The sequence below is a fragment of the Mesoplodon mirus genome (genome assembly GCF_964341445.2).
Source record: "Mesoplodon mirus genome assembly, chromosome: 12".
Classification (NCBI taxonomy): domain Eukaryota; kingdom Metazoa; phylum Chordata; class Mammalia; order Artiodactyla; family Ziphiidae; genus Mesoplodon; species Mesoplodon mirus.
The window spans coordinates 27,418,797-28,572,229 of record NC_138988.1 but is presented as its reverse complement, the minus strand read 5'-3'; the positions used below and the strand labels follow the sequence as shown (position 1 = coordinate 28,572,229).

At 41.3% G+C, this 1,153,433-nt stretch overlaps 4 protein-coding genes and 3 long non-coding RNA genes across 25 annotated transcripts in view; 4 read left to right on the top strand and 3 right to left on the bottom strand.

Moving 5' to 3' along the window:
- Positions 1-59,897, bottom strand: part of FHIT (fragile histidine triad diadenosine triphosphatase) — a 1,482,405-nt gene extending 1,422,508 nt beyond the window's left edge. For 8 of the 11 annotated variants that reach the window (XM_082639708.1, XM_082639701.1, XM_082639703.1 and 5 more), the window contains exons 1-2: positions 59,752-59,897; positions 22,139-22,187 (exon numbers count right to left, since the gene is read on the bottom strand). The gene's annotated coding sequence lies outside the window, so the exon portion shown is untranslated. Of the gene's footprint in view, positions 1-22,138; positions 22,188-46,106; positions 46,217-59,509; positions 59,727-59,751 lie in introns of those variants that run through there. The other 3 variants (XM_082639705.1, XM_082639702.1, XM_082639707.1) reach the window with 2 other exon arrangements.
- A 6,775-nt stretch (positions 59,898-66,672) lies between these two features.
- Positions 66,673-124,706, top strand: LOC309813423. The gene is made up of 3 exons (XR_014295496.1): positions 66,673-66,783; positions 117,089-117,132; positions 124,613-124,706. It is a non-coding gene; the product is annotated as an uncharacterized lncRNA (long non-coding RNA).
- A 5,508-nt stretch (positions 124,707-130,214) lies between these two features.
- LOC309813422 lies at positions 130,215-137,764 on the top strand. The gene is made up of 3 exons (XR_014295495.1): positions 130,215-130,359; positions 136,746-136,848; positions 137,692-137,764. It is a non-coding gene; the product is annotated as an uncharacterized lncRNA (long non-coding RNA).
- A 187,469-nt stretch (positions 137,765-325,233) lies between these two features.
- PTPRG (protein tyrosine phosphatase receptor type G) lies at positions 325,234-1,073,065 on the top strand. Of its 4 annotated transcripts, none has more exons than XM_082638320.1 (30): positions 325,234-325,252; positions 507,415-507,519; positions 760,271-760,450; positions 774,543-774,691; positions 841,958-842,053; positions 895,948-896,014; positions 918,875-919,032; positions 930,937-931,129; positions 955,434-955,618; positions 958,626-958,734; positions 964,677-964,726; positions 966,677-967,439; positions 981,511-981,643; positions 1,001,022-1,001,108; positions 1,013,863-1,013,954; positions 1,025,818-1,025,909; positions 1,033,425-1,033,521; positions 1,039,784-1,039,866; positions 1,040,056-1,040,190; positions 1,041,215-1,041,349; positions 1,043,524-1,043,696; positions 1,045,272-1,045,407; positions 1,045,967-1,046,113; positions 1,047,954-1,048,047; positions 1,048,946-1,049,022; positions 1,049,513-1,049,641; positions 1,053,135-1,053,281; positions 1,054,020-1,054,162; positions 1,067,597-1,067,732; positions 1,068,302-1,073,065. In XM_082638320.1, exons 2-30 carry the CDS (start codon positions 507,432-507,434, stop codon positions 1,068,446-1,068,448), a joined length of 4,221 nt encoding a protein of 1,406 aa, XP_082494446.1. In that variant the 5' UTR covers positions 325,234-325,252; positions 507,415-507,431; the 3' UTR covers positions 1,068,449-1,073,065. The 4 variants fall into 4 exon arrangements, with proteins under 4 accessions (XP_082494446.1, XP_082494444.1, XP_082494443.1 ...); XM_082638318.1 differs by lacking the exon at positions 325,234-325,252 and adding an exon at positions 327,873-328,679 and having other exon boundaries at positions 981,514-981,643; XM_082638317.1 differs by lacking the exon at positions 325,234-325,252 and adding an exon at positions 327,873-328,679.
- On the bottom strand, positions 1,069,192-1,097,368 carry LOC309813459. Its single transcript, XR_014295505.1, has 2 exons — positions 1,096,963-1,097,368; positions 1,069,192-1,070,183 (listed from the first exon to the last, which is right to left on the bottom strand). It is a non-coding gene; the product is annotated as an uncharacterized lncRNA (long non-coding RNA).
- Positions 1,097,369-1,097,463: 95 nt separating this feature from the next.
- Positions 1,097,464-1,112,801, top strand: CEP15 (centrosomal protein 15). Of its 6 annotated transcripts, none has more exons than XM_082638336.1 (6): positions 1,097,464-1,097,611; positions 1,097,856-1,098,315; positions 1,098,732-1,098,813; positions 1,100,227-1,100,350; positions 1,108,927-1,109,001; positions 1,111,141-1,112,801. In XM_082638336.1, exons 3-6 carry the CDS (start codon positions 1,098,761-1,098,763, stop codon positions 1,111,273-1,111,275), a joined length of 387 nt encoding a protein of 128 aa, XP_082494462.1. In that variant the 5' UTR covers positions 1,097,464-1,097,611; positions 1,097,856-1,098,315; positions 1,098,732-1,098,760; the 3' UTR covers positions 1,111,276-1,112,801. The 6 variants fall into 6 exon arrangements, with proteins under 6 accessions (XP_082494462.1, XP_082494461.1, XP_082494460.1 ...); XM_082638335.1 differs by having other exon boundaries at positions 1,097,467-1,097,611; positions 1,098,729-1,098,813; XM_082638334.1 differs by lacking the exon at positions 1,097,856-1,098,315 and having other exon boundaries at positions 1,097,468-1,097,611.
- A 33,983-nt stretch (positions 1,112,802-1,146,784) lies between these two features.
- FEZF2 (FEZ family zinc finger 2) lies at positions 1,146,785-1,149,600 on the bottom strand (the record flags this gene model as incomplete). The annotated part of the gene is given in 5 exon segments (XM_082639074.1): positions 1,146,785-1,147,044; positions 1,147,915-1,148,047; positions 1,148,250-1,148,384; positions 1,148,738-1,149,241; positions 1,149,244-1,149,600. Coding segments are annotated over 5 exon segments (1,389 nt in total).
- Between the last annotated feature and the right edge of the window lie 3,833 nt (positions 1,149,601-1,153,433).

Sequence of the window (1,153,433 nt, the reverse complement as noted above, 5' to 3'; positions counted from 1 at the left end):
CATTCAATAGTCCTATGCATACTGGTGCTTACACAGAGAGCACAGCCCGTGGCACTCCCCACCTGCAGAGCAAAACCTGTGGCTTCACCTGACCAGGGATACATTTCACACTCTGAACTGATTCAGGTCCCCAAACAATGAGCTGTACAGGCCCTGCGTCCTGCTACCCTGCCAGAGCAAGGAAGCTAAATCGTAGCCCCATCTACTACAAAATATCAGTCCCAACCATCTAGTAAGCCTGACCAGTGAATCCAGGCAACAGTGGAGACAATCCAATAGCCTCACTGGGTAAGGAACCAAGCCAGCAGTCCTATCCAGCTGTTCTCAGCCAGTTATTCTCAGCCCATCCCCATCCTCAGAGCTCAAACAGTTGTCTTGTCCCAAAATAGACCATAACAGCAGGTCCCACCTGCCTAAGGACATCACTAGCAAACACACTCAGAAACTGAGCTGACTGGTGAAAAACTGTCTGTACCAAAGCAAGCCTGTAAAGTCCAGAAGAGGAGCCCTATTACTCAAATGAGCAGATACCAATGTAAAGAATTAAGGATCATGAAAAAGCAAGTAAATATGACACCACCAAAGGAAAATAATAAAGCTGCAATAACTGATCCTAGAGAAATGGAGATGTATAAACTGTCAAAGAATTCAGAATAATCCTCTTAAGGATATTTAGTGAACTACAAGAAAACACAGACAACTAAACAAAATTACACAAGCAATGCATGAACAAAACAAGAAGTTTAACTATTAAAAAAACAACATCAACCAGAAATCCTAAAGTTGGAAAATATAAATACTGAACCAAAGAAATCAATAGAGTTTCAAAAGTAGACTCAACCATGCAGAAGAAAGAATCAATGACCTGGAAGATAGGACACTGGAAATTACCCAGAGGAACAAAAAGTAAAAAGAATAAAAAACAGTAAAGTAAGCCTACTGGAATTACGGGAAACAATGAAAAGAAATAATATTCACAGTATTCCAGAGAGAGAAGAGAAACAGAAAGGGACACAAAGTATATTTAAAACAATAATGGCTGAAAACGTCTGGAACCTGAGGAAAGAAACAGACATCCAGATCCAGAGGCCCAAAGGATTCCAAAAAAGTTGAACCCAAATAGGGCTATACTAAGACACATTACAATTAAATTATCAAAAGTCAAAGACAAAGAAAAAAATTTAAGAACAGCAAGAGAAAAGAGAGAAGTTACATACAAAGGAATTCCCAAAAGACTATGGGCAGATTTATCAACAGAAATTTTTAGGCCAGGAAAAAATGGGATCACAAAATCAAAATACTGAAAGAAAATAACTGTCAACCAAGAATTCTATACCCAGTGATGCTGTCCTTCAGAAACAAGGGAGAGATAAAGACATTTCCTAACAAACAAAAGCTAAGGGAATTCATTACCACCAGACCTGCCTTACAAGAAATGCTAAAGGGAGGTCTTTGAGTGGAAGTAAAAGAATGCTAATTAACATCATAAAAACAAAGAAGGTAGTACAAATCTCACTGGTAATGATAAATATACAGTCACAGTTAGATTCTGCAATATGGTAATAGTGGTGCATCACTCACTTAAAACTCTAATTTAAAAAAAATTTTTAATAAATTTACTTATGTATTTGTTTATTTTTGGCTGTGTTGTGTCTTTGTTGCTGCACGTGGGCTTCCTCCAGTTGTGGCGAGCAGGGGCTACTCTTCATTGTGGTGTGCAGGCTTCTCACTGCAGTGGCTTCTCTTGTTGCAGAGCACAAGCTCTAGGCACATGCTCTTCAGCAGTTGTGGCACGCAGGCTCAACAGTTGTGGCTCGTGGGCTCTAGAGCGCAGGCTCAGTAGTTGTGGCGCACAGGCTTAGCTGCTACGCAGCATGTGGGGTCTTCCTGGACCAGGGATTGAACCCAGGCCCCTTGCATTGGCAGGTGGATTCTTAACCACTGCACCACCAGGGAAGTCCCTAAAAGTTTGGTTTTTTTTTAAGCAGTAAAAATAACCACAAGCACAATCATCTGTTATTAGTTATACAATATATAAAATGTGGACAGGAAGAGAAGTAAAAGTGTAAAGTTTATGAATTCTACTGAAATTAAGTTGTTATAGGTTTAAAATAGGGTGTCATAAGTTTAAGAAATTTTACGTAAGCCTCATGGTAGCCACAAGGGAAAATTCTGTAGTAATTACGCAAAGGAACACAATAAAGAAGTTAAAGCATACTGATACCAAAAGACATTAAATGATAAAAAGGCATCAGGATAAGGAACAACAAATCTACAAAACAACCAGAAAACAACAAACAAAATGGCAATAGTAAGTCCTTACCTATCGATAATAACTTTAAACATAAATAAATTAAATTCTCCAATTAAAAGACACCGAATGGTTGAATGGATAAAAAACAAGATCTAACAATATACCGCCTTCCAAAGAATCACTTCAGCCTTAACAATATACATAGACTAAGGGTGAAAGAACATTTCAAGCAAATGGTAACCCTAAAAAAAGCAGAGATAGTTATACAGCTGTCCCTCAGTATACACAGGGAATTGGTTCCAAGAACCCCCAAGGATACCAAAATCCATGGACACTCAAGTCCCTTATATAAAATGGCATAATATTTGCATATTACCTACACACATCCTCATATATACTTTAAATCATCTCTAGATTACTTAAAACACCTAATACAATGTAAATGCTATGTTAAATAGTTGTAAACACAATGTAAGCAGTTGCTGCTACACAGCAAATTTCTTCCTGATTTCAAGCTATACTATATAGCTATAGTCATCAAAACAGTTTGATATTGGCATAAAAACAGATAAATAGGGCTTCCCTGGTGGCGCAGTGGTTGAGAGTCCGCCTGCCGAGGCAGGGGACACGGGTTCGTGCCCCGGTCCAGGAAGATCCCACATGCCGCGGAGCGGCTGGGCCTGTGAGCCATGGCCACTGATCCTGCGCGTCCGGAGCCTGTGCTCCGCAACGGGAGAGGCCACAACAGTGAGAGGCCTGCGTACCGCAAAGGAAAAAAAAAACAAAACAGACAAATAGACCAATGGAGCAGAACTGAGAGCCCAAACTCAAGCATATATGGAAAACTAATATTTGACAAGGGAGCCAAAGATACTCAATGGAAAAAAGACAGTCTCTTCAATAAATGGTGCCAGGACAATTGGATATTCACATGTAAAAGAATGAAACTGGACCCATATCTCACACCATCCACAAAAATTAACTCAAAATGGATTAAAGACTTAAATGTAAAACCTGAAACCATGAAACTGCTAGAAGAAAATACAGGAACAAAGCTCCTTGACACGAGTTGTATTCATGATTTTTTTAAAGCATAAGCATAAGCAACAAAATCAAAAATAAACAAGTGGGAATATATCAAACAAAAAACTTTCTGCACAGCAAAAGAAACCATCAATAAAGTGAAAAGATAAACCTATCGAATGGGAAAAACATTTGCAAACCATGTATCTGATAAGGTTTAATATCCAATATATATAAAGAACTCATATAATTCAATAGCAAAAAATCAAATAACCCAATTAAAAAATGGGCAAAGGACCTGAACAGACATTTCTCCAAAGAAGATATACAAAAGGTCAACAGGTACATGAAAAGATGCTCAACATTACTATCATTAGGGGAATGCAAATTAAAACCATGAGACATCACCTCATGCCTGTTAGACTAGCCATTACCGAAGAGATGAGCGACAACAAATGCTGACATGGATGTAGGAAAAAAGGGTACCCTTCTGTATTATTGGTAGGATTATAAATTGGTATAGCCATTATAGAAAACAGTATGGAAGAGCCTAAAAAATAAAATAAAATAAAATAATGAGCTACCATATGATGCAGCAATTCCACTTCTGGGAATATATCCAAAGGAAACAAAAACACTAACTTGAAAAGCTATCTGCACCCCCATTTTCACAGCAGCATTATTTACAATACCCAAGAAATGGTAACAACTTAAGCGTCCATCCATGTATCTACGGTATATATATACAATGAAATATTATTCAGCCACAAAAAAGAAGAAATCCTACCATTTGTGACACCATGGAGGGACCTTGAAGGCATTATGCTAATGAAATAAGTCAGAGAAAGAAAGACAAATGTTCTATGATTTCACTTATATGTGGGATCTTAAAAAATAAAATAATACTCATAGAAAAAGAGATCAGACTTCTGATTTTCAGAGATGAAGGGTGGCGGGGAGGAGTTGGAGGAAGGCGGTCAAAAGGTACAAACTTCCAGGCTTCCCTGGTGGCGCAGTGGTTGAGAGTCCGCCTGCCGATGCAGGGGACATGGGTTCGTGCCCCAGTCCGGGAAGATCCCACATGCTGCAGAGCGGCTAGGCCCGTGAGCCATGGCCGCTGGGCCTGCGCGTCCGGAGCCTGTGCTCCGCAACGGGAGAGGCCACAACAGTGAGAGGCCCACATACCGCAAAAAAAAAAAAAAAAAAAAAAAGGTACAAACTTCCAGTTATAAATTAGTACTAGAGATGAAACGTACAACATGATAACTACAGCTAACACTGCTGCATGATATATAGTAAAATTAAGAGAGTAAACCTTAAAAGTTCTCATCACAAGGAGATTTTTTTTCCTTTTTTCCTTTTTTTTTCTTTTTATTGTGTCTATATGAGAAGATGAGAGTTAGCTGAACCTATTGTGGTAACCATTTCAAAGTATATGTAAATCAAACCATCATGCTGTACACTTTAAAGTTATCAGTGATGTCAATTATTTCTCAATAAAACTGGAGGAAAAAAAGATATAGACTGGCATTTTAAAAAGTGTTTTTCATCCTCAAAATAAAGAAGCATTCCCATTAAAGCATTCCCAATATAAATGACCTGCACCATTGAGAAAGAACTACCATATATCTCAGGTTCAACTTTGTTATTATCACCACTACTAATTACTTCTTAAGTATGTGCTGTATGCAGTACCCTGCAGAAGGCATCAGTAGTCAACTAAATAACTCAGGTAGTAACTATGTTATTTACATCACCAGGACTCTACCAGTGTTACTAATGTTGGAGAATCTAAAGACCAGCATTTCAGGGACTTCCCTGGTGGTCCAGTGGCTAAGACTCCGCGCTCTCAATGCAGGGGGCCTGGGTTCGATCCCTGGTCAGGAAACTAGATCCCACATGCCACAACTAACAGTTCAATGCTGCAACAAAGATCCCACATGCTGCAACTAAAAAGATCCCTCATGCTGCAACTAAAAGATCCCTCATGCTGCAACTGAAGATCTCCCATGCCGCAACTGAACCTACATGCCGCAACTAAGAACCGGTGCAGCCAAATAAATAAATAAATATTTTAAAATAATAATAATAAAAAAAATAAAAAGCAGCATTTAACAGGGGTGTTAATCCATTCACCTGCCCTATATTCCACCTTCTCAGAAAATCTCTCCCAATCCTGCTGAATAGAATTAAGTAGAATTAAGTAGACAGCCAGCCAAGTGGACCTTGTACCTGGGACACAGAGGACTCCAACAAAGATGGGCACCTGACCTATAGCAAGCCACTTAGACACTTTCCCCCAGGAAAGAGGAATTGGAATGTAGTAATTCCTGTTAGTCTCTATCAACCTCTTGAATGGGGCAGAGAGAGCTGCAGAGGCAGTCAGGGTGGAGGGGGCAATGCAGACCAAAGCAGCCAGTATGCCGGGGAAGCAGAGGAGAGGCTATGCAGCTCCCAAGACAGGCACTGTGCTTTAGGATAGACACACTGAGAGACAGTGTGGAACAGACACGTTTATCCATTTACCTGTCCTGCTCCTGTTAGCTCTTGAGGGTCAACCACTTCCTGGTCCAGTGCCTCACGAAGCTCTCGGTCCTGCCTGCCCTTAAATCAGTAAGCTGTCCTGTGGTCTCATAGGAAGTGCCACATCTTTTGTTGTTTTTGTTGCTGTTTGTTTTGCTTCTTGAAAACAAACGAATCCCAAGACACAGTTACAAGGATCAAAACTATAATCCCTCTTTCCCCACTCTGCATGGCTGATTGTTCCCCTCCCCCTTGTCATTCCTTCAGATCTCAGCTAAAATATCATTAACTCAAAGAAGCCCTCCCAGACCACTCCACAGGAGGAGGTTTGCTCTGCTTTGCCTCCTGTTGTTTCCTGTATAGGACTTAACATAACTTTTAATAATGCATGCATTGTTTAATAGTTATGCTCTGTCTCCCGCCCTAGGCTGTAAAATCATCAGCAGGGCTCATGTTTCTTGCACCTCATACAGCACGTTCCTGGCACACCACAGGAAGTCAGTGGCATTGAACGCATAGGTTAGTCTCGTATATGAGTGTCCTACCTCCACAAACCCAAGAGCCTAGGGAAGGTGAGATTATCCTAGCTCAGGGGTAAATCCTGATTAGTTTAAACCAGAGAATGGGTTATAGTTGCTCAGATATCCACCCCTTTAGCCCCTAGGGCAGCCAGGTCAGCCAGATCCCCCACCCACACCCTCCCACACTCTCAACACACACACACACACACACACACACACCAACCACCTCCAGCTGTGAGCAGCCTCTTCTGTTTACTTAATGTTCTGACCAGATGTTATCATTTTCTATGTGTACCATGACAAGAACAAACTTAAATTGGAAAGCACCAATTTAAGCCAATCAAGGTAATCCCATCCCGTGTGCCACTGTCTGACTTAGGAAGGAGTATGTAGCTGCAATCAGCCAAATGCAACCCAAGGAGAAGCCTGCTGGAGAGGTTACAGGAAAGGCCCCTTGCATTTAAAAAGGGACACACAAGAATAGACAGTCTCTTATACCAATGCATGCTACTTATGTGCAGGTAACCCCCCAAAATGAAGCAGGCATCTTAGGACCAAGAGGGCAGCCAGTCGGAGGACCAAGTCAGCACACTGAAGGTGGCAGAGAAAAAAGAGCAAGAATTGAAGACTCTAATGACATTGCTGAGTCAGTGAATTAACAAAACCTGGAACTACCTCCCTCAGGATGTTTAGTTCCTTGAGATAGCTCATTTTCTTTATTCTGATGGGTTTTATTTTGTGTTCAAATGTAAGTTAGTAGAGAAATTCACAAAATAATTGCCAATGCTTAGCAACCTGTCAACAGCCTAGTGCTCAAAATCCTCTCCCTGCCGCACAGTGACAACCATCAAAGGCACCCTGGTGGGTCCCCAGTTGCTTGGCACCAGGAAAAAGTGGATTGAGGTTGGATTCCAGACATTCAGAGCCAGGGTTCCGTAATGCCTTTCCATCAATCATGACATCCATGGGGCTCAGCAGGTAGACATGGAGAGGGTAGGAAGCTTCTTTTTTTAATTCCCTCATTATCTATTCCCTTTTTTTTTTTGCGGTACGTGGGCCTCTCACTGTTGTGGCCTCTCCCGTTGTGGAGCACAGGCTTCGGACGTGCAGGCTCAGCGGCCATGGCTCATGGGCCCAGCCGCTCCACGGCATGTGGGATCTTCCCGGACGGGGGCATGAACCCGTGTCCCCTGCATCGGCAGGCAGACTCTCAACCACTGCGCCATCAGGGAAGCCCTCTATTCCTATTTTGAGTAGACTTTTGACTATTTGCAACAAAAACTATCTTCACTGATAAATCTATCTTCACATAATTAGCAGCAAATTAATGTGACCTCCTTTGAGCAAAAGACTCAGGAAAAATGGTATAGAGATTCATAATTCTGCCCATATTCCTCCAAACCTTCAGATGATGGGTCTTAAGTGAATTTTTCCCAAAAAGGAAGACAACTGAGATGCCAGGAAAAGTACTAACCGTGTGATCATCTGACACACTCTCTCCATCATGAGAGTCATAAAGCACCCCACGAATGCTGATGCATCTCCTTGTCTCACCAGTGAATTTGGGGCAGCATAATTTAAAGATATCAATTGGTATGTTTTGTTATTCCTCCTGTGTATATTTTTCCCTTTCTTATCTCAAGAACGTCAACATTCCCTTTATCTTTGGGGCATGTCCAAAAGCAGAAAGCACTAGAAGAAATCTCTAACCCTCAAAATCCAACCCCCACTAAAGATTTTTCTTTCAAAAGCCTAAACTCATGGTGCTAGACACCAGCATTTCTGGACAGGGATACAGACAAATTTCGATTGTTCTGTTCCATTTAAACTGTTCTGTTTCCTTTGATCTTGTTTACCTAAAATTGTGCTTTCCCACTATTGGGGAGAGGCTAGAGGTTTTCCAGTTCCTTAAAGTAGTGGAAGTTGGCATCTTGTTCCCTAGCAGAAACTCTAGGGAAGTGATAGGACTTCTGATGGGAATTGTGAGGGGATACAGGGAAAATAAATATTGGGGCCCTGAAGCCACAGTAAAAGATCCTGTGTCTATGTCCTTTGCACAGACACAGCAGGGTCACCTAATACTGCATGGACAAGGAGCTTCCCAGGGTGACCAGCATGGACTAAGAATCAGAAGGCCTGTTCCTGAATGTTCTTTGCTAGGCAAGACCTGCAGCACTTCTGCATCAATGACACTAAGTGAGCAGAAACACTAAACATCACTGAAATAGCACTTCCAAAATTTAGAGGTAAAAAAAAATGTAACCAAGTATGCATGCATGTGTGATTAAAATTCATGCATGCAACATTCAAAACAATTTTTCAAAATTAAACCTTTAATTCAGAATGCAAACTAGGTTTGTATTTTTAATTGGCTTGACATGTCATGAGCTCCCAAAGGACACCACACTATCAGTCCAAGTTCCCACTAGTTATTCAATATATTACAAGTCCTGCTACCTTAAAAAAGGAAAATTAACTGTAAGATAGACAGTTCCATAGCTGGTGAATACTACTGAACATTTTCAAAACATTCAAATAAAAGGTAATAACAGAATGCCTTTATTTTTTCTCTAAATAACGCCACACCCATTCATGAGACATAACTATATTTCCCTCAATGTGCTGGGAATTAATGAAAATTGAAAATAAAGAAAAGAAGTGCCCTATATACAAGGCACTTTATAAAGTTGAGATTCCCAAATAATACAAAAGCATTTTCAAGTCACACATGGGATATGAAGTGAAAATATTCTTGGAGAAATCTTCTCTAATAATACTTATCTACTTCAGAGGGTGCTGGCAAGCTCTATTAACACTTTTAGATCTTCAAATAAAACTCCTATAGAAATGCAAAGTATTATTATTTTAGTTCTGGAATAATTTCACACCTAGGGATGAGAAAACCCCAGGCCAAATTTTACTGCTTCTCTCCTGCCTGATAAACAAGAAATGCCACAAGCAGTGGGGAAAGGGGGAGGATGGAAATCAAACAGAACAAAGACATCAAAATTTCTCCTTTACGTGAGCTCTGTATTTCCGCTAGATGTCACTTTTGGGGATTCTCAGAAAAAAATTGAGTCCCTTTAAGGTCAGGGTTAAGTACAGGGACAATCTTCTCATTGACTTTATACCAGATAAAGTAACAACCAGCTGAGCTGAAAAAAATTACCTTGTCCACTTCTGTGGGGCACAGTTCCTCCCAAAGCACTTGACAAACCGTAAGGTAGATAGCTAGTGGGAAGCAGCCGCATAGCACAGGGAGATCAGCTTGGTGCTTTGTGACCGCCTGGAGGGGTGGGATAGGGAGGGTGGGAGGGAGACGCAAAAGGGAGGGGATATGGAAACATATGTATATGTATAACTGATTAAATTTGTTATAAGGCAAAAAATTAAAAAAAAAAAAATGACTGGATAAATCATTACCTGAATCACCCACCAGTGCGAGCTGACCTAAGAGGAAAGCAACTGCTTTAATGGATACCACAATTTCTGCTCAGCTACTGAGAGCACTGTACAAGACTGTCATTTGTTGCTGCTGATGGAAGTAGTGGCGGTGATGATGGTGGATATGATCATGTAGATGATCATGATGGTGATGATGGTGATTGAAGTTCTCAAAACATACTGATCAATGGAATCACTTATGGAGCTTTTAAAAATACAAATTTTTGGTCCCCTCCCCAGAACTACTTATTCTGAATCTCTGAAGAAAGAACTCAAGTTTGGTTTTTACTGATTTTTGTTTTGTTTTATTTTGTTTTTGCAGTACGCGTGCCTCTCACTGTTGTGGCCTCTCCCGTTGCAGAGCACAGGCTCCGGACGCACAGGCTCAGCGGCCATGGCTCACAGGCCCAGCCACTCCACGGCATGTGGGATCTTCCCGGACCGGGGCACGAACCCATGTCCCCTGCATCAGCAGGCGGACTCTCAACCACTGCGCCACCAGGGAAGCCGTTTTGTTTTTTTAATGTAGCCTTTAGGATAACAACTGAAGTGACAGTATTTGTAAATAATCTCATGATCAGGAATGCAGGCTTTGTAGGCAGACTAGCTGAAGTCTAATTCCAAACCTAAGACTTATTAGCTGTGTGACTCTAGGCAAAATCCTTAGCCTTAAGCCTCAATTTCGACATCAATAAAATGGAAACTCTATTACTACCTACCTCATAAGGTAGAGCCTAAGCAATTTTTTTTAAAGCATACGTTACTTCCAAGGAAGACAGAAGGTTATATGTTAAAGAAAATATTAACGACCATAATAACACAATAATGTAAATATTATATATTGATTTAAACAAAAAATTGTAGTATTATTTTAGGAGCCTGTGGGGACCAAAAGTGGTAGGAGTGGGAGTGTCAAAGAGCTACTGCTAAACTTGACGTACCTGGAAAAAAATTATAAGCACGTTACTTAGAAACAGAGAGATAAACACCAGAACTATCAGAGTTAAAAGCTGCAATTTGGGGGAGGGGGTCAGAAGAGACAGAGAAAGGTCGAAGAAGGGGTTGCTGTGCAGTTTTTCAGTATTTGCTTTTTAGTGCTGTTTTATTCAAACAATGTAGGCATGTTGCTTTGATAAAAATAAAAATGAACTTCAAAAGATAATTCATAGTGTGCAAAAGCATAAATATTGGAGGACTTTTTTTTTTTTTTTTTTTTTTGCAGTACGCAGGCCTCTCACTGTCGTGGCCTCTCCCATCGCAGAGCACAGGCTCCGGACGCGCAGGCTCAGCGGCCATGGCTCACGGGCCCAGCCGCTCCACGGCATGTGGGATCTTGCTGGACTGGGGCATGAACCCGTGTTCCCTGCATCGGCAGGCGGACGCCCAACCACTGCGCCACCAGGGAAGCCCCGATTGGAGGTCTTTATAAACTAGGATTAACATAAAGTTTTTCAGTTTACCAAAACTTGCTTTTTTTAAAAACTGATTGATATACTCCCCCCAAAATGTACCACCAAAATGTCCAGTTCATAGTAAGTAAACACTTACTATGCCCCTGGCACACTGTTAAGTCCTAGAAAGACATTTGTTGAATTGAATTGAGAACAGCAGAAATATGAAGGTAGAAGATGAAGCACAGTGTGCGCGCAGAGTTGGGAACATGGCCCCTTGGAACTGAAGTGTCCTGTGCAGCCACTTCGCACTGGGAACTCTGGTCTGAAGTGCCAGGTGCAAGGCCTCAGCACTTGGCACCCTAAGAACAAGTGAAACTAGACGAAGCACAAAGGAAAAGGAAAAAACAAAAGGTGGAGACCTTCAAGACGGCAGAGGAGTAAGACGTGGAGATTACCTTCCTCCCCACAAATACATCAGAAATAAATCTACACGTGGAACAACTCCTACAGAAAACCTACTGAACACTGGCAGAAGACCTCAGACTTCCCGAAAGATATATATATTTTTTCCTTTATCACTTATTGTGAGTGTGTATGTCTATGCTTCTTTGTATGATTTTGTCTGTATAGCTTTGCTTTTACCATTTCTCCTACGGTTCTGTCGGTCCAGTTTTTTTTTAGTATACTTTTTAGAGCTTCCTATCATTGGTGGATCTGTTTCTTGGTTTCGTTACTCTCTTCTTTCTTTCTTTTTCTTTTCCTATTACGTTTTAATTTTTTTATTTTTAATGATTTTCTTGTATTTTTTATTTCAATAACTTTATTTTTTTTTTTCTTTCATTTCTTCTCTTTTTCTTTTCTTTTCTTTTTTTTTTTTTTTTTTTTGGTGGTACGCGGGCCTCTCACTGCTGTGGCCTCTCCCGTTGCGGAGCACAGGCTCCGGATGCACAGGCTCAGCAGCCATGGCTCACGGGCCCAGCCGCTCCGCGGCACGTGGGATCTTCCCAGACCGGGGCACGAACCCATGTCCCCTGCATCAGCAGGCGGACTCCCAACCACTGTGCCACCAGGAAAGCCCCATTTCTTCTCTTTTTCTCCCTTTTATTTATTTATTTTTTTTATTTATTTTTTTTTTTTTTCTTTTTGCGGTATGCGGGCCTCTCACTGCTGTGGCCTCTCCCGTTGCGGAGCACAGGCTCCGGACGCGCAGGCTCCGGACGCGCAGGCTCAGCGGCCATGGCTCACAGGCCCAGCCGCTCCGCGGCATATGGGATCCTCCCAGACCGGGGCACGAACCCGTATCCCCTGCATCGGCAGGCGGACTCTCAACCACTGCGCCACCAGGGAGGCCCTCTCCCTTTTCTTATGAGCTGTGTGGCTGACAGGGTCATGATGCTCTGGCCAGGTGTTAGGTCTGTGCCTCTGAGGTGAGAGAGTCGAGTTCAGGACATTGGTCCACCAGAGACCTCCCAGCTCCACGTAATATCAAAGGGCAAAAGCTCTCCCAGAAATCTCCATCTCAACGCTAAGACCCAGCTCCACTCAATGACCAGAAAGCTACAGTGCTGGACAACCTATGCCAAACAACAAGCAAGACAGGAACACAACCCCACCCATTCGCAGAGAAGCTGCCTAAAATCATAATAAGTTCACAGACACCCCAAAACACGCCACCGGACATGGTCCTGCCCACCAGAAAGACAAGATCCAGCCTCATCCACCAGAACACAGGCAGCAGTCCCCACCACCAGGAAGCCTACACAACCCATTGAACCAACCTCACCCACTGGAGGCAGACACAAAAAACAACGGGAACTACAAATCTACAGCCTGTGAAAAGGAGACCCCAAACACAGTAAGTTAAGCAAAATGAGAATAAAGAGAAACACACAGCATATGAAGGAGTAAGGTAAAAACCCACCAGACCAAACAAACAAAGAGGAAATAGGCAGTCTACCTGAAAAACAATTCAGAGTAATGATAGTAAACATGATCCAAAATGTTGGAAATAGAATAGAGAAAACACAATACACATTTAACAAGGACCTAGAAGTAAAGAGCAAAAAAAAAAAATGATGAACACCACAATACATGAAATTAAAATTCTCTAGAAGGAATCAATAGCAGAAAAACTGAGGCAGAAGAATGGATAAGTGACCTGGAAGATAAAATAATGGAAATAACTACCACAGAGCAGAATAAAGAAAAAAGAATGAAAAGAATTGAGGACAGTCTCAGAGACCTCTGGGAAAACATTAAACGCACCAACATTCAAATTATAGGGGTCCCAGAAGAAAAAGAGAAAAAGAAGAGGACAGAGGAAATATTTGAAGAGATTATAGTTGAAAACTTCCCTAATATGGGAAAGGGAATAGTCAGTCAAGTCCAGGAAGCACAGAGAGTCCCATACTGGATAAATCCAAGGAGAAACATGCCAAGACACATATCAATCAAACTACCAAAATTTAAATATGAAGAAAAAATATTAAAAGCAGCAAAGGAAAAACAACAAATGACATACAAGGGAATACCCACAAAGTTAACAGCTGATCTTTCAGCAGAAACTCAGCAAGCCAGAAGGGAGTGGCAGGACATATTTAAAGTGATGAAAGGGAAAAACCTACAACAAAGATTACTCTATCCAGCAAGGATCTCATTCAGATTTGACGGAGAAATTAAAACCTTTACAAACAGGCAAAAGCTAAGAGAATTCAGCACCACCAAACCAGCTTTACAACAAATACTAAAGACATTTCTCTAGGCAGGAAACACAAGAGAAGGAAAAGACCTACATTAACAAACCCAAAACAATTAAGAAAATGGGAATAGGAACATACATCTCAATACTTACCTTAAATGTAAAGAATTAAATGCTCCAACCAAAAGACATAGACTGGCTGAATGGATATAAAAACAAGACCAATATATATGCTGTCTACAAAAGACGCACTTCAGACCTAGGGACACAAACAGACTGAAAGTGAGGAAATGGAAAAAGATATTCCATGCAAATGGAAATCAAAAGAAAGCTAGAGTAGCAATTCTCATATCAGACAAAATAGACTTTAAAACAAAGTATTACAAGAGACAAAGAAGGACACTATATAATGATCAAGGGATCAATCCAAGAAGAAGATATAACAATTGTAAATATTTATGCACCCAACACAGGAGCACCTCAACACATAAGGCAAATACTAACAGCCATAAAAGGGGAAATCGATAGTAACACAATCATAGTAGGGGACTTTAACACCCCACTTTCACCACAAAACAGATCATCCAAAACGAAAATAAATAAGGAAACACAAGCTTTAAATGATACATTAAACAAGATGGATTTAAATGATATTTATAGGACATTCCATCCAAAAACAACTGAATACACATTCTTCTCAAGTGCTCATGGAAAATTCTCCAGGATAGATCATATCCTGGGTCACAAAACAACCCTGGATAAATTTAAGAAAACTGAAATCATATCAAGTATCTTTTCTGACAACATGCTATGAGACTAGATATCAATTACAGGAAAAAAATCTGTAAAAAATACAAATACATGGAGGATAAACAATACACTACTTAATAACCTAGAGATCACTGAAGAAATCAAAGAGGAAATCAAAAACTACCTAGGAACAAATGACAATTAAAGCACGACAACCCAAAACCTATGGGATGCAGCAAAAGCAGTTCTAAGAGGGAAGTTTATAGCAATACAATCCTACCTTAAGAAACAAGAAACATCTCAAATAAACAACCTAACCTTACACCTAAAGCAATTGGAGAAAGAAGAACAAAAAAACCCAAAGTTAGCAGAAGGAAAGTAATCATAAAGATCAGATCAGAAATAAATGAAAAAGAAATGAAGGAAACGATAACAAAGATCAATAAAACTAAAAGCTGGTTCTTTGAGAAGATAAACAAAATTGATAAACCATTAGTTAGACTCATCAAGAAAAAAAGGGAGAAGACTCAAATCAATAAAATTAGTAATGAAAAAGGGGAAGTAACAACCGACACTGCAGAAATACAAACAATCATGAGAGATTACTACAAGCGACTACATGCCAATAAATTAGACAACCTGGAAGAAATGGACAAATTCTTAGAAATGCACAACCTTCGGAGACTGAACCAGAAAGGAATAGAAAATATGAACACACCCATCACAAGCACTGAAATTGAAACTGTGATTAAAAATCTTCGAACAAACAAAAGCCCAGGACCAGATGGCTTCACAGGCGAATTCTATCAAACATTTAGAGAAGAGCTAACACCTATCCTCAGACTCTTCCAAAATACGCAGAGGGAGGAACACTTCCAAACTCATTCTACGAGGCCACCATCACCCTGATACCAAAACCAGACAAAGATGTCACAAAAAAGAAAGCTACAGACCAATATCACTGATGAACACAGATGCAAAAATCCTCAACAAAACACTAGCAAACAGAATCCAACAGCAAATTAAAAGGATCATACACCATGATCAAGTGGGGTTTATCCCAGGAACACAAGGATTCTTCAAAATACGCAAATCAATCAATGTGATACACCATATTAACAATTTGAAGGATAAAAACCATATGATCACCTCAATAGATGCAGAAAGGGCTTTTGACAAAATTCAACACTCATTTATGATAAAAACCCTAGAGAAAGTAGGTATAGAGAGAACTTACCTCAACATAATAAAGGCCATATATGACAAACCCACAGCCAACGTCGTTCTCAATGGTGCAAAACTGAAACCATTTCCTCTAAGATCAGGAACAAGACAAGGTTATCCACTCTCACCACTATTATTAAACATAGTTTTGGAAGTTTTAGCCATGGCAATCAGATAAAAAAGAAATAAAAGGAATCCAAATTAGAAAAGAAGAAGTAAAGCTGTCACTGTTTGCAGATGACATGATAGTAAACACAGAGGATCCTAAAGATGCTACCAGAAAACTACTAGAGCTAACCAATGAACTTGGTAAAGTAGCAGGATACAAAATTAATGCACAGAATGCACAGAAAACTCTTGCATTCCTATACACTAATGATGAAAAATCTGAAAGAGAAATTAAGGAAACACTCCCATTTACCATTGCAACAAAAAGAATAAAATACCTAGGAATAAACCTATCTAAGGAGACAAAAGACCTGTATGCAGAAAACTATAAGACACTGATGAAAGAAATTAAAGACAATACAAACAGATGGAGAGATATACCATGCTCCTGGATTGGAAGAATCAACATTGTGAAAATGACTCTACTATCCAAAGCAATCTACAGATTCAATACAATCTCTACCAAACTACCAATGGCATTTTTCACAGAACTAGAACAAAAAATTTCACAATTTGTATGGAAACACAAACGACCCCGAATAGCCAAAGCAATATTGAGAATGAAAAGTGGAGCTAGAGGAATCAGGCTCCCAGACTTCAGACTATACTAAAAAGCTACGGTCAATCCAGACAGTATGGCACAAAAACAGAAATATAGATCAATGGAACAGGATAGAAGGCCCAGAGATAAAACCACACACATATGGTCACCTTATCTTTCATAAAGGAGGAAGGAATGTACAGTGGAGAAAGGACAGCCTCTTCAATAAGTGGTGCTGGGAAAACTGAACAGCTACATGTAAAAGAATGAAATTAGAACACTCCCTAACACCATACACAAAAATAAACTCAAAATGGATTAAAGACCTAAATGTAAGACCAGACACTATCAAACTCTTAGAGGAAAACATAGGCAGAACACTCTATGACATAAATCACAGCAAGATCCTTTTTGACCCACCCGCTAGAGAAATGGAAATAAAAACAAAAATAAACAAATGGGACCTAATGAAACTTAAAAGCTTTTGCACAGCAAAGGAAAACATAAAAAAGACGAAGAGACAACTCTCAGAATGGGAGAAAATATTTGCAAACGAAGCAACCGACAAATGATTAATCTCCAAGATATATAAGTAGCTCATGCAGCTCAATATCAAAAAAACAAACAACCCAATCCAAAAATGGGCAGAAGAACTAAATAGACATTTCTCCAAAGAAGACATACAAATTGCCAACAAACACATGAAAGGATGCTCAACATCACTATCATTAGAGAAATGCAAATCAAAACTACAATGAGGTATCACCTCACACCAGTCAGAATGGCCATCATCAAAAAATCTACAAACAATAAATGCTAGAGAGGGTGTGGAGAAAAGGGAACCCTCTTGCACTGTTGGTGGGAATGTAAATTGATACAGCCATTATGGAGAACGGTATGGAGGTTCCTTAAAAAACTAAAAATAGAACTACCATACGACCCAGCAATCCCACTACTGGGCATATACCCTGAGAAAACCATCATTCAAAAAGAGTCATGTACCAAAATGTTCATTGCAGCACTACTCACAATAGCCAGGACATGGAAGCAACCTAAGTGTCCAGTGACAGATGAATGGATAAAGAAGATGTGGCACGTAAATACAATGGAATATTACTCAGCCATAAAAGGAAACGAAATTGAGTTATTTGTAGTGAGGTGGATGGACCTAGAGTCTGTCATACAGAGTGAAGTTAAGTCAGAAAGAGAAAAACAAATACTGTATGCTAACACATATATATGGAATCTGAAAAAAAAAAAAGGTTCTGAAGAACCTAGGGGCAGGACAGGAATAGAGACACAGACGTAGACAATGGACTTGAGGACACGCGGAGGGGGAAGGGTAAGCTGGGATGAAGTGAGAGAGTGGCATGGGCATATATACACTACCAAATATAAAATAGATAGCTAGTGGGAAGCAGCCACACAGCACATGGAGATCAGCTCAGTGCTCTGTGACCACCTAGAGGGATGGGATAGGGAGGGCGGGAGGGAGATGCCAAGAGGGAGGAGATATGGGGATATATGTATATGTATAGCTGATTCACTATGTTACACAGCAACAACTAACACACCATTGTAAAGCAATTATAATCCAATAAAGATGTTTTAAAAAATTTGCATAAAAAAGAGCACCATGGGGGGGGGCTGGTAATTGAGGGTAACTTAATGAAGGGTGTGAGCAAGGTTAAGGGAAACCAAGAAGAGACAACAGTATCCTGGAGTTAGCAGAAATAAACTGCGAATTTAAAGAGGCAAAAGGAAGGAGCAGTTACCAAATAGTAGAAAAAAGCTGCAGCTGCAGAAGAGAGGCCCCCAACAAGAGCTCTGGTGGCCTTCCTTAGAGGAATACAGCTACTGTCAACCCGCAGTGCTGCAAGGAAGGTAGGGGATAATATTCCAACCTTGCATTCTCCGATTTTTGCCCAGTGCCTTCCTTTGGCTACTCCAGTGGAAAGCCAGAGAGCAAGGGAGCCCAGGGTATGCTGACAATAAGTCAGCCTCCTGGGACACACAGCATTTCAGAGGAATGAGAGCTGGAGGCACAAACAGAATTCCAGCACAAGCACTATGCAGAGTTTTGTTTCTATTTTTGTTTTTTTATTTACCTCCCTTTCCTATTCAGCCTCATAAAAGAAGCCTTCGATTTTTCAATCTGTTTAATAAATATAAATAGCATGATATTAACAATAATAATAATACATTACACAGCACTTTAATTTCCTAAGCACTTTCACATACATTATCTTTACGTCATCCTCAAAACAGCCCTACGCAGTAGATAGGGCAAGGGTTATCCTATTTTACAGGTGAGGAAAACTGAGACCTTAAGAAAAGTTGGGTTTCTTGCCCAGAGTCATAAAGCTAGCAAGCAGCAGAGCCCAAACTAGAAGCATGTTTCCTAATGCTTCAGCTAAGGTTCTTTCCACCATACAATGCTGTCGTGCTATTTATTCACAGTAGGAGTGAAAAATTGATGTCCCTGTGAAAAAATCATTAACCAGCTTTGTTCTAGGCACTGCACAGAACAGAGAAGCAGTCAACAAACAAGACACGAGGGGAAATAGGGCAAATTTGCCCATTCCATTCTCGGGAAACCACAAGCAGTGCCACAGACCTAAGTAACTGAGTTTTCAATCACATTTTACACACCATTGAAAAGAAGGTGTTCAGTAGGGCAAGAAAAGTGTTCAAAAGAGCAATAAAGATTCAGGCTAAAGTATAAAAATATTTAAATAGTTTTGTTTTGGGATGCTGGGATAAGTAGAAGGAAATCATAGTCCCTTCACAATACCCATGCCACAAAGAGACCAGGCCTCCAGAAATTGGAAGGATGACCTCTTTGCTTCTCTTCTCAATTCCAACTCTACCCCCACATATACACATATCCTTTGAGAGCTTCGAGAAGCAGCCAAAAGTGACTTCTTTTTACCAAACACAAGAGTAGTGGAGAGTCCAACAAAATAGCCCACTTTTGAAATAATAATTGAGAACTCTTCACCTTATGTAATCTGCTGCAAAACGTTCAGCTACTTATATATGATGGAAGAGAGTAGTGAATAAATATTTACTGTAAGCCTCCAAACACACCCCACTTATTCCAAATTTAGCTCCCTAATGTGTAAACTACTCTATTAGGGTTCTGTGATTGCAAGCAACAGAAACCAACTGACTAATTTAAGAAGGATTATGGGAAGGAAATTGGAGGCTCAGCAAATCCATGGAAGACTAGAAAATAAGGGTTGAACACCATCAATGACCAAGACAGATGTGGAAGCTGGGAAATGGGAACTGCTACAGCGGTCTCATGGCAGGTACTGTCAGGGCAGAATGCCGACTGGGAGAAAGGAGAATCCTTTAGCTCAAGATTCAAATTCCAAAGAAGAAGCACCCATTAACCAAGCTTGTGGTCATGCACCTATCCTTAGGCTGACTGTAGGGCCCTGAGTAGGGTCCCTGGGTACAGTTCCACTACTGTAATTACTTCAAAAGAAAATAAAGTGCAGTTAAAAAGGGAAAACATATATGACAGGAAAAAAAGGGGAGGGGGAAGAAGTTCCTCTAAACTTAATAAGGTTTTCTTCAAAAATTCCTCAATCTAACTAGTAGCAATAGATCACTCACTTCCTAAGACTATATTAATTAGTAGTTGCCCACACACAGCCAAAGATAGTGTTTACCCTGACACCAACAAAACTTCAACCTGACAACTTTTTACTTACAGAGGCCTCACTTCTCATATTACCTGAAAGTTATTTTTTCATTTGATTCTTAAAGCCAAAGCAGAATTTGCCCTTCTTTAGTAACAATATGCTGATTTCTGAAACATTATCCTTACACTTCCAAAAAGAACAGACTCCACAAAATATCTAATGAATAAATCCATAAGGATGCTAACGCTGCTGATGATGATGATGACAGTAATATTAACAAGAGCAGCAACAGCTAATATCTACTTAGTAGTTATCATGGACCAGCACCTGTTCTAAGCCCTCAACACATAATAATTCATTTAAGCTCCACAACCTTAAGAGCGAAATACTTTTACTTCCATTTCACAAAGTAGGAAACTGAAACACAGAGGGGGTGAATAACTTGCCCATGGTCCAATAGCTCATAAAAGTCAAACCAGAACTAAATCCATGTCTGACTCCAGATTACCAGAATAACAAAGGGTTTTCATTGAGAGGAGAGGAAATAGACTGTACCAGTGTGAAAATACTTTCCAAGAAGAATGAGAGCACCATAACTGTACCTAAAGATCTCAAGGTTCTGAAGACTGCTACATCATCACTAACTCCAACAGTTTATGAGAATTTATTTCTAAAAGCTATCAAGTACTGCTTTATTCCAAGATGTGGATCAATGGTCCAGAGATGTGTAAGTTATATGGCTGAATATAAGAATTATCTACTTCTTAAGATATTTTTTTCTTCACTAGTGGCCAACCATTACAGAAAAATTCCAAGCCAACCAGCTTTCATGCACCAGAGTTTAATCATCCCAAAGCAAATCCTCAAAACAATATTTTTATAGCTCATGTTTGGATTATTCAAAGGGGGTTTTCTCCAATTTCCCTGTAAAATTCCTTTTCACCCTCAAAATAAACATTAAAAATTCAGCTCCAGAAGTAGATTTGTCATAAAGTTAGGAATAACTTAAAATATAAAGTAAATCAAAATGGCTCTTCCAACTTTAACTAAAGTGGTCACGGTCATGATTCCCGTAATAAAAATGACAGAAAAAAAAAACACCTAACATTGTCAAAAACATAATTGATGATGAAAACAAATGTAAAATTATGGCATATTTCATCCTGGCCACCAAAGACTTTTGATGAAACTGCAGCCCTATAATTCCCCGGAATGAATTCTTTAAATTAAAATACTTCATGCAGAACAGAAATTAAACAATGACTCAAAGAACAATGCTGTACAGAGGTATGCTTATAAATATACCTAGGAAAGAGGAAACAATTACATTTTTCCATGTAAAAAGCAACTCGATTGTAATGTTTCACAGGAGTAGGTACTTTCCCCATTGCTTCAAACTTGGAAGTTCATTTCCTTAACTCACTTAGCGTCCAAAGTGACTGGGTGGAATGAAATTAGCTACACCAAACTGGCTAACTTTCTCCTTTCTACAAAACTAGCTATTCCACACAATGGCACAACTGACTTTAATGATAAATTTCATCCAACGCAATTGAAATGCCACTTTGAATTTTATCTTAAATGCTTTATTTCGCCAGCTGGTTTTATTTAACTATTGACCAGAAGTGGTACGAGTGCATTCTTTTTCCATCTAGCATTAATCTTAGTAAATTTAGCTCCATTGGAATATCTTAACTGCTGAGAAGAAAGCAAAAGTCAGCAAGCATACAATTGCATTTGGCTACCCTCAGCACATCATTTTATTTCCTCCTGCTCTCTGCTAACTATTGCTCAGCACTTTTGCCTATGAGGGAGGACAAGCAGGTGGTTAAGGAAGATGTCCTGTCAGCTATATCTTTAATCCGAGTGTTTAAATCTCTGAATAAAAGAAAAATCAATGTTGTAAAGGCAATGTTTGTCAAGGCCATGTAATAAATACACTTACCTTTACAGACTGTTCTCAATGGATTTCCCTTCTTTGCTGAGCTTCAAAGCTACAAAGAGATAAAAACGAAAGCAGTGAGTTATCTGCGAGTAAAACAGCAAACGTTTTCTCTCCACGTCTCTAAGTAGAATTTCCATATGCCATGGTATGTGATGCTAGCCAAATAAACCACTGATAAAACTTTGTGCCTCATACCTCCTGTACAAGAGGTCAGTGAAAGACAAAGTCATAAACTGAAAATGGCACACACATCTACCCAGAATTGACTCACACAAACCTGGCCAGACCTATAGTCAAATCTTTTGGGGTGTGAACTCCTCAACAGAATGGAGGAGTGCAGAGATGAAATAGCTTATAAAGTGCAGAGATGAAAATCAAATTAAACATTATGCAGCACACTAGATCTGACCGAGCATTTTATTTTCTTACATCTTTTAGCGCCATCTTTCTTGCACACTCTATTTCCATTTCCCTGGGAGTTTTACTTGGGGGAGTCTATTCCATTTATATGGTGTGCATGTCCCTCCCAATCCAGACCTCACCACTTGCCCCTATGAGTAAATGTGTGCAAGCTTACATACAATCTTCCTTCCTCTAGGTAGAGCATAGCCTTCTCTCGGTAGTGAGAAATTCATAAAACAGAGGAGCCAAACTTGGCATTTCAAATCAAATCTAGGCATGTTAAGCTCCCTGCAACCAAAACATACAATGTGCTGACCACACACAAGTCAATATGATAGGAGATGTGGTAAACTATAGTTGCCAAGCAACAGTAATAACTTAAGGTTTCAAGGGGCTGACTCTATAGTAGTCCAACATTACTCATATGTTGACTCCATGGTCAAAAATAAATGGAATATGCCTATTTCTTTCATTCATGGCTAGGTCCTAACATCTCTTAAGGTATAGTAGTTGGGAATGGTCAACTACTTCATGGTTTTCCCATGTTTTTTTGTGTTTTTTTTTTCCCTTTAATGTCCTAAGTAACTGCTTTAGCTCCTACTGGGCTATTTCCCTTCACATCCCCCTACCCCACTATAGAACCCATTACCACTGATGCATGACCACCAAAGAACAAGGCCAGACTTGTGGGCTATGATGTAAATCTTGGAATATTAATGCAGGAGATAAGGCCCCTCCATGGGACACCATCAAAATTTCTCCTTCCCTCTGTGTTATGTGGATTGCAATAGAGTTGGGGGAAACATAATTTGGGGAAGACTAGATAAAATAGTATAATACTACATTTTATAAAGTCTGAGAGATTTATGGTCTGACAACATAGAGATTGAGCTGTATCCGTTTCTATCCCAAACACCAAGAAATGCTAAACAAAATATAGCTCAAAAGCAAGGGAGGGGACCTATATGAAAAAATAATGAATGCAAATTTTCTAGAATGAAAGACATGAATCCTCTTGAAAAGGCATACCGAGACCTCAACAAGATAAATAAAAGCAAATCTACAGGTAGATACAATAGAAGGAAACAGCAGAACACCAGAGATAGAAAGAAAGCCTTAAAGTCAACCAGAGAGAAAAAATAGACTCCTTGCAAAACAACTTGTCATAAGCAAAAATAAAAGCAAGACAGCAGTGGAATGACATGTCCTAAGTTCCAAGTGAAAAAAAGTTCAAGGAAAATTCTATAGCCATGCTAAACCAATTATCATTCAAGAATGAGAGAAATAAGGACATTTTTCAGGAAAAAAAAATTATTTCCTGCTCACAGTAGTTTACTTTTGCTGAAAGGAATACTAAAAGATATACTTGAATAATAAGGAATTGATCCCAGAAGGAAAGAGGAACAAAAAGCAATGGTGAAAAAATAAATTAGCAAGTATGACAGTAAATCTAGTAAATTCAATAATAAATAATGGGTATTGGATAATAATTACTAAACCCTGCTTGTCGAGAACCTACAATAGCAATAATAACCAATTTTTAGGGTTTGCAAATAAGATGAAATGAGTGGTTGGCCACAATCATATGGAATAAAGGAGGGGGGAATGAATTGTTTAGGAGGAAAAGATACTGATTAAGTTGTTAAAAATATGCATTACAGCTACTGATGAACTTGTTAAAGATAACTAGCATTTCTTTCTCTATGTAAATAACCAAAGACATCCTTTCATATATGCTCAAAGGGACATGTACAAGAATGTTTCTAGCATCAATGCTAGAATGGCAATACTGAAAACAGAAACAGGTATTAACAGTACAATGAATAAACACATTTTTATAGATTCTTACAATGGAATATTACACAACTTTGAGAAATCAATGAATCAGTTACACACATCAACATGTATGCCTTTCAAAAATATGATGTAAAACAAAAGAAGTCACAAAAGACTGTACATATTATTCCGCATATAAGATATTCAAAAAGGCAAAAACAAATACTATCTTGATTTGAAATATTACATGTAAGTGGCAAAAACTATGAAGAAAAGCAAGGGAATGAATGATTTATACAGAATTCAGGCTACATTTACCTTGAGAGTGAGGAAGGAGATTGTAATGAGGAAACGGTCTAACAGGATTCTGGAATATGGTAATGCTCTATTTCTTGGCTTGGGGACAGGTATCTGGATGTTCAGTTTATTATTTTCTTTAAACTGTAGATACACACTTTAAAAAATTATTTTGTATGTATATTCTATTTCACGATTTTAAAACACATAAGAGTAATCACCAGAAGAATTGAAGTATCCAAACCAGTGAAGGGAACAATCTAGAGAATAGAAAACTCAACCAATTCTTTTTCTGTAGAAGACTGGAATGGGATGGAGAAAGAAACAAAGGAAAACACAGTGAACAGAAAACACAAAAGAAAATATTTAAAAAGAAGTTCAAATATGTCAGTAATCAGAGTAAGTGGATTAATTGCATCTGTTAAAATAAAATTTTTTCAAAATGCATTTTTTAAACCTTGCTATGTGATGTTTATAAGAAATACATCTAAAACAGAAAGAGATTTTGAAAGGACAAGTACAGAAAACTATATACCAAGCAAATAGGAACCAAAAGAAAGTTGGTGGAAGTAAGTTAATATTAGGCAAAATACAAGTTAGTAATAATAAAATAGGCATTTGCATTGGCTACGTATTGCTACAAAGCCAACTACCTAACAATTAATGACTTCATAATAATAAGTTATTATCTCTTATGCTTTCTATGGAACAAGAATCCTGACAGGGTGCAGTGAGCCAACTTTTTTGTATGCTACAGTGCCTGAGGCCTCAGCTGCGAGCCTTGAAAGTTGGGGCCTGGAATCATCTGAAGCTTCACCCCCTCAAATGCCTGCCAGTTGCTGAGGGTTAGCTGAGACTTTAGCTGGGACTATCAGCTGAAACACCTCCTTGTGGCCTCTACATGGGGTGTGCCCCTCATCACCACATGGTGGCTGGGGTGAAGCTGTTACCTTCAGGGCAGTGTCCGTATACTCCAGCTGCTGAGGCCTCCATGGTCTGGGACCCATGAAGACTGCAACCGCTGCCATTAGGTCACAGAGGTGGGGACGTGGGAAAGGTCCGCGGCTACTTCAAGCCCTAGGCCCCGCCACTGGGTGAGGGCTCTGGAGCTCTGCAGACACAGCCCTAGTCCTGTCCCTGGGCCCCCCAGGTCACCTGCCGGTCCCGAGGCCGGGTTCCGGAGGGGCCTGGGGAGAAGGCCGCGAGCCGCCCCTCACCACACTCCCTGGCCGGCGGGCAATGGCGCGCGAACGGCTCTCGCGCGAACGGCTCTCGCGCGAACGGCTCTCGCGCGAACGGCTCTCGCGCGAACGGCTCTCGCGCGAACGGCTCTCGCGCGAACGGCTCTCGCGCCCGCTCTGCCCCTCTTACAATGTAAACGTCATTGAGGAACTGAACGAGGAACTGAACGAGGAACTGTTCTGTGGACTGAGACAGAATTCAGTTTGGAGTCGGTTAAGAAATAAGTGGAAATCATTAAAATGAAGACAGTGAGTAAGGACAATATTAGACACGTTTGGGTGTGAAGGAGAGGAAAGAGTAGCAACTGGAGGACAAAGGGCTGAAAGAGGGTTTCTTTGTACAGTTCGTAAACAGAAAAAACCTGAGCACGTGTCAAGGTGATGAGCAGATACAGTTGAAACTAAGAGGCTGAAAGCAGAAGAGTGAGAAAGGGTAGCCAGTACTGAAGGTTCGTTCCCAGAAAGGTAAAGGGACAGGTGGTGGGACTGGTCTTAAAACAGAGCTTTGTTGTCTCCTTAATCATAAAATGCCTTGTGACAGGCATGCATGCTATTGTCTTAAATTATTACCTTCTCCTGTGTTTATATTTTATGACCTTAATGAATGTCTAAGCTCTTTAAAACCTATGGCTTTCATTGCTTAAACCAAACTCACCCTGCCCAGGCATTGTGAGCCCCAGACTATGCTAGCACTAAATAGTCATTCAGTCAATACTTGTTGAATAAACAAGCACAGCTGACCCTTGAACGGGATGTTTGAACTACACTGGTCCACTTATACATGGATTTTCTTTTCAATAACTATGTACTACAGTACTACACTGTTCGTGGTTATTGAATCCACAGAATCTCGTATATGGACACACATATGGAAGGCTGATGATAAGTTATACACAAATATTCAACTGCTCGGCATCCCAAACCCCCTCTGTGTTCAAGAGTCAGCTGCACAAGTGGATTCCACAGTCTTTGTGTATACCTCTGGCACCCAAACATTTGTCCGTTTAGTTTATGTATGCTAGATATCTGAAGTAGGAGCAGGTCAGGATCAGAAAACTCTGGCTCTAGTGCCCAAAGTACTTATCTCTGGACAAAAGTCAAGAATAGCCACTCAAACTAGTCCTCTCTTTCCCATGTTTACCTTGACCCCAAAATCCAAAGACCTAAACTTCTACTGGCCATTAAAACATTTTCACCTGCAGCTACAATGCATTATACCTTTTCCCAGTTTCCCTCATGCCTAACTCATCCCCATTTTGTTGTAGAGCAGGTGGACTCTCTAACCTTCATATGACCTTCTGCAAGACACAGATTAGATTTAAATGAACCCAAAGAGGTTTAGGCTTCAGCTGCTCCCAAAAGACATAATCACGGAGGCAGAGCAGTACAGGCCAATAACACACTGATTTATCTGAGTGGTTTTCCAGAGCATAGCTGCCCAGAAAACCTTTATCAACACCAAGCCCCTCACTCCATTATCCAGCCTCCAGGTAAATACTGGCCTGAATTTCAACATCTTTCTCAAATATAAAAACCTCCTTTGACTGTGATTTATCTTCCCCCAATTAAAACCTATCTTTGGGAACCATCCAACTGCACCTTCCTAAGGCAACATTGCCTGGAACTGAGAGATTTGCATCCACTGCTGCATTCTGCAGCCCTCACCTGACTTGACTGCCACATTAAGCGATTGGTTATTGACCTTTAAGTCTTTAACAATTATGTATATACCTAGGAAAGAAGTCTGTTCACTCAGGAATTAAGACAAGACACAAGAATGAAGACAGTGAATAAATTCAGCCCTCATTTCTGTTCTTATGCTATGCTCAGTGAGCTGTTGCTCCAGATGAATTATTGCAACATTCTTTCAAATGATAGCCAATTTTCAACTACGAGAAGATTCTTAAAACCTTTTTCTACATATCGGTGAAAACCAGGCAGCTGGAAAACATAGCCTTGGTTAAACTACGTGATGATAAATGAATATTTTAAACACATGAAATTATTTGAGAATCTGCAGACTGATTTAAACCCTCACAACAAACAACAGAAAAGATCCCCCAAACCTGAGACTTCTCAGATGTATTCCGAGAAATTTTATTTCAGTTTATATGCCTGTATTTCTTAAAGAGTAATTTTCAGAATTTGTGAAACTGATGTATTTAGAGTTGAGGGGGAGATCGGTATATTCCTTAGGTTTGTTATTCACATGGATAACTGATCAATATTGTCAAAATGTAAATGAAAGTCTTTTCAACAGACCCTAAGTTCAAGAAAGATACAGACCACATTTTTTTTTTTTTTTTGGCCAGCACCTCATTTTTATTTCAAACGAAAGCATCGAACGTCTATAAAAGAACCTCTTATAGGTGTGGTGATTCAGACCACACCTTTCTTGCTCCTTGTTGAATCTACATCCTCTAAGACAGTGTCAACATACACCCGAGGAAATTTGCTTAAAGGGATATTATGTTTGTGTTATTACTGAAAACACTGAAAATTCTTTACTTGAGATTAACTTTTATTTTTGTTCTTTCTTTCTCATTTTCTTAATTTGTACTCTAGGCTTTTTTAAGATAAAAAGATATCTCTCTACAGATGTCTACACTTCTGTGGCCTGAGACACACACAAACACACACACACAAATATAACACAACTCATCCTCACCACACCTGTTCAATGCTGTAATATTTGCCAGGCATTGGAAAAATAAATTTGCCAAGTAGCATGAGCCCTGGAAAATCATTAGGTGACATCTGAGGAGCAGAATACCAGTCAACCAATAATTAACATCTTAACATGCAGAGAGTTAGAGACAAATCAAATTCCATGAAATCTCGGGGAGCATGACCCTGGCCAGGTTGGCACCCTGGCTGTGGGGGAAGTCAGTGGCTTTGTCTGACCGTAAGACAGGGCTGGAAGTACCGTGGCTAGTCTAATCCTAGGAGGAGACACTCTGACAACGTGACATTTGCACAGGGATGCCCTAACGTGGCCCTAGTATGTTTTCTTAGAATGAGATGACATTTCAAGTCAAACAGTCTGTTCCCAATAGCATAAACCCTCCCCAAACTCTAATAACCTGAATTTGAGACAAAGAGGTTCATCTCAGAGAGAAACTGAGGTTGTATGGATGTAACATTAAAATAATCAATTTTTAAGTAAGGTTAAGCCAGATATTCAGTGTTTAGCCTCATTCGTTATCATTCCAGAATTTCATAGATCTCAGATCGCCTTAGTCTAAAAAACAGTTCTTGTTTGAGCAAAACCCTGTTCCTGGAGTATCCATATGGATACTTTTCAATGAACACGGAATCTAATTAAAAAATTGTGCTACCACGAGGTGTGGCAAGTGAGTGTCAGTGCATTGTGTCCTCATCAAACCCCTGCTGCCTGGAACTGCTGTCCACATGTGCGTCCATCCAAGGATGTAGGGCTACTGCGGTTACTGCTGCCTCCAGCCTATCGAAGGTCACCTTTCTTACACAGCTGATTCATTCTAAAGGAAGAAACAGAGAGGTTGGAGAACACCAATTCCCTATTTGGTTTCTGCAGTTGTCTACGTAACTTGGGGAACTCGCCCTTAAGAGGAGTCCAGAATGAAGGGCCTCACCTCCAAACAGACTGCCAGTCCTCAGGGTAAATGCTCTACCTCTACCATGTGGCCTGCATGTGCCTGGTTTGAATCTGCTTCCACCCTAAGCCAAGGGTGACTGTTCTGCCAGCCCCCACTCCACTCCACTACAGGGTCAGGCAGCAGGCTCCTGGCCCAGTGCTTGAATGGCCCAGTGATGTCACTGCCGAGAGGGAGTCTGGTTGTGCCCTCCTCTAAACTCTCCATCTGGAAGATTCTCTGGCCTCCTTCCCTCTCATTTTTAATCTGATAGACTCTGCTGGACAGGGAAACTCAGAGCAAACCAAAGTTCACCTTCCCTTCCCTGCTTCTCAGCTGGGATAATCACAGGGGCAGAACGAGGTTGGCAGGGACCAGGATGCCAGGAATTAAATGAGGGTCCCTGACCATTGGACCACATTAGTCCTGCCTTCCAAAGTCTTAATTAGTCCTCCTCCGCCTGGCACACCCACTTGCCTTTGGAACCCAGAGAGGTGGCTGGGTCAGATGCCATGCCCACAGCAAGTACTCAACAAAATATTGGTTGAGAATGGCAGCCACAAATGCCTGCTGGCTCACGGCTTTGCAACAACAGTCAGTTTTGAGGTCTGAGCCCCAGCAGCAAGATTTCTGTTCCTCTTTGTAATGCAGAGAATTCTAGCAGCGATATTCCGAGTGATATTCAGCTACCAGCTCAATTTGGAAGCAAAATGATCTTAACAAACAGTGGCAGACTTGACAGACAGGCTGTTGAGCCTGGGGACCAAAACAAAGGACAAAAAGAAAGAGAAAGGAAGGGTTGATGGAAAGTGGAAGAGAGGAAAATGAACACTGCAAAGAGAATTGAGCAGGATTATGGGGCTAGACACCTCAGTTCTACAGGTCTGAAATGAGCGGGGAACATAACAACAGACTCAAGAGATGGAAACAGTGGGTGGGGGGGAGTCACCGAAAGGGGACAGAGCGGCATCTTTTGGGAATTCTGATGCTGGGACAGACTCAGGGTTAGCAGTGGAATAGATGCAACAGTAACATTTGAGAGGTTTCAAAAGACAATGAGTCTTAATTCTGTCTTGTTTTGCCCTTCTTAAACTGTAGTGACACACCAAAATTTGCTATTTTTCTAAGAGGACATTGACAGATACAATGGAAACTCTGAATACATTTTTTCCCTCTGCATTCATTGTCTCTGGCCCTTATCCACAGGCCTATTGCAGACTAAATTGGATTTTGGATCACTGGTACTGAGGCGCTGCAATTAATTAACAATAGAAACATAATATTTATATCCAGGCCTAACAACATCTGACATTTAAACTATTCCGCCAGTCAGGCAAATTCCATTCGACAAATTTTCATTTTAATGAACATGACAGGCCACAGTTTACATGATAGGCCAAGAAGCAGAACAGAGTTGATCTCTTGGCATATGCTTTCAAGGCCTGGCCATGCTGCAACAGAAACAAGCTGGGGAAACTGTCAGAATAATAGAAAGACCAGGACCCCAGTTCCGCTCAGACAGACCAAGGATACATGCCCCCCAACAAAGATCCTAGTATGAAACTGTCCTTGCTTCTGTGCGAGCTCAAAGTGAAACACCTACTGCCCCTTATGATCCACTGGATAATTTTTCTATCTTTGGGCTGCTGACATTTTCTTTGGGGTACTAAAATCCCTTAGTCCTTCCTAATTAAAAAGTGATAAACGTTTTGCAAGACGTCCAATAATGTGCAAAGTACACAAGAGTTGGAACTGATGCAGCTTTTTCAGTTGGCACAAGACTGGCCTTCCGTATTCTGCCAGATGGTGTATCTCAGTAAGTCCCCAATCCCTGAATCAAGTGAGGGGCACTGTCAATATGATGCTGAAGAAGAGACTTTTTAAATGCCATCTTATTTTGCATTATACTAACACCAAAGGCGTAACATTTTTTTCTTGCTGAAACTTTCATAGTTAAAGAAGTTTTCATTTTTCTATGACTCATTATTCAAGCAGACAGAAGATGGTACACATGAGGAGAAAAATTCCATCCCCATAAGAACTGTGTAAATTTGCTGAAAACCAATATCAAAGACCAGATCTCCTAGCCTGAACTCCTATCACTCCTGTATGGATCACTGATCTAAAGGATGCTGGGTGACACAGTGTGGATTTCTCCAAACCCATCTACACTACCCCAAAAATGTGGATATAAAGGACAGAGATGAAGATGGAAAATGTAGAGAGAACAAGGCAGTTAGAAGCTTAAAAGATGTGAGAAACAGATAAAGTCAGTGAAAAACCAACAGCAAATTGTCAACAGGAGCCCTTCTTATTGGAAAGGCCATGTATTTCTGTTTCACATATTTAAAACACTCTTTATCTCAGCTTTTACATCAATTTAAAAGAACTGAAATAAAGTTCCACTTTTCAAGTAAAGACTTCTTTGGAATATGGATTTGGTTCCAATCTTAGCAATTGAAATAGCCACCTTCCCAGTGACTTGTTTTCAAGCAATGGCTCTGAATAGATCCAAAATGATAACTATGCTCCATGTCACTTCTAGATATGGTCATGATACTAGAACATTAAGTCCTGAAAGGATAACAGCATTTCCATTATTATAACCAGATTTAAAATCAGTAAATTTTCAGTCAAGTCGATAACATGTACGTAGAGTATGGACACACACACAGACACACAAACACAAGTTATAATAACAATCAGGTTTTTGAGTTCTTTACATGCAACCCCTCACGTATAACAAACACTATGAGATAAGTACTATTATGAACCCAATTACACACTGAGGAGAGGGCAATTAGAGTTAACTGATTTCCCTAAGAGGTGAAGTCCAAGGTCACAGGCAGGTAAGTGGTAGAGGTGAGGTGCAATGCCAAGCCTGCCTCCCTCCAGAGCCTGTGCTCTACACAACCCAGTGGCATATGACGGCATCTGCAAGGGAGACAACATGAAGAAATTGATTTCTTTTGGCAATAGTCAAAATATCTTTTAAATATCAGGTATAAAGCATTTTCAGCCCACCAGATGCTTATTTAATTTTGAAAAATCAATTTTTATGAAGCTGCTCTGAGAAGTAGTTTCATGTTTGTTAACGCCTGGTTATATTCTTGAAAAAGTAGAAGCCTTATAGCAAAAAGATACATTTCTTAAAGTCAGGAAGAAAAACAAGACCCTAACTAGATTGAATTGATAATGTTTGACAGAACACAAATGAATAGAATCTGTAACTTTAACATGCCTTTGCAGGAGGCATGTACTAAAATGCTCATATCAAATTCAGAACACAAAAGATTTAACATGCTTATGGTTGTAAACAAAGGCATTTGGTTAAATGAAAGTTCCATCAAAGCTTAATAACCAAATTCAAGTGAACACAAAGTAAAGGTTTATATACTTTCTGCAGTTTCAGTAATAGCTAATCTAATAATGGTAAATGGAGGGTTATTGTTGATTTCCTTTGCCTCCGTTTCATAAATTAGATAAAGCAACCTGGCAGTTACAGTACTTTAGAGTTTTGTTCGACTAAGTGATTTTAAAGCTATCTCAAAATATAACAAAGTCATGACTTGAATGACTGCTGAACTGTACCTTGCTTTGCGTCACCACATTAGTGCTTTCGACCAGTGTTACGTAAAAAGCTTCCTGTGAACTAAAACTATTCTATAAAGCTCAATTTATATGTACAGGACCAACGATTTAGAAGGCAAAGTGTCACTGATACAGTATTATCTGATATTCCGTTGCACCAGGGCCAAGCTTGTAAAATATAAACTAGAAAAGCAGTCAAGTGTTATTATTTCTTCTGATCCAAAACTCAGGAACAGTAGAATTTTTCTGGTTAATGACTTTTCATAGCACATTTCCAATTTCCTACTACACTTTATTGATCTGGAATACTAAAACGGTTTTCTTCCCTGGCTAAAGAACACACCAAGCTCGTGCCCTGCATCTGGTGGGATACACCTCCAAAGGCACCATGGTGGTGGCAACTCATCAGGCAGCTGAGGGATGGTAACATGAACCAAGGCATTTTCCTTACTGAAAGAATGTTGAATCTCAGGCCTTTTGATAAAAGGAAACACTTTGCCCTCCCTGGGAGGCTAGATACCTGAAGTTCTGAGAGCCGATGAGTTGCCCTTCACAAAAGCAATCTATTTTCCTGCATTCTCCCCCTGTGCCCTGATACGGTTACTTTCAATTACCCTGATAGCCCAGGAAGAAAAATATCTCTCTCTCCATATTTCATTCACATAATAAGATTCTGCAAGCTGTTCTGTATGACAGATGAGGACCGTGAGCTGAAGCAACTTGTTCTGCCTGTCAGTCTCCAAGAACCCACAGCAATGAGATACAATCATGATGACATTACTAGAGTAGAAGTGGGTCAAATCCATAGTCACTTTAAAACAGAATGTCAACTGTTTTTTCTATTTCTACTTCAGTAATTTGATGCAGTGGTACCCACCCCCCCAAAAAAAGAAAGAGGAGCTCATTGCTATTAGCTTAGCATATATATACACACACAGAGAGACATGAAAATATTGTTAAAATTAGCCCTTAAGTGACTTTTGCAGCCTCTGACCAATCAGTCAACAAAAACTTACTAAGCATCTACTATGGGCCAAACACTGATCTAGGGAGACCGTTGAAAACAGACACAGCCCTGCCTCATAGAGTTTACAGACGGGAGTAAAAGACAAATATTAGCAAGGTGATTGAAACTGATGTAATGAAGACTGCAAATGAAGTACAAGGGGGCTTATAAGAACTACTAGTCTTATTGGTCAGAATAAGTTTCCTTGCAGAAGAGACATTTAAGCTATAGCCTCAGGTAGAAATAGTAGCCAGGTAAGGAGTGAGGGAGAGGAGTTCCAAGCAGAGGGCTTTCTCTGCAAAATGCTTCTTTTCAAAGAAACCAGGCTTCAAGATGCAGAAGGTATAATGGAGTAAATGAAGACATGGAGTCCACCCCTGGGAGTTATTATCTTTTCCTTGTTTTAACCCCTAGTTTAAAAAATTAATTGATTGAAAGAAAAAATTTTAAAGCATTAGTATGCCTCTAGTATGCCTCGGTCCTATCTTACCACATAAAGCCAAAAGTCAGTCATAACAGCATCTTGCTGATCTAAATATTAAGGTGGATTTTACTTCTTAAAAAACCTAATTTGGGGCCTCCCTGGTGGCGCAGTGGTTGAGAGTCCGCCTGCCGATGCAGGGGATGCGGGTTCGTGCCCCGGTCTGGGAGGATCCCATGTGCCGTGGAGCGGCTGGGCCCGTGGGCCATGGCCGCTGGGCCTGCGCATCCGGAGCCTGTGCTCCGCGACGGAAGAGGCCACGACAGTGAGAGGCCCGCGTACCGCAAAAAGAAAAAAAAAAAAAAACCTAATTTGTCTTGACTGTACTGGTTAAAACCCATGGGTTATTTTTAAAAACATGTTTTGACAGCAGTGAAGCTTGCAGCACACACAACACCAAGAGCGTAACTTTGTTCAGGGTACAAGTACATGAAAATTAACATAAGCAGTTGGTAAATGTGATCAAAAAAATTTTTTTTAAACTCTACCAACTTCAGGCCACAGCAGGTAGAAATTAAGAAGAAAAACGTTCTCTTCTCTAATATTTTGTCATGAAAATCCTGATTCATTCTTGCAGAAAATTGTATTGGATCATCACTCAGGTCTCTTAAAACATACAACTTTTTTCCATGGATTCAACAAAATGGAATGGAGAGAGAAAACTGGATTTATTAAGGAGTATGCTTGCCTTTTCTACTAAACCCCAGAATGTGATGTTTGGACCATTTTCTTTCCAAATTCAAAATCCATCCCAAGAATCCAAAATCGATCAAATTTGCATTAGCATAACTGAGGCTGTATTTGGTCCTAAAAACTCAATGACTAAGTAGGACTACTAGTATGGCAGAGTTTTCTTTTCGTTTCTTTCTTTTTTTTTTTTTTTTTTTTTTTGTCTTTAGCTATTATCAGAAATGACCTTAGCAGCTACTCTAAAATGAATACAACCTAGAGCTACTTTAAGAATTATAGTGTACAAACCATGAGCATCAATAGTCTCATTCTATCCTGTTACTTAAATCTTATCAAGAGTTCAATCTGGAAGGCATATTAAGAGGAGGACTGGCCAAATTAGCAAGTACCTACTGGACGGCAACCAGAAAGATGGGGGCTCCAAACTTCACATAAGGAACAACTGAAGTACCTGGGGAATACTCAGCCTGGAGAAAAGCAATAAGAGACGTGAAAACTGCCTTCATAAATTCTACGGAAATTCCGTGATTAAAGCCATTTCATTTTATTGAGCACCTCCCCTGTGCAAAAGGCACTGTGCAAGGTGATGAAGATACAACACTGAGCAAATAAGCCTTAGCCTTTTACTACCATGTGGAAGAGAAAACAGACTTTCTCTGTGGCACTTCACAGGATATGGTCTAACAGGGCACAGCACAGGTTCTGGAATCAGAGTGCTAGACTCAAAGCTTGTAGTGGGCTGGATGGTGGCCCCCAAAAGATATGTCTGCATCAAATCCCTGGAGCCTGCAAGTGTTACCTTATTCAGAAAAAGGGTCTTTGCAGAAGGAATTAAGTTAAGAATCTTGATTTGAGGTCATCCTGGATTATCTGGTTGGGCCCTAAGAACAATGACATGTCCTTATAAGAGAAAGGCAGATAGAGATTTGAGAAAGAAGAGGAGAAGATACAGAGAAAGCCAAGTGAAGTAAATTATTATGGAGCCACAAGCCAAAGGATGCTTGGAGCCATCAGAAGCTGGAAGAGGCAAGGAAGGATTCTTCCCCAGAGCCTCTTGAGGGAGCATACGATACACCTGGCACTCTGTGACAATGAATTCCTTAAAAAATAAGACATAATTTCCTATGGGATCCACCATCCCTTGGATGAGAATGGAGGGGGTTACTCTTTACCCAAACTAAAACATGAAAATATCTCACAATCACAGCTAGGGAAAAAAGACAAGCCAGTGAGTCTTCAAAGGGGATAAACCTACCTGTGCAATCCTCTCCCTTCTTGGATTCAGTATATTTCAGACACTGCCAACTACACCCTGGGAGGTTAAGTCAAAATGTGCAGCAGGCCAGGCAGTAGGTCTAGGAAGTTAAGATATAGCTTCCTACTCCTATTTGTGGTATAGCTGCAGGGCCAGAATAACATAGTTCACTTGGGCCTGGTTTTGCTGAAAAGACATAGGTCTCAAATAAAGCTAGACAGGAGACTAGATAAATAAAACTACAGAATATTCACATAATGGAACATTATACAGCAGCCTAACCAAATAAGGCAAGAATACAGAACAGTGTGTATCGTGTGTTACTTTTTGTGTAAGAAAGGAAGGGAAATAATTTATATACATATTTGCCTGTGTGCATTAAAAATACTGAAAAGATGCAAACGAACCTAGTAAAAGTGGCTACCCTAAGGGAAATTGGGGCAGAGATGGGAGTATGGGGACAGTAACAGGAGTAAAACTCCACTTTATGCCTTTTGCATTGTCTTGATTTTGGAATCAGGCAAATATATTACCAACTCAAAAAAATGTCTATTAAAAATAAAAAACTAGGGCTTCCCTGGTGGCGCAGTGGTTGAGAGTCCGCCTGCCGATGCAGGGGACACGGGTTCGTGCCCCGGTCCGGGAGGATCCCACATGGCGCGGAGCGGCTGGGCCCGTGAGCCATGGCCGCTGAGCCTGCGCGTCTGGAGCCTGTGCTCCGCAACAGGAGAGGCCACAACAGTGAGAGGCCCGCGTACCACAAAAAAAATAAAATTAAATTAAAAACTAAAAAAAACCCCTAAAACAAGGTTATAACAACTCACATTGCTGGTGGTAAGTAAAATGGTACATTTGAAGAGGACAATTTGATGACATAAATCAAGGACAGTAAAATTGACATTTCGTTGGGCCCAGTGATTCCACTTATGAAAGGAATTTAAGGAAATAAGATTTGTGTACACACACACACACACACACAGATGTTTAATGCAGTATTATTTGTCATAGTTAAATTTTTTATAAAACTACATGTAAAATAACAGAGATTGAGTCAAATAAATCATGAAACATTCAAACAATTGAGGGATATGCAGCTATTAAAAATTATACTATAAAATATATACTCTAAAGACTACTCAGAGATACAAAAAGATAATATTCATAGTGTATTTTTTTAATTATTCATTAAATTTCCAGTAAAATCTTTAAACCATCTACCAGGTACTAGGCAGTGAGATGGATGCTGTTTTAAAAAGCCAGTTATGGGGCAGTACATAAATCAAAAATCCCACTTTTTTGTGCATTTATAACTAAACTAAAAGGATAAACACCAAAATGAGAGCAGTGATTACCTCTGGGTGGTAAGATTATCATTGAAATATATTTTCTATAATGAACATATATTACTTCTGCAATAAGAGAAAAAAGCACCACTTTTTTTTTTTTTTTTTTTTTTTTTTTTTTTTTTTTCTTTTTGCGGTATGCGGGCCTCTCACTGTTGTGGCCTCCCCCGTTGCGGAGCACAGGCTCCGGACGCGCAGGCCCAGCGGCCATGGCTCACGGGCCCAGCCGCTCCGCGGCATATGGGATCCTCCCAGACCGGGGCACGAACCCGTATCCCCTGCATCGGCAGGCGGACTCTCAACCACTGCGCCACCAGGGAGGCCCAAGCACCACTTTTTAAAATCAGGTTAACAACTCCCAGGGTCAAAACTGTGTCTATTTCATCTGTGTTCTCACACCCCAACCTGACTCCCTGAACACAAGTATGATGCCTGCTTCAGCCGCAGCCATCCTGTGACCATTAAGAAAAGGCCAAGAACACTGTAGACACACTCTCCTTGACATCTCTGAGCTGAACTACAGCCACAGCCACCACGCATTTCTAAATTTCTTTCTTTTTTTTTTTTTTTTTTTTTTTTTTTGCGGTACGCGGGCCTCTCACTGTTGTGGCCTCTCCCGTTGCGGAGCACAGGCTCCAGACGCGCAGGCTCAGCGGCCATGGCTCACGGGCCTAGCTGCTCCGCGGCATGTGGGATCTTCCCGGCCCAGGGCACGAACCCGTGTCCCCTGCATCGGCAGGTGGACTCTCAACCACTGCGCCACCAGGGAAGCCCACTAAATTTCTTATTATGTGGGAGAAATAATCCCCTATTTTTTAAAGCCACCATAAGTCAAGTTTTCTATTATGTGCAGCTGAAAGCATTCTGAGCTGACAGAGTTAAATATCAAATAATAGAGGATATGTTAAGGCTGGTACTGCCAACCCAACATGTTTATTTTGGTCCATGAGTAGAACCTGAAAACGATGTTGTTAACTGCCCCACCACCTTCCTGCTCCATAGTCTCTTCTCTGAAGCTCCTGGGAAACAGAGCCCAGGAGAAGCTGTTAGTGGAGATTCTAGGGGCACAGGGGAGCACTGCCTGCAGTGAAGAAAAACTAGACAGTTACTCCTACAGCTTACCATATAACCCAGCATTTCCACTTCTGAGAATGTATCCTAAGAAAAGAACAGTGGATGTAATTATATGCAAATATTGCATATATGTAATTATATGCATATATTTGCATATATGCAAATATTCTTCGCTAACATATACCAGAAGTAGAGGTGGGGGAAGCCTAATGTTAAACAATTAGGAGAGGGGCTTCCATGGTGGCACAGTGGTTAAGAATCCGCCTGACAATTCAGGGAACACGGGTTCGAGCCCTGGTCCAGGAAGATCCCACATGCCGCAGAGCAACTAAGCCCATGCACCACAACTACTGAACCTGCGCTCTAGAGCCCACGAGCCACAACTACTGAAGCCCGCACGCCTAGAGCCCGTGCTCCTCAACAAGAGAAGCTACCGCAATGAGAAGCCCGCGCACCGCAACAATGAATAGCCCCTGCTCACCGCAGCTAAAGAAAGCCCGTGTGCAATAACGAAGACCCACTGCAGCCAAAAATTAAAATTTAAATTTAAAAATTAAAAAAAAACAATTAGGATAGGTTGCAGGTTCTAATAGTAAGAGTACTTCGCAATCATTAATGACATGGGAAAATGCACACCACAATACCCTGATGAGTAAAAAAAAAGGTAACAAAACTACATGTAAAGTGTGATCCCAATTTAGAAAGCTAACAGAACTTAGAACTTACATATGCAATAAAAAAGGATGGAAAGGGTATACATTGAAATATTTTTCTAATATTTATTTATTTTGTCTGCACCAGGTCTTAGCTGTGGCACACAGACTCTTAGTTGCAGCATGCAGACTTCTTAGTTGCAGCCCACACACTTCTAGGTTGGCATGCAGGATCTAGTTCCCCAACCAGGGATCAAACCTGGGCCCCCTGCATTGGGAGCACAGTGTTAACAACTGGACCACCAGGGAAATCCCTACATTGAAATATTGATAGTGCTATAATGAGGGGATGAAATGCTATTGTTACTTTATTTTTTGAGCATTTTTGTCTTTTTTATTTTCTAAAATGAATTTTCTTATGCAGTTGGTAAGAAAAGGGTTTTTTTTCCAAATAGCACCTTCTCATAGAATAATGGGCCCTCTAACCAAGATGCTGGCCTCATGGACAGCAACTCTGTCTACTATCTGCCTGCAGATCCATTGGAGTTAACAAGAAACAATTTATTTTTGTGTTTTAAAAATAGACTGATGCCAACAGCTGCAAGCTAAGTTACAGAAAAAGATAAAGAAATCTTGTTTCCAAGTGAATTTGCATTATATAAATGCAATATGTTTTAATTCCATAAATATAGTTTTGATGCTGCCAATTTGAGAAAAATATTGATGTTTCCTTAAATAAGTCTATTCCATATTGAAATTCATTCCCTTACATGAAATGGAATGATCTTGGAAACAATACGAATAATGTTAATTTGTTATGTCACTGGTAAAAAGCAAGTCCATTTACATCCTTGTCTTGATCCATCAGACTTCATTAATACAGAAAGAGTAGCCACAAAGCAGGTTTGACTTCTTGACCAGCTGAGGACATCAGCTAGTAGAGCTTAAGCTCTCTCCCATGTCATATAACATGCATCCGTATCCCAGCACCACCACTTGCCAGCTGGGTGTCCTTAAGCACGTACTTAACCTCTCTGTGTTTCAGTTTTCTCATCTGTAAACAGGGATAATAAGAGTATCTACCCCCTGGAGTTGCTGTGAGGATGAAATGAGAGAATCCCCACAAAGGTCTTAGTTTAGTGCCTGGCCCATAGTAACCTGATAAAAAATAAGGTCTCTTCTAACTAATATATCTCTTCTGTATGTGGAGATACAGCATGGACCTGGAACACTAGATTCTTCTCTTTTTTTACTTTTAGCAAAATAAATTTTACTTATTATAAGGTAAAATATATAATAGCTTAAATCAAATGGCAACACATAGGCTTTAAGAAAAAAAATCTCTTGCCTCATTTCTTCCTACTTTCCCCTTGTCATCCCCAGAAGTATCCATGTCCCACTGTTTTAGTTGTCCTCTATTTTTCCATTTCTCCACTGTAGCTATATTGCATTTTCCCCAGTTTTATTGAGAAATAATTGACATACATCACTGTATAAATTTAAGGTGTACAGCATGATGGTTTGATTTACATATATTGTGAAATGATTACCATAAATAGGTTTAGTTAACACCATCTAACACCATTTAGTTAACACCATAAATAGGTTTAGTTAACATCATCTCATAAAGATACAATAAAAAGAAAAGACAAATTTCTCCTTGTGATGAGAACTCTTAGTATCTACTCTCTTAACAACTTTCCCATATACCACACAGCTGTGCTAACTATAATCATCATGTTGTACATTACAACCCTAATACTTATTTATCGTATAATTGAAGTTTGTACCTTTTGATAACCATAAATCTGATCTTTTCCTATGAGTGGTGTAGGTTTGCAGCAGGGGGGGAATGCTTTTTTTTTTTTTTTACACATTCCACATATAAGTGACATCATATAGTACTTATCTTTCTCTGTCTGACTTATTTCACTTAGCATGCCTTCAAGGTCCATCCATGTTGTCACAAACGGTAGAATTTCCTCATTTTTATGGCTGAATAATATTCCATTGTATGTATAAATACCAAAATTTCTTTAACCACTTATCCATCAATGGACACTTAAGTCTTGGCTATTATAAATAATACTGCTATGAAAACAGGGATGCAGATATCTTTTCCAATTAGTGTTTTTGTTTCCTATATATATATACATGGAACATTTGATGTTAAAGAGACTCCAGCATCCAGGTTTAAGAACTCATGTTGGATACAGATATTTGACTTTCAATTATAGATTTGACATTATTTATTTACTGTTCCCTATGATAAATGAGATGCTTAGGGAAAATGTTGGGTCTTTTAGACAACTGGGAAGTCTGCTTCAGCATGTGTATTAGAGATGGTAACTGCTCTCAGTCACCTTGTCTTATCTAGTTCTTTACTTTATTTAAGGTATTGTGACTAATTAAAAAAAGAAAAAATGAAATCATTGAAATCATTGCTAGTGTGTATTTGGTGCTTATTATATACCAGGAAGCGCCCCACGTACTTTCATGTATTATCTCATTTAATCCTAAGGTAGATTCTCTTATTATCTCCATTCTCTTATTATGTCCATTTTTTAGAAAAGGAAACTGAATCACAAAGAGACAGAAAAATACTGAGTCAAGATATAAACATAATATATAACAGTAACAAAATAATAACATAATAATAATAACAAAATGGCAGCATCATTAAATCCCTGTGATGTGTCAAACAGCATTGGATGCTTTCCAAACATCATCTCCTGTGCTTACAACAACCTTCTACTATTCCCATTTAGGGGATGAGAAAACTGAGTACTTAACTAAATTAGCTAAGGCAAGATATAGGTCTGTTTGGCCCTGAAGCCTGCCTCGCCAGGCAAATGCCCTTGTGCAGAGGGTAAGGGGAAAGGCTTATCAGATCCCTGAAGCTCTCCACTTGGTCATAGCATGTTGGAGAGCACATGACTTCAGAATTATCAGATCCAAGTCCCTCACTTGACAGATGTGGAAAGGGAGGCCCAGAGAGAAGACAGGACATTCATAAGGCAGTGAAAGAGCCAGAACTAAAACCCAGGTCTCTCGACTCCCAGGACTGCATTCTTGTGGTGACATGGTGAGGCCCTCTCACACTGAGTCAGCCATCTCAGATGCTGAAAGAAGGAAGGGAGAGCCTGACAGCTGCAGGGTGATGGTGCCAGCCTGTCATCTCTCCCTCTGCTCCCTCCTGACCCTGGGGGATGCTGTACATGCTTCCGGGCACATTCAGAACTGGGAAGAATAGAGAAGCTTGGGGGAAAGAATCCACAGCAAAGGCAGAAAGCACCCAGTGCCCTTTCATAATCTACCCGGAGCCAATTTCCAGTATGATTCTCCTAAAATAGATGGAGATCAATGGAGAAGGAGGTTGGCTCAGGCACATGTGGGTCTCTTTTACAGACACAAAACACAACAGAGCCCAGGTCTTTGAATCAGCAAATCCCTTGAATCTTTTCTGACTAAATGCACATCTTTCCTAGTTTGTGTACTGGATAAAAATAAACTGTCGTATAGAGAAATCTTAAAAATAGAGTTTAGGAGATATTGAATTAAAATTCATTCAGTATTATGTAATCCTTGAAATACAACAGTTGTTTACTCTGCTTTGATTTCTAAGCTTTCCTTTGATGACAAATATTAATATTTATCATTTTTCTGATGTTGGACTAATGAGAATCTTAAGTGTTTATGAGAGGCATTTAAATATTCCAGTATGATAGATGCGTTTGTTTTCTGACTTATATTCCTTTGTATTTAACATCAACGAGCATTTACTTTTTTGTGCTGAATCCTGGGTTGTTGTTCACCAATGTTTTCAGAAAACTTCATATGGCCAGAACTGCTAGCCTCTACATTTATTTCATGGCCAAATATGAGGTTTCCCCAAATAACACAATACTATGAGAAAGATCTAGCTGTGATCTTCAAACTGAAAACTGGCACACGTATAACTACTTGCCAGCAAGTAGACAGAGCAACATAACAGGTTTAATGACACTGACCACAGGTAATACTTATTGAGCACTGACCACTCATCAGGCACTGTGCAAGGCATGCTTTACATCAACAGTCTCAATGAATCCTCACAATAACTCTAAGAGTTAAGTAGTATTATCATCTTTGTTTTACAGGAAAACAAGATGCAGAGAGGTTGAGTACTTTGCTCACGATTACACGGCTAATGAGAAGCAAAGCCAGCAGTCAGTGCTCAGAGCCAGACAGCAGGCTCCTCTCTATACTCCCTCCCTATGAGCCCCTTCTTGACTCCCCATCATTTGAAACTTCCTATTAGCTATATAACATTAATGACCCATCTGCATGGAGCAGCAGCCTCAGGATGACCCAGACTTTCAGGTCTTGATGGCAATGAGGAGACAAAACTCAATCTGTCTATCACAGGCCTGGGGATAGGACAAATAAGGTCCCTGCCTTTGGGGAGCAAACTTTCTCAAGAGGGAAAATACACAATATTAATGCAATAAACAAGGCATTATCTCCAATAAACAGAGGAAATGGGTTGCTGTACATGTTCAGAGAAATGGTAAGAGGGCTGAGGTCTGCGATCTTCTGTAGATTTCACTTACCTATACTCCCCATGCAGCCAGGACTCGGCTAACCAAAGAAGTAAGAGGATGGCCTAGAAGTAGTGTGGTAAAGTGCAAGGTGTTGTGCAAAGTGCAACACCAAATTCTAAGTAAGGGATCTGACATGGACCACTTACCCCACACAGGGACCACATGCTCGGGAGACAGCATGAGCAAAATCGCCACTATTCCTGCCTTCATAGAGCTTATAGTTGAGAGGGAAGAGAGGCATTGATCAAAAAATAGAGATGAAATAAAAGCTATAGAAAAGTATGAGGATATTTCTCCAAAGAAGACAATACAGATGGCCAACAGGTACATGAAAAGATGTTCCACACTGCTAATTATCAATGTTAGAGAAATGCAAATCAAAACTATAATGAGGTATCACCTCACATCAGTCAGAATGGCCATCATCAAAAAGTCTACAAACAAACGCTAGAGAGGGTGTAGAGAAAAGGGAATCCTCCTACACTGTTGGTGGGAATGTTGAGTTGGTGCAGCCACTATGGAGAACAGTATGGAAGTTCCTTAAAAAACTAAAAATAGTCACCATATGATCCAGCAATCCCACTCCTGGGCATATACCTGGACAAACATATAATTCAAAAAGATACAAGCACCTCTATATTCATAGCAGCACTATTCACAATAGCCAGGACATGGAAACAACCTAAATGTCCACTGACGGATAAATGGTTAAAGAAGGTATGACACATATATACAATAGAATATTACTCAGCCATAAGAAAGAATGAAATAATGCCACTTGCAGCAATATGGATGGAACCAGAGATTATCATACTAAGTGAAGTAAATCAGAAAGAGAAAGACAAATACCATATGATATCACTTATATGTGGAATCTAAAACATGACACAAATGAAATTCTATGAAATAGAAATAGACTCACAGAGACAGAGAACAGACTTGTGGTTGCCAAGGGGGAAGTGGGATGGGAGAGGGATGGAGTGGGAATTTGGGGTGAGCAGATGCAAACTATTATATAGAGAATGGATAAACAACAAGGTCCTACTGTATAGCACAGGGAAAACTATATTCAGTATTCTGTGATAAACCATAATGGAAAAGAATATTAAAAAAAAGAATGTATATATATGTATAACTGAATCACTCTGCTGTATAGCAGAAATTAACACAACATTGTAAATCAACTATATTTCAATTAAAAAAAACAACAAAACAGAATGGCAACATAGTAGAAGCCACAAAGAACTAGAACCTTGCTATTCCAAGTGTGACCCATCTTCCACATCTGCATCACCTGGGAGCTAGCCAGAAATGCAGAAGCTTCTGGTCAAACCACCCTTGCATATAATTCCAGCCAGGCCCTGACCCATAAGAGTTGGACCCAGCTGTTTCATCTGCACTAGGAAGCCAAATGCAGCTAATTCTTCTGGGCCAGGGAGACGCTGGTCTGTTGCCTTGTGGAAGTTCAAGAGACTAGAGGAAGCTTTCTGTCCTGCATAGAGGGGCCAAGAGAGGTCCTCAGCTGTAGATTTATCTGTGGCCACTGGCTGCTGAAGCTTCCTGTCCTTGCTTTTACCCCCTCAGCTGGCAGAACCCAGCAACTGGGATTTCAAACTGCAGTGGCCACCTGTTGCTTTTGTATCCCCAGTATCACTTCCCCACTTATGAAGGTATCGGCACCTCCCATTAATCAGGCCTCTCTGTGTACAGAGCCATGTAAGCTGTGTCCAGCACAACTGCAGAGGGCACCATTCACATACATATTTGTGAAACAAAAAACAAAAACCTTCCCTTTCCCTCCACCCAACCACCTTCTTGTTATACCCCTTCCATACCGACCACATTTGTCGCACGTGCATTTTTCCCTGCTCTCCTGCAGATCACAACCTCTTCCCTCACTAGGCTCATTCCTGGGAGAGGTTGGACAGAGACTGCAAGTGCGTCAGGGTTGAGAAAAACAACCTTATTCCAGCAGGTTCCTCTGCCTGTCCTCAGGGCTCCAAGCACATACACAGACTTCAGCTTCTAGGTATCACTCAGGCATCTCCTGGCACAACCAAGCAAGTACTGGCCTGCAGTAAATGTGGAGACAGCAGTGAGGTTTTTGGTTTTTTTTTTCAAAACTGAATACATGCAGAGGAGCCTTCAAGTCCTGCAAAAAATAAAAATTTTGTCCATATCACATACTACAAACTTCAGTGATTAAATGACTGTAGACCATACTCTCCTCCAGCCCATGCTCAAGTAAAATATGCATGCATTAAACCTCATAAGGAAGCACTGATACTTCCACATTATCTATGATGGGTTTTAGCTCCAATAGCTGTGAGCCTGAGAAACTGCAAAATACATTAAATTTTCATGGAAACCTGATTGTTAATAAAAAGAAGTAACTCCATAATGAGGAACACTAATAAACACATAAAAAGATTCAGAAAGAGTCTTTAAGTTCCAGAATACTGTCAACGAGCGCCTTTTGTGAACCTCTTAACCAGTTTCTCAATTTTTTTTCTATGCCTACTTATTTATCATTACAAGAAAACCTTGGCATACATGCAAATTCCCCCAAAATATGTAATTTTTAAACTGTATTAAACCCGCCAGCAAAAACACTTTTCCCAGTCTTTCTCTCTATTTAGTCAACACAGTAGAAAAATAAAACTACTACATTGTGAACTGACCTTCTAGTGAGCAGAGAAGCTTAGGAAATACTGTAAAAGGAAATTGAGGTATAGGGTAATATAAATTCAGGCCAAGAATCCTCCTGAAAACTGGATATAAAGTTCTAAATATAAATATTCAAGGGTGTGGCCAAGATGGCAGAGTAGGAAGACCTGAACTCATCTCCTCCTACAGACACATCAAAATTACAACTACTTACAGAGCAACTACTTATGAGAACAACCTGAAGACTAGCAAGAAAGATTTTCCACAACTAAAGATATAAGAAGGAGTGACAACGAGAGGGTAGGAGGAATGGAGGTGGAGATGCAGTCCCGTCCAGACCCACACTCCTGGGTGGGCAACCCACAAATGGGAGGATAATCACAATTGTAGAGGTTCTCTTCAAGGAGTGACCTAGAGATTATCATACTAAGTGAAGTCAGTCAGTAAATGAAGTCAGTCATATGATATCACTTATATGTGGAATCTAAAAAATGATACAAATAAACTTGTTTATAGAACAAATACAGACTCACAGACATAGAGAACAAACTTATGCCAGACTCACAGACATAGAGAACAAACTTATGCTTACCAAAGGGAAGAGGTGGGGGGAAGGGATGAATTAGGAGTTTGGGATTAATAGATACACACTACTATATATAAAATAGATAAACAACAAGGTCCTACTGTATAGCACAGTGAACTACATTCAATATCTTGTAATAACCTGTAATGGAAAAGAATTTGAATATACATATATGTGTGTGTGTGTGTGTATATAAATCACTTTTCTGTACAGCTGAAGCTGACACAAAATTGTAAATCAACTATAGTTCAATTTCTTTTTTTTTTTTTTTTTTGGCTGTGTCGGGTCTTAGTTGTAGCACGCAGGATCTTCATCTGAGGCATGCAAGATCTTTCGTTGCGATGCGCGCACGAGCTTCTCTCTAGTTGTGGCGCACGGGTTCCAGAGCACGTGGGCTCTGTAGTTTGTGGCACACAGGCTCTCTAGTTGAGGCATGCAAGCTCAGTAGTTGTGGCACCTGGGCTTAGTTGTCCTGCAGCATGTGGGATCTTAGTTCCCTAACCAGGGATTGAACCCCAATCCATGCATTGTAAGGCAGATTCTTTACCACTGGACCACCAGGGAAGTACCCCCGACCAGGGATTGAACACAAGCCACTGCAGTGAAAGCACTGAGCTCTAAACACTGGGCTGCCAGGGAATTCCCAACTATACTTCAATTTAAAAAAGATACTAGGGAGCTAATTTGCCTGATATAGCAATAATTATCCCCAAGCTTAGCACCATTATTTCAAGCACCCAACACAATGTCTGACACATAATATGTACTCAATAAACACTTATCAGTGATTGAATTAATTTTTTTAAATTAATTTATTTATTTTTGGCTGTGTTGGGTCTTCGTTTCTGTGCGAGCACTTTCTCTAGTTGCGGTGAGCGGGGACCACTCTTCATCACGGTGCGCAGGCCTCTCACTATTACGGCCTCTCTTGTTGCAGAGCACAGGCTCCAGACGCGCAGGCTCAGTAGCTGTGGCTCATGGGCCCAGTTGCTCCGCAGCATGTGGGATCTTCCCAGACCAGGGCTCGAACCCGTGTCCCCTGCATTGGCAGGCAGATTCTCAACCACTGCACCACCACGGAAGCCCTGAATTAATTTAAAAAAAAGAATTTTACAGATAAGCAAAAGCTAAAAGGGTTCACCACCACTAAACAAGCTTCTCTAAGTGGAAAAGAAAAGACTACAACTAGAAATATGAAAATAATGAAAAGGAAAATCTCATTGGTGAAGTTACAGTAAAGGTAGTAAGCAGATCAACCACTTACAAAGCCAGTATGAAGGTTAAAAGACAAAAGTAGTTAAATCATCTATTTCCACAATAATTAGTTAAGGGATACACAAAACAAAAAGATGTAAAATATGATGTCAAAACATTAAATGAAAAATCTCACATTAACAATCTAACTTAAAGGAACTAGAAAAAGAACAAACAAAACCCAAAGTTAGGGCTTCCCTGGTGGCGCAGTGGTTGAGAGTCCGCCTGCCGATGCAGGGGACGCGGGTTCGTGCCCCGATCCCGGAGGATCCCACATGCCGCGGAGCGGCTGGGCCCGCGAGCCATGGCCGCGGAGCCTGTGTGTCCGGAGCCTGTGCTCCGCAACGGGAGAGGCCACAGCAGTGAGGGGCCCGCGTACAGCAAAAAAAAAAAAAAAAAAAAAAAAAAAAAAAAAAAAAAAACCCAAAGTTAGTAGAAGAAAAGAAATAATAAAGATCAGAGCGAAAGATAAATGAAATAGAGCCTTTATAAATACAACAATAGAAAAGATCAATGAAACTGAGAGTTGATTCTTTGAAAAGATAAACAAACTTGATAAACTTTTAGCCAGACTCATCAAGAAAAAAAGAGAGAAGCTCAAATAAATAAAATCAGTTACAGCCAACACCACAGAAATACAAAGGATAAGAGATTGCTATGGGGACTTCCCTGGTGGTCCAGTGGTTAAGAATCCACCTTCCAATGCAGGGGACGCAGGTTTGATCCCTAGTCAGGGAACTAAGATCCAATATGCTGCAGGACAACTAAGCCCACGCGCTCTAGACCCTGCGCGCTGCAACTACTGAGCCCGCATGCCCTGGAGCCCATGTGCCACAGCTGGGGAGAAGCTCACACACTGCAACAAAGAGCCCATGCACTGCAACAAAAGATCTCACATGCTGCAACAAAGATCCCACGTGCCACAACTAAGACCTGATGCAGCCAAATAAATAAATAATTTTTTTTTAAAAAAAGAGATTACTATGAACAATTATACACTAATAAAATGGGCAACTATAAGAAGTGGATAGGGCTTCCCTGGTGGCGCAGTGGTTGAGAGTCCACCTGCCAATGCAGGGGACACGGGTTCGTGCCCCAGTCCGGGAAGATCCCACATACCACAGAGTGGCTGGGCCCGTGAGCCATGGCTGCTGAGCCTGCGTGTCCAGAGCCTGTGCTCTGCAACGGGAGAGACCACAACAGTGAGAGGCCTGCATACTGCAAAAAAAAAAAAAAAAAAAAAAAAAGTAAAGAAAGAGGTGGATAAATTCCTAGAAAAATATAATCTCCCAAGACTAAATCAAGGAAAAATAGAAAATATGAACACACCGATTATTGAATCTAATTTTTAAAAAATTACCAACAAACAAAAGTCCAAGACCAGACAGCTTCAAAGTTGAATTCTACCAAACATTTAAAGAAGAGTTAACACCAAACCTTCTCAAACTATTCCAAAATTGAAGAGGACAGAACACTTCCGAACCCATTCTATAAGACCAGCATCACCTTGATACCAAGATCAAAGACACCACACAAAAAAAGAAAATTACAGGCCAATACCACTGATGAAAATAGATGCAAAAATTCTCAACAAAATATTAGCAAATCAAATTCAATAATATATTAAAAGGATCATACACCATGATCAAGAAGGATTTATCCCAGGGATGCAAGGATAGCTTAACATCCACAATTCAATCAATGTGATACACCATATTAACAAACTGAAGAATAAAAGTCATATGATTGTCACAAGTTTGTGAAAAAGCTTTTGACAAAATTCAACATCCATTTATGGCCAAAATTCTCAACAAAATGAGAATAGAGGGAACATACCTTAACATAATAAAAGCCATATATGACAAACCTACAGCCAACATCATACTCAGTGGTGAAAAGCTGAAAGCATTTCCTGTAAAATCAGGAACATGACAAGGATATCCACTCTCACCAGTTTTATTCAACAAATTATTGGAAGTCCTAGCCAGAATAATAAGACAATATAAATAAATAAATAAATGGAATCTAATTGGAAAGCAATAAATAAAACTGTCACTGTTTGCAGATTTCATTATATTTATGTATATAAAAAATATATAATACCTAATTATATGTGTGTGTGTGTGTATATATATATATATTTTTTGGTATGCATGTATATTCCTAAAGAGCCCACCAAAAACTATTAGAACTGAAAAATGAATTTGGTAAAGCTGCAGGATACAAAATTAATACATGGAAATCTGCTGTGTTTCTATACACTAACATTGAAGTATCAGAGAAGTTAAGAAAACAATCCCATTTATAATTTCATCAAAAAGAATAAAACAGGGCTTCCCTGGTGGCGCAGTGGTTGAGAGTCCACCTGCCGATGCAGGAGATGTGGGTTCGTGCCCCGGTCCAGGAAGATCCCGCATGCCGCGGAGCGGCTAGGCCTGTGAGCCATGGCCGCTGAGCCTGCGCGTCCAGAGCCTGTGCTCCGCAACAGGAGAGGCCACAACAGTGAGAGGCCCGTGTACCGCAAAAAAAAAAAACAAAAACAAAAGCAAAAAAAAAAAAAAAAAGAATAATACACCTAGGAATAAATCTAACCAAGGAAGTAAAAGACTTAGAAAACTATAAGACACTGATGAAAGAAATTGAAGATGACACAAACAAATGGAAAGATATACCACGCTTATGGATTGGAAGAATTAATATCATTAAAATCACCATACTACCCAAGGCAAATCTACAGATTCAATGCAATCTCTATCAACTGGAACAAATAATTCTAAAACATGTAAGGAAATACAAAAGACCCTGAATAGCCAAAATGATCTTTAGAAAGAAGAGCAAATCACACTCCCTGGTTTCAAACTATACTAGAAAGCTACAGTAATCAAAACAGTATGGTAGTAGCACAAAAACAGACACATAGATCAATGGAACAGAATAGAGAGCTCAGAAATAAACCCACACACTTGTGGTCAGTTAATCTACAACAAAGGAGGCAAGAATATACAATGGAGAAAAGATAGTCTCTTCAGCAAGTGGTGTTTGGAAAACTGGACAGCTACATGCAATAGAATCAGACTGAACTACTTTCTTATACCATATAGAAAAGTAAACTCAAAATGGATTACAGACTTTAATGTAAGATTTGAAACCATAAAAATCCTGGAAGAAAACAGAGGCAGTACACTTTTCGACACTGGTCTTAGAAATATTTTTTTAGATGTCTCCTCAGGCAAGGGAAACATAAAAAAAATAAACAAATGGGACTACATCAATCTAAAAAGCTTTTGCACAGTGAAGGAAACTATCAACAACATGAAAAGGCAGCCTACTGAATGGGAGAAGATATTTACAAACAATATATCTGATAAGGGGTTAATGTCCCAAATATACAAAGAATTTATACAACTCAACATCAAAAAAAAAAAAACCCATTAACAAATGGACAGAGGACCTGAATTGACTTTTTTCCAAAGAAGGCATACAGATGGCCAAGAGACACATGAAAAGACACTCAACATCACTAATCATCAGGGAAGTGCATATAAAAACAACATGAAATACCACCTCACACCTGTCAGAATGGCTATCATCAAAAAGACATCAAATAACAAGTGTTGGACAGGATGAGGAGAAAAGGGAACCCTCATGCACTGTCAGTGGTATTGTAAATTGGTGCAGCCGCTATGGAAATACTATGGAGGTTCCTCAAAACATTAAAAAATAGAACTGCCTTACGATCCAGCAATTTCACTTCTGGGAATTTACCCAAAGAAAACGAAAACACAAATTTGAAAAGATATATGTACTCCAGTGTTCACTGCAACATTATTTACAGTAGCCAAGATATGGAAGCAACCTATGTGTCTACTGGTAGATGAATGGATAAAGACGATACACACACACACACACACACACACACACACACACACACACAACGGAATATTACTCAGCCATAAAAAATGAAATCTTGCCATTTTCAATAATATGGGTGCATCTAGAAGGTATGCTAAGTGAAATAAGGCAGAGAAGATAAATCCCGCATTATCTCACTTATATGTGGAATAGAAAAAACAAAACAAGCAAGCAAACAAAACAAAACAAAAAAACAGACTCATAGATACAGAGAACAAATATGTGGTTGCCAGAAGGCAGATGGGTGAGGGGGTCAGCAAAATAGGTGAAGGGGATTAAAAGGTACAAACCTCCAGCCATATAAGAAATAAGTCACAAGGATGTAATAAACAGCATAAGGAATATGGTCAATAATATTGCAATAACTTTGTATGCGGACAGATGGTTACTCGACTTATCTTGGTGATCATTTCATAATGTATGAAAATATCAAGTAATTATGTAGTACACCTGAAACTATCATAATAATGTATGTCAACTATATTTCAATAAAAAACAGAAATTACTTTCATGAAGAAAAATATATATATTCAGATACAAACATAAGAATACACATTTTCTATGGAGGAAAACATTTTTAAAGGAAAGGGGTCCTATATATTATGGATAATCCAGAAAATTAAAGGCATTTAATCAAATTAGCTTAACTGTTCCACCCTAAAATGGTAGATGGAAGTAATTTTAAAGAAAAAAAAGACAGAAAGAAACCCATCTTTATAATTGGCAGCCTCTCTGGAAGTGGTTCCTTTTAAACTACTGAATTAGAATGTAAGAATGTTACTAGTAAAAATGGGTTGTATTTTATCTGAACAATAGTTTAAGCCTTTTCAATAACATGGCCACAGCTCATGAAAACATGTAACTCAGTTTCTTTTGAACATGGTTTTCATGGGTTAATAACTTTTTTTTAGCTCTGAGGAATGGAACAAACTAAATACCAGAAAGAGAAAAGCAGTCTGAATCTCAACATTAAGGAGAATCCTGACTAGGGTAAGCACAGCTAGAGATAAAAGGGTTAGAACGGGGGTGTCCTAGTAATTAATCTCAAAGGTAACCCAGGGCACAACCTACAGTTAGTTCATCAGATTCCAAGAGAGATTTGTGACTAGGCTTATTATCTCTTTCACTCCCAAAGACTTCAGCTACTTTCCAAATACTTCATTCCCCACCCAGGCCCTTAGACTGTACTTGATTAATTTTGTGATGTTATGTTTTTTAAAATCAATGGTTCTCAATCCTAGATGCACTTCATTATAACCTGGGAAACTGCCTGCCTCCCCTCCCTCACTCTGATTTAATTTATATGGATGGGACCAGCCCCAGGTGATTCTAACTTGCAACAAGGGTTGAGAATCACTGGTTGGAGAACAATCCAAACAGGTTAAAATTACGTAAAGAAGGAGGCACTATAATTGGGCTAAATAAATTTACAAGGCTAGGCGAGGTGCCTCAAGTTCCTGCAATCAGATATAAGATGGTACTTTCAGGATCTCAGATTTTTTTCCATCAAATTGAGAGACTCAATTGCTGAGAGAAATCTATTTGCCCATAATGTTCAAATTTTTACAAAGTTCAGCACTTCACCTGTGAGACAGAAGCAAAAACAGTAGAATTAAAGGTAATCTATTCCACCTAGCATTCAAAATGTGATAAACAAGAAAATGTGATAAACAAGGAAACGTGGAGCAGAGTGCATAATATTATGATTTTTACTAATAACCGTAAGAGTAAAATCAAAGCTACCATTTACTGAGTGCCAATTACTGTATTGAGCACAGTAACCCTTTCCAAGGGTGACCTCATTGAAAATTTAAAACATGATTAAAGCAATAGAAATTATTACCAACCTTTCACAGATAATAAGGAAATTGAGGCTCAAAGAGATTACCTCACTTTCCCCAGAGTCACACAGCAAATAAGTGGAAAAACCAAGATTAGAATCCAGGTCTTCTGCTCCCTAGAGTCCATTCTCTTAATCACCGTTATCTCTGACCTAGAACACTGAAGAGTCTCCTAAGTACTTGCTACTCAAAGGATAGTCCATAGACCAGCAGCAACAGCCTGCTGGTGCTGGCCCATTCCAGATCTGCTGGCCCATTCCAGATCTGCTGAATCAGACTCCACATTTTAAGATCAGGGGGAGATTCATACGCACATTAAAGTTAAATATAGATAGCAGGACTATCTGGTTTTCCCACATTATTACCTCTCACAAATTCATCATCCATACTGCATCCAAAGTCTTTAAAAAACAAATCCAATAATTTTATTTCTCCACTTAAGACTTTTAAATGGTTTCACAAATACCCTTGGAATAAAGTCCAAAATTCTTTTACAATACAGATAACTGGACTCTGCATAATATCACCCATGCCTGCCTCTGCAGCCTCATCTCTCCCACCTCCCCCATTCAGTGATTTGTATACCCCAAGCACAAAGACTTTTCTGCTTATCAAATCCCAACACACTCTACCTTCCTTGCTTCTTTCCTTCAAGTTCTTCCCTGCTTAGAATATACCACAACCCACCACCATGACCACCTCCGTGTCAGCCACATTCCAGGCTGTATCTCCACTGCATAACAGTGCAGTGCCTGGCACAGAGCTAGGAGCAGGATAAATGTGCTCAATAAATACATGCTTAAGACAACTCGACCGAGGGCCTCAACTGTTTCCTTCGTTCATCTGCTCTTTGCTCTTGCTATGATCCTCATTTCATTTCTCCTTCCCTGTCCCCGGCATCACCCCTCTTCTGTAACTCACCTCTCTATCACTAACCTCATGGCTACTGAAGTTGTCATCTTTAGAAAGAAGCGCTGCCGTGTCCACATAGCCACTGCCCCGGGATTACTCACCAGCTGGATGACAACTGCTTCACTTTAACCCTGAGGCTCCTGGGATAGGCCCAGTCCTTTCCAGAAGTGGACAGAAGGCCCTACTGACTGCTTTTCAACCCAAGATTTACTATATAGATGAAACCAGAGATCAGGGACCTCTCAACAGTCAACGCAGAGGCAAAAGCTTCACTATCTCTCTGCCTACACAAGACACTTTCACTGAGCTGACAAGATGGATTATCAAGAGTTGCAGTTAACTTCATAGTTTATATGTGATGGCCAAGCTTGCTACTCTAAGAAAACAAATGACAGACCCTTTTATGAAACAGATATCTGCCTCCAGTTTAAATCCTGAGTAAATATATTTTCATATACACGTTTACATTAATAATGACAAAAATAAGATCTATTCATCTATTAAATGCAAGCTATTGAGCACCTGACATGCTCAAAGCTTTAAACACACTATCTTATTTAATCTTTATCATCACTTTATGCGGTAGAATGCTTATTATTCTTGCTTTACAGAAGAGGAAACCAAGGGCTTAGTAACATGCCTAACAGGCAGGGCTGGGATTTCAGTCATAGGTCTTCAGACTACCACTCTCTATTGCTTCTCTATGTTTTGCTATTTGGATCACTTTCTCATCTTAGAAGTCACAGACCTGGACATTCCCAAAGCAACAGTCCCTCAGAGGATGACCTCAAAAGCTGAGATTTTTCTCTGCAATGTAGACAGTGAAAGTAACCTGCTACAGCTTGTATTTCAAAGCTGCCTTTCTGCATTAAAAGAGAAAACTGAGATTCAGGGGGGAAATGTGGGAATAGAGCTCAAAGGTGCTTATGAATGCAATTCCACAAATACTTTTTCCGTGTCTACTAGTGGTCAGGCACTTTGCTGGAAGCTGACTGATCAGACTGTCATTTAGGAGAGTGCTGGTGGGACAGAGGGTGACCAGGAGAACATCTCCCATAGTGAATATCTCAGGAACGTTTAGCCAGTAATTTATAAAACTGCTACTTTATTTCTAATTATGTAGAAATCATCTTTCACACACAAGAGGTGAGAGTAATCTGCTTTATTATCTGTGAATACATAATTGAAAGGGCCAATGTGTCTTCTAAAACAAAAGTTTTATATAATTCAAACAACTCATGTATTCATTTATGTTACCCTATATTAGAGGGTTAGATTTTAACATATGTGAATGCAAACACAATGTCAGATTTTGTTCTCGTGTCTTACAGGACAAAAGAGAAAAGAGTATTGGGAGCCAAGACAAGACTAATTCCCAAAGTACAAATGGAACATATTGAAGCTGCATGTACATTAAAAGAAAGGGAGCTGCATGTACACAGAAACATTTCCTAAAGCATTCTACCAAACATGTCCAGGAATAAGGCAAGGACAAGGATACTAAGTAAAAGAAAGCATGAGCCTAAAAGGTCACATACAGAACTATGAGGCCTCCAGAACCCTGTCTCCTTGCAGAAACAGAATGTTTCTGACACAAGGGCATGAGATGAAGGCTGTGAATCATGTTGTACCTCAATTCCCTAATTTTTAAAATGAAAAAGTTAGATTAGATGATTTATAAGGTCCTTCTAGCCCTAATCCATTAGCTACTTTTCATCCATGAGGCCCTGGACCTAAAGAGAGATGAGCTATATGTTCAGAAAACATTTGTTGAATTCATGAAATATTACAACCTTACCAATAATAAGAAAAGAGACTTTACAACAATTGGTCCTGGTCAGTGGCCTAGAAAGAACAAATTAGGAGAGAAACCATTATCTAAACAGCTTCACGTATGGCGTCCCTGCTAGCTGTCTGCTGGTACAATGAAAATAACCCTGGACTTGGAAACAAGACGTTTAGGTCTAGTCTCATCCCTGACACAGACCAGCTGTGTGACCTTGGGCAAACTGCTTCACCACCTGAACCAGTTTCCTCATCTCTAAAATAAAGGTATTATAAAACTCTATATAGGGCTTCCCTGGTGGCGCAGTGGTTGGGAGTCCGCCTGCCGATACAGGAGACACGGGTTCGTGCCCCGGTCCGGGAGGATCCCACGTGCCGTGGAGCAGCTGGGCCCGTGAGCCATGGCCGCTGGGTCTGCGCGTCCGGAGCCTGTGCTCCGCAGCGGAAGAGGCCACAGCAGTGAGAGGCCCGCGTACCGCAGAAAAAAAACTCTATATAACTAACATTTGTGGAACCTCTACTATATGCCAGGAACTGTTCCAAGATCTTTGCCTTAGATGATCTCAGAGGTTTTTGCAGCACTATCGTTTAGTGTTTAACTACAGAGGCAACATGGTATAGTGGAAAGATTCCAAATTCCGTTCTCAGAAAGCTCGGGCTCCCTCCACCTCCATAAGATAGAGTCTTTTTCTAAGCAGAGTCTGTCAAGCAGACTGGGTTACAACCTCGGTAGTTCTATTCACTAGCTTAGTTAACTTCGACACGTTGCTTAACTTCCCTGTTTCCTAGCCTTAGTTTTCTAATATGGAAAATGCATATGAAAATGGCTATTTCTCTCATATAGCTCTTGAGAGGATTAAACCATAACTAAATGTAATATCTATTTATTTATAAAACATATATTACATTTTATTACTAGGTGTGACCGTGTACAAACCGTCTTCTCAAGTTTTTTTCTTATCTACAAATGGGAGATACAGTGTTATTACGAGAGACAGTGTGAACACGCTCTGTAAACTGTTGGGTGTTAGCACTGTTTGAAAGCATGCATAATTCCTTTCTAAGATACTTAGAAAAGCGTATACAATAAACCCCCACGTAGTACTTGGAAGAGCGTATACAATCAAAGACAACAAAAACACATTATTACTAAACATATTTCACTACACACGGCTCGCAGCTAGTGGACGCAGGGCAGGCAGCCAAGAACGCAGGGCCACATGGAAGTTGTAGTTCCGAGTCAAGGGGCTGCTCCAAAGAACTGCTGGAAGTTGGACTTCAACTCCCAGGAGACACCTCACCAAGCCAAATGACACGCTGGGAGGTGGAGTACCAGCCCTCCGGGAAACTAGAGGCGGGACTACAACTCCCAGAAGCCTCCGCTGCCCGGGCTGCCGGCGGTAAGATGGAGCCAGAAAATGGAGAGTTCAGGTACAGGACCTTAACAGGTGCGAGTCGGGGCCGCTTTCGGTAGTCCCGGACCCAGCAAGGGTCTGAGCCTTTCTAACATGACCACAGGCTGTATTCTATGCTGATCCCAAGCACAGTTCTGAGAGACGCACAATAATAAAGGAGTAAGTTTGCATGTGGCAAACTTTCACAAGCAAGACTTCATCTAGATTTCAGCTCCTGGCAGCTCCTTGGGCCACTTAGGCAGGGAGCGTTAAGTTCTTTTTTCCCCGGTAAGCACTGTGACTGGCTGGTCATACAGCAGAGGCAGAATTTGATCCTAGAGAGGAAGCTGCAAATCCAGCTCCAGTTCCACTAACCGGCCTTTTTCCGCCACATGAACACACCTTAAAAATCCCCGCATGTTTTCATATAAAAACTACATTAGGGCTTCCCTGGTGGCGGAGTGGTTGGGAGTCTGCCTGCCGATGCAGGGGACATGGGTTCGTGCCCCGGCCCGGGAGGATCCCGCATGCCGCGGAGCGGCTGGGCCCGTGAGCCATGGCCGCTGAGCCTGCGCGTCCGGACCCTGTGCTCCGCAACGGGAGAGGCCGCGGCAGTGAGAGGCCCGCGTACAGCAACCACCCCCCCCAAAAAAAAACTACATTAAGCCATAAAATAGATGTAAGGAAGTCCAACCGAGTACTGATTTCTCCCACCATAATGAATTATTTTTGTGTCTTTTAAATACTAAATGTAAAATCCTCTCCCAAAATATTGCCTCCCCCGTGTCCTGCTTAGCTCCTCTCCTGGACACTTGTTCAAACCCTCCTCCCTCCCCCTGGGGAACCCAGAGCTGGATGTTTAACACACATCTGTTGGGGCATAGAGTCCTGCTACTTGACAATAAAACTGAAAAAAATCCAAAAGCGGCCAGTGCCAACTACACCACCTGAGCCAGGAGCTGGGGCGTCCCTGGAACCGCCGGCATGCCCCCATGCCTCAGTTTACCCACTTACAAAATGCGGCGGGGGAGGGGCGGGTTAGGGTTAGGGCCGGTGCTCAGGAACTGGCCGTGAGAAGGTTCGGTGAGGTGGGAGGGTCCTCCTGACAGACCCCCCCCCCACTACCTCCCAACGAGCTGCGTGGACCCAGTCAGTCCTCGCTCCACTGGACCGCCGGAGTAATGACCAGACGCGCGCGGAAACCCGGATCTGCGCCACAGAAACACTGTTCGACTTGGGCTTGCCCCCGCCCCTACCTTCCAAGATCTTGGCAGCTGGGAAGTGAAAGGCAGAGGGAGGGAGCGCGGGGCAGAAGCAGCTCCTGGGCGTGTGCCCATGGGAGTGGCTGCCTGAGGGACCCGGGAGCAGAGGGCAAAAAGTCCCTCCACTGGACGGAGCGGAGCAAGGACTACAACTCCCAGACGGCCCCGCGGCGGGGAAGGGACCCAACATGGCTACTCGTCTGGGGACAGACGCGCGGGCCAATAGGCGCAGAGCACGTGCCTATACCGGGCCAATCAAAAGCCATAATGACAAAAATCCCTGTTTAGGGGGCGGGAAACACTGTCGCTCTCTGGAAAGAAGCTGAGGTGAGAATCCCCTCCGGAAGGGATTTCGTCATAATCCACACAATCTTTGTTTTTTACCAAATGTAAAAAGTAACATGATTGTTTAGGCTGTGCTGCACTTTTGCTTCCTTCTTTCCTCCCACACGCGCTCAACTTACCCACCCCTCACTGTTCCTCACTGTCTGAATTTCCTTTCGCTTCGTTTCCTCACTCTGGATCTTTTTTGATTCCTAAAGCCTTCCTTTCTTTTGTTTCTCTCAGCACGCGGGCTCGCAGGCCTTACTTGAACCGGTGTATGACTGCACTCCGCCTTCCCGGGCATCCTAACTAAAATTGAACCACAGACTCCCTTGTCCATTCCTTTCTTTTTTTTTTTTTTTTTTTTTTTTTTTTTGTGGTAAGCGGGCCTCTCACTGTTGTGGCCTCTCCCGCTGCGGAGCACAGGCTCCAGACGCGCAGGCTCCGCGGCATGTGGGATCTTCCCGGCCCGGGGCACGAACTCGCGTCCCCTGCATCGGCAGGCGGACTCTCAACCACTGCGCCACCAGGGAAGCCCCCTTTCTTCTTTTTTTGTGTTATTTTTCTCCTTAGCTCTTGTCCTTAACCAAGCATTGTATATAATTTATCTTTTTTATCATCTTGCCCCTTAGAATGAAAGATCTGTTTTAGATATGGAGTTTTTTGCTGGTCACTGCAGTGTTTCTAGCACCTAAAAGTATAAATAGTATCTACAATATATATAGTATAATATTTTATATTATAAATTTTAATTTAAATTTATTATATATAATCTATATATTTATATACTATAAAATTTCTATTATAATATTTTATATAGTATATATATACACCCATACTATATGTATTACATATAGTGTATATGTATATATATATGTATATAATAGGCACTCAGTAAATGTATTTCGAGTAATTAAATGAATTATTCTCTATTCTCCCTTTCTTTGGTGCAGATCAATTCAGTTCATCTCTTACCACCGTGGGGCCCTTGTGCTTGCTCCCTTTTTAAATTCAAAATCATTCAGTATATTCTGCCCAGTGCCATGTAGGTGCTAGAGAAATTGAATCATTCTCAGTTCCTAACCTCAAGATGCTCCTGGTCTAGTGGAGGATGAGAAGCAAACATAATTATGCAATAAATGCAACTGAAAATTGCAGAACAGCTAAATAATTTCACAAAGGCATACGGCTCATAAACAGGGACTAGAATCCTGGCCTTCAGACTCTTGTTACTACACCATGCTGCTTCTTATAGCTACCTCTCTTCTTCAAGATTGCCTCCTTCCCTTTTCTTTCCTCCCAATCCTAGTGCCAAGGAAAAAGAGACATTTGCCAGTCATCTTTTACATTTAAAAGGGAGAAACAAAGAGCAATTACACTTGGACAAACACTTAGATATGTCCCTACTTTCCCTGACACCATTTCCTCTTGTTTTCTTTTTTTTTTTTCTCTCACTTTTTTCTTTGGCCTGCTTCATTACATGCAGGTGATTACACCAAGTCTTAGATCGCACATCCTTTCTGATGTTTGAACCCCACAGATAGTAGCGAGGTGTCCTACAAAATGTCCTGGTGTGAAATACTGATGTCTTAGGAAGCTTGACTCAGAATGTCACAGTGGATTATGGTCAGTTTCCAGATCATCACACAGACACTGTGGCCACGTAAAATAATAGAGAATTGTGAATAACTAGGTGAAATTGAAAACAATTGCAGTTAAAACAGCAGAAATGTGATCAATATGTGTACAGGCTAATTTCATGCACAGGGATTAAAACCCCTGTCCAGGATTCCTACCCTAATCTTCTGTTAATTTGGGGTGGTTTCCTATAATACAGCAGTTCTTTCTAGCTTTTATGAGAAAAAAGCAGTCCCAGCTTTGCTCAGGCTGATTGGCATGAGAGATTTCAACACAGATGTCAGCAGCCAGACTAAATGTGGAAGAAATTACTGAACCATATGAAACTGGAAAGCTCAACAACTAGACTCTTCTCCTGAGAAAGTATCAGCCTATAATCATTACATCTCCTACTTAGCAATCAAAAGGTAAACATCATGAACATACTTAGGATCTACACAGTGGTATCTAATGATTATTAAACCATTATCTGGCAACCTACTATGAACATATGCATATTCAGCTGTGAATGACGCTGTCTGATTGGCATGACCTTCGGCAATATATACATTCAGAGAGCTTTAAGATGTGGCACTTGAAATTGAGGGTAGAAATTGAGACACAGATGTAGAGAACAAACGTATGGACACCAAGGGGGGAAAGCGGTGGCAGGTGGTGGTGGTGGTGTGATGAATTGGGAGATTGGGATTGACATGTATACACTGATGTGTATAAAATGGACGACTAATAAGAACCTGCTGTGTAAAAAAATAAAATTAAATTCAAAAATTCAAAAAAAAAAAAAAGATATGGCACTTTCCTTGGACCCAGGACATCCAAGTGCCAAGATAATCAGTGGGGAGATAACTGTCTGATCTGCAGCTTCATTAGTAATCACCTGGAGATGGCATCTTAGTTTGTGTTCTCCCACAAGTATATCCTGAGACAAGTATTCAAGTGCAAGTAGTTTATTTAGGAGGTAATTGCAGGAAACTGCAGTGGGAGAATAGGAAAGTGAAATGGGGAAGGGAAGACAGACAAAGAAGGTGCACTATCAAGCATGTTACTGCTCGGGGTGATCAGAGCTTAATCTTCCTGGAGAACTCTAGGAAACAATGTGGAACCCATGGCTTAGATTGAGCTATCCCACCAAAGGGACAAAAGAACCCTATTGTTTAAACACCATCTCCCATCAGTCAATGACTGGGGGATGTTTTCAGGGGCTGTTAAGTCCCTGGCTCTTCATCATACTGTATGAAAGGCAGAGTTGCTCAGTGGCCTTAGGAAGCCAGAGATACAGGTGCTGCCATGTACTGGTGGGACACCAGTAGTATCTGCTACAGGTGGCTTTGGTTCACCACAAGCTTTTATCACTGAGACTAGCAGAATAAGAATAATTCAAAATTAAATAAATACATACAAAAAGAACCAACCAAATGAACAAAAAAAACCAAGCAGCCTACCATCTTGTATACCTCATCACGTGAACAGTTAAAATAGCACTTTCTAAATCCTCACTAAAACAAAAACTGAACAAAAACAGCAACAACAAAACCCTCTTTTACACTGGGAACTCTCTGGGGACTTAAGGAGACGCTGCAGAGAAACTGGGGTTTAGTAGAGAGGGGAGGAATGAGATCAAGAAAAGGGGAAAAGGAAAATTAAAGAAATATTGCTGGAGACAATGTGTTGTTCATTTCATGATACTGAAGAAACATAAGTAAAAATTTTTGAGAAATTAGCATTAAATGCATAAAGTGTGTCTTTAGACCTAAAAGACAGTTTTTCCCCCAGTTTTATTGAGATATAATTGACATACATCACTGTATAAATTTAAGGTTTACAGCATTATGGTTTGACTTATATATATTGTGAAATGATTAACACAATACATTCAGCTAACATTCATCTTCTCATATAGATAAAATAAAACTAAAAGAAAGAAAAAAAAGGAAAAACATTATCCTTGTGATGAGAACTCTTTAAGATTTACTTTCTTAACTTTGCTATATATCGTACAGCTGTGTTAGCTGTAGTCATGTTCTACATCACACATCTAGTACTAATTTATCTTGTAACTGGAAGTTTGTACCTTTTGACCACCTTCCTCAGTTCCCTCTCCCCCAACCCCCTGCCTCTGGTAACCACAAGTCTGATCTTTTTCTATGAATTTGGTGTGGGGTTTTTTTGTTTTTTGTTTAAATTCCACATATAAGTGAGATCATACAGTTTTGTCTTTCTCTCCCTGACTTATTTTACTTAGCCTACTGCCCTCAAGGTCCATCCATGTTGTCACAAGCAGCAGGATTTCCTTGTTTTTTATGACTGCATAATATTCCATTATTATGACATTCCATATAATATGGCATATATTTGACAACTTCTTTATCCATTTCTCCATTGATGGATGCTTAGGTTGTTTCCATGTCTTGCCTATTGTAAATAATGCTCCTATGAACATGGGAGTGCATATATCTTTTTGAGTTAATATTTTCATTTCCTTTGGATATATTCCCAGAGATGAAATTGCTGGATCATATGGTAGTTCAATTTTTAATTTTTTGAGGATCCTCCTTACTGTTTTCCATATGGCTGTACCAGTTTACAGTCCCACCAGCAGGGCACAAGGGTTCTCTCATCACATCCTCGCCAGCATTTTTTCTCTCGTCTCTTTGTTAATGGTCATTCTAACAGGTGTGAGGTGATACCTCGTTGTGGTTGTGATTTCCATTTCCCTAATGACTAATGATGTTGAGCATCTATTCATGTACATGTTGGCCTTTCGTATATCTCCTTTGGAGAATCGTAGAAGACAGTTTTGTGAAAGACTTCTGTGGGTTGTGCCATAGTAGCACTTCATAGCAAGTAGCTTTACTTGAAATTATAGTCCCTATTTCTGTCTTTCTGTTTATCATCTTTCACCTCCAAATAGAATGTAAGCCTCTGAAGGCAAGAACTTTGTTTTTGTCTTATTCAATAGTAGGCACTCGGGCCTCCCTGGTGGCGCAGTGGTTGAGAGTCCGCCTGCCGATGCAGGGGATACGGGTTCGTGCCCCGGTCTGGGAGGATCCCATATGCCGCGGAGCGGCTGGGCCCGTGAGCCATGGCCGCTGGGCCTGCGCGTCCGGAGCCTGTGCTCCGCAACGGGAGAGGCCACAGCAGTGAGAGGCCCGCATACAGCAAAAAAAAAAAGAAAAAAAAAAAAAAATAGTAGGCACTCAATAAATATGTGATAAAAGAATGACTATGTTATGGCCACAAAAGCAAACAGGGTAAGTACTACAAGGGCCTGATATTTGTACCACTCACTGCATTCAGCTAAGCCATAAAGTAAAGAGACAAAAGTAAGCCCTCAATAACCTCTCATTATCACAAAGCTTAGGACCACCCTGATATGTAAAAACCTGATCATCACATACTCTTCTGCTTTAGCCAAACACTCCCAACAGCTCACAGGACCTACAAAGAAATCTTTACCACGGAAACAGAATTCCAAAACTGGAAAGGCCTAGAGGTCAAAGAGTTGAACCTTCTACATAATTCATCTCAGCCATATATTACAGGTTATAATCCAGACTTTTGGACAAGTCTTGGCGGTATTTATTTAATTGGAAAAAAATCATATCCAATATAAAAATATCATACTAGAATAAAGAAAAAATGATGCGTCGTAATACAAAGTATAAAAAGGTTGGGAAACTCAGCCATACCCAAATGTTCCCACCTCCTTCACAATTTCTCACCCCATAATCACTCAGCTTTTTGGCTGCTATTAGAGAATCTTGATTGTTAGCAAGAGCTACCTCATGATACGCTGAAAATTCTCTAAATTTTCCCCTATCTTTTAAAAAATGTTCTCATTTATCCTTTTGTTGTTCTGTGTTAAATATATTCCTTGGGTGGATTTGTTCATCAGATATTTAGAGACCAGTCTATTCCCTATAGTTAGTGAACATATGCATGCTGTCTCCTTTTAACTATGCCTCATAAATAATCACACTTAATCCTTCTTACTGCCATCTTTTGCAATCATCTTCCAGTTACCTAGAACATAAGGTACATAAAACTAAGCTCAGTGTCCAAGCTGTGATCTCACTAGGGTGGCTCGGAGTTAAGCTATGATTTTTTTATCACTCTCCTTCAAGAAATTATGACTCTTAAACACATTGCCCTGGTTTCACTGCAGCTTTAAAGGCATTTCTTCATTCTAGAGGATAAAACTGACTAAAAGTATTTCCTAAAAATTAAAAAGTATATTTCCTTAGTAGAGAATTTACTTCAGAATGGGATGCAACTTCAATTCAACTTAGTTTTTCATGGATTGAGGGTTACTCTGGGCCAGTCACTGTGCTAGGGTATAGCAATCACCAATGAATCAGACACAATCCCTGGTATTGTACTGTAATGGAGACCATAAACACGTAAACAGGTGAGCAAATCAACGTAATGCATAGAAATCAATACCAGAATGAGTCAATTTTTCTACCTACGGTAGAGGAGAAAGGGGGTTCTAGGCAGAGGCAGAGGAAGCACATGGCAAGTGCCAGAGCTCAGGCAGAGTAGATTCACCAGTCCCTGACCTAGAGTGGAGGTAGGGCAGTGGTGAAAGATGCTGGAAGTGTCCCAAGGGTCAGCCCATGAGAGTTTGGTAGGCATCCTTCTTAATTTTCCATAAGAGCAACCGAGAGCCTTGTTAACTATGGAATGAATTGCTTAACTTGAAGGCAAAAGAAAAAATGCATTCCACAAATACTTATTGAGCACCCACTAAATGTCAGGCATTGTTCAAGGTGCTAGGGGTACAACAGTAAATAAGTCAAAAAAATTCCTACCCTCATGGAACTTCTAGTAGAAAAGATAGACCATACACTAATACACAAATGCATGATATATCATAGGTATTGATTTTTTTTAATGCTATGAAAATAAGCAGAGTGAGGGACTAAAAAAATGATGGATGGTCTTCTCTTGGATAGGGGGATCAGGAAGGCCTCTTTGAAGAGGAGTCACTTGAACAAAGATCTCAATGAAGTGAGGAGGCCAACCATGAGGAAATCTATGGAAGAATATTCCAGACAAGCAAAAGTAAGTGCAAAGGCCTTAAATAGGAATAAGCTTGGCATGATGGAAGAAGAACAGGGAGGCCCATTTGGCTGGAGAAAAATGAATGAGAGGAAAAGTCATGAGAGATGAGGTTAAAGGTCACAAGAAGCCAGACCATGTAGGCCATGGTAAGGTCTTAAGGGAAAATGTTAAACTATTCCATAAATGTATTTGCCAGACAGTATATATGGTATGATCTATTTGTGTAAATGAAAAGATTGTGTGTTACACACATACATATCAAAGTCTAATCACTCATCCAGAATTTTGGGGACAGGTCAGTTTTGGAAATTAACAATTTTTTGGTTTTTAGAAAGATAATATATGCTTATACCATTTAGTGTCTAACATTCCTGGAACAGTTTTGGGATAGCACCCTGTCATCAAACGTTAATATTTCTGCAATGAAACACATATTGGAAAAACAAACAGTATAAATACCCCCATATCAGGTCAGCCTTTTGGTTTTCAGACCTTTTTGGATTTCAGAATTGCAGATAAGAGATTGTGGATTTGTACTTGCACTTGTGTAGAAAACTTCTGGGAGCATCCCAAATGATTGTGAACAATGAGATTATTGGAGCAATGCGATGGGATTGGTGGCATAAGTATCTTCTATTCTAAATACTTTATACTGTTCTTGACTTCTGAACTTTTTTTTTTTACTATGTATTAGTTATGTCGTTGAAGTAATACTAATTTAAATTAAAAAATAAAATGTGGATGCTAATGTTTTTATTCATGTAATCTTTGGGTAGTCAACAATATGGATGACATTAAGGGAAAATATTTTAAACACAAATGTAATAGAAAAGATTTTGAATATGCATTACAAAATTGCTTCTAAATTTGAGTGTTTTAGTCATGACATTCAACTTCTACTGTGTCCACTGTGTGCTTTTCGGATTTTCACCTTTTAAATATATTTGTGGACTGGAGAGAGTCATAGTATCAAGACGATTTTGTAAGGAGTAGGAAAATTCTAAAATTCAGTATTAAATGTATTTTTTTAATTTATGGTAAATAGTATTTCCTCATGTTTCAAGAAGTTTCTTCATATAGAACATGGTCCATTCTCAGGACTTGTGGTTGTTTCTGTTTTGTTTTTAAAGCAAATCTGCGGGGGTTTTGTCTGTTTTGATAACAGGATGTCATGCTTGTGATAAATACTTGCCTGAAAGAGATTTATAATATACAAGCCCCTAAAATATTTAGACATTTTTAAATTGCAGTTTGCAACCTCCCTATTTCCTAGCACTCTCCCCCAACAAAAATTCAGAGAGATGCATTTAACAGATGCCGTGTTTCATGGTGAATGTTATTGGCTGTGTGGCTGAATACTGTAATTAGCCATGCCTCACTGATTCATACATGAATCGTTTTGAGGTTTATTATTCCACTGGAATGTTAATGAACATGAATACAAAATACTTTGAGAGATTTTCTTTTTATCTTTGCAAAGTACATATGGTAAGGGGAAAAATCATTTAAAATAATTAATGAAAAAATACTTGGTGTATATAACTAGATCCTTGATTTTTTTGAATAGTAAATAAGACTGTATAATTTATTGGAGCCTCTTCTTTATGAAGCACACAGTGACTTTGAATACACTAATTAATAAAGCTTCAGGACCCCTACCATGTAAATGTTAATAAAACCCAGGAGTCCTAACTTTTCTGACCTTTGCTCTAGTTTCCAGATGAGACACTAGCTGACTAAGATGCATCTACATCTTTGAAAACAGAATGTCCATGAAACCGACATTCAGAGTTCAAGTGTCATTTATGAGTAGCATTCTCTTATGAACCTAGTTGAAAATAAAAGTAATTTAGAAAAAATGATATTTCAGCACTGCCTTAATCTAGGAGGGATTTTCTTCTTGAGCAAATTAAACCAAACACAAACTGGAAGTATGACTTAACTGGGCCTGCTTCTGCATTTAGGGTCACCAAAGCACACTGTAAATGGAAATCAGATTGCTTTAGAATCCAAGAACAAACTCTACTTTTGACCTTTAGAAAGCTCATGATGTATATGCCCACAAAATAAACAAAATAATTTCAAAGCAAATTCGTTGAGTGCACCTGACCTTTGAAACAGAGCAGATGATGTTAATCAGATTTGTACAACTTTAATCTAGCTCAGGCTCCATCTCTCCATGTAGTTTTTATATATCATAAAGAAGAGTCTCACAAAAGGGAATCTTTCAAATCAGAATAGATTTAGAAATGGAACAGGATGTATGAGCTTGCTTCAAACAATGAAGTATAACTCAGACATATAAGCAAGTGAGCACTATGACCATAAACCAATATAATGTGCTCTTGAGGAAAAATGACTTTTTAAAAATATTAACCTAAGCACATTGTAGGCAGCTTCTCAATATTACAATAAAATATGGTTTGAGTCCTGATAATGTATGAAGTACCTTTGGGAAACTTTGAGTAGAAAATGGCTTGCATATTATAAAAAGGTGTTCCATCTGATCACTGCATCTGTTTTTGCCCAGCCATATCATTTCTGCATTTTGGACTTCAAATGTTTGAACCATGGCCTTTCTAGAATAGCCTGTTAAGTAACTTGGTAGATGTATGCTTGTCTTCCCAGGATTGCCTCCTTTGGTTAACCAACCCTGACCTTGTAACAGAGTAATCTTTCTCAATTCAGGTGGCTCTGATGGGGCTAACCACATCTGTTCCTGCCCAAAGAGGCAGGTGAAGAAGGTGTTCAGAGAAAACAGGCTTGATCAAAGTACTCCAAGCTATTTGGCCACGTGATTTGTTCAGAGATGTGTTCATGGCCCAAGCTGAGCCAATTCCTTCAGACAGTTTGTCAGAGAGACCACGAAGGACGGTCCCCGCTTTTCCATGATCGCAAGCTATAATGGTAGCTATGTGGGGCTGCTGGTTATCTTGCCCACTTAGGAATTAAGTCAAACAGGGGTAAACAGAGCTTAGAGATGAAGAGAGATGAAAAGAGTCCGGGTGGTATTGCATGCCAGATTCCAGTTTTACCTGAAGCCACCCCTTAGACTTGCCAGTTGAATGAGACTTGTCTTATTTAAGTTGGTTTGAATTAGTTTTTTGTTACTTGAAGCTGAAGGAGTCATAGCTAATTCGTAAAATTTAGCTTATAGATAAACTCTTAAACTACCCAGAAAAGGAAAGTGAAATGAAAGAGATAATGAGGTTGCTTTAGAAGGCAAGAAATCCAAACACACCAGCCCTTGCTCTACCCGCACCAAAAGTGTGCAAGAACTGGAGATGTTTAGCCTAAAAAAGAGAAGACTCAAAAATAAATAAATTAAATTTAAAATGTTTAAATAAAAATAAAGAGAATGCTCAGGATGTTCTTACTGGGCTCAACCATGTGAAGGTCTATTTTGTGAAAAGGGAGTTGGATTCATTCTGTAGAGTTAAAACTCAGACCCACAAGTGCTTGTCACTCAGGGAAATTTTCTATTCTACATGAGGGATAACTTTTCTAACGATGAAAGCTATCATAGCAAACATAACGTGACCATCTACCAGCAACAGCACTTCTTCTTTTGCTAAATAAGAGGTTGGACAAAGTGACATCTAAAATCCTGTCCAACTTTGTGATTCCTTGATTCAGTCAAAGTTTGGTCATGATGATTATATTTGTAATTTATCATAAAACACCTCAACCTTTCAGCAAATCACAAATCAATACAAGTCAATCATATAAAAGGAGGCATAGAGGAAGGAAAGTGTCAGGCAAGATTTCCTAGAGGGGATGATACTTGCACAGTTTTAAATACAAATGGGACTTGGTTTATATCACACATACCATGTTGAAAAACTCTGATTCTTTAAGAAACTATTTGTCCCTGTAATAGTTTATTTTAAAATATGTAAATACATATATAATGACAATATATTAAAAGTACTATAAATAAATAATTTCCCATGTCTTGAGTATATTTGTAGGCATATAGCTAATAAGCATTAACACAGCAATGTATTCTAGACCCTCTCAGCTAATGAATATGAGTCCCCATTATTGCACTCTACCATTCAACTTTGAGTTGAGATTGTTCTATAATACATATTCTTGCATCTCTTTTTACTAGTATTTTGAGTACTGGACATTTATTTTGTATCCTCAAAAGCATCTTTGACATGCAGTGCAGTGCTTAACAATACATAACTAAGTGACAGCACCATGCTAAAATGTAAGTATTATAGAAGTTCAGGGTGCCTTCAAGAAGTGTTTGAGAAGACAGAATCAGGCAAAGTGGGACTGAAAGATATCCTTCGGCATTATGAAAGGCAGTGTAAACACCACTGCAGCCAGAAAGATTCAACAAGCTACTTAGAAGAAATTATTGGGAGAAGGCACATCATGATGTAAGGGGTTTTACACAGAGCAGAAGTGTAGTTGCCATGTGAAAGGCTGGAACAGATCTCCATGGGAACAAGGATGAGAAGGTCCAGGATAGTGCTGATCACAGTAGCGCTCCCATTTTCGGGAATGGAACACCCCATCCATCTCCTGCCTTCTCTCTAAAAAGGCTTTGTGCGTGCTGCAAACCAAGAGGGGAAAGGCATTCAAGACAGAGAGAATAACACGTGGAAAGGAAAAAAAATGTGAAACAGGCATTTTAGAGAACTGTAAATGGTTTAATTTTTCTCAAGAGGAAGATATGGTAGAGAGGGTAAAAATGACACTGGAAATGTAAGCAAAAGTCATGTTATGAAAGGGCTGATAAAATTCCCTAGACCAAGGGCTTGACCTGCTAAGGAATGGGAACCAATGATTGGCTTTAGTATACAAGTGGTATGATCAAGTTTGAATATTAGAGAAAAATCTTTCTAGCAACACTGTGGAGGCTTATCTGGAATGGGATATGACTCCAGGAAGATCAGTGAGGAGGTCACTGTTAACAATTAGACAATTTTTTGACCTGTCAAATTACTAAATAATAATGATAAAAATTAATAATAATACCCCAGTAGTATAATAAGTGGGTAAATTTCCCAAAAGCTATGCAAATCAAGTAAGAACTTTTTTTTTTTTTGGATTAACAAAAGGGTCATACCCTCTGACCCGATCATGCTATTTCTAGGAATCAACAGTAAGAGAATAGAGGTGCAGACAAAAGTATATGAGCAGTGATATTTCTTCCCACAGCCTTATTTCTGAAAAATTATAAATTATTTTAATGTTCAACAAAAAAGTAATGGTTAAATAAATGAAATATGTCACTGTCATTTAAAATATTTCTAAAAATGTTGAATGACATGGATAATTGCCCAAGAAATAATATTAAATGAAAGTTCAGAGAACAGAATTAAATATATGGTATAAGTTCACTCTTCAGAAAATTATATACATTTAAAAACTGGGAAACACATAAAAATGTAATTGTACTTATCCCCAGGTGGTGGAATTATTGATGATTTTTATATTCATCTTTCTATCATTTTGTATCTTTGATTTACTGTCATGAACATGTATTACTCTTGCAAACAAGTGTTAGGTTGAATCATCTGAAATTGCCTTCTATGGACTGAATTGTGCCACACTCCCATTCATATGTTGAGGTCCTAACCCCCAATGTGGTGATATTGGAAATCAGGTCTTTGAGAGAATATTAGGTTCAGGTGAGCTCATGAAGGTGGGGCCCACATGATAGGATTGGTGCCCTTATAAGAAGAGGAAGAGACACCACAGTACTATCTCGCTCCTTTTGTCTCTCTCTGTCTGTGTGCACCCAAAGAAGAGTCATGTGAGCACAGTGAGATTGTGGCCATCTACAAGCCAAGGAGAGATCCTTGCCAGAACCCAACCATTCTAGCACCTTAATCATGGACTTCTAGCCTTCAGAACTGTGAGAAAATGAATTGCTGTTGTTTAAGCCACTTAGTCTATGGTATTTTCGTTATGGCAGCTCAAGTTGACGAATACACTGCTAAAACTGACTCCAAAAAAATGTCAATTCCATATGACTCAACCTATTTAAAAGAGAAATCAAGCAAGAGATAGTCATTGGAAATGCCCTTGAAATGGATGCTAAGGGTCAGAACTAAAGCAATAACAGTAAGGATGAAAGATGCAAAGGATATTAAGATAGTAAAATCTGGGACTTCCGGGTAAGATGGCGGAAGAGTAAGACGCGGAGATCACCTTCCTCCCCACGGATACACCAGAAATACAGCTACACGTGGAACAACTCCTACAGAACACCTACTGAACGCTGGCAGAAGACCCCAGACCTCCCAAAAGGCAAGAAACTCCCCACATACCTGGGTAGGGCAAAGCAGAGAGATCCGCACACAGAGGATCGGTGCTGAGCGGCACTCACCAGCCCGAGAGGCCTGTCTGCTCGCCCGCCGGGGCACGCAGCGCTGGAAGCTGAGGCTCGGGCTTCGGTCAGAGCGCAGGGAGAGGACTGGGGCTGGTGGCGAGAACTCAGCCTGAAGGGGGCTAATGTGCCACAGCTAGCCGGGAGGGAGTCCGGGAAAACTCTGGAGCTGCCGAAGAGGCAAGAGACTTTTTCTTCCCTCTTGGTTTCCTGGTGCGCGAGGAGAGGGGATTAAGAGCGCTGCTTAAAGGGGCTCCACGGACGGGCGTGAGTCGCGACTGAAAGCGCGGAGCCCAGTGACAGGCGTGGGACGCTGGGGCTGCTGCTGCCGCCGCCAAGAAGCCTGTGTGCGAGCGCAGGTCACTGCCCACACCGCCCTTCCGGGAGCCTGTGCAGCCCGCCACTGCCGGGGTCCCGGGATCCAGGGGCGGCTTCCCTGGGAGAACGCACGGCGCGCCTCGGGCTGGTGCAACGTCACGCCGACCTCTGCCGCTGCAGGCTCGCCCCGCACTCCGTGCCCCTCCCTCCCTCCCGGCCTGAGTGAGCCAGAGTCCCCGAAGAGGCTGCTCCTTTAACCCTGTCCTATCTGAGCGAAGAACAGACGCCCTCCGGCGACCTACACGCAGAGGCGGGGCCAAATCCAAAGCTGAGACCTAGGAGCTGTGAGAACAAAGAAGAGAAAGGGAAACCTCTCCCAGCAGCCTCAGAAGCAGCGGATTAAAGCTCCACAATCAACTTGATGTACCCTGCATCTGTGGAATACATGAATAGACAACACATCATCCCAAATTGAGGAGCCCGGAGTCAGTGCTGTGCCTCTGAGGTGGGAGAGCCAACTTCAGGACACTGGTCCACAAGAGACCTCCCAGCTCCACATAATATCAAACGGCGAAAATCTTCCAGAGATCTCCATCTCAACACCAGCACCCAGCTTCACTCAACGACCAACAGGCTACAGTGCTGGACACCCTAAGCCAAACAACTAGCAAGACAGGAACACAACGCCACCCATTAGCAGAGAGGTGGCCTAAAATCATAAAAAGTCCACAGACACCCCAAAACACACCACCAGACGTGGACCTGCCCACCAGAAAGACAAGATCCAGCCTCATCCACCAGAACACAGGCACTAGTCCCCTCCACCAGGAAGCCTACACAACCCACTAAACCAACCTTAGCCACTGGGGACAGACACCAAAAACAACAGGAACTACGAACCTGCAGCCTGCAAAAAGGAGACCCCAAACACAGTAACATAAGCAAAATGAGAAGACAGAAAAACACACAGCAGGAGAAGGAGCAAGATAAAAACCCACCAGACCTAACAAATGAAGAGGTAATAGGCACTCTACCTGAAAAAGAATTCAGAATAATGATGGTAAAGATGATCCAAGATTCTATTTCCCAGATACAAAATCTTGGAAATAGAATAGACAAAATGCAAGAAACAGTTAACAAGGACCTAGAAGAACTAAAGATGAATCAAGCATCGATTAAAAACACAATACATGAAATAAAAAATACTCTAGATGGGATCAATAGCAGAATAACTGAGGCAGAAGAACGGATAAGTGAGGTGGAAGATAAAATAGTGGAAATAACTGCTGCAGAGCAAAATAAAGAAAAAAGAATGAAAAGAACAGAGGACAGTCTCAGAGACCTCTGGGACAACATTAAACGCACCAACATTCGAATTATAGGGGTTCCAGAAGAAGAAGAGAAAAAGAAAGGGACTGAGAAAATATTTGAAGAGATTATAGTTGAAAACTTCCCTAATATGGGAAAGGAAATAGTTAATCAAGTCCAGGAGGCACAGAGAGTCCCATACAGAATAAATCCAAGGAGAAATATGCCAAGACACATATTAATCAAACTGTCAAAAATTAAACACAAAGAAATCATATTAAAAGCAGCAAGGCAAAAACAACAAATAACACACAAGGGAATCCCCATCAGGATAACAGCTGATCTCTCAGCAGAAACTCTACAAGCCAGAAGGGAGTGGCAGGACATACTTAAAGTGATGAAGGAGAAAAACCTGCAACCAAGATTACTCTACCCAGCAAGGATCTCATTCAGATTTGATGGGGAAATTAAAACGTTTACAGACAAGCAAAAGCTGAGAGAGTTCAGCACCACCAAACCAGCTTTACAACAAATGCTAAAGGAACTTCTCTAGGCAAGAAACACAACAGAAGTAAAAGACCTACAATAATGAACCCAAAACAATTAAGAAAATGGGAATAGGAACATACATATCGATAATTACCTTAAATGTAAATGGACTAAATGCTCCCACCAAAAGACACAGAGTGGCTGAATGGATACAAAAACAAGACCCATCTATATGCTGTCTACAAGAGACCCACTTCAGACCTAGAGACACATACAGACTGAAAGTAAGGGGATGGAAAAAGATATTCCATGCAAATGGAAACCAAAAGAAAGCTGGAGTAGCAATTCTCATATCAGACAAAATAGACTTTAAAATAAGGACTACTAGAAGAGACAAAGAAGGACACTACATAATGATCAAGGGATCGATCCAAGAAGAAGATATAACAATTGTAAATATTTATGCACCAAACATAGGAGCACCCCAATACATAAGGCAAATACTAACAGCCATAAAAGGAGAAATCAACAGTAACACACTCATAGTAGGGGACTTTAACACCCCACTTTCACCAATGGACAGATCATCCAAAATGAAAATAAATAAGGAAACACAAGCTTTAAATGATACATTAAACAAGATGGACTTAATTGATATTTATAGGACATTCCATCCAAAAACAACAGAATACACATTTTTCTCAAGTGCTCATGGAACATTCTCCAGGATAGATCATATCTTGGGTCACAAATCAAGCCTTGGTAAATTTAAGAAAATTGAAATTGTATCAAGTATCTTTTCCGACCACAATGCTATGAGACTAGATATCAATTACAGGAAAAGAGCTGTAAAAAATACAAACACATGGAGGCTAAACAATACACTACTTAATAACGAAGTGATCACTGAAGAAATCAAAGAGGAAATTAAAAAATACCTAGAAACAAATGACAATGGAGACACGACGACCCAAAACCTATGGGAGGCAGCAAAAGCAGTTCTAAGAGGGAAGTTTATAGCAATACAATCCCACCTTAAGAAACAGGAAACATCTCGAATAAACAACCTAACCTTGCACCTAAAGCAATTAGAGAAAGAAGAACAAAAACATCCCAAAGTTAGCAGGAGGAAAGAAATCATAAAAATCAGATCAGAAATAAATGAAAAAGAAATGAAGGAAACGATAGCAAAGATCAATAAAACTAAAAGCTGGTTCTTTGAGAAGATAAACAAAATTGATAAACCATTAGCCAGACTCATCAAGAAAAAAAGGGAGAAGACTCAAATCAATAGAATTAGAAATGAAAAAGGAGAAGTAACAACTGACACTGCAGAAATACAAAAGATCATGAGAGATTACTATAAGCAACTCTATGCCAAGAAAATGGACAACCTGGAAGAAATGGACAAATTCTTAGAAATGCACAACCTGCCAAGACTGAATCAGGAAGAAATAGAAAATATGAACAGACCAATCACAAGCACTGAAATTGAAACTGTGATAAAAAATCTTCCAACAAACAAAAGCCCAGGACCAGATGGCTTCACAGGCGAATTCTATCAAGCATTTAGAGAAGAGCTAACACCTATCCTTCTGAAACTCTTCCAAAATATAGCAGAGGGAGGAACACTCCCAAACTCATTCTACGAGGCCACCATCACCTTGATACCAAAACCAGGCAAGGATGTCACAAAGAAAGAAAACTACAGGCCAATATCACTGATGAACATAGATGCAAAAATCCTCAACAAACTACTAGCAAACAGAATCCAACAGCACATTAAAAGGATCATACACCATGATCAAGTGGGGTTTATTCCAGGAATGCAGGGATTCTTCAATATACGCAAATCAATCAACGTGATACACCATATTAACAAACTGAAGGAGAAAAACCATATGATCATCTCAATAGATGCAGAGAAAGCTTTCGACAAAATTCAACACCCATTTATGATAAAAACCCTGCAGAAAGTAGGCATAGAGGGAACTTTCCTCAACATAATAAAGGCCATATATGACAAACCCACAGCCAGCATCGTCCTCAATGGTGAAAAACTGAAACCATTTCCACTAAGATCAGGAACTAGACAAGGTTGCCCACTTTCACCACTCTTATTCAACCTAGTTTTGGAAGTTTTAGCCACAGCAATCAGAGAAGAAAAGGAAATAAAAGGAATCCAAATTGGAAAAGAAGAAGTAAAGCTGTCACTGTTTGCAGATGACATGATACTATACATAGAGAATCCTAAAGATGCTACCAGAAAACTACTAGAGTTAATCAATGAATTTGGTAAAGTTGCAGGATACAAAATTAATGCACAGAAATCTCTGGCATTCCTATATACTGATGATGAAAAATCTGAAAGTGAAATCAAGGAAACACTCCCATTTACCATTGCAACAAAAAGAATAAAATATCTAGGAATAAACCTACCTAAGGAGACAAAAGACCTGTATGCAGAAAATTATAAGACACTGATGAAAGAAATTAAAGATGATACAAATAGATGGAGAGATGTACCATGTTCTTGGATTGGAAGAATCAACATTGTGAAAATGACTCTACTACCCAAAGCAATCTACAGGTTCAATGCAATCCCTATCAAACTACCACTGGCATTTTTCACAGAACTAGAACAAAAAATTTCACAATTTGTATGGAAACACAAAAGACCCCGAATAGCCAAAGCAATCTTGAGAACGAAAAATGGAGCTGGAGGAATCAGGCTCCCTGACTTCAGACTATACTACAAAGCTACAGTAATCAAGACAGTATGGTACTGGCACAAAAACAGAAAGATAGATCAATGGAACAGGATAGAAAGCCCAGAGTTAAACCCACGGACATATGGTCACCTTATCTTTGATAAAGGAGGCAGGAATGTACAGTGGAGAAAGGACAGTCTCTTCAATAAGTGGTGCTGGGAAAACTGGATAGGGACATGTAAAAGTATGAGATTAGATCACTCCCTAACACCATACACAAAAATAAGCTCAAAATGGATTAAAGACCTAAATGTAAGGCCAGACACTATCAAACTCTTAGAGGAAAACATAGGCAGAACACTCTATGACATAAATCACAGCAAGATCCTTTTTGACCCACCTCCTAGAGAAATGGAAATAAAGACAAAAATAAACACATGGGACCTAATGAAACTTAAAAGCTTTTGCACAGCAAAGGAAACCATAAACAAGACCAAAAGACAACCCTCAGAATGGGAGAAAATATTTGCAAATGAAGCAACTGACAAAGGATTAATCTCCAAAATTTATAAGCAGCTCATGCAGCTCAATAACAAAAAAACAAACAACCCAATCCAAAAATGGGCAGAAGACCTAAATAGACATTTCTCCACAGAAGATATACAGACTGCCAACAAACACATGAAAGGATGCTCAACATCTTTACTCATTAGAGAAATGCAAATCAAAACTACAATGAGATATCATCTCACACCAGTCAGAATGGCCATCATCAAAAAAGCTAGAAACAATAAATGCTGGAGAGGGTGTGGAAAAAAGGGAACACTCTTGCACTGCTGGTGGGAATGTGAATTGGTACAGCCGCTATGGAGAACGGTATGGAGGTTCCTTAAAAAACTACAAATAGAACTACCATATGACCCAGCAATCCCACTACTGGGCATATACCCTGAGAAAACCATAATTCAAAAAGAGACATGTACCAAAATGTTCATAGCAGCCCTATTTACAATAGCCCGGAGATGGAAACAACCTAAGTGTCCATCATCGGATGAATGGATAAAGAAGATGTGGCACATATATACAATGGAATATTACTCAGCCATAAAAAGAAATGAAATTGAGCTATTTGTAATGAGGTGGATAGACCTAGAGTCTGTCATACAGAGTGAAGTAAGTCAGAAAGAGAAAGACAAATACTGTATGCTAACACATATATATGGAATTTAAGAAAAAAAATGTCATGAAGAACATAGGGGTAAGACAGGAATAAAGACACAGACCTACTAAAAAAAAAAAAAAAAAAAAAAAAGATAGTAAAATCTGTAACTTGGTGATTGATAGTATTGACAGAGTGAATAAGAGAGAACATCTAGAAAATGAATCTAAAGCTTTTACACTAAGAAACTGGGTTATGACAATGGTATTATTCAAGACAAGGAATATTCAGAAAAACCTGTTTGGGAGCTAGCCTCTAAAATGGCCCCCAATAATCCCTACCTGCTGGTATTCACAACTGTGAGTACTTCCCTTCCTCATGTACAGATTGGTCATTATTCTACCTCATGTATAATACTGAGAAATGAGCACACCACTTCAGAGATGAGCACTCACTCCCAGAGAAGCCAGCTGCCATGTTGTGAAGGCGCTAAAACAGCCTATGCAGGGGTCCACATGTTGAAGAACTGAGGCGTTCAGCCAACAGCCAACAAGGAACTGAGGTCTGGCAGTGACAACACAAGAGAGATTGGAAGCAGATCCTCTAGCCCCAGTCAAGCCATCAGTCGCCTGCAGCCCTAGCTGACAACTTGACTTTAACCTCATGGGAAACTCTGAGCCAAACCACCCCACTAAGCTCTGCCTAGATTCCTGACCCACAAGAACAGTGAGATAATAAATGTTTGTTGTTTTATGCTGCTAAGTTCTGAGGTAACTTGTAACATAGCAACAGATAACTAATATGACTGAGTTTGATTAATTTGCTGATCTAAAGAGCTGAATATTCCTTGAGGGCAGGAGTTATGTCTTAATATTTAAGGCCTCTTGTTGCATGCAGCACATGGTCTGTGTTCAACAAATATGTTGCAACCTGAAAAGGTAGAAAGAAAACTGGAGAAGCTGGCAAAGTAGTTTGGACACATCCTGGTAGGGACCCAATAAAGGGTCATGAGATATAACCATTCAGGATAAAGATTCGTTTGAAACAAAATGTGGTAATGACTTTATTTCTTGATACTGCTTTAAGGACTTGTATTGCTTGTAAGTGTATGTACTTTAATAATCTTACGTGCTTCAGAAGTCCATAAATCCAAAATGACTCCAAACTGTAGAGCTCTAAACATGTAACAACTGATTGATCCCATTAATGCTTGGACACTTGTCAGAAACAAGGAGAAATAGAATGCAATGGACTGAATATTTGTGTTCCTCCAAAATTCATATATTGAAATCCTAACTCTCAATGTGATGTTATCAGGAAGTGGGGCCTTTGGGAGGTAATTAGGACGTGATGGTAGAACTGTCATGAATGGGATTAGTGCCCTTATAAAGGGACTCCACAGACCTCTCTAGCCCTCTCTTTCCATCATGTGAGGATACAAGGAGAAGTTGGTAGTCTGCAACCTGCAAAAAATCCTTACAGAACCTGATCATACTGGCACCCTGATCTCGGACTTATAGCCTCCAGTATTGTGTGAAATAAATTTCTGTTATTTATAAACTACCCAGTTTATGATACTTTGTTACAGCAGCCTGAACTAAGACACAGAAGATGTAATAAAGAGAATCAGTCCATTTAAACTGGGGTATACAGACCATGATGTCTGGTGTCTAGTTTGGTACTAAAATAATCCCATAATAATCCCACAAGCACCCCCACCCAAGATTTTACAAAACCAACTCATATTCTTTTCATCCCTCAGTGAGAAATAGAAGGAATTTGTGAATTTCTGGAATACACCATATGCCTGATGAGAAGGAAATCAGCAAAGTCTGGGGTGCTCTTCAGAGATCACTTTATTAAAAATTAGAAAATGAAAATCTCGCATCCTAGCCAAAAGTACGCAGAAGGTTCACAAAAAACATTTCTATCTCTGGATAAAACCACAAAAACTGAGAAAGAAGAGGCAGGAAGGCCAATAAGTTAATCCACTGCCCATATGAGGAGGGATTGGATCTTGCAACTCTGTCATTTACTAGAGTCTAGTTCCATTTGACATCTCCTCAACGACCCAACTCTCATAGCTCTTGCTTCAAAGACTACCTAATTAGGTACAGCAAATAAGAATTTCCCTTCCAGAGCATGACTGGTTTTTCTTTATTTTATATCATTTCATAATTCACTTTGATAGTCCTTGTACTACTTCCATATAATTTGCAGCTTTCAAACATTGGAAGATAGCATTACCATGTACATTTCATTTAACTAAATCGTAGTTTGGCAGCTTTTACCTCTTTTAAAAAGAAATAGCAAGAATACCTTTGACCTTATTCTTAACTGTAATTAAGATATTATCTCCAGTGTTTTCCTCTAGTAAATCAATAAGTAAAATATGAATTGATACAACAAATTCATTCATACTGAAAAGCAAATAACAAAGTATTTTTCATGCTTCTCTTGCAGTCAAACAGAAGGACTACTGGCCGTGTGACCTTTAGAAAAACATTTAACCTTTCTATACCTTTGCTTCCTAGTCTGTAATAGGATAATGGTTCCTATCCTTAGGATTGTTGTGAGGATTAATTGAGATTATGTGACTCTCTCCCTACAACACAGGTAGTATTATTTGTAATATCTCTCAAGTATGAATAGAATTATTTGGACTTCCTTTTTCAAAAGGAGTTCATATTATTTCATTAGTTCCTCATCACCTAAAATAAGCATTATAAAAGCGTTTCATCTGTTAAATTCTTTTTAATTTTTTAAATGTTATTATTATTTTTTTTTGCGGTACGCGGGCCTCTCACTGTTGGGGTCTCTCCCGTTGTGGAGCACAGGCTCCGGACGCGCAGGCCCAGCGGCAATGGCTCATGGGCCCAGCTGCTCCGCGGCATGTGGGATCCTCCCGGACTGGGGCATGAACCCGCCTCCCCTGCATCGCAGGTGGACTCTGAACCACTGAGCCACCAAGAAAGCCCTTAAATTCTTTTTAGATTTTGAGTTATTAGCAGCTGCTGAATTGCAGCATCCCAAGATGCAGTGGGCAACACCATGATAGGAGGCATGCAGGAATATACATGTATGCACATGTGTGTGACTATGTACATGTGCACATGTATACACATACACATTTGCATATATGCAAAACACTAACAACGGAATGTGGTAAAGACGGAGATATTTATATTGAGGTAGATTATTTGTATATTTATATATTTTGCTGTTCTGATTTGAAGAAGACATGGTTATTCCTGTATACAGTCATAGCTGAGAAAAAAAATGGTTCATCTTAGCACCTATGAGCTGCCTTTCTGCTGCCAAAGCAGCTATTGCAGACAATTTATTCTTTTGCCTCTTCTCTTTACAGGCTTACTTCCCACTTCCCTGAAAGAAAGCTTGAGCTAAACTCATGTGAGGCAGAACAGTAAACTAAAACAGCTCAGGCTCTGAAGCCCCTTTGATTTGCCTTCAAATCCAAACCCTGCTACTTCCAGCTATGAAACTGTGGCTAAGTTACTTAATCTGAGCTCAGTTTACCCTTTCGCAAAGTGGGAATAAAAAGACAACCCACCTCCATACAGTTGTATTGAGGATTAAATGAAACAACCTATGTACAGCACAGTGCCGAGCACACAGTAAGCCCTTAACAAAATGGTGGTGGCGGTGGTTATTGCATGAGACAGGATATAGGCTCCAGCTGTTGCAATGAATAACAAAGACCCAAATATAACAAAGGCTTAAATAAACAAGGCAGAATTATATTTCTTGTCACTCAGCACTGATACAGAAACTCTGTGGCACCAGAGACCCAGGCTCGTTTTATCTTGTCGTTTTGGGTAATGAAGTGGTAGCTTCCATCTCTGAGTCCAAGATGGCTGCTCCAGCTTCTGCCATCCTACCCACACCTCACAAAGGGAAGGTGAAAAGAGGTTGGGTAGTTATTTGTCCATTTATTTTTCTAGCTATATATATATTTTTTTTAATAAAATTATTTTATTTATTTTTGGCTGCGTTGGGTCTTCGTTGCTGCATGCAGGCTTTCTCTAGTTGCGGTGAGCGGGGCTACTCTTCATTGTGGTGCGCATGATTCTTATTGTGGTGGCTTCTCTTGTTGTGGAGCACAGGCTCTAGGTGCGCAGGTTTCAATTGTTGTGGCATGTGGGCTCAGTAGTTGTGGCTCGCGGGCTCTAGAGCACAGGCTTAGTTGCTCCATGGCATGTGAGATCTTCCTGGACCAGCGATCGAACCTGTGTCCCCTGCATTGGCAGGCGGATTCTTAACCGCTGCTCCACCAGGGAAGTCCCTGTAGCTATATATTTTAGTGTAATAAACCAAAACAAAAAGTGACGTAGAACAGCAATCATCTCTCATGGTTTCTGTGTCACAGGAATTCATGAAGGGCACAGCCAGGATGGCTTGTCTTGGTTCCACAATGTCAGGAGTCTCCTCTGGGGAGAATCAAATGTTGGGGGTGACTTAGTGGCTGAGAGCTACAGCCATCTCTAGGGCTTCCTAACTCACATGTCTGACAGTTGATGCTGGCTACCAGCTAGGACCTCAGCTGAGTTTATTAGCCAGAATACTTCCACGTGGCTTCTCTGTGTGTCTGATTGGGCTTCCTGACTGTATCATGGCTGGGTTCCAAGAGAGACCAATTCAAACAGAACCAGGTGGAAGCTTCACCTTTTTATGACCTAGTCTCAGATGTCAAATAGCATCACTTCCACCACAGTCACAAACCTGCCCAAATTCAAGAGGGGGAACATAAACCCCAGCTCTCAAAGGGAGGAATGTCAAAGTCACAGTGCAAAAAGGATCATATGGGATGGAAGAATGTAGTGGTCATTTTTAGAAAATGCAATCTGAGACAATCAGCCTGTGAATGACATAGCAACTTTATGGTAGCTGTTATTTGTTCATTCATACTTTCAACTGATATTTTTTAGTGCCTCCAATATGTGAGGCACTGTTCTAGGTTCTAGGGATATGGTGGTGAACAAAACCAAGTCCCTGCCCTCATGGTAATTATATTCTAGTGGGAGAGACAGATAACTAACAAATATATAATACACCATCGGGTAGTGATGAGTGCTATGAAGAAATTAAAACAGAGTAAAGGTATAGAAAACAATAGCAGGTAAATGTTATATAGATAGTATGGTAAAAAAAAAAAAAAAGGACTTTCTGAGGAAGTGACATGGGAACAGGGACCTGAGTGGTCAGATGGACCAGCCAAGCAGGAGCTAGGAAAAGAGCCTTCTAGGCAGAGGGAACTGCCCAAGTAAAGATGTGAGGTGGAATACACTTGGCTCTTCCCAGTATAGCAGTAAACACATGTGACTGGAGTATAAAGATTCTGTAGATGGGAGTCAGAGCCTACCAACAAGAACTTTTTTTTTTAAAGCTCATTCTGGCCACTATGTGAGAGAGTAAGAGTGAAAATAGAGGTTATTCTAGTAGTCCAAGCAAAAGGTGGGAGAGTAACCCTGGAGATGAGAAGAAGTAGCAGATTTGGAATCTGTTTGGAAGGTAGGGGCAATAGGACTTACTGATGGACTGGATGTGGGGTGTGAAAGAGAGACATAGAGGATGACTATTAGGTTTGAGGCTCTGGTTTGCAATGGAAGTCTCCCCAGCATATCAGAGCTAGAGGCAGTATCATACAGTGGTTCATATGCCTTGATAGAGGCTCGAGGTCAAAGCATAAAGACTGAGATGCCCCAGCAGTGACCTTGAGTTCCTCCCATTCCCACCAACCAAGGTCAGAACCAGCCCCACACACTGAAGTTTAGCAGGAAGGGAATTAAGCCTCTCAGATGAGGAGAGAAGGAAGCAGAGGGGTGGGCCAGGAGTGTAGAAGACTATTTTTGCAGTAACAATGGCACAAAGGAATCAGGCACCCCCAGAGCAAAGCACAATGGAGCCCCACGGAAATCAGGCCTGGTAATTCCCTCAGAATCATGGCCTTTGCTTCCTTTATGCGAGACACCCAGTGGGCGCTCCGTAAACACCATTGACCACAAAAATGATGTTGACTGGGCAGCACTGCCACTCATTTGACCAGTTATTTATGATCGTTCAGCTGATTTCCCACTCTGGTAATCGTCTTCAATTTTACTGCAAACACAATTAGGGCATGCCAACACAAGTGCTTTACCACCACAAAAATAGGTCTTACCTCCTACTGGATGCCTTTATGCACTAAATTTGTGGCTAACAGACCCACTATCAAAGTCCCGGGCAGTGTTCTCCTGCATGGCCTGCAGATGAACACAGTTGTAGGAAAAGTCAGTAGACTGAGGTTAGCCCTACCAGTGTAGGATGGAGTCTACATTTTCTTTCTTAGCAGTCTTAGTCCACCTACTTCTTTCCCACCATTTTATTATAACTATATACATATATATATGGTTGTTTTTTTTTTCATTTCAAAAACCAAATCTCAATTGATGTAAATTGGCAGTCTTCTTACTATTTTTGTGCTCTCTCTCTCTTTCTTCTTTTCTTATGTTTCACACTCAAGTCAAACTGAGAAAAAAGGTTTGAAATTACATCCTTCTTCAGTGTCATACAATTAAACTTTTTTTCTTCAGAATATCTATTTTTCCCCTTCCAGATTTCCCCCTAGTGTTTATTTCTTCAGTATACTTATGGAATGTTGTTTCTTGATGTCAAAAAATTTTGCAACTTAGATCCTACACATATCACTACCTTTCTCGACCAATTGTAACTGATGGAAAACAGAATAAGACAAGTGCAAATCCAAAAGGCTGGCTTCCCTTTGTGCTACAGTGCACCCACCCATCTCCACTTCAGCCCCCTTAATTCACATAACCAGGGAAAGCAATCTCCTAATAATAATTCCAGAACACATTTCAAACAAGAAAAGAATTGTGAATTCTCTAAATCATAATATCTAGGGCCAAATGGAAAAAAATTGGGGATAATCCAAATACTCTCAATTAGCACAGCTAATTAATATTTGATTTATATTTCTTTGAGACATTTAAACTATAGATTTCCTCCCTACTTTAGAGATCTCTCAACATAACTTTGCAAAACTACCCTACGTGTGACTGATAATCTCAAGTATTTCTCCTGGATGGATGGTCTAAGTCTTTTTTTCCTAAGGCTTCACTAGTCCACCTTTAACAGTTTTTGGATTTATTTTTAGGTCGATAATGAAGGAATACCTGTCTCATCAAAATTGATGTATTAAATATTTGTGAGTGAATAAATAACTTACTGATTCTCTAACCTTAGAGACTGAAATGAAGGCTTAGTGGTTTTGTTTTTTGTTTGTTTGTTTGTTTTTTGCGGTACGCGGGCCTCTCACTGCTGTGGCCTCTCCCGTTGCGAGCACAGGCTCCGGACGCGCAGGCCCAGCGGCCATGGCTCATGGGCCCAGCCACTCCATGGCATGTGGGATCTCCCCGGACCGGGGCACAAACCTGTGTCCCCTGCACCGGCAGGCAGACTCTCAACCACTGAGCCACCAGGGAAGCCCCGGCTTAGTGGTTTTAACAAATTGAGATTCTAATCCTTACCCTCTTACTTTCCTGCTACCTAAGAAGTAACTCTTAATCAGCTCTACTAAACTCTCATTGCCATTTAAACCCTGAGTTTCAATTTACATATTAGTCGCATGTCAAAATAACAGCAAACTAAGAAAGAAAACACAGAATCAAAGTACACTTTCCACAGACTGTTGTAGTTTTTAAACATGTCCACGATGTTTCAATGGACTGACCTTGTGACTCACTTCCAACAAAGAAAATATGCAGAAGTGTCTGTGTGTGACTTTCAAGATCAGGTCATAAAAGTCATTGCAACTTCCACCTTGCCCTCTCTTGGATTACTTCCTTGGGAAGAGCCCAGCTGCCATGTCATAATGACACTCAAGCAGCCCTTAGGGGAATTCCAAATGACAAGGAACTGAGGCTTCTTGCCAACAACCATGTAAATGAACCATCTTGGAAGCGCATCTTCCAGCCCCAGTCAAGCTTTCGAACAGCTGCAGCCCTGGCCAATGTCTTCATTGCACATCATGAGAGACCATGAGCCAGAGCCACCCAGTAAAGCTGCTCCCTAATCTCTAACCCACAGAAGCTGCAAGGTGATAAATATTTATTGTTTTAAGCTGATAAGCTTTGGATAATTTGTTTTGCAGCAATAGATAACTAATATATTGATTATTTCACTGATGCATTACCCTCTTCCCCATTTTATCTTACATTGGTAACTGTTATCTTACACTTACATTTCTGTGAGCCCCTCTAGTCATGACAGATGATTATGGCACAGAATATCAGTGCAACATTTAACTGACTCAAAAATATATGCAAATCTGTGTATTTTTTAAATTAGAAAATATTTTTTAAGTGTTGTCTCTCTGATAGAAGATACTTATAATAATAGTAACTATCATTTATTGGCTATGGATATGTTTGAGGCAATTATATTCATATATAATATATAATTATACATTATAAACTAAATTATATTTTTACGTTATATATTATTATATTTATTATATTATAAAATTATTTCATTTCACACTTTTCACAGCCTTTACAACTGACATCTTCATCCCCATTTTATAGAGGAGAAAATTAAGACTCAGAGAAGTTGAGTAACTCATTAATAAATGGCAGAGTTGGAACTCAAAGCCATATCTTGGAAGACTAAATTTTATGCTCTTTTTGTATGACCACAAAAGATTCATATTTTAAAATTTTCACCTGATGGAAGAATAACCCAATACGTATATGTGGACTTTGAATTTAAACATGTACCTTATCAGACAAGGTAACTCACAGTCTTCCGATAACACAGTAATCAAGAGCCTAAATTATTATATTATTGTCTTCATCCAGTTAGGTTATTTTTGCATCCTTGTTAATGCGTTAGAACATATCAGATGGATGTGGAAACTGTTCCTCTTAGCTGCCCCCCAAATTTTCCTCTTGCAGGAGGGAAAATTCTTTTACATTTTAATGAGCTTACTGATACCATTGTTTATCAATTTCATTCTCTATTACTCTCACATAGGCTATAAAAATCTTAGCAAGTTGTTGGGAAAAATTAATTCAAACATCTGTATCATTAAAGATAAAATAATGTTTCTTTAGAAATCTATCTCAATTTCTGAAAGAAGCTGTGGAAATACACTCAATCTTAGCCTCAATAGATGTTTTTTTCACCATCAAAATGATCCTTCAGTTAATTTAGGTCGAAATAACAATAAAAGTTGAGATGATTGCTAGAATTTTTTTTTCTCAAACTGCTATATTTTTTTTCATATCAAGACTGACAATTAGCAATGGTTTCCTACATTCACAGGTGAATGATTTTCTATAATTTCTAAAAGAAGTGACCCAAAATGAATTATTTCTAGAAAGCTATATTATTCTGTTTGTTTCTCTAACTTCACATTTTTAATTCAGTCAAAGACTAAAGGGATTTTTAAATTTCTCAGCAATGGATCTCATTGTATTACATTTTTATTGATATGATTCTTCATAGTAGCAGATATTTTTCCTTTTATATTTTCAATTTGACATTCCAGACTGTTCAATTTGTTGAAGGACAGAAGGCTTAAGAAACACATTGATCTCTTTTTCTAAAACTGTGGAGCTCCTATAGTCTCCTTCTAAAACATGCATAATAAAAAGTACATCAGTATTTCTGGAAAATAAAAAATTTTCCCAATTTAACTATTAGGCAATTTCTTCTACATTTTTCAGTACAAAAAAAACTTAACAACTGGAGGATCAAACCAGGAAAACCCAAATATTGCTTTGTAAATCCCTCTACCATTTTACTTGCAACAGGTCTTTGAAGCACCCTTACCATCTTACATCTTGCTATGGAATTATTTATATAAACACGTGTTTTCTTCCCCAGTACCTTATAATCAGCATATAGGCTGTTCTTTCAGAAGTTTGGACCTACTTTAGCTCATAACTGGTATTATCTATCAAATTTAAAAGATCTTTTGTGAGACTTTTAGCCCTATAGGATTTCAGACACAATGTTAACCAAGAAAAGCAATGGAATTGGTCTCTATGTGAAACTTTTGAAATTTGTCACTTACTCATCCATTCTTCAAAAGTCTCTATGGTAGATTAAAATATTGGATCCAATTCTTCGCTCTTCTCTGATAGACTTAACCACATAATTGTACATTTCTCTTTTGTACATTTCTCTTCCATTATGAGTGAAGCATACTTCTCTGCCTTGCTGATATCACATTTGGGTCATTAGCATACTTGCTTTGGCCAGTGAAATATTAATGGGGACCATAAATGTGCTTGCATAGGTTGGCTTACCTCTTATATTCTTGTTATCCACCATGAGAGGAACATTCTACAGGTAGCTTCTGTTTCAAATGAGGATGAGAGAAATGTAGAATAAATCTGGACCCAGTATGTGGATTGGAACCAAGGTCAGCTAATGCTGACCAAGCACAGTAGAACCTTAGCCAAATGTCAATCCGTGAGCAAAACAAAATTAAATGCTTGCTATTGTGAGGCACTGAGATTTGGGATAGTTTGTTACACAGTGTTATTGCAGCAGTAATTGTCTATTACTATCTCCTCCCATTAGTTCTCATGTCTTTGTTGAAAAGATTAATGAGTTAATACATTTCAAGCCCTCAGTAAGTACTGTTTGCTGTCATTCTGTCTAGCTCTACATATGAATGTAAGCTATAAATTGAGAGATATCAGACCCCAAATGTGCAGAGGTGTGTTGTCTGCTGCTCTGCCCAAGTAGTCCCATCCACTCATACTCACAATATGGTGTAGTACATGGCACAGTTGATTTCAGAGACAAATGAATTTTATTACAGAAAAATTGAGATGTAGTACAGGAGAAAAAATCAAAGTCCAACCTCAACTACTGAGAAGTAACTTTCTTAAAACCACAAACAAACACATTTTGTAAGGGAAATCGGAGAGTTAAAAGATGGGCATTGATATAACTCCATCTAATTATTAATTCAGCTTCAATAATCTATCTACAAAAAAGGAAAGGGTTCATTTCTATCCCAGCTGTGCCCAAAGATTTATCTCTATAATTATCTCAGCATTATTTTAGAAGCAAAAATGTTGGAAACAACATAAATGTACAACAATAGGGAATTAATTAAATAAATTTTGATACAGATGTATAATGGGATAGTATAAAGCCTGTTGTAGAAAAATGTTGCATAATATGTAAGTATACCCATTATATATTGCTTAAATGGAAAAAAAGAGCTATAAAATGTTATTTGCAGTTTGATTCCATATTTTTTAAAAACATACATTTAAAATGTGAAAAAATACTCAAGTTCATGCATTTATGAGAAATGTAAATTAAAACTACATCAAGAACAGTTTTCATTTATTAGATTTCCAAAGACCCAGAGTTCAATAACACATCATATAAGAGGTTAAGGGAGAAGATATACTCATCCATTGCTCATGAGAGCTATAAATTGCTGCAATTTTTATAGAGGATAACTTGGCAATATCTACAAAAATTACAAATGTATATAACCTTTGATTCAGCTATCCAAATTCTAGAAATTTGTCCCAAGATACACTTTATTATTTTATTATGTGCAAAAATAGACACATTTTACTATGTGCAAAGTGACATACAAAACAGGTATTATGGGTTGAATTGTGTCCCCCTCAAAATTCATATATTAAAGTCCTAAACCCCAGGTATCTCAGAACATGACCTTATTTGGAGATAGGGTCCTTACAAGGTAATCAAGTCAAAATGAGATCATTAAGGTGGGTCCTAATCCATTATGACTGGTGTGAAAAGGGGACATTTGAACACAGAGGCACACACAGAAGGAAGATTATGTTCAGACATAGGGAAAGATGGTCATCTACAAGCCAAGGAGAGAGACCTGGAACTAGATCCTTCCCTACCAGCCCTCAGAAGGAACAAATGCTGCCAGCACTTCAATTTTAGATTCCTAGCCTCAGAACTGTGAAACGATAAATTTCGATTGTTTAAGCCACCCAGTCTGTGGTGCTTTGGCCCAGCAGCCTTGGTAAACTAATACATAAGATTACTCATTGTAGAATTACAGAAACAGAAGATTGGAAACAACCTAAATAACCATTAATTGGGAACTGATTAAATAAATTATTTATATATCTGTATTATATTTATATATACTTATATATTGAATGCTATACATCTTTTTTTTTTTTTTTTTTTTTTTTTTTTTTTTGCGGTACGCGGGCCTCTCACTGTTGTGGCCTCTCCCGCTGCGGAGCACAGGCTCCGGATGCGCAGGCTCAGCGGCCATGGCTCACGGGCCCATCCGCTCCGCGGCATGCGGGATCCTCCCGGACCGGGGCACGAACCCGTATCCCCTGCATCGGCAGGCGGACTCTCAACCACTGCGCCACCAGGGAGGCCCTATACATCATTTTTAACAGAGGATATTTTGTACTAATATGGAAATATCTCTAAGATAGATTGTAAAATGAAAAAACAAGTCACAGGACAATTTGAATATTAAGCTACTATTCGGCTCAGGGGGAAAAAGGAAAAAATATACATAAAGTTATTTAAATCTACTTAAAATATCTCTGCAAGAAGAGAGAACAGAGAACATTGGGGGACTCCATGGAAAGGAACTAGACAACTGAGGTTCTGAAGGGGGAAGATTTTTAATTTTCTAACGCTTTTATCTTTTGTATTTTGAACCATGAAACTGATTCAAATACAATCCATGTGTATGTGTGCATGTATATACATGTATTAGAGAAATTAATTGAAAAATATAAGCCTGTAATCTTAAGGCAGGGAGATAAGAAGGTTTTTTAAATTCTTGTCTTTTTTTTACTTAAAGTATTACCCTTGCAATTAGAAAAATCACTACATTTAAAAAATATTGTGTCATTTTAAAATAGGAACATACAGACAATAAGAAAAGGACTGTTTTGTTTTGCTTTGCTTTTTAATCAGCATGGTAGCAGGAAGTACATTAATAGAAGTACTTCAGGAAAAACCTGCCAGCCATATTTTGGCCTGAGAAACAGAAAACAAAAGCAATATTTAATAATTTTTATGGTTATCTTGAATTCCACTTGTACTCAGTCAGGGAGAATCATTTTCTTTCAACAGATGAAAATGCAACAACATAGCTTAATTCATTTGCTCAAAATATATAAACCATCATTCAGTAGGATGCCATTAAAATAAAGCCTACATGTGCCTACTCTGAAATTTAGTCTACTTAGAGCTAGTAATAGTCCACTACTATAATTAAGAAGAAAGATATGCCTTACCATCATATGTAAAATGGCATAAACAAACTATCATATCTGAAACTATCATATCCTCTCAGAGGACAGAAATAAAACTGAGGGCAGGTAGTTGAGCCCTTATCAATTCATTAATGAAGTAGCGAACTCTTCTGTATAACAGATAGCACCACAGGGCCAACGGAGCTAAAGCCAGCAGTGATACTATTGTACGTGAAGCAAAACAGCTCCCACAGGCATACTCTAAGATAAACCATGAAAAAGAAAGCTCTGAATTATGTGAATTTTAATGTTGACTTTGAAAAGATTTCATTTTTCTATAGGATTATCTAGGTCAGCAATAGACCTTTACAGGTTTGCTAGTATTAAAGGTCTATAGAAGGAAATTGCTTATTTAAAATAAAGAGAGAGGGCTTCCCTGGTGGAGCAGTGGTTGAGAGTTCTCCTGCCGATGCTGCCGATTCAGGGGACGCAAGTTCGTGCCCCGGTCCGGGAAGATCCCACATGCCGCGGAGCGGCTGGGCCCGTGAGCCATGGCCGCTGAGCCTGCGCGTCGGGAGCCTGTGCTCCACAACGGGAGAGGCCACAACAGTGAGAGGCCCGTGTACCGCAAAAAAGGAAAAAAAAAAAAGAGAGAAAGAGAGAGAAGCCTGTGCAATCTGTATTCTCTTGATTTTACAAAGCAGACAACATATCATTCATGGCCTTATATTTATCTTTAATATGCAGCTCTTCAAGAACGAGGTAGTCCAAATGGGTTTTTCATTTGCTGGGTTAAAAAAAAGTCTTGTCAAACTCAGTAGAGAATTTACAGAGCACGAGGTAAGATTGGTTTTGCGTTACAGGTAGATTTAACATCCCAATTTCTTGAGTCAGATCCAAATGCTTCTCGGTTCTTCTTTTCCCCCTACATCAATTGGGATAAAATTCTTGGCTGTGCTTCAAAAGAGAAATAATACATTGGTATTTGATACTGGGCCTCCATGAGGAAAACAGAGCCAAAAATCGTTTCCATAACTCCCAAGTATTATAAAGAATGTTGAAGTATCTGGACAGTGGATACTCCCAGAAATCACCTTGGGCAACAAGATGTTTCCAAATGCCCACCAAAGACCCTTTGTCATGGTTTTAAAACAAGTGTACAATTTTTTTTGACACTCTTCCCTTAAGGGATGAGGGTCTATGTCCCCTCCCTGTGAATCTGCACTGGTCTTAGTGATATTGTACCCACAAGGATGCTGTGGAAGTGTTGCTGCATAATTCTGAGGCTAGGTCAGAAAAGACCATGCAGCTTCTTCTTTGTTCTCTTGGGATGCTCACTCTGGGGAAAGCCAAGTGCCATGTAAGAAATCTGACCACTTCTGAAACCACCAGGCAGATGCCATGTGTAGGCAGTCAGGTAGACAGCCTTACTGAGCTCCTAGGCGATAGTCAACATCAACTGCAGCTGGGTGAGTGAGCCATCTTGGATGTCCTGCCCAGATATCTTTGTCCCAGCTAACACCTGACTGTAATCACATGAGAGACCCCAAATAATAGCCGCCCAACTAAGCCCGTCCCTATTTCCTGACCCACTCAGTAATGAGCAAAATAAAATGATTATTTTAAGCTACTCACTTTGGGGAAAATTATTATAAAGCAATAATAATCAGAGCACTACTTTACACAAACTACAACAAAATAGATAGATAATGGTTCAGCCGTTTAATGTCTATAAAATCTAGGATCTAGCAATCAACCTTCATTCTCTAAAAAGCACTTGTATCTTTCCAACCTGCTCTGATACTCCTGAGTTCTCAATATTCCATTGGTACTCAAATCTGGAGTTTAGACTGGGCTAGAAAAGATTGGGCTAAGATGCCAACAACTTCAAGAACAATTGTTGGTCTCATTTACCAGCCAATAAAATTGATTATTCATGAAAGCTGAACAAATGCTACTTTAGCGAGAAATCAGCACAGAGGAAGCCATCATTCAGGATATGCTCAAGGGTCTGAGAATATTGACTAGCTAGAAATACCTCACTTGCACAGACATTATTCTCATGTCTTTTCTTATCCCTAAACATTTTCCATTCTCTATCTATATTATTCAAGGTCAGAATGAAGTTTGGGGATTTTTTTTATTGGCCCCAAAGCACAACCATTTCTAAGACTAATAACACAGGGCACATATAGAGATGGCAGAGTTTATGATAAAACTTAAGTAATGGTCCATGGTTCATCCATATAACTGATGGTCCATGGTTCATCCATATAACTGGCCCCAAACCTAAATTTATCCTGCATAAAAGTGGAATGGTTAGATAGATTCAGTGAGCTTCACTTCTCACTTGATTTGCCAATGAAGCTAAGAACTTCCAGAGGTGGGTGAGCGTTTTTAAATGATAAATGACAAAGCACCTTGACCACATCCATTTAGATAACCTCCACATGGCGTTAGTATGAACTCGGGAAAAACAGACTGACTGAATTTCACAGTTCTGGGTCCAGTTCACTCATGACACTTGTCTCATCGTAATGATAAATTTTCAAGCAGATAAGCAGGGGAGCCATATCTGTGTCTTGGCTGCAGAGTGATTTTAAGAATCTTCCCTGAGTTGTAATATTCTATATGAATAAAATGCCCTGCTTGGGCTTCCCTGATGGTGCAGTGGTTGAGAGTCCGCCTGCTGATGCAGGGGACACGGGTTCGTGCCCTGGGCTGGGAAGATTCTACATGCTGCGGAGTGGCTGGGCCCGTGAGCCATGGCCGCTGAGCCTGCGTGTCCGGAGCCTGTGCCCTGCAACAGGAGAGGCCACAACAGTGAGAGGCCCGCGTACCGAAAAAAAAAAAAAATGCACTGCTTCAAAGATGTTCTGTTGCAAAGAAAATTCAAATTTCTTCCTTCCAGACATTTTAATGATTTTCAGTCATCTAACCTCTTCTTAGATCACTTTCTCTATAATGTGAAATTCAAGTTACTGGTTAAAGAGATAATTCAAAATGATTCAAAAGAAGAGGTTAATCGAAATTATAAATCAGTTTTGGTAGTCAGAAACTTTCAAATAAAGAGCCCTATATGATATCTATTACATGCTCATTACCCTTAATAAAATAAGTCATTTATTGGGTGCCTATTGTATGCCCTTGATAGTTGATGAAAGGTGGACTTATACTGTGTTTTCTTGACCCGCGTTCACTTCCCCTCGTTCTGACAACAGAACCCTTATTTTCACTGGGGAAAATTACCCTTTCTTCATTCATAGGCCATGCATTTTGCATGAGGTAGACCCCACCCCACCCCTACCATCTCCAAGTGTAGACATATGTATGATCCGGGTCTTGCCAATCAGAATACTGGAAGGCAGTAAGGGTATCACAAGTGGTGACTGGTAAATAAACAGTTCCTTTGAAGGGCTAGACACAGGTGAGCACAGGATGAATTCCATGGAGTGTGGAATTCAGGGGAAGATGTGCGGAAAGGAAAGTAATTCAGTCTGCATTATGGAGAATGAGTTGTAGGGGCCCAAGATAGAATAAAGGAGACAGGTGGGGAGATGGCTGTAGAAATCTCAGCATGTGATCATTAAGTACTGAACCAAGGTTGCAATAATGGGGAAGAAAAGAAAAACTGTTAAGGAGGTAAGAGCTGGTTGCTGATTGACTGAGGAGAGGAGTGAGAGGAGGAAGAAGGAGACACAGGCTGCTTATTTGTAAACCCTGAATTATGTTGTCAACATCTCGGGGTAGGACCCATGTGGGGTTCTTTTCAGTATCTCTCACTTAGCGAGGCCTCTTTTGAATCCAATATAATGGGTTGATTAAGAGCCCAGATTCCAAAGCCAAACAGCCTGCATTTGAGTCCCAGCTCTGCCAATTACTAGCTGTGTGACTTTCGTACTTTACAAGGCCCACAGTGCCTCAATTTCCTCATCTGCAAAATTGAGGAGATACCTGTGCCTACCTCATAGAGTTGTTGTGGGTATTGAATGAGATATTCCATGTATAATACTTAAGATAGTTCTGGAACACAGCAAGCACTATACAAGTGTTAGCTACTATTATAAATATAGTATAGTTTCAATAAATATTATAATAATCCCAAACACATATATTCCAGGGGAAAATAAAAAGATGTCTTTTGACATAATATTTATCTTGGTTATCTGCTCCTTGGTGCTGAAATTAAGAAAAACTACAAGCTACTTTCTGCATATACATATATATATATATATATATATATATGTAATATTTTAACAAGAAAAAAAATGACAGAATGAAAATATAACTTCTAACAGACCAGAGTCAGACTGGGAAAAGCAGGAAGCCAGAAGGCAAAAGTTGAAGCACATGCTCTCTAATACCTTTATTAGTGGTCTGAAGCACAAAGTAAATTGTACATTATTCTTATTTGCAGAAAATCATAAACAGTGAAAAATAGATCAACAGTACAGAATAATCCAGAGACCTTGGAGAGGTACACAAGTTTAAGTGTGATGAGTTCAATTTACAAGAACATAAAACAACACACTTTGGAGAAAATACTATGAAGCACAGACATAAACTGAGAATTCTTCTAAAGAGCAAAAAGGCTTAAGAGGATTTGGGGGTGATAGTTTATAACAAATACACAAGAGCTTACAATGTGCCGCTAGTAGCAAGAAAAAAAGGCAGGGGAGGTAAATGTTCTAGAAGAGTGGCAATATGAAATTACTGGAACTGAGAAACAGAATAATACCATGCAGTAATCTAAGTTATCCCAAGTCATCCCATGATTTTCCAATTTCTGGCTTAGAAAAGTACCTACCTATAGATGAACCAGTTTGCAAGGCAGAAATAGAGACACAGATGTTGAGAACAAATGTATGGACACCAAGGGGGCAAAGCCGTTGGGTGGGGGGATGAATTGGGAGATTTGGATTGACATATATACACTAATATGTATAAAATAGATAACTAATAAGAACCTGCTGTATATAAAAAAAAGAAAATTCAAAAAAAAGAAAAGTACCTAGCAATATATCCCTCCCTATGAAAATGTATATCTTCATCTCTATATCCCTGAAATAGCAAGGAAACTTAAAAAATAAGCCTGAGCAAATGGAAATAAACAGGACTCTTTTCATAGTGGAAATAGGACTCCCAAATAAAAATTGTCCTTTAGTTTAAGGAATTGGGGTGAACAATAATACAGCACTATTAAAAGCTAGTTAGCATCTACAAAGATGACAGTTACTTCAGACATCAGGTTTTCCATCATTATCTGTAAGGGAAAAATACATTTCCTTCATTCATTTACGTGGTCAGCAAAACTTATTGAGAAATAATATAAATAATAATGAAGGCAGGTGTTGTGCAATGCCTAGAGATCAAAACTGAATGAGATATAAATCTCCTGCAAGAAACAGACCCTTAAGCTGCTCATTGTAATCCCATGTAGTAAACCCACTGATGGACATACAGACAGGAATAGAGCTTAAAATCTGCATGGCAGGAAAACAGCAGCACAAAGCTAAGGTAAGAGATGCTCTAAGAAGTTTGTGAGGCTGGAACAGCAGGTCTAGGCTGAGAGATGTGAAAAGTGACACTGAAAAATCACCAGGTCCTTAAGGAGTCACTGAAGGACCTAGAGACTGTCATACAGAGTGAAGTAAGTCAAAAAAAAGAAAAACAAATATCGTATATTAATGCATATATGTGGAATCTAGAAAAATGGTACAGATGAACCTGTTTACAAGGCAGAAATAGAGACACAGACATAGAGAACAAACGTATGGACACCAAGGGGGGAAAGCGGGGGTGGGGGTGGAATGAATTGGGAGATTGGGAATGACATATATACAGTAATATGTATAAAATAGATAACTAATAAGAACCTGCTGTATAGCACAGGGAACTCTACTTAATGCTCTGTGGTGAGCTAAATGGGAAGGAAATCCAAAAAAGATGGGATATATGTGTACATATAGCTAATTCATTTCACTGTACAGCAGAAACTAATACAACATTGTAAAACAACTGTACCCCAATAAAATTAATTAATTAATGTTTAAAAGAGGAGTCACTGAAGAGTATTAAGCCAGGAAGGATAAGAGTCAGTTTTGGGGGCCTTCCCTGGTGGTGCAGTGGTTAAGAATCCACCTGCCAATGCAGGGGACGTGGGTTCGAGCCCTGGTCCGGGAAGATCCCACCTGCTGTGGAGCAACTAAGTCCATGCACCACAACTACTGAGCCTGTGCTCTAGAGCCTGCAAGCCACAACTATGGAGCCTGCATGCCACAACTACTGAAATCCACACACCTAGAGCCTGTGCTCTGCAACAAAGAGAAGCCAACGCAAAGAGAAGCTTGCAGACCGCAACAAAGAGTAGCCCTCACTCGCTACAACTAGAGAAAGCCTGTGTGCAGCAGCAAAGACCCAATGCAGCCAAAACAAATTTTTTTTTTTAAAAGAGTCAGTTTGGGGTTTTAAGGGGATCACTCTGCAGCCAGTATGGAGGCTGAATTTGAGAAACAAACTTGGAGATAAATGACGTCTAAGAGCCCAGGTATCGGGTGCTACAAATAACATCTGGTGTTTTTACCTGGGCTTTGTCCACAAGTGGACAACTTCCTTTGGCAAGAGCAGCTGAATTTTTCTTGGGGAAGACCCTTCCCCACTGACTTCAGGCTTGGTGAGAAGATGTGAGTAGAAGACTCAAGCTAGGCTAATCATACTCATTCTTTCTTTCTCCCTGGAATTTGAATCATGAGCCGAAGGACAAATGAACTGAAAACAAATAGAGCCTCTTTATCCCTTACAGCAATGTCCTCACGGAACTGTTTTCTGCCCCCTACTTCCCCTGCACTCCCTTATTGCCCTTCTATCCCCCTGCTGGCCCCTCCTGAGGCCTCAGCTTTTCCCCTGGATTCTGAGACCCCCTTCTTTCATTTTTTGGTTTCATTTAGCCAAATTCCCATTCTGTTACTTGCAACTAAAAGAGTCAAACTAATAAAGGTCTGAGAAATAGTTAGTTAAAATAAGCAGGGCAGAGTTTCTATGTTTCAAACTATTTTTTATTAAGAAGTATGGCTACAAATATAATTATACATACACACACACACACACATAGTGTTTCTGAAAGAGTATCACCATATTGCAAATATTAAAAAGTCCTAAAACTGGCAAAAAATAGCAAGCATTTATAACTATTTCAAACACATCATTCCAAAAAAAATTATTTTTGTGAAATTCCTGTTTTTAAGGCACAAAGTAATTTAACTTTCAAAGATATGGGTTTTCCCAACTAGCATTCAAAGATGTTTAAAGCTCTACCCCAAATCCCTTAAAAACATATTGAAGAGATGTATAAAATCGAGTCATGACATTAGGAGAAGTATTGAACAGTGGGCTCCCCAAGCATTTTCCCTTAGGGAAAATAGGTAGAGTACTTAAAATGATTTTTTTCATTAGGTATAGCAATGAATCAATTTGAAATTATTGAGTACCCAACATTGTAGCACAGAGGAATAATGTTCTGGAAGTCTTACTTAAATTACTGACATCAGATATTTGAAAATGAATGACTATGAAATCTGCCTACAGGTAAGACACCATGTATGCAATTATTCTTTCAATTTCAACTTGAGAGACATGCTTTTAAAAGCTTAAAATGGAAGGTTTTTTAATTACATTATCCATTGTATGTATAATTGTACAATCATGGACACAGGGCCTTTCTCTTCCTCTAATAATTAGATATTGTGAAGTGAGGGTCACCCCCCCACCCAGGAGTTGAGTACCAGCAAGATACATAACATCCGGATACACTCCTGTTCAAAAATCTTTAAGGATTCTCCCTTTCTCTCAGAACTAGTCCATACTTTTTATACATAATAGCTTTCAGGGATGTCTGTCAATTCACAGGGTCTTTCAAATTGTGAGCTGAGGCATTAACCAAAATGTTCTCAATCCTACTCTACTCTATTGCCCTTGGATCCCTTTCTTGTGTACTTTCCCCCCACTGCCACTATTTCCATCTATCTGTCTGTACAAAGCCAGGCAGTGCTTAAAGATAACCTCAGGGATTATCTCCCCTACAAAGATCATTGCAGCCATCCAAACCACCCTGATTTACTTCTCTTTCAAGCTCCTCCTCCCAGTCACTGGCATTGATCAAACATCATTTTGTGTCACTACTTTTCTTGTTATATGTTCACCTGTCATTTCCATGGCTAGGGCATTTATTCATTCAGTAAATATTGCCTGAATTCCCACTATGTGAAGATGTGGTCCTTCATACAGAGAATCCAACAATGAGCAAATCAGATGTAGATACATATAATCTAGTTGGGGAGGAGGTGTGGGAACTTTTTTTTTAATTAATCAAATAAACAGTTGAGAAATTATTGTGTCCTTTAAGATAGCTCCAGCTTCAAGTAACAAAATCTTCACCTGAAATTGGCAAAAACAGTATGGACATTTGCCACCTCTCATAGGTGACTCCACTTCCTTGCAGGGGTCCCAATGCTGCCCACCTCTTTCTGTGGTCTCCATCCCTAAGCTGGCAGCAGGATGACGGAAGCTGTTGGAGGCAGCTCATTCTGGTCAGCAGAGGCAGAAAACGGACTGTTTGCTTCTGAGTCCTCTCCTTAACAGCAAGAAATGCTATCCCCACAGCCGCCTGGTACACATACCTTTCTGTTTCATTGTCCCAAACTTGGTTATGCACCCATCTCTTAGCCAATCATTGGCAAGGAGATTTACTGTGAGATGGAAATAAGGTCATCCTCCCCCGAGTCACAGAGGGAAGGGCAGATACCTGAACAAAATTCAGGTTTTGTTACTAAGAAAAATGTGGAAATGAATGATGATTAGGCAACTAGATGTGCCTGATGCAACTATCTACTAACTATGACTAGGTGTCATGACGGGAGAAAACGTGATGTCATGAGAGTAGCAAAGGAACAGAACATAGACTGCAGAATGGTGGAGTGAATTGGTCGGATTTGCAAGATACACGGGGGTAAAATTGACAGGCCTTGATGAATCAGACAGTCTATACAGTAAGAAGGATAGCAGCTTCAGCGATGACCTCCAGTTTTCTGGCTTGCATCTGCCTTGGGTAAGTCAGATAGATGTTGGGATCATTTCCCAAACTAGAAAACACTGGAAGGAGACTAAGTTTGGAAAATAATTAAATTATAATCATATGCTTTTTTATCCTTTGAGACATCCAAGAAACATTGTCTATGAAGCAGTTGGGTGTATGGGTTTGGAGTTAGGGGAGTGATCTGGGCTGAAAATGTAAATTTGTGAAACATCTGTTTATTAGAGGTCGTTGAAGCCATGGGCATGAATAAGATTTTCCAGACAGAGAAAGTAAAGAGAGAAAAGGAGATGACTCAAGACTGAGTCTTGAGGACTTTCACCATTTAATGGCCAGAAATAAAACAAGCAGAAAGGGGGACAGAGAAAGAACTGCCAGAAGGTAATAGCACATCCCCTACACACTGCAAGCATATCATATCATACTTCATATTTCTTGATTAACTACAGTTACTCTTTCCATTTAAACTCAATTAATGATTATCACAATTAGCACCTTTAAAAAATAGTTATTCTCAAATTATTTCCAGTATACAATTTAGCACTTCATTTTACCCATATATATTGCAGCTATATAGAATTGCACATCTACTACATTCTTATGTGTGTTTCCCTAGCCAGACAGTAAACTCTCCATTGGCATAGACCAACTCTTATATTTTATTTCCTTTGTTCTCAAAATCATAGCACAATATTCTTCCCACAGAAGTCATTCAGCAGATAATTAAATTAATTCTGACACTTCCCATACATTTATAATGTCCTTAATTCTAAGCTATGGAAAAGGCTTACTGTTCTTATTTTGAGTTTAGTGCCAGGCCTACCTGATGGTACAGTGTAAAGAACTAAGATGAGGAACCAAACAGTCTACTTCTAATCCATACCCATCACATTCCCAAGGTCAAAATTATCAAAAGGCATTTTTTACTAACTATGCCTTTGCCATTTAATCTGCAGATTCTCATTATTTTTCTAATAGAATGGTTAATAATTTACAAAGTACAAAAATGAAGATTGTGACTTCGAAGAAACATGACCCCTCCCTTTTTTAACTAGATAAGAATTGCTAATAACATTAGACTGCTGTCAATCAAACTACACCATTCTAATTTTATGCTCCTAAAATGCATTAGAACTCATTTCTTCTCTGTCCCTTTATGGCCAACATTTCAAATTAATTTTAGAAACTCAATGTATAATTACTGTAGTCCATCCCACGTCTAAGAAGCTGGGTCTTAAACACAACCTGTGGTCATTCAGTGGACATTTGTCCACTTTGGCATCTCCAGTAGAAACATAACAAAAGCAGCTCTCTCAGGAACCTTAGAATCATTTTAAGCAAAGGGGCAGATAAATGCTTATTCCAATGGGCAACATAAAAATATCACTGTCTGAATATTAAGAGGGAAATGTTTTCACACCAATCATCAGGAAAACAAAGACATGGTAAGGTCAGCAATGAAGAAGAGACTTGGTGACCACCACTGGTTAAGTCTTGCCATGAAAATAGCCAAACCAGAAACTCCAGAAGAGTTCTTGTCAAGTCTGTTGGAATTTCATAACAACATATCTGACAGTTTTCAGTAGGAAAAAAGCCTTCCCCACACTTTTTTTTTTTTTTTTTTGCGGTACGTGGGCCTCTCACTGCCGCGGCCTCTCCCGTCGCGGAGCACAGGCTCCGGACGCGCAGGCCCAGCGGACATGGCTCACGGGCCCAGCTGCTCCGTGGCATGCGGGATCCTCCCGGACCGGGGCATGAACCCGTGCCCCCCGCATTGGCAGGCGGACTCCCAACCACTGCGCCACCAGAGAAGCCCTTCCCCACACTTTTATCATTTGTAAGGACCCAAACCCAAGAGAGCTGGATGTGTTATAGGTGCTTTGTACCAACCTGTACTGTTTACCTGCTTTGTATCCTAAAGCTCTGTGCCCAACAGGCCATCAGTTAGTCTGTCAATCAATCCATAAACCCATATTGAGAGCCTCTGCATGTCTGTGTGAAGAGGAGGCAAGGCTGCTCAAGCAAGCTTTCCAATCTGGTTTCCAATTTAATTTCATTAAATTCCAAAGTCACTTGTCTTTGTCTCTGTATTAAAAGAAATGATTTCATGTCCAGTCCCTCCTTGAAAAACTGACAGAACTCAACCATGCAATATTCATTAGCTCTTTTTGGCAAGCCCATTTAGCTAATGGAAAATCAGGTGCATTTATGTGCAATTATTAGATATTGAAAAATTAGAAAATGTCCAACTTCTCTTTTTATAGCACACACATATTCCCAGGTTTTACTCTATGGTTGTGAAATAAACACATGCAGCTGAGACGGGTCAATAAACCTTTGTAGAACTGGCAGGTTTTCAGTTTGCTTCATCTATGTGTCATGTGACAAGCAGTCAGTTAGAACTGCTTTGTCAGTTTAACTCTGCTGTACTTTTTCCAGCAAAGCTATGCACCTACTAACCTCAAATTTACCCAAAGTAGGAGAAAGTTTAGGGGGGTGGCCTGAAGTGGGGAGAGGTCTGCATTGGTGGTTGATAGTGCTCACCCTGGAGTCACCTGGGGTCACCCAAGTGACTTAGAGCAATCTGCTTCATGTGTCTGAGCCTCAGCCTCTTCATCTGTAAAACAGAAATAATGTTAGTGCCAGAGCCAGGAGTTCTAGGCTCAGGAACAAAAGTAAGAAGGCCTGAAAAACTCAGTAGTCAAGATAAATCACATTTTAATGCAATATATATATATATATATATATTTTTTTTTTTTTTTTTTTGCTGTACGCGGGCCTCTCACTGCTGTGGCCTCTCCCGTTGCGGAGCACAGGCTCCGGACACACAGGCTCCGTGGCCATGGCTCGCGGGCCCAGCCGCTCCGCGGCATGTGGGATCTTCCAGGATAGGGGCACGAACCCGTGTCCCCTGCATCGGCAGGCGGACTCTCAACCACTGCGCCACCAGGGAAGCCCCTAATGCAATATTTTAAGAAATCAAATTGGAAATCTATAGCCACCTCTTTTTGTAAATAAAATTTTATTGGAACTAGGGCCAGCATTAGGGTGAAGCAAGCGAGTCAGGGTCAAGTCCAGGGTCAGTTCTGTCTTTATTTAAAATGTTGATATTTTGTTTAGCATGATTTTCAGACCTTAATTTTGAGTCTTTAAAGTGCTGCCTTAAAATACAATTTATCTCAGTTACTGAGTTTTTCAGCACTCACTCACCTGACCTTACACCCAGCTGTCACTAATACCCACCTCATGGTGTTATTGGGAAGATTAAATGAGATAATGCCTCTAGATAGTGGCCATTGACTGCTCGGTGACTCCTCACTCTATCCCCCCTCACTCCCGATCCTGTTGGTTCACCCCAACTACAGTGCACAGGGTCCACACATGCTGACCACTTCCCACCTCAGAGGCCCAGCCTCTCTCCTTCTCTGCCTGAGACTTTTCTCCCACACCAGGGGAGCTTATGTACCCCTTGAGTAAGGCATTCAGAAATGCCAGGAGTCCATTCTCTACATCTGCATCTTTATTGGGGAGGGGGAAAGGTAAGCTGGGACGAAGGGAGAGAGTGGCATGGACATATATACACTACCAAATGTAAAATAGATAGCTAGTGGGAAGCAGCCGCATAGCACAGGGAGATCAGCTCGATGCTTTGTGTCCACCTAGAGGGGTCGGATAGGGAGGGTGGGAGGGAGACGCAAGAGAGAGGAGAGATATGGGGATATATGTATATGTATAGCTGATTCACTTTGTTATACAGCAGAAACTAACACACCATTGTAAAGCAATTATACTCCAATAAAGATGTTAAAAAATGCTTTTTAAAACCAATTCACACATTTTCTAATAAGAACACATATGTAGTAAGGAATAGGGCAAATATTTCTAAGAATTTTAAAATGTTTAAAGTGCAGGGATCACAGTTCTTATTAAAATCATTATGTACACGATGTGGTAGGCATATTTAGCAATTTAATATATGTTGTATCAATTAAACCTTGTAATAAAATACTTTGTAACTACTATTATACCCATTTTACTGAGAAAGATACTGAGATTTGGAGAGATGATACATTTTACCTGAATCATGGAGAAAATTATGACAGAACCAGAATTCAAATCAAGATCAATTCATATTCAAAGCTTTTACCATTATATTGTATTACATAGAATTGCATTGGGTTTACTTTGCAAATAAAATAATTTTGAAAAAAAAAAGAAACGCCAGGAATTTAATGCCTTCAGGGGCAACCCTCAACCAATGAGGACAGTTAGTTGGTGAATAAATAGGCCATTCACTATATGGGAGCTTTCTTCCCAAAGGCTGTTGACAAGCAGAGACACAGCAGGACTTGCATGAGGCAAATGAGGTACTGTCTCAGGAACAAAATTTAAGGGGGTGCCAAAAAACTCAGTGTCAAGATAGAGTTTTTCTTTTTTTTTTAATTGAGATATAATTGACATATAATGATTCGTTTCAGGTGTACAACATAATGATTCAATATTTGTATACATTGTAAAATGATCAGCACTATAAGTCTAGTTAATATCCCTCACCATACATAGTTATAAAATTTTTTTCTTGTGATGAGAACTTTTAAGACCTACTCTCCTAACAACTTCCAAATATGCAATATAGTATTTTTAGCTATAGTCACCATGCAGGACATTACGTCCCATGTCTTATTTATTTTATAACTGGAAACTTGTACCTTTTGGCCCACCTTCACTCATTTTCTCCCACCCCTCACTGCCTGCCTCTAGCAACCAACAATCTGTTCTCTGTGTCTACGAGCTTGATTTTTGTTTGTTTGTTTTGTTGTTGTTGTTGTTTAGATTCTACATAAAAGTGAGATCATATGGTATTTGTCTTTCTCTGTCTGACTTATTTCATTTAGCATAAGGCCTTTCAGGTTCATTCATTGTCGCAAATGGCAAGATTTCATTTTTTAATGGCTGAATAATATTCCATTGTGTGTATATACCACAATTTCTTTATCCATTCACCCACTGATGGACACTTAGGTTATTTCCATGTCTTGGGTATTTGCGAATAATGCTGCAATGAACATGGAAGTGTATATATCTTTACAAGTTAGTGTTCTTGTTTTCTTTGCACCAACACCCAGAAGTGGAATTGCTGTATCATATGGTAGTTCTATTTTTAATTTTTTGAGGAACCTCCATATTGTTTTCCATAGTGGCTATGCCAATTTACAATCCTACCAATAGTACACAAGGGTTTTCCCTCTTCTCCACATCCTTGCCAACACTTGTTATTTCTTTTCTTTTTGAGAATAGCCATTCTAACAGGTGTGAAGTGATATCTCATTGTGGTTTTGATTTGCATTTCCCTGATGGTTAGTAATGTTGAGCATCTTTTCATGTACTTGTTCGTCATCTGTATGTCTTCTTTGAATAGAGTTTTTTTGGGTTTTTTTTTTTTGTGTGTGTGTGTGGTACGCAGGCCTCTCACTGTTGTGGCCTCTCCCATTGTGGAGCACAGCCTCCGGACGTGCAGGCTCAGCGGCCATGGCTCACAGGCCCAGCCGCTCCGCGGCATGTGGGATCTTCCCGGACCGGGACACGAACCCGTGTCCCCTGCATCGGCAGGCGGACCCTCAACCACTGCACCACCAGGGAAACCCTTGAATAGAGTTTTAATGCAATATTTTAAAAAATAATGAACAATAATTTTTAAGGACAGAAACTAAAATTGATTTGAGGGAGGTGCAAGTCTTACACTCCACATCCTGTCATCTCAATCCTGAAAGTGGAACTAGAAACTTAGAGTTTCAGAATTAACAGAAGAAAGCAGTGAGGAGAAATAACGAGGAAAAAACTCCTGTCTAATATGATATGAACACGAAGTTCCAACTTGCCAAGGATTTTCTTAATTTTCCATTCCCAATGTCGTAACACGTTTCCCTAACAACAGACTACTCATTACATATGAAAATTATGACTGCAGTGTTTTTGCAAAGTAGACAATGAGGTATAACCAAACACATTTAGCCCCCAAAGCATTTTTTCTTTAGCCAAAAGTCATTTTTTATTTCCTTGATAAGATAGGAAAACAAATTCAAATATGTGAAGCAAAGTAAAAGGTCTCCCTGTGTGTTTTAATTAGTTTCTCCAACTCAACCTAGTTTTTAAAGAGAAGCCAAGTAGAGTCTGTCAAGAGCATGTATGGTATGCCTAGTTCAGTGTATGTTGGAAGAGCTAACTCTTTTCTTGTTTATACTCGATGCCTTACGACTTAGAAAACCTGAACATAAGCTTTTTCTCTCCATAACCCTTCACAGCGGCACAGGATTTTAGTATCTCTCTTGTCCTCGCCAGTTTTACCTCCCTCTGATATGGAACCAAGTGCTTGGGAAAATCAGTGCTTTTGCCGCCAAGGGGGACTGGAGGGGCTGTCTGGAACAGAGATGCATGGGAAATGTAGTTTGTTTTATATTTAGCTCTAAGGCTTCCATACAAAGCATGTTATCTTAAAATAAGTAATCCTAGAGGGCTCAGAATGTAAAACATATATCTTTGCTCTGTCAGAAGTGCAGCCTCTTCGGTTGTTTTTTGATCTTAGTGCAGTTTCCTAGGAGAAGCTATATTCATTTGAGTAGCACGTCACTGAGCTCTTTCTAGTCAACCTGGGACATAATCTTTCTCGCTCCTCCACTTGCTTTTCACCACTGCTGCCTCCGTGATTATAACACACACCAGCCAGCATTTCTCTCAACTCTACACACAGCCACCAGTCAAGCAGATATTAGCGTCATCCTATTTGCATCTAAAATCTGAAGACACATTCCCGGGAGAACCCATGCAGAAAATACTGATGAAAGTCAATAATAAGTAAGGGTAGTTGCTATGGCCCACTAAATTCAGCAATATTCTGGTAACCTTCCTGAAAATAAATGCAGGCTGTAAGGGAGTGTTTTTTTTTTTTCTCCAAGTAAATTTCAAAGTATTTTATTCAAACGCCATGCACAGCTCAACAAGATATTAAAAGATGAGCAAGATTTGTTTTTTCTTCTTCAGCAAATATCATATCCTATTAAGCTACATTAACAGTGTAAAATGAATCCTATTTTGATATAAGTTAGACATCAAAAATACATACTTTTTTTAAGAAACTAGGAAATATGTTAGCCATAGTGCTAACCACACTGTGTGAAACTCAAGTAAGTGGGTGTTGGATTGTTAAAATACATAAAAGTTCGACACGCTTACCTAAGCACAAATGTTGCCTCTGAAGAAAATATTAAACAATTACACACCTTGAAATGCAAGCCATTCCAGTGTAGTTTGAGTCATTTGTGGAGAAAACCAGTTGGAAAATTAGTCTTAAAAGCAAGTTATAAATTAGTGCTATTAGAGTAAAATCTGAAATGGAAGAAATTGGCCATATTTTTTGGAAGATTAAATAAACACAGTCATATTGGAAAAACTTGTGTTTGTTGCTTAGCTTTTGTGCTTTCAAAATTAGAATTTCCTTTAAACATTCTCAAAGTCTCTTGTGAATATTTTTCAAAATATGTTAACGGTGGATTAATCAGATTGCTTCAGGAATGCCATATTCTGATTAACTTAATTAACCAGAAAATCTTTCTGCTCCAACCCTTATTGTTGAAATTCTTACTAAAATGCCTTTTTAAGGGAAGCATACTAAGCTTCATCTTCCCTTCATCTTCCCTTCATCCAATCATCTTGGATGATTGAGCATCACACACAGCTCTGAAAGTGAAGCAAAGGGCTTCCCTGGTGGCGCAGTGGTTGAGGGTCCGCCTGCCGATGCAGGGGACACAGGTTCGTGCCCCGGTCTGGGAAGATCCCACATGCCGCGGAGCGGCTGGGCCCGTGAGCCATGGCCGCTGAGCCTGCGCGTCCAGAGCCTGTGCTCTGCAACGGGAGAGGCCACAACAGTGAGAGGCCCGCGTACCGCAAAAAAAAAAAAAAAGAAAGTGAAGCCAAGATTCAGTTACATGGGTGCAGCTATCAGGCCCTATTTGAGGGGGTGGTGATGCAAGCCAAACTTGTGCCCCATCTTCTCCCTCATCTTATTGAGGTATAGAAAGTCTGCCTGACCTGTTTGCAATCAGATTTTCTAAAGGTGGGGGTGGACATGGTAATGTATTAGTCAGGGTTCTCTAGAGAAAAAGAACCAATAGACCAACAGATTAATTCTAAGAAACTGCCTCCTATAATTTTGGAGGCTAGCAAGTCCAAAATCTACAAGGTAGGCTGGAGACCCAGGGGAAAGATGATGTTGCAGCTTTTCTATTCTTTTCTTTTTTAAAGAGTTGTTTTTTTGTTTTGTTTTGTTTTTTTGGCCATGCCACACAGCTTGTGGGATCTTAGTTTCCCAGCCAGGGATTGAACCCAGGCCCTTGGCAGTGAGAGCAAGTCCTAACCACTGGAGTGCCAGGGAATTCCCCTGATGTTGCAGCTTGAGTCTGAAGGCAGTCTGGAGGCAGAATTCCCTCAGGGGAAGTCAGTCTTTTTTCTCTTAAGACCTTCAACTGACTGGGTAAGGCCCTCCCACATTACAGAGGGTAATCTGCTTGGCTCAACATCTAGTGATTTAAATGCTAATTAAATCGGACGTTACTTCACAGTAACGTCTAGATTAGGGTTTGACCGAATACAGTTGATCCTTGAACAACACAGGTTTGGACTGCATGGGTCCACTTTTATGCAGAATTTTTTCAGTAAATATGCACAGTACTACACAATCCAAGATAGGCTGAATCTGTGAATGTGGGACCACAGATACTGAGGACCAACTATGGGACTTGAGCATCCATGGGTTTTGGCATATGCAGGGGTTCCTGGAACCAATCCCCCAAGAATACTGAGGGACAATTGTGTCTGGGGACTGTGGCCTAGCCAAGTTGACACATAAAGTTAATCATCACAGGTGAATTGGATCATTCTTGAAGAAGTCACGAAATAGTCAACATAATAATGAAAAATACATGGAAGAGAGCCAGAGGGCAAGCTCATCTACTTTACGTTAGTATGTCAAGGCAAGAGAAAGGAGGGCAGAAAGGTTGATGTTATGCATATTAGCCAAGGTTTTTTGTTTTTGTTTTTTTTCTTTTAATCAGCTGGTTTAATAATTATCTCCTTACAAGCCCCAAAGCATCAGGTCCATGGTGAGTGTTCTAATGTTCCATAGCTTTGCTCTGGGAACTTTGTGAACTGTCTGGGAGGTGGTAGAAAGATATCCTAACGGATAATAATAACTAGACACTTTCTGTGCATTACCTTTCTCCATCTTCCTAACAACCCTCTGAAGCAGATAGTAATGCATTGTCATTTCACAGATGAGGAAATTAAGAACCAGAGAGGTAAAGTGACCAGCCTATGCTTACTCATCAAGGAAGGGGCAGAACAGTGACACATAGGTCCATAGAATCCCAAAGCCCACATTCTTATCCACTGTATTAAACTGCATCTCTATTTTCCTTTATTAATTCTCAAGTAGGTATCAGTTGTGCACTACAAATAGACTCTGTGCTATTTGGGCTACAAATAAATAGGAAATGACAAGCTGAAGATTGTTGCTGGTCGATTCCCTACCTCTCTCTCTTCTACTTTCCCACTTAAGAAACCCAGCCAAGCCATGTACTGCATGCCGATTGTGTTGTCACTTCCTCATATATTTACTTGAACGGTTGCTGAAAAGTAAAATGAAATCATTCAGGCACAGAAAGGCAGTTTAGGTATAAACAGCCCAAAAGGGCAATATTGATCAAGGGAGCTAAATGTAATGTGTATAACATGGAATACTACACATGGGAGGGTAAAAAAAAAGGCAATCACCCAAAGTCTAACTTGCACACAAATGCAAATCATTCTACTCCTTAAGTCTTCACGGAAGAGTAAACCAAGGAAATAATGCATTTATGCTCTCAAGAAGCTCAGACTCTTGAAGAAACAAAACTCTCCCGGATGAAACAGTAAGGGCAAAAAAAAAAAAAAATCATTCAAACATAGTTGAGTATCAGTAATAAGTGTTCAGGGGCCTCTGGGTGAGAAAGAAAATGTTGGCTAGTAATTGGCCTCAGTCTTCTAGGTTCTCCAAGTAAAGCTGGACTCCTGCAAAGAGGTGATGAAATCAGTCAGTGCCACCTTTCAAAAGTAGCATACCTCAGCCAGAACCTTCAGCTCAAAAAGCCCTGAGAACAATGTGTTGTGACTTTCCAAATTATCTTCACAAGCTTTGCCTTCACAAGTGGCACCCAAGGAAATAAAAGCAACCATGACTGTCATCAACGTTAAATAATAATACGGCCAAGTTGGCAGTGGCAGTTGGCTGTGGTCTCCAGCACCTGTGGGATTTGGACACAGACCAGGGTATCCTGCCACTGTGCTTCTAGATGGTCCATGAAGGCAGGATCTGTCTGGCTCACTCCTGTGCCCCAGTGCCCGATGCATTGCCTGGCATACAGTGGGCTCTCAATAAATCAAGCAAATGAATGAAGCTACCCAATCCAATGAAAAATCGCAGGATAATTTTGGGATGGTATTCATTTACGCAGGTTCTTCCTATATTTTTATTATTCTCTTTTCAAACAGAGAGCCAGACTTTGGGCTTCCTTATCTCAGGGGAGGTCTGAAGGCAGCAGCAATTCCTGTCTTGTGTGGAAACCCAAAGTCACTGAAATGATTATTATGGGTTTTCTGGAGCTGGTGGAGGAGTACCTTTAAAGGTCATAAGAGGCAAGAGGGAAGCATTTCTCAGAGAAGATGGGGAAGAGGACAAATGTTGGGGAAACTGATTAGCTGGGACATAAAGCCCAACCATGGCAGCACTCTGGGGGCATCAAAATCTCAGAGAGTACTACTCTGGGGTGCTTAAGCAGGCTGGAAGCCAGGCACCCAGGCTCCACCTCTGCCCTGACTCCAGTGCCCAAGCCCAAGAAGGTCCTGCAGTGTGATAGAATGGTACCCCATGCTTTCTTTGGGATCATGTGAGACCCATGTGAGACCTTTGCACAGCATCCTTGGTAGAGGGTGGGAGGGAACATGGGAAAGAAAAGTGTTCCAGTAATGACCGAGGTTAAAATTGGACCCACCCTGGCAAGATGAGAAAACTTAAGCAAGGATTTAAGAAAATAATGAAATGCAAGCAGTCTTCCACTTGTGGGATTGTAGGTGGCCAGTCATGCCTACTATAGCAACTTGATTTACAAATTGCAAACAAGTGTAAAGTCCTCAACTGGTGATGCATTTATCACTCGGTTAAGCCAGGCGAGTTGGTAAATATCACTTAGCAGGAAATGCACCCATGCAAAGTTGTGTTAGGGGATGGGGAAGCCAACATCAACCCTGCTGTGGAACAGGACTGACAGAGGGTCCTGACTTCAGTCACATGGGCTTCCAGTTTGGAGCCTCAGGGCAAGATACTCCACAAGGGGCCACATCCAGCAATTTCTTCAGCCCCTTCTTGCCTGACTACTCAAATTATACATCAGCTCCCCAGGATTTAGACATTCATTTCGGTGCTGGGATTTATGGTTCAGTATTACAGCCATCCCACTGCCTAATGATTGGCACCTAACTAGTGCTCATAATAGCAACACAACCAGCAATAACAATGATGAAAATAACAAAAACAATAATAGTGATAACGTTGCTGAGTTCTTACTCTCTTGCAGGGAATGTACTCACCTCTTTACATGGATCAGTCAGATGAAAAACGAAAAACAAAAAGTCTCTTATTTTACCATTTTACAGATGAGAGGATTAGTTTTATCTCACTTTAAAGATAAGGAAATGGTGACTTAGAATGGCTCAGAATGGCTTTAAACTCACCCAAGGTCCCAAGCAAGATGGTAAAGGCAGGATTGTGACCCAGATATCTGACTCCAGAGCTCCTGGTTTTAGCTGTCACAGAAAATTGTCTTAATATGCAATTATTAACAAATAAATAAATTCTAAGTGTTCAAAGATGATCCCAGGTTCAGTGTAACATACTTTGCAAACCACAAAGACCCAGACAGGCCAAGCTTTGCCGTGTCCCTGATGCCCCAGGTTCCCATGAAATGCTGGAGAGAAGGCAACCACTACCCACCTTATCTCCCTGCCTCCAGGTAAACGCCCTTTGAGCTAAAGGAACTAAACACTGTTCCCTATCCAGGCACACACCACAGCAACCAAGGGGGCACTCTTCCGCCTATGACCCAGGACACTCTGCTTTAGGGATTCCCAAGAGGGGTTGGGCTTTGGGCTTGGGGCATCTCCCCTGGGAAGAGACATCACATCTGCAGGAAAGAGGTAGTTTGAAGTACAAAATATAATATTTTATATTAAAATATAAAAATTGTAATATTACGTATTTATAAAAATATAATTTTTTTGGAAAAGTGTAAATTACCTATTGTTTTATAATATACCATATATGAAAGATCATGAAATCATCTTGGGTGGTGGGAAGGTATGCAAGATGAGTGATTTTCAAAGATGAGGAGACTAAGCTTTGATAACAAGAACTAAAACCTCTGTGAGGGGAGTCCTTATCTTAGTTTGGGTTGTGGAAGTGTTAAAATGTTCTATGGCTAGTAGGCATGGCGAGAGTAATGAGAAAGTGGAGTAGGGAAGGGAAGGGAAGGAGGGGGACTCAGGGGAACTCTGGAGATCCGGTAGGTCAGTGATTCTCAAAGTGTGGTCCCCAGACCAGCAGCATCAGCATCGCCTGGGAATTTGTTAGAAGTGCAAATTCTCAGGTCCCCACCCCAGACCTGCTGAATGAGAAACTCTGGAGTGGGCCCAGCGTGTTGGATTTTACCAAGCCCTCCTGGGATTATGATACACACTAAAGTGTAGGTGTAGGACACTCAGAGTTGTCCTGATCAGGCAAGGGAGCCAAGAGTGTTTACACCCCACCCCACAGCTGTCAATCATTGGTTCTGGGCTGAGTGGTTGGGGTGGAGGGAATGTGTGGTGGGAGAGAAAACCCACCGGCAGCTCGTGTTTATGACGATGGCAAGAGATCCAAGGGGACTTCGTGGGGGGGGGGTTCCCTTCTTTTCCAAAGTGGTCAGTGAGGCCAGTGTGACTTGCCCAAAGCCACACAGCTGATCGGTGCCAGAGCCAAGATTCAAATTGAGTTCCATCTGAATCAGTCTTTTAACCAAAATACCACACCACTTTGAGGGGGCATGAATAAAAAGATTGATGTGCACACACTGCTACACCAGCTCAGGAGCCCCTTCCCTTTTCTCCCCTGCCCCTCCCCGCCTCAGCTCTTTTCCTCAAGTAAACATTCTCTCCGAATGAACCAGTCACTTAGGTTAAAATATCAATGAAGTAAGTTAGTGTACCAACCTGCCTATCAACGATAAAGCTACATCCCTCATTTAGAGCAACAGTCCTCAACCTTTTAGGCACCAGGGACCAGTTTCGTGGAAGACAGTTTTTCCACGGACGGTGGGGGTGAGGGATGGTTCAGGCGGTAATGCGAGTGATGGGGAGTGACAGGGAGCGGCCGATGAAGCTTCGCTCGCTCGCCCGCCGCTCACCTCCTGCGCTGTGTGGCCCGGTTCCTAACAGGCTGCAGACCGGTACCGGTGCACGGCCAGGGGGTTGGGGACCCCTGATTCAGAGCATGCCATGGTCTCTAACCTAACAAATCAGTGAAGGCATAAGAAGTTTTCTCTTAGAATTTTCCATGAATAACACATTCTAAATAGAATATCAAATATGGAAAGGCTTGCCTTCTAGTTCTGTCTGTAATGTTACCTATTTATATACTGATGAAAGGAAGCATGTAAAATGAAGATTATACAAATTTGTTTTGCAAATAATCCAATATAACTGCTTGGAAAGGATCATGATCTATGGAAGGTTTTCTAAATAATAGCCTTTCTGTTAATAATGTAGCAGCAACCGGGAGAAACTGGGAGAATAGTTACTTCATAAATGTGGATTATTCAGCGTAACTGATCGACAACTGCCATGTAACATGTAGTGTGTCATTTCTCAATTTGGGTTTCATAGATAACCCAAGAGTTCATAGATTTTATACTGCAGTTCATGCGTTGCACAAGTATTTCATATTTTCACCTAAATTATAATCTAAATTGCTGTGATATATCCTAGTTGAAAGACAGTTTGATAGAATTAGACTCTAGTTTATCAATTGGTGTTTCTGTAGTTAGGATCCCTAGATGTACTGCTTATGGTCCACCACTATTTCCTGAACGGAATCTATACAATACTAAAGCATGACAGCCACTGTGTAGTGGCTTAAGACAATTTCTACTAAAAGTGTCATCCCTAGATCATCAGCATTGGCATCTCTAGGGGGATGGTTAGATATGTAGAACTCAAGCTCCATCCCACATTTACTGAATCAGAATCTGTACTGGATTCCAACACAGACAGTGCAGGCATTGGATCCCAACTCCAACACTTAGCAAATGTGCTATTTAACCTTTTTCAGCCTCAGATTCCCCAACTGTAAATGAAGATAATAATATAAAATCCTACTTCAGAGGTTGGCTGTGAGATTAAATGAAAGAATGCACTGAAAAGTTGTCACTCATACAGTGTAACCCAATGCTCTCAATAAATGTTAGCTATTATATTTTCCTCAAAACAATAAGAATAGAAAAATCTTGTTGTAAAGGTGATTTTCTATTTTAGCCAATAAAATGATGCATCTTCAAAAATGCTCATGGCTGACATTGCCCTCAATGTTCGGAGAAGACACACTCAGATTTCCTACTAATTTGTTAATGGATGATAGACCCAATATTGATTTGCTTAATGGCAATGTGCAACCTAATAGTTTATCAAATTCTTTTTGTAGTGAAAGTAGATTTCCAGAAACAGCATTTAAGCTCTGCTTCATAGAAAAATGCTTTTGTTTGATGCAGAAATGAGGAGAGTAAATTGGAAACTCTCCTATTGGCAGACTTGCATTCAGAATAAAACTCAGTCCATACAATTCATAATTACATCTTTTCTTCAAAACCCCTCAAATATTGACTCATATTTTAAAACATGACGTCAAGCCCAATTCAATGTGACTGAAATTAAGCCACACAGACAGCCTCATCATGTTGTTATGGCAACCTCTCACACAACTGTCCTTGTAGTTGTTGAACAATTGCTAATTTCCTTGCTTTGCAAGGAAGCCTGAGTTGCTTTCCCAGAAGGCTCATCCTGGTAACAAAGAAAACTGTGTATGATAGTAATAGAAATGGTCACAACAGTAACTTTTGGAAGAATAAGATTTCATTATTAGTCACACTTTGCATTTCAATTTGTTTTCTTCTTCATCATGCCACTTGTGGTGGCCTTGGCTTCCAACAGCCCAGCTGACTTCAGCAATAAAGGGTCTGGTTGGAATTTTGCTTCCTTTTCTAAAACCCAGGCTAGTACAAAACACCAAAATTGTCTGCAACTGGAAAAGGATTTTAGGCCCATCTGTGATTACAAACTGAGCATCTCGAAGGCTGAGATGGTAGCTCTCTCTTCTCTGTGTCCTTCAGTCTAGCCACCATGTTTACTGGATGAACGACAGAGAATCAATGAAATTCTAAGGTGTATTTTAACATTATTTCCATCTTTTCCATAGTACGTAAGAATTATTTTAATATTTTACTTTTGCAGGGTTCCAGGAGAATAATTCATGAAACAAATCAGGAATACTGAAGGTAAGATGTTCAAAACGGAATACCTTTATTCATCAAACAGTAAAGCCTAAGGATTTGTTCTAGATTAAAGGAAACCAAAGAGACATGATAACTAAATACAATGTGGAATCCTCAGTTAAAACCTGGATTGGAAAAAAAAAGGTGCTGGTGGGGGTAAGTTATAAAGGACATGACTGGGACAACTGGAGAAATATGAATATGCTCAGAATATTAGATGATCTTAAATTAAGGTTAAATGCCCCAAATATACAGTCATGGCATATTGTTGGTTGTGTAGGAGAATTTCCTTGTTCTCAGGAGATGACTGTTGAAGGATCTGTTACAGTGTCTGCAACCAATTCTCAAATGGTTCAGAAAAATTATGTATATATACATATATACGTTACACACACATATGCACACACATTTACACAAAGATATAGGGAGAGAAAAATAAAGAAAGCAAATGTGGCAAGGTGTTAACAACGGATGAATGTAGGGTGAAGAGTAGAAAGTTGATTGTTGTACTACTCTTGCAAATTTTCTCTTAGAAACCGAAAGTGAGAGTGGGGAGTCCTTTACGGTGAAAAGCTTCGAATCTGTAGGGAGAGAAATGGCAAAAAATAAAGATGTGGTAACTGGGTAACAGGAGAATATGATGATCTGATAGTGTATGAAATCATACAAAAAATTTGGGGAGACTGAAAGCATCCACGTGAGTCTCCACAGAGACTATATTTGACCCAAAATATATAAATAGATTTTACTACGCACAAGAAAATACCTTTAAAATAACAGGACTAAAGTGAAATAATCCAAGACATCTATGGAAGTGCCAGAAATAGTCATTAAAGCAAGTCAAGAGAGAGGAATAGATATCTTGGGGGTTTTTTGTTTGTTTGTTTGTTTTTTTGAGGTATGCGGGCCTCTCACTGCTGTGGCCTCTCCCATTGCGGAGCACAGGCTCCGGACGCGCGGGCTCAGCGGCCATGGCTCACGGGCCCAGCCGCTCCATGGCATGTGGGATCTTCCCGGCCCGGGGCATGAACCTGTGTCCCCTGCATCGGCAGGTGGACTCTCAACCACTGTGCCACCAGGGAAGCCCAGGAATAGATATCTTGGACCTGTCTTCTTAGATGACGTGTCCATAAACAGAGGACTGGCAGAGCTGGGAACCTCGGCTTTCAACCACTCGTGTAAGCACTGACATCAATTGCATAACCTCTTGCAAAAATGCCTACTCCCATGCAATCACTGAACTCATGAGCTCATAAACTTTCTGAACAGCAGAAAAAAATCCAATAAACCAATATTGTTTCTCAAATTCATCTTAATAATGGATGTAAATCTGACAAATGCTCCTTTTACTCATGTCTGTTCTTGTAAATTGTTTTTGGATTTTAAAAAATTGATCAGTCTATTTCTTCTTTCAGTTACATTCTTCAAAAATCATTAATAGGCAGTGTAATAGACTGGTAAAGGGTGTGAGCTCTGAAGAGTCAGACTACCAGAGGTTGAAATTTACTAGCGATCAGATCTTTTAACCTGAATCTTCTCGTCCTCATCTGTAAAATGGGAAAAAGAAATATTTGGAATCTCACAGACTTCCTGTGCTAATTTAAAGTGATGCTTTGGGACAAAGTCAGGCATTTTCTAGCCACCAATGAACATCAGCTAAGATCATTTATAACTCATTTCAATATATCTACATGCACTTATTTTCTAAAACAAGTGATAGGAATATTTACAAGCTGCACAGAGCAGAATTCCTTGCCTACAGTAAAAAAAAGCTAATAAGAATACTAACTCATAATCATCTACCTGGATGCCATATAGAGTGGGAGGAACTACATAGGCTTTGGAGTTTTAGAAACCTGAGTTTAAATCTTTGATTTCTTCTCTTTAGCTACGTGCTCTTTGGCAACTACTGAAGATCTTTCTGGTTCCATATCCTCATCTGCACAATGGGATAATATCACCTTCCCTATATTGAGATGACAAATTGTAGGTACAATGCCTGTCACACTGCAGGCACTCAGGCAATAGTAGCTAGGATCATTCTCATTCTACTGGCCAACTGAGCAGAAAAGTTTGTCCAATAACAAATATACCAAATTTTAACAATAATAATATTTCAGGTAGCTTCAGATATAGTCCATAGCAACTGCAAGTATTTATTACAGCTTTTAGTAATTGGCTTTGTAAACACATTAATTGCTTTGCTTTGCTTTGCTTGTACCAGTTTTTTAAGTGCACTATTCACAAAGGTACAGCTTGATCAACTTTTACACAGCACATACATACACATCCATGTACCCAACACCCAGATCAAGATATAGAACATTTCCAGGATTTTCAGGACCTTTCCAATCATTACTCATCCCTAGGGGTAATCACTACTCTGACTTCTATCTCCACAATTCAGTTTTGCCTATTCTTGAAACACATAAATGTAATGGTACAGTGTGTATACTTTTTTTTTTTTTGTGGTAAACAATATGTACTCTTTTGAAAACACATTAAAAATTCCAGTGGTTTTTTTTTTTTTTTTGGCGGTACGCGGGCCTCTCCCTGTTGTGGCCTCTCCCGTTGCGGAGCACAGGCTCCGGATGCGCAGACTTAGCGGCCATGGCTCACGGGCCTAGCCGCTCCGCGGCATGTGGGATCTTCCCGGACCGGGGCACGAACCCGTGTCCCCTGCACCAGCAGGCGGACTCTCAACCACTGCACCACCAGGGAAGCCCTCAGTGTGTATTTGATGAGGTATATTCCTGGGCTCTTCCCCTTTGTGTTATTATTTTTTACTTATAATTGGAAATCCCTTGTCTTGGTTTCATATTCACCTGCTGTTGGTTTCAGAACAATTTTCTGGACATGCTATGAAATTAATGGACTGCATCCAACCATCTTTAAGGAACTAAATGATTACTACTTGTATTGTTGTATTGAAAGGAAAAACATGGGTGTGGGCATTCAAGTACATCCTCTAGAAAAAGAACACACAAGTGGCTGCTGGGTGCTATTATATAACCAGCAGGCATATTCTGATATATAAGGTTTAAAGGATAAATATTTCCTTTTGGGGGGAAAAAAAGCAAAAATCCAGTTGTGTAGAGTTTGGGGAAAAGAATACACAGATTGAATAAAATATAACTCCAGGAGATGGCTGAAAGGACAGAATTAAAGAAGCAAAAGAAGCAAGAAATTATGACAAAGCCTTCTAAAACTACAATAGGATGTTATGCCCAAGGAAAAAAGGCCACTTTTGCTAAACCAGGGTTGAGAACATGTTATGAAAGATGCAAAGAACAGTGAATATGGAACTACTATTTTGTCTCTGCCTTTAACAGAAAGAATGAAGGAAGTAGGAGCTCAGTAAGACAAATATTAATGAGTCTCTGGGAATATCAAGAAACAGAATTAATAATAGGCAGGTAAAATAATACTTATACAATTTAAATATTTATAAATCAGCAGAGTTGGATCAGATTCATTTGAACATATTCAAGGAACCGGATAAGGCAGGACGTACCTCCAATACTAGTGTTTGTCGTGGAGACTTATGTACCAGGGGAATTTAAGCAGGCTGATTTAGTGTTGGAGATAAAGCAGCCAAAAGCAGATCCGGGAAAAGGTGGGCTAGTTAGCGTATCCAAACTACCACTCAAAAACCTTAAATGAAATCATAAATCAGCCGTGAACACCTTGAGGAAAATAACAGAGTAAGTAATAGCCAAAGAGGTTCATAAAAAATAGAGCCTGTCAAAGCAACTTAATCCATTTTTGGATATGCTAAGAAATTTGGGGAAGGTAATGGATGTTACAGACATCATTTAGGGAGGCCCTGCAGTTACCACCAGATGATTCATTTTGGACCCATCTTGTTGATGCAGTGGCTGTTGTTCTCACATTTTCCAGCAGTGGAAGGCAATTTTACTTGCACACTTAATATGTGGGGATAGGACTGTCTATTTATTCCCCATGACATCCCAGCATGGAACTTAGTTATCGGGTAAATGCAGTGTGCACCCAGAAATACAAAGTAAATATTACCTAAATGAGAACGAGATGTACAGATAATACTGGAACAAACTGGACTGACATCTTTTGGAAGAAAAGTGTGTGTGTGTGTGTGTGTGTGTGTGTGTGTCTGCAATTATCAGCATAACTCAGGCAAAACCAAATGTTTTTGTTTGAATTCTCATATAATTATGAAAAATATTAAAGCATGTGGAAAAAAGGCCCTATTAAAAATGTGCAGATCTGATCATGTCAGCAGGTCCTGCTGAAACCAAACAATGACTTCCCATTGCTCTTAGACCAGAATGCTTAACCTGACTAGCAGGCCTGCCTAGTATGGCCTGTGCTTACCTCTCAGTCTCACTCACACCCCACTCCTCCTCCTCTGAGTAAGCCAGTTCCCCTGGCCTTCTTTCAGTTCTTTCAAGGCATCCTGTTATTCTTGTCACTGGGCCTTTGCACATGCTGTCCTCCCTTTCACTTACTTATTCATTCTTCAGCTTTCTATTCAAATCCCACTTTGTGGAGGGGAAGCCTTTTTAACCTCTCAGGCCATATGATTCCTAGTGTATTTTGCCCTAATAAAATTGTGTCCTTCCCCGAAGTGTTTATTTTGGAATGTTAATTTAATACTCATTTTAAATAATTAATATAGTCCTTCCCTACTAGACTGTAAGCCCCACAAGAGGAGGGACTGAGTAGGAGTTTTTTCAAGATTGTATCCCCAAGACCTAGCACAGTATTGAGCACAATATTTGTGATCTGATAAAAAATAATTAGCAATATATACACAGATGAGTTCCCTTCATAAAGCGTTAACTGGAAAGAACATCCTTCCATCCTGATTATTATAATATTCTCCAGTCTTCTTTTCAAGCAGAATAATGGGAAAAAGTCTTTAATGAGGATCTTGTTGACAGAGGTGTAAAAACACAAGGCAGCTAAAACTCGAATTGTTGAATTCTACATTTGCACATTATATTTACCTCTGATGTGTTCCATAACTTCATTTCATGGTGATAATGAATCTGTGGGAAATTAGCATTCTATCGCTCTTCACATAAGAGAGTTAGTGAAGGTTTTCCAAGCTTCAGGCAGGAAACGAAATATTTTTCGGGTAACTAACTTTGTAACATACCCTTACTTCTTCAGCAGTGTTCATCTTTACACCTTGGAGGGATGGAAACCTAGGATTAGAGAGAGCCATCAAGTTGGAGACGATATTTTATTCTAAGATCAGTCGCGGATGGGAAATTTTCTCCTTTTAAAATAACATTTTGATGTCGAGATTTTTTTAAAATATGAATTTTTAAGTTCATAGGTAACCAAACTGCTGTACGTGCGGTTTTGATATAGTCAAGGTCACACAGAAATTAATGACCCAGCGGGGACTAGAATTCAGGTTTCTGGTTTCAGTCTATTGTTCTTCCACTAGTTCCTTCCTTCATTCAACAAATGAAACCTGAAGGGCTCCTGTGAGTCTGGCACTGTGCTAGGCACTGTGGAAACAAAAATGAAGGAACTGTGCTTGTCCTTGTGGAATTCATTACTCCATGGGAGAAACCAGGCAAGAAGGAATGATTACAGTACAGCTGTGATGAATGCTGTTTGTAGCAGCCGTGGTTGGTGCCCCAAGCTGAATGCTGTCAGCCCTCCTCTGACTTCAGCTGCAGCTGTGGTGGACAGCTCCATGCCTGCTGACGGCTTCCTGTGCAGGAGCTCGCTTAGAAGAGAGAGCTGTGACCGCCCTGAAGATCAACCCTCAACCAGAGGGGAATGCAAGTTTGTGGATAAATGTCCCATCCTCCCATCCTTCAGAAGGACAATTCTGAGGTGTGTTCTACGCAGTGCCTCAGAGAGTCCCCTGGAGATTGAGCCTCAGGTGTCCACAGCAATACTCAACTCAATAATGTACCTTTACTGGCTTTTTCTCCTTCCCAGGCTCACTTTCACTACTCCCTCACTTCCGCTTCCTAAGATCATCTCCCAAATAAACTCCCTGCACCCAAGCCTTTGTTTCAGGCTCTGCTTTTAGGGGAGCTGATACAACCACAGTAACAGTGAATGAACACATGAGTGAGTTAGTGAATGCAGAGGAGACACTAGGGCCAAGGTTGCAAACTGGAGCATCTTTTGTTGCCTATCCCCAAGGTCTCTGTCTATAGTGCAATGGTGTGTGTGTGTGTGTGTGTGTGTGTGTGTGTGTGTTTAAACCTACTTGAAGATCATGTGGTTAAGTGTTGGGTGTGAGGATGCAAGAAGGGAGCATCCAGGTCAGAGGTGAATTGCTTTCCTGAAGAAATAGATACGTAGGGCTTCCCTGGTGGCGCAGTGGTTGAGAGTCCGCCTGCCGATGCAGGGGACATGGGTTCGTGCCCCAGTCTGGGAAGATCCCACATGCCGCAGAGCAGCTGGGCCCGTGAGCCATGGCCGCTGGGCCTGCATGTCCGGAGCCTGTGCTCCACAACAGGAGAGGCCACAACAGTGAGAGGCCCGCGTACTGCAAAAAAAAAAAAAGAAAGAAAGAAAAGAAAAGAAATAGATACATATGTGTGGGAAGAAAGGAAAGATCCAGGAGCAGAGAAGGCTGGGCTGGCACACCTGTGGCCTAGATAGGAGAATAATGGAAAGGGGGAAACAGTGAGCAGAGGAGAGGGTGGAAAAGATCTGGGTATTGAGGATTGCTTTTGATAGAAGGAGTGTTATGGTGTGATATAAAATCCCCTGAGTTTTTCCCAAGCATAGTCTGGGCCCTGTGTGCCTCCCAAGCTGCTGGGACCATGCACACAGGACCATGGTTTCAGAGTCACTTCTGTGACTCCAGTTTGAGCTTGTGGGAACTGCTGTTGCTCACAACGATCCCTACCAAACAAAGGACATTGCATGAGAAGTCAAACAACAAAGGTGAAATAAAATGTCTGGCTAGGGCTAGCATTTCTTAGGCTTTTCTATGAAAACTAGTGCTTATTTACAAGTCATGCCTTACAGAGCTGGAATAAAGATTTAGCATGAGGGAAATATTCCCAATCAACATAAACTGGATCCAGTCACTCCCCTATGATGCTTTCCATCGTATTGAGATGATGTCTGCGTTGGCGTACCAACATCCAGCATAGTTCCTAGCACACAGTGGTACTCAATATACGTTTATGAAAGACAGTTGGGAAGAAAAGGAAGAAGGGAGAGAATAAGTAGTTAGATAAACAATCAATGCATCATCAATCAAAAAATCTTAACAATGGTGTAAACTCAATGCACAGAACCCAGGAAATTAAATCTTTATGAGGATGAGAACAATAGCATAATTCAGGATCTCCTTGGATCCTTTGGTTGGAGATGGATAGGGAGACAAGGAGTAGGTGGCAGAAGCTCTATGTTCCCATGCAGGAAGTAGAAAAAGGTATTTTTTTTTTCCTTCAGAAAACATCAGTGGGTAAGATGATGCTCTCTTATTGGTAACGAGATTTGGGGTTCTTTCCAGAGAGTGACAGAGACCCTTCCAGCAAATCTTGTGGTCTTTGATGTGAGCACTGCCGAGAAAATACCTTCCACTGAGCAAGTATGGGAGAGAAACTTGAAGAAGGTATTTCATGTTCTCCTTTGTTGCGTCTTTGATGTACACAAAGGATTTGGTCCTAGAAGATGAAGACTTTATCCATTTTCTTCTTGCTGAGGAGAGCTTTGTTCTGTGTTTCCCTGTTGGGCATGATCCTGGTGAGTAGGTGACAGATAATTATAGGGTTTTCTCATTATCCAAGTAACCATTACCCAAGTCTCCATAGGCAACAGGTTGCATAGAAAAGTAAAAGTCACTATAACACAAAAATATTGACTAAGAAACTTACCATTTATGATAATACCCCTGACTAAAATATGCCCTGCCAATTACAAATACCCATGTTACACTTCAAATTCAAAGCAAATCAACTGTGAAGACAAACTCAAAATCTTTTAAAGGATACAGTTTCATAAAGTCAGTCAAAGTGATTGAGAAGGGAGAAGTGTTCCCAAGTACTGACATAGGCTTTGGCAAATGACAAACTGGCCTAGTTAAACTGGTGACCAGCTGGGGTGGGGGGTAGGGGACCGTAAGGGGGGTGACATAATAGCACTTCAAAGAGAAAATAATCTGAACAGCAAAAGCAGATACCCTTGGGGAAATTGACAAGCCCAAATATTTCCCCCAAACGATCTCTATTGTGAACTTATTGCAAAACCTAAACATGATGTGAAAGATGTCATTGTCATACTGTGATAGAATTTGTGTTGAAAATTATGCCTTCCAAATTTCTGATTCATTCTTCACCATAAACATTAGTTCGTAATTGTGATTATAAACTTTAAAGTTATTTATAATATTAAAATAGAGACTTTAAAGTGAATTTTAGTTTAATTTCTCAAGTTAGAATTTCAATCAAGTCTTTTGCCCTCACTATTTACTTGAAGAATTGGTCCCTGTATTAACTGGCTTTACTTTTTGTGGCCTATTCCAGGTATCAGTTATCCTTGCAGAAAGAAGACCTCCTCTACTCTTGAATTTCTCTCCTTCTTCCTCCTCCACTGTCACTTTCTTAATCGAGTCCAACACTGTTTCTCACTTGGATTATTACAACCACCTCCTATCACTCCTGCCTCCTGGCTTGCCCTTCTCCAATTCTTTCTCCCAGTTGCACCCAGATGGAGGTTTCTAAAATACAAACATGGTGATGTCACTCCCCTACTTACAGTCCTTTTAGGGGGCTCATCTACCCGCTGTGTGCACATGTCTTAGTGTATCTTGCAAAGCCTTCCACCATCTCTCTCCAACATCCTCAGCCCTCCCTGCTGTACCGCTGTGCTCTTCATTCTAGCTTCTCATCATCCCTAATGCACTATCGTCCCACAGATCCGGCCATTGCACAGGCCTAATGCCTATTCAGCTTTCACTTCTCAACTTAGAGATTGCTTTCTCCAGGAAACCTTCCCAGATCACCTGGGTTTGATGTCCCTCCCTTATGGTCGGTCTCACAGCATCCTGCACTAACTGTAATGAAGCTCTTATGAAACAATATTATTATCTGTTAGGGACGAGGGCACTACCACTGACACTTCAAGAATCTCTGGCACTTTGCTCGGCACCTGGCCCAAAGCAGGTACCTTAGTATATGCTTAATTAAAGGAATGAATGAATCAATAAGTGTAGCACCAACCAAACCAAACCAAAATTAATACTGTCATGAAAGGGAGTAAAGCCTTGCAGTTAAATTGAGACATTTCCAAGTCTGGTAGGTAAAGAACATGAAAGTTAAGACATCAAAACTCTTCCAGAGGTTATTTCTGAGGAGTGTGATTGGGGGAGTGTAAAAAGGGAATTTCATTTTTTACTTTATATACCTAACAATTGTTTGATATTGCTATGAGAATGCATTACCATTATAACAAAAAAATTTAAAAATAATAAATGCCCATAACCAAATGTTTACTGTTAGTTTTTAAATAGCCTCTAATCCTCTTCTTAATTTTTTTTAAATTTTAATTTTATTGGAGTATAGTTGACTTACAATGTTGTGTTAGTTTGAGGTGTACAGCAAAGTGAATCAGTTATACATATACATGTATCCACTCTTTTTTAGTTTCTTTTCCCGTATAGGTCATTACAGAGTATTGAGTAGAGTTCCCTGTGCTGTACAGTAGGTCCTTGTTGGTTCTCTATGGTATATATAGCAGTGTGTGATGTTCATCCGAGCTCCTGATTTATCCCTCACCCCCCACCCCCTGCCACGTTTCCCCTTTGGTTACCATAAGTTTGTTTTTGATATCTGTAAGTCTGTTTCTGTTTTGTAAATAAGTTCACTTGTATCATTTTTTAAAATTAGATTCCACATATGAGTGATATCATATGAGATCTGTCTTTGTCTGACTTACTTCACTTAGTATAATAATTTCTTGGTCCATCCATGTTGCTGCAAATGGCATTATTTCATTCTTTTTTATGGCTGAGTAATATTCCATTGTATATATGTACCACATCTTCTTTATCCATTCCTCTGTCTATGGACATTTAGGTTGCTTCCATGTCTTGGCTATGGTAAATAGCACTGCAGTGAACACTGGGGTGCATGTATCTTTTTGGATTATGGTTTTCTCCAGATATGTGCCTGGAGTGGGATTGCTGGAACATATGGTAGTTCTATTTTTAGTTTTTTAAGGGACTTCCATAATGTTCTCCATAGTGGTTGTACCAATTTTTTTTTTTTTTTTTTTGGCTGCGTTGGATCTTTGTTGCTGCACACAGGCTTTTCTCTAGTTGCGGCGAGGAGGGCTACTCTTCATTGTGGTGCATGGGCTTCTCATTGCAGTGGCTTCTGTTGTTGCAGAGCACAGACTCTAGGTGCGTGGGCTTCAGTAGTTGCGGCATGCGGGCTCAGCAGTTGTGGCTCACAGGCTCTAGAGCACAGGCTCAGTAGTTGTGGCACACAGGCTTAGTTGCTCCGTGGCATGTGGGATCCTCCTGGAACAGGGATCGAACCTCTGTCTCCTGCATTGGCAGGAGGACTCTCAACCACTGCACCACCAAGGAAGTCCTGGCTGTACCAATTTACATTCCCACCAACAGTGTAGGAGGGTTCCCATCTCTCCATACCCTCTCCAGCATTTGTTTGTAGACTTTTTGAAGATGGCCTCCTCTTCTTAATTTGAATATTTCCATTTGTTACTTTTTTTTCTAAAAAAAAAATGGAAAAACTGTAAAATGAAAGCTATCTTAAAGAAATGAAATATTCTGGACATTTTTAGCTTACCTGTTATGTAATGTTTATACAGGATCTCCAGGATTTTTGCTGGTCATGGAATGTTCTTAGAATGTTCTTAATAATCGTTTGTCATGAGAATTTATTGTTGCTTCTTCAGGAGAGTGCAATTGATTTAGAGGGAAGAACATACACTTGGAGGGAAAGAACTTTTAGTTTTCACTGTATTCTGTACTATTATTCATTATTATTATTATTCTCTACTATTCAAAAACTTTACAAGAAGCTCCTATTACCTTTATAATAAAATAAAAACTAATTAAAAATTTTAAAGTGAATACTGGCAAGCATTTTATGAGGCTTTTAAATAATACATTAATACTCCTGGCAACTCTGCAAGGTAGATATCATCATCATTTTAAAGATGAAGAAACTGAGACTACAAGAAGTTCTGTGACTTGTTCAGGGTCAAAGTGGTAATAAGGGGCAGACTGAGGACTCAACCCAAGTCTAATTTTAAAGTCAAGGTATAATTCTTTAAAAATGTAACACATCGTGTTTTTTGTTTTATTAAACAAATAAATAGTAGTTTGCTTGGAGGATAAGTATGTTACTTTAGGGATGGAGAGAGATTTATTTTCTTAGTTTAGGGCAGTAGCAAAACTTAGGGATTCAAAATAAATGCTCTCCTGGACTAAGGTACCCAAAGAGGAATCATATTAGCTGCTAAACTGAAAACAGATTTCCTCCTAACATCATTATTAGCATCTTAAACATTATCATATTTCCTAAATATTCTTTCTCAGCTTTAGCAACAATAAAGCTTTAGACATATAGGAAGCAATCGATATTGATTTTAAATTTGTTAAAGCATAAATGTGTGTGTATTTATATACATATATGTGTGCATGTTTTCACATGAGTATGTATTTGTATAGTGTAGAAAACTATATACCAGATGTTAACTGTTGTTGTACCTGACTGATGAAATTACAAATAAGTTTTAATTTCTCTGGAATTTCCTATACTTGTTCAGTTGTCTAAAATGGATATTTATTAATTTTGAAATAAGAAGAAAAAGAGTGGGAATTGTTCCACAGATAATGAGATTTATTATAAAGTCATAGTAACCATGTGTACTGGCTCAGGAATAGACAAATTGACCAATGAAACAGAATACAGAGTGTAGACATACATATAGAAATTTGATATATGAGAGGTAATATGGCAGCAGGGTGGGATGGGGGGAGGAGGGAAGATAATTCAATAAATTGAGCTGGAAAAAAAGTTACCCATAATAGAAAAATATGATTTTGGATCCCTAACTCAAATCATACTCAAAAGTCAATTACAGATAGAGTATGGACTTAAATGCCAGAAGGAAACAGAAAAGATTGAGAAATATTCTTAAACAAGATACAAAGAACGCTAATCATTAAAGAAAAGACTGATAAGCCCAACTCCATTAAAACTAAGAACTTATGCTAAGAACACCCTAAAGAAAGTGAAAAGGCAAGTCATAAGCAGGGAGAAAATATCTGCAAGGATACAAACACTGTATTAGTCAGAGTTCTCCAATAGAAAGGAAATGTGTATATATATGAGGATATTTATTATAGGAATTGGCTCACACAATTATGGCAGCTCAGAAGTCCCACAATCTGCCCTCTGCAAGCAGGAGACTCAGGAAAGCTGGTGATGTAATTCAGTCTATTCCTGAAGACCTGAGTACCAGGAACCTAAATGTCTGAGAGCAGGAAATGATCGATGTCCCAACTCAAACGGAGAGCAAATTTGCCCTTCCTTTACCTTTTGTTCTATTTAGTCCCTCAAAGGACTATGTGATGTCCACCCACCCAATGAGGGTGATCTTCTTTACTCAGTCTATAAATTCAAATGCTAATCTCTTCCAAAAACACCCTCACAGACACACCCAGAAATATTTTATCAGCTATCTGTGAATCCTTTGGCCCAATCAAGTTGACATAAAATTAACTATCATAACCATCAACAGATTAGAATAAAAAAATTATCAATTGCTTGAAAGCAAACAATTCAATAGAAAAACAAGCAAAAGACACGAACAGACATTTCACAGAGAAGGAGACATTTATGGCCAATTAATACAAAAAGAGGCTATCAACCTTATTAGTAATCAGAAAATACAGATCAAGGTCAAAATACCATTTTATACCTAATAGCTTAAGAAAAATAAGAATACCAAGTGTAGGGAGGATGTGGCTCAACAGGGAAGCTTACACATTCTGGTGGGAGAATAAATTATTACAGTCACTTTGGAAAATAATTACATAGTGTTTGGCAAAGCTGAACATTCATATACCTCCAACCCAGCAGTTCTACTCCTGGCTGTGTACTCCTGAGAGAAAATCCTGTTCATGTGCCCATGAAGGCGTGTTGAAGAAGGTCCACGGGAGAACTCTTCATAACAACAAAAAAATGGAAATGACTGAATTGCCCACTGAGAAGAGAACGTATAAAAGTAAGGATCTAATATAGTGTCTGGCACATAGTAAATACTCAATAAATGATAGCCATTATCATTAGCCCTGAGTATCAGTTTCATCATGCAAAATACAGCGATAATAATACCTAATTTACAGTAATGTGTAAAGAATTAAATGAGAAACAGATGTAGGCCCTTGGCACACAGACAGCATTTGACAAATATTACTGCCTCCTTATGGATGTGAGTGAAGTCTGGGAGGGAGCTCTCAGGTTGGTAATGAAAGGGTGTGTATATGCGATGCTGCCAGCCAAGGCCTACCCTTAGCAGGCTTCTAAGGCTGGCTGTTTTTGTTCTGAATCAACATTTTTATGCCTACTCTATGCCAGGAAAGCACCTTCTGAGGTGGCACTACTCTTGTCCCCATTTTACACATTTGGAAACTGAGCCTTGAGAGCTGAGATGACTTGCCCCAGGTCACCCAGCTCAGAGAAGTAGATCTGGATTTGAACTCAAGACTATCTGATCCTTAAAACCAGCACCCTCTACTGCTTTCCAAATGCTACCAGAGCTCAACATCACCTCTAACAGAAAGTCAAAAAATCTCAACTGGCAGGGATTCCAGACCGTCCTTCAAGTCCCTATCCCCACCTGAGGGAGGGAGGGTGTGTGTGTGTGTGTGTGTGTGTGTGTGTGTGTGTGTGTGTGTGTGTGTGTGTGTGTGTGTGTGTGTGTGTGTGTGTTGGGGAAGGGAGGAGACCCACTCCTGACAACCAATGGGAGACCTTGGGGCAAATGTCAGCTTGGAAGAGCAAAGGCCACAAGTGGTAAATGGCATTATTCCCCGAAGGGCACCAGAAAGTCAAATGAGCCATTCTTGACCTTTCAGAAGCTATTATGAGGAAAACATAAAGAAACAATTCTGCGGGCTTAATGAAGGAATGCTGTGAAAAGTGTAATGGGCTATTTGTGCACATCTCAAAAGCATCATATAATTTGCCACAATTGGCAGTCTATTCTCCAGCAAGGCCAAGCAGTGTGTTGCTACTTAGGCCCAAAGTGCCTTGGCAAAGCCAGGACCCCACCTCCTTCCCTTCTCTAAAACCCAGGGTGTCTATGATTTAATTTCCAAGGCTTAAACAGCAGCTGCTGAAATGAAATGTGGCACAGGCTCATTCATTTTCCCTGAGTGCTAAAATATGTTTTATGCTTTAAAATATGAGCCCTATTTTGGCTTTGGTTTTTTCCCACTACACATACAGAGTTCTTTTTTTTTTTTAATTACATTTCCAGGCAATTAGTTCATTACATTGACTCAGCTCTTCATGACTTTGGTGGGGGCTGGGGGATGAGTGAGGTGGCAGAGTACTTCATTATTTTTAAAAATGGTTATTGGCCATGTTCGGTTCCCATAATTCATTCCCAATTTCATAAGGGCATTTACTATGCAGAGTCTCTGCATAAAATCATCAGCTGCTACATTAGCACAATGGCTCTTTGGAGTCATAACAGTCTACCACAGAAATGATCCATGGATTATATAAGTTTATAAGGTCCAATACACTTACAAATATTTTTTTTACCCTTTTCCATTATTTATTCCTCATTAGGCTTCCCCCTCCCTTTTTTCTGCTCTTTAATACAAATGCAAAAATAACACCCAAAGCCAGGAAGAAGTAAGCCCAAGTAAGTTTAACTAAAGCTAAGAGAAGGCTGAGGAAATGATTCTATAAAAGCAATGATTTTCAGTTAACCCTGACCATCAGCCTACCTTGTGTTCCTACAGAGTTTCTGTTCTCTGTTCACATTGTCTGCCAAATAGAGGTAAAGTGACTTTGGGGGCCAGGGTTTCTAGCTTTTTGTAGTTTGTGTCACAGTCTGGGGAACTGTTGTGTGACTTCCATATAGTGTTCCTATGTTGGCTATTAATGACTGGAGTCTATTTCAGGTTCTCAACTGTTCTAAAACTGAGTGGTAAAAGTAGGAAGCAAAACTGGTAACTGTGTATTCAGACAATGTGGGCATTTTTAATTAACTTACTTGAAAGATAGAAAAATTGGTCTTAAGCTGGCAGAGATCAGTAGGCAGAGAGCAAACTGAAATATCTTCAGTGGCCCAGGCTAGGCCAGGATTAGAGCCCAGGTTTGCTGAAGCTATAAACAAAGGCGGCAGCAAAGTGAATTTAATGATAACAGAAACATGCCCTGGACAACTGTCACTACTCATATGTGATGTAGATAATTCTTTACCAGCAGTACAGCCTTGCCCTTCACTTCTGACACCAGAGAATAGATTGTTTTCTTAGAAATGGAATATTCAAGTGAAAGGTATTTTTAGACATCTCTAGAAATGCATCCACTAGGAACAAAGGGTTGACCATAGTGTTTATCATCTCTCCCTGCCAAGACCCAATAAATGATAGTAAAAGAATGAACCCATAACTAAGACAAACACAGAAAGGAGACCATCAATGAATAAGGCACCTCGACAAATTTCTGATGGATGGATAGAGGGTAGGAGGCTATTGGTGGATGAAGGAGAGGGAATAAGGAAGTTGCTGCAGAGTATGTAGGAGGAGACTCCATAGGAGAAAGGAGACAAATGACTTAGGGGAGCCCTAAAGAAACTACAGTCAAGATGGGAAGCGTCAGCAGAGGCTGGGAATGAGAAAGAGCTTAACTGAATTTATTTTTCGAAGGACTATTTCTATCAGCTCCCTCTCTCACCTTCCCCTTCCCAATCCCGCTGCAAACAGAGCAGCACTCGGTTGATGGGGCAACTGTGGCTCCCACACATCCCTGCGAGTCCTCCCAACCCCAAGCAAGTAAAGCTAGGTCTTGCCCTCCTGCCACCACCTTCCAACTCCAGTATTTCACCCCCAGGCTGAAAAACCAGAGAATCTTATCTAAAGAAGCTGAGTAACTCCCTGGAGAGGAAGGAATGCTAGGGTGGATGCAGGCTCTCCCACAGTACAAAAGTACCTTTTGGCATTTGGGAACCTTGCTTAGAATCCACTTCTAATGAATGCTGAATTCATTCCCTCCCTGAAGTGAAATCAGCTAGGCAATAATCCTTGCCTTCACCCTCAGAGCTCCCAGGCAGCCTGCCCATTTGAAGGCTAACAGTACAGAGACCTACCCAGGCCACAGTCAATAGTCATTGTTGAGGTCGTCATCAATGTTGTTGCCTTCATCAGTATCATCACCATCATCAGACATTTACTGAGCGCTGACATGACTTCTCAGACCTGTCAAAGGCATCTCAAACTCTTGCTCCAAACTGGACTGATCTTATTCTCCCCCAACTTCCAGGCAAAACTCTTCCTCTTACAATATTTCCTCTCTTGGAGAATGGACCTACCAACCATTGTAATTAACATTTATAGAGCACTTACTCTATGCCAGGCACTGTTCTAAGCACATGACATATAACAACATATTTCAAACCTTACAACAACCCTAGGTGAGATGGGAGCCAGGCTTAAATCAGCAAGGACCCCTTGTAAGCATTTCAAATCAGCTGGCTAAAGAAGTCTCTGAAGAAAGACTTGAATCTCTTAGACTCCGGTTATTAGTTGTGATATTCTTCTGTGATTCTAAATAAATTTCATACCAAATTTTGCATAAGTTTGTGTGTGTGTGTCTAGTTTTATGATCTTTTTATTATATATTTTAGGCCTCCAAATCTTGGGTTCTCATGGGCAACACTGATACAGGACAAGTGTTAATAGAGCCAACACTTAAAGACCTTACTTACAATGGGCAGACACTGCCTACAGTGCTTTGTGTATACTAGCTCATTTAACCTATCTTCCCCATCTTACAGATGAGGAAATGGAGGCACAGGATATTTCAGTGACATGCCCAAAGTCCCAGGCTTGGTGGCTCAGCTGTTAGCCATTCCAGTATGGTCTCTTTGGTAGTTGTAAAGCCTATGCCATTAAGGAAATATTGTTAAAGTTTTAGGTGTGATATAGAACTGTGGTAGTGTTTTTTTAAAATGTGTGCTCCCCGGGCCTCCCTGGTGGCGCAGTGGTTAAGAGTCCGCCTGCCGATGCAGGGGATACGGGTTCGTGCCCCGGTCTGGGAGGATCCCATATGCCGCGGAGCGGCTGGGCCCGTGAGCCATGGCCGCTGGGCCTGCGCATCCGGAGCCTGTGCTCCGCAACGGGAGAGGCCACAACGGTGAGAGGCCCGCATACCGCAAAAAGAAAAAAAAAAAAAATGTGTGCTCCCCTAAATAAATTAAATATAGAATTATCATATGATCCAGCAATTCCACTTCTGGGTATATACCCAAAAGAATTGAAAGCAGGGGCTCAAACAGATACTGGCACACCCATGTTCAGAGCAGCATTATTCACAATGGCTAAAGGGTGGAAACAATCCAAGTATTCATTGTTGGATGAAGGAAAAATAAAATGTGGTATATACACACAGTGGAATATCATTCAGCCTTAAAAAGGAAGGAAATTCTGACATATGCTACAACCAGGATGAACTTTGAAAACATTACACTAATAAGAAAGTCATGAAAGGACAAATATTATATGATTCCACTTACATGAGGCACTAGAGTAGTCAAATCCATATAAACAAAAAGTAGAATGGTGTTTGCAGGGGCTGAGGGGTTGGAGGGGTAGGGAGTCACTGTCTAACGGGTACAGAGTTTGATTTTGGGAAGATGAAGTTCTGAAGATGGATGGTGGTAATGGTTGCACAACACTGTGAATGTGCTTAACGCTACTGAATCATATACTTAAGTATGCTAAAAATTGTAAATTTTATGTTATATGTATTTTACCAATAAAAATCCTAATGAATAGCAAACCAACAACTCCACCAAAAATAAATAAACATAATAATTTTGAAATGTGTGCTCATCTGTTAAAAATAAGATGATGCATTAATAGATGAAATAATATATATTGCTTTAGGATAATGTGGTGAGGGGAGGGATTGAGAAATGCAAGGGAAATGTGGGGTGGGGGATGGGGAGCTGACATAAGATTGTCCAAATACGGATTGCTGTTAATGCTAGGTGATGGTATACATGGATATGTGTATTCTACTTTGTGTATGCTTCAAGTTTCCCATGAAAGAAAAAAAGTTTATTTTATTTTATTCTATTCTATTCTGCCCCGCCTTGCAGCTTGTGGGATCTTAGTTTCCCGACCAGGGATTGAACCCATGCCCTTGGCGGTGAAAGCATGGAGTCCTAACCACTAGACCGTCAGGGAATTCCCTTGAAAAAGAAGTTTTAAACATCTCATCCCAGTAGACAATGCGACAGTAGCTGCCATTGTATTTATTAACCCTTCAAATAGAGAGAGGGCCATGGAGCCCCTTTCAGCCCATTCCATTATGCTCCTGAGAACATACACAACTGCCCACCGATAAGGATTTCACCCTCAGTGTTCCATAGAGAACTCTCAGGGCATTTACGATCAGCAGCTGCCCACCATGGGTGATCTCAAGGGTTAGGAGAAATAAAAAGTAGCTCTTTCTGGTGGACTACCATCTACAGAAAACTGTGCTTCATCTTGTAATACAAAAAAAAAAGAAAATGGCATAGAAGGTCCACATCAAGAATCTTACCTATAAGGTATGTCTGCTTCATGTCATGGGACTTATCAACTCCTCAACAAAAGAAACATATTTTAAATTATAAAATTAAGGAATCTAGGTCATTGTGAATATATTTTTTCTGAGCTTTCACACACACACACACACACACACACACACACACACACACACACAAACACCCCTACCTTGGTCAAGTAACCACATGAGTTGGAACTGGTCACCATAAGCAAATAGTGAGCACTCTACTCACTGCTTCATTTATTCGTGTTTTAACAAGTATTTACTGAGTACCTACTGCAATTAAGTCATAGTACGATGTGCTAGGTGATGTGCAGACCAACTCAGACCCTCAGAGTTGATATGAAGATTATTTTGAACTAAAAACATTTGAAATTCAATAGCTCCAGAAAGAAGCCTTTTTGGAGCTTCCCTTATCTGATTAAAGGCAGAAACTCCTGGAAATGCCCCTCTTTGAGGCAGCTTCACTCTGAGGAAGGAAACTGAGAGTAAAATTGCCACAAATCTTTTCTTGGGGCAGTTTTTACTAACTAGAAAGACGTGGGTGGTGAGTACTTGCACCTGCAGAAACAAATATTATCACAAATTTTCTGTCTCCCATTTTGTTTTCCTAAAAGCCCATTTGTCTTTCCTAAAGAAACTCATTTGTTCTTCCCATAAAAGCCTTTTGTCTCCCCTCCCTTTCCCATTATTAAGTGGATATATAAGCCCCTATCTTTGGCTCTTTGTTGAGTCACATTTTTTCTGTTATTTCCCACATCTATAAGTGAATAAAAATCTGTCTTTTCTAATACTAATCTTTGTCAATTTAATTCACAGGCCCTCAACCACTTAATTTAAGAGGGTAGAGAGAAAGTTTTTCCTCCATGACAGTGACTAAGAGAGAAAAATTCTTGCTCTCATGGAAACTGCATTCTACCAGGTAATATACACAGAAGGAGCAAATGCACAAATAATTATTTACACCTTGTCATTACTGCTTAATCAAATAATGGGTCAGCGAGTGTTGGTATTCACCTGGATAGCCTCAGTATGAGGATATGATTTGTTAATATGGGAGTCTGTTCTGATTAGTTGGTACCTGTACCTAAGGATGAGTAAAATATGTAGAACATCACACTTGGTTGTCTAGATAAGAGGGGAGGAACATTCTGGGCAGAGGGAGGAGCACACACAAACAGCTCCTAAGAGCTTAAAATACTCCAGTGTGAGCATAGCAGATGGAGGAAGGGTGGAAGGGCCACATCACACAAGACATGGCAGTGCTTCTGTTTGTACAGGAATTCAGAATTTGTGAGGGTTACCACTGGAATCATCATTCTCCACGATGGGGATTGGGAGGAAAAACTAGTGCTTACAGACAAGTAAAGAGAGATTTCAAGTTAAACTGAGAGTAAAATTGACAGGGGACATCCAAAATCAGGAGATCAAATTAAGCATTAAACAGTCAATTCAAGAGCAAAGACCTGATGGTAGCTACAGACAGCAATCAGAAAGTATAAGCAATCTGACCCTACAGAAACTAGGGAGGGTTGGGGGCTGGGAGGGTTGGGGGCTTGGAGGGTAGAAAAGAGTCCTAATAATTTTTTGGCCACTTCATCCCAGGGCCTTACAATTTCATCCTATAGTGGGCTTGAATCCTGAGGAAGGGCCGGGTAAAGTTGAATCCAGAGGCAGGAATACAAAGATTGAGTGCATTTCTCAAGCCATGTAATATGGTTCACAAACATCTCACCCACGATTGTATTTTGCTTTTCTTTTATAGGAAGAATATACAAAGGCAGATTCACACATTAATTTCTGGACTCAAGAGAAACAACATTTAAAAAGTCTTTTTAGTAAGTAAAGTTTCATCAAGTAAATGATGTTCTTATTTCCCCTGGAGACAGATCCTAGAAGGTAGGCAGGGGTGCTTTATGTCATTTATATGCAGCATCGGAGAAAATAGCGTCCAAAATAACACAACTCCGCTGTTCCTAGAATTCTGTTTGTAGTCATTCAAAATAAGACTGGGGCTTATTTTTTCTAAAGGCGAATGAATTTTATGTCAACCTCGAGGAAATGCAGTATTTAAAGTTAACCTTATTACAGGAGGAATTCCTGGAAAGATATAATAAAATCCAACAGTTGGTAGATTCAAGCTGGAGGTCACTCTAATTAAGAAAGTAAAGAGTAAATGGAATGCAAACAATCCTATTTCACACTAAACAATTCAACTGGGGAATCATTTTAACACAGTGACTCAAGGGTGGATTACATTCTCCCATGCACAGGCACAGCCCCCATTGACTATCAGCAGAGACACTGATGCATATCTAGAAACAGTTTGGGGCCTAGAGGTTGGTGAAATAAATTGTGTGAATCAATTTAAAATGCAGCCAGATGTTTTTTACTCCAAAAATGAAAGGACATGGAATGGGGGGGGGGGGCGGGGGAGAATCCACAGATAGCCCACATGGCAGAAGACTGAGGCATAGGCAGTTTTAAAGTCAGCCATAAATTGGCTAACTTGACCTCTTTTCCTACCTTGCTATCTTTTTATTCCGTTAAAGGAACAATGCATACCAATAAATTATTTCATTTGATAAGCATTTTGGAAGGCCTCCTCATTTTAAAGCACTCTGAGGAAAACAGAGATGGATTGACCTGAATGCTGATCTCAAGAAGTTCAAGACTTGGCTAATAGGAGAAATGACTTGTGTGTGTACAAGATTAAACAAGGGAGACATTCTGAAAATAATCACAGATGTGTGAATAAAGTGGCCTACAAGGATTTCATGGAAGCATTACTGTAGTGAAAAACTGTATTCAGTAGGGAGTAGTTAAGAATGATACTTTTTAAAAAGTACCTAGTAATAATGATGGAATAGTTTGCAACCATTAAAAACGATGCTGGAAAAAATATTTAAGGACTTGGAAAACTGTTGATGAAATATTGTTAAGTTTAAAAAAAAAAGCTAACCAAATACTATGTACACTGTACTCCATTTTTTTTTTTTTTTTTTTTTTGCTGTACGCGGGCCTCTCACTGTTGTGGCCTCTCCCGTTGCGGAGCACAGGCTCCGGACGCACAGGCTCAGCGGCCATGGCTCACGGGCCCAGCCGCTCCGCGGCATATGGGATCCTCCCAGACCGGGGCACGAACCCGTGTCCCCTGCATCGGCAGGCGGACTCTCAACCACTGCGCCACCAGGGAGGCCCTGTACTCCATTTTTGAAAAAAGAAAAGAAAAAATATTTTTACAGTGGTTTCTTTGTACAAGGGAGAAACAAGTATTTAGCAAAATATTAACAATGTTTATCTTCTGGTGGTATCATTAGGAGTGGATGTTTACTTTTTTTACTTTTTAAAATATCACCTATATTTTCCACAATAAACATATATTTTTGATAACTAACAAAAGAAAAAACTTAAAATGAGAATTTAGCAAAATATTAACAATGTTTATCTTCTAGTGGTATCATTAGGATTGGTTGTTTACTTTCTTTTTACTTGTTTTTAATCATCTATATTTCCCACAATAAACATACATTATTTTTGATAACTAAAAAAGAAAAAAAAATTCAAATGAGAGTTTAAAAGGAGGACAGATATACGACAGAGAAATTTACAAGAGGGAGAAAATGCCAGTTTGTTCCAGTCCCAACAAGGGTCCTCCTAGAGGGTGTCACTTGAGCCGATAAAATGAGACCCAGGTCCAGTTCAGAAGCAAAGGGAAGTTTTACTCTTTTTTGCGGTACGCGGGTCTCTCACTGTTGTGGCTTCTCCCGTTGCGGAGCACAGCCTCCGGACGCGCAGGCTCAGCGGCCATGGCTCACGGCCCTAGTCGCTCCGCGACATGTGGGATCTTCCCGGACCGGGGCACGAGCCCGTGTTCGCTGCATAGGCAGGCGGACTCTCAACCACTGCGCCACCAGGGAAGCCCCGGAAGTTTTATTCTTTGATCAAAGAATGAAGAGGTGCGACCTCGGGCTCCAGAGCAAAGGCCTTGGGTAGGGCTGCTTTATAGGGGTCTTGTTCGCAGGGAGGGAGCGCACTTCTCGCGGGGGCGGGGCACAGACGCACGCGCAGCTGTGCTGCTCGGGGCGTCAGATCACAGCGCAGCGTCTCTGCACGCGACCTGCTGACGCCATCTTGAATTGAGTGCCGCGCGCGGCTTCTGCGCACGGCCCTCAGCTGAGGTGACAGCGCAGCCGCTTTGCTCCAGAACCTCTGGTCTGAAGTGCTGGGTGCGAGGCCTCTGCATGCGGCCCCCTAGGAGCAAGTGAAACTAGACTAAGCACAATGGAAAAGCCGGAAAAGGTCAGATTTTATTTTATTACCCAGATTCTATTTTTATTCTCCGGGTATTGTTAATGGGCTTTGCCGGTGACAAATCCCTCCTGTGTCTTTTGTCCTGCTCCTCATTCTTGAAGGGCTCTGAGGGGCGATGGTCCATCTTCTGTAGCTGTTTCGTGCTGATCTGGGGCGTCGTCATGACCCTGGGTAGAAAAGCGGAACCTCTCCCAGCCGCCTTTAGATGTGTTTGAGGGTCACCAGGTCTCGGTCCTGACTGTTCGTGTCCCTGAGTGACCACCATTTGTGTACCATTTTGGAGATAAGGACACCAGCACGATTTCAAATACATGGCTCAGATATTAGCAAGAGAATAATGGTCACATGTCAAATTTTTCCTAAACATGCAGGTATCTAGGTTTTTAGCCTATAGGCAGAGTGTCCTGACGATATGCTCACTGCCACGGCCTCAGTCTCCCTGGTCACATTTTGGTTGCTTTACGGAAGAGAAGCTTCAGATGAGAAAGAGGTTCGCAGGAGCAGTTAGTCAAGGGGTTCCATTGCCCCAGGTTGTCTCTCTGGAGTTTGGGGCTCGGGGGCCTCTTCACTCAAGTTCAGTGTCCCATGGAGTGATCCCCTGCGGCTTCAGGGCAGAATGCGTAGTGAGATCACCAAGTGGGGCCCATTCCATCCAGGAGTGCGGTGGTCTTGTGGGCTGCTGGTGTGCCACGTTTTTAGGTTCATCCTGTCTCCTGGCCGGAAGGGGTGCAGGGCCAGATCAGTGGGTGTGGGGAGCACCTGTTACCATATCCCGTGAGAGCTTTCATGGTTTCTCCTACCCGAAGAGCACACGAGTTGTTCCATTTCAAGGGGGTTGTTCCTTCTCCTGGGCTATGGGGAATGGGCCTACCATATATGAGTTTAGAATGTCATCCACATACTGATCTTTTAGGTCTTTTGTTAAAGTTTCCCCAAAGATGATGGGGGGATTTTTGAACCCTTGAGACAGGACTGTCCAGCAGTATTGTTGTTTCGTGTGTTTGGGTCCTGCCACTCAAAAGCAAAAATTTCTTGTCACTCTGGGGCTAATGGAATACAGAAGGAGGCGTCTTTTAAATCTAACACGGAATACCAGGTCCTTGTGGACAGCAGAGTGCCCAGCAGGGTGTAGGGATTAGGGACTATTGGATGTATATCCTCAGTGACTTCACTGACTGCCCCAAGGTCCAGCACCATCCAGTATTCTCCATTGGGTTTTTTTTTTACAGGAAGAATGGGGGTACTACAGGCTGATTGGCAGGGTCTAATAAGGCCCTAGTCAATTAGGCCCTAACAGGGGCAGTGCCCAACGAAGTCTCCCAACAGAGAGGATACTGTTTTCTATTGGGCCATGTATATACTTTTCCAGTTATACAGATCAGAAGTGGTAAATGTATACCTGGATGAGCCCTCCTTCTCCATTGGGGACCTGCCTCAAAAGGAGTACTTCATACTTTTCCTGGCAGGTTGTTGGACCCTGGCTGGTAACTAGTCCCACTTTGTGTAGTTGCTGAACTGGGTTATAGGGGAGGGAGCTTGTATGGAGGGAGTCTCTGGGGCTTGGGGTCCAAGTTGGGACATAAGAAAGAAGGGGGCAGAGAGGGAGCCGTCGGAGGAGGATTAGCGAAGAGATCAAGAAGGTCCTCAGGAGGAGGGTCAAGCTGGCATTACCCTAGTGGAGGAGAGCCCAAATCCCTTTTGAAGGCCTTTGTTCTGATATAAGGCCATAAAAAAATGGACATAGGGAATTTCATCCCATTTCTTTTGTCTTTGGCATAGCCAGCCCAATTGACAAGCAGTTTTATAATTTAGAGACCCACTGATGAGCCAGCTTTCCCCATCTCGCAGCCAATATTGGGGCCAGGCTGTAATACACAGGAAGATAAAACGTTTTAAGGTCGGGGTAATACCTGAAAAACTCGAGTTCTGCAGGGTGCACCCCAAGGGGCTGGCTGTCCTTTGGTACTGTAGACATTTGGCTCCGCATCCCTCAGGTGTTCTATTGTGGATGTTTGCAGCCACTGGTGGGGGGCGGTGGAGTGACTTGCTGGCAGGCAAATGCCACAAGATTTGACCCAAAAAAGATTTCTGGTTCAGGAAATTTGGAACCAGCACCAAACTGTTAATGGAGTCCTCAGAAGACCAAAATAGGAGGCGTCCAGCTGGCATGAACTCTGATATAACTGGGGGTCTCCCTTGAATGATAACAGCCTGTGCTTGAGATAGTTAGTCCCTCCCCAGTCACAGTGTCCCACAGGAGGTGAGACAGGACTGCCTCTGGGCCCGAGCAGCTTAGCCACGTTAGTTCCTGACCACCCTGGTCCGTTAGCGGGTGGCACAGGTGTCAGAGGTGGGGGTCTTCTCTTTCCTCCTTTCCGCCGAAAAGGAGGAGTTCCTGGACTTCCCTCCGGTGAGAGCTAAAAGCACGAGGAATTCCCACGCGGTACTCACCAGATCACTGGGGCAGCTAGTATTCTGTGCTGATACCGGGAGGAGAGCCTGTGGAACCTCAGTTGATAGAGAATCACCCAACGTTCGCCTTACGACCCGGAGCGGGAGGAGAGGTCAGGCAGTGGGTGTTTCCTGTTCTTGCCATCTGCTCACGGTGCTTCCTGATAATGGGGTTCCTGGTCCTGCAAGCAGCTTGCAGGGCTCCCCGGTTACTTCACAGAAACTAGCCTGACCGGAAGAGGTCAAGTTATGGGTCACGGACCTACCTTGGGAACCTTTCGCACTCAGGCGTCCCTGGCGCCTTTTCTTGAACTCAAAGCCAGCATCCTTCTGTTTTGTCAGGTGGTCCTTATTACCTGGGATTTTCCAAGTCTTGTCTCCTGGCTCACAGGTCTGGCTGCTTTCCTTTCCCAAACCGAAAGTGGCTATGGAGGATGCTACTGTTGACCCCTGGAGGTCTGCGAGGAGGGCAAAAAGCCGTCTTGTGGCCATTAGTGCCTTGTACAGGGGTCAAGAGGACAGCACTACTGGCAAGACAGGGGCAAGACTGCCATGGCTCCCTCACGTCCACAGGTCCCCAAAGTCCCCAGCCAGAGGCAGCGGGGAGACATGCATGAGTTTCAATCTCTGATCCCCAATGATGCCACAGTATGATCCTCTCAAGGGGGTGCAGTCAGATGACTCTGAGGACTATGCTGTATGGGCACCACACCCGGATATCGGGTTTCCGGGCAGAGTTGTTCTGAATTCGGCCAAAGGCTGCCGCTGTTCTACTGTGTCAGAGTGTACTCAGAGACCAGAGGCAATCATTCCCATGTGAACCTCCCAAAGCCTCCACCATTCTCCCGCTGTAGCCAGGGTGAGCCCAGAGGTTAGTGGACAGGTGCAGGTGAAAAAACCATCTGGGTTACCAACATTTGTTGCTGATCCTTTCGAATCAGGTCCCAACAAGGGTCCTCCTGTCTGGTGTCATTCCAGCCACTAGAATGAGTCTGAGTTCAGTTCAGAAGCAAAGTAAAGTTTTATTCTTTGATCAAAGAATGGAGAAGTGCAAGCTTGAGCTCTAGAGTACATGCTTTTCCCAAAAAGCCATTGGCGGGGTTGCTTTATAGGGTTCTTGCCAGTGCGGAGAGGGCGGTGGAGTTCTTGCGGGTCTGGCACAGCTGCGCTGCTGCTCGGGGCTCCAGATCCAAGTGCCAGGTGTGGCATCTCTGCACGTGGTCTGCCATCGCCATCTTGAATTGCAGTGTTGTGACACACAGCGCACCAAGTTGAAGTGTGGGGCACAGCCTTTCTTTCACTCTAGGAGCTCTGGTCTGAAGTGCTGGGTACAAGGCCTCTGCACTTGGCACCCTATGAGCAAGTAAAACAACTAAGCACAAAGGAAAAGAAAGAAAAAAGGTTAGACTTTATTACCCAGATTCTATTTTTATTTCCTGGGAATTGTTAAGGGGCTTTGCCAGTGACAAGTTGAGAAGGTATTAGGAATCAGGGGGTGGAAGTGAAGGACATGGCGTTAGAGTTGGTCGATGGAGGAGAAAGAGAACTGAAGGTAAAATAGCCAGTGTTGATTTCTCTCACCAAATTTCCAACCATTCCCTCTTTGTGGCCTTACTATAGCAGTAAGTATGCAGGGCCACTGTGCTGCACAACTTTTAGGGGGCACCATCTATGCTGCAGTCCATGTAAATACCCCTGGAGTTGTACAACCTATAGCCCTGTGGACAAATAAGTTCCTTTTAGAACTTAAGGTCCTTGCTCTTACAAACAAGCAAACAAAAAGCAAAAGAAAGCCAGCCAGCCAGGGAAATTCCAATCACTTTATTGGTCTAGATCAGTAGAGGCTAGGATTCCACCAAGATGCCTCACGGGCATATGATAGAGATAGGCTTACTAGGTAGGATTCTGGACTAGCCTCCTCCAGCCCTACTTCCATGGCCAACTACATAGTTTGCAGGGTTCAGTGCAAAATGAAACGTGAGACTCCCACCCTTGTCCAAAAAGCAGGGGGAAAGTGCAAGTTATTTGAAGAGACCCAGAATATACCACTGTAGCATAAATATAATTTTGAGCTGAAGACATTTGAGATGAACAGATGCAGGAAGAGGTTTTGTTTCTGCTCCCCTTTTCTGCCAAAAACAGGCTTGCAAAAGAACTCAACTGCCATAAATCCCCCTCCAAGAGAGGCTTTCTGTACCAAGGCAAAGAGTGACTCCTGTCGACTTAAAGAAAAATGCACAATATAAGAGTTGTGAGTTTAAGTTTTATTTAGGGGCTTTACTGACAACTATCACCTGGGAAACAGCCTCCCAGTAGCTCTGAGGGGACTGCTTCAAAGAGGTAGGGGAGAAACCAGCTTACATATGATTCTTGGCTAGTGAAAACATGCCGTCAAGCATACATCTCCGTAAAAGAGTACTGCTAGTCACAAAGAACAGACATCTCAAGTTAATAATTTTAGTGCTTTTCTGTATATGGGAAGATGCACAAATGTGGGCTCGTTAAAATTCTTCCTGAGATATACATCTAACTATCTAAGGGGCCGGTTTTCCAAAGCACAGAGTGCTTCATCCTGCTCTTCATCCTAAATTCCTCTCAGGGTTGGTTAGGGACAGCAGTACCTGATGACTTAATCCTTGTAGAACTGGGTGGTGAGCAATGCTCTTTGTTCTTCTTTGTTTACAATCCTGCCACCAGATGGGAGAAGTTGGTACAGGGGTAAGAAACTGCATAGACAGGCCTTATGAAAACAAACTTACCTTAGTTTCCCCCCATATATTTCTCTGTCTTTGCCTACCATTTACTGTCCCTTGAAATCCTAACCCCTTTACCTTGTAAAGATGGTATATACACCCCAAATTCTAGCCATTTCCTTGTCACAGTTTTCTGTGCACTCTTGCTTATATATGTGAATAAAAATCTTTTCTTTTGCTAGGTTAACCTGTCTTTTATCAGTTTAATTTGCAGGCCTCCAAGTACTGAAGCTAATAGGGTAGAGGAAAAGTTTTACTCCCAACAGTATTAAAATATAAAACTCTTTCCTTTCTTCTTTGGTTTCTCTTTTGATTTGTCATAGTGTTTTTTGCTTTTTAGTGTTACTTTATATAAAGAAAAATATAAAATTTAAATTGTTAGCATGAATTGTACCATTTACCTTTATATTATACAATGTAGTTTTAAGTGCAAATATAAGAACATTTGTGCAAAAATCACTGAAATTATACAATTTATATTTTGTAGTTCATCCATGCGTATGTATTTTCTTATAAGAACAATGGAATAGCTGCACAAAACCAACTCAAATGTTTTATGTTTTACTTGGTTTTTTAAAGTATTTTTATTTTATTTATTTATTTTTATTACATCTTTATTGGAGTATAATTGTTTTACAATGGTGTGTTAGTTTCTGCTTTATAACAAAGTGAATCAGTTATACATATACATCTGTTCCCATATCCCTTCCCTCTTGTGTCTCCCTCCCTCCCACCCTCCCTATCCCACCCCTCCAGTCGGTCACAAAGCACCGAGCTGATCTCCTTGTGCTATGTGGCTGCTTCCCACTAGCTATCTGTTTTACATTTGGTAGTATATATATGTCCATGCCACTCTCTCACTTTGTCTCAGCTTACCCTTCGCCCTCCCCATATCCTCAAGTCCATTCTCTAGTAGGTCTGTGTCTTTATTCCTGTCTTACCCCTAGGTTTCTTCATGACATTTTTTTTTCTTAAATTCCATATATATGTGTTAGCATACAGTATTTGTCTTTCTCTTTCTGCCTTACTTCACTCTGTATGACAGACTCTAGGTCTATCCACCTCATTACAAATAGCTCAATTTCCTTTCTTTATATGGCTGAGTAATATTCCATTGTATATATGTGCCACATCTTCTTTATCCATTCATCTGATGATGGACACTTAGGTTGTTTCCAGCTCCGGGCTATTGTAAATAGGGCTGCTATGAACATTTTGGTACATGACTCTTTTTGAATTATGGTTTTCTCAGGGTATATGCCCAGTAGTGGGATTGCTGGGTCATATGGTAGTTCTATTTGTAGTTTTTTAAGGAACCTCCATACCGTTCTCCATAGCGGCTGTACCAATTCACATTCCCACCAGCAGTGCAAGAGTGTTCCCTTTTCTCCACACCCTCTCCAGCATTGTTTCTAGATTTTTTGATGATGGCCATTCTGACTGGTGTGAGATGATATCTCGTAGTTTTGATTTGCATTTCTCTAATGATTAATGATGTTGAGCATTCTTTCATGAGTTTGTTGGCAGTCTGTATGTCTTCTTTGCAGAAATGTCTATTTAGGTCTTCTGCCCATTTTTGGATTGGGTTGTTTGTTTTTTTGTTATTGAGCTGCATGAGCTGCTTATAAATTTTGGAGATTAATCCTTTGTCAGTTGCTTCATTTGCAAATATTTTCTCCCATTATGAGGGTTGTCTTTTGGTCTTGTTTATGGTTTCCTTTGCTGTGTAAAAGCTTTGAAGTTTCATTAGGTCCCATTGTTTATTTTTGTTTTTATTTCCATTTCTCTAGGAGGTGGGTCCAAAAGGATCTTGCTGTGATTTATGTCATAGAGTGTTCTGCCTATGTTTCCCTCTAAGAGTTTGAAAGTTTCTGGCCTTATATTTAGGTCTTTAATCCATTTTGAGCTTATTTTTGTTTATGGTGTTAGGGAGTGATCTAATCTCATACTTTTACATGTATGTGTGTAGTTTTCCCAGCACCACTTATTGAAGAGGCTGTCCTTTCTCCACTGTATATTCCTGCCTCCTTTATCAAAGATAAGGTGACCATATGTGCGTGGGTTTAACGCTGGGCTTTCTATCCTGTTCCATTGAGCTATCTTTCTGTTTTTGTGCCAGTACCATACTGTCTTGATTACTGTAGCTTTGTAGTATAGTCTGAAGTCAGGGAGCCTGATTCCTCCAGCTCCGTTTTTCGTTCTCAAGATTGCTTTGGTTATTCAGGGTCTTTTGTGTTTCCATACTGATTGTGAAATGTTTTGTTCTAGTTCTGTGAAAAATGCCAGTGGTAGTTTGATAGGGATTGCATTGAATCTGTAGATTGCTTTGGGTAGTAGAGTCATTTTCACAATGTTGATTCTTCCAATCCAAGAACATGGTATATCTCTCCATCTTTTTGTATCATCTTTAATTTCTTTCATCAGTGTCTTATAATTTTCTGCATACAGGTTTTTTGTCTCCTTAGGTAGGTTTATTCCTAGATATTTTATTCTTTTTGTTGCAATGGTAAATGGGAGTGTTTTCTTGATTTCACTTTCAGATTTTACATCATTAGTGTATAGGAATGCCAGAGATTTCTGTGCATTAATTTTGTAATCTGCTACTTTACCAAATTCATTGATTAGCTCTAGTAGTTTTCTGGTAGCATCCTTAGGATTCTCTATGTATAGTATCATGTCATCTGCAAAGGGTGACCGCTTTACTTCTTCTTTTCTGATTTGGATTCCTTTTATTTCCTTTTCTTCTCTGATTGCTGTGGCTAAAACTTCCAAAACTATTGAATAAGAGTGGTGAGAGTGGGCAACCTTTTCTTGTTCCTGATCTTAGTGGAAATGCTTTCAGTTTTTCACCATTGAGGATGATGTTTGCTGTGGGTTTGTCATATATGGCCTTTATTATGTTGAGGAAAGTTCCCTCTATGCCTACTTTCTGCAGGGTTTTTATCATAAATGGGTGTTGAATTTTGTCAAAAGCTTTCTCTGCATGTATTGAGATGATCATATGGGTTTTCTCCTTCAATTTGTTAATATGGTGTATCACGTTGATTGATTTGCGTATATTGAAGAATCCTTCCATTCCTGGGATAAACCCCACTTGATCATGGTGTATGATCCTTTTAACGTGCTGTTGGATTCTGTTTGCTAGTATTTTGTTGAGGATTTTTGCATCTATGTTCATCAGTGATATTGGCCTGTAGTTTTCTTTCTTTGTGACATCCTTGTCTGGTTTTGGTATCAAGGTGATGGTGGCCTCGTAGAATGAGTTTGGGAGTGTTCCTCCCTCTGCTATATTTTGGAAGAGTTTGAAAAGGATAGGTGTTAGCTCTTCTCTAAATGTTTGATAGAATTCGCCTGTGAAGCCATCTGGTCCTGGGCTTTTGTTTCTTGGAAGATTTTTAATCACAGTTTCAATTTCAGTGCTTGTGATTGGTCTGTTCATATTTTCTATTTCTTCCCGATTCAGTCTTGGCAGGTTGTGCATTTCTAAGAATTTGTCCATTTCTTCCAGGTTGTCCATTTTATTGGCATAGAGTTGCTTGTAGTAATCTCTCATGATCTTTTGTATTTCTGCAGTGTCAGTTGTTACTTCTCCTTTTTCATTTCTAATTCTATTGATTTGAATCTTCTCCCTTTTTTTCTTGATGAGTCTGGCTAATGGTTTATCAATTTTGTTTATCTTCTCAAAGAACCAGCTTTTAGGTTTATTGATCTTTGCTATCGTTTCCTTCATTTCTTTTTCATTTATTTCTGATCTGATTTTTATGATTTCTTTCCTTCTGCTAACTTTGGGGGTTTTTTGTTCTTCTTTCTCTAATTGCTTTAGGTGCAAGGTTAGGTTGTTTATTCGAGATGTTTCCTGTTTCTTAAGGTAGGATTGTATTGCTATAAACTTCCCTCTTAGAACTGGTTTTGCTACATCCCATAGGTTTTGGGTCGTCGTGTCTCCATTGTCATTAGTTTCTAGGTATTTTTAAATGTCCTCTTTAATATCTTCAGTGATCACTTCGTGTTTTTTTTTTTTTTTTGTGGTACACGGGCCTCTCACTGTTGTGGCCTCTCCCATTGTGGAGCACCAGCTCCGGACGCGCAGGCTCAGCGGCCATGGCTCACGGGCCCAGCCGCTCCGCGGCACATGGGATCCTCCTGGACCGGGGCACGAACCCGTGTCCCCTGCATCAGCAGGCGGACTCCCAACCACTGCGCCACCAGGGAAGCCCCACTTTGTTATTAAGTAGTGTATTGTTTAGCCTCCATGTGTTTGTATTTTTTACAGATCTTTTCCTGTAATTGATATCTAGTCTCATAACATTGTGGTCAGAAAAGATACTTGATACAATTTCAATTTTCTTAAATTTACCAAGGCTTTATTTGTGACCCAAGATATGATCTATCCTGGAGAATGTTCCATGAGCACTTGAGAAAAATGTGTATTCTGTTGTTTTTGGATGGAATGTCCTATAAATATCAATTAAGTCCATCTTGTTTAATGTATCATTTAAAGCTTGTGTTTCCTTATTTATTTTCATTTTGGATGATCTGTCCATTGGTGTAAGTGGGGTGTTAAAGTCCCCTACTATGAATGTGTTACTGTCAATTTCCCCTTTTATGGCTGTTAGTATTTGCCTTATGTATTGAGGTGCTCCTATGTTTGGTGCATAAATATTTACAATTGCTATATCTTCTTCTTGGATCGATCCCTTGATCATTATGTAGTGTCCTCCTTTGTCTCTTCTAATAGTCTTTATTTTAAAGTCTATTTTGTCTGATATGAGAATTGCTACTCCAGCTTTCTTTTGGTTTCCATTTGCATGGAATATCTTTTTCCATCCCCTTACTTTCAGTCTGTATGTGTCTCTAGGTCTGAGGTGGGTCTCTTGTAGACAGCATATATATGGGTCTTGTTTTTGTATCCATTTAGCCAATCTGTGTCTTTTGGTAGGAGCATTTAGTCCATTTACATTTAAGGTAATTATAGATATGTATGTTCCTATTTCCAGTTTCTTAATTGTTTTGGGTTCGTTGTTGTAGGTCTTTTCCTTCTGTTGTGTTTCTTGCCTAGAGAAGTTCCTTTAGCATTTGTTGTAAAGCTGGTTTGGTGGTGCTGAACTCTCTCAGCTTTTGCTTGTCTGTAAAGGTTTTAATTTCTCCATCAAATCTGAATGAGATATTTGCTGGGTAGAGTAATCTTGGTTGCAGGTTTTTCTCCTTCATCACTTTAAATATGTCCTGCCAGTCCCTTCTGGCTTGCAGAGTTTCTGCTGAAAGATCAGCTGTTAACCTTATGTGGATTCCCTTGTGTGTTATTTGTTGTTTTTCCCTTTCTGCTTTTAATATGTTTTCTTTGTATTTAATTTTTGACAGTTTGATTAATATGTGTCTTGGCATATTTCTCATTGGATTTATCCTGTATGGGGCTCTCTTTGCTTCCTGGACTTGATTAACTATTTCCTTTCCCATATTAGGGAAGTTTTTTTCAACTATAATCTTTTCAAATATTTCCTCAGTCCCTTTCTTTTTCTCTTCTGGAACCCCTATAATTCGAATGTTGGTGCATTTAATGTTGTCCCGGTGGTCTCTGAGACTGTCCTCAGTTCTTTTCATTCTTTTTTCTTTATTCTGCTCTGCAGTTGTTATTTCCACTAATTTATCTTCCAGGTCACTTATCCGTTCTTCTGCCTCAGTTATTCTGTTATTGATCCCATCTAGAGGTTTTTTGTTTGTTTGTTTGTTTGTTTGTTTTGCAGTATGCGGGTCTCTCACTGTTGTGGCCTCTTCCATTGCAGAGCACAGGCTCCGGACGCGCAGACTCAGTGGCCATGGCTCATGGGCCCAGCCACTCCGCCTCATGTGGGATCTTCCCAGCCCGGGGCACGAACCCGTGTCTCTTGCATCGGCAGGTGGACTCCCAACCACTGCGCCACCACGGAAGCCCCTAGAGTATTTTTAATTTTTATTTATTGTGTTGTTCATCTTTGCTTGTTTCATCTTTAGTTCTTCTAGGTCCTTGTTAAATGTTTCTTGCATTTTGTCTATTCTATTTCCAAGATTTTGGATCATCTTTACTGTCATTATTCTGAATTCTTTTTCAGGTAGACTGCCTATTTCCTCTTCATTTGTTAGGTCTGGTGGGTTTTTATCTTGCTCCTTCTCCTGCTGTGTTTTTTTCTGTCTTCTCATTTTGCTTGTCTTACTGTGTTTGGGGTCTCCTTTTTGTAGGCTGCAGGTTCGTAGTTCCCGTTGTTTTTGGTGTCTGTCCCCAGTGGCTAAGGTGGTTCAGTGGGTTGTGTAGGCTTCCTGGTGGAGGGGACTAGTGCCTTTGTTCTGGTGGATGAGGCTGGATCTTGTCTTTCTGGTGGGCAGGTCCACGTCTGGTGGTGTGTTTGGGGGTTTCTGTGGACTTATTATGATTTTAGGCAGCCTCTCTGCTAATGGGTGTCTTGCTAGTTGTTTGGAATAGGGTGTCCAGCACTGTAGCTTGCTGGTCGTTGAGTGAAGCTGGGTGCTGGTGTTGAGATGGAGATCTCTGGGAGATTTTTGCCGTTTGATATTATGTAGAGCTGGGAAGTCTCTTGTGGACCAGTGTCCTGCAGTTAGCTCTCCCACCTCAGAGGCACAGCACTGACTCCTGGGTGCAGCACCAAGATCCTTTCACAGCTCAGAATAAAAGGGAGAAAAAGTAGAAAGAAAGAATTAGTAGAAGAAGAAAGAAAGTAAGAAAGGAAGGAGCAAGGAAGGAGGGAAGGAAAGAAGGAAGATAAAGTAAAATAAAATAAAGTAAGATAAAATAAAGTTATTAAAATAAAAAATAAGTATTAAGAAAAAAAATTAAGAAACAACAACAACACCACCAAAAAAAAACGGACTGTAGAACCCTAGGACAATGGTGGAAGCAAAGCTATACAGGCAAAATCTCACACAGAAGCATACACATACACAGTCACAAAAAGAGGAAAAGGAAAAAATCATAAATCTTGCTCTCAAAGTCCACTCATGTATTCCACAGATGCAGGGTACATCAAGTTGATTGTGGAGCTTTAATCTGCTGCTTCTGAGGCTGCTGGGAGAGATTTCCCTTTCTCTTCTTTGTTCTCACAGCTCCCGGGGCTCAGCTTTGGATTTGGCCCTGCTTCTGCGTGTAGGTCGCCGGAGGGCGTCTGTTCTTCGCTCAGACAGGACGGGGTTAAAGGAGCAGCTGCTTCGGGGACTCTGGCTCACTCAGGCCGGTGGGGAGGGAGGGTTACGGAGTGCGGGGTGAGCCTGCGGCAGCAGAGGTCGGCATGACGTTGTACCTCAGTGAGGTGCGCCGTGCGTTCTCCCGGGGAGGTTGTCCCTGGACCCCGGGACCCTGGCAGTGGCGGGCTGCACAGGGTCCCTGGAAGGGAGGTGTGGATAGTGACCTGTGCTCGCATACAGGGTTCTTGGTGGCGGCAGCAGCAGCCTTAGCATCTCATGCCCATCTCTGGGGTCCACGCTTTTAGCCGCGGCTCGCGCCCGTCTCTGGAACTCCTTTAAACAGCGCTCTTAATCCCCTCTCCTCGCACACCAGGAATCAAAGAGGGAAGAAAAAGTCTCTTGCCTCTTCGGCAGGTCCAGACTTTTCCCCGGACTCCCTCCCGGCTAGCGGTGGTCCACTAACACCCTGCAGGCTGCGTTCACGCCGCCAACACCAGTCCTCTCCCTGCGCGCCAACCGAAGCCCGAACCTCAGCTCCCAGCCCCGCCCACCCCGGCGGGTGAGCAGACTGGCCTTTCCGGCTGGTGAGTGCCTGTCGGCACCGATCCTCTGTGCGGGAATCTCTCTGCTTTGCCCTCCACACCCCTGTTGCTGCGCTCTCCTTCGCGGCTCCTAAGCTTTCCCCCTCCACTACCCGCAGTCTCCGCCCGCGAAGGGTCTTCCTAGTGTGTGGAAACCTTTCCTCCTTCACAGCTCCCTCCCAGAGATGCAGGTCCCATCCCTATCCTTTTGTCTCTGTTTTTTCTTTTTTCTTTTGCTCTACCCAGGTACGTGGGGACTTTCTTGCCTTTTGGGAGGTCTGAGGTCTTCTGCCAGCGTTCAGTAGGTGTTCTGTAGGAGTTGTTCCACGTGTAGATGTATTTCTGGTGTATCTGTGGGGAGGAAGGTTATCTCCGCGTCTTACTCTTCCACCATCTTCCCCTCGTCCCCTATGTTTTACTTCTTGATGTGCACATATTCTACCAATACTCTCTACCGTGACTTACAGATGACCAAGGAAGCACTGCTAAGAAAAGCAACTATGCACTGCTTCATCTTTCCCTTTCTTTTTTTTTCTATCATTTTCAGTGTAAGTGGTTGGCTGATGCAGAGAAGTAACAAGAGTAAGAAAGGATATGTTAGGGTTCCTTGGTCACCTGGGCCATTGCCTTCTTTCTGTGTCAGAAGCAAGTTCTAGTTTGAATGAAAAATGTGGCCTCAGCCTCTACTTAGTCATCGATGTAAATTTATTTACCATGTAATGGCTTTGAGTCTCACTGAACTGCCACACATTCTGTGTCCATCAGAATTCTGTGTTCGTGGGGCATCGTCTGACACTATATGCAAATGAATGGAAAGAAACTGAGGACTGTATATTCTACCTATCTCCTCTGCTCATGTGTGCACTCCAGTGTCCCAGAGACTTCACTTACAAAATGTAAGTTCAAAGGTAAAATTATTAAGAATTTCAGGATGATGACACCAGACATTTAAACCATGGGGCCCTTTTGAACATGGCACCCTGTACAACTGCACAACTACATGTGGCTAGTAGTTACCATGTTGGATAGTACAGGTCTAAGATACACAAGGAATTCCTTCAACTCAATAATAGTAACCCCTAATGTCAATTCCCATAGGTAAATGGGCAAAGGATATGAATAGGCAATTTACAGTAGAGGAAATACTACTAAGATACAAAAAGATGCTCAAAATTATTATTAAATTCAAAAAATCAAATTAAATCTATAAGCCTAGAAAAATCATGGAGTTGGATAGTGCTAAGGGTCGGTGGGGATACAGGTATAAGTTGTCTTCATTTGCTGGGGGTGGGGGAGGGCAGACAGGTGCATATATTATGAAGAGTGATTTAGTCAAGTTAAATAGATGACAGCAATTAATTCTGCTCCTAGCCATTTATCCTAAAGAAATACTTACACAACATAGACATTTATTTTTGTGTTGATTGTTTGTCTTCGCCACTGGACTATAAGCTTCACTGAGAGCAGGGACTTTATTTTGGTCATCTCTGTAAGTCCAGTGTTGGGATCAGGGCTGGCACATAGTAGATGCTCAATAAATACTTGTAAAATGAATGAATGAATGCTGTAGTCATTACAGAAACCCAGTGAAGCATGTATTTTACAGATGAAGAAAATAAAGCTCAGAGCGGCCATCATCCCTCCAACATCATATTGATATGTCCAGTTGGAGGCACAGATGGCATTAGCACAAAGTCCAACAGCCCAGGCTGATACCCAGGCTGACTCCCAGGCATCATCCATTCATTATTTCAACATTTCTTATTGAGTATCTCATAGGGAAAGTCAGCCTACAAGTAAGTGGAAAGAGTAACTGCACAACCACATTTTCAGGGTTTAAATTAGAGCCTGTCTCAGTACAGAAAGAGTCTACTAGGTAAGGCTTCCCTCTAATGCCTTCCTGGGTTCTTGGGCCATGCCTTTTCCAAGAGGTGCTACTTTTTAAAGAAGAAGAAAAAGGGAAAAAGAGAAAGGGAAGGAAAGGAGGCTATCTAACAGACTTAAGGTTTTTGTTTTATTGCACACATTTAGCCATTCAGGAAAAAAACAGGCAGTCTCAGAACCAATTCGCAGCTTTATTTTACAGCTTTAATGTTAAAAAGGGTTAACATTTACCCGCCAACTTGCTTGCTTTTTGGTTTTTGCCTTTCCTTTCTCTCTGTACCTTTGATGCGTTATCTCATGAAAATAATTTGAGTACTTGCTTCAGTTTTCTCAGTTCTTTTGGCCATGCATCCCTTGGCAGGTCTCACCTTATTTGGGTCTAAGTACTCACTCTACACCTCCTCTCCCCCGCTATTTCATGAATCAAGTGTTAACTCTGTAGCAAAACAAAGCCATCTGGAAATTGACATTTCTACGATGTGTTCCTAAAACTGCTGTTCATCATTCCTGGTGTGTGCACATGTGTAAAAAAAAGCCAGCATACATTTAAAGCAGAAAGCACTGGAAAGGCTGGGCATACTTTTAGGAACCAGAATGCATGCCATAAGGGGAAGGCATACTCTGAGAGCTCTAAAGGTTGAATGACTATTGGTATCAGGCATGCTAAATATTTGACCATTTTGACTAAATGCTATTAGTCTGAACATGTTCTACCTTCTCTATTTGCCAAAAGAGTATTTTCCAGTTGCAAAAAGGATTACAGTTATACTTAGTCAAACACATAACCTTTTTTCTTCATTAGTTTATTTATTTATATCCAGCCCTGCTTGTGGCAAGAGGATGTGAGGAAGCTCAAACACAGTTTGATGGACTGGATTATCCGGGGAAGCATTCCTTTCCTATGCTGATTCCTACTTCCAAATGGATAACAGTAGTAAAACTAATAACAAAGTAATGATTCAGAATCACTAATATGCTTTGAGTGCCTACCATGTGCCAGACTCTTTGCCAAGTACTTTGCATATATTTTCTCATTTAATCCTCACAACAAACCAAGAATAGATACTACTTTTGACCCCATTTCATTGATAAGTAAAATGAGGTTTAGAGAAATGGAGTGCACAACAGCACCTAATTAGCAGGGGGTGAAGATGGGATGAATGTAAGCCTGTTCCAGAAGCTTCCTCCCTACCAGCCCTATTCAGTACATTTCTGGTGGAAGATGTCCTGGATGGAAGAAAAGTTCCTAATCATTTACTTGAGTCCAAGAGACACCTAATGACAGGTTGGAAGAGATGGATGACTAAGGCTGGAGATACAGAGACAAAATGTGTGATTATCTCAAGTTGCTCATACGCAGTGGGGGAATATAATGAGTTCTCATGTACTGCTGTGCCCAAGGCATCTCCCTGGGCTTTAGGGTAGTGAGCACATCTATTATACTGACCAGTCTATCCCCAGTCCCTAGAACATTAGTGTTTGATGAGTACTCGTTGAATGAATATAACATTGGGTTCACTAACTCAGAAAAGAAACGTTCTTAGGAGGTGAGAGTGTCTAGAGGCAGTACCTTCAGGAATTAAAGAATGGAGCAGGAAGACGAGTGAATTTCCCTGCAGTCGGCAACCTCTAAGAATAAGTGTTTATTATTTCACAGTTTCTGTAGGTCAGAAGGATCCAGCTAATGCCTGTATTCCTGACCCACAGAAACTGTGAAATAATAAACATTTATTGTTTTAAGCTGATAGGTTTTAGGGTAATTTGTTATGCAGCAATAAATAACTAATACATTTCCTTATAACTTCCAATGAAACAAGGACTCTAAAGAGGAGTTGCAGCTATGAAAATGGATAGGACCACCTACAACTGCCCTGTTTGTTACTTCCTGGCTAATTTCCCCATAGTAATTATCTGTAAACATCCTTCAATAGAAAGGGACAATGTGCTTATTTTCAGGGGCAACAAAAGGGTGAGGAGGCCTGAGGATGGTTGGTTCCATTCCACAGCCAGTCCTAGGAAGAAAGGACCCTCAAGAAGGTGAACATGTCATCATAGCTTTGGAAAGGAAAGACAGGAAGGCATGGGGAATGTGTCCAGGAATAACAATTAACTCTATGGAAAATTCATCCTGGTTTCCCAGTACTCTTTATCACTGAAGTTGGGTGATGTATCAAGTAGGATTAGGTTCAGCTATGTAAAACAGGAACCTCTTAAGTAACACTTAAAGGAGAACGAGTTTGTTTCTCTGTTATGTAGGAGAATTCTCACGTAGCAGGAGGTCATTTGAAGGCTGGTCTAGCAGCTCAGTGATGCCATGCAGGTCCAGTCTCCTCCCATTCATCTTTGAGGACATGCCTAGAGGACAGCCCCACCCTCCCAGTCCAACATGGCTATTTGATTTCTGTGTGTATATCATCATTCCAGCAACAGGAGGGAGGAAAGGGGAAGGAAGAGTACACTCATCCTTTCAAACAGACCTCCTAAAATCCTAGATGACTCTCCTCTTTATTTCTTAGTGAACAGAACTTATTCACATGGGCATGCCTATCTGCAGAGGTGGTAGTGAAATGTGCCCAGCTAAACAGCAAGGTTCTGTTACTAAAAGGAAGGGGAGGCAGGCAGTAACCTTTGCTACAGGTAACCAGCAAGCACCAGATGTTTTGTTATTCTAAGATTTCTAGGATCTGACTCATCTCATATTTTCAGTTTTATGTCCTTCCTTTAATTCCATCAAACAGGAATAGACACCACTCTTTTTTGCCTTTCTACCTTCATACCTTTGCCTCTGCTGGTACTGCTGCTAGAGTCCCAGCCCCCACCATTCATATTCATCCAGCTCCAAAACCACTTCTCCTGTGATTCTTTTTTTTTTCATGTCATTCTTTAATTTTTGGTTAGAAATAATTGAAAATTTACAGAACATTGCAAAAATAAAAATACAACAACACACATATATCTCCTGTGAGTCTTTTCTCAATACTCTCCTTCCTCTGAAAACACAGCACTTATTTTTACCTTTACCCACTTAACTAGAGGAAATAATATTACCATTACTTTTCAACTACCAGACATTGTGTTAGGAATGCAAATATGAATTAGAAAAGGACCCAGTCGTCAAAAACTGTATAATGGTCAATTGATAAATGTTAAATAACGAATGACTAATCTGCTCTGAAGCCTCATATTAAGCTTTGATTACATATGGTCTTCATAATCATACACATTACAAAGGATGTACACAGGCCACAATAGGATTTCTTTACTACCTCCTATGTGTTTGGTACTGTGTTTCACACATGAGCTTTCCATTCTACACTCACACGTTTATTTAATATCTACATTGTGCAAGGCACTTGGCATAAAAAAAAACAAACACCTAATCCCCTTCCTTAGAGACAAACAGATTATTACAACATGGTACAATAAAGAACTAGGTTGGAGACACTTACGGAGTTAACAAAGCCTAGCCTAAAAGGGTTAGAAATCTTCCACAAGAAAGTGACACTTAAATCTGAAAGATAAGCAGAAGTTGGCCAAACCCAGAAGAAAAGTGATAGCATTGCAGGGTTGAGGGAGCATCATCTACAAAGGCCCGGTGGTGAATGAAAGAACACGGTGCATTTTGTGGTACAGGAGCGTGGCCCGAACTTAGGATTCGAAGTTGGGAACAGTAGGAGATGGTGTTGCAGGTGTACTAGGTAGGCAGTTTTATTAAAATCAGTAAGGAACTGTATCTGACTGTGAATAACATCCACCCAAACGGTGTCTTAAACAACTAAAAGATTCTATTTTTCTATTTATTTAATTCTTCACTTTTTCTAGTTTTACTGAGGAATAATTGACAAATAGAAATAATTTATATTTAAGGTGTACCAATGTTTTGATATACATATAGTAAAATGTTTACTACAATCAAGCTAAATAACATATTCATCACCTCACACAGTCACCTTGGTTTTTTGTTTTTTCGGTGAGAACAGTTAAGATCTACACTCAGCAAATTTCAAAAATACAATATGGAATTGTTAACTAGGGTCACCCTGTTGTACAAAAGATCCCCAGAACTTTAAGCATGGAACAATTCTCCCTCAGAGCTTCCAAGAGGAGCCAGCCTTGCTGACATCTTGATTTTGGATTTCTGAATTCCTGAAATGTGAGAGAATAAAGTTCTGTTGGCTGAGCCACCCAGTTTGTTGTAATTCATTATGGCAGCTCTAAAAAACTAATATAAGGTTTAAAGACACATTAAGGAGAACAAATCAACAACACTGAGTGGGCATGAGAAAAGATTCCCTGCTTTCTGGTTGGGCCAAGTAGGCAAATGGCGGTGCTTTCACGGAGGTGAGGGACACAAGAGGAAGGACAGAATCGGGAGCAAAAAAAAAAAAAAAAGGTTCAGCTGTAGACAAGTTTTGCAGGTGCCTAAGGGACACAGAGGTGACAGGTCTGGGATGGAGATCAGATGTAGCAGCACTTGAAGCCATTAGGGTGGATCTTGCTTGCAAGTTGCCTCACATTTGGCCAGAGGGATGAGGCTTTCACATGTGAGGTGATTCAGGAACACCCGAGACAGTATGTAATAAATTGCCAAAATGTGGAGCATAACTATTTCAGGAGGCTTGAATTAGGGAAAATTAATGTAAGGTGGAAAAAATGGCCCATAATTCTATACTAATGAGCAAGGTTGTTTCATTTATATTATTAATTATCACAAACCTGCATTAGCCTCTGACCAAACAGGCTGTATCAACTCAAAGACTGGTTTTCATCACACATGTGGATGCTCACAGAATGTTAGAACTGGAGAGGACACATCCTATTCAACATCCTCCCCTTACAGATGGAAAAGCAGAGACTGTGAAGGAGAAGGACTTGTCCAAAGTCAGTAAGAGGACCAAATGAGATCCCAGCACCGGCTTGGCCTCCACCCTGAAACTCACATAAGAAAGAGAATTGTGAAAAACCTTATCTGAAGGAAAACAATGTGTGGTTTGATCTATAAAAGTCAAATGATGAGGAAAATGACCAGATGAAAATATTGTCAGGCTCCAGAGCCAGAAAGACCTGGTTTCAAACCCAAACGTAATCAGGGCATATCTGTAAGGATGCTTTTAGTTTAAAAAAAAAATCACAACAATAAGAAAATTATTGGTTCAAGATGGCGGAGTAGAAGGACATGCTCTCACTCCCTCTTGCGAGAACACCAGAATCACAGCTAACTGCTGAACAGTCATCGACAGGAAGACACTCGAACTCACCAAAAAAGATACCCCACATCCAAAGACAAAGGAGAGGCCGCAATGAGACGGTAGGAGTGCCACAATCACAATAAAATCAAATCCCATAACTGCTGGGTAGGTGACTCACAAACTGTAGAACACTTATACCACAGAAGTCCACCCACTGGAGTGAAGGTTCAGAGCCCCACCTCAGGCTTCCCAACGTGGGGGTCTGGCAACGGGAGGAGGAATTCCTAGAGAATCAGACTTTGAAGGCTAGCAGGATTTGATTGCAGGACTTTGACAGGACTGGGGGAAACAGAGACTCCACTCTTGGAGGGCACACACAAAGTAGTGTGCGCATTGGGACCCAGGGGAAGGAGCAGTGACCCCAGGGGAGACCGAACCAGACCTACCTGCTAGCGTTGGAGGGTCTCCTGCAGAGGCAGGGGGGTGGCTGTGGCTCACCATGAGGACAAGGACACTGGCAGCGGAAGTTCTGGGAAGTAATCCTTGGCGTGAGCCCTCCCAGAGTCCGCCACTAGCCCCATCAAAGAGCCCGGTAGTCTTCAGTGTTGGGTCGCCTCAGGCCAAACAACAAACAGGGAGGGAACCCAGCCCCACCCATCAGCAGACAAGCGGATTAAAGTTTTACTGAGCTCTGCCCACCAGAGCAACAGCCAGCTCCACCCACCACCAGTCCCTCCCATCAGGAAACTTGCACAAGCCTCTTAGACAGCCTCATCCAACAGAGGGCAGACACCAGAAGCAAGAAAATCTAGAATCCTGCAGCCTGTGGAACAAAAACCACATTCACAGAAAGATAGACAAGATGAAAAGGCAGAGGGCTATGTACCAGATGAAGGAACAAGATAAAACCCCAGAAAAACAACTAAATGAAGTGGAGATAGGCAACCTTCCAGAAAAAGAATTCAGAATAATGATAGTGAAGATGATCCAAGACCTCGGAAAAAGAATCAAGAAAAAGATTCAGAAGATGCAAGAAATGTTTAACAAAGATCTGGAAGAATTACAGAACAAACAAACAGATGAACAATACAATAACTGAAATGAAAACTACACTAGAAGGAATCAATAGCAGAATAACTGAGGCAGAAGAATGGATAAGTGACCTGGAAGACAGAATGGTGGAATTCACAGCTGCGGAACATAATAAAGAAAAAAGAATGAAAAGAAATGAAGACAACCTAAGAGACCATTGGGACAGTATTAAACGCAACAACATTCGCATTATAGGGGTCCCAGAAGGAGAAGAGAGAGAGAAAGGACCAGAGAAATATTTGAAGAAATTATAGTTGAAAACTTCCCTAACATGGGAAAGGAAATAGTCACCCAAGTCCAGGAAGTGCAGAAAGTCCCATACAGGATAAACCCAAGGAGAAACACGCCGAGACACATAGTAATCAAACTGGCTAAAATTAAACACAGAAAAATTACTGAAAGCAGCAAGGGAAAAATGACAACATACAAGGGAACTCCCATAAGGTTAACAGCTGATTTCTCAGCAGAAACTCTACAAGCCAGAAGGGAGTGGCAAGATATACTTAAGGTGATGAAAGGGAAGACCGTACAACCAAGATTACTGTACCTAGCAAGGATCTCATTCAGATTCGATGGAGAAATCAAAAGCTTTACAGACAAGCAAAAGCTAAGAGCATACAGCACCACCAAACCAGCTCTACAACAAATGCTAAAGGAACTTCTCTAAGTGGGAAACACAAGAGAAGAAAAGGACCTACAAAAACAAACCGAAAACAACTAAGAAAATGGTCATAGAAACATAAATATTGATAACTACCTTAAACGTGAATGGATTAAATGCTCCCACCAAAAGACACAGACTTGCTGAATGGATAGAAAAACAAGACCCATATATGTGCTGTCTACAAGAGCCCCACTTCAGACCTAGGGACACATACACACTGAAAGTGAGGGGATGGAAAAAGATATTCCATGCAAATGGAAATCAAAAGAAAGCTGCAGTAGCAATACTCATATCAGATAAAATAGACTTTAAAATAAAGAATGTTACAAGAGACAAGGAAGGACACTACATAATGATCAAGGCATCAATCCAAGAAGAAGATATAACAATTATAAATATATATGCACCCAACATAGGAGCACCTCAATACTTAAGGCAACTGCTAACAGCTATAAAAGAGGAAATCGACAGTAACACAATAATAGTGGGGGACTTTAACACCACACTTACATCAATGGACAGATCATCCAAACAGAAAATTACTAAGGAAACCCAAGCTTTAAATGACACAATAGACCAAATAGATTTAATTGATATTTATAGGACATTCCATCCAAAAACAGCTTTCTTCTCAAGTGCGCACGGAACATTCTCTTGGATAGATCACATCTTGGGTCACAAATCAAGCCTCAGTAAATTTAAGAAAACTGAAATCATATCAAGCATATTTTCTGACCACAGTGCTATGAGATTAGAAATCAATTACAGGGAAAAACACATAAAAACCACAACCACATGGAGGCTAAACAATACGTTACTAAATAACCAAGGGATCACTGAAGAAATCAAAGAGGAAATCAAAAAATATCTAGAGACAAATGACAATGAAAACACAATGATCCAAAACCTATGGGATGCAACAAAAACAGTTCTAAGAGAAAGGTTATAGCAATACAAACCTACCTCAGGAAACAAGAAAAATCTCAAATAAACAATCTAACTTTACACCTAAAGGAACTAGAGAAAGAAGAACAAACAAAACCCAAAGTTAGCAGAAGGTAAGAAATCATAAAGATCAGAGCAGAAATAAATGAAATAGAAACAAAGGAAACAATAGCAAAGATCAATAAAACTAAAAGCTGGTTCTTTAAGAAGGTAAACAAGATTGATAAACCTTTAGCCAGACTCATGAAGAAAAAGAGGGAGAGGACTCAAATCAATACATTTAGAAATGAAAAAGGAGAAGTTACAACAGACACCGCAGAAATACAAAGCATCCTAAGAGACTACTACAAGCAACTCTATGCCAATAAAATGAACAACCTGGAAGAAATGGACAAATTCTTAGAAAGGTATAACATTCCAAGGCTGAACCAGGAAGAAATAGAAAATATGAACAGACCAATCACAAGTAACGAAATTGAAACTGGGATTAAAAATCCTCCAACAAACAAAAGTCCAGGACCAGATGGCCTCACAGGTGAATTCTATCAAACATTTAGGGAAGAGCTAAGACCCATCCTTCTCAGACTCTTCCAAAAAATTGCAGAGGAAGGAACACTCCCAAACTCATTCTATGAGGCCACCATCACCCTGATACCAAATCCAGACAAAGATACTACAAAAAAAGAAAACTACAATATCACTGATGAATATAGATGCAAAAATCCTCAACAAAATACTAGAAAACAGAATGCAACAATACATTAAAAGTATGATACACCATGATCAAGTGGGATTTATCCCAGGGATGCAAAGATTCTTCAGTATACACAAATCAATCAATGTGATACACCATATTAACAAATTGAAGAAGAAAAACCATATGGTCATCTCAATAGATGCAGAAAAAGCTTTTGACAAAATTCAACACCCATTGATGACAAAAACTCTCCAGAAAGTGAACATAGAGGGAACCTACCTCAACATAATGAAGGCCATATATGACAGACCCACAGCAAACATCATTCTCAATGGTGAAAAACTGAAAGCATTTCCTCTAAGATCAGGAACAAGACAAGGATGTCCACTCTCACCACTATTATTCAACATAGTTTTGGAAGTTTTAGCCATGGCAATCAGAGAAGAAAAAGAAATAAAAGGAATACAAATTGGAAAAGAAGAAGTAAAACTGTCACTGTTTGCAGATGACATGAGATACTATACATAGAGAATCCTAAAGATTCCACCAGAAAACTACTAGAGCTAATCAATGAATTTGGTAAAGTTGCAGGATACAAAATTAATGCACAGAAATCTCTTGCATTCCTATATACTAATGATGAAAAATCTGAAAGAGAAATTAAGGAAACACTCCCATTTACCATTGCAACAAAAAGAATAAAATACCTAGGAATAAACCTACCTAAGGAGACAAAAGACCTGTATGCAGAAAACTATAAGACCCTGATGAAAGAAATTAAAGATGATACCAACAGATGGAGAGATACACCATGTTCTTGGATTGGAAGAATCAATATTGTGAAAATGACTCTACTACCCAAAGCAATCTACAGATTCAGTGCAATCCCTATCAAATTACTAATGGCATTTTTTACAGAACTAGAAGAAAAAATCTTAAAATTTGTAAGGGAGAGACAAAAGACCCTGAATAGCCAAAGCAGTCTTGAGGGGAAAAAGCGGAGCTGGAGGAATCAGACTCCCTGAGTTCAGACTATGCTACAAAGCTACAGTAATCAAGACAACATAGTACTGGCACAAAAACAAAAACATAGATCAATGGAACAGGATAGGAAGCCCAGAGAGAAACCCACGCACCTATGGTCAACTAATCTATGACAAAGGAGGCAAGGATATACAGTGGAGAAAAGATAGTCTCTTCAATAAGTGGTGCTGGGAATACTGGACAGCTACATGGAAAAGAATGAAATTAGAACACTCCCTAGCACCATACACAAAAGTAAACTCAAAATGGATTAGAGGCCTAAATGTAAGACTGGACACTATAAAACTCTTACAAGAAAACACAGGAAGAGCACTCTTTGACATAAATCACAGCAAGATCTTTTTTGGTCTACCTCCTAGAGTAATGGAAATAAAACCAAAAATAAACAAATGGGACCTAATGAAACTTAAAAGCTTTTGCACAGCAAAGGAAACCATAAACAAGACCAAAAGACAACCCTTAGAATGGGAGAAAATATTTGCAAATGAATCAAAGGACTAAGGATTAATCTCCAAAATATATAAACAGCTCATGCAGCTCAATATGAAAAAAAGAAACAACCCAATCCAAAAACGAGCAGAAGACCTAAATAGACATTTCTCCAAAGAAGACATACAGATGGCCAAGAAGTACATGAAAAGCTGCTCAACATCACTAATTATTAGAGAAATGCAAATCAAAACTACAAGGGGGAACACCTCACACCAGTTAGAATGGGCATCATCAGAAAATGTACAAATGACAAATGCTGGAGAGGGTGTGGAGAAAAAGGAACCCTCCTGCCCTGTTGGTGGGAATGTAAATTGATACAGCCACTATGGAGAACAGTATAGAGGTTCCTTAAAAAACTAAAAATAGAATTACCATATGACCCAGCAATCCCACTACTGGGCATATACCCTGAGAAAACCATAATTCAAAAAGACACATGCACCCCAATGTTCATTGCAGCACTATTTCCAATAGCCAGGTCATGGAAGCAACCTAAATTCCCATCAACAGACGAATGGATAAAGCAGATGTGGTACATATATACAATGGAGTATTACTCAGCCATAAAAAGGAACGAAATTGGGTCATTTGTAGAGACGTGGCTCGATCTAGAGACTGTCATACAGAGTGAAGTAAGTCAGAAAGAGAAAAACAAATATCGTATATTAACGCATATATGTGGAACCTAGAAAAATGGTACAGATGAACCAGTTTTCAGGGCAGAAATAGACACACAGATGTAGAGAACAAACCTATGGACTCCAAGGGGGGAAAGAGGCGGGGTGTGGGGTGGTGGGGGAAAAAAAAAAGAAAATTATTGGTTAACACAATTGAAAAAGTCCAGTGGCAGGGAAGACTTTTTTTTTTTTTTTTTTTTTTTTTTTTGCTGTACGCGGGCCTCTCACTTTTGTGGCCTCTCCCATTGCAGAGCACAGGTTCTGGACCCGCAGGCTCAGAGGCCATGGCTCACAGGCCCAGCCGCTTCACAGCATGTGGGATCTTCCCGGCCCGGGGCACGAACCCGTGTCCCCTGCATCGGCAGGCGGACTCCCAACCACTGCGCCACCAGGGAAGCCCAGGGAAGACTTTCTGAGTGTGGTTTCAGCAGGGCTCCAATTTTGTTTCTGCTGCTTTCTAGTTTCTCCTCTGCTCTTTGTAGCTTCACTCTCAGACTAGTTTCCCACAGCAGCCTTACGTGAGTGCATATCACCACCCAGAGCACACAGCATCTGTACAGTGGTGCACAAAGGGCAGAGAGTGGGGCAGGGGTCCACCAGGTACAGATATTAGGAGACACATTAGCAGTAGACAATTTTAAAACAGCAGTAAAACCAACAAAAGTGGATTTATTATTATCATTACAGTACAGTGGCATTTTGAAGCAAGGTCAGTGATGAAATGTTCCTCCCATCTAGGCCAACTGCAACCACACCCAATGCTTGGCACCCCAGTGCATCTGTGCTCCAGAATTTCCAACAAAAGTCAAGAGAGCCACACTCACTGGACTAGATGACACCTACCTACACCTAAACCAGTCATGGCCAGTGAAAGTATGATATGTGCTGACTGGCTTAGCTTAAGTTATAGGCTGATTCCAGAGATGGAATCAGCTTTCTCAGACTCCTAAAAGTTCCCAATTGAAACCTGGAATGGGTGAGATGGGGAAAGGTGAACAGATGCTGGTGAAGTAACCACTGGATGTTCACCACACCTTGAGACATTAGGTCACAAGTCTCAGATATGTGCTAGATACTATCTTAGGAGCTCCACATATATGTAAATTCCAACCACGGGAGGTAGCTATTCTGATAATTTCCATGTGTCAATCAGAATCCTAACAAAGCAAATAGCACACTCAAGTTAAAGCACTTTGAAGAGGGCTTATGTGCACAGAGACTATGTACAAAGGTGTAGATTAGGTGTAAGAAACTGCGAGGGAGCGTGCAGGGACCTAAGACTAGGAGCAGCAGAGTTGTCGCCACCCCTAGGCCTACAGGGATGAGGGGAGGGAAGAGTCACCGGAAGCTGAAAAAGAGCGAGTTGTATAGAGGTGGTCTCAGAAACTTGATAGAAGCCATGGCATTTGGCTAAGAACACAGTTAACCCAAGGCAACTTCACAGCAAGAGAACCTAGGAAATAAATACCCTACCCTCATTATTCTTCTTCCCAGCTATGGCAGGGGCTCCGTGTTGGCCACCATGAACAGGAAGCATAGGGTGCCACAGCCTGCTCATGACATCCTTACAGATAGTCTCTTGGAGCAGAAATCAGGGTAGAAAGAGTGGAGGGGAGATTTGGAGGGACAGAGAGAAAACATCTAGCCCATTCCATTTTACAGATGGGGAAACTGAGACTGGAAAGTTTAAGCTACTTGTCTGGTCCAGAGCATATATTCTTTTTTTTCTTTTTTCCAGCTTTACTGAGGTATACATGCCAAAGCAGAGCATATACTTCTAATCAGTATACCGTGTAATATTTCAGAGTAAGTGAAAATCCACGCAGAGTGCTGTATACATAATACGTGCTTCACATATGTTATTTTTCTACTTCATTTTAACCTCCACAGGCAAAGAGAAACCACTGATAAAATCAGAGTGTCCAGATCTTCCCCACACAGGGTGCGCCCCCCAGCAAATGAACTAAGGCTCCCTCCCAGGGAGTCAGCCTGCATCTCACAGTCCACACAGTTCCAAAACACCAGAGAGACCACAATATAAATGTAAAAGACATGCTGCTTTTCCTCTCTACATTTCTAAACTAACTTGAATCGCTGGCTGTACCACAAAAATAAATCAAAATGTGAGAGTCTGTGAACAGTTCCCATTCAAGGTGCAGTTGATTTGTGATACAATGCACACGGTAACCAGAGGCACACAGACAGGCACACAGACTAAGTAAACAGGGTGTCTGACAATATGCACAGACTCCAGCAAGCAGTGCCTGCACATCCCCTCTCTAAGAAAATCAAAGCGTTTGACTGGTTTCTCCTTAATCCAATTCATGCTCTCGCCTCACTCTTGTCAGAAAGGTGGGTGGCAGATATTATTTATCATTCTGGTGTCACTCGTGGGCTCAGAGAGTGACATGATTTACCTGTTGTCAAATGAGTTTTCAAAACAGCCAAACTCCGTTTGACACATTCTTTTCAGCAAGCCAAATATGCTGTCGGTCCATACCTTGAATGTGTCAAAATAATTTACAAGCGACACCCACATCCCCATCCCATTTGATAGACTTGGGTTAGTCACTTGGAAGAGTTGCTAGAAGTTATTCAGAAAGGAGGAATGCCAGAAAATTAGAACTTTGGGGGCTGTGCATCACATGTACATCACACACTGATAATTATAATACTGATGCGTACAGGAGATGATTGTGGGCAGGGCACCTCGGCTAACTGCGCATGTGATATCACTTAATGCTCACAAGCATCCTAAGAAGGGGTACTACTGGGACTTCCCTAGTGGCGCAGCGGTTACGAATCCACCTGCCGATGCAGGGGACACAGGTTCGAGCCCTGGTCCGGGAAGATCCCACATGCCAGGGAGCAACTAAGCCCATGTGCCACAGCTACTGAGCCTGCACTCTAGAGCCCATAAGCCACAACTGCTGAGCCTGTGCGCCACAACTACCGAAGCCCACACACCACGACTACTGAAGCCCGCGCACCTACGTGCTCCACAACAAGAGAAGCCACTGTAATGAGAAGACCACACACTGCAAAGAAGAGTAGACCCCGCTCACCACAACGAGAGAAAGCCTGCACGCAGCAACGAAGACCCAATGCAGCCAAAAATAAATAAAATTTTAAAATAAAATTATTTTTTTTTAAAAAAGGGGCACTACTGTCTCTGCCATTTACAGAAGAGGAACTTGAGTCCAGAGAGATTAAGTAACTTGACTGGAGGCAGGGTCAGCTTCTTGGACGTGCAGCTTTAGAAGGGACCAGCACTTGGTTCAAGGCTCTGCTGTTGCCATCTTGAAATTCCTAATAACCTCTGAACAAGGAGACCTGCATTTTATTTTGCACCAAGCCCTGCAAATAGTGTAGCAGGCCCTTCCTGGAGGCATCTATCCTACAAATACCTACATAGTACGTCCCAGGCACTGTATTAGGCAGAGGGGGTGATGATGTTCAAGTTCCTGCTCTCATGGAACTGCCATTCCACAGAGGGAGAAAGATGACAGTTAAGGCAACAGCAGGGTAAATACAGATGATGATGACTGCTATGAAGAAAGTAAATAGGGTGGTGAGATAAAGTAAATGTGGATGGGCAGGGCGCTACTTTATATAGGGTGGCCACCTCTGAACAGGTTACACTTAATGAGACCTGAGTCTGAGGAGGAGGCCGAGTGGCAGGACCCAGAGAGAGGCTCAGGCCAAGGGAGTGCAAACAAGGGCAAAGGATCAAAGGAGGCAGGAGTGGGACATGTGAAGGTCCAGGAAGAGCCCTCAGGTACTTCACCTGTGTGATGGGAGCTGAAGCACAGACAATGAGAGGAGAGGTGCAAGGTGAGGTTAAGGATAAGGCAGGAACCAGATCACATTGGGGCCTTTTAGGACAAGGTTAGGAGCTTGGATTTGATGTTCCTGCACTGAGAGGCCGGGGAAGCATATTAATCGAGGACATGAGAGGAGCTCATGCATATTTTAAGATCACTCAGGCTATTGTGTAGAGAACAGATTAGATTAGAGGAGGGCAAGAAACACAGGGGTAAATCACAACTATAACCCACCACCACACATCACTGCTTCCAGCAGAACCAGTTAGATAGAATGGGAGGATTTCATGAAGGGCTCCAGAGAATCTACACATAACTGATTCACATTTTATGTGCATGCATGTGTGAGTACATGCATGTACACTAATGAGGCATCTGGAGAATCCACATATAACTGATTCACATTTCGTATGTGAGTATAAATATAAAATTTTAAATAAAGTGTAAAAAAACCCAATGTGCCACAGAAATATATTCCAAATTTGTATCCAAATTATTAGTTTGTGAAGCTGGATTAATTAATGTTTGTATATAAACCTGAGATTTAAAATTCCTTCACCATCTCTGCTTATTTGAAGAGTCTCCTAAGATTACATGATGAGATGATTAACAACACCATTACTGTTTGACACATTATTAGGTGCTTCCTAATACTGCGCAACCAGAACAAAATAAATAGCATGCTGGGGCCAATAGAAAACTGTAGCTATTATCCAAAGTCCACAATTTCACATTTGGTGATCCCCAGCTTGTCACTGACTACTTCTAAAGAAAGTAAAATGCTATATATTTAAAGGCATACTTGTGTTTTGTACTCTTAAAGAGTGATTTATCTATTTAATACTGATTCAGCAAACAATACCAACACACATGGCAGGTCCTTGTCCTAAAGCTGCACACATATTCACTCATATAACCAGAAAACAGCAGAAAGATTCTATTATTACACTTGTTTTCACAGGTGAAGAAACAACTGTAGAGAACTTAACTCCTCATGTTAATAACTGAATAACAAGGTTACACAGCTTATAAGTGGTAGTTTCAGGATAAACACCCTGGTAGTCCAGCTGTAGAGTCCATGCCCTAAACTAGAGGTTGGAAGATATGGTTGGTAAACTGCAGCCCATGGGCCAAATCTGGTCCTTTACCTGTTTTTTGTAAAGTTTTATTGGAACAGCCATGCTCATTGGTTTACATGTTGTCCAAGCCTGCTTTTGCTACAAGAGCAGAGTTGGGTAGTCAAGGCAGAGATCATATGACCCCAAAACCCTAAAATATTTACTACCTGGTCCTTTATAGGAAAGTTTGCTGAACCCTGCTCTAAACTGTACTGCACCTACTACTTGCCAGCCACTATTCCAGGCACTAGGGATGGAGAGCAAATGAAACTAATGATACCCCTGCTCTCATGGTGCTTACGATTATATAATGGATTTTGCAAGATTGTGTGTGTGTGTGTGTGTGTGTGTGTGCAGGCACGCACACACGGGAGCAATGTTCTGCTGCTAAAAATTTTGACTATCCAAATACAGATGATCCCAAGGCAGAGACTTGGGTGTCTTAAAATTGTTTTGGAAGGAAAAACAATTGATATAATTCTAGGGCCCTCTGTCATAGGCAAGTTACAAAGAGTATGGCTCTGACCCAGCAGGGTAATTCTCATGTATAAAATACACCTGCCTATTAGAATTGTACAGCTGCCTTGTTCTTGACAAGTATGCCAATAAAAGGATAAGTAATAGAAACAAAGATTGCTAAAATTGATAAATGTTTATAATAACCAAATCAGAGCTTGCAACTGAAAAGGAAACCTGGCTAGTACTGCAGGAATTAAAATATTTCTGCAATCGAAACTCTACCTGCAGGGCTTCGCTGGCGGCGCAGTGGTTGAGAGTCCGCCTGCCGATGCAGGGGACACGGGTTCGTGCCCCGGTCCAGGAAGATCCCACATGCAGCGGAGTGGCTGGGCCCGTGAGCCATGGCCGCTGAGCCTGTGCGTCTGGAGCCTGTGCTCTGCAACAGGAGAGGCCACAGCAGTGAGGGGCCTGCGTACCGCAGAAAACAACAACAACAACAACTCTACCACACCCTTAGTAGTCTCTATTAAGAATTTGTGATTGTCAGCATTACCATGGCAACCTGTTTGAGAGGGGATGCAAAAAGATGCACCTCAGGCTTCTATACAGCTGATACTCACCAATAGTGCTCATCTTTGACTAAATGGGTGAACTACAGACTCAATGTAACTAGCATCCTATGCCAAAGGACTTGCTTTTTTGGGGGAAGATTATCAGATAATTAAGAAATTCATTGAATTCCTAATATGAGCTGAATCCTGGTAAGATTTCACATTTGTAATCAAAATGTGGTGAAAATCCATCAGTAGAGAACAGTTTGCTGATCATATTATCATAATTGTTGATTGATAGACGACATTAACAGTCTAAACACAGATTTTCTTCTCTTCTTAAAAATTCCTTCTTAATTCTAACATGTGGCCTTAACCTCATGAATTTTGAAGCCACTAATTTAGAATTTTTGATTCAAATTCAATCAGAATGTATTGAGTTCCTACCAGGTGCCTTCACATGCATCTTTCATTTAATTCTCTCAGCTATACAACCATTCTCAGAAGTAGACATTATCACACCTATTTTGTAGATGAGTAAAAAGAAGCTCAGAATGGTTAAGTAACTTGCCCAAGGTCACCCAGCGAGAAAAGGGCAGAGCCAAGAGTCAAACACTAGTCTGCTTATGATGTTTCCAGGTCCAAGCTAATGTCTACCATTCCTTAGCAATATTTTCTTCAAAAACTGTTGATTATATATAGGATGGGGAAAAGGCAGAATTAAAATAAGACAATTATTTTCAAGTAGCTGAAGCTCTTTAAAACCTAACACCTCTATTCAAATCCCTACATGTTTGATGATTACAAATAGCTCTCTTACTTATTAAAGCAGTCTACAAATTTTTCTAGAAAATACTTGGCTTATAGTTGAAGTTGTTGGATAATCTTGAAAGAAACTGTGCTGAATATTCTCCATTCATCCCTACAGACACACCTTCCATCATTTTCTACCCTATTCTGTGCTATGGGAGGCCTTTCTTGCCCTCTGGCTTCCTTTTGGGTTCAGTCAATGCGCAGCACCATAGGAGATCAGAGGACAGAGAGAGAAGTCAGGGTATTTATTCCCACAAGTTGGCAGTAGCTGTGTTTCTCCAATAAATGCCAAGCACCTTCCAGGCCACTTTATCCTAGAGCTGCAGTTCTCACCAGATTTCAGCAAAAACTTTCTCTTCTTGTGCCTTCAGGCCTAAAGGGTAGTAGTACTTTCTACCACTGCTAAACTTGGGGTGCTGAAGCACCATCCCTTGTTAGTTTCCTTTAACCCAGCCCTGAGCTTTAACAACAGTCCCTTCATTGAGTGCTTTTCAACCTACGCTTTTTTTTTAATATATATATTTTTAATTTTTATTTACTTTTTATTTTTGGCTGCATTGGGTCTTGGTTGCTGTGTGCAGGCTTTCTCTAGTTGCAGTGAGCGGGGGCTACTCTTCGGTGCGGTGCACGGGCTTCTCATTGCAGTGGCTTCTCTTGTTGCGGAGCACGGGCTCTAGGCACGTGGGCTTCAGTAGTTGTGGCATGTGGGCTCAGTAGTTGCGACTTACGGGCTCTAGAGCACAGGTTCAGTAGTTGTGGCGCACAGGCTTAGCTGCTCTGCAGCATGTGGGATCTTCCCGGACCAGGGCTCGAACTCCTGTCCCCTGCACCAGCAGGCGGATTCTTAACCACTGCGCCACCAGAGCAGCCCTTCAACCTAGGCTCTTGAAGTGAAAGCTTAGATTACTGATTTGAGACCTTTCCTCTTTTCTAATATAAGCATTAATGCTATAAATTTTCCTCTCAGCACTGCTTTTGCTATGTCCCATAAATTTGATATGAAATATTTTATTCAGTTCAATGTTTAGTTTTGTTTTATTTCCCTTGAGACATCCTTTTTGAACCACGGATTATTTAAAAGTGTGCAGTTTAAAATTGTTGGGAGATTTTTCTGTTATCTTTCTGATACTGGTTTTCTATTCCATGTTTGGTCAAACACATTCTGTATGGTTTCAGGTATTTTGAATTTGTTAAAGTTCATTTAATGGCCCAATACACAGTTACATTGGTATATGTACCATGAGCACTCAAAAGGATGTGTATTCTGGTCTTGTTGGGGGGAGTGTACTACAAATGTGAGTTACATTATTGGTCTATGGCGTTGATTAGTTCTTCTGAATCCCTGCTGATTTTCTGTTAGTTGCTCTATCAATTTTCAATTATAATCATGGATTTGTGCATTTCATGTTTTAGCTCTATCACCTTTGTTTCACATATTTTGCAGCTCTGTTGTTTTGGCACCTCAGTTATCACTTAGTGAGGATGGGGCTCAGCCCCCTAGTCCATTTTTGCAGGTGGGAATAAGGGTGAGGCAATAATTTTTTTCTGTACAGCAGTTGTTTTCTTTATTTAAACATCTTTATTGGAGTATAATTGCTTTATATTATTGTGTTAATTGCTGCTGTATAACAAAGTGAAGCAGCTATACGTATACATATATCCCAATATCCCCTCCCTCTTGCATCTTCCTCCCACCCTCCCTATCCCACCCCTCTAGGTGGTCACAAAGGAACTGAGCTGATCTCCCTGTACAATGCAGCTGCTTCCCACTAGCTATCTGTTTTACATTTGGTAGTGTATATATGTCAATACCACTCTCTCACTTCGTCTCAGCTTACCCTTCCCCCTCCCCATATCCTCAAGTCCATTCTCTACATCTGCATCTTTATTCCTCTCATGCCCCTAGATTCTTCAGAACCATTTTTTTTTATATTCCATGTATATGTGTTAGCATACGGTATTTGTTTTTCTCTTTCTGACTTACTTCACTCTGTATGACAGTCTCTAGGTCCATCCACCTCAGTACAAATAATTCAATTTTGTTTCTTTTTATGGCTGAGTAATACTCCATTGTATATATTTGCCACGTCTTCTTTATCCATTCATCTGTCGATGGACACTTAGGTTGCTTCCATGTCCTGGCTTTGTAAATAGAGCTGCAATGAACATTGTGGTACATGACTCTTTTTGAATTATGGTTTTCTCAGGGTATATGCCCAGTAGTGGGATTGCTGGGTCATATGGTAGTTCTATTTTTAGTTTTCTAAGGAACCTCCATACTGTTCTCCACAATGGCTATATCAATTTACATTCCCACCAACAGTGCAAGAGGGTTCCCTTTTCTCCACACCCTTTTCTCCAGTATTTATTGTGTGCAGATTTTTTGATGATGGCCATTCTGACCCGTGTGAGGTGATACCTCTTTGTAGTTTTGATTTGCGTTTCTCTAATGATTAGTGATGTTGAGCATACTTTCATGTGTTTGTTGGCAGTCTGTATATCTTCTGTGGAGAAATGTCTATTTAGGTCTTTCTCCCATTTCTGGATTGGTTTGTTTTTTTGATATTGAGCTGCATGAGCTACTTGTATATTTTGGAGATTAATCCTTTGTCCGTTGATTCATTTGCAAATATTTTCTCCCATTCTCAGGGTTGTCTTTTGGTCTTGTTTATGGTTCCCTTTGCTGTGCAAAAGCTTTGAAGTTTCATTAGGTCCCATTTGTTTATTTGTGTTTTTATTTCCATTTCTCTAGGAGGTGGGTCAAAAAGGATCTTGCTGTGATTTATGTCATACAGTGTTCTGCCTATGTTTTCCTCCAAGAGTTTGATAGTGTCTGGCCTTACATTTAGGTCTTTAATCCATTTTGAGTTTACTTTTGTGGATGGTGTTAGGGAGTGTTCTAATTTAATTCTTTTACATGTAGCTGTCCAGTTTTTGCAGCACCACTTATTGAAGAGGTTGTCTTTTCCCCATTGTATATTCTTGCCTCCTTTATCAAAGATAAGGTGACCATATGTGTGTGGGTTTATCTCTGGGCTTTCTGTCCTGTTCCATTGATCTATATTTCTGTTTTTGTGCCAGTACCATACTGTCTTGATTACTGTAGCTTTGTAGTATAGTCTGAAGTCCAGCCACCTGATTCCTCCAGCTCCATTTTTCTTTCTCAAGATGACTTTGGCTATTCAGGGTTTTTTGTGTTTCCATACAAATTGTGATTTTTTTGTTCTAGTTCTGTGAAAAATGCCATTGGTAGTTTGATAGGGATTGCATTGAATCTGTAGATTGCTTTGCATAGTATAGTCATTTTCACAATGTTGATTCTTCCAATCCAAGAACATGGTATATCTCTCCATCTGTTTGTATCATTTTTAATTTCTTTCATCAGGGTCTTATAGTTTTCTGCATACAGGTCTTTTGTCTCCCTAGGTAGGTTTATTCCTAGGTATTTTATTCTTTTTGTTGCAATGGTAAATGGGAGTGTTTCCTTAATTTCTCTTTCAGATTTTTCATCATTAGTGTATAGGAATGCAAGAGATTTCTGTGCATTAATTTTGTGTCCTGCTACTTTACCAAATTCATTGATTAGCTCTAGTAGTTTTCTAGCAGCATCTTTAGGATTCTCTATGTATAGTATCTCATGTCATCTGCAAACAGGGACAGCTTTACTTCTTCTTCTCTGATTTGGATTCCTTTTATTTCTTTTTCTTCTCTGATTGCTGTGGCTAAAACTTCCAAAACTATGTTGAATAATAGTGGTGAGAGTGGACAACCTTGTCTTGTTCCTGATCTTAGAGGAAATGCTTTCAGTTTTTCCCCATTGAGAACAATGTTGGCTGTATGTTTGTCATATATGACGTCTATTATGTTGTGGTAGGTTCCCTCTATGTTCACTTTCTGGAGAGTTTTTATCATAAATGGGTGTTGAATTTTGTCGAAAGCTTTTACTACATCTATTGAGATTACCATATGGTTTTTATCCTTCAATTTGTTTATATGGTGTATCACATCGATTGTATTCCATATTTTGAAGAATCCTTGCATTCCCAGGTTAAACCCCACTTGATCATGGTGTATGATCCTTTTAATGTGCTGCTGGATTCTGTTTGTTACTATTTAGTTGAGGATTTTTGCACCTATGTTCATCAGTGTTATGGGACTGTAGTTTTCTTTTTTTTGTAACATCTTAGCCTGGTTTTGGTATCAGGGTGATGGTGGCCTTGTAGAATGAGTGTGGGAGTGTTTCTCCCTCTGATATATTTTGGAAGAGTTTGAGAAGAATAGGTGTTAGCTCTTCTCTAAATGTTTGATAGAATTCGCTTGTGAAGCCATCTGGTCCTGGGCTTTTGTTTGTTGGAAGATTTTTAATCACAGTCTCAATTTCAGTGCTTGTGATTGGTCTATTTATATTTTCTATTTCTTCCTGGTTCAGTCTCAGGAGGTTGTGCTTTTCTAAGAATTTGTCCATTTCTTCCAGGTTGTCCATTTTATTGGCACATAGCTGCTTGTAGTAATCTCTCATGATCCTTTGTATTTCTGGAGTGTCAGTTGTTACTTCTCCGTTTTCATTTCTAATTCTGTTTATTTGAGTCTTCTCCCTTTTTTTCTTGATGAGTCTGACTAATGGTTTATCAATTTTGTTTACCTTCTCAAAGAACCAGCTTTTAGCTTCATTGATCTTTGCTGTCATTTCCTTCATTTCTTTTCATTTTTTTCTGATCTGATCTTTATGATTTCTTTCCTTCTGCTAACTTTAGTTTTTTTTGTTCTTCTTTCTGTAATTGCTTTAGTGTAAGGTTATGTTGTTTGAGATTTTTCTTGTTTCTTGAGGTAGGATTGTATTGCTATAAACTTCCCGCTTAGAACTGCTTTTGCTGCATCCCATAGGTTTTGGGCCATCGTGTTTTCATTGTCATTTGCTTCTAGGTATTTTTTGATTTCTTCTTTGATTTCTTCAGTGATCTCTTGGTTATTTAGTAGCATATTGTTTAGCCTCCATGTGTTTGTATTTTTTACAGTTTTCTTCCTTTAATGGAAATCTAGTCACATAGCATTGTGGTCAGAAAAGATACTTGATACAATTTCAATTTTCTTAAATTGATTTGTCACCCAAGATATGATCTATCCTGGAGAATGTTCCATGAGCACCTGAGAAGAAACTGTATTCTGTTGTTTTTGGATGGAATGTCCTATAAATATTAATTAAGTCCATCTTTTTTATTGTGTCATTTAAAGCTCATGCTTCCTTATTTATTTTCATTTTGGTTGGTCTGTCCATTGGTGAAAGGGGGATGCTAAATTCCCCTACTATGATTGTGTTACTGTCGATTCCCCCTTTTATGGCTGTTAGCATTTGCCTTCTGTATTGAGGTGCTCCTATGTTCGGTGCGTAAATATTTACCACTGTTATATCTTCTTGGATTGATCCCTTGATCATTATGTAGTGTCCTTCTTTGTCTCTTGTAAGAGTCTTTATTTTAAAGTCTATTTTGTCTGGTATGAGAATTGCTACTCCAGCTTTCTTTTGATTTCCATTTGCATGGAATATCTTTTTCCATCCCGCCACTTTCAGTCTGTATGTGTCCCTAGGTCTGAAGTGAGTCTCTTGTAGACAGCATATATACGGGTCTTGTTTTTATATCCATTCAGCCAGTCTATGTCTTTTGGTTGGAGCATTTAATCCATTACATTTAAGGTAATTATTGAGATGTATGTTCCTATTACCATTTTCTTAATTGTTTTGGGCTTGTTATTGTAGGTGTTTTCCTTCTCTTGTGTTTCCTGCCTAGAGAAGGTCCTTTAGCATTTGTTGTAAAGCTGGTTTGGTGGTGCTGAATTATCTTAGCTTTTGCTTGTCTGCAAAGGTTTTAATTTCTCCGTCAAATCTGAATGAGATCCTTGCTGGGTAATCTTAGTTGTAGGTTTTTCCCTTTCATCACTTTTAATACGTCCTGCCACTCCCTTCTGGCTTGCTGAGTTTCTGCTGAAAGATCAGCTATTAACCTTATGGGGATTCCCTTGTTGCTTTTCCCTTTCCGCTTTTAATATTTTTTCTTTGTATTTAATTTTTGATAGTTTGATTAACATGTGTCTTGGCATGTTTCTCCTTGGATTTATCCTGTATGGGACTCTCTGAACTTCTTGGACTCGATTGACTATTTCCTTTCCCATATTAGGGAAGTTTTCAACTATAATCTCTTCAAATATTTTCTCAGTCCCTTTCTTTTTCTCTTCTTCTTCTGGGACCCCTATAATTCGAATGTTGGTGTGTTTAATGTTTTCCCAGAGGTCTCTGAGACTGTCCTCAATTCTTTTCATTTTTTCTTTTTTCTCCTCTGAGGTAGTTACTTCCACTATTTTATCTTCCAGGTCACTTATCCGTTCTTCTGCCTCAGTTATTCTGCTACTGATTCCTTCTAGAGAATTTTTAATTTCATTTATTGTGTTGTTCATCATTGTTTGTTTGCTCTTTAGTTCTTCTAGGTCCCTGTTAATCATTTCTTGTAGTTTCTCCATTCTATTTCCAAGATTTTGGATCATCTTTACTATCATTACTCTGAATTCTTTTTCAGGTAGACTGCCTATTTCCTCTTCGTTTCCTTCGTCTGGTGGGTTTTACTTTGCTCCTTCATCTGCTGTGTATTTCTCTGTCTTCTCATTTTGCTTAACTTACTGTGTTTGGGGTCCCCTTTACACAGGCTGCAGGTTCGTAGTTCCCATTGTTTTTGGTTTCTGCCCCTAGTGGGTAAGGTTGGTTCAGTGGATTGTGTAGGCTTCCTGGTGGAGGGGACTGGTGTCTGTGTTCTGGTGGATGAGGCTGGATCTTGTCTTTCTGGTGGGCAGGACTGCATCCAGTGGTGTGTTTTGGGGTGTCTGTGAACTTAGTATGATTTTTAGGCAGCCTCTCTGTTAATGGGTGGGGTTGTGTTCCTGTCTTGCTAGTTGTTTGGCATGGGGTGTCCAGCACTGGAGCTTGCTGGTTGTTGAGTGGAGCTGGGTCTTAGCGTTGAGACACAGATCTTTGGTAGAGCTCTCACCGACTGATATTATGTGGGGCTGGGAGGTCTCTGGTGGTCTAATATCCTGACCTCGGCTCTCCCACCTCAGAGTCTCAGGCCTGATACCCAGCCGGAGAACCAAGAGTTTGTCAGCCACATGGCTTTTGGGAAGTCTGAGGTCTTTTGCCAGCATTCAGTCGGTGTTCTATAGGAGTTGTTCCACATGTAGATGTATTTTTGATGTATTTGTGGGAAGTAGGAGGTCTCCACGTCTTACTCTTCCTCTATCTTGAAGGTCCTCCCTCTAAAAGGTTTTTGTCTTGCTAGGCTGCCCTTTTCCAGATGTTTGGTCAAAGAAAGCAGGGTTTTGTTGGGGCTCGTTTTACCTACACCCATTGGTAATTTCGGGTTGCCAGTTTCTTCAGTAGCCAGTCTGGGATGTAGGAGACAAAGCAAAAAACAGACAAACAAAACCCAGGGGACTCACTGCCATGTTATTATTTGGGTCCAGAAGTCTCTAGCCAGTCTGCCTTCTCTCCACCTTTCACAGTCTTCTTATATGTGGTTTATATTTGTAATATAATATACTATAATAATTATATAAATGTATTGAATTTATATTTATAATATATGTAATTTGTATTTATATAAATGTTATATTACTTCTAGGGTTTTTAGTTATACTTAGCAGAAGGAATAGGACAAAGTATGTCTATGCCATATTCACTGAAGCAGAAGTCTTCAGGTCAGGTAGTTTGAAAAAAAAAATTAATACAGGGCACTAGTTTCAAAAGGTTTGATGAACTGAAAAGCTGAACAGGGAGCAGTGAGACCACCCAAAGGTTTGCAGTAGCAGAAAGTGGCTTCTCCCCTAGAACTATTGGTACACAGAGAGTAGGTGGTGTTACCAGGGCCTAAAAGCTGGAGCTGCCCAATGCGAGACTGGACCAAAGAGGGAGGGGCTACCCCACAGACAGCCTGAACCAGGAAGGAGCTGAAGCCAATGATGGACTCCCATGCCCCACCAGAAGTAGAGAGAGAGGGAAAAAAAATACATTGGCTTCTCCCCTCATCTCCTCCTCAGTCCCCTTCTAGTGCCTCCCAGTAGCCAAAACAGCTGCAAGCCACAGGTCAAGGGAAATGTCATGTATGGGGGTCAGCAATCTGAACACCGAGTAGAGAAGGGAGAGGCAGGGAGCAGGTATGAAGGAAAATAGATGACTGGCACACAGATGAATAGTTATTTTAGAGCTGCCTTGGATTTGGAGTCAAGAATCCTTAAGAATTATGGGATAACGGCAAGAAGATAATAAATATGTCAGAAGCCACATTAAAGTATCATTATTGGGTGGCCCAGTGTGTGCCTGGAATAGGAGGAAGACGAACCTAACATACCCTAAAACATCCAGGTAATTTACTTAAAATCCATCCACTTTCCTCTGGCTATAACCTCCTAGCTTGAAAGATAATAACCTCAAATATTTATTCTTGTGACTGTGCTGTCTTTAGACTCTGGTGTTCTGATAATTGGGGAAAAATAATCCCGAAGGTATTGGTGTACCCAACTCAGTAATTCTTCTTTACTGGGCTAGATTTCTTGTTATTGTGTTTTCTTTTCATTCATTAGTAAAAGTAACTGCCTGTATGGTAAATAGTTTCCATGCACCTAGGTGATCTGAATAGAAGTTGGCTATGTTCCGCTTTCAGATGGATACATGAACTTAAAAGGAGTATTAGAAAATGATCTGTTTGAACAAGGAAAAGTCAGCAAATAGATAGATGTTCCATGCCTAGAAGTCCTATGAGTAGATCAAAACACAGAGAAGACCAACAGACTTTAGAGTGACAACTACCACTGCATCAGTGGGGGTAATCTGGTGGCAATCCACGTGAAATGTCTTGGAAAGGGTCTGGAAGAAAGTTTAATTTGGCAGAATCTGTGAAGTTAGCAATGAAGAATGATGAATGACAGAACTTAAGCGAAGTATTTTAAAGAATGCTTTCAAAGAACTCATTTTAATGAACAACTACTGTATTCATCTAAATTCTTATCCTTTTACTATGTTTTGGAAATATATTTCTAAACCTGGGAGACTAAATCAACATATGTATAAAAATATTTTATAACTCAGATTTGTTATTATAGTTCTCTCAACGGTGTGTGGGGAGAGAGGGGTTAGTCCTATCCTATACAAAGGAATTTACGTACAGGACAAATAAGCTATGTTTGTTCTCACAAATGAGCAACTGCCTTGACTGACTGTTTTTTCCTAATTAGAATAGCAAACTGTAGCTGACTATACTAGTGTTAGAAGCCCAGTACAATAAATTATACTTCAACTGTCATTCAAAACAAAGTTCAAGAAAGAACTAAATATCAGGTGGCGGTGGGGGGAAGCACAGTATGTATGGTTTAATAATAATGTACAAGGAGAGCCAGCACAGGACTTGAATGAGATGGGGGTGACAAAAGTCAATTAAAATCTTGAGACAGTTTTTGAGATTTGGAATATTAATTAGTGAAAACAACAGAATACTGGCAGAATGAGGCACACATTTGAAATCTTGTTTGTGGTTCAAGAAGCCATGTTTTAAAGAGCACTTGAGAGACTGAAAAGATGTATCTAGAAAAGAAAGCAATTAAAATAATTCCAAACTAGAAGATGTTAGGTCAACTTGGCACGTGTAATACAAAAGGATATGGTGGTCAGCAGGGCATGCCAGGAAAAGTACTGGGACAGCTACTTCCGTGGGACTCTGTAGAGTTTTCATTTTTTTCTGGCAAAGACCACTTGAAAAACACAAATGTCAGAAAGTCCGTTACAGGTGTGTAGTGTTGCAAACCATTATGAATTGCCTCTTTCAAGCATAAGTGAAACAAAGGCCATTTCTGCCCTGGTTAAGCAAAGCATATTTGTCTACAATAGGATTAGAGATGCCACAGACTGAGTAGTTTGGCTCTGTTTCTGTGACAGGATGTCTACCCTGCAAAAATAAAAATAACTAACATCTTTCAAGAGCCTTCTTGTGTACCAAGCACTGCAGTAAGCTTCTCAATGCTTTAGTCCTTCCAGAATGTAAGCTATAGGAAGGCAGGGAAACTTGCTTGTTTTGAACATTATTGCATCCCTTAGTCCTAGCACATAGTAGGAACTCAATATATATTTTATCAATGAATGGCATTTTTCAATACTTGAATTTTTATGTGTATCACTTCTGTAATCAGAAAAAATTAAATTGTGGTTTACTACCTCTTGGTAGTCATGGGCTTGTGTAAGTCCCTCTCTTTGAGGGTGGGCTGGATCTACTGGCTCACTTCTAATAAATAAGAATACAATGAAAGTAATGGAATGTCACTTCTGGGATTAGGTTACAAAATGACGCTGATTTCTGTCTTGCCCTCCACTGCTCTTTGGCTTGCTTACTCTGATGGAAGCCAGCCACCATGTTGTGAGCCACCGTACGAAAGGGTCCATCTGACAAGGAACTGAGGAGGCCCCTGGCCAACAGCCAGTGAGGAAGTGAGGCCATCAGTCTAATGGCCCATGGGGAACTGAATCCTGCCACCAACTACATAAGTGAGCTTGGAAGTAGACTCTCCAGGCTCAGTTGAGTCTAGAGATGACTGCAGCTCTGGTCATGTAATCTTGTGAGACCCTGAGCCAGAGTTACCCGCCCGATCCATGCCTGGATTCCTGACACACAGAAACTATGAGATAAAAAGCATTTGTTGTTTTGAGCTGATAAGATTGCATAATTTATTATATAGCTATAGATAGCTAATACATAAATCAGCAGAAAAGTGGCTTTTTTAAGTTGTCACGTTTTTGGTTGTTATTTTATTTTCCTGAGGCATTGTCATTTTCTACTTAATGCTCTTCATGGACTGTACTCCTGTCTCTCAAAAATTGACCCTGCTTTGGCAATGTGGTAACAGCTGCTTCTTCCATGACCAAAAGATGGGGGTAGTATTACAACTAAACATCTATTTTCCCATTTTAATATGGTACCCTAGCATATTTACAAAGGGAGCTTTAAACAGTTCCTGGAAAATTATAATTAAATCAAAGTTTAAAATCTACTTTAAAATCCATTAAGTTTATTCATTAAAACATTTTACATATCACAATAATACTGTGTTAAAATTGATCTTCAGCCTCCTTCCTATTGAAGTTAAAATGGGTTCTCTCTATCTGATTCTATCTATGGTATAATGACATCCGTCTGTTTTCTTTATCACAGCCAGACAACAGCTGTACACATAAGCCCTAAGGATTCACACCAATTCACCATTCCATTCTAAATATAGTTAACACCCTGTTGTTTGGCCCCCAAATTCCGATGATACCTAGACATTACAACTTACTTTTTGCATTACCAATGTATAAACCCTTAAATTCTATAAGATACATCTAACACTACAATGAAACCAAAATAATTTAATCTTTAAAACTGGAAGGGGGGGCTTCCCTGGTGGCGCAGTGGTTGAGAGTCCGCCTGTCAATGCAGGGGACGCGGGTTCGTGCCCCATTCCGGGAAGATCCCACATGCCATGGAGTGGCTAGGCCCGTGAGCCATGGCTGTTGAGCCTGCGCGTCCGGAGCCTGTGCTCTGCAACGGGAGAGGCCACAACACTGAGAGGCCCGCGTACTGCAAAAAAACAAAACAAAATAAAAAAAAACTGGAAGGGTCAAGACTTCCCTGGTGGTGCAGTGGTTAAGAATCCGCCTGCCAATGCAAGGGACACGGGTTCAATCCCTGGTCCGGGAAGATCCCACATGCCGCGGAGCAACTAAGCCCGTGTGCCACAACTACTGAGCCCACATACCACAACTACTGAACCCCGTACCCCTAGAGCCCGTGCTCCACAACAAGAGAAGCCACTGCAATTAGAAGCTCACGCACCACAACGAAGAGTAAAGTCCGTGCACCACAACGAAGAGTAGACCCCGCTCACTGCAACTAGAAAAAGCCTGTTCGCAGCAACAGAGATGCAATGTAGCCAAAAATAAATAAATAAATTTATTTTTTTAAAAAATTAAGGAAAAAAACCTGGAAGGATCTTATGAGTTATCATTATGAATCGCAGGTATTATTCTCTTTCATTAATGTGGGCCTCTTATAATGTAGCTTTATCACAGGCCTTTTACTTATCTCCCCAGACTGTAGGCATTCTGTTTTATCCCTGAGGAGTACCTGACACATAGTAGAAACTCAAAAATATACACCTAATGATTTAATACATGAACTCCACACTCATTTGTTCATTCAAAGATACTTCAGCATGGTCCCAGCCCTCAATAATTGATGGGAAAGGGGAGGAAATACACAAATAATAATGATGTAAAACAGTAATAAGAATTGCTTGAAGAAGTATTCAAAATGATATTGGGGAGTTCTTAAAAATCCCAGGGCCACAGCCTCCAGGTGAATTTTTAAGTTCGTACGTGAGGGGTGTCGCAAAGAAACTTTTTCTATAGAAAACCAGATATAAGTGTTTGGGGCTTTGCCAGCCATATATCTGTGTTACAGCTACTCAACTCTGCCACTCTAGTGTGAAAGTAGCCATAGACAACAGATAAATGAATGGACATGGCCATATTACAATAAAACATTATATGTGGACACTGAAATTTGAATTTCAGAAAATTTTCACATGTCATGAAACACTGTTCTTTAAAAAATTTTTTCAGTCATTAAAAAATATAACCATTCTTTGCCCTTGGACTGTACGAAAACAGACAGTTGGCTATATTTGGCCTGCAGGCCATAGTGGCCAACCCTTGGCGTACATGAAAGAGCACAGACTCTGGAGTCTTCGTGACCTAGGTTAGTATTCCAGCTCTGCTCCTTAATAGCAGGTGACTCAGGCAAGCTACTTCCCCATGTGAACCTGTCTCTTCACCTGAGAGATAGAGACTTCAGTAATATCTACTTCATCTGTAGGGTGGCAAAAAACTTGAAGACCAAAAAAATAGAGGCTAAAAGGCGTGTCTGCTAACACAACAACTGTGCTACTTGAACTATCATAGTAAACATGTTTTCTTTTAACATGCCAGTCAGAGAACTAATTTGGACATGGGATTTAATTAAATGCAGTTGGCTGCGTCACTAATATACTCCTCTGTCTTCATCATATTCTATTACACAGTAGTCACTTCGTTTTGGCATTTGTTATCATAATGTGATGAGACCTCACCATAGCGTGTCACGGAGCGCACCAGGCAGCATCTTTTATTTTTATATGACTAGGTTTTAATGGGGTTTTACAATTTAGCTCTAGGATGTCTAGCTTGCCAAATCATTCAGCAAATGCTAAGGAAATTGTCTTAACTAGCATACTGCAAGTAAATGGTTCAGTTTAATACATCATAAAAATAATAAAAAGAGGAAAATAAAATGGATAGGAAAAAAATCATTTTGGAGAAAAGCCTAGTTTCCTCCTAAATTAAGATGTTAAGAAACAAAGTTTATCTTTTATTTTTTCCATTTAAAGAGGGAGAGGCATTATAGCACAGGGAGATCAGCTCGGTGCTTTGTGACCGCCTGGAGGGGTGGTATAGGGAGGGTGGGAGGGAGACGCAAAAAGGAGGGGATATGGGAACATATGTATATGTATAACTGATTAAATTTGTTATAAAGCAGAAAAAAAATAAAAGATGAATGGAAAAAATAAAAAAAAAAAGAGGGAGAGGCGTTATAGCTACTCTGATCATGATCCCCTGCAAACCGCCCCCCACCCCCTGCAAAAGACACATTCTTAGTTTAATCACGTTTACTTCACACCATGCCTGACAAGCGGTCAGTCATCCAGCCTCATTTCAACAACCTTTCTCTGGTAAAGAGGAGTCTTACAGGAATGCTTTAACTTAAGAAAATGGATATCTTAATAATAGAATATTAAGCATTGAACTAGAGGCAAGTGTGTAGTGGTGAGAGTGGTGAGGCAGTGGAGTTACAGATAGAAAATAAGCCCACCTCTGTTATTTGTGGGACCCAGGGAAAGGGAGACCACATAGCATGTTGAAATATTTAGAAGTTATAAATCAACCAGCATCTCACCCAAAGCCCTGCAGCCCAATATTTAGGACTAGCCCTCCAGCCTGGATGTTAAAAGCCTGCTGGATAGTGTGATAGCACAGATATGCTGGGCAGGACAGTATGGAGGCTAGACCTTGGCTCCCGCTCAGGACTTCTGGGTGGTAACTGGACTAAAAAAAACATTAGAACTCATGATAAAGTTCAGCAAGGTTTCAGGATACAAGATCCATATATAAAAATCAATAGTGTATCTAGACACTAGCAATAAATAATCCAAAGTTAAAGTTAAGAAAACAATTCCATTCACAGTGGCATCAAAAAGAATAAAATACTTAGGCATAAACTTAACAAAATAAGTGTAAAGTGTATACTCTGAAAACTAGAAAACATTTTTGAAACAAAGAAGACCTAAATAAATGGAAAGACATTCCATATTCAAGTATTAGAAGACTAAATATTGTTAAGATAGCAATATTTTCTAAATTGATCAACAGACTCAATGCAATGCATATCAAAATCTCAGCTGGGATTTTTTGCAGAAATTGACAAGCTGATCCTACAATTCACATGGAAATGCAAGGGACCCAGAATAGCCAAAACAACTTTGAAAAAAGGAGAGCAAACTTGGAAGACTCATAGTTCTCAATTTCAAAACTACCTACACAGCTACAGTAATCAAGACAGTGGTAGATGGACAGAGATATGTGAATCAATGAAATAGACTTAAAAATCCAGAAATATAACCTCAGTTGATTTGTGGTCAGTTGATTTTCCACAAGAGTGCCAAGACAGTTCAATGGGGGAAATACTGGTCTTCTCAACAAATGGTTTTGGGATATTCACAAACAAAATTATGAGGTTTAATTCCTATTTTATAGAAAATTTGACTCAAAATGGATCATAGAACTAAATTTAAGAGGTATACTATAAAACTTTCAGAAGAAAATATAGAAGTAAATCCTTATGACCATGTTAGGCAAAGCCTTCTTAGATACAACATCAAAAGCACAAACAACAAAAGGAAAAAAATAAATTAGACTTCATGAAAAATTAAGACCATTTGTGCTTCAAAGGACACCATCAAGAAAATGAAAACCCACAGAATGGGAGAAAATACTTGCAAATCATATATCTGATAAGAGACTTGTATCAAGAATATACAAAGAACACAACTCAATAATAAAAAAGACAAATAACCCAATTTAGAAATGGGCAAAGGTTTGAAGAGACATTTCTCCCAAGAAGGTATGCAAATGGTCAATAAGCACTTGAGAAAATGCCCAGTATTCTTACTCACTACACATTAGGGAAATATAAATCAAAGCCACAATGAGATACCACTTCATACCCACTAGAATGGATATAACCAGAACAACAGAAAATAGTAAGTGTTGGTAAAAATGTGCAGAAATTGAAACTCTTATACATTTCTGGTGTGAGTATAAAATAGTGTTTTCCACTTTGGAAAACATTTTGGGACTTCCTCAAAAAGTTAAACATGGATTTAACATGTGATGCAGCAATTCTACTCCAAGGTAGCCAAGAGAAGTAAAAATACATGTGCACACAAAAACTTGTACATGAATGTTCATAGCAACATTATTCTTAATAACCAAAAGGTGGAAACAACCCAAATGTCCATCAGCTGATGAACAGACAGTGGAATATGTGAAGTAAAAAAGAGTGAAATACTAATATATGCTATGACACAGATGAGCCTTGAAAACATGTTAAGTGGAAGCAGTCACAAAATACCATATATTGTATGATTCCATTTAAATGAAATGCCTAAAATAAGCAAAGCTCTAGGGACAGATATTAGATTAGAGACTCTCTCTGGCTGAGGTGGTTGGGAGGAAATGGGGAGTGACTGCTAATGGATACAGGTTTCATTTTGGTGTGATGAAAATTTTCTGAAATTGATTGTGGGGGCTTCCCTGGGTGCGCAGTGGTTAAGAATCCGCCTGCCAATGTGGGAGACACGGGTTCAAGCCCTGGTCTGGGAAGATTCCCACATGCTGCGGAGCAACTAAGCCCGCGAGCCACAACTACTGAGCCCGTGAGCCACAACTACTGAGCCCATGTGCCACAACTACTGAAGCCCACGCACCTAGAGCCCATGCTCCGCAGCAAGAGAAGCCACTGCAATGAGAAACCCATGCACCGCAATGAAGAGCAGCTCCCGCTCGCCGCAACTAAAGAAAGCCCACGCACAGCAATGAAGACCCAACACAGCCAAAAATAAATAAATAAATAAATTTATTTTTTAAAAAATGTAGTCCTTGTACTAAAAAAAAATTAAAAATTTAAATACTGTTTACAGTAACACAGTGGCTATCAGGCCATTTCCCCAACTTTTGTATACACCAGGAGAGCTGGCATTCCTCTTTCGGAATTTAGCCCTGAAAACATAATACTGAGCTAACAAAGAAACATTACAAGTTATGTCCGTCCCCATTTCACAAACATAAAAGTCACAGCATGACAGGCATGTTTTACAGGCACAGAGATGAGGCCGAGAAAATAAAAAAAAATAATACCCTTCATCTGCTGCTGTAGGACTTCCTAGGTATTATGTCTTATGAATTGAGCTAAACAAGTTTGGGACTGGGTCCCCCTTTTCTTGCCTGCTCCCAACAAGAAAATATCACAAAGGAAAAAGTCATTTTTCTTGTAGAACAGACCTCTCTCCTGAGCCCCAATTATTTTTTAATCTTAAACCTTAGAGAGGAAATTACCTTTTTAGATTGGAAACTGCAGTTTCTGCCTAGCTCCTGCTTGAGTTCACATATGAAGAACATACTCTGCTACGAGACGGTAGTGGGAAGCCTGATGGAAACACTTATAGGGGTGTTATGGAAGTCATTTAAGGGGTTTCAGCACACCAAATGCAAATACACTGCAGTTCAAAGAATAAATATATATGTGTAAAACTTCTTTGAAAGTACATTTCTAAATACACACACACACACACACACACACAAATTTCATGGGCAAAGAGCTGCTTTCCATAGTCAAAGACCATGAAACAAGTTGAATCTGGATCTCAGGACGTCCTCTTCCCCAGACCTTGGAACATAAAGGAGCTATCCACTGAGTCAAGCTGCCACACATCAGAATCCAATCCCAGAATGGCTAAGAGACACACTTGGGGCAATGATGCGGCTTATTTTTTTTTGAACTTCAACCCCTGGTTGCGGGGGGGTGCTAGCAGACATACCAATAATCGGGCTTCCCTGGTGACGCAGTGGTTGAGAGTCTGCCTGCCGATGCAGGGGACATGGGTTCGTGCCCCGGTCCGGGAAGATCCCACATGCCGCGGAGCAGCTGGGCCCGTGAGCCATGGCCGCTGAGCCTGCGCGTCCGGAGCCTGTGCTCCGCAACAGGAGAGGCCACAACAGTGAGAGGCCTGCGTACCGCAAAAAAAAAAAAAAAAAAAAAAAGAAATACCAATAATCATTAATTCAGCAATATCTACCGAACATCTCCACATGCCAGGCACAATTCTAGGCACTAGGGATGGGGGTGAGCAACACCAAAGTCCCTGCTACAGTAAGTCCCAATCTAGTACTTCACACATAGTGGGCACATAAATATTTGATTATTATATGAATCAATAAGTTTAAAAAATTAAGTCAAAAGATAATAAAATCACACTTAAGCATTAAACTTTTCTAATTCTTTTAAAATTTCTTTTAAAAGCTGGGAAAATATTCATTGATGGGGAGTATCTATAATATTACCTTAGGGAGAAAAGATAATACAAACTCCATATACAGTTTAATTATATATATGTGTATGTGTGTGTATATATATAAATATAGATATGTGTATGTATATACATATACATATATATATATGTGTGTGTGTATATATATATATATATATATCACTCTATAGGAAGGAAAAATCTCTAATGCAACAGTCCAAAATGTTAACTGTAATTTCCTTTAGGATTACACAGTATTTGTTTTTATATTTTTACTTTTCCATCTTTTAATTTTTCTATACTAAACATACATTCTTTGTATGAGAAGGGAAAGCTATTTTAAAAAGAGAAAAATATTTCCATGGTAATTCTTCACTTAGCAATGGAACTAAGACCTTCAGGAAACATACTGGATTGGCAACTCTGTCTGACTATCAACTTTGTCCTCAACACCACGAGACAACTTTATTTTTTTTCCTCAAATTTTATCTCTTTGTGGTGAGGAAGTTCCTAATTCACAGAAAAGGAACCAGCAACTCTGCCTCCAAGAAGAAACCAGAGAAGAAAGCTCCACAGCACAGAATCCAGGAAACAATGAGGAACTTGTTTAAGGCAGCATACACCTGGCACAGGGGAGTTCTTACAATCACACAGGGCTGGAAATGTTGTCAAATGATCTCTTGTTATATTTATTTCTTCCGTTCCCTTACTCATGAAACTCGTAATAGTATTATTTCATATTCAGTTGCTATAAAAAGAAACTTTCTTTAAAACATAAATGGTAGGTATCATGGAATAAATAGACACTAACAATTACAAGAAAGGCTAATGTTTCTGCATGCTTGCTATGGTCCAGGCACCGTGCCATTTATTGTACACATTGTGCATGCATTATTTCATTTAATCCTCAGTCCCATGAAATAGGTACCATCATCTATCACACCTGGAGATAAGTAAACAGACAATAAGGAACTCACCCCAGATCACAATGCTGCATGGAAGAGGGGCCTTCAAACCCAGGTCTGACTGCATCTCATACTCCTAATCATACTCCTAATGATTAAGAGTCTTAGTTATTTACTATTATTTTTCTTTTCTTGTACCACCAAAAAATTTTCAGAACATGGTATTAGATATTTCTTTCCAAAACCTGAGGGGAAAAAATGCGAGGTTTAAGAATTTAGCGACCTCTATTTATCCTTTTACCCATCTTTTCTTCATTTTTTTAAGAAAGCGAGGCTTTGAGGAAGGAAGCATGCTAAAACAATTTCTTTAAGTCTGAAAGCGTTAGCTGTTACATGATATGTGATCATTTCCACATCACTTTTTGTCTTGTATTTTATACTGAAAAAAATACATGCCATACTACTGTTTGGTATTTCCATCAGTCTCAAGGCATCCAATATAGAAAACTGTGTAGGCAGAATAATATTCCTTCTGATGAATTTACTGCTTCAACTTAACGTTTAGAATGTAGTGGAAAGAATCAATAGGCATATACTCTTCTTGGGAGTCATAAACATTCATTTAAACAAACTCAATGTTCCTTTTGTGTATATTCAATACATAAACAGCTTGAAATTGGCTAGAAAAGGAACTATACCCTTAAAAATCTCAGATGAAATAGTTGTGAATGGAAGAGGGATTGTATGATAACAACAGCCATGTATACACTTCAGGAGCATTATTCTCTTCTATTATTTGATATTCGTACAAATGTGCTAGGTTGGGTTTGGATAAAATGTTAGAGCAAAGAGCAGTGGTTCTCAACCTTGGTGCCCTGAAGAAAAATTGAGACTCACTACCTCCCATTTCAGAGAATCTGCGTGCTCTAGGCATCTGGGAATCTACACTTGACAAGTGTCCCCTGGGATGGGGATGCAGGTGACAAATGACTCATACTTCCAGAAATGCTGCTATGAATAACAGTGGATAAGCACATGGGCTCAAGAGGTGACCATACCAGTTTGAATCATGGCCTTCCACTGAGGCACAGGGTGTCCTTAGTCAAGCAGCTTAATCTCTCTAAACCTCAGTTTCTTCATCTGTGAAGTGCGAGGACAGCAAGAGTATCTTTCACAGTTGTTGTGAGAATTTGTTTTAAAGATTATATATCTATCGAGAGATAGATACATTATATGGAGAGAGAGAGAGAAAGAAAGAAACTTCCCATACTGCCCAACACAAAATAAATGCTCAAGAACTGTAGCTTGCTGATATTAAATTATTGTTTTAAAAGAGAAAGCCCCAAAGCTCTAAAACCCCCTATTGTCATGTTCTCTTTATTTCTCAATCTTCTCTCAGGGATACTGACTCACCTTCACAATTTCTCTTAGTTAAATCTTCCATGAGTATTAATCTTAACTTGCTTTGATTGTGAGGGGCCCAAAATTTGTAAAAGCATTATTAGGCATTCAAACAGTTCTTTCCACATTTCAAAATATTAGAACATCAGGACAATCTATCACCCATTTTGGCCTTAGTTGGTACAATAATTGTAACTGGTCTCCCTGGAACCGATCATGCAGTGAATAAAATAAATCCCAAAGCACAGAAGACCAATTAACTAGTTATCAAAGTATTGTGCAGACGTTTTCTACTAACAGCATTCTATATATTGTTTGATTTGTAAAGGATACACACATGCACACAAGAACTGAAACTCAACTGTTTCTTTCCATTATCTTTGAATAATACAATAGCTGCATTTTCCATTTCTAAATCTTATAGAATTTTTGCCTAAAACATTATGTTATAGTTTGTATTATAAAGCAGGGTGAAAACATGTCTTAATATTGAAATTCAGGTTTCCAGGGGAATTTGTGGTTTTTACCTTTTTATTTATCTATAATATTCATGTAGTTAAATGCACAAATCTTAAGGGCACTGCTCAATGGACTCTGACAAAGTTAACACATTCTTGTAACAACCAGTGAGACAGATTTAGAGAATCACCAGCACCTCAGAAGGCTCCCTCTTCTCTCAGTCACTACCTCCCCCACGGGTAACCACTATTCTGACCTCCATCACCAGTGATCAATTTCATCTGCTTTTTAACTTCAAATAAATGGAACCAGGAAGTGTGGATTTCCTCTACAACATTAAGTCTGTGAAATTCATCCATATTTTTGTTTGTAACAGTAGTTCATATTTTTGTCATCAATATATAGTGTTCCGTTGTATGGCTGTGTCACAAATTATCTATGGACATTTTGTTTGAGGCTACTATGAATAAAGTGACTCTGAACATTCCTGTCCATGTTTTTTAGCACACATGTGTACTTAGAGCAGAATTGCTGGGTGGTAGAGGTTGGCATATGTTCAGTTTTAGTTAACACTGCCCAAAAAAAGTTTAAAATGATGAACTTACCAATTTATACTCCCACTGACAGGGTATAAGAGTTCCATTGACTCAGCATCCTCACCAGTTTGGGTATTGTCTGTCCTTTCCATTTTAGTCATGTTGGAGGATGTGTAGTGGTAACGCGCTGAGGTTTTAATTTGCGTTTTTCTCATGACTGATTAAATTGATCATCTTTTCTTGTCTGTATTGGACGTTTCGATATCCATTTCGATTTTTTTAAGTTCAAGTTTTTGCTCATGTTTATACTGCGTTGTCTACCTCTTTTTATTTTTAATAAATTTGGGGGTAGGAAGGATAGTTTCAGATTTACAGAAAAGTTGAAATGAGAAAGATGGAAAGTAATGTGGTGTGCAAACACTAACTAAAAGAAAGGTGTTTATCTATACCAGTGGTAGACAAAATGAAGTTTCATCCAAGAACTATTACTAGACATAAAAAGGATCATTTCATAATGATTAAGGGACAATTCAACAGGAGGATATAACAATGTTAAATCTGTGTGCACCTAATGTCATAGACTCAAATACATAAAAATGAAAACAGATATAAATAAAAAGAAATAGACAAATCCATGATCATCATAGAGATTTTAACACATTTTTCTCAAATAATTTAGTAGAGATATAAAATGTTTGAGCAACACAATTAACAAACTTGCCTGTGTGCATGTGTGTGTGTTATATACCACTGCACCAAACAAGTGCAAAATATACACATTCTTTCTCAGGTGTACATAGAATATTTATTAAAATAAAACACCCTCTGAGTCATAAAGCAAGTGTTGACAAATGTCAGATTACTCCTTCCAAAACCCATAATCTCTATCCAGTCATAAGGAAACCATCAGACAAATTGAAATTCATGGATATTCTACAAAATACCTGATGGATACTTCTCAAAACTGTCAAGGTTATAAAAAACAAACAAACAAAAGACTGAGAAATTCATAGGGACCAGAGGAGACTAATGACACATAATGACTAAATGCTGTGTGTTAGCCTGGTTTGGATTATGGAAGAGAAAAAGGACAGTATAGTCCTTATGCTTAAAACATGTCTCTTATAAGCAGTATATAGTTGGGTTATTTTTTAAATCCAGTCTGACAATCTTTGCTTTTAATTGAAGTGTTTCACTCATTTACAGTTAACATAATTACTAATATATTTGAGTTTAAATCTACCGCCTTACTATTTGTTTTCCACTTGTCCCATCTCTTTTGTGTTCCTTTTTTCTGCTTTCTTGCATACTTTCTGATTACTCAAGTAATTTTTATCATTCCATTTTCTTTCTTAAATTAGATTGTTAGTTATACATTCTTTTTCGTTTATTTAGTATTTACCCTAGATACTGCAACATACATCTAGGACTTACTAATCTACCTTAAATTAGTAATTATACCACATCCCAGATAATGCAACAATCTTAAAACACTTCAATGACAATTACTCCTCTCCTGCCTTCTGTGCTGTTGTTGTCATGCATTTTAATTCTGCACATAGTTTAAACCCACTAGACCTTATTATTATTGTTTTACAGAGTCAACATTTATTCAGACTTTTAAAGATTTATTGATTTAGATGGATTTATCTTTTCTGTTGCTCTTTATCCCTTCCTGCATTTCCATCTAAGATCATTAACTTTCTGCTGAAAAACACCTTGTAGTGATTATTTTAGTGTGGGTTTTCTAGTAACAATTTCTCTCCATTTCTATTTGAATGAAAACGTCTTTATTTTACCTTCATATTTGAAGGATATTTTCACTGGGCATAGAATTCTTTGGTGGTTATCTTCTTTCAATTGTGTATGTATACATCATTCATTACCTACTAGCTTTCATCACTTCTTTTGAAAGGTCAACTGTCAGTTGACTGTTGCTTTTTTAAAGGGAATTTGTCTTAGATTTTCTCTTTATAGGTGTCATCACTACTTTGCTACTATAATTTGTATTTATTTTATTTCGGATTTATAGGGCTTCATGAATCTGCAGTTTGTTATCTTTCTGTAGTTTTGGAAGTTTTTGGCCAGTTTATCTTCAAATATTTCTTCTGCTCCATTTCCCCTCTCTTTTATTTTCCATTTATTTTTATTCTCTGTACTTCAGACTTAGTATTTTCTACTTATTTATTTTCAGCTCTCTAATTCTCTATTCTGCTGTGTCTAATCTGCAGTTAAACTCATCTTTTGACTTCTTAATTACTGATATTTCTGCTCTAGAACTTCCATTTGGTTATATTTCTGCAGATGCTCATTTTATGGTGACAGTCTCTATTCTTTATCTACTTTCTTTAACATGTTAATCATATTTATTTCAAAATTATATTTTTATTAACCCCAATATCTGTATTACATATAAGCCTATTTCTTTTTTTGTTTCTTTGTTTGTTTATGTTTTTTTGGTTTTTTTGGCCATACAGCACAGCTTGTAGGATCTTACTTCCCTGACCAGGGGTGGAACCTGTCCCCTCAGCAGTGAAAGCACAGAATCCTAACCACTGGACCACCAGGGAATTCCCTATAACCGTATTTCTATTGTCAATTTTTTTCTCTTAACTTTCGTCATTTGGTCTTGTTTTCTGGAATAGCTGGTAATTTTGGACTGTGGCTGATATTAAGCATGAATGATTGTAGAGACTGTGGATGATGTTATATTTCTCCAGAGAATATTTTATTTTCTTCTTCCTGACAGGCAGGAAACCTTAATCCAATTGGAGGCCAGTGTTTAAGACTTTATGAGAGCTTATCTATTACTAATTTATCCCTATCATCAGCTGTAGTACGTCAGATGTCTATTTTAAAGGCCTAAATAAAAAAAAATAAAAAAACAAAACAAAAAAACTCCAATAAAGATGTTAAAAAAAAAAAAAAGCCTGAGGAATTTCCTGGGATCTCTTCTCGTTGGCAGGTTCTAAATTGTAATTTTTGTCTCTCCTTAGAACTGTGAGATGGCCAAAAGCTCTAATTAGCTTTTTAGCCCCTTAGCAACGACTTTTTTAGGGTTTCTTAGCCTCTCACTCCACTCATGCCCAGCTTAGGAATTAGCTAATGACTTGAAGGTAAATTGTATAGAGAATTCTGGATCATTTCTCTGAAGTTCTCATTTCTTTAGATATTGGCTCCTTAAGTCTTGGCTACTTAAATAGCCCTGAAGTTAAATTTTGGGTTCCCCATCCTAGTAATACTGCTGCAAGCTCCAAGTCTCTGCTTTCCCTTCAGTCTCTATGACTTGCAAGGCAAATAAGCAAAAGTTCTAAAGACAAAAGCATCAGTAAATGTAGGACTCACTTTATGCTTTTCCCTCTCTTTGATATGCTGGCCCTTCAAGTTTTGGGCACCCTGGTTATTGTCTGATGACTTCAAACAGCTGTTATTTTGAATTTTACTGAGATTTTGTAATTGTTCTCAGTGGGAAGGTTAGTTTAATGCTAGAGAATTTGGTTTTAATTTACCTTAGTATTTGCTCAACCACTAACAAAGCTGAAATCAACCTTTGAGTAGGGTGATACCATATCCCAGTTTGCCTGGGATGGTTCTGATTTATGGCTTTTATTCTGGAACAATGATTACTAGTGCTCCCTTTAACTTTCAAAAGTGTCCAGTATGTGCAATAAATTACATGATTACTCTACCTCTAAGGGTGATTTTTATCCTTCCTCCTGCCTCCATTAAAAAACTATTAATTACTTATAGTAATTAAGAATGCCACATGACTAAACAATTAAAAAGAACAGAGATTTCATATCTCTTGTTTTTGCACATCTTAGAATTTGTATTTCTTCTATTTACTTGCAGATCTGACACATCACTCTGAGGAAAAAAAAAGGATTTTTTATGTTTAAAGATCAAGGAGATTTCCACAGATTGGATAATCAATTCCAATGTCTAAAAACTCATAACATCATGCATGTAAACATAAATATACATATAAATACAATGTGCTTATATGCAAAAGTCAACTGTTTTTCTGTACGTATAATTTTCATAGTCTCTTAAGACTAGAAGAAAGCTTAAGATGGCTGAACTCAGCCATATATTCCTTTTATGGAAAAAGACATTGAGGTCTCAAAAGTTAGTTTAGGATGACCTAAATGATTTATCCAACATCACAGGTAGATCCTGAACTCTCCTGGCTCCTAGCCCAATACAGTTCTCTCTATATATACTACCTAACCCAGTGTTTTTGTATCAGCAGAGTCTTCCTACTCCTATAACAACAAATACCTCCTGTTCCTATATCCTAGTATACAAGGATAAAAGGATTTGGGAATCTTTCCATATTGGGATACAAAGGGCAAGATTTGGACCTTTCCTAGTAGGATATAAAGGGCAAAAGCTCTTCCTGTGAATGACATAAAGTAACCATTTACGTTTTATTCACTAAATGCTTCCCAGAATACCTATTGGGTAGTCCCCAACGATTTGGAGTTGCAGATGGTTCGTAAGGATTCTTTGTTTATTTCAAACAGAAGAATTTACAGAGTACATGATTTATTAGGTAGCTGGAGGAGACACATCTGGTGCCCTGAGTCACATCCACTTAGACTTAGGTCTGATTTTAGCCAGGTTGGAATAGATAATTCAATGCAAGCTTAGAGTTGCTTCACCTGATAGCATTTCACCCATAGCTAGCTCATAGAGTATCTTTACTTTCTACCCTATGACTGCCTTGGATGCTAGCAGGAGTTTTCGTATATGCATGGAAAGAGCAGGGGCAATCTTGACCAATGAACAGGAGTTAATAAAGAGTTAGTAAATAAACAATCCTGCCTGCAAACCATTGTGTAGACAATTCTGAGAAGCATTCTTCTTAGGATGCTTAGGTGCTTCTTGGGATGTTTCAGTAGAATTAAGCCCTGCTGCCCAACCATCATCCTTGTTTCTCCTTTTTCTCCTTTCCAATCTCATTCTTCCTGCTCCCTCATTCCTGCCCGCCAAGATCATCTCTCAAATAAACACACACACACAAATCTTTGTGTCAGGGAATGCTTTTGGAGGGACCCAAACCACATAATGCTCAAACTCTAAATTCTTCCACTTATAAAATGTCCCTATTTCAAAGCCCTCTCAACTTCAGTTTCACATTTAAAGACTACTCCTTAGCTCTTATGTCTATGGCATGTCTTCCTAGACAGTAAAGGATAACTATAATGAATGTGTTCTATTATAGTGCCATCTAGTGGCAAGGATGAATCAAAGCTCATGGCACGTAAGTGACCATGTTAAATATTAAACACTGGTAACTTCACATTACATAAGAAAGATAGATGTATTCAAGAGCAGTCAATCTTACCACAATTCTATTGAAGATCAAAAAGATAAATGTTTGTGACAGGATATTAAAAGGTTGGGATAATTTTATGATAGGTGGGTAACACAAGCTAAGACAATGATAAAGATAACCAAATCTCATGCTTGAAAAGGCAAAAGCTAATCACCAAAAAGGTCGGTAGAGCTTTACCTCTGTGTTTTTGTTTGTTTGTTTGTTTTCGGTACGCGGGCCTCTCACTGCCGTGGCCTCTCCCGTTGCGGAGCACAGGCTCCGGACGCACAGGATCAGCGGCCATGGCTCACGGGCCCAGCCACTCTGCGGCATGTGGCATCTTCCCGGACCGGGGCACGAACCCATGTCCCCTGCATCGGCAGGTGGACTCTCAACCACTGCACCACCAGGGAAGCCCTACCTCTGTGTTTTGATTTAGCTGAGCATAAAGCCATATTAAACATACAAAGTTGGTTCACACAGTATAGAAATCTGCCCCAACAGCCAGTGCTTAAGAGATCTCAGGATAGAAATGAGCAGTAACACAAAATAATAATTATAATAATAGCAATATCAACAGCAGCTACCATTTAAGGAGTACTTGCTATGTTCCAGGCCCTATGCTAAACAATTTATCCATGTGAGCTCATTTAATTTTTACAACAGCCCTATAAGGTAGGTGCTACTGATATCCTTATTTTTTAGATAAAGAAAAGTAGGCTTAGCAAAATTGGTGAAGTTCTCAAGGTTACACACTCAATAAAGAGCAGAAGGAGGTTCAAACCCAGGTCTGCCTGGCTACAAAATCTGTTCTCTTACCCAGTTCACATTTCATGCTTCATCAGAAATCATGACTAATTTTATGCCAAGTACATTGTTAGTGATCGTTATCAATAACAACCCCCGTTTCACAGAGTGCTGAAACAGTCATGGTTAAATATCTTGCCGTAGGTCACCTAGAAATCAGTGGCTTGCCTGAATTAAGATTCTTTGGTCAGTGGACTCTAGTTAAAACATATATTCTTTCTCGTGACTGACTTCTTCCAGCAATTAATTTATATCCCTAAGCAAAAGATCTGTTTGCCTTCTCTTAGATTGTGTAACTGAAAATGTTAATATTAGGTAAGATAGTCTACAGAACTATGAAAAGAATCTATCCTAGAGAATTTAACTCTGTGCCATCTTCTGACAGTGAGTTTCATACTTCAACCAAGTTTTGGATAAATCAGAACTCAGTGGTCAGCATTTATGGTCCTAGTCGTTCATCCTAACACAAGAAACACAGATGAGATGGATTTACCATCAAAGGGCACATGGAGCTTGATCATGATAAAAAATAGAATCTCCTTAGTTACAGGTAGGTCCCTCTTAAGAAAGAAGAAAAACGCTTTTGGATTCTGTTGAACAATCATTAGTACAGGGACTTCTCTGGTGGGGCAGTGGTTGGGAATCCACCTGTCAATGCATGGACACGGGTTCGATCCCTGCTGCAGGAGGATCCCACATGCCGCGGAGCAACTGGGCCCGTGCACCATGACTACTGAGCCTGTGCTTTGGAGCCCACGAGCCACAACTACTGAGCCCGTGAGCCACAGCTGCTGAGCCCGCATGCCACAACTACTGAAGCCCACGCACTTAGAGCCCATACTCTGCAACAGGAGAGGCCACCGCAGTGAGAGGCCTGCGCACCGCAATGAGGAGTGGGCCCTGCTCACTGCAACTAGAGAAAGCCCGTGTGCAGCAACGAAGACCCAACACAGCAAAAATAAATAAATAAATAAATAAAATGGTTAACTTTAAAAAAGAAAAAATGGAATAAATTAAAAAAAAATCATTAGTACAGCCTTGGGTAGTATATTTAACCTTTCAAGGCCTTAGTTTTTCATCTTTGAATAAGAAAAATGAAACTAATTTCACAGGGTGGTGGTGAGGATTCATCTACTTAAATAACCAAGAATAACACATGATACATAGTAGAACCTTAAATGATTTTTCTTTTTTTTTTTAAATATCCTTACTTTGTTTCATAAAGATTTTAAGTTGTTTATGAAAATAGTCTCAAAAAATGTTATCTCTCTTCTTCCTTTCTCTGGTCCAAAGAAGAAAAGTTCTTGCAGCAATCTGAATACTGTAAGGACTTAAGAAATGAATACTTTTGAAACACCTGGGCTTGCTAGTGGAGGACAAGTTCGAAAATTCTAACTTACAAATGCAAATACTGTTTGATCTATCAATTCTACCTGTGGGACTCTATCCTACAGATAAATGATTTATGTACAAGGCTATTCTCCGCAGCATTAATTTTAACAGCAAAATATTTTTAAAACTCTAAATGTCCATCAATGGAAGACTGCTTACATAAATTATGGTACATGGTACATCAATACAAGGATACAATATGCAACTGGAAAAAAATTACAGGATATATTTTTAAGTGAGAAAGCAAGGTATACAACATTATGCATAATATACTATTGTATAAAAAGAGAGAAATATATATTAATATTTGCTTATATGTGTACAAAGAAATTCTAAAAAGACACCCTGAAAATTGTGGTTTCTAGTAAGCAGGGTGGGAGAAAACTGGATCCATGTGTGGAAAGAAGGTTTTCACTGTATTTCACCTTTTTTTAACCAGTGGCAAAAATTTAATAAATTAATTGAATTTAAAAAATATTTTATTTGGGCTTATACCCACTTCCAAAAGCTAATAAGATCTTAAAGTTTGCCTTTTCTTATCTCATACAGCTTATAATAGACAAATGGGTAAACTGAGCCATAAACTACCAGATTTTCCCACAGTTTTTCTAAACAGAGAATTTAGCAAGATTATAGAATATAAGGTCAGTATACAAAAATTAATTGTATTTCTCTATATTAGTGACAATCAGAAAATAAAAATCTAAAATACCATTTGTAATAGCATAACAAACACTTAAACAACATAACATTGCTGAGATAAAGAAGATTATCTCTTTAAAGAAAATAAAGATAAAGAAGATTATCTCTTTAAAGATTAAAGAAGGCATAAATAAATGAAGAGGCATATGATCTTTGTGGATTAGAAGATTCAATATTACTAAAATGTCAGTTCTCTTTAAATGGATCTAGATTCAACAATCCTGATCAAAATCTCATCGGGATTTTTCTTGTAAAAATTGACAAAGCAATTCTAACATTTATTTGGAATTTCAGAGGGTTTAGAATACATCTTTTAAAAACATCTTTAAAAAAACTAAATTGAAAGACTCATTTGATTTCAAGACTTACTATAAACCTATAGTAATTAAGACAAAAATAGCAAGATAATTCAATGGGGAAAAAAGAGTTGTTTCAACCAGTTGTGCTGGATCAAATGTATACTGTATGGGACAAAAACGAAACAACATCTACCTCACACTATATACAAAAATTTACTTGAATTTACTTGAAATGAAATATAGACCTAAACATAAAACTAAATTATGATACTTCTAGAGAAAAATGTAGAATACCTTCACAAATACCTCACCTTCTGAGGTAGGCAAAGATTTCTTAGATAAGACAACAGGAAAGCACTAATCATAAGGAAAAAATTAGTCAACTAGGCTACAACAAAATTTAAAACACAGCTCTTCAAAAGATCCTGGAGAGAAATTGAAAAGGCAAACCTTAAATTGGGTGAAAATATCTGATAAACATCTTGAATCAAGAATAAAGTATCACTGAACTGTAATAAAATGATTAAAATAGTAAATTTTATATTATGTATATTTTATTATTTTTAAAATTTTATTATTTATTTATTTAGCTGCACTGGGTCTTTGTTGTGGTACACGGGATCTTCGTTTCCATGTGCGGGACCTTTGTTGTGGCATGAGGGATCTTTTTAGTTGTGGCATGTAAGATCTTTAGTTGTGGCATGCAGACTCTTACTTGCTGCATGCATGTGGGATTCTAGTTCCCTGACCAGGGATCGAACCTGGGCCCCTTGCATTGGGAGCGTGGAGTCTTAGCCACTGGACCACCAGGGAAGTCCTTATTATGTATATTTTAACACAATAAAAAAGGCAAAAAAAGAGAATAGATAAAGAATTCTTAAATCTCAATAATAAAAAGGTAAACAAAATGGGTAAAATATTTGAACAGACATTTCACAGCAGAAGATATACCAATGGGCAATAAGTACATTAAAAGATGCTCCATTTTATTAGTTAATAAGGAAATGTACATTAAAATCACAAAAAGATACCACTGTACTCCTCATAGACGGCTAAAATTAAAAAGACTGACAATACCAAGAGTTGACAAGGATGTGGAGCAACTGGTACTTTCATACCTTGTTGCTGGGAATGCAAAATTGTACAGTTCCATTAGAAAAGAGTTTAGACGTTTCATTAAAATTTAAACATATATCTAACCCAAGTTTTCTCAGCCTCAACATTATTGAGATTTTTGGGTCAGATGGTTCTTTGCTATGGGGCCTGCCCTGTGAGCTGCAGAATGTTTAGCAGTATTCCTGGCCTCTACTCACCTGGTGCTAGTAGCACCTCCCCAGACATGACAAAAATGTCCCCAAACACTGCCAAATGTCCTCTAGAGTGCAAACTTGTTCCCAGTTGAGAACCACCTATCTATGCTATGGCCCAGCCATTGAACAACTAGTGATTTACTGAAAAGAAATGAAAACATACGTCCAAAAAGAGACCTGTGCACAAAAGTTCATGTTTTTTCTTAACAGCTAAAAAAATTTAAAAAAGAAACAACCAAATTGTCCCTTAACAGGTAAATGGATAAGCAAATTGTAATACATTCATTCATACAATGGACTAATTCATGAATAATGTTGCTATGAACCTTGGTGTACAGGTATTTGTTTGAGACTGTACTCTTAATGGTTTGGGGCATATACCTGGAAGTGGAATTGCTGGATTATACAGTAATTCTTTGTTTAACTTTTTGAGAAATCCTTAATAACTTTCAAGAGTATAAAGGGAGCTGAGATTTTTTAAAAGTTGAGGATGGCTGTCCTAGAGCATTCCAGCTTTGCCTGCATAACTTCTGCTTGTTATTCAAGATAAAGGCAGGTGCCAACGCAGGAGACACGGGTTCGAGCCCTGGTCCGGGAAGATCCCACCAAAAAAAAAAAAAAAAAAAAAGATAAAGGCAGGCTTCATCTCTTAAGAAAAATGTGGAGTCCAACCCCAGGTTGTGTTATGAGGCCCTCCTATGTGTAACTTATGTGTACCTCCATCTTGGCTCTTAGAACACAGTATTTTAATCACCTGTTAGCCTCACTTTCTCCTCTCTAAACTATATACTCTTTAAGGCTGAGAGTCAGGTATTTTCTATTTGTGTCTACACCCAATGTCTGGAACATAACAGTGCACAAGAAATATCTGTGACGTATATTTGCAGGAAATTAAAGATGATTATTTGAAATGCTCTATAGGAGGACTGATAAAGATTTCACTCATATGTCACCGCTAATTGCCTAGTAATGGCTGCCTAGAGGTCTGTGTTGAAGAGGATCCTGGGGTCATCTACAGGCTTAGCAGGAAGGAATGCAGAGACTAATTAGCAATGTCAGTGAGATGTGGAAAGATTCATACCTACACTAGATGCTAAGTCCCCTTTCAGTTCTAACATTCCATGCAGGAAATGCAATTGTTTTTGCCTTCAAATCTCATCCTTATTAATTTAGTCTAAATACCTGATACCTCTTTTATTAGTAAATTAAATGTGACCATGTTGTAAAATCCACTGGATAAAAAACACAAATATTGGGCCTCCCTGGTGGCGCAGTGGTTGAGAGTCCGCCTGCCGATGCAGGGGATACGGGTTCGTGCCCCGGTCTGGGAGGATCCCATATGCCGCGGAGCGGCTGGGCCCGTGAGCCATGGCCGCTGGGCCTGCGCATCTGGAGCCTGTGCTCCGCAACGGGAGAGGCCACAACAGTGAGAGGCCCGCATACCGCAAAAAAAAAAAAAAAAAAAAAAAAAAAAAACCACAAATATTCTCTCTTCAATCTACATCCTTACCCCTGGGTCCTGCCAAGATCAAAAGTTCCTTATAGAATTCTTCATGGATTTTTACAAATAACATCAACACAGTTGTATGATAATATGCGGTTGTTAGATTTGAAATGACTCACAGTGCTTTCATCTGGGGACTCATTCCTTACCCAAGTAGCATTCAGAGGAAAATATATACAGCCTACATTTTCATTTTATTTCTAGTTTCATATCTTTGCTTTTATTTATAAAAAGCTACACGTTGTTAGAAAATAAAAACCATTCCAATATATTACATTATTTCTCCAATCTCTCTTTTTACAAATGGACAGCTATTGGAGTTAAAGAAATTATTGGCTAAGCTAAAAAAAATTATGCCTTAGAAGAAATTCTAAGAAGATACATTTGAATGGGGAGTCTGAAATCATTATGGCCTCCATTTCAGGAAAAAAAGCGGAGGGAGACATCTATAAATTAAGCGTGGGTAGTATGTTATTATACATGTAGGTGACACAATATGTTGATATATCACAGTATTAATTTAACAGCATTGATCCAAAGATGTTACTCCCACAGAGATCCTTTCATTTGTGCTGTTTAGATTTGTTCCAAGATTACTAGGCCTCAGAGAATGAGCTATGTACTTATCTTAAACTCACCCTGGATGGTGTAGAAACACTAAATGAAGAATTGAGAATTTCATGAAAATCTAAGTGATGCTACCTTCATAAAAGAACAGAAAAGTTTTTTCTAATTTTTTGATGATAGAGAAAGAGGAGCAGGAATGCTTTTTCCATATGCATATGTGTGGAGAAGAGCTAATAAACAACGAATGTGATAGAAAACAATTTTGCAGCCAAGGCACAAAAAAATACTACCTTGAATTTTACAGCACTTTTTGCTTTTTAAAAACACACTCACATCCATTATTTCATTATTCTCCCAAGAAACCTGTGAGGTAGGTAAGTCAGGTTTCATTATCTCCAAGATTTATCTAACACTCTTGCCACTACTATTTTATGATAGGGTTCATGGATCCAGAGAGAAGTATTCCTTGCATTATGGCCATATCGAGTGACTCACAAGAATTGGAGAAATGAATTAACGAGTATGCATTACGAGGGACAGGGCCTCTCTTTCTTAACTTGGAAGTTCGCTTTCCCTTATAAATATTCTACCAGCAAAATCTGCAATAAACACATTTATTCTGCTGTATTGCAGTGGGGCTTTCCAGACAAACCACTTTTGACCTGCCAGCGCAGCACGGGGGGATAGCTACAAAAGATGACCCCATGACTACGTGCAACAAAAGCACTGGCTCATCATTTCATGTCCCCTTTCTCTCTTTCTTATTTAACCCTCTTTCTAGCCTTTCAAATATCAAAAATTAAGAGGAGGGGATAGGAACATTTTAGGTAAGACGCGCAGTGAATAAAAATTGCCCCTGTGTGGACAGAACCCATGTTTCTATTTAATTTAAAACTAATGTATGTATTATTTATTCCATGCCTTATTAGGAATATAAATGAATAGCACTTATTAAATACTATTAATATACCAGGCAGAGTAAAGAAATTTGCTTATAAAAACACTACCTCAGTCTCAAAGTGTGCTCTTCTATTACAGTGAAGAGAAGCATTTCTTTGGGGTGGAAAGAGGTTTTGGTCAGCTGTGTTTATCAGTACAGCCTGTTCACTTGTTTATGGCTAACATTCTTCCAACTGTCTGATGACAGGTGCCTGTTAACCATTTCACACACCATCCCTGACATCAATGTTTACTAGTCTATTCTCTTTAGTTTTGTGTATGCTTGAAATTACACACACACATAAAAATATGTGTGTGTGTATATATATATGCATTTGCATATATATATGTTATTATATATGTGTGTACGGACATGTATAACATGTGTATTATACATATTTTAAAAAGAAAAACAGGTATCTCTAAAGCATTTCACCTCTGCCTGTAAAGTGGAGGGGATCACTGCATCCACAGGTACCTGCTCCAGGCCCACTAGGTTCTGACCCGCACTCCCTCTCACCAAGTTGGTATCTTAGACTAACATGGCTGAGTCTGTCTGCTACACTGTGTCTCGGAACCAATCTCAGTTCTTCCACTGACAGCTTATATTTTTTGGAGGCAATGAGAATGTTACGCAGTAGCATTATATAGTAAGACACAAATTTAAATTTGACAATATTCCAGGAAGACTTTACTGTCGTTGTTTTACCTGCAGTTGAAAAAACCTGGCCAAACGGTTTTCTTGCTCCCCCATTATCCCCACCAGTTCAGTCTGGCTGGACAATGCTGCATGAACACAGTGCAGCTAGAACTTTGTTCTTGTTAGCAACAATTCACTTTTAAACAATGAGAGGGGAATGCTATCTTCTCTCCCTTTCTCACCCCTGCTATGCTTTAGAACCTAGTGATTAGAGCCTGGGTTCTGAAGTCACACAATCCTGGGATTTGTGTTCCAGCACCTCTCCTTTCTAACTGACTTTAGAAAATAATTTACGTGGGCCTTAGTTTCCTGATTTGTAAAATGAGGATACTGAGAGGTCCTGCCTCATAGGGGGTTGTGAGAATAAAATGAGGTGATGCTTAGGACACAGTGCCCAGAATGTAATAAGTGCTCAATGTTAGGAGGGTACATTTATATAGTTAAAAACATGGTTCCTGATTCTAACAGCAAGCAACCTTATGAGAAGTGAAATATGCTAGTCTAAAAGTCTTATTTTCTGATAACCTTTTTGGACAGAGCCCAAGATGGGTACATATCTATAGTGTTGACTTCTGAAGCCATGATAAAATACAACACTGCCTTTTTATACCTTTTATAATCAATTCTTTCCTATCTCAATTCTACCATTGTACCTCACATTCACCTATGTATTATTCTACACAAATGTCCCGTTAATTATTTTGTCCTGTCTCAGAGAATGAGCACCTGAAGGATGGGGATCTTTTACTTAATATTAGTTTCTGCTACTGTAGCTCCACAGAAGTGTTTTTACACTGATTGCCTAAGACTTCCACGGGGCCCGTAACCAAAATTTTTTTCAGTCCTGATTTTCCTGGATCTATTTCTCCATTGTACCCAACTAACTACTTAGGGTTTCTTGAAACCTTCAAGAAGTTACTTTTGGCTATTCTCCTCCTACCTCCCTCCCTATTTTTCTTCTCTTTCTCCTTCTCTGCCCAACCACCAAATATTAATATTCCCACTGGGCAGCAGCTTAAAAGAAAGAGACAGTTCTGTATGTGCTGATGTAGATAAGTTTCTAAAATATCTAATGAAATGAAAAAAAAAAACCCAAGGTGTTTTCACTTATCATTCGCTTTCTATTTTTCTTTATTTTTACCTAATCCAACCATGGATATGTGTATTAGTTTCCAAGGGCTGTTATAACAAAGAACCACAAACTGGGTGGCTTAGCACTACAGAAATTTACTTTTTCATAGTTTCAGAGGCTGGAAGTCTGAGATCAAGGTGTCAGCAGGGTTGGTTCCTTTTTGGAGGCTCTGAGGGAGAATCCCTTCCTTGCCCTCTTCCTAGCTTCCAGCCCTTGCTGGCAATCCTTGGCATTCTTTGGCTTGTAGACTCATCACCCCAATCTCTGCTTCTGTTGTCACATGGTGGTCTCCCTGTGCATCTCTGTCTTCACATGGCATTCCCCTCTATGTGTGTCTTATCTTACAAAGACACCTGTCATTGGATTAGGACCTGCCCTCCCTGATCCAGTATGACTTCATCTTTACTTGATTACACCTGCAGAGAACCTATTTCCAGTTGAGGTCACATTCACAGGTCCTGGGGGTTAGGATTTCAACATATCTTTCTGAAGGACACAATTCAACCCATAACAATATGCTTTACTTTTAACTGTTTTAAAGTGTTAACAAAGGTAATCCGAGCAGTGAGATTCTATGACCCATTTTCTTTTTTTTTTTTTGCGGTACGTGGGCCTCTCACTGTTGCGGCCTCTCCCGTTGCAGAGCACAGGCTCCGGACGCGCAGGCTCAGCGGCCATGGCTCACGGGCCTAGCTGCTCCGTGGCATGTGGGATCTTCCCGGACCGGGGCACGAACCCGTGTCCCCTGCATCGGCAGGCGGACTCTCAACCACTGCGCCACCAGGGAAGCCCTGACCCATTTTCTTTTCTTCTCTGTGTCTTGTGTATTTTTCTTAATCTAACAAATACTACATATATACACACAAATATAGATATAGAGATCCACATATGCACACACATATATACTGACATGTTATATAATAATTAGTACCATGTAACTTTCTATCCTTGGGTCACCTGGGTCTCCATCCTTGGGTCAACTGTTCCTTTCTTTCTCCTCACTCTGCAGTTTCATCCATTCTCATAAATTTAGTTCCAGCCTGTATGCTAAAGACTCCCAAATCAATGTCTCTAGCCCTCACCTTTTAAGGGCTTCAATTATGTATCATTTAAAATGTCCACAAGAAAATTATCACTGGCTTTTCCCTTCCTGTCCTCATCCCGCACAAACCAGACACCAGTGAGTCCTCCCTGAGGGCTCCTCTCTCAGCCCTCACATCCAATCAAGCTGATTCTGTCTACTGATATCTCTCAAGCCAAGTGCTCCTCTCGGTCCTACTGCCATTGCTTAAGTCTATGCGCTCATTATCTCTTACCTGAAACTTTGCAATAGCTTACTAATTGGTTCCCCTGCATCCAGTCTTAAGCCCTTATACTTTCAAGGTAGGTAGAGTTAGTTATAAAAGATGCAAATTAGACTATACTGCTTTGCTGCTTAAAACCTGTGTCCTCTAGTCCCTCATTCTGTACTCAAGACTCTCCATCACTGCCCTAACTATCCCTTCAGCCTTGTCTCTTGCCTCTCCTTGCTTTCAACACTCACTACTAACATCACATGGCTTGCTGATCCTGCTTCACACTTCTCATCCTCTGCTGTGCTAGTCCCTCTGCCAAGAATGTCCTTTCTTTCTCTTCAGGATGCATTCCAGGTGTATCACGTCTTCTGTGAAGCCTTTCTGAATCCCAGGTGAGGGAAAGTGTTCTTAGTATGTATGACCAGAGCACCCTGTGACATTGCTCTTTTAATCTTTCCCATATGTATTAAATAACAAATGCTGTGTCTGTCTCTCTGACTGTAAGCAGAACGGTGAATGCCAAGTATTTTAACCATGTATCTATAGTGCCAAGCCCAGTGCCTGGAATGAAGGAGGTGCTAAAGAAATGCTGGTCGAGTGAACAAAGGAAGACATTTTATACCATTTGAGAATTTCCACAAACTGTTAATTAACAAAGGAATAAATTACCACTTAGTTTTATGTTAATAACATCTCAAAACACTTATTTTATATAGAACAGGGTACATTTGGGCCTAATAATTCTTTGTTGTAGGAACTGTCCTGAGCATTATAGGATGTTTAGCAGAATCACTGGCCTCTACACACTAGACACCTGTAGCTCCCCAATTCCTAGTTGTGACAACCAAAAAAGGGTCTCAAAACATTGCCAATATCCCCTGGTAGGGAAGGAGGGACAAAATAACCCCCAGCTAAGGGGAACTGGTATGGATTGATATTCAACAGAGATCTTAAATTTTTTAACACCTGTGAAGGCAGGATTTCCCATAACATTTCATTTGATCCCTAGAGATATCAGTTATTCTTTGTAAGAGGAAATCTGCCATAGTTTATCGTATGTTTTTAAAGGCATTTAAATCAACTGTATGTAAAACTTTTAAGAATTTTTCTAATATGATTACCTTGTAAAAAAGATGAGACGGGGCTTCCCTGGTGGCGCAGTGGTTGAGAGTCCGCCTGCCGGTGCAGGGGACACGGGTTCGGGACACGGGTTTGTGTCCCGGTCTGGGAAGATCCCACATGCCGCGGAGCAGCTGGGCCCGTGAGCCATGGCCGCTGAGTCTGCGCGTCCGGAGCCTGTGCTCCGCAATGGGAGAGGCCATAACAGTGAGAGCCCCGCGTACCGCCAAAAAAAAAAAAAAAAATAGATGAGACCATGTCATTTATTGTTCTATAAAAATGTAGGGTTGTTTTTTAAAAAAAACATATATATGTGCTAGTTCTCATTTGGAAAGTTACGAGTTCTATAATTTAATATGAAAGATGCTCTTCTCTAGCTGTGAGAGAAGGAAGGAGGGAGAAGGGATAGAAGGGAGAGGGAGAGGGAGAAGATTGTTTTCACACAAAATTCAGGGGGCTTTTTATGTTAACTCCCCATTTCCTTTGCTCTCTGCATGATTCTAACCCACTATTATTGACCAGTGTGGTCAACATTAAACAAAGAACAGTGAACTCTATTACACAGCCTAGTCAGACAAAGGTCAATCCAATATTCTGGTTGACAGAGTTTCCAATATTCATAGTATTCTACTATTCTTAAACATGCTGAACATGAAAACTATACTAAAATACTTTAGAAATTACTTGAGGCAAGGGGAGCACCTCCTATGGGCCAGGAACTATAGATTTTTTTTTTAATGCGCCACACAGATATGATCTCTATTCTCTGAAAGTTTATGGTCTAGTAGGTAAATATGAAGTTAATGAAACAGTCACACTGATGGAGGAATAATTAGAAATTGAATGAATGCTATGAAGGAAAATAATTGAGGAACGTGATCTGAACTTGAGGAAATGACACTTGAGTTAAGATCTGAAGAAGGAATCTAAGGAATTAACTAAAAGAGACAGAAGACGAGTAGCTGCAAGTGGAGGGGATGGCATGAGTAGATGCCCTTGGCTGCAGGGAGCATGTCAGGACTCAATGAAGAGAGGAGCCTGATGGAGCTGGGCAGCTAGGCTGGGGCAGGCAGGCAGGGCCTACTGGGCCATGTTGAGGGCAGCTAGATAGAAAGGCCATCAACTGATGTAGGTGTAACAAATCATTCTGGCTGTGGTGTGGAGAATGTATTGGTAAAGCAGGACAGAGAAGATGCTTGGAGACTAGCACTAGCATCTTATCAAATCAAGATCATCACTATTTCTTGAAAGCTCAGGCAAAAGGTTTCCAATTCTACAGCACGGATGAGCCTTGAAAACATGATGCTAAGTGAAAGAAGCCAGTCACAAAAGGCCACATATTGTATGACTCCTTCTGTATGAAGTGTCCAGAATAAGCAAATCCATAGAGACAGAAAGTAGATCAGTGGTTGTCAGAGGCTGGGGTGAGAAGGCACTAGGGGTGAATGCTAGTGGATACCAAGTTTCTTTATGGGGAGATAAAAAATGTTTTAGAATTAGATAGTAATAATGATTGTACAACTTTGCTAATATACTGAAAATCAATGAATTGAACACTTCATAAGGGTGAATTTTATGGCATGTGAATTATATCTCAATAAAGCTGTTACCAAAAAAAAAAAAAAAGCCCCTCTTACTATGTCATGGGAGAAAACAAGTTCTAAATCTCTAAGCAAAAACAAGGTAAAGAGCTGACTTTTAAAATTCTTAATTTTAAAGTCATGTTGTTTAAAATGCTCCTTGCATTCTAAAATTCAGTTAGCGGAAATTTAAGAACTATATTGAAATAGAGGCATTTAAGCAAAACAAGAACAGCTGATCAATGATTTAGAGAGAGCCCCATAATTCCCAAATCATAGTTTTTGTTAAAAAAAAAAAAGATTCTAAAAGCACCAGCCACTGGGAATTAGACCAATTGGAATTTTACTGTTCTGTGAATTCAGTCAAATAGTGGATTTTAACTTTCGGCTCGATTTTCATTTTCTACCCAGACAGCCACTTAGCAGATATGTGATATCAATCCTGATTTCCAACCTCACCTTTCTATATGAATTTAATGGGGGAAGTGTGCAAGAATGTGTTTTAAAACAAAACTCTCAACTCTCCTGTTACTACATTTCCAGCTGATTACCATGTGAACTGCTTTTATGCTGTGCTAGAATACCACTAGCACTGTCCTTTCAAGGAGCACGATATACAGTGCAGGATATATGGAACAGCCTCTAACAGGGATGACACCGGCTACTACGTAGTTTTAAATTCAGATTTACACTAAAATTATTATCTAGAAAAAAGTAACTAACATGTGGGGTCATTTTCTCCATCAGGACTCTTTTTGGTGTAAGTGAAAATCCAGCTCAAAACAACACAAGTGAAAATACAATATACTGATCTTCTGAATTGCAAAGTTCAGTGGTGATGCTACCATCAGGCACAGCTGGATTCAGGGCTCTCAGGCTGGTTTTCTGACACATTGGTTTCATTTTCAGACGCAAGCTTGTCCCTCTTGATGGCAAGGTGGGAGCAGCAGCTCCTCCTGTCTCTCTCCCGCATTCTTAGCAAAAGACTCACTGTAGTTGCCTGGTTCTAACTGCACCATGTGCTCAGTCTTGGACCAACCACCAGGGCCAGCACGATGGAACTTACTGACTGACTCAGGGCTGGGTCACACACTCACCCTTGCAGGACAGAATCCCACTCCAACCATACAGGCTGATAGTAGGGGAAGAATGAATCCCTAAAAAAAAGCCAGTATTGCTGCTAGAAAAAAGGGCAGTGGAGGCTGGAAGGGAAAATAACAAATGTCCCCTGAAGTTTCCAGTTAAAAGATGGGCCAAGAGATCGGGCAGTGGGAAGGCAAACTGACAGGGAGTTGGGAAGTACTGTGGACCCTTCTGAGGATATCTTCCCACTGGATTACCCTTCTCTGAGAATTTCTCCATTTGCCTCATAGGTTGAGCCAGATTCCTTCCACCTGCCCCTCTGGAGCCACTCTGCATCCTTCAAACCCTGCTTTCTATCCCAGAAGCCTGAAGTGAATGGACAAGAGTAATCGTTCCTAGACCCTCTCTCTGACTTTTGGCTGGAGTTGGTGAGTGGGGAACACCCACAGGAGATGTAAGGGAACAAGGAAGGGATCCTTTCAGTCTAGTTATATCCCTCAACCACCCATCATAGCACCCTTTTTACCCCAGCTTTATGGAGATATAATTGAAATGTGACATTGCGTAAGTTTAGGATGGACAACATGATGATTTGACACGCACATCTATATTTCAAAATAATTACCACAATAACATTAACATATCCTTCACCTCACATAATTACCTTTGTTGTTTTGGTACTGGTAAAGATTTAAGATCTACTTTCAAGTATACCAATATGGTATTGTTAATCACTGCCACCATGCTATACATTTGATCCCCTTTTATGATTGCCCTCTGTACTCAAACTTTTCTTCCTAGCTCTGGTAACCATTTCCCAGCTTGTCCTTTTAGGCCTAGACATGGTCAGGACTCCTGGAGTACTACATTATTCTTTCTGGGTTTTCCTAAAGGCTGCCCATAGCTTTGAAAATTGTCCCATAATTGAACCCTCTTTGCTTTTTCTTTGGTTTTTTGGGGCTTTTTTTAACATCTTTATTGGAGTATAACTGCTTTACAATGGTGTATTAGTTTCTGCCTTATAACAAAGTGAATCAGTTATACATATACATATATCCCCATATCTCCTCCCTCTTGTGTCTCCCTCCCACCCTCCCTATCCCACCCCTCTAGGTGGTCACAAAGCACCGAGCTGATCTCCCTGTGCTATGCGGCTGCTTCCCACTAGCTATCTGTTTTACATTTGGTAGTATATATATGTCCATGCCACTCTCTCGCTTTGTCACAGCTTACCCTTCCCCCTCCCCATACCCTCAAGTCCATTCTCTAGTAGGTCTGTGTCTTTATTCCCGTCTTACCCCTAGGTTCTTCATGACATTTTTTTTTCTTAAATTCCATATATATGTATTAGCATACGGTATTTGTCTTTCTCTTTCTGACTTACTAAAAACTTTTTATTTTATATTGGAGTGTAGTTGATTAACAATGTTGTGTTAGTTTCAGATGTACAGCAAAGTGATTCAGTTATACATATAAATGTATCTGTTCTTTTTCAGATTCTTTTCCCATTTAGGTGGTTATAGAATATTGAGCAGAGTTCCTTGTGCTGTACAGTAGGTCCTTGTTGGTTACCCATTTTAAATACAGCAGGACTCCTCATTTTATTTGCTGCAGTCAGCCACAGTTGGCTTCCATAATCCTGTCTGGTACCCTAAGCGTGGTGGTGTTGGGGGGGGTTTGCTCTTTGCCTGATGGGACCCCTCTATTTTCTGTGTCTCAGTGAGTTCTGACTTATAAAGCACTCAGGACACGGGGCCTGGTGCAGGCTGGCACTCAGTGAATGACTGTTGCCATTATTATTATTATTATTATTTTTAACATCTTTATTGGAGTATAATTGCTTTACAATGGTGTGTTAGTTTCTGCCTTATAACAAAGTGAATCAGTTATACATATACATATATCCCCATATCTCCTCCCTCTTGAGTCTCCCTCCCTCCCACCCTCCCTATCCCACCCCTCTAGGTGGTCACAAAGCACCGAGCTGATCTCCCTGTGCTATGCGGCTGCTTCCCACTAGCTATCTATTTTACATTTGGTAGTGTATATATGTCCATGCCACTCTCTCGCTTTGTCACAGCTTACCCTTCCCCCTCCCCATACCCTCAAGTCCATTCTCTAGTAGGTCTGTGTCTTTATTCCCGTCTTACCCCTAGGTTCTTCATGACATTTTTTTTCTTAAATTCCATATATATGTGTTAGCATACGGTATTTGTCTTTCTCTTTCTGACTTACTTCACTCTGTATGACAGACTCTAGGTCCATCCACCTCATTGCAAATAACTCAATTTCGTTTCTTTTTATGGCTGAGTAATATTCCATTGTATATATGTGCCACATCTTCTTTATCCATTCATCCGATGATGGACACTTAGGTTGTTTCCATCTCTGGGCTATTGTAAATAGAGCTGCTATGAACATTTTGGTACATGACTCTTTTTGAATTATGGTTTTCTCAGGGTATATGCCCAGTAGTGGGATTGCTGGGTCATATGGTAGTTCTATTTTTAGTTTTTTAAGGAACCTCCATACTGTTCTCCATAGTGGTTGTACCAATTCACATTCCACCAGCAATGCAAGAGTGTTCCCTTTTCTCCACACCCTCTCCAGCATTTATTGTTTCTAGATTTTTTGATGATGGCCATTCTGACTGGTGTGAGATGATATCTCATTCTAGTTTTGATTTGCATTTCTCTAATGATTAATGATGTTGAGCATTCTTTCATGTGTTTGTTGGCAATCTGTTTATCTTCTTTGGAGAAATGTCTATTTAGGTCTTCTGCCCATTTTTGGATTGGGTTGTTTGTTTTTTTGTTATTGAGCTGCATGAGCTGCTTATAAATTTTGGAGATTAATCCTTTGTCAGTTGCTTCATTTGCAAATATTTTCTCCCATTCTGAGGGTTGTCTTTTGGTCTTGTTTATGGTTTCCTTTGCTGTGCAAAAGCTTTGAAGTTTCATTAGGTCCCATTTGTTTATTTGTGTTTTTATTTCCATTTCTCTAGGAGGTGGGTCAAAAAGGATCTTGCTGTGATTTATGTCATACAGCGTTGTGCCTATGTTTTCCTCTAAGAGTTTGATAGCTTCTGGCCTTACATTTAGGTCTTTAATCCATTTTGAGCTTATTTTTGTGTATGGTGTTAGGGAGTGATCTAATCTCATACTTTTATGTGTAGCTGTCCAGTTTTCCCAGCACTACTTATTGAAGAGGCTGCCCTTTCTCCACTGTACATTCCTGCCTCCTTTATCAAAGATAAGGTGACCATATGTGTGTGGGTTTATCTCTGGGCTTTCTATCCTGTTCCATTGATCTATCTTTCTGTTTTTGTGCCAGTACCATACTGTCTTGATTACTGTAGCTTTGTAGTATAGTCTGAAATCAGGGAGCCTGATTCCTCCAGCTCCGTTTTTCGTTCTCAAGATTGCTTTGGGGCTTCCCTGGTGGCGCAGTGGTTGAGAGTCTGCCTGTTGATGCAGGGGACACGGCTTCGTGCCCCAGTCCGGGAAGATCCCACATGCCGTGGAGCGGCTGGGCCCGTGAGCCATAGCCACTGAGCCTGCGCGTCCGGAGCCTCTACTCCGCAACAGGAGAGGCCACAACAGTGAGAGGCCCGTGTACCGCAAAAAAAAAAAAAAACAAAAACAAAAGATTGCTTTGGCTATTCGGGGTCTTTTGTGTTTCCATACAAATTGTGAAATTTTTTTCTAGTTCTGTGATGAACCCTCTTTGAATTATCACATTTGAGTGCACCATCTGTTTCCTGCTGGGACCCTGACAGATATGTAATAAACATGGCAGCTATATTCTTTAATGCATGACCTCATTTTATGTATTATTCCAAATCCTCACATTTGTTCAGTGAAATAGGTATTCTTAACCCTATTTGATATGTGAGGGAATGGAGGCTCAGAGTGATTAAGTAACTTGACCAAGATCCGACAGCTAGTAAGGGACCTGGCAGACACTGGTCAGATTTCTCATTCTGTATGTACAAGATACATCACCTCTGGCCTGGACCATGACTTCCACTCTTGCCTTCTTATAGTCTTTCTCCACAGAGTAGCCAAACACCAACTGTTTTATAGATCTGCCAAGGTTGTTATGAGGAGTCAATGAAATAACAAGCAATAACATTTAGTAAAGTGCCTTACAGATTTAACACAGTAGCTCACTGAATATATATATATATATATATATATATATATATATATATATGGCTCACTCATATATTTATGAAAGAAAGAGAGGTGGGGGGAGAGAGAGATCCTCTGGTTGCTTTCAGAATTAGATTCCTTGAAGATGGAGGATCTTGAGGACACTTTGGAGGAACTGAATCTAGGGATCCAATCCCTCTGGACTCAGCTCACCCATCATCGTCTCTTGGAAGACTTTCTGATCCCCCAGGATGGGCCAAGTTCCCACTCTGTGATCCAATAGTATTTATCCTACGACAGCACTTACCCCATGTTGCGTAATTATTATTTGCTTTCTTTTATCCCACATTCTACTCCATTATAATTGTCCATCCATTTCTCTGTCTCTTTCTGGAGCATAAACTTCTAGAAGACAAGAGTCATATCTATTATTTCTGTATCACTGGTGTCTGACACACACCTTTAGATAGGTGCTAAATAGGAATCTATTAAATGAGTGACAATATAGTTCTGAACAAAACCCATGCCAAGAGTTCCCTCAGATGGGCTCTCGGGGACATTACTGAAGGGATTCCCTCAAGAGGAAGAAGGCAACTGTGACTGCTGAGCTGACAGCCAAACTCTAACATTCCATGATTCTGGATAATAGAGCTCCACAGACTACAGGAAATGTGTTTCTTTCAAGGGGTATGAGTTAATAATTTTAAAACCACCTCATGTCATTTCTACTAACATTGGTCAAATAACAAAAGATACTGTAAATAATAAGACCCAGGTTTTTCACTGTTGGAGAAAAGACTATAGTGGAAAAACTGACAGAATTTAAATAAGGTCTTTAATGTAGTTAATAGTATCACACCATTGTTAATTTCCTGGTTCTAATCATTGCATTATGGTTATATAAGATATTAACATTAGGAGAAGCTGCATGAGGGATAATGAAACTTTTGTACTATTCATAAAACTTTTCTATAAGTCTAAAATAAGTTCAAAATGCGACTGTCTTATGGTACATTCATTTAAAGCCATACTCTTAGAATCTAACATAGGTGATAAAATTTCACCAAGAAGTACACGGGGGTATAACACATTAATAGCTTGCTGTGTTACTCTGAATGACAGAATTTTACAGTTTAGAAGTAATCTTGGCAGTCCCAGTCCATCGTTCTACTCTTGAGGGAATCCCCTTAGTACTGTCCCCAACAGCCTAAAGCCTTTGCTGAGACGTCTCCAGGGACAGCAGTGTACCTCTGTCCTCAAAATGAATTGCTGGAAGAAAAGCTTGAATTGTTAGAAGTGTCTTCCTCCTTCTACCCACCAAGCTGAAATTAGCCTCTTGTTGATTCTCTGGACCCTACATGGTGACCCTTCAGATACCTGAAGGGAGTCAGCATCTTCCCACCTGTGGTTTTTCTTCTTCAAGCAAAACACCCTCAATCCCTTTCCAGATGACATAATGATGTTTTAATAGAGGGGGCGCTGATGCTTTGATGCAGCCATTTCTAAACTTTTTTTGTCAGTCACAGAACTCCTCAACAAAGAAATTCTCATGTAGAAGTCAGTATGTAAAATAGGTAAAAGTAAAACACTTTTGCTGCAAGTGGTGGGTGAGGAGACCAAGGACTATTTGATCCCCCTCGCCCCTTCCCTTCCCTGGTGGTCCTTGAAGCACAACCTTGGAATATTCAGAACTTCCAGAATATGTAACAAACTCTTCCTTAAACCAAAAGTATGAAAGGACATGGGAACCTCAGATCCCAAGGCAGGTTTGTGGGGGGAGACATTTTGAGTACGTGCCTTCTACTGTCCCCAGTTATACCATGTGGACAGTCCCTGATTTAGACATCTGTTGGGCTACAAGTGGTAATGATCATGACAACAAGAACTAAGAACTAAACCAACTTATTCAAGGTCCACAGAAGTGTTAGAACTGGATTTTTAACCCAGATCTCTCTGACTCTGAGCTATGCCCTTAACCACTGTACTTTCCTGCTTCTCTGGAACAGAAATCTAAAAAGATTATGGGACTCCAGCCCTCTCATCTGGCATCCTCACCTGTACACTACTCGCTTTACAACCTGGAAATCATCTTGGAGTGGATTCACCAGGAAATCCATTGTAAACAGTCTACCTCTGACATCAAGCCTCTACAATATAACCCATGTCCCTTCCTTCATATATACCTAAGTCCTCGTTTAAACAGCATCACCTGGGAATCTGAGATCCTAAGGATTAAGCATTCTTAATGGTAGGTCCATACATAAGGAAGAGTCATCTACAGACACTCTTAGGCTAATGCCCAGCAGACAAATTGTTTGCAAGGACCCTGAGCACCACTTATGGTTCTGACCTATGGCTGTTTTATACTTTCATGCAGGACAGATGGCTGGTGAGCCTCAGTCAGTGGTCTCTCCTCCCCAGATGAGGGCTGGGATGGTGTTCATTTGTTGTAAATGCCTGTCTGGCACATGTCATCCCTGTGTGCTTCCTTTTGGTGGAAACCCCCTACCCCCACACTTCAATATCTGGGGTTTGAGTCGGCAGACCTCACTTCTCCAGCTCCACCCCAGGGCAGACACCCGGCTAAGCCTGGATAATTAGCATACTCCCAGGTCCATGTGATTCGAGCTAGACCCGTAAGACTCGATATCAAGACATTTGTTGGAACCATTGGAGGAGACATGTCTCTTTTGCCTAGGGCTTCTGAGTTAAGAAGTTGTAAATCTAGCAGCCATCTTGTTACCAAGAGACAACCAGCTGGATGTTGAAGCCAAGGAGAAGAAAGGAGAGTCAAGAGAGGAAAAGAAACAGATTCCAGAAATCTTCACTTCAGACACCGCATCCAGCTGTGCCTAGGGATGGACTCATTATACTTATGTGAACTAATAAATTCCCTTTGTAGTATAAAACCATTCAAGTTGGAAGTATGGCCTTTGAATTCTCTATAAGCCTCTCCTGCTTGTCCTTTATAAAACTGTAACCTTCACCATACCCTGGCACTCCCTAAGCCCCTTCCCTCACTTATCTTTTTTCCTAAGCACTTATCTAACATACTATATGCTTTACTTATTTGCCTCATTTATTTTGTCTCCCCAGCTAAACTCCATAAAGGCAGAGCTTTGGCCTATTTGTTCACAGATGTACCTTGAATGGAATGACCCCAGAACATAGTAGGTGCTCAATAAATATTTGTGGAATGAGTGAATGAGAGAACGTGCAACTCAAATAGTTCTAAACGGTTTATATGGAAATGCTTTTTATTTTATTTATTTATTTATTTATTTATTTATTTATTTATTTATTTTAAATTTATTTATTTATTTTTGGCTGTGTTGAGTCTTCGTTGTGGTGCACGGGCTTCTCATTGCGGTGGCCTCTCTCATTGTGGAACACGGGCTCTAGGCACGCGGGCTCAGCAGTTGTGGCGCACCGGCATAGTTGCTCCTCAGCATGTGGGATCCTCCCGGACCAGGGCTCGAACCCGTGTCCCTTCCCATTGGCAGGCGGATTCTCAACCACTGCACCACCAGGGAAGCCCGAAATGCTTTTTAGAAAGGGTCTTGCTAGAGAGAGTGAGGATGGAAGCTTTTCCTGTGACCTAACATGAGGCATTTCTCTCCGAATTTCAAATATCTATTCAATAAACATGTACTGAGCACCTACCTATGGTGATCACTGTGTTAAACACTAAGATAAATAAAAATACAGTCCCCGCCCTCCAGGAGTTTCAGTCTGGTGCTATTGTCTTATATGATAGCAAGTAAACGTGAGTGGGAGAAGCGCCAGCTTTCAAGCATGAACATCCATCCAGAGGAAGCCAGGGTGCTCACTTCTTGCTTCCAGTTTCCCTCTCTCTCTCTCCCCCACCCCCAACCCTTCTCCCTCTCCCTCCATGTTGGTCTCCCTCCAGGTTGGTCTCCAAACTCACAGCGAAGAGCCACAAATATCCCAGTGTGGAAACTGCTAGACAAGCTGGAAAGGCAAAGATACAGCTTAACTAAGGAGAGAGGAGGAGCAATAAAACCTAAACTGAGAAAACAAAAAACCCAATTCAATAAAAACGAAACTCGAGTTTATGTGGCAGTGGCAAAGCTGACAACACCTGGCATGCACTGCCTTTAGGTTGGAGGGAGGTTATTTCTACTAATTTGAGAAGATTGTAGGGATACATACAGCAGTGAGGGAGACAGGAATCTCAGCAAGAACAGTAGATCTGACTGTCGGTCCTCATGGGGACTGAACTTGGCTCCTTCGGGATCTAAGACAACTTAGCCATCTGATTATCTTGTGGTCTCCTCAGTGTCCTCTAAAGGTCTGCTGTTGGCATGACTCAGCCAAACTCAGTCTCTGCTTCTCTTGGTTTGCTTGCTCTCTCTCCCCCCCTCCCCGCCCCCCTTTTCTTTCCTTCCTTTCTTCCCTTCTTCCTCCTACCCTCCTTCCTCCCTCCCACTACTCTCCTTTTCTCTTTCTTCTTTCCTTTCTCCCTTCTTTCCTTCCTCCTTTCCTCCTTCCACCCTCTCTCCTTTTCTTCCTTCCTTCCTTTTGAGTTATAATTGACATATTTAAAACTCAGTTTGGTAAGTTTCAACATATATATACACCTGTGAATTTATCACCAAAAGATTGAACATATCTGTCACCCGCAAAATTTCCTAAACCTCTTCTTAATCCTCTTTGCCTCTCCCCACTTCCTCTCCCCATCCCCAGGCAATTGCTGACATGCTGTCACTATAGTGTAGGTTATAGTTTCTAGAGTTTTTTATAAAAGGAATCATGAAGTATGTACTCATTTGTCTGGTTTCTTTTTTTTTTTTCTTTTTTTTGCGGTACGCAGGCCTCTCACTGCTGTGGCCTCTCCCGTTGTGGAGCACAGGCTCCGGACGCGCAGGCTCAGCAGCCATGGCTCACGGGCCCAGCCGCTCCGCGGCACGTGGGATCCCCCTGGACCGGGGCATGAACCCGTGTCCCCCACATAAGCAGGCGGACTCCCAACCAGTGCGCCACCAGGGAAGCCCCTGTCTGGTTTCTTTTACTCAGCATACTTATTTTGAGATTCATCCCATGACATCGTGTGTATCAATATTTCATTCCTTTTTCCCTGTGGCCTAACAGTATTCCACTACAGAGATATACCACAGTTTGCTTATCCATTTACCTGCTGATGGCTATTTGGATTGTTTTCAGTTTTCGACTATTATGAATATAGCTTCTGTGAATATTTGTGTACAATCTCTGTATAGACATATGTTTTCATTGTGACTGAGTAAATAACCTGGGAGTGGAAAAGCTGGGTCTCATAGGAAGTGCATATTTAAAATTTTAAGAAACTGCCGTACTGTTTTCCAAAGTGGCTGTACCATTTTACATTCCCACCAGCAGTGTATGGGAGTTCCAGTTGTCCCACTCCCACACCAACACTTGGTATGTCAATTTTTTTAACTTTAGCCATTCTAGTCAGTGTGATGCTATTTACTTGTGGTTTTAATTTGCATTCTCTAGTGAAAAATAACGTTGAGTATCTTTTCACGTGCTTATTTGCCATCTGTACATCTTCTCTGTTGAAGTACCTGTTCAATTCTTTTGCCCACTTTTTTATTAGGTTGTTTGTTTTTCTTATTGTGCTTTGAGAATTCTTTATGTATTCTGGATACAAATTCTTTCCCATGTATTTGATTTGTAAATATTCTCTCCTACTCTATGGTTTACTTTCTCATTCTTTTAACTGTGGTTTTTGTTGTTGTTGTTGTTGTTTTTGCGGTACGCGGGCCTCTCACTGCCGTGGCCTCTCCCGTTGCAGAGCACAGGCTCCAGACGCGCAGGCCCAGCGGCCATGGCTCACGGGCCCAGCCGCTCCACGGCACGCGGGATCCTCCCAGACCGGGGCACGAACCCGCGTCCCCTGCATCGGCAGGCGGACTCCCAACCACTGCGCCACCAGGGAAGCCCTTAACTGTGTTTTTAAAATAGGAGAAAATGTTAATTTTGATGAAGTCCAATTTATTTTTTTAATTAATTTTATTATGGTTCGTGCTTTTGATATTAAATCTAAAACATATACCTAACTCAAAGTCACAAGGATTTCCTCCTGTTTTCTCATAGAAGTTTTATAGTTTTTGGTTTTACATTTAGGTCTATGGATCATTTTAAGTCAATTTTTGTATATAGCATGAGGTATGGATTGAGGTTTATTTTGTTGCATATGGGTATACAATTGTTCCAGAACAATGTGTTGGAAAAACTATACTTTCTCCATTGAACTGCCATTTGAAGGGCCTTTGTCATAAAGTCTATTGATTAGATATGTTTGGGTCAACTTCTAGACTCTGTACTGTTATAGCTTTACAGTAAATCTTAAAATCAGGTAACATTTGTTGTCCAATTCTATTTTTTTCAAAGTTTTTTTTTTTCTCTTAAAAGTCTGTAGGTATATATGTCCATGCCACTCCCTCACTTTGTCACAGCTTACCCTTCCAAACATAAAATAGATAGCTAGTGGGAAGCAGCCGCATAGCACAGGGAGATCAGCTCGGTGGTTTGTGACCACCTAGAGGGGTGTGATAGGGAGGGTGGGAGGGAGGGAGACGCAAGAGGGAAGAGATATGGGAACATATCTATATGCATAACTGATTCACTTTGTTATAAAGTGGAAACTAACAAACCATTTTAAAGCAATTATACTCCAATAAAGATGTTTTAAAAAAAAAGTCTGGGAATTTCAAATGGGATTACATAGACTCTATAGTTTAATTTGGGGAGAATCAGCACTTTAATAATGAGTCTTTCAATCCATGGAATGGATTATCTCTCCACTTTTTATATCATCTTTAGTTTCTCTCAGCAGTGTTTTATAGTTTTCAGTCTACCGGTCTGGATCATCTTTGGTCAAATTTACCCCTTAAGTATTTCATTTTTCTGATGCTGTTGTAAACAGCATTGTTTTTGTAATTTTAATTTCCAGGTGTTTGTTGCTACTGGAGTTTCTTTTTGTTTCATTTGTTTCATTTCTCTTTAGAGCAGGTCTTATAAAGCCAAGTCATTTCATAAGGCACTGGTCTGAGTTGTTGTCTTAGGTGTGGAATGAGCCCAGTCTAATCAGCTGTAGCTAAGAGTGCAGAGTCATATGGTACAGATCAGGTACAGATCCTTGTCTATCTCAGGGATTAGCCTAGGGTCACTGACCCTCAGCAGGGTTGGCCCTTGATGAACCCATTCCATATACTGTGTGAAATTATCACAAACAAGTCGGTAAAATGATAACTAAACGGTAATTCTGTGCTTTTAAATTTTGCACAGGAAACTTCTATGGCTGTGGGGGAGGGCCAGCAAAAAAAGAATCTTGCAAGAGAAGTCAAGGATTTATTTCTACTGGCATCTCTAAATACAACCATATGGTCCTAGAGTCCAGAGTGTTACAAATTCCACCTACTACCAGAAGATCTAAAATCCTAGGAGACCATATGTCTAATGATGTATCCCAGCCCTTTAATTTACACTTTGGTCTGTCATAAACTCTGCTTTAACTGGTCTGCTAAGCACAGAAGGCAGCACAGTCCAAGGGATACTCAGGGTAAATAGCAGGTATCTCTGGTGAACTCCTATCATTGAGAGGACTTAGAATTTTGTGACTAAACCACTGCCCACCAAAAAAGGACATCTGGAGCCCAAAGCAATTTTAAAGGAAGGCATTTTTAAGCCCAGTTTTCTCAGTGAATTATGTTTTTCAGCACAACTCCTTAAGCCTTGGTTTGGTTTTTTTTATTCTCATTAATTCATTAATTCATTCTTTTCATTTCCTGTAAAACTACTGCGGTTCTCAATGCTAGGGTGGTGGTAGGTGTGGGAGGTAACACCAAGATTCATCATACAGGATTCCTACTCACAGGCTGGGGAAGCACACACACCAACACAATGTGAATAAAGACATAACGTGGAATGTTTGGCACTGTGATTTGTAAAATATAAGGCACTATTCCAATGCCTGTTATTTTATAGCTCAGAAGAGGAGACAGCACTATAGAGAGTTGAGGAAGGCCTCATAGAGGATGGAGGGGGATGTGATCTGGTTTTACAGAGGCAGAGGCATTCCTTCACTAGGTGAGAGGACATGGAAGGAGTCTCTGTTTTTTTTTTGTTTTTTGTTTGTTTGTTTGTTTTGCGGTAGGCGGGCCTCTCGCTGCTGTGGCCCCTCCCGTTGCGGAGCACAGGCTCTGGACGCGCAGGCTCAGCGGCCATGGCCCACGGGCCCAGCTGCTCCACGGCATGTGGGATCCTCCCGGACCGGGGCACGAACCTGTGTCCCCTGCATCGGCAGGCGGACTCTCAACCACTGCGCCACCAGGGAAGCCCAGGAGTCTCTGTTTTGCCTACCTATTTCTCCAAAGAGTTTAGTGTATTATGTTGGAGGGACACTGGAGAAGATGCGGTAGAGGGATGTGATCAATCACATTTTCCAAAGATGGCCACACCCCTCATCGAGAGATGGAATCTAATTCCCTCCTCTTGCATGTGAGCTGGCTTTTTTGACTGTTTCAACCAATAGCAAATGGCAGACATAACACTACTTGGAAGATTCAATATAAAATTTCATTTCTGCCCTTTTCACCAGAACACTGCTGCTAGAGCCCTGAGCTACCATATGAGCACTCTCATTGTCCTGAGGGTGCCATGTTGTGAGGAGGCCCAGTCTACCTGATCCAGAGACTGCATAGAGAAGCCCTGAGATTACATGAAGAGAGAGGAATGTCTGGTTGGCCTCCAGCTGCTCCAATTCCAGCCACCTCTGACTGCAACTGCATGCGACACTCTAAGCCATAATTGCCCAGCTGGGCCCTTCTTAAATTACTGACTCAGAGAAACCATGACAAATAAAGAAATAGCTATTGTTGTTTTAAGTCACTAAGGTGCAGGGTGATTGGTTACACACAGTAATAGATAACCCGAACAAGGAAATAAGAAGTGACTTGGCTGTTTTCTTTTTTCTCCTTTCAAGTCAGATTTGGGTTTGGTGGAACCAGCCAGACAGGGCTGCCTGGGACTTGGAGATGAGTCTGATTCCACAGTGCAAAAGAGGTAGTCAGACTAAACCCAAGAGTAGGAGTAGAATCTAGATAATCAGTCAAGGAGATGGTAGAGGAACAGGCCCTACAAAGCCTGGGGGGACAAGACAGAACCAGTGGTGAGGCAGGGTTGCTAAACTGAGAACCACAGCAGGGACTCACACACAGGAAGCAAAGCCAGAGAATTCACTACTCAAACCCATGACAAGATTACATTAAAATAATAAGTGAAGCTTGAAGAAGTGTGACTTGACACTGAGTTGTGAAGCTTTGGTTAGTGTTTCTCCCAACTAGGGATATAGAATGATCTCAGAGCCTGGAGTGAGACGGGACCTGTGATCCCACCTGTGTGGATTAGATGGAGACAGATCAGGAGTGGGGTGCCAGTCAGGTTATTTTGTTCCCAGCCAGTCCTGATTAACTGCCTATCCCACTCCACCTACCCTCCAGCCAAAGTGGGGGGGGGGGAAGAGGCCAGTAAATAAGTCTACGAAGCAAAAGAAAGTCATGTGAGAAAGGGCAAGAGATTATGGATGGTATTCTGGAATAGTATGCATCCACCAAAAAATCAAATTAGGTACCTGTCTTAATTTGGCAACATGCATCAAAACATGCCTGAAAACATTTTTAAAAGACAGAACAGCAGGGCTTCCCTGGTGGCACAGTAGTTGAGAGTCCGCCTGCCGATGCAAGGGACACAGGTTTGTGTCCCGGTCCGGGAGGATCCCACATGCCGCGGAGCGGCTGGGTCCGTGAGCCATGGCCGCTGAGCCTGCGCGTCTGGAGCCTGTGCTCTGCAACGGGAGAGGCCACAACAGTGAGAGGCCCGCGTACCGCAAAAAAGAAAAAAAAAAAGAACAGCAAGCAAACACATAAGTAACTGAAGAATGATCCATTTGACCAAATGCTTACAATATCTACATCCACACCTAAAAGGGGAACATCCAGAAATCTAATTGTCCAACAGATTAACTAAATTGCAGAATACTATGGAGCCTGGTTTTTCTGTTTTTGTTTTGTTTTGTTTGTTTTTTAAGATTTTTTTGATGTGGACCATTTTAAAGTCTTTACTGAATTTGTTACAATATTGCTTCTGTTTTATGTTTTGATTTTTGGCAGCAAGGCATGTGGGATCTTAGCTCCCCATCCAGGGATCGAACCCTCACCCCCTGCATTGGAAGGCAAAGTCTCAACCACTAGACTGCCAGGTAAGTCCCCTTGGAGGCTGTTTTTTTTAAAATTATGTTATATAACATGAAAAAAATATTACCAAGATACTGTTTAGTTTTAAAAATTTCCTTAACGGCACATTCTGGGCCTCTGTTCCTCTAAACATGCTTGTAACAATTCCTTATACCAGCAGGCCATCAAGAAATGTTGTTTTACTAAATGAATTCTGTAGTTAATTTTCAGTGAGGACCTACTATGTGCCAGGCATGGCTTTTTTTTTTTTTTTTTGCGGTATGCGGGCCTCTCACTGTTGTGACCTGTCGTTGCGGAGCACAGGCTCAGGACACGCAGGCTCAGTGGCCATGGCTCACGGGCCCAGCCGCTCCACGGCATGTGGGATCCTCCCGGACTGGGGCACGAACCCGTGTCCCCTGCATTGGCAGGCGGACTCTCAACCACTGCGCCACCAGGGAAGCCCAAGGCATGGCTTTTATGTTCCTGACACATGTAAATTTCTTTCACCTCCACATAATCCTAGGAGGTAGATACTATTACCATCCTGTTTTGAATGGGTGAAAACGGGCAGAGGGTTAAGAAATTTGCCCAGTAAGTGGTAGCACTGGGGCAGGTAGGGACAGTCTGGGTCCATGACACAGTATTGTCTTTTGAGCTAGACGACTCCCAAAACAAGTGATCCGGAAAAAATACCAAAAAACTAAAATTTAGTTTTGTCCTTACCAAGACTTTACTCCCAAATCATCAAGAACAAATAACATTTATTAAGTCTCATGATTATTGGTAACAAATCTTTCAGAACTAAGGGCAGAGCCAGTGGTAGCAAAGATTCCAGAATTAACAAGGAGAAGAGGGAGGGATCCTATTATATTCATTATTTACATTTTTTCATTTTCTTCACTGGCTAGGGGAAATAGAGAAAGCAGAAGAGGGGGGCAAAAAAAAAGCAAGATTGTTATTAGGTAATTTGGAATCATTACACAGGAAAGAAAGATATCAGTAAAAATATTTTAAGTGCATTATCCTGGAGTCCTCTACTTCCAGATCCATTTTATCTCCCTACTTATCTGTATGCATTTGTTTTAGCACCGATTACACAGGCATGGTTTGTCATAAATTAATTTAGGTCTGTTGAGGAAATTTAAAAAATCTTACCACCAAGAATTAAGATGAAATAAGAATAGAGAAATAGCTGATCACCCCCTCCTCAAGAGACTGTCTCATGCTGTTTCTCAGTTGTTTGTAGCCTCAGGTTAAGACCCCCGACTCAGAAACAGGATTAGTGCTACATGCAGTTTTGCCACTTGAAATGGGTGTGGTGCCAGCAAGCCATTATTTACCTCCCACACCTCCCCATTTCTCTGTCGGCCTTGGGAATTTGTACTGATTTGAAGGGTGGGTGGTGGAAGAGTGGGAGGTGTTAACCAAAATTCCCCCTCCCTCAACTTCTGCATCACACTTATACATATAGTATGATACCCTGCTGCTCTCCACACCATCCACGGGAGAGCATATGGAGCCTTGTGATGTGTTTTAATTCATTTCTCCCTTCATTCTCACACTCGGAAGGAAACAGGTAAGGTTAGATAAAATTGCTACTTAATAGGGGGTTACTGAGTGTGTAATTACTCCCAGACTTTTTAGAGTGATAGTCCACTAGTAAGAGCCAACCTTGCTGTAAAGAATCTCGCTTAACTGCCCAAAGACTGCAGTTCCATTCATTTGTGTTTATTTGAGTAACCCAGCAAAGATTAAGGAGCATCTTTTACTAAAAGCCTTTTTTCCTCCCACCTCATTTCAAACAGGTCAGCAAATTCAGAAGTTCAAGGTTTCAATCCTTGAGTTGCGAGTGAACAGTTCTAAAATTAGTGCTGGAGTGACTTCAGAACCTTCTTTCCAGCAGCAGAATTTACTAGCAAGTAGATGTGATCTTTGACAGAGTTGTAGGCAGAACCACGGCACTGTATAATTTTTTCAGCGTTTAAGCGATCTTAAGGATCATGATTGCGTTCACGTGCCCTATTTCACAAAGTAGGTCAGCCAGCTGGGAGTGGAAGTTAGTTGTGCTGAGTGCTAACTTACTGCCCTTCCCATTTTCTCCCAGGACAGAGGCATGGCAGAACCGGAACAATGTCGTGGTGGCCCAAGGGATGGGCACAGTCTGACTTGGCAGGTAGGCTCCTGCTTAAGTTGACACAGTTCTCACTTGGTATTAGCGTTTCTCTTGATGAAAACTGCTAATTTTCCATCGTCTCAGAATTGGTATTAGCCACCCCCCCCCCCCGCTACATATCTTGTAGCTTTCAAGTCTTTCCTTCAAGGCTCTGTCCTGAGGCTGCCAGGCGGGGACTGTCCAGGCCTCCCCATTTTCCCATGGATGCTCTTGTAGGTGGTGGATGGCTGCCCTAGAATTCCTGAGCTTTGTTTCCCTCTCTGACATGGTTAAATTACTGAACCCACTTAAGGGTACACACTGTACGAGCGCCGCCTGGAAAGTGGGTGCACTCAGACTTCCGGTTGTTCGTCACTTCCACTCATGGGACTGTCACTTCCTCCGGAGACAACGCAGCCAGTTACGTCACGTTTACCTGCTTTCCCAGCGCTATTTCCAAAGTGCTTTGGTCAGGAGTGCAACAAAAGCAAGGAGACCTCTTGGTGTGCCTGCATCCTCATCTCTAATGGGGAGTCCATGAGAAGTCTCAGCTTTTGTGGACTCTTTAGTCAATTTCTGGGGAGTCAGACAGGATTAGGGGCTAGAACCCAAGACCCCTCATCTTTCCAATCGCTCTAAAATCTTGCAGGGGCTTTTTTTTTTCCCCCCACTTTTGGGGTTTTGTTCAACACGGCCACCATTCTGGGGAGTTTATTACCTTCACTTAAGCTCTTATGTTTGTTCCATTGCTGTAAGTGAATTACTTTTACTTGTTTTTACTATAATTTATTCCTCAGGTATTGGGGACGGGATTGGTTGTGAGTCAGCTCTCAAGCAGCCACCTTCATTGTGGCACCATTCACAAGGGAAATAACATGTCGCTGATAAGGCACAATAATACCATCCCCTTTCTTCTGTCCGTTTTTGTAAACTATCCGAATACATTTTTAATCCCTCTGTGTTACTCGGTGTTACTGGAAGCTACCACCCCTGGGAAAGCTCACCAGGGGCAGGGTCCTGTTCACTTCATCTTTCTAGTGCCATGGACAGTGGAATAGGTAGGTAGTCAACAACTGTTTGTAAAATGAGTAGTAGTGAACTATTCGGAGGATATGATTAATTATTTTTTAATCATTACAAAGTGAACTATGAAATTTGAGAGGAGGGAGAGGAGGAGGTGGTCTAGTGACTTGGTTACACATTTCACTGCTTACATTTACTAATATGTATAAGTAAACACTGTGTCCATAGAAAGAAAAAAAGTGATAAATCGTGGTCAGTTGGAAAGCACTGATTAAGCACCGAAGAGTGAGAGTGCTCACAAAGTGATCATGAGTTAGCATTATAGCTGTTCCCCTCAAAGCTCTTCTGAGTATAAGCAGCAGAAACCTACTCAAAGTAGCTCAAGTGGAAATGGGAGGTGGAGGTTCATTGTAATGCTACAGCAATCTCACAGAACCCAAGAAGAGGAAACAAAGTTTACTTGAACTGTATGCAGATCAGAACATGGAGAACAGAACAACCAAGATTTCTCTACAGGGCTTTTCTCATTTCTGTATCTCAGAGTCAGCTCTTTCCCTTTCCTCTCGCTTGGCCTCCTCTGCCTAGTCAACTTAGGCACAGTCCAGCAGCAGTATCCTCAGACCCCAGATGATTTGCTTACTGTAGTGCCCATCTTCTATGACAACCTCTCTGAGAGGGTATCTGAGCAGCCCAAATCATCTGACTTTTATAGATGCCTTAGAAGTCATAGATAGGTGGCCAGCCAATGAAGTGGCCACCTTTGGTTCAGATGTTCATCTCCAGTCCAACCTGCAGTGGCTGAGGGCAAAGAAGGAGGGGGATATATTACCTAGAAAGCTTTACAAGTAGATCAGACAATGAAACATACCTAGTAGTTTTGTACTCTAGAAGTCTATGAATTCCTCAGTTTTAGAGGTGTTGTTTTATTCTTTTTGTACACTTGGCTGGTACATAGTAAATCTTCAGCAATTATCTGATGGATGATTGAATGATGTATGGATGAGACTGAATGCCCATTCAACTCTATGAGATACCATGTCACACACAAGAATATCTATAATCAAAGAGACACACAATAACAAGGGTTGACAAGGATGTCGACAAACTGGAACCCTCATACATTGCTGGTGAGAAGATAAAATGATGCAGCCTCTATGGAAAACAGTTTAGAACTTTCTTAAAATATTAAATATAATTTACCATATGATACAGCATAGTCATTCCTAGGTATCTAACCAAAAGAACTGAAATCATATGTCCACATAATGGCTTGCACACAAATGTTCATAATAGCTAAGAAGTGGAAACAACCAGTGAGTGGATAAACAAAGCGTGGCATATTCATACAATGGAGTACTATAAAATGAACTACGTATTGTTAAATGTTACAATGTGGGTGAACCCAAAAAATATTATGCTGAGTAAAAAAAGCCAAATACAGAAAACCACATATTGTATGAGTCTATTTATGTGAAGTGTTCAGAAAAGGCAAATCTGTAGAAACAAAGTAGATTAATGGTTGCCTGAAGGTGGGGATGGAAACAAGGAATGACTGCAAATGGGAGTTTCTTTGGAGAGTGAAAAAAATACTCAAAAGTTAGATTGTTGTTATCACACAACTGTAAATTTGCTAAAAATCATTGAATCATACACTTAAAATCAGTGAATATTATGGTTTGTAGATTATACCTCAATAAAGCTTTTTTTTTTTTTTTTAATCTGTGAGACAAAAAATGGCCATATAGGTTCTCTTGCAGAACCAAAGCCCTTTGGCTGATCCTTAGTATTATTTTGCTCTGTTTTCTGAACGGACTTGCACCCAATCCACTGTTGGTTTCACATCCTCCTTACAATATAGCTTGTGCAGAAACAATCCTAGCGGAATCAGAGTGGACAAACCATTCATTTGGGGCTATAAAGCGTACTAGAATTGTGTTGCGACAACATCACCAGCTAAAGCTAAGATGGTAGCTTCTTCTGTGGTAACTTGACTGTGGTAGCTGCTTCTTCATCTTCATGACCCAGATGACCAGTAAAACCATTCCCTGCAATATAGACAATTTACTCATCTGGGGAGGTATTATACACACACTGTTAATATATGGGCCATTTTCTTGCTCCAGAAAATAGAACCAGCTGGTCATTTCAAGTATCCATAGAAACTATAATGTAATTGCCCAATACAGAATGCCACATCACTGTATGGAGAACGTCTGTTACATTCTTCACCAATATATATTGTGATGTTTCTATAATCTCATTTTTTTTTTTTTTTGCGGTACGCAGGCCTCTCACTGTTGTGGCCTCTCCCGTTGCGGAGCACAGGCTCCGGTCGCGCAGGCTCAGTGGCTATGGCTCACGGGCCCAGCCGCTCTGCGGCACGTGGGATCTTCCCGGACGGGGGCATGATCCCGCGTCCCCGGCATCGGCAGGCGGACTCTCAACCACTGAGCCACCAGGGAAGCCCTATAATCTCTTTAACATAAGTAATCTTTCCACGTAGAAGGGGTTAAGGCTGGAGATGACATAAAGATATAGGAATAGTCAAAATATTTCTCAGCCATCAGTATCCTCCTCTGTCCTGAGTGGTAAAGGGAGGATGATGTTGGGTAAATAATGATTTTAAAAATAATAATATCATAACTAGATATTTTATAGATACTTTTATAATTCAATTTTTAAATTACTCTTATACATTCAATTGACCACGACTCTAACCTTGCCATTCACACGGTGCTTGAATACATGATTTGAAAGTAAGGAATCACTCAAGCGGTCTACCCCTTCTACCCTTTACCAAAGAGACTTGTGCTCTAAAATAAAAATTTTTTTAAGTTTTTGCCCAATTTCATGGATGAACCATAAATTATGCCGGATATGATTTAAAGAAAATTGACTCTTTTTCTGGTGGGGGGAGCATGCCATGCGGCTTGTGAAATCTTAGTTCCCTGAGCAGGGATTGAACCTGGACCACGGCAGTGAAAGCACCAAGTCCTAACCACTGAACCACCAGAGAATTCCCTAAAACTGACTTCTTTGAAAAAATACACTGTGGATTCCCTAAACAAGGCGATTCGTTGGTTTAAAACAAATTTAATGCATATATAAGTATGCATTGAATATGTATGTAAATGTTTGTATGTTCTTTACACAACTGCTCCAGATGGTATGATGTGGGTACCTCTAAGATTTTTTTCTCTGATGATCACATTGAGCCAGTAAGTGTTTGATTAATCCCTGTGTTGAACCCTTAGCCCCATAAAGGGCAGTCACAGATAGAAAGGATAGTGATAGGAACTGCTTGTTAAGGAGATTTTTTTTTTTAATATTTATTTATTTATTTATTTGGTTGCACCAGGTCTTAGTTGCAGCAGGCAGGCTCCTTAGTTATGGGTCGCCAGCTCCTTAGTTGCAGCATGCATGTGGGATCTAGTTCCCTGACTATGGATCGAACCCAGGCCCCCTGCATTGGGAGCTCGGAGTCTTGTCCACTGTGACACCAGGGAAGTCCCTAAGGAGATTTTTTTTTAAGCATTAGAGCAGAGCCTTGAGTCAAGTAGAACAGAAAAGAATTGGCACCAAAAGAAAGTGAAAATCCAAAAGTACTGGTTTTAATCTCTAGAAATGCATAGAAAAGAAAAAAATCCAAAAACAACAGTAAAGAATAAACAAGAGTTAAGGATTCTTAAATGCAAAGACAAATATAAAATGTTTCCTAATTAACCAGAGCACCTTGTAGATATTGAGTATAACTTAGGAAAATAATGAACTTGTGTGTCATAAATCAAGCAGAACGTATTCCTTAGGCGTGATGGATGGAAAACAAGGGATTGAAATGATTAAAAGTTCATTGCAAAAATGAAAGGATTTCAATGGTAAACTGATTATACTTCCTGTTTATCATATGATCTTCTTAAATGAAATAGATCTCGAAACATTTTTCAAAAGCAAAGTACTGATCTTCCTGCGTTAATAGAAAAGGAAAAAAGAAAAAATATCAATCAGGCCAAAAACATTACATGACTCAATGTCTTAGGGACATAATGGGATTAGAAATAAGTCTGAAATTGAGGTGTCTGTCTTTAAGGGTTTATATGCAAGGTATTTATCTTTATCTTGGTGTATTTAAAAGATACAAGAGTTGAAAATGGAAGAGTTGGAAATAAGGAAAACTGAAACAGCTTTTAAATAGTATGGGAATGGAGGAATAAGTATTCAAGAGTGTGTATACTGTAAAATGGCACTAATTTGGATTAATGAGTATAAATAAGCCTGGTCTAAATTAGTAAAATATGAACAGGAAAATATTTGAAAAGAAAATAAATGTTCTTTTTCTAGTGCATGCCCTTGAAATGAAAAATTGACTAACAGAGTATTGGGCCTGATGTTAGGGCTAGTTTAATTGGTAAATGAGACTTGTTTGTAAATGTGCGTTAATTGCTTCTTTTCGCCTGTATTAATCAACAGCTATTCACTGAGCTCCTTACTCCATGCCCACAAAATGCCAGGCAGGACACCAATGACACACAAGAGGACTTCATAATCTGGCTTTCTTAGGGGTCAGTTAATTTACTGAGCAGCCCACCCAATTAGAGGGTCAAATATTTATAAAATGGTCACAGACCCTCCAATATTATAAAAGAAGATATTTCATAAACAGTCATAATCTTGGGCATTTGTTGATGGCCTGTACTATCATTCCGTGGCACTTTCAGAACTGTCAAGGAGCAAATATTTTCACTCTCCTTGTCCTCTTCAACTGCTGTTGTATGCCTTTAGGAACAACCCTGCCCCCTTCTAATTTACTGTTTATCCTCTCCATTGTAATGGAAAACTGCATAGTTTCCCATTTTATTTTCATTTTAATCATTTTCATTACTTTAATCAAATCATGACTTTGTTATTTCATTTTAATTTATTTTTATTTTCATCATTTTCAAAGTAATAACTATAATAATAACAACAGACGTTCCTATATGCCAGCCTCTGTGTTAACCTGCTCTGGTGGACATCTGACTTTTGTCTACTGGCATCCATTTCCTTTTCTTTGGAAAATAGCATCTAGATTTCACTTTGCTTATGGTCCATTTGATTTAGGTGAGTGGACTTGTGATACAGGTTGGACTTCTCAAAATATTCTATCTCCCTGATTATGGTCATTGGTCAGGGATGAGCCAGATTGATCCAAGAGAACTGGTACCTGTTTTGATGGAAATTTTGGGAGGGAGATGGTCTCTTTCTCCTATGATGACTAGCTATAAAGATAATAATGAAAACTTGGAGAGGTCTCTTGAAAATGAAGAAAGCAAAAGCTAGATATGGAAAAAGAGGCTGAATCCTGACAACCTTAAGTCCCTTGGATTCAGCTATACCTGAAATCCACTCCTAGAGTTTTCAGTTATATGAGCCATTATAACCTCTTTTGTGCTTATGACATTTTGGGTTCTGTTTCTGACCCTTGCAACTAGAAATATCTGCTTAATAGACATTCTCTATTTCATTTTCTCTCTCATTGTCAGGGGAAGATATTGTAATTCTCTACATTTTAGGTATCAGAAATCTGAGGATCTCAGAGATTAAGAACTTTGCCCAGTGACCCAACCATTAAGTGATAGAGTCAGTACTCAAATCCATGTCCACCTAACAGCAGTGTCCGTGCTCTTAACCCCTGCAGTCATCTGCCTTCATGCTTCATTTCTCTGTCTATCCAGCATTTAACACAGGTTCTGACACATGCTCAGTGTTTCGTCAATGTTTTATGAACTAGTTGGCACTAGAGGAGAGAGGAACAGGCTTTCCTGACTAATGGACAAAGGTATATAATAAAATAGCATGGAAGAAGATAAACTGGAGAGTGGGAGATTTAAAGCGGTGGGGGAGTAATATAAGACAAATTTCACTAGAGCAAAGGGTTTTGGAGAATTTCTGGAAACTGGCCCAGTTAAATCCTTAAAAAAAAAGTTGCTTCTCAAAAGTGGGTTAAACATTTACCCAAACTATCTTATTTATTTGATTCATTTACTTTATAACCCCATATTTCATAGATAGGACAAAGGTAAACTTCAGAATGGTTAAATTTGCCCAAATTCCTAACAAGTAAAGGCAAATCAACATATTCTTCTCCATATTTAAGACAAGCTTTTTCCACTTTGTTACTGTATCATGATATAGCTTTTTTAAAAAAAAAAACTCACACTAGTTAATGATCCCGAAAGGACCTACTTTTTGCTCATGTTCCAAGGGCTGTGATGCTTATCTGAGGACAGATCTCTCACAGAGTTGAAAGGGAACTCTGCCCTCAGATATGCTCTGTGGAATTGTGTAGCAAGATAAGAAACAACCTCTTAAATGGACATGTAGACTCGTCTGTCCTAATTAAATGATGCCCCATGTAGTCTCTGGCTTAATCATACCACAAAGTGCAACCCAAATATCACTTGCCCCAACATATGTACAGACATATGAGGACCAGCACCGCAGTGCGAGGGAAAACGTGCAGTATGAAAATGACTGCTAAGTTATATCCATGTCGTGGATCTCTGCCAAGGATGGCTGACAAACCTCGCTTGTCTGGTTCACTCATCCTTTGCAGATCTGAGTCCATTAGGCAGATGATGGGGGAGTGAGGCTAAAGCAAACTGAAGATATTAAGGCTCCATACGTCCATAAAAATGGATGATTGCACAGAGATTCCATCCCAAGTGACAGCCTGGAAGGCAAAGAACTCATTGAGAAACTCCATAAATTGTCCTTATTATTTAGCATATGTAAAATATGTGAAATCCTACCAGTATTTTGAACTCCCTGAACGCTTGCTGTAGTCCAAGCACTTTGCTAAGCATCCTGCATTCCTTATTGCATCCTCATAACCACCCATGGGGTTGTTGCTGTTCTTATGTGGATCCCAGAGCTAGGGAGGGTGAGGCTCAGTGAACCTGCCCAAGGTCACACAATTCATAAGTGATGAGGCTGGGGTTCAATTTTATGGCTGGCTGGCTGTCTCTGGAATGAGGATACTTATCTGCCATATTATACAGCCCCTGTGAGAGATTACACAGAACATTAAAGATGTCCTCTGGAATGCAATTTGTGCAATTGCATTCCTTTTAATTTTTTTATTGTGGTAAAATATACATAACACAAAATTTACCATTATTACCATCTTTAAGTGCACAGTTCAGTGGCATTAAGCACATTCATATTGTTGTGCAACCGTCACTACTGTCCATCTCCAGAACTTTTTCATCCTCCCAAACTGAAGCTCAGTACCCATTTAGGAATAACTCCTCACTCCTCCTCCCCCTAGGTCCTGATATCCACAATTGTATTTTCTGTCTCTATGAACTTGATTATCCTTTGTACCTCATACACGGAAACATCCAATATTTGTCCTTTTGTTTCTGGCTTATTTATTTAACATAATGTCTTCAAAGTTCATTCGTTTTGTAGCACTTACCAGAATTTCATTCCTTTTACAGAATGAAATTCCTTTCATTCCTTTTAAGGCTGAATAATATTTGATTGTATGTGTATATTAATACTGCCTTTTAGGGGGTTTTCTGTTTCTTTTTAATTAATTTATTTATTTATTTATTTATTTTTGGCTGTGTTGGGTCTTCGTTGCTACGCACGGGCTTTCTCTAGTTGTGGCGAGCGGGGGCTACTCTTTTGTTGTGGTGCACAGGCTTCTCACGCGGTGTCTTCTCTTGTTGCGGAGCACGGGCTCTAGGCGCACAGGCTTCAGTAGTTGTGGCACAGGAGCTCAGTAGTTGGCTCATGGGCTCTAGAGCGCAGGCTCAGTAGTTGTGGCGCACGGGCTTAGTTGCTCCACAGCATGTGGGATCTTCCTGGACCGGGGCTCGAACCCGTGTTCCCTTCATTGGCAGGCAGATTCTTAACCACTGCGCCATCAGGGAAGCCCCTGCCTTTTGTTTATCTATTCATCCATCAATGGACATTTAGGTTGTTTCTACCTTTTGGCTATTTTGAATAATGCAGCTATAAACATCTGTGTGCAAATATTTGTCTGAATCCCTGCTTTCAATTCTTTTGGTTATATACACAAAAGTTAAATTGCTGGATCATATGGTAATTCTATGTTTAATTTTTTGAGGAACCACCATAATGTTTGCTTCCAATTTCTCCACATCCTCATCAACACTTGTTATTTTCTGTTTGTTTGGGGTTTTTTTGTTTGTTTGTTTTCTTTTTTCTTTTTTTCTTTTTAGATAATAAGCATCCTAATGAGTGTGAACTGGTATCTCATTGTGGTTTTGATTTGCATTACCCTAATCATTAGTGATGTTGAGCACCTTTTAATGTGCTAATTCACCATCTATATATCTTCTTTGGAGAAATGTCTATTCAAGTCTTTTGTCCATTTTTGAATTGGGTTGTTTGTTTTGTTCTTGTTGTTATTGAGTTATAGGAGCTCTTTATATATTCTGGATATTAATCGTTTATCAAATATATAATTTGTAAATATTTTCTCCCATTCTGTGATGTCGACAAAAATTCAATTAACAATCAAGTTAAGAAGAAAAACAGAGAATTTTATTCAAGCCAAACTGATGATTATAACCCAGGAGACAGACTCCCATAACCTCTGAGAACTGTTCCACTGGTCAGGAATTAGAGATGCAGTTTTATCTGTTTTTGAGACAGAGATACGTGTATTATACTGACAGGTAAACATTGTACATAAAGTTCATTAGAGCTCTTTTTGTCAGGTGTGCACATACAGAGTGAGCCTTTAGGTCAATGTGACCCTCTGTACAGGATGAGAGACAAATATTAATCTTAAAAATTACAATGCTGGCTTCAGAAGAAAGAGACTATTAGTTTCAAAGTCTGATTGTATTCTCTTGCCTTGAGGAGGTCTGGTTAATATATAATGCAGATGCACATTGCACACTGGGAAAGGCCCATCACAAATGGGGGCATATTATATGTGTTTCCATTCTGACTTAGTTTGACTGTACTGCCATAGAGAAAGTTATGATTTTTCCCCATCAGTAGGTTGCATTTTACTCTGTTGATGGTGTCTTTTGATGCACAAAGGTTTTTAAGCTCAATTACATTTTAATGAAAAGATGTTTATCAACTAGATATACAGCATTGTGGTCAGGAAGAGGCTAAGATGGGTGACAGAGATCCTCTGCATCAGAGAGTGAAGCACATGAGGCAAGATAATAATTAAAGCCACGTGGAGACATAAAAATTAAGTGCTGGGGGCAAAGAATGGAGGAAGTTATAGCTCATATCAACAGTAGGGACCTGGAAGGCCTTCTCAAGTGGGAACTATTGCTCAAGAAGTAAGCCTGGAGAAGGTAGAGACTCTTGATGACCACCTGTCTACTCTAAGGAGGAAGAAGAGAACCCAGCCAGGGAGATGGAGAAAGAGAAGTTAGAGGGAGATTCTGTTGATTGCTGTAAGATATCGACATGTACAGTGGGCAAAAAAGTCTTGACTTAGTGTCAGAAGAGCAGCATTCAAGTCCTAGCTCTGCCAGATGTTAAAGATCTGGAACAAAGTCACTTAACATTTCTGAATGTTGGTCTCATCTCTAAAGTTGGGACAACAGGACCTGTCCTTTCTATATTCATGTTTGCTCTAAGGATCAGATGAGACGATGTAGTTGTCATCAACTGCAACGCACTGTCCTTATAGAATTATGGAAGCCAAGAAAAGAGACATCAATCTGGCGGGTATGCTCAGCTTAAAATTTGGCACAGTATATAAGAACTTAAGACAGAGATGTGGCAATCTCGAGGTCCTTGATGTCCAAGCAAGCCTTTTTAGTGGCAGGAGAGGAATGGAGGCCAAATTGCCGTTGGTCGAAGAGTAACTAGGAAAGGAAGAAGTCAAGTCTGAAAAAATGGAGCATGCTTTCAAGTTATTTGCCAGTGGTAATTTGAAATGGAAAGAAGGTCATGGGAAAATTGTATGATTCTAATGAGGACAACAAAATTATTGTATCCACTCTGCACCACTGCCACGGAAGTGCATGATCATAAGACATTGGACTGGCTGGCTAATCAGAATTGCCCAGGAACTTCCCTGGTGGTCCAGTGATTAGGATTCCATGCTTTCATTGCCAAGGGTGCAGGTTCAGTCCCTGGTCTGGGAACTAAGATCCCGCATAATGCACAGTGCTGCAAAAAAAACCCCCAAAAAACCAAAACAGAACAGCCCAGCCATTTATCTATAATAGTTGACCCAGGTTAAGTATATAAGCCAAATTCAGTCAGACAGGATTGGAAGTCAGGCAGGCAGGTATTGGAAGACAGAAGAGGCAATCTTTCCTCTAAGGTAACCAAATTGGAGGGATAAGCCTGGAGTTCTCCCTGTTGATCTCACTCCCCATCCCACCTCCACTCACCTGGTCGTGTGGAGGAAGTGCATCAGTATTGGCAAAGGATAAGATCAACAACAAGAGGAACAGAGCCATGGAAGACAAAAACACACACAGCCTTCTGTTTCTAGAACATGAATCATCAAACTAACATCTGAAGGCCAAATCCAGTCCTCCACCTGTTTTTGTATGGCCTGTGAGCTAAGTATGGTTTTTTGTTTGTTTGTTTGTTTGTTTGTTTGTTTGTGGTACGCGGGCCTCTCACTGTTGTGGCCTCTCCCGTTGCGGAGCACAGGCTCCGGACGCACAGGCTCAGCGGCCATGGCTCACGGGCCCAGCCGCTCTGCAGCATGTGGGATCTTCCCGGCCCAGGGCATGAACCCGTGTCCCCTGCATCGGCAGGCGGACTGTCAACCACTGCGCCACCAGGGAAGCCCCTAAGTATGGTTTTTATATTTTTATATGGTTGTGGAAAAATCAAGGGAAGAATATTTCATGACACATGAAAATTATATGAAACTCATACAGAGTCTCCATAAATAAAGTTTTATTGGGAAACAGCCACACTCACTCATTTACATCTTGTCTGTGGCTTCTTTCATGCTTCAAGAGCACAGCTGAGTGGTTGTGACCGAGACCATCACACACGCAAAGCAGAAAATATTTACTCTCTGGCTGTTTACAGAAAAAGTGCACTGATTCCTGCTCTAGGGTAAGGCCAGGTCCAGCCCTCAACTGTTATGTGATCCCCCCGAATTTAAGCTAATGGGAGTTAGATCTCTATCACTTACAACAAAGTGTTTCCCAAAAAATATCTTCTTGATTTTAAAGATGAGAGACATGAAGGTTAGAGGGACCAAGTGACTGACTTGGTCATATAGCTGATGACAGAATTGAACCTGTATCCTCTCAGCCCACCGCTATATAGGCTGGCTCCATGGGTGTACAACATGCATAGTTGCCCAGGGCCCTCCCTCTCCTCACTTAGACAGCTCTGCACTTGGATTAATGTTCTGTTATCATAATCTTGAGGTTCTTAATACATTTCAAATGAGGAGTCCTGCATTTCATTTTGTACTGGGCCCCACAGATCATGTCATGATGCCACCCACCCAGCTTTCCCAGCCCTACAAACCTTACTGTTTTCTAATCCCATTCTAAGTCCACATTAAAATTTTCAGTCACCTGTGCACATTAATATTTGAGAAAGTGATAGTGTAACAGCCTCCATGTTTTAATGCTGACATAATTTATATATAGTTGAAAACATACATTTTCCTACCTTTATAACAAAACTACATTTCTCCAGGGTTCAAGTAAAATAGCTATACTTTTATTTTTCATGTGATTTAATCATTCTCATCACTGTCACTGCTTTGTATTTATTTTTATATTTCACTTGTACTATGGGAGTGGTATGGCCCAAGGAATGGATTCAGCAATTCTGCATGTTCATAAATTATAAACAGGATTTCAAAAATGGTACCTGTTATTGAAGCATCTGCCTGTGATGATAATTAAAAGGAAAACATTTATAAAGTGCTTAGATATTTCCTAACAGAGCAATGTATGCATCAAAAACTTTATAGCACAGGGCAAACCTCAAGGTTTAGCTGCCTAGTCAAACCTAAATCTCTGTCCAAAACAATTGGGCCCACACACACAAAAAAAGATCCTAAGAAATGCAAGAGAAAGAAAAGTTAAATTACAAGGTACAATACTGTTCTCCATTTTTTTGAACATTAACCTGTTCAGGCTATGTGGGGTTTTTATGTTTCTTTCTCTCTCTCTCTCTTCTTTCTTTCTTTTTGTGTTATCGTGCTTTCATTGTCATTTGTTTCTAGGTATTTTTTAATTTCCTCTTTGATTTCTTCAGTGATCTCTTAGTTATTTAGTAGTGTATTGTTTAGCCTCCATGTGTTTGTATTTTTCACAAATTTTTTCCTGTAATTGATATCCAGTCTCATAGCGTTGTTATCAGAAAAGATACTTGATACGATTTCAATTTTCTTAAATTTACCAAGGCTTGATTTATGACCCAAGATATGATCTATCCTGGAGAATGTTCCATGAGCACTTGAGAAGAAAGTGTATTCTGTTGTTTTTGGATGGAATGTCCTATAAATATTAATTAAGTCCATCTTTTTTATTGTGTCATTTAAAGCTCATGTTTCCTTATTTATTTTCATTTTGGTTGGTCTGTCCATTGGTGAAAGTGGGGTGCTAAATTCCCCTACTATGATTGTGTTACTGTCGATTCCCCCTTTTTTTTTTTTTTTTTTTTGCATTACGTGGGCTTCTCACTGCTGTGGCCTCTCCCGTTGCGGAGCACAGGCTCTGGACGCACAGGCCCAGCAGCCATGGCTCACGGGCCTAGCCGCTCCGTGGCATGTGGGATCTGCCCAGACCGGGGCACGAACCCGTGTCCCCTGCATCGGCAGGCGGTCCTTCAACCACTGCGCCACCAGGGAAGCCCCGATTCCCCCTTTTATGGCTGTTAGCATTTGCCTTCTGTATTGAGGTGCTCCTATGTTCGGTGCGTAAATATTTACCACTGTTATATCTTCTTGGATTGATCCCTTGATCATTATGTAGTGTCCTTCTTTGTCTCTTGTAAGAGTCTTTATTTTAAAGTCTATTTTGTCTGGTATGAGAATTGCTACTCCAGCTTTCTTTTGATTTCCATTTGCATGGAATATCTTTTTCCATCCCGCCACTTTCAGTCTGTATGTGTCCCTAGGTCTGAAGTGGGTCTCTTGTAGACAGCATATATACTGGTCTTGTTTTTATATCCATTCAGCCAGTTGATGTCTTTTGGTTGGAGCATTTAATCCATTTACATTTAAGGTAATTATCAATACGTATGTTCCTATTACCATTTTCTTAATTGTTTTGGCTTTGTTATTGTAGGTCTTTTCCTCCTGTGTGTTTTCTGCCTGGAGAAGTTCCTTTAGCATTTGTTGTAAAGCTGGTTTGGTGGTGCTGAATTATCTTAGCTTTTGCTTGTCTGTAAAGGTTTTAATTTCTCTGTCGAATCTGAATGAGATCCTTGCTGGGCAAAGTAATCTTGGTTGTAGGTTTTTCCCTTTCGTCACTTTAAATATGTCCTGCTGGGCTTCCCTGGTGGCACAGTGGTTGAGAGTCCGCCTGCCGATGCAGGGGATGCGGGTTCATGTCCCGGTCCAGGAAGATCCCACATGCCGCGGAGCAGCTGGGCCCGTGAGCCATGGCCGCTGAGCCTGCGCATCCGGAGCCTGTGCTCCACAACGGGAGAGGCCACAACGGTGAGAGGCCTGCATACCGCAAAAAAAAAAAAAAAAAAATGTCCTGCCATTCCCTTCTGGCTTGCAGAGTTCCTGCTGAAAGATCAGCTGGTAACCTAAAGGGGATTCCCTTATATGTTATTTGTTGTTTTTCCCTTGCTGCTTTTAATATTTTTTCTTTGTATTTAATTTTTGATAGTTTGATTAATAGTGTCTTGGCATGTTTCTCCTTGGATTTATCCTGTATGGGACTCTCTGAGCTTCCTGGACTTGATTTACTATTTCCTTCCCCATATTAGGGAAGTTTTCATCTATAATCTTTTCAAATATTTTCTCAGTCCCTTTCTTTTTCTCTTCTTCTTCTGGGACCTCTATAATTCGGATGTTGGTGTGTTTAATATTTTCCCAGAGGCCTCTGAGACTGTCCTCAATTCTTTTCATTCTTTTTTCTTTCTTCTGCTCTGCAGTAGTTATTTCCACTATTTTATCTTCCAGGTCCCTTATGTGTTCTTCTGCCTCAGTTATTCTGCTATTGATTCCTTCTAGAGAATTTTTAATTTCATTTATTGTGTTGTTCGTCATTGTTTCTTTGCTCTTTAGTTCTTCTAAATGTCTCCTGTTAAATGTTTCTTGTATTTTCTCCATTCTATTTCCAGGATTTTGGATCATCTTTACTATCATTACTCTGAATTCTTTTTCAGGTAGACTGCCTATTTCCTTGCCATTTGTTTGGTCTGGTTGGTTTTTATCTTGCTCCTTCATCTGCTGTGTGTTTCTCTGTCTTCTCATTTTGCTTAACTTACTGTGTTTGGGGCCTCCTTTTCTCAGGCTGTAGGTTCGTAGTTCCCCTTGTTTTTGGTGTCTGCTCCCAGTGGCTAAGGTTGGTTCAGTGGGTTGTGTAGACTTCCTGGTGGAGGGGACTGGTGCCTGTGTCCTGGTGGATGAGGCTGGATCTTGTCTTTCTCGTGGGCAGGACTGCGTACAGTGGTGTGTTTGGGGGTGTCTTTGAACTTAGTATGATTTTTAGGGAGCCTCTCTGCTAATGGGTGGGGTGGTGTTCCTGTCTTGGTAGTTGTTTGGCATAGGGTGTCCAGCACTGTAGCTTGCTGGTCGTTGAGTGGAGCTGGGTCTTAGCGTTGAGATGGAGATGTCTGGGAGAGCTTTTGCTGTTTGATATTACGTGGAGCCAGGGGGTCTCTGGTGGTCTAATGTCCTGACCTCGGCTCTCCCACCTCAGAGGCTCAGGCCTGACACCCAGCCGGAGCATCAAGACCCTGTCAGCCACACGGTGTATAGCACACAGAACTTGACTCAACACACTATAAGTACCGGAAAAGAATATATAAGGCTGGTACGAATCTGGGGAAAGCAGCACCCTGAACAGCTGGTTTCCCACCCATTGTTTTACTACTCGAAATAGACATGGCTAACATTAATTTTTGTCATTGCTAATGTTTAGAATATGTCTTTTCTAATCAACTTTCTATGTACACATAAAACTTTAGAAAATGAAATCTCACTGTATACACTGTTAGGAATTTGCTTGTGAGCATTTCCCCATGTCTTCATTATTCTTCTTCAATGCCATTTTAATAACTACATTGTATATCATTGTGATGGTTAATTTTATGTGTCAGCTTGTCTGGGCTAAGGGGATGCCCGGAGAGCTGGCAAAACATTATTTCTGGGTCTGTCTGTGAGAGTGCTTCTGAACGAGATTAGCATTTGAATCAATAGACTGAGTAAAGAAGATCTGGGTTCACCAATGTGGGCAGGCACCATCCAATATGTTGAGAGCCCTAATATTAGAACAAAAAGGTGGAGGAAGGGCAATTTCTCTCTCTCTCTCTTCTTAAGCTGAGTCATCCATCTTCTCCTGCCCTCAGACATCAGAGTTCCTGGATCTGGGGCCTTTGGCCTTGGATTGGGAGTTACACCATCAGCTCCCCTGGTCTCAGAGTTTCTGCTTCAGACTGAATTATACTACCAGCTTTCCTGATTATGCAGCTTGAGATGACATATCATGGGACTTCTCAGCCTCCATAATCTTGTGAGCCAAATCTGATCATAAACTTCCTCCTATATATCTATATATATACTCTCAGCTCTGTTTCTTTGGAGAATCCTGACTAATTCAGTCACTTATTTAACAAATTCCATATTGTTGGACATTTGAATTGTTTCCAGTTTTCAGCCATTTGAAACAGTACTGCACTGAACATCCTTATAGCTGTATCGATAACTACATCTGTGTTTCTTTTTTTCATTTCATACTAAAGACTAAAAGAAATGATCCTTAATCTCTATAATCAAACAACTTTTATTTCTGTAACACGATTAACAAGGGAGCTTGGATGGAAGTGTATATATAATATTAAACAGTTGCATAACACGGTGCCTACATATATATTATTTGCTCAACAAATGATGTCTATTAAGAGCTCCAAGAAAGTACAACCTTCCTGACATCAAATTCAGAGGGCAGTTTTCATTAGCTGCCATATAAACTTTGACATAGCCTTTTTAAAGCGATTTAAATGTTTGTGTTATACCATTCCTCAGAAAATGGGTTCCATTAATTTAGTATTTATATGAAAAAAAAGATTTCCTTTTGTCCCACCTATATTTCAGGGTCCACCTCTTCCTAATATTTCAGGATTAGATGAATCTATTTTTAAGTCACAGTACACATAAAACTTACAAACTTATAGGAGCATATTGTATGCAAAACAGAGTTCACTATTTTTTTTAAATAGATTGTGATACTTTTAGAAAGTATCGCAATCACATCAATAGAAATTAATAAATGAGACTGAGGATTTTCACTTTTTATATTAAATATTTCTAAAATATTTTATTATAACTGGCAATTTTAATTTTTAATTGGATTAAATACTACTAGTAAGTGGGCAAAATTTCTTCCATACTTGGTTCAATATCCTACAAAGGACTTGTGTCTTTCAGACTTTCAAGTAACCAAGTTTTCAACATGGCAAATCCTAATTTAGATGTCAGCAGAGAATTTCTATACATCGCAGGTTTTTGATGAGTGTCTAAAATAATCATTATGTTAGGCACATTAAGGATTAGTTTGCTAAGGATTACAGCTTAGTGCTCAGCTTAGGGCCTGGTATATAGGTAACAATTAAAATTTTATTAATAAATAAATGAATGAGTCAATGTCACCAGGTATTGCCTTTGGCCATAGCAAAATTATGGTCAAAATTAACATCCAGGAAAACTTTTATTCCTTCTCTTTATTTATAGTCACCATTGATTCATAACTTCTCTTGGTTCCCTCATCTGTAACATGGGAATAGCAGTAGTGCTCTGTATAATTGCTGTAAGGATTCCGGAATGTAGCGCATGTAAAGCACCTTGCATCAAGCTTGGTATTTAATAAGCCCTCAACAAATATAAGCTGTATTATGTTAACAGTAGCACTGTCATCACCACCATCATCATTATCATTCTGGAATGCAAATGCCATCTGCCCTGCTCTCTTTTTAAACAGGCATGAGCCTTATTTTCTCTTTGAGAAGAAGGTTATTCTACTATAGTGGAGTTTCCAATACCTTCCCCACCTCAGGGTATGATGTGGAAGAGAGTCAGAATGTGAGAGTTGGAGGAGAAAGGGACCCCATTAACTTGGGAAAAGCAACAACCTCCAGAAACCTTGGTCTAGTGTATGAGAAAAAGGGACTTAGTAATTATAACTGTTATGAAATTTTGTATTTTATAAAGCTACAGGCTAGAAGTGTACAATAAAACAATTCTGAAATATGAAAAGACCACTTTGGGTGGCCTGCCAATGGATTATAGACATGACTTTTATATCGAGAGAGACTATCTGGCATTGAATCAGAGGAATTATATGGTTTGAGCAGCAGGATATCAGTAGCTAGTTTGGGCTTAAATTTTAAAAAAATCAAAAGTGGCAAATCAGTGTAGCAGAACCTAAGAAATTTGTTATGTACAGTGTAAAGGAAGAGAGAGTTCTATAAACATCCAACTCTGAAAGAAAATGCTGGAGATTTTTCATTAAACCATTTCTTTTAGCATACAAACTTTTCAAAGACTTAATTGATTTTTAGGGAGACATTTAACATTGCAATCTGTAGGGGAATGTTGCTCAAGTTAATTTAAGACAAATTTATCATAAAAGCTCATTTTTCTAATTATTGAGGAGAGAGTAAAAAGGATTGCAGGTTGGAGAGAGACATGGCAGATCTCAGGGAAAACAAATCTCTCCAATTTCCTAACACAAAGGAGAAAGGAAGTGCAGAATTGTCCTTTATTGAAAACCACACTTGCAAAAGTTAATGAGAGCATGGCATTGCTATGTCTGCGAACCACTGATGGTTGATAAGCAGCTAGTCATAAATGTTACCAGTTCAAGATGGAAACAAAAGCATGCACAAGTTTTAGCCCATAACTGGGCTGCTTCCAGAACTCGGAAGCTTGCTGCTCCCTCTCTTCAAGGCAGACTACTGATCCATGTGCCATTCAAGTTATAAATTCATATTTGCAACAACCAAGGATTTCTCATTCACTAGAATGCAATATATACCAAATATACAGGGTGGCAAAATGGAGTTATGTCTTGGGATGCTTAGGAGCCAAATGTTCTGTTAAGACAGGTAAAGTGAAATAGAAGAGGTTAAAGTACTAAAACTGAACACAAACAATCCCTCGTTTCTCCCTGGAAATTTTCAAAATGATTTTGGCCATGAGTTACTCCATTCTAACAAAGAGGAGACTTCCGGGGCATTGTAAATGATGTTGCTATACCTGCAGAAAGCCATCTTCAAGAAAGATTTTTTGTAATGTTAACACATTTGAAATGTTTATGATTGGAGTCTGGTTCACCTAGGGGGTTAAAAATAGAAGGCTTTTTACATTATATCTACAATGTCCTACAACCAAACCTGTTTGACTGGAGATTTGTCCATTGGCTTCCCGGTCTTTCTAGAAAGAATGTCTGAATGACTCCTTGATTGCAGCTAATTATCTCAGCTTCAGCCAGTATATATATACATATATATGTGTGTGTGTGTGTGTCATATATACATATATATGTGTGTGTGTGTGTGTCATGTGACACACACACACACACATATATATGTATACATATATATATACACATTTCCAGCCCGGACTCTTTATTCAGTGTTGGGGAAAATAAGAATTCTCTTTCTAAACTCTGACTAATCTTGCTGTCACCAACCTTACCTCCTTGGATCAATCCTCCACAGTACCATCAGAGATACCTTCCTAAAACATAAATCTGATATTGTCAGGACTCTGTTTTAAAAGTCTTTAGTGGCAAACCACTTTCCTACTGGATTAAGTCCAAAATCCTTATTATAACCGTTTAGAAGACCTATATGCTGGGCACTTTGTAAACATGTCATTTAATAGCATAACAATTACAATACTTTATAAATTATTAAACAAAGATTTTTAAAATTTCTCTTAAATGATGTGCCCTGTGGCTTTTCATCTATTGAGTAAATGGCTTCAGTTTTTCATGAATAGAGCAGATACATAGTAGAGCAGTGGTTTTCAACCAGGAATAATTTGTCCCCCAGAGGACATGTGGTAATGTTCAAGACATTTTTGATTGTCACAACTGGGAAGAGATGACTTGTACCTAGTGGGTGGAGACCAGGGATGCTGCTCGACTCGCTACAATGCAGAGGACAGCCTCCCACAGCAAAGAACTGCCCAGTTCAAAATGCAAATAGTGCTGAGGTTGAGAAACCCTGTGTTAAAACAATAAAATATATTGCTCAGCTATGACCATAAAATTTGGGTTTGGAGTCTCATGCTACAAGAGTGGACCTCAGAGGCTGATGGGTGGGTCGCTCTGGGAATTTTCCTTTGCTTCATGCTGGGTTACAATGAACACTGAGGAAGGAATTGGGACCATATTGCACCAATATATATGGCACAGCTGGTGGGCCAGAATCTCCAAGTAAGTCAGTCAGGAAAAGAGGTCAGAGGAGTTAGAAAAAAAATTAGAATGGCAAAGGAGCATCTCACATGTGGTAGACTCCTCACTCAGCACAGGTAGTAGCATTCATTGCTCTAGGTTCTTATGAAGAATTTGAGGGACCCGAGGAGCTGTCCCTCTGAGAGCCTACAGTGACAAATTCTGCTCTAGCTAAAGGCCTGTTTCTACCTTCTTTGCCATTTAAGATTCTTACATCTTCCAACTTCATCTGTTGGTGTTTCCATTAATCATCATCTCTTTAGGACATGATGCACTGGTGAAACAATGGTTTTGAAAGCTAGACTGAGTTGAGAAAGAAAAAGCAATTCTAAAATCTCCTTTTAGCATATCAAAAGTAAAGCTTTCAGATCTGAATGTACATTTTCACCACAAGCCAGAGGAACTTGGATATCACGATATGACATAAGGAAATTTCCCAGCTTCCCAGACAAACAGTGAGGGTATTTTCATGGTAAGGGAATCTGGGAGTAACGTGGTGAAAGTGGAAAGGAGGCCAGTGGTTAGGCACAAGGGTAACTTCCCTTCAGGGTCAAGAGCTTGGATGGAGTGTGAAAGGCAGTCAAAATTCCAGATAGCATTGTGCAGGAGCTGAAAGTTTCAGGGATTTGGGACCTACTTCCCTCTTGTCATTCTGGAAGGAGATCATTTTCAGTGTTCTTCTGACAAATGTGCAATGGTGGAGGAAAAGGGAGCATGGCAAGTTTTTGGCAGAGCTGGCATGGGAGGAATCCAGATGTTTCCACAGGTACTTGGTAAGGAATAGAAAAAGGTAACTATTCAAGGTTGAGAGTCAGCAGTTCAATGAGAGTTGACTTTATAGAAGAGGGTAGGAGTGGACAACAAGAGCTTGGACTCAGATGCAGGATGTAGCTGAGATTCAGGGGATCTGCAGCAAGAAGGCCTACATCAGCATGGGAAGGGAGGAAAACACACCAAAGAAAACTAACCAAGAAAATAAGACCAAAGTTTTACCATCTCTCAACTTCAATGACAATTACCAAGTGGGACCAAGGATATCTTCACGAACCAACAAAGTCCTGGAAGGACCAGCCTTGTGGATTTGCAATCCAGGAGCCAGTCTGTGACAATACATGTAATACGTATACACAGGCACCAGCTTAGGAAGAAGACGAAGGAAGGCAACCCTTTGAGAGAACAAGAAATGAAGATCTATCCAAATGTCTAAGCAAGGTTAAGGGAATGGGCACTCAAGAATTTTAGATAAGTTATGGGAAATAAAGAAGATTTGTTTTGGCACATGAAATTATATTAGTTAATATGTTGATACTCATTTCAGTAGGAAACTCCTACTTACAGGGTATAATTATGAGGAAACTGAAGCACAGAAAATAACCTAACTTGCCCAAGTTCACAGAAACAGTATGTGGATGAGCTCTGGCTCCAAAGCCCAGGATCTTTCCACTGTGCCTCCCATTATTATGGCATTTCAGCAGACTCTTGGCAGTCTGGCCTCATTTACGACTACGATCTTCATATTTCCTTTGTTTCAGTCACAGGATTATTTCCCAAACATGCCATGCATTTTCCTCCTTCATGCTTTTGAGCAAGTTTTCCCTGCTGTTTCCCTGCTTCCAAGACACCCTTTTTACTTCCCCCAGTTGACTTTTTCTTCCACCCAGCTTGACACCTTTTGAGTAGTCTTGAACCCTCTTTGTTGGTAGCAAAAGGTGGGAAGTATTGAGAAACAAACTGGCAAGATTTACCCAAGCCAATCCCTAGAGAGACTGCTGTCTCCAGTTGGGTTTCCTCTGGGCAGAGGCTGCCATGCCAGCAGATAAGACAGCATGGATTTACCACCACCTACTTGATTTTCACGAGCTACTACCATATCAGCAGAGTCACACCAGATCTGCAATACCTGGTAAGTTCTCAAGCTCAAAGGCGTGGATCAACCATCCTTTTCAAAGCCCCACCGTTCCCTGGACATTTCATCCTTCTTCCTCTGGAGCACACACCTCCCCAGTTTCTCCCCAGCTTTCCTCCACAATGAAACTAGCCAGCCCACCCTCAGTTCCTGTTTATCTATTTGCACATGGCTTTCCTCTTTATCGTGTCATTTATAGGAGAGGAAAATGCCTCCAGCCAGGCCAGTCAGGAGTATCTCAGTCAAATCCTCTGCTTCACTTGGTTTATCTTCAGCTGGCTCACCTCACTCTCATGGTCACAAGAATCTAAACACCCTGCAACCTCTTCTCTTACTGACCTTCACTGAGGTCTTCTTACAACTACTCTGATCAATTCATGTTCTCCTAAAGCCAGTTAGGTTAGTACAACACTTTCCAATAGAACTTGCTGTGGTGGTGGAAAATTTCGTACCTGCGCTGTCCAGTATGGTACCCGCTAGCCACATGTGGCCACTGAGCCTTTGAAATATGGCTACTGTTACCAATAAACTGATTTTTTTACATTTTAATTAAGTGTAAATGTAAATAGCCATATGGAACTGGTGACTACCAGACTGGACAAACACAGGATTGGAACATTCTATTTTGACCAATGTAACATACAAAATATCTTCCAGCATATATTCAAAGCATTCATGATATATTTATATACCCACTAACCAAATATATCTTACATACTTTACACTTAACCTAAATTTTTTCATTCCTCCAATACAGTAGATTTTCCTTTTCTTCAATAATAACTATCAGCTATTATAACCAAGCCAAAAATTACCCCCTCAGCAAAGCTTCCCTGTCACCTCTATGGAAGCAGTCACCACTCCTTTTCCAAGACTCACACATCATTCTATGCATATACCTATCACAGAACCCATCACAGTGTATTAGTTCATTTTTTACATTTTCATCCCCATCACTCCTGTTAGAATGTGTTCTCTCTGAAAGAGGGAAGACACTCTTTTATTCCTCTTGGATTCACTAATACCTAAGCAAGAGTGGACATAGTAAACATAAAACTGTCGGACAAGTAAATGAATGAAAAATAACTAAAGGAAAGATTGGTAGAAAGGTTACAACAATTTTTTTTTAATGGACATGGGAAAAATAAAATCTAGCTGGGGCAGAGATAATTAAAGTATCATCTGTTTTATGTCTTTTTTCTTCCACACTTCTTTTTTATGGGAGTCACTGTGTTCTATTTGAGAGATAATGTAGAATTGTAATTGCTAATGAGGGCTCTGTAGAGACCAGCATTAAACAGTATTTGAGTTGTCAGTTAGCAAATGTTGGTAATAGATGGGAGACAACATGCCTGGTGGAACAGTTCTCACCACAGTTGTCATCTGCTATGCATACCAACCCAAGACATTTCTCTGCAGACTTTTGAGTCACAGTTAATATACTGCAGTGTTGCCATCACTCCAGCCCCCTCCAATCCCTCTTCCAATACCACTTCAGTAGTCTTTTAAATTCAGGTGCTTTGGGGTCATGTCCATGATTAAAATCCATTGCTGATCAAACTCCTTAACATGACTTGAAAGACCCTGTGTGATCTGACACCCAACCCAGCTCTGCAGCCACACTAGTCTTTCCTCAGCCTGTCTTCACCAAGTTCTTTCTGGCCTCAGAGCATGTGCACTTTCAGTTCATGCTCCTGGAACTCTCTTCACTCTCTTTTTTGCCTAGTTAAACGCCAACTCATCCATTAGCTCTCGGCTCAGATATCACACTTCTGATGTCTGGACAAGGCCTTTTATAAATAACATTTACCTCTCCATAATAACAACACTCATCACTGATGGTTTTACATATATTTGTGGGTATTTGGTACAAGTCAGTCTCCACGCCCAAATGCTTAGTTCCATGGAGACCTGAGTGTGTTTACTTTTGTTGACCATGTGACTCTCTGGCTCCTACCACTGTCCCCAGCACAAAATGGACACTCAATAAATGTCTGTTTGATGAATGAATGAATGATTGGTACAAAAAAATCTCCCTTAAGGGCATAAGCCCAACAATAAATATAATTAAAGATCACAATTCAAGTACCTAAAGATCACAAAGGTTAGATCCCTGTTAAAGAATAAACATATCAACCATTGCCTAACTTCCTTATAGTAAAACAGTAATGACTCTCAAACAAAGGATAAGGTGCCAAGGGGCTTTGCTGGTGGTCCAGTGGTAAAGAATCCACCTTCCAATGCAGGGGAGGTGGGTTCGATCCCTGGTTGGGGAGCTAAGATCCCACATGCCATGGGGCAACTAAGCTCACGTGCCTCAACTAGAGAGCCTTCGTGCTGAAAACTGCAGAGCCCACGCACTCTGGAGCCCATGCGCCACAGCTAGCGAGAGAAAATGCGCATGCCACAACTAGAGAGAGAGAAGCCCGTGCGCTGCACGAAAGATTGCATATGCTGCAGTGAAGATCCCACGTGCCGCAACTAAGACCCGATGGAGCCAAAAATAAATACAATACAATACAATAAAGGATAAGGTGCCAAGATCACTTAACAGATTCTCTTAGTCTAGAAAGTGACTCATCTAGAGGTCATTAAATCAGCACAGCACAGCACCATCTGCAGTGACCAGCCAGATGTTTCCAGGGATAATTAGAAGCATTGATGTTAAAATATCCAGAAATTATTGTGGAATTTACTTCACGAGTCAAGGATATGGACCTTTTAGCTTAAACGTTTCCTGATCATTAAAACAAAACAAGTGAAATGGCAAATCTCACTTTTCACATTTTGCATCTGGTTTTGGATATACTATGTACTTTACAAAAATATAATTAAAACACATTGATTGGACTTCCCTGGTGGCGCAGTGGTTAAGAATCCACCTGCTGGGGCTTCCCTGGTGGCGCAGTGGTTGAGAGTCCCCCTGCCGATGAAGGGGACACGGGTTCGTGCCCCGGTCCGGGAAGATCCCACATGCCGCGGAGCAGCTGGGCCCGTGAGCCGTGGTCACTGAGCCTGCGTGTCCGGAGCCTGTGCTCCGCAACGGGAGAGGCCACAACAATGAGAGGCCCGCGTACCGCAAAAAAAAAAAAAAAAATCCACCTGCCGATGCAGCGGACACGGGTTCGAGCCCTGGTCCAGGAAGATCCCACATGCCACAGAGCAACTAAGCCCGTGTGCCACAAGTACTGAGCCAGTGCTCTAGAGCCTCGGAGCTACAACTACAGAGCCCAGGTGCCACAACTACTGAAGCCCACGTGCCTAGAGCCCGTGTTCCACAACAAGAGAAGCCACCACAATGAGAAGACAAGCACCGCAACAAAGAGTAGCCGCCGCTCGCCACCACTAGAGAAAGCCCACGCAGCAAAGAAGACACAATGCAGCCAAAAATAAATAAACAAACAACAAATAAATAAAATTTTTTTAAAAACCACATTGATTACATACTGATAGTCACTCATTCACTCATTCATCAACTATTTAGTGACTCACTGATATTACCCAGCCATGGTGGACACACAAAGACACTATATCTGGACTCATGGTGCCCACACTCCAGTAGATGATAATAGCTAACATTTATTGAGTGAATACTCTCATTCCAAGCACGTGCTAAGAACTTTACATGCATTACCTCATTTTAATGTTCCCCCAAATCATATAAGCTAGAATAATGGGCATTATTACTGCCCAGCATCCACAATTCTTAACAGTCACTGTTTCCCTTGGAAAATTATTCTTCCCAGAGACACTAGCTAATTGGGACTGTTAGACAAACGTGCCACCCTCCCCAACCAAGTGGCAAGATGTAACCCAGGCTTCTAAACCAAGCAAGTGCTCCTTCCCTGGAATCTGAATATTGGGCAGAGAGAGAATGAGACTGAAATGGGCTGCATTCAGACCAGACTCTTCTGGGCGAGAGACCATTTGGGCTTCCTTCTTCCTAATGACCTATGCATACTGCCTTCAAATCCATGAGTTCTAATATCCTCCTAATAAACTATTTTTGCTTAAGTTAGAGTCAGTTTCTGTTGCTTACAACTCAAGAATATTAACTGTCATTGAAAAGATGACAAAATGGGTTGAGAAATGTATCCAAGGTCATACAGCTAGAAAATGGTGGAGTTAGGACAGAATTAGGACTAGAACTCATGCAGTGTGATTCTAGAACTCTTCTCCCTATTGAAAAAGAAGATGCTGTGTCCCTGGGTGCCGTGGCTCATAGGGTAAATTCCATCAGGTTCTTTGCTGTCCCATCTTGATCAAGGCTTTATGAATGTACCACCATCAGCCCATAATGGGGTCCCTGCCTCACACCCTTTGTTTAAGTGTTCGAAGGGACATCTAGAGCAGAAACATGGACGTTTCCTCTAAGCAATGGATTGGTGGACTTATGAATAGAACCAGCCAGAGTCTCCAGGGCACCTACTGTTATCACTTCAAGCTGGACACAGTGGCAGATGGGCTGGCCACTGGCAGTTGGTGGTTTCCTCTGCATAGCACCCAAAATGACCTTGGAACAGAGTCAGCTTCCAGTCTGAGTGGAGCCTCCCTCTCCTTTTCCCTCTTCCCTAGCCAGAGGCTTATCAAGTTCTAGGGAGTAGGGAAACTCACCCCGAAAACATACATCTAAAATCTTTGAGCCAGGGGCTTCCCTGGTGGCGCAGTGGTTAAGAATCCGCCTGCCAATGCAGGGGACACAGGTTCGAGCCCTGGTCCGGAAAGATCCCACATGCCACGGAACAACTAAGCCCGTGCGCCACAACTACTGAGCCTGTGCCCTAGAACCTGCGAGCCACAACTACTGAAGCCTGTGCGCCTAGAGCCTGTGCTCCTCAATAAGAGAAGCTACCGCAATGAGTAGCCCCTGCTCACCACAACTGGAGAAAGCCCGCGCACAGCAACGAAGACCCAGCGCAGCCAAAAATAAATTAACTAAATAAATTTAAACTCTTTGAGCCAGAAGCTACTTTCTCTGAGTATTAAAGTGTTTGTTGCAGCTTCCAAAGTGAGTGATTCAAGCCTGTGGGAAGAAAAAGGCCCTTGGAGAACAAGTGAGAAGGCACAGGGGGAGGAACACCAGTAAGTTGGGGTTATAATTCTGCTCCATGACCTTGCCCGCAAAGAGCACAGTGATAAAGGATCTTGTAAACTCACGAGAGGATGAAATGTATATAAATACATTGTCAGAGTCCAGTGAAGAGTCCAAGAGCATTTCTTTGGCTGTGTTGGTTTGGATTTCTCACACATACAATAACAAGCTTCTGGCTTCCCTGGCACATATGCTTGTGCAATGTGTTGCTGTGTCTCTGACAGTTGGTGACATTTCCTTTGCAGTCAGTCAGCAAGATTCATACAGAGGCTGTGTGTCCAATGAAGAAATCAACATCCTGAGTCCCCATATTTGCTATTAGTCATCATTTGTGCCTTCATCCAAAAAACATTCATTGAACACCTACTGTGTGCTCAGCCTAGGGGACACAAAGATGAATCTGAAGCAGTCCCTGCTCCCTCAAGGAGATGACACATGTACTTAAATAACTATATTATGCAGCGCTATTGTTAATTAGAAAAATTACAATTAACATTTATTTGGGGAATTAATTGCACCAAGAACTATTCTAAAATATTTTGCATGCAATATTTCCTTTAACCCTCAGAGTAGCCTTGTTATTATTATACCATTTTATAGATGAGAAGCATGGTGAAGTTGTATAATTTCCCCAAGATTACACTGGAACAATAAGAATGGTGCAAAGTACTTCTGGATTCCAGGGGAGAGATGTTAGTCGCACAGAAGAGTACCAGGAAGATTTTGTAGTGGAAACAGTGTGTGAGCTGGTCCCCAAACTCTATAATCTATTAAGCTGGTGTTAAGGAAATCTGATCATATTTCTATTGTGATTCTCACCCTCACGCATCATTGTTAACCTACATTCTTCATCTGAGGATTTCTATTAAATCTGCAGGTACTGATAACAGACTTAACATGAAGACTTTAGGCTTATATTGATCTCTTTTCAAAGCTTGGAAAAGTTAGTTCTATTGGTCTGCTGTGTTTGAAACCTGAGAATTCAGTAAATCAATTAAAAAATTAACACAGAGTTAGAAGATCAATTGAAGAAACTGATACCTTGATGGATTAATCTATTGGCCAAAAGGCCATTCAACAATGAGTATTTTTCCATTGGGTGAGACCGTAGACATAAACCGATCTATCACTTTCAATTTAAAAATGAAAGAATGAAGACACATAGAAGTAAAAAAGACTGTCCAAGGGCACACACAGACTTTGTATAAGAGCCAGGGCTGGCCCCCTTGCCTTCTGATTTCTAATCCAATGTTTATTTTTTATTAAAAGCAATAACTTTATTGAGGTATAATTGAAATACACTAAATCATATATTTTAAACTGTACAATTTCATCCATTTTGACACATGTATTCACCTCTGAAACCAACACCACAGCAAAGGTAAGTATTTTCATTGCCCTCAAGATTTTCCTTAGGCCTCTTTATACTTCCCAATACCTCCATTCCTGGGCAAGCACTGATCTGCTCTCTATCACTACAAGTTTGCATTTTTGACAATTTTATATAAATGGAATCATATGTACTGTTTTTGACTGGCTTCTTTTACTCACATAGTTACTTTGAAATCCATCCACATTGTGTATGTCCATAGTTCACTCCTTTTCATTGCTGAATATTATTACATTATATAAGTATAACACAATTGTTTAACCATTCATCTGTTAATGGACATTTGGATTGTTTCCGGTTTTGAGCTATTATAAATAAATCCATGGTACTACCTAGGAGTATACTGGCTAAATCATATGGTAGTTGTACGTTTACCTGTTTAAGAAACTGCCAAACTGCTCTCCAAAGTTGTACCATTTTACCTCCCCACCAACACTGTATGTGAGTTCTAGTTGCTCCACGTCCTCTCCAACATGTAGTACCAATTTCTCTTCAGTATTATATTTATTAGCTAGTAACAATTCCCATCACAACTGACTAGTAAATTCTTTAATGCTGCACAGGTAGAGGAAAGCTTTCAAGTGAGTGAGTTCTGACATAATTTTCTCACCCCCTCATCCTTTTCTTTTCTCCCCTAGTCAGTTTTTGTGGGATATAGTCTTTGCTCAAATTGAGTAAAAAGAGTAGATTTTTTAGAGGAGATGTCAGTGTGGAAACCAGAAAGCTCTGGCTTTCTTAAAGGTGCTCCGCTTTGGTGAATAGGAAGAAACAGAAAGCTCCCTCACTCAGCACACAGGAAGAGCATGCCATTATCACCAGACAGGGGCTGGGAGAAGCTCACGGACCTGATGCCAGGACCCTGAAGGGTCTAATGAAGGGAGAGAAGAAGCAGGTAGACCAATGAGAAGGCTCTCTATCTCCCATTCTGGTGGGATCTTTACAGACCACAAGGTGACCTTCCCTTTTCTTCACTAAACTCTTTGAGAGTGGATATCTTCTCTTGGTCATCCCTATAGGAAATCCATAAACACCTGGTATTAGTTATTGACTCATAACAGCTACTATTAAATTAGCAGAGATCTCATGTCAGGAGCTGTGCTAAGAATTTCACGTTCATTATCTCATTTTCATTCTCAGAACGACCATGTGAGGTTGGTATTCCAAGTCTCATTTAACACATGAGGAAAGTGAAACAGAGATGTTAAGTAACTTGGCCATGATCACCAAACTAGTAACTGAATAGAATTTGAATCCAGTTCTGACTGATTTCAGAACCCAAGCTCCTAACCACTCAACCACCTTTTCAATGACCGAATATGGATGTTGTGAATATAAGTGAATAGTAAATGAGTATGACCTCCCCTTCCAAGCCTAACCCTCAGTGAGTGTATTCTGTAATGTCATGGATTGATTGCAGGCATCGCATGCCAAATATTCAAGGAATTTCTGCAATCCATAAATGTTTGCCAAGAATAGGTCCTTCATGCTCTCTAACAAATTCTGGAGGGAAGGGGAAATCCATATTTAGAACTTCGGTTACTAGCTGCATCAGTCTTTCCTTTTCTGCCTACTCATTTAAGCTCATGTTTCAGAAATTGCTACAGTTTTTTCAGATGTGTGTACCCCTCCCCACAATGTTCAGTGGTTCTCCATTTCTTATGTACATAAGTCTCACCTGGGGAGCTAATTAAAAACAAAAATGCCAGGGTTTCACATTCTGAGATTCTCATTCAATAAGGTGGGTTTTGAACCCAGCATGGGTGTTTTCAACAAGCATCCTAGCAGGGAGGCAGTTGTTACTTTGTAGCTGTCCACTGTCCATTTCCTGGCCTAAAATCAGCCCAGTTTTGTTCCAGAGAATTGCTTCTTCTCTGCTGGGCTTGGTCCTGGTGGGAGGGCAAATTCAGACACTCATTTCCATAGAACCAGACCCCTTTTCTCATCAGTTGGTTTTGCCAAGGAATTTTCAGGTAAACTAAGGTTAGCCAATCATGTGGCCTCTCCCAAGACTTTGAATTTTGAGTGAAGAATAAAATGGAAATGATACAGCTCCACAATTATGTCCTATTCCATTCATAAGGCAATTGTGTGCTTGTTGCTTCTTGGCCCAAGAGTTTCCTTGGTACCTATTTTGTCCCCCATCCTACTTACCCAAATATCTTTTCAACAAATACCTTTCTGCTTAGGTTAGCTGGTCATTTTCTGATGCTTGCAACCAAAGTGACATTCCATGATAACTCCGGCAAGAGATCTAAAGGCCAGCCATTGAGAAACACGGCCCTTAATTTTCAATACTTCCCTACTTGGCCATTTTGGGAAAGGACATGTTACCAGTAATAGCTATCTCTAGCCATCATTCCCACATGAGTAAACTTGTCAAATCTTTTCAAAAATGAAAGGAGACCCAGTGTTCACAATATTTTAATCTTTTCCTTTTGTAGCCTCTGTATAGGATCTTCTCTGTGCCCCCCGGCCACTATGAAGTAAGAGCTCCAAAATGCTGTTCTTAGGCTGGCAAACTCACAGTTACTCTCACTAGATTTTCTCTCTGTGTGCACCTCAGGAGCCTCTATTATCCTAAAAGTAGAGGAACGGTTGTTAGAATCAAGTGGATGTCTGACAAGCCACTAATTAGCTGCCTGGTAGTGTGTTGATGTAGGCCATGACCTCAAGGAACTGATTGCAATGTGAAGATCCATAGGAAAGCATGGAAAACCAAAAGAGTAACATTATTAGCAACTCCTGATGAAATGGTGACATTCCAGTGATAACAATAGATGCTAATTGTTCCTTCAAAGGAAGTTTCTATAGTAATAACCACTTGGTCACAGATTTCTGGCTAAAGAGTTAGTCGTTGCAGAACAAATTATAGCAGAAAAGAATAAGGACCATGACCCTTTTTTCCCAGCTAAGGCAATCTTATGTACTTTGGTGTTATGTACTGTTGTTAACAAACTAGTTCTGGATGCTGCAGTTATCTTGATCTTCAGAAGAATGAACTTCTCGTGGGTTGTGGTCCTCTGAGGTTTTTGACTGGCCAACATCATTATCATTCCCCTTCTGTGAGGATGACATCCCACTATGCCTCTGGGAGACCTCCATTTCCCCATCATAGTCTGTGTATGTTCAGTGAGGGTAACACCACCTCCTTAGTTCCAGGGATGGGAACAGAACCTAGGCCTGGCTAGTCAGGGCATTCAGTCTCCCTGGCCAGAGAGATGGATACAAGATAGACAATATGGCACGAGCCAGACCAATGACCTTCAGACCTAGGCTTCTGCTAGAACCATTGGGAAGATGGTGCTTTCAGCTGAGTTTGTTAAGCTAGTTAGATCCAGGTCGTTTTTGCTGCCATTAAGGGACAGCCAATTTCAGAATCATATCAACTTGGAGGAAAGCAGAGCCAGGAGACTGAGGAAGACAGATTTCTGATATCCATGTGCGAACCACTGAATCCAGCTATGACTGAGGTAGCACTATCCACTGAGCTTTTCAGTTACACTGGCCACTGAAGTCCTTTTTGGTTTTCCTTAAGCAATTTTTGAATTGGGTTTTGTCACTTGCAACCACAAAAACCTTGAATAATACACATGGGAAGCAATAGATTGAGCCCTGTAAAGATTATTTGATGAAGTTGTTTATCTATCCATCTTGAACTTTCTGAACTACTCTTTCTAGTCTAGGAGGAAAAATGATACAGGCATAAGGGAAGGACAGGAAGCTCTTATTATTGAATCCTCCTGCTACAAACACTTTCCCACACATTTCCTAAGCTATGCGGCAAATTTCCTTGGTTCCTTCTGCACAATGTTTTCAAATTCAGAACATATGCTGAAACATTCCAAATGAACTTGACTTCTGCTGTTTCTCTCTCTTCAGGAAAGCATTTAATTTTGTGTGAACGACTGGCCTCTCCATCACCTAATACCTTTCTTCCAGTTGTGATTTCTTTAAGAAGCAAGAATGCCTTCCTACGAGGCCAAAGTCATTAGCCCCAGCATGGCCATCCCATACTTTAGGCAAGTTCTCCATCAGAATGAATCACAGAAGACTCAAAGAAGGCAGGTCAGGGTCACCTCCTCAAACTCATCCCAGTGTGCACACTCCTCTTAATGCATTCACACCCCAGTGAGGGACACGAGTTCATTCATATTTAATGGCCTTTCTGATGTGATCAGGTGAACCTAGTGAGTACACCCACATGCCCCACTAGTGTGAAGTTAGGAAGTCAATTTGCAGCTTATCACCATCCTTGACTCCTCACAAGTAATTTATTGCCAGACCCTGTGATCTCTGTCCTCAAGAAGCTTCAAAGTAAAGCTCAGAAAGCTTAAAAGAAAACACAGGGGTTTTCCATACCCCTAGACCATAGTTTGGTTAGCCCAAAGATCCTCTGCTTTAGATACATAACAAAAATCAAATCTAAAACCTTACAGAGAATGACTACAGAAAAAGGAAAAGATTGAGGAAATGTGAAAGAAAAAATAGTAAAATCTAGCAAAAACTGGACTGTGAATACAAAGAAAAAGACAAATTGGAAATCATGCTGGAGTTTCTTGCTTAGGAAGCTAGACATAAAGTAGAAAATAGCCATGAATTAGAGCTCACAAATTTAAAAGTGTTGCTTTTATTTGTTTTACAAAAAGAATGCTGTTTCATTGTAGAACTGGAAATTCCCTATAATCGCACTGCCCAAAGCAGACACAATTAAAAGTTTAGTATGTTTCTTTTATAACCAAACATACATACCGGTTTAGAAAGTTGGGGTTATGTTAGTGTTATTTATTACAACCTGTTTGTTTAAACATAATATTTTATGATCATTGTTCCACATCATTAAAAATTCCAAACACAATTTTTTAAATTTATTTTTTCAGTTAATTATTCAACATTTCAGACATTTGAAGAGGCATAATGAATAATATCATGAATACCCTATACCTACCACCCAGGTTAAGAAAGTAATCATCATAAACACAGCTGAAGCTTTCTGTGTATACCCCTAGAGTAACATTCCCATCTTCTGTCCACTTGCCCATTAAGCATGCTTTTTTTCTGGCTGCATAATGTTCCCTCATAAAAATGTATCATAATCGATACATAATTGATGTATCATAATTAACCAGTTCTTTATTTTTAGTTATTTAGACTGTTCCTGTTTTTCATGATTATACATAGTACTGTGATGAACATTATATATACATTTTTTACATCCATATCTTATTATTTCCTTAAGACAAATTCCTAGAAGTAAACTTGCTTTTGCCCAATGGTAAGAAAATTTTGCTCCATACTGTTAAGTTACCATCCAAAAAAGGTCAAACCAAGTACACCCCATCTCACCCCAGCATTGTATGAAAGAGCTTATAAAATATCTGCACAAATAGCTACACATTGAGGAAGTATCCTAAGGTCTGTTTCTAGACCATCTTTTTAACTGGCCTACAGAGTGTCTGTTTCTGGGCACAAGTTCTATGCTGGGCACTGGGGATTCAGAAACCAGTAAAGCCCTATCCATCTAACAGAGAACAGCTCTGGAATGGGAGGCAGAAGATGTGGGTGCTGGAGCGGCAGCCTAGCAAAGTGGTTAGAGCACTGCTTTGGGAGCCACACTTCCCCCTTGGGCAAGTTACTTCTCTGTGCCTCAGTTTACTTCTCTATGAAATAGGGATAATCAACCTTGCCCAGCATAACCCATAAATCTAAGTCTAAAAAGACTTGATGCACAGTACCACTCAGTTGGAATGTAGTGTTACTAACTCACGTACAGGGCACAGTGTCTTAGGAGAAAGTAAGGGATTGAAAGGGAAAGCAGAGTAGCAAGTCAGAAAATAGAAATAGGAAGGGAAGATGGGCAGGGAGGAGAGCAACAAGGTTTGTGCTCATGGCACAAAAATGCAATTACTTTCCTAAGTAAGAGGGCACAGGAAGTGCCCCAGGCCGGTTCTCCTGGGTCCCTGCCTGTGTGTCGCCCCCAAAACAGATTAACTAAATGCTTCATGACTGTGATGCACACTGCCTGCCTGAGGCTACCTCTGAGCCGTGCAGAGGCAAGTTACTACAAGGGTCTCGGCTCCCGTGCGGAGGGATGTGTGTTCTGTTGCCAAGAAGAAAGGAAAATGTGCTCTCTCATTGCACATCCAATATAATCTTGGCGTATTTATGTACCCTACATACCATCATGTAGAAAAAAAGCATGTTACAGACAATATGCTGCATGTGATTCCATTTATATACATATAAAACTATAATTAATTCATTCATATGGTAATTCATTAAAAAGTCTTTATGGAGGGCTTACTATGTGCCAGGCCCTGTGCTACCTGCAGGGGGATGTAATGAGAATATGGTCACTGTTGTAGGGGACTTTGCATTCCAGTGACAGAAATTGATATCAATCTTATATACTTGCATACTGCTTGATTTTTTTAAAGTAACAATTAGGTATTACTGGACTAATACAAAAATACTAACTTTTTTTTGCTTTTGGAATATAAATGATCTGCAACAGCCATTAAGACAGAGACAGAAACAAATGAAAACACAAAACAAAGAAATAAAAAATAAACCACGTCAAAGAATGCTGAGGAAAAAATCCACCATAGAAAGGAAAGCACAGACACTTTAGGAAGGACAGGGGATTAAACAGCGGTCCCCAACCTTTTTGGCACCGGGACTGGTTTCCTGGAAGACAGTTTTTCCACGGAGGGGGTGGCAGGGGATGGTTCAGGTGGTAAGTCGAGCACTGGGGAGCGACAGGGAGCGGCAGATGAAGCTTCACTGGCTCGCTGTCCTGCCACTCCCCTCCTGCTGTGCGGCCTGGTTCCTAACAGGCTGCAGACCGGTACCAGTCCATGGCCTGGGGGTTGGGGACTGCTGGATTAAAATGAATCTGCTGTTTTTAAGAATCTTGTTTAGTGTTCTATTCTAGGACAGGAGTCAGTAAACTTTTTCTGTAAAGGGCTTGATAGTAAATATTTTAAGCTTTTCAGGCTACACAGTCCCTCCCGAAACTACTGTACTTGACTCTGCCATGGTCAAGCAATCAGCGACAATACATTGATGAATCAGCATGGCTGCATTCCAAAAAAACTTTATCTACGAACACAGTAATTTGAATTTCATATGATTTTCATGTGTTGTGAGATATTTTTCTTCTTTGAATTTTTTAACCATTTAAAACTATAAAAATCATTCTTAATTCATGAGGCAGATTTGGTCCATGGGCCATAGATTGTCAACTGCTGTTTTAAACAGCTACGTAAGAGTCAATTCCATGGGTACTCCAAAATACTTTGAACAGATCCCCAACTGGTAACATTTAGATAATTTCCAGTTTTTCCCTATTATACACAGGGCTGTGACAAACATCCTTGTACATGCACCTTTTGCATCCTTGAGTGTGTAAATAACTACCTTCTGTCTCTGAATCCATGCCTGTGTCCCTGGCAGGAACCCGTTTGAAAAAATTATATGGGAGAGGTTCTTGAGACGGTCCTGCTGAGCTCCAAATGCAAAGGATCATAATGGCTCTTTTATTCACTAACCTAATAATTCCATTTTTAAAGGGCTGTCAAATTGCCCAACATGCCTTATTTCCTATGAACCCTGATGCTTGTTTTCAGCAATCCACTGTCTTCAGTGTTTGCAGAATTGTCAAGATGGCCTTCACAGGTCCCTCCAGGAGGCTGTCAGAAACTCAATGTCCATTTGCCAGCCCATCCTGCTTTGCTGAGAGACCCCTACTCCCAGCATCTTTCACCAGCCTCCTCACCCTTTCTTTGTGTTAAACATTCAGTCAGTTTGATCTAAGATTTCCTTCCCACTTGCACTGTAACTCAAATACTTGGATGGGTGTTTGGTGCATTTGTAGATTTTTTTTCCCCAAGGATCCTCAACTTCTATTTATATATACACAGCTACCTCCATCCTGTCTACACAATTTTCTGTTTTTTCCCTTTGTTTGCATCACTTCATGTTTTTTTTTAAAAGGTATATTTTAAAATTATTTTTGCAAAAGGAATACCAGCCTGTTGTAAGAAAAACAAATGCAAGCTCATTGAACTTTATCAAATAGACTGTAAAATTTTTCCCTTCTCCATCCCACAAGTAACCCCCAACCTCAGAGGCAGCCATTATTCTCAGACAGACTGGGGCTGTAGCTGCAGAACTGCTTATCTTTGTGAACTTAGACAAGTCACTTAATTTCTCTGAGCCTTAGGGTCTTCATCTGTAAAACGGGAGTGATAATTCCTATCACCACAGATGTGAATCATGCTTATGAAGCACTTAACACATAGTACAGTGCCTGACCATAGTAAATGCTCGAGAAACAATAGCTATGTTAGTATTATTATTAGTAACAGCCTTACATTATCATTCCTCTGCAAATGTATTCATAATTTTTCAATATAATGTCTAATTTTTGATGTAAATGGTATCATTCTATATGTATAAGCTTTAAAAAATTTGGTCACTTAATTTATCTGAGACATCTATCTTAATCTTAATCTTTTTAATAACATCATAGAATACCAATGCATTGATATTCCATTACTTAATCATTCTCCTACTGATGTCTATTTAGGCTTCCAAATAAGGTTTTTGATGCTAGAAGGAACATCCTTGAACACACAGGTTTGGGTTTTTACGGGAGTGTTTTCTTAGGGTGGAGTCTCAAAAAATGGAATTGTTGTGTCCATTTTTAATTTTAATAGTTATGACCCGAGGCAGTCATCTGTTCAGCTCCCAGAATATTTCCAGCTTTCTGCCTTCCAGGGCCTCATGGAGCTGCACCTCCTGGTCCCTTAGTCAGTAGAAAGGCTATGTGACTTGATCAGTAAGCTGTGAGTACAAGGGACATATGTCATCACCATTTTATTGCCAGTTTGAATCCTTGCAGAGCCTCCTTTAAATTCTGCCACAGTGACCAGCAGTATTCCAGATAGTGGCTGCTCCACCAGCTTGAGTCCTGTAGTGGGGACAGTGTGGGACAGAGCCTCAGCTGACTCACCGTGAACACACAGAATGAGTGAGAAGTAAACATTTGTTGTTTTAAGCCACCATCATTTGGACTGTTGGTTACTGTGGCATAATCTGATTGATACACTGCCAGATTTCTCTCTGAAAAAGTTTTTTACCAATTTACACTCCTTAAAAAAAACAGTGAAAAAGCCTCATTACTATACACCTTTTGCAATTTTTCTTAATTTTACCAATTTCTCCTTTTGATTAGTCTTATTAGAGATGAACAGAAAAAAGGGGTATAATGCCTCAGCCACTTATCAGTGCCTCATTAATTTCACCCCCTCCTTATTTATTAGCAAATCCCATTTTTTCAAAAATACCCCCCATGCGGGCTTCCCTGGTGGTGCAGTGGTTGGGAATATGCCTGCCAATGCAGGGGCACGGGTTTGTGCCCCAATCCGGGAAGATCCCACATGCCGCGGAGCGGCTGGGCCCATGAGCCGTGGCCGCTGAGCCTGCGCATCCGGAGCCTGTGCCCTGCAACAGGGAGAGGCCACAACAGTGAAAGGCCCGCGTACCGCAAAATAAATAAATTAAATAAATAAATAAATAAATAAATAAAATAAAATACCCCCCATGCTAATATGCAACTAAAAGTCCTTCTCGTGATCTTTAATTGCCTTTCCCCCCCATATCACCTAATTTCCTTTTTGTCGGCCTCACCTTATGTTCACTGGCCTTAACAAGTGCGTATCTCATCCATGTTTCTCCCCACCATCTGATTTTCACAAGAGGTTGCCCCCCACCCATAGAGAAATGAGCGGTCACTCTATTTTATATGTGACTGTCTTGAATGGTCCTTTTGAAAAAAAATCACATTAACAACTCCATATCTCGTACCTTTATTTTTCATGAGGGAGAACAAATGTAGTTATGTATCCAAACCCTAGCCACTCTTTAAGAACGAGCTCAAATGCCACCTACTTCGTTAAGCCACTCCTCAGTCATCCTCAGCTCAAGGCAAGGAGTCCCTCCTCTAAAAACCCATGATTTTTCTATATCTTTTTCACAACACTCACTTTGTTGAATTGCAAGCAGAGGGGTCTGCTTTATAAACTGACCCTTGCTGTGTCTCTTTTGCAGCACATCATTCATTTATATGCAACATATTTTTCTATCACTGCATTACAAAGTTGTACAATTGGGTAGCCACTCTCACTGGGAGAGAGGGAAGGCATGTGATCAGAACACAGTGGCTGAGAGTGAGCCTCAGCTCTCCAAATTTGTCAGAGAGACTTTACCCCATATGCCTCTTTCCATCCCCCATCTCACTACAAGCTTTGGAAGATTTCTAACACACAACTCTAAAATCGGGGGTAAAAAGCAGTAGATGCTTTATTCCTTCTTTATTTTCTTTAAGAAGGATATAAAGGAAACAAGACCTTCTCTTGGCCCTTCACTAAACTGCTCCTTCTCACCCCATCTGCATCTCACCTCCCCAGTACAGATGTGGAGTTGATGTAGATGTAGAGGTGAAAGAGGTGGCTCTGGACAATCCTTACTCCCCTCCCTCCTCCTCCCCCTCATCACTCCTCTCACTAAACGGTACACTCTTTGTAGCCATGGTATTTTGTGCAACATCTCACTGTATCCCTACAATTCCTCCACCAAGCCAAAAGCTAGTATTTTAAGGTGCAAATGATTGCACATGGCCTTTTATTACTCCTTCAGTATTTACATAATGCCTTTTAAGTGTTTTTAAAATGTGTTTTAGGTCAGTGATAATGGATAAAAAGCGTTGAGTGGTAAGGTTCTGAGCATGTATCTAGATTTTTTACAATAATTCTTATGGAAATAACTTCCCATTATAAGTCTTTGCACTGTAAGTTGTGTTTTTCCTAAGATATAGCCTTGACATGTGTTACAGACTCCCTGTGTCCTGAAGCAAGTCTTCTCTCCCCATTAGAGCACAACAAGGGCAGGATCTTTTCTAGTTTTGTTTGTCCAGCCTCTAGTTCAGTGCAGTGGAGCACAATAGGCCTTCAATACGGATTTCTTGAGTAGGTAGATGGGTACTTTGATGATCACAAACAGTTGGGGGCTATTTGCATTTAGTATGACTGTGATTCTGGCTGCATATAGACTTACATTTGTTCTGAAATTATTTTAACAGTTCAACATGTTTAACTGTATCCTAAGTGCACATAGAAGTTTAGAAGTGTGGCTTATTTTATTTTTCCTCAGTACTAATTCTACATTTTTACAGAAGGATGGTAGGCATTGTGCCAACCCTACATTATTTTTGCATAAAATTAAGTCAGTAGGTGCTTTTTTAAAAAAGACTCCAAATTGTGAGGAGAAATGGTAGCTAAGCAATTTTATAACTAGAGGAAACCTTGGAGATCTTATTTATAATACCGGTTTAGGGACTTCCCTGGTGGCACAGTGGTTAAGGATCTGCCTGCCAATGCAGGGGACGTGGGTTCGATCCCTGGTCCAGGAAGATCCCACATGCCGTGGAGCAACTAATCCCGTGCACCACAACTACTGAGCCTGCGCTCTAGAGCCCACAAGCCATAACTACTGAGCCCGCGTGCCACAACTACTGAAGCCTGCACACCTAGAGCCCGTGCTCCGCAACAAGAGAAGCCACCGCAATGAGAAGCCCGCGCACCACAATGAAGAGTAGCCCGTGCTCGCCGCAATTAGAGAAAGCCCGCGTGCAACAACGAAGAACCAATGCGGCCAAAAATTAATTAATTAATTAATTTAAAAAATAATAATAGTACTGGTTTACATCTATTGTGTACTAACTATGTAGACAGCTTTGTGCTAAGTACTTTACAAGCATGGTCTCATTTAATCCTTTTTCTTTTTGTGTCAGACTCCAAAACAGCACTGTTACTGATGCTATCCTTACTGAAAATGTTCATTATAAAATGTTTTGCATTAATTTCGATTTTTAAATACCTTAAAATATTTATTTATTTATTTGGCTGTGTCAGGTCTTAGTTGCAGCACGTGGAATCTTTGTTGCGGCATGTGGACTCTTTTAATTGTGGCATGTGGGCTCTTAGTTGCAGCATGCGGGATCTAGTTCCCCGACCAGGGATTGAACCCGGACCCCTTGCATTGGGAGCTCAGAGCCTTAACCACTGGACCATCAGGGAAGTCTCTGATTTTTAAAGTATGGTATTAAAATATTGTTTATCTTGATGCTGAGCTTTTGGCATCCCCTTACATTTTGCACCCTACTCCTGGCAACAGCCTTGGAAGGTGAGGACTATTATTTCTCCCTTTAGAGATGAGGACACTAGTAGTCAGAGTAGTTGCACTTGCCCAAGGCTTACAGGTGCCAGTAATGGTGGAACCAAGATTAGAATCCAGATGACCTGACATATCAGCACTCAGCTTAGCCACATAATTTCACAGATGGGGAAACTGAGAAGCAGAGGGGCATGATGACACTTGGAGTCACTCAGCAGCTCTGCTGTAGAACCAAACTAGAGCCCAGAATTCCTCACCTGTCACTAAAACATAGCACCATGAGCCATTCATCGCAGATGCATCGTCCTTATTCTCTAGGCTGCACCAGGCTTCAGAATTCATACTCTCAATAACTATTTACTAAGCACCTCCTAGTCGCTGCACACTATGTACATGGTATAATGATGGCTGAATTCCTTGGAAACGAAGCTAGGAAGAGGAAGTCTTAGAAGGCATTCACTCATTCCTTCACTCTACTAGGCTCTGGGATACACAGCAGAGTAATATTCTAAGAGGTTCACTGACAAAGGACACAGATATGCAACTAAAAATTTGGCATAAAGTATGATAAGCTCAACCATGAAAGGATTCAAAAGTTACAGAGCCCCTGTTCCAGAATCTGAATGCTGAATAGCTTTAGTTTTGTAAGCACCTTCAGAATTTAAAACACGGTGCTACATTTACAGAGCCTTTGCCGAGTATCTATTGCCGAGTATCTATGTCCTGATTTTTTTTCATGCTGGCCATGACCTGAAGGAAATTTATTAGCACGTATACTGTATGTCAGGTGTTTTTGACTTGATCATGATCAGCTCTGAGGTGCAACTTTGTCTCACATACTGTACATACCTGTGCCTCCCCTGGGGAGGGCCGCAGTCTGTAATCATGCTGTTCAACTGTTGTGCACAAGTTCTCTTGTTCAAATAAAGTTTATTACTAACATCTAAAAAAACCAAAACAGAGCCTCCCTGGTGGCACAGTGGTTGAGAGTCCGCCTGCCGATGCAGGGGATACGGGTTCGTGCCCCCGTCTGGGAGGATCCCATATGCCGTGGAGTGGCTGGGCCCGTGAGCCATGGCCGCTGAGCCTGTGCGTCCGGAGCCTGTGCTCCGCGACGGGAGAGGCCACAACAGTGAGAGGCCCGCGTACCGCAAAAAAAAAAAAAAAAAACCAAAACAAAACACTGTGCTATGGGCTAGCATAAGAAAATTCAGAGAAATATAAAGTAAGCTTCCTGCCTTTGAGGAATTTATAGTTGACTTGAAGAAAAAGATCATATGCACACTACATGTCCTATGTGTACCTGACCTCTAATTAGATAGTTGACACTTTTAAGGATTCTCATAGCTTACAGAACTTCCCTGTCAGACAGTCACTCATTCTTTCCTTCATTCATTAAGAATGTATTGTGTGGGACTCCCCTGGTGGTCCAGTGGTAAAAGAATCCACCTTCCAATGCAGGGGACGCGGGTTTGATCCCTGGTAGGGGAAATAAGATCCCACATGCTGCGGGGCAACTAAGCCCAGGCGCCACAACTACTGAGCCCACGCGCCCTGGAGCCCGCGCCACAATTAGAGAGAGAAAAACTCACACACCACAACTGGAGAGAAGCCCACACGCTGCAATGAAAGATCCCGCGTGCCACAACTAAGACCCGACGCAGCCAATAAATAAATAAATATTCTTTTAAAACTTAAAAAAAAAAAGAATGTATTGTGTACCTACAGGTGCCAGGCATTTTAGCAAGTGCTGGGGATGCAACCATGAATAAAATGGGCAAGGCCTCTGTTCTCAAGAAGCTTTATTAACAAAGAAACTAATTTTGTATAACAATGAATATCTAAAACAGGGTGAAGAGACAGCGTGGTCAAGGAAGTCTTCTCCCAGGCATTGACGATGGAGTCGAGACCCAAATAAAGAGCCATCAAGTGATGATGTGGAGCAAGAGCAGAGGAAGCAGTAGATGCAAAGACTCTAGGTAAGAATGACCACAGCTATGCTGGGAAGAGCAAACTCAGGGAGGATGGCTGAAGATAAAGTAAATTAGAGAAATGCAAATCAAAACCACAGTGAGGTTTCACCTCACCCTGGCCAGAATGGCCGTTATGAAAAAATCTACAAACAATAAATGCTGGAGAGGGTGTGGAGAAAAGGGAACCCTCTTGCACTGTTGCTGGGAATGTAAATTGATACAGCCACTATGGAGAACAGAATGGAGGTTCCTTAAAAAACTAAAAGTAGAACTACCATATGATGCAGCAATCCCACTACTGGGCATATACCCTGAGAAAACCATAATTCAAAAAGAGTCATGTACCACAATGTTCATTGCAGCTCTATTTACATTAGCCAGGACATGGCTTTCTAAATGTCCATAAACAGATGAATGGATAAAGAAGATGTGGTACATAAATACAGTGGAATATAAGCCATAAAAAGGAATGAAATTGAGTCATTTGTAGTGATGTAAGTCTAGAGTCTGTCATACAGAGTGAAGTAAGTCTGAAAGAGAAAAACAAATACTGTATATTAATGCATAAATATGGAATCTAGAAAAATGGTACTGATGAACCTAGTGGCAGGGCAGGAATAGAGACGCAGACATGGAGAACGGACTTGTGGACACGGTGCGGGGAAGGGGAGGTTGGGACGAATTGAGAGAGTAGCACTGACATATATACACTACCATGTGTTAAATAGATAGCTAGTGGGAAGCAGCCTCATAGCACAGGGAGGTCAGCTTGGTGCTTTGTGATGACCTAGACGGGTGGGATACGGAGGGAGGGAGGGAGGCTCAAGTGGGAGGGTATATATGTATACATATGCTGATTCACTTTGTTGTACAGCAGAAACTAACACAACATGGTAAAGCAATTATAATCCAATAAAGATGGAAACAAACAAAAAAAGATACACAAGGACCAGACCACATGATGCCTCATAGGCCACTGTAAGGAGTTAAGATTTTAATCAGATTCATCCACCTTATAACTATTTAACATCTGCCCTCCAAACCAAAAAGTAAGATCCATGGGACAGGCTTTATTCCTTTTGTTCTCCATGGCATTGTCAACACCCAGAATAACAAATGGTGTAGAACTGGTGCTCAATGTTATTTTTGGAATGATGAAGAATAAGCAGAAATAAGTCATTTAGGAATTGTGTCATTCTGGTCAGAATTTTGGACACATATTCCCCCTTTTAAAAGTTTCTTTTGACTTATTTATTTTTAGCATTTTTTCTTCCCCTCAAGTGCCAAGTTTAATCATCCATCTGTGTCTCCAGGAGCAAAAATGATACAGGACAGATGGTGGTAGGGTAAGAGGTCTCACTGAAAAGTTTAAGCCTTAGAATTTGACTTAAGTAAGATGATGTATGATCTGCTCCAATGTGAGGTTTTAAGAATCTAGTAAATATTCAGTCCTTGAGTTGATATAATCTAGTGTAATAAAGCCCCAGTTCTGGGGAGTCAGGCAGATCTAGATACATATCCTCACTCCACCACTTGGACATGTACTTAACCCTCCTGAGCCACATGAGGAGATTAACAGTATCCAGCTTACAGAGCTGTTGTGCTGATTAAATCCAATAATGTATGCCATGGTAAACATGCAGATGGGCCACCCAGAGCTCTTTTCAAGGAAGAAGTTACTGTCCAGCTGCTGAGAGCACAGGTAGCAGATGCTCCAGCTGTCAATTCTCTCTGAGTTGGCCTCAGCTGTAGAGAGCCCCTCACTCAAGGTCATGTCTTTTCTGGGCCAGCCTATACCTGGTGACTGAGTAAGGCATAGGTATAAAGGCTGGGCTATTTGAGCCTAATGCAGGGTACCATGATGGCCAGTACTCATCTCAGAGTTCCCCACCATGTTGGCTGAAAACTGCGGAGGAATCTTCTTCCTCTGCCCAGTCCTGCTTCCTCCTCCTTCCTTTCACAGTGTTGATCCCTAATAAACATCTTGCACCCAAAACTCCATCTTAGCTTCTGCTTCTGGAGAACCCAAGTGATGACATATGCCAAGTGCTTGGCCCATTTTCTAGCACACGGATCATAAACATTCAAAAACATTATTATTATTATCCTTAATGAACTCAAGAGTAAAACTGCTTACTTGTTCTCAATATGATCTCCTACAATAATAGTACTGAGATTATTCAGTGATGTTGCCAGGGCTTTTGAACCTAATTCATTCTCACTTTCTCTCTCTCTCTCTCTCTCTCTCTTTCTCATAGTGCATGTGGATTCGTTTAGTTATTCTAAACCATGACTGAATACTATGGGCCACACTCTGAGCTAAATGCCAGGAATGAGAATAATACAACCAGCCTTACAAAGCATTTTAATTGGCCTCAACTAGACACAAAGGTGAGTGTGGGACTTACTGCCCTCAGTAAGTGATATTGTAAATGTATGGCTGTTTATCCCTGAAACAGGGACCCCAGTGAGGAATGGGAAGGAGGCAGGGGCTCCACAGAATGTGCTAACAGTAAATTATTCTACCTCTGTTGGCACAAAGAGAAAAGTTTTAGTCAGCCAAGATAGGTGCATCTTTTACTATTTCCCTTGGTTTTCTCTCAAGTTTATGCATAGGGGAAGCACATAATTCTCCAAGCAGATGGAAATTCTGGTTCCAACTATGGCCAAAACTGATGAAGAGTAACATGGAAATAGTCAAGAATATACAAACACAGTGGGAAGAAAGAAACACTTCAAAGGCAACCAATTATTTCATTCAGTCATTTCCTAAGCATGCTGGATGCAAAAGCCAGCTATGATGCTGGGTGTAAGAGATAGAGAAATAAGTAAGGCAGCTCCTAGCCTAAAGAAACTCAAGGGGGCCTCCCTGGTGGCGCAGTGGTTGAGAGTCCGCCTGCCGATGCAGGGGATACGGGTTCGTGCCCCGGTCTGGGAGGATCCCATATGCCGCGGAGCGGCTGGGCCCGTGAGCCATGGCCGCTGAGCCTGCGCATCCGGAGCCTGTGCATCCGGAGCCTGTGCTCCGCAACGGGAGAGGCCACAACAGTGAGAGGCCCGCGTACCAAAAAAAAAAAAAAAAAAAGAAACTCAAGGCCCGTGAGTAGAGACTAAGATCTATACAGACCACCTCTATAGAGTAGAGCATTTCTATGGGTGTTTGTATAAGAGCATCCCATCTGCACGAATATAAGGTAAGTTGTTATTTTCTCATTGATCCACCAGAAGAAAGATATTTGCCATGTATCTGAGTCCTTACAAAGTCTCTCATTGTAGGACATGTGCTCAAATATTTTAATTTGAAGAACAAATTATGGAACCAGAACCAACTTCAACAAAGCTGGTTTGGGATGATTATGGAGGTCACCTGATACAGTTTTTAAAAATAAATAAAAAGAGAAATTTAAGACAGATTTAGAAAGGATTCCTAAATGTATAACCTCACAAATTCAAGAGTTATATTTATAAACAAGTCTTTGAGAGGCCGTTTTAGAAAGCAGTTCAGGACTTCAATTTCAGCAAGGTATACACTAGATAAATGACACTGCTAAATGAAACAAGTAAAAAACTGGATTAAAAATATAAAAACATCTGTTGAAGTGCTTTGCTGGGCTGGAATGGAAAGACAGATTCTCCAGAGGCCAAGAACAGAGAATCAGGGTTCCTGGGAGCCGTTCTTCTGGGACTAGAGACCTTGAATTTTGGCACTGATGGCAGCTCAGAGTGAGTTCCTGAGGGGGTGGGGCTGGCAGTGCAGAGGGGTACTAATTCAGAGTTCCTGCATAAAGCAGAGACCCAAACAGGCTGTACCTTCTGTGCAAGGAGCAAGGAGAAATAAACCTTGTGTACTGAAAGGAACCAGAAGAAAACAGCTCTGGGTGAACAGGGAAAAAGCTCCCCTGAGAATCTGTAACTACAAGCCAGCCTTCACCTGGGTTTACAGTCTGAATTCTACCTGTGTGATCTAACAACACGTCCAGAATAAAATTTAATATAAAGTAGGACAGGGTAATTTAAAAGCTGTATCTTTTCATCCACAGAACTACAATAATGTTTTTAAAACGTTCATTTCTTTATTATACAGGTACACTTAACTATCATATTTTTAAAAAACAGAAAATACAAAAAAGGAAAAAGATATAAACAATTTTCAGCAAAATTTATGCATTCATCTAAATGAATAAGAAATCATAGAGAGTTTTAAGGATAACAGCCAAAGATAGCTATGGCAGCAAAATGTTTAAAAGTAGCTTAACGTAAAAAATGACTTGTTTTAACTGTTTCCTTAACTCTCTCTTTTACTTTTTTTTTTTTGTCCTTTCATGTGAGAAAAATGAGATAAAGTTTTGGGGATATTTTGGAGCAAAGTGATACGATACTTCTTATTAATTTGCTAAATCAATGATAGTCAATAGTTTTCTTTAATTATATCAATATTCAGGCTCACCAGGAATAATAATAGACTTCTCTGGACACTGTGGGACTTAGTCAAGCATTTAACACTGGGACGATATCAAAAGCCTTTCTTTACATGACAAATGGGGAAGAGGAAAAGAAGTTAGATCCCTGTGAGTATTCAGGTCACCAGGGAAAATTAGTATAAAGGGAATAATTACCTTGACATATCAATGTTTTCCTCTGATAATCAACCACACTCTTTCAGACGTTCAAATTTGCTTTATTTATTCAAAGGGAACCAGTGAAGGCAATAAAGCACATCATTTAAATAGTCAGGCTCCAAATTTCATCCAAATGGATTTTTTGCCTCTGTTACATGATTTGCTCACACTCCAACATTCCCTTTTACAGACATTTTTTTTTTAACATCTTTATTGGAGTATAATTGCTTTACAATGGTGTGTTCGTTTCTGCTTTAAGACATTCTTAATATATATAATTTCAAGTAATTCAGGAATTACCATAAATTTATCTGTTGATGGATAATGATATAAAGCTAATGTTCACCAATGCCTAAATAATTAGTAGCTCTGTACTGGGAACAGGGCTTGGTAGTCAGGATGGAACTATTTTAAATCCAAAATCAAGATGTCTCAGCATGATTCCCTTCAAACTATGAAAATAGGTTGCATACTATTTCATTAAACATAAAGACACTTCTTTAATGAATTAAGACTAATCTAGGGGCTTCCCTGACAGTCCAGTGGTTATGACTCAGCACTTCCACTGCAGGGGGTACAGGTCAGGGAACTAAGATCCCACATGCCACACAGCCAAAAAAGACTAATCTAATCTTTCTGATGGATGTCTTCAATAAAAAAAAGCTAGAGCCCACACTCTTAACTTATTTCTAAGGCAGTCTAAAACAGGTTGGTTGATGACTATTCTCTAACTAAAGCCGGACATTTAGCCACACTCATCAAAGTTGGCAAAAAGATATACTGCACTGCAATCTAGGGAAGAACATAAAATGAGTGTGCCTTGAAATAAAAAGAGGCATTTTGGAGAGAATATTTGTTGGTTGCCTCCTCCACATAACCTTCTAGCCTTCCCTGCCCTTTTTTTTTTTTTTTCTTTTTCACAATGTTGATGCCCCTCCAATGTCTGCTGATTCTTTTTTTTTTTTTTAACGTCGTTATTGGAGTATAATTGCTTCACAATGTTGTGGTAGTTTCTGCTTTTTAACAAAGTGAATCAGCTATACCTATACATATATCCCCATATCTTCTCCCTCTGGCGTCTCCCTCCCACCCTCCCTATCCCACCCCTCTAGGTGGTCACAACACACTGAGCTGATCTCCCTGTGCTATGTGGCTGCTTCCCACTAGCTATCTATTTTACATTTGGTAGTGTATATATGTCCATGCCACTCTCTCGCTTCGTCCCAGCTTACCCTTCCCCCGCCCCGTGTCCTCAAGTCCATTCTCTACATCTGCGTCATTATTCCTGTCCTGCCCCTAGGTTCTTCATAACCATTATTATTATTATTTTTAGATTCCATATATATGTGTTAGCATACGGTATTTGTTTTTTCTCTTTCTGTCTTACTTCACTCTGTATGACAGACTCTAGGTCCATCCACCTCACTATAAATAACTCAATTTCGTTTCTTTTTATGGCTGAGTAATATTCCATTGTATATATGTGCCACATCTTCTTTATCCATGCAGCTGTTGATGGACACTTAAGTTGCTTCCATGTCCTGGCTATTGTATATAGAGCTGCAGTGAGCATTGTGGTACATGACTCTTTTTGAATTATGGTTTTCTCAGGGTATATGCCCAGTAGTGGGATTGCTGGGTCATATGGTAATTCTGTTTTTAGTTTTAGCCTTCCCCCTTTTCAATAAGATCTCAAACTTCTCAGTCATGAGGTTTGGCTGGAATTGAATTCTCCCAAGAATCTAAGGACGGGCCCTGACTGGCTTATGTCAACCAGTGTGTCCTTCTCCCAGCCAGAGTGAATGGCTTTTTGGAGGAATTCTGAGAAAGAAGTGTCCTCTCTTTTCTGTGGAAGCTACCAGAGAATTCTTTCTCTTCTCTGCTAAAACAGAAAAGGGTGGCCCCTATTCCTGTCGCCAGTCTTCTGTGGACCTAAAATATGCCAATCTTTAAATGAAACTGAAGATGGGAAAGACAGTATGGAGGAACAAACAGAAACTAGGCCCCTAGTGATATAATTGAGCTACTAGATCAATCTGTCCCTGAAGTCTGCACCTCCACTGAACTTTTCAGTTAAATAAGCTAATAAATTCCCTTTATTGTTTAACCTAATCCAAGTTGGACTTTCTGTTATTTGCAACCAAATAATCACAAGTAACAGATGCTTGCAACCTAGTTAATTGTTGATGGAGGTTGAAACCAGATTAGAAGACAGGCATCATTAAAAAACCACAGATTTGAATAAAATTATCCAGATTCACAGCTTAGACAGTGTAGGACATTTTACTTGACAAGCAAATGTAGCCTGGTTTTTAGTAAAGTTGACTCCATTACAATGAAAAGATTTTAACACTAGCGTGTAGGAAAGTCTATTATTGCTGATAGAGTGGCAGCTTTTCTTAAAACATTTCAGTTCATTGTGAAAAAAGAGCTGAGGCTAATACCTGAGTCCATCCCTATGCATGGGCTGTGAAGAAAAGAAAGAACAAGTGTATAATTTCCTCCATCATCTCCATGGCAATTTGCAGTCTCCTTCATGAAATGTTTAATCCAAGAACACTATTTTGTTTTGTTTTGTTTTGTTTTGTTTTGTTTTGAAGAAGAAAGATAAGAATTCACAGAGATACTCTTTGAACAACCAAGATAAAGCAAAGACTGTTTTTTTGTCTGCTTCATTTTTCCCTCTTCCTATTGAACACCACCAAAAAGTAGCACATTTAAAGGTTTCTTTGATATATTGTATACCAGTTTGTCTGGCCAGTGTCCACCACCTGACCCATCTCTTCTACCCACATGGTTACAACGCTGGGTTCCTGGCAGCCATGATTAGCCCTGCCCACTGGATTCAGTTCATTAGATCAGGAATGGATGCCTATTCCAAAAAGTCAAGTGATCTTCTCTAGAAATGTGGCTTTGGAACTAAGAGAATGTCAGTTTAATTTGTTCCCTGTGACTAGACCAGGAACATATAAAGTCAGTAGGATTGAGCGGTCATTCTTAACCATATGGTCTGGAAAGTTAAGAAATCAAGTCTGCAGTAATGTATTATAAGAAGAAGAATTCAAAGAAATAATGGTTGCTGAGTGCTTAGTAAGTAGCAGAACTGCGATAAGTCCTTTATGTGCATCACTGCTTAATGCTAAGAACCACCTTTGAGGAAGCTGCTATTATTATGCCCATTTACAGATGAACACACTGAGTTGTTAAGTAAATTGTTCAAGATCAGAGGGCTTGTGTCAGAACAAAGATTCAAGCTCAATCTGTCTTCAGAGCATTTGCTCTAAACCACCAAGTCCTGTCTCTCATGCCACTTTGTGCCTAAGTTTCAGATGCGTGTCTCTTTGAATCCTATAAAAATCATTCAGTATTTCTCTCATAAACTTTCCCATTTTCCTTAGTTTAACTTGGTTTCTGTTTCATGCAACCAAAAATATCTGAAGGAGCACATCAACGACCATCAGGCATCAAACATTTACAGTTCCCAAGAACTCAATAAACAGTGAGTAAACAGATAAATGAACAAATTAACGTCTTATTACCACAGACCCCCCTCTTCAGTGAGCTACTGGGCATCGTAATTCATAACAACTTCAGACTCCGATCCTCTGAGCAATGCCTCTTATTTGTACCCTGTACACAGCAGATGCTGCATCCCTGGGCATTTTGGTGGTAGGTGGATAATTTCCTGGAAATGAATCAAGTTCTTCATGTTCTTAAGAGGTAGCACAGACAACACCCTCCTCTGCAGTCTTGGCATTTTGAAGGACAGATGCAGGACTCAGTCAGTAGTTAGAATCCAGGTGGAAAATGCAGTTAGGTTAAATTTTTGAAAAATTAAACCATATTACTTATGGCAAGATTAACTCAAGGCTGAGAATTGAGCTTTGGAGTCGAGCAAACTTGATTCTGAACTCCCACCATCTCCACCCCTAGCAGCTTTGAGACATTAGACAACTTTCCTAATGTTTCTCTAAGTTTTATGAATTTTTAAAATACTACTTTGGGAATTTAAAAAGTACCCTCAAAAAAGAACGAAGAAAGAAATAACAGTGAACCATATTTACCCCATAATTAATTGCCATTACATCTTGACTTATTTGCCTCTGTTTTCCATGTTTGCTTGTTAGGCTAGTTGGTTGATTTAAGAAAAATCACACAATGATGTTCATAAAAGTGATATGTGTTCTATATAAAGAATCCAAACAATGGAGAAAAATAAGAGGAAAGTTTATTTTAATCACATTTCACCGTGCAGAAATTAATATTATTTACATCAGGTGAACATTATTATGGAAATTTTTCTAGGTATGTACAGAGAGAAGGTTGGCTATATATATAAATAGTTTGGGAAATAAATTAGATAATGGGTAGAAATACTTTACTAAAGTCAGATACTTTCAGTGGCTTTTAAATAAAATGTTAAATTTAATTTTATTTGACTTTAATAGGAAAAATAAACTAAAGGGACATTAGAGGCATTATTCCTATAACTTTTAACTTCTGATTTTCTTAGCTTAGGAGCCCCAAATTCCAGCTGATGCTTATGCAAATATATCCACAATCCTTCACACTTCTTTTTTAAAAAATTTATTTATATATTTATTTATGTTTGGCTGCGTTGGGTCTTCGTTGCTGTGCGCAGGCTTTCTCTAGTTGCGGCGAGCGGGGGCTACTCTTCATTGTGGTGCGCGGGCTTCTCATTGCATACACTCCCTCACATTTATGTGTCCTAAATTTCAGAAGAAAGAAGACCTTCAGATTGTCCCCTTTTTTTTTAATTGTGGCAAAATACACATACCATTAAACTCACCATTTTAACCATTTTAAAGTGTACAATTAAGTGGCATTTAATACATTCACAATGTTGTACAACCACCACCTCTATGTAGTTACAAAATATTTTGATCACCTCAAAAAAAATCCTACAACCATCAAGCATCCGCTCTCCCACCCTCCTCCAGGATGAGGGATAGATTCTTCGCAAAAAATCCCCTCAAAATAGTCATGGACACAGGAAAATACAGAAGGCCCGTTATACAATCTTACTGGTAATAGGTAATAATTCAATCTGACAAATATTAGCTCTTATTTACTAAGTGGTCATTCTGAGCCAGGCACTGACTCTGCATTTCATGTGGCTCTCCTTGAATCCTCTCCACAACTCTGTGATTCAACAGGCACTATTATCATCACTTTCAGGTGAGAAAACTGAGGCTCAGGATGGGCCTGCAGCTTCTCAGCAAGTGGCAGAGGTAGCATTTAAATACATCATGAGTCTGACTGCCAAGTCCACACTCTTAACTCGTACACTATCCTTTCCCTCCAGCCCATGGCTGAATTTCCAAGTTCAAGGCAAGTTTTGAGGCCTATGATTATTCACTTCATCAAGCACAACAGAAAAGTGAGTTAAGGAGAAGAGGCCTCAGAGAAACTAGTCTGAGTATATTGACAAGGAAGAAGTGAAATGAAATCACAGTAACACAAATATACCCAACCCATGAGCTTCACCAGAAGTTAGGTGGTGCAGGTCAAATTGCATTATCTCCAAAGATATAACAAATGACATAACAGCTTTTGGTATCATCTCTCACCAACATATTTCAACAGTAATAAAACCTGCTGTGACTGTGTGGTCTTTTAATTATTTAAGCAACATTCATGGACCACTACTCTGTGTCAGGCACTGTGCTGGGCAGGTGATACTTTTGAATCTGTTGAAAGAGGATTTATACCACCTAGTTAACTATTAGACATGCTGTATGTTTCAGGAAGACCATTGAATGTGCTGTAGCCACAACTTTCTTCTTTTTGAGGGGCCTAGTAATTAGATACTAGGAATGAAATTAAAGAGGAACTTGAGTTTGTATTTAAAACTCTTATCAGTATCTCCATCAATATTATTATAATTTGATTAATCCTTATCCCTTTTCTAATGTGAAAATTAAATGTCAGCTAAGCCTAAGAATTTCATATTAAAAAAAAAAATCAAGTCAAGATGGAACAATTCAAGCACGTTGTCAGAAAGAGACCATACATACTGCGAGGTCTTACACCCTTGCTGGGGAAGGCAGAATAATGGCCCCAAAGATGCCCACATCCCAGTCTCTGGAACCTGTAAATATGCTCTTTTACATGGCAGAAGGGACTTTGCAGATGTGATTAAGTATCTTGAAATGGAGAGATTGTCCTGGATTATTCAGGTGGGTTCACAAAGTAATCAGAAGTGTCCTTATTAAGAAGGAGGCAGGCAGGTCAAAGAGAAAAGTACATATGATGAAAGAAACAGAGGTTGAAGTGATGCAGGGTCATGAGTCAAGAATGCACACAGCCTCTAGAAGCTGGAAACGGCAAGGAAATGGATTCTCCCTTAGAGTCTCCAGAAGGGATGCAGCCTTGTCAACGCCTTGATTTTAGCCCACTGAGACTGATTGTGGATCTCCAGAACTGTAAGATAATGTTTGTATTGTTTTAAGCCACTAAATTTGTAGTTATTTGTTACAGCAACAATAAGAAACTTGCAGACATACCTTTCTGAATCATATGATGGTTAGATGTTAAATTACCTCTGAATGAAAGCTATGACATCATTTAAAAAGAGGAAAAAAAGGTGTTTTTTCATACTAGTCTTTTAAAAATCTTGAGAAAATGAAACATGGTCCTCTCTGTGAAGGCAAGGAGAAGAGGAAGGCAGAATGGTACAAGGTGAAATCTTACCTTTCAGAGAGATTAGGGCATCATCTATAAAAATGGGGATAGTGTGAATTTAAAAGACTGTTATGAGTGTAAACCATATAAAATCTACATGAACACCTACCATGTGGTCCAGTTTCAACACAGAATCATATTCAAAGAAACAACAACCATATAAAAATCACACTTCAGAGCAACTCAAATCCTGATCCAAACTTTCAAGAAAATTATAAAGGGGAAAAATTCACTCTTAATAAATAACTTCTCAAAAAATCCTTTGGGGGATTCTCTCATCCTCAGTCTGTAGTAGTGACTCAAAAAATTCTCCTTTTTCTCTTTCTACCCCCCAAAACTGTCCTCACCGCCCACTCCACCACCTCTCTAGTCTAGCTCCTTTCTCACCTCCAAGTCTCAACCCTTAAACATGTATATCTGTGACTCCCAAGTTGGGGCCAGGGATGCTGCTAAACATCCTACAGTGCATAGGTCAGCCTCCAAAACAAAGAACTATTTGGCACAAAATATCAATGTGCCAAGGATGCAGATGAGTCTCTCTATCTCTTGATTTTCTTTTCATTTGGGAACACCTTGATCCTGCACTACAAAGGTAGCTCCTTAACCAAGGCAGCAGCCTTCCTCTTTAGAAATGGGGGAGGAAAACACCCGCAAGCTCTTATAATTCAATATATTTTCTTTTATCCCTGTCCCGTAAGAGTGAATGCAATAACATATATAAAATTCCCAGCATGGTTGCTCAAACCATGGATGCTAACGGGTGCTCAAAAAATATTAGTTCCGGGCCTCCCTGGTGGCGCAGTGGTTGAGAGTCCGCCTGCCGATGCAGGGGATACGGGTTCGTGCCCCGGTCTGGGAGGATCCCATATGCCGCGGAGCGGCTGGGCCCGTGAGCCATGGCCGCTGGGCCTGCGCGTCCGGAGCCTGTGCTCCGCAACGGGAGAGGCCACAACAGTGAGAGGCCCGCATACAGCAAAAAGAAAAAAAAAAAAAAAAAAAAAAAAAAAAAAATTAGTTCCCAACCCTTTTTCCAGAAGGGAATGAAGAATCCAATTTATTCTTAATATGGTGTCCCCAAGATAACAGCATCTCCCTACTGTGCCCTCCTACCCCAAAGCCACCTCAAATTTTTGAATATTTGAATTATAGAAACTGTTCATCTGCTAAAAGGGAGTAATACATTCCCCAGGAGAACTACATTTTAGAAATAAGAATATCAGAAAAACAGCAGAGAAGAGGATTATTGAAATTCATTGTTCGACTGCTGAATACTGAGGCTTCAATTAATATGTTTGAATATTTAAAATAAAAATTTTATCAAGTCACATTCAAAACGCATAAGAAGGGAAATGACTTCTACCTGTTTTCAAAAATATCTCATTTTTATTGTGATGACCATGAAGCTCTTTGCAGTTTTCTGAATATATAGAATTTCAGTTTCTCTGTATGCTATGTAATATATACATATCAAACCTTTACCATTTTAACCATTTTTCAGTGTACAGTTCAATGGCATTAAGTACAGTCACATCATTATGTAACCAATCACCATCATTTATCTATCCCCAGAACTTTTTTCATCTTGTAAAACTGAAACTCTGTACCTATTAAACAATGAATCCCCATTTCCCCTCCCCCAGCCCCTGACAACCACCGTCCCATTTTCTGTTTCTATGAATTTGATTGCTTTAGGTACCTCCTATAAATTGAATCATACAGTATTTGTCCTTTTATGACTGGTTTAATTTCACTTAATGTCCTCAAGGTTCATCTATGTTGTAGTATGTGACAGGATTTCCTTCCTTTTTCAGACTGAATAATATTCTATTGTATGTATATACTACATTTTATTTATCCGTTCATCAGTGGGCACTTAGGTCGCTTCCACTTTTTGGCTATCGTGAATAATACTGCTAGGAACATTGGTATAGCATTTATGTTTTTTAAACGCTCAAGTCATGGTGATTGTGTTTATATTTGTACATGTTTAACATGAAATTCAAATTTTACTTTTACTGGCCTGTCAAATAGTGTAACAAGTTAAGCTTTCTGAAACAAAATTAAATAAAACAGGAACAACAAAAGATGACATAATTACGGTAAAGTCAAGAATATGCATATAGTATCTTAAGGGTTAAAAGCATGGTGCTTTTTAGTCAGTCTGGCCACATGCAACTCTGGGTGAGTAACTTCATCTTCCAAAAATAGTATTTATTCTTTATTGAGTAGTTACTAAACACCAGATATTAAGGTAGGCACTTTACATGTATTAACTCTTGAATGATCATAACAATGCTATGAGAGATACACCATTATTATCCCCATTGTACTTATCTTAGCAGTTGAGATCATGTGCTGGATCCACACTGCCTAGGCCAAATCTTGGCTCCTCTACCTACCAGCTATGAAACCCTGGTCAAGTTAATTAACTGTGCACTAATTTCCTCAAATGTAAGATAGAAATGATATTATCTACTTTAGAATGCTGTTATAAGGATTGAGATGAAGTATGTGAACTCTTATCTCAGGATCTTGCATGTAGTTAGTACTCAGTGAATATTACATGCTAGTATTTGCAACTAATTTTCACTTAGTACAATCCAAATACATTTCTTCCCCATCCTTAGTGGTCATAGCTGAAAAGTGAGTACAGTATTTGCAACCTAATGCTAATATTAGATTAAGCCAAACATAATTAAGAACGTTGTGATTCTCAAGGTTGATATTTGTATCAAGCACCCATCTTCAAAGCTGTATCAACTCCATTTTTTGGAAAGCCCTTTACCTTTGGGTCCAGCCTAACAAGACCCCACTTACATCAAAGCAGGATCATGCCCTAATTCCCTCAACCTGATTCAACAGAAAGGAAATGTATGACTAGTGTATGTGTGCAAGGTAAAACCTTTTCATATGGATTGGATTCTGCTTAGTTAGTAAGCTATTCTTTGAAAAAGAATTTCTACTTCCTCCAGTAAGAAATCCCTAGATGGCCTCTCTACAGAGGTGACTCTTGGTCAAGCATATCAATTGCTTCCTATCTCTCCACCATCATGAATGAAAAAGCTGACATACTGAGGTTTTGCTGACCAGAGAGCGTGCACAAAACCCATGAAAGATGAATTTGACAACCTCTGACTTCCTGATTTCTAGGCCTTTGCATGTGCCACTTCATCTACCAGGCACACCCTTCCTTCCCTGTGGAACTTTTTCTTTTTTGGCTGTGTTTGGTTTTCGTTGCTGTGTGCAGGCTTTCTCTAGTTGCGGCAAGCAGGGGCTACTCTTCGTTGTGGTGCGCTGGCTTCTCATTGCTGTGGCTTCTCTTGTTGCGGAGCACTGGCTCTAGGCACGCAGGCTTCAGTAGTTGCAGCATGCGGGCCCCAGAGTGCGCGGGCTTCCGTAGTTGCGGCACGTGGGCTCAGTAGTCGTGGCGTGTGAGCTCTAGGGTGCACGGGCTTCAGTAGTTGTGGCGCACCGTCTTAGTCGCTCTGTGGCATGTGGGGTCTTCCCGGACCAGGGATCAAACGCACGTCCCTTGCATTAGCATGCGGATTCTTAACCACTGCGCCACCAGGGAAGTCCCCCTGTGGAACTATTATCCATCAAGACCCAGTTCAAATACCACGTTTCTCCATGAAACCTTCTAAAGCCTTCTAAAGTCTAGCAATTTGTAAGGTTCTTTCCTTATTCAGCTCCAATAGCATTAATTCATGCATCTCTATTGATATTTATTATATACTTCCTTGCTTGGTTTGCATATATATGTCTAGGAACCTTGCCTTTTTCATCTCTGGAATCCTCACAGTGCTTAACTTGGCATGTTACAGATACTCAACAAACATTGACGGGTTGGATACTCTCCACAGACTATCAGCAGGTAGGTGCTACCTGTGAAACTGAATCTGATAATTTCATGCATTTGCCTCATTTGTGTCCCCCACAATCACCCTCAGAGTACAGTGTTGGATTGATTTGTCTGAACAGATTATTTGTTTTGCATTACTTTCACAATGTTTCAATCTTCTTGGTCAGAAAATGTGAGAATGAGAAACCCAGAAAATCAAATAGGAGCATCTTTGTTTATTATAGATGGAAAAATCTTCTCATACTTGATTTGGTGCTGTTCTTAATGACCTAATGGATGGAAAAACAGGCATTGACTGGATGACTTCAATAGTATACTGTGAAGTTTCCTGAAGGTAAACAATCAAAAAACAGATGATTTCAAAAGTCATTATGAATAATCTCCATGGACACTGAATTGGACAAAATCTCATTGCAAATAAACAACTTTGGGTAGGAAGACTGGCTGGAAATACTCAAACATGCACCAGTACCAATTTGCAACTTCTGTGAAGAGAAAGTGGATGGCCTTTTGGATTTATCAAAGCTATTTATAAAAGTCCACAGGTCTGTGGCTTAAGAATAAAGTATTAGAGAATTGGCAAGATATAAAATCCACTGGCTGATGTTGCCCAGAACTAAGGAGCTCACCTTAAGTGTTGAAAGGAGTCCCTCTATTTTACGTTGAAGAATTGAGTGATAAATAGTGTTAAAGGAAGAGAAGTCACATGCAATCAAAGATCAAAATCATCAGATTCAATATAAACAAAGATGTCAATTGGCAAGCAATATTTGTCATGAATAATTAAATCTAGAATTGGCTGGAGCTAAACTCCAAGTAATTCCTTGATGTAAAACCAAACTCACTGAATAACCTCCAGGGAACTTCCCCATGTGTTAAATGGAAACCAGAGTCCCAGAGTTCTGGACCTCGCTCTTGGAAAGAAAAAAAGCTGGCTACATTTCTGATGTTATCACCAGAGAGTGCTGCCCACTTGCTCAGTGGTTTCAATGCCCAGTATTTCTTTTTTTCCTCAAATTAAAATCATATAAGTATGAAATGATCATTATATTTTAACCAGCTCAGCATATTTTATTAAAAACATTTGTACTTATGTTAAGACAAGAGATGGTTAGGACAGAGATAATTAAGACATGGTTCCTGTCCTCAAGGAGCACACATTTATATTAACAATAATTACAGTAAAATGTGATGAACACGATAACAGAAATAGCAGAAGATCTCTTATCCAAGAGATCTCTTATCCAAGAGTAATTGTGTGTGAATTTTTTATACATTATTGGATTTGGTTTGTTAATATTTTGTTAAGGATTTTTACATCCAAGTTCATAAAAGATATTGGTTTGTAGTTTTCTTTTTTTGTACTATCTTTATCTGATTTTGGTATCAGAGTAATACTGGCCTCATAAAATGAGTTGAGAAGTGTTTCCTCTTCTATTTTCTGGTATGAAATTGGGATGAATTCTTCTTCAAATGTTACATAGAATTCACCAGTGAAACCATCTGGGCCTGAAGATTTCTTTTTCAGGAGCTTTTAAATTTTGAACTCAATTTCTTTAATATTTGTAGGGCTATTCAGATTGTCTGTTCTATGTTGGTTGAGTTTTGGTAGTTTTTGGTTCTTGAGGAATTTGTCTATTTATTCTAAGTTGTTGAATTAGGAGGATAAATTTGTTCATACTAACCTCTTATTATCTTTTCAATGACTGCAGATCTGTAGTGATATCCCCTTTTTCATTCCTGAAATCAGGGATTTCTTTCTTATATGTTATTATTTTTGTCAGTCTTATCAAAGGTTTATCCATTTTATTGATTTTTTAAACATCTTTATTGGAGTATAATTGCTTTACAATAGTGTGTTAGTTTCTGCTTTATAACAAAGTGAATCAGCTATACATATACAAATATCCCCATATTTCCTCCTATTGATTTTTAAAAGAATCAGCTTTTTCTTTTTTCATTGATTTTTCTTTATTGTTTTTCTATTTTCAATTTCATTGATCTCTGCTTCTTTCTTTGTTATTTCCTTCCGCTTGCTTTGAATTTTATTCTTTTTAAATTTCTTGAAGTAAGACTATAGTTTATTGATTTTCAACATTTTCTCATTTCAAACTTAAGCATTAGTGCTATAAATTTTCCCCTTAGCACTGCTTTAGTTGCATTCCATGAATTTTGTTCTGTTGCTTTCATTTTCATTGAGTTCAAGGTTTTTTTTCTTTTGAGACTTCCTTTTTGAGTTATGATTATTTAGAAGTGTGTTGTTCAATTTTCATGTTTGGAGATTTTCCTATTGTGTTTCTGTTATTGATTTTTGTTTGATCCAAATATGTTGAGAGAAAACACTCTGTATGATTTCAGTTCTTTTAAATTTGTTGAGGTTTGTTTTAAGGCCCAGGATATGGTCTTAGTGAATGTTCCATGAACTCTTCTGCTGTTTTGAGGTGAAGTGTTCTATGTACATCAACAAGATCTTGTTGGTTGATTGTGTTGCTGAAATAGAATTGTTGCACCTGCTGAGAGGGGATAAAATCATGAATTTGTCTATTTCTCCTTTCACCTCTATCTGTTTATTTTGAGGCTTGTTTGGTGCATACACATTTAGGATCATTATGTCTTTCTGGCAGATTCATTCTGTTACTTCCATGTAATGTCCCTCTCTGTAGTAATTTTTTTCTAATAACTACATTTTCAGATATTAATAGAAATACTCCCAATCTTATTGATTGTTTGGATGGTAAAACTTTCTCCATCCTTTTACTTTTAGCCTACCTGTGTCATTTATTTGAAGTAATTTTTTTATAGTTGGGTCATGTTTTCTTTTTTTTTTTTTTTTTTTTTTTTTTGCAGTATGCAGGCCTCTCACTGTTGTGGCCTCTCCCATTGCGGAGCACAGGCTCCAGACGCACAGGCTCAGCGGCCATGGCTCACAGGCCCAGCCGCTCCACGGCATGTGGGATCCTCCCGGACCAGGGCACGAACCCACGTCCCCTGCATCAGCAGGCGGACTCTCAACCACTGCGCCACCAGGGAAGCCCGTCATGTTTTCTTATACATGCTATCAATCTATCTTTTTATTGGTGTATTAAGACCATTTACATTTAAGATAATTGTTATGTTATCACATAAATCTGCACTTTTAATTTGTTTTCTATTTGTTTCCTGTAGATCTCATTTTTTTTCTTGTTTTGATTTCCTGTGCATTACTTGAAGAATTTTTAGGATTCTATCCTCACTTATTTATAGTGTATCTGAATTCATAACTTGTATAGTTTTCATAATGGTTACTCTGGGTATTTTAATATACTTGTGTGATTTATATACCGGTATCAACATTTGGCCTCTTTGAGTGTAGAAATCTCAATTCCATTTAGATCCCTCTACTTTCCCCACTTTGGAATATTATTGCTTTGGATATTAAATGGTGTTAGAATTTTTGTTTTAATTATCAAATATTATTTATTAAATTCATCAGGAAAAGGATAGTCTATCATATTTATCCATATCTCTGTTCTGTCCATTCTTCCATCTTCCTCCCTGATACTCCAAGATCTGTTCTTTTATAATTTCCTTGCTATTGGAAGAAATTCCTTTAGCCAATCTTTAAGGACAGATATGCAAGTCACAAATTTTTTTAGTTTTCCTTTGTCAAAGAATATTTTTAATTCCCTTTTATTTATGAACAACAGCTTCACCAGATCTAGTATTCATGATTGACAGTTGTTTTCTTTCAGCACCTCAGAAATAATGTGATCCTTCCTTCTAGTCTCCATGGTTTCAGATGAGAAATCTACTGTCATTTGAATTGGTGTTCCCCTGTACAGAAGGCATTGTTTCTCTCTGGCTACTTTCAAGATTCTTTTCTATATCTTTAGTTTGCAAGGTTTAACTATATGTTGTGGCATAGATTTCTTTGGGTTTATTCAGCATTTGCTCAGCTTCTTGCATCTGTAGGTTTGTGTCTTTTACCAAATTTGGGAAGTTTTTCAAGCATTACCTTTTCGAATACTCTTTCAGTCCCCAATTCCCTTTCTCCTCTCCTCTGGGACTCTGATAATACAAATGCTGGATCTTTCATTATTTCCTACAGATCCCTGAAGTGATTTTTATTTATGTTGTTCTATTTTCTCTCTGTTGTTCAGATTGATTGAATTCTATTGTTCTGTCCTCAAGTTCACTGATTCTATTTTCTCTCATCTCCACTCTACTGTTGAGCACATCCAGCAAGTTTAAAATTTTCTGTTACTGTATTTTTCAGTTCTTTGATTTCTATTTTTATATATATATAATTTCTATTTATTTATTGAGATTTTCCTTTTTTTCATTTTCATTCATTTCATTATAATTGATTGTCAAAACCTGTTTTTTTTTATGGTGGATGCTTTAAAACCTGACTTATCTCAGTGTTGGTGTCAGTTGATTGACATTTCTCATTCAAATTGATGTTCTTGGTTCTCTGTATTTTAGGTAACTTTTCATTTGTATTCTGTACATTTTGCCTATTTTATTAGGAGACTATGGGCTCTGTGAAAATCTTTTATTTTAGCAGTCCGTCACCTTGTTTAGGTTTAGCATGTGGGTCTTGACTTACTTTGTGGGCTGTGGTTTCAATGACGGCTTAATTTTCAGAGACTTTGTAATGTTATTTTGGTCCACTTGGTGTATCTGGTACCTCTGGTGCAATCTGAGGGGGCAGAAGAGATTTCCCCTGGCCAGGCCACCAGATGTCTCTTGGTGAGGGAGGGATGTGGTAGAATCTTCCTGCTGGTGGCCCCCAGCCTCCTTGTTGTCTTTGGGTGAAGGAGGAGAGTTTTGAGCCACTGAGAAAATGAAGCTTCCTGAACCAGGCCACCTGATGTTACTGAGGCTCTCCAGCAAGCCTCCACCTATCTGCCTTAGTTTCCCTTGGCAGAAATGGACAGTCTCAGGCCTGGCAAGGTAAAAAAGACCTCAGTTGAGTTTTGAATGTTAAGTTAATCTTGCATTCCTGGAATGAGCCCTACTTGGTCATGTTTTCTGATCCTTTTTATATTGTTGCATTCAATTTGCTAAGAATTTTTGCATCAATGCTCCTGAGGGATATTGATCTGTAACTTTTTTTTTTTTTGTAATGTCTTTCTCAGGTCTGGGTATTAAGGTTATGCTGGCCTCATAAAATGAATGAGGAAGTATTCTCTCCTCTCTTTCCTGATAGCGATGATGTAATGGTAGTCTTATATCTTCCTTGAGTGTTTGATACCATTGACCAGTGGAACCATCTGGGCTTTAGAAGGTGTTTTATTTTGGGGAAGATCTTTGATAAAGTATTTAATTTCTCTAAGAGATGTAAGACTATTGAGATTTTCTGCTTCACCTTATATCAGTTTAGGTAAATTGTATTTTTCAAGAAATTTGTCAGTTTCATCTAGCTTGTTGAATTTGTTGGCATAAAGTTGTTTATAATATTATATTTTCCTTTTAATGACCATAGGATCTGTAAGAAAAACATCTATTTAATTCCTGATATTGGTGATTTGTGTTTTGTTTTTCCCTTGATGGTTCTAGCTAGGGGGTCGTCAATTTTGTTGATCATTTCAAAGAATCAACTTCTTGATTCATTAATTCTCCTTATTCTTTATCTGTTTTTATTGATCTGATCTGATCTTTATTATTTTTTCCTTCTTCTTGTAAATATATAACTTTGGTCACTGATATAAGCATTTAAAGCTTTAACTTCTAAATGCTGTTTTGGCTTCATCCTACAAATACCTCTTTTATGTGCTTTACCATATAGTTTAAAATACTTTCTAATTTCCTCTGTTATTTCTTTGACTCATGAATTATTTAGAAGTATGTTGTTTAATTTCTGAATATTCAAGATTTTCCTAGATATTGTATTAATTTTTAATTTAATTCCTCCACAGTCAGAAAACATACTTTGTATGATTTAATTTCCTATAAATTTATTGAGATGTATTATGACCTAGCTTATGGTCTATTTTTAAGAATATATTGTGAGACCTTGAAAAGAATGTGCATTCTGCAGTTCCTGGTATAATATCCTATAAATACTAATCAAATCAAGGTGGTTGTTAGTGTTGTTCAAATATTCCACATCTTCAGTAATTTTTTTGGTCTAGTTTTTCTTTCAGTTCTTGTGATGGAGTATTAAAATTTAGAACTATAATTGTGGAATTGTCTTTCTCCCTTTAATTCTGTCCATTTTCCCTCATGTATTCTGAAACTTAGCAGTAAGAAACAGCAGGATGTAGTCAGGAAACCTACATTCAAATTTGGGTAAGGCTGGGCATGGAGTAATGTTGGAGCTATTAATTTTCATCTTTATTAAATAATGATTGCATAGGTAGCAATAACAACATTATCATGCTGTTCCCAGCTCAGGCTCTAAGACTTTATTACAATAAAAATAGTGTTATCAGGAGAATCTGCAGGCAGTCCCAGAACCAAATAATATTAGATGGAGTTTAAATGAGATTCTTTATAGAAAATTATCTTAAAATGTATAAACACAAGTAGGAGTGATCATAATCATCATCATTATAAAATCATAGAGTCCTCTTCTATCCAGTTCCATGCTAAAAAAAAGTTATGTTCTATCAACACTTCAGTATTCTTAATGTTCAATAGAGCCATTTTAAAAACTCTTTAAAGAGTCATTACAGTGTTAGTCAAGGGGAGCTCTTTTCTCTGAAAAATAGGGGTAGTGGGAGATAAAAATATCCTGAAAATTGCAAAAGGTACATGATACATAATATCATGATAATAAATTTATACATAAGCATATGGAAAGTTGAGTAGGATATATTGTTAAATGAAAAAAATTTGTAGAACAATACGTAGTGTGGTTTTTAAAAAATGCACAAATCTGTAGATGCATATGTATATTTGTACAGGCCTAGATCAAGAATTAAATTATTAACTGTGGGCAACTCTGTGGAGGGCTATTTCAGGATGAGGAACTGGCTTGGGGGCAGGGGATGGGAATGAAAGAGGGGCACTTTTTCTTTTAACTTTCTGTAGTTTTATATTATTTGTATTCCCTCTTACAGCCAACGTGCATTGTTAAACAATATTTTTTTAAGTGTGAGCAAATGACAATTGATCAAAAAAGTGGAAAATACGCAAAAATAAGTTAAATTTTCTAATACTGGGACAGAACAGAACCTTGAATAAAGTCGAAGAGGAATTTTTCGGTGAATTTACCTCTAAATTGCAAGGCTAGATAAGATTACTGGAGTATTTTTTTTCATAAATGCATGAAAATAATCTGCTCTGAGATTAATGATATTAATACATTGTAACCTATTTTTTTAATTGTATTTTTAATCAAACTTAAAAAAAATAAGCAAATACAAAGCTACCTCCTGAGCATTGCAACACAATAGCAGCCTTCTCCTGTGCTGTCCTTTATTAGATTAATTAAATTCAGCTGGCTCTTAGGGGATCACATATTCTACAGAACCCTAAAGGCAAAAGACACATAGGGCTCCCTAGTTATAGCCACATTGAATCAGGACTTAGTTGGATGGGGTGGGCAGTGAGAGACACAGGATTTGCTTGCAGACTATAACATCTTTAAGCAAGTTAATTTTGTCCCAACAAGATACACCAGCCTGCTCAAGCATGGTCATTTATAATGTAAAGCGATCATATAACAAAAAGTGCAATTACCACAGTGTCAAAAAGCAGACACTTTTTGTTACCAACCTAACAGCCTACTCTTCTTTCTTGCCTTCCTCATGTTCCAAAGGAAGCTGAAAATCCAGATACTTAATTTCTGAGCCCCCTTGAAGTTAAGGTATGGCTATGTGACTCAGGCCTGTCCAGTAGGACTGGAAGGGGATATTTTCTGGGATAAAGAGAGAAATGAATGAAAGAAATCTTTCTCATTCCCTTCCTGCTTTTGGACATTGTTGCTTTTTGCTACTGCAGGAGTCTTGTTACGCCTTTGAAGGAACACATGTCGCTGATATACTGGGGATGGCAGAGCGGAAAGATGGAAGGAACCGGGGCCCATCAGTCAGCTGAGAACCCCACCTTGAAATCACCTACTTCTGTACTTCTACGTTGCTTTGGGACATAGAGTGGTCTGTGATCAGATCAGGTGTTGAGCAGAAATTGTGGGCAAAGAGGAGGGGTCAGGTGTTATCCACATCTTTGACACAGTTTAGAAAATGGCCACATTGTTGCAGCAGAGGTATTAGGTATGTGAACAGGGAAAGCTTGTGAGTTACCCACTGTAGTCTAGGAAGGTACTGGAGACATGGCAGTTGGAAATGACAAATGAAATCCCCACTGTGAGACCTGCTGCCCATCCCCAAGACAGAGCTGCATTTATAAGTGGGAATTACATCTGCCAGGCCAAACAGCAGTGAGATAAAACCTGGTTGTTTAAAGCAGATGCCAGATCCATCCAATCTACCTCCTATGCAAGTCACTTTTTGTGCAGAATTTCTCACTGTTGGCTTCAAGACCACACATCCTCCATGGTTTCACCAAGAGCCCTTCTTCAGAGACTTCTTCCTCTATAGTCCTGAAGACTTCTGTACCTCACTGTTACTCCAGCTGAGGGCTCTAACTCCTGGGCAATAATAATAATATAATAATGAAATAGCTAATGTTTATGGAGCTCTCATTCCATGCCAGGTGATATTTTAAGTGCTTTAATGTACTAGCTCACAATAATTCGATAAGGAGGATACTATACATGTGAGGAAACAAAGGTGCTACGTAACTTGCCCAGCTCATACCTAGTAGGTAGCAGAGCTGAGCTACAATCCCTGGCAGTTTGGCTCCAGCGCCTGTATGTCCAACCCCTACACAAAACTGCATATTAGAAATAAGCCTCCTTCAGAGTCTAGGGAAGAGGCAGAAAAGAGGAATTAATCTGAAGAACAGACGTGTAGAAGTGACAGTGTAGGAAGACAGAGAGGCTCCAAGTGTAACAAGTAACGCTGGAAAAACTGACTAACAGTGTGAGAGACTTTCCCTGTATCACCAGATCATTCCAAGCCCAATCCCCCATATTTCCTTTTTTTTGCCGCAGAAGCAGAGAAGGCACCACTGCAGTCAAAATATCTCTAGCTTGCCAAGGTTACCAATCTCTTCTCCCACAGCTCCTACTTTTACTCTATCCATTCCTTCATTACTCTTTGTTTAATAATGTATTTACCATCTGATAGACTTCAGCTGCAGGTTGCTGTTTTACTTATTGTTTTGGAGACAATGGACTGTGTTACACTTTTGGTGACATATGACAAGGACTCAATTTCAGTTTTCTTAAACACAAAGGAGCCATAGCGGTGGGAGGATATACAAGAAAAATATCCCTTTTTCCTAGTGTTCCTCTCACCTAAGGGCACTCACAGTCAACATAAAATTAGTCTCCAAACAATACCTCTCTCCAGTGATACCCACTCATAGCCACATTTCCCAGTGAGAATCCTGAAGCACCAAGGAGACTAGATAAGAAGTGGTTTCACTAGAACTTCCCTTAAGACAGTGATTCTCAACCCTGAGTACAGCTAGGATCACCAGGGGAGCTTAAAAAAACAAAAACAGTGCCCATGCCATGCTCCAGATGAACTACATCAGAATCTCTGGAGGAGGGACCAAATAAACAGAGTCCAGAGATAGATAAGGATGGAATTGAACGGAGAGTCCAAAAATAAACCTATACATCTATAGTCAATTGATTTTTGATGAAGGTGCCAAGACCATTCAATGAAGAAAGAAGAGTATCTTCAAAAATTGGTCTGGTGCAACCGATTATCCACATGCAAAAGAATTGAGTTGGACCGACCCTTAACTCTTACCATATACAAAAATGAACTCAAAATGGATCAAAGACCTAAAGAGCTAAAACTATAAAACCTAGAAGAAAATGTAGGAGTAAATCTTCATGACTTTGGATTTGATAGTGGTTTCTTAGTTATGACACCAAAAGCACAAGCAACAGAAATAACCAAAAAGAAATAAATTGGACTTCATCAAGAGAGTGAGAAGACAACCCACAAAATGGGAGAAAATATTTGCAGATCATATATGTTATAGGGGTTTATTTAATATCCAGAATATATTAAGAATACCTACAAACTCAACAACAAAAAGATGAACAACCCAATTTAAAAATGGGCAAAGGACTTCAACAGACGTCTCCAAAGAAAACATACAAATGGCCAACAAGCACATAAAAAGATGCTCAATGTCATTAGTCATTAGGGAAATGCAAATTAAGACCACAATGAGATCACAGCCACTAGGTTGGCCACAACCCCTAGAAAAGGCAAATAAGTGTTGATAGGAATATGGAGAAATTGGAACATCTGTATGTTGCCACTGGAAATGTAAAATGGTGTAGCCTCTATGGAAACCAGTTTAGTGCTTCCTCAAAAACTTAAAAATAAAATTGCTATATGGTCCAGCATTTCCAGTCCTAGGTATATACCCAAAGGAATTAAAAACAGGTATTCAAACAAACACTTACATGAGAATGATCACAGTATCACTGTTCACAATAGCCAAAAGGTGGAAACAACCCACAGGTCCATCAACAGAGGAATGGATAAACAAAATGTGAGCTATCCATATAGTGGAATATTACGTGGCCATAAAAAGGAAAGAAGTACTGATACATGCTACAACATGGATGAATCTTGGAACTTCCCTGGTGGTCCAGTGGCTAACACTCTGAGCTCCCAATGCAGGGGGCCCAGGTTCGATCCCTGGTCAGGGAACTAGATCCCTCATGCCACAACTAAGAAGATCCCACGTGCCTCAATGGACTCGGCACAGCCAAACATAAATAAATAAATATTTTTTTAAAAAATGGATGAATCTCAAAAACATACTAAATGAACGGAGCCAGACACAAAAGGCAACATACTGTGTGATTCCATTTACATGAAACATCCAGAGTAAGCAACTTCATAGAGACAGAGAGCAGATCAGTGGTTGACGGGAGCTGGGAATATGATGGAATGGGGATTAACTGTTTAATGGGTACAGAGTTTCCTTTTGGGGTGATGGAAATGTTTTAGAACTAGGTAGAGGTGATGGTTGCACAACATTCTGAATGTACTAAATACGACTAAATTGCACACTTTAAAATAGTTAATGGTTAATTTTATGTTGTGTGAATTTTACCTCTTTTTTTTTGAAGAATTGATTAATGTCCAACAAGATCATAAATTGTACCCTTTACGGTCTTCTGTTCTACCAGATAGAATTTAATTTCATCTAGCTAAACCCTATCAGACAAAAATCTACAAAGTCTCTGCCTCCTATGAGTTATGAAATGTCCTTGACAATGTAAAGTCAATCTAACACTGCACTAAAGAACATCCAGCAATATCTCTCCTATTTCTAAATTTTAGATATTTTTTTCTGACCTCATATAGAGTCCAGACTTCACCCTTACTGAGAGTTACTTTCACCTTTAGAGAGGGCTGCCATTTTTTTTCAGTCAGCTGGCCTCATTCAGGACTATTTCAGACGAATATGTCAGAATGGTATATTTTCTTTTTGGGCCTAAAGTTAAAAATAAGATTTACTTTGCATGCACCATTAAAGGTGATAAATCTCCCAACTTCAGTTAAGAACATAACAGCATCAAATGTCATAGAAATTCTTTCTCTATGCCACTTATTTCATTATGAAATTTAAAGCAGAAGTTAAAGTTTTTTTAGAAGTGTCATAGAGTTGATGAACAATGCTTCTGGGAAGATGATAAAAGCTATAAAACAAGGGCTAGTAATCAGTTGCCATGCACCAGTACTCAGTGTGGGGTTTTACATCAAGCATCCCTTCTCTTTGGGCCAGTGTCCATTCTAATTGATCAGGCATCCCCAGTCTGAGCACTGAAATTCCAACATCCTGGAAACCCTTTTAGTTCTGGGGAAACTGGGACAGCTGTCACCTTAATGAACCCTTTCAGCAAAATCCAACATTATTAATTTAAAAGCAACTCAAGTCCACATTTTGTAAACAACTGACCCTCTTCAGGTCTGTAATACACCCTGGAGATTTTTTTTTTAATACTCAAATCATATTTAAGATTAGAATGGAAATTACATGAGTATCATGTCAGGGAAGCCTGGTAGCAGAAAGACTTAATTTGCATTGGCATTTATAGTGGAGAGAATTTACATATTACTTGTGAAATTAAAAATAAAGAGTTTTTTAAGAGACAGATTTGGAAATATGCCTAAAAGTTGTTAATTTGAGAAGAGCGTGGAATAGAATTTCTTCTGTGAGATTTGTTATTGTTTTTAAATTTGAACTGTATTGATTGGAATAGGTATAAATTTACATAGTACAAAAGTTCAAAGGAACAAACAGTGTATGTACAATGAAGCATCTTCCTCCCACCCTTGTTTCCCAGCCATACAACTGCCTAAACAATTATTATTAATATCTAGTAATTGTCCAGAGATATTTTGTGCAAATATAAACAAAGACATAGAATTTTTAGAGGGCAAAATAATTATTAAAGATGAGATCAGGGCTTCCCTTGTGGTGCAGTGGTTGAGAATCCGCCTGCCAAAGCAGGGGACACGGGTTCGAGCCCTGGTCCGGGAAGATCCCACATGCAGCGGAGCAGCTAAGCCTGCGTGCCACAACTACTGAAGCCCACACGCCTAGAGCCCGTGCTCCGCAGCAAGAGAAGCCACCGCAATGAGAAGTCCGCGAACCTCAACGAAGAGTAGTCTCCGCTTGCTGCAACTAGAGAAAGCCTGAGCGCAGCAACAAAGACCCAACGCAGCCAAAAAAAAAAATAATTAATAAAAAAAAAATAATGAGACCAGAATGGTGCAGAGATACTGAGTTTGGAGTTGAAGGATAGGAGTTAGCCAATCCAAAAAAAGGCAAGGAAGAGCAAAGGAACAGCACAGGTGAAGGTGCAGAGTATGGAGTAACTTGGAGCATTCAGGGAACTGCAGGCAGTTCAGGTCAGAGCCAAGGGTACGAAAGCAGTGGGGGCAGTGAGAAATTAATCTGGAGAGGCAGGCAAAGCTAGCACAGTTTTTTCGGTGTGAAAGCATAATCTTTGCTTTAAATGAATACAAGCCAAAGAAAAGCAGATTAAGTCTCCAGGGGGGTGAGGGTGAGGGGAACAATCAAAGGTCTTGATAGGCAGTTCTCCAAGCCCAGTTTGAACCAAACTCTGGATGATATTTTAGATAGTTTGGAGGGGAAAAGATATCTACATTCAAGACCAGTTTCTTCCAAGACTGATGTCCACCTCTGTTAAGTGAAGCACAAGTGAAGCTTTGGCAAAGGTACACATTAGAGGAAATTAGTTCAGCAAGGGCCCCTACTTCCACGCAGACTGCCTTGACAAACTCTGTGTGTCTTTAGAGTGTTGGAAAGTGCTGCTTTAAACAGCTCTCATCAGCCCTGCCTCCTCCAATCTTAGCTCAACAGATGTCATAACCGTGATCTTTTAGAAGGCATTCTCTGTGACTGAAACTCCCTATTGGAGAAGCTTGGGGAACACTGTCCTCACTTTCGCATTCCCTCTGCATGTCAATTGACTTCTGGCAACTGTAAACATGGTCCCATTTACTGAGCCAATAAATAGGGACTCCCATTCTAGAAAGAATGACTTGCACCATTGCATAGTAATTTCTAAGAAAAAAAGAAAGAGTTGCCACAGTGCAACACAGGAGTTCCTTAACCTAGCTCTTGAGAATTAAAAAAAAAAAAAAAAGAAAGAAAAAGAAAAAAAGATTCAGGGCACCAACCTTGACTTATCGGGTCAGAATGGAGGATAAGAAATAAAAGAGTTTATTTTTTTAAAAGAGCACCCCAGGGATTACAATGATCAATCAGATATAGGAGCCTCCATCTGCTACTCCAAAATGGGACAGTCCTCAAACACTCTTTTGTAATCACAGACTCATTCCAAATGAGCCTGATTGCACTGAGGGTGTTGAAAGGTTTCTAACCACTTAGGTTGAGAGACTCTAACTTCTTGGCAATTTGTTAGTCTCCACAGCAGAGGAAATGGCTGGTGGAGAAGAAAGTCCTTGTAGAAACCCATTGGTTATTTAACTGTATTGGTGTACCTTAATACAGTAGATGTGCTCCAGAAAAATGTGAATAAATCAAATTTTTATAAATGGAATGTTTTTCCAAGTGTACTAGGAGATGTAAAAATTTAAAGGGATCTTGTGGGGCATTTTTCAGATCAGTATTTTATTTTAAATGTAATACATGCTCATGTTTGTTTTTTTAAAACATCCACTCAGAGCAGAGAGGAAAATAATATAAAAAGTAAAATCACTCCTTTCCCTTCCTACTTCTCCCAAATAATCAATATTAACCCTTTCTTCTTTCCTAGCCACTTTTGCTATGTATTTCAGTATGATTTTATAAAATGTTTGCCTCTTTTTTTTCACTTAGCAATACATAACGGACTCCACTTCATGGTAGGACATAGAGAGCCCCCTAATTCTTGTAACTGCTGAATGGATGGTACCATATATCTACTATCTACATAATTACTGCTCTACTTATGGAAATTTAGGTGATTCTCTCCCTCTTTCTCTCTCTCTCCCTCTCTCTCATACACACACGCACACACACACACACACACACCAATGCTCCAATAAGTATCTTTGCCCATATATTCAAGTATATCTCTAGCAATTTCCAAGTGAAATTGCTGGGTGAAAGAGCATGTCCATTTTACATTTGGTAAATGTTCTCAAAATATATTCCCCAAAACAATACACCCACTTCCACTGCCATCAGCAATGTATGGGTCCCTACACACCCAATTCCTCACATCCTCTCCATATTATCAAACTGCTTCATCTAGGTCAATTTCATTGGTGAAAAATAGTATCTCCTTCTTACTTTAACTAGTATTTATTTTATTATAAGGGAGGCTGAGTATATCTTCCTGCTTTTACTGACCACTTAGATTTTTTTTCTCAGTCTATTGAGGATTCTTTTGCAAAGCAGACATTCATTTTTCAAAGTGATCCTTCAGTTGCCATGATTTATCCCTTTCTAAGTTTCGGTCATCACAAATCAGCCTGAACAAGTCATTTCCAAGGGAAAACCACACACAAAATAAGGTCACCCTCATTTCGAAAAAGCCATTATTTGATCCTGCTCACATCACATTTCTTTCCTTTGCTTTGCTGCCAAGAGGTTGGTTCTTGCTTCCTTTCCATCAGTACCTTCCTCAGTCCCCAAGGTCTGGCGTCTGTCCCCACCACTCTAATGAACGTGCTTTCTGGAAGGTCACCGAGAGCCTCCTTATCGCTAAAGCCACAAGCTATGCCCTGTCATCATTCTCCTCCCTTTGTAGGGGCCCCTCTGCTGCCTAACCTCTCCAGGCCTCAAGTTCCTCAGGTGATACTAATAATAATACCCTTTCTGTCTTGGGTTTGTTGGGAGTTTTAAATGAAAACATATGAATGTGCTTTGTAACCTATAAAATACTACATAAATACAAATTATTATTATTATTGTTTGCCTGGGCCCCTGAAGTTCCCTGCACAGGCTTAAAGCTTAAGCTTCATTCTTATCAATATACTGAGGCACTGACTCCCTTAGATCCCTCTCTCTCTCTTTCTCTCCCTGTGAGAAATTAACTTTTATTAAGTACCTACTGTGTGCCAGGCAGCATGCACGGTGCTGGGGAAACAGCACTAACCACTTTTGGGAAACCTTCATTAAGTGTTGACAGGGTGCCAGTACGGTGCTTAGAAGCCCATAGGGATAGCAATGCTTAACACTTTTATTAATTCTCAGAGTCAATATTATTTATACCTCTGTTTTACAGATAGGAATCTGAGACCCAGAGAGGTTAAGTAGTTTACCTGAAGCTACACAGCTAGTAAGTAGGGAAGTGAGGATTTGAACACAAATCTCTATAGCTGCACCATATAATGCTCATTACCCTGCATCCTGTCTTATATGGCTATTGGGTGGACTTCAGGACCAAAAATGTCAGCATGGTTAACTCTGGGAAAAGCAGATTTCAGAGAGAACTGGCAGAGCTGGTGTACAGGCCTGGGGTGGGGTGGGAGAGGCACTTTGACGTTCCAGGTGAGCATAACAGCGGCACTGCATGATGATCAGCTTGGGCCACAGCCAATTACCTATTTCCTTCTCTGGCACAGGAGGTCCATAACAACTCCGTCTCATTCACTCATGTATTGGCCTCTCGCTGGAGGGAACAACAAGGGATCAGATGTCACACTACAGTCCTGAGTCCCAAGAAAGACTTTTGAATCAGGTGACTGCAGGGAGAGAGATCAGTCTGCTTTCTTGGAAGAGAGACTTAAGCACTCTGGTGTGTGGATAGTATTCTCTTGAAGCAGGCACTCAGAATTAGGGACTCTGGGTCATTCTGCAGACTTATCCGATAGGTCAAAGGGAGACAAAACTCACTGGCCAGCCATCATTCCAAAACAATGAAAAAATTGCCTATGCATTGCTCTATGGTTCTGTCAGAGGATACACAGGTCCTGTGGTACAATTAGCCGAGTGCTATTATGACAGTGATGGCTGCTGCCACTTCTCACCCAACCTAGAACAGCATGAATTGTAGAACATGTCACGTTTTAATGTGCCACCAAGAAAAAGCAATACGACTTAAATTGTGGTGTTCCACCCATTGTAAGACACAGCCACATTCCTGAAAACGTTAAAAATGTGAAAAACGGGCTTCCCTGGTGGCGCAGTGGTTGAGAATCCGCCTGCCGATGCAGGGGACACGGGTTCGTGCCCCGGTCCGGGAAGATCCCACATGCCGCGGAGCGGCTGGGCCCGTGAGCCATGGCCGCTGAGCCTGCGCGTCCGGAGCCTGTGCTCCGCAACGGGAGAGGCCACAGCAGTGAGAGGCCCGCGTACCGCAAAAAAAAAAAAAAAAACCAAAAAAAGTGAAAAATGATGTGTATCTAAGAATGGATAAAATTGGTACTAGTAAGAACAGCTAAACTGTTAGTGTTTTCCACTGGCTGGGCAGTCCTCCAGGTGCTTTGCCTACCTATTGAATCTTCAGAAGCTTGTGAGGGAGGCCCGCCGCTCCCTCTTTCACAGCTGAGGATGCCCTGTGAGGCTTGGAAACACCCACTTCACACACACAAGATCACAAAAGTGCCTCTGGAACCCAGGTCTGTCCACGCCCAAGCGCTCTTTCTGTCACCACCCTCCGTCAGTTTGGAAAAGGTCAGCATGTCCTTCGCAATGCTCAGCAGGCAACATGGAGTCTCTGAGACCAAGTTGGAGAATGAGTGGCGGTGGGAACAGTGCCCAGAGCTGCCACCTGCCAAATGAGGCAGACAACATGTGTGGATCCCTGAATAGTTTCACCAAGGTCATCTAACAGGGAAGAACAAGAGAAAAGTTCAAACAAGTTCTGGAATGTAGTTTATACTAACAGACCATTATTAATCTCAAACAGTGAGCTGACATAGTGAGGTTGACAGCCAGCACAGTGGGTGGAAGGGACGCAGCCCATCCTAACTGCATTTAATGTAGCTACATTCTGGAAGGCTAAGAGCATCCATGGACAAGGCCGGCTAGCCAGATCGGAAACAGAGGGAAGCACGCTCCTTTAGAACATAGTCTCTGAGAAACCGCAAGTGAATGCTCAAAAAACACTTGCCGTAACCGTATTGGCTTCTATTCTGAAAGGCCTACTCTTAGCTCAACCTCTTCACACCCTTGCATGGAGCTACCTCATCTTCATTGTTACAGCTGAGGAAATGGACAAGAAGGAGGTCATCCAAGTAGGCGTCACAGGGAAATAAAATTCAGCCCCCTGGCTGCCCAATCCTGTTCAAGCCGGTTTGTCTCGGGAGAACAAAACAGCTGGATATTTTTACAAGGGAAATCAGTTCTGTGATTAATAAGGGACAGCAATGCTCTCTGGCGACACCCCCAACAGACCTAGGCTTAGGGATTCCCTGGGGAATCTCATTTAAATTTCTGGTGCCAGCACCCTCTCATGCGTATTAAATCAAATTATCTAAGAATAGATCTAAAATCTGTATTTTTTTTAAAAGAGTGCCCTAGGTGATTCTTCTGAGCTGGATAGTTTGGAAAACCTTGCCCTGAGGGCAGTTCTTGTTTCAGTGGTTGGAGAACCATTGGAGTAGGGGTTACCTGGGGTGAGCAGATTGCTGGAATGCATATTAGTCCTTGAGACAAATGGAAAATGGAAACATTGTTGGTTCTTAACTGTTATTTTCTCTTAAAAAAAAAAAAAAAAGTCTTCCAGCCAGTCACCTGGACATGGGTGAGGATGAGTTGTACCCTTAGTGGTACAGCATAAGAAGGAAATTCAAGGAAATTCAAGACTGCGGGTCAGGGACTGTTTTACTGGCTATTGTTAATCTTCATGAAAGCATAGTTGGTATGTTCCCATTTTACAAATGAGAATTCCAAAACCCAGATAGGTTAGTAACTTGGTGGAGAGTCAAGTATGAATGAAGCAAATGGGAGCTGAAGAGACAAGAAGGAGTCTACGCTTGAAACTGTCACTTAAGTAAATCCAGTTTCCATTTGGAAACCTTATCTCAGGCCTTTTAAAAATCACTGGGCTGGGCCTCCCTGGTGGCGCAGTGGTTGAGAGTCCGCCTGCCGATGCGGGGGGATGCGGGTTCGTGCCCCGGTCTGGGAGGATCCCATGTGCCGCGGAGCGGCTGGGCCCGTGGGCCATGGCCGCTGGGCCTGCGCGTCCGGAGCCTGTGCTCCGCGGCGGGAGGGGCCACAACAGTGAGAGGCCCGCATACCGCAAAAAAAAAAAAAAAAAAAAAAAAAATCACTGGGCTTTGAGTTAAGAGGAGTAAACCCTGCTCTGAAGGAAATTAGCTTCCAACTTTTTCTGCCATTTTAACTCAATTGAAAAAAGTTATCAAAGCCCAAATATAACCAAATATTCTAAATATTCTACAAGTGGCCCCTAATGATTTTTTTTTAATTGGCCCACTGTCTTATCATCCTTATAATAAGGATGGAGAAGATACTCATTGCACTTAAGCTATACCTATTCCTGGTTCCAACTGCAAACTTACAAGAAAGGACATTAACTTCTACACAAATCCACGCAAGACTACTACGTCCTTCTGAGTGTTGTTAAAATAATTTCTTAGTTCTGTTGATCAAAATTTAGTGTGCAAAAGAACCCTTGTACAGCTTGCTTAAGATGCACATTCCTGGACCCCAGCCCCTGAGATTTTAATTCAATAGGTTAGGTCTCGGGTGAGGCTCAGAAATGTAGTAATAAACTGCCAAGTTGAATCTCATAATGGGGACCCATTTATTAGTTCTGTGTTAGTAAAACTTCTTGTAACCGCTTTCCACTCTTAACTGCTCTCTTTCACCCCAAGGAAGCCTGTTTTTATATTCGATTCACAACTGTCAGAGGTGGCTGAAAGAGCTCCGACTTTCAAGAAAAACAGGTAAATTACCAGCAGAGTGATTTATGAAGTGAAATAACTCCCTCATTTAGGCAAATCGGCTCCCCCTTGTGGAATGTATTCTATGGCAGGTTCAGGCTTCATAAAGGAACCACAGGTCCTGGTGCTGAGCTGATCCACACAACACAACCAAGAATATTCTTATGGTTGTTGGAGCTGGAATTCTGGGAAAGACTTTTGGTTTCCGGTGTCCTGCTTCACAAGATTTCTTGCATCTGATCTGTTGCTTGGAGTTCCTGTTTCACCAGTGGTGTGAATAGAAATTAATTGAATTAGCCAGTCTCCAATTTTCATTTGCACAAACCCACTTAGAATTTAATTCTGCAATGGCTGCTTTCCTCAAAACCCTCTCTTTTTAGAGTTAAAATCCCTAGGTAAACAAACCACCAACAAATAGGTTTTTCCCTTGGTTATTTCCAAAGATAGATAAGCTAAATGAATTTTGTGTAATAGGTTCCATCATCATTTCTAAAACCAGTATTTTTTTTTCAAAATCTCTTAATTCTATGATAATCTCTTGTAATGTGTGTTTGCTCTATTATTTAAGATTTTTATTCTGTGATGGAAAGTAAGAAAAACAAATAGGGAGAAGAGATGAAACTAAACATAGTAGCAAATAGCTTATGAGCTACATTAGACATAGATAAACGAAGTGGAGGAATACACATGCTAAACATAGACAGAGGAAGGGAGGGAAAAACGAGAGGCACCAAATATTCCTGCTATACACATTAAGGACAAGATTTTTTTTTTTTTTTACTTTATTGGAGTATAATTGCTTTACAATGGTGTATTAGTTTCTGCTTTATAACAAAGTGAATCAGTTATACATATACACATGTTCCCATATCCCTTCCCTCTTGCGTCTCCCTCCCTCCCACCCTCCCTATCCCACCCTTCCAGTCGGTCACAAAGCACCGAGCTGATCTCCCTGTGTTATGCAGCTTCTTCCCACTAGCTATCTACTTTACTTTTGGTAGTGTATATACGTCCATGCCTCTCTCTCGCTTTGTCACAGCTTACCCTTCCCCCTCCCCATATCCTCAAGTCCATTCTCAAGTAGGTCTGTGTCTTTATTCCAAGGACAAGATTTTTTAAAGGGGTGTCGTGTAGGAAATTACATTGATGCAATTGCCTCTAGGTACATGATCATGCAATATTCAACATGTGAGGTCTTAAATTGGCTACTATTAATGACACTCATCCTGGTTCCAGGGTTTCCGCCCAAGAGTAGCTGCTCATCTGACTTTCTGGCCAAGTACCGATGTTGATCAGGGATGATTGCAGGCATCTCAGATAGAGCAAGTTTGTGTCTTGTCCCCAGTACCTTTCGTTTTGGGGTATTTTGCTCAAATCTCACTTCTGGTCCTCATAAACACTCCATTGTCAGGAAGACTGATGTGGCAGAGAGAGTGAGAAGGAGAGCGAGATTAAGAGAGAAGGAACAGGGCTTCCCTGGTGGCGCAGTGATTGAGAGTCCGCCTGCCGATGCAGGGGACACGGGTTCATGTCCGGGAAGATCCCACATGCCGTGGAGCGGCTGGGCCCATGAGCCATGGCTGCTGAGCCTGCGTGTCCGGAGCCTGTGCTCCGCAACGGGAGAGGCCACAACAGTGAGAGGCCCACATACTGCAAAAATAATAATAATAATAATAAAATAAAATAAAATCTAGTGCATTTAAAAAAAAAGAGAGAGAGAAGGAACAAGCAAACGTCCCCAGAATTCAGATCATGTGAGCCTTTCACCTCATGGGTACCCTATATTAGGTATGTTAATCTATCCCATCTTGTCCCCCTTGCTTTGCAGTGTGTTTTAAATTGCTTCAGTAAGCCACATAATTTGAACATCTTACTTGGTATACGAGCCTTTCAGTTAAGTAACCTCTGGGTTAACTTGCCTGGCAGTTTATTTGGAGGCTATCATTGCATCCAGGTAATTTCCCACAATCACCTCTTATTTCTACATTGTCTATAACTTGTTGCTAAATATGTCAGTAGAGACATTAAGAGACATAAAGATATACAGTTATCTATGTGCACCACCCAAGGTGTGGGAATTAACATTCAAAGTGCCCTTATCAAGAATCCACACTCAGTCTGCATGTGGAGGATATTAATCAGGAATCAACACACCAGAGAAGTCCCTTCACCCAGAGCTTCAAATATCTCTAGCTGAATCCATACTAGAAGTTTTATTAATTAGCATAAGAGGAGTTAAAAGTAAGTTTTCATGTGTGAAATGATGAGAAGTTGGCAGGAAATTTTGTACAGGCACTTCATTCTGGCGTGGATGAGGTATAATTATCTGGTGAGCCCAGAAGCCTACCACCCTCTGAGTGACACCTGAAGTTTATAACTCAGTTCAGTTCTGTGTCACCCGGACTGACTTACTGAAGGATTCTTTCATCAGATTCAACTAGAAGGTTAGTAGATCCTGCCATTGCAACATGGTCACATTTATCTTGGAATAAACCTTTCACGTGAAATGCTACCAATGGTCCTAAAATGACAAAGAACAGGGACTTTACTGAGTTCACAAGACTGGACGTGTGATTGTTTTGTGTCTGCTTGTCTTCATGGCAGAATTAGATCTGAGGTTTGCCGTTGTTTTCTTGTTCAGTCATATTGTCAGGAAGAAGAACTAGAGCCCTCACCTACCCTAATTATTGGGGGTTATCGGTATCCATCAAAAAGAACACACGAATTGTGAACAGCCAAATTGACTTATGGACTTCCCTGGTGGTCCAGTGGTTATGACTCCACATTCCCACTGCAGGGGGCATGGGTTCCATCCCTGGTCAGGGAACTAAGGTCCCGCATGCCGTGGGGTGTGGACAAAAAAAAAAAAAAAAAAAACTGACTTAGGTTAATTTGAGGCATGTATTAGTTATCTAGTGCTGTGTAACAAATTACCCCAAAACTTAGTGGCTTAAGAAAATAAGCATTCATTAGCTTCCAGTTTCCATGGGTCAGGCATTCAGGAGTGGTTTAGCTGGGTGGTCCTGGCTCAGGGTCTCTTATGAGGTTGTTGTCAAGATGTCAAGAGCTGCAGTCACCTGAAGCCTTGGCTGAGCCTGGCGGGCCCACTTTCAAGGTGGCTCACCCACATACCTGGCAGGATGGTGCTAGCTGGTGACAGGAAGCCCCTTTCCATAGGAGTCCTTGAGTGTCCTCAGGTTACTGAGGATGACTCTCCCAGAGTGAGTGATCCAAAAGACAGCAAGGTGAAAGTGACAATATCCTTTACGATACAGGCTCTGGAATCACACATGCTGTCACTGCCACATTCTATTCATTAGAAATGAGTGATTAAGTGTGTCCCACACTCAAGGGGAGGGGATTAGTCTCCACCTTTTATAGGGAGAAGTGCCAAATAAATTGTAGACATATTTTAAAACCTCCACAAAGCACTTACTAGATCTTCATCTTTGCAAGTCTAATGGTGTTTGTTCTATCCTCTTCATGTTCTTACAATAAATATTTATCAAGAACTTACTGTGTGCCAGGTTTTGCTATGGATATTAGGAATACACCTCTGAACAAAGCCGATGAGGTGGGGGGTGGAGCAGGAGAGAGGAGACCCAGGTTCAACTGAAGGGAGGTGCCAGGTGTGAGAATAGTAGGGATGGATGAAATGGAAAGTACTTAACTTGTCAACAGAAGGCATTCTCTACCAAGTCGTGTGGGGGAAAAGGGGCTCAGTATATCCAGATCTTCTGATTTTTCAAGAGAAGGAGAAAAATATGGACATGTGTGTGAAATTTCCAGAATTTTAATGTTAGTATAGTTCAAATGTTGACAAAACACTGTGAGGGAAAAAAAGTCAACGGGCCTAATTCAACCAAAGTTTGCCATTATACAATGCCTAAACTTTTACTAAAACACAAAACCCTGATGATTTCAGGATGGCACGAGCAAAAGTAAGGACATGATAAGCAGGGTCTAAATGATAAACACTTTAGCTAAGGGCTGAAAGATGAGACCTTCATATATAAATCTCAAATAGACAAAAGTATGCACAGAAAGCTCTGTGAATGTGTTACTGATGAGCTTACATACTAATAGATACGTATATTTTTAAATGATGTTAGTAACTTTTTTAAGGCTTACCACAAAAATCTCTGAGAAATAGAGCAGAAAAAAATGGTATCATGGAGGAAATTAAAATTTTCTGCATTTAAATAACATGAATTTACAATCAAGTAAGCAATATTCTGGATAAATTTTTGCCCTTTCTTCTTACTGAAAATAAAGCAATTATGGTATTTTTAAAAAAATAGATGGAGGGCCTCCCTGGTGGCACAGTGGTTGAGAGTCCACCTGCCGATGCAGGGGATATGGGTTCGTGCCCCGGTCCGGGAGGATCCCATATGCCGCGGAGCGGCTGGGCCCGTGAGCCATGGCCGCTGAGGCTGCGCGTCCGGAGCCTGTGCTCCGCAGTGGGAGAGGCCACAACAGTGAGAGGCCCGCGTACCGCAAAAAAAAAAAATAATAATAATAATAAATAGATGGAAATAGAGACTTCCCTGGTGGTCCAGCACTTAAGTCTCTGTGCTTCCAATGCAGGGGGCACAGGTTTGATCTCTGGTTGGGGAACAGAGATCCCACGTGCCACGCAGCATGGCCAAAAAACAAACAAACAAATGAAAAAAACAAAAATAAATACACCATATGTACGTCAGCTAGAGACAAGGACCATATCACATATTTCTCTGGTTCTAGCCCTGTTCATAATATGTACTACGTTTCAATGAATAATGGATGAATAATTGAAAACCATCCTTTAAAAAAAATAGATGGAAATAGATAAAGATATAGAGATATGGATATGCCCTAAACCCAGATTGTTGCTTTTGGTGATTTAAAAATGAGAGCTATTGGGAATTCCCTGGTGGTCCAGTGGTTAGGACTTGGCACTTTCTCGGCTGGGGCCTGGTTTCAATCCCTAAGATCTTGCAAGCCGCACAGCGCGGCCAAAAAAATATAAATAAATAAAAATAAGAGCTATTAATACTCTTAAATGATCAATGTCCTTGTCATTCATTTCATCCCCAAATTATTTATTCTGTTCTAAGATGCAGTTTACAATTAAGAAATAGAAATAATGATGTAGCATTGTCTTGATTTAACAATGTGAACTTTGAAGTCAGTAAGATTTAATCTACCAGGCTTTCAAATTTATATAAGAAATCATGACTGACACTCTGTAAATGAAGCAGAGTGGGTGTGGATATTTGGTTTAAGAAGGTGAATGACTTCTGCAGATATAATCACAGGGTTAATATCAGGAGGGTATTGGTTAGAATTTGAGTTTTTAGTTTCAGATTCTTGGTTCAAATTTTAGCCTTTGACTTTAGGCAGGTTGTTACATCTCTCTAAGGTTTTTATTTTTTAATTTGTAAAATGGAGATAATAAAATACACAACTCAGTGCATTGGAGAGATAATAAGGTCAGACAAGTAAAGTCCTGTGCATACTATCAGTGCTCAAGAAATGTCAGCTATGGCTATCACTGGGCCGCCTGCCTTCCATATGGCTGCCTCCTGGGAAGGAAATAAACCTGCCTTGTATAGATCTTCCTGACCCTCAAAATCCACAGGGTTTCCTGTAGGCCTCAATTTGGGCCAACAGCTGCTTTCTTCAAAGGTAGTTTAACATCACCAGATGGTTATTTGTTAAGTCCCTGAAAAATTGCCTTAATGGTCTTTGTAGAGACCTGTACAGAGTTCAAATCCTGGAATTCTGTCTGTGACCTCCTCTCTCAGAAAGGGTAAATCACTTAAACTCTCAGCTTGTTTGCCTGGAGAAAAGAAGAAAAAGTCACTTTCCCAACTATGATATTAATTAGTAGAAGTAAAGTGTTTTGGCAATGCAGAATATGGTTAATTTTTAAAGGGTAAAACATAAATGTTAAGTGCAATGGAATTTTATCATACCGTGGAGGGAATGTAACTGTTCCAACACATTTTTTTTGCAGGAAAACATAGATGGCGGTGATATTGCTTCACTTTCAGAGGTCTGGGTTCATTTTGAGCAGAGCTGAGAAGAGCCTTGGAAGATGAGGCAAGTTTTTAAAAATTGGAGGGAAAAAATAAAGCACTAGGAATTTTATACGACTGCTTTCTCCATGAGATTCCTTTAGTAGAAGTGAATTTACTTCCAGTTTCCAAAGATTCCCAGTACTGAATATCCCTAGCTTTTAATATGGGCATAATAGCACTCAGATTTCCTCTTTGTCACGAAGAGGCTCTCTGTTGAGTATTAAATTGTTCATTTCACTCATGGAAGTGAGGGTCCCTGAGTCACCAAGTCAATATAATGGATTTTACGAGCTGGTTTAGATCGGTGAGGTGTTCTAGTATAACGACTTGCTTAAAGAACTATTTAGCTTTTCAAAATGGAGATATTATCCGTTTGACCAATAAAGCACACACAGAAATCCCGAATGAGGGAATCATTGTCATGGCCCATGTAAAATTAGTGTTGCTTATGAACAAGGAAACTGGTCTATTTTTATTTTTTAAGCGTGCTGATTTTTTTTTTTTTTTTTTTTTTTTTTTTTTTTTTTTTTTGCGGTACGCGGGCCTCTCACTGTTGTGGCCTCTCCCGTTGCGGAGCACAGGCTCCGGACGCGCAGGCTCAGCAGCCATGGCTCACAGGCCCAGCCACTCCACGGCATGTGGGATCTTCCCGGACCGGGGCACGAACCCGTCTCCCCTGAATCGGCAGGCGGACTCTCAACCACTGCGCCACCAGGGAAGCCCCTGATTTTTATTTATTTATTATTCTAGGCTTTAAAAATCCCCTATGGAATAGAAGAGCAATATTATCCCCATTGACTAGAGGAAATCGGGGCAGTTGGGCTCGGTAACTTTTCCTGAGTTTGTGATGGAATCTAATGAAAGAGCCCAAATTAGAATCGCTAAGTTCCTGCAGACTCTCCATTTGCGCCACTGAACCCCCCCCCCCAACTCCAGGCAAAAGCACTTCACTTTACTGTCTCCTGTTTGTTCTTGGAGGAGTTCTGCCCCTTCCTATTCTTTTTTCTTTTGTCTGACCTTCCAAAGACAGGAACATTTATCAAAGTCCTCTCTCCAAATGATCTGGCTGGCACTAGCCACCTTCAGATTTACCGTAAAGAACAGACTGGTAACACCCCAGCATTTAGTGAACTTTTTGAGAAGGACAGTGTGCCTCCAAAATGGGGCTGACCATGATGAAAAGACCTGGGGAATGGGTCCTATGAGACAAGAATGGAATTAGCTGAGAAAAGGAAAACAAAATCTGAAGGAGGCCTGGAAGAGGAAGTATTAAGGAGAAAGAAAAATAGTAACTGGTGTTCTCTAGTGATTGAGAACAGAGCTGGAAATCAAAGACTTCAATTGCAGACAAGAGGTTAAAAGAGTAGGAAATTTCCTGTTTCCTGGCTCTGCAAAGAAAGGTGGATAACTTGATGATGATGCCTAAGTACTTTGAGAATTTGAATGCACTGCTTCCTGGGGCAGAGGGATGGACTAAATGAGTCTATTGGGTTTCGCTAAGCCACAGGGTTTCAGACAGTACAAAAAGTTACAGGATGAAAGTCTGAGAGGCAGGCAGAGACACAAAGATCTTGGCCAAATGCAGAGTCTGATTCAGAACCCCTGAATGGGGCTCAAGCCTACATTTCTAACAAGCTTTGAGAGGACACTGCTGCTGCTGGTCAGTGGGCCACATTTTGATTAACAAAGCCGCAGAGCTACACTGTTAAATGGAAATATAATGTGAACCACATACTGTATTCTAGTAGCCATCTTACAAAAATAAAACAAATTAATTTTAATAGATTTTATTTAACCTAATTTATCTAAAATATTATACTTTACCAAGTAATCAATATAAAATTATTGATGAGATATTTTATTTTGTTTTTGTCCTGTACTGTCTCTGAAATCTGGTGTATATTTTACACTGACAGAACATCTCAATTTGGACCAGCCAAATATGGCTGGTGGTTTCTGTTTTGGGCAGTGCAGGTCTAACCAACCCCAGCAAAATCTTAGCCGCCAGTCCAGGGAATTCCCTGGCAGTCCAGTGGTTAGGACTCTGTGCTTTCATTGCTAAGGGCCCAGGTTCGATCCCTGGTTGGGGAACTAAGATCCCGCAAGCCTTGCAGTAAAAAAAAAAAAACCCCAACACTTAGCCAGTCCAAAAGCTGAGAAAAACGTGCTTTCAGTACTGGAACCTACTTAAGTGGAAACCAAGAATTCCCAGGGGCTTAATGAATTCCCTGTTATGGAGAAGTCCTCAAAATGTAATTATTCAACAGGATCCCCTGAGGATAGGGTTAAAATGCAGATTCCTCGGCTTCACCCCCAAATATTTTTTAAAAACCTTTTTATTATTAAAAAATATGTGAACATCTGTACCCTGAAACAGAGAAAGTAGATTATCAGATGTCTTCTGCCTTTTTAATGCCATTGAGGTGTTTGTTAGAGAAACTGGGTTGTCACTCCTCCTCGACTTGGCTGGTTGCTTCCCCATGGTGTTATTTCACTTGTTCTTCTATTTCCCATATTTCCTGCAAACTGGCTTTTATTGTTGAGGAATTGATGAGTTGCAGGTCTCAGAGATTCTAATCGGGGCAGAGGTTCTCAACCCTGGCTCCACATGGGAAACACCTTGGAGCTTTAAAAATTTCAGATGCCAGGGTCCCTCCACTAGAGCTTCTGATTTAATTGGTATGGCGTATGGTCTGCACATCAGGATTTTTAAAAGCTTCTAGCTGGTTCTGGTAGAGCAAGGGTAGAGAACCCCTAGATGAGACTAAGTGGTTTGAAAAAAGGCAAGGGTTCCACAAAGGCCTGAAAACAGACCTTCTCCACCTCCTCATCACTCTGCCCTAAACAGCCTTGCAAAGTTACCCTCGGAGACTGTGTGATGCAAAGAACTAGAGTCACCTGGGGAGCAGAAAATACTACCAATGTCCAGACTCCAACCCCAGAGAATCTGATGTAATTGTTCTAGAGTGGGCTCCGGTATCTCTGGTTTTAAAGTATCCCCTGCTTTAATAGTGACTTAATGTAAAGCAAGGATTTAATTGAAATATCTCCCAGGATTTAATGGTGATTCCAATATACAGCAAGGATTGAGATCTGAGACAGTTCTCCAATTTTAATGAGCATATCAATCATCTGAGGATTGTGTGAAAATACAGATTCTGATTTCGCAAGTCTGGATGGATGCCCAGGTTCTTCACTCCTATTGAACCCCCATGTCACGTTGATGCTTCTGGGACCAGTTTGAGTAATAAGTGTGTAGATGGAAAATGTGTACTATGGAGCCAGAAAGAACTGGCTTTGAATTCCACTTTTGAAGCTTACTAGCTGGTGTGGCTTTCAGTGAGTCACTTCAACTCTCTGAGCCTTTTTCCTTATCTACGAAATAGAGATGATGATACCTACCTTTACACATCCCATGCCAGGTGTTCAGGAAACGGGACCCTGTTACTGGCTAATGCCAGTAGCACAGGAACCTAGTTGGATATTGAGTCTTTTTCCAAGCTCTTTTCCCATTGATGCTAGATCATTTCTGGGGAAGTTTGTTTTGTCTTTCAGTCAATCCTTTGTTTAAAAAAGAAAGATCGGGGCATTTAAATAAGTATTCTGAGGCCAGCATCCGTAGTTCTCTGCTTGGTGCCAGACTTTCTGCTTGGCAAAGCGGAATTTCAGGTTATCCATGACCTGTCTCTTCACTTCTAGTCCTCATTACCTCTGATGGGTTTCCCTCCCACTCTGCTATCCCCAGCACTCTGGATTAATTGTCTTTATGTCGTTGTAAATCACAGCCAGCACCACGTGTTTCTGTGACTGTTGAAATAAAAACCCTCTTTTCTCAACATCTGCCTGGCTTGCCCCACGTCTGAATCTCAGAGGTTCTTCCTGCCCTGACTTTCAGGGCTCAGAGCACACGCCAAAAGGAATGCATCTACCCTGAGCTTGAGAGAGAAGCTCTCCTGTTAACATCGCTTATGAACTACAAGTTCAGACCCTCTATTTTTAGCCATATGGAATAATTTGGAAGTCTATAAATCACATGACTGTGGAGACTAAACTAAAACCACCTCTTTTTCGCATCTACAAAAAAACTTATATTTATTCTGTTTTCTGAAGTTGACAGACAAAAACAAAATGTTTGCTGTGGCTTTCTGACTTTAGAAATGTGCCTCCCAGGTGCTTTCAACATTGTTCTGAGTGTTAGTTCACAGTGGAAACTGATTTAACACCATTAATAGTTTTCCAGTTCAACAGCCCTCTCCTGTCTGAGTGACTTTTAATATCTGTCTGTTTCTTTCCATGTGTCCCCCATTCAGGCACCTGACTTCCTCTCAATTTCAAGTTCCTATTATGTCTTTTGAGGGATCAGATAAATTAAAAGACTTTTTTTGTTTTCCAGTAGAGATGTCCTTATGCTAAGTAAAGTGAAAATGCGTTTTCTATCCAAATTAGGGGGGAGAAAAGATACTCTCAGTATTTTCAAAGCAAACTATTCACTGATTCAATAAGCAGTTATTGGGTGTTTCCTGTGTTAAGAATGTCATGCTGAGTGCTGGGGAGGGTGCCTACAGAGATGAAAATAATGCAGATATAAAGTCTCTGTCCCAAAGAACCTGAAAATCTAGAAAGGAAGAGAAATCTACATATATGAGCACCTATATAATATGAGCACAAAGTGAAAGATGTTTCTCAAAGCCTTCGCAGGTCCTCTGAGATTTTTCTTGTACACTCTGTTTTCAATGCCAGTATTAACCGTTGTGTTATTTTTTGTTTTGTTTTGTTTTTTTAAAGAGAACCCTCCTAAACTGTTGGTGGGAATGTAAGTTGGTACAACCACTATGGAAAACAGTATGGAGGTTCCTCAGAAAACTAAAAATAGAACCACCATATGATCCAGCAATCCCACTCCTGGGCATATACCCGGACGAAACTATAATTCAAAAAGACACATGCACCCCTATGTTCATAGCAGCACTACTCACAATACCCAAGACATGGAAACAACCTAAATGTCCATCGACAGATGAATGGTTAAGCGTTGTTATAAGTACTTGCCTACCCTATGTCTCCTTGGGAGGGCTGTAAGGACTCTGAGGTCACAAATCTTATCTCACTACCTCTCTGATATAAGCAGATTCTAAGGTGCTGGAAGAATGAATGAGAGGGAGAGGGAGGAAGAGAAAGCTAACATGGCCGCGAGTGGACTTTAAGGGTAAGAAGTCGTGCCTGTGCTCCAGACATTCAGAGCTTCCCTGAAGAGGGAGGTGATATTTAAGTTAGGTCTTCAAACATGGGAAGAATAAGACTGGCTAAAAATGAGGCAGAATGATATGATATGAGGAGAGGAATGCAGCCAGGAAGGGCAGGGCCCATCTGAGGAATAATTCCTATGTTTACTTCTCTTATTAAGCCCAAGATAGAGACACTGAGAAATGTTAAGAGGGGGAATTAAGAAGTAGAGACCCTTGGTAGTGGAAATGCCAAAGACTGAGCTGGTAAAATGCCTGGTGGCCATCACTCTTTCATTCATTAACCTAACATAATTAATTGTATGGATTGAGCCCTAATTATATGCATGTTGTAGTCCACCTTCTGGGGGCCCACTGGTGATTGATTCAGATACGTGACTTTCCTGTCTGCATAGGACTCATACTCCAGTGGTGTAAATAAACCAACGAAACCATACACAATACATCATGCACTAACTTATTGTGAATGGGATAGTGTGCAGTGATAGAAAGTGACCAGTTGGACAGTGTGGTCAGGGAGTGATACTTTACAATGGTTAACCTGGACCCCACATGTGTTAGAAATTACGATTTTAGGTGGATAAAGTATTTCCTTTAATAACTTCAAAATAAACAAGTCGTTGTTTTTGGTTGCTTTTCCCAGCTCTCTGCTATTCCAATAACAGAGCAAAAAATTATTTCACTACAATTTTCTTCTGAGAGCTTGAAGAAAAAATGTCCAAACAATTGGCCCCTTCATTCTGTGGATCAACAAAATTCCTGTAGTGAAGAGGGACCCAGAAAATGGAATCTTGTTTAACCTTGTTTAATCCAATCCTCCAGTATTCTGTCATATATCTTTATGGCTCTTTTGCCCACCCAAATTGCAAATGTGGGAAGAAAGACACCTTCATCACTGAGAACTCAGACGTGATGGATGATGATGTAATGACTGATTTGCCGTTGTTGGAAAACTTAGCTGTACGTGTTAAAACCTCGGTGGAGAGAAGCAAGATTAAATGGGAATGTGGCTATTAATGTGGTCCAGAGAAACATGAAATAATGTGCCTTTAGAGACTTTTGATGTATACACAAATGTACAGTTTTATAAACATACTCGTAAATACTTAGTCATCAGTCATTCTATCACTCACACACGCTACTAATACCATTGAGCCCCTAATAAGTTGAAAAAAAATGTGTGTGGTGTTGGAAGCTAAAAAGAAAAATAAGACAGAGTCCTTGATTTCGAAGAATGTATGGCTTATGGGTAAGGTATGACTTAGACAGCAGGGTATAATATAATCCAGAATTAAAGAAATGCCAGATGGAAGACAGAGACGTTTACAGTTTCTGCCTGTCTAGCATATATTCTCTTTATTCTAGTGATAGCAACTTGATTTTTTTTTTTTTTTTTTCCTTTTGCGGCATGCGGGCCTCTCACTGCTGTGGCCTCTCCCGTTGCGGAGCACAGGCTCCGGACGCGCAGGCTCAGCGGCCATGGCTCACGGTCCCAGCTGCTCCACGGCATGTGGGATCTTCCCGGACCGGGGCATGATCCCGTGTCCCCTGCATCGGCAGGCGGACTCCCAACCACTGCACCACCAGAGAAGCCCGCGACTTGATTTTTCTTCAGGGAACAACATCCTCCACGTCCTCCGTCCGTGTGGATTGGATCAGTTTGGCTCTCACTTACCCTCTTGCCCCTAGCAGTGGGCACACGACCCAGGCCCAGCCAATCGTTGTATTTCATTCCTCTGGCCAAAGGGTGGCATGGTCCACAACTCCAGGAAGACACTGGACTCAGCTTGGTCCAATGATAGTCACTCCCTTCAAAGGGAAGGCCAAGCTTAGAATAAATCCAGCCTAGAATAAAAGAGACAAAAGGTGGAGAGAGGTTAATTCTTTCTGACATTGTTTAAGGCCTTGGATTCAGTCATTCCCGAAGTCAGTATTCCCTGAACCACTAAAGTCCCATTTTGAAAAATTGTTTTTTTAATACATACAGTAAAATTGACTTAATTTTTGATGCATAGTTCTATGAGTTTTAACACAGGCATATATTCATGTAAATACCATCACAATTAGGATACAAACAATTTCATCACTCCAAAAAACTACCTCCCTCGTGCTGCCCCTTTAAGGGGAAACCCTCTCTATACCCCTCACCCCTGGCAACTACTGATTTGTTCTGTACTCTTATAGTCTTAATCATTACAGAATGTTACATAACCATACAAATGCAACTTTATGAGACTGGCTTCTTACATTCAGGGTAATGTTTGTAAAATTCATCCAAGTTGTAGTGTGTATTAATAGTTCATACCTTTAGGGCTTCCCTGGTGGTGCAGTGCTTAAGAATCTGCCTGCCAAGGCAGGGGACATGGGTTTGAGCCCTGGTCCGGGAAGATCCCACATGCTGTGGAGCAACTAAGCCCATGTGCGACAACTACTGAGCCTGTGTGCCACAACTACTGAAGCCCGCTGGCTTAGAGCCCATGCTCCGCAACAAGCGAAGCCACCGCAATGAGAAGCCCACGCACCACAATGAAGAGTAGCCCCTGCTCACCTCAACTAGAGAAAACCTACATGCAGCAACGAAGACCCAATGCAGCCAAAAATAAAATAATTAAATAAATAAAATTTTTAAAAAACCCTTAAGAACGTCATAAGCTTTAAAAGAAAAAAATAGTTCATACCTTTATATTGCTGAGTAGTAGTCCATTTTTTATATATACCATAATTTGTTTATCCATTTTCGCATTGAAGGACATTTGCGTTGTTCCCAGTTTTCAATTAAGAATACAGCTGCTACAAACATTATATATAGACTCTTGTGCAAACGTGTTTCATTTCACTTGGGTAAATACCTACAGTGGAATTGCTAGGTTATATGGTAAGTATATGTTCAACTTTATGTTTTCCATAGTAGAGGTACCATTTTATATCCCAACCAGCAATGAATGAGAGTTTCATATGCCATGCATCCTACCCAGCACTTGGTATTATCAGTCTTTTTTTAAAAATTAATTTTTATTGGAATACAGTTGCTTTACAATGTGTTAGCTTCTACTGCACAGCAAAATGATTCACCCATATATATACATATATCCCCTCCCTTTTGGATTTCCCTTCCATTTAGGACACCACAGTGCATGAAGTAGAGTTCCCTGTGCTATGCAGTATGTTCCCCTCAGTTGTCTATTTTATACATAGTATATGTATCAATCCCAATCTCCCCATTCCTCCCACCCCACTCCATTCCCCCTTGGTATCCATGCATTTCTTCTCTACGTTATGTCTGTGTCTCTATTTCTGCTTTGCAGATAAGGTCATCTATACCATTTTTCTAGATTCCTCCTATGTGTGTTAATATACGATATTTGTTTTTCTCTTTCTGACTTACTTCACTCTGTATGACACTCTCTAGGCCCATCCACATCTCTACAAATGACCCAATTTTGAGTTCTGGAGGCTAGGAGTCCAAAATCAAAGTGTCAGCAGGGCCATGTTCCCTCTGAAACATGGAGGGGAAATCTTCCTTACCCCTTCCTAGTTTCTGGTGTTTGCCATCAGTTGTTGGTGTTCCTTGGCTTGTAGATGCATTGTTCCAGTCACATGCATCTCCTTCCCGTGTGTTTGCACATCATTTTCTCTCTGTGCTTATCGGTATCTGTGTCCAAATTTCCCCTTTTTATAAGGATACCAATCATATTGGATTGGGCCCCACCCTAATGACCTCATTGTTACTTGATTACCTCTGTAAAGATCCAATTTCCAAATAAGTTCACATTCTGAGGTACTAAGGGTTAGGAGTTCAATATATTTTCTTTGGGGGACACAATTCAACCCATGCTGGCACCATTTAGATTAACAGTAGATGAAGTAGATTGTCTGCAAAGGCCATAGTTCATGCCTCTGTGCAATGCAATTTTACTGTTCTTCCCCTCAAGGACTAGGGGCTATTTCCACCTTCCCCTACCTCTGGGCTTTTAGACTTGCTTTGACCAATAAAATGCAGTGGAAGTGATGTTATGCCACTGCTAAGTCTAGATCTCAAGATGCCTTGTAGCTTCCACTCTCTGTACTACTGGCCTGAGACATCTTTGTGAATAAGTCTGAGAGAGGCTACTGGAGATGTCATTGGCTGGGGGGCTTCAGCCAACAGCCAGCACCAATTGTCAGGCATGTGACTGAGGCCATCTTGCACTGTGCAGACCCAGTTGAGCCTCTGGAAGCTGGTGCCGTAGCTGCATGTGTGACCTCAGACAAAACTAGCAGAACTGCCTAGCTGAGCTCAGCCCAAATTGCTGGCCTACAGAATCAAGAACAAACAGAATGATGGTTGTTTCAAGTGACAATGTTTTGGAGTGATTTTTTCCACAAGAAAGAAATGATGGCTACTGTAGACCAGGTGTCAGAAGCTTGAGTCTTCTGTTGTTTACTATCTCAATCACCTCAGCTAAATCACTTAATTCTAAGAGCTCCTGCTTCTTTTTTGTAAAAATGTAAAATGTGAATATTTCACTTATCTTTTTCCATAAGTTCCAGGTTTCAAGTTTTTAGTTCCAATTTAATAAAAACCCAACTCAAAGAGGTAAAAAGAATAAAAGGGATTTATCAGCATAAGTAACTGAAAAGTCCAGGGTCTGGTCTGGCTTTACGTAAGACTTAATCCAAGGATACAAGTGATGATATCAGAGGTTTGTTGGCCCCTACCACCCGCCTTTGCTTTTCTCTGTGTGTCCACTTCACCCAAAGCAGGCTCTTCTCAAGTCGGGACCTCCTTGCTTCTCAAGGCTGAAGTCTATCCAGTGCGGCAAACCCAGGAGGAAGTTTAACTTTCATTGGAGAAGGTGAAAACATGTGGCCATCTCTAAGTCAATCAGGCCAGTGGGTTGAGATGGTCCAAACAGTCAGGCTGGGACAGGTGAGGTGAGCCAGTGAGGTGGAGAGGCAGAGGGTAGTGATGGAGGAATACAGGGTTAGGCTTCCCAAGACCATCTGGGGAGATTAGCACAAAGGAAACTGGAATGCATTTACTAGAAGAAAAGAAATGGAAGCTGAGCAGGTAGAAAATAACGGATGTTCACTCCTTATTGCTTAAGCTTGTTAAGAAAATAACAGTAATAATTTATGTTTATCAAATGCTTATTAGGCACCTGGTACTGGTACTGCTCTAAGTACTTTATTCTTTTTTTTTCTTTTTTTTTTTTTTTTTTGCAGTACGCGGGTCTCTCACTGTTGTGGCCTCTCCCGTTGCAGAGCACAGGCTCCAGACGCGCAGGCTCAGCGGCCATGGCTCACAGGCCCAGCCGCTCCGCGGCATGTGGGATCTTCCTAGGCCGGGGCATGAACCCGTGTCCCCTGCATCGGCAGGCAGACTCTCAACCACTGCGCCACCAGGGAAGCCCTGTATGTTATTCTTTTTAACTCCTTCTGATCTTCTCAATTTAAGAATAGGTATAGTTATTATTCCCTCTTTACACATGAGGAAACTGAGGCACTCAAGTGATGAAAAGTTAAGTGGTTAAGTTGCCCAAAGCCAAGCAGATATAAGTATCAGAACCCAAATAGAATGGTTTGGGAGCTATTGCTTTTAACCACCAGTCTATACTCAAGATAGATCACCAGCACTATGGTAGGCAGAATTCTAAGGTGATACCCAAGATTCCTACCCCTGGTATATAATCCCCTCTTCTGAGAGTGGGTGAGACCCGTGAATGTAATAGGATAGTCACTCCTTAATTAGGTTACATCATATGGCAAAAGTGATGGCATTGTCATTCCCAAGACTCCTTCATAGCCAACTGGAGGGAGAGTCTCCTGTTGGTTTTAAAGAGGTAAGCTGTTATTTTGTGAGGGTCCCACGTGGCTGGGACCTGAAGGTGGCCTCTAGCCGAGACTTACTTCTAGCCAACAGCCAGCAAGAAAATAGGGACCTCCAGCCTACAACTACAAAGGGCTAAATTCTTGAAAAACAAAAGAACTGAATTCTGTCAACAATCTGAATGAGTTTTGAAGAGGACCCTGAGCTCCAGATGAGAACCCCTGGCCAACATCTTGATTTCAACCTAGGGAGACCTGGAGTAGAGGACCCGGTTATGCTGCGCCCCAACTGCTGACCTACGGAGCTGCGAGGTAATAAATGTGTATTGTATTGTTTTAAGACACTAAGTTTGGGGATAATTTATTACCCAAACCAGCATCTTCTCTTTGCGGCCTTGTTTTCCCACGGGGTTCTCCACACCTTTTGTGGCACTCATACAACCCTTCACACCAGCTGTGCTGGAGCGCTCACTGTATCATGCAGCTCCCACTGTCATTTTGTGCCACTGACATTTTTAGATAGAGTGTCTGGTGTGTATGAGCTATTCTGTAATTGGTTGTAGAATGAATGAAAAGCCATCTCGTGTGGTATGCCTATAACATTCTACTTTATTATGGGAACTGATGGGGCCTGGGTTGTCGGAGGGTGCTTCCAAGAGCAGTTCCTGGTATATTTCAGCCGAGGGCCCCAGGATAGTCACCAGCCCAGACCTAATTTAATATTAATTTTTAATGTGGGGCCTCCTATATTATGAGGGTAGTGATAATTCTCTCTCCAAACCCATTTGAGATCTCTCCATCCCACATTTTAGTGTCTTCTCAAACCATCATTTCTTTGCCTTTTCACATCTGTGGAGGCAGACAGACCTGAGAATCTCAGCTCTGCTACTCACTAGCTAGGGATCCATTATTTTACTCCTCTGAGTATGTTTCCTTGTCTATAAATGGGCAAAATAATTCTTACTGCTGCCGGAACTGTTGTAAGGATTCTGAGAGTGTATCCTGTACTTTGGAAGGTAAGCTCCATACAGGTCACAGTCCTGCCCTTTTTGTTCATGGCTGTGTTCCCAGTCGCCCCCTCCCTCCCTCAATAAGTGCTCAATAAATTTATGGAATGAACAGCGTAGAGAAAGAATTTAGCACAATACCTGGTGGGTAGTAAGCATCCCACAAATGGCAGTTTTTATTACGTTATTTTGCAAAGGAGGAAACTCATCTGGGGATGTCTGTCCAGGTGTTCTGTCCTGATTCAAATTCCACAGATTTCCCCATTTTATCGCGCAATTTTTTATGAGGTAATCATATACGCAGGGGTCATAAGAACCTCTCTCAGAGCTCCCACTGATCAATGGACAACCCTTAAATACAACACTCCCAAGAAAACTGACCCTCTCCCAGCATTTATGGGGGAGTCAGGATTCCAACAAAACCAGGAAGGACCAAATTCCAAAGCAAATAAACTCGACTCATTCCCCACCCTGGGGGAGGGTGTTCACCCCCTTTTTGCTAAAGATAGAGCGCCGGCCCTCCCAGGGAACTTCCTGGCTTTTATTAGTTCGTAACCCCAAATGTAACTTTTCAAAGATTTTTCTTTTGGAAGTGTGGGTGTGAAAGTGCTTCCCTAATCACATCTTGCGGGAGGATCTGGAACATCTGTACATTATTTGAAAACCTAGCATCCGGTTCGGATGTTTGGGTGGGTGGGAGACCCTGCGTGGTGGGATGAAACAGCAGGAGCACGTTAAAAACAAGTCAAGATGGCTTTTAAACAGAGGCAGAAAAATTAGGCAAAAATTACAAATGGCTCATCACCTTGGCTCAATTACACGTTTAATCAATAGCCCTCATCCCCCACTTTTAGCACCGGCGTAAGGGGGAAAAATAGGGCGCTAAGAAGTCTAAGCGATAAAGATCTTTCTCACCAAGAGCCAAGGGACAAAACTCATTACAGATGAGCCCAGTCCTCCATTTCCCCCGGACGCCTCTCCACGATTGCTAAAGTGGTTGCCGCTCCTCGGGGTAGCTGCCAGGAAATCGGTCCTGCCCCGCGGCGCAGCTTTCACCCAGCCAGGGGTTAGAGGCGCACTTCCTGCACCCTCCCCACCAGCAGGCTGTGGTGCGGGAACCTTCCCTCCTCCCGTGGAGCGGCGAGTTGGGAAAACTCCGTCACTGATCCACCGTGGCGCGGGGAAAGGGTGTGTGAGACTCGAAAGGGCTGGTTTTTGCAAGCCTAGGATAGATATTTCTCCCCTCCCCCACCTCTCCCTGGCCGGGAACAAGACCAAAGGAAGCCCAAAAAGAAAAAAAAAGAAAGTAAACCTCAACGCGGAGCCCGAGTGCGAAGGCCGCTTGGCTTTGTTTCCAGGCGGGGGCATTCGCCGGGTTGGGGGCGCGAGCATGGAGTGAACAGGGGGCGGGCAGGGCGCGCCCCACCGCGGTGCTGCCAGGGCGAAGAAACCCAACGTGAAACCTCCTAGCCCTGTAAAGGCAGCAGGCCGCCCCATCCTCTCCTCAAACCGCAGCCAGGGCCCCCCCAAGTCTCGGATACGCGAGCAACGCAGAGGGGGCGGGGGAAAACCTCGCCAAGCCCGCTCGCAGCGCGGCGTCTTTAAGAACTCGCAGGACGGGAATCTGGGAGAGACTCGCCGGTCCCGAAGGCGGTCGCTCTCCTCCCTCTCTCCGAGACCCGTCCAGAGCGGCCCCCAGCCCCGAAACTGCCCCAGACGACTCTGCAACACCCGGGGCTGCGGGCGGGGAGAACCGGGTTGTAGGACGCCTGCGAGGTGGGAGCCGAGTGCGGTTGCTTTAAGAGCGCGGGGCGCGCGCGCCCGCCGCCGGCAGCCCGGCTGCGCGCCCTGGGTCGCGCGCCGCCGCCACCGCCGCCGCGCGCCCCTTGCTCGCTCGCTCGCCGGCTTTAAAGTCTCTGCCAGGATCCATGCTCACATGTTACTTCCTGTATGGAGGCATGGCTAGTTTCCAGCCCCGCGCTCCCCGATCCTCCCCAGCTCGCGCCAGAGCCACAACTTTCAGGAGCATGGACTGAAGGCGCCCTCGCCCCAGCGCCCCTCTGAGATCCTTTGTGTTTCCCTCGGTTTCCTCTGACTGTTTCTATTTTGGGGGGCTCTTCGCTCCCCCCGCCTTTACCCGCCCCTTCCCCGCTCGCAAACATGCCTTCTTCCTTCCCCGGGCCCTGGAAGGAGCTGCCTGCCTGAAGCCCGGAGACGCAGCGCCGCGCTCAGCCCCGCCGCCGCCCGCCGGCTCTCGGGCTGCGCTGCCGACTCAAGTTGGGGATCCTCGGCTGCTCGCCGCCGCCGCCTGCGGTCCCTGCCTACCCCGGGCCCCAGGCATCACCGCCGCCCGCCGACTCCTCGCCCTGCCCGCTCGGCTCGCTCCTTTTTGAACGGAAAGCAGCCCTTCTCCGCCGAGGATCGTCCCCAGCGTGGCTCCGTGTTCTCGGTCACTTTCTGAGATTTTCCGGGGGGCGCTCGGCGGCTTCCCGGATTCCAGGGGGACTCGGTCCGCTGAGCGCGGGGGCCCAGTAGAGCGGACTAGCAGGGGAAGAGCCCGGGCTTAGCGAAGGCTTACACCGAGGCAAGAACTTATTCAACAAGTTTACCCCCCCTGCTTTCTTCTTTTCGATGTGCGTTTTCGGACATGCGGAGGTTACTGGAACCGTGTTGGTGGATTTTGTTCCTGAAAATCACCAGTTCCGTGCTCCATTATGTCGTGTGCTTCCCCGGTGAGTGCCGGCCGCCGAGGGGACGCGGCCCTGGCCAGCGCGCGCGGGGGATGCGGAGTTGCCGCCGGGGCATGGAGCTCGGGCGCCCGTCCCGGGGACCCCGGAGAGGGTGGAGGGGGGTCGACGCCCGCAGAGGAGAGAGGGAGCCGCTCCGCTGGTTCTGGCGGCGTAATTAGGGAGGCTGGTGGTTGGGCAGGGTGGAAGCAGGGGCTGGCCGGGGAGGGGGACAGGGGCCGCAGGAGTCTGTCTCTTGCTCGGGTTTAGGGGGCCCGGGGGAGTCGGAGTCAGGAGAAAAGACTCGTTCTGTTGACCCGCCGCTGTTCGGGAGAGCTAGCGCTCTGGGGCTGTTGGGGAGATTGGGGCCATGGGGAGTATGTCTCTGTGGGTTTGGGGGGCCCAGGGTGCGTCCCTCGCTCAGGCAAGGGTTGAAGGGGTTCAGAAGGGGGGGCTTGATTTGCTGCTCCCCGACTCTTTGGAGAGGCTGGTGTTCGGGGAATGGAAGCTGGAGGCTGGCCGTGGCGGACTGGGGATGTTGGGAGCAGCCTGCGTTCTGGTCTCAGGGGTCAGGGACGACCCTGGCTCGGGGCTGGGGCACGGGCTGAGCTTCGGTGCCGGCGCGATGGAGCCTTCCTGGGCGCGGGGGCCTGGGCGCGGTGGGAGGGCAGGGAGCAGGCGGTTTAGGGAGATTCGTGGCTCCCCCAGCCCGGTCCCGCGGCCCCTTTATCCCCCAACTCTGCTTGGCTGGGCTGCTCGGGTCGGGGCGCGGGGTGGAGGGGGGCGGGTCGGCAACTGAATTGCTGTTCGTGCCGGGGCAGATTTTTTTCTGTCTCGCGTCTTGCCTACCTTCATCTCTACCCTTTTGCAGGCTGTTCACGGCTGGCAGACCCAGACCCGCTCCTTTCTGGTTGGGTTAAGACAGGAACAGTATTGGCCATTGATGAAGATAATAAATCACCGCACGTAGCGGTGTGCGGCTCGGCGACCCTCCACTTCCAGCCCTCCACCGGCCGACCCCCCCCCGCCTTCTCTTTCCACTGGGGGAGGGCAGAAGCCAGCTGTCTCCCTCTTTCCTCTTGTAGCCTCCCCTTTCCCCCCAGGCTGCAGCCCTGAGCTCCCTTTGGTCTGTCCAGCCCCCTCCCCCAGGTGGAGGCCTTGTCCTGTGCCCTAGTCGGGGAAGGGGTGGGAAGAAGGGAGCGATTCGTTTTTCATCCTTTGCTCTCCTAAGGACAGGGAACCCCCCCTCTCCGTTTTTCTGCCTTCTCATCCACCAGCTCCTGGATATTCGGAGGAGGGTGTTATCCAGAAAAAAAGGAACCTGCCTTCCGATGTTTCTGCTCCCCCTTGTCGTAGCCGCCTGTCCCCGGGTGGCCCGAGCGCACGGTTTTGGTGCACCGGGTCCCCCAGCTCTGTCGTGCGCCCTGGAGGAGGTCGCGGGCGCTCTTGCTGCCCTCGGGGACTGGCAGCGAGTTTCCCCTTTGCAGGCACGGGGGTGGCCTCGAGGGGCAGAGAGGCAAAGCACTGTCTTTTTTTCGGGCACCTTGTATTTCCCTCTGCGCATTCTCCTGTCCCCGGAACCGCACGGAACTCCGGCCACAGCCCAGAACCCCAGCTCGGATGCCGAGCGAGGACGTGCGTTCACACTCACCCGAGGTCTGGGGTGTGCTCACCAGGGTCCTGCCTCCACTGGGACCCGGGGGCGGTGTGGACATTTACCCTTAAACATCCCCCCTGCTTCCCCAGTGCTCAGTATTTGTGTTAATCATTACGCCTCCTAGACTTTTTTCTGTGTCGTGGACTTGTCGTTTGAGTGGGCTCAGGTGCACACTGGGGTTGAACTATTTGAGGGTCACGTTTTAATGGGGGTGAGTGGGAGGCAGCAGGGGAGCAGCCTTGCGAAATACGGGGAATTTCTAATTCCACTTCTGGCCTTCTGCTTACACTTGGGTGTGCAGTCAGTGGGCCAAGCCGCGATTTCTTTTTCCTGATGTTTGAGGAAGCCTTGAAATTCAAAATGGGACCACCAGTGATGCCGCCTGCGTCGGGCTGGGACAGTTTTCGTCTTACACATTTTCTATGCGTGCTCACGCTGCGAGGTAAATAAATAGCCCATTCCGTGGTTCGGGAGCCGAAGGGTGTCGGAAAGGGAAGGGGCAGTAGTGCGAGGCGCCGGGAAGGAGGGCTGTGGTTTGGGAAAGTGCGCCCGAAGAGGGTGCAGCAGCAGCCTTTGCAACCAAAGTTAAAATGTCAAGAGCCTGAGAAGCCTGCTTTACATTTTCCGAAACTGCCGCGACGCTGCTGGACCTCAGGGGGCGCCCCCGAGCCACTCGTCAGGCTCCCGCCACCTCCACCCGCCTAGGTGCCGTGGGGCCGCGGTGGGATGAGGCTGGGGCTGGAGGCTGGGCCGCTGCAGATGCGCCTGGGAGAGGATAGGCGGCCTCAGCTCCACCCTGGTGTTCCTGGGCGGCTCTCAACCGGTGGGGACCCGAGTTCTCTTTGGGACGCCCCTTCTTGCCAGCTCTGACCTGGGAAGGCTTTATCTGCTTGACACGAGGGATAAAGATGCTTCTGGTGTTGGATTAGGGTTCTCCTTGTGACATCTTCACCAAAATCCCTTGTTGGTTATTTTGTTTGATTCCTCTCAGAATTGTGCTAACTTTTATGATACATTTGTTCTCAGCTCCTATGAAAGATACAGGGTAACTTTAATTTGGGAGGGTTTTGGAAACATTGCCCTGGCCTGAGTCTTTCCCCAGAGGATGGGAAACAGTGGCTTTTAGTCTCTCAACGGCAGTATGGCAGGTGTGGGACCCGTGTCGCCATTAATGTTTCAACTGATGTTTCCATTTCCAGAGCACAAGTGTTATCAACATGATATAGTGCATAGGACGTTGTTTTCTGACATCTAAAAAAAATACTCTATTATGGAAAAACTTATGAAAATGGAAAAATATAATGGACCCCTGTGAACCCCCTACTCAGCTGTAACAGTTACAACTCAATTTTCCCTCTTCCTTTACCCACCCCATCCTCCCCAACACCTCATTATTTTAAAGCAAATCTTACACATAGTTCATTTAAGCATTTGGTGTATTATCTCTAATCATTGAGAATTTAAGTGCCTCCAACAGCAAATAAATTATGTTATTTGGAAGGGTTAACATTTTGTGTATTTTACATTCTTAAGCTATTCAGCGGAAACTTAATTTATTTTTAAATTGACTTCTCTTTCTGCTCTCAGAGTTGAAACCCTTCTCTGATTCTGATGTGTTCTGTACAGTAATTACATTACATCTAGGAGGCTGATGTTGGAAACAGTTCAGATGGGTAAGCTCTGCTGTGTACCTTGGATGTGTCAGAATCGGAGGATCCATGATTGATGTCCTGCGAATCTCCCTCTGAGCTGTCTCTTGGTGTATTTGCATGTACATGCTTTAGTCCTGGTGGACAGCCTCTATGGACTTATTAGAAAAATGCAGAAGTAACATTTGTAAGTCAGCAGTTTTACTCTTCAGGGATGGGGTGAGAAACCATGCCCCACCCCAGCCCCTTCCCCGAAGTGTCTTATTTGAAAATGGAGGATCTTTGTCCAGTCTTGAAACTTGGTTCCTCTAATGCAGTCATGGAATAAAATTTTCGATGTTTCCTTCTAAACAGTGTTCATATGACAGAGTTGATGGAGAATATTAGTACAAATAGGCATGACGACCTTTTGGAAGTAGGGAAGTTGCTGTTGCCACAGGCAGAATGGTTATTGGAAAGGTTGGCTGAAATGAGAAAAAGAACTAACCAGTTGTGAAGCTCTGGGCATCTCCCCTTAATTATGGACCCGTTTTCACAGAATAAAAGATAACATTGTTTAAATGAGGCAGTATGGGGAATGCTGATGATTTAACACAGCAAAATAAAACAAAAACCTTTTCTGATTCATCTTTCTATTCTGAAAAACTCCCAAGTTAATGTAGTATAATCAGTTACATATCACTGCACTAATTGAAATGAACTTTCTTGCTTTTTATGAAAGAGCATTTAAAATGCCCCAGAACAATTATTATTAGGGATCTCCTTCTCCTTCCTTACCCCTCCCTCATTTTCCTGGAAACTTCTTGACCAAAAGGACAGTCTGGACACATTAGCCATACCTAGGTGAGGAAAGCAATTAAGTGTTGCTAGTGCTTTGTTGCTTTACTTCTTTTATGGTGAAAGTTTTTTTTTTTTTTTTTTTTTTTTTTAAATCTGAATATACCTTCAGCATTCTACTCACAGCATGCAGGACAATGCAGTGTCATTCCTAAGCAGGATAAAGTTGTAATATGGGTGTGCATTCTGAGTTGCAAGAATGAAAAAAAGTTGTGATTAACACTTTAATTCTAGGGCATATCTTTCATGTCACATTTCATAAATCAGACTTTATGGGAGAAATTCAAAGCATCTGAAGTTATCTCAAAAGTGCTTGACCCCCCCAGTAAGCTCTTGGTGGGCTTTGGTTATAGGCTGACCATTATCAGGTGAGGGGTGGTAAAGAGTGAAGCTGCGTTTTTGGCTGGCTGTGTAAAGAATAAAAGGTCTGTGTATCTAACAATATAAAGGAAGCCAAGGAGATGTGCCCTGCCTCCACTTTTAGTTCTCCGTCTGAGCCTGATCTGGGCAAAGCTGGTAGCTACTGAGGGAGGGGCTCAGGGAAGTGAGAATGTTCTTCTGAGAATAGCCTGCCCCCAACAGGCGGTGAGAGCTGCTTGTGGAACTCCATGGGCCGTTGCTGAATTTGAACCAGAATGAGGTTGCCTTGGTACACATTAGGCCCTCAGTAAGTATTCCCAAATGATTAAATGATCCCATACCTTTGTTTGCCTGTCTGAGAAATGGAAGTGACCATCTTGCTCGTAAAAGACCCAATTCCAGAACTATGGCAGTGTTCTGTGCACTCAGAAGAGCAAATGCACATCTGTAAAAAAAAAAGTTCTCTGTTACTGACTTTGCTTTGACTTTTTTTTTTTTTTTGCGGTACGCGGGCCTCTCACTGTTGTGGCCTCTCCCGTTGCGGAGCACAAGCTCCGGACGGGCAGGCTCAGCGGCCATGGCTCACGGGCCTAGCCGCTCCACGGCATGTGGGATCTTTCCGGACCGGGGCACGAACCCGTGTCCCCTGCATCGGCAGGCGGACTCTCAACCACTGCGCCACCAGGGAAGCCCCTGACTTTTTATTTTTTATTTGTTTACATGGAGTTCTAACCAAAAAAATCACTCCAAAAATGATGCATGTTTTTAAATACTGTTTACCTCTCCTTGCTTTTTTCCTACAATTCCTTTTTGTCTGAAATTTTCAAAACAAAGAAATTATTAATGTCTCTTAAAAAAAAGTCTGGAAGTAATGTAGGTGAATTTCATTTTCAGAAAAGCCTGTGATGATTGAAATATATAACAGATAAGTTTGTGGTTTTTTCCTATTATGAGAAGGACTGAGGTTTATCCAGATGGCTGTGCAAGATCACTTGAGGTAGCTAGAGGGCTTCATGAGCAGTTGTCTCCTTCTATAGGGACACCTATAATTGGAGGGGCCATTTCATCTGGTGTGACTTGTAGCAAAATATTTGGTGTTTTTTTTTTTTTTTTTTTTTTTTTTTCTGTACGCGGGCCTCTCACTGTTGTGGCCTCTCCCGTTGCGGAGCACAGGCTCCGGACGCGCAGGCTCCGGACGCGCAGGCTCAGCGGCCATGGCTCACGGGCCCAGCCGCTCCGCGGCATATGGGATCCTCCCAGACCGGGGCACGAACCCGTATCCCCTGCATCGGCAGGCGGACTCTCAACCACTGCGCCACCAGGGAGGCCCGCAAAATATTTGGTGTTTTGACAGAAAAAATATATGATCTTTGTGAGGTGGCTTGCCGGGCCTATGCAGTCTCAAAATTTTTATGACTATAGCACTTGATATGATGATTTTTTTTAAAAAAACATCGTAAAAAGTGCTCTTAGGGCTGGGTCGGGGAATGTCAGTCAGCTAACCAGGTTCCAGATGTGCCCGGTTTCTCTTTTCGGAGCCCCCTTAACTGAATTGGGTTGTGTTCCTGCTACTCTTGGGGTGGAGGATGGGAGGCAACTTCTCCATTGAAGGAGAATCACTCTACTGTTTTATCTGCATATGAAAAGGAGAGATCTTTTAGGAGCCTAGAACTTGCAAATACATTTTATTTCCTTTCTGAGCCAGGTAGCTATGGAAAGTTGTTTAAAATATATCAGAATATCATCTCGAGCCAATCAGCCTCTGCCATTACTAGCTGTGCTGCTTTAGACAAGTTACTTAACTTCTCGGTGCCTTACTTTTTTGCCCTCTCTTTCTCTGCAAAATGGCATAGTGATAGGACCCTGATTCCTAAGGTCTTTGTGAGGCTTGAATGAGAATGCATGCTAAAGGACTTAGCACAGTGCATGGTAAATAGTAAGTGCTCAATAAATTAACCATTTTTTTTGTGTGTGTGTTAAAGAGATTTGGGTAGGAGTATAAAGAAAGAAAAAAATTGAACTGAAAAAGACAATATATGTAAAAACATATTGTATATATGTATATGTATAAAAATATATGTATAAAAATTACATATATTTTACAATATATGTAAAAACATATATTTTGTTTTTATATGTAAAAACAAAAACATTTTCAAAAAATTTATATAAACTTGCATGATGATTTTTGTGCCTGGATTTGCTCTTGAGGGTGAGGGAGGCTGGCATGAGAGCATCCCATGTATAATTAGTAAAATGGTTACATTTTGAGGTTTAAAGAAATGAGAAAGCCTCCATGTTGAGATAACCTCCTTGCGCACATCGCAAAGGAATTCTCCTCTTTCCCTGCTTAAAAGGTGAAAAATGTTTTCTGCAGGCTTAAAATGTACCATGCAAGATCCCTGTGTGGTGTTATCCTCTGTAGAAAGAGCTGCTTGGTCCTGCACCCTGGAATGCCCATCCCCCTTGTAAGGCCTGCTGTGCTGTGTGGTAACCAAGGAGAATGGGTCTACCTTTGACTGTCATTTCTGGGTTTTAATTGTGTGCCACTAATGGGAAACAAACTTTAGTCTTTGGGTGTTGCTTTTATTTTGTACTTGTGTGACACTTGAACACATGTATGCCCTTGTCTCCATATCTTCACGGATTCAGACCTGCAGAGTATACAAGAGAGAACCACACACTGTGCGTGCAAAGCTCCTGCCCTCTAATCAGTTTTTTTGCAAACTGAAATCAGCATGATGGTTTTCGACCAAACAACAAAATATGATTTTAAACTACTCGACTTAGCTATTTTGGGGCTGTAGCAAAGTGACACAGTTGGCTGCTGAAATCTAGCAACTAAAAAGGAAGCAATGAAAAGCATAGTTCATGGAATATGTAACACTTCCATGTAAGAAAATAGGACAACTGCTCTTATTTTTGGGTCTGTGATACTATTTTCTTAACAAGGAGAGGGAAGCAGGTTGTCAGTTGATACTGCAGTGGGTATACTTTTGAGGAATTCATACGAGTTATTAGATGAATCCAAGAGGTGTTTGAATTCTGACACCACTGCAGCCCCATGAATTCCACAGTGCACTTAAATCAGAAAAAGTCATCAATTTGGAATAATTTGCGTAGGAGACACAGCCATTAGCCATTTACCAAACATAAAAGCATAGTCCAGATTAGTGAGGAAATGTCATTGACTTTTCAGGAGTCAAGTTAGTCACGAATCATCAGTAGGATTCATTTACAAAGCAATGGTTATTTATAAAAAGTGAGTTCTGTTCGTTTTTTAAAATATATCATTTTTCCTGAAGTGTTTCAATTCAGTGAGTGTGGAGGTTAAGAGCCATAGTCTTGGCCTTGGCTATGTCACTGGGTAGCTGTCATGTCACTGTGTCACAGGGCAAGTTCCTCAACATCCTGTGGAAGTGGGGTTGGGTGGTAGTGGGGGTCTGGGAGACCTCAGAGGTCCAGGATGAAATTCTTGATCTGTTGTAGCAGTGTTATGTTGAGCAAATGGGCCTCATTTTTTGAATCTCTAAAATGGTAACAATGGTTATAACAGCCCATACTCAACAAGCACTTGCCATGATGTAGCTGCTGTGTCTGAGCTTCTTATATGCCTTTAATCCTCTCTGGAAGAAACCGTGAGTATCCTTACTTTAGGATGAGGAAACTAAACTCAAAAGGAGGCTGTCACATGTTCAAGGTCACCTTTGTTGGGGGGGGTAGGTAAAATATGTCTCTCTAGTTGTCTCTCAGAATTATTTTGAGTCAGGGTCTTCCCTGTTGATGCAGTGGTTAAGAATCTGCCAGCCAGTACAGGGGACACGGGTTCAAGCCCTGGTCCGGGAAGATCCCAGAGGAGCAGCTAAGCCCGTGCGCCTCAGCTACTGAGCCTGTGCTCTAGAGCCCGCGAGCCACAACTACTGAGCCCGCGTGCCTAGAGCCTGTGCTCCGCAACAAGAGAAGCCACCGCAGTGAGAAGCCTGCGCACCGCAACAAAGAGTAGTCCCCACTCACCGGGAAAGCCCGCGCGAAGCAAGGAAGACCCAACGCAGACAAAGATAAATAAATAAATGAATGGAAAAAAAAATTCGAGTCAGAATGGTTGCTGTTCATTTGGAAGATGTTTTTCCTAACTGCACAGGAAGGCCGGTTAAAAGACAGACCCAGCCATTTGTATTTGACACTACTATTCCCATATAAGCAAGTACCATAAACACTGGGTGAAATAAAGGTGTTTTCCTGTATTTGCTACAATTAAATAAGGAAGTAAGGCAATTACTATAGGATTTTATTTGGTTACATTGAAGAGGTGACCTTTCTGCAAATTACTTTAGCTTCTGAATAAGCTGATAATAACTGTGAATAGAGTGAGTTTGCTGGTGGTGATTTTTTCTGAATCCTCTTCAAAAAGATCTGAATTGATTTAGTTTATAATTTGAGAACTTTCGTTTGGGGTGTTGAATATGGTTATGTTATAATAATGGGGTATTATTATCATCCCATATATCATTTGAATGTGGCCTGCAGGCTCTGAATTACGACTTCAGGAAAATGTCTAAGGGAGTTGTGCTTGGCACGAGATGGTTTTGGGTTCTGGATTTTTTCTCTGGAGTTTAGAATTAGCTATGGAAGCCCGCCAAGCCAGCTGTGGGATTGGGGCAAGACCCTCAGTTTCTTTGGGGTTGTTTTCCTCACCCTTAACTAAATGGCTTCTAAAATTCTTCCGGAATTTTTAGGGATTGTTGATTACACACTGGGTGGTTTGGGAGGTTGTGGCCTTTCTGAAATACACAACTCAGGTTCCCAGTCCATATTATAATGTGATTTGTGAGGGGTCCTTCCGGTTAGCTTTACTTTGAGAGTTTGCTTTTTAAGGCGTTAAGAACCCTTTGATTATTTCTCAAACCCTGCTGCACAATATCCCGGGCGAGTTAACAAACAAGGTAGTGAGTGGATCTTGGTTAATGAAATGCCTGTAAGCTATATATATATATATATATATATATATTTTAAACAGGAAACCTGATATCTCCTGGAGTCCAACTTAAAAAAAAGGAAAAAAGGAAGTTTGCTCATGCCAATGAAGTTATGCCTGGATTTTTAAACTATTGAATGTGATTTAGGATTGGGATGGTGGTGGCAGGATTCTTTATCTAAAAAGAAATCCCCAAGGTAGTTCCTGAGCTTACTCTGGAAAAGAGGAACGGAGAAAGGACAGTCGTTCGGGTTATTTGGACCTCTGCAGGGCACCTCTGGCCAGCAGGTGCTCTGTTTGGCCATACTGTGTTGAAAAACAGTTGAATTAAAAAACGGGGCATTTCTCATTCATGTCATCAACAAGTGTATCCTGAATGCCTGCAGCATGCCAGGCACTGGGGAGACAGTGGTGACCAAAATGGATGGAGACTCCTACCCTCATGGGGGCTTCTCATAGAAGCCTGGGCAACTCCTGGAAAATTGGAAGGTATAGCAACGTAGGGCGTGTGTCTTGCTGGGCGACAACAGTAAGCTGGAACTAAATAGTGGGCGCTCCTTGAGATGGGGCCCTCACCTGGCCTGCAGTGGTTATTTACAATTCTCAGCTGATCTCTGGAGGTGTTTGCCACCTGCATAGGTGATTTCTCGTTTTCTACCCGAGGGACACTTTTTTTTTAATTCTCTTTTTCTTTTTTTGCTGTTGTTTGTTTGGGGTTTTGATTGCCTGGATTGCTTGTGTGTACACGTGTGTGTGTGCGCATGTGCTAGTGCAACAAGTGCATCATTGGCTGATGAAGTGGCGCCCTTCCTGTGGGTCTGAAGTTCAACTCTCCTGGCTGTGTTGTTTTTTTGGCTCTGCACATAGCCTGCTGCTTGGATACTTCATAATAATGTGGCAGGTTTACTGCTGATCTAAATTGCTGTTGGCTTGTTCAATTTTAAGAAGTTTCTCATTTAAGAACTAGTGCCCTTGGTCACTTGTTACCAAACTCCCCAAGAAGGGCATGATACGGGGGGTAAGACACGGAAGGCCAGTGACCAATACAGTAGAATCTAGTAAATTAATATTGGAGATGTCACCTTAGTGGGTCCCTTGCCAAAGAGCTTAATTTTTTCATATAATCTCCCTGGACTAATAATTTTTTGCAAGTGACACATGTATGGACTTCTAATCTGTGTTGGAAATATCACGTATCTTAATTCATCCAACAACAACATAGAAAAACCTGAACTTTGGATGGAGTAGAGTGTCCAGCTTTTGGTCTGGGCATTTGGAAGATTTGAGGAGGTAATTCCTTTACCCTAATTCCAGCACATGTTCTTTAAGTAGTCATTATAATATACAGTACATCTGTGTGAATTGTTCATGTATGACTGAGAGCCTAATTAGGCTCTATGCCCTTTGAGGGCAAGACTTCAGTCCTTCCACCTGCTGAATCCTCAGTATCTAGGTGGTGGTAGTCATTTTTGAGCACTGAGAGAATGAGCAGCTAATGCTCTCTAGAACACTTACAGGACATTTACAAGACAGTAATAATATCATTGTATGTATTTTCCAGAAATGTCACATTGCATCCTCTTAAGAGACATGATATCCAAGAGGTATCTTTCTTAAGAGAACTCAGAGTTTATATATATTGTCATGGTGTTTGAAGTCCATCTTTAAAAACGGAGAAGCTAAATTTGTACTTTCTATTACTGGTCACCAGGGTATCTATTGCTGAAAATGATATATTCTAATTAGGGGCCAGATGTCTCATGGGCAGCAGGGTTAGGTTTTGATGGTCACAAACCTTATTTTTTCCTCTCTTGTGGAATAATTTAGGCTAAATTCTGTGAATCTGGTGTTCATTTGCATCAGAAATGACCTTGGCTGTAGGGTCGATCCAGGAGAAGTAGGCAGTCTCATTTCTGCTTTGGTTGTCCTGGTGACAGTGACATGAGGTAGGTAGAGGGCAGCAGAACTTGTTGGAGCTGACTGTAGAGCGTGAAGATGAATGTTGATCTGTTGCCTGGTAATGGCTTTGGGCAGGTTGGTCTAAGAGAAGGGCTTGCCTGAACTGACCATTTGGGCTTGCTTGACAGGTATCGGTTGACCATGTTGTCTAATGCCCTTGGCTAAACAGGTGTTAGCTGTGCATCATGTCAGTCCAAATGTGCTTAGGCATAAGTTAAGTTTTCTAGCGCACATCGCTACTAGGTGCCTGCCCTCTTTTATTCGTCTCCCAGCCAGTTATTTTCTCTTCCCAAACTAGTCATTTTCTCTGCTTATGTGTGTGCAGAGGCCACGTGTGGAGGGTGCGGAAAAATCACTTGACAGTTTTAGGCATCAGCCCCTTATTTTCTCAATTGGTCAATTTGTGCAGAAACTGCTGAAATTATTTTATGTGATAGAGGGTGGGTGACTCTGGCATTAGAGTTCTTTCTGGACCTTTTTAGGATGTGCTTTAAAAAAAAAACGTCTCAGTTACTGCAGTGTATTAACTGATGTGAGGGACCTGCTGGTTCCTGAGGTTTGTGCCTTCACTCGAGATGCCGAGTCGAGGGAAAATTGATTTCTGGAGAAGCTGGGGGAACTGTAAGCACTCTGACCAGATAAACAAAGTAGTCTGTGGAAATAACTCTCGGATGCCTAGGGACCTTTAACAGGGTTTTGAGGAAATGAGACTTAAGATGGGTGGATTCAGATGAAAGAGGCCAGCGGCAAATGCATGTTTTTGGAATTGCACAGATCTGTCAGTCAAGTTAACTGGCTCAAGTTAGTGAATCTGAGCTTTGTCCTGTACTGACTTGGGTCTGTACCTACTTGATTGTTTTTCTCATCTGTAGAATGGGAGTTTCAATATCCCAGAGTCCTTGAGAACATGGAATGAGATCCTGTGCACAAAGCACCAGGAAAGCGTTAGGTGCATAGGACGGTGTAAATGGTACCTGTTTTTAATAGCTGTTGCTTAAGATTTACGAAAGAAGTGCTTGCATAACTATGCCCTCAGTTAACACCATGCAACCCTAAGAAAAGGTGGGAGGGCTGGAACTCGGGGGAGAGCAGAGATCCCACAGTTAATGAAGTAGCGGGATCAGAATTTGAATTTGGCTTTCTGGATGATACCGTGTTCCTTCTCTGCTGGCAGAGTAGGTGGTGGATGAATTAAGGCACACATGACCACTCAGGAACATTGTCTGTTGATGGAGATGTATTCAAAAGTCTGTTAGGTTTTAATTTGCCCTAAATACCCACTGCTTGAAGGAACAGCCTTAGGTTACCCTTGGTATTCTCCTTACTGAAATTATCTGTGTGGGTAAGATGTACATGCCTTGCTGTATCTCTCTGTTAATGTGGGCCCCTTCACATGCTCTGTGTGCATGCAGATAGAAACATTCAGTGACAGTCTGTAGCACGTGTGTTTGTATTCTTCTTGCCCCTGTGTCTTTTTTGCAGTTTTTCTACACAGGGATTGCAAATTGACACATGAGGCCTTTCATCTTTACCCATAGTTATGGCAGACATTGCTAATTGATCACAGAACTCTTTCCTGCTAAGGCCTGCCTGAACTGGGGTTTAGAATCCTTTGTAAGAGTTGGCCTGGGAGCGGACTTTTGTGCCATCCCTGTGCTATACTGAGACATGTTAGTCAACCTGTGAAAATAGCATTTGGAGAGGCATATCCAAGGGGCTTTTATATCCTTGCAAATAGGTTTGCTGCTGTACAGGCAATTTTTAAGCCATACAGCTATTTTGAAATTGACCTGAAACAGCAGGTATCAATAGCAAGTACCTGTGCAAAGGCTTCCTGATCCATGAAATTGATTTGGGCTCATACTTGACTCACATTCATTTATTCAGGGGGAAAAAAGTCCAGTCTCTTGATGGTGGTTACATCACGTTCTAATAGGTAAGCTTTACTAATGGAGGTTTAGGGATCTAAAATTAGTTGCTTATTTTTTCATTTCTTCAAAGCCCAGAGGTTTTGCATCAGATGATGGCTCTTTTAGGACTGTTTATATTCCAAAGTGACACCTTTTTGAATTTCTAGCTATTTAAGTAAGTGTTACATATGGGCTTGGTAACAACAGTTTTCAAAACTGTGACTGACTAAATGGGCCCTTTCCCCCTGTTGCTTATACCTGGTAAAGTATCTTGTGTTTACTCTGAATACATTCGTTGTTACCTTTAGGGTAGCTTGTTTCTCAAAATTTGAGCGGTCCTCTGATCAGTTTTATGTTTGATAAGGAAATTGGAGAGCAGTGATAAAAGGCAAAAGGAATTCTTTCGTGAAGCTGACATCAGATAAATTTGTGGTGTTGGTAATATACCAAGTACTTGGATGACATCAAGTGAGCCCATATTTGTTTCCTGGGTGTGGATTTTCCCCCTAAAGTTCCCTTCTAATGTTGAGCCTTAGCTAATTTACTGTGAAATATCTGTAGAACTGTGCTGTCCAGTATGGGAGCCCCCAGCCACATTGTGGCCATTGAGCACTTGACATGTGACTTGTCCAAATTGAGATGTGTTTTAAGTGTAAAATACACACTGGATTTCCAAGACCTGGAAAAAGTATGTAAAATATCTCATTAAAATTTTACATTGTCTATTGAAATGATGTTTTAGATATATAGGGTTAAGTGGACTATATTAAGAGTAATATCACCTGTTTCTTTTTACTGTTTCATGTGACTATCATAAAATTTAAAATTATATATGTGGCTCCCATTCGTGGCTTGCACTGTATTTTTTTTTAATTTTTTAAATTTAAAAAAAAATTTTAATTTTTTAAATTTAAAAACAATTTTTAAAATTAAAATTTTTTTTTTTTAATTTTTAAAAATTTTCTCACTGTTGGCCGCTCTGCAGGGGAGAGGTTGGTGGCTGAGCCAAGATTGGCCTCTCAATCTCCAGAGGTCCTCTGGAAAGATCCGTTAACCAGCACTTGGCATGGTCCTGATCCTGTGTTGATTTGGGGACGTGGTCACGTGTGTATCTTTCCCAGATTAGCGCCTGGACCTCGCTGGCTTCCTGAGCGCTTAGTCAAGCAAATACATGGCTCGCCACAGCTCACAACTAGTTCCGAAGATGAAGAAGCTCTGCATCTCTGTCGAGCAGCGGGTTGTGAATGTGCAAGTGTTTCACGGCCACCTGAATGCGCCAGTCTGCGTGGCGGGCAGAAGACACGGTGCCGGACGTGCCGCGGCTCAGGTAGCGCAAGTCGGCGAGCTTGTGGTACGGGATGGTGGGCAGGACGCTGCAGATGGCCTCCTCGTTCATGGTAGCGGGTGGCGCGGGCACTCAGGCAGCCGGTCGATTCCGGAAGTGCCCGCCGCTCCCGCGGCTCCACCCCTTGCGCGAGCCGGGTCGGCAGGCCCTACAGCCTGCCGGACAGTAGGTCACGAGGCCGTCCATTCTCCGTGCAGCCCACGCCCAGCCGCTGCTTATCCGGAGCCGGAGCGGACTCTTCTCTTCTAGAGACTGGTCAACTCTGCGGCGGCGGGGCGCACAGGGAGGTACACGGGCCTCTCACTGTTGTGGCCTCTCCCGTCGCGGAGCACAGGCTCCGGACGCGCAGGCTCAGTGGCCATGGCTCACGGGCCCAGCCGCTCCAAGGCATGTGGGATCTTCCCGGACCGGGGCACGAACCCGTGTCCCCTGCATCGGCAGGCGGACTCTCAACCACTGCGCCACCAGGGAAGCCCCTTGCACTGTATTTTTATCGGATAGCGCCGGCTTAGGGCACTCCTTCAGACCTTACCTGACCTTTCACAAGAACATTTCATAACTGCAGTGACAGTTATGAACGTGACAGCAGTCACGTTTTCCATCCCTGCCCCTTGAAAACACAGGACCAGGAGAGACCCTTGTCATTGATGGAGAGAGTTGCTTTCTGGGAGGCACTGGCACTAGGAAGCACTGGAGTCTGGGTGATATCAGGATAGAGGGCTGTGGCTTTGTTTGCCCGTCTGTGAAATGGGGTAATAGTCCCTGCTCCACGAATTTGTTGAAAGAGTAAATGAGGTAAGTCATGGAAGGCGTTTGGCACAGGCCTGGCAAATAGGAAGCACTTGAAAATAATAGCCATTATTGTTTTAGCTCATGAGTGGGCATTTAGCAGAGCTCCTGGCTTCGATTTCTCCCCATTGTGGTTCCAGTTGGTGATGCCTTGTGGGACCTGTGGAGGGTTGCAAACAGGCCTGCATGCTTTTAAGACACCAGCCTCTGCTGCCTAGGAAATCCAGGATTGCGTAGAATACCTTGAGCATTCTGATTGCGCTCTTGCTCAGCAATTCGAAAAGCAGCAGGGACCGTAGAGATCTTCGGAGATTGCCAGTGGCCTGCAGAAGTTCCCTGACAAGACTGCTAATGGCTCGTAGCGCCCATGCCCTCCTGCCAGGTGGAAGAGGCCATAGAATCTTTCCTCACACAGTCTCCCAGGCCCGTGTATTTACTCTCCTGGGTATTTGGTTTTATTGTGGCCCAAGTTCCTGTTTCTGGCCAATCTCATACCAGATCCAAGCACTGCACTCTGGGTTATTACCAGGAAGTTGTCCAAGCTTTGCCACAGCTGTGGATTTGTTGAGATGGGTCGGGGGGTTGTCTCTGCATTAGTATAGTAGAGACACATCCAAAACATCTCTAGAGGATGTTTGATTCCTTCCTACAACAGAAAGTTAAAATGAAAGGCTCTTCCAAGTAGAGTAGATATTCTGTACTTGCCAACCTGCTGCTGAATTTGGACGTGGAAAATAGGGGGAATGTGAGAGACATAACACACTTCTATCAGGAAGCTCAGGTCCGCCTACAAGGGCTTCTAGCCAGGGTCCTGTGTATTAGTGCACATCTGCAGGCCAAGAACTTGGGCGAGGGTGGCCGCTGCTGGGGAGGGAAGCAGCGAGTTGGCTGGGAAAATCCATCCCTGTTTAATTGTTCTTCAGGTTCTGGATGGGGCTGCTTCCTTCCCAGGGAACGATTGGCAGGGTGGACACATACCCTTTGTGTGCTGCAGCCGATAAGAATCTGGGTTTCAGTTTTAAGTTCTTTTATGAGGGATAAACAAGGATGTTGAAGTCTTCAAGTTAGGGTGTTAAAGGAGTGTCAGTGGGTCCTCAGCCCCCCGCCCTGAGCCTGCCTTGGAAACCCAGGGGAGGGGTGATGAGAGCAGCTGTGTGTGCCCTCGTGGGAAGGGGAAGAAAAGGAGCTCCCTGAGGACTTTCTCATTCTCTTTGGCAGAGCCAGATTTCAGAGTGACTCTTAAAGGAAAATAGTCTTCCAGACCTTTCTGTCCACACAGAGTTTTAGTATTTCTCTTGAGTTACCAAGGCAAATCCCTTTTTAGGGATGGTATGATTGCCTGTGTCTGCTGCTACTGACAGCTGCCCCCCTCCCTGTCCCGAGGTCTGGGAATTTTATTCCTTGGTAGTGTTTCCTGCTTCAAACTCTGATTTCTACAGGGCTTGTTAACAGATGAGCATCTCTGTGCCCAGCCAGTCTGGCAGGGAGGAGGGAGGGTGTCTGGAAATTCTGCTGTTACTCCTTCTGCAGGTGTGTCGCACTGTGTCGTGGCCATTGATTGAGCACCTACTATAAGTGTGGTGGGCCTCTTGCTAGGGGCTGGACACACCTTATCTGAAATTCATCCTTGTGCTTCCCAGGTGAGCACATGGAAGTTTTGCTTAATTAAGAAACTTACCCAGCATTAGATACTTTTGAAAGTGGTGGACCCAGGCTTCTCACTCCAAAGCCATCCATCTTTTTCCTAACAACATGGTACTTCTATTCATACATAGATGAATGTGCCGGCTTGGCACATCTTGTGAATTGCACTTACTGGGTTGAACTCTGGGTACTTTAAGACTGATAGCCACGTTCTGAAAAGGGGAAAGGCTAGGAGATTGAAGACTGAAGGCCAAGCTGGACAGATGTCTAAATTCTTTCGTACTTGACCACTGTACAGGATCAAGGCTTTGTATGTATTCTGACATAAGGTTGATGAAACGCTAGAGTGCATTTTAAACTCAGTAAATGATATGTATGTTAACAGAAGCAAGGGAAAAAAAGCCTTACTGGGTAAGTGTATTTTCTTCCTGTGGCCAAGAATAAAGTAAAGGGACTTAAAAGATTATTATTTTCTTTTGGCTGCAGAAACCTTTTGGGAGCTCTTGGTAAGTTACCGTGGGTAACAGGATATAATTATACCTTTCGTCTGTAGAGGGCATGTTTGCAAGGTAGTGTGTGATTTGTACTGGTTTCTGGAGGTTTCCGAGTAGTTACAGAGAAGTAATGTCTTTGATGGAGGGAAAATATTTGTGCTTCCTTCATTGCTGTCTTAGCCCCGGAGCCGGGCAAACTCACGTTCTCGCACTCTGATTTCTCCAAGGCTTCGGGCTTGGTCTGCTCACGTGTTTTTGTCCATGATATTTTGGGCACCGTCTATAGCCAAGGAAGCCATCATGTAGTCGGGGATGAATTCTTAACTTTTCCTTCTTGGTGGTGGGTACACTGGAAGGCCGCATAGGTGGACACTGTGAGTAATGAACTCGCCTCACTGAGTTCTCTGCCAGTTCTGTCCTAAAGGAGCTGTTGTAAATCTGGAGTCATCAGTTCCCGAGAGAAAGTTGCCAAGGTTTGTTTTCCTTCTTTCTTTCTTGGCACACCTGTTAATTAGTTCCAGACACTAGCTAATCAGACGGCAAGCATGAAAGCTCAGGGGTGAGAAGGAAGGTCACATCAGCTTTGTCTCTATACAACCAAAGCCCTTGTTTTAATAGAAAGGGTTTGCAGCCTCCTTTTTCCTCTGCTCCGTGATTCTGTGTTTGAGTCATTTCTGAGTGCAGGCTGCACACAGCTGTGGGGCTTTTTGTCGGCTGTGATGTGAGACTTGTGCTTAGCAGTTTGGGAGCGTGTGGCCACAAGAATGTGAGAGAGCAGTGAAGAATGCAAAGAGTAAACGAGAGCACCCAGAATTGCTTCTTTATTTTGGTGGTTGCTATATCCTTATCTTTTTGACCGGGAATGATGAATATATAATATATTCATGTATATTACAGTATGTCAATGATAAAAATGACAAGGGTAGCAATAGGATTGGGCAAAGTGGTAAGGTTTTTTAATGCATTATTTCTCATCACCCTGGAATGACTCTGAGATAGATACTCCTTCTCTGGTGGGGCAGAGAGACAGTAAGAAATTGAACCGTTCGGCCAAGACAGCGAACACAGCTAGGAAGTGGCCTAATTTGAACCCAGGGAGCCTTTGCTTATGTTTGACAAGAATGGGATCAGTGTTGAATTTAACCATGTCTTGGGTGAAACCATTGACTTCTGGACTTTACTTTTCCGATCCATAGATACAGAAATGAAGGCCTGAGCTGTCCAGTGGGACGTTATGGTTTTTTTTTTAAACTTCAAAAGGTATCCTCTTGCGTGTTATTGCAAGGCAAGTAATGGGTTCAAGTCAAATATTCGTGGAAACTTTACACATATAGCACTTTGCTTGGCGTTATGCAGGTTCTAAAAATGTGTGCAAATTGGGGAAATAAAATGAAGGCCCCCAAAACCATATAAAAGAATGCTGAAATACTGATTCAGTCCCTTAGTGTTCAGGAGCAGTAGAGCAAGGAGAAAGGTGCCTTCCTGGGAGCAGGTGTTCTATAAACCTTTGAAAGCCTGGCTCATATCTTCTACATGCCCAGGGAACTAGTGAGCAGAGGCAGTAGTGAACGGGTGAAGGTGGTTCACCATGGGCAAAGTCATGCAGTTCTGGGGCTTGGACCCATGTCCGCCTTGTATCTTAGCTGCTTCCTTATGGCATAAAGCCATTAGTGACTGTCAGCTTACAGGTGGACACTGCTGAGATTTGATAGGCTCCCCGTGTTGGAGACATTGGCCCTTGAATGCCAGGCAGAGGCATTTGGGTTTGATTTTGTTGTCTGGAGACCGTAAAATAGCACAGGGAAAGGCTGAATGACTCTCTCATGGTGGTCCTGTATACTGAGTCTGTAGTGTCTTCTTGGTTTGTCATGGACTAGCTTTGGGTCTTTTCCTCATCTGTGAGATGGAATAACGATTGCTATCATAGAGTTGATGTAAAAATTAAGTGAGGATATAATTAAGGCTCTGGTCCCTAGCAAGCACATGGCTGTTGTTATTATTATTCTGCTCTTGTTTTTGCCTACCCAGCATCTCTTTACCATTTTTTTTTTTTCCTACTCTTTGGGTATTGATTGATCCCTCTTCCATGGTCTTGATGGGACCTTCTGCTAATCAACAGGCTCTGTCTACCCCTATTTGAGGTCCAAAACCCAGGCTGGGCCGGTCGTACCTTTTCCCCCTGGAATTGGAGGCTTGAGGCAAGTGACATGAGGACATCTCTCTCAGTTCCTGCTGCCTGAATCCCCCGAGCTGCTCTGATCCTTCCCTTTCAGAAGCTGGATTCTTTGGTGGTTGATTGGATTCTTTGAGATGTTCAGGATCCTTTCAATACATTCTTTTTCTGCTTATGTTAACCAAGGGTTGATATGGGTCATTTTCAATCAAAGGGCACCAGCATTAGCTGGAAGTACATCAAAGGGAAGGTAACTAGGTGTATCGAGAAGGACAGGGACCGTCTCCCCTGCCTGCCCAAAATAGTCCTTTCATAATGGTTTCATTCCTCCGTTTGGTTTTTCGAGTTCATTCATTTTGAACTTTTTATCTCCAGGAATTCGAGGACTTTTATTTTGGTGCTAAGGACAGCCTCTCTTGAGGAGACACGCTGATCACACTTGGCCTTAACTGCTTCTCTTGATTTTATTTGTAAATGAGAATCCTAAGGATCTTTAAGGAAATGAGTAAAAGTTAATTGAACAACATTGAGAGCTGGAATTTAAAAAAATATTAAAAAGAATCCATAATGGTAAGAGGCCCTGGAGGATGAGATGAATGCAAAATGGTGCATCTGGGTGTCTGTTCTGCCTGCATCTAATCCTTCCTATCACATTTTAACTACAGCTGAGACCAGAGGTCAGCCGAGTATCTGATGGCCTCCAGAGTTTGTCTCTTTTATCATATCTTGTCCCCACTCACAGTTTCCTTTGCTGGCATTATTGAACAGCAAGTGTTCCAACCTAAATTAAAATCAATAAGAAGCAATTTCATTTGTTTTTAACTACAGAGACAGGCGCTTCCAGCAGAGTACTGTACTTCCAAGTAAAGTTCAGTTTTTTGTTTTGGTTTTTTTCCCCTCTTTCTGGTTGGAGCCCAAAATGCATTAATTTTTCAGTGTAGGACTTTGCTGGTGTTGCCCTGGTTTGATTTAAGGCCTTGTTACCATCATCATCTCTTTAAAACTGGGATTGCTGGTATCTGAATTACTTTTGTGTTTTATAGAGTCTTGGCAATCAAAGCTCCGTAGGGTTTGTCCAGCTATAGCATGAGAGCTTGTTAGACATGCAAGACCTCAGCCCCGCCCGAGACTAATGGAACCAGAATTTGCCTTTCAACAAGACCTTCAGGTGATTTGGAGCACCTTACAGTTTGAAGACTGCTCTGTTTGAATGAGAATGTTATTTTTTTTTTTTTGCTGTACGCGGGCCTCTCACTGCTGTGGCCCCTCCCGTTGCGGAGCACAGGCTCCGGACACACAGGCTCCGCGGCCATGGCTCGCGGGCCCAGCCGCTCCGCGGCACGTGGGATCTTCCGGGATCGGGGCACGAACCCGTGTCCCCTGCATCGGCAGGCGGACTCTCAACCACTGCGCCACCAGGGAAGCCCGAGAATGTTATTTTAATCTCCTTGTTTTTCATAATTTTAAAAAATTGAAATGTAATGAATGTTCATTGTGGAATATAGGGGAATTCAGAAAGGTACATAGAGGAAAAATAAAATCATCTGTAATCTCAACACTCATTTATTTACCATGTTGGTCTACAGCCTTTTGGTGGGTTGTTGGAACATTAAAATATAAAAATCATTTTGTGAAAGATATTAAAACATCTTTTATTTGGCATAAAGCTTAATTCTTAGGAGGTGAAAGATGAAGATCCAAGTTCTCCTTTGGTCAGGGACAGGAGATTCTTGGAGAAAGAAACCTTCTCTCCTCCCAAGCCTGTATCATTTGTTAGGGACCTCCTATGTGCCAGGTGTACTATGACCTGCCTGTGGGACCCTTATGTTGGTAATCACAGAATAAGATGAAAATTAAGACACTTACTGGGCTTTTGAATCCTAATATGCATTTTTCTGGACAGTTGAGGCAAAGGAAATTATTAATAAGGCTTGCTGTTTGCTTAATTTTCTTCCTTTTTATTTTTTGCCTTTTGCTAGTATGGATTTTGAATTAATTGCTACTTTAATTGCTTTCATTAGGTGATAGAGTCCTCTGATTGAGCAGACCTTTCCATCCAAAAATATCTAGGATTTGAAACTTACTGTCAGGAAGAACAACTTCTCCAACGGGGAGGTGGGGGGAAGGTGTTGTCTTGGCAGGGAGCTTGCTAATTACACTGCCAGTTGTAGTATCTATTTATGATGGAGACACTGGGGACCCAATTAGCAGGTCATTTTCATGTGAGGGTTTTGGAATTGGACTCTGCTGTGTGAAGATGGTATGGCAACCAGCGAGCACCTTCTCAAGTGCAGGGGAATTGGGGATGGTTTTAGATCCTGTCGCCTGGGATTGCCCCAGGTCACTGATAGGAATCGAAAGCTCTGCTGTTTCTTCTGTTCCTTTGAACCAACAGTTTCTAAAGTTGTCTTGTCTGCAGGGCCGACAGTACTAAAAAGTTGCTACTCTTGAGAGAGGCTGGCTTCCCTGGAAGGAACTGGCCATGTGATGAGGCCAGGAGGGTCGTGAGAATCAGCAGACTGGAATTACAGGGAGGGGACAGGCAGCTGGACAATCCTTTTGGTCTGGGTTTCCCATTTGTCCTTGGTGGTGGGCGGGGGGAGGAGTCTCCCTTCCCTGGAAGGAATCTACTGTGATTCTTTCACTAGTGTTGTTATAGAAATGGCACGACATCAGGAGACAGACTGGGTGACCTTTTTCTCTCCTTGTTTATTCCTTATCATTTGTGGTGCCAGGTATCCCCCAGGTAAGTCTGCCTGCTTCCACTCCTCTGCCCACAGGAGGGATGTAGAGGGAATGTGATTGACCTGGTGGGTGCCCAGGGCAGAGAGGTTGCCTGTGATGGCATCACTGTTAGGGCTTGAGGGTATTTTAACTTCTTTTTAGTCCTATGGTGACATGAAACACCATCTTGATTCTAGCTTATTAACAGTATTAATGGCAAACGTCACCTTCCATTATTTTGTAAAATAGAAACAACAGAAAGCAAATAGGCATGCTATCTGTATAAGGTCTTTAAGTGGAGAACTTGTTGGAATCATTTATTCTTGGGCCTTAGATTTATTTTATTTTATTTTATTTTATTTATTTATTTTTTTGTGGTACGCGGGCCTCTCACTGTTGTGGCCTCTCCCGCTGCAGAGCACAGGCTCCGGACGCGCAGGCTCGTGGGCCCAGCCGCTCCACGGCATGTGGGATCTTCCCGGACCGGGGCACGAACCCGTGTCCCCTGCATCGGCAGGTGGACTCTCAACCACTGCGCCACCAGGGAAGCCCCGGGCCTTAGATTTTTTAATTTTGAAATGATTTCAGATTTCCTGAGATGTTGCAAAGATAGTACAAGGAATTTCTGTATCCCCTTGTGCCCACATTACCCAAGTATTAAGTTTACCACGTTTACTTTCTCTTTCTCTCTTCTCTCTGTCTCCTTCTGTCAGACACACACGCACACATTATTTTCTTCTGGACAGTTTGAGAGGAAGTTGCAGCCATGTTGCTCTTCACCCTTAAATACCTCAAGGTGTGTTTCTTCAAAACAAGGACATCGTCTTATAAAAGCATAATACAATCATCCATAGCAGAAAATTAATGTAGAGTTCTATTATCTAATCTATAGACCTTACTCAAATTTAGTCAATTAGCCCACCTACTAACGTCCTTTATAGGAAAACAAAAATTTTAAGTTTTTAAAAACTTTTAACTTTTTCCTGGTCTAGGATCCAAACACACGATCACATATTACATGGGGTTGTCCTACCTCTGTAGTCTTAAATTTGGGACTTTCTTTGTCTTTCATGAGCTTGTCCTTTGAAGAGTACAGGCCACTTATTTTGTTAAATCTCTCTCACGTTGGATTTGTGTGATGTTTTCTCAGGATTGGATTCAGTTACCATTTGTTCTTTATTGCAGTTGCATGTCCTATTTCTTTATTTAAAAAAAATAATAATTTATTTATTCTTGGCTGCGTTGGGTCTTCGTTGTTGTGCACGGGCTTTCTCTAGTTGCGTGAGCAGGGACTACTCTTCGTTGCAGTGCGTGGGCTTCTCATTGCGGTGGCTTGTCTTTGTTGTGGAGCAAGGGCTCTAGGCATGCGGGCTCAGCAGTTGTGGCTCGTGGGCTCTAGAGCGCAGGCTCAGTAGTTGTGGCGCACGGGCTTAGCTGCTCTGCGGCATGTGGGATCTTCCCGGACCAGGGCTCGAACCCGTGTCCCCTGCATTGGCAGGCGGATTCTTAACCACTGCACCACCAGGGAAGCAACTGTGTGTCCTATTTCTGAGAAGGATCATGTAGAACTTGCCTCAGCTCTCCCTCTACCCCAACTTTATGCTTCAGCTCTTTTTGATCTGATAAACTTATTGGGAGGAGAAAGTTTTTGATCATATACCCCTAATATACATATTTCTCTAAATTATGGGTTATATAAGTCAGTTTGGGCTGCTTTAACAAAATATCACAGATTGTGTGGCTTAAACAACAGAAATTTCTTACAGTTCTGGAGGCTGGGAAGTCCAAGAGCAAGGTGCCGGCCAGTTTGTTTCCTTATGAGGTCCTTCTTCCTGGGTGACAGATGGCTGTCTTCTTGCTGTGTCCTCACATGGCAGAGAGAGAGTGAGAGAGAGAGGGCCCTCTTCTTATAAGGGCACTAATCCCGTCATGGGGCTCCACCTTCATGACCTAATTACCTACCAAAGGCCCCACTTCAAAATACCATCAACTGGGGGTTAGGCCTTCAACATATGAATTTTGGGGGAACAGAATTCATTCTATAGCATAGATGTACTGTGCTGATGTTATATACCTCATAAAACATTACCCAAATACAAGTTAAGAAGGATAAATGAATATTTATATACATATTTGTATATAATTATACAGACATATAGATGTAAGTTTATATATGTGTATAATTTATATACACACATATTTATATAAGTATATTTATTCATGTATATATATATACACACATACATACATGTATGTACATACATACATGTATATGAATGCGTAGGTGTTCTGTTGTTCTCCTTCAAGTAGCCCAGCACTGGAGACTTCTGCAACAGCCAGCAGTTAGTTACAGCTCTACAGGGAGGAAAAACTTGTTACCTGATAGGTTGGGATTTCTTGGTCTCTCCAGTTTATAGGATTTGCCCTAACACAAGGGCCAGCAAACTATAGCCTGGACCCAAATCTGACCTGCTGATTGTTTTTGCACAGCCAGTGTGCTCAGAATGTTGTTTTACATTTTTGAACTGTTGAAAAGATTAAAAACATAATAATTTGAGACAGGTGAAAATACATCATTCACATTGAAGGTCAGTAAATCAATTTTTATTGCAGCACAGCCACTCCCATGTGCTTACAAGCAGGAGAGTACTGTCTGAGCTGCAGGCTTAAACTATTTAATATATATAATATATCAACTCCATGGCCCATTACAGAAAAAGTTTGCCAACTCCTCCTCTAACACCATGTTATTAATGAAACTACCACTTGCTGAATGATGCGTTCCAGGTCGTGAGCTGAGAGCTATGCAGGTATTAATTTAATCCTCACCACAACTCCATGAGGGAGGGGTCTCCTAAGATATCTCCTTCCAGGATATTGTCTCCATCCAAAAATGAGAAACTCGGAGCTTCACAGGGAGCAAAATTTGCCCCAGTGACATAGCTGGTAAGTGAAGGGGCTAGGCTTTAAAAGCAGCTGTTTTGCACCTTGGCTGTTGGTGGTTCAGGCTTATTCTGGCCTTGGAGAATTTAGGCGATTGCTGGGGTGAGTTGGGGGTGGGTGCAGGTAGCCCAGGCCACTAGACTGGACTGCGCAGTCGGTACAGCCTTGCCCATTGCTGTGTCTTTGGCATGCTGGGCACCGGGGAGCTGCTTAGTAAAGTGTTGAAGGATGGATGAATGGATAGAGAGATGATGCCCAAACCCAGCCTGGAAAACGGAAGTGGAATATGGGGGTGTGGTCAGGGTCAGTCGTTAGATTAGATTTGCCAAGAACAGCTACTTCAAGGTGGGCTAGAGCGAGAGTCCCACAGCCTTGACATCTGAGGCAGGAAGTTGATGAGGTAGGAGTGAGAGATGAGGCTGGAAGCGCTCAGTGTGTCAGACCTAGGGTTTCTCAGATATTCTAGTGAGTGGTGACCGAGGACTACACAGTCCTTTGGTAATGCCTGGGTCTGTCTCGCCTCTGTCCCAAGGACAGGTGCCTTCTCAGGACGCTATCATCCTCTGTTTCTGATAGAAATGATGGGCCAGGAGCAAGGAGCACCTACTGTTCTGGTAGGCACCCCTGGCCTTTATTTTTTTCTTTAATTAAAAAAAATTGCATACAATATATGAATATGTCCGTTCTTAGAACATTTCAGCTAAAGCTTAAATCTGTTGACTTCTCATCCTGCCTCCCCAGAGTGTGAAGCTATTTTAGTAGGTTTACATATACTTATACAAATACATAGATTATTTTTACAGAAGTAATTTACTGTATTCATTCTGATGCTTTTTGTGGTGGGGGGGTTCAACAATGGTTTTTAAAAGTATTTCATTGTTGGGCTTCCCTGGTGGCGCAGTGGTTGAGAGTCCGCCTGCTGATTCAGGGGACATGGGTTCGTGCCCCGGTCCGGGAAGATCCCACGTGTTGCGGAGCGGCTAGGCCCGTGAGCCATGGCCGCTGAGCCTGCGCGTCCGGAGCCTGTGCTCCGCAATGGGAGAGGCCACAACAGTGAGAGGCCCACATACCGCAAAAAGAAAAAAAAAAGTATTTCATTGTTGATACCTAATAATGCATTTAATGCAGCCCTTTTAGGGACTTCCCTGGTGGTCCAGTGGTTAAGACGCCGTGCTCCCAATGCAGGGGGCTGGGGTTCGATCCCTGGTCGGGGAACTAGATCCCACATGCTGCAACTAAAGATCCTGCATGCTGCAACAAAGATCCCACACGCGGCAATGAAGATCCTGCGTGCCGCAACTAAGACCAGGCACAGCCAAGTAAATAAAAAAAGAAAAAACCCACAGTCCTTTTAGTTGCAGTATACTATTCCGTTGTTACGAACAGGCTGTGGGGGTCTTCCCTGGTGGTCCAGTGGCTAAGACTCCGCGCTCCCAATGCAAGGGGCCCAGGTTTGATCCCTGGTCAGGGAACTAGATCCCACATGCCATAACTAAGAGCCCACATGCTGCAGCTAAAGATCCCACATGCCACAGCTGAAGATCCTGCACGTGGCAACGAAGATCCCCTGTGCTGCAACTAAGACCCGGCACAGCCAAACAAACAAATATATACATACATACATACATACATTTATTTATTTATTTATTTATTTATTTAAGAAAGAAAAAAAAGAGTAGGCTGTGGAGGTAATGAGCTATTTTCCCGCTGGTGGTCACTAAGGTCACTTGACAGAGAACAGTCTTTATACATACCTCTTTGTGCTCATTTGCCAGTATTGGTTTAGGGTCGATACAGAGAATTGGAACTGCTGGGTCATAGGTTAATAGAAATGGGGGTCTTGGCTAATCCATCCCTCCCTCTGGTCCTGGACACACAAGGGTGTGATTCTGCTTCCCGCAGCTGGCCTGCTTAGCCTTGCTTCTTGTGCATATTGTTTCCTTTTCTTTCTTTTTGGAGGTTGAGAGGGCAAGAGGATAAGCTTACTGTGGTATTTGCAGGTCAAGTGTACACGAATCCAGGGATGTCCCACATACTGTGTCACTGCCCCCTTGATGAATTTTCTCCCCTCCGTTTGTTGTGGAGTGACAGAGATGTGTCAGATTTGCCCGGGGAATCCTTGCCTTAATGCTAACCTGTCTTAGCAGGAGGGGCCAGTGGCATCCACCTCCAGGTGAGTGATGTGGAAACTAGTTGAATAGGCAGTAGGAAGAGGGGGGAGGGCAGTGAGGGCGTAGAGGGACTAGAAAGAACCCTGCTCTGAACCTGAGTTTCCGTGAGGATCCTTGGGAATCATTCCTCAAAGGTGAGAATCCAGAAGATAATGGATGTGAAGGGCCACCCACACTGCCTGACACTTACTAAGTGCTAATTGTTAATTCTCTGCTCTGTCCCACTTGCTGAGCTTGGTGCTGAGATTAGAAAGGGCACCTAGGACATGTTCTCATGTTCAGAGCACTCAGGGCCTGGAAACTGACATGTAACTAAATGAGCATACACAACATGTTGGATGAGTCTAAAGGAGACAGAGAAACTTCTTGGAGTTGCCTCTGTAAGAGGCACTGGAGGAAAAAAAAAAAAAAGCCTGAATTGTCCCTTTCTCTGGAGCTTAAACTGCCAGAGCAAGTGGATACTGCAGCATACCAGTTTTGTTTTTATATAAAGTTTATACCTAGCCAAAATGATTTTAAATTATTTTCTTAGTAATAATTGTAAGAAATACCCATCTTTGGAGAAAGGGGCTGGACCTGCCGATCTTGTGAACTTGATACTCACACTGTCTTTGAAAATCACCTTCTCTCTGTCAAGACACCCCAATAAAGCTGGGGTGGAAAAGGAAAAAAAAAACACCCTCTTACCTCCCTGAAGTCTGATTGGTTCTCTGCAGTCCCACAATGGATGCTGAGCAGGCAAAACCAACACAGGGTAGTTATTCTAGGCTATTCCATATCTTACTAGTCAAAGTGTCATCCTCTGATCAGCATCAGCATCACCTGGGAACCTGTTAGAAATGCAGAACCTTAGAGTCTCAACCTCCACTCTAGATCCGTACTTGGCAAGACTCCCCAAGCGATTCCTATACACATGGAAATTTTTGAGAAGTCAGGGCCACCTGGCCCCCATCTGTATACCCGCTCTGTGCAACATTTCCCCACAAACACCACAGGTACCTCTGACCCCCATCAGGACAGACACCTTTGGAACCCTAAAACAGTGTATGTCAGGAAAGGCCCCACTGAAGTGAATTGCTTTTAGGGAGCTCTCTACTTTCCTTCAGCCCAGGAATCTGCATTTCCTTTGCCAACTAGGTAAAAATAATTAAATTACAAAAAAAGGAAAAAAGGTGGTCCAAATTATCCTCACTGTGAAAACAGCTGTAGTGACACAGGTAGGAATTACTGCTTCAGACTTAAAGTCTACTCCTTAAAAGTAAGCTGTGTATATATACAGTTCTCCTTTTCTTAGCCAAACAAAATGAAATGGGTTTTGAAAATAGGGGATAGATGAATGAGGTCTTTATAATAATCACTTGCATTTACTCTTCAGTTCTTGTTCTTGCTCTCTTCATTTCTTTTCAGATGGAAGCATTTTTAATGAGAGGAATTGGAAAAGTGGGTCAGGGAAACCAAAACACAGAAAAATTCTGCTGAGCTCGGTAGCTGTTCTCAGTTCTTTTTTGTTTTTTAATTTGTTTTTAAAGTTATTTATTTTATTAGTTACTTTTGGCTGCATTGGGTCTTCATTGCTGTGCACAGGCTTTCTCTAGTTGCAGTGAGCGGGGGCTACTCTTCGTTGCGGTGTGTGGACTTCTCATTGCAGTGGCTTCTCTTGTTGCGGAGCATGGGCTCTAGGTGAGTGGGCTTCAGTAGTTGTAGCATGTGGGCTCAGTAGTTGTAGCTCGTGGGCTCTAGAGTGCAGGCTCAGTAGGTGTGGTGCATGGGCTTAGTTGCTACACGGCATGTGGGATCTTCCTGGACCAGGGTTCAAACCTGTGTCGCCTGCATTGGCAGGCGGATTCTTAACCACTGCACCACCAGGGAAGTCCCTGTTCTCAGTTCTTTAAAGTGCTTGAAAACTATTTTGTTGCTACTAAATCTAATTAATAGCTACCTGGTACTCATCAAGACCTCATTTCTTTCAACCTTGAAGGCAATTGGAAAGATACACAGATCTCTGTATTATCACAGCAAACGAATTCTCTTTTTTCCTTAATCACTTAAAGCTTTATCAGCAATGTCGGCAGCAGATGGACAGCTGAGTTTAAAAAATAGAATGCATCTCAGGGTGTTCACTGTGGCATGTAGTAAGTGTGCATTGATTGATAGAATTACTTTTTAAAAAATACAGTTTTGAAACCAGAGTCTAAACCGTGTACCAGGAAAGCCTGGTTCTTGATTGAGTCTCCAGCCTGTTCCTGAATATTTGGATGGAATCAACAAGTCTTTGGAAGCCTGTTCTCTGCCCAGCACCAACTAATCTGAATGCCGTGGACCAAAATGGATTTAAACACACAGAGAGGGTGAAAATGCTCATCTGGGAGGAGGGGGGCACCAGGGGATTACTGTGCAGAGCCCTGCATCTCTGCCAGTGCAGGGTGCAGCTGTGGGTTGTTAGTGACAGAGGCATTCTTCCATTCTGAGCAGACCAAGTATGAATCGACTTGGTGGCTGATGTGCTGACAGGCTCAAGTAAAGTAGCTCAGGCCTTAATTGTAGCGATCAGATATCGGGAGTCCAGGCAGAAGAGAGGCAGTGATTGCACACGCTGCCTATTCCGAGGGCCAGAGCTGCTTCCGAGGGCTGCCTGAGCACCCCCTCTTCACACACCCACTTCCTCATCCAAGTCAATTATTTCTGTTGAAGCACACCCAGGACTGGATGATGTTTTGTGTTTGTCAGGTGGAGCGTTACTCAGTTTGGCAAATATTCATTAAGTGTCTACTTTGTGCCAAGTCCTTGGTGCAGCAGTTTAAGCCTCAGATCCGCCGTTTGGTGGGTCATGAGAGTGCAGCCAACATCCATCAGCGCTTTGCATGTCTGTGAATTATACTATGGTAATAACCTGGCAGCCCTGCTTTCAAGCCCGACTCTTATCAATAAAGCATGACATAGAAATCTGCACAGTGTGTTTGGGGAAATAACTTACAGGAAGAAACACAATGTTACAACAAAATTGGCCTGATGGAAGCATAGCTAAGGTCTGACATGGACAGGGAATTGTTGCAATTAATGCTTTTCTTTTTTTTTTTTAAACCATTTTTAATCTGTTGTGGGAAAATGAAGTTTTTCGTAATCTGGGTGAAAAGTGAGAAAGCCTGTCTGTTTACAGATGTTTGTCATTTAGTCCAAACACACAGATTATAGTCTGCGTTTTTTGGTTTTCACCTGGACACGCTGCGTGTGCCTGTATACAGAGCACAGTGATAATCTCCCACCTCCCTGGACAGAACTGAGCAAGAGGTGGGGTGTTTGCTTTGTAGCCTGAATGTAGAAGTTTTGCCATCTGTGTTTGTGGATGCACCGATTGTTTCCACCATAGGAGGATGGTGGGATCAGCACAGTCATTCACATTTTAAGAATTTTATTCATTGTCTTTGTATCTTTTGCAGATGGGGAGAACAGTCTGATTATATACCCTTTATATAGTGTTACCGCTCAAAGAAATTAACTAAGTAAAACGATGGAAAGTCCAGCATGTCTTTTCTTCCAGCTGGGAATGTGCCCTCAAAGTTTGGGTGTTCTCCAAGCAGTGTCAACAATGTTGCGGACACAGGAAAGGGACTAGGCGCCAGAACCTGGGTAAAGGGGTATTTCTTATGGCTACTTGAGGGAAGGTGTAAAAGAGAATTTCATTTATAACTTGGTAGTTTGGCCCTAGGCCTTGATGCTTCTACTAAATGAAATGATATATTTATAAGCTAGTAAGCAGAGTACCATTTATATACACAAAATGGCTGTCTAGCTCTAGGTAGAACTGTATCTAAGATTTCCATACAGGATGGCATTTGGGTTTTAGTGGGATTTTTTTTTTTAATATTTATTTATTTATTTGGCTGAGCTGGGTCTTAGTTGCTCTGTGCGGGATCTTTTTTTTTTTTTTTTTTTTTTTTAAGTTGCAGCATGCGGGATCTAGTTCCCTGAGCAGGGATGGAACCCAGGCCCCCTCCATTGGGAGCACGGAGTCTTACCCACTGGACCATCAGGGAAGTCCCTGGGTTTTAGTCTTTATTAGTTTTATAGGTTTAGGTAGCTAGTTTATATAATGGGTAAGAAGTCTAGATTATGTTTACATCAGGGTAAAAGATTAGAAAATTTATTTAGCACCATTGTGTTCTTTAGCAAAACTTGAAAATTAAAAATATTTTTGAAAAGGAAAGCTTTTCTTTTTTTCTTTTAGTTTAATTTATACACCTTCAAGGCAAAACCTATTTAGGCATGTGGACAAGTGGTTTTGAAAACAAGTTTGAACACTCTCAATCTGACTTTGGTTTCAGCAGGTGTGGAAAATATATGCTTTTAGGAATAGTTTTCAGTAACATTGGCCAAAAAATATCTCAAGGCAGAAAGTCTTCAAAAATTGCTTGGTTTGAAATGCTTAGGTTAAGGCCAATATGCATCTGTGGTCCCCTCCTCATTCTTGAACCCCCCTAAAATTAGTCTCAACTTCGTTTTCTCTCTGTATGTGAAGACACTGGATATCCACATTTAGCTTAAAAATAAGTGGAATCTTAAAGTTCACAATATTTAATAAGTGTGAGACAATATACACATTCATTTCTACAAGTAACAGGATTATTTATTTATTTATTTATTTTTTGCGGTACGCGGGCCTCTCACTGCTGTGGCCTCTCCCGTTGCGGAGCACAGGCTCCGGACGCGCAGGCTCAGCGGCCATGGCTCACGGGCCCAGCCGCTCCGCGGCATGTGGGATCCTCCCGGACTGGGGCACGAACCCGCGTCCCCCGCATCGGCAGGCAGACTCTCAACCACTGCGCCACCAGGGAAGCCCAACAGGATTATTTTTGGAAAAAAAAAAAAAAAAAGCCACCACCAAAACAAAAGACCAAATTTCACCAGTCGTTTTCAAACTTTTTTTTAAAGCACAGAATCCTTTCTTCGAATCTCATTTTTCTTGTTGAAGCATGGAATGTGAAACATATAGAATGCCTTATTTATTTCACAAATGATTAGGGGGCTGCTCATGAGACCTTTGCCTTCTTAGGCTTTACAACAGGTATTTGTTTTTGATGTAGGCCAGCCCTTCTCTCCTTCCTGATGAGGATACTGAGGTCTGGGGGGTTCCTAGACTCATTCAAGGCCACAGTGAGAGGGACTTTCCTGGTGGTGCAGTGGTTAAGAATCCGCCTGCCAATGCAGGGGACACGGGTTTGAGCCCTGGGCCGGGAAGATCCCACGTGCCGCGGAGCAACTAAGCCCATGCGCCACACCTACTGAGCCTGCACTCTAGAGCCTGCTAGCCACAAGTACTGAGCCTGAGTGCCACAACTACTGAAGCCAGAGTGCTTAGAGCCTGTGCTCCACAGCAAGAGAAGCCACCGTAATGAGAAGCCTACACACTGCAACGAAGAGTAGCCCCCGCTCACCGCAACTAGAGAAAGCCCACGCACAGCAACGAAGACCCAGTGCAGCCAAAATTAATTAATTAATTAATTTTAAAAAAGCTTTTGGAACCATTATCTTGGAGTATCAAACAAAACAAAACATTATTCTAGCATGAAAAATCCACTTAAAGGGCGCAGTTGTTGCCACAATTTGTTTTTCTTTACCAGCTAAGATAGGGCTTTGGAACCAAGGGGCATTGGCCATGGAAAGGACCACTGGCATGCAAAAGAATAGAAATTTTGCACATGCTTGTTTTGAAACTCAGCTACTTCTGTTCAGGTTTGACTGGTCTCAGTGGTAATGAGCTTAAAATGAAATAATGCCATCTTGATTCTTCTTGTATGGACTGCTTGAGCCAATGTAACACATAATGTAGAGCAAAACAAGGAATCGATAAAGCCATTAAGCTGCTGGCTGTCTGGCCAGGAATGTTGATGAATGGGTTCTTGTTTTCCCTTGGGTGTTTTTATTCACCACGGGAAGAAAAGGAGTGGGCCAACAAAGTAGAGAAATTGAGAAGAAAGGCTTTTCTTGCTTGAGTGAGGCAGTGCAGCTTGCATCTCTGTCTTGTTCCCTTGGAGACTCCTTTTCTTATCTGTGAACCAGGACATGGAGTTGGTCATCATGTGCTTCCCCCTTCCTGTCTCTTACTTTAAGGTTTATTACTGAATGATAGAGTGGAGATATATCAGACACACTCAACTCATGAATGAGTCAAATTTGTAACTCCACTTAGAGTCATGAGACCAGTGCCCAAAAGCTTGGGCGCAGTGACCTGTCGTGGGACCGCAGGAGAAAATGTGAACTTGGTTGTTGTGTTAGTTTGCTAGGGCTGCAGTAACAGGGTACCACAGTGTGGGTGCCTTAAATAAATAGAAATGTATTGTCTCATAGGCTAGAAATCCAAGATCAAAGTGTGCACGGGATTGGTTCCTTCTGAAGGCTGTGAGGAGAGTCCGTTTCCTGGTGGTTTGCTGCCAATCTTTGGTGTTCCTTAGCTTGTAGAAACATCACCTTGATCTCTGCCTTCATGGTGAGAAGAAGTTCACTTGGTGTTCTCCCTATGTGCCCATTTCCCCTTTTGATAAGGACACTAGTTGTATTGGATTAGGGTCCACCCTAATGACTTCATCTTTAATTACTTCTGTGATGACCCTATTTCTAACTGAGGTCACATTCTGAGGTACTGGGGGTTTGGTGCTGGGGTTGGGATGTATGAATTTGCGGAACACAGTTCAACTCATAACAGATGGATAAGATGGTTGGTTTTGTGTCTCTAAAATCTCAAGTCAGAGTGGTTTCAATCAAGCAACCTACAGCTTCAAAATGAGTAAGCATATACTGTGTTCTACAGTTTCTTTTTAGGTGCATTCACATATCCTGTGTTCCTTACCATAGCAGACAAATGTATTCGTGTTTATGAAGCTTGTAGAGACTATAATGGAATAGAAGAGAGTAAACCCTGTAGACGAGCAGGAACACTTTAGAATCTTCTACTCATCTTCTCTTTTCTTCTGGGTATTGAAAAAACATTACAATTCTAATCTGTAGTCGCCTGCATGAAGACTTTGATTTACTTTAATCACGCTCATTGGGGGACAGATGTTGGCATTACACAATATATGTACTATATCATAACATAAAAGATGCACTGTACTTTTTGGGTGATTCAAGGGATTTGTCAAGGGTAATTCTGACTCTTGCTAAAACCTTATACACTGACTTTTGAATGTAACCTCACTACCGCAGCTGGTGATCTATCTAATTAAATGAAAGTTTGGTTATGATGCGCTCCACCCCCGAACCCCCAACCACCAAAGTCTTCAAGTTGAGTATTTTCAAGTCTACCATCAGCCGTGGAACCTGTTTTGCAAATAATACCTTATTTGATGAGGACTTTTAAGATCTACTTCCTAAGCAACTTTCAAATATGCAATACAGTATTATTAACTGTAGTTACCACATTGTACATTACATCCCCAGGACTTATTTATTTTATAACTGGAAGTTTGTACCTTTTGACCCCCCTTCACTCATTTCTCCCACCCCTCACTGCCCACCTCTGGCAACCAACAATCTGTTCTCCGTACCTGTGAGCTTGGTTTTTGTTTTTTGTTTTTTAGATCCCATAGAGAAGCATGTCAATTATACTTAACAAAAAAAAGCATATAGAAAAAAATTAAATAAATAAAACTTCTCCCATGTTGGGGAGAGAAACCAAAACAATCGTACTTGAAATCTCAAATATATAAAATAGGTTTTAAAAAGGATCTTCTCTGGGGACTTTCCTGGCAGTCCAGTGGTTAAGACTCTGTGCTTCCACTGCAAGGGGCACGGGTTCAATCCCTGGTCAGGGAACTAAGATTCTCCATGCTGAGCTGCACAGCCAAAAAGAAAAAAAAAAGAAGGATCTTCTCTGATTGAATCAAGGTATATAGGCTTCAACCTCTCTCTGTACTTTCCTTAGTTGGGTTCCCTCAACCAGGACATAGTTGGAGAAAACATTGGTAAACCATGGTATGTGAGCATGTTTGCCATGTGATGAGTTTTATCACCTAGAGGGAAATTAGAACAAGTAAAGATATTATATCTTTTGGGTAGTCTCAGGTTATTTGTGGGCTCACATCACTGTGCATGATGTATTCTTTTGTTCATTTATTCAACAAAAATTGACAGCAATTTGTGTAAGATGTTGGAGAGTCAAAGATCAGTGAGATATAGTCTCTTCCAGAAAAGTTTTTAGTCTCCATCTGTGCATCCACCCATCCTTCATATTTCTTGAGTGCCTCCTATGTGCGGTGCCCATTTTAGGTATTTGAAAAAGTGGCAAAACTAACAAATACCTGTCTCTGTGGGGCTTGTGTGTTAGTGGGGTAATAAACAAGCTAACATGTTAGAAGGTGACCAGTGTCAGGAAAAAGGAAGGAAGGTTGAGGGAAATTGGGACTTGTTGGAGGTGGGGACTTGGGTTGCTGCCATCTGTTTTAAATAGACCTTGTTGGAAAAAGTCTACATCTAGTATGGCTGTGAAGGAGGGAAAGTTAAGCATGGGATGTCCGGGAACAGAAGGGACAGGTAACTCACTCACCTGCATAATCTTGCTTGGACCCCACAGTAGCCCTATAAGAGCAGGTACTGTAGTGATTTATATTAAGCTGAGGCCAAAGTTGCCCAGGATCAAGGGCCTAGGCAACAGTGGTGGGATTCCAGCCACGGTTACGAGATGTAGCTGGCGCACTGGACAGAGGTCTCTCCATGACTGTTAATGGGAACGTTCTTAGGCCTCTGTTTCAGGACCCCCTCACCTTTCGCCAGCCTGTGCAGGCCAGAGGGGCTGAGGTTGTATCCATCTTGCTCACTCATCAGAGTGCCTAGCTCATAGCTGCCGCTCATTTACGTGTATTGATTAAAGAAGGATACCATAGGCCCCCGGGCACCTTGTAATTAAGAGAGAGGTGGTGATGGATAACATAGTTCGGAGGGGAGGAAGATCAGCTTCCTCACGGTGGTGGTACCAGTCAAGCATCCAGCTTTGAGGTGGAATCCTGGAGCGCCCTGGGCTGGAGCTCCAGGGGGCTGCCTCATGGTCATGAGCTTCTAATTTTCTCTGTAGGTCACACTAAATAGTCCATTATTCATCAAGGAGAGGGGAAATTGATTTCAAATTACTCCTGTATTGGTTAATACCCAAACTGCCACGAATGCTTTATGGGATCAGGGAGAAGATAGGCCCTGGGTTTTAGCTGCACTAAAATCTGCTTAATTAACCGAACACTGTCTATTACCATCAGACAGAAAGCATGACCCCTCTTCTGCAGAAGGGCTTGGGTTTGAAGACCATACTCCCAGGGCCAGGAGTAGTTGAGACCTGCGAGGGTAGAGGATTTATGCTTTGTGTGCTTCCCTTCTGCTCTGCATATCCTTGCCTGGGGTCTGGGAGATGCTTGTGTAGGTTCGTGAAAACTGGTGGTTAAGTTCTCAGGAATTTTCTGAGCTGGTTATTAAACATCCTATTTCTTTTATTTTTGGCCATGCCACTCGGCTTGCAGGCTCTTAGTTCCCTGACCAGGGATTGAACCCGTGCCGCCTGCAGTGGAAGCTCGGAGTCCTAACCACTGGACCGCCAGGGAATTCCCTAAACACAGTCTTTTAAAGCACAATATTATGTAAACTGACAATTAAATTATACTTAAGAAGTAAAAAATACCCCCCAATTTGTCACTTAGAATTATTGTAATACATTTTATTCTTGCCTATGCTCTTGAGCGTCTGTCTGTTTTATCTATAGGGTAGAAATGCTGTATGATGATGTGCATTTCCTTCCTACTTCACATTTAGTGCTGTCACATTGGTAGGTTGAAATTAGCTGTGGTGGGAATATTTACACCATGGTCATCAGCAAATACTACAAACCAACCCCCTCCCAGAGCTGGATGGTAAACATTTACAAATACACCACTGACTGGGGCCATGTTCCTTATTAGTTTGCTAGGGCTGCCATAACAAAGTACCAGAAACTAGGTGGTTTAAAACAACAGAAATGTATTGCTTCATAGTTCTGGGGTCAAGAAGTCCAAGATGGTTGGGTTGGTTCCTTTTTGGAGGCTCTGAGCCTGTTTCTTGCCACTTCTTGGTTTCTGGTCTTTGCCACCAATCCGTGGCCTTCCTTGGCTTATAGGTGCATCATTCCAATCTATGCCTTCATCTTCACAGGGCGTTCTCCCTGTGTCTGTCTTCACATGGCCATCTTCCTTCTGTGTCTCTTACCGCTTATTATAAGGACATTCATGTTGGATTAAGGGCCCAACCTATCCCAGTGTGGCCTCATTTTAACTAATTACATCTGCAATGACTCTATTTCCAAATAAGGTCACATCTGAAGTGCTGGAAGTTAGGACTTTAACAAATCTTTTTGTGGGGACACAGTTCAATCCCCAAAGTCCTCCAATGGCCTTATATTGCCTATTGGGAGACCTTGCCTTTGCCAGCTCAAATAATAAAATTAAACATAAGAGCCCATATGTAGGGCTTCCCTGGTGGCGCAGTGGTTGAGAGTCCGCTTGCCGATGCAGGGGACGCGGGTTCGTGCCCCGGTCCGGGAGGATCCCACGTGCCGCGGAGTGGCTGGGCCTGTGAGCCATGGCCGCTGAGCCTGCGCGTCCGGAGCCTGTGCTCCGCAACGGGAGAGGCCACAACAGTGAGAGGCCCGCGTACCGCAAAAAAAAAAAAAAAAAAAAAAAAAGAGCCCATATGTATAATAATTTTAGTGGCTAACTAGGTACTAGTTTTATTTTTTCCTCACATGTGTTCTCATTTAACCTTATTAACCACCTTGTAATGTAGGTGCCATTATTCTTATTTAAAAAACTTTGAATTGGGGTCTGGGCAAATTGTAGTAATTGTCCTAGTTAGCGTATTAAGTATTTGGACCCAATACCACTGCCTTTTGTCAACTTGCTTGTCATGAGCTTTGTTTCCCCAGAACTTCATTAGCTGTACCAAATAAATCCACATGAAGGGTTAATTGTGGCAGAGTGGGAGAGAAGAAGAAAGCTAATTTTTATAAAACATCTTGCAGAATCAGGCACCAGTGCTGGTGTCCTTATATATGTGTTGCTTAATTTAGTCCTCTTGACAGATTTTTGAATTGTTAGTCTGTGTAGATGAGAAAATGAAACTGTAGGGCCATAAGGTGAACTCTGTTCACCGGCCAGGATCACAGAGCTGATAAAGGGGACAGCTGAGATAGGAGCCCGATCTCCCTGGACCAAAGACCCTTCTCGTTAGCCCTACTCTGTCCTTCAGCAAATCCCACATCTGATAAATGGGCCCATCCCATTCCTGATCTTTCTCGTTGGTTGAGATGTTAGTTGTGCATCTATTTCTTTTCCCATCCACTTAGTAAGTACTGAGAGAGCCCTGATCGTGTGCCGAGGACTGTGCTGAGGGATGAGTTGTGAGTTGTAAATGGGTATTAACAGCTCACGTTTCAGAACTAGGAGGCTTTAAAGCCCTCTGCAGCCATGCTTCCTTAAAAGGTCACCAGGTCCCACCTCTTGTCTCTGCCATTTTCCTAGTTAGTCCTTAGCCTGTCTGGTGCACTGTCTCCTGTTGTTGTGTAAGAAATCACCACACACTCAGCGACTTAACATGTTTATTACCTCAGAGTTTCCGTGGGTCATGAGTCTGGGAATGAGTTGGGTCTTCTGCTCAGGCTGAAATCAAGGAGTGGGCCAGGGCTGTGATCTCATCGGAGACTCAGGGTCCTCTTCCAAGTTCGCTGTGGTTGGCAGAATTCAGTTCTTTGTAGGACTGAGGCCTCAGCTTCTAAAGGCTGTTGCCTTTGCCTGCATGTGGCCATCTTCACAACATGGGCGTTTGCTTCTTCAAGGCCGAGAGAAGAGTAACTCTGCTGCTTCCCGTCAGCCCCACCCAGGATGGATTCCCTATTCATTAAATTAAGCTCAGCTGATTAGGGATATTAATTATATCTGCAAAATCCCTTCACCTTTGCCAGTTTTAAGAAAACCATAGGTTCTGCCCCTACTCAAGGGACAGGGGGATTATACAGGATGTAACCCAAGGGGTGACAGTCATGGAGGCCCACTTGGAATTCTTCTACCATATCTGGGATTTCCCTCAGACTCTTCTACCCCTTTGGGTTTGGATCCATGTTTTCCTCACTTATTCTCTCCCTTACCTTAGCCAGGTATGTCCACATGGCTCATGAACAATTCATGGTTTGAGTTCACCATGGTTTGAATGCATAAACTGTGGCTGGCTTTGTATGACTAGCTTCTGCTTTACCCATCCTTGGACTTAGTATAAAGCTATTTCCTCAGATTGTTTGCATAGAGTCCCAGCTCTCTGGCCTCAATCTCTGATGCCTTTGTTTTCTATTACTTAAATAGTCTTAATTTCAAAAAATTAAGGGAACACTGAATTGAAGTTTCAGTTGGAAGGGAGAGAAATCAACACAAAGTAGCTCAAGTAGATAGAAGAACTTATTGGTACCATAATGCAAGGGTATACTGGGTTCAGGCATGGCTGGATCCAGGTCCTCCACCCATGTATCAGGGCTTTCTTTTCTTTTTTAAACTACCCTTTTTTGGCAACTCTTGTGATGTTGCTAGATGGCCACCTTCAATCCCCTAAGACCTGCAGACTTTATCTACATAGCTCCATATTTCTAAAGAGAAAAAATCTTCCTGAGTCTAGACATCATGCCTTACTGTTAATTATCAACACTTGGGTTGCATTTGGCTGGGCCAATAACTGGACAGGCTCAGGTAATGTCCCCTCCACTGTGACTGAGGTAGAAGTGAACTCCCCAACCTTAGCTTCTTGGAATGGCTTTCTCTTAGGAAAGAGGGGTCTTTGCCAAGAGAAGAGAGAAGGAGCACTGAATGGGTGAAAATAACAAACACCTGCTTTGAACCCTGGAGTGATACTGGTATTCCTCATCCCTCCTTCCTCAGTACCATCGCTGGTAAAACAGAAGTGGTGTGTGGACAGCCACCTGTGAAATACAAGCTTTGAGGAAGCGGCAGTCCCTGGTAGGTTTTTATTTTAGTGTAAATCTCCCGTCTTCCTGACATGGGCCTCCCTTAAAGACTTATGAATATTGTCCGGAGAAAATGCCACATGAATTCAGAAGTCAGATCAAACTGTGTTCTTTGGGATTCATTAAAACTGAAATGCCTGGGGCCAATTCCTAGCCAGATGCATCAAACGTTGCAACAAATCTGAGGCTGCACAGACCTGGAGCATGCTGACGCTCTCATTTTATACGATTTTTCTTTACCACAAAAGGACAGGTCTACAAACTCTTTAAATCTCACATGACTTTTTTCTGGGGGTCCGAGAATGTAGCTAGACATTTTTGAATATGAACTTCTGTCTCTTGCTTCTCCTTAGAATTAAATTCCCTGTGAACCAGCCTAGAGGTGGATGTTCTCCTTGTTGGGTTTTATCAGTTTGAGGGCCCACTTTCTCCAGTGGTTTCTTTGGCGGCCAATACTGAGGTTACAAAGTCAAATAAATGCCAGCTGGGCCCAGGAAGCTAAAGTTAAACTAATAAGGTAGGAGAGCCAGGGGGTGGCCACACTTTAGAGAACTGGACACAGTTTGCCTTTCTCCAGGGCCAACACCATTTGGCTGGCACTGATTGCCACCCTGTTGGAATTTGAGCCAGAGTTAGATCATCCCAGTGTTTCAAGGGAAACTAGAGGTCCTAAATTCACCTCATTACTCCCAATTTTAAATTTGGCTAATGACTTCAGTTTTTAGTACACCATGAAAGCTGAAGAAATTGTCTTTTGGCTAGACTTGTCGTCTGGCTGGCTAATTTTGATCTCTGGTGTGCGTTTTGCCCAGGACAGAAGGCCTGTTTGACTCCTTTGCAGCATCCGTCTCTTTCTTACTAATAGAACCTTCATTTTATACAGGTGTCCACCGTACTCTGTGAAGCCATGTAGCTAAACCCTAGTTCCACAGTTGGGTTTATTTGGTTTACATCCCTAACTAGTGATTGCTTCAGGACTGGCCATGTGATCTGAGTTTGTCCAGTGGAATGGGCAGATGTGCCCGCTGGGCCCTCCCATGGAAAGCTGCATCCTTGCCTTGAAGCCAGGGAAGCCGTGGTCTCTACTTGCTGTGGGTGCTGTCAGGATGTGCCACCTGCAAGTGCTGCAGCTGTCCCGGGGCTGGCCTGAGGATGAAGTCACATATCCAGGAGGGCTGGCCTGGAAAGGAAAGGAAGAAGCTGGATTCTTGTTGATACCTTTGAGCTGCTGACTCAGCCAGCCCTGAAGCCTGTCCTTCCACTGGACTTTTCTTTTATGTGAGATAATAAATTCAGTGTAAGTCAGCCTGAGAAGCTGACCAGGGAAAGGACCCCAGTCCATTTCTAGACCCAGTGAACTATTGGTGATGAGGGAGGCCTTCCCTGATTCTGGGCTGGGCTGTCACTGATGTAGGGTTAGGTGATGGAAGGATGTCTTATGTCTTTACTCTGATCCCTTGCTACTGGCCACTTGACTTGGTCCAGTGTTATCCAAGATAATATCCCATCTTTCTGTTGAGAAAGATAGGCTCCATGGGGAAGGGGAGCATGGTCAGTTACATCCACCAAGGGGAAAGGGGGCTCAGAGTGGAGTGGGGAGCATACCACGTGTTTGCCATCAATGGTTTGTGGTCAGATTCAGCCTGAACATGTTATCAAGGCCTTTGGTCTCTGTAGAGTGTTAGATGGATTAATAATAACAAAACTATGACCTTTACCATTTATGAAAATTATTCTTCAGGGTTATAAGCTTTCACTACAGAAAGAGCCTCACCCGTCAAGGAAAGGCTGAGTTGTGTTTAACATAATCCAAAAAGTTTCATGCTCTTGGAAGAGTACAAAACAGAAAGGGGTCCCTGCCTGACCTTTACTGTGAAGGTAAATCAGCTGGAAGCCCCTCATCAACTCTAAACAGTCCAGATATTTCTTACTCTTTTTTCAGATAAGAAATAACATTGCATTTTTAAGAAAATGTTTTCTTATTTCTATCAGTTTATGTTGGTTATTCTTCCCAGTCTATTTCCAATTAGTTAACAATTAAAGACGGCCCTTCTACTATTAATAATACAGATAAGCCTGGCTATGCGTAATGGATTTTCGCATTTAAATATTTTTATTTGACCTAGTATGGAGAGGCAGTGAGGTGTGTGTTAAAGAGTATCAACTCCCATCCGTGCAGCCTGGGTTTGAATCCCAGCTCTGCCACCTACTGGCTATGGGACCTTGGCAAACTGCTTAATTTCTTTTTGCCTCAGCTTCCTGATCCCTAAAATAAAAGTAACTATAGTGCTGACCTTGGAGGGATGTGCGGATTAACAGTTTAATACATGAGTCCATTTAAAGTGCTTGTAACAGTGCCTGGGACACTGTCAGTGCTCTGTGTACTTGGTACTAGGCATCGTCACAATAATTGTAATAAAATCTGCAAGGCTGCTGCTACTGGCTGTTATCAACTGGCTTTGTTAAGAGATTTTGGAAGACTTGAACCATTTGGTAGATGTAGTGTCACTGTCTCTTAGATTATGAGTGATTTATTGCTGGATATAAAAAATTGCCCTGGGAAGCAAGCATGGGGGAAGGAGTCTCTATAGGGCAAGGATGCTGGGTTGTAGCCAGCAGTCTTCATAGCAGATGGATAAAGAGATTATATAGTGTGTTTGCCTAGATGGATTTAGCTGTACTCAGGGTGATAGTAAGTACAGGAACTGATTGTTACTTAAGAGCTCAACACTAAAGCATGCAGCATTTAATAAGACAAACATTTGGCTGTTAAATGGCCCTTCCTTTCAAAGGTAGAGAGATCTCTCATTTCATTCACTTAAATGTTATTTATTCTCTTACCATCTCATTCTTTTTCTCCGAATGGCAAAAGCAATATGAGTTTTTGAACAGGAATTCTAGTCACCTCTGATAGTTAAAAGTATGGGGTTCAGAGCCGACAAAACCTGGGCTCCAGCTCTGAAGACACAGGTACTGCCGTGACCTTGTGAGGACATTAGACAACCTCTCCTGGGCTCAATCTCCTCATCTGTAAAATGGGGACAGCCATTCCTGAGAACCTTGCTGTGCCCATCAAATGGAATCCTGTATGTAAAGAGACCAGCACAGTGCCTTCCTTGTCATTTTTTATTTTCATCTTTTTCCTGCTTTATTTCAAATCACCGTCTTGGCTACTAGGTCAGCAAACTTAAAAGCTTTTCTGGGAACTTTATGTACATTGTGCCGTTTCTGCCGAGTTTTCTGAGAAGGGAGACTTATTTAGATGGTAAAGAACAATTTTTCTTTCATGATTTTCTAGTGGGCCTTAGTTTGTTTGGAGCTGTTTTCCTGAAATTTGTGGGTGAATTAAGGCAGGCGTCGGCAAACATTTTCTGTCAAGAGCCAGGTAGAGATTTTTGTCTTTCTGGGCCGTATATCCAGCTGTACCTACTTATTGCCATGTAGCTTGGAAGTAGCCAGAGGAGATATGTCGGTGATCAGGCATGGTGGTGTTCCGATGAGACTTTATTTAAATTTGAATTTCATATACTTTTCCTGTGTCACAAGATATTATTCTTCTTTTGATTTTTTTCCTAACCATTAAAAAATATAGGGCTTCCCTTGTGGCTCAGTGGTTAAGAATCCGCCTGCCAATTCAGGAGACACAGGTTTGAGCCCTGGTCTGGGACTAAGCCTGTGCGCCACAACTACTGAGCCTGTGCTCTAGAGCCCGCGAGCCACAACTACTGAGCCCACATGCGGCAACTACTGAAGCTGGTGCGCCTAGAGCCCGTGCTCTGCAGCAAGTGAAGCCACCACAATGAGAAGCCCGCGTGCTGCAATGAAGAGCAGCCCCTGCTCGCTGCAACTAGAGAAAGCCTGCGTGCAGCAACGAAGACCCAACACAGCCAAAAATAATAAATAAATGAATAAAATAAATTTATTAAAAAAAAAATATATATATATATATAAACCATTCTTAGCTTGAAGACTGTACAAAAGGAGACAGTGGATCAGTGTTTGTCAACCCTTGCATAAAGGTTTTGGTATATCATATTATAATCCATGCAGTGATGAGGGCTCTAGAGCTTGTCCGGCCAGCATCTTGGAATCAGAAGCATCTTTTAGTAATATTCATGGCGATTCTGCAGTTTGATCAGGTTAAGGCACTCTTTTCTCCTATGGCCGTGGTCCAGAGTGAGGGGCCCACATGCTTCTGGTTCACTGCGTACGTGGCCTATTTCCAGTTAGAAAACTTAATGCTTTGAGCCCGGGTAGCTGCTGGGCATGAATTGCCTGACTGCCTCCCTGAAAAGCTGTTAACTTCTTCACTGCTTTTGAAAGGAACTTCAGCTTTATGCATTCTCCATCCTGTTTTGTTCCTTGGGTTTTTTTTTTTTCCTCCTGTCTTCTGTGCATTAAAGGTGCATTAGTGTATTCTCAGTGCAACACTTTAGCATTCTTGGAATGGGCAGAGAGCAGTTATATCCCATAATAGCAAGATAATCAATGGAAAGAAATTGATTGCCAGGTTGTAAATCATGTGAGAGAATTTGATGATATCAGCTTCGGGGGGGATGGGATCCTATTACTTGTTCTGAATTCTCTGGTTCCTGGAATTAACTTTTTTTGTACTTGTAATCATTTGATGGAACAGCCTTTGCCGTGAACGAGAGGTTGACGGAGAACAGGTCAGCTGTCCCGCATGCTCCCTCCTTTCCTCGCTATCCGTGCTCACCCTGGTATAATTTCAGATCTGGGACGTGAAACGCTATTTCTATAGCCATAGTCAGCACTGCAGAGTGGAATACACTTAGGCTGTCAGAGTTGAAAGAACATTTATTCCTCCATATTCAAAAGTGAAGGAAAGAACATTTATTCCTCCATATTCAAAACTGAAGAAAATCACACCCTTTAGACTAGGACACTAAAAAACCTAGCAGCATTCTAGCAAATGCAATTACCAGCAATAGAAAGCAAAGGACTTTTTTTTTTCTTCTCATTTTTAAGAGAAATAAACTGTGCCTTTTACTTTCTGACTTAATGCAGAGAGATGAAAATATGCTAAAGACTTTTTTTTTTTTTAAGGCATAGACTAGGGACATTTTGGAACCTTTCCATCTAGCAAATCCAGCTTCCCTCTTTAAGGCAAAGCATCAGGATTGCTTCAGTATTTAGGTGTTAATATTCCCTTGTGGCTCAGTCAGCTCTTTGAAAATGACTTTCTCGGCACTGCTGTCACAACTAAGAAAGACATGCCGAGGTAAAAGGGAATTTTTATGTTTCTTAGATGGGAAGGACGTGTTGAGTCAAATGAACATTCTTTCAAGGTTAAATTATCTATTTAAAACCCTCCCAATTATAGTGCGAGGTACAATCTTTGATGAGATTCCGGGAGAAGAGATGGCAGTCAGTGGGAGAGAGAGTCTCTTTGAATGGAAGAAAGCTGTTGGACATTGTTTATTATCAGGGGAAAATGGTTACATAAATTGAACATGGTGTAGTCTCAGTAAACCATGAGCCATTATTGGGTCCCTGAAGGCCTCATAATAGGACAGGGGTGGATTCTTTGCTGTTTGTGCCCTTTTTTTTTTTTTTTTTGAGAATTGTGAGATGACCATCAGCAGAAAACCACCAGCAGTATTCTGTGACCTTTCTGCATGCAGTCTGACCCAAGGAATTTGGATGGTGTATACAGTTTTGCTTAAAAGGTGGTCTCATAACCTGGCTTTCTAGGAAAATCATCCAAGTCCTACTGGCTTTACCTCAGAAATAAACCTTGACTCTCTCTGGCCAGAGCTCTCCATCTCCTATGATACTGACTTGGTCTAGGCCACCATCCTGCCTAGGAGGCAGCCTACTAAGTAGTCACTCTGCTTCAGAAACATATCCCCATGACAAATGATAAATTCAGATTCTTACCTATGGGTCTGCCTCCATTTCTTACATCTTCTCCTACTGTCCCCACTCATTCACTCGCTCACTTACACCGGTCTTCATGGCTAGGATGGTCCAACAGTACTGGCTCCATCCTGTCTCAGCATCCTTACAGTTAGTTGCCTGGAGTTGCTTTGATGGTGTAACAGTTGAGTATAGACCCTGGAGCCAGACTGGTGTTCAGATCCTGGTCGTGCTACTAACTAACCTGGGTGAGTTACTGAAAACTTTCTGTGTCTCAGTTTCCTCATCTTTAAGTTGGGTGTAATAATTCTACTTGATTTTTTTGTTTGTTTTTAAGATTTTTGGGTGTTTTTTTGGCTGCACCGCAGCAGCATGTGTAACTTCCCCAACCAGGGATCGAACCCGTGCCCCCTGCAGTGGAAGCGTGGAGTCTTAACCAGTGGACCACCAGAGAAGTCCTTTACTTAATAATACTTAATAATGCTACATAAGGTTGTTGTGAGGAATAAATGAGTTAAAATATGGAAAGCACTTAGACCATTGCTTTGCACTCAGTAAGACTGTATAAGAGTTAGATGATGGTACTGTTTTCTTGTACAATCAGCATCATAATTGCCATCTCTACCCCTTGGATTTTTGTGTGTTTGCTCTTTCTCTTGTATATCTCAGTGCAAATGTCCTTTCTGAGTGACCTTCCCTATTCACCTTCTGAAAGGGCTCATGCCTTCCATAGCCACGTTGTACTCTGCCCATTACAGGTTAAAAAAAATTTTTTTTTTTTTAAACATAGAAGAAAATACAACCTACAGAATGGGAGAAAATATTTGCAAATGATGAGACTGACAAGGGGTTAATTTGTAAAATATACAAACAGCTCATACAACTCAATATGAAAAAAACAAACAACCCAATCAAAAAGTGGACAGAAGACCTAAATAGACATTCTCCAAAGAAGACATACAGATGGTCAATAGGCACATGAAAAGATGCTCAACATTGCTAATTATTAGAGAAATGCAAATCAAAACTATAATGAGGTATCACCTCACACTGGTCAGGATGGCTATCATCAAAAAGTCTACAAATAATAAATGCTGCAGAGGATGTGGAGAAAAGGGAACCTTCCTACACTGTTGGTGGGAATGTAAATTGGTGCAGCCACTATGGAAAACAGTGTGGATGTTCCTTAAAAATCTAAAAATAGAGCTACCATATGATCTACAATCCCACTCCTGGACATATATCTGGAAAAGACAAAAACTCTAATTTGAAAAGACACATGCACCCCAATGTTCATAGCCACACTATTTACAATGGCTAAGACATGGAAGCAACCTAAATGTCCATCAACAGATGAACAGATAAAGAAGATGTCGTATATATACTGTGGAATATTACACAGCTATTAAAAAGAATGAAATAATGCTATTTGCAGCAACATGGATGGACCTAGAGGATATCATACTGAGTAAAGTCTTCACTCAGACAAAGACAAATACCGTATAATATCACTTATATGTGGAATCTAAAAAAGAATACAAATGAATTTATTTACAAAACAGAAACAGACTCACAGATACAGAAAACAAACTTAAGGTTACCAAAGGGGAAAGGGGGTAGGGAGTGATAAATTAGGAGTATGGGATTAACAGATACACACTACTATATATAAAATAGATAAACAATAAGGATTTACTGTATGGTATTGGGAACTATATTCAATATGTTGTAATAACCTCTAGTGGAAAAAACTCTGAAAAAATGTATAACTGAATCACTTTGTTGTATATCTGAACCTAACACAATATTGTAAATCAACTATACTTCAACTTAAAAAAACGTAGAAGAAATTACAACAAATAAGAGACCACCCCCGGCCCCACAGACCAGTTTGCATTCATAGCCAACCTGGACCCTATCATCTCTGAACACTTGTATGTATTTCCTAGAGATAAGGACATTCTCCTATAATACCACACTACATCCATCGAAATTGAGAAATTAACTTTTGACACTACACTATCATTTAATCCTTAGACCCCATTCAGATTTACCCGGATTCTCCCAATTAAAAAAGGAGCTATTTGAAGTCATGTGCTAGTTGTTGTGTCCTTTGTTTCTGGAACAATTCCTCAGGCTTTCTTGGACCTTTATGACCTTGACAATTTTGAAGTTAACAAACCAATTATTTTGTAGGCTGTCCATCAACTTGGGTTTGTCTGGGGACTCTTCACAGGGCAGAAATATCACTGAAATGATGCTCTGTTCCTTTCATTGCATTTTATCAGGTGGCACATGATTTCCATGTGTCCCTTTGCTGGTGATGTTAAATTTGATCACTTGATAAAGGCAACATCTGCGAGCCTTCTCCATTGTGAAGTTACTCTTTTTCCCCTCTTGTATTTTGTGGATAGGTACTCTAAGACCATTCTCCTTAAACTTTCAAGCTGTTTATTTATTGCATCAGTTGGAACTCATGGATTTCTATTTTACTTAATGGGTTATAATATATTACTACCATTATTTTGATGCTCACATTCCTCCCACATTTAGGTTGTGGGAGTTCCTTCCAGCCCATTCCTGTGTCCTTTTGACATGTGTTGCTTTCATTATTTCAGTGCTTTCTTACTTTCTGGAACAAGAAGTTCTAGGTTCATTTTGTACTTTGCTGGCCCCATCCCTGGATTTGGCCAAGGAGTTGAGGAGCCATGGAGCTCTGATTCCTTTTAGAGGAGAATGAGATTTAGAAACCAAGATCTGGGCATTAGGTGTGCTCATTGCTCCTGAGATGTTACAGCTCCCAGACCCTTTTAGTGGACACAACTGGGGATTGTATATGTCTATGTATGTACACACACACACACATTTACATCTGTATTTGTTTGTTTATTTATTTTAAAAAGACCTTTGACTTGAGTGACTATTTCTTTATTTATTTATTTTTGGCTGCATTGGGTCTTCATTGCTGCAAGTGGACTTTCTCTAGTGGTGGCAAGCAGGGGCTACTCTTCGTTGCGGTGCGCAGACTTCTCATTGCGGTGGCTTCTCTTGTTGCGGAGCATGGGCTCTAGGCACGCAGGCTTCAGTAGTTGTGGCGCATGGGCTTAGCTGCTCCACGACACATGGGATCTTCCTGGACCAGGGCTCGAATCCGTGTTGCCTGCGTTGGCAGGCGGATTCTTAAGCACTCCACCACCAGGGAGTCACACATCTGTATTTATTATTGTGTTTTTCTGTATTAAAAATCAGAGTTTACTACCTCCAATTCCATTTTAACACCACATGGCTCAATTTAGTTTTCTCCTTTCTGTATTTGTAACTCCCTTCTCTTAACAGTGAGAAACCTAGTTCCTACTATCTTGAATATAGTTACTTATTCAATCACTTGCACCCTATGTTGGGCCACTCTTCCATATAGACACCCTCTTTAACTCTCTGAGATACCAATACTCCATGCCAAGTCCTTCTCCCCACCACCTCCCCTCCCTCCCTCCAGACCCAGAAGCCTTCTTCACCATACTTGGGCGCCACTTGTGGACAGGTTTTTGCTTTTATGGAAAAAAAATGGTAGCTCTTATCTCCTGGCAGAGAGCAGCCCTATGCCAAGGTACTCAGCTTGGCAAGCTGAGGTGTGGGCTGGATTTCACTTCTTTAGATTGACCTTTGTGCTGTGCATCAAGTACCCAACTTTATGTGGCTTTTGATGACTCTACCCATGGCTGCACTGGATTGGTTGATGGTGGGGTCCTAACCTACCTTGGGGCTGAGGCACTGAGCTGTTCTTGCAGGTATGCTGCTGTGTTGAACCAAGGGGATTTGAATTTTGGAAGAAGTTGGAGGTTTGAGAAAGGATGTTACTAGTAACTGACTTCCTGCCTTTGGCACTGGAAGATAAAGTCTGGTTGGACAGACAAACAAGAAAGTTGATGGACAGAGAGGGCATGGAGATGGAGGACTTTTGGAGGCTTCATAGGGGAATTGAGTGCCTGATCCTAGTTTGTGTCTGAGATTAGCTGCATCCCTGTCCTTGGTATTTGAGTGGCATCCCCATATTCTTACACCAAATTCACTCTTGAAGTTAAGCTACTTCAACCTAAGCAAGTCATATGGCCAATCCCCAAGTCAAGGGAAAGAGAAGTACTCTGTGGAACTGCACAGTTGACTGGCAAAGGACCTGGATACAGGGGCCAATTATCCAGTCTACAATGGAGAGGTCAAATTGTTTGCTAAGGCTAACCCGTTAATAAGTGGCATTTAATCACTCTTGTATTGGCTTCTGGATAAAATAGTAAGGGGCTTGATCTGCATTTGGGTTTATCAGGGTGTGCAGGCAATTTAAAAGAGGATTCCTCTCCTTGCTTTCTCCAGCCCTCTTGTATATAGGAAGTTTACTTTCAAGAAGATAGCATTAATCAGATACAGAACTTCTTCCAAGAACCAGATGGCCTTCATTTCTTTCTTCCTGATTAGCTATATAAAGCTAATTGTCCAACTGAGAGAGGCTTAATTTTACAGGCTTGCATAGGAGGCATGCTTATTGTTTACAGCTCTCCACCCCCCTCTTGCCTTCCTTGCCAGAGGCTCTGCTTCAGCAGGGGAACATGAATCTAACATTTATGAATTTTGGAAGAAGTTGAATTTTTAGAAGGAGTCACCACATACCGGATAGGTATGGGAGCATTTCTCTTTAATCCTGCAGGTTAAAGTTAGCATGTGTTCTTCTGAGGTCCTCTGTTCTATGTCTTCTTTTATTTGTCTTATTTTAAGTGGTTTTGACCGGCAGCAGGAGTTTGTATGGTGGTTTTCAGATAATGTCTGCATTAATGTTCTGTAGGCAGAGGGCTGATGGTGCTGGAGACTATATTAAGGAATTGTAATATAAAAATTACACTGAAGTATAAACATGCAGGGGCATATGATTATAGCTAATTATTAAGCTTACCAAGAGGCCAACTGGTTATTATTTAGCGTGGTGGGAAAACTATTTTGCATCAGTGGAAATACTGCACTGAAATATCGTGCCTTTTAGGCAAAGATAATAGTGTCTGGAATACAGGATCAGCCATGTGCTGTGTGAAAGATGGCAGGCTTAAAAAAATGATTTGTACTTCTGGCAAATTGTCTTAATATAATCCACATACCTTTCTAATTTAAAATATGAAAGTTAAGCAAAGTTTATACTGAAGTTACATCCATTAAGAAACTGGTAAAATAGTTAAGTCTCCCAAGCCTAGACTCCAGTGTTGGGTGTGTGTGTGTGTCTGTGTGTGTCTGTGTGTGTCCTGCTCACATATGAATTGTGAATTCATATTGCATTCCCTTGTAAGGATGTGCCATTTTTAATGAAGACTAAAACATGGTGGGGTATTCTAAATGAAGCCTGATTATAATTGCAGATGGCAGTTGAGCTTTTGGAAGCTGGTTTCTTTAACTGTTAAATAAAAATTGTCTTTTTTAGTATTGGTGTGTAGAAGTTCAGTGGTGGTTGTTTAGGGAAAACAAACAAACAAACCACTTTTGCCTCTTTATTTCCATTAAATTAAATCTCACAGCATATCCATCTTCTGTTAAGGGGGTTTGACTCTGAAGAAATTTTTCTGAAGGCTTTCTTGACAGTCGATTAAATGAAAACTTTTGGTCCATAAAGCTGAGCTTTCTGGAGGCTTTCTTTTGTTGAATATGGAAAACCTTTGACAGATATTTTCCACATGTTCTTCTCTGGATAGTTATTGAGCCAATGCAATAATAAAGTGGCAGGTTTTTTTTTTAATATAAGGAATGCCTTCCACTATTAGTAGACTTTTAATGATCAAAATTAGTACCTTAGCCTAACCTTCTTCTGTTTGGTAGGCAAACTTGACATTGTTCAGTGTCCCAGAAAGGTTTATGGTTGTGATAGACATTGCCTGGGTGTGCAGTGGATTTATGCTTCTTGTTCCCAGCTTATACGACCACATACATAAAATTTCTGCCTGTTGATGGGTATGTAGACCCACTAGACCAGTGGTTTGAAACTAGGGATTCACAGTTTTGCATGCCCCCTCCCAAGGGGACATTTGGAAATGCCTGGAAACACTTTCAGTTGTCAGGACTGGGAGGTGATGCTACTTTCCTTTGGCTGGTAGAGTCCAGGGATGCTGCTAAACATCCTACAGTACACAGGCCAGCCTCCCACAGGAAAGAGTTATCTGGTACAAAATGTCGATAGTGAGGCTGTTGAGAAGCCCAGCACTAAGCAGTGGATGCATAGTATCTCCCTTTGTTTCCCACTGTCAAAGTGGGCATGGATTCGCCATGGATCTGTGCCATCTTATCGTCCCATTACAGTACCAGTGGGTAGTACGTTAAATTAAACACGAATTGTTAAGAAATAGTGTTTTCTGGAAGTATTCAACAAGGAAGTCAAAGGGAGAGATGAACCAGCAATGTGTTAGGTAAGTGGTGTCTTGGACAGAGCCAGAGTTTGTAACAGGCCTTGGGGCTTTGGGGACGATGGATTGCTTTGTCCCCCCGGAAGTCTCCTTTTGTTAGAGTAGATGTCACCCTTAAATGTTAGTTCTTGTAGGTGACGAATTCATCAAAAGTTGGTGATGAAAACATCTTAATAAACAACATCACACAATCATGTTTCTCCTTCACAATGAATTCTACCTAATGAAGATTGGCTGTGTACAGCCACCACTGCTTAATTTTGTTGCATTTTGTGTACACAGCTCAGAAAATTAAGAGACCAGGGAACTACTCTTGAGCAGAATATAAAAGGACTTTCTTGAATGGCGGCACTTTTGATGTTTTTTTTTTTTTTTTTTTCCTGACATACGTGCCTGGAGGAATAAGAGAGGAAGATGTCAGGGGACTTATAAGTAGCTGATAACAACAGGCTTCATTTACATTTTGTAGCATGTATAGCCCCCGGTCCTTCAAGCACATGTGTAGGGAATTGAAATTGCAGTTTGCCTATTGTGTGTTGGCAGTAATCTTTCCAAAAAATTTGTATGTTTCAAAATCAGGCAGCCAATAGCAGTAGCCAGTGATATATGGGGCTATTGATGTGAATTGAATTTGCAGAGGGAAAATGGGATTTGGTGCAGTATGAACTTGTAATGAGGTGGCCCCAAAGATTTGTAATGGTCAGCCATTGTTTATGCCAAGAATCAGCTAGGAATGAAATACCTTTCAAAGGGAGGCAAATAAAACTTGAGTTTTCTTTCTTTTTCCAGCTAATGGAATGGTTCCAAAGTGATGTCATTTAGTTTGGCTCTTGAGGGTGCTGGAAGTTAACAGATTACCCTTTTAATAAGTGTGTGGATCATTGGTCTTCACTGATCTCAGTTATTGTCTTGTAAGAAAAAAAAAATTGGACCCGTGCCCTCAAGATATGTGTATTTATTTTTATCTATTATGTGTATGTGTTCTTACACTAAAATATTATGTAAATTATAAAATGTAAAAAAATGTAAAACGTGTAAAAAACATTTATGGGTAAAAGGTTAAATTTTTCGTATCCCCAAGGAATCATCTTAGGTACCCCTGGGTGCTTGGTGCTGGAAATGACAGGCAGTAGTATTGCCTTAGGTGACATTGTTAGGTACTGGAGAAGACTGGCCTGCCTTCCCTTCCATACTGCAGGCATCTCTTTAAAACAGGTGACTTAATCTTGAACGTTTACGGTGATTGTGTGGTGTGAGCTGCAGATGGGATTGGATTAATACCAGACATTCGGAAGTGGTTCTCGTACCCAGGTGTGATGTGTAGAATAGAAATGCAGTAAGTCAGCTAAAGCTGACCTCATGTTTTATCTGAATGCTGTGTCTTAGAAGTTTACTGCCTGATTTATCTGAGTAATTTTCCCCTTGCCTCCTTGCCTTCTTTCCTTTCCTTTTTTCTTTTTTTTTTGGTGCCAGGGGAAACTGGGACACAGTCATTCCAAATATATTTCTTCTCTGAGGGTCAATTAGAGTTTGTAGGTTAAGAGTAGGGGGTTTGAAGTTAGAATAATTACAGTCTATGAATGACTGAATGGAAGAATTAATACATTTATCCCTTAGTCGAAACTATGCTGCTTAGGTGATTTTGGTGGGCAAGCTGGTAAATTCCTCTGATTCCTTGTTTCCTTTTCTGTGAAGTGGGGATCATTGCTAACCCCTGTAGTTTTCTGTAGAATTAAGTAGGGTGTGTATGTGAAATAGCCAGCATAGGGCATTAGGTAAATGTCCATTTAATAATGGTGTATTTATTTTCAGTAGCCCCTGTCCTTCTTGGAATTCTTTTTTTTTTTTTTTAAGGTAAGAAGTGGATTTATTTAGAGAGATACACATTCCATACACAGAATGCGGTCCATTTCAAAAGGTGAGTGGCCATGGGAGAAACACATTCCACACAGCGTGGGCCATCTCAGAAAACGAGAGCTTTCTTGGAATTCTGAAAGTATTTCTTGAATGTCTTCACTTACTCTGGCCAACACCGATTTCCCCGACCTCAGAGCTCTTAGATACCTAAACGACCAGTGGTACAGTATTGCTGGGCACAGTTATCCCATCATTCACTTATGTGTTCTTTCCCTTTCCCTCTGCCCAGGTAAATTCAGTTTCTGGAGGGTGGAAACCAAGTCTTAACTTTCTCTTGCGGTGGGTTGCCTTTCCTTGCCTCCTTCCCCGACATCAGGCTGAGTGAGTAATCCAGGAACCAATTTTTAGTGGTCAGGTGAAAAGGCATGTGTGGAATCAGAAGACCTACCTTTTGGTTGAATCAGAAGACTTGCTTTGGAATTAGAGAAGGTGAATGAGGTGCAGGGAGCCGGAAAGAGGATTTCAGAAAGGAGATTTTGCTAATTGTAATGAGTGCTAAACAGAAGTTGGTATATACTTCTGTAGTTTTCCGTTGTCAATCACTTTGGATGATAATTTTTTTTTTTGCTATTATTTTTAAGTGACAGATTGCAGTACGTGTTTCAGGACCTGCCACCCATTTTGATTTGAAAGATTATGTAGTCAGAATTTTAGACAGTGCGGGTAAAGACCTAATTTTACTAAATAACAGGGACTTATGAATCTTGTAAATTACTTTCCTCTTGCCATGGAAAGTGTTTTTCTCTGATTTATTATGCAAATTATGGTAAATCCTAGAACTGAGCAAAGTAAAACCATTTCATGTCTTTTAGAATCTGTTTTCTAGTTTTGCTCATTCTGTAACAGTCTTACCTTAACAGGCAAGAAGTATAAATTGTGTGAATTACTGAGCAAAGATAAAGGACAGTATATTTTGGTTATTTCCAGTTAGCAACTAGCCTCTTATTGAATCAGATTAAGTGCCCCAGTCACTTCCCTTTTTTACAAGTTGTCTTTAGGAAGGCACATTTGCACCCGAGTACAATAAAAGGAAATTAGTATTTTGCTACTTTTACTAAAAGTAATAATATTCCTATTTTCCTGTTATAGAGTTTCAGGCATCACCCCCTGCAGCTGAAGAAGAGACTAATTTTCCACTGTGTGTCTTAATATCAGGGAAATATCTCACATGCCTATCAAGCTGATAAAAGAGGGTTTTCCTTGATTGCTAATATGGGATGGATTCTGAAAGCCTTAGTCAAAATTTGGCTTTGGAAGGCTACTACAGGTTTATTTTCAGAATGAAGGAAAAATGAGACAACCAACTTGGAAAAGGGCAGGAACCAGGACAGGGGGAGCTAATTGGCCAACGGGGTATTGGAAAGAGTTGGCCCCTCCTGTGTCTTGGTTTTAGGGATAACGCTCAGCTCAAGAACAAGATGCATTTCTGGGAGAGGTTCTGGTTGGCTTGGCAGGGTGGGACAGGATGCCTGCATGGATAATGCAGGGGAAAATTGGGGGATCATAAACTGGAGAAGTGGGGGAGAAAGGACCATAAAGTTAGCTACAGCTGGAGATGTCTTTCTCTTAAGGTTATCCATTTCATGGCTTCAATCATAGAGTGGACTGCCAAATCTTGAAGCAGGAAGGGCTCCAAATCCCTTCTGGAAATGAGTGGGTGACTTGTTCAGGGGGTGCTACAGCTGTGGGTGGTGCTCAGGTTGGTTTTCATTACCTTTGCATCTAGCATCAGGCTAGAGAATTTGGTTCCTGAGTGATGTTATGTAACATTGGGAAAGAAAATCTCTTTCAGTTAGCAGAGATAAAGTATTGACAAGGCAGTGGAGTGGATGCCTATAAATACAGGCCTTCTGTAATTGGAAAGGAGCAAAGAAAACTTCCAGTTGCTGTTTGCAGAGGCTGAGTAAAGGACTACCTGTGACAGGCTTCACCTGTTCGAGGACTATAAATATCACTTGACTAAACAAACATCCAAGGGATTAGTAGCAGGCAGGGTATGTCTATTCCTAAATTTTACTGCTAAGCACTGAATGCAGCCTCTAGTATTTATTCCGAAAATGCCCTTGTTTGGGGGCATATCAGAGGCACTGTTGGCCCGACTGCTTTTTTGGATACTCAGAGGTTCTCACTTTACCCAGAAACCCAAAAGGAGAGGCAGCTGAGCTCAGGAGCCACTCCTGGGGGACCAAACTCTCTCCAACTCTTTTTCAATTAGGACCACCCTTTCATTGGGGCTTCCCTGGTGGCGCAGTGGTTGAGAGTCCGCCTGCCGATGCAGGGGACATGGGTTCGTGCCCCGGTCCGGAAAGATCCCACGTGCTGCGGAGTGGCTGGGCCCGTGAGCTATGGCCGCTGAGCCTGCACGTCCGGAGCCTGTGCTCTGCAACGGGAGAGGCCGCAGCAGTGAGAGGCCCGCGTACCGCAAAAAAAAAAAAAAAAAAAAAGGACCACCCTTTCATAAGGTTTTGGGTTTGCAGAGGGTGAAGTATATATAGCATAGTGGTTCCAAGTATGGTTTTGGGATTAAGATGAGATTTGGATGTGAATCCTGACCCTCCCACTTAATAGCTGTGAATGTGGGCAAGTTTCTAACCTCTTTGGGCCTCTGATAGATTTGCTTAATTAAGGTTCATTTCCTCCTTCCTTGTAACTGGATCTTTGTATCAATATTATTGGGGATTGCACTGAACCTAACAAAACCCCTTGCTTTATTACCTTCCCATGCGAATAGGGATGGTTGATGAGTCACAAGAAGTTGTTGTCTTGGGTTTCCAGGAAAGTTGTTCTGAAGGGATTCATTCAGTTGGGAAGTGTGCTCTTTTTGATATTTCATATTTTGCATTATTTTTTTTTGATATTTCATATTTTGCATTTTTGATGTGAAATGCAGATGTGATAGCTTGGAGCTACAGCCACCATTTTGAGACCAGGAGGGAAAGGCCAAGGGAATTGCAGAGATGGGGGCATCTTTTACCTGCAGCTACCTACCTCCACACTTCCTGTTATATGAAATAAATCAACCCTTATGTCTTTAAGTCTCTGTAATGGGTCTCTGATAGTAGCATCAAAATATAGTTTCTGCCTCCTACACTATTGGTGGGAAGGTAAGTTGGTGCAGCCACTATGGAAGACAGTATGGAGGTTCCTCAAGAAACTAAAAATAGAGTTGCCATATGATCCTGCAATCCCCCTCCTGGGCATGTATCTGTAGATAACCATAATTCAAAAAGATACATGCATCCCATTGTTCACTGCAGCTCTATTTATAATAGCCAAGACATGGAAACAACCTAAATGCCCATTGACAAATGAACGGATACCATGGAATACTATTCAGCCATGAAAAAATGAAATAATGCCATTTGCAGCAACATGGATGGACCTAGAGATTATCATACTAGTGAAGTAAGTCAGAAAGAGAAAGACAAATACCGTATGATATCACTTATATGTAGAATGTAAAATATGACACAAATGAACTTATCTATGAAACAGACTCACAGACATAGAGAACAGACTTGTGGTTGCCAAGGGGGAGGGGGTGTGGGAGAGGGAAGGACTGGGAGTTTGGGATTAGCAGATGCAAACAGAATTATATACAGAATGGATAAACAAAAAGGTCCTACTGTATAGTGCATGGAACTATATTCAGTATCCTGTGATAAACCATAATGGAAAAGAATATGAAAAAGAATGTATGTATGTATGTATATATATACATATATATGTATTACTGAATCACTTTGCTGTACACTAGAGATTAACTCAACATTGTAAATCAACTATACTTCAATAAAATAAATTAAAAAAAAAGAACGTAGGTTCCGACATCAAACCTCATAATCCCTGTCTGCAAAATGAGAATAGTAGACTTTATGCTGTGGGGTCATTCTGAAGACTGGCAGCTGCTACTTTTGTTTTGGAATTACACTGCTAGCATTATCACATATGACATACATGTTACAGGTATCGGTAAAAGTATTCACATATTCACACCCCAAGAGTGCTGTTAAAAAGTACCCCAGACTGGGCGACTCAAACAGCAGAAATTTATTGTCTCACAGTTCTGGAGGCCAGAAGCCCCACACCAAGGTGTCTGCAGGATTGGTTCCTCTGAGGGCTGTGAGGGAAGGATCTGCTCCAGGTCTCTCTCCTTGACTAGTAGATGGTTGTCTTCTCTCTGTGTCTTCACGTTGTCTTCCCTCTATGCATGTCTGTGTCCAGATATCCCCTTCTTACAAAGACACTAGTCATACTGGATTAGGGCACCCTAATGACCTCATTGTAACTTGATTACCTCTGTAAAGACACTATCTTCAAATAAGGTCACTCTGAGTTACTGAGGATATATCCAATATACCCTTTTTGGGGGGACACAATTCAACCCATAACGGTACATATGTAACACACTATCAGTGGAGTTTTAGTCTCTCACCCTTTTTCTGATTACAAAAACTCTTTACCAAAAAAGTCAAATATTCTTTACGAAAAGTTGCCCCCCCCCAAGTGTCCTTTTTTGCAAATGACTTTTAACTTAGTTATCTAGATCCTGGAATCAGCGAGGGCTTCCGAATTCGTTGTAGTTTTAAGGCAGTGATTTGTCAGTTCTCATGGCTCTCTTGGATTTAGGTATTCTCTTGGGTAGGTTTTAAGCTCATTACTGAGAAACACAAGAGTCTACTGTGTGTTAGTCCACAGTCTTTAGAATTCTTTAGAGTAAGGCATTTATGTGGCCAGTCATACATGTGGGCTGTTTGGTGCTCTTGGTGAATTCATGTGGCAGCGATGTCCCAGAGTGTGACCCTACTGTGTGCCCAAGTCCCGCTGCCCCAGGTTACAACGTCTATAAGAATACCTCTAAACATCTCAGCCTCCAAGCTGAGTTCAGTAATGGAGGACTTGTTTAAATCCTCTTCTGAGTATAAGCATTTAAAAATGCTGAAGTTTCCACCGTTGGAGATTTCTTCAACTCTATTTAACTCTGGAAAAAAATGTTAGCCCAGTGTTCTTACAGCTGCTTTCTTTTTCTTTGCAAATATTTCAGACATTGGGACCATTACCTCTGGAGTGAGGCAGAGTACTTTATGCATTAAATAAATAACTTTCCTGGCTTGACAAGGGTTTTTTTGAAGATCACTTTTAGGTGACATTATGTGCTTGGAGGGGCTTGTCTTCAAATAAAAGACATAATTGAAATACAGCTGAATAGGAATCAAGAGTGGGATTCAAGTATAAGGTAAAATTGATGACATCCCTTATTGCTTTATAGATGAATTACTTTTATGGTGGCCTATTTTAGTTTAAAAACTAAAAATGCATTTTTCTACACTCTAATCGTCCGTCCTGACAGCCGCCAAAAAGAAAGGCTGTTCCCCCGCCCCCTTTCCTTACCACTGATAGTAGAAATTGCTTATTGCTTGAAAATCTATATGTGCCTGCTGGTTTGCCATTAAAAAGGGATTTTGTAACCTGAATTCCATTTTTAATTTAACATAAGGGGTTATATTTTCCGTATTGGCAGGTCGTGGCATGGGTAGGTGACTTGAATGCAGTCTTTTCCATTGAGTGTTACTGTTGAAAATCTGTGTGTGTCAAGGAATTGGGAAGGTTTGCATCTGAGCAGGAAGAAGGTGATATTAGGGTTAGTTCTCTGCATCCACCCAGTTATTAACCTTCTCAGAGTAAGGAGCTCAGCCAAGGGAGGAAGATCACCCCTCTTTAACTGATGTGCTATGTCTTGCAGGCGGATGCCAATGTTCTAGCAATGTCAGGAGCAAAAGCTTTGCGGGGGTGGGGAGGAAGGCGGATTGACAGATCATTAAATTGTCATTCAGTATAATTTACATGGTCCATCTCACCACCTATGATGTATTCTTGGAAAAAAAGAATAATAAATGGAATCAGAGCCAGCTTCTCCCATCAGGTGCTGGGGATAGAGCAGAATGTAAAAGGACACACCTGGCATGCCATTAGCAAAACCCAGAATGAGGGAAATTTTATGCTTTAAGTGACCCCCTTTGTTCAACAAATATATTGAACAGTTAAAAGAGGCAGAGAAGAACCTTTGGATTAAAAGAGCTTAAAGAGACATATCAACCAAATGCAGCGTATGGACTTTGGTGGATCCTGATATGATCAAATCAGTGTTAAACTTTTTTTTTTGAGTTGGAGAAATTTGGATTAGATATTACCTGACTTATGGCATTTTTGTTACTTTTTTAGGTATAGAAAAGATAGTAGTGTTGTAATTACATTTTAAAAGAGTCCTTGTATTTTAGTGATAGATACTGAATTAGATACAGGGGAAATTACGATGTCTGGAATTTGCTTCAAGTTAATCCAGTTGGAGTAGGGAGTGGGTCGGGGTAAAAAAAAAAGTAAGATTTTCCATATATGTTAATCGTTGAAGGTAGGAGATAGATAGGTGGGGACTCTTCTATTTTTGAATGTTTGAAATTTTCATAACAGAAAATTGAATCATATGAATGACCTACCTGTGTTCTGTTCTTCATGATGGCTGCTGACTTTATAAGACCTACTTCTTTTTAAGTATTCTTGGGATAATAAATATTTTAATATATAACCTTTTACCTCAAAGTAATCCAGACATAAATATGGTCACTAACTGTAGCAACAAAGCCTCCAAGAATTGACAGGTTTTATTTAATGACCCATTTTCCTTCATTTGAACTCAGCCTTGTGGAATACCGGGAATGTTTTATTCATCATACTCTTTGCTTTTTATAAATTGTCGAATGCCTTGGTAGGAATTAGCAGATGTTGAATTATCAGTGGGAGGATTCTTTATTTGCTAAATGCAGTAGAAAGTCATTAAAAGAAGTTTAAAATATGAAAGAATCAAATGGGAGAACTTGGGGGGAAATGAATAAATTTGTTCTCTTTCGTCCTGGGTTTATTAAGGTCAAATGAGGTGCGGCTTAATGTTTTGCAGCTTCATTGTAAACTGAGCCAAAAGGAAAATCTTTCTGCCCTTTGGTCCAACATTCCTGTGTGAAGAGAACAACAGCTACAATGGAACATGGCCAAGGTTTTTTGGGGGGTCATACCTTAGACCTTAAGTTAAGATAGTTGAGATAAGCCAGGATTTATGTACAGATTTATCCCCGGTCTCGGTGTTGAGCCATTACTTCCATTTTTGCATTTTTTTTTCATGGTACAAGGTTTTTGTTTTGTTTTGTTTTGAGCGCCCACTGTGTAATCAGCTCTGGACTAGGCACTGAGGAACAAGACAAACCAAAGTTGTATTTTTTTGCTCTTTTATCTAACCTGAATGTAAACTGTCTCCTGCTCTCTCTCATCTCCCCACACCCTACCCCCCATTCTTTTATCTTTGTTTCCTTTCTCTTTTTCTGGCAACATTGCCCTATCAGTTTGTAATGAGGTAATCCCTAAGGTGATGGTTAGTTATTTGGATCTGGGAAAAAGCTGTGATTAAGTTGAAGCAGTTTAGAACTGGGTGAGGGTGGGGTGGGGAGCCACCATTTACCCGCACTGCCCTGTGCCAGGTACTGCCCAAAGAAATATCTCATTTGTTCCATGCCCAAATCCTGCAGGGGAAGAATCACTCCCATTTTACAAGGAGGGAGAGGAAGCTTCAGGGAGCTTGAGTGACTTGATCAGTCCTCATGGCTCCTGAGCGTCTTTGTTGGTCAGTATGCCCTCGTCTGTGCAAAATTGTACTTTAACCAACATACTGTATATGTTCTCCAGGGCGTAGGTAATGAGGGCAGTTTTTCAGTGAAACCTCAGCCATCTGTTTTCTCCATGACGTTGCTTCTTACTGATTCTGTATGGGACATTGAGGGGCAGGGAGGAGGGTCACCCGGAGGACAGGCTTCTGTGCCTTCACTTTGGGCACCTGCGTGAATTTAAAGATGGCCTAAATTAGATGTATAACTCAGATATCTTCTGGATAGAACAGGGACACAGGAAGGACAGACACTGGTAGCTTGGTGACTGTGAAATGGCTTGGCTCGCTCCTTGTCTGCACTACTGTTTGTCTTAACGACAGAGTTGAAAAGGTCTCCATGATGTGTAATATAGAGAGATCTTTGTGAACACAGCTGCTTACGAGCCCTGGGCATCGGCAGGAAAGCAATATCTTCGTCTTCTTTTTTTTTTTAATAAATTTAGGGGCTTCCCTGGTGGCGCAGTGGTTGAGAGTCCGCTTGCCGATGCAGAGGACGCGGGTTCATGCCCTGGTCTGGGGGGATCCCACGTGCCACGGAGCGGCTGGGCCCATGGGCCATGGCTGCTGGACCTGCGCGTCCGGAGCCTGTGCTCCGCAACGGGAGAGGCCACAGCAGTGAGAGGCCCGCGTACCGCAAAAAAAATAAAAAATAAAAAATAAATAAATTTATGTATGTATTTATTTATTTGTGGCTGCGTTGGGTCTTTGTTGCTGTGCGCAGGCTTTCTCTAGTTGTGGCGAGCGGAGGCTACTCTTCATTGAGGTGTGCGGGCTTCTCATTGCGGTGGCTTCCCTTGTTGCAGAGCACAGGCTCTAGGCACGTGAGCTTCAGTAGCTGTGGCATGCGGGCTCAGTAGTTGTGGCACACAGGCTTAGTTGCTCTGTGGCACGTGGGATCTTCCCAGACCAGGGATCGAACCTCTGTTCCCTGCATTGGCAGGTGGATTCTTAACTACTGCACCACCAGGGAGGTCTCAAGCAACTTCTTAAGGCTTGCAACTGCTAATACTTTTGTGGTCTCTCATAAGCAGGAGATAAAAAGAGTAAAGGTTTCTTGGAGACTGTTTTGAAGGCCTGGGGAGTTTGTGAAGTGTAGTAAGTGGATTCCAGTTGATCTAGAGGCTCTCCAAGTTAACCGGTGTTTTTTTTTTTGTTCTTGTTGTTGTTTTTTTTTGCGGTACGTAGGCCTCTCACTGTTGTGGCCTCTCCCGTTGCAGAGCACAGGCTCCGGATGCGCAGGCTCAGTGGCCATGGCTTACGGGCCCAGCCGCTCCGTGGCATGTGGGATCTTCCCAGACCGGGGCACGAACCCGTGTCCCCTGCATCGGCAGGTGGACTCTCAACCACTGCGCCACCAGGGAAGCCCTAACCAGTGTTTTGAGTGTGCCCATCTTCAGTTTTGGGCTCCTTTTGCCTTCAAGACCTCTTTTGTCAGGCTGGTGAGGAGCATCGTGCCAGGAATGAAGCCTGGTGTTGGAGCAGAACGTTTGAAAACAGATGGAGAGCAGCAACTTCAAGTAATAGACAGTAAATCATCGAATTGGAGAAGTTACTCAGGCTGGGGTGCTGTGCCCAAAGGCACCAAGCATAGGCTGATGACAGAGAAGGGCACTTAAGTGGTGTTTCTTGGCCACAGGGCAGTAGGAATTGTTCAGCTGGATGTGTGCATTAAATGGGTGATGTTATTAGTAGGAAATAAAATGGTGGTGAGAGAACTGGAGGCTTGCTTCCTGGACCTTACTCTGGATCTTTTTGATGGAGTTGCTGGCTGGAGCAGATTTTGAGATGAGTATTCATTTAGGTAAAGGGGTTGTCATGCTCTTCATTCTGAAAGAGTTTACTTGAGCTAAGTCACTTAATATGAATAGATTCCACTGTTCTGGCAATCTACCTTCCTATATGAATTAAAAAGCCACAGAGAAAGTAAACGTTTAAGTTTTCTTCAATAAAACGTTTTAGGTACTAAACTATAAAATCCCTAGTTAAGACTTTAGCAGTCTGGCATTCCTGTACACTAATGATGAAAAATCTGAAAATGAAATCAAGAAAACACTCCCATTTAGCATTGCAACAAAAAGAATAAAATATCTAGGAATAAACCTACCTAAGGAGACAAAAGACCTGTATGCAGAAAATTATAAGACACTGGTGAAAGAAATTAAAGATGATACAAATAGATGGAGAGATATACCATGCTCCTGGATTGGAAGAATCAATATTGTGAAAATGACTCTACTACCCAAAGCAATCTACAGATTCAATGCAATCCCTATCAAACTACCACTGGCATTTTTCACAGAACTAGAACAAAAAATTTCAAAATATGTTTGGAAAAACAAAAGACCCCAAATAGCCAAAGCAATCTTGAGAATGAAAAACAGAGCTGGAGGAATCAGGCTCCCTGACTTCAGACTATACTACAAAGCTACAGTAATCAAGACAGTGTGGTACTGGCACAAAAACAGAAAGATAGATCAATGGAACAGGATAGAAAGCCCAGAGATAAACCCACGCACATATGGTCAACTTATCTTTGATAAAGGAGGCAGGAATGTACAGTGGAGAAAGGACAGTCTCTTCAATAAGTGGTGCTGGGAAAACTGGACAGGGACATGTAAAAGTATGAGATTAGATCATTCCCTAACACCATACACAAAAATAAGCTCAAAATGGATTAAAGACCTAAATGTAAGGCCAGACACTATCAAACTCTTAGAGGAAAACATAGGCAGAACACTCTATGACATAAATCACAGCAAGATCCTTTTGGACCCACCTCCTAGAGAAATGGAAATAAAAACAAAAATAAACAAATGGGACCTAATGAAACTTCAAAGCTTTTGCACAGCAAAGGAAACCATAAACAAGACCAAAAGACAACCCTCAGAATGGGAGAAAATATTTGCAAATGAAGCAACTGACAAAGGATTAATCTCCAAAATTTATAAACAGCTCATGCAGCTCAATATCAAAAAAACAAACAACCCAATCCAAAAATGGGCAGAAGACCTAAATAGGCATTTCTCCAAAGAAGATATACAGACTGCCAACAAACACATGAAAGAATGCTCAACATCATTAATCATTAGAGAAATGCAAATCAAAACTACAATGAGATATCATCTCACACCAGTCAGAATGGCCATCATCAAGAAATCTAGAAACAATAAATGCTGGAGAGGGTGTGGAGAAAAGGGAACCCTCTTGCACTTCTGGTGGGAATGTGAATTGGTACAGCCACTATGGAGAACAGTATGGAGGTTCCTTAAAAAACTAAAAATAGAACTACCGTATGACCCAGCAATCCCACTACTAGGCATATACCCTGAGAAAACCATAATTCAAAAAGAGACATGTACCAAAATGTTCATTGCAGCTCTATTCACAATAGCCCGGAGCTGGAAACAACCTAAGTGTCCATCATCGGATGAATGGATAAAGAAGATGTGGCACATATATACAATGGAATATTACTCAGCCATAAAAAGAAACGAAACTGAGCTATTTGTAATGAGGTGGATAGACCTAGAGTCTGTCATACAGAGTGAAGTAAGTCAGAAAGAGAAAGACAAATACCGTATGCTAACACATATATATGGAATTAAAAAAAAATGTCATGAAGAACCTAGGGGTAAAACAGGAATAAAGACACAGACCTATTTGGGAATGGACTTGAGGATATGGGGAGGGGGAAGGGTAAGCTGTGACAAAGCGAAAGAGAGGCATGGACATATATACAGTACCAAACGTAAGGTAGATAGATAGTGGGAAGCAGCCGCAGAGCACAGGGAGATCAGCTCGGTGCTTTGTGACCGCCTGGAGGGGTGGGATGGGGAGGGTGGGAGGGAGGGAGATGCATGAGGGAAGGGATGTGGGAACAGATGTATATGTATGACTGATTCACTTTGTTATAAAGCAGAAACTAATAAAAAAAAAGACTTTAGCAGTCTATGCTTTCCTATTAATAATGACTTTGTTTTTCCAAATCAAAGATGTTTTATCTTGTCATCCACCCCCAATCAGAAAAAGAAGTTACTATCTTTTTTTGGAGAGTTCTTTGGGGGAATCTTTTTATTTTTATTTTTATTTTTATTTTTATTTTTATTATTATTTTTTTTTTGCAGTATGCGGGCCTCTCACTGTTGTGGCTTCTCCCGTTGCAGAGCACAGGCTCCAGACACGCAAGCTCAGCGGCCATGGCTCACACGCCCAGCCGCTCCGCAGCATGTGGGATCTTCCCGGACCGGGGCACGAACCCGTGTCCCCTGCATCGGCAGGCGGACTCTCAACCACTGCGCCACCAGGGAAGCCCTATATTTATTTTTTTTTATTTTTATTTTTTATTTTTTGCGTTACGCGGGCCTCTCACTGTTGTGGCCTCTCCCCTTGCGGAGCGCAGGCTCCGGACGCACAGGCTCAGTGGCCATGGCTCACGGGCCCAGCCACTCCGTGGCATGTGGGATCCTCCCAGACCGGGGCACGAACCCGTGTCCCCTGCATCGGCAGGTGGACTCTCAACCACTGCGCCACCAGGGAAGCCCCCTGGGGGAATCTTTTTAAAGATTGGTTTGCTACCAAGCGAGGTTCTTGGCTTTCCGCAATCAGTGGAAATGGACTAGAGGCCAGACAAGAAATTCAAGCAAGGCTTTATTGGGGCACCTGCTGCAGCAGGGCCGAGTGAGAACAAACAACAGGTTACCTTGCTTGCTCGCTCCCTAAGGGGGGGTGAGCTTGTTACTTGGGTGAGGGAAGGGGTGTGTCCAGGGGTCGGGCGGGAGGGGTGACTTAGGTGGTTGGCCCACCCCTTAGGTTGTGTTGTGTGCAGGGGACATAAGCAGTACCTTGCTTTTGCTGCTGAAACCCTACTTTTTTGCTCCAGGCTCTTCAAAAGTGGTAGTTGGGTTTTTTTGGTTTCTTTGTGTCTTTTGGGCCCAGATTTGCCCCAGCTGCTATGCACGCAGTTATTTTTAGTCCCATACAGTTTCTCTGTATTTTGTTGCTAGGGGAGAGGTTGTGTCCAGGTGCAAGCACTGCAGCACTGCAGCAAAGCGCCCCAGGTCCCAGCCTGTCTCAGGTTCGGTGGAAGAAATTTTCCAGTTCAGTTGACATTCTTTGCAGTGTGTTTGTGGTTTGGCACGGTTCAAAATATTTATCATGACAAGGTCCTTCGACAACAAGGGTAGAAAGAAATATTAGTGTACTTTCCCCAAAGTGCTCTAGTAATTGTCAACTACTTAGAAATGTATCTTTAATGAGAGGGGAGGACATCCTGCCTTTTGTGACAACGTGGATGGACCTTGAGTACATTATGCCGAGTGAGGGAAGTCAAGCAGAAAGACAAGGACTGTGTGATATCACTTGTATGTGGAATCTAAAAAAGCCCAAATTAAAAAAAAAAAATCTGTCTAAAGGGAGTTCCCTGGTAGTCTAGTGGTTAGGAATTGACGCTTTCACTGCTGTGGCCCAGGTTAAGTCCTTGGTCAGGGAACTGAGATCCTGTAAGCCAAGTGGCGTGCCTGCCCTCCCCACCCAAAAAAAAAAAATCTAAGAAAGCCCAAATTCTTTATCTCAATTAGCCATCCCCAAAGGCAACAGTCCTGTAGGTAACCGTTATCTCCACTTACATGTAAGAAACCCAAATCATAGAAACGAAGCAACTTGTCTGTAGACAGAAAAGTATTAAAAATTATACCCAGGGCCTCCCTGGTGGCGCAGTGGTTGAGAGTCCGCCTGCCGATGCAGGGGATACGGGTTCGTGCCCCGGTCTGGGAGGATCCCATATGCCGCGGAGCGGCTGGGCCCGTGAGCCATGGCCGCTGAGCCTGCGCATCCAGAGCCTGTGCTCCGCAACGGGAGAGGCCACAACAGTGAGAGGCCCGCGTACCACAAAAAAAAAAAAAAAAAAAAAAAAAAAAAAATTACACCCAGGTGTTAAGAACGAAGGACACAAAAATTAACATTTGTGCCCGTTCTGACCGAAATCTTCAACCACTGTATTATCCTGCTGTCCAGTAGATTCTGGCTTCCTCGCTTTGTTTTCTAGATATTCCCCAGTGTTTCCTTTAGACTGGATAAGGACTTAACCATGAAGTAAGTTCTGAACACCAGATCAAGGACTTTATAGAAGGTTTAAAACATCAGCCACCGCAAAATCTTTGCCTGATTACAGTCTAGATTCAAATCTTCTGATTCTAGTTTTCTCTATTTAGGATGCCTGTTTCACTTGTTTTTTTGGAAAATTCTTACTCTCTAAAGTTTTAACTGAAACATAGCTTCCTCTGTGAAGCCTTTTCTGATCTCCTGAGATAAACAGGTTCTTCTTCCCCGTATAAGACCCTTGTTTCTTACACATGGCTTCACTGAAACATGTGTTCTCATAATTATTTTCCTTAAAGTCAGTAAGTCCTATGGAGTGTGAGAGGCCATTTTTTTTTTTTGCGGTACGTGGGCCTCTCATTGTTGTGGCCTCTCCCGCCGCGGACACAGGCTCCGGAAGCGCAGGCCCAGCGGCCATGGCTCACGGGCCCAGCCGCTCCACGGCACGTAGGATCCTCCCGGACCGGGGCACGAGCCCGTGTCCCCTGCATCGGCAGGCGGACTCCCAACCACTGCGGAGAGGCCATTTTTAATCTGCATAGCACAGTGGTTCTCAAACTTCAACATGAATCAGAATTATCTGGGACTCTTATTTTTCTTTTTTTTGGCCGTGCCATGTGGCACGCAGGATCTTAGTTCCCTGACCAGGCATTGAACCCGTGTCCCCTGCAGTGGAATCGCAGAGTCTTAACCACTGGACTGCCAGGGAATTCCCCTGTCTGGGACTCTTTAAAACTCAGACTACTGACCCTTCCCCCCAGAGGTTCTGACTCTGTAGGTCTGGGGTGGGGTCCGCGACTTTACATTTCTCACAGCGCTGTTGCTGTCCCTACTGCTGGGCTGGACCACATTTTGAGAACCACTCACCTATCAGCTGACACATAACAAGTGAGATGAACACCTGACTGTAGACTAATATTTATTCCTCAGAACAAGTTGCTAACAAGTTTTCAGTATGAAAAGTGATGAACTAGTAACAGTCAGATGTGAAACTGGTTCCCGCACAGGGAGAAGGGATTCTCAGAAGAGACAATGGACGTACACTCCGGGTTTCATCTTCCTCTCCAATCTTCCTTATTTCGAACTGAGAGTAGAAAGTGGAAAGGGAGACTCCTAACTTTGAAAGAAAAGAGGAACTTCAGATTTGTGTGTCTTCTGCTTTGTGTCTGTAGTTACTTCGATGCATTTATCAAAAATACAAAAACGATTTCAGTTTGTGTTATCTGGGTGGGATGGATGTCACACAATAGGAATGAGACTTGGATTTTAAACATTTTATGGAACCCATTAGATTTAAAATGATTGAGTCTACATGAAATTAACTTAATTAATTGGTGTTCTTCAATAAAATAACTTCACATTTTGTATTATTAAAAAAATAAGTAAAAAAGCCAAACTCATAAAAAGCAGGAAAAAAATGCTGGTTACCAGGGGATGGGACTGGGAGATAGGACAGATATTTAAGGATACAAGCTGAAAACAAGTAATAAATAAGCCCTAGAGATCTAATGCAAAGCATAGTGACTCTAGACAATATTTTGTTATAAAATCAACAAATTTGCTAAGATACTAGAACTTAATTATTCCAACCACTAAAGAAAAGATACTTATGTAATGTGATAGAGGTGCTAATTAGCGGCTGCAATGGCAGTCATATTGTAATATATAAGTGTAACAAATTAACATGTTCTACACCTAAATTCACACAATGTTATATATCAAATATATATCTTTAAGATTAACTAAAATTCAAATCTTGAGACTGGGTGCAGGACTATTATGGTCATTGAGGAATCAAAGCTAATGGTTATAGTTTTACTAACTTGATATTGTATAGTTATTAAAAATAAATAAATGCCTTTATTTTGATCCTCTCAGGTTTTTTAAGTGAGTATATTATTTTCTAAAAATTACGTTTGTTATCTACAAATACATGTTGCCAAAGTTTTTAAGCCCTTTGTTTTTGCAAACAGTTTGAATACTGTAAGAATCTTTATTCTACTCACATGTTAAGGAGATTCTTGCTCAGTAGAGAAAAGGGATATTGCAAACACATGGAAAGCGTACCCTTGGTTTTCCAGTGATGTTGGCACTGGTGGTATAGATATGAACAAGACATGGATCCTTCTTTTAAGGAATTCATAATCTGGTGACAAAGAAGGACAGGTAAATAATCAATTGCAATAAAATGATGTAGAGGCTCTGATTGTAGTCTAGAGTGTGGACAGTGGAAGTCAGTAATAGGGAGTTATCAATTCTGCCAAAGTGAGATTTGAGTCAACAGTCTATAAAGTATAGAAGAAGTGATAAGATACATAGAAAATGCTTATAATATTGGATAGAAAGCGGTAAGTGTTGAAAGAGGTGGACAGATAAAGTGCTTTGTGTTTCTAGAGAAAGAAATTACTTCTCTTTTAGATTAGGGAAGCCTCAGTAAAGCTGATGATAATTTTGCTGTACATTCAGCAGCAAATTTCAGTTTGCAGAGAACTTTTAAAGTACATCATCTGCTAAGTTCCACAGAAAATCTGGGAGGCAGTTGAGATATATTAGATACTGGCTTATATTAGATACTGGCAGTTGAGATATATTAGATATTGTGTGACGTACTGAGGGTCACACAGCAGGTGATTACACAAGCGTGTGTTTGAGTTCAACATTTCTGACCTTTTATTCCACAAAGAGCCAGACTGATCACATCATTACTTCCTTTGTTCTCCTCTCCCCTTCTTGCCCATGGCTTCCGAGGGTAAAGGTTTTGCTCTGGATCAAGTCTCCATGTGATCTGGCTCCTGTCTTCCCCCAGGATGAGCCTTGGACAAGCCCACCTGCTTACCTTGTGTTCTGGCTGTTTCAGGAACACACCAGGCTTGTTTCCACCCCAGGATTCTTATACATGCTTTTCCAGTTGCATTGAAAGTTACCCCCAACCCGCTTCTAGATTTAGTTCATTGTTAGAATATCACCTCCTCAGGGAGGCTTCCTTGACTTCTGCATGTAAAACTCACCCCACCTTCCCATCAGCCTCCATCTCTGTTCTCTATGTTATTTTTGTTATGACACTTAGCACTATCAGAAGTTATAATTTTCTGTTTATCTGTTTGATGACTTGAATTCCCAACTGGAATGTGAATTTTATGAAGGGAGGGTGGCAGGGATTTTTTTGTTGTTCACTGCTGTTTCCGTAGTGCCTGGGATATAGGAAGTATTTGATAAGTATTTACTGAATGAACAAATGAGTCTTTAATTGCTTAAGGTATGATTGAGGTAGTTTTCCAAGAGCCAGAAATGAGTATCATTGAAGTGACTTCATAATTTCCTGCTTAAAGACTGGAAATCTGGAATTTAATTGAAGGTAAGGCTGATGTGAAACGCAAACTTTTAATTTCATTTTTGGATGGTTCGTTGCTAATGTATAGAAATATGATTGATTTTTGTGTATTCATCTTGTATCCTGCAGCCTTGTTGATCTGTTAGCTCTGATAGGTTTTTTTGTGGATTCCTTAGAATTTTCTGTATGCAGGATCATGACACCTGCAAATAGAGATAGTTTTACTTCTTCCTTTCAAATCTGGAAGCCTTTTGTTTCTCTTTCTTGCCTAATTGCCCTGGCTAGAACCTCCAGTGTAGAAGTGAAAAGAAGTGGCCTCCGGAATAGAAGTGGTATGAGAGCAGACACTGTTATCTTCTTGATCTTAGTGGAAAAGCCTACAGTCTTTTGAGTATGATGTTCGCTGTAGGTTTTTCATAGAAGTCCTATATCAGGTTGGGTAAGTTTCCTTTTATTCCTCTTTTGCTGAGTGTTTTTATTATGGAAGGGTATTGGATTTTGTCGATTGATTTTTCTGCAGAAAACTAAACTTTTAGACTAGAATACTTATTCTTTTTTTTAAAAAAATTACTCTTTTTTTTTTTAAAACCAGGCTGCCCTGTTTTATTTTATTTTATTTTAAAAAATTTTTGGCCATGCCGCATGTGGCATGTAGGATCTTAGTTCCCCGACCAGGGATCGAAGCTGTGCCCCCTGCAGTGGAAACGTAGAGTCTTAACCACTGGACAGCCAGGGAAGTCCCAAGAAGTCTTCCTTTTAAAGCACAGATTGTAAGATAAAACTTTCCTTCTTGACCCTCGCTCAGCAGAGGTTTGGGTGTTTCCACCTTTCCTCCCATGAGCTCCCTAACTACCTGGAACAGCGTTTGTCATGGGCTGAACTGTCCAGGAAGGATGCCTGTGCTTGCCCTCTGGAAACAATGCTAGTGATGGGATGTTGCCCTATATGTCTCAGAAACAAACTGCTGGAATGTGATGCCGTATCTGATGTGCACACGCTGCCATGTTTGTTTTCCGGGTGTGATACTGTCAAAGCACTGTTGAATGAGCGGATTCCGAGCTGTTGATATAGTTCAGACCTTGGCAGTTCTCTAATCTCCTTGAAGCTTTAGTGTTTGATTGCATTCGTTTGCCCTGCAAATAGTCAATGGTGTAAGTGATCTCACAGTGAGAATATACCTAAAGCCTGTATTTATAAGAGACAAGGTTCGAAGGAGAGTGTACACCTTGTAAAATACACATATGGACTTCCTGAGCGAGTAATAAAGACTTAACTTCTACTTGATGGGGCCTGTCAAACAGCCATATTACAGGCATGATTGGGTTGCATGAGACTTCTATTCTTGATGTTAAAATAACATCCAGGAAAGTGAGTTGGTGAAAAAACAAGCTGTCAAGCATGAGAAGGAAGGAAAAAGGAGGATATCCATAAAACGGTATTGTGTTAATTTAGCAAGATCAGTAGTTTGAGGCACATTAGTGTTTTTGTTGGGAGCATTCTACTGTCCGACATTATACTGTGTCTTCTCCATTGCGATATTAAAATAGCACTGATATTTCTAAGAGCTCTTGGATATTTATTGGAAAACAATATGTATGTTGGGATCTCTGTTTAGGAGAGGGTCCTGTCCCTTTTAATCAGTGAATGCTACTGGGTGATATTTTAGTTTTAGTTAGACGTTGTTATAATATAGTTCATGTAGTGTTACTAAAAATGTTGAGAGGCTATGGTGATGGCTCCTAGGATTAAAATCCAGTGAGATGCTGTGAGAAAGCCCTCATCATTATGTTGTTTAATTCTTACCAATTAGCTTATAATGTATTGATTTATGGTATTATTTTTATTGACTCCATTTTACAGAACAAAAACCTGAGACTTGGGTTGATTGTTTCCCTAAGGCCATACTGTTAAATGGTGGAGTATGGATTTGATTCCAGGCAGCTTACCTCCACATTTTGTACTCTTCTTCTAAAAAATTTTTTTTGAAATATAGTTGATTTACAATGTTGTGTTAGTTTCAGGTGTACAGCAAAGTGATTCAGATCTATATCTATCTATCTATCTATATATATGTAATATATATATACTTTCTTTTACGTTCTCTTCCATTATAGGTTATTACAAGATATTGAGTATAGTTCCCTGTGCTATACAGTAGGTCCTTGTTGGTTTTCTATTTTATATACAGTAGTGTGTATATATATATCTTTTTAAATTTTTATTGGAGTATAGTTGATTTCCAGTGTTGTGTTAGTAGTGTGTATATTTTAATCCCAAACTCCTAATTTATCCCTCTCCCCACCTTTGCCCTTTGGTAACCATAAGTTTGTTTTCTATGTCTGTGAGTCTATTTCTGTTTTGTAAATAAGTTCATTTGTATCATTGTTTTAGATTCCACATGTAAGGGCTTACTTCACTTAGTATGCTCATCTCTAGGTCCATCCATGTTGCTGCAAATGGCATTAGTTCACTGTTTTTTTATGGCTGAGTAAGAGTCCATTGTATATATATATATCACATCTTCTTTATCCATTCATCCATATACAAAAATGAACTTTAAATGGATTAAAGACCTAAATATAAAACTGAATACTATGACACTCCTACATGTTTTGTACATTCCTAATTCAGTGTCTAATTCTTCAATCATTTAGGTGTCATCCATGACAAAAATTAGAATTTTAGTATCTTAGAGATACAAGCTTGGAGCCCACAGTTGAAATAAACCCCTTTGGTTGTATTCTTGACCAAAAAGTCAGGTAGTCTCTGCTTAAATTTTTTCAGCACTGAAGAACTCACTACTTCACGTTGGTGATCTTTTTCACTGTTGTGTAAGTTCTTTCTTATTTTGAGCCAATCTGAAGGTCAAGTTAGCTTTCCTAAGAATTATAGTATATTGCTTGTCTCTATTTAAATATATAGGCAACTAAATGCTCCAGACTTTTTTTTTGCTGGGGGGGATGTAACAGCTCTATTGAGACGGAATTTATGTGCCGTGTAATTCCCCATCTAAAGGGTTTTCTTATGTTTACAGAGTTGTGCAACCATCACTACATTCAATTTTAGAACATTTGCATCACCCTCAAAAGAAGCCATATACTCTTTAGCAGTCACCCTACTCCCATTTCCCCTTAACCCCTCCTAGCCCTAGGCAACTACTAATCTACTTTCTGTTTTTATAAATATGCCTATTCTAGACATTTCCTAAAAATGAAATCATACAATATGTGGCCTTTTGTGACTGACTTTTTTCACTTAGCAGAATGCTTTTCAAGGTTCATCCATCTCGTTGTATATATCAGAACTTCATTCCTTTTTCTGGACATATATTAGTCTACTTATGACTATACCATGTTATGTTTCTCCACTCATCATTTGATGGGCACTTGAGTACTTTCCACTATCCGGCTATTACGAATAATGCCTGTATTAACATTTGTTCCAAATGCATTTTTGACTGAACGGTCTGGTCTCTTTCTGCTTCTGCACTGTATTTACTTACTGATCAATCTGAATATAATATTTTATATGGTTAAAGTCTCATATGGTTGGGTTTTAGTCTGATTCCACCTTGCTGAATTTTTTTTTTAAATAAATTTATTTATTTATTTTTGGCTGCATTAAGTCTTTGTTGCCGCGCGTGGGTTTTCTCTAGTTGCGGCGAGCAGGGGCTACTCTTCGTTGTGGTGTGTGGGCTTCTCATTGCAGTGGCTTCTCTTGTTGCAGAGCATGGGCTCTAGGCGCGTGGGCTCAGTAGTTGTGAGTTGCAGGCTCTAGAGCGCAGGCTCAGTAGTTGTGGCGCACGGGCTTAGTTGCTCTGCGGCATGTGGGATCTTCCAGGACCAGGGCTCGAACCTGTGTCCCCTGCATTGGCAGGTGGATTCTTAACCACTGCACCACCAGGGAAGTCCCGAAATTTTGGTTTTCTGATCGATTGTGTGACCTGTTCATTCCAACCTTGTATAGTGTGCCAACTGATTAAATCTCCAGCCTCTGCCTTCATCCAAATCATAGATCAAAATACTGTTCAGTATGGGATGGCTTCTCAGCCACATGACTCATTACCGTAGAGCAGGGCCATCTTCTCGCAGCCACTGGTCTGCGTGCAAATAGGGAACTGACGCACTTTTATGTTAATATGAAGTATTTCAGGTTGTAAAAACATCCTTGTATTTTTGCCAGCACCAAGATGTTGTGGTATCACAGGGTTATCTATGCCAACTTGTCATATCTAGTTTGTTTCATATTCTGGCTCAGATGAGAATCTGAACTCTGGCTCTCGCACCATGTGTTATCAGAATGACCTTGGACAAGTTACTGGAAGCTTAACTTGGTGAATTTTCTCATCTGGGAAGTGAGGCTAGTAGGAACACTTCCTTTACAAGGCTACTGAATGGACTGAATGAAGGGAGCCATACCAGATGCTCATCGTGTGCAGGGCGTGTTGGTAAAGGGCTGTATTTCACCAAAGAAGATGGAGACCAGAGAATTTTCTGTGATGGTCTCAGTGCCAGAGCTGGAGCTACGTAGATCAAGCAGATCCTGTTCCTTGGGAGCCTTGTTCCCTTAGGGCTTCAGTTTCTGAAGGAAGAGAAGCTGTTGGTGATAGTGGAGCACACACCTGCGGAACTTCTGATTTCCCAGGAGTTGCACAGCTTCCATACAGCCCATGCCTCAGCTGTGCTGTCTGGCATTTTTTTTCTTTTTTTGGTATGCGGGCCTCTCACTGTTGTGGCCTCTCCCGTTGTGGAGCACAGGCTCCGGACGCGCAGGCTCAAAGCCATGGCTCACGGGCCCAGCTGCTCTGCGGCATGTGGGATCTTCCCGGACCGGGGCACGAACCCGTGTCCCCTGCATCGGCAGGCGGACTCTCAACCACTGCGCCACCAGGGAAGGCCCTGTCTGGCATTTTTGTGTGCATGTTTATCATGGTTGGCCTTGTGCCGCAAACGAAGATGTTAGTCATACCTGAAGCTCTGCTGGTCACTATGTACAGAAGAGTCCTGTGCGAGAACTCAATCCAGCTTTGAGAATCTTATCTGCTTGTGATGATGATAAAACAGGATAGCCATCTTATCATACAAATCTGTGAATTATTATTTATTCAGACTGGAATAATTTTGTTAAGAGAACTGTATGATCTCTGCATTATAATTGCATTTCAGTTATCACTTGGAACTGTGTCTCAGTCTTGTGGAATTTTAAGGATACAATTTAAAGAAACTATTCCTGGCTACCTTTTAAAAGGGGGTTTCTTGTCCACCTTCAGCCATTATTTTCAGAGTTGTGGTCCTAAATTACCATTTGCAGATACTCACACAGCCCAGTCCTTTGAGGGCTTAGGAAAACCAAAAAGCCTGAGGGAAGAGAGGCATCTTATTACTAATTCTCTTCAGATGCTGTCATGGAAATGATTCTGATTTTTTTTTATTCAAGGTCAAGGATATTTGAATTAATATTTGCCTATAGTTGTTTTCTTTCTGTTCCGTTTAGCAAAATGTCAGGACGGTACATAGAGTAGTACTTCTCAAATTTACATACAGTCTCCTTATCAAAGGGGGAAATATCTTGCAAGAATCCTGTGAATTTACCTAAGCCCCACAAACATAAATACCTAAGTTTTATTGTGTGAAATTGTCTTCTGACTGCCATTTATCAGAGTTCTTGCTTGGTTTGGTGTTCATAAATGGGAATGTTTGTTTTTTGATTATCATAGAAATAAAAATCCTTGAACTTGTTTTGAAAATACCCTCGTGGTCTTCTGACGCCATTTTGATAAACCCTGCTCCAGAGAGGAGCCCACTGGTGGGAAGTGAGGGCTCTGATTGTCTCTAGAAGGTTGCAGGATGTACATCCATGAAGCTCTGGCTCAGGCTATAAGACATGTTCTTTTCTTCTGTGATTTTGTAAGCTAGAGGTTTCAAGTTTACAGGTAGTTAAAAAATAATTACATGTGTATACATGTGTGTATAATATAAATACATATTTATCAACCTCAAATATCAGGCGGTCTTATTACACCTGACATCGATGTTTTCCTTAAATACCTGATAATCGTGCTATACCACCCTTGCATTCTTTCCTCGCCCTTTGAGTTGCTTCGTTACTTTCTAACACAGCTCTTTACCTGGTTGGTTCAACTTGTGGCTCCTGGGCTAACTAAGAGGGAGGAGATGATGACTCAGTTCTGTTACTTTGTGTGTGTACCTGTGAGTGAGGTAACTGTTTTTGTTTCTTAGGGCACACAGCAAAACCTCAAACTACAGAAATCTATTCTCTAGCAGTTCCGGAAATGTGAAGTCAGAAGTCAAGGTGGTGGGAAGGTCATACTCTGTCTTTGTATATCTCAATTTAAAAAAAAATAGAAAAAAAGGTATCAGTGTACATTGCTGGATGCTCAGTAGAAGAACGTTGCTCACTCTTGAGAGCTGCCACTTTTCCTTCCAGGGAACAAGGTGGTGTTGGTCTCCTGTTGCATCATTCTTTGTTTTTTGTTCAGTAAAAACTTAGCATGTACTAGGCTCAGGGTAGGCATGTGGGGATACCCTTCAAAGCATTAGAGATGCTACCTCTGTCTTTCATTGGGTCTGCATCCCACTGGAGATGCTCTGTGTGTTGCCTCCTACCACTTGCTAGCCTTCTAGACATTTCCCTCACTCTGTCTTCCCTCTCAGAGAGTCCTGTCCACGGTCCATGATTGACAGCCTCGTTTCCCGGTTGAGTCCTTTCTGTGAACATGAAAATTCATAGCAACCTGAAGGGAGGAAATGAAGCTGATGAGTTTGGTGGGCAAGGGACAGCCATCACTGTCTTGTCTCTCCCCAGAATGAAAGCTACCCCCTGGAGAAATCAGAGTTGGACATGGGGTATATAACCTGGCTGTTTCCAACCCTAAAATGGGCTTTCCCTCCATTGTGTGATAGGTATGTGTTCGTCTTCATCATCTTTATTATTCTCTTCCTCCTACTGTGAACACAACTTGTTGAGCATATACGATGAGGGGGGGGGTGGTCAGACCCTGTACATTTTGCATGTTATCATATTTGATCCTCATACAACCCCCCAAAGGGGCTACTATTATCATCCCACTTCATTGATGAGGTGGCCAAGGCTCAGAGGAAAGAAGTCATGTGTTTACAATGCCTGTGGCTAGCACATGTCCGAGTTGTCTGGTCTAGAACCTGAGTTCTACCATTAAACAATCCTCCCCCTTTATTCATCCTGGTTTTCATGTTTTAAGGAAATGAAGTTTAACACAAAAACAGGGCCTCGGTCTTTGGAGTTTCTTTCCTCTTCCTTCAGTGCTTTAAGTGGGAAGTTATTTGCACATCAGAGGAGAGGTTGCTGGTTTGCATGGTGCCCCTCACTGTTTGTGAGGGAGCTCTGAAGAAGGTAGCGTGGAGATTGCGGGAGATCAGGGGGAAGCTCTGCCAGCTTCGGCTGGAGGAGGTCCAGGCATGTTTTCTGTTACGTGAAAATAGAGGCATGTTTACAGACAAGAATCTGAAGCTTAACTCTTTGGCCATCTCCTTGGCCCTCCTGTTAACTCTGAAGTACCCCTCCTTCTAGTGAAATGAATAAAATTCCTGTCTCCCTTCTTCCTTTCCCTGCCTTCTCTCCCTCCCTCAAATATATATAGAACACTACCATAACGCATTGTCCTTGGCACTGAGATACGGCAATGAACAGAGATGGATGAAAACCCTTGCCCCTATGAATGTTTATGCGAATGGGACAGAAGGAAAACTTCAGGAGATCAGGAAGCCACAGCACGTGGTTATCCTGTGGATGGCAGTTACGTTGTGAGTGGCTTGTTAGCTAATACTTATGTGTTAATCTGGGGGAGAGAGATTTTGCAAATGTTTATTCCTCCTTGCTTTCTTCTATGCCACCCTTTAAAGTGGCACAGTGATTTAAAGGAAAATCACTGAGTTTGTTTTGACTCTCATTTAGGTAAATGTTTCCAGTTCATTTAAGACTTACCAGCTTTTGGGTTTTGGCTCACTACAGATGGGCTGGTGGCTCTGTTTAAAAGATGGGCCATTAGTATTTATATAGAAACTTAATCCAGGTTTAGGAGTGTCTACAGATGCCTCCTGAAATCTGACAGTGATTAAGAAAAAACCAATTTCTTGTTTTGGTTTGGGAGAGGTGGAGACCCAATCTCGAAGTGTACTCATGGGCTCTTATAATTTCAGTGCTTATGCCTTTTAGAAAAATTAAAAGCAGGAAGTAAACGCCTCCTGCTGCAAAGATCTGAGATTTAGGGTGGATTGGTCTAATTTTGTTTTGCGCATATATTTAATGGCGCGGGTCCCTCTCCTGTACGTTTAGCTAATGAATGCCTTCTGAGGAGACCTTGTGGGCAGTAAGAAGGTCATGGCCAGTCTCCCCATCTGGAAGCCCCAGAGAGGGATCCCGAGCGCTGGCTGCCGGGGCCAAGGTAGGGCTTACCTGTGGAGTTGTTTTCATGCTCCCCACTTGCCTGGATTGTTAGTTTGTAAAAATCAAAGGACCAAGGCAGAAGCCCACGGGCCGGCCCTGAGTTATTAAGTTGGCTCCCCTGGCCATTTTTCACAGCCTCAGGGCTGCCCCCCAGCCGCAGAGCCTGACCCCATGCTGGGGTGTGCACCCGCCTCTGCCTCGGGCCTGCCAGCCTTCCGATTTGTAAAGCCATCGTTAAAGTGAGTTCAGACTGTTGGTTCCGTTTTTCTCAGGTTCAGTTTGTCACTTCTCTCTGCTCTGCTGCCCTCGCGCGAGGACTTTTCTTGGCCGGCCTCCGGGGATCTTCTGTTTGGTTCAAGATGCTTGTTTCCAGTTTGGAGCATGGCCCAGGGTCCTGTGATGGTTCTGGCAAAGCCACTGAGGTGTGGTCTGGTTGCAAGAGCTGGAACCAGCTGGGCCTGTGCAGAGAGGTGGCCTGCCATCCGTAGAACAGGTCTGCACTGTGCTGCCAGGCACCACAGAGTAAGAGGGAGGCCCGAGTTCTGTGTGGATTCCACGCGGGTGCTCTAGGCTGCCCTCTGTGCTGACTGTGTGACCCAGCAAGACCCTCTGGGGCTTTCCCGGGATAGACCCTTTCCCCATACCCTCTGCTTTAGCTCCTCTCTGATGTCCCTATAGTATCTGGCGTACATTTCCTGAGTTGTTTTACAGATGCTAAAACCCCCCACCAAATGCAAGAAATTAACTACTTGATGACCTTGCGCTTGTAGCCCCCGACCTACTGGAGCGTAAGGATTGATAATGATAACTCCTGTGACAGCGCCCTGATACCTCACCATCAACCAGTCAGAGAACTGTTCACCAGCTGATCACAACCCAGGGACCCTCCTCTGTCACCTTGCCTTTAAAAGTGCTTTGCTGAAACCCATCGGAGAGTTTGGGCTTTTTGAGTATTAGCTGTCCTGGACTCCTTGTATGGCACCTCACAATAAATGCTGCACTTTCTTTCACCACAACCCGGTGTCAGTAGGTTGGCTTTACTGTCTGCGGGCTAGTAGACCCAAGTTTGATTTGGTAACAAGTGACTTAAAATCAAGTGTGTCCATCCTGACCTTTTGGGGGACACCTTGAACTCCAGATTTGACTTGACAATAATGAGGCTTTTGGTTTTAGCTTCTGGTCATTCTCTACATAGTGGAAACTTAGATGTGTAAGTATGTATGTATTTGAAAAGTTGAGAATAGCTCTAAATACTGAGTAACCCAAGTAGTAGATGAGGGGAAGTTTTCCCTCCATGATATAATTGCAGCTAAAAATGAAAATGGAGTGACAGAAGTAGAGGATGGCCGTTTTGCAGTACACTCATGAATTGATGGATCTAGGCATGGGGCATCAACATGTAGTATCACAGAGACAACCGAACATGAGCCCTTAATGGTAGAACACGTTACCTCTTCAGAAGCAGTCCTGCAGTACGCTGCTCCCGGCCTCCCTGCGCTATAAATAAAAACAAAAACACCTGAACCTGTTCAAGTGTCCAAGTACCAATTTACAGGAATTACAGAGGACTGAAAAACATGGTAAACGACACCATTGGGATACAATAGGCAAATTCCAGACTGGCCAAAGATCTGGATTTTATTTAGTTAGTTAGTTAGTTAGTTAGTTAGTTTTGGCTGAGTTGGGTCTTCATTGCTGTGTGCAGGCTTCTCATTGTGGTGGCTTCTCTTGTTGCATCTAGGGTGCAGGCTCAGTAGTTGTGGCTCGCAGGCTTAGTTGCTCTGCGGCATGTGGGACCTTCCTGGACCAGGGCTTGAACCTGTGTCCCCTGCATTGGCAGGCGGATTCTCAACCACTGTGCCACCAGGGAAGCCCAGATCTGGATTTTTTAATGAAGAAATTGCAGGGGGAAATAGGGAGATGAGGAAGAAAACCTATAAAGATTTTAAAAGACATACCAATCACTCTGGATAGACCTTACTTGGATCCTAATTCAAATGATTAACTAGTAAAAACTAGGCATTAGAAACGGGACAGTATTAGGGAATTATCTTTAAATTCTTTAGGGGTGATGATAGTTCTGATATATGTTTTTTTTTAAGAGCCCTATCTTTTAAATATTTTTGGAGGAAATTTTATGTCCGATTGGTTGCAAATAATATACAGGAGGGAATGTGGGTGGGCATCATGGAACAGGACTGGCTATGGGTTCACGAGGCTGGGCAGAGTATATGGGGCTTCTGTTTATCTTAGTGTTTGTTGGAAATTTTCTATAATTGGAAATAAAAAAGGGAGAGGGACTTCCCTGGTGGCGCAGTGGTTAAGAATCTGCCTGCCAGTGCAGGTGCCATGGGTTCGAGCCCTGGTCTGGGAAGATCACACATGCCATGGAGCAGCTAAGCCCGTGGGCCATAACTACTGAGCCTGCGCTCTAGAGCCCGCAAGCCACAACTACTGAGCCTGCATGCCACAACTACTGAATCCTAGAGCCCATGTTCCACAACAAGAGAAGCCACCGCAATGAGAAACCTGCACACCACAACGGAGAGTAGCCCCTGCTCTCCGCAAGTAGAGAAAGCCCGCGCACAGCAACGAAGACCTGATGCAGCCATAAAAAACAAAAACAAAAACAAACAAACAAATAAATATATATATATATATATGGAGATTTGATAAGGTCTCTCCAAAAAAGCTTTACCTAATATGAAAGCCATATGTGTTCATTGTAATAAATGCAGATAAAATAATCTGTCTTTGAATTAGGTGCTTTGAATACCTTGGTTTATTTGTATTTATATACGAGTGTCTTAGGTTTTTTTTTGATGAAATGAAAATGAATACTATTGTCCTCTGTTGTAACCTGCCCTTTACAGTGAATTGTTTATTTTCTGTATTGTCCTAGGCCATTAAATATTCTTCTAAAACCTTTAGAATTGACTGTCAAGAAATGTTTGATTTAATGCTTATATGATGGTTTTATTTAATGATTTTTTATCGTTAAATAAATGGTGCTTATGATTTTTGATATTATAGTGAGTGCTGTAATTAACATCCTTCGAACTAAATCTGCACACATTTCCTTCTTGCCTTAAATAAAGTCCTTGGAAGTGCTAAGGCACTATCCATCCCCAGTGTTTCTGATAGCTTTTGCTTGCATGCTTTGCATATGAAGTGTTCTTAACTTTTTTTTAGGTAAATTTCTTTTTTCTCCCAGAATAGTAAGCTTCTTGAAGCCAGGCCCCATATTTTCAATATCCTTATATATTATAAACTTATCTAGCTGTCCACAAATATTCACACAACTACTTGTTGTTCCCTGGATCTTCAAAAGAAACAGTATTCTTATTGGAGCCTGGCAAGGAAGTTGCCATCTCTGTTACTTATGTGTAGCACCTATAAAATAAAATGAATATTCAAAGTTTTCGTCCATCTAAATACAATGAGCCCCAGCGTAGGCTCTGACATGTATTAATCTGAAGGTAAAATTTCCTCTGTAAGCATGGAGCACTGAAAGTGAAATTGCAAGGAGATGACTCTATAGTGATTGCGTTCTGTGCAAGTTTGGAAAAAGACTTAATACTGCCCTTACCAGTGTTTCAAATTGTTTTGGGTTGGGTTGCTTGGGTGCAGCCGGCTGCTAGGGTTGTTTAGAGACTTCGTAGAAACATATATTTTGTGATCAGAGGGTGGGTTCTGCTCCTCCCATGTCTCTATATCCTGTTTTCTCCTTTCCTCACCCTGGCTGGGGTGTGAGCCTGGGTCATCCTTGGAAGGATGGACATGAAATGCGTTTGTGTTTCCAAATTCCACACAAGAGCTCGTCCGTTTCTCATCACTGCATAAGGGAACTTTAGTAACTATAGAGTGAGAGGTTTGGTTTGGAGGTGCGGGGTGTTGGGAGGGGTGTTTTTGTTCCTGTGGATAACAGAAATATAAGTCCCATTTTAAAAATGAGAGACAATATGATCCAGAGATGAAGGAGCCCATTTAAAGTCACAGTACTGATGATGAATGCAAGATTCCCACCCAGGCCTTCTGAGAAGGCAGCCCAGCGAACGGGAATGCTCAGGACTCTCCTTAGCCTTAGCAACCCGCTGACGTGGAGTTCTGTACACAGCCTCAGAGGAAAGTGGTCAGCTCCAGCTTAGTGGATAAAAGCAAAGGCTGTCGTGTAGATGGAACTGAGTTTGAAAACTACTGTGCCACATGTAGGTTTGTGTTGTTTGGCAAATTACATGAACTCGTGCCTCAGTTGCCCCATTTGTAAAATGGCGGATAAGAAAAGAATTGGGCCCACCTCACAGGGTGCTTGTGAGGAGTAAATGAAATAATAAATGAAGTACTGCATGTGTTTAAAGTGATTAGATTGGTGCCTGGCATGTAATAATAACTTTATAAATAATAATTATCGATGTGGTGGTTTTCTGAGAAGCACTGAAGGCATCTAATCTAGCACAGTGACTGCAATCAGCAAATGCATGTTACATGGTCAGTTTGATTGTGTATTATAATAGTTTAGTTTAATTCTTCCAAATTAACTAGGATACCCTTTTTTACCTGAGTTGACCATTGACACCCTGTAGAAAAGAACAAATTAGGCTCCCATCCCCCCACCCCGCCTTCGGGCTCTGTGAAATCAAATCTATTATGTATACAGCACCTACCCTAACAGATAATCACAATCACATGTAAATTATGCTGCATAACTACAGAGATTCAGCAGATGTGTGAATATGTAGTTATTAATAACTAATTGGGTGCTAATTATGTGCCCTGGGGTTCTTGGAGCTGATAAAGAGGTGTCACCTACTGTGTCAGGCCTCTGTTCAGCTCTGGAAAATCATTTCTGGCAGATGTGCCAAAGTTACCTTTCGGAATTTAGGTTTCAGACATAGCCTCCACAAGTCTTGGTTTTATTTTTTGTGCATTGTGGAGACTTCCTACAAAACGGATGTGACTTCCCAGGAGTAGAAATTCAACGCACCCTTTCCAAAGAGGAGGGTCTCCAATATGTGGCCATAGTTTTTCATCTCTAAGGAGAGAGAAGGACTCAGTGAACTAAGAGTCATCTCAGGGAAGAACTAGAAGCTCCTGAAGGGAATTCAAGGACAATTCTAAAGCCCAGTGGATATCGGTATATTTTGGGAGATGACTATTTTTGAAGGGCCTTGACCTTAGATCTTGCAAGATTTTGCTTCAAAACTAAAGATAGGCATCTCGTATCTGACCCTATGCTAACTCCACCCCATCAGTGGTTCCACCTCCATCCCAGTTTAGTTTGGTTTTCGTTAACTGGAAGTAACCTTTCAGTTAGAAATCCTGGATGCTAGTCAGCACGCTGGGAATATGATCCATGCTATCTAAGATTTTGTGGGACCATATAAAATGAAAGGAGATGTGGATGAGATAATCGTTGAACATACCACCCTCTTCCCCTTTTATCTCTCTTTACTTGCAAGCTTTAGACTGCTGGACCTTTCTGCCTCCTGCTTTGAACAGACAAGATACTCATTTGTGTTAAAGTCAATCCAAGGAGAGAAGAAGGTGTTGCTTTATGGTTGACAGAACCCATTTGCTGCTAGGAAGTTGTTAGAACATTAGGGCTGCCTGGTTTGCTTTGTCTTTTAAAATTAGCTTCATGAACGCACACAATTGAAGAGGCTCCTGGGCCTTGGGTATTGCCTTTCCTCTGTACCAAACTAAGAGCAATTAAAAAAAAAAAATCGAAGCATTTCCAGACCAAGGATAAAAATGTAGTATAAAAGATACAAGGAAAGGCTGAAGATGAAAGTAAACAAATAGAAGCCCAGACTTAGCAAATATTGACAATAATTAACACCTCTTCTTGGTCAAGTTGGCAGAAACCCCAGTGTCTGGGTTGAATGCAGAAAATAATAACTACCCAGTTGGGTTGTGGTTGATGGCTTTGTCCACATTCCACATCCCCCTTCTCTGCTGTGTTTTTGGCTGCCCACTGTCTGAGACACCTTTCTGGGTTTGGACCTTGACCACTCTATGAGTCCTGGCAGAGTCTGTGTAATGTTCAAGTTTCCAGCCTCCCTTGCAGCTAGTGTGGGACATGTGACCTGGACTCCACCAGTGACATACAGGTGCCCCAGACTTTGGATCTGTTGTTAGTTTTGCAAAGAAAAAGGGGCAGAGGAAAAGCCATTTTGTCAGTGACTACAATAGTGGTGGCAGTGGAGGGGCCTCATTGACTTTACTGGTCTCATTCCTGAGCTTGATTATTGAGGCCAGGGGTTGGCAAATTTTTTTCTTTAAAAGGCCTGATATAAATATTTCAGGGTCTGTGAGACATACAGTCTTTGTTGGAACTATTCAGTTCTGCTGTTGCACTGTGAAAGTGGCCATAGACCATGTGTGGGTTTGGCTGTAGTTTGCCAGTCCCTAATCTGGCCTGCCCAGTGATCCTGGGAGCTGAGCTACCTAATGCGTTCCATAAATTATTTTTCTTAGGTTGAGTAGAGTAGATTTATTTTGCTTACCTCTAGGATATGCATTTTTACTTCCAGATTCCTTAGTCCTACTTCACTGTGTATAGGGGCTGTAAAATCCTCCCTGCTTTATACAGACACAAATAGGGGCTGTCCTATCTCCAAAGAGATAGTAGCTCTTTGAGAGTAAACTATGTTCACTCCTGATTCTCTGCAGTAGATAATTTAATTTTTTTTTTTTTTTTTTTGCAGTACGTGGGCCTCTCACTGTTGTGGTCTCTCCCGTTGCGGAGCACAGGCTCCGGACGCGCAGGCTCAGCGGCCATGGCTCACGGGCCTAGCTGCTCCGCGGCATGTGGGATCTTCCCGGACCGGGGCACGAACCCTGCATCAGCAGGCGGACTTAGAACCACTGTGCCACCAGGGAAGCCCCAATAATTTAATTCTTAATTGAATGTATCCTCTTGCCCAAAACTCTTCTGGAGTTAAACATCCAGAAATACTTCCATTCAAAGCTCTTTTTTCCCTACAGGGGTCCTGTATACACCTTACCCAGTCTCCTCCAGTGGTACATTCTGTATAACTGTAGTATATCAAAACCAAGAAACTGACATTGTCACATTCACAGACTTTATTCAGATTTCACCAGTTTTACACGTTCTCAGTTGTGTCTGTGGTGTGTGTGTATGTGTAATTCTCTGCATTTTTGTCATATATGTAGATTCATGTAGCTACCACCACAATCAAGATACAAGATTGTTCCATCACCACAAAGATCCCTTGTGTTTGTAGCCACATGGAGCCCACCCCTGACCCTTGGCTATCACTAATCCATTGTCATTTCAAGCATGTTGGATGAATATAGTCATACAGTATGTCACCTTTTGGGGTTGGCTTTCTTCACTCAGCGTAATTCCCCCGACGCATCCAATTTTTGGTCCTTTTTTTGTGTGTGTGTGAGTGGTATTCCATGGTACAGATGTAGCTCAGTTTGTTTAATCATTCATCTGTTGAAGGACATCTGGGTTTTTCCAGAATTGGGCTATTGCAACTAAAGCTGCTACGAACGTAAGTGTACAGGCTTTGGAGTGAACCTTACTTTTTGTCTCTCTGAGATAAATGCCCAAGAGTGCAAATGCTGGGTCAGGTGGTAAATGCATGTTTAGTTTTATACAAAACTGCCAAACTCTTTTCCTTGACTAAGTGCATGACAACTTGAATTGGCAGTTTTTGAACCATTCTCCCTGTCTTTCATTTTACTCCCTTTCAAACCATTATCTGAATTAATTGTCCCAAAACATGAACTGCAGTTCTCCTATGTGACAGATATTATACTAAGCACCATACCTATACTATCTAACTTAATCCTCATAATATCTCCCCAAAGGAGGGTCGATACCGTTACTTCTCTAGAGAGGGAAACTGAGTCAGAGTGTGTAATTCACTTGCTCAAGTTCATCCAGGTCAATAAGAGGCAGATCCAGCACCTCCCAGTCTGTCTTGGAGCCAGCACTGTTAACTGCCTCGCTGGACTGCCTTGCTAAAGCATACTGAATGCTTGATACACTTGATGCCTTGAGATGTTCCAGGCACTCTAGTGTCCGGATTCTCACCATGGTCTTTTTGGGGCCCATTACAGCCTACCTACCTACTGACACTCCCTTGCACCCATCCTGAATCCTCTGCCGCTTTGGGTTTTATTTGCCCTCTTGCTTTTGACATAATTGAAGCCCAAGACATTCCACAGTTTCCAAAGTGGAGGCTTAATGTTCGGCTGAACCGATCCCGCTGCGTGGTCACCTGAGAAGGTTCTCACAGTGGAAGTAGTGAAGGAAACTGTTGGAGGGTGTAGTGAGCCACACGGGGGATGAAGACTTTAGGAGATTAAAATAATCCCAACACACTCATGTAGCGGTAGGTTTGTTTCTCGTGCAATCCTGTTCCGTGCCCAAGCTCTCATAACTGAATCTTAGCTAACAGTATCTAACCACTAAGGATTACCTGGCTTCCTCATTTCCTTGAATGCCTTCATGTGTTTCAGGCACAGTCCTAGGCTCCAAGGATCCAGACGTAAGACACTTAGGCTGCCCCTATCAGGGTGTACACATTCACCCCGAGAAGGAGCAATGAAAACTAGACAGCAACGCAGAGTATCCAGGGAAAGAAGGAAATCCTCCCAACTTCTTTTGGGATAAGACACATTTTCTTCTGGATTGTACGTCTTGAAATACCTAAATTCCTCTGTCCTGAGAAAAAAAGCATTTCATTTTGTGCCATCAGCTAAGTGCAGATTTTTTGATTGGGGTGACCCCAGGCTAATGTACCAAGGGAACGCCTGCACCTCCCCGGCTTTCTCTTGCTCAACGCACACTCCTGATACACCCATTTGGCTGCCATCTGGAATACACTGCTTCCAAAGAGAGGGGGTGGAAAAAGTTCTGTTAGGTTCTGTTACCCTGTATTGGAAGAAGAATGGCATATTGTTTGAATGTTTCTCCAGAGGATATTTTCATGTGTTCCTTGAAACTCCAAATAAGAGAGTCATGGTGGGCTTCCCTGGTGGCGCAGTGGTTGAGAATCTGCCTGCTAATGCAGGGGACACAGGTTTGAGCCCTGGTCTGGGAGGATCCCACATGCCGCGGGGCAACTAGGCCCGTGAGCCACAACTACTGAGCCTGTGCGTCTGCAGCCTGTGCTCTGTAACAAGAGAGGCCGCGATAGTTAGAGGCCCGTGCATCGCAATGAAGAGCGGCCCCCACTTGCCACAACTAGAGAAAGCCCTCTCACAGAAACGAAGACCCAACACAGCAAAAATAAATAAATTAATTAATAAAAACTCCTACCCCAACATCTTCTAAAAAAAAAAAGTCATGGTGGTGACGGGGGGTGAGGGGTTGGGTAGCACATCTCCACTTTAAATTCTGATCTTTGCTGAAGCAATTATTTATTTATATGAGAAAATAAAGAGTGTCTTTTCCTTGAATTGCCTCAGCATGCCCATAAGCTAAAAACTGTGTGCAGGTTTAATATAGTATACTGATGCTAAGGACCAGTCAGATGTGAGTTTACTACCAAAGTTTAAAAAACCTAGTGGCAACTTTGGGTTCAATCAGAATAACAACTAGGCTTCATTGTGCTAAGAGTAGCACAAGGTTCTTTGGTTGTATCTTGACTTCTCTCAGAAGTAGGTTGTCCTCTTTTATGGATGAGGAAAATGACTTAAGAACATTTTAATTTTTTTGCTCAAGATTATATGGCTGGTGACAGGGCTTGTAATTGGTGGAGCCCGGGTTTGGACCTTGCTTTGTTATGTCTGGAATCCTGTTATTTCAGCCAGCAGCTGATGTACTGGCTCATCAAAAGCAGATTATAAATAAAGAACACCCTTTACAAATATTAGCCAGAAAGTCCAAATAAATGTGGCACCGGATTTTACTACTAAACTTATTAATAAGGGCATCTCTGGTTTCTGTCGATGTCTCCTTGTTCTCAGTTCTCCTCTTTTTTCTTCCCCAAAGGAAAAACAAAACCTATAAGCACCAAGAGTTACAATCCTGGGTGGTTTTGCTTTTCCCTGTAGAAGTGCTGTGATGCGTAGTGAAAGTATGAGGGGCAGAGCTGCACGCTGCTGTTGAAAAATGATCTTTCGATACACCCGAGTCACAAAACTGAATCAAGGGAGCTCTAAGGGTGGAGGCTGCGTATACCATAATCCTAAAAATGTTGAATGCCAGTGAAGGATTATGGAATTGGCCACTGCCGCATCCCCGGGAACATCAGCAGGAATGTGTAACACAAGATTTTTGTCAAATAAGACTCACGTTCGAAAAGCATGGTGGAGAGTTCTGCACAAAACTGCTGAGAAGCGGCCAAAAAAAGAGCTCATGAATGATTGAGCCCTGGCGAGAAGGGAAATTTGGCACCTAACTTAGTAGGATGCAGTAGTTCTCCAACTGTTGGATGCATCTGCGGTTTTCATGAGGAAGATCAAGGGACCTCGGGGTGATGATTGTGCTAGGAAGAAGCTTCCTGTTTGAGCCCATGTGTTCCTAACCTGGTGTTCTTTTCTGCGGAATAAATGTTTCCGAGGACTAGTGCAAACATATAATCAAATTAAATAAACATCTCATCATCAAATGCATAGTCAAGTTTTATTTTAAAATTTATTAATGCGATCATTTTCAGCTGCTTTGTGTTCTTTTAACTCTTGAATTGCAAATGAGCTTCTTTGTCAGATGTGCCCCTTTGGAAGGGGCTTTCACCACTGTTTGGCTTTATGGCTTGCTTTTCTTTTTTACTTTATGTTGTAAACTAATTTTAACTAGCAATAAAAGTTTTAGGAATCCTATTTACATCTGAACAATGATTCAGCAACTTGGGCCTATATTTTTTGCTGCGGAGTTGTCTAGTAAAAAGCTTATGTGATTCTGCTAACTCTAATTGTTCAAATAAATTATACATTTATCTGTGTGTCTTTATATTTCTTTCCTCGTTGCCTATACTTTTAGAACCCTATTCATCAACCTCAATTACACAGGTGTATGTGGACAATCTCTCTCTTTTTTTTTTTAAAGGAAAAATATAATTTCTATTTGCTTCCAGATGGGTATTTTGGCTGTAAGATAAAAATCCCAAAATACTTAGCAGACCATCTGGTGCCTTTGGTAGGGTTTTGTTGATTAAGTTCTTGCGTACTGATTTCTAGTCTCAGCAGAGGTAATCTTACCCCTTTGGATTTCTACTTAAAAAAAAGTTGTTTATATTTTGTCCTATTGTTAATTTTTCTTTTAGAACTTTCACAAAAAGTATCGGTGGTAGATGATACCAGTCTTATTTATGTGCTGGTGCATTTCCCAAGTGACCGGTGATAGGATGTCCTGAACAGGCCTGATGAGGCCGAAGGATTAGGCTTTGTGCATGGGACATAACTTTCTCAAGAAGATGGCGACTGGTCCGTATGGGAATTGACTTTCCCTGGATTCATTGGCGTTGAGCTTGAAGCTAAGAAGTTTCCTTGCACCATCCTGTTGGAAGTTTTGGGGTGTGTATATTGTACTTAGCAGGTCACCTCTTAACGCTGTGGCTCTTGTGTATCTTGGACAGTGTTAAAAGCTTCATAAACATTACCCCCTGGAAGTCCTATAAGAATTAGATAAATAGCACTCTAATCCGCATTTTGCAGATGCCAGAGAGTGTTAGCCATTGGCAGAGCTGTTCTTCAAGTCTCTTTGCGCCTGGTTCTGCAGTTGGGATTTTCTCTCTGGTGCAGCTCTGTGTTCCCTGATGGATGGGACCTTGCTAAGCCCCCGCTCTGTGCCATGGACAGTGCTAGGATTAAGGGTCCTCAAAGGAACAAATGTTCCCCCCTCTCTGTCCTTTTGGAAGCTTGCTCTGCTGGTAACAAAGCATTTTAAGTATGGTTAATAATAATTTTTCTTCTCCTCTTACTTATATTTGGGATCGGCCATTGGACTCCCCAAAGTATGATTTCATCCTAATACTCTAAAGCAGGTTTCCTTAACCTCAGCACCGTTGGGGCCCAGTAATTCTGTGTTGCAGGGAGCTGTCCTGTGCCTTGTGGGTTGTTTAGCAGCATCTCCGGCCTCTACTCCTTAGGTGACTCTAACACTCCCCTCCCCCCTCAGTTGGGACAACTAAACGTATCTCCAGGCACTGCCACATATCCCCTGAGGACGGATTCCCCCCTGTTGAGAACCATTCTTCTAAAGTAACTGCCAGCTACTTGTCACTGGGTGAAGGGTCAGAAGCCTGCAGAATCGCTCTGTCAAAGGAGGGGAGATTTACAGCACAACCGCTGGATGTCACAGAGGTAGAAATTACGTCAACCAACAAATCTGTATTCATTGTAGAACATTTTATAAATACATATAGGATAGGGGAAAGGCAGTTAGTTTTTTTTTTTTAGTTTTTTTTTTTTTGCGGTACGCAGGCCTCTCACTGTTGTGACCTCTCCCGTTGCGGAGCACAGGCTCCGGACGCGCAGGCTCAGCGGCCATGGCTCACGGGCCCAGCCGCTCCGCGGCATGTGGGATCTTCCCGGACCGGGGCACGAACCCGTGTCCCCTGCATGGCAGGCAGACTGTCAACCACTGCACTACCAGGGAAGCCCGAAAGGCAGTTTTTTTAAAGTCCGTGTAAGCAAAAAAAGGGAAGAACATTTAAGAAATCATCTCACAATTAGAGATAACTGTGACTTGGCATTTTTCTCCTCATCCTGCAATGCTCTGTACATATTATGTCTAAGAAAGACATGGTATACATACAGGGATAGAAATGATATACTGTCCATGATGTTTTACCATCTACTTTTTCACTTTATGTTGTGAACACCTCCCATTTCTTTTAAGTTCCCTTCTCCAGCATGGTTCATGATGGACAGTACACCTGCTTCGCTATTCCTTGTCATTTTTTAACAACTACAGTAGTAATCCTCAGTTACCGGAACAATGTCTGTCTTTCTATTATTGGACATTTAATTTGTTTTTAGGTTTTTTTTTCCTGTTCCAAATAATGCTTTGATTTATTTTCCAAGTATTTATTTATAATGTCCAAGGTACCAAGCATTCCTGTTTCAGGTACCCAGGAGAAAACAAGTGAACAAAAACAACCCCTGCCTTCAGTGTTCTTACAGTCTAGCTAATAATGGTAGCTCAACATTGTATGGATCTTCCTTTGTTTTGTTGGGGTTCACTGTGCCCTGTGTTTTCTCCTATGCATTGTCTCGCACTCCAACTTTCTTTGCTCTTCTGGACAACCTCTTTGCAGTGTAAGGGCTCAGCCTGTATGAAAGGGAAGCTGTAGAATCTGCTTGCCTGAGATTAGATTAGCCTTGGCTCAGACTGCTCTCGGTTTTCTAGTGATATCAGCACGAGCCAGAATCTACTGGTAACAGCATGTGAGTGCTTGGTTGACTGGGGGAACTGTCAAGGAACATGTAAGGCTAATGAAGGAATTTAGTCTGTTTCACAGAGAATTGACCGAAGGGTGTCTTTCTTGACCTGTTTTTCATGACTGGCCTTATGGGAAGCCCAGTACAGCACAGGAGAGGCATAAAGGGGGTATGAGAATGCATGCCTTTCCTGAGTCTTTGACTTGGCGAATTACTTAATCTCTCTGGGCCTTGGTTTACTCTTGTGCCTCTTAGAGTGGTTGCTAGAAGTGGATCAGATGTGTGAGCAGCGTTTGGCATGGTGTCTGGGGAGTGGTGGTCACTCAAGAGAATGGAGGCTACTCTTGTTTCCACCCCACGTTTAAAGAGCCTTTTGAATCACTCTGTGAGTACCTGCTATATACCTGCCGTAGGTACTTGACGTGCATTCTCATAGCAGATACTTGACATGCATTCTCATAGCAGATACTTGACATGCTTTCCCATAGCAGATCGATGTAAGTGGAATTCTGTCTGTTTTTGCTTCACATATTTTGAGGCTCGGTCGTTAGTGAATTTGTAATATCTTTCTGGTATGTTGACCATTCTATTCATGTGACCCAAGGCTTGGGTGGTTTGAACTTACAGCCTATGACAAACAAGGGTTTATCCATGCTTTCTTATCATCTTGTCAAGGTGTGAGGCACAAGGGACCCTGGCTGCCTAGTAATCCTGCAGGTTGGTTGAGTCTCTGAGTCCCATGCCACGTTGGTCCAGAGTTGCACATGACATAGCACTGCCTCAAAAACAGGAAATGGCTAGTCTCTCCCCCTCCCCTATTTCTCCTTATTTCATCACTGATGATCATCTTCCCAGCATTCTACCACATTTGTAAGTTACATTTTTCACCTATATGTTGATCTGTTCATGATCTTCCTTTACCCTGTAGATTAAGGTAAGATTGACAGTATCAGCTTTCATTTATTTATTTATTTGTCTGTGCTGGGTCTTAGTTGAGGCATGCGGGATCTAGTTCCCTGACCAGGGATGAATCCGGGCCCCCTGCATTGGCAGCGCGGAGTCTTAAGTGCCGGACCACTAAGGAAGTCCCAAGATTGACAGTATCAGTTTTATTCATTCCTATATTACACGTTCCTAGAACAGTGCCTGGCACATCGTGCTTAAAAATATGATTGAACGAATGTGATCATTGAAACGTTTCAGTCAAGAAGGAATGTCAGTTCTACTCAGTTGTTTTTCTTGAAGGTGTATTCAAGTTGATACATGCTAATGCGTGGGTGCGCAGTTTGGCTATTTCACTTTTAAAGTGGATGTCATTTATTTTGTCAGAGGCTTTCCTTCAGTGTCTCTCACCTGATGCAAAAGCTGAGGTGATGCAAAAGCTGAGGTGACACAAAAGTGGCCTTAGTCCCAGGGATTAGTAAGTGTAGAATTGAAGTGCTTGTATAATCTCTAATTTATATGTGAATAATGAAGAGCTGTTGGTTCCACAAAATAGCAAACTAGTGAGAGTGTGTTTTAAGGAACAAATCCTGTGGTGGATGGGTTTCCAGAGCAAAGAGGAGATACCAGTGCCAATTATTTGGTACCAATGCCAGCCATTGGTATTATGTTATTTTTATTTTTTTTAAATTTATTTATTTTATTTATTTATTTTGGGCTGCGTGGGTCTTCGTTGCTACGCGCGGGCTTTCTCTAGTTGCAGTGAGCGGGGGCTGCTCTTTGTTGCGGTGCATGGGCCTCTTATTGCGGTGGCTTCTCTTGTTGCGGTGGCTTCTCTTGTTGCGGAGCATGGGCTGTAGGTGCGCCGGGCTTCAGTAGTTGTGGCTCACGGGCTCTAGGGCGCAGGCTCAGTAGTTGTGGCGCACGGGCTTAGCTGTTCCACAGCATGTGGGATCTTCCCGGACCAGGGCTCGAACCCGTGTCCCCTTCATTGGCAGGCGAATTCCTAACCACTGCGCCACCAGGGAAGTCCTGGCAATGTTATTTTAAAAATTCACTTTTAAGAATTTCTTCTCCAAGTGGATTTTTGGTTCAGCCTCCTAACAGTTCATCCACTTGCTTTTGTTTGATGAATCTATTAGAATTCAGAATCTATAAGATTTTGAACATTAATTTTATGTTTTAGATGGGTTGGCTGGATGGTGTCCAATGTGCTTATGTATTGAAGATATTTTCTTTAGTTTCTTGATCTTTCCTTTTTAGCCTTACAGACTTTAGTTTTTTTCTCAATTTTTTTTGCTATTGGAAACACTTTTTATTTATTCCCCAGATATTATTTAAAACATGTTTTATGCCAGGCACCCAGGGTAGAACAGTGAACCAAACAGATCCTACCCTCATGGAGCTTACATTCTATTGTCCAAGCTTACATTCAGTAGTACAGGCTTGCAGCTAAATCATTGTCTGTATCTTTGATTTGTTTTCATGGAATTCATTAATGCCCTCATGTCCCTTGGTTGTGCTCTCTCCCCTCCAACTTTCTTAGCTTAAAGTGACATCAATTGATTAAAAATGAAATGAATACAGGAGACTTTCAAGCAGTTATTCACAGTCGAGCATTTGGATGTTCTCTTCTAAAGACTGTGGTTCACATGGCTGCTCAGAGTGCTGTGTAGGTCTCCTTGTCCTTAAGCTGACCCATAGCAGGCATCCGTGGGGAAGATGCCTGTGCTTTGCTTTTTGGAAAGTGGGCTGCTGAGCAGCTGGGGTCCACTTGGCTTGGCCTAGCTGTGGTTGGTGATGTGAGTGTGCACTTCCACAGTGGTTGCTGTGCTCTCCTGGGCACGCACACTGGGTACCCACCCCCTGGACATCTCCATGAAGAAGATGTTTGGGAAATACAAGAACTCCAGGCCCTGGATGGGATAGAAAGAGGACCTAACTCTCAGAGGCTGTAAAAGCTGCCAGAATAGGAATCCAGCCTGGACCAAGTGGCTACCAATGCCTGTGTATTTGGGGCTGGTTTTGTTGCAGCTGGACCTTGTGAGTCCAGATGTCCCTGACAAGAAGGTGTCCTAGGGGAGTGATTAGGCGAAGTGTCAGGGACAAGTACAGAGTTATAGGAGGCAATGTGCCATCATGATCAGGAGCTTCTTGGACTGGCCCTACAGTCAGGTAGCTGTGGATTCAAATTCCACTTGTGCCATTAACTATTTTGTGTGACCTTGGCAATGTTGGATGACAATTTGAGCTCATGTCTATTTCTCCATCCCTAAATAGGGGTCTAAATGTCTAACTTAGCCACCCTGGTTTCTGTTCCCCCAACCTACCACCATCAATCACATTTGTGCTTTCAGATTTTATCTATCACTTATCGCTAAGTGTTTGTTTTGTTGTTTATTTCCCCAGCTAGGATACAGGTTCTTTGAGAGTCAGGGATTTGATTCATGTTTTTTTCACTGCTCTGTCCCAGCACCCAGCACCTAATAGATGAAATATTTATAGAATAAAAGAGTGTTTGCTAGAGGCTCGTGGTCATTATCTTGTGCTCCCTGGCCCATATTTCTTTGCTGCTTCCAAGAAAAGATCATTTTTAAGAAGAATTCAGTCTGTGTCTGTGTTTTAGACATCATGGATTCTGCCTACCATGTCCTTGGCACTTAACTTCTGAGTCTGTTTTCAGACCAAGAATGTAACATTTGTTCCCACGGCTTGCTTTGGAGCATGTCCTTGGGAATTGTCACTGACAACCTTCTCTGCTTGAGCTCTGCTGTCTTTTCTCCTGCCACTGCCCCGTTCCTTGTTCCCCTTTCTCCTAGAGTTCCCAAGGCCTGACAGGAGCATCCCGGGGCTCCTGCACCCTCAAAGCCCAGCTGATCCCTTCTTCTAAGGGTCCTGACCTGTGACCTGATGAACACCAAAGGCTGAATGCTTGTGGTGTGTTTTGTTTTGTTTTGTTTTTGTTTTTGCTCCACAGCTGTCAGTTTGATTAGATGTTCTCAGGGCTTCACATAGACATCGAAAATGTACGTTTTCTTTCATCAGCAAAGGCTATGATTGTGTGAGTCCAAACAGTCCTTCTCAGTTGAGTATTTTCTAGTTCAGTTTTCGGTAGCTCTTGACCGATTGCATTCTGCCTCGTTGGAGAGGAAGATGGTTTGGTGGTGCCCTGTATGTTTCTTCATGTGAAGAAGCCTTTGCAGATAGTTTCTCTAGGCAGTGGCATGTTGCAGGGAGGAGAGTCAGAAAATAAGGGTCTGCGTCCTGATTTTGAGTAGTCACGACCCCAAAAAAGCTCAGGCAGGTATACATGTAAAAAAAACTTTTAAGTGTCAAATTCCTCCTCTGTCTGAAGAGTGGATTAGATTCCATGTAGTACGGTTAGTAGATTTCATTTTGAGTGTCATTGGTGATTAACAGGTACAGACTGCTTAGAACGCTGTGTTGAGAAGGACTCTGAAGTCATATCTGGACCCAGAGGCGAAGTGTCATGACTGACTTATTTTTGGTAACCTTTTTACCTGAATCAAATGATTGTAGTTTTTCATTCCTGGATGTAATGTAAAGTTTCTTTCTTTCTTTTAAATAAATTTATTCATTTATTTGTTTTTGGCTGCATTGGGTCTTTGTTGCTGTGCATGGGCTTTCTCTAGTTGTGGCCAGCGGGGGCTACTCTTCATTGCAGTGCGCAGGCTTCTCATTGTGGTGGCTTCTCTTGTTGCAGAGCACAGGCTCTAGGCATGCGGGCTTCGGTAGTTGTGGCACGTGGGCTCAGTAGTTGTGACTTGCAGGCTTAGGTGCTCTGCGGCATGTGGGATCTTCCTGGACCAGGGATCGAACACGTGTCCCGTGCATTGGCAGGCAGATTCTTAACCACTGCGCCACCAGGGAAGCCCCTGTAAAGTTTCTTTAAAAAAAAAAAAAAACAAGTTCATTTAATTGAAGGAACTGAATTGATTTTTGAAATGAGTAGATTGGAGTTATGAGGGGACATGTTGATATGGCAGAAGCCATGAACATGGTATGAGAGAGAATGAAGTTTGGGAAACATTAAGTAGATGAATGTTAACCTTCATGACAGGATTGTTTCAGAGTTTTTAGGACAGATTGAAGCTTGTGATTTCTAAAGGCAACGCAGAGGTATTACGTTGTGTTCAGTTTCTTTTTTGACCAGTGTTAGTTCTGAACTCAAAGCCTTCCTAAGCACTCTTTAAGAGAGGCCTTATGTATAGAGTATGAACAGCAGTACAGAAGAGTGGTCAAAAGCGTGGGTTCTGAAGCTGGCTTTCCTAATGTTCACGTACCTAGTGAGTGATAAAGTTATTTAACTGCCCTGAGACTCAGTTCTCTCTTCATGAATATAGAGGTAATAGGTAATAGGCATGCCTACCTTATGGTGTTGGTGCGAGGATTACAGGGGTCAGTGCGATGGAAACCTCTAGAATCACATTGGGTTCAGTACAGCCCAGGAACCACATGTTGACAATAATGATGATTATTGGACATAGGAAACTTTAAACAGCTCATTAAGCAGGTTTGAACATTTCCCGAGAGGTGGCTGGCCTTACTGATTGCTGAGACTACTCTGAAGTCTGAAGTTTTATTTATTTATTTATTTTTCGTGGAAGTTTGCTTTTTTTTCTGTTGTTTAAGAGAGAAGTTGTTTCTGGATGGCGGAGTAGCAAATCTTGACTTTGGTGACCGTGTTACTTCTCCCCTAGTTTCTATATGCTCTTTCTTGTGCTTCTGTGTGTCTTATTTATCTGGTTGCCTGAGGCAGTTTAGAATATGTCAGCGTTTATGCAGCTGAATATTTCTTAGAATTATGGCATCTTTGATGAATAACTCTTTCTAGGCTGAGACATTTTATCATGCATATCGGAAACACTAGAAATTAAAAAGTAAGTTTATTTCATTGTTGTTTATAAATCCTATCCCCTTTGTTTTGCAGTGGATAAAGGACTTTGTTTGCAAGTCACTTAGCTTTTGCTCTCCTTTCTGTAGAGTAAAAGGTAGATATCCATTTGTACATGGATATTAACATTCTTATATAAACAATTCAGTCTTAGACACATTAGCAATCCAGCACCTATGAGATAGTTTTGAAACGTGATTGTGGAAAAGAGAATAAAGGTTTAGGAACAATGGTCTGTCAAAAAAACAGTGTCTTACAGTTTCTTTTCAAACACTGATAATTTAAATTTTAATAAGTCTAGGCCTAATGCCTCCTCTCATATGATCTTCTCTCTTTATAATCACACGCTTTGGTGTAGCTAACTTTTAATTCGATCTGCTTAGCAGACGAACCAATAGAAACCAACTCTAAACTTCTAGGTCTAAGCTCATGGTTAATAGACCTGAGTTCTCTTGAAGCTCTAATTTCTTCTCATCTTGGACAGGGTTATGGGGTTACAGTCATCTTAACATATATCCACAAATTCTTTGCTCTTCCTTTTATCAGGAGCTGAAGTTTAATTCTTGTCCCACTGAGTATGGACCGGACTTAGTGACTCCGTTCTAATGAAAAGAATAAGGTAGAGGTGAGAGTACCTTTCGAGACTAGGTCTCTAAAGAGACTTGCTCTCCTGGGTCCCTCACTCTGGGGGGAAGCCACCTGCCATGTTGTGAGGTTGCTCAAACAGCCCTTAGAGAGGCTGATGTGGTGAGGGACTGAGGCCTGCTGGAAGCCATGTGAGTTTGGAAGTGCACCCTCCACTCCAAGTCAGATACTGACACTACAGCCCAGCTGACACCTTGACTGCAACCTCATGAGAGATCCGGAGCCAGAAGCGGCCAGCTAAACTGCTCTGCAATCCCGGACCCACAGAAACAATGAGATGGTGTTTGTTGTTAGAAGGACATAGTTATCCCATTATGTTCTGGAATAATTTGTTACACAGTAATAGATAACTATTACAGGTTAATGGTGGGGCCCGTAGATTGGAACAGTCAATCAGCACTGAATCCATAAGCAGATTCCTTTCCTTGGCATACTCTCTGAATGGGGACCAACAATGGTGGGGACTCTGGGAAAGGCCTTTCTAGGGCCAGAACGGGGATCATTTTGGGGTCAGGTTTGGTACTTTGCATGCACAAGGAAGATCTCTTCCAATCACAGTTTTTAAAGATCTCCCAACTGAGAGTTGATGATGACTTGGCACATCATGGGAGGGGAGAGCAGGTGCTCTAGATGCAGAATACAGAAATTGGTTTCTGGTTTATCTCCAAGTCTCCAGTAGCTTCTGAAGTGACTCATTTATATAGTTTTCAGTACCATTAGAAAGAGCAAGGATATTGGCATTCCACTCAGGCTTGGGTATGAAATCGGGCTTTGCCACTTAAAAGATTGTACTTGCCACGAAGACCAAGATGTGTCTGTGTCCTTTACTTCTTTCTGAATGCCTGGTGTCATGGAACATGGAATGGACATCATCATGTGATTTTGAGCAGATAACATAATCTGTTTGAGCCTCAGTCTTCTGCTCTGTATAATGGGGATAAATAATCCCTATCCCTCAAGGTTACTGTAAGGTCTGGAGATAGTATGTTTAAAGCAGGTCCTAGAATGAATGGCCAACAGGAGGTGTGCATGTATTTCTCAGAGTCAGAAATTAATTCTGGTTGTGTTGGTCCGAGAATGAATGTGAACTTTTGGTCATGTTGCACATTCTGCTTTGGCAGAAATGGGTATTTCAGTTCCTTAAATTGTTAGTGATGAATTCAGAAGGTGTGAACAGTTGGATTTGGCTTCATGTCTGGATCATATTAAGTGGATTATCACCGAGTTCCCACTCTCCATGTTCCTTGTAGTCAAGCTGATGTCACACCCACCTCTCATTTCCAAGAAGATAATGTCACAGCTCTGAGTCATAGTTATCCAGCAAGAAGCCACATTCCTGGGACTCACTTATGGGGTGGCCAGGACCAGAGCTCTCAATACTGATGGATCATCTCCTGTTCTTGTAATCTTCAGTCCAAGAGCTTGTCCAGATAATTTCTTTCTTTCACTAAGATTGTTTCCATAAAGTGACATAGTAGGAATTTAGATATTCATTAAAGACAGTTCTACTTTTCTGCTGTAAATAATACTTATGAATGATAGGTTTTGGGGTAAAAAAGGCAGTATGGGAAGAGAGTAGGAATTTTCTGTCTGAAGGGTTATATGAAGTTTACCCAATTAGACATACCCTATTGTTATGTTAGGTTGGTTTGTCTGTTTGTTTTGGTACTTCTGGCAAATAGTTTCCTGATATTTCTTAGTGCTGCTATCAGTATCACTCCTGTTTGAATGGGGACTCTCCTGGGGGATTCGTATTTAATGTCAGATTTTGTTCTGTGTTGTTCTGTATTGCTGGGCTGTGTGGTTAGGGGTAAAATTCTGAGGAAAGGAAATCTTGTGTAGTAGGTAGGGGTAATCTTGATTTGCGAGCTCCTACCTTTCTACTATTTAGAACTGGAGACCTAGAAGAGGTAAGCAATGGGGATCCAAGAAATACATTGTCAGGCCTTCTTCAATACTTGCATGTCTGTGTGTTTTCACCATCCTCTTCCTGGAAATGTGATTTTAAATCCACTGTGGAAAGCCAGAGAAATAAGTTTGTTTTAGTCAATGGTTCTTTTCTAAAGATGTGTGTACATGTTATGGAGGCTCAGACAGTTACCTTGCACGTTTGGACTAAATTGTGACTTTAAAAGTATAGAGCAGGGACTTCCCTGGTGGCACAGTGGTTAAGAATCCACCTACCAGTGCAGGGGACACGGGTTCGATCCCTGATCTGGGAAGAAGATCCCACATGCCACGGAGCAACTAAGACCATGCGCCACAACTACTGAGCTCACGAAAACCGCAACTACTGAAGCCTGCGTGCCTAGAGCCTGTGCTCCGCAACAAGAGAAGCCACCGCGATGAGAAGCCTGTGCACTGCAACGAAGAGTAGCCCCCGCTCACCACAACTAGAGAAAGCCTGCGTGCAGCAACAAAGAACCAGCGCAGCCAAAAATAAATAAATAAATTTAAAAAAGAGTATAGAGCAAAGATACTGAGTTAAAACACACAGACACTCACAAAATTAAAGATTTTATTTTTCTAAAAATCAAATGTACAGACAAAACTCTTCTACTGGGAATTTTATATGTGAATTTGAGAAGTCGCCAAAATGACATAAAATAAGATTATATTGGAAAGGACTAGAAGTCTGTCTCTTAAAGCCTTACTCCCCCCCCCCCCCACACACACACAAACAAAGTGGCTAATTACACTGGGAACCAGAGGCAGGTGGCTGTGTATCTTACTTGGTAAATAAAGAATGATGTTAACCTCTCCAGAATGCTGGTGGCTCTTGAGTTTGGGCAGAAAATCCTATAAAGGAGAAAGAGCTTCAGAGTGTAATAAACTCCCAGGTGCTCAATAAAAGCCCTGTTCCTCTTATGCTGGCTGGCCAAGATCAAGGGCACCGCTGTGGAGCTGTGGAAGGCTCCTTCCTGATATGAAGGTGATGAGATTTTTCCCCTCCTGCTCTCTGTCTGAATTACTTCTGGAACCGACAGATATGGGGACTGTGTTTGAATAGCAGCTCAGAGACTTTGGATATCTTATTTCCTTGAAGCTAAACCTACCAGTCTTCATTTGCCAAATAATTTCCACTTCTGTGAAGGGTATGTGGTAAACCTGACAAGCTTGTATTCAGTTCTCTGCTGTTAGTTACTTTGAGTCCGTGGTGTCTGGAGCAAGCAGGCCACCCTCTCTGTGCCATCTTTCTGATGTCTGCCAGTGAACCAAAGGAAAACCAGCTTTGTAGAGTAGTTATGAAGGTGAAACGAAATAATAAACACATTGTACGTGGCAGGTGGTTTTACTATTACTGGTTTTCTTTAAGACTAAAGCAGGGTTTCTCAACCTTAGCACGATTGCTGTTTGGGGCTGCATAATTCTTTCTACTTGTGATATCAAAGATATTTCCAGACAAATTTGCTTCTGATCACTGATGGAAAGGTACTTCGGAAAGCCTGATGTCAGATTTTTCCCTTTGATCCAAAATGGTGTAGAACAGTACTTGGAATGAATTAGTGACTTCCATTTGCTATTACCTCCTATATTTAATCAAGAAATTTCGTAATGGTAATATGTACTCATTCATTGAATTGATGATTTAAAAGGTGATTTTAAAACTTAAGCCAAGCCATCTGCTACTTCCTCTTGCTTACGTTAAACCAGCATTAATTGCTTTGGATGGATTTTGAAAATAATAGCAGAAATGCTCTCCTGTGACCCCAGATCATAATAGAACAACTCAAATCCTAAAAGAATCACAAAAAGCTTACGAATAAGTTCAAAAGTTAAATGCGACCCCAACAAGCTAAACTTGGATTGCATAAGTTGTGTCTGATTTGACATTTTAACCTCTATAAATCTCTTTAAAATTTTGTGTCTTAGGTGTTGACATAGGGATGGAGAGAAAATTTCCAACTTTTCCTAGAAAGTCTGGCATCTTCAACATAGGCATAGTAGAAATAAAAATATATGTATTTGGTACTCGTTCTGGGATAATGATATTAGTCACATTAAAAATAATGCTTTAGTGAACTTTATGGTACTTAATATGTGCCAGCTACTGTTTCTGTATTAATTCACTTGCTTCTCAGAATAAACCTATGAAGTAGTTTGTGTCGTGTTGGCCTCTCTCTCTGCATTTTATACACAAGGAAACCAAAGCAAAGAAAGATTAAATAACTTGCCCAGAATTACCTCACTATTAAGTGGCAGCCTGTGTCTTTAACTTCATTTATGAGGATTCTAAGACTTGATCCTCAAGACCCGGGGTTGGCAAATGAAAGCCAATGGGCAAACATCTGGCCCACTGCTAATTTTTGTTAATAAGGTTTCATTGGAACACAGCCATGCTGTTCGTTGACTTACTGTCTATGGCTGTTATCTTGCTACAGTGGCAGAGTTGAGTGGTTACGACAGAGGCCATGTGGCCGGCCAACACTATCTGGCTTTTTTTTACAGAAAATGTCTGCCCACTCCTGCACAAAGTCAAGACCATTCTCACCCACAGGTGTGGTCCAGAAAGGTAGGAAAATAAAGAGAATCATAATTCCATTACCTTTCAAATAGGACTTAGCTGACATTCATCTCATATACATTGAAGGTCCAAGTTTTTGGTGTCATTCTTAGCGTTATGGTGGATGTCAGAGTGTTTATAAGATCCATCTCTTCCTCAGGGTGTTCCCAGCAGCTCTTTCTGGGAGAGGGGAAAGGAATAGATAAAGTTAAATGCATGAAAAATGGAAGAGAGCTTGGCAAGACAGATAGAGAGACACTTGTCAGTGAGTGTGCAGTTAAGTCACTTTAGAAATGGAAGTAAGTGTGGACAGAATGACTCTACAAAACGGGCTTTAACTCGTTGCAAAATTTGAAAATCGCCCTCTTCACGTTTCCATTCTTTTTCCTGCTTTTCTGCAACAGCTTCAGAATAGAAACTGCCCGTTTTTTGGGTTTTTTGGTCGAAAGCAAAGGGCAGCCTGTGGGGTGGATCCTTATAACACAGTGGCTCAAGGTTGGGGGAGGGGGAGACAAGAAATGAATTTCTTTTGTCAAATCAGAAATTATGCAAATTTTACAAAAAGTATTAGAGGAAATGTGTAAAGCTTTAATTGGTTTTATGGTTTTATTGCTTTCTTTAAAAGGTTACTTTGTGAGCATTACCCTCCACTGAGCATTGTAGACACTTCCTGAAGTTTAATGAGATTTTGGAGTAAAAGCACAACAAATGTGACTCTCCAATATTTTCAAGAGATGATATTATTTTGGGCTAAAAATATGTTACGGGAGGCTTCATTTACTGGGAGGATTCACTCCACCACCCACACGCCTCTTTATCTGAAATTACTATGAGCTGCAGCATAAGACTTTCTGCTCATACCTAATTCACAGAATATTTATTTAGTATATATTAAATCAACGGTGGCCTAGTTTTTTAGGCTTCTTTATTATGCTGAACTTTACTTAATATAGAAATGCCTTATAATTATAATTCTGTCCCCTGGTAAAACTAACACTGCGCACTGCATTCTTACTATTGACACCTCCTTCTAGGTCCTTGTGAGTGAAGGATACTAGCTGCTCTCCAGGATTGGTTATTTAACATTTTGATTTTTGGTTGAGAGTGGACCAATGAAAGCAGATCTCATCTATATCAAAACAGAAAGTAAGTGCAGAAATGTTCGTTTCAGGAAGAGATTTTTTCAGTGCCTCATTTCCTCTGGGGTTGATGGATGGTTTTCGTAGTTTAGAGCTTGAGATGTTATGGGTTGCTCCCTGAGACCCAGAATCGAGTCAGAAGGACCATTTCCAAGTAGCGTGGCGTACTCGGACGCTGGTCTCTGTACTGAGAGGCTGAAAGGAACCCTGAGCATCCTCACAGTAACGACAGCACAGTGACACCTGCCACCTGCCCATGGCTGTCTGTGTCTGCAGGGGCATCCACTCCGGTCCTTCTCACCCCTCCTTACTGCCCGTCACAGCCTTACCGCCACAGATAATTATAGTTCTGTGTCTATTTCAGAAGTCTTGTTTAAAAGTTTACTAGGGGACCCTGGTGCCTACAGTATACTGTTGAATGACTGAGTGTTTTGCCTATTTCTTCTCTGAATCAAGGAATTTCCTGCTTATAATCACATCACACAGGTTTATCTTAACATTCTGTAGAACACGTTACTTTTTGAGGTACGTGCCCTCCATTGCTGCAAAAATCAGTTGTACGCGAGACCGACTGGCCCAGATTGAGAAGAGATGTGGCATTATCTTGGCATCGCAGGTGACTGGTTAGCAGTGAGGAGGTGGCAGGTGGGGCTGGGAGGTCCCACGGGCCGGAAAGTGGTTTGTCTGTGAATGAGTGCAGGGATGTGGGGCTGCTCCTCCTGGGGAAGGGGCAACTTGATAGGGTGCTTGAAAGCCTCAGTCCTGGAGTTCAGCCGACCTAAATTTCTGTCCAAAACCTGGCTCGTGGCTCAATGGCTGTTGGACCTTGGAAAACTTTATTCAACCCTTTCAGCATCGGTTTTTATTTTAGTCCCTTTGGGCTGCTATAACAAAAATGTCATAAAGCAGGTGGCTTCTAAGCAAGTTTATTTCTCACCATTCTGGAGGCTAGGGAGTCCAAGGTCAGGGTGTCAGCAGACTTAGTGTCTGGTGAGGGCTACTTTGTGGTTGATAGATGGTGCCTTCTTGTTGTGTTCTCACATGATGGGGGGCTTGGTGAGCTGGCTCTCTGGGATCTCTTTTTTAAGGGCACCAGTTTCAATCGTGAGGGCTCTGCCCTCCTGACCACATTACCTCTCAGGGGTGCTACCTCCTAATACCATCACTTTGGGAGGTTAGGATTTCAACATAAGAATTTGGGGGGACACAAACATTTAGTACATAGCAGTCTTCTTGTCTCTCTTTTTTTTTTTTTTTTTTTTTTTGTGTGTGGTACGCGGGCCTCTCTCTGTTGTGGCCTCTCCCGTTGCGGAGCACAGGCTCCGGACGCGCAGGCTCAGCGGCCATGGCTCACGGGCCCAGCCGCTCCGCGGCATGTGGGATCTTCCCGGACCGGGGCACAATGTCCCCTGCATCGGCAGGCAGACTCTCAACCACTGCGCCACCAAGGAAGCCCTCCTTGTCTCTTTGATGGGGATAAATACTTGCCTCATATATAGCATCTTGGGAAAATGTTATAAAACTCAACACTGGGGCTGGTATGCAGTAATGCTCTCTAAATGTTAGCTTTTTGAAGTTGAATTTGAAGGGATCGAATTTCATTGGGATTCGTAGGTTCGTGGCTAGTGTTCAATTACTTGGGAAGCCTCACGAGGGGGTTGACTTATCCTGAAATCAGGTTCTTTTTGAAATTCTTTCAGGCCAGCAAGGTGTCATCTAAGGATGCCAGAGCATTAATTTGTTCCCAGGGGTCTCAAAATGTTACTGTGGTTTTCAGACATAGCCTGAGTTATTCTTAAGAGCACCTTGGGAGGAGGGCGTTTTGTAATATTTGTTTAAATTATGTTACAGAGCATTGCAGATTTGTAATCTGTGTTCAAAATGGCATTATCTGCCCCCATATTGATCAGCCTCACATCTTTTTCTTGCTTATCTCTGCTTGCCCTATGGTCAAACTCCAGAGTTAGACCTTGAGGAGACCCGCTAACTCATTAACCTCTGTGACATAGAATAGAAACCTTCCAGAAGGGGCCTGGCTGTAGGAGACAGAATGTTTAAAATCTGTTTCAGCCCCACTGCATATCCCTGAGTCCCAGTCAGAGGCATTAACCTTAATGCAGATTCTCGTAACGTGCAAGAATTTGTGACGGTCCAGTTTGTGCTGTCATTTCAAAATTACTGCTTTGTTTTTGGAGAAATACTTAAGTAGAACAGCAGAGAAGACCCCCTCCTTGACATTTTTTTTGCCATTGTGGTTGTTGAAATCTCAGCCCTCGCCCTAACTTGGGAGAGATGTGAAGGAGAAACATTGTAAAAGGTGAAGAATCAGACCAGGTAAGGCAATGCTTCAGTTGACCTCAGTTCAGAACATGATGGTCTTCAGGCTGAAATGGGATCCTGGAGGGATGGATGGAAAAAAAAGTCTTAGGTGTCTTTGGGAAACCATGTTTCCCAGTGGCTTGATTATTGTGTTTGAGGTATTAGGATTTCCCTTGACATGGGGTGAATGCTTTGCAGAGAAAACTGTTTCTTAGAGCATCTCATGGTTTGGAGTCTAAAAGTTATAAGTTGTCTCTGTATGTAAAATAAAAGTTGTCCCTGCATCTAAAGCCAGTTCTTTGTGCTTTCTCAAAGGAACTGAAATTTCTGTGGATTCATGGCTTGGTCAAGGTTCTTTCTAAAACTCTGGCTTAGGGTGTTTTGGTAAATAACCAAGAACCTGAATGGTCCCAAAGGATAAAATACCAGATTGAGACTTTATGAAGCTGAGCTCTCACTGTGATATTTCAGCCTGCAAAATAAGGGTAATACATGATGGATGTTACTGTAATTCAGTGTTATTCTTCAGTGCAAACCTGGCATTAGGTTGTCAAGACTGAGTAGAAAATATAACCTCATGTGATCACCTTCTTAAATGTGGAACTCTGAATAACACTTGATTGGATGTGAAACGCTGTCTTGAGTAGAAAGATCTGGATACTGATTCCCATCAACCCCCACTTTCAGTGTTGGATTTTACTATTACCTTATGTAGCTAAAGCCAGAATGGAACTCCATAAATACATACTCTATTTTCTTCTTTTTTTATAATTAATTTCTATTGGAGTATAGTTGATTTACAATGTTGTGTTAGTTTCTGCTGTACAGTAAAGTGAATCAGTTATTCATATACATGAATCCACTCTTTTTTAGATTCTTTTTCCATATAGATCATTACAGAGTATTGAGTAGAGTTCCCTATGCTATACAGTAGGTTCTTATTAGTTATCTATTTTAATTATAGTAGTGTGTATACGTCAATCCCAATCTCCCAGTTTATCCCTCCCCCGCTTCCCCCTCGATAACCATAAATTTGTTTTCTACATCTGTGACTCTATTTTTGTTGTGTAAATAACATACTCTATTTTTATGGGGTGGGAGTAGAAGGAGAAGATTCCTCATTCCTCCAAAAAGTTAGATTGATGTGCTGCCGATGTCTGCTTCTTTAGCAAATATTACTGGGCACCTGTTTGTTGAATTGGTTGAAAATGAATTTAAAATAATTTTATCTTGACCTTTCCTTTTTGCAATTTTTCTGTCACCTTACGAGGTAGCTGGAGATGTCCTGCAATGTCTTTCAAACTCTGGATGGGAATGACTGTTTAGAAGTTGCCAGCTAGTGTCACTAGGTGATAATTCCTCTCTGTGTGCATGTCATGGTTACAGCCTGCTTTTTTGCTTCTAAAAGAACAATTATATTCAAGAAATTTCCTAGTGCATTTAAAAACAGCTGGGTGAAAGTCATTTTAAATCCCCAAATCCAACACATTAGTTCTTTTATGCATTTAATTAAGCAGAAGTTAAAATAAATTGGAACAGAAGACGTTCAGTGCTGATTGTTGAATCAACAAAGCAAGAAACAGCCTAGCATTACCCCACCACAGATGTCTGTCACTCAGCACTGTTGCCCTATAAATTTGCATCAACTCTTAACATTTTTTGAATAATGATTTCTTTTCTAGTAAAAACTGGCCCCTGATGTATAGCAAGCAAGGTTCTTTATACAAACTTTATTTCTGCATTTGCATGCCTTCGTGTGTACCTGTGTGTGTATGCATAATATTTTTTTCACTTATAATACCTTTACATTGCTGGATCCTTTTGGGGTGGGGGAGGGGAAGACTTAGCTAAAATGGTAAACTTTAGGAAGATATAGTAAATAGAAAACAAAGGTTTAGCAGTCAGTTTGGATTATTTTGAGTGGAAATGAATGCTGAGATTGTTTCAATTTTAGTATTAAAATATTTTTAAGGACATGATGAGTTTGAGTTTAATTTGACTTTATAATATGAGAGTACTGTATGGTTGGTTCATTGTAGAAATAGTTGATTAAAAACACACCAGCTGGAAACTTAACTCTATATTCTCCTCAACCACAGCTATCGCTGTTATCATTTGGGTGTATAGACTTTTTCCTAATAGGTATATACTTTCGGCTGTTTTTTGTTTTTTTAAACAGGATTATGCTTTATAGACAGTCTTATATTACTGCCCCCCCATTTAATAGAATTTCATGATTGATATGGTATCTGGTATTGGCTTCCAAATAATCGAGGGGCACTGTGAGGGTATGTCTAGTGTTTCAGCTAAAACAAGATTTAGCCTTAATTTTTGGAAAAATTTCTGCAGCTGGGTAATGGGTACATAAAGATTCATTACGCTCTTTCTTTTGCACAAATTTTGAATTTTCCTTAATAAAATAATTTATGTATGTGTGAGTGTCACTTAGTCATAAACATCTTCCCAGGTCTGCAGATTAACAGTGCTGTCATTCATTCGTAGGAACCACGTCATGCCATTGTAGCATGGACCATAATTTGTAGCATAATTATAATTTAACCATTACCGAATTGTTAGATCGCAGTTTTGGGGGTCATTCTTGCAAATGGATGCTAACTTGTTTGGTCATTTTCTTAAGAATTTGTTGGTTAAATTTTTATTTTTTTTTCATTACTCAGCGAGGAATCTTAAATTATGATAACTGTAGAGATGAGAACCAGAAACCTTTTTTTTAGAGAAGTTACTAAAATCTGTGAAATCTGTACATTCTATGAATGCTTAGTTGTAAATCAGTTGAATCTTACAGTCTCTCTCTCTCACACACATACACACACATATGCACATACAGACACGCACGCTTGCCCACCAAATACTTTTGTTGCCATAGGTCTTAGTAGCCTCGGTATATTTTAATGCGTGATGCAGTTGTACTTGGTTCTCCTGGAGACACCTATTGGGTACACGGAGATTGGATAGTTTACGGGTGGTAGTTATCTTTATTTTTCTTATGCATCACAAGCTACTAATTCCCACTTCTCAGCCAAGGGCTATTCTAGGCCTTCCCCTGGTCAGAGGGCAGTGGAGCCAGACAGAATAGAGACCGAGTAACTGAGGGTACATGGACCAGCCATTTCTTATCTGCTTCCACAGTTAGTGATTGAGAATCCTGAGTGAGGAGTATCACGTGTTCCATAAGCCTCAAAGTTAATTTGGGGAAGAAGAATATATTTTACATGACTACCTCTTCCATGAGCTATTAAATATGCGATAGGTTCTGTGTTACACCTGGTACGTGCTTTGTCCAATTGAATCATCACAGCAGTCTTCAGAGGCAGTTTCTATTATTCTTCCCATTTTACAAATGAAGAGATGAAGTCTAGAGTGATAAAGAAACTTGCTTAGTGCAGGCCACACTGATAAATATAGATTTCTGAACACCGTAGTCAACGCATTTACTAGCTTGGATCAAAATCCCAGTAGATCAGTGGTGAATATTTGGTCGATACGTATTTACTTATTAATTATAATGTATGCAAAGGGAGAGCCCGAGATGTAGCCCTGGGATTAAAATCTGCCCATTGATTATTGTCTAAAAGTTTCTTATCCATGCCTCAGTTGCTAAATCTTACCAGCGTTCCATTTTTAGTCCCCATTAACTTGATTTGGAATAAATCAGATTTCTAATGTGCAGGGTCCCAGAGCGGTAGAGTGGCTTGCTTGTGTGATGTATTTTTTAAGTTAGCAGTTTCTGAAAATTGGCAGCCCCCTTTGATGTGGAAGACCTAGAGCAGGCATCAGTTATAAAGAGTGCTTATGATTACTGGGCCGTGTGACGGGAGGGGAAGGGAAGTGACCGGGAGAGTTTTGAAAGGTAGCTTCTGTTCAGCAGTTCCTCACAAATTAAAATTTATGCAAGCTGTTTGGAAAATTCAATACCCAGAGGTACAGACACCTCGTTTGGAAACACAACATGCAGTGCATAGGGCCTGAGCAGAGCCTCGTGTCAAGTAGTTGGGATGCTTTATCCTCATTAGGCATACAGTGCAGACCAACCGGTCAGTCGGGGCCGTGGCTGGGAGGAGCTGAGTCCACTCGGGCAGCTTCCAGTCGTTGTCTTGTGAGCATACCAAAGGCACGGGTGCCATGGACCGCCCCCGAGCCAAAGGAACATGGATGATGCGTGTAAAATCGTTGTCTTTTTTTTTTTTTTTTTTCGGTACGCGGGCCTCTCACTGTTGGCGGCCTCTCCCGTTGCGGAGCACAGGCTCCGGACGCGCAGGCTCAGCGACCATGGCTCACGGGCCCAGCCGCTCCGCAGCATGTGGGATCTTCCCGGACCGGGGCACGAACCCGTGTCCCCCGCATCGGCAGGCGGACTCTCAACCACTGCGCCACCAGGGAAGCCCCAAAATGATTGTCTTTTTGAAAGATGCTTGAAAACCAGCAGCCGGGAAAACCATTCACAATACCTGATGGGGTAGCCTGGTGGGTTTTTAAAAATGGAGGAAGGGATAAATATTGATGTTTGATCCAGGGAAGAGATCATCAATGTGTGTTTTAAAATGTCTGCTCAGTGGTCTAGTCTTTACAAATAAAGTTGTCTGAGTACACAGAGTGGGAGTCAAGAACGGAGGGGCCTGGTGGGATTAGAATTCTCAGGCACAGCCTGATGGGATTTCCCTGCATCCGCCTTCTTATTTTGAAAGAAGTGACATCCATCGTAGCTTTTCCCTCTGTCTTTGTGTCTTTGAGCTCTCCAGCTCCGAGCATCATCTGACAAGAGGGCCACCTCCCTGATAAAAAGTTCATTGGCAAAGATCCCGAGGTGCATTTCCCATCCTGGCTTCCAGGTTTCTCATCTTGGTATCCCATGTTTTCAGAAAAGACTTACCTGAGCCATTTTGCAATCCTGTTAGAACCATGTCCCATTTTGATAACTGTTAAAAATAACCCCTGGTTCTTCCACTTTCTATTGGTTGGTTGACTGAAACTTTATTTTTGTTCTTGAAAAGTAAATGCCTGTTATATCTCCTAGTATGCTCTTTGATATTGTATCCCCACCCCTAAATATTGGAATGCCTTTGAATGCCCATTCTTCATTGCAGATCTCTGTATTAGATTAAAAAAATTCTTTCTTTTTCTTATAAAATTTTCTGAAATAGTGACTTTTTTTTTGCTTAAATGAAGACTGTCATCCCTAAGTTAAATTTAATTGACTAGGAGAAAGAGAGAATGAATATTCAGGAGGACACCAGCTGGATATGGTCGGAGAGTCTGATAGACACACCGCAAGACTGTGCCATAGTCAAATTGGACAGTTTGGAAAGCTTGCTGCCTCAAGGAAGGATGTATATAGAGTCCCAAATGGTACATTAATTGATTTTGATTACATGACTCCAAAGCTCGAGCATTTCAAACTGTTTTCAAACTAATGGCTGCCACATTTGGCAAGCAATCCAACTGTGTGTTGAGTTCATTATAAAAAGAGATCTTGACAACTCGTCTGGAGGACAGAATGCATGCTAGGTTTTTTGAGTAGTTGCTCAGTTTCAGAGGAGCCTGTATTGTTTTTCTTTAAAGGGTTCTATACATTTCGCACCCTTGCCACCAGCCAGGCCAGAGTGACTCTGGTTGGCACTTGAAGAACCTTAACGGTATGTCCTCAAAGTTTCCTCGTTAGATTCCAGGTAATAAATCCTCTGGCAATCAGAGGTTCACGAGGTTTAATGGAATTTGATGGAAAGTTTAGATGATCCCTGAGAGAAGTAAAATCCGTAACACTTTGCCCCCTTCATCTTGTCCCACTTTTCCCTGGCTGCCCCACTACTGGAACATTTTCTGTCTTAATTTCAATTGACCCCTTAAGCAATGTACTAATTAGACGTTACAATTTCCCAGCCTCTCAATCCCAAAGCAAAACTGATGAACACAGCAAACCAAAGCATTTGGGTTTAGAAAAGAACAAAAGACATACCTGCTGCAGAGAGTTGAAGCTGGAGTCAACACTGGTAACCTGAGTAGGGTGACCATATGCCCCGTTAATGCCAGCTTGTCCTTGTGTAATTATTAACAGTGCTTCCCCTTCACTCTCAAAGGCATCCCATTTTATTTATTTATTTATTTATTATACATTTATTTATTTATTTATGGCCACGTTGGGTCTTCGTTGCTGCACGTGGGCTTTCTCTAGTTGCAGCGAGCGGAGCCTACTCTTCAGTGCAGTGCACGGGCTTCTCATTGCAGTGGCTTCTCTTGTTGTGGAGCACAGGCTCAGTAGTTGTGGCACATTGGCTTAGTTGCTCCCTGGCATGTGGGATCTTCCCGGACCAGGGGTTGAACCCATGTCCCCTGCATTGGGAGGCGGATTCTTAACCACTGTGCCACCAGGGAAGTCCAGGCATCCCATTTTAGACAGCTAATTATGTGGTCATCGTAGGAAGGAGTGGCGGTGAGTGAAATAGGGTGCTGGGGGGTGGCAGGATGTGGTATACGGGTGGGTACTCATTTCAGGGGGTGACTGTCACTCCTATCCACCAGCAGAGCCCTGGGTGGATGTGTACCCAGTATTGCCCTAATTGAGTCTCACGGGAAGCCAGAAATCTGGATTTTAAGGCAAATGCCCTAATTTTAAGATGTCGGCAATTACTTAGTTTTCTTTTTTTTTTTAATAAATTTATTCATTTATTTATTTAATTTTGGCTGCGTTGGGTCTTTGTTGCTGTGTGCGGGCTTTCTTTCTAGTTGCGGCGAGCAGGGGCTACTCTTCATTGTGGTGCATGGGTTTCTCTTGTGGTGGTTGCTCTTGTTGCAGAGCACAGGCTCTAGGCGCCTGGGCATCATAGTTGTGGCACATGGGCTCAGTAGTTGTGGCTTGCGGGCTCTAGAGCACAGGCTCAGTAGTTGTGGCGCACGGGCTTAGTTGCTCCCCGGCATGTGGGATCTTCCCAGACCAGGGATCGAACCTATGTCTCCTGCATTGGCAGGCAGGTTCTTAGCCACTGCGCCACCAGAGAAGTCCCTAGTTTTCTAATAAACTGTGAGAGCAAGCAAAATATGTGAACGACCCATTGGCTGCTTTTGAAGAAAGTCCTCCATTCTTTCCTTCAAAACACACAACACACACACACACACACACACACACACACACACACACACACACACACACACAGAGGCAAGCGATAAAAGGGGGAAAAAAGGAGAACATGGAGATACCAGTCTCTGGGATGAGATTCATTTGTGAGCAAACTTTTTCTGTGGCTATTTCTTTTTTTTTTTTTTTAAAGAAGATGTTGCGGGTAGGAGTTTATTAATTAATTAATTTATTTTTGCTGTGTTGGGTCTTTTTTTTTTTTTTTTTTAATTTATTTATGGCTGCGTTGGGTCTTCGTTTCTGTGCGAGGGCTTTCTCTAACTGTGGCAAGCGGGGGCCACTCTTCATTGCGGTGCGCGGGCCTCTCACTATCGCGGCCTCTCTTGTTGCGGAGCACAGACTCCAGACGCGCAGGCTCAGTAGTTGTGGCTCACGGGCCCAGTTGCTCTGAGGCATGTGGGATCTTCCCAGACCAGGTCTCAAACCCGTGTCCCCTGCATTAGCAGGCATACTCTCAACCACTGCGCCACCAGGGAAGCCCCTGTGTTGGGTCCATTTCTGTGCGAGGGCTTTCTCTAGTTGTGGCAAGCGGGGGCCGCTCTTTATCACGGTGCGCGGGCCTCACTATCACAGCCTCTCTTGTTGTGGAGCACAGGCTCCAGACGCGCAGGCTCAGTAGTTGTGGCTCACGGGCCTAGTTGCTCTGTGGCTTGTGGGATCCTCCCAGACCAGGGCTCAAACCCGTGTCCCCTGCATTAGCAGGCAGATTCTCAACCACTGCGCCACCAGGGAAGCCCTCTGTGGCTATTTCTGATCATCAGGTTCCAGTACAGGGTGCTAGGTAGGGATGACTAGAGGTGCAGGATGCAACAGAATAATATTGGCACCTGGCTGGTGTTTGGTGTCTATAGTATAACTTGCTGGGTGATGGAAATCTGTACATGGCACATGTCAAGTGCATCCTGGGATGTGTTTAAAGGGAAATAAGTGTGGAATAGAAAGCATTATTTTCAAATGTGGTCGTGGCATGTAGATCATGAATTTTCATTTCTTTCTTACATCTTTATTACATTTTTTAGGAGAACATAATGTCCAAGCTTTCCTGGAGCCATTTCTGTCTCTGTGAAATAGGCGATTTAAGGTCCATCCCATCCTAAAAAGCTTTTAGCTTGTGAAAAGCTTCTTTTCTTGCTTTTAAAACCTTTACTCTGTGTTTAGAATAAATGGCATTCCTGGATCTGTTAAAGAGGCAGTTAATAATGCCATAGAAACTGCCCATTGCACAACCAACCATAAAACTTGCTCCAAGGGCAGGACATGTATTGGAATATTCTGTAATGATCAAATGCTGAAACATTACAGTCAGCTGTGACCCTGCAATCTGCATTCTTAATTGCAGTCTTCATTTACAGTGGAGTATTGATCTGCTTTTAGTAGTTTGTCCTGAAGGTTGACAAGGATCTCGGTAATCTATTCATGTCAGAGTGCCTGCTAGCACCAGCTTTAATTCACCTCTTTAGAGGAAGCCTTGTCATAGGGAGAAGTCTAGGTTTGTTTCACCTTGATATATTTTCCAATAGATGCTTCATTCTCAGGGACTGGTTTTTCTTTCCTCTTTCATAAAATGTGGATTATAAGGACTCATGCCCCATGGAGTTTTTTTTCTTTTTTAAATGCGGTTTAAATGAGCTAATTCATGTAAAATGCTTGATATGAGAACGTAGTAAGCACCAAATAAATGGTAGCCATTTTGATTTTTCTTACCCCAGGTTTAAATGTTTTTTAAATCTTGAGTTTTGGGTTAATAATCTTGTTGACCATTGAGGAGAATTGAAAAAAGATGTTGGTTTCATTTTCTTGATTATTTTAAGTTGAGTTAGTAATGAAAACAAATGACATAAATTTGTGGAATAATTCAAATTCAAATATGGACTGTGAGTTCAATCACAGCAACGTTAAATTTCCTGAATTTGATCATTGTAATATAGTTATATAGGAGAATGTCCTAGTTCTTAAGAAATTCACTGAAGTATTTTGGGGTTGAAGGAGTATGATGCCTGCAGCTCACTCTCAAATGGTTGAGGAAAAAAATGTGTACATAGAGAAGAATAAAGCAGGTGCAGCTAAATGGTGACAATGATGGGTAAGAGTGAAGGATATATAGGAGTTTTTTGTACTATTCAACATAAAAATTTTTTTGAAAAAATAGGATGGTGAGAAAATCTATAGCTGGTAAAACCACTAGTTCAGTTAGTTCTCTTAGAGCCTCCCGTTGAAAAGTGGATTTCTCCCAATTGGAGAGTTTTCCGCCCTCCTCTCCTTTCCCACCCTCCAATTCTTCATTTCTGGGTACAGTTATTTGAAAAGCAGAACTTCTTTGCCCGGTGGTTAGTGCTCCTGCTGTTTCATTTCCAAATCCAAATCATAATCCTTTGTTGCTGACATTATAATCATCATCACAAGTGGCTAATTGTGATGTCACAAACAGGCGATTATGACTCAAATGAGGAATAAACAGCAGGGGTGGATTAATTCCTAAGCAAGGAAGAAGATTCTGTTGGCGCAAATGCCCCAGGGTAATGAAATTTAAAACCAGAAAAAGGCAAGAGGAAGACAAAGCTGAACATACGTGGTCTATTAGCCAAATTGTCTTTAAGTGGAAAGCTTTTTGTTTTTTGTTTTTTTTCCCCTTCCCCTTCTTACTTAATTTTCCTTGTGGTGTGAATAGTTCCTCTGTGGCAGATAAATGGATTTGTTTTTAGACCTAACAAAGCTCAAGGTGTCTTCCTGACTAATTACAGGGATGTCACACCTGGGCTGAAAAGTGAGTCATTAGGGAGCCACGGAGGTGTTTTTATTTTCTGTAAAGTTGAGTTGCTCTTTGCAGTCAGCATTGCAAAAGTCAGGCTCTAAAGATCAGTACAGTGGCTGCAGACAGCTGGGCTGATAATTGAGAGCAGCCCCGACCTGAAAGCCTGGGCGCTTATGGCCACAGCAGAATGAAAATGGCATCCGTTGCTCAGGGTTAGGACAGTTTTCTGAATGGGTTTCATGTAAATGAAGCAGTGGTAACAGCTGTTGCTATGGATTGGCCTAGAATTAGTAGTCCATTCTCCGTGGAACTGTAATTTTCAATTCCAAGTCAAGGGTATATTTTTTCCCTTTTAGGAAGTGTGTGGTTCCCATGCTCTTTGGTTAACCAACATCTAAATTCTCCTGCAAATGACAGTTAACAGCTCCTTTATCCCTGGGGTTGTTTGGCTGTCTCAGGAGTACTTTTGAATTTGTGGCCTTTGAAAAAACCATGGTTTCAGTAGCCAAACTAAACTGGAAATCCTTTGAATTGTTTTCCTCTTCATAGGACATAGTGTTCCCTTCTCCTGTCTGTTAGATTCAGTTGTGCTCTTGGAACCCTCTCTCCACTTAGGACTTAACCCTCACTTGAATTTTGGAAGCCTTCTTGAAAAACATTGGGGAAAGACTTGAGGCTCCAGTTTGGCATCAAGTGAGCAAATAAACCCACATTTTAAAAACATGGTAAATTTAGTTATAAGGGAGACTTCCCATTTGAGTCTAGGTATTTAATAATAGCCTTGCTGCACAAAGTAGAAATTATGTGATTATTATCTTGGGGCTGTGATTAGAATGTGTTGTTATGTTGGTGACATTTAGAAATGTGTAACTTCATCCATGCCTTAGATGAAGCTGCTTCGTGGTACCAGCAAACATGGCATAACGTGGTCTTGTGGTCTTGCGATCCACGCTGGTGTGACATTCCCCAGAGACAGAACAGCCGTGAGAAAGCCAGGCCTCCACTTGCCACTGTTTTCTCCTGTTTCCTGAAGTGACCAGAGGTGTTTTCTTGATTTTTAAGAGTAGCTCAAACAGAAGTGTTGCCTTCTGGGTTGTGAGGTCATCCTCGCCTTTCCTGTTTCACACATGGGTGTGTGGTTTCGGGGCAGGGGCTGGGGCGTTGTTTTTCCTCCTGTTTCCCCGTTAGGACACTGTGGTCAGCTCTTCTCCATGACCTGTTGTCAGCATGAAGGCCTATGCCTGTGTGTGTCTTGCAGGAAGTGGCCGGCTGTTCTTTCATGGTGACCGTGCGTTTAGTTTTTCCTTGAAGGATCTTGTTTGGAGCATTTAAGGTCCTTCAAAAATGCAGTCACTTGAGTGTGAGTTTTCTCTGAGCCAGTAGTTGCCACACTCCAGTGATACTGGGAGAAACACAGGGAACATGTCCAGGTCCAGAGGGGCTCTCTCAGCATGTGACAGGAGCTCCCAGACCTGATTCTTATTGTTGGAAGTCTCACACCAAGTGCTGTGGGAACCGGGAGAGTCGTAAAAGTGGTGGCCTCTGATCCTGCGGTGTTTACAGCTTCGTGTGGGAGCCCAAACTGGACCTTGTGAAATCACTTAGGATGGTTTCAAGAGTCAACAAATGTGGATTAATATAGATTGCCTGTGAGATTTCAGGGACTTGAGGATTTCAGTTTTATAGTTTTTTGGAGAAGGGTTCCTGGAGTAGTTGAGTTTGGGAACCAGATTTTTAAAGAACCTATAGAGGACAGTGAAGATGACCATGATTTATGTCACCAGAGGCACCTGGGTGTGAGTCCCTTCCCTGCCATTGAGTAAGCCTGGGACAAATTATTTAACCTAAGTCTACTCTCCTGGAGATGATACTGTCTCTCTCTCATCTCTTTCATTCTCTCTGTCTCTGTCTCCCTCTTTGTGCTCCCTCTCTCATTCTCTCTCATGAGCACAAGAGTACCTACTTACCCATAAGGTGGTTTTGACGATTACATCAGACGGTGCCTGTGATGAGTTGGGCAGAGTGCCTGCACTTATTAATTGGGAATTTGGAATTACTGGAAGCAGAATGTATGTAAGATGGGGAAGCTGGCATGTGTGAACAGGAGTGCTGATGCAGAAGGCTTAGACTAAGACCCCTATTGTGGAGGCCCGTTTCTATCTTTATTTTCCATCTTGTTTATTTCCTTCACCGCATTTTATCATCAACTGTAATAAAAATTGTGTACGCGTTCTCTCTCCCACCAGGGTGTGACCCATGCCTGTCTAACTGGTTGCCAGCACACCAGTGGACACAGAGAGGGCATTTCCTGGCAGCCTGGCATCTGATGGTGTCAGGTCTCTTATTGCCATGATCTTTCATTTGGGCTTGGAAGGATTACTTACCTCTTGTTGGATTGTGAGTGGGAACGTGGTCGTTGAGAACATTTGCTAAACATTCATGGGGGCCATGCTTTGTGGTTGTCTCATTTAATCCTTCCTGCATTCCAGCATGGGGAAGGACCAGCTTATAGTTGTTTAGTAGAAGGATGCATGCATGCGTGTTCACTTTGTGAATGAGGAAACTGAGCTTTAGAGAACTTAGATATTCAGTCTCTGCAGCGTCATTCTACTCAGGAGTGGCAGAGATGGGACTTCAGCTCTTTCTGCCCATGAAGCCCGTGATCTTGATGGTATTGCTACCTTGAAGCAGATGGAGTTGAGAGTTAGTGGAAGGAATGGAAGGAGGTTTTGGTCCACAGCAGCCCCCTGAACCTCTCATTGTTCTCTGTGCTTGAGTTAATAGCCTTTTCGAATTGGCCTGTTCTGTGCATCAGGGGCCCCCAATGCCTGGGGCAGCCTGTTAGGACCTGGGCCGCACAGCAGGAGGTGAGTGGCGGGGGAACGAGCGAAGCTTCATCTGCCGCTCCCCATCGCTCACATCACCACCTGAACCATCCCGCCTCTACCCACTCCCCACCGCACCCCACCCCGCCCCGGGTCCATGGAAAAATTGTCTTCTGAGAAACTGGTCCCTCGTGCCAAAAAGGTTGGGGACCGCTGCTGTAAATAGCTGGTGAGGCTCTGGGGACTTGGGTAACCTTAGGTGTCACTGGTGGGGATTCGGAATTGGTACAGCTTCTATGAAAGCATTAGGCTATGTCCATCACAATTGTACATGCACATAACCGTTGATCCAGCAACTCTGCCCCCAGGTGCTTATCCTGCAGGTGAACTTCCACAGGTGCAAAATGACTTAGGTCAGAGTTATTCTTGTAACAGTCTCTGGATTTGAAGGGGATTAGAAACAACCTGACAGCCCATTAATAGGGGCTGTTTTAATAAATTATGGTACTGCTATAATGGCATATGTGCAGCTGTTACAATCAGTGAAGCAACTCTATATGAACTGATACATATGTTTATCCAAATATTGATATCTGTGTTTCCCTGGATATCTTGTTAATTAGGGGGAAAAAAGCAAGGTGCACAACAGCACCTAGATTAGGCTACATTTTTCTGGGACACTAGCATCTTGGTAATAGGTGTTGCCTTAGGAGGAATCTGGAGGAGGTGAGAGAAGAAGAGGTAGTTTCCACTGTCTATTTTTGGTACCTTTGAGTTTGCCTTTAAAATATATGCATGTATTATCCATTCAGAAAATTCAATAACGAAATCTGCCCGAACCAACTAACCCAAAATGAATTAGGTGTTGACCATTAGGACCAAGAAGAAGAGATCATATAAAGTTGACCAGTTAGATAACACCTACATTGACATAAAAGGAAAGATCTTTTTATTTTCCTGTTGAGAGAAAAACACCAGGGAGATTTTCACCAAATTTGGAGGAAATGTTGGGAATAGTTTCACTTGAAAAGTCTTTTTATCTGGCTTAATTTGCTTTGGGGGACCTTCAGTGGCACCTCAAATTGGAACGTAGCCATTTGCAAGGGTACCCACAGACCCAGGCTTGCAGTGGAGGGTGCATGGACTGTCCGCGTTAGCTCTGTTCATGTGACAGCCAACATTTGTTCATGTAACAATGGTTAATGATTCTTCCGGGCAGGGTGTGGGTGTCTACCATCCAGATGTGTCTGTCAAGACCATAAACGGACTCTGGGGCTGGACATTAGGGGACCTGGCCTGATCTGACTAGACGTGGCTTTGGGACCCTTCTGTTTGTTTTTTTGTTTGCTTGTTTTCAATTTTTAAATTTTTTATTGAAGTATAGTTGATTTATCATGTGTTAATTACTGCTGTACAGGAAAGTGATTCAGTTATACATATATATGTATAGATATATACACCTGTTTTAAGATTCTTTTCCATTACGGTTTATCATAGGATATTGAATATAGTTCTCTGTGCTATACAGTAGGACCTTGTTGTTTATCCATTCCATACATAACAGCTTACATCTGCTAACCTCAACCTCCCACTCCATCCCTCCCCCAACCCCCTCCCTCTTGGCAACCACCAGTCTGTCCTCTATGTGGGACCCTTTTGGAAGTTACTGGTTGATGTTGCTTTTTTCTCCCAAAGTGACTGCGATGAAAAGAACATGAAATCGTTAACTTTCCTATTTATACAAAAGTAGGGAAAAGAATTAGAAGTTAGGAGAGCGTGAATTATTTCTTAATTAAGACTTTGTAGCTTCATTGGTCGTAGAAATCTTTTTATTGACACATTAGACAAATTCTTTAGAGGCCAATTTGCATTCACTTAGAGAAACATTTGTGGGGGTGGTATATACTATGCGTAATACCTGCTCTTTTACGGGAAATCAATTTGTTAAATAGCTCTCAAACTATGACAGCTTTATGGTAGGATTATGACTTTTTTTGTTTCCATGTCTGCTCAAGGGCTAACAGAAGAAGACAGTTTAATCACATGCCATTATGTTCATAGGGGTGTGGGAAGCTCAGATGAGCTTCCAGAAGTGGAATTGGGTACCCGGCTTTTGCAAGCTGCTTCTTAGCAGAAGTCATTTAAGTACAGCTCCTTGATAATTCGTGGTTTGGAGATGTGCTCCCTGAGTCCCTTCCTTCCAAGGGTGTCTGACCTTCTGAGCTGTGGCTGACATCAGTTTCTCTACCTAGGATCCATTGAGGTGGTTGTCAGGGAACGCGTGTTGCCAGGTGGGGATGTTGTTGCCAGAGAGGGTGGCCTCCCCCAGAGTACTCCATGTTTTCGGCCAGATTTATATTATTTACAGGGGATTAGGCAAAGACCAGGATTTAGACCTGTGTTGCCCTGGAAAATTGTTTTCTGACCTCGGGCCAAAAAAGGGCTGTGTCCTGACCAACCTAGGAAGCAGGTCTCCAAGTGGCAGTCTAGACTCTGTCTCCAGGAGTTTGTCATCCCAGCTGGGGATCTTTGAGGAATCGGAGCTAGATAAAGCATGAGCTCATCAGAGGGCCCTTTTCCTTGGCCGCTTCCATCTTTCCAGAGACGCAGAGGCCACCAGCTGTGGAAGCGGTCTTGAGCTTTGTGGGTGATTAGCTGCGCCGTGGGAAGGCTCTTTGTGTTTCCCTGAGTCCTGGAGCTCTTTGGTGGATCCGAGCTGTCTAATCTGGCTCTTCACTGAGCTGGATGTGGGCAGCTCTGAGTAAAAGAAAGGAGCCAATGTCCCGTCCTCCCTCTCTGGTGTTTTCTATACCAAAGGACTTAACACTTATGTTTGCAAAATTCAATTGAGAGTGCCCTTGACAGCTGCTACTTTAAATTCTGTGTCCTTTTCCTGTTTCTGGGTCATTGCCTAGTAAATGGTAAACATTGCCATGTCCTAGCTTTCTTTTTCCTAGGTTATTTTGTGTGAGGCCTGTCAATAGCAGAATCCGAGGGTGGCTTGATCTTGACTTTTGCCTGCCGAATTCGTGGACCGTCCTACCTTGCTTCTCAGTGCATCAGGGAAAATATCCTAACACTGTCCCATGTAACCTTTCACTTTACAGAGAAGGGAAAGCTTGAGGAGGTTTGGCAATAGAACTGATGTTGGTTAAGGATCCCGCGCTGGTGAATCAGACCTTCCTCAACCCAGGTGTCCTGACTCCTGTTTGAGGATTCCTTTTATCACAGAATAATCCATCACAGAATATCCATCACAGAATAATCCATCATTTATGTTCTAGGAATGAAAACTATATTTACCATTAGCCTAGGGAAAACGTTTTGCAATTCATAGTTGGAGCTGCTGTAACAAAGTTAGATCCCTAATGCTAACCAGAAGTGATTTGATGATTGGAATTACCTATTTTGGGGGAATGATTCATTTAACTGTCCTCTATCATCATCACTAATAAAGAGTTGAAACTGTATTTATACATTCACATACGTGTGTACATACACACACACACACGATAGTTTACTGATACTAGAAAAACTCTAGAAGGATTTTCAACAAGACTACATGCATATTTATGATGGTCTCACTTAAAAGATAGACTCTGTGGCATATATAAAATTCACTTTGGAGGGGACTTTGGGAAAGCACCCCAAATAAATAGGTAATCAGCCTCTTCTAGGGCATCTGAAATTGAATGAGACTCAATGAGAGGCTGGTGTGACTGCCCAGCTGGGAAGACTGGATCTCTGTGATAGGATGCTGACACTGTAGTGCCCTTGGAATTTTAGGCGCCAAAGCTGAAGTGGCAAGGGCAAATGTTAATTACAGGCATTGATTTGCATTGGATCTGCTTCTCTCTGGGGGCATTTCTGTGTGCACAGGTGAAAGGAGCATCAGGAATTCTAGTCTTTTCTGTTTATTGACGGTGAATAATTTTCTCAAGAAATGGAGGGGGACGAACTAATATGATGATTATAGTGATGACAAAATAGAAGTCTGTGTCATTGTAGAGTGTGCTTATTCTGTCACTGAAATTATTTGACCAGAGAAATTAAGGATTTATCCAGCTTTTGTTTATTTTATACTGGAAGGGTTTTGGGAATCTCAGTTTGTGTCTGAAAATTCTCAGCTACTAAGTGGGGTGAGTAGAGTTATAAATAGTGTTCCTCTCAAATGCTTTGGAATGAAAGCACATAAGTGGAAGGATGTCAGTCAGGCAAGGGGCATACCTCCTAGCAATTCCCAGTATGATTGTAATTGTTCTGCTTGCATGTTTCCCCCCTTCCTCTGGGCAAAGTCCAAGGCCTCCCCTGGATTAGGTGGTGGGGAGAACTTTGCCAGGCTTTGTTCTGGCATTTATCCCAGTCAGGCAGTGGACTTCACTTGTTGTGATAACTTCACCAGCTCTTACTGTTTGCAGTCAATGGCTTTGAATGTAAATGTGGTAGTTTGGGTGGGTGCTGTCACTTTGTGTAAGTGCCGGGGCTTCTTGGTTCTTCAAGGCCACTAGACCCAAGAAGGGTGAGAGTGTGAGATGGCAGAGACGCACAAAGGGGCAGAGTCAGATTCCTTCTGAGTGTTTGTTTCAGGGTAACCCATTAACCTACTCTCTTCAGGACAAGAGGCAATTGCTTAATTGTCCCTGTGCTTGATGGGGACATGTGTTGCATACAACAGCTGTTTCAGGACCTTGTCTTCCTTGTTTTCCATCTCTTGGACACCTGAAACATGCAAAGTGGAGGAAATGTGCGGAAGAGTGGGAGGCGGGTTGAACAAATATAAACAAAACCAGGGAAAGCCTGGGACCCTAAACCACTCAGTGTAATCCTATTTGTGTTTTTTAAGGGGGTGTAAGGACCAGCCTATATATGTATGTGTATTTCTGTGTATGTATTTGTAATCAGTTAGAAAAATGACCAAGAAAGCTGTAAACCAAGCTGTGTTCTTTCAGGGGCATGGAAGAGCATTGGGTAGAAGGGGACAAAGAGTGACCAGCATGCTTCGTTTGGACCTATGTGTTGTCCTAATCTTGTGCAATGAGGATATCTTTATACATTAAGGACATATAAATTCTGGAAAGTATCCCAGCAAGACTAATGCAGTCAGTACTTTGCCTTAGGTCACCATTTGTGTTGCCACCAAGAGCAGATACAGCATCAAGTATTTCAGGGTAATTTTAATACCTTGAAGGGCAGGTGGGGCTTTCCTAAGATCTGGGAGGTATAGTGCAGTCACATTCAGGACTAATGTTTGGAACCTGACTCATAAAGAATTTACTCATGGGGGACAGAAAAGGGATGTTACTTCATATACAGGTTGAGATAAATACATTGTAGGTTATGGAGACTACATACAGTAAGTAGGATGAAGAATAAACATTCCGTGCTGTGTTTACTTTTATTCTTCCTTTTTTGTACGTTCCAGTGCTAAACTGTGAATAATATATTATAAATAACACATTTTCTTCTAGTTACATCTAGTGTCCTCTCTTTAAGGATTCAGCGGCCCTTTGGTGTATGTGGTGCCAGTTAATGGTTTGATGAAGAGTTTTGTGCTGTAGGAAAGTCACAAATAACATTTAAAAAAATTGAAAACAGAAAACTGGCAATTTATAAGACACATGGAGTTGAGATTTAGGTGGTGATAAAGAGCATGCCCCATGGTTTTAGACAAATCCAGTCAGGTCTCCCTTTTACAACTTGGTAGTAATACATCCTTGTATTAAGCTTTCAGCTGGGGGTTTTCAGCTATGAAATGTGATTTAAAAAATCATTTAACTCTGGGCTTCCCTGGTGGCGCAGTGGTTGAGAGTCTGCCTGCCGATGCAGGGGACACGGGTTCGTGCCCCGGTCCGGGAGGATCCCCACATGCCGCAGAGCGGCTGGGCCCGTGAGCCATGGCCGCTGAGCCTGCGTGTCTGGAGCCTGTGCTCCGCAACGGGAGAGGCCGCAATAGTGAGAGGCCCACGTACCTCAAAAAAAAAAAAAAAAAAAAAATCACTTAACTCCATACAGTTGATGTGAGTATTAAGTGAAATACTGTACAACAGTGCCCTAACTACAGTTTGTTTCAATGTTGTTTGATAACTATTACCTGCTATTACTATGTATTATACTGTGGAAATGATCAGAAGTGAAAATCTCCTGGCAAAGTTGCTACTACTGTGTAAGCACATGTAAAACTTTTTAGTATGTTGTGCATTTTATTCAGTATCTTCACAGCCCATTTATTAACAGTTGTTTTTATAGCAATAGGATGTGATGTGAGACTAAGAATTTTTATTAATTGGTTGCTATTCCTTGGAATAAAAATGAAAAAAGATTAACAGTGAAAGAACATTAAAAATGCAATTTGCTCATTTGTTACACTAGACAATTCAGTTTTACAGAGAGGTAGGCATCATATTAATGTCCAACTATTTAGCAAGATGTATAAATGATTAATATATGAGAAATTTTGAATTTAATACCTGTCCAAAACTTGTTAGAATAAATGATCTTTTTGTTTCCATTAGGTTTTGTGATGGGAAATAATATATTTTCTGTAAAGGAATATTCAAATACTCCTCCTACTTATTACCCGTGAGATGTCCTTAAACTTGACAGTGTATTCCTTTTTTGCTAATATATTCTGAACTCTTACGGTGAAATGCCCATGTAATGTGTTATAATTGAATATACATTCATATCTGTATTGTCTGTTAGCCAGGATCCAGTAGATTGAGCAGACATTTTCTTCCCATTAGGTGGCTGGATTTAGTGTTAATGAACACCAAAAAAAAAAAAGGTTGAGTCCTTGCCCTAGAAAGATGTGCTAAAATAGCCCAAGAAAAGAGACAAAGGTGTAATCTGCTACAGAACAAAGATATTAAAAGCTGTCTGTATTTGGGTTGGGGAGGGAGAGGGGGAAGACACAGTGAAATTTAAACTTTATTTGGGCTGCTATGTGGAGAGGAGGTAAGAGAGGCAAGATGTTAAAAAGTAAGTGAAGTTTGAATTGAGTAGGAAATGACCCATTTGGACTTGAAGATCAACCAGTGGCATTTCAGAGAGAGAGGGAACAGCACTGAGGCAGAGGGAATAGCATGTGTTTAGGCGTGTGGACATAAAAATGCCCCATTAATTCTTCTGGGAGTGGCTGAGAATGTAACAGAGATGAAACTGGATTATTTGGCCCAAGGCGAATTCATGAGGCCTTGGGAGCCTTAAAGGCATTAAGATTATGTAAATAGGGAGAGGTTGGTAAAAGGATACAAACTTTCAGCTGTAAGATGAATAAGGTATGAGGAGCTACATAAAACATGGTGACTATAGTTGGTAACAAGGTATTGTATAATTGATATTTGCTGAGAGAGAAAAACTTGCATGTTCTCTCTCTCTCTCTCTCTCTCTCTCTCTCTCTCTCTCTCACACACACACACACACACACACACACAAACAAATATGTGAGTTGATGGATATGTTAATTAACTAGATGGGGGGAATCCTTTCACAATGCATATGTGTATGAAATCATCATGATGTACACTTTAAATATCTTACAGTTTTATATGTTGGCTGTACCTCAATCAAGCTGAAATAAAAAATAAAAGAAGAACTGCTAGGGAAATGTAATTTTCCGTGTTCCTTACTCCAGCCTTTCCTGATTTGGTAGCCTGTGTTTCCCAGTCTCTCCCTCTCCAAACTAGCTATTCAAAAGGAGTGAGATTTTTCTTCCTTTCTACTAAAATTGAATCCTACCATACTGGTTAACCATATTATTATAACTTTTAACGCAGTCCAATCACATAAATATTTCTTTCAATAATTGATAATGAACACTTCTTAGAATATGTTAAAAGCTGGAGAGGACTGGGACTTCCCTGGTGGTGCAGAGGTTAAGAATCCACCTGCCAATGCAGGGGACACAGGCCCCAGCCCTGGTCGGGGAAGATCCCACGTGCCACGCAGCAACTAAGCCTGTGCGCCACAACTACTGAGCCCACATGCCTAGAGCCCGTGCTCCACAACAAGAGAAGCCACCGCAATGAGGTCACACTCTGCAACGAAGAGTAGCCCCTGCTCGCCACAACTAGAGAAAGCCTGTGCGCAGCAACGAAGACCCAACACAATCAAAAAATAAATAAATAAATAAAATAAAAATAAAAAATAAACGAAAAGCTGGAGAGGACAAAGAAATGAAGCAGTAAGAAGGTAGGATATTTATCTTGAGCCAACATCAATTCAGTGATCCATTTTACACACACACACACACACACACACACACACACACTCCTACCTACATATATCTACCTGCATCTTTCTGATGACTGGTTACACTCATTCATTCCAACTCCACTTTCTCTGATTTCACTTTTTCTTATCTTTTCTGATCCAGAATTGACCAGATGGGTTAAGAAAACCTAGATATGAAAGGCACCAAGGATTTCTTTCTAATGCAGTAAATGATCCACATGGTTTGGTTAATAAAAAGGACCAAAGCTCCTTAACGTGTTCTTTTTTACCGCCTTGGTCTTTAATATTTAGGAAAAAAATTATAGCTGGAGGGACAATATAGGAATACGTTTTTAAAAAGTCCCTTATGTATTAAAGCTGTAGTGAGATAACATCATATATTTATATTGAGTGGCAAAGATCAACATGTTTGATAAAACATCAAATTAGTAAGGGTATGGGTTAAAAGTACAGTTGACCCTTGAACAATGTGGAAGATAGGGTCACTGACCCTCACCCAGTTGAAAATCCCCATATAACTGGCCCGTGTATACCCCGTTCTCTGTATCCATGGTTCCTCATCTGTAGATTCAACCAAGTGGAGATCTTGTAGTACTGTAGTATTTACTGTTGAAAAAAAATCTGCATATAGGTGGACCCATGCAGTTTACACCCATGTTTTTCAAGGGTCAGTTGTATTCTATTATCTACTGGCTACCGGCCTGTAACCATGTCAGTGGAAATAGATATTTTGTTTAGAAATGTTGAAAGGCAATCTGTAAGCTTACATAGAAAGTGAAAATACACATACCTTTCAGCTCCAAGTTCCCACTTATGGAAATTTATCTGTGGAGAAACTTGCACATCTGTACCAAGGTTTGTGTTATTGATAGAAAATGCAGGAATTATTGGGATAGCATGAAACTTGAAACAACCCAAACATACATAATTGGGATTCTTGCTTGTGACATATTTGTATAATGGTGTAATATGTGTAGCCATTTCGAAGAGAAGATATGTATGTATTGATTTAGAATGATTTCTGATCTAGATATTGAGTGAAAAAAGGCCATGTATAGGATTGGTAAGATATTCTATTTGTTTTTTTTTTCCCAGTGAGAGGTAGAAGAGGGAACATTCTGGTTCTCTCTGTCTCTTTGTCTTACACACACACAGGGTCTTTGGAAGGTGTGAAAGAAATATTGAGGAGTGGGGAGGGACCCCTACTTTTCACTGTCTACTCTTTTGAACTATTTGGATTTTTGTTACAGAATACTCTAGTTTTTCACCATTTAAAAAGAAAAATTCCTGCAATTGGCATGAGGCTCCCTGATGTCTTAAAAGCATTGCACTGGGTGGACCCAGTTATATCCAAAGGCTCTGCTGCTTAATTTAGTTTCTAGGTCTCAGTTTTCTTCCTTTGATAAGGAGTTCCTCTGACTAGAGGATTTCTCTGTTCCTTTGTGATCTCTGAAATCCAGTGCCTTGCGAGCCCCACGTACCCCCTGCATTTGAAGCATTAATTTCAGATTTTACAGTTTGGTTTGATTTGATTTTTTGGTCTCATTTTGTGTTTTGACTTTGGACTATTCAGGAGATGTTTAAAAGTCAGACATTTCTATTAAAGATGTCATGAATTCTACAGCCAGGATGGCTTGTTCCAGGTTGCAAAGGCATACCTCAGAAAGTACTTTTCTATTTGTCTTGTTTTAATTGTATTGTTTTTACTAAGTCAACAGTAACTGTAATTAGAGATGCTATTGATTATATGATATGCAGAGGTTATCAGTTTTGAGATTAATAAAACACTGTTATATTAAATATACACTAATTTTAAAAAATAAATTTATTTATTTATTTTATTTTTGGCTGCGTTGGGTCCCTGTTGCTGCGCGTAGGCTTTCTCTAGTTGTGGCGAGCGGGGGCTACTCTTTTTGTAGAGCACAGGCTCTAGGGCGCATCCTCAGTAGTTGCGGTGTGTGGGCTTAGTTGCTCCGCAGCATGTGGGATCTTCCTGGACCAGGGCTTGAACCCGTGTCCCCTGTATTGGCAGGCGGATTCTTAACCACTGTGCCATTATTTGGGGTCTTAGGAATTGCAGAGACACAGATTTGGGTAAAATTGAAAGAGTGTTCTGGGGAAGAGAGGGAGTCATAAAGACTCTTGTCATAGAACAAAGAGTTATAAAGGCCTTGCTACAATGTTGTTAAAGTTGTCTGGCAAGAATTATGATTGACCTTGATGCAAGAAAGGAAATATTTGTCCTTAAAGGATAAGCTGTCAGGAGTTATTTTAGGGCAAGGGTCTGATAAGTAGATAGGCTGTCATGAGTTATTTTAGGGTAAGGGTCCAATAATTATTTTGAGTTTCTAGAACATTGGGCAGATGTTTTGGGTGCCTGCATTAAGACAATAAATGGTCAAAGTAGAGTTTCCATCCAGGCTAAGACGAGTATAAATCATGCTTCCTCAGTGGCCTCCTGGTTCCATTATAGGGAACTTTCTTAGCAATACTGATTCCATTTTGATTTTCCTTTCACAGTTGCACGAAGACGCTTCCTTGTACGTGTACACTATCTAGGAAGCACGACTGGCATCCTGTGCTCTCTTCAATGGGAAAATACCTTTTCCTGGCTTTTGCCAGTGTAGGGCAGCGTGCAAGAAGGTTTTTATCTTTTTTCCCGGAAAGTGTTTTGAAAAGTTAGCATGTTTATTTTTCATGCTTCAATTGGGTCATGGTTGATCTTGGAGGCATACCTGGTTTTGAATACTGCCTGCTCCACTGATATAGCCTTGCAATCTGAAAGTCCCTTCAACTTCGAGCTTTAAATTTTTCATCTATTCAGTGGGGATGTGACAGGGCTGCCTTCATGGAGTTACTGGGAGGATTGATTTGACCCATGTAAGGTGGTCATGACACAGTGCCCAGCACATGAGAGGGATACGGCCAGTTAAGATTGATCAGCCACCATCATCATCACCATCTTTTTCTGTAAAGGGCCAGATAGTGAATATTTTAGTCTTTATGGGCCATACTGTCTGGGTCAAAACTACTCAACTCTGCCTTTGTAGCAGGAAAGCAGCCAGAGATGATACATAAATGAATGGATGTGACTATTCCAGTAAAATTTTATTCTTAAGAACATTTATAAAACACTTATAAAAACAGGCTGGATTTGGCTCACATATAATATGTAAACAAACATAGCTGTGTGCCAGTAAAACCCTACTTACAAAAACAGGCAGATTAGATTTGGCCCATGGGATGTAGTCTGCTGATGCAGTAGTAGTTCTCAAACCTTTTAAACCCTTTTCATTCTTAAAAGTTAAGGAGGACCCCTAAGAGCTTTTGTTTATGTGGGCTATATCTATTGATATTTACTGTATTAAAATATTAAACTGAGCTATTTAAAAACTATTAAAGCATGAAAATAACACCAATAAAACCATTGCATGTTAACATAATATTTTTATGAGAAGCAACTATTTTCCAAAGCAAGAAATGTTAGTGGGAAGGTTGACATTGCTTTACATTTTTGCAAATCTCTTTAATGTCTGGCTCAGTAGAAAACAGCTGGATTTCCATAAATGCTTTTACACTCAATCTGTTGTGATTTTCCAAGCTATGTAGTTTCTGGGAAACTCCTAGTCTGTCTCCTGAAAGTATCTTGGGGACCCCAGGGGGCCATTTTGAGACCCCTTTGTTTCTCAAAGGATACTTTGAGAATCCTTGATCTATTGCCATTGTTAAGAGGAATTAAGTTAGGTGTTACCTCATAAATGCCAGCTGATTTTACCTATTATTTCCAAGTTCCTTTGTCATCTTATTCTGAGCTAGAAGTGAAGGTTGCAGGGTTTTCCCCATATTTAGTCATGTGGTAGGAGTTTATGATAGCGGGTTTGCTTTATTTTCTGAAATGATTGTCACCTTAAGCTTAAAGCTTAAATTGTCTGGCGCTGCATCAGAATAGAATTTTACTACTGTAGAGAAACAAAAGCCAGGAGATAGTCTGAATTCATTGGAGTAAAGAGAAACAAAAGAAAGGAGCTTCAGAACAAGAAAATGCCTCTCATGACAAAGAAACTTCAAAGAATGATTTGCATAAAACTGAAACACTTGCAAAGCTCCAAGTAAATAAGGTTAAATACAAAAGGACACTCAACCCTATAATGGCTGCTTTTGAAATTACTTTTCAGGATTTTGAAGAACAAATGTTTTATACTTTAGTGTTGAGGGCCCTTGAACTCTAGGGCAAAGATACCTGGAATTCTGGATTCTTTGGGGAGGAGATTGTATCTCCATGGTCTTCTTGGAATTGATCCTTATTTAGTGAACAGGTGGCTTGGAAAACCTTGAGATTTTGTATACCTATTGTATCCTTATTCCCCTCTGGATTTCCCCTCAAGGATTTCCTTGTGCTGGTAACACTTGACTTTTAAACTAAGAAATAAGTTGACTCATGCATTGCTAAAACCATTCTGTGAGATCTTAATGTAATCCTGTATATGTGAGATTTTCCTTATAAAGGCAAAATGACTTTATCTAGAGTACGTTTTGTTCACAGATATCTGTGAGTAAATAAGATTGGGAATAAAACTACAAATAAGCTGAGAATGTTCAATGGCGAAGTTTCTTGTAGCCCTGACTAGATAGGAATGATTATTAAAGTAATTCGGCACAGGGCTAAAAGCTTGTACCTAATTGCCTTTTCTTTATATTTAGCTTAACTTTAGGGAAATTTATAACTAAATTAGGCTCAATGAATTCCCTGGCTGCCTACTTTTATTACCCATTTTAACATATTTCTGCTTAATTTACCTCTTATAGCAGCGATATTTGGGTGAGGATATGACTATGCATTTAGGAAATCGTGAACTCAACTGGCTCTAGAGCTTCTCAAAACAAAAACAACAAAACGATCCTACGTTGTTGCAGAATGTACTTACTTTGGGTTTTCTCTTCTGAATGTGGAAGGATAAATATCCTCATTTTCTCAGACACATGTTTAGCTGTTTCACTTTTGTTCTGTGTAATCTCCCCTTCCTCATTTGTTATATCTGTGCCTCGGTGAATCTTAAATTGCACGCTTTTGTACTTCACAGGAAGTACACGTAAAACATGCTAACAACTCTGGGAGAAACTAATTCGCATTGTATTATTAAAGCTCCAGCTGTAAGCTTTGCTTCCATCCAGGTCAAAAGACCCTGCCATGTAAGGAGCCCCAGCAATTAGCAACGGAGTGAAAACAGTCTAGGAGGGTAAGGCTACTGGTTTTCTGGAAACACAGGTAGTGGGAGATTTAGTTTGCTATTCCCACCTACCCCCGCCCCCCTCGTTTGCCCCTTGGTCTGTTTACTGCTGGCTGCATGTTTCTCCCTGTGTATTCATGGCATCCTCCACCATCACACCATATGGGCTTTTTCCTCTGGTGATTAATCAGGCTGCCTTCTGGGCAATCTGATTTTTGGGGGACTGTGTTTCCTCGTGGCCTTGTCAGGACATGCAGGATAGCAGCGTGAGAGTTCTCCCATTTGCACCCACTGCTAACAAGGTGTCTGACAACTCCTCAATAGCACCTTGGATGCGGGACAGGGGATGCAGTTGGAAGAGTGCTGGTTCATTTTCAAATCTCTGGTAGGTCTGAGCTGGAGGTGGCCCAGGTCACATTTTCTTATTTATGTTGCATCTCTAGTTGCATGTAATTATCACAGTCATATTTATTCTCTTTTTTGTGGGGTTTTTGTGAGCCAAAAGGTAGGGGTTTAAAAAAACCAAAGCCCACATTCAGTGGCTAGTTCTTACTGCTACAATGTATTAATGATGAGAAATAAGTGCAGAAACATCTTTAAGAATTGTTCTCATCATAATGTTGATAGAAATGATAGCAGCCTGTGTGTTCTGAGGCATTGTGCTAAGATTTCACCTGTCCTTAGCCTGTTCACAATTTTACCACCACTTGATGAAAACAGGGGCTATTGTTACCTCCATTTTAGAGATGAGGAATTTGAGGCCCAGGGAGTTAAGTATCTCCCCTTCAGTATCTCAGGTAATAAGTGACAGAGTTAGATTTTTTTCTTTTTACTTTTCTTTAAACAATTAAAAGTTATTTTGGTAATTGAGTTAGAACATATGTAAATTAATATGCAAATTAATTTATATATTAGTATGTTGTAACATTAATATTAACCATAATTTTTAATGTTAAGTATCGTAGACAATGTTATAAATATATAACAAAATAAATATAAATATCACATATTAGTTATAATATTTACTATATGTATGCACACGTTTTAAGTGTGTGGCTGGATACATTTATATAGATGAGTTACTGTTTTCACCTGAGTGATCACCTTCCAGATAAGATACAGACCATTTGCAGCTTCCCAGACACACCAGTCATTCCTTCCTACCCCCAACCAAGTAACCACTGTTGTGATTCCACTCACCATAGATACATTTGCCTGTTCTAGAACTGCAGACAAATGGAACCACACAGTATGTCCTCTTTGGTGTCTGACTTCTTTTGCTCAGTATAATGTCTGTGAGATTCATTCATGTTGTGTGGGGTACTTTGTTCTTTAGTTTCCATTGAACATATGTATATATGACAGTTGACCTTCTTTCCTATTGCTGGACCTTTGTTCTCTTTCCACTTTTAGGCTTTTGGGAATCAACTGTAAAGAACATTCTTATATATGCATGTTGGTGCCTATTTGTAGGCAATTCCCTCGGGTTCCTACCTTAGGGAATCATAAGGTGGGTGCAGAGCTCGGATTCGAACCTTGGTCCTTCATCCTCAGTGTCTTGGCGCTGTACCACTGCCCTTTGCTGCCGCCCATTGTTTAAAAATCTCCTCGGGTGATGCAGTTCTGGTTGTTTTGGTGCAAGCTCAGTGGACTGGCCCTTCGAGATGTGAGAAGACAGAAGTCTGTTTCCTCCTCTCCCCTCTACTACCACAGTCTCACAGCACTCTGACCCCAGACCTGGGAATTTTTCCCCACCAAGCAGTTTCTCCCATTCTCTGCAGACACTAACGGGCTGTCCTACGATTTAACCCGGTCTGCCTGGAGATAACATCAGATCACACAGGTTCAGGGCTTAGTCTCACAAGCCTGGTCTCCCTCTCCCCGCCAGACACACACACACATCAGATGACAGTTGCATGGTGGGTCCCAGGGTTACCCAGAACTTCTGTTTGACTTGGCTACAAAAGGGGGGGTACCCACAACCCCTTCCTCAGGGGTTAATCATATGCTAGAATGGCTCACAGGACTTGCGGAAAGAGTTTACTTACTAGATTACTGGTTTATTACAAAGGAGGTATTAAAAGATATAAATGAACAGCCAGATCAACAGATACATAGGGTGAGGTCTGGAAGGGTCCCAAGCATAGGAGCTTCTGTTCCTGTGGAGCTTTGGGAACGTGTCACCCTCTTGGCACTTGGATGCATCCTGGTTCAACAACCTGAAAGCTCTCTGAAACTCCTCCTTTTGGGATTTTATTATTGAGGCTTACTAAAAGTCACCTCATTGGGGCTTCCCTGGTGGCTCAGTGGTTGAGAGTCCGCCTGCCGATGCAGGGCACACGGGTTCGTGCCCCAGTCCGGGAAGATCCCACGTGCCGCGGAGCGGCTGGGCCCGTGCGCCATGGCCGCTGAGCCTGCGCGTCCGGAGCCTGTGCTCCGCAACGGGAGAGGCCACAACAGTGAGAGGCCCGCGTACCTCAAAAAAAATAAATAAATAAAAGTCACCTCATTAACATAAACTCAGGTGTGGTGGGAAAGGGATTGTTATGAATAACAGCACTCCTTTCATCTTTATAGCTTTTATCGCTTAGGAAATTCCAAGGGTTTTAGAGCTTAGTGTCAGGAACTGGGACAAAGACCAAACCTCTGTTTCTTATTATAGGTCACAACATCACAGATGTTTCTTAGCAACTTGTGTTTGCCCCACTTATACACGTGCCAGACCATTAAACTGTCCATCATTTTCAGTTTGTTTTCAGACTGATGCCTTTTTGTAAAATAAATAAGGAACACTAGAGGAAGGCATCTTATCAGTATTGCTTGCTTAAGAAGTTGTGAAGCAGTTTCAGTTATAATAATGTCAGATTCCACAAGGTCGGGGTTGAGAGTAACTATGTTTAACGAGGCTGCCACTTTTTTCTATTGTGACTTTATTTTATTTAATATTAAGCCTTGGTGCTAAAGGTTGAGTGATTTACATTCAGAAAGGAGAAATGGTGTTTCTTAGACATTCCGCAGACTGGGGGAGTTGACATCATCTTCCCTATGCTCCTTTTTCGCCAATTGGTCGTGTGGCCTTGGGAAAGCCACTTTATCAGACCTGAATTTGCTCCTTTCTAAAATAGGATGTGTAGGATTCTTAACCTTGCTTTGGTGTTTCTGATCCCTTTCGTAATCTGAAGGGTGACTCTCTCCTTTGAAAAACATACAGATTTCTGTCAAATTTCATATGCGCTTGTTCATGCATATTTGCTCAAGAATCCTTGATTACAAAGGATGTTTCCAATTCTAATATTAGATGGACGTTCTCCTCTCTGCATTTTGAAGGAGAAATCACTTTTTTGGCATCAGGTTTATTGTCTGGATGCCAGCATATACTATCATAACCAAAATGAAAATGATACTCTATAGTCACCCAGTAACCAAAGTTGGCTGGACGCACTGTTGGTCCTGTGTTAAGTAATGTCTTTGAGGACTGTCACTCCGAGGCAGCCTTGTGCTGGGAGGCTGGAGAAGTGAATAAGCCAGACTCCAGCCCTGCCCTCCTAGGATTTCCACTGAGGGGACAGGACCTGACATGGTGAATGGCTGCTGGAGAGGAGAAGGAAAAATTGGTTGTCTGGGAGGCCAGGTAGTACAATGCTGAAGAGCACAGGTTCTGGAGGTAGACACAGGTAGACCACATTGGCCTCTTGGATCTCCACGGGCCAGTTTATTTAACCCTCTCTGTGCCTCAGGTTGTTCATCCTGGAAAAGAGTATAGTAGGGCTTCCCTGGTGGTGCAGTGGTTGAGAGTCCGCCTGCCAATGCAGGGGACACGGGTTCGTGCCCCGGTCCAGGAAGATCCCATATGCCGTGGAGCAGCTGGGCCCGTGAGCCATGGCTGCTGAGCCTGCGCGTCCGGAGCCTGTGCTCCTCAATGGGAGAGGCCACAGCAGTGAGAGGCCCGTGTACCGCAAAAAAAAAAAAAAAAAAAAATAGTATAGTAACTGTACCCACCCTTAAGGATTGTTGGAACTTTAAATGAGTTGATGCCGGGGGACCCAGCCTTGCTACTGTTTGACACTTTGGAGCATATTGTTTTGGGCCCACTGTCCTGTGCATTGTAGGATGCTTAGCAGCATCCTTGGCCTCTACCCACTAGATTCCTCCACTTGTAGCAATCAGAAATGTCTCTAGGCCTTGCCAGATGTCCTTGAGTGGAGTGAGTGCCTCCCCTTCTTTGACAACCACTGGTCTTCTGTTAAATTCAGTTTTCTAAATGTTATGGAAAAACTCTTGGTGACGGTCCTTGTAAAGAAAAACTCCTTTGAATAAGCTGTAATTCCTTACCCGATGCCCTCTTGATGGAAACAAAAACAAAAAGCTAACAAAGCCCAGGTAACAAAAGTCTGTTTGCCCCCTGCTTACTGAATTATTGATGCACTTTATGAGGTGAACCACATTTGTTCAGGTGGGATTAATTTAATGCCCATCTGTCTCTTGGAGAACAGTAGCTACTGCCTGGTGCCTGCCCCAGGCCGCTGCGATGTGACAGTTTTTGTGACCTGCCCTGGCATCCTGTTCACAGGCTCTGCTCTTGTGGTCCTGGCTCCGAGCAGATCTCTTAAATAAGGATAAAGCCAGGCAGCTCTGCCGGGAGTGCTAACCTGTTGGGGGTGAGGGCACAGGTGCCAGGCAGTGGGTGAGCTTAGCTGACACATAGAGGAAGGACTTCGGGTGGCTGAGACACAAGCCCTGGGTATTATTTCCTTGCCTGTTAGCCCCCCACACACCCCAGAGGTATCGAAGTGTCTTGGGGCACCTGAGGCTTGGAGTTAGTGAGGATGCCTGTGATGGGCGTGAAGAATAGGTGGAAATAACACTGCAGAGAAAGCACTTGGAAACTTAGGAGTGAAATAGCAGTAGCTGATGGGTTTTGTTTGTTGGGGAAGGGAGTCGGAGGTTGGAAAGCGCGTAGGTAGATTCTGATTCTTTCGTTAGTCTCCCTTTCTTTGTTCAAGGATGTTACTTGGTTTCTGGCTTTGGATTTTGTGGACCAGTTTAAGATAAAATCGGGGGGCTGATGTAAAGTAACTAGTTGTTAAGTTTGTTCATGAAGAATGTTTAAAGGAAGAATAAAAAGTTACTCTTAACTGGCACTGTTGCTGCAGAAAAGAAAAGATGTTTTGTCACTAAAGAAGTAGGAGGAACATGACCATAGAATAAAGAAGAGTTGTTTATGTTGAATAAATTTAAGCTTATGGAAGTTTGCCCCAGTGGTCCTTATTTTTTCTTCTTCCACCAGGGCCAGGTAAAGATGTCATTATAGGCTGCTCCATTTCTTTTATTGCCTAGAGGAGGGACTTGATGCCATTACTGTTGAATGAAACTGGATTAACGAACCGTAGTGTTCCTTTTTTGCCAGGCTTGGTGACAACTGGTGGTTGAGCAGAGGCTGTGTGGGGCCCCTTTTATTTGAGAACCCCTGGTCAGGGCATTCATCTCTCATTTTGCCTGCCCTCCTCTCTTTGCCCTTGTCTTTTGCCCTTTCTGGAAGTGCCTGGCAAGATTGTAGCAATACACAAGCATATCCCTGCATCCCAACATGTTGTACCTCTCCCTCTGCCTTTTGTGTCCCATTGTTTGTATGTGCCCTGAGGGACAGGTATGTTGTCAAGGAGCGAGTCCCCTGGTGTCCTTTCCACCCAAGTCTGGAGAGGGATGGCTGACTGAAAATGCAGACTGTGATCCCCTCTAATGCAGACAGGATTCAATGCTTATAGCCTGTTGACATTCTGAAATGCTTTGGGCACTAAGGCTTAAGGAGAGCTTTTAGAATTGAGGGTACCTGTCATTACAAAAAAAACTGTAGTCAAAAAAACACCTGGGAGAATGCCCAGGATGCATCTGGGAGCTATCCCATTGAATAAGTGCCCAATGTGAACTATCTCTGCAATCCAAATCAAGGCCCTGACCTGTTTCTTTTCCCAGTAATTGAACAATATATAATGATACAGTATCTGTAAAGCTATCAGCAATGGAAGACCCTAATTTCTTGCTTTGGAGAGTGAGTGTAGAAATGACAGTAACTCTATTTCTTTCTTTGATTTTTATCTTACTCTGCCAGAGTATTAAAATTTTTAATTTTTTAGTTAAAAAAGCAATCTCTGAATATACTGCAGTTTAAAAAAATCTAATAATACAGAAACACACTTGACCAGCCCCCTCCTAATTCTAGACCCCTCTGAAAAATACATGTGAGTTTTGTGTATACACTGTGCTTTTATATATAGAAAATACCTAATTTTCATATTACATGAATCATATGTGTATATTGCTAGACAACCTACTTTTTATTTTCCACTTACTCTATCTTGGAAATCTGCACAGGTCATTCTGTAAATAATGTCCCTATCCTTGTTAATTGATGCATTGTATTTGACAGTATAGATATTCCATGATTTGTAGAGCACATTGCTGTTCAGAGTTATATGTTACAAATAATGCTACAGTGGAAAAATAAGACTTAGTACATGCATCTTCATGCATGTGTGTATTTTTATCTATGATTGAATACACAGAAGATTAGCTGGTATTTTAGAGGGTATTTTTTTTAATGTATATTTTGTCTTCCCCAAAATGCCATGTCACTCTGTGTTACTTCCATCAGCAATGAATGAAAAGACTGTCCTCCTTTCTGCCTTTTCCAGCCAATTGGTGATCTAAGTCTATTTAAAAATATTGAGTCAGTGCGATGGGGTGACTTGAATACTGTCGATCTTCTGTAGGAGTGACGGGAGCTTTGTGCTTAAAGTCATCACTAGAGCAGTGACCCATCTCCAGGAGCGGCTTCAGAAGCCAAGGGACACTTTCACACACCAACAGGTAGACTGTTAGTTCACCAAAACCTTGGCTCTTTGGATCTTTCCTAATGAGCTGGCTCAATTAAATTGAGCAGTATGTTAAAATTTAATTCACAGCAGAAACCAGTCTGGGTTTCTTTTTTTATAAATTTATTTATTTAATTTATTTAGTTTTGGCTGCATTGGATCCTCGTTGCTGTGCACAGGCTTTCTCTAGTTGCGGTGAGTGGCGGCTACCCTTCATCGTGGTGCACGGGCTTCTCATTGCAGTGGCTTCTCTTGTTGCGGAGCATGGGCTTCAGTAGTTGTGGCACACGGGCTTAGTCGCTCCGCGGCATGTGGGATCTTCCGAGACCAGGGCTCAAACCCGTGTCCCCTGCATTGGCAGGCAGACTCAACCACTGGGCCACCAGGGAATTCCTGGGTTTCAGAAAGATGTTTTGGAAACATATTTTTCATGTGGCTACTTTTAAACTGCCCTTGAGGGCCTTTCCCTAAGAATAAAAATCATACTTTGTGATAATTTTAGAAAGTGTCACGAGGTCTGGCAAGTTTGTATTCCAAGTCTGTCAGAGGAAGTAAACACTAATGGTGAGACCATAGTAAAAACAAAACAGCCAGCAGCAGGTAGGTTATTTCTGCACTAAGCCAGTGGGGGGCTGGGGCTTTTTTGTGTCCATTCAGTGTTTCAGTCCTTCCCACAGCCTGATGGAATCAGAGCTATTGTGGTCTCCATTTTGCAGGTGAGTCCACTGAGGTAGATGGGAAGCAGCCTGCATGCTTGGGAGAGAGCTAGTAAGGGGTAAGCCAGAAAAATGCACGTGATGAAAGTCTGCCTAATTCCAATCTCTTGACCAGGGATCAACAAATGTGTCCCACCACCTACTTTTGTACAGCCCACCAACTAGGATTGGGTTTTATATTTTTAAATGGTTTCATTTTAAGGGATTAAATAAATGCCTACATAACCTTGATTTTGCCTCTTGGCCATAGAGCCTAAGATGTTTACTATTTAGTCTTTTATGTGAAAATTTTGCAATTTCTGCTCTGGACTATTAGTCCTTAACTCCCTAAGACTGAAAAGAAATCTCTTCCCTCAGTGGGAAAGTTGGCTAGGCTGGTGGTTCTCAAACATTAGCTTGGGTTAGAATCACGGGGCGGGCTTGTTCTGACACAGATTGCTGGGCCTATCCCCAAGGTCTACAGCCGGACTGGAGAAGTGGCATTTCTAAGAGTTTCCCAGGAGGTCTAACTCTGCTGGTCTTGGGACCACACGAGGAGAAGTGCTGAGAGAGGGGGATGGAGTGGAATTAGGGATGTTGGCCTGGAACTGTGGGAGTGTCTCACCCCAGTTACTGGCAGTAGTACCCCTCCAAGTTTGAACCGTAGGTTTGTAGACTGACAAAATGTACATTTGACTTCTTTGTTGACAAGGAAGAAATTTAAAATATGTTGGCAACAGCTGTATGAAAATGGAGATAAAACTTAAGAACTTCAGCTTTTTCATTTATTCAATCATAAATATAATTGAAGATACATTTAAACCTCTTTCTTATTTAAATGAAAATAATTGGTATCAGTTATTAATAATTTACTATTTGCCAAGCTTTGTACTAAACTCTTATAATAATCTTGTGAGGTTCGATGATAGTATCTCCATTTTTAAAGTAAGTAGGGAATTCCCTGGCGGTCCAGTAGTTAGGACTCCGTGCTTTCACTGCTGAGGGCGCAGGTTCGATCCCTGGTCAGGGAACTATGATCCCGCAAGCCGAGGGGCACGGCCAAATACAAGATGTGAGAGCTGTAAGAAGGAACTTCATGTCACAGTCGTGTGGCAAGTGGCCCCAGATCATTTAGACTCCTGTGTACGATACTACTTCTTCCCCAGCCTTCACTCTCCACTGTGGCTACCAGAGGTGAATCCTGTCTGTTTCCTTCAACTTAGAAAAATGTTATTCTGGGGAAAAAATGGCACATTAGGCAAAATGTTATTAATGTTCTTATTTTCTTAGAAAAAGCTTTTGCTACTAGCTTAACTGTCATAATTATTTTTAAAAATTTGAATTATGGAAACTTTTTACTTAGAGAAAATACACCATATACTCACATTTAACAGATGGTAATATTTTGTCACAGTGTGTATGGTCAGGCCACTCAAGATGGCTGTTCTCTTGCTCTGTGTCCATCCCCTGCCCGAACAGCGCCTGCTTCACCTGTAGCTTAGGCACATGACCGACCTTCCTCGGTACTTGCCTCAGGCCAGCTGGTGATTGTTCTTATCAAAGGGGCGTGAGCTGCCTGCTCCTCTGCTGGTTGCCCTGGTAACTAATGAGCCCACCTGAAGTCAATGTCAGTTCCCTTATAACTGGTAATCCTCCCTCCTCCCTCCCACCCCCCAAGTGAAGACTGCCTTCATGTCCTGCTCGCTGTGCAACGCACACCGTGGGGTGTTGCTCCAGGACCTTGCTTCAGACGTGTAAGCTCCCCCATCTATTTAACTACTGACGTCTCTCTTGCTGACTCTGGTCTCTTTCTTTGGTCTTGAAGCTGGGCAAGCACAGGCCTTGTAGGCCTGTGGGGTGCAGCCCAACACAGTTGTTTAAGAGATTTTTTTTTAAGGAGATAACACTAGAGAATTGCTATGTCCCTAAGCTATACTCCTTCCTTTCCTACCTAAAGTAATACCTTGTTTTGTGTATGCATACTTATATATGTAGTAAAACTACAAAAACATGCAAGGGAAGTCATACGTAGTAGCTTTAGCACATGGCATTATGCTCGGTGTGTGTCGGTAGTTTATTGAGTAAATACTCTGGGAAATTAGATGAGTCATGTTTCCTCATGTTCTGGGGGTTTTGAGAGCAGTGATAACCTTTTACCAACTTCCGGAATTCCTATCTGGCACCACAAATCCCCTTTCATCATCTATTTTATTGTTTGTTTGTCTGGTTTTGATTTTATGGTGTCTCACAAATTCCTAGAATGCGTGTCTTTGGGTTTTGGATCTTTAAGTTCTTACCAGAGTTTTTACAGATCCTTTGAAGCACCAATTTTTTTTTTTTTTTTTTTTTTTTTCCGGTACGCGGGCCTCTCACTGTTGTGGCTTCTCCCGTTGCGGAGCACAGGCTCCGGACGAGCAGGCTCAGCGGCCATGGCTCACGGGCCCAGCCGCTCCGCGGCATGTGGGATCTTCCCGGACCGGGGCACGAACCCGTGTCCCCTGCATCGGCAGGCGGACTCTCAACAGCTGCGCCACCAGGGAAGCCCAAAGCAACAAATATTTTTAAGTCTCTGTAGGTACCAGGCATTTTGCTAGCCAAGGGGAGGATACAGGAGGGAATGAGACATCAATAACCCTTTACCATTGAGCTTATATTCAGGTGATTACGATTCTCACCCTCCTCCTCTAATTTAGTGTAATACGATTTTTCTGAAAGTTAGTAATACTTGTAGTTAAATAGATTTCCAGCTTTTACACGCTGGCCTCGGCATTCTGCAGTGCTTACCATCATTTCTGTGTGTGGCAGGCAGTGTCCCAGTTTTTGGTTCGTAGAAGGTGGTCACCTTATCTATTGAGTGGAAATGAGGCATCCACACTCTTATTAAATGGCTTGCAAAAGTTATGTGCCCATTTCCCTTTGTTATTAGACATTGTGCTAATTGCACGGGTGATTTAAATGTTAAAAAGGCATTAAGGCATTTGTTGTAATAATTAACAAAGGATTGGTAGGTTACAAATGAGTGATAATGCCATATTTTTTAAATACAGAGTTATATATCTTTGCAGTGGCATATGTTATGAAACATTAATATTCAAATGAGAGATTTGAACTGAATGATCTCTAAAAACCTTTCTAGTAAGTTCTTTCTGGTTTTTGAACGTATGAACTCTACATCTATTAATATATTTTGTGAGACATCAACGGTGTCACACTTCTGAAAACCTCAAGGAGAGGCCACAGCCTACCTTTTGTCATATACCAGTGTATTAACCAAACCTCAGATAGTGGTCTAGAGATTGCTGATTTTCTTCTCTTCTTTCTCAGTAACAGAAGCTCTGTTTTTCTGAGTGAACACAAAGCTGCATGGAATAAAGACCGGCCTTCCGCCTCAGTAGTTAGGTGTGATTTAAATTTTAGTTGACTGAATGTAAGTGGAAATAGCATGTAGTTTTTAGGAAGTGCCCTTAAAGGGAGAGAGGCATGTCCTTTATCTCTTTTTCCTTCCTGTTGGGCAGAATGTGGACATGGTGGCTGGATCTTGAGCCGTTACCTAAGACCCTGAGGTTGGTATTACATGTAGAAGATAGCAGAGTCACAAGATAGAAGCAGTATAGGCAACACTGTGTATATAGTTCTGCAATATTTCTTGCAGAAAGGCCTCTGGCTGAGAGGCTAATTAAGGGACTGAAATTCAATCCACGCTCTGTTTCTCAAGGAGTGTACATGGAGAAAGGTTAGACCTTTTACTTTCCACAAAAGGATCACATGCTTACAAAGCCATGTACCTACAGGGCTGCTTTCCCTTGGAGGGGTACCTTTTTCTAATTTATTCAAAGGTGCCACATGAGCCCTTATTTTTCCACTGTAGCATACTTTTCCAGAAAAGAATTAAAGCTGCTGGTGGGATGGGGGATGGATGGTGAACATCAAAAAGAAACAAAAAGGAAAGAAATACAAGAAGACAGTAACAACACATGATCACACTGCCGTGTGTTCTCAAAAGCAATGGAGTGCATACTAATTTCCCACCAACAGTCTTCTTTTCTTTTTGGTATTGAATTTCCCACCCTCAAGAAGTGAGTGCTAATTCTGTATTTATTAGTTCACAGATCCATCAGCTGATGCTGTGTGAGTGCCTGCTGTGCACAGGGTCCTGTGCTAGATATCAGGGGGACATAATGATGTAATAGATGGAGAGGGTCCTCCCTGTGGTGATGTAGCCCTGGACTCCCTAATAGGCATTTCTATGTAATGGCATCCAGAATCACATGGTCAGAGGAGAATCACACTATTATATATAGGATGGATAGACAACAAGGTCCTACTGTGTAACACAGAGAACTATATTCAGCATCCCGTGACAAACCATAATGGAAAAGAATATATATATATATACACACACACACACATACACAACTGAGTTACTTTGCTGTACAGCCGAAATTAACACAACATTGTAAATCAACTATACTTCAATAAAACTAAAAAAAAAATACAGCAGAATCACATGGAAGCTGAGGAAATGGCTTTGCATTCTTCGCTGCACGGCCACCTGTCACTCCCCTTCCCTTTAAAACTCTTTAGGGAATGGTTTGTTTGCCGTTTTCCCAGCATTTGGGGGCTTAAGTCTCAACTCTAAGAGTCTAATGTCATCTTGAACCCTGTGGAGGTATGTTTCTGCCTCTGAAGTGCTGTCTTGTGGTCATTTTATGGTTTTTCCTTATGAATAATTTACCTGTACAGTCCTAATATCTTTGGAAGCTAGTGAATTTGGGTGTTTATCAGGGAAACCTCTCAACCTGAAGAGAGAAATCAATTTCTTATTACAAAGCAAAGCAAAACATATGAGATCATCTACCCTGTGGGAAAGCAGTACATTTTTTTTTTTTTTTTTTTTTTTTTTTGCGGCACGCGGGCCTCTCACTGCTGTGGCCTCTCCCGTTGCGGAGCACAGGCTCCGGACGCGCAGGCTCAGCGGCCATGGCTCACGGGCCTAGCCGCTCCGTGGCATGTGGGATCTTCCCGGACTGGGGTATGAACCCGTGTCCCCTGCATCGGCAGGCGGACTCTTAACCACTGCACCACCAGGGAAGCCCCAAAAGCAGTATATTTTATAAGCATTCGGGATTATTATTAAGTCAGGAACTCAAATTATTGTCCCTTCTTATAAAGAAATTGTATATTTATTAATCTCCTTATTAGTGTCCTCAGCATCTACTCTCCATGTAGGGTTATGAAGTGTTTTATATTCACAGCATTTTAGGGCAGAAAGACCAACTTGTGCTTAAACAAAAATATTTGCCTAATCTTTTAATAAAAATTCCTAGAGACATTGACTCCATAACCTATTTTGTTGACTCCTTTGTCTTAAGCTCTTCTAGCTCTTGTTGCAAAAGATGTATCGATGCTCTTGTCCAATTTTCATAAATGTTTCTTGGAATCACATGTTCTAAGAAATTTTTCTGCCTCTTAAGTTGAACAGTCCATTCTAGCTATTTTTCTATGGCTCCTGTGCTTCATCTCTGAATGCCCAAAGGAAAGTAGAATAGTAGTAATAATAGTTATGGTTACAATTTATTAAGTGCTTCCTAAGTGCAATGCATAATTCTAACCACAACCCAATGAGGTATATTCTGTTATTCTACCCATTTTACAGATGAGGAAACTAGGGCCCAAATTCCCTGGGCCAAAGGCAAGAAGACCCAGAACTTGAGAGATCTCTGCCTCAAAACTAGTTCTATGGTAAATCAAAATCACTCCTTCATTCCCATAAACAGTAAATTTATACCTACTTTACTTGTATGCTTGAAGGAGAAACAGTAGGTGTTGCTGTAAGGAATAGTTTGTGCTTTTTATAGGTGTTAGAATATATTAAGCTCATGTTTGAACCAAACACAAGAAAAAGTAAGACTCAGAGAACCATAACAGATTTAGAAACTCCAACTTCATTCTCTTACTGTTGACATGTTATATTCAGGGAAGAATTTGTTAGATTAATGACAATACTTATTTTATTAAAAGATTCCTTTTGTATTCTTAACTATGCTTCACTTTGGCCCTTTGTAATGGGGCGTAGAAGTGAATTTCAAAATTCCAGACAGATTCGTACTGCACGCTGGGGAAGGCTGGGATCCACATGCCTTATCTACTTTAATGCACTTTTGGCTTCAGCGAGTTAAAACAGTGTGATGTTTTGATACTGTCCTTTAGCTTTAAAATCCCGGACTGCTTTATATTTATTTTTGAGATTGAAGTGAAAGCAGGGAAGATGGAAATTTTGCCAGTATCTCTGTTGCCTTGAAACAAATCAGGGAAATTTGGTGTGTCCTGAACAGCAGCTTGGGGACCAAATTCGTGCTTCTGTGACTTAGTAACTTTTCTTTGGCAACTATAAACCACGCCCTTTGGAAGGCAGAGGGCACTGAAGTGGCCCAGGGACTTCCAGGACAGCTTGATGAGCTTGCCATGGAGAGCTGGACTTTACAGCAAGGTTCTGAGGACCTTGTGGCCTGGTGCTCTGACCCCTCTCTTCCTTGTCCATTTGTGATAGAAGCATGGAATTCAATACTATTATTGACTTGGAGCAGTCGTTGAGTTGTGATGTGCACAGTGAATTTGAAGTTTGGGTCTTAAGTTGATAGGGAATCAATAATCAACATTGAATTCTTACCTGTTAGGGCTTTATTGGTTTTATAAATTGTCCCCAGTGATCCCTCTTGAATGGTACAGACATCAGCCATCACCTGGCTTTACTGAAAGCCCTAGAAATCCCTAAGCCTCATTTTAGGCAAGGATTTTCTCTTCCACTCTTGTAAAAAGCTTTCACAAACAGCAAGGATTCTGTACATGAAACATTACGTTGCTTTGCCTCCTGCTGAGCCATAAAATCTTACCACAGAGAGAAAAAGGGCAATTGAGTAAGAAACGTACACATTTTGGGAAAAGAATTTCTTTGTTAACTAGTGTTGTATATGAAGATGTAATTGAGGAAAGGCTCTTGAATTAAAAGAGCCCAGATATTCTCAAGCATTCATCAAGGGGCCTTGACCTTGCAGTTGTGGGGCTAACTGAGTATGGAGGCCTTTTCCTGCAAAAGCTTCCGGGGATTGGCATCCTCAGAGCTCATGCCCTTCCTCTCTGTGCTTTGTGGTTTCTGTAGGCTCTTCTCCAGCCCTCCTCCACGGTGTACCCTGAGGTCCGGGCTTTGGTGGCAGCCTTGGTAGTGGCAAAGAAAGGGAACCAGCAGGAAGTAGAATAAATCTGTGTGGTGGCCCATCTTTCCCCATTTTGATTCCTTACCCTCTTTCTCATCTTCTCATGCCATTTTCCTCTTCATAGCAGTTATGTGTTCCTCACCTCAGATCTGAAGTCTTGTCTCTGAATTGATTCTATGTGTGTGTGAGGCTTGGCGAAAGTGGAGCTAACAGTTGAGTTTCTCTGATCCACACTTTAATGGGTCTTTATTAAATGACAGAAAAGTGTCCTGGGTCAGGAGAAGCAGCAAGTTCCTGCCTTTCTTGCTTCTGTTCTCCCTTGTATTCCTTCGAAAACTCCAGAAGGTCTTTAGTTTCCTCATTATTGTGGTCTTTCTCAACTGGAGGGGCAATTTTGCTACTCAGGGCATATTTGGCAATGTTTGGAGACGTTCTGGGTTGTCATAGAGGGGCTTGCTAATGGCATCTAGTGGGTGGAGGCCAGCAGTGCTGCACAGCATCCCACGGGGCACAGAACAGTCCCTACGGAGGGGGTCAGTGGGTAGGGGAGGGAAGGAATGGGAGTTTGGGATTAGCAGAAGCAAACTATTATATATAGGATGGATAAACAACAAGGTCCTACTGTATAGCACAGGGAACTATATTCAGTATCCTGTGACAAACCATAATGGAAAAGAATATGAAGAAGAATATATATATATATATATATATATATATATATATATATATATATGAAGGTGAGTCACTTTGCTGTATGGAAAAAATTAATATAATATTGTAAATCAACTATACTTCAATAAAATTTAAAAAAAATATAAAAAGAACAGCCCCCACTGAAGGATTATCCTGCCCCAAATGTCAAAAGTGCTGAAATCAAGAAACCCTGCTCTACTGAAACATCTGAAACATCTCTCTGGCCACCATATGAGTCTGGCATGTGCTTCACCTGCAGATTTATGTGTCTGAAGTGTATCAGACTGGTTTCCTACACTAGTTTATCACTTTCCTTTTCATTTGTATTGAAAATCCTTTTCCTAGACAAGGCCAAACTAACCCCTGCCCAAAAGGATCACAAGTTCCAAATAAGTGGAATCAGAATTAGAGATCTTATTCCTTGGGAGTCATGCCAGACTTTGAGTAAGATGCTTCAATAATGCACAGTGGACTTCAGCATTACATGGGCTGGTGAGTAGGAGTAGGAATTGTGAAGTTCCAATGATGGTATCACTTGGGTTCGTCACTTATTGTGTGCCAATCCATGGGCTGTGTTACTTTTCTGGTCTCCGTTGCATCAAGCCATTTGTCCTCTTGGCCTCACCTTGGCTCTCACTTCCTCCGGGAAGCCTTCCTTCCTGCCTCAAGTTCAGAATCAGGTACTCCTCCCATGCAGCTACCCTTCTGGTAACATAACTCTTGACTCCTTGGATCACAGTGGCCTGTTGTTAACTTCGAGGGCCAGCCCCTCCTAGCTAGTTCACTCCTGCCAGATGCATAGTAGGGCCTCTGTAAATACTTGTGGAATGACTAAATCAAGGAAAACTGAAAGCCGGCACTTTGCTTAGTTACAAAAAGAATTACTGTAGAAAAAAAAATAGAAACTCAGAGTCAGAAAACATGTGCTTTGGTGTTGGTTCTCTGACTCTCACTTATCAAAGAAGTGGATAAATAAGTGTGTTGAATGAAATGATTCTAAACAGGGAGCCTCTGTGTTTCTCGTAAGCACTCTCTTGTGTACAGTGCTGTCATGATGAAAGTTGATCTGCATTATTAAAAACAAAAGGGTCTCTCTATATCTGGAATCAGAGCAAGCAGAGTATTGTTAAAACATTAACTCAGATCTTGTCACTTCTCTGAGCCACATCGCTTTTCTTAAGAGAGAGTTCTTACCACGAGCATCAAGCACCTATGGCATCCAGTCCCCATCCCCTCTTTAACCCCCCTCTACTTCTCCACCCCTCGCTCGCTCTGCTTCAGCCACACTGGCCTTGCTCACTGATCATCACACGTCCCAGGCACTCTCCTGCCTCAGTGTTTTCTTGTTTTACCAATTAATTTTATTTTGGCTGCGTTGGGTCTTTGTTGCTGCGCATGGGCTTTCTCTAGTTGCAGCGAGCGGGGGCTACTCTTCGTTGTGGTGCGTGGGCTTCTCACTGCGGTGGCTTCTCTTGTTGTGGAGCACGGGCTCTAGGTGCATGGGCTTCAGTAATTGTGGCGCCCGGGCTTCAGCAGTTGTGGCTCGCGGGCTCTAGAGCGCAGGCTCAGTAGCTGTGGCACACGGGCTTAGTTGCTCTGCGGCATGTGGGATCTTCCCGGACCGGGGCTTGAACCCATGACTTCTGCATTGACAGGCGGATTCTTAACCACTGCGCCACCAGGGAAACCCCTCCCTCAGTGTTTTATAATTGCTTTTCCTTTTGCCTGGAGTGATCTTTCCCAGAGATCTGCATGACTTGTTCGGGACTGCCTGTGGGTCTTTGCTCAGATGTCCCATGTTTGGAAGGCCTTCTCTGCCCACTCCCTCTCAAATTATAGCCCACTCCTGACTTGTCCTATCTCCTCTCTCTGATGTCCTTTTTTCCTCCCGAGTGCCTTTTGGCATTCTATTGATTTTATTTTAACTTATTTACTATCTCTCCTCTCTCCCTTCCATATCCAACCTCCTGAGAATGTAAGCACCATGATGGCAGAGGGATTGTTCATTTTTATTGAATGGCAACATGCATATGGAAAAGTGTACACATCATAGTGAACAACTCCGTGAATGATCACAAGCTGAACACACCCATATAACCAGCTCCTGGATCAAGAAACAACATCAGTAGCACCACAGAAGTTCCCTTCACACTTCATTCTATTCATTTCTTTCCATTTTAAGGGCTACTACCATCCTGAATCCCTGGTAGAGACTTTTCACTGTTGTATCCACAGCACATGATAGGCACGAAGTAAATAGTAGTCGAGTTTATTTAAACAATGCCAGGAGAGAAATCTGTACATCTAGTGGCTAGATTTCTAAAGCTGATCTCTAATTGTAGATTAATCCCAGTCATTGGAAAATACAGTTAAAGACTTTTTTCTTTTCCCTTTTAAAAAATATTTATTTATTTATTTTTGGCTGTGTCGGGTCTTCGTTGCTGCACGTGGGCTTTCTCTAGTTGAGGTGAGTGGGGGCTACTTTTCGTTGTGGTGCGTAGGCTTCTCATTGCGGTGGCTTCTCTTGTTGCGGAGCATGGGCTCTAGGCGCATGAGTTTCAGTAGTTGTGGCACGCAGGCTCAGTAGTTGTGATGCACGGGCTTAGTTGCTCTGCAGTGGGATCTTCCCGGACCAGGGCTCGAACCTGTATCCCCTGTGTTGGTAGGCGGCTTCTTAACCACGCACCACCAGGGAAGCCCCCGAAGACTTCTGAAGTATCTAATTGCCAGACACAGGCTGCTATACTTTAGCCTATTAGATTTGTCACTTGTTTCTGCTGTGTTAACCCTGATTATTTAAGTATTTTACCTGTGATCTCTGTAAGTTCACTCTTCTTGCTCATAATTTTAATTTATTGTCTATTCTGTTTGCTAGGCACTTAATCAGACATCTCTCCGGTGATTGTCTTACAGGATTATTTAACTTCTTCTTGCCTTTCAACTACATTGTAAATTCAGCCAAGCATAATAAATTTTCACCAAAGTTTGCCCTCCAGTCTTGATTCTTCCCTAGCTGGAATTATTGTACATTTCTGTTCCTGGTCACTGGCCGTTATCTGGGACTCTTGGAGCGTGGGTTACTGTTCCAGTTGGATGCCTACGTTAGAATTGCAAGCTGAATTGTTTTAGTGCTTTAAGTAATAGAGTCATCAGATTTGATTGTATTGCTAACCATTTGAGATTTGATGGTGAGTTTAAGGATGCAATGGTTTCTGAGAAGTCTGGTTTAGAGCTGCCTCCAAATGTATATACCTGTCTACAAACTCAAGGATGTGCCGTTCGCTACAGAGTCACTGTGTAACTGATGAGTGAAGTTATTGGGCCTTTATCGTGGCAGATGGCAGAGAAGTGTCCAGCGTTAGTCTTACAAAGTAACATCAGCTGACCGTGGGGCTTGGCTATCCACACGATGGAATATTACGTGGTCATTAAAGATCAGAAAGAGAAGCAACATATATTAGGACCAATTTTGTGTTCTCTTTTTCATTTCTAACACCATGTCATGTATATTTCCCGAAGTCATGAAATGCCTGGAGGACTCGATTCTCTTAATACCTACAGAGACCACCCCCTGGTCGGGCTGCCGTGTAAGCAAGACCCATGCATCACTTAACATGCTCTCAGCTGCAAGTCAGGAGAGATGCAAATCTGAGCAGTGAGAAAATAAAGAAATGTTATTGTTCATACTAGAGATCCAGAGATAGTAGGTTTCCAGGTAATCAGTGGCCAGCCGAGTTCATTGCGAATGCAGGTTGTTACCATCTTTCTTCTGTCACCTGTGCATCAGATTTGTCCTCAGAGATATTCTTTTCGAGGTGGCAAAATGGAGCTCCACACAATGTGGCATCCAGACTGACAGAAATCGGTAGGCCAGTTTGGACAATGTACCCGGTGTTCTGAATTAAGTCAGCCTCCTTGAAGCTCACAGCTGAGTGGTGGAGGGGCCGGGGTGGGGTGGGGGGCACTCAGGCAAGTCAGCGTGGGTTCTGACCTGGAGGGAGAAGCAGGCCGGGTAAGGTGGGGGGCAGGTATAGAATGAGCATCTAACCCGCTTGCTGGAATTAGAATTGGGCATTGGGAGCTCTGTTTGTGCAGAAGTCTCTCCTGCTAGTTTCATATTCTAAGCAGCTATGAAATATGAAAGTCAATAGCAAATTTATAGTCCTGTTTTCCCTTGACTTCTTTATTACAGCTGCAAAATGAAACTGTTAGTGTGATAGTGTGATTGGGGAATTAATAATAGTGAAGTTTTTAACATTGTCTATTTATTTTGGTTAAAATTTCAAACTTAAATAGATTGCCTTTTAAAAAAAAGGTTTAGTATACTGTCTGGCACACAGATGCTTAATATGTAAACTGTATAAAGGTGCCAGCCCACAGACAGTAACATTGTTTTAATTTAAATGATTTGAGGGATAGAAATGGAATTTAAAGGTTTGGGGAGAGGGTTCGGATGGATGGGCAGATGTGGATAATTCATTTTAAAGAGTTGGTTTTGTAATCTGTCCCTGGGTTAGAACTATTCAGTATTCAATCTAGGCAAAATATTTAGATCTTTGCATGTTTCCTTTTTCCTTTCTTAATGTCTCTTTTGTAGAAATTATATAATCCATCCCTTAATTGGTACATTGTTCAAAGGCCTGGTAATGTGTGTTAATGCATTCTTATTTTATTTCCCAGTGTTTTATCAGATGATCAACAGGAAATTTAAAGTAATGGTGGCTGTTCTAAATTTTTCCTATCACAACATCATTTATTTTCATGGTCAGATTATCTAGGGGGATATATTTCCAAGAAATTGCTAAATGTCACTTGCTCTCTTTCCCCTCCCCCATCCCTTGATATTAGTGTTGTAAATAGGATATGTGTGTACATTTTGGGGGAGAATAAGAAAAATGAAAACTGTCATGGTCTCATTTTCTTTTTCTTTTTTTCTTTTTCTTTTCTTTTTTTTGAAAAGACAATGCAGAAATGGGCATGATTGACCAGGGGATCAGGGATTTATTTCTGTTTTTAAAAATTTTCATTGGAGTATAGTTGATTTACAATATTGTGTTAGTTTCAGGTGTACAGCAAAGTGAATCAGTTATACATATACATGTATCCACTCTTTTTTCGTTTCTTTTCCCCATATAGGTCATTGCAGAGTATTGAGTAGAGTTCCCTGTGCTGTACAGTAGGTGCTTATTAGTTATCTGTTTTAAATACGTATAGTAGTGGGTATATGTCAATCCCAGTCTTCCAATTTACCTCCCCCCCACTTTGCCCTTGGTAACCATGAGTTTGTTTCTACATCTGTGACTCTATTTCTGTTTTGTAAGTAAGTTCATTTGTACCTTTTTTTTTAGATTCCACATATAAGTGGTATCATGTGATATTTGTCTTTCTCTGTCTGACTTCACTCAGTATGACAATCTGTAGGTCCATCCATGTTGCTGCAAATGCATTATTTTGTTCTTTTTTTATGGCTGAGTCATTGTCTTTAAACATACATTTTGCTTGGTATGATTTCTTTATTTCCATGTGGAGTTATCAAAATGGGTTGGTTAAAAAGCAAAAATTATGGCCAGTGTTAGACTCTCTGTCAAAGGTGTTTACTTGTTATAACTTCTAATTTTGAAAACATTGTAGATTTACAGAAAGGTGCAAAACTAGTCCAGAGAGATTCCATGTACTCCTCACCAGGTTTCTTCCATTGGTTCAATGGTATATAATTATAGTTACAGTATCAAAAACAGGAATCTGACATTGGTACAATGTGTGTGTATAGTTCTCTGCCATTTTATCACATATGTAGATTGCTTTAACCACCACTGGAATAAGATATGGAATGATTCCATCACCACAAAGATTGTGTGCATTCTACCCCTTTACAGTCACACACTTCTCCTCCCCCTACCATCCCCAATCCTTGCCATCCACTAATCTGTTTTACATCTGTATAGTTTGTCATTTTGAGAATGTTATATATATATATATATGGAATCATGCATAATGTGACATTTTGAAATTGGCTTTTTCCCCTCAGCATAATGCCCCTGATCTCCATCCAGGTGGTTGTGTGCACCAGTAGTTCGCTCCACCGTGCTTCTGGGCAGTATTCCTTGGTGTGAATGTACCACAGTTTGTGTAAACATTCACCTTTTAAAGGAGGTTTTGTTTTTTTTCCCTCCAATTCCTGGTTGCTTCAGGACAAAGTCAATTATTAATAGTTGTGTACAGGTGTTTGTGTGGACATTAGTTTTCACTTTTGTGGGATAAATACATAAGGAGTACAGTTGCTGGGTCATATGGTAAATGTGTGTTTTGGGTTTTTTTAAAGAAACTGCCAAACTGTTTTCCAGAATACCTGTACCATTCTATATTTCCATCCACTGTGAGTGAGAGATCCAGCTTTCCTGCATCCCCACCAGCTTTTGGAGTTGTCACTGTTTTTCATTTTAGCTCTTCCAGTAGGTGTGCAGCAGTATCTCATCGTGGTTGTAATTTGCAGTTCCCTTATGGCTAATGATGTTGAATATCCTTTCATGTGCTCATTTGCCATCCTCTCTGGTGAAATATCTCTTCGTTTCCCTTGCTAACTTTCGAATTGGATTGTTTTTTTTTTTTTACTGTTGAGTTTTGAGCATTCTCTATACGTTCCAGATAGTAGTCCATTGTCGGATATGTGGTTTACAAATGTTTTTTTCTCATTCTGTAACCTGTCCCCTCATCCTCTCAACAAGCACCGTTATAGAGCCAATGCTCTTAATATTGATGAAATTTAACTTACTCATCTCTCCTCCTCTGAATAATGCTTTTGGAGTCATATCCAGGAACTCTTCACCTAGCCCCAGTTCCAGAAGATTGTCTCTTATTCTACCCCTTAAAAAGTTTTATAGTTTTATATCTAATGTTAAAACTTATGATCCATTTTGAGTTAAACCTCATATTTTATACAAATATTAGGTCAAGATGACTGTTCTTCTTCTCCTTTCCCCCTTCCCCTCCTCCTTCCCGCCCTCTTTCTCTCCCCCTCCCCCCCTCTCCCCCTCTCCCCCTTCCCTTTCTTCTTTTGCCTATGGACGTCCAATTTCTCTAGCACTATTTTTTGAAAAGACTGTCCTTCCTACATTGAATTACTATTGCACCTTTGTCAAAAATCAGTGACTGTACAGTGCACGTCTCTCTATCGGTTTTCTTTTCTGTTCCATTGATCTACTGTCTGTCTGCCTGCTAATACCACAGTCTTGGTTACTGTGGCTATATAACAAGTCTTAATCTTGGGTAGACTGATTCCTCACACTCTACTCCTTGCTTCTGATGATATTCTCTTTTGAAGACTTGATTCTCTGTCCCTCCTCCCCCCTTTTTGTTGTTGCCTGGATTGATCACTGTGATCATTTCAAATAACCTCACTGTCCCTTGAGAAGTCCTGGCTTTAATGTGTCACATTTTATCCTGAGGATCACTTTCAATGGATTAGTGATGTCTGCTTACAATCTGTTTTATTGTATTCTCTTTCTGGAATCCAATTTTGAGCCGGATAGAGAGGACAAGGCCTGGCTCAGCAGGAGAGTGCTGTGAAATGTGAGTGTTATCTGCCTTGGGTTTAGGATAAGCACACGGTAGCAACAACGCTGGGTATGCCTTCCTGGTATCAAATAAGGCACTGTTGAATTTTAGCCGGAGAAGAGCCAGAAGTTTATGACTGTGGCTGAGATGGGTGGTGGAGGGTAGACCTTCCCCACACATTTAATCTAACCTCTCTAGTTTAAATATTTCCAGTGAATCATCATATTCTTTGACCTTGTAACATAAATCTGAGAGGAGCTGCAGTTCTTAACTTCAGACTTCAGCCAAGTTTCATTACTGTGGCTTCTGTGTAGTGGCTTTGTCTTTTGGGCATCTGGTTATCCTGCTGTCTGCTGTTTACCATCCCTTTAAAGTGAAAGGATCTCTTGATTTATGATTTGGTAGATTTTTTTTTTTTCACTGTGGATAGAGGTGTGAGTGAATTAATGGTTGAAAACCATTAATTGTTAGAGTATATCAAGAAAAATTGGATGAATAATTTTAAGGGAATGTATTATCTAATCTCACTTGTATTAAGGACTTTTTTCATTGGAACTGTACTGCTATTAAATGGGAAACACCAAAATATTGCAAAACCTAATTGCAAGTAGATACTTTCTTACCTGGAACATATATGATGTCTGTAAGACCATCTGATAAACCATTAAAGACTAGTGTTTGAATTCTATTTCCTTTAAATTACCTATTTTGGAGCCTAAAGTTTCAGCATTAGGGTTATTATTGCATATTTGCGTGGCCAGAAGTCTCCTCTATTACACTGTTTTCCCTGAGTTTCTGATGTGTTAAGGTGTTCCCACTTACTAAGATTGAAGTGTAGAATTTAATTTTGATTTTCTGTGGCATGTTCCTGATTACAGAAGTTTGGAGATGGAAGCAAGGAGAGGGGTAGGCCTGGAGTCTAGCTACCTGGGAGAGTGATTTAAGGAATTGCAGCGTCCAGTTACAATGTTCAAAAAGTTAAAACCATGACCCTTTACTCAAACAGAATTAATACGTATCAAATTCAAATAATTAATGAGGCAAACAATAATATGGCAAAGCTCCTTAGAAGGGCTTTTGGAGGCTTTTGTGTAGTTTTATTTTATTGTATTTTAAAAAATTAATTAATTAACTTATGGCTGCATTGGGTCTTCGTTGCTGCGTGGGCTTTCTCTATTTGCGGCGAGTGGGGGCTACTCTTTGTTGTGGTGCGCGGTCTTCTCATTGCCGTGGCTTCTCTTGTTGTGGAGCATGGGCTCTAGGCGCATGGGCTTCAGTAGTTGTGGCTCACGGGTTTAGTTGCTCTGTGGCATGTGGGACCAGGGCTTGAACCCGTGTCCCCTGCATTGCCAGGTGGATTCTTAACTATTGCACCACCAGGGAAGTCCCCAGTGTGTAGTTTCGGCTAATAAGGAATGTCAGAATATGGTTGCTAGGTTTGATCCAACACTGGTTAATATCCTACAGAGTTATAAAACTGTAACTACTTTTCTTTTTTGAAACTGGTTTTAAATCTACAGCTTAATCTGTAACTTCACCAAGCCTGGCCTTTAATCATAGTGAACAGCAAGTCAAACAATGATACATTCCCCTAGGAATTAAATAATTTGGGGATGATTTTGTTAAATACAGCCCCAATGTGACACTGAAAGGACATGCTGCATTCTCTTTACCTTATTTCCATGTTTGGGATAATTTTTTCTCATCAGCAGTTTGTGAGGCTTCATGGAGACTGACAATGCTTGAGTTTTATCTACTTTACAGTTTTGCTTTTGGCTAACGTGTATGGCTATTCTAGCTGTCTGCAAGTTGAAGCCCTTTACAAGCTTGCAGTTGAGCTATTTGTGATATTTTCATTGCTTTTCCCCTCTCTGTTGACATTTGGTACTTTCAGTCTCATCCCCATCCTTCTTCCTTTCACTCTCTCAGAGGGCATTTATGTCTCTCATACTGACTTAACTTGATGGCAAAGAAGAATGAGCCATTGTAGAAGACTGAATTATAGAGTCCTGAACAGTTTACTTACTGGGCTGTCCCGAGCTTGGACATGACTTTGCCATGTCCTACCTATGTGACCTTGAGCAAATCAGTTACTTACAAAACCCTGTTTTGGTCATCTAAAATGCATTGAACAATGGTGCTTACCTTGTAGGGGTATTGTGAGGATCAAAGGATTAAATTAAAGGATTAAAATGGTGCTTAGCATGTAGGAAGTTTTCAGTTAAGATTATCTCTAAGAGAGCCGTACACACACACACACACACACACACACACACACACATATTTGGGGGGGGGTATCTTGTTATTTTACATACTAGATGTTCCCTAAAGGATTTGCAAACTTACTTGCTTAAAAGGACCAGGGAGGCACACAGTAAGTAACTGAAGGGTCTTGCAGAATTAAGCATAAGAGCAGGAACAACTGGCAGCTAATATATGGCATCCCAGCTGGGGAAAGATTAGTGATTGGTGGGGATGATCGTGAAGTTTACACTAAGTGAAGATGTCCTGGAACTGTGCGTCTCAAGCCAATTGTTGTCATATGGTTTGGTATGGGCTTGATATTAACATTTTTAAAGAGAAGACTAAAGCCTGGATTATCACATTTCCCTTTTGTAAATGCTGGCAACTGACTGACATAACATGCTGTGTTATGGGCTGCATGTAGTGGGCCATCAGTTTGCCATGTTTGCTCTTGGTTGATTTAGATCAGCAGTCCCCAACTTTTTTTGGCACCAGGGACTGGTTTCATGGAAGACAATTCTTCCACAGACCGGGAGTGGGGGGGATGGTTTTGGGATGATTCAAGCCCATTACATTTATTGTGCACTTTATTTCTATTACTATTACATTGTTATATATAATGAAATAATTATACAACTCACCATAATGCAGAGTTAGTTGGAGCCCTGAGCTTGTTTTCACTTGCCACTCACTGATAGGGTTTTGATATCAGTCTGCAAGCAATTGATTTATTATGGTCTCTGTGCAGTCAGGCCTCTGCTAATGATAATCTGTATTTGCAGCCGCTCCCCAGTGCTAGCATCACTGCCTCAGCTCCACCCCCGATCATCAGGCGTTAGATTCTCATAAGGAGCGTGCAACCTAGATCCCTTGCACGTGCAGTTCACAGTAGGGTTTGCGCTCCCATGAGAATCTAATGCGGCCGCTGATCCGACAGGAGGCGGAACTCAGGCGGTAATGCGAGCGATGGGGAGCGGCTGTAAATACAGATGAAGCTTCACTCGCTTGCCTGCTGCTCACTTCCTGCTGTGCCGCCCGGTTCCTAACAGGCCACAGACCAGTAGTTGTCCGTGGTCCTGGGGTTGGAGACCCCTGATTTAGATTGTTCAGTGAGAAAGGTAAAGTTGTTCACAGTAGACCATATCAGAATTTAAAGTGACCACAGCAGTCAGTTACAGACGAGAACAGTTGGGTTTGGGCATGGCACATTAGTGGTGGTATTTTTAATTTTTATGTAAATGAGCTTTACTTGTACATGATCTTCCACTTTGGGAGTTATAAAGTCTCATTTTTGAAAGATTCTCCGTGCCTTAAAAAACAACCCTATTGATTATTGGAACATGGGAGGGAAGTATACCAAAATTTTCATGGTGATTATTGTTGTTTTTATTTTCTTATTTATGCTTTTTGATGTATTTTGTTGTCTATTTAATGTACTCTGCTCATTAATGTACTTCGCTTAATGTGTTTCTATGACAAATATTTATTGCTTTTATAATCAGAAAAAGCAATAAATGCTATTAAAAAAAGAATTTATCATGGAAATGCCTAGATGTGTGACAATATGATTATTGATTAGTTTCATGGCCCCAAGATTGTTGCTAGCAAAGTAATGGTTCATTATTTCATTTGCTCCAGGAAAATGATGGTGTATCTTATTGTGCTATTTAAGTATGCTTAGATACGTCTTCCTTAGGTCTGCAGTGATTTCATTGATGGAATGGGTTTCTGACTCCTGTGGGGCATTAAGTTGCCGGTCCCACTCCTGGACAGCTTGCCTGCAAGGGAGACCATCTGTTTTGGCAGAACCAGGGGCTTGCCCTGCTGGGCTGCAGCCCACCAACTGTTGGAGCCACAGTGCCTCAGCTGCTGTGCTTTTATACTAACTCTTATTAGCCATGCAGACCTTTACGGTTCAAACCAGGCCACATCTGTTGTGAATCCCATGACCTTCAAAACCCAGAGCGGAAAGAAATGCAGAACACACTTTTTATCTCCAGGCCTTCTGCAGACACGTCAGTTTACAGGGCTTAATTAAAAATATTTTTCTAAACTTATTTTGTAAAAGATTTTCATTTTCATTGTCCTCTCTTAGCACTGGATTTACATTGTTGCTGATTTGAACAAATTAGTGTTGCTTAGAGTATGGTCTGTTTATCACGTGCATCTGATCCCAGAAGGAGTTTGTTAAAAAATTTATTCTGGAGCCTCACTGTAGACCAAGACCAGGAGAATCATGATCTTACGGGTGTATTCCTGCATCAACATTTTAAACCACAGATTTGGACTTTTAGGACTGCGTGCCCCCAGGGACCTCCTGTTTTACCAAGAGGTAGGCATGAAGTTAGAAAGCCAACACTAAGACGAGTGGTCATGTGGGCAGCTGGGCACCCCTAGGAATGCCGAGACTTCTTAGAAAGTTTGCTTTTGGATGTAAAATTTTGGGAAAGGTCCTAAAGGCATGTTGCCTGGAAAATGTTGATGGTCACTGCAGGAAGAGGAACTATATTTCCAGGTTGAACACAGTGATTCATTGGTTATGTTTTCCAGAAATAGTAATGTCTAAATTGAAATTGTTTTCTGTATATGCTCTATGTCTCCTCAACTTAGATCCTTCTGAAAAATAGAATGGCCCAAATGCCAAACACTATGATTTTTTTCCTGTATTCTTCAGTGCCAAGCCATCAGGCCTCCAGACAGGTTCATGAGCCCTACATTTCCATAGCTAGAGCAGTGGAGGGACCAGAGGACCAGATGCCTCTATAAAAATACACCCCGCCCACCTCGCCGCCCCATTGGGCTAGCCGTCTCTTGGATAGAAGAGAGAAAAAAGAAATTGAGTTCCTCTAACTTGTTGGAGTGGGGTAGGTAGAGAGAAGAAAGAGGAAGGGTTTCACGAAAGTATTCTAGGTCACATTTTGCCCTTGGGGTGGGAGCATTAGTAGGAAGTAAGCAACATGTTTCATTTTAAATGGAGGTTTATTTTATCCAGTATATCCAAAATATCATTTTGACATGTAACCAAAATAAAAAATATTAATGAGATGTTTTATAATCATTTTTTCTTGCTAAGCATTTGAAATCCTTGAGTGTATTTTACTCTTATAATGCATCTGGGTTCAGGGTCACCCCACAGTTCAGGTCACAAATACCGTGACTACTGTATTTGACAGTATAGCTCGAAGGGTTTCTTCTAATCCCCAATTCTCAGTTAAAATGTGAACATATGCCTGTGTGGAACATTTTTCCTGTTTTAGAGAGAGTGAATTGTTTTCTCAGCAGTTAGTTGGTGTTAGTGTAATGCCTTCCTGTGTAGGCTGCAGTGTTAGAATTCTCTTTGCAAACTTTTTTTATTAAATTTTTAAATTAAATTTATTTTTTTTAATATACAGCAAGTTCTTATTAGTTATATATTTTACACATATTAGTGTATATGTGTTGATCCCAATCTCCCAATTCATCCCACCATCACCAAACTCTTGTAATAATTTTCAGGAATTATCACTCTTATTATAGTATTTTTGGTTGCAACTAGAGAGTTTTACAGGGGATTCTTTCAGTGTGAAATCTCTTAAAAGTCAATCGAAAATAAACTGTTTTTTCTGGGGCATAGGATGGAGGCATCTGAGTACCTAGAAGGGGTCCTTGGAACAGAATATGTAAAATGAGAGTGTCCAGGAGTGTCCTGGTTCAAACATCACTTTGTATCAGTCCAAACATGTTCTGTGTTAATATTTATGTTTGGGTCTTTATATATTTTTTCAAACAGAACTGAATATGCACCATCTATTTCCATGTTACAGGCCTTCAGACTTCCTAGGGAAGTGTCAGTGGAGCTTCATTTTCCCTGCTCTGTCTCTTTAGAGTGTCTGGGTTTGAATTCCTTTCTCTGTCCTATACAGTGCAATGTGATTTTGACAAGGTACTTAATTATTTTTTTGCCTTGGGAATTGAAAAGCTGAGAGGGTTTACCTCTCAAAGTCTGGTAAGGATTAAATGAGATCATCCAGCTGAAGAACACAGTGCCTCCCAATACATAGTAAGTGCTAAAGAAATATTAGCTATCTCAGTATCTTTATTAATTATCTTTGTTAATTTTAGAGACTTCAAGCAGTGTAGGAGAAATTTTAGGAATGATTTTTTTTTCTTTGACATTGAGATAGAGGTTAAAAAAGATCCTTACTTATCCTTATGAAACATATTAACAATCTTTTTTTTTTTTTTTTTTTTTTTTTTTTTTGCCACAGTATCTTTAGCCCTATTTCCCATTCTGTTCACTGTTTTGTCCTGGGTTTGAGCATCTCTCTACTCTGGATAAAATTATTTTAATAAGAACTGTCTGGTCATAACATCTCTATTAAAGGCCTTCCTCCCCTACAGGGTGAAGGGAAAAGTCCTCAATGCATTTCACAAAGTGCTTTTTCTTTTTCTGAAACATTGGTTCCTGAGTAAAACCTGAGAGATCAAGTATGATTTCTGCAGCACCTAAGATCTGCAGCCTTTTTGGCTCCATTGTGGGAAATAGCAAACAAGGTTTGCCTGAGCATGGCCTGGTACAAAAGGAAAACCTGGGGTTTCCACCAGCTTGTAATCCCACCCATTTTTCTCACTTTTTTACTTAATACTCAGTGATGATGCAAAAGTGATATTTCAGAGCAAATGTGTTTAGTAAACCTTTGTAAGCAATATTTAAAGGAGTGTTTATTTTTCAAAATTCACTCAGGATTTCTGTCATCTACAGGCCTGTAGTTTTGGTACATGGGTTGTACCAATTTGTTTCAGAGTGTTTTATTGCATATGCTACATCTTTCTGATCAGCTGTCTAAAAATCAAAGGAACAATTTGTTCCATTCAATGTTGCCTGATAGGGAAGGCTCCAAAGATACAAAGTTGCCCTTCGGCATCATTATGTTTATAAAAAAAAAAAAATAAAGGAAACAGTCTTTCGATTCCCCCTCTTAACCCCAGTTTGACTGTATTGCAGAGTCATGAAAAGATTTAAATCCATAGTTGAAAAGTCTCCTTGCAATTGATTTTATTTAGCTTCTTGTATACAAATAGATAGTGATAGGAAAAAAGGAAATATTGATCTGAACTTTCAGTTTTGGACTTGAGCTTTCTAAAGTCATAAAACTGCTTTTCCATTTGACTCTTACAGTATAATTGGCCAGAGTCAGAGAAGGTTTTAGGAAAGACACAACCAAAAAAGAAAACTGAAACGAACTGCTTATTCAGTAGCTGCCATTTGTTCATCAGAAAAAGACTTTCGGTTAAGCAGTTCTTTTTCCAAAAAAAGGAAAAAGAATCTTTTTCATATAATTAGCTGAAGAAACTGCTTTTAGAGCTAGTTAAAGCAGATTTAGAGTTAAATGCTTTAGCCATCTTGATGTGATGTGGTGAAAATATTTATGTGGTTAGAGTTTTTAATTAAATCATTTTATTTAAGATTGTAATAGCCCTTTTAATTTTTGTCCTTGAGACTTGTGTTGTGTTATTTCAAGTTAATAACTCCTCTTGAAGCAAAGCAGAATGTGCAGTGTTTCTCCTGATGATTTCTTTCTGCAACTGAGAACAAAGCAGACCTCATTCTTGCTGGAAAGGAAGCAAAACTAACACCTAATAAAAATGGAGATAACAGAAAGGAACTTGTAGCCCTAGGATATTCTGAGTAGCAACATTAAAGTGGTTGCCTGGGCAATACTACCCAATTCCTTGTGTTCTTTTTTTCTTTTAAATTCCAGGGACAGATCTATTACATTAATTGAATCAAGCCTATGGGAGGCTTGTTTCTTAGTATTTCAGAAAGTAGAAATGGTCCTATGTACGGACTTTGAATAATGGAGAGAGAGGTATCAGTATTTTGGTAATTTATCTCCCCACCAGCCACAAAGTATACTTGTCTCTGAATACTTTTTCGTTATTATAGACAATCCTGAACAATTGCTAAAGACAAAATCTTGTCCTCTTGCAGAGATGAACTCCTGTAATTTAATTTATTAATTGTCCTTTACTTGGGTTCCTTACTGTTCTATTGCTCACACCTACTTGTGGAAGAGACAGGCTTTTTTGTTGTGGTCGTGGTGCTTGGCTTTTGATTTTATTTTGGGGTAAATAAAAACGTTATTTATTCATTAAATTGAAGTAAAATTGGTATATAACATTATGAGTTTCAAGTGTACAACGTTATAATTCTATATTCGCATATACTTCAAAGTGATCCCCACCACAAGTCTAATTACCATCCATCACCATACAGTTGACCACCCCCATCCCCTTCCCCTCTGATAACCACCAGTTTGTTCTTTGTATCAGTGATGTTTTATTTTGTTTGTTTGTTTGATACTGTTTGTTCATTTGTTTTTGCTTTTTAGATTTTTATATATGAGTGAAATCATATGGTGTTTTTCTCTTTCCGACTTATTTCTCTTAGCATAATACCCTCAAAGTCCATCCATGTTGTTGCAAGTGGCAAGCTTTTCTTCTTTTTTATGGCTATGTTGTATTCCATGGTATATCTATGTCACATCTTCTTTATCCATTCATCTATCAATGGACACTTAGGTTGCTTCCATACCTTGATTATTGTAAATAATGCTGCAGTGAACATAAGGATGCATATATCCTTTCAAATTAGTGTTTTCTTTTTCTTTGGATAAATACCCAGAACTGGAATAACTAGATCATATGGTAGTTCTATTTTTAATTTTTGGAGGACTCTCTATACTGCTTTCCATAGTCGCTGCAGTTTACATTTCCACTAACAGTATATGAGGATTCCCTTTTCTCCACATCCTTACCACCACTTGTAATTTGTTGTCTTTTAGATGACAGCCATTCTGACGGGTGTGAGGTGATACGTCATTGTGGTTTGGATTTGCATTTCCCTGATAATTAATGATGTTGAACATCTTTCATCTTTTCATATGCATCTTGGCCATCCATATGTCTTTTTTGGAAAAATGTCTATTCAATCCTCTGCCCATTTTTTAAATTGGGTTGTTTGTTTTATGGCTGTTGAGTTATATGTGTTCTTTATTTATTTTGGATATTAATCCCTATTGGGTATATCATTTGCATATATCCTCTCCCATTCAGCAGGTTTCCTCTTTGTTTCATGGATGCTTTTCCTTTGCTGTTTAGTTTGATGTAGCTGTTTAGTTTGATGTAGTCCCATTTGTTTATTTTTGCTTTTGTTTCCCTTGCCTTTGGAGTCATATCCAAAAAAACTCTCTTAAGACCAATGTCAAGGAGCTTACTGCCTACATTTTCCTGTAGGAATTTTATGGTTTCAGCTCTTATGTTCAAGTCTTTAATCCATTTTGGGTTAATTTTTGTGTATGGTGTAAGATAGTGGTCTGGTTTAATTCTTTTGCATGTGGCTGTCCAGTTTTCCTAGCATCATTTTTTGAAGAGACTGTTCTTTTCCCATTGTATATTCTTGGCTCTTTTGTTGTAAATTAATTGTCCATATATGTGTAGGTTTTTTTCCTGGGCTCTGTATTCTGTTCCATTGATCTGTGTGTCTGCTTTTATGTCAATATGGGAGTTTTTTTTTTTTTTTTTAGAATCATCTGGGGAGGCAGGGAGAAGCCAATTGGGCTTACAACCATGCAATGTCCATGTTTAAACAATGATAAAATTGTTTTCTAAAATATATCACCCACCTAAGCGTCCTTCAACATCCATAGTAGGGTGGTCTGTACCTCTACAAGCATCATACAGGCAGGTAATTTTTTTTCTTATAAGATATTGAGAATATAGTTATACACAATTTAGCTGTAAAAGAAAATACAGTGATAATGAGTATTCTTGCCTTCTTTCTTTTCCTCATTGTATTTGTAAATAGTTGCTTCTAGTTTGCCTCTTACTAATATCTTTTTTAAAATTGACATGTATAAGCAATTAATTGCTTGATGAAACTAGTGCAAATCCTAATTTATGCAAAAAAGGGCAAAGGGAAATTGTAGAAAATAATAGCAAAATAAAACTAAAAATGAGCTGAATCAGCTCGGTGCTTTGTGACCACCTAGAGGGGTGGGATAGGGAGGGTGGGAGGGAGGGAGATGCAAGAGGGAAGAGATATGGAAACATATGTATATGTATAACTGATTCACTTTGTTATAAAGCAGAAACTAACACACCATTGTAAAGCAATTATACTCCAATAAAGATGTTAAAAAAATAAAAATAAAAATGAGCTGAGTAGGCATTTGGTCAGGTGAATATAAATATTAGGCTGCTATTTGCTCAAAACTTTCCCTGCAGGAGCACCGGCGTCCTGCACATTTTATGAATGATTTGTCTTCACTCACCCTGGGGGCCCAGGTGATGAGCCACTGTTTTCTGCTCTTGCCCGCCTCCCTCCAGTCCCCCTGCCACAGCAGAGTCACCTTTTCAAAGTGTACATTGATAACAGTGTTCTAAATTTAGATAATGGTAACGGTTGCAGAACTCTAAATATACTAAAGCCCATTATATATCAAGAGAGCTGTTTTAAAGGAAAGCACATATTAGACTATTGGTTGTCCTCTTGGAGTCCTTCATTGCCTTCTCAAGCTCATTCAAAGCTCATCCTGTAGGATGTTGCACTTGTTCTTCTTCAACCTCCTTCTTCTCCCCCCACCAGCTCACCAAGCTTCAGCCAGCCTGACCTCCTTATGCCACCTTCTTTCCCGCCTCAACATCCTCATACATGCTTTTCCCCTGTCTTGACCTCTGTCCTTCCATTCTGTGCATCAATATCTTCAACTAAAATGATACCTACTTCCCTGATTAATCTCTCTACCTTCCTTCCCTATTTCTATTTTTCCTTACTGTATCATGCTTGTTTCATTTAATTTTCATATTTGTTTCACTGCGTAGACAAATTATAATTTATGTATGGATTGATTGACCCGCTAGCGGAAAGAAAGGTCAGAGATGGCAGGAGTAATGCGGGGTATGGTATGTGCTGTTGAATGTCTTAGTGTACTAGTATCCTGCCTTGGAAAGACCAGGAATATTTGCCTAAATCTTACCAAATTCCCTAGAGATTCTCCTTTTGGCCAGAAGGAGTTAGGAACCACTTAAACAGATAGTGTGGAGGTAGAGTGGGAACTTTGTTGCCTAGCAGTGCACGCATACACAGCTAAAGGCCACGGAGTGGCTCGCTGACCAGGAATGACGTGGTGTCTTTAACGTGGCCCCAGAGGTCACAGGTTCCTGGGTTAACTAGCCATTCGTGTCTATCCACACTGTGACTGGTGTCTGGTGTCTTGAGCAAGGGGTGTCATGGTTGGAATGCCCTCTGTATGTGATCCCTAAACCCAGAGCTTAGGGCTTGTGCCTCAGTGTGTTTTCTACCATCTACTTGGGTAGTTGGGTACTAGCTTGGTGAGTATTTTTGTCACTATGAAGCTTGCTCTCTCCACGTTCTGGAAATGTGCATCATGGCACATTTTGCTAGGGTTTGTAGATGTGCCATAGTTTTGAAATGGGCACCCAACATTTAAATAGAGTTTTCTTTTCCCGTTTCTTTTCATTCTATGAAAAATGCCCATTTTGTTGAATATTGTTCATGCAGTGTTTCACAGGGACTATATGTGTATGTATAACTCAGCTATATAAAAGGCCCAAGTTATAAAGCTTATTCTTCTCAGGGATAAAAATGTATCAGGCATTTATAGTTATACATTTTAAACGAGAAAAAATGAAGAAAATTTGTTAATCAATGTATCACTTTGTTTCCCTAATTCAAGTTGTAACTTAATATTTATTTCTGCTTTTATATGAGTGACTTTCTTTTTATAGACAAATAACCAGTGTTTGTATAATTGTAGTTGGATATTCTCAATATCATATTAGAAAAATCCCTCTACATTTTTCTGTTAGTACTGTCAGAACTAGATTTTATCTCAGACAATTGGCAATAGTGGTGGGAAGAGTGGCTTAGACAGCTTCTTCCTTTTGAAATTGTTAGGTTTTTAGTTTTTGGGTTTTTTTTTTGTTTTTTTTTTTTTTTTTTTTTTTTTTTTGCAGTACGTGGGCCTCTCACTGTTGTGGCCTCTCCCGTTGCGGAGCACAGGCTCCGGACGCGCAGGCTCAGCGGCCATGGATCACGGGCCTAGCCGCTCCGCGGCACGTGGGATCTTCCCGGACCGGGGCACGAACCCGCATCCCCTGCATCGGCAGGTGGACTCTCAACCACTGCGCCACCAGGGAAGCCCCGGTTTTTAGTTTTTGAAGGCCCATGGAGAAACTGTTTTTCACTTGTGACGTTTATTTACTTTTCAGCAGGTGGAGTAACTGTTAACTCACAGATATTTCTATGATTCCTAAAATTCGATTTTGTGAAGAATAGTTGTAGTATAGTGTCAGCTGTACAGGCTTGAGAGGAATATCTGGTTCAGGGCTGTGTGTTCTTAGGCAAGTTACATGCCTTTTCTAAATAATTGTACCTAAGCCACAAGATTATTGGAAGAAGTATATGAGCCACTGTATTGATAGTACTTTTAATAATACCTTCCTCATAGGCAAAGATTGAGTTAGTAAATAATCTGTTATTGGGCCAAGCCGTAGGTGGCAAACCCAAATGGCCATAGGAACTAGATAAGAAAGGGACTTGACATGGGCAGGGTCATGATTCTTCTCTAAAGAGCTAGTCTCTATTCACATAACATATTGGTGCTATTTGAGAACAAAGTTCATATTTCTCATTAAAAAATACAGATATTGGAGTTCTTTCTTGGATTTTCTCAAGTTGACAACTAATTAAACACACACGCATGCAAACACATACAATGGGTGAAACAAGACATCTGGGTCCATGGCTGTATTCAGCGTGGTGGCCACCGGTTGTAATGGCGAATCTGAATTTACCTGTTCTGTTGATCACGAAGGATTCAAAGAGATGGCACAGTTGTAAAATTGGAAGTACAGATCTGTGGCAGTGGATATCGCTAAAACACCATCTATGCTTAATCCTCATTTTCCCAGGAATCTTACAGAACCAAGAAACTTGATTCTTTGAGAACCAAACAGATTAAAATGGATTGGAAGGGTTGGTTGAGTTATTTCTATATGATGTTTGATATCAGCAGTCCAGTTCTTTTTTAGGAGGGTGCCTCTGAGAAAGAGTGAACTGTGATATTTTTCAGATTTTCATCACAAATGTATAATGAGCCTCCACATAAATCATTTGTTCAAGTGTACCCTTTCTCGGACCTGTTGGGAAGCGTGTTTTTTATTTCTGAAGTTTTTAAACTATGATATAGTTGATAGCAGATGAATTGCTCTAATTTTTTGTCCCTTTTAGCCCTGTCTGATTCAAAAAAAAAAAAAAAAGATTCTGCCTTTTGTTATCAGTGTTATTTTAGAGTAAAATAACAAATAGAAGTTCATTATTTTGCTTCACTACCTGACTTAAGTAATTTTTACAAGCCTGTAAAAAATATGTTCTTTGTCCCCCTAGGATATTACATTGCTGTGTGATTCCTTTTTTCCCTTGAACTGCCTGTAAGTTTTAGTAATCTACTTTACTTAAAAAAAAAAAAAAAAGTCATGGCTGTCTGTTAGGTCTCTTTATCACTTTGGATGATGAAAAATACTTTTTTTGTAGTTGGAACAATAGGTACATTTGAATGTGATAAAATAGGTAATCTAGTGTAATATGATCTATTGTATTTGAGCTTAGCTCAGTATCACAAACAACCAGAGGGACCATTTGTAATGCAGTAGTTACAAAGGAATGCACTTCTTGATTTACTTTTTGGGACACTCACTAAGTACATTTTACTACAATTAATTGAAGTACAGGCACAAAGGAGATGAGAGGCTGATGGAATATTTAATTACTTTAACTATAATTTGATAATTTTGCCTATTGTAGTCATAAAAAAGATAAAGATTTATTCATTTTAGGCCGTTGTGTGGGATTTAATGTTCTTAAATGCTCTTTAAAATTTAGAGAAAATTATACTTGATAGAGAGATTTCACCATCCTTGAGGGATCTTTAATTTGTTTGTTGTATGAGCAGTTATAATAAATACAAACAGCCTGCTTAACTGCTTGTCTGCCATTCTGGAAATACGCATTCTGAATTTGAAAATGTGAGGGCCTGTTACTTATTTTTAGTGGGCTTATTTTTGGCAGTAACTCTGGCAGAGAACTAGGACTCTTTGTATGAGAGCCATCCATCCATCATCCTAAAGTAATTTTCATTCTGGCACTGGGGAGCCAGAATTTCTTTGTTCTGATGTTTTCAGTTTTGGATGGAAGCTGACCAGTTCTCCCGGGCTTCTGAGTCCTTTGGAATGACCTAGAATTGGACATATAGTTAAGTGGAAATACCCTCAAGTGTCACTACACTATTTTGCTTTGGGTACAAGATATGGGACTTTGTTTTAGATGGCATTTGGGGCTGTTCTCATTATAAATGGACTCTGGTTTCACCTTTACATAACTTCTGTCATATAATCACACTCCCCTATAGGAGACCATAACATTGCTATGATCACATGGACACTGCTGGTTCAATATGGTTAAGATGAAACAGTAATGTGGAGGAACGCCATGGGTATTTTGAAACGCTTGGTGGCCACAGTTTTCCTTTCTTTGTAGGCACCTCTGACTTCCTTTCATTTTCAGATATACAAATGCATGTGTCAATGGACCACTTTTGTCAAAAACAGTTAAGATGTTAGTTGTACTCTGTAATTTCAATTTACACGTTTGCAATTTTGGAAGAAAAATATTCTTTATCAATATGTAAATATGTTTACTTTTAATCTCATGTAGATACAGTGACCCTTCTCTCTGACCATAAAACTCAAGAAAAGACATCTATGTCAAGAATGTGATTTGATGTAGTGTTTAGAGGAGCTAGTCTCTTGGTATGAAAAATATTCAGCCTGTTACGTTAACACAGAAGAGTTAACACAGCTTGAAACTCTTTTTCCTCCTCAAGTCAAAATTTCTGTAAAACACTGAGAGTAAGAATTATACCAAAGCCTCCTGAAGATATAGTTAAGGCAGATGGGATACACATCTGCTTTTATATTCCCAGAATAAAAACATTTATTGTTATCAACTCTGTCTGATGGCTCTGGGAAATTAAATCATGCACATAGGAAACAGTTTTGTTGATATCTTCTGGGGTAGGTAGCTCTTAGGATATTTTTGTAGGAAAGGATTGGGCCTTTGGGCCTGGAAATGTTATTATCTTTTTCGCTTCAGGCTGGAAATGAGGTAGTCTCCGTACAAGTTCTGAGAGGTGATATAGTTTCTGAAGACTCCCTGATGAAAAGACCTGTCACTCAGTCAGCTTTCTGCATAGTAACCTACTTAAGATTCCTACTGCTGAGTGAGCTGTGGGAATCATTGGCTAGTTAATTACTGGTTTTGAAATCTCTACTTTTGTACTGTCGACATTGAGAGACACATTCTCCTGGGTGATGGGTGTAGCTGGGTTTTCCCTTTAGAAAATCATATTATTTTTATACTATCCACACCCTTGTAGGCTACCCAGGTTTGATATTTCTCATGTCCAGGTTTGTTAGCCATGTGCGTGGTTTGGTTAAAGTTTCCCTAGAGACAGCCTCTTTGAAGAGGAGTGTATGGCAGTATATAGTTGGGCATCCTTTCTGTCTTCTACACTTGTTACATCACTGCAAACCCAATTCCTTGAAACATTGTAAACCACTGAAAGCCCTCCTGAGCTTTCCGCTGTCAGCCGACTTTAGCTCCATAAACCGTAGCCCGCTTGGTGCTACAGAACTTGGGAGAATACGGAATGTATGTTTGCATAACACCAACTCCTCCCTCTTGGTAGTCACGTGATAACCATAGGCAGGTTTACACTTTCTGTCTGTTCTGAGGAGTGAAACTACATATTTTCATAAGCATGCACCATTTTTAATTGTGTAATTAAGCTGCTGACATAAGCAAGTAAGCAATTTGACATGAAGGTAAGGATCCGCAAAGGCATGCATTTGCATAATTTATGCATAATTTAATTTTCTGCACAGAAGATACTGAAAATCAATAGCATGATTCACAGCCTCACCATATCATTGCCATGCCGCCGTTAGGTGGCCATTGGAGTTTAGAAGAGTATGAAGAATATTAAAATTGATTGAATTTGGTGTGCTGAGTCTGTATCTTTACTTGGGAACCACAGATTGTTTCTTTTTGCAAATCTCTGCTCCTTGCCAATGAGACATTACGTTGCTTAATATACTCCATATACAATTTTTGACTGCTGTTCAAGTAATAATTTTTAAAAGTTACTTTTAGGAAATAGTTTGTCATATGATCAAAACACATTTGAAGAAGGGACTTGAAACTTTGTTTTCAATCATGCAGGTGCCAGTAATACATGATTATGTTCTTATTTGGGAAAAAAGAACTCACACACTACTGACATAGATGGAATAAAAGGGAAAACTAAATATAGTTATCTTTAATGAATAGTTGATGTGTTAAAAAGAGAGATCTGGTGCTGGCGTGATGAAGTCCTTTGCTACCTGGTTCATTTCTGAGTTGATTCCTAAAGAATTGCTTATTAGATACTCAAGCTAGTTCCTTCCAGCTTCACGTTTTAGATGTTTGCTGTTTCTGATAGGAGAGTGGTGTTTAAAAAGCGAGACAGTAGAGGAGAAGATTGTGTTTTTGCTTATGGCTCATATAAGCACACACCAACACACACACACACCAACACACATACACACCAACACACACACACACACACACCAACACACACACACACACACACGTACTCTAGCCTCCAACGCAGGCACCGTGAGCCTTTCTGGTGCTCATATATTTATTCACTCACTCATTACTGAATACACACCATATGCCAAGCTCCATCATGGGAGGTAGGCTGAGAGCTCCTTGTCTCAGGGAGCTTAGAGCCCTTCATAGGCCATGCAGCATGCCCTTCAGATGCAGGTTTTCCTGCCCATTCTCACCTCGCTGGGTACAACCCACATTGTTCCTCAATACTCTGGGGAGTGTGGTGATGAGGGCGTTAACCCACCTTCCTTGGGACGGCCCTGCCCCCTCTGTCACTTCTAGTCTGTCGGTCTTTATACAGCAAAGCCACACCTCTCACATTTGGCCCAAGTGAACCCCCTTCAGACAGGCAGTTCCACTGCTCAGTGCAGATGCCTTACACCGCAGTGTGACGTATGGCTGGGAAAGTATCTGTGCTTTGGGGTATGGATTCCATTACTTTGCAGTGTCAGGGGCGGACCTTCTGATGTGTCCCTCCCTTGTTTCTTGAGTTGGATATATCTTTGTAGACTTGCTTTTTCATTAATAGGTTAGTGGGTTTGGAGAGGTGACGTGTGTGGGACGCTAAAACCTATAGCCTGTATCCAGTCCGGTTAAAGACTGTTGCGATTAGGGTCTACTTCTAAGTACTTGGACATTTTCACACTTACCTGATGAAGCTCTGGACTCCGTGGCTTTGCATTCCCAGCAGGATGCGTGATGCAGCTGCTGGCGGGCTTTGTCCTCCTTTGCTGCACCCTAATATTCTCAAAAGTTCTGAGAAATAAAAGGCACTTCCCTTTCAGGAAAAAAAAAAAGAAGAGGGGACTGGTGACGGAGACTGTGATTCTAGTGTGATCTTCTGTAAAGAGTATAAATGAATATCCTCATTCCTTCTTTACTTTTATACCTGGTTCATTTGTTTGTGAGCCGAATCTGGCTGGAACTCTGGTTCAGTTTAGATTTGCTTGTCTAATTGCTCAGGTCAGCGCCACACTGGTGTGATTTAGGCAGCAGGCTATTCATTTCGGTGGCCAGGTCTTTACTAGAATTAAGACAGGCTTAGCCTGTCAAGTCACAGGCTGTGAGGGTAAGTTAATAGTGTCACAGATAGCAGGGCCTCAGGTCTAGCTCAGCAGGGAAGTTGGTGGTTCTTATCTCTGGCTGCAAAATAGAATCACCTGGAGAACGTTTTAAAAAAAGGGCTGATATCTTGGTCCCACCCCAGACCAATTAAAGTGGAATCTCTGGAGGTAGGGTCCAGGGCATAGGGTTTTTGTTTGTTTTGTTTTTTGTCTTGTTTTTAAAGCAGCCAGAGTCAGAGTCAGAGCTCTAGTCCAACAATGGCCTTTTGTGCATGGAAAAATTGATGATTAGGTGTTGAAGTGACTTGTTTGAAGGTCACCAAGGTCACATGAGTGTCACTGGGGGAAAAGTGAGCTTTGGTAAGTGATTGGTTCATGTAACTATAAAGCCTTCTAGAGGGTTGGTTTCAAATTGGGTTTATCCTGAGCTTCAATTTTGTCAACAGAATTGATCCATAGATTCTGCTTTCTCTGGCTTGGTTCCATTTTTTTGTTTTATTTAAAGATTATTTATTTATTTATTTATTTATTTTATTTTTGGTCGTGTCAGGTCTTAGCTGCGGCACCCGTGCAGGATCTTTGTTGCGGCATGCAGGATCTTTCCTTGCGGTGTGTGAGCTTCTCTCTCATTGTAGCATGTGGGTTTTCTCTCTCTAGTTGAGGTGTGCGAGCTCAGTAGTTGTGGCACAAGGGCTCAGTTTCCCTGCGGCATGTGGGATTCTAGTCCCACGACCAGCGATCGAGCCTGCGTCCCCCGCATTGTAAGGCGGATTCTTTACCACTAAACCGCCACGGAAGTCCTGCTTGGTTCCATTTTTGAGCGCCTCTACTGATCCCCTGCTTGACCCTCAACCATCCCCTTGAAGCTTCCAGCTCATGTCATAACACCTTCAGCAAGAGAGAGAAGAATCTCTCTGATTGGCTGGTGTCTCCATTCCCAAACATATGTATCGCTGGGGCTAAACATACCAGCCTCATAAGATTGGTATAAGGACACCACCAGCTACTATTGGCAGAGCACCTTTTTCAGCTCTGGGTGCGTAGTGCTTTTTAAATGCCTGATAACATAGTGGAAATTTGTTGCCAAGTCTCTGTTTTGGTAATCATCACACCCACTCCACCTGCTAGGTCACGAGTCATGGATTGGACAACCACGTCATGTTGCCTCCATCCTTGCCAGGTCCAAGGGTGGGCCTTGTTTGACTTAAGCCGGCGAATCACTGTAAACTGCGTCCCTAGCCCCAGTGGTATGTGTGGGAATGGGGACACAGTTTTTTTTACTCATTGTCTTGATTTGTGAGTGATTACTCAGAGTGAATTAGCTCTAAGAAGCATAGAAGACAGGTACATAAGATGTTTCCCATATGCATAGAAAATAAATCAGTCGAACAATTAGGAAACTTTTTAGTGGGTATGTGGTTGAGCCTCAGTTTCCTTGTCTGTAAAATGGAGTTAAAAATACCAGCCTCATAGGATCATTATGAAGGTAACACAAGTTACTGTGAACAGACAAGGAAGCTGAGCAATTGTTTATTTAGTATGCTTTAGTGGAGGGAAAAATAGATTAGGAGACTAGGAGATGGGAAATTTTATTTTTGATCCGTAGAAGCTTAGAATGGTCAACTTCCTGAGGCTCTGAATGGCTCATCTGCAAGAGTATAGGATGTATTGGACCATATGTATCTAAACCTTCATCTTACTTTAAAAATGGTTAGTAACTTAGGTTTTGACTTCGTCATTCAGGACCAAAGAGCATGCATAGATGACACCAGGTTTACTTTGGTAATGTGTGTTTGGATTTTACAAGATTCCTATTTCCCTCTAAAGGGCTCATCTCTGTGGAGGAGCTTTGTTCAAGCATTGTCTCTTTTAAAGCCAGTCTTTGCAATTAACGTGCAAGCATAAAGTACTTTACATGTTTCCTAATTTTTCTTCATGACCCATCACGTTGTCAGCAAAGCTAATGCCATCATGGTGAGGTGATTATTATTATCACTACTCTGACTAATTTGGAATAATGTATTGTGCTTTCCTGGTGCCATCTTAGTCTTAAACTGAATATGAATATACAGTTCCTCTAACCATTTTTCTTGCTTTTCAAAGGCACACTTGATTTTGTTTGGGTGCATTTAAATATTAACACAGACAGCTGGGATGTATTGTTTGAAGTGCAGTTCCAATTCATTTTGGATTCTGGGCACCTGTGATACTTGTCTTCTTACACATCAGTGCATTCAGGTGTGGGCTCACCACAAAAGAAATTTGCATCCATGAAGTAGCTGGGAGCGGAGGGCTTTGAACACTGTAGCAGGCAGATGGAAGCTCTCCATATTGGGGTAGGAGATTGGATTCATTCTGCGTTTTCAAAGAAATACATCATTAAGCAGTGTTTCTTTTCTGAACATTGCTGGCCTTAGAGGGTTTCAAGCTTCATATCTTCAGATATAACAGGTGACTATCTGGGGTCCAAAGTATGTGGAGGACTGGTTCACACCGTGGGGTGCCTTCCAGGCCTCAGACCGTGCTGTGTTTGGATGGCAGAGGCCTGAGATTTGTGGCGGGCATGCTTGTATTCGGTTCCTTGATCTGCTGCATACTCAGCTGTGTGACCTGGGACTGGTTACTTAGTGTCTCTGAGCCTTCATTCCTCCATCTGTAAAAGAGATGGAATGACCCCTTGCTCGATGAAGATCAAATAAGGCTAGAGGCCCTGTGCACCTAGGACATAGGCTTATGTATATAGTTGGAACCAGAACCGTGGGTTCTAGGCCTACAGTTGTATGACCTTGGGCAAGCCTAAGTTACTCAACTATTCTAAGCTTCAGTTTGCTTATCTGAATGGACCCATTATTGAGACATTGTATCTACTGCCTGGTGGTTCGTTGGGAATTATATAAGATAATGTATGTAAACTGTTTAGTGCATCTTGAGTTCATGGCACAGAGAGAAGGCTCATTGTAAGCTATTATTAGTATTAATAATAATCCTGGTAATCTCTGTAGGTTCTCCTGTAGTTGTTTTTCTGTAAAATCAGGAGGTTCTGTTCAGTTACCCCCAAGGTCTGTGCTTCTAGGTGGTCACTGGGCTGTGTGCGTTTGACACCCCTCCTGTGTCCAGCGGGGTGATGATTTTGACTCACCGCGGCTCTCCTGTCTTGCAGCGTTGACAGAAGGCTACATGGGGGCCCTGCACGAGAACAGACAGGGCAGTTCGGCGCAGATCCGCAGGCGCAAGGCTTCCGGCGACCCGTACTGGGCCTACTCGGGTGAGTTGACTGGTTCCCACCGCGATCATACAGGCCAGTTCACATCCCATTAAATTCACTCGAAAGCACACTTTTAATCACTCTCACGCCTGATTTCTGTTTGTTCAAACCTTTTGTAGTTCACTAAAAGTTGAAATATTCAAGCCTGTTTTTCCTCGAGGTGATAAGTACCTTAATTTATCTCTCCCACCTGTTTTCTCAACCTGCTGTTTTCCCCTCAATTTGCATTTATTTCTGAACTTTACTTGTTATTGAATTATTGTACCAAACTTGTAATTTTCCGAAAGACGCGGCCTTTTCTTGTCTCTTTCCAGTGGCTGTGATTTCAGAGAGCAGAAAATATAAGCCTAGTCTTCAGCTGCTAAATAGCTGCTAAATATTACAGCGCGTCACGTATCAAAATGACCTATTATGCTTTAATCTAAGAAACGCAACTTTATTTTCAAATCAAATCTTCTTAGTTGAATGTATTTCAGCCCTCTACGGTGTTTCTGTAGTTTGTTTCATTTTTTTTTTCACATTTCTCCTTTGAGCCAGTGAAGAGAGAGAGCATTGTTAAAACTATGTTGAATGCTACATTGGAAATAATTTTCTTACATTTGAAGGGGCAAAACAACAACAACAACAAAAAGAAGATCTGCAAGAATATATAGGCCTTTCTGGCTTATGCTTCTAACAACTATCAAAAATAAGATAGGTGGATTGTTATTTCTAAAAGAGATTTTGGTGCACAAAAATACATGGAAAATGTAGTGCAGCTAATTAAGGAGGAATGCTTGAGGAAGACAGACCACTCTGGAAATCACTCTAGCACTGAATAATTCAAATTTTTGTATGAAAGTGCTTGGAGGCATGGAGTATTAGTCTTAATAATAAATCTGTGCATTATGCAATGTTGTTGCATGCAGAACTGAAAGGTATTATTTTCATAATGCTACTCTGGTTTTAAACCCTGAGTTTCCACCCGCAAATCCTGTTAAATTCATGTCAGTGTAAAATTTATAGGCCTGATCTTTAATTACACCTTATCTATTGGCTTTTTGCATCCTTTGGTCTGTTGATAAATCTCCTGCCCCTACAGGGAGAATAGTCTATCTGTTTTGTTTTGCAAGGAACAGATAGTGATTCTGAAGTCTTCCATCACACCCTGTTCCTTGTGATTAGAGTTATCTAATTAGAGCCTTTTTGTCACCATTTCTGATAAATGAAGGAAATTGGGAGATGAAGGCCGAAATTACATATATATAGCTTCTTGCCAAGAAACCCAAAGAAAATTTATCGTTTTGTACTCTGTGGCTCTGATATCAGTTAGGAAGAGCATAAAGTGGCCTGCTATTTACAGTTCATCAATTTCGAATAATAATGCTGTTGGGAAATTGGAAGTTATATCCCATCAGCATCTACAATTGCAAATGACAGTGAAGGAGTGAAGGGCCCAAAATTGTTCCCATTACTTAGTTAAGAATGGACATAATTAGTGCAGTCTTTAGGATGGAGCATTTGTTGATATTCTTAACTCTGGTGGACTTAATGAGTCTCCATTTTGTATTTCTGGAATGCATTGTGTCTGGATTTGGGAACTGTTTCTGTCGGTAGAAGGGCTACTCGTTCATCTTCAGCAGGTTGGCGTGCTCTTCTATAAAGATCCCAGTAGTAAATATCTTGGGCTTTGCAGGGCATATGGTCTCTGTTGCAGCTACTCAAGTCTGCCTTATAGTGCAAAAGCAGCCATAGGTAGATGGACGAACTGTCTGTGTTCTGATAAAAACTGGTTTATGAACAATGAAATTTGAATTTATTATAATTTGCATGTGTCAGGAAATCTTATATTTTAGACTTTTTTTTCCCTCAACCATTTAAAAATAGAGAAACCATTCTTTTCAGGTTGTACTAAAATTGGCGGCCGGTTAGATAGGGTCCACAGGCCATAGTTTGTCAACCTCTGTTTTAGTTGTTTTTTTTTTTTTTCCTGGAATCAGGAGAAGACAGTCATTTGAAGAATCCCCCAGAAGGCTATAGACTGGCTTGGAAGAACCAGTGGAGTAACTTGCTAGGTGTAATGGAAAAAATAAAAATAAAAGAAGAAAAGAATGAGAGAAGTATCAATTGATGGTTTATAGTCCTATACTTTAAACACCTTCCTGAAAATTCCATGGTATCCGTGGTTATTTTCAGCAAAGTAGTGAAATATTGGTTCTCATGTCAAGAACACTTGGGATCCTTTAGAGACACTCCTTAGCATTTGGCAAATAGATAAAGAAAGGGCAGGAAGGAGTAAGAGTTGTTGCCTGTCACCTTTGGTACTTCAGACAAGGGCCTTAAAACCACAGTGTACCAGATGGTGAACTATGAACTGCAGGTATTACCTCTAGGTATAAATGTTGCTTGGAAAGTTGGACTGCCAAAAGAAAGGTCATTATTTGCAGAGGGGAATGGTTTTACATTTAGCGGAGGTGAAGCAGGCCACTTCTCAAAGATTGATTTAATGGTCCAGCTTTTAATCTCATGACTCTAATTCACAAGTTTGTCTTAGTTCTTCCTAAGATAAAGGCATTGGTGCATTGGGGGGTATTATATGTGAGAGTGTGAATTTTAAAGTCACATAGACTATGGTCCAAATGTAAGGTTTATCTCTTAATATCTTTATGATGTTGGGAGGGCATTTACCTGCTTGGAGCCTCAGTCTCCCCTTCTTTGAAATAGGAATAATTAATAGAACTTCCCTCATAGAGATGTTAATGGGAATGAAATGAGAGGATGTGTGTGAAAAATTTAACAAATCCCTGGGATAATGTACCTAATATTACTTCTTGCTGTTTTTGACACTATTAGTACTTTTGCTACTGTTGATATTGTTGTTATTGGAATTCTCAGTTGGGTGCTATGATTGACAGTGGGTGATCCCTAGGTCGAGCTAACTAGCTAAATTCTGTCAGCCATAATTCACAAGAATTGCCCATTTGAGATGTGGGAATGAAGGTTAAGCAAAAACTATCCTTAAGGTCAGGGCTTGGCAGACTACAAACCAACAGCTGTTTTTGTGAGTAAAGTTTTATTGGAACACAACCACATTTGGCACTTGTTGATGGCTACTTTCATGTTACGACTGCAGTGTTGAGTAGTGGCCACATAGACCTTTGACCAAGAAGCCTAGAATATTATTATCTGGCCCTTTATGGAGAAGGTTTGCAACTCCTGATCACACTGATACAGCCTGGGTTATTGAGCAGATGGTAGCCTGACTCATAAACAAAACTCTTCAGAGATTTGGAACATGTCTCTGTTTTTTCTGGCCTTGCATTTCCCTTGAGCTGAAATATCCCCAGTAAATGTTCTAGGTAGCATCCATAGTGATTCTGGTGGTCCTGCTCTTGGAAAGTACAGGGAGGGACAAAGATGAGGGAGTGATGTGCTTCAGGAGGTGGAATGGGGAGAGAGGAGTGGGTGTTGGTGGTCCAGGGGCCCCTGGGTTCTGGTGTCCGGTGTCCTAATCATTAGGTTGCCTTTGGGTACAGGGTGGGTTTTTGGTGAATGATGCTGGTCTGATTATTCTGGTGGCATCCCACCTGGTCACTTGAGAGTTGCATAAGTATTTGAGCTGTGGAGAACTTATTTTAAGGATATTGTCATGATAGCATTTCATTGATATTAGTGTAACTTATCCCTTTAGGACTAGCCGAGTTATTTCAGTTTCACTGCATCACCTTGGATAATGTCTACATCCTATTTATATTTGAAATGCTAAACAACTTTACTTTCATAGGCTTATCAAATGATGCCATTGTGAACACCTACAGCTTTAGGATACAGGACTGTTTACTGAGGAGCCTGGAGACAGGTGTTTTAGTCCCATTGTGCTCATCTGAGGATAGGTTATCTCCCTGGTTCTTAGTTTTTTCTACTCTAAAAAGGAGTGCTCATAATATCTGAGTTCAACTTGAAAATATCACGCATAAGAGATATGAAGCAGAACATAAATGTAAGATTATTATTATTAACTGTTAATAATAGCAGTGTGATTTCAAGATTGTTTTATATCTTTGGATTTATTTTCCTTATACCAAGAATAGGGAAAAGGGGGGAAAGACCTTTGATATGTCTCATGCAGAATTACACAGAAAAAAAATAAAAGCAATAGTTTTGAGAGTATCTCATTGGGAATATTACAACACTCTCTCTTCTGTTAGTTTTCTTGACTAAGATACAGATATTTTTTCTGTGTTACATGAGGTGATGACAGCCCATGAATTTTGGAGTTCGCCCAGAACTTCTGTAATTATTACACAAAACGTAACACATGCTAGGTAGGTCATTGTTGCCAGAAAGGGAAATGGGAAACAAATTTGGAGCAAGTTCAAGTGGAAATTTGAGGCTTTTTAATAGATATTTATTGGAGTATAATTGCTTCACAGTACTGTGTCAGTTTCTGTTGTACACCAAAGTGAACCAGCCATATGCATACATATGTTCCCACATCCCCTCCCTCTTGAGCCTCCCTCCCACCCTCCCTATCCCACCCCTCTAGGTTGTCACAAAGCACCGAGCTGATCTCCCTGTGCTATGCTGCTGCTTCCCACTAGCTATCTATTTAACACATGGTAGTGTATATATGTGGATGCTACTCTCACTTCACCCCAGCTTCCCCCTCCCACCCCATGTCCTCAAGTCCATTCTCTATGTCTACGTCTTTATTCCTGCCCTGCAACTAGGTTTATCAGTACCATTTTTTTTTTTTTTAGATCCCATATATGTGCGTTAGAATATGGTGTTTGTTTTTCTCTTTCTGACTTGCTTCAATCTGTATGACAGACTCTGGGTCCATGCACCTCACTACAAATAACTCAGTTTCGTTTCTTTTTATGGCTGAGTAATATTCCATTGTATATATGTGCCATGTCTTCTTTATCCTTTCATCTGTTGATGGACATTTAGGTTGGTTCCATGTCCTGGCTATTGTAAATAGTGCTGCAGTGAACCCTGTGGTACATGTCTCTTTTTGAATTATGGTTTTCTCAGGGTATATGCCCAGTAGTGGGATTGCTGGGTCATATGGTAGTTCTATTTTTAGTTTTTTAAGGAACCTCCATACTGTTTTCCACTGTGATTGTATCTGTTTACATTCCCACCAACAGTGCAAGAAGGTTCCCTTTTCACCACACCCTTTCCAGCATTTATTGTTTCTAGATTTTTTGATAATAGTCATTCTGACTGGAGTGAGGTGATACCTCATTGTAGTTTTGATTTGCATTTCTCTAATAATTAGTGATGTTGAGCATCTTTTCATGTGCCTCTTGGCCATCTGTATGTCTTCCTTGGTGAAGTGTCTATTTAGGTCTTCTGCCCATTTTTTAATTGGATTGTTTGTTTTTTTGATATTGAGCTCCATGAGCTGTTTGTATATTTTGGAGATTAATCCTTTGTCTGTTGTTTCATTTGCAAATATTTTCTCACATTCTGCGGGTTGTCTTTTTTTCTTGTTTATGGTTTCCTTTGCTGTTCAAAAGCTTTTAAGTCCCATTTGTTTATTTTTTGTTTTTATTTCCATTACTCTAGGAGGTGGGTCAAAAAAGATCTTGCTGTGGTTTATGTCAAAGTGTGTTTTTCTTGTGTTTTCCTAGTCTAAGAGTTTTATAGTGTCTGGTCTTACATTTAGGTCTTTAATCCATTTGGAGTTTACTTTTGTGTATGGTGTTAGGTAGTGTTCTAATTTCATTCTTTTTTTTTTTTTTTTTTTTTTTGTGGTACGTGGGCCTCTCACTGTTGTGGCCTCTCCCGCCGCGGAGCACAGGCTCCGGACGCGCAGGCTCAGCGGCCATGGTTCACGGGCCCAGCCGCTCTGCGGCATGTGGGATCTTCCCGGACCGGGGCACGAACTCGTGTCTCCTGCATCGGCAGGCGGACTCTCAACCACTGCACCACCAGGGAAGCCCCTAATTTCATTCTTTTACATGTAGCTGTCCAGTTTTCCCAGCACCACTTATTGAAGAGGCTCTCCTTTCTCTGTTGTATGTTCTTGCCTCCCTTGTCATAAATTAGGTGCCCAAATGTGCGTGGGTTTATCTCTGGGCATTCTATCCTGTACCATTGATCTATATTTCTGTTTTTCTGCCAGTACCATACTGTCTTGATTATTGTAGCTTTGTAGTATAGTCTGAAGTCAGGGACCCTGATTCCTCCAGCTCCCATTTTTTTTTCTTAAGATTGCTTTGGCTATTTGGGTCTTTTGTGTTTCCATACAAATTGTAAAATTTTTTGTTCTAATTCTGTGAAGAATGCCAGTGGTAGTTTGATAGGGATTGCATTGAATCTGTCGATTGCTTTGGGTCATATAGTCATTTTCACAATATTGATTCTTCCAATCCAAGAACATAGTATATTTCTCCATCTGTTTATGTCATCTTTGATTTCTTTCATCAGTGTTTTATAGTTTTCTGAGTACAAGTCTTTTGCATACTTAGGCAGGTTTATTCCTAGGTATTTTATTATTTTTGTTGCGATGGTATATGGGACTGTTTCCTTAACTTCTCTTTCTGATTTTTCGTTGTTGGTGTATAGGAATGCTAGAGATTTCTGTGCATTAATTTTGTATCCTGTGACCTTACCAAATTCATTGATTAGTTCTGGTGGCATTTTTAGGGTTTTCTATATATAGTATCATGTCATCGGCAAATGCTGGCAGTTTTACTTCTTCTCCAATTTGTATTCCTTTTATTTCTTTCTCTTTTCTGATTGCCGTGAGTAGGACTTCCAAAACTGTGTTAAATAAGAGTGGCAAGAGTGGACACGTCCTTGTCTTGTTCCTGATCTTAGTGAAATTCTTTCAGTTTTTCACCATTGACTCTGATGCTTGCTGTGGGTTTGTCATATATGGCCTTTCTGAGGCATTTTTATAAAGCTCTGTTTTCTCTCCTCCCCCTCAAAGACTTGGGAAAAAACAGGTGGTGGCTTCTCCTCCCACCCCTTTTTAGCTTACCCTGTTTGGTTTTCTGTACTTTTAATAATGTATATCTCATGTTTTTCTTGTGTAGACAGATTCTACACAAGAAGGGGGATATTTCTCACTGTTAGAGGACTTCAAAATTGAGACATGCCATGACCAAAATTCTTCGTATGAAGTGTCTGCTGTTGTACTGGGTCAAGCAGGATTATTCTAACAGGCATTCCTTTTGTGGCCAGGAAATTGTGGGAAGAGATCTCCAATGTCCTTTCTAATTGTCCTGGGGTTTGATGACTTGCTCAGCTGTAAAATGGAGATAAAAGGACATACCTTGTAGGCTGGCTTTGAGGATTAGCAGTAATATATGTAATCACCTGGTATAGCTCTTAATTATATGCCACTTCACTACACTATTCACATGAACATCTTGTATTATAACATGCATATGTGTGTGTGTGTGTGTGTGTGTGTGTGTGTGTGTGTAATTTCCCCAGCTAAATGTAGAGTTTTTGAGGACAAAGATTATAGCTTATAATTCCTTGTTCTTCCGCTTTGTACCAGAGTATCTCATTTTGTAGATATTTGGTGCATATTTTTTAAGTGGGTGAATAGATGGATGGATAAATGAATTCATGCCAGAGTCTGTGCTTGGGAACTCACTAAGGGGATCATGCCATGAAATCCAGATAAATCAGTGGGTGATTTACAAAAGGTTTCACTGTTGGATCCTTTTAAGTAAGGAGCTCCCCTGGTGAACTTAGGATATAATTAAATTCCACCAAGGTGGGGAAAGTGGCAGGGGTGGGTGTGATGGTGGTGGGATGAATTGGGAGACTGGGATTGACATATATACACTAATATGTATAAAATGGATTACTAGTAAGAACCTGCTGCATAAAAAAATAAAATAAAATTCCTAAAATAATATTTCCATGCCTATTTTTAATAATGTCTATACAAGGTAAAGCAAAATACAGATGCCTGCCAAAGTCTGCTTCTGTCATTAGAAAAATAGAAGGCACTATAGAGCCTTAATGTTAATATTGTCATATTATTTGCCCCTCTTTTAATGCCTCCTACGAAATCTCTTAAGGGAATCATTTCCCCAGAGACATTCCCTTTGCGATAGAGACCTTCTGGTCTGATGGGACCACACTTTTGAGATTCATTCTCCTAAGTCCCAGCTCAAAGGTATCTCTACCCAACCCCCACTGTCTTAACTCATCAGTTTCCCCTTTATTTTTTACAATTAATTTCTATCTTCTCTACAATTCCCTATTAATCTATTTACAGTTTTTTAAGTAGAAGTTATTTATTTCTTTGTTCAAGATACTTATTAATTGCTTACTGTGTGCCAGGTGTTGTGGTATAATGGGATGGGCCAGAGAAACTCCTCAGAATTGCTACTGCCAGGTACCAGTAAAGATGGGCAGGTGTTTGCTAGGACATGCAATGGCCTGAAGACATTCAATGGCCTGGCTGTGACTGGGAAGCTGGAAGCAGCTCAGTAGGTCTGGAGCATGTGGTAGAGTGGAGCAAGTTAAGGGAATAATGCAGAGTATTGGAGGTGGATCAGAAAGCATCTTAACAGGATTCTACTAGTGACTTAGAACATCTTTTTGAGGGTGACAGGGAGTCATTTAAGGATATCATGCTAGAAATGGACTAATTTGCTTTTATGTTTGAGTCACAGCACGAGTTATAGGGGTAAGGATTGGTTAGTAGGGGAAGAGGGCAGGGTGAGAAACGATGAGAAGCAATGAGGTTGTATCATCAGGAATTTGAGAGTTGAAAGAGCCCATGGGAATTCATTATCATTAGTATATGGAAGAGAAAGCAAAATGAATTATCTGAGATGATCCTCAGGATGATTGAAGATGGCATTGCATTTAATTTAAAATGAGTAAATGAGGAATGGTGGGTTGGTTATAAAGATAAAAAATTTGAACTTGAACCTATTAAGACATGGCATAGTGTTTTGCTCATATTTTTTACATCCTTTAAACTTTATGCTCCTTAAGCAGAACCTTTATCTGTAATTAATCTTTGTATCTCCCTGTTCCTACCTAAATGTTTTGGAATAGGAGGGCTTTCAAGGTAGGGAATACATTGTAGGACAAGCTGTTTCTTCCTATAGGTATTCTTTTTTCTTTTACACTTGATCAAGGATAGATTGGGTGAGAAAAAACACATATGGTCACACAGTAATCAGGACTTTATGTATAAAAGAGAAAAATGTGGTGCCATATGCTTAAGGTACCTCGATCATTTTTCAATGCAAAGTTTGGCTTTTTTTTTGCTCCACTGTTTGAATGAAATTACTCTAGTGTCTTAGAGATGTGTTCTTTATCTTTATCTTTTTCTTTCTTTTTTAACCTTGTTCTAATCCTTGCTACTTGAGCTCTAAAGTTTCTTAGCATCTTCTCTCTGGAGATGGTTTCACAAGTATTTGTAAAGCTAATGGACGCTATTGTACGTTATAAGAGGACATCAGTAAATTCTTTAGGGTCCTTGTGACCCTTGGAAAAAGCATATTAGGAAGATAAAATATTGTTCAGTGCTGGGTTGGTATCAAGTGCTATGTAACAGCGTTAACACTTTAAATTGTTGCTATGATGAGAAGCTTAAAACATGAGTAAATCGAAGTCTAAGTGTTTGGGTTTTAAATTGGCTCTGAAGGTAGTGGGTTGACGCAGCCTTTTTCAAGGGCTCTTGGGCAATACCTGTGAAAATGTTAAATATTGATAGTCTTTGATCCAGCACTTCTGCTTCTAGGAATTTGTCTTTTAGAAATACTTGTACATATCCCCAGTGTGGCGTTCTGAGTGTAACAGCTAACCATCAGTAGGGACTTGGGTAATTTTAGTACATTCTTATGAAATGGTTAGTAAACATCTACCAAAATGAAATAGGTTGAGTGACAAGATATATAAAAATGATTTGGATAATAAGGTCCCATCAAGAAATAGAACTGAGAAGTTTGGAGACTATATGCAAAAGTTAATTGTGATTATCACTGAGAAATGAGGGCCACTGCTTTTTTAAAATTTATATTTCTATAATATTGTTAGTATCTTATAGAATTATATCTAGAATATTTTAATTTCTTATACCAGTACATTCATAACATTTCCTAAAAGAATCCTTTTATTTTATAATAGATGGCTGAATTGTATCAAATTTAGGCAGTTTTCTTGGTAACAATTACGAGGGGAGAGAAAGAAGAAGAAGAAGAAGAAGAAAAACTACAAGGAAAGCCAGAAGGAAAACAAAAGGCTTTTTGTCTCTTTAATTGGCTATATCTAAATTTTTTAGGTGAAACATTTTCACTGGCATTTTAAATTTCATAAAATGCTGATATGAATCATGCAGAAATTAATGAACTGATATTGACTCGGTTTGAAAATGAACAGCAAGATTTATTGAGCAAAGCAGTAAATATTGACCCAGACAGAGGTTAAGGTCAATATTTGCTTTGATATAACATAAATCTTAATATTTAGTAATCTATAAATTTTGTGGGTCTACAGAAGGCATACAGAGAGTTATCTATAAGTATATATTTTTTGTATCTGTGATGGATCAAAGTCAGACATCTTTTTTCCTGGTCATAAATTTGAAAGGATGATAATCTCTCCTTTAAAACTAGTTTCTTTAGGGCAGGGGTGGGGTGAGTGTGGGTTAGTGGAGGGACATGATTGATTTAAATGTTCAAAGGAAAAATATACCTAGCTTTATACGTGCCTAATAATTGGAGAGCAATGATTTGCAGTGTTCTCTTTGATCTACTTAAAGGCTACTCGTCTTCATTTGTAACCTAACAAAATGTACTCATCTATTATATCTGATTTAGTACATAAAACCCACTCTCTAACAATATAAAACAGAGGAACATTCTGTCATTCCCTTTGGATATTGTTAAGCTCAGTTATGTGGAATTATTTTTGGCAAATAAAATATCATTAATATGTACCATACTGAGTAACATTTTATTGGCTTTTCCCTTTTTGTAATTATTAAGTTGCACTATACTCTTATTCCTTATCTTGTCTCTTCTCTTGGTTAGGTGAGCCTGGTAGCAATACAAAAGTAAGGGAAAACTTACTGGATTTCATTGGCTTTTGAACTTTTAGTATTGCCATTACGTGGCTGGAATAAGTGTCTAATGTGTGCTTAAAGATAGGATATTCTGTTTGTTTAAATATAGTCAGGAACTCAGTTCACAGGATCAAGTGTAATCTTGTACCTGAGCAAAAGTCTTAAGTCATATATGGTCCTGTTGTGGTCAGTCCACCATGAGTATTACTAGTCTGATAACCGTGTAAAGTGGTGATGTTGGCCTTCAAAGATTTGTTAAGTGATTCTGAAATTAACCTTGCCTCCACCTCTCAGCTGGTAATTCCCATGACCCTATTTGAGACCAGTAGCATTAAGGATAGTGTATCTTCTTGGTTGTCTTTCTAGCTATTAAAATTTAACTGTACTCTGTTTCATTTATATTAAACCCCATTTTCTATCATGTAATAAAGACCTTGTTTTCGTTGAAAAACAAATCAGTGGTAGGTGTATAATGTAGAGCCTTACCTTCTCAACAAATGCTTTCTGATAACTTTAGGAATCCTTGCTTTTCATTAATAGTACTACAGTGTATAATAAATAATGTTTTCCCTGAGTGTAGTATTAAATGTGATTTTTTCATGTGAAAAATGACTTTACTGTGGTATAAGAACTTGACTTTAGCATAATAAAGTCATTTCTTCTTGAGTTCTTTATCAAGGAGAAACTCACAGTTTGGTGCTAATAGGTCTTTTAACACTTGTCTGTCACTTGCCAACATCACTTTTTAAAAGAGATGGGTCTTCCCCAGAGCCTTCAGCTGGGAGAGTATTTTAGAATTTGATCCTGTGGCTTTCATTATTTCTTGGTACCCCTAATATATGACAGGCCATGCTAGTTTTCTGTTTTGGTGTGTTAAGTTTCCTATTAATTACATATTTAAGATTTTATAAAAAGTGAGTCAGTTTAAGAAAAAAAATTTAACTCAGCAGTTGTACAGCTGGCATTCCAGTATGGTAAAATGAGTCTTCTTCTCTACCAGATATTATCACCATCTTGTAAGGATTGAAAACCTCTTATATGCCATGCAATCAACCTGGATCTCTGATGTGAAAAAATCCAGAAGGGTATAGAGTTTCTTGAATTGGCTTAAAAATTATGGAAAACATTTAGTGTCCTAATTTTAAAAAGTATAGCTCATTGTATGTCCTGGTTCTGGTACAGTCGCATAGATTATTAAAAATCTTAAATACACACTGGCCCAGTCCCCCTGAATTTTCCCTTCATCGCTGCCTCAGCCACTCCTCCTGTTCTGGGACCTTTGGGATTGAACACCCATCCTCCACCATCCATTGTCAGTGTGTATTGCCCCTGATTTGTTAAATGTTTCACCTATCATCCCCGCTTATCATGATGGAGGGAATTTCAGAGAGTGAAAGTGTGGACTGTGGGGTGTTTTAAGGTGTGCATTACACTCTGCCGCCCACTTACTGAATTTAGTTGATCTTGAGATCTTCTGTGAGTTTGGGAAACCACTTGATCCAAATTTCCTGTTTATGTTAATCCACGTTCTCCCAGTTTGATGGCCATTGCCTGGGAGGAAAACAAGCTCCTTCTTGAAGCTGCATAAAAATTTGCTGCTCCCAAAGGTATCATTTAGTTGCTCTGCCCCAATTATTGTTTGCCTCTTTCCCTCCCGGAAGCAGTTTATCTCTGTCCCACCCTTCCCTCTAGTTCCAAGGGTTAGAATAGCGTTCTTCCTTTTAGCTGGGCATGCATGTCATTAGTACATTTGGTATCGATTGGTTGTTGAAACTTTAGCAGGAAAATGAAATATGAGCCTGTAGTAACTAGGCTGTTTGATGAGTACCTTCAAAGATGAGAGAGAAGCCATTTGTGGTGTGTTTCTGCTTCTGGGGCTCACTGTGATAATGGGAGGTATTTTCTCCTCACTGTTGTGAAGTGCATAGTACACAATTTCCTCTTGGAAAGTGATTTTGACACTTTTTGAATGTCCTGTGGCTTTTATATTCTTAAACCACCCCCTAATGAGCTATCTTTATAACATTCTTTTTGTGTAAAGATTGCCCTTTCTCCCACCATCCACTAAGGTGTGAAAAGGAAGTTTCAGCACTTATGGCCAGTTGGACCATGCACCTGCTGTACCAGCAAGAACAAGTCAAGATTAGCTTCTTTTGTCATGAGTATTCTTGGCTGGCAGTATATTACCAGGATTTTTCTCCCAACTTCACACCGAGGTCACTTCCAGGGGCACGTTTGAGTATAAGGATTTGTTTTTGTATCAGTTATCATGCCTTAGCCTCTGGGAAAGACCTTTGGACTCTCCTGTCTTATAATAATAATAAGGGCAATTTATATCTTACATAGCCCTCTACAGGCAGGGCACTGCCAGGTAGCATCTTCGTACTCTGCCATCTTTAAAGTATACTCTATGTTGTTTATACTTTACAATTCTTAGCTGGTAGGCTTTGTACTTAGAATCACTTTCCTCATGGCTTCAATATGACTTCAGCAGTTCCAGAGGTCAAATGCTGAGGTATAAAGTCCAGAGAAAGAAGAGAAAGTATCTTTTTCTTGTGTGTGTATTTAAGAGCAAGTAAAATGCTCCTCAAAGCACCCCACCCTTGGTCTATCAACCCTTTTACCTCATTGGTCAGAAATGAATCATGTGTTCAGCCTTCATCCAATCACTGGTGAGAGAAATGGGATTAGCATGATTGGCTCAGACCAATGAGGATGTAGCAGAAATAGCAGGGGGCATGGCTGTTGGCTATGTAGCCCTTAGCGCCTGGTACCCTGTTGCCTTTTCCAGGTCTTAAAAGCTAAGCAACCTCATGGCACTTGATAGGGGAGGCAGTTACAGGAAAGACATTTCTTTGCTTTTGATATGAGGTTTTCATTTCAGAAGCCTGACATGGTTGTAAGTAAAATAATAAAGCTCCATGAATTTGGGGTCCTTTACAGTTTTCAGGGTTGTACTGCCCAGTTAATGCTGTCGCCACTGGTTATATGTGGCTATTTCCATTTAAAGTAATTAGAATCAAGTCAAAGTCACAAGAAAGAATGATCTGGCCCCAAATGTCCATAGTGTCATTGACCCTGTGCTAGAAGCTTGCCAGAGTTCTTTGCTTTTGCGCAGTCTGTTGCCATGATGCTGTGAGAGTTCCACCTTTCTAATCAGTTAGGGATGTATTTCCTGGGCGGAGTGAGTATTCTATGGCGAGGTTGCGTCTGGCTGTGTTGTGCAGATTGGCCAAGGTATTACAGGATCAAGTGAGTGGCACATGCTGTTCAGCCCTTTCTGGAGACTGGAGAGGAGAAATGGAAAGCTTGGCAGGTTGACCATTCCAGGAGGCTTGGCATGAAATCATAAAGGAATGCATCACAACTCGGGTCGTGGTGAAAAGCCCGTCTCTCGTGTGGTGTGAAGGCAATGAATGATCGCCAGGCTGTAGTAAAGAGGTGGTGAGATTCCTTCTATTATTATTGTTTTATTTCTGAGGTCCCTGGTGACTACTCCACATGTCAATCCTTTGATCTAAGAGGCTGTTATGAAATAATATCTGTCTTAGAAATGCGAACCAGGAAGGACCCTCCAGAATAGCTGATCAAGCCCCTGCAGCACCATGAGAAAGTTTACAGTTACCCGATGTGAACCTTGACAAGTCACTTCAAAGGTGGGCAGGGCATAGCTCACTTTCTTACGTGATCACTTTTAACAAAGGGAGTGGAAAGGAAAATAGACCTATGAATGGTGAATGACGGGTCATAATGATCCAGCTTTTTGTCAACTGTCAGCCGCTTAATATTTGATATTAGTTATGTAAATGTTGTGAAAATGACCACGGATTCCTCCCAGAATGGATTCCTCCCAGAATGGATTCCTTACTTTCTGTGTGTGGCTTAAACAAAAAGTATCCTGTGGGGGAGGAGGATAAATGTGTGTATATGTATCTATACATGTCATGGTACCCTTAACTTTCTACGGAACAGATGGTAATTATCTACTTGCTCTGTCTCAAGCCCTCTTGTTCTTGTTTAGATGTAAAGACAGATTCATGGGGTCACTGCCTCCAGAGAGGTCAAAGACTCTTTTCCTCTTTCTGTTTTTAAAATGAAATCTGTTATCAGTGATAGTGCCTTAGAAGGTTGAATATACCAAGATCGAATATATTTATCCTGATACTCCTATGGTAGGTCTACTGAGAGTTTGAAAAGGTGTAGGATCATTAATATGCCAGGTTGACCCAGAAATATTTTTTCTTTAAATTGGAATGATAACATCTTACCCAAGTATTGACATATCCATTTAAATTGTGTTCAGACTTGCGTTATTCCAGCTCTTTCCATCTCTACAATTTGGAATTCAAATCCAGACGCCTATTTATGGTGAAGGTCATGTGAGAAGCACTTTTCTCCCCAAAGAAAATGTTGGAATTATCGTAGCATGTTTTTCCTACCCTGGATTCTTTCTCACGTCCAGGACTAATTCCGAATGACTTTCTTTGTCATTACTGTTGACAGGAGACTTTGTTTTTGGAATATTCTTTTTCTTTTAAGTTTTTTCTCTTAGTCTAACATCTCTGATTAATACCATATTTTCCAGGTCTCCATCTATATATAAAAGGGGTAGATTTGGGATTTCAAATCTCTCTTATGGAAATATAGACTAAATTATAAAAAGAAAGTATGTTCCTATCACAAATGTATTATTTAATGCCATTATTATATTAAAATGTTTTCCCAATTAAAAACGATTGTTATAAAACAGCTGTTCATTGTTAAAATGTTACTTAAAATAGGAGGGTAGCCACACTCCATTTTTTTTTTTTTTTTTTTTTTTTGGCTGTACGTGGGCCTCTTACTGTTGTGGGCTCTCCCATTGCGGAGCACAGGCTCCGGACGCGCAGGCTCAGCGGCCATGGCTCACGGGCCCAGCCGCTCCGCAGCATGTGGGATCTTCCCGGACCGGGGCACGAACCCATGTCCCCTGCATCGGCAGGCGGACTCTCAACCACTGCGCCACCAGGGAAGCTCCACACTCCTTTTTTTTTTTTTTTTTTTTTTTTTTTTTTTTGCTGTACGCGGGCCTCTCACTGTTGTGGCCTCTCCCGTTGCGGAGCACAGGCTCCGGACGCACAGGCTCAGCGGCCATGGCTCACGGGCCCAGCCGCTCCGCGGCATATGGGATCCTCCCAGACCGGGGCACGAACCCGTATCCCCTGCATCGGCAGGCGGACTCTCAACCACTGCGCCACCAGGGAGGCCCCACACTCCATTTTTTAAATAAGTATTTTTTTTGTAGTAAGAAAGGAACGTCATGCTCTTTCACTCTTTTCTTATGGCTTATTCAAATACATCATGACTTCACTGTAGTAAATACTTTTTCTTAATTCATCATGCAGACAACCCCAAAATGCATAGATTCTCAACTAAGTAGTTTGTCTAAAGGTTGCTCCAACTGAATGCTGCCCTTTGCAGAATATGTTTTATTGGCTCTTAAGAACATTTAAAATATTTTTTATAGGAATTGCTTGGCATTTAGATGTTTTAAGTGATTTTAATAAATTAGGTACAGCTGTAATATAAAAGGTGGAAAATACACACTTTCAGGGTTGAAAGACACTTCAGTGGGTTGTAGAATGCTTAAAATACAAGTTCAGATGAATATTTGCTATTTGATTTTTGGGCTCTCATTACAGAACAGAATAGATTTATGCAGTGGGAAGACAGGAAATAATAATTAGAAATATATTGATTTCAGATTTTTGTCTGTAAAATCCTGGTCATAAATACGGTTATTAGAATCCATGTTTATGGTCTTGAATTTGATTGAGAAGAGAGAGCTATTCATCAGAAAAGCCACCCATCCCACCATTTACCGCAACGAATCATGAATTTATATCTCTGTAACTCGCAAGTGTGATGTATGTCTCTTTTTGGTAGGGACAGTTATTACAGGAATTAATTTTAGACATGGGGAGACTTTATGGCCGTTTTAACTGTTGCCTAAGATTTAAATAATTTTACTGATTTCTTGGCATTAGCCTCTGGGAGTAGAGTTTCTGTGAAGAAAAAGAGTATCATCAGTATGGAATTGTGTGAGTATCTCTGTGTTTACATCTGAACTGAGTCTCATAGTAAGAAGTCTTGGCAGCGGGCTCAAGTGAAGGTGGTTGTTTGGACAGTTATACGAGTCTGTGCCTGGAATACTAGTTCAGTAGGTGGTTAATAGGCTTTTTATGGCAGGAAAGTCCTGGGGCCAAGGAAGATTGGGAATTGCTGAGGCAAATATTAGTACTGCAGGTGTTTTTCCTGCAGAACTTATCAGAGCCTTTAATATTCCACTCTTACTAAAGAATTGTACACTTCACCTTTGCTGTGCACTCATACACTCGATTAGGAAGGGAGGGGAAGATAAAAGAGGCAAAGGGTCATCGGGGGGTGGGGAGAGTGTGGGTAGGAGATTGGTTCTTGTGAGCTGGATCACTGCCTGTCATTATTACCTTGTAAAAGCTTTAAGAGGACTGTGCTGGTGTTCTGGATATGATTGTAGGGAAATTTCAGTCAGAATGATGAGTTTCACATGACTCAGACATCTACCGTGAAGTGAAATGCAGAGATATGCTTGATTAAAAGGAAAAGCCATGCCAATGGACATCAGAAATATTTTCCTCTTTCTTCCTTACTTCATGGCAATGAAGCATTTGTGTATGAAAGAATTCCTTGGGGAATGAAATGCCATTTAGTTTAATGTGGTGAAAATATGTATTTGAGTCACCATAAAAGAAAAGAGTTACTAGGATTGACTACATTTAAAGTTAAGGGCTTGTGTTTTGTATGATACCTTCCTTAAGAGGATGATGACGTGTGGGAGTGTGGGTGGTTTTCATACAGGTTGAATTTGGGAATAATAGAATTGTCATCAGCAAGTGGTTAGATGACAGGACCCCCCCACCCCCCTGCCAAGATTTTAGTCAAGCCAGACTTCAGGTCATTGGGCCTCAACAGTGAGGGTACCAGGAAAGACTAAGTTTGGAAATTAAGTTTTAAAGAACTGGGATCAGAGAGTGTGGAGAGGGAAAGAAAAATGGTGCCTTGCTGACTGTAAAGAGTAGCAGGTCCTCTAATCAGGGCAGGTGAACGTATTTCCATTCATTGCCATGTGGCCCCTGGGAGGAGGCATGGCAGAATCACTCTTGATTGAGAATTACTGCTACAGAGCATTTAAAGCATAATAATAATAGGTCATAACAGTATAGAATACTGTGGAATTCTTAGATGGTAAAGTTGGCCATGATGTTTGATATGATAAGCTTATTTAGGTAATTGTAAAAAGTTCCTTCTTGCAAGTGGGCGATTGATTGTTAAGTGTTTTTTACTACTTTTTTGTAACAATGTGGCATGGATTTTATTTCCCTTTGAGTTGTGGTATGTCAGCCCTGGGAAGCATGGATGAAGTTGGTTGTAGCTCAGATTAGAGATGAAGAACAATAGTTAGTTGCCTAATTAATGGCATATATGTTCACCCCTGATTTGTACAGTTTACTGTTTAAAGATGAATGATTAGGTGTGTTTTTAGACATTTACCAGATGATAGCCATAGTGCTTCATCTCATGCTTTTTTATGTGAAGATTTAAAGATGTTGCCTGAATTAAATCAAAACAGCAGGCAAGGTCATAATGTTAATTATCTGAATATGTTAGCCTGCAGCATACATGTACATATATTTTTTTCTGTCTGGTTGTGGGATTAATTCTTTGAATGATTTTCTTAATTTTACATACATTTTTTACCCCTGCATTTAATCTTGTTCTATTCAGATCATCTCTAATTTCTGTGGAAATGGCTTCATAAAGAATTTAAAACGATCTGTGAATTGAGATCTTCTTTTAAACAATGGAAATTGGGGGGTGGAATCAAGGTGGCATACTAGGAGGACGCGGAATTTGCGTCTCCGCACAACTAGGGCACCTACCAGGCACCGGTGGGGGTCCATGGACACCTAAGGGGACAGGAGGAACCCCCAGCAACCAGGCAGGACATGGGGCATGGGGGGGAGTGAAGGGGGAGGAGAAGTGGAGGCTGGACGGGACTGGTGCCCCTGAGGGGTGGCTGGGGGAGGGGAAGGGATCCCACGGCCGAAGGGGGAAATTGGGGAACCACTGGGAGGGCAGAGGATCAAAAGAGAGCATGGCCAGGTTTCCCCTGCCCACGTGGGCCCCCAGGAACCTGCTGAGATCCTGGGCCTGATCCTCTGCCCACCTAGGCCCCCTCCAGCCATGCAGGTCCTGAGGGAGTGGGAGGGAGGGAAGGGGGAGCAAAAGTAAAGGCTGGACATCTGTGTTGGCACCCCTGAGGGGTGGCTGGGAGAGGGGAGGAGCTCCTACACCCAGCGGGACCCACCCACGGCGACGGGGGAGACCCTGGGGGAGACAGTAGGGGAGAGGCACAAAGGAATGGAAAGGAATGGGGCCAGTGCTCTCCCTGCCCACTTAGGCACCGGGGAGCCTGCTGGACTCCTGGACCTAATCCTCTGCTCTCGGAGCCTCCCTCCTGCCTTGCAGAGCCCAAGCCCCGCCCCTACACCCTCACCCAGCACCCCACCTCTACACTCGGAGACCCCCTCTGAGACCCCCTCCAACGAGCTGGGCCTAAACCCCACCCACACACCCTTCCCCAGGGCCCTACCTCCAAACTCCGGAACTCCATACTCAGAGGCCCTCCTTTCCACATGCTGCCTCTCCCCGTCCACACAGGTCCTAAGCAGAGATCCCAACCCATGCTTGAACATCGCCCCGCCCAGGCTCCGCCCACCCTAAAACCCACCCTGCCTAAGTTCCACCCCCTGCTTAAACTCCACCCCCATAGTGAAGGCTTTTTTTTCTTCTTTTTTTTTTCTTTTCTTTTTCCCTCCTTTAGATTGGGGTTCTGTTTTACCTTGTTGATTCATTGTTGTTGATTCTTTTATATTTTTATTTTTCCTAATCTTTTATTTTTCTAATTTTATTTTATTCTTTATACTTTCTTAGTGATCTCTCCTTTTGGCTTGTCTCCCCCCTCCCCCTTTTGTTTCCTTTTTCTGTCGTGGTTTTATTTTACCTTATTGTAGTTGTTTCAATTATAGTTTTATTTTTCCTAATATATTTTTTACCTTTCTAATTTTATTTTGTTTTGTATTCTTGGATATTGTACTGCTCCTTCTTTTCTTTCTTTCTTACTTTTTTATTTATTTTTTTTACCATGACATGAAGCTTGTGAGATCTTGGTTCCCAGGCCGGAGGTCAGTCCTGAGCTCCTGCGGTGGGAGCTCCAAGTCCAAATCACTGGACAAATAGAGAACCTCAGACCTCAGGGAATATCAGTCAGAGTGAGGCTTCCCAGAGGTCCTCATCTCAGCAGCAAGAACCAGCTCTATCCAACTGCCTGCAAACTCCAGTGCTGCACGTCTCAGGCCAAACAACCAGTAAGACAGAAGTACAGCACCAGCCATCAAAAAAAAAAAAAAAGGAATGACAAAAAAAATTGTAACAGATGAAGAAGCAAGGTAAAAACTTACAAGACCAAATAAATGAAGATGAAAAAGGCAACCTCCATGAAAAACAATTCAGAGAAATGATAGTAAAGATGATCCGAAATCTCGGAAACAGAATGGAGAAAATATGAGAAACATTTAACAAGGATCTAGAAGAACTAAAGAGCAAACAAACAGTGATGAACAACACAGTTATTGAAATTAAAAATACTCTAGAAGGAGTCAATAATAGAATAACTGAGGCAGAAGAATGGATAAGTGAGCTGGAAGATAAAATGGTGGAAATAACTGCCAGGGAGCAGAATAAAGAAAAAAGAATGAAAAGAATTGAGGACAGTCTCAGAGACCTCTGGGACGACATTAAACGCACCAACATTAGAATTGTAGGGGTCCCAGAAGAAGAAGAGAAAAAGGGTCTGAGAAAATATTTGAAGAGGTTGTAGTCAAAAACTTCCCTAACATGGGAAAGGAAATAGTCAGTCAAGTCCAGGAAGCACAGAGAGTACGACGCAGGATAAACTGAAAGAGAAACACACTGAGACACATATTAATCAAACTATCAAAAATTAAATACAAAGAAAAAAATATTGAAAACAGCAAGGGAAAAGCAACAAATAACATACGAGGGAATCCCCATAAGGTTAACAGCTGATCTTTCAGCAGAAGCTCTGAAAGCCAGAAGGGAGTGGCAGGACATATTTAAAGTGATGAAAGGGAAAAACCTAAAACCAAGGTTACTCTACCCAGCAAGGATCTCATTCAGATTCGAGGGAGAAATGAAAACCTTTACAGACAAGCAAAAGTTAAGAGAATTCAGGACCACCAAACCAGCTTCACAATAAATGTTAAAGGAACTTCTCTAGGCAGGAAACCAAAGAGAAGGAAAAGACCTACAATAGCAAACCCAAAACAATTAAGAAAATGGGAATAGGAACATACGTATCGATAATTACCTTAAATGTAAATGGATTAAATGCTCCAACCAAAAGACGTAGACTGGCTGAATGGATACAAAAACAAGACCCATATATATGCTGTGTACAAGAGAACCACTTCAGACCTAGGGACACATACAGACTGAAAGTGAAGGGATGGAAAAAGGTATTCCGTGTAAATGGTAATCAAAAGAAAGCCAGAGTAGCAATTCTCATAACAGACAAAATAGACTTTAAAATAAAGACTATTACAAGAGACAAAGAAGGACACTACATAATGATCAAGGGATCAATCCAAGAAGATATAACAGTGGTAAATATTTATGCACCAAACATAGGAGTACCTCAATACAGAAGGCAAATGCTAACAGCCATAAAAGGGGAAATCAACAGTAACACAATCATAGTAGGGGACTTTAACACCCCACTTTCACCATGGACAGATCAACCAAAATGAAAGTAAATAAGGAAACACAAGCTTTAAATGCTACATTAAACAAGATGGACTTAATTGATATTTATAGGACATTCCATCCAAAAACAACAGAATACACTTTCTTCTCAAGTGCTCATGGAACATTCTCCAGGATAGATCATATCTTGGGTGACAAATCAAGCCTTGGTAAATTTAGGAAAATTGAAATTGTATCAAGTATCTTTTGTGACCACAACGCTATGAGACTAGATATCAATTACAGGAAAAAAAACTGAAAAAAATACAAACACATGGAGGCTAAATAGTACACGATTAAATAACCAAGAGATCACTGAAGAAATCAAAGAGGAAATCAAAAAATACCTAGAAGCAAGTGACAATGAAAGCACAATGACCCAAATCCTATGGGATGCAGCAAAAGCAGTTCTAAGAGGGAAGTTTGTAGCAACACAATCCTACCTCAAGAAATAAGAAACATCTCAAATAAACAACCTAACCTTACACCTAAAGCAATTAGAGAAGGAAGAACAAAAAAAACCAAATTTAGCAGAAGGAAAGAAATCATAAAGATGAGATCAGAAATAAATGAAAAAGAAATGAAGGAAACAGTAGCAAAGATCAATAAAACTAAAACCTGGTTCTTTGAGAAGATAAACAAAATTGATAAACCATTAACCAGACTCATGAAGAAGAAAAGGGAGAAAACTCAAATCAACAGAATTAGAAATGAAAAAGGAGAAGTAACAACTGAACTGCAGAAGTACAGAGGATCATGAGAGATTACTACAAGCTATATGCCAATAAAATGGACATCCTGGAAGAAATGGACAAATTCTTAGAAAAGCACAACTTTCTGAGACTAAACCAGGAAAAATAGAAAATATAAACAGACCAAACACAAGCACTGAAATTGAGACTGTGATTAAAAATCTTCCAACAAACAAAAGCCCAGGACCAGATGACATCACAGGCGAATTCTATCAGACGTTTAGAGAAGAGCTAACACCTATCCTTCTCAAACTTTTCCAATATATAACGGGGAGGAACACTCCCACACTCATTCTACGAGGCCACCATCACCCTGATACCAAAACCAGACAAGGATGTCAGAAAAAAAGAAAACTATAGGCCGATATCTCTGATGAACATAGATGTAAAAATCCTCAACAAAATACTAGCAAACAGAATACAACAGCACATTCAAAGGATCATACACCATGATCAAGTGGGTTTATCCCAGGAATGCAAAGATTCTTCAATATATGCAAATTAATTAATGTGATACACCATATTAACAAATTGAAGGATAAAAATCTATATGATAACCTCAATAGATACAGAAAAAGCTTTTGACAAAATTGAACACCCATTTATGATAAAAACTCCTCAGAAAGTAGCATAGAGGGAACCTACTTCAAGATAATAAAGGCCATATATGACACCCCCCCCAGCCAACATCGTTCTCAATGGTGAAAAACTGAAACCATTTCCTCTATGATCAGGAAGAAGACAAGGTTGACCACTCTCATCCCTGTATTCAACATAGTTTTGGAAGTTTAAGCCACAGCAATCAGAGAAGAAAAAGAAATAAAAGGAATCCAAATCAGAAAAGAGGAAGTAAAACTGTCACTGTTTGCAGACCACATGATACTATACATAGAGAATCGTAAAGATGCTACCAGAAAAGTATTAGAGCTAACCAGTGAATTTGGTAGAGTAGCAGGATACAAAATTAATGCACAGAAATCTCTTGCATTACTATATACTAATAATGAAAAATCTGAAAGAGAAATTAAGGAAACACTCCCATTTACCTTTGCAACAAAATGAAAAAATACCTAGGAATAAACCTACCTAAGGAGACAAAAGACCTGTATGCAGAAAACTATAAGACACTGATGAAAGAAATTAAAGATAATACAAACAGATGGAGAGATATACTATGTTTTGGATTGGAAGAATCAACATTGTGAAAATGACTATACTACCCAAAGCCATCTACAGATTCAGTGCATTTCCTGTCAAACTACTGATGGCATTTTTCACAGAACTAGAACAAAAAATTTCACAATTTGTATGGAAACACAAAAAACCCCAAATAGCCACAGCAATCTTGAGAAAGAAAAATGGAGCTACAGGAATCGGCTCCTGGACTCCAGACTATACTACAAAGCTACAGTAATCAAGACAGTATGGCACTGGCACAAAAACAGAAATATAGATCAATGGAACAGAATAGAAGGCCCAGAGATAACCCACGTAAATATGGTTACATTATCTTTGATAAAGGAGGCAAGAGTTTACAATGGAGAAAAGACAGCCTCTTCAATAAGTGGTGCTCGGTAAACTGGACAGCTACATGTAAAAGAATGAAATTAGAGCCCTAACACCATAAACAAAAATAAACTCAATATGGATTAAAGACCTAAATGTAAGGCCAGACACTATCAGGCTCTTAGAGGAAAACATAGGCATAACACTCTATGACATAAATCACAGCAAGATCCTTTTTGACTCACCTCCATAGAAACGGAAATAAAAGGAAAAATAAACAAATGGGACCTAATGAAACTTAAAAGCTTTTGCACAGCAAAGGAAACCATAAACAAGATGAAAATACAACCCTCAGAATGGGAGAAAATATTTGCAAACGAAGCAACTGACAGAGGTTTAATCTCCAAAATATACAAGCAGCTCATGCAGCTCAATATCAAAAAAACCAAACAAACAACACAATCCAAAAATGGGCACAAAACCTAAATAGACATTTCTGCAAAGAAGAGATACAGGTTGCCAACAAGCACATGAAAAGATGCTCAACATCACTAATCATTAGAGAAATGCCAATCAAAACTACAATGAGGTATCACCTCACACAGGTCAGAATCGCCACCATCAAAAAATCTATAAATGATAAATGCTGGAGAAAAGGGTGTGGAGAAAAGGGCACCCTTTTGCACTGTTGATGGGAATGTAAATTGGTTCAGCCACTATGGAGAACAGTATGGAGGTTACTTAAAAAACTAAAAATAGAACTATCATATGACCCAGCAGTCCCACTACCGGGCATATACCCTGAGGAAACCATAATTCAAAAAGAGGCATGGGACTTCCCTGGTGGCGCAGTGGTTGGGAGTCTGCCTGCTGATGCAGGGGACACGGGTTCGTGCCCAGGTCCGGGAAGATCCCACGTGCCGCAGAGCGGCTAGGCCTGTGAGCCATGGCTGCTGAGCCTGCACGTCCGGAGACTGTGCTCTGCAACGGGAGAGGCCACCACAGTGAGAGGCCCGCGTACCACAAAAAAAAAAAGAAAAAGAAAAAGAAAAAGAGGCATGTACCACAATGTTTGTTGCAGCAGTATTTATAATAGCCAGGACATAGAAGCAACCTAAGTGTCCATCGACAGCTGCATGGATAAAGAAGATGTGGCACACATATACAATGGAGTATTAGTCAAGCATAAAAGGAAACAGAATTGAGTTATTTGTAGTGAGGTGGATGGACCTAGAGTTTGTCATACAGAGTGACGTAAGTCAGAAAGAGAAAAACAAATACCATATGCTAAAACATATATCTGGATTCTAAAAAAAAAGAAAATGATTTTGGTGAACCTAGGGACAAGACAGGAATAAAGACTCAGACGTAGGGAATAGAGGACCCGGGGAGGGGGAAGGATAAGCTGGGACGAAGTGAGAGAGTAATGTTGACATATATACACTACCAAATGTAAAATAGATAGCTAGTGGGAAGCAGCTGCATGGCACAGTTTGGTGCTTTGTGACCACCTAGAGGGGTGGGAGGGAGACGTAAGAGTCAGGGGATATAGTGGTATACATATGCATATAGCTGGTTCACTTTGTTATACAGCAGAAACTAACACAACACTCTAAAGCAATTATACTCCAATAAAGATGTTAAAAAAAAAAAACAAAAAAAAATCTGTTAGTTTAAAAAAAAAAGGAAATTGCAGTTATCCAGGTTAGAATTTTATCTAGAATTATAGCTTAATAACTCAATATTATTTTCAACTTGGTATTTTAATGCAATTAAAAGTTGGGTTTTTAATTTTGGGAGCAGAAAGAAAGATGTTTAACTTTTCTTTTGCCTGCCAAGGAATCTTCTTTCCTTGGCATGGACAGCAGTGCCCTCTGTCACACCTCCTTTTACCTTCTACCCCTGGGTCCTGGGCTTTTAAATTCTGTTTGGCAGAATTTTCTCTTCCCCATTTACCTTTCCCTGGACGTACAGGTTATCCCTCTCTCTGGCTCTTGTTTCTCTCCTGAGACAGCTGCATCTCACCATTTTCCATGGCCTGCTTTATTCCTCTTTCTACTTGTGTTTCATATTTGGGGAGGTTGGTGCGAGGTGGAGGGAGTCAAGTTCGATGAAAAGAAAGTAGACTCTTATCTCTTTTGCACTGTACAATGCCTTTTTTCAAAAGCAGAACAAAGAGGAAATAAGATGCATTATGGTGAAACTTTGACACTTGACCATAATGAAGCTTTTAGTGCCCATAATGTTTAGTGGAGGCTGGAAAATCTGCCAATTATTCTGTGTTCAGCTCAAGTTTGCTCTGGCACCTAGAGGGGAGGGAAAAACGGGTTGCAGAAACTGGAGGATTTTATCTTTTGTCTTTTTTTAAAAGCCTTCTACGTAATTTGGATGGCATATTAATTTCATATCCCGGTAGTTCTTTGAGTTTTGTTTAAACCATACAGGCTGATTTTTACGTGTGACTTTTGTCTATGTGTGAATGCACATTTAAAGATCGTTAAGATGCTAGGGGTTAGTACTTGAATCATTCGGTTTCCCTCATAACTTATTTTGTTTTGCAGTTCAGTGATCATGGAGATGAGCTATAAATCTAATACCAAAAGTAGTTATTGTGCCTACACAACTCCTATTTGCTACCTTGCCTTAATGTGTTCTTTGCTATTCCAGTGAACCGTCTTTGGAACAATGTTAAAATGATATTATATCCCTCTTTCCCCTCTTTCTCCTTTTTCTTTCCTGAACCACTGTAGGGTTGGGGTAGCTTGAGCAGAGAGAAAAACTGCAATAACTATTTTAACTTTTGTTCACACAGGTACACACACACGTACGTGTTTTTCTTATTTAAACATTTGATTTTTGGTAACATCGTTCTCTTAACAATGTAGAGTAGATATTTGTCAGGGTCAATACATAAAGATCCATGTTTTAAAAAATAACCTCGTGGCATCGCATGGTATAGATATAGATGGACCATAAGTTATCCAAACGTTTCCTTATTGATCAACATTCACATTATATCCAGCTCTCTGACACCAACAGAGTGCTCCAGTATTCATCCTTATATACTAGTGCTTTTATTTTTGTAAACGATTGTCAAAAATGGGGCTGCTAGATCAAGGAATATGGTATTATTTTTTCCTGTGTCCTTTGGTACTTGGCTTTTCAGATTTGATTCTTTATCACAAAGAATGGGAGAAATGAATGGAACAACTCCATAATAGAGAGACTGAAAATAAGCAAATTGATCAATGGTGCAAGAATTGCTTTTATAGGCAAACATCAGATGTTGCTTTGCAAAACACACAGGTGCTTGTCTTCACAAGTATGTGTCTTGAGGGCTGGTGTAGGGTGGAGTGTGGTAGGTGTCTTTTTTGGGGGCATTGAATCCTATGAAGTCTTCGGAAGGGTTTCTGGACAAATGTTGTAGTCAGGTGGAAACTATTCAGAACAAAAGTGACAGAGACTGTACAATAACAATTACTTATGAATTAGAGACTTAGGAGTTGGAATTTTACCAGATATAATAGTTGAGAAATGGAAGTGATCCAGTGGTTTGCTTGCTTTATTGTGTATATTGTTCATAGGTTTGAAACTATTCTTTGCTTGAGCTGAAGTAAAGGAGGGAGGAAGAGGAAAGATTAATATCTAGCTATTGACCAGTGATAGCCAAGTAATGAAGAACTTCCGTTTGATAGAAAGAAATGGTGGAAAGTTCCAGGGATGCTGTGGATGTGGAAGTTCGGTACCTGTGGCCAAAATGAGAGACTTTTGGACTGAAGGTGTTTATTGGAAAAATAATAATTATTGAACATTACCTTTGTATGAAGGTGTTTTTGGTGAATAATGTCTCTTAATTTCTCCCATCAACCCTGAGGGGAGGGTATGGTCATTATTGTGACTTGAAGGTGTGAAAATCAAGGAGTATGGAGTTAAATAACTTGCCTTTTGCCCACTGCTGTGTCCTAAGACCCTAGGAAAGGGCTTCGCACATAGTATGTGTTTAGTAAAAATTTGGTCCATGAATTTAAAAAACTTCAAAGCTAATACTTGTCTACTTGTCCATCCATGCCAGGCTTTGAGAGTATCTAAGAGACTGCAGTCCTTACCTAAAGTAGACCATGAAGAACACAGCAAAACATGACACTGAAGAAGCGTTTTTCCAAACAGTTTATTTTCCAGCACAGAGTCTAAATGACTTTGGTGACCAAGAGGTCTCCATAGTGTGAGACATTCATGCTAGTCTGGCTACTGGGAAAGTGGGTCCAGGACCAGATGGCATAGTTATTCATTTATATGCTTCAGCTAATCATTTCTGCAGAGGATGGTTCGGGTATATATAAATATTCCATATGGAGTTTTTTCTCGACACTTGAAAATTTGGCTTTTTATGTACGTAGTGTGAGAGTTGGTGCTGGAGCTGTTGCTGTGTAAGAGTCCTCACCAGAACAGCACCAGACCACATCTGGGGCACGCTGATTCTGGCAGCCTCAGTCTGATGCAGACCTCGTCTGTTCCAGTTTGTTTTCTATTTATTAGGCTGGATGTGTCTTCACCACTCTCTTGGGAGATTTCAAAGTTAAAGTTGTTGTTTTATAATCAGCATCAACATAATCGACACAAAGAATGTTGCATGGATTTGTGCAGGCAGCCAGCGGAGAGTGAAGTGTGCTTGCCTGCTCGGGTCTGCACCCCACTCCCCGTCCACAGGTGACTATTGACCAGCTTCTCAGGTTATTATGAAATTGCAATTCTATAAAGGTTGTTAGTTAAAATGAGATTGAAACAAATACCCTAAGTGACCCAGGGATTGCACTGTATCTGACCTGGTCCCCAAATGAAGAATTTATTCTTTCGTAACACCTAGTTATGAAAGGATAACTATCCATCTAATTCCAAGTTGGGCTCCTTTCCTGTGCCTTCTGTAGTTCTCACTTCCCAGCAGGTGTCCTCTCCCCTCACCCCCAATTAATAGTTTTGATCAGCTTGCCATTATGTGTGTTGCTTTATCCCTTAAAGAAAATTCTTTCTATAGGAAAGCGTGTGAAATGACGTGGACATGGCTGCTTCATTTCCTGAATATGGATGTATGGTGTTTTTTTTTTGGATGTATGTTTTTAAAAGTACTAAAATAGAATTGCAAGAGAAATGTTTGGGAAATCTTCTTTTTGATAATTTAGTTGATATAAAAAGATAAGCTGAGTCTTATCAAATGCTCAACAGTCTTAAAAAAATAGCTTCACATGTAGAGTTCATTTCTGTGTAAAACACACTAAAGAGCTTGGCTGAGAGTTGAAGGTTCTAATAGTAGTGGATTAGGTTGGTCTGGAAACTCTGCATCTCCAGATTTTTTTTCTGTGTCGTAGGGAGTGACTCTGAGGCCAAGGGATACTATTTGCTAAGGGAACGATACTGCTGTCCCACCCTAAAGTGCTGTTGCCAGTTTTTTTTTTTTTTTCCCTTTGGATGAATGACAGTCATGAAGTTGACTTACTTCCTTAAAAGGTTAGATGATTTTTTTAACCCCAATCTCCCATTATGATTGGAATTTCAAATTTAGTTTTATTGAAAAGATTTATAATTGACACAGGTGCTTTCCCTTTTGCTAAAGGAGTAGAAATTCTAGGTATCATTTGATGATTATGGGAAGAACCAGTTTGTGTCTGTTCATTATTTTCTCTTGATCAGACTTGTTCTTCAGCCTCAGAAACTCAGAAGCTACCATCAAGAGGGAGCCAGGAAGGTGCCTTCTGCCCTTGAGCCTTACTAAGGGTAGCGCCACCTTTTCTACACAGGAAATTCTATCCCTTTAACTGGATGCCCCAGTTTCTTGATGTTCTCTGGTTGCAATGATCTGTAGCCTTTGGCACGCTCTCTCTTATACTTCATACTTCAGCACCAAGAACATTTGTCATTCCCGAACAGTCTCTGATTTTCCCTGCAGCTGAATGTTAATTTACACAGATTTTGCATCTGGGATGGCTTTCTTATTGTCTCTTATAAAATCCTCCCTGTGGGCTTCCCTGGTGGCGCAGTGGTTGAGAGTCCGCCTGCCGATGCAGGGGACACGGGTTCGTGTCCCAGTCCGGGAAGATCCCACGTGCCACAGAGCGGCTGGGCCCGTGAGCCATGGCCGCTGAGCCTGCGCGTCCAGAGCCTATGCTCTGCAACGGGAGAGGCCACAACAGTGAGAGGCCCGTGTACTGCAAAAAAAAAAAAAAAAAAAAAAAAAATCCTCCCTGTCTTCAAGATGTATTTCAAAAACCACTTCTTTGCCTAAATGTTGGCAGATTTTTTATTTTGCTCCATCCTCCAATTTGAATTAATTATTGCATGCCTCTATAACTTACCTTACTTATTATTTTTGCACTGAACATTTAGGTAATTATTGACTGGGGTGCTTTGCTTTGCATACTGGTTTGTGAAGTTATTGAGGGGCAAGCTTCAAGTTTCCTTCCTCTTTGAATCTTTGCTGGCCCTAACTTGGTACCACACGTAGAGAAGTTCCTAAATAAATATTTGAAGGACTTTATTGAATTACCTGTCTCTGTGGAACACAGAAATAACATTTTTTCTAGTCAGTAAATAATAAAGTATTTACTTGGCAGCTTTATTTTGTAAAGATTCAAATCAGAGCTGTATAGCAGAGTTCTTTATGATGATGGAAATGTTCTGTTCTGTGCTAACACGGTAGCCACTAACCAAACGTGGCCATTGAACCCTTGAAATATGGCTAGTGTAGCCCAGGAATGGAATTTTAAATTTCATTGAATAGTAATTAACTTTGAATTTAAATAGCCACTCTTGGCTAGTGGCTACTGCCTCGCATTGTACAACATGTCTTGTATAAGTTAATCTTACATAAAAGCCTGAATGAACTTTTTGGCCAGTCCAGTACAACAAAGGCAGAGAAATAAGTTGTTTTAATTCGGATCCTTTCCTCTTGCACTTCAGCCATCTTTATTGAGCACCTATTAGGTGATAATACTTTTTCTAGGCCCTGGAGATACAAAGAACATTTGTTAATTCCAGGACTCAGGAAGCTCTCACAGTACTGCAGAAAGAACAACAAGATCCCAGCACTATTAATACAGGAGAGTAAATGTGAAACTGTCAGGGAAGACAGAGAAATGGGGACACATAGAAGAGGGTGGTATAAAGCCAAGGATCGTTTGCAGCCAGAACCGTGGGACTGGGGGCAATACTATAGAGGTCAAGGAGGGCATCTCAGAGGAGGGTCAGTTGAGGTGAGCCTGTTTTATGAGATGGCAGGAGGGTATTAGCAATCTGTTTCTAGATACTTGAAGCATGGTAGATGGTAATCTAGTGACCTGTTAACTGAATCTGAAGAAGTCTCCCATAAAAGACAGTGCTCCGAAGTCCTATTACGTCATTCATTTCTTTGACTCCAAGTCCTGACACTTAAATTTCTACGGTTTCAGGTACCAAGTCTATTTAGCTTATACAGTTGACCCTTGGACAACTGGTGTTTATTTGAATGTAATTTATAGTTGGTCCTCTGTATCAGTGGTTCCTTCGCATGCAAGGATTCAACTAACCACACGGGACCATGTAGTTCTGTAGTATTTCCTATTAAAAAATATCTATTTATAAATAAAGTGGATCTGGAGCAGTTCAAACCCGCTGTTGTTCAAGGGTCAATTGTAATTGAATCTTCACTAACAAATACCTGTCATGTAGAAGTGGCACAGGAAACATTCATTCATTCATTTGTTCATTCATCTGTATGGCAAATACTTGATGGTCTGCTCCATTCCAGGTAGTGTGGCTGCACTGGAGAACGTGACCCTTTTTGGTTCCAGGTTCCATGAGACCCATCTTAGTGGGGCATTTGGCAAGAAACTAGTGAATATCAATAGATAAAACTGATCTACGTTAGCCATGAAGAAAATGAATGGGCCTGTGATAGACAGCAGCAATTGGGATCTATTTTACGTAGACGGTGAGTGAAAATCTCCCAGTCATGTGATGCATCAGGGAGAACGAATTCCAGGCTGAAAGAGTATCAGGTCCAGCAAAGACCATGTGGTTGGACAAGGCACACGACTTGCTCTAGCATTTTTTGAAAGACCATGAAGCTCCGAGTAAAGTAAGAGGGATGGGAGTCCTGTGAGATGAGGCCCCAGAGGGAGAGAAGGAGGCAGGAAGGAGCCAGATGCTACAGAATCTTATGGGATGTATTAAAGAGAATAAAATCCTCAGGATCCTGAGGAATCATTAAAGGTGAGCAATATTTACACTTGTTTCAAAAGGATACTCAACACACACACATACACACGTGCTCTAAAGGACAGAAGTGTGTGGAGTCTTAGTCCATCTTGGTAGTTACTGAGCACTTATGGTCATTCATGCTGCTGTTTTGAGATACCCTCCTTTTGGCCACAGATTAACATCCATTAAGAAACTGCACAGAGTTCTACATCCTCGTGGGAGGGCTTGAAGCTAAACAAACTGGGGGAACATCTGATGAACCCTTGGAGAGACAAAAGTGGAGGACATGATGCTGTGCAAGTAGGTTTCAACTCCAGGTCTAATTTTAAGAGTCAGCCCCCTGCGAGAGGAAGTATTCGGCCAGAAGAGTGTGATGGCTCCTAATTGCCTCCCTAATTTCACATGCCAGTGTTGGGGGCTGAAGGCCTGGTGCTTGGCACTGTATATCACAGATGACTTGTACCTGGAGAGACGAGACTAAAATATTTTCCAGGGATGAGCCTTTTTTTTTTCTTTTTTGGTAGCCCTCCTGGCAGTGGAGATGCAGATAGGAGGAGTTGACGGATGTAAGTTATATAGAGGACCTTTGCAGGTAGGGAGACATGAGCCAGCTCAGAGAGCAGCACCCTTCCCACCAAACCTTCTAGCTTTAGGAAGATTGATTTCTGAACTTCTCTTGTTTAAGCCCTGCTCATCATCAGTAGGATATGCCATGAAGTTGAGGTAACATAGATACTGTTAGTGCTCTGCCCATATTTCCTTTTCTTTTTTCCAAGCACCTTTTTTTTTTTCTTTCTTTCTTTTTTTTGCATGCTGGCCTGCAGTCCACCTGCTGGCATCTGCAAGTCTTTGCTTGAGGGCTCTCTAGGGCCACAGGAACCTGAACGAGGCAGTCAGAGAGTGCTGGGGAAATTCATGCCCCTGAGCCAGCAGCTTTCTTTCAGCCATTCATTGATTAGAGTTGAATAATTCTTTCCTGTGTCTTTTCCTTCTCCTGTTGTTTCCTAGGTCACCTCCCAAGTGAAGTACTAATACTTGAATCTTGACCTCAGGATCTATTTCTGGGGAACCCCAGACTAAGACATTTTAAGAAGAGTTGACAACACAACTTCATGGCCACAAAGCTTCATTATCAGACAAGGAAGTCACATATGAAATGAATGTTACATTTTTCTGAATAAAACAAGGTCAGGGTTATTATATAAAATAATAATCAAGTCATGAGAAATCTGCTTGAAATTAATCATTTAATTAGCAGCTCTAGGTGATGACAATCAGACTTTGCTCTGTTGTTTTGCAGGAAAGACCTTTTTGTAAAATGAAGCTGGAAAATAGCAGAATATTGAGTGGGGGGCAGGCAGACACTTGAACACTCAGTGAAAATTTTGGGAATGCTTGATGAAGCTGTCATAAGTTTCCTGCGTGATACTAAATCAGAGGCAAACTAGATTTCCCTCTGATTTTGGCTTCATTTGCTCTACAGGTTTGTGTGTGTGTGTATGTGAGTCTTCAGTTTCCAACTTTTTTTTTTTTAAGTTATTTTAAAAAATTTAAAAAAATTTTTTTTTTCACTGTGTGACATGAGGGATCTTAGTTCCCCTACCAGGGATTGAACTTGTGCCCCTTGCAGTGGAAGCTCAGAGTCCTAACCACTGGACCACCAGGGAATTCCCAGTTTCCAACTTTTAAAAATTGGGGATTTTAATTGAAAAGCCTGCTATTAATACTTTCCTTAAATGAAAATCACAGTGCACACATTCTAAATGGAACTGTAAAAAATGAGGCATTCTGGCCACACTGAGCCCTCATTCCTGCGTGACAGCGGTGCTCCCTTCTAGTCCAACCCTGCTGCTCAGTAATTTCTTGCACTGTGTGACTTATATTATCTGCCTGGCCTCTGGAGACAGTTTAATTTGCATCCATGATCTAAGAATTTGTTTTCAGTTCATTAACTATTTGAAAAACTTAATTCTTAAGGCACTCCTGCCAATTAGCTCTAAATATGAAGATAAAAGATCTATGAAATTAAAATGTGTGTTTGTGTCCATCCTCTTTGTTTTAGAGGGTGATCTACTTGATGTTGTCTTATTATAAGTCAATGGGATTTTGTTAACAAAAACATCGATTAGCTCAGAGCTCTCCCAGAACGTGCCTCCAGGGGGAATGGGAAGGAATTTTTGTAATTATATAGCTCTTAGCGTATCTGACTTGAGTCTCTTTAGTTATGTTAGTTAATTTTGGCTGACTCTGGAGTGTCTGCCAGAAAGTCGAGGGAACGTGTGGATATTAAAAGGATTTGGGTAGGAAAGGCTCGGTGATGACCTCTGTAGGGAGGAAGGATGCTGTCGCTGTATGTATTGGGAAATCTTCCGTCTACATTTAAAAAGTTCATAAACCTTTAGGAGTGGAAGAGCCAGTGAAATGGAGTTTGCAAAGTGGTTCCTATAACATCGGTTTACTTGTGTGTGCACTTCAGTTAAACAACTGAAGGACGACTGGTTTTATGGGCATTTAGAGTCTGTTTTTTCTAGGAATAAATGCTAGGAAAAAACCCTGTAACTTCAGTTTGAGGACTGTCCTTTAAATGATTGTTGTTTCAAATCTGTTCTGTTTTTTGGAGACTAATGAGTGGTGTGGAAACGATGAATTTGGGACACATGTCATCTCTTCCCATGTTCTGATCCCTTCACTTAAGAAAATTTTGTCTGTGACAACGGTAGGCTTTTTATCAGCATGATAATAACAGCATTCACTTCTAAATTTAGACAAGTAGTTGATTTTTCAACTGAATTGTGAGGAGTGTCAATTACTTAAATCAACTGAATTTATTAAGTAACTAATTATTCTTCCCATTTCTTAATAACTATGATTTATGTTGAGCTTCTGCTCATCATAAGATGACCAGTGGCACCTCTGAATGGATATAATTCCAGTTGTGAGCAAAGACGCTCCACAGGTAAAGATGCTCCATAGGTAATTATTTTGTATAGGCACTCTGTAATATAGGGAAGCACCAGTTCCAATATGACTTTAAGACTTGTAAAGCAAGGAGCAAGGTACTGCATGCTTCCATCTTCCTTTGACTTTTATTTATTTATTAAAAAAAAATAAGTTTATTTTTTAAAAATAAATTTATTTATTTATTTATTTTAACAATAAATTTATTTATTTTTGGCTGCATTGGGTCTTTGTTGCTGCGCTAGGGCTTTCTCTAGTTGCGGCGAGTGGGGGCTACTCTTCGTTGCGGTGTACGGGCTTCTCATTGCGGTGGCTTCTCTTGTTGTGGAGCACAGGCTCTAGGCACATGGGCTTCAGTAGTTGTGGTGCATGGGCTTAGTAGTTGTGGCTCGCGGGCTCTAGAGCGCAGGCTTGGTAGTTGTGACGTGTGGGCTCAGTTGCTCCGCATCATGTGGGATTTTCCCAGATCAGGGCTCGAACCTGTGTCCCCTGCATTGGCAGGCGGATTCTTAAACACTGTGCCACAAGGGAAGTCCCTTTCTTTGACTTCTGTTAAAACTTGTTTTAAATGAAACAAATGTACCTGTCTTATTTACCATCTCCTCAATGTCAGATGTTATTTTCCGTAATATCATAGGCTAATTCGACAAACCCATCAATGCTAATTCAATGATAGATGATGACAGTCCTCTATTCATCAGTTGAGTCATGTGTTAAATCAGTCAATAAATTGAGTGTGAACCATCAGCCAGGCCGGTGAACCCTGCCTTCACACTTAGGTGATACGGAAGACAGATATGAAACAATTTCACCAGACATTGATTTAAAGAAGGAGTTTGGTGTGTCGTTAAACAAGAGTGTTGGGTGAGCCAGAAACTGTGAAGTTTTAAGGCATAGAGAAATGGGTGGTGTTAATTGAGGCAGAGTGGTCTAGAGAGACAAGGGTCAAAGAGAATATTTAAGAGGAAGATGTAACCTAGTGACCTGGTTCATCAGAGCTCTTCCTTGCTAATGTGATATTTCATCTGAAGGTTATATCCAGGATCTGCTATTTCTTCCAAGGTAACAATTATATGAGTGTGGTTGTTTATATCATTTTGTAATTCACTTTTTAAACTATTTATATATATATATATTATCCACTTTATGCTAAGCACTGTCCTGGGTCCTAAAGCATTTAACGGGTGTTCACTGTAGTTAGGGTGGGAGAGACACAGGTGACAATTTACATAATACTGTCATGTGATAAGTGCAATAATATGGAAGTATACATAGGGTTTGGGACCAAGCTGTAATTTATCCTAAGATGTGGTATGGTGGATAGAGAGGTTTTTTGGGGTAGCAGGCGATTCTTGTGCTGACTCTTAAGGAATAACTAGAGGTCACCTGGCTGAGGAAGGTTGTTTGGTATGTGTTGGAGATAGAGGATGAGATTGTTTAGGGTGGGGTAGGAGCTGGTGGCAGCGTATTTGTGCAGTGGATAAAGTGTGAGCTGGCCTAGCTCATGCTGGGGAGACACAGGCAGGTCCCAAGCGTTGGAATGAATTTGAGGGCAGGTAGTGGAGGTAGATGAGCTTGGATTTCGAACCAGTGGCCTTCTTGGTGAGAGCCTTGGTGCTGTGTTTTGGAATTTGAAATGGAGTGCCATGAACTGGATCTGTGCAGGGGATTGACTTGAGGTGCTATCAGGATGTCCTGTTAGAAAAGTCCAGCAGGCCATTGGCTATTTGAGCCTGAGGATTGGGGTGGGATGAAGATTTGGGATTAGGTGAAATCATTGAAGGGTAATTTATAGAGCAACATTCCCTTGAGAAGTCTGATTTTTAAGGGTCTTTTAAGGGAAGAGGGACCCAAAAAGGAAAGGCTAGGGATGGTGAAATGTGCACAGTGAAGTTAGAGTGTTGGGTGAGCCACAAACTGGTTTAGAAATTTTAAGGAGAAGCCTTCAATGTTGCCACTGGAGCAGCTGACCTGAATAGCAAAACCTCATGCAGGTTGGGGTGGGGGTAGTGCTGGTGTCGTTTGATTGGTCAGCAAGTAGCTATCCTTTAACTAAGGCTTTCTCCACGTGTACTATAATAGGTAAATGTTTTTGATTCTGCAAAGACATTTTTAACCCAGAAGAGTGTGTGTGTGTGTGTGTGTGTGTGTGTCAAAGGTATTGTAGAGTTTATTCCTGTAAAGGGTACTGTGAATGGGGAAATTGAGGCAGACTTACAAGCTGACATCTGTGTTTTACTCTCAGCTTCTATGAGGCACAAGCTAGGTCTTAGTTAGTTGATCTTCATAGTTAATTATTTTTAAGTTTCTTGTGCATGGTATTGGGGAATTAGAGGCTTGATAATTTCATCCAGTGATCATGATCTGTTTCTTCTGTCCCCCCCTCATTTTTACACGTAGAAGCAAATATCATTAACAACCAAAATGACCCATTTGCTCTCATTACGAGATACAGTTCTTTTCAAGAATTTAGTATGCATATCCTTGACCTTTTTTGGAATTAAAAATTATCTTGAAAATTTACTTCTTCATCTGTAATTTCTGTGGTGTGCTCAAGAACAGCTTAATAGTCTGAAAACTGATGAATTTAAAATTAGAGAGTTGAAGGTTGTAACCCAGCAGTGATAACTCAGCTAATGAAATATTCATTTCCAGCTACGAAGTGGCACCGTATATCAATATGTTGTCACTGTTTGTCATTATTACGTAGGGTGCAGGTATATTTATGCATTTATAAATAGCAGAGGGAAAAAAAGAGAGGCTAATTACATCCAGAAATGTGACGGAAATTTTCATGGCTGTGATTCTAACAGGCAACTGCAAACCATTTTTCCAAGCCACGTTTGTGAATTAAGTATAGGTTCTTCACATTAACCTCAGCTGTATTTGGTTTTCAGAATGATGTAATTAGAGGGAGGACAATTCAGGAGATATACGTGCTTTTTTAGGTCATGTCCACACCAGGGGTTTGTGTATACAAATGTAAAATGAAGTGCAGAATTTAGCACTTACCTAGGAAAATTAAACAAAAAGCCCTTTGGGTTGAATAATCAAGAAAGTTGTAGAAGAGATATATATTTATATAATTAGCTTTACCAATTAGCAATGAATTTACTTTAGCAAAAATCAGTGTAGGGCTTCCCTGGTGGTGCAGTGGTTGAGAGTCCGCCTGCCGATGCAGGGGACACGGGTTCGTGCCCCGGTCCGGGAGGATCCCACGTGCCGCGGAGCGGCTGGGTCCGTGAGCCTGTGCTCCACAACGGGAGAGGCCACAACAGTGAGAGGCCCGCGTACCGGAAAAAAAAAAAATCTTTGTAATTATCCAGATAATTCAAGTTAATTAAAGTCTTTCCCCAAATCCTTAGATCTTCATTAGCTGCATATTTCTGGTAAAAGCAGATTTGGGGGTGTTAAATTAGCTTTATAATTTGTGTCAGTCTTACTCTATTTTGCTGTAGACCTGGCTTCAATTGATGGTGCCCTGTTGAAAAATAGATGTCCTTAAGGGGGGAAGATACAGTGGGAAATATAAAACCTTACCCATGAAATCAAAGGCCTGCGCACCCTCATTCTGACAGATCTTAGAATACAGCATCTTTATATCTAGAGACACATAGACAGCAATAGAGAATTCATTAGAAATCATGTAAACAGGGCTGAACACGTATGTAGGGTTATGATAATAATATCCTAGTGAACAGCCTGTTTTACATACACACACACACACACACACACAAACACACACATGTGAGCATGCACTGGAAGCAGGCCCAGCCCCATCTCACCCCTTCTCTTACTTTGATTTCTGTAATTCCCCTGGCCTGTAAGAAACTAGTCCTTCCCCCCATTCTGGCTACCCATTACCCTTTTCTTGTAGCCCCTCTCTAAACTGAAAGTGACAACCACTAATTAGATTTATAAATAAATGCCACCTTAAGTGAATGTTCTATATAGGTTCCCCAAATCATATGTGCCTTTGGCCTTTTCTTCCCATTCGCTGTGGAATTTAAGAAAACATATTTTCCCCCGTTATCCGAGGGAGGTAGAGTAGGTGGTATCAGATGTTCTCGTCCTCTTGGTTGCTCAGAAATTAAAAGAGGAAGATTTGCCTCGGGCAGTTGGTACTTTATTTTAGCTTCTGGAAATTTCATTTTGTTCCTTTTCTTCTTCCTTGATTGCTCCTAGCTTTTAATGTGAGGAGAGAACACAGATTGTAGCTTGGGCTCACCTCATGACCAGGAAGGCACATGATACAACCAGACTTAGTTTTGTACCATATTTAGCTATTTGTTGACTTGATAGCTGAGCCTTATTAGGTATTTTGTTATCAGTAAGTCACTAGTAATGTCCTTTATTTTTGGAGAGCTTTAAGAAAAATTATAAAATGATTACGTTGGTTGTTACAATTGTTGTAGGAATTCAAGGGTGGTTGGAGAGTCAAGGTAGGGAAGATCTGGAAAAGTGGAAAGAAGTCCACAGCAAAGATATATCCCAAAGATACATCCGTGGGAGTGTCAGGAATAGGCAGGAGTATGATTTTGGGAGGAAAGGCCTTCTTTTACCTTTGTGGTCCTTCTATTTTTATTTTTATATGTAATGATTTTTATTTAAACATCAGGAATGTCATGTGCCTATCAAGTTTTGGAGTGAATATATTTTATTGATTGATTGATTGATTGATTGATTGATTGCGGCACACAGGCCTCTCACTGCTGTGGCCTTTCCCGTTGTGGAGCACAGGCTCCGAACGCACAGGCTCAGTGGCCATGGCTCAGGGGCCTAGCCGCTCCGCGACATGTGGGATCTTCCCGGACTGGGGCACGAACCTGTGTCCCCTGCATCGGCAGGCGGACTCTCAACCACTGCGCCACCAGGGAAGCCCCTGGAGTTAATATATTTTAAAGTAATTATTCTCCATCTGATTATGTAGATTTAGTATATGCTAAATCTGAGGAAAATTAGCATGTTGTCTCTGAAATGTCCCAGTGGGAACAGAAGCTGCATACACTGTACCTGTGCTTAAATTACAGGATAAAAAAGATGCCCTGAATTCTCTCTGAGTCACCACTGTGGTCTTCCATGTCTAACTGCCGGTTTTTCTGAGCAATGTACAGTTTCAGCTTTTAACATATATCCCTGAAAGGAAAATAGTAGGTAATCTGTTGAACTTCAAAAGTGCTTTGTAATATAGGCTACAGGAAACCTTAATCTTTTTCCAAGAGCTGGGAAAGATTGTTTGTGTGGAAAGAAAAAGAGTTTTTTAACCTAAGAAACACATTGCCTGTTGAGTTGAACTTTAAATCCATCCATTTCCTACCCCTTCACCTCTAATAATGTGGTTGTTAAAGACGGAATCACAGGGATGAATAATTTGTAGTGGCTTTTTGATGTTCATTTATGTTTCCTCCTTTTTAAATTGAAGTACAGTTGATTTACAATATTATATTAGTTTCAGGAGTACAACATAGTGATTCAATAGTTTTATAGATTATATTCCATTTAATATTATCATAAAATGTTGGCTATATTCCCTGTGCTGTACAATATGTCTTTCTTATTTATTTTATATATAGTAGTTTGTACCTCTTAATTCCCTACCCCTATCTTACCCCTCCCTCCTCCTCTCTACCCCAATGGTAACCACTAGGTTGTTCTCTATTTGTGTTTATATTATATTTTATATTTTTATTTGTATTTCTTATTTATATGTCCTCTTGATGATTAAAGTTAAGGAAAATGACTTTGGAAAATGACTTTAATCATCCTCTTGATTAAAGTTAAGGAAAATGACTTTGGAAAGAATCCAGCAACAAGGAAAACGCCCTACAAGGAATATTGAATTCATGCTGTTAACTCCCTTTTCTGCCTTTTATCTGAGCAGACCTAAGGCAACTCTGATAGGATCATATTGTCTCAGTTTGTAAAAACTTACTTGTGTTTAGTTTCAGTGGATTGGTTCTGTCATAGGCATTTGAAACTGTGAAGATTCCGAGCGGTATCATTACTGTTTCCATTTGCAGTCATCTGTGAAGTAAAAGGTCCCTGTGAACACAGGACAGTGCAGACAGATCACTGTGATCTGCTTTGTTAGACCCTTCTGGGGAGCTCATAAATGCTTGATCACTGACCCCATGGACTGCAAATGTTTCCCTTTGCCTGTTCTGGACCTTAGTGTTCATTCCTTATTAGTAGCCTTTAATTTTGGTGTGATGGACACAATTACATCACAATGGTTCCTATAGAGTTGTTAAAGTCAATTTGTTCTTAGAAACTTCTTAAAAGGCTGATTTATTGACTTGATGGGCTGTAAAGCTATTTGCATGTATGATAAGAATTACCTTTTTAGGCAGGCATTCATGCCCATGATGGCGGTACCGATACCACTCGTTACCCAGTGGAGTCCTGTTAAAGTCTTGAAATTAGGCCATTTATTCCTCAAGGACAGTGTCTCCACTGTTGTATTTTGAAAATGGTGCCTGACAGAGGGGAGAGTCTGTCTGAGAAAAATAAAGGATCTGTAGCAATAGTCACAGCATACAAAGATAGTAGCTCCCAGTTTCAGACACTCCTGCTGGTTCCTTCCTCTGTCCTCAGAATTGGCTTGTTGGGCAACTTCTTTCCCTTTCCCAGTTTAATAGCAATTTATTCCCATGGTTCAGACTGTTATTTTCAGCATCAGAGTGTTCTGCACGGGACAGTCGAGGCAGAGGTTCACATTTCATGCCTAGAACTAGATATATTCATAATCAGTATTTTTAACTGCAGAAATCAGAGTACATAGGATCAGAGGGCACTCATTGTATTGAGATAGTTGTCAAAGTATTATAATTAGTGATTCGCTAGTACATGAACTTTTTTTTTTTTTAACATACTACATAATGATCTCGTAGCAGGTCTAACAACTATGGTAATATTGAAGTTGTCATGAATGTGCATGACATTTTGAGATACCTGCAGCGACTGTCACGTGAGTTCCAATGATTATAAATTCTGAAGTACTGCTAATAGGACTGTGGTTTTGCTCAGGTTCATAAATTGAAGGAAATGCTAAATGCTAAATTCAATAACCAGTGTGAGTTTGTTGAGAATAAAAAATAAATTTCTTTCTCATTTCGAGTTCTTACTACAGGTTGTTCTGGACGAAGGGTCACAAACTTTTCCTGTAAAGAGCTACATTATACATACTTATGACTTTGTAGGGTATGTAGTCCCAGATGCAGCTTCTCAATTCTGCCACGTGAAAGCAGCCACAGACAAACACCTAAACCAATGATCAGGGCTGTGTACCAATAAAACTTCATTTAGATAAACAGACAGAGATCTGGACTTGCACCATGGGTCACTGTTTGCTGACTCCTTTTCTAGAGGAAATCTCTTCTTGCCAAGACTCACTCATCACCTTCAGTGACAGATGCTCACTTTGGGACTTAACTGCCCATACTTTCCTTGGTTATTATGCATGCGGCTTTTTCATCTTTCATGTTTGGGTGTTGCCTCCCACCCAAACATTACTTTTGTATTAAATTCAATTTAATGGGCATATGTCTCCATCTCTGGTTTCTTACAATGCAGAAAGATGACTAAAACATACTCTCTGCCTTACAGAACCTCATACTAGCTGGGGAGACCAACACATAACTGGGTAACTTTAAATTAGTGTTATAATTCCTGCGGTAGTTATGCATAAAATGTTACTGGGTCCATGTGGAAGACCAAAATTAATACCATATTTCTTCTTCAGGTGACTTCTCAGTGCTTTTACACTCAGTCCTTTATATAGATGAGTTTTTTATTTTCATTATCTGATCTATCTGAAAATCACTGTCTATATCTAAATAAACATTTTATTTGAAAAGAGCAGAGAGTTTTAAAATCCTAAGTGTTTAGATTATGGTCCTGGAAGTTTAGTCACAGACAGTGATAACATTACTTTGGACATACTTTGTTTCAAAAGAGTACATATTTATTTTAGGCTTCTCTTTTAAATGAGGAGAGGTAAATATGACACTTAAAACTGGGAACGTGGTCTTCTAATCTGGGGGAGTGAATTTTGTGCAAGGAGCACGCGTTTCCACAGCTGGCACATGCCGCCCTGGGTGAGATCCTGTTCATAAGTTATTCAGGACTTCGCTTTGAGCAGTGCTTTCCTGTTACCATCAGGGTCACCACACCAACTGGGTTTTCATCTGCTGCGTTTACTCTGATGGATGCTGTCCACTTGGGTGTGAAGAGTTTACAGGCTGCACCTGAGCTCAGTAGGGTGGATTAGTGTGATCACCTGGCTGAGTCTCTCATGGGCAGTGGAGGAGGGAGGGTGGCTGCCCTCTCCCCATCTCACACCTGCACCGCGGGAAGCCTGAGGACTGATTGTTTTTCTGTTGACTGAGAAAGTCTTTATCCACTGAGGTTTCAGGACGTACTGCTGGGTGGTGGGCTACTAGGGTTTGTATGCTCAGGCCACTCTAGATGGCTGTTCTCTTGCTCTCTGTCCATCCCCTGGTGGACCAGTGCCTGCTTCACCTATACCCTACTCACATGACTGACCTGCCTGCTTACTTGTCCCAGGCCCCAGCTGGTGATTGTTCTTATCAAAGGGGCGTGAGGGGCGTGTCCCTCTACTAGTTTCCCTGGTAACCAATGAGCCCACCTGATGTCAATTGCCCTATAACTGGCAATCTCCTCCCCCCCAGTCCTGGGAGGGAAGATTGCTGCCACATCCTGCCCGCTGTCTGCCGTACATGGTTGGGTGTCGCTCCAGGACCTTGCTTCAGACTTGTAAGTTCCAGGACCTTGCTTCAGACTTGTAAGCTCCCCTTATCCGTTAAACCATTGTTGTCTCTGTTGCTGACTCCAGGCTCGCTCTTTGGCTTTAAAGCTGGCCAAGCCCAGGGCTTGTAGGCCTGCTGGGTGCTGCCTAACAGGTTGCTGATTTCTTCCTTGCATTCTTTTTGTCCCAGGGTACATGTGAGAGCTATCTTGTCTTTATTTATTTATCTATTTATCATGAATTTGCAGTTGAATGAAAAGTGTTTTCGTCCAGTTGTTTGGATTAAAATCAAACTTGATGGCAAAACTCAGACTAGATGCTATTTTACTGAAAACATCAATATTGAGTTTATTTCAGCTTTGAGAGTTAGAATAAGAACTATCATGGAGGACAGAACTACTGATGATGTGTTACTGAACTTCATGGTAAAATATGGATTAAATATTCTTTTTTTTTTTTTTTTTTTGCGGTATGCGGGCCTCTCAATGCTGTGGCCTCTCCCGTTGCGGAGCACAGGCTCCGGACGCGCAGGCTCAGCGGCCGTGGCTCACGGGCCCAGCCGTATTGTTTCACAGTTATCTTAACCAAGACTTCTCAGCCTCTGAATCCCTTCCATCTCTAAAATTTTTTGCCTTCTCTGATTTTTTTGGTAATTTTTTTCCTGAAATTCGGTTTTTCACGTTGTGATTTAATTATTTTATCTAGGAAAGTATGTCCATATAAGTCATTCACCTCTGCCATAAGTAGGTACAATGATTGGTTTGTTAACTCTTTGTATATCAATAAGATAAAGTACATGTAAAATTCTTGGTTGTAATGAATTATAAATCAGCACCTCTTTTTTCCTTTGGGTTAAGATGAGACATGGGTTATCAGTGTAAAACAATAACAGTCCAATCAGTTGTTGCTGTGTTGCTAAATTATCCATGAAGTAGGGGAAAGAAATATGATGTGATTTTTATTATTTGATTTTACTTCTCTGCATGTATTTGTGTATAATAAATCCTGAGCTCTTAGATCTCAAGCTTTGAGGATGGCTTTGAGGAGCCAGAAAACAACTTTTTTCAGTGGGTGGGACAAACAAAGTCAGCATTGACCTCGGATACTTAGAACGTCTTGTCTCTTAGGTTTGTAACTCAGGCTTGCTCCCACAGAGGCTGGGAAATGATTTCCCACTGTAAAGATGAGTCCCTGAGACATGTTGTTCCAACTTTGATTCAACATCATCAAATAACTTGAACTAAAATGATCCTGTTACATAGATAATCTGCTTGAGACAGAGATTGGGCAGGTATTTGTAACAGTTTCAGGTTCTCGGGACTGCTTTATTTATAATAAATGTATTTGTACTCCATATTCAATGATTAGTCTACAAACTGCAGGTCTCTATGGTACATTGGGACATTGTTTAAGGCGCTCTCTTGTGTGCAGAGGTATTACTTATTCATGAATTTATTTTAATCTCATCCCACTTTTTGGATTTAGTTAATGATTTGCAGAGCTGTAAGAGAAGAGGAAGGCAGAAAAATACATATTTAATGCATCTTCATGAATAATAAGGAGGATCATGAGTTCTAGAGGCTGAAATGCCTTGGTTATTAGAACTCATCTTTCTGCTTGGTTTGCTGTGACCTCAAGAGTACAGCGGTTTTGTGAGACCAGGGTGAGAGGATCTGTAGCCTTACAGTTGGTGCAGTGTCACCAAGGAGGGCTCTGGCAGCACAAGGATGCTGAGCCCCCAACCCCTTCCTCAGCCCACGAGACTTTATGGCTTTCTTCAGCCTTGAGCCTACCCTTAGTGGCCTCACGAGGGCACATGTCACGTTTCTCTCAGCTCTTGGCCCTTCCCACTAATGAATTCAGGAATTTGAGTTCAAATCTCAGGTGTGCTCTTCACTTTTTCTTTTCTTCCGTTTTCCATGGAACGTTTTTCTCTCTCTCCTCTTAGCCCACTGCTTACAATTCATTCATTAAATAGAAAATTGAAAGAGAGGCTTTGAGAGTGGCACAAGAAATATAAACTAACGGAGGAAAGGTCTCTGAGATTGAGTGGTTGTGAGTATTGGCATCTCAAGATTTGTTTCTCTTGCTCCAGCCCATCCTTTCCCTACGTCCCCTTTTCATCCCCACTCTACACAGTTCAAGTAAGGCTGTCCATCATAGTGATCAGAACAGGTGTGGCCACTTAACTAGCTCAATGGTGGTTTTAAAACTGATTGTGTGTCCCAAGCAAGACTAATGAGTGTCTTACTTTAGTTTGCTTGTGGACCCCTTACAGAGAGTTTCTCTTCCTTTGCATGTTTTTCTTATCCAAAGGAGAGTGTGTTGCAGTTTTGGCTTTGTGAGGGCAGCTTCTTGGCCTGAAAATTAGAAAGAGAATCAGAGCCTTGATGATACCTCTGCAGCCTCTGGAACCAGCTACACCTGAAGCCTCATGCCTTAAACTTTCCAGTTAAGTCAGTTAATTCCTTTTTTTCCTCCTCTTTATCCCCTTAGATTTATGTCCCTTTTAATCAAAAGCTATCCAAGTATTACACTAGGGAGAGGGGCACACACAGTCACTGATTTAAAAAAACAACAAGCAGCTACTATTCCCAGCACAGGCCCCTAACCTGCAAATTGACAGGAGTCCAGGTACAGCTCTCTGTATGCTGTCTACTTGTCTTTTCTGTGGCAGCCACCATTACCATCACCCCACCCTCCTTTGCCAGTTTCCTTTTAGCTGAAAAGATCAAAATTAATTCCAAGTTTGGCTAGGTTGTGAAAAAAGAAACTGTGAATCATCTGCTCTCTGTTTCTCCCTGCCATATAGAAATAAACATCTTTTTGATTATTCAGTTGTAGCAAAACTGAAGTTTTTCCATGTCATCTTGAAGTTGTTTCCACCAGATATCTTGTAGTAAACTGATTGCCACAGAGGAGGTGACATCCCCAAAGTGGATAATGATGCAGTTTCTGTGTATCTGCTTAGCGCCGAAGGCTCACTTTTGTGTTCAGTTTGCTCAAGTGCCTCATGGCTCTATGAGCACAGAAGATGATTTTGGATAAATGCTTTTATTTAAATCCTTTTTTTTTTTTTTTTTTTTTTTTTGTGGCCACACCTCGCGGCATGTGGGATCTTAGTTCCCCGACCAGGGATTTAACCCATGCCCCTTGCAGTGGAAGCACAGAGTCTTAACCACTGGACTGCCAGGGAAGTCCCTAAAACCTATATTTTTTTCTACGACTTTTTGCTGTTTTCTATACCCACCCCCATTTTACCTTTTTTTAAAACCAATAAAATTTATGATGATTAATTATTATGGACTTTTTTTAAAGAATGTGTTAGATTTACTAATATTTTAAAAATTCTCCTTTATTTTTCTATTGCCATCTGTTCATTTAAATTTTCTCAGATTGTTTATGGTTCCAGATTTCCCTCCATACATTTTCTGGCATTAGGCTCTCCTTTTCTGACACAATAGGTCAGGCTTTCAAAAATCTAGCCCCTGTGTCACTTGACTTTCTCAGTAGTCAACACACTGCCTATGCCTTCCGAAGTCTTTCCTCTCTTAGGTCTTTGAGCAGATGTTTACTGTTTAAATATTTTGTTGTTTGGGTGTAAAGAAAATTGAAATGTAAGATGTCAGTGATAGCATGCTTTGCTTATACCCGAGCAGATTGCTGCCTGCAAGTTAAATATGCAAACATCTTTAAAACATGGAGCATTCCCCTTATGCATTTTAACCATAATCTACAGGTTGTATATTCTGAAAAATGAGTTAAATACATCAGGTTATAATGAAGATTTTTGTTGCACTGGGAGCATATCTAAAAACTGGTGTATTTATTTTCTGAATTGGTTTACAACAATGGGACCTTTCCTGGTGATGGGACTCAGGCTTCACCGTAGGAATGGGAAAGGAATTTGGGTATGTTTTGTACTCTATAATTTCTGGTTCATATATCAGTGATGGTATTTGGTCATAATATGAATGGCTAAAATGAATGGGTAGTAAGTTATTGATGTTGTAAAATCAACTGGGAATGTGACATCGCTCTTGGTAATAGTAATGGCTTGAGTAGTCTCAGTGACCAGCATTCATGGTATGTCTAATGCATGCCTGACACTGTGCCCAGGGTCTCATTTAATCCTTCAACCAACTGCATGTATTGATCCCTGTGATGGCCCCATTTTAGAGTTGAGGGGACTGAGGCTGAAAATGGTTAACTAGCTTTCCTAGGTCATACAACTAATAAGTAGTGGAGCTGGGGTTTCAGCTTTGATGGTCTGAGTCCACTGTCTCTGAATTGCACTTCTTTGTGGTGTAGACCTTAAGAGCACAGGCTGTGAAGGTGAGGAGGACTTATAGTCACTAAATCTTAGTGTTTTCATCTGTAGAAAGTAGATGGGAATAGTATCTACCTTCCAAGTGTGGAGAGGTTAAATGACAAAGTACAGTTGCCTGGCTGGTAAGTGCTCAGTAAATACCAACTGTTATCTTTATAATTAAGGCCATTGATTAGTGTTGTACTATAGAACTTTATATATACTGTGCCTTCCCCTACCCCATGATGAAGTGGCCTCTGAATGGTAAAAGTTCATTATGGCTTTGAGTGTAATCGTATCTTTGGGGTAGATAATGCATCACTACTTCTGTTGTACATGATATATTAAATAATTGAACAGCAGTAGATTTCTCCTTAACTTTATTCAGATTTCATCCTTGGCCCGTTCCCCCCAAGCCAAAATGAGGAGAAATTTGTAGCTCTGTCCCTCAAATTGAAAGTGGGCATTAATATTAGCAAATTCCCTTTAATAATCATCACATTAAATTTGATGACCAGAGGGCATATCCTTATAGCTTATAACTGAAAATAATGTCTCTGGGGGACAAGGGAGCATTCCCAAATGTTAACCATTGAGCAAGATAAAAAGAGACTGGAGGCCTGGGAGGCTGATGTTTGGTGTTATTAATCCGATGGTCCACACGCAGGTAACTGGCTTTGGGTTTCCAGAACATCAGTGGTTCTTTAACCTTCGCTGCCGAAATAGAAACGAAGATTGTAGAAACCTGTCCTGGAGCAAAGATTATTGATACTTTTTCCTCTTACATGACTCAAAACAAAAGAGGACTGTGATAAATAATGGCTCTGATTCTTGGGGTTATTGAAGAGGAATCATTAAATTCAGCAGCTGGGAGAGTCGATAGCTGCCCATATAAGAGCCTGAATGGGCAGAACTTGGTTCCTTGGGGCAAATGAAGCTGTGTAGTTGCTTAGAAAGGACCAACGCCTGCTGGCCTCCGGTTGAGAGTGAATGTTTGGCAGGAGTCAGAGAGGAGTGTGGAAGTGGTATCTTCATGCTTCTTGATCACATCTGGAGACTCTTCTGTGCATGGTTCGCCTGCTTGCTTCTTTTCATGGCTGAATTCTCTCTCTCCACATCACAAGGTAAATGTAGATTCTTAAGTGTAGCCCCTCCAGAGCACTCTTACCTTTGTATGTCACCTTATTTGTGTTGTTGCTATTACCTTGTTTATTGTTTTTGTCTCTCTTACTAGACACCAAGGTGAGGACTTTATCTCTCCACTGTCTACTCAGGATCAATACAGGGCCTGCTGGCACGTAATAGGCACTCAAAACGCTTTCGAGAATGAACATCAGTGATTCGTTTACTCCATATGTTTTTATGGATCATTGTTTTCTTCCAGGTGAAGGGTTAGTTTTTGGACCCAACTTTATATACATGGAAGATACCAAGGTGAAGGGCTATAGGAAAAGGTAGAAAGCAAGTCCCTGTTCTGTCAGGTTATTAAAGGCCGGGGATCATGTGCATGTTCATGTTACTCCCAGGGGCTAAGATGTCCATCGTCAGCTCTGAGTCTGGTTTCCATTTTGTCCCTGAAATGCAGAGATGATACTTATTACTGTGTTGCAGTCTTCCCCTGAGGACTAAATGATGTAGTGGATTTCACTGATGCTGAGTTCTTTTTTCTTCACATTATAATATCTCTGAAATACAGATGTAATTTCCATTTAGTAGTGTTTGAAAACTGTTGTCTGGGGCTTTTTTTTTTTTTTTTTAACATTTGAACATCACTGAAATTGGGATGAGTCTACTTACAATTTAATGGTGTCTTCAACTTCATGAACTAAGGGAATTATGGGAGGCATATCGGTGTTAGATCTGTAAATGTCTGTTTCCTTATCTTTGTCCTCAGTAACAAAGGAGAAGAGAATGTTGGTACACATATCACTGTGAGAAAGAAAGGCACCTTCCTGTGGAAGGAGAAGCATAGGCCTGGAAACTGGGAGGCTGGGTCCTTTCTGGGGTCAGCTTTAACTAGCAATCATTTCCCCTCCCCCTGCCCTCCCTTGTTAATCAAGGTTCCAGTTTTCTGGATTGGCCAAGAGGTTCCCTCTGTAGCACCACTGATTGCCAGTGGCTCATTGGAGTTCTGTGTTCAGAGTTGTGAAGCCAGGCCCCGGGTCTCTAGGCAGATTCAGAATCGTTCAGTGCTGACTGCTGTGAGCCTGATGTGGAGAGGGTCTCTTAAGAGTGGCCTCTATTTCCATTTCTGGGTTCCCTAATCTTCAGCTCTAATTTTTAATGTCACAGAGAGAGAAAGAAGATGATCGGGGGGGGTGGGGGTGGCAGAGAGGAGAAAGGAGGGAAGAAAGGAAGGTAGAAGGAAGGAAGGAGGAAGAGAAGAGAAAGAAAAAAGAAAAGAAAAACAGGATCTATGGAATTTTCCCAGCATAAAGTCAAAGAAGTTAGGGATTTTGAGACTGTCTGCTGAATCCAAACCTACAGTAATTTGGTTGGGACATTATGGTCACACACTTTTTTTCTTCCTTCTTAAAATATTTCTGTGCATTTTAACACAGATAATCACATGAATAATTTCTTATAGGAATAAACTTTTTCCACAGACTCACCTTGCCCAGCATAGTACAGGGCTTCTTAAGGGTTTACTGGATGTGACGTGGGAAAGAAATATTTCAGATGATTGTGGAAAGTAATGGACACGACTGGGAATGTAAATTCTAACTCAACATTCTAGACCCCCTTCTCTCCCATGCTCGTTCCCACCAAAATACTGTATGTGACAGTAAATGACAACTAGTTAATTTTTTGGTAGTTAAGAAAGGTTCATTAGGTGTTGAAAGTAGTGTCAGGCATGAAATTACTTTGTCAGTGTAGTGCTGGTTGGAATCATTTGCAACTTACTGGCCTTCCTCTGAGGCTTGTGTACAAAACCTGGCCCAGATGGGAATAAAAAATCTTCAGTCACTTGGCGTTTTAAAAAGCCTATTCTTGGGACTTCCCTGGCGGTCCAGTGGTTAGGACTCCATGCTCCCAGTGCAGAGGGCCCAAGTTCGAGCCCAAATATATATACATACATATATATGTGTATATATATAAAGCCTGTTTTTGACTACTCTCCTAAGGCACTCAAAGTGGTGGTGTTGCTTTAAAATTTTTTAATCTTTTTAGTTTTACCTTTGTATTGGAAGGGGCCCTTAAAGAACGTTGTTTGTTTTCATTTGTAAATGTTTTCAGTTTATATTTAGCTCAAAAATAGCCAGTCTGATAACTCAAGAATAGGATCCAAGGACTTGACTAGTGATTAAATAACCTGCTTTTATGGATGAGCTGCAACTAGAGCATAAAGTAGTCAGTGGAACAACCTGGAAGCATCATGGGCCTTCGGGTGCATGTTGACAAGGCAGCGCTGTGTAGTCAGGTCTGCCTCTGCTCCTGAGCACAGTTCCCCTCAGTGCTAGAGCTGGAAACTTGGAGGGTTTCTTGATCTTTTATACTTTCCCTCCAACTAGTAGGGATGTGAACATTTTTAAAATATAAATTTTATTTTAAATAGTTTTAGGTTTATGGAAACATTGAGAAGATCTCCAGTTTTTGCTGTTATAGACTTCTTAATATTAGTTTGGTACATTTGTCGTAACTAGTGAGCCAGAGTTGATCCATTGTTATTAAACTCCCTGCTTACTCAGATCCTTACTTTTTTTTTTTTTTTTTTTTTTTTTTTTTTGCGGTACGCGGGCCTCTCACTGTTGTGGCCTCTCCCGTTGCGGAGCACAGGCTCTGGGCGTGCAGGCTCAGCGGCCATGGCTCATGGGCCCAGCAGCTCTGCGGCATGTGGGATCTTCCCAGACCGGGGCACGAACCCGTGTCCCCTGCATTGGCAGGCGGACTCTCAACCACTGCACCACCAGGGAAGCCCAGATCCTTACTTTTAACCTAATGTCCTTTCCTGTTCTAGGATCCCATCCAGGATACTGCATTACATTTAGTTGTCATGTCTCCTGAGCTTCCTCTGGGTTGTGACAGTTTCTCAGACTTTCCTTGTTTCTGATGATCTTGACAGGTTTGAGGAATACTTGTCAAGTACTTCGTAGAATGTCCTTAAATTTGGGTTTGTCTGGTGTTTTTTCTCATGATTGGATTGGGGTTGCAGGTTTTTGGGTGGAAGATCACAGAAGTACCATGTTCATTACATCGTATCAAGGGTACATGCTGTCAACACGGTTTATGACTGTTGATCTTGGTCACCTGGCAGTGTTCGGTAAATTTCTTCACTGTAATTTTATCCCCGTGCCCCCCTACACACACGCTGTCCTCTTTGGAGGGAATCAGTCATTAAGGAGCAGGGAGTTATGCTCTCTCCTCTTGAAAGCACCATCCCCCCACCCCAAACAGTAAGTGTATTGGTTAATAAGGAATTAAATTCTTAATTTGAGAGGTAGAAAGCTTCTTAATTTGGGAGGTGGTATCCTGTCACAGTTAAGAGTGAAGATGATGAAGCCACACCAGCGGGGTGTGAAGTCTAACTCTACTCCTTCCTGGCCGTGTCATAGGGGCTCATAATGGGAATTTAGTGAACATGGAATGACATAATCTATGGTTCAGTGCTTAACCCAGGACCTGGCAAATTCTTAATATATATCGCTTAGTAAATATCGTTGTGATTATATAAACAAACTAGTTTCCACATGTGTGGTCTTAAATTGATCCGATGTGTTTTTTTCATAGAGCCGGTTTTGTACAAGGTGGTAGGGTTTACAGGTGAGTGAAGACAGGTGACAGATTCCTGCAGCCCCAATTTCAAAACTAAGAACAATCAAAAAAGAAACTAGGGTTTAAAAATATCCTGAGCCGTGGTAGAGGATAGAGTTTTTATGAGAAGGGGAGTACGTGTAGAGACTTATTACGTAGATTCTCAGGTATGCCCATCGGTGTCCTAGCTGCTTAAGAGGTTGTGCGTTCATTCATTCATTCATTCATTTATTTTTGGCTGCATTGGGTCTTCGTTGTTGTGTGTAGACTTTCTCTAGTTGCGGCGAGCGGGGGCTACTCTTCATTGCAGTGTGCGGGCTTCTCACTGTGGTGGCTTCTCTTGTTGCAGAGCACGGGCTCTAGGCATGTGGGCTTCAGTAATTGTGGCTCGCAGGCTCAGTAGTTGTGGCTCGCAGGATCTAGAGCACAGGCTCAGTAGTTGTGGTGCACGGGCTTAGTTGCTCTGCGGCATGTGGGATCTTCCCCGACCAGGGCTCGAACCCATGTCCCCTGCATTGACAGGCGGATTCTTAACCACTGCGCCACCAGGGAAGCCCAGGTTGTGCGTTCTTGGTGATGTTGCCTCCAAGGTCTAAGAGTTCCCTGTGAGGATGTCCCGGCTCTTCCTCCCATCTCTCAGGATTGGTGTTTCAAGCTGAAGGAAGAACATAAAGTTTCCCTGAGGTGATGGGAGTAGGGCGAGGACAGTGACCTGTGGTGTGGACATAACTGTGTGCAGCTCCTTTATGGAAGGAGAAAGGTCAGAAGGAAGCCGAAATGTGTTCAAAGCAATGTTTGTGATGTTCCTGGGGGGAGCCCCTAGCCCAGCACTGCTGGTTTCAGCGTCCCTCTGGGAAGTGACTTCCTGGTGAGATAAAAAGTGTGTGACCAGCTGCTCCTACAAACAGATGCATTGGCAGCTCAGGGAAGTGCCTGTGAGGTGGGAAATGGCTCCTGACTGCTTAATTTAGCTTCAAAAGCATGTGTATTTTCATGGTACTCCCCAGTGGTCTGTACTTGAACGGTACACGGATGTGTGTGTGTGTGTTCACACCCATGTACCCTCCAGATAAAGACCAATGGGGAAGAGGGGGAGGAGGAAGGTGGCCTTGGTTACAGGAATCACCCATGACAGGTGCAAACAACAGAAACTCAACCCAAGTTGCTTTCAGCAGTAAAGGGAAAGAATAAACTTTGTGTTGTCCTCAGTTTTGGTTGGTTCCAGCAGCCCAAGCGTGTGGTGAGCGACTATGTTTATTTCTGTCTCTGGGCTCTGCCACCGACAGTGTCCGCATTATCCTAAAACCAGCTCCCCATCATAATGGCAGCGTTGCTGCCCACAGAAGCTGGTTATCTTAGGCTAACTGAAGTCCATCTGCAACTGGGAAAGCCGGGTGTAACTTTTAAAAATATTTTTTAAACTGTGGAAATGATCAGTAACATGCAGAAGTAGAGAGGGTAGTGTCGTAAGCCCCTGTGTACTCATTACACACCTTGGGTGGAAAAATTTTTAATCATTAGGCCATGATTTGGATGGGGAAGACCCAGACTAAATCCAGGGTTGTCACCCAGAGGTGCTGAAATAGATCTTGGGAAGCTGACCAGAGAGAAGCTGAAGCCCGCCACAGATACCATGGACACTGAGGAAGGCCAGCCCTGTTAGGTGTGTCAGGCAGGGTTTGTTTAACAGTAATACATTGTGCTACACAGGAAGTGGTCCCAGCTGTTCTCTTCCTTGTTCATGTCTGCATTTTGGAGACAGTTGACCATATTTTCATCATAGGCCTGGCTTCCTTTATCAGTAGGATAACTGTATACATTCTGGTGGAAACCCGTTAATCCAGATTTAATGATTAATTATGCCTCCTTTCATTCTCAGAGTTGATTTGGTTTGGATGATAAATTGTATGAGTTAACTAAGTTAGCCCCTGATAGAAACTCCCGTTATCTGATTCCATGACTGTCTGGCTTTTGGGAGTGCCGCTTCCTAGGACACCAGTTTTACAGCAGGAGGGCTAAATGCACATGGTCATGGCATGAAGAAGGCCAGTTTGGACTTCCCTGGTGGTGCAGTGGTTAAGAATCCACCTGCCAGTGCAGGGGACATTGGTTCAAGCCCTGGTCTGGGAAGATCCCACATGCCGTGGAGCAACTAAGCCCGTGCGCCACAACTACTGAGCCTGCGCTCTAGAGCCCGCAATCCACAACTACTGAAGCCCGCGTGCCACAACTACTGAAGCCCGCATGCCTAGAGCCCGTGCTCCGCAACAAGAGAAGCCACTGCAATGAGAAGCCCATGTACCGCAACGAAGAGTAGCCCCCACTCGCTGCAACTAGAGAAAGCCCACGCGCAGCAACAAAGACCCAACACAGCCAAAAATAAATGAATAAATAAATTAAAAAAAAAAAAAAGAAGGCCAGTTAAACTTGGCAAGTGATGGGGGGGGTACTGGGGGACCTGGGACAGCCAGGCTCAGTCTAAAGGTATTCAAGTTCAGATTTGCTCAGGACCCATGCTGGATACAAAAACATACCTGCAGGCTAAATTCATATCATGGGCCCCTGGTGTATTCATCTTCCCTTTATAGGGAACTGTTAATGATCTAGACCCCGAGAAGAAGGCAGACTGGGGCTCACAGGCCAAATTCATCTGTCTGTTTTGTAAATAAAATGTTATTGGAACACAGCCGCAGCCATCTGTTTATATATTGTCCCTGCTGCTTTGGCATCATAGACAGAGACAGAGCCTAAAATGTTTACAGTCAGGCCCTTCCAGAAAGTTTGCTGACTCCCGTTCTTGAACAGTGCTGTCCATTAGAAATATCATGTGAGCCATAAATATGAGTCACATAAGTGATTTAAATTTTTCTAGTGGCTGCATTAGAAGAGTAAAAAAAAAAAAAAAAAAGCAGGTGAAATTAAAAGTAGTAGCATATTTTATTCAACCCAGTATCTCCAAAATATTATCATTTCAACATGTAATCGATCCAGAAATTATCAGTGATATGTTTTACCTTCTATTTTTCCTTGTAAGTCTTGGAAATCCAGTGTGTATCTCACACTGTAATGATATCTCACTTTGGACTAAGCCACATTTCAAACGCCTCATTGACCACAGGTGGCTATTAGCCACCATATTGGACGATGTGGTTCTAGAAGTTATGCCTGAAGCCTTTCTCAGAGCCTACGGCAGCACACAGTACCTTTTCAACTTACTTTCATATTTTATTGCACAGCTGATTGGATTTTTTTTTCCTGAAAGACTTTTTCTCATTGCTTCCTGAATGTTGCTTTTTCTTTTTTTTTTAACCAAGAACACAGTGTTGGAATATGAGCATCCTGTGGTCGGCTAGGCTCTTTCACTGGGCGACATGCAGCCTAGGACTAGCTTCCTGGTGCTCGGAAATCATTTTTTCCTCAAGAAGTTTAAAAATGTCTATTTTTCCTGATCTTTTGGGTCTGTTAGAATAATCACCAAGCATTTGGGAAGTTAAAAGTAGCAACTCCAGGGTCTTTTGTACTTCCTCTAGGACATAGCTGTCAGGTATGAAAAATCTACCATGGCTGGATCCATTTGTTGTGTTAATCACTACCTTTCCCTTGGAGTTGATTTATGGTTCAGTGGGAAATTCTGGAAAATGCATCGTGCAGACAAGACCACGTTCATTCATGGAGAAAGATTGGAATGCAGATTTGAAGAAAAAGAACAGTGTCCAAGGCCCCTGGGTAAAAGCGTTAGGTCACTTAACTTCCCATGAGCTTTCTGTAGGTACGTTCAACCTGCCGTCCTGTGTATTGGCCTTCTAGCATCTTACACACGAGAGAAGGGGAGTAGTGTTAATTATTCCTGGCCAACTTACTATAAAAATTATTTTTGGATGAATCCCAGGTTGCCATGGTCATTTGAGGTTTGATACATAAAGACCTACTGCCCAGACCACCTTTCTTGTTAGAAGGATGCTGAGTTCATGGGGCCATCTGGGGTTAATGGTTAGAACTAGATTAAGCATCCTCTTTACTGGGCTCTGAGCTCTGTCACCTGAATAACCCAATTTCTTCGGCAAGGAGGGTAATCTCAGGTCCTAGCCAGACTTGGTTTGCTTTTGTATCTCCCAAAGGGTACTTCAGCCTTCTTTATCCCATTGATACCATGCGATAGATTGCTTTCGGCAACCTCTTCTGCCAAGGGGTTAAAATAAATCTGTCTCATCTGTGCCTTTTTGTTTAAGGGTAGTTTAAAAGTGCTGATGGTTAGCTTTACTTCCTTGTGTGCTCATTCTTTATTTTTACTGCAGGAGTTACTGACTTTTTTTTTTTCTCTCTCTCTCAAAAAAAAAAAATCTTCATTGATACATCAAAAAGATGAAAAGATGTTGAAAATGTACTTGGACTTTTCTGTTTCTTTGCGACTTCCCTCTCCCCAACTTTTAAAAATAGGTCTCCTAGCATCAGACATTTGCCAAAGCAGCAGTTTTAAAGCCTAGGGTTTCCCCCTTTCCTGGCGTATAAAGGCTACCTACCTCTCCTCCATGCTTTGCTGACATAGGCGTTTTCCCCTTTTGGGTTTTAGGGTTTTTTTTTTTTTTGGCGGTACACGGGCCTCTCACTGTTGTGGCCTCTCCCGTTGCGGAGCACAGGCTCCGGACGCGCAGGCTCAGCAGCCATGGCTCACGGGCCCAGCCGCTCCGTGGCATGTGGGATTTCCCGGACCGGGGCACGAACCCATGTCCCCTGCATCGGCAGGCGGACTCTCAACCACTGCGCCACCAGGGAAGCCCTGGGTTTTAGTTTTATGTGAGCACATTATGAAGTGTTTGCCAGATCCTTTGGGATAAAGATAGGTGTGTTGGTGATTTTGGCACCCGGCTTCTTTGGTGATGGGGGGCACAGGCCCTGGAAATCCACAGAGACTGGATGGACCTGCAAATACTCCTTCTGAACAATGACAGGAGTGTCCTTAGTAATTTGAAAAGGGACTGTCTCTTTTGCTCTAAAGCCTTGGTTCTCAACTGGAGGCAGTTTTCTTTTCAGGATGACATTTGGCAATGTCTGGAGGCATTTCTGGTTCTTACAACAGGGCTGGAGCCACCAACATCTAATGGCTAGAGGCCAGGGACGCTGTGCATCCACACTATACAGAACAGCCTCCCAGAACGAAGAGGTATCTGGCTCGAATTGGTCATGGTGTTGAGGTTGAGAAGCCCTGCTATACGGGATGTTTTCTAGGATTGGGCTATGGCCTGTGTGTTTCTTTCTCCTCTGTTTTTCTTTTTCTTAAAAAATATGCCGACAAGTGAAAAGCCACCAGCTATATTCATAATAAATTGCCTCGTAAAGGGGATCCCAGGTCTACTCTTCCTGCAAAAAGGAGAGGGAAAAAAAAATCAAAGTGGCCCCATGGTACGATTTAACCACTGATGATATTTTCCTCTGAGGATGGTTTTCTGGGTTAGGGTTTTCTGGGCTCTATTAATACAGAGCCCAGAAGGTCATGAAGTCTCAGTTAAAGAGTGTCACAGATTCAGTCCCCAGATGGGCCACCCTGCTGGGAGGTACAAAGGTACAAACTGCAATTAAACCTCACGGTGTATTTACTTTGTGTTGGGAAGAAAATAAAACAGTGCTCTTCTGTCATTCTTACCGGAGGAAAACTCATATTTTTCATTTTAATGTGTTCTTTTTTTGTGAAGGGTAGGTGTTGGATAGTAAAAAGGGGGGAAATGTTACACTTTGCAAAGTATGACATGACCTTTTGTTTTTACCTTGTGGACTGGATTTTCTATTAAGCTGTCAATCATATTCTCTCTCTGCCATTTCAGAAGAAAACAGACCATTGTGCAGATTTTGGTACATGGTGAGAAAATTTGGTGGGATGATTGCTGACGTTCTGGGATGGGCCTCTGGACCTGCTTTCTTTTGAATGGACAAGTATCAGATGTATACTAAGTATAATGTTGTGTGCCCAGGTCTCTAGTAGAGCTTGCATTACCATTTTTAGCCTGAGTTCATGAGACAGGAACAACTTAAATGATACTTCAGCATTACCATTTTGGTCTTTCAGAATGGAGGGAGAGAGAGAGAAAATCCAATTATAGCAAGCACACTTGATTGAATAATCCTAGAGTGGACTTTGTGGGCAATAATGGTGTTGGCAAGAAACAGAGTTGGGTTAAAGTTAGTGAACGTGTCCACCTGTCAGCACAAGTGCGTGTGGGCAATATCTCCCTAGCATAATTCAAAGGCTATTTGCACTGGATGGGTTAAAGACTTTGTTACACCATCCTCCTCATCCATGTTCTAAATACATAGGCCCTCTCTGCTCTGTGACTCTTTTTAGATGCAATGAGTGGAAAATTGAATTTAATGATTGAGTCCCTTTGATTTCTGAGTCGTGGAAATTCTTGTGATTTTTGTGCTTCTGGATCTACAGTGCATGTTAACAAATATCATTTTTTTCCTTAAATGATCTTAAAAATATGATTGAGTAGTTAGTGGCTAGTGCTGGTTACGTTCATGGCCTAACGAAGGAAAAGGAGGTGGCAAAATAGTTTCCCATAAGCCCTGGTTGAATCAGAGAGTGGTAATTATTCTTTAAATACTAAAACAGAGTTTTACCTATTAGAAGCCTCATAAACCAGCATCCACCGTCTATCTGATTTTGCTGTTGATGTAATTTTAGGAAATCAAATGAACCGAGATGGAAATTAGGTTTCATCCTCCGTGGCTTGTGTACCCCTCTAAGTTCTATTAGATTTAAGAGGAGTTTTGCAGGTGGAAACACAGCAGGACCACAGCTTTGATCACTTCAGAGAGCAGGCCCTTCATAAAGAGAGACTACAAAATCATCCCTTTTATCTTGCATTTAAAAATTCTTCTTTTTCTGCCCCCACGTCATTTATCACATGCTTGGAGAGGACAATTAAAGATATTGTATTTTGAAAAAGAAAAAGAGAAGCCATTCAAATTCCTATTAAAATGAATTACATGAGCTGTACATCACTTTCTAATTTCTGAGACTAGTAAATCATACGGAGAGAGGGCATTCTACCATTGGTCAGGGGAAAAATGGGAAATTTAATAGTTTGTCAAAGATTAATAAGAAAGGATTACTTCTTGGAGAGAGCGTGACTTGGTAAGCAAGTTCATTTTGAAGTTCATCAAGCTTATAAGCAGATGGAGAGTTTAATTAAAGTTACTTGTCATTACTCAAGTTTGCTTCTGCTCAGTCCCTGGGACAGAAGTGTATATTATGCCAGTGACATTGTCAAAACTTAGATTTGACCTCTAGAGCTGTGCGTTTTTCTCTCTTTCTGTTCTATTCTATTCTATTCTATTCTCCTCTCTTTCTATTCTTCTTTCCATTATTTAGGAGCTGGTGAATATCTCTCAATTGTGGTCAGTTCTATGTCACAGATCTTGAGCAGTATAAGTCCTAGCAGTTAAACTCTATTGTATTGTCTTATGTTTTAATTTATTTTTAGCTGATACTGATTCAGATTGAAATAGTCTAAGACTGCCAGGAAATAACTAGTGTATGCGTGTGAACACACACACATACACACACACACACGTGAATACTATATTGATAACAGAACTAAATGTGTGTGTACATATATATTTATATGTATATATTTGAGCGTTATTGGGATGATATGTACTCTTTCAAACTCTGAACTTCATTTTGAGACTGTTTATACCATTCTTATAAGCAGAGCCCTGTCTTTCCCTCTTGTTCCTGCAAGAGGCTCAGGGAATGACTTTCTCTGGGAGGCCGCAGTTTTGTTCCTGTGTCGAGCCAGGAGCACTCTGACAAATGGTTCAACAAAGGTGCACGGACTCAGGCCTCCCGCACTTGTGGTGCTTCTGTTAGCGCCTGTTTATCAGATCATTGAAATGCAAAAAGCTGCTTTCCTCAGGACGTGCTTCCTACTCCCGGAGTTGATGTACTCCTACCCAGGCACTGACCTGATATCCTGATACAATCAACTCTCAACAGGCACTACCGAAACTCATAGAATGGATTCTTTAGGATCAGGGTTGTTTATCAGATCATTGAAATGCAAAAAGCTGCTTTCCTCAGGACGTGCTTCCTACTCCCGGAGTTGATGTACTCCTACCCAGGCACTGACCTGATATCCTGATACAATCAACTCTCAACAGGCACTACCGAAACTCATAGAATGGATTCTTTAGGATCAGGGTTGTTTATCAGATCATTGAAATGCAAAAAGCTGCTTTCCTCAGAACGTGCTTCCTACTCCCGGAGTTGATGTACTCCTACCCAGGCACTGACCTGATATCCTGATACAATCAACTCTCAACAGGCACTACCGAAACTCATAGAATGGATTCTTTAGGATCAGGGTTGTTTATCAGATTATTGAAATGCAAAAAGCTGCTTTCCTCAGAACGTGCTTCCTACTCCCGGAGTTGATGTACTCCTACCCAGGCACTGACCTGATATCCTGATACAATCAACTCTCAACAGGCACTACCGAAACTCATAGAATGGATTCTTTAGGATCAGGGTTGTTTATCAGATCATTGAAATGCAAGCTGCTTTCCTCAGAACGTGCTTCCTACTCCCGGAGTTGATGTAATCCTACCCAGGCACTGACCTGATATCCTGATACAATCAACTCTCAACAGGCACTACCGAAACTCATAGAATGGATTCTTTAGGATCAGGGTTGTTTATCAGATTATTGAAATGCAAAAAGCTGCTTTCCTCAGAACGTGCTTCCTACTCCCGGAGTTGATGTACTCCTACCCAGGCACTGACCTGATATCCTGATACAATCAACTCTCAACAGGCACTACCGAAACTCATAGAATGGATTCTTTAGGATCAGGGTTGTTTATCAGATCATTGAAACCCAAGCTGCTTTCCTCAGGACGTGCTTCCTACTCCCGGAGTTGATGTAATCCTACCCAGGCACTGACCTGATATCCTGATACAATCAACTCTCAACAGGCACTACCGAAACTCATAGAATGGATTCTTTAGGATCAGGGTTGTTTATCAGATTATTGAAATGCAAAAAGCTGCTTTCCTCAGGACGTGCTTCCTACTCCCGGAGTTGATGTACTCCTACCCAGGCACTGACCTGATATCCTGATACAATCAACTCTCAACAGGCACTACCGAAACTCATAGAATGGATTCTTTAGGATCAGGGTTGTTTATCAGATCATTGAAATGCAAAAAGCTGCTTTCCTCAGGACGTGCTTCCTACTCCCGGAGTTGATGTACTCCTACCCAGGCACTGACCTGATATCCTGATACAATCAACTCTCAACAGGCACTACCGAAACTCATAGAATGGATTCTTTAGGATCAGGGTTGTTTATCAGATCATTGAAATGCAAAAAGCTGCTTTCCTCAGGACGTGCTTCCTACTCCCGGAGTTGATGTACTCCTACCCAGGCACTGACCTGATATCCTGATACAATCAACTCTCAACAGGCACTACCGAAACTCATAGAATGGATTCTTTAGGATCAGGGTTGTTTATCAGATCATTGAAATGCAAAAAGCTGCTTTCCTCAGGACGTGCTTCCTACTCCCGGAGTTGATGTACTCCTACCCAGGCACTGACCTGATATCCTGATACAATCAACTCTCAACAGGCACTACCGAAACTCATAGAATGGATTCTTTAGGATCAGGGTTGTTTATCAGATTATTGAAATGCAAAAAGCTGCTTTCCTCAGGACGTGCTTCCTACTCCCGGAGTTGATGTACTCCTACCCAGGCACTGACCTGATATCCTGATACAATCAACTCTCAACAGGCACTACCGAAACTCATAGAATGGATTCTTTAGGATCAGGGTTGTTTATCAGATCATTGAAATGCAAAAAGCTGCTTTCCTCAGGACGTGCTTCCTACTCCCGGAGTTGATGTACTCCTACCCAGGCACTGACCTGATATCCTGATACAATCAACTCTCAACATGCACTACCGAAACTCATAGAATGGATTCTTTAGGATCAGGGTTGTTTATCAGATCATTGAAATGCAAAAAGCTGCTTTCCTCAGGACGTGCTTCCTACTCCCGGAGTTGATGTACTCCTACCCAGGCACTGACCTGATATCCTGATACAATCAACTCTCAACAGGCACTACCGAAACTCATAGAATGGATTCTTTAGGATCAGGGTTGTTTATCAGATCATTGAAATGCAAAAAGCTGCTTTCCTCAGGACGTGCTTCCTACTCCCGGAGTTGATGTACTCCTACCCAGGCACTGACCTGATATCCTGATACAATCAACTCTCAACAGGCACTACCGAAACTCATAGAATGGATTCTTTAGGATCAGGGTTGTTTATCAGATCATTGAAATGCAAAAAGCTGCTTTCCTCAGGACGTGCTTCCTACTCCCGGAGTTGATGTACTCCTACCCAGGCACTGACCTGATATCCTGATACAATCAACTCTCAACAGGCACTACCGAAACTCATAGAATGGATTCTTTAGGATCAGGGTTGTTTATCAGATTATTGAAATGCAAAAAGCTGCTTTCCTCAGGACGTGCTTCCTACTCCCGGAGTTGATGTACTCCTACCCAGGCACTGACCTGATATCCTGATACAATCAACTCTCAACAGGCACTACCGAAACTCATAGAATGGATTCTTTAGGATCAGGGTTGTTTATCAGATCATTGAAACGCAAAAAGCTGCTTTCCTCAGGACGTGCTTCCTACTCCCGGAGTTGATGTACTCCTACCCAGGCACTGACCTGATATCCTGATACAATCAACTCTCAACAGGCACTACCGAAACTCATAGAATGGATTCTTTAGGATCAGGGTTGTTTATCAGATTATTGAAATGCAAAAAGCTGCTTTCCTCAGGACGTGCTTCCTACTCCCGGAGTTGATGTACTCCTACCCAGGCACTGACCTGATATCCTGATACAATCAACTCTCAACAGGCACTACCGAAACTCATAGAATGGATTCTTTAGGATCAGGGTTGTTTATCAGATCATTGAAATGCAAAAAGCTGCTTTCCTCAGGACGTGCTTCCTACTCCCGGAGTTGATGTACTCCTACCCAGGCACTGACCTGATATCCTGATACAATCAACTCTCAACAGGCACTACCGAAACTCATAGAATGGATTCTTTAGGATCAGGGTTGTTTATCAGATCATTGAAATGCAAAAAGCTGCTTTCCTCAGGACGTGCTTCCTACTCCCGGAGTTGATGTACTCCTACCCAGGCACTGACCTGATATCCTGATACAATCAACTCTCAACAGGCACTACCGAAACTCATAGAATGGATTCTTTAGGATCAGGGTTGTTTATCAGATCATTGAAATCCAAGCTGCTTTCCTCAGGACGTGCTTCCTACTCCCGGAGTTGATGTACTCCTACCCAGGCACTGACCTGATATCCTGATACAATCAACTCTCAACAGGCACTACCGAAACTCATAGAATGGATTCTTTAGGATCAGGGTTGTTTATCAGATCATTGAAATGCAAAAAGCTGCTTTCCTCAGAACGTGCTTCCTACTCCCGGAGTTGATGTAATCCTACCCAGGCACTGACCTGATATCCTGATACAATCAACTCTCAACATGCACTACCGAAACTCATAGAATGGATTCTTTAGGATCAGGGTTGTTTATCAGATCATTGAAATGCAAAAAGCTGCTTTCCTCAGAACGTGCTTCCTACTCCCGGAGTTGATGTAATCCTACCCAGGCACTGACCTGATATCCTGATACAATCAACTCTCAACAGGCACTACCGAAACTCATAGAATGGATTCTTTAGGATCAGGGTTGTTTATCAGATCATTGAAATGCAAAAAGCTGCTTTCCTCAGGACGTGCTTCCTACTCCCGGAGTTGATGTACTCCTACCCAGGCACTGACCTGATATCCTGATACAATCAACTCTCAACAGGCACTACCGAAACTCATAGAATGGATTCTTTAGGATCAGGGTTGTTTATCAGATCATTGAAATCCAAGCTGCTTTCCTCAGGACGTGCTTCCTACTCCCGGAGTTGATGTACTCCTACCCAGGCACTGACCTGATATCCTGATACAATCAACTCTCAACAGGCACTACCGAAACTCATAGAATGGATTCTTTAGGATCAGGGTTGTTTATCAGATTATTGAAATGCAAAAAGCTGCTTTCCTCAGGACGTGCTTCCTACCCCCGGAGTTGATGTACTCCTACCCAGGCACTGACCTGATATCCTGATACAATCAACTCTCAACAGGCACTACCGAAACTCATAGAATGGATTCTTTAGGATCAGGGTTGTTTATCAGATCATTGAAATCCAAGCTGCTTTCCTCAGGACGTGCTTCCTACTCCCGGAGTTGATGTACTCCTACCCAGGCACTGACCTGATATCCTGATACAATCAACTCTCAACAGGCACTACCGAAACTCATAGAATGGATTCTTTAGGATCAGGGTTGTTTATCAGATCATTGAAATGCAAAAAGCTGCTTTCCTCAGGACGTGCTTCCTACTCCCGGAGTTGATGTACTCCTACCCAGGCACTGACCTGATATCCTGATACAATCAACTCTCAACAGGCACTACCGAAACTCATAGAATGGATTCTTTAGGATCAGGGTTGTTTATCAGATCATTGAAATCCAAGCTGCTTTCCTCAGGACGTGCTTCCTACTCCCGGAGTTGATGTACTCCTACCCAGGCACTGACCTGATATCCTGATACAATCAACTCTCAACAGGCACTACCGAAACTCATAGAATGGATTCTTTAGGATCAGGGTTGTTTATCAGATTATTGAAATGCAAAAAGCTGCTTTCCTCAGAACGTGCTTCCTACTCCCGGAGTTGATGTACTCCTACCCAGGCACTGACCTGATATCCTGATAAAATCAACTCTCAACAGGCACTACCGAAACTCATAGAATGGATTCTTTAGGATCAGGGTTGTTTATCAGATCATTGAAATCCAAGCTGCTTTCCTCAGGACGTGCTTCCTACTCCCGGAGTTGATGTACTCCTACCCAGGCACTGACCTGATATCCTGATACAATCAACTCTCAACAGGCACTACCGAAACTCATAGAATGGATTCTTTAGGATCAGGGTTGTTTATCAGATCATTGAAATGCAAAAAGCTGCTTTCCTCAGGACGTGCTTCCTACTCCCGGAGTTGATGTACTCCTACCCAGGCACTGACCTGATATCCTGATACAATCAACTCTCAACAGGCACTACCGAAACTCATAGAATGGATTCTTTAGGATCAGGGTTGTTTATCAGATTATTGAAATGCAAAAAGCTGCTTTCCTCAGAACGTGCTTCCTACTCCCGGAGTTGATGTACTCCTACCCAGGCACTGACCTGATATCCTGATACAATCAACTCTCAACAGGCACTACCGAAACTCATAGAATGGATTCTTTAGGATCAGGGTTGTTTATCAGATCATTGAAATCCAAGCTGCTTTCCTCAGGACGTGCTTCCTACTCCCGGAGTTGATGTACTCCTACCCAGGCACTGACCTGATATCCTGATACAATCAACTCTCAACAGGCACTACCGAAACTCATAGAATGGATTCTTTAGGATCAGGGTTGTTTATCAGATCATTGAAATGCAAAAAGCTGCTTTCCTCAGGACGTGCTTCCTACTCCCGGAGTTGATGTACTCCTACCCAGGCACTGACCTGATATCCTGATACAATCAACTCTCAACAGGCACTACCGAAACTCATAGAATGGATTCTTTAGGATCAGGGTTGTTTATCAGATCATTGAAACGCAAAAAGCTGCTTTCCTCAGGACGTGCTTCCTACTCCCGGAGTTGATGTACTCCTACCCAGGCACTGACCTGATATCCTGATACAATCAACTCTCAACAGGCACTACCGAAACTCATAGAATGGATTCTTTAGGATCAGGGTTGTTTATCAGATCATTGAAATGCAAAAAGCTGCTTTCCTCAGGACGTGCTTCCTACTCCCGGAGTTGATGTACTCCTACCCAGGCACTGACCTGATATCCTGATACAATCAACTCTCAACAGGCACTACCGAAACTCATAGAATGGATTCTTTAGGATCAGGGTTGTTTATCAGATCATTGAAATGCAAAAAGCTGCTTTCCTCAGGACGTGCTTCCTACTCCCGGAGTTGATGTACTCCTACCCAGGCACTGACCTGATATCCTGATACAATCAACTCTCAACAGGCACTACCGAAACTCATAGAATGGATTCTTTAGGATCAGGGTTGTTTATCAGATCATTGAAACGCAAAAAGCTGCTTTCCTCAGGACGTGCTTCCTACTCCCGGAGTTGATGTACTCCTACCCAGGCACTGACCTGATATCCTGATACAATCAACTCTCAACAGGCACTACAGAAACTCATAGAATGGATTCTTTAGGATCAGGGTTGTTTATCAGATTATTGAAATGCAAAAAGCTGCTTTCCTCAGGACGTGCTTCCTACTCCCGGAGTTGATGTACTCCTACCCAGGCACTGACCTGATATCCTGATACAATCAACTCTCAACAGGCACTACCGAAACTCATAGAATGGATTCTTTAGGATCAGGGTTGTTTATCAGATTATTGAAATGCAAAAAGCTGCTTTCCTCAGAACGTGCTTCCTACTCCCGGAGTTGATGTAATCCTACCCAGGCACTGACCTGATATCCTGATACAATCAACTCTCAACAGGCACTACCGAAACTCATAGAATGGATTCTTTAGGATCAGGGCTTTCGTGTGGTTGTAACCAAATATTTAGGAGACAATAATCCCTGTCTGGAGCTTTTCTAAATTGTAGTTGCTGGAGACTAAAGCCACAAACGATGAGAGAATCCACTGATTTTTTTTTTCTCACAGTTATTTTTATTTTTAATTTATTCATTTTTTATTTTTGGCTGCATTGGGTCTTCCTTGCTCAGTGCGGGCTTTCTCTAGTTGCGGCGAGCAGGGGCTACTCTTCCTCGTGGTGCACGGGCTTCTCACTGCGGTGGCTTCTCTTGTTGCAGAGCACGGGCTCTAGGCATGCGGGCTTCAGTAGTTGTGGCGCATGGGCTTAGCTGCTCCGCGGCACATGGGATCTTCCTGGACCAGTGCTCAAATCCATGTCCCCTGCGTTGGCAGGTGGATTCTTAACCACTGCACCACCAGGGAAACCCTGAAGAGTTATTTTTACACTGGTAAGTTATAGAAGTGTTAGCAGTTGAGGTGTGGAATGGACTAGAAGCTAGGGGTTCTCGAGTCTTGCAGCTTATCAGAAAACCCTAGGAACCTTTGTAAGTGGCACTCATATCCTTATTTCATAACTGTGAAATCTATTTTTTTAAGCACCCCAGAAAATTCTTATGCAGGTGGTCCCTTGGTTTGGTTTGGGAACCCCTAAAATAAGTTATCAACCTCATCATAACCTTCCCAGGCAGGAATCGATTTCTTTGAATGTAAGTCATTTAAATTCCATAATGTGATACTGGATCTTAAAGCAGATTTAATTATGTAAGACAGACCATCTTTTTTCACGAGAGACACAAAGATTTCAAGTGAGGCCTAAAATCTTTGGAACATACAGTACATTGGGCATAGATTCATTGGCCTAGATAATATTGAATTAAACTTCTCCCTTTCCTTCCCTCCCACACAGAAACTGGCCAGAGTACCACAGTGAAGGTTATTCTCAAAACCAAGCCTGTTGTTCAAATCTGGCAGTGGAAAAGGCTTTTAAACTTGGGTCCACTCCTAATGGAGCCTTTTGATCCAAGTGCTTTAGAGTTAGATCTTTTGTATCTTAGATAATGAAAACTGAGGTGTAATATAACATTAAATTAAAAAAAAAATATTTCTTTGGGGACCTCTTGGATTTGAATCTGTTTTTATTTTTATTCTATTAGGTGTGTGACCTTAGGCAGTAATTCAGCCTTACCACACCTTGTTTCCTACCCTATAAAAGGAGGGTGAAATAGAACTCACAAAGGTATCACGGGACTAAATTAAAGAATGTGTAAAGTGTTAACTCACTGTCTTCAGCATAGGAAAGACTCAATAACTGTTGTCTCTTATTATTATCCCAGGGGGGTGGGGAAATTACCAAATGAACGAGCAGCGATCTTACCTTAGTCAAGAGCTTGGAGCCTCAAATCTGGTGTAAGGTATAATTAAATTACCATAGTACAAGTAAGAAGGGCTGAAGGCTATGAGGGGAGAAGAGAAAACTGATTGCACTTTTTATCAGAGAAGAATGCAATTGCTTATGGTTTTTGCAGCATCTTGAGAGGAAGTGACTTTCACCTTCGTGAAGTGGCTTTTTGAGCTGAGCCCAGAGGGTGTGGCCTAAAGGAGTGGGATCGTTAGAAAAACAAACTGGCAGAGGAAATGATATGGTGTATTAGTGTCTGACACACAGAAGGTACCCAGGAAACAATGGTTGAGAAGCATGGGGCTTTATGGAGAGAAACTTGCATTGAGTTCTGGTCCTACTATGGTCTGTATAATGGGTGTGTAACACTGACCATCTAGAGTTGTATGGAGTAAATGAATACTGTATATAACATGTTTAGCAGGCTGTTTGGTGCATTGTAAGTGCTCAGTACCAGTGATTAATCATATGATTATTCCCTATTGATGTGAAGGGAAACAGGAAGACATCAGCTGGCGAGATAAATGCACCAGATAATGAAGGCATTTTAATACTGAGCTGAGGCGTTTAGGTTTTGTTCACTTGACAGTTGGGAACCCGGGAAGCGTTTTGATCAGGTGCACAGATGTTGATGCTCTGTCCTCTCACGATTTCAGTAAAATGCCTGGGGGAATCGCAGAAAAAGAACAGTTTCTCTCCACAGCCCTCTTTCTGTCAGGGAGTCAGACCTTCTCCAGAAGCCCCATTGAACATTTCACCTTGGGTCCCTTTGCTCGAGGTTGGCTCCCCTGCCCATCCCAAAGTTGGAAGACAGGCTCCTGGAATGTGGCCAGGCAGCCAGCGATATCTGCTACTAATAGCTGATGGCATGTTGGAGCCCAAAAGTGTGCTCAGTAGGAGACACAGGAGAAAAGAAGAAAATACCAGTGATAGAAGAAAGGAAGGGGTGGAGGTTTGTGTGGAAAGCTGGTAAATTCAGTTCTAGACCAAAAGTGAGTTCAGGTGAAAGGATATCCAGGAAGAAGTGATGCACAGGCAGGAGAAATTTAGGATTTGAGCGCACAGCTGCAAGTATTAATCTGGGAATCATTCCCTTGGAAGGTTACAAAGAAATACCAAGATTCCCAAATAAGGAGAGATTAGAGAGGGATGGACAAAAACCAAATAATAAGCCTAAAGGAGTGATTTCTTTTTAGGGGGCCTGTCACAGGCAGTGACAGTGCTAAAGGGATACTTTATTTAACATTTGTAAAAACAAAAACCCACCCCCTCCAATATTCTTCATTAGTCCCCATCTCCTCTGAGACATCTGACCTCAGTAAAAACAGCCATGTGCTTGTTGTGCAACCTGTGATGGAAGGCAAGTTCCCAGGTCTGGCTGCCCACCTCCACACTCACCTATTCTGGACAGATTTCTCCTCTCGGTACCATCTGTATAGAAGTTCATTTGTTACCTGTGTGGCCCCTTGACTGGCAAGTGATAGACCCACTTAAACTAATAAGAATGAGTCAGCATTTATTATAATGTATTATAGGAAATTCAAGGACAAATAGGCAAATCTAGTCCCCAAGAAGGACTATAAAGAGGCAGTTGAAATTCCTTTTGTGGGCCTTTACTTTAGGGTTCTATCATCAAGGCAATACCAGAGAGAGAGAACGAGTGAATGGTCACCTGCCAGCCAATGAATGGATCTCTCCCACGTCCCACTCACCTGCCAGCCAATGAATGGATCTCTCCCACGTCCCACTCACCTGCCAGCCAATGAATGGATCTCTCCTGCATCCCACTCACCTGCCAGCCAATGAATGGGTCTGTCCTGCAGCCCATGTCCTCTTAGCCTGTTTCCACCTACCTGTGGTGGGGAATGAGATGCTGCCAGCAGGAGGGCGAACTCCAATGAATTGGGCAGATCTGAGTACTGTGTGTGGGTAGATCTGATTGTCATGCAGACTTGTTACTCTCTCCCTGTAATTGCCCTGCTGTCTCTTGGTCGAGTGGCTCTGCTATGCCTCCAGGTAGGTGGACACTTTGCTGTCCCCTTGACTTTGAGCTGGGCTCTGTGATTCTCCATGGCCAATGGAATGTACTGGAAGCACATGGGTAGAGGGCGTCAGTGTCCTTGCCTGGGGTTGCTTGGCCTCTCTGCCCTGCCACCTGCCTTGAGTAGACCATGACCCAGGTCCCCATGTTGCTGCTGGTCCCAGAATGAGAGATGTGGGGAGCATAATGGCCCCGACCTGCAGCTTTATGCATCATGGTGTTCATGATGTCACCCAGTGCACCTGAACCCTAGTGAGCAAGAAAGAAGCCTTACTGTTGTCCATCACCACAGTTTTTTTCCTTTGTGGGGGTCACACAATATTATTGTAGCAGAAATCTGACCTATACAACAGCCAAATTGACTAATAAAGTACCTGTTTTTCGTCCAGAAAACTGAGGAGCCAGAGAGGTCAGCAATGTGGGAAAATGAATCCATCTCTTCTAGGGTCACATAACCCGCCCTCTGTTTGACCAAAGCTGAATTCCAGTGAGGCGCCTGATTCAATCATGCCCGTATTCAGTATTGCAAAATGATCTGCTTTTTCACAAAACACAACTTTAGCTTTTATATTCTCATTAACAAAGGCTGTATACGTTATTAGACTTAATTTAAAGGTATAATCGGCTGTGTCAGTCAGATAAGGAAAAAACAGTACCATGGACCTTTTCCAAATTCCCTCAGGCTTAAAATATAAAAACTCCCTGGAGTGCTGACAGCACACCTTGCCTGTTATTGCAGCTTGGGTTTTGTTTTGTTCCTCTGCCAGAACCAGAATATCATTAGGTTATAAATCAGATCTAACGGGTTAGATTATTGTTCATCTTGAGCTCTGCGATTTCTGTCCATTAGTTGTGGCATAACAGAAGTAATTTAATTTATTATTAGGCCCATCTTCAAAAGAAGCTTTTATTTCAAAATGTGCTCAAGGACATAGTGGGGAGAATCATGAGTCTTTCCTCAGTGTCTCAGGAGGTAAAATTGCTAGGATATAACCGGTTTTGAAATGCTTGTGGTTTTTGCAGGGTGAAGAGATGCTTGTACCCTGATATAGCACATCCTTGCTGCAAAGAACAGATTTCCCAGCAACTTCTTTTTGGTAGCTTTAGTTGTTTTTCGTGTGTGTGTGTGTGTCATAATCATGATATTAAATTTACTGTCTTTGAGGTAATTGAGCAGCAGTACTGCCATTCACTCATTCGTTCACTTTGTCAATCCATCTGTCAGCCATTCAACAAATATTTATTCTTTGCCTTCATTTCAGGGCAAGATCAATTTTCTTTTGATACATAATAATCTTTCATACAAGGTTGAAGATTATTCAAAATGTATATTTTACAATACAGTGAAAACTCACCAGGATAAACTCAGATTTGTTATTAGTTTTCCTAAGTTTCCATATAATGCCTTGATGAGCTGCTTTCTACCATAGAGGTTCAGGATTGTTATAAACATATGTGTACATCTTTGCTCATAACTTAAACTCAGATTCATTATTAAAGTTCCTAGGTTTTCAGGGAGCTCCTCAATTAGCTGCTTTCCACAGTAGAGGTTCTTAAGGGGCAACAACATCACCTAAATGGCTCAGGGTCTCTAAAGAAGTTCTGTGCCCTCAGGGTTCCTCTGATAGCCACCCTCTGTAGTCCTGCCCAGGTCTGTGGAGCCTTGAGTTAAATCGGGTGATGCAGATGAAAGTGTGGAAGTGTTCTGAGGCTGTTGAAGCTGATAAAAATGCTGCGAAGGACTGTTTTGCTGGTTTGATGAATATTGAATGTGCACCTACTGGTTCAGATGCTGGATTCACTTAACTGTGCATACCTGTCTTAGGGTCTTAAATGTCCCATACCTTATAGAGACATTTAAATTTTAAATCCTATGATTAGTGTTGTTACACTCAGTGAATAATTGTTTAGATTACCTTAAACAACCTTTCACCCATTATTGTTTAGCAAAGACCAGGGTCCTGAGATACTAGGACAGGTTAGTGAGGTAGGACATAATAAAAACTCTAGCGTGAGTTATTGCATGGGGCTCAACCTAATGGCATAGGATGGGGGCCAAGATTTCAGAGAGAGTGAGGAATATTAGAACTAAAATCTGTGTGTGTGTTGTGTGGGTGTATGTATGTATGTACTTGTACTGATTTGGTTTCCAGCCATCATAGTTTTGTTTTGTTTTTTTCCCCTATCTATCTATCTAGCTAACTAGCTAGCTAGCTATCTTATTTTTGTCTGCATTGGGTCTTCGTTGCTGCGCACGGCCTTTCTCTAGTTGCCGCGAGCAGGGGCTACTCTTTGTTGTGGTGCGTGGGCTTCTCATTTTGGTGGCTTCTCTTGTTGCAGAGCAAAGGCTCTAGGTGCACCGCTTCAGTAGTTAAGGCATGCTGCCTCAGTAGTTGTGGCTCGTGGGCTCTAGAGGGCAGGCTCAGTAGTTGTGGCGCACGGGCTTAGTTCCTCCGCGGCACGTGGGATCTTCCTGGACCAGGGCTCGAACCCGTGTCCCCTGCATTGGCAGGCAGATTCTCAACCACTGAGCCACCAGGGAAGTCCCCAGCCATCATAGCTTTGAAGAGTTCTGGATATATTAAAATATGATAGTAGTAGTTTCTTGAATTCATACTGTATTCCTGGCCTAGTGCTATACTCTTTACATGGAATACCTTGTTTAATTTACCCCAGCGATCTTATGATGAAGGGGCTGTTAATATTCTCACATGACAAAAGAAGCAAAGTGTTTCTTTACGTCCCATATATTTATGTAGTGTTTTAATGTGTGCCAAGCTTTCAGCTATTACGTTAATCCTTACAGAAATCTTACGAGATATTACTTTTACAGACAAGGAAATTAAAGTGGAGAAAACTTAAGGCACCTGTCCAAAGTCACAATTAGTAAGTGGTGGAGGAGGATTTGAACTTGGGCCTTCTGGCTGTAGTCTGGGCTCCTTATCTGTGTCCATTGTTAACTAGCCCAGGTGGTGGTAGCCCTGGGATGTGCTCTTGAACCATCTTGCATAGGAGCTTGTATTCAGTAGCCATTAAATTATTCCAACTCTTGTATGAAAGAACAGATTCAAGGACAGGCTTTGCTTGTTTTTAACAGAAAGCAAATCTGAAATACTGTGGTTCAGCCTCTCTTCAGTAGCCCCATATATTTTCTACTTGTTCTGTTTGTTTATCATTTAAGATTTGTTCTTAAAATCTTCTCAGACCTTAGGAAACTGTGAGTTATATGGAAGGCTGCTTAAAATTCTGTTGTTAGGGGACTTCCCTGGTGGCACAGTAGTTAAGAATCCGCCTGCCAATGCGGGGGACATGGGTTTGATTGCTGGTCTGGGAAAATCCCACATGCCGTGGAGCAGCTAAGCCCGTGCACCACAACTACTGAGCCTGCGCTCTAGAGCCCATGAGCCACAGCTACTGAAGCCCGCATGCCTAGAGCCCGTGCTCCGCAACAAGAGAAGCCACCGCAATGAGAAGCCTGTGCACTGCAACGAAGAGTAGCCCCCGCTCACCGCAACTAGAGAAAGCCCGCGTGGAGCAACGAAGACCCAACACAGCCATAAATAAATACATACATACATAAATAAATTTATTTTAAAAAATTCTATTAGGTTCAAATTTAGCTACCTAGGGTGTGTTGTCTTTATGTATAAGCAAAAGGAGAAAGATGTACATATGTAAAAACTTGTGTACCCTTATAGAGTATTTCTCTTCTTTTCTACCTCTATCTGTGTTTTTTCTTTCTTTCTACCTCTGCCACCTTTTATTTATCTAGGAAGACTGGGAGGGGCTCTGGAAAATAAATTTCATTGCATGACTGCTTTGTGCCAAGTATATTGGCAAGTGCTTTACCTGCCAGATCTCATTACCCCAGGCAGCAACTCAATCAGGGAGCTACAGTTTTCATCCCAGTTTTATAAAGATGTTGAGGCTTAGGCCAATAGTGAAGACAGGATTTAAACTCACATTTACCTAGCTCCAAATCTAGTACAGTTTCTCCTCTTGCAAGGCTGCTTCAGACTCCCGTTCTGTGACCTGCCTGCGAGTTTGGTTGCTTTCTCAGATTTAGTTTTGTTTATTATCAAAAGAAATCCCATTGTTTCTTTTGTACTGGCTGTAATCCTCTTTCCAATGCAGCCTGGAGCTGGATTACATTACGGTGGGGATAACCATTTCCCAGTGTCATCTCTGATTTGAGCTAATAGGAGAATACGAGCTTATATATTGTTAAGATTGTAGGGATTCAGATGATGGAGCTTCATTGTTTTACTGAGCAGAAGTAGTTTATCCATTCTGTATTGCCAGCGCTTGTTGAGAACCATATTGCTCTGTGGCCTTGGTCATTACCAAACAAGATGAAAGATACAGTGGTTGTTATTAGGTTAAGGGAGACCGATTCATCCATCCAACAAATATCTATAAAGCTCCTGTTACATGCTAGGCAGTGTTATAGGCGCTGCGGATACAGCCTTGAACAAAGCAGATCATGTTCTTAATTTGCCCGTGAAACACGACTTAGAAATTCTAGAACGTACATCTAATTATTTTCATTTTTATTTAGTTGTAAGCTATTTTATTTCAGAAACTCACTGGTTACTGGCCATCTTTAACCCCTGAAAATATTACTACAAATAAAGATCTTTCAGTAGCAGGACTGATGCCTTTAGTTTGCTGGGTGTTCCTTGCCTTCCGTCAAATAACTCTTTTAAGTTTGTTATGAAATCTGTTAAGATGACTTTAAGATCATCTAGTCACATTTCTGCATTTATCAGGTGAGGAAATTGAGGCCCAGGGAGGTGGAGTACAAATAGCAAGGTAACTTTACTTAATTCAGAGTAGAAATTTTGACTTGTTGGTACTTTGTGTCTTGGTATTCCTGAACAGAATTCATAAAACCAAAAAAATGTGGACTGTTAACTGTACCCCATGAAAGGTACAAGACAATTACAGCTCTAGTGGTGTTTAAGGTTTGGGGGGCAAAGTACTCCTTGGACATCTTCTCCCCAGAAAAATACCTGTGGCCACATGTATTCAATTTGTTCATATATTATTTGAAAATGAATTGAAGAGGGATATAGATGGCTGTTTTTGCAGTGGCTTTGGTGAGAGATGATGAAAGTTTTGTTGAGAATGATAATGGGATAAAGGGTAGTAAGCAGGTTTGAAGGCTGGTGTCTTGATGTGCTGATTAGAACACTTGTAAATCTGTATGGAAATGCAGCTTTTTCGGGGAGATAATTTATTGATAACATTAATTTTAATTTTATGCCATGAAGCTTGTTGGTAGGTACATAAAGCTCTCATGAATTGATTCTCTTTTGTGTGTGTATGTATTTCGTGATATATTTACAAAGAGCCAATGATAATCTAAGAAAAAATTATTGCTAAATCTTTTTTTTTTTTTTTTTTTTTTTTTTTTTTTTTTTTTTTTTTTTTGCATTACGCGGGCCTCTCACTGTTGTGGCCTCTCCCGTTGCGGAGCACAGGCTCCGGACGCGCAGGCCCAGCGGCCATGGCTCACGGGCCCAGCCGCTCCGCGGCATGTGGGATCCTCCCGGACAGGGGCACGAACCCGCGTCCCCTGCATCGGCAGGCGGACTCTCAACCACTGCGCCACCAGGGAAGCCCCGCTAAATCTTTTAGATTAAATCCCTAAAATCATTTCATGAAAACAAAAAACGCTGGTGAAAAGATTTCATAGAAAACATTAGGAGGTGGGAGTCTTTTTTTTTTTTTAATTTTATTGAAGAATAGTTGATTTACAATGTTTTGTTAATTTCTCCTGTACAGCACAATGACTCAGTTACACATATATATGTGTATATATATTCTTTTTCATGTTTTTTCCCATTATGGTTTGTCACAGAATATTGAATATAGTTCCTGTGCTATACAGTATGACCTTGTTGTTTATCCATTCTATATATAATAGTTTGCCTCTGCTAATCCCAAACTCCCATTCCTTCCCTCCCCTACCACCCCCGCCCTTGGCAACCACAAGTCTGTTCTCTATATCTGTGAGTCTGTTTTTGTTTCGTAGATACGTCGATTTATGTGGTATTTTAGATTCCACGTATAAGTGATATCATATGGTATTTGTCTTTCTCTTTCTGACTTACGTCATTTAATATGATAATCTCTAAGTCCATCCATCTTGCTGCAACAGCATTACTTCATTCTTTTTTATGGCTGAGTGATATTCCACTGTGTGTGTGTGCATATGACGTCTTCTTTATCCATTTATCTGTCGATGGACATTTAGGTTGTTTCCATGTCTTGGCTATCGTAAATAGTGCTGCTATGAACCTAGGGGTGCATGGATCTTTTTGAGTTATTGTTTTGTCTGGGTATGTGCCCAGGAGTGGGATTGCTGGATCATATGGCAACTCTGTTTTTAGATTTTTTGAAGAACCTCCTTACTGTTTTCCAAAGTGGCTGCACCAATTCACATTCCCAGCAACAGTGTAAGAGGGTTCTCTTTTCTCCACATCCTCTCCAGCATTTGTTATTTGTAGACTTCTTTTCTTTTCTTTTTTTTTTTTTTTTTTTTTTGTGCGGTACGCAGGCCTCTCACTGTTATGGCCTCTCCAGTTGCAGAGTACAGGCTCTGGACGTGCAGGCTCAGCAGCCATAGCTCACGGGCCCAGCCGCTCCGTGGCATGTGGGATCTTCCCGGACCGGGGCACGAACCTGTGTCCCCTGCATTGGCAGGCAGACTGTCAACCACTGCGCCACCAGGGAAGCCCTTGTAGACTTCTTAATGATAACTATTCTGACCAGTGTGAAGTGGCACCTCATTCTAGTTTTGATTTGCATTTCTCTCATAATTAGTGGTGTTGAGCATCTTTTCATGTGCCTCTTGGCCATCTGTATGTCTTCTATAGAGAAATGTCTGTTTAGGTCTTCTGCCCATTTTTCGATTGGATTGTTTGTTTTTTGTTGTTGTTGAGTTGTTTGTATATTTTGGAAATTAACCCACCATCGGTTGCATCGTTTGCAAATATTTTCTCCCATTCAGTAGGTTTCTTTTCACTTTGTTTATGGTTTCCTTTGCTGTGCAAAAGCTCATATGGTTAGGTCCCATTTGTTAGGAGGTGGGAGTCTTTGATTTTGGGGGGAGTTGAAATATCTTAATGCACTTATTAATAGCTATAAGAAATATTAAAAGTTTGATTGGCTTTAGAATCATTATAAATTGAGTTTGCAGTGAATTCTGAGAGGTGACACCAGTGGTGACAGTTTTTAAATCTCAAATTTCTCCATGAAAAAAATAGAACAGCTAGGGGAGCTAAACTACAAACCCACAAACAATATTTGCAATAAAACTAGGATTCAAGATATCCCCGTTAGTCTCAGAATATGTGTAGATGGGAGAAACGAATGACAGCTATAAGAACTGTGTGGAATTGGCCTCAGAGGGAAGTGAGGAGAGATCTGAACCCCCGCTCCCCCCAAATCAACTACAGATGCCAAAGGAAAGTGTGATGAGCCCATATGGGTTGTGTATTCACAGCTGGGTGGTTCTACAGGATATTTAATTCCAGAGTGAGGACAAGGAGACTGAGGCAAGGTCTGGTAATGTCTGCACTCTATTATTTTACAAACGAACACACTTAATGTCCCTTCCAAGGTAAGACTCAGCATCCAGGAGGAAGTGCTGGGAGCGGAACCCAGATTGAGTAAGATGGGGCAGTGAGGGTCAGGGAAAGAGAAGGTTTAGGTAAATGTGTGGGCATTGAAAAGGCAGATCTGCAAAAGCAGAAGGTCACAAGTTTTTGACTCACTTCGTGACAGCACATCAAGACCTTTGAACAAGAAAATCCCAACTACACCCCCTCGCTATGTTTGGGAATACTCATTTTACATAAAAAATGGGCAATAGGATAATAACTCCATGCAAAATTATTTTAATTAAAAAGAAAATAAGGAACAGTACTCACAAGAGTTGAAAACTATATACCTGATATTTTAAAATGGGACAAAATATTAAGAACATGATGGAGATGTGAAAGGACATTATATATCAGTGAAAGGGAAACTGAGAAATGAAGGTTTGAAAAGAAAGATGGCAGAATGCAGGAAAAATGTACAAATAAAACAATAATTTTAGAAATTAAGAGTAAACTAGAAAAAATGCAAGAGCAGGTAAACACAATTGTTAAAAACTCTGAGAAAAGTAGAGGAGGAGGAGATGGCACATTTCAACAATCGAAGAAAAATATGGTAGTGAAAAGGATTTGAGGAAAATTTGTGTGGAAACTATGTAAAGGAGAACCAAATATGTATAACAGAAGTCCTATAAAGTGAGATTAAATTAAACAGAAAAAAAACAGTATAAAAAATCATAAGAGGGACTTCCCTGGTGGCGCAGTGGTTAAGAATCCGCCTGCCAATGTAGGGAACATGGGTTTGAGCCCTGGTCTGGGAAGATCCCACATGCCACAGAGCAGCTAAGCCCATGTGGCACAACTACTGAGCTTGCGATCTAGAGCCCGCGAGCCACAACTACTGAAGCCCGAAAAAAAAATTTTAAATACCATAAGAAAACTTTATTGAACTAGGAGTCCTTGAATCTATATATTGGAAGGGCCACTTTGTTCCTCATAAAAATTATCTCAAATCATCACTGAGACATCGTATAGTAAAACTATGGTCTTTAATGAAAGGAAAACATACCTTTGAGTATCCAGGCAAAGAGACTTCATCACTATAAGGAAGAAAATTAGATTCTCATGAGAGTTTGTTTTTGACAGCAGTGCTTTATGCCAAATAAACAATGGAGTATCATATTTAACATAATCATGGAAAGAAATGTGAGCCATGAAATTTATCACCAGCCAAACTGATCTTTAAATATAAACCAGCGGACAAATTATTGTGAATGTGCCAGAAATAAGGGAATATTACTCCCACGAGCTCTTCCTGAAGAGTTTAGTAAAGTATAAGCTTCAGACAACCTTAAAGCTTGAAGAAACATTGATGAAATAAGTATAGGCAGTTAACTAAATGGTTGATGAAGGATCTTTCTCTTTATAGAAGTATTTCAGCTAATAAACCACAGTTTTGTCTTTGAGATCATTAGAATTATAGTTTCCAGTGGATTCAGGGAGGATTGCTCCAGTGATGATTTACTTTTGCCATCCTGAATAAATTCTCGGATGTAGGCAGAGATCACTGAGGGCCTCCAGCATTATAAATAGGGGAACACATAAACATGATGTACTTCTTTTTTTTTTTTTTTTTTTTTTGTGGTACATGGGCCTCTCACTGTTGTGGCCTCTCCCGTTGCGGAGCACAGGCTCCCGACGCGCAGACTCAATGGCCATGGCTCACGGGCCTAGCCGCTCCGCGGCATGTGGGATCCTCCCGGACCGGGGCACGAACCCGTGTCCCCTGCATTGGCAGGAGGACTCTCAACCACTGCGCCACCAGGGAAGCCCTGATGTACTTCTTGATAGATAAATACAACACTACCAGTGGAGTAGTCTTGCCATAAAGGTATGGAACTTTAGTCTGACCAAGCCTCTAGATTTATCTATCATTTACAGAAAATAAATAGTGGTAACATGTTAAATGACACCATGGGGATGTAATCAGCAAAATGGCAAAATCCAGACCATGGGAAACTTTACAATACAAAAGTCTAAGTTTTAAAGCAAAGTGGGTAAAGGAGATGAAAGGGGAACCTATAGATTAAAAGAGATTTAGGAGGGCATCAATTTATGTATGGACCTTTTTTGGATCCTGGATCAAGCCAACAATTGTCAAACAGAAAAAAAAATTGTTTTGTAATTGGGAAAATGAATACTAGAGTTTTTTGGAATTAGTCATTCATATTTTTAAGTATTTTATGATCTTTTGGTTTTTGTTACTAATAATGAAAAAGAGTAAATTAAGGAAAAAAAGGTTTGAGCCACCAATTAGAGATTATGAGATACGGAATGACTCACTTGGAACTTTAGTAGATGTATTGGAGTAAACAGAACTGGTAGGATGTATTTAAATCAAAGGAAAACCAAACAAGTGAAAATAAAGAGATTTGTGATATGGAATTGGCTCACTTGATTATGGAGGCTAAAAAGTCCCATGAGACCCAGGAGAGCCGCTGGTATATGTTCCATTTGAGTCCAAAGGCCTCAGAAGACCAAAGTCCCAGCTAAACAGTCAGGAAAAGCTTGATTTTTTTATTCCCCTGCCTTTCTGTTCTGTCAGGCCCTCAATAGATTGGGTGATACTCCCCATGGTGGGGAGAGCTATCTGCTTTACTCAGTATATGGATTTAAATGCTGATGTCATCTAGAAACACCCTTAAGGCCACACCCAGGAAAAATGTTTCACCAAATATCTGGGTAATCAAGTTGATGTAAAACTAACCATCACACTGGAAAGCTTTTTTTTTTTTTTCCTCATTCCTGTGTTCCTTTTGTCCTGTTGGCTGTAGGTGATCAAACAGTAATTCATTGGTGTTGAGTTACTGTGGTCATCAGATTGGAAAAAGCAGGTTTTGCTATTCAGTAAATTGAGGTTCGTGGTCACTGGGGATCACTCAAGAAACAGCTCCAGTGTTCATCTTCAGGGGTCCCTTTTTTGCACTTCCTCTGTTACGGTAGTGGGAAATCGTAGTGAGTGAGATTTCCTAGGGTTCCTGCACCTCTTGGAGAACTTGATTACTTGTTACCTCTTACACCTTTGTAAGACATTCTTTTTTTAAAATTCACTTTGGACATTCATGGGCTTATTCCTTTTTGTACACCAAGCATTTCAAATATTGCTTTCCTTAGAATTCCTTAGAATTCCTTAAATTTATTTTTTATGCTTAATTTTTTATTGAAGTATAGGTGATTTACAATAGTATATTAGATTCAGGTGTGTAGCATAGTGATTCAATATTTTTATAGGTTGTACTCCATTTAAAGTTATTATGAAATATTGGCTATATTCCCTGTGTTGTACAATATATCCTTGTAGCTTATTTATTTTATATGTAATAGTTTGTATCTCTTGATCCCGCACCCTGTTTCATCCGTTCCCCCTTCCTTTCTGTTTGTTCCCTCTGTTTGTTCTCTATATCTATGCTTTTTTGTTATATTCACTCCTTTATTTTATTTTTTAGATTCCATAGGTAAGTGATAACATACAATATTTGTCTTTCTGTGTATTTCTTAGACAGAATTTTTAAATGCCATGTATATTTACGGACTTTGTCTACATTTTATAGTATTCATCTCAATGTAGTTGTACTGTAGCTGTTGAGAGCTGCTTCTTAGCCTTAAGAGTCTTAATTTGTTTAATAATAACAATAACAAAATCATACTTGTTTTCATCTGTTCTCCATTAGTTGTAAATTGCATGCTCTTCTCAGGTTGACAGAAAACCTGAGCAGTTTTACATTTTTGACATTATTTAAAACTCTGTGTTAGGTCGTATTTCTTTCATTTGGAATGCCAGAAAACTGTAGGTTAAATGATAACTGACTTGTGATGAGTTAAAAGCTAAAGGGAGAGAGTTAGGATGAATCAAAGGGTACTAGAAAGAGGCATAAGAAGAGGAAGAGACAGAAATGTTAAGAGGTAGAGACAGTAGGGAGTAGTGAGTTGTGAGTCATGTGAATAAGAAAGAATATATTAAATGATGACAGTACTAATGATCATAATGATAGAGAACATAGTCCTAGGAAGGACGCTCAGACCTGGATTTCATGGCACCTTTATCAGATAGCTACCATTATTTTCTCCATTTTACAGATAAGTAAACTGAGGCAGTAGGAGCTTGTGTAACATGTAATGGGCAGGCTTAGCCAGTCAGTTTGGCACCATGATCCAGTAATTTAACTTCCTCTTACACATCGTAGTAATATAGTATGTCTTATTCCTTCTTCTTCCAGGGATTAGGTACCCCAGACAGGTGAAGTAACTTCCCTAAGCACTTATGTTTCAGTCAGGCAGAGCCAAAAAAAGCATGTCTGTTTTCAGACTGGGAAGCATTATTTTGACTCTGCTTAGTGAGTTTGTTTTTGGAATAGCTTCTCTAAGGCCACATTCTTGTTTTTTCAGTACTGTTTCATTGAGTTCCTTGCCTGTTTTTTTTGTACTGTTCATCTCTCCACTTTCCATTCACATTCCCAAGTATGAAGTAAGTAACAGTTGGCTTTCACAGGATAATTGCAAAAGATAAAAGGCAATCTGAAAATAATCTGGCCTGTGGGGGAGGTTGGCTTGACGTTTAGAAAATTACTTTCTTGTCCCTGACTTGAGACTTAACTTTCCCGTTAATGAAGAGTAACACGTTAATGTTGTCCCTGAACTTTATTTGTAATAACTCACCAATGGGAGCACGCACAGCCAGCTCTGGTACTGAATGTTCAAAGCGACCTTCTGTAGAAAAGGAAAGAGAAAAAATCCTTTCTGTTCTCACAGGGATCCTTCCTGTTTGGAAAAACCAAATAGATAAGAAAAATAAATCAGGCACTTGAAGGAAAGGAGCTATATCCTTGAGAAAGTTATATTTGCAAAAATGCTAGTAGCCTACAGATTTTCTTTCCAATTTAAACAATGAGAAATTTTCCAATGTGAAGTGGTTTTTCATATGGCCAGTAGCAGGGTATTTTTGGTGCTAAAGTAGATGGTGATGGTTGATGCAGCAATCTGTACTCTTCCAGCCGTACGCAGGAGGAGAATATCCTCTGTAACTGTGTCCTCGGACCTTCCCCCCAAAAAGGAGACATGGGAAAAACAGTGTTGGTTTTAGACAGATCCTTTACATGGCCGAGTGTGTTTCTCTTCAGGGGAAAGAGAAGACCAAGGAAGTATCTGTGGCTGTAGAGGGTTAGCATCTCTGTGATATTCTTTGTGTTACATTTCCTAGTCAGGAGTGCTTGAGGCATTTGATTACCCCGGGTTGAATATTTTCCACCCTCCACCCCATCCCATTTTGTGCACTTTGCTCCTGAAAGCTTAGTTACGTTGGGAGATTGATGGCATTGGAGTTAATGACTAGTTGTTCGAGGGTTATTAATTAATGAAATCATATTACTCAATGCAAAGGCGTAACTAGAGCTTAATGTGCTGTGCATTTTTGGTGTAAGAGATACATGCAGTTAAAATGGAGTAAATTTGGACTTAGCAAAAGTGATGGAAAACTTAAAAGGTATTGTGGTTATTTATATTATTTTTATTTTGTAGACTAGATATAAAGATACAAGACAAAATAAAACAACCCCTCCCCCCAAGAAAACCCTAAGCCTGTTCATCATGAAGATAAAACTTACATGGATTCACAATGCAAGTAGAAATAAAGTAGGACAACAGAGAAGTGTCTTGGATTCTTGGATTTCTCTGTCCAGCCAGTTTACTGATGATATGTATCAGTGGGTTTAAAAGATATTTTAAATTTAATTTTATGTTTTTAATCTAAGCTTTGTTGGGGTATAATTGACAAATAAAATTGTAAGATACCAAGTGTATATTGTGGTGATTTGATAGAGGTATAATATATCAGTTTTTTAATGATTCTAAAAAATGAGTTGACACTTGTGAGATTTGGGTGAGAGAACGATGAATAGCTTTACAAACCAGACTAAAGTATTCCTGGTGAGTAATTTAAAAATATTTCTGGACTTTTTATCATAGAAAATACTTGTCATATTTATAAATGACCATGTTCATTCTGTCTGGGAAGCCAGGTTGAATTTTCATTTGTTTGCTTCCTTGGCTGGTAAGATTGTACTTAATAAGATAGTAAGCAGCTTTCACCCACAAACCCCATAGAGCCTTCTACCACCAGGCTGCTCAGGTAGGAGAGTTAAGTCAAAGCAAACCAGAATTTATACTGAAGATGGCTCCCCATGCAGTAGGGGAAACCCAGCTGTAAGTTCATGCCACTGTGAGAATTTTCAGTGTCACTGAGATGCTTAAGTGAAATTGAGATTTCTCCACAGTCAGTTTTGCAGGAGATAAACTAAAACCCCTTAACTAGATGCTTCTCATGCTCATAAGCCATATAAGGTCCAACTGGTTTCTTTAAGTTTCATGACCCACTTAAGACAGAGCCCAGAACAGTGGAGGAAATGTGCTCTTGGACATTCGATTGATTTCATCAGGTATGACCCAGAGACCTGTCCTGAGAGGTGGACAGTGACAGAATGGCAAACGAGTGGAGAACTTCCAGAGTAGTGATAAGGGATGGTTGTCCTTTAACCCTGGCTCCCCTGTCTGCTCTGAGGGTGATTTGTGAGAAGAGTCAGAACCCTGAAAATGTACCAGGAAGCTCACCACCAATGTTTCCATGGTCTGGAGAGACTCTCAGGTATTTACACATACAAGTGTCTCAGCAGTTTTAGAAATCACCAAATAAGAGAAGCCCAATGAGGTTACCGTTTTCCCAGATTTTATTATATAGGCCACAAAGTTAAATGCTTCAAGTAGAAGGCTGGTCCTATGGAACACAGAATAAATGGGACAACTACAGAAAAATGAAAATAGGTCCTTGTGGTCATCTAAGAGATGAGTTTTCTTCTGGTCATGATCCAGAGAAATAGTAAAGACTAGAACATACAGGGAAACATGGACATTTAAGTTTTCCATTTGTAATTGTTGGGTGATTTTACATTATGTATTAGAGTTACAGTTTTTTCTTACTTAGGAGACAATATTGTAGAGTAGCTAAATTTCACAAAATTGGAGTAACACCAAGATTTGATCTCAGTTCTTCTATTGCTAATTCTATGATCTTGTTAATAAAATGAAGATAGAAGTTACAGTTTTGTAAGGTTCACAGAAATAATCTGTGTAAATTGCTTAGTGTGCATGGCACATAGAGAGTGCTTAGAATTTCTTGGCCACCGTTATCATTAACAACTATCTGTATAGTTTTGAGAGGATAAATAGTTTTCTGAAAGTTTTTTAAATTTTTAAAAATTATTGATGAATGTACCTTTTGGATGGCATGGCCTGGAGAACCTTCTTCATTTGTTTCTCTCCTGGAGATTCAGTTTGTATCTGCTAAAAACATTCATCCCTTTTCTGTCAAAGGGACCCCTCTCCCCCATGGTGTGTTGCATATGGTGAACATCAATGCAAATACATTCAAATCATGGAGGCAGCAGGAGATTAACCTGCAGTGATGTTAAGTGGATCTGACATGATCATGACACAGAGGTTATTGATGATTAATGCAGGTCACTGGGGATCACCGGGAAATGCATTTGTCCTTTCACCCGACCCTCCCACCCCCGCAGAAGTTTTTTGACGGTAGTCTTGGGGTCACCCAGTCTATTTCTCCACATCTTCCAGAACTTAAAAATCTGATGTCTTTACTGTTTTCCCCCTTCCCACTTTTGGTGGCTGCTAATTCATTAAAAATTTACGAATGGCTGGATGTTTAATGCTTATGTTAGTGCCAGCCTGAAATTAAGTCTGATTTTTTTTATGTTGATAAAAATGCTTCTTGTCCCCCCCGAAAAAAAACCCAAAGAAACAAAAAAAAGAATAAAAAAATACTTGTGTCCTATCACTTGTTTATTCCACCACCCTGTATAACCTATTCTGTTAAGTACCCTAGGTCTAAAGTCCCTAAGACAGAATGCCTAAATATGAAATTTTCTGAAAATGTAAATTTAAAAAAATTGGTCCTATGGTTGAAAAACCTAGCCTGTCCTGACATTATTTGGTGACTGAAGTAGTAATTACTGTGCTTCAAGAAATATTTTTAGCTCTACACTGCTGGGCAGATGGTAGCATTACACTTCACTGCCCTCTTCTAAGGTGGGTACAGCCGTGAGACTTGGCACAGGGAACTGGAATATGGGAGGGTGTGAGTAGTGCTCTCTTAGATGGAAGGTTTAATAGTGAGTGCGTGCTTTGTCATGTGCCCCTTTCCCGTCCTCTGCAACTGGGGAAGCGCGAAGACGGAGCCTCCCTCAGCCTCAGTACCTGAGTGAGGAAGACGTTGAGCCTGGTCTCCTTAGCGGGACACTTGCAGCAGGAGCGAGAAAACACCTTGTTGTTTGACGTTTCTGTCTTTGAAGAACTCTTTGTTTTTGCAGCGTAACCTAGTTCACCCTGAGAAATACGGGGTCAAAACAAGACTTCCAGTTTTAGTCTTTAATGTAATTTAATACACTTTGAGAGAAGAGTTTCTATTCCTGGTTCCCACTGGGATCTTTCTGTACTTTGTTCCTCAGTGGGCTCCCTCTTCTTCATCTGCCCACATCACACAGCAGGAGAGAGGGAAACAGACAGTATCTGGGCGCCAGTCTCATGGGTCCAGGGGCAGATATCTTCTAGGTCCCATCTAACCACTGAAACTTTTTCCTATGGCTTCTTGACACCCTGGGACATTTCCTGATCTGTCCTTCAGTTCATGAAAATGTTCCTGGCTGTAGGGATAGTTTCTTGACATATATATGTGCATGTGTATATATGTATGCATGTAGGTAGGTGTGTGTGTATGCTTATATATATATATATATATACACACACATTTGTATAAAAATATATTTTCATGTATCTATCTACCTAGAAGGATCTATCTTTATCTGTCTCTTTCCCAGTATTAAATTACACAATTATCAAAATTATATAAATACCAAGTAGATAAAATACAAAGATTTTTTATTCTAAAATAATAAGTTGTCACTGGTAGTCCTATCTTTGTAGAGCTAGCTTAGAAATCCAAGGAAATGCTATCTACTTTGTAGAATTATTTCAAGAACAGAGCACATGCTGTGCTCATTATATAGTACCTTAAAATGTCTTTATTAAGAGATAATAAGATAGTGTATTATCTCATATGTACTACTTGAAGAGAGATATTTAGTCTTGCTTTATTTATTTGAAAGTATTAGGGTACTGTTCTTACCATTAAAATATATTTTGCCTTTAGTCATTTCCTTAAATCAACTCCTGATTCTTGGATCAAGTCAATTATGCATAATTGGCTTATGTTCCATGTGCAATAATTAGTTTTGTTTTGCTGTTAGTACTGAGTCATTGCTACTCTTTTTGGTGATGAGTATGTGATTCTACTCTCCCACATGCCCTTTCTCCTCCGGTATCAAGGCACATTACATGGGTTTTATATTCCAAGCATTCCTAGGAAATAAAATTATTGTCATTCATATTTTAAAGGTTTAAAAGCCCAGGCTTTCAAAGGGGTAAGTCACTTTCCCAAATGCAATAATCAAACCTGGGTGACACAGTAAGGAAGATATTTAATATCTGTCTATACATCTGTCCATCCTTTCCTGCGGCAACACGTGTTGTACAACTGTGATGTACCAGGTGTAGTTGGTAGCATCTGGGAATATACACATGAAGAAGTCGAAAGTCCTCACTACTCTATGGGGAGAATTCAAACTAGACTGAGACAAGGTAGACGAGGTCTGTTCTTACCTCTTCATTCGCACAGTGCCTGGCACGTTATTCACACCAAGTAGTGAGTGAGTGAATTCGTGGACCTGTAACGGACACTTGCCACGCCCCCCTCCCCCCGACAGGTGCTTTATCTAGCCTCTCAAGGAGCTACTGTGTGGACCCAGAGGAGGGATTGACTACATGCACATGGATGGGGTGGGATGTGTTGGGAAGGCTTCAGATAGGATGGTATTGGACTTGAGCCAGTGGGAATTGGCTTGGTGAAGGCTTCTGGGGGAGAGAGTGACAAGTCTTGCCTGCAGTGACAGCAGCTTGTATGGAGGCACAGTGGCAAGGATTATGTGGAAAGAGGTGAGCTGCAGTTTTTAATCCCCTGAGGGATCTCTTTATTTGCGCCAACATCTTTTATATTTCTCTTTCTTTAAGTGGTCATGGGTATAATATAGTTAACTACGTGACTGACCCTCAACTCAGAAAAGGTCAAGGCTCAGAATGGACCATTTCTCCAGTAGTTTCAGGATTATGTTTTGTTAGTATCTGCTTGCATTGATACAGATATACATCCTTAGCACATGGAGTGTGTGTGTGTGTGTGTGTGTATGTGTGTACACACACATGTGTATGCATTTGATGGAGGAGGACCAGACGTGGTATGCAATATGAGGAAAGAAGATATTTGGTGTTTGTTCAGACACATGCATCCCAACAAAGGAGAAGTAAATGTCTCTGTGTTATTCCACATAAAACATGAAGCGCTAAATAATATCAAGAGAGCCTTGCTGAGCCCTCCACAAAAAGTATATTAATGTCAAGGAAGTGTTTGAGGAATTCCCAGAGATCACTGTAGTTCAATAATGACTGTTATTTATCACAAACACTCACTGTTTGTCCACACTGAGTAATGAATGACCTTTCTGTCTCCACGGCCAAGGCCAAACAATCCTGTGTCGCCGCTGGTGCGGGCTGGGGGCCGTTCATCATGCCTCACTTAGCGTATCGTTGCCTTGAAGGACACCACCAGGGAAATACTACTGCATCTCTTTCTCTCTCCACCCCCCTCCCCCCAATCCCCAGTCTCTCTCATAAACACAGACTCAGATTTGACTCTAGAGTTTGAATCAAGTCACTTGACAGTGTTGTTGGGAAGAGTGTCACAAGAAATGTATATTTCCATCATGGATGACCCTTGCAGGGTTAGCCGTTGTTCTGTTTTGTATGGCACAGCTGCCTTTCAAAATTTTTTCCATTGAAAATTTTTATCAACCTTCCAGTGAGAGGGCTGCAGTCCAGAAAAATCACTTAGTAATTTTAATTAGCTGGTCTTGCTTGTGATGTGTCTGACTGCTGGTTGTGGGTACAGCTAAGGAAGACCATTCCCTTCATTTTAGTTTGGTGATGCCATGAAGTTCGTGTAATCTCCCGATGGTGTGTGTCTTTCAGAGAAGAAGACAAAAACCTTTGCATGGGATGACCATAACACTGTAGTGTGAAGACAGTGTCTTTCTTATAGAACAGTAGTTGTCCCTAAAAGTTAGATTTACATCCAAGCCTGGTCAAATTTTTTCACTTAAAAACGTATCTCAAAGCCGGCTCTGAGAAGTGCTGTGATGTCATCTGGCGTAACCCTGGGAACACTGCCAGTTCTGGAAACCTGTGTAGCAAATCAGAAGTGCCGTAGTTTTGGAAACTTCACTGTGTGAATTTTGAGATGCTAGGCTTTGGAATTACACGCTGTGAGCTGTCTTTGCTCTCTCGTAGTGAAGGATGCTGTCGTCTTTTAGGTTGATAATGTTGAATTTAGTAGTGTGATTATATTGCAACTGTAAAACAGAAAAGAAAACATATATGTTAAATATATATGTGTGTGTGTACATTTTTTTAAAATGGAAAGCAGACATGAGATTCTTCTCCAGTAGTACTGATCCTTGACAGATTTGTTGACTATTTGCTCTCTGTCTTTGACTACATCATTTGAAACTGGTGATGGTTCTCCTCATCAGAAGCTAAGAGAACATCATGATTTGTGGAGCCAAAGTGAAATTTGTGCTTTGTTTTTGCTTAGTGGTTTCCCTTCTTTTTTAAGACCTAATGAGAGTATTTAAGTAAAAAAATTCCAGTTCAGCCTTTGAAGCCTTACCTTGCTAAGTCTGGTATTCTCAAGTTTTTGAAGCCTTTCAGGAGAGGGATGGACATTTAGCTGCAAAGTGTATTTTTTTAAATGATCTGTATACTTAAAGCTGACATAACACCTTATGTGTATCTATCATATTTTTAGGGAGGGATAAAATTCAGGCATAGCGCAGAATACTCCTAGCTGATGTTATAGACTTTTCCACTGAAATATATTAATAATGCACGTAAAACATTTGTTTCACAAAGTTTATGAGAGAAGACAGTACCCATTTATGGTGAAGAGAAAGAATAAGCTCATTAAAAAGATCCAGCAGTTAAATGAACAATTTTAAATCATATAACTTGTATAAAATCATTGAGAGAATTTTTACCTATTATAAGCATGTTACAAACAGCATGGACCTTTTGTTTCTTTTTTTGGGGGGATTGAACCCAAGCCCTGGCAATGAAAGTACCGAGTCCTAACCACTGGACTGCTAGGGAATTCCCTTTGTGTGTGTGTTGCATTTTTTACTTTCAGGTGACACCTGCTTTTTTACTCCATCTCACTTCCCTTGCTTGATTCTTAACCCAGGTAAAAGTTAAGTCAGACTTAAGTGACCATTCATTCTTCTTTCGTGGGTTGCATCCATCTGTTATATTTTTACTTTGTTAATCCAATTGCTCCATTTATAAATGTTTCCCACTTGGGAATTTCAGGAATGCATGAGTTGGGATAATGCCAGGGACCATTGAAACACAGAAAAAGCACTACCAAATTTGGGGTGTTTTTTTACTTCTCTCTCTTATTGGGAGATGATAGTTTTGAGACGTTTTCCCTACTGAAAAAAGGAGGGTAGATTTTTAATAGGAATTATTGATTCTAACAGTGTGTATATGTACATATAGTCATACACATAGACACACATATACGTCAATGTGATGGATATTTATGGTGGTAAAATTTTTCTAATTGCTTAGGATGAGAAGACTAAAAAAATATTTATTGAAAGAGAAAAGAGGATAAACTCACATTTTAATTGTTTATAACTGTCCTAGGTGGAATTTTTTAAAAAATAAACAACGTAATAGTTTAGAAGGTATTTCCAGATGAAGAATTTCATTTATACATTGATTTATACATTGGTATCTTATAAAATATCCCAGAAAGAGTCAATCAAGAAATTAAATCTACCAAAATAAGTGTAATCATGTTGTTCAGCCTAACAAGAAGGAGATGCTTTGCATGCACAATTCCACGCAGATGAATTCACATTTCCATCTCGCTGTAACGGGCATATTCTCTCTACAGCTGTGCTTTCAGTTTTGGTATGGTGATAGAAGCTCCACTTTGAAGATTATTGGATTTACAAGTAGGGTTTGGAATATTGAATTTGCTGCCTAAAATAATGCCTATCTTTTTTTCTTTTTCTTTTTAATGTTCTTACGTGCCAGGCACTGCTGAAAACACTCTGCCTGTCCTAGCTCATAGAAATCTCCTGAGGCAGGTACTGTTACAGTCTCCTTTTTGGTGACAGTCTTGAGGCTTAGAGAGATTAAGTGATTGATCTTGGGTCACACAGCTGGTAAGAGACTGGTCTGAATATGAACCCAGGCGTTCTAGGTTTGGAGCTAGCACTGTGATATGCTGCCTTCAGGATATCAGACCCTTATCTCACATTATCTCGCCTATTTTTTCCCAGTGTTCCTATAGGTTAGGTGCTGTCTTCACTTTACAGCTAAGAAAACTGAGACTCAGAGTAATTCCACTGGGACTAGAGAGTTGGTACTCTTACTTGCTCTATTTTCCTGTTTCTTTTTATAGGATGGATAGAGTAGAGTTGACCTGAGGTATAGGTGAAGTCTCCTGACTGAAAGTTTTTAAATGAATTCTACACAAGATCCTAAATATTCTATAGGGCATATACTTTAATACACACAGTTTTTGCAGGGCAATTTGCCACATCTATCAAAATTAGGCACACCTACTTTTGTATTAGCACATCTACTTAAAAACTTGCAGAAGAAATCACAAGAGCTCTTACCAGCTTTTACTGGTTTAATCTAGCTTATTTCAGAAATTTAGATTTTATGCTCAGGGTAATGTTAGTGGCTATTCTACACCTAATGCAGAGACCCTGCAAGGTTGTTCTGAATCCGTGTACCCTTTCTCAGGTGTGTCCTTTATCCCCTCCCCTTCTCTTGCATTCCTATGTACCTTTTGCCTTTAGTGCTGAAGTGATTTCCATGCCAGCGCATCTATAAAAAGAGAGCTCTGCCTAAATGTTAGGTATTGTTATCCACAAGGGTTATGGGTTTTCTTAATTTCTCATCTTCATTACTGGTTCAATTAGTAACTGTGCAATAACTAAATGTGATTAATGAAATGAAGGTCAGTTTTAGAACTTCAGAAAGTAAGTAAACATTATAGATAGCTTATTTTTATATTCTTTCTTTTAGCTTATTTGTCAAAAAAGACATTTGCCTTGAAAGGAAATTATTTGTTACAGCATCTTCTTTTGACATGCTGCCTCAGGTCATTTCTTCACAAAAAAAATCTCCTGCTGTTATAATTGTTGGGATGAGCTTTGATAAAAATTGGTCTTAGTATCACCTGGAATATTTTTATTGTCAAGTCTGTTCATAAAGATTTCTTTTTGGCCTTAAGATTATTGCTCTCTTAAAAATATTCTCCCTGGTAGGGAGGCAGTTTACAGTACAGAACTTTCTTTACTTTTGAACTTAATTTATTTAGAAATGTGGTTCTGATGTGCGATGCTGAGTTTGGTTTCTCATCCTGAGGGTTTAAAAAAGTGGACATATTGGGAATCCAAGGCTCAGGGCCTGGGCAGTTTTATTTCAGCCAGATTGTAATTCCAAGCCAATGAAGGCTTAATTTGTAGGCTTATTTATTCATATTTGGGGCTTTGTTTTCATATTGACATACCCTTTGCCTGTGCTTTTCATCTTTAACTCAGCTCAATACAGAAATACAGAAGTCCAGCATCTTGAATGTCAGGTCCACTGAAAGATTCTTTGCCTTTGTGTTCAGAATTATCCTGAGAAGTTTGGTAGTTTCTGGGTGCCTCTTGCATTGGGTGAGGCTGTCTTGCCTTTGGTGGCCGTGTTACTGTGATTCTATCTCAAGGTTTTCTTGGAATAAAAGAGCTGAGATTATTGCATCAGCTTCTGGTCAGCCCTTCCTGTGTCTAACTTTCTATGGCGGGGTCAGTTTTCTTACTCAGGGAAGTCGTGTCACTGCCACCATCCAAGTCCTTGAAGGTCAGGCCTTGATGGCAGCTTGATGTCTACATCAGTGGTTCTCAAACTGGCTTTCCATCAAGATAACTTGGCTAAAAGTACAGATACCCAGGCCCTACGGCAAACTCTTTGGATGTTTTCAGGCATTGTTCTTAGACCTGTGACTGGGAACCACTGGTGAGTCCTTACCTGCCCAGTCTCTTCTCTTCTTTCCAAACCCTTGTTCTCTGTCTATGACTGTTACCATGTCTGTCTCGTCCACTAGCCGCTGACCTCTCTAGTCTGGGCACCCCTCACTTTCCACCTTGTTTTTGCCTGTGTAGCACACTTGGAAATAAATGGCTGAAGGGAACGCAGTTTGAGCTTGTAATATTCCGGGGTCTAGGGTTGTGGTACGAGGGTAGTAGACTCAATTCCAGAACAAGCCACTAGGTTTTCATCTCTCCCGCCTGCCAGCTTCATTTAAGGTTAGTGATACTAAATATAGGAGCTACTATTTACTACACTTTTATTTGTTTTCTAGACACCTATTTTAGTTTTCTGTTATGAGATGCTTCAATTTTGAGGAATCCACAAAAATAGGTGAGGAAACTGCAGCCAGGTGCGTGAGTTTGCTTGGACTGCTGTACCCAGATAGCACAGTCTGGATGGCTTAAACAACATATTTTGTCTTCTCATAGTTTTGGAGGCTGGAGGTCCAAGATCAAGGTGTCGTTTCTCCTTGGCTTGCTGACTGCCATCTAGTCTCTGTGTCCTCATATGTTCTTTCCTCTATATGTCTGCCTCTCCTTATAGGGATACCAGTCCTATTGGACTGGGGGCTCCATCCTTATGACCTCATCCTTAATTACCTCTTTAAAGCCCCTGTCTCCAAATACCATCATACTGTGGGTTAGGGCTTCAACATAATGAATTTGCGGGGGACACAGTTCAGTCCATAACACCAGGGGAGGTTAAATGACTGGCCTGAAATTCCAGATATTGTGAATGGGAGGGAACTGGACCAAGAAGTCAGAAATCTACCAGAAATCCTCTGGTAAATGTGTCACAGTCGTTGTCTTCAATTTAGTAAGTGAAGAGCAGTTTAATGTGTGAAAGTTGCACTGTTGGGTAGCCTACCTTAGATCCATCGAAGAGTTGTTCTTTGTATTAAATGATTAATTCTAGAGGTTGGATCTGACTGTAAATAAGGCTACCAAAACTACACAGGTATATATACTTTTTTTTTTCCTCTGAAAGATCCCTTTTAGATTTAATTACAAAATAACATTGCCAGATTAAACCTCCCAGTAAGCTTTAGCATGCCCATTGAGTTTTCCATGTTCTTGACTCAGTTTAACTGCTTCTGTAAGCCTGGCCTAAAATGAATGAATAGAGTGCCTCCAATATGGTATTCCGGCCTGCATGGTGATTAAAACCAGGCTTTTCCTTTAAAAGTCTACATAGGAGTTTATGGCTGCAAATCCCTTAAGATGCTCCCTTAAGTAAGTGATGTACTTAAATTTGCCAGTGTGGACTGAACCTTTTGAAGCAAATACCAAGTTAGAAAAACTTTTTAAAAATAGCTAAGTTTTATTTCAGTAGCATCAAAATATTTTATACCACGTGACTGGTCAAAAAAGTGAGAAATTGAGCGTTCTTACCATTCTCCCTAAGCTTTTTCTTCTTCATTTGCTTTCTCTTGCTAAAACTGCCATTTGGAATTAGTTCTTGTCTTGTGTTTCTGTAAATAAAATTGATAGCATGTTATTAGTGTCTTTGTTTCCAGAATTCCGAGAGATTGCATTTAAAAAGGAGCTATATAAAATCTAAGCTTTTCATGCTTCATGCTTCATGGGCTGGTCTTTAAAAAGTGAACAGTAGTGTGAAGTTAGCACATATTAATTAAAATGTCTGGAACACTAGTGCTTTATGAATTCAATAAGGACTGAAGTATGCAGGTTTCTGATTTATAGGTTACTACCAGAGAAGTTTTAATGTTGTAAGCAAATCTAAAACCAACAAGGTCTATCTCTTGTGTAAGGATAATAAATAACTTTCATTTATGGGTTTTAAAGAGCTGAATTGTGGTACAAAACATCATTGTAAAAAGAAATAAGGATTTTTTTGTTTCACAGGTAACTATCATTTTTATTAGTGGCAGGAGAAACTTACTTGATGTGTTAACTATATTAAATAGCTCGAGTCGATTACACCTGAAACATATTTACTATTCGATAGATGTGAATTTGGCCTCTAGAATGAAAGTCAGCCTGTTATTTCAGATGCACAGAAAGCGGTGGACACAGGAGAAGTGTCTGAGATATTGTTCAGTTTCTTTAAAAACATGTCCAGCTGCTCCTGGAAGCCTCAGATCAGCATGGAAGATAAATGCAAAAACAAACTCAAGTAAAACAGTAAATATTATCCAGCTGCCCGAAGAGTGGAATTTCTAGGGTGGACCAGCTTCAGGAACTTCGGCCTGAAATGTAAACTGAGCTTGACAGGGTTGGGGCTTGAATTGAAAAGATAGGAGTTTGCCTAATACAACTTTATAGAAGCAACATGACTTTTCTCATTTGGAAGAACGCTTTAAAAATATTTTTGATGACATTTAAGGTTATAGAGGCAATGCGTGCTCAATATAGAGAAGTGGGGAAAGAAAGAAATGTAGAGAAATAAAAATACCAATGAATTATATTAAGGAAAAAGAACTGCTGTTGCCAATTTGTGGGGTATTTTTTTTTCAGTACCTTTCTCCCACCAGGTGCTCTCTCAGCTCTTACCCTGGTATCCTTATGTTTTCTTATAAAATTACCCTCCTCACATATTTGGTTTGTTTTGTAGTCCTAATGCATCTTAGAGTGGTGTGTATTTTATGTGGTGCTATTTCGTTTTCCTCCAAAAAAAGCTGCTATTAAAATGACTGTGGGGCTTCCCTGGTGGCGCAGTGGTTGAGAGTCTGCCTGCCGATGCAGGGGACACGGGTTCGTGCCCCGGTCCGGGAGGATCCCACATGCCGCGGAGCGGCTGGGCCCGTGAGCCATGGCTGCTGGGCCTGCGCGTCCAGAGCCTGTGCTCCGCAACGGGAGAGGCCGCAACAGTGAGAGGCCCGTGTACCTCAAAAAAAAAAAAAAAAAATGACTGTGTATTTCAGAACTCATGGAGTCTTAAAATTTAGGGAATAGAGCACACATATATTTATGTACACGCTTACAATTTACATGCATGTATATATTTAGATGTGTGCCTGCATTTCCCCTTTGATATTGTGTATATGCATTTCCCAGTAGTATTAAGGCCTCAACGACGCTTATAACAGCTGAGTCGTATTACTTTGTATGATTGTGCCTTAAATTGATAAGATTTTGCTTTAGTCATTTAGGTTGCCTTTATAAAATGTTCGACATTTTAAATATAATTAACTTTCTTAAGACCGGTTCTTTGTGAATTTTGTAAATATCCATGAACTGTTTTATCTGTATTCTTCCATTTACTAAATTTTTAAAGTTTAAAATGTTGAGGGTTGTAAACCCATATTATTTAAAAAGTGAATAATATCTTACACGTTGAATTATGATTTGGGCAAATGTATCTTACTGTTTTAAGGCAACAAAAAGTTAGGCTTTCATCTCTTAAACTAAGTGATTTAATAAGCAGTTAATAAGTATGTAATGAGGACGATTTGGTTTTTATTATAAATGATGTCAGAATGTGAATTGTGTAACTATTGTTTGCTTTGGTCATGCTGATTTGAATGTGGGATAAATATTCTTTTATTCAGTAGAGAATTATTATTATTATTATTTTTTGTGGTACGTGGGCCTCTCACTGTTGTGGGCTCTCCCGTTGCGGAGCACAGGCTCCGGACGCGCAGGCCCAGTGGCCATGGCTCACGGGCCCAGCCGCTCTGCGGCATGTGGGATCTTCCCGGACCGGGGCACGAACCCGTGTCCCCTGCATCGGCAGGCAGACTCTCAACCACTGCGCCACCAGGGAAGCCCAGTAAAGAATTATTGAGTGCCGAATGCTGGCCACTTTCCAGGTGTGAGTGAATGGGACATAGAATGTTTTCATTTTTTGGAGTTTACACTGGAGGAAGGAGGGATAGTGCTGAGACAGACAATATGCAAGTAAACAAGTATACAAAATATAGATAATTTCAGATAGATATTTCTGTTTTTTTATGATACCTTTTATCCATCCATCGAGTATTTTACCAAGTACGACAAATAGAAAACAATTAAAAAGCAGCAATGAATGAATTGTGACTGTTACAGAAGTTAAAACAAAAAATCTTAAAGAGGTGTTTTATGTATATTTATGATAGTCCTATTATAGTAAGGAGGGAAAAAACTTTCTATGTGGTTTTCTAAGTCAGCTGCTTGTTGAATGAACATGAGTTAAAGTGAGGACTTCTAGTGCATGCTCTGGGTGGAGAAATTAAGAGCCATTTGCTTCCTTTACAATGATTTTAGTTTTAGTTTTGTGAGGTTTCTTTCTTTTAAAAGAAAGAGAAAAAAAAAAAATCTCTGTCCTGTAGGTATAAAGCCATTACTTGGACTAATGAGGCAGTGAACTAACCGGAGGTACAAGGTGGACTCTTTTTAAACCTTTTTTTTGATTCCTTTTGACTGTCAGGTTAAAGGATATGTGATTACACTTAGCCCTCTTCTGCACCTTCCTCCTGCCCCCAAGAAATGTTTTCATGCTTAGGAAGTGGCACCAAAAAAGAACAATTATGTGTTTCCATCCGCTGGCGATTTGCTGAGTGAAATTAAGAGACTGCTATGGAATGGTGAAGTTTCTTGGGTACAGGTAACAACATAAACAAAAGACCATAAATGGATGTGCCACACAGGGAAGGGAGCTCAGTGCGGGTGGAATGTGTCCCTTTTCTCACTGATTCAGCGTGAGGTTGACTTAAGAGCCATGATCTACTTGAAAAGCTACTCTGAGGTCTTGGAGACAGAGGAAGCCAGAACCCAAGGGAACTTCCAGAGGCACAGTTGGGGTGAATCAAGTATTTTTTCGTGGAACCAGGGCGGGGGTGGGCGATGCCAGAGTCCCGAGGAAGGCTGGGACTAACTGTGGGAAGTGGAGGAGGAGGCATAGCCTTCTGGGATGCTCTGAACTATCCTTACTACATGCCAAGCTGGTGGTTTAGGAACCCGGTCTAAATGCACAGTGTCAGGGTGGACAGAGGCACGAGACAGGTGAGACTGGGAGCCTACATATTAGAATTTCTTAAAATTAAAGCTAGAAATAAATTTATAGATTCTAGGCAAACCCAGTGAAAATACCAACATGCCTTTTTATAGAAATTAGCAGTTGACTCTAAAATTCATTGGGAATTCACAGAACCTAGAATGGCCAAAACAAATTTGAAAAGAAGACTTAGAGGACTCAAACTACATGATTTCAAGACTTTCTGTAGAGGTACAGTAGTTAAAGCAATGAGGTCAACAAAAAACTTGGCTGAGAGTGTTTGTGATTGGTAAAAACTGGAAACAATTCAAATGTCCATCAGCTGGTGAGTATAAACTTTGTGGTATATCCGTACAGGGAAATTCAACTCAGCAGTACAGAGGAAAGTACTACAGACACACACAACAGCATGGGTGAATCTCAGAAACATTGTTGAGCGAAAGAAGCCAGACATGAAAGATGATGTACTTCGTGATTCCTCTTTTACAAAATTCTAGAGAAAATACAACTATAATGGAAATCATTTGCATAGTCTGTAGGCACCAGGGAGAAAATTGACCACATGGGGCATGAGATAACATGTTGGGTTATGGAAATGTTCCCTATCTTGATTGTGGTGCTGGTTATATAGTTGCATTATTTTATTAAATAATCAAATTGTACACTTAAGATGAGTGAATTTTATTTTATGTAAATTGTACCTTAATTAAGTTGATATAAAATGAAAATGAGAGGTAGTTAGACTTCCCACTTTCCTCTTTGAATTTATGCCTGAAAGGAGGGTTTGGAAAGATGTTCCTTTGAGCAGCTGTAAAATATGAATTTCCTAAACTATCCATGACATGAACATAAACTGCAATGTTACTGTACTTGGCATGAGTTTTGCAGCATTTCAGGTGCCTGGAATTGATAACTTGGGGAACTTTATTTTTTTTAAAAGAAACATTCAATTTTCAGGGGATTTTCTGCTTGAGTACCTCAGGTATCAGGTGTTAGCATCAACTAGTAATGTATTTCACTTTAGCTCTGTTAGAGAAGGATTTGAGCTACGATTTTAAAGTTGTAAAGGAATAATATTTTCTAGTCAATGGAATCCTGCCGATAAAATAAATATTTTTGTTTGGTAATAAAAAAGAGAGGAAAATTGCCTCAGGGGTAGGTCTCGTAGATTTGGTGAGGACTGAAGAATTTGGGAACTGCCAAATTTATTAAAATATCTTACATACAAGCCCAATCAGCAGTTTAGCCTCTTCACCAAAACATGTCAATTAATTTTCCCTACCGTGAGTTGTCTCAAAATACTTCCTGAAGGTAAATACTATCTTATATTCATTTATACTTCTCTCAGTTTCCATTTGTATATGGGACTGTTTCTAGGCCCTGCATATATATTTTGCTGATCTGTTAATATATCTATTGTTTTGTCAGTACCAAATGTAGACTATACTTTTTCTTAAAATGGGAACCCTTGATACTTATTTTTCTTCTTTCAGATTCTGGTGATTTTTGTTCCAGATAAACTGTAGACTTAACTTAGCCATTTCCAAATATCGGTGGTAATGAAGGAATTGGAGTCTTTAAATTGACATATGCAGCAAAACTGGGTTTTCTTTGCAGAATGATTTTTTTTTAATATTTATTTATTTGGTTGTACCGGGTCTTAGTTGCAGCAGGCTGGTTCCTTAGTTGTGGCTCACTGGCTCCTTAGTTGTGGCACGTGAACTCTTGGTTGCGGCATGCGTGTGGGATTTACTTCCCTGACTAGGGATAGAACCCAGGCCCCCTGCACTGGGAGCATGGAGTCTTAACCACTGCGCCACCAGGGAAGTCCCTTTGCAGAACGACTGAACATGAAACTGATATAAAACAGACTTTCTCTAAAATAGGGAAGTGTTATAAATCATGCTGAAGTGACAGAGTTGTAAGAAAGATTTCCTTAAATTTCATTTCATTAAGTATAATTTGGATTTCCAGTTGCATTGCAAAGGCTTGGGCATATATTAATATTGCTGGTAGGGCTTCCCTGGTGGCGCAAGTGGTTGAGAGTCCGCCTGCCGATGCAGGGGACGCGGGTTCGTGCCCCGGTCTGGGAGGATCCCACATGCCGCGGAGCGGCTGCGCCCGTGAGCCATGGCCGCTGAGCCTGCGCGTCCGGAGCCTGTGCGCCGCAACGGGAGAGGCCACAACAGTGAGAAGCCCGCGTACCGCAAAAAAAAAAAAAAAAAAAAAAATATTGCTGGTGGCTCTAACAGGACCTCAAACCTCATTCGTTCCATAGAATAAAATTTGTTTTTAACTCATTCAAGTTCTGGTTGTCATTAACAGACCCAGGCTCCTCCCCTCTTGTAGCTCTGCATCCCCATCTAGCTTGGGAGCATTTTGTGGGTGAGGCCAAGAAGTGGTGCACATCACATCTGCCGAATGCCATTGACCTATGTGCTTTTTTTGGTCTCCTCCTGTGGTATAATGAGAGTGTTTGGGAAATTCACTACATTTGCGTCAGCAGGAAGAAAAGGAAACCCAGTTTGTTGTAGCAGTGGATGTCTCTGCAGCATATAAGTCAGTGCCCTGCACACACTAAATATAAATTGGGTTGCTTTAATGACGACCCTCAGAATATTGCCTCTCTGGCCCTGGAATAAAAGTGACACGTACAGTGAAGGTAGATTTGGACCATTGTCCCTTGAGGACATTTCTGGTACTGACTAGTCAAGACTGAAGACTTGAGCTGAGGAATGCTGCTCACCAGGCTGGAGAGAGAATGTACAAGTGTGTTCGTGTGTTTATATGCATGTATGTATTGCAGTGAATCCACCACCTTTGAAGCGTGTGGCCTTCCCTCTAGAAACAGTAAGAAATTTTACTGCTGCCGAGTGATGGATGCACATAGAATTGATGGATGTTTGGAGGGGCCTGTTGCTAACCTCGACTCTTTTGGATTAAATGTGGTATAGGGTGTGACAGCATGCTCAAAGACAGGCTTATTTATCTCTTGTACTGTTCAACACTGCATTGTTTCCTGTAACATATTTATCAAATAAATTTAGAAACTGCAATCCCATAAACAGAACTTTAGTTAAACCTTCCATTTTTGGTTCACCCGGGGGGTTCCATTCACAACTGTCATTGAATTGTATGGTGACCCAGGTTCTCTTGTTCTATGGTTCCACACTTAAAGTAGGATTGTTGTGTGGTATTTTGCCTGAAGTTCTTAACTCTTAGAGCTCTTACAAAAGTCTGTATCTCATATTTGTTTTGCAACTTAATATTGGCTAAATGATGTATTAGGTTTGCCAGATCCAACATAGGACATACTTCATAGAAGAATAAAAAATTGTCATTTATCAGAAGTTCAAATTTAACTGGTCCTGTGTATTTTATATGCTAAATCTGGCAACTCTAGTTTCTGGAACTCGTGTCATCATATAACTTAAAAAGGATGTTAAATGTCTTGATAGTTTGGGGATAACTACATTAAATATTGCAATACTGAAAGGTTTTTAAGTCTGTATAAACTAGGGTAAGGCTATATCTGACTTGTTTGTTTCTTTGTTCCTAATTTTATTACAATGCCTATCACATAGTAGGTGCCCAGTATCCATTTCTTACATGATTGTGATTAAAGGGAAAATTCATTCATTCATTTCTTTTAGGTTTGTTTCTTTTAGGTTTGTCACACCTTCCCCAGTAGCCTGTCTTAAGCATCTTGTGGGTGGAGGTTGTTTCATATTATTCTTTTGTTTTTTCAACATATTAGTGATTTGAAAGGCACATTTGTAGTTAACTTGTAGGACTCATGAATGGTTTCCAATCAAGGGTTTTTTGTGGATGCATAGCACTGAGAGAGGCGATTATTTGGGAGAGCAGCTTGTGGTTACCATGTTGAAATTTAACAAGGAATTTTAGACTGTAGATGCGGACAAAATAACCTAACAGTGAGGACGATTAAACTGTGAGGTGGCCTCTTGAGGCAGACTGCGGAGACTGTTGCTTTAGTCAGTCGGAGGCAAATGCCTCCACTGGGAAATTGTCTATTGATCTTATTATCTGGAGACTTGAAATAACGGTTCAATTTTCCCCTTGAAAAGCCATGATGTCATTTTTTTTAAATCGCATGCTTCATCCTTAAACTCTCATGGAAAAACCATTACTTGAGCTAAACCTTTCTCACCAGAAATATCTTCAAGGAACACACTTGGCCTAAGGGTGTATACTGTAGAAGGTTAGAAAAGAAAGTATTTTGGTTCTCTGTGTTAAATGGCAGGGGCTCTTTGCAAGGCGAACCCCTTTGGAAGCTATGAAAAACTGCACGTCATATAATGTAGTCTTTTCCATTATTTTTATTGGTGTGTAAGCATATGTATTGGGTTGGCCAAAAAGTCTCTTTGGGCTTTTCTCTCACATCTATGGAAAAACCCAAATGAATTTTTGGGACAACCCAGTATTAGTAAGTTTTATGAAATCATATGGCAGAGTGGTTCAGGGAGAGGGTTTTGGAATCCTAGCAGATGTTGGCTGGGACCAGTCATTTTCTCTGTAACCTGAAGCTAATTGCTTGACCTTTGAAAGCCTCAGTTTGCTCATCTATTAAGTAGGGATAATAATAGAAGTTAATGTCAAACTGAAGGATGTCTGTATACAGCACTCACTTCGGTGCCTAACATCTGATAAATGCTGTAAAAGTTTGAATTGCTATATTTTATTATTTATACATGCACTGTTTAAGAGATAATTATTGTCACATTGCTAAGCCCCAAAGCTATGAAAGTAAGTAATTAATCCTTAAAATAGCAATTAATATCTGAGTGATGACTTGTCTTCCCATAAGAGGCAGGTAGGAATGTAATCATCCATGTGACTGTTGCATGTTCCAGGACAGTTTCAGAAGTTAGATTGTAATGGAAGCAGCTGCTGGATCAGCTCAAGGCATAGGCTTTGGAGTAAGAAAACCCCACATGCTGAGTCAAGTCCTGATTTGCAGGCTCTTTGACCTTGAACAAAGTACAGGTTCTTACCCTCTCTGAACTTAGACGTCCTCCTTGGGTCACTGGTGGTGACGGTGCTTCCCGTGCATAGAGCTTCACACGGTGCCTGGAATACAGTAAGACATTGATGAATGAATGCAGTGAAAGAGAGAATATTTTAGGTCTCTGCTGTCCAGTACAGTAGCAGCGGCCTTTGAAATGTAAACTAGTAAGAATGAAATAAAATAAAAAATAAGATCCTCTGAAAACCATAATTCGAAAAGTTACAGGCATCCCAATGTTCACTGTGGCACTATTTACAATAGCCAAGACACGGAAGCAATCTAAATGTCCATCGACAAAGGAGTGGTAAAGAAGATGTGGTACATATATACAGTGGAATATTACTTGGCCATAAAAAAGAACAAAATAATTCCGTTTGCAGCAACATGGATGGACCTAGAGATTCTCATACTTAGTGAAATAAGTCAGAGAAAGAAAAATACTGTATGATATCACTTATATGTGGAATCTTAAAAAAGGGTACAAATGAACTTATCTACAAAACAGAAATAGAGTTACAGTTGTAGAAAACAAACTTGGGGTTACCAGGGGTTAAGCAGGGGGAAGCAATAAATTGGGAGATTGGGATTGACATATACACACCACTATATATAAAATAGATAACTAATGAGGACCTACTGTATAGCACAGGGAACTCTACTCAGTACTCTGTAATGACTTATATGGGGAAAGAATCTAAAAAAAGAGTTGATATATGTTTATGTATAACTGATTCACTTTGCAGCAGAAAGTAACACAACATTGTAAATCAACTATACTCCAATAAAAGTGTAAAAAAAAAAAGGATACTCAGGCTTTCAGTTTGAATTGCATTCTCTGCTAATTTATATGTTGGGGTCCTAACCCCCAGCACCTCAGAAATAGAGTTATTTGGAAATAGAGTCATTGCAGGTATAGTTAGTTAAGAGGAGATTATACTGGAATAGGATGAGCCCCTAATCCAGGATGACTAGCTTTCTTAGAAAAAGGGGGAATTTGGTTGCAGATACACACACAAGGAGAATCCATGTGAACTGGAAGGCAGAGATTAGAGTGCTGCTTCTATAGGTCAACGAATGCCAAAGATTGCCTACAAACCACCAGAAACTAGGAGAGAGGCATGAGACAGATTCTCTTCACAGCCCTCACAAGGAATCAACCCTGTTCACACCTTGATTTTGGACTTCTAGCTTCCAGGATCATGAGACAATACAATTTTTAAGCCACCTACTTTATGATACTTTGTTACTCAGCCCTAGCAAAGCACAAATGAATAGACTCCTCTCACTAGCCATGTTTCAAAGGACCAAGTAGCCACGTGGTAGGCTAGTGGCTACTATATTGGATGGTGAAGATTCTGAGCATTGCTCTCATTATAGAAAGTTCTGCTGGATAGTACTCTTCAGGAGATTCCAGGCTGCTGATAGCTTAAGCTAAAAAAAACATACGAAAGGTTGAATGAGTTATATGAAGTATGTTCTTTGTCCTGAAATCCAGGGCAAAACCACGTAAGTGATTTAAAAGTTTAAAAAACAAACAAACAAAAAAAACAACTCTGCTTCAGACTGTGCTGGTCAGACAGCCAAGTATTCAGGGAGACTTCCTGTTCTGGAGAAGATGGAGAAACCGGCCAAGACAATCTTGTCTTCTGTGCAGGATGAATTTCTGCTTCTGCTTCCCTGGTTAAACTCTTACATCATTGCATTATATATAGAGAGCTTCCCTTTGTATGCAGCTCTGCTTTTCCCCCTTGTTTTCTTCTTCAGACTGTATAAAAGGGTTTGCAAGACTCCTTGCATCCCCTACCCCATGAGCTGTAAATAGACGGGGCAGATGAGGGTTTGCTGCTCTAGTTTTATAACTGCTTCATCATGTGGAAGAGTCCCAGAGCCCTTCCTCGTTCCCAGGCATGGCTGAAGACGTTCTGTGAAATTCTCATGAACCCTTTCCTTTGCCTGGAGAGTGGATACCTGAGAACCTGTCTGGGGCACAGGGCTGGCAGCAAAAAGCCTCCTTGGAGTAGAGGTGAAAACCTTCCTGGGGAGTCTGTCCTTCCTCCTGGAGGGGATTTGAGTTTGCTGGCGGTGGTTGTGACCTCTGATGGGGCGAAGTCGCCATCCTTTCGGCAGTCTCTGCCCTCGTTTCAAGAGGGTTATACCTTGGATTCTAGGAAGGTGCTGAAGGTCCTTGGTCAAGAGAAAATAGTTTGTGTTCCTGGCCTCTCAGCTCTGAAATGCCTCTGTTTGCAAACTTGGCCTTCAGTGAGTCAAAATTAAAGGGAAGATGCTGAGGACTGTTTGCATTTTTTACCTTTTCAGGTTAAGGATGTTCTTTTGAAAGTAGGGTTATACTTCAGTGTATCTTTAATAGACCTTTTATAGCGACTAATATCTTGAAAAGTTATTTTATCTTTTCTTATTAGAATTGTTATTTCAGACTACTTTTACTCATTAAACGTTTTGTGACGCTGAAGTCATTGCTATAATGAATACGGAACATAAAGGACTACCCTTTCCTAAATACTCAGTATACTGTTTCTTGAGTTGTTTTATACTCATTCTAGTACCCTGTTTATGAAAAAATGTGTGTACGTATGTGTTTGTATGTGTTATATAAAACCATTATCGCGGGCTACTGTGTGCCAGGCATTCTGCTCAGCTCAAGGCATTCATTTTAATCCTTAACAATAAATCTTCTAAAGAGGCAGGTGTAACAGAGATGAGGAAACTGAGGTTTAGGGAAGTCTCAGAACAGATCCACTTGGCTTCCGATCAGCCTGAGCTTATCTGATGTCACAGCACACACCCCCTCCCAGAGAGCTTGTGAAAGAACAATTTCATTAACGTGGTTAAAACCAAAATGATGTTTGTTCTCGCAGTCTTTGGCATACATGGGGCCTTTTGCAGTCGGGACAAGCCCATTTCCTTTCTCAGTGGGAAACACTCCAAGTATTCCTCTTGAAACAAAACGCCAAGGATTATTTTTGCAGACTTCTGTAGAGTGGTTTTTGGACAACACCCTGGAACAGGAAACCACAGTTTCTCCTAAATTTGTACAGGATGGAAATAGATAACATTCTTTAGAAAACCACTGCCACAATTAGTCCTTTCAAATCAGCGTAATGGTGGATGGTTTGATTTACACATTTCTTACCTGAATAAAGTATTGGAACCTGCTGCATGGGAAATTCATGAATGCTTTTACAGGGCTTTATTTTATAAACTGGAAACGCAGTGAAAAGATAAGAGTAGTTGAGGAAAAAGAGCACTGTATGATTTAAACTATTTGAAAGCTTTCCCTGGAAGACGGATTTGAAATAGAACAGGATACCATAGCATAACTGCTGAGGGCGTGATTTGCTGTGACTACCTGAAGCCCAGGGACTGCTTATTGTTATCGAAGAGAATGGATGAACTTGATGGAAGAGGAGACCGTGAATGTGTGAGGGAAGTTTACATAGTAAGCAAAAATGACTGTACTTAGACATTCAGTTTTTTTTGGTTAAGGTTTAGTAGCCAAAACTCTTCATAAAACATATGGTGGGTATACCCATGGCAGCTTCAAAAGGATTGGCGTGCTTATCTAGCTAACTCCAGTCTTTGTGCCTAGAATAATCTTTCCATAATGGTTGAAACTCCTTTTATATTTTGGGTCTGTTTCTGCAAAGTTCCAGTAGCTGAATTGACTTAAGCTGAACTGAACTTTTTCAGGCTACTATATTTTTATGATTAATTTTTAATTATTGTAAGCAACACATGGTTATATACTGCTGGTAAAAAAAAAAAGGAAATGGTTTGTACAAACCGCATTCCTCAGTTTGTTTCCTAATCCCAGGCCCTTTTTTTCCTTCCTCTCAAAAGCTATCAGTGGTTTTGTGAATACTAGTATTTTGCTTTTAATATGTTATATGAGTGTTTTCATATCCCTTTGGGAAATATTTAATATCCTTATTCTTCTGTTTTTAAATGTAGAAGGTATAATATGTATGATTCTGTGTATGTGTGTATCTGTGTATAAATAGTATGCTTTTAAAAATGGACTTTTTGCCCTATTTGTGCCTTGCATATGTTGTCCACATTTGTTCATATATATTTGCTTCGTGTATTAAACTGCTCCATAGATATTTGCTTCCTGCGGCTCTGTTTCGTGGTTGTTTATTTGCTTCTCCATTACTTGATGTTTAGATTGTTTCTGTTTTATTGACATTAAGAAAGATACTTGACTGAACATGTGTCTACCCTGCCCCCTTGTACACATGTGCTATTGTTTATGGGAGGCACATGTAAAATTTTAGTAGACACTGCAAAAATGAGAGCACCATCTTTCAGCAAATTTTCAGGACTATTTGGCAAAGCAAAACGTGCCTTTGTATGAAACAGGATGCATTTAAAGGTAGATCGCAGTTTTGCTTCCCTGTGATGTGTCTGATAAAGGAAGCACCCATGGGTGCCTGCTACTAGGTTTCTTAGAGCTGACAGCATCTACGAGCTCAGGACCATGTTAGGTGGGCTTCTTGGAATGCTAACAGTTCCTGTCCCTCTTTCTGCCTGCTCACTGATGGCAGAGTGTCCTGGCTGGTGCATATCTGTTCTATGCTGCCACCACTGAGTCCACAAATAATATAAAACTAACTGCTGCTGTATCGGTCAGTGTTGCAAACAACAGAAGTCTACTCTGGCTAAACTTAAAGAAAGATGGACTTGGTTGCAGAAAGATAGGGGAGCTGGTGAAAATTCTGGGAAAGCTGAAAAAGCCAGTTTAAAAAGGGTAAGATTCTGGGATGAATCGGCTCCAAACTTACTTGCACTGTTTGTGTCTAAAAGTCTCTCGGTTGCACGATAGGCCTGGTGTAGGGGAAGGTGCATATCTTGCTTGAGTGGTCCCTCAAGAGAAGACCTAGTTGGGAAAAAAAGAGTTATGCAAAAGGAAATCCAGCTGCTTTGAGCAGAAGGCGGGACACGGATCCTGGTTGACCAGAAAACACACAATAGCTACTGCCACTGAATACATTGACAAATATATTTCATAGCTTATTTTATCAGTACCTACCATTTTCAAAATGTGGTTTTCACATCTAGTACTTGTTTACTTGAATGGTTGGGGAGCTGGTTGTTCGAATTAAACATTTTCAAAGAATTAGACTAAGGTGAAGTACCTGTAAAACATTTGAATTTTTGAATGACTAAGAATTGGCATTAAGAGGCTTGGAATTATTAGACTCATTTTGGTGGGTTTATGGTTCCTTATTTAAAATGATAGAAACAAATGTTCTGACTGGGGTTCTGGTATTGCTAGCACACTCAAGTTTGTTCTTTTCTTTTGTCCTTCGATGGCATAATTTTGAAAGTACTAAATTAGAAGGTATGGTTAAGAAATAATCATTTTAAATTGGAGCCACATAATTTTCTCCTATTTTATGATTGTGGTTACCTAGATCGGCTGACCCTCAGAAATTGCGATGTAATAAATGTTAGTGTTTCAAGCTACTAAATTTTGAGGTAATTTGTTATGCAATACTTGATAGTAAATACAGTACCGATAACAATTGAGGCTATATTTTTGGTTGATGGGAACATATTTCTGATGATTTGGGGACTTGATTTTAGGGAGTTTTAACAAAACCATCTGTGTTAACAGCCTTCTTTCTAAGATGTTTAAAGACAATACTAGATATTCTTTTTCTCTCTCTCCCGCCACCATTTTCTAAAAATAACCTTAGAAAGGAGGCATTTTACGTGTTGTTCACTGTGCTTTTCCAAGAGGTCCGACTTTCTCTTATTCTGGTCAGTTCTAAAGTTGTCATCAGGATTATGTCCACCTTTCTCGAGAGTCTGTCATGGTGGATTATCTTTCAGGCATGCTGTACAACGATTATAAGATAAGCCCAGAACCTGGGATAACAGTTTAAAAACGGAATCACACAGTGTGTATGTGTGTGAGTGTGTGTGTGTGTGTGTGTGTGTGTGTGTGTTTCTTAACTTGCTCTAGTAGGAAGACTGTACGAGTGTCCTGTATTATATATATACACATATATTTATATAACATTAGCAATGTGCAGGCTTATCAAGAGCTGTTCTAGTGAACAGACATTGGTAAGACATAAATAGGTCTTTTCCTGTAATGGGAGCATTCCCTGTGGGCAGTACTTACCTGAGTTTTAAACCAGGTGTCAGGTCAGAGTATTATGCTTTGGAGAACCACGTATCCTGAGAATGTATGATGTGGGATGTGTAGAGAAGGAGAATGCTGACAGAGCAATGGAGAGGGATATGTTATATTTCTGGTTTCGAGAAAAAGCTGTAGGTATGTCTGCCTTAGGTATATCTTACACTTTTGAATTTAAGATGCAAAATTCCGTTCGTTTTCATCTTTTTTTCCCACTTAGCTGACTTAATCAACGATTTGCATTAATTTTTCTAGTGAAGCTGGAGAGATGCTGGTTGATGGAGGTATGGATTCTTTTTAGAGACAGCTGTGATTTAGCTTTTTCTTATTTTCACTGAATTGGAAGGAGAGCACAGTTACGGTACAGTTCTCATGTTTGATAATGAGCCTTTCCTTGCCTGTTTTGTGTCCAGACCCGTGTTTAGGGCCCTAAAAAATACTCCTAAGCTCTGTGATCCTGCCTTAAGACATGAGCACCTGGTGGGTAACGGTGGTAGGATATAAAGCGTTCACTGCTGGACTCTTTTCATCGGTCATCTCTGCCCCAACCCCTTTTTCTTTCTGTAGGACTTTTTCCCCAAGTGGTTCTCTGAGAACCACGCGTTTTGTGATCATCTCATTGCAACTTACGCGTTCAGTCTTTTGAAAGTAATCTCATCTATGTTTTCATAGTGTAGATGGAGATGCTCTCATATCCTTCTAAAACAACAGGATTCTTGCCCAGGCCTGGTGGTTTCCAGAGTGTATCCTAGAATTCTCTGGCTCCTTGGAGTCTTACAGAATTTTACTGTCTATATTTTGGTTTTCTATGTAAAACTGCAAAACTCATTTTGAAATAGCTTTAAAAAGTTCATGTTAAAGTAGACTCTATAGTTCTGTAATGTTTACTCAGGGATCTACAATAATATGACAGGATAGACCTTTTTAAAGTAAAGCACATACATAATTATAATAATTTCTTACTTTTATTTCTCATGTTCTTGGTTTGAATAGTGCTTCAGGCCTCACAATAGGAAGCTTGCTGAGGTTGAAAGCCTCAGGTTGTTTGAACAGTGTCTGGCAGGGGCTTCTGGAGGACACGGGGAAGAGCTGACAGGCGTTGAGGTGGGGAGACACCTGCTGGATCTTAGGGTGTTGTGGAGCCTGGGGTTGGGTTTCCCTTGAGTCAGGGGGAAGCAAATGTCTAAATATCCCTCTGGGCTCACCTCGGTTTCCACCTCTCCGTACTCCTAGGAGAGCTTTCAGAGTTCCTTTCCTTTCCTCCCGTCACTCTCTCCTTTGCTGCTTCCATATTTACTGGTGGAGGCCTTAGTGATCGCAGTCTCTCTATTTACATAGAACATTAAGATCACAAATTTTTAAATTGTAAAATACATATAACGTAAGGTTTACCATTTTCACCACTTAAAATTGTGCAATTCAGGGGCGCTTAGTTTATTCACAGTGTGATGCAGCCAGCCCCATTATCTAGTTCCAGAACCTTTTCATCACCCCAGAGGGAAACTCCAGGCCAATTAAGCAGTCACTTTCCACTCCCCACCCCACCCCCCCGTTCCCCCCCACCTCCGGCTCCTGGCAACCTCTAATTTACTTTGCAAGACCAAAAATTGTTGATGGTATTATAAATGAGGCCCACAGTCTAACCCACAGTTTCATGTTTTTCCTTATCACTCCTGTTTTACCACTCCAAGCTCAATGCTAAACATTTTGGGATGTATCCCTCACACTTTTTTCTTATGGCTTGCACATGTATGTATTCACATATCTTTTTTTTTTTTTTTTTGGCAGTATGCGGGCCTCTCACTGCTGCAGCCTCTCCCTTTGCGGAGCACAGGCTCCGGACGCACAGGCTCAGCGACCATGGCTCACGGGCCCAGCCGCTCCGCGGCATGTGGGATCTTCCCGGACCGGGGCACGAACCCGTGTCCCCTGTATCGGCAGGTGGACTCTCAACCACTGCGCCACCAGGGAAGCCCCACATATCTTTGATTCATTTTCTCATTGCTTATGAATATGGGATTATAGTATACACATTCCTCTGCAACTAGCTCTTTTAAAATAGCTATTTTACAAATATCACTCCGGTTTGGTGCACACAGCTTTAACTTATTCACTTTGCAGCTCTGTAATATTTCGTAGTGTGGATAGTCCATAAAGTACTCCATCATGCTGCTCTTGATGGCCATTTGAAGATTTAGCAATTAATCTAGAGAAAGTCTTGTGATAAGGACTGGGCAGATAGAAGTAGCCCTTTTTGTGTATTAGGACACGGAACATCAGAGAGAAGTGAAATCGTTTATCTTAAGTCACAGACACATGACTGCTCTACGATGTGGTTACTCAGAGTGAGGTCTTTTAAGAATCTAATTCCAGTGCATTTTCTCCACTATTGCATGCTGTTCCTTTACTTTTAAAGATAAATGCCCTTATTCTGTTGGCCATTTCTTTTTCTGGTCAATTCCCATCCTATTCCTGTGTGTGTCTAATCTTTCTTCTTCACTCTGTTCGCATAGCCTCAGTCATTTAGTATTTAGCAGTTCTGCAGTTGAAGTACCAATACCTCATTACTCCAGAAATGCTATATTGTAACATCTTGTTTAGAGTTAGAATTAAAAGACCCTTTAAAGATCCCTAAGGTGTGTTATATAACTGAAGGAAGTAGACCCAGTGTGGTTAAGTGACTTCCTTAAGTTCATACAGCTCGCCAGTGGTCAAAGCAAGATTTGAACCCATGCATCCTGAAATCGTATCTCATCACGGATGCCAGGTAGACAACATCTTCCATTCCAGTTCCATGGACTGGAGCACCACATGAGAAAGATTCTAAGACTTTGATTCATTAATGATGTCTGTCATGAATGGGAGAGGGGAGATGACCAAGTGTGGTACACGTGCCATTTACTGCCTGTGCCCCAGCACGCCACACTGACAGTGATGATTCTTGGATATGGCCAGAGAATTATTATACTTCAAGGGTTGCAAGAGTCAGCTTGGGGGACCAATCACAAAGTCAAGTTGAGGTCTTATGCATTATATGGCTTTTGGACTAGTTGGCCAACATTTGATTTAATTTTTTTAAGTGGTTGAATTATAAGTTGCTCACGGGGGCTGTTACTGGTGTCTTTATTCTAATCTTGGGAAGAGTGCTGACATTCCTGATATTTTATCCGCTTTTAGTTAACATATTGCTGCTGAATGTTGGGTTTGTGAATCCAACTTCTTTATTTTTTTCTGCAATCAAATATGGCTTTCTTTTGCCTTTGGAAGAAATGACACTGGTGTTAGTTAAATCCAGCCGTCTCAGCCTCAGCACTATGGATATTGGGACTGGATACTTCTTCCTTGTGAGAGGGGGTATTCTGTGCACTGTAGGATGCCTAGCAGCATCCTGGCTTCTACCCACCAGAAGCCAGTATCCCTGCACCTCAGTCTTGACGCTTGTGAATTCCTCCAGACATTGCCAGATACCTCAGTGGCAAAAATCACCCCTGTAAGATATCCACTGGGTTAAACTGATGCATGCTTTAAATTGGTTGTAATACATTTTTTAAAAGGTTATTTTCTCTGTAGCCCATTTGTATTTCAGGTGTTGGAAGTGACAGCAAAGCATGAAGGAAAATAAACACTCATTACCTTGAAAAAGACAGTAGGATGCTTTGCTTCCTTGTAGTACTGAATAGAAAAACCTCAAGTATAGAAGCTCATTTTGTAACAATAGGTGGCACACTACTACCAAAAGCTGCTTCAGAAAGTGGATGGAGAAGACAGTTTTATGAATAAATGTATTTCAACCCATTTTTATTAGCAATATCGCCAACTCCTTTTATCTTTCTTTTAAAAGGATATTCTACTTTAACAGTGCTTCTACTGTTAGAATTTTATTCTTAAAAACGAGTACAAATTTGCCACTTAGTGGAAAATAACAACCTATAATAATGTAGTGTTTATAATAAAAAGACTATATCATCATGGGAATAAACCAAATTACCATTGAAATGTCAATTATTTTTTCAGTGCAGTACAGAAGAAGACATTTTTTGCCTTTTCTAGGATGTTAGGTGTTCCATGTGTAATTTTTGGAGCAGGTAAATGAATTTTTCCTCACTATTAGTACTTTAGTTAAGAAGCTCACTAGTATTATATGTGGCTTCTGTTGAAACGTCATCACCAGATGCCAGCTGTGGGGACTGAGAATGTGGCAGCCCAATGCCTCTACTGTACTTGTAAAATATCCTAAACTTCTAATTATGATGCCTTCATGTGTAATTGGATCAGACTATAAATTGAATTTTAAAGGTAATAACTGTGGTGCCTATATCTTGCATGATAGACTAGTTCATTACAAACTCCTTTTAATGAACTGTCCACTTAATAAATTTAAGAATAAGGACTGTCCTTTTCTGTTCCTGTTTTGGTAAACATCACTTACAGTGTTTTGCATATGCAGGTCGTGATGAAAAAATTAGAAGTAAAGACAAAAAATTTCCTGAATGAGTATTGAGATTTTTATAGTTATGCCTATGTGACTTGCTTAGGGGTTGGTTTTTAAAAACTTGAAGTGGAATAAAGGTAAATCTAGTGGAGATTCTCAGAAAGAGCGATAGCCTTCTTTTTCAAACTAATCCTGTTTAAAATACATTTTAACATTAACTGTGTGGCTTACGGAATCTTAGTCCCCCAGCCAGGGATTGAACCTGGGCCCCCAGCAGTGAAACTGCTGAGTCCTAACCACTGGACTACCAGGGACATTAACGTTTTAAAATATTTAAAGATGCTTGGATGCTTCATCCTAAGAATACTTTTGATCATTTATTACATACCTACTGTGTGCCAGGCATTAAGACCTTAGGGAGTATTTTCTCACCGTAATCCGTAAAATAATTTTGTAGGAATGAGGCAGTTGAGTCCCAGGGAGGATTATTAACTAGCTCATGTCACACTGTTAACTGAATCACAGAGCTGAGATTCAAACCAGGTCTGATTTTATTTATTTATTTATTTTAAATGATTTGTTTTTACTTCATTGACTTTTTATTTCCTTCCTTCAGTTTTCTTCTGCTTTTATTCAATGGTTAGTTTTCTAACTTCTTTTTTTTTAACACCTTTATTGGAGTATATTGCTTTACCAATGATGTGTTAGTTTCTGCTTTATAACAAAGTGAATCAGCTATACTGATACATATATCCCCGTATCTCCTCCCTCTTGAGGCTCCCTCCCTCCCTCCCTATCCCACCCCTCTAGGTGGTCACAAAGCACTGAGCTGATCTCCCTGTGCTATGCAGCTGCTTCCCACTAGCTATCTATTTTACAACTGGCAGTGTATATATGTCCATGCCACTCTCTCACTTCGTCCCAGCTTCCCCTTCCCTATCCCTGTGTCCTCAAGTCCATTCTCTACATCTGCGTCTTTATTCCTGTTCTGCCCCTAGGTTCTTCAGAACCTTTTTTTTTTTTTTTTAGATTCCATATATATGTGTTAGCATATGGTATTTTTCTCTTTCTGACTTACTTCACTCTGTATGACAGACTCTAGGTCCATCCACCTCACTACAAACAACTCAATTTCATTTCCTTTTATGGCTGAGTAATATTCCATTGTATATATGTGCCACATCTTCTTTATCCATTCATCTCTTGATGGACACTTAGGTTGCTTCCATGTCCTGGCTATTGTAAATAGAGCTGCAGTGAACATTGTGGTACATGACTCTTTTTGAATTATGGTTTTCTCAGGGTATATGCCCAGTAGTGGGATTGCTGGGTTATATGGTAATTCTATTTTTAGTTTTCTAAGGAACCTCCATACTGTTCTCCATAGTGGCTGCATCAATTTACATTTCTGCCAACAGTGCAAGAGGGTTCCTTTTTCTCCACACCCTCTCCAGCATTTATTGTTTGTAGATTTTTTGGTGATGGCCATTCTGACTGGTGTGAGGTGACACCTCATTGTAGTTTTGATTTGCATTTTTCTAATGATTAGTGATGTTGAGTATCCTTTCATGTGTTTGTTGGCAATCTGTATATCTTCTTTGGAGAAATGTCTATTTAGGTCTTCTGCCCACTTTTGGATTGGGTTGTTTGTTTTTTGGATATTGAGCTGCATGAGCTGCTTGTATAATTTGGAGATTAATCCTTTGTCAGTTGCATCGTTAGCAAATATTTTCTCCCATTCTGAGGGTTGTCTTTTCATCGTGTTTATGGTTTCCTTTGCTGTGCAAAAGCTTTTAAGTTTCATTAGGTCCCATTCGTTTATTTTTATTTCCATTGCTCTAGGAGATGGGTCAAAAAGGATCTTGCTGTGATTTACGTCATAGAGTGTTCTGCCTATGTTTTCCTCTAAGAGTTTGATAGTGTCTGGCCTTCCATTTAGGTCTTTAATCCATTTTGAGTTTATTTTTGTGTATGGTGTTAAGGAGTGTTCTAATTTCATTCTTTTACATGTAGCTGTCCAGTTTTCCCAGCACTACTTATTGAAGAGACTGTCTTTTCTCCATTGTATACTCTTGTCTCCTTTATCAAAAATAAGGTGACCATATGTGCGTGGGTTTATCTCTGGGCTTTCTATCCTGTTCCATTGATCTATATTTCTGTTTTTGTTCCAGTACCATACTGTCTTGATTACTGTAACTTTGTAGTATAGTCTGAAATCCGGGAGCCCAAATCAGGTCTTGTTTTAATTTACCCTTTATCTCAAATCATGGAATGTCACAGCAAGGAAAAATCAGAGTCAACACGAAATAAAGTCTTACTTCTTCCCATACCTCTGTCCCCCTTTTTCTCCTTCTTTTAGGTATGGAAAACTTTGTTCAAGCAAAATCATATGGGAGACCTGTATACAACTGATAAAAGGAGAACTTCTTGCTTGAGGCCGCTGGGGGAATCCGTAGTTACTGCTGCTAGGAGTTTGGTTTGTTAACTACTTAACTGGTCAAGACTCTTGATATTTTTTCTTTGAAAGAAGCAAGAGGATTTAAGAATGGAAAGGCTGGTGAATGATAAGTGTGTTGAATAGTTGTAAGAACTAATGACCTTAACCTAGCACCAGCTCTTCTTCTCTTGTGCCCTCAGTTTTGAGCAGTAGAACACATTATTTGTTAAATCATCATTTCCTTTTAAAATTTAATAAAATCTGGAAAAACACTGAGGGATTCCAGTTTGTACATCAATCCATAAAATCGTGAATGATTGCTGTGTCATGCTAGTAAAGATGTTGAGATACACAGGAGGAAACATTTTACGTACATTTCAGAATGAAAAGTTCTGCCTCAAGGTAGGATGTGAAATTGAAATAGTTGATATGAGTGCTGGACTGAGAAGGAAATCCTTCTCTTAAATTTTAGTATGTCCCCCAATCATTATATTTCATCTTGTTGACAATTGCTCTTGTTTTCCTCTGCTGTCATAGACTCTTAGATAATTCCTTCCTTGCCATTAGGGGGATAAAATGGCTTTTTTTCTGTAAGGCATAGAGGTATAGCTGATTTTTTAAAATTAAAATTTTGAGGTAACTGATGCTTCACATGTAGTTGTATACTTTCCCTAGTTTCTTCCATTAGTAACATTTTGTAGAATTAAGGTATAATATCACAACCAGGAGCTTGACACTGATACAATCCACCTGTCACACTCAGATTTCCGGTTTTTTGTACTTGTGTGTGTGTGCACACACTCGCAAATGTGTGCACATTGACACATGGGCATATTAAGTTCTATATAATTTTTATCACCTGTGTAGGTTTATATATCCACTACCACAGTCAATAGATCCAACCCCACAAGGGTCCCCTGTGTTGCCTTTTTATACCCACACCCACCTTCCTCCTAGCCTCCAATCCCTGACCCTGGCAACCTCTAATCTGTCTGCCGTTTTTTACATTTTGTCCTTTCAAAATATTATATGAATGGAATCAAACAGTAAGTCACCTTTTTGGATTGGCTTTTTCCACTCAGTCCAATTTTCTAGTGAATCATCCAGATTGTTTAGTATATCAATCAATAAGCGGTTTCTTTCTTTGCCAATTTAAGGAAATATGGACTGTTATTTTAAGACGGTCCTTTAGGAAGCCAGCTTTTATTACGATCGTTTCAGTGACATAAGTTGTCAAAGGCAGGTTGTATGCTATAATTGTCGTTCTCCAGACTGTCCACTGAGTAGCTTTTATTTCGTCCAAAAAAACTGGCACAGACATGGCTCCTCGAAGCTTTTGTCAACCTGGGGGCCAGAAAACAAAACCCTGCAAAGACATTGATTGAAGATACCAGGGTAGGAGGCAACCCTTGAGGGCAGAAGATGCTGTTTGCCTTTGACTTTCTTGCCATAGTGCTGTTCATGGAGTCCTGTCCTTTGTCCTCAAAGCTTTGCGGAAAGGCTCTACATAAAAGATGACGCAGGGGCCACCAAAGAGGCTTGTCTTTGTTGTTGTTTAGGTGGAAAGTATTGTTTTCTGCTATTGGCAAAGTAATTTTCAACTCTAGATGAGCCCGGATCAGTCGCAGTAGTTTTCACAAGCCTTATAGGAAGGCGTAGGCTGGTGTTAATTAGAAATGGGAGAGGAGAACGTGTGTTGGCATATACTCAGTCAGCTTGGGGTTCCGTCTGGAGGCTGGGGCGCTCCTCAGTGGTCTTGGCTATAGTAGGGCAGTTGGTGCATGCGATGCCGCTGGGTTTTATTATGCTATTTCGATTTCTGCCGTGTACCCTGATGGTAGGGGTGCACTGCCGGTTTAGACATGCCTTATGAGTTGTGAAATTAGATTGAAAGGATTTTATAGGGGCAGAATTAAGATGGGACATAAGCAGAGGCTGAAGGGGTTCTTACACTTTGAAATTGCATCATCATGTAATAAATGTATTGAAAACTTTTTTATATTGTCACCTAGAAAAATGGCCTCCCTTGAACTTTGGCCAAGGAACCCTAGTTAATATTAGAGGGTTATTGTTAATAATGTGGGTGTTTCCCAGACTTAAAGAGTGGCAGAATACAGTTACCTTTACTTATCTGGACTTTGTTTTCTAGGTCTGCTCGTAAAACATCCATTGCAAGGCGTTTCCCTCCTGTTTCTTAGTTTCTGTCTGCTATCAGACCAATTAGTATTTCTGCAAAGACTTAAGGTGGTAGCTTGTTGGAAAGTTTTAAGTTCCTTCCTAATATGTGATCCTGGGTGTGACATTGAACCTCTTGGGGTCTTAATTGCCTCAATGTAAAATAAAAGATTAGATTTCACTAGGTGATCCCCAAACACCCCTTCAGTTTTCACAGTGAGTAAAATCTGTGGGTATGAAGTAGAAGACCTGCTGCCTTTTTCTGAATCCAGGTTGATGAGACAGCGCGGTTGCCCGGAATTTTTCGTGGAGACCCAGGAAGTGCCCCTGATGAAAGCAGCCAGTGTCCTCGGGTTGCTGGTGCTCAGGTTCAGACACGGGGTGGGCGTGTCTGATAATAAGTTGACAGTGACCTGGTGCTGTGGAATCACCCTTCTTCACCCCTCTCCTGCCTGACCTGTGCACCTGCCTTGGTGATGTCAATGAGAGCTTTTAGGTGGTGGGCATTTAGGTGTTCACTATAAAATTCTTCCAACTTTGTTGTATGTTTGAACATTTTCTAAATAATATGTAGGGGAAAAAATCTAGTGGGAATTTTATTGCTTAAACTTCAGGACCAAATCAGAGTATATTTAGTTGCAGGTCTTAATAGCATAGTCTTAGTTCCTAGCTGTTGCAGGCTCTTCATCAGGGCACTCCTCTGGAGTGACAGGTGTCTACAGGGCAGGAATTTGTAATCGGTGAAGCATGCCTCCACATTCCCTTAATCTTCTCTGCCTACCTGCTGTGTAAGGCAGTTTATCCTGGCTTTCCATCATGGGGCTCCGGAGTCCCATGTTACCTTGAGCAACATGACTTCGGGTTGCCAAGACAGGGCTCTGCTCCTGCTTGCTCTTTGCAAGCCTTGGATGGGTTGGGGTTTTTTTTTTTTTTTTTTTTTTTCCGTGTTGTCATTAAATACTGAACAGGTCATTTAAACTGGTAAAAGAAAGGTCAGCTTTGCATGTGTAGTGAGTGTGCAATTCAACTTTTTTTCACTTTCACTAGAAGAGAGTTCAGCAGTAAGAATGTTAACCTGGAATGAACCTCAGAGGCGCCTTATGTATTTAGCAGAACTCACTCGTCAGTGCCAACTCTGAACACGTTGCCCAAGGTTAGGTTCATGCTGGTTAAGGAAAATAGCAGTAGAGCTAGGTAGCTCTGGGTCCCAATCCTATATCGTACCCTCTCCTAAGTTCTGGAACTTCAGACACTTAGTTAAGTCATTTAACTTCTTTGCATCCCCTGTTCTTCTCTGTTGTAAATTGGGGATAATAAAATTACTTAACCACATGAGATTTTTATGAGAACAAAGCCAAGCATTCCCTCCCTGTGCACCTGTCATTGATAATGATCAGTGAATGTTAGCTAGGGTGGTAGAATTCTTTCCTGCCACATAATTATGACCTATTCTTTCATGTTACTCCTTTATTTGCCCAGGATTTCATTCAATAGCCCAGGAGACAAAAGTGTTCTAATATCTCACAGCACGGTAGGGACTTCGTCTTGTGATACTGGTCTCTAAAGATGTCCGTCTTTGATAGGTCGGTCAGTGGATTGTGCGCCCCCTGACCCCTGATAACTGGGTGTGGAGAGTCCCAGTCTTCTAATGCTGCTTAACTGTAAGCAAAGCAGTTAAATTGAGCATCTCAGGGATTCTGGTAGACTTAAGACAAATCTCAGGGGGATTAGGAAACCAGAGTCATTTGCTTGTCACTTGATCTTTCTCTAATAAACTATCAAGTTCAGCTTTGCGTGGTGAACTGAATTAGTTTTAGCTCTTAATTTTTCACCTTGCAGCTGTGATTTCCTCACGGCCATTGCCGTCTTTAAATCTGCCTCACCAGCCACCCGGAGCATTCAATAACCCGGGCGTTTTAAGGTTTTCTCTTCAACATCTGTGCTTTGGAAATTGAGAGGAAATGACAGATTCGAAAGGCCCTCGGAAGGAGGCAGAGTGGACCACGGGATCCTCCAGCTCCTTGTAACCTGTGGTGTCCGTATCTTATTCTTCCCGGATTGTTCCCCAGTGTTCCTCTCCGTGCTATTTCAGTGGTTCTGCAGAAGGTCTCGTGAGATTTCCGTGTCTTGGAAGGGCTGTCCGTGCCAGCATGCCACTGTCACCCAGGCATGTTCAGTCATTCCCTCATCCACCCACTCTGAGACCATTGCCCTCCAGTTCTGTTCCCTCCAGAGCTGTGGGCACAAGCGTTTGGCTATGTCTGGGTGTCCGGAGAACAGGGGTCATTTCTGCTGATCGGTGGGGATGATGGTGCTTCTTAGTCCAGAGGTAAACTGGGGAGTTGCTTCATGTAGGTGGCGAGGGTATCTCTGGGGTCAAAACCAGTGCAGCTTAGAATGTTCTCATTCAGCGTCTGTTCTCAACTCTGTCGTGTCAACCTCCATGACAATAGTGACAGTAACCGTAATAATAATAGCAGCTACCAATTAGACAGCTGCGTGCTTCCGTCATCTCATTGTATTCCCTAAAAGTCACGGGAGGAAAGGACTGTTATTCTTCCCATTTCCTAGCTGAGAAAACTGAGTGCTAGAGCTCTCAGTCCAAAGCACATGTCTAGTAAGTGGTGAAGCCAAGATTAGAACTCGGGCAGTCTCTACCCCATGCTCAGTGACTGTGCATTATTCCCCGACTGTTATTTTTGGTGGAGTAAGTGGGGCAGGGCTTCTGCCCTGATACAGATGGCCTCTTATCCTAATATAATCATCCTGTTTTGGACTAGGACACTCCGCATGCTGACAGGGCAGGTGGCAGCAAGCTACTTCCACTCCGTGAGCAGGGCAGAGCCTGTTTGCCTTCTCATTGACTGAGCTTTCCTGCTTTGCTGTGTGTGCGCCTGCTGCCACTGGGGCCAGATCTCCGAGCCGAGCCCACTGCCCCAAGGATAAAGTGTATTTCCTCTGATGGCCCTGTAGCCGGGGCAGCCACAGAAGGCCTGAGGTGTTGTCCTGGGGTCATTTTCTGTCTGCTTTATCTGTACTCTTCTAGGAAATGCTGAGATTCAGCAGTTGTTCAAGAGGTACTGACGTCTGATTATCACCCTGTAGGCTCTTGCCATAACAAGTCTGCGAAGTTAAGCCAGTGCTGATCCAGGCCTCCTTTGCCAGTCAGAGGGACTCTGGTTTGTTTATAGGTATAATCGTCAATCTTATATGGACCAATGTAAGGATCTTGTGAAGGCTCTGGTGGTACAGTTTTACAAATGAACCAGGGAACTCCTCTGTGCCTGCTTCTATGTGTGGATGGGTAATTCACGCAGTGCCATTCCCGCTGCATTCAGGAACGGGCTGACTCTGCTTTGCCCACTCTTTAGGGACACTGCCTCCAATACTGTCACCGGATATCGTTTTATTATTCGACACTGCCTATTAAACCTTTGTACTTCCCCTTTCCTGCTCTTGATGCACGTGAAGATACGCCCCTCATTTTGCCCCTGGTACACACACTTCTATTTGCACTTGACCATGATGGCTTTCCTTAACTGTAATGTCATAGAGGATCAGGAGGTGGTGTTGGTTGGGAACTGGAAGGCTTCTGCTTGCCCCTGTCCACACAGGTGTGGGACTGAGACTGGGGCTGAGGACCGGACGGGAAAAGGGGGAGCACGTCCCCATTGTAGAACACCTGGCTGGGATTTAGGAGAGGGAAGTGAGCATAGCTCCTGTCTGTAAAAATTACAGTGTTACAGAGTTTTGCCCTCTTTGGAACTGGTTGCTCTTTTATCCTAGCAGAGACTTGCGTTTGTGAGAAGAGAGACCACAGGAGTGCTGGGGCCCGGGATCACGGCAAGACTTGACGGGAAACTCCAGGCTTGTTGGCTGGGTCGAACATCAGCCTTTGAGCCAAGAGTTGTTCTTCGTCAGGTTGCCCAGGATTGGGAAGGGAGCTGTAGTACCAGATGGCCTCTTGGCCCCAGAAGTTCCTTCTGGAGCCGATCACGGTTTCCTGTCACTGTGATTCAGCAGCAGCAGGCGTTGAGGGCGCCCTGCTGGGTGCCTGGCATGGCCAAGGAGTGGCTGCTTATGGAGACATACCAGGGGTCCCCCGTTGAGCTGACGTGGTTGCCTGAAGTGAGAATGGTTAACTGGGTAATTGGTGGAAGCAAAAAGCCAAGGGAAGCAGGTCCCTGCTGGGTAGCTGGTTCGTTGTAAGGGGCTGTGCATATAACGTATAGCAGGCGCCGAAGGGGGTGACCTTTCCAAATGTGAGTCTTTCTCCTTCTCTTCTTTCTCTCCTTTTTGTTTTATAATAACAACAGCTTTCACCATTCTTTGCTCTTTATGAACCATACACTAAGCTCTTCCCATCCGTTATTCATTTGATCTTTTCATGACTCCTGTCTTCATGTTAAAAATAGGGAATCATTTTGGGAAGTGACAGAAGTGGAGCCTTGGGCAGGTCTAACTCCTTAACAACCCAAGCCCTTACCCTGTACCTCTTCTCCATCTCTCTGTGCAGCTCCCTCCCTAACTCAGGGATTCCTTGAGCGTTCATCCTGTATCAAGTTGGTGATGGAGTTCCTGAGACAAGGACATAGCCCTTCTCTTAAGGAACTCAAAATTGAATTGTGTAGGAAACGTACATGCATCTGACCCTTTGAAGGTGAGGGAAAGCCCAGGACGGTGTGGGGCCCATTGGTGAGTTCCCGCCTGTGCCTGGGGCCTGGAAGTGGGTTATAAAGTTTGAGCTCAATGGTCTTTCTTCCACTGGGAGTCTGAGCCCTTGGGGCCTTGCTGGGGTGAGCACCTTTCTCCTGGCAGCGTAGAGCATGAGTTGCTGATGTGGTCCCCTTCTTCTGTGGCTGTCCTGTGGATGTGGTTTAACAAGTAGCATTGGCTAGGCACACTCCTGTGCTTAAGGTCTCCTGTTTTACTTAAGCCTCCTCCCTCTGCCCTCCAAATTCTCCCTTTACAAAGGAGAAGAGAAGGGACATGTCTTGAGACCCAGCTTTGTGCCAGGCTCTGGACTGGCCATTTAAAATGTTAGTTATATCATCCTCATAAAAACTCTGTAATGGATCATGTTCTGTCTTACCCAGTGGTAGAAGAGCCCCAAGATCAGAGAATGGTCAGGTACCTTTATGACACTTCTTTGCCCACAGCCCTCTTGTGCTTCCTTTTCTCTCTCAGAATTGATTCCACAATCCCTAAGTTCTAGAACAAAGGCCTTCTGGAGCCTTGCCCCTGTTGGTCTTACTGACTTCACATTCCTCCCAATTGGCCCCAGCACCCTGGCCTCCCTGCTGTCCCTGGATGGGCTGTGTTCTTCCACCCGGGACCTTGGATTTCAGTGCCCTCTCTTGCCTCCCTGTCCCTTTCCTGTTCCTCTCCCCGCCTTCTGGGCTCTCTCCTCTTTTCGGTTAAATTTTTCCCATGTGAGTTTGATTTTGAAGGTTTTGATGGGCAAAGTGAACACATTTAGCGTATAGAATTGCCCTGAGGCTAATTTGTAACAGAAAATTGTTTGCAAAGCGATGGATTTTTTTTGTTTGAGTTAGCACAAGTAAAGCAAACAAGTCAGGGTCAAGGTCAAATACTGTTTCTTGCAGTTTTTGAAGTTCCTAGGGCCAGGCTCTCTAGATCTCATATTATTTGGAATTCCTTTGGGCATTGGTCTTTGTACCTGAAAGAGCCTCATATTTAATTCAGCAGGCACAGTTATAACAAGGTCTTATAATGATGAGACCTTGATGACTTGCTCAGAATTTTTTTTTAGATTTTAGCAGGATTAGGGGATCTCTGGCTTTGGGGTCGGTCACCTCTAAGAACTTTTTTGGTAAAACAAGCCTGTTCTCTTCTGTGGCCTCCCTGCTTTGCACACTTTGAGGAGGATGGATAGAATTTCACTTGCTAATCACTATGGCCTTTCCTGCTGCTGATTTTATTTTTGCTCTGATGTACCTGTTATTGGTCCATTCACCATAGATTTGCTGTCATTTGCACCTCAAACGGTGACGCTGTCTCTGAGGGACTGAGTTCAGAGGATGTGTAGACCCAAATCTGTCTACAAGGAGGTTTCCCACTTTTTCGAAGCATCTCCATGTATAATATTTCAGAATTCATTTTCTGTGTTGACTTAAGGGTGTCCTTCTACAAATCCCTGGGCGTGGTCCTCTTTTGCGAGAAGCACAGAACAAAAAGAACATCTGGCGGTCGGCCTGTGGGCAGATCTTTGTGAGAAATACAATTACATGTCTGTATTTGGGCTGCAGGACTAAAAAAAATGTTGAAACCCCAAGGGAATATTTGCTTCTCATTTGGGTGACTGCACGCTTTTCAGATTCTGCCAAGAGAGTCTTTAATGTGTTTGCCTGCGAGCGACCCAAAGTTGTCTGCGGTGTGCTTGGTCCCCCTTGACTGATGCGTCCTTGGCTTGGTCGCTTCAGTGCTCCTTGTGACTGTCCTGTCCTCCCCTCCCCCTGGTGCCCCTGACACTCCCACCCACCCTCCTCGTCCTCTGTCCCTCCTACGTGTCATCCCCAGTGATTGAACTTTCATCAGGCACAGGCCTTCTGCGTAAACACCTTTCTCAGTACGTGTTGAGATGAGATAGGCTCTGGGAGGCTCAGTGCAGGGATGCGTGGACCTTCCCTGGAAAGGGGCTGGATGGTAACTGATTGAGGCTTTTGTGGCCCCTGGTTTTGGTTGCAGCTCTTCAACTCTGCTGCTGTAGCACAGAAGTCGCCCTGAGATGTTATGTAAATGAATGAGTGTTGCTCTGTTTCAGTAAAATTTAATTTACAAAAGTGTGGCTGGACTGTGTTTGGCTTGTGGACTGTAGTTTACTTGGGGAGATGAAATCACATCTAAGAATATGAAGCTAATACGTGCCAGGGGTACGCTGTGAACCCCTGCTGTTCAATTTTGAAGTGTCTGTGTTGATCTTCTCTGCACTTCACGAGAGACCTATGGGACTTAACTTATTTGAGCCTTTCTCTTTTCTCCTAGGAAAATGCAGTTAATGGTTTTTTTGTTTTGTTTTGTTTTTTAAAGGTTATTGTAAGAATCAAATAACATGGGATAGGAAAGTGTTAGTTGAATAAATAATGATATTACATAGAAAAAATAGGTTTCTAATACATGGATAACTATCAAATAAAACTTTCTACATTTTCCTTTGACTTCTAATTATTGAAATGCTAATTAGTGGATAAATACACTTATTTATGTTATCGAATAAAAAACACAGATGTGCCTGTTTATTAGCCTTTGTATACATCAAGGAATGTGTTCATCAAAGTGATGTTATTAACTATTTTTACAGAGATCTTTCTAGCTTTTCAGAGTGTGTCCCTTCACTGAGCACAGACTTGTCACCCTATCCCTTATTCCAGGGAGCAGTTGATAAAGCAATAATTATATGCCACTTACTGGGTGCTTATGCAAATTCGTGTGGTTTCCATTTTTTGTTTTTTTCGGCACGCGGGCCTCTCACTGCTGTGGCCTCTCCCGCTGTGGAGCACAGGCTCCGGACACGCAGGCCCAGCAGCCATGGCCCACGGGCCCAGCCGCTCCGTGGCACGTGGTATCCTCCCGGACCGGGGCACAAACCCATGTCCCCTGCATCGGCAGGCGGACTCTCAACCACTGCGCCACCAGGGAAGCCCTGGTTTCCGTTTTTATGAAAGGATAACGTGTGTATAAAGTGAACTCACTTTCACTGTTCAGCTTAATGATACGTGTGCTGATGTGCAAGCAACAACCACCCAGATGGATGCAGAGAATGTTCCCGGCCCCTCATAAAGATTCCCTTGCAGGCGTTCCTTATTTGTAAACTCCCCTCTCCCAGAGGGAACCACCCTTCTAATTTCTGTGACCATTCGAGTTTTGTCTGTTCTTGATCTCCTACAAATGGAATAATATGATATGTACTTTCTGTGCCTAGATTTTTCTCTCAGCATTTCTGTGAGATTTGTCTATGTTGTTACTTATACTTACATAGTTTGTTCTCTTTTTGCTGTGTCCTGTTTTGTTGCATGTTTGTACAACAATTTACTTATCTGTGCTCATTTTTGATGGGCATTCCTGTTGGAGCCTACAGGAAATCTGTGAACTTAAATATGTTATTTTGGTGAACATATATATTTTTAAATTTCTCTTTGATATATAAATTAGTATTGCTTGTATTAGAGGAGATCAGAGTGTGTGTATTTGAGGGGTGTTTAAGAGCCATAGTGAGAGTTTTATCCCAGGTGTGTGCGTATTAGGAATTTCAAGATAAAAACACTTAAATATGTAATTCTGGAAACATTTCAAGTATTTTTTTAAATGAGGGAGTAAACAATGACCATGCGTATTGTCTTAGTTAATTAAAATATAATGTGATGATTTAAAATCATCCAAGCAAGAATACATGTGAAGTACAAAATGCTCAGCCTTATCATTTACATTGTTTTAGGGAAAAAGTGTATATATATATATGCTATTGTATAAATATTATTGTTTTCTTGCCTTTTTTTGGGAGTATGTATATAAATAGTTTTAATACACAATACACTTCGCTGATGCTGAGTTTTCCATTGTAAAGTGGGAAACATGATTCTTACCCCCCAGTTTTGAGCGTCAGATGGTTATATAAAATCTGTGACAGTGCTGTATAAACTGTAAAGTTCTCCTGAAATGTTGGTTAAAACAGAGGCAGTCATAAAAATAATAACAACTGGGTTGTATGAGGCTTCCTCTTGTGAAATAAATTACCATTTATCATTTACCAAAAGTTCACTTAGTGAATACGACTAGGAAATTTTGTTTAAAAATTGCTCTTTAGAAAATCAGCGGTGGAATAGAGTTAGAGATGATTCAAATCAGAAGTTTTAGGAAAAGCAGGGGATTGTTTTTTTCTTTCAGATTGTCAGGCTCTCTGTGCCTCATTTTCCTTGTTTCTAAAACAGAGGGGCAGTAAGTAGAGTGTCTTGAAGGTCCCTACCAGCACTCCAGTTTATTCACCCTCCCTTTTATTGTTAAAAGCATGAAAATGCTGACTCTCCACTGGGTATTTGACTCTAGTAGAGAAAATACCATCTGTGGGCCCAGTTGGATCATGGGGTGGATCGTTTGACAGAATCTGTAGTAACTTCATGAAAAGAAGAAAGTTTGTATTTAAAAATACTTGTTTTGTCTCTCCTGCCAGGACTGAATTGTCCTGTTCGGACCTGTTTAGTTCCATCTTGAATACCTTAAAAGTGACAAGTTTGCACAGGGGAAAAGGAGAGAGACCTGTTTCTCTCTAGCCTTAAGATTTAGAATTCATCTTGTGTCCTGCTAACCAGTCAATTCCAGGGTAGGAGCCGTTGGTCGTCAGGGCAGCGGATTGTGGAAATATTTTAAACCTGAGTGTTTTTGCCTAGCATTTCAGAAGCCAAGCTCAAAGCTCTCGACAGCTGAAAATACCCCCTCGCTCTATGCAACCAAGATGCAGGCAGCTGATTCTAGGATCACAGAGCTTTTCCCATATACTCCATTTACTGTTGAAACCTCAGTAAGAGAAGCACTTCTCAAAACATCTTGCTATGGAGTGGACTGGGCCAAATAAATATATTTCTTGTGGAGACAACACGCACTTGTATTAAGGACAGCCTCTGTAGTGCAGTGGGTGTTTGAAACACATAAGATTGTTGGTTCTGGAGTTAACAATGAATTGCTTTTGTAGAGTTTGGCCCTGCGTCTCTGTAGCTTTAGAATCTGGGACAAATTACTTCTTCCCTCTGAGCCCCGATTTCCCCATCTGTAAAATGGGATCACACTTAGTTCTGAGGCTGGTTTGATGATGCCGGCAGTGCTTGCCTTGCCTGGCCCTTTGTAAGTGCTCACTCAGCATTCGCCATGCTCATCCGTGAGGTGTATCATTATATGTATATAAAGGGTCATAATAATCTCTTCTCGGTGAGCTGGGCCAGGGTGTGTGTGAGACTTCTGCGTGTCTAGTTTGTGTGTTCCCAGGAGAATCCAGAAGTCGTGGCCCAAGTAGAATACCCAGGCTGGCAAAACAACTACATTTGAAAAGAGGAAGAGCCTTTCCTTGAAATTATAGTTCTCATTTAAGATCCATCTTTAGAAAATCTGAGGAGTTGGTTTTGAATCAGACCCATCCATCACTGGAATGAGGAAGAGTTAGAAAGGGAACCAATTGAGTTCCCAGATGTGACTTTTTTCTCCTCCCGTTTCAGAAGAGTCATTGGGTTGGAGCAAATGGAGTCAACCATTTGGGGAAGCTGTTCACCAAAGTTGAAGATTTCTCTGCTTCATGAGCAGATAATTCCATTTGTAGCTTAGAGAACCTCTTGATCCATGTAGCCTGGGCGACATGTGGAATGTTCATCACGGCACAATTTGTCCTGCAGAAAACTGGCTACAACCTGAACAACTTACGCCAAGCCGTCAGTAAATTTATGTGGTGTATTCATACTTGGGGGACCAGGCAGCTGCTAAAATGAATAAACAAGACCCATAGATCAACATGGCTGAACTTTTAGCTTTACCTATAACATTTCATATCTTTAATGTTAACACAAATCTAAAGCAAATAAACCGGAACATTAAATCCCCTTAAGTGAATGGTGGTAGCTCTATGGCCGTCAGTTGTATTTTTTCTGGGCATTAGAAACCTTTCTTAATTTTAGATAGAGGGTAGAAAAAAAAAAAAGTACTGTAGGATGGGTTATGGGTTGCATTTGGCATTTATGTTTATGTTATAAAGTATGATTTCCTTCAGGAAGATAAGTTGGTAACGTGTGATACAATCAAGTGTTTTGTGTGAACGTGGGTATATTTTTTTGCCAGTGGCGAGGGGAGGTAGGTAGTTTTTTCCATCCCATTTCTCTCCTTCCCAGGAAGACATTTTTGCCCATTAGCTCTCTATTGTGATTAAGAATGAGGGACAGTTCTGAAGGCGGTATAGATGAGCAGCTAAGTGGTCAGGACGCTGAGTCAGCTTTTCTGGGTTCACGCCGGTTGCCACCCCTAATGACCGTGCTGTAAGAAGCAGGAACCTCAACCTTCTCCTGCCCCGTTGCCTTGCCTATCCAGCACCGTCCCGTAGAGTAGTGGGTAGTGAATGGATTTATTTCTGTTGATTCAAATCCTAGACAGTGTTTGACACAGAAGAAATGTTGGCTGTTTTTATTATTACAGTTTGCTGTGGGACAAGGCACTCTGAAATCACTCGCAGACCCTAGCAACAGAAGCTCTGAGTCAGACTGTCCCAGCCACAAGAACGCACAGCCCAGCGCCCTGAGCCAGTGCCCTTTCCTCCACCCTCCACTCATCTTGACAGCTCAGGCTCTCCCTGGCCAGTGTCATAAGCAAGGGCTGCCCCTGTTCCCTCTATTCCAGGCCTTGAGAGGTGGACTTGGCCTAGCAGCCTGTGCTGGATTCTCTTCACCAACTTTGGGAAGCTCATCTTCTCAAGTCTGGCCGGGGTTTGATGTGTTTCCCTCCAGGATTTTATCTAGCTTATGCAAATAGGTTTTCAGGGTTGCTGATGGGTTGCATATTTAAAGGCACCAGGATAATTTCAAATTTGTAGGTGCTTCTGGGATAGGGGTACATTTTGGGTCAGAGAGGTGAATGTCTTCCTTTGCACTTAAATACCCACAACACTTTTTTCTCTTCTTCCTTCCTTCTCCTTTTACTGACACACACACGCACACACACACACGCACACACACACACTCACTCACTGACTTTAAATTTGTAGGACTTGTTTGGGACAGTGGTGGGTTCTCGACCAGGGGTGGTTATGTCCCCTAGGACACATTTGGTGACATCTGAAGATAATGTTGATTGTTATGACTTGAGGCGGAGGACAGTGCTACTGGCATCTAGTGGGTAGAGGCTAGGGATGCTGCTAAACACCCTAAAACGCACAGGTCAACAATACAACAAAGAATTATCTGGCCCAAATTGTCAGTAATGCTAAGGTTGAGAAACCCTGTCCTTGGCTGATGAGAGAGTTGTAGTCCCATAACTGAAGTTCCAAGGCCAGATCACATCAGTGTTGTTTCAGTGTGGAATAAATCTGGCACCAAAGACTTACCCTTAGGCAGAACTGAAAGACAGAGCAGGTCAGGAGAGGTCTTAATACGTCAACCTATTAAGTCTTGACTCTCCTAGGACTGTAGCAGGTGTACCAGCTAAGTAGGGATAGAAAATTGTTACCTTTAGAAATTGTCCTTCCTCTTTTTCCTCTGCCACATGCCCTTATCTAAAGAAGGGAGATTCAAAGTGGATAAAGATCTCACGAAATCTCTTACTCTGGCTTTTGGTTCCTCTTCTCATTTTCTCCCTCTCTTTTCAGTGTGTAGAAATCATATGTCAAAGCATAGACCTGCTTAGAATATTGAGTGCTCATGGAGGCTGGAGCCATCTTTCTCTGCATCCTGTTTCAGCAACTGACGCTTGAAGAAGTTGTTCCTATTGACACCATTCAGGGAGCCATTTCAGAAGGGCCCTGGGATTGCCTGGGGATGGTGTCAGATGTACTTGAGTGCCATCTGTGAGGCAAAAGGCTTTGAGAGAGAGAGGATCCTCTTTTAAAAGAATCATAATGTTTTTAATTTTAATTACACAGGCTACTTGATTAATCAGTAAACTTCCATCTTTATAAACAAGGGGAAATGGGAAGTATTTCAAAATGGTTACCTAGTGGCTCCAAAGAGATGTTTGCTCTGTATTTATATTTTGGGACTTGGATAGCTGGCGATTCAGGCATCTATCAGATGCAGGGCTGTCTGCTTGGAGATGTGCCTCAGTGACACACACACACGTTTTGTAGACTGGCTTCAAGCCTTTGCTGAGATCTTTCTATTCTTATTTTTGAAAGTGCCATCATTCCTTTCTAGCGATGAAACTGGAGAACAAAACTTACGGAGATAGTTGGATTTTTTTTCCACTCCCACCATGTGCCTAGAATCAGGGTGAAGTACGTGCCAGACTTCCCCTTGATAAGAACTTAACGTGAGGGACACAACTGACAGTGGGGAAACCTTATAACTGAAATACATTTCCTACTTTTTAAAGCCTTAATCATGATGGACTAAAAGCAGTTTCTCTCTCCAAAAAAAAAAAAAAAGCATTACAAATCTGCTTACAAGTTTGAGCATTCAATAGCCCAATGTCAATGAAAGAGTCTTCTACTATGAAAAACAGTAATTAGGAAGGACACATCATCCCTTCTGTGGTATTCTTGCCAAAAAGGCATAATCTCACTCCAACCCTGGGATGCCATCAGACACCCCAAATCGAAGGACATTCTATATTAACTGATCAGGACTCTTGTCAAAATCGTCAGAGACCAGGGAAGACTAAGAAGCTGTTATAGACAGGAGGAGACTAAGGAGAAATAACTAAACGCAATATGGGATTCTGGAACTAGGAAAGGATGTTAAGGAAAACCTGGAACAATTCAAATAAGGTCTGTCTTTCAGTTCATAATTTCTCGCCAATGTTAATTTCCTGGTTTTGATCATTGGGATGTGGTTATATAAGATGATATTTGGGGAAGCTGGGTGAGGAAAATTATACTATTTTCGTAAGTTTTCTGTAATTCTAAAATTTGTTCAATATAAATTGGTTGTTTTCAAAAGCAATAATTATTATCTATAGCGAAACAAGTTAAATGGTTTCTGTTGTTTGCTCATCCAGATAGCAATTTTTTTTTTTTTTTTTTTTTTTTTTGCGGTATGCGGGCTTCTCACTGTTGTGGCCTCTCCCATTGCGGAGCACAGGCTCCGGACGTGCAGGCTCAGCGGCCATGGCTCACGGGCCCAGCCACTCCGCGTTATGTGGGATCTTCCCGGACTGGGGCACGAACCCGTGTCCCCTGCATCGGCAGGCGGACTCTCAACCACTGCGCCACCAGGGAAGCCCCCAGATAGCAATTTAAATAGCATTTCATAAAAGTATATAGTTCAACAAATGTGTTAGTTTTATGAATTACAAAACCAGGAAAGTGTCAGTTCCAAATATTAAATGGCAGATTAATTTCTTTTACAGAGGGGATACATTAGTAAATGTTTTGAAGTTAGTACTTGGCTTTTAAAAAAATTATTATAGGAGTAACAAGCTTACTGTCAAAAGTTAAATAATGAAAAGTAGAAATGAGTGTTCTCGTACTTAATTCCTTTTTCCACTCCCCCTTACATTATTACTGTACCACCTTCCACTGTTAAAAGTTAGGAGCAAGTTCAGGATTTTGAGTTCACAAATGTCTATATAGGTAATATGTATTAAACAGGATGTGATCACACTGTCAAAGCCTTTCTATAACTTGCCTTCCTCTTCCCCCACCTAAAAGTAATTCATGGCTTTCCTCAGTACCCATGTTTATACCTTGTCATTTATTTGCTATAAAATATTACATTTTTTAAATCTGTCATAAAGTGTTTACTTATTTATGGAAATTTCAACTGTCTCCCACTTACATTCGTAAATGTCTCTTCCTCTCTGTGTATTCCTGTTTTTTTTAATATTAAGAAATGTAGCTTTTCATTCAGGCCTATATTTTTATATCAGAAAAGACATATGGAGTCTTTGTGCAATTTTTGCATTCCTTTTTAATTTTTTTTGTATCTGAAGTGTAACTTCCTAGACATCAAATGTCTGGGTCCAAATATAAGAATATTTTACATTTAATCTGCAAAGAAGAAAAGTCATATTTAAATTCTGCAATTTTGGGCTTTTATTTAATTTTTAGACCAGTGTGGACCCACCAGTAGCACAGAAGCATGACTTCGTATTTGTATACTTATTCCCTAAGTATTGAGAACATGAATGTTCTGCAGCAGAGGAAATGTATTCGAAAATGCTGGCCCGGCCCTCAGAAGTTAATTTTATGTTTTTAAACTTTGGTACAAATGCTTAGATCCCCAGCAGGGGGTTAATATGTAAACCACAGAGAAACCTCCCAGGTGCCTAATTTTGGTTGTTTTGTAGTTTATCATTAGACCAGAAATGGGGAGGAAACAGCTGACCAAACAACTTGCAGAAATTTATCATATTTGAGTGGTTAATAAAAATACACTAAATAGAATAATGTTTAGTAGTTGTGGGTAGGCCTTGGTAGAAAAAGCATTAATTGTTTATTTGCAAGTCAGAAACACACTCGCTGGTTGCTAACATGTTTACATATGGAAATTTCTGATGCAGTGGGATGGAAACAATGAAAATAATGACACTAAGAAGGAGAAAACATAAAATGAATGCTAGTTGGTAAAAAAAAAAAACAAAAAAACCCTCTTTGTATCCAAAATATTGAAACTGTGCAAGCTGTGTGTTCTGTGGAATTTATTAGGTTAGCAGTGACACCTTTCAAAATTAGGAAGACCTTATTTTGAATATAGAAGGCTGGCATAATTACTGAAAGTACAGTAAATGTTCCTGTCATTCTTTGGGTTTAATATGAACATAATTAGCTCCTTGCACAATAGAGTATTTAATTTGAAGTGCTGCCAAGGCTTATTATGTGAGAGAAAGGTACTTCCTGAGATCTCTGGTTTTAATCTGGGACTTTCTGTATGAGACAGTTTTCACCCAGAGTGTCAGGGTATCAGAATTGTTGCTCATATTCTGGCATTTATTACCAAAACTCACTGAAACACTTAACATTTTCAGTTTTATTGATGGAGCCTTTTATGAATATTGGGGAATTTGCTGCATCTCATGGAAAGAAACTACTTTTGGGAGACCTGACAAGCCTGAATGATAGATCCCTTTGCCTTGGAGAGTCTTCCTCATTCAGTGATTTGGGTAGTAAATATGAGCCAGTAGGATTTCATTCTTTTATCTGTTTTCGGTTCTCTTTAATGGTTGTTTGCTGAGTCGGGCTAGGAAATATAAAATGTGAACACCAGTTTTCTTTGATTTGTGTTTCTGTTTTCGTTGTGACTTGGTATTTCGTGGACTTGTAAAACACAATAGAAGTCTCCTACAATTTTGAAGTTGGAGTGCAGGATTTTTTTTTTTTTTACATCTTTATTGGAGTATAATTGCTTTACAATGGTGTGTTAGTTTCTGCTTTATAACAAAGTGAATCAGTTATACATATACATATGTTCCCATATCTCTTCCCTCTTGCGTCTCCCTCCCTCCCACCCTCCCTAATATGCTTTGTGAGTTTGTAGATGTATCAAATGACATGGTTTAACCTGTAATGCCTGTTATTCTATAAGATCACTAACCTGTGTATATCAGAATTCCTTGGTCTTTTCAACTATTGCCATATAGTAATAGAAAAAAATCTAACCAAGGGTATAAAAAACTGCCAAGTAGCCAACATAGGTTCACCATGAATAAAACCTGTGGAATTTACTTCATTTCCTTTTTTGATAAGAAATAAAGTTCTAAAACTTCGTTACAAAAATGATTGGGAAGTGTGAGCTCTAGGCCAATAAAACTATTTACTTTACATGGTGATCAAAGAATTTGAACGTTGATTAATAAGGCAATGAAAACCTTGAGGGACAGCTTTCATTGTAGGGTTCTCGGCTGTTTATCTCTGTGTCCTCAGGATCAGTTCAGATTGAAATACTGGAACAATTTTAAGTCTTCTGATATGTGAACAGGGGATGTCTTTCCTTTTACTTAGGTCTTTAATTTCTTTTTATGATGTCTTTGTAGTTTTCAGTGTCCAAGTCTTATACTTCTTTTGTAAAATTTATTCCAACGAATTTTATTCCTTTTGATGTTCTTAATTTCAATTTTAGAGTGTTCATTTCTAGTGTATAGAAAAGCAATGAGTTTTATACATTTATCTGGTATCCTGCAAACTTGCTGAATTCATTTATTAGCTCTAATCACTTTTTGGTGGGTTTCTTTGGAATCTTCTATATACAGGATCATATCTTCTGCAACTGGAGATAGTTTTACTTCTTTGTTTCTGATCTGGATGCCTTTTATTTCTTTTTCTTGCCTAATTGCCTTGGCTAGAACCTCCAGTACAGTGTTGAATAGCAGTGGTGAGATTGGACATCCTTGTCTTCTTTAGGTATTTTAAGGTGCATTTTCTTCTTCTTGGACTGTTTATATACTCTTGTGTGATGTTTTTGTAATTCTTTACATTATAATGAAAGAAACTCAAATTAATTTACAGTTTGAAGATGTAGAAGACTGAACTGGAGGTTGTTTCCACTGCATCACACTGCCTTTTTCTGGGCTTGGCTTGTTACATGTTCATGTGAAAACTGACCTGGTGATGATTCTGGTGACAGTCTCTCTTCTATGCACCTTCATCATATTATAGTCTAAAAAAGAGCTTCACACTCTCTGGCTTTATTAATAGGATGGTCACATCAGGGAAACTAATCAGGATTTAAAAATTCATTTGGGGACTCCCTGGTGGTCCAGTGGGTAAGACTCCACGCTCGCAACGCAGGGAGCCCAGTTTCAATCCCTGTTCAGGGAGCTAGATCCAGCATGCATGCTGCAACTAAGAGTTCACATGCTGCAACTAAGAAGTCCACATGCCGCCACCAAAGGTCCTGCATGCCACAGTGGAGATCCTGCATGCTGCAACTAAGACCTGGTGCAGCATGCATGCATGCATAAATAAATAAATAATACACACACACACACACACACACACACACACATATATTTTAAAAAATTCATTTAGTTACTGAATATTTACTGAGTGCTTACCAAATACCAGGCATGATAGATGTTCTGGAGAATAGCACTTCATAAGAAACTTAGAGGCTTGTTGCTAGAGTCAGACAGATTAACAAGTTGATAAATACAAAATTTGTTTTATCTGTTTATCTCCTCCTCACAACCTTTTCTAGGATTCCTATTTTCAGATGCGTTCAGGAAAGGATGTATGGCATGGTGAGAAGGTCTAAAATTGTGTATTGTGAGGAAAAGCTAAAAGAATCAGGGAGTGATTGCCTGATGTTTAGCCAAGAATCTTGGGATATGGGTGAAGAAAGAAGGAAGTTACATGATAGTGGTTGCAAATATTTGTCCTCTGCACACAGTAATATATTGATTAACATTCAGACTGGTGGCCAATAGGTGGAAGTTGGAGTGAGAGCAGTTTTAGTCTCTTTAAACCAGGAGATTTCCACTGGGTCAATGTCTCTTTGATTGCAACAGGTTAGATTGGATAACCACTGACCTTTTTAGACAGACCATGCTATCTTTTTTCCCACAGTCCCCACCATTCCCTATTGTCTCCTTTTGGCCTCTCTCACTCATTTGTTACCTTCTTGGCATCCTTATCATATTGTTTTACAGGGGGAGTTTTCTAGCTATTTGAGTGGTCCATGACCAGAATAGGGAGGAAGTTAGTGGTAGTACGGGTAATAGCTTCTTTCTTTAAAAGAAAATTCTAGTTACCATTTTTCTTGGAAATACAGAGTTGACTAGATTTATTATTTTAGGTACAGAGCATTTCACTCAAATACTTTTACATAACCCCCACCCCACAATATACAGAAGTGAAGAGAGGATTTAAGTGCAGATCTGTATCCTCTTGGCTTTCTTTTCATTTGCTTAGATAGTTCCTGATGGGCCTCTTAAGGACATAGCTGGAAAGTCACTGGCTCTGATAATCCTTGGAGATCTGCATTCCTCTACAGTAGTGTTTCTCAACCTCAGCACTACTGACATTTGGGGCCACATAATTCACTGATTGGGGGTGGGGGGTGTCCTCTACATTGTAGGATGTTTAACAGCATTGCTGGCCTCAACACACTAGATGCCAGTATTTCTTCCCTCTCTAAGTCATGATAATCCAAATGTTTCCAGACATTGCAGATGTCCCCAGGTGAGGGGTGGGAGGCAATGCCAGAATTGGCCCTGGTGGAGAACCATTGGGTCTACATTTGTTTAGTTATGTCTTTTCAGTCTTAAGTACACAACTGAGGATATTTACCAGTTTTTAATGATGAAGCATCAATTTTAGGGACTGATGGGTTTGACTCCTCCATGATTTATTTGTAAAATGGATTTTAGTATTACCTTTCTCACAGGACTCATGAAAGTAAATATAGACAAAGCACATAGTGTAGAACTTAGAGTATAAACACTAGAATAGATTATTTAGATTGTTAGTGTGTTTATTTCTGAACTTTTTTTGTGTGTAAGCTGAACTTTTTTTGTGTATAAGCGATTTCTAAACATTCTTGTAACTCCTTTGAAAGAAATGTTTATTTCAGGGTTTTAATCACCGTTCATGTACCCACTCCTTTGAAGTATATTCTTAACAACAACCTCCTACACCCCGGCCCCCAGTCACCACGCATATAACAATAGGCATATATAACAGAACTTCTGTTTTCCTCCTTGAAGTCTCCTTCTGGGAGTGATAGCTTTGTGGGATAGCTTTGTGGGATGGGAAATTCCACATTTGATTAACCCCCAGGTACATGGCATGGGTACTGACAATGTCGCTCCTTCTCAATAAGGACGTGCCAGATCTTTCATTTCCTGAGAACATAAGCTGGGAACAATTTTCCGAATGGAAAATTTGTTTGGCATTTTGAAACACAATTAAAGAGCATCTGGGTAACTCATAAGTTGTGGGTCAGTCAGCTGCACATATTGTTTCCACAATGCTGTTGACTGGCTGGAAAGCTCTTTCCCCTGAACTTAATGGCTTGCTCAGATGGATGTGCTAGGTTTGTTAAAATCGCTTTATACCCTTTGGGAGGCTGAAATGTCCTGGAAACTGTCCTGTCCTGATATGACATACTTTGAAATTACATTATACACTTGCTGTGGAGTTACTCCTAATGGCACTGGATAGATGAGTCATGTATCTTGGAGATACAGGTTTGACTTGCTCCCACCTTGGTGACACAATTAGTATGAAGTGTGAGAGCTTTCAAGCTGTGGGCCATTTTTCTCATCTGTATTTTTCTAGAAAAGTTTAGACGCCCCACACATTCCCATGAATGTCAAAATTCGTAAATTGGAGAATCATGGGTCTAAATACCTTACAGCTCACACTGGTTGACATCTTCGTTTTTAGAATGTTCCTCTCTGGATTCAGGGTGCTCTGGGTTTCCCTCTGTTGGAATCCCTGTTACAGTGTTATAATTGCCTGTTCACTTGTTTGTCTTTCCCACTGTTGTCGGGAGGAGTGGTTTTTGTCTGTTTCTGTATCATGTCATGTCCCTAAAGAAACTAGAGGCACAGGAGATGTTTGCTGGCAACAGGAGTGGCCCAGTCTACTCAGGTTCTTCCTCTAAAATCTCTTTCAGTGCCTGGCTTCCGTTTTCTATTTCCTCTGCTGCCATCTCAGGCCTCTGCCTTCGTGGCTGGGCAGTTCCAGGAGATGCTTGATGGTCACCCTAAGGCCAGTCTTCCTCTTAGCAGACAGATCTCACTTTATAAGCTTCAGTGTTCTGAGCTTCTCATGAAGGCTACTCATGTTCACAGGAGGTCACCAGCACTTGAATTCCTTGGCGGTTCATTTGGACAGGGGTTTTGAGGCTGGACCATCAGGTTGAATCCTTCTTGAAGATTAAAAAAAATATTTTCTTAATTACCACTGTAAAGGTAATAGAACCTTTGGGAAAAAAAGAAAAGTGATATAAAACTCATATGCTAAACTATATTTCCGGTCTTCTAAGCAAGCCACCCCTCAACTTCTCTCTGTTCTCATGAATGTATCAGACCCTCTGCCACTTGTGTACTGGCGGGGGTTCTTATATTCTGTATTCTTCTTCATTTAGTAATTCAAAAGTCACCTTGTTCCAGAAAAGGAATTCAGGTGGCTTATAGGGATGTGTAAGTGTCAGTAAAAATTCCACAGGATAAAATCCAGTATCTTTGAGGGTTAGGATATAAAACACAGCCAGAAATGAGGTTAATATAAAAATACATGTCCCTATATACACTACCAAATGTAAAATAGATAGCTAGTGGGAAGCAGCTGCATAGCACAGGGAGATCAGCTCGGTGCTTTGTGACTACCTAGAGGGGTGAGATAGGGAGGGTGGGAGGGAGCTGCAAGAGGGAGGAGATATGGGGATATATGTATATGTATAGCTGATTCACTTTGTTACAAAGAGAAACTAACACACCATTGTAGAGCAATTATACTCCAATAAAGATGTTAAAAAAAAAAGCATGTCTTAAAGTGTGAAATACCTGTTACAGGTTACAGGACGTAGCTTGTTGTATTCTTAGTTATATTCGTACTGTCTTCACTTACAAGGTTTTGGTGATTCAAATGGCAGAAGACAGTAACAACACATGACATCTTCTGGACATTTGCAGCCCCATCACTCCTCTTGCCTTCACTTAATTATTTCGGGAGTTTCACATTTTTTCTCCCATCTTTCCTCTTTCATCCCCTTTTTGAAACTGACCTGTATGATTGCTAAACTGGCATATATGTTACTGCAATCAAATGCTGTAGGAGACAGAATATTGATTTAGTAATTGAGTTAAAATTAGTGTCCTTCACTTGGTACAAAAGTACATGATGTGTCAGCTGCATGTAATCAGTATTAAGGTTAGGAGATGCTGGATCTACCCTCAGGCAGCCTAGAGTTGCTTCTAGGGGGCAGACTGCAAAAGGTAAGAAATGAATTCATTAACTGGTTAGCAGTTGTGGTAAGTCCTATGGAGTAAGACAGTTCTGAGACAGTTGGTCTGCCTTGAGTAGAGGTTGTAGAAGGTCTTTTCAGGATTGCATTTAAGCTGAACCATAAAAAGTAAGACAATGAGGGTTGTTTTGGCAAATGAAGCACTGGGCGGGTGTTGTCTTTCACAGAGCAGTTTATACAAAGGCCTCTGTTGGGGCAGGCAGTAGCTTGCTAAGTTTGAAAAAGTGAAGGATGTCCATGTAATTGGAATAATAATTTAAATGTTTTTGGATAAGTTGGCATTCTCTTTCAAAGCATGCACTTTTTGTGTTTGAAGGTCCTCATCTCTTTTCGATTTGAAAAAGCAGGTGTTCATACAAGGCTACATGGTGCTCTAAGGTTTCCATACGCCACTTCTGTTAAACTCTAAGGTAGCGATCTTCAAATTTGATTCTTGACAGATTTAAAATGCCCCTAGCAAAAGAAAACCCCAGAGGAAAAACATGGTTAAAGCTTGGGAAAGTGGGATGCTCAAGTTTAATCAGAAGACCTGCTCTTCTGCCCAGAGCCGCTTATAGATCTGTCCTGCATTTGTAGTCGGTAAATAATCCTGACATGTGGTGTTTGCTTTCATTGTTGGCTGGAGCAAAATGCCATTTATTTCACTCTGCCAATTCGAAAACCATGCTCTTTTATGAAAATACAAGCAGATGAGGTGTGGAGGTGGGGTTTTTGCTGTCTTTTCAACCAATTTGTAAATTTCATAGATCATCTAACATGGTAAACTGTGACAGTTTAGCTTAAAACCAGACTCTGGGCAAAAATTTATTCAGAGTTTTGCCTGTAAATCTCCATTCTGCTGTACTGTTTCAGAAAACACCTGTGTGGGTTTCTTTTCAATACTGTAGAATATTTGCAACATACACTAACATTTAAAGAAGCAAAAATGATTACCCATTCTCCTGCTACCAAGAGCCAGCCATCACTGGTGTGTTTTTTTCCTAGTTTCTTTTTCTGTACGTGCATATTCACGTTAATTTATGCAGGAACTCATGCGTGTGCAGTTTTATTATCCTACTTTCTTCTTCTCACCCACCTTCCCCCAGTGAGTCTCCACCAACTGAGATAAAGACCAGGTGTCAGATCAAAACTACCCATTTGATCAAAAGCAGTGCTGATTGGACAGCACCATTTGGATCTACAATCATAGTGGGGCATCTTCGTACCTTTTCCTCAAGTCCAAATCTTAGGACCCATCCATGAGGAGATGGGGCATGCAAGGTAGATCTAGACAACACTACAGGAACATGTCACATGCCACACACCACTTAGAGAAAGAGAGAGAACTTAAAATGGACCAGCTATCCTCAAAGTTAGAGACCCTGTAAGATACCTGACTCTACTTTCTGGTCAGTATACAAGTTACATCTCCTTTCTCAGGAGAGATGTGGGTGAGGGAATTGAGATGGAGAAATTATTACTTTCCACTTACGGGGGAAGGAGTATAAAACGATTTCCTCCCATGGGCATTTGAGGATACACATAAAAGTAATCATTTCCCGACTTCCCTGGTGGCCCAGTGGTTAAGACTCTGCGCTTCTGGTGCAGGGGGCATGGTTCAATCCCTGGTCAGCGAAGTTCCACATGCCGTGCAGCGCGGCTAAAGAAAAAAAAAGCTTAGCATTTCCTCTGAATTTTCCAATTTTAATGTAATATTTAATGACTATCTAATAGTTCATTTACTTATCTGCATTTTGATATGCCTTTTTATGGTATTTTTGTTTGTTTTACTGAGTATTTTGGTTTGAGATCAAAAGGAAACCATTGCAAAGATGGGTGTCCTGGAATAAGTAGGAGAGTGTTCAAAGACATTGATATCTGATGTTGGTTCTACATCTTACCTTATGTGCCTGCTAGAGCCCACCTGTAGATGTTTGGATCCACAGGAATCAAAAAGGGAAAGGTAGATGACTTGAATCACATAAACAGAAAGCTGATGGGTTATTTGACACAAGACATGTTGCTGGGGAAATACTTCCTGCTTGGAAGGAACTGCAACCATTTTGAGCTGTATCAACTAGCTCTCCCATTTTCTGTTTCTTTTTAGATTTGTGTTTTATAGATAATCTTCTTCTAAATAGAAGGGTTTTATTTTCTGCTTAATTGAGTGTAAACAATTGATTACATGTTTGCTTCACAGACTCTGAGTGTTGTGGCATTTTTCTGCTGTTGGAGAATTGATCAGCAAGAGGACTGGACTTCTCTTTTTTTTAAGTGAAGTTTTGATTAGGGATGCAGTCCAACAGTGCTCAGTGTTCATGGATGATCAAGCAAACCAATGAAGCATCTTGTGTGCTCTGCTAATAAGAGGAAAAAACTCTCTAGTTCCAATATTCTGATTGTCTTCCACTTAAACATTATCTGTAAATACTATTTTCAAAGTATAAATGACCATAGCATCTTATTTTTCAGTGCCATCATTAAATACTCATCTCAGCCTGGTAAAACAAATTCAGCCCTTTCTGAGGAAAGGAAAGGGAAGTTGAAAACAGATCTGCAGGATGAGACTCTGCTGTGATTTCTAAACCCCTGGCAGTCATTTCTTTGCCCTAACCAAGAGTCATTAAACCAATTTTAACAAGACCTCTAGACACAGTGAAAAACACATGCTAAGAATAAAAAGTCCAGCAAAACTTGAAGATTTTCTCACTTAGAGATTTCCCAATGCGCTGTTTACAAACGTGTCCCCAGTTTTAAAGTGTATTCTGATTTCTTAAGGCCAGGAAAGAATAAAGACATAGACTCACCAGAAGGGACATTTACTTACCAATTAATGAAATTCTTGGGACTTTGGATGTGAGATGCTATTTAACCTTTTGTTTGGGGTGGCTTTGAGCAATAATCACATTATATGTTTGGAATACTGCTGTTTTGCAAATTCTAAGCCACGTGTTACCAAGGTTTAATTATGGATGATGGCTGTCAGTAAGTTAAAAAAAGAGGGGAAAGAAAAAAAAATGAACTAACAGTTAAATCATCCATATTTATTTAGGGCAAAAAAGAGGACCTCAGAGTATCTTAAACAAAAATTGATATACACCACTTATCTAAATATTGCTGAGATCACAGTCCTGGAAATGCAAAGATATTAAAGGAACGTTACTCAAAATCTAATTTTTCATAGGAACAACACTTTAGATTGAATCAAAGAGTTCTGGAGAATACCAAAACGGATTAAGGTAGTATGAAATCTGGGAGATAGGTTAAAAAAATATAAGCAAACAGTCAGAGATATAGAAGGTACTCTGGTACATGTTTTGTAACTGAGAAAATTATTCATGTCTTTCTCTACAACCTTGAGAGTTTTGGGGTTACCTTTGTTGTTGTTTTTTTTTTTATCATTTCAAACTTCAAAAAAGTTGAAGGAATAAACCATCTGTGTATCTTTGATCCTCATTTTTGCTTTGTGTGACCCTGTGTGTGTATATTTATTTATAAAGTTTCAAACATTGTTCCCCTTTACTTACAAATATTTTATGATCTATATCCTAGGAATAAAGATGTTTTCTTACATAACAACAGTAAATTATTTAAATTAGGAAATTCGGTGTTGGTATGATACTATTACCTGAATCCACAGCCCATATTGAAATTGTTCTGTTTGTCCCTATTACATCATTTATGGCCGTTTTCTCTCCAATACAGAATCACACATTACATTTTCTTTTTTTTTTTTTTTTTGGTCATATCCTTTTAGTGTCCTTTAATCTGGAACAGATGAAGTTGACATCTTGAAGAGTATATACTAGTTAGTTCGCAGAATATCACTCAAATTAGATTCCCCTGATGCTTCCTTTGATTAGATTTAGGTCATGCACCTTTGGCAGGAATAATCATAGGTAATGCTGTGTTTTTCTCAGTGCATCTTATCAGGGTGTAAAGTGATGTTGATTTTCAAAATTTACGATGAAATCTTGCATCTACCGGATCTCTCAACTGTAAAGCTACTCCTTTCCTGGGTTATTTGTTGAATGATACCTTGCAGCTGTGTAAATAGTCTATTTTTCATCAAACTTTTGCCCACTAGTTTTAACATCCATTGATAATTGCTGATATTACTATGACTGCCAGTTGGTGGTGGTTTCTAACTCTGTGATTCCTTTACATTTATTTCTCTACATTAGTTGGCATTCTACTAGAAGGAAGTACTTTCTTCCCCCCTTCCCAATTATTTATTTATTCACTCACTGACAGTTATCATTAGGACTCATGCATTCTTGCTTTATTTAGTGGGTTATAATCTGTTACTATCATTATTTTGGTGTTCAAATAGATTGTCCCACATTTGGCTAGTGAGATCCCTTTAAGCTGATTTCTGTGTCATTTATCCATGTGCATATTGTGTCTAACTTGATTAGGAAAGTTAAATTTTCACACAATAGAGGAATATTTATATATTCCACAATATGAAAACCTAACCTTTATAATGTCGTCGTGTTCTAACGGTATCTCTACATTGCTGGTGCAAAAGGCTGTTATTATTTCTGGTTCGTATGTTTGAGTTGTTAGCTGGTTTAGACTTTATCATCTACTTACAGTTAATTAATATTATCTTAAAGTGGAATCTTAAAGTGGATGATTCTTAGGGGGATGGCAACATGCTCTGCCCCAGAGGTCAGTCATGCCCTGCTAAACTATTTCCATAATGAACTGCAGATGTGACTTTGCGTGTATTTCCTTCTTGTTATTTTAATATTTCGCTTATTTCCCTCGTCACTTCAGCAGGCCCATATTCATAATCTAGATTTAATTAAAAGCAGAGACTTATAATACAGAGGCATACCTGCAAACAAGTAAAGAATTGATGTCTGAGAAACTGAGGATGGGGAGGATTCTCTGTGAAACACATGGCATCATTTTAGCAAGTGTGGTGCTAAGGTGCTGGCAAAGCATGAGATTTTGCACAGAACTATTCTCATACTTTTTGAAGAAAGATATTTTAAGTTTTTCCCACTTAAGCTTTTCTGCAGGGTATATGGGGACAGCTGTTGCATTCTTTTTAGTAGCAGAGTATGATTAATTTTGTTGTCTGGAGATCAGACTTGAAAGTCAATTATTATCCTTGAGGTATTTATTAGATGGAAACGAATCCATAGCTTGATATTTAAGGTTAACTGGATCACCAAATTTAACTACAGGAATAATTTAGCAAAAGATGCAGTCATTTCTGTTCTTTGGTTATCATTGTCTCCCTTTTCTATGAATACCTATCTTAGCCTGTTGAATTAACCAAGCCCAGGATTTTTCTACACAAGGTGATGGGCGATGGAGGTGTTTGTGGGGTTTTTTGTTTTGTGTTTGTTCTTTGTTAGTTGGCCTTTTCATTTTAGGTTGTGTCACTTTTCAAGCCCTAACTCCGTAGCTCTATAGTCTTTGAGCTAAGACATCTGGAAGCTTTAATAACAATGAAATTACAGGCATTCCTTGAAATAGCTGTGTTACTGTTTCATCCCTTTTTGTTTCAAAAGTGCAGAGGGTTGAAATCAAGTCTCCTTCACAAACTCTTGAATTTGAGAAAGGGTATTTGGTATAAAAGATTGGCTTTTTACATCTGATCCTGACTCAAGCTCTATTTCAGGCATTGAGTTTCCGACAGAAGACTTAGCTTACATCAGCGTGAGAGAAAACCAGAGTATTTTGCAAAATGTGTTTAAACTATCAGTACTTTACATCAGTGTAAAAAGATACCTCTTTGTTTTATAATTAGTCATGTTCTTTAATATCACTACATTGGTTATTGAAAATTCAGTATTTTTATGGATAGGAGCTGTTGACTTCAGGTTTCTGTTTTATCTGTTTTTAAAAATGTGTAAGTTCATCTCCCTGTGACTTTTCTCCATCTTCATTCCACCCTGCATTTGATCTCAGCTGACTCAGATCTACACCCTGAGCAATCTTTTTCTTATCCTCTGAATGACAGGAGTCTACATGGGGGTTTTCTATGTGCAAACGATTTACTTTTTGTTGTATAGTAGAAAACACAGGTCTTCAGACTTAATCCTTTCAGTCTTAGCCATTTTTTGGTGAGTCAACCTGGCAATACCCTAATGGTGTTGAACAGATACATGAGTTAAAGAATGAAGGTCTAGATCAGGAAATGTTCTTATGTAGATGCTTACCTTTTGGAAGGAACATGGAGCGACTGAGAGCAGCGAAGATAAACAAAGGTTGGTTTTAAAGCAGAAAAGCCATATTCGTCTGGATTCTTTTTTTTTACATCGTTATTGGAGTACAATTGCTTTAAAATGTTGTGTTCGTTTCTGCTGTATAACAAAGTGAATCAGCTGTGTGTATACATATATCCCCATATCCCCTCCTTCTTGTGTCTCCCTCCCACCCTCCCTATCCTCATCTAGATTCTTAGGGAGATGGTTCTACCACAGGCCAGTGGGAGTGGTAAGCCTGTGATTTATACATCAGGTACTTACTGAAACTTTTTTGACTCTAACTTACTACGCAAAAACATTCAGTTTTTCACTTTAATGAAGATTGACGTTATAAGATGTTCACCCACATAAGTGTCTGTACTTCTGGAAGCTAGCACTTTTCAAAGAACAGTTGTGTGATTTCCCTAAATAGTTAACACAAACGAATCGCTCTTTTTTTTTAGTATAAATGAATTTAGTTGAGTTTTCAAATAATTTCATAGCAGGCACTATGAAAATAATAATACACTTAGTTTTACTGAGTGCGGATAAGGTGCTAGGCATTGTGCTATTTTTAAGAAAAAAAATTTGTTTAATCTTTTCAATAGCTTTATGAAGCGTCAGTATTGTTATCTCCATTTTACACATGAGAAAGTAAGTCTCAGAGAGCTTAAGGAACATTTTCCAATCCGTCCAACTAGTTAAAGTGGGAGAAATTAGATGTCCAACCCACACTATGTGATTGGTAATGCTGAGGTAGTTGGACCCCTCTCCTTGGTTACCAATATCTCATGCATTAGTTCATGGAATAAAAAACTAGGCACACTCTGTTCAGTTTTTAATAAGATGGTCTTAAGGGGTTTGGCTGGCAGGTAAACTAAGGAGAAGGTATAATACAGAATAATAATCAAACTTGATGTGTTCAAGGCGTCCATCCTCAGTTTCTAAGGTAGCGAGGGAGCAGATGTCATTGCATTTTTTAAAAATTATACTCCTTATTGGAGTATAATTGCTTTACAGTCTTGTGTTAGTTTCTGCTGTATAACAAAGTGAATCAGCTTTATGTATACATATATCCCCATATCCCCTCCCTCTTGCATCTCCCTCCCACCCTCCTATCCCACCCCTCTAGGTGGACACAAAGCACCGAGCTGATCTCCCTGTGCTATGCAGCTGCTTCCCACTAGCTGTCTGGTTTACATTTGGTAGTGTATATATGTCCATGCCACTCTCTCACTTTGTCCCAGCTTACCCTTCCTCCGCTCCGTGTGCTCAAGTCATTCTCTATGTCTGTATCTTCATTCCTGTCCTGGCCTTAGGTTCATCAGAACCTTTTTTTTTTTTTTTTTTTTTAAGATTCCATATATATGTGTTAGCATACAGTATTTGTTTTTCTCTTTCTGACTTTCTTCACTTTGTATGACAGACTCTAGGTCCATCCACCTCACTACAAACAACTCAATTTCATTTCCTTTTATGGCTGAGTAATATTCCATTGTATATATGTGCCACATCTTCTTTATCCATTCATCTGTTGATGGACACTTAGGTTGCTTCCATGTCCTGGCTACTGTAAATAGAGCTGCAGTGAACATTGTGGTACACGACTCTTTTTGAATTATGGTTTTCTCAGGGTATATGCCCAGTAGTGGTATTGCTGGGTCCTATGATAGTTCTATTTTTAGTTTTTAAAGGAACCTCCATACTGTTCTCCATAGTGGCTGTATCAATTTATGTTCCCACCAATAGTATAAGAGGGTTCCCTTTTCTCCACACCCTCTCCAGCATTTACTGTTTGTAGATTTTTGATGATGGCCATTCTGACTGGTGTGAGGTGATACCTCATTGTGATTTTGATTTGCATTTCTCAAATGATTAGTGATGTTGAGCATCCTTTCATGTGTTTGTTGGCAATCTGTATATCTTCTTTGGAGAAATGTCTATTTAGGTCTTCTGCCCATTTTTGGATTGGGTTGTTTGTTTTTTTGATACTGAGCTGCATGAGCTGCTTGTATATTTTGGAGATGAATCCTTTGTCAGTTGCTTCGTTTGCAGCTATTTTCTCCCATTTTGAGGGTTGTCTTTTCTTCTTGTTTATTGTTCCCTTTGCTGTGCAAAAGCTTTTAAGTTTCGTTAGGTCCCATTTGTTTATTTTTGTTTTTATTTCCATTTCTCTAGGAGGTGGGTCAGAAAGGATCTTGCTGTGATTTACGTCATAGAGTGTTCTGCCTATGTTTTCCTCTAAGAGTTTGATAGTGTCTGGCTTTACATTTAGGTCTTTAATCCATTTTGAGTTTATTTTTGTGTATGATGTTAGGGAGTGTTCTAATTTTATTCTTTTACATGTAGCTGTCCAGTTTTCCCAGCACCACTTATTGAAGAGACTGTGTTTTCTCCATGGTATATCCTTGCCTCCTTTGTCATAGATTAGTTGACCATATGTGCGTGGGTTTATCTCTGGGCTTTCTATCCTGTTCCATTGATCTATATTTCTGTTTTTGTGCCAGTACCATACAGTCTTGATTACTGTAGCTTTGTAGTATAGTCTGAAGTCTGGGAGCTTGATTCCTCCAGCTCTGTTTTTCTCTCTCAAGATTGCTTTGGCTGTTCAGGGTCTTTTCTGTTTCCATACAAATTGTGAAAATTTTTTGTTCTACTTCTGTGAATAATGCCATTGGTAGGCATTGAATAGGGATAGGGATTGCATTGAATCTGTAGATTGCTTTGGGTAGTATAGTCATTTTCACAGTGTTGATTCTTCCAATCCAAGAACATGGTATATTTCTCCATTTGTTTGTATCATCTTTAATTCTTTCATCAGTGTCTTATAGTTTTCTGCACACAGGTCTTTTGTCTCCTTAGGTAGGTTATTTTATTCTTTTTGTTGCAATGGTAAATGGGAGTATTTCCTTAATTTCTCTTTCAGATATTTCGTCGTTATTGTATAGGAATGCAAGAGGTTTCTGTGCATTAATTTTGTATCCTGCTACTTTACCAAATTCATTGCTTAGCTCTAGTAGTTTTCTGGTAGCATCTTTAGGATTCTCTATGTATAGTATCATCACATCTGCAAACAGCGACAGTTTTACTTCTTTTGCGATTTGGATTCCTTTTATTTCTTTTCCTTCTCTGATTGCTGTGGCTGAAACTTCCAAAACTGTGTTGAATAATAGTGGTGAGAGTGGACATCCTTGTCTTCTTCCTGATCTTAGTGGAAATGGTTTCAGTTTTTCAACAGGGAGAACGATGTTGGCTGTGGGTGTGTCATATATGGCCTTTATTATGTTGAGGTAGGTTCCCTCTATGCCTACTTTCTGGAGAGTTTTTATTGTAAATGGGTGTTGAATTTTGTCAAAAGCTTTTTCTGCATCCATTGAGGTTATCATATAGTTTTTTTCCTTCAATTTGTTTATATGGTGTATCACATTGATTGATTTGCATGTATTGAAAAATGCTTGCATCCCTGGGATAAATCCCACTTGATGACAGTATATGATCCTTTTAATGTGCTATTGGGTTCTGTTTGCTAGGATTTTGTTGAGGATTTTTGCATCTGTGTTCATCAGTGCTGTCGGCCTGTAGTTTTCCTTTTTTGTGACATCTTTGTCTGGTTTTGGTGTCAGGGGAATGGTGGCCTCATAAAATGAGTTTGGGAATGTTCCTCCCTGTGCTGTATTTTGGAAGATTTTGAGAAGGATAGATGTTAGCTCTTCTCTAAATGTGTGATAGAGTTCACTTGTGAAGTCATCTGGTCCTGGGCTTTTGTTTGTTGGAAGATTTTTAATCACAGTCTCAATTTCAGTGCCTGTGATTGGTCTGTTCATATTTTCTATTTCTTCCTGGTTCAGGCTTGGAAGGTTGTGCTTTTCTAAGAATTTGTCCATTTCTTCCAGATTGTCCATTTTATTGGCATAGAGTTGCTTGTAGTAATCTCTCATGATCCTTTGTGTTTCTTCAGTGTCAGTTTTTACTTCTCCTTTTTCATTTATAATTCAGTTGATTTGAGTCTTCTCCCTTTTTGCTTGATGAGTCTGGCTTATGGTTTATCAATTTTGTTTATCTTCTCAAAGAACCAGCTTGTAGTTTTATTGATCTTTGCTATTGTTTCTTTCATTTCTTTTTCATTTATTACTGATCTGATCTTTATGATTTCTTTCCTTCTGCTAAATTTGGGTTTTTTTGTTCTTTCTCTAATTGCTTTAGGTGTAAGGTTAGGTTGTTTATTTGATATTTTTCTTATTTCTTGAGGTAGGACTGTATTGCTATAAACGTCCCTGTTAGAACTGCTTTTGTTGCATCCCATAGGTTTTGGTTCGTCGTGTTTTCATCATCATTTGTTTCTAGGTATTTTTTGATTTCCTCTTTGATTTGTTCAGTGACCTCTTGGTTATTTAGTAGCGTATTGTTTAGCCTCCATGTGTTTGTATTTTGTACACTTTTTTTTTCCTGTAATTGATGTCTAGTCTCATAGCATTGTGATCGGAAAAGATACTTGATACAATTTCAATTTTCTTAAGTTTATGGAGGCTTGGTTTGTGACCCAAGATATCATCTATCCTGGAGAATGTTCCTTGGGCACTTGAGTAGAAAGTGTATTCTGTTGTTTTTGGATGGAATGTCCTATAAATATCAATTAAGTCCATCTTGTTTAATGTATCATTTAAAGCTTGTGTTTCCTTATTTATTTTCATTTTGGATGATCTGTCCATTGGTGAAAATGGGGTGTTAAAGTCCCCTACTATTATTGTGTTATTATCGATTTCCCCTTTTATGGCTGTTAGCATTTGCCTTCTGTACTGAGGTGCTCCTATGTTGGCTCCATAAATATTTACCATTGTAGTATCTTCTTGGTGTGATCCCTTGATCATTATGTAGTGTCCTTCTTTGTCTCTTGTAATAGTCTTTATTTTAAATCTATTTTGTCTGATATGAGAATTGCCACTCCAGCTTTCTTTTGATTTCCATTTGCATGGAATAGGTTTTTCCATCCCCTCACTTTCAGTCTGTATGTGTCCCTAGGTCTGAAGTGGGTCTCTTGTAGACGGCATACACACGGGTCTTGTTTTTGTATTCATTCAGACACTCTGTGCTTTCTGGTTGGAGCATTTAATCCATTTACCTTTAAGATAATTATCAATTTGTATGTTACTGTTATCATTTTCTTAATTGTTATGGGTTTGTTTTTGTAGATCTTTTCCTTCCCTTGTGTTTCCTGCCTAAAGACGTCCCTTTAACATTTGCTGTAAGGCTGGTTTGGTGGTGCTGAATTCTCTTAGCTTTTGCTTGTCTGTAAAGGTTTGAATTTCTCCGTTGAATCTGAATGAGGACCTTGCTGGGTAGAGTAATTTTGGTTATAGGTTTTTCCCTTTCATCACTTTAAGTATGTCCTGCCACTCCCTTCTTGCTTGCAGAGTTTCTGCTGAAAGATCAGCTATTAATCTTATGAGAATTCCCTTGTATGGTATTTGTTTCTTTTCCCTTGCTGCTTTTAATATTTTTTCTTTGTATTTAATTTTTAATAGTTTGATTAATATGTGTCTTGGCATGTTTCTCCTTGGACTTACCCTGTATGGGACTCTCTGTGCTTCTTGGACTTGACTGAGTATTTCCTTTCCCATGTTAGGGAAGTTTTCAACTGTAATCTCTTCAAATATTTTCTCAGACCCTTTCTTTTTCTCTTATTCTTCTGGGACCCCTGTTGTTCGAATATTGGTGCCTTTAATGTTTTCCCAGAGGTCTCTGAGACTCCTCAGTTCTTTTCATTCTTTTTTCTTTATTCTGCTCTGCAGTCGTTACTTCCACTATTTTATCTTCCAGGTCACTTATCTGTTCTTCTGCCTCAGTTTTTCTGTTATTGATTCCTCCTGGAGAATTTTTAATTTCATTTGTTGTGTTGTTCATCGTTGCTTGTTTCATCTCTAGTTCTTCTAGGTCCTTGTTAAACGTTTCTTGTATTTTCTCCATTCTATTTCCAAGATTTTGGATCACTTTACTATCATTACTCTGAATTCTTTTTCAGGTAGACTGCCTATTTCCTCTTCATTTGTTTGGTCTTGTGGGTTTTTACCTTGCTCCTTCATCTGCTGTGTATTTCTCTGTCTTCTCATTTTAAGTTACTGTGTTTGGGGTCTCCTTCTCGCAGGCTGCAGGTTCACAGTTGTTGTTTTTGGTGTCTGGCCTGAGTGGGTGAGGTTGGTTCAGTGGCTTGTGCAGGCTTCCTGGTGGAGGGGACTGGTGCCAGTGTTCTGGTGGGTGAGGCTGGATCTTGTCTTTCTGGTGCACAGGACTGCATCTGTTGGTGTGTTTTGGGGTGTCTGTGAATTTAGTATGATTTTAGTCAGCCTATCTGCTAATGGGTATGTTTGTGTTCCTGTGTTGCTAGTTGTTTGGCATGGGGCATCCAGCACTGGAGCTTGCTGGCCGTTGGATGGAGCTGGGTCTTAGTGATGAGACAGAGATCTCTGGGAGAGCTCTCACCAGTTGATATTATGTGGGGCCGGAAGGTTTCTGGTGGTCCAATGTCCTGGACTTGGCTCTCTCACCTCGTAGGCTCAGGCGTGACACCTGGCTGGAGCACCAAGACCCTGTCAGCCACACGGCTCGGAAGAAAAGGAAGAAAAAAGAAAAAAGAGAGTAACCAGAATCCACCAATGATAACAGGCACTAAAATCTAAACTAAGATAAACGTAAAAATCAGAAACAAATCAGTTGCAGTCAGCAAACCCCATGTCTACAGTTTCTCCCAAAGTCCACCACCTCAATTTTGAGAAGTTTTGTTGTCTGTTCAGGTATTCCACAGATGCAGGGTTCATCAAGTTGGTTGTGGAGATTTAATCTGCTGCTCCTGAGGCTGCTGGGAGAGATTTCCCTTTCTGTTCTTTGTTCGCGCAGCTCCCAGGGTTCAGCTTTGGTTTTGACCCTGCCTCTGCAGGGTAGGTCACCCTCAGGCGTCTGTTCCCCACCCAGACAGGAGGGGTTAAAGCAAAAGCTGATTAGGTCTTTCTTGCTGTCTCAGGCCAGGGAGAGGGACGGGTATGGTCGTCATAATTGGAATGCGGGGTGAGCCTTCGGCAGCAGAAGCTGGTGTGACATTGCACCAGCCTGAGGCGCGCCGTGTTTTCTCCCGGGGAGGTCGTCCCTGGATCACGGGACCCTGGCTGTGGCGGGCTGCACAGGCTCCCGGGCGTGGGCGTGTGGATAGTGACCTGTGCTTGCACACAGGCTTCTTGGTGGCAGTGGCAGCAGCATTAGAGTTTTTTACCTGTCTCTGGGGTCTGAGCTGATAGCTCCGGCTTGCACCCGTCTCTTGAGCTCGCTTAGGTGGTGCTCTGCCTTCTGTGGGCACATGGGGAAGGAATCCCCTCTCCTTGCGCACCCCGAAACAGTGGTCTCTTGCCTCTTAGGCAGCTCCAGACTTTTTCCCGGACTCCCTCCCGGCTACCTGTGGCGCACTAGCCCCCTTCAGGCTGTGTTCACGCAGCCATTCCCAGTCCTCTCCCTGGGATCTTACCTCCGAAGCCCGAGCCTCAGCTCCCAGCCCCCGCCCGCCCCTGCAGGTGAGCAGACAAGCCTCTCGGGCTGGTGAGTGCTGGTCGGCTCTGATCCTCCTTGCGGGAATATCTATGCTTTGCCCTGTGCACCCCTACTGCTGCGCTCTCCTCCGTGGCTCTGAAGCTTCCCTCTCGCCACTCCCCTGTCTCCGCCAGTGAAGGGGCTTCCTAGTGTGTGGAAACTTTTCCTCCTTCACGGCTCCCTCCCAGAGGTGCAGGTCCCGTCCCTATTCTTTTGTCTCTGTTTTTTCTTTTTTCTTTTGCCCTACCCAGGTACGTGAGGAGTTTCTTGCCATCTGGGAAGTCTGAGGTCTTCTGCCAGCATCCAGTAGGCGTTCTGTAGGAGTTGTTCCACATTTAGGTGTATTTCTGATGTATTTGTGGGGAGGAAGGTGATCTCCACATCTTACTCCTCTGCCATCTTAAAGGTCCCCCATCCTGGAGGTCAGAACTTTGAAATGGATTTCACTGGGCTGAAATCAAGATGTTGGCAGGATCATGGTCGTTCTGGAGGTTCTGCCAAATCAACTAGCCCTGAGAATGGATTGCGCTGGAGCATGGAGCCCATAACTGCCATGGCTGGCAGTCAGAGAGTGCGGGAGAGTGTTGTTGCATTTAGACTGTTACCTTGATGGGTGACACATCATTATCAGCACCTGCTGATGAAGCGCAGATGAGTGCTGTTGGGGACCATGTGCCACGGGAGGAAGTCCTAACTGGAGTGCTCTGAGTGTGCAAAATTTAAGAACTTACCAAGATTTTAGGAGGTAGCGTGTTTTGGGAAAGTGAGTGTGTCTGCAAGCTGCTGAAAGATGTTCTGGTAGATGCTTTGAAAAATCAAGATCTACAAAAGCCAAGGCTGTAAAATTCAAATTCCTTTGCTAATAAGGTTAATTATAGCACTATTAATTGAGTACCAGTGACTGTTCAACTGCCTATGTAGTAACTAATTTAATCCTCATAAGAGTAAGGTAGGTAGGTAGGTACTTTTGATATCTCTTATTAACATTCTGAGTAAATAAAACCCAGAATGGTTAGATTATATCGATTGTACCTGGAAGAGTCATGATCTGGCTTCAGTGTTTAAGTTCTTAACCGAGTATTTGAGTTCAGTTGCCTCGGTGGTTTCATGCCGCTTGCAAAGATCCACTTGAAGATTGGGTAATATTTCCTTTAATAGGAAGGGTTTCCTTCATCTAATTAGTTACTATGGTGCATCTTGAAGTCTTTAGATACAAACGTTTTTTTTTTTTGTAAACCTTGAAGGAGCCGTGCCTGTGTGCGCACCATTTTATTCTTAGCATCTAAGACAGCCAGCCCGTCAGTGGTATGTGAGAAATATTTGTTTGCCAGACTTTGATTCCTGAGCTGAGGCATCTAGTTTTCATGGTTAGGGGCCAAAAGAGACACTTGGTTTACAGAAACAACTCTTTAGGAATATAACTGCCAAACGTTTGGTGTCAGTCTTCTGAACTGTGGCTTAGATAATAGGAAAGGTTGTTTTCTCATAATTGAGGCTACCCCTTATGTAAGAGTAGTAGTGCAGTGAGTTAAGTGGCTGATAAAGATGCTTGGCGGGTTTATCCATAGAGAATGCAAATGGCACTAAGTTTACAGACTAATTAGAAATGACCAGCTCTTATTGAGTGCTAGAGGAGAGGAAACTGAGCTAAAAGAGTAACCAGATTTAACCTGCAAAAGATGGAGAATCAGAGGTGGTTGACTTCGTTGGCAGCTGAGAAGTAAAAAGATACGGGGCTGAGAAAGGGAGAGAATTCATTAATGATAATGAAACATTTATGGTTGGAATCTATGCTGGGTTCTTTGACACCCCATATCTTACTTATTTAGCTTCTTTATTTATATTTTCCTAACAGCTCTCAGAAAGAAGAACAGGTATGAATCCCCCTTTACAAGTAATAACTGAGACTCACCAACTGTAATTACCTAACATCACTCAGATCTTTAGAGGAAGAATTGGAATTTCGACTTGGGCTTTGTGCCTCCAGAATTGATGTTTTAAAAATAATGGTGAAAAAGAACATCTTTTTCTTTGGGATGAATCGGAGGATGGAGTAGTAAGAGCTACCTTTGTCCTTGGAGGTCACCTCCACTTAGTAGCTCTAAGTTATTAAGTTTGTTCCCATATTTTTAATTGGATGTGAGTATTCCTCTCATTAAACCCAATGCAAGTATCCCTCTCTGTCAAGGAGTTTAACCTAAGCATGACTGACATCTAGGCCCAGTTATGTATCGCTGGTCTCCAGGCCCCAGAGGCCAGTAGCAAAACCACCCACACCCTGCTCCCCAGTTGTGACAACCAAAATGTCTTCAGACTGCTCTGTCTGAAGAAGAGAGCAATAAATTGTAAGCAAGTAATTAATTTGAACGGGATTCTGTGACTTCGGTATGTATAAGTCACTTGATATCTTGTTCACTGTGGTTCTTTCTGATTTAGTTGGTTGGAGCTGAGGAATCTGCGAAGTGAATGACATGGGTTAGTTCTTTATCCTGCTTTTAGAGGAAGTGCCTGCAAAGAGTTGATGCTCACATCCTTTCCTACAAGCCATCTCTATGTTTCCAGAGCATAGTACCTTTGTGGGTATTTAAATGCTTTTCTCTGTGTCCTTTTAATCTTCCTTAGATCTGCCGGCCTATCCTGCCTGTGATTAAGTTTACAGTTAAGCTAATGATTTGCTCCAAGTTTACTGGCTTGTAAAATTGCATGCCATGCATATTAATGTGTAGGATTTTGACATTATAAACTGAGTAGCAATTATTGGCATATCTTAAGACAAGAGGCGGCCACCTTTTGACTTTGAAAATATCACCAAGAGGACATTGTATTGTAGGAAGTCAAGTTTTGTGTTCCTAAATATCTGTTTATTGGGCTTCTTGATAGCAGTTTAAGGCAAAATTTATTACGAATAGGGGCTGAGACACTTGATAAAAGTGAAACTTGGCATTTAGTGATGTGAGGTGACTCACCTCCTGTTGCTGCAGATAAGCAAGAGTTGGCTCTCTGGTTGAGTTCTGCTGCTATTCAGTATTCAATATATCCTATCAAAATCTCAATAGAAAAGACATTGTATTGGAAGGTGATCCTTCGCCTTAAAAGGGAGTCCTTTGCTTTTCAAAACACACTTTGGGCTTAGCTTTGATAAATTTTAAAGTGATATTATTCATGTTTCTCAGTCTATATCTTTTTAAAAAATTTAAGCCTATATCTTTTTAATTTAAATTTTTATTGAGATTAAAGATTTACATGCAGTTGTGCAGAATAATACAGAGAGGTCACTAACATACCTTGCCTGGTTCTCCCAAAGTTAACATTTTACAAAACTAATGTGTATCACAGGATATTGACATTCATACAATCCACTGATCTTATTCACATTCTGGAAGTTAAATCATGTTTGTGTGTGTGTGTGTGTATTAAATTCTATACAATTTTATCAGCGGTTTAGGTTCATGTATCCACCACCATAGTCAAGATACTGAAGAGTTTCAACACCATAAAGATCTCTCATATTTCCCTTTTATAAGCCATATCTACCTCCCTCTTAGCTCCATCCCCAACTGCTGGAAACCCCTAATCTGTCCTCCATTTCTAAAAATTTTATCACTTCAAAAGTTATATAATTGGAATCATATGGTATGTAAAGGAGGCATTAGCTTCTTTCAGAATAATTTGGGGGGATTTATACAAGTTGTGTGTATCAATAATTTATCTCTTTTTACTACTGCGTAGCATTTCCAGGTATGGGTATGTTACAGTTTAACCTTTTACCTGGTAAAGGACATCTGGGCTGCTTCTAGTTTTTGACTATTATAAATAAAGCTGCTGTGAACAGTCACGCACATGTTTTTATGTGAACCTAAGTTTTCATTTCTCTGGGGTAAATGTTCCAAGTGTACAGTTGCTGGGTTGTGTAGTAGTCACGTGTAGTTTCATAAGAAACTGGCAAATGGTTTTCTAGAGGGGTTGTACCATTTTACATTCTTGCAGCTTTGTATGAGTTACCCAGTTTCTCTGCATCCTTGCAAGTTTTGTATTGTCACCGTGTTTTATCTTACTCCTTGTAATAGGTGTGCAGTGATCAGTGTGGTTTTAATTTGCATTTCCCTGATGGCTGATGATGTGGCTCATCTTTTGCTGTGCTTATTTTCCATCTGGATAGCATCATCGGTGCAATATCTTTTCATGTGTTCTGCCCACTTTCTTTTCTAATTGGACTTTTTTTCTTTTTACTTAGAATTGTGAGAGTTCTTTATGTATCCTGCATACTAGTCCTTTGTTGGATTTGTGGCTTGCCAATGATTTTCCTAGTCTATGACTTGGCTTTTTATCCCCTTCATATGGGTTTTCAAAGAGCAAAAGTTTTTAATTTTGATCAGCTCCAGTTTATCAGCTTTTCTTTTATGGATCATGCTTTTGATTTCAAGTCCGAGAACTCTTTGGTTAGACCTAGATCCCAAAGATTTTCTTGTAAGTGTTTTCTTAAAAGTTTTAGAGTTTTACATTTAGGCCCATGATCCATTTTGAATTAAATATTATATAAGGTGTGGGGTTTAGGTCAATGTTCTTTTTTTTTTTTTGGCTATAGATGTCTAGTTACAGCAGATGGTGCATCTGTTGAAAAGGCTATACTTCCTTCATTAATTCTAAGTCTTCATTAAATGGAGTTGAATATATTTGTGTGGGTTTATTTCTAGGTCCTCTCTTCCGTTCCCTTATTTTATGTGTCTGTCTTTCCCCAGTACCACACAGTCTTGATTACTGTGACTATATAGTAAGTCTTCATATCAGGCAGAGTGATTCTTCCCTTTTTATTCTTCTTTGTCAAGATTGGCTTAGCTCTTCTAGGGCTTGTGCCTTTCCATATAAATTTTACAATAAGCTTGTTTATGTCTACAAAAACTTTGCTGGGATTTTTATAGGAATTTCATTAGCACTATAGATCAGTGTGTGGAGAACTGACATTTTTACTATGTTGTGTCATACAGTCCGTGAACACAGTGCGTCTCCATTTGGTTAGGTTTGCTTTGATTTCTTCCAGTGCCTTTGGAATTTTCAGCACACAGACCCTGTACATGTTTTGTTCAGGGTGTACCTAAGTACTTCATTTACTTTGGGGTAATTGTAAATGGTATCATGTTCATTTCTGTTCATTCAGTGTTGGTATATAGAAGTGTGATGTATTTTTCTGTGCTGATTTTTTGTTCTATGACCTTGCCGAATTCATTTATCCATTCTAGGATGTTTTCTTTTGTAGAGTCCTTGGGCTTTTCTATGTAGACAATCATGTCATTGCAAATGGAGAGAATGTTATTTCTTCACTTTCTTTCTCTATGCCTTTCCTTTTTTATGCCTTATTTTAGCAGCTAGAACTTCCAGTACTATGAAGACATCCTTGCCTTGGTCTCAATTAGGAGGAAATGCATTCAGTTCTTCATCCTTAAGTATAATGTTAGCCGTACTTTATTATTTTTTGGTAAATGCACTTTATCACATTGGGATAATTCCTCTCTGTTTCTAAGTTGCTGAGAGGTTTTAGTCATAAATGCATATTAGATTTGTCAAATGCCTTTTCTATGGCAATGGATATTATCATATGGTTTTTTTGTTTGTTTTGGTTGTTGATATGGAGGACTGTATGCCCTACATCTTTTTTTTTTGATTCTTCAATTTCACCTTTTATGCTCATGACATTGGGTTTGGGGAAAGAAAGGAGTCCTGAAGCCTACGTCTTTGTAAACGTTGCACAGAGGTGCACTTGCTTCATTTTGCCCTCATGCCTCCTCTGATTCTGTCTCCATCTTGTTCTCACTTTATCTTTGTTTCTCTTGTTATATCTCTACAAGTTACACCTCAGATAGTCCAGGCCAGAAAAGTTGGAGAAGGTACTGTTAGTTGATACGTCTGAATTATCTGAGTTCATAATTAAACGTAGCCTTTCCAATTTGGCAGTGGAAATAGGTGTGACAGGTTACATTGCATTGTTTCTCCCCGGCATTGCCCCTCTTCACGATGTGATTTTTTTTTCAGTGGATTCTCTTTTCTCATTGGCCAAAAAAATAAGCGGAAGAACTTTAAGTGGAAAGAAGGTCTTTTTTTGATGGTTCCCTTGCTGCTGAAGTAATTAAATACAGGGAAATGAAGACCCAAAAGAGAAATTTTAAAAACAACAATCACAAAGAAAAAGAGAAAATGATTGTGTAGATTCTGGGGTTAGGTTTGAATCTGGGTTCTGGGAATTAGTATTAGTGTGTCCTAGGGCAACTTGCTCAGTCTCTAAAATCTGTGAAATGGGACATCTCTTGCAGGGTGGATTAAATGAAATCATGCAAGTCACCTGTTCTGCCTGGTGCCTAGGAACCTTGTATGCCCTCTGTAAATAGTGGTCAGTTTTGGTCATGCTGTGCTTGCTGCATGTATAATGGGTGAATAATTCTAGCAGGGAGGAAGGATGAAGAGTAGAAGGTGGTTGCAGAATGAATGCTGAAATGAAATTGCTCCTATTATCAGGTCAAAGGAACCTAAGGGAAATTTTTTCAGGAAAAAGGCCAAAATGCCTGAAACAGTTTGTGCTGAGAGTGAACATGGTGAACACCTATGACTTGAATGTGATTTCTAATGACTTGTTAAAAGCTGCTTTTTGAAAGAGAGCTGCCAGTTTCTGCTTCGGAGAGGTCTTGGCTTGGTTATAACTATGTTGGCTGTTCTAAACTGCCTGCAGGACAGAGGAGTAAGCCTTCCAGAAGACCCACCAGTTGTGGGTCCCAAACTAAATTGCCCTGCAGACTCAGCTGGGGAGTACCTGTTACATGAATAGATTTTCAGGACCTGTTTCCTGGATTCTTAAGTGAGTAGGTTTGGAGGAGGGCCCAGGAAGCTGTATATACTACTTGTGACAAAGATCCCAAGAAATTATGAAATAAAATTTAGAGGAGGAGGATGAGAACCACTGGGATGACATCATCATTTGAGGTTTAGCAGCTGTAGTAGCATTTTAAGTTCTGCTACCAATTTTGTGTGCAACCCCAGGAAACTCAACCTTTTTGTACCTTTCATATATATATATATATATATATATATATATATATATATATATATATTTAACACATTTTATTTTTGGCTGCGTTGGGTCTTCATTGCTGCACTCGGGCTTTTCTCTAGTTGCGGCGAGCGGGGGCTACTCTTCTTTGCGGTGCGTGGGCTTCTCATTGGGGTGGCTTCTCTTGTTGCAGAGCACGGGCTCTAGAGCACAGGCTCAGTAGTTGTGGCTCACGGGCTTAGTTGCTCCGCGGCACGTGGGATCTTCCCAGACCAGGGATTGAACCCGCGTCCCCTGCATTGGCAGGCGGATTCTTAACCACTGTGCCACCAGGGAAGCCCCTTGTACCTTTCTTGATTCAGCCTTTTGAAAGAAGAGACAGAAGGGATAAAACCTCTGCCCTTCTTTACATGGTTGTTGTAAAGAATTACTTTAAAAAATAACTGGAAAGCGCTTTGCAAATAGAAATTGCTTTATAAACGCCTTTTTAAAGAAATGTAATTTTCTAACACAGTTTTAAACACAAATAGTCTTGTTGAGTGCATCAGTTCAAATGATAAGTATCGAGATGGTATCACCATGGCCAGAACCCAAAGTTTGGAGGCAGTAAGGAAACAGCACAAGGTTATAATGTCTTTTTTTAATCTGTGTTGTCTTTAAAGACTAATGCTGATGCTAACCTCTAAAATCCACATTTTCCCCTTTGGTTTGTTTTGTATTTTTAATTGGCTACTCCCACCAATTTGAGAATTTAATTGGAAAAATAAATGACTTCTAACATTGCTGCTGTGATGTTCATCCTCCCTCCCCCAGTCTCTTAATTAAAGCCTTGCTCCTCCTGTCACAGACACATGTGTGGATCTGCTAGAACTCTGTAAATTGATGCACACCTGCAGTGTTGGTGGAGACGCTCTTAGTCCCATCCCCTGATGCAGTGTGGTCTCCTGTCATTCATCCATCCCGGCAGGAGAGCCTTGAAACTGCTCCCCTGCAAATATGCCGCAGTGCAGTTCCCAAACCACCCTTTCTGCAGTACTAAGGCAAATGGAGGCCCATTAATGCAGAGGGATATAAGTTACGCTTGGGATTTACAGATTATAAACTCATTTTTCACCTCAAAATTGGTGGCCGTGTTGTTGAGTTTATACCAGATGTCAGATGGGTTAGAGGAGAGTGTCTGTGGGAATTCAGAACACATTGTTTTAGGCATTTGTCTCTATATTCATATCCTGTCGTTAAAAAAAAAAAAAAAATGTAGGTGGCAGTATAGAGTAATTTCTCTGGAGTTGGAGTGGCCAGTCCCGAGATCTAACCTCACCAAGCCTCCTTTACCTCATCTTTAGTCTGGGGAAGCTAATGGTAAGTATCTTGTAGAAGTGCTGTGAAGATCAGCGGAAATCAGCATAGAAAATTCTTTGGGGGTTTGGCACGTATTAAGTCCTCCACATAGTTGAGCAGTCTTATCTGCTGATAAACGCAGTGGTGCCTTGTAGAAGTAGAAAGCAGAACAGGTGAATGAGTGTGGATCTCAGAGATTGGCGTGGTCTGCATTTAAATATTGTTAAACCCAGAAGCCAAAAAATGTATCTATATATATTGTTTACATTTTTGCAGTATTTTCTCTTACATGTTATTTTGCTACCATGTAGGTTTTTGGTACCATGCAGTTTTTGGTACAGATGAAACCACACAGAGTGATGGTGCTGTGTGGTTTTTTAACAATTGTTTTTTTATAGGACAGGGAGCATGAAGGTTGGATTGGTATGTGAAGAGCTGCCTCCACTTTTGACTTTCGTTGTGCAAAATGTTATTGGATGGCTGTCCAGTCAGTGAATGTCTCTCCTGATGGCTGATGATAGGAAAGTGTTATCAGTTTCTCCTGCTGGGTGATAAACGTTGAGATCAGGTACAATTGGAGATAAGAAAAACTTAGAATGTAGTTCTTGAGCTCCCTTAGGGGTTATTAATCAGAAGGTAAATCTGCATGGTAGGTGCACAATGTATATGCTCCCCAATTTCAACTGGAGATCATTCAACCCACAGAGAAGTGGTCTCTTGTTGCACTGTCCATTGAGACTGGAATAAGTGTTAATAGCATCCCAGAATCTTCAGTCCTGGAAGCTTAGAGCCTTTTCACACTGCCTTTGAGATAAGCCAGTTTGCCAGCTGCTCTCCCTGGGTGACCACCTGCTCCTAGGCTCTGAACCATCCTATTTTAGAGAAATTCAGGATCCGCTTTGCATAGAATCCCTTTTTCCTTTATTTATTTTATTTATTTATTTATTTATTTTTTTTGCAGTACACGGGCCTCTCACTGTTGTGGCCTCTCCCGTTGCGGAGCACAGACTCCGGATGCGCAGGCTCAGCGGCCATGGCTCACGGGCCCAGCCGCTCCGCGGCATGTGGGATCTTCCCGGACCGGGGCACGAACCCGTGTCCCCTGCATCAGCAGGCGGACTCTCAACCACTGTGCCACCAGGGAAGCCCTTTCCTTTATTTTTTAACATTTATATCACTGCCAGAAATTTGCATCATTCAAAGCGCAAACAGAATCTACTTAATAAAAATGGCATTTAAAAATATATTACCTCGGGCTTCCCTGGTGGCGCAGTGGTTGAGAGTCCGCCTGCCGATGCAGGGGACACGGGTTCGTGCCCCGGTCCGGGAGGATCCCACATGCCGCGGAGCGGCTGGGCCCGTGAGCCATGGCCGCTGAGCCTGTGCGTCCGGAGCCTGTGCTCCGCCACGGGAGAGGCCACAACAGTGAGAAGCCCACGTACCACAAAAAAAAAAAAAAATATATATATATATATATATATATATATATATATTACCTCATAGTTATGATTGCCTCACTTTATGCCCCCTTTTTTTTTTCCATTGGAGATTTCTATCTTGTAATGAAACATGGCAAGAAAGAGGAAATTGGATAAGAAGGTGCTGTATTCTCCTACCAACTTGGTTTGGAGCGCTGAAAAGCTTAATTTTACGCTGGTTGGTTGATTATCAGCCAGTATGATTGTCCCCATCTTTTGCTCTGTGGGGTGGACCACATACAGACCTGTTAGATTGCTCTTGAAGCCTGGAGAGAGCCTCCCTGTTCTGTCTCGTGGGGTGGTTGGGACTGAGAAGGGTGCATGGCTGTCAGGGTGGCCTCGGAGTGTCTTTCTGCCTGCTTGGAGGGAAGGATGAGGTGGGAGAATATACACAGAGCACCTTTCCGTAGTGTGATTGTTAATACTGCAGAGCTGAGAAGCATCAGGCATCGGAGCACGTGCTTGGAGACAGCATGTAGGCCCAAGGGAGCGAACTTAAATTCACGGAGCCTTAGTTTCCATCACCTGTACCTTGAGATTTACTAATACTTTTATTTCATCCAGTTGATCATTAACTATACTTTTATTTCCCCATTGTTCGTAAAACTTAACTACTCTTTTATGTACCACTAAGAAAGAAATCTCGCTACTAATTTAACTCTGACATATTACTGTATGTCATACAATACCATCAATTGTAGGATCTATCCTGATTTCAGAGAGATAAAGATGTGAGTTGTACAATGTGCAAGTAATCACACCATAAATTTTAAGGACCATAATAGTTAATACCTGTAACATATGAGCGGTGCGTTAACACACAGTGAGCGCTCATTAACTTTCTTGCCTTACTCCTCTCTCCCAGTGGTGTTTTCTTCCTGATCAGTTGGTAAATCTCTTTTGAGCATATAATACGTGTCTGGCGTGTTCTTTGTATTTGGTCCATGTCAGTGAACACAGTAGACGTAAATTCTGCTTCTGGTGGAGCTTGCACTCTACCCTGTGGACTTAATAAAGGACCTACCACCTCAGTAAGCAGCAGGACAGGCCCTGAGCTCAGCTCTCCTTTCCCACCAGAAAGAGCTGCTTTTCTTGGCCTTGTCATTAAGATTGAACGTGTGTGTCAGTAGCGTATCAACATACAATATCTGCCAAACTCCTTATAGGCTCATTAGCTTCCAGCGTTTTCTTTGTACCTTGCCATCTGGCTTCTATCAGATCCTTCAAACAAACTATGCCATGCCCCGGCTCCCTACTTTTCCCCGTGCTCTCTGTTCCCTCCATCCTGCCCTCAGCCTTGGACCTGCAGCTTCCCCGGCAGTCCCAGAAGCCACCTTTTTCCTGATGCCTTTCCTCATCCTTCCATCTGAATACAATTTATCTCCTTAGACTTTCCCCCTGTACTTCTCTGCCTTTGCTTCTGCCATGATACCCTCTGTATGCAATACTGTAGCCCCCTGAATACAGGCTCCTTAAGGAAGCCCAGTGAACAATAATTGCAGGCCAAGGGTACATGTTTTTATTAATGCATATCAGCAAGTCACACCGAATTACACAAATGAATATTCTCTGGTTTAAACAAATGAAGTCCAGGGTCTTCCAGTTGGGTCATATGGCAGTCCTGCACTGACTCACTTATTTTTATGTTTTATTAACAGGAAGCATGTCATTAAAATCTGGAGGCTCTCCCCAGCACTTTCCTTTTTATATGTATCTGTTCTATCGTCTCCCATTTCTGGACTGACTTAAGCTTTTCAGCCGGAAAGATGGATATCATTCAGGTATTGGCAGCACGAGATGCTTCTGTAAATAGTCTTTTTCACATCTGGGTGTTCAGTTTCTCCTGCTGGGTCTGAGGGGATCCGACGAGCTTTGGATATTTTTTTCTCCGTACCTGGGACAGATCCAGCCTGAGCTGCTCTGTGCCTCCGCTCTGGCATAACCTCATCCTGTTTCCTTGTCCTCAACACCCAAGTGCAGCTGTGGAGCCCTTCATCTGCCTGCGACTTGCCAGTACCCACCACTTGAAACTGGGCCCTGCTGGGATTCTAAGTCTCCATCCAGAAGGAGCTGGGTTTTTTTTTTTTTCAGGACTCAAGAGACTGTGAAAGTCTCATGAAAAGGAAAGAATTGGTGCCAAGAGAAAGAAGTGCAAACACCCTCTGTTTTCTGCCTCTAAAGCAGGGCCCGTGGTTTCCGCTGCTGTGTTTCTTTAATGTCATTTGACTAACCATCTCCCTACAGACCCAAGCAAATGTGGGCAGTGCTGATCCAGCCTCCCAGGATCCTTTGAGACTTACTGTGATACAGTATTTTGCTGTTTGCAGCTTGACTATAGATTGCCTCTTTTAGAGGATTTAAAACCTTCCTGTCAGATGCCCACAGGCCTCTGGCTCATATCTACCTAGTTTTGTGGTCAGTTTTCTAACTCTTACATAATCCCCAAGCATACAGCTGGGGTTTTTACTCAGAATTTAATGTAATCTTTTTAAAAAGCCACCCCTCAGGTGGTTTACAAAGGTGTAAATCTAGTCTGTAAAAGGCAGAAAGGCAGATATATGAGTATAGTTAGCACTTAAATATATATATTGGCATTTTACATATATATATATATATATATATATATATATATATTTCCAGTTGACAAAAATCAACCTCGTAATTTTACACTTGGTTTTCATCCCAGGAAAGTAGATTGTTAAATATTACCAAAGTTTAAAGTGATCTTTGATTTTAATCAGAAAGACTTTCTTTTTGATGCTCAAGAGCAAAGTTGTATATGGGTGGAAAATTGTCCATTTGGTTCTTGCTGTCTGCCTCTTCCCGCACTTTGATGAAGGAAGGGCTTTTATCAGCACAAGGAAGACCTCAAAGAAGTTGCTTTTTTTTAAAAAGGAAAAGGCTCCTCCCTGCTCAAAAGGTAGCTGTACTATACATAATTGAAAATCAGATGTAATCATTGGAAGATGATTTTGGTGATCTGATTGCATGACCCATGTAATGTATGTTACACTCATTTTTTTTTTTTTTTTTTTTGCGGTATGCGGGCCTCTCACTGTTGTGGCCTCTCCCGTGGCGGAGCACAGGCTCCGGACACACAGGCTCAGCGGCCATGGCTCACGGGCCCAGCTGCTCCACAGCATGTGGGATCTTCCCAGACCAGGGCACGAACCCGTGTCCCCTGCATCGGCAGGCAGACTCTCAACCACTGCACCACCAGGGAAGCCCTGTTACACTCATTTATGTGTTATTCCATGAGAGCTAAGGTGAGCACGTGTACTTCAGTGGGGAAAACTGAGGTTAGAGAGGTATGGGGCTTGCCTATGATCATGTGGCCAGTATGTGGTGAACCCAGGACTCCAAGCTTCATTTCCGCTCCTTTAAATGGTCTTGCCATGCACTTTCCAGGAGTCACATTAGAATCTGCTATCTAAGAGCATGTCTAGTGCCGGGTAGTTATTTTAGGATCGCTTCCCCTTCCGTTTTTTGATACTGTTTATTCAGTCCTCAGGATTCTTTGTCTGCCTTCCAAACTTCATTTCCTGGATTGAACGTTCATCTTCTCAGGATGTAGGTGGTTCTTTAAATAACAGTTGCTTGCCCGTAGTTACTAGTTCATCCATTTCTTTGTTATACACTTAATACACATCCCCAGGACTCAAGTGTCTTAAGTGAATCTTGGAGAATCTTCTCAGAGTTTTGGCTTATATCTGAATGAAAGATCTATTCATTCGAGAGAGAGCTTCTGAAATCAAGGTTCAGATATTTGCCCAATTTCAGCTGGTTTTCAGTCTTGCTTTTGTGGGATAAACAGAAGTACTATTAGAGAATTTTCAGTGGAGTCAGTAAAAGTTAAAGGAAGAGCCAAAGGTTCTTTGCTCTTTTCTGTGTCCACTTGACTTTCCAAATTGTTGTCTGGAAGAAGTGAATCATATTTAAATTAATATTTGAATACTCACTTCAAATATTCATTGTGTTTCCAGGAAGCAGGTCCTTTGTGTTTTGGAGAAAATATGCTCTTCAGAATCATGTGAATATTAATTTTTTTCATTAATGTGTTTAATTTTACAGAGCCATGAATATGCTTAGCTTTATTTTTTAGGTTTTCATTTAGCTTCAAAGTTGCATGTGTCATTATTAAAGTTGGAAAGGATTCTTTGTCATGGAGAAAGTAAAAGTCGTAGAGAAAGTAAATCTTATTTGAAGAAAACATTTTACTACCTGAGATTTTAAAATTATGGGATTGTATTCATACTGTAGACATTCAGCCTATTTGAGTTAGGTTTTTAAAGCTCTGAGTATTTTTGCTTCTGAGGTTTTTAAAGCTCTGACTACTTTTGCTTCTGGCTAAAACATTATGGAACTTGTTCAGCTTTCTTTTTGGGGAAGAGCTCTATTTTTCTCCCTTAATAGGAAACAGAATTAATTGATCCAGTAAGTGAAGTGATTGCACATTTGAGGTGGACAATTTAAAACACACAAAGTTTGAAATCATAAAGCATTTTCTTGAGCAGTTGTTTTCTGGGGTAGCGGTTTCTGTTACAGTGTGCTCCCTCCTTCCCAGTTTTCCTCTGTTCTTTCGCATTAATGGTCTTACATAATAAGTACTCATTACAGAATATGCCTGATTTGTATGGTTGCTAAGAAAAGCTTAAGTGTGACTCACAAATCAAAGACTCATTTTAAACCCAGCAATTGGAAAGCCTTAATTCTAGATCTACAACCACTTCACTCCATCTCTCTCTGTACTCATGGAAGACATCACTAATCCATCAGCAAAGCCCATATGTGCCCTCCTGATTCTTCTCTGCACACTGCCTCCATCAGTCATGCTGAGATGAAATCTGCATGTCATCTTTGAATGTATGTCTCTTTCTTGAAGGTCCTTTTGTTAGGCAAAACTCTCCTGAAGGAAAGCGCAGAAAAATTCTTTATTCTGGGAATTCCCGGTTTGGAAGGTTACTCCAACGCCAGGTAGAACCATAAGCAAAGCGCAGATCAAAGCTCCTGTGATTAGGACACAGATTATCACTCTCCACCCAGGAAAATCCTGAGTTGCTCTGATTTTATGTGAAATCAGGCTGTCGGTGGAAGTTCTCTCTCAACTGTAGTAAAAGTTAAAGAACTTGTTTCCTTTGTTAAAGTTAAAGAACTTGTTTCCTTGTTTCCTTGTTTCCTTGTTTTGATCAGGATCAGGTTTGAATCTGTATTTAAAATCAATGTCCAAGAAATGGGAATCTGGTTATGATATATATGTTGCGGGGTGGGTGGGTCACTGGCTGCATTTGGCCCCGATTCTACACATAAGCTTTGGAGGGCATGGTTAGAGTTGTGAGTAATTTAGGATCAACAGTTCAATCCTGTATAATTTAGTGACTCAGCACAGTAATAAACCCTGGAACCTTCTGCTTCTGTGTTCCTTCTCTGCAGGAATTAAGGGCATATAGGAAGAAAGCAAACATGAATTAATTTGATTTTTGTGCTTAAGCAGGCATAATGAGAATCTGTTGGTACGTACCACCAGTCCACATAAAAATGAATAATACTGACATTAAAAGAAAGAGCATTAATTATGTTGCTGTGATTGCAAACTTAAATCATTTCAGGGGCTCTTGCTTACACACAAGGGCCTCAAGTCCCTGAATGTTGGACATCATGTGGAAGCTTATGTGGCAGAGACCCTGAAACATTGCCCTGCTAACAACCCACGTGACATGTCCTGGTGTTCCTTTTCGTGACTTGCCTTTGCACTAAATAATGCCATCTTTTCTCAGAAAGTCTAAAAAGGCTTTTGTATTTTCAAAGAGTAGAAATGAAATGGGTTTTTCCACCCCTTTTGATAACCAGGTACTTTTAATAGCAAGGCTTTTCTTGGCTTCGATCCTTGGCCAATTTTGTGATAATTTTTTTGAGCATGTTGGAGCTCACATGCTCCATGAAAATTCAGAGATCAGTTTCCAAGAATTTCAGATTTCCTGTTATAAGAGGTCAAACAAATGATACAAGTTACATAAGTGTTTCTTGGACCATAAAGGAACTGTTCTCTCGGGCTAAATGTGCCCTTTCCAGCAAACTAATATGAATCTCTGTCAACTCAGGGTTTTACAATTTAAGGACTGTGCAGTTTAAATGTGAAAGGTAGTGCAGTCATTAAGAAACAGCTAGAATTGTTAAGATTTGTTAGAAGAATATAATTGCTAATATTGCTGCCATGATATTTGTTTATTCATATAAAATATCAAGTGATATTTTAGCACTGAGACAGATTAAAGTTTGTTTCAAAATAATTTAGAAATTTAACTTTTAAAATTTGGGTGTAAGATTCAGAAAGCATCATATACTTCATGGTGTGTTATCCTTGGTTTGTGAAAAGGCCCTGCATCTTTGTTTTATCTTCATTATTTTTCTCCTTCACTCTGATTCCATTCTTTCTTCCCCAGAGATCCTCACTAGTTATGTCTGTAATTCACCTGAATATTTTGTTTAGAACTCAGTTTATTATTGTGCAGTTTTAATCAGTACCACCTTTGAAATTTTATCTCCGTTGCTTTGTGTACATCTTGTTTGTGCATTGCTTTTGATTGCTGTACAGTATTCCATGCAACCATCCATCCCATTTTACTTACCCATTCCCACAGGGAAGGACACCTTGGTTGTCTATAACCTGTGTTTTCATACTCAGTGCTGCCATGAGCATCTTTATATCTGTTGCCTTATGGGTCTTCTATATAAAAAGATGTGTATGTATAGACGTATACGTATATATAAGTGGATGTGTGCATGTTTGTGCATTTGTGTATCCATCCATCCAAAAATGAGTTTCTTGAATTTTACAAATGTGAATTTGGTTATTAATGAATTTCACCAAAATCTGCTTGATCACTTGCTAGAATGACTGTATCATCCTGTTATACTATTATCCTTTGTATATGGGATTCGATGTTTACCAGTAATTTGCATTGCCTGATTTTCTAATCCTTGCCAACCCAATGGGTATAAAATGGTGACTCATTCTTTTAATTTTGCCTTTCTTTTGTTGCGAATGAGGTTGAACGTCTTTTTATATCCTTAAACGTTCGATTTTCCCCTCTTGGAAATTGCCTTTTCAAATCTATTTTCGTTTTAAAATTTGTGTTTCCCTTCCTTTTCTTGCAGTAGTTACTGTGTTTTCTTAACTATGTTGAAGAAGTTGAGCATGAAGTCATTCCTGCAGCACTTGGAGCAGACTTTGTGACTGTGAGATATACCCTGAGATTAATCCTAGCATTTCTTTTTGCCTTTAACAACCTCAAGTCTTGCTACTCCTGTGCAGCTGTTCCCCACCTGCTTTCCCCACATAAGCTCCTGCTTCCCTGCAAGGCAAACGTGAGCAAACCCCGTCAAGTCACTGCTTTGCTGAAAAGCTCCAGTGGTTCCCCTTGGCTTTTAGGAGAAAGGTCTGAATCTTTGCTGGGTCTCAGAGTACCCCCATGATTTAATCCTTGAGTCTGGTCATCTCCTGTGCCCTGTGTTCCAGCCACGGGAGGCTACTTCCTTATCCTTCCAGGGCCTTCTCTGGCCCCATATGCTGTGCCCTCTTCTCTTATTGCTGTCCTCCTCCACCTGGATAGTGTCTCCTCTCAGGTGTCTCACAGCATCTCCAGGAAAGCCCTCCCGGGTCCTCATACTAGGTTAGGTCTCTCCACGGTCCGCCACGTTAACCTCTACTTCCTTCTTTGAAACTCTTTCTATACCTACAATATTTAATACATTTTATGCTCCAAGACCAAAGGGTAGAGGCAGGGGCATTTGGGAATTCCATGAGGTCAGCACCTGTGTCTTTGTTTCTCTCTGTTGCTTCCCAAGCATCTAGCTTAACATCTGAGACACAGAAGCACAGTTAATCTTTGTTGATATAGGAATAAAAATTTATGCACATTAAATGCTAATTCCCTGACTTTGGCTTTGTGTCTCATTTTCACTAACATTTGGATAGATTTATCCATTTGAACCTACTTTTGATTCTACTTTGTTACATTTATGATATAAATATATTTAATTGCATTTTCCTTGTTGATCGAATAAATTTACTTAAATACATTTCTGTCTGTTAACACTGTCTACAAGTTTATTTTTAATAGGGTCGTGTGTGCATATTATTAGCTTAAATATCATTATATACGGTGCTGCTGTGTCACGGTTTGTATAATTGTTCCCCTATTTTGAAGCATTAGGTTGTTTTCAATTTCATTGCTTTATAATGAAATGTAATATTTCTTGGTATACATTAATTTCTTTTTTTCCCCAAGCTATTGCTTTGGAATTACTGCTTTTGATGTAGCTCTTATTAAAGGCTGCTAGATCATTAAGAAAGATTGAAGTTGGTTTCATTGCCAGACATTGTGTACCTGTTTATCTAGAGCTCCACAAAAATTGAGTTTTATAATTTTATTGTATTTTAATAGCTCTGAAGTATAACTCTAATGTTTCAATTTGTGTTTGTTTCTCTGCTGGTAAATCTATGCATTTTTCACCAGGATGATTTATGTCCTCTCTTTCCTTTATTTAAATTGTCAATGTTCATCCTTTGATGTTCTCCTAACATAATCAAATCTCTTTCTGTGAGTGGCATAAGGTACAGGTAGTCAGGACCTCATCCTGATTAGTGTGTTTTGGAGTATTTTTGGAAGCTCACAGGATTTACTTCTAAGAATATTCTTTGATACTCTTAGAAAATATGCAACCATGTAGAGTCAGCTTTAGAGTATGCTTCTTCTTTAAAAATAATTCCCATTTAAATGTGGTCATGGCCCCTTAGCACTGCTAAAACCAAACCCAAACAGTAACACTTCTGTTCATTTGGATGAGAAATATTCCCCTGAAAAGATAGGAATTCATATAACAGAGAGTGTTTTCTTGGTTCCCTTTTAAATGTAAAAGTTATTTATGGATTTGCATTCCATAGTGTCTCGGCATCATTTACAACTAGGCTTTGCTTACTGAACTCAAACTGCAAAGCTTCTCTTAAGCGTGACTCAATTACCCTTTAATGTATCAAAAAAAAAAAAGGGCAAAGGGAAAAATCCATTGGAATTTGTCATTATGATTAATTCTTGTGCGCAGAAGACTGGCAATCTTTTCCAAAACTTTCATGGTTTTTTTTTTTTTTTGATCTTTTGCCTTTTTGTTTGATATACTTGAATAATCTGCATAGTTTTGATATTTAATTCCCCTTATTCTTGTCAATTGGGAGATAGGTTTGGGAGGTTGGCATTTCTTTATTCTCCATGCAGTTAGGGTTTCTTCTGAAGCAGTTAAATTATGCAGAGCCTAGAATTATTCCAAGAGTGGTTTGCTAAGGGTATTTTCGGTTACTGGGAGGAAACGGACTGCGTGGATTTGAAGGAAGTCATAGCTTGATGGTTAGGTTTGAGGTTATTTTTTTCACCATTTAAAAATATTTCTTTTTCTTCTAATTTCTCTTTACTGATTTTTCTCAGGCTGAAAATAACGTGGACTTGTTTACATGTGAAGGAGGGGCTGCAGTGTACAGCTGGGCAGGATGTTCACTGTGTCAGAGCCCCTGGCCAAGGGCAGATGGTGGCTGCATTCCAGAGCAAGGGGCACCTTTCCCCAACTCATACAAATATACTGTATGAAGGGCTAGCCATCCTATGGATTGGTTTCTTTAGTAGTTGCTAAGAGTTTTCTAGGTTTTGTATTTCTATGAGGGTTTATTTTCCTTTGTCTTTTTTTTTGTGTGTGTGGTACACGGGCCTCTCACTGCTGTGGCCTCTCCCGTTGCGGAGCACAGGCTCCGGACGCGCAGGCTCAGCGGCCACGGCTCACGGGCCCAGCTGCTCCGCAGCATGTGGGATCTTCCCGGATTGGGGCACGAACCCGTGTCCCCTGCATCAGCAGGCGGACTCTCAACCACTGGGCCACCAGGGAAGCCCTCCTTTGTCTTTTTAAAATCTTGCTTTTGTGATCTTCAAGAAGGGATACCAGTGGTGTGGGCCTTTTCTGTTTGTTTTTCTATTTATAGCATATTCCTCAATAAGTCAGCACCTTGGCTGGATCCTTGTCCTCCTGTTCATTTAAGCTCAAATGAGTGTCCTCCATTATGTTACTAACCTCTGAGGGAATATGCTCCCAGCTTTTAGTTCTTTCTGATTGCTTCCTTGTCACCAGTGGGAATGTCTGGTTTTTCAAAGCCATGTAAACTGAGAGGCATGGTCTTAAGAGAAGAGTTCAGCTCTCAGAGATGAGTCCAGATCTGCTCAAGAATTTTCTTTTGTGTCTCTGCTATAACAAAACAAAAACTTCCCCCTTTTTTTCAGCCTAATTGAGTGTATTTCACAGTGGGAGCACAAAGACTCTGGTTTATTCCCCATCTGAATAGAAACGGGGGTCATGGACCTGTCTTGCTTCTCATCTGAGGCATTTCACTTCCCATCTTCAGTGGAACAGGACTTCAGGCAGATGGCCCTCTCATTGACCTTATGATCAGAAATCAGATGAAGGTCAAGATAAAGTTTCCACTGATATCTGGCTTTTAAATTCCTTTGACCCACTTTTCCTGTGTTGGAAGGAATTCATCTTACTTGACATACCATTTCTTTGTGATTCTGTGTTTGTCAGATATAACCAACAGACGTTGACGATCTTAGAGATGAGTCTTTTACTCCAAGACCCAGTTCAAATCAGTGCCCTCCGGGGATTTTAGGTTTCTGCTGTCTGCTAATTTTATAGAAATGTGCTGGGGACTCTCAGCCCTGTTTGGCAGTTCCTCGCCATCTGGTTGTCATCACTGTCGAGGTCTCTTTGCACGCTGTAAAGACAGGAGTGTCGGAGGGGGGTATCTGCCCATCCCTTTGTTTTTCCTGTTCTGAGTTTAAGCATCTGAGAGTATTCCTCCTAAGTCAGAACAGTCTTTGTCTTTATGAATAAAGATGTTGTTCTGAAATGACATTAGTTTTTCCTTTTCGGAGTGAACTGTCTCTCTGGTTTTATTAGCTCAATCTTCTTCCTAGCTTACTACCAAGGAGGTAAAAGATGGATCCTTAAGAGAAGGTGTGTTACCTCGGTATTGAAGTGAGTTACAGAAAGAACTGGAAGAATATACATACACCTAATAAATCATTACCTCTGCTCTGAAGAGGAAGAGGGAATGGGTGGGGAAGAAGATACGGGCTTTATAAGGGATGCAGTTTTGTTTCACCAAACATGACTCTATTGACTCTTTTAAAATGCGAATCTGTTACAAAATAATTTTTATGTGGACAAAATTTAAAAACTCATTTTAAGATAAAGAGCTCTTACCAGTAATCCTGTATTCCCTGCCCTTCCAGCGTGTTCTGAAGCAAGGCAATTGTTCTCAACCACTTGGCCTGTTCTTTGTTTCCTGAATATTTCAGAACATCTCTCACTCTTCTCTTGTTGGCTGGAGTGTGGTGGTAGCGGGGGAGTTGAGCTGCAATCCTGATTAACGAGGAAGTATTCATGTTTCTTTACCGTTTTTAGCAAGAGACGGCTTCAACTTGCAGGAAGGCGTTGTTCTGTAAATAGAGCTACGGAATATATCTTATTTGTCATCATCTTATTATTCCTTGGCCTGTTTCTAGAGATCAGCACAATAAAGTTTGTGAATCCTTCTTTAGAAGCTATAGTTTGGGCCTTTGCTGAGTGAAGCTTTGTAGGAGCTACCCCCTACCCACCCCCAAGGAGTTCAGGGAGTGTTTGTGTCTGGTTATGTTTCAGATAGTCTATGTAAATGGAAATTAATTTTTCAACAAGAGCACTGCATCTTAGGGGATGTTATTAGAGTTTACCAAGCATCATATTATCACTTGATTTAAAGTCAGATACCTAAATCTGAATAACAGAGGAAATCTCAAATAGTGACTCTGGATTTAAGATAGCTTAGGTTGCTTTTACAACTCCACAGTGAACAAACAGCACAAGTAATTGCAGCCCCTTCTTGAGTGAGTGTGTCTGAGTCTGTGTGATTGAGGGGAAAATCGTCAAGTAAACTATTCAACTGTTACTTCTTATGAATAGAATATATACAGAGAGCACTGTTAAGTCAGATATGAATATTACGGCACTTTAATCCCTCAGCCCAAATGGAGTCAGTTGCATTTGTCATGGAAGAAATTTTAATTTACCCTTTAGTCTGGAATCTGAAGAGACATTCTTCTCCTAAGCCATTAAAAGTTGGTTCTGTATTTTTTTGTTGTTGGCATTTTTAAATTGAGTTTTTCACAGTGACCTGGACTTCCTTTTGGCTCTGTACAGAGAGCCGTAATATCTAATGAAAATATAGTTTGCTTCAGAAATAGGGCAGTGTTGATAATTATTTTAGTAAGAAGATTCTCATAGTTATAAATTAATTTTGAAAATCCTAATTTTAGTGCCAAATGGCACCCAACGGACCATCTATTTTGACCGCCCCCTCCAGTGTTTTGTTTTTGTTTTTGTTTTTTTTACAAATGAATTCTAAAGGAGAAGCCGTGATAGAACTGTGCTGAGAAGAAAATCTCCTTTTCAAATCAGGCAACTTCTTATGTGTACTATAATATGAAATAGTGATAATTTAGGTTCTAGGTGGAGTTCCGTAGATGTTGTTTAGTTATTTCTCTTTAAATCTGTTTTGGGAGAAAACTTCGAAGTGTGCGTTATTGTTATTATATGTTTCTGTAGATTTTAATCATTTTATATTTTTAATCACTAACTTGTATTGGGCTCCATATATGTTCCAAATCCCTGTATATATTTTATTCTTCATACTAGTACAGGGCAGTGTATAGGCACTGTTTTCATGCCCATTCTGAAAATGAAGAAACTGAGGTATAGGAATATTAAGTAACTTGCCTTGGAATGTGATAGATCCATTTCCATTCTAGATCTCCAGCTTTTAATCACTAATTATAAAACTCTAGCCAGTGCCTGTAACATTTAACATTTAAGCATTCTGAAATTTAAAAATTTAAATCTAAAAAAATTTTAAGTTCTGAAAATGTGCAAAGAACAGAAACCAGAGTGATGGTGAAGCATGTCTGTTCCTGTGGATAATTTTTCCTTGTGTTCTGAGCCGTCTGTTCTCCTTTTAAGCCTGTGACCTGTCTTCGCCCCAGTGAGGTGTGGCGTCTGGAATGCCACGAATCAGCCGTACTGGCTGATGGCAGATGTGTTTGGGGTCAAGGTGGCAGCCTGTGCTTTCTGGGTCCCCCGCAGCTGTGGAGACAATATGATCTGTGTGGTGGAAGTCTGCCAAGTTAGATGCGCAAGACTTCTCCTTCTGCTTCGGGAACTCACACGTTCCACAAACCTCCTGCCCTGCCGCGGCTCACATCAGTGCATTGCTATGTCAGGCTGAATAATTCGCAGCATTTAGCACTTAAATTGGCTCATTGCAGGCAGTCCAATTACAATAAAGTCTATTATCGTTTTGGTACCTTGGAATGAAATGGAGTGTTTAAGCGATGAACATGCCACGCTGCCTGGCAGTTGCTCCGCTCCTAATTCATCATCTTCGTCTTGCAAGTTCTCTGCTTCTTGCTAAAGTGACGCCCTGCCTTGGCGTGAGCCATGTATGAAGTTTGGTGATACACCTTTGCCACGCAAACTTTCTCTCGATGTGTCAGTTTCGGGAGGATCCTGAGAGCTCCACAAACACCTCTTCCAATACCGGTTATGTGCGTCTTGCTAAAAAGGGATGTTTAATTAAGGTTGCTTTTCAGATTGCAGTCAAGAACCCAAACAGGCATTGATCAAGGAGGCGGCCATAACCCTGCAACAGACATCAGGCAGCTTCAGCAATCAGTAAAATAGAAGCAGGAAAAATTGAAGTAGGAAACAGTTTATAGAACTCTTGTGTTTCCCCTCCTATAGCTTGGCCAGCAATGAATAAGAAGCGGGGAAGAAATGGGTAGAGGCAGTGTGGTGGAGAGATGATTCAAAAAGGATGCTTGGCAAAAAGTCCTTGCATTGAGTCCAGGAGAGAATGATGGTTTCTAGGTGTGGTGGTAGTTTGTGGGCAGAAATTTTGATGTCAATAGGAAAGGGGGGTGTTCCTGGGAGCCTTAACTCGGAAAGAAATAAGCAGTTGTTCCTAAATGATGTCATAAGGACACAGATATATTTGGACTCATCAGGTTATAAATGAGAAAAAATCGATTATTGACTGGAGAGAGAGATATTTTTATTTATGTATTTATTCTTAATTACCCTAAGATGCATCATGGTACTCCAAAAAGCCTGGACTTGACATTCAGCTCAATCATTTTCTAGTTATGTGACACATGAGGTAGAGGGACAGCAATTAATCTTCCCCAGATTCATCTGATAATAAGTATAATATCCCCCTGTACAAACAGTAGTGAGGATAGGAAATAGTATGTAAATGCCACCTGCCCTTAGTAAAACCTGTAAGTGTTGTCTGTTTGTTTATTTCTGCTGTGAGCTCAGAAATCACATGGACAAGGAAGGTGCCTGGAATAGCTTCCTCTACCCCTTTAAGGTTTTGCAAAGGCTGTCTTTGAATTAGGCAACCATGAATGGATTGGAAGGCAGGGGTGGGAAATGACCTGCCATCCACTGAGTATGGCGGTCATTTAAACCGTCTCTCTCTACCTCTCCTTCCTTTTTGTCTAATGTACATTTTATATCGCTGGCCAACTGATCCTCATTGATTTCTTTTACAGTGTGAGTCAAAAAGCCTACCTCATTTCCTGGGGAAAGCCTAGCTCTCTAAATATCCTCTTATCCCTCTGTAAATGCTGTTAATGGCTTCTTGAGGAGAATTCTGTGACTGTGAGAATGGGACTGGGAAATTTCTGTAGTCTGCTTCCACACTGTAATAGGTGAGTTGGTTTTTAACTTGGTCCCCAGTGGTGGAAATGCTCCCAAAAGGGCAGGGCATTGGTGCTTGTAATTCTTGTGCTCCCCTGCTTTTGAAGTCAGAGACCTGAACCAGACGGGTGCTGTCCTTGGTAATTGCGGCTTTGGAGCTGCAAAGGGAGTGTTTTTACAGGGAGTCTAGTTGACAGATAATCACCTCTCTTGCTTCATTCCAGGTGCTGTGTGAAGGGTTGGAGGTGCAGATGTGGTTGGTCGTGTGTGGTCAGATGGGAGAGTGTTGGGCCTTTCCAAAGTAAGGGATGTGACAGAAATAGCAGGACACCTAGAGAATGGTCAAATGGTTACTTTCAGTTTATGTTGCAACAAATAGAAAGCAAATAAAGAGCCAGATCATACCCAGATTCATTTGTCAATGGACCTCCTTATCCACTAATCTGCTGTCAAATTAATTAAACAAGGAGGCCCTGAGACTGAGCTGGCTGTAATGCCCTGGTGCCTGTTTAACAAACCAAGACCTAAGCCTGTACATGCCTCAGGGTTATGAAATTGACACCTTACAACAACCAATCACAAGCAGCCAGCTAGGCTTCAGGCTACAGCCAATCAATAATTTCCTTGTTTTGCTTCTACGTTTTCTCTCTGAAAGTCTCCCCAGCTCTTGCCAGTGGATGTTCCTGTTTGTTGCTGCCCCATTCAAGTCGACTTTGATCAAATAAACTCTTAGAATTTCTTTATATGCTTCAGTTTATCTTTGAAAACTCCCTACTCACCTTGTGTAAGAAAGCAGCATTTTTGGTTAAAAAGTTGTTACCCGTGTTTCTCTTTACCCATCTCCGTTTACCTGTGCCCTGAGGCTGGGGCTCGGTGTTGACAGAGCCTGCTTTAAGAGCAGTCACTATTGGCTGCTGTCTGTGGATCCTCTTAGTCACGCACGAGAAGAAGGAAAAATCACCGCATGGTGGTACTGGGATCCCACACGCCAGTTAGGAAATTCTCTGGATTCTCACCCATAACTGGAGGTGTTGGGAGTGTGAAACGCAGCTCTGTCCCAGCTGTGGAGGTAGTTTCAGAAGGTGTGATGAATTCTGTTGCGGAAGAGGGAGATGTTCCTTGGATAAGGAGAGGTGTTCGTTGATAAGGAGATGAGCATGCCTGGCCTTGAACCCACACCTCAGTTCTAGAACAAACTCCTCCTCACTTGTCAAATGTGCTTTCCAGAGTATTTCCAACTCTGTGCCTCTGGGAGCCCATGTCCAGAAATGCTCTATATCATTTGAAAGCGCCTCCCAAATGTGTGAATGCCATAGTTTGTAATGAATACATTGATGAGGTTCTGTTGAGTATTTAATTTTTTTTAAAGATTTTATTCTTTTTAGAGGAGTTTTTAGGTTCACAGCAAAATTGAGAGGAAGATACAGAAGTTTCCCAAATACCTCATATCACTACAGGTGCATAGCCTCTCCCATCGTCAACATCAGAGGGTGCATTTGTCATAAATCAGGAACCTACATTGACACAGCACAATCACCCAAAGTCCATAGTTTACATCAGAGTTCACTTTTGGTGTTGTACATTCTATGGATTAGGACAAATGTATAGTGACATATCCACCATGATAGTGTCTTACAGACTAGTTTCACCACCCTAAAATCCTCTCTGCTCTGTTTCATCCCTCCCTCCCTCCTAAACCCTGGCAACCAGTGATCCTTTTACTGTCTCCATAGTTTTGCCTTTTCCAGTATGTCATATAGTTGGAATCGTACAATACGTAGCCTTTTCAGATTGGCTTCTTTCACTTAATAATAGTCCTTTAAGGTTACTCCATGTCTTTTCATGGCTTGACAGTTTATTTCTTCTTGGTGCTACATATTATTCCATTGTCTGGATGCGTTGCAGTTTAATTATACATTCACCTACTGAAGGACATCTTGGTTGCTTCCAAGTTTTGGCAATTACAAAGAAACTTGCTATAAACATCTGTGTGCAGATTTTTGTGTGGACGTGGGTTGTCAGCTCCATTGGATAAATATCAATGAGGATGATTGTTGCATCATGTCATAAGAGTATGTCTGGTTTTATAAAAAAGTGCCACACTGCTTTCCAAAGTAGCTGTACCATTTTGCAGTCCCACCAACGAATGAGCGTTTCTTTTGCTCCACATCCTTGTCAGCATTTGGTATTATCAGTGTAGAGATTTGACCCATTTTAATGGGTGTGTTTGTTGTTTTGATTCTCCATTTCAGGATAGACATATTAAGACATTTTAAGATAGAAATAGGGAGAGGTTGGTAAAGGGGACAGATTTTCAGCTATAAGATAAATAAATCTGAGGATCTAATGTAAAATGTGACTGTAATGACAACACTGTAAAAAAAAAAAAGATGGACATTTTCATATTTTTGAGTGTGCATTTCTAAAACATTGGTGTGCTGTTTATTAAAGAATTGGTCGTACTTAGAAAATGTTAATGATACAGATAACACAGGTGAATGTTGAATTGACGGCATTTTAGATTTGATGAAATATGATGTTTTTCTTTGGTCTCTCCCGTCCAATTGTAAGCTCCCTGCACAAAAGCTTTCTTTCCTTTCATTGGGCATCACAGATCTTGGCCTACAGTAGACAACTTTAGCTTGCAGCAAACTGGGGGTGTGGAGTGGGGCGGCTTGTTATAATAAAATTCTTAAGGGTTGATTTCTATCCTCTCTCTCTGTTTTCTCTGTTCCTCCTTTCTTCCTTCCAACCTTCCCTCCCTACCTCCCTGGTAAAGATAAACCTTGATGAAAGTAAAATCTGATGAAAATAAAATGATAAATGAGAAGGTACACAGGTGTTATAGAGATCGGTAGAGGCAGATCTGGAAAGGAAAATGGCACATTGGCATGTAATACCTCTTGCTGAGGGATTGTAGTGGATTCTGTACTTACAGGTCAGAAAATTGGTTTCCTTCCATTAAGTCTTCATATAGAGCAATGAGCAGAGTCTGTGAATATTGAGCTTAATTAAACCATACCTAACATTTGTATGTGTCACTTGAGATTCTCCAGCCTCTGTATCTTTAACATGATATATGAAGCCTTCAGTGTTTTGGCTTTTTAAAAAATTTATTTACTTTTATTAATTTTTAAATTTTTGGCTGCGTTGGGTCTTAGTTGCTGCGCCTGGGCTTTCTCTAGTTGCGGCGAGCGGGGGCGACTCTTCGTTGCGGTGCACGGGCTTCTCATGGCGGTGGCTTCTCCTGTTTGCGGAGCACGGGCTGCAGGCACGCGGGCTTCAGTAGTTGTGGCTCGTGGGCTCTAGAGCACAGGCTCAGTAGTTGTGGCACACGGGCGTAGTCGCTCCACGGCATGTGGATCTTCCCGGACCAGGGCTCAAAACCCGTTTCCCCTGCATTGGCAGGCGGACTCCCAACCACTGTGCCACCAGGGTAGCCCCTAAAGCCTTCAGTGTTTTTAGTTGTATCAAGCATGAATCTGGGCTTAGTATAAAGGAAGCTCTTTCTAAAATGTAAATTTCACTTAATTAGTTGAACTTCCACAGGGACATACTTCCAGGGGCATGTGATCTGCCACTGGGATCCTTTCCCCCAGCAGCATGCTACTGCTTCTCAGCCGCAGTGACTATAATCACCTTCATGGACTTGATTCCTGGGTAGAAGTTAATTTACAAAGAATTCTTGAAAACATTCTGCTCTTGGATCACTTTCCTGCATATTTGCCTGGAAGATTGGCTCAGGCATTCAGTAAACATTTCGTGAGTGTCTGTGCTGAAATGCTGGGCAGACAGGCTTCCTGCCTTCAAGGGGTACATGGTCTGGAAGGGGAGAAGGAGAAGAAAGCTAGCGACAGGAGAGGGATTAGAGGCAGGGAACCAGGGGGCACTCCTGTTGTGAATGTGTGTGTGTGTGTGTGTGTGTGTGTGTCCTGTTGTGAATGTGTGTGTGTGTGTGTGTGTGTGTGTGTTATTGTTGTCAGACCCAAGGGGAACCATTCTTTGGAACAGGCTCAGTAGCCTGCACTTAACTGTTTCCTGTCTGGATCACATTTGCCTCTCCACCCCCTACCCCCAGGGCATGTAATTTACTGCTTCACTCAATTCTGGTCTCTGTTCAAACTTCACCTTCCCAGAGAGGCTTACCCATAAGCCCCTCTAAGACAGTACTTTGGTCATGCTCCATGCCCTTCTCCCCACTTCCTTTAATTGTCTTCAGAAAAATTACCCCACCAACCATTATTATCATGCTCCTCTCTTAGAATTTAACCCTTTGATCCCTGTTTTTCTGGTGCCTACAGCTTAGTGGGAACTGATTAAGTTGATTCAGTTAATTAATGCTGACACATCAGCTCAGCCCGTTTCATAAATTTGACACTTTATGTCTCTTTCCCCCAAACATCACAAAACTAAGCTGTGTTTTGCATGTGTGTAGGTTGTGACTGGGCTGTGTAATGAAAAGTAAAGGTTTTAGAACAGTGCTAGGAGTGGGCTTAAAGAAACATGATATTTGCTGTTCCTGTGTATTTCTTTACTTGCTGAGTGAAGTTGCCAGGTATTTCCTCAAAAGGAGAGGCTTCATATTGAAACTGTTTCTTACCCATGTTTCTTTGAGGAGGAATATTGAGACATAGCCTGCTGTAGATTGTTAATGATCAACTATATAGTACTTGTGGTAACTTTTCAGGCACAGGTATATAATATGGGGTGGGAGAGATTTGTTTTTGGTAAATCATGGAAAACAAAAGGGTTTGGTGTCAACAGTGTATAGGGAAAGGTAGTAAAATTTTTAAAAGATAAAGGTTGATAGGTAATGTATTTGAATGATTTTAACATGTTTGCTTTAAAAATGAATAGCAACAGTAATATCTTGTTACCATCTAATAAGTATTCACCTCACAAATTTATTAAGAGAAGTATTCATATTATGTCTATTTTATGGATTCGAAAACTGAGGCCAAATAATTTACCCCAATCCCTAGGCAGGAACTCCAGCCAAGTTCCAACTCCATATTGTATGGGTTTTTTTTTTTTTTTCATCATTGTGCTATTTTGCTACAAAATATAGTAGAGGGAATGTATCAATTGCTAATTTTATCAAGGAAACTATTCGTCTTTGAAACTAACTAGTAAGCACCCATTTCCATCATGCTATTTTGCTACAAGACAATTTCATAGTGATGTTTAGAGGTCTCTTTAAGATATCCTGTAGCATCTCTTTTACTATAGGAAGTTGGGGCTTTTATCATCCTGGGATCTCCTACTTCTTTTTCCTTTTCTTCCTTTATTCAAAATTTATATTTCCTCTTGGGCTCACAAAAGGCTGCCCACTCTTGTGTGTTCTCTCTGCTGTGGACTCAGGTTGGCTGGAAAACAGGCTGTCCATCCCTCTGTTTGCCAAGGGTCTGGAGGTCATGCAAATTCTGACCTGGACTTCCAGGCCCCAGGGGCTCCTGCTTCTGGGTATGGTGAGTCCAGATTTGGAAACTCCATTCTGGCCTCCCTGTAAGCGGTCTTAGAGGAAGGAAGTGGTGTTTGTGGTGTTCCTTAGAGGAAGGAAGGATGAAAAGCAGGTTATTGTTATTAATAGGAGGTTATATTAAGAACAGTCATTTTTAGCATGTTCTAAACACCTTATGTTGAAGAGCCAGAGAAAGGAACGGAAACTTGGAAACATCTTGATTAGAACATCTGAGCTTAATTACAGATTGCACCGCTAATTGAGCATCTCCTATGTGCCTGGCACTGTGTTCACAACTGGCAGATAGCAGTAAACAAGATAGCTAAGGAGTTTACTGCCCAACAGGAGAGACAGCTATTGAAAAGTAATTACTCATGCTGGAAGTGCTATGAAGGTAAGATGGAGGATGCAGTGAAGCATAGGGGGAGGTGACTTAATGATCTAGGCCAGGGGTCGGCAAAGTTCTTCTGAAAAGGGCCAGATAGTAAATATTTGAGGCTTTGAGAGCCATATGGCCACTGCTGCCATTTCTCATCCTTGTTGCGATAGCTTAAAAGTAACCATCAACAGTAGACAAATGGACGTGGTTCTGCTCCAGTAAAACTTTATTTACAAAAACAGATGGCAGTCTGGATTTGGCCTGTGGCCCATAGCTTGCTGACCCCTGATCTTGGCTCTTTTGTTGCTTTCACTCTGTTGTCCTCTATGTTTGCCCTTTCAACCCCAACCTTGTCACCTTGTGGCTTCCAGGTGGCCCCCTCGGCCTCCTGTAGCCCAGACTCACATAGCAGAGGCTGCAGCAGGAGCTAAGGTAGGAGGGAAAACAACTTTTTCATCCCAGGAAGTCCAGCTGACTTCCTCTTACAAGTTACTGGCCCAAGTTGGACCGTGTGCTCACTGACACCAGTGTCTAGCAGAGAGGACTCCAGTTCCCAGGGCTGGCTTGGCTCAAGCCTGATTCAGCCCTTGGGTTGATTAGATTGCTGTTCTTCGGTAAGAAGGGAGAGGGCTGCCAAGAAGGGAGAGGGCTGCCGGTGAGGGAGCCTCCACAGTGTTTCCATAGGAACTGAGCTCCTGGCTACACACAGCTTGATCCTTGGACCAGGGGCATCACTGCGGAACCTCACGCCCCATCCAGAATCAGAATAGAACCTGCTTTTAAACAAGCGTCTCAAATGATTTGCAGACACTTTCAAGTTTGAGCAGTGCAGGTCTACAGGGTCAAGGAAGGGCATTTTGAGGATGGTTAAACCGAGAAAGAGTGGAAATGAGTGGTTGGTAGCCTCACCCTGGCTCCCATTTAGGCAATGTCATTATAATTCCAGCTTGTAACATTATTTCACATTTAAAATCTTAGTACTTTTTATGGTGTTCAGTGTTTAAAGTGGACCACAATTTTTTTTAACATCTTTATTGGAGTATAATTGCTTTACAGTGGTGTGTTAGTTTCTGCTTTATAACAAAGTGAATCAGCTATACATACACATATATCCCCATATCCCCTCCCTCTTGCGTCTCCCTCCCACCCTCCCTATCCCACCCCTCTAGGTGGTCACAAAGCACCGAGCTGATCTCCCTGTGCTGTGTGGCTGCTTCCCAATAGCTGTCTATTCTACATTTGGTAGTCTATATATGTCCTTGTAGAGTGGGCCACAATTATTTAGAGGACCCGTCTCATTCCTTTCTTCCCCAGCAAGTCCTAGCAGTGTTCATGGCGTTATGAGACTGAAAGTAAAAACGTTATGAGACCGAAAGTAAAAACAAAGTCTGAGAGAATAAAGCAAGATTTGTAAACATTGTTTTTGTTTTTAACCCACATTATAGTGCGTATAGGTGAAATGGCGTATCTTGCTTTTATTTTTAAAATAATTCATCATCATTCGTGATGGGCCACTGCATAAGTGCATGTGACTGTCAAGTGTCTGGATTCTATTTTTGACTACAGGAAACTCCACAGTTAAGCAACCAAATTCCATTTCAGGATTCTCTTTCTATTTTTTGTTCTGTTCATTTGATCTTTTCCATCGGTAGGCACATTAGCTTCCAAAGCATGAAGAAAAAAAATTTTTTTCCAGCTGTATTCTGCTCAAAATGCTGAGGGCTTGCCCAGGAAATAAAAGCCTGGCTAGCTGGAAATACGGTTGGTCTCCTGGTACGTCTTCAGGATCCAGACAACAGGTCTGTGCCAGTTGTCATCTTTGTAGGACTTGCCCCACATTCTGAGGCAGAACTGTCAACTGTCCCTTGGAATTTCATTAGCTGGTGTGCTTTTGTGAGCTCAGTGTGGGGAGAGGCCTCTTGAAATCTGTCCTTTTGCCAGCTGGGCAGGTCTCCCACTTGGCTGTTTTGAGAATGGTTGTATCCTGTACTGTTGAAACAGGATGAACTTGGCCATGAATGTCGGCCAGAAGCCCTCTAGCCCATTTATGTGGCCATGCTGGCTGGGTTCTGAGAAGTGCATGATTTCATGTGGGAACTCGCTGTGGTTTGCTGCTAACCATCTGAGTCTGCAAAATGATGCCTTTTAAGCATGACCGGGGCAAAATAACCCTGGGGCTGTATTTGGTGTGGTTTGTCTGTTAGGTTTAAAAGCTCGCTATAGAATTTTCTTGCTTTATAAAATTGAGGCCTCCTTTCAAGTTGTGTCATTTCTGTGGTTTATAAATCAGATTATCTTCCTCTTGTAACGGTGGTAGTTTCCATTTAATAGAAACGGGAGATAAGATTCCTCTGTAAAGATTTCATAATTGTTTGATAAAGTTGGACGTTTTCCCCACTCAAAGGGAAGTACACTTGTACTCAAAAAGAGTGGGGCATTGGCGGTCGGGGCGGGGTGCCTTTAGGAAGCCATCTGTAACTTGGGTGTTTTTTCTCTGTCGGCCACCCATCTGGTTCGGAAGGAGAGTTTCCGTGCAGTTGTGGAGGAAGATAAATTAGCCAGGTGATGGATTACGGGCCATCCTTCTGCTATACGGAGTTGAGGCAAGAGATTAAGTGACGCACAGTTCACTTCTCAGTGGAGGACAAAGCAGGGGTGCGTGGCCCTTTGGGCTCCCTCTGATTGCCCACGCCCTGCTGCTCACCTTGCCTCTGATGGCTCTCTTTCCCCCTTCTTTTGCCCTGCAAACACGCCCCAGAAACCTTGGAAGTATGCTAACACAGCGTCCTGGGCTCTCCTCCTGAATAAGGCAGCCCCACCGTGAGAGCTCAGGAAACACAGAGGTGGTAATGGCGTGTGTATGTTAACCACACAGGATGCGATGATTTTCCATCCGAAGTGAATGTAGACTGAAACCCAATCACATTTTCCGAATCAAACTTGTTATCTTGCCTCCCCACCCATTTTTTTTAACCCTGATTTCTATTGGGAAGATTAAATTCATGAATTTACGGAAAGAAAAATCATAGCAATTGTCAGACTGCATGAGGAGGGGATTTATTTCTCTTTCAGGAATGGAACCAACATTTCCTAGACCAAGTTGCTGAAGTTTATGAGCTTTTAAATGATAGGATGTTGTTTGGCAGTCTCCATAAAACGAAAGCTTTTATACCCCTATGATAATAGGACTCTGAGAAGACTGAGACACTGGTGGCTTAATTTTTTTTTCATTTGAGTGTTTCCTTCTATTTAAGAAGTTTTAGATGTATTTTCGAAATTACAAAGATGTTGGAGATAAGGAGGCTGAAAATGTCTTACCTCTTTTCAGACTTGATATGTTTTCTATAAAAGTATCAACTGTATTGTGACAGTCTTTAAATGTAATAAAATGTCATTTCACCGTAAAACAGTGTGGTTGAAGTAGTACAGTGTTCTCAATTAAAGGTGATTTTTGTTTCTTCCTTGCTCCACTGGGAACATTTGGTAATGGAGGCTTCTGTGGTTATCAGAATAGGGAAGGAGAGATGTTGATGCTGCATATAGAGGGCAGAGGCCAGGGGTGCTGGTAAAGGTCCTACAGTGCACGGGACATGACCCCCACCAACACACACACACACCAGTGAGCTAATATGGCGAAAAATATCAGTAGTGCTGCTATACAGAGACCTTGGAGTGTCATAACCAAAACCAAATGTTCTGCCTCTGAGCTTTCATTCTTTAATGTGACATTTAAGGCGTTACCAAAAACATGTCCAAAATGCCATTTATCACAGGCAAAAAGCATTGTTTTTTAAAATAACAAGTGTGGGGCCTCCCTGGTGGCGCAGTGGTTGAGAGTCCGCCTGCCGATGCAGGGGATACGGGTTCGTGCCCCGGTCTGGGAGGATCCCATATGCCGCGGAGCGGCTGGGCCCGTGAGCCATGGCCGCTGGGCCTGCGCATCCGGAGCCTGTGCTCCGCAACGGGAGAGGCCACAACAGTGAGAGGCCCGCATACCGCAAAGAGAAAAAATAAAAAAAAATAAAAATAAAAAAAAAATAAAATAACAAGTGTGAGGCTTCTGAGCCAAATTGTTTCCTAGAACTTGTTCTCTCTTTGGGAATGAAGACTGGGGTGCTTTTTTTTGTGTGTGTGTGGTACACGGGCCTCTCACTGTTGTGGCCTCTCCCGTTGCGGAGCACAGGCTCCGGACGTGCAGGCTCAGTGGCCATGGCTCACGGGCCCAGCTGCTCCACGGCATGTGGGATCTTCCCGGACCGGGGCACAAACCCGTGTCCCCTGCATCGGCAGGCGGACTCCCAACCACTGCGCCACCAGGGAAGCCCTGAGGTGCTCTTTTACATTATAAATTTCTAGTTTATTTGGAAGCCTGATGTTTATGTTTTAAAAAATGACACTGCCTTACAAGATGGACTTTACAAGATTTCTTTTGCTGTATTCTCTTTTAATTCAGTGGTTTTCCAACGATCCCATATTTAGTCCTAAGCTTCCTTTCCTAGACTGGAACTCAACAATTCATTGTAAAATGAATGGCCCCTTCTGGTTCCATGTGCTTTTCATTGTGAACTTCCTTTGAGAAAAGCCCATCAATTGGGTCAAATTGTCCTTTGGATGTGGGTTTTTCTGTGTGGATCCCTGCCCAAAAGGTGATGAATTAAATTGTTCAGCTCATTTCAGTTGTGACCTGAGATGAACAGAAATGCATTTGAAAAATGAAGCACAGGTTGTTGTTCAGGCATCATGTGAGCATCACGCTGCAGACTCAGCGCCAGCATCTTGGCTGCTCTGGACCTTAGGCTGCAGTGTCTGAGTAGAAAGAGCTGTGGGTGGGTTCTTTGCAAAGTGACATCCTTTTGACCTTGAACAGTGTTGAAGTTTTCATATGTACAATTTGAGCTTCCTGATTTTTATTTTCTTTCAGTGTGAATCATATGAAAACAGATTCATGTATACCAATTTCTACTAAATAAAAGGCATTGAATTATCAGTAATGAAATACCAGGTTTTAATTAAATTTATTAGTAATGCCCTTTCTTCCTCTGGGTACTTAGATATTGACACATTTGATGATAGAATAACAGACAGTGTGGTGTGTTTTCTTTTATACCTACAAATTGCTTTTAATTCTCCATGACTGGGTTGACAGTTGCCAGTGTAAGTATTTATAGAGAATGATAAAGACAGAGCTACCTACCCTGCATCTATACATACAGCCGAGCATACAGAATGTGATGGTGACAGCCGTCTTGGCTGTGTCAGATGTGTGTGTTTTTAGGTAGATTTGCATGTAGAAGATTTGTATTTATATAGACTAGTTTTTGTATTTTGTGTGGCTTCTAAATTTCAAGGGTGACTGTGAAAGAAATTTTGACCCGGGACACCAGAGAATTAGTTCCAACAAATTTCATCTGTAAGAACGTTGGTGATTTTCTGAAGATCAGAGTGGTGGCTCTGTCTCTCTCTCTCTCTCTCTGTCTGTCTGTCTCTGTTTTTCTCCCTCTCTCTCTCTCTCCTCAGGAGTGTCATGAAGAGCTAACAGCCCAAGGATGATCACCTCAGTTCACGTTGGGGTGTTGGACTGGATGTTACAAGTTACCTCTTATTTTTGACTTGCTACTGACAACTGTTTTCCTCATCAAATGGTTAGAGACAAATTCTAAGCAGGAATGGAGGAAGAATACTGAAGGGTATTTGAAAAAACAAAAGACCTCAAAACTCTGAATGGACAGTAGCCTGTGTTTTCTTTGTGTGTGTGTGGAGTTGTGCATCATCTCTGGGTGTTTCTAATTAAATTAATAGTTAAAAAGTAATACGGGTAATAGTGCTGTTGAACCATGGCAAAGGGGACCTGTAAGAGAAGGCAGTGCAGTCTTCAGGCATTGCTGGGAAAGGGCCCAAGGCTTCTGGGTACCCAGTGAGTCTTGCCATCTGGCTCCTGCCGGGCCCCCTGGCTTGGTCTCCCGTTGCCCTGTCTCCTCTTCCTTGTGCTTCAGCTCCCTTTCCACTGCTTCACGTTGCAGGCTTCTCATCTGATCCCCATGCCTGGAAGGCTCTGCTCCTGGCTCTTGCCATGTTGAGTTTCTTCTCACCCTCAGCATCACGCCCTAAAGCTTCCTTCCTTGTTGTAGCTGCCTCCAAGTTGTTAGTTGCTTTAGAATTCTTTTTTACAGTTCTGCCTCAGGAATGTACATTCTTTGAAGGAGAGAACTTGTCTTTGCCCACCCCTCCCCCCGTGCTGTACTCCCACCCACCCCGTGGAGTGAGCACTCAGTAAATATTTGTTGGATGGATGCATATATTTTTACCCTAAATTATTTAGATCAGAATGACTTTAATATTTAAAGGAGTAGACATCCATTTCTCTGGATGCCTGCTTGACAGTATTTGATAAATAGAATATTGTTCAGCCCAGACAAATTGCTGTTTTCACTCCATTTTATACTGAGAGGTGATGGCATGTCCACAGTCACTAGATTTCTTCCTTGCTAAGTTCAGCCCACTGTATCCTCCAGGCTACCTCCGTAGTTAAGCTCAGCTCACTAGATCTTTTGGGAAGGCTGTGTGTGTGCCTGGCCCCCACTGGGTTATTGCTCAAAGCACAGGTCCTCCTTCTTCTTCCAGCTGCCTTCCCAGCCACCTCTGACCAGGCTGCATGCTCGTTTCCCTTGGCCCAGGGAGTGCACTATTTAAGTTGATGATCCACCTTGATTACATTTTTGAGGAGCACCAACCCAGCAATAGAGTCAATGCTGTGCCCTTTGTGGCATCTTTAAAAAAGAATATCCCCCCCACCAGAAACCAAAACCAAAAACAATGCTGGGAGATTGTTCAAGAACAATGATCATGTTAATAACTCTTTTCAATGTTTAGTCCTTGCAGGTTGCTTCATGAATACCATAACTAGTTCATGGTGTTCCTGTTCTTAGCATCCTTTGGACCTAATATTTTTAAATTCTTGACTCATGGCTCTTCTATGTTGCCTTCCTTTCTTATCAGCTGGCAACATTTATTTTATCCTAAATATGGCAATTCTTCTTCATTTGTATTTTCAGTTTTTCACTTATTTTTTTTGCTATTTGAAACATATTTTCTGTGAAAATTATTTCTCCTGACAAAATCTGTTTCCTTTTTTTAAAGGAATAAGATCAGATTTACTCTTCAGGTCAATTAAATAGCTACTGCTAAGTGCATATAAGATGAGGTCTACAGATGTGCAGCTGGCTTGCTCCTTTTTTAAGCTGATAGTTTGGTAAGGCTTTGCTGGCCTGGGAGCTGCATGTTTAGATTGGATATTGCATAAATTCTTGTTACACAGCACTGCATGGATTTATCCCAATGTGGGCATCGGTGTTGAACACAGCCGACCATAAAATTCCATTTCGTTTCTGTTGCATAAACATAGGATCACAAATAGTGTGATTATTTCTGGCAGCCTCGGGCATCTTAGCTAGGAGGAAGATATAGGAAAAATGAATACTTAAATGTATTATGCACTTCCCAGCATGAGCTGACCAAGTGCCTTTGGCACTAGCCTTTAAAAGGGTCAAATATACAAACATCTAATCCCATCATTTGCTGAGTTCTGACCATGTACAAGGCACTGTTCTCATGGTTCATTTTCCTTTAGCACAGCTAATCTTCCACATTGTACTGTGTTAGATTCTCATTTTACAACTGAGGGAATGGTGGCACAGAGAGGTCATGAAACTTGCCACAATTGTACATGAAGAGAAAGAGGTAGGATTTGAACCCATATTCTTTTACCCCAAAACTTAAAACAACCACTGCCACCGCCACCATCGCAGTTTTGGTTCGTGGTCAGAAACAGTTGACTTGTCTCGCCATTTCTTTGACCTTTATTGGCTTTCCCTTGCAGATTTCCAGAGGTATCGTGCCACGTGCTCTTCCTTGTCTCAGTATCTCTTGAGAGGCTGACAGTCCCTCAGAGCCAGGAGGAAGGCTTATCTTGACCAAGATCAGAGCTAGAAGAACCCTCCCACTTGCTGCTTTACTTTAAGCTAAAGAAGCTAACATACAGAATGGTCATGCTGACCATCTGGAGAGGGGACTGCCAATTAGGAAACCCATGTGGCTAAGGATTTCTGGTCAGACAAGCAGAACCCTTTGAGCAGAGCCTCTGCCGCCATTCTATGATTGGGGTCTCAAAAGCAAATAAATATCTGCAGGAAGGCAGTCAGGGATGATAAATATGTCAAACAGCAGAGATATAAGATGGGGGAAATGATGGAGCCTCAGTCTACATGGTAGGGTGCATGCTCTTTTCCAGTTAGAAAAGTAACAATGACAAAATCTTTAAAACATGCTGGCTGATCAGAATGTTGCTAAGGTCCGAGTTTGTGCTTTCTGCAGGTAGAATGTTGGCCTGTGAAGGCAGAGACCTTGTCTTTTTTTAATCTTTTTTGCTCCCAATTAGAAATTGTACATGGTACCGTGTAGACAGTCATTAAATACGTTGTGAATAAACTGTAAGCTTTAGTTTCCTCATCTGTAAAATGGCCATAATAATAGTTTGCAGCTCAGGATTGTTGAGGGGATAAAATGTACGAAGTACACTTTGCTTTCAATGTCTGGTGAGCATAAGTGATAACTGAAATGTTGGCTGTTAATAATAGTTTCCACTCATCGATTAATTGCTTCCTACCATATCACTCCTTGCTTTACTTGGTAGCAATAAATTTTTGGAAGAAATCATCTGAGACCATCCAGGTATGATTCATACTGACTGGGTGGTGACTGTCACCCATCTCCTGCAGCTCTTTTAGTCACATTGTTTCTCTCCATTTCTGAGAGTGTTTTTCAGACTCTGTATCTCACCAGTAGTAATAAGATAATCTAACAGATTTCCCTCTTGTCTCCTCAATGATGCCAGTCTTTTCTTTCTTTGGCATTTATATCAAACATGTAATCAGTAGATCAGCTAGTTTGAAAATAGTCTCCACTGTAGAAAATCACCCCATTAGATATCTGTGCCATCGAGCCCAGGGAAAGCAAATTTCCTCTTTGCAAGTGAACCACATGTGAGTCAGGCCAGGGTCCTGTCTTTCACTCCTGCACCTGTGTTTTCGTGCCTGAATATTTTATGGACTCAAAGATGCAGTTATAATTACCTCACTTGTGAGAACATTTAGCTTGTTCTACTGGGTGTTTTGAGTCTCAGTGATGGGGGAAGTGTATCCAAGTTACATATCCTAGTTAGAGAAAGGAAAAAAAAAAATATCAATCTTAAACACAGCTCTCATCACGTCAAGTTCTATATATGTGTGTGTGTGTGTACGTATATATATTTATATGTGAATCAGAATCACTGACATATTCTGATGAATATTCTGAATGCCCCTTGAGAGGGATGCTTAAGTTGATAAGTGGATTATGTTCTTGTGTTTGCTCTGAAACTTGGATTTTCTAATACTGATCTGCCATTCACAAAATCACAGTGTCCTTTGGGGCATGTGTATTTGAATTCCTGTTTATCTATTATAACAGTAGCCTTAATAACAGTGACTTAAACAATGTAGTGGATTTCATTCTCTTGGAATAGTCTACACCCAAGCAATTGAGTATTGATATGGTGAAAGTGTCAGAGACCCAGTGCTTCTATCATGTCATTCTTCCATCCATAGCATGTCTGATGATCTCAGGTCCCAGCTCCTGCCATCATATCTGTCCTCCAGCCAGCTGGAAGGTGTGTAGAAAGTCTGTCCCATTCCCTTTACGAGCAAGTACTCTGAGCTGTACATGCTGCTTTCACACTTGTCCTGTTGATCAGAATTTACTCGCATGTGCATACCTAGCTGCATGGGAAGCTGGGAAATGTAGTCATGAGCTTGGGTGGCCGTTTGCCCAGATAAAACTTAGGGGATCTGTTACTTACTCCTTTCAATTGAGTTGACTTTGTCTGTAATCTTCTCACCATGAGGAGCCTGTTTATCCTATTGAGTGCCATGATTGCTGGCACATCATCCGCATGTATTGCTTGAATGAATGAATAATATGGAGCCCAGAGCCCATCTCATCTTTGGAACCTCCTGAGTGTGGAGTTCCACACAGATCCCTTCCATCTCCTTTGCATCGCTCTTCTTTCTATTCCAGGGTTTTATAGAATGACTCCATCCCCCATCCCACGTATGTGTCTTTACTTGGTTTGAAGACAACTGCCAAGTGCAGCTTGCCCACCCCGGCCCCAGGCTCAGCACCCACATTTCTTTTAACTGTTGTACATTTTCATAAACATTTCATGAGGTCCTTCCTCCATCCTTGTCTCTCACCTCCGAGCACATTCCAGTTTTGCTCATTTCTCATTTCAAAGTGTGATCTACAGAATGGAGCACAGCTTCTCAGTTTTGCAAGTAACAGATGGACAGAAGGCAGTCTGCTTCATGTGCTTTTGATGGACACCCTGTCTTCTCCAAACTCTCGACTGCCGCTTCTTGCCTTGTGGCTCGGGGTGGCAGAGATAGGCACGTGTATACATACCCGCCCACACACGTGGCCCTGCCCAGAATACACATTACATAAACTTCGTCGCACGTGGAAGGAATGAACTTTCCTGGCCCTTCTCTAGAAGCTGGAAGAAGTCCCCTTTAAGCGGTGCAGAGAGTCCAGGCATAAAGAGTTGCTGGGCCGGCGGTGCGTTTTGTGTCGCTCTTAGTGTAATAGCGCCAGTGTAGGGTTTTTGCTGCTGATTTCGGTTCCTTTTTCCTAACCTCATTCTTAGATGCTCATACCTTTTCATTTTTTTAATGTTACAATTTCTGCATATTTGCAAGATGTCTCAGTTCTACCAAGGTGCTGTTTATATTAAGTACGTAAATCTTAAGCTTATGTTACTGTTTGTCACCCCCACCCGACCCTTGGTATGACCTGGACATTGTTCTAAGCGTTTCACTTAGAATATTTAATAACCTCCTAATGGAGAAGGTAGCATTTCCATCCTCTTCAAGAAAACCGAGGCTAAGCAAGGCAATTAACCAGCCCGGTTTTCCTTTTCAGAGATGAGATTCAGTACCTGGAGGTCTGATTCCAGACCTCATGCTTTTGAGCCATGATTAAGCTCCATTGCATTCACTTGTGGCTTTGGAGCTCCACTTTTACCCGGGCAACCCATGGCTGTCATCATAGTTGAGTGTGCATTTAATAAATGATAAATGAAAGCCAGAAAATAGTCACAGCAACCCTCCCTCCTCCCCGACGAGCATACACGAGCACGTACACACGTGCCCACCAGTCAAAACAGAACTGAGCCCGATCTGCTGGAGATACAAAGGAGGACCAGACTGGAGAGCTGTGTGTTGAGAAGGCCTAATTTCCTTGGCAGCAACATGGCTCAAATCACGTCTCTTTGCTTTTCCTTAACATGTTTTTGCGAAATAAGGGTAATCGCATTTGAGTTCTTCTAACACTGTGATGGCTCTGGGTTCTCTCTCAGAGACCTAAATTCTGAATGTGGAAATTGTGTGTCGTTCATAGCTGACACGTGAAGAGAATTACCAGAAGCGATCATGGGAAGGGAATACCTTCTGTGGTTTTACTTTATAAAAAACAACAACGGCCAAAACAGCCCCTTAAGAAAACCATAAAGACATGGTGTATTTGGTTTAGAAGCAAAACTTGATCCTTGAGGAAGTTCAGAAAAGTGCAGTATGCTTAGGAAATTCTTCCTTGTAAGCCTCACCAGTGTCTTGCAAATCAAGTGCCCAGGCACACTGAGCCTTTGTTTTTAGAAAAAACATGCCCCAGCATGTTCTGAACTGAAAGAGCAAAGTTCTTCTCTAAAGACAGTGCATTGTTGCCCCCTGTCACTTAGATGAGATAAAGAATCGAAAGAAAGCTCTCAGTATTTTAGCTGCAAATGTCTTTCCTTGAAAGATGCAAAACTTGGAGGACATGTAGTCTCTGAAAGTGACCGCATTTTTGAAAGTCAGCAGGTGGAGGGATTGAATATGGCACCAGATTTGCCTTCCCTGCCAGTTCCTCTTAAGGAAGAATTACCATGCATTTCACTTTGACCCTGGTCTCACCACGGTTGCACACTGTCTTTTTGAATCCTGAGGATGCCCCTGCAAGGCTCGCGGCCTTCTCCCACTATGGACATTATAAACTGCAGTCCTTGTCAACTAAACCCAGATGCCGAGCTGGACCATCCTTAGATACTGATTATCAGATCCAGAGTCTTAGAAGCCATTTGAAATACCCTTCTGGAACTTCCCTGGTGGCGCAGTGGTTGAGAATCCGCCTGCCAATGCAGGGGATACGGGATTGAGCCCTGGTCTGGGAAGATCCCACATGCCGCAGAGCAGTTAAGCCCGTGAGCCACAACTACTGAGCCTGTGCTCTAGAGCCCTCGAGCCACAAGTACCGAAGCCTGCGCGCCTGGAGCCCGTGCTTGGCAACAAGAGAAGCCACCGCAATGAGAAGACCAAGGACTGAAACGAAGAGTAGCCCCCGCTCGCCACAACTAGACAAAGCTTGCACGCAGCAACAAAGACTCAACACAGCCAAAAATAAATAAATAGATAGATAATAAGTAAATATAAAAAAATGAAATACCCTTCTTTTTACTGAGGATTTAAAACTGATCATAGTTCCATTATTCAAAACAGATGCTTAAAAATGTGAACCCAACTTGCCTTTGATGAAGGCAGCTGAAGAAACATCTCTCTTTATGAGTTCTCTGTTCACTTCTTTGAAACTTGAAAACTTGGAAAAATTTTCACAGCTTCTCGCTTATTTTAGAGGCAAGAAACATGCAATCGGAGTGATCACATTTTTAGATTTATAACAGGTGACGGCAAACGGAGAACATTGTGCTCATTGAACTGCGGGTGCCACTTCCAAGTCCCAGCTCTGGGGTATTTATTAACATCTTTTGAGTAAAGTCTTAAAATCATCTATTAAGTACAATTTTTCACCCTTTCTGATAGATTACTGGTGCTGCCAAGAAGCTTTTAGGCTATAAATGAAAAGGAAAAAGAACCCTGCATTTGATCTTGGTTTTTTTGTTTTGTTTTGTTTTTTTTCTTCTGTGAATTATCTTAGAATAGACTTTTGCCATCAGTGCTTTTATTGGAATTTAAAACTATAATACTACCTTTTCCTTCTGTGTGGAATTAAGATTTCCCACTGTTCTAAGATTACATTTGAAGTTATCTTATCTTAGAAAAGGGTTTAAAAATATTCTTCCTTTTAATCTAAATTTCTTTTCTCTGTGGTTAGCCAAATATAAATGGCTGATTTTAATAAAGATTATATATATATATATATTTTTTCTTGGACATATTTTTTCTTTCTTTTATTTACTTTTTTTTTTTTTTTTACTTTTAAAATTTTCTCCAGATTTGCTTGGATAACCACATGGTCTGGGTGTATAAACTTCTTTATATGGTCCTAAACTTTGAAAATAGGTTTTAAGAAAGTATTTACATAGTCCTGCAAATTAGAGACTTTCTGATCGGGGGGGGGGGGGAGGACTTTGGGTATGCCTCATCTATTTCCCTGGAGTTTTATGTAAATTGAAATGTATTATGAATCAAGTTCTGTTTTAGGTATTCTTGAGGAATCTCTAAATGCCAGTAGAGAAGGGAAATTGATTTAGCATTCAGCACTCTGTGATGAAAATCATCGTGTTTGAAATGTGTAAGTGCTCCACTTATATTGGTTATACTTTGCTAATAACCTTTCAGAAGTGCTGGCTAATGAAAGCTGTAGCCACTTCTTCATTTAGGGTGTGGTCAGTAGAAATACTGGCTCTTGCTTTTTATTTGGTATAAAACTGAGTTTAAAATAGAAAACAATAATTTTTATTATCATGGTCTATTTTTTCTAGAAGAAATGAACAGATAGATCTTCTGGAATGAGAAGAGGTGTTAGCATTGGTTAATATTTTCATCATTCAGTATCTAGGTGTTGTTGGTGTCCAGATGCTTTGGGCATGAAAAGTTTTATAAGTGGCTTTGAATTCCCATTGTGTTTCTGTGAATGGAAAGTAAATTCAGACATCGATAATAATTACTTGAAATGGCCTGCTGAAGTTCAGTGTAGATGTGTCGTTTCGATTATTCCATGTGGAAATTAGTGAGGCTAGTGGGAAACCAGAAGTTGGTACAGCTGCCAGTCCACACTCACCATTTTGACAGTTGTTTGAATGCTGTACAGATTGGACCAAACTGGGTGTCACACCAGCAGTGTGTTTGGAGCATTTTTTGCACAAATTAAGGACATTTTTAAAAATAAAACATTGTTTTCTGGTGCAAAGCACCTTGTAGTTACTCACACTAGGAGTGTGAAGCTCAGTGGAATAAGCTGACTTCAGGTGGCTCCAAGCAGACCTCAGACAAGCTCCTTCCCTCCAATAAGTTTTAAAAGAGGACACTTACATAGCACAATTGAGTAAATATGTGCAGAGCTCATAAAAAAGTCATAAGTAATTGAACCCAAAGAAAAAGCCAATGCTTAATGAAATTGCAATGTGAAGATATACTGCTTAATCTATCCATAGAGCAAAATGCCAGGCAAATACAGAGAAATTGCCTAAGACTTTATAAGATTTTTTCTGAGGTGTTGGCCTGTAAAAGAAGTAAGGCACCTCATTTTGGAGAAAGTAATCCATATTCTATTTCTGAAATCACGGTCTTCTAGTTTTTATTAATAGTACATGAGATGGCTTGAGAGGTTTGTTTAACTCTGTTTTCCTGCTTTAAGACAAGGGTCTAAATAATACTGACTTTTATTATTTAGGAAATAATAATTGTCTATTTTGGAATGCTAAATAGCAAGCTGTAGCTTGCCGTTTCACGAAGAGGTGGAGTTTTTGTTCCATGTGCTGCCCCCTGACCATAATGCATTTGGTGGGTGTCCACCCATGCTAGAATCAGAGTTAGAACAAAGGAAAATGCTGGAGACCTTTTGAATTGAATGAAGGCAGTCTGGACTGGGTCCAAGTCTTGTCTTCATCACCAACTTGTTTTTGATGTGGTTGTGTTACTTAATTCCTCTGCACCCCCTTTAGCTTTAAAAGAACACAAGTCACTTTATAGGAAAATACTGAGGAGGTAATCATTCTGGTAGTAGGCTGTTATGGCACCAGTTGCAAAGGTCACACATGAATGAATGAAATTTCAGCAACGCTGGACTTCAGAACCTCTCATTATAAAACTTTGAGAATACTTTGAAAGCAGTTCTGAGATTTTATTTCATCTTCACCAGTTGCTGGTTTCTGCCCTAATTGTTTCTGTATCTGGTTTGGCATTTGCTCATATGTGTCTTGTGACTACTTCCAGTTTTATTGTGTAGGTAGGATTATACATTTTTCTCAGGAACAGACCAAATTTTTTTCTTTTTTCCTTTTTTTTTTTTAACTGAGTCCTATGGATTCAGTAGATGCTAATCGCTGTATATGGTGGTCAAACGTATGTGGTTCAGTGGAAGCATTTCTGCACTTCAGGTTGGACAGATTGGCATCCTTTTCCCAGCGCCAGCCATTGGTTCTTCTTGAGCAAATTAATTGACAGCACTGTACATCCTTCATGTATTACATGGGGAAAGAAGTCCTGTCTCACAAACTTGTCGTGCGGGTCAAAGATGACAAGCAGTTATGACTCTTGTAGGAACCACTGTCCTGTGATCCCCTAACATGCTTCATTCATATAAAAGGTTTGGCCCACTTTCTGAAACATATGACTCTCATTATTAGGATTCTCTGCAAGGGGTTTTCTCATGGGGTCAAATGATTAGTCAAGAGGCTCGTGATTTGGGGGTGCCGTAAAATATGACTTTTTGCAGAGTTGACCACTTAAATTTAGCCAGTAACAACCTTCCCCCCTTTTTTGCCATTTAGAAGACTTTAAATTGTCCATCTTTGCTGTATATGGTTTTTAGTTTGCCTCATACTCTTTTGGTTTCCACTTTGTTTTTGTTTTTTGGCTGCACTACATGGCTCACGGGATCTTAGTTCCCCAACCAGGGATTGAACCCACACCCTAGGCAGTGTAAGTGCAGAGTCCTAACCACTGGACCGCTAGGGAATTCCCTACACTTTGTTTTCAAATAAATGTTTGATGTGCTATCCAACATGTAAAAACATAGGTTTGATTTTATTTTCTAAAATAATCAGAACACTTTGCATCATGACAAAAATTACCAAGAGCCAGGTTGGTACTGTTCCCTTTACCTGGATGTGCACTCTCACTTTAGCCGTGGTCCCCACCCATCTCTGCTGCTTTCTGACTCAGAGGCCAAAAGTTAATGGCAATTTGTCCCACACACTGCTGTTGTTTTCCAAGTAGCAGAACTAAGAAGTGAAATACCTGTGTTCTTCGTATCTCTTCTAGTCCAATTTCACCCAGTATTTCCCATGACCCTCTTTACTCCTCTTAAGTTTACTCCATGGTCACTTAGGTCATTTTGAGTTTACAGGTGATCAGGCTCAATAAATATTTATTGTCTATTTTATGCTAAGTAACAGTGCCCAGTACATTCACGTCTCATTTAATTCACCCAACCAGTCTTCAAGATAGATCATGATTATTATCATTATTTCAGTTTTCTTAAGAGATGAAGAAATGAGGCTCAGAGAGGATTGTGAATGAGCCTCAATTTACACAGCTCTAAATCAGAAGAGTTTTGCATTACCCCCAGACCTGGACAGCTCTTGGTTATTATTATTTTTTTTAATCTCTGCTACACCATGGAAACTCTATCCCAAATCTTGAAACAAAGAAATGGTCAGTTTTTATTTAAATGTTGAAAATAATCCAGAGAGCATTACTTCTTCATTAAATATCCTAAAAAAAACAAAACAAAAAACTGTCCCAGGGTATGGAAAATGCGACTTTTTTGTTAAGAGTTAGAGCAAGCTTTCTTCCTAAACATACATTATGATGGGAAGTAATGAGTGAAATCTCCTTCGAGTAGACATTTCAGACTTCCAGAGCATTGTTGGCCAGTAGGAAGAAGGGCTTCATCACTGGACTGAGGAGATATACCCAGATTGAGGGTATACACAGATTTTTGTCCTGTGGCTAAGAGCAGGTCTGCTCACCAGATGCAGAATGTTGTCTTTACTTTGCAACTAGAATAGTCCAGCTATGCGAGTGGACCATTTCACAGGTCAAGTGATTTGCGTGTAGGTCATTGTGTTTTCGTTTCAAGTATTTTGTTTTCCCCCTGATGTTAAGGCACCAGATGCAGAAAAATCCCCATGTGAAAAACAGATACCTTAGAAACAATTATTTGTAGTATGAAGAGAATTGAATTTGGGGAATGGAGTTTTGGGGGTTTGGGCCTAGTAACCATATCCTAGTTCAGGATTTGGGTATATCATTTTATTGTTCTGAGCCTGCTTTCTGAAAATGCTGATATATAAATGCTAATAAAAACATATAATAGTCCATCCCTTGTAGGGTTACAAGGCAATACTGAAGAACACAGAGCAATTAATAAATTCTTAATAAAAGATATTTTCATCATGTCATTGATTTGCCACCATCATCATCATGCCCAAAATACTTCATTCTCTTGATGGGCTACTTGGAAATTTTTCATACCAGTCACTTAGTCCTTTTAAACAAAGCATGAATGAGAGGAGAAGACTTATGCTCTCAGAGGATGGGGTAGCTGATGTTTAGCTCATGGGGTAGAGATGATCACCAATCCCAGATGTGGAGAATAGAGAAAACCAAGAAGCAAGAGTTTTGCTGGCAGTCTCAAATCTGCGGTTATCTCATTATACTTCTGTTTGTTCACATTTAATATATATTGACCAACTGCTATATGCCCGGAATACAGCAGCAAACAAAATACCATATTCCATCAGTAATAGGAGGGTTTCACCTTAGCATTACTGGCGTTTTGTAGCTTCTGTCCTGTGCTTCGTAGGATATTTAACAGCATCCTTGGCCTCTACCCACTAGATGCCAGTAGTATCACCTCCCAGTTGTGACAATCAAATCTCTCCAGACATTGTCCAAATGTCCCCTGGGGAATAGAAACACATCTGCATGACAGCTATTGAGTTTCATGATTCACAGTTTTCATGTATTAGTGACCCTGTAATTGGGATGCATCTTTCAACTGATGACCCCCTGTAATTCGGAGTGGCAGAGGTGATTTCTCCTGGTGTGTGGGTGGAATTATATGGTACATGGACACAGTGCTTCAGCCATCATCATCTTTTCCTGTAACCCAGTTCTCAGAGCTCACAATCGCCTGGCTGCAGTGGAAGTCTGGAGACTAGATTAGGTGAATTTAAGGCCCTCTCAGTTTGAAGAACTCTATGACTTTTTCATAGACTGATTCTCCCTCTTCCAGAGGGTCAGACACATGATAATCAATTGTCTGTGATGTCCAGCCCTTTGAATTCATCAGGAAATGGCTGGGATAGTTGTCAGGCTCTATGTTGCCGAAGTATAATCTTGAAAAAATTGTTTTTCAATTTATACTCTTTTCCTGTGAAGTGTACTATTACCAGTGATAGATTGGATCTGGTTTAATTTTTTTTTTTACTTGCATGGTCTAGCATTTATCTGTATGATTTTAGCTACTGAATGAAAACCTTTTGGAACCCAGACAAGATGGCCAGCTGGCTTCCCCCAACCCCTTACTGAAATCCCCATGGTGTTAAAGGTATTTTGTAAAGTGCTCCCTGAGTTATGTCCTACAGACTGAAGTGGGTCTGCTGAGAAAGAAAGTATATTTTTAAGATTTTTTTTGATGTGGACCATTTTTTCAGTCTTTATTGAATTTGTTACATTATAGCTTCTGTTTTTTTATGTTTTAGTTTTTTGGGGGCCCCAAGGCATGTGGGATCTTAGCTCCCCAACCAGGGATCGAACCCGCACCCCCTGCATTGGAAGGTGAAGTCTTAATCACTGAACCGCCAGGGAAGTCCCAAGAAAGTAATTATATTTAAGCCACAATGTATGTCATAAAGATCTCCATAGAATGGGTGTGTTTCTCTTTCTTCTTTTCTTCACCTGACTGTTCTGTGAAACATCCCTGCGGTGGATAGTGGAGGGGCACAGCTGAGTTTGTGACCTTTAAACCGAGTGTCAGTACATGTTTCAAGGTGTACAGTCTTGGTCGGCACATTGTAAACAAAGTACCAGAATCGTCCTAGTAGGAACTCTTGTATACTTTCACAAACATCTGGTGAAACATCTGATCCAGCTGACACAGAAAGTCTTTGAAAGGAAAACTTTAAATTGAGGCGCATCTGGGAGATTGTGGGAACTGACCTGAACCACAGAGGATTCATCTGAAGATTTCTCTGGGGAACTCTGACCACATGCTGTAAACATACATTTATTTTCTTTATTCAAGTGATGTTGCTAAATTAATAAAGTTGACAAGGGTTATTATTTATGGAGCACCTAATGTATACCCAGGCACTGTCCTGAGAACTCTGAATGTAGAATTAAAACGAATAGTGCCCATGAGGATAGGTCCAGCAGTAGACATGATTGCTATTTCTATCTCATAGGTGACGGAAATGAAACACAGAAGCATGAAGTGGCTTGCCTAAGCTCTACGCTTATTAAACATCACCGCTGAAATGGTCTTTCCTCAGTCTAGCCAAGTTTTTTGATTGCTTGATTGATTCATTCATTCATTATATTTTTAGTATTGTCTCTTCCCTGTATCCAGCTATAAAGTGTTAGAATATTGGACTTGTGATTCAGTTACTGAATATTCAGACAGCACAAAATTAATTCATTTTGCTGGAAGGTTTTTAAGACACAGCTGGGGATTAGTGTTTTGTGTCTTCCTCATCCAATCCCAGTTCCACAAAGTCAGCTCCACCCTCAGTAGCAGTAAATGAAATCACACCAGATAATAAGTTGGAAATTGTCTGTTTGTCAGATGTACCATCAAGGCTGTGCTCTGAGAGTCACTTCACAACTGGCAGGGGCTAAGAAACAAAATACAGTTTGTTTGGTTTTTTTTTTTTTTTTTTTTTGCGGTACGCGGGCCTCTCACTGTTGTGGCCTCTCCCGTTACGGAGCACAGGCTCCGGACGCGCAGGCAGCATGTGGGATCCTCCCAGACCGGGGCACGAACCCGTGTCCCCTGCACCGGCAGGCGGACTCTCAACCACTGCGCCACCAGGGCAGCCCCCAAGATACAGTTTTTAATGTGATAAATAAAAATGTTAATTCCGGCTCTGCCTGAGAGGTTTGGAACAGGGAACAGAGAAGGATTTAACGTAGGGAGCAGAGAAAAATTTAATTTAGAAATGATTTCTTACGGACTTCGGTTATAATGAAAAAGAACGAAGGGAGAGTGTCAGCCTCACAATTCCACACTTTTCTGGGGGACCGCTTTACAGGGAGTCTACTTCTACCTTCAGAAGTCTCTCTGCTGCATGGATTACTGTGTGTATTTTTATCCAGATGGGATGCTTATCTGCAGGGAAGGCAAGTACAGGTATATTCCATTGCTGTACATTTAACTCTGTCTTGATTTTGTACTTGAGAGGCCAGAACTACCTGTGCTCAGTAATTAGTATCGCTTACTGCATCCATGTGCTATTTTGGCACTGCTCTCTTCTGTTGCAGAAATTTGAAGACATCTGTTTACTTTCAACTCTGGAAGACCTTTTCAAGCACACTAAATATGTAGGATGCGAGCTCTCTTACATTGAGTTCCTCTCCGTACCTCATCTCTTCTAGAACATTTTTTACCAAATTATTGAAAATTAGTGACAACATTTGAACAAATTTAGACATGGTATGATGAGAAATGATAGCTTCTAATAAAGGAAAGAGTGTTCTGCTAAAATCCCTTCTTGAGGGGGGTGTGCTCTGGGTAAGTGAGGAAGGGTTTCAGAGGTTTCCAGCAGAGATTTTTTCCTTTGTAGAAAAGGCCCAGGTTTCTTTTAAAGATCACCAAAGTGGGCTGACAGGGATGATAGTGCTTTTATTAGCGGTGATAATTAGTCCAGCTTAATTATGTCAGCATTTGGGTTTTTGATCCCCTGCTAATTTGTAGGCCTGTAGAAGGAGATAAACTTTTGCAGACTAAAGGTCAGTTTTGTAGTTGGCCTGTGTAATGAGCATCTCTTCAAAGTGTCTAGAGTGATTGTTTAAAAATTCAAAACAGTTTGCAAAACTGCCTTGCAGTGCCGAGTGGCCAGTTCTTGATTTGTGTGTGAGGAATGACAAGTAAAAAATGCGTTATACAGTGTTGGAGTAATTTTAGCAGGAGGGTTCTGACCAGTGCCTGCACAATAGAGGATGAGAGACTGAGATAAGTGCAGAGAGGTTCTCAGTGAACGAATGTGGGTGACATTTAGGAAATCCTCAGATTGGGGGTGGCCCAGATGAACGTGAGGAGGTACATGTATCCTTCAGGACTTGTTCAGGAGCATGTAACAGAAAGTCCAGGACAGACTGGAGCGGAGCAAACATTGGAATGTATTGACTGAAGTAATTGAAAAGTTTGGGGCTGGTTCTGAGTCTCAGCTTGAATGGGTCTGTGTGCCTCTGCCTGGGTTGGCTTCCTTTCTAGGTGGGTCCTTTCCTTGTGGTGGCCCCCGGCATCCAAAGTCTTAAATCATCCTTATGGCTTGCAGTACCAATGTATCAAGAGCTCCTTTCCCTAATGTTTCCTTCAAAGGTCTTATCCTTGGACCAGTCACTCCGTGCATCCAGAGAGATAAATGTGTCTAATTGCAAGTTTTGGATTTCTGCCTGCCTCCTGTTTCAGAGGATGTCAGACTTTGGTTGCCTTTTTGAGAAAGATTGAGTATGGATTTGGTTTCCCCAAAAGGAAATCTCAGTGTGTCATCAGAAGGAAAGGGATTGATGCAGGCTACGCAAGAACACCACCTGTTTTGTAGGGAACCAAGAAAGAAACTGTGGTCTGATGATTCATTCACCCATCCTTTCAAAAAACAATTATTGTGCACATACTATGGCCAGGCATCATTCTACGTCCTGGGAGTTCAGCTGTGCACAAAACTCCCCTAAATCCTTTTCTTCGTAGAACTTATTACATTTTCATGCTGTTGTTGGAGGAATCAAGAATGGAGTATGTTCTCCGAATACGGAGTGATGGTTGCTATAGATACAATATAGGGCAGGGGGGATTGACTGGTTCTCGAGTGGCGAAAATACTCAAGAAAACAGGAGATGAGGTGTATTAGAGAAAAAGAAAGAAAGGGTGGAGAGACATTTGAATACGTCTAAAGGGGAGGCTGACATCAGACACCTGGAGTATTTTATAAAGCCCAGAGGGTTTTAGCATAAGTGTGTAAAGAGCCTCTGTTAATTGGGAGTGAGAGTTAATGTATTTACCTTTGAGAATGCAGTCATGATACTGTGTTATTTTAGATGCCTTGCCTGCCCTGGAAGAAGCACCAAGTTGATGATCTAATAGCTTGTTGCTATTGTTGTTAATGTCTATGATTATCTTTGTCACAGTGGGAATACAGCTGTCAGGGAAAGAGAAAGGCATTTCTTCTTCACTTTCAGTAACGGAGCTCAACTTGCTAACACTCCAAAGAAGACGCAAAGGTACTTCACAAAATATATAAGTAAAATCATGCCATGCGTCCTTAACATCTGGTGGTTTTTAATGGGAATGCCCCAAATCTCACCATCACCTGATTTTTTTCCCCTAAAGAGTCTTTGTTGGTTAGAGTCCGACCTGATGACTTAAAAAACAACAACAGAAAATGGGTGTGATAGGGCTTTTTGTAACTGAGAAAAGAATGGGTTTTAAATGAGCAGATGGAAGAATAAAAACAATCGTTTTTCTTGTTGATGGTAACAGAATGGGTATTCTGTAGCTGTTTATTTTTCGAGGGGTACAAGTATGAAGGGTCTGATACAGGCTGATAAGGATAGTAGCATCAGAAATCAAGTCTGTGGAGGAGAATCAGGGGTGGGCATCGTTGGGGGAGAAGCCATAATTCAGGTGAGGCTTTGTGTAACATTTACCATGTGCTGCTTGCTTCCCAAGGACCTAGTGTATGTCACCTTACCCATAGCTCACCCTGCCTGGGAACCAGTATTGTTCTAATTGTACATGTGAGGAATTTGCAACAGAGAGAGGTTACGGAGCTTAATTTCCACAGGTGACAAATGGCAGTTGAGACAGAGAAGGTCAGGACATTTCCTCTTCCTAAGCCTTTGGTTTTTAGCCACTGCCTTGAATATCTGAAATCATCTGGTAAATTTTGCAAAGGTGATCAGGTCCCTGCCTCTAGGGATTCCCTGAATGGCTTGGCATGGCCAATAAGATAAAGTCCTAACTTACTATGCATGGGTTACAAAGTTCTTTCTGAACCTGCTCTTGTATGTAGTCCCCACCTTTGCATGAATTGTTCTGTCCTTCCTGGCCTCCATTTTGCTCCCACCTTTTACCCATCTCCAAATTGCCGCCATCTTGTTTCCTGCTGTGCCCTGCAGTTTTGCTTACACCTCTCTTATGAAAATGAAGCCTCCGATTGTATTTTTCTGTATGCTTGACTGTGGGAGCTTTGGGGAGTTCCAGTCTTGCAGAAGTTGTATCTTGTTATTTTTTTTTTCACATAGTAGGTATTCAATGAAGTGAATCCTGAAAGAAAAAGTAAAAATTGTAGGTTTGAGAGGGCTAGTAATCTTTGGTATTTCTTTTCATATGCAAGCCCCAAGAAGAACTTTAGGATCAGCAATCATGCCTTAAATGGTTTTCATTAATATTTTTTTAAAAAAATCATTAACTACAGGTTCTTTTCGTAGGATCGTGTTAGGAACCAATTGCATTTGCTTTCTTGCACCCCTGGTAATTGGATGAAAAAGTCTTCCTTCACCTGGGAAATCTTGCATCATACCTGAACTGGCTGATTCAACCCTCGTAATTATTTCACCATATTTATGCTTGCCAGAGGAAATGTGAGATTGGGTATTTTTAGATCCTTAGGTTTAAATTATTAATATTAGGAGTCTAAACTGGAAAGAGAGCTTAGGTGCTACATGGCATGCAATATTATTCATAAACATTTTCATATTGAAAAATAGAATGTCCTGGGATAAACCATGGAGGCTTTACAATAATTCTTTGTACTGTGGTGTGGACAAGCACTTCTGGTATAGATGAACCGAGGAGTCTCCAAGCCCTGTCATTTTCCCCTTCCAGAGCACTCTCTTTGCAGGACTTGCAGGAACTTGGAACTGGATAAAAAATCATTTTCTTACGCAGTGCAAGAGGTTGTGGATTGTCCCAGTAATTGTCGTCAGATGTGTTAATGCACACCCATGCAGAATTTAGGAATGCTTCTGTCTTTTTCAGCTCATTCTCATCTTTTCTATTAGAAAAGATTCTTCTTTCCTCCCAATTGAACTCTTTCTCCTAGTTACTAGAATTAGAAGTGACAATCACTTCTAATCTAGTCTGCCCAGTGTCTTCTATGAGGCCTTTTCTATCACTGTTCAGGAAGGGTGATGTCCTTAGTGGACCAGGGGAGCTCCTCAAGCTGAAACTTTTCATGTTCTTGATTTCATCATAATCCTAGCTTTTCAAGATTGGCTTAGCATTCCTGTTTCTTTAACCTCTGTCTACTATATCTTTGTGCTGTTTTGGAAATAGATTCTTTCACTGAGTGTTGTAGATTTCACATCAAGGCTGACAATTTTCTTGAGGCAACCTTTTCAGAAACACTCTTCATCTTTGTATGGTGGTAGGAATTCTTCACATGTTTAGATCTGGCTCATTTAGCAGCAGGATGTATTCCTATCTACCCTCTTCCGTCCTCCTGAGGGCAGGGGGCCTTGAATGTTCTTGTGTATCCCTCCTGTGTTTCAGTGCCTGGCTCTGAGGCAGTGTGCCGGAAGTGTTCACAGGGGAAGGTGCAAGGATTTCTTCTTGGCAACGGTATACTAACTACTGGTTTCTTATGAAGTGCCGAAAGCCAGCGCTCTGTTCCTGATGGAGTTGTTGATCTGTTCCATGAAGTCCTCTTTCTTTGACTGTATTAACAAATAGCTCAAACGCAAATCAAATGGCAGAATCAGGATCCTCCAAAGTGGTACTGAATCAGAATCCTCCAAGGTGGAGACATGTCATGCTCAGCAGCCTTCAGAAGAATTGTAACCCCAGGACCCGAGGAAGCCACTCCGGACCTCACAGGACCACCTTGGCACTTGGCCTATCAGCCAGGAGTTTAACGTTTTTCTGCGCCATTTTGCTTTGAGCAGCGAAGGGAGGGTTCTTTGCGGTTTTGTGTTCTGGGAATGACAAGCCATGATTTTAACCACATCAAGGCTCCGGATGATAAAAGGGTCGAATCATTGTCGTTCATTAAATTCGTTTAACTGTTGGAATTCCTCTAAGGATCCATCTGGAGACCCCTTCTTTTCTCACTCTGTACACTGTCTTCCCAGGCAACCTTATAATGGCTTCAATTACCATCTATTCCAAGAGCATTCTCAAATGGATATTTCTGGCTGAGATCTCCCTTTTGATCTTAAAGCCTGTATAGCCTACTTCCTCCTTCACTTGGTGGGAAGGGGGCTTCCTCCGGGCACCTTAAAACCAAGCTCAGCACTTGCCCTCCTTCTGCTAAGTCATCACCTCCCTCCCATTTGCCTTGCAGTCCTTCCTGTCCTGATGCATGGCAGACCCAGGAGTCTGACTGCCTTAACCTCAAACCTGGGCTTGCTCTCTCCCTCCATCTACATTAACCATTAGCTAGCTTAGGTCCCTTTTATTGTACCATCGAGTGTCTCTTAAATCCTTTTTTTTCTTCCGCATACTCACTGCTGCCACTCTATAACCATCTCTTGCCTGGATGACTGTATAACTCTCCAGGTTTACTCTCTTGTGACCCCACATTTTTTGGTACAGAAATCTGGAGCATCTTTTAAAAATGGAAATATGCCTGAGTCGACAGCCTTTCCGTGGTTTTCCATCGGTCTGAGGATCCATTCCAGGATCCAGCAGTGGCTTTTCTTGGGATCTCGCCCTGCCTGCCTGCCTTGCCCCACATCAGGTGCACAGTTTCACCTGCAAGCCCTTTGTCTCCAGCTGAGTCTACTGGAAGATCTTTCACTCCTCCAGCCTTGCCCGCCTTACCTGCCTTGCCTCTCCACCTTCACCTGGTTAGATTCTAACTCAACGTCAGGGCTCTGCTTAAGTCACTTCTCTCATTGCCTGTTAGGTCAGATCCTTGCTCATTCTCCCAACATCCTGCACCTTAGTTATTCTGCTACTGGTGGTTAAGGATTGCTTGAGACGGGCAAAAATAGAAGGGAAAGAGGTACTGGCATAGGCATCCAGACAAAAGGAATGGATAGAAAAGGAACTGAGGGTGAGGCTTGCTCTTGTTGACTTTGTTCTTTGGTATTTAAGAACCTGGGCTTCATCTGAAAAGGCTACATACTATGTGATTTCACCTATACAGCATTCTGGAAAAGGCAAAACTATAGAAACAGTAGAAGGATAGATCAGTGGTTGCCAGGGGTTGGAGGGTGGGGAAGGGGTGAATAGGCAGAGCACAGAGGATCTCTAGGGCAGTGAAAACACTCTGTGTGCTACCGTAACGATGGATACACGTTATTATACATTTGTCCAAACCCATAGACTGTACAGCACGAAGAGTGAACCCTCATGGAAACGATGGACTTTGGGTGATTGTGATGTGTCAGTGTAGGTTCATCAGTTGTAACAAATGCACCACTCTGGTGGGGGAGGTTGATAGTGGGAGAGGCGATGCACGTGCGGGCACAGGGGATAAATGGGAAATCTCTGTACCTTCCTCTCAGTTTTGCTATGAATCTAAAACTTTGCTTTAAAAAAAACCCTCCAAACCCCAGACAGAATCAGTAATATCAGTGCCTCTGTAGGAATGTGAACACCTCTGGATACCAAGGAGCACTACTAAGGGTTCACCTAAGGGCTCCCTAGTAAATTAATGTTGGATAGTGCAATGGCAATTAAGCAGCGTAATAAAGTTGATTGTTGTGGCTGTTCTATGGGGAAGGGGAGAGTCTTTCTACAAGCCAGGCGGCTTCCCTGCTGTTCTTCTAATTAACATAATTTCCAGCCCTGAGGCTCACTGCTGTACTTTCTTCCCCAGTGGGGAAGGAATGTGGAGACGCACCTTATACTCATTTAACTCAGATTCACCTACACTGAGTGAGAGTAAGGGGGAAGGAAACAAAGACCTTCCACGTAAAGAAGGGGTGTTTCCACCAGCCCCTTCACTCTAAAGCACATATACTCCAGAGGAAGTGATGCACGGATCTGCACCTCTCTCAGATATTGCAACCTGTTCATGTGGCGACTTTGCTTGTGTGATTCTGAATTTTTTTTTTTTGCGGTACGCGGGCCTCTCACTGTTGTGGCCTCTCCCGTTGCGGAGCACAGGCTCCGGAGCGCAAGCTTAGCGGCCATGGCTCACGGGCCTAGCCGCTCCGCGGATCGTGGGATCTTCCCGGACCGGGGCACGAACCCGTGTTCCATGCATCGGCAGGCGGACTCTCAACCACTTCGCCACCAGGGAAACCCCTGAATTTTGAAACATGTCTGTTTCCTATGCGAGGCCAAGTTGTAAGCCAACTACTGTATTTAGTGCTCCCCAGACAAAGAGTGATGGATTGGAGCTCTAGAGAGAGGGCAGGCTCATCGGCCTTCCAGTTTGTGTCCCTGAAGGATTCTGGAGGGGAATTCTGAGGATATTCAGCTTGCTTTCCTATTTTGTGCTTCTTTAGCACCTAAATCCTATCCATGCCTAACTTTCTAACCCTCCACCCAACATATGTACTGATCCATTGCTGAGGTGTGAATGTATGCATAAATCCCTTTTAATCTCTTGTTTGAGGCTCATTTTATATAATCCATAATGATGATACGCTGGGAAACGTATCAGTGGTAAATTTGCACATGTTTATTCAGGTGAGTATAGTGTTGATAGAGTCCAGGCAGGCAAGAGTGTTGAATCAGAGGATCCCTGGCTCTCAAGACTGGGAAAAGCTATAAATACCATCTGTTCCCATCACCTGGATGGTCTGTGTAAGATAAAATGATAAATAAAAGCAGGGTTGGCTTGTAGAGCTTTTCTATTTAATGAAGTAAGCAGTAGGGACCTGCAGAGATTCATAGGGGAGACATTTCCTACCACCCTAAAAAGTGGCACAGTTTGGGCAGGTGATAGTGGAGAGTGGAGCCCAGACTCAAGAGAGGCAACGGGGAGAATTTAAGATGAAGATTTTTCAGAGACGGACACTTGTAAGATACTTTCCTTTATCCCTTATGAAATCCAAACTACATCCATTATTCTTTCTTGAGCTAAGATATAGCAGAGGTCCACTGGAAATATTTTGTGGTGAAATTGTGGGAATTCTGCAGCATACAGTAGAAGGATCAGGGGAGGTACAGGAGAGGACATCTCAGTGAGATGTGGAGTGGAGGGCTTAACAAATCAGATGGGAAAGGAGATGCTGAAGAGAAATCAACTCTGGTAGAAGGGATGCATACGTCGGAGTTGGATTGAACAACACCAACGTATCCTGGGAAACTGCCCTAATAATGGTCTGATTGAATCAACTTGTGATACACTGTTATAATCATAGAGTATTTTTTTTCTAAGATACATTAAATCTTTTATTTCTCCCAGGTCCAACAGTGATTTTATCATAGAAAACCATATTTCCCAAAGTGGCTAGAGATTTTAATAGGTAATTTACTCAAAAGCTATTTTCAAAGGGAATTTTTTGGAGACAAAGTCATAAATCGATTACTTGAAGTCCCTGTCCATTCCTTTCTATTGGGTACACGTGGTGACATCTGAAACACAAATGCAAGATACTTGTTATTTTGTTCAGTTTCACCTTGGTGATGTACTCCCTCAGGAATAAGTGATGAAGATTGTGCAGAATAATCTGTTAAGGTTCCCATGATCCCCTAAAATCTTTTTAAAACTCATTGTACTGAACAGTTATTTCTTTCCTTCAAATTACCTCAAGGTCATAATTCTGTGCTACATATGTCATGAGCATGTATTATTTGCCAGACATTGTGCTGCATTAATGAAATATAGTCCTGTAGGTAAGGAATTAGGATGGTCACGTGATTTGGGGGTGGGCGTTATCAACTTATTTTCATACCTCATAGATATTTCTTCTATCATTCTTCTACTTTCTAGGCTAAATTTCCATACGGCTTCCCCCACAACTCAAATTCATCTTTATATGAAGTGATATTTTCAGAACATAAATTCTATATTTTTTTCACGGCTTAGTACTCATCAGTAACTCTTTTTACCATGTAGATGAAAGTTGAAACTCTTGATTTGCTTTCCAGGTTTGTCTTCCACTCTTCTCTTTTTTTCACCTCTTAAAACAGCCAGTTCCTAGATTTTACAGTGCCTGGCGCAGTCTGTGCTCTTCCAAATCATAGAGTATTATTTCAATTTAATGACCATACATAATGACATCTTCCAGCAATTAATCTAACATTAACCCCCATCCTAGGTCCTAGATGGAAGCCGTGGTTTAGGCTGCAAACATGATGGAAAAGAATTACTGCTCTGGATCTGTGTGTGTATTTCATATCCTTGAAATTTATTTATTTATTTTTCTATTTCAGTCTTTTTCACACCTTCATCACTGAGACCAAGTCTTTATTATTTGTTACTCAATAGGATGTTAGATGTTTGAAACTGAAAATGTTAATGACCATTTTTTTTTTTTTTTTTTTTCTTTTTGCGGTATGCGGGCCTCTCACTGTTGTGGCCTCTCCCGTTGCGGAGCACAGGCTCCGGACGCGCAGGCCCAGCGGCCGTGGCTCACGGGCCCAGCCGCTCCGCGGCATATGGGATCCTCCCAGACCGGGGCACGAACCCGTATCCCCTGCATCGGCAGGCGGACTCTCAACCACTGCGCCACCAGGGAGGCCCTAATGACCATTTTTTGTGAGAAGTAAATGTTGTATAAATTGAATTTTAATGCTTGTGTTGTCCCAGAGGAAGAAGAAAACCATTAGCTAATTATGATGGTAATGTTCAAATTGTTTTTAATTTTAAAATAATATTTATAACCTGCAATACTATGCTGTCTCATTTTGGATTTAGGAGAAATTTATGGACATCTACATAAATGTGTGTGAATTAGGAACCAGGAAGAGATGGCTTAAAAGTACAACTGTAGCTTAAATCCATTTATATGTATGTTTGGAACTGGAACAATATAGGTATCTGGCTAGAAAGCTGCCTGCTCAATTATAACTAAATGTGAGATTCCCCTGCAGTTACCCATTATTAAAAATATCCTTGTCTTAAATTTCCTTTGACAGGGGAATGTGCTTGATGGTTATCATACTGTGTTACTCTGGAGAATGTTTCAGTTCCACTGAAATAATAGCATTCGCAGGCACACACATATCTGTATGTATATACAAATGTGCTTGAGAAAGTTCTTCTTTAACAACAGACGATTTTAATATTGTCTGAAATAACATAAAAATGTTTTGCTTCATGTCACTGTGGAGTGTCCCAGAATCCTTGTTTTTTTCTTCACTCCTAAAATACGTAACACAACATAATATGTTATGCTCGTTAAAGAACAGAATTTCCATTTCAGAGACAGAGTTGCCAAGTTCATGATTTCTTTGGAAAGGAATATATACCAACCTCTTAGTTTAACCTGAAAATGAAAGAGTATATGAATTTAATGAACTGTATGTATTGAAAAATTGAATTTTCTGCCTTAGAGTTATCTTGTATGTCTTTATTTCTAACAGACGTGATTGCCATCCTCCAAACAGTGCCGTGAGGAATTGTTTTTAATTTTTGTTCCATTAATTCTATACATTGCTTATATCACCATGACACCAGGTCCTCATGCAAGTACACATGTACATATGGGCTCGCTGGGCACTGATATGTTTGTTCTATAGGAAAGAAAGTAATAGAAGAGACAATATTTGATACTAATAATCCAGCTATATGCAAAATCAACTCAGAACCTTCTTGCTGCAACTTTTGGTTAGACTTAACATCTTTGTCCCTCAAGGTCGCTATTTGCTAAAAATATATTTAATGAGGATCTAGTAGATCATAGTCTGGTTAATTTTGAGACATCTAAAAGGACTGATCATTTACCAGTTTCTATTCTAAAAATCAGTTCAATATTCAACTCAATGAATGCTCCAGGGCCTAACTCTAGAGATTGAATGTAGGAAATTGAAATAACCTAAGGACAATGCAGTAGGGTAAAAAGGATTGTTATTGGTCTGTTAAAATGAAAGAATATATTAAGACTTCCATATCCATATGTTGAGATTTGTGTTTGTCAGCAGTGGAAGAGTACGAAGGCCTACCTTTATCTTGAGAGCCGTGTCAGGATGTAGTGACATTTCTGATCAGACTAGTTATGTGACACCCGGAGGTGGGGTTAGTTATTGGCTATTTAGCTATCTTTCTCTGACCTGGAATAGTACCTCAGTGCATCTCTCACTCCTTCTAAACATTCATTAATGAAATTGCTTTGTGTCATACCTATCCCTATGATTTGCTTCTTTTATTCTGTTGACTTGTTTAAGGTAAATAGGAAATTGGGTTGAAAACTTGTTAGTATTCCACATGAGTATTAACTTGAAGTCTCTCTCTTGTATCACTAAATCACTACAAATAAAAACTGGTACCGTGAGGCATGTTGTTTGTCTGTAAATATCACCTGAAGCAGAGAGCAAATAAAGCCATGTATGTTTAACCGGGAAGAGTCGAAAATTAATGCTAAATTAAAATATTGTCACACAGATTAGTAGAGGCAACCTCACAGTCAGTCTCCAATGCCTTTCTCTTTACTGTGAACACTGAATAATGATTATTTTATGAAGGTAGTGCATTGTAAATATTTATAAACAAATGTAAAACAGTGAGACCCCAGTGAATATATTATTTTGAAATATTTTAAGATCCAGTTTTTATATGCTTTTTAGTAAAAATTATTCATGGTGATCAGTATTTCTTTCTCCCTTGCCATCTGCTCTGCTTCTTAGGCTGTGCAGTTCTAGGTGAGTGATGCACTGTGCTGTATAATGCACTCCACAAATTTATTGACTTGGATGCAGCGTTTTTACAGAGAGCATGCAAACATGTAATCACTGAGTATAAGTCTTCTGGGGTAGGTAATTGCCAATTTTTTCCCATCCCCGGGAACAATTAGGTAATCATTAGGCTTACCACACGATGCCCTCCTTTCAGTGCAGGTGGCAGTCAGCTTCTCTATCAGAAGGTGGAAGAAATTCACTCCACATTTTCCTGGAGTGTGACCCATCAAAAGAATTGCATCCTGCATGTCGCAGGCAATTTTTTTTTTATTTTCTGCTGCATCTATTTGTGAAGAGGCCCCATTTTCATGCAATTCCATTTTAATTGATTTTCAGCAACCTGATTTGCTCTATTGAATCACCCCCACCTGAAAGCCTCAGATGGGGTCTTTAGGCTGGAACCATGGCACTTAGGTGGTTTGGGCACCTCTTTTTAAATCTGAAAGCAGATGTCTGTAGCCAATTAATAATCTGTGACTCTTGTACTTACTTTCCTTTCATTATCTGGCTTAGAGGATTTGCCTTAGTGAAGTTGATGTGTTTTGCTGGTTTGTGGATACACTTTGCATTCCCCCAAGCAAACCATTGTAGACTTTATTATTCCTATTTTATTCCTGCATGCCATTGGGCTGGTTACTAACATTCAAGGAATTTTCTTGAATCTGGTAAAATAATAGCACCATGGTGATGTGGCCTGTATTTGAGGACAGATGAGGTCAAGGTTTCTTTATGCTGCCTCTCGTATGAAGCCATCCTTGATTCTCTTAGTTTAAATTAATAGCCCTCTTTTGGATGCTTGCATAGTTATGGGTTTTTCCTTTGTGGCTTTCTTTTATGAGCCTGCCCTGCATACGTTGCCTTTATGATCGTCTCTCTACTGCATGGCAGAGTCTTCAGAGACAGGAACTGACTCTTATTCATCTTTGCTTCGCGCTGCAGAACACAGAATCTGTGCTTGATAATTACTTGTTAAATTGGAGGTAGTCAAATTTTCTAGACTGAATGCCCTCAGAAGCCTCATTGTACCAGTCGAGGATCATTGGGTAGCAAGAATGAAAATCTGCATCAACTTTCTTTGGGCAAAGGAGGGAATTTATTTGGAGGATACAGGTGTGTCCCTCAGACACAAGGCAGAGAAGTAGATCCAGCCAGGACTCAGGATGGGAAAGGGACCGTTTATGGGGAAGTCCTGGGCACCCTACTCTCTGACTTTCTGTCTGTCTGTCTGTCTCTTGAACTCATGGTGCTGCTGTGCCATGATTTCAGTCTCGTCGGTCTCTGTCTGTAGATCTTTTTTTCCTTCCTGGACCCCTAGAGCCCAGAATGATCTTGCTCTTCTTTACACTTTGAGAGAAATACACAGTTCATTCATCTCACATCTGCTTGGGCCAATCCCTACCCTGCTCCCCAACTTTCTGTGCTGCTCTTACGTTTGTCTTCTGCATCGCAGCTTCTGGTCACACTCTCCCACGTGCCCAGAATACCCCTTCCTCATCTTTATTTGTCCATCGGGGCTCAGCTTAAATGTCACTTCCTCAAGAGGCCCTGTATTGTGTAAAGTCCCCCCTAAGGGTTTTACTTCACATTCAGTTATTTTAGATTCTTTCTTATAAGGTGCAGTTACATATGGATGTGCTCGGTTACTTGTTCAACGCCTTTCTCCTCTGCTGGAAAGCAAGCTCTTGAAGGCTTAGGCCATCTCTGCTTTGTTCACCTTGGATCCCAGTGTTTGGCCTACAGTGGAAGCCCCGTAGATGTCGCTTTAACGTGCAGTTGTCTGGCTGTCATACATCTCCTGGAGGTATGACACAGCCTCTTCTAGAACAACTGAAACTGAACCCTGCGCTAGGCCATCCGTATCAGGGTGACAGATTCCCTGTTTGTGTAGTCAGCTGCCCTGCCATGAACGTCGCACTCTACAATGTGCATAATATATAATCATTTAGCTTCTGGGGTGTTTTCTCTGCATCATTTGATAAAGTCATAAACTTAAGTTATGAAGTCAACTCCAGAGACTAAGTAAAACAGATCAATGGGATCTGTCTCAGGAACCAGAAATTTAATATATTTCGTTTGACAGCCGACTGGAGTCATTGTTTTTGCTTCCCAAATGCAGGACTAATGGTCCAGATATGACAAGGGTGGTTTTTATTTGTTATGAGCCACGTAAGCAGTTTTGTCTCCCTTGCTTCTGGATCAGTGGATGAGATGGTTTTGGCCTGTTGCTTTTGCTAGTGAGAAATACGGCTTTGTAGTGGGACTTGGGAGGTATCACACATCCCTGTGCTCTGACTGGTGTCTCCCATACTCAGGTACCCCAGCTTCTAAACTCTTTTAGTTAAGGGCAGCTAGTGGTATGGCTTGCACACTACAGATTGCGTTCAAATCCCAGCCTCTTGGGCTTCCCTGGTGGTGCAGTGGTTGAGAGTCTGCCTGCCGATGGAGGGGACACGGGTTCATGCCCCGGTCCGGGAAGATCCCACATGCCGCGGAGCGGCTGGGCCCGTGAGCCATGGCCGCTGAGCCTGCGCGTCCGGAGCCTGTGCTCCGCAATGGGAGAGGCCGCAACAGTGAGAGGCCCGGAGTACTGCAAAAAAAGAAAAAAAAAAAAAAAATCCCAGCCTCTTCACTGATCAGCTTTATTATCTTGGGGGAATTATTTAATCCATTAGCCTCCATTTTTCATTTATAAGGCAGGAATAATAATAATACTGTCTGTGCAGGGATCTAGTTATAGATTCATTCAGCTGATATGTACTGTCAACACAAAGCCAGACAGTTAAGTGTTGTGTAAACTTCGGCATCACCACCACCACCATCATCATCTTCCATCTCGCTGGGAGATCCTTAAAAGGAGGCACAAATGTTACCTGGAAGGAGGCCAGAAGTAGATAAATATTTATAAATATGAATTCATTTATTACTGCTTTGAATTTAGCTTTCCTTATTGTTTCTGAATGGTATCTTTAAAGGTTGATTGTGGGGACAGCCCTGTGCGCCATTTTCCCCCAGCAGTGGGGACCCCTTATGGCTGAGGTACACATGGACATCGTAAAATTATAAAATTTGCTTGACTGAGCAAAGCAAAAATAAACCATTTTAATCACTTTATTACCCACATCAGATTGGGTTCTGTTTTTTCGAGGGAAATGTGACTTAACGCTTTGTTTCATCTCCTAAATAATAACTTTTAGGCACATTGTTTCCCAAGGGTTAGACACTCTTGGTTGAAGTTTTGTTCTGCTTGATCTGCATGTTATTTTTAAAATAAACATTTAATGGGAAAGGCCAGTCCTGCTGGAAAGATGATGACGTTTTTCTGGGTCTCCGTTTCTCAGTTTCAACAATGGGCTGAAGCTGAGTGAAAGTTGCTCTCTTTAGATCAGTGGTTCTCAAAGTGTGGTCCCTGGTCCAGCAGCCTCAGCATCAACTGGGAACTTGTAAAAAAAAAAACACGCATTTCCAGATCCCACCCCAAGGCTTCTAAATTTGAAATTCTGAGATTTTTATCAAGCTGACTTGGTGATGCCCACGTAGCTAGAATTTGAGAAGTGTTATTTGGGACAGAGCTTGTGATTTGAAATTCTCCACAGTCCCCACCCTTCCCTGTTATACACCCAGCTCCACTACCTGCCTTAAATGATCTCTTCTATACCTAGAGGCATTTTTAGGGACTGCTTTGGATTTTAGAGTTTGGTTGTCTGTGTGTTGATTTATGTTCTGCTTCAAACAGATCTGACACCTTAAGCTTTTAAGTCCCCTGAGCTTCTCTAAGCCTGAGTACAAAATGCGTGGTGAGAGGGATGCGTCTTTAAGCGTATGTTTAATATTGTGGAAGATTGTTGACAGCTGTGTTGACTGTGTTGAGACAAGACTGGGATAATAGAGTGTCTAAAAGGGGTGTATTAATTTTGTTCTTTCAGATAGAAGGGCATCAACTCTTCCCAAGTACACTAGAGAACTGGGTTTAAATCAGGTACACCTGGCTGGGAGACCTCAGTTTTGCTCCCCAAACTGAGTGGCTTAAATGAATGTCTTTAACCTCTCTGAGCACAGCTTTCCCTCACCTGTGAAATGGGCATAATGCAACGTATCTCAAAGAGAAATGGTGAGAGTTGAGTGGTGTGCATATAGAAACCTTAACTTCAAGGTTCGTTTTTCATGTTCACAATCAAGCTTTTCTGAAGAACAAACACAGACTTTCTGAAGCATGGTCAACATTGGTGAACTTATTTCTTGATTAATAAATAAGCCACATATTTAATAAATCCTGTATGACTCACTTTTAGTTAGTGTTTCTTGAATGCTTACTAGGTATCAGGACTGTTCTAGAAGCTAGGATAATACAGAGAACTAACTATTCAGACAACATCCATGGGTTTATGGTGCTCATCGTCCGACTTGGAGATGGAGGGAAGAGACAATAAACAGTATATGAATAAATGAATGTTGCGATTTTACTTATGTTCTCAAATAGCATTGTTTACCGTGATTTAGCAGCAGTGGCTCATGTAATGCATCCAGGAACATATAACTAGCTGGGAAACAAGCATGTGGCATCTGCTTCAGAAGGTGTCGATCACAACAGTTAATGTGTGATCTTTTCAGGTAACACTAAGTTGATGGGACAGAGAGGACAGTTTTATTCTATCATCACTAAAGTGGTTTGGAGACTTTCCCAAAGATACCGGCAGGATGGCTTTATAACATACAATGTGGGGACTTCCCAGTGGCGCAGTGGTTAAGAATCTGCCTGCCAGTGCAGGTGACATGGGTTCGAGCCCTGTTCCAGGAAGATCCCGCATGCCGTGGAGCAACTAAGGCTGGGTGCCACAGCTACTGAGCCTGTGCTCTAGAGCCTGTGAGCCACACCTACTGAGCACGCCTGCCACAACTACTGAAACCCACGTGCCTAGAGCCCATGATCCGCAACAAGAGAAGTCACTGCAATGAGAAGCCCGCCCACCGCAACAAAGAGTAGCCACTGCTCACCACAACTAGAGAAAGCCCACGTGCAGCAATAAAGACCCAATGCAGCCAAAAATAAATAAATAAATTTATTTATTTAATTTAAAAAAACATACACCGTGACTTAGAGAGGATGAAATTAATCAGTTATTGGCACTGAGGTATGAAGTGGTGAATGAGGTGGGAAATATCAAGGGGAAGATCCTTTTTTGTATATTTGGGGATTTTTTGCGGGGAATTTTTGAATTTTATTTATTTTTCTATACAGCAGGTTCTTATTAGTTATCTATTTTATACATATTAGTGTATACATGTCAATCCCAATCTCCCAATGCATCCCACCACCCCACCCCCACCCCTCCAGCCACTTTCCCCGCTTAGTGTCCATACGTTTTTTCTCTACATCTGTGTCTCTATTTCTACCCTGAAAACTGGTTCATCTGTACCATTTTTCTAGGTTCCACATATATGCGTTAATATACGATAGTTGTTTTTCTCTTTCTGACTTACTTCACTCTATATGACAGTCTCTAGATCCATCCACGTCTCTACAAATGACCCAATTTTGTTCCTTTTTATGGCTGAGTAATATTCCATTGTATATTTGTACCACATCTGCTTTATCCATTCCTCTGTTGATGGACACTTAGGTTGCTTCCATGTCCTGGCTACTGTAAATAGTGCTGCAGTGAATGCTGGGGTGCATGTGTCCTTTTGAATTATGGTTTTCTCTGGGTATATGCCCAGTAGTGGGATTGCTGGGTCATATGGTAATTCTATTTTCAGTTTTTTAAGGAACCTCCATACTGTTCTCCATAATGGCTGTATCAATTTACATTCCCACCAACAGTACAAGAGGGTTCCCTTTTCTCCACACCCCCTCCAGCATTTGTTTTTTGTAGATTTTCTGATGATGCCTATTCTTACTGGTGTGAGGTGATACCTCACTGTGGTTTCGATTTGCATTTCTCTAATAACTAGTGATGTTGAGCAGCTTTTCATGTGCTTCTTGGCCATCTGTATGTCTTCTTTGGAGAAATGTCTATTTAAGTCTTCTGCCCATTTTTTGATTGGGTTGTTTGCTTTTTTTAATATTGAGCTGCATGAGCTGTTTATATATTTTGTAGATTAATCCTTTCTCCATTGATTCGTTTGCAAATATTTTCTCCCATTCTGAGGGTTGTCTTTTCAGCTTGCTTGTAGTTTCCTTTGCTGTGCAAAAGTTTCATTAGGTCCCATTTATATATTTTTGTTTTTATTTCCATTACCCTAGGAGGTGGGTCAAAAAAGATCTTGCTGTGATTTATGTCAAAAAGTGTTTTTCCTATGTCTTCCTCTAAGAGTTTTATAGTGTCCGGTCTTACGTTTAGGTCAGTAATCCATTTTGAGTTTATTTTTGTGCATGGTGTTAGGGAGTGTTCTAATTTTATTCTTTCACATGTAGCTGTCCACTTTTTCCAGCACCACTTATTGAAGAGACTGTCTTTTCTCCATTGTATATCCTTGCCTCCTTCGTCATAGATTAGTTGACCGTAGGTGCGTGGGTATATTTCTACGCTTTCTATCCTGTTCCATGGATCTATATTTCTGTTTTGGGGCCAATACCATATTGTCTTGATTACTGTAGCTTTGTAATATAGTCTGAAGTCAGGGAGTCTGATTCCTCCAGCTTTGTTTTTTTCCCTCAAGGTTGCTTTGGTATTTGGGGTCTTTTGTGTCTCCATGCAAATTTTAAGATTTTTTGTTCTAGTTCTGTAAAAAAATGCCATTGGTAATTTGATAGGGATTGCATTGACTCTGTAGATTGCTTTGGGTAGTACAGTCATTTTCACAATATTGATTCTTCCAATCCAAGAACATGGTATATCTCTCCATCTGTTTGTGTCATCTTTGATTTCTTTAATCAGTGTCTTATAGTTTTCTGAGTACAGGTCTTTTACCTCCTTAGGTAGGTTTATTCCTAGGTATTTTATTCTTTTTGTTGCAGTGGTGAATGGGATTGTTTCCTTAATTTCTCTTCTGATCTTTCATTGTTAGTGTATAGGAATGCAAGAGATTTCTGTGCATTAATTTTGTATCCTGCAACTTTACCAAATTCATTGATTAGCTCTAGTAGTTTTCTGGTGGCATCTTAGGATTCTCTATGTATATTATCAAGTCATCTGCAAACAGGGACAGTTTTACTTCTTCCTTTCCAGTTTATATTCATTTTATTTCTTTTTCTTCTCTGATTGCCATGGCTAGGACATCCAAAACTATGTTGAATAATAGTGGCAAGAGTGGACATCCTTGTCTTGTTCCTGATCTTAGAGGAAATGCTTTCAGTTTTTCACCATTGAGAATGATGTTTGCTGTGGGTTTGTTGTATATGGCCTTCATTATGTTGAGGTAGGTTCCCTCTGTGCCCACTTTCTGGAGAGTTTTTATCATAAATGGGTTTTGAACTTTAAAAAGCTTTTCTGCATCTATTGAGATGATCATATGGTTTTTATTCTTCTATTTGTTAATATGGTGTATCACATTGATTGATTTGCGTATATTGAGGAATCCTTGTGTCCCTGGGATAAATCCCACTTGATCATGGTGTATGATCCTTTTAGTGGGTCATTGGATTCTGTTTGCTAGTATTTTGGTGAGGAATTTTGCATCCATATTCGTCAGTGATTTTGGTCTGTAATTTTCTTTTTTTATAGTATCTTTGTCTGGTTTTGGTATCAGGGTGATGGTGGCCTCATAGAATGAGTGTGGGAGTGTTCCTTCCTCTGCAATTTTTGGAAGAGTTTGAGAAGGACGGGTGTTAGCTCTTCTCTAAATGTTTGATAGAATTCACCTGTGAAGCCATCTGGTCCTGGACTTTTGTTTGTTGGAAGATTTTTAATCCCAGTTTCAATTTCATTACTTGTGATTGGTTTGTTCATATTTTCTGTTTCTTCCTGGTTCAGTCTTGGAAGGTTATACCTTTCTAAGAATTTGTCCCTTTCTTCCAGGTTGTCCATTTTTTTGGCATAGACTTGCTTGTAGTAGTCTCTTAGGATGCTTTGTATTTCTGTGGTGTCTGTTTTAACTTCTCCTTTTTCATTTCTAACTTTATTGACTTGAGTCCTCTCCCTCTTTTTCTTGATGAGTCTGGCTAAAGGTTTATCAATTTGGTTTATCTTCTCAAAGAACCAGCTTTTAGTTTTATTGATGTTTGCTATTGTTTTCTTTGTTTCTATTCCATTTATTTCTGCTCTGATCTTTATGATTTCTTTCCTTCTGCTAACTTTGGGTTTTGTTTGTTCTTCTTTCTCTAGTTCCTTTAGGTGTAAGGTTAGATATTTTATTTGAGATTTTTCTTGTTTCTTGAGGTAGGCTTGTATAGCTATAAACTTCCCTCTTAGAACTGCTTTTGCTGCATCCCATAGGTTTTGGATCATCGTGTTTTCATTGTCATTTGTCTCTAGGTAGTTTTTGATTTCCTCTTTGATTTCTTCAGTGATCTCTTGGTTATTTAGTAACGTATTATTTAGCCTCCATGTGTTTGTGTTTTTTACGTTTTTTTCCGTGTAATGATTTCTAATCTCATAGCATTGTGGTCAGAAAAGATGCTTGATACGATTTCAGTTTTCTTAAATTTGCTGAGGCTTGATTTGTGACCCAAGATGTGCTCTATCCTGGAGAATGTTCCGTGTGCACTTGAGAAGAAAGTGTAATCTGCTGTTTTTGGATGGAATGTCCTATAAATATCAATTAAATCTATGTGGTCTATTGTGTCATTTAAAGCTCATGTTTCCTCATTTATTTTCATTTTGGATGATATGTCCATTGGTGAAAGTGGGGTGTTAAAGTCCCCCACTATTATTGTGTTACTGTTGATTTCCTCTTTTATAAAGAGAGAGCTGTTAGCAGTTGCCTTATGTATTGAGGTGCTCCTATGTTGGGTGCATATATATTTATAATTGTCATATCTTCTTCTTGGATTGATCCCTTGATCATTATGTAGTGTCCTTCTTTGTTTCTTGTAACATTCTTTAATTTAAAGTCTGTTTTATCTGATATGAGTATTGCTACTCCAGCTTTCTTTTGATTTCCATTTGCATGGAATATCTTTTTCCATCCCCTCACTTTCAGTCTGTATGTGTCCCTAGGTCTGAAGTGGGTCTCTTGTAGACAGCATTTATATGGGTCTTGTTTTTGTATCCATTCAGCGAGCCTGTGTCTTTTAGTTGGAGCATTTAATCCATTCACATTTAAGGTAATCACTGCTATGTATGTTCCTGTGACCAATTTCTTCATTGTTTTGGGTTTGTTTTTGTAGGTCCTTTTCTTCTCTTGTGTTTCCCACTTAGAGAAGTTCCTTTAGCATTTGTTGTAGAGCTGGTTTGGTGCTGTTGAATTCTCTTAGCTTTTGCTTGTCTGTAAAGCTTTTGATTTGTCCGTTGAATCTGAATGAGATCCTTCCAGGTAGAGTAATTTTGGTTGTAGGTTCTTCCCTTTCATCACTTTAACTATATGGTGCCACTCCCTTCTGGCTTGTAGAGTTTCTGCTGAGAAGTCAGCTGTTAACGTTATGGGAGTTCCCTTGTATGTTATTTGTCATTTTTCCTTTGTTGCTTTCAATAATTTTTCTTTGTCTTTAATTTTTGTCAGTTTGATTACTATCTGTCTTGGCTTGTTTCTCCTTGGGTTTATCCTGTATGGGACTCTCTGTGCTTCCTGGACTTGGGTGGCTATTTCTTTTCTCATGTTAAGGAAGTTTTTGACATAATCTCTTCAAATATCTTCTTGGGTCCTTTCTCTCTCTCTTCTCCTTCTGGGACCCCTATAATGCGAATGTTGTTGTGTTTAATGTTGTCCCAGAGGCCTCTTAGGCTGTCTTCTTTTCTTTTCATTCTTTTTTCTTTATTCTGCTCTGTGGCAGTGAATTCCATCATTCTGTCTTCCAGGTCACTTATCCGTTCTTCTGCCTCAGTTACTCTGCTATTGATTTCTTCTAGTGTATTTTTCATTTCAGTTATTGTATTGTTCATCTCTGTTTGTTTGTTCTTTACTTCTTCTAGGTGTTTGTTCTTTAATTCTTCTAGGTCTTTGCTAAACATTTCTTACCTCTTCTCGGTCTTTGCCTGCATTCTTTTTCTGAGGTCCTGGGTCATCTTCACTGTCATTATTCTGAATTCTTTTTCTGGAAGGTTGCCTATCTTCATTTCATTTAGTTGTTTTTCTGGGGTTTTAATCTTGTTCCTTCATCTCGTACAAAGTCCCCTGTCTTTTCATTTTGTCTGTCTTTCTGTGAATGTGGTTTTTTCTTCCACAGGCTGCAGAATTGTACTTCTTCTTGCTTCTGCTTTCTGCCCTGTGGTCTAGGGAATTTCTTGTATGGTCCCCCCGATAGTGTCCACTCCTGGAAAGCGTCGTCATATGTATTTATTTATTTGGGGGGTTATGAGTTAGTGACCCACCCCACTGCATCTGCCATAGCAAAATGTTAGTTCGTGTTCAAAACCCCATGTCCAACGTTGTTGAATTCCAAATGGCTGTGCTGCCCTTCACTGCATGGGAAAGTGATACGACCTGCTTTGCCTTTCTCCAGGCACCTACAAAGCCAACAATTCTCCATTTATGTGAGTCTCCTCTTGTCTTTATTGCCTCAGCCTCTTTTTTCCACTCTTTTTTGTGGTTCCTTTTTCTGTCCTTGTCATGTCACGGCTGTACATGTGTGGCTCAGCCTGAGCTCAAGGCTTTGTTCTTCTGCTTTTTAGAAACCTTTCTGATGAGTTGCTGGGTACTTCCAACCCACACTACTGTCATTTGATCACCTATCGTTTCATTGACCTAGAATTTTAGAAGAAAATGCAGTCTAGGTTAGTGTCTCGTAGAATGATTCAGCCTTTTCTTTTTTTTATAAAAAGAAATCCAACTCAAATGAAATAATTGTGTAGTTAGTAAAGAATCTAGACTAAGCACAGTGTTAATTTAACACTTTCAGGAGGGACCCCTGGATTCATGAGTAGAGAATGTGTGAGTTGTTTGTACGTGGGTTCCTTCTAAAGTACCTGCAGAAATAAGAGTTTTAGGTTTGCTTAGTCAATCAGTCATCTTGGTGGCATACTGTGTGTTGAGTATTGGATAATAATAATGCTCAGGGTACTAATAGCTAATACTTCATAGGTAGTATGCTCACTGTTTGCAAGGCATCATATAAGCCCTTTACTTCATTATAGTGCTGTGGGTTAGGTACTGTTATCATACCCATTTTACAAACAAGAAAACTGAAGTGCCAAGAATTTAAGTCACCTGCCCGGGGTCATTTACCTACCAAGTGGCAAAGGTGAGATTTGGTGGTCTGGGTCTAGAATTCATGATCTTTATCCTTAGGCTATCCATGGGTTCTTTCTTTATTGAACTTGTCATCTAGTCGAGTCTGATCCATAGTTTTCTTTTCCGGACTCAAAGCAAACCTTTCTTCCATAGCAAAACCCAAGTCTTTATTCTAGATCTGTCTGCATTGCCTCAGGATCCAAATTAATGGAGTTCAAGGGAATGAGATTTAACCATAGGTACCATGCTACCCCACCTGACATGTGACTTGCATGTCAACAAGGTCTTCCATATTGACGGACACTTACATGTGATATTTGGTTATTGAGTTTAACTTGGGAAGTGGCTTGCATGCTCATCTACCTGCTGGTGAATTTTCCAGTGCCATGGGATGTGTCAGAGCCAGTGGAGCATTGCAAGTTAATTCCTTGTGTGCACAGCGGGCAGTGCTACAAACAGACAGCCCCCAGTGATAGGAGGATGAGACATGACTTGAGATACCCAAGATTGGGCTGTTAATGAGTCATCTTGATGAGTAGGGAGCGGCACATGTCAAGAAGGCCAGGTATGGCCTTGTTCTGATGGCGTGTTTAGCCTGTGAACCAAACCATTGTTTAAGTAGGTGTGCTGATGTGAGGTTGACTTCTGGTGTCACTGGTGGAGTTATATGACAGGGATTTAGTATTTATAATGCTGCATCAATTCCATATGAAAAAAATGTGTTCTGAAGATGAGAGCCACTGACTTAGTTCCTATTCATTTATTTGTTTCTCACTTTTTTAACATATATTTATTAATTTGGTTGCGTGGGGTCTTAGTTGTGGCAGGCGGGCTCCTTAGTTGCAGCATGTGGGCTCCTTAGTCACAGCTCACCGGCTCCTTAGTTGCGGCATGCATGTGGAATCTAGTTCCCTGACCAGGGATCGAACCCAGGCCCCCTGCATTGGGAGCACAGAGTCCTATCCACTGTGCCACCAGGGAAGTCCTGTTTCTCACTTTTTTCACTCAAGAAAAAGTTATCGAGGGCTTCCCTGGTGGCGCAGTGGTTGAGAGTCTGCCTGCCGATGCAGGGGACACGGGTTCGTGCCCCGGTCCGGGAAGATCCCACATGACACAGAGCGGCTGGGCCCGTGAGCCATGGCCGCTGGGCCTGTGCGTCCGGAGCCTGTGCTCCACAACGGGAGAGGCCACAACAGTGAGAGGCCCATGTACCGCAAAAAAAAAAAAAAAAAAAAAAGAAAAAGTTATCGGGTGCCTGTGATGTGCCAGATACTTTCTCTATCCTCTCTGAGAATAATGGGGTGCAAAATGGATAGGTGGTCCCAAAGGAAAGCAGTGTGGTTTTCTGCAGCTTATGCCAAAGTTAACTGACCTTGAATAGGGGACCAAGGAAGAATTCCTTGAAGAAGTGTCCCCTCTGCTGTAATTTTCACATGTGACCCAGAGCCCAGGCCTGATCTGGGCCGTGAGGACACCAGACACAAGGCCTGCCACAGGTGTCCACGGCTGACCTGTATCCACATTACTGATGGGGAAATGGGGCTGTCACTGGGCACTTCTGATTTGATTTCTCACACTGTCTGTGATTTGATTTCTCACACTGAACTGTAAAGCCTTTTAACAAACTAGGCAGAATGGAGTGTTAAAAATCTCCGTTAGAAAAATTTTATTATTACTCATTTTATCAGTAAGACCTTTAATTCTTCTCAGCTTTTTCAACTCCCTAATCTTCGCTGTGCTTGTCAGAAATGGTAAGAAATATTAACCCACCGTAGGAATGGTCTCAAGCCTCACTTCAAATGTTAGTAATGCATCAAAACCCCAAGCTGCATTTTAGATGTCTAAATTCATTCCCTTACTGGGAAGGGAAGGTATGTAATTTAAAAGCAAAAAAGGACTAATGATATTATAATTGATAATCATGGCCTTCTGATCAGAAACGAGTGGCATTCTCCCGGATTTAGTGCACAGGACTGCTGCCAAACACTGATTATAAATTTCGTTAATTTAAACAAATGCTTTCCATATAGATTAAGAGAGCCATGTTTATGTCTGACTAATGTTGTGGGAAAATATTCTTTGAAGTGGATTTCTTGGGTAAAAGTCAATGGATGTTTTGAAAGATGTTTATATAAACAAAAGGTGTGTGTTTTGCAAATACATATGTATTTGTATTTATAAAAATGGCTTTTAGATTTTTCTCTAGTGAGCATGTCAAAGAAGTATTTCAAATAATAATGCTATACGACTGACTTTCGATATCATATCATGATCTTCTGTTGCGAATATATATGTTAATGTATCAAGCGTGCCTTTTTAAGTTGAATTTGAATGAGGAGAGATTCTGCCACAATGACACCTTATTCTTCCATGAAATAATTGTTTCTGGCATAAAGCTAAATGGTTGATGCCATTTTGATCCTAAGCAAGTACTATATTTAGCTAATAAAATGACCTGAACCGTTAAGTGTAAAAAAAATGTTACTTTATCAAACATTTGTAGTTGTGGTTTTCAGGATAATCATGGTGGATATTTAACTTCGTATTCGTTTTCTTCTGCTTTTCATAATCATTTCCCTTGTTGAGTGGTCTTCCCAGCTATGTTTCAGAGCTATGTTATATTCCACCAAGTGAGTACAGCCTCTCATTGTTGGGACAGGAAGTTTGTTCTTCCTTTTTGACATTAAGAATCAGAATATGAAGCCTATCTGTGTGCATAACCCTCTTCCTTTACTAAATTGGGTTTTCTTAGGTTCTTAGATTCCCACATATAGACCCACTTGGTCTAAATGTGAAAACTGTTAAAGTATTAAATACATATTGTGAGAATTCTCTCCAAAATATTTGTGCTACATTGTGGTACCTCTGGCATTGTCTGAGGGTATGTCTACCCTTATACTCTAATCAGTGGTAGTTTCTTGTGTGAGAAGATCTGTTTGATAAAGATCCTGAACATGGTAAAATCAAGGTGCTACCATTTTTGAGTTGCCTTTGGGCTGTTCATTTAAGCCCTCTGAACTTTACTTTCCTTACCTGTTGAATGGGAGGTGAGGGAGAACCGGGTGAAGGATGATGATGTGGTGGTACTTCCTGGGATCGATGATGCTATTTCAAGGGATTATACAAAGCAAATGTATGGTCACAAAATTAACCCACTTTAAAGAACATTTGTAGGGTAATTAGTCTCATAACCAACCCTCTTTTAAACCCTTAAGTTCTTCTGAGACTTGGTGTCTGTTCTCCACACATTTTATTGAAAAGTAGATGTCATGTATGATTAAAACTAAGGGTACAAATGAGTTATAGGTTCACCAGAATTTGTACTCCCACTCCATGTGACTTAACTTCTTCATGTATCAGTTTCCACATCTATATAATGGGAATGTAATACTGTATTTGACACAGGGCGAGATGAGGAATAAAAAGAAATATTACAGACCAGTTGCCTGGTTCAGTGAATGGTTCGTTTGTGGTCGGCAGCCACATAGTATAACTACTATGGCAGTAATTATAGGCACAAGAATGTGTTTGCCATTAGGGCAGAGAACCCTGTCCCTCCACAGAGTTCCGTGTACCCTGGATGCAGAGCTCAGTAAAAATGAGCCCTGGAAAAAAAAAAACAACACCACCACCTTGAATGGATATTTGCATCAATGAATGCATAATGGGGACAGTAAATGATTATCAATGTGTTGTGAGTGAATTAATTATTCTTCTTGGGGAATTTTAATTAAATACATGAAATAAAAAATAAAAGTTGGGCACACAGGAGTCCAGTACTGAATTGTGTGATTCAAGTTATCTTCCTCAGAAAAAGGATTGAAGAGATGGGGAAGGCTTCATTTAGAGGGGCAGGACGTGGGTAAATTGGCTAGGGGAAGGTGATCGGGGAATACAGAGAGGAGGTGAGGTGAGCCTGGGCTTTGCAAACTACAGCATTTAGAATGATTTTTTCACGAATACACTGCAGACTCAGTGTCCTTCATTTCCTCCATCTTGCCTGTGCTTTGTGGACCCTGGTGAGCACATCTGGCCATTCAGGACGAAAACGTGTGGCATCTTCTACGTGCACATGGCCAACCTGGGGAGCAAAGCACCTGGCCCAGCATGCCTCATGGCTGTGATGGGGGAGGAGAGAGAACATTTTTCTCCTTGGAAAGCGGCAGTTGGGAGATGGAGCTTTCCCATGTGCCTTCTCTGTTATATATGTAGGATAGATTTATTTACATGGGTGTGCAAATTAATATGAAACCAGTGAGGTTGTTTTTGAGATTATATTTCAAAGTAAGCATGGCATACTTTTGAGGCTTATCTATCTCTGGCCACAGACTCCTGTCATTTCTTTTTAGCGTGGATAATTGTTCATTTGACTTGAGTTGTAAATTTCTTAAGCAAGTTAATGAAATGCTGAATTGCCACCTTTTTGTTTTGAACTGTGTGAGGTATATATCCCAGTTGCATGTATTTAGAATGTCAAGTCAAATTAATTTGATTCAGTAGCATAGGGTATCTGGGTGACTTTGGGGGGTGGGTGTTGAGAAACTCTATCTCCCATAAGGAAAAGGAAAGACTGATTTGAACTCCTTTGTAGCCTCTTGACTTCTGTCTGTGTTTTAGAGTTAGGGAGAAAACCATACTTAAGGAGTTTTCCTTGTTTTAAAAAATTACCAATGAAGAAATGCAGCAAACAGAGAGGAACATCTCTGTTTAAAGAGGCCTGAAGAAAACACAGTTGCCTTATTTTCATATTTGGTGTTAATGTTTGCTACTTTTTTGAAGTTAATTTAATAGATTCGTCTGCTTCGAATAATAATACTTGAAAAGACAGACACCCAATGTGTTTTGCTTGGAAATTTTAGTTGTTAATGTGTAACAAATTATCCATAAATATGCAAGGGAAAAAACACCTTTGGGATTAGAAGGAGTTGCTTGACATAATTAATAAAGGTAGATTAGTAGTGGTGTCTTAATTGTGATTTTTTTTAAGGTGGATGTTCAGAATTTATTCTGAATTCTCCCTGAAAATTCTAGTGTCAGAATCTGCATCTTAAAGTCATATTTAATTCTTGGCTTTGAACTTGGTAGGACCGCGATGGCAGGTTAGGAAGAAAACACTCAGTAAAGGAACTTGAGCCAAGTTAGCACAAGTATGGGCAGTTATACCTGCCACTTATGCTAAATCTCCTGAAATATTCTAAAACCCTAAGGTTAACAGTGCCGTAATGATTAACCTTTTATTTATTTTCTGTCCTGTCATTATTAGTTCACTAAACTGTCAAGGTGGCTTGAATATTAGTGAATGGTAGTTTCAAGGAGCACTTGGTTTCCAAAAGTGAAGGTTGCTAATTGTAGGCTCCCAATCATAGAAGGACATAGCTGGCCATATCCAAGCAAAAGACAGTTGAGGAACCTGATCCCATTGGGACTCTATCCAGCCATTCAGTGGAGAAAATCGTTTTCCCATTTGGTAGAGGTAATGTTAGGAAATTAATGTTGGTAAATTGATTCCCTGTGTATGTTATCCATGTTTCTGGTTAAAGACCAGGGTTCAAATTCTACTTACCTTATTTCCATTGATTTCAGTGTGCTGGGTACTGTGTATGAACTAAAAAAAAATTTTTTTGCAATTTGAGACGAAAGGAAATTGTAGATTGTTGAGTACCAGTAGTGCATGAACAAGTTACTTCATAAACCATGTTTCTAGAAGTTTGACTGCATTGTTTGACAAGGGAGGAGATGTAACGTAGATTTCCAGTTAAAAATTCCTCTCCAGATCATTTGATGTAAAGGAAGTGGTCTGAAACTGAACTGTGGTGTTGGTTGTACAACTCTATAAATTTACTAACAAAAATCATTGAATTCTATACTTGAAATAGTTGAATGTAAGCATATTTGTTATACCTCAATAAAGTTGTTTAAAAACCCTCTCTATTTTAAACTAAGACTACATTGTTGTTTATATTTCTTAGAATATATACTGATCTGTGTATATATAGCAATGCACATAACAGGTGTATCCCTGTCCTTACAGGGTTCACATTTCACTGGAAACGGTGAGTAGACAAGAGACAATAAATAAAATAAGTATGTTAAAATATTGGAAGGTGAGTGCTATGGAGGAAAAAGTAAAATGAGGAAGAAAGCACATTGGGATGAAGGGTGCAATTTGAGTGGCAGAGCAGGGCGTTGAAAAACTGACATGTGAGTACCGATCTCAAGGAGGTGAGGGGTTACCTGTTACCCTAGATAGGACAACAGGAAAATGCTTGACATGTTCAAGGGATAGCCAGGTGGCCCGTGTGGCTTACATAGAGGGATCAATGCGGAGAGAAGTAGGATCTGTGAACAGGGAGGTAATTGGGGGCGGGGGGTGGGGAGCAGATGTGTTGAGCCTTGTAGACTATTTTCCCGGTTTTGGCTTTTCCTCTGAATGTCGAAGGGTGCTCTTGAAGGGTTTTAAGCAAGTGAGTGATGTGATCTGACTTATGTTTTAATAAGATCACTGGCTGCTGTGTTGATATTAGACTGAAGGAGGGGAAGGTGGGTCAGTGAGTCAGGATAGGAGACAGGTACAGCAATTTCTAGGAGAGGTGATGACCAGAGTGGTAGCAGGTGGAAATGGGGAAGACGTAGTCAGATTCTGGATCTGTTGTGAAGGTACAGGCTAGAATTTGCTGCTGAATCTGGGAAATAAGATAAAGAAGGAATGAGATATGACACCAAGGTTTTCACACTGAGCATTGAAGGATGCCTGTAAGATGGTACAGACCATACTGTACCAAGTTCAGGATAGAAGAAAGATCTGGAACTGGAATATCTGAGATGGCTTTAAGACAAGGGCTTTGTGATCAGATGTCCCCAAGGGCCTGCAGCTTCTGCCTGAGCATCTCATGAGGGGTTGGAATCAATACCCCTTTCAGAACAGCAGCCTTCCAGGCTTGCAGGGAAGTGTTAGGCGGAGGTTACTGGTGATTCCTTTATCCAACCCCAGACTCAGAAGGAGCACACATGCCCGTTGGGGTTCAGGAACTTTTGGACTATTGAGAACTTCAGGCAAGAGAAATGTGGGTATTAAATTTTATTCAATATTGTCTTTGATAGAGTGTGAAGAGCCAGTGGAGTAGTTTGTGTGATTTCACTTGCTGTCTTGCAATTTTCTTTTCTTTGGGATCTCCACCAAAGAGTGGGAACAGCCCTAGTTAGACCTATTGCAAAGGAAATACAGAATGAAATATTAAGTACGATACCTTAAGTGATGCTTAGAACCATAGTGATTTAGAGGTTTGGTCATGTGACCCAGTAAACATGGTTAAGAGTCTGCTGCTTAAAGAAACGTCTGTCCTTTTTGAAAGTTTTTTCCCCTTATTTTTCTGATTTAGGTGTTTTTGGAGGAAGTTGGGGAGAAAATTTAATGCTAATAAATGAAAACAGCCTCTTTTGCCTAGACACTTGAAAGGTCTAAATTCCCCCTAAAAGTGGTCCCACAGTTGAGTACAAAGGCTGCAAAAAGAATGAAAGCTGATTACAGCACATTTCCTCCTCTTTGTCCAGCATCTTCTGAAAACGATTATTTTATATTAAGGCTTTGTCTGCATTAGCAGTTTTATCTGCAAGGAAGGGACTTCTAATCTGCTAATTAGAGAGCTTGTTTTTCACAACCAGGTTCCTACTGTTTGGGAAATCACTAAACACTGTTTCTGGGATGTAAGCTCCTGAACTGAAAAATTCCTGGTAAGTCCATCAATATGGTGGCCAGGACTTGACTTAAGCTTGCATCATTAAGGGTTGGAGTTCTAGAATCCAGAAGGAAAAAACTCATGTTCTGTCTCCTGCTTCTGTCTCCTGTCACAAGCTGTGGATCCTAACTTCAGTTTCTTGTTAATCCTATTTCTTATGCATCTTGCCAAGTACAACTCTTTATTGTATTGTCTGAAAAGAATAACTCGTTTCTCCTCCCTTTTTTCATTAAGCATTCCGTCCATATAGAAGTCCCCAAAGTAACTGTCAAATGGTGCTCTGTCTTCTTAATAATGTAGCTCAAATGTAGTCAGGAATAGTTTTTTTTCTCATGGTATTATTTTTTTTATCATGGTGATATTTTTTTTTTCTCCTGGTATTTTTTTCTCCTGGTATTAGTGTAGTCAGGAATATTTTTTTTTCTCATGGTATTAGTGGTACTTAATCGCCTAGTTGAATTATAGGACCAACACTACACAGCCACACCTTAAGCCAAAGGTTTTTCATTTCATGAACATATTTACTGCAGTTACCTGCTCAGATGCCTTTAAAAGTGTTTTTTAGGGGCTTCCCTGGTGGCGCAGTGGTTGAGAGTCCGCCTGCCGATGCAGGGGACGCGCGTTTGTGCCCCGATCCGGGAAGATCCCACATGCTGCGGAGCGGCTGGGCCCGTGAACCATGGCCGCTGAGCCTGCGCGTCCAAAGCCTGTGCTCCGCAACGGGAGAAGCCACAGCAGTGAGAGGCCCGCGTACCACAAAAAAAAAAAAAAAAAAAAAAAGTGTTCTTTAAAGTGAGTTGATAATGTTTTAAAAATCTTTTATTACCTCAAATAGGGTCGACCCTCTTTAGTATACAAAGGTGTGTGATTTTTATTTAGATATTCATGTAATTTTTCCATTAGTTTTTCCTCCATCATAATCACGCAGTGTTCATGGCATTAGTCTTCTCAAGTTTAGTAGGGTAAGTCTGGAATGTTCTGTCTTTCTGTGAATGGCTGTATTTAGACAACAGCAGTTGCTTACTCACTTCATTTTCCTATCAGCCTGCTTAGCTTTGGGCCCCACCCACAAACACATGGTTTTATTGAAAATGTTAGTACTTTGATATTAACATTCTTTTTGCTGATTATGAAGAGCCATGGTCAAAGCTACCAGAATGCTATTCTCCCCAATCTAGGGCCTTGGTTGAGAGACTCAGTCCTTTGTGGAGCAGATTTTTGGAACTAGACATACAATCTAAGTTGAAATTGACCTCCAGATTTGGCTAACATCAGAACTGCCCAGAAGTTTCCACCCATTTAAATATTACTATAGCAGGATATTTAAAGAGGGGACTCTGGAGCTGTCTGAGTTTGAATCCTGGCTCCACTACTTGCTTAATGGGTGGATCTAAATACCAAATAAATTAACCTTTCTAGGTGTAGTATCTTCATCCATAAAATGGGGATAGTATTGTCAGGAGCAAATAAAATAATCCATGGACGTTGATCCCTTCTCAGTGGCCGGTCAATGTTAATATGTAAAGAATCCGTGTGAAGCGGAGGTTAAAAGCTGCTTACTAGGGGAGTGGTCTTGAGCAGATTACCCTCTGACCTGCCTCATAATGTATAATGAGGATAATAGAGATAATAGTGAAGTTTATTACTTACGGTTGATTTCAGAATTAGGTGAGATGATTCTTGTAAAGCACAATGTCTTTAGCAACAGTATCAGCTCTTAGTACTGTTAGTGGCTGTTTTCATTGTTCTCCAAACAGTTTCCTCGATCCCACTTTTGAAGGTGCTGATATGGGCGCTCAGGAATATGGGTTTTATTTTTAATGAAGTTTTCTAGTCATTGAGTCCAGCACTGGTCTTTGGTCCAGCATTTAGGAACCACTGTTTCCATCATTCATGGCCATCGGTGGGCTGCCACATCCTGCCACTTAAATCCTGCAATGAAAGTGTAAATGAAATCCCTGGTATTTTTCATTATGATTTTGTTTTTCACAGTGACCACTTTCTTTGCTGTCAGTATAAATAGATCCCATCTGTAACTCTTACAATTGCATTTGTTTCTTTCCCATCAGTCATCAGTTTAGTCCCTAAAAATATAATAGTGATTCCTAAAGTTTATGAAGATGTCCATCAGACTTATTTTGATCACAAATCTTGGACAGAATGAAAAACAAGAAGGCTGGCCATTTTTTCGTTTCTCTGATTTGCTCTTTTTTATATTCCCCTTGTGTGCCCCCTTTTTTTTTTTTTTTTTTTTTTTTTTTTCGGTACGCAGGCCTCTCTCTGTTGTGGCCTCTCCCGTTGTGGAGCACAGGCTCTGGACGCGCAGGCTCAGCGGCCATGGCTCACGGGCCCAGCCGCTCCGTGGCATGTGGGATCTTCCCGGACTGGGGCATGAACCCGTGTCCCCTGCATCGGCAGGCAGACTCTCAACCACTGCGCCACCAGGGAAGCCCCTGTGCCCCATTTATTTTATGCAACCCATAGTTAGCCCCAGTGCCTGCTCTTCCTACTGTGGGTAACAAGGGCTAGGAAATTAGAGTATGTCCTGCCCTGAAAGCACTATGTTCTGATATTCTGCAGGGAAGTTCCTTGTTGGCTCCTTTTTTAAAGCTCTGCAGTGTGTCTAAAACATTGCAGGATTTTCAAGCACAACCAACACAGATATCTGGATTTCAGAGAGAAGCCTTGACAGGCCATCTCTTGATATTCTCAGAGTTAAGATGGAGAAGTGAGTATTTGTGGTAGATTGAAAAACTCTTCCCAGGGAATTCTGGATAATGTACCAGTGTAATGATGGAGAGTTCTGTCTTGGGCCCTGGCCTTTTGAACATTTTTATCCTCAACTTGACAAAGGAGATGGATTTATTAAAATTGCGAATGGCATATTGCCGGGAGGCCTAGGTCTGAAATTAGATGACAAAATCAGGATCTCCCCAGCTCCTGAGAGGCAGGAATGATGGGTGGAAATGAAATAGGATGTAGTAGAGAAGCAACAGGCAGTGCAGCCAAATGGAAGAGTTGTACAGACTTTGCTTCAAATCACAGTGTCAGTGCTTGCATTCCAAGTAAGTGAGTCTCAGTTTTCCCCTTGTAATAATGGGTATATTGGGAGGTTATACAGTTTTCCTATGGGATATGACATAAAATCACAGTGAGGAACATAATGACTTCTCAGTGGTATTGGCTTTTTTTTTATAGTTGTCTCATTTTTAGGTTAAAATAGAATTTCTGCTTTAATGTGGATCTGACTTAACAGTCACATGAAAAAGATGGGAGGATCTGTCTTGCCTGCAGAATTCCATAATGCTTTTCTTCTCAACCTTATTTTCTCTTATCACCTGCTCCCTAAGGAGCCTTTTTAGATATTTTCCCCCTGATCACCCCCCAACCCTTGAAATTTTAATATCATAGATAGACTGTCCTATCTGATTACGTACTCTATGTATGTCTGTGCTTTAAAGATGAAAATAGTAACGTATTTTGCCCCAAAGAACAAACTTTCACCCTGCTGGGGCAGTGACCCGTGTTAGAGTGATGCCATAATGTATTAAGAGCTCAGGACTTCCAGAGTCCTTCAAGAATGTTTGTAGGTCAAGATCTCAGAGGTATGTGCCCAAAATTAAAAAAAAAAAAATTTGTTGTTAATTACAGAAGCACATGTATTCGCAAAATAGATAGCTTTCTAGATCATATTAGCATCTTTTTTTTTCATGTTTAAGTAATTTATTTGATGTTCGCTGCTTGTGTGTTTATTTCAACCCTCCGCAGGTGTTAACATACTGGCATCTTTTGACTCCCGGCCCAGAGGTAACCACCATTTACAGTTTAGCAAGCTTCTTCGTAATCTTTGTTTATTTTTTGTCACTGGTTTTAATTTTATTTAATTTTTTTCTTTACAAGATATGACTTAATTCCGTAGTATTTGCTCTGCAGCTAGCTTTTTCCCATTGAATGCTATCAGATACTCCTTCCTCCATTTTAAGTTTCTATGGATCTTTTAAATTTAACTTTTAAATAGGTAATGTATAAATATAGTTCAGAGTTCAAAGGGAATAAGGGAGTAAGTAGTGAAAAATCTCTTTTTCTTATTTCCTTTTCATTTACTAGTGTTGTGCTTTCTTAAATATGCTTCCAGAGGTATTTTATGTACATACAGTAAATATATGTATATCATCATTTATTTTCTCATTTTTGTAAGCACAAATGGTAGCATATTATAATGTATGTTAGGTTTTTCACTAAAAAATATAACTTGGAAGTTTTACCATTTCAGCTTTAAGAGGTTTCTTTTTCTTTCTTTCTTTTCCCCCAAGTTCCACACTATTCCAATGCATTGATTTGTCATAGTTTAGTTAACTAGCCCTTTGGTGATGGATATTTATCTTGTTTCTAATTTTGGTTACAACTGCTGATGCTGCCATGACTAACCTTAACCTTGCACGAATGCAAGTATATCTGTAGAGTTAACACCAGGCTCAAAGGAGTGCACATTTGTAATTTTAATATTACTACCAAATTTTCTTCCATAAAGACTGTTTCAGTTTCTCAGTAGTGTAAATGAAGGTGCTTATTTGAATACATTTTTGTTAACAGTGTATCATCAAACACCTTGGTGTTTATAAATTTTGTAGGTGAAAAATGCATCTGTATAATTTTAATTTGTGTTTCTCCTTATTAGTGTGGCCTTTTCCTGTGTCAAGGGGCCATTTGTGTTTCGGTTTTTTTTTGAACTGTTGGTTTATATCTGTTAACCATTTTTATGTGGGGTTTTGGGTTTATCGATTTCTAGAATCTCTTGGTATACTAAAGAACTTTCCTTTCTGTGGTATGAATTGCAGATGTTTTTGCAGATCATTTGTCTTTTGATGTTTATTATGGTGTGTTCTGCAATCAGAAAATTAAATATTTAATGTATTTGATTTTATCAGTCTTTCTGATGTTGAGGTTTTACATGATATGAAAAAATGCTTTCCCTACTTCAGATTTCCCCACAACTGCTTCTTGTGCTTTTACTTATTTATTTTAAATATTTAAATATAGGAACTATTGGGAATTTATCCAAGAGTAGGATTATCTACTTTTGAACCATTAGATGTGGAAGTAGTTAGCAAGTCCTTACTGTTGGATGTTTACATTATTGCCAGTTCTTTCATACTGTAAACAAAAGGCCAAATGTAAATATTTTAGGGTTTTTTTTGTCTCTTTTACAACTGTTTAACTCTGGAGTTACAGCACGGAAACAATCATAGGTAATACATACTTGAATGCGTGTGTCTGTGTTTCAATAAAACTTCATTTACAAAAACACATGGTGGGCTGTGGGCAACCCACATGCTATAGTTGGCAAACGCTTGTTTTATAGCATGGGTTAGTCCCATAGGTCTGGAATTGAGTCAGTGGTCTGTCACTTACTATGTGAAGGCAAGTTTCCTTAGCTTCTGAGCCTCAATTTCTTTATCTGAGAAATGGAGAAACTAGTATATACTTGACACGAGTTGTTGAAAGGATCAAAGAAGATAAAATATAAGAAGCTTTCATCACAATGCCTGGCGCATTGTTGAATACCCTTCAAATGGATGATGCCTTCCTAATTGATGTCACTTTATGGCTATATACTATTAAATGTCACTTAGTCATTTATCGTAGGGCTGGGACTAGGGTGTCAAAAAACTCAGCAATCAAGAGGAATTATATTTTAGTGCAATATTTGTGATTGCTGGTTTTTCCTTTTGCCTCAGACTCCAGGATGACTTTGCACAGGACTGTTAACTGAATATCATTAAATATAAAGTTTTTATATTTTGCTCATCATAGGTTTTTGTGTTTACTTTAAACCTTAAAATACTTCATTGAGATATTATTTATTTTGATGACTGAGTTTTTGGTGAGTGCCTCACCTTAAGCCTAGCCCTTATGAGCAGATATTTATTTATTGAGTACCTTCTGTGTACCACGTGAACCAAATAGGCAAGTATCTGACATCATGGAGTTTATTTTCTCATGGACCATATACTAGAAAGAGAAATGCACGAGGTCAAGGAAATAGAACATGGATGAGGGGACTATTTTAAATAGATAGGTTAGCAGAGACTCCTCTGATTTGATGAAATGAAGGGAGTTAGTGTTCTTTTTATCACTGTCGCTTCTGCTAATTTCTCCAATTTTCTTTATAGATCCCCTTTATTGGAAGTTCTGCACGCTGTAAATTTATTGAAATAGAAAAAAGTATAAGTTAAAGCAAACTATTCACAGTGTGTCAGAAAGACAGAATCCATCATGCTGTTTTGGCTTTACCTCATAAATGTGGCGCTTTATGTCTAGACATTTCCCCAGATAGCATTTAATAGTTAATACATTTTGGGGCATGCATTCCTCCTTTTATAGTTGTCGCAGGAAGGGTGTTAATCATCCTGTCTGTACCCTCTGAAGTGCTTCCCAGCCCCACACACCCGCTCCACCCCAGGCCCCTCAGCTGTTGAGTGAGCGCCTCACAAAACGGTTTTAAATTTCTTGTTCTTTTCCTCTCAGCCCTGAGGTCAGGGGGTTGGTCTGTACCCTCTTATTCCTTGCAAACACCAAACTCCTGAATTCTGTCTGGGAATTTTCCCTTTTTTCTACTTGTGATTGAGATTTCTCCTGAGCTGACGCAGGTTATATTCCACAACCCTTTGTGGGGTGTGGTACTGACAATAGCAATGGTGCGAAAAAGGCCTTCTACTCAAAGACAGGAAGTCCCAGCATTGTCTGAACCAGACTGAACTAGACCCTGTCTGTTTTGTTTCCCTCCTGGAGATGCAACTCTGACCTTTGGGAATGTTGCATCGTCACCTCGGCAAGTCTTCCGTGTGTAGTAACTTGGGTTGTGGCTTGCTTCTGAGGCAGAAGCCTTCAGCGAGAGGCCACTGTTCCCATTAAGACTTTCAGGGGTTCTGTCCTGTGACCTCTGCGTTACCAAGGGTGTGAATTTACAGCCAGGGATCTCAGGGCCCGTTCCCTCTCCTCTTGTCTAAATGAGATCTTTAAACCCTTACCCAAGTCTATCCTCTCCTCTAGGGAAAGAGGAAAGAAAGGAAGGGGAATCAGTAGATGTTATCCTTATATATTCCATCAGTATACGTTCCTGATTTTTATCTCTGTAATTTGACATTTTTGTCTTAGTGATGCATGTAGAAAGCATTGAATGATTTAACTGTTGGTATTTTCAAACTAACATTCTGAGGATCACCTATATTTTTTGGTCACAAATAGCAGAAAGCCTACTCAAGCTGTTTTGAATACAAAGACACTTAAAATTCAGAAGTCTAGAGATAACATTTGAATTTCAGCATTTGTTTGGTCAGGTCCTACCCCCCCCCCACCCCGATCCCCACACACACCTTTTTCCTTGTCAGCTTTGGTCTCCAGCTGATTCCCTCTTGTTTCCAAGTCAGTCCTTTCCCTGCCTCCTCTTCATTCCCATTCAGGGGAGAGGGTAGGTTCTTCCTTCAGCCTCTGAACAAAAGTCTGGAGCCTGCTTTTGAGTAGTATCAACCTAAACCATTCCCGTTGACCAGAGAAACCCCCTGTGCTCATTGGCTTAGTCCTGGATTAACACCCCTTCCTGAGTCAATCTCTTGTGAAGGAGGATGGGATTAAACAGCCAGATAACGAATCGGGCTGTTTCTGGAACCAGGAGCAGGGTCACACCATCCAGAATTTAGGGTTCGGTTGGGGTTCCCAGAAGGAAGTATAGATAGTCCTGTTTATTGAGTACTTTTAGTATGTGCCGAGTGCTGGTGGATGTGCTCTGTGTATAATAATTTCTTTAATCCTCACCGCGTCCTTTTGGTTACTCTCACGAAGGTATCTAATGAGGGTGAATGTTAGCTAGAATATCAACAAAATTTACAGGCCTGTTTGATTCTTCCAGGTGTTACAGGAAGTATTCTTATAGTATTTAGAACTCTTTGGAATTTTAAAAATGATCTGATATAATCTGATAATTTGTGTGTAAGGAAATTGAATCATTATAAGACTTGACCACTGCCACATTCAGCTCCACTTTTTAGAGTTGAAACTGGAATGAAAAGAGCAAATTCGTGACATGGCCGTCACCATGGCCCCTCTGGCACTCTTGACAGACATTGGTAATTGGTCTTTTCTTTATTCATAAGTAATCAGACAATCATATGGTGCTAATGTGTGAGTTAAAGCTTATTTGCCACCCTTGAACTAGAACTTGAGTGGCTAGTCTCCTTACCGAGTGCTGTTTCCACTATGCCATGTGACCTTTTTAGTCCCTGGATGATTGTTTATATTGTTTTATGGGGACAGTCAGAATTCTGAAAGAAAAAATCTTGTCATATGATGAGTGTTGATTGCTTGAAGACGTACTTGACTTGAAGGTTGAAGACTTCAGGTCCAGAACTAACTTACCTACAGTTTATAAACACTTGAGATGTTTGGCATTGGATGGTAAAAATTGTGACTTTTTTGTTGATTGCTCAGATGGCTTTTTTAAGCAATTTTATGTGGTATTTACAAGAAACAAAAATAAAGTTGGCCCAACTTTAAACAATATTAGTTAGATTTTAAGTAAATTTATGTTTTCTTAACTGGCTTAAAAATTTGAAAATTCCTGTTAATAATGCTAAACAAACTCATACTTATTAAACATGAATAAAATGAAAACAGTGGAGATCAGCAGTATGAATAAAATGAAAACAGTGGAGATCAGCAATATGAATGCTTTTTAAAAAGCACTTTTTCCGTTTTTCATATATACAGCAATAAACGCACAAAAGGTAATTAGCTACCAGGAGTAGAAAATGCAAAAGAATTGTAAGTTAAGTCCCATAACGCTTTTTAATTAAAAAATGGAATAGTTTAAGATGTGTTTTAGATTTGGGAGAAAGAGCATTAATTATAATGTTAGGTTAAAAAATGAATACACTTATTTTTGGATTTTTGCTGTTGGTTAAAAGTAGACACCAAGATGCAGGGTAATCACGCTGGATCCAGGTAATGTTTTTAATATAAATTCCTTGAGGGAGGCATTAATAAGCATATTTGACTAGAAGCAGCATGTAACATGTATATCAGTTTTGTTTTTAATTAGATTTAGACAGAATTCATTATTTTTAATGGCTTTTCATTAGTGAATAGAAACCATTATGTGGATATATTATGGTAAAATAAATTCAAGGTGTATGCTTGTTTTCTCCAAAGAATCTCTTATGTATTTAAAGAAACCATTGTTTGGAATACAAATCATAGACATTTGAAATTCCTTGCTTTTAGACAAAAGTATGATTTATATGCTCTAAAGATGACACTTTTTTTTTTTTTTGGCTGTATTGGGTCTTTGTTGCTGTGCGTGGGCTTTCTCTAGTTGGGGCGAAGGGGGACTACTCTTCGTTGCAGTACGCGGGCTTCTCATTGCGGTGGCTTCTCTTGTTGCGGAGCACAGGCTCTTGGCATGTGGGCTTCAGTAGTTGTGGCGCGTGGGCTTCAGTAATTGTGGCATGTGGGCTCAGTAGTTGCGGTTTGCAGGCTCTAGAGCACAGGCTCAGAAGTTGTGGTGCAGGGGCTTATTTGCTCCGCAGCATGTGGGATCTTCCTGGGCCAGGGCTCGAACCCGTGTCACCTGCATTGGCAGGCAGATTCTTAACCACTGCAACACCAGGGAAGCCCCGTAAAGAGAGCACTTTTATCTCTTTTTCTCAGGTCAGGTATTAATAGTGAACTACACTGAAGTGAGATGATTTATTTAAACTATAGAAAAGTCTTGTTGCTAACCAATTATATTTGCTCATCTTAGGTTTTCAAGTAATATTGCTGGAGGTGGGGGGCAAGAGATTGAGATGTGTCTCTCAGATTTTCATTTGATTTTCCTTTGAACATAATAACTTAGTTTTGGTTGAGAATTTATGCATGGCAACCAAGTTCTTTGGGTTAAATTGGCCTTAAAGAAACACTGAACATCAAGCGGGGTCTCAGACATGGGCCCAGATTTACAGTATTTGCCATTATTTTCACGTGGGAAATTGTCTACCTTAAACAGGCCAGTTGGAATTAATCTCCAGTTGTGTGATTTATTCACCCTACTGTAGAAATATGTCTTCCTGGTGCTAATGTACTGAATTGTAGCATCTCAAAATGAGAAAAATACAGTGACTTGTTAATGGTACACCAAGGAGGTGGAAGTGGGTTCTTTTAACGCACAAATGAGCCATAATTTAAGCTAATAATGTTGTTCTTTAATGATAAGTTTGTAAGGTGAATTTCTCCAACTTTAAAAGGTTGTTATGTAACCTTAAATAATGAAATATCATTCACGAGCTTGCTATGCTTTCTTTAGGCCACCTCTCTTTTCCTTTGGCATTGCTCTATACAGATTTCTTTCTTATCAAGAAGATATGAGAACAACCCCAGCATTATCTGTAAATCATTGTCCATCTCCTTCGTCTGTTAGGCCATAGACCTACCCTCAAGTATATAATAGTAAAGCCAGTAAAATCCGGATATTAAAATGTAACCCACTTGGGACTTCCCTGGTGGCACAGTGGTTAAGATTCCACGCTCCCAATGCAAGGGGCCCGGGTTCAATACCTGGTCAGGGAACTAGATCCCACATGCTGCAACTAAGGAGCCTGCCTGCTGCAACTAAGACCTAGCACAACCAAATAAATAAATAAATAAATATTTAAAAAATATATAACCCACTTAACAAAACTTAGATTTTATTTGGCATCTGTGAGTTTCATAAATATGTCTTCCTCTTTCTTCCAACCTTTATTCAGAGCTCATGGGTTTTCTCACTAATTTCCATGTTTGGTTCCATCATTCAGTCTCAAATACCACATTGCATTTTCTGTCTCGGCTCCTAAATCTTCTTTGGTCTGAGACAGTTTTTTTATAGTGTTTCCTTGTTTGTCATGACCTCAACATTTTTGGGGAATATTGGCCAAGTATCTTACAGAATGTTCCTCAGTTTGGGTTTGTCTGATGTTTTCCTGGTGATTGGGATTATGGATTTTTAGAAAGAATCCCACAGTGGTAATGCACCCTTTTTATCACATCCTATCAGGATGTGCATGATAATCCATGATATCGAAGGTGAGGTTGACCTTCATCACTTGGCTATATATAGGTCAGGCTTCTCCACTGGGAAGTTGCCTTTTTTCTCTTTATTTTTGCTTCATTCTTGGGAAGCTAGTCCGTACATGCGGCGGGTGCTAGGATTAAACTTCACCTCCTGAAGGGCTCACCTGTACTTTTGATTCTTGTCCTCTGCCCACATGGGAAACACTTGGACCTAGTACATTTCTCTGCACTTCAGGCAATGACTTCCTTCAAGTGTCACCTTCTCTGGAAGTTGTGTCCTCAGGGAGGTGAGGGCCCCTCCTCTCTCTTTTGGTACCGCAGAATGCCTGCTTCCACCTACCTTAGTCATTGGTTGGACTGCAGGGTTGTTTCCTCCATTATATAGTCAGATTCTGGAGGGGTTGCTGCACATTTTGTAACATAATAGCAATGACAATAATCACAGCAGCCACCACTTACTGAGTTTCTATTGTTTGATACTGTTCTAGGTACTTTATGTGGATTATCTCATCTAATCCTCATAACCACGCTTGGACAATGACACCACTGATTTTCCGCATTGTACAGATGAGAAGACAGAACCATAGGCAGCTTCAGTTGCCCAGGGGAACTGTGGCAGCTCTGCCCCCTGGCCACCATTTCTTAGCACTGAGGCGCTGGTACTGAGCAGGTGTTGAGTCATTGAAATGACTATGGTGATGAATTTATGCACAAGACTAATTTTCCTTCTTGATTGACCTTCTTTGATTAGAGAGCTCTGTTAAAGCATAGGAAAAATAAGAGTCTTAAAAATAATCGTGTTTCCCAAAAGGCTTTTGAAAGCAAAGTTCTATCATACTCCTTTCTCTTAAAAACCATAATTGCCTTTGGTGGGCTTGTTAAATTTGCACACAGATTCTGTCATGCACGTGGATCGAGTCTATCTTTGCAGTTTATATTACTTTATCACTGTTCAGATTAATGTCACATAATAATGATGAAGGAAAGGAGTATTTACTTCTGAAGTTGACATCCTGAGTCTTGAGACCAGGAAATGGGGAAGACTTAGGAAGAAGTCAGCAGATAGAAGTGTAAAATTAAAACCAAAGTAATGCACAGAAAACATGCTGTAGTGTCATTAGAAGACAGAACTATGGAAGACTCTTTAATCTCATCTTCCAATTCATGTATTTGTGCCAAAAATATGTATACTAGGAACTCACTGTCTGTAGGGTTCTGTGCTAGACATTGGAATAAACTTGAACAAGACGGGGAAGGAGCCTGTTCTCATAGAGTAATGAGCTGGTGGGGAAGCCAGACACTAAGGAGTAAACAATAAATTACATTTGTGCTAAAATGTCCATGGGAAAACAAGAACCCATTGCCGGGATAGTACAGAACCCAGTGCATCTCTCACGGAAGCCTCCCTGACAAGGGGATATTTTACACTGAGGTCAAGGAATTCCTTGACCTTGAAATTCCTTCAACCAGGAATTTCAGATGCATTCAACGAATGCATTAAAAAGAAAATATTTTTCATTCTAGACTGAAAGAGAATCAGTGTTAGTTCCCTTGGTACTAATATGTTGGCAGTATGTCTCCATCAAGATCTCATTCCTGGGGACTTCCCTGGTGGTCCAGTGGTTAAGAATCTGCCTTCCAATGCAGGGGATGCAGGTTCGATCCCTGGTCAGGGAACTAAGATCCCACATGCCTCGGGACAACTAAGCCCGTGCGCCACAACTAATGAGCCCGTGTGCCACAACGAAAGATCCTGCATGACTCAATGAAGATCCCACGTGCAACAACTAAGACCCGATGCAGCCAAAAATAAAGAAAATAAATAAATAATAAAATAAATTAAAAAAAAAAAAGATCTAATTCCTTCCAGACTGTCAACAGGTGAACGAGAAGTTACTCTTGGCAGACAAACTGCCCTGTGGTTTCTACCCCTGAGCCCCATGCCCCCCTTTTTGAGAAGGTAGCTTTGCATAGTAGGTTGCCATGTCAGAGTTACTGAGCAGGTCAAAATGGGTCCAGATGCCAAAATGCAAGTATTCTAAGAAAGAGTTGCTAAGAGGGCACTGAAATGCACATGACTTTCTCTTCTTATTTTAGATGGATAATGTCAGACCTGAGAGAGGAAGGCTTCTTGCTGATTGTTTTCCCTCCTTCAAAACTAGGTTTCAGTTAACCACAGTGTTTTTTTAGTGTCATGTTTTTAACTTAAAGGCATTTATTCAAAGTTCTGAAAAACAAAGCTTTCAATGCTATGAGACTTGTGCAACTGAAAATGATTAATGGTATAATTCTCAGTCCTTTATAAAGTGTCTTAACACTGAAGAGATTTATACAGTGTGGAATGGCAGTGGTGCTTCACTGTGAGAATAGGTAATCAATACCTGCAAGCTTAGAAAAAGTGTTCTATTTCCACCACTAATGACTTAGAGGTTTTTGCAAGGCAAGGGTGTCTGGAGCATGAAGCACTCCAAAGAAGAATTAATTTAAAATCTGAAGTGGAAGATCAGTTTCAATTAAAATTGCACTTGAACGTATATTGGGTAGAGGTGTGAAAGCAAGCATGTAGTCAGCTTAAATCTTCAGATTGTTACCAGTGAATAAATGAATCTCACTGGTATGAACCCTGATTATATTTTTATAGAGGGCTAAATTATATTTCACCCATATCTGGCAGGTTATGAGAAATAATATGTATGGCAAGTACTTATCAGAGCTTAAAGAGTATTTTTTTTAATCAGTAGGATAACTACCAGGTGTCTATGTGTTTTTACAAATGTTGGCTTGCATTCTTATTTCTTTGGAGTCATATGTGTTTGGATTGATTTTTACCATGCATTTTTTTCCATTGAGTGCAATTTTATTGTAGTACTGAGTTTCTGAAAAGCATTACACACACACACACACACACACACACACACACAACATTAAAACATTAGTTTCCATAATTCAAACATACAGGCCCAATTGTAGCTAGCCAGAATTTACATTATGGTCAGCTATCAAATATGTCAACGAGCACTTTATTCTATTTTTCAATGGATCCTTTTGGCATCTGTAAGAAAATTTAGAGCAGACAGGATAATTGGAGCCTTCTGTCCCCTTTCCCCTCCTTTTTTTTTTCAAATATATTGATGCAAGATGAAAATAAAGTTTGGCTCAAACATATGCAAATGCACACTCTGTTCCTTTATGACTCATCTCATGCAGTCTTAGGGAATTTGACCAAGAGGTGAAACGACATGAGGGAAAAGCCCTTGACAATTCCTAATTTAGTTGGAGTCCTACAGTAAAGGAAATGGCGATGTTAACTTTTTCTAGAAAGTGTTATGGCACTTATAAGTGATTTTGATAAGTGCCCAGAGGTTTTGCTAAATCTTTGCCAATCAGCGAACATGTTCTTTCTGATAGTCTCTTTTATCTTACTGCATGGGATAAGGATTAGGGAAAATGACCCAGGCACAGAGTGAGGCTGAGCTGTTTGCCAGATAGCAAGCATATGAATCATTTTTAGGGGAGCTTCATCAGTTGCTCTTACAGCCTTGAAGTTTCCATTACTGTGACTGAAAAGATTTTCTGTTGTTGCTGCTTTTTTCATGGTACCACTGTTGATATCAGCTGTGAGCTGTGTCAGACTTAGGGGAATGGGGAAATCCATAGCCAGGGAGTGTGTGGTGGAGGGTTGGGCACAGGTGTGGACTTAGTAGGAGGGAGACCTATGTTAAGGTGTCTCCTTGTGTCTTCCATCATACAGGGCTAGGTATAGAGTGAGGCAGAAAAATATGGGTTCATGGATGGGTTGGTCTCCTAAAGTCACTTTGGCCATTCATCCTCTTTTATTTGATATGTGAAGTAATTTAATGCTAAAAAAACATAGGAATACTAGTATATGTATATGTTTGTTTATACACACACTAAACTTTATTGATTGGGAAGCCTAAATTTTATCTTCTAAAAATTATACAGTTTACACACACTACTGTATATAAAGTAGATAATCAACAAAGATCTACTGTATAGCACAGGGAACTCTCCTCAATATTCTATAATAGCCCATATGGGAAAACAGTCTGAAAAAGATAGTTATATGTATATGTATAACTGAATCATCTTGCTGTACACCTGAAACTAATGCAACATGGTAAATCAACTGTACTCCAATATAAAATTTAAAAAAAATTTAAATTATACCGTTTAGACTTATTCTATATCTGCTCTCAAAAAAGAGATTTATCTTAATCTTTCTAGCAAAAGATGTTTTTTCCAGCTGACTACTTGCACTTTGTCACGTCAAGAAGGTTAAAGATAGGGCGCAGAAAAATTTCAGAGCTTGTTATCAACTGAGTAGACATCACCCCCAGATATATAATTTCTGAATAGGGCAGAGATGCAGTTGTTATGATGTGTTTTCTCTATCTGTGCCTGATTGGTGTCCCTTAGGGTTATGTGTTATAGCTACATTCTCTTCCTCTTTTCCTGTAGCATGTGTTCCCCCAAAAGTCTTTATTTATATGAATGCTGATTCTAGTCTGAAGGTAACTTCATACCCCCATTTCCTATGAGAGTGAGGGATTGAGAAAGAGAAGTGAGTGCCTTAATATACATGTGTTCAAACTGGCTAAATTGAAAAATCTCCCAATTAGCCATAGGAAAACCCTGCCTCATTGCCCACATTATTTGTAATGACTCTCATCCAGTGTTGTGTTACTTTTAATTTTTAATTCTTTTCCTTTTCCAGTTCAAAAATTTCTAGGAACCTAGAAGAAAGTTGTGTTTAGTGTACTGTTCACAGTAGCAGAACATACTAAATTGACTAAGGTGTTTTCTTGTGAATAAATGCTCTGTTTATTTTTGGAAAACTATTTAAAATTTTTTTTTAAATGTGAACAACTCTGACGGCCCTTCTGCTCAACTCCCTTAATCGGATTACGGATAAAGTTAGCAAATGTTTGATTACAAATCAAGAAGCAAAACTATCTTAAGTAACTTTTTTTCTCAAATTTTCTTGCCCTATCAAGCAAATGGCTTGGATTGATAGTCTTCCAATGCACTGACATCTTTAGGGTGGGGACATGTAGGAAATGTTAACCTTGGGAGATGCAGTGCCTGACTTTCGTGCATCATACTTATTTTATCCCTGACCCTTGAACCATGAGGATTGAAGTCTTCTTTTCTTTTAACAGGTGCCTACGGCCCTGAGCACTGGGTCACGTCTAGTGTCAGCTGTGGGGGCCATCACCAGTCGCCTATAGACATTTCAGACCAGCATGCACGTGTCGGTGAAGAGTACCAGGACCTGCAACTTGATGGCTTTGACAATGAGTCTTCCAACAAAACCTGGATGAAAAACACAGGGAAAACAGGTAGACTGTGTCTTCTTTACTTGTCTGTGGAACAATATGAAATGTTTCTGGGTCTTTGGTCTTTACCTTAACCATGAGTTGCTCCTTTAGTAGTGTACGTTGCTACAGAGAACGTATATCTGAGTGAGAGCTTTGGAATTGGCCCTTGGTTTGAGAACTGACCACTTGCTTTACTAGCTGTGTGATTTGGGACAAACTACCTAATCACGTTGTGCTTTAAAAAATTTTTTTAATATGATAGATAAAAATTAAAAATATATATATATATAGATAACGAAATTATATCAGTCTCATAGGGTTATAAGGATTAAATGGGTCAGTCCATGTAAAGGATACTGCATGAACTTTTAGAAATCTGTTTTACTATAGTGGCCACTAGCCATATGTGGCTATATTCAAATTTAAATTTTAATTGATTAAAAGTAAGTAAGATTAAAATTCACTCCCTCAGTTTTACTAGCCACATATCATTTTGTTTTCCACTTTCTTAGGTTGTGTGTTTGCAGTGTTTGAAGTAGGGGAGACCCACACTGAGATCTTTGGATTTTTCTGGGGTGTGGTTGAGGGTCACCTCTATTTATTTTTCCAGCTTTATTAAGATATAATTGATGTATAACATTTTACCATTTCATTTTACTGGTTGTTTCTTTTGTGGTGCCCAGCTTTTGAGTTTGGTGAGTCTCATCTGTTTTTACTTTTTTTGCTTTTGGTGTCATATCCAAATTATCATTGCCATGGCCAATGCCAAGGAGCTTTTTCCCTATGTTTTCTTCTAAGAGTTTAATAGTTTCAGGTCTTAGATTTTAAGTCTTTAATCCATTTCAAATTAATTTTTCTGAGGGATGTAGGGTAGTGGTCCAACTTCATTCTTTGAACGTGGATGTTGCATTTTTCCAACACCATTTATCGACGAGACTATCTTTTTCCCATTGAGTATTCTTGCCTCCTTTGTCAAATATTAGTTGACCGAATATGCATGGGTTTGTTTCTGGGCTCTAGATTCTATTCCATTGGTTGATGTGTTTATTTTTGTGCCAGTTCCATACTGTCTTGATTACCATAGCTTTGTAGTATAATTTGAAATCAGGAAGTGTAACACTTCCAGCTCTGTTCTCCTTTCAAAGGATGGCTTTGGTTTTTCAGGGTCTTTTGTGATTCCATAGGAATTTTAGGATTGTTTTGACTATTTCTATGAAAAATACCATTGGAATTTTGATAAGGATTTCATTGAATCTATAGATCACTTTGAGTAGTATTGGTAGCCACATTTCAAGTGTTCAGTAACATATGGCTAGTGGCTATCATATCAGGCAGCAAAGATAGAGAACATTCTATCATTATAGAAAGTTCTGTTGGACAGCACTGTGCCAAATGCATAAATTAAAATAAAATCCTTATCTTCCTTGAGAATTTGCTTTGTTAATATTAGTTATTATATTAGAATACAGATGAATACCATCTTATCCCTTTGTGTATCAGACCAGCAGTTTGATCCTCCTGCTTCCTTTTACCTACCTCACCTGTCACTTGGGGTCCACAAATATGAAATACCACATTTTCAACATTGCTAGTGCAAAAGCTCCTTCCCTCTTAATCACTATTATGCAAATAGCAGTTATAGATCATTGATGGAAGTAGCAGGAATGCCTTGCTGTGCCCCACTGTTTGATCTGAAAATAAATCCCTAGGTATTATATTACATTTGTGCCTAGTGCTACCTGGGATTCCGTTGGTGCTAAAGATATTTTTCTTATCTTATTTTTCAACTCTTATAACCCAACCCATTAAAACTAACTCACCCTCTCTCTCTCTCTCTCTTTGAAATGATCCCTTTGTAGCCAAGGATGTCGCTACAAACTACTGTTAGTAATCCCTTCAGGAGCCTTGGCTGCCTGAAGCCCTCATGCTGAGCTAAAATGACTTCATTATCTGTCCTTTGGTCCCATCCATGTTGTGGGTCATTGAGTTGCCTTTTTTTTTTTTTAACCTAACTGGCTGCACATACAACTTTGGGGATCCATTTCCTTTCTCCAAACCAGCATTTGTCTGGGATTATTCATGGCTGATTGCTTTGGGTTGGCTTGATTTGTTCTTAGAATTGTTTCCCACTCACTTGGCACAGTGATTCCCAGCTTTGGGCTCTTTTTCATAATGTCCCCACAAACAGTTCTTTGGGTGTTATAGCAGCTGCCTTCTCCTGTACCTTGATTCATCCATTTGAGCAGCTGCTCAGGACAGACTTGTGTACCAGTGATATTATCTGTACACACCTTTTCACCCCCACCTCTCTACTCCCCCAGTATAGGTGGTGTGCTTGTTGTTACCATTCAGAATTTCTCTACTGGTGGCCCTGCTTTATATTTCAAATGTGAGTGTCCTTTGGACATCTGTGATGGGAATATTACTCTGCAGACCATCTGAATGTGGTGGATGGAAGATTCGCCACGCTGGGGTAATCGGATTTTGCTGTCGAGTGCTACCTTGGTGCCACATTCCAGAAGCCTGCCAAAGGCAATTCGCTGGGCTCTCTGATATGGTTTTCTGCTTGACTTGCAATGCTTGACAGCCTTCTGCAAAGATAACACGTTTCAGTGACAGCTTTCAACTTGGTATCTCCAATGACACGTTTTAGATGAGTGTAGGGTTCACTCAGTGCAAGTTGATTCATGACCTTGGTCTTCCAGAAGCTGATTGTCAATCTCTGTCACTCTGCTGTCTTCCCAGAGTGATCCCCAAGTTGTTGCCTGTCTATGGGTGCATGCGCCTGACTTTGCAGCACAGCCATCCAAATATGAACGCATCTGTCTCTGAAATTTCAGAAGAAGCATGGCTTTCTGAGAAGCAGGAATAAATCCTCGTGACTTCTCAAACTGTACTTATGACTACAAAATTTATAACATCATACTAGGCGGGCCAGTATCTCATGAATAATCTAACATGATTCTATAGGAGTGATTTTTTTAAAGTGCCAACCATTTGTATGCAATTTTAAATGTGAACATCGAATTGTTTTTCTGTTCTCTTCAAAGAGTTTCAATTTATGTTTGTCTAGAAACTTGGGTGCGAAAACCAGCCTGTGTTGTTGTTGTTGTTTTCTAAATAAGCATGAACCTAGAAACTTATTTATTCTGCAGTTCTTAAAATGCCCAGTGAGTGCGTAAATATTCCAGTATTTTAGAGAAATATGAGGATTCACTTGCTTTGTCAGTTATGCACGGATCATATAAATTGAGCTGAACACAGTATCAATACAGTGCAGGGTGCTGTGTGTCTGAATTAAAGGTGGGAGTTCATAATATCTGCAGTGAGTAGTATTGATAGGCAATCTGGATAATATCCGTTTTAAAAAACACACATATCATTGTATGCTATAGTTTTGTAAGATGTGACCATTTGGGGAAACTGGATAAAGGGGACTCGGGACCTTTGTATTATTTCCTACAACTGCATGTTGATCTACAGTTATCAGAAAGATTAAAAGTTAATTTTAAAAAAACCCATATGTTGTGAGCCACATAGTCCATCTTTGTTACAGTCATTCATTTCATATCTAACTTTCATACCTAGATGCCCAAAAAAGTCATTTTTATTAAATCATTAATTTTTAAGCAACACCTATTTTTCTTCCCCAAAGTCTTTTCTTGAACCTCGCACTTCTAGAAAATAAATCCAGGAAGAAATATTTATTTTTTTCTGGTAGAAATTTACAGGTCACTTATCTGTAAAATAGACTGTCATTTGGATATAAAAATATGAATTTAGAAAGTTAATATTTAAAGCGGCCTGTTACATACGGACAGTAACTTTCCCGTAAAACAGTTTTAATGTTCATATCTGTCTTAACCCCCGGAGAGGGCTATGTATTTAATCTAGCATAATCAATAGAGCAATGTGGTTGTACCTAGCCCACTTCTCGAAAGTTGTCTAAAATATCTTTACAAGACAGGTAGCATCTCTCTATTTCTTCCCGAAGAGCCATGACTGTCTATTGTGCCAGTTCTCATTTGATTTCATCTAAAGTTATTTCTCCCTCTTTCATTTTTGTAGAATGAAAAGATAATGCATTCATTAAGAATATTTCAAGATAATCTTGCTGTTCCTAGCATTAGCTTCTAGCTAAATGATCAAAATTTAAGACTTAGATGGTGCTTCTGATATATGTTAATAAGCTATGGTCTCCTATGAGTTTTAACTATTCGGAGGATATTTTTGTGTTTTTTCACGACTTTTTCTTTTACCCTTTCCCCCACACCAAGGACAGATAGTAAATACATTTGCCATGATGCTTGTAACTTCCATTTTCACATTTTATATTGGTTTACTATATTTTTTCTTTGCCTACTTTCTTTCTTATTTGTTTACATATACCAGTGCCTGGCGTAGGTGGATTCAAGAAGTAGTTGGTAAATTAATAAAAGTAGATTGATGGTGGGAAAAGTCTGTGTAGGTAAGTAGATCAGGAACCATGTCCTAATAAGTTGCTCAGCCCATAAAATTCAGACAAGGATTAAGAGGCTGTTGCCTCTATTTTACCAGGTCCTTCAAACTTTTATGGTAAAGTGACACCATAACCCACAGACTTAAACTAAGAAAAGAACAACCTCATTGCAGGCTGATATGAAGAGAAAAATATAATCTTAACAACCTCGGTCATTTCCACGTGCTACTTCCCTAACTGAGCACGTGACCCCAGCTCAGTACAAGAGGAGCATTTGGCCCTGCTGCTCTGCTCGCCCACAGGGCAAGGCTCCCCTGGGCCAAGCAAGTGTCTGACCGTGAAAGGCACTCTGCGTTCTGTGGGTCACTGCAGTTACAACTCAAACTAACGGCAGCACCCATGCTGCCCTGCAGAAGCAGTGTTCTGGTCCAAGGTTGGTGGAGAAACTGATGCAAGCCTTACTGAGAGTCAGTACCGGGCTGCCATTATGGGCTCCTTACAGAGTTTCCAGTGGTGATTTTTATGATGCTTGATTTCTTCCCAAATTCATGGGCTTGCATGCTTAGCCCCCGCTCAAGAGGGCATTCCACAGTGCCAGCGTGATTGTCCAAGTCACATGGACGATGAAAAAAGCCTTTAGCAATCCTGAGATTGGTAAGGAAGTTTCTAGGAATTCTGTGTGTGTGCTTGTCTTCTTATCCCTGATTGTTTGGGCTTTCTCTTCTTTCGATTTCTATTCTGGTTCTATTCTTTCTGTTCTGTTGGTGAGTATCTCTCCATGAGCTTTCACTTTTTTGCAGTTTCCTTCTCTCCCACCTTTCCTCTCACATGACCGTGAATTTCCCCACCCCTGTAAACAAGGCTCTGACTCTTGCCTGTTGGTCTGTTTTCACTCCCAGCTCCTAGTCTTCGCCCCCTTCTCTCCCTTCTTCCTGTCTTCCTTAGAGCTGACCGCAGATGAGAACCAGAGTTTGAAAAGTGTTTTTTCTTGCTCTGTTTATGGAGTAGAGAGCCCGGTGCTGATGGTGAAAACCTGAGTGTGTCCTCATTTCAATAAAACCTACATTCCTGATATATTGATGGGAAGGGCTTTTGGACAAGCAAAGTACACAATGCTACCCCAAATATATGTTCTTGGGGTTTCCAATTTTGCTTGATACCAAACCATTAAATTATTTGTATTCCATTACCCTCCCACCCCCTTGGAGTGATCTTAATGATCCTTGATAGGTGTAAATGTGGGCGCTGAAGATGGACCAGCATGGGGTCCTTTTTCCTGGATCACATTTTTTTCTTTAAGCTCTGAGTTTTGTTTATGCCACTAACGAATTGGTCATTTTGCTCGCAAAGAGGCTGCCAAGGTGTCTGATTAAAAGCATAGCATCAGCCAAGTAGACAGATGTTTGGAAACATCTGGGTGTTCAGCACCATTGACACTGGACATGCCCAACCCTGACTTCGTAATACCCCACAGCCCTCTGGTTAGTTCAAGGTTGCCCAAAAAAGAAAAGTTAAGTGTAATTTAAAAAAGATCTGTTCTTCTTTGGGGGGATGCTAAATGTGCTTTGGTTCTTCTTAAATTTCTCCTATTTCAAATATCCAGATTCTCGGGTTCTTTTCAGCCTGTTACTATTCAGTCTTGCCTGAACCCTGGAATTCAAGTCGGAGCTATTTCCCTGGGTCTCTCTTTGGCAAGACGCACTGCAAGCTCTGTTTCCTGTCTGCTAAGCTCTACTTCCTTTCTCTTATCCCCATAGCCCCAGTCCCTGCGCTTAGGTGGTAGCAGCTATTTTCTGGGTAGACTGAAGCCTAATTTACCAATTACAGAACGGGCAAACCAGCGCTATGTGACATAACTAGACTCAAAACTGAATTCACAATTTTGAATTTTGAGGGTAATTTTTGAAGCGTTCCTTTCTTTCTCAGGGCACAGAACCTTCTGCTAGGTTGTCATCTGTCGTATCTTATATGATTAAAGAGTCAACTAATCCACTTTGTTCCTCTTGCTCAGTTTAGCAGTGAGTTAACCGAGACCCAGGATAGTCCCATGACTTGGTGTCTCTTGGTTCTGAGGCTGCTCCGACTCACCTTGTCTGTCCACTGTCTCTTTACTAGATGAATGCAGTAACCTCCTGACTTTCTTTCTTTCTTTTTTTAAAAATTAATTTATTTATTTTTGGCTACATTGTGTCTTCGTTGTCGTGCGCGGGCTTTCTCTAGTTGCGGCGAGCTGGGGCTACTCTTCGTTGCGGTGCACAGGCTTCTCATTGCGGTGGCTTCTCTTGTTGAGGAGCATGGGCTTGAGGCGTGCGGGCTCAGTAGTTGTGGTTCGCGGGCTCAGTAGTTGTGGCTCATGGGCTCTAGAGCACAGGCTCAGTAGTTGTGGCTCACAGGCTCTAGAGTGCAGGCTCAGTAGTTGTGGCGCACGAGCTTAGTTGCTCCACGGCATGTGGGATCTTCCCGGACCAGGGCTCGAACCCGTGTCCCCTGCATTGGCAGGCGGATTCTTAACCACTGTGCCACCAGGGAAGCCCCTGACTTTGTTTCTGCCAACCAATGTTGCTTTCCTTCCAGACCTTTTCCGTTTAGTAGCCATAATGATCTTCTTATTTCCCTAATCTGATCATGTCTGTGCGTCTCCCCCTCTTTCTTTCTTGTTCTCTCTCAACCATATCGAGGACCTCTCACTTCTCTGCAGAACTCAGACAGACTCCTCGCTGTCCCTGCTTTGCTGTCTGGCCTCTGTGCCACACCCTGCTCTCTGGGCACCAGTCACCCTGGCTTCCTCCACACAGGGCCTTTGCATGAGCTTTTCCGCCTGCTGTGCTCCCCTCTCTTCAGCACTTTTACAACATAGCTCACCTCTCACCTCATCAGTCCTTGTTTTGAAACCTCCTCCCCTTCTCCAGTCTGGGGCTGGATGCTCACCTCTTACCACCTGTCCCACTTGCAGGGTTGCTTCTGTCATCTCTTTAGTTGCTGGGGCCTGTCTTTCCCACCAACTGTACACTCCCTGAAGGCAGGAGCTAAAGTCTCATTTACTTACCTTTTCTTCCCCAGTAGTTACTTGGTAAATTATTTGAAAAACTAAACGGTAGTGCCTACAGGGACGTTAGTAGAAGCCTAGAACTAGAGCCTGTGTGTCTTGACTTCCAGACCAGAGCATTTCCCTTTTCACCAGGAGCCTGAAAGCATTACCTGATGGACACTGGAATTGTGGGTGGTCTGGAGGTCTCATCATTACGATCCAGTAATGGGAGTGTTTTCCCATCTTGTAGTGTTAAAAATTGGTTGGGAAGTGGTGGAGGTAAGACAGTAACGGGCTTATTTTCCTTCTCATCCATTTTTTTGTTTAACTTTTGGCATCTGCTGCTGTTTACTCAGATTTTAGTGTGAACATTTGCTTTAGGCCAGCATTATTTAGACACATTGAGTTTAATTTATAAACAGTTTGTGGATGTCCTGTGAAGAATGCAGTGAATGCCTGGTACTCAGTCATCCTGTCAAGCTCAAGAGGAGAGTAACTCCTTATCCATGGTGTGACTCCTACCTACCCCCTGCCCCTGTGTAGAGTATTTTTTCATTATGGGGGGCCCTGGACACAGGGGGAATCTGTGAAAGCTGTGGATCCTCTCCCTAGGATAACTTTTATAAACAGCACTTATATAATGCCATCTATTTTTTAACTCTAAGTTTCAGGTATACAGCATTATAATTTGACATCCGTATAGACTACAGAGTTATCACCACCACAAGAGTGTTTACTGTCAGTCACCACACAGTTGATCCTTTCCACCCATTTTACCCACCCCTCCAACCCCTTGCCCTCTGGTAACCACTCCTCTGATCTCTGTATCTGTGAGTTTGTTTTTGTTTTATTTTGTTCATTTGTTCTGTTTTTTTAGACTCCACATACAAGTGAAATCATACTTATTTGTCTTTCTTCTTCCGGCTTATTTCACTTAGCCTAATGCCTTCAAGGCCCATTCGTGTTGTTGCAGATAGCAGGATTTCATTCTGTTTGTGGCTGAGTAGTATACCATGGTATATACATATACCACATCTTCTTCATCCATTCACCTATCTATAAACACTTATGTGGTTTCCATATCTTGTCTATTTTAATAATGCTGCAATAAACATAGGGATGCATATATCTTTTCAAATTAGTTTTCATGTGCTTTGGATAAATACCCAAGTGGAATAGCTGGGTGATATGATAGTTCTAGTTGTATTTATTCTTACTGTCTTCCTTAGTGGAAAAATTCCCACCCACAGTGTACAAGGGTTCCCTTTTTTCCACACCCTTGCCAATGTTTATAGCCATTCTAACGAGTGTGAGCTGATATCTCATTGTGGTTTTGATTTGCATTTTCCTATTAATTAGTGACGTTGAACATCTTTTCATGTGCCTGTTGGCCATCTGTATGTCTTCTTTGGAAAAATGTCTATTTAGATTGTCTGCCCAATTTTCAATGGGAATTTTTGGTTTTTTGTTGTTGTTGAGTTGTATGAATTCTTTTGTGTTTTGGACATTAACCCCTTACTGGATATATGAATTGCAAATATCTTTTCCCATTCAGTAGGTTGCCTTTTTGTTTTGGTGATGGTTTCCTTTACTGTGCAGAAGCTTTTTAGTTTGATGTAGTCCCATTTGTTTATTTTTGCTTTTGTTTTTCTTCTTTTGGAGTCATACCACAAAAGCATCAATAAGACCCATGTCAAAGAGCTTACTGCCTATGTTTTCTTGTAGGAATTTCGTGGTTTCACGTCTTACATTCAAGTCTTTAATTCATTTTGAGTTAATTCTTGTGTATAATATAAGATAGTAGTCTAGTTTCTTTTTTTTGCATGTGACTGTCCAGTTTTCCCAACACTATTTATTGAAAAGATTGTCCTCATTCCATTGTACGTTCTTTGCTCCTTTGTTGTGAATTAACTGTCCACATATGTGTGGGTTTATTTCTGGGCTTTTACAGTGCCATCTTCCTGCTATAATGTGGTGAATGAGGTACTGTTGTGGGCATTCTTCACGTGTCAACCCTTGTGATCTCATAACAAACTTGTGAAGTTGCTATTGTATTATTCCAGTTTCACAGAATAGGAACTGAAGCACCCAGAAATGCAGTAACTTTCTCACAATTGATAGTGGCAGATCTAGGGCTCAAATTCACACCCAACTGGCTCCAGAGTCCGACTTCGTTTATGCACCCATGCTCAGAATTTTACTTCCTGTATCAGGAGGATGTAGACCCCAAAGTCTGTGGGTGGCTCTTGCTTTGGACTTTGGACTCCAGGTTAAAAACCCTGAATTTGAAGCTCCCAGTTTCTTCCACATCCTCCATCATTCTGCTTTAATTTAATCACAATCCATATTAGCAGTTGAACAACCAGAGGGGCCTCATTCTAGACAGTCCACTCCTAGGTACCTTTCCTGCCTTCTCCTCCTGGCCCATCTCTCTCCAGTCTTTAGCTGTTGCTTGCTACCTTCCTAAATGTCACCTTATCCAGATTCACTCTTGGTGCTACTGTTTTAAATTTTAAATTAAAATGTATTTATTCATTATTATCGTAGTATCGTTTACTTATTGTTTTTCAGTTGATGCATTTGATTTTAATTAAATGAATTGACTTTAAAGCAAAACGTTTTATCAACACCTTAATGCAAAACACTGTGCATTTGACAAGGATAGACTTATGTAAAAAATTATGTCTGTAATCTGTGAAAATAAAGCAAAGGTACCAACGTTATTAAGTTCTAGCTTACATATTTACCTTTCAGTAAAGGGGGAAATGAATGAGTATCATTGAAAGGTGGAGGGCATATTAGCATCAAACTGGGATTTTCTTTTCACTGATGTGACTGAAAGAATAGAAATCATGGAAATCTGTTTTTTACTCAGTGTTTTAGTAAATTCAGAGCAGCCACTCAGCACTTAACATCTCAAGTATTTGGGTCACACCTACCTTTGCTGTTTATTGTCCCTGCTCAAGGACACGTTTTGTTTTGTGGGAAAGACAATATTGCTTTAAAATGGAACTCTGGGGACTTCCCTGGTGGTGCAGTGGTTAAGAATCCACCTGCCAATGCAGGGGACACAGGTTCATGCCCTGGTCCGGGAATATCCCACATGCCTCGGAGCAACTAAGCCCGTGCACCACAACTACTGAGCCTGTGCTTTAGAGCCTGCAAGTCACAACTACTGAGCCCGCAAGCCTAGAGCCCGTGCTCTGCAGCAAGAGAAGCCACTGCAATGAGAAGCCCGCGCACTGCAATGAGTAGCCCCTGTTCACCACAACTAGAGAAAGCCTGCGCACAGCAACAAAGACCCAATGCGGCCAAATATAAATAAATAAATAAGTAAATTTAAAAACAAAATTTTTTTTAATAAGTAAATAAAATGGAGCTCTACCTGAAAATGGAGAGTTGCACCTGTATGGTTGCCCTTCTGTGCTGCCGCATGAACTCCGACCACGTCTCTAGAAATTATTGGTAGTTGGACAATAACCCACGTTGACTTTGTGCTTGCTGAATTTCTGGCACTGGGTTAGGTGCTTTCTGTGTGCGATTTCCTTCAGGCGTCAAACAATCTCACCAGGTAGCCACTGTTATTGCTGTTTGAATAATGATGGAAACCAAGACACAGAGAAGTCAGGTAACTTGCCCAAGGTCACCCCACTGTTAAGGGGCAGAATGAGATTCTAACCCAGGTCCGTCCGTCCTGTGAGCTCATGACCCTTCCTACAATCTGTGCTCCGCAGCAGCTACCTTTCGTACATTTTGTTGTGAAACAGAGCGGTGTTATCAGTGATCATCAGAAAAGTGTTGCATGGTGGCTGGGCAAGTTCTCTCTTTCCAGTGTTATATGTAAACAAAACTTTAGCCACTTTCGGAAGGTGGGGGCAGTACGTGCATGTAGTGTGCTGTGTGCTCTAGTGAGAAGTACTGTAAAATGAAAAATGAGATTAGTGTTTCAGGTTGTACAGTTCCCTAATTATGCTTTTAATTATTCATGTAAAAGAAGTAAAATGACCCCTGACAGAGATATAAATGATTTAGGTAAAATCAAATATTTATAAGATGCTTCAGAGTCCCTGGATGATTGTAACAGATGCACTCAAAATTCTTTGCCTTCATCCTTTGGATGCAAAATGTTGTGGATAGAATCTGTAACCAGCTGAGAGTAATCAACAGTGTTAAAGACAATACTGAGCTAATTCATAGGTATTTGGGCTTTGGAACATTGGTTTAACACAATAGTTTGTCTTCTAAAATACATTGTATTCTAGGGATCACCAAATGACAACCCCTCCTGCTAGTTCTTAGGTTTGTTTTTGTTTTTGTTTTTGTTTTTTTTGTGGTACACGGGCCTCTCACTGTTGTGGCCTCTCCCGCTGCGGAGCACAGGCTCCGGACGCACAGGCTCAGCGGCCATGGCTCACGGGCCCAGCCGCTCCGCGGCATGTGGGATCTTCCCGGACCGGGGCACGGACCCGTGTCCCCTGCATCAGCAGGTGGACTCTCAACCACTGCGCCACCAGGGAAGCCCCAGTTCTTAGGTTTTTTAATGGTTGGGAAAAAATCAAAAGGAGAATATTCCATGACCTGTGAAAATTATATGCGAATTTTAGTGTGGATAACTGAAGTTTTATCGGAATATAGCCTCACCCATTCATTTGCATATTGTGTTTGGCTGCTTCTGGGCTACTAAGACTAAGTTCAGTGGTTACAGCAAGGGCCATAGGACCCACAAAGCCTTAAATATTTACTATCTCACCTTTTACAGAAAAATTTTGCCAAGCCTTCTTCTAAACCATGCCTAGCACACAGTAAAGGAACATGCCATAGCATGTTCAATCAGCATAAGAAACACTTGCTTTTATTTCATTTTATCCTTTAATTCTCTGTCCCACTAATTGAATGTTCACTGTATATTTTTCAAAAGTTGAGAGAAAACTGCTTTTTGAATGCAGTAAAAAGGGATTATTACAAGCAGGTTTCCGTCACTTGCTCTTTTTTTTTTTTTTAACATCTTTATTGGAGTATAATTTCTTTACAATGGTGTGTTAGTGTCTGCTTTATAACAAAGTGAATCAGCTATACATATATATATATCCCCATATCTCCTCCCTCTTGCATCTCCCTCCCTCCCACCCTCCCTATCCCACCCCTCTAGGTGGACACAAAGCACCGAGCTGATCTCCCTGTGCTATGCGGCTGCTTCCCACTAGCTATGCTTCCCTTTTTACAGAGAAGTGCTGAAACTAATTGCACTTGTTTTAGAAATGGGTCATTAGTCTAGTCCCTATCTTTTATGGAGACCTAATTTTCATGCAGGATTTCTCTCTAAGGCTTGAACTGACATCTCTTTAGGAAGAGGAGACAATGAGGATATGAAAGCTTTTCCCTGCCTTAAATGAGCTTAGCTTCCGATCACAGGCCATTTAGTATGTTGGTTGGAGCGTTATGCGTATTCACCAGCCAATAAGTGTTTGTTAAATGAATGAATGAATTCACTTTAGACAACAAAAAAAAGGGGGGGGGAATGTATGACTTACAAAATAAAATCTTTTTCATCCACTTGGATATTACATTCCTTTTGGAAAAATAATTTTTCTCGTAGTATAAGCCCAAGTTATTTATTCTTGATTTCTCTTTTCCATGTTTCAAGGAAGAGAGATGTGATTTTGAAATTTAGGATTTCAATTGATTGAGGTTTTCTATGTTAAGGACTTCTTATGTGTTCTTCTGGGTGGGCTAAGCAAAATTTTCTTACGCTTAGGATTAAAATAAATAGTAAAGTAAATCTACTTACCTGCAGTTATTTGAGTGACTTAATGAGTAGAATTTTCACTATACTTTCCTGGACACCATTATCAAATACGAAGACATCTCCCAATCCCAGCTGTCTTCCCACTGTCATTTCCTTAATATTGGTAGAACCTACAAATTTTATTTCCTGACACCTTGCTTAAGTTTTCTGATCAAAGAAACATGTCTTCTGCATCTGACTTATATGTATATTTCCCATCTCATTCCAGACCTTGAATCTTGGGATAGCCCCAGGAATCAGTGTTTAAAAAAGAAAAATAGGGCTTCCCTGGTGGCACAGTGGTTGAGTGTCTGCCTGCCAATGCAGGGGACGCGAGTTCGTGCCCCGGTCCGGGAGGATCCCACATGCCGCGGAGCGGCTGGGCCTGTGAGCCATGGCCACTGAGCCTGCGCATCCGGAGCCTGTGCTCCACAACGGGAGAGGCCACAACAGTGAGAGGCCCATGTACCACAAAAAAAAAAAAAAGAAAGAAAGAAAAATAATTTTGATCATCAAGCAGAGTTAGGAGACCCTGATTCAGAGCCACTTACTCTATCATTGTCTGTTTTTTGTTTGTTTGTTTGTTTTTCCAACTGTGAAATGGTTAAGAAATTCTGAGACCATTCTCTGGGAATTTTCATGAGTTAGAGTCAACTGGCTCTTGAGAGCATTCTGCAGCTAGAATGTGCTAATTTATTCAGACTGTTTTTGACTTGCTTTCTAACAGGTGTATGGGAAATAATTCCCATCATGTAATCATGAACTTTTATTTGAAGCAACAGGAGAAATCTTTCAAGTGTGGTTTTGAAACTCATTGTTGTTTCCCTTCTGCTTTACACAGTTGCCATCCTACTGAAAGACGACTATTTTGTCAGCGGTGCTGGCCTTCCTGGCAGATTCAAAGCTGAGAAGGTGGAATTTCACTGGGGCCACAGCAATGGTTCTGCAGGCTCTGAACACAGCATCAACAGCAGGCGGTTCCCTGTGGAGGTGAGAGAAACTTGAGATGTCAGGGGCAGCTGTGCTTTGGGTCTTGACATTAAAGAGATGCTTTGTCTTTACCCCCAGTCGTCTTGCGAATCAAACTTGTACTGTCCCTGCCTTTGTCTCTGGAAATCTTTTATATACAGCATGACAGCTGGATAGCCATCCTCAAGTTCCTCATCTTTGTTTAACGGGTGAAGCATGTAGAACTTGTGGACATCGTGGTTTGAGTAGACTCACCCCTGGTAGATGATTTCGGGCCCTTGGTTTCATTCAACATGGCTTCTTTGCCCTGTCCTTTCTGAAACCCTGCTTTCCAAAGTGACGTTCTGTACGAAACTCTGGCCACTTCGTTTTCACCCTTTAGAAAAGAGAAAAGGTAACTGATATGTGAAGAGGACTCAGAATCATCTCTCAGTAGGGAAGCTGCTTTAAGGTTTGTGTGCTGTCCACCCTGTTGAGAAGGAGGCTGTGGCCATTGGTCGTATGACTCGCTGTTAACTTTGCGGGATTGACATTTTACCTCCTCTGAGTCAGTTTTCTCAAAGATCCGTGAAGAACGGATGGTGCAGTAGGTCATGTGTATCTTTTTGGCGACTGAGGGAGGGAGCTTGTTTCCAAACTCCTTTTTTAATCTTTGGTGGGAACAACACATCTGTTCCATTGCTAACCTTATTTTTGTACCTTTAATCATGATCAGGATGTGAATATTCTTTCTTTGCGACAGACATATTTGTTGATTGTTTGGGTGCCCACGTGGTAAGCTTTACAGATTTGTAGAACTGAGAGGGTTTGTACCGAAGCCTGTGGTTGTACTCAAACATGGAGTGACAGCTCCTAGTGTTCTGTGACTTCAGTAAGTCATGACCTACTTGGGTCATTTGATGAATACTTTCGATCCTCCTCCATAGAGAAAAATACATGTATGTACACACAGATTTGTGCATAATCTGTAGGGTTTCATCACTCACCCTCACTCCTCAAGCCCGTTCGTGGACCCTTTAGACAACCTTGAACTTAGGTGAAAAATCCCTTTAAGAGGAGAAAATCAATAGTATTTCTTTGTTTATAGATGCTTGTATTCACGTATCGATTTGTTTCTTATCCATGATTGCCTGAGAAACCAGAGATCACCATTCTGAGAAAGTGCTGCATATTTTTTTCTTGTTGAGCTGACAAATTCACAGTATCAAGAATTCTTCCCATATTAGGATTCCTCTATCCTTGGGACTTCCTGTCCTAGTCACATTAAAGTGTCTACTTAATGGGCTCTCTTTCTCCTTTTATGTTGAATGAATCATTTCTTAGAAATCTTAGCCTGATTTGTACTTGGAAAACTTGATTCCTAGAAGCCAAGTTGATCAGATTTTTAAGTTTGGGGTTTCTCTTTTGTTCCTGCCGGCCAGTTCCCATTGGCAGTGTCGCTGAAGGGAAAATTTGTGCCTAGCTAGCTTTGCTCTAAAGCTTCTTTATCCCAGAAATGGGTGGCCATTTGTTTAGTTAATGTTGTTCCGGACAAAAGACCTGTGCTTGAAAGTTTGAAAACTTAATTTGGCAGCTGCCTTGGAAAAGAAAAACTCTGGAGGAAGGAACTGGGAACTTCTGCCTCATTCCTAATCACAGTCCCTAAAGCCTGTGTCTCCTCCTCCTATTTGAGTCTGGAAAAATGAATAGACTAGATGCATATTCTTTTGAAAACTTATTACTTTAAATGCATTTAGTTTTTTACTCAAAGACGGCCATGAAATTTAGAAACTAATTAGAAATGGCAGCTACAATGCCCAGACTTATTTTTGACCAAACGGTTTGAATTTATTTCTTCTAAGTCATGTCAGATGGTGAGGCTGCCTATATTAATTGGGTGCTTCATTGAAGCCCATCTGGTTCATAGCTTGTTATTGTTTTTTCTAATGTGATAAACATGTTGAATTACTTAGTGGTTGTATTTGGAGGAACTTGAATTTCAGAGATCAAAAGTAACGGGAGCAAATTAACTTTAAAGTATGCACAGAAAAGTTGCTCACTTTTGCGGAAGACGTGTCTGTGATATGTTCAATTGTTTTATTTGAGTTCTTTATTAACACCAGCTCTCCCTGAGATTTTTACACTGTTTGAACATCTCAGACTTGGTTTATGTCTTTCCACATAACTACACTGCTTTTCAAGAAATTAAAATGAAAGTGAGAAAATTATAATGTACCATCTAGTAATTTATCAGCATTGGGGACATTATTTATTTTATATAGAGTCAGAGAAGAGTCATTGTGGAAGATTGGGATGGGATTGGTAGAATACAGCATTGGTTCTCAACTAGAGACAGTATCCTCCCCCTCAGAGGACATTACGTGTTTTCTGGGGACGTTTCTGGTTGTCACTGTTGTGGGCATTGATATGCTACCAGCATCTAGTGGATAGAGGCCAGGGATGATGCTCAACATCCCAGTTCATAGGACAGCCCCACCACAAAGAATTATCCAGCCAACATGTCACTATTGGGACACTCTAGGGTAGAGAATGCAGTATGTTTAGTGGGATCCAGCCTTCCTGTACTCATGTGGCATCATTTAAAGTAGATTTAAATAAAGAAGACTCACGGCAAAGTTGTTCCATCCTCTTGCAGCTTTTGGAGAGGAAATGTACTTTGCTTAATGGGTCAGAGCATTGCTGGTCCTGGCTCCTTTAGATTCCATTTGGGATAAAGTCATGACCTTGGGTATTTTACCAGTTCCCTCGGTGCTCCAGTGATGCAGGTTGAGTTTTAAGCATATGCCCCACAAGACTCTGGATCTGCTCCCTGAGGGTAAATTGCAACAAACCCAACTTTGTAGGTTTTGCTGCTTCCCAGGAATTCTTTGAGGTCATCTACAACAACTTTGTACACATTCAGAAATTAAACGTCTCCACACTTTCCTGGCTGAAATCCTGGATTCAGCCTTGTAGTTCCTATACTTAAAAACATGCAGTCTAGGGCCTCCCTGGTGGCGCAGTGGTTGAGAGTCCGCCTGCCGATGCAGGGGATACGGGTTCGTGCCCCGGTCTGGGAGGATCCCATATGCCGCGGAGCGGCTGGGCCCGTGAGCCATGGCCGCTGAGCCTGCGCGTCCGGAGCCTGCGCGTCCGGAGCCTGTGCTCCGCAACGGGAGAGGCCACAGCAGTGAGAGGCCCGCATACCGCAAAAAGAAAAAAAAAAAAAAACAAAAAAAAAAACATGCAGTCTAGTAGAAAAATAAATGTCCTTGTGAAAACGAAACAAAGGTCTTTCAATAGCAGCGTTCTTTACAGCTCAGTAAAAATTAGAAAAGAAAGTTGGAATCAGATGACAAGGCTAGAAGACTAGACCCACTTTGGATCCTCAGAGGCACTCACCTCCTATTATTCAGCTTTATCTCTTGTCTAGCAGCAAATTTTTCTTGAGTGCCTTCTGTCATGTGGTTGCTGGGTTACAAAGCTGAAGAAGAAAGAGAGTCCCACCCTCAAGATATTTACACTCTAGTCATGACACAGAAATTGACCAAAGAGTCACATAAACAGCTGTGTAATATCAGTTGTGATATAGCCTCTGAAGGAGAGGGACATTTTGTCATGAGACAGAAGACCTTGGTGGAGACAGATATTTATCAAGAGGGAAAAGATTAATTGGAGCCTGCCCACAGAACAGGGGTGTGCAAAGGCCCTGAGACAGGTGATACTTGGTACATTTAAGGAGTAAAGAGAGATCAGTGGGGATTTTGATAGGTAGGATAATACCCCTCCCCCCAAAAATGTCCACTCACTAATTCCTGAAAATTGTGAATGTATTTATTACTTTACATGGCAAAAGGGACTTTGCAGATGTGATTAAGCATCCTTAAAGTCAAAAGGCTCAGAATATTCCTGTGATTAAAATAGTAGTCCTGTTTGAGTTCTTCTGTGGCCACTCCTCTTTGTATTATCTGTCCAACCACAGTTATCTGTGACGGCTACTACCCTATCCTAAATATTCTCCCTACCCCACACTTATTCCCTGTTTTAAATAAGGGTTCATGTAACACTAATAGGAATTGAATCATACGGTATTTCCACTTATAACTGAAGTTGGAGGTAGTGCAAAGAGAAACCTCCAGATAAAACCCTCTGAGAGCTCCATTAAGGTAGAGGTTCATTGCATGCTTGTTGTCTGAGGTAATTAAAATCTTGTTTATTACAATAAGAGATCCAGGAGTTGTTGATTCAGACTTACTGGTGCTTTATGAGTTGAAGTCTTCAATAAGCTTAAATGAGCCAAATTAATTGTGTGTGCCCTTTCCAGTGAAACTCACAGCTGGTTCATTTCAGCTCAGTTTAGAGCATCTTAGCAAGTGAGTAGAAGAAAATACATTTTTCCTAATATATACCATGCACACACTACCATATGGTACAGGTCTGCAGTCCCTTAGCTGAGACCCTTGAGGCCAGATGTTTTAGAATTCAGAATCTTTTTTAGAAAGGCATGATGGTGCATATGCCTTATATATTTACAGAAGACACATAGTGGGGTCTGGGACTATACCCCTTGAATGCATTCATATTTCTGCAGCATGCGGATGAATATTCACACTAAGGGGGAAATATCAGTATTCAACATAGCTTCACATCTCTCCACATCAGATTTTACTACTGAATTAGTTTTTGCACCATAAATATCAATAATAGCAGAACACCTTTGATCTTGGAGGCTTTTGAGATTTCATTAAAGGATTTATGGACCTGTGTTTTAAAAACTGGGTCCATAGTCTGGCACTGCTTGTTTATGTTCCAAAGAGCATAGGTTATTACCACCCATGACACAAGCACACTGAATTATTTGTCTCCCTGCTGGGCTAGATATGTCTGGGTACTACTCTCATCTTGCTCTCTGCTCTGTCCTGGTATTGTACAACATTCTTAGTCAAAGTTAAGGTTTGTCCAGGGGACAAGAAGTTGCTAGTGTTAGGCTGAACTTGTTCTGTGATTGGTTCCCATTGAACATTCTGTTTGAGCCTGCATTTGCCTTCAGTATCCACGTCTGTGGGTATGTTACTTTCACCTGCTCTGTATTCCCTCCTGTCTGTCCAGCCCCTACCTTCCTACCTAGAGTCAGACTAATGATTTGCTTTTCATTTTGTGAACTGGATCTTGGTTCTTCCAGTGCTTCTGTCACATTCCGGTTAGATGGTTGTCTTGCACTGGACCCCTAGGTTATGTCCAGGTGACCTGCATCTGCCTTCCTTCTCCCAGGTGAGCTTATGCACTTGTGACACACGCAGAGGCCTCACCCCGTGTCACCCTCTCTCCATTCACGCAAGCATGGCAGGTACTGCGTAACTCAGATGTGGACCAATCCAGCCAGGGATCGAGCTGCCACATTGAGTCCTGGCGTCAGTGGAGTGACATTCTAGAACAGGACTAAGGCGGATGAGTGCAGTTTGCCTGGCGCTCTTTCATGTATCCCCGCTTTTCTGCTGGAAATAAAGGTTGCCGTATGAAATGCCTTCTTGAAGATTTACTTTATGCATTGGCATACCAAAGGCTTTTAGAAGTCCTCCATTGAGGAAATCTGTTTGACTGTATTTAAATCAGTGTTTTTCCAAACTCACGTGACCAGTGTAAGTCAACAACATCACTCTTTTGGAAATGAGGTTCATAGCTTTCTCCTGTCCTCCTTTAATCCATATTCCTTGTAAGACATGGAGTCCTGTTCTAATAAATGTTTTCAGAGAACACCAATCATGATTTGGATTTCCATTATTTTGAAAACTATAAAACCAAGAAGGCTTGTTCACAAAACAACTGTTTGGTGTCTCTGAACTCAATACTATCTTGCTTTGTCATTAGAGAAAACTAATTGAAGGAAGTCATTGTCATTGAAGGAAGATTGAGACTTTTTCTATTAAAAATAACTTCGGGAGCTTCCCTGGTGGCTCAGTGATTGAGAGTCCACCTGCCGATGCAGGGGACACGGATTCGTGCCCCGGTCTGGGAGGATCCCACATGCTGCAGAGCGGCTGGGCCCATGAGCCATGGCCGCTGAGCTTGCGCGTCCAGGGCCTGTGTTCCGCAACGGGAGAGGCCACAACAGTGAGAGGCCTGCGTACCGCAAAAATAAATAAATAAATAATTTAAAAATTAAAAATAAAAATAACTTTTGTGGGACTCCCTGGTGACGCAGTGGTTAAGAATCCACCTGCCAATGCAGGGGACACGGGTTCGAGCCCTGGTCCGGGCAGATCCCACATGCCGTGGAGCAGCTGGGCCTGTACTCCGCAACTACTAAGCCTGCGCTCTAGAGCCGCGAGCCACAACGACTGAGCCTGCGTGCCGCAAATACCTAAGCCCGTGCGCCTAGAGCCCGTGCTCTGCAACAAGAGAAGCCACTGCAATGAGAAGCCTGCGCACCACAAGGAAGAGTGGCCCCCACTCGCCACAGCTAGAGAAAGCCCGTGTGCAGCAACAAAGACCCAACGCAGCCAAAAATAAAATAAATTAAATAAAATAAATTTAAAAAAATAATAACTTTTGCAATATCACACTTTTCTTTTGGCCTGCCTTGTACTTTATGTAAATTCCTTCCATTGTTACAGTTTCTCTGAAAAGTTGCTTTGTGCACAGAGAGTCCTAAGTCGATAGAGCTCAAGACAGGGCCTGGTTTCCTGTCCTGCCCACTCATGGAACATAGGAAATGTTAAAGAGATTATTACCTGGTCATCTAGTGTTGGCTATTCTGTGGTGTAGCCAACGGTGTTTTTCTCTAGAGGGTTCCGTCAAATGGCAAAGGAATTGGTTGGAATTTAATTAATGACTTTATTGAAATAACGATTCCATTTAAGAGCAGAATGTTTCATCCTTAACTAGGGAAATATTTAATTTCCATCTGGCTGATTTTTGATGTGTGTGTCCTGTGTTGATTACGAAGAACATTTGAGGAGGCCGCAGCACTCAGAGTATGCTCAGTGGAGAAGTGCACGACTGATTGTACAAAGCCAGAGAGTGGGTTTTGTGAGGCGGAAGCAGCCTTGGTCCCTTCGTGATGTCTGACAGTCCTCATCACACACAGTCATCCTGAGATGTGAACTTGGCTCAGGACTGTTTGATGGTGTGTCACCAACATGTGGGGTGCTGGTAACTGATTGGATCGTACGGAGAATCTCAGATGAGCAGATGGCCCTCTCTGAAAAGAAACTTGGTTAAATTGGAGGTATTCTCAATATAGAAACTTGAAGACCCCATGGGTGGGCGAGGGGGACCTTGTATAACCAAAAAGCAGGCTTAGGGGGGCCGTGGTGGTGTTGGAGGGTGGTGCTGGTGTTACTGACTCGGGTCCTTGGACTCTTGAATGAATAGAAATTGATAAGAGGCCACGTGAGTGATTCAGGCAAGACTTTACTGGGACTCATGCTGAGGGAGCCCAAGGAGGTCAGGCTGGTTCCTTAAATGGGGTGAGGGCCGGGGGGGGGCTGATCGGGCTGGAGGGGTGGCGTTGGTGGTCTGCCTGCCCCCTCGGTGGTGCTGTCTACAGGGATCATATGCAATACCCTGCTCTTGCTCTTGCATCTCAGAAATGGCAGTTGGTTTTTGGCCCTTTGGTATCTTATTGTTCATAATTTCCCCGACTGGGACTGCTGCATGCATGAAGTCATTTTCTAGACCCTTATCGTTTCTTTGTATTTTGTTGCTTGAGGAGACGTTTGTCCCGGAGCAAGCACTGCCATAAAGGGTCCCAGGTCCCAGCCTGTCTCGCTGGCGGTTGTGATTGTAACATGATACTGTAGACACCATTTAATAAGCATTACCTATGTCTGGAATGTTTCAGATCTCACCCAGTTTAATTTTCTCACCAGCCTTATGAAAGAGGTGCTCTTATTTTACCCTTCTTACAGATGGCACAACTGAGCTTCAGGGACGCTAAGTGGCTTGGCTGAGGTTTACTATTAGTACTCCAGAATCTGGGTTCCTCTGTCTCCAAAATCTTAACTAGCATTCATTTTATTTGATAAGTTATTTCATTGTTTTTCTTGTCATCACTGTAGGTTGTTTTTAGAATGACCAATGCAGTAGAAATAATTTTGTTGTAATCTTTTTTTTTTTTTTTTGCGGTACGTGGGCCTCTCACTGTTGTGGCCTCTCCCGTTGAGGAGCACAGGCTCCGGACGCGCAGGCTCAGCAGCCATGGCTCATGGGCCCAGCCGCTCCGCGGCATGTGGGATCTTCCCAGACCGGGGCACAAACCTGTGTCCTCTGCATCAGCAGGCGGACTCTCAACCACTGCGCCACCAGGGAAGCCCTTTTGTTGTAATCTTAACCACTGTTTATTGTGTAACAGGAGAGGGAAAAAAAAAAAAAATCAAAGGTCTTCAAATGTTCAAAGATGGCTGAACCAGTAGTAAATCATACAAAGAGGAGAAGTAAAGGGAACAGAAAATGCCATCAACTCTTTGGGTAGAGGTACCTGTAGCAAATACTACATGTTTTATCTGGCTTGACCACTTCAGTCTATTTTTTATCATGTCAAGAGCAACGCTGTCTGATGGGAAATAGAATGTGAGCCATACATTGTAATTTAAAATTTTCGGTTAGCCACCTTACAAGAGGTAAAAAGAAAGACGTGACTTTAATAATTCATTTTATTCTATACAATTTATATTATACAATAATAATCATTGTTACAATTTTAATCATCTATTATTTTTACCCAAATATATTAAAATTTTCTATTTCAACATGTAATCAAGATTAAAAGTTATTACTGAGATATTTTACATTTTTTTTTGTACTGTCTTTGAAATCGGTGTCCTTTTTACACTTAGAGCACATCCCGAGTCAGACTGGCTGGCTGCACTTCAGAGGCTCAAGATCCACATACAGCTTGTGGCTACTGTACCTGAAATGTGTCAGACTTAAGGGTTCCAGACCTCAATAACAAAATTTAGATAATAAACTAGCCAAAAGACTAACAAATTCTCTAAGAGGAATCTTTATGCTGAATCTGTGGTAATTTTTACACTTTTTCTCTTCCAAAAGAAAAAAATATAATCAGTAGTTCACTTTTATATTGGAGTCTGACTTGGTTGTTGAAGAGCCTTCCACTGGATGTGATACAGGTTTTCTCTTTTTCCTTTATAAGCTTTCAGGTTGTTTCCCATTATTTATTTTCACAACATGCGTTCCTGAGGCCTTGAACACTGTTCTTCTCAGAATCCATTTGCAGGCTGGGGAAGCCACATAAAGCTGGTTAGGGAGACCTTTGTGCCCTGAGGGCAGGGATGGACCTCAGGCGGCCAGATCAGATGTATTGTAAGTTCAGGTCAAGAGGATTTATGGGCATCTGGCTCAGAAACACACCCCACACCTCCACTTTTCTTTTGTCCTGTCAAAATTTGAGCAGGAAGATTTCAAGCCATCTTAAATCTAAAGCCTTTAGGAAGTTCTGTAGTGCCAGCATCACTCAGAAAGGACAGTTGGAGAGATTTATAAGGAATAGAAAGAAGTCAAGATTGAAAGGAAGTCTATTTCCTCTCTCTCCTTTAAATCCCCAGCATAGAATTTCATAGTGCCCCCACTTTAATGGGATGGGAATGGATTCCTAAACCTTCTGTCTCCGGATTGTATGGCCTGGCACTGTGTGCAGCACACATATTCCTCTGGGTACATTTCCTGCGATATACAGAGACCAGCTGGACAAAGTTACCAAAACCCTATTTTAGTTAAAAAAATAAAATGTTATCTCTTAAATGTTTGAGGATATCTTAGAAGACAGGGCTGTAAAAAAACTCAGATTAATACATGAAAGATACTTGGGTTAATAGTAAAATAACTTCTAAATCCCAGCTCTTTCTATACAGATAGAACTTCGATTTTTGAATTTCCCTATTAAAACCTTTACTTAATTGGTTTATAAAAAGTTCAGTATGCAGGGAATCTTCTTAATTTACACTTCATTGTTCACCATTCTCTGATCAAGGAAGGCTCTGAGTGAAAGAAAACCCATCCCATGATCTTCTGACTCAGCCTGACTCCGCCTTTGAATTTGCCTGTCTCTATCTCTGTCTTCTTTTTCTTTCTCTTTTTTCATCACTTTATTTATTTATATTTATTTTCTGGCGGTGTAAGTGTGGGCTGAAATATCATAACTAAATGTAGGTAGCGCCCTTAGAAAAATATGCCCTTAGTCTGTTATCTAGATTCTTGTTAGTGGGTCTCAATGCTCTGTGTAAAAAGTGATCTGTCATCAGATACATTTAGGAAATGCTGCATGATATGTCTTCCTCTTATAGATTGATAATAAGCTAATACAGTGAAACTCTTGAGAAATATTCCAGTAGAGAAACCTGCATAATTTTCATTTAACTGGGAGTCTCCCAAACTCAGGTGACCATGGAACTCTTCTTATTTGTATCTCCTGTGAGACTAATGACGAAGAGAATGAATACACGGGGACATGCAGTGTCAGGTAGTTGCACAGAGTCCTTTTCCATGTCTGGATGCTGTCTATATAAATGTTCAAATGACTTCCTTACACTCTTCCCTAGCTTCTAAATTATCGACAGTGTTTGCTTGTTCAGTTGATGAACAGAGCCTTGTCTGCATGGGACACAAAGTGCCCTGGCCCCAAGGGACCTTCATTTCAGCAGATGCTAGGGCCCCGAGGCAAAAGCCTGCCTCTCCTGCTTGAGCAAGCAAGGGCAGAGTGATAGGAACTAAGTCAGCGAAATAGTCAAGGTTCCGATGATATGAGGCCTGTGGACCATGGGAAGCTCTGTAGTTTTTACTCTAGGCCAGATGGGAAGCCCTTGGAATGTTCTCAGTAGAGGAACGGCACTCTCTAGCTTATATTTTACAAGGATCCTTCTGGCTGCACTTGCACGTGGGGAACAGACGTCAGAAGATGATTATAATATTTCAAGAGAGATGATGTTGGCATGTGCCAGAGATGGGGGCAGTGGGAAGAGGTTGAATTCTGGTTGTTTTGAAGGAGGAGCGTATTAATCGAGACGAAGTATGATATTGACGTTATCTTAGAAAGTTTATATTTCTTGGTTAGGAAAAAAAACAATTTGAGGAGAGAAAATTGTGGATACTGAACAGTCTATAGTATTTTATAGCATTTCATTCAGTTTTTAAAAATTCTTTTAAACCTCTATGTCATATTCAAATTGTATTTGTGTAATAGGTATTATATACCAGTTTTGATTACATACTATATGCTATACACTAGGGAAGAATGTAGCGTGGGGAAATGATTAAACATGACAATGATAAAAACAAAGCCCATTTTGGAAGGCTTCATTTGAGTTAACAGATGTAAAGTGCTTTCAGCAGGACTGGAACATTCTAAGAGCTTATGCAGTGTTCCCATTATTATTATGTGTGAATCCTCTCCTTCCATATGGGGCAACAGATCCTTAATCCATCCGTTTACTTTCTTTTCCACTATTTCCACCCAGGTTTAAGCCATCACATCACCGTCTCTGACTTTGACCAGTGTTATAATTTGTTAACAGGTCCATCTTGCCACTGCAAAGGAGTCCACTCCTTATCCAGTAACCAAAGTTTTCTTGTAAACACTTGAATTGCATTACATTTTTTTCTTTAAAATCCTCCACCGGGTTCTGATCCCATGTTGAACAAATTCCAAAATCCGGCCTCGCCTTGCAAAGCCCTACTTGATCTGGCTCCTACTCCCCGACCGCCCATTTTCACTGACTGCTTCCTCAGTCCAGAATATTCTCTCCCTGTTTATCCCTTCTCATAGCTTCCCTGATCCAACCCATTATCAGCTGCATGCTCTCTCCCCTCCCAACTCGGCCACTTTCTTTCCTGTTACACACTTTCATTTTCTTCACAGCACCTATCACTTTTTGAAATTGCTTATTGACTTACTTGTTTATTTTTTATAAATTTATTTATTTTATTTATTTATTTTTCGCTGTGTTGGGTCTTCGTTGCTGCACATGGACTTTCTCTAGTTGCGGTGAGCAGGGGGCTGCTCTTCATTGCGGTGCGCGGGCTTCTCACTGCGGTGGCTTCTCTTTGCGGTGGCTTCTCTTGTTGTGGAGCACGGGCTCTAGGCAGGTGAGCTTCAGCAGTTGTGGCTCACGGGCTCAGTAGTTGTGGCTCGCAGGCTCTAGAGCACAGGCTCAGTAGTTGTGGCGCACAGGCTTAGCTGCTCCGCAGCATGTGGGATCTTCCCGGCCCAGGGCCCGAACCCCTGTCCCCTGCATTGGCAGGCAGATTTTTAACCACTGCACCATCAGGGAAGCCCTGTTTACTTGTTTATTAACTCACTCCCCCTCCCCCACCCGCATACGCTGCATGTAAGCTTCTGGAGGAGAGAGGGGTCTGTCTGTCATGTTCACTGCTGCATCTTGGCTGCTGCTGGATACGTCCCATAAAAGGGTGTGAGCAGTAATATGTATGAAGAAACCAACATCCTCATATTGAATCTTCATCTTGTCCTCTCAGTGGTTCAAAGGGTAAGGGAGTCTAATCCCCAAGAATAAAAAGTTACAATTCACTCATAAAAAGGACATTTAAAGAAGCAGATCCTCCCCTCAAACTACCTCTTGTATTAAGGATGTGAAAGACCCAAATAAATTAGTTACTCCCAAATAAACACATTCATTCTGTTGCCTCATGCTGCGAGGCTGAGGGTGAGTCGTGCAGCTCAGAAGAATGATCTTTTTAAGTCTGTTCTTCCGGAGTGGAGCTCTTATATTAAGAATCATTACAGCTACAAGACAGATTGTCCCAATTAGTCAATGAGGTCCAGGTTTTTGAGAGCTGTTAATATGTACATGAGCAATTACTGTAGCAGAGTTAAAAGGTGTGCCTTTGGGAATTTTAGATTGAGATTATCAGTTTCATTCATGAACGAAAGCAGGAGCCCTGAGAATTAAGTGCTGCATTTCTCTGCCAGCTCATTCACTAGAGGGTTCTCCAGTGCCCAGACCCAAGGGTTATGAGGTTGCCAGGTTCCTCTCCTCTGCCCCACTCTCACCCTGTCGCAGACCAGTGCCTTCCTCTGTGTTCACTGAGACCCAGACACTGATGAGCATTTGGGAATTTCATAGTGAGTAAGGTAAACAAGCCCCTTGACTTCAGGCCACCTGAGAGACTGGCAGAGAGAATCTCAACTGGAATTTACATCAAAATCAAGTGGGCATTTAAAAATTTTCCAAAACCAAGTTCAAGTGATTTCCACTCATTCCTAATTAATAGTAAATGAAAAAACCAAAACTAAACAGAAAAGCTTGATTGAACATCTGTTTTTCTATGTTCCAATAAAATGCTACATTCCAATAAAATGCTCCTGTGAACACCGTGCCTCTCCCCTGTGCTCAGATGCTCACATGCTCTATCTTCTTTGCAGAGTTTACTAAAATCCTGTGACATAAGCAGGCACTGGATTTGGAGTTAAAAAAAACAAGTGATTTGTAGAACCTGGGGGTGATGCCCCCCCTCTTTCCAGTAGGCCAGCCTCTTTGAATGGTTGCACATCAGCAAGTCAATCTCAAAGGTGCCTGAAATCCTGAAGTTCCTCCATTTGAGTTAAGGTATTGCTGCCTCTTCAAATGCTAATATAAAGAAAAGAACAAAATGTGAGTTCTCTTTTGGACACATTAGTAAAGCTCATCAGATCCCACTCCTGTGGTAGCTAGCAAAGAGCAAGGCATCACTTGGAATAAGATGCAAAGGCGGTGGTCCAGTGGGACTCCACGCTTCCAGTGCAGGGGACACAGGTTTGATTCCTGGTCGGGGAACTAAGATCCCACATGCCACACGGCGTGGCCAAAAAAAAAAAAGATGCAAAGGAGGTAAACTCTAAGCGAACACAGGTGGACACCGCTGGATGAGACACTTGCTGTGGGAGAAGGAAGGACTAGATATAGTGTGATTGAGGGTGTGGATTGTGGGGAGGCACCCAATCCAGTAGTAATTCGATCTGGCCATCAATGAGCTGGCCTCATCTAGAGAGCAGGTGATTAGAATGAACAGTGAGATGCGGAGAGAGTGTGAGAGTGGGTCTTGATATTTGTGAAGGGAGTCTCATCGAAGAAAAAATCAACTTAGTCTTTGGGAGCCCAGAATGGAACCAGGACCAGCAGAAGCCGACTCTGCTCAAGAAACTGGTTACAGCTCGGGCACAGCACACAGGCCAGCAGCAGATGCCATCCAGGGCCTCTTCTGCTTCACATAATTCAGGGGAGGTTTTTCCAAATCAGATTTCCTCAGTCCCTCCAGGGACCTTCTGAGTCAGGTGTCGAGAAGCAAAAGCTATTCCCCCTTAGTTCTGCCATCAAAAAACAAGGCCTGGGATAATAATGATGGTTAACTTCATAAAAAGTACTTACTGTGTGTACTTAGAGCACTCTTCACACATTATGTCATTCAATCATCACTTATCAAAAACATCTTTCCAGGGGCTTCCCTGGTGGCACACTGGTTAAGAATCCGCCTGCCAGTGCAGGTGACACGGGTTCGAGCCCTGGTCCTGGAAGATCCCACATGCCACGGAGCAACTAAGCCCGTGTGCCATGGCCGCTGAGCCTGCGCTCTAGAGTCCGCGAGCCACAACTACTGAAGGCCGTGCGCCTAGAGCCCGTGCTCCGCAACAAGAGAAGCCACCACAATGAGAAGCCCGCGCACCGCAACAAAGAGTAGCCCCCCACTCACCACAACTAGAGAAAGCCCGCACGCAGCAACGAAGACCCAACGCAGACGAAAATAAATAAATGTATTATTTTAAAAAAAATCTTTCCATAAGAAAACAGCAGTTAATAATCAGTATTTCTATTCTTCTGATGAGAAAAGTGAGGTAAGAGAGACATCCTGAGAGACATCTCAGTAGAGCCTGAAGTTGTCTTGGTAGAAATCATCTAAGAAGCCTAATAGTCTGAGGTTAGATGCCAGTTTCTGCTGATCACAGAATGATCCCTGTTATCTTTTTTTTTTTTTTCTTGCGGTACGCGGGTCTCTCACTGTCGTGGCCTCTCCCTTTGCGGAGCACAGGCTCCGGACGCGCAGGCTCAGCAGCCATGGCTCACGGGCCCAGCCGTTCCGCGGCATGTGGGATCTTCCCAGACCGGGGCACGAACCTGTGTCCCCTGCATCGTCAGGCGGACTCTCAACCACTGCGCCACCAGGGAAGCCCCCTGTTATCATTTTGATCTGTTTCCTTCCAATGTTTGCCAGAGGTTGGGGGGAGTATAAGTATAGTCAGTATCAAGGTGAATACAATCATAGCCTGCTTTATCACTTCATGTATTGTGAATATTTTCCATATTTTGAAATATTTTTCACTCCTTCAAAAATAAAATTTAATTTTCTTACTTGTCCTAGCTGCATTCTATCAGTTTTTCATAATTAATGCATTTTACTTTAAGATCCAGGAAAAAAAATTAACAGACCAATGAGTCTAATTTAATGTCATTTCTGAGACCCTTTATTTCTAAGCAGAAACAAGTACAGGGGCAACATACTGAAAGCATAAAAAACAACTTTTTCTCAATATGCAAATAGTTTTGTAGTCTTTTGATTTTCAAGGTAATATATGTTCATTGTAAAGTAATTCAAACAATATATGAGTTAAGAAGAAAGGACATGTTTTTCTTGCAGACACATAGCACTCTAGAAATGCCGGTATGCTGTGCATAGTTTTATAGGCTCATTTCCACTTGCTAGATGAGGGAAGTCTTCCATTGTCAGTAAGTAGCTGTCTGCATCATGCTATTTAAATGCTGCATAGCTCAGGTTCTGAGGAGATTACTGGGGTTCAAATCTCATCACTGCCACTTAGTAGCTATGTGAGTTTTGGGCATCTACTTAACCTACTCCTTTATCTGTAAACTGACATTTAGTACTAATATCTATCTGATGAGAATTTTTGGAAAAATTAAAAGTATCATATTTATAAAATGCTTGGTTTAGTGTCACACAGTAGGTGATAGATAAATGTTTGCTTCTCCATGGTGTGGATGTGACATAATTTAGTTTAGCAATGCTTTGTTGATGGCCATTTTGGCTCTTTCCAGTTTTCCCTGGTATTAACATCACAGCTATGTAGAGCATATATTTGGGATAAACTCAGGTTCTCTAGGGACCAGCCATATGACATGTACCTAAAAGGAATTGTCTTAAATGCTATTTGACTTGTTGACATTTGGGAATATAAACCAACATGAGTCAGAACTGGCTTTTTCAAAACAAGCTGGAAATCTCTGTTAGAAAAAGCTCGAATCTCTGCATTTATATGGATACTACACTCCTTATGTAAAATGTACTTCACAACTTACTGGTGGGCTAGAATTGGTGATCAGTTGGGTTTCATATGCAGGATGTTTAATCTCAGAGCTCAAGTCCTTTGTGTTACAGCTCACTCTGCCTTTACCTTCATGAATTAAGAATATTCATGATGCTATAGGAAAAGTTAGTTTGGTATTATATCATGTGGCTTTATACATATTTTTTGAAAATGTCTATAATAATAATAATTACTTTCCCATACCAGAATGCAATATAAGAGTTCCTAATACAGGGCTAATAAACCTCCTGAAATTGCATGTGAAATTTTGTATAATTAGGTGTGTTTTTTTTTTTCTTTTTTAATCTACTGCTTCATTCAGACTCTAGTACTGTTTTCTGATCCTCTCTCCCCATCCCCGAAATAGTAAAGAATCAGGAGAGAAAGGAACAGATTTTTTTTCTATAGGACATTTGTCTTTTACTCTCCAATGGATAGAATATATAACATTTACATAAAATTTTATTCATAACCTCATTAATAGTCTCATGAATTTTCTAGAGTTCTGAAAACTCACAGTGAAGGCTGCTATAAGTGATTATTTTACCACCATCCAACGGGCAGGGACCATCAGTGTCTCATTAATGTCTATAGCCTCAGTACCAAGCACAGAACATTGGACATCGTAGGTGACCTATTTAAGTATTTTGTAAAATAAAAGAATGAATCCACTGCCCTTTATCTTTTAGTTTAGACATATAAGGAGTCTTCCAGCTCAGGTTCACAAGAACTAGCTCACAAAACATCTCTTTTAGTCAAAGCTAGTTCTTGGTGGTGCACCAGAGTCCGTATTGATGGTGATTTTGTTTTGACATACTGAGTGGCAGGCACCATGCTTGTCGCCTTCCATTGGCTCAAGAGAGTATGGAAAGTTCAGCAGGTCTTACCCAACCGGCTTTATTCAACATAAGTAGATTACAGTGTGAATGATGGAGGAGAAGGTGAGGACTGGCAGAGGGCTGGAATTTGAATAGGAGGTTGAATTTTTTTGACATGTCTAATGTTATTATGAATGGAGATGGAACCCTGGTTTTTGGTGATAGGTAGAAAGATTGGCTCTAGGATTGATAGAGCCTTGGGTGGATTATTAAATCGATTTGCTAAGAAGTAGAATGATATACACCTTTTGGGTCTGAAATTCACCTAGCAAAAGCTTAAGATAACAAACCTAATGGCACTAGTGTTTCAAAGGTATTTTGTACATAAGCTCTAAGTGGCTTTTCTGTAGAACTATTATTTCTACAGAAATAAAAGCTGGTGTTTTCATTAGTAAAAATGGGTAATTGATTTCTTGGTGATATATTGCTTATCTGAAGTCTTTTTCTGGGCTGTTCTTTTTTAAAAAATTCGTTCTTCAACCTTCTTATTGCATATTTGTCAAAATAATATGATAAATAACTTCAAACAAAAACGAACTCATTGCTTAGGAAGATACTTCACTAATTAATTAAATTTAACCTCCAAAGGCTGCAGTTTAATTTTACTGCTGTATATGTTGTGGTTAAATTACCTCTTCTAAACAGTTTAATAAAACAGAAAAAACCAGTAACAATACCTATTATCTGTTCAGTAAATTATACTTTTATGTTATATTTACATGTAACCCTGAATCAACCTGATATAAATATATATATATCATTAAGCAGATATTGATACCTTCATAGTCCTAATGTAAACATCAGGAAATCAGAACTTTCTTTTGGCTAAAGATGTAACTGGTCAAAAATAGAGTTACAATGACATTTACCTCAATTGTCCATTAGCACTAGTAATACAAAGGTATATTTCCCCAGTGTATAGCTATTTGGAAATTTCAGCCAAGGACCCCTGACTTGTCCAGTTCTTTTTACATCTTCTTGCTGGGATTTCTCCAACCATTTTTATTCTAATGTTATTAGTAGGTGGTCCATCTGGTTTGGAATATTTCTTATTGCTGTGTGTTTCTCCAAGTATTATTTTTAAATATATATTACTTTTCTCTTTTCATCATCCTTATTTACTTCTATGTATAACAAAAAAAAAAATCATTTCCAGGCTAGGTTACCTAAAATAACTAAACTTTCTGAGTTTTAGATGTATCCAAAATCTGCCTTTTTTTTTTTTTTACTAATATGGAAACCCAGGAAGACAGATTATTTTGAGATCCCAGGGACAACTTTGGCAATGCCAAGTCTTGCATATGAAAAGGTTCAAATCCCGGTCTATGGTAAATGTCAAAGAAGGTACTAGAATATAGTAAACCCTGAATAAATATAAGTTTTAAAAAATACTAACAGGGGCTTCCCTGGTGGCGCAGTGGTTGAGAGTCCGCCTGCCGATGCAGGGGACACGGGTTCGTGTCCTGGTCCGGGAAGATCCCACATGCCACGGAGCAGCTGGTCCCGTGAGCCATGGCTGCTGAGCCTGTGCATCCGGAGCCTGTGCTCCGCAACAGGAGAGGCCACAACAGTGAGAGTCCTGCGTACCACAAAAAAAAAAAAAAAAAAATTGTTGGATAGGCTTTGTATAGACTTCAGTAATAACCTTATAAGAGAAAACCCTAAACAGTGTCTTCCTCAAGTATTGCGTTTTAGAAGGCAAAACCATTTTTATATTCTTCCTCATATTTTACTGATATGTTTCTAATCACAAGATTTTCAAAAGGTTAATAGAAATTGCAGTGCTTTATCGTCATGATGCTTAAATGATTTCTTTTTCAATAAAGCGTATGTTATTAAAGAGAAAAATGATTTTGCAACCCATGCATTAAAATATGCAGTGCCATCTGTCTTAAGGCTTGGTTATCAATGGTGTAAGTGAGGCCAGTTTATTTCTCATAGATTTACTAACGTCACTGCATAAATAGCTGTTACGGAATCGATCTCTTAGGGTGAAGCAGCTTTTATCACATACAAGAGTTTGATGATAACTGTATTAAACATTGGCCTTTGATTATTCTTCGTCTTTCCTGGATACAGAGGTTTCAGAACTTCATGGTTAAAGATTGAAAATGCAAAATTTCTGACATTTAAACATTTTTTACATTAACTACTAGTCTTTGATATTACTTCCTAGACACGTCCTTTTGTTGCATGTCTCTTGACTTTTCTGTGACTCAGTAAAGTACTATGGTTACCATACCATGGCCATCTCCTTTGTGTTCATCTCAAAAGCACAAATAATAGTGTGGTGAGTGAGCGCATAAGATTTGACATCAGACATGTGTGCCTGGGTTTGAATGCCAGCCCCTTCACTCCTACCTGTATGACCTGGGCAAGTAACTTGACTTCTGCAAGCCTCAGTTTTCTCCTCTTAAAAATGGGTATGGGGAATTCCCTGACAGTCCAGTGGTGAGGATTCTGCGCTTCCACTGCAGGGGGCCTGGGTTCAATCCGTGGTCGGGGAACTAAGATCCCTCAAGCTGTGTGACACAGCCAAAAAAAAAGGGTATGAAAATCCTACTTAGAAGATTGTTGTACAAAACAAAACAAATATGTGTTGATGGTACTTGGCAGGGTGCCTAACATAGGGGCAAATAAATGGTAACAATTATTATTATTATAACTATTATTATTATCTGCTCTTATTATTACTACTGCTGAGTGAAAACAAGACTTATTCACAGTAATCATTTAGAATCAGCATATGTAATGTATTCTCTTGAGGAAAAGGAAAAAAATTTTAATCCTATTTTGTTTTGTTTTCATTTTGTTATAGTGTTTTCCCCCCAGTGGCTGTTTAAAAGGGTAAATTGGAGATGACGCTGATTCTGTTCACCCAAAATGATTTCTCTACAAAAGAGTAAAAAAAAAAAAGAAAAAAATTCACCAATGAATAGGGTAGAGAAGACCTTCCTTCTGGGCAGATCTAGCTGCAAAGGACACTGTGAGGGCAAGGGCGTCTGTGTTCTATCCACTGCCTCTCTGTCCGCAGAACAGTCCTGCCTAAACTGGCCTCCACTGTCTATACTTTATTCTGGTCATAGAAGGTGACTGGTAGCTTCACTCCTATTTGCCAGCCCCAGCATGCCTACTGCCACCCCTGTCCCCTCTGGTAGAAAATGCTGTTTCTACCCAATGGGCTTGTGTCAGAGGAAATCAGTTCCTCAGACACCCACTCAGCAGCCAGAGTCTTCGATGTTCAGGATCCTGGCTGAAAGCAAGTGTCTGCTGAAAAATAATTTGTCCCTTACCTGAAAAAGCCTCTGTGCCATGCTAAATCTAATCTCTCCAAATATTTTTGAGTGCCGACTCCTATTTTAGGCCAAGCGGCTGACATAAATTTACCTGTAGGCTAGCTTAATCAGATTTTAACCTAGAAAGAGGCCTAGCCAAAGAAAGAAACTTATTTCGTGAGCAGAGATTTCCAAATCTGTCAAAATACATGCCCGAGGGCCAGTGTTTAAAACTGATTTGCTAAATGATCACCAGGGAAATGTGTGTGTGCGTCTATAGGACAAGGCCAGGAGTTAGAAGAGAGGCACATTTTTGTGTTTCAGTAAGTAGTTTTCCTTGTTATAATAAAAAATCACATCCCTTGTTGGAAATCTGGTCGGTGCCCAAATCCTCCGGGCAAGTGTTTGCAGCTCATGATTATTTATTCCTCAGATCTTTTTAGATGTGCTATGTGTGAATCAGCCCAGCCTGCATTTAAGGCTTGAAAAATGTTCTTCAGGATTCCTTGTATCAAAGCATCCATTAATTACTGAAAGGATAAGGCAGTGGTTTACTGGAAGTCGTAATCTGCATGGCTGTTTGTTCCGAAGGGGAGAAAAGGAGTCCTCCGTGGAAAGGAGAAACACTTTTAAAGATACCCTTCTAGGGGCTTCCCTGGTGGCAGAGTGGTTGAGAGTCCGCCTGCTGATGCAGAGGACACGGGTTCATGCCCCAGTCCGGGAAGATCCCACATGCTGTGGAGCGGCTGGGCCCGTGAGCCATGGCCGCTGAGCCTGTGTGTCCGGAGCCTGTGCTCCGCAGCGGGAGAGGCCACAACAGTGAGAGGCCCGCGTACCACAAAACAGATACCCTTCTAATATCCTGTTGAAAGATATGCATTTTTTTAATTGCAAAGAATTCTTTCAAAATGATCTTTCTGTGGTGGCAACCGCATTATACTGGAAAATATTCCTCTGTTTCTGGCAACAGTACACTAATGACTGCCTATACATTTTTAATAGTTTAATCTGTCATATTCTACCAGGGAAGTGATTCTGACTCTGAACAAAACTGAAATGCATGACCAAACACATTACAAAATATGTGGTTTCATTAAATCCTGTTGTTAATTCGGTCAGAAGAAAATTGTTTAGTTCAAACAGAGGGACAGGAGTGCCGAGGTGTTATGATTGCAATTCCACATATGCACGTACCTCACGCTTCATTGTCAAACTTTGTCACCATCATCCGGTATATTGCCTGGGAGCTTCACAAAAGGAAGAACTGTCACAATTTGAAGGCAGCATACTGTCATAGATGGTAGTTTTGTTAGCACTCGGGTTGCATGGAAAAGAGACCCACTCAAGTCAGCTTAAATGTAAAAGGATAGTTTATTATAAAGACATAGGAGTGTCTCATGGAACTCAAGAGCACAGATGTGGCTAGAAGGGAGCTGGAATTTCTGTTTGTGTCTTCTTGGTTTCTACTTCTGTATCTTCTGCTGTGAACAGGTTCTCTCAGTCAGTGTGATGCCTTCTGGTTCTTGATAATTCTTGCGTTTGCGGATTATGGGTTGATACTCACCACCAGTCCTTTGGGCCTAATGCCAAAGACCCAGGAAGGACAATGTAATTGGTTCAGTTGGGTCAGGAGGTCCATACCTGGTTCAGTTGGCTACGGCCGTGGAGGACAGAACAAATGTGGTAGACCTGGGCCTACTCTTATGATCCTCTGCATGCCTGTTTCTAGAGAAAATAGGGCTGGCAGAGTCCCTAAAATGTCCCTTTCCTCACACACTAAGAACTTATTTTCACCTCTGAAAGACTATGTGTACCTGACACAGCATCAAATCTCAAGACTGGTGGTCTCGCAAGAACTCAGTGTATCATCCAAACACAGTTTAGAAAGCATGACTGACCCAGGTCTGAGTTAGAGTCCATTAGGAGACACTGCTTATTACTTCATCCTCACACATCCATCTCCCATCTTCAGAAGCTTCCAATTTACCTCCTAGAACAGAAGAGAAAGCTGTCTACTATTTAAAGATGGGCTCATTGTCAGAAGGTTCCCTGGGGTGTCCTAGCTACGATTCACATTCCTAGCACGCCCTTAAAAACTGCTAAAGCACTAGATATTATTTATGAATGAGTCAAAATAGCATGTCCTCTGAAGGGATGCCTGGGTTATTTATTTATTAATTTGTCCATCTCTGTTGGAAAACTTACCATCTGGATGCTGTCCACATTTTAAAAACACATAAATTAAAATCCAAGGCAAATTGACTACAGTGTGGGTGACCTTCAAACCCCCTCTTATGCCAGCCAGCCATTTCCTGTTCTGATTGCCCTGAAAGGAGGGAGGAAAAAGGGGAAACACGTACACCCAGGTATATCTGCTCATGTTTATTTGGTGAGATGAGCTCTTCTTTCATAAGACCTTGCATTTACTTTAAACTTTCTATTATAGGTAATGGTAAAACATGAATTATGTATACTATGTGCTAGAGTAACATACCTACAATAACACAATGCCCTTCCTCTTGCCCCTGTCACAAGGCATTGTCCAATCTGATTTTCTAACCTGCATTTCTGGCTCTGGTTGAATGACATCATAAATTGCTTTTATGATTATCCTTATGTTCTGTTAAAGGATACGTAGTCTGATGAATAAATATATTGTTTACAATTTGCTTCTATCGTTTGTGTATTCTCAGCTACTCAAGTTTTAAATTGCCTGAGGCTTTTAGTGAAATCATGTGTATCCAAACACGGGTTTAACTTTTTGCAGATATGTGTTCTACGTATAGACACAGTTCTAAAATGATGTAAGAATTTTCCCTGTGTTTTTAAACTTAAGTTACTTTCTGCCTTTCTTTTATTGAAATCCATTTTGACACATTACCTGCCAAAAAAGTTTAGTTTATTAAAAAATGTTTTTGTTGTTACTGATATTTGTGTGGTAGCTTAATGTCAATCTATCACAATCCTCATCAATTAATTAATTGTAAAAACAGTCTAATTGGGCTTCCCTGGTGGCGCAGTGGTTGAGAATCCGCCTGCCGAAGCAGGGGACACGGGTTCGTGCCCCGGTCCGGGAGGATCCCACATGCCGCAGAGCAGCTGGGCCCGTGAGCCATGGCCGCTGAGCCTGCGCGTCCGGAGCCTGTGCTCTGCAACGGGAGAGGCCACAACAGTGAGAGGCCTGCGTACCGCAAAAAAAAAAAAAAAAAAAAAAACGGTCTAATTGAAATACTTCTTTAGGGAACTGTTAGAGGTAGGTAAGAGGATAAAATATACATGAAACTAATTAGTATTTTTTTAATAGATGGTACATTTCTTTAAATTAAAACTCTCAGCCTAGGGATTTATTGTAGAATTGTGGTTAAATGGGTATTAGTCAGCTTGAGCATGTTGCCTAATGACAGGTAAAGGGAATCGGGCTTTAACTGGAAATGCCATCATTGATCAATCAGTTGACTTTCAAGAGAATCTTGAGGAGGCGTAGGTCTTGGAGTGGTGGGGGAGTCATAAATCATAAAATCTAGCTGGGGATACAAGACACACTCATGAACAGTTAATGCATAGCAAACAGTATGGAATGAAGAATGTTGCCTTGCAGACAAATCCAAGGAGATGATGTGAGGGTCTATAGTGGAATTAATTGTGCAAAGATCTGAACAAGACAAAAAACTGTCATTGACTTCACTGGGATGAAGGCTGATTCACCTTCATCAGGAATGGGGCAGGAATTTAGACTGACCCCCAGTGCCTTTGTGACAGTCAACAAAGGGGCACTGAGCACTCACTAGATGCCAGTCTCTGAAGGGCAAACAAGGCAGAGAACTAAATTACAGTTATAGGACAACAGGTGACCTGCAGGCTACACTGGAAGAAAATGAGATGAGTAATTTACCTAGCCTAGAAGCTCAGAGACTCCTTCCTGAGAGGACTCACATATTCCCTGAAACCTAAAAAATGTAGAAGAGTTGATGTAGGGGAACCTGGGGAAAGGCCTGTTCAGACAAAGGGGAGAACAAGTCAAGGCCGAGAGTTTAGGGAGAGAATGGCATATCTGAGGGAAAAGTCCAGGACAGCTAGTGAGAGGACAGAGTGAAAACAGGATAAGAGCGAAGACTAGAAATGTCGACAGGGGATTTGACACTTACGAGTTTGGATTGTATCCTAAGGGAAATGAAAATCCTTTAAAGTGCTCTGAAGAAGCAGGGTGATGTGAGGAGAGTTATCTGGTAGGTAGTGATTAGGACTGTGGTGTGGACAGTGCAGTGGATTGAGGAGGCCTGCAATTCGAGGTCACCTTGGGAGGCTCGTTAGTAAAACAGGTACATGAAAGTAGTTACTTATCTGGATCTGACTGGAGGCAGAGGCCTGGAAGGAAGTGGATTGATTTGAGGGATATTTGAAAAATGAGGTTGACAAGTCTTAGCGTTGGATGTGGAGAGAAGACAGATGATATCAAGGTTTAGGTTTGCACAACTGGGTCCAAGGCAGTGCTCCACTAGACAGCAAGCCCTGTGGAAGGGGCGAGAAGCATTTCGTTTTACAGGTACAGGCTGTATCCAACTGGAGATGTCTAAGAAATCAATGGGTTAGATGGATCTGCCACTCAGAAGAGACAAGTCAGAACTGGAAATAAAGATTTGAGAGGTGTCCGCACGTGTGCGGAAATGAATGCCTTAGTGCTGATGAGAGCGACGAAGGGGCGCTTGGGTTGAGTGGAGAACTGGTCTTCTTGAGCCGTGGTCTTCCAGCCTTTAGGAGACACCTAGGGGAAGAGGGGCCTGCAGAGAAGACAGAGATAGAGATGGAATAGCTAGAGAAGTCAAAGGAAAACCTCAGCGCACACGGGGCAAGGGACACGTTTGTTTTGAGAAATGCAGGAGCAGTCAGTGGTGTCAGGTGTTCCCTCAGAGTCACGTGGGCGTAAGGACTGCGATGGGATTCAGCTACAGGAAAGCTTACTGGTGACCTTCCTCCCCCGCCCACCCGAGCAATCGCTTTAGATTTAATCAATATGGATTTAAATCGAAATATTCAGCACACCATTTGCTGAACCAACCTGAACACTGAATATACTGTTACAGGAAAGTCTCAAGTTCCCAGTGGCTAACTGGCAACACCAATAGACCCTTTTGTGGCCAGGAAGGAATGAAACAACTGGATTTTATTGGAGAGTGTTCCAGTTTCACAGAAGTATTGAAGGAAGGCGGGAAGCAACAAATCTGATTTAGTGAAGACATTTTCCTTGACAGCCAGATTTACTCCTGGGTCATAAATTTGCCATGATCAAGACTAAAATGCAGTGAAAGTTAAATTTCACCTATATCTCATTCAACGCTTAACGTGATTTAAATGACAAGATTTCAGAAGTGACATGTAGCCTTGGATGTAAATATATTTTTTACGGCTGGAAATCTTAATTTCAGATCAGTGAAAAATCATGATGCCTCTTCATGTGTAAGAGACTTAAAGAGGGGAGCATTAGGCCGGTGCCGATGGTTTTGTGAGGCAGAACTATGAATGCTAAGGGGAATCAGATGGCAGAATTTGCACAGGCTTATCTATAAATTCGCTCCTACAAGATAATATTGAAATGGTTGAATGACCGACCTAGTCCTAAGATAGAGCTACGATGAGTTCATCTTGTTTTAATCCCACATTGGATGTTCGGTTTGCCCGTGACATGCCGGCACAGACATCCTGTAAAAGCATTCCATGTGCATCACCCCATTCCTGCCTCCTACCCCAGCTGCATCTGGAAATACTTTTTTCTCTTGTTCTTTCCTCTCCAGTTTCATGGGCCTTTTTCCTTCCAAGGGCTTTGCCTCTTTCTACCTCAGGACCTTTGGACCTGCTCTCCTGGCTTGTCTTAGCTCAAAGCAGACTCCTCCCCTGGTAAAAGTCTCCATTTACCTTGTCACTTTTGGCGGAAGCCTCTTCTCTCACTTCCTTCCTGAGTTCTAAGGTCCCTGTTATTTAAGCTTATTGTCCCCTGTGCTTTTTTGCGTGAAGGCACATGAGGGAGGGAGGGAAGAAGGGAGAGAATTTGGTAACAACCACCTGACTTCTCTTAATGTTTCCATGACCTTGCTTGTTAACCGACAATCCTCATAGAGAAAATGATAATACAAGTTGATGTGTATTGGGTGTTCATCGCATGCTGAGCATAGGGATTATTTTAATTCTCACAGGAACCCTGCGATGTCAGTCTTCTCTTCCTGCACGTTATATGGGGAAACTGAGGCACAAAGAGCATAAGTCTCCCAGCTTGTAAATGCACTAAGTGGTATCGATGCAGTTCAGACCCTGGTGTGGCTTCCTCTGTGAGGTCTGATGGTGGGGTTTGTTGTTTTGAAAGGCAGCTGCTCTAAGCCGTGTGCTGAGTCACTTGGTAGGATGTCTTTCAAACCCCTCTGTTTTCTGGTCTTCCAAGCTTGTTACACTTACTTAGCTGTTGATGTCTGTTGAAACTCTCAACAGCCGGTGTAGATTTTCTCTGTTGTGATTGTGACTAATCCAGTCGAGTGATTGAGAGAAAGGAATTTCAGCAGTCAGGGCCCCCTCCCCTAAAAGAAAGTTTAAAAATATCCATTTCAAGAGAAGAAAACTCTGAATGACTTAAAAATAAATAAAACCAATGCTGTGGCTTTGCTGGGTTTTCCAGGTGATTGTCTGCAATGGACTTGGCAATCTCACTCTATTACTTTTAAATTAACTTAGTCTGTGTGTCTGTCCTCCTCCGTGGCTCACTCTTGGGGAGCAGGACTGCTCCGTATTGATTCAGGTGATGGATGAGAATATTAAGCGTTCAGAGGCAGGACAGGAGCCCGGCATCACAGGCTCCACCTATGCAGACCCCTGTCTTCTGAGTAAGTCAGTGCCGCCGGATGGGAACAGCAGAACCCGGGGGTAAATTTAAAGTTGAAATCTGAACATCAAGGCTTTGCTTGGAGCTTGAAAATGGCACTGTTTTCAGACTCTGCATTTGGGGGCTGTTTTTTCTTCTCCAAATAAAAGTCAAAGCTAGAACAGAGTGACAGGAATTTCTGGTCATCGGGCAAGGCTGATCCTTCACAGACCCTTGCTGCACCTGGAAACAGAGACGTAGCTCCTTCAAACATAAAAAGACAATCTAAAGGGTTCAGCTTTCATGCCCAGAGAAATGGAGAGGGTGGGGCGGGGTGAGAAGGTGTAAAGATTCTTCCAGGACATTTCAGAGTAATTGTAACAATAATGCATTGAAGTGTCAGGAGGGCAAATGATTAATTGAATTTGCCTTCGTTTTTCTCATTTTTATTTTTCATTTTTTTATTTTTTTGCGGTACGCGGGCCTCTCACTGTTGTGGCCTCTCCCGTTGCGGAGCACAGGCTCCAGACGCGCAGGCTCAGCGGCCATGGCTCACGGGCTCAGCCGCTCCGCGGCATGTGGGATCTTCCCGGACCGGGGCACGAACCCGTGTCCCCTGCACTGGCAGGCGGGATGCTCAACCACTGCGCCACCAGGCAAGCCCTTCTCATTTATTTGCTTTTGATCCTGTCTTCACTGTCCTCTATTTAAAAAAAACAAAAAAACAAAAAAACAAGTTGTCCTGCTCTGCCCAGTCCCTAGCATTCTCTCTGAAGTCTTTTATTATTGCAAAGTGACATATGTGAAACCTTGCCGCTGACATTCATAGACTTATAATCCTACTCCTTCAATTACTTTATTAATGCCTTGGCTTTCAGCATAAAAGCCAGCACATTGAAAACCACAGAAAATTTCTGATTATGACAGTGACATTTACCATTCTCTAATGGAGGAGCTGTAGCTTCCAGGTGGAAAGTTGGCGAGTGCATCCAATGCAAAATTCCTCATTTTAAATGCAGCCCTGATTGAGAGTAGCTACTCTCTCAAACTCTGGATTATAGTTAAGCCTCACACAGTTGTAGGTGCATGTCCAGCAAACTGGCAGGAGCACTGTTAATAATTTTTAACTATAGATTTTATGGGTGAAGAATTGATGCCATGTTAATTCAGAGATGTATTTAACATATTTGAAGTGCTTTCTATATGCCAGACACCGTTATATACACTTCGGATGTGTCAGTGAATAGACAGAAATTCTTGTCATCATGGAACTTACATTCTAGCAAGGGATAGGCAGACCAGAAAAACATCAATTATCATATATGAGAAGATGATAAATAGTTGGGGAAAAAGTAGAATATGTAATGCAAGTCTGTTGGACCAGGGATTTGTTGGGGGTTGGAGGTTACAGCTTACGAGGCCTCATTAAGAAATTGACATTTAAACAAAAGCCTTGAAGGAAATGAGTCTGATTTCCAAATGAGGTGGGGAAAAACAAATCCATATTGGAGAGTAATAAATCCTGGATTACTGAAACCTAAAAATGCTTTCCCTTTTTTCTTTCCGACTTGAGTCCTCTTTCCTCCTGTCCAAGCCCTGGCATTATTTGGGGACATTATTTGAGGACCGTCCTGCCACTCCTTACTTTAACAGGAATGAGGTGAAATCAGGAGAATTCAGAATGTGACATTTGTGTGTGATATTCACAGATTGTCATGAAATCTATTCAAGAGTTAAACAAATGGGGGGGGGTGGTTATTGTCCTCAGGCATGCTTTTGCCTCACTTTTATTGGCGTTCACTGTGATTCACTGACCTGATTCAGTTCTAATGGTTCACTTATATATGCAGCTTCTTGGGAAGGAGAAAGATAAAAATGTCCCCAGAGCAATTTTACTGAGATTTTTGTCCAAAAAGAAACAGCGTAAATAAACAGCAAGAAAAGCAGTAGCTGAGGCAGTGTGCTCGGGAACAAGCCAGAAGACAAATGTGGGGTAATTTGTACCATCCTCTGATTAAATGGCCATGAGCAAATCAGCAGAGCCTCCAGGGCCTCTCCAATCTCTCTGTTGTGGCAGTGGGATGACACACACGTGTGCACAGCTCTGCACTCAGAGAACTGAGGCTTAATTGCTACTGCTTCCCACCACCCTCGGTACCACACACATAGTGTTCCCTGATGTACACAAGCTAGTTACGGTCATTATTTAATGATGATAATCTTTGAGTGCATTATCTAATTTCTCAATAACCTCACTAGAGGAGTGCTTTTTTTTGTTTGTTTGTTTGTTTAGTTTTGCGGTACACGGGCCTCTCACTGTTGTGGTCTCTCCCATTGCGGAGCACAGGCTCCGGACATGCAGGCTCAGCGGCCATGGCCCACGGGCCCAGCCACTCCGCGGCATGTGGGATCTTCCCGGACCAGGGCATGAACCCGTATCCCCTGCATCGGCAGGTGGGCTCTCAACCACTGCGCCACCAGGGAAGCCCCTGGAGTGCTTTTTTTAATCCTCAGTTTACAGATGTGGAAACTGAGGTCAAGCGTGGTTAAATTAGTGATGCCTAGCACACACCACTAGTTAAACAGATGGGGTCAGTGTGGGAAACCAGGCAGCCTAGTCCCAGAGGTCAGGCAAGAATACGTTCAGTTATATCCAGATAAATACTTTTTATTGACATGATGCCAGATGATAGGGTTGATGGAATTGGTCTCTTGATGTTCTGCTTCCCGCTTGGTTAAGTTAACTTCTCCAGTCCTCTTCTCTTACCTTTCGTCTACCTCTCCTTGCCGATGTGCCCTCTCTATATAGATGTCCCTCTTCTTCCCCTAAAGGCTTGATGAGTTTATAGCTCTTTTTATTTATTTTTATTTTTTAATTTTTATTTATTTGTTTATTTTGGCCACTCCACGTGACTTGCAGGATCTTAGTTCCCCGACCCGGGATTGCACCTGGCCCCTGGCAGTGAAAGCACTGAGTCCTAACCACTGGACCGCCAGGGAAGTCCCATATAGCTCTTTTGAAAGTTGGTGACTTCTGCCTGCCGTAATTTTCTCATAGTGTTTCTGAGAAGTCTTATTTCCTTTTGCTGACTATGAATGTACATGGAGGAGGACCAGGACATAGTTTCTCTTTGTAGCCACTGGCAGTGCCTGGCAGAACTCAGTATGTATTTGTTGAATTTACCTGGATACTCATTCACAAATATTTGTTGAAGGTCTGTTACATGCTAGGTAGTGCTTTGGAGCAGGGGCTCTCAAATTCAACACAACTGACTCTGCTTTGGGGGGACTGTCCTGTGATTTGAAGGATGTTTGGTAACATCCCTGGCCTCTACTCAGTAGATACCAGTAGCACCCCTTTCAAATTTTGACAGTCAAAAGTGTCTCCCGACATTGCCAAATGTCCTCTGGTGGGTAAAATCACTCCTAGTTGAGGAACCTCTGGTCTAGATGCTCAGTTTACACAGACCTGCTCTCATATGCCAAAATTAAACTGTTCATCTCTAGTCCAACTTCTCATCCATCTGGAACCTGTTCCAGATGGAACAGTTATGGCTGAGTGCCTTAGTTAGCTTGGGCTGCCATAACCAAATACCAGAGGCTGGTGGCTTAAACAACAGAGATTCATTTTTCACAGTTCAGGAGGTTGGGAAGTCCAAGGTCAAGGTGCTGGCAAGGTAGGGTTTATTCTGAGGTCTCTTCTCTTGGTTTGTAGGCAGAAGCCCTTTCACTTTGTGCTCATATGACCTCTTCTTTATGCACTTGGGGAGAGAGAGTGCAAGCTGGCTGGTGTCATCTTACAAGGGCACTAATCTCCTTATGAGAGCCCCACCCTCATGACAGCATTTAACCCTGACTACCTCCCAAAGGCCCCATCTCCATATGCCATCATATTGGGGGTTAGGGCATCAACATATGAATCTGGGGGAGACAGAATATCAGTCCACAACACTGAGCCTTGATATGCTGGAAGGATAAAGAAAGAGCAGGAAGTCATACAAAGAGTTCACTCACATTCCAGCCTATTTCCTGACCTGCTAAATGGGGATAAAACTATTTGCTTCATGGGTTTGTTTTGGAGATTAAATGAAACAATCTATTCTAAGATGTCTAATTTTTAATAGGAAAGAGATATTTGCTCTTCTTTTCTTTCCTAAAGTCTGTCTATATACACCATAGGTGGGTGATGCAGGCCTACCTTGAAAGTCAGAAAAAAACACTAAAATAAGTGTGTAGCACTTGGTGTAGTCTTTGCAGAGCGTTTTATTAAGTGTATTATAATTTATGCAATGAATAATTATGCTTTATTTCTTAGTCACCATAATTGTCACACAACTGATATGGTGCAGATAGATAGAGGGAGAGGGAGAGTAGGAGTGTTTAAATGTACTACTTAAGTAAAAAAAAAATTTTTTTTTAAGCTAATAAGAAACTTCTGGAAATTTTCTTACCATATCTGGTAAGAATCAATGTTTTCAGCAATAGGAAAAAAAATCTGTTTTCCTCTAATAAAGCTGTGGAAACAAGATGAGTAATAGCAACGTGAGAGCATAGGATGTTTTCCAAATACTCTGGTGTTTGTCCCAAATTTTACTTCACTTAAGGCAAATCATGGTCTTGTATACAAATTTGAACTTCAGATCCATTTTTTGGTAGATCTGAAGAGAGTCTGTGTACAGAACTGTTATTTGCCATCCTGAGGAATAAATTTCATAGATGATGGTTAAACCAGTGTGGCCGTGTGTTGAATTGATTTCAGAATACATTTGGGGTGATCAGCTATATAGGGACTCCTACAGCTCTTGAGCCTTAAATGTGCTTTATAACGATTTTGGTCTGCTGCCAGCACAACTATAAGCACTTGGCTCCTTTGCTTTGTAATAGTTACAGCACTTGCCTTTTTTGCCCCAGCATTAGAGCAGTGCTAATCATTAAGTATGTTTAATAAAAAATATCTTCTCAGCCTCCAAGTGACTCTATGTGTTAAATATTTTAAAAAGTTATTCCACTCAGTGAGACACTCTTGACATTAAATAGATTTAATAAGAAATTGTTGGTTTCTGATGGTTTTCAGTGTTAAGTATTTTTTATAGGTAGTTACTTTTCCAGCTGAAAACCAGCTCTAAGTCTTCAATATTTAAAAAGTTGCTTTTGTAGCTGCTTGGTGCATCTGTGTATAAAACATAACATGAGGATTGCCTCTAAATTTTGAGAGACTCCCCTTAATGAACATAAGAAGAAAGCATTTTCATTTTCTAAGCATGTTTGTATTTCACACACCTAGATGGCAGATTTCACAAATTGGAGACAATTTCCCCCCAAATATCAGTTTTCATGTCTCGTCAAATGCCAGACACAGAGGCACACTCGAAGAAATGTATTTATCTAGCGTTGAGTACCTATGGGGAATGTGCTATGGGTAATGATTAAGACATATAATTTTGTTTCCCATGGAAGTGCTCTGAGACATCATAGATAAATTAATCTGTCTTCACAGAGTTTATTCCAAGTTACACATGCTTCTCATTAGTAGAGATTTAAAGTGGAACATAGGGCAGTGAAGTACAGGAATTCAGAGCTCAGTCAGTGACCTCAGGTAGAGCTGGGTCCACCCTTTGATTTCTGATTTGAGAGAGCTTCATCCCAGGCCTCTACAGTGTTCAGCTCTTAAAGCTAGGATGTGCTCTCTGCGTATATAGTAGTTTTCAATAATTTTGCCAACTTTGATGGGGAGGCTGACTTAGGCTAAGCCCTGGCATTGATATGCCACAGGAGACAGGTGTAGAGAGTAAGCATAGGTGATGACGTTGGGTAGACCAAGCTTTGAGGCCTGGCTCTGACCGCTTTGCTGAGTGAGTCTGGGTCAAAACACTTAACCCCTCAGTATGTCAGTCTCTTATTCTGTAAAATGTGGGTAGTGATATCTGATTTTTGTGGGGTTTGTAAGAATTAAATTAGCTGATACATATTGAGGTTTTCTGTTCAGCACCCACAGTAGATTGTGTTCATTAAATATTTACTGTTTTATATTATTTTTTGTGCCATTGAATAGTAGAGTTAATTCTTTGCAGCCATGGTTCAGAGAAGGATTGACTTGCAGACTTAGAAGCCTCTTCAGATGCCAAATTTGATCAATCCAGAACACAGAACTTTGTTCTTTCCCTTATAGGACTTGAAGAACATCAGTATATTTTCCCATGTGTGAGCAGATTGGTGTCAAAAGGTTGGGATAATCCCACGCATGAATTCTAGAAATGTATGGGAGTCTCAGCCTGAAATTAACAAAGGACTGAGGATGTCTTTGGATTTCTTCCCCTTTGTAATCAAGGAAATTCCCCAGAATCTCTTCCTTCAGATAAAACCTATGACCCCTTACCCTGCATGCTCAGATTTCTCCCACTGTGCTTAGAATTCACCTTTTGGCCATTCTCCCCCATGTCTGGCATTCTGGGATATTCTCCTGGATTAATGTGGTGAGCTAAAGGGATCGTCTCATTTCTGCCTACAAAATCTTCCACTAGACCTTCGTATTCAGAAGTGATGGTGGTGGTGATAGTTGTGGTGATAGTGGTGATGCAGGCAATGGGGATGATGCTGATGTTGGTGGAGGTGGTGGTGATGATGGCAATAGTGATGATGATGATGGTAGTGATAAGGATTATCATGATGATGATGATGATGGGGATGATGTGGTGAATATGGGGCTGATACCTCCCTTGTGTTGGCAATTACTATGCGATTGGCACAGTGCTAAGTACCTGGCCTGCATTATCTCATTTAACCCTCATAGCCTCTTTTTTTTTTTTTTTTTTTTTTTTTGCGGTACGCGGGCCTCTCACTGTTGTGGCCTCTCCCGTTGCGGAGCACAGGCTCTGGACGCGCAGGCTCAGGGGCCACGGCTCACAGGCCCGGCCGCTCAGTGGCATGTGGGATCTTCCCGGACCGGGGCACGAACCCGTGTCCCCTGCATCGGCAGGCGGACTCTCAACCACTGTGCCACCAGGGAAGCCCCATAGCCTCTTTTTAATTCTGTATCATCATCATCCCTCTTGAATGGACAGGATTTAGTTAACCCAGGGCTTTAACCCAGGAAGTGGTGAGCTCATGTTCGAACCCAGACCTACCTCAGCTCCTGCTTAGAGGGTCACTGAAAATCCTGCTAGAGCTACTAGGATTAGGGGTAAGCTCAGAGATGGGCAAATTTGGCCTGGGGCTTCCCCTCCAGCTATGGAGACGGAGACGTGAACAGTGTTTCCAGCACTAACGTTGCCTCTTCTAAAGCCATGTCCAGGGACTGGTATGGAATAAACCTGGGCTTTGAAGGTTGGATCCTAGTGACCATGTGACCTTCAGAACAAGTCCACAGTGGCTCACCATCCATATTTTAAACACCTGTTATTTCTACTATGTGTCCTAATGCTGAAACCCTTGCTCTATTTAGCCTTTCTGATCATTTGACAATTATTCAAGGTCTTGAGCTCTCTTTCTATATAATTGATCCTCAAGCATGATGTTCCATTGCCCAAAACTTCCTTCCTACTACTCCCCGACCCCGCATGGCCAGTCCTTACTGTTGGCTTTTCCTCTGGGTCTCACATTACTTGCTTCCTCCTAGGAACCTTTACACCTCCAATTTCCTACACCCTCTTAGGTGTTCTTCTTCTCCTTTCATAGCCACTGTCACATTTTGCTGGAAGCGCGTGTTTCCTCCTTGTCTTTCTCTGAGACCATGAGCTTCCTGGAGATGCTAACTCTTGTGGCGTCTGTTCATCCCTGTGTGCTCAGCATTTAGCACATACCTTGGCTTAGTCAGTATGTGTTGCCTGCTTGAATGAATTCATGTCATGTTTGCACACATCAAAACCACATCAAGGAGCATGAGATAAGGAATTGGCATTGCGACCTTTTATCTTTTGACCTACATCTTAAAAGGGTCAAATTCTCTACTTCCGTACAAGCAATCACAGTGTAGGAAAAATGCATTTCCTGTTGGAAGATACTCTTCAAGGGTATGCTTCATTTTTGAGCAACGTGTGTCAAGGAGGTTTTTAGGCTAGATGGGGATAATAAGCTCATCAGCTTGAAATTCTCATTTTTAACAGACAGAAGGCATAAGGAAAGGCAAAACTCATTTTCATGTTCTGTTTAATTTGATCATATAAAAAGTATCTCAACAAATACAAGGAAGCCCAATATGTTTTTCCATTAGGCTTCTCTATTTTGTAGAATCAACTCTATAGATATACCTCCAGTGTTTTGTCATCCAAAAAGCAATATTGTTTATTTTCATATCCTATTTTCTCTCCAGCAGCACACATCAAGACTTTTAAATCAACATTCAATTATCACCAAATGACTTTTCTGCCTGTTTCAGAATGATTTTTAATGTAGTGGTGTTTATTTTGTTAAAGAATTTTTATATCTGCCTTGGAATAATGCAATTAAAATTTTTCCTCTTACACAATCACTACAGAACCCTTTGCATGAGAGAATAAAGACAAGAGAGAAGGAAGGTGGTTTTTGTTTATTTTAAAAGGGCAGATAAGATATTGTCCTCTGTTTTAAAAAGTCTTTTTTGGCCCTCTGTTTAAAATTTGGCAAATCAGTGGATTATATCATGTGCTTAGGATTTAAGCCATCTTGATTTTAGGTATCGAAAAACAAGCTTTAGTCACGGCTCAGGTTTTTTTCTAAAGTTCTGTGAGTTTTATTATTGGAATCATGATAGCCTCTTGTGGGTTTCAAAAAAGTAAACGAACGACCCAACCCTTGTCCAAGGGCCACTATACTCTCCTTAGAAAGAAAGTACATGAAAGAGAAAACAGAATTGTCAGTGAAAAGAAGTTTTGAAATCTCCATCAGAGGTCATTAGAAAACGGGACAGCTTTTCAAAAATTGTAGTAGGACAGTGCAAATGGGTAATATGTACAAAGAACAAGAAGCAACCTGGAAGATTACAATGGAAGTTTTCCGTTTTCTTGGGTAAGGCATTTGGGGGATCATTTGCTCCCAGTAACAATGGAGCCAGCACCCTCTACTTGGCCTTGAGCCCCTCCCATTTTCTTCACCTGTCTCTCTGGAACCTTTCTTTTTTACTGCCACATTTCAAATGGCATTTTTAGAGGCAGGATTCCCAGAATCTGATTTTGAATGCACATTCTTGGCTGTGCTCCTTACTAGCTGTGCAGTACTGAGTAAGCCACATGGCCTCTCTGTGCTCAGTTTCCCCATTTTTAACATTGAGTTAATAGCGATGCTTACCTCTTGAGATTGTTGTAGGATCAAATGAGCTGTCACATTTAAAGCAATTAGTTCAGCGTTGGTCACACAGTAAATACTCCTGAAATCTCAACTGTGGCTATTAATAAAAACTAAAAATAATCAATGGCATATATTATGCAGCCATATTGTCATTATTGTTAATATCTTTCTAATCTCAGATATGTCATTGCTCAGCCCAAATGCCAGCTCTTCCATTAAGCTTTCCCTCTTCACCCATTGGAATTAATTACCCTTCTGTATTTTATTTACTTTTCCTGTATGTTTATTATAGTCCTTAATACTTAGTAGATTTTGTTATGTGTGTCCTGGAAACTTGGGACCATTTCTTACCTATCCTTTTAATCAAGCCTGACTGTAGTAATTATTTTAAATTAAACACACTGTGGTAGAGGAAAGGATAAAAGATTGTGACCTGAATGAGTGTTTTAATTTACTTTCATTGCAAGACTAGGGAGGGGGTAGTGTTGGGGGGTGAAGGCAGCTAGTTCCTGAAACTCACAAGAGTTGACCCAGATGCTGCCTTGACTCTTAGCTGTGTGTTTGGATGTTTGCTTAGATTTCAGTTGTTGCTTTTCGAATGATGCAAACTCTTCCCTAGGTCCAATTCCTTATCCAATTCAGGAAGAAGTTTCCCCCAGATGGAAAGCCTTGAATTATTTATGCAGCATTTATCTCTGAGTTTACTTCCCATCACAACTAATTAAGGCTATTTGGATTCATTAAAAATAGCATTTTCTCATTTGGGAAAACATTTATCTGAAGGAAATTTAAATTTACCCACTTGGAAGCTCCAAAGCTGGTGTCAAGTTAGCTGTACAGCCTTTAGCCAAGAAACAGAAAAGGAAACTGATGCATTTTTCTCCTCACTGGACTGAGTTTTTTTTCTTTCTTTCTTTCTTTCTATTTCTTTAAAAGACTTGAATTATGTAAATCCAGCCTCATTTTGTCCAGTTTTTAGATTTAAATGTCTACAAATCAGAAAGCATATGAATGGCATGTGTAAGTAAATTACATTTGCCCTGAAAGCTGCTGTTTTCTGTACCATGTCAAGTGCTCTTAACATGAGTTATGATAGTTTAATACATGTAGAATGGTAACAGTCACTCAATACTTATCATTCTCCAACCATTACCTTGAATAAAATGTGTTAGTTCTTGTCTCCATAGGTCATGATCTATATAACTCATAGTTCTGAGCTCCTCCTCCCCCCAGGTCTATTGGTATTCCATTTAAAATTGTACTCGAGGGGCTTCCCTGGTGACGCATTGGTTGAGAGTCCGCCTGCCAATGCAGGGGACACGGGTTTGTGCCCCGGTCCGGGAAGATCCCACATGCCACGGAGCGGCTGGGCCCGTGAGCCATGGCCGCTGAGCCTGCGCGTCCGGAGCCTGTGCTCCGCAACGGGAGAGGCCACAACAGTGAGAGGCCCGCGTACCGCAAAAAAAGAAATTATAAAAAGCTTTAAAATTGTACTCGAGCTTTTACCTTTTATAATGCAAACTTTGCATTAATTCATAGACACTGTGTTTGAAATGAGACTGAGTTACACTTTGGATGGTCCAAGTGGGGCACAGCAGTAGGGCAAAGCAATAGTGACCATTCAGCCAGGGCGTCTCCGGCACAGTGCTCCAGCTGGGCCACTAAAGTCTCAGATTCTTCATTAGGAGGCAGTCGATGCTCAAGACATGCTCTGCGCCCTTGCCTTCCGCTCTTGAAGGCAGAAGCATCTGCCTCTTTCTGTTGTCATTCGAGGCCATAACTGTCAACTCTGGGATGCTCCAGTGACCTCGCCAGGGCACCCTCTTTGCACTCTAAACCTTCTGCAGGAGGCCAGTTATTTTAGGTAAGAATGGAATTGGAGTAAGGCTTAAATTGGATGATGTTGGTGATTAATGATATCAGGCTGTCTCCCCCAAAGGATATCCTCGTGTGTGCCCATCCACTGTGCCCTGTCCATGCTTTGAAGGTACAATGTAGGGATGAACCCTACAGGATTTCTTCATTTTATCTCCCTTCCATGTGACTGTCCACCTTCCATTGACCTTTTCTTTCTTTAGAGAGAGGAACAGCAGTATAAAATGGAGGAATAACAAATATCTTCTGTGTATACCTTTTGAGTCCATGCTAGTCCTCACTAATTTCCTAGAATCCTTTTCCCTGAGTTTGATAGGATTTCCTAATCTTTCTCAAAAATCAGAGCCAAGCAGCCACCACCAGCATTCACATGCTAGACTAAACCCATTTGCTACCTTAATTAAGTTCGAGTCTTTCTTCCCTATGTTCATCTTGGGGGAACGTTCTGTCTCTTACTGTTAACGTGTTGATTTATTTTGAAATCAAACTTTCAGAATTCGTGTATCACCTTCAATCTGAAATAGTCACATTTTCCCAAGCAAAAATCATTGCATGATTTCATTCAAAGGAAGAATACTCAGAAAACCTTTTGGGAGGATTATCCTTAAGTTTACTGGTAGATATTTGTTATTTATCTGCGTTGTTTTGACTCTTCCTTAAAGGATGTCCTACGCACCGGAAAATATGCTAATAATAACCACTAGCCTTTAGTGGTACTTAACTGAGTGCAAGATTGTGTGCTGAGCTAATTATGAACATTATGTCATTTAATTCTCACAAATGAGTGGTAAGTAGGTAGTATTACCATCCCATATTATGGATGATATAAATGGGGCTTGGAGAGGGTAATTTACCCATGCATATAAGTACCAGAGCTACAAATAGAATACAGAATTAGAACACAAATAGAATACAGAATTAGAACACAAATAGAATACAGAATTAGAACCCATATCTGCTGGATTTGCAAGTTTCATCTCAAATTTAAATCACAATCTTTCTGTTTAGTATATGTGGTGTGACACAACCCCATTTACTTCTCTATAATTGCCCTATGCTGGATTTGAAAGTAGCTTCTGGAATGCAGGGATTACTGGGATTTCTTGGTTCACAACTTCCTGTTGTTTAAATAGTAACCCTGGATGCCTTGCTCACAGTTCCAGACTTGCATGAAGTTCAAGTTTTATGTAAGACTTTTCTACCCCATTCAGCTGTCACCTTATATAATATGCATTTCCCCCTCTCTTTAAAGCTGGTGTCAGTGCTGAGTTCCTCAGAGACAGTACATGCCTCAGGATGGTAGGACCCCTTCATCCCTGATATAAATCATTCCAACAGAGGCCTTTGAGTTCATAAGTGCAGTAAGCTTTTCTCCCTTCCTACCCTTACTGTTCCCTCTCCTGCCTTTTTAAAACAGATTTCAGGTTTAGACTTACACAAATACAAAAAAGCCAGCACGGTTGTTTAGCTCCAGTCTGCAGTTAAAACAGTGGGACGCATAGCTAATTTCACTCATTTTTTTAAAAACGTGCATTAGTAACCTGACACTCTATTAATTACTATAGTTCATATTGGGAAGCTAAACTAAGCCTGCTGAAAGACAATTACCTCGGCAAGCCACCTCCAAGTGTTTCATATTTAATACAGCATGTTAACATAATAATGCTGTTCCATGGAGAAAGGAGGGTGAATTATATACTGCTGATAAAAAAAAAACAAACCTTGCTTTAAAAAATAAATAAATTTAAAAGGAGAGAAAAGAAAGTGGAAATGAATGTTGCTTTTTCCCAAGAGGCAGGGTCTACAAAAGTCGGAAAAAAACTAGTCAGGTTCAGGTGGGTTGTTGTAACCTGCTGGTTTGGCAGTTTGTAGCTTCTCTGCTACTTGCCTTTGACTCTGAGGGGGTGAGTGTTGGGGGAAGAAAACCGTCTAGAGCAGATCCTTATTCCTCCCCAGACATATATCTTGTGACCTCTGCATGTAGACAAGATAGGTAAAAAGGAAATCCTCTGTCTGCACAATGGAAAACTATAGAAGCTATTAACCACCTCTTGTAAAGTCAAGATGCAGGAAAACACTGTGATGTTATCAACAGGAAGGACAGCCTTTTATATAAACTTACGTCTTTTCACCACCCAGTCTCTTTCGGTTCCTGGAAGTCCCTCAGACACTTGTAGACTGAAAGTGAAGAAAACTATGTATTAGCACAGCAGTCCCCAACCTTTGTGGTACCAGAGACCCATTTCATGGAAGACAATTTTTCCATGGACTGGGGGTGGGGAGGCGGGGGGATTGTCTCAGGATGACTCAATTGCATTACATTTATTGTGCACTTTATTTCTATTATTATTACATTGTAATATATAATGAAATAATTAAACAGCTCACCATAATGCTGACAGGAGGCACAGGAGGCGGATCTTAGGCGGTAATGTGAGCAGTGGGGCGCGGCTGTAAATACAGATGAAGCTTCACTTGCTCGCCGGTCACTCACCTCCTGCGGTGCAGCCTGGTTCCTAACAAGCCACGGACTGGTACTAGTCCATGGCCCGGGGGTTGGGGACCCCTGTACTGGCAGACTGTGACTGTGTTCAGAAAATGGTTGTGGTCATTTATTCTCCATCTAGAATCATGCAAGTTACCTGCACCACATAATTGCTGTGTCATCACATTTTTATTTGATCTGTAAAGGTGAACGTCTTCTTTTTCCCCCCTCCTGCAAGGAACAAAGTCAGAGGATATGTATAATTCAAAAATTAATCCAGTGAAGGCATAGAACTTTCACTTAATTAAAGGCTCTGAGTAAAGGAAGTTTGAGATAAGCTTGAACAAGTGGCCAGTTGCCTGTTTCTCCCTCTGGCCTTTTCAAAGGGGATACAATGTATAACTGAAAATTTTGTGAACCGCATGAGGAAATGTAAAAAAGGAAAAATGACTTGGACACAAATTTGAAGTTGATAACCTTGAAACAGAGAGAAGGTGAAGATCCTAAAAAGTATTTTTTTTTTTTTTAAACCAGACTCTGGGAAAAGAAAAATCTCTCATTGTTCTCCTTTTGTATCCTTCAACTAATGCAGGACTCAAGCTATTTCCTGTCCATTTGAGATCCATGTAACATGAGCAGCATGTGTGCTCTTTTAAGGTTTTAACCCAGATTATGCAAGCCTCTTTTGCTTTGAAAATGAGTTTTGGTTTATAGATTTTTCCATTTCCAAATAAATTCATAGGTGTGTGTGTGGCCATTTGGTAAACTGGATGGAGAAGGTTTGTTCAGAAATAATTTTGAAAGTCCCAGTCTGGTAAAAATGTCTTTCCCATTTGATGTTATTTGGATGGCAGAGCAGGTATAAGGAAAGTTTACTTTGAAAGATGCTCATTGTTTCATGTAATCAAATGCATCTTTACTTGGTAACTTTCCAAGTGATGTGTAGGATTTTCATTGTCTTGTGCCCATTAAAATCATCAACTGGAATGGAACAGCTAGATAAGGCACAAAAGATGCTGGGAGGGAATTTGTTTTTGAACTTGCATAGGTTTGGAATACCATAACATGTTGGTGGGAAAGCTTCTAGGGAAACTTACATGCAGAACATTTTGAGCTCTGCACAACTCAGCCTGCATGGTACGTTGAAGGGAATTCCAGTCAGGGAAGAAAAATATTTCTGAGCTGTAGAGATAAATTCTGAGGAAAGCTAAAATTTGTTGGTTGAAGTAAAGTGGTGTTAAGAAGTAATTTTCATGTGGCTTTCTATAGAATTTCTCTTACATGTTTCTCCCAAACCTTGAAAAGCATCAAAAAATGGTGTTAAATTGCGGAAATATTAGAAATAATTGAATGTGTGATTAAATTGACGCCAAGAAGTTTGTTAAAGCTGCCGATGGATTGAAGAAATAAGCTTGTTGAGTGTTTTTTAGTGGACATCAATAATATCAGAAAAAGGATAATAACTAAATAGGGAAATTGTAAAAAAAAAAAAAAAAGGGTACCTAGAGATGATCACACTAAATGAAGTAAGTCAGACAGAGAAAGACAAATATCATATGATATCACTTATATGTGGAATCTAAAAAGTGACACAGGGACTTCCCTGGTGGCACAGTGGTTAAGACTCCGTACTCCCAGTGCAGGGGGGCCCGGGTTCGATCCCTGGTCAGGGAACTAGATCCCACATGCATGCTGCAACTAAGACCCAGTACAACCAAATAAATAAATAAATATATATATTTTTTAAAGGCACAAGTGAACTTATTTACAAATCAGAAATTGACTCATAGACATAGAAAGCAAATTTAGGGTTACCAAAGGGGAAAGGGGGGAGGGATAAATTAGGAGTTTAGGATTGAAATATATGCACTACTATATATAAAATAGAGAACCAACAAGGACCTACTGTATAGCACAGGGAACTATACTCAGTATCTTGTAATTACCTATAATGGAAAAGAATCTTAAAAGGAATATATATATATATATATATATATATATATATAAAATATATATATATAATGTAATCACTTTGCTGTACACCTGAAACTAACACAACATTGTAAATCAACTATATCTCAATAAAAATTTTTTAAAAATGAAAAAAATAAAACAGCAAAACAAACAAAAAATCATGGATTAAACTGTTCACTCTTTTTATTCACAGGGCAGCTTCTAGCCACTCTGAGGCTTTGTGTACTAAAATAAATCTACATTCTCAATAGGAAAAAAAGGTACAACAGGTAAAACACAGTAGAGACTTAGGCAGAAAATAACAGAAATACAGGCATGACAGGGGCTTGAGAGACAGCCCAGTGGCCTTGTTTTTTACGGAAATTGAGGAACATTGCTATTAAGTGGCTTGCACCGTTATGTGAGTATTGTTTTGATTGGGAACTACAGAATCCATTCCCATCTAGCTTAAGAAAAATATGGGAATTCAGTGGCTCACATAACTAAAAAGTTTGGAGGTGCGATTGATTTACTACAGTAAAGACAAATGATCATGAAGGCTCTCCACGGCCTGGCTCCTCTTTGCAGGCAGTCTAGCTCCTTGGGGTTGCCCCCTGCAACTCCAGCTTATATCCTCCTAGGTTCACATCCAACGGAAAGTACTCTCTGAGTATTTACTGGAAAATTCCCACTTAATTTTTGCTGTGTCTGAATGGATCACATTTCCATCCCTGTAGCCCAGGTTTCCATAGGAAGATTTTCTTCTAAAAATGGGGAAGAAATTGGTAGGCAAAGAAAGTCAGAATTTGGTTACCAGAGGCGAGGGTCAGACCTACCAGTGTCCTGAAGGTAGCACATAGAGCTACTTAGGGCAGAACGGAGGCTCACCTCTGGGTCTTCTTTTTTTTTTTGCGGTATGTGGGCCTCTCACTGTTGTGGCCTCTCCCATTGCGGAGCACAGGCTCCGGACGCACAGGCCCAGAGGCCATGGCTCACGGGCCCAGCCGCTCCGCGGCATGTGGGATCTTCCCGGACCGGGGCACGAACCCGTTTCCCCTGCATCGGCAGGCGGACTCTCAACCACTGTGCCACCAGGGAAGCCCTGGGTCTTCTGACTGTATCAGTCTGCCATTCTTTCCATTGGGACCACTAATCCAATCCATTTTTATTGCGTGTCATCCATGAGCAAGATACAGAAAGTAGCAAGAGTCTCATTATTGAATTGATTCCAGTTTGGATTGGAGAGGCATTAGGCTACTTGGTGTCCAAAGTTGTCTGCCTTGGGATTTGTCTGGCATGGCTACTCTGGACCTAGTAGATCAGAATTTCTGGCATGGGATCCCAAAAAAGTGCTATTTTTGAAATCAGCCTCCTGGGCTTCCCTGGTGGCGCAGTGGTAGAGAGTCCGCCTGCCGATGCAGGGGACACGGGTTCGTGCCCCGGTCCAGGAAGATCCCACATGCCGTGGAGCGTCTGGGCCCGTGAGCCATGGCTGCTGAGCCTGCGCGTCCGGAGCCTGTGCTCCGCAACGGGAGAGGCCACAACAGTGAGAGACCCGCGTACCGCAAAAAAAAAAAAGCCTCCTGATGACACCGATATGCAGCCAGTTTGGAGAACTACTATGCTAGGAAGGAGTGCTCTAAATGTGAATAAATATCTTCCTAAGAGTCATTTGTGGATTATTTCTATCATACCTGCAAACCAAGTTAGAGTTTCTCAAAGTTAGGAGCATAGAGTTCCTGATTTGGAATTATCACGTTAAACTCTTCAGATTTCAAGGCCCCCTCCCCACTCTAGACCTATTAGAATTTCTGTTGTTGAGTTTAGGAATCTGTATTTTCTTTAAGCTTCCCTGAGGAATTCTGATACATGATAAATTTATTCTCCAAAATGTGTTATATAACACTGAACCATTGAGGCTGAGAAAGAGTGTTTGTTAGAGTGTTACTTTTGGGACTTCCCTGGTGGCCCAGTGGTTAAGAATCTGCCTGCCAATGCAGGGGACACAGGTTCGAGCCCTGGTCCGGGAACTTCCCACATGCCACAGAACAACTAAGCCTGTGCACCACGACTACTGAGCCCGTGCTCTAGAGCCCACGGGCCACAACTACTGAGCCCACGTGCCACAACTACTGGAGCCCGTGCTCTGCAACAAGAGAAGCCACCACAGTGAGAAGCCCACGCACCGCAGTGAAGAATAGCCCCCGCTCGCCGCAGCTAGAGAAAGCCTGTGTGCAGCAAGGAAGATCCAGTGCAGCCAAAAATAAATAAATACATTTTAAAAAGAATGTTATTTTTATGTTTTGTCAATTAAAAGAAAGCTTTATTAATATTTGATATATCCATGGTAGCTGGCACCCTCACATGGTCCATGTGCCAGGTGGTCACATGTTGTACATGGCAGGTATCCAGTGGAAAGAACAGGAATGCCAAAATACATGAGCATTCAAGTGCTTTCAGCATATTGCAATCAGTTGCATTTTACATATGCCTATATAAGTGAATCTGTGTGTTAATGTTATGTTTGTAACTGAATCACTGCTCCCAAAATAGATAAATGGCTTAATCAGCATGCTGTCAGCCTTCCTATGGGTAAAAATTAATGAAGATCTAATCAGATCTGACATGAAAATTATAAATTATCAAGACAGTTTGATATATGCTTGTATGTCCCTTATCCTTAACCATCAACCTCACCTGAAGTATATTTTGTGAAGTATTACCGGATGGTATGATTGCATAATAATTTGAAATAATGTTTGTTGCACCCTTACAGCATCTGTTTTTTATTTCTACTTTTGTGTGTTTTAGAATGGACGTATCATGTTTAGTACAGTAATATGAGTATATGATTTATAAGTAAACAAAAATAGTGGAAAAGCATGCACACAAAAAATTCGTACCAGTGGGCTGGGTATATGATCTAAAAAATAGACACCACTACTTTGTAAAAAAAAAGAAAAAGAAATGGCCAGTCTTTAGAGCTCTGGCTCCCATATTATGATACATTTGGTTAGCCTTTCATTTCCTAATTGCTTGACTTTAAACAGACAGAAGAAGAAAACATAGAACTGTCATTTAGTGTTAGATTTAAACCATAAGGAAAATACGTCATCTGTATTTACATGTTCATAAGTTGCCTTCACTCTGTCAGATTCATTTACATGTTGCTTTGGTGCTAGACTAGAGGGAGGTGCCCAGAGTAGCCAGATCAGCTCCTACAACACATTAATTTTTAAAGTGTTCTTTAGATCAGTCTCTTAAATTCGTTTGCTTTTCCAGTTTCAGTACCATTTGACAAAAGGATGTGTTCGTTTGCCTTCTCTCGGTCTTTGAAATTTTTTTTCTAAGGTACATCAAACTCTTGACAGGTATTTGAGTGTCATTTTTCTTGGTTTAATATAGGTAGTATTCATATTTATAAATGTACTTGCTCTCCAAAGGAAATCAGTAATTTGTAAGCGATTATCTGTATTTTGAACTTCAGTGCTTTGCTTTTAATATGTTTGAAACTTCTCAAGCTGGTGCTTAATATTCTGGAGGCATGATTTGTTTGCTGTAAGAAAGATAAGCATGACTTCTGGTTCACACCTGTGGTGCTGGGGCTAAAAAGTATGTGGTGAGTTATATTCAGGGCCCTTTGCCGGGACTCCAGGGAATGGTCTCCATTCTGAGATTTCTTCTCATCTAAATGTAAGCTAAAATCTTGACATCCCTGATATTCTTCCTCACCCTCAGGGCTTTTAAAGGGTCGGAAGGCTCAAACTGGCTGTTAGATAATTTGGCTTTTCAGCTCTGCCAAGCCAGCTGTTCCTACAGTGCTGAATTATTAAAACTTTCTATTGGGGTATAACATACCTATAGTCATGTTTTCACGCTGTAAGTGTGCGGCACGATGGATTTTACGTATGTGTACACCCAGGTAACTACCGTCCAGATGAAGATATGAAATATTTCCACCACCCTTGACGTCTCCCTAGTGCTTCTTCCTGGTCAGTCACCTCGTCTTCACCCCTACATACTCCCTCTGCTGACTTTGGTCCTTTCTGTCCCCTTTTGCCTGTTCATGACCAAAGTTAATTGCTACTGATATCCAGTGCTCGCTGGGTTAGAGGAGTATTCTTGGGACACTAAAACTCTATAGCTCCTGTAGCTCTGAGCCAGGGAAAAGTCCTGTCTGCCTCCAGAATCTTCTGGTAGGCTTTTGATGGTATTGAAGATGTCCATTATTAGTTACCTATTATTTTGGATTATGGTTTTATCTTCTCTCTCCAGTTGGTCTCCCGTGTACATGTCGCGTGCTCAGAGTAGCTTGTTAAGATATTAGTGTCCACAAACTCATTTGTAAAGATCAGTTGATCTCATCAGCTTGCTGTTTCTTGACGGTAGTGGGGACCTCCAGGGAGAGAGACGTGGGCCAGATAATTTGACTAAGAAAAAAGAATCAGGCAAGTCTGGTTCTTCTAGGAGTCTCTCGTTTCCCCTGATTGCCCGGGAAGGCTGTAAGGAAGAAGAGGCAAGGTTAACAGTGGGGATTGGGGGACAGCTGCCTAACGTGTATCTCTTTGGGACATTTGAATTCTTCCCGGTTTATGGAAATGGAACCAAATTGGGAATCCCTATTATGTTTATACCTTTAAAAAAATCACATTTCATGGTCTTAACAGAACTGCATTATTTTTTAAATGTATTAACCATGTGACAACATGTGACAGGGCCTTAAAAGATGAAAAAGATGTGGTTTCTGACTCTACAGTGCTTACACAGGAAAGGCACGTGTGTTGCCAAATAAGTTTACAGATGACTTTTTAAGGCTGAATTACAGCCTACATTGGGACCAGAAAGTAGTCCCTGCCTCTGGGCTCCTGTGGGGAGGCTGGCTGGCTGGTCAGGCGTCCTAGTCAAGAAATACTTCACATAGCAGGTAACACTTAATTTGAATCGTGAAAGATGGTGAGTAGGAGTTTTGCAGGTAAAATTACATCTTAAGCTTTCCTGCTTCCGGTTGTTCTGAATTGATACACTCACATCATAAATTGCTATTGTGGTTAATATTGTAATTAAGGCCCAATTATGTTTCAAATGTTAGTGGAATTGAGTCCATGCTTTCGCTGCATTGCAAAATTTAAAGCGGTAATTTATATAGGACTATTATTATAGTATTACACTCATTTTAAAGATGACACCGTACTTACTTTTTTACATTCTGGATTAGAATTGCAAAATGTGTTAGAAAAAAAAGGTGATGGTGCAGCAGAAATGGAGCTACAACGGCTGCAATCACTGAGGGCAGGCGTGCTAATGGGAGACCAGCTCCTGCTTTTTGAGCATCTAACTCGGGCTAGTCTGTCGGCTTTATCTTGTCACATGTGCTTTTCACAGCAGCCTCAAGAACTAGATGCTATTATATTTAATCCCACTTAACAGATACTGAAAACTAAGACACATGCAAAGTTCCCCATGTTAGTTTTCAAGGGGTGCCTTAACAAAGTATCATAAGTGGGAGAGCTTAAAACAACAGAAATTTACTGTTGCTCCCTTCTGGAGGCTAATAGTTAGAGATCAGGCTGTCAGCAGCGTTGGTTCCTTTTGAGGGCTTTGAAAGGGCATCTGTTCTGTTCTCTCTTAGCTGCTGGGGACTTGCTGGCAATCTGTAGCAGTCCTTGACTTACAAATGCATCACCTGCTTTACCTTCACAAGGCGTTCTCTCTGCCTGTGTGTGTCTGTGTCCAGATTTAGCCTTTTATAAGAACACAGTCAGATTGGATTAGAATCCATCCTCATGACCTCATCTTCACTTGATCATGGGCAAAGACCCTGTTTTCAAGTGAGGTCACATTCACAGGTATTGTGTTTAGGACTACAACATCTTTTTTAGGGAATACAGTTCAACCCATAGCACTGTTCACCCAGCTAGAAAGTAGTGGAAACAGGATTCCAACTCAAGTTCATGTGACTCCGTAGCCCTGGGCTCTGACAGCTCTGCCATCATGCATTAGCCCCAGTGTTCGTACCCAAATGTATCGTGTGCTTCTTAACCCAGCAGCCAGTAGACAAACATCATGATGTGGTCATCTTGTCCAGACAGGATTGATTTGGGAATATGCCAAAGAGGAAATGTTAGTCCAGTCGTCATGATATTGGAAATTTTTCACCTCCACTGAGATATAAGTGATGTGCTACATTCTGTGTATGAGGAGTTTCTGAGCCATTGTCCGGTGAGTCTAAACAGAACAGGGCAACTCAACCTTAGCACTGATGTTTTGGGCTGGATATTTCTTTATTGTGTCATGTGCATTGTAGAATGTCTACTAGCATCCTGAGCCCCTACCTACAATATGCCAGTAGCACCTGCGCCACAGTGTGTCAATCAAAAATGTCTCCAGGGCTTCCCTGGTGGTGCAATGGTTGAGAATCTGCCTGCTAATGCAGGGGACACGGATTCGAGCCCTGGTCTGGGAAGATCCCACATGCCGTGGAGCAACTAGGCCCGTGAGCCACAACTACTGAGCCTGCGCATCTGGAGCCTGTGCTCTGCAACAAGAGAGGCCGCGATAGTGAGAGGCCTGCGCACCGCGATGAAGAGTGGCCCCCGCCTGCCACAACTAGAGAAAGCCCTTGCACAGAAACAAAGACCCAACACAGCCAAAAATAAAAATAAATAAATTAAAAGAAGGCTCAACATTACAAAAAAAAAAAAAAAAAAAAGTATCCAGATGTTGCCAAGTGTCCCCTGGGGGGCAGTGTCACCCCTGTTTGAGAATCACTGGTTTAGAAAGGGAGGAATGGCTTTGTTGCTAAACAGTGCTGGCCTGGCACTTGCTATGCTTTGCCTGGACTTCGTCTTTATTTGGGTTGGTTGCTGGTGGAGAATGTGAGGAAGACAAGCTATTTTTGTTGAATTTACTCAAGGCTCTGTGCTATCCATGGACATGAGAAGGAAGACGACAGGTAGGATGGAGAGTTAAAGACCCAGAGCACGTTAAACATGCTCTCTGAACAATGTGATTTTGTTTTTCAAGCAAGCTAGTGGTTTTGGAATAAATTTGAGATAAAAATTTATGGTCTTTCATCTGAACACAAGGGTTTATCCACGTTTCCAGAAAAATGCAAATGATTCTGATGGCAGGCCTGAAATTAATGTTTTCACTCACTATTTTGGGAGATATTTGCAATTAAGATCAGGATTTTATTTATTTATTTTTTAATCTTTTGGCCACGCCACGCAGCATGTGGAATCTTAGTTCCCCCACCAAGGATCGAACCTGTGCCACCTGCATTGGAAACGCAGAGTCTTAACCACTGGACCGCCAGGGCAGTCCCAAGATCAGGGTTTTAATGGGCCTTCTGTCTTAGAGAAAGGGAGTGGTAAACACTGGTCATACCTACAGGACAGCTTGTGAGGTTTTTCTGCTGATCTTTATGGTGAGAAGCCACAGCCATTCTCAGCTGGACATGGGAGCGTTCTTAGGAAATTCTGATTTAAAGTTCACTCCATCCTTCATCCTCCAGTTTATGCTGTTTTTTCCTGCTCAAGAAGGTGGAGAAGTATCACTCTTCCCTTCAGAGAAATGCTTCTTTGTGGGTTGATTGACCAGGGACATCCAGGGAACTCTGTTTCCTGAGATGTGTTGGGATATCTACACCCCAGAGTGTTATCATGTCCCCACATCAGTCAGTGCATTTTCTCTCATCCCCAACCATTAACCTGGTTGTGTACACTGGTAACAGCTCACAAAACTGGAAAATGAACTCAGAGCTTTGCTGCCATGGATGCCAACTTGCAAAGATGACTGTGCCAAAGCAGTGCCCAAACAGGTTCACAGCTCCAAGAGCCATGGTGTTGACGGCCTGGAAACCCAGCAGAATGGTTTTGCAAAAGGGAATCAGTCTGCTGTGCTGTTAATGTTCCAAACAGGTAATGCCCAAGAGCTCCAGATGAGTCTTAATGTGCTATTTAAGACTCAGGAAATTCAGAGAGCTGTATGATCTGTATCACCCTGTGCTCTTAGACTGAGAACAAAAAAATGGTATTTCCATGCAGCACAAATAGACAATCAAGTGGAGGAATCCATGGGGAGGATTATTGAGCCAGCGTGTTAAAAATAAGTGAGCTGTAGGTGTTTGAAGAAATAATAAAGCCTAATACGCCAACCTTGAGACCAGGGCATGGGCTATATTAGGATGGAATACAGTGGTCTGAATAAAAATATAATCCCTACCAGCGACCCCTTTGAAAACAGCAATGCATGTGCAGGTGTGTTTCCCCTAGCATGCAAATCCCCACAGATCCAGCCTTTCAGAAACAGGAAGGAAAATTTGTGTTTACCTAGCCATAGTTCTTCGGTGTCTGGTACAACTCCATTCCTAACCTCTACTCAGTAACTGTGGAAGCAAGAATAAGTTGCCTTCGGCTTCCCTGGTGGCGCAGTGGTTGAGAATCTGCCTGCCAATGCAGGGACACGGGTTCGAGCCCTGGTCTGGGAGGATCCCACATGCCGCAGAGCAGCTGGGCCCGTGAGCCACAATTACTGAGCCTGTGCATCTGGAGCCTGTGCTCCGCAACAAGAGAGGCCATGATAGTGAGAGGCCCGCGCACGGCAATGAAGAGTGGCCCCCGCTCGCCGCAACTAGAGAAAGCCCTTGCACAGAAACGAAGACCCAACACAGCCATAAATAAATAAATTAATTAATTAATTAATTAATTAATTTAAAAAAAGAGTAAGTTACCTTATAGTGAAGAGGGAGCTTGACAACGCTAAATAATGACATTTGGATGTTCAGTTTAAATGGGTCTGTTCTTGGATTCTAAAGCCCTCCCCTCTCCTCCATTTTGTTAGTGTCCAGGTAATACCTCCTATGGACTCCGCTGATTCTTGTTCTTGGCCTGCGTTCATGGCTCTGGGGAGTTTCTGTGACAAGTACGTGGGCAGTGGGTCTGTGCTGGGCTTCAGTACATGCCTAGGTGCTGCTGGTTAGCCTGACCCTAGTAGGAAGGTGAATTCAGAGTGCTTCCAGCATCTAGCAGATAGGACAGAGCTTGAACTGGAACCAAAGCAGCTGTTGAGACAAACCACATCCAGGTTCCCTGAAGAAAGAAAACAGAGCCCTAGTGATCAGAACCCACTCAAGTTGAGATCCCAGAGCGAGGCTCTGCTGCTGCTCTGAACTGCATGATGGTGTCTGCTAGGTGTGCTCTGCCTGGTGCCCATGAGTGATCATCACACCAGAAAGAGTTGAGGGCTCCACGGTGGAATGCTGCTTTGATGGGCTGAATTGAATAATCCTCCAGTATCTGATGGGTCCCATGGGGCACATCCCCAAGTGTCTGGTCTTTTGTGGAGGAGCAAGGCTGGGTCCCTGACTGCTCACCAGCTGTTCCTGAAGCAGTTTCTATACTTTTCTATATCTCCCTTTTCCTGTCTTTAAAATGAGGGCAACAACAACACCTCCTTGTTAGAGCTGTCGTGACAAAAAAAAAAAAAAAAAAAAAAAATTCTCTTATTTTTGTAAAGCACATAGCCCCGTGGCTATTTTATAAGCGGAGCTCACAAAAGTGTGGATGATGCTTTTGAGGCTTGGAGTGTCTCAAATTCTGGTTCCTTGGAACCTCCTCCCAGCCACCTCCCAGCAGTCACCTTGAAAACAGCTCAAAAGGTTGTCTCTAAAGACTCTGATACACTCCAACACACCCCCATCCCCCACAGGAAAACCAGAGAATAAGAACTCACTGATCTTACAGCTTTCAACCTTGTAACAATGTGGACCGAGGCCTGGTACGAAAGAGAGGATTTGCTTTAAAGCATCATAGCATCTCTTGCTTAGAATGAGCTTAAAAGCCATCTGGTCAGGAGGATGGATCTCTGCTGTTGGACATCAGGAGGTGGTTACTCCTGGTTGAGGGTATTGATCAGATGGAAGCATATGGGGTTTCTGGGGTCCAGAAGTGTTACATGAGTGCTCGCTCTGAAACTTTGTCAAGGTTACTTACAAGTACATTTACGAAGGGCACTGTTCTGCATGCATGGCGACACCTCATAAAGTTTGATGGCACATCTTGTCATCTGTGTACTGTTTGGTTCCTGTTTTAGTCTTTCTTTGCGGTTGCTGTCTTTTGCTTATTATTTTAAATATTTACAAAAGTTGTTTTCCTCATTAAAAAAATTTTTAAACAGTACTGAACTTATGAAGTAAAAATTGAAGCCATTGTTTCATCCCTATCCCTCCATTTTCAGTTCTCAGACCATAGTTACGTTTCTTCTAGATTGTTCCACATGTTTTTCCCTCCTCCCTGTTTGTGTTTCTGTATTTTTTCCTTTACTTGAACAATGAGACAGTTATGTACATAGTGTTCCATAACTTACCTTTTTGACTCATTGGTATATCATGGACATCCTTGCATATCAGATGTAGAATCAACATCATTCTTTTTAAAGAGCTACATAATATTCCACAGTATGCACCCAATTTATTTAGTCATTTTCTTATTGATTGACAATGAATTTATCTATAGTATTTTGCTATTATAAATCATGCTTCTTGAGCTCCATGAATCTCCCTAGTAACATACATGACACTACTTGAATCCCAACTAAGACAGCCAATTTTAAGCTCCTTTTGATTTAAAGTACCTTCTTCATTAAGATTTTGGGCTGGAGTTTTGTGGGGAAGACTCTCTATGGTGGCTGAATCTCAGATTTGGAGATTATAAACCAAGCTTCCTGGATAGACTTCTGCTTGTGTTCATGGTTACGTTATGTATTATAAATTCAAGATAAGTGAAACAAGTGTTGGGACACAGTTATATTGAATGTATAGTCATGAATGGAGCTAATCAATAACATGATTATTGGCTGACACCGTCTCCTGTAGACTCTTGGCTTCTTAAAGCCATAGCTTTGATATTTTGTTATTTTTGTCCCATCCCTTAAACTCTGTCTTTATTCCAAATTATTAACAGTTCCCTGCCAAGATGTAGCTATCAGAATCTCAAGATGTTCATATTAATGGAGCTATTAACCCCCTTGCAAACCAGCAAGGCATTCTCTGGCTTGGACCCAAAGCTTGGAAAACATTGCCTGGCTTTCTCTTAATGTTGAGGGTACTAGTTTGACTGGTTGACTGCCGAATAGTGCTGATGGGGTTTTTTTTGTTTTTTTCCTTTAAAATGCAGTACCTGATAAAATGGATGGCTAGAGGAATGGATTGTTATTTGATAAAGCAAGTTTCTTAGACTATTAATGGTAGAATCTAAGTGGTGATACATAAATGTTCACAGTAATATTCTTCAACTTTGCACTTATGTTTAAAATTTTTTCATAAGAAAATGTTGGGGGAAAAGGAATATGGAACAGAATGGGAAATGGGAAAATCTAATCAACAGAGGACTCTCTCGCGAGTCATACAGTCAATGAATTTAATACTACATAGTGAGTTGAAGAGAGAAATCTATTTTTTGAAAACAGTTTTCATGTAATAAGTATAATAGCTATAGTAATAATGAGGAAGAAGATATTAATATCATCCCGTAGGTTTTGTGGCATTCTTGTTTTCCGTGTAGTGTTTAATCCTAACACCAGACCTGTACACTTACAGCCAATCATCAAACCTTTTCTTAAGTCATCATCCTCCAAACTAACCTAATACCATCATCTCAGTTTGCCATATTTGGATACAGAGATCTAGAAATATTAAGTGATTTGCCTCCGATTTTTAACACCAGACGAGGCATAGCTTGAACTGGAACGTATATTTTCTAAACATATCTTTGCTACTCCATCGTGTGTTCGCTCGGATGATAAGATTCTGAAATCCAAAATCGTACTCTGGTGAATTCATGGGAAGGAGAGTCATTCAGCCAAGAATATTCTGAACTACGATCAAAGCAGTGATGGTGTCAGAACTCTGTCCTCGTTACCACTGAGGCCTGTAACCACTTCCTAAAAGCTTCTCCCTAAATCGTCGCTTCCAGGTTGTACCCAGTACGTCAGCAGAGCTAGTGCTCTCCCCAGCTTTGGGCAGCCTTGTTTTGCTCCCTCATTCGTTGGTGTTTTTCTGACCGAAGATACGGTCTGGGAGAATTAGTACTTTGTGTTTACTAGGTGTGCACACTGTAATTTTATGGCTAGGTAGGTGGGAAACTATTAGTCTAAATAAATATACTTTTCAACAGAGCAGCTGTATTAAATGAATTGAATAGTCTGTGTATATCCGAAACCGTAGCTCCATCTTTTTTTTTCTTCTTCAGAGTGTTAGCAAGCTTGAATAGTCATGTGTTTCATTGCAGGCACAAATAAATGAAGAGTGAATCACGTTAAAGTGAAGTCAGGAATAGAGCAGGATCATAGCCTGTGTGATGCTGTGCTCTCTGTCGCTAGGGGCTGATGGATTCATTCCTTTGGAGCGCTTTGCTGATGACGCTGATTTTCTGAGTTTGGTCCCCCAGATGGATCCATTAGCTTCACCTTCTCCTTCTGCAGTGGTTGGTGGGGATTTTGATTTTGTTCTTTTATTTTTCGATTCTTCTCTTTTTTCCCCCTCATTTTAAGTTTCTTGCCCCCCGCCAGATGAACTATTATTTAGAGCCAGCAAGTATTTTAAACAGGTGCAATAAAACAAACCACACTTTCTTGGCTCAAAACCAATCCCCTCCCTAGAAAAAAACACTGTTGTTAGTTTATGTTATTTTCCAGATTATTTTCTTGACTTTCCTTAGTTCTGTATATCTGTGCATATACATACACAACAAACATTTTGTTGTATGGCATTTTAAAAGTCAAATGTGTATTTATTCTGCATCTTGACTTTCTCCATTAGTAATACATCTTCAAGAAGTTTCAGTGTCAGTGCCTACTTGTCAATTTTTTTTCTTCTCTTCCATCGGTTATCTTACCAATTCTCCTATTTATTATGCATGTGAATTTTTTCCCATGATACCAACAATATGGGGCAAATAAATATACGTGTATATTTGTCTTTGTATTTGCAGCACTTGTGGCCAAGCCTCAGTTTTCTGAATAAAGGTTCTCCTTAAATTATAAAAAGGAAAATCATTAGAAAAAAATGAATTAAATCCTCATTCTTATTGGTTATCAGGAAGATTAAAAAATGAAAACAGGAGTGTCCACCCAATGTGTGAAAAAGAAGGATCCATAAATCCAATGTTAGCAGTGGTGTGGGTGTGTGTCTTCTTCTTATTGACTAGAATACAAAAGGTGTGTCCCCTTTTCCAGGGACAATTAGAACCACTTCTAGGGATCTGTCTTGGAGAAAGGCTTTTGTGCTCATAGAGGCATGTTCACTTGTTTTTTATTTGTTTGTTTGTTTGTTTGTACCAGTGATTCTTAACCTTTCTGGCTTGCAGAGCCCTTGATGATTTTGATGAAAGCCATAGACCACGTGACATCAGAACTGAAAATGTGTTTCGAAGTGTTATCAGCATGTGGTAATAGAGGGAACCATAAGAGTTTATCTGATGAAAAGAGATAGACACTGTCCAGTGCGCACATGTACCACCCTTGGCAGTATTTCAGGAGATGTGCAGCCCTTCTGGAAGCCAAATCCGTAGCTCCATAAATTGGTTTTCCGCCCTCTACCAGTTATCTACCCAAAGCTGTTGGCTCTAAGGGAGACTTCGAAATCAGAGAGGGTTCGAATAGAGCAAGCAATGCATTTCCTCCCGTGCGAGAAATAACTTCCTTCCATTTATTTATTCCACAGTCATTTAATGAGTACCTGCTATGGGCTTGGTCCTGGGGCCAGTACCACCCAGTGGGAGAGGTCCCGGCACACTGGACCTAGCAGAGTCCATTGTAAGGGCACCTCCACCAGAATTAAACAGAAGGCCTGAGCAGCAGAGAGCTGTTTTAAATGTTCTAGTTCAACTGACCAAACTAATCTAAAAGATGCCTCACTGTGGAGATTACCTTTAGAACACTAGAGGGTGTGGTTTTGATTTATAGAACTCAAAAAAGCTTTTGGGAAGCGTCCAGTTTGTCTGGCATGTGTGTTCTTAGAAATGTTTTGCATAAACCTGTTTCTTAGGAGGCCCTCCTGATTTGGCAACATTTAGCTGCAAAGGGCAAAATGCAGTTTTCTGGATAAAACTGCACAACTTTTCTTTGTGCACAAGCTTTCTTGCAGGCTTCTGGCTGGGAGAAAGGGAGGGATACAACCAACTCTATACCTGTGTTAATTTTATTTAGCTTGATTGCAAATTCATGGCACCATCATTTCCCCAGAACCTATTATGAGGTAGAAAATACAATATCAGAAATGAGGAAAGAACCATAATGGGAACTTTGGGTGAGTCAGTAACAAATAAACTGTATTTCAGGTTTCTTGTATTTCAAAACAGGAGACCTATTGCTGATTCCTCGTTGGTTTGGAATGATTTATAGCCTTTTATTTGTGGTTGAGTGTTGCAGTCTATGTTGTCATGGAAATTCTATTGAATTTATAGGTCCATTTATCCAAAATGATTTTCCAGACTTTATTTCATGGTGAATCATGTGGCTGTTACTCCCAAGTACAAGCGATTACACATTACAAAGAGCACAAACGCTGCGGTGGTTATTTTCGTGTTTTTGAAATACAAATGAGTTCCAGATACACCTAGGCGGTCCCCTCCCCCTCCGCTGTGTCCAAGGTGTTAAGCATTTCAGAACCAGAAGCTTGTGTACAAAACAGCTCTGCAAGCAAGGAAAGGTTGTTTTAATAGAAAAGAAGGTTATTACAGTAACTGCAATAGGTGAAAGAGGTCTTGAAGTTACTGGTTTACGGGTAAGGGCAAGACTCTCCAATCTTTGAGCCCCATTACAGCAGACTTGTGCCTCCTCCCTGCAAGTTCGGTAGTAGGAAAGAGAAAGGAAAACAAAGAGCTTTACCACATTCATTGACTAGACTTCGTGTGGCAGTGGGTGTAGGTGAGGTTTCTACACCTCAGCACTATTGACATTTCCGGCAAAATAATTAGTTGCTTTGGCGGGGGGTGTCCTATGCATTGTACGGTTTTTAGTAAGCTCCCTGGCCTCTACCCACTAGATGCCAGTAGGATCTACCCCCTAGTGACACCAACCAAAAATGTCTCCAGATATTGACAAATGTCCTCTGGGGTCCAGAAATCACCCCTCTTTGAGAACCACTGCCATGGAAGCTTTATGCTAGGATCCTAGCAATAACTAATAGGTAGTTCTCACTGCTAATGGGAAATCTGATCGGGATGCTGTGTGGAGAGGATTTTTAAAGTGTAGGCTGTGCAATCAAATGCCTGGGTTTGAATCCTGGCTTTATTACTTCTTAGACAAGACCCAATATCTCAGCCTTAACTTCCTTTTGTATAAAATGGGGAAAATATTATAATAGTACCTACCCTCCAAATACCCCAGGGATTTTTTTTTTTTTTTTTTTTTTCCGTACGCGGGCCTCTCACTGTTGCGGCCTCTCCCGTTGCGGAGCACAGGCTCCGGACGCGCAGGCTCAGCGGCCATGGCTCACGGGCCCAGCCGCTCCGCGGCATATGGGATCCTCCCAGACCGGGGCACGAACCCGTATCCCCTGCACCGGCAGGCGGACTCTCAACCACTGCGCCACCAGGGAGGCCCAATACCCCAGGGATTGAAGGAATTAATTCACGTCAAGTATTGTAGGAACTGGATACATTACAGCAGCCCTCTGCTGCTGCCTCTCTGGGCTTCATTTTGCAGTGTCTGCCTCAAGGGGAAGGGTGGAAAGAAGCAGTGCTAGGTCCACGTAATTGTTATTTAGTCCTCGGCTGGTGGGATTCTGCACGCTCTGAGCCAGCCACCCTAACTTGCTCTATGACACAAATAAGATCTCCCTGGCCTTATCCTCCTGCTTAGAGCAGCCTCTGTTGAATGGAATGGGTACAGAGCAGGGAAGCGAAGTCAGCCATGCTCCATTATTATAGGAGAAGCCTATATTTTGTTGATCCCAGTTTCAAAAGCATAGCTTTTTCACTCATTTTATTTCTTTATTATCAAAATATACACAAAGAGGAAAATTCACAAGTAATCAGCGTACAGCTGAACGAATTTTCATACACTTGGAACCAGACCCCAGATCAAGAAAGAGCACTTTCTCGCCCCCTCCTTCCCCAAGATCCCTCTTCCAGTGACCGCTCGCCAGGGGTAACCACTGTGTTGGCTTCTGAGTGCAAGAGTTTTTCCTGATGTTGTACATCATTCCAGAAGAATCACACAGTATATCCTTTTTTTTTTTTTAAAGAAAATTTCTGGTTTTTTTGTCTCAGCATGGTTTGTGAGATTCGTCCCTATCATTACCTGCCATTGTAGTGCATTCTACACTGGTACTACAATTGTTACTGATTAGCATCTGGGTAGTTTCCAATTTGGGTTTGTTGAAAACGACCCTTTCACTAACTTATTTGTGTTTTTTCCCTTTCTTTTTTCCCCCGCATTAACTAATTTTTAAAGACACGTGAAACAATAGGGAGCCTGTCTTAAGCCAGATGCCGTGGGAGGTGCTTTACTTGAGTTATTTTATTTAATCCTCAGTGTAGCCCAGTGACATACTTTTGATCCTCAGTTTCCTCATGGGGCTGCTAAGACGCGGAGAGGCTGACTAACTTCAACCGGCAGCTCACACAGCTATCGAATGGGAGAGCTGGAACTTACTACCCTCCTTCCTGCGTCCGTGATGAGGGAATCTAGCCAACATGCAGCCAGATGCTGAACCTGTGTCATTTATATCCAAACTGATGCTGAACTGTAAGAAATAACTCAACAAATCATGCATAGTAAATCCCTTACTGTTGGAAGCAAGAGCCTGAACTTTTCCCTACCAAGAGACGAGGGCAAAAGTTAAATGTTTGACTAGTCAGATGAATCACCGAACCAGAAATTCCAAAAATCAACTAATAAATAGACTTATAGTGGTATAAACAAGTTACACGCAGAGACTTTTAAAAGGGATCCCCAAAACACCCTGACACCTGATGGTATAGGAGTCATAGACCTGCTGTGCAATTTGGGTTCTTCTGCTCCCAAAATTTGGATACCTGCTGTATATAGTTGAAGATACTTCCATATTACAGAGCAAGGGAAATAAGTAAGGATTAGTGCACTCTGTGATTAATGATACTGTATAAAGCAAACGTTTCAGAATGTTTATTTAAATGCTACCTTGCGTGTAAAGATGTTGAATACCTGCTGTTCTCTGGGGCACGGTTCTTCTAAAAATATTCTTCCAATGAAGGCTGTGTGAAGCCCACACACAGGTTTCTTTGCTACACCTTGTGGCATGACTCATTGGGATTGTTGACAGGCCCAAACAATTTATTTTCACTTTTATTTACATATCCATTCTGGTCATAAAGAAGGTAATAAAGATACATAATAATAAAAAGTGAGAGCTGTTGAATTTCTTCTTACTTTTCCCAAGCACGTGAGTAGGGATTCGTTATTACAGTGATCCCATGAGGTCAGTATTGCCTCTATGTGACAGAAGGGGACACTGAGCCTTAGAGATCTCAGGTGTCCTCCATATACAAATCAGGTCTGATGCTGTAGCCCATGTCCTTTGGTCTTCATTTAATATCACCCAGTTGTGTTGTCTGTCAAGTTCATGGATATTTTTCTGTAAGTCACGAGAGTGTGAACTGGGTTGTAGTAGGATATAATAGAATGTAGCCCCATTCTGCAGGGGAGAGGCTTGTTAGAAAGAGATGAATGAAGAGGATAGAGCTCAGAGCTCAAAGAAACTCAAAAAGGAACAGGGTTGCAGAACCGTTTTATAATGTGATGCACAGACACATATAAATATGTCTGGGTGTGTTTTGCTTAAAATCAGTAGTGACATTTAGGGGTGTATTAGTCAGAGTTCACCAGAGAAATAGGACCAATAGGAGTTATATACGAGAGAGAGACAGAGAGATAGACAAACAGAGAGGGAGGGAGATTGAGATTTTAAGGAAATGGCTTCCTCAGTTGTGGAGATGGGCAAGTGTGCAATGTACAGAGCAGGCTGGAAATTCCAGCAAGAGATGATGTTGCAGGCTTAAGTCTCAAGGCTGGAAACTCAGGCCGAATTTCTGTGTTGCAATCTGGAGACAGAATCCCTTCCTCTTAGGGCACGCTCTGGCTTTCAACTGATTGCACGTGGCCGCCACGTTATGGAGGGTAATCGGCTTTACTCAGAGTCTAGGGATTTAAATAGTAGTCATAGATTTTTTTTAAAATACCTTTACAGCAACATCTGGAATAATATTTGACCAAACAACCGGGCACCATAGCTAGGGCCAAGTCGACACATAAAATTAACCATCACAGGGGTAACAATATAATCATGACCCTTTAAAAAAGTAACTGGGAGTAAAGACTGTTCATTGACATAAAACAAAATACCCATATCAGAGTTCTGAATTCAGAGTGTTTGTTATATAATATACATAGTGTGTATTTATCATTTTTCTCCATAATTTAAGTGAATAGATTTTCTTGTGTTGGAGTGCTAAAATTTCAGACTAGAGTTGCTTGGGTGGAAAACGGTTTGAAATTCCTTGCAGATGAAAGAGAAAGTGATATAATCTGGGTTTAGCAGACCCATACCTGGGTCCACTTAGCCATTTCATAGTGATTTGGGCTTATATCTGGGCCTTCCTGAACATTTTCTCCAGCAGTTTAAGTCCATTCATTCTCTTAGTATCCTGATCTCTCCCTGCTACTCATCTTATGTTATTTATTCTTAGAGATAGCAAGAACCTCATTATACTGATTGGGGTTTTATCATTGGACTGTCCTTGCAGCTAGCTACCCAGAGCTCCCACTCATTTTATTCATTCCAAAATATGAATTAATAGTATTTACAAGAACAGCACTGTTCAAGACACAGCCTTTAACTAGGCAGGTAGCCTTCCTGCCCTCATCAGTCTTCCTGTCTGATGGCAGTGGCAGAATGAAAGGATTAGAACGTGCTGTGTTGAGTGTGTGTGATCTGGCTATACAGTAGTGAAGGTACAGCATAATCTAAAAATTAAGCTAGAGTAAGAACCTCTTATCCAAAACCTTAATTCTGACACCATCATTTGCAAATCGTCCAACAAGTGGAACCAGCAGATCATGAACTGTGTTGGGATTTTTACTTTGTCTTTGCTACATGTTTTTATTCTTAGGCAACTGTTTTTTGTCCACTACCATGTTCTCAACTGGCTGACTACATGGTAGGCCCAAGAATGATCAGGAAAATACATTTTGCCTCTTCAGTTCTGTTATCTATGGCCTCTTATTAATTCTGCTCTTGCCTTTCTAGTCACCATCTTTATTTCATCGTGTTTATGTCTCACCTGTTCTTTTCCTGTAGCTTTTCCTATGTGTTCTTCCATTCTGTTAAAGATGAACAACAGTATCCTGGAAATGTGTGATGAATCTATGGGTAGATGGCCTTTCCTCTGGGCTCTCTGCATGCCATTTCCTTAATTCATCATGAATTTTTTGGGGCCATGTATGTGAGGAGGGGTGCGCGTTAGAGAAATATTATGTAAGTTTTTGAGAGGAAATTAAAACGTAGAGCTTTCTAAATCACCAAAGAAAGTACTGCTGGATTTTCCACTCTTGCATTGGGATCATTTCTTCTTGCTGCCATCAGGACAGGGATGTGAGAGCTGACTTACACAAACAACTACCACATTAGAGAATAGGAAGTCCACCTTCAAGAAAATATCCCCTCTTGCCCATTGCCTGTATTATTCTGTATTCATTTAGTGTATGCCTTACGTGACCGTGAGCCATTTACTACTTCTGGCATTTTTGTGGTACATGTATCTACAACTCAACTTTGGCATTCAAAAAAAAAGGTTAACCTTGTCTTATTATTGATATTTGTATCTTCCCAAGTGCAAACTGTCTTCATTTGTCATAGTGCCTTATACATAATAGGCATTAAGAATTTTTTTGCCTACTGGAAGGAAGCACAGTGATTAAGGCTTTGACTAGGATCGGAACAATTAGGTTTTATCCCAACACCACCCTCCGTCCTAAAGAGTGTTGTAATTTTAGAAATCCTTCTTTTCTTTGGCTGTAAAATGAGGATCATGGTGGTACCTACTTCAGTGAGTATCAATGAATGAGAGTACAGTGCCTGATATACAGTAGGCACTTTATAAATATTTGAAAAATAACAACATGAATAAAAGTACAGATGGCCGTCGTTTTCAGATTTGTTGATTTTTATTTATTCAGCTTAACACAGATAGTGATACAAATTGGAAACCTGGCATATATATAGTTTTAAATCAAATTGCAACTAGGACAGTTTTAAATGTAAGGGAGGAAATAGAACAAGGTAGGAGAAAAGGGCAGCCAAGTGGGCGTTTTATTGTGACTCTGTATACATCATACTAGGACCCTATAGCATGAGAGCGTTGACTGCTGTCAACCCTGTTCTCACAGAACCCATCTCATCTTCCTCCCATTACTTGATGGTGTTGTCATCCATTCGGCCATTTTCCATATGTATGATTTAGCATATGCTTCCTGGTCAGTGATGGGGTAGAATACCATTTTCCAAATGTCAGGTTATGCCACATTATACTCGATGTTATCTATCACCTTGATCTGGCTAGAGGAATTCCTGCAGATTTTTCCATTCCAACCATTACACAAGGTAAAATTAAATGATCCACCAGGCCTGTGATTCTCGCTCATGAGTTTGAAATACTTTATAGAACTCGTCCTTCAGTTGCACCCTGGTACCCGCAGTCTACCAGTGGCTTTTTTAGTTGACCTTCATGCAGTTTGTTTCTGTTGTTGGGGAGACTTACATAACTCATGGCACTCTTTGTGTTGGAGGGACATTCATTTACACCAAGTTGACCCAGTTTTCTGGGTCCTGGTTGGAATAGACGTACAGAGCCTTAAGCTGTACAGTTTTCTTGAAGAACCAAAGTGTTCCAATATCAAACATATTTGGAAAATATTGAGTTAAAACTGTTTGGTCTTTAAATACCATTCCTCACTAAAAGAAACCAGGGCTCAGTCAAGAAATGGCCAGTTCCAGGGCTGGAACACGAGAAATACAAGATGAGGTTAGAACATCTGTGCCAGCTAATAAGGAGGTGCTAAAGAATAAAAAATGATGGGAACATGGCAAAATGACAGGGAATCTGTTTGAAGAGTCTCCTGCTGGGCAAATTGGTGCTCTGTGAAGCCACGGTACTACAACTGTGGTCCCCTGTCCAAAAGGCACGACCTGAGTCTAATCATGAGAAACCATGAGACCGACCCCAATTCTACATAATAACTGGGCTGCACCCTTCAAACTACCAAATAAAGAAAAAGAAAGGCTGAGTAACTGTCCCAGGTGAAAGTTGGGGATCGGAGGGGTCAGTATAAAGAGACATGGCAACTGAATGCAAAGTTAGGTCCTAGATTGGATTCCTGGACCAAGAACCAAATAATCTATAATAAACTTTGTATCAAAGTGAAACTTGCTAATTTTAATAATGTTACTGTGGATATGTAACAGAATATCCTTATTCTTAGAAATAATACACTTAAGTATGTATTGGTAAAGAGGCATATTTTCTCCCACTTAACTATTAAGTGATTCAGGGAAGATAATTGCTTGGAGGGAGAGAGGAAGAATGCAAATGGGTAAAATATAAATTGGTGATGTGGATAAAGAATATAAGGAACAGTTAATAGATCTCTTTATTGCCCGATTTCCCAGATCTTTTCTTCAGTTTCAGTTCACCATGTTTCTACAGGAAGAGGATTGCTATACACTAAGCTTGACTTCGATTCACATTATTAGAAAGAACGCACTTTGGGGGAGGCTGAAGGAAGGCTCTGAACATGGCACTTGTGAGCAGATACAGAAAGTTGATGGGCTTACTCGCAATATTCAGCAGCCACCCCAGTCCCTTCCAAAGATGTTTTGTAAAATAGGTCTCTAGCTTGTGCCTAAATTTGTCTCATGAACAATAACAACAAAATGACTTAAAGTCCAGTGCCCTCTCGGCAAAACTCCATCTACTTATTTACTTTCATATTTAAGATATCTTTAAAAGTTAACATAATTCAATAGACTACAACTTGAGAGAAATAGCAAGGAAAACTGATACTTCAGACCTATGGCTGCTGTTCTCTTTATGAGACATTTTATTATCCTGATGGGTGGAGCCATGACTCAAAGACATTTTCTAAAAATGAATTTCCTCATCCAGTTATAAATGAAAATGCTCTTGAAGAGATTTTAAAGTATTTTGTATCACACACTATTCAGGTGATGCATTAAACAATGCCGCCCCTGCTCATGGGCTGAAGAATAAGAAAATCTTCTGTGAACTTAGTTCATTTGAGGGCCTGGGTTTTAAAAGAAAAGTGACGTGTAATTTTCTGAATATACTTGTGCAGAGTTTCTTTCTTGGATTGGTGGCATTGTCCCCAAAGCAATTCACCCAGTATTAAACTATTTTAATCTGCACCTCATTGAATGGATTTTTTCTCAGAGTAAATTCATGATGTCTGTAGCCGTCCAGACATAAAAAGGCAACACATTTATAAGAGGTTGCCAGCGTCAGTGGGAATGCAGAGTCTAAGGAAAATAATTCACCATAAGAAAGAATATTCTCCAAAAGAATCTACCCATCCTTCTCCCATCCACTTGGTTATCTAACTTTTCCTAAAAAGTGTCCTGATTTGGGCTCCCTCAATATACCCTTCAGAGAAGATATGTCACCTTGTTCTTAACATCTTGGTTAATTCAGTCAGCAGGGCTCTGTTCACCTTTGACGTGTACTTCAGCTTGTCTCTCTGACTTCCCTTTTCCCATTGGGAATTTATCATTTAGTGTCAAGTCTCCATACTCCATCTGGGGTGTGGTTGTTCAGAAAATAGCATCATGTCCTTTGGAAAAGTGGGAAAATAGAGGTCATGGAAGAGAGCTAATGATATAGGAGATTTGATTTTCTGTAAAGAGTAGGGGCCATTCTAGAAAATTCAGTGCAATCACATTCATATTAGAAATCTTAAGATGCCTGCCAAAAGTTAACGTGACAAGGATGACGATTTGTGGAGCACAGTTAAGGTCCAGGCATAGTGCTGCACACTGTACCCTGCACGTACATGTTTGATCCCCACACCCATCCCACCAAGGGTAAGTGCTTGATTCTATACATAAGGAATGATGCTTAGAAATTCGCTGGCTTGCCTGAGGGCTCACATGCAAGTAAACGAAGAAGCTATAATTGGGTCCCAGATCTTTTATTTTTATCACATATGTAGTCTCTCAAGAATACTCTGTAGGTTGTTTTTGTTCTCTGAATTGTTCAGGTATTGAGGAATGTGCAGGCATTAAAATTGTATAATTATTTTAAGTTGATTTATCCGTGTTCTGCTTTTTGAGTGCGAAACCCTTGCCACATGTAAGAGAAGGTATTTAAGGTTGGGATGAGAGCACCTGGACTTTACACTCTTCAACAGATGTTTCTTTTTAACCAAGTCGGCATCAACTTTCTGAAGCACTATTTCCTCAGCTGTAACTGAGTGTAGTAATTTCTGCCCAGTCTTCACAGGGATTGTTAGATGGATTTAGTGAAATCATGAATGGGATGGCTTTTCCCAGACTGTAAAATATAAAGCATTATTATTATCATTACCATTATATTCTTTTTTGATTGACTAAAATAGTCCATTTGGACTGTTTCTCAAAGCTACTGAGAGCCCCCCTCAGATTCTCGTCATTAGAATGGGCATTATCTCTAAAAGATGTGTCCATTGAAGGGTTTATATATATATATATATATATATTTTTTTTTTTTTTTGCATTACACGGGCCTCTCACTGTTGTGGCCTCTCCCGTTGCGGAGCACAGGCTCCGGACGCGCAGGCTCAGCGGCCATGGCTCACGGGCCCAGCCGCTCTGCGGCATGTGGGATCTTCCCGGACCGGGGCACGAACCCGTGTCCCCTGCATCGGCAGGTGGACTCTCAACCACTGCGCCACCAGGGAAGCCCCTAAGCGTTTATAATTTTAACATAAGGACTGAATCTCACAGTCTTAGTTTCCTACTTCATGGTATTTAACTCCATTAAAATTTTGTTTCTTAATAGGGACATTTCACCATGACATGAGTATTAGGTAATCAGAAGGTGTTGGTGTTATTTATTTTGTGTGGCCTGAAGGCATTGTAGTTATGTGGAAAGATGTGTGTTTTAGTGATACTTACTGAAGTATGTAGGGGTAAAACGATATGATGTCTGGGGTTTGCTTTCAAATACTTTAGCAAAGAAAAAAGTACGGATAGATGAGTACATTTGACAAAATCTTAGTATGTTGGGGAATCTGGGTCTATTGTACTACTCTCTCTACTTCTGCATAGGTTTTCCTAATGTATTTTCCTAATACATTTTTTAATTGTTCTTTTACAGATGCAGATTTTCTTTTACAATCCAGATGACTTTGACAGCTTTCAAACTGCCATTTCTGAAAACAGAATAATCGGAGCCATGGCCATATTTTTTCAAGTAAGTTAACAGTGGGCTCAAGTATTGATACTTCAACCAAAGAGTTCTCTTGAGCATTTTTTTTTTAATTCACCGAATTGTTCCATGTTTAATGAATGCATCTGTTTTCTAGTTCACACCTGTCTAAATGAAAGATATTTCATATTGTTTAATGCGTGATTTAAAATGTAAATAACTATGTTTAGAAACATAATGAAAATTTTTGCATGAATTATTCTGATTTTATTGCTACTTGACTGGTGCACAGATTGAAGAACACATTTATCATCTAAGTTACTTCACTGCTGAAGTGTTTTGAACAGGTTCCTACAGCATATTAAGAGACTGATGTAAAAAAAAAAGTGGTTTTTCTTTTGAGCAACTTTAAATTTGACATTACTTGCAAGTAGGTTAATAAACTGCATCGGTCATTTATCTAAAGAGACCTCGTTCCCACCCCACCCCACCCCCAGAAATCCCCATGATAACTAAAATTTTTATTGGGACCATTTCCAAGTTAGTACATTTTCATTACATGAAGTCCCTAGTGTGGGTTTTGGCACACAGTAGACATTTGGTAAATGCCAAATAAAATATGTATCTGTATCCAGCCATCCCTGTTTCTACGGGATGGAGACCCTGTGGTATATGTGTCTTTTCTGCACGAACAGAAGTCTGTTCTGGGCACTGTGCTGTTGGCAGTTCACTTGGGTTCTGTCTGGACCCCTTCTGTATCTAAACCATGATTGTTTTGCCTTAGGCAATACTGAGGTCACTTGAACTTCCATTCTTAGACAGTTTCCACTTACATAGTTACCTCTTGTTTTCTGTTATTGTCCTCTTAGCACACTGTTTTTCATGTTGCTGGACCTCTACTCCTGCAGCCCTGCCATCAAACCTACCCCTGCCTCCCTCCCTGTCATGCCCACCCATGTCCAGTCCAACCAGGTTCTACTTTATAGGTCATCCTTTTTATAGGAAATAAATTTTAAAAATGTTTTTATGAGTACTGGAAGGTCTGTTTCACAGCGTGCTCTACCCAAAAGCTTTCTATTTTTCCAGCTCTAGAAACTCTTGTTAAATGTAAGCCCAATTAAAGTATTGGGCAGGGGAGGCATATTGGTGTACAAACCAGCAAAAGACCTCAGTGTGAAATCTAGGTTTTGGATTTTTAAAGTATTTCCAGGACACGAGAGTAGTTCACATACAAGGAAATTTAATGTGTATTTCATCTAGTTAGTCCTCTAAATTTTGGCTTGCTGTCCTGTAGACACAAAATGGAGGGCAGATAATATAAAATAGAATAGTTTTTCTTTCTTTTTTTTTTTTTTAGATAGCAGCTGTATTGAGCTGCTTTCTTTGTTTTCTTTATAAGTCCACATATGCATTTATACATCAGAGTTCACACTGTGTCATGTAGTGGAAAGAAGACGGTATTGTTATTTTAATATGGCAGTCTCGTTAGAACCTGTATTTTGAGATCTCTGTGTTTTGAATCTTTCTAATAAGAATGCTAAATTTGGGAGTTTGGTATTTCTCCCCCAAATAGAGAAATCTTGATGTATATTTCCAAATTCAAACCTGGCATCTTACATTTTGGTATTAAAGAGGTATTCATCATTGTTTGAGCAGTGATTCAATGCCAGCTATGGTACCAGTTGCTACATTAAATATATAAGATGAATACAGTCAGCTCCTGCCCACTAGGAGGACCTCGCTGTCACAGTCCCATGTGATAATGGCTAGAAAGACATGAGTAGAGAAACTTTTCCACTTGTAAAAGGCTGTGGTCTGACTTGGTGCTCATAAACTCACATATTCATTTTCCAGAGTGATAGGATGTGAATGACCTACAAGTGCATGTCTAGGCAAGGCTAATTTCTGTGCAGTTGCTATAGCTTTGATGCCAACTTACTCCACACACTAGAATATTTTTCTAACACTTTCCATTTTTCATTATCTTTGTTTCTTTTTTCTTCCGGATCACGTGCCTATTACGCTGGGTTGTTTTGGCTCTCTCACTGCCTTTGCTGTGATTAGATATGATGAGGTTCTTATGTTTCCAAAACACCAAAGCAAACACAAACCTAGCAGACACATGGTCGACCAGGGAACCATATATTGGCTGAGAGGATAGGTTGCCTGCAGGTGGTCCTATTGTGGCTCATGGCATGATTATGGATGCTACATAGTGTTTACAATTATTTTCTTCAGTTAAATATGGAAGATTTTACATAAAATTTCCTGATGATGTTGCAGTAATCAAGATCTGAGTAGTGACTCTCTGTCTCCTTTGGAGGGGGTGTGAATTCCCATGGCAACACAGTCTCTAGGCAGTTTTCTTCATGACTTCCTGTCAACATGACCTTGCGATCATGACTCGAACCTGGACCCCAGTAACTTTGACTAGTGCCTGACATCTCTTGGTTACAGACAGAGTTGAAGGTCAGTCTCAGTGCTGAAATATAGTGAGCCAGGTTTCCCCTGAGTGCTTTGTGTGAACCCTAGTAAAGGAAGGTTCGCCTCCAGGTATGGAAGAAAACAAATCATGGCAGCCCCACATGGTTTTACGCGTTTGGGCCCACACAGTGCTGGAAGGCGCATTCACTTCATAGCTACTCCTGACTGGAATATTTATTACAGTTTTCCAACATATGTTAGTAATGCATCTCGAGGAAGGAACACCTTTATTCTAGTTCACACGCCTTTGGACTAGCAGCCTTCTGGAAGATATAGGGGAAAGGAAGGGGAAAGTCTGATTTTAAAGGAGTTTTAAAATAAAGAAGTTAAAACATGACATTGGCGAGGGATGGAGATATTTGTTGTTAAACCACTAAAGAGATAAATAAATGCTTGTTTAGCTAATTTACGTTAGTACAAAGTTAATTATTTTCTTTTTGTTAAAATAGAATCTCCACTATACTAGTTAGCCTGATTTGAATTCCTGTGGAAATGTAAATGCCAAAAGTTATTAAAATGCTCTCTTAATATATTATTCTGATAACACTCTACTTGGGTTATCTGTTGGAAGAAGTAAGAAATGAAAACCTAGTTTTATAGGACAGTTGAAATGACAGTGGAATGAAAAGGCAATTTGTCGAAGGATGCTTGGCTTTGAAAATAACTCAGAAAGATTTAAATAACTTTGATTTAAGGTTACAAATCTTTGTCGACTTAAGTTGGGATTACCTCCTAATAAACCCGTCGTAAGTTTAAAATATCTTAAGTGGAAAATGCATTTAATACACCCAAGTTACTGAACGTCATAGCTTAGCCCAGCCTCCCTTAAAAGCGCTCAGAACACTTGTATTAGCCTGCAGTTGGGTACAATTGTCTAACACAAAGCCTATTATTTTAACAAAAAGTCTAACACAACATGAAGTTTTGACTGTCTCATGGAATTTACTGAATACTCTACTGAAAGGGAAAAACAGAATGGTTGGGTACAGAATGGTTGTATGAGTATTGGTTGTTTACCCTTGTGATCCAGTGGCTGACTGGGAGCTTCGGCTCACTGCCCTGCCCAGCGTCAGGAGAGAGTATCTCACCATATCGCTAGCCCAGGAAAAGATCAAACTCTGAAGTAATGTGTGTCACTTTCACACCATCATAAAGTCAAAAAAGTTTTAAGTTAGGGACCATCTGTATAGAGCAGAGAGTACTCAATCCTCAAATTGACCTTTACCTTTAACTTGACCTAAATTTTTTTCTTTTAATATATTTTGGAGTATAGTTGATTTACAGTGTTGTGTTAGTTTCAGGTGTACAGCAAAGTCAATCAGTTATACATATGCATATATCCACTTTTTTTTTTGTAGGTTCTTTTCCCATATAGACCATTGCAGAGTATTGAGAAGAGTTCCCTGTGCTATACATAGTGTGTATATGTCAATCCCAATCTCCCAATTTATCCCTACCCCCCTTACCCCTGGTAACCATAAATTTGTTTTCTACATCTGTGACTCTACTTCTGTTTTGTAAATAAGTCCATTTGTACAAACAATAAATGCTGGAGAGGGTGTGGGGAAAAGGGAACCCTCCTACACTGTTGGTGGGAATGTAAATTGGTACAACCACTATGAAGACCAGTATGGAGGTTCCCTCAAAAACTAAAAATAGAACTACCATTTGACCTATATTTTTTTAGATCAAGAATCTTCTATGATCGCCCTCGGAATTGGGTTCTGATTTGGTTTTTCTTTCTTCCAATCTGTTTCTTCATCATTCCTCTTGGAACACGTCCCTCCATTTTCCCACCAGCATCGAAATGTCTTTGAACTGTGCACCCTTATTAATGGCTTTCAGTCTGATGCTCATAGAAGTTTGGGATCCCCAAACTTTTTATAATTTTGATTACTGTGGTTTTATAGGTTTGATTTTTGTGGTTTTTTTTTTTTTTTTTGAGGAAGCACATGATTATCTTTGAACATGTTATGGGGAGGAAACCTCAGGTGTTTTACTACCCAGTTGCTACTGTTATTTGAATGCCAGAAATTTTATTTTTATTGATTTCCTGATTCCATTGAACTTTAGAATTATAAATGCATGATTCTTTAAGAGCATCTATATTTAGAAACTTTTCTCTTGTGGTTCTTTCCAGCTTCCTTGTTAGACCCTTTTGGGTTTAATCACTTTTGAATCTTTGCATCAGACACAAAGCTAAAATTTTTATCACGTCTGCATCCAGAGGCCCAGTCAACAGCATATTTCTTGTACATTTAAGAAATAAATAAATTTTTAGGTTGTCTTAAAGTATTTCTTTTTGACAACCTATCTTCACCAACTCCATTGAGGCTTCTTCATTTAATGTTAGCGGTTCTGCTTCTTCTGGGAGGATTGAGCCCCTTTGCACAAGTATTTGCTTTTTTCCTATTTAAATTTCTACCCACTCTCTGACTGCTGTCGTTTGGTTTTCTCTAATGTCTGTCACTCAGGCATTTGGGCCTTCTTCACTTCTGCCCTTCCTTCATTGTTGAAAGCAAACTTCAAAACTCAAATGTTTCAAAAGTTGCTAATGCCTTCTTTATATCATGTTGGTGGTACCGACTGCTTAATTATTTTTCTCCATCTGGAGAGGCTTAGTAATTAAATGAAATGGCAGCACCTGGGATTATTTATAGATGTTGAGAAGGCAGGAGGAGCTCTTGATGACTCACCCAGGGCTGGCAAGGATGCCTTTTTTTGTTTTGTTTTTGCGGTATGCAGACCTCTCACTGTTGTGGCCTCTCCCGTTGTGGAGCACAGGCTCCAGACGCACAGGCTCAGCAGCCATGGCTCACAGGCCCAGCCACTCCGCGGCATATGGGATCTTCCCGGACCCGGGCACGAACCCGTGTCCCCTGCATCGGCAGGCTTACTCTCAACCACTGCACCACCAGGGAAGCCCCAAGGATGCCTTTCTCTCCACTTCCCTGGATCTCACCTGCCCTCCCCCAACCAAAGGGAGATGTGATTTGTCCTTCCTTTAACCCCGTTTCTCTTAGCATTCCATCTTGCATTCAAGCTGTTATTTTTATTTTTATTTTTTTTTTTTTGCGGTACGCGGGCCTCCCACTGTTGTGGCCTCTCCCGCTGCGGAGCACAGGCTCCGGACGTGCAGGCTCCGGACGCGCAGGCTCAGCGGCCATGGCTCACGGGCCCAGCCGCTCCGCGGCATGTGGGATCTTCCCAGACCGGGGTACGAACCCGCGTCCCCTGCATCGGCAGGCGGACTCTCAACCACTGCGCCACCAGGGAAGCCCCAAGCTGTTATTTTACTTGCTTTCTTCAGCCTCTGTACTGTGAGATCATTGAGGTCTAGGAGTACTCACCTACTGATCACCGGCATCTCTTGCAAGTGACTTCCACTGTGGCTTGATTGTACAATTACTTAGCTGAATTCAGTGGAAACATATTTAGGCCCTAGAGTCTTGATTGGAAAGGAACAAGCTGATAACATGGTAGCTAAGGAGTATTAGAAACAGGCACTAGGGAGTGTAGGACCTGAGAATACTAGAATACAAACTCTTGGAGGTGGAGGTCCATGTCTTGTTCCTCTTCTCCCTGTATCCCACCATCCACCTTTCCCTGGCCCTCACATCAGTGTCTTGACCTCAGTTGTTGTTCAGGATATAGGTACTGAGTAGGACTAACTTACAGGAAACCTTTCAGGATCCCACCACAAGATTAATGATTTGGGCTTTGGAAAAGGATATGTCTAGATGGCTGTGTAAGCTTCAGCTAAGAAAGGTGGTGGTTGTGCAGAAGTATAAGGCTTTTGAGATGGTGAAGGACATTGAACATGAAGTTTCTCAGACTCCCGATCCATTGAGGATAGGGCTTTGCCCGGGGGTTCCATTGGGTCTAACATGCTTTTAAAGGGCTGTGTCTCTGCTTATGCCTATAGGTGGGAAAAAGCATCAGGGCTTGAAACTTCTTAAAGGTGTAGTGCATTCAGAGGCCTTAAAGGAGTGTGTTAGTGCCAAGAATATCTGGCTATATCTATGTCTGAGAATATTTTTATAAAGTTTCACACCAAAATGGTTTCATCTCAGTAGACTGTGGGTGGAGAAGCTTTTTTGGATTATTTTGCTATTTTTCATTCTGGCTTGCCTCTGTCTTTTTCTTGAGCATTGCCTTCCTAGGGTTAGTTTCTGTATATTTCAGTGTGTCTGTATTCATGTTTTTTTGCTTTTTCTTGCTCTTGCTGTGTCCTTGCTTATGCTGACTCATTTGCTCACTCTGCAATATGTTAAGCACCTTCTTCCTGCCATTATTCATGAACATTGCAAATGTATCCTTAGAACTGTAGCCTGCCCTCAAAGTAGTTAGAGAACTATACGTTTTGAAAAGAGTTGGCCTTTGAATTCTTTCTTTAATAGTAGCATCATTTGGGGACTTCCCTGGTGATGCAGTGGTTAAGAATCCACCTGCCAATGCAGGGGACACGGGTTCGAGCCCTGGTCCTGGAAGATCCCACATGCCGTGGAGCAACTAAGCCCATGTGCCACAACTACTCAGCCTGTGCTCTAGAGCCCGTGAGCCACAATGACTGAGCCTGCGAGCCACAACTACTGAAGCCTGTGCGCCTAGAGCTCGTGCTCCTCAACAAGAGAAGCCATTGCAATGAGAAGCCCACGCACCACAACAAAGAGTAGCCCTCGCTCGCCGCAACTAGAGAGAGCCCGCCTGCAGCAACAAAGACCCAACGCAGCCAAAAATAAACAAACAAGATAAATTTAAAAAAATAGTAGCATCATTTTGTCATTGGGAGATAGGGGAGGACAGATCAAGTCAGGTAGATAAAATATCAAGAGTATAAGAATGATATCTTTATAGATCTGTATAATTTCAAAATGATGAATATTTCATTTTAAGGGTATGAATTTCCTATTTATGAGTTTTAGAACTGGACTCTCCTCCATTTTTCTTTTTCCTCCCATTTTTCTACAAAGCAAAACACCACTCTTAAAGTATAAATCATCCTTTTTATTTATGGTGACCTAAAGTCATCTTTTCATTTTTTAAACCATCCTGAGGAATCTTTTTCTTTAATGAAGAACACATTTTCTATCATGGCTGGAGATAGTTCTTTTTTTTTTTTTTAACTCCTGACTGGTCCTGTTGGCAACAAGGGCCTCTACTCCATAGAATAAAGGGGGGAGGGAAGGAAAGGTGCGGAGAGAGAAAGAAGGAGGAGGAGGAGGAAGGGATGAAAGGAGGGAGGGAGAGTGGGAGGAAAGAAAAAAGAAAAGAAATAGTAGTTATACCCACTACCAAACACCCACAGGGAAAAAAAAAAACAAACAAGAACCGTTTTTTGTTTTTTGGGTTTTTTTTTGATGTTGGGGGTAGGAGTTTATTACTTTATTTATTTATTTTGGCTGTGTTGGGTCTTCGTTTCTGTGCGAGGGCTTTCTCTAGTTGTGGCAAGCAGGGCCACTCTTCATCGTGGTGTGCGGGCCTCTCACTATCGCAGCCTCCCGTTGCAGAGCACAGGCTCCAGATGCCCAGGCTCAGTAGCCGTGGCTCACGGGCCTAGCTGCTCCGCGGCATGTGGGATCCTCCCAGACCAGGGCTCAAACCCACGTCCCCTGCATTAGCAGGCAGACTCTCAACCACTGCGCCACCAGGGAAGCCCCGAAGAACCGTTTTTGAGTCGGAGATTATGTGAATTTGTGTTGGGGAGTCGTGATTGGTTTTTACAACTTCCTTCTTAGACTGCTTTTTGGGATAATTGAAGTAAACTAATATGATTCTTAATTTATTCCTTTCCGGTTGCTGCTATTTGAATATCATCCTTCTCACATTTTCCACATCCTGGTTTTATCTAGTTATAAGTTCAGTTCTTTCACTACATTACCTAGAAGTGTAATTTCAGAATGTTTTGGGATGATTAAGAAGACTTTGTTTTTATACACACACAAAAATTAAAATACATATGTTCCAATTAAACTATTTTAACAGCTAATTGATTTCATAGGACTTACCATTAAGTGAAGGCCAGAGTCATCTTTAATGTTCGGGTGCAATTTTAGAACAGATTTGTGGATGTACGACATTGAATTTATAGCCTATCAGGTGTTTTCAGTACATCTCCTGTCTGCAGATGGCCTGTAATTCAAATTTCCTCTTAGTGGGCATTACGGAGGACTATAACTGGCAAAGCATTACAGAATTAAGAGACTTTGAAAAAGACCATGTGAAAATCTTCTTTAATTAAATCACTGTACTTCAAGGACAGTTACCAAGTACTTTGTCTTTGTACATCACTAAATGATAGTTTAGAATCTATCACTTAGTTTAGAATTTAGTTGTTTTGGCCATTAGTTCTAATATAAGTCTTTGAATCTGATTGTCATAGTCTCAGATAAAATACTAGGAACTCTGTAGTGATCCCATTAAAATGACAGAAGTGAGACTGGCTGTCTGAGAGTTAAGTGGTTGACCATGGTCCCATAGCTCCTTGAAATCTACTAAGCCAAGAATTCTTGTTTTGTGACTCCCAATCCAGTTGTCTCATTTTTCTTAGCTTTGATCTTCCAGAAGTATAATCTAGTAGATGCCTCAGCTAATTAGTTCTCTTGGGAGAACGCTACACACAAAGCACTTTGCATCCCAAGGTCAGAAGCTAGTGACAACTCTCCTCTCCTTTTCCTTTAGATAAACTAGTTGAAAAGATGCTTCTAAATAGAATACAAACAGTACTAATAGAAGTTACCATTTTTTGCACGTAAAATGCTAAAATGAAGCGCCCACATTAAACATTATCTTATTTAATCTTCACTGGGACCCCCTCAAGGTATCATTATGTCCATTTTACAAATGCACAAGGTGAGGCATGGAACTTTTTTTAATATAAATTACCCAATATCACATCAGCCAATAAATGTTCGAGCGAGTATTTCAACAGCAGTAGGATACCTCCAGGGTCTGTGCTCTTAGTGGGAAACTGAATCAGAAAAATTGACTCTTCTGTTGGAGAGGGTAGAGAAAGAAGTATGTATCATCGGTTCCAGTTATTATCATGTGTATATATGTGCTTCAGGACCCCTCTTAATTTTGCTGGTCCCCGAACAGTTATTTTCTTGCAACTAAAAATTGTGTTCTTCTTTTTGCCCGTAATTAAAACCTTTTATCCTATTCTGAATTCCCTTAGACTCTGTGCCTGTGATTAGTTTATAGATTTGATGACAGTGTTTTTTCTTCTGCTTCCTCCCTTTTATAAAAAATCTATAAAGGGTATTGAATGAATGGTGTGGTTAGATGAGGATGCTGTGAGTGAACAGGGTTAAGATTTAAACAGTCATTTATTAACTTCTTTAATGGCATTGGTCCTTATGGGGAGGAGTACAGGGGATTTTGCCCCCAGAGGCCATGAGGCCATGTCTGGAGATACTTTGGGTTGTTACACTGGGGTAGTGGTGCTACTGGCATCTAGTGTATAGAGACTAGGGATGCTGCTCAAAATTCTACAAGGCTCAAGACAGCCCTCCACAGCACAAAATTATCTGGCCCAAAAGTCAGTGCTGACATTGAGAAACCCTGCTTGGTTTGAGCACCCCAGAAGGTTTTGATCTCAATAGATGTGGGCTGTGAGGGCTGTTTGGGTTATCCTGCTAGCTGCTGGCCACAGGAATAACTAAATCATCCCATACCTGAGAATTCCCCTAGTCCCCTAGTCTCTGGCCAACCAAGATTTAGTCAACTGGATTCTAAGATAAGGCATAAAGACTTACATGCTAAAATATTTAAATCAACCCGTTTCTAGGTATTTCTGCTTCACCTTGGCGGCCCACTTAAATTAAAGAGCCCATGGGGATATTTGTTTCCAGACGCTGCAGTGATTTTTTTTTGAAACAAGCACCATTTTAATAGAACACTCAATTAGGCCTAGAAAAGTAAACAAAGGTAAGAGCATGTGCATATGCCTTTGAACTAGAAAGCGGTGGGAGCTGGTTTGAAAAACTCAGAGATCAAGGAAACTCCCTGGTGGAGGTTGTAGAAGAATCCGCCTCTGCAAATCACAACACTGTCTCATTCCCATGGTGTTGTAGAAGTATTTTCCCAGGGTAGGATTTTAAAGCTGTTAATGCTGGTTTTGTTTTAGAGGCTTGTTATGGCTTCCCTCTCAAAAGCTTTTTATTCCTTGGCCATCTAGGCATTGTCCCAGAGGAATGCTGAACTATCTTGAGCTGGATGAATCCCGATGTTACTCACCTGTGGTGCTGATACATTGAGTTGCCCGAATGAGAAGCTTGCAATTCTCTTTTGTATTCAGGGTTTACATTAAAACTACCGTTTGTTTTCTTTGTCTGTAGCATCTTAATATATATGGTACGTGTGTACTTGTCTGAAGCCCAGAGCTTTTGTTTCTCAATGTGTTCTGGATGATGCCTGCACATCTTGAGTGTACCTTTGACCCGTACTCCCAAAGCACATATCCTGTACACCACAGGCATTAAATTTAAAGACAGACCGGTCTGCACAGATCTTTCGTATTTGGTGGAGATCCATTCAATTACTCTTACATGATGTGATAACAAACCAGGAAGAAACTTAATTTTATTTACGTGAGACTTTTCCTGATTCCTCCTGTATCCACCTCTTCCTCTTAACACCTCAGCCTTGTTAACACTGTTTGGTCAACTCTGGTATTTTTCAGGAATGCACTCCTGCAATTTGTGAAGGAGACACAGATTATTGGGAGAACTTCCGTAATACTTTAACCCTCCTACCTTTTACTTGCAAAAAGTAAGCGCCCAAATATGGTACAGTAAAAGGCATAGTATTGGGGGTGTACGTTATTTCTTTTCTTTTTTTTTTTCTTTTTATTGGAGGGTAGATTTACAATGTTGTGTTAGTTTCAGGTGTACAGCAAAGTGAATCTGTTATACATGTACATGTATCCACTCTTCTTTAGATTCTTTTCCCATATAGGACATTGCAGAGTATTGGGTAGAGTTCCCTGTGCTATACAGTAGGTCCTTATTGGTTATCTATTTTATATATAGTAATGTGGATATGTCAATCCCCATCTCCCAGTTTATCCCTCCCACCCACCTCCGGTAACCGAGCTTGTTTTCTACATCTGTAACTCTACTTCTGTTTTGTAGAGAAGTTCATTTGTACCCTTTTTTTAGATTCCACGTATAAGCGATATCATATGATACTTGTCTTTCTCTGTGTGACTTACTTCACTCGGTGTGACAATCTCTGGGTCCATCCATGTCACTGCAAATGGCATTATTTCATTCTTCTTTTATGACTGAGTAATATTCCCATTATTTCTTTATTAGGACTGCCTAGCTGTCTTTTGAGAAAAATAGTAGCATTGAATCCCTCTGTTTTGGGTTTTGTATGAGTCATAAAATGTACCTATGGATTGACTTCTCTGGACAGGTTTATACAGCAGATTCTGTTTTTCTTAGCCCTTTGCATTCTCTGAATATGTATTAAGTTATGTGATGTTGCTGTGCATGCAAATTCCTAGGTAGCTGAATATAAAATCATAAGTAGAGCTAATTAATTTAGATCTTGCTTATTTGGTATTCGGTTTGTCCAAAGTTGAGGTAAGCTGGGATTACCTAATTAAGAAAGCATTAATTAGGCACAACAGTACTATAGATAGCATTGCAGTGAGAGGGACTGCTTAATCTCTGTGTATCAACTGGGTATTATCGACCAGTTTAATGTAGTATTCATTTGATATCAATCTTTTGGTTCTAACAGAGAATTCTTACATATGATATATATGTGTTTGGAGAGGGGTGCTCCTAAAATCACACGAGTGTGAACCACATATAATGAAATGAAAATCTCTATCTCTGAAATGATACCCAGTTTGGACTCTTAGATAATTCAGTTTCTGGGACTTCTTGATCTGTAATCCTGAGGTCTTACTCAACTTTCTGCAGTGTTTTCCCCACAGCTTGGCATCCTTGAGCACCACTCTAATGACGTTTCAGTGAATTATTTCTATTTTTAGGCACTCTCCAATGGTGGCTGCCAGGCACTAGTTCTGTTTTTTTTTTTTTTTTTTTTTTTTAACTGAACTGATTATAAGGTTTAGCGCCAGATGTCTCAGAAATGCAAGCAGCTAACTAACACAAAGCCAATTCCTAGATCATTCAGAAAAGGAAATGAATGTTTAGGACCACGTCTGAACTTGTTGACCTGGCTACCCTCTTTTTTTTTTTTTTTTTTTTTTGTAATGGCAATCACTCTATAGCTTTGGTTCCTCTCTATTTTGTATTGTACAGGTAAAAGATGTCCTTATCCCACTAAAACAGTTCAGACAGGTAAAATCCCGAGTCTTCTAGAAAGAGATTTCCAATTTCCAATTCTCTATGAATATAAACAATAATTTAAAAAAAAACAGTAGGTGATAGTTGTGGGTCCTGGTCAAGTGGCTGTCTGCCAAACATTCTACATACATTATCTCATGTAATGCTCCTAACAATCCTCTGAGAAGGAGATTCTGATTCCAGAACTTTCCTCCCATGCTAGATTCCCTTTGATTGTGAAATCAGTGTCTAGGAAAGACTTGGTAAGGGTTGGAATTTTGGAGTGAAAAGTTCTGCGCTAAAGTTCGGATTTGCCACTCACTGGCCTATTTGTTTGGACAAATCTATTTCTTCCCTCGCTGACTCAAATTGCTTTGTCCGTAAAATGGAGATATTGATATCTGATTGGTTTGTTGTGAACTTCAAATTAAATCATGTCTAGGAAAGTGCTATGGACCAGAATATGAACCACTCCAAAATTTGTGATATTTTAGCAAATAGAAGTAAGTAAGAATTTGGATGATGTTGATAATTAGGAACAACTGGAATTCACGTGCTAAAATAATAGGGAATGTTTTGAATGATTACTTCCTTGTATCTTAAAACCTGGCCCAGAATAGCTCCATTAAAATAATCATATTGCTTTGGGTACATCAAGTATATCCATCTTCCCAGTCTCCTTGCATTTTGGTGGAGGGTGCTTCAGCTCTCTGATTGCCTTGGCTGGGAGACAAGGTTCTGAAGTCTAAGTGTTGTGCTTGATGCTATAACTCAGTAATTCAGGAGGAGATAACCAAATTCAGATTTCCTCAAGGAGCATCTACACGTCTCTCTTACTACTTTAAAGAGGAGCTAAGGTAATTAGTTGTAACACCTTGGATGGTGAAATAGTTATTTAATTGGAGCAGCCAGTCAGCTGGGAGAGAAACAAGTAACACGGGACCAGATGCCTGTGCATGGTGGGGAGGCCCTTTGGGAGTACAAGGGCCCCATCAGCTTTTCCCCCAAGTGACTGCTTAATTCCTAGTAATGAATTCCAGTCCAGGGTCAAAGTTTTAAACCAGGCAGCCTTTACGTGGCTTTATTCATGCTGGAAGTGTATCCTGTTGTATGAGGTCTCTTATTAGTGTCTGCTTGGTTAGAGGCACTGCCAGCAATAATGATGTGATTGTTAGAGATTTTTAAATACTATGGCATGTGAATGATTGTGCTGGCCATTCATTTCACCCGACGCCATGTTCAGTGCGGGCCGAAGGTTGAGTTGTGAGTGGGAGATGCTTACCTCTTCTGCATTTTGGCAAATGAGACGCTGTGTCCCCCCCTTGTCTAAAGGGATGTGGTCAGTCCATACACATGCCCCTCCCTCCCTCCTTCTCTCCTGTGGTCATTCCATTGCCTTCTTTGTTCATTCCCTTTGCAAAGCTGCAGTCAACATGGTGTCCCATGTACAGTAGGCAGCATGGTGTCCAGAGAATTGAATAGAGCATGGACCCTGCCATCAAGGAGGTGACTACACACACACAAACACACACACACACACACACCCATGTAGGCTCTTTAAGACAAGAACCTTTGCTTGTTTGGTGTTACAGTCTCAATGCTTACCACAGAGGTATTGGATGCAAGCAAGAGCCATTACTTAACAGTCTGCCTGATGAAAGAAAGAGACTCTACATCTCACTTATTTAAGTCCCAGTTTTGCCCATCAGTAGTTGTAAACTTCAGTCAAATTCACTTCACTTTTCTGTTTCTTAGTTTTCTCATCTGGCAAATGGAGAAAATAATGAGAGACCTGCCTTGGAGGGTTGTTGTGAGGTCTGTATTAGTGAATACAGGTGAAACGAACATGTGTGTGGCACACAGTAGGTCCTCACTAAATGTGAGCTCTCATTATAATCTGAGCAGTAGCAGGTATCGTCATGTATGCAGTGACAAAAATTAGTCACCAAGAGCAACAGTTATGCGGAAGGAAGAGTGAAGAACCTGCATCGTGTGAGAGAGGAAAGGTGTCCTCCCCTGAGCTGGGGTCATGACATGTTACCTGGGATTTGTTTTTCCTCTTCCTCTCTAAACTTGGTGCTTGGCAAGAGCAAAGAACAGTTGTCCTCCACAGTGGCTGCACAGTGGGATCACTGAACAAGCTTTAAATCATCCTGGTGCTGGGTCCCACTCCCAGGATTTAGATGTCATTGGTCTGGGAGGTGGCCTTTCTTCTTGCCCTTGCTCATGGGATTCTTAGGTGCAGTGCACAGCCAGTGACTGGCTCTCGGGGCTCCCTTGGGCTCCCTGAATTGTCATCCACCCCACACCCCCATCCCTGCTTAGGCAGCTGATGATTCATTTGGGCCTTACTTGGTGGTTTTCTCGTTTTCTAGAGAGAGCTTGTTCTCTACTGCTGACGCCCCAGTGACCCTCCCTCCCTCCACTTCTTAGGGTGACACCCGTCCCACTTGGATTCCGTTCTCAGTTTGTAGTGAACAGTTTCAGGAAGGGCCATTGTCTGTGGGTGACTCCACCTTGTCTTATTACCCAAGACGGTGATTTTCTCATAGGTGTAGGGGAGCCTCTTCATCTCTCCCACCTCCTCGTTTGAGCCAGAAGAAACTCAGGTGTAAGATGTGTTAGTGATGGGCAGGTTGAAGAAGGAGACCGGGCTGGAGGCTCCCATGAGTCTATATGCTTCTCCCCGTGGAGAGGATGAACGGGCGGAGAGAGGCCAACCTGACTCATTAACCCAGTCGCAGGGGGTGGACTGGGGTCTTGGCTTGGCCGTCAGGACTGCTTGATGTTGGAGGCCGGAAGCCCGGGCGTCCCCTCTGGCCAGGGTGTGGCTGGGGGAACTGGGAAGACAGCTGGTGGGGGAGGAAGGGCTGAGCTGGCTTTTCCTTTGAGTGACCCAGTATTTAGGCGGAACTTCCCTGACTTGGGGAGGGGCTCGTGGAGGGGAGCTGGGAACAGGGAATTAGAGGGAACAGAGGGAGCTTCTCCCCAAGCACTTCTGAGTAAATTTGTGTTGGTGCAAATCCCTACTTCTGGTGAGTCCGGGAGGGAATATGGGAGAGGGGAGAGTTAGTGTGTGTCTCCCCTGTTCGCCCTCCTGCTCCTTCTATTACTGACCATATTAGGGGAGAAAGTTTTACGTGTCTCTGGCCAGTCCGTACCCGTTATCTCCTTTGAAGTCTCAATCTTGTGCAGTAGGAACTTCTCTCCCTAACTGACAAATGAGGAGACCAAGGAACAGACATACTGGATGATTTGCCCAAAGTCACACGACTAGAAAATGGTGGGATTGGAATCCATTCTTTACCCTGGAGGCTCTTCCTGTCTTCCAACCTCAGTTCGGGTTGTTTTTTTTTTTTTTTTTTGCGGTACGCGGGCCTCTCACTGTTGTGGCCTCTCCCGTTGCGGGGCACAGGCTCTGGACGCGCAGGCTCAGCGGCCATGGCTCACGGGCCCAGCCGCTCTGCGGCATGTGGGATCCTCCCGGACCCGGGAGCACGAACCCGTGTCCCCTGCATCGGCAGGCGGACTCTCAACCACTGCACCACCAGGGAAGCCCACAACCTCAGTTTTATGCTGCTCCTCTCATTCTGGAAAGGCCATCCGCCTGCTTTTTCTTCCCAGGAGTGTGGACCAGCATCCTCAAAGAGTTTCTGCTCAGCCCTTGGGGTAGGTGCCCTGGTGACAGTACTCGGGACATAAGGCAATGAGAACTTTAAGCAAAAACCTTTTGGGGTAAACTTATATTTTGGAGCCACTTCTCCTACCAGCAGCTCTCTTAACATTTGGATGATGCTAAGGTGGTGAGAGCTATGTGTTTTCCACTACCTGCCTCTAAAGCATGTGATTTTGATGCACTGCCTGTGGAACCTCGCTTCGAGCTCGACATTGGATTTTTATGCTTGTTGCCGTGCAGCTCCCTGAGTCTGGTTGCTTCAGTACGAGCTTGTGGATGTTCTCTGCTAGGATGTTCCAGGCACTGGCAGCACCTGTTAGAGATCTCAGGAGCCGAGCCAGGCCCCTCTGCCCCGCACCCATCACCAGCCCGACGTCCCCACTGAGGCCATCTATGGTGCTGATGCTGAGAACTCACTCATGCACTGGGCCAAGAGAGAAGGCTGTTTGTCTTGAAGGCTGTTTGTGTTGTGAGACTGGGATGGCTCAGGGCTTTCTCCATTGGCTGGTGGGCCCCTCGGCTGCTACAGAAACTTTTTGGAAGCCCGGAAGCAGTTCTGTTCACATCTGGCTGTGTTCTCTGCCATGGGGCTTTTTTTTTTTTTTTTTTTTTTTTTTTTTTTTGACGTTCCTAGCTCAGAAAAGCTGAGACCCACTGCAAAGGAGCACTTCTATCCACAGGGCTGCCTTTGCCCCACAGAATGAAAATCCACCTTCAGTGCGTTTGTCGCCAGAAGAGCCCCAACGTCATCAAGATATCTTCCCCTCTCCAGCTTTATAAATGATGAAATGTCGCGCAGTGTTTTTCTGTCGGGCAAATGTGTAAAAGCGGCCCGGATCCCTGGCAAAGTACCATGCCTTCAATTACATCCTTGTTATAAAAGCTTCATTTAAAAATTCGTGGGCGATAAAGCAAAGTGAGAGCAGCGTTTACCATCACAAGTTGTTAAGCCCATGGTCTTGGTGTCAGCGGGAACTCTGTTAGGCAGCGATGCTATCAGTTCTCGAAAATGTCAAAGCTGCGTCCCCTGTGCGGCCTACAGGGAGGCAAAGGAAGGATGCGTAAAAAGAGATTTTTGCGACTTGGTTTGGGTGTCACCTAACTGGTGACTTCCAAGGCTCTTCTAGATACAAAAGGCAATATTGGGACATGACAGCAATACAGTGGATTATGTACTATCCTGCGTTCTCAGTGGAAGAAGAGTGTTACTATCTAGACCTTTGCAGCTTATGCATATAGAATAAGCTGACCTCTTTCAGTGTTCATTCACCAAATATCCCTTGTAGCCCAGTGTGTGCCGGGTGCTCTGCTGGGCTCTGGGGCTGCCTTGCTTAGGAGATACCCATGCGGCCTTGCTTAGGAGATACCCATGCGGCCTTGCTTAGGAGATACCCATGCGGCCTTGCTTAGGAGATACCCATGCGGCCTTGCTTAGGAGATACCCATGCGGCCTTGCTTAGGAGATACCCATGCGGCCTTGTTTAGGAGATGCCCATGCGGCCTTGGTTAGGAGATACCCTTGCGGCCTTGGTTAGGAGATACCCATGCAGCCTTGGTTAGGAGATACCCATGCGACCTTGGTCCTTGTGGACAGCACAGTCTGTTAGGGGAATAGATATTAATCATATAAATGTGCCCTGGATTCAGAGTTAAACCTGTGTTAAGCTCAGTGAAGGAAAGAGACGTTCAGTGCTTTGAGAGCATATCATGGGGTCCAGGCCCAGTTTGGGAGTCAGGAGAGGCTACGTGAAGAAGACACGATTGCACAGAATCTCACTAGGTCAAGAAGCTCTGAGCTCCAAGGGAGTAGCATGTGCCATGGCTCTAAGGCAGGAGAACAGAATGTCCATGGACCTGAAAGGAAGCCACTAGGGGTGGAGCTGGACCCCAGAGAATCTTGAAGGCCATCAACTCTGGACTTTTATGCAGGGGAGCCGTTGAGAAACTGGCTTCAGGAAGGCTGTGGTTGAGATCCAAGCTAGAGAGAAACCAGGGAGGATCACTGTCATCCGTTTGTCATAAAGAGATGATGGTAGCTGGGACCTGGGGAGAAATGATCTCTTTCTATTACCAAGATTGTAGGAATTTTATGTTCTTATGTAGGAGGAAGAAAATTAGTTTCAGGCTCTGGGAGGCTCCCTTTGAAGCAACTTGGTGACGAATGAAAATAACACTTCTGGGTAGGAAAGCAGGTCAGAGAAGTTTTATAAATGCTGCTGACGATCAGGTTTGTAGCAATATCCTCATTGTTGTTTTGATGCCAGCAATTTTTTCTACGCTCACTTTTCACTGATTTTCGAGTTGGACGTTTTCTCCTATTGTGTTTATTTCTTTACTTGTCTTTTGTGTATTGTGAGAGTGTATTGAATGGGCCTTCTGTCTTTGTCTGGTTCCATTTTAAATTTGGAGAGCTGGACAGGGGTGTGATTACGATGATCAGCTCATGTGTGCATTTTGCTGTGCGTTATCTGTGCAAAATACAAGCTGACTGCTTTCCATTGTGAAAGTTAATTTTGCAGCCATATTGTTAAAACCCGTAAACCCATAGATCGAACTTCATGGGGATTTCACTAGTGTGTTTCTTCAAATAGTCTTTGGATGTCTAATATGTAAAAATTACAGTTGTCATAGAGTATCATGTTATCTCTCCACCCTCAGTTTAACGGCAGATTGATGACCAGGCTGAAGCTTGATTATAATTATCAGAATAAAAGAACAAATTAGGTGGATGGTCCCAAGCTACAGTGGCGTTGGGACCATCCACCTAATGTCATACCAATCACATTTTATACTCTGTTACAGTTCCAAAAACCTTCCATTTAGGTTTCATTTATAGCACAGAAGGATTTTTAAACGTACACAGTTTACCAGCTCATCTTAAAAACACGAAGCAGGGACTTCCCTGGTGGCGCAGTGGTTAAGAATCCACCTGCCAATGCAGGGGACACGCGTTCGAGCCCTGGTCCGGGAGGATCCCACATGCCGCGGAGCAACTAAGCCCATTCGCCACAACTACTGAGCCTGCGCTCTAGAGCCCGCGAGCCACAACTACTGAAGCCCGTGTGCCACAACTACTGAAGCCCGTGTGCCACAACTACTGAAGCCTGAACACCCTAGAGCCCATGCTCCGCAACAAGAGAAGCCACCGTAATGAGAAGCCCGCACACCGCAACGAAGAGTAGCCCCCGCTCCCCGCAAGTAGAGAAAGGCCGCACACAGTAACGGAGACCCGATGCTGCCAAAAAAAAAAAAAAAAAAAAAACACGAAGCAAAGAGCCCTTCATCTTAAAAGTGAAATGGTGGGGCCGAGCACGTGCTGTCAGAAACACCAAGAAGCCCCCAGCCAGCTGTTAATATTATGGTGCATTTAAGCAGATGGTGAACGCAGATTCTCTTTGTAACTGGTTGCCTTGTTCCACTTAGTCCTATAAAGGAGATACTGGTTGTAAAACCTAATGGTGTGAAAAAGAGCTGGTAAAAAGGATGGTCTTCCCAGTTCCTGTAGCTCTTGCTCATGTAATCTTCCAGCTGAGAAGTGAGAATATGACTCCTATTAAATGCAGTTCTGTTCTGCCAAAGGCAATATTGCTCCAAACCTGGGACTGGTCCAGCAGATGACACCTAAATAAACCCCACAGCAGCACCTAGTGTTCTTTAAAGGACTTCTGGCCTGAGCATCTCCACAAAAATACATGAACACTCATGAGTAATGGTGCATTTTTGACATGCTCTTGTCACGGGTCTATGAATACGAATTAGAAGGCCACACGTCTTTAGGGGCAAGAGAGGACCCCCTCCACATCCCTTTTCCAAATTAAAAATACCATAGCAGAATAGGATCGAACTTTTTTTTAATTTTAATTTTTTTTATTGAAATATAGTTGATTTACAATGTTGTGCAATCCCTACTGTACAGCAGAGTGACTCAGTTATACATATATAGACGTTCTTTTTTTTCTATTCTTTTCTGTTATGGTTTATCACAGGGTACTGAATATAGTTCCCTGTGCTATACAGTAGGACCCTGTTGTTTATCCATCCTATATATAATAGTTTACATATGCTAATCCCACACTCCGAGTCCTTCCCTTAAAAACAAATTTCTAGATGGTATCCCGTGTAGGGAATAAATTGCACTCAGTTTTTGGTACCATCTGTATCCAGAATGCTCAGAAAATAGAATTTCCAAGAACACCAACAGTTCAATAATTAACTTCACTGTATTTTGGCTATTAAATAATAATGAACATAATATTACATTATATATTTAATAAATATGGACTAATGTACCTAAAAACCAGAAATTCGTTTTCCTAAAGGATCTCTTCTATGCAATATCTATTCTACTATAGTCTTTCTATTTTGAAACTTGGGTTAAATCAAATTTATGCATTTTTAATACAGAGAGATGGTGTTGATTTTCCTGTTCAGTCCTCTTTAAATTTTTCTATTATTTTGTAAGGTACACAAGGTGTATTATTTATTTTTTTAGAAATATTTTAGTGGGATGATAAGCATGGCCAAACATTATTATCTCATGAAGAACTCTCTAGAAGAGGAGGCATTTGGGATTCTCAAAAGCACTTTCAGTAAAAAAAAAATTAAATGCACAATATAATGCTAGGAAATTAACTTCAGTCATGAAAGTAAGCAATGAATATCTCAGAATAATAATTACTGTCATCATACCTTCCCAGGTTTGAGTGGTCACTATTTGGAGATTTACTCATCCTAATTAGAGATTATCTTCATTATGGATACTAAGCTTTTGAGAGATTACATGACTAATTGGTAAAAGAACTAGAACAAATATTTTAATATCAATTTACCTTTCCACAGGGCATGACAATTTATCATGTGCCTTTACTTATATTGTTTGGTCCTTAAGTTGGTAAACAAGGCATTGTGGATTTCCTCACACCCTTCATCCTGGCCCCAGGTTTTCTTCTGGTCATTTTTCTTACCAGGTTTAGGGAAAGAAAGATAAGAGGTTAAGTGACTTGTCCGAGTTCACAGAGCTAGAACTAGCACCCAGACCTTTAGCTATCATGCCTGTCTTCTTTACTGCTTTCTATGAAAGCTGATGTTTCTATAGCTGTTGCCCTTCTCCCATGGATGGATAGGTTAAGTGACTATTCTGGAAGGCATGCTACGTATCTTTGTATATACTCTCAGGAAGATAGCAGTCTTTGGTAGTTCCTAACCTCCCATGCTTATAGCTCATTACTAACAGATGGTAGAACTGAATTGCATGCATGAACTTAAAGGGTTGCAGGCACAGAATGTATTCTGACTTTAGGGAATGGAGAATTAAAATATAAGATGTCTTAGAAACAACAGTGCATATCTCAGTGTCAATGGACAAACAAATTCTGAGGTGATAAATTTTTATGCAAGTGTAGGATTTAGAGTTGCTTTGAGACAGGAAGTGCCTCTGATGGCCACCAGCCTACAAATAAGAGCTGTGTCTTCCGATTTACTCATAAAATTCCGACAGTTAGGAATTCTCACCATTGGTGCTAGAATTGGGGCGCTTGTCTGGGATTTGACTATATAAGGAGGATTTGCTTGTACTTGTGACTCAGAGTACTAAGTGCTATAATTCAAAGTTGGATTAGTTTAGGATTTTCTGCTTTTACCGCAAATTCTGATATAAAAAAACCCTCAGTGTGGAATCTGGTTTTTTTAATTCCTCACCACCTATTACCACATACATTAGTCTTTCAAAATGGTCTGTTAGGCCTGAAATTTAATCCTAAAAAATTAACTCAAATGTCAGGAAAGTTTTGGACACAAAGGTGTGGATTACGCTATTATTTATGATAGTGAAAATTGGTGGAAGAAACCCAACTGCCCAACATTTTGGAAATGATCAAGTAAATTAGGCCCATCCTGAAGTTGGAATATTGTATAGCCATTAAAAGTTATGCTGTATGGGGACTTCTAATGACCTAAGTCACATTATTACTTAGTACTACTGTTGATAAAATGTTAATACCGTAAGTGAACAAAGCAATTAAGAATAGCAAACACGTAATGGTACCTGTCACCAGGAGCGCATCTAAGCAATTTACATATATCGTGTCACTTTGAAGGTAAATATTCATAGTACCTGTGAAGGAAATACTTTTGGTAACTTCATTTTTATTTTTATTTTTATTTATATATATATTTTTTGCGTTACGTGGGCCTCTCACTGTTGTGGCCTCTCCCATTGTGGAGCACAGGCTCCAGACACGCAGGATCAGCGGCCATGGCTCACGGGCCCAGCCGCTCCACGGCACGTGGGATCCTCCCGGACCGGGGCACGAACCTGCATCCCCTGCATCGGCAGGCGGACTCTCAACCACTGTGCCACCAGGGAAGCCCGGTAACTTCATTTTTAGATAAGAAAAGTAGAGTCCAGATGTTAGGTCACACACCTAGTAAGTGGAGGAGTTGGGGATTCAACCCCTGAACTCAGCAATTGCTACTGTTCTGCCCAGTGTAATGTTCCTAACAAATGATCTCATCCGTGCTGCAAAATATGTTCACGTGTGCGTAGAAAATTTGAAAGGGCCTGTGACCCAATTTCCAGCACTGATGACTTGTGTGGTGGGAGTTTGGGTGGCTTAATCCTGTTCTAGTCTTTTCTGTATCTTATAAAGAACATGTGGTATTTCTGTTATTAGAACACAATGCAGTTTTAAATAAGTGAATAAATAGGAGCCTTCTTTATTTCCCAGAATCTCCTTGCCGCCGAGTAAAAACCTACCCCTGCACTGTCATATCCGTGCCTTCCAGTTTCTGGGCAGTCAAACCACCGTGGCCAGGCTTCCTCTACCATGATGTGGCATCCCGTCAGTCAGAGAGTGGGTCGGACCACACACCAAATTTGCCTGGATATTTTTCTGCTTTCCAATCATAAGCAAAAGTCCAAGAGGCACGTGGGAATGTCTGACCTGAATTCTGGATCCCTCGGTTCCCATCTCATAATTTTTTAGTTGATTTAGCTAAAGGTGTGGGCATTTTAGACATGGAAAAAATACTAGTAAAGACTTTGTGGAAAAAATAATCGGAGGCATTTTCAAATGGTGCACTGTCTCCACTGAGCAATGGACAGATGGGTTGTTTATGCTCTTTCAAATTCAGCCTGTTTTTTTTTGTTTTCTGTTTTGCTGGTGAAAAGTAGAACCAGGGTTCTTTTTGTTTTTTCTCCACCTCTCTGCTAAACCATATAGAAATGTTTGCCTCTATAAACTAATTTGCGATGATAAAGTAGCGCCCCAAATGCTAAAGGAGTCTGTTAAAAGGCATTTGAAAGAGTCCCTTTCTTTTAAAAATACATATGAAAATATTTACCAAGAAAATGTGATTGAGGATTTACTTCAACATAATTGGAAGAGGGTAAGGATATAGATGAAAGAAGATTGATCATAAAGCTGAGTTGATGGGTACACAGGAGCTCATTAGACTACTGTTTCTACTTTTGTTTCTGTTGAAAAATTATCATCATAAAAAAAATGAAGCAGAGACTTCTCTGCTGTCTCAGCGATTCCATTGCATCATGAAACGCAACAAATTTAGTTTGAAAGGGAAGTTTTCAGGGAAGTCACATAGAACTTCAGTCTGTAAAATGCCGAAACAAGCAATTGAAATGTGACAAATTCTGACAGTCTATCACATTGTCTGCATACAAGGCTCCACCATGCCAAAGAATAATTTGACTGGTTTTTTTTTTGAATTTTATCTTAGTTATTTTTTTATACAGCAGGTTCTTATTAGTTATCCATTTTATACATATTAGTGTATATATGTCAATCCCAGTCTCCCAATTGACTTTTTTTCAATTCAACTAATCTTACGATAATAGTATTAATGGATTTAGATATGTTTAAGTTGTGCTTTTGAGCTGTAAGCCTTTTATAAACTCTTACCACTATCTTACCCTTGGACTTTTGTGAAATATTTGAAATGTTCCCCTTTTTTAGGATCTTTTTTTTCTTAATTTTTCTTTTATATTGGAGTATAGTTGATTATCAGTGTTGTGGTAGTTTCAGGTGCACAGCAAAGTGATTCGATTATACATATGCATGTATGTATGTTCACTTTGATTTCAGACTCTCCACCTCCACGCCATCCTTCATGCTCCGTCGATACTAGTGGCACTTTCCCCTTATCATTATCCTCATCTAGAACTGGGCAGTGGATCTCTAACTACCTGTGAATAAAACCCAGTTGTTTTAGTCTGGCCCAGACCTACCCCTGCAGATTGATTTCTTCTACTACCAACCATTTCCTAGAAATGGAACCACACAGGCAAAAGAGAATGGGCTATTTAAAACCTCCTGATATTTGTTTCCGAACAGTCTTATGAAATAGTTGTGTCAAGTTATACCCCCACCAAGTGTGTAACAGTGCCCATGTCACCATCCACACCGAAGAAAGAGTGGGCATTATTATTTTTCAAAATCTCTCCTGATACAGTAGGCCAAAAAAAGTCTCTCTTTTTTTTAAAGTTATCACTGAAGATGGACATTTTTCAAATTTTCATTGACAGTCATTTTTTTCCATTTAAAAATGTATTTGTTTATGTCTTTCCCTATTTTATTATTATCCTATTCTCTAGTAATATTTTACAGCAGGATAAAGGTTCATCTTTTGTTCTCAAATGTAGATTTTCTGAGAGGGTCCTGTTATCTGACCCGTTTTGCACTCTCAGTACCTGGTCTTATGCCTAGTGCAGGGTAGGTACTTAAATATCTGTTTTCACTTGTTAACACCTTTATTTTAGAATTGAAAAGAATAGAATGGGGTCCATTTTGAGTAGGAATTTCTTTAATATTCCTTGGTAGGAAATCAATATTTATTATTGCTACTCCTGAGAGGTGACCCCTGGAGGGGTCTGAGAGGGCAGTGGCTACAACTCAGGAAGAATTGCCCTTCTGATTTGTGAACTTTGCTCCCCATACCAGGGGCATTATGTAGGAAAAGGAAGTGTATTGTGCTGAAACTTGAAAACTGGTCTTATAACATGACACTTACCAGTAATTTCTCTTGTGCTCATGCTGTTACCTAAACTGAAGATAAGATGATTAACAAGTTTTGAGAAGAACTTTTTTAGCTTGTTGCTCTAGATTATTTTAGTGGCTTTTTTTTTAACCCATTTCTCAATCTTGGTACTAAAAATTAGGAGTCAAATCACAAGCGTTTTTGTTGTATCTTCCTAGCCCATCTTTTGTAGTATCCTGCTTCCTTTCTTTCCTCCATGATTTTTAGTGCTATAAAATTATTTTTTAATAGGCATTTTCTCATAAATCCTGTTCCTCATCAGATTTCCTTTATTTTGTATTTCCAGCTTTTGGACACTCAGCCCAAAGACTCTGATCTTTCTGCAGCACCCTTGGACTCTTTTGTAACACAGGGAAACCAGTCTTCTGTATGCTGCCTGTGCTGAGTAGATGTCTATTAAATCAAACTCATTAGGAGACTTTGTAGCACTCAGCTCTCATCAGCTCCCCGCCAGTTAACAGTGTTAAGCAGGGTTTTGCCTTCTCTTCCCACACGTCTCCATTTAATTCTTCTAAAGGAGTAAAAGAAGAGTGGTACACTTCAAACACCTGAGATTTCAGTCTCATTAAAAAAAAATCTTTCCCATTTCCATAGTCTGAGATGTACCTAGAAAGGCCAGCCCTAGAAAGGACTATTTAGTTACCCCCCAGTTTGTTCCTTTTCCTCGGTTCCCATGAAGAAATTCAAGCCTATGATGTTTTCTCCTTCTTTCCATTTTGATGTCATTTTGTGACAGATGGTGAATAAAAGCAGCAAGCCCAGGCCAGGTGGCATAGTATCTGTGTCTGCATTTTGATGACACCTGTCACTGGAGAATCCAGGCACATAGACGGTGATACTGTCCAGGGACAAGGCAGAGGAAGTCAGCAGCCTGGAAAGCCCACCAGATGAGGAGTTGTATTGGGGTCCCAACAGCTTGTGTAATTTTGATGTGATTTTGTAGTTAGATCCAAATTTTCAAGCAGCCTGCATAATGCAGGAGTTTCTTATAATCTGAATCATATTTCCTCTTACTTGACTTTCTTACCATCAGGTGCAGGATCCTGTTGCAATAAAATCATCGATGAAAGAGAAGTGCAGTCAGCAGTGTGCGGCTCCCGCTAACGAACCAACATTGTTGTTAGCTCAGGTTCTAGAATGTTAGGTATCTTTTCGCTTCTCCAGCATAGCTGCTCAGAACTATGCTTTGGTAGAGAGTCGGTTGGAATTTTGCCCCAGACATATGTGTTCTCAAGTGTGTATGTCATTTTTCAGTCAGTCGGACGACCCAACCTAAAATGATCCACCAGCAAAGTTCTTTCCCTAACTTCTTGCCCAGCTAGCATTTTGGAAGGTAGCACAGAAACAGAAGAGCTGCGGATTTTGACCTCTTGACATTAAACGCTTTTCTGACACAAGGCAAAGAAAGGAAGGGGACACCTAAATTTTCTCTTCAATCAGCTATGTCTTTCTGTCAACCTCCAAGTGCTCTAGTACTCCCTGTTCCTCTTTCTCTGTCTCTTTATCTCTCATTTATATGTATATATAATTTTAGCTACTTACAGTCTCTTGAATGTCACCAATAGTCCATTGTAAGATTCTCAAATTAGAGCAAAGCTCTTCCAACTTGAGCTGGTAAAATGGATTCAGCATGGCTCTGTACTCTGATCATATGGGCAGAGAGTAAGCCTTGCCTGACTTTGAAGGGGGTTATGTGACTTAGTTATCTCACTCAAGTTATCATTTGTATGGTGTCCTCTGCTTTAGGGCACACACCATGCCACAGCCTGTGCTTTCTGCTACATTGGAGGGAGCCCTGCTTGCTTTTCTTCCTAACAAAACACAAAACGCACTTTATGGCAACACTGATGTGGAATCTTAGGGGGATTTTTTTCCATTATTTTAAATGGCAGAAAGACATAGTTATGGTGATTTGTCACCCAACTCGTGCACTCAGGTGCAGTGTCATCGTGAAATGACTGTATGAAAGCACTGTTCTCCTTTCATCCTGCACAGCTTCCATGATGTGCAGTTATTGTCTTCGTTTGCTTTGTTTTGTGAGCCAAATATGAGATTCGGGCATGAAATCCTACAGCGTTGGCAATTCCAAAATCATACTCTAATAGCCAAAATTAAGTTGCAACTCTACGTGACACTGAGAAGTCTGACCTAAGGGCTTTCAGTCCTTTCCCTTGTTATCTGGAAATTGTCTTTCTCTTGGTAATTATCTTGGTTTTATTCAATTGTTGATTCAGTCATTCACTTAGTAAATTACATGAAATAGCTAGTATGCACCAGGTACTGTTAAGAGTATTTCATAGCAATGTCAACATTCAGTGGAGAAATGTAGAATGCTGTTTGTGTTTGTTATCAAGAATCATTTAAAATGGTGGACTTGAGCATAATTCTCTGCTTCTTTATTAGACTTGCTTTTGATGGGGAACAGAATTCACTTAAACACTCCATTGGGAAAGGCCCTCTCACATAGTTGTCTGCAATGTCACTTGTGACCATGAGTCCAGAATTTTAGAGCTTTACATATATATTTTTTTAACTCGGAACATCTACTGCTAGAAGTTATCCTAAGGAAATTAACATGGGTATGGACATCGCCATAAAGATGTTCATTCAGACTTTAAAAAATAATAATAGTGAAAAGTTTAAAATAACCCATACGTCCAATAGTGTGATGGGTTACATACGTTATGGTCTATCTGTGCAGTCGAATCAAAAGCAGCCACTAAAAGTGATGTTGAAGCATAATGAAACTACACTTGCATATACTTGTGCATATACTTTTCATACATTTGGGAAACAATCACGTAGGGCAGGGGTCCCCAACCCCTCCGGGCCACGGACTGGTACCAGTCCACGACCTGTTAGGAACCGGGCCGCACAGCAGGAGGTGAGCAACAGACAAGTGAGCAAAGCTTCATCTGCCGCTCCCCATCACTCGCATTACCACCTGAACCATCACTGCCCCCCCACCGCCCAGTCCATGGAAAAATTGTCTTCCACGAAACCAGTCCCCTGGTGCCAAAAAGGTTGGGGACCGCTGATGTGGGGGGAACCTGAGAATCCAACTTCACTGTTGCTGGTTTGGTGACCATTGGCAAGCGACTTAATAACTAGTATAAGCCTGAATCTCCTTATCCATAAAATGGTAATACTTAGCAAGTGCAAAGGATCATCATGAAAATAATAATTCATGTGAAGTGCCTAGCATAGTATTTGGCACTTAATAAATGTAACCTATGATAATGATTCGCTATTGCATTGAATAAAAATTGGAAGTTTATATACCGAATTATTACTGTTGTTTACATCTGGATGATAGGATAAACTTCAATTTTGATTTTTTGTAGTTTCTAAATTTTGATTATATGTAGTTTCTAAATTTCCTGCAATTAACATGTCTTAATGATGATTATAATAGAGAAATAATTATTTTAACTAGAGTTTTGGGGGAAAACACCTTAATTAAAGAAGTGTGGTCACTTTGGTATTACGAGCACCTGTATTTTACGCTAAAAGATGTAGGAACTTCATTGTTCATCATGGAACTGGGGGGATGCTGCAACAATTTTCCACAGATATTTATGGCTGGAGTTTTACTAAGACAAAGAACATGATTTAGTTGTCATCAGTGGGAAATTCATTGTATTTCTAGGGCATGTGTATTAGCAGCAGTGGCTGAATAACTATATTAATGTTCTGGTGTGTGATTTGGGTTAATTACTGTCATAGATTTATTAGGCTTTGACATGACTTTTTTCCCCCAGCAAATAAAACTTGAGGAAATTCAAGATTGGTGTTAACTGTCTTGGTGAAAATGCATTTCTAATATGGACAACTGAAATCAACAGCTATAAAACCACACTGTTGATGGGAAAGTGAAGATTTCCTAATATAAGCCTCTTTGATTTTCACTTCCCTTTGAATATGTGTTACTTTACTTGCCTAGAGATGCATTTAAAACCAGAAGGTTCTGGGAGTACTTTCTGGAGAGGGGTGTGGTAGAGTTGCCTCTGAGTCAGTAAGAAAAGAACTATACTCAATATCTTGTAATAACCTATAATGGAAAAGAATCTGAAAAAAAAGATATATACATGTATGCATATACATACTGTACACCTGAAACTAATACAACATTGTAAATCAACTATACTTCAATAAAATTTTTTTAAAAAAAGAAAAGAGCTTAAGGGAGCATAGAGTAGAGCCTCTGTCTGGGTGGAGTCAGCGTTTCCAGTTTGGACAGCTGATCCTACTGCTTTTGAAGATGACAGGAACCCTTGACATGTAATTTGGGTCATCAGGAGCAAATCACTTGTCTAGTAGCAAGTCGTCTATTGTTCATGCATCAGCTTGGACCTTGGGCTCTTCTAAAGTTTCTTAATCCGTTCCTTTAATAAATGTTCAGTGAACCCTGCACTATGTGCTTAATTAGGATACAGCAGTGAGCATGGCAGATGCAATTCTGGCTTTAGTGTGAGGATTTCTGGTACAATTATTTGCTGTAATAATATTCACAAATTTAGGGTCTGTTGCTACCTTTCTTGTCAGTGTCAAGATTATATCACAATAACTGATCTTTACTGTCATATATTGAAAATAGAATTCCCAAATTTTATTTTCATGGTCACCCTACTGAATCTAAGTATTGTACAATATTTATTTATTTATTTATTTTTAAAATTTTTGCTGCATTGGCTCTTTGTTGCTACGCGTGGGCTTTCTCTAGTTGCAGCAAGCGGGGGCTACTCTTTGTTGCGGTGTGCAGGCTTCTCATTGTGGTGGCTTCTCTTGTTGTGGAGCACGGGCTCTAGGTGCGCGGGCTCAGTAGTTGTGGCTCCCGGGCTCTAGAGCACAGGCTCAGTAGTTGTGGTGCACAGGCTTAGTTGCTCCGCTGCATGTGGGATCTTCCCGGTACCAGGGCTTGAACCTGTGTCCCCTGCATTGGCAGGCGGATTCTTAACCACTGCACCACCAGGGAAGTCCCTGTACAATATTTTTAAAATATATTTTTGCCCAGGTAAAATTATATTCTCTATACCAAAACTGAAAAGGAAGTGATATGGGCAGATTTTCTACCACTTCTGTGGTTTTGCCATCATGGACACAAAGTTGGAATCCAGAGAGTAGAAGGGACAGTATCACTGGTTCATGGTAGGTGATTTTTTTTTTTTTTAATCTTAGGTGGACTCTAGCATCAGAGTTAGCCTGTTTGTGGTCTGTCTCAGCAGACACCACAAACCAAGCAGGGAAGTACTGAGAGCCCTAACTTAGGCAGGAGAGTAAGATCAGAGGGCGTAAATCTCCATTAGGGATCCCGTGAGTGAATGTTGTCTTTCCTGGGGTGCCAATATGTGATTCTCTTCCCGTCCTAGTCCTGATTTTGTCCCCTGTGACCTCTAAGAGACCTTACAAATGTCTTTAGTAAAACCGTGCGTGTTCACTAGAAGCAGGTAACTGATCTGTTCAGTGGAGCATAGCTCTTTGCAATGTAACCGTTTCACGTTGAAAAAGATCTTTTTAATTTTCTTTATTTTGTAGCACTGAATATCTTTGTGCGTACAACTTATGGCCACTCTCCTTTCTAAGGGTTCATATGGTTTTATGGGAAGAATATAAAAATGGATATTAATGTAAGAACCTTATTGAAAAGAAGAATGGTAGCTGTCTCTTTTCTTGATGATCTTTACCATAAATATCAATCAGGCTACTCTCAGCATTAAGAACTTTATTTCCTGTATTGAATCATGATCTCTCTCACCTATAAATTAGAGGTGTTCAAGGTGTTCCCATTGATATTGAGAACAAGAGAAATACGAAAGAGTTAGTTGTAGAAATGGAAATTACAGACATACGGTTAGTTATATCTCTCTGTTCACAGCGGACATGCCTTTGATGGATTATGTCTCAATAAAAATTTTGTCAATAGAATTAGGTTCTTAGGTGCATCACGGGAGCTTGCTGTTCCAACAATTTGTATGGTAAATTATTTATGCAGTGTAGCATACTCCTATAAAATGATTAATCACCTCCAAATTTCAGGTGCAATTTTTATGTCTCCCACGTTTTCATAAAAAGGAGGTGTCTGGGCCACTAAAGGTATACTGATATGCCTACAGCATAAAAAAATGTGTATGAAATACTGTTACAACATATACCATGATAAAGGCAGCTTTTTATAATTGGACCAAAATGTTTCTAAGTCCCAGACAATAACCTATTAACTTGAAGAAATGTTTATTTTGGCTATAAATAACATTATGGAAAATGGATTAAGACTTCTCTGGAGAGATTTTTTTTTCCATGTGAATTGAGTTTTTAGTAATATGTGACACATATTATAGTAAGTTTTCCTAGCTTATCTTATAACACAGGAAAGGTACAAAATATATTTTCTGGTGTCTGAATACAGATATTTCCTCCAGAAACTGGCAAACTAACTAGTGTCCTGGTCAAAGATAAAACACTGAAAACATTTATATGCTTATTCATTCATTCATTCATTCATTACGTATTTATTGAGCACCTACTTGTATGAGGCATTGTACTAAGTGCTTCCTGTTTCCTAATTCTCCTGTTACAGAGGAAAAGCTTTCAATCAGAGCTTTATAAAATTTCGGGCATCTGTTGATGAATCCATGGAAACGTCTACCTTCTCACTCAAACTCTTTAGCAGAAGGTGAGCCAGTCAGCCACTTTCTGGCTCTCAGTTAGAAATCCATCCTCCTTTGCCTATTGTGATACTTGAGCTGAACCCTGTAAATATTTCTCCTTTGGTAGCTGGTACAGAGATAGGCTTTGTCAATAGAGGGCGCCAGGGGACACCACAAAGGGTGAGGTCTCCCCTCCTGCTCCTGTGAGCTATGTGTGGGAGTGGTGGGCAGCGGGTGAGCAGGAGGGTGGCTCAGTGGCCCTCCTCTTGGCCACTCTCGCAATAGCTCCAGCCCACACCTTCTAGCTGGTTTCTCCACCACTAGGTGGGCTGCTCCTTCCTAGACCAACTCCAGCCCACTTGTGTCAGTAGCAGTTCATCTGTGCTGTGCTATGCCCTCTGGTACATGCAACAAACCACTCTTCTGGGTGTGCTCCAGCCAGCTCTCACTCTCCAGCAAGTTTCTCTGCTACCTAGAAGGCCAGTCCTCTGGACCATCGCCAGCACACACCCTCTGGCAAGCTCCATGCTATGGGTTCTAGGTCATGTTCCTGTGACATCCACTCCCTCCCCAAAAAGGTCTCAATATCATCCTTGGGGGGAGGGCCTTCTTCTGCATTCTTAATTTCTTTCTTGCTCACTCTCTTGTCAATTCTAGACTTAATGGCCACTTTCTGCATTTGCTTCTCGCGTACTCCTTAGAGCCCTTTCTCCCCCTTTTCCACCCACCCCTTTTTTGGTAGTTAACCACCTTTTACTCGATAACAATTCTTTATATTAAATTTTGCCTGTTCAAATGACCGACGTAGTCTCTGTCTCCTGATTGGACCTTGACTGAAAGCAAAGGGACAAGAGAAAAGCCACCTGCAAAAAAAATTAGTTGCTATTGAACTGCCAACTCGTGACCAGTACCCTATTCTCTTTGACATTCTTTAATATTTCTGCTTAATAACTGATTTTATCTTAGTATGGATTACATCAGACATTCCATAATCAGTGCTGAATAGTCCTACTATCATTACTGCATTGAGTACAAAATTTTATGCCTTTATAGTATAGAGGCATTTATCCACTCAGCAGAGACTTCTTCAGCATTGCTAGCATGCTTGGCACTGGAGTAGGTGCTAAAAAAAGGGGGGGCATGATACTCAGGCCCCGCCTTGCAAGTTTGTCAGGGAGACAGTACCTGGGTGTGTGAAAAGTTAACCAACAGTGCAATAGAGTTTGCATTAGCATTTGTATTGCTTCATATTTCTAAACTAAGTAATGTTGCAGAACAGCAGTATTCTGTTCTGTACAATCCATTCAGAATTCTAAGCATATGAACATTCATTTGTCTTTTCAATTGTTTCCCATTTTCTCTGCATACACAATACTTGCTGGTAAGAATTTCAAGGGCTGCAAATTGGTAGGTCCTCTGTAATCAATGAAAATAGTTTACGACACTAGATCTTTGAAATGGTGTCTGAATATGCACACTTTGGGACTTGAAGAAACATTTCTTTTACTGTATAAATTACTGGAAGCCAGCTGGGTGGGATGAGGCAGGAATGCTTTGTGGAATATCATTGGTTTGGAGAGTGTAGAGCTCTGTGTGAAGTGATTCTAGTTTTGGAACCGTTATGCAGACAAGATTCATGGAGCCAGATTGAGAGTCCGGTGTCCCTTCATAGATGTGCGCTACACAGAATGATATTTAAGACGTTCCCTTCCCAGAATTGTTCTAGCGAGTCCCTTGAGTGGAATCGTGTGCCTTTCTCCGTGCAGTTCTTGCAGAGAAGTTAAAATCACAGGGACAAGGCAATGCCTGGGCCATCTGGAGCTCTGAAATGTTGCTGAAGGCAGTGCTCTGAAATTCGCTAGACCAGCCCTTCCTGGAGCATACTTGGAGGAGCGCTAGTCCTGGAAGATGCTCGGCCTTGATGGAATCCTGGGAAGTGATTTCTAGTCTAGAATATCCTCCTCATCTCGGAGACAGACAGTACAGTTTAGCATCCCAAGGGCTCTCTGATAAGTCCTGAAATGAAAGGAACCTGTCATTTTCCAATAGGATATTCCTGAAATACTGTTCACCCTGGACCTGGACCCTTTTCCTCTTCAGTGTCAATTGTCCCACTGAAATACTGTTTTCCCTACATGAATTAGGGAATTTGGCTGTTGTTTTTGCATATCTTGCTTTAAAGAAGCCTTCGCCTACCTGTGTCTGGGTGTGGGTGTGGGTGTGTGTGAACCCATATGGCTTTTTAAAAAGATTTTTCATGGCTCCTGCCATCCTTAAGAATTTGAAGGATTGGGTAAATTGTCATGGGGCTGGAAAGGAAACCATGCATATGGGGAATAGGAATTATGACACTGTAGGCAATGCCTTAGGATATACCAGCAAGACCATGATTGGCCTAAGGCTTGAGCCCTCTCCCACCTCTTTGTAGGTGTGATTTTTGGCCAAAACCACTTGTGCTCTTGAGGCCTTTGTTGCCGGATCTGTTATATGAGATGATCACTTGTTCTTACCTCACAGGGTTGTTGTGGGCAAAGTGAGACAATGACCATGGAGCACCAGGTGTACTGTGAGGGGCACTGTAACCTCAGTAGATACTGACTGTTACTATTTTGAAAAAGAATAGATTGTGGCCAGCATTTGGGATGGTTCTCTGCTGATCCTACCCGGGCATGATAGAGGCGATGACTGAAATCATTTTGAACTAGGTTGGTAGAGGTCCTGCTGGTAAAATGCAAGAGATTATAACTGATACCAGGTTAAGCCAGAAGCATTACCATGTCCCTGAGATGCGTGTGCGTGTGCGTGTGTGTGTGTGTGTGTTGATGTCTGTGAGGAGGGGTCCTTGAGGAAAGGGCCAGAAAAACAGTAGCTCTCCCTGCATTTGCTCCTCCAGATTGGCATCACATGTCCACTCTTGTCCCCTCTGCTGTGGCGGCTCTTCCAGTGGCCACTTCGGGGTGCAGTTCGTCAGGTCTTCTCTGCTTTTCACTGAACCGTGTCACCTCAAATCCTATTCCAGTACAGAGAATCACATGCATCACAAGTTATAGGAGAACAATAATGGTTCCTGTCTGAGAGCTGATTTCACTCTGGGCCCGTTTGGGGAAACAGCATCTTAATGTTCTGCAAAACATTGCCTTGTTTTCCTTGTCCAGGTCAGGGGGAGGCCGGGCTCACTGCAGTCCACTGAGATATTCAGTATTGGCATTTTCTGCCCCCAGCCAGGTCCACATGGGAGGAAAAGGGGATTAGTGGCGTAGGAATGTGGCCTGTTGCCAGCCACCAAGAAGTCATGCTCTGGTTTTACAACCTCTGACCGTGTGTCAGAAACACAGTGGCCGATTGGAAACCAAGGCAGCACTCTTGCTACCACTTGCCCTGGTTTGTCTTTGCCAAAAAACTTGCTTGCTGTTATATAGACATGTATTCATTTATCATTTATATATTTGATATAAACATACCAAATTTGATATATACACAAATCAAAATCGCAGAATGCACACACATATCACGTTTGATGTATATACAAGTTTATCAAAACTGATATCTACAAACATATCAGCATTTGAATACAGTGTTTTTTCAAAATGCAAACAAATTTTTTTCTGGTTCTAAAAATAATCATGTTGTATAAATTTCAAGCAGCAAGAGGTTCCATTAAGGAGAAGGGGGAAATGAGATGCCCTTGATCCCAATCTCCAGAGAGAATTGCTGATGTTTGCTCTGTCTGTCGTCAGAAGTTTTAAAAGCATTTATGAATAAGTGTCACCCAAATAGGATGAAACTCTACTATAAAGTGGTTTTTACCCTAGTAATATTTCATAGTCATGTCTCGATGTTGGAAGATATAGATTTTCCTTATCTTTTTTAAACTTCATAGTGCTACACTGAATGATGATACCATAATTTATTTAACTAGGTAGCTATTAATGGATTTTTTGTAGTTGCTTCCAATTTTTTTATGTAATGAATAACACCAAAGTGTTGTATTCATATCTTTCTGCCCTTATCAACTTATCCAACTTTTTTTCTTTACATAAGTCTTGGAAGCAGATCTCCTGGGTCAGTAAGTGTGCCCAGTATTAATTTTGAAAGGCTATCACAGGTTATACCACTCTAACAAATATACCTGTGCTCCTTTGATAAGTTTCTCATCAACATGGGGCATTTTTGATTTGGAGGTCGTGATTTTAACTCACAAGGTTCTTGTGCTATTATTCAATCTCATTCTTCCTCATTTCTATCCGTATAACCTAGTTACTTCATGTACTTCAATAGTTTAAGTTATATAAGAAAGTCAGTAGGAAAGAAGGAAATGTTGACCTCTAAACATACTAAATTAATTTGAAAAGTTACTATTTTTTAACCCAAAATAAATATGGCAATTTATACACTTGGGCTAGTATTAGTGGGCATACCTTTGCTAAAATGGGATTCAACTGAATGCTTCCATTGTACAGAGGCACAAAGCTTATAGATTTTCAGGCCATCAGGAACATAAAGATTTTCAGCCATCATGTTTGTCTCCTCTCATCGTGCTACCTTATTCCTTACCCCAGTGCCCTAACTTCCAACCAGAATTTTAATCTCCCTCAGGTTTCCTAGGAGGTGGGATACATAGTATCTAAAATTGATAGATAAACCTCCTATTGGTTTATCTTCTCAACACTAATGCAAATGACTGAAAATCACAAATGAAAATTTTTCTTTCCCTCAGGAGATTAAAAAGAATGTTCATCTTTGGCACAGACTCTCAAGTAAAATTTTGTTCTGTAGTTTTGAATATCAACACATTTTCAAAGGGCTAGGAATATAAGCAGGTGGGTTACCACTTTGTGAAAAGTGATTGATGATGGAGCAAAGACTGTGAAACTCATGTTTGCTCTTCACCGACGGCTAAACCCAAAGAGGAAAATTAGTATGTCACTTACATATGTGCTTGAAGTCAGTATTATTAATTTCTCTTTATCATCTAAGAATTTCAACCTAGATTATAGAATGTAATTGTACCAGGCACAGTATTGATGGGTCTAAGGCACATTCTAATGGTGGGAGAGAATGTAAGTGGGAGAGTTGTGCAAAAATAAGCTTACTATGATGTTTTTAATTAGCCAATCACAGTTTTATTGAAAGCAACTTTTCCCAGTATATAGTATTATATATATTGTACTATTATAATACAGAAATAACTAGTGTTTTGAGGTGCTTATCCAATGCCTGGATGATCGCCTCAGTTTCCATGACAGCTATAAGAGGTTACTGATGCTTCATTTCAGAGTTGAGGGAAATGAATCTCAAAGTTAAGGGACTTGCCCACGTCAGCCAGGTAGCCACAACTCAAACTAATGCTCTGCCCGACTCTTGTTAAGGTCCTTGTACTTGACAGTAATGCTCTCCTGACTGCCATGGTCAAGGCACTGATTGAGAACCAGTCGTTGTATTGGTCATGACTTTGGTACCATTTGAATAAAGGTCAAATTCAGTGTCATTGCTGTGCTGCCTGCTTTCCTGAAACGTTGCATCCCACCCTGATGTACTTTCTTGGCTGAAAACCTTCTTTCCATAAACTGCCTCAAACTGGTGATGGTTTATATGACAGAGAAATAATTTCCCACTAAAACAGCAAAGTATTGGATAAATAAGGCATGGTACTTTCATATGACTGGATTCTCTACAGCAGTGAAAAAGAGCAAACTACTGCTACATGGAACTTGGCTGAGTCTCACAGATACAGTGATGAGTGAAAGCAGGTGGAACAAGAGACTGGAGTATAATTCCATTACTATACATTTGTAATATTGAGGTATCTGCTGGGTCATAAGGGAGCCCTCTGGTGTACTGGAAATATATGTCTTCATCTGGACTGTGGTGTATATATACATGTGTGAAAATTCATACAGCTGTACACTTAAGATTTATGTACTTTACGGTTTTATGTTATATCTCAATTAAAAATCAACATAAAAAGTGAATCACAACACACATTTCATCCAGGGCCTCAATGTCTATGGAGGGGTCATTTATCCTATGGACCTCTGCACCTCAGAGTTGATGCCTAATGAGACCTCTTATTGGCATCCAACTTACGCGTGGGTCGGTTATCTGACAACCTTGAGAAGCTAATACACAGGCAGTAATTTAAAAATAATTCTGAAGTTTCAGAGGAGCCAGTTTATATATCACTCCACCCATACACTGAAGCACATGTACTACACTCACAAGAGAACTCTCCAGGGCTCTACCTTCTAGTGACACTTAGCAAGGGTGTGTACACCCCGAGACTTTGGCCTTCATAGAACCTGGTCACCCAATTATTATTTAAAAGGACCAGCTTTGGGACTTCTCTGGCGGTCCAGTGGTTAAGACTCTGCGCTTCCACTGCAGGGGGCGCAGGTTCATTCCCTGGTCGGGGAACTAAGTAGGATCCCATATGCCGCCTGGTGCGGCCAAAATAAAATAAAATAAAAATAAAAAATTAAAGGACCAGATTTAATCCTTTACTAAGGCTTAGATTGTGTTGAAGAAGGCAATAAAGTAGACAATACCTTTTTCAAACGTTTTATCTGAAATTATAAGGCAGTTGGAGAGCGTAAAGGGGACCTCTCCGAGTTCACTGACAAACTGCTTTTTGTGGTCCATTCTCTATACTGTTCTGCCAACAATTACCGCACTGCGCCTTGCATTGCAGTGTTGAACTCTGCAGATTAACGTTCGAAAATAACTCGCCCATTTCTCAGGGCACCCTTAGCCTTTGGAATTACTTTAGCAGTGGTACCAAGACCTGAATAACACACCACCTGTGAAAAACTGTCTCTAGATTTTGGACGATTTTCATGTGATGTTTACAGATAGACACAGCTCATCTATGATGCCATAAAACTGGGGCAGTTTCGCGCCATCATTGAAAACCTCCCTGCCTGGGATTTGAACCTATTGTAACAGCCATCAATCAGTCAGTCATTCCCCAAAGGTTTTTTGAAGGCTTAGTTTGGGAGAGGCTCTGGACTTGCTGCTGCAGTGCCTCTTCAAAACAAAACTCAAAGTCTCGTTGACATAGTGTTAATACTATAACTGCTGATACTCATATCATATAACTCACAGGCTTTGAGGACATTACAGACAGAAAATTTGCATTCTCTTTTTCTTTTTTCTTTTGTTCATCTGATAGATATATCTGCAGTCAAATATATTCTAGTTCAAGCATTGGAACTTACTAGATGCTTAGTAAATATTTGTTGAGTGTATGAGTTAATGAATTAATGAATGGGTGAGTAGATGGTTGAAGGGATGAAGTTTATCACTGATAATTTAACAAAAAATATTTACTATTCAAAATTTATTGAGTTCTTCGTATGTGTTTGGCACTGTGCTGAGTATTTTATGTGGATTGTCTCATCTGACTGTCTCAACAGCTCTGTTAGGGAAATACTGCTAGTATCTCCATTTCATAGATTGAAGAAACTGAGGCTTAAGGGAAGTTAAGTAATTCATTTGCCTAGAGCTGGGATTGGCAAACTTTTCTACAAAGGGCCATACAGTAAATATTTTTGGCTTTTCAGGCCGTGAGGTGTCTGTCCCAACTGCTCCACGCTGTCTCGTAGTGCAAAAGCAGCCACGGGCAGTATGTAAACCAATAGGCAGGGTTGTGTTCCAGTAAAACTTTATTTACAGAAAGAGTCAGTGGGTGGGATTGTACCAATGGCTGTAGTTTGCTGACCCCTGTCACAGCTCATCAGTGATGGAATTTTGATTTGAACCAAGTCAACGTGACTTTGAAGACTGTGTTTAATTAGGAGCAAATTAGGATCTGTTAAAAAAGAAGTCAGGAAACTTGCCTTAGCAGTCCTTTATTAATTCTCCTCTTCCTCCTATTATTATGTTGTTGTTATTGTTATTATTATTATTTGCTTTTGGCTTGCAAAACCTCCAGAGTCCCTTCAAAGAAAATAATACCAAAGCCCATCTCAGTGTAATATCTGGTCTCTAAGCTGTGGGGAGTAGTACCTGTTGTCAGACACATCCTTTCATCTTACCCTTGCAGGTCCACTCTGGGAAGTGTGAGTCATCGTCCACTGGCCCAGAGTGATTAAGTTACTTACCTCAGGTCACACAGCCAGCATACAACCAGGGCTTGAATCAGATTCTTTGGACATAAATCCCAGAATTCTTTCAGCTCTCTAGATATCCTGGCTAAAGTTTTCTTTGAACTCTTTCTTCCTTATTTCTTTGCCCTTCTTTACCTCTTTAATAGCTACCTGTTTTGCTTTTCAGAAAACATCTCTTAGCGCCTACCCTCTGCTGGCACTGAGATAGAGCTGGTGATTTAAAATCAAATTAAATAAAATGTTAACCAAATTTTCAGAAACAGGGACCTGATTGAAATAAAAAGGGATTTATTGGGGGTTTGCTAGGACTGCAGCCTGAGACACAGATTCAAGAAACACTTGACTTGTGTTCCACTGGGCTACAAAATGGAGGAGGCTTCTAAAGGCAAAAACCCATAAGGTTACACTTAGTTACATGAGTTGTTTATCAAGAATTATAACTGGAGGGCTTCCCTGGTGGCGCAGTGCTTGAGAGTCTGCCTGCCGATGCAGGGGACACGGGTTCGTGCCCCAGTCCAGGAGGATCCCACGTGCTGTGGAGCGGCTGGGCCCGTGGACTATGGCCGCTGAGCCTGCACGTCCGGAGCCTGTGCTCCGCAACGGGAGAGGCCACAACAGTGAGAGGCCCGCGTACCGCAAAAAAGAAAAAAAAGAATTATAACTGGAGCTGGCAAGAAGTAAGGGTGCTTGTTAAGCGGGGATTGGTTAGGGGTTTGAAGTGGTTGCATAGTCACAAGGGGAGAACTTATGACCATCAGTTTGCAGCTGGCAGGTATTATTCTGAATATGCCTGGTAGTGTCCATGGCTCTGGTATAGTTCAAAGAAAGTTCAGGTTCTCAGTGGTGCAGGGGTGTGTCTGAGACCAGATCCTCAGTGAGAGCCCGATTCCATTTTTTTTTTTGAATTTTTGAATTTTATTTAATTTATTTTTTATATGGCATGTTCTTATTAGTTATCCATTTTATACATATTAATGTATACATGTCAATCCCGGTCTCCCAATTCATCCCACCACCCCACCACCCCGCCACTTTCCGCCCTTGGTGTCCATACGTTTGTATGTCGATTCCACTTTTATATGCCTGAACTGTGATTACTCCATTATAATTTCAATTCATCATTGAAAGTTTGAGCCCTGTCTTCAGGGAGCTCTCAGCCCAGTCAGGAGGCAGGTGTTTAAATAGGTCATTAAAGTGAAGTATAGTAACTGCTATGACAGAGCCGGTGTCACAGGTGGTACCTTGGTGACCCTTGGAGGGGATGAGGACCTCTGACCTGCTGGAACTTCAAGGACCCTCCAGCCTGGATTTTCTGTAATGCACCGACCACCTAGGCTGCACCCTGACCTTCAGGTGTTGACAGGCAGAGATTGGTGCTTGCAGGGAGCGAAACAGAGTGATGGTTAGCAAATACATGGGACGGGCCAGTTTGGACGGGCGCTCAGGGAAGGCTTTGTGATGGAGTCATACTGAACTGAGGTCTGAAAAGTGAGAACCTGCCCGGCATAGAGCTGAACGAGGAACCTTCTCGGCAGAGGATCAGCGGGGCAAAGGCCTAGAGGCAGTGAAATGCTCAGGGTGTTTGAAGAAGAGGAGGGAGGCCAATGAGGCTGGACTGTAGTGAACCATGGGAATAAAAAGAATTATATTATTATATTATTACTGTGTGATAAGAGCCTACAGGTGGCCTGGGCCCAGATCTTGGAAAACTTTTAAGCAGGCCTGTGTTGTGATTGGATTTACTTTTTAAAAGATCATTCTCAGTGACTCTCAAACTCAGCTAGAGAGCTTCAGCACCCAGGCCACACCTCAGGTCAGCGGGAACAGTGTTTTGTCACTGTTGTTGTCTGTGTTTTTTTCTGAAAGCTGATTAGAAGGGATTCCAGTGGGCAGCCAGGGGAGGACCACTGGTGTAACTGCTGCGTAGAGAAGGACTTCCTGGAGAGTGCAGTAAAGAAAGCAGGGAAACCAGTTAGGTGAGGCCGTCAGAGGTTGTTTAGGTTTAAGGTGGTGGTGGCCTGGGCTAGGGTCAGAATGGAGGAGCTGGCAAGAGGTGGTGGACAAATTCAAGTTATGTTGAGGAGGTAGAATCTTCTGGACTTTATTTTTTTTGCCTGTGTCGGGTCTCAGTTGCAGCACGCGGGGTCTTCTTTGAGGCGTGCGGGACCTTCCGTTGTGGTGCAGGCTCTTCGTTGCACAGCACGGGCTTCTCTTCTCTAGTTGTGGCGCGTGGGCTCTGTAGTTTGTGGCATGCAGGCTCAGTAGTTTTGGCGCACGGGCTTAGCTGTCCCGTGGCATGTGGGATCCTAGTTCCCCGACCAGGGACTGGACCCGTGTCCCCTGCGTTGGAAGGCGGATTCTTCACTACTGGACCACCAGGGAAGTCCCTTTCTGGACTTCCTGATGAATCATATGTAGATGGGGCAAGAAAGGGGAGGAATCAAAATAATTCCAAGTTTTGGCGATTGGTCTACTGGGTTGAAAGATAGTACCATTTTAATGAAATGAAATTTTGGCATGGAGGTCATGATGGACTGAATATAGGTTGGAACCCCCAAATTGTTGGTCTGTCTGTAACCAGAAGTAGAGTTGTATTTATGTCTTTGTGTGTGTTTGTGTGTGCCTGGTCATGGTGCCTCTTTGGGGAAAGAGTGGCTCCATCTACATTTGTAGTGAATCTTGGATATGTTAGTTACTGGGCTAAACATTCATTTAATCCCCTTAACCCACCCTGTGAGGTTATGGGGGAGTAATCTCCATTTTACAGATGAGGAAATTGAGGCACAGTGGGATTGTAATCAACTTTCCCATAATCACACAGCTCTTAAGTGGAAAACTTTTGAACCTGGGTCTACTGACCTGGTTTCAGAAACTCTGCACTTAACCCCTGCACTAGTCTTAGAAACCCAGGTTGCTTTTTCAGGTGAGTTCATCACATTCAAGTACAGGAGATCCAGATGCATTGTTTCTAAGGAGTGATTTATTCTCAGGTTATTGTCAATGGCAGTTTTTATAAGATATGCTTCTTCCTGCTTAAATGTTACCTGCATTTATACCCCACTGGAGCCATTTTTTCCAACTGAGCTGCTGGAGGAATTGAAAAATCCTGCGTACTGCTGCTTAAATAAGTAGACTACATGCTCTGCGAAGAAATCATATTATTTTCTCAAAGAAGAGGAAGTTGGCCCAGGGAGGCAGTGATTACTCGGAACAAACTTTCCGGTTTTCCATTTTGTTCTGCTGCATATGGCACGTTCTATCAATCAAGACCTGCTGGGAAAGATTTTGTCTTTGCTTGTTGCAATTTAATTTTATCCTCTGTTGAACTGAGGTGCATTTTAAATACAAAGCTGAACTGTTAGGTTAGCATTGATCTGTATCCTCCTTGAGATGGGACTGGCCTTTGTTTAGACGTATCACCCACTTAAAGGGAATTTCTTTAATTTGTGGATTTGAAGACATTGGTCCACTTAAATCATCTTTTTGTATCCCCCTAAAACATTGTTTACTGAAGGCTCTTTAACCAGACACTCTGACAACTTTAACAATGTCTGCTGAAAACAGTTTTCACTGGTTTCTTGGTGGATGAAGTGGGATGTTTCGAAGAGTTAACACGATGATTTTAGAGGACAGTGACAGGAAGCATAAGTCCCCCTTATAGAATCAGGCACCAAAGCCCTCCCATGAGTGCATGATTTAGAATAGGAAATGCCCTGTGAGGTATTGTTTGGGAGAGTGGATTGATACTTAATCAGTCTTCAGAGACTACACTATAGGAGCAATCATTCAGTGCTCCAAACGAAGCAGAGAGTAGAAATACCCCCTCCAAAAGAAAAAAAAAAAAAAAAGCATTGGGGTGTGTAATTAGTTTGCACTTGGCTTGCTTGCTATGACTCAGAAATAACAGCTGCTCACGCCCGTGCATTTTGCTGTGCACTTTGCCCAGGGACAGCTTTCATTAAGAAGGCGTTAGATTTGGTGCTGCAACTTGCTGGTTTTCTATGTTTGCTTAAACAAAAAAGCTACTGAAAACTCTTTGCCCCAGAGTTGATTATCAATGATTATTGGCTCCTCTTGGGGGTTTGCTGATTATTTTTACCACGTTTCCCTGGTTGGAACTTGGATTCTAAATATATTGCTTCCCCTCAAACTCTAGAAGCTGTGATGTAACATAGCAGCTCAGGTCTAAGAGCGGTCAGGGTTTATTCAGAAGGAAGGGGAGTACCTTTTAATAGGTGATGCAGAGTGAGGACAGTGGTGAAGTGTGGATTCTTTACGGAAGCCAGGGCCCTCGTCCCCTCTGTGGGAGCTAGAACTAGACTCTCAGCTTTGTAAGGAGAAGCACTATGACTTGTCCAGTATCATATCCCAGTGCCCAGTTCTTGACATGTGAATATCTACTGCTGTGTAACAAATTACTAGAAGCTGAGAAGCTGAAACACACATTTACCATCTCACAGTTTCTGTGGGCCCTCTGCTTCATGGTTTCTCAGAAGGCTGCATCAGGGTGTCAGCCGGGCTTCTGTCTCATCTGGAAGTTCAGCTGGGGAAGGATCTATCCCACTCCCACTTTAGGTTGTTGGCAGAATTCAGTTCCTCCAGGGCTGTTTTACTGAGGACCTCGGTTTCCCTTCAGTTCCTCACCATACCTGCCCATCTAGCATGGCTATTTACTTCACAGCCAAGTAGGCACCAGGGAGAGTCTGCTAGCAAGATGGAGATGAGAATCTCTTGTTACCTAATCATAGAAGTGACTTCCCTTTGCCTTTGCCGCATTCTACTGGTTTAAAATAGGCCACTTGGGACTTCCCTGATGGCACAGTGATAGAGAATCCGCCTGCCAATGCAGGTTCGAGTCCTGGTCCGGGAAGATCCCACATGCTGTGGAGCAATTAAGCCCATGAGCCACAACTACTGAGCCTGCGTTCTAGAGCCCACGAGCCACAACTGCTGAGCCTGTGTGCCACAGCTACTGGAGCCTGTGTGCCTAGAGCCTGTGCTCCGCAACAAGAGAAGCCACCGCAATGAGAAGCCCGCGCACTGCAACGAAGAGTAGCCCCCGCCTGCCGCAACTAGAGAAAGCTCGCGCACAGCAACGAAGACCCAACGCAGCCAGAAGTAAATAAATAAATTTATAAATAAATAAAATAGGCCACTAGATCAGCCCAGCCTCAAAGAGTGGAGATTTGTAGGGCCTGAATACCTGGAGTGAGAACCATTGAGGAATATCTTAGAGTCAGCCTGCCACAGCATGCTGTAGGCACTCAGCATATATTTGTTGAGAGAATGAGCCTAAGAGCTGGGTTCTTATGATTTGGGCTAAAGACATCCTATCATCTTTTTTTGCCCCTATCACATACTGTCTATATAAGATGAGCAAGGTTTGTTTTAATATTTTATATATTAAATTATATTAATATTATATACCTACATGATATTTACATAGTCTTCCTCCATCCTTCATATGCCATCTGGATGCTTGGTTACTGGACTTAAGGTTTATCCAAAATGATGCCCTTACCTACTCCTAAGGAGGAATTTTTTCAAGGGGAGGATCAATCTGGCGACCCCTTTGATCTGATACGCTTTGTCTCTCATGTTTCTCTTGCTGCATACGTGGTGGGGATTTAAAACAGTCCCCACATCGTGCTTTCTGGATTCCGAGTCTTTTGTAAATGGAGGGCTCCGAGCAGCTTTTTGCTTGGAGGGAATGAAAAAGCAAAGGTGAGGGTTCACATCTAATGTGTTTTAGTTGAAGTCACTGGCTACACTTAGAAACAGTCAGCTCTGCTTTCTCCCCCAAGCCTTTGATATTGTTAGGGCTTTTCAGTGCATGGCAGGATTATTAACAAGAGAAAGTCAACATTGTCCAGCATTGCCACACTGAATCGAGGGAAACTTGCAGGCGAGTCACTGAACCTGAAATAAGCTTCTCTTGCCCCAGGCTTCCCAACTTTTTTGTTGTTTGTTTAATTCCAAGGTCATGACAATATCTGTGTGAAATGGTTTGTGCTGTAGCTTAAGACTCTGGGTCACACTTTGCTAGGTTGGAATTTTTTTTTGCTTCTTCCCCGTTCAAGAGCAACCTTTACACTGAGAAGACTGGCAGGGGTGGGACAGGCAGGCTCTGGGACCCTGTCCTGAACTGCTGTAAACGCGTCCCCACTATCTTCTTGGCTCTGAAACACAATGCATTAAAAAGACAAAGAAGTGGGGCTTCCCTGGTGGCGCAGTGGTTGAGAGTCCGCCTGCCGATGCAGGGGACACGGGTTTGTGCCCCAGTCCGGAAGGATCCCACATGCCGCGGAGCGGCTGGGCCTGTGAGCCATGGCCACTGAGCCTGCGCGTCTGGAGCCTGTGCTCCGCAACGGGAGAGGCCACAACAGTGAGAGGCCGTGTACCGCAAAAAAAAAAAAAAAAAAAAGACAAAGAAGGACAAAAATCACCATGTGAGCCCCTATGGACGTTCCATTTGTCAGATGCCCTGGTCTGCCCATTCCCTCCCTCTTTTCTGCTTTGGCTTTGAAATTGAGTGTTGTGTGAGTCCAAAGGCAGAGGAAATGGCACTGTATACCCAGCCCAAGGCAGTTTGATCCTCATGAAAATGAGAAATCACCTGTATTGACAATAGGCATGACTGCTGCTGGCAAGATCTGCACTTGTGCAGATTTGCTGCTGGGCCTCGCTATCACCCTGCTGGGTTGGTTTTTCCAGTAATAGACTCTTCCAAGCCAAGTCTGACAATTAAGTGGTAAATCCCCTCTGGTGAGCTGGAGAGGTGTGGGCAGAGGGATAGAGAATGGTCAGTTTAAGAAGACCAAGAGCATTCAGTTCATTTCTTCTGTGGCCTTCTCTGGCCGTGCATTTCAATTCTCTGGGGACGTATAACTTGTGAATTGACTGGTTTCCACGAATATTATGAATTAACAGGAAGTAAGCCATGTCCATGCTCAAGTTCCATTGGAAGTGAGGAGGGCAAATCCTATTAGCATTTATAATTGTGTTGCTTTTTCATGTTAAGCCCTTCCCATGGCTGAGGAATTAGGAATTTTCTCACCTGCTGGTGGAAACCATTCCCAGGAGTGTGTGTGTCCTGTCAAGTGCTAGAATATGGATGATGATATGAGACTGTGACCTTCCCCTCTGACAGGAGCTCTTCCTTCTCTGGTGAGATGGTCTGTGATATTTTGCATATCTGTTAGATTAGGCTTAACTACGATTGTGGAAATTCATTCTTTGAAGTTAAACCAAACCTCCTGGCCAGAAATCCATACTTGGTTACTTGCTGTTACTTGATTGGGAAGTGAAAATCCTTCATTTCATAAAAAGTCCTACAGCCTTACAGAGCTCCTTCTTCATTGACCATTACACCTTTTGGATCGTGTCTCTGTTTTCTCTTTGACTTTATGCCATGGCAGTTTGGGGTGGTAAATGCACCGATGCCTCTGATTCCACTGTTTGCAATCCCACTTCAGCAGTGATGGTCCGGAGAGAATAGAAAACGTTATTGGGATGTCAAAAGGGAAAAAAAGAAATTTCTGCGTTAGAAACTGAGACGATAGGGTGTACAAGAAGAAAAGTCATATTTCTGAGCATTAAAAAGAAGAGCCAACCAAAGAATGATGTTTTCAATATAGATCAGTGTTAGTAGTTTGATGCTCTTATCTTCTTCTCTTTTTTTTTTAGATTTATTAATTATTTATTTACTTGTTTATTTTTGGCTGCGCCGGGTCTTAGTTACGGCACATGGGGTCTTTGTTGAAGCATGCAGGATCTTTCCTTTCGGTATGCGGGCTCTTCCTTGTGGTGCTCGGGCTTCTCTCTAGTTGTGGTGTGCGGGTTTCCTCTTCTCTAGTTGTGGCCCACAGGCTCCAGGGCGCGTGGGCTCTGTAGTTTGTGGTGCATAGGCTCTCTAATTGAAGGCGCGCAAGCTCAGCAGTTGTGGCGCGTGGGCTTAGTTGCCCCGCGGCATGTGGGATCTTAGTTCCCTGACCAGGGATCGAACCTGCGTCCCCTGCATTGGAAGGTGAATTCTTTACCACTGGACCACCAGGGAAGTCCCATTCTTATCTTCTTGAACATAGACACATTTCTGAAATTATTGACAAGCATTTATTTATTAATAAAGGAATCTGTTTAGTGCTCTGTCTCTGGAGAAGCCTTAACTGAAATGCAGTTTTGTAAACCAGCCAAGTTATGAATGGTTTTTGCTTGACAGCAACTTGAACTAAAACCTGGTGAGTGGTACCCAAGGTGTTGAAGTCAGAATGAAAGAAGCTGCAGCATCCTTGCTACATGGCTCTTTAGGGAAGAGCTGTGGAAGAAGAGAAGAATCAGATCTGAAATCAGACCTCCTAAGAAGTGCTTGCCCTTGTCCTGATAAACACTTTAGCTTCTGAAGATACAGTTACCTGCTAACCATCAGCTTGGATGGATCATCATCTCTGCAATTCAGGAAGGATGTGCAGAATCTCTGGTCCTGCTGTTTGTCACTTTCCCCCGCGGCTATGGTTAATGGTGTAGCCATTCACCCTCAGCAGGCATAAATCCTTTTTCCCACAAGAGGGTATTGGCTGGATACAACATTTATAGGACCAAAGGAGCAGCTGGCGATGTCAGTTTCAAGGCAACTAGGTTGTCTTGGACATCCTATTTAGCAGATGGCCAGGACTTGATAGATGGAAGGTTATTAGGATCCAAGTCAAGGGCCACATGGCACAGTGGACGGGAAAAGTAAACGGCAGCACATCCGAATGCAGACACACAGCCTGGTGGGGCTTCTCTGCCTCATGTCATTTTGCTTCAAGCAGGAATAAATGTATGTCTGCCTGTAGAGCCTGGATTATCAACACATCTCTAGAGATTATCAGTAAGTTGGTTACTAAATTGATAGTTGGCTGAATCCTTAATGTCTATTATTTGGGAAAAAATTTTTATGAAGTTTAGATTTCATCAGCATTTATATAAATTTGGCCTTTTGCCCAAACCTACATGGTTTCCTGTATTGCTAATGTCTCTTTGTCTTTTGGTTATATCCAAAGACAACTTAAAAGCTTTCATTTCAGAGCCCTCTGTTGCATCTGTATTGGAAGTGCCCTAAGCTATGTTTTGCAATCAGAGCACAAACTCTTCAGGGAAAGGGGTGTCCATTTCTTCTCGTCCATTTTAAGCTCATTTTTGCAATTGCTGCCTTTTCCGTATTACTGCATGACTCCTTTGATCTTAAAGTGGAAGGAAGCAAATTTCAAGAGCTAGGAAAACTCCTCCTGTGGCTTTAGCAGGAGCAGCATATTACAAAATGGAGTGGATGTCAAATAAAACATAAATTTGGATCATTTGAAATTCGAACTCAAGGAGGTATTGCTTTTAGAGCCAAGTGCATTGAGAAGTCTCAGGGATAAAACTGCTGTTGTTTGACATTCATTTACATTTGAACGTTTGGGTCGGGTTTGTTGCCCTGTCATATCCAGCCCTTATTGAATGTTGCATTTGTACTCAGCATTATACGCCAAGCTTCATGCATTTCATTCTCATAACATTATGAGATTTATCCCCATTACACAGGTGAGGACACTGAAGCTCTAAAAAGTGCATTTTTTCCCCACCCCTTGGCCTCCTCTACCCAGGGCAGAGACCGGAGTACAAACAAGGGTTGCTGGTACACCCTTTCCGTAGGCATATTTCAAAGCTGCCCAAATTGCTTAGGTTATGTCCCTGAATTTTTTTATGTGTCAAATTGGTTGAGGCAGTGAGTGGAAGGGAATATTTCAGTTAGGGTTATGCCTTTCTGGAACAAACCCACTTATTAACATGCTCTTTGGATTCTAACCCTGAGGTTTAGATCCAAGGCATGAACTGGAGAGTAGGCTCTGTATTATTAGTAAGTTACTTTGACCAGCCAGTGATCTCCATTATTCTTTCTCTTTCTGTCCATCTTCTCAACCCCAACCATATAAACCAGCAATGGAGGCTATGGAGATAAATGGGCATTGGAGAGGCTTTTCATTTTCCGGATTGCTTACAATCTAGGGTCAGGCTCTTGAGCTCAAATGAGACCAGGACTGAGTAATCAGGCACAGAGATAGTGTAGTCAGAAGCAACCAGAAATCGAAGGTGGATTAGGTTATCAGCTTACTTTCCTTTTGCTTGGGCTACAAACGTCATTGGTGGATGTAAGTCACAGAGAATTAGGAACAGTTTCCTTGAAGTTTCACATCATCAGATGAGACTAAATGCATTAAAGTGCCCTCCTGACTACAAAACATCCCCCCACAGCTGGGATCAAAAATCAGTATCCGTGAAATGTTGCCATGGTAGAGGAGGGGTTAACACAGTTTTGTAGAAGCACATGAGTTGATCAGGTTGATGGTAAATGTTGTGCCTTGTGATGGTGGCATCTCACTGAGAAACTTCCAAGACAAACTTTAAATAAGCAAAGTGTATTGGTTAAGAAAATTATTGATATTATAGCCTGTCCCCATCTTCCACCTCTGTACACAGTCATGAAACTCAGCTAAATTTTGCTCTGTAATCGATGATCCCAATTAGTTAAAACAACAATTACTTTGTTACTTTAGGTTGGCTGGTCGGTTCTTCTGGTCAAGGCCAGCTTGGCTGGTCTCTGCAGACTGCAGGTGGTCCATCTGAGGCTGAATGGTCTCAAATGGATTCACTCTCCTGTCTGGTAGTTGGCAGGCTGGTGAGTCTAGAATGGCTTCAGCCTGGACTTGCATGTGTCTGCTCTTTGCGGTCTCTCATCCCCAGTAGGCTAGCCTGGAGTTCCTCACCTGGTGGTTTCAGGATTTCAAAGATTAACAAGAGAGGATAAACCCTTGCATTTGCATCCCTATATAAGCCTCTCCCTGCCTCATATTTGCTGTCCCTTTGGCCAAAGCATGTGGCCAAGCCCAGTTTGTTTGTCTGTTTGTTTTTAATTAAATAATTTATTTATTGGCTGCGTTGGGTCTTCGTTGCTGTGCGTGGGCATTCTCTAGCTGCAGCGAGCAGGGGCTGCTCTTTGTTGTGGTGTGCGGGCTTCTCATTGCATTGGCTTCTCTTGTTGCGGAGCGTGGGCTCTAGGAGCACGGGCTTCAGTAGTTGCAGCAGGCGGGCTCAGTAGTTGTGGCTCGTGGGCTCTAGAATGCAGGCTCAGTAGTTGTGGTGCACGGGTTTAGTTGATCCGCGGCATGTGGGATCTTCCCGGACCAGGGCTCAAACCCGTGTCCCCTGCAATGGCAGGCGGATTCTTAACCACTGCACCACCAGGGAAATCCCCAAGCCCAGTTTCAAAGAGTGGAGAGGTTGATGTGCGCTCTTGATGGGAGGAGTGGCCAATCACATTGCCAAGATGCATGTGACAGGGATGGCAGGAGTTTGTGGCCATTTTGCTATTTCCCGCATACATTAGAGTAACTTCAGGTAGTTGAACTGGCATTAGCATGTCTTGCAGACTGAATCTGGACATGGGAGAAAGAAGACCGTGTTTTTGCCTGTGACTTCAATTTGATATGAGATATTTCTGTGGGCTCTTACTTTGTTCTGTCACTTTTGAAGTTTGGCCATTTACTCGTAGACTCTCTTATCTTGCATTCTTGAGTTGTGTTTCCAATTTTGGTCATGTTTTAAAATTTTTGATTAGTCTATGTCCTGGTGCAAATATGGTTGTTTTTCATTTTGTGGTATTCTGTGGATGTTTGCCTTTCAGAAATGTTTTGTGCTTCAACCAGTGGCTTGAGCTTCCTTTCGGGCAATTTTGGAGCTACACTCATGGCAACTTCCAGAAATCCATCATTGTGATCTGATACACTGATCCTTTTTTTTTTTTTTTTTTGTAGTACTTGTAGTGTTTACAATGTAGTACCAAATTCCACCTCATTTTATTAGTCTGTAAACATAACCCCATACATAATGACACCTGTGTTTGAACTTAGTCGTAACTCAGGGCTCCAGACATTAATATGTAATCACTGTTAACTCATAGAGCATCCAATCCGGGTTTCTCATTCTCAACTTCTGCATTGTTGGCATTGTGGGCCAGATAATTCATTGCTCTGGGGGGCTCTTCTGAACATTATGGGATGTTTAGCAGCAGGCCTGCCTCTACCCACTTGATGCTAATAGCCTCGCCCCTCCACCCTTACTTGTGACAACCAACAGTGTCAGCAGACATGGTCAAATATCCCCTGGGAGGGACTGGGGCGTGAGAGATAGGTAAACATGCCTCCAGTTGAGAACCACTGCTTTAACTTGGAGACGCTGAGGCAGAAGAGAGAAAGAAATTGTGAAGTATGACTTATTATTACAGAGCAAACTAGGATTGGCAGCCAGACAGGGAGAATCTATAAGGGAGGAAGGGGTGTAGCCATTTTTCAGCTACCTTAAAATTTAACCTAAGTTGGCCCTGGATTCATCTGGATTAACCAGGAAACATCAAGTTGGGTCTTGCTACCCATTGAAAGTTTCGTCAGTATCTCAACGTTATTGTGTTAGAAGTGGATTAAATGTAAATAACACCCTGGGAAAAAAAAATTTAGGAGATATGCTGACCATAGATAATGGATTTGGGGAAACTCTTTATTTGGAAAAAGTTCAACATACACAAAAGTAAAGAAAATTGTATCATGACCCTTCTGATGCTCATCACCTAAGATCCTAAATGATTGATTAATGGCCAGTCCTGGTGCATCTATACCCCACTCGCTTCCTCTGCTATCCACTCCTGAGTTATTTGAAAGCAAAATCATTTCATTTGTAGCTATTTCAATATATCTAAAAGAAAGAACTTAAAAAACAAAATTATAATGCGCTGGTGGAATTTTAATCTTCTAGAAAGGACAAGAATGAGAATTTATGCCGAGTAGTATCAGAACATAAGGGGAAGGCGTGAGGGTCAAGATCAAAGAGGCTTGACATTTCTTTGGCGGATTAGAAACTCTGGGGGGTGGGGGAGGGGAGGCCCCTGGTGGTCTAGTGGTTAGGACTTGGCGCTTTCGCTCTGGGGCCCAGGTTCAGTCCCTGGTGGAGAAACTGAGATCCTGCAAGCCCTGTGGCACCGCCAAAATTTAAAAAAGTAAAAATAAAAAAGTAAAGAAATACTCCAGCAGGGAAGGGAGGTTGGAGACACTGTCTCTTTGAGCTCCTTTCCGCTCTACCTTTTCCCTGCTTGAGTGACTCTTAGAAATGCCTCTTTGAGCATAAGTTAAGGCACAGGGAATCGGGATCCTTAAAAAGGAGAGTAAGCCGGCAGGGAACAGATCCATTTTTAAAAAGAAAGAGGAAAAAACCATAATCACAAAAAGGTATTGAAATATTCAATCACTGATGGATTGCCCTCTGATGGCTTTCAATGACTTTTTAGCTGATTGGGGTCTACTTTTAATAAAACAAAGCAAGGGGATAGTCTGCTTGCTTTTTAAGATTTTTGCTAGGACTACGGTATTTCTCTCCTATTCTAATGTATTCTGAGAAGTTTCTTTCTTTTGATTTAGACTTCCTCACTTGGTTTTATTAGGTCATAAATCTCCTGTGTTTGGTGAGAGCCATGGTGTATATGAGACCCAAGCAGCTTGCTAGATAGCATCTATTTCCCCCCCTTCTCTTTAGAAGATTAAACTGAGACTGTTGTGTCTGATGCCAGAATAGATTTAACCAACCATGTTTCCTTTACATATAGGTCAGTCCAAGGGACAATTCTGCGCTGGATCCTATTATCCATGGGTTGAAGGGTGTCGTACATCATGGTAAGTAAGCTGCATACACTTCCTTTTGCTGGGATGTGAAGGGCTAAGGTCTCCACCTAAAGGAATGGGTTATCTTGCAGAGGACGGAGTACGACACCCATTCCTCATCCACTGATGTTGAAGGGCATGAGGCCCATTATTTGATGGGTAGAGAGCACATCCATTTATTACCTGCAAATGGATCTGGGTTAACAGTAAGCAATTTGTTTCTCTTCAGGTACCACTCGGAATGCATGTGTTATAAATCAGAACACCCTAAGATGTACCATTCATACACGTTGAACCTGCCAGGTGCCTCCTATCTATCCTAAAATTATTCCCTTTTCAAGTAACTTTTCATTTATGAATTTCTTGATTTGCCCCTCAGATGTAGGGGGAAAAAACTTAAGTAGCCGTGACAAGTCATTAAACTTTGCCGCACGTGAGCAAGTACCATCAGCTACTAGAATGGAAAATGCTAGGCCGTGTTCTGTGCAGCAGACGTCTTATCCTCAAGCATAAAACGGGGAGAGAAAGTCAGATAGATGGGTTCTGTCTTACCCAACTGTTTTTTATTGGAGGAATTTCCCTGCAACTTTATTACTGGCGATGCATCATTACCTATGACATCAGGATCCTCTAATTTCAAAAGTACCCTTGTCACAGGGAGGTGTGGAGATGGGAGGTACTGTAGTGATTTGAAAGATTTTAATAATCTAATTAGAATTCCAAAGACATTGACAGAAATAGCATTAGTAACCTTACTACATCTCCCCTTCATCTCCACGGCTATGGTAAGACATCTTCACACCTTTCTGGGAGGATGTCTTTTGACATTAGCCAGTTCTGCAGAGCTTAACAAACATCTTACTCCCTTTCTCTCAGGGAAACAAAACCAGTTATCAGTGTTCCGTGGAAGCAGGTAGGATTTTGGATCGTTTTGCTCTTACAACTGTTCAGTCATACGGTGGGTAACAATAATAAACCTAGTGAAAGTAGAAAAATAGGGTAACTGAAAACACCTCATCGAGGTTTTCACTGTAGGAAATATCCATTGCTTCCCGATTTTCGTTTGTATTTCTGAAGAAGTCTCCTCACGCAGAGCTGGGAAGTAGGTAGTATGGAAGTTTGCCAAGGGAATAAAACACTTTTGCCAAAACTTAGGCCGTCTGCCCCTTTGTGATTTGATGTTGATAGCAGTAGTGGTGGGTGTGAGACGTAGGGAAATTTGCACTGGGCAGCCTCAAAAATGCACGGAAAGTTGATGTTACGGGCAACACACTGTGTTCTCTGAGCTCCTTCCCAGAAGGTGCCCGGGAACTCTCAGTTCATCAGACACTTTCTTGGAATTCCAGTCTCTAATATAGATTATGAGGTTGGGGGTTTGAAATATACTAAACGATGGATAGATCTTCCTTCTCCCTGACTCTTCGTCCTTTTTAATACAATCACCCTACGAAGAATTCTGGAATCCTCAAAACAGGTACCTCTTCTTCAGCCTGAGAGGAGGCACTCCATCAGCTGTGGCATTGGAGTGGGTCTGTGTAATCTCATTTCCACAATGATCATTGCAGGACATTTCATATGTTAAAGGTAAGTGGTAGGCTTCCTTTAGCCCCCAAATCCCCAAATCGCAGTAAACTCACTGCATAGTGATCGTTCGGTTCATGAGCTGTGTGCTGACGTAATCGTGTAAACCTTCCTCATTATCCACAATTAGCCTCTAAGAGGCAGTTATATGCAGGAATATGATACCTGTTACTGGGAGGATGGCAGAGATGCCAGGATGAGGTTTCAACTCTACCTCCTAATTGAAAAGTCAGAGGAGACCTGCAAACAATAGTTAACCTGCAAAGGAAGTTCACTTCTTTTTTTGTTTGTTTTTTTGTTTTGAAGTTTTAGAACTGAACATTTATTTCAGTGTAACAGAGAAATAATTATCCCCTGGGAGGGGAGGGCATATTTCTTCTTTAACACACAAGTGAATGTGTTTGTTCATCATTGATATTTGACAGGAAGACGTGAGCATTCCTATCTGTGGGCATGTTTGGTTAGACTTTAGTCTTCTGGTAAAAGTCTGCTCTTGGTTTGCTCCCATGCGGCTGGCATAGCCCGAGAATTATTCCCCGTGCCCAGTTCTGGAGCTCAGATCAAGGTTTCTAACGTCTGGCTTTTACCCTTGTCATGTTAAGGAACTTATACCACAAAGGGTGCCCAGACATGCACCAAGCTGAGGTGAGGAACTGCAGAGTCGCTCTGTGAACACAGCAACCTAGCCCGGGAGGGAGTCCCAGCAATTCTGGGGGAGAATTCCTTCCATGCGCCATTGCAGGCATTATCAGGGTCTTAGGGTGGAAAGAGCATGGGATTTGGAGCCGGACAGGCTTCGGCGGGGATCTCGGCTTTGCCACTCACTAGCTGGAACAATGGCTGCCTCTTTAGCCTCTCTGAGAAAGTTTACTTCTTTATTCAGCAAAAGTGTTGCACGCCCACTGGGTGTGAGCCCTGGGCTGATGTACTGGTGAAGACAGACAGACACAGGCCAGCCCTCAGGTACCTGGAAGGGAGGTGAATGCCACTCCAGCCTGCCTGGAGCATTACCCCTTCCAGCCTTTGTATCTGCTGTTGCTGGTTCCTCTGTCAGAAAAGTTCTTCCCTCAGCTCAGAACAAGTGTGTCTCCCTCTAATTATTTCAGGTCTCAGTTTGGATCTTACCTCCTCAGACAATTCTTTTTTTTTTTTTTTGGCTGCGTTGGGTCTTCGTTGCTGCATACGGGCTTTCTCTAGTTGTGGCGAGCGGGGGCTTACTCTTCTGTGCCGTGTGTGGGCTTCTCATTGCAGTGGCTTCTCTTGTTGCACAGCATGGGCTCTAGGCATGTGGGCTTCAGTAGTTGTGGCACATGGGCTCAGTAGTTGTGGCTCACAGGCTTAGTTGCTCCGCGGCATGTGGGATCTTCCTGGAGCAGAGCTTGAACCTGTGTCCCCTGCGTTGGCAGGCAGATTCTTAACCACTGCACCACCAGGGAAGTCCCTAGGAAGAATCTTGTTTGTTCTTTTAGCTGAAAGGGCAATGAGGAATCTGGTCCCACCAGCCAACCATTGGCGTTTGGTCAGTAGGGTCCTCTGTGAAGCAGACACCAAGATGGAATTTTAAGTGCAGGCGAGTTTTTTGGCAGGGAGGGACTGCCCGGGAAGGATAAAGAGGAGAGGGAGAAGGAGTGGGTGGGGAGAGCACTGGGACCCCAGTGCAGCTCTGATGCCTCAAAGAGAGGGAACCTAGGAGGACTGGCTGAAGGCAGCTCTAAGAAAGTCTCGGCTGGGACCTTGGAGAACGCCAGAGCCAAGACTGCCCGTGAGAGGAGTCCTCTGTTGGGCAGCAGTGGCCCAGCCCTACCAGGTGTGGTCACTGGCTAGAGCATCCCAGCGAGAGCGGCCTCCCTGTGAGCGCCGAGGTGTGCCCGAAGGCACAGCAGCTACCAAGCCTCCTCACAGCAGCTTGTCTCTAGAAGGAAGATCTTAGGGGTGTCTCCTGTGTCTGGTCCAGAGGTCACATCTTCCTTCCAAAGACATTTTCCTCATCACCTTGCCAAAAAGTTGATTACTTGGTCCTCTCACTTTTAAAACGCTCAGAACTTCTTACAGTCACTGCTTGTTCCTTTTGTGCATAATTATTAAGTGCTTCATCTAAGTACACCATGAAGCTAGGCAGAGAGAAAGCACAACACGCATGGACCAGCCCTCCCTGACTTTGTAGACACTCAGGAGAGACATATGGTTAAGCATGTAATTACATTAAAGAGCGAGGAGGGACTTCCCTGGTGGCGCAGTGGTTAAGAATCCACCTGCCAGTGCAGGGGAAACAGGTTCAATCCCTGGTCCGGGAAGATCCCACATCCCGCGGAGCAACTGAGCCTGTGTGCCATGGCTACTGAGACTTCGCTCTAGGGCCCACGAGCCACAGCTGTTGAAGCCTACGCATCCTAGAGCCTGTGCGCCACAACAACCGAGCCCGCATGCTGCAACTACTGAAGCCCACGTGCCTAGAGCCCATGCTCTGCAACAAGAAAAGCCACCACAATGAGAAGCCCGCGCACTGCAATGAAGAGTAGACCCTGCTCGCCGCAACTAGAGAAAGCCCGCACGCAGCAACAAAGACCCAACGCAGCCAAAAATAAATAAAATTATTTTTTTAAAAAAGAAGAGATTTAACTTAGACTTGGGGATATAGACTGGGCATTGCAGACAAAGCGACCATGAAGACCTAAAGAGTGCATAGAGGTTGTCCAGGCAGAGAAGGGAGTATAAGGTCCCAAGCAGCACCAGCACAGAGGTGGCATGTTGGAGATCTGAGCTCTGGGACCTTGCTACTGTCGTGCAGGGGAGCTGGGGAGAGATACCTAGAAACCTCTTGGAAGCAGAAAGTGCTCTTTCTTTTTGTTTTGTTTATTTTTTATAAATTTATTTTATTATTTATTTTTGGCTGTGTTGGGTCTTCGTTGCTGTGTGTGGGCTTTCTCTAGTTGTGGCGAGCAGGGGCTACTCTTCTTTGTGGCGTGCAGGCTTCTCATTGTGGTGGCTTCTCTTGTTATGGAGCACAGGCTCTAGGCGCACGGGCTTCAGTAGTTGTGGCACGTGGGCTCAGTAGTTGTGGCTCATGGGCTCTAGAGCGCAGGCTCAGTAGTTGTGGTGCACAGGCTTAGTTGCTCTGCGGCATGTGGGATCTTCCCAGACCAGGGCTCGAACCCGTGTCCCCTGCAATGGCAGGCGGATTCTTAACCACTGTGCCACCAGGGAAGTCCCAGAAAGTGCTCTTTCTTAGGTGTTCATTTTTCTATGTAACTTGTGATTTTTACAAACTCGGAAACATGAACAAATATAAATAGAATGAAGAGAGGTGTTTTACCATTGATTCTGGTCCTGTCTATCCATTGAGCCATAGGTGGAAGCATTAAAATGTATCTAATCAGGGATTTTATTTATACTACCACCAGCATACCCTGGAAAGGAAAAGAAATTGTGACTCTTATTCACCACTCTGACCCAGTCATTCACAATGCTTTTTGTATATAAGAACCAGGACTTGCAAGTAGCCACACCTGATAGAAATATTGGTTTCAAAGAGCTTAGTCTAATTCTAATATTTTCAAAACCCATTAAAAAAAATAAACTTGTGGGGCTTCCCTGGTGGTGCAGTGGTTAAGAATCCACCCGCCAACACAGGGGACATGAGTTTGATCCCTGGTCTGGGAAGATCCCACATGCCACAGAGCAACTAAGCCCATGTGCCGCAACTACTGAGCCCACGCACCACAACTACTGAGCCCATGCATCACAACTACTGAGCCCACGCACCACAGCTACTGAAGCCCGTGCCCCTAGAGCCTGTGCTCTGCACCAAGAGAAGGCACCGCAATGAGAAGCCCACGCACCGCAACAGAGTAGCCCCCGCTCGCCGCAACTGGAGAAAGCCTGCGCGCAGCAATGAAGACCCAATGCAGCCAAAGATAAATAAATACAATTTTAAAAAGCAATCCATTTAAAAAAATAAAATAAAACAATAAACTTGTACATGAATTTGTGTAAAAATGTACCAATTCCCTTATAAGTAGTTTGTACCCAGTTGACCAATGCTAAGTAATGTACATTATATCCTCTGTCAATTAAAAAGGATGTATTATTTTTCTTTCAAGTTTTTCGATTACCTACTTTCTATTCTTTTTCATAATATCCACCCAAAGAAAATCCAGCAGACTGTACATATACCTAGTCTAGAACATTGACCACTCCCTCATGTCAATCATCTAAGAAAGATCCATTTTTTTGTTTCTGGAAGGAAACTTGCTAGTAGCGATTGTTTGATTGTTGAGCTTCGACTATCCGCCCCTCTTTTATAAAAAATATTTTTTTTTTTTATTTTTGGCTGCATCTGGTCTTAGTTGTGTCACGCAGGCTCTTCGTTGCGGCGTGCAGGCTGCTCTCTAGTTGTGGCTCGCATGCTCAGTAGTTGCGGCACGTGGGCTTAGTTGCCCTGCGGCATGTGGGATCTTAGTTCCCTGACCAGGGATCAGACCCACCTCCCCTGCGTTGGCAGGCAGATTCTTAACCACTGGACCACCCGGGAAGTCCCTGTCCCTCTTCTCTCATCGCCTTGCTTGCTGTCCTTTCCTCTTCCACTGAATGTACTACTACCTTAGTGCGTAGGAAAGTATCTTCCTCCTTCACGGGAAACATAAAGGGGACAGTTAGAAATTGCCTCAGACACCAGTCAGGACGTGATGGCTCTTCTCCCTGTCCGCCCTCCCCAGGCTCTTCTGAGAAACTTATCAGTGAAAGTACAAATATATTATCACCCGAGAACGCCCGTCTAGTGATGTCACAAAATGAGGCTCTTGCAAGCTTTCCTTGTTAAAACTGACCAATAGAAGTTGGGTCTATGAAAATCAAACTTTCTTTGCAGAATACCTCACCCAGTTGTTGACTAGTTTATTCACTGGGCTCACTTTGGGGATATTTTCTACCCATCTTCTCCCCCGCCCTGGGGTGCTCATTGTCAACTCACCAGATCTATGGACAAAGTCCTAGAATAGTTAGACTCAATCCAGGCATCTAGCAGAAAGGGAGGTAATAAAGTAAATCTGCACATACGTGTGACTACCCGGCCAAGTGTTTTCATTTGGTGGTGAAAGCTGGAGCATCTGCATCTGTTCTTTTTTCCGTATCCCACCTGCTAGGATTGAGGTTTCTATAATCAAGACTAACCTGGAAGAGACTCCAGTCATAGAACAATCTGAATTCCTTCTAAAGCAGTGGCTAGGCTTTGCCTTGTCAACTGCCACTGCATCATTGGCCACAAATACATGATTTTAAAAGAAACTAGCCCTGGGGCACAGCACTGCTGGCACTCCAGGACAACCACTGTGGGTATGAAGGTGGCGCAGCCTTTCCAAAAGCCGTGTCGCCATGGCTGCCAAAGTTACACATAGGCCGTACCCTCTGAGCCAGCAATTCCACATGTAGGTATATACCCAAAAGAAATGGCTACAAAAAGACCCATACACGGGAGCTTTGTTTATAATAGCCCCCAAGTGGAAACAGTCCAGATGTCCACCAAGGGAAGCCTAGAGATTCAAGTTTTAGTGTATTCATACAAGGGAATAGTGTGCAGCAATTAAAAATGATGACTTGACTTACACAAAAACAAAAGAACATGGTTCCGTTTATGCAAAGTTCAAGAACAGACAAAACTAATCTCTGGTGATAAGAGTCAGAATAGTGGTGTGAAGGGGTACGTACAGGGGGTGAGAAAGGACTCAAGGGAATCTTCCCAGGCAGTCAAAAATACTATATATCTTGATCTGGAGGATGATTAGATTACATAAATATATTATAAACACTTACTACACTGTCCCCTTAGATTTGTGCATTTGACTACTTGCAAACTAAAGAACAGCCCATGGATATTATACATTAATTTCTCAAAAATATTACACTCATGAAGCTCTAAAATAATCTACCATCACGCACCAGACAGTCAAATATTAAAAACCCTGACAGCGTCAAGTGTTGGCAAGGATATGAATGCCGGGAACTCTCAGATTTTCTGGAAACGGTTTGGCAGTGTCTAGTCAAATTGATTCAGTAGTCCCACTGCTATGTATATCCCCTGGGAAAACTCAGATAAAAGTGCACCATGAGGGACTTTCCTGGTGGTACAGGGGTTAAGAATCCACCTGCCAATGCAGGAGACAGGGGTTCGATCCCTGGTCCGGGAAGATCCCACATGCCGCCGAGCAACTAAGCCCGTGCACCACAACTACTGAGCCTGCGCACCTAGGGCCTGTGCTCTGCAACAAGAGAAGCCACTGCAATGAGAAGCTCGCACACTGCAACAAAGAGTAGCCCCGCTCGCTGCAACTATAGAAAGCCCGCATGCAGCAACAAAGACCAAATGCAGCCAGAAAATAAATTAATTAATTAATTTTTAAAAAAAATGCACCGTGAGCTGTGTATGAGAATGTCTGTGGCATTGTTTTTCCTAACTGCCCAAACCCAGAAATGCCTCTGATACCTATTGTTAGCAAGCTGGATAGATACACGTGGAGTCTTATGGCTCACACCAACATGGGCACATCTGAAAACTGTAAGGTGATGCAAGAGTCTGAAGAATGCACAAGGTGTTCTTGAACAAGTGTTCAAAAAATGGGAAAACCTAACCTTGGTTCTTTAGGAGTGTACATGTAGGTGGTGAAAGTACAAGAAAAGCAAAGTAATGATTATTTAAAAACAGAGGATGGTGGTTACTTCTTGGAGTGGGATAGGCAAGTGATAAGGGCCTGGCCCCGGGAAGGGTGGCAAGTCTCCTCCTGTTCAGAGTGGTGGTTACTCCAGGGTTCACTTTAGGATTATTGGTTAAAAGTATGTTTATGTTTGTGCACCTTTCTGCATGTGTGTTAAATTTCACAATCAAAGAAGACAATGATGAGTATTAGAAAGTCAGAGATTCAGGCAGTGCTTTCTTCTGGGAGACATCGAGTACCAAGTGGCCTCACAGCAAACAAAGAGGGGAGTGACAGCATTTTATTTTTTCTTTACCAAACTTTTTATCATAAGTACCCCTGACAGGTTGTTTGTTCTCTCTACAAATGGATTGTAGACCAGAGAAAGAACTGTGGCTGCCTTGGGATTGTATCATTAAGCGATGACTTTGGAAGCCAATACTTCCTTGTGGAATTTAGAGAAAAGAAATCAGAAACCAGAGGGATGGGGTGGCAGGTGACAAGTCTGAAAACAAAGGCTCCTCGTTGTTACTGGGCTAGTTCATCCTGGCTCTGTACCAGGTCAGGGTATGATTAGCCTGACAGGCATCATTAAATCCTCCAGAAACCCTCTGATGTACAGCTCTCATATCCCCCATTACATAGAAAGGCAAGTAAAGCAGGCAGGGCCTGGGTGACTTAAACCAAGGTCTTCATGACTTGAGGCTGACTCTTGTTATTCCCAGGCCATCTCCTGCTCTGTTCTTGGCCAGGGTTACCATTTGCACCTTTTGGTTGACTGAGGCTCATCATATAGACTTGTTAAAGGGGCAAGTGAAGAAATACTAAACAGGCCCATACTCTCATCATTCTCTTCACTCCCTGGAGTGAAGATCTCAACATGAACTTTCTAAGACTAAATGGCTGAAGCTTCTGAAAAATATCTTGCATGGACTTTGGAAGAAGAAGACAAATCCGAGCACAAGGAACATTTGGAACAAAGTAAACTATTAGGTGAAAATGGCCATCTGTGTTGTTACAATCCAGCAGCAAGAAGATGGAGCAGAGATGAATTGATTTGATTTGAGGGGTTCTTGCCTGTTTTGTGTAAGTGAAATTTAAGCCCCTTTGATCACAGTGTCCATCCATCCTTTCATCCATCGGGCCTAATAAGTGCTAGTTCGGGTGTTGAGGGTAAGATGATCAACTAGATTTCCTCTGCCTTTGGAAAAATTTTAATCTCATGAGGAATCTTTCCTTTCCTTTTCTTTTCTTTTTTTTTGGTCCTTGCCATTCTTGGTGATGGTCAAAGAGACTATAATTTGCCTACAGAATCATGTCATGTGTTCACATGAATTCAGCAATTGGAACTTTGAAATGAATTTATTTATTTATTTATAATGTTGATTTTTATTTTTGTCTGCATTGGGTCTTCGTTGCTGCATGCGGGCTTTCTCTAGTTGTGGCGAGCGGGGGCTACTCTTCGTTGCGGTGCGCAGGTTTCTCATTGCAGTGGCTTCTCTTTTTGCGGAGCACGGGCTCTAGGTGCACAGGGTTTAGTAGTTGCAGCACATGGGCTCAGTAGTTGTGGCGTGCAGGCTTCTATAATTGTAGTGCGTGGGCCCAGTAGCTGTGGCACACGGGCTGTAGGGTGCTTGGGCTTCAGTAGTTGTGGCCCGCAGGCTCGGTAGTTGTGGCTCACGGGCTCTAGAGCGCAGGCTCAGTAGTTGTGGCACACGGGCTTAGTTGCTCCGTGGCATGTGGGATCTTCCCGGACTGAGGATCAAACCCATGTCCCCTGCATTGACAGGTGGATTCTTAACCACTGCACTACCAGGGAAGTCCCTGAAGTGAATTTTTATAAAAAATCTGCATTATGGAATACCTTTAGAGAAATGAAATTTTATTACTTTTCACTTGAAATTTGACTCTTAGGAACGCTGCTGAACAGAGATTCTAGACCAGCACTTCAGAGTTCAGGCTGTCTTGGATTTGAATGCTGGCTTTGCAGTTTGGGAGCTGTGTGATCCTGTACAAATTGTTGGCTCTCTCTGTCCCTGAGCCTTCTACCTGGGAAAATGACAGTTGTGAAAGTATCTGCCTCATAGATATTAATGCTAAATGCTTTAAGACAGAGAAAGTACTGAGAAGGAAGGGTGCCTGGAGTGTGTCCACTGTCCTGGAAATCAGAGATCAGGGAATACAATCTGCGGGCCAAATCTGGCCCACTGCCTGTTTTTGTAAATAAAGTTTTATTGGAACACGGCCATGCCCATTCATTTACTTACTGTGTATGACTGCTTTTACACTATAACGGCAGAGTAGTTGTGACAGAGAGACCCTCTGGCCTGCAAAACCTTAAATATTTACTCTCTGCTTCTTTACAGAAAAAGTTTGTCAACCCTGCCATGTCTAAACGGTAACTATTGTAGCTCTCCTAATAGTGTTGCCTTCACAGAGTGGTTTGTTTATTTGGGGACAGTGTAAATACCCTCTCAGGTCATTACTTACCATTTGATACACTTTACAGAGATGGGCTTCAGTTTTGATATTGCCCAGATTGCCACATCATCCAGATATATTTCAATGAAATTAAAGAGGGTCTGTTTTAATGTTAACCTTCAAGAAAGAAATTCACATTTTCTCCCTTTTGAATGGGAAACGCGGTGCTATATTATCTACAGGTCACTGATAGTTTTGAACACCTTAACATGTGACAAAATTTCCCCCTCTGAAATTTATGTTTCCAGCGTCTAATTACATGGAACTTTCCTGAAGTGTGCTATAAATTTGCAGCACCCTGGTCTTGACTAATAGGCTCAAGTCTGTTATGGATCCAGGGAGAGCAGATGCTTATCTGAATGCCTTTGATCTCAAAATCTTCTAGAAACAGGCACTCTTAAGCCATTTCCACAGTTTCCTGGATTTTGGTCTGTCAGAACACCACCATAGATGTGTGCTATTTCCATTTCTTTTCTTAGCCAAAGCCAGGAAATGGGATGCTGTGGGGCTCTATTTTATCACTAATAGCATTGTGAACAATCATGTTGAGTCAGAAAAAGACTTCAAAAGTGATTCCTTTTAGGTTAATTTGAATTTGAGGCTAGTTCTCATTTAGCCAGCCTCCTTTGTCAATATGTCATCATTTGAACAGGATTATGGGAACCCAAGGAAATGCCCTTTTCCTGGTTGTTTCACTGGGGTGTGAAGAGCAGAGAGTTTAAAAATATGTCTCCAGTTCTGTACTGTGAAAGTGCTAGCTAAAGTGCTTGGGGCTGCCTGGTGTGACCTTACCCTGCTCTACGCATGTCATCTTGGTATAGGAGAAGCAGGGTCGTATCGTGGCCAAGAACCCAGGCTCTGGGTTTGAATACCAGTTCTGCTTTTGACTAGTTGTACAAGCTGCACAAATCACTTCACCTCTTTGTGGTTCTGTTTTCTTAACCATATAAAGTGGTGATAGTAATACCAACCTTATTGGTTTGTCTTGAGGAGTCAGTGACTTATTGTACAAACTTGTGACTGGCACACGGTCAGCACCCAGTGTCAGCTGTTATCACTGCCATCCCCCCACCCTCACCCCCAACAAGTTGTTGTTGTTACTTGTTGATGTGACTGTGGTGGAGGCCGTGAGGTGACAGGAGATGATGGTGGAGCTCTGAGTTCTGCCCCGTCACCACCCGGCTATTGAACTAGAATGTATGTTGCTTGGCTTAGTTGGCTCATATGAAAATAAAATGAAGTGATGGAGAAAATGTGCACAAAGATGATTTGGGATAGCCAGTCCCTTTGAGACCAGGGGAAAGGGTAGTGGACCAGGGACCAGAAAGAGGGCGAAAGGAAGAAACAGAAACATCTGTTAACCCCTGGCTATGTGCCTAGCTCTGCCCAGATATTCTATACCTAAAGTCTCATTTAATCTCAGCAGTAGCCCAGGGAGAGAAGAATGCTTAATCCATGGTACAGATGGGTAAACTGAGGTTCACAGAGATTGGCTCATTTGTCCCAGCTCATGGCAGTGGAAAAGTGATTTGAACCCAGTTGTATTGGACTCAGATGCATTCTGCTGGGCCAGTTTCCAATTCTAGCATTGACTGTCTTCCTAATTATTGTCAAAATCACTGAACTCTGGTTTCTGCCTGGGTTTCTCCTCTGTGAATTAGGTCATTGACTGAGCATCAAAAGGAAGCTAAAAGAATGCACCCACCATGTCAATTATGGCCACCAGAACCAAGTAGGGGAGAGAGGCAAGCAATGGAAACTGTTCAGTGATAATACTGGGGTTTTGTCACTGTATAACTATAATTTAAACGTTATGTTCATTTCCTTAATTGTTGACAAGACTCTGCGCTCTTCGTGTAGTTTCTCTTTGGAAATGTTCATGTCAGCATATGTTTTGTTCATACATCAACCCTTAAATCAAAATGCTACATTTGACCACCTGACCACCAATAAACTCAAGGAGGCTAGATGTCTTTGAACCTGGGTAGAGTGGCTGTTTCATGACTTTGGAGTGCCACCCTGGTTCCTTGAATACAGGAGTCTGATTCATCAGGTGAGCTCTCTTCTGCTCAGGCCGCCCTTGCTCAGACCCTGAAATAAGATGCCGTAGTTGGGGCTTCTCAGATCTTTTCTGGACTGTGCCCATGCAGAAGGCTGAGGGGTGTGTATTAAATCCTGTGCACCCTGGTGGAGAGTGTTTCAGAAGCAGAAATAAGCTCCACACCTCTCTGTATCCTCATGTAGTTTGCTCCCTTCGTGCTTGAATAGGATTGCTTGTTGCCATCCCTCTAAATACCCTGTGCTTCACAGAGGAGCAGGTGTCAGCAGACTTTCTTAGTAAAGGGATTAACGGCAAGTATTTTAGCCTTTGCCGGCCATCCATTCTGTGCTACAACGACTCAACTGCACAGTAGTAGCCTGAAAGCGGCCACAGACCATGGTATGGCTTTGTTCCAGTAAAACTTTATTTACAAAAACAGGTACTAGGCTGAATTTGGCCTCGGGGCCCCAGTTTCCCCACTTCTGACTTAGAGCTACCCAGTGACTTAGCTTGATCAATTTTTTTCAGCCACGTATAAAGGAGCTACTCTTTCAGGCCCTGTCTTAGGTGCTGGGGATACAGTAAGGAGCCACAGTCTTGATGTAGTGGAGCTTCCAGTCTGCTAAAAAAGAAAAAAAAAAAAAAAACTATTACTAATCAATTACACAGCCTGTGAGGGAGACCCAGGTCTGTACAGCTATGACTGTTGGCAAGGTCACAGCCCTCATCATGACATCGATACCTACTTCACAGGGGTGTGAGGCCTCAGTGAGAGAAAGGCCACAGCAGGGCCTGGCACCAAGTTCACACACCGTAAATGTGAACTAGTAGAAAGACATGAACTACAGAACATCCACTGTGTGGATGGAGTCTAGGGTTCAGGTCAGTGGAGGGTAAACTGAGGCCAGAGGATCCAGTCAGTATTACAAATGGGAGTTTGCTGCCACCCGGCCTCGTGAGCATCTTGCAGTGTGATCACAAAACAGGCTCTGGACCCAGCTTCTAGTAGACGCAGAAAGCTGATGGGGACCTTTGATGTGAGTCCTGTTGAATTATATCAACATCCTATTTCATCAATTCTGTAACTCTCATGTCTTCATATTTTTATTGAGATGTAATTGACATATAACATTATGTTAGTTTCAGGTGTATAACATAATGATTTGGTCTATGTCTATATTGCAAAATAATCACCACAATAAATCTAGTTCACATCCATCACTACACATAGTTACAATGTTTTTCATTCATATTTTAACAACTCTAAAATTAGGACGCACCTTCCAGGTGATACTGTATCATTGCTTAATTAGCAACTTGTTGCTTTTACTAGTGGCATTTGAAATAATGGTGCATCTTACGATTGATGGTGACATGGATATGAAGAAATCTAGGATTTATTGGTTACTTAAAATACACCAGCTGCTGTGTTTGTTTGTTCCTTCATTCTCTTTTCACAAAGATTGGGCATCTACTATGTTCTGGGCAGTGTTTTTGTTGCTGGATATACAGAGTGAACAAAACAGGCAAAGGTTTTGCTGTTGTGGAATTATCCGGCTCTTGGAGGAGACAGACAGTAAATGCATCTGGGAAGGAAATAAACCAGGTGTGATGTAGATGGTTAATAGCAGCAGGAACAGCCTTAGATGGGGCGCTCAGGGTTGGCTCTCAGGAGATGAACTGAGATCTGAAGAATGAAAAGGAATCACCCATATGGAGTGGGGGTGGGAGTAGGGCAGGCATCGTAGGCAGAGGGAACAGAAAGGTGAGAAGGAAGGTGATGGTCAACAAGGGAGGGGGCAGAGAGAAGACGGGTTGCAGAGTTAGATCATGGAGGGCCTCATGGCCGTGGTGAGGAGTTTGGATTTTATTCTAAATGAAGTGAGAAACCACTGGATGATTTTGAGCTGGGCAGTGTCAGGGTTAGATTTATGTTTAAAAAGCTAAATGAGTTCTTTAGTCTTCAGAGAGACTTCCTCAGCTGATCATGTTTATGTCAGCTGCAGGAGAGGAACTGGGGGCCCAGGGATACAGAACTGGGTAGTAGAAAGGGATACCCAGACTCCCTCCCCACCTCACTGTGTGATCTTGGTTCAGTCACTTTCCCTCTGTGGACTTCATTTTCCTTATTTGTAAATGAAATAGAACTAGCGTTCTTTGAAACTCTTTGGAACCCCACAGAGTTCTCTGTGGTTCTTGGGTGACTTCCCCAGGATCCCCTTGTTGTAACTTCAGTGTCGTGCTTCTTCCTTAAAATCGTCTGTCATGAAGTCTTGCAGACAGCTACACCTTGAAAACGGTCCAGCCCCACTTCATTGCCCCGTCTTTGCCATTTCACCCTCCTTATTGATGAGAGAGATGATGTGAATGACAGTCAACATCCAATCAGATAGAGCAAGTTTCATTTCTTATATTTAGGTCATAAAATTAGTTCCTTGACTCCCTCTGCCACCATCTTAATTATAGTGTAATGCTGTCTTACTCCCTGGTGGCTTCTAGATGCCAAGCTCCTTAAGTCCCTGGATTCTGGCCTTCAGGCTCTTGCTTTCCATCCCGACCTCCCACTTCCTGATGCTGTTGGGCAGGCCCTTCTGTCACCAGCTTGTCAGACCCGTGGCCCCTCCCAGGTCACACAGCCCATTGTGCCTAGTCCATGCTTAACCCAGAGCTGCTGACTCTATGTCTAGTGTTTTGGCCTCTTCACAATTTTTAGCCAAATTGCAGATTATCCTTAACCAGCAGCTGATTTTTTTCCTCCTAGAGCTGTCAAATTTGGGGCACTTGAACTTTTCTTCCACTTTCCCTTTTGCTCCACTTCACTCCAGCCACACACCGGGCAGAATCCCTTTGCAGGGGCTTTTCTCTGTGCCTGGAATGTTCTCCCCAGGTAGCCACCTGGCTTGCTTCCATCTTCAGGTTTTTCAATCAAATGCTTCCCTCTCAACGAGCCTGCCCTTTGACACCTATTCAAAACAGTGGTCAGGGGAGACCTCATTGAGAAATTTGTCATTCAAATATGAGTGAGTTGTTAGCAGCTGAAAGGCATTTGGTCCACGACCAGCCATGAATAGAGCAGTGAAAAAAATGTTCCAGGCAAAGGCCCTGGGGTAGTGTGATCATGGACCAGCCAAGAGGTCGGTATGGCTCAGCCTAAGGGCCAGAAAGTAGCAGTGGATGAGGCTGCAGAACAGGGAGGAGCCCACTGACACAGTCCTCATAGGAACCGGCTTCTCAAGTGTGATCAGCATTGTTAAAACTGCAGAATCTCAGTCCCCATCCCATACCTACTGGATCAGAATCTACAATAACAGGCTTCCCAGGTGATTTGCATACACATTAAATGTGAGCAGCACAGTCATAAATCTTCTCCCATTTAGCATGACCTAATCCCCAGTTTTTTTCCACTGTCACTCTCCCTACCTTCCCCAATATGAAGCAGAAGGCCAGTGCTACCCCAGTGATTTTAAGCTTTTAAGGAAAAATTAATAACTTTTCCTTATAAAAAATTTTGGGAAACCCTGAAGAAACCAGTCATTGGGCTAAACTCTGAAACTTGGGCTTTCTGTTCTTAGTTCATTTTATATACTTCCCTAAAATTGGTTGATTCCTTGTTTTGGGGATGGGACTGGTTTTCCTCCCCTAGAGACTATCACATTCTGTCCATATGCTTTCCAATGTTCATTTGGGGGTGTGTGAACATTTTCAGTATAATTCCATATTTCTCGATTGCTGTACAGTTTTCATCTCTGCGTTGATCATCATGTTTTATAAAAGCTTTCTTTTTTCCTATATAACCAAAGCATTGAAAATATTTCGTTATTAACACACCGAAAAATGCAGTCAATGAGATGATTATCATCTAATGTTTTAATGATCACATTTTTAATCCAATTATGCATGTTTGAATCTTTCAAATTTTCTTTAATTAAAGATTGCCTCCTAGCACTGCTATCAGAAATAAGAAATTGAACAGAATCGAGCCAGATATAATTTAATGTTGAAAGGAAACTGCAAGGATAACTGGGCCGCTCTGGGTTTAATGGCTGGCCATGACTTTAAAGCCCTCATACAGAATTTTCTAATTGATAAGAAAAATTTAATCATCTCCTGATATACTCTGTTTGCATTCAAATAAGGTATTTCTTTTTCTAAATAAACCTCCCCTAACTGATTATTCATATTGTCGTTCAGAATGCTTGAAAATGAAAGAGTTGGGTGAAATGTAGACTACTTAATATAGTGTGTATTTAATATAAAAGTCATACATTATTCATAATTTTTGCAATTTGAATAACTTTGAATTTCGCATCCCTGTTTCTCATCTTTTTCTTTGATGAACAATTAATTATTAAAATATAATATTGTCTGCATACAGCACTGGGATACTTGAAAGTGGAATATGAGATTCATTCCTTTTCAGTTCTTTTAACTAGTAATGCACAGAACTTGCTTATTATGGTATAATGGAATGGGTGGTAGGATAAGTAGAGTATCTCAAATATTTTTCTCAACTAGTTAAGTGTCTGGGATAGGAATGTTTCGAATTCAAATTACTAATTAGAATAAAAGTTGGAGGCAGAGTGTTCTGATCTGGATGGCTTTGGAGTCAACTGCCCTTTTATAATAGGATTCATTGAACAAGTATTTATCTGTGCTTATTCTATGCTAGACACTCTCCTAAGCCCTTAACTACTGTTAATTCATGTAATACTCTCCTGATAGGATAAACCTCCAGATGAGGTCATTATTATAATCCCATTTTACAGATGAGGAAATAGTGACAGAGAGGTTAAGTAACTTGTCTTAGGTCAGAGCTTTAAGTAGACCAGTTAGGATTCAACTCCAGGGACCTGGCTCTAGCAGTCCTTCCACTTTATAACATGGACATTTATTAAGATTTTCTTAGTGGGAGAGTTTAAGTTTTTAGCTGAAAAGTACATTCTTCCTTCCTCCCAGTGGCTGTACTCAGGAACACCCAGTCTTGGGTCTAGCCAGTTGAGTGCCTTGTGGCCTCTGTGAACTTTGTGGGCAGTGCCAGAAATACAGGGGTACCATTTCTAAAGTTACTTATAACAGTTAAACATTATGAGCACCCCATTTGCCAGTGGAGCACTCCTATGGGACTGAGCAGGAAATGGAATTTGTAGAAAGATCAGCAAAAATCAACGTTCAAGTTGAACTTAGAAAAGTCATGGGAGAAAGAAAACAGCTTAGGAGTTAATTCTGTAACGTATGTTCATAAAATAAATTACCATTAGTGATGGGGACCCCTGAATATGTGGCATGCCCCACCCCCAGTTCTTGCTGTGGCTCTCAAGATGACTTTCTAACACTTGCCCCCCACCCTCCTATACTTGGCTTGCAATCAGGAGGGCACAATATGGCCCAATGGCTAAATCCATTCCACTGACTGTTTTTGTATGGCTCCTGAGCTAAGAATGGTTTTCACACGTGAACCCTAATTAAGCGAAATGTTCTTCCCGCCTTTCCCCTGCCCAAAAGAATTCCTTTCTTCTCACTAGTAGATGTATATTTTTAAAATTGTCCTCAGTTATTAGCGTTTTGAACATTGTTAATAAGGTTGTGGAAGTGTGTTTATTATATAGGTACCTATGTAACAACTTTGATTTTGCCCCTTATCCCTGCAAAACCTAAAATATTTACTATCTGGCACTTTACGGAAAACATTTGCTAGTCCCTGGCTTAAAACACAAAATAAGCTGGCTGGCTCTCAGCCCAGTGCTTGCCTTGATAAGTGAGGGCTTATAATGGACCAGAGATCACACTGGACCAAGTGCTTACCTTAATAAATCAGGGCTCACAAGGCACTGTGCTAAAGCCCCTCACATTTATTAGCTTGATTAATTGTCACAGCATCCCTGAGGGGTAAATAATCTCAGTATTCCTATTTTACAGGTAAGGGAAGTAGCTCAGAGAGGTTAAGATTTTTTCCTAAGGTCACACAGCTGTTAAATATCAGTTGATTCCGAAGGTCATGCTAGAGCTTTGACAAAGAAAACTCTAACCTGCAGTGCTCAGATTGACGGAGACTGTGTCAGACATGCTGTGCCTTTGAGGCATTAGTAGTCCAGTTAAAAAATAAAACACATGCACGAACATTCAAGGAAGTGCATGGCTATGTGAGATATACATAGCTAGGTCTTGGTAGCTTAGAATCATAATAATACTAGTGGTAATAATATAAGTAATTAGAATGAAAATCATATTATCATTTATGAGATGCTTTCTCTGTTCCAGGCTCTTTCTGAACCCCTTTCTTACACTGATTTATTTAATCTTCACAACAGCCTAGGAAGGTATAGTAACTAAGGTCATAACAGCTCACAGGTGGAGGAGTTGGGATTTGAATCCAGCAGGCCGAGAATCTCTGCTCGTTTCACCAATCCCTGTAAGGGATGGAGAAATGAGGTGTTGATGAGGTCTTCAGTGTTACGTGATATTTCCTGCTCCCAGCCGTACTGTTTCAGATCCTAAGTGGTGTCTTTGAAGAAAGAATCCCATCCCAGTCTCTGTTTTCTCCCTAAGTTTTTTACCTTGGGTCCATTACTTCTCTCTGATCTCCCATTTCCCTAGCTGTAAAATTAAAGAATTGGACTGAATTGGTGGTTTTCAAAGTGTCCCTGGGTTCCCAGCTCAGCTTCAGCCCCGGTGGCTGCACTTTGGCTGTTTGAGTTGCCTGGCTTCTATGTAAGATTTGGTTTGAAGAAAGGGTTCTTTGGTTCCCGAAGCCACTGACCTAGGGTGGTCTAAGCCCCTTTCAGGTCTCAGAATCCTGAGATCCAGTGGTGGTGATGGTGGTGGAATCAGCAGGTAGTGAAGCCCCTCCCTTTTTTGTCCCCCTCACCGACTCTACCCACCCCGCCACTGATCTGATTACACCTTCTAAGCAATTAAATCAGAACCTGCCTCTGAAGCCCTTGGGTTGATCCAGGACAGAGAAACCCTTCTGCATTTGTAGAAATGGTCACACCTGCAGTTTCCATCCGTCCTTGCTGAATGCAAGAGCCCATACAAGAACTTACGTGAGTCCTGTTCCGGCTGAAACCATGTTCCTTTTTGAAATCCACCCACTTCAGATTGGTGGGGCAGGTGTTTCTCATTTATCTTTTTCTATAAAGCCACAGCCTCTTCCTCGAGTGGGTGCTTTAGATGGGGGCTTTGCTGCCTCGGGCTTACAGGGATTGTCTTGTCACTACCTGTCTGCATACAGCGTGCTTAGCTGCAACCCTAATATTGGGTCAGGCCCCTAGGGGAAGACTCTAAAGGTTTTCCGGTCCTTCAGTCTGGAGCCCTTGATCCTAAAGCAGGTTAGTGTGCTGCGGGGTTCACCTGCAGCGTGATGGGGAAATGAAGGTGGTGATTTTGTGGTTCATGATGCCAGGGCCTGTGCACCTTCTATTGCCTGGGGCCTCTTGTTGACTATTTGCAGGGCCGAGGAAGTGCAGCAAGCAAAGGCCAAAACGGTTCCTCCTCTCAGCCAGGCACGCTTACAGAGATTTCCACCATCATTAGGCTGCTGGTAACCGGGTTAAATTAAAGCCCAGATTTGCCAGCGGGCGGAGGGGTGATTCTTTTATTTCCAGCCTTTTGTCCCGTGGAAACTGCTTTTGTCATTTTGATTATAGACCCCTATGATGCATGTATTAATTAATACTTAATTTTTCCCTTTAAAAAATGAACTGAAAACCTTTGTGAGAATCAGCCAAGGTTTCTGAGCCTCGTGAATAACTGCTGCCACTTTACTGTTCACTAGTGACCTTGGGCTTAGTGATTTCACCTCTCTGTGCCTTAAGTTCCACATCTGGAAAATTGGAGCATTAAAAGTAGATACTCCATAGGGTTGTAAAGTGAAAGGGTGTGGTGATGGCTTAAGAATAATGAAAGCCTGGATTCCAAACTCAACTACATGGTTGTATGTTCCAGCTCTGTAAATTGGGGATGGTAATACTTCATGGGACTATTTTAAGCATTAAATAAATCAATCTTTGTAAAGCTCTTAGAACAGTACCTGGCACATACAGTAAGTGCTGTTTAAATGTTTGCAACAGATGAGTACTCAGAAGAGTGCCTGACATATAGTAAAAGCTAAATAAATATTAAGATTTGTTCAACAAATCTCTACCAAAAGGAAATTACCATTTTCATTATTCTTTTTTTTTTTTCCGGTACGCGGGCCTCTCACTGTTGTGGCCTCTCCCATTGCGAAGCACAGGCTCCGGACATGCAGGCTCAGCGGCCATGGCTCACAGGCCTAGCCGCTCCGCGGCATGTGGGATCCTCCTGGACCGGGGCACGAACCCACGTCCCCTGCACTGGCAGGCGGACTCTCAACCACTGCACCACCAGGGAAGCCCCATTATTCTAATATAGTTGATTTCTACTGGGTTTTTGCCTTAACCCCCAGTTACATAGACCTTTTGCGTCTAAGGATACACATTTGCCCAAATACGTACACTGCTTGTTCTGTATGAAGGAAAAGGAGGGAGGAGGTGTGAGGCTGGGAATAATATTCCTGGAAGTCACAGGAGTGTCCATGAAGTAACCTGGAGCCTTGAGGTCCCCGAGAAATGTCCAGGGGCGCATGGAGGAGGCCATAGGGGAGCTAAGGCAAGCCATTAGCAGGACTGTAATAGCCTTATTACATCCCCAACAGGAATGAGGTGGGCATTCCAGACTTAAATACAGGGCTAGACGTTTGAAGACCCAGGTAGAGACTAAAACTCTGATTTGTGAAAGAAGCTGGATGATCTACTGGGTCTGACTGAAAGTGTTATAGTATAGTGCCTAAACTCTGTTGCACTGCTGATTCCTGCCTCAGGACCTTTGCACATACTGTTCTCACAGCTTGAAATGCTCTTCTTTTCCTCTTTTGCCCCCACAGTTAAATATTCACCTAGTTTACTTTAGCTTCTTCAGCCTGAGTCAGAATTGTGCAAGTTCTGGTGTCAAGGTTCATGGGTTCATATCCCAGCTTTGCTATGTAGGAGCTAACCTCTTCTCTAACTTGTTTTCCTCGTAGAGTTATTGTGAGATATCATTGTTGGGTCCCAGCTTAAATGTCGTTTCTTCTACTTAAGGGAAGACCACTCCACTTTTGTAAAAAAAAGCCTATTTTCAGGGCCATCAGTTTACAAGTTCAGGGTCGTGCCTTGATCTGAATAAGCCTTGGGTGAAACCATAATGAAACGTAACCAGCTTTGGAATTGTACTTTACCATTGGCTTACAGTTTTCTTTTCCTAATTAATCTCTCATGGGAGTCCCAAAGTTTGTTCGCCTGATTATTAGTTCATAAGGATTAGACGGAGAAGGGGTCTATGATGAAACAAGATGGGGTATAACTGAATCACTTTGCTGTACACCTAAAACTAACAGAACATTGTAAATCAACTATATTTCAATAAAAAAATTTTAAAAATTAAAATCAACATTAAAAAGACTTAGTACAGAATATATATTAATATATAAAATATCTCATTAATGATTTTAATTTTGATTACATGTTGAAATAATATTTAAAATATAATGGGGACTTCTCTGGTGGTCCAGTGGTAAGACTCCATGCTTCCAATGCAGGGGACGTGGGTTCGATCCCTGGTGGGGGAACTAAGATCCCACATGCCATGTGGCACGGCCAAAAAAAAAAAAAAAGAAGGATTAAATAAAACGTATTATGGAAACTAAAAAAAACATATATTGGAAAGGGGCAAGTTAAACAAAACCAAGTCTCTTTCTTTTCTGCAGGATTTAGTGACTTGACTCTGCTAGTGTTTTGTCTATTTCCTGGGGGAAGAGGGAGGGCCTGAAGTGTTGCCCAGTGCTGTTTACCATGGAACCCATTTTTCATGAAATGCAGTGCAGTACGATGTCTCAGAGCACACACACCCTGGGAAATGCTGCTTTGTTTTCCATGGCTCTCCCACCACCAAATGCTAGTGCTTCTCGGGATGTAAATAAACACAAGACTTGTGATGTGGCACCCGCATGCCGAGGGTTTTGACTGTGTGTCTGCAGCATAGAACGACTTACCACTGTGCTTTTCTTTTCCCTCTTCCCCCAAACAGAGAAGGAGACCTTTCTGGACCCTTTCGTCCTCCGGGACCTCCTGCCTGCATCCCTGGGCAGCTATTACCGGTACACAGGTTCTTTGACTACCCCACCGTGTAGCGAAATTGTGGAGTGGATAGTCTTCCGGACGCCTGTCCCCATCTCTTATCATCAGGTAGCTATTTGGCCCCCAAAGGGCCTCTGTTTTTACTTGTTTTGAGTTGACTTAACTATCTAACATTGCTAGACTATATCAGGATTATATAAGGATTTTTTTTTGGCATCCTTTGCTTCTCATTGATTCTTTTCGTTTTTTCCAAGAAACATGTTTTTGCACCCAAGAATTGTAAAATATAAAACATGGTTGCTGAGCCACAAATTAACTAGCTGAGAAGAACTGCAGGCATGAAATCAGATATCTTGTAAGTATTCAATCTTGAGGAGATAGTAGCTACCCTCTGTGATGACTCTGTGCCAGGAACTCTTTTCAGCTCTTTATATGTGTTAACTCACTTAATCTTCATGAACAACAGTCCTATGAGGTAGGTGCTATTTGTACCCCCGTGTTATAGAGGAGAGACAGCAGAAGTGTAGTGACTTGCCCAAGGTCACACAACCATTACCCAGCCATGGTGTCTGATCCCAAAGATCACGCTTGGAGCTGCTAAACCTCCCCTAAATTCAGAAAAGAGAAATTTGTATACCTAAAGAAATGAAAGAAAAAATACCATTGATTGAGCTCTTTTTGTGTAATAAGCATCTTACATCTCATCGACTTAGTTACAAAACAACATTGAGAATTGGGTATGTTGCACAAAGACGGAACACATAAGAACATCGTGGCAGGGACAGATTGCATAACGTGCCCAAAGATTCATGGTCAATGAAGGTTGAAGTCAGAAACCAAGCCCGGGTTTGTCTGATTCCAAACCTATGCTGCCGACCCCTACATGGAGCTGCTTCTCTCTGAGTGTGGCCTGGCAGATGTCATAGGGAGGTGTGTTTAGGCTGAGCACGTAACTGTGGGTAAGAATTTGGTGAAATGGGGATGAGGTTGGGGGCAATGTCAGCGGAAGAGGATCCACCAGGGGATGAAGGGCTTTGACATCACCTCATGAGGAATCATAGATGGAAGGGGAAATAGAGAGGATATGTCAGTCATCAAAAATGCAGCCTACACGGAGGTAGAAGGAGAGTAGATTTCTCCTCCATAATTTCAGAAAACAGAGCCAAGAACAACGGGTAGGATTTCTAAGGAAGTGGATTTGAGCCATTGACCTGGACTGTCTAAAAAATGGAACATTCCTATCAGAGCCATCCATGGAAATGCCTCCCCAGCATTGGACAGCTAGGGGTAAGGCTGATGTAGAGGGAAAGTGGACGTTTTGAAATTATGTGAAAAATGTCAGTAATATAACTGAAGAGGACACAGGCAACAAGATTATGAACCTGGCTGGCTTGGGGAATAGTCCAAAGATTTTCCTAAGAAGGGCAGAGAATATAGAAAAGGGAGTGGGGGAAATAGGATTGGATGATGTCCTGGCCAGGGCTGTTTGGGGTGTCAGAAACAGAAACCCACTTAAAGTAGCTTCAGTAGGGGAAATATTTGAAAGAAACCATAGTAGGGTCATCCTGAGCTGAAGTCATCATGACCAGGACTGTAACTAGTAAGTGAGGCACAAACTTTACTTTCTGCCTCTTAGGGGCCTCTCTCACATCTTGGAGCTTCTACCACGGCTTTGTGAATCTGTACTTCTGCAAACTTCTGGTTCCTTTTCTCTCCCAGTTTGAGTGTGGTTTTCTTTGGAGGGGATTGGAGCCCAATATGGTTACTCTAGTACCAGTTAACCTTTCAACTCAAGGGCCAGCTACCAACTGACAGTGGTCTGGGTCTGGAGTCAACTGTTCAGGAAGATAGATCCGAATAGACATTAGCCAACAGCACACTGGCTGGCCTTGGGTCAGTTGTCCATTTTTTAATAAATCAGCAGAGGTGCTGGCCATGTCCTGACACATTGGTGTTGCCACTCTGGGGGCCGTAAGTGGAGCAGGTTATCTATAAGGAGCTCTGTGCAGGAGAGAGAGCCCACCAACAAAGGTGTAGGTAGTGTGGGACCAGGGGAAATAGATTCATTTGGCCTCCCTGCAGCTGGCAGACATTTTACCTTGAGCTTTTTTTCCTTTTGATTCCATCGTGATGAAAAAAGAAGGCCTAGCATTATGGCTGCGGAACAGGATCTGCTGGCCTTAAGGAGATAAAGAAATATGAAACAAGTTTGCTTCCTAATGATGAAGCCAGCCTTGTTTCATTAAAATAAAAGAAAATTGCAGCCCAAATATTTATATCCTCAAGGTTCGGGGAGGGGGGCGGGGGCAGGACTTTGAAAAGGGATCCTTTTTGTCTATGAAGATGAATGCTTTTGTCCTCAAAGATATAAAAGCTTGAGATAATGAGGTTAAAAAATTCAAGTTTGGCTTTTTTTTTTTTTTAGGAGGCCCTGTGAAGGGGAGACATAGAGGGGTAGTTGTTTAGTTGGGGCTGGGGGAGGGAAGAGAAGCATTAACACATACTGGGTTTTAAGGCAGTTTAGTGGGCCTAAACAAAAGGCAGATTTTTAGGCTTGGATGTCTTGTCAAGTATTTGTCAGTTAGAGGCGTTTTGACATTTGGGAACTGGATATATTCGAAAGTGCTTTGTTAACATCTTTTTATGCTTCTACTCTGCCACCCATACACTCAGAGAGAAATAATGGAAGAGTTTTTCTCCACGACTTCCAACGTATGACCTCTCTGTAGGTACTATTGTTTCAAGAAAAGAGTGAAGAAATAAATTAATCATAGCGGCTCCCCAGTTTCTTTACTCTAAACCATCTTAGATAATACTTCACTTGTATCAGGCACAGCTTCATGTATCCTTTTCTGTCTCCCAAAGGGACGAAACAGCTCATTTTCATGTGGCCAAACCGGTTCCTTGCTGGTGAGCTGAGTGGAGGTCACAGCTGTGTCAGCCCTCAGACAGGAAAGCATCAACCACCCAAGTATTATCGGTTCAGACCTCCCACCCTGACCCTGCCAACATGCTTTCTGAAGTTAGCACAGAATGTTCATTTCAGAAGGGCAAACGGCCAATTCAGAGAAGCCAAGAAGACACAATTCCACGTCTGCTTCTGTGAGAAAGAAAACATTCCTAGTCCTTCATCCTTCTTTTTCTCCAAAGGTTCTTCTCTTCCCTTACACCGTGTGGGTACCTGTCAGCAGTGAGAAGGAGGGCAGGTTCACCCTAAAATGCAGTGCTGAGCACAGACTGTTGACCAGTATGATGTGGATTTCTTTCAAGTCTTCCTGAGTAAATATGAGCAACTCCGTATTTTCCCTCCTTTGTGGGCCTCCTTGGGCATTCAAACCAGCCCCGCGGCTAGTGAGCGCTGACTCCGGCTTCTGTGATGATCTAGATCTGAATACGGTGTTGCTAATGGAATCACACCATTCCGTTGGCTTGGTTGGTCAGCAGACAGCATGGCTGTGTGGCTCCAATAAAACATTGACCATAAATATCAGGCAAGAATCATGCCATGATTTTGTCACCCAAACAAAATGGCGGCACCCCCAGTCCTGCTGTAGGAGGTCAAAGGAGCAGGACTAGCACACTGAGACGGTTGCCTGCCTTGCATTCATGATCAGTCAGGGAACATGATGGTTTTTAGTCTGGTGTACTTGGACGTGTTTTATTCTAGAACAGTGGCTCTCAGATGGTAGCGCTTTGGCCATTGGGCACTATCCCAGCCTTCCCTTTCCAGGACTGTTGGCTTCCGTAGTTTTAAATATGACACTGCCTATAATTTTCCCTAGCATGAGTTTTATTTAAGTGCCTCTTGGAGGTGCTATCAAAAAGGAAATAAATATCAAAAAGGCTAGTTTACTTGCTTTATTTGCATGACTTGTTTATTGAAGTTTATAGTTGATTTACAATATTGTGTTAGTTTCTGGTGTACAGCAAAGTGATTCAGTTATATATTTTTTTCAGATTATTTTCCATTGTAGGTTATTATAAGATACTGAATATTATTCTCTGTGTTATACAGTAAATCCTTATTGCTTATCTATTTTATGTATAGTAGTTTGTATATGTTGATCCCATGCTCCTAATTTATCCTTCCCCCACCTCTCTTTCCTCTTTGGCAACCATAAGTTTGTTTTCTACATCTGTGAGTCTGTTTCTGCTTTGTATATATACTCATCTGTATTATTTTTTAGATTCCACATATAAGTCACATCATATAATAATTGTCTTTTTCTATCTGACTTACTTCACTTAGTATGATAATCTCTAGGTCCCTCCATGTTGTTGCATGGCTGAGTAATATTTCATCGTGTATATGTGTGTGTGTGTGGCACATCTTCTTAAACCAGTCTTCTATTGATGGGCATTTGGTTTGCTTCCAAGTCTTGGCTATTGTAAATAGTGCTACTTTGAACATTGGGGTGCATGTATCTTTTCAAATTACAGTTTTTGTCTTTTCTAGATATATGCCCAGGACTGGGATTGCTGGATCATATAGTAGCTCTATTTTTAGTTTTTTAAGGAACCTCCATACTCTTTTTCATAGCGGCTGCACCGATTTACATTCCCACCAACAGTGTAGAAGGGTTCCCTTTTCTCCACACCCTCTCCAGCATTTGTTATTTGTAGACTTTTTGATGATAGCCATTCTGACCAGTGTGAGGTGATACCTCATTGTGGTTTTAATTTGCATTTCTCTAATAATTAGCGATGTTGAGCATCTTTTCATGTGCCTGTTGGCTATCTGTATGTCTTCATTGGAGAAATGTATATTTGGGTCTTCTGCCCATTTTTTGATTGGGTTGTTTGTTTTTTTGATATTGAGTTGTATGAGCTGTTTGTATATTTTGGAAATTAACCCGTTGTCAGGTGCATCAATTGCAAATATTTTCTACCATTCCGTAGGTTGTCTTTTTGTTTTGTTGATGGCTTCCTTTGCTGAGCAAAAACTTTTTAGTTTGATTTGGTTCCATTTGTTTATTTTTGCTTTTGTTGCTTTTGCCTTGGGAAACTGATCTAAGAAAACATTGCTACAATTTATGTCTGAAAATGCTTTGCCTGTTTTCCCTTCCAGGAGTTTTATGGTGTCATGTCTTATATTTAGGTCTTTAAGCCATTTTGAGTTTATTTTTGTGTATGGTGTGAGGGTGTGTTTTAACTTCATTGATTGACATGCAGCTGACCAGCTTTCCCAACACCACTTGCAAAAGAGACTGTCTTTTCCCCATTGTATATTTTTGCTGCCTTGGTTGTAGATTAATTGACCATAGGTGTGTGGGTTTATTTCTGGGCTCTCTATTCTGTTCCATTGATCCATACATCTGTTTTTGTGCCAGTACCACACTGTTTTGATTACTGTAGCTTTGTAATATTGTCTGAGGTCTGGGAGGGTTATGCCTCCAGTTTTGCTCTTTTTCCTCAGGATTGCTTTGGCAATTCATGTTCATGTGTAGTTCCATGTAAATTTTAGGATTATTTGTTCTAGTTCCATGAAAAATGTCATGGATAATTTGATACGGATCCCATTAAATCTGTAGATTGCTTTGGGTAATATGGCCATTTTAACAACATTACTTCTTCCAATCGAAGAGCATGGGATATCTTTTCATTTCTTTGGATCATCTTCACTTTTCTTTCTCAGTGTCTTATAGTTCTCAGCATATAGGTCTTTCACCTTCTTGGTTAGGTTTATTCCTAGGTATTTTATGTTATTTTGAGGCTGTTTTGAAAGAGATTCTTTTTTCTTTCTGGTATTTCATTGTTAGTGTAAAGAAATGCCACATATTTCTGTATATTAATCTTGTATCCTAGTACTTTTCTGAATTCATGTATTAGTTCTAATATATTTTGTGTGGGATCTTTAAGGTGCATGCCTTTTTTTTAACCATTGTTGTCTCTTTCATAAAGAGTAGAGCAACTCTTTTGAATTAAGACTGTGTTCCATATGGAGCCAAAATGTTCCATTCTTGGCTACCTTCTTCATCCAGATTACTCAACTACTCTGCTACTCTGTGTCTCAGCTTTCATCTGTAAAATGGCAATGATAACAATACCTACTTTATGTAGTTATCATAGAGATTAAATGATGGAATGTGTGTAGAATGCTTAGACTAGTGCCTGGCACCATAGGAAGTGTTCAGGAGATACCAGGTGGGTTTCTTTGTTGTTGCTTTTTGTTGTTGTTGCCAAAGCCACTAGGGCAGCACTGTCCAGTAGCAACTAAGCAAGCCACATCCATCGTTTTAAATTTTCTGGTAGCCACATTAAAGCATGTAAAGAGAAACAGGTGAAATTAATTTTAATAATATGTTTTATTTAACCTCGTGTATCCAAAATATTATCATTTCACCATGTAGGGCTGGCCACATTTCTCACATTTATCTCAAGGCCTTAACAATTAATGAATCACTTAATTGAGAAAGTTTCTATTGCAACACTACATAACGAGCAGTGATTTGAATAAAGGCAGTTTTTTTAAATGGTGGGTGAAGATGCCATTTTTAATCCATAACAGGTAGCTTTCATTGTTAATTACGTTTAAATCCTCTTCTTTCTGTAGAAGGCCTTTCTTTAATTGCCTTCATGCAAATCTGTCTGTAGCTACAGGGGGAGGGCACAGCCTGTAGTTAGCTAGCTAGTCTCAGATTTTATTTTTGCAGCCATGGTTCAATAAGTAAAACTTTGGATGCTCCAGGCTATTGGGAATTTAATATTCCCTCATTATTAGCTTGTTTGCTAATGAGGCAACCAAACAAGGCCTGACCCATCACGTCTCAAATGTATGACGAAACTCATGTCCATGACCTTAGGTGTGACGTTACAGTCCTTAATGTTTACCCTGGAGTTTATTATTATTCATATAATGGACTCTGGTTTTGTTTAATTGCCATTCTATATCCATCCTATCAAATATTGTGCACATCAGCCTTTTAAGCGTTCATAATTATATTACTTTTGATATTCTCTCATTGCCCCCTTCAGCCATGATGGTCTCCTCCCCACATCTTATGGACCAGAGCTCTTGCTACACACAAACGGCATGAGTAGATTTCAACTTTCCTTTGATTCAAACTGACAGATTAAAAACTAATTATTCTCTGTAATATTTTTACAATAAAAACTAAGTTGAAATGATTTATATACACTTCCAGCCAACACATTTGCAATTCAAGGTTAAAACTGTTCTTGAAACAGCACCAGTTAAAATACAATTACAGCTCCCCAAGCAGGGATAAAAGAAAGAAACATTTTACATGTTCACTTCAAAAGTTAAAAAGCCAATTAAATATTATAGAAACAAAAACTTTCATTAATTTTCACTAAATGATAAAGACTTCATTAGTTATATTAAAGTAAAGATAAATCCAAGTGTGTTTATTACCTGCCCCTGGAAAAGAATAAGATGAAGAAAAGTGCTGGTTTGGGGAGGTAGATTCCATTTTCTCCTCGCACCTGCCATCTTGTTCATGGTTCCCAGTTCTTCCTGTGTTGGGCCATAGGCTGTTTCTTTCCAGAGTGCGGAAAAATGCAAGCAAGTGTATATCGCCAGTAGTGAAATGGCAGTAATGGGTGTCCTGCATGCTAGGGACTTTGGAGGTCAGCTAAAAGGAATTGTTTTGGGACTTCTACTATCATCAGATTCCGTTTTTCTGCTACAGTGTTGCTCTTTCAGTGAATAATGCTGAGGGCCTGTTATGCATGTGGCATGAAGTGACTGAAAGCATGCAAAACAGAGTCACACAGACCCAGGCTTCTAATCCTCACGTTACCTCTCAGTTCCTGTGTGATCTTGGGCAAGTGACTTAATGTCCCTCAGCCCAAGTTCCTTGTCAGTCAATAAGAATAAGAATAATACCACCAGCGTTACCGGATTTCTATGAGGATTAAGTAAGAGAAAGCCTATAACGTTCTTGGCACCCTGCCTTGTGCATAATCAATGCTCAGTAAATATTAGTTGGTAGTGTTAGTGCTATAATAATATTATTATTAACAATGTTACTTTAATGTTATTATTTTGAGCTGAGAACAAGTTAGAAACCAAAACAATGCTTATGAAGTGCTTGTACCTGGCCCATAATGGGTTTGATAAATAGACACTGTAAGGTGCAATATGCCTTATACAGATACATAGACACATTATATATGTATACTGTACCTTGTAAATATGCATATATAGTATAAAGAAGAAAAGGAAGGCTAAGCCGCAGAGCTTCTTGTAGTTGTAAGCTTAGCACGCAATCATAGTTACCACATTCCTCATAAAATAATAACAATAACAACAGTAATGACAGTAACACTTATTGGGCACCTTTGGTGCATCAGGAATTATTCCAAACACTTCATCTGTAGTAGCTCAGTCAATAGTAGTGACCAAAACCATGTGAAGTGGGTAATGATGTTAGCTCCATTATACATGTAAGAAAACCAAAGCACAGAAACAGTAAATACTTTGACTGAGGTCACACATTTAGCAAGTAGAGTTTAAAAAACAGAGTTTGTAACCCAGGTAGTGAGTGGAAGCGTTTTGCATTTGGAGAATAAGGCACAGGCCACAACATTAGGACTCCACGGTAAGAATGGGAGGCTGTTGAAAGGTATTAAACAGAGGTGTGTGCTGTGATCTCATGTACATTTTTGAAGGTTCACTGTATGGATATTAACTAGATCTAGAAGAGTCAAAGAGATTACACACCAAAAGTGTGGCCCCGTCAGAGGCCAGAGAGACACAGCTTTGAAGTTTGGTCTATGACTCCGGCGTTACACGGGGCTGCCATGTGGCACCGCTGTCAGAGGCACCTTCCTCTGTAAATGGCATCCCACGGAATCCAGCAAAGTGGACGTCCGGGTGGTGGCCAGATTCACCTTTGGCGAGTTGGGGTCTCGAGGCAAGGGTAAGGACCAAGGGACAACCTCTGGCCCAGATGATTGCTGATCACCTGCCAAAGTGAAAAGTATATAGGCTCCCCTTGCCAATCCGGGGATCATGGAAGTTTCCACTCAATGGCCAAGCATGCCAGTTACCAATAGGAGAGGCCACTGGCAATTTTCATTCAATTCAGAGGAATGACAGAGTTTTAGTAAATGCTGCCAACCTACCAAAGGACGTTTGATGAGTCTACTAAGCTTGTCCTCCTTTTTCCTCTTTTATGAGACTGTCAACGGAAGCTGTGATCCAGGGGACAGTACAATATAGCCCAGGTCATCAGTTCACTGTCAGAACCATCACATACTTCCTTTGAAATCTTCGGGCAAGTTGAGTTAATGACAAGGATGTGAATGAGCTTTTCAGCCATAGCGTGTCATTAAGCTGTAGGAGTAATTTAAGCGAAAGCATTTTTGTGTTAAATTCAGAACCTACCTCTTCTTACATTTATATGACTAATTCTTTCCTGAGGATCAGAAATAAACTTTGTAGGAGAACTAAATGCTAGCTGTGAAGGAAGCAAGTATTTGAGAGAATAAACAAACCTTCGAGTCACATTGCTGAGGGTCTCCCAGGCCATCCTTTCCTGGCATCTCAGAGATGAAAGTATTTCAGGACAGATGGCTAGTCTCTTCCAGAAAATTTCTGATCTTACTTGCTATGTGTGGCAGCCCAGTCCATTTTTCTAAAAAAATCACCCTGAAAGTTAAGGAATTCCTCCCTCTATTCAACTCACGTCTCTAAGGCTTTAATTTTAACCAGTTTCCTCTTATTTGGCCTTCTTTGGACATGGAGAAGAGCTGGTCAGCATCTTTCACATACAAGGGCCTTTAATCAAATTACTCCTTACTTGCCTTTTCTTCACACTAATAAACAATTCCACTTCCTTTAACCTTTCCACACAGGATTTACCCTCCATCCCTTTAATCATTTTGGTTGGTCTTTCCCTAGACTGTCTCCAGAGAGTCTTTGTTAATCCCTTTCATGTAGTTTTAAGAAGTTCTTTTCTCTGAGGAAGTCTTGAAATGTTCTCTCATTTTTGGAGGCATTCAGTTCTGATTTTGGTAGTCCTATCCAGTGAGTACACCTTGCTAGGTTGAGTTGATTTTTCCTGTCAGCACCTCCAGTTATTTTCATCTGAGTGGGTCACCTTTGCACAGAGTAAACAGCCCAGTTTTCTTAGTTTTTCTGCTTTTATTGCCTTTCTCCCTTCATTATAAATAAACAGGGAACATCAGAAGGAAGAATGGGAAGAAAGGCAAATTCTAAATAGCAACGATGTGAGTTGTTAGAAGTTACATGAATTGTAGAAAATTAGAATAATAGGGGAATAACGGGCTACCTTTGCTTTCAGGCTGGTTGAGAGACCACCCTGCTTCTATTACCTTGATGAAAAAGCAGAAAAGGCTTCATGGTGTATTATCACTTTCCACGTGCAGGAGAATTGGAGGGGAGGTGGAATGATAAGTGAATTCATATACTTAAGTGATTTTTCTTGGCTATGTAAATTCATTGCCTTCTCATGCAAAGAGAGGGCATGTCAGACTGGAAGCAGGTCATTCTCTGTGTCATTCTCTGAGGCTGTTTGAGAAACACTGGGGTTAGTTCCAGGCTTCAAGACCCCCATCCAGAAATCCAGGTCTTAATTCTCTTGTTATCTTATCCGTTGGTGTTAGCCACCTCCTGATCCCAGAAGTTTAGGGCAGCCACTCCACGCCTGCTTGGGAAGTGTTTTTCTAATACCATCCCACCTTGTAATTCTCTCCTGCAGAAAGCCTTCTGATTTGGCATTCAAGGAACCAGATGGGCCAGAAAAAGTTCCATTTCTCTCTTCTTTATTTCATTTTCTTCCCCCAGCCCAAGGAGTTGGTATTTTTGGTGGCTGGGCATTTTACGTTACCCTCCATTTCTTTGATGACAAGAATAACTTTGTGGTCCATTGAGAACAAATTGCCGTCACTCGGTCCCTGCTCCATTCCTCTTATATAATAGAATGACCCTTTTTTTTTCCCCAGTAAGCAGAATGTTGAAGGCTGCAAAGACTCCTTTTTGATAATAAAAATATGATCTTGGAGTGCTGATTTTTTTTTCTTTGCTTTTCCATAAAAGTTTGGACAGTAGTCTTATGGGAAATGTTTCCTAATAATATTATATATAATATTATATATATAATTATATATATATTATATAATATATAATAATAATATATATAATAATATTATTATAATAATGATGATAGCAGCTAATCTTTACTAAGGGCTTACTACTGGCTGCCACATAGATTTTAATCTTCTCAACAACCTTAAGATAGGCAGTACTAGTATTGTATCTGTTTCACAGATGAGAAAACTTGAGTCACCGGAAGCTTGAATACTTTGGCTCTGATTACCCATCTGGTAAATGTTGAACTTGGGCAGTTTAACCTGCACGCCATGGGTCTGGCAACTTTGTGACAGCAGGTGCTGAACTGGATCCCTAGTTGCAGGAAGATGCTTAGTAAGAACTGAATTGCAAATATTTACTGAGCTCTTATGCTTTAGGAACTGTTTTAAACACTGTACATGGATGATCTCATTTAATGCTGACCCAAATCCTATCGGGTCGATGCTGCTGTAATTCTCACCATTTTATTGAGGAAGAATCGAGGCTCAGAGAAGTGAAGCAACTTTCTCAGCGTCACAGAGCACTTGAGCCATGGAGTCAGAATTCCCACCCAAGAAGTCTGGCTCTAGCACCTGCCAGTTTCACTAGAACTCTATGCTGCTTCCTATAATACTGAAGATCTTGCTGGGGGCCGGAGGGGCGGTGAGGCTGCTGCAGAAAGACTGGGCCTCTTGTCTGAGACACAAACTGCGCAAGTTCTATATACCTGCAAATGAAGTGTTTTCCTGGTTGGTTGGCAGGACAGAAACTGCAGCCAGATAGGCCCATTGGCAGTGATTCCAGTAGGAAGCCTGTGTCCTGCTGGGTTTGTCCCACACGGCTTTGTCGGGCACTTCCTGCCATCTTGTGTTCTTGTCGCCCCTATTGGCTTTGGACCCCATAGCTTTCTAATCGATGTTCTTTTTTCTCCTTCTCTCTGGTTCTCTGTTCAGCTCGAGGCTTTTTATTCCATCTTCACCACGGAGCAGCAAGACCACGTCAAGTCAGTGGAGTATCTGAGAAATAACTTTCGGCCACAGCAGGGCCTGAACGACAGGGTGGTGTCCAAGTCTGCCGTCCGTGATGCCTGGAACCACGACATGACAGACTTCTTAGAAAACCCACTGGGGACAGAAGCCTCTAAAGGTACATTTGGATTAAGTGCCCTTGCACAGAGGAAGATTCCTTATCATAAATTACTTTGAATGAAAAGGTGTTCAGAACCAGCCAAGAATTGGAACATGCCGCTAAAAGCATGTTTCTGCGCTAAAAGTGACTTGTCTGGATGATAAATAGAAGCATTTGTGGGAATAACTTCAGTTAGATACTTTCAGAATCGCCCTTTTGACTAGTAACATATTAGTTAGTCCTTCTCTCTGTAATTTAACCTTGTAGCATCAACCCTAACTAGTTGATGTCTTAAAGCTTTTTGGTGTCTTACTTTTTAACTGTTTCCCTGCCGTGATCAGGTGTTTGTCTCTGAGCTCAAACATCAGGACCTCAGACTTGCTCCCAACACCCCAATCTGCAGCTTTCTTACTAACTTCCATACCAGCCAAGAAGTCTCCCTCCAGCTCTCCACCCCCGCCAGACATCACATGGCCTCTTTTTTTTTTTAATTTATTTTTGGCTGCATTGGGTCTTTGTTGCTGTGGCGAGCGGGGGCTACTCTTCGTTGCAGCGCGCGGGCTTCTCATTGCGGTGGCTTCTCTTGTTGCAGCTCACAGGCTTCGGTAGTTGTGGCACGTGGGCTCAGTAGTTGTGGCTCACAGGCTCTAGGTGCGCGGGCTTCAGTAGTTGTGGCGCACAGGCTTAGATGCTCCGCGGCATGTGGGACCTTCCCAGACCAGGGATCGAATCCGTGTCCCCTGCAGTGGCAGGCGGATTCTTAACCACTGCGCCACCAGGGAAGTCCCGGATGAGGGATTTATATCACGAGTGAGCATAATATCTGGTACCTCAGAATTGCTGACGTTACGACAATTACAAAGTTCTTTCCTAATAAATGGACTGAACATATGATATATCAGTTGTGCAGAGAGGAGGCATAGCCCTTCTTACCTAAGGAAGTTGGAGAGGATACTGGTTTCCATTGCATTAAGTTGTCAGAGTGGCCACGATCTTCCACTGAATGGGTTTTCTCTGAATTTGAGCAGAGCCATGGACCCATCCTTAGATAGAGACAATTGGTTCTTCATTTTACAAGGTTACAATGATCATGGTGTGTCCATTGCTGACTCTTAAGATGAGTGACTACTAAAATGTTTTGTGATCTTTCTAGACACAGAGAGAGATGTAGATGCACTCCTCTTTCTTTTTTAAACCTACTCTTGGAGTGTCACATACAGAAAAGTACACACATAATATGCACACAACTTGATTAATTTTCACCAACTGAATATACTTGAGTAACAAACACCCAGATCAAGAAACTGATATCATTTGCTTCCCAGAAGCACTTTCTTTTCTTCACTCTTAGACACTATCCTTTCCCAGGGGTAACTGTGGCCATGACTTAGCCTTGCCTCCTGGTCAATTTCATATAAATGGAATCAGTTGGTAAGTCCTCTTTTGTGTCTTGCTTCTTTTGCTTTACACTGGTTTGGAGAGTTATCTATGCTATTACACGCAGTTGTAGTTTGTTCTTTCTCATGGTTGAATTTCATTGTATGACTGCACCTGAATTTATTTATCCATTTCAATATACATGAATATATGGATTATTTCCATGTTTTGGTAATTATGAAAGTTCTTGAACATAGCTTTTAATGAGCATGTGGACATATCTCTGTTGGGTGTGCACCCAGCAGTAAAATGACTGCAGCCTAGAGGACACACATATTTTCAGATCTGGTTAGACACTGCCGAACAGTTTCCCAACATGACTATATGTACCGCTTTACACTTCTGCCAGCAGTGTAAGATAGTTTTCTATTTTTTAAACATTTTTAAAGGCCTGATTTACATACCATAAAGTTCAGCTGTTGTGAATGTACAATTTAATAATTTTCAGTAAACTTATAGTTGTGCAGCCATCACCACATCCACTTTTAGAACACTTTCATCATCCCAGTAAGTTCCTTCATGCCCATCTGCAATCAATTCTTTCTCCTAACCTCAATTCCAGGCCACCTCTGATTTGCTTTTATTTTCCACTTGACATAGGATTTTAAGATTTATACATGTTGTAGCATGTATCAGTAGCTCATTTCTTTTTATTGATAAATAGTATCCCTGTTTGTTTTTTTCAATAACAACTTTATTGAGATTTAATTCGCATACCATAAAGTCCATTCTTTTAGAGTGTATACTTCAATGTTTTTTTTTTTTTTTTTTTTTTTTTTTTTTGCGGTACGCAGGCCTCTCACTCTTGTGGCCTCTCCCGTTGTGGAGCACAGGCTCCGGACACGCAGGCCCAGCGGCCATGGCTCACAGGCCCAGCCGCTCTGCAGCGTGTGGGATCTTCCCGGACCGGGGCACAAACCCGTGTCCCCTGCATCGGCAGGCGGACTCTCAACCACTGCGCCACCAGGGAAGCCCCTCAGTGGTTTTATATGTTCACAAAAGTGTGTACTCATCACTACTACCTACTTCAGAACATCTTTGTCACCCTCCAAAAGAAATTCCATACTCACTAGCAGTCACTCCTTTTTCTCTTGTCGCTCCTTCTTTCCCAGCTCTAGGCAACCATGAACGTACTTTCTGTCTCTACAGATTTGCCTATTCTGGAGATTTCATATAAATGGAATTGTACAATATATGGCTTTTTGTCTCTGGCTTCTTTCATTTAGCATCATATTTTCAAGGTTCATCCATATTTAAGCATGTATTGAATTTCATTCCATTTTATGGCCAAATAAGATATCATTGTATGGATAGACCGCATTTTGCATATCCATTTATCAATTGATAGATTCCAGTTTCTGGCTCTTATGAATATCGCTGCTATGAACGTTCGTGTTCACATTTTTGTGTGGACATGTGTTTTCATTTCTCGTGGATATAAACCTAGGAGTAGAATTGCTGAGTCATAGGGCAACTCTTTGTTTACATTTTTTAAGAACTACCAGACTTTTCCCAAAGCAGCTGTACCAGTGTACATTCCCATCGGCATTTTCGGACGGTTCTGATTTCTCCACATCCTCACCAGCACTTGTTACACATCTTTTTTATTTTAGCCATCCTACTAGGTATGAAATAGTATCTCTTTGTAGTTTTGATTTGCACTTCCCTAATGACTAATGATGTCCCTATTTGTTTTTAAATGATGTTCCTATTTGTTTTAAATTTCATAAAACCATGGTCCATATGACCAAATGCTCCTCCTTGTATTCCCCAAGAAAATTCAGGTAATTGCATGGCACCAAAGTCTGAAAGCCAGCCACAGATGCTGGCAGTCATCAGGCAGCCTGGTGTGCTTAGATTATTGACCTTCGAAATCTGAGTAGAAAAGAGCCAGTATAAAAGAGGAGCCCCTTTCTCTTCTCCAGGCTTATGCAAAAAAGATATTAGAAAAGGAAGGGTGGTATTCTGTAATCTTCAGGTGATTCAAAAAGAACAAACCCTGTCTGATTGGCATTCTCTATCTGATCATTATTGGAAGCTTTTGGTGCCTAAGAGAGCTATGATGTTGAGCATAGAGCTGTGCATTTATTGGGCTATTGTCACAGAAGAAAGAAAAAATAATTAATTACATAGGGCAGGCATCAGTAAGCTTTTTTGGTTAAGGACCAGGCATTGGGTCATGTGATCTCTTGTTGCAACTACTCAGCTCTGCCACTGTAGCATGAAGGCAGCCATAGACAATATATAAATAAGTAGGTATAGAAAATGTCTTCTAATAAAACTTTATTTGTAAAAATAGGTGGCAGTCCAGATTTAGCCTGGGGACCATAGTGTACCGACCCCTGCTCTAGGGAATGGCTCAAACTAAGATGGTGGAACCCCATCTTAGGCTTGTTTGAAGGTATTTTCACAGCGGCCGTGACTGTGAAAGTGTCCATTGGTTGGTTCTGCTTTTCCATGACACTACAAGATCCTAGGAACAATTAGACGTTTATTAACTTGGTAACCATTCACTGACCAATCCACCTTAAGACCTCTTCATCTTCCACTCCAGAAGTATAAGTGGAGCCTCTGTAGACTGAGCCCCACTTCCGTTGTTCCCTGGCTGTGATCACTGACTAGTGTTCATTGAGCAGCACTGCAGGGGATGCTTGAGTTGATGTGCCCCCACCCTGCCCTTCTGTCAGGATGATCAGACATACTAGAATAGAGGAAACAGAATCAAGCCATTCAGTTACAAGCACGAGATGCATCGCCACATACGACACCAAAAGAAAGGGGGGAAAAGTCATCTTAATATTGTATTGTTGCCGAAGAAAGATTTATAATGGATGTCATCTGTAAAAAATATAAAGCTTTAGTTTCCAGTAAATGGAAACAATATTTAGGCTTGGTGGATTGTTCGAGGGACATCCAATTCACCACTCTGCCCTTTGTCAGTAAATAACTTAGACAGACTTTTGGATTTAATGCGCTGTCATTTTAGTTATTCTGCAACACATCCCGGGCACATGGAAGAGCATTTCGGTGATTAAGTGCTGAATACTGTCTATTGTGAAGACTTTTGGAACAGTGAACAGAGAAAAATAACTTCCCTTCCAACAACATGAAACATATAGTTTATTAATTTAACAAAACCTGTTCAAACCACAGTGGAATCAAAACCACTTGATCTGATAATTTTATTTGATGGCTTAATTAAAGTGACACTGTATAATGTAAAAAAGCAAAGGAAATGAAGAGGACAGTGGATGGCCTTTGTCCCCTCCAGTGCCCTAAGCCAACGCCGTGGTTTTTGAGAATGGTTTTTGTTTTTGCTGATGGAGGGATCTCTTTGTCAGCTGCATTTTCAGTGCTAAAGATTGCTTCCTGTCTTGGTTAAAAGCAGTTTTTAAGGGCATGTACCAGTGTGTGAGAATGCCTAAATAACTAGCCTGTTTTAAATCAGAACACATCGAGAAAGAGCATCACATTTTCCACCCAAATTAGCAAACAAAGAAGGAAATCCATGATTGCTTTTAAAAGGAGTTTGACATTGAAATCATGGTTTTCTGCTATTTTGGGAGAAAATATTAATGTTGTTCTATTTTCAGTTTAATCATTTTCACTCACCACATTAATGAGCTTGAATTACTTTATCTTAATAAAAGAAGCTCTGATATGGAACATTTAATTCCTTTATAGGCAGCTGCCCTCCCAACTTCCAGAAAGTTAGCTTGGTACTTTTAGTAACTTTCAACACAGAAAAGTGCTAAGGAAAGCACATGTTTAATGCAGCCGCCATGGAGTCTTTTTGACCCCCTTCTTTTAAAAATAACTATTACTAGCTATTAATTTTTAACCTGGGGAGTGATTAAGAAAGCAAGCAAAAAGTAGGGCTGTTTTTTTGTAAGACTCTCCAGCATCCTGGGTGCTCATGCTTTTAAAGGTCATGCCATGTTCTATCAAACATTTTTACAGGCTCAGATATCCCAGGATGACTAATTTTATGTAAATAGATAGAGAGTTGGTGTAACTTGCCTTTGATTGGTTGACATAAAGTTGATATTTCATAGACATTTAACATAGCATTAACTACTTTGGGCTCATGTTTTCTAGCCAGTGAGTTTCTTTTCCCGTGTCAGGCATCTTCATCTACATTGAAGAGCTTTCTCTAGGGCTGTGCCTGGTACACCTATGCTTTAAAAGGCTACATAGGGGTTTTCATGGGCCAGGTGCTATGCTAGCCTTTTCCGTTCATATATGGTTTATTTAATCCTCAGAACAACCTGTGCCAGGATGCACTTTCCATTTGTCAAATATTTGTTGAGCATCTACTATGAACAAGTTTTAGGCACTAGAAATAAAGCTGAACAAGGGAGAAGAGTCTCTTATGGAGCTTAAGTTTTAGGAGGAAGAAAGAAATAAAGAGGTCAGTGATAAAGCTCTTCAGTGGTGTTCTGCAGATCAAATCAGGTGGTTTGCTAAGAGTGGCAGACATGGTGAGGCCAAGGGGAAGAGAGCTTCCCTGGAGAGGGTGGGTTGGTCTGGATAAGGAGCCAGCCCTGCCAACTTCTGAGAGGGAAAGGTCCTTTTGCAAAGGCTCTGAGGCATGGGAACCCGCAAGATTGAAGTCTCAGAAGACTTTTCTTGGTAAGGCGTTAAGACTGTGTTCTTATGACAGTGGCCTTTGGAGGAGTCTAAGCAAGGCTATGGAACCATCTGAACAGGTTTTTAGACCCATCACTCTGACTGTTATGTAAAGAATGTTTGCAGAGGACCTGGGGTGGAACCTGTAAGACCCGCAGGAGGCTGATGGGAATATTCCTGGCAGGACAACAGTGGTCGGATGAGGGTGATGCTGGTGGATGTAGAAGTGATCCGCTGGGGATGGATTTTGTAACAGAGCTTCTGAGATTTACTAACAGTTTGGATGGAGGATGGATGGGGGTGAGCAAAGAGAGAAATGCAGTGTTACTGTTTCTCCTTAACGGATGAGGGGTCTGAGATTCAGAGAGAACAGGTGGTCGGTCATCCAGAGCCTCTCAGCCAGGAAATGGTAGAGCTGAGACTGAGATCCTCTTCTGTCCAAACACAGCATTCTTTCTATTTTCCAAGGGACTGCCAGCTTCCATATGAATCCACAAGAGGTGGTCTCTGTTTTAAATGGCATCAGGTGGCTTGAGCAACACAGTTTTATTATTATCTTTCTGTGAATGAAGGCACTTTATAAGTCCTTGAGGCAATTGGGTGCTCTTCCTAAAGATCAAGTTTATCTTCCTGAAAGGAATCACTTTTCTCTGTCTTTATCTGCTTGGCTTGCTTTTGGCAGGTTATCTTGGGTCCGCGGGGCAGAGGTTACTGAGGTCTTGATCACAGGGTTAGTCCCTGGGAGGGTCAGTGCACCCACTTGATGTGGATGTTGGGGCCTCCTAGGCTAAGGATATTGTGCATCCTTGAATCAACAGGACCTAACACAGTACCTAAAATATAGTAGGTATACGGTCATTGTTCATTAAATGAATGAATGGGGAGACAATATAAGGGCAATGGGTAAGAATCTAGACTTTGGAGTCAAGCAAACCTGGACTCAAATTCCATGCCAATCATTTACTTCTGCACATCTGTGCTCTAGTTAATATCTAAGCCTCAGTCTCCTTTCTGTAAGATGGAGCTAATAATCACATCCCCTTCCTTGGCTTGTGGCCTTTTAAGTGAGACAGTATAGAGAACAAATAGTGCAGAGCCTGGGACATGGAAAGTACTCTGCAAATAATTGTACTTCCTTGTCTGTAGGTCAGCATTGGCTTTCAGGACAACCTATTACATGTGACGTGATCACTGGAGAACACATTTCAAAACAAGGGGACCACATTCTCTTCCAGTGAATCCCACGGCCCATAGCGTGGTCCACACGTCCTGCCCCCTCCCCAACCCCGCCTTGCACTTCACTTTTCTTCACATCCTACACCTCAGTCCACCAGCCGCACTGCAGTTCCAGCAGTCTCTTCCCTGGAAGGCCCCGGCCTCACCTCTGTGCATCATCCATCCCTTGTCAGCCTTCAAGGCTCAACTCAGTGGTCCTTCCCCGTGAAGTTTCCTGGCTGCCTTGGCCCAGACACTGTCGGGGCACCAGTACCTTTCTTTTGTAGCATTCTCAGCGTTGGAATTTTACATTCATTTATGTATTTTTTTTCCTAATACCTAACTCTCCCACTACCTTGTAAGCTCATAAAGGGTAAAACTGTTTTTTTTTTCTTTTTTTTGTTGGAGAGAGGGTACAATGCTCACTGTTGGCGCCTTAGTAAATATTGGACTGGAGGGAATGATGATGGATGGATGGTTGGATGGATGGTTGGATGGATGGATGGATGGATGGATGAAGCTAACCCACACATGCCAGGTGGCCAGGAGTAAAAAAGATTCTTGCTACGAGAGTTGGCACAGTTGAGGCATTTATGGTCTAGCCCAGGCTAGGTGCTCTAATGGGAGGAGCATAACCAGGCATTTGGAGTAGGATTCCACACCACTTCCAGTACCTGAAATCAGAGAGGCTCCTAGGATTTGGGAAGCCATCTTCCAAATCCATTTGACCATAAGCCACTTGGATGGAAGTGTTGGTATCAAAACACCATGGAGAAAGGGCTTTCCTCTCTGTCCCAAGGAACAGCTACGTTTCCCAACCACTCCACCACTCCTAAAAGCAGAGAAAGGGAAGCACTGAAAGAGGCAGGCGCTGGTGTCAGGAGCCTCCTAGGCAGAACGACGCTATGGCTTGGGAGCTGTTGAGCTGATATTGTTAACAGATGCCAGGGCCCGCCTATTGTTTCCATACTTTATAACTATCACCTAATTACTTAATCCCCTGTCTCCAGGCAGGCAGGCAGAGTTTGATGTTCAGGGCCAACTTAGGCACCCTCCTATGGCTTCAGCTTTGCTCTGCTATCCAGGAAAATCTTCCCTGACACTGGGTTTGTTTGTGTGAGCACCGTGGTGCTTATGAACTGCAATCTGGAGATTACTAAAGGCCACCAGCATCCCTCCTCCCAGAGGGACACACTTCCCCTTTCTGTCGCCAGCGAATGTTCACAGCCCATGGAGCAGTAAGCTCCGAGATTCTTGCGTGCATCTCCCTGTCCTCGGGGTCATAGGAGTCACGGTGGCTGGGAGGCAGACAATTTATCTTCTCCATCCTTCCCACCGTTTCTTCTGTAAACCAACACAGGCTGATCGAGGTAGTTTTTCTTCAGGTTCAGGGAACATGAGCCGAAACCTTGGCTTTCTCGGGTGCAAGCAATGTTGTCACTGCCCCAATCCTTGAGCCCGTGTGTAAAGGCACAGAGGGGGAGACCATTATGAGGCCTCTGGGGTCATCTTTTTCTCTTCTAAGCACAGCCGGGGGTCATCACAGTTGCTGGCTTCTCTCCTGGGCCCTCTCTGACTGGTTTTGTGATTCCAAAGCACTGGCTTGGACCGAAATGAGTGTCTGGGCTGTCCCATGTCATGTCTATGCCTGTGTAGACAAGGTGCCGTCTGTACATCTGACACCAGGTGCTAACAGGTATCATCTATCAAGTACACAGAGCCCTCTGGTTTCCATGCAAAGGCTTCCGGGAAAAGAGGAGCCTTCTCCATGAGGAGTGTACTGAGCATCTCAAACTGTTGGTCTTCACCAGCCAGCTAGAAGCCCAGTTCCTCAGAGCATAAGGATCCGTATGCCTGGGGTGGCCAGGAGGTCAGGGTGGCTCCGTCCCTCCCAAGTGCTGCACAGGTGATTTCCCACTGGGGCCCACTAGGGGCGCTGCTTATTCGCAGCCTGGTCTCTCCACTTAAAGTGGCAGGCTCCCTGATCTCTTGGGTCCTCTTGACCAAGCCTTGGAGGTGCTGCTTGAGGCCAGTCTCCAGGTGTGGAAGATCCTGGAACCATGCCAGAGAGGGCCATCCTTACCAAATGACCCAGGTGCCACATCTGGGGGTTGGAACAAGGTTGGCATTTAAACAATGGAGCTCATCCAATGGCCTCCCTGAACCAGAACAAGTAAGAGAGGCAGGTGCCAAGGAAGAATCAGAAATTCAAAGCTAGTAAGGTGAATGTCGGGAGACATTAAAAGGAGAACTCTCCTTTTAAATATAGTGGGTCCCTAAGTGATACCTAATTCTAAGAGAAAAATTATTTTAAGGACCAAATTGAAACAAAGGAGGCGGGCATCTTGGCCTATTGAGTCACAGTCATCTAGAATCAAGAATTTAAATAAAAGCCTGGCTAAACCCTTCAGTGTGGGTCACTGGTTGATCTCTTTTTTTTTTTTTTTTTACATTTAATCACTTTTTTTAATATATACAGCAGGTTCTTATCAGTCATCAATTTTATACACATTAGTGTATACATGTCAATCCCAATTGCCCAATTCATCCCACCACCACCCCCCACCACTGCCGCTTCCCCCCCTTGGTGTCCATACGTTTGTTCTCTACATCTGTGTCTCAATTTCTGCCCTGAAAACCGGTTCATCTGTACCATTTTTCTAGGTTCCACATATATGCGTTAATATACAATATTTGTTTTTCTCTTTCTGACTTACTTCACTCTGTATGACAGTCCCTAGATCCATCCACGTCTCAACAAATGACCCAATTTTGCTCATTTTTATGGCTGAGTAATATTCCATTTTATATATGTACCACATCTTCTTTATCCATTCGTCTGTCGATGGGCATTTAGGTTGCTTCCATGACCTGGCTATTGTAAATAGTGCTGCAATGAACATTGGGGTGCACGTGTCTTTTTGAATTATGGTTTTCTCAGGGTATATGCCCAGTAGTGGGATTGCTGGATCATATGGTAATTCTATTTTTAGTTTTTTAAGGAACCTCCATACTGTTCTCTGTAGTGGCTGTATCAATTTACATTCCCACCAACAGTACAAGAGGGATCCCTTTTCTCCACACCCTCTCCAGCATTTGTTGTTTGTAGGTTTTCTGATGATGCCCATTCTAACCGGTGTGAGGTGATACCTCATTGTACTTTTGACTTGCACTTCTCTAATAATTAGTGATATTGAGCAGCTTTTCATGTGCTTCTTGGACATCTGTATGTCTTCTTTGGACAAATGTCTATTTAGGTCTTCTGCCCATTTTTGGATTGGGTTGTATGAGCTGTTTATATGTTTTGGAGATTAATCCTTTGTCCGTTGATTCGTTTGCAAATATTTTCTCCCATTAGGAGGGTTGTCTTTTCGTCTTGTTTATGGTTTCCCTTGCTGTGCAAAAGCTTTTAAGTTTCATTAGGTCCCATTTGTTTATTTTTGTTTTTATTTCCATTACTCTAGGAGGTGGATCAAAAAAGATCCTGCTGTGATTTATGTCATAGAGTGTTCTGCCTATGTTTTCCTCTAAGAGTTTGATATTTTCTGGCCTTACATTTAGGTCTTTAATCCATTTTGAGCTTTTTTTTTTTGTATGGTGTTAGGAGGTGTTCTAATTTCATTCTTTTACAAGTAGCTGTCCAGTTTTCCCAGCACCACTTATTGAAGAGACTGTCTTTTCTCCATTGTATATCCTTGCCTCCTTTGTCATAGATTAGTTGACCATAGGTGCGTGGGTTTATCTCTGGGCTTTCTATCTTGTTCCATTGATCTATGTTTCTGTTTTTGTGCCAGTGCCATATTGTCTTGATTACTGTAGCTTTTGTAGTATAGTCTGAAGTCAGGGAGTCTGATTCCTCCAGTTGCGTTTTTTTCCCTCAAGACTGCTTTGGTTATTTGGGGTCTTTTGTGTCTCCATACACATTTTAAGATTTTTTGTTCTAGTTCTGTAAAAAATGCCATTGGTAATTTGATAGGGATTGCATTGAAGCTGTAGATTGCTTTGGGTAGTATAGTCATTTTCACAATGTTGATTCTTCCAATCCAAGAACATGGTATATCTCTCCATCTCTTGGTATCATCTTTAATTTCTTTCATCAGTGTCTTATAGTTTTCTGCATACAGGTCTTTTGTCTCCCCAGGTAGGTTTTTAACCTAGGTATTTTATTCTTTTTGTTGCAATGGTAAATGGGAGTGTTTCCTTAATTTCTCTTTCAGATTTTTCATCATTAGTGTATAGGAATGCAAGAGATTTCTGTGCATTAATTTTGTAGCCTGCAACTTTACCAAATTCATTGATTAGCTCTCGTAGTTTTCCGGTGGCATTTTTAGGATTCTCTATGTATAGTATCATGTCATCTGCAAACAGTGACAGTTTTACTTCTTCTTTTCCAATTTGTATTCCTTTTATTTCTTTTTCTTCTCTGATTGCCATGGCTAAGACTTCCAAAACTATGTTGAATAATAGTGGTGAGAGTGGACATCATTGTCTTGTTCCCGATCTTAGAGGAAATGCTTTCAGTTTTTCACCATTGAGAATGATGTTTGTTGTGGGTTGTCGTATATGGCCTCTATTACATTGAGGTAGGTTCCCTCTATGCCCACTTTCTGGAGAGTTTTTATCATAAATGGGTGTTGAATTTTGTCAAAAGCTTTTTCTGTATCCATTGAGATGATCATATGGTTTGTCTTCTTCAATTTGTTAATATGGTGTATCACATTGATTGATTTGCATATATTGAAGAATCCTTGCATCCCTGGGATAAATCCCACTTGATCATGGTGTATGATCCTTTTAATGTGTTGTTGGATTCTGTTTGCTAGTATTTTGTTGAGGATTTTTGCATCTATATTCGTGAGTGATATTGGTCTGTAATTTTCTTTTTTTGTAGTATCTTTGTTTGGTTTTGGTATCAGGGTGATGGTGGCCTCATAGAATGAGTTTGGGAGTGTTCCTGTCTCTGCAATTTTTTGGAAGAGTTTGAGAAGGATGGGTGTTAGCTCTTCTCTAAATGTTTGATAGAATTCACCTGTGAAGCCATCTGATCCTGGACTTTTGTTTGTTGGAAGATTGTTAATCCCAGTTTCAATTTCATTACTTGTGATTGGTCTGTTCATATTTTCTGTTTCTTCCTGGTTCAGTCTTGGAAGGTTATACCTTCTAAGAATTTGTCCATTTCTTCCAGGTTGTCCAATTTATATTGCATAGAGTTGCTTGTAGTAGTCTCTTAGGATGCTTTGTATTTCTGCGGTGTCTGTTTTAACTTCTCCTTTTTCATTTCTAGTTTTATTGATTTGAGTCCTCTCCCTCTTTTTCTTGATGAGTCTGGCTAATGGTTTATGAATTTTGTTTATCTTCACAAAGAACCAGCTTTTAGTTTTATTGATCTTTGCTATTGTTTTCTTTGTTTCTATTTCATGTATTTCTGCTCTGATCTTTATGATTTCTTTCCTTCTGCTAACTTTGGGTTTTGTTTGTTCTTCTTTCTCTAGTTCCTTTAGGTGTAAGGTTAGATATTTTATTTGAGATTTTTCTTGTTTCTTGAGGTAGGCTTGTTTAGCTATAAACTTCCCTCTTAGAACTTTTGCTGCATCCCATAGGTTTTGGATTATCGTGTTTTCATTGTCATTTGTCTCTAGGTATTTTTTGATTTCCTCTTTGATTTCTTCAGGGATCTCTTGGTTATTGAGTAATGTATTGTTTAGCCTCCATGTGTTTGTGTTTTTAACACTTTTTTCCCTGTAATTCATTTCTAATCTCATAGCATTGTGGTCAGAAAAGATGCTTGATGTGATTTCAGTTTTCTTAAATTTACTGAGGCTTGATTTGTGACCCAAGATGTGATCTATCCTGGAGAATGTTCTGTGCGCACTTGAGAAGAAAGTGTAATCTGCTGTTTTTGGATGGAATGTCCTATAAGTATCAATTAAATCTATCTGGTCTATTTTGTCATTTAAAGCTTCTGTTTTCTTATTTATTTTCATTTTGGATGATCTGTCCATTGGTGTAAGTGAGGTGTTAAAGTCCCCCACTATTACTGTGTTACTGTCGATTTCCTCTTTTATAGCTGTTAGCAGTTGTCTTATGTATTGAGGTGCTCCTATGTTGGGTGCATATATATTTATAATTGTTATATCTTCTTCTTGGATTGATCCCTTGATCGTTATGTAGTGTCCTTCCTTGTCTCTTGTAACATTCTTATTTTAAAGTCTATTTTATCTGATATGAGTATTGCTATTCCAGCTTTCTTTTGATTTCCATTTGCATGGAATATCTTTTTCCATCCCCTCAGTTTCCGTCTGTATGTGTCCCTAGGTCTGAAGTGTGTCTCTTGTAGACAGCATATATATGGGTCTTGGTTTTGTATCCATTCAGCAAGCCTGTGTCTTTTGGTTGGAGCATTTAATCCATTCATGTTTAAGATAATTATCGATATGTATGTTCCTGTGACCATTTTCTTAATTGTTTTGGGTTTGCTTTTGTAGGTCCTTTTCTTCTCTTGTGTTTCCCACTTAGCAAAGTTCCTTTAGCATTTGTTGTAGAGCTGGTTTGGTGCTGCTGAATTCTCTTAGCTTTTGCTTGTCTGTAAAGCTTTTGATTTCTCCATGGAATCTGAATGAGATCTTTGCTGGTAGAGTAATCTTGGTTGTAGGTTCTTCCCTTTCATCACTTTAAGTATATCATGCCACTCCTTTCTGGCTTGTAGAGTTTCTGCTGAGAAATCAGTTAACCTTATGGGAGTTCCCTTGTATGTTATTTGTCATTTTTCCCTTGCTGCTTTTAATAATTTTTCTTTGTCTTTAATTTTTGCCAATTTGATTACTATGTGTCTCAGAATGTTTCTCCTTGGGTTTATCCTGTATGGGACTTGCTGCACTTCCTGGACTTGGGTGGCTATTTCCTTTCCCATGTTAGGAAAGTTTTCGACTATAATCTCTTCAAATATTTTCTGGGGTCCTTTCTCTCTCTCTTCTCCTTCTGGGACCCCTATAATGCGAATGTTGTTGCATTTAATGTTGTCCCAGAGGTCTCTTAGGCTGTCTTCATTTCTTTTCATTCTTTTTTCTTTATTCTGTTCTGCAGCAGTGAATTCCGCCATTCTGTGTTCCAGGTCACTTATCCGTTCTTCTGCCTCAGTTATTCTGCTATTGATTCCTTCTAGTGTAGTTTTCATTTCAGTTATTGTATTGTTCATCTCTGTTTGTTTGTTCTTTAATTCTAGTTGATGTTTTGATATGGCCACTGGGATCACTTAAAAAGATAGCTCACGGGATCTTAGATCTTGGATGGTGTTTAGTAAAGTCTCGCAGTGCTGAGGACAGCTATAGGACGCTACATGACCCAGGTGTTTCTTCATGATAAATGAGGCCATAACATCATCTCAGCCATGGGAAGTAGGAAACTTGTCCAGCTTCAGTATAAGTGCGCTGGGCATTTGCACACCTTCATCCTTGTTTGTATAGACCCTTGGTTGGAGCCTATGACTAGAGCAAGGCTGCAGGAGAAGTTAAGAGGTATCATGTAGAAAGGATGCTGTGCTCAGTTAAAGGGGGATAGGTTCTCTGTGCCCTTTTGGCAGGAAATCACAGCATGTTAAAGTTGGAAAGGAGGGAAGGGCTTTGGGGCACATGGAATCCAGCCTTCCACCCAGTGTCTGAGAAGCAGCTGTTCTCAAGAAGGGCTTGGATGATGCACACTCTGGACTTTGCCACCTCCCTGAGTGCCAAGCTGAACAGTGCTTTCCCCTGCACAGGACAGAGGCACTTCCCCCTGGCCTTTAGCTCTCAGCGGCAGAGGGATATCGCATAGAAGATGGACTCCAAGGAAGTAGGTCAGGAATAACATAATGGGGAAAGTCAAACCTGTGTACTTGGAGGACTCTGGCTGCTGCTGTTGTATTTTGAGCATGTGGCTCCATCATATGCACAGTGTAAGAAAGTTTTCCAGTTTGCTGTCTTCCAGGGTAGTTGCCACAGAGCTTCTAACGCTCAGTTTTTGGCTGATAAACGGAATTGCACACCAAGGCTTGTTCGTGGGAGCAGAGAGGATACTGTGGGGTGGTGTAGGAAAGAACTCCACAGGTGTATTAGGGAAACTTAGTTCTCCCTCCTGAGTAGGTTCTCCGCCTCTTGTGTGTTTCTCCTTTACTTTTACACAGAATCCTTCACTTCTGTTCACCAGATATGGGGGCAGGGGTTTCTGCACAACAAGCAATTCTCTTCAACACCAGCTGGGTGTCCTACAGTGTAACTCCATCCCAACTCTGGCCTCTGTCCCACAAGACTGCTTCCACCCCACTTCAGATGCCAGTCGCAAGTAGGAGATCCCCAAATTACCCGTAACTTCTGTCCGATTTGGTTACAGATTGGAGGTACCCACGATTTCCTCCTCTGGTTTGATTAATTTGCTAGAGTGGCTCACAGAACTCAGGGAAGCACTTACTTACATTTACCAGTTTATTAAAAGATATGACACAGGGTGCAGATGAACAGCGGGATGAAGGGAAACATAGGGCGAGGTCTGAGCCGGTCCTGAGCACAGGAGCTTCTGTCGCCATTGAGTTGGGTGTGTTCACCCTGCCAGTGTATAGATGTGTTTTCTTCTTTGTTTGAAGGAAACAAACTCTAACTTGAAAAAGATATATCCACCCGCATGTTCATTGCATTATTTACAAATATCCAAGATAAGGAAACAACCTAAGTGTCCATTGATAGGTGAAAGGATAAAGAAAATGTGGTATCTGTATAATGGAATATTATTAAGCCATAGAAAAGAATGAAATCTTGCCATTTGCAACAACATGGGTGGACTTTGAGGGCATCATGCTAGGTGAACTAAGTCAGACAGAGAAAGATAAATACCATATGATCTCACTCATATGTGAAAACAAAAACCGAGCTCATAGATACAGGCAACTGACAGGGGTGGGGGTGGGAGAAAGGAGTGAACTGTTTTTTCGATTGTTTTTTAGTTTAAATAAACTGAATGATTGTTTTAAAATAAATTTTAAAGAAGAATAAGAGATGCTCCTAGTATCACTTCGGAAGTTACAAGGGTTTTAGGAGCCCTATGCTGGGAACCTGGGGCAGAGACCAATATGTATATTTTCTGTCATCTCATAACAGGTTAGAGCTTGCATTATTTAAGACACCTTAGATTTAAAACTTGAAAGCAGTTGCCCTAGTGCTTGGGGGAACTTGGGGTCTCCCACATCATGAGAAAGTGGTCCTCCAGCAATGTCTGGCCAGAGCTGCCCAGGGATGAACCCAGCTCCACACACTTCACTTCCTTTGAGACCTGGTCTCAACCGTCCTCCTTCTCATTCTCTGCTTGTCAAGCCATGCTAGTTTTCTTTCCAGTTTTCCCGCCTGAGGGCCTTTGCATGAGCTGTTTTTCTGTCTGCCATATCTAAGCCTCCTTCCTTCCTGCTCATTTTGTTTTTTTATAAATTTATTTATTTTTATTTGTGGCTGCATTGTGTCTTCGTTGCTGTGCTTGGGCTTTCTCTAGTTGCAGCGAGCAGGGGCTACTCTTTATTGCGGTGCACGGGCTTCTCATTGTGGTACCTTCTCTTGTGGCGGAGCATGGGCTCTAGGCACGTGGGCTTCAGTAGTTGTGGTGCGTGGGCTCAGTAGTTGTGGTGCGTGGGCTCAGTAGTTGCGGTGCACGGGCTCTGTAGTTGTGGCTCATGGGCTCTAGAGCGCAGGCTCAGTAGTTGTGGTGCACGGGCTTAGTTGCTCCGCGGCATGTGGGATCTTCCCGGACCAGGGCTCGAACCCGTGTTCCCTGCATTGGCAGGTGGATTCTTAACCACTGAGCCACCGGGGGAGTCCCTTCCTGCTTATTTTATAAACACCTAATCAGTTCAAACATCACTGTGCTCAGTAAGCGTTTCCTAACCAATCCCTCAAATCTAGGTCAGGGTCTTTATTAAACCTTTTTACAGAATTCCTGTAATAGTTTCCTTAAAAGCATGTAATCACATAATCCTTACTGCCATGAGTATCTAACCTTTTTGGTGCCATGGGCTCTTTCAGCCATCTGGTGAATCCCATGGGGGCGTGCCGCACCCTGCACCACCACAGCTATTTGCAGCCTCCCCGTGATGGCTTGAGGGACCAAGAGCTTAGTCTGTATTTCTGATGGGGGAGAATGGTTACTTGGGCTGCGCCCAGTTTTCGAGGGCCTCTAAGGAGTTGGAGGCTGCTCTGGAAATTGTCAAGAGACCCACACTCTCATCTGTCATTGCGAACAAAGAAAAGCAGGAAGGCAGAGGGAGTGGGAAGGAAGCTTTTTGTGCCAAGCATTGTTAACCAGGGAAGAAGCACAGACCTGAGCCGTAGTAGTGATGCATTGTGTCTGCGTGGGACAGTTTTCACCTTTTAAGCACTTTTGAGTTACCCTCCTGACCTCTTCATTGCCGTCCTGCAGATAGGAAGATAGATGTGGGAGGTGTTTGTGGCTAGAACGTATGTGGTGCTGCACCCCCGTCCCCTCTGGTATGGACTACTACAGGCTGCGTTCCAGTTCCCAGTGCCCTCCCACTCAGGGTCCTCGGCCCAGCCCAGTGACTTGGTCTCTCTGGACCCAGTGTCTTCCTTCATCTTTAGGGGAGAGAGTGCCCTTGTGGACCGTCTGAGAGGAAGACACGGAGCCTGGCCCGTGGCGTGTGCTTGGCAACTCCAAGTAGAGAGAGTTCGGGTGTTGTAATCCCCAAAATGCCAGAGCTGGGCTCCGGCTTTGATCTGGTTCCGGCACCTTCGCCCATGCAGTTTCCCTTTCATGAGCTCTCGGGCGTGGAGGGGGGAAGATGACACCCCGGAGTCCCAAGATGCCAGGTTTGAAGTCCTACGCGATCGGCTTTGGGGGATTTTGTGTTTACCTAGACCTTTTGGATACAGCCCTTCAAAAAGAGAAATCCTTCCCTGAGGCCATTTCTTTGGAAATTTCCCCTAAAGGCGATAGATAAAGAAATGACAGGCATTTGAGCTGTCTGAGGCTAGGCTAGCCTGGTGGCTTTGTTCAGCTGAGAGGTTCCCTTCTGCTGAAGAGGAGACGGGGCTCCTGCTCTCCTGCCCTGCCAGGCAGGCGGGTCCCCGGTGTGCGGCATCTGTCTCCCCCGTGGTCCTCCGCTGGGCTGGTGTATGCCGTCACCGCACCCCACCCCGCAGGAAGCAGCAGTTTCTTGTCTGTTGACAAGCTCCGTAAGACGCCGACGGCACCGAATCGCTATGTTGGAGCAGTGCTGTTCATCTGATGCCCGTTGCCTTACGTGTGAAACTTGGAGGGGTCCAGTGGTGGGAGGAGGCCCCAGGGAGGACTTCAAATCCAAATCGTTGAAGGCACTTGGAAGTTACACTAACTGTCACAGAGAAAGGGTCCCGTTAGTTGATCTCAAACGCCCCAAAGGAAGAGGATTGTGGGTAGGGGAATCTCTCATTTACTTGTAGAACCACTGAGAAAATATCCTTGACGTTGATTGAGAATCAGAGGACCTTGGGTGCTCTGCTAGAAGCCTCTTCATAATTTAATGAAGGCTGGGGTCCTAATTACAGGTGGTTCAGAATGAAGGCAGGGTTTCTCAGAGCTGGTAGAGCATCATCCAAGATGCCTGTGAAATGCAATCAGACACCAGTGAGAAGGTAATCAGGCCCCCAGAGGGGAGGCTGACGTCAGGAGCACCTCACAGGGGACATTTGTTTAGAGAGCCGGGTGTGGTGTCTCCCTCAGGGTTAAAAGGCTTTGATTTTGTGCAGAAGGATGTGTCAAGACGATCGGCCAACTCCCTGTGTTAGGTGCATTTGCAGTGGCCATTTGTCAGAGGTGTTGGGCACCTGTTCTCCGCCTAAGGCCGGGCCCCTGGTGCTTGTTTTAGATCAGTGGGAAACTCACCTGGCCTTGGGGGCCAGGCAGCTGTGGGTGAAGGCAGGGGGGAGGGGCGGGGACTGTGGCAGATGTGAGCACACACACCTGTCTGAAGGGGGCCTGCCCTGCCGCCCAGGAAACCACCGCTGTGTGTGGTTGCAGACCCAGTTTAAAAAGCCAGCTTTATATGTTTTCAAAACACTGTGTGGGCCTGGCAGCTTGTCCCCTGCGTGTGCCACTGGGTGTCAGGCCCTCAGATTCTGGTTGACCCACAGCTTTCTCTGTGATCGTTACCCCAGCTCTGTGAGGAGGATATTATTACCTGGTACTAGCCACCCATTTTACAGATGAGAACCCAAGGGTCCATATGAGTCTGGCTCCAAATAGCTCTTCTAAACTGTCCCTTCTGTGATGTACCACAGCGCTGCTTTTGTCTGTGGTACTTGGAATTTGGGGGGAGGTTTTGTTGGAAGGAAGGGTGTGCATCCCCGGAAAGGCCGGCAAAGCTTGGAAGCACAAGGCACGAGTTCTTTGGAGGGTGTCTGGTCATCTCACCTCCCCCAGGGGCGTGATGAGCGCGTTGAGGGAGGGGGCCGAGGGGCCCGGGGAGCACAGAGGAGACCTCAGCGGGGAAGCCGGAGCTTCAGGGAGACACTGGGTGTGGGCTGGCCACAGAGGAGTCGGTGAGGAGGGGGTGGAGGGCGGTGGGGTCAGAGACGTGGAAGGGGTCATGTCCCATGGGACCTGTGGGCCAGGGCAAGACCAAGGGGTCGATTCCGTCCACTCAGCGCGCCATTCGTTCAGCCCAAATTTACAGGGAGCCCACTGCGTGCTAAGCTCTGATTTAGTACCGAGGACGGTGTAGCAAACAAGACAGGAAGTGTGCAGCCTCGTGGAGCTTACATTCTAGTAGGGGAGTGTGATGGCTCATTACAGACAGTCCATGAGGTCAACAGTATCACGCTGCATAGTCTTGAGCTCAGGAAGATCTCAGCTCTGCAGGGGAGGGAGGCTCTCAGGCTGTGGGAGGGGCAGAATACGGCACAAACAACACAAGTGCAGTCGGTAAACGTGTTTCAAACAAAGGTTTGGCCTCCCTTTAGCTTCTATGTCTGGAATCACCAAACCACTGATCCACAGGCCAAAACTCTCCCACCAGCACCTCCTGTACAGCCAGGAGCTGAGAGTGGTGTTTCTATGTTAAAAAGTTGAAAAAAATGAAAAGAAGAAAGTTTGATGACATATGAAAATGGTATGAAATGGCAATGCAGGGTCCATAACCAGTTTCATTGCAGCAGAGCCACGCCCATCATGTCCGGATGACCTCAGCTGCTTCATAGGCAGAGCAGCGTAGTTGTGACAGAGACCATATGGCCGGCAAAACCAAGCACACTTACTGTCCTGCCCTTTACAGAGCAAGTGTGCCAACCTCTGTTCTGGGTGCTCCTTGTAATCTGCAAATGCTTCCTCCAAATCTGGCCCAGAAAAATCCAGCCTCTCAGGGAGGCGAAGAGCAGAAGGGAATTTTCTGTTCCACCTGCTCTTCCCTTAGGCCGAGATGGGCGAACCTCAGCCTACACGCCTCTGGCCCAGCGCTCCCATGTGTAGCCTCAGACAAGTGTGGATCTTTGGAGGCCCCTCAGTTACGGAATTCCCCACCTCCGCCCCGGCAGGCTGTCCAGTGGTGAAGACTGTACGCTCCCACTGCAGGGGGCACGGTTCGATCCCCGGTCAGGGAACTAAGGTCCCGCATGCTGCACAGCGTGGCCCCAAAAAAGATGGTCCTGTTAGATTGAGGCCAGGCCGTCCTCTTTTGTGAGCCTAAACCAGTATTTTCTAGTCCATTGAGACAGTGGGATTCTGTACTTTCATTCAGAACAGTATTACCAAGCTCTTCTTGACAAGGCAACATATCCATGACTTAGTAAAATACAACAAGAACAACAAATTCGCTCACAGGGCCATAATGCGTTGTATCCCATTTACATCAGATTGCACGTGTGTTTTTACACATGCATGAAGACGTTGGATCCCCAGAAAGTTAACAGTGCTTGTCTCTGGATACTGGGATTTTGGGTGATTTTTTAAAACTTTCTTCTTCTTACTTTTTTGGATGACTTGGATTCTTTTTAAAAACATTAACATGAATCATCTTAATGAGCAAAGAAAAAGCCAGCTATTTTTATTTCAAAGAATAAATAAGAAGAATGGTTGCATCCGCATGTGGGTGATAGGATTATTTGTGTGGTTATGATGTAACTGTTAAGAGATACGTGCATCCCCATACGGCTCACCCCTAATTGGAGCAGGGGCGCTGATGGCTTCAGAATGAAGGAGATAAGTAAAAACATAGGGGGAGGTGAGAAAAGATGTAGAAGTCAGAAAATCTGACATGTCATCATTGGAAGGACACGAGCTTCCGAGTATATAAATCTCCTTGGTTCATTATTGGTACTTGGAAAGATGGGAGCATAGATCTTTCCCTGATTCCTCCCCCTTCCCAGCCCCGCCCTCTCGAGAAACTGTAAACCACTTAGACGTTAGGGTATTTTAAAATGGTATGTGAGCGCCACCTAGTGTCCGCACTCTGTCATTTCACCCCCTGTCTCTGTGGGAGCCTTAACATCACATTCTTTCTTTGATGTCCCTGTTCTGGTGGCATTTGCTCAGCAGGCAGCGAAATGCCTCCCGGGGTTCTGCAGGGCAGTGGGGATGCCTCATTAATTTATCCCTCCCTTCTTGTCTCAGTTGCACAAAGCGAATCTGTCCGACTGAAGCAGGGTTTGGCAGTCGAAGAGCAAAAGGCTGCCTCCCTGTCAAAACCAATCTCCGCTTTGCTCCGTCAGCCAGCTGCTTAGAGCTGGGTCCCTGCTTCTCTGGCAGGAAAGCCATCCTCCCCAGGGCTGCCTTGGGCTTGGGGCTCTTGAGGAGCAAATAGGGGACTCTGGCTCATGGTGAGCTGCTTGGCTTGTAGATGGGCTCCTGGGAGAAGCCAGAACCAAGCCCCACGTCCCCTGGCCCGTCCCCTCCAGGGGTGCTCCCCTCCTGCCCCCCAAACCCCAGCGTCGTCCTCACTGCGTCCCTCACCCTCATGCCTCTCCTTGTCCAGCGCATCGCCAGGCTTTGCCTCTATCTGCTCTAGAACTTGCTGTCTCCTGTTCTCTCCTAGGTGGACAAGCACCCAGCCATCTGCAGCACCTCCTGACAGGCTTCTCTGCCCCTCTCTTAGCCCCTCTGGGTTCTTCTTTGCTCAGCTGAAGCTCCAGGGAGCTTTGTAAAGTGTACACCTGCCTGCGTCGTTCTCTGGTTCACATCCTTCCCGTGGCTTCGGAGTGCTGTAGGGGAAAGGCCAGAATTTTCATCTGGGCCTGCGAGGCTTCCCGCTCCACTGGCCTCCCTTGATCCAGCCCCATTGCCTTCCTTTGGGCCCCTCAGGCCTTCTCCCTGCTGAGGTCCCTTGGCCGGCCTCCCCTCTTCCCCTGACCCCCACGTAGTGAATCTCCACGCAGTTCTCAGTTGGATGCACCTGCCTCTAAAGAGTCTTCCCTGGACCCTGTAGCATGAATCCAGTCTCCCTAGAAAGTGCTTGGAAAATACAGCGTTCCTCTCCTCCCCTCCGCCCAGCCCATCCTGGTGTGTGATAGTAGCTGCACACGTGTCATTCTCTGATGAATTCCCATCTCCCCCTTTAGACCTGTAGCTCTCAGGGGTGTTTGGCCCCGCAGGGACATTTGGCAATATCTGGGGATATTTTTGTTGTTTTAACTTGGGGGCAGTGCTACCGTCATCTAGTGGGTAGAGGCCCAGGATGTTGCTAAACATCCTACAGTGCATGTGACAGCCCCCAAGAGCAAAGAATCTTCTGGCCCAAGAGGCCAGTGGTACTGAGGTTGAGAAACCCTGCTTCAGAATGGAAGCCCTGTGCGGGCAGGAACCAAGGCCACTGGGAAAGAGCACATTTGGAGAGCCAAAATGTCGCTGTTAATGGCTGACTTGATTCTCTCAGCCCTTAAATGGGTTTGTTAGTAGATAGATATAGAGCCACCACATTCCTTCAAACCTGCTGGCCACAAGGAATAAACAGGGGCATTAGCCTGACTTTTCCTTTGCCCTGCATCAGGATAGTTACACAGAGCCCTGCTGATGCAGAGAAAGTCATCCTGTTTTTTTGTGCCTTTGCTTTAAAATTATTTAAAGTCTCATTTTGCATTGTACTTGTTTACAGTCTGATCTATTTACAATAAAATGTCATCTACAATTTTAGTTCGTTGGGACATTCCACATGTCAGGTGGCCTGGCTTCTAAAAAAATTCATTGTGGAAGAAGAGGCCAGATGAGAATGCTAGATTAAAAGAGGTTAAAGCATTAGAACACTGAATGTGACACGTCATGTGGGCGGGGAAAGGGTTATATAAACAATCTTTTGGAGACAGTTGGGGAAATTTGAATAGGGATGATGTAAATGTCAGATAATATCAAGTTAGTGTTTATTTTCTTAGGTGGGACAGTAGTCAGCTTGGGCTGCTGTAACAAACAGCATAGACTGGGTGTCTTACAAACGACAGAAATTTATTCCTCACCGTTCTGGAGGCTGGGAGGTCTAAGATCAAGGTGCTGGTAGACTCACTGTCTGGTGAGGACTTGCTCCCTGGTTCACAGACAGCCGTCTTCTCACTATGTCCTCACGTGGCAGAAGGGGTGAGGGAGCTCTCTGGGGCCTCTTATGAGGACATTAATCCCACCCATGAGGGCTCCACCGCCGTGATCTAATTGTCTCCCCAAGCTCGACCCCCCAATACCATCCCATTGGGCATTAGGTTTCAGCACATGAATTTGGGGGGCACACAGACACTCAGACATTGCCATTATAGAGGAGAATGTCCTTATTCTTAGGGGATACAGACCTGAGTTTAAGGAGTGAAGTTCAGAATGTCTGCAACTTGCTTTCAGTGACACAGCAGGAAAGCGTGTGTGCATATGTGTGTGTGTGTGTAGAAAGAGAAGGGGGGAGGGAGAACAGATGTGGCAAAATGTTAGCAGCCGGTGGATCCAAGCGATGGGGGCGTGGGTGTTCCCCGTCCTACTGTGTCAACCTTTCGAGGTTGCAGTCTTGAGGAACACGGGGCGTGTATGTATGTAGTGCCAGGAGGCCCTGAGCTTGGCCGTGTGTCTTCAGTCTGCAGCTCTCCGCCCATCCACATGAAGGTGCAGCCCCTGAACCAGACAGCATTGCAGGTGTCCTGGAATCAGCCGGAGACCATCTACCACCCGCCCATCCTGAACTACATGATCTCCTACAGCTGGACCAAGAACGAGGACGAGAAGGAGAAGACATTCACAAAGGACAGCGACAAGGACTTGGTAAAACCTCCCTGTTCTGAGTCGGGGTGTCTGTAGCCATGAGAGGGGCCCCTGCGCATCTCTTTGGCGTGCTTTTCCCTGTGGCATCCCAGCCCTACGCTGCCTGCTGAGGGCGGGTGCCACCGGGGTGAACCGGGGCCGGAGCCTGCCCGGGCTCCATTCCGCCTTTATACGTGATGGCTACACCACCAGGAAAAGAGTTAATTTGTTTGTAACTGGGCCCTTCAAAACTGACTGCGTTTTCTTTCATGATTAAAAAAAAAAAAACAAAAAAACCCGAAAGCCTCCACGAAGCCCTTGTCATCTGATAGCGTTGCTGTGTCGAGTGAGTTCCACAGTTGTAGAGCAGGGCCTAGCACAGAGCGAGCACTGTGTCAGTACTGGCTATTATTATTATTGCAGCTGTCGCCCCCATCCTCCTCCCCACACCGTGCAGCTTTCCGAAGTCCCCACCACTCCCTTCCGTCACATTTCATCTGCCTCACACATGCCGACCTGCTAGACCCCAGTGACCACGGAATTTTTAGCCACTGCTCTCAGACTCTTAGACGCTGTAATACCTGACCTCACTTTGAGCTACACATGCCCAATCCAGCTGCTCATCTTAAATGTGCATAAATTTAGTGGTCAGTCCCCACCAAGGCCCTTCAGAACAGATGTTTGCAGAAGCCATCTTCTTCCCCTGGAAAAGCAATCGCTCCAACAAGCGCTGGTCTTTACATCTTTGCACAGAAACTCAAAGTGACACATTTGGGTTTGAAAGCCTGGCGTTGATTGTTAATCAAAAGAAGTCTTTGGGATAATGAAGCCCGTAAATTGTATATGCACGGGAAAAATGTAATAGCACTGAGTGGGATCCTTAATGACTGTTAGCACCTTTTTTCCTCCCTGTACAGAGTCCCCGGGGCCCATTCAATCAGTTATAGAATAATACTTTTCGTATTCCTTTAGATGAAGATTCTTTTTACTTCATTTCCATTTATGTTTTCAATTTCCCCACTAGACACTGTTATCTGGGTCACATTAGGGAATGATGAGTTTCATGAGATCGGAGAGGAATCTGTTGAAAGGCACCCAAGGTTATGATGTGTTTTAACCTTTCTCTTGTCACGACTGGAAGTCCATGAGGGATGTTTCTCTTTCTGAACTAAGGTGGCTTGCATTAATCAGCAGAAACTATCTAGGCGCTTATTTGGTTTCTTATTCTAAGTGGAAAATAATTAAACATGCAGAGATGAATAGATAACCAGCTTGGAGTGAATTCTAATAAATCCCTGCATAGATGGAGAGAAGATATTGCTCTGAACAGAAGGTGGGGTTGGAGGTTTAGAGAATGAGGCATAAATGAGTTTCAGAGAAAGAGAGAGCTGTAGAGAAAAATATGCTTTGAAGGCAAGTTCTTTTTTTTATAAGAATTTCTAAGGGTGGTGATTTTCTTTGGGGACACACAAAATTAATTAATTCCTCAAGAAGTTGAGAGTGCTGACTTAGTGGCAGCAAAGCTATCCTCCAACTTAGGGTTCTTGTGGCCCAGAAACCTAAAAGTCATACTGAACATTTTCCTGGCATTCTCCAGCATCCATCTTTCTCTCTCACGCCCTCACTGCCAACCTGTGGGACAGGTGTTAGTGCCCGTTTTTCCAAAAGAGAGAAATGAGGCTGAAAGTGAAATAACTTGACCCCAACCCCCTCCTCTCACCAGGAATCCATTTGCTAGGCAACAGATAGCAGGTGTGGGCACAATAACATTTTAATGCCTCTTCAGAGGTTTTCAGTAGCTACACTGGGGAAAACCCACTCCGTGGTTAAGCTCCCAGAGCTGCTTTCTGGACTTGGCCCACAATGCGATGACAAGACATTTCATCCATTAGCGAGTCTTTGAAAATCAGTTGCTTTTGTTGTTTGTTTCTTCAGGAAGCAAGGCCTGCCGGCTTTTTAGGTATTTTTCCATTTTCTGATTTTTAAAAGACTCTTGGAATAAAGCTTTGAGGAATGGGGGTCTGGATTTGGCTCATGATGTTGGACCACGGGTTGGGAAACTTTTTTCTAGAAAGGGTCAGACAGTTAAGATTTTAGGCTTTAAGGGCTATGTGGCCTCTGTGGGCAGCTACTCAACTCTGCCGTCAAAGGGTGAAAGCTGCCACAGCAACAGGTAAATGAATGGGCATGGCTGTGTACCAATAAAACTTTATTTACAAAAAACGGACAGTGGGCTGGATTTGGGCTGTGGGCTGTCGCTTGCCACCCCTGTGTTAGACTGGGGGTGTACTTTCCATTTTGTGGTGTGGACTACCTACGAACAAGGCTTGCCTAGCCTTTGTTGTACAGCACTCACAAGAACCCTGTGAGGGAAATATTACTCTGTCCATTTAACAGTGGAAGGAAGCAGAGGCCAAAAGACATTGAGCAACTGACTCGGAATCACACAGCTGGTGAGTGGTGTGACACAGGTAGATCTCCTGTCCTCTGACCTCTAGTCAGGTGTTCTTCTAGCATCGTGCCCCATATCATCCAAGGTCAAGGTACAACACTGCCCTTAAACTGCAAAGAAGCAGACACACAGAGATTTTGTTGTGGCTGCGCTGATCTCTGCATGGCGCTGGAAATTCAGTACACCTGATCATTCTAGAGGCTGTCTAGGGTAAATCATTATCATTTATAAGGTAGAGTCGTTTTGATAGAAGTCCCAGCCTTGTGAGTATAAAGAGGGTTGAAGGCACGTTCCAAGCCCGAGTCAAGTATCTGAGCCAAGACGACTTTTTGTTCTCTCACCCCACACATTTTCATGTCGAAAACAGATTCCCAGGTGAGGTTATTTCTGAAAGCTCATTCTTTTCAAGGTGAGCCTTTGGTCAGTGAGGAAACATCGCGTTTGTCTGTCGCGCTTTGCCTTGGTACCCAGAAACCTACAGGCAACACTTAACGTTCTTTTAGGTTTGGCTTTCAAATGTAAAGTGCGCTCTGACCTTCCAAACCAGGTCACTGCCTGTTCTTTCCTCCCCTGCAGAAGGCCACCATTAGCCCTGTCTCACCTGACAGCCTTTACCTGTTCCGGGTCCAGGCCGTGTGTCGCAATGACATGAGGAGTGACTTCAGCCAGACCATGCTCTTCCAAGGTGAGGAGCTGCTCTTCCTGTCTGCCCTGCATACCCCGGGTCCCTTCTCCCTTGGGCTTTGTCTTTTTTCCCTGTTGAGCTGCTTGGACACAAGAATATGAGCCTGGCCTAAGCATCAGTGTGGGGTTTGCAGTAACACCTGAAAAGCCTGGGGAATTTAGGCCCGTCTTTTTGGTTGGGGGTTTCACAGGCCAGAAGAGGAGAAGAAGAATGAAGTGTTGATTATTTTTTTAATGACTGTTATTTTCCAACTGTGGGGAACCAAGTATTTGTCTAATACTGTGTCAGATCACAGAATCACCTCCTAGTCGTGTGGAGAAATATCGTCTTTGGATTTCTAACATGATTCAGTTAGCTGATTTAGGGTCTAGTGGAAAGTTTCAGACCAGCACTAGGGTGAGCCTAGAGGAGCATTCACTTTGGTGCAGAATTCAAAGGAGCTCTTAAAAACTCTGTCATCAAGATACATTGTATTTCAATGGAATATATATATATATATTTTTTTTCTTTTGGCTGTGTTGGGTCTTCATTGCGGTGCGCGGGCTTCTCACTGCGGTGGCTTCTCTTGTTGAGGAGCACGGGCTCTAGGCGCACGGGCTTCAATAGGTGCAGCACGGAGGCTCCATAGTTGTGGCTCGCGGGCTCTAGAGTGCAGGGTCAGTAGCTGTGGCGCACGGGCTTAGTTGCTCCGTGGCATGTGGGATCTTCCCGGACCAGGGCTCGAACCCGTGTCCCCTGCATTGACAGGCAGATTCTTAACCACTGCACCACCAGGGAAGCCCAATGAAATATTTTTTTTAAAGCAAAATCAATGCAAAAGGTTCTTGAACAAAATATCGAAATTTTGCATAAAGACAGGATCCACTCTATCTTACTTGCCCCGACCTAATCCCAGTCCTGGTTCCAATAAAACTTTATTGACAGCCAGCCGGTGGGCCGTAGTTTGCAGACCTGGTTTGGTGAGGGGCACTAAGAGCAGCATGAAGGGAGCAACCAGGGCATTGGGCTTTGCTCTGCCGGTCTGATGCCCTCCCTGGTAAGGTTCATTACTTCCTGAAACCTCAGTTTCCGAGACACCTACACACCAGGCCAGTGATTCTTAACTTTTGCGAGTCATGTGTCTGATGAAGACTTTGGACACTTTCTCTAGAAAAATGCCAGAATTTTGCATATTACAGCTTTAGGGGTCCCATAAAACCTGTAGGCTGTGGATCAGCTTCATTGTCTGGAATCCTCTGAGAAATGCACATTCATGGGCCCCTCTCAGACTAATTGTCTCAGAAGCTCAGAGGGTGGGGCCCAGGAATCTGAATTTTAACCAGATGGCTCAGGTACCAGGTGTGCACATTACAGGTTGAGAAGAACTGACTTAGAGCCAGGGCCCTGACACGAGGGCCCCAAGGTTGAGTTCTGGCTGCCACTCAGTGTTTCTGCAACTCTGAGAATGTTGACTAGCTTCTCTAAGCTGCAATTTCACAGTCCAAAAGTGGTAGTCGTGAGAGTACCGACCTCACAGGGTCCTTGTAGAGTGACAGGGGGTGACGCATGTTAACTAATTAGCACAGTGCCTGTTACCAACTATAAATACCCCCTAGGTATGAGCTTTAATATAAAAAATAATAAATGATGAACCCAGGATAAGAAGCCCTTCAGCTGAGAGTCCCTGCAAAGATCCCTTCTAACTTCGCAATTTTGCATCTAGTATTGAAATATTCTTTGCTAATGTTCACATCTCATCCTTCCATTTAAACTAATTGAAATTAGCATGGCTGTATTTTTTCTCACAAATAAATCACACTCACCATGTTCACCTTTGCCCTGAATGTATTGGCCCATCTGCCTGTGTTGAGGAGGGTCCAAAAGCCAAGGCCAGGTCTATGTTAGCCCAGGGGAGAGAGCACGGGAAGCCAGAGTGGAGCCCCGGATCTTTCAGCACATAAATCATAATTAGTCCTTCCATGCACTCCAGCTAGGAGCCTGGAATCTGCAGAACCGCCTTTCTTGATTAATAGGCCCCTGAGCTCATTGGCTTCTGCACGGACTTTGAAAAATTAAATGTTTGTAATGTAATGCAATTCAAAAAGGCCTTGTCAGCTGTAAATTCCAAGCACGGAATATTTAAAATGTCTGATCACGGTGACTTGTTGAAAATGGCCAGTGTCTCCTTTGTCTGCAGAGTTTCTCTGCTCAGGGGTGGACATGTGTTTGCTCGTTTTCTGTATTGGTGTTTGTCCCTGCATATTAACAAAGGGGCACACAATGGCTTTAGCATCTTCCCTGCAGCAGTGGGCAGTGGAAAAACAAAATCTTCAGGTAAGCTAGCATGCCTTTTCTGGTGGGCCAAGTAGGAGTCTATGAGCAGTAGAGGCTGGTGTACAAAACTGGTCAACTCTTAGGACTGAAGTTTTAAAAGGGAAGGAAATTAACTTAGGGAATTTCATTTACACCTTTGTTCAGAATAATTAGGTTTCCCAGTGATAAAGTTTACCTCTGGTTTGGGAGCATGAGGAAGCCCTGTGGAATATTTACATTATTATAGTAAATAAAGCAATATTTATGTCCTGTGTAACGTAATAAATAAGTTATGTTTACCTTACTGTAGTAAATATGATGATAATGGTAATCATTATCTGTAGAGTGGCTCCCCGTTACAGAGCATTTGCCCATAGGTTATTTCATTTGACCTCATGGCAACTTGTAATGCAGGTGTTATATGGAGGGGGAAATGATGTCCTGGGCAGTTGAGTAACTTGCGAAAAATCACTTGGCTACTAAGCAGAGTCTGATTTCTTATTCCAAAGCCCAATCATTTGTACACAACAACAGACCACCCCTAAAGCATAAATATTACCCTGTATCCCCAGTCTTCAACAAATGGCTAAAAAGATTGATTACTAAGTGTTCAAAAGCCTTTTTTGCAATTCTCAACAGTCATGGAAACTAGGGGCTCTTAAGCTTTTTCTTTGAGCCACAGACTCATTAGGCAGCCTGGCCAAGCCAATAGATCCTCTCTCAGAATGGTTTAAAATAAATAAGTCAAATACATAGGAAAGGAAACCAATTATGTTCAGATACAATTGTCAGAATATTTTAAACAAACAAATTGGGAATGTAGTCATCTGTGTGCTTCTTTTGTGAAAGTATTAAATGACAAGTGGTGGGTCTGTTAGCGACGGTGATTTCTGAGTAGTGATGAACATAAATGATACTCCAAAAAAGCTCCAACAACTCTAAGGCAGTAGGAAAATATTCCCATTTTAATCACAGAGTCATAGGACGATCCTATTAAAATGCAGCTGAGATTTGGAGCTTGCGTTCCTCGTGCAAGGAAAAGCTGCATCTCCGTGACAGCTTAGTGGGGATGCAGGTCTCATTTTTTGCCCCCATCCCTGAAGTCCACCAGGCCGGTGGACTCCTGATCTGAAAGCTCTTGTAGAAACTTCGAAGTCACCACAGCTAGAACTGACCCCAGTGGAAATTGTTCAAGATCAATGAAAAGCGGGCATGTTGATGGAGTGGCCAGTTTGTTGCCTTAAATTAAGGCCTTTGTAAAGGGCAGGGAAAGCAGGTCTCTTAGGGGGCTTTCTTCCTGTCTTAACAAAGGGAGGTGTGTATACCTGTCTGAGGCAGTGCAGTATCGATCCCGAAGCAACTCACTGATGGTGGGAGGTTACATTTAGTGCCAGGCAAGAACTGTTTGCTTCCTAGGCTGCCTCATTTGACCTGGTTGTATTGACATCTAGATCCGTCTGTTCTCCACATTTGTCTCTTCACCCATTTCACTTTCCAGCTGAGCGAAGTGAATATATCGTTAAGTTGGGGGTCACAAATACAGGTGCCCCGGGGCCAGGCAGGGAACACATACAAATGCAGGGAGGGCTGTCAGTGGGAAATTGCAGAATGTGCCCTTTGAAAAGGGGTGACAGACACTCAGCCCCGACCAAATGTTGCCCTGCAGGAAGGTGAGCTCAACGTTGCCAAATATTGTCATTTTTCAGGGATGAGCAGGAAATTGGGATTTTTAGGTAAAAGTTGCTGTTTACAATGTTGGCAGCAAATTCTTTTTTTTTTTTTTTTTTTTTTTTCCAAAAACCTTGCAGGGCAAATAAAAAAATATGTCGGGTACTTGCCCCACTTCTAGTTTAGATAAAAACTCCAGCAGGTACAAATGTTATTTATTTGGAGATTTAGCAGTTTTTTGCTAATTTTTCAGTGCCTTGTATGCATAGGAAGCAAACGTTTAGTTTATGTAAGACTATTGTTTTTGAGATCAGCACAAAGAAGCAGTCTGGTATATATTTTTAAGTTATACTGTTTAGCATTATTCACAATAGAGAAAAGGTGGACGCAATCTAGATGTCCATCAGCAATGAATGGGTAAACAAAATATGGTACATACAGGCAGCAGAATATTATTTGGCCTTAAAAAGGAAGGAAATTCTGCCACATGGGACAGCATGGATGAATCCTGAAGACATTATGCTAAGTGAAATAAGCCAGTTACAAAAAGACAAGTAAATATATATGACTCCACTTACATGAGATATATGGAGTACTCAAACTTACAGAAAGTAGAAGGATGGTTGCCAGGAGCTGGGGGGGCGGGGAGGGGCGGGGGAAGCTGGGACTTGTTTAATGGGTACACAGTTGCAGTTTTGCAAGATGGAAACATTCTGGAGATCTGTGGCACAAGGATTTAGCACAACTGAACTGTACACTTAAAAGTGTTTAAGATGGTAAGTTTTATGTTACGTGTATTTTACCACAGTTAAACATTTTGTGTAGTTATATTGTTTAATAATAACACATGGGTGAACAGAACTGAAAGAAGGAAAGAACACCAGAAGGAGTACTCTGTGGCTAATATAAAAGAATTTGAGGGACTTCCCTCGTGGTCCAGTAGTAGAGAATCCACCTTCCAATGCAGAGGACTCGGGTTTGATCCCTGGTCGGGGAACTAAGATCTCACATGCCGCAGGGCAACTAAGCCCGCGCTTCACACACAGACTACAGAGCCCACGTGCCCTGGAGCCCACACACTGCAACGAAAGATCCCACATGCCTCAACAAAGATCCCCGTGCGGCAACAAAGACCCGACGCAGCCAAAAAAATGAATAAAATAAATAAATAAATATTTTTAAAAAAGAATTTGACCATTTAAAGCAACAGTGGTGATGTGTTACGAGGTTTTAAAACTTTATTGATAGAAATAAAATATATGACAGTACACAAAAAGTGAGTTGGGCAAATAAATTACTGTATAGTTCTTACGTTTTTAAGGAGAGATGAAAGGACTAGTTTAAGGTAAACTGTAATTAGTTTAGGATGCATATTATAGTCACTGAAAGGATAATATAAGAAATTATAACCAAAAAGACAATAGCGAAGAACAATGGGATAATACAATTTCATTTATAAGAAGTTCAAAAATAAACAAAACGCTGACAAAGATTCAGAGTGGTGGCGACCTTAGGGAAAGGTCATGAGGGTATTGCCTGGATGGATGCACGTGCAAACCTGCTAGGGTGCTGGAGAATGTCCATATCTTAATATGGGAGGAGGGGGAGTTACACAGGTGTTTACAGAGGTAAAAATTAATTGGACTCTACGCTTAAGATTTGTGCATTTTAGAGTATGTAAGTTTTACCTTACTAATAAAATAGAAAAATGATTAAAACTTCTTGAAGTTGTAAACTAATAGCTTAAGACAGGAGTCAGCAAACTGTGGCCCACAGGCCAAACCTGACCCTCTACATGTTTTTTAATGACTCACAAACTAAGAAGGGTTTTACATTTTTTGATGGTTGGAAAAAAAATCTAAAGAGGAATATTTATTTTATGACATAAAAATTATATGTATTTCAGATTTGTGTAGGTAAGTGCAGTTTTTGTCGAAGCAACAAAGTTATATTGTTTACAGTGTAATTTCTTTGTTTCCCAGCTAATACCACTCGAATATTCCAAGGGACCAGAATTGTCAAAACAGGAGTGGTAAGTAGAGAATGTAATCGCTTTGTCCTGTCTGGTTGGTAATTTGCATGCAGTTAAAACTGTCACCACTAGGTGGCAGTATGATGTTGTCTAAATGCTCAATATGAAGCGGTTAAAAATACTGAATAAATTACATTATTCACTCCTATAATTCAATGCATTATAAAAACAAGCTGTGCGACAGAGTTAAACCAGTAGTGTTATACTGTTATAATTTTTGTCAAGATAAAAATTTTCCGTATTTTTAATTATTTATTATTTGTGGGAGCATAGGACGTAAGAGTGCAAAGGAGTAAACATGCTAAAATTGAAAGGTTGTCATTTGGGAATTCCCTGGCAGTCCAGTGGTTAGGACTCGGCGCTTTCACTCAGGGGCCCGGGTTTGATCCCTGGTTGGGGAACTAAGATCTCACAAGCCATGCAGTGCGGCTTTAAAAAAAAAGAAAGAAAGAAAAAAAAAAAAGAATGGTTGTCATTTGCCCAGTTACATTTGCACATTTCTGGAGCCTCAGTATCTAAGTTTTCCCCTTTCTAGTGCAACTAATAATCCCAATATTAATTGCAGCTTTGGTGATAACAATAAGAGCCTAAAATTTATTAAGCTTTTCCCGGGTTTCAGGCACAGATTATTATTTTATTTACTCCTCACAGCATCCCACAAGATTCGTGTTACTATTACTCCCATTTTATGGATGAGGAAACCGAGGCTCAGTGAGTTAAAGTAATGTGCCCAGCATCTCCCAGAGAGCAGGTGAGGGATTGTGGACTCAAGCCCAAGCTGTCTGACTGCTCTGTCTGCAGTGCCTTATCTTATGTGGCACCTGGCATTTCATTAACCAACTTCAGAACTCAACATTTGCTAGCTTGGTTGTCCTTCAACTACAGACTTTTCAAACTGAAACTTGACGATACAGTGATGAAATCTGAGTTGTTCTGGGTGTATTATTTTGAACTGTATAAATGATGGGATGAAATTCTGGATTCTGCACACCAGGTTTCAAGAACTAAAATTAAACTAATAACTCAGAGCAACACATCTTATTTTCCTAAGATACTATGTACAAATAAAATCTTACAGCTGAGCCCCAGTTTAGTATGATGGGAAGAATGAGCTGAGGTTTGGGCACAGGCAGCCACCTCTACCCCTTAACCTCTCTGCACCTCGTTTTCCTCACCTGTAAAATGGGGTGATGATCATGTGTGTCTCCAGGGTAGCTTGGGAAGCCCCAACACACAGTTGGTACTTGTTAAATAGAATTCTTATCGTTGTCATCTACATGAGCATAGATTTTGCTGTAGATAAATCCAGAGACTCTGGAAGGTACGGCAGCTGTACAGCGCCCGGTACGGGGATGCCGGCTGTAAAACAGCTCCCAAAGCCTTCAGTGTAGAGCATGGCCCCTGCTTCTGAACCTGCCACTGCAGACATGGGCGGGCCACTGTCCCTCTGTCCATCCACTTCCTCACTTTAAGTTGTGGAACCAGATCCTGGGGAGCGTTTCTAGACAAGGGCAGTTTATTCTCCACAAGAGCCACCAATATATACAAGACCAAGGGCTCCTGCTTCTTCCAGTGTCATCCCAACAACAGGTGGCAATCTGATGTTGCCACTTTATTGCTGATTTGATGTTTGTCTTTCAAACAACGTGAACGCTACTTATTGTTTTGTCACTTAGCCTCCTCCAGGGCCGTCAGTGAAAAGTTGGGGTTGATATGCTGGGTACAATTTTTAAGTAATTGTAAAAACGTTTAAGAGCAGGGATGGTCATCCGTGGATCACCTCCTGTCAGCTTTGGCACCATGCTTTAGGGAACCCCACGAGGAAAGTAAAAGATGAGTAAAACCCTTGGAGGGTCATACCCAGGGCCTCGTCCCCAATCCTGATGACTGACACTCTGCTTTCTCTTCCTCTGTCCCCTCCCCCCAACCTCCCCGGGTGACCCCTTCAAGCCCACAGCATCTCCCGCCTCTTCGGCCGACATGGCCCCCATCAGCTCGGGGTCTTCCACCTGGACATCCTCTGGCATCCCCTTCTCATTTGTTTCCATGGCAACTGGGATGGGCCCGTCATCCAGCGGCAGCCAGGCTACGGTGGCCTCGGTGGTCACCAGCACGCTCCTCGCCGGCCTGGGCTTCAGCGGCGGCGGCATCTCCTCCTTCCCCAGCACCGTGTGGCCCACACGCCTGCCCACGGCCGCCGCGGCCAGCAAACAGGCCGGCAGACCCGTCCCGGCCACACCTGAGGCCTTGGCCTCTCCGGGCCCCGACGGTGATTCGGCGCCAACCAAGGACAGCGAGGGTGCCGAGGAGGGGGAGAAGGACGAGAAGAGTGAGAACGAGGACGGGGAGCGGGAGCACGAGGAGGAGGGCGAGAAGGGCTCCGAGAAGAAGGAGAGGAACGGGGTGACCCACGCCGCGCAGGCGCGGAACCGCACTGAGCCCAGCCCCGCCCCCTCGGCTCCCGGCGGAGCTGCCCAGGATGGTGGGCATCAGACTATATCCGGGCGTGAGCGGGACCGCACTGCCATCCCCACCGCCCGGCCCGAGGATGCCCTGGACCCCCGCCCCGTCACCCTCACCCAAGTGCCCCCCACAGTCACAGAGGAGCATTACGGAGAGAATGATCCCAAGAGGCCTGAGACACCGTCTAAGAAGCCTGTGTCCCCGGGGGACCGATTTTCTGAAGATAGCAAATTTATCACTGTTAATCCAGGTAAGTGGTCCACTCCTCACTTGAGCCTCCAAGCTGCTGTGAACAGTCCTACCCTTTAAAAAATAATTGGGGGCAGGGGATAAGGATCCAGAGAGTGCTTAATATTCCTGGAATTGTGTGTGTCTCTGGTATAAAAATGTGTGTGTGTGTGTCTTTCTATTTTATTCTGATAAGAATCAGCTACTCTCTTATCGTTGCTGGACTAAGTCTTGCCTTGATACTTGGTTCCTGGTAAAATCGACTTGCCTCAGAATACCTCCAAGCACTTCAACCAGGCCCTGAAGTAAATGAATAAAAAAGACATCGATCTTAAGAAATTTATCCTTCAAGATTTCATTCCTTATTCACTTATTCAGCACCTGCGTTTATGGACTGCCCGTTTGGTGCCAGGCCCTGGGCTGGGTGCTAACCCCGGTGAGCACGGTGCCTGCTGCTTGAAGCTTACAGCGTAAAGGAGAAGACAGTGGTGGCGGCAGCTCGCCAGGGCGCACGCCGGGAAGTCAGGAAGCAGGAATGTTAGAAAGCCAGCGAGCAAGTTCGCTGAAAAGCCAGAAAACGAGCTAACTGTACGGTAAATAATAGAGGAAATAAACAGGGTGCTGTCAGAGAAAATAATCAGGAAGAGGGCAGGGAGCTTTTTGAATTAAGAAAGGCCACTCTGGGGAAGTGACATTTACATTAAAACTGAAAGCGTGGGGATGGGGAGAGCTGGTATTAGCCCATGATCCCAGCCCGGGAAACAGGGCTCTCACTCAGAGCCCTATTTGCTCTGTGAATTAGCCAGTTCCTGGATGATAAGACCAGGGCATGGCTGGTCTGGCCTTGACGGGGAGGATGTGATCCCCATCACGCTGACCAAGGGCAACTTTGTGACTCTGTTGTATGCTCAAATCTTTTTCTTTTCTTTTTTAAAAATTTTATTTATTTATTTATTTATTTATTTATGGCCACTTTGGGTTTTCGTTGCTGTGTGCGGGCTCTCTCTGGTTGCAGTAAGCAGGGGCTACTCTTCGTTGCAGTGTGTGGGCTTCTCATTTTGGCTTCTGTTGTAGTGGAGCACGGGCTCTAGGCGCGTGGGCTTCAGTAGTTGTGGCTGAAAGGCTCTAGAGCACAGGCTCAGTAGTTGTGGCCCACGGGCGTAGTTGCTCCATGGCATGTGCGATCTTCCCGGACCAAGGATCGAACCCATGATCCCTGCATTGGCAGGCGGATTCTTAACCACTGTGCCACCAGGGAAGTCCACGCTCAAATCTTAATGAACCATCCTGATAGTTTCTACAAGGGAGCCCTGAGCGTGAGGGGTTGTTATTGTTGTGAGGGGTTTTCTTAATAAGAAATTCTTTCTTTTGCCAGACTACAAGATGTTTAGCAACAATTTTTTTTGCATCTAAGCTGTTGTGGAGTTATAAGAGTGCAAAAAAAAAAAAAAAGCAACTGGTAAATATTTATTTGCTTTTGCACTTGTAAACATTAAAATTCATCTAAAGCTGAGACCTCGTATGTTAAGATACAACTTAGAATAAATTTTCATGTTTTGAATTACGTTCCTCCTTAAAGCTGGTATGGACTCATTTTTTGAAGTGTGGGTTTGCTATGGGCGTTGCTCACTTTGTCCTGGCTTTAGGGAAAAGTGCGGAGTGGCCCTCCAAGGAATTGAGTGGAGGAGATATCGAGCCACTTGTGAAGCTGTTTGAAGCTATTCCTGCATGAGCAGTGGCATTCCCTCTAGGAATTTGCTATGAAAAAGTTGGATTTCTTGCATTTGAAGATACTGAAGAAATATTTATAGAGTACCCACTGTGTCCCAGGCACTGGACTAGGTACTGGAAGTAGACTTTAGATCTAGTCAGGCCTTGCTCTCCTGGGGTTTATGTTCTAATGGACAAGCTTGAGAATATTCCAGTAAACAAATGCATAACGTCAAGTGCTGGAGTCGGGGACAGGGACAGTATAGCATCGAATGATCAAGGGATGGCATTTGAATGGAGACCCAGGTGGTGAGAAGGAGTTAGCTATGCCGTGATCCATGAACGAGCGTTCTAGGCTGCAGGAGGGGTAGCAGGTCCAGAGACCCTAAAGTGAGAACTAATTAGGATCAGTCAAGGAACCATCAGAGGGCCGGTGTGTCTAGACCGCCAAGGTCAAGGTTACAGGATGAGTTCACAGACAAGCAGAGCTCAGATCAGGAAGGGGCTGGTCAGCCATGCTGCGGATTTGATTCTAACCGATATGGAAAAGCAGTGATGGATTTCAGCAAGAGAGTTACTCATCTGATTAATCTTCTCAGAAGGTCATGTGGGCCTCTGTGTGGACATCTGGGGAGGCAAGAACGGATACAGGGAGTAGAGTTAGGAGGTGATGGCAGTGGTGACGCGGACCACTGTGGTTCCTCCAAAGACACGTGGTGGACCTGGAATTGCTTGTCAGGCTTGAGTGGTTTGGCTTCTGGACTAGAGGCTCTGGCAAGTTGCATTCCCAGCCTGCTCCTCTTAAACGTTTTTTTGTCCACACTCCTGAAAAGTGTGGCTTGCTAAGGGCTTGGGTTGGGAGTGTTGATATTGATACCTTGAGAGACTGGTGAGGGTGGGGACCTGGGGCATAGTCCAAGTAAGCAGAAATGAGTCATTGCAATGGGAGTCAAGTTCCAGAGTCCAAGGAAAGGGGAGAAGAAACAGGTGGTAAACCTGGGGTATTTCCACCTCCAGGTATGGGGCGTGCGGGTCTCAAGTTTCAACGCTACAGGCATCTGAGTGTCTGCCATCTTGGCAGGGTAGCTCTGGAGTCAGATCCCTACAGTAGGCTCTGCCCTTTATTCACGCAGGGTCCTCAGGCCAGTCTTTGCCCAGAGCCTGTCTGTAAAGTGGGGATAGGCATAGGCCTTAGTGCCAAAAGAGGTGCAGAGTCACCCTTGTCAGTGACAAGGAAGGAGGAGCTTTCTGCAGCCCGAGGGCCACATGATGGCACTGGTGACTTAGGAGGAGGCCCCTCATAGGTCTTTCTTCTGCAGTCATTCTTGGACATTAAAGACCATGTGGAGACTGTGGTCCCCAATGAGCTGGCCTTAAAAATGACCTCCAGGAACTCCGCTCTGTCCCCAGCACTGGTGAATCAGAGCATCTCCCTTGCCACCTTCACCTCAATGGGAACATCCACTCCTTCCCAGAGCCAAAAGGGATCTTCCTTTAGAATTCCAGGCAGTTCCAGGCAATTCCAGGTTGAGAGTAGTGATGGGGATAGGTTAAGCCAGAGATTGGCAAACTTCTTCTGCAAATAGCCAGAGAGAGCAGACATTTTCAGCTTTGTGAACCATAGGTCTTTGCTGAAACTGTGCATCTCTGCCAGGTAGCATGCAAGCGGCCAGAGACACTACACAAATGGGTGGATGTGATTGGGTTCTGGTGAAACTCTGTTTACAAAAACAGGCAGTGGACCTCATTTGATTGGTGAGCTGTCATTTGCTGACCCCTGGTTTAAGCAGAAACATGTGTACCCACTGGTCAATAAAAGATGTGAGGAACTTGAGGGTAAAACCCGAAAACCCTGCCTTGTCCACGACCCCCAAGGTCTCACTCTGCTTCCATCCATCTCAGCCTTTTCTCCATCTGCCTCCTCCAGCTTGGTGTTTATTTTTTCAACGAAATCACCATCATTTTAATGTTAGTGGTGACTTCTTTGAAAGACTGTGGATGTACATTTGTTTAAATCTGTTCCACATTTATTTTTTCTTCGCGTTAAAAACAATTCTTTAAATCAATATTTAGTCTCTTTGAAAAAAGCGTTAACGTTTAAAGTTACAAACTGTGTTATATTTTTACCAGCATCTCAAAAAGGCTTGATGTTTGATAACATCTTTTCAAGTGCTATGAGTAGTAGCTTTAGTATTAACTTGCAGGGAAGGAGAAGAAGGGAATCCTTCTCTAGAAGGAAGGGCCGACTCAGACACATACAGAGATCAGGCAGGCAGTAGCCATGGTCCGTCCCTCAGGAGGCACAGCCCAGATGTGGTGTAGGCACCCTCAGATGCCTACTGATGCAGTAAAATGTTCTCGGGATGGTACGTGGCATGCCCCAGCAAAAGCATTTCAGGGTAGGCATTGTCTACAAGCTCATCATCATTCAGTGCTGGGATTTTTCATTTTTCTTTCCTTAAATCAGGGCTCCTTTTTCAGATTCAGTCTTGCTCAGAACCCCATTATGTAAACACTCATTCACCGAAAGCTTGTTGACTGCCTTCTCGAGGTCAGCTAAAGAGACAGTCCAGTTTAGGGGTCAGGAAAGTACAGTCTCCAGGCCAGAACTGGCCCCTGGCTGGCCTTTGTCCTGCCCCTGAGCTAGGAATGGACTGTGTTGGTCAGCAACTTAGGGCTGCTGTTCTGCTCTGAGCCAGAGTCAAGGGTGCCAAGCTCCAGCCACCCCACTCCTTTTGGGCAAACCCCACTCCTTTGGGCACCTCTTTGGAACTTTCAAGCTCTAAAGAAAACCTTTGATTATAAAAATAATTACATCACTGGTTAACATTTGTTCTATGCTGGTGTTGTCTGTGCTAAAAGCCAAAATGTGATGTCACTTATCCCCCGGGAGGCCTGTGCTGTCCTTGTTGCCATTAGACCAGTGAGGAGACTGAGGCTCAGATGGTTAAGGAACGTGCCCCAGGCAAGACGTGGCGAGCCCGGGGGTCAGACATGAGCCCTGACTCCACCGTGGTGCTGCCTGCATCCCGCCTTAGGGGCTTGCTCCCTGAGTGGGCAGCACAAGATGGTTTCAGGTGAAGTATTAATTTTTTTTTTTTTTCTTTTTGCGGTATGCGGGCCTCTCACTGTTGTGGCCTCCCCCGTTGCGGAGCACAGGCTCCGGATGCGCAGGCCCAGCGGCCATGGCTCACGGGCCCAGCCGCTCCGCGGCATATGGGATCCTCCCAGACCAGGGCACGAACCCGTATCCCCTGCATCGGCAGGCGGACTCTCAACCACTGCGCCACCAGGGAGGCCCTGAATGTGTACTTTTAAAAAGATACCATTTTTTAGTTTATAGCACAGGTTCTCAACCAGAGTGATGATTTCGTTCCCCTTCCCTGCAGGAATATTTGACGATATCTGGAAACATTTTTGGTTATCATGACTGAGGAGGGGGCTGCTACTGGCATTTAGTGGGAAGAGACCAAGGATGCCGCTAAACATCCTACAGGGCACAGACCAGCCCCGCAACAAAGAATGACCTGGTCCAAAGTGTTGATAGTGCCATGGTGGAGAAACTATGATTTCTAGTATTAACATAAAGTTCCTTTTCAAAGAAGTTTACTTGAGGGAAAAAATAGTAGTTAATTTAAGGTCAGAAAGAAGTAGCAATAAACGCTCATGAAGATAGGGCAGACATCATGAATGTGAAACTCAGCTGGGATATAGGGAGGTAGGAAAATGTTGCATACTTTATTTAAAATAAAATAGAACAGGCACTCATATGGACGACCGTGGCAGTTTGCAGCCTGGGCTAGTTTTGTTGGTCAGGTTTTTTGTGGGGAGAAGTTTTCTACGTAATTCTGCTTGCCCCGGCTCTTGGCTGTGATCGTCCTGGGAGTGTTGGAAAAAACTGGCTCAGGTGCCCTGATTTAGTTTCCTCCCAGGAAGTGTCTGGGTCCTTGGAAGTTTCTGCCCCCCACTGAGTGATCTTTGAACTAGGACGGCCTGTGTATCTCTTAGTGCAGGCAACCAGACCTCACCAAGAACACGGAGGTTTCCAAAGAGGCTGCTGGGGTCAGGGATTCAGGCTGTAAGGAGTGGCGTGTTTGACATGAGTCCTGACTGATGGCAGAGTCACGTGACGTTGCAATGACGTGTCTGTGGCGGTGATTTCTGGTAGATGAGGACCTGCCGTATATATGGGACTTGGAATTAAATTGGGATTTATCACACGCCCTCAATTTTCCAGCACCTCATGGAAATACACATGACAGTTCCACTGTTGAGTCTGATTAAGTGAGCTCTGTGTGAAATGGTAAGGAGGGCTTATTGATGAGAACTCCTAGTGGTGACATAAATTGAAACACATGACAGATGCTCTAAGTCCAGCTCAGACTTGGGAATCAGAACATGGAACCCGTGTCCCGTTGCAGGAGAATATATGTATTTGTAACGCACAATCATGTCTCTGCAACAGTGGTTTAGCTAATGCCAGGGCTCCAGAAAAATAAGACACATTTTGTGGCCCTATAAAAAAGCGGCTGCCTGTTTACTTCACACCCATTAGGGGGGCTACCACGAAACCCCCAAACCAAAGCAAAATAGAAAATAAGGTGTTGGTGAGGATGTGAAGAAATGGGGACCCTTGTGCCCTGTTGGTGGGAATGTAAAGTGGTGCAGCCACTTGGGAAACAGTATGGAGGTTCCCCGCAAAATTAAAAATAGCAGTACCATGTGATCCAGCAATCCCACTTATGGGTATTTACCCAAGAGAATTGAAGGCAGGGTCTTGAAGAGATATTTGTACACTCATGTTCATAGCAGCATTATTTATAGTAGCCAAGGGGTGGAAGCAACCCAAATGGCCAATGAATAGATGAACAAAATGTGGTATATACCTATAGTGGAATATTATTCAGCCTTAAAAAAGAAGGAAATCGTGTCACATGCTACAACATGGATGAACCTTGAGGACTTATTTCATTAGTGAAATAAGCCAGTCCCAAAAAGACAAATATATATATATATATATGTATATGATTCCATATATATATATATATATATATATATGAGTCCACTTACATGAGGTACCTAGAGTGTAGTCAAGTCGTAAGGCAGAAAGTAGGATGGTGGTTGCCAGGAGCTGGGGTCGAGGTGATGGGGAATTGCTGTTTAAAAGGTGCAGAGTTTCAGTTTTGCAGATGAAAAACAGATTCTGGAAATCGGTTGCACAACAGTGTGATATGCTTACCCCTACTGAACTGTACTGTTAGACATGGTTAAGACGGTGACTTTTATGTGTGTTTCACCACAGTTTTTTTAAAAAAAAAAACAGTGCCTTAGGGCCTCCCTGGTGGCGCAGTGGTTGAGAGTCCGCCTGCCGATGCAGGGGATACGGGATCGTGCCCCGGTCTGGGAGGATCCCATATGTCGCGGAGCGGCTGGGCCCGTGAGCCATGGCCGCTGGGCCTGCGCGTCCGGAGCCTGTGCTCCGCAACGGGAGAGGCCACAACAGTGAGAGGCCCGCATACCGCAAAAAAAAAAAAAAAAACAGTGCCTTAATTCACAGCTGCGGGTGGTTTTGAAGGAGTGGCCTTATCAGAGCAAATGCAGTCCGGTTGTGCACGACTGAACCCGGCTGTAGATGTCTGAGTGTGCAGGTTGTTCTGCTCCTAATCTTTCTTGAAAAGTGAGAGAATCCTACTTTCCCCGAGTCCTGAGAGTGGCCTCTCAGATCCAAGCTCATTTTAGTCTTGACCACGTAGGAGTTCTTGTCCTGAAGCAGAAGTTGAGCCCTCACTATGGGGTAGGAAGCGTTTCAGAAAGGTCCATCTGATGTCTCACTGCCTGTAGCATTTATAGTACATTGTACTCCGTTTTTATTTGCTTCTACTGGGATGAGAGCCAAGCCAGTAAAAGGCAAACAGCATTAATTCAGTGATGACATATGCCACTGAAAACTGTTTTTCTTTTTCTTTTTTTTTTTTTTAATTTTTTGGAAAAAGCAGAATGGAGGCACTTTACTCAGATACTGGTGGATGCGGAAATAAAAGCTGGGAGGAGGAAGGGCTGTGAGGAGGTCATTAAACCCTACCTCCCTCCCGCAGATGCTCAGAGAGGGTTAGGTATTAGACAGCATTTTGCCGTAAGTTTCCACTGGAAGACATTTCTGAAACTGGCTCATTCTCTGAGTCCCAGCCCTGCCTGGCCTCACATCTTCTGACCCTCCTAGCAGCCCCTCATCTGCACATCACATCTACTAGGGGAGAGGGGGGTGTAAGTTGATACCTCCTTTCCATTTTTATCCTTTTACACACAGACCAGCAAGATGCAGCCCTGGAAAGAGTATGAAGAAGGTCCAAGTTCACAGAGAGGAATGGCCCACATTTATAGATGGAGCAACTGTCTGATTCATTTCTAATTGGTTGAAAAATAAAATCTATTTGAAAATAAATATGGAATTGGGAAAGCTGCCTGGTCAGAAGCAGCCTCTTCTCTAGAGCTGAATTAGTAATTTCAGAATCCTGGTCAGGAGTTTTATTAAACCATGATTTTTGCTTTTGATGATAAGGCCTTTGTAAAAGTCCCAGGTATGTGCGTTGTTCTGCTGATTCTTTGGGTCAGAGTGCCGTCCTGCAGACAGAAATTCGACTGGCCAGAGGGAGCTGGCAGCAGGAGTCAGGAGTGAAGAAAGCAGGTCTGATGTGAGACATTAGGGAGCAGTGAGGACTGTGGCAAACTGATGAGCCATGCCCTGTCTTAGAGAGTGTGCTGCTTGGTTCTAGCTGATGTTTGCCATGTGGGAATTCAGACCTGTGTTGCTAGCCAGTTTTGAGCATTTCCAGGAGAAGATTCCCTTTTTTATTTTTATTTTTTTTTATTTTGATTACTTTGTGAGCTCTATTGTTTATTAAATCTTGGCAACTAACTCACAATTTAATTAATAATTCCCGGGGGAGGGGTGCCAAGCCAGACACATCTGTGGGCTGCCAGTTCACACAACCCATGGCAGGCAGGAATCAAAGGGCTAGGCCTGCTGGCAAACCCAAACCAGCTGGACAAATCAGAGATGGAGGCGAGAAGGAGGTGCATTAACCCAGAGGTCCTGCACTTGTCCTGGTGTCAGGATTCGGGCATCACGGAGAGAGGCAAACCTTCCAGGAGCAGGGCGGCCAAGCTCTGCTGGACCTTTCAGGAGGCAGCTGGGATACAAGTGAAGCTCTGAATAAAAGTGAGCTGCTTCTAACAGTTGGGAGCATCTAATTTTATCACACTGTCAGCGCCGTTGCTTGGTTCCATTGAAAGGAAGAACGAACGTTCTCTGGACGCGGGCACTGTGCTCAGTGCTTGACTGGTCAAGGCTGGCTTTCTGAGCTTGCAGCCCGTGCAGTCACACAGCCCGGTGCTCAGAAGGCCCTGTGTTGGCCTTCATGTTCTGCTGTCATTTTATGAAACTCTTTAATAATTTCTGAACAAGAGGCCCCGTGATTTCGTTTTGCATCTGGCACAATCTGCTTTGCATGGATTATGTCATTTATTCCTTCTAAGTCCCCTGAGAGGTGAGCATTATCATCTGTTTCCCTTTGACAGAGGAGCGACCAGAGGCTCAGAGATAGGCAGTCACTTATCCAAAGTCACACAGCTAGAAAGGCCTAAGCCAGAATTTGTAATCAGGTCTGCCTGACTCTGAAGGGCAGGATGTTGGTTTCTCTGAAAAGTTGATAGTATGTTCTAGTCTCTGGGGGCCTTGACGTGGGGAAGATTGTCAGGAGACTGAAGCAAAGGAGGAAGAGAGTGTATACCCAGGTCAGGCGGCATGTTATGTGTCCCTAGTAGCTTCTGGTATTTCACTGTTTAATTATACTTTCTCCTTTGAGGGCCTGCCGGGCCACAGATTGAGTCAGGCAGTGGGACAAGCGTCTCTCCTGAAGGATGGCAAGAAGCATTGTGCAGTCTTGTCTCGGGGCAGACTTTGAGGTTCTGGCTCTTCACTGGCGGTCTCCTCACAGGCAGCCCCCTGCTGCTGATGCCCATAGAACCCATCTGAGGTTCTGTGTGGTTGCCACACATGCCCTCATTTATAACAGGGGGATTCAGATTCAGCAGACACCCGATGAGCACTCAGCATCTGCCTGGCGCTGTGCTAGGGTGTTGAAGAGGGAGAGGATGGTGGTGGTGATGATGATAATTAGTGATGCTGTGGGTGGTGGGTGGGGACGTGATGATCATCATCACAGTTGATAATGGTAACCAGGTGCTTATGGTTGCCAGGCAACATGCTAAGTGTTTTATTGCATTAGCTCATGTAATCCTCACGCCACCCACCATGTAGTGAGCAATATTATTTCCATTTACAGATGAGGAAACTGAGGCCCAGAGAGGTTAAGTAACTTGCCCAGAGTTGCACAGCTAGTGGGAGACAGAGCTTTATTACTGTTCTATATACAGAGAAAATCAGCCCTGCTTTGGGGGAACCTTACAGTAAGTAGTAAAAGAGCACTTGTAATTGAGTGTGATGTGTGCCATAAAAGAAGTGCACAGTGACAACCACCATGACGAGAATGAGAGTATTTACTTAGCATTTGCTCAATGCTGGGCACACGTCTAAGCGTTCTACGTGCATCTTAAGTTTTCCCACCACCTCTGTGAAGTAGGTTCTTTTATCCCATTTTATAGATGAAGAACTCCAGGCCTAAACTGATTTCAGTTATTGGTTAGAGGTCACGTAGAAGGTGGCAGGCCAGGATTTGAACCTGTGATCTTTACCCTCCAGAGCACAGACCGAGGGTTTGGGGAGGCTTCACAGAGAAGGTAGCACCTGAACCAGGATTGAGGAATGAAGAGGAGCTTCTGAGGGCGGGATGGGAAGGGTGTTCCTGGCAGTGAGATCAGCAGGGACAAAGGCAGAGAGGTGCACCCATGGCCCATCATGGTCACTGGGTGGGTGGGTATGGCCGGAACCTATTGCAGGGGGCGCAGCAGGCGATGATGGGGTGGGAGGAAGGCCCGCTCATGAAGGGTTTTGCTGTCCCTGAGGGCAGTGTGGGATTCCTCAGGAGAGTGACAGGAACAGATTCCACATGACTGTGCGGCCATGGCATGAAATTCCAGGCTCCTGGTACTGCGAAGACAAAGCAGTACTGTGAATTTTCGCATGAACTCAGCTTGATCATGCCCACATGGAAATCCAGTAGCACTCCTATATTTGCCTGACCTTTATGTAAAAGACCCAGGCAAATCCGGCTGCCAGTCATTAGTCCAGGCCAAGATTAGACTGCTGTCAGAAAAATTTCCTTAGGTCTCTCTCTCACACTGCAAGTTGTTGCCGGCCTGAGTTCTCCTCCATAGAAACCGCCATTTCGGGGGCTGTCCAGAGAAGGATTTCTGATGTGTTCACTCCTCCATCCCCTCACAAAAACAAACAAACAAAAAAAAACCTTACACAGCGCCATGAAATATTAGAAAGAGAAGTAGCTCAGTGGTGAGACCTGAGGGACAGTTTTGGCGAAGGGTCCTTTTCAGTGATTGAGCATGAGAAGGACCTGGGGTTTGTATTCGGTCTCCTACCCATAGCTGCCTACTGTGTGGTAGCCCAGGCAGGAATCCTCTTCTGTAAGAAGGCAAGGAAAGAAATAAGACCCTGGGGGCTTCCCTGGTGGCGCAGTGGTTGAGAGTCCGCCTGCCAATGCAGGGGACACGGGTTCGTGCCCCAGTCCGGGAAGATCCCACATGCCGCAGAGCAGCTGGGCCCGTGAGCCATGGCTGCTGAGCCTGCACGTCTGGAGCCTGTGCTCCGCAATGGGAGAGGCCACAACAGCGAGAGGCCTGCATACCGCAAAAAAAAAAAAAGAGAAATAAGAAATAAGACCCTGGGTATGCAGGGGCTTCCCACGGTGGATAGTGAGTTCCTTGGACGTGTGGCCTGTAATGTCAGCCCTCCTGCCATATTTTCCATTAACAGGACCATCCGGGCTTGGGGATTCCCCACTGCCTGCCAGATTATTACCTGGCTGGGCTGCCCCCTGCTGGAGCCCTGAAAAATTAACCTCATTTGCAACTGTGGTTCTTGCCGCACGTGTATTTGCACATTCTAAGCCAGTTAACTCATACCATGTAAGAGCTACATAATCAAAATCCCATAAATTCCTAATTAAAATCCCTGCTTTATCTAAAAATACAAGAACAATGGGGGAAAGTGTGGCTGGCGGCCAGAGCTTTGCAATTAAAGCATTATATTGAGGGATAGACTGCACATCTGATGCTTGTCTGCCTCAGCTTACAATACTGCAGTGAGTTCCACTGCAAGCCCTGGGGCCTAAAAGCGGTGCCCGTAATTCAGCCTATAGACCCTGGCTGAGGTGGCCTCTAATGCTCCATCTTGGTGGCCCCCCTTGTTCTCCTACCCCCCTCCCCCTGCTTCAGTGCACTCTCTCCAGAACACACCTGCCCTTGCCCTTGGCCTGGCTAACTCCCCTTCATCCTTCAGCTCCCACCCGAACGTCAGGAAGCCCCTCCAGAATTCCTGGGCTAGGACAGCTGTTCCCCTGTACCCGTTGTGCTTTCCCTGGCATCACATTCATTTTATTCTAATTGCTTGGTCATGTGTCTGCTTCTCCCCCTGTAAGTTCCTGCCCCACGGGCACAGGGTTGTTCCTGTCTGATGTTCTGCTGCATCCGCCTCCCCTAGCACCATGCCTGACACACAGTCGGGGCTTGACAGATAGCTGCCTGATGAAAAATTGTGGAGCAAGGGATATCGAGAAATGGGCTGGCACAGTTAGGAAGGCAGTTTATAAACCGCCGGCTGCCCTCCTGTGCTTTTTAATCATAGTGTGCCTCACTTGCCTGCCTCTGTGTCTTTTTACCTGTGAGCTGGACATAAATCTGGCCCTGCCTATGCATGAAACAAAGGAGGGCATCAAGGTCCAGTACATTCGAGGAAACCCAGTAAAAACCCTGTAACCCATTTCTTCTTCACTCCAGGTCTTGCCTCTTTAGCAGTCTCCTCCCAGGGACAGTTATCTCTTTCCTGCTCAGCCCACCTCCTCTCTCTTGGAAACGCAGCCTGATTAGCCCTGCATTTAGTCCATCCAGCAGACGGACGCGTGCGGCTGGCTGCAGGCTGGCCTCGTTTTTGCAGAGCAGGAGGAATCCTTGCTGAGCACGGGTCAGCCTGCAGCCAGCTGTGGATGATTCTGTGGGCTTCTTGCGGTCACAGCGAACCTTCGCTTTCTCGCCGCGTGCCTCTCGTGACCGTCTCTGTGTACCTGGGCTCTTCCCAGCCCCTCATCGCATCTGAGCTTCATTCGGGTTACCTGGAGATTTCCAGGCATTGACCCCACAGTTCAAGAGACTAGGTTCTCACCTGAGGCTGCTGGGGACTTGTGAAGATCCTCGGGGCCTGAGAGAGACAGGAGGAGCTGCTGGGGTAAGAGGCGCTGGTTGACCAGAGAGAATCCTGGACCATTTCACAAGCTTCCCTGGTTAACCCCTGCACTGGCTGCTGTTGAGTAGCCGCTGTGCGCTCGGAGGAGAGCGAGGCGTGGCGGCCAGTCTGAGAGCTTTTAGAAGAATGGGGGGAGGGGGCGGGTGGGAGAGGAGATCAAAGGAAAAGCTTTTGAACCATATTTGAGGAAAAACAGGATCTCTGGGGAACTGGTAGGCAGAGGAGTCTGGGTGCTCCTGCTGGGATGTGCGGTTGCTCAGACTTTGAGTGGCTCGTTGAGATTCTGGGGGTGAGAGCACCATTGCCTTAGCTTGAGTCCTGCCCCTCCCCTTGGCCGGGAGCCTGGGGGAGCCAAGCCGGGAGCTTGGACAGTTGTGCCACCAGGACTGTCTGTTGGGGAGAGGTGGTCTCCCACAGCAGAAATGGGTGCAGTTACTAGAGGAAGGGGTAACAGATGCTAAACAGACAAAGAAAGACATACCCATTGCAGTCACAGCCGGTTACCTTAGTAAAACCCATCGTTGCCTCCATCCCTCCTGCCTTGGCAAACCTGCAAGGCTCCCCCGCCTCTTTCCACGGGCAAGTTTTGTGCTACCTTCCGACTTGAGCACATTTCTTCAGTGTATCCAAAGGCCACTCAGGGACAGTAAGGTTCTTGGAGAGAGGCTGGGTCTCTGTCTTCCGTGCAACTCTTCTTAACAGCACCTTGAACTCTACCTGCAAATCCATCCCACTGGCGATTACAGGGTGCAGCCTGCAGAAAAAGGTCCCATTTGGCTTGGGACTCAGTGGGAAGCAGTGTGGGCTGCAGGTTGCCCCTTGTCACCAGGTAGCCTTGTTCTCCAGAAACCACCCAAAACTGGAGCAGAAATCCGCATCACACTCTGGCTCCCCAGCCCCCCGGCTCGGCTAGCCTCTGTCCTCTAACTGGCATGGTTTCTCTTTGCAGCAGAAAAGAACACCTCTGGAATGATAAGCCGCCCTTCTCCAGGGAGGATGGAGTGGATCGTCCCTCTGATTGTGGTGTCAGCCTTGACCTTCGTGTGCCTCATCCTTCTCATTGCTGTACTAGTTTACTGGAGGTGAGTCAGCCAGGCAGCACTGACAGAGAGGGTGTGGGCATCGGCTTGTGCTGTCAGCATGCTGCCCTGGCGGGGGGGGCGGGGGGGGATGGCTGGCCCCAGGGGAGGGGAAGCCCATGGCCTCTTCATTCAGAAAGGTAAGGTAGCTGGAGTGTTTCTGGTGTCACCACCTGGGAGATCCGCTTTATCTGCAAGAAGCTGGTGGGATAGAGCCACTACTGAGATGAAAGCACTCATGATGAGTTTCTAGGATTTAGTGCCAGAGAGGCTTTTGCTTGGGAATCAGGGAGATCTGGGTTCAAATCCCAGGCCTGCTACTTGCTGGCAACAAATCCCATTTCCACTTTGAGCTTTAGTTCCTAAACCTGCAAAATGAGTTAATAAGTTTCATAGCATTTCCAGTTTCCCTGAGACCATGCTTCGCTTTGTCGTATCCACATAATAGCTCCTCTTGACCTGAAAATTTTTTTCATAGCCCTTTGCTGAAAATTCGGTGATAGGAAAACGTTTATCATGTTGTGTGGCATTTAATACACACAGGATAAAGATGGCTGATGGAAAGTCATCCTTATGTTAGCATCATCCTTGAACTGGTTCTCACTGCTTCCCACGGGAAGCCTGCTTGCAGCTTCTATTTAAAAGTTGTGTGTTTTTTCAGCTACACTCTGTCAGCCAGTTTAACTGAGTGAAGCAGGCTGGCCCACGTGGCTGGCCTGGCTGCCTTCACCTCTCAGACTGACGTAGGAAGCTTCTGCCCTTTAACAAGCTTCATCACTGATGAATAGGTGTCATATTTCCCTCCCTCCCTCCCTTCTTTCCATTCATTTGAGGAATTTTGAGCCCCTATGGTGTGCCAGACACTCTTCTCTCATGGAGCTTACATCTTAGTGGGGGAGACAGGCAATAAGTAAAGCAAAAACAAGGTGGTGGTAAGTGTATAATGGAGAAAACTAAATCTGGAAAGCAGAGGGAGGATGCTGAGGCTTAGTGGTGAGTGGTCAGAGCAGTTAAGGAAGGCCTACCTGGCGAGTGGTATTTGTCCAAAGACCTAAAGGAGGAAGGAGTCAAATGGGCTCCATGTGGGGCATGTTCCAGGCAGAGGAAACAGCATGTGCAAAGGCCCTGAGGCAGGAGTGCGCCTCGTATGTTCCAGGAATGGCCAAGAGGTGTGGCTGGAGCAGGTGAGAATGGGGGAGAGTGGTAGGAGAGAGGGTATCAGGAAGAAACAGGATGGAAGGGAGTTGGGTCAGGTACCGCTTTGTGGGCCATTTTACACACATTGCCTTTGACCCTAAGAGAAGTACTGTTCGGTAGAGAAGTGTTGTGATCTAACTTCAGGAGGACTTGGCTGTGCTGCAAAAGCAGAGAGACCAGGTAGAAGACTACTGAACTGGTCCCAGAAGGAGTGATGGTGTCTCCCATGAGGGCAGCAGTGCAGGCTGTGGAACTGATTGGAGAGAGATACATTCTGAAGGTGGGACCAACAGAATCTGCTGACAGATTGGCCTGTGTCCCTAGGTCTGTTTTCAGTTGGAAAGAAAAGAGAAGAAGGAAGCGTTCATCTGAGGCTTCCCCAGGCGTCTAACTATAGCCCTGTTGGTGCTACAGACCAGCTAGATGTGGATTATATTGTGTTTCAGGGTGAGCCTGGAAACACTAGACTCACCTCCATGCCATCCTTTCTCCAGGACAGTGGTTTGCAAACAAGTAGTTGTCTGGAGCCCGTTAGTAAGTGGGAGGCTGCCTAACGTGGGTTGAACTGAGCACATAGAGGGAACGAAAGGTCTGCCTGCCCTTCTCTTGGCTCTTTTTGGTGCTGTGTGGTTTTAGTTGCAGACTCTCCCCACAAAGGAGCACAGAGAACCCACAGCTGCCCCAGGCTGGGTAACCCTAGCAACCCCAGTGTGAAAAAGTTCCTGTTCCAAATAGTTCTAGCAAAAACCTCAGGGTTGTTTCTGGTTGGCCCACCTTGGCTCTCTGCCTACCTGAGAATGGATCACTCTGGCCAAAGAAGACCATGGACATTTGGCCAAGCAGACATGTTGAGGGCAAGCTGCTTACAGGAAGGGGCTGTGTAATGTCATAAAGAGAGCTTTCAAGACCCTTACATTCAAGGTGTTTTTTCCCATTAGAAATTCACACTGTTTATATTTTTGACAAACTCAGTGAGTCTGACTCAAACATATGTATTGAGTAATACATGATTATTTCATGTTTAAAATATATTTATAATGTCTTATATATATTACTTATATATATACATATATATGTTTATATTCAAAGCTTGGTTTAAAGTAACCAGAGCTTTAAACCTCCTCCAGTAGATGCTGCCTGTGAGTTTTTACCAAACTCCTAACGCCAGTACACAAAAATGAGCAGGAAGGAGAAAATTCTTACAGAGCAAGCAAAGTAAAATTGAACTAGCATCAGGATGGACAAGTTTGCTAAGCATGAGAACAGCCTAGAGAGATAAAGACCTTTTTAATGTCCGTCTTTTTTTTTCTTTATTATTAATGTGAAAGAGGGACACGTTGGGGAGCTCACACAGAAAATGGGTAAATGCAGAGAAGACGGGTGTTTCCCTTCGATGATGCGGTTTTGAAGCTAGACCAGCAGCGCTCCTCTCCTGCCTTTTGAGGCGCGGTGAGAGCGGATGATTGGTCAACAGACTTGACCTAAGTAGAGCATCGAGGCAGATCAAAACCTTCTGGAGTGTTTCCTCAGGTGGCAGGCCTTGACGCCGGGGGTTCCAACCAGCTCGCCACGGTGGCAGTTTCTACCACCGAGGACTGAGCCTTTACAGCTATTGCTCTGGTTTCTGTGTGTTCACTTAGGGCTCTTTTCACTGCAATTGCACGGGTTCATGAAACCGTTGGAAATGAAAGCCGAGGACTCTGAATTGTTTCTCCACTAGTGTCCCTTGCACGATGTTAGTGTCCCTTGCTCTCATTGTTGTGGCCTCTCCCGTTGCGGAGACCAGGGAAGCCCCACAGAGTCCTTTTTGAGCACCAGCTGCTGTGCCAAGCCCTCGCCAGGCCCCATCTCCTGGGATCCTTACGACAAATTTGTATGTTACCATCCCCATATTAAAAGTAAGGGGCAGGGCTTCCCTGGTGGTGCAGTAGTTGGGAGTCCGCCTGCCGATGCAGGGGACACGGGTTCGTGCCCTGGTCCAGGAAGATCCCACATGCCACTGAGCGGCTGGGCCCGTGAGCCATGGCCGCTGAGCCTGCGCGTCTGGAGCCTGTGCTCCACAACAGTGAGAGGCCACAACAGTGAGAGGCCGGTGTACCGCAAAAAAAAAGGGGGTGGGGCAGAAGCTTGGGGGGGCATGTGACTCATGAAGGGTCCTGTAGGAAGTGGTGGACCCTGGTTTTGAACACAAGATGTCTTCAACCTAGAATCCATAAACTTATTGAACCACTGAGATACATACCTGGTACTACACTGAATCCTGTGGAGGCTGAGCGTGATGGATGTTCAGCTCTAAGTCACATGGACTTGGGATCCGTGGGCCTGTTGTGCCAGTGCCTTACTGTTAGACTCAGCTGCTTTCTTTGACCAGGGAAGGGAAAGGCAACCAACATTTGTTGAAATGCCTACCGTGGGCTCAGGAGTGTGCATTGTTCTCATCCACTACTGGTCAGAACCATTTCTATTACAGCTGACAGAGACCTCTTCCAAACTGCCTTAAGCACAGGAAAGAAAGAGTTGGTTGATTCGTGACGTTGGATGTTCAGGAGCATCAGGCCCAGCTCTTTTCGGAAGACAGACCAAGGAAAACGGGCCTCGGCATGTTTAGTGAGCCTCTCTCTCTCTCCCTCTGTCTCTGGGATCTGCACTCTCTCTGTATGGTCTTTCCTCTTGGGAAGGCCCTCTGACTGTTTCCACATGGTGGCCTCTGGCCCATGTTGGACTTACATCCCCCCATCCCCGTGGAAAGGGCATTGCTCTCCTCCAGTAGAGCCAGTTAAACCCCAAGATGGCATGTCTTAGGACTGACTCAGGCTATTTGCCCATCCCCAGAGCCCTCTGGCAGCCAGCGGGGATGAAGACTTGTCAGGCCTGGGTCTTATATTTAACTCTGGAGCCCAGAAATGAGGACATTGCCCTCGAAACCACATGCATTGAAGGTGGACAAGGGGTGGTTCCCCAAAGGACCGTCAAGACCCAGAGAGGTGACTGGATGCAGGTGCCAGGCAGACAGAAGAGGGCGGTGTCCCCTCCAAAAGCTGGGAAATCGGAATCAAGGAGGGGGAGGGATTTGCACTAAGAAAAGAGAAATCAGACTTGGATAGCAGGGGAAATACACGTGTAAATAGCCGGAAAGAAACAAGGCAGGCGTGTGAGCTCAGCGCGGCCAGCCTCGGGTTCTCACTAGGACTCTGGTGTCACGCGTGTGTGTGTCATGCCCTGGAAAATGAGGGGTGTTTTCAATCCTGTCTCAAGTGCAGGATTATTAAAGAGTGCATGCAGGAGTTTAGAAGGTTCAGCTAAGGGTTCTGCTATGAAATAATAAAGCTATTTTACTATTCTGTGGGCATCGGAGCCCCTTGCAGCTCCTATTCGGTGAGCGCTTATGGAGTTCCTGCCACACACCGTGCTGGGCCTGGTGATTTAGGGTTGATGGCCCTTCCCTCAAGGCCCTCACAGTCCACTGGGCGATGCAGTAAGGTAAACAAAGACTATGGCGAGTGTATGGACAGGAGTGAGCCCAAGTTGCTGTGACAGCACTCAGGCAGGACTTGCAGCAGGCTGGGGGGCGGGGTGGAGTCAGACAAAGCTCCTTGGGGGAGCTGATGCCCGAGCTGGGCCTTGAAGCACAGCGGTCCCCAGCCAGTGCAGGAGGCGTGGCGCTGGAGAGAGAGAACCCGGCCTCTCGTAAGCAGGCACCTGTGGTTCAGTGTTGCTGGAACAAAGCATGAGGGGACAGGAGGGGCCCGATCGCGAAGGCCCCGGATGCCACTGCCTTATCCTGAGAGTGATGGAAACGCGTGAAGGCCCAAAGCTGCAGGAGGGCAAGACGAAAAGCGGCAAACACTGGGAAGTGAGGTACGAACACGGGCCAGAGTCAGACAGCCTGGATTTGGGGCCAGACTTCACCAGTCCCTCACCTCGTGGGTCGCCTTAGAGCATGTATTCCTACCGGAATGTGATCATCCCCAAAGCGGCGAAAATGGGTTTGGGGAAGGTGAAAAAACTGACTTTTTGTATATCAAGCACAGACACACACACACACACACACACACACACACACACACACACACACACACACACACACACACACACACACACATATCTAGTACATACACAGATATGCAGTTTGTCACTGATATTAAAATTTCATTGGGAGGGTGTGATTAGGAAAAAAATGTCTATAAAGGCCCCTTAGGGGAAGTGCCTATGAAAAAAAGGGGGAGAAACACTACCTTAGACAAGACTCCTCCATCACCTTCAGCGTCCTCCTCTGCAAAATAGAGTTCAGAAATGTGCCAATGAGTTCATGTGAGGATTAGGTCTGAGCACCAGGAAATGCTCATTCCAGTGCCTGGCAGGCGGCGAATATCAGATCCCTGACTGTAGAGAAAAATACAAATTTAATTCTGGGTCCTGCAGTGCCTAAGGAGAAGTCATTGTTCTCGAATAAAGAAAATCAGGTTTACAGATCTAAACAGATGCTGTCCCGGACATGTGATCATATCGTAGGACTGCACACACTTCCCAATTATATGTTCACTGCTTAACACATGGCTTGAAAATAACTTTCGGAATTTCCTTCTAGAATTCCTTCTTTTGCATGATCTCAGTTGTGCAAAGTACTTATCCTAGAAATAGCTGAAAGTTGCCTGTTGGGAGCTAAGGATAGTGGAAATGGAGGTGAACCTACCGAGCAGAACCATTTTGGGCCAAAAAAGGGAAGGGCGACCGTAAAGCTAATGATTGGTTTGGGTGATGCTTTCAATGGGCTTGGAGACAATTCCAGAGGAGCGCACCCTGAGTAACTAAAGATGTGACCCCACCCACGGCCCTGTCCCTTCCGAAACAACACTGAGGCAGGGTGGTCAGCCTGGGCAGTGCTGGAATCAGCTGCTGGAGCTGCTGCAGAAGATACCCCCCCGCCACCCAGTGGCCTAACCACACGAAGCTGAGTCCTCACCGTGTGACGTCTGAGGGGGGTTGGGCAGCCCTTTCCCACCTTGGTGGAGAAAAAATTGATAGAAAAATCGACAAGGCACCTAGCTTTCAACTGCACGGCCCAGGAGTGTAATCCTCCACTCCTGTTTGCTCCCCATTGGCCACAGATGGCCCCCTCAGCCCCAAGGACACAGGATAAGTCGGGGAGTGCACTGATATTCGTGGAGCACAGCCAGAAGTATCCTTAAATACTTAGGCCCTTTGGCATCATTGGGTTAAGAGTATGTTTCCTGAAAGGGACCCCTTTGGAGGCCAATTGTTAGTCTTGTTACATCACATTTGGCCCAAACTAAAAAATATAGGTAGAGACCTCGTATATTTTTGGTCAACTGGAAGATATACAGAGGTCCATTGAGAGCTATTTGAGCAGCATTTTTACAGGTAGCAACATGAGTTTGTGGGAGAAGTTTATTTTGAAATACGATTGGCTGAGATGTTACAGGTAGTTTTCTCTCCGAGTCTCCTTGCAAAGGTCTGCCTTGAAGAGATGTAGTAAAATCTGTAACAATGCAAAGGTGCTGTAAAGCTAGGAAGAAGCATGCAGAGCGTTTTGGCACCAGGGTCAGGGCGGTGGGACAGCTAATAAAGACAAAATCAAGGAAAAATCAATGAGCACTTACCACTTGCCTCCTTTTATAAATGGTGCCCTGTGTGTGCCTTTTAAATAGTGTAACCCGTATCAACATGCGATGGTGCAGGGCTGTAATCGTTTCAATTGAAATGAGGGAGAAGAAATCAATTCAGTACTTTTTGAAGTGTGCCATTTTGGCCCTGTTCCTCAAGATGGTAACAAAACGCACCTTTTGAATGACTACAGTCAGAAAGGACGTTCCAAGAGCTCCAGCCCCCCGTCTTACCAAGACAAGCTGTTATGTGGCATTAATGTGCTGACGTTCCTGAAAAAGACTTGGAGCAGCACAGCTGCTGCCACTCAGAAAGAAGAGGACATTTTGGAGAAGGTTTCTTTGCGATTTGCATAATTTGAGGTTGATGCTCGGGAAAGAGCTATATACAGGGTGTCCAGTCCGTATGCTGGGGCATGCAATTTGTTTATTTATTAACTTGTTCCATAGAATACCTTAGCAACTGTGAGCAAGACATGAGCGTCCACTTCGAATTGTCAGTATTGTGAAGATATTTTTAATTCTTTTCTTTTCTGTAATCTTGATGAAAATTGCTTTGAAGGTAGCTCTTCTCTCTCTGATGAGCAAAGAAAGTCTTACCCTGACATGGCTTCATATATCTTAAGGCCTAAACAGCCAAGAATCTTTTCTTGAGTATTCACCATAATACACATGTGCTAAGCGGATGAACATTCGAATCTTTGGAATTATTACATCCATTTTGCAGATCAGAAAACTGAGGCTTGGTAAAATCATGTCACAGTGTTAATCTTTGGTGGATCCTGGATTTGAACCCAGCCACTCTGACTTCATTGCCCACTGTGTTAATCATTACATTGTTTTGCCTAGACGAGGAATAGCTTGTCTGGAGGCATTTACTTCCTTCCACAGCCTGTTTTTATAGCACATGTTTGCGTGTTGAAAAGATCCTATGTTTTGGATTTGCCAAAAACACAAAGGAGAAAACTTGAGGACCAACTATATGTATTTGCAAGTGTTTTAGAAGCCAAATAGATTTTGATGTTGAATAATATCACGTATCTGTTCTGTTCTTAGTTCCAGCTAATCAGTGCTATCGTACCTTGATGACAAATTGAGCATCTTTTTTTTTTTTTTTTCCTGCGGTATGCGGGCCTCTCACTGTTGTGGCCTCCCCCGTTGCAGAGCACAGGCTCCGGACATGCAGGCTCAGCGGCCATGGCTCACGGGCCCAGCCGCTCCACGGCATGTGGGATCTTCCCAGACCGGGACACGAACCTGTGTCCCCTGCATCAGCAGGCGGACTCTCAACCACTGCACCACCAGGGAAGCCCTGAGCATCTTATTGACCGTAATTCTAGCTTGGGAAAGAACTTTCCAGAAGTATAAAACAGCTTTTCTTCTCAGACTCAGATAGGGCTGAACTAACTACATAGACTCTGGAACAGAAAATGCAAACTCAAAGTGGGAATTGTAACATCTAACCCGGGTTTGTTGTAGTTTGGTATTAGAAGGATTTCACTTTCTGATCTGAGAAATTCACATCCCTTTTCAGCCCATGACTGAGCCGTCTGTAAATTCCGTGGTAAATCAGTCAACACCAATTTAGCTTCATAGGCAGATAGAAGAAGGTCTCTCTTTTACTGTCATCTTTAGATGTTCAGAAATTTTGCCCTCCGCCGGTGCCTCCTCATTAAGAAGGCTGTTCATGAAAGCAAGTGCATTGTGTTGACATTGCAATTTTTCTCTTCCCTGGATGTTCGGAGGAGACAGCATAGTAAATAGGAAGGGACACAAACCACAAATGTGTGTGGGTTTTGAGTTGGCATAACGGAGCCTCTGGTAGACAAACAGATGCACGTCAGGTCAAGTGTGGGCACGCGCTACCACCCTTCTTGATGGAGGAATGGCAGACCACGTGTGCCCAGCGGAGCTCGCATCCCTCCTGGATTCCACAGTAGCAGCCATGACACTCAGAGCTGCTGTGAGCCGGGCACACGCTCTGCACCCATCTGCTCTAGCAGCGGGCGCTTCCATGCGTGCTCTCTGATGACTGGATTTGGTTTAGATGTTTGCCCTCCCCCCCTCCACCCCAGGAAAGTCACAAAGGAGATGGTGTAATAGCAGTGATTCCCCGTCCCCCATGCACGTGCCTGTGGACAGATAGCAAGGGGGAAACATTGTCAATCACAACAGTCAATAATGGTGAATTAACATGAAGCAAACATGACATGACTTAATCCTCATAGCAGCCATGGGTGGTGGCCAAGGTGGCGGGGACTGCATCACCTTCTTCCAAGGGAGAAGACAGTGTCCAGAAGGGGAATGGACTTGCCCAGGATCACAAGCTAGTATGTTTGGGAAGTACAGTTGACCTTTGAACAACGCATCTTTGAACTTCAGGGGTTGACTTATACTCGGATTTTTTTTCAGTAGTCAACACTACAGTACTATACGATCTGTGTTTGGTGGAATCCATGGAATCACAGATGTGGAGGAACTGTGGATACGGAGGGCCAACTACATTATATGCAGATTTTCGACTGTGCAAAGGTCGACACCCTAACCCCCACGTTGTTCAGGAGTCAGCTATATTCACACCTAGGGCTTTGTTTTGTTTTGTTGACCTAAGACCCTTTACAGCTGGCTTGTGTATTCCTTCCTTCATTTGTTCATTCAAAGACATTTCTCAAGCGTCTAGTTTATGTCGGGCGCTGGAGATGCTGTGAGGAGACGGAACTCCTGTCTCAAGGAGCCTGTAGGTTAATGGAGGAGATGAGCAGGTAAACAAAGGTAGAGGTCAAGAACTGGCGGCCTCCACATCTGGTTTATGTAGCTGACTTCTTGTTTTTGGGGTTTTTTTAAAACATGTCCTCCCTCCCTCCCTTCCTTCCTTCTTTCCTTCCTTCCTTCCTTTTTTGGCTGTGCCATGCAGCACACAGGATCTTAGTTCCCCTTCCAGGAATCGAACCCATGCCCCCTGTAGTGGAAGCACAGAATCTTAACCGCTGGACCGCCAGGGAAGTCCTGACATCTTGTTTTTAAAAATCTGAATTATTGGGCTTCCCTGGTGGCGCAGTGGTTGAGAGTCCGCCTGCCGATGCAGGGAACACGGGTTCATGCCCCGGTCCAGGAAGATCCCACATGCCGCGGAGCGGCTGGGCCCGTGAGCCATGGCCGCTGAGCCTGTGCGTCCAGAGCCTGTGCTCCACAACGGGAAAGGCCACAACAGTGAGAGGCCCGCATACCGCAAAAAACAAAACAAAACAAAAAAAAACTGATTTTGAAAATAGGAAGATTTTGCTTAAAACCCCAGCTGTCTGGGTTCTCGTGATAAACAGGGAGATCGACATCACTGTTCTCACATCCCCTCATGGCACTAGAAGGCTGCACAGAGCCAGCTGTGGTCCCCTGCTCGCCAGTCTGCCCGTCTCTGCCCTCCACTTAAATGTGCATTCTTCTATGCAAAATAAAGTCCACTTTTGTGGGCAGGCTCAGATTCTTTCTGAGGGGATTTGGGGCATGGACAGAGGCACTGGGTCAGACCAAGCTGCTTTTCTGTATCTCTTGTGAGGGAGGGCATGAGAATCAAAAGATGGGTTTACATGCAATTCAAGTCTAGAAAAAGCCAAGCTTCCCAGTCGTACTTTTTGGTGGCTTTGTGTGATCACCCTTATCTTTTCTGTAAACAGACCACTCACGGGGCCACCTGTATTCTGGGCATCATTCTTTCTTTTATAAACTGGTAAACTGCCCATGTCACTCATCTCTCTGGGGAACCTGCACCTGTAGGTATAGTTCAAGAAGTTTTTTTTTTTAATCATTAGGAATAACTGTTACAATCCAGCTCGACAAAGCTTCACAACATGTGGAGCCAGTGGGGAGAAGAATGCACATTTCATGATGCCAAAACTGCTTGCCTCGGAGGGTTGAGTTTCTGATGACATAGTGGTGTCTTGCTCTGAGATGCTAAAAGCATGGGGGTAGGGAGCCTCTAGAGACCCCAGCTGTTCCTGAAGATGGGCAGCTATTTTTTTCTTTCTCTGGGCAGCTCTGTGCAGGGAGATCTGGGTCACGTGGGCGATCCTAGGCAACTTTTGCTCAACAACTGTTTCCCAAATGGCTACTCAGGGGCCTTTCAGAATTCACGAGAACCGTCCGTTGTTATAGTAACCGGCCCCCTGCTGTCTAGTTGGCCCTGAGATGCCAGTTGAAGCTCTTAGAACCAGGGAACACGTAGTCATTTAGACAAAAGCAGGGAGAGATTCACCACTAAAGGTTGCCATTTAAACACTGTGATACTTAAAAGACAGGACGCACTCTGTTCAGAAGTGAATGGATACATTTTTCAGCCAAGCTGGCTTTTCAGGAAAAGGGAAACTCCTTATAATGTTCAGTCTCTGCTACATAACCAACACCTTTCTTTGGATTTCTCTGAATTAAGTGTCCTCTCTCCCAGGGCTGATCAAGTCTGTCCTGTCGGGTTGCTCAGGTAGCCCCCTCGATTATTCAGGATGTTAGTTTTATGGCATTTGCTTCTCAGCGGAGTGTTGTCAGTTTACAGGGTGGTAGTTTGAAGCGCCTGTGATTGTGTGTGAGGAGAAACTGCGGAGATAGCCGGCTCCGCTCCAAAATTCCCGAAAGAGTGAGTCTGGCAGAATTCAGAGTAGGGCTAAGGGTTGAGAGGAAGTCTAAATATTTTAGGAAGCTGCAAATTTCAAGTTCTTATGAAAATTTGCAAAAACACTCCACACACTCGTGATTTCCTCGGATTAATGTTGGTAGCCGCACTGAGTATGTACGTGGTTTTGAGGACAGTTGTTGTAGTTGCAGAATGTACTCAATAGAGGGAGACAAGAAGTTCTGAATTACAGCACCCTCCCCTCCCCTTCCTCACCCCAACACTTTTTAATCATTTTCCCAAGTTTTGATTCCTCCCTAATTTGGTTTCTGCGCCAAGCACTTTTACCCAACTTGGAGTCTAATAATTAACAAAATAAATGAAAGCTTGTATTAAGGGAGAAGAAAAACCTAATAGTTGAGAATTAGAGGATGTCTATTCCTAGAAGTAGAAAACCACCAAGTGAATCAGAAGTTAACAAATGTTCTTTGAAATCACATAACCTGAATTCAGAGTTCTGCACGGGATTCATTAGAACTTCTAAAAAAGAGAACCTTCCTACATCGGAGTTAGTCTTTACTGTTCTATCAGTGGAGTTTGGAAAGAATAGGAATCCTTTCAGTGTGAATTGCTATAGCCCAGGCGGTTTGGGGATTAAATATAATTAAATGAACATTTTCCTGTGTGACAAAAGTGCATCTTTCAAATGCTGGAACCAAGTCTCCAATTCTCTGCTCATTTAAGTTTTAAGGGGAAACAAAATATCGGACTTTATATTTGGTAATAACTTGCCAACTGCTACCTCCACCTTATCTGAGGAGCCCTCGTACTATTGCACCATCTGTATTGTGAATCAGGAAAGTGTTTGTTCAGAGATGAGAGGAGCGCATGGGGAAAAGGCAAAACCCTGGATTGGTCTAACAGCACCAAACTCAGAGAAATTTGTGGCAGAAGGGAGGTTCAAACGGTACCGAATAGATTCCTCCCAAGTTCTATTTATTCCAAGGGTATTTTAAGCCATCCTGTTTGCAGGGGAGCTTGTCAAAAATGGAAGGACCAGAGGTTATTATTGGGTTGGTGATATCTTTAAAAAAATTTTTTAACATCTTTATTGGAGTATAATTGCTTTACAATGGTGTGTTAGTTTCTGCTGTATAACAAAGTGAATCAGCTATACATATACATATATGCCCATATCTCCTCCCTCTTTTGTCTCCCTCCCACCCTCCCTATCCCACCCCTCTAGGTGGTCACAAAGCACTGAGCTGATCTCCCTGTGCTATGCGGCTGCTTCCCACTAGCTGTCTGTTTTACATTTGGTCGTGTATATATGTCCATGCCACTCTCTCACTTCATCCCAGCTTACCCTTCCCCCTCCCCATGTCCTCAAGTCCATTCTCTACGTCTGCGTCTTTATTCCTGCCCTGCCCCTAGGTTCTTCAGACCTTTCTCTTTTTTTAGATTCCATATATATGTCTTAGCATATGGTATTTGTTTTTCTCTTTCTGACTTACTTCACTCTGTATGACAGACTCTAGGTGCAACCACCTCACCACAAATAACTCAATTTCGTTTCTTTTTATGGCTGAGTAATATTCCATTGTATATATGTGCCACATCTTCTTTATCCAGTCATCTGTTGATGGACACTTAGGTTGCTTCCATGTCCTGGCTATTGTAAATAGAGCTGCAGTGAACACTGTGGTACATGACTCTTTTTGAATTATGTTTTCTCAGGGTATATGCCCAGTAGTGGGATTGCTGGGTCGTACGGTAGTTCTATTTGTAGTTTTTTAAGGAACCTCCATACTGTTCTCCATAGTGGCTGTCCCAATTTACATTCCCAGCAACAGTGCAAGAGGGTTCCCTTTTCTCCACACCCTCTCCAGCATTTATTGTTTGTAGATTTTTTGATGATGGCCATTCTGACTGCTGTGAGGTGATACCTCATTGTAGTTTTGATTTGCATTTCTCTGATGATTAGTGATGTTGAGCATCCTTTCATGTGTTTGTTGGCAATCTGTATATCTTCTTTGGAGAAATGTCTATGTAGGTCTTCCGCCCATTTTTGGATTGGGTTCTTTGTTTTTTTGATACTGAGCTGCATGAGCTGCTTGTAAATTTTAGAGATTAATCCATTGTCAGTTGCTTAATTTGCAAATATTTTCTCCCATTCTGAGCGTTGTCTTTTCGTCTTGTTTATGGTTTCCTTTGCTATGCAAAAGCTTTTCAGTTTCATTAGGTCCCGTTCGTTTATTTTTCTTTTTATTTCCATTACTCTAGGAGGTGGGTCAAAAAGGATCTTGCTGTGATTTATGTCATAGAGTGTTCTGCCTGTGTTTTCCTCTAAGAGTTTTATAGTGTCTGGCCTTACATTTAGGTCTTTAATCCATTTGGACTTTATTTTTGTGGATGGTATTAGGGAGTGTTCTAATTTCATTCTTTTACATGTAGCTGTCCAGTTTTCCCAGCACCACTTATTACAGAGACTGTCTTTTCTCCATTGTATACACTCTTGTCTCCTTTATCAAAAATAAGGTGACCATATGTGCATGGGTTTATCTCTGGGCTTTCTATCCTGTTCCATTGATCTATATTTCTGTTTTTGTGCCAGTACCATACTGTCTTGATTACTGTAGCTTTGTAGTATAGTCTGAAGTCTGGGAGCCTGATTCCTCCAGCTCTGCTTTTCTTTCTCAAGATTGCTTTGGCTCTTCAGGGTCTTTTGTGTTTCCATACAAATTGTGTAATTTTTGGTTCTAGTTCTGTGAAAAATGCCATTGGTAGTTTGAAAGGGATTGCATTGAATCTGTAGATTGCTTTGGGTAGTATACTCATTTTCACATTATTGATTCTTCCAATCCAAGAACATGGTATATCTCTCCATATGTTTGTATCATCTTTAATGTCTTTCATCAGTGTCTTATAGTTTTCTGCATACAAGTCTTTTGTCTCCTTAGGTAGGTTTATTCCTAGGTATATTTTTTTGTTGTTGCAGTGGTAAATGGGAGTGTTTCCTTAATTTCTCTTTCAGATTTTTCATCATTAGTGTATAGGAATGCAAGAGATTTCTGTGCATTAATTTTGTATCCTGCTACTTTACTAAATTCATTGATTAGCCCTAGTAGTTTTCTGGTAGTATCTTTAGGATTCTCTATGTATAGTACCATGCCATCTGCAAACAGTGACAGCTTTACTTTTTCTTTTCTGATTTGGAAACCTTTTATTTCTTTTTCTTCTCTGATTGCTGTGGCTAAAACTTCCAAAACTATGTTGAATAATAGTGGGGAGAGTGGACAACCTTGTCTTGTTCCTGATCTTAGAGGAAATGCTTTCAGTTTTTCACCATTGAGAACGATGTTGGCTGTGAGTTTGTCATATATGGCCTTCACTATGTTGAGGTAAGTTCCCTCTATGCCTACTTTCTGGAGAGTTTTTATCATAAATGGGTGTTGAATTTTGTCAAAAGCTTTTTCTGCATCTATTGAGATGATCATATGGTTTTTCTCCTTCAATTTGTTAATATGGTGTATCACATTGATTGATTTGCTTATATTGAAGAATCCGTGCATTCCTGGGATAAACCCCACTTGATCATGGTGTATGATCCTTTTAATGTGCTGTTAGATTCTGTTTGCTAGTATGTTGTTGAGGATTTTTGCATCTATGTTCATCAGTGATATTGGCCTTTCTTTCTTTGTGACACCTTTGTCTGGTTTTGGTATCAGGGTGATGGTAGCCTTGTAGAATGAATTTGGGAGTGTTCCTCCGTCTGCTATACTTTGGAAGAGTTTGAGAAGGATATGTGTTAGCTCTTCTCTAAATGTTTGATAGAATTCGCCTGTGAAGCCATCTGGTCCTGGGCTTTTGTTTGTTAGAATATTTTTAATCACAGTCTCAATTTCAGTGCTTGTGATTGGTCTGTTTATACTTTCTATTTCTTCCTGGTTCAGTCTCGGAAGGTTGTGATTTTTTAAGAATGTGTCCATTTCTTCCAGGCTGTCCATTTTATTGGCATATAGTTGCTTGTAGTAATCTCTCATGATCCTTTGTATTTCTGCAGTGTCAGTTGTTAGTTCTCCTTTTTCATTTCTAATTCTATTGATTTGAGTCTTCTCCCTTTTTTTCTTGATGAGTCTGGCTAATGGTTTATCAATTTTGTTTATCTTCTCAAAGAACCAGCTTGTAGCTTTGTTGATCTTTGCTATCGTTTCCTTCATTTCTTTTTCATTTATTTCTGATCTGATCTTTATGATTTCTTTCCTTTTGCTAACTTTGGGGTTTTTTTGTTCTTCTATCTCGAATTGCTTTAGGTGTCAGGTTAGCTTGTTTATGTGAGATGTTTCTTGTTTCTTGAGGTAGGATTATATTGCTATAAACTTCCCTCTTAATACTGCTTTTGCTGCATCCCGTAGGTTTTGGGTCATCGTGTTTTCATTGTCATTTGTTTCTAGGTATTTTTTGATTTCCTCTTTGATTTCTTCAGTGATCTCTTGGTTATTTAGTAGTGTATTGTTAGCCTCCATGTGTTTGTATTTTTTACAGATTTTTTCCTATAATTGATATCTAGTCTCATAGCGTGTGGTCAGAAAAGATAGTTGATATGATTTCAATTTTCTTAAATCTACCAAGGCTTGATTTCTGACCCAAGATATGATCTGTCCTGGAGAATGTTCCATGAGCACTTGAGAAGAAAGTGTATTCTGTTGTTTTTGGATGGAATGTCCTATAAATATCAATTAAGTCCATCTTGTTTAATGTATCATTTAAAGCTTGTGTTTCCTTATTTATTTTCATTTTGGATGATCTATAGATTGGTGAAAGTGGGGTGTTAAAGTCCCCTACTATCCTTGTGTTACTATTGATTTCCCTTTTTATGGCTGTTAGCATTTGTCTTATGTATTGAAGTGCTCCAGTGTTGGGTGCATAAATATTTACAATTGCTATATCTTCTTCTTGGATTGATCTCTTGATCATTATGTAGTGTCCTCTTTGTCTCTTCTAATAGTCTTTATTTTAAAGTCTTATTTTGTCTGATATGAGAATTGGTACTCCAACTTTCCTTTGATTTCCATTTGCGTGGAATATCTTTTTCCATCCCCTCACTTTCGGTCTGCATATGTCCCTAGGTCTGAAGTGGGTCTCTTGTAGACAGCATATATACGGGTCTTGTTTTGGTATCCATTCAGCCAGTCTGTGTCTTTTGGTTGGAGCATTTAATCCATTTACATTTAAGGTAGTTATTGATATGTATGTTCCTGTTACCATTTTCTTAATTGTTTTGGGTTTGTTTTTGTAGGTCTTTTCCTTCTCTTGTGTTTCCTGCCTAGAAAGGTTCCTTTAGCATTTGTTATAAAGCCGGTTTGGTGGTGCTGAATTCTCTTAGCTTTTGCTTGTCTGAAAAGGTTTTAATTACTCCATCGAATCTGAATGAGATCCTTGCTGGGTAGAGTAGTCTTGGTTGTAGGTTTTTTCCCTTTCATCACTTTAAATATGTCCTGCCACTCCCTTCTGGCTTGCAGAGTTTCTAATGAAAGATCAGCTGTTAACCTTATGGGGATTCCCTTGTATGTTATTTGTTGTTTTTCCCTTGCTGCTTTTAATATTTTTTCTTTGTATTTAATTTTTGATAGTTTGATTAATACGTGTCTTGGCACGTTTCTCCTTGGATTTATACTGTATGGGACTCTCTGTGCTTCCTGGACTTGGGTGGCTATTTCCTTCCCCATGTTAGGGAAGTTTTCAACTATAATCTCTTCAAATATTTTCTCAGTCCCTTTCTTTTTCTCTTCTTCTTCTGGGACCCCTATAATTTGAATGTTGATGAGTTTTATGTTGTACCAGAGGTCTCTGAGACTGTCCTCAATTCTTTTCATTCTTTTTTCTTTATTCTGCTCTGCGGTAGTTATTTCCACTATTTTATCTTCCAGGTCACTTATCCATTCTTCTGCCTCAGTTATTCTGCTATTGATCCCTTCCAGAGAATTTTTAATTTCATTTATTGTGTTGTTCATCATTGCTTGTTTGCTTTTTAGTTCTTCTAGGTCCTTGTTAAATGTTTCTTGTATTTTCTCCATTCTATTTCCAAGATTTTGGATCACCTTTACTATCATTACTCTGAATTCTTTTTCAGGTAGACTGCCTATTTCCTCTTCATTTGTTTGGTCTGGTGGGTTTTTTTCTTGCTCCTTCATCTGCTTTGTGTTTCTATGTCTTCTCATTTTGCTTAACTTACTGTGTTTGGGGTCTCCTTTTCACAGGATGCAGGTTGGTAGTTCCCGTTGTTTTTGGTGTCTGCCCCCAGTGGCTAAGGTTGGTTCAGTGGGTTGTGTAGGCTTCCTGGTGGAGGGGACTGGTGCCTGTGTTCTGGTGGATGAGGCTGGATCTTGTCTTTGTGGTGGGCAGGACCACGTCTGGCGGTGTGTTTTGGGGTATCTGTGACCTTATTATGACTTTAGGCAGCCTCTCTGCTAATGGGTGGGGTTGTGTTCCTGTCTTGCTAGTTGTTTTGCGTAGGGTGTCCAGCACTGTAGCTTGCTGGTCATTGAGTGGAGCTGGGTCTTAGCGTTGAGATGGAGATCTCTGGAAGAGCTTTTGCCGTTTGATATTATGTGGATCCAGGATGTCTCTGGTGGACCAATGTCCTGAACTCAGCTCTCCACCCTCAGAGACACAGGCCTGACACCCGGCCAGAGCACCAAGACTCTGTCAGCCACATGGCTCAGAAGAAAAGGGAGAAAAAAAGAAAGAAAGAGAAAAATAAAGTTATTAAAATAAAAAATTATTAAAAATAAAGAAAAAATTAAAAAGTAATAAAAAAGAAAGAAAGAAGAGAGCAACCAAACAAAAAACAAATCCACCAGTGATAACAAGTGCTAAAAAACTACACTAAAAAAAAAAAAAAAAGGACAGACAGAACCCTAGGACAAATAGTAAAAAGCAAAACCATATAGAGAAAATCACACAAAGTCCACCTCTTCAATTTGGGATAATTCGTTGTCTATTCAGGTGTTCCACAGATGCAGGGTACATCAAGTTGATTGTGGAGGTTTAATCCGCTGCTCCTGAGGCTGCCGGGAGAGATTTCCCTTTCTCTTCTTTGTTCGCACAGCTCCCGGGGTTCAGCTTTGGATTTGGCCCCGCCTCTGCGTGTAGGTCGCCTGAGGGCATCTGTTCTTCGCTCAGGCAGGACGGAGTTAAAGGAGCAGCTGATTCGGGGGCTCTGGCTCACTCAGGCCGGGGGGAGGGAGGGGTGCGGATGCGGGACGAGCCTGCGGTGGCAGAGGCCGGCGTGACATTGCACCAGTGCGTGAGGTGCACTGTGCGTTCTCCCGGGGAAGTTGTCCCTGAATCATGGGACTCTGGCAGTGGCGGGCTGCACAAGTTCCCGGGAGGGGAGGTGTGGATAGTGACCTGTGCTCGCACGCAGGCTTCTTGGTGGCTGCAGCAGCAGCCTTAGCGTCTCATGCCCGTCTCGGGTCCGCGCTGATAGCCGCGGCTCGCGCCCGTCTCTGGAGCTCGTTTAGGCGGTGCTCTGAATCCCCTCTCCTCACTCACCCCGAAACAATGGTCTCTTACCTCTTCGGCAGCTCCAGACTTTTTCCCGGACTCCCTCCCAGCTAGCTGTGGAGCGCTAGCCCCCTTCAGGCTGTGTTCATGCAGCCAAAGTTGGTGATCTCTTTACCTTCCATTAACACCAGGGGTGACAGAGGTTTCTAATACCTAAAGACAGCTTTTTAAGAGCAAAGTTCCCATTTCCCATTTCTTATCTCAGCATAAAAGACCTTAACAAGCCCAGATAGCATTGTGTGTAACCTTTCCCTATGGAACATCCCCCCAGTGAGGCCTGATGGTGGGGTTTGTCTGTGATAGGTGGGAGGGGGGAATCGGTGGAACTCTTGGTGTCCATTTGAAAGTATTGTCTGCTATACCTGTTCTCTTTTGTTTTTTGTCCATTTAGAGGGTGTAACAAAATAAAGTCCAAGGGCTTTCCCAGACGTTTCCATGAAGTGCCTTCGTCTGGGGAGAGAGGAGAGAAGGGGAGCAGGTGAGGGGCAGTCAAGCTTAAGGGGGGGGTGTCTCTTTGGCGGGACTGGCTTGCCGGATTTTTGTTCTGTTGCCATGGGGATTAAAGCCCTCTAGACAGCACGGTGCTGAAACTCACCTGTTCTACCCCAGCTCCCAAAAGTATGACTTGCCAATACCAATGCAGCTTGCAGGTAGCTGGTAGCAATGAAATGTATGTCCTGTGCGTGCTTGCTTTGCTTGATTTTGCCATTGGGGGGGATGTTTTTTGTTTCTAGGGTGGGGGTGTGTTCTGTGTTTATGTGTCTGTATGTCTGTTGCATCCATTTTCTTTCTGAAATTTCAGATGTTTGCATGTTGGAGAGCTTTAAAAACAACAGTTTATGCATGCATTTAGCCTTATAAGTGAAAAATATCTTGTAGAAACCTAAATTTATAGAAGAGTTAAAGAAGACGACTAGGAAGGGAAGAACAAGTAAGTGGGGTTACATCATGTGGTTTTCCATAAGCAGGCTAAGATTTCAGAAAATAAGTAGGGCTTCCCTGGTGGCGCAGTGGTTGGGAGTCCGCCTGCCGATGCAGGGGACGCGGGTTCATGCCCCGGTCTGGGAGGATCCCATGTGCCGCGGGGCAGCTGGGCCCGTGAGCCATGGCCACTGAGCCTGCGCGTCCGGAGCCTGTGCTCCGCAACGGGAGAGGCCACAACAGTGAGAGGCCCGCGTACCGCAAGGAAAAAAAAAAAAAAAAAAAGAAAGTAAGTAAAAGTTCTAGATAGCTTGAATACTTGAAAAAATTATTGTCCTGGAAAGATTTATAATAAACCTTTAGAAGTCGGGATTATGTAATTTTAATCACCACACATGAGCCCTTGATAATACTTTTGTAAGGCTTATCTAAGAAAACTCTGCTTGATATGGTAATTAATACTTAAATATTAAATGGCCAATTAGGATAATTCACTAATTAATATTTTATCACTTTCAATGAACCCATTTATTGAATTTACATTAGAATTTTTACATGGAATTATTTGTCTCCATTGGTTGTGGGTAAATCAGATTATTAGATGAAATTGTAGATATCCACCCACTATAATCAGGGATACCTATGAGATGTATACCTATCCTAAGATGGTATAGTATAAGAATTATGGAAGATTAATGAGAAATTCTATGATCCATCTTCTTTTAAGGTCAACGGTGCAATTTTGGCCTTTTAGAGAAAGGCAGTAAGTGCTGACTCTGGTAATGTAATTATTCTTTCTATGATCTCTTTTTACTTATTGAAGTCTTCAATTTTGAATCACATTTTCAACACTCCAGGGGTAAAAACTGAAAGAGAAACCCCTCTGCACAAGCTTTCAATTCAAAGATCTAATCTTAAGAGGGAGACCTTGAACATCAATTAAATGCCTAACTTTTATGCCCAGTTCATTATAAATATAATGTGGTTTTGACTGTAACACTTTTAAAAGCCAGCATTACCTCCTGGATGGCACAAAGATAAATGCTCTTCCAATTTCTAAGTCCTTTCCAGAAATGATGCCATAGCCAAGTGGACTGTTAGACTGTTACTAAGTCTAATTTTTGTACTTGGCCCCAAATGTGGGAGTGTGCTCGTTAGAGATATATTTTAGATCCTGAGAGGCTATGTTTTGTTATAAAGCACTTCAGTCCCTCTGGTATCTTCTGTACTTCTGAGTGCCAGAAGCTTGGGGGAAGCACAGTTTTATGTAGGTCTAGAAGTTGAGAACTATCTTGGGAAACTACAAGTATTTATAGAATTCACCTACTTGTGAATCATGTCTTTGACTTTACTTTTTTTTTATAGAATTAGCTACTAAGACAGACCTTGGTTCAGGGAGTTGTGAGCTCTCACTGCAGTTCTACCTCTTCCTGGCTCTGTGACCTTGAGTTACTTCCCAAAGCCCTCTGAGCCTCAACTGACTCATCTAGAAAATGGGTCTAGTGATCGTTCCTTGTTGCGGGGCTGTGAAGAGTAAATAAGGTAATAGGTGTAAAATGCTTAGTGCGTGAAATTTATTACCCCATTAGAAGATGAGGGAACTGGGGCTCTGAAGAGTTACTTGTCGGGGCCACCCTGCTCAGGTGGCCGAGTGGGGACTGCCACCCCTGTGGTCTGAGTCCTTAGCGATGCCGCTTCTCCTCACTGCCCCACGTGCTGTGCTGACTACTCCATGGTGAAGATATGGGCCTGGTAAAGACCTATACGCAAGTCTCCGCTCTTCCCTGCTGGCTACCCTGCCACACTCTCTCCCTCCAGAGCCTGCCATTCCTCACTCCTCCTGAGGGTTCTGTGTCCTGAAGACCTCCAGCCAGCCCACTTTCCCCCCCCTCCCCCTACTCTATCCCCAGGAGATTTTGTGGAGCCCCCTGACCCAGTTGCATCCTCTGCTGCTCTATAAGAAGCCTTCCAGGGGACAGGGGGCCCTGCTCCTCTTGGCCCCTTTGTCTAACCTCACTGGCCTTAACCACTCCTCTCCCACGTCAGGAGGGAGGGAGGGTCAGTGTAGTCCAAGGGTGGACAGAATCACCAAGCAGGACCAAGGCTGTAAGAAGGGATCGCTGATTATCTCCCCAGAAGGGGGAAGAAAAAACAATAAAAATCAGACCCAAGTGTTTACTTTTCCAAAAAAGTTGTCAATTTTTCAATTTTTAGGATTTTGAATAGGTAATACTTGACACGGGTCAAAAGTCAGAAAGTATAAAATTATATATACTCCGAGATCTCCATGCCATCACCCACCCACCAAACTCTGCTTCCTACCCCATCATGAACAGGTAACCACTACTACTAGGTAATTGTCTATTCTTAAAGGTTGCTCTCTGTGTGTGTGTGTGTGTGTGAGTGAGTGTGTGTGTGTGTGTGTGTGTGTGTGTGTATGAACCTATATCCCCTTATCTCCTTTTACAGAGGAGAATACTGCATACACTGTCATAAACCTTCTTTTTTCACATAACGTGACTTTTCTCTATGCGTATATAGTTTTCTCATTCTTTTTTACAGGAGCACGATATTTTTTTGTATAGTTGTATTGTGATTTGTTTAACTAGTCTCCTGTGGCTGTCATTTTGGTTGTTCTCAAGTCTTTTGTTATGACAAACAATAGTGTGGTGAATAACTTTATATGTTATTTTGCAAGTGGATGAGTCTATTTGTAGGATAAATTCAAGAAATTGGCTGTATTACGAGCTACGTGCATTTGTAATTTTGATAGATGGTGCCACATTGCTCTCCCTGGGGAGACACCAAGGTGGGCTTCTACTAGCAATGCACGAGCCTGCCTATTTCCCTACAGCTTTTCCAGCACAGTGTGTTGTCAAACTTCGGCATTTTTGCTAACTTTATAGGTGAAAAAAAAAATGGTGTCTTAGTGTAGTTTTAATAAAGTGTTCTCTGTTATTGTAAGTGAGGCTAAACATCTTTCATATGTCTGTGCCATTTGTATTTCTTTTTCTGTAAATTGTTTATCTTTTGCTCATTCTTCCTTTGCATGGTTGGTCTTTTTCTATTTAAGAGAGAGCTCTCTTGTCAGCAATATGGGTTGCAAATATTTTTTTCCTAATTTGTGGTTTGCCTTTTAACTGTGTTTATGCTGCTTCTTTTATGTTGATATAATTGGATTTATCCATAAATTTCTTCTTTGGTTTCTGAGTTTTGAGTCGTCATTAGAAAATCTTTCCCCATTCTGAGGTTACTTTTTTTACAGTACTTTTATGGCTTCAAATTTTAATGTGAAATTCTTAAATCATTTGGAATTTAACCTGGTTGATAGTGTGATGTCTGAGTCAACTTTTTTTTCCCAGATGGTCCCAGGTATTTAAAAAGTACTGCAATCTGGGGCTGTTTAGTGAAGAAGCACATAATACCTCACTAGATCCTTAAAATAAGACTCTTACAGCAAAAGCCTGACTTAGTTCAGTCAGTATGTTAATGAAATAAGTAGTTGCCAAAGGTTTTTACCAGACCATTTTATGATACAGATACTGAATCATATGTGCAATAAATAAAATGTGAATTTCCTTGTCCTAGCTCCTGCCCAAAATAAGTTGGACCATCCTGTCCCCGTTAACCCTCCCAGTCAGTGGGGAATTGTGTCAGAGCTCTAAAACAGCGGCAAGATAAGGTGAAGAGTTCCTGAAGCCTCAGTCCAGAAATGGAGAACATTCCAGGCCAGGGTCCTAACTAAACGGGAGATGACTTCAAAGCCTTCTTTCTGGGTAACAGCTGGGAGTGTTGGCAAGGACTGCCCAGAGCTCACTTCCTTAAAACCAGCTGGAACATACAAACTGCCCTGTTCAGGTTCTCAGTCTTGTCAAAATGTGGTTTATGAAGTGACCTTTTCCTCTCTTATCTCCTGGAAAGCGTTACCAGTACTTCAGGGTGTCTGCAAGGGTTTCTTGGCAAACTTAATATCTAGCTAGGAGGGATGTTGCCTTGAGACCACTGATGTGGATATAATTTGTTAATTTTCTCCCACCTTCCTAAGATGTTAATTGCAGGCAGTCTGTATCCTCCAATCAAATTCTCACTGCAGAAATCAGATTTTTGTCACTTCCAGCTGTAACGAGACTTGAACGGCACATCTCTCCTACCCATGTGAGATCCAAAATATTTCAAGACACTTTCTCCTCATTTAATATCTCTTTGCTCTGTCACCCCCTCCCCCCCACTCAGTTTCAACATAATTTTGTTCGCTTTTCTCTTCCCTTCCTCCCATCATCTCCTCCTCACACCTGACAAGCCCCACTGATCCAGGTTATGGCAACCATCTGTCCCAGGATTTCCAGGATAGCCCTGATGTGAATTATGCCATTAGGTTATCCCCACAAGGACATTGGTATTTGTCAGATCCCGTGTCTCTCTGACGGTTTGGAGAATGTGCAAATGAGAAACACAGCCCTCAATTCTTTTTTCTAGAAGATCCCCTCCTGAAAAGATACTCCAAGTATAAACTGAGTTTTACAAACAGAGTCATTTAACATGCAGTAAAGGAAACTCAACCGCAAGTGAGTGGTTGCATGTGAAACACCTCAGCTCAGAACTTACACTGGGCTTTTTTCTAAGCGGGACCCCCGCATTATTTCTAGCAGACCCTCCTCTTTGAGGAAAAGCCCATCAACGCCCACAGACTTTTTCTTCTATTGTTGTCTTTGTCACTTCCATTTCTTGAAACATTTTGCCCTAATATATCAATCCATGTCTTTTTAACACAGCCCTCAGTCATCTTCCTGGAAGGCATGCGAACGTGTTGCCACTTTCTATTTATAAATGGCTCTTATTCATACACGGTTTACTACAACAGCTCCATTTACAAAAGTAAATACTAACGTGATTTCTGTACTCCACGGCGTGAGAATGAACGGGATTATTAGCGGACGTGCTGCCGTAAATTTAGATGAGGGCAGTATACAAATCAGTTACGATTACTTAATTAATATTCAACAGCAGCTCAGCCAATGGCCCGTTCTAGCCTGCACTTAGCATTTTGAGCTGCACGCCACTGACAAACTCCTTGTCACTCTGATGTGATTATAAAACCATTGAGCTCAATTTAAAGACAGTGACTTGGTTCCTAATCCCTATATATCAATATTTGGTTATTTTATAATCCGGGTTTTTCATAGGAGTCTAGAAATCGTGTTGTGATCCTGCTCTCGCCCCGGCCCCATCAGTCATACTGATGCTAAGGGCAGTGTTACTATAAGCCGAGGACCCTGGATGACAACAGGGTCAGGATCTCAAGCTTGCCAAAGGGATGCCCATTTTGACCCAGATTTCTAGAGACCTCAGAAACCCCCTCTCCTGTAAGCGGGTCTGGATTTCTGCCTTCGGAGGAGCCGTACGGAGTGGAACTCCACACATTTCCAATATTCAGTCTTCCTGGACTGGAGGTCGGCACTTAGCTTTTGAAAAGTATCAGTCACCTAAATTATTCCCAGCTTCCTGTTCGAGGGGCAGGAAGAGGTCTAAGTAAGAAAATTGTTAGGACACATCAGAGGTTATCTAAGCAGGTACCTGGGAAAACAGGAGCAGCAGAAAGGAAAGCCTTTCTGCAGAAGTTTGCTCTCACTGGGTGTTCTGCCTTAAGATGTGTCAGATTCCTGGAAAGAAATGAGAGGCAAGGAAGGGAGAATCTAGAGGGTTCCTGCTTATCTTTGTAGTTTGCTGCATTTTGTTTGAATAGGAAGCCTCTGTAACTTGAGTCTATGTATTAAGTTATAAAGCACTGCCAGAGTAGCTGTGTGTGTGTGTGTGTGTGTGTGTGTATTTCATTCGTCTAGAGAGCCAATTAAACACACCAGCCTGTCCTGTGCTGGCAGCATGTGTGTTTCGGTGGGGAGCTCTGGGAATTGGCATTGATGGCTTACTGATCTCAGTTGGTATCTACTGCATCCTGACTAGAAGATATACTTTGACATGGGCTGTGCTTTCTCAAGAGTAGAATTTTTTTTTTTTTTTTTTTTTTTTTTGCAGTAGGTGGGCCTCTCACTATTGTGGCCTCTCCCGTTGTGGCACAGGCTCCGGACGCACAGGCTCTGCGGCCATGGCTCACGGGCCCAGCCGCTCCACGGCATGTGGGATCTTCCCAGACCGGGGCACGAACCCGTGTCCCCTACATCGGCAGGTGGACTCTCAACCACTGCACCACCAGGGAAGCCCAAGAGTAGAATTTTTGATTTTTGAAAAAGTCTTTCTTCAAAATGTATGCCTTATTTAAAAGAATGAGAAGTTATTTTTAGAAATTTCAGTTCGAGACCCATTGTTCATGACTGTAAGCTTTAAGTGTCTATGGGTTTTTAGAAGCCAGGCTGATGTATACGTGCCCATTCCTGCCACGAGGCCTTCAGACACTGGATGGGTCTGGACCACAGGTAGAGGGGTGTGGTCTTGAGACCAGGGAGCTGCTAGCCAGGATCCACTTCTGATCAACTACTGGAGAGGATATAGTACATTATCCTTTTCACTTCTAGTCGAGCCTTTCTTAGAAATCTTAAACTATGAGCCCATGTTGGTTTTCTAAAAAGGGATGAAGGAATGGAGAGTAATATAGAAAGCTTGTTTCCATTTTGCTACTTAGAACTTCCTGTGAGATACACATAGTTGACCATCTTTGGTCAAGAACCAGAAGCATTTGGCTTGTGTTCCGGGGCTGTGTCATTTGAAACATGCATACCGTTAAACGGTAGACTCTCATTCGAGGTGAGAGATGCTTAGTCTGTGAGAGGCATAGGAGAAGTGGGACCCAGAGACTCACATCTCCCATTTCATTTTCGTTCTGGCCCAGATTCCCCTCCAGCTGAATGGAGGAAAAGTATCTCCTGCAAACTGGGATGTCTTTTTCTTGCATCCATCTGGGAGCGTTCAGTGAACATGTGATGGAACTCTATCGTGGTACTTGCTTCATGGGCCGGGGAGGGGGAGTTTAGAAAGCCATCTAACTCGGTGGTTTTCAGATTTGTTCAAGTGGCAGGACACCTGGAATTCAGGACATCAGAACATCATGAACTGCTTGATAGTAAAGTTAGTATCGACAACTTCAATTCCTTCATAGAAACTAAAATTTATTTTGCTGGCAGACAAGTAGAGCCATAAAGCCACAAAGGTGGCTTAAAAGGTAGCTTTAGGAGGAAAAACTTTCATTTGAGAAATCTGAGTTTCTTCTGTGCTCTGAGACTTCTGTTCCATACAGTGGCAGAACACTTGGCTCCAACTTGGAGAATTCCTTCCTGTTTCTGAGAAACTTATAACAGAAACAAAGCAGAAGAACTTTCATGTTTTTATTCAAGTATATGCAATACAGTTTTTCTTTCTGTGTTTGAGATGAGCATGTTAACATCCTTGAATTCTTTTCTTTTTTTTTTTTTTTTGGCTGCGCCGTGCGGCATGAGGGATCTTAGTTCCCTGACCAGGGATCAAACCCATCCCCCTGCCTTGGGAGCGCAGGGTTTTAACCACTGGATCACCAGGGACGTCCCCATCCTTGAATTCTTAATACTGTTTCCTATCTCATAGGGGACCCTTTAAAATCTAGAGTCTTCTCTGGGCATTTTTAAGGTGCCTGCCATTCAAGATTTTTTTATTTTGTTAGGGCTTTCCTAGAGTGCTGGAGACTCTCAGGAACCGTTTTTCTCTATTTTAAAAGCTTCCCAAACCAAAGAGATACGTACCACTGGGTGATAACCAGTGCGTAATTGAAACTTCAGTGGGGTGCGCGTGTGTGCATGCATGGGTTGGTGGGGGGAGCTGACTGACTTCAGGACCCTCCAAAACTAAGGTGGACTTAAATTCCTAAATTGGGAAACTCAGAGTATCAGGAAAACACATTCTCAAAGGTAGATGAGGCAAAGTAAAAGATAACTAATTTGGATCATTACTAAGCCAGTCAGGGTCAATGAAGAAAATAAAAAGATCTGTTCTCAGCTCCTTAAAGCACATATATAGGGGTAGGGGTGGGCAGAGAAAAAGGAAAGAAAGAAAGAAGGCGGCTAGCGGTGAAAACAGAATTTATGGTGGGAACCCATCGGACTGTAATTTGTAGTGAAACTTGAAAATGTACTTTTTTATTCCAAACATGATCTACTTTATAGTTTTCCCTTTTTAAGGTACTGGCATAAACAAATACTCACTGTGAAGAAATAATTTTAGAAAATGACTCTTGATGATCCTAGAATCTTTTTCATTCAATGAGGGGTTTTAGAGTCAGTTATTTGGAAGTGAACTGGACCTAGATAGAACTTTGAAATTGCATGCTTGGTGACACAGTCGGGCATTTTCAGAAATTTTATCTCCATTTTCCTGAGCTCAGAATTAGAGACAAGACTGCCTCTTCGAACACTTCACAGTTGAGACATTTAGAGACATTAAAACTTCCATTTTCTTTTCCTCTTCTCCAAAATCACTGCCTTTACATTTTTATTCCTGGATACTGCTGAAGGCAAAAAAAAACCCAAACCAAAACAAAGAAAACCCTCTCCTGAGATTTCTCTGAGATGAGCAAGTTCAATAAAATGTCATGTGATAACGACTCTGAACCAGCCCCTTTTCTTAGATTTTAAACTCAGTGTAGAATGTGTACCCCCAGAGTGTTCATCTCCGTGTGGTCACTGGTAGTGAAAAGGTGACCACAGCTGAGCACCGTAGTCAGTCCCTCGCCCAAAGTAGACCCCCAGTCAATAGTTATTCAAGAAATAATAAGTTAGATATCTAACAATGTAGTGCATCCATGAAGTGGAAGAGACATTAATGTGAGATGTCACTTCATACTTGTTATCAAGGAGATACATATAAATATGACCTCATTTTGACCTGCCTGTCTGTATTTGGGTGAGATTACATCAGTAGCCCCTGATGGATCTCCTTGCTCCGTTCTTGCTGCTCTGTACTCTGTTCATCACCTAGCAGCCAGAGTGAGCGCTTCAAAGGAGATGAGTCAGACCGTTCCAGTCCGTGGATTAAAGCCCTCCGTTGGCTTTCCATCGCTCACATGCCAGTGAAGCTTGTGGCCTTCGACCTGGCACGACCTGGCTCTTGCCCACCTCTCTGGGTCCACTTCTTTCCCTGCTCTTAAGTCTGGCTTCCTTTCAGTTCCTGCAGTGGATGAGCTTACTCTGTTCCAAGGCTCTTTTAACCAGCTCCTGGATCTGCCTAGAATGGTCTTCCCCTATACCCTCCTACGACTGGTCCTCCCCAATCAGCTGTCAGCTCCGATGCCACCTCCTGGTGAGGTCCCTTCCTTCACCTCCCCGCATCAGTTAGCACCACCTCATCCTGTTTTATTTTCTTCATAGCTCTTGACTATTTGAAATTATTTGTTTACTTGTTTGTTGTTGATTTCCCCAAGAGACTATAAACTGCCATGAGGGCAGGGACCTCGTCTGTCTTGTTTAGTTGAGGGGCTCCCAGCCCCTCACTGTCAATGATCAAGGAACAGTCAATAAGTGAGGAAAAGTGTGGAAGGATATACCCCAAAATATTAATAGTGAAGATTACTAAGAGAAGGATGAGGGTAACTTTAATTGATTGTTTTTCCTTTTTGTTCATTTGTATTTATTTCCTAATTTTTCTGCAGAGATTGTGAATTACGTGCTCACACAATCCTTTCTAAATTACTCAAATGTTTAGCCAGGCTTGAGGTGTTTTTAAGGCTTCCAGCCATAAGAATGCGTTATATGCATGCTCCTTGCTGTGTAGTGGGTGCTGAATAAATGTTCAGTGGGTCCACTGAAACCTTTATTCTAAGGGAAGACATTTGCCCCCAAGTTCTGTAGCTGGGTGCCCACCCGAGTCCGTGGGTGGGAGGAAGGCCCACATGACCTGCATCAAGGTGCAGATGTGGGGAGCTGTGTCTCTGGGTTTCTGACCTTCATCCCAGTGCTGTGCTCCTTTCTGGCAATCACCGAGTTCTTTTGCTCCAGGGAAACCCATTATAAACAGCCACACATGGGGCACTAGCGTGTGATGTGCTTCGGTACACACTGCTTTTTTCAAAGAGAATGAGGAGCCTCTCGCCTCACATGGAACTGAGAGTCTGGGTGAACTGTCTGCCTGTCTTCTGCCAGAAAAAGAACCTACCACGTCGTTTATCCTTTCCAAGTCACTTGACGCTAACAGTCACTTGGCCGGTACTGATTCTTTTTACTAATGCTTTTGTATCTTGGAAATTTAAGAGGTAGAGTAATTGTGGTCTTAGAATAGTTATTTCTTTGTTGTTGTTGTGGGGTGTCTTTTTTCGCGCTTTTTTCCTTCTTCACTTAGTTCAAGTCTGAGCCGGTAAATTGTGTGCCATTTGTTTCAGCGTCATATAGCACTAAGTACTTCAGTGGTCAGTATCTTAACAAAAGTAGATTTTCCTTAGCTATGACGCTGGGTGGTTAGGGTTCTAGCTAGTTTGTGAAGTCCGTATCCTATGTGTTTTAACTCTAGTGTTATATTCTGGAAATCTGTACAAATTGGGGGCAGGGGCGTAGGGGGAAGAATCCAAGAGGAGAAAACTTGCTGACGAGCTTAGGTAATAGCTTCTTTCTGTTTCTCAAACAACAAAATCATGGTTTCTTTCCACATGGATTTGCATCATTTCACATTCAGTAGAAGATTCCATTACTACCACAGCCCTAAAATACTTTGTAGGTTGCATGTCCATGTAGCGTAAGTCAGACTGACGGTTCCTTCCAAATTTAGGTATAGGCAGCTAGACAGTGAGTGATGAAAATGTGTTCTATTATTTATCCTACAAATGCCAGGCAATTCATAGAAAAAAAAATCATTGTTCAGAGCACCACGAGAGCAGTCCCGTGAGATGTGCCCAGAGTGGGAGTGATTTATGTTCAGGACCCCCTAATGGTAGGGAGCAGCTATCCAAACTGCTTCTAGAGCCATGCCCGGGTGTACAGTGGGTAGAACTGCTTTCCATCCGAAACTAGGCACTGCTTAAAGGAACACACTTCACAGTGTGACACGCGATTGTTTCTGATTGTGCGTGGTTCTGATCGCTCCGTGTAAAGCTGCGGGGGAATAATCCACAGGATTTGGAGGCCCCCTCGCTTCCACCAAGATCTCCTGTGCTTTCCTAGAGTGATTTTTCAGATCCACCCCCCAACCCCGTTTTCTTTGGCTTCATAGCAACATGGTACACCCAACAGAATCATCCCCGGGTACTTCTGATTAGATGAGCAATGACAGTTCCGAAGAAAAGTTGACTTAAATCCAGTGGTGGGAATACGCCCCCCGAAAAAGCAAAGCTACAATGGGTGTAAATGGGGGCTTGGTGAGAGATGCCGGAGGAGTAGAATGGGTCCCAGGGACACCGAGCACCAGAAGGATGCCGCCTGCTTGGCTCAAAGACCCAGCAGTGGGGCCAGCTATTGTGAAGCCCCTCTGCCAGATGAACAGGGACCCTTCTCTGGTCACAATAGCCATTCACGCTGAGCAGCCTCATTAAATATTCAGCCTGTGCTTCCGGCAGCTCATTAGGGCCGCAATGAGCAGTGACGTGGCTGCAGGAAAGCCGAGGGCCTGCCGGCCGGCAGCACTAAGCAGAAGCTGAGTGAGCTGCCGATGGCTTTTCTTTTCACTGCCTGTCCTGTGATGACCAGTGTTTGCTCCCTGCTTTGTCTCAAGTCCAGGTAAAAACAAAACAGAAGCCCCAACAAGCAGTTGACACTTGAAGCCTTCGGCTCCTTGTTTCCCATGCTGTCTGGCCAGGGCCTGGGATTTTGAGCGCCTGCCCCCTGGAAGCCCTCTGACCCCCTTCAAGAGCCGTCTGGGGCTCCGAGGGCCTTCGCTGAGCGCTAACAATGTGCTGCTATTGTGTGCTTGGGCTGTTTGATGACTGCGTTTGGGAGGGTTTGAGGTGTGCTTTGAACTCGGTGCTAGGGGTTTAGAATAGCAAATTCTTCCTCTGGAACAGGTTGAATTTGGGAATACTGTGGGCTAAGACTCGCAGTTTGTACAGCAGGTTTACACAGTCCGTGCCAACTTTTCATGTTTCTGAGTGGTTCATTACTAAGTTTTTCCCTTTTAACTCTGAGGATGGGTATGGTGTAATAAAAAGTGGATATTCTTCAGCTGTTTGGGGCTCTTCCAATTGGCTGGATATTGTCCTTCTTGTATCTTGTTACTTTCCCATGGGTCTGCACTCAGTGCTGGGTGAAATCTAAAGCTGGGAGAATCTGAAAGAATTGAAAGATGGTGAACTCAGACAAAGTGTATTTCTCTTCTCTCACTGTTTGCATGTTTTTCTGTTTCCTGTACAGAAAATGTTTTCAGACAGCTCATTTCTATGTGGAAGATAGCAGTTCACCTCGGGTGGTGCCCAATGAAAGTATCCCTATCATTCCTATTCCGGGTAAGTAAGACACGACTCCTGTTTCCAGTGGGCTCATTGTTTTCCTCTTTTGTCCCCAGTGTTATGTGACAGCCATGACAAAATATTATTTTTATAACCTTTTCAAGCTTGCCCAGTCTACGAGAGCCTTAACTAAGGGTAATTTAATGAAATCCATACTCCTTTACATATCTGCCCTGTAATGAAATCATCTTTCAGGGGGACAAATAACTATGAGTTCATATAGTGTAGATTCACAAGAGGGGAGGGAAGAAACAGTAGAAAAAAGGGGAAAACGTACTTAATGTATTTGCAATCTACTTGGACTATATTTCGTTCTGATAGGTAATTTGTGCTTGCTTTTTTTAAAAAGAATCACTATTTGAAATACTGGGTGGTTTTTTTTTTTTTAAGATTTCTACTAAGATTCTTTCCTCTGAAAATATTGATTACCTTAGTGTTGGAAGTTTGGGTGCTTAGGCTGTTTGTGTAGAGATCTAGGGAGATGTTCTTGATCTGGTGTCTGTTTCATTTGTCCTTGGTACAAACAGGGAACACTCAGTTACTGTTTGGGATATAGGGACTGGTGGAGGACACTAGTAATTCCTAACAAATGCCGTAGACGTTAGAAGTTCAGCAGCAGGTTTGCTGTGTTAGATGGCATGAGGGATTTGAAGATGTCTCCCACTATTTTTATTTTGCGTCCCCTTCCATTTTGCCAGGATTGAACTCTCTTCCTCTGGCTTGCATTTTGTACTTGTAAATACCTCTCTTCAGATATCTTATACATTCATCCTCTTGACGTTATTCTTTTGTAAGCAGAGGCACTACTTTTATTAAGTGCCACCTCCCACATACCCGCACAGCCCACTTGTCTGCCTCATTCTCCAGAATGGTTTTCTTCATCATCTAATATACCATATATTTTACTTGTTTGTTTATGGTCTCCCCCCCGCCCACTACAATGAGAGCTTCCTAAAGTCAGGTGGATGTCTCCTTAGTGCTAGAATAATACCTGGCATGTAGTAGGCATTCTCAAACTCTCTGAATGAACGAAAGAATGAATGAATGATAAATATCGGCGTATCTTCCTTAGGGTTCTTAACACATCACAGCTGTGAAGCTCAGAGGTGCAGTCCTTCTCTGAGTTCGCAGAAGGAATGCTGCTGCTGTTTGCTCATCTCCCGGTGCAGTTATGGTTGGGGACTTACTTGGCCCATTATGTCTCTGTGTGTTAAGTCATTACATATTGCTGGAATTGGCCATGTTCTCTCCATTCTGGTCAGCTTCTCTCACTAAAGCTTGCCACACAGAAAAGAGAGCGATAGCAGAAAAGTGTCTGGGTAAGTACCCTACTGGATCGTTTTGTGGCCGCTGAATGATTCCCATACAGATGGGATAGGTTTTGTGTTACGTTCATTCTTCTCTACTGACCCTTGACCTTTATTGTTGGTGGAGGAGGTTGCGCTCTTGCCTTTGAGAAGTGGCAGACAGGAATCAGCCCACCATCCTCAGGGAATAAGTTTTGTTGAATCTGCCAGATTTGCACAGCAGCTGTGCATAATCATTTTCCTCTTGCATCACCTAGAGTATCTGTTGCCCTCTGGAAAGCCTGGGAGACTCTCTCCTCTGAATTGATTCCGCTGACAAACACAGCTGTTGGGTAGCTGGGCAATTGAAATCCATTTAAAAAGGTTAAATGGTGAGATACTTCTTGGGCTGTCTTTCAGTTTTTAGTTTCTTTTCCCCCTGGATGGGGAATCAGGACACCAAGGATTTTGCCCTGCCTCTGCCATGAAACCTTTGGTCAATGCCTTGACCTCTCTGAGCCTTAGTTTCCAGAATCTTCAAAGTGAGCAGGATGTCTGCCCTACTTGTAAACGACGCAATGTTAAAGATCAAATAAGGGGCTCCCCTGGTGGCGCAGTGGTTAAGAATCCGTCTGCCAATGCAGGGGACATGGGTTCGAGCCCTGGTCTGGGAAGATCGCACAGGCGGCGGAGCAACTAAGCCCGTGCACCACAACTACTGAGCCTGTGCTCTAGAGCCTGCGAGCCCCAGCTACTGAGCCCACGTGCCACAACTGCTGAAGCCCGCGCGCCTAGAGCCCATGCTCCGCAACAAGAGAAACCACTGCAATGAGAAGCCCACATGCAGCAACGAAGACCCAGCGCAGCCAAAAATAAATAAATTAATTAATTTTTAAAAAAAGATCAAATAAGATGGTATGTGTCAAAACACTTGGGAAAGCTTAAAGGAAGCCAGAAGTGTCAGCTGTGGAAGCTTTCCTTCCCAAATCATGATATCGCTCAACCCGGCAGCCATGGAGAGCAAGCATTTGCACGGTTCCCAGGTTAAGACTGTCCCAAACGCTGTCCAGATCTACTGGGTGCAGCCGACCTCGCCATGCTCTTGGGCTTGGACTTCAGGACGTCAGTTCCCCGGAATCCTCAGAAAATGCCGTCAATCGTGCCTGCCTTGCCACACCTCTGAGTAGCTGTCTTGGACCAGAAATGCTTTTGAATGTTCTCTGCTTCATTTCCCGGCAGGCTGTTTAATCACCAAGTTATTAAGTACTCACAACCCAAAGACATTTCTTTCAATGTGAGTTTCTCCTGATTCTTACTCACTGGTGGTAGAAGTACATGGAAGGAAAAATGTCTTCAGATTCTCCATTGACTGAGAAAACCATTGTATCCAGTTGGGCCTCCCTTGGCATTAAGTAGGTGCATCCTTGATGAGTTGTAACACGTTTGTGAAAATGAGTTACTTTAAATGCTGTAATGCAGTGTGGCGTGAAAGGACTTACCTGCCGAAACCAAAGGTGAGACTGCTCTTTCACTGTTTTCTCGGGTTTTTATAGACAGCAATAGCCTTCACTAGGGGCATGCCTAGACAGAAAACTTATTTCACCCTTAACTGGGAAGAAGTTACCCTCCATGACCTTTCTTTAAAAATCTTTCAACTTGATCACAGTCTCTTATTTTTCTTAAACAAAAGTACAGTCCTATTTAATAGTTAAATTTGTAAAGTAGTTTGGAATTTTACTTCAACAATCCATGATTGTATTTATTCTTAAGGTTTCTTCCAGTTATTACACTGCAACTATGTCTTGCATACGAAAAATCAATAGAAGGAAAACACGATTTTTTTTCGAAATCACACGTTTTTTTCACTCTATTAAAGGTTTCAGCACAATTTTTCTTCCTTGGAGACCTCCTTGGGATCATTTAAAATGATTTACCTTAAGAATTATCTAATTGTTTTTGTGTCTTAAAAATAGTAGAATATTTATAGAGCTTATATGGAATACTTTTTCTGCCCACTGGATCTCACTTATATTTTATCTTTGTTCAAAACCTAATAAGAAAGACTACTGAGCCCTAGAGGTATCAACTTATCACTTGAACCCCTCATTTGCTATGACTGATTTTTTTAAAAAGATATTTCCAGACAACGACCAGTAAACTGAACCATTATATAGATTTAAAATGTGGGCAACAGGGTGAGACTGAAAATTCAGGTACTGAACTGTTGCAAAATAGAGTTCCTAGGTCATCATTGTAAAATGTGTAATATACTCTGATCCTAGAACTTATTTTACACTTAACCTTTTTCAGAAAACATCATCATCGTCATCTAATACTTATTGAACATTTATTGATTTAAACTACGTGCTTTATTTTTCACTACAACCTTAGGGAAACAGGTGCAATCAGTATCCCCATTTCACAGATGAAGAAACTGAGGCTCAGAGACATCATTTAATTTCCCTGAGGTTACGTGGACAAATGGTGGAGCTAGCATTGGAATCTCTGTGTGACTTCAAAGTCCAGGTGCTTAGAAATGTCTCTGCCACCTCTTGGCATGCTGCTCTGACAGTCCTGATATCTCAAGACTTCAGGCTCCTCATTTGAATTTTGCTTCATTAAATCAAGACATTTTCAAATACGTGTGACTGTTCTCTTAAATTTTTTCTGAGTTGTTCTTTATCATTTTCTTCTTCTTTCACTAGCACTGACCACTTGCTTTTCCATTAAATTCTCTTTCATCCTCCATGAGAGAGTTTCATCATTCTTCTGTTGAAGTTTCCTCCATAGCAAAAAAAAAACAAAACTCTCTCCTCTTACCTTTGTTTTCTAGTCATTTAGTCTCTTCTTTCCTAAGAAAAAGACTCCTCCCCCACCCCACCACCAATATCTCCATTCCCTATGCAAAAGTAGGTCTGTGTGATTTAAATGCCTTGAGGAGCAATTCACAAACATGTTGAATGCTGAATAAATTTAGACACTAAATCACCAACTTTTGGATGATTCTGCTGAGGTTTAAATTCACAAATAAACAACCCTGGTCTTGAAATCCCAAAGCATAAGTGAAGTCAGTGAGTTACACTGACTTTTAAAAAGTATTATAAAATAAATGAAACGTTAAGGAAAGCTTTGCTAACCTTTGCTAACCTTTTGCTAACCTTTCAATACTCATCTCTTGGAGACAGCGGTCTGTAGGAATTTTTGAGGAATTTTGAGTTATCAGTTTTACTAACTCTAACTGAAACTTAGGAATTTCGAATCTTCAGGGTGTTCTGGTTTAACTGGCAAAGACAGTGGTGTGAGAATGAAGACTTTTTTTTTCCTGGTCTCACCTACATCTCTGTAAAATGTGGAAATTGTAAAGCCAGTGTGGTGGCTAAGGTTAGTTATCCCACCACATGAGAAGGAACTCCACACGCAAAAGTATTATTATCCAACAGGAAAGAGGTGCTTTTGAGGTTAAGTTCCAATCACTAGAGAGGTGACATCAATTCTTTTATTAGGAAATGTTTATATTGTGGTACCTGCTCCATGTATGATGCATGAGAAAAGTGGGGGATTTTCTTCCAGTTAAGTTAAATTGTGACTTCTTCAGGAGAGTGAAAGGAGAGACTTCAGGCTTTGACTTCAGTATTTTTCACTAATGGGTTTTCAAAATCAAATGTTCCATGCTTACTGGTTTCCCATGGTTACTGTGGGAGAATAAAGAGTAATTGAATGTAATAACCTAGCTATCAGCCCCCTTCTAGCGTTCCGTCTTCTAAGATATTGAAGTAGTCACAAATTTCTGTCCTTTAAGGTCCATATTATTCTTAGCATCTACAAGTATTTTACAAAATCTAGTGTTTCCCACGTTGGGATATTTTTTTGAAACAATAAGCTTGAATAAAATTTTTGCTGTAGTTATTAATGAAGCCTTACATACAATATGTCATCTACAAATTATATTCACTGTATTACGCCACTTATTCTTTTAGATTTTCGTTATATATAGCTTTTTAAAGCCAGAACTCAGGTCATGAAATTAGCCCATTCATAGAGCGTGTTGAAAGGGCTTTTCCAAATGTGCATGTTGTCAAACACAAATGTCCTTATACATGTTTTTTTTCTGGATATTAGAAAATCTAACTTTCTAATAAGAGCGTTACAAAACAAAATGTTGCTGCTAACCAGTAGCTTAGAAATCCAGAAATGATTCATGCCTTTCCCGCAGTTAAAATACATCTTAATAATTTGAAGGTCACTGGCTTCAGCAGGGTGCCAGCACATAAAGGGGTTTTAAACATGCAGTTTAAAACCCTTGGGATTAAACCAACCTTGTTGGCATATTTTATTTATACAGAGATTATCTCCAAAGGAGATTCATTGGTCTTTTGACTATAATGAAGCCCTTTCTTTATTGACTTCATTGTGTCATAAATGAAAAGACATTTCTTTTTATGGCAGGAAATAAAATGTTCCCATCTCCGCAACACTCCTTGCATCCTAAGAGTCTGATTTGGACAAAAATCTATTTGTTGTGTCCTAAGTCAGGAACTAAAAATCTTGATAATCTTCTTTTATTTCCTGTTTGCTTTATCTTCCTAAGGTGACACAGGTATCGCCAAGCACAGAGAGAGGCCTGAACTTGGCCTCTGAGAGGCTGAGGGGGCAGATAAGAAGGGGACCGAGTTCCAAATATTGAGGTCTGTCCACTACAGGGGTGGTTAGCAGTCCCTGGTAACAGCCCCGTTGTGGGGCGTGGGGTTGGAGAGAGCTCTGAGCACGACTGACTTGACCCAAGTACTGTGCTTTATAGGGTCTCCCTTCCCTCAGATAGATTTGCTTGGGATCTGGAATAGGGTTGAAGGAACTGCTAAGGGTTAAATGAACTTTATGGAGATTGGCCTCAGTAAGTGACTTAAGGCCCTCCAGAATCTTAATGGTAATTTTATATGTACCCACAGCCTGCCAGAGTGACAAGCAAGCAGGGATATTTTCTTAAACAGTCCTTAAGCCAATCAACCCCAAAGCTAAGCATCTTGTCAGAAAGGTAAATTCTGTGACACTTTTATTTACCTGGCATCATCAAGGTGACCAGAATATCAGTGTGAATTTTCCAGGTAACCGAAGTTTACCCTTAAAGCCAAAGCGATTCGTTTCAGCCCTTTTTTGCTGTGGTTGGAGAGCTTCTTTAAAATGCATTATATGGTTCTCTGCCCTCTCTAACCCTGTATGTTCAATTTAAGATCTAGAGAGGTCATGTAAGGGGGAAGAAGCCAGCTTTGGAGTCAGCCTGGCCCTGCCACTTCATGATGACAGTAGACCTTGGCCAAGTTCTTTGGTTGTCTTACCCACATTTTGTACATCCATAAAATAGGGGTCATGACAGCCCCTAGATCATAGGATCATGCATGTAAAGCGATTAGCACCTAACAGTAAACCATAGCTTTGTGCATTTACTAAATGCCAAGCACTATTGTAAGTCCTTATGTTATCTAGTTTACTGTGCATAACGCTCTATGAGTTAGGTGCTTATGATTTCTGTTTAGAGACGAGGAAAGGGAATCACAGAGAGGTGAAGTCATACCACCAGGCAGACTGGCTCTGGCTTTTGGCACTTACTCCACTGCCTCTGGATGGCTGATACGCAGGAAGTATTCCATCAATGGTGGCAGATAAGAGTAACAACTGCACAATTTGACTGAGTTGCAGGCTAAAGACCCTACCACCAAGCAGTGTACTGGGCTGGGCCCTCTGCAGCGCCTCCCTGTGGTGGATGTTCAGGGATGCTTGGGTGCTGATTGTTTCTTTCGAATTTCAAACCAAAAATTGCTAAGTTTTCCCCTTTTTGTTTATCTAATCTCTTGTTCCTTAAGATTGAGAGATAGCAACTTTGGCATGGGTGATTTCCTTCTAATGGCTCTGAGGATGTAAATACAACAGAGACATAACCACAGATTTGGGAAGCAACTTTTCTTTTTTTTTTTAATTGAAGCATAGTTGATTTACTGTGTTGTGTTAGTTGCTGGTGTACAGCAAAGTGATTCAGATATATATATGTATATTCTTTTATACATATATATATATATTCATTCTTTTCTCATTCTTTTCCATTATGGTTTATTACAGGATATTGAATATAGTTCCCTGTGCTATACAGTAGGACCTTGTTGTTTATCTGTTTTATATATAGTAGTTTGTATATGCTAATCCCAAAGTCCTCATTTATCTCTCCCCCACCCCTTTCCCCCTTTGGTAACCATACCTTTGTTTTCTATGTCTGTGAGTCTGTTTCTGTTTTGTAAATAAGTTCATTTGTATCATATTTTAGATTCCACATATAAGTGATATCGTATGGTATTTGTCTTTCTCTTTCTGACTTACTTAGTATGATAATCTCTAGGTCCATCCATGTTGCTGCAAATGGCAAAATTTCATTCTTTTTATGGCTGAGTAGTACTCCATTGTGTGTGGATAAATAGATAGATAGATAGAACATACCTTCTTTATCCATTCTTCTGTCGATGGACATTTAGGCTGTAGAAGCAACTTTTCTTCATGTTCACATGCATTTTTCTTTATTTCCTGAAGTTTTGCATTTGAGGTCAACATTAACCAGCTCTTTTTTTCCTCCTTGGAATCTCTCACCTTCTTACTTTCTTCTCAGTAGACGTTCACCCTCTTCTAATGCTCTGCTTTTGATAAGAACAAACCAGAGACTAATTTCAGGCTTCATCAGAGGTAGTACATGAGGATGTTCTGTTGTGGATTGACCAAAATAAAAGACCTCTCAAATGCCAAATTTAATTCCAGCTGCAAAAGGCTAAAATCTTGGAACAAGGTATAAATGATATTATTTAATAACAACAGCCCACTTTTCTTGATCCTCAACTGACTATATCAAATATTTTATAATGGCGTGATTTAGTGGGAATAGTACTTATCCCATTTTTGCCTAATTTAAACCTTTGGTATCTGAAAGCTCTATAAAAAATATTGGCACAAAATTACACAGTAACATTTTACCAGATTAGCCGAGATACTCTAATTCCTTGCTTTTCCTTGAAACTGTGCTCTGAGAATGAAGGCAGTGTGTCCCAGTGCATGGGAGCACAGGCTTTGGGCTTAATACACCAGGATTCAAACCTCAGCTCTGCCACTTAGTAACTGTGTCACCTCAGACAAGTTGCCTCAGTCTCCTTATACGTAACATGAAGATGATGACATCCTCTCTACCTAGTTCTTGTGAAGAGAAGTGTATGAAAAGCATTGAGCACAGTCCCTGGCAATCAGTAAGGTCTCTCTTCACATTTATATCAACTCTATTGTTAGACCATTTCACTATAGCATAATAATCCAACCTCTAACCTGTAGTCAGTGAAAACATCTCTACTTTGATTCCAGCTCATCTTTTGCTTTTCTTTACGTTTTTCCCCCATCACCCCTGTGTCAGCAACATTTATATTCACCTAAGTCATCAAACCCATCCCTTTTATGGCACTCGTAGTCCTCACCATGTCATTACACACTGTTCTTGCTCTTACTTTCTTATGTTCATTATAACAAATATTGCACTTGGGCAGACACCATCTTTCTAATATCTGGCTAAGTCCTAGGTGCTCAGTAAATGCCTCTTCCAGTGGTTTCCCGTTCACTGTGGCCCAGACAACAGCTATTCTCTCCCAGTTGGAGCACTCTTTGTCTTGTCTCTGTGGCCAGCTTCCACTGCCATACTCCAGGCTTCAGTTAATCTTTCTGAGCTTGTGTTCCCAGCTATAAGATGAGTATGAAAATAGTACCTATCTCTTAGGGCTTTGGGGAGCAATGAGTACATGTTAATACATGTAAAGGGCACAGAAGGTGCCTGGCCCATAGTTAGTTACTAATAGTTGCTACATTTGTTATTGAAACTCAGATGTATAGGTGGAAATAACATTTTACAGATGGATATCTTCTTATAACACAGGATCTCTCCAGATAAAAATTGAACAGATCAGGTCTATGATGCTGTCTTGATTGCTTGGCCTTCTGCTAGTTAATTTTATAATTATCTGGCTCATGTTGAGAGAAATTTAATAGAAAAACGATGTAAGAGGAAAACTATTAGGACTTCTAATTAGCTGTAGCCTTATATTCATCTTAATATTGAGGAAAAAAAGATTTACCGACCCCTCAGTTTCATTTATCTTGATTGAAAGACAAATAATGCGTTATCTGGGCTGTGGATGGTGGTCACTACAGCGTGTGTGTGTGTGTGTGTGTGTGTGTCTGTCTGTCTGTCTGTCTGTCTGTCTGCCTGCCTGCCTGCCTGCCTGCCTGCCTGCCTGTCTGGTAGTTTTATGATGTTACTGGTGGTGCCTGGAAACCCAGAGGAGTATGATTAGACTTCTTTGGGTAAAGAATCAAATTGGAGGCTAGTGAGTCGGTGATTTCCATATACGATTATCATACTGAGCTCTGCTGGGTTTTGCTGCATCTGGCCGTGGAGGGAGCGGAGCAACTGATTTCTGGGCACGAGTGGCGTTAGCTTGGATAGTACAGTTGATCACTTCGCAGGAAAAAATAATAAATTGTTAACCTAAAAGCTTTTGTTTGAGTAACTTGAGCTGGGCTATGCCCTTTAAAACACCATGGTGTGTACCTTGCAGAGTAAAATACCTCTAAAGCTGATGTGTTTTTTCTTATTTTGAACTAGAGTCCATGTGCTTAATCATGGCACCATAAGTTTATTGGGAATCTCCAGTTCTAAACTATCACTGTGGAATAAATATTGCCCTCAGCCTATTATACTATTAACCCCACGTCACCCTACTCTTGGAAACAGCATCGTGTCTTCCATTTCAAAATAAATAGGAGAAAAGTGTTGCCTGTAGTCTGTAGGCTGGAGTGTTTGTGGGGCTAGGTTGTGACCCATCTTATTTATGTTGCCTCTTGTCTAAAGATGAGTTTATTCTTGGGTTAATCTTTTAGAGATGCTCCAATTTTGTACACATTAGTCCTTCTCTCAACTTAAGGTCTTTTCTTTGCCACTTGATCATTATTGTAGAATTTGCTTACTTCTAAACATTTTAAGTGAAGTGATCAGATAATTTGGGAAATTTTTCTTGAACTGTGCATTCTGCTAAATATTCTGGGGAAACATTTTGGCTCGGCTTACTTTGTTAATGCTGGTTACATCATTATGGGAGCTATAGATTTCTTGGGCGTGCAAAATGATTGCATATTCATGAACATCTTCAATCCTGAAATATTTGTAAATAACTTGGCAATTTTTTTCATAAGGTGGCCTATTAAAATGATTAGGTCTTTAATTGTTCACACAGAAAGACTCTTGTACGTACAGAGCACCCCCTATTTGATAAGTAACATTCCTCTGCTAAGCAGTTTGGGTTATGAACGTTTATAAGTCACCTTAAACAAAGTATATGAGAGATGCTTTTTTCCGCTTTAGAATGATGCAAGTTTGAAAATGTCAATAGATGCAAAAAGCCACCCTAGAGCTTTGCTCTCTCGAAAGAAAGTAGAGAAGGAATGACATAGTCAATGTTAACTGTCACCAGATGAAGAGAAATCAGATTGTCAGGCCTGGATCTATAACATTCTTGCCAAAGTAGGACCTCATTTACACATACAGATCTTCATACCCTTTGCTAAGAAAAGCATCTGTGGCAGTTTAGATGTTTGTGCGTTTGCCAAAGATCTTTCACTCTGAATAAAGTAAATGTCATGTCTGTTGTTTATCTCAAATTCAGCAGAGTATTTTTAAAAGGAAATATTTGCGGGGGAGGGGCGAGGGAAGGAGGGAAGGAGGAGGTTGCGGAGCTCCAGTTAGCGGGGTGTGGCTGTTTTCCGGCAGTACTCAAGTAGCAGAGTGGATCTGGGTAAATCGGCTTAAAACACACTTGGGGCTCAGGAACTGAAAATGCCCTTTTGAAGTGACAACACTACAAATAAATTGCAATGTGGAGTCTTCCTGAATCTACACCTAGTCTGTCAACACCAAAAAAAGATCCAGTTAATTCCATCAAACTGGTTATTTGGCATTGTGTAGACACAGCTGTCTTGAACGAAAATTGTGAACACTTAAACATAGATGGCATTGCACCTGAAGCCCGCTGGTACAGTGGCACCTGTCTGTAATTGTGTATAAAGATTGCTTAGACTTCAGAGATCAGAAATAGGACTTAGTTGTTCCAACTTCAAGCTGGACCCCACTGAATAGCAAGGTTTTGAAAAACGTAGGGTGTGATAACATTTCTTAACAAATAAGTACCCTTGGTAAGCTGAGAATTTTAGTTAAGAGTATGATGTGGTGAGTTAACTATATAAATTGCCTTGAATATAAAGAATAAAGGTAATAGTTTAAGACCATTTTTAAAACCCTGTGTAACCTAGCATTTAGGCATTCAGAATCATAATGAGACCCTAATGTCAAGTAAATGCAGAGACTTTTCTTGAAGACATCTATTTCAGGTGATACAATTACATCACTCTTTGCAAATATCAAATATCTGTCTTCAGTAATCCCTTATCAGTGTTACTTGTTTATGGAAGTATTCTTTGTGACTCTGAATATTGTTTTATTCCCACAGATGACATGGAAGCCATTCCTGTCAAACAGTTTGTTAAACACATCGGTGAGCTCTATTCTAATAACCAGCATGGGTTCTCTGAGGATTTTGAGGTATGTTTCAAAACTGGAAATTTCTTTCCTGAAAGCTAACTCTTATTTTACAGGGATTTTTGTAAGCTTGAAGTGAATGTGTTTCAAGCATAACAGAAGCAGTCACTGAGGAAAGTGGGGACTTGATTCTCTTTTTTCTTTTCCTTACACTTAGAGTTTTAACAGGCCCTCTTTTCCCAGTAAAAATGAGGTGAAAGGGAGTTGCTTGTGCACTTCTGTGAAAGAACAGACTTAGTGGCAGGAAAGAGGCAACCTCAGATTCTCTCTTCATCTGCATTCTAACTGGGACAGCAGTCATCATGCAAAGGACAGGGCTTCTCATTCCATGTCACTTCTGGGATGTACAAGGTATAGCAGGGACAGCGGATTTGAAGTCTGAGGGATCTGAAGCTGGCTCCACCAGGAGTGACCTTTATTATCCTTGAGCCAGTCATTTCATTTCTGATCCCCAGTTCCCTCATTTTTAAAAATGGCACTGATGTCACCTCCAACCCCAACGATGTTGGAAAAAAACGAATGATTAACATCCTGGAAAGTGCTGGGTTAACTGTTAAGCCCATGCAAAGGTCGACGGTTGTTTTTCGTGATTATTAATCCTTGGAGAGGAGACGTGGGTGAACGCAGCCTTCTGATTTTAAGAACTGGGATGTAGGAAACAAGGTAGAGAGCAGCGCGCACTACCCTGCCAGCTCTGGGTTCCGTGCCAGCTCAGCAATGACAGGGTGTCAATGAGGAGCTATTAAACAGACTGCCCTTTTCTTCACTGAGGCGCTTCACTAAGGCACATCTCTGGCAGCAAGAGTTGTGCCGAGGAGGCCAAGTTTTCATGGCAGCTCAGCTGTCTTCTAGCTTTGTGGGTAAGTCGATTCCTTTCTGTCTCGTTTCTGCTTTCAAATGGAAATGATGATGATGGCACTAACCTGCCCACCTCTTTTCACGAAACTGGTTCTGGGGATCACGTGGCATAATGGAAGGTAGGCCCTTTGAGATCGCCCAGGAGCCATACAGCTGGGAGGTGCAGTTATTTCGCATGGAGAAGGAGAGAGAAAAAGAGGACCGGAAGCCCCTGTCTCTGTGCAAATTTGGAGTCCCCAAAGGCCATCCTAAAGGCAATTATATTGACAACTTGTTTTAAATTAAGTCCTTCTCCTAGCTTTTTTGTTTTCGTTTTATTTCTGGAGCAGAAGCAAAGCAAAGGTGGTAGAGAGAAGGACCCCTCTGATTTATTCTGCAGTCATATGTTTCATGGAACAAACAAAAACACGTCAAGTGTTTAACGCGGCTCTTAGATGCTGCCCCAGAAAAGGTGCCTGTCCAAGTACAAAGCACATGGTTTAAAGTGAAACGTTTTGTATTCATGAGGACAGCACATGTGTGTGGTGTTCAAGTGATTTAGTTCAATTGACTGTTGGCTGGATGACCGAGCAAGAATATTGAGGCATTTAACAATGTTGATGGTATTCGGGACAAACATTCATCCTCTAGAGACGAGAATTTGATCAGGATGATCAAATGCAACTCCAGTTTCTCAATTATTTATGATTTGAGACCCCAGTGCTATTCATCACAGCTGGTTTTGACACCATTTAATTATTCAAAATAATCAGCTACACCTCTGTAAACTTGATCTGACTCAAAATGGGCTTTGCTGCATCAAAATCACGCCTGTTAACAAATCCTGGGCATCTGCACCCTGTTTCTATCCTAAAAAGAAAACTGTGGCTAGAAGCTTTTGTTGCCTATGTTGAACTCTCCAGCCTAAGTATTATTCTGGTAGTTTCAGGACTGGAACAGGGAGGGCGGGGAGGAGGGAGGCTTTGTTCTACTGTTGTTATTTCAGTCTGTCCTGGTTTGAAAGGTTTCAAATCGGGGCTATTCAGACTAGGAAGTACATCCTTTCTCCCTCAAAGGATGGTAAGACAGCCATGTAAAGGGGGAAATGAGACATAGAGAAGCTCACTAACATACCATCATCATCTAATTTAGGGGGAATCTGAAGTATTTTTAAAACAGTAGTAGTACTCCTTTTGGGTAGCTCTGCTAGAAAGGAAAATGGTAACAGGCTCTATAAGAAGCGATCAAGGCTGTTTTTATAAACAAGAGATAGTAATAGGCTGTAAAAAGGAGGTCAGGATGAGAGATTTTGTGCAATTTAACAAAAATAAAACAAAACCCTCATATTAAGAGAGTAGTAACCTCAACCTCAGATTTCTTTTATGTGGAATAATGACGGCCGGCATCTACTTGGCACGGTTGCCTGGATTATTTCGCTCGTTCCTCAGAAATACCCCATGAGGTGCGTGCTATTTTATTGTCCCTATTTTGCAGATGAGGAAAGTTACCCGTGAGAAAACCGAGGCATTGGGTGATTCAGTTAGGAAGTGGCAGCAATAGGGTTTAAGACCAAGGCTTTCTGACTCAAGCCCACATGTTTAACCTGGATGCCCTCCAGACTCTCATGGAAGTAATGTCCTGTAATGAGCTGAAGTCAAAGGAGAGATAACCAAGATTATCAGTTGATTGTCTAAAACTGGTCATGCAGCTGATGGGCCAGTGAGTTCCTTGGCAAAATAAAGGGGGGGGCAGTCAAAATAAGGAGCCTCCCGCCCCCCCCCCACAAGAGTACTGGGAGCCCAGTACATGGTCTTTATGGGCTAGAGCCTTCCCAGAGGGCTGAGAATCTGACTTACAAAAATCTTATATAGGGCTTCCCTGGTGGCGCAGTGGTTGAGAGTCTGCCTGCCCATGCAGGGGACACGGGTTCGTGCCCCGGTCTGGGAGGATCCCACATGCCGCGGAGCAGCTAGGCCCGTGAGCCATGGCCGCTGAGCCTGCACGTCCGGAGCCTGTGCTCTGCAACGGGAGAGGCCACAACAGTGAGAGGCCCGCGTACTGCAAAAAAAAAAAAAAAAATCTTATATAACCTCTGAATAGAGGCCTAAAATTAGTCAAAGAACTAATCTTAAGATTATAGAGGAAACCACTGCACAGTGAATATTTGCCCATTAAGAGGAGTTAAAGCAACTCATTCTGCAGTTACTGAGCACCTAGCATTCTCTGAGGACCTACTATTCTCCGCAGGTACTGAGTACCTACATGGTACAAGGCACGCGGATGAACGGGACAGAGAGCTTGCCCTCAGGGAGTTCAGCCTGATGGGGGAAGACGAGAGTATACACGGCTGAAGTAGAGAGAGGGCCAAGCAAAATAAGTGCTAATACAGAAATGAAGTTCTGGAGGAGAGCAAAGGAGAAAGGATCCTGTGTATTTTGATTGGGTATTTCTGCAGAAGTTCTATTTGCCCCATCTTGATGTCAAATCTTGGAGGGAAATGGAAAAAAACAAATTTGGTGAATAGCTGTCATATGTTCAGAACTTTGCTGCTTGGAGGAGAATGAGAAATGATTCACTGGTAATTTTGAGCCTTTGTTTAGAGGTGATGCTGAAAGCAAGCTTTTGTTCCTTGTCAGGTAAATTTTGGAGGCCGTTAAAAGCTGGGGACATTATACTTCTAGCAGATTTTGCAGTCAGGGGAAATAACGTCAGTCCTTATGCCAGGATAGTGTCTAGTGACTGTTCCCTTGGCTACCTTCGCTGACATCAACCTCACTCTTCTCCGGCCTCCCCAGTCATAATCCAGGAGGCTTCCAGAGGCGCGAAGCTAGCATATAATCTTTCAAGATCAGGGGAGCTCCAAGGCCCTGTGGGTCACCAGAATTAATAGGCAGGGGTCAGGGGCATCACAGGTTTAAAGGCTGAGTGCGGAGATGAGGCCAGAGGTCCAATACCCCTTGACAAGATCCTTTGGGGGATCAGGTCTGTTACAATTAACTCCAGCTGAGCTAAATTTGGGCCAGTTGCTCATCTTAAATCAAGAGAACAAAGCTTTGTCCACCTGAGCTCATGTGCCAAGGGACCAGTGGCCACAATCGCTTTATGTAAGATGCAGAGTTCTCGTGTTGCCGATGACACATACCAAGAGTTCCTGACAGAGGGGGAAAGCTGCAGAAAGAATGCTGCCTGCAGGATGGCAGAAAGTGGCCCTGTCGAGTTTCCGGAGCCTTGGTGACAAAATGCCACTGTGGGTCTTAAATGTCCCACAGGAAAACATTTTAAACCCTTATCATGAAAAGCATCATAGTTGGTTAAGTTGAGGTTTTTATAGAGAGTGAGAAAAAACGTGCGTTAGCCAAATTTCACAGATCGTACAGGAAAAATAATTCTATTTTATAGACCAGCTGCAGGATGATAGATACTGTGATATACTCTCCAAAGATGGGTTGGTTTTCTGGAGGCGAAGGCAGTCATTTTAGATAAAGACATATGGATTCGGATGGGGGAGAGAAGGACAGGCATTCTTAGCAAGGAAAATGGCAGTGAAGCCCAGAGCAGGAGGTCATACGTACGGTCTGTTCAAGGGGCACAGAGTTAAAACTGTGTGGCATTGGGAAGGGAGTGGGTGGAAAATAGGATGGGACCTTGAAAGCCTGGCTGAGGAATCTGGCATCTCTCTAGAGGTGTCTGAGTGAGAGAACAGCAAAGTCAAAGCAGCATTTGAAGAAAGTCAGGGCAGCAGCAGCTTGTAGCCTGAGCGGAGGAGAGCAGAGGTAGGAAGGTGAGTGTGGCCAGTACCTGGCGAGGGCCAGTTCTGAGTCTGACACTAAACAAAGCACTGAGCTGTGGTCATGACTTAACCTTGTGTACAACAGTCCCCTGAACACGTTGTGGGCTGCCTGAACTCAGACACTAAGAATGTTACACACACTCGGTCTAACACTTGGTCACCAGGTCCAAAATATTTCCTTCTCAGCTTGCTTCACTGTGAAGCTGAGTAATCTGAAAGATTTCTAGATCTGTTCTGGTTGGCTTATTTTTTTTCAATTTGAGCTACCGAACGGGAGGACAGTAGGTCACCATGTGCCCTTTGGACAGCCTTTCACATCCACAACTCCAGGCAGGAGGTGATGTAGTCTGTATCATCTCCCAAGAATTCTGTGTCTGTCAACTTTTAGTGGTTTTGTTTGTTCGTTTTTTAAAGTTATACTTTATTTTAAATCTCTTGTTCTCAGTTGGCTCTTTTCTGTGATCGTGTGCCTGTTCCTTTGCAGAATATTCATTTTGAGAATACCAGCTCTGTTATAGAGACAGTAAAGTACAAACAAGCTTAAATCTTAAACTTTTTATCAGGGTGCTGAACAGGTAACTTTACTATACACACTCTATCGGCCAGTGTCACTTCAAAAGGTTTTAACACCTATTAAAATCACATTAACTTTGAAATGCCAGTTCTGATGGAGAAAAGCCACTCCAGGATCAGATGATATTATCAGCATCTAAATGAGTCAGGCAGTACTGCAAGGAATTACAGATGACATTATTATCCACAAGACAAAATCAGAAGGCCATAGGCAAACCCCTTGGGTTCTCATAAAATCAGGTTTAACATTATTTATGACTATCCTTTGTTTTCTGTCATTCATATAATTGTTAAAGTGAAATAGAGGCAACGGATCAGACCAAGAGTTTTAGATAACACAGAGTTTGATTGGCCATATTGAATGGCTGCTTTAAACAGTACAGACAGCTGCTCCCACGCAGGCTTGGTCAATTGCATTAGCCTATAATAGAGGCCCCACCTCAGTCCATAGTGTGTGGTCAGAGCCACACAATGGGAAAAAAAAATCAATAAACAAAGCGAATCTCAAACTAAGGTACTAAAAGCTGAAAGCTCAGCACAAGATATCTGAGCAGCTCAGCCCTGAAGAGGTACATGCCAAAGGTATGACCTTCAAAACCCAGAAACCAAAGCATGTCAGCTTATTTCATGGATTTGTGTACAGATTGAATTAATGGCTTCCAGAATACAAATCCATTTTCAAAGGTTTTCTGGCCCTGAAACTATTCAGAAGAGCACGCCTCAGGCTTTCAAGGCAGTTCTAAAAGGCAAATATTCTGAGTACGGCTAGCGTTGCTTCTGTTCTTGGAGATGTTAAGATATCAGACTCATTGCATTGTGCTCACATTTTATTATCTATTTTAGAGAAAAGAGCCATAGGCAGCCTTAAGGCCCTTTAAACCAGCATTTGCCAAACTGTAGGTTATAAACCATTTTAGATAGAATAGCAAGTATCAGAGTTTATCACACTTAGTAAAAGTAAGAACAGATAAAGAATCGTCATGAAACGCACACTTTCCCCAGAGAGGTGTGTTGAATTAATGCCTGTGGCTCTTCTTTTTTTTCTTTGCTTCCTTCCTTCCTTCCTTCCTTTCCTTCCTTTCCTTCCTTTCCTTCCCTCCCTCCCTCCCTCCCCTCCTTCCACTGAGAATGCCTACAATTATGAAAAATTGAATATATATCCTCCAGGAATCGGGTGTCCATGAATATGGTTTCTTTGAATAGTTAGTGACCCATTGTTTTTGTACCTTAGTTAAGTTCTTTGATCACAGTGAGTTCCTCCTAAGTACTTTGCAAATATGAAAGACAGCCAGTTCCTTGTTTCATTATGCGTGATGTAAATGCTGTGGAAATCATCCATAATTGCTATGCAACTCCTTTGTGAAGAAAAGTCTGCATGCTCGTAAACTCTGTTACATCTGTTACATGTAAAACATGTCTCCTGATCATCTTGTGTCACTTTGCCCCTGCTCTTTGCCGCAGCTGTGCGCTGCTAATGACTTCCCTTATTAGTTCGCGCCAGTGCAGTCTTGGGTTTGAAGCATACAGTGTAGAAAAATGTGGCTTTTTAGCAATCTTGTATTAGGCTAATGGATGATGTTTCTATCCATGGCAAAGGTGACCGGAGAGGAGAGTTGCTTCTCCCACTGCTGTTTTTCTAAAGAAGGATAATGTAAATAAATTCAGAGTTAACAAATAACGCATCAGAGCCATATATATTTGAGCCAGATATGACAACTGTTTAAGTTCTATTAGTGTCATTTCAGGGCTGAGTACAGTCAATCTGTAGTCCGTTAGTTATAAAACGAGGCTGTAAGGACTATAATATAAGCATACTGCAAATCATGGTGGAGATGATTCTTCTGCCTGGAATATTCCTGTTCATCCTTTAAGGCCCGCGTGAATCATCTCCTCCTGTCTAAAGCCTTCCTCTGTGTTCCCATCAGTTTCTTCAGGCCTCTTTTCTACTAATCACATTTGACTGTCATCATCCTTTCACATGTTGTTCTCAACCATCCGACTGTGACATACTCAAAAAGAGATACTATTTTGTAATCCCCATGCCTAGGTCAAAATCTGGAATAAAGTAGATGATTGATGAATTAGTAAAGAATGAAATCCTTTTATTTCGTTCACATCCTTCATACGTTTGTTATTAATATGTCAGTAATCATTTCTGAAGTTGAGTTTGGGGAGGTAACGGTGGCCCATGGCTGGGAACTGTGTAAATACTCTGTGCTTTTGGATGTAAATAGTTCCTTTCTTTCTACGACTTGTTGTTAAACGTCTAAAGCGCGTCTAAAAATCTTTGAAGTCTCGATGTTTGTTTTCTTCTCTAGGAGGTCCAGCGCTGTACAGCTGATATGAACATCACTGCAGAACATTCTAATCATCCAGATAACAAGCACAAAAACAGATACATCAACATTTTAGCATGTGAGTAATAAACTTTAAACTATCTTCAACTGCGGGGAAATGAAATCTTCCTGCTGGGTCTAAGCTCAAAGGCAAGCCATCAGAATCAGGATGCCAAGAGAAAATTACACTTGCAAGTTAACCTCTCATTAGCCCATCTTCAACAGTGTGGAAGAAGAAGTGGGGAAACTCTGCCCGCTGAGTCTTTCACGAAGCTGTCAGATCTCTGCTTAATAATCAGGTGATCGAAGGAAATGTTCTGAGCTTTACTGTTTTTACATGAAGTGATTTCATATCCGATGCTGGGAACCAAAACGTTATGTCATGTCGCTATCTTGACATTGTTCTTAACCAATGAGAGCCAAGTCTTTTAACACAAATGGAAATACTGGGAACTGAATCAAGGAAGTTGAATTTCAAAGCACTCTCTCTAAGATTAGGTAATTAGTTTATACCAGTCCTTATGGCCCATGAGCTTAGTCCTGTCCAAAACATTTCCAGGGTCAAGAATACCCTGGAAGTTCAGGATGCAAACAAATAAGTGTTCTTCTTACAGAGCCTCAAGGAATACCCTAAGAGGACAGGCTACTTCTGTGGCTAGAAGGCCACTTTTCGTAGATGCTGTGGCTTGGGTCACTGGCTGAAAATATACATTTCTATATTAAGGGCAGGGGCACAGATGTTTATGGTTAACATACACTATGGTAAAGAACACAGTACTTGTAATTTTATGTAATACCGCGTTTAAATCGGACCACTTAAATCTGCACGCTACTATAGATAGATTTTTTAAACAATACTTTAGTGAGATGTAATTCACATACCATATAAAATTCACCCATTTTAACATTAATTTGAATTTAAATTTTAAGTGAATTTCAGTGGTTTTTATTATCGACACAGAGTTGTACAACCATCACCACCATCTAATTTTAGAACATTTTCAGGACCCCAACAAGAAACTTCCTTACCCATGAGCAGTCACTCCCAATTCCTCCCTCTCCCAAAGTCCCTAGAGACCACGTACCTACTTTCTTTCTCTGTGTGTTTGCCTATTCTGGATATTTCATATAAATGGAATCATACAATATATGGCCTTTTGTGTCACTTCTCCTTGGCATGATGTTTTTAAGGTATACCCATGGTGTGGCTTATATCACTACTTCATTCCTTTATCACTACTTCATTCCTTTTTATGGCTGAATGATAATACTCTGTGCTATGGATATACCACATATTAATTTCTCATTTGATGGACATTTGAGTTGTTTCTACTTTTTGACTATTATGAAGAAGGCTGCTATGAACATTTGTGTACAAGGTTTTGTACAGACATATATTTTCAACTCTCTTGGGTATATACTTAGGAATTGAATAGCTAGGTCATATGGTAACTTTATGTGTAACATTTTGAAGAACTTCCCAACTGTTTACTGAAGTGGCTACACCATTTTACATTCCCAGCAGCAATATATGCAGGTTCCAACGTTTCCACATCCTTGCCAACACTTGTTACTATGTGTTTTTGATAATAGCCATCCTAATAAGTATGAAGTCGTATCTCACGGTAGTTTTGATTTGCATTTCCTTAATGATTAGTGATGTTGAACATCTATTCATGTTATTTATTGGCCACGTGTATATCTTCTTTGGAGAAATATCTGTTCAGATCCTTTGCCCATTTTTTTTTTTTTTTTTTTTTTTGGGTTCACGGGCCTCTCATTGTTGTGGCCTCTCCCGTTACGGAGCACAGGCTCCGGATGCGCAGGCTCAGCGGCCATGGCTCACGGGCCCAGCCGCTCCGCGGCATGTGGGATCTTCCCGGACCAGGGCACGAACCCGTGTCCCCTGCATAGGCAGGCGGATTCTCAACCACTGCGCCACCAGGGAAGCCTGATTTGCCCATTTTTTAATTGGATTACTTGTCTTTCTATTGTTGAGTTCTTTATAGATTCTAGATACAAATCCCTTATCAGATATATAGTTTGCAAATATTGTCTTCTATTCTGTGCATTGTCTTTTCACTTTCTTGATGATGTCCTTTGAAGTACAGATTTTTAAAATTTTGGTGAAATTCAGTGTATTTTTCTTTGGTTGCCTGTGGTCTTGTTCTCACATCCAACGAACCAGTGCCTAATCCAAGATCATGAATATTTACACCTGTCACAGTTTTCTGGCCTTAGCTCTTACATTTACGTCTTTGATCCATTTGCGTTAATTTGTGTATATGGTGTGAGGTAGGGGTCCAGGTTCATTCTTCTGCATGTTGATATCCAGTCGTCCCAGCACCATTTGTTGAAAAGATTCTTCTTTCCTCCATTGAGTTGTCTTAGCACCCCACCAAAAATCAACTGACTATAAGTGTGAGGGTTTATTTCCAGACTTTCCTTTCTTTTTCATTAATCTGTATGTCTATCCTTATGTCATTGCCACACTGTCTTGATTACTGACTTTGTAATACGTTTTGAAATTGGAAACTGTGAGTCCTCCAACTTTGCTCTTCTTTTTCAAGGTTGTTTAGGCTATTCTGGATCCCTTGTGCTTTCATATAAATTTCAGGATCAACCTGTCTATTACTGCAAAAAATGTAGCTGGGATTTTAATACAGATTATTTTGAATCTATAGTTGAATATGGGGAGCACTGCCATCTTAATAAAATTAGGTCTGCCAATTTATGAAGATGGGATGTCTTTCCATGTATATAGGTCATCTTTTATTCCTTTCAGCAGTCTGCATTTTACAAGTGTTGTGCTTTTGTTAAGTTTATTTCTAGGTATTTTATTCTTTTGGATGGAATTGTTTACTTGATATTTTCAGATTGTTAATTGCTAGTGTATGGAAATATAATTGATTTTTGTATGTTCTGTTGATCTTGTATCTTACCTCCTTGACTAAACTCATTAGTTCTAACAGTTGTGTGACCCTTGTTATTTTCTATATTTTTGTTAATAGCCACTGTAACAGGTGTGAGGTGATATTTCATCGTGGTTTTGATATGCATCTCCCTGAAGATTAGTGATGTTGAGCACCTTTTCATGTACCCATTGGCCATCTATATGTTTTCTTTGGAAAAATGGATATTTAGGTCCTCTGCCCATATTTTAACTGATTGCTCGTTTTGCTATTGATTTGTGTGAGTTATTTATATATTTTGGATGTCAACCCCTCATCAGATACATGATTTGCAAATATTTTCTCCCCCCTCGGTAAGCTGCCTTTTCATTTTGTTGATGGTTTCTTTTGCTTGCAGAAACTTTTAGTTTGATGTAGTTCCACTTGTTTATTTTTGCTTTTGTTGCTTTTGGTTTTGGTGTCAGATTGAAAAAAATCACTGCCAAGACTTATGTCAAGGAGCTTTTTTTCTCTGTTGTTTTTTCCTAGGAGTTTTATGATTTCAGGTCTTAAATTCAAGGTTTTAATCCATTTTGAGTTAATTTTTATGTATGGTGGACTGTAGTGGTCCAGTTTCATTCTTTTGCATGTCGCTGTCCACTTTTCCCAACACTATTTATTGAAGAGAGTGTCCTTTCCCCATTGTATATTCCTGGCCCTTTTGTCATAAACCAATGGACTATATATGTGTGTGTTTATTTATGGGCTCTCTACTCTGTTCCATTGATCTGTGTGTCTGTTTTTATTGCCAGTACCATACTGTTTTAATTATTATAGCTTTGTAATATAATTTGAAGTCGGGGGTGTGATGCCTCCAACTTTGTCCTCTTTCTCAAGATGGCTTTGGCTATTTGAGGTCTTTTATGGTTCCACACACATTTTAGGATTGTTTGTTCTATTTATGTGAAAAATACCATTGGAATTTTGATAGGTATTGCATTGAATCTGTAGATAGCTTTGGGTAGTAGTATGGACATGTTAACAATATTAGTTCTTCCAATCCATGAGCATGGACTATCTTTCCATTTATTTGTGTCTTCCTCAGTTTCTTTTATTAATATCTTAGAGTTTTCAGTACACAGGTCTTCCACCTCCTTGGTTAAGTTTATTCCTAGGTGTTTTGTTCTTTTTGATGCAATTGTAAATGGGATTGTTTTCTCAATTTCTCTTTCTGATAGTTCATTATTACTGTATAGAAATTCAATCGATTTTTGTGTATTGATTTTGTATCCTGCAACTTTACTGAATTCATTTATTAGTTCTAACAGTTTTTTGATGGAGTCTTTAGGATTTTCTATATATAATGTCAGGTCATCTGCAAATAGTGCCAGTTTTACTTCTTCCTTTCTAATTTGGATGCTTTTTATTTCTCTTTCTTGCCTAACTGCACTGGCTAGGACTTCCAATGCCATGATAAATAAAAATGGCAAGAGTGGACATCCTTATCTTGTTCCCATTCTTAGAGGAAAAGCTTTCAGCTTTTCACCATTGAGTATGATGGTAGCTGTGGAGTTGTCATATACGACCTTAGGGTCTCTATATACAGGATCATGTCATCTGTGAATGTAGTTTTACATCTTCTAGAAAACGTTTTAAAAGAACCAAAAGTCATTTTTGAATGAGAGTATTTGTTTCAGTTACCTGAGAGAATGAGGAGAAGGAAAAGAAGAGAACAAGAAAGAAGAGTAAAACTTTTCTTTTCTTGCCAGTCTTTGGATAGATTGACTCTGGCAGTATTTGTTGGCCAAGCCAGTCAAGGCTCACCTCCCTGAGATTGTGAGGACTTGTCCATTTATAGACCTCATTTCTAACCATATAAGTCAGGCAGACATATACACGTGTATATGCCTTGCATATGTCCACACACATCACTCTCCACCATAGCAACCTCTACTTCTAGTGAGCTCACTGCCTTAGCTAAAAGTATGTGGCAGAGAAGAGGGAGGAAATCAAGGCAACTTCTGTGTGATGTGCCCAAGGGTCATAGTGTTTTGTCACAAAACCACCAGTTCTTCTTAGACATGTTTGTACTTTCACAAGTTCATTTGAGGTTTTACTTTCACAAATTCAAATTAGATGTGGTTTTATTTTCCTAAGTTCAGAGAGCTGGGTTTTGGTGCTCTCTTGGCCACTTGGTCAGACTCTGGGCACATCACGCGGCACCTTGGTCTACCCCTATGTTAATGCCTTTATATAGCAAAGAGTAGCATGGAAATGTTATGGAACAAGTAAAATTAGTCCATGAATGTGCCTGGAACACAATATAGGAAGAGCCTTCTCTCATGGAGCCATCACAGCTTTCAAGGCACACGTGGATGCCACCTCCAGTATTGATCTTTTTAGCTAGTCTGTTACCTTTTTGATGAAATATGAATTGTGCAACTTGAGGAACACTTGTTCCTCTTTGTCAGTTTGAGAAGTAACAATATAATGCTCCTAAGGCATAGGATCCAGATGCCCTAGTAGAGTATTTTCAGTTGGGGCTCATTTATATCAGGAAGCCCCTGTTCAGATTCACTGCAGTCTGAGAGTTTGTCAGCACAACAAAAGCAATTCACAGTTCCAAGAATGTGGAGGGCTTTCCAAAAGTGCTTGATATAGTCTGGGGTCAGTAATGTCTAGGCTAATCCACTCATTGGACTTCTTTTCGAGCTAGCCTTTTACGATCATGATTATAAATGGAAATGGAAATTGGGCTTTTGCCCATTCTCTTTCTAGCTAGGGAAAAATAAAAGTATGACCTCAGCTTTCTTTTGTTTGTTATCCTATAAATACAAGCTCATTCTGTTGGGCAACCAGAGGCACATATCACCACTCACCTTTTGTTCGTAGGGGAAGGTTAAGTGGATCTTAAATCTGATCATGGACTTCAGATTCCTGTGAAGAGATTACTCTTAGAAGCAAGCTCTGGCTCCCTCAATTATTCAGGGTCTGCTGGGGTGATGGGGAGTCCAGCTGAATTTAGCAATGGCACCTCAGGAAAATAGATGTTCTGGACTTGATCTAATAAAATCACCTTTTTATATTCATATCAGTGGGGAGGGTGTTGGGCATGAGTAATCAAAGGGCTTGGAAACTGGTTTTAAAATATAGGACGAGGAAATCTGGGAGGGTTGCAACTTGAATTGTTTTACATGAACTAATAAGGACCACAATTTGCATTTCTTGCATATTAGCACTCACAGGTCAGAGCATGAGGTAGGAATTTCCCTATCGTTTGGAGATGGGTTTGAATGCTGTAGCTTTGAATTTTTAGTTGTTCTTCTGCCAGGTTTCTCGGGCCACTCTGGGAGATGCCATGTTGCCTCTTTGCCTTGTTTTGTGCTTTAGAATGCTGCTAGTTTTTTAATTATACATTTTGCTTTTGCTTTTTTTTTTTATCCTCTGTAGATGATCACAGTAGGGTGAAGTTAAGACCTTTACCAGGAAAAGACTCTAAGCACAGCGACTACATTAATGCAAACTATGTCGATGTAAGTCAGAAATGTTTTTATAAACCTGTTTCTGATAAATGAAGAGTGCTGCAGAGACTGTTGAATGTGTTTTCATACTGCACAGAGCTCACATGAGAAGCACAGCCTACTCAATACGGAAGGCACTTGAATTATTAACTGGTCTGTGATACTGCTTTCATCTTACTTTGTGCTGTGTCATCTTTGAAGGGTTACAACAAAGCGAAAGCCTACATCGCCACCCAGGGACCGTTAAAGTCTACATTTGAAGATTTCTGGAGGATGATTTGGGAACAAAACACTGGAATCATTGTCATGATTACGAACCTTGTGGAAAAAGGAAGAGTAAGAGCTTGTTGGCTTAATTGTGTACCTTCATTCAAAAAAATATTTGTGGAGTACCGCTGTAGGGTAGAAACTTGGCAAGGCTGAAAGAGTTAGAGAAGTGGCCTCCCTGCCAGGAAAGTGAGCTAGGCACTTACCAGAGTGGGTTAAACATGATGATTGAGGTGAATAGGGTATTAATGGGGGGGGGGGTGCTGCAAAACACAGGAATGCATCCTCTAGTACAGAGATTTTTTTAAAGAGTTAATATCTGAGGTGAGATTTGGACAGTGAAAGAGGAGGAGGAAGAGTTACACAGACTTGAAAAGAGAAGGAAGGACGTTCCAAGTATCTGGGAGAGAAAGAACAAAAGCAGGGACGTTGGAAGAAACAGTTTAGTCAAGGAACTACTAATAGTTCGCACTGTGGGGAGTAAAGACTGCTTAAACACCTTGACCATCACTAAGAGAACCTTTTTTTAAGATGATGATTCATATGTTAACTTTATTGGGTTATGAGCTTACATTAGACGTGAATTTAAGCTGGAATAAGGATCCAGGCTCTGGTTGGTTACTCAGAATCACTACTGCTTCACTTTGACGGTGGAATCCCTGTTCTGCCTTTGGTGACCCAGTTTTTAACACGAAGGCTCTCACAGTTGCAAGAGACTTTGTGTTAACTGTGAATGCAGGCCAGCCTCCCCAAATGATACTTAAACTCCCTTGATGACATATCCTACCCACATTTCGTAGAGGTCAAATATACAGGATTTTTCTTAGACCTTCTTGTAAAGTACATCATGTGTTGAAAGATGATCATGAATACTAGGCCCATTTCTCAAATGATCTTGCCCAAACGTGTCCCAAGATTAACCTCTTCAGAGGTCACATCTGCCTGCAAGGACTTCAGCCCATGCATTCCTTTTTTAGTCAACCACATGGTGATATGGCCTGTGTCTCAACACCGTCATTTGAAACCACATTATCAACATTGGAGTTGTGACATCAATTGCAATTACAATTTACAGCTTTTTCCTTTTTTGCAGCGAAAATGTGATCAGTATTGGCCCACAGAGAACAGTGAGGAGTATGGAAACATTATTGTCACACTGAAGAGCACAAAAGTACACGCCTGCTATACTGTTCGTCGTTTTTCAGTCCGAAATACAAAAGTGAAAAAGGTATTGAAGGAGTTGGGGGGGCTGCCAGGGCATCTCTTTTTAAACTAGTACGAAAATTACTGTGCAACTAAGGCCAACTCTCATAACCAACTTGGTTTTTAAAAAAGTATTTTTGAAACATTTTTTTCACAACTCTTTTGATTGACATCAGTGTATGGTGTGAAAGATACTGACTGGCAAAGCACATAATAGAATTTAACTGGCCTGATTGAGTTCTTTAATCTCTCCATGAAGGAGGCTTCATTTGGGGGGGAAAAAAGGTCCTCTGAGGTTTTGGTAACCAGCAAATATGGCAGCATCTGTTTGTTTGATGATGTAGCTTTTTAATTCCAATTTTCTGACAGCTTTAAAGCACTGTTTCCCAAAGTGTGTCCCAAGGGATACTAGCCCTGCAAGATGCTTGCAGGAATCAAATTCTGTGCTTCAATAAGTATGGAAAATGAATGCCATGTAGTATGTATTCCCCCTTAGAAATTTACAAGGAACACAAGTACCGAGAGTGCTAGAGTTAAGAAACCGATATAACTTTGTTGTGTTTCCTAATGTGACTTAACAATAAAAACCTTCTCTGTAGTAGAACTGTTACCATCCTGAGAATTACACCTTGTGGAAATGGTGCTTTCAAGTTATCTCAATTTCTCTTGTTGAAAATCCACTGTCCCATCGAGACTCATAGATCACTGTAGCAGTACTATGAACTCAAGACAGATGCTCATTAGGAAAATGTGAAGTAGTACTCTACAGAGGTTTAGGTATGGGAGTTGTTTGTAGCAGTCGTTCCTAATTTATTTTTTTAGTCTTGGACATCTTTGAGAATGTGATAAAACTGTCTCCCTCTTGCCCCAGAAGAATTCACATTTACCGAGATTTGTTTTGTTTTGTTTTGTTTTGCGGTACGCGGGCCTCTCACTGTTGTGGCCTCTCTCATTGCGGAGCACAGGCTCCGGACGTGCAGGCTCAGCAGCCATGGCTCACGGGCCCAGCCGCTCCACGGCATGTGGGATCTTCCCGGACCAGGGCATGAACCCGTGTCCCCTGCATCGGCAGGCGGACTCTGAACCACTGCGCCACCAGGGAAGCCCTTACTGAGATTTTTATACGCACTGTCAGTGGCTCTGAAGCCCATTTGTGATCCAAGGTTAACTGTCCTTTCTGGGTATAGTTTTTTTCCAAGAATAGCAGAAGTATATAAAAATCAGCTGCACTGTTTTTATCTGTGTTCTCTGTAATAGAGCTGTTAACTGGCTCAAGCTAACCAATAACCGGTTTATACTCATGAAGTACAGTGTCCATTACTCACGGAAGCACCTCAGTTTATTTAAACACAGCCCACTTACTCTTATTTTAGAAACAGCTTAAGCCGGAGGAGGAAGTCCAGTAGGAACGTTAGGTGTTTTGCACACTGACCGTAGTAACTGCAAATGCGGAAGAAATAGGAAAATGAGAGGTAACAGAAGAATTAAGAAATCAAAGACATCCAAAGGCAGACACCCTACAAGGTTCAGTGTCAATGGATTAATGACCCTGAATCATCAAAAAAAAATTTTTATTTTAGAGGTATTGGTAATTAAAAAAAAAAATCACAGCAAGTGATCTATTTGGGGAAATTTTTCATCCAAAGTGGTTCAAGTGTAAAAAGTGCAGCCACTTAAATGAATTCTTCAGAGTAGTTTTCCTTTATGAAAGTGACAGATAAATTGATTGTTGCCTTTGACTCTAGAGATTTCGAACCACTTGTCACTTAGGACCCTCCCCACACTTCCTGGAGAGTGTACAGCACAAGCACTCTGGCTCCTAAAGGTCCAACCCGGACAGTGGAGAAAGAATGTGAGTCCCGGCCCACAGTCAGATGAGCTGGGGCAGGAAGTCAGGAAATGGAGGCCTTGTAGGCCAATTACAAAGTGCTTGGATCGGTCGAGAAAACCGATATTAAACATTCATTCTTGGTACAGTCTTAACCCATTTTCTCTTCCAAGAGATGTCTGATCCTTCTCATGCACCCAGGTCATGTCTCCATTTTGGGCATGAGGGGGCCACAGAGAGGGAATAACCAACCCCAGGAACAGCAGTTAAGGCGAATGGGAACAGAGGTCAGGTTTGCTGACATCCTTATGTGATTTTTACCAGAATGCCCACCCTCAGCTTAAAGCCATCTTCTCTCACCTTTCTCTCAGGGTCAGAAGGGAAATCCCAAGGGGCGTCAGAATGAACGGGTAGTGATCCAGTACCACTACACGCAGTGGCCCGACATGGGAGTTCCCGAGTATGCCCTCCCGGTCCTGACCTTCGTGAGGAGGTCCTCAGCAGCCCGGACTCCAGAAATGGGCCCTGTGTTGGTGCACTGCAGGTGAGGCCGGCGGCGTCCCCTTTCTTCTGCCTGGGATTCAGCATTTGAGTCGGGCAGAGCAGCAGGTGTGGGCTGTGCGGACTTGGGACCACTGTGGCCCTGCTGCTGCTTTGTTCGATTTAGAACCGGAGTCTTACGCTGAAAACTGGGGCCAATGAGACCTGTTAGGGTTATGGAGAGTCACTGTAGTCCCCTCACATTAAGAAACCATCTGCTGCTTCTGAGGTTAAAACAAATCTGCTCTTAGAGGATGAGTCTCCAGTGTTTATAACGCCTTCTTATTACTGATAAAAAAATCCCGTGTTTATAGGGAAATTGTTGGCAGCTCCTAATATATAGAAACCTTACACACAAGTTTAGAACTTTCCGCACTAGAGATTTTGGGTTCTTGAACATGGTTTTTTTCTGTAGGGTTCATCCAAATAATAATATTTAGTTTATGTGTGAAAGGCTTTCAGTTTATACGTGCTATATTTTTAAAGCACAGATAAAGCCTGTTTTCCCATGTTAACTAACTACCTTAAACAACCTTAGCTGATGGTTTCAAAAATGCTTTTATTGTGGTTCATTTGGATTGCTGGGCTTTTTTCACTTTGGTATTCAAATAGATGTTGCTTATTCTGTGATGTATGTTACATAGCTGCCCGGCCTTTTCTCAGCATTTCTTTGGGGCTGTTCTCATAACATGCTTCCACAGAGCAGGTCCTTTGCAGACGTCGGAACCCATCTTCTGTTTAAAGTCCCATGAGGACTCTACATTTTTGCTCACCCACTTAGAATCACTAAAATAGGGGTGAAGCTCTATCCATCAAAGCACTTGGGTATCATCAACAAAACTGTGTGAGATGGGGAGCCTGAGGCAGCAGGTTTCTGCCAAACGAAGCCTGTGGTTCAACCTGTGGTTCAATACGGCAGAACTCGGGTCTCCCTGGGTTGGGTTGGGTTGTTTTGCTGAAATAACAATCAGGAAACGGGAGTAAACGAGGCCAGCTTCTCCACAGGGGCTCTTCTTCTTCTACCCCTGGATTACTAAAGGAAAGTAGCCCTTTAAATAGGAACTTGGCAGTACTGAGCACCCTGGGCGGGAGTTGTGCACAAAGGGGGCTTATTGAAAGGATAGTGTGTTCTCCCAGAATCCCTGGGGGAGCGGGAGAATCAAGGCGATGCCTCGGCAGGGGTGGTTCTGGTGTGGAGATGGCTACTGCCAGGAGAGACACCTTGCAGCCCCTGGCATCACAGAGTTAAACCCTTTGCTTGAGCTGCAAGCAAGGCTGAGAAAGCAAATCTGTAACTATTTTTATTTATTTATATTTATACATATTTTATATTTTTACGTATGGTAGAAGGGCAGTCTTCCCTCCCCCTCAAGACTCACGAGGGAGGAAGGATCCTATTGAAGGTTCTGGATGCTATCCGTATGTCAGTCATAATAACCCTCTTGTTGAGAGAACCTAGTGTAGTTGACGCAGGTTATTTCTCAGCGCGTTGGAGACTCAGATGATAATTTTTGTAATCCATGGTTCATGACCTGGTAGAGCAGCAGGTGTCCTGGTTGAGCGTCTGCCTTTCTTCCAGTGCTGGCGTGGGCAGGACGGGCACCTACATTGTGATCGACAGCATGCTGCAACAGATAAAAGACAAAAGCACAGTCAATGTCCTGGGATTCCTGAAGCATATCAGGACACAGCGCAACTACCTCGTCCAGACTGAGGTGAGGAGGGGCTGCTGGTGTTCTCATGTGAGTCCAGCACACGCCTGAACTGAAAGTTGAAATGGTTGAGAGTGAGACATAAGCATTCTCTTGGAGCTGGAAGGAATTTACAGGTTGGTGTTGGAAGATGTCCTAACCGGGATACGGTTCTTTGGCTTACAGGCGTCCATTTCTGTGTGGCTCTTAAATGAAGCAGATACAGTTTTCTCTAGTGCTGTGTATTCCATGCTGGGGGCGGTTAAACCTTGTTTTTTAGCCTGAGAGATATATACGAGAGAATGGTTCTGAAGCCCTTCACTGAACACACGTTTTCCCACTGCTTTGTTTGGGGCGTGCTATGGAATACAGAACTAAACGCAGCACAGGCCCTACCCTAAAATAACTTCTGACAGATAAGGAAGGAAGGAAGGATTGACTGGAGCCGACGCCCTGGCTGTAAATGCATGAGGGAGGTCCCTGCTAGGGGAAGAGTTCATCTAAGGTCGATTTCACGCAGGGGACAGAGGTGGCTGCCCTGTCCCAGCTCTCCTCAGTGACTACCATGTCGTGTACCGTTTAGGAGCAGTACATTTTCATCCACGATGCCTTGTTGGAAGCCATTCTTGGAAAGGAGACTGAAGTATCTTCCAGTCAGCTGCATAGTTACGTTAACAGTATCCTCATTCCAGGAGCAGGAGGAAAGACACGATTGGAAAAACAGTTCAAGGTAGTGCTTTCAATACGTTTCTTTGGCAAAGCAGCAAGGAGGTAAAGAAATGCCTTGAGTTTGGAGGGTCATGTCTTTTTTGCATGAATGTCTAGACTGAAATGGATTACTATTTGTACTCCTCAGATGTAATCCATGGGAAGATCAAGTTTCGACTTCCGTATTAATTGTGGGTTTCCAGGTAGACAGTGCCATGCTGTATTTTCTTCTGCACAGTTTACGACTTTAACATTTGCCCCTGGCCCCAATGACACAGTACTCTGTCAGTCGTTCCAGTCCAAAAGATATCCTCTGTATTTTTTTCTGAACAAATACCATCTTACCCTGATGGAGAACGGCTATTTTTGGCATTCTCTTAAGAGCAAAGCTCTTTGAATGACTATCCTAGCAGATAATTTAGAAACTAGAAAAGATCTAGTTACTTACGGAATACTAAAGAAACTTTAGTTAACTTTTCCTAAATGGTTATTCTTTTTCTTTGATAGGGGCATGAGGTGTAAAGATCTATATGGAATTGAGTGAACAAAAGAGACTATAAGAACTATTAAACTAAGTAAGATCAGAAAGCTCAGTCATCTCAGTACATCTTAGTACTTAGTACAACCAAAGTACTAAGTGCTTTCCTATTTCGTAGTCTTTCATTAGATTTTAAAAAACCAGGCTTTTTTGCACATTGTTCTATATGTAATATCTCATTTTGTGTCAAGATGGAAAGAATGAGATGAATCTCTGTAGTTTTAGTTTTCATGGTAAAACCTTCCATAGATACTGAAACCTTCGAGTCTCAGCTCAAGAAATGAGACTGTCAAGCAAATGATAACAAGTGATATGAAATGAAAAATAGATCAATTTCACCAAGTTCAGTTATAACAATTTTAAATTTCTAGGTCTCCTTTTATAACATCCTTACTACTCTGCAAACCATTTGAGGTAATCAATAGTGAGGACATAGTGTCTCATTTTGAATGTTTAAAATGAATTCTTAAAAAAATTAAGTACCCATAATTCTTAATTAAATTCTGCCTTTTCTGTTTCTGCAACATTTGTTTCTACAGTTTTAAAAATTCATCAAAGGCAACCAGGTCATTTGTTCCTTTACAGGCATATTAACCAACTACATCCACCTCTAGGTAGAGAACACTGTTCCCATATACTCTGTTAGCATGGACCCCTCCCTCCCCACCCCACCCCCAAAAGCTTGACAGAATGATTCAACCAAGCTCTATACACAGGAAGAATAACCAAACTACTGGGCCAATTATTTATAACAGCCTTAGAACAATGTCAGTTCAGTTTAACAGACATTTACTGAGAACTTAGTCAATTCTTTACCATAATTAGCTCTTATTACCACGAAGCCGTCTTTGCTAGTATAGAGCCACCTCCGTCTCATGTGGCTGTGAGGAATCAGTGACATCATCAACAGAGAAACCCACATTAATTCAACAAATGCTGCTTACGTAGTGCCTGTAGTCAAGAAACCTAAGGCCTAATAGTAAATAAAACAAGCACGCAAACAACCAAGACAACTGAAAAAGCTACCACTCTTGAAACACAAAAAAGTGTCCTTTGGGATACAAAAACGTTTAAAATTCATTAGTAATCTGATCATAGTATTTGTGCCAGATCATCAAGCAGATGCTATCAATTATACTTTTGTTTTTGTTTTGTTGTCTTTCCCCGCTTGACAGAGATAGACAACGCTGCATGTAGGTCAAAGAATTCCAAGTTTAATTTGATAGTTATGTATATATATACTGAGAAATGATTACCACAATAAGTTAACACAGGCACAATTATAATCCTTTGAATGAAGGCTAAAATGTTGCTTTTCTTTCAGCTGGTCACACAGTGTAATGCAAAATACGTGGAATGCTTCAGTGCTCAGAAAGAGTGTAACAAAGAAAAGAACAGAAACTCTTCAGTCGTGCCCTGTAAGATCTTAAAATCAGTTTGACTTGCCTGTGTTCGTTTTCTCTTTGGATTTTGCATGTTAGGTAAAGAGGCAGCCACTACCAAGGGGAAAAGTTATGCTGAGGACAACTGAAGCAGTTTGATCAAAACGGGAGGGGTGGGTGTCGGCACCAGCAGGTTGCTGCGTCTATGTGACATGAAAGCTAGCTTCAGTTCACCTCGAAATTCAAGAGTTAGATTATTTCTACCATGTCTTGCCTTTAAAAAAAAATGTAAAGTCATTATCACTGTGGCATTAATGCTCTCTTCAAACAGAGAGTCCTGGATTAATCTGCACAGCTGGAACTACATTGCTAAATTATTCTGGCTATTGAGACTAAGGCACCGTTGGTAGGTGGTGACCGCTGCATAAATAACTTGGGACACAGCAGTGGATACTGTGTGTAGTACACTGTATACACAGGCATGGGTGGTCAGTGGAGAGATTCTCTCTACTGAAAGAGGCCAATATTTTCTAAGCCCTTCCCAAAGAAAAAGATCGGGAGTAAGGGGATGGCAAAAGAGCAAACTACAATACATTGGTATAATTGTAGGAATATCAAACCAGGGTCAAGAGTGACCTGAAACCCTGTGTCATCTCCACACAGAGTATCCTCTTAGTGATCTGCTGGGAAAGCCTCTCCCACAGTCAAGTGTTATTCCTAGAACGTCTGGGTCCTGCTGGGCACATGCAGCAGAATTTCATTTTACATTCTTCCTTAGCTGATAATGCTGTAGCTTGTTTAAAAATATAGGTAAGTCTTAAAAAGAAAGGGGAGCCAAAGAGCTCTATTACTCACCAAGTAACTCTCAGAAAGTGCTGTTGGTGGTGAGGGGTAATGAGGCAAATGTGGTGTTTTCGTTTTTTCCATGTCATAGCTGAGCGTGCTCGAGTGGGCCTTGCACCGTTGCCTGGAATGAAAGGAACAGACTACATTAATGCTTCTTATATCATGGTGAGAGTCAACAGTTAATTATAAATAAAGTCAATTAAACTGAAAGGTGCTAAACAGCAGATACCACCTATGTGACTTTCATTTTTCAAGTAATTTCTTGAGGGGTAATATCAAAATTATAGAGATTTCTGTATCTGGAAACCTCTAACCAAGGATACCTAATCGGTGAGGACACAAAAATTGCTTAAGTTCACAGAAATGCTTGTTAAGGAATTAATCTTTTCGTGAATTTCACCCATCTAGTCTTGGAATAAATGTTGAAATTGCTGTCAAGTAAAGACAGCAGAGGGAACTAGAAGTGCATCGGACGTGGAGAGAAAACTGTCTATACATGTTAGGAGAAGTACATCTAAAAATTAGCCAAATGCACTGAGTGCCTCTTTTGATTATTTTCGTGAGGCCAAAACAGTGCTAGTCTTATTTCATGAATGTATTTTACTGCTGCAGAGTTAAACACTCAATCACTGGTTTTTCGTCTTCCTAACTGAAGGGCTATTACAGGAGCAATGAATTTATCATAACCCAGCATCCTCTGCCACATACTACGAAAGATTTCTGGCGAATGATTTGGGATCATAATGCACAGATCATTGTCATGCTGCCAGACAACCAGAGCTTGGTAAGTAAAGCACATCTGCTATATATTAATGAGCCCGGGAGGCCAGAGCATAAATTACCTTGTCACAGGGCTACAGTGTCTGTACATGCTAGAGAGGGAATTCAGACTTCTCATCTTGTACGTCTGCACAGGTGCCTTTCCTAGTCTTACCATTCCTGACCCTATCAGTTCCAATAGGATCAGCACTGATCCCTAATGCCGGTGATATATCACTCACCCCTCAGTTGTACTGTACATGGCAGTGTGGGAGAAGATTTTTATTTATTTATTTTGGCTGTGTTGGGTCTTTGTTGCTGCGCGCAGGCTTCTTGTCTCGAAGCACGGGCTCTAGGCGTGCGGGCTTAGTTGCTCCGCGGCATGTGGGATCTTCCCAGAGCAGGGCTCGAACCCATGTCCCCTGAACTGGCAGGCGGATTGTTAACCACTGAGCTACCAGGGAAGCCCAGAAGGTTTTGAAGAAGGTCCTTTTCTAACCTCACTAATTCACGATCTTAAGCCGACCTCTTAGTTGCTATATGTCACTGTTGAAAAATAAATGAACAATAACAGTAGTTAACATTTATTGATTATATTTTTACGTGTATTAACTCCTTTAATCCTTTCTACAACTCGATGACACAGGTACTCTCAGCATCTCCTTTAGTAGCTGAGAAAACTGAGGGAAGTAACTTGCCCAAGGGCATATACGAACCATGGGAGCCAGGATTGGAACTTGAGTCACCTGTCTCATTTTGCTATTGTATATGTCCAGTGCCGCCACATCATAGAAATGTTGCCTAGCCCAAGGAAAACGGTATCAAAAGTACTAACGATGTATCTTTATTTTCCCCCAATCCATAGGCAAGCCCAATCTATTACGGGGGGGGGGGAGATTAGGAAAGGCTTCCTTGTTCGGACTTGATGGTGCTTTTTAAGACCTTTTAAGCTTTAAGACCTTGACTAAGTCCTTCCCTATTGGGGTTGCTAGACCCTAGAGGAGAAGGGTGAGCACGTTTACGAAAATAAGTGTAACTGCTTCTGCTGAGCTCTCATTGCATTCTTAAGTTTCGAAATAGTTGGGTCTTCAGAAGTTACTATGAGGACTTGTAAGCGCACAAAGTAAAAACAAAAACAAAAACGATCTGCCTCCGTGAGTGTCAGAGTAGTGAGTTTTTTAATCAAGAAAGAACAGCATGTGAGTGAACCCCTAGTCTTGATGACATGCATTTGACTGTGTGCCCAGTCAGTAGGAACTTCACTTTGTCGCTTTCTGCTCCAGCTTCGGAATACCAAGACTGCTTCTGTGTGATAGAATGGCAACAAAGTTGAGAATCTTAAGCTAAAAACTGGCATGTAAATTTTCAAATTAGCTGGCAATAGGGGTCTACTCTGTTCGGCATATGGAAATTGGAGGCATTTAGGGTTGTTAAAACGTGCGTTTGTTGGATGAGTCAGTGTTTTGTTATCCTCACTTAACAGAGGACAGTCACTATATCCGAGAGCTCATTTGTATGGGGAGGAGACTGAGTGAGTGAATCAATACGTGTTCTGTGGACAGCGACGATACAGGGCCACCAGCCCCGTCATCTCGGTGTCTCTCTGAGGCCCAAGGGGGCTATGCTGCAATCATGCATGTCTGCACTCATAGCTCTAGGGTTGAAAGTCAGATTCAGTAGTGTGTAGTTTTTTCTAAAGATACTGTCTCTGCATTTTTTGTTTGCTTTTTTATTTATCACTACTGTAACGTTACAAAGACCATCATCCTGTGAATAGCCCAAAAGTCACTGCTGCTTAGGGGTCTCTGCCCCTATCTGTAAGCAAAATAACCATGCGATCAGAGCTCCTACTGAATTAAGAAGTAGCATTTCTTTGTCATAGTCTGTCAAGATGATCAGTTATTCCCTAGTTTACTGTCTGTGTTCAAAAGGTTTTTCTGCCGTTCCTCCACCATTATTAAAATCCCTTTGGCAGTCTTTAGCCAAATTAGATAATTTCCAGTTCATGTTATCATCAAAATAGCTCTTTGAGGTATGTAGTTTTATTATTCCCACTTTTCAGATATGGAAATTAAGCCTTAGATAGATTATTCAGGATCACATCCAATCCTATACTTAATCTATGTATTTGGTTAAATTTAGAAGCCTGGTTCGTCATTATGTCTTTAATATCTGTTCAAAGGGCCCTAATCCCACTTCCTTGGGCAAACTGTATTAAAACCCAAGACAGTTACAGACTTCTTTTGTATAGACTAAACCCCGTTGCTGATCTGTTTCCCCTCATGCTGAGCTTTAAAACTAAAAATGTACTTGGCAATAAGCTATATTGAAACTTGAAAGGGTGATAAGTCTTATTGGATTGTTGGCTCATTTCTAATGCAACAGTGTAAGATTAAACAAAACCTCCTTTGTTTTCAACATTATTCAGAATTATTTCTGACTTCACTAGCACTGTCTAAGCATTTTCAGGAAAATGCCCATAGAAATGTATATATTACAGGCAAACTGTAATTTGCCAGTTGAACTGATTAAAAAAAGGAGGGGGCGGGGCTCATCGTAATCATCGTTTTTCTCACAGAGTCTCCAGCCTAGGCAACGGTTCTCTTTTTCTTAGGCCTCCATAGTTTTCAGGGATAGAATTCAAGTATCAAGCCTGAATACTGTATTAGTTTCAGGTGTACAGCTAAGTGATCCAGTTATATTTTCTGATTATTTTCCATTATAGGTTATTGCAAAACATTGAATATAGTTCCCTGTGCTATTCAGTAAATTGTTAGTGCTTATCTATTTTATGTATAGTAGTTTCTGTTACTGAATAGTTATTTTTAATCTTAAAAGTAGATGAACGTTTAAAGCTTACCTGATTCGAGGCTGAAAGACTTGAAATCGAACATTGACAGACTAACTTGCCTTTCACAAAGCACCTGATACTTAGAGCCAAGATGCTTATTTATGGGCCTGAGCCTTGGTGTTTTCATCTACAAAGCCAGAAGATAAAAATACCTCACTAGCATAGTATGAAAACCAAATAAGATAATGTTTACGGAAGTCCTTTGCAAAATGTTGATCAACTGTAGAACTGTTAATAACATAATCCATAGAACAACAATTAGCACATCTTAGTCGCATAAGCCATTGTGAAATAATAAGTTAAAATTACTTGACCTAGATCCTGTCTCCTTTTTTACTCTGACAATTATATTACAGAGCATTTCTCAGCTAGGGGTAATACATCCCCTACAGAGGGAGGTTTTTTGGTTGTCGGAATGACATAGGTGAGAGGTGCTAGGGAATAGTTATGAAGCGTATTTTACAATAGAATACAACCACCACTGAACTCAGCATGATTAGATAGGGCTAATCTAATCGGGCTAATAATTCTATGAACCCAATTTAAAAAATGATTTGAGAGGTATGGCAAATGGCAAAGAAAGAAATCGTTTGGTAAGAAAATTCGAAAACAAATGGTTGACAGCACTGCAGAGGAATTTTTGTCCTTTTTTTTTTGGTCCCCATAGGCTGAAGATGAGTTTGTATACTGGCCAAGTCGAGAAGAATCCATGAACTGTGAGGCCTTTACCGTCACCCTTATCAGCAAAGACAGACTGTGCCTCTCTAACGAAGAACAAATTATCATCCATGACTTTATCCTTGAAGCTACACAGGTAACCTCAACCTCAGTTCCTCAGTAACAGCCACAGCTGGGCCCTGGATCACCCTTCCAAGTAATAATGGAGTAATTTACCACCCTTAAGATGGGCCCAGGCAGGCATTTGAGTACCACTTAAGTATGTTCACTTCCTTTTTTTGCTTCCTTCAAATATTTGCTTTTTCCAGCTGGAAAGATGACATGTAGCAGTTCCTCTGATTGAGCATGCATACAAATAGGCCTGTTGACCTAATTATAAAAACAATATACTAGAGCTCAATATTTTCTTTGCCGTCAGAAATGTAAGCCTTGCAATATGTTGCAGAGATGATAAGACTTTTTTTTTTTTTTTTTTTTTTAGTAAACAACATTTTGATGCATGATTAACTACCTTCCTATGGGGTTGGTAAGAGGGGAGCTGTCTTATATTAGTAATTTAAATAAAGATGTCCTCACCCCTTCCTGGGGTTTTTTTTCTTTATTTTTATAGGTAAGATAGAGCAGGATATAAAGCCTCTTATAATTTGTTATCCCTTAAAATTTTTCCCTGAACAGGATTCATTTTAACTGTTATAACCTCATTTGTTCATGTCAAGCAGACCTCCCTAGTATTTTTCTCCTTACAGCAGTTTGGTTAATCTGGCATTCTTCAATCATCTATAGTATGCACTTCCTCAGGAGCAAGTACAAGTCATTAGATTATAGATAGGGTGAAATGAAGGATGGGCCGTGACTCGTGTTGTATTGGTTGTAGGATGACTATGTCCTAGAAGTTCGGCACTTCCAGTGTCCCAAATGGCCTAACCCGGACGCCCCCATAAGCAGTACTTTTGAACTTATCAACGTCATCAAGGAAGAGGCCTTAACAAGGGATGGCCCCACCATTGTTCATGATGAGTATGTATCTGTTTTTTAATTGTCTTGTTACATTGCGATAGTAGGGGGAAGGAAAGACACATTTTAAAAACGTACTCCCTCTCTCAGCTTGTGACAATTCCAGCTTATTTCTAATCTGTCCATGTGCAAGGTGTTGTGGTTCTCTTTTGGGTTTTCATTTGTCAAAGGCTTCAGGCTCTCCGAGTGTAGGTTCTAGAAAGGTGAAAGTACTGTATCTCAGCTGACCAAAATACATCTGCATGCTTTCTGAGGTTTTCTGTTTCTATAATGCAAATTAAACAATAACTTACAACATGTCTACATTTCTATTAATTTACATTTCTATTAATTTACATGTAATACTTTATATTAATTAGTTGTTTTTAAATCCTTACACTGATTTCCAGCAAACACTTATTAGTGTAGACATGAAATGTAATGAAAAAGGTACTATGATTAATGATAATATTTATAGTTTACAATGTGTTTTGAAGTTTACAGTACTGTCTCTGGGAGTTTAAAGGTAAAGCATATGAATTGCGAAGAGAACAAATAACTTGCTCCTGGCTCTGAGCTTCTAAGTGTCTGAATAGAGTTCAAACCCAGCCCACTTTCCCTTTCATGAGAAGGAAGGGGGTCATAGATATACCATATGGTATACGAATACCTGGAGTCAAACTTCATAGATGGACTCGACCTGCAAATCAGTTGCAGATTGTTGTGAACCTCACAAACCTTTAGCCAGTGGCACCAATTAGATGTCCTCGTCTCTAGTTCTAATGTAGGTAGTTATCTCCCTTGGTCAGCAATGTGCCAGGGCATCCATTATTTTCATTAAATTACCATCTACTCTGCTAGAATAGATAGTAGTATATTTTGAAGTAAAAGCTCATTAAGTCTTATCCTTGAACTAATGCTGTCACAGGAAGTGAAGAAAGACTTTCGGCTGAGGTCAGCACCTTCACCTCAAATCCACGGTACTCTCCTATTTGAAGCAAGCCATGTGTTTGGCTCCTTCCAAAGAGTTTGATGGTCTTTTTAAAATAGTGACTATTTCAAAATGTTGACCTCTTTTTTTTTTTTTTTTTTTTTTTTAAATTTTTTTTTTTTTTTTTTTTTTTTGCGGTATGCGGGCCTCTCACTGTTGTGGCCTCTCCCGTTGCGGAGCACAGGCTCTGGACACGCAGGCTCAGCGGCCATGGCTCACAGGCCCAGCCGCTCCGCGGCATGTGGGATCTTCCCAGACCGGGGCACGAACCCGTGTCCCCTGCATTGGCAGGCGGACTCTCAACCACTGCGCCACCAGGGAAGCCCCAAAATGTTGACCTCTTAATTAGAAGAATTAGGATTAGTTAAGTAGCCTGAGTAAGTAAGATCCCTGGAAATGTGACAACCAGCAGTAGTGTTTAAATAACACAGTCAACCTCAGAATAACTGGGTAGTTAGTTACTACGAGTGTACGAAACTTTAGGATATGCAGTTATAGCACAAAGTTAGGGCTGCTTCTAGAGTTTTTTCCCCCAATAATCTGGGTCAGCTTTTCATATACTTTCTGGGTTTTACTAGCTTTTATCAATTCAGACCAAATTCTAATGTTGCTGCCCAGCTCCATGATGGATTTTGCTGTTCTGATAGTACTCCAAGGATCTGTCCTGAAGTCAGTAATGCAGCTAATGTTATAATTCATGGTAAGAGAAGACGGAAAGAAGAAAAACCAAAACAAAACCCAACAACACCTAGTTGAACAATTTAAACAGAACTGTTTGTTTCACTTATCTATATCCAGCTTTGGGATATATTGTCTTATTGAGTGATTTTTAGTTTATGCTACATGCTGACTGTGTCATCTCTGGAATTAATCAAATGTAGCTTGTTCTTAGGCCTAAGCAAGAAAAGAGCAAATTCATCCTACAGTAGTGGCTCTTCACATATCATATAGGTGAGCTGGATTAAAAGCCACCTAAAGATATGCGTTCGTTCATTTATCCACCATCTTTAAGAGATAAGTGATTCCATTAAAATTATTTTTCTACATTACTCAAGCACATTTGAAGTTTTTAAATAGCTGTTAGCTCTAATACAACACTGAATGCCAGTTACCTTTCAGTTTCCATCTTACCTACTTTTTGAACCTCTAAATATTCCTTCCTGATGGCCTACAAACAAACACCTCAAATCTAGCATGTATAAACCCAAACTTACCTTCCCAGCCTGCTCCCACCCACTTAGTTGTACAAACCAGAAACATATCAGAGTCCTTTTCTGTGCCCCCTCACCTCCAGTTATCATTGGCCACCAAGTCTTGTTGATGCCTTCTCAGTACACTTCCCAAATTCTTTTACAAGCTGGTGGAAGCTTTACTTCTTCAGCTATCATCCCAGTCCTCCACTGATTTACTTCCTGCAGCCCACCTTAGCCCTGCAAATACTATTCTAAGTGCCTTTTTATTCAACACACACTTCAAAAGTCACTCTCTTTGAACTGTTTCTAACTCAAACCAGAGGGGATCATCCATAAACATCGCATCTTCACCAATGCCGTTCCTGTTTATCATATCATATTGTAACTATTTGTTCACATGACTGTCACCCCACATTGCTGTGACCAGCAGTGCTAACTTATTCATCCCATTCTCCATAGAGTGACACACAGTGGGTGGTGGATAAATACTGGTATGAATTGGTACCGTGCTTTCAAGTTAGGATGACTCACCCATTATTCAGGATATGTGCCTGTATATGAACTTGCCCCAGACAGCCTTGCTTTTTTTTTGGTTATTGGTATTTTTCCTGCTTACATTCATCTGTGAACTATAAAACCAATTTATCGACAACAAAGTTTAAGTTCTGTCAAAGATAGCAGTGGGCAGGCTCGGCAAGAAGGCCTGAGGGCTTCCACTGAAAGTCAAAGAGTTGAGTTGAACTTTTAGTGCACAAACTCTGTGATGTCGAGCTGGTCTTCACAGCTGTGTGCCAGGTGGATGAAGCTTCTGGGTGAAATGATCTAAAGGTAAACTTCCTCAACAAAAAGTAAACTGATTCTGTTTGAGCACAGGCACAGCTTAAAGGCAAACTGCTTTATTCACAGCATCCTATATTTGTCTGCTCAGGACAGTTCTATCCAGAGGCTGATCTGTATCACTACTGTCAAATTTTAAACACAGAGCCTACAGATGAGTTCAAAACACAGCATGGTTCTTACACAGTTTTATGAGACACTAGGTAGATTAGACCTTCACTTGCAGAACGAAGGCTAGTTTCCTGTGCAAATACTTAATGTGAATTCACTGTGGAGCTATAGCTATCACCCCGTTGGAGGCCATCATGGGCTAATTTCATTTAACAGTTTTCAGAGTGGGATCCCAGGGTCCCTGGTTGGGAAGGAGGTCTCCAAGGCCCTTCCAAGAGATCCAAGAGGACACAACTGTTTTCATAATACAAAGATACTGGTTGCCTTGTTCACTTGTATTCTGTCTTGAGTGTACAGTGGAGTTTTCCAGAGCTACGTGACCCAGGAGGACATCCCCACTCTGACAGCTAATGGAACGCGTGCTTGCATACTTTTGTGTTTTAACACTTTCTCAGTTCTAACATCTGATACAGTAATTATTGACAGATAAAGCTGAAATAAGCAAAAGCTCTTTGGGGGTCTTCAATAAATGTTAATTTTAATTTTGTCCTGAGACAGTCCAGAGGAAATGCTGAAATATATGGACTGAGTTCTGTACCAACTGCTGCAAAGACACCTCCAAATCACAATTAATTGAGTCCTTCATTTAATCCTCAAAATCACCCCACTAGGGGGGTAACTTTAGGATCCCCGCTTCATGCATGAGGAAATGGGGGCTGCATGTGTAGATTAGGCCCTGTGTACACACATATCCAGTTACTAAGTGTCAGAGCCAGTCCCAGCTACATAATGTATGTGGGGTCCAAGGCAAAATGAAAATGTAGGAACCCTTGCCCCAAAATTATTAACAATAAAGATTTTCCAATTAAAGAAACAATCCCATTTACCAGCACATCAAAAAGAATAAAATACCTAGGAATAAACCTACCTAAGGAGGTAAAAGACCTGTACAGAAAACTATAAGACACTGATGAAAGAAATCAAAGATAACACAAACAGATGGAGAGATATACCATGTTCTTGGACTGGAAGAATCAGTATTGTCAAAATGACTATACTACCCAAGGCAATGTACAGATAAGTGCAATCCCTATCAAATTACCAATGGCATTTTTCACAAAACTAGAACAAATAATCTTAAAACTTGTATGGAGACACAGAAGACCCCAAATAGCCAAAGCAATCTTAACAAAGAAAAACGGAGCTGGAGGCATCAGGGTCCCTAACTTCAGACTATACTACAAATCAACAGTAATCAAGACAATATGGTACTGGCGCAGAAACAGAAATATAGATGAATGGAACAGATAGAAAGCCCAGAGATAAACCCACGCACCTATGGTCAACTAATCTATGACAGAGGTGGCAAGGGTATACAATGGAGGAAAGACAATCTCTTCAATAAGTGATGCTGGGAAAACTGGACAGCTACATGGAAAAGAATGAAATTAGAACACTCCCTAACACCATACACAAAAATAAACTCAAAATGGATTAAAGACCTAAATGTAAGGCCGGATACTATAAATCTCTTAAAGGAAAACATAGGCAAAACACTCTCTGACATAAATCACAGCAATATCTTTTTTGATCCACCTCCTAGAGTAATGGAAATAAAAACAAAAATAAACAAATGGGACCTAATGAAACTTCAAAGCTTTTGCACAGCAAAGGAAACCGTAAGCCAAATGAAAAGACTACCCTCAGAATGGGAGAAAATATTTGCAAATTAAACAACTGACAATGGATTAATCTCCAAAATATACAAGCAGCTCATGCAGCTCAATATCAAAAAAACAAACAACCCAATCCAAAATGGGTGGAAGACCTACAAAGACATTTCTCCAAAGAAGATATACACATTGCCAACAAACACATGAAAGGATGCTCAACATCACTAATCATGAGATAAATGCAAATCAAAACTACAATGAGGTATCACCTCACACCGGTCAGAATGGCCATCATTAGAAAATCTACAGACAGTAAGTGCTGGAGAGGGTGTGGAGAAAAGGGAACCCTCTACACTGTTGGTGGGAATGTAAATTGGTACAACCATTATGGAGAACAGTATGTTTCCTTAAGAAACTAAAAATAGAGCTACCATATCATCCAGCAATTCCACTCCTGGGCACATATCCAGAGAAAACCATGGTTCTAATGGAAACATGCACCCCAGTGTTCACTGCAGCACTGTTTACAATAGCCACGACATGGAAGCAACCTAAACATCCATCAACAGATGAATGGATCAAGAAGATTTGGTACATATATACAATGGAATATACTCATCCACTAAAAAGAAGGAAATAATGCCATTTGCAGCAACGTGGATGGACCTGGAGATGACCATACTAAGTGAACTAAGTCAGAGAGAGAAAGACAAATATCAGATGATATCGCTTCTATGCAGAATCTAAAAAAAAGATACAAATGAACTTATTTACAAAACAGAAACAGACTCAGACTTGGAAAACAAACTTATAGTTATCAAAGGGTAAAGGTGGGGGGGGGGATAAATTGGAATTAAAATATACGCATTACTATATATAAAATAGATAACCAACAAGGACTTACTGTATAGCACAGGGAACTATACTCAATATTCCGTAAGAACCTAAATGGGAAAAGAATTTGGAAAAGAACAGATATATGTATATGTATAACTGAATCACTTTACAGTACCCCTGAAACTAACACAACACTGTAAATTAACTATACTCCAATGTAAAATAAAAATTAAAAAAAAATTTTCCAGATGGCAACACCAGAGCATGAAACTAAGAAGTTTAGTTTATGCAGGACCCTCCTAAGTAGTGGACCCATCAAAGCACAAGGCCCAACACAGCAGCACAGGGGTCAAGCCAGGAAGCTGGCACTGGCTATAGTTAAATCCAGATCTGTCTAATCCCACTGGTTAACACTGCCTCCCACTGGTTTTCACAGTAAGCACTCCTGTCCCTTGTGTCTTCGGACTGTGTTTTTGTTTTCTGTACTTTCTCATTCACTTCCAAAGTTTTAATTTCTTAAAGTCCTGTGGTTTTGTGCTGCCATTATTCCCCAGGATTAATGGATACTGAAGCTTTAGCTCTGTTTTCCTTCCTGCCGTAATGATTTTGAAGGGAAGCTTCACTTCCTTCATAGGGACAGGGTTATACCTCTGCATTGCGTTGTTGGTTATGATTTTTAAAACAACATCGTAAAAGCAAAACAACAATAATTATATGAAGTAGTAAAAAGTGTAATTAAATGGCCATAAGTATTACACACACTGATGATACAAGGAACCCCAACGTGTCTTAAAATGAATATAGACAGAGCCACCTGAAAACATTACTGAATGTCGGGAACTTAAAGTACTTTCATTTCTTTGAGGCACAGACAGGGGAAGATGAAAATACATTTTAACAGCATAGTGTTAGTTAAAGAAGTATTGCTGTCAATGGGCCCTTTGAGAAAGTGGCAAACAAACTACCAAAACCAATGAATTTATACAGTATTCTTGTTTTAGCTAAGTTATAAATTACCTGTATCACTTTTTCACCAAGTCCCTGTAATTTGAAGTGCAAATGCATGAAACTTGACAAACATCCTTTAATCCTACTTAATTCCTAAAATTCTGAAAGAGAATGGCCTTTATTTTTTCAGTCTTTAAAGACTGATACTTTAAAGTATCTATGCGTTTGACTGATTTGACCTAGTTTCTAGTCCTGTTTAAAGTCTTATTTTGTAGGTACTTCCTTTTATTTAGGTACTTATTTAAGAATGGCTAAATACAGGAAAGACAACCCAAGCAAAGGCCAGAGTAATCCCACATGGGGTGCACAGTGCATAGTAAAATAAATAATACCTGACTTTCCTATCTGAATGGCAATGGTTAGCTTGAAGGGGGAAAAAAAAATCCTAACAGTTTCACGAGAGCAGATTTAGCAAAGATTAAAGGGTTAAGTTCTTCCCCTATTGAAAAAAAATGCATACAAATGATTGGGGGCGGGGTGGGGAATTCCTAGCTCTGCTAAAATGAGAAGGTAAACCTGGTTCAGTGTAGAATCTGAAGACAGACAACATGATGAACAAGAACAAAAAAATACAGTGAATCAGAAGTAATAGAGCAATCATAATTGGATTTTGAAATAATATGCTCAGAGATCTAAAGGAAGACCATATGAGATGAATTACAAACATGCATTAAGAAACAGGAACAAATTAGAGGCTAAGAAATGGAAAAGGTGAGAGATGAGTTAGTAGTGCAATGGACAGAACTGCAACCAGACTCATATGGAAGCCGGATACAGAGGTTCCAACATCGGTCTAAGGGTGTGATCCGTGGGGAGAGAACAAAGATGAAAGAGGAAGAAATGAACAGCTGAAAAAAAAGAATGGCTGAGAGTCTCTAAGAACTGAATAAAGGGATGAGTTCTTAAAATGAAGTATCAGGATACAATGAACAAAAAACATTCAGAGAGAAGATCTGAATACCATAATTAACAAGGCTGATCTAATAGTGACATATGAAAAGTATGTACCCCATCTACAGATGAATGGGATAAAGAAGATGTGGTACTTATATACAATGGAATATTACTCAGCTATGAGAAAGAATGAAATAATGCCATTTGCAGTGACATGGACAGACCTAGAGATTATCATACTAAGTCAGACAGAGAAAGACAAATACCATATGATAATCACTTATGTGGAATCTAAGATATGGCACAAATGCACCTATCTACAAAACAGAAACAGACTCACAGACACAGAGATCCGACTTCTGGTTGCCAAGGGGAAGGAGGGAAGGAGAGGGATGGACTGGGAGTTTGGGGTTGGTACATGCAAACAATTATATACAGAATGGATACACAACAAGTTCCTACTGTATAGCACAGGGAACTATATCCAGTCTCCTGGGATAAGTCATAATGGAAAAGAATATTTTTTATATGTATTTATATATGTGTATAACTGAGTCACTTTGCTGTACAGCAGAGACTGGCACAACACTGTAAATCAACTACAATAAAATAAATAGAATTTAGAAATAAACATTTCTTAAATACATATTAAAAGTATGTACCCAAGAGAGACTTACAGAGAGACCATATAGTCTCTTCAAACACAAATAGTTTATTTATAATTACTGACCATAAATGGAATTTTCATATGTTCCAAAAAACTGATATCATACAAGGCCACATTCATTGATTATAATGCATTAAATGAGAAACCAACAATGAAATGAGACCCCAAATTCTTATACCCAGACACCGAAGTCCTTATGGCTAGAATTAGAGATAATTGATGGTTTAAAGAGGTAATGAAAATAGAAATTACAGACTCCTAAAACTAAATTATAATGAAGGCACTGCATTTCAAAACCTGATAGGATATATACTCAGAGAAAACAATGTATAGCCTAAGCCTCATATATTGGAGAAAAATTTTTAAATAAGCTTTCAACTTGAGAAGCCAGAAAAAGAACCCAATAAATCCACAAAAAGTACAAGGAATTAAAAGAAAAGCAAACAGTAATGAAATGGGAGCAAGGAGGAGATGGACTTCATTGCTTAAATTTTACTAACAAAAGACACAACTTTGGAAATTGGTGAAAAAAAGAAGGCATAATTTATCATTGGGAAGAAAAAAATCTACCATTTATCTGTAGTTCTCAAATGTTTTAAAAATTGTTAATTTACATAGGTGTGATAAAACCTTATCTTTTAGAGTTTTATGCTAAATTATTAATGAATAAAATACCTGGGGTTTGCTTCAAAATACATGGGGAGGAAATTGACATGAAACAACTCCAACTATGAGCTGATGATTGTTTCAGTTTAGTGATGGTGCAGTGAAGGTTACTATGCCTTGTATACATTTGATATTTTCTTTAATAAAAGGTTAAAAACAATAGAAGTGTTTTAAAGGAAATGAAATAAACATTTAAAACTATTTATAACTCTATACCAATAAATTTTTAAGCCTACCTAGTCATAGTAAATGATACTTAGTGAACACAATGTACCAGTCAGTCTCTGTTCTGAGCCATTGACATGTATCAGCTGAAATATAAGCTCTAGTCTCCCAAACTGTGAGACCTTGGCCAGTTACTTCCCCTGGATGTGCCTTGTTTCTTCAACCTCAAAATGGGGGTACTAATAGTACCTGTAGTACTGGGTTATTCTGAGAATTAGGTTGTGAAGTACTTGTAAGAGAGCCTGGCACAGAGAGTTTTCAACCCTTTAAGGCCCACTAGGTTTTGACCAGTCTACGTTTGAACAACAGCACACAGAGAGAGCAGGTAACCTTGATTAAGAAAACAAACAAGGCTAGCACCAGAATGGAACAGTATAAGCCAGTGTTACTTACTTGAATATGGGTACAAAGGTCTAAAGAAAATACTGTCAAAAACCCAGTGTGTTATAGTAAAAGAATTATATACATCATGAAGAAGATTTATTCTGGGAATATAGAGCTGCTTAAATGGTACCAAAAATTGCTCTCAATGAATTCAGAACATTATTAAAGAAATTTTTTTTTAAATCAATAGATATTCAAAAACATACAATGAAATAACAGCCATTCATAATCCCCTTCCCCAAAAGAAAACACTCTTAGCAAACAAAAAGTCAAAAGCATTCTCTTTAACTCGATAAATATTACTTCTCAGAAGCCTATAGCAAATATTTTTATTTAATATTAAAAAATTAGAAGCTTTACCATTAAAGAACACAATATGACACCTCTTCACAGTGTTAGAATACAAAACTATTGTATCCTAGCCAATACAGTAAAAGCAAAAGATGGAAGAAGTATAAAAGAAAGAGACAAGTGGCATTGCTAGCAGATAAAGATGTAGCCAACTTCCTAGAGAATCCACAAATTATTAGAACTTAAAAAGAGTTCTGCATGGCTGGATACAAGTTCACCATGTGAAAATCAATAACTTTCCTATATATCAACTTGAAACCAAACAGTAATGTCGCAAAAAGAGGCCATTCTTTGGAGTAACAGAAACCACCTAGGATTTACCCTAAAATGAAACTGGCAAAAGATTACATAGAAAACTGTAAAATCTAATTGAAAACTATAAAAGACCTGAATAAATGGAGAAAAGACATCATGTTCATGAACAGAAAAACTCAAAAAGATGTTAATTTCCTCAGATCTATCTATGTATTCAGTGCAGCCTAACCAAAATCCCAACAAGACTTTTTGTGTTCCTTGACAGCCCAGTACCAATCAACATGAAACAGCATGGAATGCGGTAGAAGCGTAGAGGTATATGGAAACGAGTGTACAAGTGAAAAATGAAAATATGTATGATTGAAGCACTAAAAGTGAAACAATAAATATAGAGGCAGCCAAGACTATTGGGCAAACTTGCTTTATCAGGTATCAAGACTTACTAAAAACCTATGGGAATTTAAACGAATGTTGGGAAATACAGTATAAAAAAACAGACAAGCAGATTAAAGGGCCAAAATAGAGAGTTCAGAAATAGGCCTGCATATATGAGAATTTAGACTATTAAAAAGGCAGCTCAAATCAATGAGGAAACATGAGACAATTCAATAAAAAATGCTGGCACAGAGGGAGCAAAGACTGCTGCCCTGTCCTGCATGTCCTGCCCTCTGCAGTCTGCTGCATACAGTGGGATGTCGCTCCAGGACCTTGCTTCAGACATGTAAGCTCCCCCACCCATTAAACCATCGGTGTCTCTGTTGCTGACTTGGGCTCTTTCTTTGGTCTTGAGGCTGGGCAAGTACAGGGCCTGCAGGCCTGTGGCATGCAGCCCAACAACCGTGAACTCAGGTAATCTGCCAATGTAGCAGGCGTCAGTCCCATACGTGGAAAGTGAAAGAAAGAGTATGTGTGAGATGGAAAAGATTCAGAAAAGGCTGACCATGTTTATGGAGCATAGAAGACTAGTTATCAAGGTATAGTTGGATTGCCAGATATATTAGGAAGTGACTGAGTTTTGTGATTCTGTATTTAGATGAGGATCAATATTCTAATCATGTGCTTCATCTGAAGCACCCACTGAATAGGGAACAATTTTGAGTCACTGGGATTGGTGTCTTGATCAGGAGGTACAGTAGAAGGTCAGATAGACTTAGGAATCATTTGTCTTAATAAATGTAGGTTTAAGTAAGTAAATGGGGATGAAATTAGGCTAGGCAGTAGGAATGAGGAATGTTAGGGGCTGATGGATGGAAAGTGGGGACTGGAATATTGGATTCCCATGTGGTAGGAGAGCTTGTACACGGGGAGTGATCCTGTGAATGAGCTGGAAGTAGACAATGTTGTGGTTCCTGGATGTGGTCTCTGATAGTTGATTTTATAGGTCACATTCATGGTGAAAGCTAAGTGTGGTATGTATCCCTAAAGACGACCATTTTTATAAATGTTAGGTTGGAATACAAAGCAAAATTTGCACTATAGTTGTGGCATTGTCTGACCATGGAATTTTGTGATATTATTCCTTCTGAACCTTTGTTCACATTATTTGTTAAATAAACCAAATCAGCACATTTTAAAATGAGGATTAATAAAGCAAATATATGTTTAAAAAAATGCTGGCACAAGTGGTTATCCATTGGAAAAATAACTAAATTCAGACCCCTACCTTGCATCAAAATAAGAATAAGCTTCCAATGAATTAAACAATTACATGTAAAAAAAAAAAAGTAGAAAAATATAGGAGAATATTTTTTAAATACTGGGGGAAAGAAAGCATTAACAAACAAGATTCCAAAAAAGCTAAGGATTGATAAATTTGATTATATCTAAACTACATTTCAGCATTAACAGAAACAACCACAAACAATGCTAAGAGAAAGTAGAGACTGAAAAAAATACTTGCAACACGTACTGCAGATAATATAAAATAACTCCTAGAAATTCATTTAAAAGAGACATACCCAATAGAAAAATGGCCGAAGTATATTAATAGGCAGTTTCAGAAGAGGAAATACAGATGGGTCAATAAACATAGAAAGATATTCAACTCCCCTGGCAACCAAGGAAATGCAAATTAAACCAACAGTAAGATTCAAGTTTTCACACATCAGACTGGCAAAAGCCAAACTTTAAAATGATGAGGAGAAACTAGTATTCTCTGGCTGGGAGGAGTATGGACAGGTAACAACACGTGGGAGAGAAATACCTCAGTGTCTTTAAAACTAAATGGGCGTACCTGTGACCTAGCTCTTCTCCGCATGGCAAGGTGCTACTCTGTACTACTCTGCTATGTGCACAAGGCACAAACAACCTAAATGTCCATCCATGGGGAAGTGAGGACATCCGGTATGCATGCAGCAGATGAAATAATGAGCCGGATCGACATGTACTGATATCCTTAAATCTAGGAAGGCTGTGCACTAAATGCATAACAGTTCTTCCCTTAGACAGATTACCTCTGAAGTTGGGGGGGTGGTTAGGGAGACGTTGGCTTTATTTGCATTACAGAAGTGAAAACATCTGTACTGTTTTAATTTCATGTAAGAATAAATTTAGAAACAATATTTAATCGTTATTAACAGAACAGTGGACACAGGGCATCTAAATTCTAGTCTCATTTCTGCCACCAACCAGCAACACCTCCTTGAACAATTCATTTAATCCATCTGTTTTCTCATCATTAGTATGGAAACTATGTGCCACACAGGTTCCTGTAAAAACTGAAGATGCCAACCTGGCCTGATGAAAAAGTCTGCTACCCTTCTAAGCCTTTTTTGTGCCTGTGTGTGAAGCAAAGAGAACCATATTTTTCCAAGAATTTTATAGAAGGTGCTCATACTTGGAAACTTCCACTTCAGTGCCAAAGATAATTACTAAACTCATTTTGGAAATTCTCTGACTGCATTTTGAGCCACATATTTCCATTTTTATTCATATTCTGGAAGTTCAATTTAGCCCTTCGGGATTGTTAAAAAAATGTTTTCCAGAGCCTTTCACCACTTTCTACTTGTCTCATAGCCTCTAGTTAAAATTCTCGTATTATTTTTCCTACTACATCACCCAACTTGTCCCTGACATCAAATCTTCTTACAGCCCTCCCAAGTCTAATTGTGAACTTCTAACCTCATATTAGACATCAAGGTAAACATCTGGTAAGCCCGTCTGAGAGATGTCACATTCAGAAACAAATGTCACCTTTATGCTAACCTCTAAATCTCTGCCCTTGTCCAGCATTTCATTCATTTTTGTGTTCTAGAGTAGATATCAATACAGTCTACCTAGCTTCTATGGAAATAGGTGATGGTAATTTTGTTCCAATATATACTGTCCTTTAGTGAATCTGAAATAGCTTTTTTTTGCCTCCCCAAGGTACGGCGCAGTTTCTGCAGGAATGCTATGTGCCCTTACCACCTTGTCCCAGCAGCTGGAGAATGAAAATGCTGTGGATGTGTTCCAGGTTGCAAAAATGATCAATCTGATGAGGCCTGGAGTATTCACAGACATTGTAAGTACTCTGCTTATTTGTGAAACTTGTACATCGTTTGAAACTCAGCCTCACCCTTTAGAACAGTGGTTCTGATTGGGGGTGACTTTGACCCCCAGGGAATGTTGGGCAATGTCTGCAGACCTTTTTTAGTTGTCACAACCGGAAATGGAGTTAAGTGAGTAGAGCCCAGGGATGCTGCTAAATGTCCTGCAATGCCTAAGACAGCCCTCCACAATAAAACATTAGCTGGCCCACATGTCCAAAGGGCTGAGGTTGAGAAACTCTGCTTTCTAGAATATAGTATTCTCTGATTATAAAATATGGATATCCTATTATCTGAGTGGACTGTCAACACTGAGAATTCATTCCAAGGTAACAGGGATCAAAAGGACATGAAGAAGGTGTAGGTCTTGATTATAAAGGATTCAAGAGATTATTTTTTAAGTGTCTGAACTAGCAGAGACAGAATTCCTGTTTCTCTAGTAAATTTTTCACATTTACATTTTTATTCAGTATTTCCACCTGAGATGAAATAAATGATTAAGCTGCTCTTTGGCTCAAAAAACTGTCTCCCTCTTGTTTTCCAGGAACAATACCAGTTTGTCTACAAAGCAATGCTCAGCTTGGTCAGCACTAAAGAAAATGGAAATGGTCCCATGACAGTGGACAAAAATGGTGCTGTTCTCATGGCAGATGAATCGGACCCTGCTGAGAGCATGGAATCTCTAGTGTGATCAGAATCCTGAAAGGGCAACTTAATTTGTAAAACTTCTGAAGACTGAGAACTTTTTTGAGGCCTTTTTTTGCCAGACTCGACGTTATACAATAACCCGGTTACTTTTTTACACTGATAAAAAGTTTTGATATTTATTTTTTGCCATTTTATGTCTTAATGGTATCCTACTGAGCATTTGCACCTCTGTTCATTTCACACAGTGAAACGCGGTTTTACCTAGTTTGCACTATCTGATCAGTGTTACTGCCTATAATCTAATACTAAAGCAAACCCTGATGTGACATTCCATGACAGCACACATGCTACTTTTTAATTCAGTACAGTGAAGGTCTTTGTTACGACAGTGAATCTTGGTTTTTTTAATTATTATTACTATCGTTGCTAAAGCAGTTGCATTCTACTAGCAGGCAATGCTGTACTTTTCCTCAGTTCTCCTCTTCTATTTTTTCCAAGGCACTGTTCAGTACTCTATGCCTTCTGTAGTTTAATGGAGTGAATGAGCATTGTTTTCTTTTAAAGAATAGCAGGGGGCTTCCCTGGTGGCGCAGTGGTTGAGAGTCCGCCTGCCGATGCAGAGGAAACGGGTTCGTGCCCCGGTCTGGGAAGATCCCACATGCCTCAGAGCAGCTGGGCCCGTGAGCCATGGCCGCTGGGCCTGTGCGTCCGGAGCCTGTGCTCCGCAACGGGAGAGGCCACAACAGTGAGAGGCCCACATACCACAAAAAAAAAAAAAAAAAAAAAAAAGAATAGCAGGTGTGGGGAAGCTACTCTGAAGGTCTATCAAACCTCATGGCCTTGAAACAGTTTCATTTATGATGGTGAAGATAGCCATTAAGGAAGTAGAAGGTTTGAGTTGTTTCATGTGAACATCACTTATTAGTTACAAAGTTATATTCATAGCTTAAAAATATGCCCAATTGTGTCAAAATAAAAGATATCTCTGTATTACAGTTTTCACAGTAGCTATGTGGACAGTGTGTGTTGTTTCCATTTTGACTCTCTGAAATAGCTACACCCCAAAATCAGGGCCATCTTTTACCAAAGAGAGATGGCAATATTTTATATAACTCCAGTTATGAAACCCTTTAGTGAATCTCCATTAATGCTTCATGGTTTATAATACCATACCTCATGGCAGGTGGAATAATGAAAATCTTTGCAGGTGTGTAATTTTGAAACTAGTCCTCTAAAATATTCCTATTACTCCTATGGCAATCTAATAAAAAACTACCTATATAGCTAACATTCTTACATTCTTTTCTTTCCTTTTTTTGCCAAATGTTTCATGATAAATAATCTCATAATTACATGCATTCTTCTACTTAGGATTAAACTGAAAATACTGTATTAGCAAAAGTCTTTGGGACTATCTAGATTCCCACACATGGATAAACCTGATTTGGAGAGAGAAAATTAGAATCTTGAGTGAGAGGTGATAGTGACATTTTCAAACAGTTTTTAAAAATAGGAGACAGCTTTGTATGCTTTTGTGTAGTTTAGCCTCAAGAACAGATAAAAAGAGACTGCTCATCATGACACAGAGCCCAAGGAAGTAATTCCTTGGAGCCATATTCACCCTGCTGTACATCATGGGAAAATTAGGAGCATTAATAAGAAATTTCAGTTCAGTTATTTAGAAAAATAAGCTACTTACTGAGATCTGTTTCTTCGACTGCACATTTGCTCTTGAGGGATGACTTCTGTCAGAAGTGAAACCATCACCAGAACTAGGCCTGTTAAGAAGAAAAGGGTTTTGGTTATTTTTTATGTCAATAAACTTCGACCAAAAGTCCATACTGGCTATTATCATACCATCTGGATAGGCATTAAAATATTCATGATAATCAGCCTTGAGATTCTGTTTATCTTGAGTTGGGTTTCTATGAAGTTTGTCAGAGTGGACCTGAAGGAGCAAAGCTGCTAAGGAGAGAGAGGCTACAGGCCTAGCCTTGGATTTCTAACACATAGGTCAGGTCAACGGAGTTTCCGTGAACTACATAACTTGCCAGGGTTCATCTCGTCTTTTCATCACATAGATTCAGCCACACAGAACAGTCCACTGTTCACGAACTGTGTAGGCTAGGTTGAGAAAAGATGTACAAGGGAGCCAAGTTTGCTGAACTGTATGTGCTAGAGGACACAAACCCCTTTACTACCCCGCTGCTCCCATCAGAGGTGACACAAGGAAGCTCTGCCTAACACTTAAGAAAAAAGCTTTAACACAGGAACACTACAGTTGCCGGCTGGCTGAGGGAAATCAGTAAGGGAAAGGTTTCACATCATGGCAAGAGCTGGATCATTTTACTCAATTAAGTAGGTTCCTCTAGTTGTACAGACTATTGATATGAGCGAATTCTTCTCAGTAGATGGTACAGTGGACTTGACTTTCAGAAGTAACATTCAAGTTGGGGTTCATGGTCCCTCTGTCATTTTTTCTTAACAAAAGTAAACACTGGTTACAAGACACATGGCAAGTATTCCCTTCTGTGCTATTACAGAGGGCTCAATTCATGGAAATGCATACCCTCCAATTCTGTGACCATCTCTTCCAGGGCTATCAGAATCATGATAAAAGAGAGATAGCTAGTAAGTACAATAGAAACATTACAAGGATGGCTTAGGAGTTCTCTGTGAGCAATTGTGTGTCTGTAGCGGTCTGGAACCAAAGTCTACAAATCCCGACACCCTGAACTATGAGCAATTGCTATTTGCCCATCTTGCCAAAGTGGTCCAAACACACTTCACTGAGGAGAGTTATATTCAGCCGTTCCTCACTCTGACCATGGAGTGTATCCTCACTATTATTCTTCATCTGTTATTGGCAAATATATGCTTGCATCTTTCCAGAGGCAAAGATGGTGTTCTCTTTGAGACATAAGCACATTGCTTAACTACATAACAAGGTTATTACCACTTGCACTCAGGAGGAAAGGAAATAGCTATTGCAAACTAATCTGTGCTATGTTATAAAAGTAAGCTTTTGGGAGTGTATGAATTTAGCTCTAGGTAAGCAGAACGCACACATCATTCAAAACTGAATTGCAAAGATCAGAACAAGTGGCCATGCTGGACATCAGAAAAAACACACCCTATTGCCATCAAGAGAACTCTTCCTTCATCTAAAAGCCACAATATCATCTTTCATATTTTAAAAAAAGTTTCCTTCTGAAATTCAAGATGATTAAAATTAGGTGAATTGGTTTTCCTAATTTTTATATGTTGGCGCTTTTAAGAGTCAATCTCGAGTTGAAAAGTCCAGCAAGATCAGAGAAGGTTATGGCATTTAAGGTCTGGCTGTTGGAGTTTTTAGCCCAGAGTGACATACTGAAATCAGCAAATAACCTTAATTACTTTATAATGACACAGCACAACTGCCTTGTTATGAATTTTTTCTTAAATGAATATACACTGTATTTAAAAATTAAAATATAGATACCAATTTACCAAAGATACATACTACTAATTCTAAGCAAAAAATTTAAAAAAAAGAAACCCAAACTCATCATAATTTAAGAAATAATAATCAAAATGTAGTTTGTCTTAAGAATTTAGCAGTTATACTGGAAAATGCATTTTCAACTGCTATGTCCTAAAGTTTATGTTCAAATGGTGCCAGTGAATTTTTATATGAAGGGAAAATGCCTGCTTTTTTTTTTTTAAACAGCTGTAATTTCACTTACCCCTTTGTGCTTGCCCTTAGTTGCCACTTAACATACAATATTGGCTTTACTTATCTCTAGAAAGAAGGCATGCTACAAATAGGAAGGAATTGTAATAATGATATTTGGCCTCTACTTTGTCTTAGCTGTTAAACTGTTTTTAGTATTTTTGTTAAATATTTGCAAAGGGAAGCATTTTCTACAGAGGATAATTAATTTCAAGAAAAATATCTTGAGTTTTAAGAAATAAACATCTCCAGAAAAGGAGACAGCCGATTTTATAAAATGTCGCAACTCTCCAACATTTGGGGTAGTGACTCCTTTTTTGTTAGGACATTTGAAACTAGCAAGCAGCCATTGTTTCTAAAAAAAAAAAAAAATTCAGCCTTCATGTTGATTCATGTCTCTTTCACTTCATTTTGAAATAGCTAAAATCATTAAAACTGTAAATATTTTGTTGCTTGGATAAGCATCTTCTGGGAACTTTGTATCTATGGTATATAATCATAGAATTTTATATTTTCATATAAAGCTAATTTTTTTCTAGTTTCAACTCTGTCATAGTTTTTTTTTTTTCCTTTGTGGTGGATATGTGAATTCAACTTTCTGTGTATTGAAGTAGCAAGAACCATCTTTGCATTCCAAAAGAATCCAACATGTGTTATTTCTTTGAGGAAGTGATTGTGAAAGTTGGGTTTTCTTTTTTAATTTCATTGACCATTTGTGCAATAGGAATTAGACATAATTAGCCACTGAATACAGTCGTTGCATTGACCCATTTGGAAAAAGTGGGTTTTTTTGGTTTTTTGGTTTTTTAATTTGTTCGGGGGGTTTTGTAACCTGAAATTTTTCCCTTTTTTCTTCTGTTTAAAACTATATCAAATCATTCTATTATAGTGTTATTTAATATGTAAATTGTATTGCTATACATAAAATAAAGTATGGTTTTTGATGTATTCATTAGTGCTGAGCATTTCTATGAAAATATCTACATCCAATAAAATCAGATTACTCATTTCTCTTAATAGATCACATTTATACCCACAGACCCTTGGTCTTCGTTTTCATGGTAGTAAAATGATTATTAGGGGCCATTTTACATAGGCAGAAAACCAGAAGTGTCTTTTCTGAGCTCCTCCTGCTTTAAAGAGTAAACAGTGACAACATTGTAACTGCATGTTGAGTCAAACTTTATTCGCTTTATGAGTCTGCTGCTAAGTTATAAGTAGGATTATTATTTTCTCCAGTGTATCAACTAGATTTGTAAGCAAGTTCTCCCTCTTAATTTTTACTGTGTAGGATGAAGGATATCTCTTGGCAAGACTTTGGGAGAATCTATGAAATACATATATAGGATTGCTACGATTGCTTCTACTTATGAGGAATTTTGCCATTTCCAAACAGGAGTCCCAAACTTGGCAGCTTGGGTCCACCATTATCTCTGAACTTTTAGAGGCCCCACATCAGGAATTCAACTCTCATTATCAGGGCTCCAATTTTTGTTTCCACAAAGATAAAGAACTGATAGTTCATTCTCCATAACTAACTGGGAATTTAAGAAACAGTGTATTAACCTTTTCCAGTGGTATCTAGAAGAAAGACCAACTCACCACAAAAGAATGAATCTCTCTAATTACATAACCCTAGTCTTCCTCACATTACACCCATGGGGACTCAATACTCTGTATCACAGAGTACACAAGAGGTCACAAATTGTTGACCTGTAGAACATATTCACTCTACAGATACATTTAGGCCATAATTTTAGAAACTCTTCTTAGTTTCCAACATGTAAAAAAACAAAAAAACTTTTTCGTTAAGATTCAGATTTCAGGGCTTCCCTGATGGCGCAAGTGGTTGAGAGTCCGCCTGCCGATGCAGGGGACACGGGTTCGTGCCCCAGTCTGGGAGGATCCCACATGCCGCGGAGCGGCTGCGCCCGTGAGCCATGGCCGCTGAGCCTGCGCGTCCGGAGCCTGTGCGCCGCAACGGGAGAGGCCACAACAGTGAGAAGCCCGCGTACCGCAAAAAAAAAAAAAGATTCAGATTTCAAGCTCTTCTCAAAAATTTTGGTGGTGTTACAACACCAGACTCCTGTTCTCACGTGGGCACAACAAGCTGGAAAGGAGTAGCTGTTGCCCCTTTTAGGTGATGCATGTACTCTCCAGTTCACCAGAGTCTACATCTGTCCCATTACGTTATGTCTGCCCATCGTCAGTCTAACTTGCCTGGATCCTATGAGCAGCTGCATACAAATTTTAAGACTGTCTACCATCTCAGGCTGCTAAACCATCAACCAAAAGCAGCAGTAGAAGTATTTATACTCGTCTTCCATCATTAAAATACTAGGAAGCCAGCATAGGGTAAAGGGGGGTTCTAAGAAACAGGACTTATGACTGTTCAAAATAATTAACAAATCAGTTCTCTACTCCATGGATTTTACTGTCCAAGATATAACTCTAGACAAGGAAACTTCATTTCTGCTACCACGAATGGGGCAAAGAAACAAAGGTGCAAAAAGCCGCTGGTCCAAAACCCCATTTTCTAACAGTTAATTTAGACTGTTGAGAACATTAAGATTTAGAAACAAGTCACTACTAACCATGCCTGGATTCAGAGACAGGATTAAAAACACTGGTTTTATATTTCTGCCTGCGTTGGTGAAAGAGCATAAAGGAACTAGAAAACGATAGGAACCAGAAGTTGGGAACCAACAAGGTAAAATTGGCTTTTGTGATCATGAAGTTTGGCAGCGAAGATAGACCCGCAGTTTATGTGAATCTAACAATTATATTATGTGGCTCAAAAATTGAAAAACAGGAAGTTAACTTTATCTGATTTGTGGTCATTTGAAATCATTTGACTTTTATAGATACTGGCCTATTATCACCAACTTAGAAAAACTTGATTCAAGGCACCACTGACTATCATCTCCTTTTGGTGCTTCACTCTGACTATAAAACTTCTTGAAACAGTTGTCTATACTCACAAGATCCATTTCTGTCTTCCATTCTCTCCACCTGTTTAACTTGGGGTTCCATCATCATCATCCCACAGCTCTTATCAAGTTCTCCAAATACCTTGTTCTTTAACCTCAACTCCACTAATTTGTCAGCAATTGACTACACCACTTTCTTCTTTCAGGAGTCAACAAATATTTACATAGCAACCACTAGGTACCAGGAAGTGTTCTAGGTGCTAGAGATAAGTAAAGTAGTTCACAAAATAAAGTCCTTGACCTCATGGAACTTACAGTTGATAGACAACAAATACATAAGCAATATTTAATACAATGTCAGGTAAAAGGGCAAAGAAGAAAACTAAACTGGAGAGGGGGACAGAGAGTAACGGGAGGATGATAGATAAAGTGGTCAAGCCTATCTACTGAGCAAAAATACAAAGTTTAAACATTGAAACATCTCTTTTTCCCTATGATTTTCCTTTTAATGTTTCTCTTACCTCACTGGTAAAGAAGGTTCTGAGAACTACCTGGGGTCTGAGAAATGTGGCTCCTTTAGGTACTTTTGGAGAGTGAAAATTACTCAGGGTTTAAAGGTAGGGTTTTTTTCTCCTTCCTCATTATCTGTTATTTTTCAAGTCTCCATTGTTGGATTTACTTCATATTTTCAGCCTCTAAATGTTGGCCTGCCCCAGGCTTCTGTTAAAGTAGCCCTTTTTTTGCCATTTATAGCCCTGTTGCCAAACAATTCCATCCAATCCACAGAATTAAATGCTTCCTATATGCCAATAACTACCAAGGGAAATCTCTAATCCCAACCAATACCCATGACTCCAGATTAATATACAACTGATTATTTAACATCTTCATTTGTACATCTAATAATGATCCTAAATTTAACATGACAAAAGCACAACTCTGATTTCCCCCTAAACTGCTCCTTCCCCACTGTTCTACCATCTAAGTATCAATAAATAGCAGTAGCATCTACTCAGGTAATCATGCTAAAAACTAGTTATCGGGATCTCTATATTTCCTGCCATTTAATAGAAACAATCCAATTTTAAACATAGAAAAAATAGCTGAACAGACACTTCATTAAAGAAGATACAGAGATGGCAAGTGAACACATAAAAAGATGCTTCATATTATTAGTCATCAAGTAAATATAAAATAAAACCACAATGTAATACACTTATTAGATTCACTGAACTTGAAGAAAGGTTAATAGATGTGACCTAAAATGAAATGCAAACAGAAAAAGAGCAAACAAAAACACCACAGAGAATCCAAGTACTGTGGGCAATACCAAACAATATAAATACATATAATTGAAATTACAAAAGGAGAAGGGAGGAAGAGGCCAGAAAAATATTTTAGGAAATAATGGACTAGATTTTCCAATATTCATGACACCACATAACAGATTCAAATGGCTTAGAGAACACCAAGCAGGGTGAATTAAATTTAAAAAAAATCACACCTAGGCGTATCATATTCAAATTGCTGAAAACCAAAGTTAAAGAACAACAACAACACACACATTACTTAAAAGGAAGGAAGGAAAGAATTACAGCAGAATTCATGTTAGAAACCATGCAAATCATAAGACAAGAGTGACAAATGTGAAGTGTTGAGAAAAAAAAAAACCTGTCAACCCAGAGTTCTATATCCAGTAAATAGGTTATTCTTCCAAAATGATTTAAGTAAAGGGGTAAAACATATTTTCTATTTAGAGCCACACTCTTACAAGCTATTTTTTTTCTAAATATAAGTCAATACTTGGTAGAGGCATTTTTTTCCTGGTGATGTTCCATAAATTTAATGAAAGCGTAATTTGGAGTTGTTAATGTATTTTGTTTAGGGAAAAGCTTAGAAGATTAGTACAATCCCTATGTAAAATTACTGAGTGAAAACTGAGCTAAAATTAGCAGAGGGAATGCTATTACATTATCATACTTTTCTTTTGCCATTAAGATAAGATTAAGTTGCTTTGTTGAAAAGTCCAGTAGACCACAGAAAACTACATTCAGATTCACATCAACATTATGCAGCAAGAGAAATAAAAATCAAAAAGGCAAGATTAAATTTATTATTAGAGAATAACCAGTGTGTCTTCAAAAAAACACTTTGGCTGAGCGTCCAAAGAAATCAAAGTACATTGTTGACTTTGCATCACTCAGGCTATGTGCAAGCCACATGAGCAAAAAGGACAAGAGCATTTTTTATTTGAAGAATATTTTTAGAGATGCAAGTATATAGCTCTGTTAATAAATCTCCCTTAAAACACAACCAAGTTAACCTTGTCTATCCTCAGAACATTCAACAGTTCTTTCTAAATCACATCAAATGTCAACTCTTGACTTTAAAGATGTCATCATTCCTCCCTTTAGTACTACCTTTAACCGACCTTATATTTCTTCTTCTCTTCAACTCACACCTTTGTTCCATCCATGTCCAATCTATTCACTCACTGACCCACAGACTATTTCATTCTTACACTTAGACATTTATCCCTGTCACTCCTCTTACTTCACTCCTACCCAATGCTCAGATGATGACTTTCTGCTGGAAACTGTTTCTGACTAGTTAACCTATAACTTTTAATAGAAAGCTGAACCACTTTGTTCACGTACTCTTGCTATGACAACTTATCCTAAATCTGTTCTTTACCTTGTTAAGCAGGAGTTGTTCCTGAAAAGTTAAAGGTGGGGAGGGGAGGGTATGTGAAGAATGAGGCCATGAGCTATGTGTTACCCTATAAGGAGAAACCAGCATTAAAAGATAAAATAGCCAAGTGGTGTCCTTTAACATTATAAGCTGACAGGTAAAATATACAAAAATATATACAGACCTGAAGAGCTAAATAATAATACATGACAGTTTATCATTAGGTCCCAAATAAATTAGTATGATTAGCATAAATAAGTGCCACAGGAGTTCACAGCAAAAGTTCAAGAAGGAAAGATACTTCAGTTGAATCTTGAAAGATAGGTAGATTTTAAGTGGCAAAATAGGTAATGAGGACATTCTGTTCATGTAAATGTTGGGGGAAATCCTGCATAAACAAAATTTTCATCTTAAAAAAATGAGAAGAACTTGGAAAAGGAGGATGAGGTCTGTACCATGGAAGACCTTAAATATGAAGCTAAGGAGTTTGGACTTTGTCAGAAGGTGAGAGCCCTTTACAACGTAGGTACATCAATAATGTTACTGCCATCTCGGAAAATGAATGGAGGCACAGACTGAGAAGACAGAAGAAATGTATAACAAAGAGCCAGAAGGTTTAAAGAACAAACAAACAGAAATTAACAATACAATAACTAAAATGAAAAATACACGAGAAGGAAACAATAGCAGAATAAAAGAGGCAGAAAAATGAATAAGAGTGGTGGAAATCACTGCTGCAGAACAGAATAAAGAATGAAAAGGAAATGAGGACAGTCTCAGAGACATCTGGGGCAACATTAAATGCACCAACATTCACATTATAGGGGTCCCAGAAGAAGAAGAGAGACAGAAAGGGCCTGAGAAAATATTTGAGGAGTATATAGCTGAAAACTTCCCTAACATGAGAAAGGAAACACTCACTCAAGTCCAGGAAATGCAGAGAGTCCCATACAAGATAAACCAAGAAGGAACATGCTGAGACACAGATTAATCAAACTGACAAAAATTACAAAGAAAAAATATTAAAAGCAACAAGGGAAAAGCAACAAATAACATACAAGGGAATCCCCATAAGGTTATCAGCAGATTTTTCAGCAGAAACTCTGCAAGCTAGAAGGGCGTGGCATGATATATTTAAAGTGATGAAAAGGAAAAACCTACAACCAAGAATACTCTACCCAGCAAGGCTCTTGTTGAGATTTGATGGAGAAATCAAAAGCCTGACAGACAATCAAAAGCTAAGAAAATTCAGCACCACCAAACCAGCTTTACAACAAATCCTAAAGGAACTTCTCTAGGGGAAAAGAAAAGGCCACAACTAGAAACAAGAAAATTACAAATGGGAAAGCTCACTGTTAAAGGCAAACATAAAGGTAGGAAATCATCCACACACAAATATGATATCAAAACTAGAAATTGTGAGAAAAGGAGAGTACAAATGTAGGATATTGGAACTACAATGGAAATCAAGAAACCAACAACTTAAAACAACCTTGCATATATATATAGACTGCTATATCAAAATCTCATGGGAACTGCAAACCAAAAATCTACAATAGATATACACATAAAAAAAGAAAAAAACAATCCAAACACAATACTAAAGATAGTCATCAAATCACAAGGGAAGAGAACAAAAGAGGAAGAGGAGAAAAAAGACCTACAAAAACAAATCCAAAACAGTTAGCAAAATGGCAATAAGAAGATACATATTGGGCCTCCCTGGTGGCGCAGTGGTTGAGAGTCCGCCTGCCGATGCAGGGGATACGGGTTCGTGCCCCGGTCTGGGAGGATCCCATATGCCGCGGAGCAGCTGGGCCCGTGAGCCATGGCCGCTGGGCCTGCGCGTCCGGAGCCTGTGCTCCGCAGCGGGAGAGGCCACAACAGTGAGAGGCCCGCATACCGCAAAAAGAAAAAAAAAAAAAAAAAAAAAGAAGATACATATTGATAATTACCTTAAATGTAAATGGATTAAATGCTCCAACCAAAAGACACAAACTGGATGAATGGATACAAAAACAAGACCCATGTATATGCTGTCTACAAGAGACCCACTTCAGATCTAGAGACACACACAGACTAAAGTGAGGGGAAATCAAAAGAAACTGAAACTGAAAATCAAAAGAAAGCTGGAGTAGCAATACTCATATCAGACAAAATAGACTTTAAAATAAAGACTGTTACAAAAGACAAAGACAGATACTACATAATGTTTAATGGAAACAATCCAAGAAGAAGATATAACAATTATAAATGTATGTGCACTCAACATAGGAGCACCTCAATATAAAAGGCAAATGCTAACAGCCATAATAGAAGAAATCAAGAATAACTCAATAATAGTGGGGGACCTTAACACCCCACATTCATCAATAGATCATCCAGCCAGAAAATCCATAAGGAAACACAGGCCTCAAATGACACATTAGATCAGATGGACTTAATTGATATTTATAGAACATTCCATTTGAAAGCAGCAGAATACACTTTCTTCTCCAGTGCGCATGGAACATTCTCCAGAATAGATCACATCTTGGGCCACATATCGAGTCTCAGTAAATTTAAGAAAACTGAAATCATATCAAGCATCTTTTCCAACCACAATGCTATGAGATTAGAAATCAATTACAGGGGAAAAAAACTGTAAAAATCACAAACATGTGGAGGCTCAATAATATGTTACTAAACAACCAACAAATCACTGAAGAAATCAAAGAGGAAGTAAAAAAAAAACAAAAAAAACCTAGAGACAAATGACAACAATAACAAGATGATCCAAAACCTATGGGACGCAGCAAAAGCAGTTCTGAGAGGGAAGTTTATAGCAATACAATCTTACCTCAGGAAACAAGAAAAATCTCAAATAAACAACTTAAACTTACACCTAAAGCAACTAGAGAAAGAACAAAGCCCAAAGTTAGTAGAAGGAAAGAAATCATAAAGATCATAGTAGAAATAAATGAAATAGAGATGATGAAAACAATAGAAAAGATCAAGGAAACTAAAAGCTGGTTCTTTGAAAAGATATACAAAATTGAAAAACCTTTAGTGAGACTTATCAGGAAAAAAAGGGGTAAATCAATAAAATTAGAAATGAAAAAGAAGAACAATGGACACCACAGAAATACAAAGGATCATAAGAGACTACTACAAACAGCTATATGCCAATAAAATGGACACCCTAGAAGAAATGGACAAATTCTTAGAAAGGTACAACCTTCCAAGACTGAACCAGGAAGAACTGGAAAATATGAACAGACAAATCACAACTACTGAAATTCAAACTGTGATTTTAAAACTTCCAACAAACAAAAGTGCAGGACCAGATGGCTTCACAGGCACATTCTTTCAAACATTTAGAGAAGAGTTAACACCGATCTTTCAGAAACCCTTCCAAAAAATTGCAGAGGAAGGAACACTTCCAAGCTCATTCTATGAGACCACCATCACCCTGATACCAGAGCCAGACAAAAATATCAGAAAAAAAGAAAATTACAGGCCACTATCACCAATGAACATCGATACAAAACTACTCAACAAAATACTACCAAACTGAATCCAAAAACACATTAAAAGGATAATATACCATGATCAAGTGGGCTTTATCCCAGGAATGTTAGGATTTTCAAAATATGCAAATCAATCAATGTGACACACCACATTAACAAACTGAAGAGTAAAAACCATATGATCATCTCAATAGATGCAGCAAAAGCTTTTGACAAAATTCAACACCTATTTATGATAAAAACTCTCCAGAGAGTGGGCACAGAGGGAACTTACCTCAACATAATAAAGGCCATATATGACAAACCCACAGCGAACATCATCCTCAAGGGGGAAAAGCTGAAAGCATTCCCTCTAAGATCAGGAAAAAGGCAAGGATGTCCACTCTTGCCACTTTTATTCAACATAGTTTTGGAAGTTCTAGCCACAGCATTCAGAGAAGAAAAAGAAATAAAAGGAATCCAAATTGGAAAAGAAGAAGTGAAACCGTCACTGTGTGCAGATGACATGATACCATACATAGAAAATCCTAAAGGTGCTACCAGAAAACTACAAGAGCTCATCAATGAATTTGGTAAAGCTGCAGGATACAAAATTAATACACAGAAATCTCTTGCAATCCTCTACCCTAACAATGGAAGATCAGAAAGAGACATTAAGGAAACACTCCCATTTACCATCACGTCAAAAAGAATAAAATGCCTAGGAATAAACCTGCCTAAGGAGACCAAAGACCTGTACTCAGAAAACTGTAAGACACTGATGAAAGACATCAAAGATGACACAAATAGATGGAGAGATATACCATGTTCCTGGAATGGAGGAAGCAGTAATGTCAAAATATATTACCCAAAACAATCTACGAATTCAATGCAACCCCTATCAAATTACCAATGGCATTTTCCCACAGAATTAGAACCAAAAAAATCTTAAAATTTGTATGGAAACACAAAAGACCCCAAATAACCAAAGCAATCTTGAGAAAGAAAAACGGAGCTGCAGGAATCAGGCTCCGTGACTTCAGACTATCCTACAAAGCTACAGTCATCAAAAGAGTATGATACTGGCACAAAAACAGAAATATAGATCAATGGAACAGGATAGAAAGTCCAGAGATAAACCCTTGCACCGATGCTTACCTAATCTATGACAAAGGAGGCAAGAATAGACAATGGAGAAAAGAGTCTCTTCAATAAGTGGTGCTGGGAAAATTGGAAAACTACATGTAAAATAATGAAATTAGAACACTCCCTAACACCATACACAAAAACTCAAAATGAATAAAGACCTAAATGTAAGGCCGGATACTATAAATCTTGTAAAGGAAAACACAGGCAAAACACTCTCTGACATAAATCACAGCAATATCTTTTTTGATCCACCTCCTAGCATAATGGAAATAAAAACAAAAATAAACAAATGGGACCTAATGAAACTTAAAAGCTTTTGCACAGCAAAGGAAACCATAAGCAAAACGAAAAGACTGGGCTTCCCTGGTGGCGCAGTGGTTGAGAGTCCGCCTGCCGATGCAGGGGACACGGGTTCGTGCCCCGGTCCGGGAAGATCCCACATGCCGCGGAGCGGCTGGGCCCGTGAGCCATGGCCATTGGGCCTGCGCGTCCGGAGCCTGTGCTCCGCAACGGGAGAGGCCACAACAGTGAGAGGCCCACATACCGCAAAAAAAAAAAAAACGAAAAGACTACCTTCAGAATGGGAGAAAATATTTGCAAATGAAGCGACCGACAAGGCATTAATCTCCAAAATATACAAGCAACTCATGCAGCTCAATATCAAAGAAACAAACAACCCAATCCAAAAATGGGCAGAAGACCTAAATAGACATTTCTCCAAAGAAGATACACAGATTACCAACAAACACATGAAAGGATGCTCAACATCACTAATCATTAGAGAAATGCAAATCAAAACCACAATGAGGTATTACCTCACACCTGTCAGAATGGCCATCATCAAAAAGTCTACAGACAATAAGTGCTGGAGACGGTATGGAGAAAAGGGAACCCTCTACACTGTTGGTGGGAATGTAAATTGGTACAACCATTATGGAGAACAGTATGGATGGAGGTTCCTTAAGAAACTAAAAACAGAACTACCATATGATCCAGCAATCCCACTCCTGGGCATATATTCAGAGAAAACCATAATTTGAAAAGATACATGCAACCTAATGTTCATTGCAGCACTATTTACAATAGTCAAGACATGGAAGCACCCTAAATGTCCATCGACAGAGGAATGGATAAAGAAGTTGTGATACATATATACAACGGAATATTACCCATACAAAGAATGAAATAATGTCATTTGCAGCAACATGGATGGACCTAGAGATTATCATACTAAGTAAGTCAGACAGAGCAAGACAAATATATGATATCGCTCATATGTGGAATCTGATTTTTAAAATGATACAAATGAACTTATTTACAAAACAGAAAAAGACTCAGATTTCGAAAACAAACTTACGGTTACCAAAGGCGTAACGTTGCGGGAGAGGGATAAATTAGGAGCTTGGGATTCACATCCACACACTACTATATATGCGATAGATAATCAACAAGGACCTACTATATAGCACAGGGAACTCTACTCAATATTCTGTAATAACCTATATGGGTAAAGAATCTGAGAAAGAATGGATATATGTATATGTATAACTGAATCACTTTGCTGTACACCTGAAACTAACACAACACTAAATCAACTATGCTCCAATAAAATTTTTTAAATTAAAAATAATAAAAAGAAAAAAACCAGAAAAACAACAAAAAAATAATATTACTGCCAAAGAAAGATTACGAAACAGACTGTTTTTCTGAGTCAAGTCAGTTTTCTCTCTTTTTTTTATGAAAACATATTCTGAAAGACAGAACAGAATATTCTTGCACAGCTTTGGATAAGGCTCACTCTACTTAAAAGTGTCACTAGGAATGATTGCAAAATTTAAATACAAATAGTACTACCCTCTTTTTAACAGTGAGTCAGAAATAACTGAATTTTTTTTCATTCATCTAGGGATTAAAGAGTATTATAATTTTGTGCTTTCAAGAAACACCTCAAAGTCCAATATATCTGTTAATTCCACTCTCCTGGGAAACTTTACTTAGTGGGTTTAAAAACATTTTAAAAGTAAGTTTAGATTACTTACTTATCACTGACTTTTGAGAATTAATTTTTAGAAGTTTCAGAATAAAAAGTGGATACTCGGTTCTTTTGAGTCTAAAAAGCATCGGGAAAAAAATTTTTTTAAATAAATAAATAAATAATAAAAATCATGGGGAAATTAGTTCACAAAGCCTAATAAAAAAATAAAAAGCTCAGGATACTATTTTAAGATTTATTGTAAAAAAATTTACCTTTATTTGCACGTTAAATAAATGTATATCTTTATTCACATACTAAATGAGCTTATCAGTCTTTTCAGGTCATTATTTCAGTGATGAGAGAAAATACTATCTTTGAAAAGATGTGAACTGGAAATTCAAAGAATAAATCACAACTGAAATACACCAGAGCCTTGCTATCAAGGAAACCTTAGTCCATGAGACAGAACCATGTTCTAAATTACACAACTTATAATAAGGTTTTTTACCACATGTAACAAGACTATGTGTGATACAGTCTAATAAAATAGACCTGCTTTACCATGAATGACACTCAAAAATGAATATCTTATATGTCACAGTGTCTATCAATTCTGAAAGCACTTTCATATGTGTTATTTCATTTGGCCCTCACAAGTATCCTGTGAAGTTGAGAAAGAAGGTAATATTTCCCTTTCTGGCCAGTGATGAAACTGAGCTCTTAAGTAGGAAATCCGGAGCTAGAATCCACATGTTCTAACTCGGCAACATGGCCATTTCAACACACTGCCTCTCTATCAAGTATCAGTGCAAGGTTCCGGGGCATTTCAGTTGTAAAGGTCAAACTTTTTAGGTTTATTCACAACATAAACTGGGTTAAAATTTCTATAACATCTGGGATAAGAAGATGAGTTGACTACTTTTATATTTCTTTTTCTATACCTGTTATGTTTAAGGTTGTTGACCTACTCTTACTCAAGGTAGAAATTTTTTTTTAATTTTCTTTTTATTTATTTATTTTGTTGCACCAGGTCTTAGTTGCAGCAGGCAGGCTCCTTAGTTGCAGCAGGTGGGCTGCTTAGTTGCAACTTGCCAGCTCCTTAGTTGCGGCAATGAAGGCTCCTTAGTTGTGGCATGAGAACACTCAGTTGCAGCATGCACGTGGGGTCTAGTTCCCCAACCAGGGATCAAACCCTAGCCCCCTGCACTGGGAGCACAGAGTCTTATCCACTGCACCACTAGGGAAGTCACGAGGTAGAAATTTTATATGGATATATTTATGTACAGCAAAGTTGGCAGACAAATAAGTTTATATAAAGTCTTTTTCCTCACAGAACTTTCTGTAAAGTTCCATAAGTACTCTCAACAGACTATGTTTAAACTATCAATGAAAACAAAATGGTGAGCTTAAAAAAAATTAAAAGCATTCCCAGCTGTCAGAAAATGTGTCTTACACAGATAAAAGTTCACGTGCAAAACTAGATGACAACAAAAACTACAAGAAAATCTTGATTTCAACAATGCTGAAAAACTTTAACAATTTAACATATTTTCTTTGTTGTGTCTACTGTTAATTACTTCTCTACCAAGAACTCATATATACTGATATACAAAACAAAGAAAATACTATACAAATAATTATTTAATCTTATTTCTCTGAATCCTTAGTTTCTGACAGCAATTCAAAGTATTACTATGAAACACATCCCAGGATTTTATTGTGAACATCACAGGTTAACATGAGAGTGTAGATTCAGAAAGCATAACTTTGTAGTAGATTTTATATTATTACAGTACGCCACATGCAAAATCACACCATGAATTTAGTAAGTCACTTAGGAGAATGTAGTTGTACAAAGCGTGTTTAACATTTTTAATTCTATCATATAATACAGAAAATCAAATTTCTAAAATTGGAAAAAAAAACCCTATTGGGGTAAGTGGCTACAATGATGGGCAGCTATACCAAATGTACAGCACTGAGGTACCTGAGTCATAACTTGCCATGTCTTCCTAACTTTGTTTCTACAGCCCTTTCCAAACTTGAGATCTCTCTTCTATCACTCAGTACCAAAGTGGCTACCTAGATCTTATTTATTCATTTATTTGACAATCCTGTTATGCAGAATAGGGCTACGTGCTATTCTAGGTATTAAGGATACAGCAGTCAGCAAGTCAGACAAGGTTCCTGCTGTCATGAAATTTATATTCTAGTGGGCGAGACAGGCAATAAACACGAAAGCAAATATATATGATATATATGTATATGTGTATGTATATGTGTCTATGTACATATGTATGCAAATGTATATCAGGGAGAGGTAAGCACCACAAAAATAATCAGAGGACAGAAAGGGACTTCCCTGGTGGCACAGTGGTTTAGAATCTGCCTGCCAATACAGGGGACACAGGTTCAAGCCCTGGTCTAGGAAGATCCCACATGCCACGGAGCAACTAAGCCCGTGTGCCACAACTACTGAGCTTGCGCTCTAGAGCCCACAAGCCACAACTATTGAGCTCATGTGCCTAGAGCCCGTGCTCCGCAACAAAGAGAAGCCACCGCAATGAGACGCCCGTGCACCACAACAAAGAGTAGCCCCCGCTCACCGCAACCAGAGAAAGCCTGCAAGCAGCAGTGAAGACAGAACGCAGCCAAAAGTAAGTAAGTAAGTAAATAAATAAATAAATAAATATTTTTAAAAGAGAGGACAGAAAATGATGGTGAAAGGGATTATCTTCGTCAGAGTGGGCAAGAAAGGACTCTCGGGGAGTGACCTGTGAAGAACATGAAAGGCTTTGTGGAAGATGTTCCAGGCAGGGAGAACTCTTGAGTGCAAAAGTTCTTAAGATAGGACTGAGCTTGGTGAGCATTAGCAAGATCAGAGTAAACGAGAGGGAATCTGGTGAGAGGTGAGAACACTGGTAACCAGAGCCTGGTAAAGCAGGGCCATGGGAAGGAGCATGGATTTTCCTCAAAGGACAATGAAAAACCACCTCAGGGTTTGAGGAGGAGAGTTACAAGTTCTGATTTATGTTTTGAAAAAAAAAATCACTGTGACTGTGGAGAAGATTGTAGAAAGAAAAAAAGTAGAAGAAAAACTAATGAGGAGGCTATCACGCACGTCTTTAGTACTTGCATTTTTGGACCCAAAGTAGGTGGCCTGTGCTACCCATAGCAAGTTACTTCCAGGACCTAATTTAAGGTTATTCTCTGAAAGTGAAATTAGGACGGATCGAAATGCAAAGGATGGGAGCAGATATCTGTAGATATTACTCAAGAGAATGATGATGAAAATGAAAATGAAGACTTTTAGAAAGATCCCAAAACCTAATTTTAAGAGAACTAAAGTGTAACCTCAAAAAAGTATAATTAGATGACAACCATAACTAAAAGATCTAAATTAATAAATTTCAGAACATGTTATTAAAAAATGAGCTTACAAAATGAGAGTAGTGCACATTGAAGGTTGCAAGCCATCAGTCCACTGGTATGTGTGTGCACATGTGCTTGCTTTTTTCTTTTTTATTCGAATTAGTTGCTAACACTGAAAAATCAGAAAATTTCACATTAAAATCCAAATTTCTGTCTTCACTTGAAAAAATCAGAAGCTCTGGCAACTTTATATTCATTCAAGGAAACATGCACAGCAATTACATCAATCATTATAAAATTCTAGCAGAAACTTCTCTAAAATAAATGGGTAAATTCTTTTACTAAAGTTTTTGAGTAACATCGGACTGTTCTTATGTTGCTCAAAAAAAGGAAAAGAAACAAAGCACTTATCATGTTGCTAAGTTATATTCAGCAAGCATTCGTCAAGAAACTATTAGAAACCAACATCTGCTATTAGGAGTTTGGAGTCTAGGGAAATCAATACAAGAGCACCAAACTCTCTAAAGTAGGATCACATCTCTATTATTAGAAAGCCTACTTAACATTTATTCTACCAACTCAAAGGCAAGTGCCAATTCCAGGATCTGAGATGTTCAGGGTTTAAGCTTCCTGTAGGCTACTTTGAACCTCCATACGTTCGTGGCTAAGAGGCAGAACAACTTCACCTGTGCCCTGAGTGCAAGGCCTACAAGGTTTTGGAACTATATGGCCTGGGGGCTCACATGCAGGCCCTTTGCCCTAGGTGTCAGCTACTGCCTATGCATTGATCCACTGTTTGGAAATAAACTCAGGACATAAATTGCTACATACAAAAAATGAAAGTCAATCAAATCAGTCCTCTCAAAAGGATTTAGTTATTTCATATAAAATCTGCAATGAATAAATTTTAAAGATGTCACATCCTTTCTTTTTCTAAGCCACCTGACAAATCAGGTTAGACTAATCAGGCCTACTTTAAGTCCTTTTCATTCTATTTGCTAGACATCATATCAATGTGCAGTAATTATAAACTGGAGATAGTTGCACTCTACATCTATAGAAAGTCTACTCAAAGAGCTAGGACCATGAGATGAGAACAAAGTATGATCTGACAAGCTTCTCCTTTCCTTTATAAATACTATCAGAAACATAATTTTAGTACCTTAAAAGCAATACACTAACATCGTGAATTAAATATTTACATGTAAAAAAGCGTATTTTTAAATGCACAGCCAAGAAAAGTAAAAGTGACCTCAAATGAACATGCTTGGATATCTGTGCCAGATTTTGGAGTGGACTTTTATGGACTAAATTTTTTATGAAAATAAACTTTGCGTATATTAAAAATGTTCAAGGGGGCTTCCCTGGTGGCGCAGTGGTTGAGAGTCCGCCTGCCGATGCAGGGGACACGGGTTCGTACTCCGGTCTGGGAAGATCCCACATGCCGAGGAGTGGCTGGGACTGTGAGCTATGGCCGCTGAGCCTGCGCATCCGGAGCCTGTGCACTGCAATGGGAGAGGCCACAACAGTAAGAGGCCCACGTACCACAAAAAAAAAAAAAAAAAGTTCAAGATATTAAATATGGGGCTTCCCTGGTGGTGCAGTGGTTGAGAGCCCGCCTGCCGATGCAGGGGACACAGGTTCGTGCCCCGGTCCGGGAAGATCCCACATGCCGCGGAGCGGCTGGGCCCGTGAGCCATGGCCGCTGGGCCTGCACATCCGGAGCCCGTGCTCCGCAATGGGAGAGGCCACAACAGTGAGAGGCCCGCTTACCGCAAAAAAAAAAAAAAAAAAAAAGATATTAAATATGTAATAGTTCTCCTAGTGGCATGTGGTTTGAATTGATATTGGTAAATAATTGTACATAAAATAAAACTACACTGAATTAAATGTTAGTAAAAATGGCAAAATTAGATACAGGCACTATACCATTGCACAGGTATATGCCATATTACCAGCTGGAAAAAATTCTTGCAATTACAGGTCTACACTATTCATTTCATTTGTGTGTAATTACATTTTATACATCTTTGTTTAGTAGTATCAATCCAAGACATCATTTGGAGAATATAATTAACTGGATGGTAAAAGAGAATGTGTGTGTGTTCTACTATTTTTGTATTTCTGTATTTCAAACAAGTTGGTCTTTGTTAGCTGTGTTTAACTGCCATCTAGAGTTAAAATGAATCCATTTCTTTTCCCCTCTACTACTCTTCTTCAAAATTTTAGGCATATGAGCCAACATGTTTAACCCCTATTTCATAACAAACAAATATTCTTCAAACAAAATTGTAAAAGGATAACTATCCAATTTTTCAAAGTACTATTAACATTTCTACCAGCTGCAAATATTTTAGGTTAACTAAAAAGTGAGGCTCACATGTAATCTAATTAAAACATTGTTTTTGAATATATAAACAAATCAATGAGCAACTAATACACATTTGGACTTGGGGAAATACATTAAAAACTTAAAGAAAATAAAATTTCAGTCTATTTCTATGGCCTCCTATTTGTATTTTTTCAGAGTCCAAGAAAAGCAGACTCATATATAAGGATATTAAGGAATTATTTCATTTTTTATATCTGAAAAGTTTGATTATAAAAATTAGCCAAGCCCAAGTGTATATTTAACTACCTAATGTTTTTAATATTCTTATGTTAAAAGTGGCATTCGTATTCAAATCTGAGGAGAAGGTCTGTAAGAATAAACCATCAGTAAATTGCTCAGCTTTCAATTTAAGAAAGTCATTACTGAAAAGCAGTAGCACCTAAACTTACACCTAAAGCAGCTACAGAAAGAACAAACAAAATCCAAAGTTAGTAGAAGGAAAGAAATCATAAAAATCAGAGCATAAATAAATGAAATAGAAACAAAGAAAACTAAAGATCAATGAAACTAAAAGCTTGTTCTTTGAAAAGATAAACAAAATTGATTACCCTATAGCCAGACTCATCAGGAAAAAAGGGAGAGGGCTCAAATCAATAAAATTAGAAGTGAAAAAGAAGAAGTTACAAAGGATGCCACAGAAATACAAAGGATCATAAGAGACTACTACGAGCAACTATATACCAATAAAATGGACAACCTAGAAGAAATGGACAAATTCTTAGAAAGGTACAACCTTCCAAGACTGAACCAGGAAGAATTGGAAAATATGAACAGACCAATCACAACTACTGAAATTGAAACTGTGATTTTAAAACTTCCAACAAACAAAAGTGCAGGACCAGATGGCTTCACAGGCACATTCTATCAAACATTTGGAGAAGAGTTAACACCGATCCTTCAGAAACTCTTCCAAAAAACTGCAGAGGAAGGAATACTCCCAAGCTCATTCTATGAGGCCACCATCACCCTGATATCAAAACCAGGCAAAGAGGGCTTCCCTGGTGGTGCAGTGGTTGAGAATCTGCCTGCCAATGCAGGGGACATGGGTTCGAGCCCTGGTCTGGGAAGATCCCACATGCCGCAGAGCAGCTGGCCCCGTAAGCCGCAATTACTGAGCCTGCGCGTCTGGAGCCTGTGCTCCGCAACAAGAGAGGCCGCGATAATGAGAGGCCTGTGCACCGCGATGAGGAGTGGCCCCCACTTGCCGCAACTAGAGAAAGCCCTCGCACAGAAACGAAGACCCAACACAGCCATAAAAAAAAAAAAAAAAAAAAACCCAGGCAAAGATACTACAAAAAAAGAAAATTACAGACCAATAACACTGATGAACACAGACGCAAAAATACTCAACAAGATACTAGCAAACTGAATCCAACAACACATTAAAAGGATCATACACCATGATCACATGGGATTTATCCCAGGGATGCAAGGATTCTTCAATATGTGTAAATCAATCAATGTGGTACACCACTTTAACAAACTGAAGAATAAAACCCCTATGATCATTTCAATAGATGCTGAAAAGCAATACTAAAGGGATAATTAAGAGAAAAATAAACTCAGATTTGAAAATAAGACCTGATACTCTAGCAAAAGAAGAAATGTATGAACATGAAATTTTTTAAAAAGAATAGGTAAAACATTTTCTCATGCTATTCTCATATAAATGAAGGATATGGGTGTTTTATTTTTTTAAATTATCTGTACCAAACACAGTAAACCACAACAGCCTTTTCTGACAATATTTTTACACATCATTAGATCCTGAAACTAAGAAGTTGCAATGGGGTAAAACTGCAATTTTTGTTCTTTCAAAGGTAAGTACATAAAAGTTTTCAAGTGGATGCACATGGCAAACAATAATTCCAAAAAACTAGCTGATGCAAAGAAGCTTGCATGTTTTGGGGACTTCACTGGCAGTCCAGCGGTTAAGACTCCATGCTTCCAATGTAGGGGGCCCGGGTTTAATCCCTGGTTTGGGAACTAAGATTTCACATCTTAGTGGCGTGGCCAAAAAAAAAAAAAGGGAACCTTGAATGCGTTGGATAAACACAGTGGCATAGCATTAAATACAATGCTAACCAAGTATCAAGTATGCATTTAAGAAAGTTTTTAATTGCTTGCTCAATAGAGGACTAATGATAAAGCCGGCACAGGATTTATAAGAGCAAAATGGGGGGGGGAGTGGAGAAAATAAACAGGAAGGAAGGCTATGAAAGAGAGAATCCCTGCTTCAAGAAAAACCCAAGTTAGAACTCTACTCAATACTGTGTAATAGCCTATATGGGAAAGGAATCTAAAGAAGAATGGATATATGTATATGTATAACTGATACACCTGAAACTAACACAACATTGTAAAGCAACTATACTCCAATAAAAATTTTAAGAAAAAGAATAAAATATTTCACCAAGACAAAAAAAAAAAAAAAGGGGGTCAAGATAGACAAGAATGGCAGTCACAAAACATTGCTTTGGGGGAGTTTCAAATAGAACTGCCTGCAAAGAATATCAGACAGTGTTCTGCCTTATTGTTCCTAGAGTGGGGGAACCTCTGGTTCACTAACATGACCCAGAACTTGTCTAACCGTCATCTGGTTCACTAGCCCCCTTGATACTAAATGCCCAAGCCATGAAAATGTACCACAACTCTAAACACTTTCAGTCATGCCACCCTAAAGAACACAAGAGATATGACATCATGGAAATAGATAAAAGGAAATATGACCCTTCCATTGCACCCCCAAATGTCATAGAAAGAAATAAGGGGGAACTTCCCTGGTGGCACAGTGGTTAAGACTCTGCACTCCCAATGCAGGGAGCCCGGATTCGATCCCTGGTCCAGGAACTAGATCCCACACGCGTGCCGCAACTAACAGTTCACATCCCACAACCAAGGAGCAGGTGAGCCACAACTAAGGAGCCCTCAAGCCGCAACTAAGGCGCCCACGTGCTGCAACTAAGACCTGATGCAACCAAATAAATTTATTTAGAAAAAAGAAATAAGGGTTTTGGTTTTTTTTTCCATCAAGAGTGAGGAATAGAAAGGACTTCAATGATGCATGTGGTTCCAGGCTTCAGGCTAGAACTACAACATTGCTTTTTAAAAACCTAGAAATGTTTACTCTTCTTTAAAAATTCAAAAAGTTTCCCTTCTTTAAAACTCCAGAGTGACCTCTTACTTTATTCTTCTGCTTCAAAAAAAAAAACAGATAAGGAAAATGAGACCTCTTTATAGATGTTGCATTTTCACTGCCATGATATCTTTATTGAATAGAATTTTATGTTCCTGGTCCCTAGCTTGAAAAGTGAAAGGATTGCATACTTAGGATTTTTATTTTGCTTTAAAAATAAAAAAACTAAGTTGCTTTTCACTAAGAAAAGAAAAGAAAAAAGAAAAACCCAAGTTAAAGAGTTATAGTGAAACTAATGAATGAATTAAAAGTCACTGGGAAATCAAGGAGACAGGACTGAAAAAAAAAAGGCCTTTATAAATTATACACAGCTGCAAGCATGTCAGTTTAAGACAGAAGGCTTGCATGAGCTTTTTTTTTTTTTTTTTTTTTTTTCGGTACGCAGGCCTCTCACTGTTGTGGCCCCTCCCGTTGCAGAGCACAGGCTCCGGACGCGCAGACTCAGCGGCCACGGCTCACGGGCCCAGCCGCTCCGTGGCATGTGGGATCTTCCCGGACCGGGGCACGAACCCGTGTCTCCTGCATCGGCAGGCGGACTCTCAACCACTGCGCCACCAGGGAAGCCCTTGCATGAGCTTTGAATTACTAAAACTTGGGAAGTAACGAGTACATATATTTCTACGTATACAACATGCAAATGATCTGCTAAGAATTATCATGTGTGCTGTCAACTTTAAAATTCGAATGCTTCCTCAAGTAAATTTTAGGACTGGTGAGGTTTTTAACTTGCCCCGCAGAAGGAAAAGTCATATGCAAATGTTCACTGGAAATCTCTAGGATGGCCTTGTTCTCCCAGTGAAGAACGTCTACAACGTAGGTACCAGCTGTGATCATGATTTCTAGACTGCAGAGTTGTATCTGATTGGACCTAGATTGATAGCTGAGTCACAGACCAAAGATCCCAAAGAGGTATCTCGTTGTAAGTTCTCTCTGGCCAAAACCCATCTGGGGACAATTTAAAGCATTACAGATCTATTTGGAGAATAGAATATTTTTCCATAGTAAAATGGACAGTCTACAACTATGGTAAAAGGTAAGATTCTAATTATTTTATTTCAAAGTGAAGAAAAGCAAAAATACAGGCAAGTAGCCCCACTTTCCAAATTTCATCTGGGATTTCCCAAAACAGAAGAAAAACTAACTCCATTTCGGGTATGAGGTCTTTATTTTCTTAATATTTGACTACACAGAGTAAACCCAAAAGAAATCTAAAAAGATGGCCTCTATACAAACCACAACAGAATTTACTGTTAGTAATTTGGAGTCTTTCAAATTGTCAAGGATTCTGCAACTCTTTGAATTATTTCTTACTCTAAAGCTTGTCCTTCCTTTTTCATCCCCAAGCCTTCCTCTTCTGTCCTCATTTCTATTCTCTACTTACTGGTGTCATCTCCAATAACATCTTCTCTTTATTACTGTCAATCCTCTATTTTCACATCCTCTGGTACCAGAAATGAAATCTTCAAAATTGGGGGAAATGAGGAGAAAACACTCTTCTCCGTGCTTCCTTTCCACTGGCCCTCACCCCAGATGTGTTCTCAAGCACACACTCCTGTGCCCACTGACTCCTTCACATTAAAGACTTCACCCCCCACTCACCTGCCACCTGATACACGCAATTACAAAAACAGACTTCCAAATCCCACCCATTTTTCAAACTCTACCTCAGTCTCCCAAAATGCCATCTAGACTAACCCAACTCATAGTGGTCTCTCCTGTCTTTTCTAGCACTCTCATAATCTGTATGATACGTTTTAATTTCACATTCTCAATATAATATACAGAGTTACTTAGAATACTAACATCAAACAAGCTGCAGTTCATTTACTAGCAGTGTGATCTGAAGTCAGTCATTTCTCTAAGCCTCAGTTTTCTCAGCTATGAACAGGAAGATAGTTAAGGGTTCGGCATCCTTGCTCATAGGGTTATTACGAGGATTATTCATGCAAAGTGTCTAGTACAGAGCCAGCACTCAATAGGTATTAGCCATTTTTATGTTGTCAACCATCATCCTCTAGTTTTCTGCATATATCTTAAGAGCTGAGCCAGATTCTCAGCTGTTGAGAGCAGAGACTACATCTTATAGATGTTTAATAAATACATCTCTATGACTCAATGAGCCAATAATTTCTAAATAATAATGCTAAGGGAACAATTACAGCCTGCTAGTGCACAGAACTAGTCTAAGGTTAGGAAATAATAACTTCACTATATATTTACAGAAGGCCTCATTATGGGCCAGATGTTACTTAGTAGGTTACAACAATCTTCATGGTAGACCATGAATACCACACTCCAGAAAGTACCTAAACTTACCTAATAAATACAGAAGCTGTACATTAACAGCTAGTCTGTGTAATTGCCAGAGATTCTTCCTCCCCAGCCAGGTATCTCAGAAAGGATCAACCATGGGTTATGTCAGGAGGAAGAGTGCTATCACAGTAGATCTTTAGATAGGGAGGAAATACTTTTATGGGATACTATCAAATAAATTATCAGTCTATCTAGATAACCTCTAAGTATCTGTGAGATAACCCTGCTTACTGTTCTCCTAAAAACTGCAAGAACATTTCCAAGGTATTCATTCCTTAGTTCACTACTAAGGCAGGCAATGACCTAAAGAAGCTGGGCTCAAAGTTGAAAGAGCTGGGATTGTCCCAATTGTGTCACTATGCAAATTCACATAAAGAAGGGAGATGAGTAAAGTTTGTCTTCAGCAACATCCAAATGCTTTAACGGGCCATCTTCCAGTTCTCAACTTCAACCCATTACCAATTTAAGCAAAATTCTTATTTGTTAACTTCCATAAAAGATAAACAAGAATGCCTTGTAGCCGTGCCAAAACTCCATTTCATTCCTAGAACACAGGACCATGCAGAGGTCTATTTTTTATCTTTACTAAGTAACACTGTGAAACAGCTAAATCAAAAGTCCCAGCAACTAAAGACAGACCTCTCTTATTAAATTATGACAGAATTTCCACGGGGGAATTATTTCATCCATTCATTCAAAAATTATCTACTGAGCACCTATAGTCAGGCAGTTCTAGTTGCTCAGCAAATAGAAGAGACAAAAATATAAAAAGGAAGTTCAGATTCTAGTTGGGGGTGCACTGGTAAACAAATGAACAAGGGATTATAAAATACATGGAATGATGCTGTGTTCTGGAGAAAAGTAAAACAGGAGAAGGAGGAGGAAGGGTGAAAAGACAGACTTGCGATCTTATACTGGAGGTTCAGGGAATGCTTCACTGAGGAAGTAGGACTGAAAGATGAGAAACTGAGTCTATGTCAGTATCTGGGGAAGGGGTTTTCCGAGCAAAGAAAACATAGAAGTGCAGTAGTCCTGAAGCAGGAGCTAAGTTTTATGTAGATATTCTGGAAGGAAAAAAATTTAACACCTGGATTGGAGTCCTAGCTCTTTGCTCTTTACCAACTCAGTAAACTTCAGGAAGAAAACATTACCCCTCTTGAACCTCAACTTCTTCCTCTGTAACTGAGGATACTACCATGTAACTCACAAAGTTATTTCAAGGGGAGAAAAGGATGTTTAAGAATGCACTTTACAACACTAAGGGATTATTCCCAAATGTTTGTCCTGAGGGCTGCGGGAATTCTAAATGAGGCTCTGCTGGTTTCAAGCTACAACTTACGTAAATGACCAAGCTTGTTTCCTCATCTGTCAAATTAGGAGAATGGCATCCATCTCACCAGGCATTGTGGGTATTCAGTGACGACTGATACACAAATTCCTCAAGAAGTGAAAGATCAGCATCCTTGTCCCTATGGGGGCTGCCCTACAAGCAGGCAGAGCTCTGCTGCCGGGCGCAGCATCAGATGCCCAGGGCGAAGCTCTTTCTTAGGCTCTTGTGGAATTGACTGTAAAGTCTCTGGACGACTTTGAAGTGTTTTTCCCCTTCCCCATTCTACTGTAATGTTCTGCCTTCTAAGACACCATTTTCACTCTCTGAAGTCTTTTCAACACACGCAGGTACCATTTTAAAAGCGCTTGAAATAGAGCTACCACCAAATGGATTTTCCCTGGGGTTCCTGAAGTCCTCCACCAACCTTCACTTCCTCAGAGCAGCGTCACTTCACTAGCCTTTGGTGAGAGACGCTCTCCTTTTATAAGGACGTGATGACATCACCTCGCGTCGCGTCGCGCTTGCGCAAAGATGGTGGCGTGACCACGCCCAGGTCTGCACCGAGACCTAACGTCCACACAGTCGGCAGTGCCCTCGCGGAAGAGGTCAGTGAGGGGTTCGGTGAGTGAGGGAGGTCCGACAGCAGGACGGCCTGCGGGTGAGTGCCCCGAGTGTCCGAAGGACGGCTGCGCTCTGGTGGGGAGGATACTGTTAAGGGGGAAGAGGGTGATGAGGAAAGTTCGCGAGTCCTTCCAGTGTACGCGGAATTTGAGTGGTCCGTGGGCTGATGACTCCTAGAAGCAGCGGATCTTCGGTTCAAAAGGCAGACGTTGTCTTGGGGTTAGCGTGAAGTGCTGATGGTGGTCGCAACAGAAAAGAAGTTACTTTGGACTCACTTCCAGGAATTTCCTTGACGCTGCATCCGAAACTGGGAAGAAGGCGGCGAGGATTGGCCTGCAGTGATTTCGTCGGAAAGTATCTGTAACTCGACCCCTTCCGGGCGAGCCTGCGAGTGATTGCTGTCCGTGGTGCTGAAAACAGAGCGGGCGCCTTGAGGAGGAAACCCGTTGAGGGCAGGACGGTGTTTCTGTTTCCCTTAGCTGTGCTCAGTGTCCTACGCTCCATGTGTGTGTGAAGGAAGGGCTCAATTAAAAAAAAAAATCAGTGCTGGACACTCAGGCGGTGAACAGACAATCAGTATTAACTAAATAAGATTTAGGAAAGCCAGTGCTTCATTCCAAGAAGGAATTTTCATTCCTGTTTTTTTATTACATCATTACAGCTCAAATTGCAGTCTCCCTTTGGACAGGCACGTTCAGCTCTTGCACCCAACCATATTTGCCTTCAGACTCAGTCTTCCAAGTAGTTGACTAGACCTCTGTCTGTATTGGCCCAGGCACTTTCCTCTGTTGAATTTTACACAGTGGGTTTTTTTTTTCTTTCTTTCTGTTGATTCAATAAAATGTTTACTAGTCTTAGTACCAGCTGCTTGTTTGTTTTGAATTCTGATGAAGGTTAAAATGTGGGGGAAAAAAGAAGAGGGGAAATATGCTGCATTTACCTGTGTCACAGTGTTCTGGGATGCATCTGGCATATGGAAAACTATGTATCATGAGTAAAAGTGTTTTTAAGTGCATTCCTTTCATTTTATACATTATTATAGCTCAAGTTGTATTTTTCCCTTCTGAGAGAACCAGTGGATTGAGGTGGTGAATGATCAAATGTTGCAAAGCTGAGGACATGTGGTAGAAGTAACTTTAAATGTTATTATTTAGCAGAAGGCTTATAAAGGCAGCTTTGATTAAAGATGACGTCCCTGTTTGCTCAAGAAATTCGCCTTTCTAAAAGACATGAAGAGATGTAAGTTTTTTAAAAAGGCTAATCTCAATGTATAAACTGTCCTGGCTTTATTAGTGAAACTGTGTGCATAGGAAGACTTAAAAATCTGTAAGTGTGTCATTTTAATTTTCTGACGCTTGAGAGATTTTGGTGTTAAGGCATGTCATTATCCCTCGAGAATAACAAAGATTAAAAGGTCTAATTGTGTTTTATGTCTTCTTAATTCTTGTTACTAATATCTAGGTAAATTCATTCTCCCTCTAACCTTTCTATACTCCACATTGGTATTTAATGAACTTCTCTAAACCTCTTACCAAGGGCTGGCTCTCATGGGTATGTGACTGTGTAGTCACAGGCCCTGCACTTGATGCTCTAACTTCACTATCTTGAAATCCCCAGTAATTTTTTTTTTAACAAGGGACCGCAAATAATTTTTTGTCAAGGAGAAAATTTTTCATTTTGCACTGGGCCCTGCAAATTATATGGCCAGTCCTGCACTTATATTTAGTGTTAACCCTTCTCTAACCTCTGCATTGTGGGCTCTCATGTTTTCCTTTTCTTTAATTACCAGGCTATCTACCGTGGCCTCCTAAGGTATTTTTCTTACAAAAATTACCGTTCAGAGACCTGGGGTTTTAGTTCTCCCCTCAAGAACAGCCCTATATGCAACACAGTGTTTCTTGAAAATCTCAACTATTTGGGAAATGGTTACACTGTTAGGTGTACCATTTGTGTATTTTTTTCTCATCTGATCATTTAATAAGACCAAAATCTTGTAAAAATGAGCATATAACCAGGGAGAAACTTTTAAAGTCCATTATATATATAACAAAGTAGTTTGATAATTTACTTACACCTTTCTACATCTTTCTTCAATTAATGTTTTACCTTGTTGTGAGTATGCATGTGTAAACACATCCTCTCACTCATATATGGAACCATCATCTTTCTCTTGGAAAAAGAGGAAAAAAAATATTTTTATTGCTTCTTCAAACATATGGAAGTTTAGCACAATTCTAAATGTGTAACATAAGATTCAGGGGTACTGAAGTGTTAAGCAGAAGGTTTCGTATAGCAAGTTATATCAACGTATGTGTGGGGAGGTATATATAAGTATGTGTACAAAGGGATATGTATTACAGTTTGCATTTTCACTAAATATTTTTCAACACTCTACAATAATTTCAAAAGACCAGAGAGGTTACCAAAACAGAAACATGTACTTATAGCATACATATGAAAATAAAAATAATTTTACCAAGACTTAAGACATACTGAACTACCTAAGTTTTTCACTGTCTTATTGACATGGTAATTGGCTTTCAAAACAGATTGAACTTGAAGGGAAGTGCAATTAAAAATGAGTTATTTATCAGTATATTGGTCAAGCAATAAAATGTTTCTTTAAACTTATATAATCTTCATTTTCTCTAGAGTATCACAAAGATTAATATTACTTCAACAAATGGAGAATAAACTTGGAGATCAAAACAAGGAAAAGGCCTCTCAGATGCAAACAGCTGAGACTGCTTTACAAAGGAACCTTAGTCTTTTAAAGGTAAGATTCTCTGAATTAAATATATTTTCCCCACTATGCAAAAAGGTTTTAGGTCAACTTCATAACTTTGATTTATGTAATTTCTTCGTTTTGAATCACAGAAAGAATTAATGAGGTACTGTCTATTTTTTAAACCCATGTTAATTGGACCAGAAGCATGGATTCTCATTTTTTAAAATGAAAAAACTTGAAGTTTGCTTAGGCTAAGGAAAAATCAGTCACCACAGGAAGAATTTTAAGGTCACCTTTGTGCAAGAATAAATACAAGACATAGCTTCTATCTTCCATCTTCTTTTATTCGTAGGGAGATCCTGAAACACGATAAAGCACCTATCATGTATTTAAAACAATTTGATTTTGCCCTACTGGGGCCGCAGTCAACACACAGAATTCATATCTAAGATAACAGATTTCCCCGATCTCTTTTGATGGTGATGGAGGAGGTGGTCAAAGTATGTGATTGCGCAAGGCCTCACCATTTGGCCAGTGTGCCCATTTGGAGTAAAATCATATGTGTAACATTTTTGGCTGCTTGCTATACTTTGCTTCCAGAATTGTATGGCTTCATCCATAATTAAAACCCTAAAGTTTGCTTCCATTCAAGCTTCCAAGAGATCCTATGACTAAAACATTTGGTAGTAAGGCTATATTATTTAAGTTATAAAGCAGTGTTTTCAGTTTTTTATTGTTAAATATTTTCATCGATAGGCATGATGTAGTTCTCTTCTGTCCTCACTAGAGGATAAAGGAAGAGGAAAATTCAGTTATCTTCTCAGCTTCTGGCAGTTTGATCCACAGTAATTTAAGTCACAGCCATAGTGCTACCAAAGCATTCTATATTGCCATATGTCTTACTTGCCCAATGGTGTTTGCAATATTTATTTTTAAGTGGAAATATATAGGATAATCTAGAATTTGCACTGAAAAGTCAGAAAATCTACATTGGAAGTCTTGAAGGCTTGTTTGCTACTTATTACAGCAAGTGCAGGTAATATTAAGTGTCTTCCTTTTAATGAGAAAGTATTTGATGAATGCCCAGAAGGGCCTTACTATTGAGCTAGTTCTGGGCAGAAAGTGAGGATAATAAAGTAAGTATAAGTTAGAGTTCTTTAGATCAAGTAGCTTACAGGCTCAGTTGATGACATAAGGTTGTCACACACAAAATACAGACCTTGTATGATCAAACGTTAATTAAATTATGTGGAATACTCAGCACTTTAGGAGTAAGTGTAAAAACTCTTTGAAAGCTAGAATATGCTATGAGGTCTCAGAGAGGAAGCTAAGCTGGAGCTGCATTTCAGTAGGCAGATGGGAAGGCATGCCATTGAATTTGTAAGGAAGATTCAAGACCAGAAGAAGAATGAATGGCCTTACTAATAATGTTCATGGGATCCTAAGCTAACTAGCTTGGAAAGTCACAGGAAACAAGGCTGAATATGTATTCTGAGACCAGATGAAGAAGTTGAGACTTGGTATGTAGACATAATATAGTACTGAAAGTGAGCCAAAAAAAAAAAAAAAAAAAAGAGAGAGAGAGACTTATATAAGAAACATATGAATGGGTCTTTAAGAAAGAGTCATTTGCTATTTAGATGCAAAGTGATTTCAATAATGGAGAGATTGAATTTAAGGAAGGTGGCTCCTTGTCATATCTAGAAGAAAGATAATGAACCTAGTTTCATAGTCATTAGAAAACAGTTTGGTATGGTGTTTTTTCCCTTAATAATCAAAGTAATATATTCTCACTATAAAAAAACTTGAAAGAGCAAAGATGAAAAAGCATACCTTCTATATCATCTACCCATTTAGAAATTAGTATATTTTTGTGTATTTCCTTTCAATCTTTTTATAAACATTTTTCAACTATCTCTTACATCCCAGATACAGTGCTTGCTGTTAGAGACGCAGTTTTTCCCCGTTTTTCTTTTAAACATACTTTGAATAATTGGATATGGAATTTTTTGTCCTTCTTTCCCGCATATTATTTTCTTTAACTTTGCGTATAATTTTAGTGGCTCTCTCATAGAAGTTATCGTGAAAGTAAAATAAATAGGACTTGATTACACAATTTGAGTTGGGAGAGACTTTAAAAAGCATATAGCTTAGGGCTTCCCTGATGGCGCAGTGGTTGAGAATCCGCCTGCCAATATAGTGGACACGGGTTCGTGTCCCGGTCCGGGAAAATCCCACATGCCGTGGAGCCTGCGCCTCCAGAGCCCGTGCTCTGTAACGGGAGAGGCCTCAACAGTGAGAGTCCCGTGTACCGCAAAAAAAAAAAAAAAAAAAAAAAAAAAAAAAAAGCATATAGCTTAGATTCTTATCTAAAGGTCTTTTTTTTTAAGCATAAAAACTTTTCCCAAAGATATAAAATAGATAAAAAAGTGGACCTGCTTTGGCCCAAAGCCCTATCCATTCAGCCCTTCCTTGCCTGCACTGCTGTGGCTCTAAGGAACTGTGAAAACCAATGATCTGGGCTAATCCCTTAATTTAGAGATGAGGAAACCATAAGGTAACTACTCCTAATACCCCTTTGTCAAGAACAGGTTAAGTTATAGCAGGATAGGTACTTAAGTACAGAGTGCACTTGAAAATGGTACCATTAAAACCTGGCAGCATTACTATAAGATAGTAACAAAATAGGGATGACTGTATCACCATCCATTATTTGACCTTACTCACATGTTCTGAACAATATCATAAACACTAAAAGGGCATGAGCTTTAACTTTCAGAAAGAAAGATATAACACTAGCATCTTTCAATGATATAGTTTTATACTTAGAGAAGCCAAAGTTGTTTCAAAACTGGTATGAGTTGAGTAAAATTAATGGATAAAATGTAAACATATAAAAAAACAACAGCAATCCTATATATATACAGCTGGAAAATAGCGCATTCATATTAGCAATAAAATTATAAAATATATAATTGGGAATGCTTTTAACAAGGGATCTGCATGAATGGTATTAAGATAATTATTACACTTCAGTGGGAGCTTTAAGAGAAAATTTAAATGGAGACATACACCTTAATCCTGCCTGGGGAGACTATTATTTTTCTAAGTCAGTTGTCACAAAGTTATTTTTAGATTTAATAAAATCCCAACAAAAATTTCTCTAATTGCACTTGAAAAAATAAATTAGCAAAAATATCAAAGCATGATTTTAAAAGGGGAGCAATAAGAAAGAGACTAATTCCATCAAACATATTAGTAAAAGAATGAATATGAATCTAAGCAGTAAAGAAAAGTCACAGTGAAGGTTTAGTCAATAAATATAGAAGATAGCGGCCTTTGAAAATAGGCTCAGTGATTTTTTCAATTAGTATTAATGCAATGAAATTTAGCAAAAACATAATGGATTTAAAAGACAGAGGATTTTATTTCTACAGATACTTCCATGATATAAACTGCCATCTCTCCCACCTTTCCCTCCACAAAATTTAGTTTAACCCAAAAAGGCGATTTTGTGGTAACAAACATCCTCTTGTGAGGAGGATGGATGAACACTCTGGAGTGAGGAAGAATGGGAGCGTCCTACAGCAGATTCAAGATTCATGCCAGAGAGTAACATTTATACCTTCACCCACACTGCAAGCTTGGTTTTTAATTGCTATAAAAATTTCACACCTGTGTAAAAGAAGGAATAGAAGAATGTATTTCCATGCACTTATCACCCAGATTCAATCATTATCAGAACACAGCTAGCCTTGTTTTGTCTATACTCCTCACCCCCGCCCCTTAAGATCATTTTGAAGCTAATCCTCAGACATTGCATTGTTTCATCTGTAAATATTTCAGTATATCTCTCTCTTTTTTTTTTTTTTTTGGCTGCACTGGGTCTTCGTGGCTGCGTGCAGGCTTTCTCTAGTTGCGGCGAGCAGGGGCTGCTCTTCATTGCGGTGGCTTCTCTTGTTGAGCAGCACGGGCTCTAGGCTTGTGGGCTCCAGTAGTTGCAGCATGCAGGCTCAGTAGTTGTGGCTCACGGGCTCTAGAGCGCAGGCTCAGTAGTTGTGGCACATGGGCTTAGATGATCTGCGGCATGTGGGATCTTCCCAGACCAGGGCTCAAACCCCAGTCCCCTGCACTGGCAGGCGGATTCTTAACCACTGCACCACCAGGGAAGTCCCTCAGTATATCTCTTTCTATATTTCAATATTTATTGCTAAAAGATCAGCATTATTTTAAGCAAAATCAAAATAACAGTTTCAACCTAAGAAATTAACAATAAATCCTCAAATATCCAATCAGGTTCCAAATAAAATCCAATTTGTAATTGATACATCTCCTAAATTTGTAAAAGTACTTCCTGCCCTTTTTTCCCCCCTTTTCATGTATTTGTTAAAGGAACTGGGTCATTTGTCCTGTCGAGTTTCTAGATATTGCTAATTCTATCACTGAGGTACCCACTTAACACGTTCCTCTCTTCCCCCTCATTCCTATAATTGACAGATCTAAGTTGTGCTGTGCAACAGAAATATAATTCAAGCCACATATGTAATTTTAAATTTCCTAGGAACCATTGTTAATAACGTCAACCTAAACAGATTAAATATTAAAATTTCAAACAAAATATTTCAAATGTAACTGCTATTAAACATTAGTAAATATTTTATATTCTTTTTTCTTACTAGCCCTTCAAAATTCAGTGTGTATTGTGTGCCTACAGCACACCTTAAGTCAGACTTGTACATTTCGAGGGCTCAGCAGCCACATAAGGCTAAGGAATACTCCACTAACAGTGCAGATTACAGAGGCCTGATCAGATTGAAGCTCGATGTTTTGGGGAAGAACACTTCCGTAATGCCAGGCTCTCTCTCTCTTTTTGGAATGTTAGTCATTGATGATCATTGCCTAAGTATATTCATTAGGGGTTGCAAAAAGCAATATTCAATTATTTTATTCTCATTCAACTGCTGATTATTTATATTGAGAAACTTCCCCTCATCAATTATTTGGTTACACTGAGGTATACTGCACAGAGGAAAAAGCATGATGGATGCTTGATTCTCTCTATTTACTTTTCAGAATAATAGGTTGGTTCTCTAGTATCTTCCAAAAGTGACCAATTAGGTGTTGTTGGTTTTGGTTGCTTTTTTGTTTTTGTTTTTGAGCTGTCTGGGATTTGAAATTTTTCAATCCATTTCCATTTTTATTCCTACTTATTCTCAACTTGTCCCATTTTTACCAAGTGAGAGCCTCGTCAGATTAGCTCCTGAATGCTTCTGATGGCATCTTAACAGTCTGACAGTTTCCTTTCTTTCTGGTCTGATGCAATCTGCCAGGCTCATCATGTGCATTTGCTGCTTAGACCTGGAGTCGGCCATTGTTCCAAGGAGCCCTGGATCCTTTTGGTAGGAAATATGTTCAGAGCCCTCTATCTGGGCACTAGTGGGGTTTATTGCAACTTTTTTTTTAAAGATAAAATACATTAGGAGCTCATATCAGAAATTCCAGAATTCCAGTTTGCAAGACATTTAACTTAAAAAATCATGGATCTTGTACCTCTAAGTTCCTTTCCTCAAACCAAAAATCTGTCCCAAAGAATTTCCCAATACCAATGTAACTACTGATGTACTTTATCCTGGGATACAGACAGCACTGTCACCACCCATGTGATTACTGAGAATGGTTTTCAGTAACATACTTTTTACAATCCTTTTTGTCATTAGGGTGTACCTCACTAGGGATGCTCAGTCAAAATACTGTGTTCTAAGACCACTTTATGTAATTCTTCTCCATGTGGTTATGCCACCACTAGATAGCAGTTAGATTTGTTTCATTTTATTTTCAAATTTGTAGGGATTGCTTTTTCATTTGTTCTCTGACTATATAAAATTTTAAATGGTCTAGTGACAAATCTATACAACAAGGCAACAAGGTACAGGTAAAGCTGGCCAACTAGCCTTTCTTCCTCTCCTCTTTTTTCCTTTTCTCCCCCTACCCCCTTGGGTGCTTTGTAAAAAAAATTCTTTTAAGTTTTTGGTTTATACTCAGGAAACTTTGATACCTCAGTCTGTATTTATTTAATGAATGTTTAAGTACCTAGTACATACCCTGCACTTTGTTAGATAATCAGATGCTTAAAGGTTGTATGAGACACAGCCCTTACCTTCGGGCAGCATATAGTGTAAAGGAAGGTTCTTATATGGAAGTATTAAGATTTAACTTGCTATAGAAGGCTGGGGCCAAATCGCCAAGATTTTGGGTCAGGCCAAGGAAGGCATGTTTGATCCTTTGTGTTGTGAGTACCAATTTTCTTTTTTTTAATCTAGGGGAGGACATATTTAAGGTACTTTTTAGCAAAACTAATCAGTTCCATGTTAGGTATGGATTGAACTAAAGTGAGATATGGCCTAGGCATGAGTACAAGTAAGTATTAAATATTTGTTGAATGAAACAGCATTGAGAATGACATGGAAAGGCTCGAGGAGACATCTTGATGGAACAATACAGGGAACTTTGCATTTTTCAATGGCAGGAGTAAGAAGAGTTGGAGTTTGAGGATACAGCATAGCTATCTGAGTGGGGAGAAGTCCCACTATTATACATTCAATACATTCAGTGGAAAAAGATGAGTTTAGTGTTATCAGGTTGAGAAATAAGGGCTAGGAAGAAAAGTTAGCCATCCCTCCTCAGTAATAATTAAAGCTAGATCAGCGACTGTCTTGGAGGGAGAAAAATTAAAAAGATGGGGACAGATGTCACCAATCTTAAGAAAGCCCACCCTGAGGATTAAACCAGAAAAAAAGGAGCCACCTGAGGAGAAGGAGTCCGAGAGGTAAGCGAAACATCTAAGAAAGTGAAATATGACTTAAGCTAAGGACGAAGTTCTCTGGAGGGGTGATAATCCCTTGTTGAAATGCTGCAGAGGTGACAGCTGACTTAGGCCTGCTTAGGTGAGGCTGACTCAGGCCTGCTTTTCCAGGCCACACGTCCCTCCTCCTAAACTCCTCTCCTGCCCTTTGTGTGGCAGATCTGCTCTCCTCTACGAGATACTCAGTATCCTTATTTTCTGATCTTTAAGAAAAATGTTTAACCTTGCCTATAGGTGCTAGTGGCACCCAGATCTCCCAGTAAAGATAACTTTGTTCTTAGAATAATGGTAAAATTGGGGTTCTGATTTTTATTGTTTGATTTCTAGAAGTAAAAAGTGGTTCTTCCGGGACCTTCTTCAATTTCAATGTAATCAGAAGACTTGGTCTCCCATGTCTGTTGTATCATCGGCATCAAGAGCTCTTTAAGCCTGTCTTGGCCGTGAACTTCTGGTATGGGAGAGATGCTGATAGCTGGGCTTTTTACCCCTAAATTGTTGTCTTTCCCCTTCAAATCACCTTCCTCTAGACAGCAGGTGCATTACTGCTTGTGCAACTTCGGGGAGTCCCTTTAGGGAGTTTCCTGTTTTTCCCTTTTCCATTTCACACCCATTCCTTGCTCCCGCCGCTGCCATCTGCTATCTCTTTTCTCCTGTTCAGCGTTGGCTTCTTCACACCCCATCCCACGCCCTTTTCCATCGCTCTCCTTCTGTCCAACAGCCCTGTACTTAGATCACTCCAGTGCTTGTACATGGAGCAGAGAACTTTCTCTCTTCTCTCAACTCACCAAGCTCAAAGGAGAGACAAAATTCACATGGCCTTCAGCCAACACCCTGGAAACTTGACAAGCCGAAGGAAGCAGAAGACACCACAGGTGCTGATTCGGGGAGTATTTATTTAACACGGCTCGAATATTTCTGTAACAACTTGCAAAGTCTTACACTTCTGGGCGTGAACTTTATGCACAGATCTAGATAAAATCTTTACTGACGTATGAATCCACCTTAAGTACACCTGTGTTTCTACAAACATAAGAGAAAACACAAACATCTACAAGTTCAGCTACAAAGTACCGCACGATACTTGAATGCCATCAGCTGAAGGATGTATCAGTACTACCTAGGAATAAAACTTGCCTTTGAGATTAGCTTAGCAATCTGATACTAAAAGTCGAGACAGCATAGTGAAAGGTTCTTGTTGCAAAGTACTCAGGTACCTCATGGACCTTTTCAATATGGGAAGTATTTGCCTAAGTATAAAATTAAAAAATGGAATATTGAACAAATGTCATGTGTGTCATTCATATACCATTTGCATGATCTGGACAGACTAGAACTCTTCACTTTGAAGGTCAGCCTAGCATGGGTCTGAGTATCTGATTGTTTTTCGTATCAGAATATTTGACTATTTTATCCATCTGGCTGTTTTTAAAGGATTTTAAAGCTAAGTTAGTCCTCTGAACAGTTTAGAGGAAGTTCTTTTTCCAAGAATTATTGGCATTTCCTAGCTACTTAAAATGAAAAAGGCAGAACTTAGAAGTACCACCCCCATCCCTGCTTTTTATTTTAAAATAAGAAACCCTGCATCCTCTCTTTGAAACCGGTTAATTAAGCAGTGCTCTGTCCGTGCCTGTCCATCAGTTCAAACTGTACATCCAGAGGAGAGTTGAAGCGAGAGATCTGGGATAGATATTGCTATTACAGGTGCCATTTGTGTGTGTGGTTTAAATACAGTTTGTTTTGAAAATGCTTCTATCTGTTACAGGATATAGAAGCGGCAGAGAAGTCTCTACAGACCCAGAATCATCCAGTTCCACCGCCTGAGGTGGCTTCTCTTGAGGTGAGAATCTTAAGGAACAAATGTGAAAGAAGAGACCCTCAAAAAAAAAAAAAAAGGAAGAGAGGCTCTTCGGTTAGTAGTGCATTGTAAGTGGCTGTGTATGTATATATCCCAGATTCCTTCATTCAGTAAAATAAATGAGATGTGTCTCACTGATTTATGTCCACAGTGCCATGCTTTGTATGTAGTGGGTAATCTGTAAGTATCTGGGTTTTAAAAAAATTTTACATCAAGTGAAAATTTTATCAAGACCTTGTGTCTTTTCACCGAGTCACTTAGAAACGACTCTCTTGTTAAATCCTAACAGACAATATGCACTAAATCTTAAGATGACAGCCTAACCAAAATGCTTTTCCTGTTGGCTGATGTTAGAAGTAGCAGCTCAGTCTCTTCACCAAAGATGCAACCAACGCTATTTAAATGCATATTATCATGCAGTATAGCGTGGCTTTTGTCTGTTTGATTTTGCTCAGTTCAAGAACAGATTGGGAAGATGGTTGGCAAAAATAAACCGTATTTGGTATACGAATGTATGTGTGCTGAAAGGGAATTTGCTACATATAGAATAGTTTGATTTTATATTTTTAATGACCTTTTTTCAATACAGTTTTTGTTTGCTGCCTAACCAGGGATGTGAATAGACTCAAAAATTAAAGGCTGAGAATTTGCCCTGCAATTTTCTGTGTCATCTAGAGTAATAAGGAAAGGCAGTGATCAAGGATAGAAAGAACTCCCGTTCAAAGTTGTGCCTTGGGCATGTCTTTTCCTTTGTTGAATTTTCCAATACCTTACTCTGGCCTGTACAGGGCCCACACAATAGGGGTTAATCCAGCCGTGAATGGCGGAGAAACACCCAACCACAGGCCTTGGTTGGTATTTTTCTTAGCTAGTCTCGCACAGCAGGATAACCTTTATTTTAAGTATGTCAGGCTACTTCTCAGACCACATGCATAGATGCATAGATACATAGAACCCCTCATCATTTTCAGCTTTCAGAGCCCTCATACCTTTTTTCTTTTTTTTTTTTAATAACAGCATCTTATTTTTTTAATTTTTTACTTTTTGGCTGCACCAGGCAGCTTACGGGATCTTAGTTCCCCGACCAGGGATCGAACCTGAGCCCACCGCAGTGGCAGTGCTGAGTCCTAATCACTTGACTGGCAGGGAATTTCCCCCACCCCCTACCTTTTTAATGCTCACCGTGAATAATTATGTCTCCCCAATGCTATCTAACTCTTTGACTGAGTTCTGAAAATGAGCTGGATAGTGATGATCTCATATCAAATGCCCTCCTATGACACAGAGCTTTTGGCATCTGACTTTTCTTTGGCCTCCTTAGGGCACTCAGCCAAGAAACCATGCAAGCGTGTAGATGCCATACAGCAATGCAGTATGAGCTTCTACAGCTTACAGACTGCTACAGTCAGTCTAGGAACACAGCGTCTCAATTTCCAAGTTACTTGAATTAAAAATAGCGAGATGATGTTAATATTATTGTTATTATCCAAAAAAATGTGGGAAGAAGTTACAGTTTGCCATATCAGGTGCTCTTCTAAAAGATATAGCGGGTGCATAATTTTGGGGATGCATAACTTTACATGTTTTTCCCCCCTACAATTAAGAGGTCAGTTCACCTGAATCCTCCAGCATGCCCCTTATATTTCAGGTGCTGATCTCATCCAGGTCACATCTTTTTCTGTTAGTTCTAAAGCAGTTGTTCATGTTGAATCATTTCACTGTGATAATTTTAGTATGGGCAATCATTTGGTATGGGATTGGGAACAGTAAACAAAAACTTTTAATGATTGTGTAGCCATAAATGATACTACTGGTAATAATCACAAGATTGGCCACAAGAGGGCGTGTAAAATCACAATAAAACTGTAAAACCTGTAATTCTGCCAGGCTCTAGTTTTACTGAGAAATTTGAAAATTAACACTAGTAAGTAGCCAGATTTTTCTCTAAAATTAACATAAAATATTCTGTAGAGGAAGTGCATTCTACGTATATGTGTGAGTGTGTGTGTGTGTGTGTACGCACACACACACTTAAGTGAATAAACATTTAGACTATTATGAAGAGCCAAGTTCAATTGCTTGATATGCTTTTTTACTTTTGGATGTTGGTTTTTTTTCCAGACTCTTTACTGGGCATCAGTAGAAGAATATATTCCCAAATGGGAACAGTTTCTTTTAGGAAGAGCACCATATCCTATTGGTGTTGAAAATCCAAATGAAGCAGAAGATACCATTCAAAAGGAGGTGCAGCAATAGCTTCTTCACATACTATTTGAAAAACCTATTTAGGAAAGCTGAGTGTTAAAAAATATGCAGATCACTGCAGGAACTTTAGGAATCAGACATGTTCACGTTGTCTCATTACTTCTTCAATGACAATGAAGATCTGAGAATCGACTTGGAACTTTCAGGCCATCACTGCAAGACCTACTACTCTTTCAGTGTCATGAATTTGCTGTCTACCAACCCATGGAAGTGTTAAAAGCTGATACTGAAAGGTGGATTGTTGATTAAATAAGCTGCTGAATGAGTGTTGTGTGCTGTTAAAAAAAAAAAAAAAAAGTCATTTACTGTCACTGTCACCTAAACAGTGAATACCAGTAGTTCTGATTTTACATCTTCTATAATCTTTACTTTTCAGTTATTTTGTTATGGGGATAAGGCTCAGGATCCAAGTGGTTGTTTGCTCACTCTTTTAGCTTTTGAACAAATGAAAAGACAGTGACAATCACTTAGTATAATAATATTGATCAGGAAATAGATTCATAGGATTTTGTCCCTCATAGATCACTGGACCTGTAAAAATTCTCGAAGCAAGAACTAAACTACCAAGCATTCAATAAGTAGCCAGTTTCAGGAGGGCTCAGACTGGGTTCTGAAAAAGGACACCTATTAGAACTGGGAATGGTCGCTGGATTTTGACCTGGTTATTTAAAGATTGCCAACCCTGTGAACACAAGTAACTCTTCTCTCATCTTTTCATCTTTAAATCTACCCTTCCCTGTCCCTTCTATTTTCTTTATTTCTCAAACAACTGTCAGTCAGAAACTTTTGGGTCACAACCCTCAATAGCTTTGGGATTCCTCAATCCACCACTGCTGGAGTGCTCAAAAAAAAATTCTAATTTTTCTAATTATAAAAGCAGCTCCTGCTTAGGAGTCCACATCACAATGAAAGATTTTCAATTTTAAACTGGTTTGTGGTTTTATAAGACGACAATAGACGACTTTTTAAAAGACGACTAAAAAAAAAAAAAAAGTCCATTGTGCTGATAAGTTCCTTTAAACTACCATCTTGGAAATATCCTGTTGAGTGGGTGTTGGTGTGGGTAACAATAATGTTGTTTTCATAGCATGTGCTGGCAGATGAGCACACTTCTCTACAGTGTTAACAGTTGTAATTAAGGAATAAACAGCACAGAGTGTCAGTCCGATGACAATTTCATCTATAGTGTCACAATACAAAATGTCACAAAATATTAGAACTGTTATATAACTATAAAAAGGATTGGCTTAAAAGCCAAAAGCCCTTTAAAAAAAGGAAGACAGAGAAAGAAAGAAAAAAGAAAACTGGCATAGGGACCAGAACCGTTTTATACCTTCTCAAGAATGTTCTGTCACGAAAATAAATTGATATATATTTTTTTTCCTGTTACATTACAGTTTGGTTTCTAGCCATCCAGTTGATTTAGCAGGAGAATGCAGGGCTTTTTAGCAGCTTTGAATTGGTAAACAGATTTAGATGTAGTAGAGAGAACATGAGGAAGTTTCTTTTTTTTTTTTTTTAACATCCAATCTTTCCCAGCATATGCACATAAGAAGGTGAATGAAGCGATGTGAAACTTATTTCTCTTTAGTCAAGTGAAAAAAAGGCTAAACATTTGTTGAGATGGTAAAATATTGTGTCAAGCAAGTAGGCATATTCCAAAATTAAACAGTGGTTGATACATGAGCCGTCCTCAAATATTTGAGCACTATGCTTCCTTTGAGTTCTGTAAATTAAAGCACCAGTAGGTTAAATTAAAATACAAAATGAATAGCAATTTAACCATCTCAGGAAAGGTTCAGGTTTTTTTCTCCCCTAAATTGACTAACTTGCTACATCTTTTTTTTTTTTTAAACCCTCAATTTTAATGTAACCTGGCTTATGATTTAGGGCAGAAGGGAAGCTATTTCTAGGCTTCAGTTGTACCATTTCCCCCATTTCTAGTTAGTACCTCAGAAACTCCCAGAGGGGACTTTATTCCTGGCCCCCCCAGAGTTTTCCCCCAGCCCCCTTCTTGTAGAATGGAACAGATTGCACCACATGGTGTATGTTTAAAGATAAAAACAATCCTGAAGAGACCTAGATACCCCATTAAAGGGCATTATATTCCTCATGGCAAATTAGCTTTATGTAGGAATTTCCAAATATTGTTTTCTGTAAGGAGAGAAATACAGTATCTAACATACATTTTGTACATAATTAGTAGGAATCAGACAACGAGAAAGAAATGTCATCTACTGAGACTTTTTCCTCCCTCTTCAGTGCCCTTACCATACACTACATTGTACCCACTAATCTTTATGAAAACTATGAATTTGTATTTCTTTTTTTTAGAATAATGGGGTTTTCAAAATAAACCCTATTCCAATAATTTTTCATAGCCTTTCTTGGATTGTTGCAAATGCATAAATATTCAAAGATCACTTTCTGCTGAACACTTCTTGTGTATGATATTGAGTATTATTAAACCATAAAATGCTAAAGTTCAGAAGGAGCTGCAGTTTTTCTCTGAACTTGAAAAAATTAATTTTACTAAGTACTCAGGAAAAAGCCTAATACTCTTGAAACCAGACATCTGGTCTTCCCCATGCGTAGGGAGCAGTGTGAATTAAAGTGATGTCAAACGGACAGTTTTTCTCTGCCTTATGTATAAGGTGTTTTAACTTGCTAGCTTAAGACTTAGATGAGAATTAAAATGATCTTTAACTGTATTTACCATTTTGTCTTCTCTGCCTCATCCTCCCTTTTCTATTAAAAAAAAAGAGAAAGATGTATTGGGTATATTTATTTTTGATTCGAAATTAAACTTATTTGGAGGCTATTTTGTCACTTAGGAGACAACTGGAAACACTGGGAGTAGAGTGGGGAAGGGGTATGTGAAAAACCAGGGTATGCAGTCACCAATTTCAGGCAGGAGGAAGATATTAAGCTTTAAACCCAGTGTAAGGTTTTACTGTGTAAAATTTAATGCACAAAGCCATGAATTTGGCTTTATCTACAAAATACATTCTTTTCCTTCCTTAGTCTATTGTCTTTTTATTCTAAGCCAATTTACATCATTTTTTTAAGAAAGTCTCTTGTTTAAAACAAAATAAAGTTTTAAATCTCCCTGAAGAGTTTTCTCCCCTTTTCAAGAATTGCCCAAACATAATACCTACATGGCTTAAAACACCCTTCATTGCAGTAGTCTATTTTGACCTCTTCCACTTTAATTAGGATAGTAAGTTATTTTTTTCAAGAGTTGCTGACCAAAATCTATTCTTCAGAGAAGGTAGTAACTAGATGGTGAATTCAAACAGTAAAATAAAGTCTATGAAAAATATGGAGAAAGGGAAGGGGAGAGAAATTAGTTTGAGAAAGCTTTAAGTTGGAAGGAGAAAGTGTCTCTCTCTCTCTCTCGTGGTGTTTTTGTTTGTTTCTCATATAATTCCGAAGTTAATTTGTCTACGTAGGAAATTTAATTCTCTACTGCTAATAAGAGAACGCTTAGAGTTTTCTGGGACAAACATGGGGACATGTCAAACTTCAGCAATTAAGGACAGGATTGATTTGTGGATTTGACACCTGGCATTGTGATCCCGCTTTCTAACTGGAACTGAGATTATATCCTTACTAAAATCCAAGACAAGGAAAACGAGTCCAACAAAGACAGAAGCTAAAAAACCGCTTCCGGACATCATCTTACTTTTCAGAGTCAGGTTTCCTTGCTTACAAGAGAAAGGACTGGGTCCCCTACATTGTAATAATGTTTTGAAGTCCTTGCTATTTTAAAAACCCTAATTTGTGTCTCAGACAAAGACAGAGACTGAGACTCTGCTAAAGTAGTAGCCTGACCACAGTACAAATCAATAAATAGTTGCACAGAAGGGACAATGAAGTGTTCTTATTTTAGAAAGTAGGGATGATTTAGTTTGTTTCTCTCATTTTGATAACTGGCCCATTTAAGCTCCACTGTTATAGTCAAAGGATTTTTTATTACTCCTTAATAAGTCTAGGTTATCAATGCAGATTTTTCTCTGATGTTTTACACGATACCACTTTAGAGACAATACAGTCAAATTAGAAGGAGACAAATTTCCATTTATAATTTTGTCTACAGTCTACCTCTGCCTTCTTTCATCTCCCAATACAATATCATTATTTTTTATACCTTATCTCCAATCATTTATAAGGTCTGTAACACTTATAAATGTATCATTGTACTAGAACACTCTACCCCAGAAAAACAAATACTGAGTTATTCAAAAGAAGCCTAATCTAGAGCCTTTTAAAAGGATATCCAGTAAACACAAAGGTGGATAACACTTGAGCATCATTCATTCATTCGTTAGATCTTATTGACTTCCTACCAATAAGGAAATTGAATCAGTAATCAAAAACCTCCCAACACAGAAAAGTCCAGGGCCAGATGGCTTCACTGGTGAGTGAATTCCACCACATATTTAAGTAAGAATTAAGGTCACTCCCTCTCAAACTCTTCCAAGAAATATAAGAGGAGGAAACATTCCCAAACTCATTTTTATAAGGCCAGCATTACCCTGATATCAAAGCCAGATAAGGACACTACAAATAAACAACAACAATAAAACTACAGACCAATATCCCTGATGAATATAAATGCCAAAATTGTCAATAAAGTATTAGCAAACTGAATTCAACAACACATTAAAAGGATCATACACCCTGACCAAGTGGGATTTATCCCGGGATACAGGGATGGTTCAACAAACACATCAATAAACGTGATATATCAATACCGCATTAATGGAATGAAAGATAAAAAACCATATGATCATCTCAATAGATGCAGAAAAAGCATTTTACAAAATACAACATCCTTTCATGATTAAAAATCCTCAACAAATTGGGTATAGAAGGAAAACCCCTCAACATAATAAAGGCTATATATGATACACCCACAGCTAACATCATACTCAATGGTGAAAGATCAAAAGCTTTTTGTCTAAGATCAGGAACAAGAAAAGGATGCCCACTCTTACCATTCTAATTCAACATAGTACTGGAAGTCCTAGCTAGAGCAATGAGGCAAGACAAAAAATAAAAGGCATCCAAATCAGAAAGGAATAAGTAAAACTGTCCTTATTTGTAGATGATATGATTAAAAATATCATATATATACAAAATATATATATATAAATATCATATATATATATATATATATATTCCTAAAGACTCAACCAAAAAGCCATTAGAACTAATCTATGAATTCAGTAATCAATAAATGCAGGATATAAAAATCAACACACAGAGACTTCCCTGGTGGGGCAGTGGTTGAGTCTGCCTGCCAATGCGGGGGACACAGGTTTGAGCCCTGGTCCAGGAGGATCCCACATGCTGTGGAGCAACTAAGCCCGTGCGCCACAACTACTGAGCCCGTGTGCCACAACTACTGAGCCCGTGTGCCACAACTACTGAAGCCTGCGCACCCTAGAGCCCGTGCTCCACAAGAGAAGCCACCACAATGAGAAGCCCACGCACGACAACAAAGAGTAGCCCCTGCTCCCCACAACTAGAGAAAGTCTGCGTGCAGCAACAAAGACCCAATGCAGCCAAAAATAAATAAATTAAAAGAGAAAAAAAATCAACACACAGAAATTAGTTGCATTGGTATACACTAACAATGAATTATCTGAAAAAGAAATAAAGATTATCCCATTTACAACAGCATCAAAAACAATAAAATACTGAGGAATAAACTTAACCAAGGAAGTAAAAGATTGAACAGTGAAAACTACAAGATTTTGGTGAAAGAAACTGAAGAAGACACAAGTAAATGGAAAGATATCCCATGTTCATGCATCAGAAAAATTAATATTGTTAAAATGTCCATACTACCCAAAATCATCTATAGATTCAATGCAATCCCTATCAAAATTCCAGTGGCATTTTTCACAGAAATAGAGCAAACAACCCTAAAGTTTTTATGGAACCACAAAAGACCCCAAATAGCCAAAGCAATCCTGAGAAAGAAGAACAAAGCCAGAAGCATCACACTTCCTGATTTCAAACTACACTGCAAAGCTATAGTCATTCAAACAGTATAAAACTGGCATAAAAATACACATAGACCAAAGAAACAGAATCCACTGCCCAGAAATAAATCCCCACATATACAGTCAACTAACATTTCATAGGGGAGCCGCAAACACTCATGGGGAAAGGATAGTCTCTTCAGCAAACGGTGCTGAGAAAACTGGATAACCACATCAGAAAAATGAAATCGGACCTCAATCTTACACCAGTCACAAAAATTAACTCAAAATGGATTAAAGACCTAAGTGCAAGACTGATAAGGTAAAACTCCTAGAAGAAAACATAAGGAAGAATCTCCTTGACATTGGTCTTGGCAATGATTGTTTGGATACAACACCAAAAGCACAAGCAACAAAAACCAAGTGTGACTACATCAAGCTAAACAGCCTCTGCACAGCAAAAGAAACAATAAATAATGAAAAGGCAACCTACGGAATGGGAGAAAATATTTGCAGACCATATAAGGGATGAGGGGCGAATATCCATAATAAAGAACTCATACCACTCAATAACAACACCAACAACAAAAACAAGTAATGCAATTTTAAAAAATGGACAGGGGAATTGAATAGACATTTTTCCAAAGAAAATATCCAAAGGGTCAACAAGTACATGAAAAGGTGCTCAACATCACTAGTCATGAGAGAATCAAAACCAAAACTGAGATATTGCTGCACATCTGTTAGAAGGGCTATTATCAAGAAAACAAGAAAAAACAAATGTTGGGGAGAACGTAGAGAAAAGGGAACCCTTGTAGACTGTTGGTGAGAATGTAAGTTGGTTCAGCCACTACGGAAAACAGTTTGGAGGTTCCCCCAAATTAAAAGTACAACCACCATAGGATCCAGCAATCCCACTTCTGGATACATGGCCAAAGGAAATGAAAACAGAATATCAAAAAGATACCTACACTCTCATGTTCACTGCAGCATTATTCACAATAACCAAGATAGGAAACAACCTAAGTGCCTACCAACAGATGAAGGGATAAAGAAAATGTGGCATGCATACACTAGAATATTATTCAGCCATAAGAAGGAAGGAAATCCTGCCATTTGTGACAACATGAATAGACCATGGGGGCATTATGCTTAGTGAGATAAGTCAGACAGAGAAAGACAAATACTGTATGATATCACTTCTATGTGAGATCTTTAAAAAGCCAAACTCATAGAAACAGAGTAAAATATGGTGGTTATCAGAGGCAGGGGAGTGGGGGAATTGGGGAGATGTGAAAGAGGACAAACTTGCAACTGAAGGATGAATGAGTTCTGGAGATCTAATGCAGAGCATATTGATTATAGTCCACAACACAGTACTAAATACTTCAAAATTGCTAAGAGCCTAGATCTCAAATGTTCTCACCACAAAAAAAGAAGTGATAGTTATGTGACATGATAAAGTCGTTAACTAAAACTACAGTGGGTGCTCATAAGGCAATATATAAATGTATCAACTTGACATGCACACCCTAAATTTACACAATGTTCTAAGTCAATTATATCTTAATTTTGAAATGTGGTTTATCCATAAAATAGAGTATTATTTGGGAAGGAAATTCTGACACATGCTACGACATGTATGAACCTTGAAGACATTATGTTAAGTGAAATAAACCAGACAGAAAAGGACAATTATTGTATGATTCCACTTATATAAGGTACCTAGAGTAACCAAATTCATGGAGACATAAAGTAGAATGGTGGTTGCCAGGGAGATGGGGAGTTAGTGTTTAAAGGGACAGAGTTTCAGTTTGGGAAGATGAAAAATTTCCAGAGAGACATGGTGATGATGGTTTCACAACAATGTGAATGTGCTGAATGCCGCTGAAATGCCCACTTTTAAAAAAAAGGTTAAAATGGTAAATTTTATGTTATGTATATGTTGCTGCAATAAAAAATAATCCTCTCTATACGTAACCTGAATACTTCCAATGTGTGAGCGCTTTGATTTAAATCTTGTTATTTGTGAGAATCAAGCATAGAAAGGTAGGTTAACTCCTCCTAGAAACCTTCTCTATCAATAAACAATGCCGGGGCTTCCCTGGTGGCGCAGTGGTTGGGAATCTGCCTGCTAATGCAGGGGACATGGGTTCGAGCCCTGGTCTGGGAGGATCCCACATGCCATGGAGCAACTAGGCCCGTGAGCCACAACTACTGAGCCTGCGCGTCTGGAGCCTGTGCTCCGCAAAAAGAGAGGCCGCGATAGTGAGAGGCCCGCGCACCGCGATGAAGAGTGGCCCCCACTTGCCACAACTAGAGAAAGTCCTCGCACAGAAATGAAGACCCAACACAGCCAAAAAAATAAATAAATACAATACAATAAAATAAAAAGATAGTAGTTGCACTCATACCTGTACCTTAATCATTAAAAATAAATAAATTAATTAATTTTAAAAAATAAACAATGCCTTTTTCTCCATGTGTTCAAATTCATTTGACTGTCTGTCTTTTGAAAGGTTGGTGTCCCCAGTGGTGGTTTTATGTCTATGAAACTCCTTATAAACAACATTCTAGTCCCAGGTCTGCCACTAAGTTTCCTCAACAGGTTGAATTAGACCTGCGTGGTACAACAGAGCTTTCTGAAACAGTGGAAATGTTCGATGCCTGCACTGTACAGTATGGCAGCCACTAACCACATGTGGCCATTGAGCATTTAAAATGGAGCTAGTGCCCCTGAGAAGCTAAATTTTTATTTCATTTCATTATCGGAAAAAATTTTAAGTATGTTTGTAACAACTTTCCACTGTAAGTTTTATGAAATCTAAATAGAAATCAAGTATTTCCAAGGACTATTAGCATCCAAATGGAGATGTGTTATAAGTGTAAAATACACATTGGATCTCAAAGACTGGTATGAAGAAAAGAATGTAGCTTGTTAATAATTTTCATACTGATGACATATTGAAATGGTATTTTCAACATATTGAGTTAAATACATTATTAAAATTGATTTCACTTGTTTCTTTTTACTTTTTCTAAAGTAACTGCTAGAAAATTAAAAGTTCCATATGCGTCTTGCATTATGTTTTACTGAAGAGTATTGAAGTAGACAATTCCTCAGAGCCACTGCAATTCCCTGAATCAAGTAGCCTTATAAGCATTTTTAAAAATCCACTCTAATATTTAACAATGAAGAGAATAATTACCGAATTTGGGGGGAAACTTAAATAGTTAATGGACATTTCATACTCTACTTCTAACACAATACTTCAGAAGGTAAGCGAAAGTTTTTAAGAGCAGAGGAGAATATTGTTTTATCCTCAGAGTTGTATTTAGACTCATGTTCATTTCTAGAATCTCAAGTCCAAGGACAATGCCCAGGAGATATTAGATGTTCAGTAAATATGTTCCATCAATATTAAAACTAGGGCTTTGCTTCACAAAGCATGTATTTCAACTTCATAAGCTTAATAGGCTGAGTCCAAAATGGAATTAACATCATTGCCACTCACCAGTGAAAGGCTCTGAGCAAGACCTTTGTACTAACCTTCATTCAAAATTAACTTTAAAAAACCCCAAACAAACAGATACACCAGGTCCTTGAAGTGTCCTACTCTGCTGTTATGGCACTACCAATGTCATGAGGAATGGTGCTATTTTTTGTATCAACAATGTAGTTGCCTGCTCATCTAACAGAACTTATTTTCTTCATCCACTCCCCTACAATGCTCATCAAATTCAGACTCTCGTCTAATGAGAACAAAGCCTCCTTTATCCCATCCTCCCTTTTAAAATGGAATTGGAAGTGATGTTCAACAAATATTTATTACTGAGACCCAGAATGACCTAGGAATTATGGATGGAGATCAACAATGCAGCTGCCCCAGAGCCTCTTGTCTGCGGGGGAGTCAGCTGTAGAGACAAAGTGGAGAGTTATAAGAAGACCAAGGTAGGACTTCGAACACAGTCTGGGAAATGGGGGTGATGGCCATGGGGAGCTAAGGGAGCTGGGAGGGAGAAAGAAACCAGCGCTGCATTCTAAGCAGCTCTGAGTAGAAGAGCCAAAATTAGCCAAGACACTTCCAACTTTAAGACAGCAGAGAAGCAATGGTGACAGCTCTCTCGCTATACCCAACCTTTATAAATGAGGGGGATCTCCACTTCCTCACCTCTGATTTTCTCCCCAGCTCTCTCCACTGAAACTTCTCAAGTAGAAGTCACCAAAGTCTTCGGTCTTACTAAGTCCAATGTGTTGCCCTAAGTACACATCTTTCTTAATCCTTTTAACAGCATATGACATGGTCACTCCCTCATTCTTGGTCTCCAGAGCCCTGAAGATCCTGTCTACTGGCTTCTCCTTCCGAGTCCCTGCCTCCTAGATATTGGAGTGGCCCTCAGCTCTGTCTTTGACCCTGTTTTCCTCTCTAGCTATTCCTTCAGGGATAACACCCAGTCTGTGGCATTAAATATGCTCCCTTAAGGGGACAACTCCCAAATACATATTCTCGGTTCTGATTTTTTTTAGTTAATGCCACTCAACACTTGGATATCTAATAAGCATGTCAAATTTAACACGCCCAAACAGAGCCCTAGATTTCTCCCCTCAAACCTGCTCTCCCCATGGTCTTCTCTACCACCTCTGGAAGTGCCATCACTAGCCCTCCAGTAGCTTAGGCCAAACTCTTGGAGTCACCCCCAACTCTTCTTTTTCCCCTCCTACCACACGTACAGATAATCCATTAGCAAGTCATGCTAGCCCCGCCTTCACAATATGTACCATATCTGACTTGTCACTGCCTCCGCCACCATGATCCCGGACACCCTCGCCTTGACTACTGCAATACCCACTTGACTGTTCTCCATACTCCCACACTTGTCCCCCTTTCCACTACCAGAGTCATCTAAGTGACACTATCCCAGCCGCAAACCTCCAAGGCTTAACCCTGGAAATAAAATTTAAAAACCTTTATCATGGACCTCAAAGTCCTTCATGATCTGGATCCTGGCTACCTTTTCAACTTCATTTCCTACATTCTGCTTATTGACCTCTAAGCTCCAGCCACACCAACTTCCTTCCCAATCCTCATTCCCACCTCAGTGCTTTTGCACTTGCTGATGACGCATCTCCTGGGAAGGCTCTTCTCTCCCTAACTTCATTCAGGTCTTTGCTCAAATCTCACCTCCTATTAGAGGCCTTCCTGACCACCTTCTCCAAAATAAGACTCTCCCTCCCTTATGCCCATAATCTTCATCACCTTGTCTGCCTTATCTTCACTGGACATGACATTGTACCACATAGCCTTTATACGTTGTCTCCGTCTCCCACTGAAATGCAAGCTCCATGATGGCAGAGACTCTGTCTTGTCACCACCCTATCATCAGCCCCTATTGCAGTGCCTGATACCTAGCCGGCACTTGAGGAATATTATTTGAATAAAATGAAAGAGAAAGAAGTTAATATCTCTATAACCCTGCTCAAAAACAAGAGGAAAAACCAGCAAAGAGCCAGAAACAGAGAGCTGAGAAGCTGAGAAGCCACAGCAGTGAACCAGGGCCCAAACAAGCAGCCAGACAGGGCAGCCAGAAGTAAAAGAGGCACCGAAGAGGAAATGACAACCACCACCCAAGGTAGGAAATAAGGTCAAGTCTCAACAATAATTCTGGAAATGTGGATTACCACAAGATACCATTTCTCACCCATCTGATTGGAAAAATTAACAGTTTGATACCATTAAGTGTTCATAAAAATATGGGGAAAATGTTCTCTCATATGTTGCTGGTATGAGTGTAAAGAGGTGCAGCCACTTTGCAGGGCAATTCTACACTATCTATAAAACCCCCAAATTCACACACCCTATGACCCAACATTTCCATTTATATTCTAGAGAAATATTCACACAGTTGGACAATGAGGCATATACAAGAATGCTGCCTGAAGCTTGGTTTGTAGTATTAAAAAGATTAGGAACAACTTGGATATCATCAGCAGAAAAATGGAAAAAAGTTCACTATCTATTATATAATGGGATAATATACAACCATTAAAAGACACGAGAGAGAGCTACATATAACAACATCAATACCTCTCCAAGACACACTTTTAAGAGAAAAAGGCTATATGCAGCATTATTCACTATATCATTTCTATTAAAAACATGTACACACAGGGATTACTACATGTCTCACAAGGAAATAATGTTTTTGTATGCTGGAGGGCACAAGAGCAAGTAAATTGTCCAAGGGGATCTCATCTATTTATGTAACACTTTACTATTTCATAGGCAATTTACAAAAAGAATGTATACTTTTTAAAGTATATATAAGGAAATTAGCTGAGTGAATTGGGATAGGGTTGGTGTTCAGACTGGAACTACCAGCAGAAAACCTGAAATTGTTTGGCATATTTTAAGAACAATTAAGTTTATTTTGTTGGAGCAGTAAGATTGAGGCAAGTAGTGGCAGTAATTGAGACTAGACAGGCTGCCTGGGGCAAGCTGTGAACAGGCTTGTGTACCAGGCTAAATTTCATGGGCTTTATCCAATAATTCCACACCATTCATCCATTTCTCTAGTATAATTTGTAGCTTTGAGAGCTATGGGAAATTCTTCAATAACTAGGATTGACCTTACACATTTTTAAAATGTATTTGAAATCATTACATTCCCTTGCAGCGTTCCCAAGCAGTCATTGTCTATAAATCCCTTTCACAATATACAAAAGTTGCCCTGCTAAAATCATTATATTCTTTTATTTTTTTAATCATTATATTCTTTCAGATATCATAAAAAACAACAGAGGCTGAGTATGGCACCTATTAAATCACCCCTGCCCTATTTCTCTGAAATTCCAAGAAAAAAACCAAAAGTTGAAAGAAAGACAAGGATGCTTAATTATAAAGATGTTTTCAGCCTGCATAATTAACTGCTTTATCGTGACAGCATTCAGTCCATTAGTCAGCATGTCATTCACCCATCAAACTTGTGTTGAGCTCAGCTGTGTTAGGTACTCGGACTACCGTGATGAGCAAGGACAATCCCCGCTCTCACGGAACTGACAGATGAGGAAGGGAAAGAATTATTAGATGGATTACTGCAACAGAGGAATGTAAAACTGCAACACTAATAAGTTCTACAAAAGAATGGCCCACAGTGCTTTAAGCACATAATGGGGGAATATGACTTAAGAAGGTCATGGAAGGTTTTTCTGGGAAAGGGGAGACTGAGATTTAAAGGAAGAAAAGAAAAAAAACTAGGAGAAGCAGCAGTGGGTAAGGAAGCTAATTCCTCTTGATAAATGGAACAGCATATGTGAAGGTCCTGTGGTTGGAAAGGTAGAATGCTAATATTTCAATGGACTTTTGAGAACACAATAGCTGGAAAAAAAAACTGTTTCTTGCTGTTTCCTAATTTCTTGACCTGGAGAAAGATGAACAGAATATAAATATATCACATAACTAAACACTTGACCTTGCCATCTTGCCCCAAATAATGCCTTTTTTTTTTTTTTTTTTTTTTTTTTTTTAGTGGCAAATAAGGCTCTAAATCCATTGCTTAAGAATAAGACTGCAGGGCCTCCCTGGTGGCGCAGTGGTTGAGAGTCCGCCTGCCGATGCAGGGGATACGGGTTCGTGCCCCGGTCTGGGAGGATCCCATATGCCGCGGAGCGGCTGGGCCCGTGAGCCATGGCCGCTGGGCCTGCGCATCCGGAGCCTGTGCTCCGCAACGGGGGAGGCCACAACAGTGAGAGGCCCGCATACCGCAAAAAGAAAAAAAAAAAAAAAAAAAAGAATAAGACTGCAAACTTTAGGCTGCATCTCCCCTAGCCTGAGTTACTTAATGAAGTCCTACAAACAATCAAATCAACAGCCTCTTTGAATGAATAGCTTGTGTATTCATAAAATAAGAAAATTCTGATACCTCATTTGGGAGAAGAAGAAGAAAAAAAAGAGCCAAAGCATTTTCATAGCTCCACATAGAAGAAACAAGCAATTGATGGCAGAATTTTTAACTTTATGCTATCTTTTGGCATCTATAGAAACTGCCTGTCTACAAGAAGAAAAAGTTTGCTCGAGTTCCCAACAAAAATCTGTCAACGACCTCAACAATAACTTTCCAGAATGTTTTTAACTGCAACCCACATTAAATTTATTTCACACTGTGACTTACCACAGATATACAGACACATAAATAAAAGTTTTATGTTTCAAATAAACCAACTGCAAAAAGATTTTTTTAAAAAAGAGTTCATTGGGACCTATTGTCAACTAATCTATGACAAAGGAGGCAAGAATATACAATGAAGAAAAGATAGTCTCTTCAACAAGTGGTGCTGGGAAAACTGGACAGCTATGTGTAAAAGAATGAAATTAGAACACTCTCTAACACCATACACAAAAATAAACTCAAAATGGATTAAAGACCTAAGTGTTAGGCCGGTTACTATAAAACTCTTAGAGGAAAACATAGGCAGAGGAAAACATAGGCAGAACACTCTCTGACATAAAACGCAGCAATATCTTTTCTGACCCACCTCCTAGAGTAATGAAAATAAAAACAAAAATAAACAAATGGGACCTAATTAAACTTAAAAGCTTTTGCACAGCAAAGGAAACCAAAAACAAAACAAAAAGACAACCCACAGAATGGGAGAAAATATTTGCAAACGAAGCAACCAACAAGGGATTAGTCCACAAAATACACAAACAGCTCACGCAGCTCAGTATCAAAAAACAAACAACCCAATCAAAAAAATAGGCGGAAGATCTAAATAACATTTCTCCAAAGAAGACATACAGATGGCCAAAAAGCACATGAAAAGATGCTCAACGTCACTATCAGAGAAATGCAAATCAAAACTACAATGAAGTATCACCTCACATCGGTCAGAATGGCCATCACCAAAAAAATCGACAAACAATAAATGCTGGAGAGGATGTGGAGAAAAGGGAACCCTCCTGAAATATATGAGAGTAAAATGAAGTAATGTCTGGGATTCATTTTAAAATATCATCGGCCAAAAAAGAGATGAAACTGGTATGGCACAAATCTTGACAACTGTTGGATCTGGGTGATGAACATATGTGGGTTCATTATACTATTCTCTCTACTTTTGTATATGCTTGAACTTTTTCATAATACAAAATTAAGTTCAAATGAAATGAATCTACTCTTACCCTAGCTATGTATAATGCTTTCATATTTTCTGGGGGTTTTTTAAACTAAATAATAGAAGGTAAAAAGAATGGTGGTGATGAGCCCCTAAGTTGATTTCATGATGCTCTAAAGGTTTGGGATGCATGGTGTGAAGATTTCTAACCACCTGGTCTTTGTTCTGCCCATACAGAATCAATCTAACACAAAAGACACTTTCTGGTCACTTGATGCAAATCAAAAATGAAAAGCCTAATTCTCTTCAATGTTTCCAGCTTCCAAAAATGTACTGCTTCCTGACATTTCCATAGTTGTCTATTTAAGTTCAATGTAAATAGCTGCTGCTACTTTGGGAGTGCCTGATAATGTCTATCACAGTACAAGGATATATGTCTCGCTGGTGACATCTAAATGTTGATCTTGTAAAATTCTACAGCAACACATAATGTAGTACAAAGATATGCCAAGTAGCATCAAAAACATTTTTTTTTCAAAATCTGGGTTTAATATAAATGTCAAATCAAATTAGAGGAAAACAAATTACAAAATGTATTCAGATGACTTCAGCTAATTAATTCTTTCCATTGATAATATTTTGAACTTGGGACACAGGTTATTAAATGCTTTATTTCTGTTGTTAGTTACAATTGCTAACTTACAAAGCACATTGATTGTATATACTGCTAAACTTTTTCAAGACAAGTTCTATCTTTGTATTAAGTGGGAGTTTCCAACATTAAATAATCTATACCCACTGTTTTTATTGGGCTGAGACATGGATTAAAAAACCCCATGATCCAACAGATACGTATATCACACCTCAGCCTTCCTTTTGCTCACCTGGGGGAAATTATCCATCAGGTCTAAAATGCCACTCTGACTTTGTGAATTTGGCTGGCTAACTAACATTTATAACACTGCTTCCTCCACCTGCTTCTTAACTGCAACTTGATTTTATTCAGATGTCAACTTTTACCAAGCCTCAAGCACTTCAGGGAAGCTGCCCCACCCCTACTTGGTAGTTCCAGGTGATGTACTCCATTTTACCTAAACCAGTCACGCTAATCGCCTTCTCCCTATCATTGATAAGTTTAGGAGTGAATGTGTGATAAAATTCTGGGCAATGAAGTAGGAGAGTAAGCCAGTCAGGAGGGTTTCCTGCTCCTAAGAGACAGAAGATTGTTCAACTGGACACTGTTTGAGCTGCACAGGAGGCTGGGACCCAGCAGCATCTTTCCACCAGCCTCAAGGAAAACTTCACATAGAGGAGGACCGATCTAAGACAATCACACGGAAACAGACCTGAGGCTCCTACTTCCCAGTTTCTGACAACGTGAAATGATCCATTTCCTTATCATTTAAGCCACTTGCACGCTACTTACAGCTAAGGGCTCTTAAATGATACATTACCTTTTCAGAATTTTAGCCAAAACTTCCTATCTATTATTGATGAAGTCACCTGTGAGCTTAAACTAAGAGTGGATCTGTGTGACTCCAAAACAGCTGGTCATTTCAGCTCAAAAAACCTAAAGTAAGTGTATGAGTTGATATGGGATCAGAGAAAAACACTAATGGTATATAAGTCTCTGAGAAGTTTAGGGGTACTCTAGCCAACAGGATGAGGCTGAATAAAGAGCAGAAACGGTCGATAAAAAAAAAATGATGCCTAAGTTAACTCTAGTAGAAAAAAGAGGTAAAAACTCTCACACATCTGAATTTCACATGTCATCAACCCCAAAATGTTTGGAGGCATGACTATATGGTGTCAGCTGCTACTGAGAAAGATCTCAGCATTCTGGCTAATTACAAGACAAGCTGTACACTTAAAAAGATGTCCAAATGCCTAAAGTTCTGCACACAAACACAAGATGGGCTAACCTATTTCATTACATGGTACTGCGCAGTGTATAAAAGCAGGTGATTTCTGAGGTTAAGTATCAGCAGAGGGAGAGATGCAGATCTAATCGAAGGCTTGGAGAGAAAGAGAGGGAAAAAGAGAAGACTAAATTTTGACAGATCTTTTTGTGGGAAAGGGGACGCTAGGCCATGCTCATTCCACAATTGATGATAGATTACTTGGGCAGAATTGCTGTAACACTCCGTCTTCACCAAGGAGTGTATAATCACTCCTTCTGTTTGTAGTTTTTAGAAAGGCATAGCCTGGTACAGGAAAAGGGAGGTAGGACTTGGTTTATCATTAAGTTCAGGAGGGTAATGTGAAGATAGTTGTTTTGACTCTAAAAACATCTTGAGCTCCTTGAAAGAAAGGAATGATGTAATTTTTAAATGAGAAGAATTATGTATTTTATGTAAAGGAGTTACATGCTTGGCGAATGCTATTTAAAGCAAAATGATCACGGCATATGTTTGTTTTCTGTTATTTGAGAAGTGACATTCTATGTTAGAACATCGCCTAGCACGTAGTAGGCATGCAGATACTGGTTGAAGGAATATTTGTTGACTAATTACTACACAAAGTTGAAAAGGATGAACATTTATTCAGCTGAACAAAGGGGGAAAAGCTTTTTTAACTTCTATAACTTTTAAGTAACTTAAAAAAATTTTTTTTTACATGATATACCTTCAGAGTAAATTATTTTTATTATTACCTTTGGGGTTTTTTTTAAAGCTGATTTTTTTTAAACTAGCAAATATATATACTTGTGTGTGTGTGTGTGTGGAGAGCTTTTATTTTTTTAATTTTTAAAAATAAATTTATTTATTTATTTTATTTTTGGCTGTGTTGGGTCCTCGTTGCTGCACGCAGGCTTTCTCTAGTTGCGGCGAGCGGGGGCTACTCTTCATTGCAGTGCGCGGGCTTCTCATTGCGGTGGCTTCTCTCGTTTTGGAGCACGGGCTCTAGGCGCACGGGCTCAGTAGTTGTGGCTCACAGGCTCTAGAGCACAGGGTCAGTAGCTGTGGCGCACGGGCTCAGTTGCTCTGTGGCATGTGGGATCTTGCCGGACCAGGGATCAAACCCATGTCCCCTGCATTGGCAGGCAGATTCTCAACCACTGCGCCACCAGGGAAGCCCCAGCAAATACATTTATAAACAGTCTCTGAAACTAAATAAAGCTTGATGATTAGGTGTAAATTGAGATGTGAGTGGCAATTCTATTTAAGCTCTTTAAAATCCATTCTACACTTGTTAGTATTCTTAATACAAGATTTACATTTTAGTAGAATTTGAATGGAGATAATGTGTAGGCATATCTGCCTGAGATGGAAGCTTCCATAGATTTCAAATATGTTTCTTTAGTATTTTTTAAAATTCCATAAAGTAAGTCTAATAATTCAATAGGGATTTTCATTAATAGGGATAGGACATTATAAACCACATTTGAAAAGTATACAAAGTACATTTAATTCTAATCTGACCCACACATGTACAATTTCTTAGAAGCTTATCAAATCCAAGCCTTTGAAAATGCATACACTGTAACAGATTTTTCAAAAACATGATGGAAAATATATACCACCCAGCTAAACACTCTCTTGATTTAGAATCGAGGCCTATATGTTTCTATTTCCATAGTGACTATTGCTGTGGAATCGACATGTTTTAATTTAGATTTGAGATTATAAACATCGTTTGGAGACAGAATTTATTTTCTCTCCTACAACTTCTGAAAATTGATCAGTCTAAGTGCTACAGAACAGAAGCAAATTCCGAAGCAGGATTTAGAAATTATTTGGCTTAAGGGGCATTTCTGATTAATGAAAGAGGAGTTTTTATGAAAATTCATGGCTTTTTAACCCTTAAATTTTTTTCATGAATTTTCAAACGCTAACGAATAAAATACACTAAAGAAATACGCTCTGTAAAATAAAGCTAAAGAAGGGATTTCCAGCCAGGCCTCCGTGAGAAGCATTTAAACTGTGCTAAGATGTAATTAAAGAAAAAAAAAAATCAAGGTCATAAGTAAGGATTCTGCAAATATTTTTGCCTAAATTTCTTAAGAAGTTAAAATGAGGCTCTATTCTTCATTGGTCATCTGAGAATAGTTAGAATGTGACACACTTAGGTCAAATAGAAGTTAGCAATCCAAATCACTAATGAAAAGAGGAGAACGAATTATATTCTTTTATTATTTTTTCACTGAGCTTTTTTTGGAACCCCTACTCTTCCTGTGCTCAAGAAGCTTGTAAATGAGGGTGGGCAGAGGTGAGGAAAGCGGTGCGTGAAGCAGAGGTTGCCAAGTGCTATGTTGATGAGCAGCTCAAGATGCTGGCGGAGAAGAAAGAACGCACCCAAGGACAAAAGTGAACCCAGGGAGAGAAGAACACTGGCAGCAAAGCATCCTAAGTGCTCTTGCAAAAGGAAACATTTTATACCCTAAAAGGAAGGTCTACTTCTTAAAACAAACAGAAACAAAATACTCAGACAGCGTCACTTCATATGGTCCATATGGTCCATACAGCCCAGCTGGTACAGAAGGAGGCACCAACCCATACCTTGTGACCTGCAGTGACTAGAAACCCATACTAATTAAGGTCACCCTTGAGCTGCAGCTTTTTGCTTTGGATAAATAAGGTTGGAAAACGCTTAATGAATCCACCCTCTTCAACTCTTTCTGATGGCTTTTTTGTTCTCTCTGATGAGTAGAGTTAAACCAAAAGTTTATACACCTCAATTCATTGCTAGAACTGCCCCACCCTTAGAGCCAGTTCCTCAGCCCAGAGATAGTCTATAAAGAAAAGAAAGTGTGAGTCTGCAGAAAGGAAGCCAGGAGAGATGTTGGGGGGAGGAGAAAAATGATGGCAAGTAAAGACATCATTTTGTTTCATTAAAGATTAGCCGGACTCACCAGTGATAACAGAAAGCTAAGGCTTCGCAGTATTATTTCTCTGAAAGTTTTTGACGTGTTTGCTGAAGATCTGTAGTTTATCCAAATGTGTCTGGTACACTCTGTGAAGGGGCCATATTTAGTGTCTAGGAACAGATTAATTCATCCTTTGAAGTGATATTCAATGAAGGTTTGCTGGAACTCTGAGGGCCATGAAGAACAATAGCGCAGATTGAAAGGCCAAGATAGCCATTCACTCCATATTTACTAAACACCTATTATGTGTTAGGTGCTATTTTGGGATCCAAGAAATGCAGCAATGAAGAAAATATATAAAAATCCCTGCCCTAATGGAGGCTACACTCTAGTAGGGGCAGATAGGTAATGAATAAAGCAGGGAAGGTGGGGAGGGAATGAGTGGGAGGGAGGGAGTGTGAGTGTGTGGGTGTGTAACGGCAATTATCACATTTCAAACAGATTGGTAGGGGAAGACCTTCCTCAGAGAGCAAGATGTGAGCAAAGACCTGAAGGGAGAGAGGCATAATGCATGGAAAAAGGGGTTCCAGAGGAAGGCACAGCAAGTGCAAAGGTCCTGAGGCAGGAGCTTGCTTAGCATCTGTGAGAAACATCAAGGAGGCCAGTGTAGCTGGAGTGGAGTGAGGGGAAGAAGGCAGATGAGCTCAGAGATGCCAGTGCAAGGGTATGGGGGCTACGGCCTTGAAAGTCAGAGTAAGGCTTTTACTCTGAGTGGTAAATGCTAAAGCATTTGAGGGTTTCAAGCAGAGGAGTGACATGATCTGATATTTTTGCAACAAATACTTACTGAGCAACTACTGTGGGCCAGGCACTGTGCTAGTCCAGACATATGGGTGCTGGGGATGTGCAATCAACATGGCAGACATGGTCCCTGCCCTCATGGAGCTTAGATCAGAGCAGGAAAGAAAGACAAGCAAGTAAACCAGCTCACAAAAATTACTGCTAGTTGTGTTCATGCTGAAAACAAAATCCAGGTCCTTGCATAATGCCAAATGGGGTGAGGGGAATGGGTCTGGGTGTCGAGGAAGACTTCTCCAAGGAGGTGATATTGGAGGTGAGTCTTCAGTGGGACAGAGGAGGTAAATATAATGTTGGGGAAAAGAGTGCATCAGACAGAAGAAACTGCATATTCCAGGGCCTGAGACATGAAAGGATGTTGTTTGCTGCAAGGATAGAAAGACACCAGTACAGCAAATCCCTAAAGCATGAAGGAGAGTGCAACACAGGATGAGATTGTACCCGTAGACTGGAGGTAGACTGGGAGCCCTGGGAAAGCAATCTGAAGAAGAAATTGGTGACCCAAGGTAGAAAAATGTCAGACATCATACAAGAGCTACAGACAAAAAGCTGTGAGAGTTTCGAATGGGGCATTTGGAGGAAGGAAGCTGTGTTGAACTAATCTGTGAGGGGGCACAGAACTGAGCCACATCCAGGAGTCGAGAAGCCTTCCTGCAAAGGCGGGAAAGTCACAGAGCAAGTTGGCTCTACCATCAGTGCCTACTTAGCCCATAAGAGCTGGGCCACACTGGAGTCTTTGGGAGCTTCCTTTCCCCCCAAATGAAAGGGCATGTGCCTTGAAGGCTTGAGAGAATGAAAAATAGTGTTCATAAAATTCCCTGTGCTTAGTAGATGCCAAATAGGTGCTCATTCTCATGATAGAAAATAAATCCTGCTGATTTGAGTTTTTGTCCCCCCAGTTTGAGAGACAGTGTGGGACCAGCAACAGTTACCTTCTGAACTTTGCATATATCCTTTTCAACACTCGATGTTTTTTTCTTTTTCTTTTCTTTCTTTCTTTCTTTTTTTTTTTTAAAGGAGGAAGTACCTAACTACATTCAGACCTAGATTTGACGAGCATGAAACTGGGCATGGACCACCCACAGGTGACGACATGGCCCCGCACTGTGGTCCTCCCAGTATACTCAGGGAGCAAACAAGAGGAATATGACTTGTACTAAGTACTATGAAGAAAAAGAAGGGAAAAGGGACTTCCCTGGTGGTCCAGTGGTAAAGAATCCACCTTGCAACGCGGGTTTGATCCCTGGTCGGGGAACTAAGATCCCACATGCTGCGGGGCAACTAAGCTGCAACTACTGAGCCTGTGTGCCTCAACGAGAGAGCCCGTGTGCCACAGATACAGAGCCCAGGCACTCTGGAGCCAGTGCACCACAATTAGAGAGAGAAAAAAAACCCCGCACGCCACAACTAGAGAGGAGCCCGTGTGCCTCAATGAAAGATCGTGCACACCTCAACGAAGATCTCACGTGCCGCAACTAAGACCCAACACAGCCAAAGATAAAATAAATAAATTTAAAAACAAAAAAGAAGGGAAGAAATGTGGAGTGAATGAGAGGGAGAAGACCAGAGGAAGCCCATCTAGGATAATGAGGGGGAGTGAGGGAAGCTAGGGCTTTATCCAGGGATAAGCCTCTTTGGAGACCAAACCCACCCCAAGTGCTACTAGAGATTCAGTATTACGTAACTCGTTCCTTTCCAACAAAGACCTTTCCAAAGCAAGCTGTGCTCCAATGATGAGCAGAAGCCAGCCACTAGATAAGTGAGGGAGGAGAGGAGGCCACTCTGTAGGCTGAGAATGGCAACAGCAGGTGCAAAGTACCAGATGTGGGAAAACAAACCAAACAGGAAATCACCCCCATTAACAAAAACAAAAAAACACAACTCATGGGGAAATGAAAATCTCTTCTCTCTAGTAGACACTCTGACATCTGTTTTCCCAGAGGATGGAATATATAACACTGACTTCCAAAGCTCTTGACTTCCTATGATCTAAGCAGAAGTGACGTGAGGAGTACTTTAAGCACAGAGCTTCCACTTGTGGGTTCTGCAAAGCATCCCTCAAGGGGAGCAACTGCAAACATCAGTGCATTCTGTTTCCAACACAATATTCTTTTGCAGTAGATCGTCAACGGTCTTATGTCAATTTTATAGATTTGAGAGAAAACCATCGAGACCCCCGCATGTTCTTCAAATTAATCCTAGGCCTACAGTTTAAATCCTGCGTTTACTCTGGCTCACTCAAGACATCCAACTCCACTCTGCTCTCCTCCCCAGAGAAAACCTGCACGTTTTATCAGAGACGTATAACCTGTGAGAAACTGATATGAGAGAAAATTCCAGCCAAGAGGACAATATATCTAAAAGTGACACATTTTCATGAATCAGCCACAAGGCAGAGGGCTTTGACTTTCCGCATTTGTACTCTGTGTATGCTGTGCCATGACAGAAGTTGACTGGCACCTTCTAGTTATTACTACACAATCCAGCTGGTGCTAACCTATATGCGGGCTTATGAGCACAGACTTCACAATATTCAAGACTGAACAGGTAGCTTGAAATCTACAAGAAAAATCTGATCAAGGAAGCGGTTCTATTTGTTTTCTGGCATCTCTTGAAGAATGTCAGAATATAACCCACTGTCCTTCCCTTTAGCTACCAAGAAATTCAGTGTCTGTCACAGCAAGTCCTTTCTCTCAGTAACCCTAGTAGCTAGTGTACTTTCCTTCTATTTGTTAACTTGATTTTCTATTTTTATTGATCACCTTATTGAGTAGAGGTTTGGGTAAAATTATACTGATTTACTTTTGGAAAGGGACACAAGATAGATATTGATAAATGCCTTGGCTCTTGTGTCCACCAGGTTTATAGGATCTGTGTCCATCAATAAACAAAGCTCAAACTTCTAGGCTCAGACTCCCACAAAGGAAAGCCAGCCTTCTCGCAATGCACTGCTTGACCTCAGCCAGTATCTTCCTAAAGTCTGTCTTGAGAAGTCCTCTTTTTCAGTAGACTACACTTAAGTTGTCCCTAAATCATGGAAGTACTGGAAAGAAAGAACCAGATTATATCCTGAGAGCTCATTCTTCTTTATTTTTTTGGTGGGGGAGTATTTTATTTTTCCCCCCCAAGATTTATTGATATATAATTGATATATAACGTTGTGTCAGTTTAAGATGTACAACTTTAAAAAAAATCTATTTATTTATCTATTTATTTATTTTTGGCTGCGTTGGGTCTTTGTTCCTCCGCGCGGGCTTTCTCTAGTTGCAGAGAGCGGGGGCTTCTCATTGCGGTGGCTTCTCTTGCTGCGGAGCACGGGCTCTAGGCTCACAGGCTTCAGCAGTTGTGGCTCGCGGGCTCTAGAGGGCAGGCTCAGTAGTGGTGGCGCACAGGCTTAGTTGCTCCGTGGCATGTGGGATCTTCCCAGACCAGGGCTCGAACCTGTGTCCCCTGCATTGGCAGGCGGATTCTTAACCACTGTGCCACCAGGGAAGCCCTGTACAACATGTTGATTTGATACATGTATATTGTGAAAGGATTGCCACGATAGTGTTAGCTAACACCTCCATCACATCACATAACTACCATTTCTTTTTTGTGGTGAGAACATTTAAGATTTACTCTCTCAGCAACTTTCAAGTATAAAATACAGTACTGTTAAGTACACACACAGTGGTATTAGATCCCCAAAGCTTATTAAACTTCTAACTGGAAGTTTGTACCCTTGGATCAACATCTGTCCATTTCCCTCCCTGAGAGCTCTTTCTAAGCAGAACCGCCCTAAATCTCATCATGGTAGAGCTGTAGCTGTAACTTTTCTCGTCCCTGAGTTGCTTGCTCAGCCGCAGCCCCACCTCTGGAGACATTTTTATTCTGTATATAAATGCGAGGTGTGGGACTTCCCTGGTGGCGCAGTGGTTAAGAATCCACCTGCCAATGCAGGGGACATGGGTTCAAGCCCTGGTCCAGGAATATCCCACAGGCCACAGAGCAACTAAGCCCGTGCACCACAACTACTGAGCCTGCGCTCTAGAGCCCACGAGCCACAACTACTGGGCCTGTGCGCTGAGCCCGTGCTCCGCAACAAGAGAAGCCACCACAATGAGAAGTCCATGCAACGCAACAAAGAGTAGCCCCCGCTTGCTGCAACTAGAGAAAGCTCGCGAGCCGCAACGAAGACCCAACGCAGCCAAAAATTAAAATAAATAAATAAATGACGTGAAGTGTGGATAGGGTTATAGAGTTTTCTTCCTCCAAACGCTTTTCATGTTGCAAAGTAGGCCATGTCTACTTGAAAGATTCTCACAACCACAAGAAGGGATTTAGGCAGACTATAAAAATGATGGGCAGGAAAACCAGTCTTGAACTTCAGATGTTCTGTTTCTAAGGATTACAAGGACAAGGTGGGCCATGGGTGAGAAGATTACTGTACTAGTCAGTATCTTTGGCTGTAAAGTACAGAAAAGAACTCTGGTCAATTTATATGGAAAATTCATTCATTGGAATGCTATAGGGGAGTTAACGGTACAAAGGGAAGGTTATAATCACAGGTTCAGAAGGGCAGGAATTAGGGCAACACAGGATATATAATGGGCTGATCCACAGTCTCCGGGGAATGAACGAGTTCCAGTTATTTATAGTCTCATCCCTCTGCTCAAGGGTTGCATTCCAAAGAAAGCATCTGTGTGATTTAGCTTATACTCCCTGCCTGTCCCTTGGCTGGTGGACATGTCATGGGGGGGCCTTCTTCACAGCTCCAGTGATCTGTGTTCAGTGGGGAAGCACAGCTCCCTCAAAGCAAAATCAGAAGGCTGATAACCAGGAGGGAAGGTAGACAATGGTCAGGTGAAAACAAACAACAGAACCATGCTTATGCTTATGAATTGTTCACTAGTGGCAGTCATTGTCATGAAGACATCCTACAAACCTCATCATTCCATGAGCTATGTAACAGTTCACTGCTGTTACTCTCCTCTCCTGACACTACAGCTAGGTCTCTGACTTCTGTGCCTTCAGGAAGTGAGAGAAAAAGAGTGGTATCCTGGAAAGCTCTCGCCCAAAAGTCTGTTAAGAGTCTCAAGTTCCTAAGACAAGCAACCACCTCCTTTGGAAAAATATGGCCTACCCAATATAACTGTTAAACAGTCACATTTAAGTCAAGGATGTGTCGCTTCGGTGATTCCATCTGGAGACTTGGCTGGGAAACGCATGCTTTAAAAACATGGCAGCAGTATCTCTTTCTATAAATTTTTTTACTTTGATCAATTACCGTGCCATTCAGTGGGAAAATGGTTATGTGGGTCAATGGCCTACAGCACCCACTGCCCAGGGGTGCTTTTTCTTTTCCGTAGCATACCGTGAAAAACCCTTTTTCTGAGTCCCAAGCAGATTTGAGCTGGACCAACCAGTGGGTAATTAGGAGCTGTGGGGGAGGAGAAGCTTTGTGATTAAGTCCAAGTGGATTAATTCCAGGGCCCGACTTGAGCTGTGTTGATGATTCTCTTAGTTCTTGGGTGCATGAGGGACTTGAATTTTACCTAGACTGGTACCGACCACTTATTTCAAGTACCCTTCTCCCACATAGGTCCTATCAGGTACTCTGATTTCCTTCCTGGCGTTTACCATAATCTGAATTTCTTTCCTGTTTCTTGGCTTGCTTATCACCTGTGTCCCACCGCTAGGATGTGTAGCTCCACAAAGCCAAAGTCTGTCTTGTTCACAGCTGTAGCTCCACCACAATGCCTGGCGCATAACAGGCCTTCAATAAATATTCGTTTTATGGCTGAATTGCTACAAGATGAGAGTGGCAATGGCTGCTCAGAAGACTGAGTGGGGTAACCTCCCTGCCCATGGGGAGGAGTGGAAGCTGATATCCAGCTATTAATTTTAGTGCGCCTACTATGTGCCAAGCATTTGGGCACACGGCATCGAACAAAGCAGACAATCCATGCCCCTGTTCTGCTTATAGCACTTTATTTGCTAAAGAACCCTGCACCAAGGATCTCGAAATTTGAAGGGTAATAACTGTAGTAGTAGTTATTAGTAGTCAGAGTAAACAGCTGTAACTTATTGCTCATTAACTATGTGCCAGGCACTTACACATATTACCTCATTTAAGTCCTTCTAACAACCCTTCAATGTTAACGAATTTAAAGATGTGTCAGCTGGGTGTCAATGTAAGTGGAGCACCCACGGTCACACAGCTGGTGAGTGTTATTAGAAGCAGCTGGTCTATGGGACGCCAAAGTCTATGATATTTCATCTACATTCCCTGCTTTACTCAGAAATAGGCAGGCTTCAACAGCCAGGCAGATGCTGACAGGGTGCTAACGTACCAACCTCTGCCCTAAGACAGCTCTAGCAGACCACTCCACTGGACAACGTGGGAAATTTAGGATGCCGACCAGTCCCTCGCTCTTAACGTGCCTCGCCTTCCGGTGATAATAATCACAATCATTTTACCTGAACACCTGCAACGGATCAGGTGTCTGACTAGCCGCACTGCTTTGAATCATAACAACCCAGAGCGGCCCATGTTATTATGGTGCCCATTTTGCAGAGGAGAAATCTGAGGTTTAGAGAAGGCAAGACTGCACCCCAGACTCTCACAGCTGCTCAGAAGCAGAGCTAAGTTTCAAAGTCACACTTCGTGATATTAATCCCAGCCATACTCAACCGCATGTGGTTGCATCAACTCACCGTCTTTTCTTTCACGTCTGGACTTTCACGTAGGCTGCTTGAGATAGCTCTGCCTCCGTTCCTTCCGTTGCTAACACCTCCTGCTCTCTGAAGACTCAATGCAGGCATAACTTCCTCTAGAGAGGCACCTCAGACTTCCCTTTCTTCTGCCCAGTGTCAGTCAGGAGTGACAGGGCGAGAGCAGGGAGACTCCGTATTAGAACAAAGAGCTATTAAGTCCACCCGTGCCTCAGGCTTCAATCACACCAGAGACCGATGCGGTCTTTCGGGCCGCCTTCAATTCTTCTCCCTCTCCACCTCTGATACTTTCAGTACGGGAAGGTCTTCCCTAACGTTGTAACATGCGTACACCAGACCCCAGAGGAACGCTCAACCCACCGGTGAACGCCACGGGAAAGGCTTCTGCAACGGCCTAAGGCCAGGGCAGAACCTTTATTGCCCCGTTTGGGTCAGGTGGCCAGTCCTGAGCCAGTCACTGTGGCCCAGAAGATGCTGTGCTCTGATTGGCCAGGCCTGGGTCACATGCCCTCCATGGAGGGATGGACTAGCCCCACCTTAACCTTATGGACGGAGCGTGGGGAAGGGGCGGCGTCTCCAAAGGAAACGTTGGATGTTGTTACCAGAAGGGAGAACGATAATCAGCAGGCAAGAATAACAGATATCGGGCTTCCCTGGAGGCGCAGTGGTTGGGAGACCGCCTGCCGACGCAGGGGACACGGTTTCGTGCCCCGGTCCGGGAGAATCCCACATGCCGCGGAGCGGCTGAGCCTGTGAGCCATGGCCGCTGAGCCTGCGCGTCCGGAGCCTGTGCTCCGCAACGGGAGAGGCCACAGCAGTGAGAGGCCCGCCTACCGCAAAAATAAATAAATAAATGAAAAATAACAGATGTCCACCACACACCCCACCCCAGACTGGATTGAATGCCCAATTTCATGTTCATAACCAAGTATCATATGGGGATTTTTGTTGTATGTGATTTTCTCCCCTACTCTATTATATAAACTCCAGGGCAGAGGCTATGCTCAGAATTCTCTTCCTTGTAACTCCTGCACCCAGCATAGCGTCTAACACATTAGAGGTGTTCACATCGTATTTCTTGAATGATCAAGTGTATTAATTAGTTTATGAAGAGCTGATAATGTTGTTTCATCTTTTACAGGCAGCATCGTCGTGAGGCAGAAAGAACACAGACGCTAAATCAGTGTTTCTTAAAGTGTAGTTGGGAACCAACTGCTTCCAGTTAAAATGAAGATTCCTTGGCTACAGAGCAGATCTGTTGACCCAGCCTCTCAGTTAACGGGGTTCAGGTGCATTTTTAGCAAAAATGTTATGTAATTCTTGTGCACTCTCCTGTTAGAACCATGACCCATAGTCAGCATCATCTGAGTATGAGTCCCCACTCCATCGCCTTCCAGCTGTGTGAACTAAAGGAAGTCATACCCTTTCAGCAACTTGGTTTGCCCCTCTTTAAAATGGGGCTAAGAAAACCTACCTAATAAATATGTAATGAGGAGTCAATAAGATAACACAGGTAAAGTTTCTTTATAAAGTGCGGTATTCAAGTTTTACTGCTTGAGTTTTTCTAATAATCATCGCTAACTTCTGTTATACATCTTATGTACGTGCCAGGTGCTATTCTAAATTCTAATTATATGTGTTAACCCATTTAAGCTTCACAACAGCCTTGTGAGATATTGTTTTTTTTCTTTTTGAGGTATGATTGACACACAACATTATATTAGTTTCAGGTGTGATTGGAACTAGTCCTAGTTTGCAGGTGCAGAAACAGAGACAAGGTAGTTTCCCCCGATAAGTACCTGAGCTAGGATTTGAACCCAGCTGTTCTGGTGCCAGACTCCTAACCCCTCATTTGACTTTCTCCTTATAAATAACGTTATCCTTCCCAAGGCAATTCAGCGCCACCCACTTCGGGGGGCAAAATGAGGACACTGAAACTTGGAGAAAAAAGAGTTCCAAAAATGACCCAGGACTGAAAAACATTAAAGAAAGGAGAGAAACTGCAAAGACTGTGTGTCAGGTCAAGTGGCCTTGGCAGGATACCTTGATAAAAACCGAATTATATCAGACTCTGATTGATGTACAATAGAAAAGTCTTGTTTTCTCCCCTATTTCCTGAAATCCACCTTTCTAGATTGTATAACACCTCTGTGCTTTGAAAACCAGAACGAGTCTTTAGATGACTGTTTTTATTTTGATATGGTATACTTTTTCTTCCTCATTCTTTACTTCTAGGCACCAAGACATTTTTTTCCATGAAGCATGAGCAAAGCCTTGAAGTGCAAGCCAAGCCCTCAGAAATGTGATAGCTGTTACCAAGGATTTGAGAGTAAGAGTACAAAACCTAGAATCAAGATTTCAATGCTGCACTCTAGTATCTGAGATGGCACCAGTCCCACGTCAAAGATGGAATAAATAAGGCGTTAAGGAACCACAGAATTTGTTCTGGGTTCCTTAGCTGGTGGAGTACGTTGAAACCCCATCACACCTTTAGATTCTCTTTACCTGGCTTTACTGGACACTGAGTGTAAGAGAACCCCAAACACTTCTGCTGCTAGGATGCCTGGATGTTTATGTTTAATTAAGATGTAGTGTGTCTCAAAGAGACAAATACATTGACCTACTTAGTTCAAAAAAAGAAAGTGTTAAAATGAGCTGGACTCTTAAAGCCAGATGAACTATAAGAAATAATTCAAATAACTTAATAATTTAAATAATTCATCACCTGGTCCACAAAGTTGTGTATGATGATCCTGCCACCTCTGTGCTCTGTGCAGAATTAGGAAGGCAGTCACCTGGGGGTGAGGATTTTGAATGGTCACTAGGAGGGAGAGTAGAAGAACTGGATGTGAATTAGTGACATATGGTAACCCTGGCTATGATTCTAGAAGAGAAAGGAAGAGTTTGAAGAATGCCAGGAGTTAATGACCAGATTACCAGAACCTTTAGGGAATCCTCAAAGGCTAGCCTGATACATTTTTCACTCACGAAAGTAACATCCAGAGGGTAGGCAGTGGGCACCAAGAGCTTCAGATCAGCACCTCCAAAGGCGTGGGGCCGGTGGCTGGAGTTTGCCATCTTTCTGCCTATTTCCTAGCTCTTGGCTGGTTGAGTTCTGTCTCTTTCTGTCCGGTGTCCACCAAGGGGCCTGGCTGTGGCTCCCTTTTCTTGGGCTATGTACTTTCAACCAGTTTTGAGCAGCCCCATTTCAGATTGGCCTTTTTATGTTTGATATAAAGAATAGTTGTTGGCCAATTTCATCTTTTCATCGCTGTTCTCTAGGCCTGAATCCAAGCAGTTTGTCAGATGCTCATTAACTCCCCCTTTGGCTCTTTCTAGTGTGTCTCCTAAGCTCATTGCGCCAAGAACTAACGCTTTCTTTTACACGATTCTCTTTCTCTGCTCCATCAGGGAGACAAATTACTTTCCAAAAGGGATCGCCAGGGATGGTTTAATGAGAATTTCTTTGGGGCTAGGCATGGAACGCAATGTAGTTAACATTCGGTGGACTTAATTGGACTTTTCTTTTCTGCCTCTTTTTTAAAAAATCTGAAGCTATCCTGTTAATCTCTCATTTGTAATCAATTGTGTTGACTAAACAAAAGTCTAGGTCGTCTTTTCTTCCTGTCTCAGACAATCCTTTGTTGCCTCTAAATGCCTCATTCTTGAGTGATCCTGGTCGCGTAGATGGGCCCGATTGTTGACAGTTCATTATTGCGCTTTTGTCCATTTAATCTTTCTTGCTGTGTTTTGCATGTGCATGCCTTAATGAGCTCCGTTGGCAATTAACATGTTTCTAGGAGCAAACTGGTTGCTCAGACGTTTGAGAGGGAAGTGCAGGGAAAAGGGCAACGCAGCTGCCTTGAGGTTGTTTATTTCCCAGCATTTTCTCAAGACTCCTGTCCTCTCTTTGGCAGCACCCCCCAACTAACCCTCACTGTTATTCGGGCCCTCCCCTCCCCCCAGCTCATTCACCACCTGCACACCTGGATGCCTTGTTGCTGTGATTCTTGGGCCTGGCTCAGGCGGCTCCCTATCCCCTTAGGAGCCAAACAGCAAAATGGGGACCTTACAGGCACACTTCTGCAGCCGAGGCAAGAGTGAGCCCAGTGCCCCACAAAATGCGTCTGGATGCTGGCAACTTCTCTGTGTCGCTCTGAGCAGAGAGGAACCTCTTACCCGCCTAAGGCAATAGGACTGTACAATCTGTTATGTACAAGGCTGTGGCTTTGGAAGAAGGAGGGTTTTTTTTTTTTTTTTGAGTCTTGCTGGCAAGATTGCTGAAGTGTGAGCAGTCATGGACAGAACAAACATCTTGTAGGGGAAAAGATAATTGGAGTCTTTTTGTGTCTGTGACAGGATTCCCCTCCCCCGCAATTTGATTTTTTAAAAATATTTTTAAAGGGAGGCCTCTTCAATTTAATCAAGGTTAGAATATTAATATGCGGCTGATGACTACCTTGTTTAAGTCATTTGTTAATAATGGAAACTACAAGTCATACAAACAGTTTAATATTAAGAGGGGGAAAAAATCAGAAAAAAGAGCCTTTCACCCATCAATTCCGATGCATGGGGAATAACTAAGAAGGATCCCAGTTAGGATGGTTACTTACAACGGCTTAGCACTGGTGTCAGAACCTGCACTGGCTGTGAAAGGTGTTTAGTCATTCGGACAGAAGATTCCTTTTCTCTTCGCACTACTTTTCAGGTGAAGGAATCCTTTCTTGAATCCCACAGCTGAAGGAAGCAGACATCTTAACCCGAGGACGAGGGACTTCAAACCTGGGGAAAGCAGAGCTAAGCCCTGTAGATAGGGAAGGGCTCTGTTTATCTACAATTACCACCAGATGTGAAATAACACCTTCTCAGGTGAGAGCGATTGACAGGCGCTGGTGTGAAGGTTAAGGAACAATCGGTTAGGAGGAAACAAGCTCAAGGAGGTTTGGAGTATTCCAGTAACTCTGCCCAGGTTCAGCTCAGAGCCCCGGGTCCTTACCTCTCCCCGACGGCAGAGAGAAATGAGCAGTCCAAGAGGGAAATGCCTCCTCCCCCACGCTTTAGTTTTATTTCATTTGCTGTCGTTTGCAAGCATGGGATCTTCAACCATCTTCAGAACTGTCACCTGGAAATAAATTTCTCCGGTTTATGAGATGGGCAACCCTTTTAGTCTTTCTCCTGTGAAAACATTAGAAGTTCCTCAGAGAAGGTTATCTTACTTGATGGTTAGAAAGTTATTTCCCTGCATGGGAGTATCCCATCTATTTTTTATTTATCTTTTCTTCTTAAAGAGAAAGAGGAGTAGTGAATCACGATTCCCATATGCAAGCCAACTTTTTAACGCAGTTGTCTAAGAATTCCCCAAGAGGATGCTTTTGCACTAAATTTTGTTGTGTCTGCCCCTTGCCCAAAGTTCTGGAACTGTTTAGGAAGAAGGTGGGCTTGCCCTGGCCATTGTCTGGCCTCCAAGAAACGCATCTGCCAAGGATCCTTTCAGAGATGCAAGAAGTAAAGGATTTTTGGTTGAGACAACTGTCGGAGGGCACCCAACAGCTCCCAGAAATGGGGGAGGGGTGTGTGTCTATGAGGCGGGGCTAATAAAACCTAGTAAGATAACTAGGAAAGGAGCGGACTCTTCGAACCAGCCCGCGAGCCCCCTGGGGATAGATGTCTGGGAAGAGCAAGGCGCTATTTCCATATCTTTAGCCGCCAAGTCCTCCTCGCCCATTGTGGGGTTTCCTGGGGTTTGTGGCATCCACCGAGATTTCGGAGTTAAATCTGCATATCCCTCTGGGTCCCAATCTCCCCTCAGCGAAATGCAGCCAGAACGAGCTAACATTTAAATTCCTCCTCGCTTCCTCGCCCCCCCTCCCCTGGCTGCGTCTTCCCAGACTTGGGAGGGGGAGAGGAATACAAAAAAAACGAGGACGCTCTCCTTTCAGGAAATGGAATTCTAATGTACACGTTCCTATTTCTGAATCGGAGGTACTAAAAATACCCCCGCGACAGCCTGAGGAAGCTGTCGCTGTCCTCTGTGCAAACAAAATCGACAATTCTCCTTCCCCGAGCAATGGGTGTGCGAACTGGGCTGGGGGTGGGGACCAACCTTTGGCTGTGACCTGGACAGGACGTCCACCCAGCAGCCGCATGTCTTTTCCCGAGTCCCAGTCGGGATATTCCTCCTCCACCGACGAGGACCGAAGGCAGTTTGGGTTTTCTAAAAGCCTAGACTTCGAACCCTGACCCTACCTAGTCCTGTGACCCGAGGCATGTCATTTAGCTTTTATCTTGGCCTCAATTTCTCCGTCCTTCCACAAGGTGGGAATAACCATCCCCAGTTTGCGGGTTGTGAATATTCCAAAGAATGTGCTTTGAGTGTCTGGCGTGGAACAAGCGCTCGGGAAATGCGAGCTTCTTTGATGATGGGAGCCCCTTGCGCAAGCAGCACTGAGCGCCTACTGTATACCGGGCGTTGGGATAAACCTCACTCGAGTCACTTTCAGAGTTACTTGGGGGTTTCCCTTTGCATTAACCATCTCTCCCAATAGCCTCCACCTGCAGTGGAAATCCGCGTGGGATCAGCGCCCAGACGCCGCCGCCCTAGCCCTTGCAATGGCGAGGCTGCGTGGAAGCGCACTTCCCGGCCCCGCGCCACATTTCCTCCCGGCGCTGGGGAACATTGTTCCAGAAAACGTGGGCTGAATCGCGGCGCGAATATTAGGGGTGGGGGAGCGGGAGAAGGCCCGGCGCGCCGAGCCGGTAATCCGAGCTCTTGATTATCCAGATTCGGATCAAACGGGGCGGCGGCGACCGGCCCCCTCCTGGGAATGATTAGATGATTAATGTAATGCTGTTTGAAGGGTCTCTGTTTTCTCTCTTAATTTGGGTCATTACTTAGAAAGCAAGCGTGAGACCATTTCATCAGCGTGCTCGGCGGCGGAGATGGCTATTCAGGAAATGGGCTAACTGCGCCGTAATCAAGACGCCGGGGGCTGCGGCGGCGGCGAGCTGCGGGAGCCCGGGTGCGCCCTCCCGCGGCAGGGCGCACGCCCCCGGAGGCCGGCCCCAGACCACAACGCGGGCCGGAGAGCCCCAGAGGTCCGGACAGGCTGGGACACTTGGCCGCCAGGAACGACTGGGTGGAGGAGTGGCTCCCCTTAGGTCACCCAGAGAAGGGGATGTGCCCAGAAGCGCCCCGGCGGAGCAGCGCCCTGGCCGTTTACCCCGGTGCGGTGCGGCGCGGCTCTTTGCTCCAGGACACGCACCCAAAACCTGCTCCCCGACACCCAGCCACTTTTAACCCCTTCTTTTTGCAATTTTCTCACCCAAATAAGGCAACACCCAGAATCCCTCGGTCGGAACAGTTACCAAATAAAAACTTGGTACAACGTAGGGGCCGGTGAAGGCCTTTGAGCCTTGGTTCCTGGGGCATATGAACACGCTATCGCCGCACGAGCAACGGTTTGGCCTTGCCCTGGTCCCAGTGCCCCAGAGGAAGTCGCATTTGGGCCGGGAAACGCTATAAACGCCTATTTCCTTTTCCTTCTTTGGGGTGTGTGAGCTGACTCGCGGCGAGGGCGGGGGGTGGGGGAAGAAAAGACGCGCTAATGATTCTGTTTATTGAGTTATATATGTATATATTCCGTGTTCGTGTGTACAGGAGGATTTACATGGCTGTATAAAGATGGCTGGGGGCGCCGCGCTCTTCCGGGACGTTCACGTGACAGCCTGGTGTTAAAACCCGCCGCCCGAGGAGAAGCCGAGGCCTGGAATTAAATACGTTTCGGCGCACTGGGTTTAAATGTTTCCCGAATATACAAAGGTGGGAGCCAGGCGTTTGCTGCCAGTCATCGAGGAAACGTTTAGCTTTCCAAAAATATGCTGGTTTCGATAAATAGATTTTAGCCTTTCTGCTATAGCTTTTTTTTTCTCCTTTCTTTTAATTTTAGAAATAAGTTTATACGTGTGATCTGTTTGGGGGTTGGAATAGGGCCGGAAGGGAGGGCGAGGCAGTAGCTCTCAGCTCTGCACTGTCCGAGTCAGGTCCTTTGTGCAGGGGGTGGTGGGACCCCCGCTGTCGTGGAGTTTGCGCACGTGTTTCTTTAAGTCAAAGTTTCTGCAAAACCCTTTGCCGCAAGTGGCGCACGTGAAAGGCTTCTTGTCGTTGTGGGTGTGCATGTGGAAGGTCAGGTTGTAGACCTGGTGGAAGGCCTTGTTGCAGATGGTGCATTTGTACTGCTTCTCGCCGCTGTGGGTCAGCTTGTGGTTCTTGTAGTTCCCTACAGGAGACCAAAAACAAAAAGGGGGGTGGGAATGAAGTGGGACGGGGAGGGGCCGGGTGTCCCGGGGTTGGCTCAGGTGCCCGCGCAAAGAAGGCGACGCTTGGCTAGGCAGGCGCGACCTCTCCGAGTGAAGAAGTTGTCAAACTTCGTACGCGTCAAGCCCGGGGCTCTCACTACCGGATGGAGGGCCGAGTCCCGCGTAGCCGACCCTCGTCCCAGCCCCGCCGGGGCCTGAGGCCCACACAGCGTCCCTCCCGCTGTGCTCCGCCGGCCCGGAAACTTTGGCGCTGCCCAGAGACGCATGGGGTCCTTCTCCTGGCCGCTGCCTCGCTCGAAGAAATTCGCATGAACCCGGGCTTCGTCCCTTGTTATTATTTTTCTTCTCATTTTAAAAGTTACTCTCTCTGGTCCGCTAACTACCACTTGGATATCCGAAAGTGCCTTGGAAAATCCAAGCGGAGTGTCCTGGAGACAGCAGCGGTTTCCCCCAGCCTAAACCTTTCCCAGGAGGTGGATTACGCCTCGATTTTTTTTTTTTTTTTTCATTTCAGAAGAGAGTCCCGGCTACAAAGGGACGCTTCCTCTATAGCGCAATACCTTGTATTTCTCCCATTTCCTTTCCCTCCTTCCTTCCCACCTCCCAAATTCGGAGTCTCCCCGTGCAACCAGACTGAGTCCAGCGAGGTCTACTAACCCGGCCCGGAGAGCTTCCACCTAAACCCTGCACAGCCCGATTCCAAAGAAATGCTGCGCCGGAGCCTGCGGCTCTCGCGCTCCCTCTCTCCGGATCCTTCTTTGCCTTCCCGCTAGCGGTGACCCGCCGAGTCCCGAGGGGAGGTGAGGAGAGGGCCTTGCCCCGCACGTTACCTTTTTGGTGAAAGCCTTTGCCGCAAAATTCACAGACGAAGGGCTTGTAGCCCGCGTGGATGCGAATGTGTGTGTTGAGCGTGGAGCTGCGGTTGAAGGCTTTGCCGCACTGGTTGCATTTATGCGGCTTTTCCTGCGGAGAGGGGCGTGTGCACCGTGAGGCTGAGGCCCCGGCCGGGAGAAGCCACCTCGGGTGCTCCTGGAAGGGGCACCTTGAAGGGACAGGGGCCCCTGGTGGGGGTTATTAGGGGGTCCCTTGGTCATCCTCTCCCCAACGCCGTCGCTCAGTCTCCGCATGTTGGGTACGGGTCGGGTCGGACCCGGGGGCCACGTACCTGGGTGTGGATAATTTTGTGTCTGCAGAGCGTGCTGGCCTGGCGGAAGCCTTTGCCGCAGACTTTGCACACGAACGGTCTGGCTCCGGTGTGGACCGGCATGTGGCGGGTGAGGTTATAGTGAGCGTTAAATACCTACGGAAGCACACAAGGGGGCCTTGTGGCGTGTCTGTCCTGAGAGTCCAGAGTCAGCCTGGGGAGGGCACAACCTACCTCCCCCAACCAAAAACCCCCTTCGGAAACCAGAGCCCTTTTCATTTTGTAAAGAGCTTCCCAACCCACTGACTGCTCGTGCCAGTCCCATGTGGCCGCTGACAAAGGCATCCCCATTTTACAGAATAGGAAACTGAGGCCCAACTGTGCCCCCAATTCGAGTAGACAGCTACTGGGGCGCTCCCAGATTCGAGAAAGGGGCCGTCCAGGCTGCCCCCCCGGGAAGCAGCCGCCACTGCTCACCCCTCCCGGCCCCCGCGGACCCCGGGCCTCACCTTGCCGCACACCTCGCAGGTGAAGTTTTTGGGCTTGCCGTCCGCAGAACCCCCAGGCAGCTTGCTGTGGCCCTTGACGCCGCCTCGCTCGGCGGTCAGGGCTGAGTTCTCCTTCAGCACCTGCTCCAGCGGCGCGGGCAAGCGCTCCTTATGGGCATAGGGGGCCGGATGGGGGAACTTGTCTGCGGCCAGGCCGGCCAACTTGGCGTTCTCCAGCAAAAAGAGCTTGGGGTGCGCAGCCAGGGCAGCGGGGGCCTGTGCGTTGAGGAGGCCGGACGGGAAGAGGTGGCCGCCCAGGAGCTCAGACGGCGGGTACGCGGCAGAGTCCAGGTAGTTGAAGTAGTAGAGCGAGCCGCTGGCCGGAAGCCCCACTGCCTGGTTGATGACCTGCGGCTTGATGACCCTGCCCGCGGGTAGCGCAGACGGCGCCAGGCCCAGCTCGGCCTTGCAGCACACGCCACAGTTGGTTTTGCACAAGCCGCTGGCGCCGCACACCGGGGCCCCCCGCCGCCGCCGCCGCCGCCGCCGCCGCCGCCGCCTCCTCCTCCGCCGCCGCCGCCCGCCCGGAGGCTGCTTTTCCAGAGCTCAGAGTAACTGAGCAGCGTCTTGGACGGCACCTCGTAGCCTAGGGGCTGGAGGGGGATCATACAGGGCAGCGGTGAGCAGAGGTTGAGCAATTTCTTGCCCTGGCCGCCGTCCGCCTCCAGTGCCCCGGGTCGGGGCTCAAAGGGCGCACGGGGCTCCGACGTCTTAGCCATGATGCGCTCGATGGAGAAGGCCAGCGTCTTGGAAGTGGCCGGCGATGCTCCAGCGCGCGGGCAGGCCGGGGGCACCATGGTCTCCAGGGAAGCCGAGCTTGCCATGGCTCGCCGAGCTGAGCCGTACCGGACTGGGCCAGGGCGCAGCCTCTCTCCACTAGGTCTGCATTCCAGAAAAGGCAGGGAGGGAAACCGCAATTTAATAAGCACCTTGTAGGGTCCAGGTCACCCATTTGCATTCAAATGAACAGGGGCAGAACAAAGTGCACCCAAGGGTACCAAATTACCGCCCATTAACCCGGCGAGCAAAGGAACCCACCAGCCCCTGCCCTGGGACTTTGAAAGGGGGAGAAAGGGGGAGGGTTTACAGAGGAAAAAGAGAGAGGGAGAAAAAGAAAGAAAGAAAAGAGCCTCAAATTAACCCCCCGAGCCGCTCCCTGGACCCCGGCCTCCGCCACGCGTGCTGGGAGCTGGAGAGCGAAGGGGCAAAGTTAAAGAGCACGAGGAGAGCCACCTCGCATTTACCTCTTTCCCCCACCGCCAAGGAGATGCGTTCCGAGCCATGCAGCCTGTCTCCTCTGTCACATTTTGATGGCAAACATCTTCCCCTCCGCGTGAGATCACTGTCTTTTACATTCAGCTGACATCACATGAAGTCACTTGAAGTGGAATGACATGGGCGGCGGCGCGGCTCCTGTAGCGGCCCCTGTGTTCCACCGCGCCTGCCGGCCGCCGCCGCCACCGCCCCTCAAACTTTAAAAGGAGGCAACTGGCGCCCGCACTCCCCTCGGGAAAGTGCGAGCGGTTCGCGAATCGGCAAGGAGGGAAGAGACGGGAGGGGGAGGGGGAGGAATCGTGATGGTTTTGCCGGTGGAAAAAAAAGGGGGGGGGAGCCCAAACCCAGGCAGAGTTCCGTGCGTGATTCACAACTTTGGGGGCCTACAGGTTTGGGGGACGCGGAAAGGGCAGGGGGTCCCGGACGCGCCGCCCCAAAGGGCCCCCGGGTGTCCGTCTAGTCGCCGAAGTATCCCTTAGCCCTCTGCAGCCGAGCTGGGCATCGTGCTAATAAACTGCCATTTACCCACGGAGCCGGCGCCAGCCGCGAACACGCGCAAATGATAATTACCTCATTAGGATGTGGCGCATGGACGCGGGCGCCGCGTGTGGAGGGGGGAACTTGTTAATGGGGAAATATTAATTTATGCAAAAACAACGAGCTCGCCTTGGCTGGCGTCGGAGGTCGGGAGACAGCTCCTGCCGCCTGAGGACAACCCCGTAGCATCCGGAAGAGCAAGGCCGCGCGCTCAGATCCCGGGGGCTTCGGCGCCTGGCGGGTGCGCCTCCCCCTCTCTGGCCGGCTCTCCGCCTGCGGCTGCGGGAGACTGCACCGCGAGCTGGAGGGTCGTTTGAGATCTTAATCGATCAGAATCGCTGATCTGTGATCGGATTTCTGAGGCCAAGCCCGGCTCCGCTGCTGGTTTAGGGCTGCGGGCGAGGATTCGGAGGGCAGCTCTCCCCGCTGATAGGTACTTACTGTTTGTATAGTTGAGAAGGTCCAATCTCCACCTGTTTAAGGAGCAGATTGAAACAGCAGAACCTCCCCTGGATCCTATTAAAACGTTTTTCCTCCTAAGGCCATTCAGTCGAACCAATTTTCCGAAGTGATTCATAGAGCTGAATTCTGCCAAGGCAGCTCTTTCACTTTTAGCCACTAAAGCACCGCGTGGAACCGGGTTTTGTGTTTTTCTAAAATAAAGAGAAGGATTATCAGAGGGGAGAGGGAGGAGGGCTGAAGGGGGGCGGGCAGAGACTTAGTGTGGCCAGAGGTACACGCAGAGGGAAGAAAAGGCCCTTTTCTAGACAGGCCCCAAGTAAGTTCGGAGGAATTCAGCGTTTTGTGCCTCGCGCACAAAAGCAGCGCGCTCCGCGCTCGGTTTGGAGGGGCTGAATTCATCTGTTTGCAGACCATTCCACCTGCGTATCACAACAAACTGCTCAAAGACGCTCCAGCACTTTCAACAGGCCGGGTGCTCTTGGCGACAACAAAAGTGATGGAGGCTGAGGGTTCTTATAGGGAGGGGCGTAGCGGCTAGCAAGAGAGCCAGGGAGAGAATTAGGTTTAGGAAAGGAGGTGGGGGATGCAGGGGTTAAAAAAAAAACTTTTGGAGGGTTTTGTTTGCGGGACAATTATATCTTGCCAGCCGGCTTTTGCAAGACCACGAGCTTTGTAGCCGTAACTACAGTTTCAGAGGATTACGGTGGGTATAATATGAGCAAACAGGGTTGAGACTTTGATAGTGAATTCCATCTCCAAAGACATACGATCTTGTGGAGCCCAAGAAAGTGCTGGGTGGGGGGGGGGAAGAAAACCCTCTCCTTTTTCACCCAAGAACAGGTCTCAAGGGGCTGAGTACCCCTTCCCAGGCCTCTCTGCCGCAAAACATCCCAGGAAGCACATCAGGGAAAAAGACAGGAAAGGTCTAATTTTAAATTCAGGCAAACCATTCCTTTTTCCCCTTCAGAACTCTCTCCTACCCACTCCCCGTCTGACGTGTAATTGCAGACAGGATATTGACGTGGCAGGTAAAGGAAAGGAAAAGTGTACTTGAAAAGCTAGGATGGGGAACAAAGGGAGAAGTGTCCGAGGCAAAGTGGCCTGGATGGCAACTGCCGTGGGTTAATCTGTCCACGCTGCCAAGCTTGGAAACTACCCCTGAATTCAGCAGTCTTGAATCTGTTCCCCAACATCACCACCCCTCCACCCCACCCAACCCAACTTCCAGATTTCAAAGCTAGAAAGAAGCTAGCTCCTCGGGAGGAGAACATTTCCATATAGCCGATTTAATTTAGATGTTCAGAGGCAGAATTCCAGACTCAGTATACCCCTATCCCTGTGTTAACGTGAAAACAACACAGATGAACTCCTCCCACCCCACCCCACCCCATCACCACACACCAGCAACTCACCGGGACATTGAAACAGTATCAATACACCGGCAAGGGTCTCAAAACCCGAATTTCTATCCCGACTTTCCTGTGGATCCCGTTCAGCCATCAGCACTGCACCCCAACCCCCTTTCCAAACTGGGTAATTGTTGATCTCGGCAGCAGCTCCAAAGATCTGCTGGTTTGAAAGCTCCATCAGGCTGAAAGCCTTCCAAAGGCTTCCCGTGAACCTGCGTTGCCATCCCTAGCGCTCTTTGTAGCTGCCTAAGCCATCTCTCTCTCCCCCGGCATCACAAAGGAGTGCTACCTCCACAGAAAGAAAACATTTGGGTAAAAACAAGTTGCCCCTAATGTGCCTCTCTTTCCAAATGTTGGGTGAATACACTGGCTTTTATGAAAGTATTTAATTAGCTTCCACAAACTTCTCCTTCCCTCGCCTGCAGATTATATTGAAGTGGAGGGTTGGAAACTATTTTACACCTTGCCACTCACATGTTAATTAATCTCTATCTAACCCTAATTGCAGTTTATTCAAGCACCGCTCAACAGCTCACCCACACAATAAACACTGATCCTACTTTTATACATATTACTTCACGTTAACACATTGAGTAATTAACTCCAGTACCAACTAATAGTGCAAACAAATATTTTCTGTAAACGAGATGATTTCAGGCAGAATAAAAGAGGACTGGGGAAACGTGGCAGTCGGTGGAGGGAGTGCTGAGATTTCGATTTGCTGCCCCCAACCCTCCAAATTCATCCTCAACCGCAGCATCTTTTTTTCCCCTGAGGCTGAAATGCTTTAAAACAGTGGGGGAGGGGACAGTGTTAAAATTTGACAATTTTAGGGAGTTGTTGGAGGGGTTCTGTGAGAATAAGGATGACTTTTTTCTACCTACACATTTTCAGTGAGGGGAAAAAAATCCAAAGTAACTCGACATGAAGGGCAAGAGGAGGCTGCAGAAATACACCTGTATTTCAGGGATGTG

Excerpts from the sequence above, each read along its gene's own strand:
- PTPRG (XM_082638317.1), top strand. The coding sequence starts at position 328,595 with ATGCGGAGGTTACTGGAACCGTGTTGGTGGATTTTGTTCCTGAAAATC. Across the intron at positions 507,520-760,270 it reads CCCGTACTGGGCCTACTCGG|GTGCCTACGGCCCTGAGCAC; the intron begins GTGAGTTGACTG and ends TTCTTTTAACAG. Across the intron at positions 1,033,522-1,039,783 it reads ATACATCAACATTTTAGCAT|ATGATCACAGTAGGGTGAAG; the intron begins GTGAGTAATAAA and ends TATCCTCTGTAG.
- CEP15 (XM_082638336.1), top strand. The coding sequence starts at position 1,098,761 with ATGACGTCCCTGTTTGCTCAAGAAATTCGCCTTTCTAAAAGACATGAA. Across the intron at positions 1,100,351-1,108,926 it reads GGAACCTTAGTCTTTTAAAG|GATATAGAAGCGGCAGAGAA; the intron begins GTAAGATTCTCT and ends TATCTGTTACAG. Across the intron at positions 1,109,002-1,111,140 it reads CTGAGGTGGCTTCTCTTGAG|ACTCTTTACTGGGCATCAGT; the intron begins GTGAGAATCTTA and ends TTTTTTTTCCAG.